The sequence below is a fragment of the Antechinus flavipes genome, chromosome 4, assembly GCF_016432865.1.
Source record: "Antechinus flavipes isolate AdamAnt ecotype Samford, QLD, Australia chromosome 4, AdamAnt_v2, whole genome shotgun sequence".
Lineage (NCBI taxonomy): Eukaryota > Metazoa > Chordata > Mammalia > Dasyuromorphia > Dasyuridae > Antechinus > Antechinus flavipes.
In genome coordinates, this window is record NC_067401.1 from 236,937,871 (window position 1) to 238,091,303 (window position 1,153,433).

General features: G+C 33.4%; 5 protein-coding genes and 1 long non-coding RNA gene across 8 annotated transcripts; 4 read left to right on the top strand and 2 right to left on the bottom strand.

Moving 5' to 3' along the window:
* Positions 1–440: 440 nt before the first annotated feature.
* LMBRD1 (LMBR1 domain containing 1) lies at positions 441–182,407 on the bottom strand. Its single transcript, XM_051997214.1, has 16 exons — positions 182,058–182,407; positions 174,779–174,955; positions 169,225–169,285; positions 144,934–145,031; positions 144,075–144,142; positions 119,445–119,530; positions 110,413–110,486; positions 53,477–53,602; positions 52,863–53,015; positions 38,225–38,289; positions 37,751–37,853; positions 34,597–34,701; positions 33,257–33,406; positions 23,693–23,771; positions 2,221–2,312; positions 441–2,084 (listed from the first exon to the last, which is right to left on the bottom strand). The coding sequence occupies exons 1-16, from the start codon at positions 182,133–182,135 to the stop codon at positions 1,965–1,967; spliced, it is 1,635 nt and encodes a 544-aa protein (XP_051853174.1). The 5' UTR covers positions 182,136–182,407; the 3' UTR covers positions 441–1,964.
* Positions 182,408–198,491: 16,084 nt separating this feature from the next.
* LOC127561897 (uncharacterized) lies at positions 198,492–205,247 on the top strand. Its single transcript, XR_007953568.1, has 2 exons — positions 198,492–198,577; positions 202,787–205,247. It is a non-coding gene; the product is annotated as an uncharacterized LOC127561897 (long non-coding RNA).
* A 144,008-nt stretch (positions 205,248–349,255) lies between these two features.
* On the top strand, positions 349,256–696,363 carry COL19A1 (collagen type XIX alpha 1 chain). Its single transcript, XM_051996709.1, has 40 exons — positions 349,256–349,454; positions 350,029–350,122; positions 363,427–363,550; positions 365,616–365,888; positions 369,472–369,552; positions 379,091–379,216; positions 381,060–381,122; positions 386,964–387,017; positions 417,269–417,313; positions 474,766–474,819; positions 488,389–488,442; positions 488,692–488,790; positions 490,141–490,176; positions 511,821–511,874; positions 554,825–554,878; positions 600,573–600,635; positions 601,712–601,756; positions 611,122–611,157; positions 611,266–611,319; positions 611,968–612,021; positions 615,016–615,105; positions 616,539–616,583; positions 616,689–616,766; positions 621,538–621,582; positions 623,083–623,124; positions 629,638–629,691; positions 629,958–630,011; positions 635,104–635,157; positions 637,344–637,397; positions 640,271–640,315; positions 647,354–647,404; positions 660,201–660,254; positions 663,934–663,978; positions 666,942–666,986; positions 667,092–667,154; positions 675,279–675,449; positions 677,679–677,745; positions 688,029–688,157; positions 695,990–696,067; positions 696,230–696,363. The coding sequence occupies exons 1-40, from the start codon at positions 349,256–349,258 to the stop codon at positions 696,361–696,363; spliced, it is 3,060 nt and encodes a 1,019-aa protein (XP_051852669.1).
* Positions 696,364–707,162: 10,799 nt separating this feature from the next.
* Positions 707,163–833,519, bottom strand: COL9A1 (collagen type IX alpha 1 chain). Its single transcript, XM_051996710.1, has 38 exons — positions 833,506–833,519; positions 833,088–833,161; positions 831,374–831,451; positions 831,108–831,240; positions 821,268–821,664; positions 801,398–801,475; positions 800,562–800,582; positions 798,997–799,071; positions 798,478–798,513; positions 798,293–798,355; positions 786,311–786,364; positions 785,920–785,955; positions 781,883–781,906; positions 781,436–781,489; positions 778,764–778,817; positions 778,161–778,193; positions 776,403–776,459; positions 775,276–775,329; positions 771,332–771,385; positions 764,549–764,602; positions 758,982–759,035; positions 756,966–757,019; positions 756,758–756,811; positions 756,505–756,558; positions 755,834–755,887; positions 753,044–753,088; positions 751,450–751,503; positions 751,294–751,347; positions 739,904–739,957; positions 739,216–739,287; positions 736,484–736,519; positions 735,721–735,765; positions 734,483–734,515; positions 727,010–727,156; positions 726,429–726,483; positions 724,030–724,218; positions 714,787–714,864; positions 707,163–708,119 (listed from the first exon to the last, which is right to left on the bottom strand). Exons 1-38 carry the CDS (start codon positions 833,517–833,519, stop codon positions 707,935–707,937), a joined length of 2,760 nt encoding a protein of 919 aa, XP_051852670.1. The 3' UTR covers positions 707,163–707,934.
* A 163,381-nt stretch (positions 833,520–996,900) lies between these two features.
* Positions 996,901–1,116,990, top strand: FAM135A (family with sequence similarity 135 member A). 3 transcript variants are annotated; one of them, XM_051997218.1, is made up of 22 exons: positions 996,901–997,307; positions 1,019,258–1,019,345; positions 1,019,962–1,020,077; positions 1,045,011–1,045,090; positions 1,050,476–1,050,615; positions 1,050,710–1,050,780; positions 1,052,739–1,052,912; positions 1,056,314–1,056,440; positions 1,057,295–1,057,448; positions 1,060,572–1,060,649; positions 1,063,742–1,063,791; positions 1,068,262–1,068,417; positions 1,080,050–1,080,123; positions 1,083,199–1,083,353; positions 1,083,577–1,085,911; positions 1,088,324–1,088,484; positions 1,093,061–1,093,152; positions 1,093,901–1,093,998; positions 1,096,629–1,096,780; positions 1,098,306–1,098,416; positions 1,112,657–1,112,770; positions 1,115,543–1,116,990. In XM_051997218.1, exons 3-22 carry the CDS (start codon positions 1,020,001–1,020,003, stop codon positions 1,115,746–1,115,748), a joined length of 4,605 nt encoding a protein of 1,534 aa, XP_051853178.1. In that variant the 5' UTR covers positions 996,901–997,307; positions 1,019,258–1,019,345; positions 1,019,962–1,020,000; the 3' UTR covers positions 1,115,749–1,116,990. The 3 variants fall into 3 exon arrangements, with proteins under 3 accessions (XP_051853178.1, XP_051853175.1, XP_051853177.1); XM_051997215.1 differs by lacking the exons at positions 996,901–997,307; positions 1,019,258–1,019,345; positions 1,019,962–1,020,077; positions 1,045,011–1,045,090; positions 1,115,543–1,116,990 and adding an exon at positions 1,099,679–1,099,854 and having other exon boundaries at positions 1,050,492–1,050,615; positions 1,112,657–1,112,764; XM_051997217.1 differs by lacking the exons at positions 996,901–997,307; positions 1,019,258–1,019,345; positions 1,019,962–1,020,077; ... (6 more) ...; positions 1,060,572–1,060,649; positions 1,063,742–1,063,791 and adding an exon at positions 1,066,493–1,067,418.
* A 7,304-nt stretch (positions 1,116,991–1,124,294) lies between these two features.
* Positions 1,124,295–1,152,564, top strand: SDHAF4 (succinate dehydrogenase complex assembly factor 4). Its single transcript, XM_051997219.1, has 3 exons — positions 1,124,295–1,124,502; positions 1,140,477–1,140,620; positions 1,151,411–1,152,564. The coding sequence occupies exons 1-3, from the start codon at positions 1,124,430–1,124,432 to the stop codon at positions 1,151,518–1,151,520; spliced, it is 327 nt and encodes a 108-aa protein (XP_051853179.1). The 5' UTR covers positions 1,124,295–1,124,429; the 3' UTR covers positions 1,151,521–1,152,564.
* The last annotated feature ends 869 nt before the right edge of the window (positions 1,152,565–1,153,433 follow it).

Here is a 1,153,433-nt window from a genome sequence, read left to right on the forward strand (position 1 = left end):
TTTATGATTAAAAAACCAAGAACCACCAAAAAAAATGATGTTAATGATTATGTAACAAGGGAAAAAATTTATTAACTTATCAAGGCTTCTTAATTTTGCAGAATTTAAACTGAGAACCTTTTATTTTCCCCTGATAGCAAGCTATCATCCTAATAACTGGAATACTTATGGAGTGTGTGTGTGTGTGTGTGTGTGTACATGTGTACTCACATGTGTAGATATATACTGTGTTTATAAGGCAATTAGAATGTATCTTATGTGAACAACTTGTGATTATGTTCAGCATTATACATTGCTTTTGATCAGTGTTAACTTTTATATCCCACACAATTTTTTGACTCTACAATCAAGGATGGATGAACTCCTAGGCTATTGAGAAAGTTAAAAATTAAAGTTATTAAGAATAACACAGTAATCATTAAACAAGCAACAGATTCCCCTTTGATCTTTGCAGAGCAAATTTATTAGTATCATTAGGAAATAATGCCAGTACATATTATAATTCTGGTTGGTGTTACTCAATTTTTCTCTGCTTTTGCTTTCTCGTTTGTAATACTTGTAAAAGGTGAAAATTACCTATTCATGCCATGGATATAATAAGTATAATACCAAAAAACCTGTCAATCTGTATTACACTGACACAGAATGCAATGCATTTGGGTTCCTAAAGGCTTTGCCAAGGAAATACAAACTAAAAGAATGAGAGTCTGTCCCAGCTGAGGATCAGCCTACTCAATGGGGGAGACACACAGCTGGAAATGACCTCAAGGTAATGAATTTTTCCAATAATTCACAAAGATAATTTACTAAGGCACAAAGTGTGATACACCCTGATGAAAGAAATTGCCCACACTAATAAAATGATAGATCGTCAAATTATTGTAGTGTTAGTAATCTCATAATAATGAGGTCATAAAGTTACCTAGATTTTATCATTTTTATCAGCATTTATTTAGATTACTCATAATTGAAGATTAAGTGCACTCCTCCACACACACACACACACACACACACACACACACACACACACACACACCCTACCACACTAGATAAGTTTAATAAACTTATTCAGACACTTAGAATGATATATATGTATATATTTCTAATATAGTTAAAGAAGAAAACAAAAGTTTTGTTTCCTAAGTGCTATTTTAAAATCCCTGACCCATGGCTGGAACCACTTTTCAGAAACAAGTATTAATGGCAATGATAAATATGACCCCATTTAATACAGGATCTTGAAATTTAATATGAGTTAAGAAAAAGTACTTTTAATAATCTAGAAGTTTATATGACACCAAACTTTGAAAAATGTAACATGAGTTTTCAGGAACTATATTTTACCAATACATTTACAATAACATGCATGTTACTATTAACAATTTGAAGAGAAAAATAATTAAAATTCTTATGCTTAAATTGCATTTGAGTGGTTTAGTTACTAAAACATGCTTTTTATTTTAACTGTAACTTTACATAGTAAGTGAAAAATAGAAACTGTATATAAGGAGCAATATTTATTTACCACCTCTAAATATATGAATATCAGGTACCAGACAATTAGTAAAAGACATTTTACAATTCTATATGATTGCAGAGAGCCAAAGTCACAAGAAGCTGTGATATTACATCTTAAAATAGCAACAAAGGAAGGACATTAATTTCAGAAGATTTTTAATCAATTTCAATACTATTATACATCAGAGGAAAAAAATTTCCTGAAAACATTCCCTCATTGAATCAATGGATGCATATTTACATATTATTATAATTTTTTCAACATTAATATGCTGTGGTGCAGTTATATTCTTTTATAAAACAACAAAATACATATTTTTTGATAAGTCCATGCTCCCACTTCTGATGGAAATGAGTTGGCTCAATCTATTCAGGCTAATTATTTATATGAATGTTATGTTCAATTAATTTGAAATGGACAATTATTAACCTCTGAAAAAAGGCTGTCAGGAAGAATACATAGATGGTTCATCATCACTTAAATCTGAATCATCTTCATCCACTTCTCCTTCAATGACTGATTTCTTTCCTTTACAACATGACACTATTAATCCAATTAAGAAGACCTGTGAATTAAAAAAAAAAAAAAAAGATGAATACAGTGCATTAAAGTTCAATGACATTATTGACCTACAAAATTAAGAGAACAAAATGAAAAGTTTGTAAACACTCAGAGGCAGAATATTTGATAAATAGACTTACTATAATGAAGGCCCAGTTGCCAAAGTAATAAACAGCACTAAAGAACCAGAACTTGTGAAGGAACAGGTATGTTCTTGTCACAATGCACTGATCTACAAAGTAAAAAAAGAATTATCACAGAGCAGTTGTAAGATTGGCTATGTAGGATGTCAAAAATTTTATTATCTACTGAGTAAACATGAACTTTGAAAAAAATAATACAAATAAGATTATGCATTTTGTTGAAAATAGGTATTAATTAGTTAAATGTATTTGTAATACATTAAATCTTTCTAATGAAATAAAATTACAACTAAAACAAAAAAATGTTCCTGATACAAAGTGATCAAAACTGAATGAGAAAACAATTGTAATCTAGTTTATTGGTATGTTATATTTTCTCATGAACTCAGTTTTCAGGAATACTTAAACCATACAGGGAAAAAGCACAAAACATTAAAAATGAAAAAAATAATTATTTGTTAAGAAATTGTGCATCGTATTCTTATTGATCCTATTTACAATTAATCTGACTGTCTAGTAACTGCTAAAGTCATCATTCTTTGTCTGAATTTAGTTCAGAAGTCAGCTATATGTAATAAGTTAAATTAAAACCCCACTTCTCCTGCCTTAAAGAATTTAACTAACCTTTTGTGAACAGAAAGGGAATTGGGGCCTGATATCTTTACTCCACACCAAGCTATCCTTCAAACATTTCTAGTCTGCTATCCAAAAATCTGGGCCACTATCTTGCTCCTGGACTTAAACAAAGAGTATCTTATTTTCATGAGATGAAAAAAGTAGGAGGGTTAGATTTGTTGCTAATGTCTATTACCAAACTTTCAACCAACAATTGTTGTTCCCTATACCTAAATTCTGTATCAATCATGTTGTCCTTAATCCCATGATGTCATTTACTCAGTTCTGATCTTTTTTTCTATACTATCTAAACCCTATATAAGGGGAACCATCCTCTTGCTTGGGGTGTTTGGTATTAAAGAAAGTCACTGACCCTATTTAATGTCAAATAGCATGCCCCTGCTAATAAATGTTATCTTGTATGGAGATCTCAGGTACTCTTTTGTTACAATTCAATTGTGACAACAGCAAATACTGCATAATTGAAACATATAATGGATATATATTTTTTCTTCAACTAAGATCACTTTGCTTTCATAAAATTACATTCTTGATTTATCTAAATAAAGAGTCATATATTTAGGACTGAAAGAAAACTAAGAAACACTGGTATTCTTCTCATCTTAAAATGAAGAAATGGAGGCAAAGAGAGGTTAAACAACTTGCCCAAAGTCACACAACTAAGGGAGAATTTTAATACAGATCTTTCTGACTTTAAAACAAAACTAAGTATTCATTATATCATCTAGCTGCCCCCATATTTTTAATAATTTATCTACTAATATAAACATGTGTTTAGCAGATAATGTAAATGAATAGGACTAGATGGATATGTCTATAACCTGACAGAGGAGCTAGGCATTTGAAGTCTCAGAAACTAGAAGCAAATCTGACAATATATGTTCTTATCTGCTTTTCAGTATTAACTGTACCTGAAATTAGAAAACATTTTGGATTTGTTATTCAAAACACTGAAATTGATTAAGAAGTCCAAATTTTAGCTGTGAAACTTACTAGCTATCTGACCATGGAAAAGTCACTTCTGGGCCTTCATAACTCCAAATAAAAAATGAGAGGATCAGACTCTTCTGACTCTAAATTCTATGATTTTAAAACAAATGTTTTTAAACTATCAGCATACAAATAAGCTTATAAAAGAGCAATATCATTCCTTCTAAAAGAGAAGAATCCTTCAATTTTGGTTCTTACTATTTATTTTAAAGATACAATACTATTTTTCTCAAAGCATAATATGCAGTGGTACTGTTGGAAATTTATTTTTTTTTAGATTCTAACACTTTAATGTCATAAAATACAGTGCACAATTTACTAAAAGAAAAACTTGATATCTTACTTAAAGCCATCTTCTATTTGATTCTCCTCTTAACCAGTTAGCTCATTTTTCACCCACAAAGTACTACCTGTCCTAAATTTTATATAATGAATTATTTATACATGTGTATGTATGTATAATATATATATATAATTTTTTTTGGTCTAGATCTATGATCTCATTTGTGTAGGTAATTTCTGGTGTCAAAAAAACTCCTTCAATGCTCTTATACATACACACTATACACACACACACTCTTTTGATTATCTCAAATTACTCTGCCATATGATAATGTTATGTGATCACTATAATCCTAGAAGATGGTAAATAATCCCAAGCATAATGGAAAAGGATTAAATGTTACAATAATATTATCAATGATCACTTATACATAAGTAGCATGAAAAATGCTTATATACAATTGGAAGTGTCTTGGTCATATATCAAAAATGTGACACACCAAAGGTAGCCTGATTGCTCCTACATAATTGGATATAACATTTAGGGAAAGATATGGGAAAAAAACTGCAAAGAACTAGAAGATATAGAGGGGATGCAATCTGCATTAGTGAAAACACCATCGGTACCAATGTAAATCAGCAGGACGAAGAAGCAATTTAACAATTAAAATATTCTTGCTTTTACCCCAATGCCTCTAATTTTCTTCTCTATCATAAGTATTATATATCATATATCATACATATCTGTAAACATATCATATCTGTTCACCAATAATAAGCTCCTTGAGAAATGAGGCTGTGCTATTTTGTATCCTCAGCACTGAGCATGTGGTAGATATTTAAGTAATGATGATATTGTTAAGTGAAGTCTCCTTAATGAAAAATAATTTCAGCAGAATTCTTAATGTATCTGTCCCTAAATGAACAATTATTACAAGGAGACATCACTGTTAACAGTATATTTTAAGAATCCACACTTCACACTTGGACTTCAATATTTGTTTTTACATTGTTTCCAACAAAGAGAGTCACTGAGGAAGTTTGTACAGAGCTCAGGTCCTTTTCAGACTTAAAATTTTATTATACTAGAGTGTAGATTCTTAGATATTACATTGCTCTTTACCTAAGAAACTTTATTACCTTTAGCTATAAAAGACTATAAAACTAATCATCCCAGAAAAAGGTTCTTCATATTCATCACTGTACTTTTCAAAGAACAGTGTCATTTCCCTACTGTACAAAATAATTTTTTACCTTTTATTCTTCTGTGTTTAACATTTATAGAGAAAAAAAATTACAAGTTTTAAAACTGGCAATATTCCAACAATTTCACTAAAAATGAATCTGGAAAAAAAAACATCTCTTGCTAAGAAAGAAAAAGTCTAACTAAAGGGATACTTATTTAAAAAAAGGATTAAGGCATGGTAGTAGAAAGATCAGAGACTCTGGTGTCACATGAACTGAGTTCAAATTCCATCTCTTAAATTTACTATCTAACTCTGAAACAAGTCATTTGACTCCATAAGCCTTAGTTTCCCTATATGTAAAAAAAAAAAAAAGCAAAAGGGGGGAACGGAAGGAGAAGAGAAGAGACAAATTTGGACTGAATGACCTCTGACGTCTCTATATCTCCTTCTATCACTAGATAAATGGGATAGAGAGGAATTCAAGATAAATATTAGGAAGAAAACATAATTCTGAGAAATCCTTAATATGAACTTTGAGCTACTGTTAAAGTAATGGCAATAATCATAAAGGATTTAATATTAGTATCCACCCACAATTATATCTCTACACTTCTAAATTTATTCTAATTCTTGCAAGTTTTCCGCATCTTCCAGTTTCTTATAAAAGTTGCAAATTTATTTTTTTGGTAATGATGAATAGTTGTAACATGCAGTAGCAAAATGATTGGCTAAATATTAATAGATTTAGAGGATATCCTCTCAATTTCAATGTCATTTAAAAATAGGGCAGGCCAATTACTCATTTTTTAAAAAACATAACTGATAACAATAGTTGTGAAAATAAGAGTATCATCTTCTAAATTTATATTTTTTCCCACGGAGAAATCAAAAAGCCAGCATCATTATCTGTAGCCTTCCAGCTGCTCACTTGAATTACAAACAGTAAATGAGAGATCTACAGATGGCTCTTTACAGTTACCTGACTAAACAAATTATGGTAAGTATTTTGAACCTGATTCACTTTCAAGATACACTTAAATTAAACTGAAAAAATTTAGTTACTGAAATGCAGAAAACAATAAAAAACAGGTTTATGATCTATATAGATAAAATGAATATCCATATTCCAAAATTATTAAGCCACCATGTTTAAGTTTATAATTTCTGGACTAATTTTACTGTGCACTTCAGATCAAACCATAGTTACTTAAAATGGCATAGGAATGTTCTCATTAAACATAGGGATGAAGTCAACAACAAGAATATGTAAATATATGAATGACTATTCTGATGGAGAGATCGGTTAAAGAAGTACAGTAAAAGGTCAGGAGGAAAAAAAAAAAAAGAATCATTCTAAAAGATGTACTTCCAGAAGTAGTAGACTTCTTTCTATAGAAACAAGAAATGTTTCTCTTTCTCTCAAAGGATTTCTTCTTTCATCTTCTTTAAGTCTATATATGCACACTATATAGTAAATTAAAGCTTATAAGAATCATTGGAGTCTTTATTCTTCACACAAAAGTTTAGAGACATTGACCTGACAAGTCAATACATGATATATAAAGGACAATAAGTAAACCTTATATAACACTGTTCTGATCAATTGGCAATTATAAGCCAATCTATCATAACTGTCTCACAAAAACTGTCAAAACTGCTATGATTCTGCTGATTACTCAAGATGAAAACCAAAGTCACCAATGGAGCTATTTTTTAAAAGTCCTTCTTACATTAATATTTCACTTAACTTTGATCAAACTATATACTGTATATACACAAATATTCATATGGTTTAAGTCATCCCCTATAACTTTTTTTTAACCCAAAGTTATGCTTTCAAGAAACCAAGTATTGCAAATCAAGATGTGCCAGGATTCTTTAGTTCTATTAGAGCTGACAAGCTACAAAGAAATGGATAATAATCACTAAGCATCTATAAAAATAGTTTTGTTTTAAGGTCTTTATGGAGTTTTGTGTAGTTTGTAAAAAAAAAAGAGAGAGAGAGAGAGAGAGAGAGAGAGAGAGAGAGAGAGAGAGAGAGAGAGAGAGAGAGAGAGAGAACTTTGAAAGCAAGTAAAATTTTGTAGTAATTCTGAGCAAAATTAAAAGGTGAGCTACATAAAGAATGATGTACTGGCTCCATAATAAAACATATTAGTTTTCGTTTTCAATTTTGAGATTAAAGCAAAGAAGATATGGCAAGCATGGGTCTTAATTGTACCTACTAGCACTCTATTCCAAATAAAGGCTTCTGAATTTCCTATTTCCTGGTAAATATCTTACCTTTACCAGCCAATTTCAAGAGATATTCTAAAACCTTCAAAATGTTCTCAATAACATAAAATAAATAGTAGTAATTCACAGGCCAATAGTAGTAAACCAGACCTAAACTGCATTAGAAAACAGAAGTTCCAATGAATTAGTAAATATTATTTAAGCACCTATTGTGAATCCAGCACTAGAGATTCAAAAACAAAAATGAAAAAGCTTCTTTTGAAGGTATTTATATTCTATTGGACTTTAATTTTTTCATCAATGAAATGACGGAACTATATTAGATGACTTCAGAGTTCATTTCTGACCCTAAGATTCTCTAAATTCAAATCTCTAAGTTTATCATTTTGAAGTGAATTCTGTACTTGAAGGCTGAAGTTCGTGTTTAGAGCTGTAAAAATATGGTTTCATAATTGATTAAGAGACCTATGGAACATTAGATAAATTTATAATAACTAAATATATAGCCCTTTAAGTTTTGCAAAGTACTTTACATATATTACCTCATTTAATTTATATTTAAGAATATGATTTCAACAAACCTCTGGCACATAAACACTAGAGTGATGACTCAGATGTTGTAGCCTTTCACTTCAGGAGACTCTTAAGCTCTGAATTTTGACATTATCAAATTTATAATGGTGTGGTAAGACCAGCGATTTGGATGTAGGTAAAAAACATTCAAGAGAAGGCTTTTTAGTTCTACTCCAGCTAGTGTAAGTGAAACTACATTGTAATCCATGTCACGGTAATGCTAGCAACTATGGCCATGAAGAGAAGTGAAAGGATATACCAGGTGGCCTTGGGGAAATTGTTCCTGAGAAGAAGGAAATGAAATTAGAAAATTTGACCTGACAGATTTTTTTTTTACTGAATTGTCTGGGTACAACTCTGGATCTGCTTAACAAAAGTAGATAATCCTGGGATATGAATTAGCTTACAAAATATCTGCAACCACTGAGAAGAGGCTGACTAGCAGCAGCAAGTGATAAGACATATCCACTTAGTAGATAACAATATCAGAGTAGTAGATAGAAGGATCAAACTAATGCTACAAAATTTATACCTACCAATGGCAAATTCTTTGGTTAAAGTCCCAAACTTTCAGAAACACTTTTAAGTTTTAATGGCTCACTTCCCTACATGTATGTCATATATTACTTCTACTCTTTCTAGAAGTGTTGTCATGGCGTCAGAAATACTGAACTTAAAGGATAAAACAGTTGTGTCAATGTTTCTATTCACTGGATGGCAATTACACCGAATTGGCTACTGCTATTCCTCCAATCAAGAAGGCAGTATTTGGTAATGTCTGAGTATAAATGCTATATAATCAAACTTAAATTCAAGTTCTGAGATCTGTGTACAGAACTTATCATCAAAAGTCTAATTCAAAGTCACAAATTCCAATTTGTGTATGAAATACTGAGAGTCCATTGTCAAAAATTTTCTACTAGAAAATACAAAAAGCTTCTGATGGTCCTTATTCTTTGGATAGAAATTTACTTCTAGACCTTATTGGCTTGCTTAGATTTGCAAATACAAACGTAACTAAAACCATGAGGCAAATTATCAGTATTGAAGGTCTGCTCACATTCCTTATCTCAATCTTTTTCAAATGGTGTCAGAGGGTTCAGATTAGTGTGTTCCTTTAGGCCCTCTGTTTCTGGTACCTCACTATATATATGAAAGAAATCACTGAGAGGCTAAATGATGAACAATGTCATAATTCTGTATGAATCTGAGATGGCAACACTATGAAATGATAAAGCTTTAGTTCTTAAAAAGTCTTTAGACACAGAAAAATGAAAAGCATATTCAATTTCTTGGGAGTCAGTTATCATTCCCTGCTAAAACATTACATTATTATCTATTTGATACAGCCTCTATGGAACTAGGACTTTAACTGACAAATCCAGGCTATGATCTAGGTTTTCGAACTGTTTCTTTCAAGTTCTTCTATCAATCTTTTTAAACCTAATAAGACTGTGTGGTATACCACTGTTACTCCCTAATAGTTGAGATCACCAACTAACTACCTTTTCCATGAGCCACCAGAAAGTTGAAGATCACTAGAAAATTCCTTGGGGCATGTAGTGTTCTCTTCTCTAAAATATGATTGTTCTCTGGGAGCAGATTTCTTGGGGAGCTTCTGGAGGGAGCCTTAGTTTCAGTTCTGTGTAATAATCACCTAAAATGCAGCCAGGAGTTAAAGTCCAGTCTTTTACTATCTCTTCCAAAATAGCCCAGTTAGTTTTCTTAAAGGCCTATCTCTCTCCTTCGTTCCAAGAGCTCCTGTTGCTAGTCCTTTTCCTCTTCTAGCTTCAGCCTCTAGCTCTCTCTGAATCCTTGGTTCTGCCCAACTGAATCCTGGCTTCTCAATCTCCCGAAGTCTCTAGTGCTTGTCCTTTTATATGCTCTTTTAGAGATGTGAACTGAAAGGTTGATTCCTCCCCCGAGAGTGGGATTGTGGGAGCTGTGACTTGTGAATCTCCAGGATTTACTTGTGAATCTCCTGGACTTGTGAATCTTGTATAATTCCAATGAGTAATAAACACATTAGTGAACAGAGAACTGCTAAGCATGATGCTAAAATTAGACAACCTACTTATTTATTACCTTGTAAGAATCCTAACAGGGGCATGCATTTAAATTGGCAGAAACCTATTATGTTGATATAAATCACCTTTTCCTTATCTTCTTCTGCTAAGGATAGAGATCTAATACTGAAAATCACAGGACATTTAGCAGAGAGTGTTAGGCCATCTTGAATTTGAGGTTATGATGTATCTACCCACAGTTCTTTTGTTCAAAACTCCTACACTCTTTAACCTTTTAATCTTCATAGAATTCTTCAACATCACCACTAAGACAGAGGCAGAGAAACTAATTATTGCATAATGATACTGCTGACTAATTATTTGGTGGTACTTCAGGTCCTCCATGCTAGAAAGAGACATTTCCAAATTTGAGTTAAAAAATGTCAGGAGTTGGGGTATTTTGTACACACTGTTATACAAATACATACCATTCACCAGCCAGTTTTGATAAAAAAACAATGAACAGATTTTGTTAGATAAAAAAGTATGATCAGTTGTACTGTATTTATTGAATTTTTTCATCAGGACCATTTAAGTCAACACACCATAATTAGATACTTACAGTTACAGATCTGTGATTTAACTGAAGGAAGCTCTGAGGGAGAAAATTCTCCCCATCAAAGAAGATTAGCAAATTTTCTGCCAGTTATTTTGCAACTTATTCTACAAATGAAGAACTGTTCAGTGTACTGAGAGGTTAAATAACTTGTCTAGAATCATACAACCTGTTTGAGTCATACATGGATCTTGAAACCAGGTCTTCCTAAGTACAAGGCTAACATACCAGCTTGACCATCATTACATAATTCTCATAAAATATTAAAAACCAGGGTGGAAGTTACCAAATACATGATATTACAGTACAGTAAGTTTTAATATGAAAATCCTAATAATATACTTGTCAGACCCCTGCAAATGATTTATAAATCAATGAGAACAATCATTATACATATTATAAAAGTGAGGACACTGTCAAATGAATTAAGAAAAAAAAGTAAAGAGAAGATAACTTTCTAATTAAAAAAAGAGATGAATAAAATTGAATTATCTAACAAGATACTAAAATTAGACATTTATGAAAAATATCATATTTGAAAATATTTAGCAACATCATCTTTCTCCAAAGTAAAACTTAATGATACTTCCTTTATTTAGGTGTTTACCTAGTATCTTACACATTTCCTTCAGCAGAACACCTCCATATAAACCCTACTAGGTTACACTTAAAATAATCACAGGTAAATTTACATTATGAGATTTTTTTTTTTTGAAAAAAAGAAGTTTGTTCAGCAGAAACAAATAGTTTAGATTCCATTATAAGCAGAGAGGCAAATAATTAAAAGTAAGGATCCAAGGAGAGGGACAGAAAGAGACTTAGATTCTAGAAAAATCCTATCTTACATCTTTGTTGGTACCAGAGGACAGGTGAGGACTGAGTACTTTAACATGGGGGAAAAAAAAATCACTCATTCTAATATTAGCATAACTATGTTTTATTTTTTGTTAAGGTAGTTAGAATTCTTACTAGAAATTGTAAGAAGTGTAGAAACATTTGGGCTATATGTATGGATCAAGGATAGAAAAAAAAGGTGTTTTTTTTTTTTTTTTTTAAAAAGCAAGTACCATAAAACCAGCTTCCTTTAATGAGACCACAAGGGGAACCAACTAAATGGATAATTCATTATCCTACCTACATGTGTTTTGCTTCTTAGGATGGCAGCACAGAATAGAAGGTATTGGATGAGGAGTTAGAAGACAAGTATAGTTCCTAGCTCTGCACTAATGAACTATGTATGACTGTGGGTATGTCATTCAACTTCCCTAGAACTCTACTTTCCTAATCTATAAAATGAGAACATGGGGCATATTGGTGATTTATAAAGTTTCTTTCTATCTCTAAAACTATAAAACTAATCCTTATATTGAAAATGTTCTGCATTTATGGATCAATGATGTTCTGAAACATTGATTTAGGTACTCTGAAAGGGACTGCATTGTTTTGCAAATTTATCGCACTTCTCAATTCCATCCCCAAATGAGAAGACTAGATTAATGGCAATGTACATTTTATATAGTTCTTTATAACTTATGAAGCTCTTGATGATGATCTTGTGAGATAGGTCATAAAAATATCATTATAGTTTCTACCCTATCAATAAATAAATTGAGGCTCAATTAAATTTAGCAAGTATTTACTAAACACTACTGGCAAGGCACCATGCTAGTTGCTTGGGAGGTGGGGTAGGGAGAGAAGTGGAGGAGAAAGCAAAGTGAAAAATCCATACCTGAAAGGAATTTAACCATGTGATAAGTACCCACAGAAAGATGATCTGTGCAAATCAACATTTAGTAATAGATCTGAAACACAAATCTGGGAATCTTCTGATTCCCTAATTCAGGATTCTTTCTGGTTCCCATGCTACCATATACTATCTAAAGCTGTTGAGCTTCAAACCAAATTTGGATGCATTGTAAAGAGTATATTAAGGGGGAAAAATTTAGAATCTAAGTTCTTGTGGCAAACTCTTCCTAACAATTCAGCAATTTTACAATTATTCATCTCTAAAAGACGGGAAACAAATATATTAGGAGAAGAATCTTAAATTGTTCAAAAGAAAGGAGGAACACATTAAAGAAAACTTAGATAACAAAGGTTTATTTTTAAAATTTACCTAATGAAAAATGACAATATTTCATTTAATAAGCTGCTGATATGTATTCTTAAATAGAATACATAAAATAAGCAACAAAATGACAGAAAAACGATTTGGGAGTTTACCTGCTAAGATATAAATAGGAAGTAAATGAGTACAACTAAAACTTTACACAAATTAAGACATCCAAATAACTGGATACTAATTTTTCAAGGGCAAAGCAAGTCAGTATCATAAAAAACGCCATTATTATCTATTCAATGCCATATGAACTAAATTACCAAAGCAAAGAGAATAATATTAAATTCTGGAGGAACAAAAGGTCAAGAAAATCAAGAGAAATAATAAAAAGTGGGGGGAAAAGGGGACATAACAAATCAAAATCTTAAACTACCACATGAAGCAGTAATCATCCAAGTATTTTGTTAATATGAGCTGATCCAACCGTTCTGGTGAGCAATTTGAAACTATACCGAAAGAGTGTTTTAATCCTTTGATGCAAAAATACTACTACTAGATTGTATCCCAAACAGAAGAGAAAAAGAGAAAGAAGAGAAGAGCTATTTGTACAAAAATATTTAGAGTAGACTTTTTTGTTTTAGCAAAGAATTGGAGAGATGCCATGAAATGGGACGATATATGGTTGTATTCTTAGGAATACAAAGATCCATGGTAATTCCAAAGGATTCACAGTGAAAATTTCTGGACAGGATTCTGGGAAGGTGGTAAAATAGGTTAGAAAATTCCAAGCCCTTCAAGATTTCCTCCACAAAAATGACAAAATAGCACCTTAAGAATAAATGTAGAGCAGCAAAAATACAAAAGAGTTGGGACAGAACAGTGGTTTTTCTAGGACAATTGGAAAAGATCCAAAGTAGGAACCCAGGATGGAGGTTTGGCCCAAATGAAGTTTAAATATGTCCAAATTAGCTCTGTTGAAATAGCAAGCTGCAAGTTCTGAGGTCATCTGTATTGGGAGCTAGTCCCTGCCTCAGCCATAGGAATTTTTACCTCCCAGACACTATGGAGAATCAGGTATCTGAGTGGGAAAAGATTAAGGGAACTTCTGATAAGCAGAAGCCCAGCTGTATTGAGAGGACAACCTGGCAATAAAGAACTATTACACTTCGTGTAAGTGCATAAACAATGGGGTAGGGATTGCCCTGGCTGAACTGAGTTCTCCATTTCTGTTCTAAGACCAAAAGTAAGAAATGGAAGGTGCAGCATTGGAGAGTTCTCAGGGAACAAAACTATTTTCAACATAATGTGCTAGGGGGTCACAGCTGTGGGTTTAGAGAGGGAAGGGAATGAAGAGAGTGGGCATAGGATAAAGTTCACAGTAAGAAGAACAAACTGCCAGACTTTCAGGATTGTATTGCAAAATGACCTGAACTTAACAGAAAATTTGACACACAAAATCCAAGAAATATAAAAGGTAAACAAAAAAAAAAGACTAATTATAAGGGACAAATTGTTTATTTTTTCATATGTGCAAATGGAAACTGTATGCCTAAGATTATCATTAGTAATTTGATAGTTTGAAAAAAAGACTGGGCTAGTAGAGCTGAGTATAATGTGATTCTAAAACTCAAAACCATTTAAGAAAAGGCATAAAAAAATAATCATTTCATATAAATGAGGTGTGAGAGTAAAAAGTTCTACAAAGGAATTAGATGGGAGAGGAGGGTTTGTATATGGGAATCATACTCCATAGAAATGGGTTAAAGAGAAAACTATATACATATCTATATCTGTTTATACACTTAGCTATAACCTTCTTCAGCAGAGGGAATAAACTAAAAAATACATAGCAGAGAACAAAAAAAAAAAAAAAAAAAAAAAAAAACCTAAAAAGAAGCAATGAAAAGATAGACAGCTTTGAACACAATGTGTATTATTTATTATACAAGTTTTCTTGAAATGGAAATTTTCTTATTCTGTATTTAAGCTTAAAATTTAAAGAAGGGGGAAAAAGAAACGTTTCACTTTTTTGTTTGTTTTATTTGTATTTTCTTTAACAACTTGACCAATAAAGAAATATGTTTTGCATGACTGCACATGCATAACCTATAACTAACTGTTCATCACCTCAGGGAGAGATGGGAAGGAAGAGAATGTGAAACTCAAATTTTAAAAAAAATGTTAAAATTTTTAAAAAATATAATTGGGAAAAAATAAAATAGTATTTTAAAAATGATTAGACACTTGGAAAGAAAGAGAGATTAATTAATGGAACAGATTAGTTACACAAAATATAGAAACATATGAGCATCTAAATTTGATTAAGTCCAAAGACTCTAGATGGCAGGTAGTCCAACACATGTTAAATATGTTAATATATTTAAATATTTTGTCTTTGATTTATATTTTTACTTTGGGAATGCTTTCTATATGATTGATATTATGATGATGATGATGATGATTATGGTGAGTTAAGGAAGAAGAGAGAATGGATCTATTTATATGGTCCAAGCTGGAAGAATAGTAGCTACTACTTAAAGAGGACTGACTCCACTGTAGGTCAGCATAGAAATTTGATCTTTTCTTTCTGAATTGGGCTAGTTTAACTTCAGTAGGCAGCTCTGTAACTTACTCCCAATTCTCTGTTCTTCAGAGTTCACCATAAATGTACTGGAGACAGAATCACTTTAGCCCTACTCCAACTCACAATTCTCAAAATTCAACCAATCTACGCTTTAGTTTGTCCAATAGTAGGGACTGCAGATATGTACCAGCATATCTATTAATGGCTGCTTCTAGTATTTTAGATTTTTAAATTTCCTGAAACTCCAGATAACTTTAAAAGTCTAACTGTCCTGTGTGTTACATTTCTATAAATGTATCATACCTCTCTACATTTATTAAATTAAGCCAATTTTGCAGCTTCCTTTCAATATTAAATATAGATGGAGAGGATGAATAATTTGTGAAAGCCCACAATAGTTAAGGAGCAAAGTCTTTGAAAGATGAGCAGTTTAAATCCCAACTCTGCCAATTACTAGCTTTGTAATCCTCACATAAGCCAATTAAACTCCCTGTATCCTGGTTTCTCATTTGCAAAATGGGGATAAATAGCACCTACTTCACTGGATTACTATGAAGCTTAAACTAATGTACATAAAATATTTTGGAAACGTTAAAGAGAAATAAAAACATCAACTAAGCTAATAATATTTAAATTACATATGCAGTAATAAACTTATAGCAAAAATTACAGAAGAAATAGGCCAACCAATGAAAGTATTAATTTTATTTTTTTAAGTGACAGTCTCTCTATACAGATATCTATTTATATCTCTACATCTATCTCTCTATATCTACATTTTACACAGGCATAGGGATTGTGGAAAATTGTATAGTTTTTACAAAGAGAAAGAGAAATAGAGAATCTGTCAGCATATACATATTTATATGTATACATATACACACATAAATATCATATATATAAAATAAAAGAAAGTTTCCCTTTGAGATACACACACACACACACACACACACACACAGCCAAGGAGGTTAAAAGTAAATATGGGTATGGGTACAGATACAGAAGCATAGACACACACAGAGATATTTATAATCATACACATATGTACATATATACATTCTTATACAAATATGTAAGACTGTATTATACTTATTTCCACTTGTCCGTTTTTCACTTAGCATCAGTTCATGTAAGTCTCTCCAGGCTTTTCTAAAATCATTCTGTTGATCATTTCTTATAGAACAGTAACATTCCATCACATTCATATACCATAACTTATTCAGCTATTCTTTAACTGATGGGCATCCACTCAGTTTCCAGTTATTTGACAAGTTTCAAAGCAGACAAGTGTCAAAGTTGCACTGAATTTGTATATGTAGATTTGTACCTTAAAGAGATTATTTTAGCAGCTATGGGAATAGACAATAGAGGAGAAATTCTAGAGACAGGAAGACAAATTTAGAAATTGTTTCAGAAGTTTAGGCAGACTGAATTGGGTTGTACTATTTCACTAATGAATGAATAGATATAATGACTGGATAGAAGGTTGGTGAAAGTAAGAGGTAAGAAGTAGAAGTGACCAAACTTGTCAATTGATTAGAGAGAGGGATAGTGTAAGAATCAAGGAAGATTTATTTAGAGTTTTAAGTATAATAATCTCATTAATTTAGATAGCGATACTCTCAAGAAATAAAGATTTTTATTTCAGAAGAGAAGATAAATCTTTTTGGACATGAATTTTTAACATCCAGGTGAATATGTATAACCTACAATTTGTGATACAAAGTTGTTGTTAGAAAAATTACAGTTGAACATAAAAAATGTTAACAATATTTAATGTTAAACATATTAACAAAAAATTATATCTATGAAACATAAGGGAAAGAGTATAGATAGAAAAAGGTCCAGAACAAAACCTTGGGGCACAGTCAGCCCTGCCTCCACCCTCAATATGTATTAAAAATTGAAGGGGGGGAGAATATATGGGTTTATATGTATAATATAAATGTGTGTAAAGAAAATTAGAAATAGGAACAGTATTAAATCCAAGAATATCAGTAACCCTAATCTTTAGAGTCATAGTTGAAGATCTTGTCCCTGGCAGTATGAAACCAGAATCATAACCAGGTCAGGGTGATTGGGACTCTGCCCAGGAAACCAGCTTCAAGTGAGGATGCTTCCTTCACTTAAGAGTTTTGCATACTACTGTTTCTACATTTTGTAGTCCATTGATCTATATATTCCTTTTCTTTAACCTAGTTCCATTAGTAAGACCTCATAGACATGACTGGTCTCCTAAGACCAATTTTCACACCTAACTTGTTCTTTTTGTAGGGAGACTTCCAATTCCTGAGATAGTCAATGACTAGAGTCCTTAACTTCCTGGAACTATGGACAAATTGCTTACCCTGATATTGACTAAACAGTGAAATCAGAGGCCTAGGCAAAAATAATCCTTTGATTTTGATTAAAGAATATCTCTAAAGCTCACTTCACATTAAAGAAAACAATAGTTTTAACTATTTTTAGAAATTTTGTTGCCATAACAACCTATTTCCACTGAGATTATTCATTAGCAAAAGAAAATTCAATTTAAGTATTTATGAATTTCGTTTTCTGGAGAATGACCATTTCCTATAATTATAAAATTAATATAAGAAAGGTATGTGTCATATATGTACACACACACACACACACACACATATATATATATATATAAATATTTCACACATATTAAACCATTAAAAACTGAATAGGTTTAATTTATATTATCTAATTTCATGCTTCTAGTTACCATCAATAATCTGTCTTTTCATACCTCTACTTCGTCTTCAACAGAATCTGAGAAAAAATTCATGCCCTTCAATTCTTAGCATTTACTGCCAACAGTTTAAATGTGTTTGGACACACTTTGGCAAATCGCTATGTTTACAGGTGGCCTTTGGGCTGAAAAGCATTAATCTAATATTAATAGACAAAGCATGGCAAAATAATGTACTAGATTGAAATTTTCTGAGCTAATGAATAGCCTCAATAGAAAGATAATGTTATACCAATAAAAAATATTTTCAACAGAAAACGTGAAACCAAAAAATTTACGAAGAAAAAAGTAAGCATTTCAAAGGATTTCATTTTAACAACTAATTCATTACTTTTTCAAGGATATTTCATTGTGTTTTCAATGTCCATAAATAATTGAAAATTAAATTCAAGTTTGCTAACCTCATTAATTTGCAAATTCTAAAATTTATAATCCTATGATCATTCAACCAATTATCATGTGATATTATCTCAAAAACATTCTGCTTTCCTGGAGAGAAATAGTCATATCCTTGATCTTGTCATCACCCACAAATATTCCACTTTGATAGTAATGAACTCTAAAATTCCTTTGCTTAATCACAATCTGTCGTCATTCCATGTCTCCTCTATATTACAACTTCAAATCCTATTATTCTTTTTTTTTTCTTTGGTCATGTCCTTCATATAAACCAATCATTTCAAAATTGTTTTTTCTGGATCTATTTTCCAAGTCAGCTGTCCTTCCAATGAGTATTTCACATTTTCTTCCATTTTTTCATTCTTAAGTTTGTTTGACTGATTCTTGCTGTCTGATAGAATCATTAGCTTTTATTTCCCCCGTAAGTAGTTTTTAATGTGTGATTTTCTTCAGTTAGCTTTTGTATCTTTTTTCCCATTTGCTTAATTTTACTTTTGAAGGTGGTGTATTCTTCAGTGTACTTTTTTTTTCTTTTGGCCAACTGTATTTTTTAAGAGTTGTTTTCTTCAGTCCATTTTTTTCCTTCCTTTTCCAAGCTGTTGACTCTCGTGCATAACTTTCATTTCCTTTCTTATTTTTTTCATCTACCACTCTTTTTTGCCTTTTAAAGTCTCTTATGAGCGCTTCCAAGAAGCCTTTTTGGGCTTGAGACCAATTCATATCACTCTTTGAGATTTCTTATGTAGATATTTTGTCCTTGTCTGAATTGGTGTTTTGTTCTGCCATGTCACTATAGTAGCTTCCTATGGTCAAGGTTCTTTTCTGTTTCTTGCTCATTTTCTTTTGCTATTTCCTTTTTTTTTTTTTTTTTTTTTAACTTTTATGGTTGAGCTCTGCTCTTGGTGTATATGGGGTGCTGTACCAAGTTTCCTGTGCAGCTCTGAGCCTTGGCTTTGAGCAGAGGGGTATTGTGTGTTTGTAAGAGGTAGCTTTGTCTGCTTTGTTCAGGAAATAGTCTGGTTTCCCAGAGTTTACCTTCTGAGATACAAGTGGAAACTAACTCACTGATCTGCTCCTCTACTCAGCCAGGACTGAGGACTTGTTGTAATTAATATCTAGCATTCTCAGCCCGACTGTCTGAGCTAGGCTAAAGACCCCTTTCAAAGCAGTGAAACTGTCTTTTCTTAAAGTTTTTTCAGCCTCAGCTGGAGAGTGGTTTAATTCCATCAGATTCTATTCAAAGGCTTGGTTTCCTATGGTTTTTGAAGGAAACTGGGAGACCTCAAGCAGCTTCCTGACTTTACTCTGTCATCTTGGCTCCACCCTCAAAAGTCCCCAAATCCTATTCTTCCTTGTCACCTTATCCTCCAATTCCAATTCCTTTTCTGTTCTTTTCCAAGTTATTACTCCTATGTACCTTTTTCTCCCCTCTTCATCTTGATGTCTTTGTGCACCAAATCACTAAATCAAGCTGACTGGACTCATTACAAATTTGTTAAATAATCTCAATTACGATGTCATTGAAGCAACACAGTCTTTTTTATGGCACAGTGAACAGAGCACTGCACTTGTAAGATTCATTTTCCTGAGTTTAAATCTGGCCTCAGAAATTTACTAGTTACTAGTAATTAACTAGTTTACTAGTTACTAGATCCTGGGCAAGTCATTCAATCTAATTTGCCTCTGTTCCTCATCTGTAAAATGAGCTAGAGAAGGAAGTGGAAAACCCACTCCAGTGTCTTTGCCAAAAAAAAAAAAAAAATCAAAATGGGCTCACAGTCAAACATAACTGAAATGACACAACAACCCACAAAATTACTCACTATTCCACTCACCAGAGAACCTTTTTCCAACCTTTCATTCTTTCTCAAACTTCTCAAGATTTACCTTTTCTCACCCTCTTGACTAAGGACTTTGAATCATTTTTTCCCTAAAAAATACTGAGGTTGTTATTCAATGTTCTTTCTTGCTAAGGTCATTTTACAGATAAGGAATTGAGATTAACAGGGTTAAATAAATGTCTGAGGCTAGATTTGAACTTAGAAAAGCAAGGCGTCTTGATTTCAGGCTGAACAGCCTCTTCAAGGTGCTACCTGGAAGCCCCTTCTTAATTCCCTAAAGACTGGTTTCTGACCTCACAATTCATCCAGAAATACTCTCTGTTGGAGTTCAAATGTTGGAGTTCTTATTCTTCTCAAAACATAGCCGGTTTAGCTTAGAGCCCTCCAAATATCTCCAAATCCAAAGGTTCTGTCCTTTAGCCTCTGCCTCTGCTTTCTTCAGCTTCCAACCAGCACAGAGATGGAATGAATCTCTTGTCTCCTTCACTTGGGGCTCGGCTAGCTTTCTGGTGAGTCTTTCAGACCAGCTTGGTCTCAGTGGGGGAAGTGCAGGAGCCCAGCCACCAACTACAGTAGTGTGAGATGAAGATGAATCTGGTTGTCCACTGAACTCTCCACTCGTAGCTTTATCCTCTGAAAACTCTTCTTCTGCCACCAGCCAGCCAAATGGAAAATATTCTGAAATAGCTCTGTCTTCACTGGCCTTATATCTGAGACTTCTGAGAGAATGGGATTATGGGTTTTCTCCCATGGTGTTCTCTGGCCCTAAGAGCTTTAAGGGAGGTGTGAATTCACAAAGGTATAAAATTTACTTTGTGAATCAGGCAAACTTGTGAACTCTGATGAGTAAAGGTGTAAACACAAGCACTGTACTAATTAGTTCTACTTAGTACCTTGTTTCAGGTTCTGGCCCAAAACATCTTCTTGTAAGATCAGATCAACTCTAATTAGTTAGCAGTTTGTAAAGATTCCAACAACTCTCCAAAGATATTAATGGTATTTCAATTGCTAAATCTAATGGCCTTTCTCAATCTGCATTAAGCTTAACTTTTATGCAGCCTTTGACATTGTTGCTATCCTTCCCTTTGATATTCTATTCTCTTTATATTTTCAAAACACTACTCTCTTCTGGTTCTTCTCCAAACTGTCTATTCCTTCTCAATTCTTTACTAGACCTACATCCAGGTCATACCATCTTACCTGGGGTTTTCCACAGGACTCTGTCATGCCCTCTTCTCTTTTCCATCTTTGTTATTTCACTTGGTGAAATCAGCTACCATTGATTCAACTGTTATTTCTATAGTATTGAGGATTTTTAGCAAATTTACTCATTTGGCTCTAACCTCTAGGTTGATCCCAGGCTCATATGTACAACTGTTTATCAGACATTTCAAACTGGATGTCTTTCAAATATTTTAAATTGAACATGTCCAAAACTGAATTCACTTCTCCTAAGAATCCCTCTCTTCCTAACTTCCTTATTACTCCCAAGGTACCACCAGTTTCCTAGGCACCAAGGCTTGCAATCTAGACCTAATTTTTGACACCCCACTAGTCTCATCTCTACAATATCCAATCAGTTCCCAAGCCCTATTTATTTTACCTTCATAACATTCCTTACATAGAGTCTCCCACCCTCCCTTTCTTTTCTCTAACATGGCTAGCACCCTGGTACAGGATGGCATCACATCACAGTGCCTCACACAGTGGAGGTACCTTAAAATCAACTGATACCAGGAATACTGTAATAGATCAAATTGGTCACCCTGCCTTAAGACTTTAAATACTATAGGACATCTTATACTTAGATGTTAAATTTATCTTCTTAAAAGTACAAGTGTGAAAATACTACCTCTCACCCCTCATGTCCCATAAATTCTAGTGGCTCCTTACCACCTCTAGGATCGAATATAAAATCCTCTATTCACACTCAGAGCCCTAAAATCTCTTACCCTTCTGGTTTTCTTTCACCACGAACACAAACTCTGTAATCCAGTGAGACGCTGTAATTCAGTGAGTGTAATCCTCTTGCTTTTCTTCTCACAATATACTCCATCATCTAACTCTGTGGATTTCATTGGCTGTTTTGCATGCTCTCCATTTTCATCTCTTCCTCCAGATGCTTTAAACCCAAGTTAAATCCCACTTTCTACAAGAAGTCTTTCCAAATTCCTCATGATTATCGTGCTTTCACCCCTGCTGATTACTTCCAATTTGTTTTATATATTTCTTTTTTACAGGTTGTTTTCAGGTTGCCCCCCCATGATACCATGAGATAACTTCTTAACAGTAAGTAGGGACTGTATTTTTACTTTCCTTGATTCCCAGAACTTAACATAGTGCCTGACACATAGCAGATAAGTAATAGAAATCTTGCTGATTTGACTTGGAATCAGGAAGACTTGGGTTCAAATTCTGCCTTAGATACTTGCTTAGCTGTAACTAGGACAAGTCATATTTCTAAAAGTCTAAGTTTCCTCATTTGTGAAATAGAGATAATAATGGCATCTGTCTAGCAACTTCACAGGATTATTATGAGGAACCAATAAGATAATATATAATAAGCATTTTATATACCATAAAAAGATATATATATATATATATATATATATGAATGAAGTATTATCATTAGGATAATCATCAATCTACTTACCAATATTTAAACCTGGTCCCAGAATTTAACATGATACTCCAATGCTCAACACAAAATAGCAGTACTATAACCCCGTAAATTTTTAATGTGACCCCTCTATTAATGAAGTTTAGCTTAGACTGCATTAGCATTTGTGGCTGACAAATCATACTGATGACTTAGTGAGTTAGCAGTCTATTAAAAATCTTAGATCTTTTCTTGACATAATATCCTGTATAGTTATAGTTCACACACACCCATTTATTTTACATCTATCCATATCAAATTTTATTAAGTTAGAGTTGGCTCAATGTCTTAACCTGTCAAGACAACCATAACTGTCATGAGACTTAGCCAATCTCACATAGACAGTAGAGGTTAGAAGTAGGATTGGACAATAAGGTTTTCTATACTCTAATCATTTATACTAAATATCTACTATACAAGGTTGCTTCTAAATGAGAAAAAATAAAAATGAACAGACCAAATTAATACAGTACAAATAACATCCCACAAATTGTGTATTTGTTAACCTCAAAAACAAAAGATTGTAGAATGGATTTTAATTCAATACTGAGCCTTAAAAAAAAAAAAAAAAACCTCTTTGCTATATATTTAGGCATAAATTTCTGATGTAAATAATAAAATATTTGACAAAAGTCTCTCACCTTCTGGAGCATCTGCATCACATTTCTTTGGCACAGATAGTGTATGGTTCCCTTTGTGGTCAATATATGTTGCATTGCTCTAGAAAAAAGAAAAAAGTAATCATGATACAACTTTTTTTAATGGAATACTACCTTTTTAATGATTTAAAGATGTTTTAGTAGAAATGATTTAATCCAAATGTCACAAATTTTATAGATTTCTTTAATAAAGAAAAGAGAAAAAACACCAAAACTTCTTTAAAAAAAAAAAAAAAGAAAGAAACATTGATGGAACAGGACCTTGAGGAATTCTGACAGAGTATACCTGAAAAGGCAAGACAACTAGCTCAGTGAATTGAGGAAGACAAGTTCAAATCTAGTTTTAAACATTTACTAGGTATGTGACTGACCTTGACCATGTCAATTAACTTGTTTGCCTTTATCCACTAGAGAAGAAAATGGAAACCTTGTGAAAAGTATTGGTATCCTAGAGCCCAGAGTGTCACAAAGAGTGAACAACAGCTGAAGTAGATATACTATGAAATCCTATAAGTCATTTTAACATAATAATATAGTACAATGATATCATGTATAACAATACACTGCTTACAATTAGTGTAATATAAATTATGCTTGCATAGTAACCTACTTTAACTTTACAAAGTTGGTCGGGTATCAACAGGCAAAGACAAAAATAACCCAAGGTAGCAATGAACCAATTCAATGGCATAAAGGTCATGAGCAAATGATAGAGAAGACCAATTTTTTTTATTTTAATTTTTCCTTTTCTAAAATCTCTTGCTGTCAGTTATCTTTATCCTGGCTTGTCCTCTCTCTTAACTTTGTTAAATCAACTAATATATACACTATGATTTATAAACATTAAAACCCTACATCATTATCAGGTATTGCAAGTCTATTGCAGTAACTTATAATACCTGATCTCTCCTACAAGGTACCATTCTCCAAAAAGAAACATTCTTTTCTGATAAAATCTTAACTAGACTTTAAATATTTGAATCTTTAAGTATTAGTTAAAGTGATTCTGATCAAAATAATTTTGATTTACACTAAAGTATGAATATCTGATATATAAATGAAATGAGGGATCGGAGGGGGAAAGTGAGTGGTTTACAAAAGCTAAGGAAATTTCCTTTCTTATGTCTCATTATGTGAAAGGAGAAGCTACTTCCAATTGGTCCCTGGGAAGGAAAAAGTAAAAGAAGTCCAGTGAGAGATAGTTCATTTTAAATTACAATTTTAGTTCATTTATAATTACTATTTAGAGATACTCCAAATGGGTAATGGCTGAACAAATTACACAGAATATAATAAAATAAAATTGTATCATAAGAAATGACAAAAATGATTGTATTAAAGCAAGAATGGAAGACTTGTATAAATTGAAGGAGAGTGAAACAAGGAAAACCAGAACAATTTATAATAACGTATAAAAAAACAAGTTTGAAAGGATACTAGGAACTTCAATCAATATAATGACCAAGCAAAATTCTAAGGAGAAAGGATGAAGCAAACTATCTACCTCCCCACAAAAAAAAAGAGATGGACTCAAAATATAGAACAGGTTATACAATTCTGAATGCAGCTAATGTAGGAATTCATTTTATTAGTACATTAAAGATTTGTTATTTTATTAATGAGGGTATTCATACATTGATGAAGCTTACAACTTTTGTAGCTAAGTCTGAGAAAGTCTCAAAAAGATTAAGTTATTCATGATCAGATCAGTATTTTTAAGAGTAATAACATAAGGCTTATAAAAATAATGAGAAAAATGCACATCTTGAGCTATCACTGGATTGTGTTACCTCCTAAATCTATTCATTATCATCTTAACTACTAGTTATTCCATTTCTTTCCAGTCTCCCATGCCAAGAGTCCTATGTTTAACTCCTTTCACAATTCTTTATGTTACATAATTCCTTGGTTCAACTATACACTCTATCCTTTATTGCCTAATTCTTTTCTTTCTTAGCATATAACATTATTTATTCCTTTATAAACCAAACCTTGGGTTATCCTCACTGTTGGCCTACTTTGTTCCCTTCTCATCTATGTTGCTAAATGGTGCTGAAGGAAATCACAAAACCAAGTTGACTAAGTCAAGAATAACTATGTTATTTCTTTCTTTCTTTTTTGGTATTGTTTTATTAAAGCTTTTTAATTTTCAAAAGATATACACAGATAATTTTTCAACATTAACCCTTGCAAAATGTTGTATTATAATTTTTCCCCTTGTTTCCGCCACCCTCTCTCCTAAATAGCAAGTAATCCAATATATGTTAAACATGGTAAAATATATATGTTAAAGCCAATATATACATATATATTTACACAATTATCTTGCTGCACAAAAAAAAAATCAAATTAAAAAAGGGAAAAAATGAAAAAGAAAAGAAAATGCAAGCAAACAACAACAAAAAGAGTAAAAATGTTATGTTGTGTTCCACACTCAGTTCCCACACCTCTCTCTGGGTAGATGGCTCTCTTCATCACATCACTGGAATTTGTCTGAATCATTGTTAAAAAGAGCCATGTCCATCAAAAGTGATCATTGTATAATCTTGTTGCCATGTACAATGATCTCCTGGTTCTGCTCATTTCACTTAGCATCAATTCATGTAAGCCCCTCCAGACCTCTCTGAAATCATCCTGCTGATCGTTTCTTATGGAACAATAATATTCTATAACAATCCAATACCATAATTTATTCAGCCATTCTCTAACTGATGGGGATCCACTCAGTTTCCACTAAGAATAACTATGTTATAATCTTAGTTGGGTCTTTATTGCTGCATGGCTGTCTTTCTATTGTTCTCCATGGAACTTTCCCTCTCTCCTCAAGCCTCTGGCAGCTAAACCTATCCCTAACAGCTAAGAATCTTGCCTCCTAACATAGGAAGAAAAAGTCCAATCACAAGAGCCTTCTCCACTAGTTTATATTTTAAAACCTTAGAAATTATTCTCTATTTCACCTCCTTAGATCCAGTCTCTGACCAAGAGGCAGACATTGATTCTATCAACCCTATCTTTTCTGTTAGCTTATTCCCCCAAATAATATGTTCTCTTTCTTTTCAATATCTCTTAATTATTCCACTTTCCCTACAATTTAAAAACAGTCCTAAGTCACCCTCAACTTTAAAAACTTTTTATTTGACCTTCCCATTCCCCAAAGCTATTCTTCCCTGTGACAACCAAACTCCCAGAAGAATGTCTACTTTTTTTCTCAAACACCTGAAATACTGTTTCTAACCTTACCACTTAGCTTAAAATTTCTCTTAAATCTGATGGGTCATTCTCAGTCTTCAATTTGACTTCCTTGAAGCACCTTACATTGATGACTATTACACCTTCTCTTGTCCCTTGGATCTCTCCTTAAATTTTTATGACATTGTTTTCTCTTGACTCTCCTTCAGCTTTATTGTGCATTCTCAGTCTCTTTTACTGGATTCATCATCATTTCCTGTCAAGAATCTGTCTTTGGTCCCCCTTTACTCTCTCATCTATTTCTCAGTAATCTTTCATAATTTTAGTTTCTATAAATATCAATTTATAAAGTTCCAAATCATGTGGCAGATACTGGGGATACCAAAACAAAATCAAATTGCTCCTACTCACAAGGAACTTATACAACCAATCCTAATTTTTGGTACTATATCACTAACTGTATGCTAGACATTTATTTTTATTGATTTAAACAAATAGAAAAAGAAAAAATATTGTCATGTGTACAGCAGAACATAAGAGAGGATTCAAAATATCAAACAATGAATTCTAATTTCAAGAAAAAAAATAAATGCTACACATTGTATTCAGGACTGTCCATCTTTTCTTTGCTTGTTTGCAGATTTTTACTTTATTCTAAAACTACACAGCAGAAAATGAAAAATCTCCTACCTTTAAGTTTACTTGCTACCTTGTCTTGCTATTACTTAATCTATCTCTGCTCCCCTCTCCCTGGGCCAGGATATTCTTCTCTCCCCCCACCCTTTCTCTTTATCCCATTCCTGTTAATCTACACAGCTTATTCCATTCCCATTAATCTTTAGGCCCTTTTGTACTCACCCACTTTATTTTATATATGTAATGTTCCTGTATTGTATATATATGTAATGTTAACCCACTCTTGATATCACTAGGATTCCATAACTACCAAACTTCCTGCTCCACCATCTAATTCATGTGAATTCTTGCTCTCATACTTCACTTATATAATCTAAATCTTTTTACTTTTTCCAAATCTGTTGTTTTTCTTATGTCTCACATTCTCTTATATTTTTTCATTCTTTTTATATATTTTTTTGTTTTGTTATTTCTTCATCTTTCTTGATCTCTCATAACTTCCCTGGCTTCTCCTTGCCCAATTCTAGTCTTCAGAATTTTTTATGTGAGTTTTTATTTTATACCCTGCAACTTTTCTAAAATTGTTAAATTGTTCAAGTAGTTTTTTAGTTGATTTTCAAGGACTCACTAAATATATCATCATGTCATCTGGAAAGAGTTCTCACTCTTTTTTATTTCCTCATTGCCTAATCTAATTTCTTCAATTTCTTTTTCTTCTTTTATTGCTAAAGCTAACATTTCTAGTACAATATTGAATAATAGTGGTAATAATGAGCATCCTTGTTTTACTGCTGATCTAATGGAGAATCCTTCTAGCTTCTCCCCAATATATATAATGCTTGCTGATAGATTTAAGAAAAACTCCATTTATTCTTATATAAAGAAAGCTCAGAATTTTCTGACCTACTGGCAATCTTGTTGTAGTCCTTGAAAGTTTTTTCTCCCTCAGTTTCCATATCCATTCAGTTGCTAAGTCTTGTCAATTCCACTAGTTCAGCATCTCTTTTATCCATCTCATTTCTATACTTCTATAACTAATTGCCCTAAATTGGGTCCTTACCATACCCTGATGAGATTCATTGCAAAAGGAATCTGGAATTGAACTATGGGCTTCAAGTCTCTACTAATACAGAAGTTTTATTAATTTCCTATTACATACAAAGCATACACCAGGAACTGAGTAAAACAAATTGAAAAATGGTTCCTATTCTTCATGAGTTTACCTTTTATTTGTGGGGTTGGGCTGGCAGATACAAAGTATATATAAATAAGTTTAAACCTAATCATTTAAGTAAAGCTAGACATCTAACAATTAGATGATTTAGGAAAGGCTTACTTCTGAAGGTGGGCCATGAGCTAAATCTTGAAGGAAGTTACAGAATCTGAAAAGTGAAGCTGAAGATGAAGTATACTCTTGGCCTGGGTGAAATCCTAAGCAAAGGTACAGAGTTCGAGTACAAAGGACTGCCTTCAGAAAACAATAATGGGTCAGTGTGGAAGGTAGAGTATAAAAACATGTAGAGCAGAGAAATGTGAAATAAGAAGCCAGGTTTTGGAGGGTTTTAATGCCAAACTGAAGAGGTTCTATTTTATCTCTGATAATTCCTTGAGGCATAAGAGTGACAGTCAAACTTCTGTTTTTGCAATGTTTTTTTTGGCAGCCACATGTAGATGGATTGGAGAGGGCATCATTTAAAATGAATGTTACAAGATGCCCAAATATAACTTATTTGTGCTGCAGACTTTGGAGGACAATTATTTGAGAGAATAACCAAATTACTCACAAACTCTAGACTTCAGTCATAAATTAAACAGAGGCCAAAGAATGCCACAGGATAGAAATGAATCATTGTTTAGAACACACATTTAGTACACATACATATAACTGCTAAAAAAGGACATCATTTTTTTTCTTTTTTTTTAATAACTTTTTATTGATAGAACCCATGCCAGGGTAATTTTTTTTACAGCATTATCCCTTGCATTCACTTCTGTTCCGATTTCTCCCCTCCCTCCCTCCATCCCCTCCCCTAGATGGCAAGCAGTCCTTTACATGTTGAATAGGTTACAGTATATCCTAGTTACAATATATGTGTGCAGAACTGAACAGTTTTCTTGTTGCACAGGGAGAATTGAATTCAGGAGGTAGAAATAACCCGGGAAGAAAAACAAAAATACAAGCAGTTTATATTCATTTCCCAGTGTTCTTTCTTTGGGTGTAGCTGCTTCTGTCCATCTTTGATCTGAATTAACTCTCTGTATCGAAGAGATCCACTTCCATCAGAATATATCCTCAAACAGTATCGCTGTTGAGGTATATAATGATCTCCTGGTCATTTCACTTAGCATCAGTTCATGTAAGTCTCGCCAGTCCTCTCTGTATTCATCCTGCTGGTCATTCCTTACAGAACAATAATATTCCATAACATTCATATACCACAATTTACTCAACCATTCTCCAATTGATGGGCATCCTTTCATTTTCCAGATTCTAGCCACTACAAACAGGGCTGCCACAAACATTTTGGCACACACAGGTCCCTTTCCTTTCTTTAGGATCTCTTTGGGGTATAAGCCCAGTAGAAACACTGCTGGATCAAAGAGTATGCACAGTTTGATAACTTTTTGAGCATAGTTTCTAATTGCTCTCCAGAATGGCTGGATGTGTTCACAATTCCACCAACAATGTATCAGTGTCCCTGTTTTCCCACATCCCCTCCAACATTCCACATTATCTTTCCCTGTCATTCTAGCCAGTCTGACAGGTGTGTAGTGGTATCTCAGAGTTGTCTTAATTTGCATTTCTCTGATTAATAATGATTTGGAGCACATTTTCATATGTCTATAAATAGTTTCAATTTCTTCGTCTGAGAATTGTCTGTTCATATCCTTTGACCATTTATCAATTGGAGAATGGTTTGATTTCTTATAAATTAGAGTTAATTCTCTATATATTTTGGAAATGAGGCCTTATCAGAACCTTTGATTGTAAAAATGTTTTCCCAGTTTATTGTTTCCCTTCTAATCTTGTCTGCATTTGTTTTGTTTGTACAAAAACTTTTCAATTTGATATAATCAAAATTTTCTATTTTGTGGTCAATAGTGATCTCTAGTTCTTCTTTGGTCATAAATTCCTCCCTCTTCCACAGGTCTGCGAGGTAAACTATCCTATGCTCTTCCAATTTATTTATAATCTCATTTTTTATGCCTAGGTCATGAACCCATTTTGACCTTATCTTGGTTTATGGTGTTAAGTGTGGGTCAATGCCTAGTTTCTGCCATACTAATTTCCAATTTTCCCAGCATCATTTCTTCATTCAACAAATATTTACTAAGTAAAGGTATAAAGAGAGGTGGATAAAAGAATAAAACAATCTTATGCTTGTCTTCTAGTAGCTTAAAATCCAATGGGAAAACAAGACAGTACAATTATGAAATACCTATATAATATAATGCGTGTTAACAAATGAAAATTTACCACAAAGAACACGTATAGTGTTTTTATCTTCAACCTTCAGCACAGAGACTCACATGTAAGCATATACTGATGTTTGACACATTCAGTTAAAAGACCAACAGCAAGATTACATGATAATCAATTATGATGGATGTGGCTCTTTTCAACAATGATTGATTAAGGGCAGTTTCCAATGATCTTGTGATAGAGAGCGCCATCTACACCCATAATAAGGTCTGTGGGGACTTGTGCGGATCACAATATAGCATTTTCACTCCTTTATTTTGTTATCTGCCTGCATTTTGTTTTCTTTCCTTTGGAGCACGGTAATTATATAAACGTGGATATTGGATTTAACGCATATATATTTAATATGTTTAACATATATTGGATTGCTTGCCATCTAGGAGAGGATGTGGGGGGAAGGGGAGGAAAAATTTGGAACAAAATTTTTCGAAGGTCAATGTTGAAAAATTACCCATGCATAAGCTTTAAAAATAAAAAAAAAAAAAACTTTAATTAAAAAAAAGGCAACAAAAACTCTATATAATGAAAATTTTCAAAATGAAGGTCTTTATTTCACTTGTCTTAATGGGGGGAAATGATAGTGTTCCTGAAAGTATCTGAAGTTACTTCTCCCCTCCCCAAATATATCCAAATGTAAAAAGGCAAAAAAACAAAAAAATAAAAAATAAAACAACTCCAAGTATATACCATATATTTAAGATTCACATTAACAATGGGGTAGCTTAAAGGAAAGACTGAGCAGATTTAAGCTAAAAATAATAATCATGTTATACAAATGAGGGGCAGAGAAAGAACAGAAACAGGTATTAGAAGGAGAAGAAAGGCTCATACTTCTGCAAACCTATTCTCATCAGAAATAGATTCAATAGGTAACTCTCTCTCTCTCTTTCTATACACACACACACACACACACACACACACCATAAATGGTACAGCATCCTCCAAAACCTATAAAGAAGTAAGTAGAGAGAGATGGGCAGACAAGGAAGCAAAGGATGTGGAAAGAAGGTAAGGGAAGGATAGGATAGGGGGAAGTTAAGTAATAGCAAGGCAAGTTATGGAGTAGAATGAAAGCAAAAATCAGCAGGGATAGGAAAGCTTGTCAAGGGGGCAGGATATGTGTATATGTATATATATGTACATATCTATATATATATATAGATAAATAAATCATTTCTTAACTATAGCTTGCTTGAGGGGGAGAGAGGATCAAAGTGGGGAAAAAAGTATAAAGTAAAAAAAGGTGCACAGATGAGAACAAAAGAATTTACAAGGAAGTAAAGAAAAGGTGGACATTCATGAATATAATTTCTTTTACTAATATATATACTTTCTTGAACTGTTAATTTGTTGTTATATATTTTTAATCCTTCCTGATGTTCTTCTGGGTATATGATAATATTTTTTTGTTTTATTTTGCATTTCTTTTCTATTTTTCTTATTTAATTTTTAAAATAAAAATAAAATTTAAAAAGAAATTGTATTATCTAAAAAATAAAATAGCATGGCACAACAATAAAAAATGAAGTTATTTCAGAAAAATTATTTTGTAAGTACTACACAAGATTAACTGTAGGAGTGAAAAAATTAGAAAAAAGGAGACATAGGATGTTGACTTGTATTCTCTTTTCCCATCAGTCAGAACAGAACTAGAAGAGGGCTTTCTTCTATGCTATTAGAAAATAAATGTAACTGAAGTAGCAGAATAAAGGAGCTCCCTCTGAGAACTAATATAATATTCTCCTCAAGTATTTCCTTTTGGAACTTATTAAATATATAGTCATTCATTAAGAGGTAATATTAGGAATTTTAATAAAGCTCTGAAATAAAATGCAATAACCTAGTGGCATGATATTTATTTAAGGCTTTATAATCAAGTTTAGTACATAATTCTGAAGAGAATTTTACACTATAATATATGAATAATCTTATACTATGTTATATGAAAAATATAAACATAGCGTTTATACGATCTATGGCATATACTATCTATCTATAATATATATTATCTATATGCTGTACTATCTATACTATTTATAGTATATCTATACTAGAAGAATGTGGAAATGATTAGATAAAAATGAAAATTAAATAGGAAAGGAGATGTCATGAAAATGTTCTAAAATATATATAAAATGTTATCATGTGGACTAGATGGCCTCTATGATCTGTTTCAGATCTAAGATTTTATATTCCAGAAAAATATAGATGAAGTTATATTAATATATAGTGCTCACCTCTATTAAGTATTTTTGGCTTCCATACATAACGTATTGGGGGGCAAGACTGTAAATCATATAGCTAGTGTGAAGGACAATCAGTAGAAGTATCATGCAGAGAAATAAGAGTGCTTGGGGTCTGGTTCTACCTCTTCTGATCTTGTATAGCTATGGGAAAAAAGTACAGCATTAAAACATTAGCAATATTGTTTCAAGCAGAACATTAAGCTCATATTCTCTATTAAAGGAAATTCTTTCGTAATCAATCCAAAATAAAGTCTAAAAGGTCTTAATCATTGCTAGTGGTTATAAAAAGCTCTTTCCTCACAGAGCTTTTAGGTTCAATCTAGCTTATTGGTTCACAGAAAATAGTTAATGCAAAAGCTTCTAAATCCAAAATGGCCTATATATGTGATCAATTTTTAAAACCAGCCATCTAGATACTAAAATATTAACAAAGTCAATATTTTTATATTAACTGTAGAGCAGAGGTTAAATAAATTAATGAGCTCTTTTTTTCTTCTTTTAAAAAAATGTAGATACCTATCTTCAATATAACAGGTTTTAAGTTATAATTTTAAGTATCTGATTACATGTTACATATTATTATATATATTATAAATTTGTAATATGAAATAAAGTGAAATCAATTGAATGACAATACCATATTCATGAAATACATTTAAGAAAACTATAGGTAAACTATTATAACAATTGGGTTGTGACAACCTCTGAAATAAGATATTTTTACACTTTTTCCAAATATGGGTAAACCAACATTAGGAACAAGAGAAATATAAAGGAATCAATTCATTTGTTTCAAATCAGTGGAACTGTTAAAATATGTTCCATTAAATCTGATATCAAATACATCATGACATTACTGTTTGATTTTTTTTTTAGTTTTCCACACCTATTTTTATGTCTTTACATATAAAAAGGCATCAAGGAGATGAATTTTTATTAAATTAACTCCTAAGATTCAAACAATATCTTCATGGGTGTACTTTAAATATTACATTTAATTTGTGTGGATATTTAACATAATAAAGTTGAATAATTTCTCTAGCATAAAATTTGTGTACTGTATAGCTTAATTTCAAAGCTTTAGATTAAATGCCACCCTTTAAATTTCAGTGTTTATTGAATGTGATCACACAAATGTTGCAGAGAATTATAAATTCTATAAATTTAAATATCTAATGAAAAACTGATGATTAATCATTTTTGATAACTTTGGTGAAACTTCTCCCTTTATCTTCACAAAACAAATAATATGCTTTGGTACTAGATGTTGCATATATGGGTGGAGGTTAAACAAAAATTATTTTTGAGTGGTATATATTTTTATTACTCACTCTGATCCAAAAGAACCATATGCCAATATTCCGAATTCCCGCCATTGAAGTGAAAATGAAGTACATAATTATGGTTGTTATAAGAAGATAATCAAGTGGGAAAACCTGAAACAGAAAAATTCAATTTTAATACAGAAATAAACTGTCAAGAATGCTACGACATAAAAATCTGCACAGAAATAAACTCTGAGAGTAGTATAATAAATTTGCCCAAGATACTTATTCTGAAAAATGTGCAAGATATTCAAACTATCAAATTCCAACTAATTCTACAGTTACTGTGATCAAATCAAAAGGGAAAATAGGTTGTCTAATTAATAATAACTGATTTTAAGCAATGCTTTAAAATAAATTTAATATTTTTAAGTGTTTTAGTAAATGGCAGAAAAGGTCTCATTCAAAATAAATATCAAAGAAAATAAATAATTCTCTTAAGACTTTAATGAACTATGGTTATGTTTATGAAATGTTTATGAAACATTCCAGGGAAATAAATAGAGATATATAGATATAATGTAAAAATAACAGACTCTTAAGAAATTAGTCAAAATAGAACCCACATCCATATTAAAAAAAAAAATCATAATAGGATAGAAAGTAAATAAACTCCTTATTAAATTACAAATAGTTATTTCTTGATTAAAATTTCTTATAATATGAACAATACCAATTGATGTATGTGTTTTAGAATGTTATGCAATGTCACAATTTCCAAAATCTTTTTGTCAACACTGTCATCTAGGTAAGTGGTTTTTAAATCTGCTAATGGTTAATTAAATATACTATTATCCATAGAAAATATCTTCAAAAAAATGGTATGCTTTCATTCAGAAAAATGACAGCCACATTAACAAGTTATTAATTTGTAAGGAAAAAGAGATGTGATTATGACTTATTAAGAAATAGTAATGTCTTGATATGTTGACACTTAAGCAAATTATGCTTATGAAATTTGCATTTTACAAACAAGATTTCATTTGATGAGTAACTGAATTTTCAAATGTTTAGATCAGTGATGCAATTAGATCTAAGCTTTTAGAATGCATTTATGTATTCATACTTCATACTAATTTCAATTAGTAACCATGAAATTATTGCTTATTTCTATTTGAAAGAATTAAAAAGTTTAAAAATGGAGAAATTTTACTAATGTGTAATTACAGTAATATCTTAGCTATATAGTTTATTAATCCACTATTACTGATACATTCATAACACAGCTAACAACCAGAAGTCACAAAAAGAAAAAAGTACTTCTAAGCAGTAGAAATAGAAGCAATAGAATCCACATACATCATATTATAAAAACTCAGGCATTTTAATATTGTGAATGCCTAAGTTCTTCATTCATTTAAGTCATAAGTACTTTCCTTTGGGCAAATTTTTTAGCTTGCTTTAACAGTTTGACTGAATCAAACTTTCTCATCTATTCTCAAGAATCTTATGGCATAGACTTTTTTTTTTTAATCTTCTCAGTAAAGGATACCATTGGATTTTGTTTGTTTATTGGCTGAAAAAAAACTAAAGGCATTTGTCAAGAGCTTCCCTTTTTCTACTCATCTTAGAACAATAAGATAGCTTCCCTAGCTATTCCTTCTTTTTTCCTTATTCAGACAGAAAAGTGGATCTTCTCCTTTGCCAAGGTCAACTTCATATAATTGTGTATGTATAAAAAACATCCTAACTTGATGCTACCATTCTGACTATTGTACTGTACCTCTCCTTTCCCTTCCCATTTAAACTCAAGAAAATAGTTTATACAAGAGGCAGCTAGGTGGCTCAGTGGATAGAAGTAACACTTCTGTTGTGTGGCCCTGGGCAAGTCACTTAACTCCAAATGTCTCAGCAAAAAACAAAAACAAACAAAATATTAGTTTTTACAAACTCTTTCCTATAAGCCTCATATAATCTTCAGACCTCAAAATTCAACTTAATTACCAACTCTGTCTTTTTCTCAAATCTCAATCTCCTAAACTTAGATAACATCTGATGCTTATCACTTCCTCTTAAATAATCTCCTTTCTGTATTTTTGTTATATTGTTCCTTTCTAGTTATCTTCCTCTTGCTTGTCTAATCCTTCTTAATCTCTTTTGATGATTCTTTATATCACTAAACTACCTAAGGCTCTTCCTAAAGGGCCCTCTTTTGTATTTTCTCTATACTAACTATGATTTATAATCACATTAGCTCTGATGGGTTCGATAATCATCTCTGTGGAAATGATTCTCAGATCTAGACTTATACAAACTGATGCAGAATTAAGTGAATAGAACCTGGAGGACAATTTATATGATGATAACAATATAATCAAGATAAATAATTGAAAGAATTTGGAACTTTGATTGATGTAATGATCAATCACAATTCCAGAGGCCTAATGATAAAATATGGTTACCCACATCACTCAAAAGTGCAGAATGAGATTTTTTTTTAATATAACCAATATAGAAATTTGTTTTGCCTGACTACACATTTACAGGAAGAGTTTTGTTTTTCTTTCATTCTTAATTATGAGAGAGGAAGAGAGAAAAAAGGTTGATTTTTATTGATTAAAAATAAAATAATTAAAAAAATTTTTTTGTTAAAAAGGACTAATAATTGACTATGAAGAAGACCAAAAATTTATTTTTAAAAATTATATAAAAACTAAAAAAGTATAGCAGCCATGAGTCAATTAATATAAAGCTAAACAATTATACAAATCAAAATAAGCCTAGAGAATCATCATAATTCAGTACATAATGCTCCAAGTCATCAAGAAAAATTTAAATTATGATCACTATACTTTAAAACTAAGATGCAAGTAAGATTTCCATTTAAAAAATTATAAATCCATAACAATTAAAGGGAGGATATTTCAGTTATTTGAAAAATTTTCTGTGAAACGATTCTTTTTCCAGTGATGTAAGTTAATGAAGGGTTAGTAAAGTTTTAAAATTTTCTATCCCCAGTTAATAAAGTTACTTTAAAAGTATTATTCTAGAGTACTTATCACTTTTCCTGATTACCAAGATAATATCTATATGAAGCAGTTAAGAGATAAATATATTCTGTTCTAGAAACAAAATTTTAGGTGATGTTGAGTTTCAAAGCACCTAACAAAAATGTATGATTATTATTACTACTAAATTATTATTATTATTCACTACTCACTGTCTGTAGTATAGGCAAAAGCATATTCAGTGGATTTGTCAGGTTGGTTCCAAATATTATGAATCCAGAATCAATGCCAGCTGAATGAAGAGCTTTGTCCAGACTAAAGTTAAAAATAAATAAATTAATTAAGTTTGAATTTTTACATAGAACGTTGTGTATTTGATGAAATAAAGAAATGACCATAATCTAAACACAGAACAAAAACTGGTGGTAGAAATAAATGTACAGAAAACTGAACTTCATTTAAATGTTTTACAAGAGCAATATTCAGTTGATTCAATGTGATAGGATAAATACTGTTCTTTACAAGAACACAGCCATTCTTTATGAAAGTTAACACTGTAGAGCATTGCAAGTAAAGTAAATAACTCAAGATAAACAGACTACACTAATGGATTTTAGCAAGGAAAAAGTATAACATTATATGACTTGTGCAAATGATTTAGTAAAACTACACTGAAATGTACTTACTTTGACAGAAAGAGAGAAACTGTGAACAGTAGTGCCACAAGGATGAAAAATATTCCCCATATGATCTAAAAACAAAAACATATTACTAAAATGTAGCTCAAGATGTTCTAAAAGTTTATATTAAAAGCATAAACACATTACACTCAATCTTATTGATCATGAGATATTAGTGTGCCAATGTTTTAATAAAAATCAATCCAACGTGCATTTTTATTTAGAATATAATTCCAGTTGTCACATTAAGTTTTTAATAACTTGAAAGACTATTTGATTGAGAACACTTGTATAGGGCAAAAAGTATTCACATAACATCTACAGCAAACTTTATCAATCACTAAACAAGAGATTCCTTGTTAAATGAGATAGTACTTTTACCTTGTTAAATGAGATAATACATAAGAAACGATTGTTTACTTCCAATAAAATTGTGGAAACCAATATTTTAAACTTTATTTACTAAGTATCCAAAGTGCTAAAAGAAAAATGCATATAAACCCCAGCTTCGTCACAGATAGCAATGACCCCAAATTGAACCTGCCTCATTTTATTCATATATAAACTAAAGAGAAACACATTATGTTCTCATTGCTTATATAAAAATGATTACATATGTGCATATGTATAGTGCTTAAAGGCTTATGAAATACTTTATGTAATCCTAGGCATCTATACAACAACTCAGGCAGGTAGCAAGGATTATTGTCCCCACTTAAAGGAGGAGGAACTGACCTGAAGATAGTTAAGTAATTTGTCCTAAGTTTCAGAGACAGCAAGTAGAAAAACAGGTTTGAAACCTGAGGCTCCAGGATATATATTCAGTGTTATTTTCACTAGAAGAATGCTATTTCCCAAATATAAATGTTAACATTTAAGGTATTCTGAATCCTAATATATAAGGGTTACGGATGAACATAAAATTAGAGCTTAAAATATAATATGCTATTATCATACATATGCTATAAGAATTTCCAAAAGCCCATATAGTGCTGAATTTGGAATCAGGAAGAACAGAATTGGAAATGTGTCACAGACACTTACTTGCAATGTGATGTCTTGTCACAACCTTTCTAAGATTTCAGTTTCCTTATCTGTATAATTCATGGCCTCTAATATATCTTCTGGTTCTACATCTATGATAGCCATCTAGGTGGCACAATAGTTAGCTCATGCTGGAATCAGACAGACCTAAGTTCAAATCTAGCATCAGAAACTTACCAGCAGTTTGACCATGACTAAATCACTTAATCTCTCCATCTATCTCAGTTTCCTCATCTATAAAATGGGCACTTATCACACATTACTGTTGTGAGGATTCAATGAGATTAGTAAAGCACTTTGTAAACCTTAAAGCACTATATAAATATTAGCTATTATCTATGAGTCCTTTAGTTTATTAACCTCACAATATGGCACAGCAGAACTATATGCAGAAATAACCAACATAAGACAATAACTAGTTATAACCAAACTTAGAGAAATATTATTGTTATTCATTTATAACAACATTTTTATCTATTAATACAAAAATACAAAGGAATTAACTCAAAAGTAAAAAAAAAAAAAAAAAAAAAAAGACAGTTAACTTTCACCAAATTTTGAAAGTAAAACTTTCCAAAGACTCCATTCTCCATTCACTTGGAATGGGAGGTAAAGTTATTTAAAATAACAGAATTTTGGAGTTAGAAAGGACGGGAAATATGTTCCAGCTCAGTCCCCCTCATTACAAAAAAAGAGAACATAACTATCCCAACAAGTCATGCTATTAAGATTAGGTCAAAGATGAATGCTAGTATTTAAACCTAGGTTGTCTCACTTCTTGAACATTTAAGAAGACAAATACAAAATTCAGAGTACATTATGTTGTGTTTCATCCATTCATTCAACTTAAAACTAAGGTCATATTCATTGCTACTTGATTTTTCTAAGAATAAGTATAACCCAAATAAACTTTGCCACATTAACATTGATTGAGATTTAAGTTATTAATTAAAACATTGTAACAGGCCATCATAAAGTTGTATTTATAACACTAAACTATAGAACTAGCTTGTCCACTATAATGTTTCATAATGGTGTTGGAAAAAAACCCTAAATTAATATTTTGAAATTCATATCTTAAACAGTAAGAATCATGTAAAAAATGCAATCTGGGGGCAGCTAGGTGGCAAAGTAGATAGAGCACCACTCCTGAAGTCAGGAGGACCTAAGTACAAATCTGGCCTCAGACACTTAACATTTGCCTAGACCCTGGACAAGTCACTTAACCCCAATTGTCTCAGTGAGATTAGAGACTTCCCTCCTCTCAGAATCTTCAATTAAGTAGAGAATCCAAGGCAATATTTTTTTTTATTTTTACCCAGCTATTTTTCTCTAGATTGCTCCATCATGTAACTACATTGGGTACTTTTCCCACCCCAGCCCTGACTTTTTGATTCTTCTGCTCTGTTGTCTTCCTTGGTTAGATTATAAGCTCCTTGAAGTCAGTAATTATCTTTGGCCTTTCCTTGATTTGTCAGGGAGTAGCAGAAAGCCTGCCACATAGTACATATATTAACTAACTGATAGACTAGTTTTATAAGCCTTTAAATGAAAATACATCCATGTGAATTGAATGATTGGAGTATCCATATTTGAACTTTAGAGAGTATTTTTTAATTATGTCTACAAACACAAAATCTGCATTCTTAAATGCTAGGAGATAAAACATAAAGTCTCTGACTAAATTTTTTTTTTCCCTAAAGTGTAACACAAACAAGTAGCGTAAGAATGCTAGTTATAATAAAACTTCTGAATTAAGATGACAATAAAAAAGTTCTTATGAGGGATAATTTTAATATGGACCATTTTATTACAAGTAACATTTATATTTTTAAAGAGTTTATCCAGGGATTTATTATTTCTTCATCTTTTGGTTGGTTGGTTGCACATCTTACCCTGAATTGCTCTACTTCAATAGGGGAGGCTCTGCTTTATCTTACCAAGGAAAGGAGAACCCCTTTCTAACTTAACTTTATGTCTTGTTTTTCACTACTTAAATGTAAGCTCTTTGAATATCTGTAGTCTCAGTACAAAGAAAAGTACCTAAAAAAAAAACTGCAAATCTTAATAAATGCCTGACATTCTCTTTCTCTCTCTCCTACATCTATCAAATATTTGTAGAAGTTTTTTCTACTTTACAGATAGTCCTTTCTTTTTGTACTTATATAGAATTTAGCACAAAGCTCTAGTTTCCAAAATTGGCCATGCCTTCCTATGAACTTGGGATGTGATTTCTACCACATAATAACCCTACATTTAGATTAAAATTGCAAAATCTCTTCATTTCCATCCTACCTTTACCAGGCCCTGGAATAGTACTTCACATATAAGGTAGTCACTTTTTAAATATGTGCTTGAACAAAGAAAATCAGACACTGTACATTTCATAAATAAATACTTTTAGAATTTAACACACTTTTTTCCCCCTAAAATTAAGCTATACTAATATTAAGGAGTCTTTCTTGGTTTAATTCTGACAACTGAAAATTAGTGGCTACTGGAATACTGATTATTTATGAGACTTAAAATGCCAAGCAATTTTAAACAGTTAAGAGGTGTATTCTTTTAGAAAGGTTAAGTGGCAATAAAACAAAATTAAAATTAAACAAGATAAAAATAAAATAAACAAGTGGTTATCTGGATAAACATGTGCTCCAATCTAAAAAGTTGAACTGCAAATGTTAAGACTCCCTTAATGACCCTTTGGCAAAAGATTTCTTTACTAATACTTTCCCCAAATGTATATTAAATGATGGTTAATCTAACATTCTACTTCATGATCAATGACTAGAATCAGAGATTTGAAACTTTGAAATTTGAAAACTTTAATAAAATATTTAGAAATGAGAATTTCTGTGATTCAAAAAATATTTTATATGAAACAAATTAGTCACAGATAGACACAGGAATTCAGTGACCTTTAGAGCAATGTTTATAGAACCATACAGAAGACTACTGTTTAATATGATACTTATTATTACTTTTTTCCCTGTATCTGCGCCATTTAAAAAATTTCATTTAAAAAAGCTATGATAAATTGTGCTTTGGAAAAATAATTTCAATTTATCTCCCAAAGCAAAAAGTATAGTTCAACAGTAGCAAGCATTCCAAAAAGTGCCCAAGTATTTTTTTTTTTTAAATTTTATTTATATACATATCACTTAATTCCTCAGGGCAGTCCCCCTCCCCACTTCCTCCCCCAAAAAAGGATCTTGTCAAAGGTCAGATAGATTGCCAGAGAACCCTGAGAGAAAACAGATGACAGCAGGGACTAAAAAGGATAGATAAGGAACTCATAGCTGAGTCCTGGAATCTTATAGTCCTGGCAGGTGATACACAGTGGATGGCAGACATGCTGAGATAGTCAGTCACATGGAACAACATGCTCCCACCCAGAGACAGACTGTCACAGATATACGGAAGGACCCTTACAGTAGCTCTCGGAGGTACAACCTTAGAGCCAGTCACACACACCAAGGTAAATGTTCAGAACTAGCACAGAGACAAAAAAAAATCTTCATGGTGGGCACTGAGACAAAAAACTGGTTGTCACTATATACTTCTTTGGGGCTCCCTTCAAAAGAAAAAGCTATAAAACAAATACAATATACCAATGGGGAAAAATGGTTTGTTTAATATTAAAAAGAGTAACCATATCTCATAATTAAAGCCTTCAGGTTTTGTCTTAAAAATACCTAATAAGCAGAGAATCTAAATATCATATCTGAAAAAATTTAGTATTTACAAAATAAAGAGAAATTACAAAAATGCATTTATTATGGTAATAAACATTTTATGATTCTTGTGTTATTCTCTCTAGTAGTTTGAATGTTTTTAAGAAATCTAAATTATAGAATTAATCAAAGTCTGCATCAAAAATGTTTGGGACATGTTAAAAAAAATATATGCCGACAACTGAAACTGAAAGAGTGTTTTCACTAAGAAAAAAAAGTAAAACAGAATGGAAGAAATTCCAGTTCTGTGTAATCTAATTATCAACATATTTGGATCAGGAACCTATTATCTGGAAACATCTCAAAACAGGGCTTAACTTGGCTATTTGAAAGAAACTTAATATCATTATCTCTGAGTATGAAAAATGTTTATTTTGTTGATTTGGATTTTGTTTTTGTTGAGAATTTATTACTAGACATATTAAAATTAAACACTTGGATCTGGTCTCAATTTTGGAACACTATTGAAAATGCTCTTTCACAAGGTAAACAATGACATTCTAAATTTACATAATCCATTTGAAACAAGTGGCCTATGTATGAATGCCAACTTTGCCTGCCACTTACTCCTGAAAGATATTGAGTAAGTCATTTATATCACTACTTTGATTCACTTTCCCCATCAATAAAATTAAAAGGTTAACCAAGACTTCCAGGACTAAATATCATAATGATTTGATTGTCTTTATTTTAGTCACCAGGCTTTTTCACTTTTCAACACATCACTAACATTTCCCATTAGACATCATATTCAATTAAGTTCTTTCAACTCTTGTTTAAAATTTCATTACTTCTATTAAAAGTTGTTTGTCTATTGAATCTCAACAAAGAAGATGATGACTACTATAATCTTTTAGAAAAAATTTATATCCACTATAATTCTATCAATTCTTATTCAAATTATTTGTCAAATATATTCCTTCATTTGTAATTCCATTGCCACATATCTCACTTTTTGACTACTGACAAAAGTCACGTATCTTCCTTTACTATTGGAATAATAAATTCAAAGTATAACAAAGTTCTTCTTTAAGGTATCCAATACTAGAATAATCCATAATCAGGATTTTTTTTTTTTTTGTACTCTTACATTACAATTTACAAGCTAAGGAAACTTAAATTATGCTTTTTAAATGTTTAATTTTTTTAAGCTCATGATGTTAAATTTGAGAGGCAGTTTGGAATGATTCAAGCAAGATTTGGAATCATTTAAATATTACTTTGGGCTAATTTTCTCATCTGGAAAATAGGGCTAAAAGGATATATCATACAGATATCCTTACTTTGAGTCTTAAATGAAATAATATATTTAAAAAGGTATGCAAACTTCAAAGGGCCACATAAATATGTGCTGTTCTTAATTCTGCTACTGCTAATATCCAAAACAGCAAAACAAGTAGAATTGTCATCTGTGATATGAAATAATAGTTGTCAGTCTGAGGAATTATTCTTATACATCTGGTGCTAATTTCTGATGATTATGAATGAATGAATCTAAGTGAGGCAATGGATTTTTCTACTCAAATGGAAGTTACTTGTTTATTCTGTTACCCATTCTGCATATTCCTTATTAGGGATAAGCTAGATGTCACCTGGTACAATCCTTATGTATAATAATACTTCAAATTCCAAAAATCTAATAAATTTAAATTTAATACATGGAAATTTTAGAAGAACTGTAACAAGTCAATCTCAAACTATACAATAAACTAAGAGATTTAATTTCATGTTACTACCTGCTAGATAAACGTATTTAAATAAGCAATTATAAAATCTTTTGTTACTAAGGCTTTTTTGTTGTTGTTAAATCAGTTTAAATGCTGTCACATAATATAACTTAAATAGAATAGTTCTCAAGAGCAAAAAAATTTATACATAATTAGTTTGGCAAATATTTCCTCTGATAATTATTCTGGTGTTTAAAAACTTTTATGAAGTATATTGACACATCCAGTCAATCATTACATTCATTAAATATATGTGTGTGTGTGTGTGTGTACATACACACACACACACACACACACACACACACACAAGAATTTTGGAAGAAATCTCAATTTTAAATACAATTTTCCTTTTTTCCAAGACTTATACTATATGGCACTTATAGGATCAGATGTCAAAAAGTTGTGAATTAGTGAAAGTACATTTCAGGTTTGGGGATGCGAGAACTGGATGATTAGTTGGGTGAGTACTCTATGAATGTATGTTGAGTATTCTATGAATGCATGTTATTCAATCATTTTTCAATTGTATCCAGCTTTTTGTGAGTCCACATGGAGTTTTATTTTGTTTTGTTTGGCAAAGATAGCTCATCATTTTACAGATGAGGAACTGAAGCAAACAACATTAAATAAATGACTTATCTGAGATCACACACCTAAGCAAGCATCTGAGGTCAAATATGAACTTATGAAGATGAGTCGTCTTGACTTTAGGCTGGGTACTATAACCACTGCACCACCTGCCCTTATGAATGCACAGCTTCTGTTAAATAATTGAATGGAACAAAAGCCAATAATTTTCAGCAGGTCAAAGTCAATGAAGAAGCAGCAGCTAGTAAATCATGCAAATAAAAAGACAAAGACTAAAGAGATCATCTGATGCTTAACACCTTTGGAAAAGTAGGTAGACCCCACAAATGGGACAGCTGTCCCAAGATTCCAGATGAAGGCTGAGTCTACTGTGATAAGTTTTTTCCCCCCCTTTTCTCCTTTGTTATGTACCAAACCACCATGGTTTTGATTCAAGTGTGTGTTGGCATTTCTTCACTGTAACATTTTTTGTCCCCTCTCTTTTGCTCATCAAAGAAGACTATCCTTCCTGCAAATGAATTTGGATCCCAGTTACTTGAGGGGAGAATTATGAGATTCTGATTGTTGCCCCCAACCCACCCCAGCTCAAACTTCCACCGAATCTTGAGTCTCAGAGCAATCATTAATAATGGATCCCAGTAGAACAGTGATATTGTATAACCACATCATCATGTTACCATGAGACAGTTACCATAAAACATAACACAAAAATCAGCCAATAACAAAGTGGCACCAACAGGATGCAGAACAAGACAGTGGACTATAAACTTCAATAAATCTTTCCCCAGGCATGGTACTTGGGCAGTTCTCTTTCTTTGCTGTCCTTGAGTAAACCTATGCTAGTTATAACATCACCACACATTAATATCTCAAATGGGTTTTTTTGTATATATTCTGAGTAACTAAAGGGAACTGAAGAACATCAGGAACAAAAGATGAATAAAACTGATTATGTACAACATAGGTGATGTTTTTCTGTCTTAAAGGATACCAAAGAGCCTTTGTCCCATCCTAAGCAAATATAAATTTTCCCCAAGTGCTTTTATATTTAATCTCACAATTTAAATCCTGTGAGAGAAAGGTAGATCTCAGTCTAATGAAAGGTTAGTTATACACATTCATTTCTAGAAAACCATGAACTGAAACGGAAGTAAAAGCTCAATTCTGTTCACAGCACTTTTTTTTTTTTTTTTAAGGAAAGTTGGGGATTCTGCTAATCTTCTACAAAGCAGATTTTAAGAGTTTTTTTTTTTTTTTAAATACACCAGCTGTCTAAGTTCAAATGTCATAAATTAAGAACCAATCCTTGCTTTCCCCATGGTGAAGAATTAAAGAAATTCAGTGCACTCAGGAAAAAACAAATGATCCCAGTAGTTGGATGTGTAGCAATAGTCACAATGCTGATCTTTACCCCTTTGAACCATGGCTTGCTTTGAATATTTTCAAATTCCTCACCAGAAAAGCATTTGCCAGCAAAAAGAAATAAAATTTATTTTTCTCCTATATGATAATATTTAAATGAAACTCTGAATGTCCTAGTGTCTAAATTACAACTATAAGCTGGAAAAAAAAATAATTATATCATTTTGGTTTTCTCGTCACTCTTGAAGACAAAGGCTTCCTCTTACTTTTACTGAATTCAGAGTGATGTGATATTTACTAGTTTTGTGACCTTGACACTAATAGTCACAAATGATTAAATTCCATCAGAATGATTAGATTTCCTGACTCTTTGCTTTCAGATCAGTTCCTAAATAGATGTTCTGCTTTATCTAATACTCTGTACTCTTTCTTCTGCCTTCTTTCTGATACTCTCTCCTTAAGCTAACACTTTTAGGTAAGCATATGATGATGCAAAGTTGTGGCAAACTACAATAAGATCCTTTAACCAAAAAGTTACCTTAATTACAAATTTTTCCTCTACTCATATATCAAAGTATTTTTTCCTAACACACACAAACATCTGACCATTCTCCCTCACATGGTTCCCTCACATGGTACACTGGCTCTGTCCAGATTGGGGAATATCTATGTAATGCTAAAATAACTGTTTTTGGCAATGAATAACAGTAGTTGCTACAAAATTTTTTAAAATATATTTTTATTTTCTAAGTAACTGTAAACCAACTTTTTACACTGGCTTTAAAATTTTGAGTTTCAGATTCTACCCTTACCTCCTCATGCCCTCCCCCTATCCCCCGAAGTGAGAAAGCCCAAAGAAAGCTGTGCAAAACATCTCCATAAATCTAAAAAATACAGATCTCCCTCCTCTCCACACCAAAAAAAAAAAAAAAACTCAAGAAAAAAAGTAAAAAAAAAATAATTTCAGTCTGGATTCAGATACAATCAGTTCTTTCTCAAGTATGTAATGCATTTTTCACCACAAGTCCTTCAGAGAAGTCTTGGATCATTATATTATGAAAATAGCAAAGTCATTCATAGTTGATCATCCCACAACTTTGCTATTATTATGTACTGTGTACATTTCACTTTGCTTGAGTTTATGAAAGATTTTCCAGGTTTTTCATCTTTCTCATCATTTGTTCTATAACAATAACATTTCTTCACAATTCCCTACAGTTTATTTATTATCCCATAATTTATTCAGCCATTCTTCAATTGAGGGTTATTTCCTCAATTTCCTATTCTTTGTCCCTAGAAAAGAGCAGCTATAAATATTTTTTATAAATATAAGGTTCTTTTTTTAAAAAAAATCTTTTTTGGAGTTCACACCTAATAATGGTATTGTTAGGCCAAAGGATATATATTTTATTATATTTGACCAGTTCCCTATATAGGGAAAAATATATTCCTTATATAGTTGAAAAATGAGGCCTTCATCAGAGAAATGTTTCATAATTATTTTCATAATTACTATTTCTACCTATATTTCCCCCTTTATTGTACTCTCATCTTTCATCTTGTCCTTCCTTCAAGTTGCTTTTGACCATCCCTTTCCCCCATGTGCCCTCTCTTCCATCACCCTCCAAAGTTTTTGTATCCCCTTCCCTTTCTACTTTGCTGCAGGGTAGGACAGATTTTTGTATTCTATCTTCTATGCTGGTTATGTGTGCTTTTTTCTTTGAGTCAATATGTGTGCTATTTTCTCTGAGTCAATTCTGATGAAAGTAAGAGTGAAAATTTTTTTTTCATTCTCCTCTCCCTCTCTTTCCCTGTTTTATGGCAGAAAAAATTTACACCCTTTCCCTTTCTCCCAATATCTTCCTCCTTCACCCTTTAGTTTTTAGATATTATCCCTTCATATTCAACTCACACCTTGTCCTGTCTTTTAAACTCCTAATACTCATAAATTGGCAGAAGTTCTTGTGAATTAAAATTATCATTTTTTCCAAATAGGAATGTAAATACATAAAACTTGTTAAATCATTTATGATTTCCCTTTCCTGTTCTCCTTATGCTTTTCCTGAGTTCTGCATTTGAGAAACAAATTTTCTTTTTCTTTTCTTTTCTTTTTTTTGAAGCAAAGCAAAGTTTATTATACTCTCGGGAATCGGGTACCCATCGAGCAGGGAGGAGGCACCGTAGGGGGCAGGGTCAACACTTTTAATCCCTAGCAAATACTCCCTCCCACCACTGACCCTCATCCTTATTGGCTGAGGATCTTACATTCTAAACGAGGGAACTACCCAAGAAATTGAACTTGACCAATAAATACATAGTTGCCCATATTTGACTGAAATAGGGAGGATAACAAGGGGACTTAAGTATGCCCTTAGGAGGACAGCAGGGAAAGAGCTTAAGTAAGCCCTTGACTTAATGCTTAAAGTCTCCTTCAGGCCTATTCAAACTTTGAAATAGATGAAGCCTTACTCATCTCCTTCAGTCCCCCCTCTTATTTGTACACTGAGATCTCTTTAAATTCTTGTAGCATAACTTCACATTCCCTATCGAATTCCTCATCCCCTTCTGGTCAGTCTCCTTGGGCCACTGGCTCCTACCCTTGTCCTTTTAACACCATCAATCTAACAGACCCTTCAGCTTTCCCTTCCAACCTAATCATTCTAGATAATGAGATTTGGACTATTCTGGTTATCAATCCGATCAAATAAAGTATGCAGATAGGGAGTAATATAACACTACTGAGAGCTATGAGGCCAAACCAAAGGAGCTGCTTGCACCAGATTTCCCCAAACCAGGACCACCAAGAAGTATTGAACGGTGAGGTCCAGGTCTGTACAGAAACATGAACAAGTTTCCTAATGTTCTTAGTGATTTTTTTTACTAGATTTCCATTGTCATCAATCTTTATACAACATGTTGATAGATTTAGTTTCGCACAAACTCCCCCTTCCTCAGCCAACAAATAATCCAGCACAAGTCTATGTTGTATAACAGCCTCTCTGGTTTGAGTAAGTTGGTTAGCCAAAAGATCTAGTGCCTCAGCCGTCTAATTGGTGATAATCTCTACAACTGCATGAAGCCTAATTAACCTGTTCAACATATATATATATATATGTTGAACAGGTTAATTATATATATATATTATAATATAATATTTTATATATATATATTTATTTATTTATTTATTTTAGGGTTCTATATCCCCAACTTCCATCTTGAGCACAAGTGGCTGGCTCATACTCTTAACTATTCTTTCTGGAGGCCAGGCATCACCCCAACCATTTGCATCTCCAGTCTGAGTAATGGAGGTATCTAAACCCCATTTTTCTCTTCCCAAATCATCGTACAACTGAATCCCTAAATAATGGTTTGCCTATTCAGGAAGAAAGAATTGGCCTTATTAGTCCAATATAGCAAATCCCTGTCTAATTAAAAGGTAGGTGAGTATAAGCAGTTAAACCACAGATCCAATAATGACCCATTAGAACAGGTTGTTCCCTCGAAAATATGTCTGAACTATTCCTTGTAAAAGGGTAATATTGCTGGTCTCTTGTTCCTAGGGGACCTTCTCCTACAAAGGTGACATACTGACATTTCCATAAACCCTGCTCCTTCCTCCTACAATTGGCAACTGGCCATTGACCTATTAGATTAGAGGTATTCCAAAATGTGGGAAACAGAGTCCCATGTTTCCAATAGTGACATTGTACCAACCCCATTGATGTCTAGACAGGTAAAAACTTTTAGTTTTCCAAATCCCTGCAGCCTCCATCATATCTCCTAGAGACAGAGCAGACAAAAGAAGGCCTTTGGTCAATATGCAGCAATTCCTAAGGAACTGTGCCAGAGCTTAGAGCTCCAAATGACGACGGCAAGTGGTCTACTTGACACTGCAGTGTCTACTACAAGATAAGGAAAGAAAAAGTCTTTTACCTTGTCCAGAGTTAAGTCCACTCACATACACTATTTCCCAGCTTCAAACTTTGCCCTGTCTGATTTAAGCAGTATTTAACAAATCCTATCTTCTGTCAATGTTTCTCTTCTAAATTCCAGAAATCAGTCCCATTATGAATTTGGAATCAGTTACTAAGGATCCAGGCTGGGCTTAAGGAGATAAGTACCTATGGCCATTAGCTCAATTGTTGGGATCCACCACAGATCTGCCAGTACCCTAAGGGTTCACCTACACCACAAGTAGTGTGATCCCGGACAAGCCCCCAAAACTATGTGGTTCAGATACCATTTCATAAAAAAGCTGGAGCGAGAAACAAATTTTCTAATCCATGGTGGTCTTTTTAGCACAAATGCTTGAAAATCTTCTATTTCAATGAATGTCTACCTTTTCCCCTAAAGGATTATACTCAGTTTAGCTTGACTATATTCCTAACTCTATTGCTCTCTGAAATATTATACTCCAAGTCCTCCAATCCATTAATATAGAAGTTGCTAAATCTTGTATTGTCCAGACTGTGACTCCACTGTACTTTAATTATTTCTTTCTGAATGCTTGCAAAATTTTTTCCTTGACCTGGAAGTTCCAGAATTTGATTATATATTCTTGGGAGTTTTCATCTTGGGAATCTCTTTTAGGAGGTGATTGGCAGATTTTTTTCAATTTTTATTTTACCCTCTGATTCTAGATTTCAACTCAATTTTCCTTGATAATTTCTTGAAAGATGGTGCCTAGGCTCTTTTTCTGATCATGGCTTCAGGTAGAAAAATAATTTTAAAATTATTTCTTCTGGATTTTTTTCCAAGTTGGCTATTTTTCCAATGAGTTATTTCACATTATTTTCTATTTTTTCATTCTTTTAGATTTGTTTTATTACATCTTGATTCCTCATCAAGTCATTAACTTCCATTTGCTCAATTCTAATTTTTTAAGGAATTATTTTTCTAAGTGAACTTCTGTACCTCCTTTTCCATTTGGCCAATTTTGCTTTTTAAGGCATTCTTCTCTCTTCATTAGTTTTTTGTATATTTCCCTTTGTATCACTCCTATTTCTCTTCCCATTTTTTCCTCTTACTTGATTTTCAAAATCCCTTTTGAGTTCTTCCATAACCTAGACCAATTCTTATTTTTTTCATTTTTGTTTGTTGTTTGTTTAACTAAGGCAAATGGGGTTAAGTGACTTGCTTAGGGTCACACAGTTAGGAAGTGTTACATGTCTGAGGCCATATTTGAACTCGGGTCCTTCTGACTTCAGGACTAGTGCTCTATCCACTGCGCCACCTAGCTGCTCCAATTCTTATTGTTCTTGCAGGTTTTGAATGTAAGAGTTTTGACCTTATCATCATCTTCTGAGTATGCATTTTGATTTTATTTGTTACCAAAGTAACTTTCTATAGTCAGAAACTTTTTCAGTTTTCTCTATTGCTTGGCTTTTAACTCCTTGTTAAAATAGGCTCTCTGTTTCCAAGGTAGAGAGTACAATGTCCCAAAGTTCAGGGACATGTAGCTGTTTTCAGAGATCCTTCTAGGGATCTGTACTGTAAACCAGCACTGCTATATAGATCTAAGTATGGGTAAAGCACTGCCATAGTGTCAGCAAAGGGGGACCCTGCAATCTTCCTCAGACCAACTGTCCCTAACCCCGCTCCTCTACACCCACTTTTCCCCCTCACACTTGTGAGTTGAGATCTCTGGGAGCTGCTGATGCTGCTGCCATGGGTGCTGCTCATACCACTGTTATTGATTTAGTGGTTCCCAAAGCCAGATCCTGGGCTGATGGTTCCCATATACTCTAATATGCCAAAACCTTTCATGCTGAGTTGTCCTCGGCCTCTGTTGACTGAAGAGTCTGGAAATCATTGCCACTTCCTGTTTTCCTGGGGCCCCAACTAAGATTGTACTCCAATGTAACAGACTCCTCTTACAGACCTTCCAAGCTAACTTCGGCTGAAAAATTGTCCCACTCCATCTTTTTGTGGGTTCTGATAATGTAAAATTTCTTTAGAGCCATTATTTAAAGGAATATGGAGGAGAACGTTGGGAAGTTTTACTGTACTCCATCATCTTAGTTCTACCCAGCTAGCTACAAAATTTTACAGAAACATAACAATTTAAAAGTTCTACACAGGGATATTCCTTTTCTCTTATAGGATTAATTTTTGAGTTTCCAAATAAAACTTAGGCATTGTAGAAGACATAATAAAGTGACTAAATTATTCTATTTAAATCCCATTTACCTTTAAAGGTCGTAAGGCACCACAAAATTTTGTCCAGCAGCTCTTTTCAATGAAGTCTAGGTGCCTCTCTCTCCTTTTAAGTGTCCGCAACCTTTCTTCAAAATGTTTTAAGGCCCGTCTATCCTTTGCTGGTAGAGGTCGACCATCTTTGCTCTTTAAATAAAATAATAATAATAAATGAAATGCAGAATTCAATCATTCATCTATATGTTAACAATTGTAGCATTTCTGAAAGCTGAGGTGTATGAGTCACAAATAAACTATGTATGTGTGTTTGAGTCATTTTCAAAATAAAACAACACAGGAACATCTTTATCATGTAAAAAAATCAGGAAATGGAATTATAAGCAGTTGTAGAAGTTATCATCTTATCACCATTTTCATGTTCAAGGACCATAAGGAGGCCCAGAATGGCACATTAGATTTAGCCAAGTTCATATAACTAATTAAAAGTAGACTCTGGATTAGAATTTGGGTCTCCTGACTCCCAGTTTGGTAATTTTCTATTATACAACTAACTACTAAAAGAGACAATTCTGTCAAGATCTGAATCACAATCAAATAAGTAGTATTAGAAGAAAGATGATTCAAATTTTAATAAAACATTGCCTAACCTTTGATTTAATCCTTTGAATATGCTGTTCCACTTCTTCAATATCTTCAGTGTTCTCTAAGCGTTCATATGCAGCACTTCTAGTACCTTTTATTAGATTTAGGGGTAAGGCTGACATACCATATGCCTAAAATAAAAATGTAAAAGGGAATTGAAAGCATGTTTAAGATGATGATTTCAAACTAAATTCCATATTATTTCACAAGTCTAAAAGTGTATTTTGTACTTTTGATTTTTATTAATACAGAAAACAAATTTTCTTAAGAGAATTGAAAAGTTGCAAATTTAGAATAAATTTCTGAGCCTGTAAGTGAAAAGTAATTGAAGCTAACTAGGAGTAAGATCAGTATGAACTAGTAAAAATTACAAATTATTTAATATGTCATAAACAATTTTATTATTTTAAAGCTAAAACAAGCACGCAGAAAATGTTTTCATGATTTACTTATGATAAAATTAGCATCTTAGGCAGTGCTTTAATAGTTTAAAACTTTCCCCAAAAGCCCAATACAGATTATAAATATCCTCAAAGAAGAGTAAACTAAGAATAAAGGCCTAAGTAATTTGCCAATTGTAATACAACAAGTATCTTAGATGGTACTGAAACTCATTACCTAATTCCACATCCTACAATCTTATATTGCCTTGAGACACGTAGCAAGAAGGAGTTTAAGGGACTACCGTTATTAAGACCACACACATGACTAAGACCTTTATAGAATACACATTCTTTGAGTCAATTAAGTCACCAAGCATTTATTAAGCATTACTATGTGCCAACCTCAGTGCTAAACTTGGAATATAATAAAGGAAAAACAGACAGCTCCTGCCCTCAAAAAACTTACATTTTAATAAAGTAGAAAATATGTAAACAACTAGACAAATATTTACAAAGATTTCCAGATATGGGCAACAGCAAATATAAATCAGGAAAACAGGAGATGGAATGTCATATATGAGGAACTGCTAGTAGGCCAGTGCTGCGAGATAAATACAGTGTTTTGGGGAGAGTAAAGTGGAAGAAAGCTGAAAAAAGAAGGTAAGAGCTAGTTTATGAAGATAATGAAGTGCCAAAAAAAAAGTTTTTATTTGATCCTAGAGGTAACAGGGCACTGCTGGAATCACTCAACCAAGAGAATGTTATCCCATGACCACGTTCATGCTTTAGGAAAACTACCCTGACACATGTATGGGTGGAAGAAGAATCTAAGTGCAGAACGCCTTCAGGCAGTGAAGGAGAAATGAGGTTTTCAATAGGATTGTGGTTGTGAGTACAGAGAAGGGAATATATATATATATATATATATATATATATATATATATATATATATATATATATATATGATGTTCTGAATATAGAAACTATAAGATTTATTGACAAAGGACTGGATACATACAGTGAGTGGAGGAATTGGACAATATCACAGATTTTGAACCTAGATGAGTGGAAAAACAGTGGTATTTCTGACAAGAGAAGAGAGATATGTTGGAAGAGGGTAAAAAATAATGAATAATGTGTTTGGGGGCATGTTGAGTTCAAAACACTTATCAGACCTTTAGTTCGAGATACCTAAAAGGCAGCTGTTGATGTGGAACTACAACTCAGCAAAAAGGCTAAGATATGTATGTATGTATGTTGATGTGTAAAGGGGATATATTGTTTGTATGTCTGCACACAATACAGATTTTTATATACATATATATATATGTGTGTGTGTGTGTGTGTGTGTGTGTGTGTGTGTGTGTGTGTGTGTGTGTATGCATCTCCCTTCCTCCTTCCCTCTCTCTTGTCTTGTTCCTTCCCTCCCTTCTTCTTCCTTTTCTCTATTTTTCTCCCTCTCTCTTCCAATCCTTTAATAACCTTATAGAGATATATAAATATAAAAACATCTCTCTCTCTCTCTCTCTCATATATATATATATTATACACACACACACACACACACACACACACACACATATACATACCTATGGATGCACACACATGTATAAATCAAGTACATAGAGATGATAAGTAAACCTACAGAAGTTGATGAGATCATCAAAGGAGACAGTACCGAGAGAAGACGGTCCAGAATGAAGTCTTGGTAGATTAAATGAGTAAGGCCAGTGATAACAATCTAGATTCTACTATGCAGATCATTAGTTTTCCTAAACCATTTTGGTCACACAGACTAGAGGTTTAACTAATCATAAATGTGGATAAGTATATCTATTACTTACTCTTCAACAAAAACTACTGGGAAAACTATAAGCAGTTTGACATAAACCAATGTTTTACAGTACACCTCAAGTTTCAAATTGGCATATGACATACATAAAGGATACACAAATTTGAGGAAAAAGGGAGAAATTGTCTTTCAGATAAATGGAGTAGTTGAACATAATCAAACATGGTCCAGAGAGGATCACTGAAAATAATTTTGATTATATAAGATTTAAAAGTTTTTGTACAAACAAAACTAATTGAAAGAGAAAATAGATTTTGTTCATTAAAGTGTGTGTGTGTGTGTGTGTGTGTGTGTGTGTGTGTGTGTGTAGGAATAAAATACTTGTCCAATGATTATTTTGCTGTAGAGGGTATTTTGTTTGATCATTTAAAAAAATTATTGCGACTTAATTCTTTTAAAAGATCATAACTTTATAAAACTAACAAACACAATGGTTTCCTTCCTATTTAATACTTAATGTTTTAGAAAATGTTATTAAGAATTGGTTGGCTTCTGTTTGTAGTGGCTAGAAACTGGAAAATGAATGCATACTAATCAATTGGAGAACAGTTGAGTAAATTGTGGTATATGAATGTTATGGAATATTATTGTTCTGTAAGAAATGACCAGCAGGATGAATACAGAAAGGATTGATGAGACTTACATGAACAGATGCTAAGTAAAATGAGCAGAACCAGATCATTATATACTTCAACAACAATACTGTATGAGGATGTATTCTGATGGAAGTGGATTTCTTCGACAAAGACATCTAACTCAGTTTCAATTGATCAAGGATGGACAGAAGCAGCTATACCCAAAGAAAGAACACTGGGAAATGAATGTAAACTGCTTGCATTTTGGTTTTTCTTCCTCGGTTATTTATACTTCTGAATCAAATTCTTCCTGTGCAACAAGAGAACTGTTTGGTTCTGCACACATATATTGTATCTAGGATATACTGTAACCTATTTAACATGTATAGGACTGCTTGCCATCTGGGGGAAGGGGTGGAGGCAGGAAGGGGAAAAATTGCAACAGAATTGAGTGCAAGGGATAATGTTGTAAAAAATTACCCTGGCATGGGTTCTGGCAATAAAAAGTTATTAAAAAAAAAAAAAAGAATTGGTTGGCTTAAATATAAAAATTATGACTCATTTACAGCAATCAATTTTTATTATAATTTCCATCAGTTTATGAGCAAAGCTTCAAAATATAGCAAACTACAATTCATATAAGAAATTAAGCAAGAGTTAAAAGAGAGAGAGAGAGAGAGAGAGAGAGAGAGAGAGAGAGAAATGAGAGCACCTAAGTAAAGTTTTAGAAAAGAAATGAGAGCTATGGAAGAAAATTAGAAAGGTAATCAGCAAATTGGCAAAAGGGGTTCAAAACCTTATAGAAAGAACAAGTTCCCTGAAAATTAGAACCAATTATAAATAGAAGCGAATGATTCCGTGAGATTCTAAGAAATATGAAAACAAAATCAAAAGAGAAAAAAAGAAAATATAAGGTAATGTATAGCAAAAACAACTAACCTGGAAAACCCAAAGAGAAGAAGTTATTGTAGAATCACTTAACTATCTGATTTTAGAAAGAGATTAGACATTATATTTTTTTTAATTTTTTATTTAATAATTACATTAAATTGACACTCGTTTCTGTTCCGATTTTTTTTTCCCCTCCCTCCCTCCACCCCCTCCCCTAGATGGCAAGCAGTCCTTTATATGTTGGATATGTTGCAGTATATCCTAGATACAATATATGTTTGCAGAACCGAACAGTTCTCTTGTTGCGTAGGGAGAATTGGATTCAGAAGGTATAAATAATCCGCGAAGAAAAACAAAAATGCAGATAGTTTACAGTCGTTTCCCAGTGTTCTTTCTTTGGGTGTAGCTGCTTTTGTCCGTCATTTATCAATTGAAACTCAGGTCTCTTTGTCAAAGAAATCCACTTCCATCAAAATATGTCCTCATACAATATCGTTGTCGAAGTGTATAATGATCTCCTGGTTCTGCTCATTTCACTTAGCATCAGAGCTCATGTAAGTTAGACATTATATTTTAAGAAATTCAAATGTTACAGCAAAAACTCAGAGCTTCCAGAGCAAATCAAAAAATACTACAAGTAGTCAGAAAGAAAGAATTCTGGTAGCAAGGTACCAGGCAGTATTACAAGTAATTTATCAGGCCCTATGAAATATATTCCACAAAGCAAGGATTGTGGGCTTATAGCCAAAGAAAACATATTTAGAAAAACTGAGTATAATCCTATGAGGAAAAAAAAAAGGACTTTAAATGAAACATTGGGCTAATAAACATTCTTGATGAAAAGATCCATATAGTAATTCTGAAGAACACAGAAGTCAAGAGAAACAGAAACAAACAATAATAAGGGACTAAACGACAATAAACAGCTTATATTCTAACAATGGAGGTAAGTATATCTATCTATCTATCTATCTATCTATCTATCTATGTGTATACCCCTTTTAACCCCCTAATCATTTTCCTATTATCATTAGGAGTCAGAGAGATTGTCTAATTAGAAAGAGCCATGGAAGTGATTCTACTGTGTCTTGATATTATTAAGAATGAAAAGAGAGGGGAAAAGGCATACACTGAGAATGGGAGAAAGAGAGAGGCAAGGATGGTATTAAAGAAATAAAAAAATAACAAGAGAAATTATCATCCCTAAATAGAGTGTACAAATAATAGATTATAAAATCAAGGAGGAAAGAATGAGGGGAATGGCTGACACATATTTCACTTTCAAATGAATTAGCCAAAAGACAGAGAATACAGATGCATACAATTATATATAGAAAAGGGAGTGAAAAGGAAGAAAAGAGATAGGAGAATAACAGGAAAGGTAGATTAAATTGGGAGGTGAGAAATGGCTAATCAGGTTATGGCATATATTTGTGATATAAATATGATGGAATATTATTGTACAATAAGAAATAATGAAAAGGATGCTCTCAGAGAAACCTGAGAAGATTTATACAAGTTAATACTAAGTGAAGTGAACAGAGCTAGGAGACAGTATATACAAAGACAATAATAATATAAAGAAAAACAACTTAAAGATTTAGAAATTCTAATCAACATAATGACTGACCACAATTCTAGAGGACTCATGATAAAACATGCTGTCCATCTTCCTGATGGAGAAGTAAAGGAGTCAGCATACAGACTGATTGAGTAAGGAAGGGAGTAGGGGAGAAAGGACAAATTTTTGCTGACTGAAAAAAAAATCATTAAAAAAAAAAAAAAAAGGAAAGGTGAAGCCAAGATGATGGAGATAATACACGTTTCTCTCTGACCTTCTCTACAATCCTCATACTAATTAGCAATCCAGCCTCTGAATTAGCTCTTGACAGGTAAAACCCACAAATATTGGGAGTGCAACAAATTATCAGCAGAAGATAATTTTGAAGATCGCCAGAAAAAGTCTGTTTCAATTGGAAACGGGAGGGAGGTGGCCAAGCACAAGCAGCTGAACACAAACACCAGGGCAGACAGCCCAAAGTCCTGGGGCAGTGTAGTCTCCCCATGGCAGAGAATCTACAGGGAGGAAAAAGACCAGAAAAAGTCTGTTTCAATCAGAAACAGGAGGAAGGCAGTGAAGCACAAGATGCTGAGCACAAATGCACAGAATCCCCCGGCAGTGCTGTTTCCTGGTGGTGCAGACATATTTAATAAAATGGAAAAAGAAAGCAACTCCCAGAAAAACAGAATTTGTGAAATAAAAAAAGAAAATACCTCCTTAAAAAACATAATTTATGAAATGAACAAAAATTCCATAGAACATAACAACTCATTCAAAAATTCAATTGGACAAATACAAAAAGAAATAAAAAAAGTAAATGAAGAAAATAATTCACTAAAATTCAGAACTGAACAAAAGAAAATGAATGACTCAATGAGACAACAAGAATCAGTCAAGCAAAACCCAAAAAATGAAAAAAAAGAAAAAAATCATAAAATACTTTAATTGGGAAAACAACCAACCTAGAAAATAGATCTAGGAGAGACAATCTAAGGATTATTGGACTCCCTGAAATATATGAAAAAAAAAAAAAAAAAAAAAAAGAACCTAGATACCATCTTTCAGGAAACCATTAAAAAGAACTGCCTGGATATCATAGAATCAAAAGGTAAAATGACCATTGAAAGAATTCACCAAACACTTCCAGATAGAGACCCCAAAATTAAAACCCCAAGGAATATTGTAGTTAAATTTCAGATCAGACCAAGAAAAAAAAATTATTACAAGCAGCCAGAAAGAAACAATTTAAATACTGAGGAGCCACAATAAGGATTATGCAGGACCTAGCAGTTTCCATGTTAAAGGATCAAAGGGCCAGGAATCTGATAGTCCCAAAGGGAAAGGAACTTGGAAGGAAGCCAAGAATAAATTACCCTGCTAAACTGAGCACTTTCTTTCAGGGGAAAAGATGGATATTCAATGAAATTGGTGAATTCCACTTATTTTTGATGAAAAGACCAGAGTTAAACAAAAAATTTGACCTCCAAATATAGAATTCAACAGAAATATAAAAAAGATAAAAAGAAAAAAAAACTTTTGAGAACTATATCTGTTATGGATATACATAGAGAGTACATGAATAACCTGTTTTTACTGTTATAACATAAAAAAGAAACTAGAGGCAGAAAGGGAAATGGAACAGAAAAAAAAGTAGAGGTAAAATGAAGGAAATTTTGTCTAAGGAAGAGGCAAAGAAAACATAATTGAGGGAGAAGGAAGGGTGATGAATATTGTGTGAATCTTACTCTCGTCAGATTTGGCCCAAAGAAAGAATTTTAGATATATTTGGTTTCACTGAGAAACATCTTTCATTTTATAGGAAAGTGGGAAAGGAAAGGGGAAAAGGGAAGGGATGGGCTAAATAGAAGGGAAAACAGAAATAGTAGAGGAAAGGAATAAGAAAGGGGTATGGTCTCTAAAGGGGGAGAACTGCTTGAGGCAAGTAGTGCTCATAAGTAAAATAGTGGGAAGGAGGGAAAGGGGGGAAAGGAAAGAGAAAAGTATAATTTGGGGTTAAATAAGATGGCAGGAAATACAGAATTAGTAGTTTTAACTGTAAATGTGAATGGGATGAACTCTCCCATAAAATACAAACGGATAACAGATTGGATTAAAAGCCAGAATCCTACAATATGTCATTTACAAGAAACACATTTAAAGCAGAGGGATACATACAGAGTAAAGGTAAAAGACTGGAGCCGAATCTATTATGCTTCAGGTGAAGTTAAAAAAAAAAAAAAAAGCAGGGGTAGCCATCATCTCAGATCAAACAAAAGCAAAAATTGATCTGATTAAAAGAGATAAGGAAGGAAACTATATCTTACTTAAGGGTACCACATATAATAAAGCAATATCAATATTAAACATATATGCACCAAGTGCTGTAGCATCTAAATTCCTAAAGAAATTGAGAGAGTTGCAAAAAGAAACAGAGAGCAAAACTGTAATAGTGGGAGAGCTTAACCTTGCTCTCTCAGAACTCTATAAATCAAACCACAAAATAAATAAGAAAAGTTAAAGAGGTAAATAGAAAACTAGAAAAACTAGATATGATAGATCTTTGGAGAAAATTGAATGGAGACATAAAGGAGTACATGTTCTTCTTGGCAGTTCATGGAACCTATACAACAATTGACCATATATTAGGACATAAAAGACCTCAAAATCAAATGCAGAAAGGCAGAAATAGCAAATGCATTTTTTTCAGATCATGATGTAATAAAAATTATATTAAATAAAAAGCCAGGGGGAAATAGACCAAAAAGAAACTGGAAATGAAAGAATCTCATTCTATTTTTTTTTTTTTAACTTTTTATTGACAGAACCCATGCCAGGGTAATTTTTTTTACAGGATTATTCCTTGCATTCACTTCTGTTCCAATTTTTCCTCTCCTTCCCTTTACCCCCTCCCCCAGATGGAAAGCAATCCTTTATATGTTAAATAGGTTACAGTATATCCTAGATACAATATATGTGTGCAGAACTGAACAGTTCTCTTGTTGCACAGGGAGAATTGGATTCAGAAGGTATAAATAACCCGAGAAGAAAAGCAGAAATGTAAGCAGTTTATATTCATTTCCCAGTGTTCTTTCCTTGAGTGTAGCTGCTTCTGTCCATCCTTGACCAATTGAAACTGAATTAGCTCTCTTTATCGAAGAGATCCACTTCCATTAGAATACATCCTCAAACAGAATCATTGTTGAGGTATATAATGATCTCCTGGTTCTGCTCATTTCACTTATCATCAGTTCATGTAAGTCTCGCCAGTCCTCTCTGTAAAGAATCTCATTCTAAACAATGAATGGGTGAAACAGAAAATCATAGACGCAATTAAGAATTTCATCTAAGGGAATAACAATAATGAGGCAACATACCAAAATTTGTGGAATGCAGCAAAAGCAGTAAGAAGGGGAAATTTTATATCTCTAGATGCTTATTGGCATAAAATTGAGAAAGAGAAGATCAATAAACTGAGTTTGCAACTAAAAATGCTAGATAAAGAACAAATTAACCCCAGCCCCATTTAAATACCAAATTTGAAATTCTAAAAAGAGATCAGTAAAATTGAAGCTAAAAAAAAAAAAAATTATTGAATTAATACATAAAACTAAAAGTTGGTTTCATGAAAAAACCAACAAAATAGATAAACCTTTAGTTAATTTAATTAGAAAAGGGAAAGAGGAAAATCAAGTTGTTAGTTTCAAAAATGAAAAGGGAAAACTATCCACCAATGAAGAGGAAACTAAAGCAATTATTAGGAGTTACTTTGTCCAACTTTATGCCAATAAATTTGACAATCTAAATGAAATGGAGGAAAACCTACAATAATATAGATTGCCCAGATTAATAGACAAGGAAATAAATTATTTAAATAGTCCCATGTTAGAAAAAGCAATAGAACAAGCTATTAATCAATTCCCTAAGAAAAAATCCCCAGGGCCAGATAGATTTACATGTGAATTCTACCAAACATTTAAAGAACAATTAACTCCAATGCTATATAAACTATGTGAAAAAATAGGGAATGAAGGACTCTTACCAAATTCCTGTTATGACACAGACATGGTACTGATACAAAAATCATAGACTAATCTCCATAATGAATACTATTGCAAAAATCTTAAATAAAAGATTAGCAAAAAGATTACAGAAAATCATCCCCAGGATAATACACCAGGACCAAGTAGGATTTATACCAGGAATGCAAGGATGGTTCAATATTAGGAAAACTATTAACATAATTGACTATATCAATAACCAAATGAACAAAAACCATACGATTAGATGAATAGATGCAGAAAAAGCATTCAATAAAATCCAACACCCATTTCTAATAAAAACACTAGAGACTATAGGAATAAATGGACTTTTCCTTAAAACAATCTATTTAAAACCATCAGTAAGGGTGGAGCCAAGATGGCAGAGAAGGCATGCATGACTTTCTAAGCTGCTCTCATACCCTTACGATCAATTATTAAATTCAGCCTCAAAAATAGCACTTGACTAGTAAAATTCACGAAGATTAGAAATACAACAATTTACCAGCCAAAGATAATCTGGAAGATCGCCAGAAAAGGTTTGTCCTGAAGAGTGGGAACAGACCAGCGCAAACAGGGATAAAGAATTAGAGGATAGCATATTGAGCAGAACAGGCCGGGGTGGCCTCTGTGGTTAGAAAATTTAGAAACGACTCTGCCATAGGCTGACTGCTCTGCTCTGCTTGCAAAGCAGTAGACCAGCAGAGAAATAAAACCAAATGGTAGAGGGTACTCTAAAAAATGCTAACAACACCCAAAGAAAGAACACTGGGAAATGAATATAAACTCCTTGCATTTTTGTTTTTCTTCCCAGGTTATTTATACCTTCTGAATCCAATTCTCCCTGTGCAACAAGAAAACTGTTTGGTTCTGCACACATATATGGATGGTATCTAGAATATACTGTAACCTATTTAACATGTAAAGGACTGCTTGCCATCTGGGGGAGGGGGTGGAGGGAGGAGGGGAAAAAATCAGAACAGAAGTGAGTGCAAGGGATAATGCTGTAAAAAATTACCCTGGCATGGGTTCTGTCAATAAAGTTATTTAAAAAAAAAAAAAAAAAAAAACAAAAAAAAAACTGCTAACAAGATCTGGCTTTACCCACCCAAAACCAGAAGTGACTCAGCACAGCACAGCTGTGCAGCTGCATTTTGCAGCACAGGCTGCCAGCAGTCAAAAATCTGCATGGCGGGGGTGGAGGGCCTGGGGCAATAGAACTTCAGCAGTGCAACTGTGCTTCCAGGGGCAGAGACACTTCTGGTCTATGCGGCTATTCACTGAACAACTGCTAATAAGCCCCATACTGGGCTTTGGCTTGAGGCAGTGACACTTTTACTGCTCAGTCTCTAAGCCCAGGGCAGCCACTAATCGCACAAAGGGCACTCCTGCAGCTCGGCCCTGTGCTACCTAGGTCTGAGTCACTTCTGGTGGGGAACTTTTTCCCAGAGCACTCCCGCACCTCACTACTCTTTGCAGCCCATTGGCAGGACAGCTACTGTCCATATATCTATCTGTGTTCTCCAGAGGAAGCTGATAACCTCTTTGCCCTGAAGGCAGACCCTACAGGCTTTAAAAAAAAAAAAAAAAAAGGAGTAAAAAAAAATCAAAGGGATTGATAGCTTCTATACAGAAAGAGAGTAGGTTTTCAACCCCAAGGAGACTAATACCAGTTTCCAGACAAAACCACAAAGGGGGATATAATCTGGTTCCCATCACACAAATCTCTTCTAGAAGAGACTATTAAAAATCTTAAAAGAGAGCTAGAAGAAAAATGGGGAAAGGAAAGAGAAGCTACGCAAGAGAGTAACAACTTCCTGAAATATGAATTGGACAAGTTAAAGAACTTCCAGGAAGTGCAGGGAAATGGAACTTGTGAATTGAAAAAGGTAAAGAAATTCCAGGAAAGTAGCATTTGTGAATTGGAAAAGATAAAGAACTCCCAAGAAAGTAGGATTTATGAATTGGAAAAAGAAAATAACTCACTAAAAAAAAAAAAAAAAATTAGTGAAATGGAAAAAAATTCCATAGAGCAAAACAACTCATATAATAACTCGATTGGACATATACTAAAGAAGTAAAAAAGCTAATTAAGAAAATAACTCATTAAAAATCGGAACTGAACAAATAGAAATAAACGATTCATTGAGACATCAAGAATCACTCAAGCAAAACCAAAAAAAAAAAAAAAAAAAAAGAAAGAAAAATTAGGGAAAAAATGGTAAATATCTACTTGGAAAAACAACAAATCTGGAAAATAGTCTAGGAGAGATAATCTGAGGATTATTGGATTTCCTGAAAATTATGATGAAAAAAAGGGTCTAGATACTATTTTACAGGAAATGATCAAAGAGAACTGCCCAGATGTAATAGAAGGTAAAATAGGCATTGAAAGAATTTATCAAACACCTTCTGAAAAAGACCCTAAAATAAAAACTACAAAGAATATTGTGGCCAAATTTCAGAACTATCAGACAAAGGAAAAAATATTACACGCAGACAGGAAAAAACAATTCAAATACCGAGGTGCCACAATAAGGAACATTCAAGATCTGGCTGCCTCCATGTTAAAGGATCGAAGGTCCTGGAATCTGATATTCCAAAAGGCAAAAGAACTTGGAATGCAGCCAGCAATAAACTACCCAGCTAAGCTGAGCATTTTCTTCCATGGAAGAATATGGACATTTAATGAAACAGAGGAATTCAATTTATTTCTAAGGAAAAAACAAGATTTAAACAAAAAATTTGATCTCCAATTATAGGACTCGAGAAGCAGAAAAAAGGTAAAAGAAACTCTTGAGAACTGTATTTCTGTTGTGGATATACATAAAAACCACATGTATAATTTGATTTTACTGATATAACATAAAAAAAGGGAAGTAGAAATGGAAAGAGGATAGTATCAGAAAAAGGGAAAAGGGGGGATAAAAAGAGGGAAACTGCGTCCCATGATGAGGCAAAGGAAACCTATCATCTCTGAGGGAACTGGGGCGGGGAGGGGAGGGGGAGAGGAACATTATGTGAATCTTACTCTCATCAGAGTTGGCTCAAAGAGAAAATAATCGACATTTGTTTTACAGAGAATCTTCTCTCACCTTATTAAAAAGTGGGAGAGGAAAAAAGAAAAGGAAAAGAGCAATAAGGGAAGGGAAAGGAGAAGAGATTCAAAAGGAGGAGGGAAGGATCCTAAAGAGGGAGAGCTGTGTGATGCAAGTGGGGCCCATAAATCTAATACTGGGAAAGGGAGTAAGGAGAGGCAAGTAAAAGAAAAGCATAACCTGGGGATAATAAGATGGCAGGAAATATAGAATTAGTAATTTTAACCATAAATGTGAATGGGATGAACTCTTTCATAAATATGTATGCACCAAGTGGTATAGCATCTAACTTCCTAAAGGAGAATTTAAGAGAGGTGCAAAAAGAAATAGACAGCAAAACTATAATAGTGGGAGATCTCAACCTTGCACTCTCAGATAAATCAAACCACAAAACTAATAAGAAAGAAATTGAAGAGGTAAATAGAATATTAGAAAAATTAGGTATGATAGATATTTGGATAAAACTGAATGATAACAGAAAGGAGTATTCTTTCTTCTCAGCCATTCACGGAACCTATAAAAAATTGACCATATATGAGGACAAAAAGACCTCAAAATCAAATGCAGAAAGGCAGAAATAGTAAAATGCTTTCTTTTCAGATCACAATGCAATAAAAACTACATTCAACAAAATATTAGCAGTAAATAGATCAAAAAGTAATTGGAAACTAAATAATCTCACCTTAAAGAATGATTGAGTGAAACAGTAAACTATAGACACAATTAATAATTTCACTCAAGATAATGATAATGATGAGACATCATACCAAAATTTGTGGGATGCAGCCAAAGCGGTAATAAGGGGAAATTTTATATCTTTAGAGGCTTACTTGACTAAAATAGAGAAAGAAAAGATCAATGAATTAGGCTTGCAACTTAAAAATCCAGAAAAGGTCCAAATTAAAACCCCCCAAATCAAATACTAAACTTGAAATTCTAAAATTAAAAGAAATTAATAATATTGAAAGCATAAAAAAAACTACTGATTTAATAAATAAAACTAAGAGTTGGTTTTATGAAAAAACTAACAAAATAGATAAGCCTTTGATAAATCTGATTAGAAAAAACGAAGAGGAAGGAAAGGGAGAACTCTCCACCAATGACAAGGAAATTAAGAGCAATAATGAGTTACTTTGTCCAACTTTATGCCAATAAATTTGATAACCTAAGTGAAATGGATGATTACCTCCAAAAATATAGGCTTCCCAGATTAACAGAGGAGGAAGTACACTGCTTAAATAGTCCCATTTCAGAAAAAGAAATAGAACAACCTATTAATCAACTCCCTAAGAAAAAACCCCCAGGACCAGATGCATTTACATGTGAATTCTACCAAACATTTAAAGAACAATCGGTCCCAATGCTATATAAATTATTTGACAAAATAGGGAATGAAGGAGTCCTACCAAATTCCTTTTATGACACAAACATGGTACTGATACCTAAACCAGGTAGGTTGAAAACAGAGAAAGAAAATTATAGACCAATCTCCCTAATGAATATTGATGCTAAAATCTTAAACAAGATATTAGCAAAAAGACTACAGAAAATCATCCCCAGGACAACATAGCATGATCAAGTAGGATTTATACCAGGAATGCAAGGCTAGTTCAATATTAGGAAAACTATTAGTATAACTGACCATATTAAAAACCAAATTAACAAAAACCATATGATCATCTCAATAGATGCAGAAAAAGCATTTGCTAACACCCAACATCCATTCCTATTAAAAACACTTGAGAGTATAGGAATAAATGAACTTTTCCTTAAAATAATCAGTAGCATCTATTTAAAACCATCAGTAAGCAACCATTCCCAACAAGATCAGGAGTAAAACAAAGTTGTCCACTAAAACCATTACTATTTAATATTGTATTAGAAATGCTAGGTTTGGCAGTAAGAGTTGAGAAAGAAATTAAAGGAATTAGAATAGAAAATGAGGAAACCAAATTATCACTCTTTGCTGATGATATGATGGTATACTTAGAGAACCCCAGAGATTCTACTAAAAAACTATTAGACACAACCCACACCTTTAGCAAAGTTGCAGGATACAAAATAAATGCACGTAAGTCATCAGCATTCTTATATATCACTAACAAAATCCAACAGTTAAGAGAGTTACAAAGAGAAATTTCATTTAAAGTAACTACCGATAGTATAAAATATTTAGGAATCTATCTGCCAAGGAAAAATCAGAAACTATATGAGCAAAACTACAAAAACTCTCTCCACACAAATAGTCCGATCTAATCAATTGGAAAAATATTAAATGCTCTTGGATAGGGCAAGCAAATATAATAAAGATAACAATACTACCCAAACTAATCTATTTATAATCAGACTCCCAAAAAACTATTTTAATGACCTAGAAAAAATAACAAAGTTCATATGGAAAAACAAAAGGTCAAGAATTTCAAGAAAATTAATGAAAAAAAAAATCAAATGAAGGTGGCCTAGTTGTACCAGATCTAAAATTAAACTATAAATCAGCAGTTACCCAAATCATTTGGTATTGGCTAAGAAATAGACTAGTGAATCAGTAGGTTAAGTTCAAAGGACAAAACAACCAATAACCTTAATAATCTAGTGTTTGACAAACCCAAAGACCCCAGGTTTTGGGATAAGAACTCACTGTTTGACAAAAATTTCTGGGAATATTGGAAATTAGTACAGCAGAAACTAGGCATTGATCCATACTTAACACCATACACCAAGATAAGGTCAAAATGGGTTCATGACCTAGGCATAAAGAATGAGATTATAAATAAATTGGAAGAGCATAGGATAGTTTACCTCTCAGACCTGTGGAAGAGGAAACAATTTATGACCAAAAGAGAACTAGAGATCATTATTGATCACAAAATAGAAAAATTTGATTATGTTAAATTGAAAAATTTTTGTACAAACAAAACTAATACAGACAAGATTAGAAGGGAAGCAATAAGCTGAAAAATATTTTTACAGTCAAAGGTTCTGATAAAGGCTTCATTTCCAAAATATATAGAGAATTGACTCCAATCTGTAAGAAATCAAGCCATTTTCCAATTGATAAACGGTCAAAAGATATGAACAGACAATTCTCAGACAAGAAATTGAAATTATTTCTATGCAAATTACAACACCTCTGAGATACCACTATACACCTGTCAGATTGGCTAGAATGACAGGGAAAGATGATACAGAATGTTGGAAGAGATGTGGGAAAGCTGGGACACTGATTCATCGTTGGTGGAATTGTGAATACATCCAGCCACTCTAAAGAGCAATTTGGAACTATGCTCAAAAAGTTATCAAACTGTGCATACCCTTTGATCCAGCAGTGTTACTACTGGGCTTATATCCCAAAGAGATCATAAAGAAGGGAAAGGGATCTGTATATGCACGCATGTTTATGGCAGCCCTCTTTGTAGTGGCCAGAAACTGGAAACTCAGTGGATGCCCATCAACTGGAGAATGGCTGAATAAATTATGGTATATAAATGCTATGGAATACTATTGTTCTGTAAGAAATGACCAGCAGGATGATTTCAGAGAGGCTTGAAGAGACTTACATGAACTGATACTAAGTGAAATGAGCAGAACCAGGAGATCATTACATATGGCAACAGCAAGACCATACAACAATCAATTCTGATAGACATGGCTCTCTTCAACAATGAAATAATTCAAACCAGTTCCACTTGCTCAGTGATGAAGAGAGCCGTCTATACTCAGAAAGAGGACTGTGGGAACAGAATGTAGAATACAACATAGCATTCTCACTCTTTCTGTTGTTATTTGTATTCTTTCTCAGTTTTTCTTTTTCTTCCTTCTTGACCTGATTTTTCTTGTGCAACAAGATATCTGTATAAAATATGTATATGTACATTGGATTTAACATATCTTTTGACATATTTAACATGTACTGGACTACCTGCCACCTAGGGGAGGGGGTAGGGGAAAGGAAAGGAAAACTTGGAACAAAAGGTTTTGCAAGGCCCAATGTTAGAAAAATTACCCATGCATATGCTTTGTAAATAAAAAAAAATTAATGAAAAAAAGAAAAAGACACAGAGAGACATGAGACAGATTTCCATGTAGATTGAACACTTAGTACCAGTTTGTGAGAGTTTTAATGCAAAATAGCACTTGTATTACATCCTGAAAAATATTATAGCTTCTTAAGAAGAGGAGTGACATGGTCAGATTTGAATTTCAAGAATATTAAAATTTGGAGAACAGGTTGGAAAAGAAACAGACAGGATGCAAGGAGACCAATTAAAAGGCTATTAAAAGAAACTAAATAAGATCCTGAACTAGGGTGGTTGCAATGTGAGTTTAAAGAGGAGAGAAGCAAGAGATATTTCAAAGGCAAAATTGACAGGGCATGACAAATGATTAGATATGGATACAAGAGAATGAAAAATCAAAGATAACTCTATGGCAGAGGTAGGGAACTTTTTTTTGTCAAGGGCCATCTGGATACTTGTATCATTTGCAGGCTATACACAATTATCAACTTGGAAAATTCAAACAGCTGGAAGTTGCTATACCTTGCTCTTAGCTCATCATTGCTTTCAGTTGCCTTAGAGAATGATTTCACAGGCCTTATATGATCGATCAGCCAGCTAGATGTTCCCCTTTAAATTACTTAAACTTTAAATTACTATTACACAGTGGCTTGTTGAACTTTCATCACAAAGTCTAAATTTTGCTGAAAATATATTTACTAAAAGAAGGGAGAGGGAAAGCCAGCAACCATTTAGAATCAACATTTATCCATCACATTCACAAAAATAATAAGGGAAAGAAAAGGTTTATAACTTAATCTGCTTAAGTCACTGAAATATCTGATCACTCAAAGTCAAAATGTCAAGTCAAATCAAAATCTTCTCTATTTCTTATTATTTGTCCCTTTGCAGATGTGAAAAGGAATTTCCTACAACTTTTTTTTTTAATGAAAATCTTCCGTATGTTTGAAAACAGTAATTAAATCACCATTTCTTTAAGACTAAAACCAAACTTTCATCTTTTCTCATTTTCCAATTCCTTTTATCACTTTGGTCACATTTCTCTGAATCATCCAACTGTTACAGTTTTTATGGAAATGCTATAGATATGACATTTTAAAAAAAAGTGTTACCACCAACTTGGGGTTCTTGGATATCAAGAATTTTTTCATCTGATCTATAGATAAACCTTCCTCTGTGTGCTGTCTTCCCCATTTTATGTGCTCTTGTCAGGGATTGTCTTGTTTTGTCTATTTGCATTTTCAACACTTAAAACAGTATTTTATACATAGATACTAAATGAATATTTTTATATTAACTATTCCATGTCCTTTTAAAATCATTACTGACCCAAATACATATTCTAATAGGAGCAAAAAATTCATTTCATAGCATATGTCAAATATTTAAATACCAACCTAATATTGTTGTCTCGTGTTTTCAACTAATTTTACTGTCTATAATATTCCATTCTCTCAAGCCTTTTACTAAATCTAGTCTTTCCCATTTAAAAAAAAAAAGTTTTGTGCTTTGATGTTTAAACTTTGTCTTTGTCACTATTTAATTCAATTTTATTTAAAAAGGATCATTTTCCATATATATTTAATAGAATTATGCAGAATATAGCATATGTGTATGTAAACCCTCCAATGGGCTTTAGTTTTATAGAGTTAGAAGCCATAGGACAGTAACTAATCATTAATAGTACCTTTTTTAAAGTACTTGCAAATCATTAATTGGTTTGTTGAACTTTCATTTCAATAACTATTGATGATATAAAATATTTGCTACAATATTTAATAAAATGAGCCAATTTCTTAAGTAGAAAATGTAGCAGAAAGTAACATCAAATGAAAAGCTCATAAAAAATTCTTAATGCTATTTTTTAAAAAGATAAATAAGAGTTCTTAATCTATGAATGCCATTATAAAAACCGTTAGTGTTTTTTAGAAGGGCTGGGTTTTATTTTCACACATATTAAAAAATGTTTTAAAAGAGTAAATGGAATTTTGGTTAAAAAAAAATCACTATAATAACAGCATAAAAAACAATAATACCTAGTCATAAAAACTGTTCTAAGAAAGTGACTGATAAAAGATAATTCTCATTTAGATAACTAAAGTAACATTTTCATTTCTGTACACAAGTTGAATTTCAGCAAATAATAAGAAATCCAAACAAAAATATCTGTCTACAGTATACTTGATTTTTACATATCCCAGAAATCCCAGGGCTATTTTAGCTCTTGGATTCAACTTTTACAATGTTTTTTAAATTTAATTTTGAAGAAAAAAGTTAAGGTTTTTTTTTTCTTTTTAAATAGAAATACTATCTTTTACAGAAAGATAAAACACATTCATTGCTTACCAGTGCCCTCTAGTGAATTCCTCCCAAAGTAAACTAAGATCAAATTGTTGAAAACAATTTTTACTGTTTCTCAGTCTGCACAACAATTTTCCTGATTGTCAAATGTAAAAGAAATGTAACGTGAGAAAGGATTAAGAACACATTTTTAAAGATTTGAATTTTGATACATATGTAGGGAAGGTGAAGATCAGAAAAGTGGTAATTTAATAATATTAAAAACAGAAAACATTAAATACTACAGCATGTTATTGTTATCACATCCTTAATGGCCAGCAATGTTCCAGAAATGTCCCATAAAGATATTTGTGAAGGGAAAATTTAATAGCAAAGAGAAAGAGCTGGAGTAAATTTGGTTATCAGAAAGCAAGCAAGTGGTTCTCTGATTCCACTTTATTTTAAGAAGGCTGGGTTAAAGGTGAACATACAAAAATGTTTCATATCATCTATAGGAATTATGAGATATACAAAAGTGAGAGGAAGTTATTTTTGTATCTGTATCATTCGATCTGAACCCAAAATCTGACAAAAAGTGGGGGATTAGTAATTGTTTGCTGATTAACAGATTTATAATTATATAGTTTTAAAATTAATCCCTTCATATCCATTTGGTCCTCCCCAAAACCATCTAAGTTAGTCAACATGTGTTGACTATTTTAGAGATAAGAAAATAGAGGGCTGGGAGAAACTAGTTCATGGCCACACAACTGATTGGGATAAGCTATGTTCTTAGGATTCCAAATCTTACCTTCTTTTCATTGCTTTCACTAGAAGATAAAAAACACACCTTCAGTTGCAAATATAAATGGAGAAGCAACTTGGGGTGGGGGGAAGTAGTTGAGAGGTCCACTTATCAACACCAGTTAGATATGCATAATATCAAAAATGAAATCTCTTATGAAATAAAGATGAACATTTTATAGCTTCTCTTTATTTACTCATATCTCAATCAGATATTAAAAATAACTTCTTAGCAGAACTCATTTCGTTTTTAGCAGAATGATATTTTCCCTAATTTTTCCTTTTTCAAAGCTAATATTGATATAATTATTTTAGAACTGCAAAGCACTGCACACCACGGATTATGATTGACTTCTCCTATCAACCCTATGGGTTAAGATATTTTTATTTTACAAATAAGAAAACTAAGGCAGACAAAGGTTGAGTGATTTCCCTAGGGTCACATAGCTATCACATATCTAAAAGTTTTTCCCATTCCAAGTCTAGAACTCTTACCCTCTTTGCTAAATACCTCAGATGTAAAATCACATTTATAGTTAAGAGATTGGTGATTAATTCCACATGATATTATATATTTAATTCTCATAAGTTAAATAGATGAGAGTAACACTACAAATGCAATTTGTTTACTATCTTTGTGATTTTTACCAATAATAGTGTTAATAAACCTATACTTCAATTTCTTCCCCAACAGCTATGCTACTCTATTTTCTTTCTAAAGATTATGTCAAGTAAGTAATACTTTTGTGATAGGTTAAAAATCCAAACAATTAAGATTTTCTTGTGACTATATATAGTATTTTAAAACTGCTTTTGAAATTACCAAACCTAATACCTATTATGATACTATCTTTTCTTCCTCTTCTACCTTCAAAGTATCTCAGAAAATCCAGTAAAATATCCCTAATATTAGAAATGAAAAGCAATAGTCCATTGTCTATATACTGTTTAGTCATCATCTCAAATATGAAAGCTTATTCTTATTATGTTCATTTTTGAAAGAAATACATAATACTGCAGTAGAGAGATGGCTGACCTCAAGTAAGGAAGACACTAGACACTGAGTTCAATTTCTGCCTCTGATACAAAACTGTGGACAAATCTATTAAAATTCTCAGAGCCCCCAGGAAACTTTTAAGAAAATGTCAGTCAGTCATTCAGTCAACAAGTAGTTAAGCCTTTACTTTGTGTCAGGCACAGTGATAAACACTGGGAATATAAAGTTGATTGGTTGGTTGCTGTCATTCATTCTCAAAGAACCAAAATGACTTCACTGTTATAGTTACGACTATGCTGATCACATCAATGTGTGCTAAAAGTGCTTTTCCACAGGTCAGATACAAATAGTCTCTACCAACATTTGGGGTGGTTCCCCTATTTTGCTAATCTTGTGTTTTGTTTTGTTTTTTTCTGAGCTAATTCAATTTTGCTTTACTCATTTTACTTACTTCTCTGATAAGGGCATGCCTTGTTGGGAGGTCCCTCTGTCAGTATATGCTATGTCATGCCACTGATTCTAAAGTTCTTAAGCGACACTTTGAGAGTGTCCTTGTATCACTTTTATCTGACCATCTTGTGGGTGCTTGCCCTGTGTGAGTTCTCCATAAAATAATCTTTTTGCAAGCATACATTTGAAATTAGAATAATGTGGCCAGCCCAACAGAGTTGTATCTGCCATAGAGTTTGAATGCTTGGCAGTATACACTGAGATAGGAGTTCAATGTCTGGCATTTAATCCTGCCAGATGATCTTCAGAATCTTCCTAAGCTAATTCAAATGAAGTAATTCAGTTTCCTGTAATGGCTCTGGTATACTATCCAGGTTTCACAGACACATAATAATGAGGTCAGTTCCACAGCTGTGTACACCTTCAGTTTCATAGTTAGCCTAATACCTTTCTTCTACCACACTTTCCTTCAGAGCCTTCCAAACACTATCTCTGGCAATGTGTGTTTATCAATCTCACTATCAATGAGTATATCCCTGGAAAGTACACTACCAAGGTAAGTGAACTTATTTATAGCATTCAAAACCAGAATAGGAAGACAGGCAAAAACATATTATCATTGTTCAAGAAACTCAACTGATGTGATAATGTGTAAATAACTAGACAAAAATGAAATATATACAGAGTAGATGGAAGGTAAAATTAAATCACTGTCTTTGTATCACTATGACTTCAACTTCCTAGGCTGGATCTTTTTATATATAAAAGCACTCTTAAGAGCTATACAAATAAATATATATCTTTTTATATATAAAAGCACTCTTAAGAACTATACAAATAAATATATATCTTTTTATATATAAAAGCACTCTTAAGAACTATACAAATACATATATATATGTACATATATATACATATATATGTACATATATATATATATATATATAGAGAGAGAGAGAGAGAGAGAGATACAGAGACAGAGATAGAGAGAGACAGAGACAGACAGAGACAGTTTTGGGGAGTGAGAAGTCAAGAAAAATATTGATAGTGTGATCTTGGATAACTGGAAATATGGTAGTATACCTGATAATAATAGGAAAGGTAGGGAGAGGGAAGAAAAGATAATTATTTCTGCTTTGAATATGCTGGAGATGCCAACAGGGTGTGTAATTATTTAAGATGTTCAAAAGTACATTAGTGAGAGGAAACTAGAATATCAGAAAAACTATGGCTGGATATATAAATTTGGCAATCATCTGTATAGAAATGATCTCTATAGATATTAAAGAAGCTGGTGAGATCACCAAATAAGGCAATTTAGAAGAAAATAATGAGTTCTCATGTCAGAATTCCAAAGGAAGCTGGATAAAGATCCAGCACAGGGAATTGAAAGGGAACAGTTATAGTGACACAAAGACAGTTAGAAGAACAATGTCCTAAAAATTTAGATATAAAGGTATCTAAGAAAAAACGGTCATTGATATGTCCAAAGTTGCAGACAGTTCAAAAAGGAACTCTTTTTAACTCAATAAAAATTGAGAAAAGGCAATTTCAGCACTGGAAAAAAGAAGTTTCATTGCCAAGTATTCCCTATACCAATGAACCAGAGATCCAGAACAAAAGTTAAACAACAGATTTCTAAATATTTTTGTTGCTCAGTCTAAAAGAGAACTTTTCCAAAGCTCTGCTTAATTTTTAAAAACATTCAATACCTGTCACACTAAACAATAAGCTTAATGGACAACAATGTATATTTTATATATAAATTTTCAATATTTTCCCCATTTGGTAGCACTAAAAAATAAAAAATACTAGAATAACAACTTCTGATTAAGAACCACATGTTAATTAAAATTCTAAACATAAGTTAGAATAAACATGTAAAATGATATATTGTTTTATTTTTCTGAAAGTGAATGTCCAATTTGTTTAGCTATTTTCATAATTCACAAGAATGGTCAAAATTTTAATTGAATTTAAATAATTAACTAATTCTTAAGACATGAAAAGCTTTGAGAGAAGTAATGTATAAGTAAGGATCCAAACTTGGTTGACACATATAAAATGTCCTTTGCCTGAGTCCTAATGTCTTAATTAAATTAATCAAATTATCGATATGTTATTATTTTTCTTTATTAAAGCTTTTTATTTTTGAAAACGTCTGTGTGGACAATTGTTCAACATTAGCCCTTGCAAAACCTTGTCTTTTCAGCAGGCAGAGAGTCCCTCACAGTTCCTGCTTTTAGGTCCTCTGCCAACAAGTACACCAAGTTGCCTCTTTTTATAATTGAAACTTTGGCTAGAGATTGGGGCAGTTTGAGTTGAAATCAGACAGATTTTCGCACATAGAATGGAAATTTTCAATTTGAATGAGTGTCCCCGGACTAATCTCCAACTCAATAGAGGTTGAAATCTAGATCTCCAGCTCGGGTTAAACAGGAGTGGTCCTGGACTCAACTAATCCCATCCAGATAACAGAATGAAACCACTTTATCTTTATTCCCTGGAAATATTACTATGTGGCAAGAAATAAAAAACAAATACAGAGAAGCAAGGAAAACTTACATGAATTAATGCAAAGTGAAACAGAATCAAGAAAACTATATATGATATACATATATATACACACAGAAATATATAAGCATATATGTATATAATAACTATAATAATATAAATGAAAAGAACAAAAACTGTTAAATAACAGAAAAAGAAAGGTATAAAATTGAAAGACCAAGTTGAACCCCAGAAAAAAGATTTACAGTTATCTCCTCCACTTTCTTTGAAAGGGGGTAAAAGTTCCAGAGATGGGTAATTAAATACCATATTATATTTTTTAGGAGTGATAGGTTTTGCTGATTCTTTGCTTCTCTTTTTGCTTTAAAAAAATATCCATCATATGGGACTGTTATAAGGGATGTTATGAGGAGAAAAGAGTAGGATTGAGGGAAATTTAAATGATTAAAAATAAAAGATATCAATAAAATTTTTTTAAAATTCATTCAAAAAGATACTATTTTTTAGAAGGCAGTATTTTATGTGGTAGTTCTTTTTCACACTAATCAAGTTTACTTTACAACAAAGAAAAATCTAGCATACTTTTCTGCTATGATAAATCGAATCACTCTCAAACCTTTTAAATGTTTTGTTCCCTCAAGACAATAAAGAGAGTAATTGCTTGGAAGTTATACAAAAAAGACACAAAAAGATCAAGTAAGTTATTAAATGTTTTAGAAAAATACAAAACCAATTATGTTCATCTTTCAAGGATAAGTTAAATGAGATACACAAAAATCACTCAAAAATTAATCTGCTTATCATATTGAAAGTAATATATTATTCTGTCATGCATTCTAAAGGCAACTTATACTTGTGATGATAACTAGTGTATTAATACCTAAGACTAGATAAAATCATTTCAGAACAAAACACATTAATAAAAATATAGATATAAACTATATCATCTGTGAAACTATTTCATAACACTGTGGCCTCAATTTTTCATATCATCATTCACTCCATGTTTACAGATAAATCAAAAAGGTCAATCTCCCTGAGAATCATGTATGTTTAATATAAAATTAAGGTTTAGGATTTGTTTTTATTTGTGTTATCTTATATATGTAAGATGACAAGTTTGTACCTAATTAAGACTAAAACTTATGTTAAGCTTATAAGCTTAAATACATCATTCAAATATGTATACAAAAATTCCCTGTTTACTTTACCTTAAGAAAAAAAGTTTGAGTGACTTCACTTTACATAGTCTAATAAAAATTAGTTAACTTTCCTAAGTAAAAGATTTTCCAATCTTTTCTCACTAAGAGTTGTAATAGCATTCTCATAGGACATTAGACCCTGAAAACCAAAATTGAAAATAGCTACAGGATCATCTAAGGAGAAAAAAATTCCACTTTGTGATAAAAGAAGTCAGTAAGAAAGTGAAAAGGAGATAAAGATAAAACTAAAAATATTACAGTTCATTCACTAATTCACTGAACAAAACACAAAATTAGTGAAAAATATTGCTCTGCATTTCAGGCATGTTAATTTAATTGGGAATATCAGATATACATATATTCAACTGTTTATTCTTATAAAATTTTGCTGAGGTAGCTACATGGTACCATGGATAGAGCACTACGCCTACAATCAGAAAGATCTACTTCAAATTCAACATCAAATAAATATTGTGCAATACTGGATAAGTTACTTAAGTTCTGTCTACCCTGGCACATTCCCCACAAAGAAATTTCCCTAATGACAAAATTAAGCAGCATATCAGTCATATCTGACTATATATGCTACTTCCACAGCTATTTTCTAACGCTTCTAGAAAACATGAAAAAATGGCTTATCAAGAGTACTTAGAAGACTTGTTAATACTAGAAAAACTGAGGCAAGTAGAGATTGGTTTTAATTTTTAATGTGGAGAGTTTAAGCTAGCTGACCAGATAAGAATATGCTTCCAAAGCATTTGGTGTAGAGGAACTGAGGTATGCATAGAGTTTATATAGGGTTTTTAGCTAAGCAGAGTTCACAAGCAAAATGCAAAAGTGAGAATTCAATTTATGGGAGGGAATAGACCAGAAAAGATCTGTTTCAATCAGAAACAGGAGAGAGGCACAAAGCACAAACATCTGACCACAAACATCAGAAAAAACAGAGCAGAGCCCTGGGGTAGAGCAGTCTCAGTGTGGCAGTGTGACCTCCATGGGGCAGTTTGCAGGAGGAAGTGGACAGAGAAGGTCTGTTTCAATCAGAAGCAGGAGAGAGACAACAAGACTCAGGAAGCTGACCCGAATGCTGACAGAAAGCTCAGAATACCCGAGCAATGCAGTCTCAGGTTGGCAGTGCACACTCTGACCACGAATGCCAGTGCAGACAGAACAGAGTCCCAGGGCATCAAAGATTACACTTCACAGACCCAGCATCAGGAGTGAATCAGCACTGACCCAGTGTAGCTGTGGTGGCTTGGAAAACTTCTCCTACCCTGAAGGCAAACCTTAACTTAATTTTTTTAAAAAATGAGTAAAAAAGTAAAGAGGACTCTAACAATTGACAGCTTTTACAGCAAAAGAGAAGAACAGATTTCAAACCCTGAAGAGACTAAAGTAAGACTGTCTCCAGATTAAGCTCCAAAAGGTACCATAACTTGGTGCCTATCACACAAGGCTCTCCTAGAAGAAATTAAAAAGGATTTTAAAAGCGAGCTAGAAGAAAAATGGGGAAAGAAAATGAAAGCCTTGCAAGAGAGTTTGGAAAAGGTAACAGAAAATAGACATAGTGAAATAGAAAATGCATATAACTCATTAAAAGATAGATTTGATAAACTGGAAAAAGAAAGCAACTCCCAGAAAAATAGAATTTGTGAAACAGAAAAAGAAAATAACTTCTTAAAAAACAATATTTGTGAAATGGAAAAAAAATTCCATAGACCAAAACAACTCATTCAAAAATTCAATTGAACAAATACAAAAAGAAGTAAAAAGAGTAAATGAAGAAAATAACATGCTAAAATTCAGAATTGAACAAATAGAAATGAATGATTCAATAAGAGAACAAGAATCAGTCAAGCAAAACCAAAAAAATAAAAAAAATAGGAAAAAATGTAAAATACCTAATGAGGAAAACAACCAACCTGGAAAATAGATCTAGGAAAAACAATCGAAGGATTACTGAACTCCCTGAAATGCATGATCAAAAAAAGAGCCTAGACACCATCTTTCAGGAAATCAGCAAAGAGAATTGCCCAGATATCATATAAACAGAAGGTAAAATGACCATTGAAAGAATTCACCAAAAACCTCCTGAGACCCCAAAATTAAAACCCCAAGGAATATTGTGGCTAAATTTGAGAACTATTGGACCAAGGAAAAAATATTACAAACAGCCAAAAAGAAACAATTCAAATACTGAGGAGCAACAATAAGGATTATTATTCAGAACCTAGCAGCTTCCACCTTAAAGGATTGAAGAGGCTGGAATCTGATATTCTGAAAGGCAAAGAATTATGGAATGCAGCCAAGTAATTTATTCTTTATATTCTTTATACTTTATAAAGTATTCTTTATATACTAAACTGAGCGTTTTCTTTTTCTTTCTTTTATTTTTTTTTTATGTTGAAAAAAATTTTTTTACAACATTATCACTTGCACTCACTTCTGTTCCAACTTTTTCCCTCCCTCCCTCTACCCCCTCCCCGAGATGGCAAGCAGTCCTATACATCTTAAATATGTCACAGTATATCCTAGATACAATATGGGTGTGCAGAACCAAACAGTTCTCTTGTTGCACAGGAAGAATTGGATTTAGAAGGTAAAGATAAGCCAGGAAAAATCACAAAAATGCCAACAGTTTACATTCATTTCCCAGTGTTCTTTCTTTGGGTGTAGTTGCTTTTGTCCATCATTGATCAATTGAAACTGAGTTAGATCTTCTCTCTGTCGAAGAAATCCACTTCCATCAGAATACATCCTCATACAGTATCGTTGTTGAAGTATGTAATGATCTCCTGGTTCTGTTCATTTCACTTAGCATCAGTTCATGTAAGTGTCTCTCCAAGCCTCTCTGTATTCATCCTGCCGGTCATTTCTTACAGAACAATAACATTCCATAATATTCCTATACCACAATTTACCAACCATTCTCCAATTGATAGGCATCCATTCATTTTCCAGTTTCTAACCACTACAAACAGGGCCATCACAAACATTTTGGCACATTTTCTTTCAAGGAAGAAGATGAACATTCAAACGAAGCTTGTGAATAAGACCAGAGCTAAACAAAAAATTTGATCTCCAAATATAGAACTCAAGAAAAGTACAAAAAGGTAAAAAGAAAAAAAATCTTGAGAACTGTATTTCTGTTATGGGTATACATTGAGACTACATGTATAATCTGATTTTACTGTTATAATATAAAAAAGAAACTAGAGATGGAAAGGGGAGTGTAATAAAAAAAAAAGGTGGGGGAGTGGAGGTAAAATGAGAGAAATTATATCTCAGGAAGAGGCAAAGAAAACATACATTGAGAAACTTCTCTCACCTTATAGAAGATTGGGAAGGGAAAAGGGAAAATGAAAAGGGTAAATAGAAGAGAAAACAGAAATAGTAAGGGAAAGGTACAAGAAAAGGGGAGGGTCTGTAAAGGGGAGGACTGCTTGAGGCAAGTAGTGCTCATAAATAAAATACTGAGGAGGAGGGAAAAAGGAAAAGGAAAGAGAAAAATATAATTTGGGGTTAATAAGATGGTAGGAAATATAGAATTAGTAGTTTTAACTATATTGTGAATGAGGTGACCTCTCCCATAAAATGTAAGCAGATAGTAGACTGGATTAAAAGCCAGAATTCTACAATATGTTATTTAGAAGAAACACAAATACAGAGTAAAGGTAAAAGGCTGGAGCAGAATTTATTATGCTTCAGGTAAAGTAAGAAAAAGCAGGGCTAGCTATCTTCATCTCAGATCAAGCAAAAGCAAAAATTGATCTGATTAAAAGAGATAAGGAAAGAAGTTATATCTTGCTTAAGGGTACCACCGATAATGAAGCAATATTAATATTTAACATATATGCACCAAGTGCTGAAACAGACAGCAAAACTGTAATAGTGGGACATCTTAACCTTGCTCTCTCAGAACTATATAAATCAAACCACAAAATAAGTAAGAAAAAAGTTAAAGAGGTAAATAAAATACTAGAAAAACTAGATATGATAGATCTTTGGAGAAAATTGAATGGAGAAATTGAGTGGAAAGAAGTACACTGTCTTCCTGGAAGTTCATGGAACCTATACAAAAATTGACCATATATTAGAACATAAAGACCTCAAAATCAAATGCAGAAAGGCAGAAATAGTAAATGCATTTTTTTTCAGATCATGACATAATAAAAGTTACATTCAATAAAAAGCCGGGGGAAATAGACCAAAAAGAAACTGGAAACTAAAGAATGAATTGGGTGAAACAGAAAATCATAGACACAATCAATAATTTCATCCAAGGGAATGACAATAATGAGACAACATACCAAAATTTGTGGGATGCAGCCAAAGCAGTAATAAGGGGAAATTTTACATCTCTAGATGCTTACTTGCATAAAATTGAGAAAGAGAAGATCAATTAATTGGGCTTGCAACTAAAAATGCTAGAAAAAGAACAAATTAATCCCCCCATTCAAATACCAAACTTGAAATTCTACAAATAAAAAGAGAGATCAGTAAAATTGAAATAAAAAAATTATTGAATTAATAAAATTACAAATTGATTTCATGAAAACCAACAAAAGAGATAAACCTGTAGCTAATTTAATTAGAAAAATGAAAGAGGAAAATCAAGTTGTTAGTCTCAAAAAACAAAAAGGGAAAACTATCCACCAATGAAGAGCAAACTAAAACAATTACTTTGTCCAACTTTATGCCAATAAATTTGACAACCTAAGTGAAATGGAAGAAAACCTATAATAATATAGGTTGCTCAGATTAACAGAAGAGGAAACAAATTATTTAAATAGTCCCATGTTAGAAAAAGCAATAGAACAAGCTATTAATCAACTCCTTAAGAAAAAATCCCCAGGACCAGATGGATTTACATGTGAATTCTACCAAACATTTAAAGGATTTAATTAACTCCAATGCTATATAAACTATGTGAAAAAATAGGGAATGAAGGACTCCTACCAAATTCCTGTTATGACACAGACATGGTACTGATACAAAAATTATAGACTAATCTCCCTAATGAATACTGATGCAAAAATCTTAAATAAAATATTAGCAAAGAGATTACAGAAAATCATCCCCAAGATAATACACCAGGACCAAGTAGGATTTATACCAGGAATTCAGGGATGGTTCAATATTAGGAAAATTATTAACATAATTGACTATATCAAAAACCAAATGAACAAAAACCATATGATTAGATGAATAGATGCAGAAAAAGCATTCGATAAAATCCAACTTCCATTCCTAATAAAAACACTAGAGACTATAGGAATAAATGGACTTTTCCTTAAAATAGTCAAGAGCATCTATTTAAAACCATCAGCAGGCATCATGTGCAATGGGAATAAACTAGAACCATTCCCAATAAAATCAGGATTGAAACAAGGTTGTCCACTATCACCATATCAATATTGTATTTGAAATGCTAACTTTGGCAATAAGAGAAGAAAAAGAGATTAAAGGAATTAGAGTAGGTAATAAGGAAACCAAATTATCACTCTTTGCAGATGATATGATGGCATACTTAAGAGAACTCTAGAGAATCAACTAAAAAACTAATAGAAATAATCCACAAATTTAAAAAAAGTTGCAGTATACAAAATAAATGCACATAAATCAGCATTCTTCCACATCACTAACAAAATCCAACAAGAGATACAAAGAGCAATCCCATTTTAAAATAACTGCTGATAATATAAAATATTTGGGGAATTTAACTGCCAAGGGAAAGTCAGGAACTATATAAGCAAAACTACAAAACACTTTCCACACAAATAAAGTCAGATCTAAGCAATTGGGAAAATACCAAGTGTTTGTTAATGGGTTGAGCAAATATAATAAAGATGACAATACTCTCTAATGTATTTATTTAGCGCAGTACCAATCAAACTCCCAAAAATTTATTTTACTGAACTAGAAAAAATAACAACAAAATTCATCTGGAAGAACAACAGGGCAAGAATTTCAAAAGAATTAATGAAGAGAAAAGCAAATGAAGATGGCCTACCTGTACCAGATTTAAAACTGTATTATAAAGCAGCAATCATCAAAACCATTTGTTACTATCTAAGAAACAGACTAATTGATCAGTGGAATAGGTTAGGTTCATAGAACAAAATAGCAAATAACTATAACAATCTAATATTTGACAAACCCAAAGGCCCTAGCTTTTGGGATAAGAATTCATTATTTGACAAACACTGCTGGGAAAATTGGAAATTAGTGTGGCAGAAAGTAGGCATAGACAAACACCTAATACCGTAGACCAAGATAAGGTTGAAATGGGTTCATAATCTAGACATAAAGAATGATACTATAAACAAATTAGAAGAACATAGGATGGTTTATCTCTCAGATTTGAGAAGAAGGAATTTGTGACCAAAGAAGAACTTGAGATCATTATTGATCATAAAATGGATAATTTTGATTATATTAAATTTAAAAGTTTTTATAGAAACAAAACTAATGCAGACAAGATTAGAAGGGAAGCAATAAACTGGAAAAACTTTTTTCTATCCAAAGGATCTCAAAAAGGCCTCATTTCTAAAATATAGAGATTTGACTCAAATTTTAATAGTTCAACCCATTCTCCAACTGATAAAAGGCCAAAGAATATGAGCAGACGATTTTCAGATGAAGAAAGTAAAACTATATGTAGTCACATGAAAAGGTGTTCTAAATCACTATTGATCAGAGAAATAAAAATTAAAACAACTCTGAGATACCACTGTACACCTGTCAGATTGGCTAAGATGACAGGAAAAGATAATGACAAATGTTGGAGGAGATGTGGGAAATCGGGACATCAATACATTGTCGGTGGCACTGTGAATGGATGCAACCATTCTGGAGAGCAATTTGGAACTATGCTCAAAAAGTTATCAAAATGTGCATACCCTTTGATCCAGCAGTGTTTCTCCTGGGATTATATCCCAAAGAGATCTTAAAGAAGGCAAAGGAACCCATATGTGCAAAAATGTTTGTGGCATCCCTCTTTGTAGTGGCAAGAAACTGGAAACTGAGTGAATGCCCATCAACTGGAGAATGGCTGAATAAATTATGGTATATAAATGCTATGGAATACTATTGTTCTGTAAGAAATGACCAACAAGATGATTTCAGAGAAGCTTGGAGAGACCTACATGAACTGATACTAAGTGAAATGAACAGAATCAGGAGATCATTACACAAGGCAACAGCAAGACTATAAGATGATCAATTCTGATAGACATGGCTCTCTTCAATAATGAGATAATTCAAACCAGTTCCATTTGCTCAGTGATGAAGAGAGCCATCTACACCCAGAAAGAGAATCATGGGAACAGAGGGTGGAACACAGCATAGGACTCTTACTCTCTGTGTTATTATTTGCTTGCATTTTGTTTCTTTTTTCTCAGTTTTTCTTCCTTCTTGATTGGATTTTTCTTGTGCAACCAGATGGCTATATGAATGTGTGTGTGTGTGTGTGTGTGTGTGTATATATATACACACACACACACACACACACACATATTGGATCTGGCATGTACTTCAGAATATTTGTCATGTATTGGACAGCCTGCCGGGTGTGGGAGGGGATGGGGGAAAAGGCGAAATTTGTGGCAGAGGATTATGCAAGGGTCAATGTTGGAAAAATTTCCCATGCATATGCTTTGTGAATAAAAAGAAAAAATCCTAACCCTACACTCCCTCCAGGGAAGAACACTTGTGGTTTGAGACCCAATGAAATTTGGCAAATAGATATGACTCATTATAAATCTTTTGGTCGCCTGTCTTTTATCTACGTTGTGGTAGATACCTTTTCAGGATTCACTTTTGCAATACCAGCAGCAAAAGAGACAGCCCAAGCTGTCACTGAGTTCCTTATTCAAGCATTTGCAATTATGGGTGTGCCACAAGCAGTAAAAACAGATAATGGACTTGCATATACTTCTAAACATTTTGCACACTTTTGTGCACAGTATAAGATTTTACACACCACTGACATACCTTTTAATCCTCAAGGACAGGCAAGGACAGGCAATAGTAGAAAGGAGAAACAGAGACATTAAGATGCTCCTCCAAAAACAAAAGAAAGGGGGAGCCACAGGTAACCCTAGAAAACTTCTAAATTTAGCCCTTTATACTATTAACTTCTTGATTTTTGACAAAGATGCACTGGCTCCGGCAGACAGGTTTTACAACCCACCGGAAGGGCAGTGTTCAGTGCGAGTGGCTCCACTATCTTTAGATAATCGCTAGATGATGTGGAGAGACCCAGAAAGTGGTGAATGGAAGGGACCAGATAGGTTAACTGCTTGGGGAAGATGGTTTGCTTGTATCTCTACAGATGGAGAAGGAATCAGATGAGTGCCAATGAGCTGTATTTGCCTTGTCCATCAGAAAGAGATGGAGCAGACCCTTGAAATGAAGAAAAAGACCCAAGAAACATCTGGTGATTCTATCTCTGGAATCACCATTGAAAGATCCGGGCAGTTAACTCTATGTATATGGCAATTTACTCATGAACATCAAAAATTGTTAATAAGACTGTTGCAGGACTTCAAAATCTGCAGGAATCATTGGATTCCCAGATACATGAAATAATGGACAGTAGATTGGTTTTGGACTAGTGTCAGTCACAGATACAGAGAAGACTAAAGACTCCAGATTCCAGACTCTGGACTCCATCTTTCACCAGGCTCATAGTGGCTGTCCTGTCTTCATCACCTTTGATGGAAAAGGAATGAAATGACAGCAAAAAGTTCATTAATCAAATGAACACTTTAAATTCTGATATTTCTTTTACTAAATACTTTTAAATTAAGGCATCATAGGCAAAGAAATTAATGTTTTGAGAGCTAAATCAAAAAAATCACTGCTTCCTCTTTTGAAGATTAATTCTTTTAGGTGGAAAAGGAGGGGCTATTATATAATCAGAAAGACTGACGTTCTAATAGAAATTCAATTTCTAGCCTTACCCTCTCCAGGTCCTCAGAAACAGATAAGGAAATCTTGAAATTAGAGTCAAAGTGTGCAGGGTAGTTCCAACATAAAAATAAGTAACAAAGAAGCCCTTTAAAAAAAATCTTTAAATTATTTATTCATTGTGTTATTTATTTTCTTTTTAAATGAGTGCCAAACAGCCTTATTACCTGCTTCAATTGATTTTCATATAGCACAGTCTTGAGGTCCTTCAGTATCTGAGCTGCATACGCTTCAATTTAATAATGTACTTTCTAAAATGTAATACCTAAACATAATACCTTTCTTAAAGCAGTCTAAGATCAAACTACCTCTTTTAGCTGATTTATCACATTGTCAACATAGTTTATTATGTAGTCCAAACATAAAAATAGGTAGGTTAGTTGGTGGTAATTTATTCTATTAAAGGATTTTTGTATACCAAAACAAGCACTTTTGCTGAATTTAAAATCTGATTCTGGTTAGAAGGAAAGATGTTATATATTTTTATTTAGATTTTTTTTCAGGAATACATAAATTGTAAAAGAAATAAAAATCTAATTATGTCTACTTAAATTTTAAGAAAACAATTTTAAAATAATGACAAATTTACTTTAATACTTGATATCTTAAGAACAAAGGTTAAAAAAATAAATGAAGACAAACAATGAGAAACCAATTTTCTGGAAGCAATAATTAAAAAAAAAAAACCACTGAGCAAATTAACAATTAAGCAATTGACAGCTGTTTTCATAAAAGCATGATAAATACAAACCGACTAAACCCAAGGACATAACTATTTAGAGAACTTATTAATAACTGGGAATATTAACAAGTAGGTTTTTAAAAAATCAGATAAATATACCAAAAAAAAAAAAAGTCCAAAGGCTATCCAAGTGATCCTACAGCTGAATAAACATCACCTCTCCAACATCTATCATGTTAGCCAAGAAAAATTTCCAAGATACTAAGATTGAAGAATGATACATAGTCTTTGTATTTTATGTAGATCACTTCAATACGACCAGAAACCTCTTAGCTTGCAAAATAAATAAATAGTTAATATAAAGTAATTTAAAATATTCAAAGTACTTTATGTGTGTTTGTGTGTGTGTGTGTGTGTGTGTGTGTGTGTGTGTGTGTGTGTATGTCTATAAGAAAATGAACAACAAAATCAAAAGGAAAGTAAGCAACAGGGGTATAATTAATTTGCCTATAACCCTGAAGATTCTCAATTACCTAATAATCCAGAACCTAAGTATAATCTACAAGCCATTACAGAATGGGGTAGGAAAGGAAGAATATGTACCCCTCTGGAAAGAAGTAAAAGGAATTGTGGCCATTGAGATGAAGAAGCATGTCAGGAAATATTAATACTGTAGCTGAGACTTGAAATCCAAAAGCAGCTTAATGTTGCTCTGATTACGGCAAAAAGAAAAAAGGATGGCAGATAAGAGGAGGAAAAAATGTTCAAATTGCAAGAAAAGAGTCCAAAGTTGTTATAGTTCACTTTTAGGAAAAAATAGCATAAAACTGGGAGCTGTTACATAATCTCTTAGAAACAAAGAAAAATTAGCAAGTTACCAATACAAGAAAACCTTTAATTTTCTACCCATACTGACTTTGAGGTAGTAAAATAGTTGAGTTGAGAGAAACTGAAGTATGACATGGCAGTTCCACTAAAAGTTCTTAAAGCTCTCTATAAATATCTGAATAACATTGAACTATAACTTGGGTTTTCAAGGATCTATAAAAACAAATTGTATATACAAAAAGTTAATGAATTTTTCACCTCTTTGTTCTTATCCAAAGTATTAAATGAAGACAAGAGGAAATCAACTTGAAGAATAGAAGATACTTAATTTTAAGTCAAGACAAACTTTTTTTTTTTTTTTTTCAATTTTGTAACAACAAATGTACATTAAATAACTCTAACTTGAGTAGGGGTGGTGAGGAAGATGAAAGAAGAAAAAAGAATAAAGTAAATAAGGTGCAAAGAGAACCAAAGAATAATTTACAAGTAAAGAAAAGATGTTTATTCATGAATATAATTTCTTCTACTAATATATATTACTTTCCTGATCTGGTAATTTGTTGTTATATATTTTGAATCCTCCCTGATGTTCTGCTGGGCACATGACAATGTTCTCTTTTGTTTTGTTTTATTTTGTTTTGTATTCCTTTTATGTTTTACTGTTTTTTCAAATAAAATAAATTTCTGGGGGAAAAAATTGGCCACAGAACTCAATAAAACAATTTGTACAAATCAGAAAAAAGAAAATACTATTTTTTCCCTCTATATGACATGAATTCAATCAACCAGTGATATGCAAAGCAAAGTTGAACCTGTACAAGAGATCCATCCTAATAACAAGGATAGCTAATTTAAAAAGATTTTGTGAAGAATATCAAAGAAAGTAATGGAAAAAAAATGCAAAAGACTGTGGCATAACAGTACTAAACCTAAAACTAAAATAAAGCAGCTATCATCAAAACCAAGTGGTACTGGATAAGAAATAGAGTAGGGGACAAATGGAATAAGTTACATATACAATGTTCAATGACTATTGCAAACCCCTGTGTGATAAACACAAAGAGTTCAATTTCTGGGATAAGAACTCACTATTTGAAAAAAGTTGTTGGGAAAACTGGAAAATAGTATGTCAAAAAATATCCATAGATCAACTTACTTCTCGTACCACATACCAAGATAAGGTCAAAATGGTTATTATATGATTTAGACATAAAGGATAATATTATAAATAAATTAGGAGAGCAAGTGATATTCTATCTGTCAGATCTTTGAAGATTTTTTTCATATTATATATGAAAAAGCAAGAACTAGAGAACATTATGAAATACAAAATGGATATTACTGATTACATTAAATTAAATTTTTTGCATAAACAAAAGCAATGCAGCCAATCTTAGAAGGGAAACAGAAAACTGGAAAATAATTTAATAAAGGTGTCCTTTCTAAAATATATTGAAAACTGAGTCAAATTTATAAGATTACAAGTCATTACCCAGTTGATAAATGTTCAAAGGATATGAACAGACAATCTTCAAATGAAGAAATTAAAGTTATCTGTAGTCATATGAAAAAATGCTCTAAATCACTATTGATTAAAAAATGAAAATTAAAACAATGCTGAAGTACCATCTAGTATCTATCAGATTGACTAAAATGACAGGAAGATAATGATAAATGTTGAAGTGAACGTGGGAAAATCAGAACACTAATGCATTGTGGGTGGAGTTGCGAAATGATCCACCCATTTTGGAGAGCAATCTGGAACCATGACCAAAGGGCTATTAAACTATGCATATCCTTTTGTTCCAACAGTGCCACAGTTAGATACTGGATACTGGATCTCTATCCCAAAAAAATCATAAAAAAAGAGAAAATAATCATATGTGGAAAAATAATCATATGTGTTTGAAGTAATTGTTTTTGTGGTACTAAAGAATTGGATAATGATGTTTATCAAATGGAGAATAGCTGAATAAGCTATGGTATATGAAAGTAATGGAATATCATTCTTCTATAAGAAATGATGAACAGGCTGATTTTAGACAAGTCTGGAATGATTCACATGAAGTGATGCTGAGTGAAGTAAGCAAAACTAAGAAAACACTGTACACAAACAACAACAATTTTGTGTGAAGATCAACTATGACAGACTTGGCTTTCAGTAATTCCATAATCCAAGGCAATTCCAATAAATTTTGAATGGAAAATGTCATCCACATTCAAAGAAAGAACTATGGATAATGAATGCAGATTGAAGCTTTCTCTTTCTCTCTCTCTCTCTCTCTCTCTCTCTCTCTCTCTCTCTGTGTGTGTGTGTGTGTGTATGGTTTTTCTCTCTTGTTCTGATTTTTTTCTCCCAACATGACTCACATGGAAATATGCCTTAAATGTAGCATTAGAAATTAAGAAACAATTTTTATAATGAAAAAAGCTACTCTCGACATGAAAGTTGCCATTTTTCTTATAGAAGGGTATTTTAGGAAAGGGTATAAAGTGATTGTACAAGGAATTCATTTTCTAATTACAACCACATCTTCTAATTAAAATCATAGGCTTAATCATTACTCTACTGCCCCACCATATTCTAAGTTCAAGAAACATGAACTCTGGGATTCTACCAATTCATCAATCAAAAGGAATTTATTGTCACTATTGTCACTAGGGATTAAAAAAAAAGGTTAAAAAGTCCTTTTCAATTTTATCAATTGAACTCAAATTCTAATGGGAAAGACAACATATACATAAAAAGGAAATCATAAGATATACAGAGCAAATGAAAAAGATAATTGCAAAGAAGGCAGTAGGGTAGAAAGGAGAACTGGAAAAAGTCTTCGTTAAAGATTTGATTATAGCTGAGTCATAAAAGCAACAAAGAAAGCTAAGAGATAGAAGTTAAAATGAAGAGCATTCCAGGTCTGAGAGATGCTAATGTAAAGACATAGAATTGACATATGATAAAGTAAAGTAAAGTAGGCCAAAATAAAGTTTGTCTGTATGTTGTCATATGAAAAAGTGCTCTAAATCACTATTGATTAAAAAATGATGTTGTCAAGTTCATGGGACAAAGTAAACCATAAATGACTGGAAAGATTAAAAAAAAAAAAAAAGGCAAGGTGGCAAAGAACTTTAAATGACAAAGAAACTTTTATTGCATCTTGGAGACAATAGAAGTCAATGGAATTTACTGAGTGGCATGGTCACTTGTAAGAAAATCACTTTGGCTGCTGAGTAGAAGATGGATTGTAGCAAGGAGAAATTTGAAAAAAGAATACCAACTAAATGACTATTGTAACAGAACAGAATAGAGAGGACGACAGCCCAAACGTGAGTTGTGGCTGTGCGAAAAATGACAATATTTAACAATGGACTTACTGACGGGGTGAGAGATGATACCAAGATTGCAAACCTGAGTGATAAGAGCTAATAATAATAATAACTAGCATTTATATAGAGCTTTAAGGTTTACAAAGAACTTTATATTTAACTCACTTTATGAGAATCATTTTATTCTCATAAAAATCCTGAGAAGTAGGTGCTATTATTATCTGCACTTTACAGATGAGGAAACTGAAGCAGATTATAGACTAAAATGACCTGCCCAGTTCTTAGTAAATATTCAAGTCAGGAGTGAAACAAAGTTATTTCTACCAGATTCAAATTCTATGCTCTAGCCACAGAAAGCATTATCTTCTACAGTAATGGATAAGTTAAGGTGAGGAATGTAGTAGGGAAGAAAATAAATTCTATTTTAAAAATGTTAATTTGTAATGTCTGTAGAAAATTCATTTTAAGACATCTAAAAGGTAATTTGTAATATGGGACTGTAGCTTAGGGGACAGACTAGGGCTGAATATAGGGATCTGATTATTGCTTCTACAGAGATCATTACTGAATTTAGGAGAGCTAATGAGATTACCAAGTAATTTAGCACATAGCAGAGTTTATTGTACTCTCATGAAACAGACTTTGGCAGACTGGTGAAGTGTATAGGCTCCTTAAAAAAAAGTTTTTTAAATGCATAAAACACATAGGATTACAAAACCAATTACAAGGAAATAGTTATCAAAATACTTATTTTTTTTAAAGTTTGGGGGCTTCAGATGAAGAACCCATGGTATAAGAAGGAAAATCAACAGATTCATAAGCATTTATTAAGCGCTCACCATGTATTACACCCAGTAATAAACAATGGAGATAAAAAAAGGCAAAAACTATTTTTACTCTCAAGAAGTTTACAATCTAATGGGAACAAAGAGAAGAAGGCCCAAAATACAGTCTTGAGGAACACCTATGCTTAAGAATTGGTGGGGAGACTTGAAGCTTTAAAACATTTTTAGCAACCCCAAGGTAAACTGTATGCCTGCCAGTCTAAACTGTTAAGCTAGAGAGACAAGATTAGGCTGAATGTAGGGTTGTCCAGTTTTAGGCTACAGAAAGTCTTGAAAGTTTGCCCTAAGTCATAGATGACACAGTGAAGAAAGTACTCAGAAATAAAAAGACATGTATGGGTACCGAAGTAAAATTTTTGATTCTTTGAAAGATTTAAGATCAGTGTGGGTACATTCTCAGCCAAAACATACTAGAATTAATTCACACCTTCACATCTTATTTTATTCTTATATAAGTTTTTCAAAAGAAAAAAAATTTAACTTTTGACACCTCATTTCTTATTCTTCCAGTATTAGTTCTATTTTTAACAAGGCTATTTTATAGCCATCAGGGTGGGAGTTGTAGGGAAGGAAATGGGCACTGTTAAATGTCTGGAACAATATAAAGTCAAATTAACAAATTTATAAATTCTAAAGCCAGATATGTGTAAAGTAAGAAAGGCAATAAAAGGAAGAAACCTACCTTAAGCCAAAAAAAAAAAAAAAAATCAGATAAGAAAATAAATCTATCATATGTAAACACTGGGGGTGGGGGAAGCAGAATATCATGAAGATCTATTTGCAATCACATTTAATCAATTCATTTGCAGGAATTAGCCTAAATTTTTTTTTTAGTTTGTTTTGGAAAATCACAATTAGAACTTACTTTAGAACAAATTCTACTAAAGTATGGAATGTCTATGGAATATTTAGAACCATCAGCCAACAAAAATTCTCACATGTGCATTACAAAGTTCTCACAACAAAGGTGAAGTGAAGAAATTCTTTTGGAGAGGCATGAAACACAGAAATGTGGAACAAGTTAAAATAGATATCCTTTAGTGACCTTATTCTCTTAGCAGAGAATAGAACATCTTTCTTAGAAATAGGAATGAAGGGAGTAGGGCTTATCATACTATAAATCTTTTGAGCTTAGCAAATGTACTTATGTAAATTTTGTGTTACCACTAGAGCACACACAGCCTCTTGTTCTGCATATGGTAGACCAAGAACATCTGTTTAATTGTGAAAATCTTACCATTTGATAATCATGACCCCTTTTCATTCTCATTTTAAAGAAAATGTCCTTACTTTTGGCATATATCCATTAAGATACTACATGTATGTGTATATATATGTGTTGGTGTGTGTATAGATATATAAATGTATATATGTATAGGTATGTGTGTATGTATATGTATGTGGTATTATAGAATCAGAAAAATTTCTAGGAATCATTTTATACAAAAGTCTTAGTAGGGAGGAGGGACAACTAGGTGATACAGTGGATAGAGCACCAGCCCTGAAGTCAGGAGGACTTGAATTCAAAACTGACGTCAGACACTTAACACTTCCTAGCTGTGTGACCCTGTGCAAGTCACTTAACCCCAATTGCCTTAGCACAAAATAAATAAATAAATAAATAAATTAAATAAATAAATAAATAAATCTTATGGGGGGAGGAGTTATGATAACTGAAGATTTCCTTAAAATTCTGAGATTCAAAAGACAGGAAGTAAATATCAAAGGAGAAAACTATTTGTGATGAAGTCCCTGTCCCAAATGAAACAAGGTGAATCATTTGTTCATTGGTTTCTTATTCCTAATAGAAACCCTAAATAAAACACAAGGAAAATTCAATGAGACATCCAGTCAAATGTGATAGGACAAAATAAAACCTAAACCTAAAATAGTTTCAATAACCTCAGAAAAGAAAAGCCAATAACTTTAGAAAAACCACACTATATGTCTCCAAAAACTTTCAGTAAGATTAAAACAATTTGGTTTTAGGATATTCCTTCAACTTGGTAATACTGTTATATAAATTTTTAAGTACATATATTTATTATTAATTCTCAAGAATAAAATATTGAACTAATATTGGAATTAAATGCTTCTATCCATTAACTTGTACATAAAAAAGGAAAATATTGATTATAACATATTACAAGATATATGTTAGAGGATCATGACTGGAGTTGAACAACAAACTGTAAATCTCTAAACTCCATTTTATGTCTTTAGCACTAAGCACTTTTTTGGGGAAGAACTAAATAAGATATTTATTATCACCAAGGAACTTGACATTCCATTAGCAGTAAAGTATGTTTCACAATTGACCTTAATGACATTTTTCCATTTGGGGGCAGCAAAGTCAAAGGCCTTCAATTCCCTGCTGTCTCTACCATGTATCAACAACTAACATAACTTTGGATCATTAATTTCAGGAGACTACACAACATCCAGAAAATACAGAACTCAATTCATCTATGAAATTTATCTGCTTGAATTTTCACAGAAAACACAATAGATACCAGATGTATACAAAATAAACCAAAACTAGTAATTTCCCAATACCACTATATCAAAATACTCCTATGAATCTGTGAACTCACTGATTTGTATATTCCCTTCAAAGATGCAAGTAACAACCTTCTATATCCTGCATGACACTCCATTCCATTTACTTGTATGCAAGGATGCCCAGTCAATCTGAATCCCTTGGTTTCTCCATTGCAAAGATGCCAGTTGAAAAAATACTAGTGGAATATTTGGGATGTCTAGTTGCTATTCCTCACTCTCAATATGTGATTAATTCATTTTATTTATCATATTTTCCTTGATGATGGCCTATGTTATAGTGGTTTTTCACATTTTTTTATATGAATATGCTGGCACACTCACACTTTATTGATCTGGCTGAGCAATATATTTTATACCAATATGCTACTTATGTTGTTATATAGCTAATCATAGAATACCATAAACTTACAAAAACTAGTCCAAAGTATATCTGATCATGATATATCAAAATCTAGTTGTATACACTGTCAAAAGAATATATGCCATCAATTTTTTTTTTAATATGGAGTCTTTTAAAGACAAAACTTTTTAAGTTGCTTAATTTAATTATGATAATATAGAGATAAAAGTAATTGCTTTCCCAGGTAAGTCTAATTTCCTACATAGAAAGTGAATTAGTTTTTTTTTTGTTTGTTTTCTCTCTCCTCCCATCCCCTCCCATAGACAGCAAGTAATCCAACATAAGTTAAACATGTGCAATTCTTCTAAACATAATTCCATATGTATCATGCTATCCAAGAGAAATCAGCTCAAAAGCTGAAAGAAAAAAAAAACAACAGGCAAACAACAAGAACATTAAAAAGATGCAAATACTATGCTTTGATCAACATTCAGTCCACATAGTTCTCTTTCTGGATGAGGATGGCTCCATCATAAGTCTATACATTTATTCTTATACATTTCACTCCATTCTCTAAATATTTTAGAAATACTGATGTAAAAATTTTCTTCCAGGTTTCTATTTTCCTTCTAATATCTTGGACATTGGTTTTATTTGTACAAAAGCTTTTAAATTTAATATAATGAAAATTATCCATTTTGGATTTTATAACATTCTCTATTTCTTCTTTGGCCACAAATTCCTTCCTTCTCCATACATCTGAAAGTCAGATCCCTTGTTTTCCTATCAATGCCCAGTTTATGGCACATTATTTTTCTAGTTTTTGAGCAAATTTTATCAAATAGTGAGTTCTTATCCCAGAAGGTGGAGTCTTTGGATTTACCAAACACTAAATCATTCCAGTCACTGATTACTGTGTCTTGTGAACCTAATCTAGTCCACTGAGCCACTATTCTGATTCTTAGCTAGTAACAAATGATTTTAATGACTGCCACTTTATGATATAGTTTTGGGTATGGTACAGCTAGGCCATCCACCTTCATTTGCATTTTTTCATTAATTTCCTTGAAATTCTTGACCTTTACATATTTATATTCCAGATGAATTTTATTATTTTTCCAGTTCTATAATTTCTTGACAGTTTTACTGGTAGGGCACTGAATAACTACATTAATTTAGGTAGAATTGTCATTTTTATTATATTATGTTATATGTTATATTATCTCTGCCAATCCATGAGCTCTTGATATTCTTCCAATTGTTTAGATCTAATTTTATTTGAGTGAAAAGTGTTTTGTAATCATGTTCACATAGTTCCTGGCTTTGCCTTAGCAAGTATATTCTCAAATATTTTATTTTAAATGAATTATTTTAGTTTCTAGTTATTTTAGTATTCTAGTTATTTTAAATGAGATTTTTTCTACCTCTTCTGAAGAACTTTATTGGTACCATATGGAAATGCCTATAATTTGTGTGGGTTTATTTTATATCCTGCAACTTCACTAATGTTGTTAATTGTTTCTAATAGTTTTTTAGTTGATTATCGAGAATTCTCTAAATATACCATATCATCTACAAGAGTGATAATTTCTTTCCTCATTACCTACTCTAATTCCTTCAATTTTTCTTTCTTCTCATTGCTAAAACTAACACTTCTAATACAATACTGAATAGCAGTTGTGATAATAGGCAACCTTGTTTCATCCCAGATCTTACTGGAAATGCTTCTAGTCTACTCCATTATACATAATTGTTGGAATCCCTTACTAACTGCTAACTAATTAGAGTTGATCTAATCTTACAAGAAGATGTTTTGGGCAGAACCTGAAACAAGGTACTAAGTAGAACTAAGTTCAATGAGTTCACACCTCCCTTGAAGCTCGTTGGGCCAGAGAGCACTATGGGAGAAAACCCATAATCCCTCTCTCTCGTATCCCACAATTCCTCCCTCTTGGATAAAAGAAACAGACAGAAGCTCTCGGTCAGATTTCAGTAGAGTTACGCCAGAAGCCCTCTCTCCGAGGCAAGGCAGAATATTTTCCACTTGGCTGGCTGGTGGCAGAAGTGTTCTTCGGAGAGTGAAGATGCTACAAGTCGAGATTTCAGCGGAATGACATGAAGAGTTGGAGCTGGCTGGAGGCTGAAGAAAACTGAGGCAGAGGCTGAAGGACCAGACCTTTGGATTTGGTGACATTCGGAGAGAGCTCTTGGAACCAAGCAGAGAGATAGGCCTCTAAGCTAACCGGGCTATATTGGGACAATAAAAGATCTGAACTTTTATCACCTGGCTGAGTTTTGAGAAGAAAAAACTCACCACATTTTGGCGCCCGAACAGGGACCGATTCAGATCCATCTGAACTAGATCACAACATTTTGGCGCCCTGAACGTGGGACAAACAGACCCCTCAGTGGATTTCAGTGGAAAAGCTACGATCCTGATTCAAGTGGAAAAGCCTCTGATCCTGATCCAGTGGAAAAGACTCTTCAACCCAGAAATTAGAGTGAGTACAACAAAGAAATTTTGTTAAAAGAGTTAAAGTAGAATTTCAGCTAAGATGGGACAGATATTTAGAAAACAGCCTGTTTCTGTTCAAGGAAAATGTTTAGAGAGCATTGTCAAAATTATGAAAAGCCAAGGTTTAATTATAAGTTTACAGCAAATCACTGAATTTTTACAAACTATAAAGGACATATGTCCTTGTTTCTCTCTTGATAAGGAATTAGATCTAAATGAATGGAAATTGGTTGGAGAGGATCTTTGTCAATTCTATGATAAAAATGGGCCTAACTCAATAATTAATACATATAATGTAATACAATTGGCTATAAGAAGTTATTTAAGTGATAGAATGATGAAAAGGAAAGTACAGGAGGAAGAAATGCCAACTTTACTAGGTGAAAAGGAGGACAAATCAGATGAGAATGGAGTTAATTACAATTCTGAGTATGATACTTCACAGCAGGAGGAATTAGGTGATTCCACATCTCATGACCCTCCCCCTGCAATTAACCCTTCATGGGTGGAACAAGGGGGAGGGAGAGAGACAGAAACACAGTCAGCTTCTCCTGTAAAGCAGAATTTGATTAAAGCAAAAAATGAAGGAGAAGATATATCTGATTTTATAAATGCATATCCTGTGATTGAAGAGCTCAACTCCTCAGGTCAAAAAGAGAGAAGATACACTCCTTTTAATTTGGAAAAAATTAAAGATTTGAAAAAGGGTTGCACTCTTTATGGGGCTACATCATCTTATGTGAAGATGTTACTAGATAATTTGTCTTATGAAATCCTAACCCCGAATGACTGGAAATCCATAACAAAAACTTGTCTAGAACCGGGACAAAATTTATTGTGGCTTTCAGAGTTTCATGAATTATGTAGGATTCAAGCCCAACGCAATAGGCAAACAGGAGCTATTGTACAAGTTGCTTTTGACCAACTAACTGGAGAAGGTCAGTATGCAGAGAGTTCAGAACAGATTTATTATCCCATAACAGTGTATGAGCAAATTTCTAAGGCTGCAATAAAAGCTTGGAATTCTCTCCCTGGACAGAAAGATGGAAATAATGTTTTCACAAAAATAGAGCAAGGTCCCAATGAACCTTTTGCAGATTTTGTGGGACATTTACAAACAGCTGTAATAAGAACCATTGGAGACAATGCAGCAACAGAAATAATGACTAGACATTTGGCTAAGGAAAATGCCAATGATATTTGCAAGAGAATTATATGGGGGCTAGACAAAAATGCTCCTTTAGAAGAAATCATTAGACGCTGTGCCACAGTGGGCACAAATGCTTATTATGCCCAGACTATGATGAACATGGAAAGACAAGGTCCTTCTTGGCAGAGGAATTCTAGAGAAACTCATCGATGTTTTCATTGCGGAAAAATTGGACATTTGAGAGCTCATTGTAGATATGGAGATAGAGTGAGAAGACAGGGTGAGAGAAAACCCAAAACCCCATGTCCAAAATGTAACCGAGGCTTTCATTGGGCCTCTAAATGTATATTGACCCAGAGGAATGAGAGGCAGGGCCCAGCTCTAAAGTATCAATCAAAGGACAGGTGGGGCATGATAGCAGCTGAGGTTACACCCAGAGAGACTTTAGAAATTCAGAACTCTGATGTCATCAACCAACAGAAAAGCAATCAGGATTACAGTTGGGAAGAATACAGGCCTTTTAAGACAACAAGACAATATCCAATGCAAAAAGCTCCAATGTAATTACCAGATGATGAGGAGAAATCCCAAAAGTGGTAAATAGAAGAGAATTAGATAGGTTAACTGCTTGGGGAAGAGGATCTGCTTATATTTCCACAGGTGGAAAAGGCTAACAATGAGACTGTCAAAAGAACTTTAAAATCTTCAGCTTTCAGTTCCTGAAAAACCAGCAAGAATCACTGGATTCCTTGAGATGAAAGATTGTTGATGAGACTTTTGCAGTAGTTAAATTTTCATGTTGATTCATGTTATTTGTTACATTACCACTAGCCTGTGTTATATTGCTGTGTGCTTTTGTAAATTATGTATAATGCCTCCCATATTGATGGATTTATGTATACCATGTATATCTGTTACAAAGTTCTGGCCCATATTGATGGATTTATGTGTACCCCCTCAGAAACCCCCTATGTTTTAAAACAAAAGAAAGGGGGAGATGTTGGAATCCCTTACTAACTGCTAACTAATTAGAGTTGATCTAATCTTACAAGAAGATGTTTTGGGCAGAACCTGAAACAAGGTACTAAGTAGAACTAAGTTCAATGAGTTCACACCTCCCTTGAAGCTCGTTGGGCCAGAGAGCACTATGGGAGAAAACCCATAATCCCTCTCTCTCGTATCCCACAATTCCTCCCTCTTGGATAAAAGAAACAGACAGAAGCTCTCGGTCAGATTTCAGTAGAGTTACGCCAGAAGCCCTCTCTCCGAGGCAAGGCAGAATATTTTCCACTTGGCTGGCTGGTGGCAGAAGTGTTCTTCGGAGAGTGAAGATGCTACAAGTCGAGATTTCAGCGGAATGACATGAAGAGTTGGAGCTGGCTGGAGGCTGAAGAAAACTGAGGCAGAGGCTGAAGGACCAGACCTTTGGATTTGGTGACATTCGGAGAGAGCTCTTGGAACCAAGCAGAGAGATAGGCCTCTAAGCTAACCGGGCTATATTGGGACAATAAAAGATCTGAACTTTTATCACCTGGCTGAGTTTTGAGAAGAAAAAACTCACCACACATAATGTTTGCAGATGGTTTTAAATAGATGTTACTTATCATTTTAAGAGAAACTCTATTTATTACTATACTTCCTAGTATTTTTAATAGGAATGAGTGTTCTATTTTGTCAAATGCCTTTTCTTCACCAATTAAAATAATCATATATTTTCTATTACTTTGTTTATTGTTATGGTCAATTATCTTAATAGTTTTCCTGATACTGAACCAGTCCTGCATTCCTGGTATAAATCCTCTTTGGTTAGCATATTATCCTGAAAATAAATTGCTGCAAGCTCTTTGCTAATATTTTATTTAGGATTTTTCCATCAATATTCATTAGGAAAATTAGTCTGTAATTTTCTTTCTGTTTTAGCCCTTTCTGGTTTAGGTATCAGCACCATATCTATGTCATAAAAGGAATTTGGTACAACTCCTTTTTCCCTTATTTTTCTACATAGTTTATATAGTATTGGAATTAATTATTCTTTAAATGTTTGGTAGAATTCACTTGTAAATGCATGTAGCCTGGAGATTTTTTTGGGGGGGAATTCATTTATGGCTTATTTAATTTATTTTTCTAAAGTGGGACTATTTAAGTAATCTATTTCCTCATCTGTTAATTTGGGCAACTTATATTTTTATAAATATTATTCCATTTCATTTAGATTATCAGATTTATTGGCATAAAAGTGAGAAAAATATCTCATAATTATTGCTTTAATTTCCTCTTCACCCTTTTCATTTTTGACACTGGTATTTTTTTTTTCCTTTCTTCTAATCAAATCAACCAAAGATTTATCTACTCGGTTGTTTTTCTTTCAGTTTTATTAATTTCTCCTTTGATTTTTAGAATTTCTATTTTGGTATTTAATTGGGGTTTTTTCATTTGTTCTTTTTCTAGCTTTTTTATTACATGCCCAATTTATTGATCTTCTCTATTTTATTCATGTAAGCACCTACTACTTTGGTTGTTTCCCATAAGTATTGGCATATTTTCTCATTATTGTCTCTCTCTTGGATGAAATTATCAATTGCTTCTATAATTTGTTGTTTGACTCACTTATTCTTTTTTTTTTTTTTGCCTTTTTATTTTTTAAAAAAGAATGAGATTAAAAAAAAACAAAAAGAAAAGAAACACAAAGCAAAATATAGCAAAACAAAAGAGAACACTGTAATGTGCCTAGCAGAATATCAGGGAGGATTCAAAATATTTAACAACAAATTTTCAGATCAAGAAAGTATATATAAAGAAGAAATTATATTCATGAATGGCAATTTTTTCTTTACTTCCTTGTAAAGTATTCTTTGGTTCTCTGCTGTTTATTTACTTTATTTTTTCCTTCCTTTAATTTCCCCACCCCCCACTCCCAAGCAAGCTACATTTAAGAAAAGATATATTTATGTGTATGTGTATGTATATATATATATATATATGTGTGTATATATGTATATATAAATAATAGAACAGAATGTGAAACATTTATAAGAAAAATGATAGATTTGAAGAAGAGATCAAGAAAATTTGAGAATAATTGGACTGCCAGAAAGTTGTGACCAAAAGGAAAACCTTGACATGATAATGCAAGAAATAATCCAAACAAATTGTCCTAGAGGAAAGTACAAATAGAAAAAATCCACCAATGACCACTTCAAAGAGATCCTGTGTAGAAAATATACAGTAATTCTGAAACCCCCAGAGAGAAAATTTTGCAAGAAACAAGAAAATGACTCATTCGTTCTTTAGGATTAGATGATTTAGTTTCCAATTAATTTTTTGTCTATTTTCATGACTCTTTATTACATGCAATTTTTATTGCATCATGATCTCAAAAGAATGCATTTGCTATGTCTGCCTTCTGCATTTGACTATGAGATTTTTATGCTCCATGGTCTATTTTTATGTAGGTGTCATGTATTCTGAGAAAAAGGTATATTCTTTTCTATTCTCATTCAATTTTCTCCAAAGGTCTATCACATTTAACTTTTCTAAAATTCTATTCACTTCCTTAACTTCCTTCTTGTTTTATTTTATGGTTTTGATATAGTTAATTTTGATATAGGAAAGTTGAAATCTCCCATTAATATAGTTTTCTATTTCTTCCTGCAACTCATTTTAACTTCTCTAAAAATCTGAATTTTGACTAATACTTGGTGTATACATGTTTTAATGTTAATACGTCTTCATTATCTACGGTATCATTTAGCAAGATGTAGTTTCCTTCCTTACCTCTTTTAATTACATCTATTTTTGCTTTTGCTTGATTTAAGATCAGAATGGCTATCCTGCTTTTTTTTTTTTTTTTTAAACTTCAGCTGAAGCATAATGGATTCTGCTCCAGCCTTTTAGTTTTACTCTGTGTATATATCTTTGTTTCAGATGTGTTTCTCGTAAACAGCATATTGTAGGATTCTGGCTTTTCATCCAGTCTGCTATCCACTTCCAATATATGGGAAAGTTCATTCCTTTCACATTCAGAGTTAAGATTACTAATTCTGTACTTCCTGACATCCTATTTTTCTCAAGTTAAACTTTTCTCTTTCCTTTCCCCCTTTCCCTTCTCACTACTGTATTGCTTATGACTCATTTCCCTCAATTTTCCCTCCCTTTTTTCAATTCCCTCATTTCTTATCCCTTTCCCTTTTTACTTCTGCCCTCCCTTCTATTAATCTCTCCCTTTCTTTTCTCCTTTCCCCTCCTACTACCTTCTAAGAGGTGAAACAAATTTTTATACCGAACTAAGTATGTAAGTTATTTCTACCTGAACCAAATCTGATGATGAGATTAAGGTTAAAACAAAACTCACCCCCCCTTCCCCTTTTTCTCTAAACTATAAGAGATCTCCCCTTTCCTCTTCTCCCAGTGCATTCCCTTTTCCATCCCTAATTTGTTTTATATCACATTAAAGTCAACTTATAACTATACTCTTTTAAGTACTGCCCTAATAAAGATACAGTTCTCTCAAGTTAAATTTTTCATCTTCCTATATAGAGATATAAACATTTTAACCTTAAAAAAACATTTTTTCCCTTTCATTTTCCATTTTATGCTTCTCTTCAGTCTTGTATTTGAAGATCAAATTTTCTGTTCAGCTATGGTCTTTTCATCAAAAATGACTGAAAATCCCTTATTTTATTTAATGTCCATCTTTTCCCCTGAAAGATAATGCTTAACTTTGCTAGGTGGTTGATTCTTGATTTTAGTCCAAGCTTCTTTGCCTTTCAGATACCATATTCTAGGTCTTCTGATCCTTCAGTGTGGGAGCTTTTAAGTCTTGGGTAATCCTGATTGTGGGTCCTTGATATTTGAATTGTTTCTTTCTGGCTACTTGCAGTATTTTCTCCTTAATGTGATAATTCTGGAATATAGCTACAATATTCCTTGGAATTTTCATTTTGGAGTCTCTTCAGGGGGTGGTTGGTAGATTCTTTCAATGATTATTTAATCCTCTGGTTCTAGGAACATCAAAGAATTTTTCCTTGATGATTTCTTGAAAGACGCTGTCCAACTCTTTTTTTTCATCATGGCTTTCAGTTCTTAGATTCTCTCAGATTTATTGGAGGTATTTTACATTTTTATTATTTTACTTTTATTTTTTCATTTCTTCATTTTGATTGAATGATTTTTGATATCTCATTGAACTATTCACTTTCATTTGTCTAATTTTTACTGAATTATTTTCTCCAGTTAATTTTTTACCCCCTTTTGCATTTGGCGAATTGTACTTTGAAAGGAATTATGTTGTTCAGTTTTGGTTCCCCCCCACCCATTTCACCAATTCTATTTTTGAAGGCGTTGTTTGTTTGTTTGTTTTTCAATAAATATATTTCCATTTCATCAAATTTATTTTTTAAGGAGTTGTTTTCTTCAGTAAATTTCTGTGCCCCCTTTTCCAAAATATTGGTGTTCTCCCCCAAACTTAAATAATTCTTCTACAATGCTTTCATTTGGTTTCTCATTTTTCTTCTATCTTTCTTTTAAATCCTTTCTGAACTTTTCTAAGAAAGCCTTTTGAATTGGAGACCAGTTCATATACTCCTTTGAGCTTCATCTGCAGTATTTTGCCTTTGTATTCTGGTTTTTCCCTATCTTTACAGGGAAAGTTTTCTAGTGAGAGCTCTTTTTTTTGCTTTTTTGTTCATTTTTAAAGGTTGAAATCTGCTCTTAGGGTACAGAGGAGATTGTCCCAAGCTTCCTCTGCAGGATAACAAGGGCTTCTCACTAACTGTGCTGAGGCCAGTGCTGCAGGCTTCCCCACTACACTGTGTAGCCTGATCAAATCCCACCTGGTTCTGGGGTTCAGGGACTCACATTTTATCTTCTGTGGTTGCACTAGCAGTCTCACAGCTGGTCTGTTGATCTGGTCTTCCAAACCATGACAGGGTAGCCAACACTGCTGTATTTTGTCTAAGAGCCTCCTGCTAGATTCTCTCCATTGGGCCTCTAGCCCTGCTGGAGCTTTCCTGTCATGCCTGTGGTGGGCCCTGTTTCCCCTGCTCAAGACTTTTTCCAAAGTCCTTCCAAGATATTTTAAGTTGTGAAATTATTACAATCTCAGTATTTCTGGAATCTGTCACTTCAAAATCCATTCAGAAGCTTAATTTAATGTTGATTCTGAGGGAAGCAAGCTATGGAGAGCTCAGGCAATGTCTTGTCTATTCTCTGCCATCTTGGCTCTGTCACATCTACTACTTTACTATTTTAACAAACTTGCAAAGAGAACTTTCTAGATAACTGAATTCCCCTACCCTCGATGGCACTCCCTGGAAGTATGTAAATTTATTATATCTCACCTTCACTAAGAGTACACAGAACTTATTTTTTTTTTTTTTGCATACATCAAAAACATCATGAACAACAATTATACAATTAAAGTTAATAGGGTGGTATCAAGAAAGGCTTAATAAATTCTAAGAAGTTGAAAAGAGGAAGGAATGTAACCCAGTTATAAGGGCAGCCTATGCAAAAGCACCAATATATTATAAGTAGGCCAATGTGCCTGAACTGTAAAGTACAAAAAGGAAAGTAATATTTAGTAAAACTAGAGAAGTAGGTTGACACAAAGTTAAAAAGACTAAAAAGACTTTAAATGAAGGAAGGAGGAGAAGGAGGAGAAGAAGTTTGTATTTTATCTCAGAGAAATGACAGACATAATTTAGGAGAGTCACTGACAAGATGTTTGGAAAATGGATTGGAATGAGGTAAGATTTGAGACATCAATCATTTTATATATGATAATGCAAACTTTTCTAAGAAAAACTGTCTGATAGAGAAAGAAAGATGAACTATGAAATCTTTTAAAATCTTCTGTTAAGCTAAAGACAGAAAGAAGAAAATAGATTATACTTTTAAGTCTATATAGAAACCAAACTGGCCTGTGTGCTTCTAACACCTAAAATGTAAATCTGAGACAGCTAATGTGATATAAGAACACTATAGAGTTTAGTGAAAAAGTCCAGATTCCAATTAAAGTTCTGTAACTATATCTTTTAACTACTTACTGACTTAATTTCTAATCTTTAAAATGAAAATAGTTGTGCTTCCATTCAAGACAATGAAATCAGATAATATATATATCAGCATTTTACAAACTACATACTTCCTTTACCTTGATCAAAAAGTTATTTTTTTTCCCTTGTGATCCAAACACACTAATTGTGGGGTGAACTCTAGGTGAACAAATGCAGATCAGCAAATGCTGTGCAATTTAGAATCTTAAGAAATTAACTGGGGTTTCAAAGAGATTAGGTTACTTGCCCAGGTTATACTGTCAATAAGGTCTTCCTTACTCCAAGGCTAAATCTTTTTATATTGCTCTATTCTCAAATAAGTTATACTGAGTATAATTTAATCTTTTGATGAATTAAGGACACCATTGAAAACATTAATTGTTGAATTGTTCTTTAATTTCAAGGACAACTACAACACATAAAGCTAATTTTTTCACCATTAAATTAACATTCCCAAATTACTATGTTCTTATAATTTGTCTTCTCTGCTGTCACACTTATTTCTAAACTGTTACCTTATTTTATGCAGTAAAACAAAGAACTTGAGAATAGATCTATACCACTTCACTGAAATAGAATGCAATGATTAATGGTGGCTATCTTGCTCACTATTTAATGTGCTTCCATATTTGCTTCTGAATTGCAGTTATGTACACAATTAATATGACTATTGACGATATGTAATCTGGTTCTCTGGATAAGTGTTCTAGTTTTACTATATAAAGGCTAAAATGAGGGTTATAGACTAAGTGCTAAAGGAATTAGTCACATGGGCACAAACTAAAATTTAAATTATATATTTCTGAATAACTATGAAGATCCTAAAATACCAGATTTTTTTAACCTTGTTATTAAATCATACAAAACATATCCCTCCAGATTATTAACAAGTGTCAAATAAATGATTATTGATTTAAATATATTACATTCTTGAAATCATACAGGAATATAAAAACATATGATGATTATTATCTTTCAGTTGTCCATGTCTTAACTTTCAAGGAAACAGTCTCAAAACAGAACAACAGCCAACTGAATAAGAGGGTTGAGTTAAGAATATTTTGGGAGTGGCAAATCAGATTTAATTTAAACTATCTTTGACTTAACATGCCTTTTTTAAGAACATGATCTGATAAATCTGAGGGCAATCTGGAGTTTTCCATATACATATGTAATTTTTACTTTCACAAAAAAATCAAATAACAAAGTCAACAAATATTTATTAAGCACCTAACAACAAAAACAAATAAGATACACACAGGTTAAATGAAGATAACAATAGAGGTAAATACTAGGATTAAGAGAGACTGGGGAAAGGCTTCTTGTAAAGGATTTTAACTGATCCTTAAAGTATGAAATGGAAACTGGAAAGCAGAAAGAGGAAGAGAATTTCAAGTATGGGGCACAGCCAGTGAAAATGAAGCTAGGAGATGGGAAATCATGTGAGAGGAACACAAAGTAAGGAAGGACATTATTGAGAATTAGAAATTGAATCACAAAGTTGCAACATACCCACCCAAAAGTTATAGTGTCAAATTGAAAACCCAGGACTTCTGACTTTCATTACCATGTTTTTAATCTGATTTGCTGCTTCCCATCTATAAATCAAATTATTCTGTGAAAAAAAAATTTATATATGTGTATATATATATATATGTGTGTGTGTGTGTGTGTGTGTATACATATATAACATACAATAATATATCACACATATTATTGTATATTATATATTATATGATATATAACACAATAATTTTATATAATAATAATATAATATAGCTATAGATATAACTCAAATGGCAAATTCTACAGTTCTTAATAAAACTGACATAACTATTCACCTGAAAAAACAAGAGAAAGAAAGATAGTTTTATTTAAAGTCTTTAATAACATATCAGGATATCTGAATGATTAAAAGTAGAACAACTTTTTAGCTATTTTACAAAAAAAAAAAATTTCCACTGAAAGCAATATTGGAAGAATAATCTATATTTTCTTTTTTAAGTAGTAGTCTCCTTTTTAAACCAGTCAAGGATAAAAGGTAAATGCTATAATTTTTTTTAAGTTCCAGGGGGAAAAAAAGTTTGTTTGTTTTTTTTTAACACAATGAGCTCTCGCTTATAAAATAGAGAAAAATCTAATCTTGAAATTTTCTCCTGTAACACAGTCTATATATAAACTATCTGAATTCAAATTCACTTATTAGAAAAAGCCTCGAGAAACAAAGGATATGAACATACAAGAGTTATATTGGCAAAAGATATTCAAGAGGTTAGAAACAAAGATGATATTACAGGATATAAGACTAAGTGTGATAAGTGATTGTGCCAAGTGAAATGATCCTCATGTGTCAAGATAAAAAGGATGATTTTTACTTTAGGTTGTTGCTTCCTTTATGAATTGATATTTCTAGAAATTAGGCACAACAGAAGGCAGTAACAAAACTAGACCAAAATAAAACAATTACACAAAGAGTAAAAGAACACAGGTTGACAGCAACAAATGCATAATCATAAATGGGCTGGAAAAGATCTCAAATTTTGTATCCCAACACTAGAACATGAGTGTAAACTATTTGCATTTTTGTTTTTCTTCCCGGCTTATTTTTACCTTTTGAATCCAATTCTTCCTGTGCAACAAGAGAATTGTTTGGTTCTGCACACATATATTGTATCTAGGATATACTATAATATATTTAACATATATAAGACAGCCTGCCATCTAGGGGTGGGGGTGAAAGGAGGGAACGTAAAAGTCAGAACAGAAGTGAGTGCAAGGGATAATGTTGTAAAAAATTATCCATGCATATGTACTGTCAATAAAAATGTGTTGTTTTTCTTCTTTAAAATATAATGGTTCTCTCTGAGGGAGAAGGTTTCTTGGGGAGGTTTTCTGGAGGCAGCTTTAGTTTCAGTTAAAAGTAATAATCACCCAAATGCAGCCAGGTGGGTTTTTTCAGATCTTTTATTGCTTCCTCCAAAATAGCCCGGTTAGTTTTCTTGGAGACCTATCTCTCTGCTTGGTTCCAAGAGCTCTTGCAGTTGTCCTTTGCCTTTGCTTTCTTCAGTCTCTAGCCAGCACCAAGGTGAAAATTGGAAATGAAATCTCCCTTGCCTCCGAGAGAGGGCTTGTGGGCTTCCTCCCAGAGTGCTCCTCTCCAATTCCTGGCAATGTTCCGAAGTAACTCACTTGACTGGCTCCCTGAAACTCTATTTATGCTCCTTCTTCAAGAGTGGGATTATGGGTTTCCTCCCAGAGTGATCTCTGGCCCTAAGAGCTTCAAGGAAGGTGTGAATTCACAAAGTTACAAAGTTAACTTGTGAACTCCAATGAGTAAAGCTGTGAACACAAGCATTGTTTCTCAGTTCCACTTAGTACCTTGTTTCTTCTGGCCTATAACATCTCCTTGTAGGATCAGAGCAATCATACTGAACCATGCTAAATTAGATAATTATTGTCTCTATCAACTCTAATGACTTAACAGTTTGTAAAGATTCCAACATAAAAAGTTATAATAAAAAAAGAATTTGTATCCCAGAAGTTCTACCTCTCATAGGAAACAGAATAAAGAAGGAAAACAGAACTATGTAATCTTACAAAAAGTGATATGGTGGATATATATGGAAATGTCCTGGATAGCAAAAATATTATAAAAAAATCACTGCTCATGTTTTCCATTTTTCTTCAGTTAGTTCCATTTTTATTTGTAAATGCCTTAAGATGACTTAACTGATCTCTTCCAGCGCTAAATCTATAATTCCATGATCGTTCATAAAATAATAGACATAAAATATGAAAAAATAGCAAAAATTATAATGATCAAAACTCATTCCTCAAGTGTAGTTTAAATTTTTTTCCCTTAATAGCAAGATTATTTAGTATTCCTCAATGCCTAATATTCTCAGGGTGACATGAAAATACAAATTTCATGAAGTGAATTTTAATAAAATAGTAGAATAAGCTTTGGGAGAGATACAAAAAAAAAAAAAAAAATCATTGGCACTTACTGTGTATGTGATAGCTGCCAGCATTCCAATCAGGGTCAGAGAACTGATGGAGAATGACAAAGCAGCTAAACCATCTGTAATTGTAAAAATAAAAAAAATACTGGTGAAAAAAATCACATAAAGTACAAATATTTATGATTATTCAATAATGTTTTTACATCATTTATAAAGAATCAAATAAATGTAATCTGCTTAGCACTCTTAGTAACTTACAAAGATGATACAAAGATAAATATTTGATCAGAAAACTTTATACATACAAATTCTTTTGTAAAAATCATTTTTAATCTATCATTAGATTGTAAAATTCCTGACAGAAAGGAATTTGTTTTTATCTTTATATCAAACCTCCCCCAACACCACCTTGAGCTAGTTCCAAAATACCATCCATATGGCTGTTGATAAATAAAATACTGAATTTCTTGCCTGAGGTTTATAGAATTGAAAAGGGAGGTGAGAAGATAAGACATTCAAAGAAAGTGTCCCCCTACTTTCCACATCCTATACCAGAGTTCCTTTAAATAATAAAACTGTAAACAAAGGTGCTAAATGAAAAGGTAAAACATAATCTTGGTATCATTCATCCCACTTCCTTCATAAACATTTCTGTAATTAAGAGTACGGTTATTTTGGAAATTATTTCAAGCATGTATCAAATGTAAAATATAATTTTCTGGAAAGCAAAGTAGATAAAAGTCCAAGGTAATAATCAAAATCCTGACTGCCTCAGTTTAGATAAGTCACTTAAATTCCCTGGGAATTAGTTTCCCGTCTATAAAATGAAGGAGTTGGACTAGATGACCTCTAAGGTCCCTTTCAAGCTCTAAATTTATGACTATGATAATATGAAAGGGCTGGGGATTCATTCTGTTTCTGGAAATGTTTTATGTGTACTATCATTATAATAGGACAAAATTGTTTTTGGAGAAATACAGCTTATTACTAAAAAAACAATAATCAGTAACGAAAGATTACCTGATAGTTTTATTTCAGAAATAAAATCGAGAACATATTCTTTCCAAGAACCCAGATATATTTTTTAAACCCTGCATAATTTTACAAATATAACTGATAAAAAAATTACACTGCTTGCAAATAATTAGTTTGGAGGATTTTAAGAATTTTGTTTTAAAGAAGAGGCATTATGGCACAGTGCAGAGAGAAGCAACATTATTATTTCTCAGGTATGTTAAAAAAATTTATCTTTACTTTTGATGACTTCATTTCCATCTATAATTTTATGATTCCACTGGCAATTTCACAAAAGACATTTATTAATTGCTATTAATTTTAAGTAAAAGGATTAATGTTATAGAGGATCATGCTATAGAGTGGTAGATTCAATCCCTGTCAGAACTACTTCTACTTTAGCAGGGACTTGTCTTATTTCAACATTATATGACTCCCAGAATTTAATAGAGTTCTGCATACATCAGACACTTAAATGCCTGATGAACAAATCAATCAGTTCTCTTACTTAGTAATTTAATGAAGTGCATTTTAATGCAAGACTAAGGATTAAAATACTAAACTAAAACTAAACTAAAAACTGTACATGGGACAGCTAGGTGACAGTAGATAAAGTATTAGGCCTAGAGTCAGGAAGAATAATATTCCTGCATTCAAATCTGGCTTCAAACACTTTCTAGTTGTGTGACCCCTAAGCAAGTCATTTAACCCTATGGTCTTAGTTCTTCAACTGCAAAACAATCTGGAGAAGGAAAGGCCAAACTATTCCACTACCCAAAATAAAAAAGAGCAAACAACAAACCCAAATGGGTTACCAAGATTCAGACACAACTGAAATGAATAAAAAGTGAATATGAGTTTCTGTAGGGACCACATATTGAACAGGAAAACCCTTAATTTTATTACTGAATTTTTATTTATTTTGCTAAATATTTCCCTAAATATTACATTTTAATCTAGTTTGAGCCATACCAAGGAGTGTTATTTTTGTTCACCTGTGTGACACCTCTGCTCTCAGGTATGGATTGGACTTGAAGAATTGAGAGCTGATGATATTCTTTCCAATTATGAAATTCTGATTCTTTGAAGTTTCTCTGGAAAACTATTACATTAATGACCTGGTACAGTTATTAGCAATATTATAAAACAATGATTCCCTTATAACCAGATAGCGCTGGAGAATGGCTCTTATTGATATAAATTTGAATCAACTAGCCATGTATATATTAAGATTAAGATCTTTATTACAGCACTTGATATAAAGATTTTCATTCTACTTTCCTAGTTCTCTTCTAATTTTAACTAGACGAGTTTTGTGTGCTCAAAAATTTTTACTTTATATAATCAAAATTGTGTATTTGTGACACTATCCAGTGAAACTTTTTGTTAATTCATAAACTTTTCTCCTAACCATAGAATTGACAAGGAGTTTGTTCCATATTCCTCTTATTTGCTTATGGTATCATACTAAATCATGTTCCCATATGGAGTTTGCTTAGTTTGCAGTATGACATGCTGGTCTAACTTAGTCACTGTCAGAATGCAGTCGTTTTCAAAACAGGTTTTCTCAAATACAGAGTTCTTGTATAGCTAATCTTTGAATTTATCAAACATTATGCTATTATGTTTATTTGCTTTTGTAAATTTATCTAATCTCTACCACTGATAAACTTTTCTATTTTTTACCCAATGCCAAAGTGTTATGATGATTATAACTTTGTAGTATAGTTTGAGACTTGGTTCTGCCAAGCTACTTTCCTTTCCGTATTTTTCCCATATTTTTTCATTAATTCCACTATAATTTTTGAAATTCCTCCAGATGAATTATTATTTTTTCTAGTTCTGTAAAGTAATGCTTTGGTAGGTTCATTATTATGAACAAGCAAATTATTTTGTAGCAATGTAATTTTTATTATATTGGCTCAGCCTACATTTGAAAAATTAAACATCAATTATCTAAATACTGTTCTGTAGCTTTCTGTTTTGATTCTCCATAGGCTAAGTATCAAAAACATATTGTTCTTCTAATTAATGTCTTTTATTGTTTTGGAGAAGTGAATTGTAAATTCACATGATCCTGGGGTACTATGAGAATTTAATTATGATGAAAATGAAGATTGGTTCTGTATCATTTTCTTACTGATAATATTTATAATTAATTGATTTTTCCCCCTATAATGGCTTAAAAACGGATTCTTTGTTTCATAACTTAGTTCAGAATTTGGCTGGCCTGGAAAGTGTTCTAAATCCACTTCTGCTAATGAGTGATCTATTCTTAAATCAAGGAATTTTGCTAACTTTGGGGATGTCTGTGAAAGCAAAGGTATCAGGCCTGGTATCTCTGCCAAGTTATCCTTCAAGCATATCTTGTTTGTCGTCTAAAATTTGGGTTTATCTTATATCTGAACTAAAATAATGAGCACTTTTTAGTTTCAAAAAAGAAAAAGGGGAGGGAATGTTGTTAGCCCCCATTACCAAACTTCTAGTCAATCATGTTGTCCTGGGCACCTCAGCTCTGCAACCAGTCATGTTGCCCTTTATCCCATGATGTCATATACTTAACTCTATTCTTTGTTTTGTACTTCCAAAATCCCAAATTGGGAACTGTCCTCTTGCTTATAGTCTTTGGTATTAATGGAAGCAAACCACTAACCTATTTATTGGCAGATAATATATCCTTGCTAATAAATTTTTTTTTTTTTTTTTGGCTTGGAGATCTACCTGTTTACCCTTTTGTTAAATTCCAATTATTACAATGGCTTGTTCAATTTTTTTTTAAAATACGGTTATCGAAATACTTTATTTCCTGTTCAGTTAATCTAGACAATTTACATATTTGTAAATATTCACACATTTCATTTTAATTGTCAATTTCACTGGCATGTATTTGTTCAAAATAGATACTAATAATTTTTCTAATTTCTTAACTGGTTGTGAATTCAACTTCATTTTTTGATAATGGTAATTTAGGTTTTTTTTTTCTTTTTCTTAATCAAATTATTTAATGGCTTATCCTAAAAAAAAAAATTCTGAGTTTTATTTATAAATCCAATGGTTTTGCTTTCAATTTGGTTAATCTCTCCCTTGGTTTCAAGAATTTTAATTGCTTTGCTATCTAGTTTAGTTGCACAACCAATTTGCTGATGGATGCTTTCTCTTATTGATGAAAAGTGTTTAGAAGTATAATTCCTCCCCCCCCCCCCCCATAACTGCTTTGGCTATTATGTCGATATGCTTATCTTGTCATTATCTTTAATGAAACTGACTTTCTCTGAATTGTTCTTTTGACTCATCCATTCATAGGTCTATCTAAATATCTATATACAATGCATGTATATATACAAATGCTGTATTATATACGTATACTGATTTAATCACACAAAAGTCATCATCTCAACCTTCCATCTAACCTTCTCTTTTTCTGTCTCAAGAACACAAGAAAATTGAAAACCATTAAATACATAGTCATTTAAAACACCTTTTCATATGGGCAATGTAAAAAGAAAAGTTTCATTCTCCATTTAAGTTCTTTATGTCTCTATCAGAAGGGACACTGAATGTTACATCATTACTCTTTTGGAATCATTTTTTGTCATTACATTTATAAGAATTATGCAGAGAAAGTAGAAACTGAAGGGTATCTATCAGTTGGAGAATGGCTGAATAAGTTATGGTAATATGAATGTTATGGATTATTATTGTTCTATAAGAAACAATCAGCAGGCTGATTTCAGAGAGGCTTGAAGAGACTTAAATTAACTGACGCTGTGAAGTGAGCAGAACCAGGAGATCATTGTACACTGCAACAGCAAAATTATGTGATGATCAAATATGATGAATGTGGCTCTTTTTAACAAAATGAGATGATTCAGGCCAGTTCCAACAGTCGTGTGATGAAGAGAACTATCTGTACCCAGAAAAGGGACTGTGGGAACTGAGTATGGATCACAACATAGTATTTTCAGTCTTATTGTTGTTGTTTGCTTACATTTTGTTTTCTTTCTCATTTTTTTACCTTTTTGATCTGATTTTTCTTGTACAGCATGATTATTGTGTTGATATGTATAAAAGAACTGCATATGTTTAACATGTATTAGATTATTGACATTTAGGAGAGGGGGTAAGGGAAAGGAAGGGAAAAAATTGGGAACATAAGGTTTTGCAAGAGTGAATGTTGAAAATTATCCATGCATGTCTTGAAAACAAAAAGGTTTAATAAAATAAAGAATTAAGCATAGTAGTATTCCGTTACATTTATTATGCCAAAATCTGTTAATTGATCCCCCAATTTTAGGCCCCCCATTAAAATTCTTCTGACATCTCAAAAAGTTATATTTATTTATATTCTTGAGTGTGTTTAGAACTAATTCCTCCTTTATCTTCTCTCCATATAATTCCCATTGCTTTTTTCCCCTTTCCTTCCTATTTCTCTACTAAATAAAATGCATTTCTGCAGCCAACTCTGTGTATGTACGTTTTTCCTTCTTTTGGGTGGATTAGATGAGTAAATTTCAACATTCCTACCTCAGTTCCCTTAGTCCACTTTGACTCGGGCATCATCCAATAAGTGATTAAGGCTAGGCTAGAACAGAAATGAACTAGAGAATAGTGTAATTTAAAAAGCCAAGATACTGACAACTGATCAATTACTTCCTAACAAAGAGAGGGAAAAGAGTTGGAAGCAGTGTAAGATTTTATATATATATATATATATATATATATTTTGGCTCAAAGATCACTGCAGACAGCGGCTATAGTCATGAAACTAAAAGACCCTTGTTCCTTGAAAGGAAAATTTTGGCAAATCTGGATAAATCTGGATAGTGTACTACAAAGCAGGGAATCACCTTGCTGACAAAGGTCTGTACAGTCAAAGTTATCCTTTTTCTAGTAATAATGTATGGTTACAAGAGATGGACTGTAAGGAAAGCTGAGTGCCAAAAAATTTACCCTTTTTAACTGTGATAGTGGAGAAGATTTTTGAGAGTTCCTTCGAAAGTAAGGAAATGAAATCAGCCAATATTTAAAGAAACTAATTCAGACTATTCACAGCAAGATCAAATACTTTAAATACTTTAGCCACAAAATGAAAAGATAGGACTCATTAGAAAAGACTCTGATGGTAAGAAAGACTGAAGCAAAAGGAAAAGAGGACCGCAGAAAATGAGATGGGTAGAAAGTATCACAGAAACAAGGAACTTGGATAGATTTTGAGAGGTAGTGGAGGAGAACAACCTGATGTGCTATGAGGTCCACAATCATGGAGAGTTAAACATAAATGAACAATTGAAAACAACATAGCTTTGGTCTCTTCATCAGGAATGCTTAAAAGTTCTTGTTTTTTTAAAAGTCATAGAATTATATGCAATTTTGCTTTAAAAGTTATTCTTGACTATAAAAGCCTATTGTCTTTTATCTTCTGGAATATCACATTTCAAATTCTCTACTCCTAACTATGGCTCACTCCTTGGTACTTGAATTCTTCTGGTATTGTGCACTTTTTAGAAGTTTGCATAAGTTTTGTAAAGGGAAGCTTGCTTTGTTGCTTCCTACCATTAGGCGACCTTTGCCCCATCTCAACTTACCTAAAAAAACACAAATTAATATAGTGCTTACTAAGCGCCAGACACTGCATTATATGCTCTTCATAAATATTAACTCATTTGATCCTCATAATATCCCGGGAGAATAGGTGCTATTATCCCATTTTACAGTTGATAAAACCGAGGCAAACAGAGATTAAGTGACTTGCCCAGCTGTACAGCCAGTTAGCATCTGAGACTACATTTGAATTCAGGACCTAGTGATTGCAGGCACAGAACTTTATCCATTACATTACCAGTTGTCATACATTCCCATTTGAATGAAAATGAATTTTTAAAATGCATTTAATATTTCTTCTTTTAAGCATTTGTTGGTGAGGCTTTTATGGACATTTTCCAATTTTTCCAACAATTTTTGTGAAATAGTGAGTTCTCATACTTGAAGTTGGGGTCTTTGAATCTATCAAACATTAGTCTAGCTAGATCCAGTACGATAGACAACTCACCATGTTATTAATAGAACATCATGGAACATTCAAAAATATATAACAACAAATTATAGATCAAGAAAAGTATATGTTCTCTTTTGTTTCATATTTCTTTCCTGTTTTTCTTAATGTTTTTTAAATAAAATAAATTTTTAGAAAAAATTTTAAAAAGCAAATTCAAAATTCAAAAATCTTGCTCTTCAAAATGGTTAGATCATTTCACAATTCCAACTACCAATGGATTAGTGTCCCAGTTTTCTCACATCCTCTCCAACATTCATTATTATCTTTTCCTGTCATCATAGCCAATTTGAGAGGTATATGGTAGTACTTCAGAGTTGTCTTAATTTGCATTTCTCTGATCAACATTGATTTAAAGCATTTTTTAATATGAAACGGTTTAATTTCTTCATCTGAAAATTGTTCATATCCTTTGACCATTTATCAATTGGGGAATAGCTTGTATTCTTATAAATTTGAGTCAATTCTCTATATATTTTAGAAATGAGGCCTTTATCAGAATGTAAAATTTTTTCCCCAGTTTTCTGCTTTCCTTCTAAAGTTTCTGCATTGGTTTTGTTGGTACAAAAACTTTTTAACTTAATATAATCAAAATTATCCATCTGGCATTTCATAATATATCCTAGCTCTTCTTTGGCCACAAATTTCTTCCTTCTCCACAGATCTGAGAGGTAGACTATTCTTTGTTCTTCTAACTTGCTTGTAGTGTTACTCTTTATGTCTAAATTATGAACCCATTTTGTCCTTATCTTGAAATAAGCTGTTAGATGTTGGACAATGCCTAATTTCTGCATACTATTTTCCAATTTTTCCATCAATTTTTGTTAAATAGTGAGTTCTTATACCTGAAGGTTAGGGTTTTTGTGCTTATCAAACATTAGATTATTATTTTCCCTTGAGATTCTAAAACAGGTTCTTAGCAACAGAGTAGGAAGAGAGAAGCAAAGGTAGCTTATAACAAAGGATAACTAAAATACAATAGAAGGAATGTAAAGATAGCTAATTTTACATTAAAAGCTAGGAGTTAGGCCAATTCAGACAAGATTGTAATAAACTATAACTGCTAAATTTCCAGTACCCTAACCAGTATTCAAATGTCTTAAAAAAATAAAACAAATCCAAAGAAATTAATAATTTACTTTACCAAAAGAATCAGGTATCTATATCCAGTACGGTCTTTATTACTTTGTCTAGTAGACACTATCTCTGTTTTTATTGCTAATAGCAAGATATTAAAAGACAGCAATTTACAAGATGAGAGAATTGGAAAGTCATACACTTAAGCCTCCAAACCAATCACAGAATGAGAGAAGTTCTAATTAATAGAGAAAGAATCTATCTATTAAAAAGAGATTGTCATATATACAATTATTAAGTTTGTAATGTTTATAAGATCATTAAATAGGATGATTCCTATGCTGAAAGATACGTATTTCTGTGCCATAGTTTTAACATTAATATACTACAGAGTTATTTTCAATATTTAAACTTCTCTCTTCTATGATAAAGACCATACCCATTCCTAATTTAGATCCTTCAACAAATATTTATCAATTACTATGTGCCTGGTACAATGTTAGACATTGGAAAAAGATAAAAAGTTTGGGCAACACAGTTCCTACTCTCATAGAATTCAGATTAATATTAAAAAATAATAAGTAGGTCCAGAAATTTAGAGTTACAAGGATCATAGAATCAAAGAAATCTTATTAGAAGTGAATAAGATGTTACCTAGTTCAAGTCTCCCATTTTTTAGATAAGGAAAGAGAAGCACCAAGATGTTAAGTGACTTGCATACAGTAACACATATAACAAATAAAAGTGGGATTTTTAATTAAAGAGTCTTTATGCCATCAATAAATATCAAGAGTACTGAAATAAATGTGTCACAAATCACAAAATAGGATACTTTTTATTTTTAATAATTTATATATAATATATATAGTACACATAATTATGACTGTTATAGATCTATTACTCTTGTTAGTTATTCTTTAAAAAAAATACTTACGACTACTTCCAAGTTCTTCAAACAGAAATTTTACTTTCTCCCACTCCGTAGAATTTTTGTTAGGAACATTCAAAGGAACAAAAGCACTATAAACAAATAAATAAAAAAGCACACGTTAATGTATTTTAATATATAAGATTTAATTACAATAGTTATTAAAATAAATATTACTAATGATTATTTCCATGAGAAAGCATCCCACCAAAAAGAAAAGAAAATCAATTCAAAAGTAAAGAAACAAAGAGGAAAAAATTTCCTCTAACAAACTTCATTATGATAAAAAATTAACATACTGTCAAAACTTTTCTTCTACTTCAATCTATTTTACATTTCTGTGAATTTGCACTCCTTTAACATTTCATACTCTTATACAATCTATTTCTCATTAAAATACTTTTTAAATACCAGAATTATATGAATTGCCAAAATATGAAGGAATAAGTAGTGTAAATGGATTTCACCCATTTATAGAATAGCCCAAAATACTTTTTAAATACCAGAATTATATGAATTGCCAAAATATGAAGGAATAAGTAGTGTAAATGGATTTCACCCATTTATAGAATAGCCCTTCAATTCTTTCTTGGCTACACTGAAAGTGCATAGAAAGAAAAAGTCATAATGTTCTAGTTAAGACTGGAAAGAAGGAGAAGGTGACAGTTGAGCTTCATTACTACTAAGCAGTTCCAACAAATCTCACCTGCAGTAATTCATTCTCCACCACAATTGTTTTAAGACTTTTCCCCAACTCTCCCACTAATGCCCCCTCATAGTCATCAGTACGCACACAAGAAATTTTTTCTTTGCCACCCTGAAAGTATTTTATAATGCCTCTCATATGTTATGCTATGCTTGTGAATGAGACAGGGAGATAAGGACTAAATGATAATACATTTGGATGTTTTTTACAACTACTAGGATAATCGGATCCAGAAAATAGTCATCAGTAAGTACAAATTTTTTAAAACACACACACACACACACACACACACACACACACACTATACATCAAATTTAATTTTAAAAATTATTTTTATTTTTGTTCAAGGCAGGTCTCTTGTATAGTATCTACTATAACACACACACACACACACACACACACACACACTCTATACATCAAATTTAATTTTAAAAATTATTTTTATTTTTGTTCAAGGCAGGTCTCTTGTATAGTATCTACTATAATGTCCTTGATCCTGAGCTACTCAACATTTTTAATCAATTACTTCAAAGTGTGCATACTCTTTTATAAAATTTATCGATAGCATAAAACTTGATGGAATAGTTAAAACTATGGATGATTGAATTCAAATCTAAAAAGATCTCAGTAGGCTAGAATGATATGCCACATAAATGAAATTTAATAACATTAAATGTGAAGAATGGTGATTTCTGATTTAGAAGGTGATGTGTAAAATAAGGACTTTTCTCTGATCTAAGACTACAATGTGTTTCAGGATAATCCTGTAGTGAAAAGTGTGAGGACTTCATGATGGCCAAATCAAAATATGTGCATTATCATCTCCTAATGAAAATTTCCCACCCATAATGAAGGTTAGCAAATTAAATTTTTTTCCAAAATTAGGATCCCTAAGCTCTCAAGGTTATTTGTTTTGTTTTTATATTTTTGTTTGTTTGTTTGTTTTGCTGAGGCAATTGGGTTTAAGTGACACATCTAAGAGTCCTAAGTGTCTGAGGTCAAATTTGAACTCAAATCTTGACTTCAGGCTGATATTCTATCCATTGAATCATCTGGCTGCCCCAATATATGTTTACTTTTCTACCTTTTATTTTATAACACAATTATTTCTGGTTATCCTGTTTCTTCCTCCCCAATGTAAGCCTTCCCTCATGACTCTCCTCTACCCAATTCCCCAACCTCACACACAAGAAGTGAGGCAAAACAAATAGAGCATCTATGTCAACATATGCAACATCACACACACATTGGTCCCATGCCAAATTCCTATTTTTCCAGCAAAAGAAGGAAAATGAATTTTCTCATCTCTTCTCTGGAACTAAGATTAGTCAGTATTCATTCAATTTTATGAGCTTTCACTGCCATCACAATAGATATTGGGCATATTTATTATTTCACTCTCAACAAGTCAGTTAAGCGAGAAGCATAATAAGATCTTCTATTATTCTCTGCATCTTTAAGTTAGATGTGAAATGGTAAAGCTGTGATTCATTGTTAAATTTCATCAATGAAAACCTTCTTTTTCTTCCCTAATAATATCCTCAAAGATACCTACCCTTAATGTACAAAAGGATGTCTTAATTACTGATGCTCCCTATTCTTTTTTAGGTTATTAAGGTCTGACACTTTTCCCATACTTCTAATAAGTTCACATTCTTCAAGTATTTTGTATGTCAATATATCAAAAGTCTGACAATCACTAGTATAAACCGTTTTTGTACACACTAAATCAAATGAGGCTCTTTTTTTCTTCATTCTCTTCAATGTCTTTCTAATTCCTCCACTATAATGTCAGGGATCAAATGTGGAATCCCATAGCTGTTGATGGAAAAAACAATTATTAATGTGTTTTTTTCCTTCTGTCTGTAGTCCTCTTTATTGGGGGGATAACCCTGTTAGAGCAATAATGCTTACTCTGGAGTCCAAGTACCACCAGGAAGTCTAAATATAAATTTCAGATGTCTTTACAATTGAATGAGTGGGAAAAAACACATTTTATTTTATTATAATTGGTTCACATTATGACTGTATTCATTTTACTTTATGCATTGTAAAACATTATTCTGAGAAGTGGTCCATAGACTTAACATTGAAAAAAGGGTCTAAGACACAAAAAATGATTAAGAATCCCTGGCTTAGACATCTTGCCAAACTTTCTTTAAACTGGGTTTATTCTCTCTCTCCATTATAAGATAATACTGATCACAATCATCTATCACCCTACTTCAGGAGATTTTATATAACCAATATACTAACCCAATATAACCTTTGGCATATATCTCTCTCCTTTTGGCAAAGAAAGATATTTACTTAAAAGAGTATTGGTCTCCTTGTGGAAATAAATTACTCAGTGTAAACTACATTTCTAATTTATTCTTCCAGAAGCATATTTTCTGATATTTCTCTTCATGCTCATCTTTATCCAATCTTGCAGTAAAATCACCAAGTATTAATGTACATAAGTGATTTGATTGGGGGCAAGAATGTTATCAAGTTCTTTAGACTTCTCTACATGAGTCAATGTACTATTGGCGTATAATTTGCAGGTACCCTAATGGTGGCCTTATTACAAGTATTTGTCAATAGTAGTATAATATTTGACCAAAGAAGTCATGACTAACACCTTTCTTTGGCTCTCCAGGTACCATGTGAAGCTACACGTCTCATTAGCTACAATTTACTTCTACAAATTTCAATTATAGCAAAAATGCCAATACTTATATAGTTCAGCTTCCCCCATGATGTTATTTTATTTTGAATTTTTATTATCTTCAATTTGAATGCAGTAATTGATTCACACACATATGTTTATTTATATACATATAAATCTATTTTTAAGGTATATAATAATCTCTTATATGGAAAAATTATTCTGCCTTTCATATTTCAGTTAAATCTCAGTGAAGTTTCTAGCACTAATCACCAAAAAACCCCTAACTTACATTTGAACTAATAACTAAATCGAGAGTTCACATTTAAAGTACTTTAAAGTTTCCAAAATAATTTACTTCTTTTACAACCTTGTGGTTGGATAATAGCACAATGTATTTCATAAAGCTTAAATCCCTATAAATAAATGAACTGTCATATTTATTTTATAGGTGACAATAACATAGTTATTATATTATGAGCCAGAACTTGAAACAAGGTAACTCAATGGAATTGATAGAAGCAATGCTTGTGTGCTTGGGTTTGCACCTTTAAGAATTCACACATTAGAGCTCATACATTAGCTCACACATTGGAGTTCACTAGTTCGGGAGATTCACAAGTCAGAAACCCACAATCCCAACCTCTCAGAGGTTGACAAAGAGTCAACCTTTGTGTTCACACCTTTAAGAGATCATATATAAGAAACTCTTAGAGCTTCAATGAGTCAGTCAGTTCGGAAGATTGCCAGGAGTCGGGAAAGCTCACCGGGCTCAAGGAAAGAGACATGACTTAGAAGGAGAAAATAAATGATTGGATTTTATCAGCTGGTTGTATTTGAGGTGATTATTGATTTGAACTAAAACTAAGGCTGCCTCCAGAAAACCTCCCCGAGAAACCTGCTCAGAAAGAAAAAGAACACCACAGTATTAGAATAAGATTCAAAATTAGATCTCAAGTTTAGTGCTCTACTCAAAATTCTCCCTAACAACCAATTTCTCTTATTGTCTATTTGATTTAGATGGGGAAAGGGGAAATAGGCAGGAAGAAAAGGTCCTGAAAAGGATTCTGGGAAGTTGGCAGAATAGGTCAGAAGATTCCAAGTTCTCCAGATTTCCCCTATAATCAAAACAAAATAGTGCCTCAGAATAAACATAGAGAGTAAAAATATAATAGTTGGAGCAGAACAGCGGTCTTCTTGGTACTACAAGATAAGATCTTTAGTAAAATATGGGTATAGAAATTTGGCCCAAGTAAAGCAAAAACATTTCAGGAAGTTAGCTGAGTTGGGAGGTAGTCTAAAGCCCAGGCCCAGGCCCTTTCACCTCTAGGACAATGTGGGGAGTCTGATATCTGAGGGGATGGAAAAAGGTGGGGAGAGTAAAAGAATCTTTGCTGATGATGAATGAGGCCCAGCCGTGCTGCCTAGATGAGGTCCTGGCAAGAAGAAACCAGCCTATGTAAGGATGGATGAGAATACAAGCAGTAGGACAGGGACTCTGCTGGCTACAGAAAAGAGTTCTTGGTTTCAGTTCCAGGCCAGAAGGAAGAACTGAAACAGAAACAGGCCAGAGGTATTATCCTCCACATCCCAAGACTAGAGATACTTAAGACTAGAGCAGGGTTTTAAGAGGAAAAAATGATCAGGCAAAGGAGGAAGAAACCAATCACACAGGAAGTCACTACAGGAATAGAGAAGGCCATAGTTCATCTTCAGAAGAGGATAAGGAAGCAAAGACAGTTTTTCCTACTCCAAAGAGTAAACTCAAATTGTCACATGAACAAAAAGAATTCACAGAAAAATTTTTAAAATACTTTAAAATCATCAATGAGAGACAAAGGAAAAAGATTTTTAAAAAAAGAATTCAGGGAAAACAACATTATGAAAGAAAAGTCAACCACCTGGAAAAGGAGATCCTTGAAAATTAGAATGGGAGGAAAACTAGATAGTGTAGTGGATAGAACATCAGCCCTGATGTCAAGAGGATGTGAGTTTAAATCTGGTCTCAGACACTTAACACTTTCTAACTGTGTGACCCTGGGCAAGTCACTTAACCCCAAAAAAGGGAAGGAAGGGAAGGAAAAAGAAGGGAAGGGAAGGGGAAGAAAAGGGAAAAGGAGAGGAGAGGAAAGGAAAGGGAAAAGGAAAGGAAAGGGGAAAAGAAAGCAAAGGGGAAAAGGAAAGGAAAAAGGAAAAAGGAAAGGAAAAAGGAAAGAAAAAAGGAAAGGAAAGGAAAAAGGAAAGGAAAGGAAAAAGGAAAGGAAAGAGGAAAGGAAAAAGGAAAGGAAAGAGGAAAGGAAAGGAAAGGAAAGGAAATTAGAATTGGGAAAGGAGAAGCCAGAAATGTAACAAGACACCAAGACATAATAAAACAAAATAGAAAAAACAAACAAAAAATAAATAGAAGAGAAAATGAAACACCTCATAAGAAAAACAAATGATTTGGAGAACAGATCAAGAAAAGAAAACTTAAGGGTAATAGTACTGCCTGAAAGCTATGATCAAAAAAAGAATATCAATATACTAATATAAGAAATAATTAAAGAAAATTGTCTTGAAGTGTTAAAACAAAAGAGCAAAGCAGAAATAGAAAAATCCCCGATGACCATCTAAAAGAAATCCTACAAAGAAAATTTATATGAATATCATAGCCAAATTCTGAAATTCCCAGTTCAAGAAAAAAATATTATGAGCAACAAGAAAAAAGTTCAAATACAGCACTGCCACAATTAGAATGACACAAGAACAAGGAGTGGCTAAATTAAAAGTCCTCAGATTTTAGAACACTTTGTCAAAAAGGAAAAGAATTGGGGTTGCAGCTGAAAATATCACACTCAGCAAAATTAAGCACAATCTTGAACAACAACAAAATGGACATTCAATGGACTGCCAGAGTTTCAGGATTTTGTTGCAAAAGGACTTGAACTTAAAAATTTGGAAAGAATTAAGTATGATGTGATTCTAAGAATCAAAACCATGTAGGAAAAGATAAAAAGAATAATTATCTCATACAAATGGGATGTAAGACCAAGAAGTGATACAGAGCAATTTGATGGGAGAGAAGGCCTCGTAGTTCTGGAACTGTATTGTCATTAGTATGGGGTAAAGAAAGAACAATATACATACATATATACGTGTGTGTGTGTGTGTGTGTGTGTATGTGGGTGTTTATGTACTTAACTGTAGCCTTCCTGGAGTGGTAGAGTGCGGAAAAAATAAACTAAAAAGTACACAGCAGGGAAAAAAGAAAACCCAGAAGGAAGTAATAAAAAGACAGCTCTGAACACAATGCATATTATTAATTATACAAGCTTTCTTGAAATGGAGATTTGCTGCTTTATATTTTGAATCCTCATGTTCTGAAATGCAGATGGCAGCATTTGTTTTTCTTATTCTCATTATAAAGTTAAATTTTTTAAAAAGGGGGGAAAAGAAACATTTTTATTTCACTTTTTTTGTCTATGTTTTCTTTAACAACATGAACAATATAGAAATATGCTTTGCATAACTGCACATGTAATGTCTATAATCTAAGACAGGAAGGCTATAGGGAGAAGGGACAGAATAATAAGAGAGGGATTTTTAGAGGAAATTCTATTCATATTAGATCTGGATTAAAGAGAGAGAACATTGAGAAGAAAATAAAAGTTTCCAAATTTGTAAAAAACAAGAAAGTAAGGGAATAGAATAGGGGGGGGGGGGTATAGAAGGATATGTAGATTAACTGGAATGGGATAAAGAGGAAATTCTATTTAAAAAAAAAAAGTCTTCTAAATTCAGATAGAAACAACAACAACAACAACAACAACAACAAAAAAGCTGGGGTAATAATCATGATCTCAAACAAAATTAAACCTAAAACAGATTTTAGTCAAGAGAGAAAAATAGGGAAACTACACTATATGTCAGCCATATTAATCAATACTCTTTTAGATTATTTAGACAAGTTAAGGTTAGAATATTGCTGTGGTACAGGAAATGATAAAAATATGGAAATACTTGTACTTAGGCAAGAGAAAGAAGTTGTTCACCACCTTCAGTGAAAGAGGACAAACACTCTTAATATGGTCTTGCATATATGGATATGAATGTATATGTGGTATGTATACACACACACGTATATAACATCTGTCTGTGTGTGTGTGTGTGTGTGTGTGTGTATGTGTATGTGTGGTGTGTTTGTGTATGCATGTATCCCCTTACTTAACTGCAGCTTTCTTGGGGGATAGATGAGAAGAGAGTAAAAAGTAAAAAGGGCACAGCAGCGGACAAAAGAAAACATACAAGAAAACCAAGAAAACATGGCCAGCTCTGAATACAAGATATAGTATTTATTATATAGATCTTCTTGAAATAGAAATTTGTTTTATATTTTGAATCCTCTCATGTTCCTACTGTGCATGTGACAACATTTTGAAAAATTATCCTACTTTGCATGTTAGTTTAAAATAAATTTTAAAATAAAGGGTTTTATCACTAAAAAGAAAAAAAGAAAAGAAAAAGTTGTCTTAGGAATCTATTTTCTTTCTTTTCCTGCTCTTTAAAAAATTTTATTGATACAATTTATGGTCAATTTCTTCTAGTACCCCCTCCTCTCCCTTCACTAGATCCATTCTATATATGATAATTTTATAAAGAAAAAAAGGAGGAAAAACCCTTTAAACAATACTAATAACAGATCTGGGGGGTTATTTTCTTTTTCGATCTTTAAGTTTTGTTTTATTGGATTACTTAATCCATTCACATGTAAAGTTATAAAATAAGTTTATATTTTCATCCTTGTTTCTATTATGCCTTTCTTTTTCTGAACTGGGATTTTTTAAAAATTCATGCTCTTTAAAGATTTTTAAGTTATTTTTGTTTAATCTATTTTAAAGAAACTATTTTTACAGGTTCTCTTCCCTTTATCCTTAAATTCCCCTCTTCATTCCCAAACAACATGAACTGGCAACCTTCAGGAAATATCAAAGCTATCAATAGATTTAAGAAAAAAAAAAATGCTATAAATCAGTACCAAACAGAGCAAGTTAAAACAGCTCCAAGGGGCAGCGAGGTGGTGCAGTGGATAAAGCACCGGCCCTGAAGTCAGGAAGCCCTGAGTTCAAATTTGATCTCAGACACTTAACACTTCCTAGCTATGTGACCCTGAGCAAATCACTTAAACCCAAATAAATGCCTCAGCGGGGGGAAAGGGGAAAAAAAAAAAAAAAAAAAACCCAGCTTCAAAGTAGCACCTCACATCTACCATTTGGAAAAGGAAAATGACAAATGCTGGAAGGAATGTATAACTATAGGGGTACTAAAGCACTGTTGATGAAGTTCTGAACTGGTCCAGCCATTCCAGGGAATAATTTAAAACAATGTTCAAAGGGCATATTCTATGACCCAGAAATACCACCACTAGGTTTGCTCAACATTGAACAAAGACATTGAAGAAAAAGGAAAAGGACCTACATGTGCAAAAGTATTTACTGCAGCTCTTTCTGCAGTTCTAAAGAACTGGAAATCTAGATTTTTGTATAACAGCTGAAGAAGTCCTGGCACATGACTGTGGTGGAAAACCACTGTGCTCTAAGAAACAATGAGCAGAATAATCCTTCTATTTTCACAGTTAAAAATAATTATCTAGAAGAGGAATCTTATTATTACTTTTATTAATTTATTATTAATCTTTTTATTACCATAGACAAATATTACATATTAATATATATTTGTGAAGACAAAAAGATGTTCATATTAGAGCTACAAATAAATGAGTAATAAACGTAAAACACATGCAATTTAAGTTTAATATCACTGCATTACATGAACATGGTAATAAAGACTAATTGCACTGAGCCACTTCACTCAAAGGAGGGACAAATTATATACCTGAAAAGTCCATCTGAATGGACCAAATGAATTTTATGTATTCCTATATTTGTGCTTATCACACCTACTAATGACTAAATTAATATTGAAACTATTAATACAAAATATTAATAGTAATGTATGATTAGGTCTGTTCATCCCAGACATGTACATTTGCAAAAGGCTCCAGTTCCCATTGTCTATCTCAACATAAACTTTCTCATAGTAAAACTTCTTAGAAATCACTCTGAATTAAGCTGCAAATTACCTGTAGATTTGGTTACCTGGCATTAATGCTCTGCAATTCTACACTAGGGAAAGATAAGTAAGAGAAAAAAATTTAATCTAATAATTACTATATTGTTATATATATAATAGATAATAATATATTAAAATAAATATTTTATTATTAATAATTTTATTAGTATATGTAACATCACATATTTTATATATAACATTTTATTATATAAATTATCCTTTATAAAACATTATAACATATATAATAGAATACATTATACAAATTAATAATTTAATTAATGATAATTAAATTATTAAATTATTGATGTAATTTAGTATCCCTAATGAACACTGACACAAAACATTATACACTGAGATCAAAATGTATTTATACCAGAAAAACAAGGTTGTTTCAATAAAAGAAAACAAAAAGAATTAAAAACCGCATGATATCAACAGATATAAAAGCCTTTGAAAAAATTAAAAGCAAACAATAGAGAGGATTATAGAAAATAAAAATGATTATATAAAAATTAAATGTTTTTGTATACACAAATGGAGGGAAATAATTAGTTGGGAAAAAAACTTAGCAGAAAGTTTCATTGCCAAAGCTTCCAAAATCTGAAAGAAAAAAATTCAAATTTTGATAACAAAAGCTATTCTCTAATTGACAATAATCAAAGGATATAAGAAGTTTTAAAAGAAAAAAAATCCAAGTTTTTTAAAGTCTTGTTTTTGAAATGCTTCAAATCACTAGACAAAAGAAAATTAAAGCAATTCTATGGTTCCACTAATATCCATCAGATAGTCAAAAAAGGAAAATTATAAATGTTGGAGGAATTGTGGAAAAACAGATATATTAATGCAATATGAATTTGTTCAACCATTCTGGAAAGCAATTTGGGGATATAATTTTTTAAATTGTATTTTTATTTTTTCTCTTTAAAAAAAAATAGCTTTCAAAATACATGCAAAAATAGTTCTCAACAAGGGCAGTTAGATGGTGCAGTGAATAGAACACCAGCCCTGAAGTCAGAAGGATCCAAGTTCAAATCTGATCTCAGACACTTAATACTTCCTAACTATGTGATCCTGGACAAGTCACTTAACCCCAATTGCCTCAGCAAAAAAATCTCAAGAAAACAAAAAAAATTAGTTGTGTTCCAAAATTTTTTTTCTCCCTCTCTACCCTTCACCCCATCCTCTAGATAGCAAGTAATCCAATATATGTTAAACAAGTACAATTCTTCTTTAGAAAGTATTTTTTTAAATAAAGTGCACATCTTCTAATTTAGTAATATCATTACTTGGACTTTTTCCTAGGAAAAAAGGATCTATATATACAAAATTACTCAAACGGCACTTTTTGTAGTGAAAAGGAACTGGGGACTGATTAAAGAGGTCCCTATCAATTGAAGAATGATTAAAACAACTGTAATTTATATAAATGTAAAGTAAAAATTATGAAAATTAGTATTTCAGAGAAAACTGGAAGGCCTTGTTTTAATTGATGCAGTAATGTGAGAAATTTTTTTAAAATAACAAGATTGTAAAAAAAAAAGTCTGAAAGACTTAAGAACTCTGATCACTGCAATTATCAACCACAGCCCGGGAAACTGCTGATAAAGAGTGCTACCTGCCTTTTGACAGAAAGGTAGATTCAAGATGAGGAATAAGACAGCTATTTTTAAACACAAGTATAGGTAAATGCTTAACTATGTAAATCTGCCAAAAGATTTTGCTTTTTCTTTTCTTTTTTTTCAAAGAAGGGAGTTACAAGGTAGAAAAAAATAAACTTGTTAATTGACAAAAAAAAAAAAAAAATTGTTAAAGAAAGTATCAAAATAATTCTAGAATGTAAAAAAATTGAAGTTTATCTACTAAACTACAGAGGAATTATATGAATTCAATAAATACTAAAATAGATTTAAATAATAGGAGATATTACAAGCTCATAAGTAAGCCATGTCATTTTAATGTCAATATTCTCTAAATTATTTCACTAATTCACTGACATATCAAAGGATTACTTTAAAGAGCTAGAAAAATAATAAATTCTTCTAGAACCACAACAGGTCAAGAATCTTAAGAGAAATACTGAAAAAGAGTAAGAAGGAAGGGAACACTGCCTTACCCATCTTCAATCATTTTTAAAAGCATTAATTGTTAAAATGATTCGGATTAAGTTAAAAAAAAAATGAGCTTGGTCAATGGAATAGATAAACTACAAAATACACAGAAGCAAACATACATAGTAACAGAGTACAAAATACATTCTGGACCTTCCATTACCATCTTGAAGCTTCACCATGCCCCTTATCTTCATACTAAAGCCTCATTCAAATTCTGGGATCCATATGTTGGGAGTACTCTTCCCTGCTGTGGCTGTCCCTCTGATTGGATGGCTCCTTCTAAAACCCATAATTAAGAAGGGTCTAATCATGTTTCAGTCCCAAGGCAGGAGTAGAATATCTTTCTACTCTACTTATATTTCCAGAACAGTGCTTGGCAAAAAGCACTTAAAATCATTTGACAGACTGATACAGTGATAAACCCAAAGACCCAAAGACACTTGGAATAAAGATTCACTCTTCAATAATTGTTAAGAAAATGCAAAGCAATCTGGCAGAACCTAGATAGATAAGTATTTCATATTATATAACAAGAAAAAGCTTCAAACAAATATGTAACAGTGATATTAAAAGGTAGCATCATAAACCAAAGAAGCAAGTAAGAAAACATCTATGGAGAATCAGTATCAAGATCCAGGCTAGTAGTGAGGTAAATGTGATACATAAGCATGTATAATACACACATATATATTTGAATACAAATAAAAACATAATACTATACCTTTGAAAAATATGTGTAGTTTTCAATATCAATGTCATCTGTCCACTAAATTCGAATATTATTAGTTAATCAACTGAGTGTAAGAATCTGCCTTTGGGTCTTGAAATCCCAGACCAAACTGGCAGAATGTCAATACTCAAACCAAACATTGGAAAGAGGCAGTATCAGAGAAAAGTGAGCTGAATTTGAGTCAGAGGACATGAGTTCAAACTCAGGCTTACTATTTACTACTTATGTGACTTTGATAAGATACTCTGATAAGATTTTGATAAAATATTTAACTTCTTTTAGCCTCATCTGTAAAACAGAAAAATGTTTCCTGTTCCTTCCACAACTAAATCTATGATCCCAAGAGTCCATATTTCATCTACATAGGTAGACAAGATTGCTCAGTGTTCATGACTTGTGCTCCTCCTTCAACTCATTTAATATTGTCCTTGGCCCTTCATCATATAAACTGTTCTCACTCTCCAAAATCAAATGATATAATTCACTCCTACATATCCATATTAAATAAGAGGAACATTTTGTGTCAGTGAGAGGAGAAGGAAGGTAGGATTTGGATCTATTTTACTGGTTTATGTAATTACAAGAGGAGAAAATTCTCTTTACCAATTCAAGTCTGCATGTTTTCTGCAAATTAAATTCTCAATTGCCTAAAGCACTAAAAAATTAAGTGACTTGACCCCCAGGGACATAGTCAATACATGTGAAAAGGAATTTTCCTAGCTCCAAGTTAGACTCTCTATTCACAATGTCATACTGTCCCTCAAATAAAACATAACATATTTCATTTCTGAAAAATATCTGTGTAGTTTTCATTATAATATATGAATCCCAGTTTCCCAATAGAATACAAATTGAATATAAAAACTAAAAAAAAAAAAAAAAAAAAAAAAAAGAGCTTATTTATCTCTTTACTTTCATAACTAGGGTATTTAGGGACCATCCTAGAACATAACACCTAGAATCTATTAGTTTTTTAACAAAACTTGCAATTATTTTAAACTACATTGCAAATGGAAATAGTTAAGATTTCCCCCATAATTCAGTACCAAAGACTTATGGTTTTTATGTCTCTGTGTTTTTCTACTCTGATAAGCACCTGGCAAAAACAGATCAATCTGTGGGAAAACTGGGACACCTATACATTGTGGGTGGAACTGTGAATGGATCCAACTATTCTGAAGAGCATTTTGGAACTATGCTGAAAAAGTTATCAAACTGTGCATACTCTTTGATCCAGCAGTGTTTCTACTGGCCTTATATCCCAAAGAGATCTTAAAGGAGAGTAGTGCTCTACAGGTCATCGCAAATGACACATTTTGATCAGTTATTAATAAAAGTATTGAAAAGCACAAAGTCAACAACCTGTATTACTTCCTAATGATTAAATTGATTAAAATACTTATTTAGTAATGCCATCAAGCCTCTGGCTAGGTCTTAGCACCATAATTTTGACCACCCTATGTAAAGCACTGGGTTCAGAGATTGTATTCCCATTCAGTGGAGGCCCCCTCCTCAAATGTAATTTGAGGTTTCTGTTATCTTCAACTGTCCACTCCAATAAAGGTGGTACCACAGGAATTTTTATTCTGGTATGGCGTGTCCAGCCTTATTTCTGGATCCTGGATCCACAGTCTGAGGTCAGTATCACCTGATAGGATCCGTCCCACCATGGAGTCAATGGCGCTACTGCAGGCCCCACTTTTCCCCACTTTGGAGTCCCTGACAGATTTGAGGTACCACTCTTAGGATGGGCAGCAGGAGTGTTCTGAGCACTGCTACTCCCTATATAAGCAGAGGCTGAGTTAAATGCACAAATGACCACAGACCTAATTCACAGTGAACTGGCCATCTCAAACTGGATTCTCTGGCTGAGATGCTCCCCAACTGCAGAGGACCTGACATGTTAAGCAACAGGGATCCTTTGTGTATTGCTGATTAACTCTGGGGTTATCAGGGAGAGACTTGTCCTTGCCGTAAGTCCTTATAGTTTTCTAGTTTTATTTTGGTTTATTTGCTTTACATAGGGTGGTCAAAATTATGGTGCTAAGACCTATCTAGAGGAAGGTAATTCAATGATTTGAATATTCAGAAGAGAGTGTGGAATGTTGTGCCACAGTTCTCTTTTATTACTTTCTCCTCTCAATAAAACAGTAGCTGCTACTAGGATCCAGATTTCTGAGCAGATTATGCACAGTTAGACCAAAGCAAGCAACCCTGAATTTTTAGAGGCCTAATACCAAGCTGCAAGGTCCTTTGAGAATGCTGAAATACTAATTAAGGAACTGGGGTGACAGGAATCGAGAAACAAATCAGAGAGACTGCCAGTCGCAAGACAGGTTATCTGATTTCTGGCTGTTTCTAAAAAATAATCCCCAAAATTGAGTCTGCCAGGGCAATTCCAACAGAATAAGGGACTTCAAAGTTAAAACATAACCAGCAAATCATAGTCCAGGAAATTTTAAGCTAGGAGTAAAAACAAAAAGGACTGTTTAAAAGATTTCTAGAAAAATATGTGAATTCTCAATGACATATATACACATGGCTCAAACACAGGAGAAACTGACTCAGTTTCCCTAATTATCCTGACTCAGTCTCCCTAAATTGTCCTGCCTCATTTTCTAATTGTTCTGTTCAATCTTGCAAAACCATCCCTCCCTCTTAATCGTCAGAATATTTGATAAGGATAATAGATCTTATATTTTAGAATACCAGAATGCCTCTCCCTAATCCAAGCTATCAGAATATTAGATATCTTCTTATCAAGATGTCATCCCCATCTCCTATGGCTCCCTTCACCCTGTCAGAACCAGATTGTTAGTCCCATGTTCCTGCTCTCAGCACCCTGATTCTGCCCCTGTCTCAGTCTACACTGTGTCTGAGCCACATTTAAATATGTCATTGAGAACGCATATTGTTTGCTGGATTTTAGGAGACAATAGTCTCCCTGGGACCAATCTATGGATCCATTTGGTCCCACTAAATCTCTTCCTTTCAAATAAAATATTTAATATTCACTAATCTCTATCTTGCCTCAGTTTCTCCGGCATTACATTTTGGAGATTTCCCACCAAGATATTAGAAAATGAGAGGAGGATTAGAGAATAGAGACATTCGGGTCTCTGCCTTGGTCCTTGAGGCAGCTGGAGATCTTAGTTCTTGGTCTGGAGAGGATGGTCCTCTGGATTTTTTCCACAGTCTCTGGGGAAAAGAGCAATTTTCAGCCACAATCCTGCCTAATGCCTGAAGATGGACACCTTCATTTCAACCACAGGAGAGTAAGTCTGGATGTCTGTTTTAGGACATAATCTGATTTGTTTACCTGTTCTGTCTGTGCTAGCATCTCAGAATTACAGGACACCAACGGGTGTTAAATTCTGAGTAGTGCCCACTGGATGCAGTATGGCATTCTGGGTGTCATTTAAGACATCTGTCTGATCTGATTCTGAGCACCTTTTTGGGCACTCTGATTATGTGAGTTAAATGTTGTAACTGCGCAGTCTCAACAGTTTGGATGTTCTGTATTCTGTGTGACTTGTCTGTTCCGTTGGTTAAGAGCTCTGCTAAAATTTTAAGAACAATGATTAAGAAATTTGGGAATTGGTTATTTCAATGCTGCAACTGTACTTAGTATAAAATTTGCTTGTGATTTTAAACTTTTAACTTGTTGCACTAATTTGTAAGCATTTTTTAAACTGGCTGACAGTTTTTTCTTTGAAACAGATTTCCAAAGCCTATTAGAGTAAAGGGCAATAAAACCTTATCTGATTGAAAACCAGTCAGGAGAAAACATTTGATTAGGAATTTTAGGATGATTCTGAAATTGTGGGAAATAATTTTACTATTGCCTGTGAGTGCTAGATTTGTTTATTCTGAGTATAATATCATGGAATTTGTTTGAATATTGAAACCTTTATTACTAAAGAGGAAAAAGAAAAGTTTAGTTGTTTTTTTTCTTGAGAAGCAGTCTGCTAATAGATTAAAGGGGAACAGCAATAAAATTCAAGCTTACTCTGGGCTGGACAATAAATCTCTAGAAATAAGAAAGATGTTAATTGCTGTCAGAAGAACACTCAGGCAAAAGAAAAACCCAAAATTCTTTTTTAAAAAAAGCTGATTTAGTTTAGTTTGGGATTTGTTACCTATATTATAACATTGTAATTTATGCTTTAAATCCAGCTCTGCTGGACATGTGGGTTTTATGGAATCATTTAACTATCCAATGTATAGTAATCTTAATAGTTTTGAAGGCAATTTAGGAGAGACTAGAAGGAAAATTTGCATGTGGAAAAGAAATTGGGTGAGGCAGAGGGAACTGGGCTCATTGTGTTTCCATTCAGTGGAGGCCCCCTCCTTCAGGCTTTATCTGAAACTTTGGTTAATGGGATTTGTTATTGGAAGTAAAATTTCTTGGGCTTATAGTTAATGCTATTTGGGAGTTTTAAAGTTCTACCTTCTAACAGTTAGTGGGACAATTAACTGGAGTAAAAATGAATTAAAGGTATTTCATCCTGTTTTGCTAAAAGTTGAGTTTTAACTGCTTATATTATGGTATAGTTATGGTATAGTTGTGTCCCTGCATTTTTTTCCTCCTATGACTGATTTCTATGAGCCATGATCAATAGAAACTGTTAATTCAATTTAATTATATCATACCTTGCTATTTCCAATCTGGTTATATGTCATACCTTGATGTTTCCAATCTAGTTATATGTAATCATTATATTCTAAATACTTGGCAAATGAATATTTATCCTGGTCATCTATCTGTTACTGAATATTTGTGTCTATGGATATTCAGGTTTTTAAAGGTTTCTAAAGAATGAGAGGACAATTAGTACAGTGAGACCTAATTGCTATTTATTTATGGGAACTATATCTGACAGTCTTCTGCCTGTGAGACAAGCATCTCTTCACATAAGAAGCTGCTGGATGATCTAATTGGGCCTCTCCACATCTTCACAGTCATTGTGGACTAGTCTTTCTATCTCAGGCTATTCTAACCTTTGTTAGGTTTGTGGGGTTTTTTTGTCCTAGATTTTGGTCAAATTACTGGTATTGACTTGCTTCTGGGCCTAGATCAGCTTTGATTGCCAGCATGTCACACCACACATATCCCCTGCATAGCCTGAGTCTCCTGCTTGTGCCCCGCCTGAAGCAGTTTTGAATGAGGCTTCGTCCCTCACCCCTGATGGACTGATATGGGGAATTTAGGAACCCTGATTGGGTCATCTGTTACTGTGTGTTTCAGATTTGTTAAAACTGTGTAACTATTGCGGTATGTTTGAGGGATTTTTAAGAAACTTACTGTACTACTCTATTATGTTTAGGAATTTTGATTCACTCTTGGAATTTATATGTGGTATGGTTATTTAATAATTCCTTTCCATGAGAAAAAAAAAAAAAAGCGGGGGCGGAAGAGATAGAAAAATTGGGGAAACTAACAGTCCTTTTTGTTTTTACTCCTTGCTTAAAATTTCCTGGACTAAGATTTGCTGGTTATGTTTTAACTTTGAAATGCCTTATTCTGTTGGAATTGCCCTGACAGACTCAGTTTTGGGGATTATTTTTTAGAAACAGCCAGAAATCAGACACCTGTCTTGGGACTAGCAGTCTCTCTGATTTGTTTCTCGATTCCTGTTACCCCAGTTCCTTAATTAGTATTTCAGCATTCTCAAAGGACCTTGCAGCTTGGTATTAGGCCTCTAAAAATTCAGGGTTGCTTGCTTTGGTCTAACTGTGCATAATCTGCTCAGAAATTTGGATCTTAGTAGCAGCTACTATTCTATTGAGAGGAGAAAGGCCCCACTTTTTCCCCTTTTTGGAGACCCTGATAGACTTGGGGTACCCCACTTAAGATGGGCAGCAGGAGTGTGATGAGCACTGCTACTCCCTATAGCAGTGAAGTGTCCATCTCAAACTGGATTCTCTGGCTGAGATGCTCCCCAACTGCAGAGGATCTGACATGCTAGCAACAGGGAGTCTTTGTGTATTGCTGATTAACTCTGGCGTTATCAGGGAGAGACCTGTCCTTGCCATAAGTCCTTACATTTTTCTAGTTTTATTTTGGTTTATTTGCTTTACATAGGGGGTCAAAATTATGGTGCTAAGACCTATCTAGAGGAAGGTAATTCAATGATTTGAATATTCAGAAGAGAGTATGGAATGTTGTGCCACAGTTCTCTTTTATTATCCTGACTCAGTTTCCCTAATTATCCTAACTCAGTCTCCCTAAATTGTCCTGCCTCAGTTCCTAATTGTTCTGCTCAATCTTGCAAAACCATCCCTCCCTCTTAATCATCAGAATATTTGATAAAGATAAAAGACCTTATATTTTAGAAAACCAGAATGCCTCTCTCCATCCCAAGCTATCAGAATATTAGATACCTTCTTATCAAGATGTCTCTTGCCATCTCCCCCCTATTACGTCATCCCCATCTCCTGCGGCTTCCCATACCCTGTCAGAACCGGACTGTTAGTGCCGTGTTCCCACTCTCCGCACCCTGACTCTGCCCCTGCCTTGGTCTAACCCCTGTGTTTGAGCCACGTGTATATATGTCATTGAGAATTCACATTGTTTGATGGATTCTTGGAGACGATAGTCTCATTCAACCCTGGGACCAAAACATGGATCCATTGGGTCCCAGTAAACCTCTCCCTTTCAAATAAAATATTAAATACTCTCTAATCTCTATCTTGTCTCAGTTTCTCTGGCATTACAAAGAACACAAGTTAAAATGTCCTGTCTTGGCAAAGGAAGAAAGACACAATAATAGGAAGAAGAAGAGTGTCTAAAAGTGAAAATGAAAAAAATAATATAAATTCCTCTTTCTGGCCTAGTATGCAAGCAACGTGACAGAAGGAACAACCTGAATAATAATGAATGTCTAAGGACAGTCTTCTTAAAGAATCAGGTTTTGATAAACACTGAAAGTTGGAAAAAATTTAAGACTTAAGGAACAGTTTAGGAAACACATCTTTGCAATCATGTGCTTATATTCCATACTTTCCTTTCTTTCTTCAATTCTCAAACTACAAATGAAAGTAGCAATGAAAATATCATACATGACCCCAAATTTCTCATCCTACTTAAGACTTCATAACCCCTAAGTTTTTTTCAGATATCTTGTAAAAGTTTCATAGCAAACACACCAATTATTCTCTATTGCTGGTGAGTCATATATAAATGAAAACTCAGTTGTTTCTTAGCCATATTCTGTAAATGTCTCACTTTCTTTTCTTTCAGCTAATCTGTTGATTTGGGGTAGTGAAAAATTAAGACAAAGGCTACAGTTCTCAAACAGAAATAAACCTTTTTGTGATAACCTTGAAATCATCATTTACAGAATTAGAAGGCTTATCTAAATTGAGACACAAGAATATGATTTAATGCATAACACAAGGTATAACCAAAGTAACTAGAATTAGAAAGAGTTGACCTAAAAAGACTTCACACACACAAAAAATTCAATCTTTCCAGTCCCTCAACTCTATTATGCCTTTCTTGACTAATTAGAAACATAGTAATAATGTTAAAATCAAAAGCTAGAACAATTTGTAGGCAATAAAAGTTTACAATAAAGGTTCAGACAGATTATAACATATTTTTTTTTGGAAATGACACAGTCCTAATAGGAAAAATTTAATATAATCTATTTCCTTTAGGTAAGTCTTCAACATAATTCAGTGCTGGACTTGAAGTCAAAAAAGAGACCCAAATGTCAACACTTACAGGCCATATGGCCATAGGGAAGTCACTTCATTTCTCTAATTCTCTGTTTCCTTCCCTGACAAAAATACCACAAATGGTACCTCACATAAGATTGTTGTCAGTTTTAAATGAAATAATGTACATGATACATGTACTTTCATATTTATTATCATTTAAACCAAATTTACAAAGATAACTTTTACAATAATTCTTTCAAAATATAGGTACTTATATTTTCCCACGTTTTCCAAAATGCTTAAATCTGAAGTTTTTCTTTTATTCAAAATATAGACTATACAACCCAACTTATTCCTCATTTTAACATGGATTTTAATAATATATAAAATACTTAAATATCTATAATCTCACTTGACCCACCAGATAATGCAGTAGAACAAAGCAAATGTTTTTATCTCCTTTTTATAGAATGGGACTTAGCATTTGATCCTTAAAATAATTGTGCAAGGTAGGTACTATTAGACTTTTTTACAACTAAGGAAACTGGAGCAAACAGTGATTAAATGACTTGCCCAAGGACTATACAACCCAACTTATTCCTCATTTTAACATGGATTTTAATAATATATAAAATACTTAAATATCTATAATCTCACTTGACCCACCAGATAATGCAGTAGAACAAAGCAAATGTTTTTATCTCCTTTTTATAGAATGGGACTTAGCATTTGATCCTTAAAATAATTGTGCAAGGTAGGTACTATTAGACTTTTTTACAACTAAGGAAACTGGAGCAAACAGTGATTAAATGACTTGCCCAAGGTCACACAGATAGTAAGTGAAAAGGGTTGAAAAAGGTTCAAGAAATATAGGAAAAAATAGAAATCTAGATCTTCTGATTCCAAGTGCAGCATTCTTTCCGCATTATCTTGGAAAAAGCTAAATTTCAGTAGATGGAAGAGGGAGATGAGGAATGAAAAATATAGTGAGCTTCAAACCTATCAACCTATAAGGTCTTAAAGGTATCCCCTCACATTATCATTTTAGAGACTGAACTTGGCTAGAATCAAACTCACTATCATTACCATAAAGTCAGGTGCTGTTTTTACTAGCAGTTATAAATCATTTATTTACAGGCAAATTATAAGAAAGCTATGAATATGTCACCTTCAATATGAGCCATACTGCTTCCAGGAAATAAGATGAATAATTTAAATTTAAACATGATTGAAGAATTTTGTGTGTAATAAATAATTTAAACAGTATTACTTTAGATATAACCAAACCTCAGTTAGCAAGGAAAAAAAACAAACAAAAAACCCCTACTTTTTACATTTGTAAAATGGCAGAACTACTTATAAAATTTACTAATAAGATGAAAAACGTATTTATTTTCTAGTAGCATACTGCTAGAAAATTTAAAAAAAAATCCGATTTAAACAAAAAGAGCATTTAACGTATTTTGAATCAAAAGCAAATCAACAAGAATTTACAAGCACTGTGCTAAGTATGATGAATTTTTTAAAATGTAAAAACGTGGTCCCTGACTTCAAAGAGCTCATATTCTAATGGAGGGGCAACATGCAACAACCACACCAAAAGGGCTAGTGCCTATAGCACTAAGAGGTGAAGTCACATAGTCATTGTGTCACCAGTGGGACTGGAAATCAGCACTTCCTACATCCAAGACCAGCTCTCCAGCCACAATACCAGATTTCCTCTTAAGTATTACTGTAACGATAACATTTCATTTTAAGAAAGTGTTGCTTGTCCTTCACTTTAGAGGACCAATGGTGTCACAGAGTGACGTACTAACTTAGACAAGCTGGATTTAAGTAAAGCAGAATTGTACAAGCTTATTTCCAAAGTCAAGTTCAATGGCAAGACAAAAGTTAGGATGGCTGGCAATGACTCCAAAACACAGTGGATGACCTTGGTCTAGCTCTTCAATGTCTAGCTCTAAGCATCCCACAGTGCCCACTTCAGTCACTATCATGACCACTGAAACAAATTGTTCCCACACTCCCATTCCACTAGGGGAAATCTTATGTTTGGGATAGACATCTCTCTAATTCACCAATGAGTTTGAAGCCCATCTGTCAAGACAGTTTATCAAAGTATGACCACTGCACATGCTACAAATTCTTGGAACCACACATGAGAGGTGGGTGAAAGGTAAATACCAAAGGTATCGACCTTGAAAATCAGCCCTGAAAAGAAAGTTTGGCAAACCCTTACACCGAATCTCTTAGTCCTCCTGAATATCCACAAATCCAATTGCAATGTGAATTTCATGGCTAGAAGTGTGTCTTCAGGATGAGCACCCCCTAGAGAAGAACACTGTTTATGTTTATGTCTTTCTCTATATATTTGTTCTCATTTCTTCTCTTACTATTGGTCAGTTTTAGTCATGTCCAACACTTCATGACACCAAATGGAGTTTTCTTAGCAAAGAAAATGGAATGATTTGCCCTTTCCTTCTCCAGCTCATTTGGCAGAGGAAGAAAACAAGGCAAACAGCCCAGGGTCACATAGCTATTAAGTATCTGGGTTGGATTTGAACTCAGGAAGATGAGTCTTCCTGACTCTAGGCCTGACTCACCATCCACACTGTACCATACCTACCTGCCTTCCAGGTTTCAAACCAATAATTTTTTTCTTCACTTATACTCAAATCTCAGCTACACTGAAGTGTTCCTTAGCTATTCTATCTCACAATGATCTCTTACAGTTTTCTAAATTCCTATTGTACTTATTGTCCTAAACTATTATCCTCAGAAGTGCATTCTGATTCTTTAGCTAAAAACTATAAACACATGCTTTTGATCTCTTTTTGCTTATTTTCACAGAGTTGTCACTTTCTCCTATCAGTAGGCTTGCTTCTAATTGTGCTCTTCCCCATACATATACATATTTTCTGATGATTTATTGCCTAGAAAAAAAAAAGATATTAAAACTTGTTGGAATTGCATCTAAAGGAAAAACAGATTCTAAGGAAGGGTCTCTACTTCAATGCATTAATTATTTAGTTCATCAGGTTTCACATATCTGAGATTGTTGAATAAGTGTAATGCATTACTGTGTATGTGAACATATACATGAGATGATTTCTGCTTGGTTTGACTCTACAAGTCCCATCCAATCACAAACTGAATCACTCTTGATTAGAGAAATGCAAATTAAGACAACTCTGAGGTACTATCTCACACCTCTCAGATTGGCTAAAATGACAGGAAAAGATAATGGTGGAGATAGTGTGGGAAAACTGGGACACTAATACATTGTTGGTGAAATTATGAAATGATCTAACCAACATGGAGAGCAATATGGAACTATGCTCAAAGGGTTATAAAACTGTGCATATCCTTTTATCCAGCAGTGCCATTACTGGGTCTATATCCCAAGGAAATTATAAAGGAGGGGAAAGGACCTACATGTGCAAAAATGTTTATAGCAGCTCTTTTTGTGGTAGCAAAGAACTGGAAAAGGAGTGGATGACCATCAATTAGAGAATGGTTGAATAAGTTGTGATACATGAAGGTAATGGAATCTTATTGTTCTGATGAACAAGCTTATTATAGAAAGGCCTGGAAAGATTTACATGAATTGATTCTGGGTGAAACAAGCATAACCAGGAATACATTGTATACAATAACAGCAAGATTGTGCAATGATCAACTATGAAATGCTTGGTTCTTCTCAGTGGTTCAGTGTCTAAAGCACTTTGGATCTTTAGATAGAATATGCCATCTACATCCAGAAAAAAAACTAAAGAGACTGAATGTAAATCAACTATTCACTTCTTTTTTCTGTTCTTTATCTCTGCCATAGTTTTTCCCTTTTGCTCTGATTTTTCTCTCCCAACATGATTCATAAAGCAATGTATATTAAAAATAAACTTAAAGTTAAACTGGAAAGGATCAGAGATATCACACTCTCACATTAAGAATAAGAAAACCAAAGTCCAAGAAGGTAACTTGTACAAAATCAAATAGTTCAATGCTTTTCCCACTATATTACCCTTTCTCCCTACTTTATTTCCTTTTGCAATTTTACTGTAATTTGCTAAGCAAGAGGTATTTTACAGCAAAACCAACCATAATAAAAGTACAGAAAATTAATAACAATTCAAGATAAATAACAAGACAAAAAAATTTCCCAATAGAATACTTTCTCATTTTTAAAATTAAAGTAAGAAAATTGTGCTCCAATGAAAAGGGAATAAAAGTGGTATGGACATTTTTTGAATGGCATGAACAATGCACTTTACAAACTCTAAAGTGTTTTACTTACAGTAACTCTTTGAAGACAATCATTTTTTTGAATCTTGGCATTTCACTGGTACAGAAAGGTCCCAAAATGTCCCAAATAATGCAGAGTCTTAAGAAAATTGTTTTTGCCTTAAGAAGGCAAATGACTCATCTAGGTTCTCTAAGTCAGTGAATCAGAGGTAAAACTTGAACTTAGGTCTTCCTGACTTTGAGGTAAGTTATTTCAGGTAAATTTTAGAAACTGATTCACAGCTAAGGAAATACACTCAAAGTTGTTCAGTGATTTATCCAAGACTGCATACCTATCAAGTGTCAGAATTAACATATAATCTCTCAAAGAAGCCCAAAAATGATGAAACATGTTAGTATCATTTATACAAGTGACAATACTTACCCAACCAAAAGAAGAAGTGAGCAAATGACAGCAAATCCCAAAGTGTATTTGAAGGCTGTTTTAATTTGCTAGATAAAAAAGAAACAATTTAAGATTTGGGAGACACTTTAACTCTACAAAGTAATTGTCAAAACACATTTAATTCCAAAATGGCACATTGTTCATTTTCAAGACTTAAAGATTCAATTTTTTTTTAAACTGGGAATATATTACCTTAAATACATTTTTTTGCAAATTATGCCCTTCTAGTCTTAAATTTTTTGTTGGACAGTTAGGTGTTTATGTGAACTGTAATGCCTAAATTCCCATCTTTCAGTGCTCTATGGGATATTTCAGTAAAATTCTTAAAGACAGATCTTTCTCTTTAGAGCAAGAAAAATTCACTAATTTTCTTCCTTTCCTTTCCCTACTTTTTGAATTAAAAACAACAATCAAATTTTATGTGATGCAAAATGGAACATTAAGCATTTTGAATGAAACCAAGTGATCATTATATTCAAAGTTTTATCTAACATAATAATAACCTTAATGACAATTAGAATATCTAAACCTTGCAATTATAAAACAAGTTAGCAATATCTACCATGCAAGCCTTAGTAAAAATTGAGAGTAAGAGAATAATAAAATGCTCCTCGAAAATTTTAAGTTTTTATTTGATTAAGCTCAGGAATTTTAACAATGGAAAAACAGCATAAATAGTATTAAGTCTACTTTTTCATTTTTCCTCTGACACTTAAGCTCTTTATATTTTTTTCATTTAGTGGAAAGGAGAATGAATATAAGGAAGAATATCATCCACATTCTTATTCTTAGGTAATTTTTCCTAAACTTAAAAATCTGAATAAAATGGAATACTTACAGTACATCTACTACTATCATCTTCCTCCTTCTCTTCATAATAAAAGTAGACAAATGGTATCCACAAAAATACACAAAATAATATTACGGAATATAAAGCTGTGAACAAAGCAAAAAGGTTCAATGACCTTAGGGGAAAATGAACTGATAATTTAACTGCACATTATGATAGATTATATAAAATAGATTCCCTAAATTACAACAAATTTCTATGGCATCTTCACTGCTGCATTCATATGGGAGTTTCTCATTAACCTTCCTCTTCCAACATCAGCATCATCAGAATCAACAAGAATATATTAAGCATTTAATCTGTGCCAGATACTGTGCTAAGTGGTAGGAATAAAAAGAAAAATAAAAACAATGCCTCTCACATTCTAATAGGGAAGACAATATGCAAACAACTAAGTACAAACAAGTTACATACCATAAATTGTAGATAATAGAGAAAAGACACTAGGAGATCAAAGAGCAGGAAAGGCAAAAGAAAGAATGTACTGACTCTTGAATAAAACCAAGGGAGCTGAAATCCAAGAATGAGGGGGAGGGGGTAGAGTTTACAGTCAGTGCAAAGACTCAAGTCAATGCAAAGACTCAACAAGAAGTATTGTATACAAGGAACAGTATAAAAGCCCAGAGTCACAGAATCACAGAGGGGAATAAAATTGAATAAAAAGTAGAAAGTGTGAAGTAAAGATGATGATTAGATAGTAGGAAAGAGTAAAGATTTTATATCTCATCCTGGAGGTAACAAGGAAAGGGAGAAATCAAGGAGAAAAGGAAAGATATATAATTAAGCCTGTGCTTCAGGGAGATCACTCTGGAAGCTGAGTGAATGGAACAGAGCAGGAAAAGACTTGAGTCAAGGAAACAAATCAGAACTTGATGTACCTTAAACTGTAATGCTGGAGAAACTGAGGCAAGATAAAGATTACAGAGTTTTTAATAATTTATTTGAAAGAGAGAGATTTACTGGGACCAAATGGAAACATGGTTTGGTCTCAGGGCTGAATGAGACTATCGTCTCCAAGAATCCAGCCAACAATGTGAGTTCTCAATGACATATGTATACATGGGGTTCAGACACAGGGGTAAACTGAGGCAGGGGCAGAGTCAGAGCACTGGAAGGGGGAACATGGGACTAACAATCCGGTTCTGACAGGGTGGGGGGAGGCACAGGTGACATCTGATAAATTGGGGTTATAGAATGAGGAGAGGTACCCCACATTCTGATGATGTCTAAGATAGAAGGTCTTTCTCCTTATCTGAATCATCACTATTAGCAGTGTTGCAGAACAATTAGGACAATAAAAGAGAACTGAAGCACAGCAAAACCTCCAGGTCTGATGAGAAAAGGACCTGCATCAAAGACAGGTGCTATGTGAGTGGATGTACAGAAGTGATGTTGTGTAAGTAGAAGCAATAAGATTTAATAAAAGACTATCTGAGGGAACAAAAATGAGTTCCAAATGATATGTAGGCTTTAATTTTGATTCACTGAAAGGAGGGGTAGTATCTCTGACAAAATGAGAAAAGTCTTAAAGATGAAAGAGTTACAGAAGGAAGATAAGAAATTTAGCTTCTGGATATATTCACTTTAGGACATTCCAAAGAGTAGTTAAAGTGTTATGCCACAGTTCTCTTTAACTGTCCTGACTCAGTTTCCCTGCACTAGTTTCCCTTGTCTCAGTTTCCTTAACTGTTCCATCTCAAATCCCCTTAGCTGTAAATCCCCCTTTGACCCATTAAGATTGAGGACTATTTGCTCTAAGGTTATAAATTGTTAGAAATTATTAGCAAGATAAACAAGAGAGTAGACCTCCTGACTCTTTCTGTCCTCAAGAATTTACAATATCCCTTTAAAATATTCCAAGATACCTCACTGATATCTTTACTTCTTTGTATTCAAACATCCTGTCTCTGGGTTTTCTAGGATTTATGGCCTCCCTATCCTGATAAGAGGTTTTCCCTCACTTCTTACCCCTTCCTTTGTTTAGAGAAAAGGTATTTAAGAAGTTGGGGATCCTCCATTCATTGCTGGAGGCTGACAGCTGGAGGCTAGAGGCTGGATTCTTTGGGATAACAGTCTCCTCCAGCCCTAGGACCAACATGGATTCCTTGGTCCCAGTATATCTTTAAATCTGTCTGACTGGATAATTTGAGACGAGAATCCTGTCCAGTCAATTTTACTCTCCCATTAATAAAATATTAAAAACTCTCTAATCTCTCTCCTGCCTCAGTTTCTCCAGCATTACATTTTGGAGGTTCCCCCGAGATAATAGAAACTGAGAACTGGATTAGAGATTAGAAACCTCTCTGTCTCCACCTAGGCTGGAGGAGGCTCAGGATTTTGGTCTATTCCTTGGAAAAAAATCAGCACTCTGGATGGAAAAGGAAGCAATTTTTCAGCCTCAGTCTGGCCTACAATGGACAACGAAATCGGTTCAGCATTTGGGAGAGTAAGTCTGTCTAGGTACCTTTTGGGGTACCATCTGGTTCTGGTTCTGGTTCTGGTCTGGTCTGTTGCTAGCAACCTGTGGTCTCAGAATAATACCAAGGGGTTTAAAAGTTCTGAGACAGGTATTTTCTGGGATGCTGGAAAATATCCTCTGGGTATGTGTTATATGTTTGTTTAATGTTGGAACTGTGTAGGTTTGTGTGATGTGTGTTCTATGTTCTGTGTGATTTGTCTGTCTGTTTTGTTAGTTGGAAAAGTTTTTAAGAACAACGTCACAACTGTGCTTAGTAAAATGGAGCTCCACATTTGTCTGTGTGTGTCTGTGTTAAAAGTTAGCAAGCTTGTAAGAGATAAGAATTCAGCCTCTGTGTTGCAGGCTTAGAAAATATCAAGAAGTTTGAAAAATCTTTCTCTCTCCTTCTCTCTGTCTCTGGCTGACTGTAGCAGCTTGTGAGAAAAAGGAAGAAAAGGGAGAGAAAGGAAGAAATAAAAAAAGGGAATGAATAAAAAATAGATTGAAAGGGATTTGAAAGTTTGGTAAAGTTAAATATATATAGGAGAGCAGTATGCTAACATTTAAAGAAAAGAAGTTTGAATGAAATATCTAGGCATTCTCTGTGAAGGCAGAGAAAAGCACTAAATGGGCTTGGTCATTCACAGAAGCCCCTTTGGATTCTGGAAGGAAAAAAAAGGGAATTCAAAGTGAAACAAACTTCTCTCCCGGGGTGGAGTCCTGGAAAAAACCCTAGTCTGTTTGCCGATTTAAGAGCTTTGTTAAGTTTTAAGAACAATGATTAAGGAAAATTTGCTTGTGATTTTAAACTTTTTTAAGGAAAAACTACTAGAGTAAAGAGCAATAAAATTCAAGCTTAGCCTGGCCTGGGCAATAAAAAGCTCTGGAGATAAGATGCTAATAGCTGTTAGAAGAAATGTGTTTTGGGAGGGGGGGGGAGGTAAGGAGAAGGGGGGAAGGAAGAGGGGGGACTTTTAAAAACAGCTGTATTTGTATTTAGTTTGATTCAGTTTGTTACCTTCTGAAATATATTGAGTTATTTGTTAATATAAGTTATACTTTAAATCCAGCTCTGCTGGGCATGTGTGGGTTTTGTGGAGGTTTGGGCTATTCACTATAGTGTGAATTTTACAGATTTTTGAAGGGAAAAGGAAAGAGGAATGCAGGTGATTTAGGAAGGACTGATTTGTAGGGGAAATTAGAGGTTTGCATGGTTTTAGGAAGGAGAAAGACTTTTAGGAGTAGGTGAAGAGGTGGGGGAGGGAGCCACCCACCTCCACTGCCTTCTGCTACTTTACCAAAGGAGCATCTGGTAGGAAAGTTCTTTTAAGGAGATTGTTCAAGTATGTAGTCAGGGAGAAAGACAAAGTTGGAAATGGGTGGATTTGGGAAGAAACCTGACCGTTGAGAAACTGATGGGTTAAATCTTGAAAAGGATCCCCTTGTAGGAAATTGAATGGGGAATCTGAGGAAAGGTTTTTTTTTTCTCCTAAGGGGCAGGAGTGGGGGAAGGGTGGCCACATGGAATCTTCTCCTCCCCTATCCTCTCTATGTTTCTGACATTTTTTTCTTATCTGATTACGGCCAATTCAGCAAACTGTGATTTTTAAGGGCATGCTTACTTTTAGATTAATTAATTGAGTATTTGTTCTTGATATATAAAAGTTTTCTTGGTTGAGGAATATGGTCATAAATGTGATTCATACTTTGGTACAAGTATTTCTAAAAGTTTAATTGCTATGTTGAAAACCTTCTTGAATTCTTTATGTGGAATTGGGTCTTTTGTATAAGTTTAAATTGATTGTATTGGGTCATCCTGGGGTTATTTAAAGGGCCTCTGAAAATAATAGTTTTTTTCTTTGTCCTTTTGAAAATGTTTCTGTTATGGACAATATGCAATTAGGGATGTTTTTCTATGTATTGGGTATTTTAAAAGCAAAATGATTTGTATGTATAATGTTCATTTATGTAACATCTACCTAGATATGATAATTTGTTCTAAGTTGTGAACTTATTGAAACAAAATTTCTTTCTGTTATTACTGTAAAGTTATGATAAATCTTTGTTTAGGAGTTATCAGAAATTTGATTAATGGAATTTGTTATTGGGGGAAATTTTCTTGGGCTTAGAGTTAATTAGTTAATGCTATTTGGGAGTTTTAAAGCTCCACCCTCTGACAGTTACTGGGACAATTGAAAAGCAGTTAAAACTCAACTGCTTATGTTATGTTATAGTTATGTTCTTGCATTTTTTCCTTCTGTAACTGATCTCTCTGATCAGAGCAATGGTCAATATAACTGTTAATGCAATTCAATTATGTCATACCTTGCTATTTTCAGTCTGGTTATATGTAATCATAGTATCCTAAATGCCTGGTCATCTGTCTGTTACTGGATATTTGTGTTTTGTTTCTTTAAAGTTTCTACATAAGAGGACAATTAACAGAGGTCTGTGAGACCTCACTGATGTTACAACTTGGGAGTGCACAGGTTTGCTTGGTCTGTAAAGCAAACTCATCTCTTCACATAGGAAACTGTTGGCCAATTTATTCTGGCCTCCTTGTGTTTTGCAACAGTTTGGTGAACTGAGTTTTTTTTATCTGTGACTGATCTAATCTTTATGTGTTAGATTTGTGGTTTTGTTCTAGATTTTGGTCAAATTACAGATATTGGCTTGCTTCTGGAACCTAGATCAGCTTTGATCGTCAGCATGATACACTCACTCTGCATGGAATAAGAGACTCCTATCACTTCACAGCCTGAAGCAGCAGTTTTTTTTTAAATGAGACCATGGACTGGACCCTGCATCTAGTGTACTGATATAAGGGACTGATATAAGGGACTTTGGGAATGTTTGATGACTGACTGTTAAACCTTGCCTAGATCATCTATTACTGTGTGTTTAAGATTTGGGATGGGATTTGTTAAAACTATGTAATTATTGCTGTTATGTTTAAGGGCTTTTAAGGAAATGCTATTGTACTAGTCTGTTATGTATAGGGATTTTGATTCTTTCTTGGGATTTATATGGGGAATGGTCATTTGATAATTCCTTTCCGTGAGAAAAAAAAAAGGGGAGGTAGAGATAGAACATTGGGGAAATTGGTATATTTTTCTTCAAAATACCAGAAAGAATGGGAACCCCTAACTCCTATTCACTTCGCCTTAGGCATTTCTGCCCCACCCTCTTTCTCAAACTAGTTCAGATTGAATTTGGATGCTTTAGTTTTAGAATCCCTTATTTTGTTAAAATTGCCCTGGCAGACTCAGTTTTTGGGATTATTATTTTTTTAGAAAAGTTTTAGAAATCAGACACCTGTCCTGACACTGGCAGTCTCTCTGATCTGTTTTTCCATTCCTGTAACCCCAGTTCATTAATTAATACCTCAGCATTTCAAAGGACCTTGTTTGATATCAGGCACCTAAAAAGTTTGGGATTTGCCTGCCGTGATAGTCTAACTGTGCGTAATCTGCTCTGCAATCTGATCCTTTCTGCAGCCCTGTCTGTCTGGGTGGGGACTGGTGGAGCTACTACAGCCTCACTCTTCTCCCCTGGAGAGATCTGCCCTTCTGAATGGGCTTGAGCCTTTGGCCCTGCTTCTCTGTAAGCAGAGACTGAGTTAAGTGCACAAATGACCACAGACCTAACTGTCCATCTCAAACTGGATTCTCTGGCTGAGATGGTGCTCCAGAACTGTAGAGGACCTGACATGCTTGCAACAAGGGAGCCTTTGTACAGCTGTTAACTTTGGAGTTATCAGGGAGAGACTTGCTCTTGCCATATGAGTCCTTACATTTTTCTAGTTTTATTTTTGCTCATTTGCTTTACACAGGGTGGGTCAAAGACCTCCTGGGTATCTACAGGAAGGTGCTAAGATTCAAAGGTTTGAATATTTAGGAGAGAGTGTGGAATATTATGCCACAGTTCTCTTTAACTGTCCTGACTCAGTTTCCCTGCACTAGTTTCCCTTGTCTCAGTTTCCTTAACTGTTCCATCTCAATCCCCTTAGCTGTAAATCCCCCTTTGACCCATTAAGACTGAGGACTATTTGCTCTAAGGTTATAAATTGTTAGCAAGATAAACAAGAGAGTAGACCTCTTGACTCTTTTCTGTCCTCAAGAATTTACAATATCATGACCAAGTAGGATTTATACCAGGAATGCAGGGCTGGTTCAATATTAGGAAAACTATTAACATAATTGACTATATCAATAACCAAACAAACAAAAACCATATGATCATCTCAATAGATGCAGAAAAAGCATTTGATAAAATCCAACATCCATTCCTAATAAAAACACTTGAGAGCATAGGAATAAATGGACTTTTCCTGAAAATAGTCAGGAGCATATATTTAAAACCATCAATAAGCATCATATGCAATGGGGAAAAACTGGAACCTTTCCCAGTAAGATCTGGAGTGAAGCAAGGTTGCCCACTATCACCATTATTATTTAATATCGTATTAGAAACACTAGCCTCGGCAATAAGAGTCGAGAAAGATATTAAAGGAATTAGAGTAGGCAACGAGGAAACTAAACTATCACTCTTTGCAGATGATATGATGATATACCTAGAGAACCCCAGAGATTCTACTAAAAAGCTATTGGAAATAATTCATAAATTTAGCAAAGTAGCTGGATACAAAATAAATCCCCATAAATCCTCAGCATTTTTATACATCACCAACAAAACCCAACAGCAAGAGATACAAAGAGAAATTCCATTCAGAATAACTGTTGATACCATAAAATATTTGGGAATCTATCTACCAAAGGAAAGTCAGGAATTATATGAGCAAAATTATAAAAAAGTCTCCACACAAATAAAGTCAGACTTAAATAATTGGAAAAATATTAAGTGCTCTTGGATCGGCCGAGCGAACATAATAAAGATGACAATACTCCCTAAACTAATCTATTTATTTAGTGCTATACCAATCAGACTTCCAAGAAAATATTTTATTGATCTAGAAAAAATAACAACAAAATTCATATGGAACAATAAAAAGTCGAGAATCTCAAGGGAATTAATGAAAAAAAAAAATCAAATGAAGGTGGCCTAGCTGTACCTGATCTAAAATTATATTATAAAGCAGCAGTCACCAAAACCATTTGGTATTGGCTAAGAAATAGATTAGTGGATCAGTGGAAAAGGCTAGGTTCACAAGACAGAATAGTCAACTATAGCAATCTAGTGTTTGACAAACCCAAAGCCCCTAACTTCTGGGAAAAGAATTCATTATTTGATAAAAACTGCTGGGATAATTGGAAATTAGTATGGCAGAAATTAGGCATGGACCCACACTTAACACCATATACCAAGATAAGATCAAAATGGGTCTATGACCTGGGCATAAAGAACGAGATTATAAATAAATTAGAGGAACATAGAATAGTTTATCTCTCAGACTTGTGGAGGAGAAAGAAATTTGTGACAAAAGATGAACTAGAGACCATTACTGATCACAAAATAGAAAATTTTGATTACATCAAATTAAAAAGCCTTTGTACAAATAAAACTAATGCAAACAAGATTAGAAGGGAAGCAACAAACTGGGAAAACATTTTCACAGTTAAAGGTTCTGATAAAGGCCTCATTTCCAAAATATATAGAGAACTGACTCAAATTTATAAGAAACAAGCCATTCTCCAATTGATAAATGGTCAAAGGATATGAACAGACAATTTTCAGAGGATGAAATTGAAACTATTACCACTCATATGAAAGAGTGTTCCAAATCATTATTGATCAGAGAAATGCAAATTAAGACAACTCTGAGATACCACTACACACCTGTCAGATTGGCTAAGATGACAGGAAAAAATAATGATGAATGTTGGAGGGGATGCGGGAAAACTGGGACACTAATGCATTGTTGGTGGAGTTGTGAACGAATCCAACCATTCTGGAGAGCAATCTGGAATTATGCCCAAAAAATTATCAAATTGTGCATACCCTTTGATCCAGCAGTGTTTCTATTGGGCTTATATCCCAAAGAAATACTAAAGAAGGGAAAGGGACCTGTATGTGCCAAAATGTTTGTAGCAGCCCTGTTTGTAGTGGCTAGAAACTGGAAAATGAATGGATGCCCATCAATTGGAGAATGGCTGGGTAAATTGTGGTATATGAATGTTATGGAATATTATTGTTCTGTAAGAAATGACCAGCAGGATGAATACAGAGAGGACTGGCGAGACTTACATGAACTGATGCTAAGTGAAATGAGCAGAACCAGGAGATCATTATACACTTCGACAACGATATTGTATGAGGACATATTTTGATGGAAGTGGATTTCTTTGACAAAGAGACCTGAGTTTCAATTGATAAATGACGGACAAAAGCAGCTACACCCAAAGAAAGAACACTGGGAAACGAATGTGAACTATCTGCATTTTTGTTTTTCTTCCTGGGTTATTTATACCTTCTGAATCCAATTCTCCCTATGCAACAAGAGAACTGTTCGGTTCTGCAAACATATATTGTATCTAGGATATACTGCAACATATCCAACATATAAAGGACTGCTTGCCATCTAGGGGAGGGGGTGGAGGGAGGGAGGGAAAAAAAATCGGAACAGAAACGAGTGTCAATATATAGTAATTATTAAATAAAAATTAAAAAAAAAAAAAAGAACAATCCAAAAAAAAAAAAAGAATTTACAATATCCCTCTAAAATATTCCAAGATACCTCACTGATATCTTTACTTCTTTGTATTCAGACATCCTGTCTCGGGGTTTTCTAGGATTTATGGTCTCCCTATCCTGATAGAGGTTTTCCCTCACTTCTTACCCCTTCCTTTGTTTAGAGAAAAGGTATTTAAGAAGTTGGGGTTCCTCCATTCATTGCTGGAGACTGACGGCTGGAGGCTGGATTCTTTGGGATGACAGTCTCCTCCAGCCCTGGGACCAACATGGATTCCTTGGTCCCAGTATATGTTTATATCTGTCTGACTGGATAATTTGAGACGAGAGTCCTGTCCAGTCAATTTTACTCTCCCATTAATAAAATATTAAAAACTCTCTAATCTCTCTCCTGCCTCAGTTTCTCCGGCATTACAAAAGAAGTCCAAAAGACAATTGGTGATGTCAGACTGGAAGTCAGAAGACAGGTTAGGACTGGATAAATATCAATGTGATCATTTAATATGGTAAGTACTTTTGTCCCCCAAAACTAGTTTGTAAGCTCAAAGGTTATCCTTGTGATTGTTCTTCAAAGTGTGTATATCTCTTCGGCTAATATTGCATCTTTCTTTCCTTTTTTTTTTTTCTTCTCTAAGACAGGCTAACTTAACCTCTTACGCTGTGGATTCCATTGGTATTCTGGGGAAGCCCATTCATGGATACAGAGAAGAGAATCAAAGACAGAAAAATATATATATATATATAACATTTGTAGTTGTTGAACAACTAGATGAAGACCCAACAAAGGAAACTTTGGGAATTCATATATCTACAGGTCATCTAATTCAGTAACTCCCCAAAAAAGAGAAAAATAAAGATATTTACAAACATGCCTGATCTTTAAAACTACATTTTGTCAGCAGATGCCGCCATCTATCTTTTATGACAACATTTTCCCATGTAGAAAAGTTTGTAATTTTAAGCTTCAATTTTATAACTCCAAAGTTTCAAATATGTAGTTTATTAACAAAAGAGCCGGATTTCACATACAAAGAGTCATTAAGGAGTGTGGAATGTTAAGATTTAAGTGGGTCTTTTTTCTTCTTCTGGAGATAATAGAATAAAATTAAATCATGACATTTTAGATGAGTTTGAAATGCTGAGTAGACTATTAATATGCAATTCATTAAAATTTCTATTAGAGAGTAGGCTTTTCCATAATTCTCATTTAATTTTTTTTTTAATTTTACTCATTCTTAATATGGTCTCATATCACTTCAAGAGTTCAACAGTTACAAATGCATACAAGTTTACAAATTTAAGAATGAATCAAAAATGGTGATTTCATTTTTGATTTGATTTCACCAAAATGAAAAGGGTAAATTTACCACCAATGAAAAAGAAATTAAAGCAATAACTAGGAGCTATTTTGTTCAACTATATGACAGCAATTCTGACAATCCAACTGAAATGGATGAATATTTACAGAAATATAAATTGTCTAGGTTAACAGAAGAGGAAATAAATTATTTAAATAGTCCCATTTTAGAAAAAAGAAATTGAATAAGTCCTCCCTAAGAAAAACTCTTCTACCAAACATTTTAAGAACAATTAATTCCAATACTATGTAAACTATTTTTAAAAAATAAGTAAAGGAGTATTGCCAAATTCCTTCTATGACACAAATATGGAACTAATAACTAAACCAGAAAGAGCTAAAACAAAGAAAATTACAGACCAACCTCCCAAATGAATATTGATGCCAAAATTCCTTTTATTACACAGATATGGTGCTAATACTTAAACCAGAGAGGATCAAAAAAAAAGAAAATTATAGACCAATTTCCCTAATGAATATTGATACAAGAATCTTTTTAAAAATATTAGTGAAAAGATTATAAAAAAATCTTTAAAAAATCAGCTAAAAGATTAAAATAAGTTATCACCAGGATAATACATCATAAACAAGTAGGATTTACACCAGGAATTCAGAGCTGGTTTGATATTAGGAATACTATTAGCATAATTGACTATATCAATAACCAAACTAACAGAAATCATATGATTACTTCAATAGATGCAGAAAAAGCATTTGACAAAATCCAACACACATTGCTATTAACAAACATGAAAGAACATAGGAATGTTTTCCTTAAAATGATCACTACCACCTACTTAAAACCATCAGCAAGCATTTCCAGTAATATCAGGAATGAAACAAGTTTGGCCACTATCACCATTACTATTCAATATTGCATTAGAAATGTTAGCTTTAGCAATAAGAAAAAACGAATTAAGGAAATTAAAGTAATGAGGAAATAAAATTATCCTTCTTTGCAGATGATAAGGTAGTATACTAGAGAGAGAAGCAACTAAAAAAATACTTATAACAATTAACAACTTCAATAAAGCAGCAGGAAACAAAATAAATCTATATAAATCATCAGCATTTCTATGTTACCAACAAAGTCCAGTAGAAAGAAATACAAAAAGAAATTCCATTTAAAGTAATTATCGATAATATAAAATATTTAGGAATCTGTCCGGCAAGCCAAAGTCAGGAACTATATGAACACACTTACAGAACATTTTCCACACAAATAAAGTCTATATAAAGTCAGAGCTAAATAACTGACAGAGTATCAAATGCTCATGGGTAGGTCAATCTAAAACAATAAAAATGACAATGCTACCTAAATTAATCTACTTGTTCAGTGCCATATCAATCAAATTGCCAAGATATTACTTCACAGTCAGAAAAATTATAAAGCAATGGACATCAAAATCATTTGGTAGTGGCTAAGAAACAGAGTAGTTGATTGGTAAAATAGGTTAGGTTCACAGATACAATAGTCACTGCTATAGTAGTGTTTGATAAAGCCAAAGACCCCAGCTTCTGGGTTAAGAATACACATTTGACAAAAAATGCTGGAAAATTGGAAAATATTGTGACAAAAACCAGGCACTGAACAATATCTAATACCCTATACAAAGATAAGGTCAAAGTGGGTTCATGATTTAAACATAAAGAGTGATACTATCCAATCATTCTGGAGAACAATTTGGAACTATGCCCAAAGGGATATAATACTTACCCTTTGATCCAGCAGTGTTTCTACTGGGCCTATATCCCAAAGAGATTATAAAAAATGGGAAAGGACCCACTTGTAGTAAGGAATTGGAAACTGAGTTATGGTATATGAATTTTAAGGAATATTATTGTTCTATAAGAAACCATCAGCAGAATGATTTCAGAATAGCCTGAAGAAAATTACAAGAACTGATGCTAAGTGAAGAGAATAAAACCAAGAAAACATTGTAAACAGCAACAAGAAGATTATACAATGAACAATTCTGATGGAAGTGGTTCTTTTCACCAGTGAGGTGATTCAGGACAGTTTCAATGGACTTGTGATGGAAATTGCCATCCTCATCCAGAGAAAGAACTATGTAGACTGAATATGGATCAATAATATTTTCAGAAGATGGCGGAGAAGGCAAACAAAACTAATGCAGACAAAATTAGAAGAGAAGCAATAAACTGGGAAAACATTTTTACAGTCAAAGGTTCTGATAAAGGCCTCATTTCCAAAATAGAGAATTGACTCTAATTTATAAGAAATCAAGCCATTCTGCAATTGATAAATGGTGAAAGGATATGAACAGACAATTCTTAGATGAAGAAATTGAAACTATTTCTAGCCATATGAAAAGACACTCCAAGTCATTATTAATCAGAAAAATGCAAATTAAGTCAACTCTGACATACCACTACACACCTGTCAGATTGGTTAGAATGGCAGGGAAAGATAATGCGGAATGTTAGAGGGGATGTGGGAAAACTGGGACACTGATACATTGTTGGTGGAATTGTGAAGACATCCAGCCATTCTGGAGAACGATTGGGAACTATGCTCAAAAAGCTGTCAAAGTGTGCATACCCTTTGAATGTATGTTACTACTGGGCTTATATCCCAAAGAGATTTTAAAGAAGGGAAAGGGACCTGTATGTGCAAGAATGTTTGTGGCAGCCCTCTTTGTAATGACCAAAAAATGGAAAATGAATGGATGCCCATCAATTGGCGAATGGATGAATAAATTGTGGTATATGAATGTTATAGAATATTATTGTTCTGTAAGAAATGACCAGCAGGATGATTTCAGAAAGGCCTGGAGAGACTTACATGAACTGATGCTGAGTGAAATGAGCAGGACCAGAAGATCATTATATTCTTCAACAACAATACTATATGATGATTAATTCTGATAGAAGTGGCCCTCTTCAACAATGAGACAAACCAAATCAGTTCTGATAAGAGCAGTAATGAACTGAACCAGCTTCACCCAGGGAAAGAATTCTGGGAGATGACTATGAACCACTACATAGAATTCCCAATCCCTCTATTTTTGTCCATCTGCATTTTTTATTTCCTTCACAGGATAATTGTACACTATTTTAAAGTCCGACTCTTTTTAGCAAAATAACTGTTTGGACATGTATATATATATATATTGTATTCAACTTATACTTTAACATATTTAACATGTATTGGTCAACCTGACATGGGGGAAGGGGTCGGGGGAAGGAGGAAAAAAGTTGGAACAAAAGGATTTGCAACTTTCAATGCTAAAAAATTACCTATGCATATATATTGTAAATAAAAAAGTATAATAATAAAAAATTAATAATAATGTTTTCATCTTTTTTAGTGTTTCCTTGCTTTTTGTTTTCTTTCTGATCTGATTTTTCTTGTGCAGCATGATAATTATGGATACATGTATGGAAGAATTACACATGTTTAACATATATCAGATTACTTGCTGTTTAGTGGAGGGAGAAAAAACTTGGGGCAAAAGGTTTTGTAAGGTGAATTTTGAAAACTCTTTGCATATATTTTGAAAGTAAAAAGCCATTATTTAAAAAAATAAAAGGTGAAAAAAAAGAAACAAAATATAATGAATACCTTAGCATTAAACTAGGAAGCTCTGGGTTCAAATCTGTCTCTAACCTGGCTATATGACTGTGGACAAGTCACTTACTCCCTATATCACCTTGGACAAGTCACTTAATCTCTGTGAACCTCAGGAAATTCTTTAAAAAGCCTTCCAATATTCCTTAAGTGAAATAAATCCATACAAAGAAGTAACAGATCTTAAACACACTAAGGACTGCTTTCACTAAATATTGCTGTTGACATAGCTCTACAGACAAAGTATTTATCAAAGAAATATTTATTTTGGTATAGATCACATTAATATTACCAAAAAAAAGTGTTTAGGAAAGAATTCATAAGACTAATGTTAACATGATTGTTTGGAATAGTCTTAGAAAGCAAGATAAAAAATTCTTTAATATCTAATTATAGTGGAATATATATAGTATGAAAGGATAACTTGATGGCAATTGCTCTAAAATGCTTGTCAAATGAAGGACAAAGGCAATTACTAAGATTAAATTGCATTTGTTATCTATTTTCAACTGTATAAAACTAAAAAAAATTTTTGCATGAATAAAATCAATACAAAAAAAAAAGCAAAAGAAAATTAGAAAAAAATTTATATGAAATATCTTCAATATGGATCTGATATACAAAATATATAAACAGCTAACAAGTAAATAAGGTTAAAGCCATTCCCCAATAACTAAGCAGTAAAAGAATAATTTTTTTTTTAATTACCAACTATATGAAAGAGCTACACAACACCAATAATAAGGAAAATAAAAATCAAAACAACTCTTAAGGTTTCACTTCATGCCCAAGAAATTGGCAAAGATAAGAAAAGAAGGTCAATGATGAACAGTGTGACAAGACAGCAAAATAATGCAGACATGAACTAGTATAAACATTTTGAAAAGCAATAGGGAATTATGTTTTTAAAAAATTAACTAAAAAGTGTTTAATCCACTTCATGACTCAGAAATTCTACTGCTAGGCATAAACCCCCAGGAAAGCAATAACAAAAAGACAAGTCCATATATATGAAAATATTTATAGCAACACTAACAAAGAAATGAAAATAAAGTAATGCTCATTAAGTAGGAAATTGTGTCATTATATGATGGTAATATGATGAATGCAGAGAAGTATGAGAAAATATGAACTGATAAAACTAAACAGAAACCAGAAAGCATTATAGATAGTAACTACAACAATGTAAATGATTTAAAAAAACTGATAATCTCTAAAGGTCTCTTTCGGCTCTCAACATATCCCACCATAAACAACTAAATTGAATGCTGGGTAATTATGATCAGGAATGGCCCCAAAGAATAAATTTGAGAAAGCTTCTCTCTTCTTTGTAGAGGTAGGAAACTATGGGTACGAACACTATGTTAAACTTGGTAGATATATTGGTTAATTTGTTGAACTCTCTTTTTTTTTTCTTATTTTATTCTTTATTATGTCATGTTTCTCTGAGAGAGAAATGTAGATGACAGGGAAAAAAAAAATTATAAAATACATTTCTTAATCTTTGGGAAATGGCCACCTTGGGCAAAGAGACAAAAGACAGTCACAGAATTTTGGTTTTTAGTATCATGATTAGCTATGGCCAGATCTATGTCTTAAGAATATTAACATAGTAATTGCTAATAATAGAGAGCATTACATAGTGCTTTAAGGTTTCCAAAGCACCTGACACAATTTATTTCATTTGATAAATGTGAATGTGAATGTCAACAGAATGTGTGAAAGAATGTGAAAGTGGTACTATAATTATCCATATTTTACAGATGAGGAAACTGAGAACATGAGAATTTAAATAATTTGCCCAAAGTAACCCAGCAATCTATGTTTTGGGGACAAGATTTGAAGTCAGGTCAGGGAGACCAATCTAACAATCCAAATCTAACCCTCTAACAATCTGCACTATACCTCAGTGTTAGAGAGGAAATTAATTTAAAGAGTAATTCAGAAACTACTTAAATAATGACAAGATTATCTGAATTATTATCAGTATGAGTAGAGAGAAATTCTAAGAGTTCCTGTGAAAGTACAAACCATATAATTTAATAACTAGATTTGGAAATGAGGAAGAAAGATGACTCAAGAGAGGACTTAAGTTGTTTTGATCATACTGAATTTGAGATATCCAAGTAGAGATGTCCAGTAAGAAGATGGTAATGCATTGTTGGTGGAACTGTGAACGGATCCAACCATTTTGGAGAGTAATTTGGAACTATGCTTAAAAAGTTATCAAACTTTTACATACCCTTTGATTACTACTACTGGGATTATATCCCAAAGAGATCTTAAAGGAGGGAAAGAGACCCACATGTGCCAAAATGTTGTGGCAGCCAGATTGGCAAGAACCTGGAAACTGAATGGATGACCAATCAATTGGAGAATGGCTGAATAAATTATAGTATACGAATGTTACGGAATATTATTGTTCTGTAAGAAACGACCAACAGGATGATTTCAGAGAGGCCTGGAGAAATTTACATGAACTAATGCTAAGTGAAATGAGCAGAAACAGGAGATCATTGTACATAGCAACAGCAAGAATATCCGATGATCAATTCTGATAAATGTGGCTCTCTTCAACAATGAAATGATTCAAACCAGTTCCAATTGGTCAGTAATGAAGAGTCACCTACACTCTGAGAGAGGACTATGAGAACTGAATATGGTTCACATCATAGCATTTTCACTCTTGTTATTGTTTGCTTGCATTTTATTTTGCTTCTCTCTCTCTCTCTTGTTTTTTTTTTAACTGATTTAATTTTTCTTGTGCTGCACGATAATAGTATAAATATGTATGCATATATAGGATTAAAATATATTTCTACCATGTTTAACATGTATCAGACTATTTGTCATCTAGGGGAGAGTGTGGGGGAAGGGGAAGAAAACTGAAACTATGTGTCAAACATCATGCTAAGTGCTTTCTACAAATATTACCTCATTTGATCCTCAAAGCAATCCTGAGAGAAAGGTGCCGTTACTATCCATATTTACAGTTGAAGCAACTTAGGCACAGGCAGATTAAGTGACTTGCCCCAGGGTCACGTAACAGGCAAGTATCTGAGGCTATATCTGTACTCAGATTTTATTGATTCCAGGCCTGGTGCTTTAGCTACTGCATCACCGGTTGCTTCCATTAAATTGTCTTGATAAGGAAAGTGGGGTTTGGAAAAATTGTGACACTCAAAAACTATGCATTGTCTACCATCAGGTTTTCACTGGGACACCTATATCTTTAAGAGCTATAATATACTAGTAGAGGAACCAAGATTAGAACACTGATCACTAGACTCAATTCAGTACCTTTCCAATACATCTCAATTTTATTCCATATCAATATTATCTCTCTTTAGTTTCACTAGTAAAGTACTTTACATTTTATGCTATAACACATCACTATCCAGAAATGATTATCAAACAATCTCAACTATCTGAACTATAAGCAAAAATCAAAAGCAAAGACATGTGACCAAAACATTAAATCACTGTTCTTAAATCAAAGAAGTTCTTCTGAATCCTTGTGTTTTTTTTTCCTCTGAACAATCTCATCACATTTAATTAGCTATTTTCCTAGTTATCAGTAATGAACACGTTTATTACACTTCACATAAACAATAATGAACTATGTGTATTGATTTAAACAAGATGCTTCCCAAGAGCAAAATAGTACTGTGGATGATGTTCTAAATACTCTAGACACTCTATTTCAGAACCATGACAACTCAAATGAACCCCATGTGAAGCTGCAACTCTTTCAGCTTTAATTTAATACACATAAAAATACAGGTACTTTCAAATATCTTTTATACTCAGGATATTGCACAGGGAACTCCTAATTAAAAAATTAACAAAGCTGGGAAAGAAAATGACAAAATTCCTGATCAAAATTTATAAATTACCAAGAAAATTATTGTTCTAAACATGTACATAAAACTCTACTACCACCTGGAGGCAACACTGCATCAAAACAGTAAAAGAGTTAACCGGAGTCCATAAAAGAATTCCTTTTTTATTCTCAAAATGAATTGCTCATGGCACCATGCCTGCATTCCCAATTTGTAGCACGAATATATTTCTAAAACCCTTATTTTCAGTGCTTTTCAAATTTACTAATATATAAGAAGAACAGCCATAACAACGTATCTGTAGGAAACATTCTACAAAATACAGAATTTTCGATACTTCCAGCAGAAGTAGTTCATTTTCCATGTTCTCTGATTCAGGATAATCTGATTACCTTGACAATCAAAAATTTTCTAAGTTATACTATTTCACATGACTACATGAAGGAAGCCAAGTGTTTTGACTGAAAAGGAAAGGCACAAGTATATTGGGAGACCAGAAAAAGCCTATAGCAGTAAGTGGACTTTATGCTGAATCTTGAAAGAAGCCAAAGAAACTAAAATGTAGAGTTTAAGGGCACAGCACTTCAGACAGGAGAGACAGCTAGTAAAAGCTACAATGAGAGGAAAACATTGTAAACAAATAAAACCTAAATCTGTTTTGATGATTCCAATTGTGCTTCAGGATTTTACAATGTCTCTTAGTAAATATTATGCTGTAACTTTCATAATTAAAAATTATGGGGGGAATGTTAGTTGATAAAATATTAGGAAAATTTTTTTCATCCTACTTTTGATTTCTAATAAAGAAAATACTCAAGTTCATCATGTTACATAAACATACTCTCAGTAATTAACCAGACATTCCTACTTGGACAGTCTGCTACCTGAACGTCTTAATACCTAAAAACAAATTATTTAAAAACAAATTCCTGATCTTAAGTAAAATGACATCCACTCCTGATACCAAAGATTGACTACATTCACAATTTCAGTCATTTGTGAGTCTTTATTCTTCCTCACTTCTGATATCCAGCCAAATCAAGTAGTTTCAGACTCAAATAACCAGGAGAAGAAGGGGACATTAAAGGATCCCTAGGGGCTGCATATTAGAAAAGCTCAAATTAACATTATATTTTACTTTATTTGCATTTGTTTTGTTAGATATTTCTCAAGTATATTTAAAACTGATTCAGAAGTACTGTGGGCCACATATTCAATGTTTACTTGTAACCCGAATCAAATCCCCAATTCTTATCAATTTTCAAGTACATTCACACTAAATCTACTTATATCCTATAGCAGGCCATCTTTTTTCTTTAAAACAAGTGATTGAAAGGAACTTAAAATATTGTACAACTCTGAGATTATTATTTTTTGACTGTGGAAAAAGTCCTTGATTTTTTGGAATTAAAAAGGCTACCTAGAGGTTCTCTTCCATGTTAGTCACATAAAACTTTGCTAAAGATATAGAGAATAGGCTTCATGATGCTCACATTAAATCAGTCAAGGCAAAAACAAAAAGAAAAACAAACAAACAAACAAACAAAAAAAAGGGAAATGTATGTTTGCCATGATCATAGATGAAAAGTTCAAATGAAAGACTACTTGCCTAGACAAGGTGAAGTCATCTAGATGTTCCTATTTGTGTAAGACATTATGCTAATTGCATCAAATCCCCAATAGTAATACTGGTTCCTAAATGAGTTTCATGAGCACTTAAAAATTTGGCTTTACTATCCACAATGGAAAAAAGTCAATAAAGAATGCTTTTTGTCCAAATTTGATATGCAGCTGAATGAACCTCTGACATATACAGGATGTTACAAAAATATTGGTACAATTTTAAACTACTTAAAACAAAAGCTATTAAAGTTTAAAATATACTAACACTTCTAGGAGAGCCTGTATACATTTTAGACAAATGTTACAAACCAACAGTGAAGTGAGACCAGAATGGAGCAGAAGAAAAAACTGAACTGATTTGAGAAACTGCATTCATTTTAGTGACCCTAAGCTTCTATGTAAAACAAAGACCCATCATTTCATAATAATATTTTCTCAGTAATAATTCAAGGCTCTAAGTCATAGAATATCACATAAGTCATAGAATATCATAGTCCATATAAGGTTCAGAGTTCTATAGGATGAGAAAAAGCACGGGCAGATTCATATCTGCATTTTAAGAAAGAGTACTTATTTGCAAGGGTGAATGTTGAAAACTATTCATGCATATGTTTTGAAAATAAAAAAAAAAACTATAATTAAAAAATAAATAATAAATTTTAAAAATTTTAAAAAGAAAAGGTATCTAAGGTATCTACCCTAAAAATATCAGTTTAAATAAAAGAAAAGCAATTTTGTATAATAGAAAGAGCATTGGACTTGGGGTCAGAAGACCTGACTATTCTTGTGGTGATTATTTTGCTGAAACCAAGGCCCATTCAGAGGACCTTCAGAGAGCTAGTCAGAACATTACAAAAAACAATGTGAATAAAATTTGAAAAGAAGTAGGAAAGGGAAAAAAAATATCTGTTATCAGTTTCTCTTTTAAGAGTATCTAGTTGTATGTATTTAGTACTTACTATAGTTCCACAAGATTCACACCTTTAAGAGAACATATATAAGCTAGGAGCCTCAACCCAGAATTCAGTCAGGGAGAACTAAGGAGGATCAGAAATGGTAGCAGTCCTCCTGCCTCCCACATAGAAGCCAAGACACATTCAGGAGGACCTCAAGAAGCTGGCAGAATCAGAGAAGACAAAGGAAAGGACTTCCGTGGAAGCTTAAGCTCTTGGAACCAAGAACAGAGATAGGCCTCTAACAAAGCTAACCAGGCTCCAGGAAAGGTGACACAACTTGGAAAGAGTCAATAAAGGATTTGGTCTTTAACACCGGGCTGCATTTGAGGTGATTACTGAACTGAAACTAAGGCTGCCTCCAAAAGCACCCAAAGAAAGCTGAAGAATATTATAGGAAAAAAAATTAAACCAAGCTTGACTCAAAGAAAAGAGGAGAAAATGCACCTGCCTCCCTTCTTTGCAGAGATGGTAAACTATGGATGTGTAACATTTCATATACTCTCAGATTTGTTTGAGAGTTGGTTGGTATTACTAGTCTCTCTCTCTCCCCTCCCCCATTTTTATTCACTCTCTGGGAAAAAGTAGAGATTTAGTAACATTAGTAATATAAAAACAAAAGATGTCAATAAAAACTAATTTTTAAAGTATTTTCTAACAAATTAAAAGTATTCATCAAGAACAATTCATATGTTTAAAATAAATAAGAAAACATATATTCTAGCGAAAAAAATGGGGAAATGGGAAAAGCATTAAACTAGCAAAAAGTAATATTTAATATATCAGCAGCCTGAATTAAAATTCAAGGGGTAATTACCAACGTGATCAGATCTTCAAATAGCTTCCAGGTACTTATAAATATGGTAAGATCTTCAAATAGCTGTCAAAATAATATTCCTAAAATTCAGGTATGATAATATCACTTTATACCCAATCAATTCCATTGGCTCCTTAATGCCTCTAGGAACAAATGAGGGTTTCTCAGTTTAGCTTCTGAAGACCTTCACAAGAGTCAACCTACCTTTTCAGCCTTACTCTACATTGCTCCGCTTTTCCATACATACAACCAAACTATCCTTCAGCTATTCTTCACACAGAGTTCCTTCTCACAGCCTGATTTTCAGTAAGTGTCAACCATGCCTGGCATTTACTTCCATCTCATCTCCATTTCTGAGAATTTTCGTTTTCCCTCAAAACTGCTCAAATGACACTTTATACATAGTTTATACTGATTCCCACAATTATAGTACATTCTTTCACTCCCCCAAAATTTATTTTGTATGTACTATATGTGTGCATGCATGCATGTATACATTCATTTTATATTCTATATAATTTCTGTGGTGTTATTGTGTGGCTCAGAAATGGTAAGGAGTTACCATTAAAAAAAAAAAAAAAGCTGGAGAGATCTCTAGGAGCAAAACAAAAGTTTATTGTACGTTCTCATGAGAATCGGGCATCCCATCTGTGGAGTAGGCAATGGAAGGGAGAAGGCACCTTTTTGCACAGGTTTGACACTTAAATAGTCCCTAACGCAAATACCCCTCCCACCACTGATCCTCATCCTCATTAGCTGAGGGTCTTACATTCTAAACGTGGGAACTACCCAAGAAATTGAATTTGACCAATAAGTTACAGAGTTGCCCATATTTGATTGAAATAGGGAAAAAAATGATGTCATGGGAGTATAGCAGGAAAGGGACTTAAGTATGTCCTTGAATCAATGTTCAAAAACCTTCAGGTCTACTTAAACTCTGGAGTAGATGAAGCCTTACTTGATTTTCACAAGTGTCTTGAAAGATCTCACCTCATTATTTCGATTACACCTACCCTCTCCATAACTCCATCCAACGTTTTCTTGGCAAAAATACTGGACTAGTTTGCTATTTCTTCTCCAGTTCATCTTACAGATAAGGAACTGAGGCAAACAGGATTAAGTGATTTGCCCAGGATGACAAACATCTGAAGCTACATTTCAACTCAAATACTCTTTACTCCAATATCTTTCCATTCTGCCACCTACCTTGCCCTAAATTCTCTGAAGGGAAAAATTATTTTACATTTTTGTCTTTGCATATCCAGCACACAACAGGATTTAGCACATATTAGGTACTTTAAATGCTTGCGGATTTCTTGATTATGCAAGGAAACAAAGGATTTTTTCATTGTCAATTAAAGATATTTTAAATGTGAATTTCAAACTTAAAACAAATATTCATCGTATACAACGCTCTATCAAAAACAAATTACAAATACTCTGATGGATTAGCTGTTTCTTATTTTTGTCTCAAAACTGAAATATTTTACTATCAAAAGTCAACACACACAATTTTTCCTTAAGGTCTGATTTTATGTTTACTCTTAAGAAAACCATGAAAAATTTGAAAGCTATTAGAAAACATAAATAAATACCCATGATTAAAAGCAACAAAAGTCACATTAGCCTCCTCCCATGTATTAAACTGACTGATATAAAAGGCCATTTCTTACCTCCAGAAAGCAAAAGTAGGAAACTTGCTTTCAGCTTTCATACAAATAAATTTACCCCCCAAAAAAATTTTACCTAAGGAACAAAATTTAAAAGTGACCTTACAGATAATGATTCACTTCACAATCACAAAATTTTAAGGTACTGTCACTCTCAATTACACAAACCACTCCTGAAACTTTGAAAATCTACTTTCATTTACCCCTTTTGCTAAATATTATACATCTGCAATTGGATAGATTACCTTGTCTTCTAGACTTCTAAGCTAAATCAAAGATATTATCTGTCTCCTTTATTTTTTCTAAAATCTTCCCATATCCAACTTTGCCATTTTTCTTTTTTTTTTTTTTTTTTGCTGAGGCAATTGGGCTTAAGTGACTTGCCCAGGGTCACACAGACTATTTTTCTTTTAAGAATAGATTTGATTATTCAAACTTTTGATCACCAAATTTTGCTACTTCGTTTTTATGATCTTTCCACATCTGAAAATTCTCTTGTGCCTTATTTGCAACCAAATACTTTTCCTATTACTTGGTATAGGAGATTATGAAAAAAATACCCAATACAAAGCCTCAAAAAATAGCAAGAGGCAGAATAAAGTAAGATTTTCCCACTTCATTTTTTGCTACAGCATTTTTATATGAGTTGAATTTATAAGAAGATAACATAGATGGTATTGCTTATTTGGGTTCTTTTTCCCCCTTTTGATCAGATTTTTCTTGCATAGCCTGCTATGCAAATACAAATGTGGAAATATGTTTTGAAGAATTGCACATGTTTAAATTAAACTTCTTTCAGTCTGGAGAAAGGAGAAGAGGAAGGAAGGAGGGAAATTTGGAATACAATGTTTTATAAGAGTGAATGTTGAAAATTATCTTTGCATGTATTTTGGAAAGTAAAAAGCTTTTATTAAAAAAATAATAAGCAATAGGAAAAAAGACAACATAGGTTATAGAAAAGCTGCTACTAGAGAGAAACTTATGTGGCCAACTTTTCATAGACTTAGAAAACCAAGAGTAACTCAGAAATTGAAGTTTAGGTATCTTATAAAAGAAAGAAAAGAAATCTGAATGGAGAATGACAAAGAATTATTAAAAATGAATTTTTTAAAGGAAGCTAAAAGCTTAATGATAGAGTATAACTATATTATTTTTTTTTCTGTAGCATAAGATATAGAAACAGTAACTTCATACATAATGCTGCCTTAGATTTTTACAAAATACAGTTATTAGCGGATTCAAAAGTCAAAAACCTTTACTTTCTTAGACACAATACCACAACAGTAAAAATAGTAAATAAAACACCAAACAGTACTTACTATAATATCCATATAATACAGTGTCCTCAATTTGTTTACTAACATTATTGTTAGCCCAATCCTAATGAGGAAAGAAAATAGCAGAAATGTTTTGTTAGGCAATATTCATTTGTATAACAAAACTTAAGATTATGTTTTGTGGATAGCTGAATAACTTTCCATAAACATTTACAAACTGAAACTGTTTTTAGTGTAATGTTATATACATTAAGGGGAGAGTGGGGAAATGAACCTAGAAGAAAAAAAACTGTTATTCTGAATGCCTTTCAAATTTTTCATTATCCATATTCTTCTTTTATACTTTCAACTTTTAAAAATGTGATTAATTCAAATGTATATTTTTTTCAGCTTGGGTACTGAAGAATAATACCAATACTGAAAAGAAACATAGGCATAATCTAATTCAGCCTTTTCATTGTACAAGTCAGAAAACAAGATCCAGAAAGGCTAAATCACTACTAGTTAAGTGTCATTCTAATTTATCCAAAAATTTGTATGTTCCTGTAAAGAAACATTATAATCAAAAGGATGTGGGGAAAGGCACTAAATATATATATATACATATTTAAATCAAGGGTCCTCCTGGTCTCTTCCTCTTATTAAAGTTTGGGAATAAAAGAATTTTCCCCAATGAGGAAAAGTACAACCCTCAGTTTTTTTGTAAAATTAGGTTTTGGATTAGGTTGCAGCTTGGTAGTGAATTCTCATGTTTCTATGCCCACTTTCTAAGCTGTATAGTTTTTTTTTTTCTTTTTTAAGATCATAATGTGAAAATTTTTATTGCGGCTTGGTTGCTAAATTCATTTGGCTTTTTAATTTGGGGGCAAGCTCCTAGGATCTAAAGAAAATTTGTTGAGCTTCCCTGCAATTTACCCAAATCTCATCACATAAACTGTTGCTATTTTAAAAGCATAACTATGTACAACATACACAACATCTTTCAAGCATGATTAGATTTGGAATTTATACACAGTTTTTCCTCCAAGGTGTTTGATGTATTTACTGTCAAAAAAGCTTAGCTCATGAAATAGTCTTTTTTTCTTACATATGAAAGAATGTTAAGCCTTTGATATGATTTATAAACCACTAGTTTCCAAAGTAAAATCCAATGAAATCTGGAGTCAAGCAGAGATCTTCAGTGCCCAAAGAATTATGTGAGAGACTCAAGAATTGGCAGAAAATAGAAAGAACAGAAAGCAAAAAGTAGGAGAGAGAATTCTGGAGGGAAAAGGACAAAAGAAATAGGTAAAGATGGGAAGGGATCAGGTGGTGATAACAGAGTAGCAAATTCTAAAGTTCTTAACACTAAAGAAAGACAAGCAATGGATTATGAAGAAAAAGATCAGAAGAAAGTTAGCTGTGTTGGGGTTTTTTAGACAATGAATTTTTTAGCTACCAAAATATTAAGCTGGTTTTGACTTCTCAAAGTTTTACTTAAGATGTTTTATTCTCAGCTGATATGTCATCTAAAATAAGAGATTTGTTCATTTTACAGAAATCATGAAAAAGGCTTTTAAATTTAACTGCCTAATTTTTCATGGGAGGTAGTATAACAGTGTAGATAGAATTCACCTTGGAGCCAAAGAGACCGAAGTTTAAGTCTAGCCTAAAATGCATATTGACTTTGTGACTGCAGGAAAGTCAACTAACCTACTTTTTCAGTGTTCTGGATAGCTATCTGAGACAAAAGGCTATACAGAATCTGCATTGGCAGAGGGAATATTTGTTTTTCCAGTAGCTTCTTATATTAATGAAATCCTAAGTCCAGTCTCTATCCCTTATTAATATTTAAAACTGAATAGTATTTATCCATGTTGCTCTAGACATATATTGCTGCCTAAATTTTATAATTTAGTTGCAGAAAGAATCTATTATTTTAGTTGACAGCTTATAACAGAAAACAATAAATCCTTTAAAATGTCATACCATAAATGCAGGAAAGAATTTATATAAACTTCTGGAGATATATTGTACCAGCCACCAAAAAATACACACATTCTCTTTCTCAATACCTCCATCCTTTAAGTGAAGATAGAAGCAGCAAAGGAATATAAACCAAAGGCTACCAGAACATGAAGAGTAGTGATGACAATCTAAGCTAGACTATCAGCAGAATATCTTGGTATATCACCCTCTGGCCCTTACATGAAAGGGTTGCCAGGAATTGTAGCATCACTCACAAAATTAAGTTTCATAAAGCAAGCCTATGTTCCTTTTCAGAATATTTTAAAACAAACACTATAAAATCATGAGAGAAAGCGTTCAAGGTCTACTTATAGATCCAACTTATGTGACAAGACTAGGCTACATTAAAACTTATTACTACCTGCTCTGTTTTTTTTTTTTTTTTTGTCGCTCATTTCACAGTTCTTGCTCACATTCTTAGCAAAGCTAATTTTTTCTTTGCTAAAATTTCTTGTTTATTTAAGTATATAGCTGAGAAGAATTTAATAACAATACCTCTAAGAGAAAGATATGGAAAAAATTCTTCCTAAAGCAAGGCAATGGAACTATGAATTTAAACTCTAGCTCCACTACTTTATGTTTATATGACTCTGGGCATGTCATTTAATCTCTATTTAAGGGAGAAAACAAAATGATTTCTAAGGGCTGTTTCAACCCTATATTTTTGAAGCATGAAACATGGTCCTATGACTTCAGTGATTTTCATATTTCCTGCAATGTAGTTCATAATTTATCAACCTGTGTGATTCTTGTCCTCCCCTAGGCTTGCCACAGGAGGAACACTCAATATAGTGAAGATCTTATTATTCCTTTTCTCCTGACATCATGGAGCATTCAGGTAATCTACTATCATCTCTCAGCTTATAACCATCACATCATCTTATTTTCAGATCACACATTTCCTTGATGACATATTTTACTTATGTTCTTCTGCAAAGTTCTTTTTAAGTTATATACTGATAAGCCTGCTGTCATCCATCACTCAGCAACCCATGATGGTATCTCAATGTAAGAAAATAGGTACTAAGCAAGTATGCTTACTTGCTTTAACTAAACAAATTGGCTAAGTTAACTTGATGAAAATATTCTTTTTAGAAAATTCTGAGTGAAAAAAATTGGTCAAATCATAAATCCTGAAAAAGACTTAAGCCAAGCTTTAACAACTGTGGATATAGGAACTATTTTAAGACTTTAGAAGCCAAATAACACTATCTGAATTGCAAAGAAAGAAAAACAAGGATAGAATGGCAAACATTTTACTACTAGTTAGTCTGGAAAAGCTAAACTGGGCTTGTGAGGATCTATAGCATCCTTTGGAAAGGTTCAGAAGAAACTTAGACTATTTAGTAATAGTACTGGCTATCAATAGTCTCCATCACTCACAGTGTTGTCTAGAAAAGAATAAGCCTACATTGAAAGGCTGATACATACAAAGAGCAGGTGGAAAATCTTAAGAAACCCTAAGCATATACTCATACCAAATGACACTCTGGACTTCCTTTCAAGATATAATGGTCATAAATTATGAAACACTCAAGAAAGAAATATAAAGTATACTTGGATTATTTCTAGTGGAGTGTGCCAAAAATATTAAACATCATGAACACAGCAACTTGGCAGTCAGACACCTTTGGAATCAAGTTAGAATTGATGAAGAATGATTCTACTCCTAAACCATTACATATTAATGCTATATTTGTAGCTATATACTAAAAAAAAAAAATTAAGCTTCTATAAAAGCTCAATATTCTGATCACTTATCTAAACACTGCAAAATCTTTTACATACAATCCAGGATGAATGAGAAAAAAAATAGGAACTGAATAATATACTGTATATTCTAGAAGTACACTATCCTACTTAAAAATAGGAAGAAAATTTTTAACACTCTGAAGCTGCCAAATCTTTCTATCCTAGAAATGTACAAAGTTTACAAGGAATTAAACATTCTCATGGGTTTTTAAGCTTATTTATAACTTGGTCCTAAAATGATAGAACTATTTCTCAGAAAGGACTATTTCATATAACAATAAGTCATTTTTAAAAAATAAAGTGCTTGTCACCGAAGTCCTTGGCACTGTCAAAAGATTTAACAACACATACTGATACTAGAGAAGTGGAAATGATGTTAAAAAAGAAGCATTACTACATGCTTTAACATTGCACTAAGGACCATGAGATGTTTCCATCTGACTTGCAGATAAGACCCTTCCTCAATTCTCATTGTCTCCCCACTCCTTGATTGCAAGGACAATCTTACTTTTTAATTTCTATCTCCAGTACTTAATGCAGTGTTTTGCATACAGTAAGCACTTAATAAATGCTTTGGTTTTATTTATTCATTCATTCCAAGTATCCCAGGACTAAAACATTTAAAGAATGTACAGGAAATATATATTTTCTATTCTTGTTAAGTAATTGGGATCAGAACACAGCTAATGAAACCACTAAAAATACTGTATCACAAGTAACCTAAAACAGAAGTCAAAGTTCCAGTCAAAAAGATCAAAAAGTATATTTGAACTAATTAAACATAACAATAGATAATCATAACTTTTAGAAAACACAAAGTGCCAGGCACTATGCTAAAGTGCTTTACATTTTCTCATTTGATCCTCATGACAATCCTGAGAGGTAGCTATTGCTATTATTATCTGAATTGTTGCTTTTCATTAACTCAAATTTAGAATTCAATCTTTTTGACTGGAACTTTCACTTTTGTTTTAGTTAATTTACAGAGAAGAAACAGAGACAAATAGGGGTTAAGATACTTGCTCAGGGTTATACAGCTAATATATGTCTAAAGCTAAATTTGAATTTTGGTATTAGTGATTCCAAGCCCAGTACTCTTATCCGCTATGCCATCCAGGTGCCTGAAATGACATCTCACTAATAATCACTAATCATAACAATATATTTCTTAAATCAGAAATCAGTTTTTTTGAATTCTAGGAAAACAAAATAATAGCCATCAATCTCAAAACCATCCTAAGATCTTGAAAAATCCTGATTTCTATATTTCTGAAATACTTATAATAGAATTATAGAATCTCGGAAATCACCTAGTTTAGTTTCCTCATTTTATATATGTTAATGTACAAAGATGAAGCAACTTTCCCATGTGTCACAACTATGTATTAGCTGAGCCATGACTAGTATTTTGATTTCTTAATTACCAGTTAAGAGCTTTTTCCTAATACCATGATGCTTCAAAAAGGTTTCCAACATAGACCTTGAAACACTTTATTCCCTAACAAACAGATCAACCAGTCAAAAGTACTTCCAAATCGACATTCACTATAAAAGAATTAACTCCTTCAATTTTTAAGTTTCATAACTTTTAATTTAACAATAGTCTAATAGACTATACATGAGAAAATATATCATTTGGAATTAGAAAAAAATGATAAAAGTTCCTGGAAATTAATTAAATGAAATGTGATGTCTGGATTTTAGCTGCCTACAACATTCCAAAACAGAAACCAAAACTACAAATTTAAATTAGTTACTAAAAAAATTTTAGCCCACTTAAATTTTTCTAAGCATTTTGTTGGGGGGAAGGGAGTGAAACTGGCATATGGTATATTACCTTAAATGTACCATTTTGATTTTTCATATAAGAAACCAAAAAAATATCCACAGGTAGAAGTGCTGATGTGATGAGTGCAATTGCCAGGGAAAAAATTGCTGTTATAGTGGAGACAACTTCACTTTCTCGTTGACTTTGATATTTCCGAACATACACCCAACAGAATGCCAAAATTGCCTAAAATTTTAAAAGAAAAAAGAAGTGTTACTATAATGAACAGGCTCCCAAAGTTATATAGATACACATTATTTCCAAAGTTTGTGTAAAGCACCACTCCATGTACCCATAAAGTAACAGGAATTTGTCCATGAGTTTTAAGTCAAATGCATTTTGAGATAGGTGGAAAAATTTCTCAACATATTTGAAAAACGTAGCACAAGCCTAATCACAATGCTTAAAAAGGAGTTTAAAGAACACTAAAACCTAATATAAGAACACAATTCAATACCTAACAGATTCACACAATATTGTTGTCATAGCTAGTTGAAAAATGTTCTTCCCTTAAGATACTTGCTAGTGGAACATCAGATACTGATATCAGAAACCAAATACTACTTGACTCAACTGCTGACAGAGACAAGTTAAAAGAACAGCTGGGAATTACAGATAGCTACATGAAATTAACATATTAAACATTGAATCTTAATTAAACTTGGACATAGGTTTAGGTAATCTGTCAGAAGAAAGCATACTAGAAACATGAGTATGATATATGGACTTCAGGTCTCTAAAAATTCTATAAAGTAGTATTACAAAAAACAAAAAACAAAAAAACATAGTTCTATTGCAAGCTTCCTTGTTAAATTGCTTAAAATCATTAACTTTACCTTACCAGGCAGGTGCAGCATAGTTTTCTTCCTCAAGGCTACCTCCACCTCTCTCCAAGTTAGAATCAACACCTAAGATCTTTATTTGATCCATGGGATTTTTATGTCAGTCAGTCATGTCCCATTAATGAGAATGTATTAGAGTAAAATTGTAGTGGTTAACAAAGTCACCTTCCAGAAACAAACCTGTCTTTATTCCATGGCTTCAGCTACCTTTATTCTAGCAATCTCAACAACCCCTAACATACACACATACACACACACACACACACACACACACACACACACACACACACACACACACACACATAAAGAACTATAACAAAAAAATAAAAATAAAATAAAATTCTTCCTTCTTCAATACACTGTCTTGTTTTAGTTTTTTAAGATTAAGACCAAAGTCCCATTTTCATAAAATTGTACCAATTCTTCTATCACAATCTTTTCCACTTCTCTCTTTCCTTGGTACTCATCACTTACCACAACACTAGTTTGAACGTTCATAATCTCAAGCTTTGACTATCACTTCAGTCCCCTAATATTCTTCCCCCCACACCCTAAGGCAATAGGGGTTAAGTGACTTGCCCAAGGTCACACAGTTAGGAAGTGTTAAGTGTCTAAGATCAGATTTGAACTGAGGTCCAATCCTGACTTCAGGGTTGTTGTTCTATCCACTGCACCATCTAGCTGCCCCTCCCAATACTCTTCTGAAAACACAATCCTGATCACATCGTTACTCTAATCATATACCAAATGGCTCTTTATCAACTGTAAGAAAAACTCCAAATTCCACTGCTTCATATATTGCTAGAAAGGGCAATTTAGAATCAAACTCCAGAGTACAAAATCTTCTACTAGTCATGTGCATAAAAATTCCAAGCTAATCTACACTGAGTTAATTCATATTGTTCTTCCTCTTTGTGCTCCCCTGCTTCTCCATCTTCCCAAATTCTACTAAAGGCCTAGAGTATCATTATTTTTCCATAGCACCTTTTTTTTTTTTTTTTTAAACACTTTAGCCCATAGTACCCGTATCTGTGAACTCAAAAGTATTTATTGCTCATGTGTTATTCTTTGGTAATTAATCATATACTGTCTTGTGATCTCTTTTATGGTTGTCTCCCACTATTATTTAACTTTTAATGTTAATATGTATTAAGACCTACTAGATAAACTAAGGTCAATCACATTTTATAATTCTCTGTAATCTTATTCTACTAAATAAAGAGTTCAGCACTTGTCCAGAAGTATAAACATTTGATAATTATACTATTCATTTTAAACACAAGTCATTTCCTAGTCTTGAGAGGATTATTTTTAATTTAGAAATTAGCTTATTTAACCTATTTCCAAAAATCCAGCATTAGGATGAAAGCTAGTAATAAAAAGTAGCATTTGGTTTAGTTTAAGTTAGAAAACAATGGAAGAATGGGGGCTGGGGAGGGTGGGCAGAGGGGGAAACAAAGAGATGGGGAAGAAGACAAGGGAGTGATCCATAGATAGGGGGAGACTAAGTAATAGCAAGGTTAAGGGTCAGAATTAAAGCAGAGAGAACTAGCAGGAATAGGAAAGGTGTGTGTGTGTGTACACATAAATATATCCTTGTTCAACAATAGCCTGCTTGGGGACGTGAGAGAATGAAAGGGGGAAAAAAAGAATAAAATAAAAAATGCACAGCAGAAAACAAAAGAACTTACAAGTAAATAAAGAAAAGATGGATACTCATGAATATAATTTCTTCTACTATTATATAGCCTTTCTTGAACTGGTAATCTATTGTTATATATTTTGAATCCTCCCTGATGCAGAAGCTGGGCCCATGACAATGTTCTGTTTTTGTTTTGTTTTTTAATAAAATAAAAATTTTTTAAAAAAGAAAAAGAAAACATGGAGCCCAAGTCCCACCATTGTCACTTACTCTTTGTATAATCTTGGACAAGTAACAAATCTGAGCCTGAGTTTCATGTAGAAAAGTGAAACAATATCCAAATCCTACCTAAACTCATAAGGTTGTTGCAAGCATCAATTATGTAGGACAAGAAATAATTTTATCACGGCTTCATTCTTTGGCAGCTATGGTTATATAGGTGTGCTTCAGAAAATAAACTGATTTCAGAGCCTTTATTGTGGTAGAGAAGAAAGAATTGAGTGATACTGCTTCATTAAAAATCTCTTTAAAAGTGAGTGATAGATTTCATGCTATGTAGTTCGCTTAATTTTTAATTGTGGGTTTTGGAATGGATATTCCAAGAAAATGTGCAAAAAGTTGTAGTTTTTAAAGAGCATATTTACATGACTGTTAAGAGATATCATGGTGAGGCAGCTAGGTGGCACAGTAGATAGAGCACCAGCCCTGAAGTCAGGAGGACTTGAATTTAAATCTACCCTCAGACACTTAACACTTCCTAGCTGTGTGACCCTAGGGAAGTCACTTAATCCCAATTGCTTTAGCCAGAGAGAGAGAAAGATCATGGTAGCTGTTGGTCCACAGAAGTTTTTAATATGTCTATTCCTCTCCCCCATCTATAAATGTCTATGACTTCCTCCCATCCTCAAAAAATTCATTTGATCCTTCTTCTATTTCTCATATATTCTCTTATTATACATCTCCTCTGCCCTTTGTTAACTAAACCACCTGAAAAAGCTGTCTATAATTGGTCTCTCCACATTCTCTTATCTCTTAATGCATTACAATCCAATTCCCAACTTTATCATTCCACGAAAACTGCTCCAAAGTTACTAATGATTTTTTTTAATTGCCAAATCCAATTGCCTTTTCTTAATCTTCATTTTTCTCAACTTCTTTGCAGCATCAAACTTTGCAGATCACTTATGGTACACTGTAGGTGCTTAATAAACATTTATTAACTTGTGAAGAAAATTTTTATTCATAAAAAAATGAAATGGGATCAAACCGAATCCAAGTTGAAGATAAGTGAAGTCAAAAACAAAATTTAAAAATCCCAAGAACTAAAAAATTTTACTTTAAAACGTTAAATTCATCTGCAGAAAACAGAGACCTTCATTAGGACATGGCACCTGAAGGAAATGTTACTGATTCCTCTACAATGTACCATAGGCATCCTGAAATTGGAAAAATAGCAGACAGTTTAACCAAGTTTTTCTTGGGTTAAAAAATACAAAGAGTACTAAAAATAAGGGGGTGGGGAGGAGGTAATTTCTACTGATGAAATTCAAAGAATTATAAAAAGGCCTAAATGGACATATAATATTACATAACATGATCTTCAATCATGCCCAGGCCACAAATTAGCAAAAAAGTTAAGAAATTTATCAAAGAAAAGGAGGTAAACATGATTCAGTGGACTAGGAACTCACATAATTTAAACCCCACTAGGCGAAAAAAATGAATTGCCTGTCAAAGATACACTTAATATCCAATGTGATAAAAATGTGATTTCATGATGAATACAAAAGGTATAAAATCTTGTCAAGTCAATGCTATATAAAAGTATAAAATAAATCCTGCAACAAATGCAAGATATATTGTTTATCAGAATTTTTTAAAAGTTTCAATAGAATGAAGATAAAGTATCTTTATTGCCTCCTGAGAAGTGGTATATTTAAGATGCAAAAAGAGAAAATATTTTCAGACCCAGCTAATGTTTATATAGTTCTTATTATGTGTATTAGTACTGTGCTAACTACACTTGATCCTTACAACAATCCAATGAGGTAGGTACTATTATTATTCCCATTTTACAGATGAGTAACAAGGTAAACACAGGTTAAGCAGTTTGCCTAGGATCACAAAGTTATAGAGTGACTAAAGTCAAATCTGAATTCTGGCCATCCTGATTTCAGGCCACCTCATTGCCTAAAAAAGTTTAGTTTTGTTCTGCTTTAACCCCAAAGAGCAAAACTAAAAGCAGTAAGTGTAAAAGTTGCAGAGGAACAGATTTATTCGACTTTATATTATATAAAGAAATTTCTAGAACATTTAGAGCTATCCCAAAGCATAATGGACTTTCTCAGGAGACAATGGGCTCACCCCCTTTCCTCCCTCTCCCCAACACTGAATATCTTTAAGAAAAGGCAGAATGACCACTTGTTGGTACCACATTTATAATCATTTAGTGACAAATAACATTATTTTAAATTGATTAAAATCTCTAATATCAAGGCCTTGATATCTGCTTCTCCCAACTTCAATCTATTATGACTTCATTACTGCCAAAAGAATTAGTCTAAAAAACACCACTTTCTTCACATCATTATCCTTCTTCAGTTTAAAATGCCTTTGTACTTACAGATCACATCAAGTAAGTTTGTACTTAAAGATCGGGACTTTCAAAGGTTAGTTATGCATTACTTAATCAACATCTTATCTTTCTAACCTTGTTTACAACAACTCACCAATAGCCTACTCAAATCTCAAAGCTTTACTCACTATTCCAGAACACATCCCATCATTTCACCATAGTTGTGTTCCTGTGTCCTACCTCTATACGAATCCAAATCCAATTATGCCAATACTGATTCTTTTCTAGGACTTATTCTCTGATTTGCTCTGTATTAAATCTTGTCTTCTCTACTATGTCTACTCCTAGAGGGACCATATTATGTATTTCTTTTCCCCAAAGGCCTAGAACTTAATATTTGATACTGATATATAACTACTACCCTAATATCACCACATCATCTGACTTTGCCAGTGATGGCCTTTTTTCTTTTCATACTTCAACCTGTCAAATTATTTTCTTTGAAAGTTCTGAACTGACTTTATCTACTAGCTGAATTAAACCACATAAATTCTAGACCCCATCATGGGAGGTGCACAGAATAATCACCTAGCAAAAAACCCTTCTTTCCCTGTAACAATAGACATCCTGACAAAAGTGGACAAAGTAAAATAAGATACTAAAGCAACAGCAAAGAGAAAGGGAATGAGGAGAAAGTAGAAAAGAAAGTATCTAAAGATCTCCAAGGTTTTCTTTTTTCATAGGAAAATGAGTTACAGTATCACAGTGTTGGAATTCTTAATCTGGAGTCCATGAATGCATTTTACTATTTTGATAAGTGCACTATAGTTGGTTTGTTTCCTTTTTAATTCTTTGTTTTATTTTATGAATTTAAAAAATTTAGATTCCAAGAAAGGATCCATAGGTTTCTCCAGACTTCCTAAGTGATCAATGACACACAAAAAGGTTAAGAATCTATGATCCATAGAATAACCAAATGGAAAGAAAACTCCTTAGGACTAGAGGATGTTTCTTTCTTATGGTTTTATCAATGGTTGACATTGATTCAAGGTCTGGCATATAGGAAGCACTTAGCTTTTTTATTTAAAAGCTGACAGACTTAAAAGTTACAAAAATAAATTAGTCTAACACTTTCATTTTAGAGATTGAGTCAAAATGAGTTAAGTGAATTCCACAAGGTTACAGGCTACGCATGTAATTTTACACATGCGAAAACCCAAGCCCAGAGAAATAATCAATTAATCAACTATGCCAAACTAAAGTTCACCTCTAGTCTCTGGACCTATCAAGTGCTTTACTTTACTGAGTAAGGATGAGTATGGATGAATCAGATTAAAATGTAATTGAAAATTACTTGAGGAAAAAAATTTTTTTAACATAATATAACGTTAAGAGGTTTTCTAAATCAATTCCTACAGTCTCAGGTATCCATTTCTAACTATAAGATTCTTTCTCGGAAGCTCTCAAGAGTTTGTGAATCTTTCAAAAATCTTGATAGCTGTACTTCAGTTTGTTTCTTTGTAATCCTGTGTATTGTATGCACTTAAAAACATTACTTTGAGAAGATAGTCCGCAGGTTTCAGTAGACTATCTCCTGGGACAGGGCGGGAGAGCGGGTGCCTGACACAGGAAGTCCGAATCAGCAGCCTACGTCACGAGACGAGAAACGTATAATGGGAAGAAGCCTTCTTGTACTCCTATCGTGGGCAGGGGGTGGGTACCTGGGACGGCTAAGGGTATGGGAATGGGGGGCAGAAAGCCTTCGGAAGGTTCCCAGGCTCCTGTGTCCGGGCACAAAACACATTCTCTTGCCCCGCGTAGGAAATGCCAGCCTTGTTCCCCGCGCTGGCTTCTCCATAGAGGGGAGGCCATCCTACGATCCCCTTTTAGTCCCTCCAGTAACAGCCCCGATTCCAGCTCCCATTCCCGCCCCAGGCTCCGCCCTGGCCCCGACCGGGAGGAGAAGAGGGAGGAGCAGGAAAGAAGTCCGCAAAAATACCCACAGTCCTCCCCCATTCTCACACCGTGGGAAGGGAAGAGGCGAGGTCGGGCCGAAGTCTAAGCGTGTGGAGGCCCGCACTCCCGGGTCCCGGGCGGGGTAGGGGAACCTTTATTTTCGGCCGAGAGGGGCCGGCTCTGGAGCCAACTCCTCCTCTCTCCACAGCCGCAATAGCAGCGACAACGACGACAGGTGGCGGCGCCTCCTCCTCCTCCTCCTCTTCCTCCTACCAGTAAGAGCATCCCGAAGATCCACCAGCCGATCACCAGCTCCGTGGAGGCTGACCCGCTCCCCGCCGCCGCCGCCATCTTCGCTTCCGGCCCGGGAATCCCGGGAGTACGAGGGCGCCGGGAGAAGAGACAAGCCAGTGGCCTGGGACGTGCCGCTGGCGCAGCCTAAAGGTTAAAGGGGCAGAGGGGGCGGGGCCTCCGGTTGCGAAGGAGCGCAGCCCAAGAGCGTCCCCTGCTGACCGAGCCTAGAGAGGCTAGTAAGATGAGGTAGAGCCGGGGAAGGAGCGGGACAAAGCGAGATGTTCTTCTCTGTAGCTTCTGACGCTGGTGACGTCATAACCCCACCTCCTACCCCTCCTGCTCCGCGTTCGCCCCCAGTCGGTTTCTATTGATACTACTAGTGAGGGGTGGGGGGGTTTTCTTCTAGATTGTATGAGGAAACTGTTAACCCAAACCAACTGATTTTAATGGGAAAAAAAGGTCAGTTTCCTTTGATTCTAAGGAAAGCCAAAACAGTAGTCCCCCAAGAATTGAACAAGAAGGGACCTGGAATTCCCAGAAAATTTTTGTTACAAAACTTCAGACGTTCCAAGAATGAAGAAAAAGTGTGTATATCCCAAGTATCTAGTTACATCAATCATTTTACAATTATGAATGTTTTCCTTTCATTTGCCCTATGACATAGATAATGAAAATAATATCCTTCCCATTTTACAAGCAAGTGATCATACAAACTATTCCCAATTCTTTCCACTAGTCCATTGATGTTCAGAACTGCAAATGGCTCTAGAAGTGATCTAGCACAACCTCATTTTACAGATGAGAAAACTAGAGCTTTACTGAAGAGGTTTAAGTGACTCAAAACTATATGCCTTTTCATTTAGGACTGAGTTGCTAAACAAAATGTGTTCATTCTACTTGAGAATTAAATACTTTCCACTACTACACTAAAGAGATCATTAAGAAGAAAAATATATGATATATAATGTAAATATTTATATATTTATGTATTTATATATGGCATAGATATGTAAATACAATATAAATACATTTTAAAATTTATGGTAGCACTATTTGGAAATGAATTCCAATTCTAATAGCCTAGAAACAAACTAGGTACCTGGCTAAACAAATTGTGTTATATGAATATGATGGTCGATTTGTAATATTAATGATACACTAATCAAACTATCAAGGGGTCCTTTAAAGAATTTGATAAAATAATGAAATTCATTTGGAGAAACAAATGATCCAAAATATCAAGAGAAATAAAAAGTAGCTCTTCCAGTCTTCAAACTATATTATAAAGTACAATAGCCATCAATTATTAATGGATACAAAACAGAAGTAAATCAATGTAACAAACTAGATGAGAGAAAATTAGAAACACTGGAATTCAATAATTCAGTTTTCAATATACCCCAAAACATAAATTTCTTAGGAAATGACTTTCCATTTGATAAAAACTGTTGGGGAAACTGAAAAGCAATCTGGTAGTATTGCTAGGAGTTCTGATTTTGAAATAATATATTATGCCACATTTCAAAACAAATTTAAAATGGATTTTCCTTTCACAGCTATGAAAACGAGATATATTTCTACCCAAAGAAAAGAGAGAAGCAAAAGATTAAATAATTTTGATAACATGAAATAGAATTTTTCCACAAATGAAATTAATACATCTACAATAAGAAGTAAATTATCAAATAGGAAGAATTTTGTATCAGATTTATCAGATGAGGGTTAGGTGTCCAAAATATATAGATAATTAAAAGAAACACAAAGTTAAATGTTATTCTTCAATAGATAGTCAAAGGATATAAAGGAACAATTCTTAAAAGAAGACTTAATATTTATATTTAAAAATTATCTAGATCACTAGTTATAAGAGAAATGCATATTAAAGCAACCTTAAGTTTTCATTTCACACTCACCATGTTGGCAAATATGACTAATAGGTAAATAATCAATGTGAGGTTGATTAAAAGAAAATGGGAATACTAGTGCATCAATACAACCATTCTGGGAAGCAATTTGGAATTATGCAAATAAAGTGACTAAAATATTCATAACCACTTGACCCAAAGATTCCCTTAGTAGGACTATAATCCCTGAAAAGTCACCAATAAAAAGAAAACTCCCATATCCACCAGCACTTTTTAAAGTAGCAAATAACAGGAAACCTGTTAATGCTCATCAATTGGGGAATGGTTAAAATATGTTAGATGAATAAAATGAAATGTTTTTTAGGAATTGACTAATATGATAATAGAAGCATAAAATAACGACTTTCATGAACTGATGCAGAGTGAACTAAGCAGAGTAAAGAAAACAATATACAAAATGAAACACTGTAAATAAAAATTTCCGACACTAAACATTCACAAGCCATGCTGCGTAATTTAAAATAATATAATAAATATAATTATATTATATAATATATAAATATAAAATAAAATAGTTCCAAAGAAGAGAATAAACTTGAGTTTAGCTTTGAAGGAAGCTAGATATTTTATGAAGAAATAGAAGAAAGGAAAGAATGTATTCCAAATATGGGTAAAGTTACTCAATATTTGGGATTCAGTAAAAAGTTAAGTTGGACCAGAAGATAGGTTATGTAAAAAGTAACTTGTAATAAGTCTGGAAATGTAATCTGAAGCTAGATTGAGAAAGATATTAAGAGTCAAAAAGAAGATTTTTCGTGTCTCCTTTATTGTGTGTGAGCAGCATTCTTGAACTGGTTACTTGTTTGCCAACTGGCAGAGGATGAATTATTGAGTCAAAAGATTCTAGAAGATTATTTTGAACTTTTTTTTTAAATTGAGTGGCACTTTAGAACTCTCAGCCTGAAAAAGGAGTAGACAAATCTTCAAAAGATCAGAGAGAGGTAGACATGAACTAGAGAGCAGAGATTTCTAAAGAAATCTGTTTTGCTCCAATGGCAGCAAAGAGGAGAAAGAGTCCCTAAAATTTTTAATAGGACTGCATTGCTTACTTATGTTTTGTCAGCTTTCCTAATCTTCTGTTGTCTTCTACACTTAGAGATAGCTCTCTGGTTTTGTTGTTGTTGTTGTTTTGACTACTTTCTAGTCTTCTAGACATCTCCAAAGAAGAAAATGAATTTAAGTGAGGAAGAATTATACAAAGTCACTAACTTCATTTAGTGACTTTGTATAATTCTTCCTCACTTAAATTCAGATCTAGCTTTTTCATTGGAATGCTAATAATAGCTTGTTTAAGTTTAATGTTTATAAAGCACTGTATTTTCAGTTTGATGTAGCCATACTTCCAAATCTTTCACACTATTAGTTTGCCTTTCTATTAGTCTTCTTGGGATTCTGACTGTTGCCCTCCCCCAACTTGCTCATCCTCAAAAAACCCTAAACCTCACAGAAATCCTTAATCACTTGCTAGCAGGTATAGGTCTAGATAGTCTATAACCCTATCATCCATCAGATTTAGTAATCCTAGATATAGCTTAAAAATCAGTCAATAAAAAAGTAGCGCTACCAGGATATAGAACAGGATACTGAACCACAGAGTAAAGTAAATCTTTTCTCCAACATAACATTAGCATACCATCTTTCTTTGCTGTCCTTTAGATGAATTTATGATAAAGTCAGGCTAATTATAACATTATTATCATACCATGTAATAGCATTACAATACCATTATAATATCAATTAATACCTCCTCCCCAATACATTTCAGTATGTATTCTAGATAACTACATGCATAGTTCCATCAAGGCTCTAGGACCTGCCAATGTTAGCAAATTAATCAGATTCCATAAATATCTTTATCTCGATTTGCTAGGATGATAACTCCTGTTGACTTCCTAAAAGGAGCACAGTCCCCTGAATGTGTGATTCTCACATCCCATCAGTCTTAACCCCTTGAAGTTCAACTTTTCATTCATAGCACAGTAACAACCCATTCTAGCTTTTCAGTTTATCTTTGTTCTCCTCACAACATCCTTATCTTCTCTAAGTCAGTAAAATCCTTTTCCATGACCAGGAGAGTTTTGTCAACTCACTTTTGGTTTTACATTTGATGGAACATGATGATCTTTTTAAAGCATAAGGTTTTAGAATTAAGAACAGGAAGCAGAGAATAAATATCACATATAAAAAATCTTTATGTAACAGAATGATATTCTTCTGTCCAATTCCCCAAACTGTTACTTGTCTTTGAATTTTGCTGATATTGGTATTGATCTAACACATCTGATTCAAACACTAGGTTCTCCCACTCCCTCCATTCAGTGTTGTGTCATGAATTCTTAGCAATCTGGGGAAACCTATGGGCCTTTTTTTCTTTCTTTCTTTCTCTCTCTCTTTTTTTTTCCTGAGGCAATTGGGACTAAGTGACTTGCTAGGAAGTGGTAAGTGCCTGAGGTCATATTTGAACTCAGGTCTTTCTGACTTCAGGGCTGGTACTCTATCTACTATACCAACTAGCTGACCCCTGGGACTTTTCTAAAAATAATGTTTTTAAATGCATAAGATAAAGTGCTATTGTTAATGCTGTTGTTTTTCTGACATGCCCAACTCTTTGTGACCCCATTTGGAGATTTCTTGGCAAAGATACTAGAGTGGCTTACCATTTCCTTCTCCAACTCATTTTAGAAATGAGGAAACTGAGGTAAATCAGGTAAAATGACTTGCCCAGAATCACATAGCTAGTAAGTGTCTGAGGCTGGATTTCAACTCAGGAAAATGAAATTTTCTGACTCCAGGCCTGATACTCTATCAATTATACTACTTAGCTGTTGTTATATGGAATATGACTTTGCAAAAACCAGTGAGAATAATGGATAAAGGCTCTAACTGGGAGTCATGGAGACCTAAGTTTAATTCTGCCTCTAATTTATTCTAGCAGTATGACCAGGGGCAAGTAACTCTAAACAACTCTCTAGTAATAAATAGTATTTATGCTGCTTTAGTATTTGCAAAAGAGCCTCTCTAAGACGCTAAATTATAGGCAAACTGACAATCTGTATTGGCAGAGATTGTTTCCACACTGAGAATTCCCTATATGGATGAAATCACAAAATAAAAAATACTATGTTTTACTCGACTCAGAATTTTACTGATTTTCTCAAATAATGAACTGGATGACTCCTTGAGCTGTCCTTTTTTTTTTTTTTTTTTCCTTCTCAAAACTATTTCTTTGGCTTATCATCATGTATAAGATGAGTCTCTGTAGTATTCATATTCAAAATTTAAACTTATCCAAATTGAAATGGAGTCTTCTTATTATATTTACTATCATAAACTGGACCAAAAGTAACAATAATATAAACCTATTGAATTCTCTTTTTATGTAAGATGAAAGGCAGTGTGCTATAGAGGAAAAGCACTGGGTCTAGAGTCAAGATGAAATAGGCTCAAATTCTATTTTGAACACACTGTATTTAACCTTAGGTCAGTCATTTAATCTCTCTGAGCTTCAACTATTAAATAGAAATAATAATGCCTACAGTAGCAATCTTACAAGGTTGTTGTAAGGCTCAGATAAAAGTGGAATACTTCACAAACTTTCAAGTGTTATCTAAATAGCAGTTTTTATTAATTCTTAGTTATTTTAATATTCCATAGCATAGGAATATATTTATAGACAAGTAATATAGCCTCTCCCCTTCCCCTTTTTTAACCTATCTCCAACTGCTGGAAAACTGCCACTACACTACCCTGGCCACCCTAGAACCTGTAGGCCCTCTTACTGGAATAAGATAGGAGTCCCTGATTTGTTTCCTTCCAATGAGATAAGAGGACAGCAACATCTCACCATCTGTCTTATTTTGCCTTCCAGTTCTTCCTACCTCCCATAACTACTAATATAACTTAAGTCTTTTAGGGCCATGATAGCCACTCTATTTATGCAGCAACATTTTCTCTTATGTATTGTCCCCCAGATAAAATAAACTCCTTGAGAAAGACTGAATTTTTTCTTTTACCTACAGTATCACAATAAGGCTGTAATAAAAAAAACATTTTTATTCTTTGGCTTTTAGTTTCCTCGTCTGAAAAAGACGGAGGTTGGCAAAAATCTAACCAGATGGTAAAATGAGGGAGCATGCAAGAAATGGGATTCTCAGTCCTCCTGCATAAATACATTAAGATGTCCTATTAATAAACAAGTAAATTTTATTTTTTATAAAAAGGGGGGAGGAGGAAATTCTAATAAAAGAAGTAGGGAGAAAGATGCTAATGAGGAAAAGCTTCATATACAAAATGGTACCTTTGCTGTGCTTTAAGGGAGCTAAGTATTGTAAGAGTTGGATAAATATATGGAGGCATAACCTCAAGTATTGTGCCCAGGTTGCAGGCTACAATAGAGAAATTATGAAAAGAAGTAATATCAAGTAACTCTGAAAAGTTAGAGAGGACTCATATTGTGGTGAATTTAAATTACAAGATAAGGGTTTGTTTGTTTTTTTAATCCTAGAAACAATAGAGAACCATTGAAGATTTTTGAGAAGGATTGTAACATAATCAGGTTTGTGTTTTAGGAACATTCCTTTGGTAGATTATTGAAAAGGAAAAATTGGAAGCAGGGAAACCATTGAATAGAGGAAGGAGCAAGGAGATTCAGGATCAGATGATCTAGGTTCAGATGTGATTTCTGTATCCAATATTTGTATGAACTTGAACAGGTCAACATCTTCTTGGGTCTCAGTTTCCTCATCTATAAGATGAAATCATTGCATTAGTTGACTTCTGAGTTCCCTAGTAGACTGCTAGGTGGTACAGTAGATAAGAACATTGGACTAGGAATCAGAAAGATTGAGTAAAAATTTGGTCTCAGATAATTTTAAGGAAACTTAGCAAGAAAACTCAAGGAAGCTCATGTATTTAGACTAAACTACAATTTTAGACCAAGTTTCAATATGATTAGTCTATTAGAGAATCTCTGCAATTCAGAAACTGCTTGTCTGTTTCCTGCTTCACTATTGATCCTCACTACCCTTCAGCTGGAGAAATATTCTGGAACACCCTTTAAAGCTTTTCCACTTATCCATCATCTTTTAAAGGATATTTAGAAAGTGTTAGTGTGTAATGTGAATAGCATTGCTCTTGAAACAAGACAAGGGTCAAGTTCAATAAATGATTTTTGGCCTATACAAACTTGCCAGGTCAGTTGAACACATTATCCCAGGAGGTACTGTGCTGTCTAGTCACTGTGCTGTTTTTCCTTCATTCTCTAAGAGGACCATGACATCAGGGAGGTAATGCCATGATGACATGCACGGGAATTGGATTTAAGTAAGGGAGAACTGGGCAAAGTCACCAGCCTCACTTTCCCCTACAGAGCCATCAGGATCCAGTGGCCAGATGTACATCAGGAGGAGTGGAGATGGCCCTGGATTTGGTGAGACCTTATAGAAAGTTTTGCCTTTTTCCAACTCTGGGTGGCAGTGATGAGGCAATAGCAATCACTGGCCAATGAAATTAGTTACCTCTAACTAAGCCTTTTTGCAACCAGCTCTAATTTCCTTATCTCCAACAAAGTAACCTTTTCAACCTTCTTGCTGTGTCTTTCCTTCTCCTGCTGTCTTCTTTTGCTCTTTAACTGTTGTAGTTTTAAATAAGTGACTAAAATGAGAGCCATCTAACTCTATGACTCATTTTTTATCTAAGAAATCTTAACTCCTCAATTTTCTCTTTTTGAATGAACCGTCCTTTTTCAATCAAACCACTATCTTAAAATACTTATGTGATTTGCCATTCATTTATTTTTATCGTTGTTAATCATAAAAGATGTATTTGCAAATTAGCTGAGGTATCTATCATGTCCACAATACTTACATGAATTGATGCTAAGTGAAATGATTAGAACCAAAAGAACATTGTACACACCAAGAAGATTATGTGATGATCAACTATGATGGATGTGGCTCTTTTCAACAATGAGATGATTCAGGACAGTTTTAACAGACTTGTGATGGAGAGATCCTCTGCAGCCAGAGAGAGGATTGTTGGGGACTGAGTGTAGATCACAACATAGAATTTTCATCTTTTTTGTCGTTTGCTTGCCTTTTTCTCATTTTTTCTTTTGATCTGATTTTTCTTGTGCAGCATGATATTTGTGGAAATACGTTTAGAAGAATTGCACATGTTTAACTTATATTGGATTACTTGCTGAATAGGGACAGGAGGGAGAAAATTCTGGAACATAAGATTTTGAAGAGGTGACTATTAAGAACTATCTTTGCATGTATTTTGAAAAATAAAAAGCTATTATAAAAGAATTAAATCTCCAATGAGGCAGTCCATTTCTTTAGTGCTCTTTTCCAGACTCACATTTCTCATATTTGTTAATAAAATAAAGTATCTTTCTTTATTTCATTATAACATTAATTGAGTCTACACAAGTGAGGAATTATTCAAAATGCTTAACAAAGGGATCCAAATCCTCAAATTCATACTCCAGATCATTTTCTCTCCAAAAATTTCCAAAGCATAGGATATGAAATGTAAGGTTAAAGAAGACTGGAAATGCAGAAGGGATTAAGTTGTAAAGGGTTTTGAAACCCAGATGATTTAATCTCTGATCCTGGGGTAATAGGGAGCCACTGGTTTATTGAAAAGGAGAGTATGTTTCTCTCTTCCCCTCTTTCTTTCCCCCTCCTTCTTCCTCCTCTTCTCCTTCCTCACCCTCTTTCTCTCCCCCTCTCCCTTCCTCTCTATCTCTCCCTCTTCCTCTTCCTCCCTCCCTTCTCCCTCTCCCTTTATCTACCTCTTTCCCTCCCCCCCTCCCCCGCCCGGGTCTCCTCCTACTGTTATCAAGAAAGAAAAAAAACATTGGCAATCAATTGGATGCAAGATCAGTTTAAAAGAAAATGAGAAGTCATGATTAACACCTAGATTTCAAGTCAGGATAGTATTCTTGACAATAATAGGAAAGATTAGAAAAGGTGAGGATTTGGGGAAGAAAATAATGAGTTCATTTTGAGACAAGTTGACTTTAACATTTATGAGACATTGGGTTTGAGATGTCCAATAGATAATAGGAGATATAAGATTGGAAGTTGGGAGAGACTATATAATAGATTTAAAAATCATCTGCAGAGATGATAATTGAATTTTTTTTGGAGCTGATGAGATCATCAAGGAAGAAAAAGAGAAAGAGGACCCAAGAGCATAGCCTTGAGGATCCCTGTGGTTATCTTACATGACATGGATGAAAATACAGCCAAAGAGACAGAGGAGTATTAGGAACAAGAGGAGAACTATGGGAGCACTCTAGAGAACCTCTAGAGAAATGGGTATCATGGAACAGATGATCAATAGTATCAAAGTTGGCATAGAGAACTAGAAGTTTAAGAATTATTTTTTTTAAGTTATTAGATTGGGCAATTAAGAGATCATCAGTAAATTTAGAGAAAACAGTTTTGGTCAGTGTCCCATCAATATCTCAAATTTAGCAAGCACAAAACATAATATATTTTCTAAATTTCCAAGTTGTAAAGGGAATGATCATATGTTCAGTCATCCAACTTCATAAGCTAGATTCTGAAATTTAATCATTTGCTACATCCTGTATCACTCTATTCATATATCTCTTGCATCCATCCCATTTTATTTACTCATAAAGGTACTATTTCTTTAGTTCCTTTTCAGATGGATTATTATGACAGCAATTAATATTGTAATTTATCTCCTTGCTTATGTACTGTACTTCTCTCCAGAGATTCACACCACTCACCAGTCAAAATAATTGGGCTAATGCATGTCATTGCCCTGCTCAAAACCTTTAGGGACTTTATTGCCTGTAGGATAAAATGTCAAGCTCTCAGACTGCCTTTGCTATCCCTCCATTCTTTGTTTAGTCTGGAATATAAAATGTACATGAAATAGAATAATGTGAAATAATAAGAAGGGGAAGGTATACTGGAACCACATTAGGGAATGCTGGAAAAATTAGATTTGAGAGACATATAAAGAAAGTTGGAAGGACTTTTTAGAGAATTTACTTTTGATTAATATACATATACATAAATACATACATATATACATATGACACATAAAATTGATATGCTCCATGATAAAAAATAAACCCAGAAAAGCAGAAATTGTAAATATTACTTAAAAGAATATAAAGTAATGAAAATACTGTAATATTTTTAATGGATCTCCAAAGTGTAGGTATTCCTTCCATATTCATGCCTTTTAGATCATAGAATTTCCTACCTTAAATCTTCCATAGGAGTTCTGTAGTAGGTGAGGCCTGGTTCAGATTAGATTGTTATGTTATTTGATATTAGAATGAAATGAGACACACATAGTTCATCTCCCAGTTAGCAAAAGGAGTTCTACTTAACTATCTCAAGGAAATACATTTATCAGAGATGTCGCATGAATTCAATAGCGTGCATCTTTTCTGCCTTGGTGATGTTGCTCATATTTTTCTGGTTTATTTGTCAGAGGACTAAAGAGAGAAGCCTAAAGACTTTATGAACTGGATTTTGTGTTTAAGAAACCAGAAAACTCCATCAATGGCAGGAGTCTTTAATCCCTAAAACCAATTAAGATGCCAGGAAAGTTTCAATACATGTTAAAGAAAGAAATTAGTCCAATCCACATGGTTGAGGAACTTCAATACAAAGCTTCTTAAAATGGGAGTCACTAACCCATTTGGGATCACATAACAACATAGAGGTCGTGAAATTATGATTTGTTATCAGAAAATGTTTAATTTGTGTACTATTTTATATATCTACATACCTGAGATCATAAAAATTTCTTGGGCAAAGAGGGATGGCAAGTGGAAAACATTTAACAAGCCCTGGGATAGTAGACAGTTCTTCTATAATAGGTTTCAATCAACCTTCAAGTATTTTGAAATAATGTGGATATTAATGTAGCATGCAACTGCCACCACTTTATTCATTCCCACAAAATAACTGGCTCAGCTTCTCTTTTGATTATGCAACTTTTTGAAATAATTTATGCTAACTTTAATAATCATTTCATTGATTATTATTTCCCAGAACTCCGAGAAACAAATAAAAATGTAAGATGAGTTCAGTTCTGTGTGACTATTCCTTCAGTGATGATTAGTGGATAAAGGAAAAGGGAGTAAGAGAAAATCAGAAAATTGCCAGGTGTCACCTGTAACTTCTACAGCAAAGGTGGTTGAAGTTAATCAGTTTCTTTAGCTTAAAATTTTTGAACCACAGTAAATAAACTATTGGGCATCCACACTAAGTTTCATACCAATATGGTAGGTTAGTCCTTGGGAGCAAGGGCCATTAGGCTGTTAAGAAAGGAATGAACCAACCAAGGTCAGAAAAATGGAGCAAGCTAAAGTTCTTTTGCCCAAAAGAAAAGAAGAATGAGACATTACTTAAAACAACTTGAAAAACAAAGAACTGATATCAGAAATAAGCACAAAAAAGAAAGTTCATCAAAATTTAAAGAGATGTTACCAAAACTTGGGGCCAAAAAGTTAATCCATAAGCTAAACAAAGAGCTCATTTTTAGAAATCCAATACAGTCTCACTGTTAGCTAATTTCTCTAAAAGAAAAAGATAGGGAAGTTAAAATATCAAAATGAAAAGGGCAAAATTGTCATGAATAGTGAAGAAAAAAGTTAATTTCAAAGTATTGCACGTAAAACTGTAGTAATAAAACTGAGGTTATGAAGAAGATGGGCGAATATTTACAAAAATAGAATATACATTGATAAAACAAAAATAATTAAATAACTTAGTATTTCAGAAAAGAAAAATATTTCTACATGTAAACCAAAAAAAAAAAAAAAAAAGAACAAAGTTATAAGAAACAAAATGTTTTTTATCATAATGATGAAAAAAATTAGTCATTTTCAAATTTATTTACAATCATATAAAAGATATATAAAATCAAATTTAAACAAATTTTTAAAGAAAGGGAAAACCAAGTAACTTGAAACATATCCTCAGTGGAAAAATTCTTAATGTTTGTTGTTAGGCTGAATTAATATAATGAATAAGCCAATACTTCTCAAATTTCCCCATTGATTTAACACTCTGAAAAGGAAAATACTATTATATACTTTGGAGAATTAGACAAATACAATATCAAGATTTATATGGAGAAATAAAAAGTAAAGAATATCAAGGGAAATCATGACAATGAGAAAGAAGGAAGAATTTGCCTGCTCAATCTCATAATATATTAATTGCCAAAATTATTTAGTATTGGATAAAATAATAGAAAATAGGCCAGTGGAATGGCTTAGATAATAACAATGTATATCACAATCTACTATTTAGTAAACAGTCATAAAATATTGGGAATAATATTCATTATTTCATAAAGTTTATTAGAAAAATTTATAATTTGATAAAAAATGGGAAAAAATGAATATGCTATACACCATAAAATCACAATAAATTTCAAATGGATAAATTATCCCTAATCCCTACACTTTCTTAAATTTCTTCAAAACAAATATTATGTGACAAAGATAAAGCAATTTGAGCTATTTTCATGGTCCATGACACCCAGAATCCAAAAAAGCACATCATCCAGCTGAGTCCAGGCCTTACCATGGAAAAGTCAATTTGGGCAGATACCTCAGTTAGTGAACCATGAATTGTCTAGTGTGGGAGAGGCTGAAATGTTTTGAGATCCAATCTCCAAGGAAACCACAATAAGAGGAGAGAAGAGTGAGTGAAAAGGAAAATAGGGGAGAAAAAAAAGTTTCCAAGACTTTGGGAAGAAGGAACCTCAAAGACCCTAAACAAAAACAGATGAATCAATAGGAAAAACAGTAAGAATAGAAGGAAATATGCCCTCCAAAGCTAGCAAATAATTTTAGGCATCTATGAATTAAATCTATAAAATACCAATAGGAGCATTACCTCTATCAAACAGATCTGTTAAAGACTTTAGCTTAAAAAGGCCAAGGTTTTCCACTACTTCCAGGGCCATCTCCAGTCATCCAGAGCTATATGTGGTCATAAAATATTACAGATGACTCTGCAGGAGAAAGTGAGACTGATGACTTTGCATACTACACCCCACCATCACCTAAATCCAATTCACTTTCATGTCATGACATTACCTCTGTGATATCACAGTCCTCTACAAGAATGAAGTACAAACAACAACTACTATTACAAAATAAAGGAAAATGATCCAACACTTGATTAAACAGAGGATCATGTGAAATTTGAGATCATGTAACCACAACACACTATTCCTAAGTAGTTTAAAAAAGAAATGAGAATTATGAGAGCAGAATGTATGTCCTGCACCACAAAAATATTAGGTATTAAATCTGCAATGGTAAGCCTTACCAAAGAAATAAAGAGAAAATGAGAGACTGGCCACATGCAGATATAGAAGTAAAAGACAACGTAGAAGAAGAGAGGCAAAATCCAATAAAACTAAAAGATGCTCACTATGCAAGCAAAGAAAAATTAACTCAAAAATAGCACACACAGAGATCATCTAAGATCATAGGTTTCCAAGAAAAACACAATAGGACAAAAAACCTCAATAATATAATGAGGAAAAATTCTGGACAGAGAACTTCATAGGACTTCTGAAGATAGAAAATGAAATTTCAATTGAAAGGATTTACATAGCACCTCCAGGAAAAAAAAACAAAAAAAACAAGGCTGCACACTCTAAGACACCTAGTGGTTGAATTTGACAATTCAATTCAGACACGATTCATGACTTAAAATAAATTGCTAGATATACAATATGAAAGATAGTGTATTAAATTAAAGACTTTTTGCACATTGTAAAATAATTCAGTATGAATAAAAAGGAAAAATAGAGAAAAATATTTTCCTCAAATCCAATATTCCAATTAACTAGAAAATGTAAAGTATGCAAGGAACTATAACAATAAGCAACATGGAATAACAGTTTGAATCTGTTCTGAATGCTAATATCGAAGGGTCAGCTTCTTTCTCACAGGGCACCACTTTCCCATGTAGAATCACAACAAAGGCTGACAAAGAACCCCAGTAATGGGGAAACCTTTTTTTTTTTTTTTTTTTCCTGCAAAGGGCCATTTTGGCTATTTATAACAGTGGGTCACATAAGATTATCAATTTATAGAACTCAAGCAGGCTAGATGTTCCTTACCCTATAGTATGGGGTGGAAGAGTATCACCCATTATACAGACAAGGACACAAACTAGCATCATCATAGAGTCACAAAACTTTGAGATTGTCATATCACACTCCCCTTCTAGAACTTGCTAAATTTCCCCATTTCTATGCTAGTATGACTGTAGCAAACCAGGATATACTTTGTGCATTGGAGACTAAAGGGATGCCCAAGATTAGCTTTGGCATCAGAGATAATGGCCATATCAAAAGCAAAGTGTCCTACAGGATCCATGTCTCCTTTGTCAACAGAATTTTTCTCAGGTTCCAGAATAAGATGTATATCTAGAATCATATTCCAGTAGATAAGTAGTAAAAGGTTCTGAATAGGACATTCCATAAAAAACTAAATTAAAAAACTGTTCCAGAATAATAATCATATATATATATATATATATATTTATATATATATATATATATATAAAACTGAGATTTTTCCCTTATGCTTTTCATATGGGTGAACATAATAGATAAAAAAAAAAACCAACAACAAAAATCAATGGTAGTGCAGTTGACATAAAGTAAAGAGCCTAATGCTTCTGGTGTAATTATGAATTTGTTCAACCTTTGAGAATAACAACATGGAATAATAAAATGAGTTACAAAAATGTAAATAACATATGACCAGAATTAGAACTATATCTCAAAAAATTAATATACTATAAAATCTAGGAAATTCAAGAAATAGAGGAAAACATAAAGTAATGGTTGGGGAAAATACAATTAAAATAAAAATATACACTATTACTTTGTAATCATAACAATAATAATAGAAACAAGTTTGTTATATATACAGTAAAGAAGTTAAAGTAATTTAAAAATCAAGAACAACATGGCTACTACTATTTTGAAGTCAGAAAGCATTTTTTTTCAAGGTTGAATTAACTGGTGACTAACAGAAGTTCACAGATGTGTATAATTATTTAAAGCCTTTGTTTTTTGTTTTATCTTCATGCTTTTTTTTTTCTTGCTGAGGCAATTGCTAAGGGTCACACAGCTAGGGAATGTTAAGTGTCTGAGGCTCAATTTGAACTCAGGTTCTCCTGACTCCAGGGCTGGCACTTTATGTTTACTTTTCTTTATTGTTTTTTATGCTCTTGTTTATTTTTAACATTTTATTAAAAAAAAAAACTGGCATGGAAACACCAATTTTACTAACTAAACTAAAGTACCACTACAGTCTTTCAGTATCTAACTCTTATCTACATTCTGTTTTAGTTCATATATTTTCATTCACTTCCCCTGAGACTGATTGGATCCCCAGCTTCCAGAAGGAAAGTTTCAGATAATATACAATGAAATATTTTGTGCCTTGGATCCAGAGGTGTTCTTAGCCAGAATGTGTTCCCAAACAAGAGATACAACAGCCTTTCCAAGTTTTTATTTTTAAAGCTTTTTATTTTCAAAGCATATGCTTGGATAATTCTCAATATTCACCTTTGTAAAATCTTGTGTTCCCAATTTTTTCACTCCTTTCCTCTCATCCCCTCCCTTAGATGGTAAGTAATTCAATATATATTAAACATGTACAATTTTTATAAATATTTCCACAAATATCATGCTGCATGAGAAAAATGAGCTCAAAAAGAAAAAAAAAATGAGAAAGAAAACAAAATGTAAGCCAACAACAACAAAAAAGTGAAAATACTGTGTTGTGGTCCACACTCAGTTCCCACAGACCTCTCTGGGTATAGAGGGCTCTCTTTGTCACATGATCATTGGAATTGACCTGGATCATCTCATTGTTGAAAAGAGGCACGTTCATTAGAATTGATCATCATACATTGTAGTGGGCCAGGAGATAAAAATCCATTGGCTTGAATCATTTGGCTCACCAAAATTCCCTTTTCTTATTTAAATAGCAGAGACTGCTTGTCAATATAATAAATTAATAATTTAGCCACTGAAGCAAAATGCAAACACTACTTTTTGGATTAAAGGCAAACCTTTGAACTTTAGGATAGGAAAAATAGCTCATAATAGAGACAAAACGCATTTGGGAGAAAGATACTTAAGACAATATTATGATAAACTTTACCCTGATGTATATCTCAACTATGTGCATCTCTGTCTAAGTAATGAAGATCCAGGGCTTAATCATTTATATCTCAGTAGATCTTGTTTGTTAAAGAAAATTATAGGAACTTCAAAGAATGTACTTTGTACCAAGTCTATGAGCATTTGAAGTATATATATATATATATATATATATATATATATATATATATATGTATGTTTGTCTTCTGATCAATAAACTTTGAAGATAATTTGAACTTCTCCACCTGACCCCAGAATGTTTTCATACCCTTATTCACTACAGGAGCTGAACTCCAATAATATAATGTTGTTGTTGCCTTGTACAATGATCTTCTGGTTCTGTTCGCTTCACTTAGCATCATTCATGTAAGTCTCTCCAAGCTTCTCTGAAATCAACCTATTGATCGTTCTTATAGAATAATAATATTCCATAACATTCATATACCACAATTTATTCAGCCATTCTCCAATTGATGGATTCAATTTCCAGTTTCTAGCCACTACAAACAGGACTGTCACAAACATTTTTTGCACATGTGGGTCCCTTTCCGTCCTTTAAGATTTCTTTGGAGGTAAGCCCAGTAGAAACACTGCTGGATCAAAGGGTATGCACAGTTTGATAGCCCTTTGAGCATAGTTCCAAACTGCTCTCCAAAATGGTTGAATCATTTCATAACTCCACCAACAATGTATTAGTGACTCAGTTTTCCCACTCCCCTGCAACATTCATCATTATCTTTTCCTATTATCTTAGCCAATCTGAGAGGTGTGTAGTCAGCCTTTCCAAGTTTATCTGATCCATATCACATAATGCCATCTGAACAGAATGCTAGGTACCTAAGTCAGTTAATGAGTTGGATAGATAGATGAATAAACATAAAATATTCCTCTTGTCTTTTCTTTGTTAACAAATGCGAGAAATCAATGAAGTATATTTATCTTAAGGGTGAATCTCTAGCTATTTTAAAATATTATGCACATATCCAATTGAAGAAGTAGGTAAGTTAACAAGATCTCTTACTTGAATTCACATACCAAACTTTTTATATATTTAATGAGATTCAGGACATTTTTTTTAATGGAAATAAAGATGACCAAGATTACATGCATAGCTTTATAGTTTACAAAGCATTTTATATATGTCATTTTACAATATTAATGATAATAATACATATATATATATGTTTGTTGTATTACTAAGCTTTCCTCACATCTCAGTCAATAAGGTGGTTTAGTGTTGGACCTGTAATCAAGAAGACCTACATTCAAATCAGCTTCTAATGCTTACTAGCTGTGTGACTCTTAGCTAGTCACTTAACCTGTTTATTTAACCTATTATTAACCTGTTTATGCTGCAAAACTGAAATAATAATAATAGCATGCACCTCAAGTCTTTGTAAGGAAAAAAAGAAATAATATTTATATAGCACTTAGCATAGTACCTGGCACATGGTGAGCTCTAGAAAAATACTTATTCCTTTCCCCCTCCCCTTATTTATGTTGGTGGTATAAGTAATACTATTCTAATTTTACAAATGTGAAAATTTAGGGTCAAGGAGGTTAACTTGTCCAAATTCACACATCCAGTATTGGCAAGTGGAACATATGGGAACATATGGACTTTCTCAATGCAATTCCAGTGTTCTTTCCTTTACATCCCAGCTATCTCAACAAATATTCTTGGTTTTGCCAATATCTTCAATAATAGCCTTTTTTTTATATGGTGCTGTTTACATAGTATATAGTGAGGGCAGTCCAAAAAAGAATTTGATTCTATGGACCCTGAGCCACAGATGTAGTATTTCATCTTTATATGAACATGCAGATTTTTTCATTAAAAGGCAAAATCTTCATTTCCAAAAATTGAGTGAATTAGGACTTAAAAAATGATTGCTTAAAATTGGGCAATGAAAAACGGTCAATGCAAAAAATTTTTGTAGGCCTGCAGCTTTTTCATTTAGTTGTAAAATGAATCTTTCACTCATTTCAAATGCTTGCTATTTTGTGTTGATAAAGTCAATAGAGTATTGATAGACCAATTGAGCTTGGCAATATTGCTTTTCTTATCTACTTGAATTGTAGTACCAATTAAAGATGACCTTGTTCAAGTTGACATATTTTCAGTAAAGAAGCTAATTTTTTTCCTATGCTTTTTTTCATTTTTTATGTGTTATGCTGGGCCTTTTTGTCTTTCAGTGACTTCTACCATTATTCTTTTCTTTCTAAATTCATTTTCAAGAATAAGAATATTATCCTTCCTTTTTCAGAATAATTTTTAAGGCCTATCCACCTACTTGCTTACTCCTACCCATGCTGGACGTAGGCCCAGCCAACAACCTTGTTGTCCATCACCCATTAAAGCCTCCTACTGCCTAGCATAAGCCCATCTGCTCTGTCCTACCTATCCTGATAATATTGAAGCTTCTGCACCCTTATATTCTAAGTCATGTGCTATGTTTTAGGAAACCCTTACCTAATCTGCCTAACTTTATCCAGCAATGAGAAAAAAAATGCTAGGAGTCTCCAAATTCCAAATTCGATATATCCTGGGGATAAGAACTGAAGGTCTAACTTAAGTTCATTCCTCTTATATTTAGTTCTTGAACTAAATATAAATAGCATGAGACAATTTTAAGCCTGAATAGGTTTTTCAAGGGTCAATCTCATGAAATACTAAGAGACTCATTACCAGTAAGCTTTTTTTTTTTTTTAACAAATTTTATAACCATAGCAATTCATACAATGAACTGAATAGAAAATAATTTTCTGACTGTGCTGCTCTCTTGCACTTCTGAAATCATTATGGCAGAGTGGCAGAAAATGAGGCAAATGATTCCAAAATTAACAGAATTGAAATTGTAATTGTAATTTTTTTTTACAAATGTGGAAATTTAGGATTAAGGAGGTTAATTTGTCCAAATTCACACAGCCAGTAGTGGCAACTGGAACATATGGAAACATAAATTGTCCATAAACATTAATGTAGCTGTTGTTATTTTAATAGAGGGATCCTTGTGCAATGGCCTATAGGTGGATAGGACACTACTGTTGTCAATCAACATATGTCAATCAATATTTTTAATATAAATGAAACTTGAAGAAAGAAGAAAGCTGAAGCTAAATGGAAGGATGGCTCACAGGTCCTCTTGGGAGAGGCCAATAAAAGAGTATTTGAGATTTTGTTATACATTCAAAAGCATGAGAAAAATAATTTCAGAAGATATTTGTTTACCTTTGTGGTGATGTTCAGAATAAATGTTTACTAATGACAACTTCAAAAATATTTACAGCTTATATAATAACATTTGTTATAAAAGAAGAGGTTGAAAAATTATATGAAGAATCAAAATGATGACCCAAATTAAATCAATGAATACTTTAATGATTAGTTAAATGAGAAGATGGGAATGTTAAATCCATTGTGTTTTTTGTGGAATCAAATCCCATTATGCTGATTAACTTTTTCTGTTGAGATTACCTAGGGTTTTTTTTTTTTAATTGACTTAAAAGAACTGAAAGCATTATGTAAAGAAGAGCAACCAAAATTAAAAATACAACTTCCAAGGCAAGACAAGCATTCAATGATTTGGTTGATCAAATTGTATTTCTTTACTTCAGTCACTTTATGTACTCTTAGTTATTTTATTTTACTTAATTGTTCAATTACTTTTTTATTAAATTTTTTTATTTTAAAACATGCATAATTTTCAACATTTACCTTTGCAAAATCTTATGTTCCAATTTTTTTCTTCCCTTCTCCCATCCCCTCCTCTTGACAGCAAATAATTCTTTGACCGTTCATCAATTGGAGAATGACTTGAATTCTTATAAATTTGAGTCAATTCTCTATATGTTTTAGAAATGAGGTCTTTACAGAACCTTGAACATTTATTCCCCAGTTTATTTCTTCCCTTCTAATCTTGCCTTCATTGGTTTTGTTTGTACAAAAACTTCTTAACTTCATATAATTGAAATGATCCATTTTGCATTTCATAATATTCTCTCGTTCTTATTTGGCCACAAATTCCTTCCTTCTCCACAGATTTGAGAGGTAGATTATCCTTTGTTCTTTTAATTTGCTCATTTAGGGACAACTAGATACAGTGGACAGAGCACCAGCCCTGAAGTTAGGAGGACTTTGAGTTCAGACACTTAACCTCAGAGACTTAACATTTCCTAGCTGTGTGACCCTGGAAAAGTCACTTAACCTCAATTGCCTCAGTGAGAAAAAAAAAAAACATGCTTATAGTATTACTCTTTATGTTTAAATCGTGTCATTCAATCATTCAATTACTTAATAACAGAAGGGAATTCCTACTCTGATTTCCACACCATATTAAATCACCATTTAATGAGATATATGATAACCTGTTGATTGCAATATACAATTCCAAACAATCTTATCACACTCAGAATGGCAGAAACAATAACAGTGATTGGAGTCTGAAGGTGAAGTTCACAAGAAGGTGAATAGAAAACAAATGCAGCATCTATATGCAACAATATAGTGGAGAGGCCACTGTATAGACAAAACCCTAGACTCAATTATGGTTTTTGTTTTTTTTCATCTTCTAGGTCCAGAGTAAGGAGCAATGGAAGGTTAATGGATCAAGCACATCAAGTCATGGATCAAGCACATCAAGTCATCATCACTATTCTGATTACTATTTCCTAGAAACCCAAAAGATATAATCCATGACTCTGGATGCAAGAGTCTTGATAATGGGTACCCAAACCACCAGAACTTCTTTTAGTTTAGTCATCACTGAGAAGTCACTGTAGAGTCCTGTCTTCTCTTCACCACCAGTAACAACTGCTATGTGAACTCTTTTGGTATCTGGCAAACCTGCAATCAATTTCCTTTTGGCTAGAGAAAGCTGGAGATTTGTGTTACTGTTTAATGAACTAGGATTTAGTGCCTACTCTGTGTCAGGTACAGTGCTAAATACTGCTGATAGTTCAGTCATTTGGACCATGTTTAACTCTTTATGACCCCATTTGGGGTTTTCTTGGCAAGATAATGAAGTAGTTTGCCATTATTTTCTCCAGTTCATTTTACAGATGAGGAAACTAAGGCAAGTAGAGTTAAGTGACTTGACCAGAATCATACAACCAGTGTCTGAGGCAGGTTTTTACTCAGGTTTTCCTGACTTCATGGTGCTCTATCCATTGCAACACCTAGCTGCAAGCTAAGTATTAAAGATATAAATGAAGAGTTACAAGAATACTTCTCAAATCTCAGGTAGTACCCTTGTGTAGAGAGCCAGAGATAGTGGGGAAACTCTGGGTGAGGTATAAGACCCTTCAGCCCAGAGGGAACCTGCTGATGGTGCCTGGTTCCACTATCATCTCCCCTTGGGAACATCCCACCTTCCTGAGAAATCAAGAGGAGTGACAACCTGTGTTCTACTTGAAGCAGAGATACTTGCCACAAAGAGGCATCTACATAATAATAGCAAGTGCTTATATGGCTCTGCATGCTCAGCATCCTATAGTTGCCTAGTATAGTTAGCACATGCACAGTGCACTATAGTGATGTAATTGTACCAAAATAGAGAGAACTGGAAATAAAGAGACTCCATGTTTGACCATTCACATGAGTCTTGCCCCTTCACTTCTTTCCCAAGATCAAGGACTTGGGCTGGTACCTAGATCCTCCAGAGAGTTAGTCTGGACACTACACTCTTGTAGACTTAACTGGTTTAGCTTCTCTTGGGATTAAACAGGAGCTTCACTATACCACTGAATCCTCCTGTGATGATCAGTAATTGTGCCTTGGGCTTAGTATGGTCTGATTTTATATAACAAATAAGAGGTTCCAAAATTTGTTTGCACCAATATACTAATACACTAACATCATATTTCAATGTAGCTATTAAATATTTAGCAAACAACTTATGATAAAATGTAATCATCATTCTGATCAGTACAAAGAATACTGGGTTAGTAAAATAGATAACTTTATCTCAAACATTTGTTTATCAGACATATGTAAGAAAACGACATACCTAAATGCCTGAAGTAAATGCTTATTAAAATTCAAGGTGGAATCACTCATATTAAGAGTATTCCTATATCATATGATGACAAATGTATTAGACTATTTGTATCAGATTGTATATATTGTGAATAAAGATTGTGTATATTTTTTCAAAGGAGAATCTCTTTTGTAGAGATGAGCAGTCCATTGGGTATGAAATATTGCATATGATGTCAGATATTTTTGGATGTATTACTTGGTTTTGATGATTTCCTTTTTCTTTTCCTCCTTTATTCTTTTAATTTTTTTTAATATAAGGGATGGCTCTCTAGAAAAGAAGAGGAAGAGATACTGGGGGTAATAAAGTAATGTAAAAAAAATTCTATTTAAAATATGACTGGCAATGCAAAGCATTTTATGAACTAAGTGGTTAAAGTAATTTTAAGCAAATTATTTCATCTTTCTAGTTTTCAAAGAAAAAATTTGTACTATATGATCTGCTTAATCCCAGCTCCAAATTTATGACGACATGTCTCCTTTCATAATAAAGGCCTCAATGCAGTTATATAACATTTCCAACAAATATTTTATAGAATTAGCTTCTAGTTTGAAACTTCTAATGTCTAAACCAAATTTCTTCTGCTTTAGAAAATTTATTACTGTATCTTCTTTAATGAAAACAGGAAAATGCAATTACTATTACAACAGAGGACTGGACAATAGGAGTCCCATTCCTAGAGTACATTCTTCCTGTGTCAAACAACAGGAAAAATCTGTAGAACCTATTTACAGAAAGATGTGTTGCTGTGTAAAATCAAAGGACTATACTCCCCAATTCAGAACATGTAAGGTAGGCATTCTGTTTCTGGTCAATTTACATTATGATGAAGGGGAACCTTTTTGGTTGACTGCTAAACTGGAACTGAGAGACAGCAAAAGACACCCACAGGGGCAACTCTGTCCACTTAACTTCATAGCTAGATGAAGGTGAAGAAGTTTTTGTCTCTTTACTGAGGTTGATTTATGGTCCATGAATAAAGGTCTCTTTCTCTTGTGTGCTCATTCTTTCTTGCTTTTAAGTGGAATATCTGATAAGTCTATGTCCTTGTGAGTTCCAATAGTTGGGGAGAGTGAGCTACTAGAGTAGGATCTGGAGTTTTCAGATTACCAGTACAATCCATATGAGCTATGGAGATGCAACGCAGCAGCAGATGGGACCCTCTATTAGCCAAGATTTTACTTTCTGAAGCAGTTCCATTCATTGGCCTTCCCATATTTCAAAGTGAACAAGGTTGGTTGGTTGGTTGTGTCCTTTGTTTTCAGAGGAGCAAAATGGCATCACCAAATTAGACTCAAATTACAGTGTGCCTGTCTATGACTGATCAGCCCAATATGAGCTGGGAATGCTCTATAACAGATGCCACAAATAGTTCTTGTGAAATTGGTAGGGAAAATTAGTAACAATTACTTTAACTGTGAGTGCAGTTTCTCAAAAGACTCAGGTGGTGAAGAGGGAAGAGTGACCCGTACTTAAAGGAAATGTTTTTATGCTCCTATTCTTGCTATCCTTTTGTAAAAACTAATTGATGTTAATGGATTAAATAATATAGTGAGAAATTAACTGTAATTGTTAGTTACTATGGGGCAGACTAATTAAAATGGGGGAGTCTATCTCATAGGATTAGATAAGAGTTCCAATGACGTTCAAGTCCACCCTCCTCAGATCCCCAAGGGACAATGTAGCCAACTTTGCTCTGGGGAACCAGCTCATAAGTTTGGTGAGTTGGGATAAAGAATTCCAGAACATATACAGATGATGTGTGGAGACTCATCCAGGATAAAAAAAAAAAAATCTTCACATTGTCATGGATGCATAAGAGAGATTCTCCATGCAAAAATTTTGTTATGTGTAGTTTCGAGGATCCACTAGAGAAAGCTAACATTTAAAAAAATCTGGTTAGTCATCAGGTTACTAGTCATTAGTATCTTCATATTTTAAAAATCTTTAAATTCTTAACCTCTAATTCTCAAAGCTCAATATTAGACTCAATTTTTAGGCAATTTTAATATATAACATATTTCCTCTGGATATCTTGTATTTTAAAAAGCAACATAATTAAACACACATCAAGTTCTTCAGTATAAAATCATTCATGTTTTTTATTTTAATTGTATTTCTTTTGTATATCAAGCAATCACAACTGTCATAATCATATAAGAGGATTATAGTATGTTTTTACAATGCTAAAATACTATCATTCTCCTGAATGTGAACTTTGATAATCCATTTTTATACTTATATGTCTTACATGATATCACTAGATCTAAATGACGTCATAAATATTTCAATAGTTAATCAATAAGTTAATTAAATAATTGCTTAATATAACAATAAATAGCTTTTTAAAATAATTCTATTATATTTATTTTATTATGCAGTGAATTTTAAAAACTGACATTGTTTTCTAGTCTTAAGTAAAATCCAGATGGTACTTCAAAATCAGCAAAAATTTTGAATGAGATTTGAAAAACTGTTAATAATTTGATAGGATCTTGAAATTTTCATCCCTACACTCTAAATGGAGATATGTGTATGCTCTCTCTACTCTGGTTGATTGTAATTTATTCAAGCCTTCTTATCTTCAATTGTTCTTATTCATATTTTTATGTAAATTCTCCATAGATGAATCACCCATGGGACAGAATTTTTCCTTTCCTCATTTAAATAGAGTTTAAAAAGAGAAAATTATGGAGAAATAATTGAGAATAAAGGCATTTCTTATTCTTGCTAATTTTATATGATTTTTTAATATAAACAGACTCATGACATTAACTTTTTTCATAGGTATCCTGCTAGTCTTAATGTTCCCTTAAAAAGGTAATTGATCAATTTTAATCAATGTGTACCTATGAAAATGTTGTTAAATTTCTTTGCAGAGCAAAGAAATAAAATTTAACTGCTTTTAAAAATGTTACAAAGATTTTCTTTAGTTAATAAATCCATGGCAGAGAGTATTTGTACAATACTTATTATGTGTCAGGTATTGTGCTAAGTGCTTTACAATCACTATCTCAATTGATCCTCATAAAACCCTGTGAGGTGGATGCTATCTCCATTTTTCAAATGAGAAAACTGAGACAAGGAAAATTTCCTTAAGATCACACATATAGTATGGCTCTGAAACCACATTTGAACTCAGATCATTCTGACTCCAAACCCAGTTCTCTGTGTACTGTGCTCCAGAGCTGTCCTGGAGAACCACTAAAATTCCCATTGTAATATATACAATGAGTGATCACCCAGTTTCTGCTCAAAAATCTCCGAAGAGGGAAAATTCTCAACATCTAGAAAAAAACATTCCTCTTTCAGACAAATCTATTTGGAAGCTGAAATTTCCCTCTTTGAAATATCTACTCCACACCCCCTGAAGTCAAACAAATCAAACTTAATCACTCGTTCACATGCCAGCCATACATTTTTAAAATTAACTTTTATTTTATTTTATTTATTTTCAATCCTCTCTTCCTCCCACATCTTCCTCTTCTCCTACCTCTTCCTGTAGTGAGAAGCAATATAAACAAAATTGCTTTTATAAGAATATGTAGTCAAGTAAAATAAATTTTTTCATTGGCCATTTCTAATATATACAAAAACACGCTTGTATATACACATGTGTATACATTTATACATGTATATAAATACGTGTATACACACATATGTATGTGCATATGTCAGCACTCTGGTTCTATCACCTGTCAGGAAGTGGGCAACATATTTCATAATGAGTCATAATGAGTCCTTAAGAATTAAGATTAGTTTTTAAATTAGAGTTGGCAAGTTTTCTTGTTTTAGAAATATATTTTGTTTTTATCAGTCAAGATTGGCCTTTTCACTCATCTCTCCCCACTAAGAACCAAGATAAGCAAAATTCATTACACATATCTATAGACAAGCAAAAGAAATGTACACATTAGCCATGTTAATTTTTTTCTTATTCTGCATTCTTAGCCCTTCCCCTCTCTTTCAAAAGGTGGGTAATATGTTTTATCATTAGTCTTCTGAAATCTTGCTTGGTCATTATGTTGATTAAAAGTTCAACACAATAGTATTCCATCCCATTATAATATGATTTGTTCATCCATTCTCCAATTTATGTGCATATCCTTAAATTCCCATTCATTGCCACCTCAAAAAAAAAATCTTTAAAACTTCTTGTATAAGCTTAAAATTTGTTTTAAGGGAGCTAGGTGACGTAGCAGATAGAGTGCCAGGCCTGGAGATAGGAAGATTCATCTTCCTGAGTTCAAAACTGGCTTCAGACATTTACAATCCTTATGATCTCAGGCAAATCACTTCATTTTATTTGCCTCCATTTCCTCATTTGTAAAATGAATTGGAGAAGGAAATAGCAAATTATTCCAGTATCTTTGCTAACTGAAATGACTGAAGAACAACAAAAACTTTTAAGCTATTTCTACCTTAATTCACTCTCCACAATTCTTCCTCTCTCCTCCTTTCCTTGTCCTCTAATTTCACTAGTGAATAAAACATATTTCTGAATCCAGTTGTGAGTTTACACATGTGTGTGTTCTCCCTTTTAATCAGTTCAGATGAGAATGAGTTTCAAGTGTTGGCCTGCCCCTCTCATTCCTCCTTGTTTGTATAGATGTCTACTTGTATATCCTGATTATATGAGATAATTTTCCCCAATCTTCATTATTCTCATTATATGAGAATAATGAAGATTGGGGAAAATCTTCCTTTTCACCCAACCATCTCCCATTCCCATCCCTTTTCCCTTCTCCTTCCATTTTTTTTCGTAAGATCAAAATATAACAGAATCACTTCCAGATGTTGTCTAATTGTTTAATCCCTTTATAAATCCCAGTGAAAACAGAGATGTGGGGACATATGTATCATCTATCAATATTTGCTGATTATATAAGAATATAAGAAATCATGTCTTTTAAAAAATATTCTCTTCTCCAGGTTGAACATTACCAAATACTCACATTCTTATGTGATTCATCACTTCCTTGGAGATTTTCTCATCACTTCAGTGCCCTACTTAATTCTGGTACCTATGGTACTCCAGATGAAGTCTGATGAGGACAAAATTCATAAGAATTATCACATGATTATTCCTGGAAACTGCATCAAAGGAAAAATATTAATATTATATTTTGCATTTGGTATACAAAATTATTTTTCACTTAACATTGAACTAATATCCAATTCATTTCTAATTTAGAGTAAAAAATGTTTAAAATGGAATATATTCTCTGTGATCTCAAATGTTTTATTCCAAAATGACCACACATAACATTTATAGGAATTTTGAAGAAGAAATATGAATCATAATACAGTTTTATGTTAACGTTTCATATTTGTCACTATTTTGTTTCCTCTTAGACCAATAATTGAGAAGATTTTCCTCTCTGGAATGAATATAGAAAAAACTTTATTGAATATTTTAAAAGGGTACTTTCTTTTGAGGAATACAAGTCATTTCCCTTGGGTAGATCAGGGGCCAATTACTTCAGGAAATAGAGATAGAAGAGAGAGCTTTTAGATGGATACACTTCAGATAAGAATGTCAATGGCTTATAGTTGTTTTAAATTTGTTTACCATCTTTATTTATTGGAACTGGTATCAATCATCTCCTTATTGGAAAGAGTCACGTTCATCAGTATTGATTGTCGCATAATATTGATGTTGCCATGTACAATGATCTCCTGGTTCTGCTCATTTCACTTAGCATCAGTTCATATTAGTCTGGCATCTCTAAAATCATCCTCCTGAGCATTTCTTATGGAACAATAATATGTCATAACATTCATATACCATAATTTATTCAGCCATTCTCCAATTGATAGGCACACTCAGTTTCCAGTTTCTTGACACTACAAAAAGGGCTGCCACAAACATTTTTGCACATATGGGTCCCTTTCCCTCTTTTAAGATCTCTTTGGGATAAAGTCCCAATAGAAACACTGCTGGGTCAAAGAGTATGCACAATTTGATAACTTTTTGAATGTTCTGTCCTTCACCTCTATTTCTTAGATTCCTTAGCTTTATTCAAAACTCAGCTTAAATCTCACATTTTAGAAGATCTTTCAGATCTATCTTTCCTTCTCTCAAAGCTCTCCTCTCTCAGATTGTCTCCTATCTCTTATTATTTGTATATATTTATATATTTACATGTTATCTTGTCTATTAGATTAGAGTCTAAACTCCATAAGGAGAGGTGCTGTTATTGTCCTTTTTTATATACTTAAGCACTTAGTATAGTGTTTGATATGTGGTATTTGTTTATTGATTATGAAAGTTTTTCTCTTTTGAATCAAACTTTTGCATTTAGATTGATTGTTTTTCTGAAGCTTATTGTGGAAAGGGGGTTAAAGTGTCCACTAAACCTATTTTCCTCAAAACTACATTCCAGTTTTCATAGGAGTTTTAACTAAATAGTGAACCCTTTCCCTATGGGTTTATGTTCTTGGATTTATTGAACAATGGGCTACTATGTTTATTTGTTTTTGAATCTTGCTCATTGTAAAGGGCAGAATTGATGAGACAATGATTCTCTGGTTTATATGTACTTAGTACTTACTATAGTTCTACAAGTTGACACCATAATGATGTAATAATAATAGAGTATATAACAGCCAACAAAGACTAAGAGAGAGACATTCCATCTCCCACCATAGTGATGGCTGGCCTGTCCTCCTTCACAGTCTGTCTCCTTCACCTGAGGCCCTGATAGCTTTCTGGAGGCTCTTCAGATGGGCCTTGGTCTCAGTGGAGAAATGAAGGAAGACAGGCCAGCCACGAGGATGATGGGAGTGTAATGCCAGAGAAACTGAGGCAAGATAGAGATTAGAGAGTTTTTTAATATTTTATTTGAAAGGGAGAGATTTACTGAGATCAAATGGATCCATGGTTTGGTCCCAGGGCTGAATGAGACTATCGTCTCCAAGAATCCAGCATCCAGCCAGCATCCAGCAGCCAATTCGAGTTCTCAAAGACATATTTATACACAATAGCTAAACAAAGGCAGGGGGATGGAGTCCAAACTCTGGTGAGCAGGAATCTCCAGGCAGAAACCATCAATTCGGTTCTGACAGGTTTGGGGGTAGGACCATAAATTCTAACAAACTGGGAGTTAAGAAAGTGTCTGGCAAGAGACAGAATGTCTGGATTCACCCTTTCTGAGTTTACATATTAACAATTTATAACCTTAGAGCAAATAGCCCTGAGTTATATCAGTCTTCATCAACCAGAGCTGAGTTTGCAAATAAGGAGATTGAGCCATAACAATTAGGGAAATTGAGGTAGGACCAATTAGGAAAATTGAGGCAGAACAATTTAGGGAAACAGAGCAGGACCAATTAAGGAAATTGAGGAAGAATAGGAGATGGAATGTCTCTCTCCCAGTCCTTGTTGGCTCTTTTATACTCTATTATAAATATGTCATCATAGGTGTCAATCTTGTAGAATAGGTGTCAACTTGTAGAACTATATTAAGTACTAACTATAGGTAAACTAGAGAATCATTATCTTAATTACACTGTGGTACTTTGTTTCAAATATACTTCTCCAGAGTTCTGCCCTTTACAACTCATATGTTGTTTTAATTTGATCTTTTACATTTCTTGTGTAATAGCAAATGGTCTTTTGTTATTATTGCTTTATAATATTTTTTGAGATCTTTTGGATAATTAAGTATTTTAGTAAATTGCCAAGTGCACTGTGCTAAGTACTAGGGATTTGATAACAACAAGCAAGTAAAATAGCCCTTGCCCTCTGGGAATTTATATTATAATAGGATAAGACAATACATAATGAGGAAAGGGGGCAAACTGAATAGAATGTACCATAAAGTCGTGGAGGTCTGGGCTCTGCTTAAGTAAAATAAAAACTGACCTTTCAAAGCTGGGAGATCAAAGGCAGAGTTCAGGTTACTGGTAGAAAGACTGTGACCTGAAAAGAGGCAGCATAGCCTGATATTGCTAAACCTTCTTCATGACTATTTTCTTTTTATTATACCTCTTCAGATTCTAGAATTTTTAATTCTTCAAATGAATTTTATTATGATTTTATCTATAAAATAACTTTAAAATAGTTTGGTTGATGCAGCGCTAAATCTATTTAGAATCACTTTTTATTATATTGACATGGTCCAATCAATGATGAATTTCTTTCCAATTAGTTGTCTTCCTTTGTATCTTTAAAATGTTTTATAGTTGTATTTATGTAGGTTCTAAGTATATCTTGATAAATTGATAGCTCATGAATTTTATAATCATTTTGAATGAAATTTTTCTTTCTATCATTTCCTTCTAGTTTTTGTTAGTGATATATAGAAATGCTAATGGCTTATTGATTTATTTTGTATCTTAGTGTCTTAGTGAAGCTATTCATCATCTTACTCTTCATAGAGTCCCTCAAGTTTTCCCTTTAAGCCAGCTCATCTGAGAATTAAACAGTTTTGCCTACTTTTTGCTGATGTTTGTTTAATTGATTTTTCTTAATTTAATAATGAATATTAAATAATAAAATAATTAAGTAATTTAATTTCTTTATTGTTATAGCTCATTTTTCCAATACTACCATGTCAAATGATAATGGAGAAAATGTTTTGCCTTGAATTTCTAGGGAATGCTTTCACTATTTCTCCATTGTAAGTAACACTATCTCTTGGTTTTAAATGTATGCTTTTGATCATACATAATAAGGATCCTTCTATGTCTATGTTTTTAAGCCTTTTTTTAAAAAAATAAGTGCTACACCTGTCAGATTGGCTAGAGTGACAGGGAAAGATAATGCGGAATGTTGGAGGGGATGTGGGAAAACAGGGATACTGATGCCTTGTTGGTGGAATTGTGAACACATCCAGCCATTCTGTAGAGCAATTTGGAACTATGTTCAAAAACTTATCAAACTGTGCATACCCTTTGATTCAGCAGTGTTTCTACTGGGTTTATAACCCAAAGAGATACTAAAGAAGGGAAAGGGACCTGTATGTGCCAAAATGTTTGTGGCAGCCCTGTTTGTAGTGGCTAGAAACTGGAAAATGAATGGATGCCCATCAATTGGAGAATGGTTGAGTAAATTGTGGTATATGAACGTTATGGAATATTATTGTTCTATAAGGAATGATCAGCAGCATGAATACAGAGAGGCTTGGAGAGACTTACATGAACTGATGCTAAGTGAAATGAGCAGAACCAGGAGAACATTATATATCTCAACTATGATACTGTTTCAGTATATATTCTGATGGAAGTAGATCTCTTTGATAAAGAGAGCTAATTCTGTTTCAATTGATCAAGGATGGACTGAAGCAGCTGGGATTCAAGCTGCTTGAAAATTAATCATGGTGATAAAGTTTGATTTATAATAGGAAAGTAAGAATATTTCAATACTGGCAAACAATTAACATAATTCATCATATGAGTAGGAAATAGAGCAAAAACCACATGAATATACCAATAGAAGTTGATAAGAACGTTTAATAAACTACAGCACAAGTAAATTGTTAAGCTCTGAATATACAAAAACAGCAACAACAAAAAGATGGTTCTTATTTTCAAAAATGTTATATTTTAATATAGGGGTCCTCAAACTTTTTAAATAGAGGGCCAGTTTACTGTCCCTCAGACTGTTGGAGGGCCGGACTATAGTAAAAACAAAAACTCTGTTTTGTGCACCTTTAAATAAAGAAACTTCATAGCCCTAGGTGAGGGGGATAAACATCCTCAGCTACCGCATCTGGCCTGCAGGCCATAGTTTGAGGACCCCTGCAGGGAGTGACACAGAAAAAAGAATACTGGGAAATGAATATAAACTGCTTGCATTTTTGTTTTTCTTCCCAGGTTATTTATACCTTCTGAATCCAATTCTCCCTGTGCAACAAGAGAACGTTGGCTCTGCACACATATATTGTTTCTAGGATATACTGTAACCTATTCAACATGTAAAGGACTGCCTGCCACCTGGGGGAGGGGGTAGAGGGAAGGAGGGGAAAAATCGGAACAGAAGTGAGTGCAAGGGATAATGCTGTAAAAAATTACCCTGGCATGGATTCTGTCAATCAAAAGTCATTAAAAATAAATAAATATATAAATAAGTGCTATAGTTTATTAAACATTCTTATCAACTTCTATTGGTATAATCATGTGGTTTTTGCTCTATTTCCTATTCATATGATGAATTATGTTAATTGTTTGCCAGTATTGAAATATTCTTACTTTCCTATTATAAATCAAACTTTATCACCATGATTAATTTTTTGGATATGTTTCTGCAGTCATTTTTTGGCCAAAATTTTACTTAAAAGTTTTTTTTCAATAATCTTTAGTGACATTGGATAATTTTTTTTTCATTGCTTTCTCCTTCTTCCAACAGTTTTCCTAAATGGGGAAAATTAATCTATTCCACTATGACTCACTAGCCATCCCTATATTTTTCCAGAACAAAGTTCTCTTTCATGGTAATCATTGTCTTCTGTGTCACTCCCTGCAGGGGTCCTCAAACTATGGCCTGCAGGCCAAATGCGGTAGCTGAGGATGTTTATCCCCCTCCCCTAGGGCTATGAAGTTTCTTTATTTAAAGGCGCACAAAACAGAGTTTTTGTTTTTACTATAGTCCGGCCCTCCAACAGTCTGAGGGACAGTAAATGGCCCTCTATTTAAAAAGTTTGAGGACCCCTATATTAAAATATAACATTTTTGAAAATAAGAACCATCTTTTTGTTGTTGTTGTTTTTGTATATTTAGAGCTTAGCAATTTACTTGGCATAAATAAAGTATTTATTAAATGCTTTTTTTTTTTTACTCATTCTACAACCCTCACTATCTGGAAAGATGCCACATGTTGATTTTTTCCCTGACCTGTTCCCTGTCATTATTCTCCCCAACTCCATTGCAGGAAGTATGGTGATAATATTAAACCTTAGGTATTGGTCTTCTCATCCTTAAGTATACCCATCCTTCCATCCACACCCTCCACTTCCTAGAGTTTTCTTTAGCAGCGATTATAGCCAAACTTTATTCTCATCATGTCCTCAGTTCTATTGTTTTCCTCATCCTGATGAGTGGAAAAGGGAAAAAGTACTATATTTTGAAGTTCTCAGATCATCTGGCAATGAACTAGACAGCTAAAAAGTTCCCCATGGTATAAATAAGTCATTTGTATAAGAGGAAGGATCTTTAAGCAAGAATTACATCCTTCTTAATTTCTTCTAGAAACTAGGAGACTAGATAGTTATCATGGAATTATTGAGCTGTCTGGTTCTATCAATCTCAATACAGTATGCAGTTGGGAGTGGGATTTAAAATCTGTGCCTTTTGAAATCTAAATCTTGACTGCTACTTTTCATTTCCAGTTTTGCTATAAAATTTCTAATACATATTCTTGAGGTCATGTGAAATAAACTACTTTTGATGCATAATGTCAGTTGTATGATATTTTGGTTGCACAAGTATAAATATACACATAATATTCTTTACTTTGGAATACAGAAACATTAATGAGATATTAAAGAATAAAGTTACTGGAACAATCTGATTTTGAAAATCACTATTAGGGTTTCATAGAATTAGATTTTATGATTTTATCTAGTCCTATAAAATAACTTTATAATAATGTGGGGAATAACTTATACAAAATCAAGGAGATAGAACATGGAGTGTTATGTTTGAGGAATTGTAGCTGACATCACTGAGATCACAAAGTATGGGGATAGGGAAGAAACAATGTATAAAGGGACTGAAGAATAGAAGAAGGACCCAGGAATAAAGAACTTGCCCCAAACAGGAGTTCATATTTGATCTTGAAGATAAATAGGGAACGACTGAAGCTCATTTGCTGGGGAAGTGTGGAGGAGAAGAGGAAGCAGCATGACATTGGCTGACCTGCATTTTGGAATGGAAAACTCAGTGGAGGATAGACTGAAATGAAAAGAGACTTGAAACAAAGAAACCAGTTAGAAGGAGGTAATGAGGATCTAAAGGAGGATTGGGGCTACATGATTATAGAAAAGATGCAAAGTATGCAAAGTAGAAACATGGAGGTAGAAATGATAAAATCTTAAAAGAAAGGTCAAGTATGGTAAATGAAAGTAAGGAATAAAGCATGAAATCATGGTTTAGGATCCGGTACTTTAAAACAAATGAAATGGGAATTGAGTTTGCCAATACAAATGGTTAATCTTGATCTGTGTGGCCAACAGTATACTTTGTAGGATTGTCCTAAAAAAGCATCGTGAAAATTGGGCTAAAGCGATTTGGAAGTCATATGTGAGAAACCCATGAGTTAGGAAAGAGATAGAATGAGCCTTAGATTGTCACACACTTATTTATTGATCTCTCTTAGGCCACCAGACAGGCAATATGAAATTAATACAAAAATTTCTAAATTAAAAAAACACCCACTAAGAAGTCAAATTCCCTTCACCTGCCAAGATAAATAATTTTTAAAAAATTACTTTTAAAAAATCTACCTGTCTCTCATTATGAAATCCATTTCCCATTCTGTAAATTGAGGGGGTTAGAAGGCCTTTCAAGACTATCCACAACTCTATACTTGTAAGTCAAACAATTTAAAATGATAACCAAGTAGAAAACCCCATTGGAAAAAAAAATCTTCACTAGTTTGTACAAATTTGCTGAAAGAGATTTGTTCTAATGCTGAGGATCTTCTCCAATAGTTATAGAGGTCCCTGGGAGGAAGTTAAAACTTTAGTGGCATAGATTGACATTTGCTTAATTTCTTGGAGCAATTATTGGCTTTTCAGCAAAAATGACAGAAACTTCCATTTCTATTCCTTCCTCTACAATCCCCTCACTGACAATATTCTTGGCACCATCTTCTGTTATACTGCTTTTTGTAGAAGTCAGCTCTTCATTTGCAGAAGAGGAAATCCCTTGCAAACTAATACTTCTTTAACTGCAGTGAGGGATGAGGAAAGGAATGGATGTCTGGTACAAATGAGTGAAATCTAAATCCAATACTAAATCCAACTGGGTGAGGAGGAAATGAGGGGTTTCCTAAATATGATACATAATTGTATACATAAAATAGTCAAAAAATGAAAAGCAATGGTTTTTATGTATCCCAGAGAACGACTCTGACTTTATACATGGCCCCTACATCTCTACTCTAGCTCATTTGTTTATCTTAACTTCTTTTGCCTCTTTCTACAGTAATTACCAAACCAAAATGTGTAAAATATCAAGATCAAAAGCTAGTCCCAAAAATGATGGTAACCAAGTCTAGAATAATAAAACAACAAAAAGCCTTTTATTTACTGTTTTCCCATCTGAAGGTTCTTGAAGCCTTAAGGGTAGTGATAAAGGAAGAAACTGAATATTGTTAGGAGAAAATTCAGTGACATGTTCTATTTGATAGAATAGAATGTTAACCCAAAACAGTATTTTGACATATCATATTTTTTACTTGTTCAAGATTCTAAAAATATGACCTCAAATTGTCTCAGGTTAGAGAGTTACATAATGGCATGGGAGGGAGTATGTCAGTTTGGATATTTCTTTCTTTAAGCTATAGATGCTTGGATTTAGAATAATTTTAAATTAGAAATAATTTTAAATAATTTTAGAATAATTTAAAAATAAATTTAAATTTAAAAGGCAAATGTGCCTAACATGCTAAGTACAGTATTAGTATTTTTTTTGGAGCCCCCTTCTAACTCTTTGATGACTCTTTGATTCTAGAAAAGAGATGCTTAAGCATCTAGAAATCTTTTTCTTTAATTCTTTATCCAAATTGGTAGAACAGTTTAGTGTAAATAAATTTCCCTCACCCATTACCTGTCACAGTACCTCATTCCATGTTTAGCACCTCCTAATGAGAATCTTTGAATTTAGGTATAAGTATTTCCATGTTCTTTTCAATTGCCCTTTCTAATCCCATTATTCCCCTCTCCCTATCCAAAAGATGAGTACAAAACTAGGAAAATTCTTCTAAAATTTGGATAAGCTCATTAGAAATACTAGAGAGAAACAATATCTGTCTCATTTCTGCTAACACGGCAAAATATCTATTTCTTCTGTTTATTATCATCTAATTAGCATTAATTCTAATTAGTTAATTCATCTGACCCCAAATCTACCTTCACAAGTTTAAGAGTTCAGGATGAAATTGGATGAATAGTCATAAAATCCTTGAATTTGTCCTGAATTCCCTAAAACTTTCATAATAATTCCACCAGAAGACAGGTATATTTACAATAAGCAGAATGGTTTTTCTTGTGAACACACAGCGTGAGAGCAAAAATTGCTTCTGGCAACATCAAGGATGTGATCCTTCTTGGGAAATACAAAGTGATGAGGAGAGGTTCTCAACACAAACACACTTGCTTTAGGATTCTTTCTGATCAGTTGTTTTACAACTACTCTAATCCCAAGAGGAAGACTTTTGGATTACTGATCAAAGTCTCTTTCTGTGTTTGAACATTTGGTTTTCTGTTAATGTAAGTTTAAACTTCTCATCTCCTGTCTATTGCATTAGTTCTCTGGGGGTTAGAATTTACTCTGTAACTTCTGATTTTTAAAAAGTATATTTTCTTTTGCTCACAAAATTATTAATTTTGTTTAACATATTGTTTCACAGAAATCATCTTATATGTAAATTGTTTTGCCATTATAATTAATGTACAAGTTTGACTAGTTTTTTAAAATTTTTCACCTACAAATATAAAAAAATTAAAATAGCTTTTGGGCAAGTATAAATATACATATACATTTATATATTCATATGCATTATACATTATATACACACATTTTTTTCTTTGTAGCTTTTCTTAAACTTATCTTTAAAAAAACTATTTGTGTTAATATCAGTTTCCCCTTCTTTTTCTCTCTCTCTCTTTTTGTCTTTCTCTGTCAGCCTCTCTCTCTCCCTATCTCCTTGAAAGTCAACAGAATTATCACTGTATTTGATTGGCCCAAGGACTAAGGCTTAAACTTGCAATTACCTTTCTAGAAGGCTCTGGTTATATTGACAAAACTTTCTGGTCAATTAAAATTATAATAAGGCTCCCTCAAGTAGACTCAGGGTTCTTCAGTTTAGCAGACATCCCAAGACTGGATAAGACAATTTATCATAATCTATTGACTTACATTTCAATAAGGAAGCAAAAGGGAGACCTTGTCTATCCAAGTTAAATGCTGACACCTGTATCCTAATGTAATCTCCTTTCTATATTATAGTTAAGTAAATTTTTTATTAATAATTACATGATATAAATGGGTCTTATTTCATTCTAGGGGCTTCCAGGTGGCTCCATGCATTGAATGCTGAGCCCAGCACTTCTAGTTGTGTGATACTGGGCAAGTCACTTAATCCTATTTGCCTCACCTGTAAAATGAACTAAAAAAGGAGGAAACTACTCCAGTATCTTTGTCCAAAAAGCCCCAAATGGAGTCACAAAGAGTAATAAAACACAATCATCAATGACATTTCATTCCAATACTAAATAGGAAGAAGCCTGAGCCATTCCTACTCATTAAATCATAAATAATCATAAATATAAAAAAGTAAAATAATGACAATGTATGGAAAAGAAAAGCTATACATAAATTTATTTTTGATAGCTTAATCTTTAAATGATTTATATCCTTTGATGATAAAATCTGCCATGCTAGTTAGAGAACCAACACCAATGAGATCTCAGATCTATCCTGTCCTCTTTATCATAAATTCTTTTAATTCTATATTGTGTTTATTTGGTTCACAGATAGAATTTAGAGATGGAAGAGACCTATATAATACTCAAGGAACCTATATAATACTCAAGGTTCACAGATAGAATTTAGAGATGGAAGAGACCTATATAATACTAGGATGATCAGCCCAAGTCACATAGAATAAGTGGCTGGGGTATAATTTGAAATCAGGTCTTATGACTCCAAGTTAGAAACTCTTTCCATTCTGCCATTTCACCTCTCTTATTGTGCATTAATAATTTAAATATATGGAGAGACAGCATAGAAGCAAAAAAGATGCTACATTTGGAGTTAGAAGACTGAGGTTGGAACCTCAGCTCTGATACTAGATGTGTATGATTTTTGGTATGATTTGGGTATCATCTGTAAATTGAGGGATGGACTAGACTAAGTCTAAAATCCCTTCCAACTCTAAATCAATGACATTGTGATTTATGGATTTTTTTCTAGAGTTACATGTCTGATACATGAGATAGAGGCAGCTAGGTGGCACAGTGGATAGGGCAAGGGCAAGATGGCAGAGAGAAACCAGGAAAGTGACTGAATGCTCCCCAGTTTCCCTCAGAAATAACACTAGTTTAAACAATTACTATTCTACTTACTTAATCCTCTCTAAAAGGAATCTGGAATCACAGAACACACAGAGACAGAGAAAACCAATTTTTTAGCTTAAGATAATTTATAAGGACTTCAGGAAAGGTCTGCCTCACTTCAGTAAAAGGGGAACATGGTCCAACCCACATATGGTGTGTGTAATCTAGCAGGAGGCTCTTAACTGTCACACAGATCAGCATCAGAGGTCTTTCCATCCTAACTCAGCAGGCCAGTGGTTCAGCAGATCAACTGCAAGACCCCCATATCCAGTGTATAAGGCAAATTGTGAAACCCCAAACTTTGGCACAACAGGCTTGACTAGGTTGGGCCAACTTAATACAATGGAAAAGCGGCCTGCACTTCTGGATCCTGCCTAAAAAGTTAGAGCAAGGGCCTTGTCCCATAGCAAAAGAACCTTGGGACTATGTCTTTAGGAATAGAACTCAACTTTTAAAAATGAGCAAAAAAAAATTTTTTTTAAGTCGATCATAGAAAGCTACTATGACAGCAAAAAAGATCATAACATAAACTAAGAAAATGTCTATATGTGAAGCCTCAAAAGGGAATTTGGATATTGCACTACTTGCCATCTTGGGGGGGGGGGGAGTGAGGGAAGGGAGAGGAAGAATTGGAACATAGGGTTTTGCAAGGGCTAATGTGAAGAATTGTCCATGCATATGTTTTGAAAAATAAAAAGCTTCAATTCAAAAAAAGGGGGGAAATATGGATTGATCTCAAGTTAAAAAGGTACTCTTGGAAGAGCTCAAAAAAGAGTTTTAAATTTGAAAAAGAGAAAAATTTTTTTAAATTGGGAAAAGAAATGAGAGTTATGCAGGAGAATTATGAAAAAAAGTCAACAGATTGGAAAAGGAAAAACAAAAAATGACTGAAGAAAACAACTTGGCAAAATGGGGAGAAATATACTGAAGAAAACAACTTCTTAAAAAATGGATTGGGTGAAATGGGATAAAAAATCCCCTAGGGATAACAACTCCTTTAAAAGCAGAATTGACCAAAAGGAAAAGGAGGTTTTTTAAAAGTTAACAAAAAATTCATAAAAAATTAAAATTGTATAAGTGAAAGCAATAGCTCAATGAGAATTCAAGAATCCCAGTCAAAAAATAAACAAATGAGTAAATAGAAGAAAATGTTAACTATCTCATTAGAAAAACAACTGAACTGGGAAATAAATCCAGGAAAGATAATTTAAGGAGTAATGGACTCCCTGAAATCCATGATCAAAAAAAGGGTCTAGACAGCATTTTTAAAGAAACATAAGATATGCAAAGTTAGAGGGTCTACCCCAAGTGTTCATTTGGAGTATTTTATGTCTAACCTGTGGCAGACTATATCAAGCTTGTTTTGGTCTGATCAGTCATAATCAGACACATTGTAACTCAACTCTGATGTAGTAATGTCATTTTGGTCCTTTTCAAGAATGAAGAACAACAATCAATCACAAAATAAGCAGAAAAGAAGTTAAAGAGGTGAAGAGAATTTTAGAAAAGTTAGATATGAAAGACCTCTAGGAAAACAATTGAATGGAAAAGTAGTATTTCTTAGTAGTACATCACACCTACACAAAATTGACCATATAATAATGCATAAAAACCTCACAATCAAATGCAGAAAGGCAGAAATATTAAATGCATTCTTTTTAGATCGTGATATAATAATAATTATATGTAACAAAGGGCCATTGAACAATTAATTGGAAAGCAAATACTTTAATTCTAAAGAATGAGCTGGTCAAACAATAAATCATAGAAACAATCAATAATTTCACCCAAGAGAATGACAATAATAAGACCAAAACTTATGGGATACAGCTAAAACAATTCTTAGAGGAATTTTATATCTCTAAATGTTTACATGAACAAAATAGAAAAAAAAAGATCAATTAATTGGGCATGCAACTAAAAAAGATAGAAAAGGAACATTTTAAATTCCAAATTAAATATCAAATTTGAAATTCTGATAATCAAAGGAGAAATTAATAAAATTGAAAATAAGAAAACTATTGAACCAATAAATAAAAAAGTACTATGAATATAAAATCCAACAAAATGGATAAAACTTGGATTAATTTTATTAGAAAATGGAAATAAGAAAACAAAATTAGCAGTCTCAAAAATGAAAAGGGTGAACTTTCGACCAAAGAAAAAGAAATTAAAGCAATAATTAGGAACTATTTTGCCCAACTGTATGTCAACAAATATGACAATCTAATTTTAATGGATGAATATTTATGAAAATATAAATTGCCCAGATTAACAGGAGTGCAAATAAAATGAGTAGGCTGATTTCCATAACAGCAAGATTATATGATGATCAACTATAATAGATTTGGCTCTTTGCAGCAATACAGTGATCCAAGAGAATTTCAATAAACTTAGGATAGAAAATGCCATCTGCATCTAGAGAAAAAACTATGGAGACTGAATGTAAATCAAAACATACTATTTTCACTTTTTTTTCTCATTTTTTTCCCTTTTGTTCTGATTTTTTTCACAATGTGACATATGAAAATGTGTTAAAAATTATTACATGTATAACATATCAGATTGCTTACTGCCTTGGGGATAGAAGGAAGAGAGGGAATAACAATTTGGAACTTAAAATCTTACAAAAATGAATGTTGAAAATTATCTGTATGTGTAATTAGAAAAAACAAAATATTAAGTGGAAAAAATAAAGTCAGTTACATTGTTATACTTAGTCATATTTTACAAAGGGGAAATTTGAGGTTCAATAAAGTTAAATGACTTGTCCAAGAATACCTGCTAAGAAATAATGAAGAATTCAGTTCTTTTGATTCCAAATTATTGTTTTCCCTGCACCATATTGTTTCTGTAAATATGTTATGACTTTGCAACATTTATTGTCAATGTCAATATTCTAAAATTTTGAAATATATTTCAGATTATATGCTGATTATTCTGTTATTTTAATTACTTAATGAATATTGAAAAACCTTACATAGGAACACATCACACTGCTTACATATACAGGACCAATGAGTTACTTGGTACAAATAGATGCATTTAAATAAAAATAATTTTGGTCAACTAAATCAATATACATCCTCTTTCTTGTATAATTTTAGTTCCATTCTTTTTAAAGCTTGATTGTGTACACATGTGTACACAGACACACACACACACACACACATGTTGGAAATTCATAGTCTGAAACACAATTAAATGAAATTAAACTTCAATTAAAAGAGGAAAATAGAGATATGTACATAAAGCTTTAAGCAAGGGAAGGAATGGAGTAAGAAAGTCACCAAGAAGGATAGACTTTTACAGTTGAGAAATACTCTGTTAAAAGTTTACAAGATATTTAAAACTTTCTCTTTTTTTTTTTTTTGAAACACACTGACAGTTTTTTTAATAGCTTTTTATTTACAAGATATATGCATGAGTAATTTTTCAGCATTGACAATTGCAAAACCTTTTGTTCCAACTTTTCCCCTCTTTCCTCCACTCCTTCCCCAAGTTGGCAGGTTGACCAATACAAGTTAAATATGTTAAAGTATAAGTTAAATACAATATATGTATACATGTCCAAACAGTTATTTGCTGTACAAAAAGAATCGGACTTTGAAATAGTGTACAATTAGCCTGTGAAGGAAATCAAAAATGCAAGCAGACAAAAATAGAGGGATTGGGAATTCTATGTAGTGGTGCATAGTCATCTCCCAGAGTTCTTTTGCTGGGTTCAATTCATTACGGCTCTATTGGAACTGATTTGGCTCATCTCATTGTTGAAGAGGGCCATGTCCATCAGAATTGATCATCATATAGTATGTTGTTGAAGTATATAATGATCTTCTGGTCCTACTTATTTCACTTAACATCAGTTCATGTAAGTCTCTCCAGGCCTTTCTGACATCATCCTGCTGGTTATTTCTTACAGAACAATAATATTCCATAATATTCATATACCACAATTGAATAAATTGTGCCATTCTTCAATTGATGGGCATCCACTCTGTTTCCATTTTCTGGTCACTACAAAAAGGGCTGCCACAAACATTCTTGGACATACAGGTCCCTTTCCCTTCTTTAAAATCTCTATATACTGAGCTATATAAGCCCAGTAGTAACATACATTCAAAGGGTATGCACAGTTTGACAGCTTTTTGAGCATAGTTTCCAATCGCTCTCTAGAATGGCTGGATGTCTTCACAATTCCACCAACAATGTATTAGTGTCCCAGTTTTCCCACATCCCCTCCAACATTCCACATTATCTTTCCCTGTCATTCTAACCAATCTGACAGGTGTGTAGTGGTATCTCAGAGTTGTCTTAATTTGCATTTCTCTGATTAATAATGATTTAGAGCATCTTTTCATATGGCTAGAAATAGTTTCAATTTCTTTGAGAATTGTCTGTTCATATTCTTTCACCATTTATTAATTGAATAATGGTTTGATTTAATTAGAGTCAATTCTCTATTTATTTTGGAAATGAGGCCTTTATCAGAACCTTTGATTGTAAAAATGTTTTTCTAGTTTATTGCTTCTCTTCTAATCTTGTCTGTATTAATTTTGTTTGTACAAAAACTTTTCAATTTGATATAATCAAATTTTTCTATTTTGTGATCAATAATGATCTCTAGTTCTCCTTTGGTCATAAATTCTTTCCTCTTCCACAGGTTTGAGAGGTAAACTATTCTATGTTCTTCTAATTTATTTATAATCTCCTTCTTTATGCCTAGGTCATGAACCCATTTTGACCTTATCTTGGTGTATGGTGTTAAGTGTGGGTCAATGCCTAGTTTCTGCCATACTGATTTCCAATTTTCCTAGCAATTTTTGTCACACAGGAAGTTCTTATCCCAAAAGCAGGAGTCTTTGGGTTTGTCAAATACTAGATTATTAAAGTTATTGACTGTTTTGTCCTTTGAACCTAACCTATTCCACTGATCAACTAGTCTATTTTTTAGCCAATACCAAATGGTTTTGGTAACAGCTGGTTTATAACATAATTTTAGATCTGGTACCTGGGCCATCTTCATCTGATTATTTTTCATTAATTCCCTTGAAATTATTGACCTTTTGTTTTTCCATATGAACTTTGTTGTTATTTTTTCTAGGTCATTAAAATAGTTTTTGGGGAGTATAGCACTAAATAAATAGATTAGTTTAGGTATATTGCCTTTATGATATTTGCTTGCCCTTTCCAAGAGTATTTAATATTTTTCCAATTGATTAGATCTGACTTTATTTGTGTGGAAAGTGTTTCATAGTTTTGCTCATATAATTTCTGATTTTCCCTTGGCAGATAGATTCCTAAATATTTTATACTATCAGTAGTTACTTTAAATGGAATTTCTCTTTGTAATTCTAACTGTTGGGTTTTGTTAGTGATATATAATAAGAATGCTGATGATTTATGAGGGTTTATTTTGTATCCTGCAACTTTGCTAATGGTGTGGATTATTTCTAATACATTTTAGTAGAAACTTTGGGGTTCTCTTAAGTATACAATAATATCATCAGTAAAGAGTGATAATTTTGTCATTATCTACTCTAATTCCTTTAATCTCTTTCTCAACTCTTATTGCCAAAGCTATCATTTCTAATACAATATTGAATAGTAATGGTGATAATGGACATCCTTGTTTCACTCCTGTTCTTATTGGGAATGGTTCCAGTTTATCCCCATTAAAACTTTCTTTTACATTAAAAATTAATATGTACTTTTTGGGGGATAATGCAGTTGGATTAAATGAAATCACTCATCAAATAACAAGTTAGATGTTGTAAAAAATGTACTCTGAAATTCACTTTATCTTCAAACTAAACATATTGTAAATTAGTGCAGTTGATTTGTCTCTGAAAATAGAAGTTTGTAATGAAAAGTAGTAACATAGACTTAGCTATGTATAAATTTTCTAAATTATGATCTTTAATAACTTTGGCTGTGTATCTACAGATAGTTCATTTCATAAGAAACTTTAATGATGTAAGATAACAGCAGTTTTTACAAAGCTTATTCATTCTTTTAAGGGAATAGAAAAACACTGGATGCAATTTAGAGTTCTACTAAGTAAAAATTTCAAAATACTAAGCCATTTATCATTTAGCAAACCTTTCTACCTATAGTCTTGGGAATCTAAACTCTCCATTATAATTCCCATGCTTCAAACTAGATGCTAGATGTTCTAGTATTATTTGTACTGCTGCCAATTCCCCAAATAGATGTTGTTGTATGTATATATGTGAGTATATTAAAGTATAAATAGTGTATAAGTATTATGGCTATATCTACAAATAGTATGTACATACACAAACACACACTTGTAATAATGGCTTCAACAAGGAATTAAGAGTTTCAAATCTACTACATTTTTATACCCATTCTGTGTGTGAGTGTATGCATTTGCAAAACTCCATTCACAATTATCAACCATATAAATATGTTAAATTAGGGAAAGTAGAGGGAAGTGTGGGGAGTGAGAATCAATCAATCAACAAGCATTTATTAAGCATTCACTGTTCCAGAAATTATGAATACAAAAACAAAAATGGAACATTCTTTGCCACCAAGTACCAAATTACTAAGTATAAAATAAACAGGAGGGGAAGGAAAAAGAAACTTTAGTTGAGGCTGAAGGAGGAATGAGGACTAATAGAGTAGGAGAAGGAGGGGGAGATTTAGAATAGATAATGATTTACTCCTCTACATTTCTTCTCTCCCCTCCACCCTTTGCTTTAGTTTTCTGCCTCATGAGTCCATGAGTGTGTAATGGGTTTAACTAGAACCACAGAAATCTGGGGCAACCTATGTTGCATAGATATGTTTAAATAGCTATGATCAAGAATATTCCAGTCTGCAAGTAAGCAAATATAGTATTCTGGTGTTCCAGACTTCTTCTGCTGACCTGTTAAGTTGTCTTGGGCTGGAAAAACCTTTCACCCAGATCTTTTGTTGCTTCTGATCCAATATTTGATTTGTGGCATTGTTTTAAAGTTGTTTAGAATATTGGGAAGTTGTTGGGTTGTTTTGCTACCTCTAATCCACCATCTTGAAGTGTTTTTATCTTGAACACCTAAAAGAATACCATATTTGCCCAGAGCACAGCACCAGCGCCAGCATGGGCTTTGGAAGTAGATGTGACAGTGGCAGCAAAGCAGCTTTGAGAAGTCTCAATCCAGAAATGGAAAGGGAGTCAGACAACTAGTCAGAAAGAGACTACAGGAAACCTTTTGTCGGCACTTGTTATGGGCCAGAACTTGAAACAAGATGCTAAATCAGGGGAATTAATAGAGACAATAGTTATCTAATTTAGCATGGTGCTTAACAGTTCTCTAGTTCAGTACATGTACATAGTACTTACTATAGTTCTACAAGATTCGCACCTTTGATAAGAGACCATATAAGTTTGGACAAACTCAGCCAGAATGAGAACTAGAGCAGACAGAGAAGTGGTGGCAAGCTCTCCTCTTTCACTTCTCCACTGAAACCAAGATCCGGAAGGCCTCCAGAAAAACTAGTCAAACCCCAAACAAAGTCAAAGACTTTGAAGGAGAAAATAAAGGATTTGGACTTTAACCCCTGGCTATTCATGTGGTGATTACTGAACTGAAATGTAGGCTGCCTCCAGAGATCCCAAGAAAACCTCAACAGAGAACATTATATTTTAGAGAGAATATTACAGGCACTGGATGAAAATTGGTGCTAATTAGTAATCATAATGCCCATAAGCAATTCTAGTTCACAATCTTAAGACTGAGAGTAGCACTTGTGGTCTGTCACAGGGGAGCTGAGATCCCTGGTCATAATTCAAAGTAGAGAGTAGAACACTAGTGCTTGTGGAGACAGGAAAACAAGGTACCTGGTCACAGTTCTTGAATAAGAGGAGTACTATTATTTGTGGCTGCAGGAGAGCAAGTCTTTTTTAGGTAAAGACCAGAGACCAGAACAGGAGAGCAGTGACTATACCTCTCCCTGATCACACTATGTTAGAAACACTGAAAACTTGTAGACATTCTCCCTTACCTCCAGAACTAGCTCTGGAAATAATAGCACAAAAAAGCTCAAAGTTTGAGACAGGACCTCCTCTAGTCCCAGGTGAGCAAAAATCAACTTTAACATAAAATTCAATAGGCTGGAAAAATAAGCAAAAAACAAAAAAAAAATGACTATAAAAATCTACCATGGTAGTAGGTAGGACCAAGACACAAACTTAGAAGAAGACAATCATGTGAAACACCTGTAACCAAAGTCTGAAAGAAAAAATGCTAATTAGATACAAACACAATGAGAATTCCTGAGTTAAAGAAAAAAAAGTAAGAGGGGTATAATATAAAAAAATATGAGAGTGATGCAAGAAAATTATGAAAAAAATTAACAGGTTGGTAAAATAGGCATAAAAATGCTTAAGAAAATAACACACATATATACACTCAGTTCCGCATAAAAATCTCTTACCTGGTAGGAAAATAAGAAGAAAAGGGGATAAGATAAAGAGATGAAGTTAATAAAAGGGAGGCAGTAGTCATGATGAAAAATGCTATCCACCTCCAAAAAAAGAACTGATGAACTCTGGGTGTAAATTGAAATATTGCTTTTAACTTTTTTCTTGCTTTTGGTGACATGACTATCATGTAAATATATTTTTACATGATTTCACATGTGTAATTAAGATATATATATATATATATATAATATATATATATATATATATGTAGCTTGTCTTTTCAGTGGGTAGGGGAAGGGTTGGTAGAAAGGAGTGAATTTGGGACTCAAAATTTTTAAAAAGGACATTTAAATAAATGACACATTAAAATTACATCTCTCTTTTAAAAAAAGATTTAAAAAATCTAAATCTGATCATTCTAAATGAAGGGTAACAGCTTAGTTTCATCTAGCTTTGTTCTTTTTCATCAAACATTTACTATGCAAAAGAGCATAACAAATAGCAAGCCAATATATTTATCAAAGTAAATAAAAACTTAGTCATCAGTAATGTTACACAGATTAATTCAGTTGATGGACACACAACAGCTAAGGAATATTTGAATTGAAATCAATTTGAAAACTCAGTTCAACCAAGGAGAAAATGTTGCCAGCTGGAAAGTCTATTGAGTGAAGGAATACATTGGGATGTTGACTTTCCCAATATATCTGTAACTTTAAAGAGATCTTCCATCTGCCATCCAAAGTTTATGTTAAGACAGTCTTTTCCATCTTTCTTCTCCTCTTGATTTTTTTTTTTTGTTCTGTAGTCTTATTCTCTTGTCATGGTAAGGATAAACTTTCCCATTCCTGACTATGAAGGTTTTACGAAAAATATCGAAAGCTTTTATGATTGGAATATTCAGGAGAGAATGTTAAATATTTATTTTTGATGTTTTTAAGAGTCATAAAAATATCAGTGTTGAATTTATATCATTTGTTATATTTTTCAAAGTATTTGCATAAGTATCACTACTGAATATAAATTCCAAAGAGATCATAAAAAGGAAAAGAACCACATGAAAAATGTTTGTAGCACTCTTTTTGTAGTGGCAAGGAACTGGAAATAAAGTGGATGCCCATCAGTTTTGTGAAATTACTGACTAAGTTATGATATATGAATGTAATGGAATATTATTATTCAATAAAAAATGACGAGCAGACTGATTTCAGAAAACCCTAGAAAGACTTACATGAACTGATACTGAATGATGTGAATGGAACAAGGAGAACATTTGTAGACAATAACATCAAGATTATGTGATAATTAACTTTGATAGACTTAGCTCTTCTCAGCAATGTGGTGATCCAAGACAATTCTAATAGACTGGGGATGGGAAATGCCATCTTCATCTAATGGGAAAACTATGGAGATTGAATCTGAATCAAAGTATAATATTTTCACTTTTTAATTTGTTTATTTGCTTTTTTTCTCATATTTTTTCTCTTTTGGTCTGATTTTTCTTCCATGACATGACAAATTTGGAAACATCTTGAAAGGAATCTTTAAAGATATATAACCTATATCAGATTTCTTGTTGTCTTGAGGAAAAGGGACATAAGGAAAGAAGAAAAAAAAATTGAAACACAAAATCTTACAAAAAAAGAATGCTGAAAATTATCTTTACATATACTTGGAAAAATAAAATACTATTGAGAAAAAAACAAAAACACATGTATAGTACCTTTTTAAATTATTAGAATAGCTTTATGAAGTAGATGGACTAGGGATTAATATCCAAATTTCACAAATGGGATTATTCAGACTCTAAGAATTTAAGGAAACTGCTATAGAACAAATTTTTAAGGAATTCATGGGGTTACAAAAAAACCTAATGAAAATAGCTTTAATAAACCCCACACCAAATTAGTCTCATGATTTGATTATTTGAGGGGAATCTGAACCTGTGATTTTATTGACATAGGCAACTATCAGATATGGAAATTCTACAAATATAGACATGTAACTATTTCTCAATTTATAATACTAAAGAGATGCTTGTGTAAGAGGTTAGATGACTTTCCTGGGATCACACAGTGTGAGTCAGAGTCAGGCTTTAATTACAGGTCATATGACTCCAAGGCTTTCTATTTCTTTTACAACACTATCTTTCTCATAACTTAATATACCCTATATATGGATACAAGTTCTACTCTGCATATTGATCTAGAGTCTACTCTATTCAATTGCTGTTAGCTAAATAAATAAATATGAAACATTGTTTCTAAATCAAGTTAGTTATGAAAGGGTTGAAAAGTAAACAGTCAAATATTTGAAGAGTTAATACAATTAACAAATTATGTTTCAAACAATAGTATTAGAAATTTCAGAGAATCTCAGAATTAAAAAGGAACTTAGAGTCATCTATTCTAATTCCCATTTGCATAGAAATACTCCTTATAGCATCCCCAGTGATAATCAGTCACTTAGGCTCAACCTGAAGCCTCCAATGATGGAGAAAACACTGGCTCAAAGCAGCTCATTTTATATTTGGACAGATTAATGGAAAGGGAATTTTATCTTATAAAAAGCATAATACAGCAAAAAAAAAAAAATTCCTGAGTTTAGAATAAGAAAATCCATCTGTAACTTAGATTTAAAAGTTCGATTTTGGTCAGTCACTTACTTCCTATGTGAACTTGGACAAGTCATATTTATCTTTTCTTGGGCTGGATTTCATTGCCTAAAAAATAAGATACTTGAATTATGTCACTTCTAAGGGTCATTTCAGCTCTAAACTTATGATCCTTATGTCTTAAAATTTGAACCTTTGTTATATGATGAGATATAATGAAATACCATAAATGCTTCATTCATTCATTCACTCACTTCTATAAAAACTCCCAATTCTGCATTTTGAAACTAAGAAGAAAAATACAATATTTTTTCCATATGACAGTCCTTAATATACTTTAAAATAACTATCATGTTCCTGTAAGTAAGGGATTCATCACTATTTTTATGTTTCATAGATTTCATTGCAGTCTGGTAAATTCTATGTACCCTTTATCAAAAAATATTTTTAAATGCACACAGTGAAATACTTACCAAAAATGAAATGACTTATCAAATCTTATTACATTGAAATGAAGTTATTAAACTTTTTTAGATGTTCATATATTGGGGAGATTGAATAATAACAGGGCAAATTAATAGGCAGAAGTAAAATAGAAGAGTTAAGCAATGATAAGAAATTAAAGACACAAAATAATAATGATTAGGAATAGAATTCATTAGGCAAAAAAAGTAGGAATAATCATTGATCTTAGACAAAAATCAAAGTTAAGAAAGATTCAATCAAGAGAGAAATCCACATTATATGTCAACCATATTAATATTGTTTTAGATACATATTTATATGCATGTGTGAATATGTGTATGTACATTTACATATGTGTGTATATTCACATACATTTGTATGTACATGTGTATTGTGTATATATATACATATACATATGTGATTAACTGTAGCTATTTTAGAGAGATGGAAGGGAGGAAAGGGGGGAAAGAATGAAGTAAAAAATACACATGAGGGAGAACAAAAGAAAACCTACAAGAAAGCAAAAAAAAAAAAATGTACAGTTTTAAATACAAGTCTTCTATTGTTACATATTCTTTCTTGAAATGGAAATTCGTTGTTACATAATTTGAATCTTTCCTTATGTCCTGCTATGCACATGGAATTTTTTCCTTTTTTCTGTCCTTTTTTCCTTTTCTATTTTTTTCTTTTTGCTGTTTTGTATTTGTTTTTAAATTTTAAAAAAAGTTCACGGACTCCTGGGTTAAGAAGTCTTTTTTCAAATTTTCTTTCTTCTTAAGGAAACACATGTATAACTGCTAAATGAATAGTATGGATTATAAATATTTTTAGGAATTTAAAGGAAGAAGAGATTAAGTAGCATAATTTGGAAAGGTTAATGCAAAGAGAGATTTGAGGCAGCTTTTGAAAGCTCATAATGAAATCAGGAAAAGCTGAGTTCAAATCTTACCTCTGACATATACTATTTATATAGTTCTGAACATTTAATTTTTCAATGTTCTAGGACCAGATTGTCAAACTCAAATAGAAATTGAGGGTCACTAAACTTTACATAAGGATCTTTGCCAAATATCAACTTGGAAAACCACAAATTAACATTGTCTATGTTCTATTGAATTTTCATTTATTTTGTAATATACTTAAAAATTTCATTTTAATTCAGTTCAGCAGTACTTGGTGGAGCACATGTTTGACATCTTTGTTCTAGGCAATTTTCTAAGCCTGTAAGTCTCAGAGAAAGTGCTGACCAGCATTAGTAAACTTGTCAGGGAGTTCCTTATACCAGTGAAATCATTGGTTTGGTCTTTATCTCTAACCCTTGAAAGATAAATATGATTTGTCTTAATAAAAGGACAAATAGATAATGGAAGGAGCTGGGGAAGACAAATTTTGTATTTAGAGAAACCACAAAGTATTCATATTAGCTCTGGAAAAAGAAATTTTGTATGTATATGCTTTTTAAAGATATAATACTGTGCTAATCATGTAGTATAGGCCCCCCCAAAAAAGACTAATTTTTACTGAATAGTCATTTTCTGAATTATAGTAGTCAACCTTTTTGTTCTAAAAGGAGCCAATGTGACTGGTTCCCAATTTTGCTCAGTAAGATATTTGCTGATAACTAATAATTAGCATGACCTTATTTTCAAGCAGGCTATTTCCCACATTCTGAATTTGTCCCACTTGAATTAATTTTCCAGCTGACATTCTGAAGCATTGTACCAGCTTTTCCTTAGCATTTGATTAATATATCGCCATACAACCAGGGACAATGTTCATGCTAAAATAAAAATTTGTGATCAGTAGTGATATAGCTTTTTGAAGTACAATAGGAAGAATGTTGATTTGAAGCCAAGAGACCTGGGTTTGAATTCTGTCTCTTTCCCTTATTGACTATGTAAATCCCTTTACCTCTCTGAGCTTCAATTTCCTCATCTGTAAAATGAGTGTGGTGAAATAGATAACTGCTAAGATCTCTTTTATCTCTAAAATCCATAGGGTGATCAATGCAAGGTTCAACATCAAGGTCAGGGACTGGAGATGATGACCATTAAAGTTTATCATTAAGAAAGAATCTTTCTATATCGGACTGTGAAGTAGCAATTCATTAAAGGCAAAATGTTCATATTTGTGGCATACTGGATGGTGTACAATATTCCTTAATTATCTTTTGCAGCTAGCTAGCTTTGGGGAGAGGTAGGGTATATTCATTTGTTTATATGTATCACCTGTAAATTCCACCATTTATTTCACTCAATTTCAGCATTAATCCAGCTATTCAGTAAACAGATGGCCATTAATGGGGCAAATCAAGGAGAAATACCTGGGTAACAAATTTCACACTGGTTTGATCCCACAAATTTATTTTTTCTACACTTCATGTACTTGGTCATCATATCTTGGGCTGACCATTGACCCTCATGTTATATTGAGATTGATATTGTAGCATTATAACATCTTTTTAAAAGAACATCCAAAAGAGATGATATTTTGAATAACCATCAAGTGTTTTATTTTGGGGGATTGGTAATTATGATATCAAAAATATCTTAACACTAAGTGATATTTTCATGGGCTCATACATGCATCAGTGGATTCTAACATGACTGTTTTTTGATCTTGTCTCTTCTCCAAGCTCTGTGTTTTTCCTGAATGCCCTTTGGCTGGTTTCAGTAATTCAGCATATGTGTTCCCTCGGCTTTGTTCCATTCTTGCATCATAACTGAGCCTGACTTTTTTTGGCACCACAATGACTTGCTTAGCTCCTACATTGCTGCATCTGCAGCTGTTACTCATGAATCCTACCAACACAGAGCTCTGGCTTCAGGTTACTATTATTATTTTTAGTGCTCCTCATAACAATAACCATAATACCATTAACATACTTTCATTATTTGCTAATCACCTGAAGCATGCAGAGTAATACAATACACATAAATGGATTGTGATGTATGCTCTCTCTTTAAGGAGACTCCAGTTAAAAGAGAGAGGAAAAGCAAATAAAAAATTTAATCATCTTAATCATTTAACATTTACTGAGTACTTGTCATTTGTCAGATATTGTGTTTGGCCCCAGAAATTCAAAGAATATTACATATATATATATATATATATATATATATATATATATATATATATATATATATATATATACCCCCTAAAACTTACAATTTACTTTTAAAGCCTAGGAAGACATAGATTTAAATAAACATAAATAACAACAGAGGGTAACATATGCTGAGAAAGTGGTTCAACTGAGGTGGATTTTGAAGGAAGCATATAATTTAGATAATGAAAAAGGAATAAGATGAATAAAGAAAAAGAAGTAGGAATTCAACTGTTGTGTTTAGGCAATAGTTAGAAGACCACTTTAGCCAAAGTAAGATATAAGGCTAGCTGGGTAGGTTAGGATCCAAAGATGGATAAAATGGTATAGTGCAAAAAATCAATGGATTTAGCATCAGCAGATCTAGATTTAATAATTGGTCTTGCTACTCATTATCTATATAATTTAGATAAATTATTTAATCTTTTTGGATTTCAATTTTCTCATCTGGAAAATGGAGGGATTTTTCTATACCATCTTCCAGGTATTTCTTACTCTGAAGCCAAAGAACAGTTTGTTTGAAAAAGATTGGAAGTTTTTTTTTAATAGACTGACAGCTAGGTGGTATAGTGGATAGTGTTGGATCTAAGATCAGAAAGATGCATCTTCCTGAGTTCAACTATTTGTGTGGCTGTGGGCAATTCACTTAGCCCTGTTTTGCCTCAGTTTCCTTACCTCTAAAGTGAACTGGAGAAAGAAGTAGCAATCATTCCAGTATCTTTGCCAAGAAAACCCCAAATGGGGCTCACAAAGAGTTGAACATAATAGAAAAATGAACAACAACAAACTTACTATGAATCAATTCTGTGATATATCAATCAAAGCTGCAAATATGATTTTAAGCCATAGTCAGAGGAACAAGGAAGTGACAATCCTGATATTGTCAGCATTGATCAACCCATAACTGGAGAATCATTTTCAATTTTGAGTCTCACATTTCAAGAAATGACATTGATAAATGGGAGAATCACTAAAGGAAGGCAACCAAAATACTCAAGAATCATGAGATGTACCTTGATTATCTTGATGCTCCCTGAAATCATGCCTTGTGATGATTGGTTGAAGGAGGTGAAAATATTTAGTCATTTAGAAAAGACTTAGGTGGGGTATATGATAACTCTCTTCAAATATTTGAAGGGCCACTATCTAAAAGATTTCTCCTTGGTCCTAAAAGGCAGCAGGAAAAACTATAGATTTCTCTTCCATGGAGGTGTTTAGAGAAAGGCTAGATGGCCAATTTTCTGGTATGTTGGATAAAACATTCTTATTTTCTAGTATGTAAGAGTAGAGTAACTCTGAGGACCCTTTCAGCTCTGATATTCTATGAAGTGGTAAATCACAGGAGACAATCTATTCATCCTATTCCCTTTAATGTAGGCTTTTTGAAAGCAGAGAATGCTTTTTGTCTTTTCCCCCTTCTTTCTCTGATTAGATACTTAATAAATATTTGTTGACTGAACTGAATTACCCACTCTTTCTTAATATCCTTTGTATACTTGGTACTAGAATCTTTCCCTCTTTCTCTTTTTCCAAAATAAGTGGTTTTACCTTGAGGGAATGACTCAAATTTGAGGATTTTTAAAAATGCAAAATAGAATGGCCAAAGAATACAAATCGGAAATTTTCAAATGGAGATATCTAAGCAATCAACAACTATATTTAAGATAGTTTTAATCCACTAGTATTTAAAGAAATCAAAGTTAAAGTAATTGTAAAATTCCAAACCCATCAGACTATCAAAGATGATAAAAAGAGAAAATGGCAGTTGTTGGAAGAGTTATATGAAACTTATGCGGGTTGTAGTCCCTTTAAGAATTGATTTGTTCCTTTCTTTCTGATTCCCAGTCCCTCCTAGCTGATACATTACCAATCCAAGAAGCTAGGACCTTTTGGTTCACAAATCCTGGTCAAAGGCACCTTTTTGAATCCCAATAGAAGATCTGGACCTGTCTCAGCCCCGACCCGGATCTGAGCCAAGTTGGGCTGTCCCAGCCCCCTTCTAATGACCTGCTCAGGTTTTTCAACCCCACCAAGCAAGCTCAAGCACCCACTGAAATCCAGGGAGGAGCCAACTTGGGACTCCATCCACAGGCCCCTTTAGCTGAATCTCTCCTTTTTTTTTTTTTAAATAATTATAACTTTTTATTGACAGAACCCATGCCAGGGTAATTTTTTACAACATTATCCCTTGCACTCACTTCTGTTCCTACTTTTCCCCTCCCTCCCTCCACCCCCTACCCTAAATGGCAAGCAGTCCTTCATATGTTAGATATGTTACAGTATATCCTAGATACAATATATGTGTGCAGAACTGAACAGTTTTCTTGTTGCACAGGAAGAATTGGATTCAGAAGGTAAAAATAACCCGAGAAGAAAAACAAAAATGCAAACAGTTTACATTCATTTCCCAGTGTTCTTTCTTTGGGTGTAGCTGCATGTGTCCATCATTGATCAATTGCAACTAAGTTAGGTCTTCTCTTTGTTGAAGAAATCCACTTCCATCAGAATACATCCTCATACAGTATCGTTGTTGAAGTATATAGTGATCTCCTGGTTCTGCTCATTTCACTTAGCATCAGTGCATGTAAATCTCTCCAAGCCTCTCTGTATTCATCCTGCTGGTCATTTCTTACAGAACAATAATATTCCATAACATTCATATACCACAATTTACCCAGCCATTCTCCAATTGATGGGCATCCTTTCATTTTCCAGCTTCTAGCCACTACAAACAGGGCTGCTACAAACATTTTGGCACATACAGGTCCCTTTCCCTTCTTTAGTATCTTGGGTATAAGCCCAGAAGTAACACTGCTGGATCAAAGGGTATGTACAGTTTGATAATTTTGGGGGCATAATTCTAGATTGCTCTTCAGAATGGCTGGATTCATTCACAACTCCACTAACAATGTATCAGTGTCCCAATTTTTCTGCATCCCCTCCAACATTCATCATATTTTTTTCTGTCATCTTAGCCAATCTGACAGGTGTGTAGTGGTATCTAAGAGTTGTCTTAATTTGCATTTCTCTGATCAATAATGATTTGGAACACTTTTTTATAAGAGTGGAAATAGTTTCAATTTCATCATCTGAAAATTGTCTGTTCATATCCTTTGACCATTTATCAATTGGAGAATGGATTGATTTCTTATAAATTAGAGTCAATTCTCTATATATATTGGAAATGAGGCCTTTATCAGAACCTTTAACTGTGAAGGTGTTTTCCCAGTTTGTTGCTTCCGTCTAATCTTGTTTGCATTAGTTTTGTTTGTACAAAGGCTTTTTAATTTGATGTAATCAAAGTTTTCTATTTTGTGATCAGTAATGGTCTCTAGTTCATCTTTGATCACAAATTTCTTTCTCCTCCACAAGTCTGAGAGATAAGTTTATTTATAATCTCGTTCTTTATGCCTAAATCATGGACCCATTTTGATCTTATTTTGGTATATGGTATTAAATATGGGTCCATGCCTAATTTCTGCCATATGAATATCTCCTTATAAAAGAGTTAAACTGGAATCTTCTCTTTGCAGAGGTTCCAAACATGCCAGCCTTACACCTGGCATGCCGGGGATCTCTGTCTGCTGGAATCTTGTCTCTGGTGCTCTTCTCTCTTTCTCTACCTTCACCTATTTCCTTAACTATACTTTAACTTTACTTCCAAACCCCATAATAAACCTCTTTTATCAATCTAGCTTTTCAGGCCTGTAAATTCCTTTGCAGGGGACTCGTGCTGTTACTAGACCTCATTTAACTCCGTATCCTTGTGCTGAATCCAATGGGGTTGCAGGGGAGCAACTGCTCCCTGTACCCCAAACCTGCCACTAGACCTCAATTAAACCCTAATTGCATTTAGGTATCCCATATCTAGATCTTATCAAAACTAGTGGATTGTTGGTAGAATTGTGAGTTGATTCATCCATTCTGGAAAGCAATTTGCAGCTGTGACCTAAAAGTCATTAAACCATTGATTATATTATTAGGCTTATACAAGCTAAAAAGAGCAAAGAAAGAAGTAAAGGATTCAAATTTTCAAAAATATTTATAGCAGTTCTTTTTGTAGTCACAATAAACTGGACACTAAGATGATATCCTTCTATTAGAGAATGGCTAAATAAATTATTGTTGTTGTTAAGTGATTTTTCAGTTATCTCCAACTATTCATGATCCCATTTGGGTCACCTATTTGAGGTTTTCTTGACAAAAATATTCAGTTGGTTTTCAATTTCTTTCTCCAGCTTACTTTTTACAGATGAAACTGAAGCAACAGGTTGAAATAACTTGGCCAGGATCACATACCTAGTAAGTGAAATCACATTTGAACTCATAAAGATGAGTCGTTCTGACTCCAGGCTGACACTTTATGTACTGTTATCATCTTGCTGCCTACAAAACAAATTATGGTATGTGAATGTGATGAAATCAGGGCTTTCAGTGAAAACTGAGAAAGTTTCTTTGAACTGGTATGTAAGAAATGATCAGAAGCAAGAGAAGATTATGTAATAACAATAGACTTGAAAATTTAGATCAGTGCAGTGACAAAACTATGATACAGAAAACCCAAGATGATACATGCTGTTTATTACCTGACAAAGTGATGATATACTCAAAAATGTAAAACGAGTAACATTTTTGGGCAAGGTCAATTCTGGAATTTGTTTTGCTTATTGTATATATTTGTTGTGAGGATTATAATTTTCTTTTCTTTCTAGTGCTTGGCATAATGCAAACTATATTAATAATAGTTGCTTTGACTTATTGATTTTGTTCAATGCATGGGAAAAGGTAATAGAGAAAGAAAAGTGTTGCTTATTAATTGAAAAAAAAGATAAAATTAAATTTGAAACAACCAAAAAAGAGAGCACAAGCTCCCTTGATCATTAACTGCTGATAATATTCTCTCCAGAATAGTTCTCTCCACAAGTCTGAAATATAATTTGCTATAGGAAGGCATTGAAGGGAGAGCATGGTCAGAGTCTAACTAAATATGAAGTCTCCCCAGAGATGGAGGACATTTCTCTCAGGTATCAAAGAGGGAAAGAACATCAAGATTCATATTCACCATACTTGAAATAGGAATTGATGATGAGGACTGTCTTGAAGTTAGAGACCAATATGGATTGTGCTCTTTAAATACACTTTTATGTGGCCTGGTTTCGGTTGGGATGGTGACAAAGGAAAATAGCTTCAATGAGAAGAAGTCCCTAGTTCGTTTCTCCACGAGGTAAGTTTAGAGATTTCACCCCATGGTGACAAAGATGAATTGAGGTATACACCAAGGACACCTTTCCCCAACTGATTCACGGAAGACAAAAAGCAGTGTGGCTTGTGAGCAATAAGAAAATACCTGAAGAGAGACAAGAGGTAGCAACACCTGGCAACATTTACTGGAAAGAACAAAGAACTGCAGGGAAAGGCCATGATAGATCACAGCCATTGCTAATAATGACTTCTCCCAGATCCTATGTCTAGGAGAACAATGACTGGTGACATCTGCTGGAAAAAAGAGAGAACTACCGAGGGAAGGACATGATATTCAAGTCTCTTAAGTAATGGGATAACGTAGGTAGTAATGAGCTTAGTGGAGGTTTTTTATTGGCTTCCCAATGGTTTTATATCAGGTTACACAGACAACAACCAAACAGTTTCTACATTTGTGAAGCTTTCTTTCTACCAATAAAGAATATATACAGATATTATTCAAATCCCCTAATATTATCAGCAGTCAATAGTCAGCAGTGACAATAGTCACAATAGTCATGTGAATGATTATGCTGCTCTTTTTTGGAATATTTTAAATTTAATTTTTTCAATTAATAAGCATTAATTTTTCTCTCTCTATTATCTCTTCCCACCCATTGAACAAAATCAAGAAGTATCTAACAAGGCTGGGAGTGAAAATGGCAAAAGAGAAATAAGACAAAGGGTGTTAGGAAAAAATCTAAGGGGAAATGATGTTATAGAAGGCTTTATGGAGCCTTAAAGAAAGAAGATAAGGATTCTGGAAGGAAAATTTCAGTAGGAAGTATTTTGGAGGCATAGCGGGATAAGCTTATAATTTTATATTTATATTTATAAATGCAAGGAGAAGAGAGTAGGAATATTACTTTTCATAATGACAAAAGGGCCCTGAGGCAGCATAAAAATACCTGGGAGGAGGGGAAGTGAGGTTCAAATGAGACTGCACTATCAGGACATAGCAGGCATCACTAAAACCAGAAAATACCATCGAAGTCCAAGTTTGAATCTCTCCTCTGGCACCTCTGGGATTGGGGGAGCCATTTAACCTTCTTGGGTCTCAGTTTCCTCTATTGTAAAATAAAATTTAAAAAACACTAGATGACCTTTAAGGTCCCTTTTACTTCAAGATTTATGATTCCATGTCAAAAAAAAATTAAGAACAAGTGATAAAACTACATATTTATGATTTTTTCTAGGTCAATTTAATTCAGTAAACACTTATTAAGTGTCTACTGTAGATCAATACATCTCTATTCCTTCAAAAACCATCCTGACAGACTTCTTGTAAATATACCCAGAGCTAATTTTACATGATAAATGTAACACAAAGTAGGGTAGAACTCAACTTGTCTTGCTCACTGAAAAGTGAATAACATAGATATTCCCTTGTTCCTTGATTGAAAAAATAAATTTGTATTAAGTTTTTTCCTTAAGCATAGTGTCTGATGCATAGTAGCTGTGGGACCTTAAGCTCTCTATGTTCTTTGCTAGTCTTTGAAACTAAGTTGCAGAGAAAGTTTTAATTACATTTGTGGAGACAATTTCTTCACTCGGGAGTTCCATATATCAACTAAATCTCAGATGTTTTCTCTTTCACAATCACAGTAGAGTGGAAAGAAAATGGCTTTTGGAGTCAGAACATTGAGGTTAAAATATCACTTCTGTTCCTTACCACTTGTCTGACCAGCAAATCACTTAACCTCTTTGAGCCTCAGTTTCCTCATCTGTAAAATGGAAGGTTTAGATTATATGAGGTCCTTCATATGAGCATCTCTAAGGTTCTTTCTAGTCAGTGGATATGTTAGAGCCACTTTGTAAGGATTCTGAAGAAGTAAATTGCTAAATTTTTAGTGTGAGCATTTATAATCTTGATATATCAGAGACACTACAATCAGGGCTTGAATTGTTGGCTTGTTGATTATCTAAGAAAATGATGGGAAAATGTTAATTAAATTTATTATTATGAATATTAAATATGAGTCTACATTTTTTTTAGAAATACAGTTCTTAAACATTTATTAGCACATGTATTTCCTGTTAAAAGTCTATTTTCCATTAATCTTTTTAGCCATAGTTCCAGGGGGGGAGCCAAGATGGCAGAGTAAAGTCAGGAGCCTGCTGGAGCTCTCCCATTGTCCCTCAAAACTCATTAAACCAAGCCTCTGAACAGAGTCTGATAGAATGAAACCACTCTTCAACTCAAGGTAGACTGAAAAAACTTCAAGAAAGGTCAATCTTACTGGGGTGAAAAGGGTATTCAACTCAGCTCAGATGGACTCTGGGAAAACTGGTGAGAGTGCTTTAATCACAGTAAATCAGTGACTAAGACCCTCAATTCTGGCTCACTAATGGAGCAGATTAGAGGGGCAGCTTCCAGTCCCACCTCAGACAGCAAATTCTGGAAAACCAGGCTGTTTCCTGAAGAAGGTAGGAAAAACTACCCCCTGTAAACACAAGGGACCCCTGTGCTCAAAGCCAACCGAGGCTCGGAGCTGCACAGGAAGCTTGAGACAGCACCCCCTTTACTCCAGAAGCAGAGCTCCACCTTAAAAGTTAAAAAAAGAGAAATACCAAAAGAAAGAAAATGAGCAAAATCCAGAAAAGAACCTTAACCACAGAAAGCTATTATGGTGACAGGGCAGACCAAAACACAAACTCAGGCAAGGATAGAATGTCCACAGAAGAAATCTCAAAGAGGGAGATAAATTGGTCTTAAGCCCAAAAAAGCTTCTTGAAATGCTCGTAAAAAAGCATTTCAAAAAGCAAATAAGAGAGGTAGAAGAAAATGACAAAAGAAATGAGAGTATGCATGAGAGAATCAACAGTTTGGAAAAGGAAGGAAAAAAATTGTTTGAAGAAAACAACTCCTTAAAAAGTAGAATAAAATAAATGGAAAAAGAGATGCAAAAGTTAACTGAGGAAAATCAAACACTAAAAACTAGAACAGGTCAAATGGAAGCTGATGACTCTGTGAGACAGCAAGAATCATTCAAACAAACTCAAAAGAATGAAAAATGGAAGAAAATGTGAAATAGCAAATTGGAAAAAAGCCAACCTAGAAAATAGATCCAGAAGAGACAATTTAGCCAACTTGAAGTCCATGATCAAAAAAAAACTGGATAATATTTTACAAGAGGTCATTAAGAAAAACTGTCCCAATATTCTAGAAACAGAGGGAAATACTCATTGAAAGAATCCGTTGATCATCTTCAGAAAGAGAACCCACAAGGAAAACCCCAAGGAACATTATTGTGAAACTCCAAAACTATAATCTCAAGATAAAAATAGTGCAAGTTTCCAGACAAAAATGATTCAAATATCAAGGAGCAACAGTCAGGATTGCCCAGGATCTGGCAGCTTCTACAATAAAGGATTGGCGTCCTGGAATCAGGAAGGCAAAGGACCTGGTGTTACAACCAAGAATTAACTACCCAGCAAGACTCAGCACCATCTTTCAGGGGAGGTGATAGAGCTGCAATGAAGAAAGAGACTTTCAATTATTTCTATTAAAAAAAAAAAACAGAACTAAGCAGAAATTTTAATCTACAGACATAGGACTCAAGAGACCCATAAAAAGATAAGCAGGAAGGAAATATATATTTAAAGGTTAAACTGTTTACATCTCTAGATGGGAAAACAATTATCTGTAACTCTTAAGAATTGTATCTGTCATTGTGGCAGACAGAGAGGGGCATCAGATGGACTGAAAGTATGGTTGTGAATGGACTCTGATGTGATGACATCGATGAAAAAACTGTTAAGGAGTGGGAAAGGTCTATACTGGAAAATGGAAAGGAAAAGCATAATGGGACAATTAGTTCACACCAAAAGGCTTAAAAATCCTATTACAATCAAGGGGAAACGGGGAGGGGGGGAATGAGCATTGTTTAAAACCTGGTCTCATCTGTTTTGGCTCTAAGAAGGAATAACTTAAGCTTTTAGTTGGGCATAGAAATTTATTTCATCCTATATAGAAGTAGAAGAAGAAAGAGGAAAAGAAAAGGGAGGAACAGGATAGAAGGGCAGAAACACAAGGGGAAAAAGATAAGAGAAGGGGGGAAGGGTTGAAAGAAGATAAAGTAGTGGGTAGGGTGGGTAAAAAAGATACATAACTTAGGACAGGGTAGAAAGAGGTAACAAAAGAATATACAGGGGAGAAAAAGAATGGAGGGGAATACAGAGCTGGTAATCATAACTGTTATTGGAAATGGGATGAACTATCCCATAAAATAAAAGCAAATAGCAGAGTGGATTGAAAAACAGAATCCTACAATATGTTATTTACAAGAAACACATTTGACACAACAAGCCACATACAGGGTAAAGGTAAAATAACTGGAACAGAATTTATTATGTTTTAGCTGAAAAAAAAAAGCAGGAATAGCAGATAAAACAAAAGTAAATAAGGAGGGAAAATACATTTTGATTTAATACTAAATGTGTATGCACCAAGTGGTAGAGTAGGCAAAGTCTTAGAGATTTTAAACCAGTTACAGGAAGAAATAGACAGCAAAACTATTCTAGTGGGATGCCTTAACCTTCCCCTCAGAATCAGATGAATCTAAGCACAAAATAAACAAGAAAGAAATAGGATCCTAGAAAACCTAAATATGATAGACCTCTGGAGAAAATTGAATAGGGACAGAAAGGAATACACCTTTTTGTTGGAAGTACATGGCATCTATACAAAAATTGACCACATATTATGGCACAAAAACCTCACAATCAAATGCAAAAAGACAGAAAATGTAAATGCTTCCTTTTCAGACCATAATGAAAATTATATTCAAGAAAGATAGACTAAAAACCAATTGGAAATTAAAGAATCTAATTCTAAAGAATGAGTGGGTCAAACAACAAATCACAGAAACAATTCATAATTTCATCCAAGTAAATGACAATAACCAGATTACATAGCAAAACCTATGAGTACAGCCAAAGAGTTCTTAGGGGAAATTTTATATCTCCAAATAGCTACATAAATAAAATAGAGAAAGAGGAGATTAATGAATTAGGCATGAAACTAAAAAAATCTAGAAAAAGAACAAATAAAAAAAACTAAATATCAAATTAGAAATTTTGAATCTCAAAGGAGAGAGAAATAAAATAGCAACTAAGAAAACTATTGAACTAATAAATAAAATTAAGAGTTGGTTTTATGAAAAACCTAACAAAATAGATAAACCTTTGGTTAATTTGATCAAAAAAAGGAAAGGAAAAAAAGCAAATTACCAGCATCAAAAATGAAAGAGTGAACTTACAACCAATGAAAAAGAAATTAAAAAAATAATGAGGATCTATTTTGCCCAACTGTATGGAAGCAAATCTGACATTTTAACTGAAATGGATGAATATTTACAAAAATATAAATTCCACAGGTTAACAGGTTAAGAGTCCATTTTAGAAAAAAAAAATTGAACAAGTCATTAATGAACTCCCTAAGAAAAAATCTCCAGGGCCAAATGGGTTTACAAGTGAATTCTACCAAACATTTTAAAAACAAATAATTCCAATACTACATAAACTATTTGCAAAAATAGGTAAATAAGGAGTATTGTCAAATTCCTTCTATGGCACAAATATATCACAGAGACCTGAACTAGGAAGGGACAAAACAGAGAAAGAAAACTCCAGACCAATCTTACTAATGAATATTGATGCAAAAATTTTAAATAAAATATTAGCAAAGAGATTACAGCAATTTATTAGCAGGATAATACATTATGATCAAGTAAGATTTACACCAGGAATACAGGGCTGGTTCAATATCAGGTACCATAATCAACACAGACAACAGAAATAATATGATAATCTCAATATATGCAGAAAAAGCTTTTGACAAAATATAGCATGAATTCCTATTAAAAAAACATAAGAGAGCATAGGGATAAAGGGAGCTTTCCTTAAAATAACAAGCAGTATCTATTTACAACCTACACTAAGCATTATTTGTAATAGAAAGAAGCTGGGTATATTCCCAGTAAGATCAGAGGTGAAGAAAAGATACTCATTATCACCACTATTATTCAACATTGTAATAAGAAATGTTGGCTTTAGCAATAAGAAAAGAAAAAGAAATTAAAGGAATTTGAATAGCCAATGAGGAAATAAAACTATCACTCTGTAGATGATATGATGACCTACTTAGAGAATCCTAGAAAATCATCCAAAAAGCTACTGGAAACAATTTGTGCTTTATCAAAGTTGCAGGGTATAAAATAAACTCACACAAATCATCAGAATTTTTATATATTACTGACAAAACCCATCAGCAAGAGATAGAAAGAGAAATTCCACTTAAAATTACTTTAGATAAAATTAAATACCTTGGGGGGAGGGGGTCTACCTGCCAAGATGAACAAACTATATGAACACAATTACAAAATACTTCTCACATAAATAAAATCAGATCTGAACAATTGAAAAAATAAATTGCTTAAAGGTAGGATGAGCTAAAATAATAAAAAAGACAAGTCTGCCTAAATTGGTCTACTTGTTTAGTGCCATACCAAGCAAACTATCAAAACATTATCTTATAGAACTAGAAAAAACAATAACAAAATTTATCTGGAAGAACAAAAGATCAAGGATATCAAAGAAATTAATGAAAAAATACAAAGTATGATGACTTAGCTGTACAAAACCTAAAATTATATTATAAAGTAGCAGTGATCAAAACCATTTGGTACTGCCTAAGAAATAGAGTGAGAGGTCAGTGGTATAGATTAGATACACATAATACAATAATTAAGGCCCATAATAATCTAGTATTTGAGAAATTCCCAAACTCCAGTTTCTGGAATGAGCTCACTATTGAAAAAAATTGCTGGGAAAACTGGATAATAATATGTCATAAAATCAGCATAGACCTATATTTCACATCCCATATCAAAATAAGGTCAAAATGGATGCATAATTTGAGCATAAAGGAAGGTAGCAGAAAACAGATTAAGAGAACAAGATATAATTTATCTATCAGATCTTTGAAAAAGGGAGGTATTTATGACCAAAGAAGAACTAGAAAACATTCTAAAAGATAAAATGGACAACTTTGATTAAATTTAAAACTTTTTACACAAAGTCAATAGAACAAGATTAAAAGGGAAGTACAAAGCTAGGAAAAATCTTTATAGCCACTATTTCTGATAAAGGTCTCATTTCTACATATATAAAGAACTGTGTCAAAGTTCTAAGAATACAGGTAATTCCCCAATTGATAAATGGTCAGAGAATATGAACAGACAATTTTCAGATGATAAAATTAAAGCCATTTATAGTTTAAAATGCTCTAAATTTCTATTGATTATAGAAATGCAAATTTAAAAAATGCAACTCTGAGGCATCACCTCATACTTCTCAGACTGGCTAAAATGACAGGAAAATATAATGATTAACGTTGGAGAGAATGTGTGAAAAATGTTACACTATTGTAGTGTTGATGGAGTAGTGAAATGATCCAACCATTTTGGAGAGCAATTTGGAACTATCCCCAAAAGGCTATAAAACTGTGTGTACCCTTTGACCCAGCAGTGCCATTACTGGGTCTATATTCCAAGGAAATAAAAAAGGAGGGAAACGGACCCATATGTGCAAAAATGTTTGTAACTACTCTTTTTGTGGTAGCAAAGAATTGGAAAAGCTGTGGATGCCCATCAATTGGGGAATGGCTGAACAAGTTGTGGTACATGGAGGTAATGTAATATTATTGTTCTATAAAAAATGATAAACACATTCCTTATTGGAGAGCCTGGAAAGACTTACATGAACTGATGGTGAGTGAATCAAGTAACTCCCAACAAACTTTGAACAAAAAAATGCCATCTGCATCCAGAAAAAAATCTTAGGAGACTGAATGTAAATCAAGACATGCTATGTTCTCTTTTTTTCGGGTTTTTTTTTTAATTCTCTTCTATGGTTTTTCCTTTTTACTCTGATTTTTCTCTCCCAACAGTATTCATAAAGCAATGTGCATTAAAAATAAATAAACTTACTATAATAAAAAAGAAAGGAAAAAAAATCCTTCAGGCTATGTACTCAAAAGCAAAGGGAAGACTTGACAAAGTTGCAAGGTTTCCTCTCTCTTTTGTTGTTCAGTCATAGCAGATTCTTTATTACCTTATTTGGGGTTTTCTTAGCAAAGATACTGGAGTGGTGTGCCTTTTATTTCTCCAACTCATTTTGCAGTTGAAGAACGAGGCAAACAGGGTTAAGTAACCAACATTACAAAGGAGCAAATGTCAGAAGGCAGTTTTGAACTCAGAAAGATGAGTCTTTCTGCCTTCAAGCTCAGCACTTTATCCACTGTGTCACTTAGCTGCCTTGTCCTCTCTACAAAAATTAAAACAGGTGTTCATGGATATCTCTGCTCTTGAGTCTCTGCAAAATGGCAAAATTTTGGCAAAGGGCTTCTGGGTTATTTGGATTTGATTAGGTCCAATTTTAAACTTCTAGACTAAGTGTGTCAGGTTTCACCTACTATGAAGCCCTTATTTTTGGTTTTTTTGTTTGTTTTGTTTTGTTTTTAATCCTGGGCAAACAATTTAGAACCATTTTAAAATCTTAGAGATTTGTCAGTCTTAAGTAGTTATTCAATGAATTTGATCAATGTAATCAGATGGATAAGTAGGGCCAAAATATCTTCTTTTAAAAATCATATTAAATTTTATTGACTTGCCTATCCAGAACATTAATATCAACATTCCATTTTGTCTATCTGATTATAAATGAGTAGAGAAAATTGTTTTTTAACTTTGTGGTGGTGGTGATAATGAAACAAGATGATAATGCTGATGCTAAGATTTTTTTAAATGGATCTTGCACAGTACTTTTTGCTTCTCATCAGATGCTCTGAAGTACTTATGACTTAGCCTCTACCATTCTATTACTGCAAATTTCACTGCAAAACTATATCCTTATGATGGAAGGGTAGGGCTGGAATTTACACACAATTTTTAGAACATGAATTATATTCTCTGTTTACTAGTATCTCATGGGAAGTTTGATAGGATTATTTCCAAATGTGAATATTGGAAGATTCCTATTCCTAATCCAGAGCACATATAAATATTTGATGACAGTTTCCCATGGCTTTTTTATGGTAATAAATGGTATTTTAATTAGCTGCTGAGCTGAAACTGTATGCATATAAAAAATTTGAGGAGTCAAATTCCAGTTCTCTTCCTTGGGACCTTCTTTTTTAAAAAATTTTATTTAAAATTTTGAATTCCAAATTCTATTCCTCCTTCCTTTTATCTCTCCTACCTCAGATGTTAATCAGATATGTTATACATGTGAAATTATGTAAAACATTTTCATATTAGTCATTTTGTCTAAAAAGACCCAATAGATAATATTCATTCAATATCAGTTCTTTATCTGAAAGAAAATAGTAGTATACTTCATTGTTGCATGCTTTCTAGAGCCCCCAAGTTGGGATGCTAAAATTTACTATGCTTTCTAGAGCCTCCACACTGGGGTGCCAAAATATACCATCTGGACTAGTTCTCTGAAGGACCTCCGTACCAGCCCAAGTCCTAGGTCTTAGTGGAGAAATGATGAGGTAAGACTAATATGGATGGTCAAAACATGGAGTCTATTTATTCCAAATTCTCTTAGCCTTATAAATCCTAATACCCTTATATAACCAAAGCAACACTGCACATGTGCTAACTATGTACTCTGCATGCAGGACCACATAAACAACTTGCTATTGTATGTATATGTCTCTTTGCCACTTGGTAACACTATGCAACCAACCATAGTTGCATATTACATGCAACTATGTAATTACAACACAGGTTGTCACAGACCCCTGACTTCTCAGGAAGACTAAGAGCCTTTAGGGAAGATGGGAAGCCAAACCAGACATTGTCAGCAGTTTCTTTCTGGGCTAAAAGGTTTTATGCCTCATCCAGAGTTCCCCCACTATCTGTGGCCCTCCACACTTCATCATTAGTCTTTTGGGATTATCTTGGGTGATCATATCACTGAGAATAGCTAAGTCATTCACAGGTCTTCATCAAACAATATTGCTGTTACAATGTATATTGTTTGTGTATTTGTATTCACTTCACTGTGCATCAGTTTATTATCTTTCCTGATTTTTATTATTTCTTACAGCACAATAATATTCTAAAGTAATCATATACCACAACTTATTCAGCCATTCCCCAATTGATGAGTATCCCTTTGATTTCCAATTTTTAGCCATCACAGAAAGAGCTGCTATAAATATTTTTTGCTTATTTATGCAAATATGCCTTTTTTTGGATGTCTTTGGGATATAGACCTAGCAGTGTTATTACTGGATCAAAGAATACAGACAATTTTATAGCCCTTTGCACATAGTTCCAAATTATTCTCCAAAGCAGTTAGATCAATTCACAGCTCTACCTTGGTTCTTTCAAGGAAGTATTTAGACATATTGTGAACTGCTTGTTGGGGAAATCTTGAATGCAGGATTTTTTGTCTCTGTTGTATTTATTTTTTTCTGATTTTAGGTGAATGGGAAGAAATGAAACGTTGAGAACTTCCAAAGTTCAGAAGAATGATGAGAAGCTTGGCAATTGTAGTCTGTAGCAAAGTCAGATGGTAGTTACAGCAGCTGTGCCTGGGAAGAGCCAGTCCTGAGAAATGACTCATTTGACCTAACCAGAAATGAATAGGACCAGCAGCTGTGACACTGTGTGTCCTGCTGTGTCACACCCAGAAGAGAACTTGGTAATAATCATCATTTAGAGTCTATTCTCATCAGGAACCAAGGTAGTAGATGAAAATGGGCTCCCTCCAGTGGTATCATAGTAAATGATTAACAATTAGCTCATGCAAATGATATACTTTTAAATTTAATTTGCATTATTAATATTTTCTCCATCCCATTATTAAGCTTAGAGCCTCTAGATAATCAACAAAATAATAAATCAAGTCCTGCTTTTTGGTGTTTTCTAATTTTCAAGGTATAAATGTTCACATGGAAAATTTAGCAATTACTTCACTATACCACAGGCAGCAAAGTGGCACAGTGGATAAAGTGCATGTCCTGAAGTCAAGAAGTATCATCTTCCTGAATTCAAATCCAGCCTCAGACACTTACTAGTTGTGTCACCCTGGGCAAGTAATTTATCCCTGTTTGCCTCCATTTCTTATCTGTAAAATGAACTGGAGAAGGAAATGGTAAAAAGCCTTCCAATATTTTTGCTAAGAAAACCCCAAATGGGGTCATGAAGAGTTGGACATGATGTAACAACATCCCTCTACCCTTTGGCCCCAACATATCTCTGGCTCTATCCCATCCCCATCCCCAGTTTCAGAGATTTTTCTAAGGACTGAGCCCTCTTTGGCTGGTTCCCCTACTACATAAGAAACATTCATTGCTAATATTTCAAATAGCCTCATTCTAAGATACTTTATAACCCCTCACAAATCTTATCTTTTAAATATTTTGGTAAAATATGAAAGAAAAGCAGAAAGAGACAAAAGGGGAAAATAGACTTGGAATTCTCAGACTTTCTAAAAGTATAAATCATGAGTAGATTTTTTTCTAATCTCAGCTAGTGATCTGTGTATATACTAAAGGATGAGGATTTATAGCCCTTGTAATTTTATCTTAGTGTAGTATATCTTAGTGTAACTGCAGTTTCTATTCTTAGCTATATAAATGCTTTATCCTTTTTTCACTATTACCAGATTATTTGCCACAGGATCCCTGAGCACAGTAAATTCCACTGGAGCCTGAGAGTTAAAAGTAATAAGGACAAAAAGTATTTTGATGTTGATATTATAGTTGAAAGACTTATTAGTTTTGTTGTATGATCATTTAAAATATCTTTTTATTATATTTTAAAAGGAGACCTGTGATTTCACTGACATAAGGAATTTCTGGTGACAAAACTCCCTTTACCAATAGAAATCATCAACTATTCTGCTATTTTAAGTTTAGAAATGTGGGGTACTAAGGGATTAAGAGACTTGTTCAGAATCACACAGTTAGTGTGTGTTAGAAGTGGAACTAGGTTCCAGTTTTTCCTGAATCCTAACTATCTACTGAAGGACACAACCATTCTCTCTTTTTAAAATGTGGATTTAAAATTTTTTTCTTAGTTTATCACAATCTCCCTATTGATCATACATTCAGAACTGAAAAAGAACTTTAGAGGCCATTTAATCTCCCCCTCATTTTATAGATGAGAAAAACAGTCCCAGAAAAGTTAAATGATACATCCACAATGACAATAAGTGGGAAGAATAGGATTAAAACTCAGATCCTTTGACTCCTGATCCAGACTTCTGTTTATTATATGATATAGTAAGAAACTTTGGTTTGTTCAAATCAGTAGGCCTAAGAAAAACATTCTTGTATACTGAAAGGAAAAAAAGAAAACAAGTATTTATTAAATGCTATGTGCCAGATATTGTGCAAAACACTATAAAAATACTTCATTTAATCCTCATAACAACTCTGAGAGGAAGGTGTTATTGAGGAAACTGAGGAACTGAGAGGCTAAATAACTTGCCCAAGATCAGAGAGCTTTTAATTATGTGGAGCAAGATTTAAACTCGTCTTCCTGAATGCAGGCCAAGTGCTCTATTCATTCCATATTTACTTGTCTATTGAAAGACTTGGCAGTTATGATTGTTGAGCAATTATTGGCAATATCACTGTAATTGAAGTTATCAGAGAATTTTTAAGGGTAAATTAATACAGATGCTGACATTCAAATAAATGACCTTGAGTCCTCCCAAGTAGCAAATTATTATCTCAAGATATATGCCATAATATTGGATAAACATATATCTTCTTTTTTTATTAAAGCTTTTTTATTTTCAAAACATATATATGGATAATTTTCAATATTCACCCTCACACATCCTTGTGTTCCAAATTTTCTTTTTTTTTTTTACTAGCTTTTTATTTTATTTTTCAGCATTGACAGTTGCAAATCCTTTTGTTCCAACTTTTTCCCACCTTCCCCTGACCTCTTCTCCCAGATGAAAGGTAGACCAATACATGTTAAATATGTTAAAGTATAAGTTAAATACAATATATATATATATATGACCAATGATACACACACACACACACACACATACATATATATATATACATGTCCAAACAGTTATTTTGCTGCATAAAAAGAGTCAGACTTTGAAATAGTATACAATTAGCCTGTGAAGGAAATCGAAAATGCAGGCGGACAAAAATAGATTGTTCCTAGTCATTTCCCAGAGTTCTTTCCCTGCGTGTAGCTGATTCAGTTCATTACGGCTCTATTGGAGCTGATTTGGTTCATCTCATTGCTGGAGATAGCCACATCCATCAGAATTGATCATCATATAATATTGTTGTTGAAGTATATAATGACCTCCTAGTCCTCCTCATTTCACTTAGCATCAGTTCATGTAAGTCTCTCCAGGCCTTTCTGAAATCATCCTGTTGGTCATTTCTTACAGAACAATATTATTCCATAACATTCATATACCACAGTTTATTTAGCCATTCTCCAATTGATGGGCATCCACTCAGTTTCCAATTTCTGGCCACTACAAAGAGTGCTGCTGCGAACATTCTTGCCCATACAGGTCCCTTTCCCTTTTTTTTTAAATCTCTTTGGGATATAAGCCTAGTAGTAACACTGCTGGGTCAAAGGGTATGCACAGCTTGATAGCTTTTTGAGCATAGTTCCAAATGGCTCTCCAGAATGGCTGTATATATTCACAATTCCACCAACAATGTATCAGTGTCCCAGTTTTCCCACATCCCCTCCAACATTCCACATTATATATAATATCTTCTTAAGGGAAGGTAATAAAACCGATCTATCTCCATTAGTAGGGTGTGTATTTGACTTTTTATTCTAGTAGTGGCAATGAATTTGTCCTAAATCATCTACATTTTATATCTAGTCTCTTTTGTTACTAATGACATAAATATTTGGATGGAATAAGTATACTGTCTCGAGTCTGTTAAAAGAACAAATTCCACTGTCCCACAGAGGGAACAAAGGCAAGACTATTGCCTGATTTTAACTAGCTAAACTCAACAGATACAATAATGTAAATTAAATTAATCTATTCTCTTCCTCCTTACTTCTACATTTTATATTTCCTAGTCCTTTAAATCTTAGTTCTTTCCTAACCTTCCTGATTGCTAATTTCTCATCCTTCCCACTCTTCCCTCCAATCTCCCTTCCTGCCAATTGTATATATTTTGTGTATATTCTTATATAGGGATGTAGGAGAGGGGGGCAGCTAGGTGACCCAGTGGATCGAATGTCAGAACTGGAGTAAGGAAAATTCATCTTCTTGAGTTCAGATCTGGCCTCAGAAACTTATTATTAGCTGCATGATCTGTGGTAAGTCAATTAACCCTGTTTGCTTCATTTTGCTCATCTTTAAATTGAGCTGGAGAAGGAAATGGCAAATCAGTCCAGCATATATGCCAAGAAACATATACAAAAAATTATTGAATAATGTGTGTGTGTGTGTGTGTGTGTGTGTGTGTGTGTTGATGGAGAAAGTCATCAGGAAGATCTTGGTAAATTGAAATGGTAAATTAATCCATTTGATGAAGTTACAGTTGACCAAGACTTTGGGTGACCCATTTGCATATAAAATGTCCTGAAAGCTCAGTTCAGAAAAAAATAGTAAACTTGCTCCTAGATACGGATTGCCTCCTGTGACATTTTTCTGCCCACTCATTTATAAAGGCAAATGAGAAAGATCAACAGTTTATAAAGTGTGGAAACAGACCTCCTAGAATCAGTGAGTTCTTAGAAATACTTCTAGCTTAAAAAGATGCCACACTGTAGGACTCTAGATACCCAAAGCTCACCCCCCCAAATCAAAAAGCAGATTACTCAGGCATGGCTGCTTTCATTGAGGATCAAGGTACACATTCTGGAAATCTCTAAAACTATAGCTCACAAGACCCTCTCAACATGTCAGTCAGACACAAACTTAACTCAAACCAAAGGCATTTACTAGAATAACATAGTTAGATTTACTATGAAACATTACACCTATAAACTAAGGTTACACTTTCCCACAAATATACATACCATCAATGAGAAAAATGAGAAAGCAATGAGTTCATTTGGCCCATTTTCTTCAAGAAAAACTGTTTTATTATCAATATTCTTAGTTGCCACTTCCTTACATTTCACTTATAATTTTACTTTTTACCATAATGGCTTACTGTAATTGCTAAGGTTATTGATGTTCTCTTCATTTCTAAATTTAAAGGCATTTCTCAGATGTTTTTTGACCTCTCTTCAGTGTTTGACATTACATTGTTAATCATTCCTCCTTCACAACTTTTCCCAAGAAAACTTTCTCATAGTTCTCCTATTTATTTCACCATTTTTTCTGGGTTTTCACCTATAGTCTAAAGGTAAATGTATCTTAAGGTGCTGTTTTGGGCCCTCTCCTCTATTAAATGCATTCTCTTTTCTTGGTATTTCTCTATACAGATGACTTTCAAATCTATGTATACATGCAGACCTCATCTCCTGAGCTCTAGCACAACTCTGTTAAGTCTTTCCAACTCTATTCTCATAGATAATTCAAACACAACATATCCAAAATAGCATTTCTCATCAGAGAAAACAAAAGGCTCCCACTCTCAGTAACATATCCTTCAGGTTACAAAAATTATACCCTTTGCTTTGTAACTCCTCAACTCAATAAGTTGCAGTGATTCTCTTGGCTCTAGGATAAAATATACATTTGAAATTGAAGCAACACCACAACTTATTTTTTAAAAATAGGAAGAAAGACAGACTTCAGTGAAAACCTAAATTCTTGGTTATTTGATTAACAAAGGACATTTTTGATCCAGAATAATCAAGATAAGAGAAAATCAGAATAGGGAATGCTTATTTAAGAATTTTATTTGTGCTTTTTTGAATTACTATTAAAGTTGCATATACATTTCTAGGTATTGTTTAGTTGTTCAGTTATGTCCAACTTTTTGTGGACCATATCATAGACCATAGCATGCTAACCCTTTCTATCCTATGTTATTTTCTAAAGTCTGTCCAAACTCATGTTCGTTGCTTCCATTGGCAGTATTTATATATCCCATTCTCTGCTATATCCTTCAATCTTTCTTAACTTCAGAGTCTTTTCTAATGTCACTTTTTTCATTTTGTGGCCAAAATATTTAAGTTCCAGCTTCTAATAAATTAATTTCTTCAAGTATTATTTGTAGATATATATACAGATATTATTTTTTAATTATTTGAATTTTCATATTGTTGTATACTCCCATAACAGAGATATGCTAATCTGCATCTCAACATTGATGCTCAATAACATTAACATTAACATTAGTCACATTAGTCAAATCAGTTAACTTCCCTGAGTCTTATCACTGAAGGATATGACCACTGAGATCCCTTCTACCTCTCAGTCTATGATCTCATTGTTTGAGGGATTCATGATCTCAAGAGAAAAAAAAAAGCCACACTCTTTTCTATTTTGGGGATTTCTAGAATATTCAATACAAAAAAGATATAAGAAGTCATGTGCTTTCATATTATTATTTCTTGGTTCCTTGTGATATTTCAATGTAAAATTGAACATTTAATGATAAACCTGCCCAGAACTGATTTTGAGTTTCCCAATACTTTCAGTGGTCCATCATAGTTTCATCTCAAGAGGACAAAAACATCTGGAGCCTTTCACAAATTCTCCACTTAAGAGTAATTACATCAGTGGTAGGTTGCTCATGCTTGCTAGCTAGAGATCATTGTCTTGTCAGTATGAATGTTTATACCTCAGAAAGTGATGGAGAATATGTTAATAATGCAGATTAAACTTAAATTTTTGTTTTAAGTACATCCCACCACCTCCACTCCAAAAATCAATTAAACATTTACCAGGACACGTCTGAAGTAGACTTCTCCAAAGCCCCAGCACCTTTGATTGCACCAATCATGAATAGGCAGGATAAAAATAAACTTAAAGGTTAATAGAATTCTTTTGGTATTGGGACTATGTCCATGGATTCACCATGTATTATAACTGCTTCTGTTTACTGGATCCCCCCCCATCTTCTTTCTTTCCCTCCCCTTCCTCTGAGGGAAAGGTCCTCATTTAATCAGAATATATCAAGGAAAGAAATGTGAAAAATCTATTTCACTATTTTCAAACTATCACAGAAAAATAGTTGTCCATGGACATTCCTTAAAACTCTCTGAATATCTATAGAATATTTGAGAATCTACCTGCCAAGGCAAAATCAGAAACTATACAAACACAAATATGAAATGCTTTCTACACAAATACATTTGGTACTGGCTAATAGAGTAGTCAATCAGTGGAATAGATTAGGTTCACAAGACACAATAGTCAATAATTGTAATAATCTAGTGTTTGATAAACCCCAAGATCTCAGCTTCTAAGATAAGAATTCACTCTGACAAAATTTCTGGGAAAATTAGAAATTAGTATGGCAAAAACTAGGCATTGACCCACACTTAACACCCTATACCAAGATGTGGTCAGAATGGATTCATGATTTAGACATAAAAAGGAATATTAGAAACAAATGAGAAGAACAAAGGATAGTCTACCTCTCAGTTTTGTGCAGAAGGAAGGGATTTGTGGCTAAAGAAGAGCTAGAATACTTTATGGAATGCAAAATGGATAATTTTGATATTATATTAAGATAAAAAGTTTTTTATACAAACAAAACCAATGCAAACAAGATTGGAAGGGAAGCAATAACCTGGGGAAATTTTTTACATTCAAAGGTTCTGATAAAGGCCTAATTCTAAAATATATAGAAAATTGACTCAAATTTATAAGCATACAAGCCATTTTCCAATTAACTAATGGTTAAAGTATATGAACAGACAATTTTCAGATGAAATTTAAACCATTTCTAGTCATATGAAAAAATTTTCTAAATTACTATTGATCAGAGAAATACAAATTAAGACAACTCTGAGATATGACTATATACTTCTCAGATTGGCTAAGATGACAAGAACAGATAAGGACAAATGCTGGAGGAAACATGGGAAAACTGGGACACTAATATATTGTTGGTGGAGTTGTAAACTGATTTAACCATTCTGGATAACAATTTGAAACTATGCTCAAAGGGTTGTCAAACTCTGCATGCCCTTTGATCCAACAGTGTCTCTATTGGGTCTGTATCTCAAAAAAGATCATAAAGGAGGGAAAGGGATCCACATGTACAAAAATGTTTGTTGCAGCCTTATTTGTGATTTCAAGAAACTGAAAACTGAATGGATGCCCATCAGTTGGAGAATGGCTGAATAAGTTATGGTATATGAATGTTATGGAATATTATTGTTCTGTAAAAAATGACCAGCAGGATGAATACAGAGAGGCGTGGACATTCTTACAGAAACTGATGCTAAGTGAAATGAGTAGAACCAGGAGATCATGGTACACAGGCAACAGCAAGATTATATGATGATCAATTCTGATGGATGTGGCTCTTTTCAACAGTGAGGTGATTTAGGCCAGTTCCAATAGTTTTGTGATAGAGAAAGCCATTGCACCCAGAGAGAGGATTGTGGGAACTTAGTGTGAATCACAACACAGTATTTTCACTCTTTGTGTTTGCTTGCATTTTGTTTTCTTTCTCAGTTTTTTCCTTTTTGATCTGGTTTTTCTTGTGCAGCATAATTGTGGAAATATGAATAGAAGAATTGTACATGTTTAACATAGATTGGATTACTTGCTATCTAGGAGGAGGGAAAAATTTGAAATACAAGGTTTTGCAAGGATGAATACTGAAAATTATCTATGCATATGTTTTGAAAATAAAAAGCTTTAATAAAAAAAAAAACTATCTGAATATCCCTTGGCCACATTTTTCAGGATCTCACATGTGTTAGTCAGGAAGCTCTTCCAAATATGAAACCTAAATTTCCTCTGCTACCATTTAAGCTAATTCATTCCTTTCCCATTAGATAGATTTTTGAAGGGTTAGCAGCTGTGCACCAAGGTGAAGAGGGCTCACAGCTGCCCAAAGTTGTGAATTCTATCCCTTTACACTCTCCTCCCCCTTCTTCTACCCATTAAGAGAGGCAAATGTGCTTAAATAGTAGAGTAGGTGTGGATAGAAACCAATCCCTGGATGATGGGGATCAATCCTAGGACAGATTTTTGGTGTGTAAGGCATTAGAATTAAATCTTAAGTTTGTGTGACTCTGTTGAAATAGAATAATTAAATAAATAATTTGAAAGAGGAGAAATGTTGATTATTGTAAATAGTGTGTATTGTAAATAGACTTTTCAGAGTCTGAGGATAGATAGTGAGAAAGTATACACTGGTGCTCTGTAGAAGCTGACCTTGGTTTTTTGCACTTTGAGGTTATATGTGTGTTTTGTGTTAGTGCTACTTGGAGAGGAAGGAAATAAGCCTAAAAAATGTATAATGTATAATATATTATTAATAATGTATTATTTACAAGGCACTATGCCAGGTACTTTACAAACATTTCATTTGGCCCTCACTAAGTTGCCATTATTATGCCAATTTTGTAATTGAGGAAACTGAGGCAAGCAGGTTAAGTGACTTGATCACATAGCTAATAAGTATCTGAAGCTGGATTTGAACACTAGCCGTTCTGGAGAGCATTCTCTCCACTAATGACTTGCTTCCCCTAATGCTTCCAGGAGATATTGATGATAGCATTTGCAAGTAGAATTGGTGGTAGGGGAAACTGATGATAATTCCTAACAGAAATAACTATCTTTATTGATGCAGTTCTTGATCTCCAATATGTTATGCTCTAGAGGACAAAGAGTCCAAAATGAGGTCAGGGTCAACTCAGAACCTAAGCAAAAGTTTAAAAAAATGGACTATATATGACATCTAGAATCCAATGGGTACAGAAAGAAGCTGCTGCAATTAACTTAGAGCAATGGGACCCTTTTAAATAGGGGATCTGAATCCAATGTAGAGTCCAATAGATGAATAATATATCATTTTAAAAACCACTAAGTAGTAGTTAGTAGAATGCAAGGCTTGGACTCAAAAAGACTCCTTTTCCTGAATTCAAATCTATACTCAGACACTTAGCTGTGTGATCCTGGGCAAGTCACAACACTTTTTGCCTCAATTTTTTCATCTGTAAAATGAGCTAGAATAAAAAATGGCAAACCACTGTGGTATCTTTGCCAAGATAACCCCAAATAGAGTCATGAAGAGTTGAATGTGATTGAGCAATAACAAAACTATCATCTGAACTATTCTGCCCCAAGATAAACCTACCTTTTTTTTTTTAAGGAAATGTGCCTCATGTAATAATTTAAATTAAAATTTGTATAATACACAATATCTTTGTCTTTTCAAAATACTTTTTATTTGTTTTCTTAACTTATCTTCAAGACAAATCTGTGAGAGTTCATAGGATAAACCCCTATCTGTTAGTTGAGTAAACTGAGAGAAATGATTTACCTAAAAAAATGAAACTCCTTTTTGTGACCATGCTGAGACTAAAACTTTAATCTACTAAACCTCTTCCCATACTTTTTCTATTAGTCCCCAAATTTGTTTAGCTCTTCCTTATAAACAATATCTTACAGAAATATTTTTACTTTATGCCACAATTTATTAAAATCTTTTCAGCAGATAGGCTAAATTAGATTAAGAATAAGAGAGTCTCAAGCTTATTGGTTACTTAGGGAGTGTTTACCCCAAACAATCCTGGCAGAATGAAACTATTTTCAGTCATCCTGACTTTTGTCTTGTCACTGGATTTTGTAAAGTACCACTTCAACTTTAAAGTCATTCACATTGTCCTGGTGTAAGTAGGCAGCATCATATTGTCAGTGCCAAATAAAAAGTGCCATAAAAGACATCATGAAGATGATGTATAATTGGAAAAGGAAGTGGACTAGTCATAAAACAAATGAAAACATTAACAGATGACTGAGAGATACACTGTTATCCAAGAAATACTAAATTATCCAGAGGAAAATCCAGAGGATTAATTTCCCATCAAGGAAATTTCTGGGTGAGAAGGCATTCTTGAGTTGCAACCTATACCAGCAGAGGGAGTTACCACACTGATAAGGTGATGAAACCATTGACATATCAAAGTTTTTTTTTTTTTTTTTTTTTTTTTTTAATTCACTTCTTTTCACAGCCTGTAATTAAGGCAGATGAAAAGAAATGGGAGAAAATATTTTGGATCACAATAATCAATGCAACTGTAAATGTTTGTCTTATCATGTGAGTACATTGTATAGATACGATTAGAGGGATATTTTTCACATTCAGTCTTTGTGGTTCCATTTTCTCTTTTCATCATTCTCTAATTTTATTTTTGAGCCTTTTTCTTTATTCCTTTCAGTCCTCCCCTCCTCTATTTTAAAATTAGTTTTGTCTCAATTTCATCACTTCTATTTCTTCCCTCTTTAGTCTCACTTGATTCCCTCACTTTTTCTCCATTTCTATCTATGAGCAGCAGATGTGTGTAGGCACAATCATGTTACAGCAAGAATCTGGGCTCTAAAATAACTGCTCATCATGCCAGGGTGTGCTTGCTCCAGGAGAGCAGGTGAGTGACTATTTGTAAAGCTTATGATGAGTCAGCCACATTTATATGTTTAGGCTTTTTGTTTTTTGTTTAAAGGTAAATTTTACTGTATGAACAGGGATTCAGCTTTCAGGAAACTTAAGCAGCAGGACCAAAACTTTAGAAAAATTATGTGCCAAAGTTCTGACCCTTTCCCTTTTGGTGTGGACAGCATGAATCTGCATATGTTCATATTTTTGTGATGTGGGATATTGAACATTTGTTGAGCCTTGGAAGGAAGGTCATGAAAGCAGTGAAGGTGGAGGGGGAAGTAGATTCTTCCAAGCAGTGGAAGATGAAGGGGGTTTTAAAAATTGATGATTTGGCTCTATGTGTGTATGTTTAAATGTGTACCATATATGAGTCATATGATTCATAAGAATAGTGGTATATGCCTTATGAACCAGTAGTCATTGGTATAGTGGGAAAAACTGCTGGACTTGGAATTAAAGAATATGGGTTCAAATCCCATCCTCTATTGCTTACTCTTTGTGTAACTTGAAGAAGTCATTTAATCTCTCTGAACTTCATTTTTCTCATCTGTAAAAATGAAGGGGAAGGACTGGATAACTTCCAGGATTTCTTTTAGCTCTAAATCAATGATCCTATGAATGCATGATCCTGGGGGAAATGCTGGCAATAGCCTCACATAATAAAGGGAAATGAGTGATAGAAATCAACCTACATAGTATTTCTGGTATGTATTCTCTAAGTTGGGAACTGCCCTTTTATAGATTAATGATTTAGACTTGAAATGTTACAAACTCAAAAAGGTTTTTAAAAAGTAATGGAAATAGTTAGAAAATTATAAAAATAGGTATTTTCAGGAATGACTAAAAAAATCAGAATTATTTTATCTAGAGATAAGGTTAAATGATGTCATTTATCAAGTGAACATTTACTGAGCATCTAAAATACAAAAGATTCTATATTAGGTAATTTGAAACTTTATTGGAGTTGTTATCTCATCTACAATGCAACCATCCACACATTATTATCTTATGTACCTATGTGTTTATATCCTCCCATAAATCCTCAACAACTTCACCTAATATGATGGAGGCCTTCCTGTAAAAAAAAAAGTTCAAATCTAGATTCAGATACTTAATACCTTAGTCAAGTCACTTAACCTCTCTTTATCTCAATTTTGCCAACTATAAAATGGGGCTCATTACCATAACTGCTTTGCAGAATTGTGTGAAAATCAAATGAAACAATATTCGTGAAACATTTAGCACAGTGCCTGGCACATTGGAGGTGCTGTATAAATGCTTATTCCCATGATAAAACATAAAAAGTAAAATTTAAAAATGAGAAATATGAAATAAATTACAGTATAAATATTTTTTTCCATTTTAGTCATTAATATTAGAAAATACTTTTTGGTCTCAGTAAACTATTTTAAGAATAATATTTTTAGTGAAGGCAATATGTTTGCATGTTTATTTTAAGAAATCTTGTTTTAATACTCTGTGATACAATGATTTGACATTCTGCTTCTGAGTTCAGTTTATTCTGACACTTTACAGTTTTAATGACTGTAATAGCTGAAAAACATCCAAATAAATTATAATCTTGCTAAATTATATTAGTTTTTTTAAAATTCCATCAATGCATTTTTTGCATTTTTGTTGTTATTTGGCCAGTAAATTTCCATTTTCTCAATGTCAATCAATTGTTCTTGCAAATGAATCCATAGGTGTTGCATTATTACATTTTTAATAATTTTTAAAGCCCACTGAAACTTCATCCAAAAAATTTTCTAACATGTTAGAAAATTCTACTTTAAAATTTCCAAGCCTATAGATATTTGTTATAGGTAGGACACACATTATTTATGAGAAAAAGCATAGTTTTTAAATGCCTACTAAATTTGATGACTTCAAAAGATCAAATAACATCTCCAAGTATAATATATACATTAAAATGGTATTCATTGCTATTTATAGTGGATGTAAATCCAAATTTTAAATAATCTTAATAATTTTTTGCTAACTCTGTCAGACCAATTAGCTCATATTTTTTTCAGTTGGTGATATGACTAATGAAAAACTTGATTTTTTTCTAGCAAGGGCCTATGAACTTTTTAAAAAAATTGATCCCTTTATTTCAATAAAGTTGGTTACCTTTGACTTTTATGTATTTTATTTTACATCTTTAAAATTAACTCTGAGAGAGGACCATCAGCTTTACCACACTGGAAAAGAATGTGGGCTTATAGAAAAAAAAAACTTAGAAAAACTGAGTATAATGCTATAGAAGGAAAAATTAAATTTTAACAAAATAGAGTTCATTATCATTCCTGATAAAAAGATCAGATCTGCATAGAAATTTTGAACTTTAAACACAAGCATTAAAAGAAACAAAAAAATTATAATTAACTAAACATTAATAAACTGCTTACATTCTAATATAGGGAGATGGAACATATGTCCTTTCTGAATTCTATCCTCATCAGGGGTCAATAGAAAGAATTTAGTTACACAAGGTCTAGAATTGGTTCTTTTTTGTCTTAATTGTCTGAAAACAAAATGGAATGGGAGGAGAAGATGAATACACTGGGCAAGGAGAGGGGGATGAAGAAAAGAAAGGTCAGAGAAAACTATCTCATAACCAAGGTGCATAAGTAGACATCTATACAAACAAGAAGAAAGGGTTGAAAAGAACAGTTGACATTTGAACCCTGCTTTTATTTGAACTGGGTAAAGGAAAGACATTCAGTTGGGTACAGAAATCTATTTCATTCAAATAAATCAGTATTTTTTTAAAAAATGAAATATATTTCATTCAACAGGGAAATAGAAAGGAAAAGGGGGAATTAGAAGTAGGGTAAATAATAATGGAATTAGTCCTATGCAAAACAAACTCTAAGGATGAACAAAAATGGAAATGATAAAGATTAGAAATCAGAGAGGGTGCTCATAAATTCAGGAATGGATGAATAATTTATGGTACATCAATGTGTCAGAATACTATTGTGTTGTCAGAAATGATGAAGGGAATGGTGCTGAAGAAACCTGAGGAGACTTGCATGAACTAATGCAAAGTGAAGTGAACAGAACCAGGAGAAAATTTTATATGGTGACAGCAATGTAGGAAAGACAAACCACTTTGAAAGAATTTGGATCTGTTTCAACATAATGACCAATTTAATTCCAAAAGACTAATGATGAAGCATGCTACCAAATTCTGGATAGATAAAAGATTTATTACAGAATGAGACAATTTTTTGGAGGGGGGCATGGCCAATGTGGAAATTTGTATTAATTGGTGATATGTGTTTATAATAGCTTTGTTTTTCTTCAGTTTTTAAGTGTGAAGGGGTATCAAGGTAAGGATGACAAGACAAATTTTTGATGCTTGAAAAATATTTTAAAAAAGAAAGTGAATGAACAAGTGATAATTCCACTGTTATCACTTCTTTGTTGTGGAACTTTGAGGCAGTATGGTATACGAGATGACATTTGGAACCTGAAGTTAAGACATGCGTGTGAATCCGAATTCATACTTACAAACTATATGAAAATCATTTAACTGCTTTAGGCTCCATTTCTTCATCTGTAAAAGGAGACATTGGATGCATTGACATTTGGTCTTTTCTGTCTTGAAATCTATAAGCCCAAGAAACACACTGTCATCAGGATATCTTGTATACATGGTAGCGGACCATATAATATACTGAGGGAGAAATATCCATTGTCAATCCATATGTTAAGTATTAGTAAAATTTAATTTCTTTCTTTTAGATTTAAAAAAAAATGTACAAATAGAAGTTTTACTATTCACTTCCTGTATTTTAATGGATTGTCTTATGAATCTGTAGGGTGGTAGATTTCTTGACAACAAGAGGATGTGTGGATATCAATGGAGCATGCAGGCTGATCAATTGAGACAGCATATAAAAAGTGTTTTGTAAATTTTGAAGTATTATGTAAATGAGTATTATTATTATTACAAAATTCCCTTTCCAAACATATTTCTACTTGAATGCATTTTTTCTATTCATGTATATAATTATTTGCTGGTAATATGTCACAGCTTATGCATGCCTCTGTGATCCTCCATTGTCAGTTTACCTAATGACTTTCAGCTTAAAGTTTTTAGAAACTAGTGTTTCATGATTCTCAGTCATATGGCATCACTGAACAATAATATTGCTAAAAAAAGTCTTTTGAAGAGGAGCTTAATCATTAAAGGGGGGGTCATTATAAACACTGCATGATTTTCCAAAGGCACTCCAATATACTCTTTTGTTTCTTCTCAGTTTTGGGCACAAGTCATTGTTCACCCACAGTGTCTAAGTAAGATATTTATGGTGATGGACAAAATCTATGGCTTGTCATCCAATTGCATATCATGGTCTAGACTAGGACTTCTTAAACTTTTTCCTCTCATGACCTTTTTTCACCTGAGCAATTTTTACACAACTCCATATTTGTATATACCTCCATGTAGGTATATAAAATTGACATATAAATCAAACATTTAATCATAATCAATCATAATTTCATGTCCCCCCTCACAACTTCATATAGGGTAATGAACCAGTATTTAAGAAGCTTTGGTCTCATGCTCTACACAATAGTATTCTTTATTTACTTGTGTTTTTTTCCTATAAAATGCATACTCTTATGAATAATTATGAATTTCATTGAGAGGTTGAGGCAGCAAAATGGTGAAGTGGATAGAGCACTGGTCCTGAAGTCAGGAGAACCTGAGTTCAAATTCAGTTTCAGATACTTCCTACTTATTAATTGTGTGACTATAGGCGAGTCATTTAATCTCAACTGCCTTGAAAAACAAACAGAACAAAAACAGAGGCTTCTGCAATGTTCTGCACTAGATACTATGGAATATATAATAGTCTAATGTTTAAGACTTGATATCTTACTTTAAGATATTTATAATATACTAAGTACAATTAACAGTCTTTAATCTTTAAAAAGTAATTCAGAAAATACTAATGATGACTTAACTATTTTTTATCTCTAATGTGGGGGGCAAGCAAGGAGAAAATAAATTCTAAGAGTTTTAGTAAATTGGACAGCAATATTTGCCTAAAGACATTTAGAAGCAGCATGCAATAGTGAATGGAGAACTAGACTTGGAGTATGGAAAATCTTGATCCTGCTTCACAAATAAGCTTTGTGGCTCTGAGCAAATTACTTAATTTCTCTAAGCTTCATTTTCCTCCTGTGTGAAAATGAAGGGTTATATTCAATGACAACACCTTCTAGCTACAAATCTATAATACTCTGACCTATTTGTCAGTAAGCTAACAAAAAAAGGAAAAAGAAAATAAATTAGAGATAATTTTGCAATATTAAGATTCCCTTACATGTCAAGAAAGATGAAGATAATGTTATTATTTTATGTGTCACACTAGTTCACTTGGCACCCTTTTTTCCCTTTTCTGTTACTCTGCCACTTACGGCATTATACAAGTCTGAGTACCACTTCATATTTTTATCTATTTCATGGAGTGACATACATGGCTAAAGAATTTATCACCTAAATCAGGAGTTCTTAACTTAGGGATGGGAACTAGATACACACATATACATATATATGTATGCATACATACATACATATATATTTTGCATGTAAATATAGACAGATAACTGTTTCAATTTAAGTGATTTTCTTTGTAATGCTATTAATTTTATTTTAAAAATACAGTTCTGAGAAGGGATCCATAGGCTTCACCAGATTGCTAAAAGGATCCCAAGCACCCAAAAAGTTAAGCAATATTGACCTTAGCATTTAGCCTATCAGTAGTGAACTTCTCTGTATTCATTTTTGGTAAGGACCATGCTTAGGTGAAGGGGCAGGTAATTTTTCTGAGAGCCTCCACAGCTGTGACTCATAAACATGAAGGAGTTGCAAAGCAGCCTTCACAGATGTTCCTTGTGGATTGGGAATGAAATAAATTGGAGGCAAGAGGGAAGAGGAGAGAGGTCAGACAACACAACTGCCTCTCAGTCTCCTTGTATCATCATCATCCTCTCACAGGAAGAGATCCATTCTACAGATCTGAGTTAGACCTCCAGCAGACACTGGCAGATGACTCCCATATCACAACATATGGCTCCTGAACATGGGTCAAAAGAAACATAAGAAATAAAGAAGCAGGAGTGTCCAAGAGCTGTTTGTGAGTAGGATCCTCCCAGAATTCCTTTGATAACCCGTGGAGAAGGAATAGAAGAAGAGATTGGGTAATTAAATGTGCCAACATATCAAAGGCCGGAGCCAGGAAACTGATGAGAGACTTATGAAAAATGCATGTTCTGACTATAGTCCTCTTTTCCATTTGAAAGTTTGCTTTCATGACATCTCACAAGCTTCCACACCTGCTATATTACTGTGCATTCTCTGGCGTGTGGACTCAGATACCTTAACATGTGGACTTAGATAACAGCCAATGCATAAATTTACTGATCATACTCCCATAAAAAAACAAACAAACAAACAAAAATGGGGAATTGTTCAGGACCATGCCTAGGTGAAGGGGCAGGTAATTTTTCCAAGAGCCTCCACAACTGTGAATCATAAACTTGAAGGAGTTGCAAAGGCAGTCTTATTCATGTTAAATATGTTACAGTATATCCTAGATACAATATATGTGTGCAGAACCTAACAGTTCTCTTTTTGCTCAGGAAAAATTGGATTTAGAAGGTAAAAATAACCTAAGAAGAATGCAAACAGTTCACACTCATTCCCCAGTGTTCCTTCTCTGAGTGTACCTGATTCTATCCCTCATTGATCAATTGGAACTGAATTAGATCTTCTCTTTGTAGAGGAAATCCTCTTCCATCAGACTACATCCTCATATAGTATTGTTGTTGAAGTATATAATGATCCCCTGGTCCTGCTCATTTCACTTAGCATCAGTTCATGTAAGTCTCTCCAAGCCTCTCTGTATTCATCCTGCTGGTCATTTCTTACAGAACAATAATATTCCATAACATTCATATATCATAATTTACCCAACCATTCTCCAATTGATGGGCATCCATTCATTTTCCAGTTTCAGGCCACCACAAAAAGGGCTGCCACAAACATTTTGGCACATACAGGGCCTCTTTGGGATCTCTTTGGGATATAAGCCCAGTAGTAACATGCTGTATCAAAGGGTATGCACAGATTGATAACTTTTTGGGCATAATTCCAGATTGCTCTCCAGAATGGTTGGATTCATTCACAACTCCACCAACAATGCATCAGTGTCATAGTTTTCCTGCATCCCCTCCAACATTCATCATTATTTTTTCCTGTCATCTTAGCCAATTTGACAGGTGTGTAGTAGTCTCTCAGAGTTATCTTAATTTGCATTTCTCTGATCAACAGTGATTTGGAACACTTTCATGTGAGTGGAAATAGTTTCAATTTCATCATCTGAAAATTGTCTGTTCATATCCTTTGACCATTTATCAATTGGAGAATGGCTTGATTTCTTATAAATTAGAGTCAATTCTCTATATATTTTGGAAATGAGGTCTTTATCAGAACCTTTACCTGTGAAAATGTTTTCCCAGTTTGTTGCTTCCCTTCTAATTGTGTGTGTGTTAGTTTTGTTTATACAAAGGCTTTTTAATTTGATATAATCAAAATTTTCTATTTTGTGATCAATAATGATTTTTAGTTTGTCTTTGGTCACAAATTCCCTTCTCCTCCACAAGTCTGAGAGGTGAACTATCCTATGTTGCTCTAATTTATTTATGATCTCATTCTTTATGCCTAAATCATGGACCCATTTTGATCTTATCTTGGTGTATAGTGTTAAGTGTGGGTCCATGCCTAATTTCTGCCATACTAATTTCCAGTTTTCCCAGTAGTTTTTGTTGAATAATGAATTCTTATCCCAAAAGTTGGGATCTTTGGGTTTGGCAAACACTAGATTGCTGTAGTTATTGACTATTTTGTCCTGCAGGCTCACTTTTAAATAAAACATTGTATATATAGTATCAAACTCTTATTGGTTAGTTTTGATAAACTGTCTTTTCCTCACTTTCTTCTCTTTTTCTTTTTATTGACATGAGATTGCTTATCAGAGGGACAAATTTATATTCAAATATTAAGTTGACATAAAACCACAAAAATCAATACAAATTTTAAAATTATTATAGAATATGATTGAAAAAATACAAATAGCATTGCCTCATAGAACAATGAAAAGGAAGAAAGAAGAAAATAAGCATGTAGAAAGTTGTCGTGTAATCCAGGTCATTCTGAGAGGATTTATAGATGAAACTGGAAGGACAACAAGATTTCTCATAAAGGTATTATAGAGAAAAGAAATGGTATAGGTCAGACAGCATTTCTATAGCAGTTTATTTTCATTTCTAGTGATAGTTGATAAACCACTACATTTGGACTCATTCCCCTCATTCCCCAATGTGTTATATGAGGAAGTAGAAATGACTCTCAAGGAAATGAGGTCAAAAAGAGTGGCTGATCAATGAGAAATGACGAAAGTGACAATTTTAAAGACATTTAGGAATTGTTTTTTTGGATATCTCAGAAGAAAGGATTGTAAATTAGAAAGATCACCAGAGAATATTGCTATAATATAATGAAAAAAGTTTTAGATTTGAGGTCAGAAGAATCCTGTGATCAAATATTGGCTTAGTAACTTAATCTTTGTGATGAGGGAAAAGTCATTTAAATTATATCTGCTTCTTTATAATCCATGTATCCCAGAACCAAAGACCATAAATTGGGTTTCATCATGAGGATTCCTTTCAGAAATATATCTTTGGCTCTTTTTTGCATTTCCCATAGTTTACAGTGAGAATATTAGAATCTGGCTTGAGTTTAGAACTTTACCCACCTACTACAGGAACATCAACTCCTATGATAGAGTAATTTCCAAACTTTATATAGTCATATCTCCCCTTTTAACATTAGAGAGAGAGCTTACATTCCACCTAAATTTTTGGAAGGCAATTTATGCAAAACTTTTTTTGTTCATATTTTGCTTAAATAAGATTAAGAATTTATTACAATTTTATAACATTACAAAATAAATCTTGCATAACACAACATAGCAAATATAGTGTATAGATATTGATGTATTGACAAGATCCTTTACAATAACTTGTATAACAAAATAGTAAAAGTTAGCATTTATATAGAATGTTAAGATTTGCAAAACATTTTACGTGTGTTATCTCATTTAATCCCGACAATTCTATAAGATAGGTACCTTATTGTGATAGCTAGGTGGTGCAATAGAGTTCAAACACTTACTAACTGTATCACTCAGGGCAAGTCACTTGCAGTTTGTCTCAATTTCCTCATCTATAAAATGACCTGGAAGAGGAAAAGGCAAATATTCCATTTTCTTTGCCAAGAAAACCCCAAATGGGGTAATGAAGATTTAGACACTGCTGAACAACAACAATAATAAGGTTCCTTATCGTCCGCATTTTATAGACAGAAAAACTTGAGTCTGACAGGGTGTGTGACTTGCCCAGAGTCACACAATTAATAGTCTTTGCTTTTTCCGAACTTATTAAGATCGATTAGAGATCTGATAGCCTTTTCTGTCTTCATTCTTCATAATCTCTTTGCTACAATGACTAACACTACTGACCATAATTTTCTCTCTCCATCCTTCCTGGGTTTTTCTATGACTACTCCTCTCCTCTTCTGGTTCTTTTTCTATCCACTTGACCATTCCTTGTGCTCCTTGGCTGATTCATGATCCATATTATGACTCCTAATTTTGTGTGTGCATGCATGTGGATGAGTGGGTAGGGTGTGTCTCTGTGTGTATGTGGGAAACAGGGTAGTGCAGTGGATTTAATACTCATTTTCCCAAGTTCAAATTTGGCTCCAGACATTTATTAGCAGTGTGACTCGCCATTTAACCCTATTGGTCTCAGTTTCCTCATCTATAAAATGAACTGGAGAAGGAAATAGCAAATCACTCCTGTATCTTTGCCAAGGAAAACCCAAATAGATTTCTGAAGAAGTGGAAATGTTTGAAAAAACACTGAACAAACTATTTGTGTATCCTAAAACTCTGCGTGGACCCTCTATTCTATACTCTTTTATTTGGTAACTTTACAGCTTATAAGAGTTTAATTATTGTATGGATGTATTGGATGGAGACATATCAAACACACTATTTCAAAAACAGAACTATACTTTCTTGCCAAATCCATCCTTCTATAGAATTTCCTTATTCCTTTTGCATTTCCCCCATTTGTGAGCCTGGTGTTATCCTTGAATAGCTACTCTCCTTTATCCTAAATAATAGACCAGTTGCCACATCTTGCCATTTCTTTCTTTCTTATTTTTAGAATAAATTTATTTGTTTGGTTTTAACATTGATCTTTTTAAAATTTCAAGTTCTGAATTTTCTCTTCCTCTTGTCCTTACTTCACCCATTATCTTGCCATTCTACCTTTACAATCTCACTCCCTCTCCACAATTTTTCTTTACTCCTTCAACTAGCTTTAGTTGGGCCCTTATCATCTTTCACCTGAACTGCTACAATGACTTCCTAATTGGCCTTGTTTTAAGTCTCCCTAAATTGACTCAAATTTGTATTCATTTGTATATAGCTATATTAAATAGTTTTTTTTTTACTACATTCACTGGCAGTCAGAGGAATTTACTGCTGATTCCTGCATTTGTTGATTCTCATTTGAACTTTATTTTTAGTGAATAAAGGAGATATATTTATTTAAGAGTTTTATCGAGTCCATCTCCACACAGAGGTGTGAATTTCCTTCAGCTCAGATCAATCCATGCCAATCTCCTACTCAATAAAATTTACTGATTCCCTAGTGCTTCTAAAACAAAGTATAAATTCTTCTATTTGGTATTTAAAACTTTTCACAATCTGGTACAGACCTAAATTTCCAACCTCATTACATGCTCCTTTCCTTCCCACACTATGGTTCAGCCAAACTCTAGCCTCCTCTCTGTTCTTCATACCTAAACACTTCATCTCCCATTTCCATGCCTTTGTACTTGTTGTCCCTCATGTCTAGAGCACACTTCTTCCTTACTCTTGTCTCATAGACTTAGGCACATCTTCAAGACATTTCAAGTATTATCTTCTACATGAAGCCTTTGCTGACCTTGCCATATGCTAGCATTACTCTCTTTCAACCTCCTTGTATTTCATTATTTGAATTTATTTTGAATTTATTTTGTATTTACTTTATAAATCCTTACAAATTCATGTTATATTTTCTGATATAATCTATGCTCCTTTAGCATAAGAATCATTGAATATTTTTGTCTTTATATCATCAACAAGCATGAGACTTGGCAGTTGTTAAGTAAATATTTTTGAGTGAACAATTGATTGTTCAGATGGTATCAGACTAAATATATAATTTTTATTCATCATAAATGAGTTTTCTGCATATTCATATTTATAAATATTTAAGTATTTAAAATGAGAATTACTTCTGTAGACCAATTAAGGGGCTTTTATTTAATTTGTGGTTATAAGTTTATTTAAATGAGATAAACATATAAAATACTATTTTATAAATGTAGTATTCATGCAGCTATTTTATCTTGCTAGATCAGAATATGAATTTTGCACAAATGTGTTAAGTTTTCAGTTTCTTAAATATACAAGTGTCAGGAGAAAATCCTAGTTATGAAATTATTTTGTTTCATCTTTGTTGTTATTATTAAGAAAAATGACAATTACTTTTTAAAATTCAAATTCTCATCAAGATACAGAAAAGCCAGAATGTTTTGCAATATTGTATAGATACTCAATGCCCTATCTTCACATTGTTGCATAATTTTGCACAGATCTTTCCTTTTAATGGATTTTTAAAAGAAATTTGATTATTCTTATAACAAATGGAAAAACTGTATGTAGCTCAGCATTCATATTTCTCAATATAAGTGATTGTATGTGAAGCAGAGAGTGTGCCCAAATTGAATAAGAGGCCACTAGACTTGCATTTCATCTTGATATCAATTCAGCTCTTTAACCAAAGACTCCAATACAATTCCTACATTAGATACTTTTCATTTTTAAAATCTGTCAGTTATATTACAAATTCCTCATGATATGGCATTGCCAACAACAGGCTTACAAAGTAACAAATCTTCCCTTAAGTAACTTTTAACAACATATCCTACATATGTAATTATGCATTTTTATATTTAATTACATCTATTGCCTCATCTGCTTATGCCACAAAATGGAAAATTTAGATTTTCAATTAATTGATTAGAAAGGTTTTTCTTCATTAAGGTAGGCAATATTTACTGTCATATTGTTTTCCAGTGCAACCATTTGTCTACCATTTATCAAGATTTGTTCTTAACATGTGCATAGCTTTGGGTAGCACCAATGTACCTATTATCAAATGAGGCTTTTTTTTTACACTTAGCAGTTCTTTACTCAATCTTAGAAGAAAGAAATGAAAGAAATCTTCTCATATTGCTGAGTGTTTTTAAAAGCAATGTTTTTTAATATTAAAAGCATCTAATTTTCTCTGGAAAAATCCCCATATCTTGCTAATGTATTCTGCACATATGCTTTCAAGATATTTCTACTCACTATATTAGGTTTCACACTATATGGAGCTAAAATATCAGCACAAGGCAAACATAATGGTCTTTCCTTCAAAAATGGAACTTGTGAGTCTCAATGATAAATATTATAGATCTTATTTCCTGGAGTTGGGCTTTTTACTTTGTATTACTTTATTTCTACTATTTCTACTATTTTTACTATCTTTTTGTCACTTTGCTTTATTTGCTTTAGTTGCTTCAGGAGATTTCCTATTCCAGCCAGTTGTGTGTGTGTGTGTGTGTGTGTGTGTGTGTGTGTGTGTGTGTGTGTGTGTGTTTATGTATACATGAAGGGACATTTTTTCTTTAAAAATTAGAGACAATAAAAAAGTTAATATTAAATGTAAATATGATTGGCGATAAGTTTGAACCACTTGATTAAACTGTTCTTCAGTTGCTTCATTTTTTTAAAAGTTGTTTCTGTTTTTATTTGGGGGGGAGAGATAGTTTATATTTATTATCCTTACCAAAATGAATTATATGGAGAAATATAGAAGATATTGTGCTATTTTAACTTCCATACAAAAACTGTTCAACTTCACTTTTCAATATTTTGTATTCAAATGAAGGAAGTAATGCAACATCACAAGTCACATTTGTCAGAAGCTTATATTGACTGAGAATAATAATGGCAGTTCATGCCCACATGAAGATTCCACAAATACCTAAATTTGTATTAAATTGCATATAGTTGTTTAAATAATTATTGTATTACATTAATTGACAATGGGATGGAATTTACTGATAATTTCTACATTTGTTAACTCTCATTTGAACTTTTTTTTTTGAATAAAAGGTATATATTTATTTAGGAGTTTTCCTTAAATATATTCAATAATTTTGACCATTGCTTTGTGTCCTGCACCATTCTAAGACTCAGGAGTGGGGTTGTTTTTGCTTCACAAGTTGTTAAACTCTGGGTAGATAGATGATAAATTAATGGAAATGTAAATTAGCTTAATGTATAGAGACATAAATAATGGATAAAAAGATAAGTCAACCATTTAATAAATACTTGCTATTTTTTAGGCATTGAGGTAAGTGTTCAGAATACAAATACAAGTGAAAAAAAGACATTTTCTACCCTCAAGAAGTTTACAACTTAGTAAAGAAAAACAACCTATAAAAAGAAAATGATGTGGTAGGGAGAAGATACTTACACAAAGGAAAAGATGAAGAGATGGTCTGGGGCAAGAAATGAACTAGTACAAGTTCTGGAGTGGGTACTTCCTCAAATGGAGCTTTGGAGAAAAACTCACTGATTAGCAACTAGCTAATATAAAATCAAATATAGAACATCCCCAAAAATGTAATAATAATAGCTAAAATTTATATAGCACTAAAAGTTTGCAAAGTTTTATGTTTGTGTATGTACGTATTATATATAATAAATATGTGTGTTTTGTGATTAAAGGTGTATTGATATCCTCATTCATAGATGAGGTAACTAATGCTGAGAGAAGTTAAAAGACAAATGTTCCTATGTGTCTGAAGTGGGATGGGAATTAGGTGGCATGGATGAATAGAGTGCTGGATTTGGAATTAGGGAGAGGTGAATTCAAATCCTGTCTTAATTACTGCTTATGTGACCCTGGTCAAATCACTTAACTTTTCTTGGGAGCAATTTTTCCTTTTGTAAAATGGAGTAAGAATAGCATCTACTTCACAGGATTACTGGGATGACCATATAATGCACTTTTCAAAATTAAAAATGCTATCAAAATCTTGTTATTGTTATTAATCCTGATTCCACATCCAGCACACAATCACTGACACCTATTTGCAAAACACAATGGACTTGCATCAGAGCCTATTAAGATAATTCTCTTTACTTTCCTGATATCTCCTTTCCTTCAGGAACTCAAAGTACACTCACCTCTAGGTTTGTAGTAAGATCCTACTCACAATCTTTCTCTCTCTAATTTTCCCCACAAAGAGAAAAAGTAAGGTCAATACTCAACCCTTTTCTTTCAAACCTGCACAATTCACCTTAAATACCAAAGAAGGGCAAGGTCCAGGTTTGTCTCTCCACTTTGTTCCTTGATTCTCTTCAGCTTCAGCACCTGTTTGGTCTGGGGAACATCTGTTCTAAGAACTCCTTAATATAGGAATTCTTGAGTTGTCTGCTATTGCTAGTACACTACTGCCCATTATGGGTTTTTTGTTTATTTGGTTTGAGTTTTTTGGCAGTCGGGGTTAAGTGATTTGGTTAGAGTCACACAACTAGTGAGTATCTAAGGCTATATTTGAACTCAGGCTTTCCTGACTCCAAGGCAGGTCCTCTATCTTACTGTCCATTTTGAGATGAAGAGTCTCCCTGGCTAAATAAAGTGTATATGAATGAGTCCATGTATCTATGTATTTGCAAATTTCCTACCCCAAAGTATAAGTTAAAACAAGAATCCAAACTATTCTTCATACAATATATAATGCAATATCACAGTAGTTGATCTTACTTGAACCAATTTGAGCCTTTTCAATGCTGAAAGAAATTGTGTATCTTTTTGCTTTTTTTATAACTCCAATATTTAGTCCAATGCCTGGCACATAGAAGGTGCTCCATAAATGTTTATTGTCTTTGAGAGTTTGTAACAAAGTCAAGGGAGAAGATTCTGTATTTGGGATTTAATGAGACATTCACTCCTTACCTCATGCTGACTTGTTGTATCCAGTTTGAAACATATATGATGCCCACAGGAAAATGTGTGATCATTAAGAACTATGATAATAAATATCAGCTTTTTGTCAGTGTATAAACCTGTTACAGGCAGGGTGATGGAAAGTGGAGATGAGAAATGGGTATGGAGAACTTCTTGACTACGAGAATTTTGAGATATTGGAATAGGCTAATAAAAGAAATTTTTTACTTCTGTTTCTTTTTCTTTTCCTGAAAATACAGGATTTGCTTAGGTGCTGAAGATAATTGAAAGTAATATCAAGTATCAGATGATGTAATTTCTTCTGAACAATATCATAAAAATTGTGGCAGCTTTATTTCTACTGTCACAAAAGTTTGGATTAAAAATAGACAAAGAAATTTACTTTATATCTTAAGTTTTTTACTAGTCAAAAAAGACACATTTAACCAGATTCTTTAAAATTCCCCTTTTGAGCCTTAAAAACACCACCATTTTTGTTCCTTTTATTTTTCTGGAATTAAAAAAATAAATAATAAACCATTTCATTCCACATAAATTTGTTTTTGTTATAGCAAAAAGAACACCCCAAATTTGAAAGTGAAATTTTATTAAAAGAAGATAAGGTGCTTATTTACAGCAAGGTAGCAATTAGGAATTTATACATCATCTAAAAAAAAACAATGTATCTGCAGAGTCTAGACTTTAAATCATGTGGCATAAGATACATACATGTGTTTGCACATACATTCCTATTTTAATTATTCTTTTTAGGCCAGACAACCAAATGGAACTCATGTTCAAAAATCATTTGACCTTGAGGAGCATTTAAAGGGTTTGCAACCGGAATCCAGAAGCAAAGAAGTAAAATTTCTAACATTTTACAATTGTTGTCTTTACTTCAGAGAGAGAGAGAAATGAGTTAACCTAATATTTACAGGCTTAGGTCACGGCTCAATTGCTGTCAGAGAAGGGAGTAAGACCATTCTTGGATAGATAGGGATTTCTAACAAGGGCATAAGCAGGGAGAGAACATAATTCTACTCCAGGGTAGTTTTGGACCAAGATGGAGTCAGAGTGGCAGGCACCTGGATCATTGTTTTTCTTTTCTATCCTTCCTTGTGTCACAATGACATGTAAAACTCAATTTCCAGTATTAATGGCAAGGAAGGGGGGTGGCAGCCCCAACAATCTTCCTCATTTGAATTTAAGCTTTTTGAGAGCAAAATCTATGTTGGCTATTATTTGCATCCATAACATGAATTACATGACCTGGAACATAGTGAACACATAATAGGGAAGGAAGTACTTCCTATATACCAGATATTATGCCAAGGGCTTAAAAAATATTATTCCATTTGATTCTCACAGCAACCTTTGAAGGTAGTGGTTATTTCCATTTTACAATTGAGAAAACTGAGACAAACAGATTGAGTGATTTGCATAGGTTCACACTGCTAGGAAGTCGAGTCTTCTTGACTTCAGGCTCAGCACACTATCTACTGCATCACCTAGCTGCTACATAAATATTTGTTGACTGGTAATATAAGAAAGGTAAATTGTAAACTAATTGTGTGTGTGTGTGTGTGTGTGTGTGTGTGTGTGTGTGTGTGTGAAGGGAAGAGAGAATGTTTTTGTTTATTTTGTATCATAGTAAGAAATTTAGACTTTATCCTAAAGATACTTTGGAATCAATGCCATGATTTTATAAATATTTGTCTTTAATTCAACAAATATTGATTTAATTTGTTAATTTTAATTTATCCATCCCATTTATTAATATCTATTTAATGTTATTCATTTATTAATATAAATTTAATTTATATAATTAATTCAACAGATAGATTTTAAAAATAACTGTTTTAGGTACTGTAAGAAATAAATAATCTCCAATCTCAAGTAATTTAATATAATAGATAAAATGGTGGTAGTCAGAATGGACTAGGGAAAGAAGCTTTTTTATAAAGCAATATTTCAAATCACAATGTCCTAGACTTGGTGAATAATTAAATATGGAGTCTTAAAGGAAATGAAGAAGTCAAATGCTACAAATGTCAAGCCTGGAATGTTATGCCTCAGTTTCCCTGAATTGTTCTGACTCAGTTTCCCTGGTGGCAACCCTCCCCCCTCTTTCTTGATCCATTGGGACTGAGAGAATAGGGGCCTCTGACCACTCTCACATTCCAAAGAGTCATAAAACTCCAGATGGCTTATCTCAAATGCGTGGTTATCTCCTGACTCAGAGTCCTGTCTCCTGTTCAGCCATCTTCTTGATTCCCAACCTGTCAGAATTAAAAAGTTATAGTCCTTTCCTGTAATTTCCACTCACCCAGTGCTCTCATCTTGCCTTTGTTATCCTGCTAGCTGGAGCCCTATAAAAGTCTCTGGAATTACTTGCTGGTTGCTGGATGCTTTGAGACAAGAGTTCCATCCAAGCTGGCTGGCTATGGCTACCCCAAATATTAAAAACCTTAATCTCTGTTTCCTTCAGTTTCTCTGGCATTACAGGAAAAAGAACAATATTATATAATTTTTTTTTTCCTTTCTAATGTGTATATGGAGAATAGAGAGAGAAGTAAATGTACTTTAGCTGTGGAAAAGTGTGGTAAAATGTTACCTCCTTATTTTACCATCCATTTCTAATTTACAAGAAAATATTTGCTATAGAACTTTGTATCTGTATTGGTAGCACTCCTGAAAGAGCTACTAATGAGAAAGAAAATTTTATATAGACTAACCCCAGGGAATCACTCAAGCCCCATTCCCCCAAAACCTGTGGGTTTTGTTGTTGTTTTTTGTTTGTTTTTTACTGAGGCAATTGGGGTTAAGTGACTTGCCCAGGGTCACATAGCCAGGAAATGTTAAGTGACCAAGACCAGATTTGAACTCATGTCTTCCTGATTTCAGGACTGGTACTCTATTCACTACACAAACTAACTGCCCCCCATACCAATTAGCTGCCCTTAAACCTTGTGTTTTAAAAACCAGCCACAGTTCAGAAAGAACACTGAGCCTGAAAGACTTGAGTCCAAATCTTACCACAGACATTTATGAGCTAAATGACCCTGGATAAATTACTTAATTTCTGCTTCAGTTTGCTCAACTGTTAATTAGGGTTAATAATAGTATCTATCTCATAAAGCTGTTTTGATGACTAAAGGAGATAATACATAAAAAGAAGGTAGTTAATAAATGCTTTTTTCCCTTTCTACCCTTTTAAAAAGTAACAAGTGATTACTCATAGAAGGTTAACTAAGAAAAATTACCTTCTGAAAAGTTCTTTCATCAGTTTAGTATCTACACACATCATCATTTCCAAAATTTGAATATTTCTCATGGTTTAGACAAGCCTCATTTCATTCACTTTTGATACTAATTCAATCGATATAAATGAGAAAAACAAAAGTTTATTATTTAATATATTCATTTATTTGGAGTTAGAAAGGGCTTTAGAGGACATCTAGTCCAACCACTTCAAGGTCACCCAAGGTGGTGTTAGAGCTGAGATTGGAGCCCTAAGTCCTCTGACATCTAAATCCAACATTGTTTCCACAGTACCTTGTTTTTTCTCTGATCCACTTCAGGCTTTTTCCACTGGATCAATTGTGTAATGGGCTGAGGCTTGAGTTGATGCACTGAGGTCCCAAGCACATGAGGCTAAATAGTAATTGGACCATACTCTATTTATATATATGCTTGGAGAAAGAATGGCCCCCGCCCACTTTTTGTGCAAGTCCTGATGTGTTGTATAGGAAATGACGTTTTTGGTGGGTGGAGGCAGGGGAGTGGAAAGGAAAGCGGAAGGAGAGACGGCTGACTGGCGTCTTGACACAGCTGCTCGCATTGCTATCACAATGGCCTTTCATCTTCAATCCCCCTTTGCTAGCTGGCTTCCTGTCACAGCTGCCCATATTGCTATCGCAATCCTTCTTGCCCATATTCCCTTAACTGAATTCCTTACTGCGGCTGCTTTTAAAAAACATCACACAATTGGACTTTTGTGTGAATGTTTTCTTCTGCTATTTCTAAAGAAAATCTGAGTCTTGATATCATTATGACTCCTTGTATACTCCTTGTATCATAGATACAGAAGGAAGGAAGGAGATGATCATTATACACTGATATTACCCTGGACTGAGGATGAGAAGCAAATCTTAGTTAGCTCTTAAGAAATTATGTCTAAACACCTAAGTGGAACAATGCTGGCTAGGAATAGCTAGGGAGGCCAGATAAAATGATTCAAAGGATTCTGTCTTTCTATAAACCCTCCCTTTAATAATAATAGTAATAATAATAACTAACATTATATGGTTCTCACAATGTGCTAGGCATTATGCTAAATATTTGACACTCAGTTGATGCTCACAACAATCATGGGAGGTATTTACCTATCATCATCCTCATTTTACTGATGGGGAAACTGAGGCAAAGGGGAGACAAGTGACTTGTCTAGTGTTACACAGCTAGTAAGTTTCTGAGGTTAGATTTCTGAGGTTAGACTTCAGGCCAAGCACTCTAATCATACCTAGTTGTCGCCAGTTCTATGAGTACTCTTCATTTGTTTGTTCACTTCACAAAGGCCTACATTTCTAAATGAGTCTCCAAATGCTGGAGGACCAAATGTTGTAATGTTGTAAATGACCAAGGTATTATCCACAGCCAGCTGCAACATATAAATTCTCCTTTTTAATATCAAGGCAATTTGGGCATGTGTTCTCTGTGGTATTATATAGCATTTGATCTCTCCTGTTTGTGCTTTCCAAATATTTATTATGGTCCATAATCTTTCTTTATGTGGATGCTCTAAACCTAACAATGAAAATTTGTTATCTTCGGAAAAAGAGCGTAGGCATTAATTTCAAAAGTTCATTATTTTCACCCAGAAAATGGTTACCTGATAAGAAACTGAGCCTTGAAATTCCTTACTAACAGTATCTGTGAATACTAAGTTGTACATCAAAGTGCCAACATAAAACCATGAAACCATTGGCCAACAACATCAAGGAATATAAAATTACTTTAAATAGGCAATAAACAGATGTTATAACAGGAGGCTTGATTCTCTCTGGTGCCCAAGTCACTCCCTAGTAGAAAGTAAGATGTTTATAAAGGTTACATTAACTCTTTCAAGTCACTAGGAAACTATCCAATACTGCAGAGGGCACAACACAAAGGTTTGCTACAGGGGAATGACAAGGACTGGGAAAAATTGATAATTTACAATGTAATTCATATCTCCTTTCTACCAAATTAAAAAAATGCTGATCATTATGAAGTGAATTGCAGCAGTAGTGTTTAAAATGTGACCTTCAAGTCTGAAAATTTTGCATAATTTCCCAAAATTATTTCCCCAAAGTTATTCTGCTTATTTGCCTAGTTCCCTCCTTTGCATATTTCTTTCTGATCACACCTTGGGAAAAATTGAAGAAAAATTCTTTCAAGTGGTTCTTTCACCCCATTTTTCCTTTCGCCTCCCAATGTATGCAATAACAATTGCTACTAATAGTAGGGGCTTTTCAGTGTGGAAAACTCTTTGTCTTTTTGGGGACTAATAAATAGTTAAAGTCAAGTTGCAACTGGCTGCTTGCTAACATTTGGGGAGGAAAAAAAGACTAGCCAGCATTTGCTGTGCTAGTGGGACAGTGGCCAGCTGTCTCTCTCCTAACTAAAACTGGAGGCCTGTCAATACCTTTAAGGTACATTTTCTGTTCTGCAGAAGTTCATTGAGTCTATAAATTTGAGGTTTAGTTACTGCCTCTTTCTTTCCTAATTTTTTTTTCCATTGATGCTTAACTACAAAACCAAGTACTTGAAAATTATCACTTCAGTTCACCAAACATTTATTTATTAAATGTCTACTATGTTCAAAGCACTGTGTTAAGCACTGGAGAACAAAGAAAAGAAGGAAATATTCCTTGACTTCTAGGGGTTTACTGATAAAGTGATTAAGGTAGTTGGATTATAATAATTTTGCCCTTAGGATTACATTTCTTTTTCTGTCTTCCTACTTACACATTTGCAGGGGAAAGAAAAAAAATTTTTTGGAGTTGAGAAACTAGAAGACTCAGGATCCGCAGAACTCTTGGTAGTTTGTTGGGAGGACAACATCTAGAACAGAGGCTGATTAGATATTATTTTCTCATCCTAGCACAGAGTGAGGAATCCGGCAGAGAGACTTGGGTCTTGACAACCAGGAAATAATTGTTGAAAATGTAGTCTTGACCCTGAAGGTACTGTGTACCTAGGAGCTGATGCTGCTCAGTGTCTTGACTGACAAGACTTGGCACATGGAGCTCCCAGATGAAAGACTAAGACTTTGAAAGGAGAACACAGAATATAATTTGAAGAACAAAATGACAAATGTTTTTTTCTTAGGACTTGTCAGGAAACTAGTATGAGGGGCTGCTACTTTTTTGAAAAGAGCTATACTTTAAAATTAAGAACAGAGCAAGAATATCCTGCTCTTGAGAAAGAAGTAGCACAATAACCAAGGAATTTGAGCTGACTCCACAAACTAGAAGTAGAAAGAAATTCCATATTCTCTTGAAGTCATGTCAGTAGAGATAAATACTGGAGACAAGGACATTGGACACACACAAAACAGACCAGAAGAAAATAAGCATGGTAAGAACTGTGTAATGACAACATTAGAAGATACCAATATTTCTAAAGCTTCAAAGGTATGAGTTGTACCTTGAGTCATGGACATTGACCAAGGATGTTTGGGATAAATGTTTAATAATTAGTTGTCTGAAAAAAAGACACAAAATACTTTTAAGTCTAATCTGTTTTATTAATATTTTCCATCATTTTCTTATGTCTAGAAAATCAACAAAACAATTTAAGCCTTGATTTATAGTGTTTCTGTTTTTCAAAGTATAAATGCTAATATTAAAAATTTAACAATTGGCTTAATTAGTTTGAGCTGGCACAAACATACCCCCTGGATCTCTCCATATGTGATTCCTATGTATAGGCTTCATATATTCCCTATATATGCATCTCTTCATGTATATTCCCTAAACATGTCTACTTTTCTCACTTTGGGAATTTGTATACATTGGATAGTGTATGCCAAATTTATGGGTGAAATTTTTTATTGATACTTTTCTTATCAACTGCTTTTACTTTCATCTAATATTCTCTGGCTGACAAATAAAAGTAGACATATCAGTGGGGGCTCTTGAATTATGGTTCTGAGAATTTGCACATTCACAGACTATCTTGAATCAAAGATAGTCTTGTCTAAGGGGCCCACTCTGTGAGGAAGAGGGTGGCCATTAGGTGCTAACCACAAAGATTTTATATATATATATATTACACACACACAAATGTATATATGTATACATGCATATACATGTACATATATGCACTATACACATATACAATGTTCTGTTGTATACACACATGTATGTGCATGTGTATAAAAATGACATATAAAGTCATTTAGTGGATGTGTGGAAAACATTAACTAGCGCAATCAACTAATCAAACAACAGTATCTATTAAGTGCCAGACACTGTGTTAGATGCTGAGTAGCAGTGGTAGGAGCAGGGGAAAAAAGCAAGACAGTCCCTGTCCTCAATCAGCTTATATTCTATTGGGATCTGGAAATGTCTGGTATAAAGCATTTTGAAGATGAGTTTTGAAGGGAGTTAGGGATTTCAAAATTCGAAGGTAATAAGGGAGAGAATGGAGATATATAGAAAATAACCTATACAATAGCACACAGACAGGCAATAGAACCTCATTCATAGATAACAAAAAAATTGGAACATAAGAGTGTATGAGTGAAATTTAGAAAGAAAAATTGAAGGCACACTGAAGGACTTTAGGAGTTAATATTTTGGCCTAGAGGCAAAAGAGAGCCATTGATGCTCCTAGTGCTGTCCTGTGCTTTATAAATGTCAATTTACTAGTAATGTACTGGGTGGATGGGAGATGGTAGAGATAAAGAGGCCGATTAGATCATTTCAATAGTTCAAATGAGGAGTGATAAAGGTTTGAAGTATTTAACAAGTTAATTTATTAACTTCATAACAAGTTAATTATTATGCTTGTTATGCTAGTTATGCTATGTACATTATGCTAAATACAAAAAGAGCTTTAAAAACTATCTTCCCCTTTTCATTTGATTGATTACATCCCTATGATTGCCATAATTTGTTAACCCCCCACTGGAATAATCAAAAGTAAGTATATCTGTATATAATTATATATTACATCTACATTTATATCTACAATTTATACACACATATATGATTTTATTATATATAAAATTTACATAAATATAGGTATATGTATGTGCATATTCCTCCCCATAACTGAGAAAGGAAAATGGAATAACAATGTGACTTAGCATATAGAAGATCTCTTTAGGTAACTGAATTTCCATCCTACAAGATACCAACTTTTGGATAGATTGGGTGAATAATGGAGAGATGTACAGAAATCTATATTATGTTCTAGGCTTCCAGATATACCCTGTGGTTAACAGGACAGCTCATCCAATTGCCACATTTTTGATAAAACAAAAAAAAAAAAAATGTCTCATCGCTATCTCAGTTATAAGTAGAAGACAACCACTAGCTAATAGCTACTGTTGCTGCTACCAATGCTAGCTCACATTCGTAAAGATTTTCAAGGTTTCCAAAGTGCTTTGTATTCATTATCTTGGATGCTTAGAACTATACTGGGAAGTATGTCTATTATTATATGCCTTTTACCAACAGAGAAACTGAGATATAGAAAAATTAAGTGCTGTGCTCCAAGTAACACAACTAGTATGTGACTGGGTGGAATTCAGACTTGTCTCCATTTTTCCAAGTCCAGTTTTCTGTGCATATTAAGCGTAGTATTAATACACAAACCATGTAGGGGAAAGGGAAACAGTTCAACACACAGCCCCTTTGCTGCCTTTCCATGGGTCAGCATTGCAAAAGAGACACACAGAGATACCCACAACTGAGAAAGCTCCCAATGACTGCAAATAACACAGCCATAGCCTTTCGCAAGCCTCAGAGGCTTGTTTAGTCTCTCTCTCTCTCTCTCTCTCTCTCTCTCTCTCTCTCTCTCTCTCTCTCTCTCTCTCTCTCTCTCTCTCTCTCTCTCTCTCTCTCTCATCTGTCACAAAGCTCCCTGGTAGCTACCAGTCTATCAGAATCAGAATCTCTGGTCTGCTCTTCATCCTGCCTAAAACTCCCTAGCGTATGGTGTCCATGTATATATATAATGACTCAATGTAGCTCAGTTTTGAATGGCTTGACACTCTGCCTACCATATTACTAACCCAATTCACTGCTCTTAGCTTTCATGGTGTTAACAGATAAAAATAATTACTGATAAAAATTATCTCATTTAGTTGGTGGGTATGTCTCTAAGTGCAGATGGGCTGACTTTGCTCTGTCAGGTGTAATCAAACAAAAGATTCCTTTAATTCCCATTTGCAAAGGAAATAAGGTGGAACTACATGGCCTGGATATAGAGAGGATCTGGGAATAACTTCTTACATGACCTTTAGTTCTAATCATATCATTGAATGGGATAAACTGAATGAAGACTTCTCATGGGAATGGGGCCTTGAACTATGCCTTAATTGTGACTTGAGACTTTGTAATAACAAGTTGAGATATAGCTAAAAAGCTGCAGGTGTTCTATTGTTTTAAATGAACATTTCCCCTCATGTTCCCCACACACACCTCTTAATTAGCATTTAAGTACTTCTTTTAAAGGCGAAAATGGCTTTGGGAATTCAGGTAACAGAATTATCTCATCCAAGCATATCTGCTTGTTTAGCAGTTCTCTAGGGAAATTTAAATTAAGAGTTTGTTATTTAGTAGTATTCTTTTATTTCTGGGATACAATTCTGTATTTAGAATGTAAACCTGGACTTCTTCAAACAATGGGAGAAAAGGTGGGGGTGAAGGATTCTGCTTTTACTATCTACTTAATCTTGTGTTTCACAATTTGTGCTTTGCACTCTCCTACTGACACCTTGTCTGTTGGGAGTTGCCCTTTATGGTAATAATTTTTTTTTTTTTTTTTGGTTTTTACCTTGAGGGTCTCTGATTTTTTTTTTTTCCGCACAAAGTACTATTTTACTAAAAAGACTGTTAAGTTACATATGATGAAGAGATATAGGATTATGTTATATTCAATGCTCTCAAGTATACTTTATGGTTAAGGTCAGAATTGTTGACTCTTTAAAATATATATTTTTTATCATTTATGAGACTTTTTCCAGAAACTCTCTCAAAGTTCTTTTTGTTGACATATAGAAAGGTAAATGATGATTTAACATGTAGTTTTTACCTTTGGGTTATTTATTGGGTTGATTTTTGTTCTGATAAATGTACATTAAAAATAACAGAACAGAGGCAGCTAGATAATGCAGTGGATAGAGTACCAGCCCTGAGCAGGAGGACCTGAGTTCAAATTCGACCTTAGACACTTAACACTTAACAGCTGTGTAACCCTGGGCAAGCTACTTAACCCCAATTGCCTCAGGGGGGAAAAAAAAAAAACAGAGCAAAAGACTATAAAAAGGAGATGTTCCTATTTCATAATGTCAGCCATCAAGATTACATTGAGTCTTTTTGAGATGCAGGTGACACTGTATGTGCTTCTTCTGACAAGGATGACTATACAAACTTTAAATGCAGGTTGTACACAATTTGTATGTATTTGTCACTCAAGAACCAAGCTAGGCAAGTCCAGTGAGACTCATCTTATCCTTGAAAAATTTGTCATCAAGAAATCTTTTTGTGGGGTTGAGAGTAGAAACTCCATCTCAACCCAGAATAGGGTGGGAATTTGTGAGAGTCCATAATCTGCAGCATTTGGGTGAGGTGGTAATCCTTGCCAATGAATAGAAGATGTGTGGTATGGTAGAAAGAATAGTGTCTCTGGAACCGGATAATCTAGACTTAAAATCTGGCTTTGTTATTTAATTATCTGTCTGACAATAGGCAAGTCGCTAAAGTTCCCTGGCCTCAGTTATAAGATAAGCAAGTTAAATTAGAATACCTTCAAATTGTTTTATAGCTTTAAATCTGCTATCCTTCATTACTAGTTTTCCTTTAGATGTCTGTTATCTCCATTTCTCTCATTTAATTTTTTTCTTGCTTTAGGGTCAAAACTCTTCACAACCTAGACCCCCTTCCTACCTTTCCAGTCTTCTTAAACTTTAATCCCCAACACATACTCTTTGATCCAATGACATTGGTCTCCTGGGTGTACTTTGAACAAGACTCTACATCTCTTGGCTCCAAGCATTTCTCTTGCTATACACTATTCTCACACTCGGACTAATGACCTCCATGGTTTTTTAATAAGTTCTAAACAAAATTTTGCTTTGTACAGGAATTCTTCTTTTTAAAAAATTAGTTTTAGGGACATTTATTTCATTCTCCCATTACCAATTTCTTTTTTATTGTTTTATTTTTTCTGGTTTTACATGTACATTAATTTTTAATACATATTTCTTTCTGAATCATGTTGGAAGAGAAAAATCAGAACAAAAGAGAAAAACCACAAGAGAAAAAAAAAGAAGGAAAAAAGTGAACATGGCATGTGTTGATTTATATTCATTCTCTATAGTTTTCTCTCTGAATGTAGATGGCACTTTCTATCCAAAGTTTATTGAGATTACCTTGGATCACTGATCCTCTGAAAAGAACCAAGTCTTTCATAGTTGATCATCACACTCAATCTTGTTGTCATTGTGTTGTTTCACTTGGTATCTGTTCATGTAAATCTTTCCAGGCCTTTCTAAAATCAGCTTGTTCATAATTTTTTATAGGACAATTATATAGAATTATTTTTGTATTCTATAATTTATTGAGCCATTTCCCAATTGATGATCTTTACTGTCACAAACATTTTTGCACATGTGGCTCCTTTTCTCTCCTTTATGATTTCCTTGGTTTACAGAGCCAGTAGTAGCTTCTCTGGATCAAAAGGTATGCACAGTTTTGTAGCTCTTTGGGCATATAGAAAGCCTTCTCTAAGCTTGCTTTAAAAAATACATGGATGGAAAATTTTTTTTTATTTTCAATTAAATATTTTTTTTCAAAGGCAAAAAAATTAAACTATTGATGCATGAATTTCCTGTACAAATAGTAAAAGTTTATGTAAACTGTACCATTTTTATAATAATTTTTATTTTGCTATAATCAAGTATATAGAAACATAAAATGAAAAATGTTAGAACAAAAGTTGTATGACAAGGTTTAGGGAGAATATTCAGTCTTTAAAGGAAGTAAATTAGATCCTGAATGACAAAATAATTGTTGCCTCTATGTTTTCTTCAATATATCCTTGTGATAGGCAACAAAATCAGAGAAGTTAGAATAGGTGAATTTAAATGTATTGGCACAGTAGTAGTCTAAATGGATTTTCAGCACAGAAAATGGATTTTAAAGGGTTTTGTAGACTCCTTATCTGGATCAACTGCTGTGGTTCAAAGAATACTGTGCTATGAACTACAGGTGCTGAACCACTTATAGTTTTTCTGATCTTTTGAAGCCTCCAAAATTTATGACCTGGTCAATTTCACTTCTAATATTCTGTCACTTAAGATCAGAGAAAAACAAATATGAAAGAGACAGAAAGAATGGTTCCATGTTTTCATGGCTACATGGAGGTTAGGGTGGGGAATCAGGACATTACTATCACTTCTGTCCCCAAATTGAGCTTTATGACATTTCTTCCTCATTGCTTAAACAGCACCAGGGAAGGAAATTTTATCTGTTCTTGCCTTAAGCATGCAAATTCAGATCCAGCTGAGCCCTCATTGCCTAGTCAACCGTTAGATTAAAATAAAAGGAGTCCAAATACTTTTCACAATTTATCAAGTGTTCCTCCTCTTTGGATATGCTAAATTGCTTATCAGTTTATGTTGTCCTCTATGGTCATTCCCATCTTTTTTGCTTTCAACTACCCTATTCTATGGAATCAGATTCTCAAAGTTAAAAGAGATCTTGGGTAGAAAATTTTCATGCTATTAAAAAGAAAAAAAAGATCCCATTATACCTATACTTTGGAGTGTATTTAGCATAAAAAAGACATTTTAATTTGTCCAAAGACCTTTTTCACACTGATCAATGTGATATAGGACTTCTTTATTTTTAATATCACTAAGTTAATTGTTTTCTTAATGTTGAACCATTTTTCCTAACTCTGATATAAGTTCAATTTGGTCACAATGAATGAATGGCTGGATTGCTATCATCTGATAGGATATTATTTAGGATTTCTGAATTGATACTAATGATATTGTTATAGCTCTCTTTCTTTGATATATCCTTTCCTGATTTAAGTATTAGTTTTATATTTGTCCCTAAAAGAATTTTAAGAGTATGTTCTCAATTTCTGGGAATAAATATAATATTGACATTAATTGTTCTTCAACAGTTTGATAGAATTCTCTTGTAAATCCATTAGCACTAGGTGCTTTTTCAACTAATTTCATCATGAACAAGAATCATAGTTTTAAATACCATTATCATTCTGCTTGCCATCCTTTGTATCAGCTCTAGCTTGCTAATCTTCTTCCTAAAATATGGTATTCATAAAAGCACTCCAAATTTGGTCTGACAAAGGTAGCAAATAATGTAAATATGTAATTCCTATGTGTAGAAACTATGCTTCTATTAATGTAGCCTAATATCAATTTATTCATTTTGTGTGACATGTCATTCTTGTCTCACATTGAATTTATAGTTTTCTAATACTCCCAGATTTTTTTCACATGAAGAGTTTTTCAGTCATGTCTCCATCTTGAATTTGTATTTAGATCAAATGTAATAGTTTTCATTTTCCTCTTTAAACTTCATATTCTTATATAATATTATCATTGTGGCCTAAGTAACAATGACAAAAAGAAAGATGTACTCACTCTCATTAAATGAAGAATATAGAGGAGGGGGAGGAAAGGTGCTATCTTCTTCATTGACCATTAAACTCTTTTCTCTTCCAAACATCTTCATTCCTCTTGTGAGTATCACGTGAGCCAAGTTCCCAATTTCTGAGTCTTCAATTTTCCCCTCTACCTTACCTCTATATCAATAAATCGACAAGTCTTGTTGATTCTACTTTCACAACATACCTGTCATCTGTCCTTATCGGCCTCTCTTGAAATTCCTAACTTACCTTAAAACTCAGTATATGAATTGCATTTTATGAAAAGCTTTCTCAATCACCCTAGTTATAGCAGTCTCTCTCTATCTCGAACAAGTATATACAATTAGTTGTGAATTACTTGAGATAAGCAGTCATTTTGATATAATTTCATTTTGTAATGGCAATGATTATATCGTGTGTGATTCTAGAATGACTCAGAAAATTGTATCTTCATAAGATGAAATCAAATAGTCAGTATTCAAACCTTTAGTAAGTTCTCTGCTTGTTGAATGCTAGATTTCATATTATCTTTATATGTTCCATTGATCTCTTTTTAGGTATTTTTAATCCAGTAGCTTTTAAGAATGGATGTTATTTCCAGGGAAACCTGGAAAAATAATAGCTCATAAAGAGCATACTTTCATGATTGTTAGAGGCATGACAGTTGCTGCTGGTATAGGGAAATTTCAGTGACATTACAGGCCATGAAACAAGATCAACTGCACATTAACTCAAAGGCATGAGCAGTCAAAATTGAAAAACAATACCAAGAAGTAAAAAAAGCTATTATTGTGGAATTGCCTAACTAATTCTCAGGAAAAGAGCAAAGACTTTCAGAAGAATTTGGAAGGACCTTGAATAGTTACTGATTCCTCCCACTGTAGCATAGATTTCCTAAAGCTGGAAGAACATTGAGATCAATTGAAAAAACAATTTCATAACCATTGCTAAGAAGAAAAAATATTGATTTCCATGACAATATAAAGGCTGGAGTACTAGAGATTGGGAAAAAGTATCTTTCACTGATAAAACTCAGTTTTTAATTCAAAGTCATGCAAAATCATTTTTAGATAAATTTTAAGTGAGGCTGTATGATTCGGAAATCTCCATCTATCTATAATAGATCCCCAAATTGTTATGGGATGTTTTTACTACCAGTGGACTTGTAAGTCTTATCCTGACTACAGGAATGACAAACTCTGATAAATATATTTATGTGATGAAACACAGAATTGTTTCTGAGTTATAGAAAATCCCAAATTGGAAATGGGATACCAAAACACATCCTTGTACCATATCACATGTCATAAAAGTTTAAGAAATTTATCCTAGATATAGAAATAAACATGCTTCATTGACTTGAAATAAACCTGGTTTATAATATATTGAAAACTTCTAAGCTATACTTAAAAAACAAACTATTTGTCAAAGATATACTTAATATCCAGTGTGATATGTTATATTGGTTTTTGATAAAGAATTAAATGTGTCAAAATCTCGTGCATTTAATATGATAGCATGTAAAACAAGTGAGAGCACAAAAAAGATAACATATTTCATGAAAAAAGCTTTTTTTAAGATATAAAAAGTTGTTAAACATTTTATGTCAATACAGTCAATTTGCACTGTAACTATTTTTTTGTTTAACTACTGGATCCCTTGAGTAGAAAGTCAGCTTCTTGAGGGCATGAACTGTTTTTCAGTTTGTCTGTTTTCCCCAGTACCTAACACAAAGTAGGTGTTTCATAAATGTTTTTTGATTAGAGGTAATTCATTTCAGAATCCTGGAAACAACATAAGCAAATTATTTTGTGAGAACAGAAAAACATAGAGTGAATGGCATTCATATGAAATAAGATTGGAAAGGTATGATGAAGTCATACAATAGAGTGTATTGGGTAGCACAAGAAATGTTATCTATTTAATACTGCAAATAATGTTATGTATCACTGAATATTTTTGGTCAGAAGACATAGGCAGACATGCTCAGAGGAAAAAAAAAAACATTTGCAGCAAGTGAGGAGAGACATCCTGGAGAAACGCTAGTTAAGAGGTTATTTTCATTATTATTAATATTCCAAATGAGAGGTAATGAAAACCTGGTGGTTCCAGGAGTAGAAAGAAAGGAAAGTATGAAACAGTGTATACAGAATAATTGAGAATTGGGAAATAATTAAATGTATAAAGAAAAGGGGAAAACTAAAAATATGTTTAAATATTCCAATTTGATTTCAAACCTAAATTTCTTCATCTATAAAATGAAAGGGTTCTTTTTATTCTTATCAAGCTCTATAGTTTAATAATTCTATATACTAAGATTTTTAACATAAGATTTTAACATATTTATACTCAGTGGCACTTTTTAAGCACGTATTTATAAAAGTACTGTTCTAAGCACTTTGATTACCAAGACAAAAATACAAGCAATGCCTGGTTTCATGAAGCTTATCCTCTATTAGTAAGCGGCAAGGTGGGAAAAAAAATCAGATGGGTCATGAAAAATTAGATATGAATGAAAAATGACAAAAAAAAGGTGGCTTATGGCGTCTGAAAGACTTGAATTTAAATCCAGTCAGACATTTATTTGCCCTTGGGCATGTGACTTACATCTGTTTGCCTCAGTTTCCTTAACTTTAAAATGAAGATAATAGGCATCAACCTCATACACTTGTTGTAAGGAACAAAAGAGTTCATATTTTTAAATACTTAGTATACTTAGCATAAATACCTGACCAATAGTAGATGCTTCTTAGTAAATGCTTGTTCCCTTCTCTCTCTCTTTTTACTTTCTATTGGGAAAAAAACATGTACCCAGAAAAACAAATACAAAAATGTATGCAAAGTTAAAACAAAGTCATTTCAGGGAGAAGAGAGCATAACCCAGTAGATGATATCAGGAAATGTCATATATTGGAGGTTAAAATTAATCTGGATGCTGGAGAGAATTGATTATTAATCAATAAACATTTGTTAAGTATCTGCTTATGTTCCAGATACTGTGCTGGAGATGTAAATATGAAAAATGACAGTTCCTATTTTCAAAGAGTTTATGTTATAGTCGGTGAAGATAACAGACCAAAAAAAAAAAAAAAAAAAAGCTGAAAAGTTTGAGGGTCAGGGAGTACCTAATATGAGAACTTGATGAAAAAGTCAATCAGAGAAGTCCCAAATTAGTGTGGACAGATGAAAAATGGAGTGTTTGAACTGAATTCTCACCTCCAATGGAGGCTTGAAATTCATGAACTCACCAATCAGAGAAGCAGAAGTTAGTAATGAGGGAAGTACCAAGAGATAACTAGGGAGTCTAAGAAACAGCAATCAGTAAGGAGATGATTCTGGCCATGGGAGATAGTCTATGCAAAAGAACAGAAGCAGGAGATGAATGTATTTAATAGGAAGAGCAAATAGACCAATTTGGTAGAAAGTATTAAGCCTGTGAAATCAGCCTGGAGGTATAGGTTAGAGTCTAAATGTGAAAATAATGATCCAAGGAGTCTATGCTAAAGGCAAAAGTTACTGAAATTTTTTTGAGCAGGACAGTATGATGGTCATTTCTGTGCTTTAGGAATATCAGTCAATTTGTCACCTGTATGAAAGATGGATTAGAAAAAAAAAGAAGACCAATTAGGAATCTATGGTACAATAATTTAGATGAAAAGTCCTGAGAATCTCAAATAGGGTAATGACTATGGAAGAAAGGAAACAAGCATTTATTAAATGCCTATGATGTTTGTCTCCTTTCTTCTCTTTTCCTCTTTCATTGAGAGAAAAGAACATGTACCCATATAAATAAATACAAAATACATACAAAGTTAAAATAAACTCAATTGCATAGAGGAGGGAGGACATTAAACTCTAGATTCTATTTGGAAAGATCATATATTGGAGGTTACAATTAATCTGAGCCCCATGAAAAGAATCAATTTACAAATATTATTTCATTTAATCTCCACAAAAACCATGACAAATAGATACCATTATTTTCTCCATTTTAAAATCCCGGAAGCAGGCAGAAGTTAAATGACTTGGATAGGGCCACAGAGCTAGAAAATGGGGGTCAGAGCTGAATGAGGATCCAATCTTCCTCTTTCTAATCCTTGCACTACCCACTGCCCCACCCAGCTGCCGCTAGTCTTTAGGTGTGAAGGACAGTTTACTTTAATATTTAGCTGGGAGATTCTTAAAGGACATAAATGAAATGTGAAATTTAAAAATGTACTTCTCAGCTTTCTTCAAAAAGAATAGAATGTTAGTATTGATACCACTTCCTTATTCATGCCTAACCCTAATATCTGACTTTGGTTGAGTGACACTAATTCTTTGAAGACATTCTTATAAATGGTTGAAAATTATGCCAATGATAGCCTCCTCTCTGATTTCCAAGCCAGGTACATTTCACAAGCTATATTATTTTTTAGGAATGGAAGAAAACAAAAATGACAAGGAGAGCTGCATATCTTCCAATGAGAATCCCTACTACAGAAGCAATAGTGGAAATAACACCTTGAGTCAAGTAAACTATTGAATATAATTGAGACTATAAATGTTGTAGGTCACTTCTTTTAACCCTTAAATTTAACAGAGTTACACTTAGTGAATATAACTAGAAGGGGATGTTGATGATGACAAGTCGGTATTCTGTAATTACAGTTAACAATAAAGTCTGTTCTATTACTATTTGATGCATTGAAGTAATTTGCTGGGTTTTGTGTAGAAGTCATGTGTTCCAGTGCCCTGAAATTTCACTGAAGAATGAATACCCTTATGTTTTGGTAACTGAGAAGTTAGCTTGGGGCACTGCTGAATTTCTTTCTCCTTGGCAAATGGAAACTATGGAATAATAATAAAAAAAAAAAGTAAAAAGAAAATACAAAAGGATCTGATAAATGCAATATTAAAAAATTAGAAAACGAAGAAGCATAACAAAAAGGATTAGAAAAGAATGAGGCTCCTTAAGGGGGAAAAAACTCCCAAACATACAAACCTATTGTTAATGTACTGAATAATGTTCATTTTAAATGGGTTATACTGTACATCTGGTGTATTCAAAGAATAGAACCAACTTTGAAAAAAACATCAAATATAGTTCACTCCTCTGGTGGCACAAAAACAGTTAACCTTGTCCTACACAGAACATAAATGTTGAAAGGTTTTCATTTCTAAAATAGCTTTTTTAGTACAGAAGGGATTCCCACATGCACACAGCTAAACTGGGCATTAGAAAGGCAGCAAGCTGTTTGCCAAGATTCAGAGTTCTGTCAGAAGCCCCTATTATTTTCAGATGTTAGGTCAGGGACTGTAGTTTCAGGGGACAGTTAAAGGAAAGACTGATCCTTTTAAATTTTACTTAGGATACATAAAAAAGTGCTGCTGGTTAGGAAGAAGAGACTTTCTATTTTAGGTCACTTTCAAATTCAATGACAAGAATTTTTGAAAAGACCAAAACTTGGCACAGAAAGAGAGAGAGAGAGAGAGAGTATGTGTATGTGTGTGTATGTGTGTGTGTGTGTATGTGTCTGTCTGTCTGTCTATCTGTGTCTGTCTGTGTGTATGGAAAAGCTTGATCAGGCATCATTTTGAAACAAGCATTATTAAGAAAGTGAATGAAATGGGAATACTTTCTTAATAAAAATGGAAACTACATCATGTAACTGAGGTTTAGGGCAGATGCCAGATAAGGGATAGTAGAATTTTGAAAGCAAAGAATATAGTTCTCCATTTTGATTGTGGATCGAAAGGAATATTTTAAATTGGTAACATTATTAATACAAACATGCTTGGATGTTTCAAATGATTGTTAAAATATTTTGGAAAACTGTGGAATTTTAAAAATGTTTATTTTTATTAAAACAAATTAGAAGTAAAAGTTTAATTTCTTGAGTTTTTTTAATTTTATTTTTAAGTGGTACCAATTAAATATGTATCCATTGTAGGGAGCTTTATTCCAAAGAAATTACAGCTAGCATGCCCACTTCAAAATAATAGCTTTTGGCGAATATAGAAATACAACTTAACAGGAAACAAATGCTCAAGTACAGATTCTAAGGTAGGTTTTTTTGTTGGTGTTATTGTTGTCAATGTAATAAACACCAAAGTCAATGAATTTATGAATCACATCTTTCAAAATGGTCATTTGAGCAGGGTGACTCACTTGGTACTTTGGCTGGTTGAATCTTCTTTGCAGCAATCAAAAATTAATGGTGAAAATCATGTAAGAAGAGAATATTTTATGAGATATAAAAGCATGCTATATAAGGAGATTTGTATCACTGTAGATAAGTATCTAGATAATAAATGAATCTGAAATTATTTTTGATACTTATATGAAACTGAAGGGTATATTTTAAAAATCTATCAGTCCATTCTTTTACCAGCACTTCTAATATTTATTGGTTTTATCAGTGAATGGCATGTCAAGAGACATCAAATATGTATGCTGCCAAGTTATATTTTAAATTTTTTGATAAAAATATCTTACTTTGGCGACACATTTCATTTAGACCCAGTCCTTGATAATAGAAGTAGCTTATTTTTTTCGTTTTTGGTTACAATTTTGATCTTCTAAGATTTTTGATCATTTATAATCAATAAAGTGAGATCTCTAATTTGTATAAAATCACATTTCTAATCAATGACAACTATGACAAAAAAAATTAAACAAGATATTCATTCTCCAATGTCCAGATTGCCTTTCTATCTCTTACAAACTTTTCTTTCTCTAGTGTTTTTGTTTAAATACAAAGAGATCTGTAGAAACTGAACATATTTAGATGTTGAGTAGCTCCAAAGTTCAAAACTAAGAATAAGTGGCAACATGAACACCTGGGCAAAAGTATTTCACTTTAAAAATAGTTCATATGGCCTTGAAATAGTGAAACTTTACCCAATGTGCTCTATACATTAGCATCATTTTTTAAAGCATTATTTAAGCTTTTTTTTTCCTTTTTCAAACATAACAGAAAACCAGAAATGTGGGGACGATGTTCTTATTGATCATTTGTAAAGAGCCCATGCTCCACCTGTGGGTTCTTGCTAAATACAATACTTTCTATTTACTGATTCAAAACCAAAATTCTGATACTTTTTCAAACCTGAAAATCAAATTGTCCATTTTATAATCCATGAAACAGCTTTGCAAAACATGCCACATCACATCCTTTTTCTGGAATAAATTTTCAGACCTAGAAGATCTTATTGTGACTAGAAAAGACCTGTCCAAATCTTTTTGGTGTCCCCTCTTGCAGTGTTTTCAGTTCTTGCTGAGTGGGAGGGTCACACTGTGTTAGACTAATAAGGACAGAGATGCATCCCCTTTCCCACTCATAGGGAGACTCACTCAAGCAACTCCTCAGCAGTTACAGCAGCCTTGTACGGACCTCTACTGTGCTTCTGAGGGACTTAAACAAAAACTGAAGGTAAGCTGTTCAAATTTGTAACTGGCTCTGCTTTCCCTGGCACACACACACACATTCTGTGCATGTAATCTGTCCATGTCAATGGTCATTCATATTTATCTGTTTCTCAGTGTTTTAACTGTGCTCAGTAAGTCATTGACATACTACATCATGGACAAGTACATAGAACATACTCAAATGAGACTACATAGACACAGATATGCCTTTCATTATGGATTCCACACAAATTTAAGCATACAATGCGGCCATGTCTGTTTGGTGTGCTACATACGGGGCAGTATATCTGTAATGCAGGTTTGTCCATTTTATAGCTTGGCTATAGATGTGTCTGAATATAGGCATGTATGCAGTTAAGTATGTGCTGCTGTATATAGGTACTAATAATGCATTAAATGTCATAAAGAATGTCCTAGTGATTTCTATGCGTAGTGACAATGTCCTTGCCAGAAGAGTATAAATCCAGAATAGGTAATACTGTTAGATTGAATTGTAGTTATTCTGGTGGCCTAGCTCCGGTAATTTAATTTAAGATGTGTTAATATGTTAGAAATTGAGAAAATAGGCATAAATTGATGAAATGAAAGGTTCCTGATCTTCAGTTCCTGCTTAGGTTGGCACTACCTACCGGGACATTCTGGGATCTGCTCCTATGTCATGGCCTAGGTGACACTACGGGAAGTAGGAGAGAGGAGGAGGGGAGCAGATCTAGCTGCAGCGGCCCGGGCACTGTTTCTTTCTGCAGGAGTGCCCCCGATCCCCCGCTTCTTAATTACCATGCAGCACGCGGCTGCTACTCTCCAGGCTAGCGGCTGTCTCCCGAATCCTCCAGTAGCATCCGTGGCCGCCGCTCCAAAGTCCAGGTCACCGGCTCTAGAACGTTGTTGGCCGCGGTCGCCGCTGCACTAAAGCCTTCCACGGTCTTAGTCTGGGCCGGCGCCGCTGCACAAACACCCGACGCTGTTCGTGTGGTCTCCGGAGCCGCGGGAGGGTTGTCGCCGCCCTCTGCGCGCAGTCTCCAGGCTCGGGCGCAGCCCAGCTAGGGCGCTGCAGGGTCCCACAGAAGTTTCTTGGCCTGGAGCCAAGCGCACTAACCCCAAGTGGGGCGGCGAGGAAGCCGGTTAGCAGCCAGGAGAGCGCGCCAGTGACTGAACCAGAGACCTAGTGAGACCCGGGAGGGCGGAAGCAGGGGAGGAGGTGCATGGTGAAGAGCTGGGAATAAGCCAGGTTAGGTCCGAAAAGAAGAAACAGATGATAGAAACGAGTAACTAGAGTGAGCGGGAAGCTAGCTAACACTGCCCAGAGAAGCTGGAACTAGTTTAGGAAACAAACTGGGGGAGAGAGGAAGTGGGAGGAATAGGATACCAGAAACCTGCATACTGTGGGCGCCTAATACATGTTAGTCGTATTGAATAATATTGGAGAGACTGAGTGGTATCAGATTGTGAAACAACAATTTGAAAGTAAACTCCAGAAATATCAGAAAGCAAGAGTTTGAGGTTTGGGATTGGGCAAACATAACTGAAATTGTTCCAATCCCTTTTCTTCCCAACTCTCACCATACCTCTTTGCCCATAATAATGCTGACACTACCTACCTCAGAGAGTTATTATGGGGAAAAGTGCTTTGAAAATCTGAAAGCCCTGTGTAAATATGAATGGTAATTTATTATCCTCAGCTTTGGAAGGGGAAGAGGAATTGGGAAGGAAAAGGAGATGAAAATAAGAAGGGTTACCAGAAGCATTTTGTACCAGCCCAGAAGTGGTGGTATGGGTAAGAGGCACACGGTTAATGTCACAAAAAGAAACAGGGAGCCAGAGCTGTGTAGAAATTTGGAGAGGCCGTGAGTTCAAATGCTAGCAACTCAGAATTTTTGGCCTTCAGTTTCCCATTTTGTAACATGAGAGGACTGGACTAAATGACCCCTGATACCATTCTGCGTTCTAAAGCTATGATCTTATGACTGACTACTGCTGTAATTTTTAATTAAAATAAGATTTGTTCTCTTTCTTAGTGAGTTCAGTTCAAGTGCCAGCTTCTAAAGTTAGGATTTTTAACTTGGTGTCCCTGGAAACTTGGCAGGGAAGGAGGGGGAGTCTATGAATTTGGATGGGGAAGATTGCATTTTTATTACAATACAATTGATTTCCTTTGTAATCCTATATTTTATGCATTTAAACATATTATCATCAGAAGAAGTTTCATAAATTTAACCAGATTGTCAAATGGGTCAATGACATTAAAAAAACAACAATCCCAAATTTTAAGAACTCGATACCTAATGGAAACCTATATTGATCTCTCCCCACCTCAACTTTTTTAGCAATCTTTCCAGCCCATTTCATTTTATTTAATTTGATATAAACATATTGTCTACCCCAGTGAAATGAAAGCTCCTTGAGAGCACTGGCTATTTAGTTTAGTTTTTTTTTCTTATTATTATTTGTATCATCACTACCATAGTACTTGGTGCATAGTAGCCACTTAATAAGTGTTTATTGGACTGAAGTGAATTGTTGGTTCTTTACACAATAGCATTTTGTTAAATGGAGCCTGTGGAGGCAAGGCAATTATTGTAAAAAGAGTAAATAATACATGTCAAATTTGACTGTACTATTGTAATCTTGGGAAAGACAATTCCTTGAGTTTCAATTTCTCATCTGTAAAAAAACAACAATAGAAGGTCAAACTTGATGGATTCTGCAGTTACCTTCTTGTTCTGGGGCAGTGGTCCTATGTGTTTAGGGGTCCACTTTTAGAGTAGTTTATCTAGAGATAGGATTTTCTCAGTTTGTAGACTATAGGGAATTTACCTGTGAAGATGTTTCTATTGGGACTGTAAATATGATGTGAATGTGGTCCTTAAAAGTATCCCAATAGAAACATCTCTGACAAGGGGAAAGTTTATTAATGTAAATAGCCTTCCAAGTAGGAGAAGAGAAAGGTGATCTGGAAGTAGGAAATTAATTCCCTAGGAGAGAAGGAAGATGAACACTAAAATGAGGATTTCCCTACACAAAGTAGGTCTAGTCCTACTGCTAAAAACTTTGAGGAATTTAAATATGTGATTTCCATTCTCCCCCCCCCCCCACCCCAAAGAGGCAGAGAGATCACAGAGATTAGTTTATCTTGAATCTCAACATGAAAATGCCATTCAGAGAGCAAAAAGAAAGATGAGGAGAGATTAAAATTTTTTATCCTTATTGTGACTTTCTGTATCTGAATCACTGTCTCCTACAGGTATCATGATAAGTTAACCATCTAACACAAGTAGATACTTATTCTTAAAATTTCCTAGGAAGAGAATTTAACATGTACCATATTATTTTTTCTTTATTAAAGCTTTTTATTTTTCAAAACATATACTTGGAGAATTCTTCAACATTAGCCCTTGCAAAACCTTGTGTTCCAATTCCACCCCCCCCCTTCTCCCATCCTCTTCCCTAGATGGCAAGTAGTCCAATATATGTTAAATATGGATTACCATCTCATTTCATTTTAAAATCAGTTTTTTGATGATCAAAATTTTCCTCCTTCATACATAAATTTCTTTTACTATGATTTAAAAAAATCACCTTCTTGCTATTCCTCAAGTATAACAATCCATTTTCCATCTCTATGCCTTTTCCGGAGACACAGTTCTTTACTTTTTCTTTTTAGAATCTACTTCCTTAAGAATCAATGCACTTCCTTCTACTCAAAACCTTTCCTTATTCCTCCAATATTATTAAATAAAACAAATGATGAAAATGAATGAATGGAGTAGAAATACTTCAATAGGGGAAGTGACACTTGACAAAATATTACAGTCAGGGAATAGCATGGTTTGTCCAAATAGAGCAGGGAGGGCATTCCAGGCAAAGGGAATGGCATGTGTCAAGGCTTAGAGTCAGGGGTGAGCAAGTCATGTGCCTGGCTGAAACAGAAAATCCAAGTTGGAGTGTAACAGGAGATGAGAGTAGTTAGATAGTGAGATAGGTGGGGGAGGGGAGAGAGACAGAGGAAGAGACAAAGGTAGAGAATCTTCAGACAAAATCAATTTAGGTATAATATGGGAAATATAATTGTAGATTTTGGAGCAGAGTAATAGGATTATAGGATTCTTCTTACTATTCATATGATGGATTGTAGTGATAGACAAATAAGTGGTAGACATTGTTTAATTTATTAAAGCACAGATGGGACAAGGTATTGGTACTTATGAAGTAAGGTCTGAAAAACAGTGACAAGAGGGGTGTTTCTATGAACTAAAGGCCTTGAATCTTCATTATAAAACATACTTTTATTTATTACAAAGTTATATTTGTGTAGGACTTTACAAAGTGCTGTTATTATTAACTCATTGAAATAAAATAAAAGTACAAATCTATTTCCAGAAAGCTCTTAAAGAATTAAGATGGAAATTTTAGTCACTGGCAGTAGGGTCAGAGGTAGGGAATGGTTCATAAAATCATAGATCCTGAACTGGAAAGGACTTTAGAGATCATGGAGTCCAAGCCCCATGTTTAAGAAAGGGGAAAAAAGGAGGGCCTTAGAGGTAAAGTGACTTTGCTCAGTCACACAACAAGTAAGATGATAATGGTGATGATAATATGAAGAATTTATGTTGTATCTATTGTGTGTCAGGAACTATGCTAAGTAAGCCCTCTAAAATTATAATCTCATTTGATTTTCAGACAACAACTTTTCGAGTAGGTAGGTACTGCTATTAATCCCATTTTACAGTTGAGGAAACTGAGGCAAGCAATGAAGTGATTTGAACTTAGCCAAGATCACATAACTTAGAAGTATAATAGGATGGAAAGAGTGTTAGTCTTGACACTAACTTTTGTCAAATGACAAAAGTTCAAATTCTGCTGAATAGGCAAATGCCTGGGGCTCTGATCTGTCATCTGCAAAATGAAGGAGTTTACTACATGATCTTTAAGTCTTTGATTCTGCTTCAAAATTTCCCAGGATGTTCTAGTCAATGTAGTCCTTTGAAATGCCACTATCTAAAAAGAAAACATCACTTGTCTGACTCTTGTTTGAGAAAGCATGGTGTAATGGATAGAGACCTAGACCTGGAAATAGGAAGACTATTTGGATCCTGTCTCCTGTATTTCCTAGCCATGTGATCATGAGCAAGTTACTTAATTTCTTTTTAGTTGCTGTATCTGTAAAATGAAAGAGTTATTTTTGCTCTCTTGGGTCTCTTTTACTATGAAATCTATGATCTTATAAGAGCCTGAATCAGATTTAAACTCAGGTTTTCCTAATGTCCAGTTAAGTGCTCTATTTATTATATCATCCTGACAGTCAAAAATGATGAAGCTGATTGGTCAGTCAAGCCTTCTGGTGACTGCTTTTTTTGTGGAGTGAATCATTTCATTCATATTCCCTAAAGTTAAATTACAGAACTCATGCAGTGCCTTGAAGTAGACAAATGAATACACAAAGTTATAATTATTGGGGATTTTTCTTTTCTTTCATTTTGATTTTTTTAGGAAAGAAAAAACTTACTTTATTTGTCAATTCTTTCTACTGTCCCTCTCAATTTATTCCCATCTCACCCCTATATCAAATCACAGCATTTCCAGAGAACTCATTCCATATTAGTGAGCTAACTCATTTAAAGGGATTATTTTATGTGCCTAACTCTTTACCATATTTTTTGACCTAACAATAAACAGGGTCCTAAAGAAATGAAAACCCAAAATAAGTGGTAAAAGATCGACACCTTGAAGATGTCTTCCTTTGTCTTTTTATTCATGTATTTCTAATTGCTAGAAAGTAGGCATTATGTCTTATATCCCTGAGCCCCCAACTAGGAAGAAAAGAGAAGTAAAATCGATAGGTATAGGTGTTGCCATTTTCACAATTCTGTCAAAGATTGGTCTAGTAGTTGATAAAAGAGGGGGGAAAAAGGTAACTATACTTCTACTAGTTGTTGATTATATCAGTATTTGGGTACCAAAGGAAATGATGGTTTTTTTCTAATGATTTTTTAAAACCCCCAGGTCTTCCATAATACTCTTCTTTTATATTTGGCAATTGAGACTTTTCTTCTAGCTTTCTCAATTCAATTTAATTGTCTAATTCAGGCATTGGCAATCTGCCCTCAGGCCTGTCACCTGTCTAATTTTGTATAGCTCTAGACCTAAGATTTTTTTTTTTTTACATTTGTAAATAAAGTTTTATTGTATTTTAAAATGTAAAAAAAACATTTTTTACTCATTGGCCATGCCAAAAAAACAGATGGTAGATGTTATTCACCAGCCCCTCATCAAAGCTGCTCTGCAATTCAGAATCTCAGAGAATTGACTATACCTTTAAGGTAGTGCTCAAGGTCATGACTAATTCAAGGTCATCCAACCAGTTAGAGTGAGAAGCTGCATTGGGACCAAAGAATTCCTAGTTCTGAGGCTGTTCTCTAATACTTTGAGTCTCATTGTTCATAGATCTGATACTAATCTGTAAACTTTCTCAGAATGTTTAATGTATACTAAAACACAGTATTAAAAAAAGATACACATTTTTTCTTTTTATTGTAGTTTTATTTGTGAAGAGAGAAATACAGGGAGTTTGATAAAAATAGCATTAATCTGAAAACTTTCTCTTTTGCAGGTTTGTGGCTATTCATTCACCTGAAGTCCAAGGGACATGAAGGACATGAGCTGTTGGATATCTGGGCTTTGGATGGCTCTGCTTCTACTTCCTACCACCACTCCCATGACAGTCACTGCAAAGTCAGGTAATCAGGCCACTTTTTTTTTGGCAAGTAACCAAATTGGTCATATCCTTGTCCTGTGAATTGCTCAGTCACAAAAAATAGATATGATAAAGGTTGAAGAGTACATCCTGCCCAATCACCTCTGGAGGTGGAATTGTGAACAGTATAGTTAGTAATTTCTTTGCCCTGCTAACCTTTAAGTAATAGAACTTCCATCATGTATCTTTGAAGGATTTTGGGAGATTTTCCATATTAGATGGAATTTAATTTTCATTTAATTTAATTTTCATTCTCTTGTTCTTACATTATGTAATTAACAGGATAAAATAATTTTCCCTTTTTTTAGAGAGATTTTTGAAGTTTTTAAAATATAAGTGAGTTTTTGCATAATTTTTTTACTCCATAGAAATTTTAACTCAGTACAACTAAAGAAACACTCATTAAGTATATATGAGAGGTGCCACAGTGAATAATGAGCTGGCCTTTGAAGATCTGAGTTCTTATCTTGCTTTTGACACATTTTAGCTTTGTAGAAAAGGTGTTGATTTGGGCAAAAATCACAGGTTCATTCACTCAACAAACATTTGTTAAGGGCCAGGAATTGAACTAGGCATTTAAAGAGAGTCCAAAATATAATCCCATTCAAATGGCAATCTACATATAAAATATTTTCTAGGGAAATTGGAGGCAATCTCAGAATTAAGGTATTAACATTGAGGGGGACTTGGAAAAACTTCCCATAAAAGGTTAGAAAGGAAAGTAGTACCATGTGCCAAGAAAAGTGCTAATTTTTTAATTTAATCTATAAATACTGTCAACCAGACTGAACTGGTCTCTAACCTATGAATGTTTTGAATCAAATTAGAGCAGGTCAGGGACAGAGATTAAGAATAAAATGGAAGTTTAATTTTAAAGTGTGGGAAATAGCTTGTGACCAAGGAGGGGATCTAGATACATGTGTTGGGGCCTCAACCCTAATGAAGGGACCCAAGTCATTATAGAGAGATATCAATATTTATATCAATGACTAAGCAGTGAGCTATACCCCTAACTATAAGGGGCAACAGCAACATTGAAACAAGGTTTATTCATAACAGGTCATGATCAGAACATGGGTACTTCTCTGGAGCTTATTTGAGTTCAGAAATCACCTGGTGGTGGTCAAAGCAATACAATAATTATGTGATTTTGCCAAGGGGTGAAATCATCTAGAGAGTAAAGATTGTTGTTATGTCAAACTAATGACACAACTTGCTTACTGGGTCTTAGTTGTGGAAAATAGGGTATCTTCTAATATCTTGACATTTCCCATTTTGAGCCAAAGAGAGGGAGTCTGAAAGAACAGCTCCTTTATGTCCCATAAAGGAAAGGCAGGTATAAGCCAAGGTGTCACAGGAGGTCAATTGGGCCATAATGAGATGTTGCTGAGGGGGTTAGTTCTTTGAGGGGATCTCTGAAGGAAATAGTTATAGGTAATGGTACTATACATTGTTTACTTGCAAGCAGAAAAGAGAGGGGAGCAAAGATACAGGGGAAGAAAATACCAACATTCATTTGAATCAGGGCATTGATGGTTGGGCACATAACAAAACGGAAGAGGGGGAAAAAACCATTAGGACAGTATGCCCAGTCTTTGTCCAGAATTTTGGAACAATTGTCTTATCTATATCTCAGTTGCTTCTGGGTCCATACTAGATCTACCTTAAGATCTGTGAAGGGTTCTGCCATCCATCCATTCAAGAGAAAGGGCTTTTTTCTGATGATCCAAGAATCCACATTTATGAATTTGGCAGTTGTGAGAATAACTATGAGAGCTGGTAGAGACCCTTAGAGAATTCCTTGCATCAATCTTTGAATGTGAGTTTTTGGTCAACAGAACATAGGTTCTTAGATAAGAGTCTCAGAACAACAATAAAGAATTGATCCAGTTTCCCAGTCATAGAGGGATAGTTTCAAACAATGCAATAAAGTTTTGTTTTTCAAAATTTCCATAATTGTATACTTGCATTAAGACAGGTACAAATTAAACTACTTAGAGGTCTCACAATGGAGAAGTTCTGGGAAGGGAAATTTATATGTCACCAAGTTAATCAAGAAGAAATGAAGGTAACTAAAATAAAGTCTTCTTGTATTCTATTAAACCATTCTCAATTTCCATTTAACCAGCATATTTTGAGTCCCAGATCTTTTATGTAGTCATATAGTCCCTAAATATCTTTCCTTGGGCAATATGCTTATTTTCAGGACACTCTGGTTGCAAATTAAGACATTCCTAGATAATTGTGCTGATAATATCATTTAAATTTGGTTCACTAATTTTGAAACTTTAGAGCTTTTCAGGTCATATATCATTTGCTATTTTATCTTTACCTAAATTATGTCTATGATATAAGATGCTTTAACAAAATTTATGAAGGTCCAATTGCAAAATAAACTCTCCTACCTTTTAAAATTATCAGATAATAAGGGGGAAAATAATTTCACTTTATCATTATCCATACAATATATGTGTAAAATCCAATGCTCAGAACTGTTATCAAAACATGTTCAAACCCTGAATTTCCACAATAGATAAATTCCAGAAACCAAATATATACATCTGTATATAGTTCATAGAGAAAACAGTCTAATCCTATTGCTTTTATCAAAATTTACTATTCCATTTGATTAGAAAATTTTCATGTTACATCTAAAAATTATTATTTAATCATTTTCCATTTAGAAGAAAATTGCCCCTATACTATAATTCTATCACAATTATAGGTCAAAATTGCATCCTATTATGATAACTCAGAGATATTCTAGTATCAATCTATTATTTAATAGATTTAGTATAGTATTTATAAAACTTCTTGATTACAGAAATTTAATATAAAAGGTAAAAGAAGGACATAATTATAACAATGTCATCTATGATAGCAGAAGAAAAAATTTCCCTTAAGCTTTGTTTGATTCCAGGCATCCCTCATATCTGACAATCATGTAGTTACAGGGTGTTAAAAGCAAGGCTCAGAATTAACCAGGTGGAAATTTTCCTTTTTGAGAAAGAGAATAATACAACGGGGAAATGAAATCAGGAAGATCCTATCTAGGTCATGCCAAGGACATCCCCAACACTTTTCCCAGGCACAGACATCTAGTTACCAAAGTGCAGCATAAGACATTTTCCACTACTGGCTTCATAATAATTCAGACAACTATCTCTGTAATCAAAGCTCAGATAATAGTAAATTACAGTTCTGGGAAATTTATCTTAAATAATAAAATTTCATTAACCACAACTTAGGACTTGATAATCTTTCCTGATGTGTCTCTAACAATTAACATGTCATTTATCCTTTACTTATAAATTAAAACTACCTATATTTTGGGGTTTCAGACTTATAGCAAATGCCTAATAGTTAACTCATCATTAATATATTGAAGCTACATTTAAAAACACCATATTCACTTTCATAATACTCAAAAATTTTCAAATGAAAATTTGCTATTATAGTAAACATTTTGTGCTTTATAACAAAATATACCTCATTAAATAGCATTTTTCTAATATTTATTTTTCTAATATCCTTTTAAAAGTCTAATTAAAAAAAATTGTTTTGTCTAACAGCATTTCTGTTATAATGGTGGCTCAAATGTCACCATATAAGAGAATTTAGAAATCCAAAGATAACACAAACAGTATCATATATTTAAAACATGAAGCAAACTTTCAGGTAACATCAACTGTATTTCCAAATTATCCCACATAAAAGTCATTGATCTTATTACCTTTGGTATTTTAAGCCCAATTTAGAGTTATCAGGCATGGAACAATTCCATTCAACTAAAGAAATAATAATATAATAGATTGCTTATATGCTCATATACTATACCAGTCCCAGTGGTAAGCACTTTAAAATCTTTACATTAGAGTTATCCTTATAACAACCTTGAAGGGGGTACCATTATTTTTTTTTTCTCTATGCAGGTCAAGAAACTGAGGACAAAAAGAGATAAAAAATCTTGGCTAGGATTACACAGATAATAAATTTCTGCAACTGGGATATAATTCAGGTTTCCCTACATTTTTTCAGCATTTTCTTTTAAATACTTTTATTTGGGAATCTATTCTGGAGTGAGAGGAATTAACATCAAGAGGATTTCTGACCTGAAGTAGTAATAGGGTTCTCTTTGGTTTAAACAATGTTCTCTTTTCATAATCAGAAATCTCAAGGAAGAGTTAACAAGAGGTTGTTTAAGTTTAAGAAATAGTTTACCTATTTTTTTCCTTCACACTTGGATTACTTTCAAACTACCTACCTTCTTTCATTGTCCTGGAACAATGAAGCTATTAACCTGGCTATTTATTTTAAAAACTTTTATTAAATTTAATTCTTATTTTTCTTTAAAGCAAATTCTACAGAGTGGTAATCCAAAACTTCCTAAGATATTTCAGAAGACAGCTAGCTCTTGGCATTACCATAGGGTCCCAGGAGTTCTACTCTGCAATCATAAAATATAAGTCTTCAAACTCCTTAATCTTTCAAGATGTTTTTAGCAGTTCCATAAACTTTGATCATTTAACTTTATTTCTTCAATTCTAACAAATCTAAAGCCTAAATGACAGAGAAAATGTCTTGCAAATTTTTTTCTTTTTTTCTTTTCTAATAACCTAATCTCCCATGGAACGTCTAAAGTGGGAGTTAATCCTATTTACTGAGACAATTGCTTCAACAATGAAAGTTCATTCATCTTTCCCAGTATCTCAACTCTCTGGCTAAATTCCTATAAGTTTTTCTGGGTAGCTTCATTTTAAATCTTTCAAAGGAACATAATTTACAAACAACACAAACATTACAGAGAAATTTTACATTTTACAAACACAGAATCATGGACAAAACAATAAGACAGATACAAACAGAAACAATTTAAACAAAGTGCACATTTACAATGCATATAAAGACACATGGTTACCAAATAATGAAGTTTGAACTTTACAGTAGTTTACAATTTAAAAAGCAGAGGCACAAAGAAAAACAAGAGACATGCAGTTAGATGGGTAAATATTATTGGATAAGTTCCACAAGAGAAGCAGTGTGAAGGAAATGGCAGAGTAGTTAGATGCTACTAGCAGAATGACATGAGAAAACAGAATGACTCTATAAATGTTGCTGGAAAAAAAGAAGGAAACAATGGGAGGTTGATTTCATTTCTAGTACAACCTTGTCAGAAGAATTAACAGAGAATTCAGGGTTTAATTATCCATCCTGGGTAAGGAGATCTGTGCAGGAGTTAATAGACTCCTATGAAGTGGGACATAAAAAATAATAGCCAAATTTGAGGGATTAGAAAAAGATGTGGAAACCAAATTATTTTAAAAAAGGAAAAATTGTGAGAAATAGATGGACATTTGGTTTGCACAGTTCTGAAAATTAAATTGGAGAAATGAAAGTTAAATTAGAAAACTGAAACCCATAAGGACATCAAGGAATATTCAAGGATAGAGTTTATCTTCCCTTAAAAGAATATAAGTTCCTTAAAGGCAGAGACTAACTATGTAATGAGGAATGGACATTCATGTCTTCTATAACATCCAATTAATGGGTTAATTGGGGGAAGGACTTGTGCTTCAGGATAGGAAATAAAATGCTGCCTTTGGAGTTTCAAAGGTGTATCTATTCACCTAGGCACCTATTCTTTCAAGAATGTAAAGAGAGACAGAGAGATGGAGAGAGAGACAGGAAGAGGGAGAGACAGATACGATTACAATTTTATAGACTTGCAATTAAAAAAAAAAAAAAAAAAAAAAAACAAAAAAAAACAAGCCCAGCAGAGGAATGCAGAAAGATGAATTAGCAAAGGTTTGCAATTTAAGAAAAGAATGATTTGAGAGGAACCAAGTTAGTGGAAGAACCTTGGAGTTTTCTTCATAAAAAAATGGCAAGCTTGATTAAGGTGGCTGCTCAAAGGATTGGAACAAGGATGAGGACAGAACACTCACCAGACTGAGGGGTAATGACAGATGGGTCAGACTTTGGAGAAATAAATCTCCAGTGGTACCCAGTCCATTCCTACTCGTACCAGAGAGTAAAAATGTTCCAATTCTGTGTCCAATCCTATTATTGACATAAAATAATGTCAATCGGACTGAACTGGCCTCTAACCTGTTGATAGCTGGAGCCAAACAAAGCGTTAGGGACAGAAAATCAGGAATAAAATGGAAGTTTAATTCTAAAGTGAGAGAAATGGTTTGCTAGGGGGGAAATCTAGACACATGTGTTGGGGTCCCATCCCTTGTAGGGAGATCTGAGGCAATGGGCTATATTCCTAACAATAAGGGGTAATTGCAGTAATGAAATAAATATTCATAGCATGACTTCATAAATAGAAAATGGATAGTTGTCTGGTGCTTGTCTGAGCTCAGAGAACACCTGGTGATGGTCAAAGCAATATAATAATTATGCAATTTTGCTAGAGAGTGAGATCATCCAGAGTGAGTGCAAAGGATTGTTGTTATGTCAAGCTTAGGGCACAACTTGCTTGTTAAGCCTTAGTTCTGGAAAGCAGGGTGTCTCTTAATATCTTGGAGTACAATAAATCCCCAGTAATTAGGACTAATTGAGTTATTTGATCTTAATTAGTGTGAAAAATAAAACTTCTTAGAATGTTTGAAAAGAAATGCCAATTTAAATACTTTTAAGTATTTATGGTAACTCAAACTAGGCTTAGAAAGACTTAGCAGCTATCATGTTGGAGGCTCATAGATCTTGAAATACTGTATTTTAAAAAGCAAAAAAGCCAGGGTTATAAATAATGGATATTTAACAAACTGAAAGACTTTCAGCAGAACTTAAAAGAAATATTGATACATAATATCTAGGAGAAAATAAAAACAAGGGACTCAATAAGGTCAAATAGTTTACTTATACAAGAAAATGTTATTGATTTTTATGATTATCATTTTTTATTTGAGCAGTTTGAAAGAAAGGCTTGGCTGAGTATGATGGGGTGATTCTAAAAATATATACAGCAGTATAAGGAGAGATAAAAAGAAACAATCATCTCATACAAATCAGACAAAAAAGGAAAATAGATAAAGCTAATGGAAGGGAGGACCGGTAATGCTGAAACCTTACTCTCATTGAGAATGGGTTAAAGAGGGAACAACATATACATGTAGAATGGAATAAAAGACTCATAAATTAAAAAAGAAATAAGAGGGCAATGGAACAGCTAAATGGCTCAGTGGATAAAGCCCTGGCATTGAAGTCTGGCCTCAGACACTTAACACTTTTCAGCTGTGTGACTCTTGGCAAGTCACTTAACTCCAATTATCATGCCAAAAAAGAAAGAAAGAAAGAAGGAAAAACAATAAGAGGGTAAGGGGGATTAAGAAATGGGGGAATGGGGATAAGGGAGGAATTCTTAGAGGAATGGATAAGTTGAGAAATAGAAGGGCAAGGAAGCACAAGTAAAACAGAGGATTGAGAAAAGATAGGAATAAGGTGAGAAAGACAGACAAAAAAATAGGAATGAGGAAAGTATACAACAAGTAATTATAACTTAGAATGGGATGAATTTAACTTTAAGGTGAAAACTAATTCAACAATATGATGCTTTCAGGAAACGCTATAAAAACAAGACATATACACAAACATAAAATAAAGATCAGAAGTAGAATTTATTATATAAAAAGCTGGAGTAGTAATCATGATTTCAGACAAAACTAATGCTAAAATAGTTTTAATCAAAACAGAAAAATATAGGGAAACTAAATTAAATGTCAGCCATATTATTCAATATTGTTTTAAACCAAAGCTTCTTAAACTAGAGGGTTGTGACATGATGTGAAATCTAATAATATAAGGTGAAAGCATTGTTGAACTGTAACGTGTTTAATTTTGATTATTTTAATTAAAATTTTCTTGTATAAATAAAGCCTATGTAACCAAGAATAGGAAGAATGAAGAGAAATGAGTGGGGAAGGGAATTTTCCTGAACATTTTATCTCTCAGAATGTGATAAGATGAAATATTACTATAGTCTAGGAAATTATGAATGGGTTGGTTTAGCAAAATGTTGAAAGACTCAGACTTATGAAAGAAATTGCTATTCACTTTCAGAGAATTAGATGACAAATAGAAATAAAGCATAATATGGTCTTACATATAAGGTATGTGTGTATGTATATACATGTGTATGTTTATAGATATCAACATATATTTATGTGTATATATATGTATTTGTGTGAAAAGATATGTATACAAATAGATATAAATATATGTGTATTTAGCTATCTATATTTCTGCCTAATTGTAGCCTTTTTTGAGGGGGATGAAGGAGAGAGGAGGAAAATTAAAGTAAAAAGTGCACAACAGAGAAAAAAAAAGAAAATCTACAGGGAAGCAAAGAAAAGCTGGGCAGCTTTGAAAACAATATGTAGTATTTGTCATATAGATTTTCTTGAATTTTATATTAAATCTGCTTTATATTGAATCCTCTCTTATCTTCTGCTATATATGGTATTTTTTCTTTTCTTATTTTGTACTTAAGTTTAAAATAAATTTAAAACAAAACAATGCGTTGGATTGTATATACTATTAGATTAAATGTCCTATCAGATTTGGTTGATGTTAGTTTTACTAAATTGTTTCTAATCCTTCTCCCTCCAAATCCTGTTATTTTATTTTATTTTTTGTTACAAAGGATAGTTCATTGGGTGGAGAGGGGTATATTAAAAAATGAAATTGATATTTTTTAAAAGATACCTATATCTATCAAAATAAATATAGATACTTATGTCTATATAAATACAGGAATATTAATGAAGGATTTGCACTAGATGACTTGTAAAGTTCCTTTCAGCTCTGTAACCCTTAAAACACTTTACTGCTCTTTCTTGAAAAGGCTTTTTTCCCCAGTGGAAAAAATTCAAGCCTGAATTTCAAAGAGAAACATTTATACTGTGTGATACAATAAGGAGAATTAATAAAAGAAGCTATAAGGGAAATTGCTTTTATAGTTGATTATAATTATGGAGTGAGAGAAGAGGCACTTGGAAAGGTTCATATCCTGAACATGCCTAGGAAATAATTCAAGTACAGTTCACTTTGTGTTAATTGGCAAAATGTCAGCATAGTGTTCCTGTTGTGATTGTCAGAGAGCCTGACAGACTGCTCAGGACCAGATTTGGACCCATTTTCTATGTGTTATTATCGTCTTAATTCACCAGGTTCTGTTTTTAGTTTTGTCTTGTGCAGACCTGGTGGTGCACTCACTAACCATTTACCGGAGGGAAGTAACTACTTCTAAAAATAAAATACAACAAATCTAAGGGATAGGATCAGGTTTCAGCTCTGGAGCTTGTGAAGTTGTCAACAGTGTTCTGTTAAACGTAAATATATGTAGGATAGGTTGTATCTTTTAATTGCTTTTCTTTATTTGCATGTTTGATTTAATGGTTTATTTTCAGAGGACTTTCTTAGTATGAGAGTGGCTTCAGATTAATAGGAAGAAATTGATTTGTCAAATTTTAAAATCTTCAGTATGTTATGAATTCTCTTCACCTAAATTTTTTGATTGTCCTAATGTTATTAATACTGAAAGAATCCATGGTGTTGCTTTGCATAGATTAGATAAAGAATACTTGTAAATGGGAAGACCACCGATGGACTTTCATTTACTCTATGCTCCCTCAAATGAAAAGTAAAGACATATTTTCAATTTTAACTTATCTTACCAAAGGAAAATGAGAACAAAGCATTTATTAAAGGAATTACTATGTGTCAGGCACTGACTATCCTAAAGCATTTTGCAAATTATTTCTCATTTCATCCTCACAATGACCTGGGAGATAAGTGTTATTTTTTATTGTTGTTCAGGCATTTCAGTTATGTGCAACTTTTTGTGACTTCATTTGGGGTTTTATTGACAAAGATACTGTAGTGATTTGTCATTTCCTTCTCTAACTCATTTTATAGATTAGAAAATTGAGGCAAACAGGGTGAAGTGACTTGCCCAGGATCACACAATTAGTAAGTGTTATGAGACTAGGTTTGCAGAAAGATGAGTTCTTCCTGATTTCAGGACTGATGCTGACACCACTTAGCTGTCCTAAGTATTATTATTATTGCCATTTTATAGTTGAGGAAAGTGAGCCAGATAGAAGTTGCCTGGAGTTTCAAAACTAGTTTAAATGTCTGAGGCTGAATCTGAACTCACATCTTCCTGACTCTACACACAGTTTTTATACCCTGCACTCTTAATCTGTCAAGAGATTAGGGGAGAGAGAACTGAATGGAAAAACTAAGTCCAGAGATAATCTCCAAATCCAATTTAGTAAATAGATTTCCCCAAATTTCAATATCAAATACCTTAACAAGGAGCCACAGTTTGAGTTTTATTTGCTTTCCCAGATTGTTCTGATATAGGAATGCTAATATATAGTAAAAAAAAAAAAAAAAAAAGCGGAAAAAAAGCAGAAATAATGTAAACTCAATCCTTTCTCTTTCAAATTGATCCCCCTCTCCACTGCCAAAGTGATATTCCCAAAGCACTATTTTCTTCACACACTCTCCCTTTGTGAAAAAAGCTCCAGTTACTTCCTATTGTCTATCAGATAAGATAGAAATGCCTTCTCATTCCAGCCTATCTTTCCAGATTTCAAATTACAAATTAATTACGTCCCTCATGTCCTCCATAGTCCAGTTAAACTGGATTATCTTCTACCAATTATCCCACCTTCTAGACTCTTCTGTCTTTGCCTATGCTATTTCTTACATGGAATACCTTCTCTCTTTATTTCCAACTCTTAAGATCCCATGCTCTCTTCAACAAGTGATACCTCCTATAAAAAGCCTTTCCTAATCCCCTAGCTTCTTCTATTTCTTCTCTCTCAAAATTACCTTGTATTTTTCTGTGTGGGTTTTCTATTTACTTGTATGTATATAAGTTATTTTATACTTATAAGCCCCTTCTGGGCAAAGAGGGACTGTTGTTTCACATTTGTCTATGTATCTTTAGTTCATAGCATAGCTCTCAACACATAATAGACATTTGAAAATACTTGTTGATTAATTGATAAGTGGTTAAGTCACTATAAACTTGAGATGAAGCATAAGGTAACAGAAAGAATGCTGAATTTCCAGTCAGTGGTCCTTGGTTCAAATTTACACTCTACTTTTCAGTTCAGTTCAGTTGTGACTAACTTTTTGTGACTTCTTTTAGGGTCTTCTTGGCAAAGATACTGGAGTGTTAGCTGTTTCCTTCTTTAGCTCATTTTATAGATGAGAAAACTAGGGCAAACAGGGCTAGTTGACTTGCCCAAAGTCACACAATTAATAATTGTGATAAATTGAAATCAGGAAGATGAATCTTCCTTACTCTAGATATATAGAGCTCTGCCCACTTCACCACCCAATTGCTCAGCTCCTTACCTATGTGACTTTGGCCAACTCATTAATCCCGCTGGATCTCCATTGTCCTACTTCAACTAGATGACCTTTAAAATCCTTTACAACTCTACAACTGAGACCCTCTAAATATCACTGACGTACCCATTTTTCTTTTATTTAGTTTCTGTTTTTCATAATTAACCTTGTCTGTGTATATTTAATTTGAACTGTTAAAAAAAATTTGCAATACTATAACCCAAAAAGGAATGTACAATTTTTTGTTAATCTCAATGAACTTTTTGTAAATATAAATATATTTCTATTAACTTTTAAGATTAACTTTAGTGAAACATAGTTTCTGTAATCTGATTTGCAATTTGAAAAATACCATTTTCACTTTCTTCTAGCCCACAATCTTATATATGTATTCTTTCACATGAATAACCAATGTATCCTAAGACCTGGGGTTTTTAGCAATCATTGTAAAAACCCAGAGGCTGTTATGCCCCTCTGTTAGGAATTTTGTTTTGACGTTTTTTGTTATTGTTAATATAAAATATCCGAAAGCTCTCATATCGATCCACTTATGAAAAAGAATGGGAAATAATAAGCAATAGTTGTATGCCTGAAGCAAATTGCTGTTCTTTTCTACTCTAATCTTCAGGTTAAATGTTATAGTAGGAGCACTGCTATTAAGTAAGCAGGTGGAAAATGGAAATTTTCCATTAGGGCAAAGTACAAAAGAAGTGATTGCTGATGGAGATGTAAGTGTTATGTATCTACTTTATATATTTAAATCTATTGTCATAGTACAATTGATAAAAATAGTTAAATGATATAGACAGACAAAGATGTAGATATAGTTATGTAGTGCTTGAATTGTTAGGAAGCATTGAAAAAGTTGCTTATATCTTCACCTTCCCCCAAAAAGAAATTTCCGGAAAAGTCAGAATGAGAAGGAAAGAGATAAAAACTGGGATAACCTTAATTTAATGAAATATTTTCCATTAGGATATATTCGGCCTGAATGGATTTGCAAAAACTGTATCACTCTCTGAACTTGGAAATGTATATGCTCCTCATTTTGACAATGAAAATTCTTATTTTTCTTCAGAGTTCAAATCAAGTTAAGGAGTTTTTATTAATAACCTACTATGTGCAAGGGTTTGGGCTAAACCTGGGATATAAAAAACAAAACAATAACAACAATAGTCTTTCATCTTAAAAAGCTCATAATCTGTGTTTGAACAAGTTATAAAGAAGGAATGTACCAACTTGGAGGATGAGGAAAGGTTTGGCTTACACTTAAAGACAGTGATTGAGCACTTTAATCTTTGCTCTGAAAAGATCTGAATTCAACTCAGGTCTCTGACACTAGCTGTTTGATCATAAGCAAGTCACTTAACCTTTATTTATCTCTCAATTTGCGATTCAAATGAGATATTCATAAAATGTACTCAGCCAAGTACTTGTCACATAGTAATAGGCACTGTATAGCTGCTTGTTCTCTTCCTTTCCTTTTTTCTTCCTTTCTTCTTCTTCTTATTATTATTAGTGGAACTTTCCTTAAATGGACCAATTGTTAGTGGACTCTACACCTTATATTTGCTTCTCTATGTACATGATGTCTCTCTATGATATGATATACTAAAATGTAAATGACTTGAAGGCAGAAACTATTCTCTCTTTCTTGCCTTTTAATCTCTAGTGCCTAGTGCCTTGCCCAAAGTAGGAACATTGTGAATGTTTATGAATTAATAAGATCAGAATTGCTTATGAAGAAACTTTTCCAGAAGATATGGAAATAATAAAAGTAAAAATCCTAAAATAGGACATATTGTTTTTTGGCTATTGTGAATTTTCAAAAAGTATGATTAGCTTGTAAGGGTTGTAAGAATTAAAAGACTCTGAAAGTAATAAGAGCATTATTACAAGGACATATTAGAAAAAAAACCTGTTTCAATGAGAACTTCTTAGAAACACTGGAGAATGTTTAAGCTTAAATAATATTAAACAATTTTTTAAGCCATGGCTGGTGATATTTATTTCTATTTTTGAAAAAGAAGAAAGCATCAGATAAACTTTCTTCTTTCAAGCAGAAATAATTTCATCCTGCCTTTGAAAAGTAAGAAACTCAGATTGTTTTCAGAATCATTGTGATGTTGTGGAAAGTACCTCAGACTGAGAGCTAGATTTGCAATGTTATTATAATACTATATAATAGAATAATATATGAATTCTTCTTTACTAAATAATCTTTTTGTTAAAGAGCTCTCTGATTTGGAACCATGCCTAATCTTCTGCCTCATTTTTGTCATTTTAAAAATGAATGTCTTAATCTAAAAAAGGAAGAAAACAAGTATTTATTAAGTGCCTAATATGTTCCAGATGCTTTACAAATATTATTTCACTTGATCCTCATAACCGCTGTAATAGGTGGGATTTATTTCCCTCCTTATTTTAGTCTATTATTATCTTAATTTATTTAGTTTATTCCCAACTGATATTTGAGGAAATTGAAGCAGATAAAGAGAAGTGACTTGCCCAAATTCACAAAAGTTTATAAATTTCTGAGGCTAGATTTGAATTCAGATGTTCCTTACCTGGGTCAGTTCTCTATCCACTGTGCTGTATTGCTGTTAATGATTTTTAGGGTCATTGTCACCTCTAACATCTACTAATGAAATGAATTTTATGTAAAAATGATAAAAATATATGCATGTCATTTATGTGGCCATGAAGTTGGGTCCTAGGGAAATTAAGTGTTCTCTCTGTGATCATAGATGTAGGCAGCATCAGAAAATAAATTGAAACCTAGACTTTTTGTTTTTATTTTTTATTTAATTCAATTTTATTTTCATTTTCAAATAAAATATATTCCTCTTACTTCCCCTTCTCTCCCTTGAGAAAGCAAGAAAAAAACCCTATTATCAATATGTATAGTCAAACAAGAAAAAATCTTAAGTTAACTATATCCAAAAAGAAAAAAAAAAGAAGGAAAATGAAAATTTGTTCAATTCAAATCCATCACATCTCTACGTGGAGTTAGAGAGCATGTTTTATCATTAAATCCTTTAGAAATGTGATTGGTTCTCATATGAGTAAGAATTCCTAATTCTGTCAGAGTTGATTGTCTTACATTAATGCTATCATAGTATAAATTGTTCTCTGGTTTCTGCTTATTTCACTTTCTGGCAGTTCATAAAGTCTTCCCAGGTTTTTCTGAAAACATTCCCTCCTGTTCTGATTCCTAAAGAAACAAAGTTTTGTTTTTGCTTTGTTTTGTTTTGTTTTTAACATTCTGCCTTGTATCTCTTGGATATATATACCTGCTTTCTCTTTTGGAATCTTTTCATCTTTTCATTCAACAGAAAAGTGAATTTGGGAAGCAATTAGTTTCCCTTTAGGGATCAGTTCATGAATATTTGCATTTTCAAAGAAATGAATGAAATAAGATTTCAAGCACAAATTGAAATTGAATTGCAAGGGAGATATTTTTGAAAATGTTGCCTTTCCTGAAACCCTTTCAATCCTATCATTTAGGTGACTGCCTCCATTGCTTAAATGAGAAGCTGTGCTTTATTGACATGTTCTCACAGGAAGAGCTTAAAAAACCTCTGCCCCAGCCCACTTCAACTCTCATATGTTCTTTACTATGCTTTCAAAATATGTGTATATACAAACTCACAAAATATTTTTTATTTTTATTTTTTATTAAAGCTTTTTTTATTTACAAAACATATGCATGAGTAACATTCATTGACCCTTGCAAAACCTTCTGTTCCAAATTTTCCCCTCCTTCCCTCTACCCCTTCCCCTGCATGACAGGTAGTCCAATACATGTTAAATATGTTACAATATATGTTAAATCCAATATGTGTACACATATTTATATAGTTATCTTACTGCACAAGAAAAATCAGATCAAGAAGGAAAAAAACTGAGAAAGAAAATAAAATACAAGCAAACAACAACAGAAAATGTGAAAATGCTATGTTGTGGTCCACAGATCTCTCTCTGGGTATAGATAGCTCTCCTCATCACTAAACAATTGGAACTAGTTTGAATCATAAACTTTCAAAACTTCTTCCAGTGCTGCCATTCATTTGTCTTCATTTTATAGTCTTAGGGAGTTTACCAAGATCTTAAAATATTAAAGTATCATGCACAATAAAATAATTATGATATGTTATTATTATCAGTCAAAATAATTAGCTGTTTAATCTAAAGTATGTTTTTTTTTAATCTCTGTCTTTGTATCCCTAATCCCAAGAATGCTTCTAGGCAGCTAATAACATAATAGACACTTTAAAAATGCTTGGTGATGATTGATTGTAACTGGGATTATTGAATTTTTTTTCTGAGTGGGTAAAACTTAAAAAATTTATTAAAACTGAAGTTTTCCTAAAGAGAACATTAGTTGCAGACTTCCGGTTAAGATGGCGGAGAGGAGGCTCACAGTTGCATAAGCTCCGCGCTTTCTCTCACTATCCACTTCATTACAAGCCTCTGAATCAATGCTTGACTGAAAAAAACCCACAAATAGTTACCAAGAGAAGCCATCCTTGAGATCCGCCAAGAAAGGTCTGTCTTTACTGGAGGGCTGGGGCGGTTTTAGATCGGGCGCAGGCTGAGGGCAGCGGCAGTGAGAGCACGGGAGCAGAGCTGAGAGGGGTGGGGAGTGATCGTAGCCGTCTCTGCGGGGAGAGCTTCGCTACAGGTTTGGAACCTGCAGCAAGTCAACAGCCCAGCAGAGAAGCTAAAAACACCGGGGCTGAAGAACACAACCCCAAACAGCTGGAGTCTCTCAGGACCTGGCCACCCCCCCCTTCCCCCCCACAGTGACTCAGCACGCTTTGGGATCTCAGAGCGCAGGCGCAGCACAGTCCTGCTAGTGCCTCACTGCTGCCCCCTGCAGTCTGTAGAGGAAGCTCGATAACACACCCAGCCCCCCCCCCCCAAAGAAAGACTCCAGTTTTTTCTGTTTTTCTTTGGTAGTTTGTCTCTGATTAATAGACAGAATGAGCAAGAAGCTGAAGAGGACTTTAACCCTTGACAGCTTCTACACAGATAGAGAGCAGACTCTAAATCCTGAGGAGACTAAAAACAGGCAGTCCCCAGGTGATTCCCCAAAGGAGGAGATTGTCTGTTCCTCAGCACAGATGAACCTCATAGAAGTGATTAAAAAGGCTCTCACAAGGGAGCTAGAAGAAAAATGGGAAAAGGAGAGGGAGGCTAGGCAAAAGAGCCTGGAGAAGTCAGTTAAAGAGAGAGTGGATAAAGAAGTAAAATCCTTGAAAAATAGGATTAGTGAACTGGAAACAGAAAACAGCTCTCTAAAAAACAAAATTGGCGAAATGGAAAAAAATTCCACAGAACAAAAGAACTCAATTGGACAATTAGAGAAAGATTTTAAAAAAGTGAGTGAAGAGAATACTTCACTGAAAATCAGAATTGAACAAGTGGAATTGAATGACTCGAGGAGACAAGAAGAATCAGTCAAGCAAATCCAAAAAAATCAAACAATGGAGAAAAATGTGAAATACCTTCTGGGGAAGACAACAGACCTGGAAAACAGATCCAGGAGAGACAATCTGAGAATCATTGGACTCCCAGAAAAACATGATGAAAAAAAGAGCCTGGACACTGTCTTCCAGGAAATTATCAAAGAGAACTGCCCAGAAGTCATAGGAACAGAGGAAAAAATAAACATTGAAAGGATTCATCGATCACCCACTGAAAGGGATCCTAAAATCAAAACACCAAGGAATATAGTGGCCAAATGCCAGAACCCTCAGATGAAAGAAAAAATATTGCAAGCGGCTAGAAAAACCCAATTCAAGTATCAAGGAGCCACAATAAGGATCACCCAGGATCTGGCAGCATCCACATTAAAAGATCGAAGGGCCTGGAATATGATATTCCGAAAGGCTAAGGAACTTGGTATGCAACCAAAAATAACTTACCCAGCGAGAATGAGCATCTTTTTCCAGGGAAGAAGATGGACATTCAACGAAGTAAGCGAATTTCATCTATTTCTGATGAAAAAACCAGAACTTAACAAAAAGTTTGATCTACAAATATAGAACTCAAGAGAAATCTAAAAAGGTAAAGATTAATCTTGGGAACTATATTTTGACTACATAGATGTATAAAGAATACATGTATACCTTGTTCTAGAAATTGATGTGGAAAGGACATTGTACCAGAAAAAGGGTAAAGTGGGGGTAGTACATCTCATGAAGAGGCATAGGAAACCTATTATATCTGAGAGAAAGAATGGAGGGGGATGAATATAGTGGGTATCTTACTGCCTTCAGAATTGGCTTTAAGTGAAAAATCTTAAGACATATTCAATCTATGGCGAAACTTCTCCCATCTCATTGAAAAGTGAGAAGGGAAAAGTGGAAAGGGAAGGAATAAGCTAAGCGGAAGGGAATACGGGAACTGGGAGGGAAAGGGTAAGATAGGGGGAGGAACTCTAAGGCGGGGGGAGGGACACTAAAAAGGGAGGGCTGTGAGAAGCAAGGGGTGCTCACAAGCTTAATACTTGGAAGGGGGGAAAGGGGAAAGAAGGGAGGAAAGCATAAACCGGGGTTAACAAGATGGCAAGTAATACAGAATTGGTCATTCTAACCATAAATGTGAACGGGTAAACTCCCCCATAAAGAGGAAGCGGTTAGCAGAATGGATTAAAAGCCAGAATCCTACAATATGTTGTTTACAGGAAACACACCTGAAGCGGGGAGATACATGCAGGTTAAAGGTAAAAGGTTGGAGCAAAATCTACTATGCTTCAGGTGAAGTCAAAAAAGCAGGGGTAGCCATCCTGATCTCAGATCAAGCTAAAGCAAAAATTGACCTAATTAAAAGAGATAAGGAAGGACACTATATCTTGCTAAAGGGTAGCATGGATAATGAAGCACTATCTATATTAAACATATATGCACCAAGTGGGGTAGCATCTAAATTCTTAAAAGAGAAACTAAGAGAGCTGCAAGAAGAAATAGACAGTAAAACTATAATAGTGGGAGATCTTAACCTTGCACTCTCAGAATTAGATAAATCAAACCAGAAAATAAATAAGAAAGAAGTCAAAGAGGTAAACAGAATACTAGAAAAGCTAGATATGATAGATCTCTGGAGAAAATGTAATGGAGACAGAAAGGAATACACTTTCTTTTCAGCAGTTCATGGAACCTATACAAAAATTGACCATATATTAGGACATAAAAACCTCAAACTCAAATGTAGTAAGGCAGAAATAGTAAATGCATCCTTTTCAGACCACGATGCAATGAAAATTACATTCAACAAAAAAGCAGGGGGAAGTAGACCAAAAAATAATTGGAAACTAAATAATCTCATACTAAAGAATGATTGGGTGAGACAGCAAATCATAGACATAATTAATAACTTCACCCAAGAAAACGATAATAATGAGACATCATACCAAAATGTATGGGATGCAGCCAAAGCGGTAATAAGGGGAAATTTCATATCTCTAGAGGCCTATTTGTATAAAATAGAGAAAGAGAAGGTCAATGAATTGGGTTTGCAATTAAAAATGCTAGAAAAGGAACAAATTAAAAACCCCCAGTCAAACACTAAACTTGAAATTCTAAAAGTAAAAGGTGAGATCAATAAAATTGAAAGTAAAAAAACTATTGAATTGATTAATAAAACTAAGAGTTGGTTCTATGAAAAAACCAACAAAATAGACAAACCCTTAGTAAATCTGATTAAAAAAAGGAAAGAGGAAAATCAAATTGTTAGTCTTAAAAATGAAAAGGGAGAACTCACCACTAACGAAGAGGAAATTAGAGCAATAATTAGGAGTTACTTTGCCCAACTTTATGCCAATAAATTCGACAACTTAAATGAAATAGAAAAATACCTCCAAAAATACAGCTTGCCCAAACTAACAGAGGAAGAAGTAAATATCCTAAACAGTCCCATCTCAGAAAAAGAAATAGAACAAACTATCAATCAACTCCCTAAGAAAAAATCCCCAGGACCAGATGGATTTACATGTGAATTCTACCAAACATTTAAAGAACAATTAACTCCAATGTTATATAAACTATTTGAAAAAATAGGGATTGAAGGAGTCCTACCAAACTCCTTTTATGACACAGATATGGTACTGATACCTAAACCAGGTAGGCTGAAAACAGAGAAAGAAAATTATAGACCAATCTCCCTAATGAATATTGATGCTAAAATCTTAAATAAAATATTAGCAAAAAGATTACAGAAAATTGTCACCAGGATAATACACTATGACCAAGTAGGATTTATACCAGGAATGCAGGGCTGGTTCAATATTAGGAAAACTATTAGCATAATTGACTATATCAATAACCAAACAAACAAAAACCACATGATCATCTCAATAGATGCAGAAAAAGCATTTGATAAAATCCAACATCCATTCCTAATAAAAACACTTGAGAGCATAGGAATAAATGGACTTTTCCTTAAAATAGTCAGGAGCATATATTTAAAACCATCAGTAAGCATCATATGCAATGGGGAAAAACTGGAACCTTTCCCAGTAAGATCTGGAGTGAAGCAAGGTTGCCCACTATCACCATTATTATTTAATATCGTATTAGAAACACTAGCCTCGGCAATAAGAGTCGAGAAAGATATTAAAGGAATTAGAGTAGGCAATGAGGAAACCAAACTATCACTCTTTGCAGATGATATGATGGTATACCTAGAGAACCCCAGAGATTCTACCAAAAAGCTATTGGAAATAATTCATAATTTTAGCAAAGTAGCTGGCTACAAAATAAATCCCCATAAATCCTCAGCATTTTTATACATCACCAACAAAACCCAACAGCAAGAGATACAAAGAGAAATTCCATTCAGAATAACTGTTGATACCATAAAATATTTGGGAATCTATCTACCAAAGGAAAGTCAGGAATTATATGAGCAAAATTATAAAAAAGTCTCCACACAAATAAAGTCAGACTTAGATAATTGGAAAAATATTAAGTGCTCTTGGATTGGCCGAGCGAACATAATAAAGATGACAATACTCCCTAAACTAATCTATTTATTTAGTGCTATACCAATCAGACTTCCAAGAAAATATTTTATTGATCTAGAAAAAATAACAACAAAATTCATATGGAACAATAAAAAGTCGAGAATCTCAAGGGAACTAATGAAAAAAAAATCAAATGAAGGTGGCCTAGCTGTACCTGATCTAAAATTATATTATAAAGCAGCAGTCACCAAAACCATTTGGTATTGGCTAAGAAATAGATTAGTGGATCAGTGGAAAAGGCTAGGCTCACAAGACAAAATAGTCAATTATAGCAATCTAGTGTTTGACAAACCCAAAGCCCCTAACTTCTGGGAAAAGAATTCATTATTTGATAAAAACTGCTGGGATAATTGGAAATTAGTATGGCAGAAATTAGGCATGGACCCACACTTAACACCATATCCCAAGATAAGATCAAAATGGGTCTATGACCTAGGCATAAAGAACGAGATTATAAATAAATTAGAGGAACATAGAATAGTTTATCTCTCAGACTTGTGGAGGAGAAAGAAATTTGTGACCAAAGATGAACTAGAGACCATTACTGATCACAGAATAGAAAATTTCGATTACATCAAATTAAAAAGCCTTTGTACAAATAAAACTAATGCAAACAAGATTAGAAGGGAAGCAACAAACTGGGAAAACATTTTCACAGTTAAAGGTTCTGATAAAGGCCTCATTTCCAAAATATATAGAGAACTGACTCAAATTTATAAGAAATCAAGCCATTCTCCAATTGATAAATGGTCAAAGGATATGAACAGACAATTTTCAGAGGATGAGATTGAAACTATTACCACTCATATGAAAGAGTGTTCCAAATCATTATTGATCAGAGAAATGCAAATTAAGACAACTCTGAGATACCACTACACACCTGTCAGATTGGCTAAGATGACAGGAAAAAATAATGATGAATGTTGGAGGGGATGCGGGAAAACTGGGACACTAATGCATTGTTGGTGGAGTTGTGAATGAATCCAACCATTCTGGAGAGCAATCTGGAATTATGCCCAAAAAATTATCAAAATGTGCATATCCTTTGATCCAGCAGTGTTTCTATTGGGCTTATATCCCAAAGAAATACTAAAGAAGGGAAAGGGACCTGTATGTGCCAAAATGTTTGTAGCAGCCCTGTTTGTAGTGGCTAGAAACTGGAAAATGAATGGATGCCCATCAATTGGAGAATGGCTGGGTAAATTGTGGTATATGAATGTTATGGAATATTATTGTTCTGTAAGAAATGACCAGCAGGATGAATACAGAGAGGCTTGGAGAGACCTACATGAACTGATGCTAAGTGAAATGAGCAGAACCAGGAGATCATTATACACTTCGACAACGATATTGTATGAGGACATATTTTGATGGAAGTGGATTTCTTTGACAAAGAGACCTGAGTTTCAATTGATAAATGACGGACAAAAGCAGCTACACCCAAAGAAAGAACACTGGGAAACGAATGTGAACTATCTGCATTTTTGTTTTTCTTCCCGATTATTTATACCTTCTGAATCCAATTCTCCCTACGCAACAAGAGAACTGTTCGGTTCTGCAAACATATATTGTATCTAGGATATACTGCAACATATCCAACATATAAAGGACTGCTTGCCATCTAGGGGAGGGGGTGGAGGGAGGGAGGGGAAAAAAAAATCGGAACAGAAATGAGTGTCAATATAATGTAATTATTAAATAAAAAATTAAAAAAAAAATAAAATTAAAAAAAAAAGCAATATAAAAAAAAAAAAAAGAGAACATTAGTTGATGGATATTACCAAATAAATACTGAACATCATTCATGTTAGAGTGACATATTTTTAGAGCTTTCAGATCATATTGTACTTAAACTTTTCAAAGAATTTAGATAAAAAATATATTTGGTTTCTGGTTTGGCATTAGACCAGACCTTCTCCTTGTTACTGAAGAGTCAGAGTGGAAAGTCCCTAGTTTTGCTTCTATCTTCAAACTGATTTTGACAGGCTTGTGTAGGGACTTCCCCCACATATGCTATGAAGAATTAAAAACTGAGCTAGCTAAATGCTGACAGAGTTGTTACTCTTATTGAGTAGAGCTTTTTTTTTTTTTAAGATTATGGTTTATATTAATTACCAATTTTCAAATATATATAATAAATGTTAGTTGCTCCAAATCTACTTACATAGGAAGAATATATTCCCTTTATGTAAAGATATATATGAAAATTTCATATCTTGATGGAATGTTTTAGTTAATTTTAACATTTATTTAATGATTACTTAATTGAATAGTGTTTACAAAATAATTAATATTGCTTTTTAAATCTCACTTCCATGTCTAGGGGGAAGAAACAAATATTTTAGAATTTTCTAGGTAAACTAAAATTGCTAAATATAACTTTTACTTTGGGCCCTGTTTAAGTTTTTATTATTTATTTCAGAATCCAATACTTCCCTCTGCCCCCAACAAAACAACCCTAACCCAACCATTTGCTTGTAAAGAATTAGTTCAATTTGAACATTTGTTATAAGCCTGCTATGTACCTACTATGTGTTGTACAGGGTTCTAAATAAAAATCTATTGGACTTCACCAGCAGCTAGGTAATGCAGTGAATAGAACACAGGACCGGGATTCAGGAAGACCTGAATTCAAATTTGGTTTTTGATATTTACTAGCTGTGTGACCCTGGGCAAGTAATTTAACCCTGTTTGTCTCAATTCCTCATTACAACATGACCTTTAGCCATAATATGATATATCTCTACACTAGCAGAAACAAATCGAGCATCTTTTGATCTGACCAAAGGGGAATCCGAACTAGTATCAGGCTTCAACGTAGAGTATGCCGCCGGCCCTTTTGCTATAAAGATGAGCTTCAGGAAGAAATGTAAATCACTCTAACATCTTTGCCAAGAAAACTCAATGGGATCATGAAGATTTTGAAACAACTGAAAAAGCAACAAAAATTTGATATTTCTAATATATTAGGCAATGTGACACATACTTAAACCTCTAGTGTATGATAAGTACATAAAAGATGTGTATAGTTCTATCTAAAGTTTGAGGGGAAAGGAGTTATTCCTGGCTGAGGGGAATCCTTTAGGAAGAATAATTGTCTCCTCAGTTGTAAATGGAGAACAATTTTGTCTTCCTGACAAGATAAAAACTTTGAAACACCATAAAAATATGTATTGTTAATAATTCTTCTAATGGGGTAATATGACAAACACCCATACTCGATAAGCAATGAGTTGCTCCATAGAAAAACTAACATAAACATATATATATATATATATATAATTTAGTATAATATAAATAATATAATCTATTATGATTATATATCATATATATATAATTTGATGATAGCAGTTGTATAGTAAAAAAACACTAGATCTGGAATTAGTATATCTGGATTTAAAGTTTTGATATGCCACGTTGTCCCTCTCTAATCTTCAGTAAATTACTGTATCCAGGATTATATTAGTAAATGTTTAACAACCAGCTCTCTGAGGGGAAAGAAGTATGCATAACACACTTTTAATTTAATCTGCTTTATAATTTTTTTTGCAATCATTTGTTAAGTTTAGACAATTAATGAAACAAAAAATCAAACTCTGGTTTGTATCATTTGATTATTTCTGATGCATAAATGTAGCAAGTTGGAGTGGGCTTGAATACGCCCCTGACTGTATATCTTGAGTCTCAATTTTGTCATTTGTAAGATAAGATAACTGAACCAGATCAAAGGTTCTAAAGTTTTGGTGTCATAAAACTCTCTAGAAGTCTGATGAAACCTGCTCTTATTTTGTCAGAATAACTTATTTATTTTGCTGAGGCAATTGAGGTTAAGTGACTTGCCCAGGATCACACAGCTAGGAAGTGTTAAGTATCTGAAGTCAAATTTGAACTCAGGTCCTCCTGATTTCAGGGCTGGTGCTCTTTCCACTGTGCCACCTAGCTGCCTACAGAACAGTTTTTAAATTCATAGAACACAAAGGAAACCAATTATTTTGAAATGTCAAAATTTTTAAAACAAAAGAATTCATAGATCTTAGGAGAAGAATCCTTGGACAATAGGATCTTGATATTCCCTTCTGGTCTGATGTCCTACAAGTCTACATTGATTGTAGCAATTACACCTTTAAATAGAATATAAACTCCATGAGATTGAAGTCTGCCTACCTTATGTAACTTGAGTGTCTCAAATTTCAATACATTTTAAATGCTCCATTCATATTTGTTGGTTGATATGTGTGTGTGTGTGTGTGTATGTGTGTGTGTGTATGTGTGTCTGTGTGCACGTGTGTGAGAGAGAGAGAGAGAAAGAGAGAGAGAGAGAGAGAGAGAAGAGAGCAAGAGAGTGAGAGAGAGAGAGAGAGAGAGAGAGAGAGTTCATGTGCATATAAATGTGTATATGTTCTAAATTTACTGTATAGCATTGGTATCTTTGTATTCTCTTTCAGCAAAAGGCTTTGATCTTTTGGTTTTCATTTCCTTAATTAATAGTTAATTGTTTTCCTTTTTATTCTAAAACTTAATATAATTTGGCTCTCTAATTTGTGATAGTTTGAAAGATGCTATATTTAAACTATTCTCTTTTTACATAAATAGTAAAAAGCTATAATCAAGATTATTTTTCCTAGTGAATATAAGATTAGACGCCTTATTTTGATAGCAAATTGCAAGGTACAACTTTATTAAAATATCATGTTAAAACAATTTGAGTAGGGAAATTTAATCAAGTTTAAAGGATATATATTTTTATTTAATTCCCCTTGGGTATAAGGGAAAGGTGGCAATTAAATAACTTATGTACACGTTTTTACTATGATTGTAGATTAAAATTAGAAGAATGACTGGAAAACTTCATTGTAAAATGATTAAATTTTTATTTGCAGTGCTATAATGAAAATCGTAAGTGTTCTCATTGTATTCTCTTACAGGAAATTTGTGTCCTGACCTGACAGCAAATGGACAACAGTTTACATCTGTTTCAGGTGAGCACTATAGTTCCACACAAAATCATAAAAAGAATAGACGTTGACACATAAGTATCTTCTCCAGTTTTTTTCCTAAGTACATAATGTATTAATTTAGGTGAGCTTTTGCCATTAGTCAGGTGCACTTTGGTTTCTATTCTTTGTAAACCTCTCAGTACTTGGCAAAGTACTCTGCACATAGTGAACATTTAGGACATGTTTGTTGACTTGTATGAAATAGTATTTGCTAAGGCAGAGATAGTCATATTTAGAACAATGATGAAAATCATTGAATTTTAAGAAAATATTTTCACTTCTATAGAAAATAGAGAAACAGTAAAAAAAAAATCTAGAAAAGGATAATAGACAAGGTTGAAACTTTGATATTCAGAAATGGTTTTTTTGAATGAATAAATGAAAAAAATTATTAAAATTCTGTATTAAACTACAAAGATTGCTCCCTTGGGTGATAGCCTCAGTGACTTCAAATGAATATTTTTTTATTTTTTAACTTAGAAAAATAAAACCAGTTTTTTCATTATTTCTTTATTACATTGTATTATTGCAACCTAATTAAACTTGTTATTAATTCTTGTTCCCTCCCTGATGTACACATCCAGTGTAACCCTGGGAAAGTCAGGTAACAACAACAATAATAACAATAATAGCAATATTTAACATTTACACTCTGCTTACTATAAAGCAATCATGAGGCTAAGCATTGGAGATACAAAGAAAGGCAAAAGATAGAGCCCATTCTCAAGAAGCTCACAATCTAATGGGGAGACAACATTCAATCAAGTACATATAAACAAGCTATATACAAGATAAATTGGAAATAATCATCAGAGAAAAAGCATAAGCATTGAAACAGCTTAGAAGAGGCTTCCTATTAAAGATGGAATTTACCAGGGAATCCAGAAAGTGCATATGAAAAAAGTGAGAATTACAGACACGGGGAACAACCAGTGGCATGTGGAGTATAGGGAATAAAGAGACAGCCAGTTTGGTTAGCTTATAAAATGAAAGAAAAAAACTATAAAAAATAAAAAAAGAAAGAGAGGTTAGAGTCCAGGTTGTGAAGGACTTTAAAAGCCAAAGAGGCATTTATATTTTATTCTAAAGGGAATAAGGAACCACTGGAGTTGATTGAGTAGTATAGTGATGTGATTGGATCTACGTTTATAGAGAATCATTTTGGCAAAATCATTTTGCAACATCATAAGAAGTAATTTCATCCTTTTGCCCCCTATACTGAGAAAATTTAATCTGGAAATTCTGCTGACCAAAATTGGTAGCATTTGAAAAATCTCATCAATCAGTCTATATACAGGAAGAACAACAATTCTTCCAAAAGTCAATGTCTCCCCAATTTTTCTTAAGTTTAACTATGGGCTGAACTAAATCTTTATACATTTTTTTTACAGGTTTTGATTTGGGAGATAGTTTTTCTCTGAGGCAAATGTCTTGTGGAGATGAAAAAACTTGTTTTAAATTGGGAAGTGCTCTTCTTATTAAAGATACTCAGTAAGTAAAACTATTATTATAATAGTTCCACATAAACTTCTTTCCCAAATGATTAAACCTAACTATTAACTTAGAAGATAAGTTCAGATATTATACGATTTTTAAAAGTTCTTTAAACCAATACTCCATCATGATGTCTTAAAAATTTTAATGGCAAAACATTATATCTCACAGATTTTGTGAAGGTGAAAAGGTTCTGAGTATAGGCTCAAGGTATGAGCTTTATGTCTGTTGTCTGAGTCCCAATCTAATGCATTTGAGAGCAACTCATCTACAGAAGATTCAGCTCCAGCTAGGAGGAGTGACATGGCAAAACAGATTGATCTCCAGACCTGGAATTAGGAAGAAGCATCTTCCTGAATTCAAATCTAGCCTTAGACACTAGCTGTGTGATCCGGGGCAAGTCATCTAAGTTTGCCTCAGTTTTCTTATCTGCAAAATGAAATGGAGAAGGAAATGACAAACCAAGAAAACCCTAAATAGAGTCATGAAAAGTTGAATATAAACATCTGAACATTGACAACAAAAGTGGCAACACAACGAAATTTCAGTTGTCTCTGAGGTTCTGAAGTAAGAGATTGTGTGTGCTAAACTGAGATGTTATAGATCAGTTATCCTACTCTATACTTTTTGTATAAAATTAGTCTTCCTTTAGAATTGGAAATACATTAATATTACACATATATTTATATATATATGAATGTGTCTCTCTTTTGTGTATGTCTCTCTCTGTCTCTCTGTCTCTGTCTTTCCCTCTTTCTGTCTCTCCCTTTTCCTCTCTCTTCTCCACCCCCTACTCCCTGACTATGCCTGGCACAAAGATTGGTTAAGTAGACCTTTATTTCAGAAACTCTATGAAATTGTCCCATTTATATGGGACTTGCAGAGACACCACTATTATGTGAAAGCATAGGAGGTAGGGATTGGACTTAAAATTTTTTAAAATAGGGAATAAGGAAACTCCCTGTGAAGAGAATGCAACATCTCCACAACTTTAGAGAGTATGAGACTTGTAGAATGCTGAGAAGTTTAAGCAACTTGCCCAGGATCACACTAAATCTTCTATATACTATGCCATGATACCTTTTATATAGGAGGAATTATAAAAAAGGAAATGAAAATCAGTTTGGAAAAATATTTCAGCTGTTTTGGTAGTACCAGTTTTTTTTTTTTTAATTTCTGCTAGGCTGTAATACTTTTCTTTTTTCAAAGAGATTTTAAATATCTAGAAACAATGCTGTATTCAGAGTCCAAAGTTAATGTATGCTGTATTTTCATACATTTGCTATATTTGCATCATTTTATTTAAACCATCACATTGCCTCTTCCCATGGAGCCATGGTATGTTCGAGGGTAAATGATTTTGCTTTTATGTATTGGAGCATACACTATTTTTCTTTTTCCATAGTTTATAAAAGAGTTCAGTCTCTATTCCTTTACTGATTTGAATCATAAAGAATGGAAATTATTAGGCAATAAAAAACTCATATTCTTAGTGTTCATGGTATATACTGAAAAGAATAAATAAGAAAACTCTTCTGATTGCTTCTAGTTCTCTCCCCCTTCTTGATATTTCCTCTCTTTTAACTTAAAGATATATTTTCCATAGTTTTTTTTTTTTGAGAATTTTTCAATCTAATGACTACAAAGGAACCTAAGAATTGAATACTTCAGAATTTTATTTCTTTTATTGTCAGTTTGTTTTGTGATTGATTTACTCTTGTTCTCACTAAAATTTTTTTGCAAGAATATCTTTAATTTTTAAAATGGTGAATTGAACCTTTTTGGTTGTGTTCATTGTTGTATTTTTCTAATAATTCTTTCAATTCCTCCTGCCAAAAGATTTAATGTCTGAAATATTGAAAAAAAAGATAATTTACTCTACAAGATAATAATAGGTGGCATTCAGCATTTTGAGATAGCTATGGTGTAATGGATAGAGAGCCAATTTTAGAATAGGAAGACCTAGTGGCCAAGTCTTACCTTTGACATAAATTGGTTATGTATCTGGGCAAATCAATTGATTTCTCAGGACACTAGGTCAAAGCTTCTTAAACTGTGGGTTACCCCATATAAGTATGTGGAGTTTGTGAAACTAGGATTTATTATCAATTCAAGTTTGGTTTTTATATCTATTTCATATACCTATATACCCAGGGTTATATAAAAATTTCTTGGGCAAAAATGGGTCACAAGTGGAAAAAATTTAAGAAACCTTGTTCTGGGCAACTTTCCTAAAATGTACAGAAGGTGCTAGCCGGCATTGATGGAAGGACTCTCCTGATCTGGAAGTTATAAATGGCAATGAAATCACCAGTCTAGTTCTCTGTTCCTCAAAAGAATATTAATAATAAGAGCTGGCATTTATTCAGTACCTTAATGTTTGCAAAGCACTTTAATTAATAATTAGTTATACAAGAGTGAATAGATCGCTGACATAATGCTTTACAGCTTTTAGAACTAAGAATTTGGATCTTGGCAGGTGGCATATAAACACAAAATACTATTAGTTGACAGTGGGATCACAACATAAGAGTAAAGCAGAGTAAAAATAACATTGAAGCTTTCTTTGATCTCATAAAACAATGAGGAGAGTCTATGTGTGTTATTTCATTGTCATGCTGAGTAACCTAATATGTGAGTTTGTTGACAAGCCTGCTGAGAATTTCAACATTGGGCTTTCTCAGTGTGAACAGTCACTGGACTCTCCTACTCTCAAATGCTCCACATAACCAGCATAGGAAGGTATTTAACAATTCATGTCAAAATGTGTCCTTCGCCTGCCCAGTTTCACCTATATTTTTTCCCTTGGAAGATATATCCCTCCCAACATTGCTTTTCAAATGACCAATTTAATAATATTTTAAGTTGACTTTATTTTTTTTATGAGATTGGAATAAAAAAATAAAATTTTCATTAAATATTAAGAAACAAATGAAGGAGAAAAGAGAAAGTCATTGTGATGTGTTTGAGGTTCAGCACCAAATGTTAAGATTGAGGAGAACAATTGGCACTAAATGTTGGGGATTTGACACCAAATGCTGGGGTTTAGTCATGTGAAGTCATGTGAAGAATTCACAATGGGCATTCTTTTTGGCAAAAGGCTGGTTTATTTTTGAGGAAAAGACAAAATGAAGAGACACAATAGACACCAGGAATGGTGGAGAGAATTGGAAGAGTATATAATTAGACACTGAGGGAGAAGAGAAAGGCATCTTGAGGAAAAACATGGAGGGGCTAAGCCAAAAGCAAAGATAATATGGACTATAGACAGATTTATAGAGGTTTAACATAACTTGGTTTTCTGATTAGGTACAGTAAAGTTACCCATGACTTCCCTAAAGGCTGGTCCTGTAAGATTGAGCTGATCTCCATCAGCACCCTTCCCTGATTGCCTCAGGGAGTAATCTTTCAGGCTTTCTCTGCCAATCATACTTAATGACCCAAGATCTCATCAATTAGATATAAGGGATTTTCCAAACAATGGCCAGACAGGATCAGCTGAGGCAGATGCAGCTTCAGCCAAACTTGTATTTTAGCAGAATTTTGTTTAGATGACTTCAGGGTGTGTACTTGACTGGGGAGTCTGTCAGAAGTCATGGAGAATCTACAATTAAAACACTCTCTTTAACAATCTCCTATTATCAAACTATTTTATTTGTAAACAGATTTTATTTGTAGTTTAATGATTATTAGTACTTTAGATTATTAGTATAATAATTCATTAATAATAATGGTTATTATTAATATATTATTGGTGACAATAATATGTTATTGATAGTTTGAAGAAAGGTAGTCAGTTCTCCAAAACCCCAGGCCCTTCATTTTCATATCCCCATTGCATGTTGTAGATTTAAATCCCATGATGAAATGAACAAGAAAGGATTAAAGTGGGGAACTTAAAAACATTTTTTGAATCATCATTTTTGTGAAAATATTTCATATCACTTAGTCACTGCAGAAAGAATATATCTTCATGCAGTCCCAATGACTGTTTGCCCTTGAATCTCAATAAACACAACTATATGGCACAATTTTATATTTATTTTACAAGCCTTTCACTTTAAATCTCTACTTGATCCTTTGGCATATGTAAATAACCTTTCTGGCTGTGAGTAACAGAACTCTGGTACCTCTACTACAGGAAACTGGAGGGTGTCTGATTAAGCTGACTAGCAAGTGTCAAGTACTTTGGCACCTCTCCACTTACATTTCACTCCTTCAGCCAAAGTGTAGGTAATAGTAAACTGCGCTGCTAGGGTACTTCTCTTGCATGATGCCATTTTGATTTTTCAATGAGACCAGAGTAAAGTTACAGCTATTTATATGTTTGTAAAGAAGCTACTATGCAGAGTCAGCATGGGAAAATGCAGGGGCTAATTTATATTGAAATGGAAATGTTTCCTGTGACTGTGCCAGATGAACGAGTGAAAAAGCATTTATTAAGTCATTACTAAGTGCCAAGCTCTATGATAAATGATGGAAATATGAATATATAAGATCCAGTCTTTATCCTCAAGGAACTTATGTTCTAATAGAGAAGCAACATACCTAGGGAAGTAATGGCTAGGGAGGAGTGTTTTGGTTCTCTAAGTTCCAGGGATGGTTGGGTAGGTGGGTAGTTGATTGATTATTGTCCTTCATACTTGAAGAGGAACAAAATGACATCACTATAGTAGATTTAATTTATGACTTGTCCAACTGTGGCTGATAAGACCAATAAAAGCTCAGCATGCTCTTCCACAGATTGGATACAAATAGTCCCCATGAACCTTTGGGGACAGTTTCTCTAACTTTGCATATCTCATGTTTCTTCTGAATTAATCCACTTCTGATTTGCTCATAGTGCACAGCACCAGGGCACGCCATGTTGGGTGGTCCTGTGCCAGGGTCTCCTGTGTAATACGATCACTTCTAAAGTTCTTAAGAGAGACCTAGAGAGTGTCTTTGTATAACTTTTTTTCTGACCACCTTGTGAGTGCTTTCCCTGTTTGAGTTCTCCATAAAATAATCTTTTTGGCAAGCATACATTTGGCATTTGAACAACATGGCCAGCCCAACAGAGTTGCGCTCTCTGCAGTAGACTTGGAATACTTGACAATTTAGTTTGAAAAACGACCTTGGCATCTGGTATCTTATCTTACCAGATGATCTTCAGAACCTTCCTAAGACAATTCAAATGGAAGCAATTCAGTTCCCTGTCATGGCACTAGTATATTGTCCAGATTTCACAGGCATACAACAATTAGCTCAGCACGACAGCTTTGTAGAAGTCATAGGGCAGTTGATTGATATGTTCATAGCAGATACAATACTGGTGTTAATGTGGTTTATTGTTCCTACAGCAAGATGTAGAAGGCAGAGAGCATTCTATGTGGTATGGCAACAAGATAACCAGAGTGAAACATAGTTGGAGATAGATATCGTATGATAAATACATACTTGCATACTCTAAGATAAATGAATTTGTTGGTCATTGTTGTGAGTTATGACCTCCAGTGAAGTTTCCTCAGTACTACACTCTTACCTAGACATATAGGTTTACCTTTACAACTCAAGATGAAGTACATACAAAAGGAGAATTATACTTTTATTGGATGCTTCTAAATTTGATGAAAGGAAATGCATAATAAGGAAGTATAGAAAATAGTGTCCTGATAGTTCCTAGATAACTATGAATAATCAGGATAATGAAGGATTGATATTGCCTTAGCTAAAAAGATTGTGAGCTCTCTTATCAGCAAATGTAAGATGAAGGGGGGGGGGGGAGATATAAAGGGTGGGGAGTTGAAGCCTTTACTGAAGGATAAAAGCTTTTTTCTTTGTTAAGTTTCCTACACTCCCTGGCTATATCTATTTGTGATGGGGGCTAAGCCCTTTCTCATGAGAAAGAATCAAGACCTTTTCCAATCTCTGACTCAGACTCAGAATTTTTGATTCTGGTGTCTTTCTATCCCACACAATGTGACTAGAGAAGTCAGATATTCATCACATGCTTTTAGAACTTGTCACTAATAAAGGGAACTCAAAGGTCATTTATATAAGAAGAAGTAAACATAAAAAGGGAAAACATATTTTGGTATAGTGGCAAGTCAGATTTAGTCAGAAGGCTTCAGGTTCAAATTCCAGCTCTGATATCTACTAGCTGTGTAACCACGCAAATGACTATTTTCTCTCTGGACATCAGCTTTCTCATCTGTAAAATAAATAGATTAGATTCTATGACCTCTTCCAACCATTCCAGTTCTCAAATTATTATCCCATGATCTAAATGTAGGATGGATTGGGAAAAAATATATTGAGATTCTCAGAAGCCCCCAAGTTACCAATAGAGAAATGAGAGAACCCTAGAAGTAGCTCAGGCCCTTGGGTTATAAGCAAGACCCAGCTGGATGACTGTTCATGGGACACATAACACTATTATCTAAGCATTCCCCTAGATAACAAACAATGGACCGAGATGCCATGTTACGCAGTTTATAAAGTTCTTGTTTTAAAGAGAAAAATCTTAGCTTGTTACTTTTGCAAATAACCTTAATTATGGAGGAAGGCAGAGATCATACCTTAATTATGTCTATGTAAGTTCTTTCTTGGTGATTATCTGGGCAAATTGGTGATGGTTGGGACAAAAATACTAATTAAAGTTTCCATCACTGGGGGATAATCACATCATTATCCTGACTTATTTGGTAAACATGGTATTTACCAATGTTTCAGTGGTTGCATTTAATGAAACTTGTTACAAATAAAAATCTGTTGGTAATTAGGTATTTTAGAAAGGGTAAGACACTTATGATAAGTAGTTTATATACACAATTTAAATATAAATCAAGTTATAATTCTAATGGTAGAACACATATGCCAAGACTGGTTGGTAAGCCAGTCATAACTTTAAAAAGGAAATAGTTTCCACGTTGTCTTAAAAGTGACTTCTATGAGTTGGTGACTTTAGAAACTGAAGCATTTTCTAAGGACCTGAGTATAACAATGAATGATGATATTGTTTGCTAATAAAATTAGATTTTTATATGGTTCCAGCCTTGAAATTTGGGGTTCTACTCAACAAAATGTTTTTTTTTTAAATAAAAAGCTTTATTCCCTATTTAAAAACTACAAAATAATTAACTCTCCAAAAAAGAAATCCTTTCTGTAGATTTTGCCTGGAACAGGGACCACTGATATGATTTTACATTTATGAGACTGAAATAGGAAACAGTTTTTTTGGCTTTCTCTCTGCTCCTGCTTCTATATAATAATAATTGACATTGATATAGAACTTTAAATCTTACAAAATGCTTCACAATGTTGTTCAGATGAGCTTTACTCTAAGCCTATGAAATAAGTATTATAGGCTTATTATCTTCATCAGGTGAGGAAACAGGCTCAGAGATGTTAGGCAACATGCTTATGGTCACATAGCTGGTAAGTAGCAGATGGTATTTAAACCCAGGTTTTCCTGACTCTAATATCAGAAAAGTCCATCATTCTATCCATTATGTCATGATATCTTCTATTTTTCCCATCTCCCATTTTTTTATTTTTCATGCTTTTACTATTAGAATAAAATAATAGAAAAAGAATTTTAAAACTAGAAGGAAATTTAGAAATCTTTTGATTTCATCCTCATGTTTCATAGAAGATAGGCTCCCACAACTAGTTAGGGGCAGAGCTACTAGTGTAATCTAGGTCTCTTGGCTTGAAATTTCATATTCTTTCTAATCTACAATAGCATCTTCCCACACTTCACATGAGCAATTAACTCTCAACAAACAAAACAGCAGACCCTAAACAAATGGGTAATTGATGAAGTAAGTGTTGTGTTTAAGTACAGGATTTTAAAATACCCCTAACGGACCCTGTTAAAACACTGAATATATTTCTTGTTGAATTGAGCTCTTGGGTCCTCTTCAATGCTAAACCTGAAAGGGGCTTACAGGATAATAGAATTGCCTGTATTAGGATATAAAGAAGAGCCTATGTTTGCTTTAGGCACTTACTTATTTGTGGTTTAGGAACTGTTTTCTAACAATCAATTTTTAAAGTAAAGAATTTACAGATTTTGAATACAAACGATAGTTTGGTACAGGAGATTTTCTAGTCTATAAAATAGAGACAATAGAGTTTAATTGAACAGCCCAGGATTGGGCCAGGGATTAGAACTATCATTAATTAGCTATGTGTTTTGTGGCAATAAATGTGATTATTCTAGATTTTAAGTTTTAAATGTCTATTGATCTCTCTATAATAACCCTTTTCAGTTTTAGAATTCTATGATTCTGTAACAAAATAGGTATTACTATTATAATTGATAACCTTTTGCATTTTTTGGAAGTAGTGCTCATTTAATTATCTAAGAAAGAAATTTCAAAAGAACATGTGTTAATTGATGGCTTTTTCATGAGAATGATTGAAACAGATTAAAAAGATAGCTTGAAAATTATCAGCCACTGATTTGGAGTTTCTTATCCTTGTTTTGTTTAATGTATCCCCCTGCCAATGTAATGAAGCTTATGGACCCATGCTCATAGATAAAATACATAAACTTTAAATACATAAAACAAAATACCTGAGATTTCAAAGGAAACTAATTATATTGAAATGTAGTTATCAAAATATAAACAAAAAGTACTAACATAATCATTTGACAAGGGAGAGAAAAGAAATAAATGTGTCAGAAATGCAATAGTTATTTTTTTAAGTGGAGTTATGAGACTAAGTAAAAAATTAGTTTGTACAGTTCCAAAATAAGATGTGTAACATACCATACTAGAATCAGAGAACATTAGAACTGGAAAACCAATCTAAAGATTATTTTATCGAATTGCCTTCTTTTACATAACAGGAAATTCAGATTCAGAAATTTTAGTTAATTTTCCTAAAGTCATCCAGTTAGTTAGTGGCAGAGTAAGGACTAGGAGCCAGGCATTTTGATTTTCTTTTTAGTTATCTTCAGTACACCTATGAATTGTGATTATTAAGCAACAAATTTAATTTGGAGATTATCTTGTACATTAATAAGCTTTAAAGCAGGTTAAGTCCCAATTTAAAAAAAAAAAAAACCATCATCTATCTTGTTGTTTATAGCCTCTAGTATTTCCAGAAGAAGAGGTCAGGCCAGAAGATATTGACTTTCATTAGGTAGTCCAGTGTTAGGAACTCGTCCTTAACTTTAAATCTTATTCCCTTTAATTGTTTGTTTCATTATTTTAAATGGAGAATAGCTATGGAGGTTTTTAAAACTATTTTAACAGCAACATAGGGAGGTGATAGTACCACTGTACTCTGTCCTGGGAAAACTGCCTCTAAGAGTATGGTATTTAATCATTGGCAGCATGTATTAGAAAGAACATTGATAAACTGATGAATGTCTACAGTACAGTGATAAGGATGATTAGGCATCTCCATATTATGCTATATGAGATACAGCTGAAAAAAAACTGGGAATTCTAGCCTCAAGAAGTAAAGACTTCTTTAGAGAGTATATAGTAGCTCTCAAAATATTCGAATGCCAATTTTCTGGAAGAAGATTTGGATTTGTTTTTCTTAGATCCAAAAGGTAGGAAAAGGAGGAGCAGGTGGAAGTTACAAAGAAGTAGATTTGGACTTCATACAAGGAAAATCTTCCTACCACCGCAAACTCTTCCAGAGGACCTGAGGTTACTTGGAATGGTTATAATATCTTCTTCATTAGAGATATTCAAGGAAATACCAAGAAAGATTCTCAGTCAAGCAAAGATTGGAGTAGATGGCCATTGATGTCCCTTCTAATTTTGCTATTCTGTATGATTTAGGATTAAAAAGGATATTAGAGGTTATCAAATTCTACCCTTTTATTTTCCACATGGGAAAACTGACCTGCCTACAGTCTTTATAGGTAGTAAAAAAAATAAGAGTGGATATTCAAACCTGAGTTTTGTGATTCTAAATCCAGCATGTTCATTGATATATATCTGAGTATGGAAACCCTCCTGCTACTCTTAGAAAATTTCCATATCTTTCTTCATAAGACCTATTTTCTTTATTCACTTTTCATTTTTACTGCTCTCCCTTAGATTCTCTCCAAGAACTCAAAAATCTGACATTTAAACTTAAAACATAAGGATGTACAATACTTAAGTTAGGGACTACTCATAGTTTTATAATTCCTATATGCTGTGCTCTATAACTATTTATATGTCCTTTTTTTTTTTTTCATTTTAGGTATGCTGTCATTTTGTAGAAAGGAAGTTCCCCATATATGGCCATGTGACTTAGTTAGTAAGCTCTCCAGCTGCTTCATGAAGCAGGCTGACTGTTACATATAAATCTTACTGTCATCACATTACTGTTCATAATTATTAGTTTGGCAAGGAGAGTCAGTGAAGTCTTGGATACCTTTAAGTCTTATTCTCTTTCATAAAAAAGTAAAATTTAAAGTGAAAATAATTAGATTTTTGTTAAACAATGACATTTATAAAAAAAATTGCAGATGTAAATTTGAAATTCATTTGTAAAATTATTGGTATACAAGATATGTGTGCTGTTTAGGGTGGCATTATATATAGAATACTTAGTTCCTCCTATGAAATTTCAGCTATCACAACAAATAAATAAAAATCTAACAAAACATATCTTCTGAAAATATCAAGGGAACTTAATTTATAAATAAAAAAAAAATTAATGGCAATTATGCCCTAGGAAAGGGTTATAAAATGAAACATCAGTTGAGGGTCATAAAATATTTTATTGAAAAATCTTAGTGCTGTCAATATATATGTACATATGTGTATATATAATATACATACATATTATGTATGTATGCATATATATTTCATATAGAACATTCTCTCATATTAGAAAGTCAAAACAATCATGGTAATTGATTATATATATATGAAAGAACATTCCTAAAGACTTAATAAAAAAATCCCCAAAACATTTTCCCCATGAATATTTGTTCAACTAGGATGGCAACCATGATAGCAGCTTTTTTGGTGTTTTGTTTTGTTCTTTGAACAGACAATAGAACTTTTGACATTTCATTTCCATCAGTAAATACTAGTAGAAGAAATCTTTTCAAATGAAACTATTTTTGCATTTCTTGTAAATGGAATGACTATAAACTAATCAATTTATATAAGAATCTATAGACTTTAGAACAAGAAAGAATGCCACTTTCTCTTCATACTATTACAGAGCTCATACTTTTTAAATAAAATATTGATTTACCAGAATTTTGTTCAAATAAGGTAAACAGAATGTGAGTGGGATAAATTATTCCTGAAGCCATAACTATTTACAACGAATTTTTATCATCCATCTTTAGAGGGATTTAGCAATTTAAGGGCTTTAGAAATTAAGAGGAAAAGTTGCATTGGAGTAACTAATGACACTCTTCCTCTCTGATACTGTCTCTTCATTTCTTTTAACTTCATACTCTTAGTGTAGTTTCTCATTTATTCTTTTGAACCACTAAGTATAGATAAAGAAGCAAGGAAATAAAATCATTTGTTAAGAGAATCATTTAAGATATTAAACAGGCAAAACCATATATTTGATGGAGGGTAAAATCCAACTTACTTTTTTATTTTTATTTTCACTAACAACTAGTATTCCGTTACTTTTGTGTAGAAATGTGAAACATTTCAGATTTGGGGGATGCACACAGAACTAAGAATTTTAGCTGTGAAAAAGCAGGATCAATTTATGTCATAAAATCAGATATAATCTTGTTAGAAAAAAACAGTTCTAATTGTTTGGAGATGTTGTTCCCATAGATTAACCAGTCATTCATTCAGTCAGTCAGTCAGTCATCAAATTTTTAATATAATATCTAGTGAGGGTGAGGCCCTATATTAAGCATTTTAAGGATGGAGAAGATATAAAGTTATCTCAGAAATAGTCTATCATACAGGGGCTCTAATATAGTAGGGGAGATAATATGAACAAAATTGTAGAAAATGATATGAGATATATGTATCATATGGGTGGTATGGATAACATATGTTCCAAGTGTTCAGAGGAGGAAAACTTCTGACTAATAAGTTCAAGAGATTCTTCATGAAGCTAATAAAAAAAAACAAAAACAAACAAAAAAAAAAAACTTCTTACATAAGGGTATGGTGGACAAGTCAGAGAACTCGCAAAAGGGCAAAGCACCTTGTGATAAATGAGCAAATATTCTGAACTGAGTTCCTTCCTTACATAGAGGTTTTGGAGTCATGGCTTCAATTTCCAGAGAGACAAACCTGATGAGATCTTATGGGATGATGAGGTAATCTCAATAATGAGCTTCCTAGGACATTGTGGAAAAGTCAGAAAACTTTCAAAGTAGCACAGCTATGTGAGAAATGAGTATACACATACTTAACGTTTTATGTGCCATTTTATTATAATAGCTGGTATTTATACAGTATTTTAAGGTTAGCATTATATATGTTACCTTATATCATGAGATTCTCTGTATCTGTGTATACATGCACACAAATACACATTTATCTATATTATAGTTTGGTATTTTTCATCCACTTTCTTCTATCAATGTGCATAGGTAAATGAACCTTTTGTACTACTGTGAATTCCCCCGAGGCTATGTAGTCTGAGGCTTAACTCAATTAGTAAAATGACATTGGTAAACTAGCATTTTGTTTTTGTTGTTTGTCCTTGTTCTGGAAGAGGAGGTGTTGCTATGAAAGGCAAGTGAATTGGATCTAAGTGAGGGAGGGCTAGGCAAGGTTACCTGTCTCACTTTCCCCTCCAAAACCATCTGAGTCCAATGGCAAAATATAGATCAAGGCGACTGGGGATGGCTCTGGATGAAATGAGAGACCTTGGCCTTTTTAAGCTAAGATCTTCAGCAGATCTCAGTTTGACTGAGCCTGCCATTCAGTGATTAAGGTTAGGTAGCAATTGAGATAAAGAATTTTCTCTTTCGTCTAATCCTCCCTTCCCCCCCCAAAAAAAAATCTAAGCAAATAAATAAGTGAATGAATGTATCTGAGAAATGAAGACCCTCAGGGTTTCTGGCCAATCAGTCTATTATTGATAGAGAATTCTTCTATTTGAGCTTCTATTTGAAATTCTCTGTGATACAGAAAAACATTTTAGTTTAGCACAAGTGTTTTTTATGTCTCACTTGATGTTAACATTCAGTGTACCATTTAATTAAGTCATATCTGGGTTATAGTTGTCACAAAAATCACATTTAATTTGAATATATTGATGGAAATATCTTGTTTGAGGTTACAGGTGCAGGGAAAATACCTTGTTTAAGATTGCATTTTAACCTATTGAATCAAATGCTATTTTTAAAAAAATCAATAAACAATACACTGAGATTTTATATTCTTTACTCTCAGTAAGTTGTATGACTGAAGATAAGGTCTGTTCTAGACAATTATCTGTGAAAGGCTATTTGTTCCTTTCTCACATTTTAACAATACATATTAGAAATGATATTATTAATTAAAAGTCCCCTGGAGCATGAGGCTACTTTTTCTTGCTTTTATTTCACCATTACCTATCACAGTACCTTGTGGAATAGACCCTTAATAAATGCTTGTTCAGTTGAATTAATGTGCATATAGCACCTTTTCAGAGAAATTTTTGGTTAGGTAGAATTAGGAATAATATAATAAAAGCTTGGGAAAAAAGTAGGAGACGGCTAGATTGTGAAGGTCTTCAAATTCCAAACAAAGAAGTTTTTAATTATTCTATAACTGAAAAGAAGCAGCTAAATCCTTCTGAGCAGGGAGATAACATGGTCAGGTCTGTGATTTAATGTCATTTTGACAGTTTTATAAATAATGTTTTGGAGAGGGATGAATTGAGAGCCTATTGCAATAGGCTGAACTAGCCATATAAAAATAAAGCTGAGAGAGATTTAGACATGGAATGGTAAGAAAGAGTAAAGAGTCAAGGATGACTTGAAGATTGTGCACCTGTGAGATAAGAAGGATGGCAATTTTTTTTTACAGATAAAAGGAAGTTAGTACTAGGAGTGAAAAAAATGGAGGAAGAAGAGGCAGGAAAGAAATGCAAATTCCCTATGCAACATTGTCTTCTCCTCTCCTTTGCACCCCTATTCCTCCCTCCCCAATGGTCATCCTATCTTTGCTTAATCATCTTCAGTATTGGAGAAACTTAATTTTTGTTACAACTTGTTTTATGACATCACTGAATACCATTCTACTGTAAATAGTAGAGATGGTAAATGCTTGCTGAATGAATAAACAGTATGATTAAGTTGAAACAATAGACATTATTTTTGAAACTTTTATGATTTAAAAAAGAAGAGCAATGGGGATAGTAATTTCAAGTAATATAGTGTATTAGAAAGAAGGTCAGTGTATGTGTATGTGTGTGTGTATGTGTATGTTTGTATGTTTGTATGTTTGTAAAGATTTTTGGTATGTGTTGATTTTGGAGTGTCTCAGAATGACTTGAGACCTTCAATAAAACACATGAATTTTGATTATACTTTCCTGAAATAATCTGAATTGATCATAGTCATTCAAGGAAGTATTTTATGTTGTGCCTAAGTAAAAAAAAATTTAAGTCACAGAGAATATTATACCAAGATTATACCAATATTGTACCAAAATATTGTAAATTATTTGGGGATAGGGAGGACTTCACAAGAGAAGTTGGCCAAAAATGATGCTGAAAACAATAGATTTTTATTTGTGATATTTGAATTTACAAGGAAAGTTTGCTTAATCAAAATATGTATATGAAATGGGATAAAGAAGGAAGAGAGGGAATGGAAGATATTGAGATCACTGTCTCTAGAGGAAGAAAGTTCCAAGATTATTGAATAGAATAAACCAGTGACAACCAAGTCTACATGACATGTTCTTTAGACCCATTGTACAGAAGAGGAAGAATGATAACCCAGTAAAGAGTGACCCTTAAGAACTCAGCATTTGCTAGATTCTCATCACTCTATTTTGTTGTGGTTATTTGCTGGTTCCATTCTACATGGAAAGGTAAAGAAGGTTGCGGAAGAAATAGAAATATTTTATAAGAAGTGGAAAGGTCTTTAGCAGATGCATTTAATTGATTAATTATCTCATATGTCACAAACTGAGAACTGCCAATCAGGTAGGAAGCTGAAAGTTTCCAGTAAGGAAGATTCCAAATATGGGACAGTCTGGGGCTAGGTAGTAAGAACCAGAGAAGAGAAGTTGCATCCAGAACAAAAATGTCCTCTGACCAAAAAGTTCTCTTCAAATGAGAGGATTTCAAACTACTACAAGAATTCATATAGATACTTTTAGATTGATGGAATCCATGTAACAATTATATCTTTTGGAAAGACAAATATATATACCTGTGAGAAAATGGTTTAGATATTAATTCTACAATATCTTTTGAAGTTTATTATAATACTTTAGCTATAATTCTATGAGGAATCTATGAGGTGATTGATAGTTCATTACTTTTAAAGAGATCCCATTGCTTCTTAAAATATAACAATCATACCTACTATAGATTTTTGTGGGAAAAGCTATTGAAGCTAATGATACTTTAGAAAAAAGTATCCATGTGTCAATTGATAAAAATATTTCATATACCATAACTTATTCAGTCATTCCCCAATTTATGGACATCTACTCAATTTCTAATTCTTTACAAAAAGAGCTGCTGCATTTTTAAATATGTAGATCCTTTTTCCTTTTTTTATGATTTCCTTGGGAAACAAATCCAGTAGTGGGACTACTTGATCACATGTTATGTACAGTATGAGTAGCTTTTTAAGGAGTATACTACTCCTCTCCTGGTACGAGGAAGGGACTAGAAAAAGGACCCTAAAATTATTTGCTTACTTAATCTTGACCTTAATTCTATGGCAGGTGGGGATCCTACTTTGCTGTTGAAATGAAAAAAAAATGTACAAAAACTTCTAAAAGGATGATTGCACTCATCCTCAGTACATAGAAAGTGTGTGTACTTATAGACAACACAAAATCTGGTAGACCTGAAAGATGACCAATTCTTGTTGTGAGAGAAATCAGCAGGTATTGTGTTCACCCAAGTGAAACAAGACTGGCAAATGAAGGTCAGGTTACTGAAGTCAGATTTGAATACACATTTTTCTGGAGTGCCTGCAGTAAAGGGAAGCATTGTCAAGATGATATAGGTTTTTAAAATCAAAACTAATCTAGTCAACAATCCTGTATGCCTACCAAAAGGAATGAATGACAGGATCAATGTTATTTCCACTTGTAGGAAAATGTCATGTTATCATCAGTGTCTATGCTCCCACCATGATGAATCCTGATGAGGTCAAAGAAAAGTTTGCCAATTTTATGAAGACCTGGAGATCCTTTTCACCAATGTGCCAAAAAGAGGACAAGCTTATAATTCTAGGTGTCTTTAATACTAGAGTAGGCTTAGACTAATAGATTTGGCAGAGAGTCCTTGGGAGGAATAGAGTTGGAAATAGCAATAGTAGTGGTCATTTACTACTGAAGACCTGTGCATCTCATGATTTTCTAATCATCAAAACTTTCTTCTATTTACATAAACACAAAACAACTTTGTGGATGCACCTTTGCAGCAAACACTGGCAATTAATAGACTGTGATTATAAGGAAAAAAAAAAACAGAGAGAATGTGAGATTGATGAATGCAATATGTGGGACAGAATGCTGGACTAACCATATACTTATCCTCTCTCCAAACTAAATATTCACATTCAACAAAAGAAGCAGTTCCAAGGCAAAATGACTACCTATAAAATTAGAGTGCTTCTCTAAAGAGGAACAGTTTGTTGGTAACTGGGAGGGAAAGTTGAGCTAACACATATTTGACAACAGTGGAGAGGAAAAGGAGTGGTTAGCATTTAGAGATTTGGGATATAGCACTACTTTTGCTTAGTTTTATGTTGATGATAAACTGAATTTCTTCTGCCTTCTTACTCTGCCAAGAATACTGAGCCCTTCTTAGAGATGGATGAATTGTCCTGCTGGTAAACCTTGTGAAATTCTCATGTTTCATTTAGCAGCTTCTGAATTTCCCCATTATTTCATCAAACCAGTTTTGACCCAGATTAGCAAATACAGGATTTCCCTCCTTTATGAAACCCTAAAGACTATTTTTGAGCCAAAGACCTATGAAGTCCTCAGCTGCTCAGTGTTGATGGAGTCACAATGAGTCACAATAAGGACATGATCCGAGAGAAATGGGTTGAATACTTCCATGTTGTTCCCAACAGATCATCATCAATCAGTGCTAAAATCACTGACCATTTACCTCAGGTTGAAATCAGTCCTTCCCTAGCTGAAGTTCCAAAAGAAGAAGAGGTTTTGAATGCCATTAGACTCCTTTTGTGTGGCAAAGCATCTGGTTTTAATTCTATACCAGCTGGTAGTTAAAAGATACAGTATCCATTGCTGATACAAAAGCCATCTTAAATTTTCTGGGTTATATGGCAAGAGTAGGTTATCTTCCAGAAGTTCAAGGATACCTCCATTGTCCATCTCTATAAAATTAAAGGAAATAGATTGTCCTATTACAATCCCAGGAAGTAAGATTCTTGCTGGTAAGATTCTTGCCAGCGTCCTCCTCTATAGAATGATCCTTCACTTGTTAGATGGACATCTACCTGAAAGCCAATGTGACTTCAATAAGGGCTGAAGAATGGTCATTGTGGTGTTTGCTGTCTGATAACTCCAGGAGAAATACCAGGAGTAGAACAGATGTCTGTACACAATGTTTGTAGATCTGATCAAGAACTTTGATACTGTCAGTCATAAGGGTTTATGGAAAATTATGTCAAAATTTAGTTGCCCAGAAAAGATCATCAATATGGTACCTCAATTTTACAATGTCAGAACACAGGTTTTGGATAATGGATAATACTCTTATATTTTCCCCATCACCAGTGAAATAAAACAAAGTTGTATGTTTACTCCCATGCTTTTTAGTATGATGTTTTCAGCTATGTTACCAATGAGGATGAAGTTCAGCTACTGCAGTGATGGTAATTTCTTCCACTTGAAAAAACTTCAAGCCAAAACTAAAGTAGAAGTAGTGTTTGTGCATGGTTTTTTGTTTGCAAATGGTTGTGTAGCCTCTGAAGCTGAGAAACAACAAATTATGGATTGATTCTTTTCTGCTAATGCTAATTTTGACCTAACAATTAATACCAAGAAAACAGTAAGTTCTTTATCATCCAGCATACTATCTATACGTGGAGTCATTGATTATAACAAATGAACAAGTTTTGAATACTGTGAATAAGTTCATTTACCTTGGCAGCATGTCTTCCAGAGAAGTACACACTGAAAATAAAGTTGACACATACATTGCCAAAGCTAGCTCAGTGTTTGGGAGGTTCCAAAGGAAAGGATGGAATAGGAGAGATATTAGATTGACTGCCAAACTGAAGGTCTACAAAGCTGTTGGTGCTGAACTCATTGTTGTCTGCCTGTGAAACCTGGACAGCATATCAGCACTGTGCCAGGAAACTGAATCACTTCCATTTGAATTGTTTTAGGAAGATTTCTGAAGTTCACTTGGCAGGATAAGATATGGGAGCCTGAGGTCCTTTTCTCGAAGTAAACTGCCAAGCATTCAAACTCTACTACAGAGAGCACAATGCCTTTGGACTGACCATGTTGTTCAAATGCCAAACGTATGCTTGCCAAAAAGACTATTTTATGGAGAACTCATACAGGGAAAGTGCTCACAAGATTGGTCAGAAGTGATACAACTACTTTCTTAAGGTCTCTCTTAAGAACTTTAGAATCAATTGTAACATGAAGATTCTGGCAGTGGACTGCCCAGCATGGCGTGCCCTCATCAGGGAAGGTGCTGTGCTCTATGAGCAAAGCAGAATTGAAGTAACCTAAGAGAAATACAAGATGTGCAAACTTAGAGAAGCCACCACAAATGTTCATTGTATCAGATCCGTGGCAGAGCATTCTGAGCTTTTATAGTTGTGATCAGCCACAGTTGGATACACTGTAACTTGATGATAACATAGTGATGTTTTTTGGTCCTCCTTGACAATGAATAGTAGCAATCAACAGATATTGGAGAAGTCACTGCATTCCTAAAATATTTGTTTTTTGGCTGATCTCCAGAGAAAATAAAAAGAAGGCAGAAAGGACAATAATAATAATTTTAAAATTAGAACTATAGGAAGGAATAGTAAGATTTAGAAGCTTTCATCATATCATTTAGAAAAACCTATTGAGCAATATGGATTGGAAATTTTTAGTACTATGGATACTGTGGATACTTCCAATCTGAAATCCCTAATTTGGAATATCTAGAAACAAGTTTTATTCTGAAGTCATCTGGAGCCTTGATCTTTAGGATCAGGATAGGTACAAAAAAAATCAACTGTGAAGCAGAAAAGAAAGAGCCAAATATCAGAAAAGTTTTAGAACTAAAATAGTTCTTTATGAGTCTTTTGAACCATAGGAAAATAACAGTACTGAGCTAATCTTCTCATGCTATCTTGGCCTTGCCCTTTTATATTATGATCTACTAATAGGGGGAATAAAGTTAGTCTATGGACAGGATTTTGTTCAAATCTAACTTGGTTTTTTAAATGCCTGTTTCAAATGATTCTCAAAAGATAACAGATATTGCTACTGTATCTTTAAGAGTCAAAAGGAATGTCACAGAAAAAAGAGTTCGTGCTAGTGGATTGAAGTCAATTGAAAATGTCTTCTTCAAAATACTTTTCTCAGGGAGAAAATGTGCATGTTTTGTTATCTATGAGAATTCATTATTTTTTTATTGTTTGGCTCTTAAAGATACAGTACACTATCTGTAGCCTTTAAGAGAGTATCATTTTAAAACATGAGCCCTCATTTTAAAGCAAAAAGATTTTTATAAATACTCTATGGCTATTGTTAACATGTATATGCTGAATAGTTTGTATTGGGAAGAGAGATTATTAAGGCTGGTTGTTCAAGCTTTGTTTTCCCATTAACAACCAGTCTCACTTTGAATCCCCTCTGCAAACACAAAAGGGGTAAGATTTCAGTCTTGCTCGATATGGTGCTAAATACATCATCACCAACCCTAGGGAAGGCTTTTCAGACTAACCCTCTGAGCTCTGATAACCAAATTGTTTATACCATGACAGGTGATGGCATATGTCAGCTGGAAAAGAAATGTCTTGCTATAAACTCCAAGCATCTCTCACTTCACTCTCAGGAAATGTAACTTATATCATGTTTCTCTTCCTGGAAGATATTCAGCAGGTCAGAGGCTTCATTGATACTTGTAAATACGGAAGTTCATCATAAACCCAGCCTCAGTCTTGGTCAGAATGGAAGAATTAATTTGGAAGCTGGTTCTTGAGATTTAAAAATAGAATTTTTCCATCAAACTTTTTTCTTCTTAAAGCAAAAGGTAAATAAAGGATTATCTTACTAAATATGATCTAGAAACTTCTCACTTCAACTTGACTAAAATAGCACTGAAATGGAAAAGGATTTTGCTGTGTTTTGACATAATAAAAGAATTACCTTTCAAGTAATTATAATTTTAGCAATGGAACCTTAAAAAGAAAGCCTATTTCTTCACAAACACTATGTTTTAGATAAGAGAAGTTCATAAGCTTAGCTTGAGGTATCACTTATATTTTGTCGTCTTAGATATTCTTCTTTCAAGAGATGATACATAAGAGCTTAAAAAATCAAGGGTTTGTAAATACTTGTTTTCTCTAATGGCTTAAAAATACTCATTAAGCAATACCATTTGCAAGATCAGGAGTCATTCTTGATATGGGACATCTCAAGAAACCAATTTTATACTAGCTCAATTTTCCTTGATAATTCTTTAGTTTTTTTTTTCTTTAGGGGAGTTGAGACTCAGAAGTTTTCCTTTGATTTAATGTTTATTCTGAAGCTTTCATAGAGCATTAACTGCTTTGCTCTTCATTCATTCCATTCATTTCTCTAGATGAAAAAGAGACAGAGACAAAGAAACAGAGGGAGACAGAGAGACAGACAGAAAGACAAAAAGAGAAAGAGATGCAGAGACAGAGATAGATGGAGACAGAGAAAGAGAAGAGACAGAGAGAAACAGACATAGAAAGAGATGGAGAGAGAGAGAGAGAGAGAGAGAGAGAGAGAGAGAGAGAAGAAACACATACACAGAAACAGAGACGCAAAAAGAGAGAGACACACAGAGAGAAATTCTTTCAATTTTTCTTGCTACATTCTAAGGCACCTTCAAAATCTGAGATGAACCATCCCATATTGTTCTAGAATCTCTGAAATCCCTTCTCATTTTGTATTTTTGTGATTCTTTGTAATAGTTGTTTTAACGTGGAGAAAAGAAGTAGGATTTTTCTCCCCTATAGTAAAAGAAAATGTTTAAAAGCTCCATCATAACCTTAGGATCTTTAGCAAAAAGATATTAATGAATATGTGAGGACAATCTTCTCCCCACCCTATTAAATCATGAATCTTTTGGCTTTATATCATCATATACTTCATTAAAATGCTTGTTATTTCTTAGAGTTTCTTCTTTTTCCCTTGCTTTTCCACCTTAGTGATGCTCACCATCTGGAAGGGAGTGTGGAACACAAAGGTCATTCCTTAAAACAGACTTTATTGGCTTCTCATTAATTGGGCAGTAGGGAATGCCCGTTATTTGTGCAGTTGGCACTCACCTGGTCCTAAGAGACCAAACACTTCACCTTCATTACATTAAGCCTTTTGTGCTTGGGCTACCAGACTCTGACTTTATTCTGCAGGGAAGCTTGTGAGCATAGACTTACATTGATCTTTATGCCACAAAAATAATTAACTCAGAAAAGGTTTTAAAGATGCTTTGTATCTATGATAAATTGAAATTTTTAATATGGTAGCAAAATATTTTTTTAATTTAAGCAAGTGGGTATCTATTTAGTCAGGCTGTGTTTATTTTGATTTCCTAAGGGCACTGAAAAAAAAATAGCAGATAGTTTTAGTTGGCCTCAGTCGTGAAATTTGATTTGATTACTATCTGTGATATATACTAGCTGTGTGAACCTGGCTAAATCACAACTTTTCAGTAATCAGGATAAATTTCTAAACTAGAAGATGTAAAATATTTCACTGATCTGAATCAGTTTCCTTATCTGATTCTATGTGTATGAAATCATAGGAATAGACCAAAAATTAAAAGATATTGAGGACTTGTGACTGTTGCCATATTGTACAGCATAGTTCTTGAGAAACAGTTGTATTGAACACAAGAATAATCCCACCTCTGGTATTTACTTGCTAGGAGATCATTGACTTCTGAAAGCCTCTGTTTTTTCACATATTAATGCACCATGACTCCCAGTAGCATCCCAGAAAGAAAATTGTTATTGAAAATAGTTGGGCCTTTGTTTGAAGTAGAAACTTCTTAAAAGTCCACTCTTCTTTCTATTTTGGTCCTAGTCTTTGTCCACTTCCATCATTGAAATCAGAAATCCATCAACTGTCAAAGAATTTTTATAATTAAAAGATAAATATAAAAAATATAAATCTTTTTTATTTACATTAAAATGATTTACATCCCTCAAGTTGCTGTGTTCTGTATTGTGTTCTCATAATTTTCACAGTATTTCCTGAACTAATTCTCAATTTTTATAAATTGTAATTATTTTCAATTTCTATTAAATCCCTAAAGAGCAGAAGCTGGTAAGTGATGAGTAGTTTCTTTGGAGGTACAAAACTTTTCTATACAAATATAAAATAAAATGATTTCCATTTTAAGGTACAAAGTCAGCATGGAATAGATTAAAGCTGGCTTTGAAGTCAGGAGGACTTCACACATGTTGGCTTTGTGACTGGGCAAGTCACTTAACTTGTTAGCACTCCAAGCAACATTCCCAATTATAAAATATGTATTTCTACTTGCATTTGTGAAAGAAGTTTCCTCACTAAGACTTCCATAGACTAATGAAATCAGCAATCCAGTCCTTATTCCTGCCTATATTATCAGTTTTATAGATCATTCATTCAGTATATCTATTTCTACAGTATGGTATGCAAAGCACTTTTTGTCCTGATTATATCAGTAAACATTAAAGGAAGGAATTGTAATAATCAGCTTTTTGGTAAGACATTGGCAATTGTCTGGGCTGAGGAAAGATCATAATAATCACCATACTAAGTGCTCAAAATAGACTTTGTCATAATTTTTGGAAACGGGATTTAGAAATGGATGGAGCCTTAGGGATTATCTACCCCATCTTCCTTCATTTCATAGATGAGAATACTGACAGCCAGAGAGATTATGTCTTGCCCAAAGTCACACAAGTAACCTCATGCTCCCTCTACTTTGCATCATATTATTTTTGTATGTGTTTTTCTATAGAAAAGCTATAGAAAAAAAATTAACAAATTAAATCTAATGCTCTCTATATACTTTTATACAGAAAATGTTTCCTCTATTAAATCTTACCCATCTTAGCCTATGTCATAGAATAATCAAAAAATTTTTGTAGTACCCTTCTACTTGATTCTTTAGCATTTTACTTATGGTTTGTTTCCTAACAGTGCTCACATGCTGCTTCTGAGGGCCCAGGATCCTTACATTGCAAGGTCTTAATTTAGGCTTCTTCTAGCCACTCAGCCTAGGTTTTCACCCTCTTCCCTTTCTCAAAACTTAAAGGTTTATCTGTTCTTAGTCCCTTAAGGCCTGAATTTCTGCTTTTCAAGATAATTACTAGTTATGTGATAAACTTATTCCTAATGTTTTACTCCTTGTGGGAAGTATTTGCAATTTAATAAGGGCCTTTTATAAACATAATGCTTTTGAAAAAATAGATGTGTCTCTAATGCTGAGATTTTCGGAATCTGTGGTCAGCAAGTGAGAGACCTTAGGAGTTGAGGGGTAAGGGAGAATTGTAGTAAACTTCAGAGAATGGCCTCATTACTAAAGAAATGTTTAAATTTTGATTAAGGCCTATTTCTTCTCTTCTAGTTTCTTCATGAAATTTAAGTGATTCAGACCTGTTAGTCTTTTTTTTCTCCCTTTGATTCTGATGAGTTTATATAAATTCTGATTTGATTTTTTAAAATATCTGTCACAGATGAAGCAGCGTGACTAGACTTATCTTATGTTTGTAATGTGCTTTTTCCTTAAATTCTACAACTGGTATTGGATTTGGAAAACAAAAGCAAAAACAAACCCAGTAATAGTCTTTTCCTTCTTAAGATTAGCTTCACTGACTACATATTTTCTCTTTTCTATGTTATAACCTGCCTATCTTTTTCCAATGATTTCCCTCCCAATACAATGTAAAGCTTTATATTCCATATATTTTTGAGATTACAGGTGGTTTTGTGCTATCTATTAAAAATACATTTCTTTTAGATCAGTGTTATATCTAGGGAATTTGGGGCAAAAGTCGGTCCATGATGATGGTATGATTTCAGTAGAGTTTATTGTTTGAACTATCCAGGATATTTTGAGGTTTGCATTTGCAATAAATTAATTTGTCATCTTTCAGTCTTTAAAAAAATAGGAGCTTCTAATATATAATTCTAGCCACTAGGTCATGTATTGCTGTTTTTGGTAGATGCTAGATCTGTGCAGCCTAGTGATGTACTGCATAATTTCTACCATTTTCTTGCATAATCTACATTAATCACTAACTGGGTACTGCTAAAGTCTAACTCTCCTATAATTTCTGGTAGCAGTGACTTCATCCTGAATTGCCACTATAACCTTCCATTTTCACAAACAAATCTGGATGACTCATATATTTTCAATGCTTCTTTGTTGACATATTGTTGGCTCATTTCATGTGGATATTTCCCATGGAGGGACCTTTAATGAGGGACCTTTGATTCCATAGAGCAATCAATAATTATTTATTAAACACTTGGATATTTACTGTTTCAGAAACTCCTTTCAGAGATAAGCCGCTTTCAATGGCAATAGACAAATCCAGTAACATGTCCCTATTTTTAATCTTTGTTTCTTCTCAGAAAAGTGATATCTACTTCATTCAAAAGTATTTCTCCAAATTTCATTTTGTTTTATCATGTGATATGATAAGAATAACTATCAAGAAATTACTATACCAGAAATTATAGGAGAGTTAGACTTTAGCAGTACCCAGTTAGCGGTTAATGTAGATTATGCAAGAAAATGGTAGAAATTATGCAGTACATCACTAGGCTACACAGATCTAGCATCTACCAAAAACAGCAATTCATGACCTAGTGGCTAGAATTATATATTAGAAGCTCCTATTTTTTTATAGACTGAAAGATGACAAATTAATTTATTGCAAATGCAAACCTCAAAATATCCTGGATAGTTCAAACAATAAACTAAGAATAACTATCAATCTTCCACCTGTTTGGTGAGGAAGTGTTCATCTTTGTATAAGCTGTTTTAAGGTATCATCTTCTTAGAGTATCATCTTCATCATCATCTTATTATTCTTCATATAAAATGATCCTGGAACAAGACAGTCAACAAATATCTATTAAGCACCAATTAAGTGGCAGGTATTGTATAAATCACTAGAGATATAAATATAATGAATGAAACATTTCTTGCATGCAAGTCAAATCAACCAGCATTTGTTAAGTGCCTACTGTGTGCCAGGCACTAAGCTAAGTGTTGGGAATACAAAGAAGGCAAAAATCAGTTCCTGTTCTCAAGGAGTTCAGAGTTTAATGGCAGAAATAATATTCAAGAAACTATGTACAAATAATATAGAGAATAAATTAAAATAATTGTAGGGAATAAGGAGGACTAGGAAAGGATCCTTGCAAAAAGTGGAACTTAAGCTGAAACTTGAAGGAACACAGGGAAACTCAGAGAGAGATGATGAAGAATGAAAGTGCCAAGAGTAAAGACTGGCCATTGAGTTGGGTGATGGCATCTTGCATGTGAAGAACATCAAGAACACCAGTGTCAATGGATACCATAGTACTTGGAAAAGAGTAAGACATAAATAGATTAGAAAGGCAAGGAAGCACCAGGTTGTGAAGGACTTTAAAAACCACAGAGGCATTTGAGTCCTAGACACATTTTGGAACCACTGAAGTTTATTGAATAAGGAGAAGAGGAGGAGAATGAGATCAGAATTCTGTTTTGGAATATCTAAGCAGAGATTTGACTAGAATGGACTGATATTTGAGGCAGGAAAAACAATCCGTAGACTATTGCAACAGTCTAGGAGAGAGGTGGCAAAGTCCTGCAGACAAGGAGAGTAGCAGTGTCAAAGAAGAGAAATAATCAAATACAAAAAAATGTTGTGAAGGTGGAAATGACAAGATTTGTCAGCAATATTCCCATTGTTTATGCAGGATATATAGGGGATAATAGTTGGAAAGCACTTAACTGTCCTTGATGAGTTCAAGTCAGTCAGGTCCCTATGAAAGTGTGGAAGAGTGAATCAAGGATAACAACTCTTATTCTTGTATATTTAATGTAATATGGAATATTGCACAGTTAGATGAAATGACTGGATTTTGTATTTTAATAATAATATTAGCCAGTGTATAGCACTTTAAGGTTAAGCTAGGGATAAGTATGAGTGCTGAGTCTGGAATAAGAAAGACTCATCTTCTTGATTTCAAATCCAGCCTTAGTTATTTATTAGCTGATGTAACTACAGAAAAGTCACTTAACCTTGTTTGGCTTTATTTTCTTTATCTCTAAAATGACCTGGAGAAAGAAATGGCAAATCACTCCAATACCTTTGCCAAGAACACTCTAAATGGGGAATTACAAAGAGTTGGGCATTACTGAAAAAGACTGGACAACAGCAAATTTAAACTTGAGAAGTATTTTACATAAGTTATGTCATTTGGTCCTCACAATAAACATGTGAGATGTGTATTATTATTATCCCCATTTTACAGCTGAGAAAACTGAAGCTGAGTGAGATTCAGTGACTTGCCCAGGAACATACAACTATTAAGATCCTGAGAACACATTTGAACTTGTCTTCCTGATTCAAAGTCTCATGTTCTATTTATTGTATCATCTAGGTTGTATTAAGATGTAAGTTGATCTTCTAGAGATTCAGTGAAAACATTCTCATTCCAGCAGTAGACAGGACAAGAAGGATGGCATGTACCTCATTCTGTTGCCACATGTGTTAGAACTCCTTTGCTAAAGATTGCTATCTTTTCAAATGTTTTTGTTCCATATAGTTTGAAGTTTGTATTTAATATCAACATCTATTAAAACATTCTTTAAAAGATCTTATAAATCATTATTTTCACTTATGAATCAGATGAGACTCCCCCATCCTGTTTTCATGATTGCACCAGAAAATCTGGCTATGTTTTATATGAATGATTCAGCAAGTGATAGCAGAAATATTTATTTTCAATTGGAAGTATCACTGAATAAGCAATGGCTAGAATATCTTAGAGGAAACCACACCCCTTTCAAAGATATTCAAGCTGGAATAGTTCAGACATAGTGTTGTCATCATATATCTCTGGTATTTGACCAAAGTGTGAGTCAGTTGGCTGCCTTTATATTGGAAACTGTTGTATGACACAGAGAAATAATATTAAAACATTTATTGTGAATATATTTAACATTTACATGTTAGTATTTGCAAGTTTGTGAATTGTTATGCCCCAACGATTAAAAGCATATTTTATTTATTTTATTATTTTACATATAATTTTTTGAAATCATTATAAACTTAAGAGAAACATATTTTGATACACAAAAAGCAAAGAATCCCACAGGATTATATATGAAAACATGAGTTTCTATGTGTACATTTTACTTTTAACTATAAGTTAAATTTAACAAGGTAGTAATAAAATTGTCATTTATCACTTGTACATTTTTGTTTGTTTTTCTTTTTATTTTAAATAATGCTTTATTGATAGTCCTTTCTTTTGGGGTATTTTTCTCACTTCTCACTAATTCATATCTCTTTTCATTCTCCTGTCCAAAGCTCTCCCTTGCCACAATTAGTCTAAAAAAATGCATCAACACATTGGCCAAATCTCAAAATATATATCTTATTCTGTACTTATAGTATGTCACCTCTTTGGTGAGAGATTATCAGTTTTTTGAAGTCATAATTTGTAACTGGGTTTTTTGTACTTCCAAAGTTATTTTTCTTTTATATTATTGTCATCATTACATAAATTGTTCTTATGGTTCTGCTCATTCTTTCTGCTTCTGTTCTAAAATCTTCCTAAGTTTCTCTGAAGCCTTAATTTTCATCATTACTCTCAACTTTACCATATTCTATTTTATTAACTTGTTAATCCATTCCCCCTACAGATGGACACTTATTTGATTTCCAGTTTCTTTTCTAAAACAAATATGTAGCTATAAACATCTTTGTGCAAATGGATCCTTTCCATAATACCAAGGTTTCATGGATAAAACTTTCAAGAATCTTGATTTTTGAAGATAGATTACATAATCACAAGAAGGAATTTAGTAGTAGGTTTTTTGTTCATTGATTACCCTAGGCTAACTATTAGACATGGAGAAAAAAGCAGAAACCATTCCAGTATCTTTGCCAAGAAAACTACAAATGGAGTTACAAAAAGTCAAGCATGGTTGAAAAGATAACTGAATGACAAAAGCATTAGTTAGCACAATTAAATTTTTTAGTCTTGTATTTTTTCTTTTGCATAATATTACTTTAAATTATTTGTCTTCAGCAATGGAAATATATATTCTTGAAGTACGAAAGCCTTTTAGTTTCTGTTGGTTGTTAGATTTTTAATTATTGAGCAATTCAAATTTCTTGAAGTTTTGTGTCATATCATTTTTAGGAGCTATCCTTTCCTAGATTAAATATATTATTATATAATCATAATAATAAACATTTTTCTTATCAGCAGTATGCATTTCCTGTAGAAATGATGTATTAGAAGTATTCATATGAGAGCAGCTAGGTGTTAACAGTGGATAGAGCATCAGCCCTGAAGTCAAGAGGAGCTGAATTCAAATGTGACCTCAGACACTTAACACTTCCTGGTTGTGTGACACTGGGCAAAACCCCAAATTGCCTCAGCAAAAAAAAAAAAAAAAAAAAAAAAAGCATTCATATGTGCCTATAGGAGAGTCAGTAATGCAAATTATTATCAATCATTTGACCATCTTAGTTGGTCTCTGATAGAAATTTCTCAGAAAAATAAATTGCTACTTATTATTGCTACATATTCACCTTGATTAGAAGTAGATAAGTTATGGGTTTGTGTGCTTTCCAGGTTGCAAAGAACTATGGACAAATAATTGTCTTACCTGTTACTCTCAGATTTTCTCTATTTCATTTACTTTTACCCATGAAATATATAATTTTGAAGAAAAAATTAGTTTCCCTAACAGTGTGGAATAGAGGAATGGGAAATAGTCATGAGAAAACTTGGGTTTGGAATCAGGAAGACTTGAGTTTAAATCTAAAATTTATTGAGCAAATAATTTAACTTCTCTCTGCCTCAGTTTCTTCCACTACAAAATGGAGATAATAATAGCACTTACCTCACAGGGCAATTGCAAAAATCAAATGACCTAATTTTTATAAGGCACTTAGTGCAATGTCTGACATTTATTAGAAACTATATAAAAGCTTATCTTTCTCCTTTCCCCTTCCTCAAGCTAGGAAGATCCAAGTTTAAGTCCCCTATCTGGTTCATGAAGGCAATGTGATTCTTAGTAGTTTTCACAATTTTCTTAACTGGAAAAACAAGGGAGATTTCCACTGCTTTTCTTGATGCAATTGGATTCATGGTATATTTAAAGTGCTTTTTCTAGTATAATGCTGAGAGAAGGAAGCATATAGAGTGTTTGTTTTGCCCACTGTGGTAGCAGCAAAGTTTATTTTATATAGACTGAGCTAGTCCTTTAAGATACAGATTGGTTTCTTTGCTGCCTGAAAAATAAAATTCCCAAGGACCTTAGAGAATTTAGCATGAGAGGACTTAGTGGAATTCTCATTGCCTTGCAGGGATATCTTTCTGAAATAGCATTTGCTGATTGTTCTAGAATATGAGAGGTAGGTATGGAGGTTAATCAATAGTCAGTAAACATTAATTAAGTGCCTACTGTATGACAGTGAGCTTGGAGCAATGAACTTGGAAAACCCAAGTTTAAATATAGCCTTAGATACTTATCTAGCTATGTGACTCTGTTTGCCTTAATTTATTGGAGAAGAAAACAACAAATCATTCTAGTATCTTTGCCAAGAAAATCGCAGGAACAGATTAGTCTATAGGGTCACAAAGATTTGTACGTGAATGAATGACTGAACAACAACAATAACAATAAAACTATATTCCAGACTTCCTGAAAAATGCTGGGGATACTGCAAGAGGCAAAAGACAGTCCCTTCCCCTCAAGCAATTCATAATTTTATGAGAATACTAAAGTGGTAGACTAGCAAACTTTTGTTTAAGTATCTTTTTTAAGTTCTGGAATTGTATTGATTTTAATTATTCTCATTAAAGTTATTTTTGTTGTTTTCCATGGTCTGCTACTGCCTCATTACATTCTAATCTTGAACTTGAATCATAGGAATAGCCTGAGCTGGGCCTGGCACAGAATATAATATTCATGAATTCATTCATCAAACATTTATTAAGCAGAAGCCTTTATGTTTCTCTATGCAAGGTGCTGGAGGAAAGATAAAATTTAGATAACACATGACTTCTGCCTTCATAAAACTTACTGCTTATTATACAGACATAGATACCTATATTATCTCATGTTAGCATTTGCTATCATGTAGAAAGAATGTTTATTTACTTTTCTATAGTTGTAAAAATAAGTAAAAAAATTGAAGCTACCTCCAGTTTTATTTTGGGATATTTTAAACTAGAGTGATATTTTAAACTAAATTGATTGTGATATTTTAAACTAGAGGTTTAAATCACTTTAAATAAAAAAAATTTAACATGATAAATAGACAGTTTTGAGGAACAGACAATATAATCCTTGGTACTTCTATAATTACTAGTCCCTTTTAAAATTTAGGCTAACTTCATTAATTGCTAGAACTTCCCTAGTAGATGTTACTACATACTTTTCCCCTCCTCTATTTCTGTTTCAGCAGTAAAGTATCTGCAGATTCAAAAGCAAAAACAATGTGAATAAAGATATTCTGCAGCATCCATTTTGCCATTACATAAGAGTTCTTTGCCATTAATTGCCATTAAAATAATAGCTAACATTTATATGGCTCTTGATGGTTTATAAAACACTTTACATAAACTATCTCACTTAATGCTGAGTTATAGAAGTAATAAAATAGTCATGGCCAAGAAGTTCTTTCTCCTCCAATATAATGACTGTATGTCATTTTATTAGCTTTTTAAAAAGGTGTTCTTATGTTGTTTTTAATTGATTGAGAGTAATAGCTTGGATTTTGTTTTTTCCTTGATAGGAAGATATTTCCCAAAGGACTTCCAGAAGAATACTCCATAGCAGCCATATTCCGGGTGCGGCGAAGCACCAAAAGGGAACGATGGTTTCTGTGGCAATTGTTAGATCATCGTAATGTACCACAGGTAAAAAGACATAAGAGTTTGAACTACTGTTTTCTCTTGGAGGAAAAGTTAAGGAAATATTAGATTATGCTGTAACACACATATAGAGAGATTATGCTGTAACACATATATATAATTCTATTCCCCCAAATCTTGCCATAATCTTAAGAAAAATAAAACTGAATGAAATGGCTAGCACAAATGTTGAGAGTTAGGATTCTCCTTAAGTTCTTTTGTTATTATTATGAATTTGACAAAAATCAACAAACACGAATATTCCCTTAATTCAAGACAGAAAAAGGGAATTGTGTTTAATACTATGAAACTCTACTACCTATCTGATGGAATTGATAGGACTTAGTTTCTGGCTGAATGTAACTGAGTTAAGAGGAAGAAAAAAAATCAGGGATAAATTTAAGGTTGTGAAAATGGAAGAGTCAGAAATAGTTAAATCAGAAAGAAATGTGTTTAGGGAAAAAGATGTTTTGTTTTGGCACATTGTGTTTGAGTTGCCACTGGTAAATCCAGGTAGAGATATTTATAGGCAATTGAGTATTTGTGTTTGAACCTTAAAAGAAAAGTCAAAAATAAAAATAACATTTGGAAATCATCCATGTAGATAAAATAAAGTCACAATTGTGAATGTGGTCATTAAGGCTATTGAGTACTATTTAGAAAGAGAAGGAACGAGGAACAAGGGACAGATTCTTGGGGAAATGTCCAAAAATAAGGATTGGGAAAGAGCATGTGAAGCCAGTGAAGGAGACAGAAAAAGAAATTTGAGAGAGTATATTTGTCTCTGAAAACAAGTGAAGAGAAATTGTTTGAAGGGATTATCAATATCTCAAAAGGCTACCAATAGGCCAAGGAAGATGAGGACATGTATTTGGTGATGGGGAGCCGGTTACTTTAGAAAGAATAGCTTTAACATCAGTGGTAGTGACAGGAGTTCCACTGTAAGGGGTTGAAAAGGGAGTATAGTGTTGAGTAAGGAGGGGTGAGAAAGTAGAGACATCAGATGAAGGCAATTTTTTCAAGAACTTTTGCTATAAGTGAAAAGAGAAATATAGGATGGGAGCTAGATGGACTCTCAAGGTTGAGAGAGGGCTTGCTTATTTTCCGTTAAGGAGACCTGAGTTAACTTCTAGGTAGAAAAAAAAAATGAGTTGTCAGGAGATGATTGAATATAGGACAAGTGGCTCTGTCAGGTGTTAGCAAAATCTCCCAGGGCAAGTTGCTTAGCATTTCTTAGGTTCAGTTTCTTCACCTATAAAATGAGGATGTCAGACCAGATCACCTTGAACGTCATTTCATCTTCTGAATCTATGATCCAATGGTCCTATTTTCCTTGTGAAAGTACAAGAATGCTGACAAGGTTTTAAGAATAAGATGAGGAGGCTTTCATCAGAAGACCTCAATTTTTCCTGTCAAGGAGGAAGGATGAAGGAGATTATGTATCTAGTTGTCAGTGTTACTGCTGAGGCCAAGCTTAGTGGTAAGTTCAAAGGTAAAAGAGGTTTGAAACAGTAGTTGTAGAAAATGATATAAGGAAATCTTTGAAAATATTTGAACTGAATCTAGAGTTACCTAGACCTTATTGGTTAATAGGATTTTATTAAACTTGACCATCTTATCTCCTTATCTTTTTGATATTCAGTCAACAAGCATTTATTAAATACCTATTATATGCAAGAGACTGTTGTGATTTTTCATTGGCTTAGTAAGAAAATGATTCATAAATCTGGCCTTTTATTGAATGCTTAAATTACTGCTTGTAGACATCTTGATATGATAGTCTTAAAGTTTTAAAAAATTCTTTTTATAATGCATTTAATCATTAATAAAAATTTAAATATGTAGTGGATAAAATGATTCCATAAGAAACAGTGAATTTTTGCAGTTAGTTTTTTAAAGTACATATCATCCACTCCAAGGCTTACTAAATTTAACAAGATACTCACATTTATTTTACCTTCATTTTTTTTTTTTTGTTTTCTTTGATACTATTTTCCATTTGTTTTTTTTTTAAAGCATCTTCAAAATATTTTTAAGGAATAAGGTATATAAATATTTTATAATTTTGCAGGTCTCTATAATAATTGATGGCACTAAAAGGGCAGTGGAAGTGATGGCCTTTCATCAGGGAGAAATGTTACACTATGTTTTCAAAAGTCGAGAAATTTACCCTCTATTTGACCGTCAATGGCATAAGCTTGGTCTCAGCATTCAGTCCAGGATCCTTTCCCTTTATGTGGATTGTAATTTGATTGAGAGAAGACAAACAGAAGAAAAGGACTCTGTTGACTTTCATGGAAGAACTGTCATTACTGCCCGTGCTTCAGATGGCAAACCCGTAGACGTAAGTAGCAATGCTGTGGCCAAGACAGTGAATGCATGATGCTTCCATGTAAAGCAAAGTATCCTCTTTGAATATTTGTTTTTTCATATTTCTTTCCAAAAGCAATTGTGCCAATATTAATTTTTAAAAGACCACCTTATGTAAACTCATTAATAATCAAATTATCTGCACTTACATACAGATGTGTATGTATACACATAGAAATATATATATATGGATATAGTTATCCCCTCCACATACCGGGAGTTAGAGGTATGTGTTCCTGTGATCTGAAAAATCTGTGTACAATTTTTTGGCTCTCCTTTTGTACCAGAGAACAAGTTTGAATTTTTTTTCTTTTTATTTTGTATGGTATTTGTACTATCTTATGATAGAATTTAAGTTAAGTATTTGGTCATAGGATCCATGTCATCTGCTGGTTTTGTAAAACTCCCCCAAAATTCCTATTTAGTTTCTTATACCAACCCATCATATATAGGAACTATATGCACAGTTTCCTTTAATTATTCTGCCTTAGTTTCCCTGAATTGTTCTTCCTCAGTTTCCCTGAATTGTTCTGCCTCAGTTTCCTTGAATTGTTATACTTCAGTTCCTTGAATTGTTCTTCCTCAGTCCCCCTGGTTGCAACCCCCTTCCTGACCATTAGAACTGATATAAATTAGGGCTGGGAGGCCTGACAACTAGCATTCCATAGAGCCATAAGCTGCAGATGTTTAATCTCAAATGGGGGGGAGCAGGGGGAGAGATATCTCCTTTCTCAGACTGAGTGGCTCCTAGTCCTTCCAACTTATCAGAATTTATGATCCTTACCCCTAACCTGTCAAAACTGAATTTATGGTCCATTCCCAAAAGTTCCCGCTCACCAGTGCCCTCTGCTTTTTGCCTTTGTTTCCCTTATCACTGAAGTCCCTCCCTCTCTGCCTTTATTTTTTCCTTCCTTCTTTCTTTCTTTCTTCCTTTCTTCCTTCCTTTCTTTTTTTTCTTTCTTTCTTTCTTTCCTCTTCCTTTCCCTCCCCTCCCCTCCCCTAATCTTCTCTTCTCTTTTCTTTTCCCTCCTCTCTTCTCTATCTCCTCTCCTCTCTTTCCCTCTCCTTTCCTCTCCTCTCTTCTCTTCCTTCTCTTCTCCCTCCTTCCTCACTTCTCTATTTTTCTCTCTCTGTCTCTGTCTGTCTCTCTCTCTCTCTCTCTCTTTTACTAGACCCATGATTTTATCAATGTTAGAACTTTCTCCCAACATTGCTGATTAAAATCAGCAATTCATCTATAGATCTATATGTCTTAGAACATAGCTAGAAACCCTAAGGGGCTGAGGGCCTTGTTCAGATTTTCAACATAGGCAGATTTTTGTAACTCTAAGACCAGGACTTCTATTCATTATGCTATACTGTACTTCATAATATTCATATAAATAGGTATAATATTTTGACACATACTATAAGCCAGACAAATTATCTCTAGACAATAGATATAAAAGAACTTGGGTCCAGTCTAAAAAAGAGTAATTTTGTAGAAAATTAAATGTCGATGAAATGTGAAAGTATGATACATAATATAATTATGTAAAAACTTGGGTTTTTGACATGCAAAGGGCTGTGGAAAGATGAGCTTTAAATGATTCCAGATTACCTTTCGTATTTAAGAACAATAGACTCTGTACATTCAGCTTTATAATAGCAGTTGCTTTCCATTATGCACTGTATTAATAAGCAGCTATTGATTTAATAGCATTCTTTTGGTCTCCTTCTGGCAACATTACCATAAGTTGTATAATTTGGAGAGGTAATGTGTGTGGTACGGTATATAGTGTGCTTCTGGAACTACAGGCAGAGAAACTAAGTTTGAATCCTGCCACTGAGTACCTGTGTGACTTGAAATAAATGATCTCTAAGGCCTTTTCCAGTTCTAAATCAATGACTTTGGGAAGAGTCATCTAGGCTTATAAAAATCTTACCAATCTGAAGATATTTTTTCACTTATCTCAAAGACGGAGATGATTGGTCTCTTGATCAATATGGAAATAAAGGAATATAAAACCAAGTTGAATATTGCAGAATTTTTTAAAAGTAAACATCTATAAGCTAGAGATTGCAAATGTTCATTGACAGCATTGTAAAAAATGCTTCCCTCCACCCCACCAAAAAAGGAATCAAATCACAATTTGGATCCTTTCAAAGTCCCCTGTGAGAGTATTTTATTGAGGAAACTCACAGGTTTTTGGTAGTTAGATGGTGTCATGGATAGAACACTGGACTTAGAGTCAAGAAGCCCTGAGTTCAAATCCAACCTTACTAGCTGTGTGACCTGGGCAAGTCAGTTAAATCTATGTTCTTCAGTTTCTTCATATGTAAGATGAGCTAAAAAACCACTCCAGTATCTTTGCCAAAAAAAATCCCAAAAAAGGTCACAAAAAGTCAGACATGACAGAAATTATTCAACAGCAACAAGAATTTACAGCTCTTAAAACAATTATGTTTGATTTTTAAAATGTATAGTTCTAACCATTAAAATACATTCTGCAACCAATGGCACTTTGGGGGTAGAGAGTTTTAAAATAAAATTAGAAAAAGAATAGGGATTGGAGCTGTGATTTCATTAGCAAATACTCAAATGAAACAACTCTCTCAGATTAACATCATCTGCAACTAATATAATAGTCTTAGAGAGTTATTTACAGTACAGAGATTAAGTGACTGGTCCAGGGTCACACTGTCAGTAGTTGTGAATTCAGGTCTTACTAGATTCAAGGCCAACTTTCTATCCACTATGACATGCTCTCAAAATGAAACCATTCATGATATATCTCAAAATAAATAAAATTTAAAATAAAATAAGTCTTAAAAATCATTGCCCAGAAAAATGTTTTCCCTTTCAAGGACAAAAGGTGAATAAAAACAAAGATTAGATAACATAAATAATTATAAAAGATGCACAATGAACTATGATAATTATAAGATAATTTAGTAGCTAGAGATAGGGATTTTGTAAATATTACTACAAGTTTGTGTACCCTTTTGGGGGATGCAGATTGTGGATTAAAACAACCTTGTAAAATGATTTTAAATGAAAGAACTTTGTACTACAAAAATTCTAAGATTTATAAATCTAAAACAGTTCATATCAATATATAAACTTTCGGATGGCTTATTTCATTTTATTACTAACTTTGCAGATTTCAGTAAGAACATTGGTAAAGGACATTTTATGGCATTTTCCAAAATAGGCTTTGAATTTTTGATATTCTCTCACTTCCATTTTTGATAGACCAGTACTCATTTCTCTGTCATTTTATCTACTAGATATTATTTTTCTTTTGTGATATGAAAGTTTAATAGAGTTGTCAAATCATAACATTGTTATAGAATTTATTCTATGAGGACAAATATACCTAAAGACTTGGAAAATGGCTAAATCCTAGAACTAATCCAAAAGAGCAGCCAAAAAGGCAGGTTTAATTTCAAGCTTTCTCTTTGAATATGTTCACATGTTCTATTAGTGTTTAACCTCTCATACATATAGTATCTATAAATAAAAACAACAGCAAGAAATCAATAATGATTCTTGATCATTTTATATTTTTCAATAGATTGAACTTCATCGGCTTCAAGTTTATTGTAGCCCAAACTTTGTAGCCCAAGAGATGTGCTGTGAAATATCAGATGCTAAGGTAGGTTATTTTTGTACGAAAAATAAGTGACAACTGAGTTGTATAATCCATCTTTTACCTTTTCCATCTATATTTTTTCAGTCATTTCAGTCATGTCTGACTCTTCATGACCCCATTTGTGGTCTTTTTGGCACAGATATATATATTTCATGATGTCTTCTGCATTGCACATTTCTAAAAAACAACTACCTACCTGAGTACCCCAATTTCAGTTCAAAATCAACATAACTCAAATTGAAATTTATCAATATAAATGGTGCTAGAATTCTTCTTTGCTTTTGATACTTTTTTTTGAAACTGAAATTTGAATCTTCTAGAATTTTATCAAAAGCTAGTTATATTACTCATTCCCTTTGTAACATTGAACAAGTCATCTTATCTTTCTAGGTTTCAGTTTATTCTTCAATTAAATCATGCTATTAGACTTTAAATCAAGCAAAGTGTGTGAGAGATACTGAGCTAGCTTCTGGGTATTCATGGCAAAAAATGAAAGTTATTATCTTTGAGGAATGTATATCCTCCTGAGAACTACAGGAACCCAGATAAATAGAATACAAGATAGGAAATATAAGGGTGGTGCCGTAAAAAGGCAAAAGGGGAAGAAAGAGCTTGATATAGGGGTATTAGAGGAGGGAGCTAAGACAATGAACTGGGGAAAGGGGATCATGGAAAAAGCTTTCCTCAGTAGGTTATTACCAACCTGAATGGTGAAAGAAGGCATGTCATCTGAAAACATTCCAGGCATGAAAAAATATAATAATAGATGGATTTATAAATCTGTGTCTAAAAAGGCTCAAATCCCACATCTAGCATGAGCTCCCTGACTCTAAGCAAGCCCTTTAACTTTTCTGAACCTTAATTTCCTTATCTATAAAGTGGAAATGATATCTGTAGAAAAGTGATTGAAGATCAAAGGGGATAGTATGGTAACTTATTAACAAAACTGAAATGCCTGACTTTTTCTAAGTGGTGTTTCCATCACACTAAACTTCTCTGTCTCAAGTGATAATCATGGGTACAGTGGCTGTATACTCAGTATTTTTTATTTGGTTTTTGCCTCAGACTCACTGTCCCAATCCAAAATCCTTTCCAATTTCTTCATTCTTTGTTAGTGGCATTATTTGTTTCAGTTGATTGAACACAAAAAGGTATTGCCAGGATTTTTTCTTAAAGAGAGTTCTTGTCACCAAAGCCTTTGCCACTGTCAAATGGTGCAATATCAAACATTATTATTATTTATTCAGTGGCATAAAGAAGTAGCATTGCCATCTGCTTTGCTGCTGTACCCTAAACACCATGGAGCCTTTCATTTTGACACCACTGATATTTTCTGTATATCATTGTCCCTATTAAAGCTCCTTCAAAGAAGAAACTGTCTTAATTTTTGTATTTGTATCACTGGAGTTTAACCAAGGCTTTGCACATAGTATGAGCTTAATAAATGTTTTAGTTTGAGGGGAGAGAGGAGGATAGAGAACATCAGTTTGAAAAGTTAGAGGAAAAAGAATCAAGATGGCAAAATGAGAGGTCACAATTTTGCCTTAACTCTATTCCAACGAAACAAATAAAATTTATATAATGAACAAGAAAATGTGCCAAATTCTATATTGATGAGAAAGTCAGAAAAAACCCACAATAAATAATTTTTCTAGCGTATAGGGGGCTATCTAGGGGTACAGCTGAAGCTGTAGTGAATACAGCAGGCAGAAATTTAGATCGTGCCATCAGACCAGTGCCTAGGGGCTGTAATGGGAGAACACTTTGACAGAGAAAGATCCCCAGGGATTCCTCTACTAGTACTGCGAGCAGGAATGGGTACCACCTGGCAGCTCTGTTGTCTATTATGCAGTTCTGGGAAAAGTTCACAGTTTAGGGCAGAGAAGAATAGTTGTTTCAGGGGAGCAGAATCCTAATCTATATAAGGAGCTAGGAGCAAGTTCCAGAACATAGTTGTGTATCTCTGAGCCCAAGATCAAAAGAGAAACTCAGTTCTAACCTGTAGACCATACATATGACATAAGCTAGGATAGGAGACCAAAACTAAGGAGGCGCCAACAATTCAGTCACTTGTGAAACTACAGAACATCCCAGCAATCTAAGTGTAACTGAATTCAGTAGAAGTCTGTAGAAACTCAGTCCCAACAGATCCACATAAGTTAAAGAATTTGCAGACCAGGAAGGCAGAGAATAGATTTCTTCCTGGATTGAACTACTGTAGAAGTACCAAAAGCTTGCAAGTCTTCAGAATATGTTACAAAAGCAGTAGAATGATATAAAAACCAACATAGCATCATCTCCACTCCCTACCTCAATCCCAAAGCAGAGCCCTGGACCAAGTATGGAAAAATGAACAAGCAAAAACCCTCAAGACAAAAATAAAGAAGAAAGTTGGAATTGAGGCCCCCTTTCTTTTCAGTGACTGAATCAAACATCTGAAAATCACCTATGCCATGGAGCCTTTGAAACCTGAGGTATATAATAGATGACCAATCACAAGGGATCATTTAAAATTCTATTATTTCAATTTTTTCTTAAAGACCTCATCCTATGCTGTAAAGAATTGCTGAATGAGTAAAATAAAACCATGACACTCTAAAAAGATCTGAGGGTTTTAATAGCTCACAAGTACAATATGAGTAAAAATTGTGCCCCAAAAGCTAATGATCTTTTAGGCTGCACAAAGAGACACAGCAAGAAGAGGGAAATGATAGTCCTGGCATAGATACATCCCAAGCTATAGTGTTCAGTTCTGTGAAAATATTAAAAATAATATTAATATGGTAAAGAAAATATGTAAGAATATAAGTTCCCTGAATGTAGAAATTATTTCATTCTCTCCTCTTGTATCCCAGAACTTAGACAGTGCAATTCAATGTACTTAACACATAACAGGTGTTTGATAAATGCTTACTGATTTATTGATTGATCCAGAGTTGGGCAAGCTTATTGGTTGAAGAAGTTCTTAAGTTCACACTACATGAGAACCATAGGAAGGAAATTGGGATGTTCAGGTTTTAGAAAACAGATAATTGTCTTCAAGTATTAAAGGGCTTTACCATAGAAAAGACTTGTTTTTGCTTAGAGTAATTGGTGGAGGTTATGGGGAAAGAATTAGGTTTGATATAATGAAAAATAATGATCAGAATTTTCCAAAAGTGGAATAGGCTTCCTGAGGAGTTAATGGATTTCTTCTTGCTGGCGACTTTAAGAAAATTCTGGAAAAAGATAAGGATGTTCTAAGGTTTTTTGAACCTGTGTAACTGGAAGGAGAACAGCTAATTGACACAGTGAATAGAGTTACAGGTCTGAATTCAGGACGACTCCTTGTCCTGAGTTCAAATATGACCTCAGACATATACTAGCTATGTGACCCTGGACAAATCAGTAACCCCTGTATGCTTCAGTTTCCTCCTCTGTGAAATGAGCTAGAGAAGAAAATGGCAAACCGCTTCAGTATCTTTGCCAAGAAAACCCTAAGTACTGTCAATGAAGACTGAATCATGATTGAAACAATTGAACAACAAAAATTAAAATGACAGTGCCCCAAACAGAAGAAAGTTTAGTAGAGGAATTAATTTAGGGGGAAACTTGTGACTATACTTTTAGACATGCTGAATTTTAGGTACAGGGCAGAACATATTTGGAGTTGTTCAGTAGGCAGTTGTAGATCTGGGCTTGGAATTGTGGTATTGGATATGTAGATTTGGGCATCATCTGTGGAAATGATTATTGGATTCATAAAAGTTAATGGAGTTATCAGTTCCCATTCTCTCAGTTACCCATAATTATCTTGAGTCAGTTCTCTACCTTATTTATCACATCCAGTCACTAGGTTCTATTGATCTCTTCTTTTGCAAAATTTCTTGAATTCTCTTCCATCATTATTCCTCTTTACCCTCCCTTATCACAGAATAATCACTATCTTTATATTAATGCAGTTTATTCTGTTCTTATTTTAAAGTGCAGATTGAGTTTTTTAACTTCATTGAAGCTTTGCATACCTTCTCAATCTATAGGGATCTTTCTTCCCTGGGTTCATCTAATACCTGTTATTTTCATCTGCTGTTTTGAAATGTCTTTTTTTTTTTTTACTTAATTGTAAACTTCTGAGTTTTTGAGTTATGCTTTACCCTTATCCTTCCCCACATCAGTGCCTGGCATTCAATTGCATTCTATAAATGTTCTTGATTGTTTGCCTAAATTTTGATCAACTGAAAAATGTGTTCAATAAATATATTTGAAAAGGATTAATATAAAACAGAATAGAAGAAACAAATGAAAAGTGAAGGATAAAAAAATGCATTTCTCCCCTCCAAAAAAATCCATATAAAAGTTTCAGCAGTAACATTAATTCAAAATAAACTTTTGCTCCTGTATTCAGCTTGGTCAATTGAACAAAACATATCACCTATTCAATGTATTTTTCTATTCCTAGTAAGTTATTTTTTTCATATATATATTCATATATGCATATAGATATGTATATATTTAGAAACACACAATACATGTGTCTACATCTATAGCTACATTTATATTTAAATAGATATGCTATGTAGCATGCTCTGGGAGAGGGCATCCTAAATTCGATTTGTAAATCCCAGTCCAAGTGAGATGAAAGGCAGCCAAATATCCTTCTATAAATAGAGAGGAAGATAACTTTGTGTGCCAACTTATAGGTTTGAAACACCTAGACTTCTTGGAACCATATTTTTAGTATAGAAAGTGTTAATTCTTCAGAAGATTTTTTAAAAGTCAGTACTATATGGGTTTTGGTGGCAGAGTTCTTAAAAACTGATCTGTTCTGGTTGAAAAATAGTTTTTAAAAAGGCTTTTAAATAAGTTTAAGTATGAAGTTCTTGACCAGCTCTAACAGAAAGAGGGAGAGTAATAGAGCTATGTTTAAAAGAGATGTAATTGAGGTTAATGTTTTAGTGGATTGGGATAGAATTGAAAATGCCCACATCAATCTAATGTGTGCTGAGACCTGGGAGAAAAATTCATATTTTACTAGACATTGTTTAGATTCCTGATAGGTTTTTGAAATAATTTATGGAAGCAGTTAGCAATATAGGTATTATATATGTCCTAAAAGCATAGAGATATTCCCCTGCCCACAATCTTCTTTTGGGGTGTACAGGGATTACTTAAGGAATATTTTTATAAATTGTTCACAAATAACCATACATTGAATAGAAGATTCATATCCTCCTCTAGTACCCAGTATAGTGCATTAGAAAGAAAGTACTTAATAAAAATTTGGTGAAAAAATGAATGTTTTATTTGTAAATAAAATAATTTAATGAATGATTTTTGAATAAATCATCAGCTCGCACTATTATTGACTGCTTCTGTTAAACTTCTAAAAGCAATTATATTCTACTAAAATGCTTTTAACTCTGAAAATTAAAAGTATCATTGAAAGTCTAGCTTTAGATGCCCATTTAAAAATTTATAAATTGTAATTTTAAATTACAACAGTGTTTCAGTACTATGATTTTATATTAATTTCAGTTTAACCTGCACACATTTTGCTATTTAAATTAGATTTCCAAGCTCAGAGGCATAGGAGGTATGTTGTTGATGCACATTTGCTGATTCAATGAGAATTATGGGAAATTAAAATCAGATTTTTTGGGGGGGAAAGAATAAAGAAAATGAAAATTTTAAAAATTTAGATAATTTAGCATTTAAAAAGAATCTACATAAGGGAAATGAAGAGCAAATATAAAGAGCAAAAAAGAAATTAGTCTTTTGAAAATAAGAGAAAAGCAATACTAAGTTTAACAGCTAATTAACTAACCTCATCAAATTATACTAAGAATTTTTACTAATATGAAGTTCAGCCTTGCATCTTGATTCTAACTTATGCCTTTCGACAATCATATTTTGTTCAGAGCCTTTTATTGGCGACTTTTCCTTGTAGTAGTAACAACAAAGGCAAATATTGAGAAAGGAGTAAATTAATAATTATTGTGGGTGAAAACCACAATAGTCCTACTCTTCTGGGTTCTGAATACATTAAAAATACAGCATTGGTTTGGGTACTTACAAGTGTCTAGACTATAAATTCCATGAGATAATTTACTTATCAAGCCTGGCCCTAATTATGTTCTTTGTATGCACTAGACACTTATTGATATTTGGTGAACTGAATTATGATATGTATTACAATTTCTTATATAACCATCAACTGTTTTAAAATATTTCTTCTTTACCCTCCTCCCAAATAAATGAATTCCATTACATTTGTTTTTGCCAAAGCTGTCAGTTGGTTCCAGCTGTTACCAATTAAAGAGTATACCCAGGAGCCTAAAACAGAGAAAAAACAAGTTTGCTCAAGATTAAAGCCACCCAAAAGAGGCCTGTTTCATCTTACTAAAGTGAATAAAGACACTTTGATAAATCTTTGACTTGGCTTGACTTTCTGATTCTTTGCACAGCCTCCTTCACCCCATTCCTTGAGGAAGTCCATCTCTTTTCCTTTTTCTCTCCTCCCCATGCTTCTTCTCTTCTTGGACTTTCAATTCAAAGTCATCTCTTACTTTCCAGTTTGGATTCCTTTAGGATCATGCATATTAATTTTTAAATCTTTTTTGAAACTAATTTTTTATTCATTTTACTATTGAGGAAACTGAGTCTCAAAGAAGTTCAGTTATAGATCACATAGGTAGTAAATAATAGAGCCTAGATTCAAATTCAGATTCTTTGGCTCTCAGTTCAAAGTTTTTTTCTCCTGTTACCATATTCCTTTTCTGTGCTTCATTTGAGGTTTCTTTTTGTGATAATTCCAAACTACTCTGTGCTTTCCCTTCTCACCTCCAAACTAAAACAACTCATACCTAATTAATCCCATTATATCCTATCTCTAGGTAGCATCGTCCAGGCAAACACATTATCTATTTGTTATCACCATATTAAGCTCAGACCTCAGTGCCTCAATATAGTGGTGTGGAAAGAGTGCTAGATCAGGAGTTAGGAAGATGTTAGTTCAAATTTGGCCTCAGATACTTGCCAGCTGTGTGATTCTGGCAAGTCACTTAATAGCTGTCTGGCTCAGTTTCTTCAATTGTAAAATGAGGATAATAATAGCATCTCCCTTCCAGAGTTGTTGTAAGAATAAAATAGATGATATTTGTAAAAGCATTTATTGTTGTGTCTGAAACAGTAGGTGCTTAATAAATAATTGTTTCCTTTACTTTCTTATAGATTCTGTTGTCATTTGCTTCTTTGCTTTACCCTTTAAATTCTTGTAGGTGCTAGCTTCTGAACATATCTAGCCCAGATGATAGCCAAAACTAAATGGAGAAAATACACATTTCCTTGTTCCTGGTCATAATGAAAAGTACTGAAGTTGGTATATGTAATTGTGGTCCCAGAATAATGCTTTTAGTGTGTAAACATTCAATGAATCACTCACCTCTTTTTATTGTACTTTCTTTTCTTCTTCTTCTTCTTCTTTTTTTTTTTTTTGCTTAAATGTTTTAGACATATTTAGAGTGAAGAAAGATGACTAAAGATTTTTTTTTAGATTTTATTTCAACCCTACAATTTAGCTACATGCCTAGTAGGCTTGTCAGTCATCCAGAGCAAAAGGAGAAACTAAAAGTGGGTCATAAATCACTGAATGAGAAACAGTGACCTAAAGAATATAATTGTATTATAGATTACACTGTGCCTAGTTTGTGAAATAGAGAAAAGCTCATTATTTTGTTAATTATATTACACAGTTCAAATGTACTTTAATTTTTAAACTTAGCACCTTCTAATTTTTTTTTCAATCTAGCAATCATTGGTGAAACCATATGTTGCAGTATACCTTTAGTCAGAATAACCTGAATTCAAATTCTAAGTGTCTTAGATACTTCAAGTTGTATGACTGTGGATAATCCTCTGTGCTTGAATTTTCTCATTTGTAAATAAGGGGATTGAACTTAATTTCCTCTTGCACTCTTTCCACTCTAAAAATGAGTCTTTGAAAATTTATTAAGTACCTGATGCGATGAGAGAGGTGCAGTGGATATTGGGGGAAATGCAGAATCATGACACAGTAGCCTTTATCTTAGGGAGAATCCATTGGAGACAGAGCAGTTGTTAGAAAGATAAGAAGTAAATTAGGGGTATCTGAAGTTTAAGAAGAGATTATCCAATAGGAGAAAGTAGTGTCAAATGTTGCAGAAAACTCAGCAAGGATAAAAATTGAAGGTTGGTGAATGCATTCATAGTTGATCACACAAGGTTGCTGATACAGTGTACAATGTTTTCCTGGTTCTTCTCATTTCACTTTTCTTATGTTCATATAAATCTTTCTAGGTTTTTCTGAAATCTGCCTGTTCATGATTTCTTATTGAACAATAGTATTCCATTACATTCATAGACCATATCTTGTTCAGCCATTCCCTAATTGTTGGGGAGCCTCTCAATTTCCAATATTTTGCCAATACAAAAAGGGCTATTATAAATATTTTTGCACATGCAGATAGTAAGGATATTTCTAAGTATGTTATGTTTACAAAATAGTTTATTATCATTTGATAGAAAGATAGTTGCCAAATAGAGACACAAATTTCATGACATCATAACTAATGGAAATAATGCTAGGTATTGTTTTCCATCAGCAGTTTTTCAATTTAAGTATTTTAGTGATTTCCATTATGAAAACAGAAAGGTCACTAATTATATTCTTGGGCAAATTCAATTAAAATCTTGGGCAGAGATTCCCTATAAGTTCAGGTTTGTTTAGAAATCGTTCTGAAGAAGTTTTTGGAAAAGAGGAGAGAGAGAGAGAGAGAGAGAGAGAGAGAGAGAGAGAGAGAGAGAGAGAGAGAGTGTGTTTTATCTGAATTGCTCTATAGAGATTCCCTAAATTATCACCAAGTCACTGGGTAATTAAAAAAAAAGAAAAAAATTTCCCACTGTTTTTAGCATCTGTTGAAGTCACTGAACAATATTAAAAACACATTTTGACAAAGTAAATTTGATCTTAGTTCAGTTTAAAAAAAACAAAACAACTATGGCTATTTTCTTTTGCCCATGCCTTTAGGTCTCTTTTGCTCAAGGAACCAGCATCAGAAAGCTCAGATGGTGCTTTTTGTGTGCTGATTTCCTTTACAAAATGATGTATTTAGATACTAGTTTTATCTAGCTTTGGAATTTAATATTGTTATTTCAGTATAACAATATAATGATAAATATTTTGTAGAATTGTCGCAGTCAGATATGTGTATACAGTATTTGAAGAATTCTTTACTAAAGCCATTATTTTAGTGGCTTTTCAGAGTAGTATAATTTTATCACAGGGGATCTATTTCTCTTGTACAATGCTCCAGTAATAATCTTTGTGCAAGAGCAAATGTTATGTTTCTCTATCATCGGTGGCAACTTTCTATTAGTAAAGGATCAGTGGAACTGCCTTTCAACAATTCGGGCAGCCATATATATATAATGAAAACTGATGAGGGAAAGAGGGAGGCAAGGGAACATTGTTGCCTAGAATGCTAGAAATTGATTCTATTCATGATGCCCTCAATTTGTATTTTAGTGCCCACAGCAGGACAGCTTTGGAACTGCGGCTTCATTGATGGCAACTGCTCATGCCAGTAAAATTTCTGCACATCTGCTAGCAAAGCCGGAACTTGCTGACCGATGCCAGTGCATTCCTAACAAGGTAGGAAAGCTTCAGCCCAGAGCATGTGGAAAAGACATAGGATAGGATGAATCAGTCCCCTCAAATGTGGCTGCAGGTACCCAGAACAAGCCTGAACACATTGAAGATTGGAACATATCTCCCAAGCTACTCAGTTTGCTTGTTGGACTTTCCCTGGACTATTTCTGAGACCATTGCTCAAAGTTAGAGGTGTCCTGTGTATCTGGGAAGCCATTGCATTTGGTTTAAAGTGAGGAGGAGTAGAATTTTAAAATTGGAAAGATATCCTTCATTTTATAGATGAGGAATCAAAGGAACAGGGGAGATAAACATTTCCTAAAGTCACATACCTACTTACTCTTCATCATTGGCTCTGATGGGGAGTAGGTCTCCTAGCTACCAGCTCTACTATATTATTCTTTCTCTTAATGGACAGAGGGACCCCGTTGCCTTTTCTCCATTCCAAACTTAATCTAATTCCCTCCTTTTTCTTCTTGTTTCATTTTTATCCTCTTTCAAGGTTATTAGCCTTTCTAACATCCTCTCTTTGGTCCAGGTCCAAAGAGAGAATGTTTAACACATTTTATTTTCCTTCTCCTTCTGTTTTCTTTTCATGGGTTGACTGTGAGGGTAATTTCTTGACTATCACTTAAATCCTAAGAGAAATCCTGTTTGTGTGCTTCCTGGACTTATTCAGTTGCTCTTAAAACATTAATCTCATACTACTTTTTTTTTCCTCTGAGGCAATTGGGGTTAAGTGACTTGTCCAGGGCCACACACCCAGCCAGGAAGTATTAAGTGTCTGAGGCCAAATTTGAACTCAGGTTCTCCTGACTTCAGGGCTGGTGCTCTATCCACTGCTCTACCAAGGTGTCCCAATCTCATACTCTTTTCCTAACTTTTTTTTATCTCTGTTGGATTTTAAGTCCACTACACAGATGGCTTTAACTTTGTTAAAGATGCCTTCTCTTTGTGTTCTTTATGTTTGGATGGATGGACTTGTAGTTGTAATTTATGAAGCATTATATTGTGGATCCTGTCTTTTAACCTTTTTTGTGTGTCATAGACACTTTAAGCAATCTGGTGAAGCCTTTGGACCTATTCTTATATAATGTTTTTAAAAATGCAAAATTATATATTTGATTATAAAAATAATTATATTGAAATATAATTATTGAATTATTAAAATACAAGTTCATGGACCTCAAATTAAGAATCTCTGCTATGGATCTTTAACTTGCTAAGTCAGGGACAAGATAGGATACATTTTTATTCAATAGGTATTAGTGATTGGGAATTATGTTTTTTGCTGGAAAAATATAATGGAAGAAATTTTCTCCGTCAATGTGCTTTTTTCATAATTGCCTATATCTCCAAGTTAAAGAATATACTGCGGCAAAGATTTTCATTATTGTATGCAGTCTCAACCAGCAAATATAGGTAACCCTTGGTTGTCTATTCTAAGTGGGAAAGACAGTACAGATCAATGAAATACTCATAAAAACCAAGAACTTTAGTGCTGGCATTAGTTTCATCTTCCTCCCCTTCACAGTTTACAAGACCAATTTGAAATTCACCTCCTCTCTTTCCCCTGGATTTCTTTTGGTAAAAAGAAGCTGAGAAATGGCTAAGATCCTGAAAGGAGGAGCAGGGGAATAGATCCTCCATATATTAGGTAACCAGCCCTTGAGCTATTAAGAGTTGACTGTAGGAAAATAGACAAATGCCTTAGACAGAATTTAATGATAACCAGAAGCTATGCTGCTTTACTGCACCATTGTCAGCCGAATATTTATGAGCAAGAGAATTTCATATCAATATGTTAACTTTTGGGGAAGTAACTTGGAAATTTATTTTTATGCAGGGAGAATCAGGATTGCCTGGAGCTGCTGGTTTGCCTGGTCCTAAGGGGGACAAAGGGGAGCAGGTAAGATAACCAATCTAATGTCTGTTAGAGGAAATGTTTAGTATGAATAAAAAATTGTACATATGTTTCTGTGCAACTCTGTTCTGGCCTTTCTTAGCTTGGTACATATCGAAGATGTGGGGCAAAACATGCATTTAATGAACAACATAAAAATACTAACAGCTGAAATCTGCAAGAACCCAGGAGGCTTGAAGCAATAGATTTTAATTGTCATGTTGAACTCATAGAGAAGCTGGCAAACATCAGGGCTTTCAGCTTTAAAGAACTCTAGGCAAAATTGTAAATTAGGCAAAATTTATTTTTGTTGTTCCTCTCCTGTTTCTTTTTCTTTTCTTCTGTCTTCTCCTCCTCCCTTTCTCTTCTTCCTTTTCTTCCTTCTCTTCCTCTTCCCCTCTTCTTCCTACTATTGTTCTTCTTCCTACTTCTCCTCTTCTTTCTCCTCTTGTTGTTCCTCTTTGTTTATTTGTCACTGCTGATCTCTGTATCTGTTTGCCTAATCTTGTTACACTCTTCCTCAATGCCCCACTGCATTAAGTCTGGTTCTGTTTTACCAGGGCTCAGTCCCATAATGAATTCTGCCATGGTAGACCAGGAATTCTTCTGAAGCACAACACTCTGAAAAAGACTATGAACTTCTTTTCAGAATAATATTTTGAAATACATAAGTTAAAATACATAGGATTACAAAGGAAGCCAGTTATATTAAAATACATTTATAGTTTTAATATTTTTTAAAAATTAATTCATAGATCCCTGAAATATGTTCATGGTTAGAAAAACCTGCTCTAGACCTTCTCTCTGTTCCCCTATTCATCATTCCAGTAAAAACCTACTCATCTGAAATTTAATTTTTTCAATGCTCTGCTCTCTGAGGACTAATAAAGATAAACTAATTTGAGCTATGGCAGTGACTAAGCAACATGTAGTATATTATACTTCTCAAGTAATAGAGTTGCATTTTAGCATGATCTTTCAGTGCCCTAATCTTAAGGAATGAATAACATTAGAAATTCAAGCAATATAACAAGTCATTGAATGAGTGAGACATTCACTAGCATCCCTCAAATCACATCATGAGGGTACCTGTGCGGCAAAATATAATACTAATGTTGATATAATTTAAGTGGCAATAATTACAAACTTTACATTTGAATAGTGCCTTGTGGTTCAAAAAGCAATTTCATATGTTTTATCTCATTATAGTGGCTTCTTAAAACAATTCAGTGAAGTAGTCCATTTTACAAATGAGAAAACAGAGGCCAAGAGATATTAAATAACTTCCTAAAGTCATAAAAAACAATGAAATTGGAATTTGAACTAAAACTTTAGCTCTTCCCAAAACCTCAAACTTTTTTAAATTGAAAAATAATTAATATCTGGGATTATGATTTTTAAGAAGACTTAAATTTGCTTCTAAGAATTGATTAAGAAAAGTATATATTCATATACATACACCCTTTTGCAACACCTTTTTCAAAGATTTTCCCAAGTTTACCTTTTGTCCAAATATCTGTTCTGTGCCAGACATTATGCAAGGCATTAGAGAGACAAATATAATAAGCAAAACAGTCCTTAACCTTAAGAATTTTGAAAAAATTCCTCTCCTTAGTAATCCATATCATTTTATGTGATTCCCCACAATGTCATGAAATGTGTCAGAAAATGGAACACATTGAGAAACACCAATTAAGGAGAACACTGGTACATATAATACTCAACAATAGACATTTTAAAAATAATTTACCTTTGGGTTCATCTTGCATGATTGATCTTCATTTGCTTTCACAACTGATATTTTACAAATGATATTTCACTTGTATTAATGTTCATATTTTCATTTTGCTAAGTATACAACAACAGAAGTATCCTTAAAGTGGGGAAAGTATGAAAACAGAATAGGATAAAAAATTGGCTTTAGGTTATCCATCAACTGAAATATTGATAAGCTTTTTAGTAATATGCATATTAACATTTTTCTGATTTGGGGTTTTGTTTTCATATCACTTTAATTTCCTCATGTTCTCTCCTCATGTCCTACCCAAGCAAACATCTCATAATAAATATTTTTTTTAAAAGAGAGGAGAAAAAACCTTTCCAAAAAATTAATCAAAATTGATGTCTGACACTAGATGTGATATTCTACACACATATCTCTGCAAGAAAAAGAAGGAAGTGAATTTTTTCATCTGTTTTCCAGCACCAAGCATGTTCATTATAGTAGTTGCTCAGCAGAAAATCAGATTTTAAAAATATATAATCATGAAATGGAAAAAAGGGGAGGCACATTAACATTTTATGAAGCTAATTAGACATTGTGGCAAGTGAAAATGACTTCAGAATGAATGCTTGTGGTATGAGCTAACATTTTTGACCTCAAGGCAATGTAAAGCTGAGATCCTCAGGCTTTTATTATAAAGTTTTTCTGTTGTTAGTTATTTTTGTTTTCTTTTTTTCTGTTTTCTTCTAACTTGAATATATGCTAGAAGGAACAATAGCATCTTTTATATATCATATTAACATAGATTTTAGTGTTATAACAGGTACAGCAATAATAATATTCAGTATGAAGATTGAAAAAATTAATTTGCTTCCAGGCACTCTAAACAGTTAATTGAATGTGATCACATAAAGAATATTGATACTGAGGGAATCACTTTGTTTTTAGATTTCTCTTGTAGATTATCAGTATAGGAAAGGATATATTTTTGCTTGCCTATATAACTGTTACTTAAGTTTTTTAAGATTGGTGATAATAAATCAATTAATTCACAAGTATTTATTAAGTAGTATCATAGTGCCAGGCATATGAGTGACATCAGATAAAGGAGATAAAGTCAGGATTTAAGACCAAGTCAAGAAAACCCAGGTCTATATGTTACCCTTAACAAGTCATTCAACTTCAGTGCTCCATGTTAACACTTAAGATGATAAATCACTGAGCAGATATTTTTCCTAAGTCAAGCTCTTATACTCATTCCATATCTCCCCCAATCATCTTCTATCTAAGTGCAATGTTTGACACATAATCCAAACTTAAATGTTTGTTCACTAACTATTAGATCTTTAATGGTTGAAAGATTTCCCTCACTAAGAATTCCTAATAGCAATAAAATCCCAGACTTGATTCCAAAAATAATACTCCAAGAAATATTTTTACAATGATTTCCATTTTACAAATGGTTTGGTGCTAGTAAAGGCAGTCAAAATTAAAGTAGCCTGACTTAGGATCCATGTATAGTAGTGGAATAAGCAGTAGACTTGGAGTCCAAAGAACAGTGGCATTTGACTTAACACTTAATATTCTGTCTTGCATGTAAAATAGGAATAATGTTTTTACTACTTATCTCATAGTGTACTATACATCTATAAGAATAAACAAAATTAACTCATCAATATAACTAATATTTGCATAAGTTTATAAAGTATATGCTTCACAACTATACTATGAAGTAAGTAGTAAAACTATTAAAATTGTCTCTCTTAATGGAATATGAGCTCCTATAGAGCAGGGACTATTTCCTAATCTTTATATCTCCAGGACTTAACATAGAGATTAGTGAATAGAAGAAACTTAATAAATCTTTTTGATTGCTTGTTATTAAAAGTAAAGAATCTATCACTGATTTGATATTTTGTTCAATGAAAATTTTGAGTCTTACTAAGTAGTGCAGCTAATATATTATAATTTATAGGCCTTTTCATGGAAAAGATCATTGTTGCAGCTGAATATTTCATATATGAACCATGTCTTGGAGATAGTCTTTTCTAGAGAATGAATATCAGCATACAAAATATTTCCTTTCCTTAGTGAGGAGGCAGTGTGACATAGAGGATAGAGTACTGGATTTGGAATCAGTAAGATGAGTCAGTTCTCACTTACTAGCTATATGTGATAATGAAGAAGTCAGTTAACCTTTCCAATGAACCAGTTAACCTTTCAACTGTAAATAAGTATAATACCTATAATGCTTATTTTATTGGGTTGTTGTGAGGCTCACCTTAGAGATGTGTGTAATGTTTACAAACTTTAAAATGACAATAAGCACACATTATTATTGTTGTTGTTGTTATTAAATGAACTTAAAGAACACTTATAATAGTTATGGTTAATTGGTGATCACCCAGGATAAGTGTGCAGCATTTTTTCACTTATGCTTCTATAAGATTTGGATTACTACTGTTAGGTGGCAAGTAATGTTTTGGGGACCTGTTAATTTTGAGTAATGTGGATTTTGATAATAAAGGTTCAGGTCTCTTTCACAATGATATAAATTTCCCTTTCTTTTTTCCCCCACTTGCCTACATAATGCCTGAAGACCTTCTGTCCTGACAATTCTTGTGTAAGTTGCCATCTACATAAACAGCTGATTGTTTCTATTTAAGCATTATTTTGATTTAATTTTATAACCATTTATAATTATAAAAAAACATAAAACAGAATAGTAAAGGAAAACGTTTTTTGTCCTCTCTTAGCTTATTTTTTGAGAAACTGAGACATTTTAGCTCATTCTAAGCATTATTTAACCTAGGAAGTCTGCCAAGAGATACAAGGTAAACATTTTTCAATCCTAGTTCCAGAAGCAAATGAATTTTATGATCAAATCCTGTCTGTGACAATATTTTATGCTGCTAACATGCTATGGTGTTATTTTAAAAAACAACCATCACATTATTTTTCTCATTTAAAATTTTTTATTCTATTAGATCTTCATCATTTTAAATTTCGTATTGTGAATGTGATTTTACAATGTACCTGTTATGTCAAGGATGTGGGAAACGCATCCATTGGTACACATCAAAACCCATCCCTGACCTCTCATCTGATCTGATTCTGATATCTCATGAATACCACTGCAATACTGTCTATCATGCCTCACTTTTCCCAATTCATTTTCTAATCATGTGGATTTGATGATGTCTTCTATACCACTTATCATTGATTGATATTTTAAGTGTATCTTTCTATTACTATTGTCCTTTATGAATGAATAAGTCAAAAATGTTTAAACTAAAATCACTGTCTTTGAGGCAGATTTGTTGTTTGTTTTTTCTTAGTCTTCCCATCCATTCTATATTACTCCATTAATGTGATCTGCATAATTATTCATTAATCATAATAACCTCTCATGGAAAACGTTTGAATACTTGAATTTGAACATAGAATTATAATTGATATTCTACTTCAGTGGTCCCTTGCCATGACCATTCTAGGAATGCCTCTTCTGTCAGACCAGAACTTACCATATATGATTTGAAATAATTATATTTTTCTTCCATCTGACTTGGTTATTATAATTATTCTTAATCTATTCATTTCATTTGCTTAGCAATTGTAGTTTGCAATCAAATTACTTAGCAACGAAATTACTTTCTCAGTTATATAAGACCTGTAATGTTATCCTCTCCCATTTCATAGTTAGAAAGTTCTTTGGTTTTCGTAAAAGAATAGTTCATTTTCGTGATTTTAGAACTTGAAGTTTTGATAGATTAGGTTCCATTGTTGTGGTAATTTTCTAGAAATGTCTTTTTTTAGACATTTCCCATTCATTTCTCTAATTTATAGTTACATAGTTCTTCTAAGACCCCTTTTATGATTGAAGCTGGAATTGGGAAGATGATGGTTTAATTGTTATATTCCCCATCTCTTCTAAAAAGCTAGAAGACAACAAAACATCACAATAAAATTATTGACATTGGGAATCTCTTATATATTTAAAGACTGAACAAGAGTCGCTTTGAATCAAGTTCAGATAAGTTTAAACTAAGAAATAATTGATCTGTGAAGTACCATATTATCTTTGGCAAAAATATTTACAAAGCTTTAAAATTTCTCAATTTTAGGGCACAATTGGTAGCAAAGGAGAATATGGAGCCCCTGGAATTCCTGGAGAAAAGGTAAGTTATTTTGGTATGTAAATAGAAGCAAAATCATAATTAAGCATGATACAGTGATAAAAAAAAAAAACAAAAAATAACAATAATCAAGTAGCATTCAGGAGAACTGGGTTCAAGTCCTAGTCTTGTTGACTAGGGCAAAATGTTGACATTAAGCAAATCACTTAATGTCTTGGATATTGTTTTGCCTTCTATAAAATGACAGAGTTGGAATAGATGGTCCTTAAGTATTTTAAAAATCCAGAATATAAATTGAAAGTCTTGTGGCAATTTTGTATAGAGTATATAAAATCTATAGAAAGGCTTCAAGCCTTAGCACATAGTTAATGCTACTTGATAAATGTTCTATCTGTCATTTATCTGTCACCAATCTATCTATTGTTATGAAGTTCCTAGAAAGTCTTGCTATTGCTATTCCATATTCTTATGTTTGGATTAAAAGCAAATTGATCTGTTCAGAATTTTGTCTTATTGTGACGTGTATATGAAACTAACTTTTAAACTCTAATGGGCTAATGAGTTTTAAAAATTAGAAAATTATTATTCAACTTTGAGTAGAACAATATAAATTTATATAGAATATTAGATATGGTGTTATATTGTAAACCAAAGTGAATTTCTCTGGCCTTCTATGATGAGTTCAATTTGAAAAGAAATGAAGCATTCTAACAACAAAACATAAGAAATAGAAAAAATGGTGAAAAATTGTTCTCACTTGAGGAAGTTATGGATATTTGGCTGAAAATGAAAGTTAAAATTTCTGAAATTGAGATAATGACTTTGTGCTAAGATGTGGAAAGGAAGGAAACAAGAATTTATTAAATGCCTACTGTTTTCCAGGCATTGTTTTAAGCATTTTGAAAATATCGATCTTCTCAATAGGTAGGGGTATTGCAATCTCCCTTTTTCAATCAAGAAAACTGAGACAAAGATAAAATGATTTGTTGAGGATCACATAGCTAGCAAATGTCTGAGATCTCATTGAAAATAGGTTTTCTTGACCATAGGCCTACTGCTTGATCCAATGAGCCTCTAGTTGCCTCTAAATATGGGCGTACAAAATTTTTTTTTAAATTAAATAATCCCTGACTCTCAAGGAGTTAACATTCAATTGGAGAAAATGTACACATATACATGGCAGACATGTACATATATAAATACCTACAGAATAAACATGAGTTTAGTTTAATACAAGGTTGTTAGACAGGAAAGAATTCTGTATTTAGGAGTAGGAAAAGGCTTCCTGTTAAAGGTGATTTTAAAGATATATATCTTAAGAAAAGTGAGGGAGAGATTTTATGAAACTTAATTGAGGAGATAGTGCATCCCAGGCATGTAAAACAGCCACAGGAAAAGCAGAGAACATAGATGGAATGTGTTTTCAAGGAACAGAAAAAAAGAAGTGTGTCTAGACCATAATGTGGAGAAAGAGGAATAATCTTTAATGAGGTTGGAAATATAGGTTGGGGCCAAGTTGTTGAAGACTTTCAGAGATTTGAAAAAAAGAGGATTTATAACTGATCTTGGAGACAATAAGAACAGAATAAAGTTTATTGGTTAGGAGAATAACAAGATCAAATCCACACTTTAAAATAACAAGACAATTAAGGGGGAAATATATTGAAGAGGGGACAGTTTTGAGGCAGAGAGACTAATTAGGAAGCCATGTAATAGTTCAACAGAACTATTACAGAAAATCTAGACAAAAGTGGTGACTATAAGAACAGAGGAATATCATATTGAAGAGATTTTTGCATGAATAGAACTGTAAGATATGGCATATTTGATATAAACCATATGGTTTATGAAAAAGTAAGGAGTTAAGAACAATAAAAAATTAAGAACTGAGAAGACTAAGCAAATGTGATACCCTCAACAAAAATAAGAAAGTTCTCCAGACCAGAATGTTCTGGGGAAAAGAAAATGAATAATGTTTTGACATGTTTGTTTTGAGGAGGTTATAAGACCTCCTTTTTGAAACCCACAGGAAAGAGACCTGAATGTGTAAATCTGTGAATCATTTACCTGGAGATGATAATTAAAGCCAAGGTAGCTGTTTAGGTTAGGGAGAATAGAGAGAGAAAATTCAGAACAGAGCTCTGGGGCATCCATATATAGAAGATATGATGCATATGATAAGATCAGAAATGAAGCAAGAGATCAGAAAGAAGAGTCAGACAGGTAGGAAAAGAACTAGGGAGAATTGGTTATGAAAACTCAGAAAAGGCAGATTTATGAGAGGAGAGGATGCAGAAACAATGTCTAGGAAGTACTTCATATAAGTTAAAGTTCTCTATAAATATTTGTGATGATGTGAAAAAAATTTGCTAATATAATAATATAAATTTGGAAATATAATATTATAGGATCTTAATCTGAATAAATAACATTTCTTTATACAGGAATTTCTTTTTAATACTGACATGAGTACACAGAATCCCAACTGAAAACCAAAGTGATTTAAGTTAATTAATTCAGAATGAATTACCATATTCTGATAATGCATATAAATTTTTGTCCATTCCCATGTTAAAATAGGATTGTGGATTCATTTACATGTTTGTATTGAGGATTTACCTAAATTTTTCTATACTGATGATTCTCTAGAAATTAATACCTAGTAACTTCTCTTTTATTGTTCGAAGCTTACCTAGGATAGAATTCTAGACAGGACAGGATAGCCCATAATTATGACAGAGCTTTCTACATGTAACTGTAGTTTCTCATCTAAATGGAAAATTTCTTGAATGGACAAGAAACAACATATAGGTCTTTTAAAAGGAAAAGGCTCTATGGAATTAGGCTTTCTCTCAGTCAATTCTCTCTGTAGTTTTTTCTGCATGGGAAACTGCTATGTCTAAATAGTGGTCGACAAAGCTTCCCCAGCTACATTGTTTCTGCATCTTCTCCTCTCATGCCTCTGTCTTCACTGAGTTTTCCTTTCTGCCCAGGAGAGAGAGATTTCCCATGCTCTGTATGTGCTATAAGAAATGACAAAATGCTTAATTTCAAAGGAAACTAGGAAGATTTCTACAAAATGATGTATAGTGAAGTAAGCAGAACTAGAAGAGCAATGCATACAATAATAAGAACATTGTAGAGAAAAATAACTTTGAAAAACTTTAGAAATAAGAGCAGCTCAGTGCTAAGCTATGACTACCAAAGAATAAATATGAAACATTCTACCTACTTCCTGGGAGGTAATAAATTTAAAATTTAGGAAAGCACACTCATACACACATGAAATTTTAGAACACAGTTAATATAGGAATTTTGTTATTGTTGTGCTGGAGTATATGTATTAAGGATTTTATGTATTATTATGCATTAAGGGATTTTTAAAAAGTTTATTGCTTACAAGAGAACTGTTTGGTTCTGCAAACATATATTGTATCTAGGATATACTGCAACATATTTAGCATATATAGGACTGCTTGCCATCTAGGGGAGGGAGTAGAGGGAGGGAGGGGAAAAATCGGAACAGAAGCGAGTGCAAGGGATAATGTTGTAAAAAATTACCCTGGTATGGATTCTGTCAATATAAAGTTATTATATAATAAAATAAAATAAAAAAGTTTATTGCTTTCTAAAATATTAATTTGCTCAATGGGGAATAGCAGAAAGGACAGATTAATAAACATACTTGTTGCCTGAAAATTATTTTAAAAACAGTAAAGACCACATTATATAGGACAGAACCTGGTATAGTATGAAATGATCCTTCCCTTATTATTCCTTATCAAATCTCAATGTTCACTGGTTTTGGTGTCTAGGGTCTCAAAGTGGTTTTGAAAAGAGTAGAAGAGCAAAAGGGAAAAGGGAAAGAGAATAGATAAGGGAGGAAAGACTAATAATAGTCTATTGCTGCAGTAATGTATCAAATAGAATGCAGGTTCCTTGAAGGAAGGGAATAATTCAATTTTGTCATTTATTCCTAGGAGTACAGTATTTTCACTAGGGACTTAATAAATGCTTCTTGGTTGATTATTTAGTTTATTAATGATGATCTCTAGTTCTAACATTCAATGATTTTTTAATGTTCTTCATTATCTATATTGGAATTAAGTAATTGAAAAGGATCAGTCAGTCAATAAGTATTAATTATATGTCAGCTTTGGAAAAAAAAAGATAAAAGGTATATTATGCTCTCAAGGAGCTCACAATCTAATGACGAACTAATATTTGGTTTGTCCTATCTTGTATAATGTAGTTGTCTTACTTCAGTCTCTAAGTCCATCCTTCAAAATGAGAAACAATAATTAATAGAAGAGGATATTAATGCTAGCATACCTGAACTCAGGTCAGAAAAAATAAATCTGTAGGCAAGTGTTTCTCAAAGAGTATGCCAGGACACATAAGTATGTCCTGAATCTTGAATGCTCCATAGTGTATGAAATTTATACTTGTAAACTCATGTGATAGTCTCCTGAGTCTCTCAGACTGCACAGTGAGTGAAAAATTTTGAAAACCACAGTTATATATAAAGCCCCAAGGACTGAAACAACCTTTTTCTGACTCAGAGGCTATCTATAGGCAACAGATTAAATCAGAGAGAAATAAAACTTCTGGATTGGTGATTGTAGGAATGGCCATTATCCTGCTGTTTCAGATTCCCTTGAAAGGAAGGGAATCAAAACTATGTCACACATAAAGATGTTTAGCCTGGAGAAGAACAGAATAGTGAGAGGGCTGAAAATCGAACCAAATAAGGATCAGTAGAAAAAATGGAAAACATTGAGCCTGTGGAAGAGGTTATTATTAGATGTCTTTGCATATTTGACAGCCTGTGAACTAATGCTATTTTCTAGATTCCTAGGATTTTTCTTCAAATGAAAGAGAATTGATCAAGTTCTTTTCTCCTTTTCCTTTCTATATTTAGTGATAACACGCATCTTTAAATGAAAGATTTTGTGGGTTATCAGCATCTATGCTAAGAAAGGAAAAATGTGCTGACACATAAGACAGTCATATATTCAAATGATAACATGAAGGATGTTCTTTGCAACTGAGTGAGACCCCAGGAGAATTAGGGATAGGAGATGCTTCAGGTTTTGGAGTTTGTTTCTGGATATGGGTCTCCACCATTTGTCATTTCCATTGTGACATGTGTATTGGGTGTGTGGTAAGGCTGTTTTTGCAGAGGAGTGCAGCAACAATGTATGTCTCCCCAATTTTTCCTTTTTATCCAGAAAGGACCTATTTTTCATTCGTGTGTGTGTGTGTGTGTGTGTGTGTGTGTGTGTGTGTGATGTTTCACCTATCTTCTTGATTTTGAGAGGTTCCTGAAGGCAGAAATTTAAGGGAAAGTCAGAGCATTATCTACTATCTATGGTCCTATATCTATAGGATGCTTTGGGAACATTGAACACTGTAACTTGTTTAATAGTGAAAAGTTGAAGAAAAAGAAAAGAGTAGAAAGTATTATTATCTATGGCTGATTTTGCATATCTCTTTCCATAGAGATAGAGACCTTCTGTCACAACATCTTTAGCTTGACTTTGAATTACTAACCTAGAAATCTTCAGTGCCCTAGCACTTACACTTTCACTTTTGTAGTCATCAGCTCAGGAGAGCTTTTATAGCAAAGCAAAAAATAAAATTGCCATTAAATTTGTACCTGGACTGAATTTCTAACTTAATTCTTGAACTAATTTCCAAACTCTAAAGCATTCTTGTTATTGATGCAATAATTAGATTAATGTTCATCAAGTCCTTTTGTTTAATACTTCATATATTTAGATATCTTGAATTTATGAAATGAATTATTAGGCAATAATGGGGAGGCAAAAAGAGATGTTAAGGTTCTAGAGCTAGAAATTACAAAAATATTTAGGTCTTGATATAACAAAAACTCTCCCCCATCCCTCCAAAAAACATTTGAGCTGTCCAAAATTGAAACTGACTACTTTGGCTGACAATGAATTCTCTATCACTGTGGTTCTTCATGTAAAGACTTTCTCTTTATCAGGAATGGTGTACAGGAGATTTATATTCATATACAGTCACTACTGTTTTTCTTCCTCCTACCCCTACTACATAATTTTTATTAGTGCTTGAAGCATAGGAAAGTACTTTGCAAATACTATCTCATTTGATCCTCACAACATTCTTATGAAGTAGGTGCTATCATCCCCAATTTATAGATGAGGAACCTGAGATTGAAAGAAAGTTTAAAAATTTGCTCAAGAGCTCATAACTAGTATGGTTTTAATGCAATATTCAAACTCAGGTCTATTTCACTCTTTCTAGTGCTCTGTCTACTACACCACGCTGACTACATACACTCTAAACTCTATTCCTATTTTTGCATTCCCTGGGGGAAGCAGAAGGAAGACATATATAAACTGGAGGGAATCCAGAGAAAGATGGTGAGGATGAGGAAAGACCTCAAATTATCCTGTCATATGAATATTAGTCAAGTCAAGACAACAAACATGTATTAAGTATTTAATATGTGCCAGACTCTGTGACTGTGAATACAAATAGAACTTAAAAGAAAGACAGTCCCGCTCTGCATGTTCTAGTGGGAGAAGACAATACATAAAAAAGAAGCTAAAAAATAAGGGGAGGGAGGAGTCTAAAAAGGAATAAAGAAGCAAACATAGCTGGATTAAGCTTTTCCTTAAAATGGAAGTTATGGGAGGAATTGGCCAATCAGAAGAAGGGAATGCAAGGATGCACCTCAATGGTGGAAGACTTCTGGACCATAGTGGTGAAAACATTTGTTAGGGTGAGGTGCTTACTTGCTGAGAGTTTCAGTTTGTAGACCCTTTAATCTTATGTGTCTTGAAGAGGCTTAAACCCATTTGAGAAGTTCAAGGAACTGGGGGTGCTTAGTTTGAAGAAGAGAAAACTTAATGGGGATATGAAGAATGAATTCATTTCTTTGAAGGAGTGTTTTATAGAGATGTTATTAGGTTTCTTCTTAGTCTCAGAGGGCAAAAATGAAGTGACAAGAAAAGCAGATTTGGACTGGTTGCAAGGAAAAACTTGCTAACTTTTAGAGACATCCAAAATTGTCAGGTATTGGATTCTCTTTCACTAGAGGTCTTCATAGATTACATGATTATTAAATGATAAGAGTGGGAAGCCTCCCAGTTCCAAACTACTACATAATGGTTTGTGTGATACTGAGCAGGGACTGAACAAAGAGAGGGATGAGAGTTCTAGAGTGTCATGGGGTAAAGATCTGGGTATAAACTCTGAGATGAGTGGGATCTGAGGAGGTTGCATAAGGAATAGAGAGATGAGATAAGAAGAGGAAAATTTTTGAAGCAAAGTAGTAATTGTATATGGGACAGGTAGCCATCAGTCTCCTTCCTTTCTTTTCCCATTTTTTTCTTTATTTTCATAGGATCATATTTATAGAGCTGAAAGGAAATTTAAAGCAATCTTCTCATTTTACAGATAAAGACAATGAAAGCAAAGTAGATTAAATGATTTACCCAAATCACCTCATCTCTTCCTGCTGAGCACGAGGGGATTTTCCTGCAAATGCCAGCCCTTTAAGCATATTTCTGGATCCTATGTCAGTTACCTAGATATTCCCTTTATTTCTTTTCAAGGAACCCAGAGGTTGGTCTGGTTGACTGCTTTTTTCATCACCACCAAGCCACTACTACCAAACAAAATTCCTTTCTTGCCCTGACTTGCAAAAAGAGACCCCTATTCTGTTGCCTCTTTCAAGATTTTTCAGGTTGTTTGTTGTTGATGTTGCTGTTGGCTTTGGTTTTGTTTGGTTTTATTTGTACCATTAGCAACAAAGAGGAAACAGCCAGGGAAATGAAAATGAAAGCAAGAGGAAAGTTAAGAGTTTTAAAAAGTGTCACAATAAACTTTTTTTTTCAAATGTTGATTAGAATGTAAATACATTTAGATTCTGATTTTTTATTCTAGTCTTCAATCTTGTTCCTTTCCTGCAAATTCTCTTAATTTTCTAGGATTTAATCTTGTTCTACAGCAGGAATTCCGGAACCCAAATGCTTGTATTTGTAAGTATTTATAAAACCCTGCTAAAAAATCTCATGATATCTTAGAAATATGAGTGAAGGAGTCAGAAAGAATTATCAGATATTTGACAGTAACTGGCCTTGTGATAGATTTATCATTGCTGAGAAAATAATATGCATTGGTCAACATCTATTGGTTCAAATATCATCCCAAAGTAGATATTCCAGGTCTATAAATTCAGCCCCAATTTCTCTCCTCAGGTCCAGTCTCATAGAACCCTATATACAACACAAAATAGGTTATTACAAAGTCATTATCTTGAGGGATTTTAATAAATTCGTAGGAAAAAAAGAAGAATAAGTTGTTTTGTAGCTTTTGAAGACACTAGAAAAGCTAGTTCAGAAAATACTGCTCTGGAGTGGATCATACTTACAGATTTAAATTTTCTGGGCTAATTTCAAAAATTTATATGGATCAAATGGGGCATCCCTAATGGTGCATTTTCTTTTGAGAGTGTTCCATACAGAAATGTTACTTGTCTCTTTACCACTTCTTTCTAATTATTATATGAAAGTAGAGGTAACTCAATTTTTTTTGTAACTCACTTTTGAAAGATGTCTAACACTACTAAAATATAAGTGACATATATGTGCATACAAAAAAACAATTATAATGTTAGCAAACAAGAGTACTCTCACCTGTTATGGCCAATGCAAATCAGATATATCTCTGACTTAATAATTCTTATGGACTTTCTTGAGATATATAGAGGTGAAGATGACTTATATGGGTCCTATGGTATTAGAGAGGGAGGTTTTAAATCCAGATCTCTTCAAACTTAGGGTGAGCACTTAATCTACTACTCAAAGACCTTGTATGAGTAACTTAGATCTTGGATAATCATTTTGCTACTCCCCCCACAATACTTCCTTGAAATAAAATGAAATTATTACAATATTATTGTTAAAAACTGAGGCACAGAACATGTAACATGCCTTTGATCACAAATAGTAACTTAAAATTTAATTGTCTAGTGTTCCCTCTTTACTAAGATTTAACATAGTGAAACACTCAGGAATAATAGAAATGTCATCTGTTTATTCACCCCTATTTAGCTCTGGAGCCTAAACTAGAAATAACAAAAGAATAAAGACATTCAGAATGAAAATAAAAGTACAATTAACATCAATAATGTTTTATCTTACATTAAATCAATGATCTGAGTTAGTTGTAAAATATTTTAACCAAATGAAGACTTATCCAGCTTTTATTGTTTTAAAGGTATTGATACATTTGGGGAATGTCTCTGACTGAACTGTGGTGTTTCTGCAACATAGAGAAGCAATGTGGTATAGGATTAGAATATTAGACTTGGTTCCTGGAATACCTGGGTTTAAATTCTGCCTCTAATACTAGACATTTGGTTATAGGTAAATCAGAGGCTATTTTCTCATCTGTACTTGAAGGTGATGATAATATTTCTCTTACAAAGTTGTTGTAAGGTTATAATAAAATAACATTTGTTAAGTGCCACATAAATGTCACTTGTCATTTTTATTACACTCAAAATATTGCACATTTATTTTCCCTAAGAAATGTTCTCTGGTTAGGAAAATCATGGATGACTTAAAATGCAGTTCTATCAATGCTTTAATAGAATGTAGCACTGACAAGTCTCTTTGGATTAATACTACTTGTGTAAGCCTTTAAGATTATGTATTCTTCATCTTTTTAAATCCCGAGGTTGGTATCAAGTTATATAGAAAGTAACCATCAGAGATTAACTTTAATTCTAATCTTAAATACTATAATCCTTTTCTTCTCCTCAGAGAATTAGAGGACTCTAATGGTTATATTAGAAGAGAAAAAATGGTAAATTGTCCAAAAGTACATGTATAATACTTATAAAACAAAAATCCTGTGTTTTCAAAATAGAATTCTTTGAAGAAGATTTATAAATTATGAAATAATAATATTGTCCTATATCAATGGAATTTAATGTAAGACCAGTACAAAAGTATGAAAGAGCAATTAGAAATTATATAGTAGCTATAGCCTGTATTTCTAATTAGTGTGATATTGTGATAATTTAAGGAATTAGCAAGTAAATCCTATTGTACTTAAAACATACTTGTATTTTGAATTTCTGCCAAGCAGTAGTTACTTACTACATTATCTAATGTTATTGTGCCAAGGAAAGTACTAGTTTAGAAATGGAGTTTTTTTTCCTGAGCCTCAGAGGAAAAAATGGTAGAATAATGAAATGTACTATTTTAATGAAATGAATTTACAGAAAGTGTGTCATAGACTTTGAGGAGGAAATAAGATTTCCAACTAGAAAGTAAGGCTCCTTTGTAATTATTTTAACCAATACAAATTAAGACAATTAAAATATCTATAGTTTCAGATTCACAGAAAAAAAAATCTTCTTTAAAGAGAGTTCAGCAAGGAGATTGCTTGCTAGGTCTATGTAAATTTTTGCCATGGTTTCATATAATTAAAAACTATTCAAACTAGCAGCTTCTATTAGTTAATTTGTAACTTCTGATTAAGCTAAGCTGGACAGAGGCTATTGTCAGTCAAATAAGAAAATTGTATGGCTCATTTTCCAGGAGAAAAATGATAAAATGGCCAAGTTATAGAAATGTGTACGTACACACACACACACACACACACACACACACACACACACACACAAAACATGCAAACTATAAAAGGAAAGTGAGACAAGTATCAGGATACTATAAATATTCTCTGGATTTTTCAAGTTAAAATATTCATACAAACTATTCAAAGATACTTGCTACAATTTTCTACAAAGTCAGTGCTATTTTATGAGAAGTTTTAAACATGAAATTGTCTTTATTCCCCCTAAGAAGTAATTGTCTGGTGTAGCAGTTGATAACTTAGTAATGAATACAAAGGGTAAATATGAAAAAAAATTTAATGAATACTTGATAAATTTGTGCTAAAACAAATGTCCTATATACTATTACAATCAGAATCTGTTTTGTTAGTCTTGAAAAATAGACTAGGCTTGGTCTACAATATAATTTTTCTTGATATTAATAATAGCTAAGAAGAATACTTAATATGTTCCAGGTACTGTGCTAAATAATTTATAATTATTACCTCATTTGATCTTCATCATCCCAGTACCTGGGATGAAGGTACTATTATTTTCATTTCACATATAAGGAAACTGAGGCAGAAAGAGATTAAATGACTTCCTGCAGGTCAGACAGACTGCTCACAAATAAGTAACCGAGTTCTTCATGACTCTAGACTTGGTACTCAACTATACACATAGCCACTAATCTCATTCTTAAATTGTTAGATGTTCCTATTTCAATTTATGTAATGTTTTATATTTATTGAGCTATTAAATTATAAATCATGATTACTCTCAATCAGATATAAAATGTGCCCCATATTATCTCAACATTTTAAATATAAAATGAAAAAATTACTTTAAAAATGTAATATTTACTGCGTTATAATTCTGAATTAAAAAAAAAAACTCTATCTGTGATTTCAGTGGTAGAGGGAACACCTAATGAGGAATCTTCTTTTACTAGTGAAAATGACTCCTAGTCTGTAATTTATGATCTTAGAGAATAACCCAGGGGAATTAAGCATTTATAGTCAATATGTTACTTGGACCTAGAAATAGGATTTGAATCCAGATTGTCTTTATTTTGAGGTCAATTCTCTAATCCTTACACCATACTACCTTTCTTCTTTGATAGGGGAATATATTTTTAAAATCACCATCATTCTAAAGCATCAGGTATGAAAGTTTGTAAATTAGGCTTAATATTCTGTTAAAATGGATATTTTCAATATTTTCAAAATTTGTCAGAATGGTGCTATATAGCAAATCACTCAAGAACATGACTTGATACAAAACAAAGAACAAGAAGAATATTATACTTTATTTAAAATTCTGAATTATTGAGAAATTATTGCTTTGAAAGCTTACTTTGGGAAACTGATGTGATTTGCTTCAGACTATTAAACTAGGAATTAAAAGGAGACATTGAATAATTTTTCTCAGACTAATTGAAAGTTAAGAAACTGATGAATGCAAGCCTAGCAGATTGAATATAAATTACCATGGGTTATATCAATTCATTTATTATAATTGAAAGTTCAATATCTCTAAGACATAAGGCCTGGGTTCAAATCCTTCCTTTAGCCTTATTATCTGTATGATCTTGGACAACTTCCTTGGGTCTGTTTCCTCATCTGTAAAATGAGAGTTTTGGATGAAATAGCCTCAGAGAGTCCCTCCACATTTACTTCTATAAACAGGCATTCAGATTCCCATTGAAAAAGTAATTAGAATGAGATCTAACTATATTTATTTTGCATATGTTCGTAATTACTCATGTGTATGTTTTGTTTAAAAGATAATAAAATAATAAAAGGTAAACACTGTGAGGACAGATATTTTATTGTTGGTTTTTTTTTTTTATTTCTGTATCACCAGTCCCCAGTATAATGCCTTGCTTGTAGGAGATAGTTAACAAATGCTTATTGAATCAATGGCAATTGATATATTTCATGTCAGCTAAAAACCTATGAGAGCATTTTAAGTTTGGGCATTTCAGTAATCCAAAATGTAAATTAGCATAACCCAGGTCAAAATAACTGGGGCTTTGGAAAAGTTAGTTCCATCCTTTAAAGACAATTCATCTTAGTATGTTAACAGTAAATACTTCATTAATATTTGATTCAGAATTACATATACTTTGTTAATTCATAAAATACCCTACACTGTATTATTTAGAAAATAAAGTCAGAAATTAGCTTGTCTATACCTTTTTCTCAAAATGGAATTGAGCCTAAACCTAAAAATCTGAGCTTCAAAGTCCTCCATCCAAAACTCATTTATCATTTATATTTTTAGGAATGTTTTCCTTGTATATGAGTCATTTGGTATGGCAAACTGGCACAACCACTTTACAAATAAAGACACTGAGCTTCTACAGGGCAAGGACCAGGTGCAGGAGGGCACTTAAGGAATAACATTTGGTGAGAGGTGCCAAATTACAAGTCTTAAAATAAAGAGACCAACTGTCTTCAATATCTAGGTGCATTATACAATGGACCTTGTCTTTCATATGGTCAAAACTAGCAAACTTTTGGTCATTCATAAAGTCTGGTGACCAACTCCAGAAGACTTATTGTCTTCTTATAATATACTTTGTTGATTCATAAAATACCCTACACTGTATTATTTAGAAAATAAAATCAGAAATTAGCTTGTCTATACCTTTTTCTCAAAATGGAATTGAGCCTAAACCTAAAAATCTGAGCTTATAATAGTTTTCTATAATAGTTTTTATATTTCTTTGAGCGGTAACCTTAGAGTTCCTATTTTTCCAAAGAAGAAATTTTATTAAGGACTCCAAGCTTTAGGAAATAAAGGCAGATGCTATTAAACTTTATGAAGACAGCATGATGGACTGGTAGCTGCAGTAAATTATAATACACTACTTGATAGCTTTGGTTCAGGTGTAACATAATGCCCTAGAAGACTCAGAAGCATATAAGTAGCCAATGAAGGATCTGGGGAATTCTTTTAAAATTTATTTGCCCTTCCAGCTATATTATCAATAAGAACTGTCCCACTGAATTTTTTCAATGAAATAAAGAATATAACATTTTTTGGGAATGGATGAGATACAGAAGTGAGTAAAAATAACTAGTTTAACGTTTTATTAGTTTTGCATTCCATATTTCCAACTCTAGCAGTCATCTTTGAATACTGCTCCAATCATAGGATATTATCTCTCCAAGAATCTGTTGAGCTTTTAAAATCAAGATTGAACTTCAACTTTTCAGAAATTTTCTCTCAGATAGAGTACACATTTTTGTCTCTGCCTCTGTTCTTCATAAAGTCAACAATGGAAAATAAATGTACTATCTCCCTGAAAGAGACTTGAAATGTCCTGCACCCAAAGCCATAAAAAGGGGAAAAATGACCAGGTAGAAAACTATTTTATCTGTCTTGTGTTTGTCACATGTCTGCATGTTTACCCCATGAATTATCAGCTAGTAATGTCTGGTTTAATGTGGATCTTGCCTTGTCTAATTGTCTCATCTGTATTTTTGTACTGATGCTTCATAAAGCTGAAATAAACAGAAACTTGATAAGGGCAGAAGGTAATAAGAGGACCGGAAAAAGGAAAATTCCTGCTAACTCTGCAACTTATTCCATCTCTCTAATGACTTCTTATTTCCTTCTAATTTCTCTCACTTGCACCCAAGGAGAGTTGTTGGCAGACCATACAACAGATGGATAAGAAATGGCCCACATGTGTTGGGTCTAACACATAGATATTGAATTTTTGCTAGTCACATTTTGAGAACTTGGTTTGCTTGTGCTCCTGGTTTGAGTTCTTTATTCACTTCATTAGCATCCAGTCTATAAATATTAGATATTATTATAAAAGAAAAAAATCACATCTTCTTTGCTCTTCCATTGAATTAATGGATAATTATTTGATTGAGGATGGAAATCAAAAGATACTTAAAACCCAATTCAAGTAAATGACATGTTATGTTTAGGATGGACTATTTCTACAATGCTTTGTTAAACTACCCTTAGTAATTAAAAAATAGGGAGAAAACTTGTGAAATCGGAGATTTAATTCAATGCTTGATGAAGAGGATCCATCTTTATATTAGTAAATAAAAAAGAACAGGCCTGTTCTGTAACCCTACTGAAAATAAGCTCACTTTTGTTGTAGAATTATATGTTTCTATGATATCTTGATGAGTGTCTGTGCTTAATTAAGATATGTACTTTTAAGGAAGTGGGAGCTGAATTAGATTAGTCAAGTCAACAAGCATTTTTTAATCACTTCTGCTAAACACTCAGCCCAATACAGGTGAATATAAAGAAACTTTGCTTTCTAGGGACTTATATTAAGAGATTTGCCCAAGGTCACACAGCTAGTAAATGTTGAGTGTCTAAGGTTGGATTTAAACTCAGGTCTTCTGGCTGGTGCTCTATCCACTGCACCATTTAGTTGCCCCAAGGAACATACATTCTAATGAGGGAGACTACATGCAATCAATTGTATAGTTGCAAACTATAAACATAGTAAATTGACATATTTTCAGAAGGACTGAACCAATAGTCACTTGTTGGATTAGTGAAATGTGTTGGAGCCTCACAGGAACTATAGGGACTTTGTGGAGCCGGGCTTCCAGTCTGAGGGAAACTTGGCTGATTAGGAATGCCATGCCCAGCTGTGCTCCTGAGATAGGATCCTGAGCAAGAAAAAATCCAGCAGTCAGTGAGTATAAAAGCAATGGGGCAGGGACACTGCTGCTGGCTCTGGCACTTGCAGGAAAGTGGAGTTCTTGGTTTGGGGTTCCTGGTCAGAGTGGAGAGCTAAAGGGAAGTTTGAGCCACTATCTCTTCATCCCATAATTAGATTACTTACACTAATATTTCTTATTAAAGTAAAAATAGCTTCACCCCAAAAAGTAAAGTGAAATTACTCCCTGTCCAGAGAGAATTTATAGAAGAACTCAAAAAAGAATTTGAGAATAAAATGAGATACTGAGGAAAATCCAAAAAAAAATTAAAATTAAAATCACCCAAGAAACACAAGAAGATTATGGGAAAAAAGTTAACCAACTAGAAAAGGAGGTACAGAGTCTCAAAGATGAAAATAATTCTTTGAAAATTAGAATTGAGCAAGGGGAAGCCAGTAAAGTTATGAGAGACCAAGAATTAACAAAACAGATTATAAAGACTAAGAAAATAGAATAGAACGTGAAACATCTTATTGTGATACCAGAGAAACTGAGGCAAGTCGAGATTGGTTTTTAATCTTTAACGTGTAGAGTTTAAATTATCTGACCAGATGGAACTCTTGTCGAAAGCATTTGGTACAGATGAACAAAGACAGAGAGGGTATATAGGATTTTAGTTAACTAAGTTTGCAAACAGAATACATAATCTGAATATACAATTTTATAAGGGAAATAAAGACAAATAAGAGAGGGAAGGATACTGGGAGAATCAACAAGCCATAATTCCAGAAAAGTATCATAACAATTCTGACAGGATAGGGCTCAAGACAAGAAGGTCAAGGACAGGAAACAGTGAGGTGTGGGGCAATACTCAAAAGGTGGGGGATGGGGAGCGAGGAATTATCCTAGCAAGGATCCAGATAATGTACCTGAAGTTTATGACACAATGGTATGTAAAGGGGGTTAGAGCTTCAAGGTTTTTCCTGGACTCTTTTTTTTTTTTTAAACTCAGTTTTCCCGTCCTAATGGCAAGGAAATGGTGGGGGTATTAGAGCTTATTATCCAGGATTCAACATTATAAGAAAAATAACAAATCTGGAGAACAGATCAAGAAGAGAAAATATAAGAATAATTGGACTGCCAGAAAGTTGTAGCCAAAAAGAGAACCTTGACACAATAATGCAGGAAACAAGCCAAGAAAATTATCTTGGAGTGATATGGGTGGGATGAGGGGAAAGTAGAAATAGAAAAAGTCCACCACCTCAAAGAGATCCTTTGTGCAAAACATATAGAAATATTATTGCCAAACTTTGAAACCCCCAAATCAAAAAGAAAATTTTGCAAGAAAGAAGAAAAAAACAATTCAAATATACCAGAGCTATAATTAGAATTGTACAAGACTTATTAGCTGACACCATAAAAGATGGCAGGTCCTGGAATCATATCAACCAACAATCCAAAGAACTAGGCCTATGGCCAAAAATATCATATCTATCAAAATTATTTATAATTTTTAATAAGAAAAAATGGACAGTCAATGAACTTGCAGATTTTCAGGACTTTCTATCAACTAAACCTGAATTTAACAGAAAATTTAACATATAAAAAGCCTATATCAAAAATCAGTGTTAAGTAATTTAACAAGGGCAAACTGTTTAAACATGGATAAATTGTTTATTTTTTACATGGAAACTGTATATCATATGTTTAAGATTTACATCAACAATAGAATAGCTTAAAAGGTTAGCAGAGTTAAGGTAAAAATAGCAATCATGTTATATAAATGAGGTACAGAGGAAGAATAGACACAGAGGCATTAGAGTGGGGAGGAGGGCTTGTAGTTCAAAAAAATCTGTTCACATTGGGAATGGATAAACAAGCAACATTATATATATATATATTATTAAGGGTATAGCACCCTCCAAAATCTATTAGAAAATAATGGGGAAGGGAAAGGTGGGTAGGGAAGCAAAGAGTGAGGTAAGATCAAGTAATAGCAAGGCAACTTATGGAGTAGAACTTAAGTAAATAATCAGTAGAGATAGGAAAGACATGTGTATGTGTGTATTGTGTGTGTTTTTGTGTATGTTTATATGTGTGTGCATGTATGTATGTAATCTACATATGTATACATATCTTTTCTTAACTGTAGCTTGCTTAGGGTGGTAGTAGGGGGCACAAAAGGGAGGAAAATAATAAAATGAATAAGCTGTGCAGCAGAGAAATAAAGAACAATTTACATGGAAGTAAAGAAAAAAGGGACATACATGAATATAATTTCTACTATTACTATATATATATATATATATATATATGCTTTCTTGATCTGATAATGTGTTGTTATATATTTTGAATCCTCCCTGATGTTCTGCTAGGTACATGACAATGTTCTCTGTTGTTTTGCTTTATTTTGTTTTGTATTTCTTTTCTTTTTTTCAAATAAAATAAATTAAAAGAAAAAGAAAAAAGGGATAGTTGTTAAATCTTAAATTTAGTTTTAGAAAACATACTTTACAAGTACAAGATAGGGGATCCATGATTAGATGGCAATTCATCTGAAAAAGATCTGTCTACAACATTAATATATGAGTCAATTGATATGGCAAACAAATGAATAATAATGTTGAGAGAAATAATTTGCAGGAATAAAATGAAAGTCCTTTTACACTCTGCAATGATGGTATGTTGGATTCCAAGAAAGCATGTTAATAAGATGACGATTATTTACAGAATAGCAGCCAGGTTGAGGAAGTATCCTGACCATACCATATAAAGATCAATTGAAGAAATTTGGGATGGTAAGCTTAGAGAAGACTCTGTAGAGCTATGGTAACTATCTTCTGGTATTTTAAAGTTTATCTTGAGAAGGAGGAACTAGTCTTGTTTTTTTTAATATTACCAGAAGGTTGAAAAAGGAGGAATAAAAGAAGCTGCAGAGAGAAAAATAGGCTTGATATCAGGAAAAACTTACTGTCAATTAGAACTATCCTGAAGTGGTATGGGTTGTTTCAGGAGGCAGTAGATTTTCTCATGGAGGTTTCCAATCTCAAAATGGATGATTACTTGTTGGGAATGTTGTATTAGTGATTCTTTTTTAAAGTATGGATTGAATTAGGTAGCTGTTAGAGATCCCTTCCAAATTTAAATTTTTATGATTCTGTAAATGGTTTTCAGTCTAGTATTTACCACTGTAAACTTTGGGTTTTTTTGAATGAAGCATATAATAGAAGGAAATGTGCATGTTATTTAAAGTTATTATTTATTTTTTTATGAAGAGGTTATACTATGCCTTATTTTCAAGCGAGCATATATTTTCATGTCTCTCAAGTATTATTGAAAACCCCAATAGCTTTTCTTTATGTGGATTATATCTATCAGTTTATCACATGATAAATGAAACTGAATAGTTTTTTTAAAATTATTAATTCATTAAACTAACATTAAAAACAGTGTACGTTAACATAGATACATAATTTATGAAAAGCAACTTTATTTTTTTATAAAAAATAATGAGAATAGTGGCATTGTTTTACACATAGTTTTTGCAAATCTCCTTAAAATCTGACCTAATAGAAAACACATGGATTCTCACATCTGGTTTTACTTTCAATCTGTTGAGATATGTTTCTTTTTTCCCCTCAATAGTATTATATTTTTGCCAAATACATGTAAAGGTAATTTTCAGCATTCATTTTTGTAAGATTTTGTGTTCCATATTCATATTATGTAATTATATATAATATATAAACATTTTATAAATAAATATATTTAGGTATATAAATATATACCTAACCTATAAAAAAAAAAAGATTTTGTGTCCCAAATTTTTCTCCCTCTTCTCTCCTCTCTTTCTCCTCAGAAGCTTCTCCCTCCTCAAGAGAGCAAGCAGATATGGGTTTTTTGTTGCTATCGCAATATATGAAGAAAATCTGACCTCATAAAGACATACAGTAGGAAAAGGGAAGAGTATTTTAGTAGTCTTTCATAATTGTGAATATTCTTCTTTGTTACTATACTACGCTACAATTCAACAAGTGGTTAAAGGTTAGATACAATATAGAATTTGAAATCATATCAATGAACTTTTTGTATTCTTGTTACATTAAAATATATTGTTCCTTAAATGAATTTAGCTTATGGATGATTTTGTATAGCATGCATTAATCATTCAGAAAATAGTAGCTCAGCAAGTTATGCATCATCTCCAAATGTTGACAAATTTCATTATACAATATAAAGCATTATACTCACCAATATCCCCTCTAACTTCATCAGAGAAGTCTTTAAATATTGAAACATTATTAAGCTTCCATATAAAAAGTTTTTAAATTTTCTAAAACTCTATTAGCAAATATTGTCAACTGATTTCTTTTATCTGACAGGCTCACTTTGTTTTTTGAGAAAATGTCTGCCAAATATCAAAGTCCAGATAACTATAGTTTGTCTGTCATATTTGGCTATTTCAAGTGAAAATGGTATTTTTATGGGGGAAAAAGGGGACTCTAATCACACTAGTGCTTCTTCTCAAGACAAACATCATCACTTTGGCATGTAATAAAAGGGCTTTATGCATACTTTCCATTTCTTCACACAGAACACTGACAAGATGCATACTCAAAGGTCAAAATTTATTAAGTTAATAATTATATTGCTTCATCAAAGACATTCTTAAGCAAAACACTGTGTGGCAATGAAGAAAATAATAATTACCAATTCAGTTTGATTCCTCTGCTTTAATTTTCACTAAGGTGCCAGTAGTTTTACTTGCCATTGTTTTTATATCATGAGTGTATATATCAGAACTGTTCATGAAAGATAAACCAGTAGTTTAATAGAATTTATTCAATACATGAACAAAGGCCAAGCAACAGGATATTAAACTTAAAGAACTGAAATGGAATAATGGACATGCCTGAGAATGAACAACTAAAAACTCGATATATTGTAAGGTCTCTATGATGTGGATCCTTTGAGGGTGGGAATAGAGGAAAGACTAAGTATTGGAAAGGTTAAACAACAAAATACAGACAATAAAAGAATAAAAACTGGGTAGTCTTGAGGTGGCTCAGGCCACTGAGAATGAGATCTAAAAGAGGATGAGAATGATCTATCAAAGGAGGTCCTGAAAGTGTGCTAAAAAGGGGTTGAGCATAAAGTGGAGTGGATGGATAAGTGAGAGAGAGAAATGAATGATAGCTAGACCACAATGAAAGGCTAGGATTGACCATGGTGTGACAGTGATCTGGGTGGGCATGGGGATGGTTAAGAGACACCCATGGTGCATGTGAGAATGAACACAATGCATGTTTTGATTCTAAATAACCCCTATTATCTTGCGTTTAATTTGTATATATTTTACTTTAGAATGTAAGCTCCCTGAGAGCAGAGACATTTCATTTTTTGACACTGTATCCTGAGCAGCTAGTGCAACAACTCTTGTATAGGACATAAATTCTTTTTGATGACTCCCAATTCATTTTACAGGTAAGGAAACTGAGGCAATTTTTTTTTTTTTTTTTTTTTTTTTTTTTTTTTTTGCTGAGGCAATTGGGGTTAAGTGACTTGCCCAGGACCACACAGCTAGGAAGTGGTAAATGTCTGAGACCAGATTTGAACTCAGTTCCTCCTAACTTAAAGGATGGTGCACTGCCCCACCTAGCTGTCCCTTGAGCAAACAAATTGAAGCAATTTATTCAAAATAATAAGTATCTGAAGCCAGGTTTTAACTGGTCTTAAGACTGCATGTCAAATCCCCATCCACTGTGTCACTTAGCCACTTCCAACCTTGACTAGCCTCAGGGTTCATTTTTAAATGATCAATATCTTTTTTTTTCCCCATAATCTTTGTTTCCAAATATATCACTTTCCTCTCCAAACTCAAAGAACCATTACTTCAGAGGAAGTAAGACAGAAAGGAAAAGGGAAAAATACAGTTTGGCAAAGCTAATTCACATGTCAACTGAGTGTATCAGTAAAATTTGTTCCATAGCTATAGTTCCTTGCCTTTGCAAGAAAGGGAGGGAAGTGCATTTTCTCATCTTTTCTTTTAGGCTAATCTTGGTGGCTGTATTGACCATCACAGCACTCAGTCTTTATTATTGATCTTTCCATTTTCCTTGTTGTTGTATATATTGTTTTCCTAATACTGCAGCTTGCATCAATTTACATGTCTTTTCAGACTACAGTACAGTAGTATTTCAGGGTTCATTTTTCTAATTGGAAGGCAAGTTGATAAGGGACAATAAATGTGTCATTAATATCTGACCTCAGGCATTTAGTAGCTATGCGATCAAGGGCAAGTCACCATCTACTTGCATCAGTTTCCTCAGTATTATTATCATAATACTACCTACTTTTCAGGGTTGTTATGAGGATCAAATGAAATAATGATTATAAAAAGTTTAGCATAGTACCTGGCATAGTAAATGCTATATAAATATTACTACTACAACTATTACCATTACTACTATGTACTATTACTGCTGCTGTTGCTGCTGCTACTTCTACTACTGCTACTACTCCTACTACTGCTACATCTACTACTACTACTACTACTAGTACTACTACTATTAGAGAATTTTTTTGTGGCATTATTTCTACCAAAATAATGTATACCCTGTTGGAGCAGAACTTTCAATTATGTCTTTATGTCAGTGACTAGAGCATAATAGATGCTTAATAAATGCTTCATGATTGCTTTATTGATGGAAGTGAGTATGAATATTATCCATATTTGGGCTATGACTATTACTTAAGAATCAGAATCCACTGGTCTGGAGTCACCCACAGTGAATAAGCTCTCATGGGGAATTTTTGATGTATTTTGGTGGGGTTAGAGAGTGTAGACTCCTCACACCAGTTTTTAACTCGTTGAGCTGTTACTTTCTTTTTGAGGGAGTTAGGTGAATGTTGGTAGATCAGAACACCCTTGGAAAAGAATAGAGAATTACTTGTTCCATCCAGATTATGACTAATTAAAGAAATTTGCTTAAAGGCAGCCCCATGTTTGGCAGAAGATAGATTAATGGGGAAAAGCCCTGACATTTTTAGTCAATAATAAGAGTTTGGACTACGTACCTTAGTCCTTCGCCCTTATCAATCTCACTTACAAAACAATAATAACATAGGTTACATTTTGATATTATATTTATCGTTTTCTTTTGAATTGGTTTTGTGTAGGTATTGCTATATTTATGTCTACTTTGTATTTTAAAAAGTGGTAATACCCATCTGTAGAAAAAAACAACAAAAACACCACAATTTAACAATGTTCTTAAAATTCCTATTAAATTCTATTTATAGGAATGTTTTTAAAGTTATATTCTGGTGAAAAATTGAGCTTGTACCTAAAAAGTATAAATTCCTTAGATAAAGGCAAGCTTGTATAAGGGAGCAGAAGCAGATGAACCAATGGTATGATAACAATAAATTATGTATTTTGTTTCATAGTACAGTTAGCTACTCATGATGAGAAGAGAGAAAAAGCAGCTTTATGAAAATCATTGCAATGGCTGAAAACTGGAGAGTCTGAGAAGTTAGGGGAGATTAGAAATGTCTGCATTATGCTTGCAACTAAACGTCTTTTCTTTTAGTAAGTGAATGACAAGACTAGTGAATATGAATGAAGACACAGGCATTCTTTTTCTTCTCTTGCAATTTCTCATTTTCTAGATGAATCAGAGAATGATCAGCATTTATTTGTTTGGGAGGAGATATACAAATCAATCACTGCAAACTTCTTAGTTATAAACTAGCATATCTCTTTCATTTGAGAGAAGTCAAGGATTTTTGACATCAGACTGACTTGAAATTTCAAAGCTCCCTGAGAATGCTTTTAAGTTGTTGTACAAAGTTAAAGAATAGTTGAAAAACTTGGCTTAGATAAAGCAGTATTTGATAATAGTTAAGGATCCATAACTAATCTTGTTTACTCTTTGTGGTTGCCACTTTATTTAGGTTTTTTTTTTAACAAAATAAATAGACACACACACACATATACAAACTCTCAAGTTTTTCTTTAGAAAATTGAATTCTTTATTTTGTTTTTATGTATTAAAAAGTTTTTTTGTAAAAAAAAAATTAAATAGAACATTTGATATTTTTTTTCAAACTGAAATTTCCAATTATTTCTCTTAATCAACAATGTCATAGGAAGCCTATTCCTTTGACCACTAAGGTATTTGAACACAGCAGTCCTCACTTGATAGTTTATCCTAATAATAGATAAAATAACTAGGAGGAAATAAATGTTGAATGTTGATGTTGAATATCTTAACTTTTGCTGCAATTGTTATAAGCATGGTAAATAGGGAAATGCAGTGGAATCATAGATAGCCAATATGCAGATGTGGTGTTTAGCTAGGATATCTAGGAATTAAGAATGTTTATTAATGCTGATAAAGTTATGACTGGTCCCAACGTGTTGCTTTTGAGTAGAATTGTTTTATAAGGATAAGGATAATTTAAAAAAAACTTTTGGTTAATAGGAATGGGTACAGCTTTAGGTTTGTATATGTGCTTTCTTGTTTCTCAGAAATCTTGTATATATTGGGTGTGCTTGAAAAGATGAATCTGTGATGAGATAGTAGTCTAGCCTACATGTCTGTGAAAGTAATTTTTCTGAGAACCTGCCCTTATTTTTTTTGAGAGCTCCAGACTTTGCACCTATAAATTGACTACTGTCTATAGAGAATTTTCATATACTGTGTGAAGTAAAATTTGTCTCATGAGTAGTTGTTACTACTGGGGTCCTTACTATCTCTGTGGAACACAGATATGTGTATTAGAAAATCTCTAGTTGGAAATTTTCAAAGATTGATATTGCATAAAGGAAAGCAAAACTTTGAATTTGTAATAATCACAAAAATAGCATTAGAAAGACAAAGGCCAGGAAACCCATTCTAGAAAATGATCTTCTACTTGCTGCATGACTTTACTTTGTTTTTTTTTTTTTTTTGCTTCAGGTTCCTTACAAATAGAATACAAGAATAAGCTAAGCGATCTACAGACTGCTTTCAAAAACCCACATTCTATGATTATAGAGAATAAAATGTTTCCAGTAAACAAATTTATGGCAGTATTTCAGAGACTCTGTGTGTGATAGAATGTAATAGACTTTATGCAAGTCCCCCCAGTATGCATGATACTATTCTAAGTAAGTGCCAGACAACACAAAATGAAATGTCATATCTACCAGAATATGTAGAAAGAATCCTGTGTGGACCCAAGCTAAAAGTAAGACAGTGGGCATTGGTATTGAGAATACATGGTGTCCATGTAATGAGCAAATATGAAAAAATGATATGGGTATAATGCTATTTGTTTTAATTTTTTTCTGAAAGTATTTTTGGCCCCAGATCAGTTTACATCATTAGGTTACATACATCTTGTCATTGTGTGCAACTTGTAATATGATATAAAACATTAAATTGACCAACCGATTAAAGTAATGCTTTCCTTTTTGGACAAGTGGACATACTTCTGCAATGAGTAAGAGAAGCTCCATTTCCATGGGAATGTTTCCTGGCACCAGATACTTGGTGTGTTCTTATAACCAGTAAGCCAGAAAATACTAATTTCTGATAGACTAAAAAAGACCTGAAAACCAGCATTGAATTCTGTTCTGTCAGATCTATTATAGCAAGTGCCTTGTAATGATACTGTGAATGGATAAATAGTTTAAATTTTATTCTTCCTTTAAAACTTAATTATAATAAGATAACACACTTATCAGTGAGCAGCTAGTTCTATTCATTATTTTAATTTATCTTGTAGTCTAGTGATTGAAGAAAACAAGGGATTTTTGTTTTTTTTTACATTTTTTTGTCTCTATGCTCAGTGTCCAACACTGTGCCTGGAACATAGTAGGTACTTTATAAGTACATTGATTTATTGATAATCCTATATTGGTATTTGTGTATTTAAAGTATTGAAATATGTTATTTATCTGTGTATATTTTACCTAGCCCCTAGTAGAATTGTAAGGTTCTTGAAGGCAAGAACTCTTGTTTTCTTTTTGTATTTTTGCACTCCCAGCACCTATTATGGTGCTGAATACATAGCACATGGAGCATGTTTAATGGATAGCTGTTGAATTGAATTGCAGTAAAAATCAAGAAGTCAAGGTAAATTATTGTTACCATAAGTTCAGTTGTTTCAGTCATGTCCAACACTTCATGATCTTTTCAGCATTTTCTCGGCAAAGATACAGGAATGGTTTGCCATTTTCTTCTCTAGCTCATTTTACATTTGATGAAACTGAGGCAAACAGCATTAAATGACTTAACTAGGGTCATATAACTGTTAAGATCTTAGGTTAGATTCCTGACTCTAGGCCTGACATTCTATTCACTGTGCCACTTAAATGCCCTTACTAGAAATCTATAGTTTCCTAAAATTTAACTGAAAATGTTCTATTATTTTCAAATAGCACAGAATAATGGATAGAGAGCTGGCTTTGATGTCAAAAAGTTCGGCTTTATTTAGGTTTTACTTCTGGCACATATGGTAACTTAAAACAAATGAATCCCCACTGTTCTGGGTATCTAAGATGGCAGAGGAGGTGCTGCTCAGCATTGGTAAAGGTTGTCCCTTCTCTGGGAGTTCTCTATATCAATAAAACCATAGGTCCAGTTGCTTTTCCAAGGTTATAAACTATGTCTTCTCAGATATTAGTGAATTCCAATAAGAGACTGATAGCTGTCTACTAAAAATTGTTTTTGCACAAGGCAGTATTAAAAGAATTTTTAGTTTTTGTTCTATTTAAATTTTCCCCAAATTGTCTACTTTTGATTATGTGCATTTAATATGACATTGTCTGAAATTGTTTGCCTTTAGGCAATCACAGAACCATCAGTAGGCATGAAACCCTTGTAGCCTTTAAAGCACAATGTCTCAGAGGATTGAGTATTAGCTAAAGAAAAAAGAGAATATCAACAATAGAATCCTCCTCAGAAACTCTAAACCTCACTTTTAATACCTCGATGCCTTTGTTCACTAAAAATCTTACTCTTCTTTTTTGCCTTTTTTCAGGGATTTAAAAATTGATCTTTTGGTTTTATAACACATTCATTTATGAAGGTATCTCTTCTCATGCCCTTATTCACAGAACCCGCCTTGTAACAAAAACTTAAAAAGAAGGAGGGAAAAGCATTTCAGCAAAACTATCTAGTACATTGACAGTATCTGACAATCTATCCATAGTTCTTCATCTCTGCAATGAAGGGAGGGAGATTTTTTTTTTCTCAATCCATATTTGGAGCCAGGTTTGATCATTAAAATTACACAAAATTTAACTTTGTTTTATTGTTCTTTCATTAAATTATTATGGTCCTATATATTATTCTCTTGATTCTGCTTATTTCCTTATACTTCAGTTCATAGAATTCTTATATTTCTCATATCTTATTTTTTATGTCTTAGGGCATGGTAATAGTACACACTACATTAACATAGCATTGTCTGTTTAATCATTTTCCATCTACTCAGTTCTTTTCCATAATAAAAAAAAAGTTTCAATGATCATTTTGATTTACAGGGGAATTTTTCTTTGTCTTTGATCTTCTTGGGGGTATCAAAGGATATGCATGTTCGGCTATCTTTATAGTATAATTTTAAATTATCTTCCAGAGTGGTTGGACTATTTTATAACTCCAACAACAGTGCATTTAGTGTGGTGCTCTTTCTGCTTTGAAATTTTCCATCTTTTGATTCAAGCTATTTCCAATGATCTTGTGATAAAGAAAGCCATCTGTACCCAGAAAGAGGACTGTGGGAACTGATTGTGGATCACAACATAGTATTTTCACCGTTTTAATTTAATTAAATTAAAAAAATTAATTTAATTTAATTCACCATAATAATTTTCACCAATTTAATTAATTGTTTGCTTGCATTTTGTTTTCTTTTCAATTTTTTTCCCTTTTTGATCTGATTTTTCTTGTGCAGCATGATAAGAAGAATTGCACATGTTTAACATATATTGGATTGCTTGATATCCAGGGGAAAGGGTAGGGGAAAAGAAGAGAAAAATTTGGAATACAAGATTTTGAGTGAGTGTTGAAAATTATCCATGTTTTAAAAGTAAAAAGCTTTAATTAAAAAAAGAAAATTTCCATTGTTTTACCAGAAGGGAATAGGCAGAGTCAAGATGGCAAAGAAAAGCAGCAACTTACCTGAGCTCTCCTCTATACATCTTTGAATAACGCCATAAAGCAATTCCTGGAGTGGCAAAACTTACAAATGGGCAAAGTGAAATAATTTTCCAGCCAAAGACACACTCGGATAAGAGTAGAGCACAGTCCATCATAGGCTATTCCAGCACAGACAAGGCTCCAGCAAATCAGGAGCAGTGTTCAGAGTGCACAGTGGGTAAGGGGACTAAACTACTAGTCAGAATGAGACAAAGGTTTCTTTACAGGTGATTTGCCCATACTCATATCTGGGTTGTAGTCTTGGTGGCAGAGCAGTCCCAGGGAAAGGAGGAGCATTAGTATACTAGATCTTATAACCACAATAGAGCAGGACCTTCTGCACAGTTCTAGGGTAGAAAAGAGTGCATGTGGTCACTCACAGGTCAGAGCACAGTCTAGAAGAATAGAAAAAGAATTTCTCCTTAGATCATACCACCTTGGAAGAACTGAAAATTTACAGGTCCCTAGAAGTATCTCTGAAAATAGCTAAACTCAAACACTGAAGCTTGGGATAGTGCTCCCTTGACCTTGCAAGCAAAACCCAACTTTAACCAAGAGTTGAAAGTTTAAAAAAAAAAAAGATTGGAAAAATGAGGAAACAGCAGAAAGAAATTCTGACCATAGAAAATTCCTATGGTATGAGGAAAATCAAAATACAGTCATCAGAAGATAATATCAAGCCTTCCAGAAAAATATGAATTGATCTCAGACCATGAAAGAGCTCAAAAAGGATTTTGAAATCAAGTAAGAGAGGTAAAGAAAAAATTCAGAAGAGAAATGAGAAAATGAAAGAAAATCATTCAAAAAATCAACAGCTTGGCAAAGGAGACTTAAAAGAATACTAAAGAAAATAGCATCTCAAAAATACAGACTAGACCAAATGTTTTTAAAAAAAAAAACAATGAGGAGAAAAATGCTTTGAAAAATCAGGATTGATCAAATAGAAAGAGAAATACGAAAATTGACTGAAGAAACAAAAAACTGCTTTAAAAGTAAAATTGGTCAAATGGGAAAGGAGGAACTAAAGATTACTGAAGAAAATAATTCCTTAAAAATTAGAATTGAGCAAATGGAATCTAGATATTTTATGAGAAATCAAGAAACAATAAAACAAAATCAAGAAGATAGAAAACAATATGTAATACCTTATTGAAAAAATACTGACATAGAAAATAAAACCATGAAAGATAATTTAAAAATTATTTAACTCCCAAGGCAATCCCAATAGACTTCGGATAGAAAATGCAAACTGCTTCCAGGAAAAGAACTAGGGAAACTGAATGTAAATCAGCACATGCTGTGTTCACTTTTTTCTGCTTTTTTTTCTCTCCATGATTCATAAAATAATGGGTATTAAAAAATAAATTTTAAAAAATTTAAAAATAAAATTATTGGACTACTTGAAAGTTATCATCAAAATCAGAACCTAGACATTATTTTTCAAGAAATTATCAAGAAAAACTGTCCTGATGTTCTTGTAGTAGAGGATAAAAAAGAAAATGAAAAAAAAAATCCCAATAACTTTATAAGATTTCAAAATGAAAACTTCCAGGAATATTACAGCCAAATTCCAGAGTTCCCAAGTGAAGGAGAAAATATTTCAAGCAGCCAAAAAGAAACAATTCAAGTGTCATGTCAATTAACAAGATTTATCAGCTTCTACATTAAAGAATTGGAGGGTTTGGAAGATGATATTCTGGATAGTAGTAGAGCTAGAATTACAACCAAGAGTCACTTATCTAGCAAAACTGAGTGTAGTACTTCAAGGAAAAAAAAAAACAGATATTCAATGAAAATAGAGAACTTTCAAGCATTCTTATTGGAAAGGCCAGAATTGAATACAAATTTTGATTTTTCAAATACAAGACAAGAGAAGCATAAAAAAATAAAAAGGAAAGAGAAAAATACTTGCCTTTTCAATAAGGGAGGTAGGAGGAGAAAGGATGGAAATAATTTGGAACTCAATTTTTTTAAATGAATGTTAAAAATTATATTTACATGTAATTGGAGAAAAAATAAAATTCTAAACAAAAATAATGAAGTAAAGAAAATTTCTATTTTGTCATCTTTATCCATTTGCTGGGTATGATATGAAATTTCATGGTTGTTTTCATCTGTGGTTCTTTTATTAGTGATTTGGAGCAATATTTCATATTAATGTTAATAGTTTGCAATGACTTTTCTTGAACAATTGCAATTGTTTTTTCATATCCTTTGTCCAATTATGCATTGAGAAATTGTTCTAGGTGAGATATATATATATATATATATATATATATATATATATATATATAAACACATATTTATTTGATGTCCTTTATATCTCTTCAAATTCCCTCCCCCTATTTCTAAACTTCTTTCTAGTTTTTCCATAAGTTCCGGTCAAAGAGGGAGTTCTTCTCAAGTAATATATGCAATATATGTTTTCTAGTTTATCAATCACTGGGTTACTAATTTTAGTGATTTATGATAATTGCTTAAAGAGTTTATTCCACTGATTTAATTTTTAAAATTTTCTAACTACTAATTGATTTTTATAATTGCTGCTTTTAATATAATATGAAGGCTGGAAGTTAGCTATCCTCCAATAATTCTTACTTTTTTTACATCATATCTCTTGGATATCTATATCTTTTGTTCTTCCAAGTGAATTTTCTTATCATTTGTATGCTTTTATAAAATATCATGTTGGTAGTTTGATGTAGTATCAATTTGCTAATTATTTCAGGCAGCATATTCATTTTTAATATATTGATATAAAATAATCAGGAGCAACAAATCCAATGTTGGTCTTATATGACATATAAAATTTACATGTGTGGATGTTTTTTTCAGGGTGAAGATGGTTTACTTGGTGCCCCTGGACCACCTGGTCAAAAGGTAAAAATAAATTTTGAATATTCTATTTATTTTTTTAGTTAAAAATTTTGGTTTATTAAACTTGATATTTTAATGCCATCTTATTATCTTTTAGATTAGTCACATTTGTTCAACAAATGCTTCTTCCTTCCCCTCCCAGGAGACAATGTCTCATAATGAAGAATTTTATTTATTTTTATTTTTCATTATAGCTTTTTATTTACAAGTTATGTGCATGGGTAATTTTTCAACATTGACCCTTGCAAAACCTTCTGTTCCAATTTTTCCCCTCCTTCCCCCCACCCCTTCCCTTAGATGGCAGGTAGACCAATACATGTTAAATATATTAAAGTATATGTTAAACATAATATATGTATACATATCCATTCGGTTATTTTGCTGCACCAGAAAAATTGAACTTAGAACTAAGGTAAAAATAACCCGAGAAGGAAAACAAAAATGCAAGCGGACAAAAACAGAAGGAGTGAAAATGCTATGTTGTAGTTCACACTTATTTCCCATAGTTCTTTTGCTGGATGTAGCTGGTTCTCTTCATTATTGAATGACTGGAACTGATTTGGTTCATCTCATTGTTGAAGAGAGCCGTGTCCATCAGAATTGATCATCATATAGTATTGTTGTACTCCTGGTTCTGCTCATTTCACTCAGCATCACTTCATGTATTCTATTTATTTTTAAATATCCTTATTTTTCAAATACAAGATAAGAGAAGCATAAAAAATAAAAAGGAAAGACTATTTTGAACTATTGAATTATTATAGAACAAGATTATTTAACATAATGGAATCTCTTCAGAAAGCCCTGAAGAAACCCACAACTTTCCTGTTATAGACTTATGTTAAAAGGATTCACTCTCAAAAAGATGTACTCTAAACTCTTTTCCTAGCAGTAATTTTTAATAGTATTTTTATTTTTGTAGAACGCTGTAACAGCATATAATCATTATCCCACGTGGATAATTTTTATCAGCTTTAACTGCTCTATATCTTTAATGAACCTAGGAGTCCAACAGCCAGAGACTTTAATTCAAGATGGAATCTAACATTTTCCTGATCATTTTCTTACATTTGATTGTCTGAAATCAGCTTCCATTTTGAAAATTTTTATCAGAACAAACTCAGTACAATGTTGCCAAATGAATAAACTACTTTGAAAATCTCAAAAAAAGATTTAGAAAATGACTTCTTCGTGAACATTCTCCTGAAAATAAGAGATTTGCAATCTTGAATGAAAGAGTGAAAAGACCATTTACTAGCCATTTATTATGGGCAAAGCATTATGTTAAGTCCTGAGAAAACAAATTAAAAAGTAATACAGTCCTGTTCTCAAGGAGCTCACATTCTAAGGAAATTAGACAAATGGTTTGCCATATTCAGCTTCAAGGCAGATGGAAAGGTTTTGTGGTCCTTAGAGTACAGGATAAAGCACACAGTAACAACTCTCATTTAATGTCATTTCTACTGATAAAAGGACCTATCAGTTTGTGATATGGAATCATCTGACAATGCCAAGAACTTCAATGGTAAGACCTTTCCTGGATCTTTAATATCTATTATTGTAGCACCTGAAGAAACAGTTGCCAGTTGAGGGTTGAGGAGAGTTACTGAAATGACTAGATAACTGAAGTTTTAAACCAGATTTAGCTATTTCCTAAGGGATGACATAGATTTTGGGAGGAAGGAGCATGATTGTATCTGGTTTGAATTACCAGAAGCTCTTCAAAGGCTTTTGCCTGGTAGCCAATAAAAAAGATAGATGAATTATTTCTTGGTATATCAGCTGTCATACCATTGCACAAATCACACTATAGCAAGGGAAAATATTATTGATGGAGTGTGAAGTGTCTACAAGAGCTAAGGGAACAGTTTCAGGGATTCAGATAAGTTTCACAGATCTGTTTGGTAATATGCTAGAAGTGCTATAAGGTGTCATTTTAAAAAGGTCTTTACCTACTTTCTGTTGGAACTTTTTTCAATCAACACATCAATCATTAGACATTACTAAGTATGAAGAAACCAGAGATGGCAAGAGCAAAATTGGAGGACTCTAAATTTCTTCAAAGTACTTCTTGATGAAATCATGCATTGATACAGCATGTGCGCTGAGAGTCAAATTCCAAGTCAGGGGATATGTAGATTTATCTGCTGGGAAATAACTTTGGGCTTTGCAGCAGCTGTTTCTGGTGGCTACATCACATTGACTGGAGTGGCTGATGTGCTAGAGGCATTAAGTAGTTTGGACGTCAGCTTACATTAAGTGATGAAATTAAAGTCTATATTCCAGGAATAAAAAGTAGACTTCTGTTTTCTGAAGCAAAATGCTCTACCTTCACCACTTTCTCCCCATGTGTCTTTTTAAGAGTAGATCTAAGAGATTGTTTTCTAATATATTTATATCAATTTTATAATTTTCTTGACACTAAATAAAAAACACAGGTAACATATTCTCAAAGATGTAGAACAAAAAAGTTGAAAGGGAAAGTTTTTCTTTCTCTTCCTCCATTTGCTGATTCATTCAGCAAATATTTATTAACTATCTTCCCTGTATTTTAACACTGTATTTCTTCCTATAAACTATTTCTATTTTTGATACACATTTAAATATGTTTAGGATGTTTAGGATCCTAAAAATATATTAGGAATAATATAGTTATTATGCTTAGGGGTTCCAGCAAAGAAAAAGTTTTCATCTTTTTAATTCAATTAAATAAGAGATGTGAGATCTAGACAAGTCTCAATCTCTGTTTGCTTATGGGCATAACAATAGTATCCACTTCTTAGCATGATTGTAAGTATCAGATGAGATAATAATTTTAAAGTACTTCACACAGTGACTAATACATAGTATTATAGAAATATAAGTTATTATTATTCAAGTAAAAATATTTATGAAATGCTAGTCATATCCTGGACATTGGGTTAGCTAAAAGAGATACAATACAGTTCTTGTTGGGTTACTAATATTGAGGGCTGCTACATCATCTCATCAAGGTGCATATTCTTCATCAAAGAGTCAAACTGCCTGTCCTTCTCTAGGGATCACCTCTGTTAACATTTTACAGATTTTATTACATTAAAGTATCTTTGACTGAGGATGAGGAAAGTCAAGCTTTAAGGGGAAATTTTTCATTTTAGACTGGAGACTATGAAATCTAGTGGAATATCAAGGTGGCAATAGCTAGCAAACATGGAATTGGTATGGAACGTAAGAGATTTCCCTTTTGCCACAGCTTTGCATTTTTCTCTTACCAGCTGCTCTCATGAGAAAACCCAATTGTGCTATGATTGAATGAAACCATCACCTTTGAATTGGTTTTATCTGTAAATTAATAAAACGAATTCTTTTTTTTTAAAGCTATATCACTTAAATTTATACATGCCATATATACACATGCACATCTCTATATCTATCTGTGTTTAAAGGAGGGAGGAAAAGAGAGAGAGATGGAGAAAGAGAGAGAAAAAGACAGAAAGAGAGAGAGAGAGAGAGAGAGAGAGAGAGAGAGAGAGAAAGTGTATATATTCCATCCTCCCATGAAGGCATTTATCCTTCTGTGCTTTATAATGATGTGCAGGCAACCTTGAGTTTTGAAGACTATTACCAAGAAAGCATAAATTCTACCATGTCCTGCAAAACTGGAAAAATTTGTAATTAGGCCCAAGGATATATTTATTGTAAGTCTCATCTGAGGATGAGACTGGCCAAGTTAGAAGAAACTCATTATCCAGAGTTGGTCATCAAATGATTAAGTTTTTGGCCCCAGTAATTCATGAGAGTTATCTATTAATGCTTGGAAGGGTTCCTGTCTATGTCAGGAAAAGGAGCTTTCACATCCATGAAACTGTTGATATCTGTTAAACTGGATAGAATTGAATTTTTTGAAGTGCTAAGGCTGCATTGTTATATGTATTACATTTCTTTACAACAGGGAGACCATGGCTTTGAGGGAAGAAAAGGAGAAATTGGTGAGAAGGTAAGGATTTTTAAAAATGTGGGAAAATATGTTTAGAAGAAGAGAGAAGGTGGGGAGGAAGGAAGAAGAATTTAAAACACAAGGTTTTGAAAGGGTGAATGCTGAAAACTATCTTTGCATGTAATTTGAAAAATAAAAGGCTATTATAAAAAAGAAAAAAGGTCAAAATAAATTTCCTCACTTTCATAAAAATATTTGTATACTTATACAATATAGTACATATTATATATATAAATATAGTATGCAACATAATATACTTATACAAGATAGATTATTTTTAATCCTCAAAATAAACAATTTCATTTGTATTGTGCTTTCCACTTTTGTTATTCAGTTGTTCAGTCATGTCCAACTCTTTGTGACTCTGTGGTCAGTAGTATACCAATACTGTCCATGGTATTTTCTTGGCAAAGATACTGGAGTAGTTTGCCATTTCCTTCTTTGATGATTGGTCAGTAATAATAAAAGTATGATTCCAATTAAGTTAGGCAATTTCAAGTCTTAAAAGATCATAGCAGATCTTTTGAGTCTTCCTAGAATGGTATTCTGTACTTATAAAAATATGCTAAATATTATGATGATTCCTTTTTCAAACTATCTTCCACTCAACTCACCTCATCTGCACGTGTATGTACATGATTATTTACATGTTGTCTTCTCATTTAGATTGTAAACTCCTTGATGTTAGGAGCCATGTTTGTGCCTTTTTTGGTATCCTCAGGACCATTAGCACAGTTCTTCATATACTTTTGTTGTTTAATTGTTCAACTCTTTGTAACTCTGTGGACCATAATATGACAATACCATCCATGGTATTTTTTTGGCAAAAATATTAGTTTGCTGTTTCCTTCTTTAACAGATTGATTCAAAGAGAAATTAAATGACTTGCCCAAGATCACACAGCTAATAGGTATCTGAGGACAGATTTAAACTGAGGTCTTTCTGATTCCATTATTAGAGTTCTATCCATTGATCCACCTAGCTGCCACCATCAGGCACACAGGCAGGGCTTAATAAATGCTTGTTATTGACAATTATTATGATGATTAACAACACACAGGCTTGATAGGGTTGCTTACCTATTCAATGAACTCTAGTAATTCAAGGATCAAGGAAAAAAACTCCTTATTTGGCATTTAAGACCCTTCATAACATGATTCCTCCTCTGTAAGTATTCTAAAATTCAACTGAAATTGCTTTCTTGATGATCCTTATATATAACATTCTACTTTACTCCATGGCTTTTCGTACTTTGTACCTTAAACTCAGAGTATACTCTTTCCTCACCTGGCTCTCGTAAAATTCTTGGGTTTCTCTAAAGCTCAATTCAAATGGCAGCTCAGACATGAGTCCTTACCAGATGTTAGGATTTTTCTGCTCAGAGTATCTTGTAATTATTTTATATATGTATATACACATATATACATACTTTTTTTTTCTTTCTGATAGAACGTAAACCCTTTGAGAGTAGTAACTATTTATTTTTTTTAATTTGTATCCCCAACATCTAGTAGAATGAATGAAACACAGTAGGTGCTTAAAAATGCTAATTGATTGATTTAGTATTATGGCAACATATTTCCTAGTAATGATTATTTCTTATAGCAACACCCATATTGTCATTAGAAGCAGTTAATTACAGTGGTCATTTTAAATTTGCTGATAATTTATTGTGAAAAGTATATACTATCAGAGACTTGACTATTGCAATAGTAATTGTTTCTCTTTAAGTTCATCTCTTTAAAATTGAAAAATATCTATGTACATCAAATTATAAGTGTCTCTTTAGTTTTTGTGGTTAGATATTGTTTTTCATTGTTCCATAAGACTGTCGAAGGAGACAATATAGAAACGTGATTAAATTTTGCTTCCTTTGCCTTCCACCTTTTAGTCTGTCTTCCTACACCAATGACCAGTATATATCTTGAAGAAAGAACAGGAATTGGAATATGTAATCCAAGAATAGACTCATCTGCTTTAAATAAGCAGTAAAACACATTTATATATTGGTTTAAAGTTTACCAGTTTCCTGACTATAATATCATGTAATAGCCATTGTAAATATTAACCTCATTTTACACTGGTGAAAACTGAGGCTTGACCATAATAAGTAAGTATTAGAGACAGGATTATAACTCAGAACTTTGAAGCCTGAAATTCAGTGTACTTTCACTTTGTTGTGCTGACTGTGTATACTTAAGTTTCTCCATATCCATTAGCAATTTGCTTCCCCAGTGGCTCTTATATGTAACGCCTCAACATGTATTATAATTACAAGGTAAGCAACTTATGTTTTGTAAGCTCCATGGTAATTACTTTTAGATTTATTAAGTGCAGCAAACATCTGTAAGAAATTGTGATAGCTGCATAATTTATGAGCACTCCATTAAATGATGCCTGTTTTAAATGAGCTACTTTTTAGAAAATGGGTCACTTTGCTGAGGGAGCCTTATAATATTTCTGCACTAGAACTCCCCTGATTCTAAGCACAAATTTAAGTTAAAAAGATTTGCTTTCTTATGTTTCTGATTTATCAACGTGTTTTGCCTGCATTAAAAAGCATCAGAATAAATAAAAAGAATCGACAGAGTCTCAGTAATTTAAAGAGGCACCAAATCATTAAGCCCATGTCTAGGTAGCTGTTTTTGTGTTTTATGTGCACATTTGATTTCAGGAGGTAATAACCTACTCCTGGGCAAAGAAAACAAGGGATCTTTAGTTTGCAGCCATCCCTCCAGGTTCTTCATATTTATTATTATATAGAATAAGTGGCAGAGTATATGGTTTGTCTCATATCCCTATACTTAGCTTTAGTGGGAGGTGAAAACTATTTATAAAAGTGATCAGAAGGAAATGAGGCATCAAAGATTAAAAATGATCTTGTCATAATTCAAAACAATAATAGTTTATAGCCAGATGCATTATTCCTGTTGTAATTCTTATACTGCAAAAAGGTGCTGCCTTGGGAAACTAAATGTTATCTTCTAATTATGTGAAATATCTCTTTTTTTGTTTTGATCAGATATTATGTATTAATTAGAAAATTTTGATGTTTCTAATCAATTCATTAAGATAAAATCAAATCAAGTCAATAAGCATTTATTAAACACTCACAATATTCTAAACCCTGTACAAAAGCCAAGACAAAGATGATAAACTAGCTATAGGGAAATTGATACTTTTTCCCCTTTCCTTTGAAATTTAAAGAATGACAGGTATGCTAATTACATATTATTGGGTAACTATAAGAAAGAAAAAAATCAAAGTTCATAAAATATGTCTTTTTCCCATCATAGACTGCACAAGTTTGATTTTTAAATCTTTATACAAAAAGTCCATTAACCTTGTTTATAATTTTAAATTGATCTAACTCTCCTTTGTCCTTCATTTCATTGCTCCTCTTTGAGTAATTTTTAGTAGTATTTAAAACCAACTGTTATTCTAAATGTTCCAATATATGAATTGTAAAATAAAATTGTTCCAGGAAATTTTATGCATGAAGCTATCACATCCTTTAATTCAAAACCACAATCAACTCAACTATCGAAAACACCAGCTTTTCAAAAACATTAAAATATATTACTATTAAAATCACTTTTCTTTAGTGATCTTGAATAGAAGCCAAACTGAGGGATCTCTTGCTTTCATAGAATCCAAATGAGTGGGGGAAGCAACATTACAGCCCTGATTTTCTACCCAATTGGTTTCCTATAGAAACATCATTGTCAATCATTGTCCAAGAATGAGCCCAATGAACTTGCCATTTGATAATGATGATCTCATTGAAAATTACAGATATGAAACAGCATTTAGTAACACTTGTAGATACTCAACAAATAAAAGTAGCACAATTCTGTCAAATCAGTACTTAGGTGAAGGAAAGTTGGAAAGAAAACATACCTACTGATATTTAATTTGCAGTTCCTTGGCTTATTCTTGGATACTAGCTCTCCCTCTTGAGCACACATCCAGATTAAAAATTACTCAGTTTCATTATGTATCAGATCCCTTCTTTATAGGTTATGGCAAAACCTTGTCCCAGCCACAAGAAGCAGAGTATATGCTTATATACGGATTGATTGGGAGGGTAGATTTTAAAAAAAATCATCAGGGAACTGGACACTTTCATCATCTTATAACACCACTTTGTGTTATTCTGAATTTTATTTTTGTCGGTGTGGTACAATATCTAATTTTTTAAGCTAACTTTAGATTTTGTCCACATTATAGGAACTATGTTGTTGTTTCTCCTAGTTCTTATGAAAAAAACATTAGTTCTGTGGGGTTGTATTGTGTTAAGAAGAAGGTGTTAATATGAAAAGAAAAAGCAAATATACCATTTTAAGACCTATCTTTAGAAATAATTGCTTCAAATCCTGCTAAAATTCCATTTTTAGTCGGGTTTCAGAGGATCATAGATTTTGAGAGTTGGAAGGAATCTAAAGACTATCAAATCTAGTCTTTTCATTTTATAAGTAATGAAAATGAGGGATAGAGATATTTTTTAATGACTTGCTCAGGGTCACACAGTTTAAGTGTCTAAGTTTAAATGCCCAAATCTTTCTGATTCTATATTTAGTGTCCTATTCCACACTGTGCTTCTTTTTCTTTCTTATATGTGCTATTATAAAATCTGAAGTTGAACAAATTAGGTAGCTATTCTATTAAACTGATGAGCTTTACAAATTAATTTTGTTTGTCCAGAAGACAGAAATAACCAGCTGCTACTGCCATTCTTGCCATCCTTTCCTTACATCCTATTACAAATACAGTGACTTTTTATTTTAAGAATGACATTTTAAATCATAGGACATGTAGTAACAACTCCATGTTGTGAAGTCTGATGACTCACCTTGTATGTCAGTTTGCCATTCCATGAAAAGATCAGGTCTCAGAATTAAATAAAGGCCTTTTTAATGATTGAAAAGGGGGAAGAGAAGCAAATTGGACTTTAATCCTGTTCTGTTTGCTTCTAAGGAGATGATAATTCCATTCAGTAATTGATATTATCTTATCTTTATTTATGTTTTTTTTTTCCTTCTCCAAATTCAATTCAAATATTTCCATGTCTTTGATTCAGTCCCTAAAACAATCTGGTAAAAGATGAGTGTGAACTATAGTATACCTTTTTTGATCCTGTTGAAATGAATCAACTAGAAATATTAAAGTTGGAAATGACTTTATACCTCTAATAATCTGCATTTTATTTTTTATTCATTTTAAAATAATTTTACTTTGATAATATAGTAACTCTTAGAAGAACCAAACTTCAGATAAACAAATGATTATTCATGAAAGTGAAAGTGAATACTTTAATTTGCTTTTAAAATTACATATATATATATATATATATATATATTTCCTTCTGACCCTGGAGCCAAGAATATCTGAGTTTAGACTCCACCTTTGACTCCTAGTGATGAGTAGTCCTGGCCAAGTCTGTGATTTAGGAAACTCTGTAATTCTAACATACAAAGTAAGTCAACATCATTGGTAGAGGAAATTCCTCACTTGGTTCTCCTTTTATTCCCTATAACACGTAGCTAGGTAGTATAGTGGATAGAATGATCCTCCCAAAGTCAGGAAGATCTGAGTTCAAATGTGGTCTTGGACATTTATTAATTGGGAGATATTGGGCAAATCACTTCATATTTATTTGCCTCAATTTCGTCATCTGTAAAATGGGAATAATAATGGCACCTACTTCTCAGGATTGTTATAAAGATGAAATGATACAATATTTGTAAAACACCGAGCGTAGTGCCTGGCACACAGTAAATACTTCATGAATAATAGCTATTATTTATGATTATGATTATGAGGAATGCATAGTTCTAGTAAAAAAAAAAGAATAACAACAAATATGTATGTAAATCTTAGAAAGTTTTAGTTACAGAAATTTCCTGTCAGCATTTTTTTTCTGAACTATTTTTCAAATGTGCATTTTTGAAAAGATTTTGTTTTTTATCATTGGTATCATTTTTCTATTGTTATAGTTACTGTGCTCATTGTCATGAATCTGCTTCTTAACCTATATTTTGATATTTCTTTTGTGTTTATCATATAGTTGACATTTCTTGTAGTAAAATAATGCTCCATTTTGTTTAGGTACCATAGTCTGCAAGTTAACCCTCAATTACTGAGGAAACAATTTGCTTCTAATAGTTTTGCTATTGTGACTGCTATTAGTATGAATATTATTTTCAGATGCATCTTTTTTTCAAAAATATCCTTAGAATGAATTCTTAAAAGTGGAATCAGAGTCAATGATTTTGGATAGACTTGCAGCTTATATTATATTTCATTCCAAAAACATGCACAAATTCAGAGCTCTACCAGCAGTATGCCCGTTCTCATACCCAGCAATGCTGAATTTCTTAGTCTTAGAGTTGGAAAAGAACTACAAAACTATTAATCCAACCTAAACTCAAATAAGAATCTCTTCTACAAGATACTAAAAGAATCCTCTTTAGCTTAAAGATGTCTAGGAAGGAAGAAATCCCTACTTCCCATGACTGCCCATTTCTCCTACTTCTGCTCTGGGGGGGCAAGCAGAAGTCTAGTCCATCTTTCATATGTTAGCCTGTTAAGTATTGGAAATAGATACTAAATTCCTTTTTGGTATGGTTGATAATATGGGGTTTGTGAAGCTGCTGATCTTTCTAGTTACTTTTTAAATTTATGGAATAAAATAAACATTTCCATAACATTATATAATAAAAAGATAATTGCACATGAAAGTAAAATCTACTATGTACAACTTATATTTTCAAATATACCATGAAATTATCATGTAAATTTCTTTCTTTTTTCTTTTTCTTTCCCTATTTCCCTCAGTTATGACCATTAGACATATACATATATGTAATGAACATATTTATGTATGTGTGTGTGTATGTATATATATATATATATATATATATACATATATATATATATATATATATATATATACCTACATATGCATATATACACATGCACACATATATATATGTGAAAATATTCTATAATATTCTATATATACTACTATTTATAAGTTCTTTCATAGATGCAGATAGCATCTTCAGATATTCTTACAGTTAATTTGGGCATTTATAATAGTCAAGATAACATTTACTCAGAGTCATTCTTAAAAATAATATTGCTGTTACAACATATAATGTTCTCTTTGGCTTATTTTACTCTCTGTTGTTTCATGCAGAACTTTTCATGTGCTTCTAAGATCATTGAGCTCATCATTTCTTTTTTCTTTTTTTGCTGAGGCAATTGGGGTTAAGTGACTTGCCCAGGGTCACACGGCTAGGAGGTGTTAAATGTCCCAGGCTAAATTTGAACTCAAGTCCTCCTGACTTCAGGGCTGATGCTCTAACCCCTAGGAAACCTAACTGCCCCAATCATTTTTTGACACTTTTTTATTTAATATTTTCTCCAATTACTTCAAAACATTTTTTTTTCATTTTTAAAAGACTTTGAAGTTCTAGTTCTCACTCTTATCCCCACCCACAATTAAGAAATCACATGTGGGACTTCCGATTAAGATGGTGGAGAGGAGGCACACAGCTGCATAAGCTCCACGCTTTCTCTCACTATCCATTTCATTACAAGCCTCTGAATTAATGCTTGACTGAAAAAAAAACCACAAATAGTTACCAAGAGAAGCCATCCTTGAGATTCGCCAAGAAAGGTCTGTCTTTACTGGAAGGCTGGGACGGTTTTAGATTGGGCGCGGGCTGAGGGCAGCAGCAGTGAGAGCACGGGAGCAGACTGGAGAGGGGGTGGGGAGTGATTGCAGCCGTCTCTGCGGGGAGAGCTTTGCTACAGGATTAGATACTTTGCTCCGGCAGCAAGTCAGCAGCCCAGCAGAGAAGCTAAAAACACCGGGGGTGAAGAATACAACCCCAAACAGCTGGAGTCTCTCGGGACCTGGCCGCCTTCCCCTTCCCCCCCCCCCCCCCCACAGTGACTCAGCACCAGGCGCAGCACAGTCCTGCTAGTGCCTCACTGCTGCCCCCCACAGTCTGTAGAGGAAGCTCGGTAACACACCCAACCCCTCCCCCAAAGAAAGACTCCAGTTTTTCCTGTTTTTCTTTGGTAGTTTGTCTTTGATTATTAGACAGAATGAGCAAGAAACTGAAGAGGACTTTAACCCTTGACAGCTTCTACACAGATAGAGAGCAGACTCTAAATCCTGAGGAGACTAAAAACAGACAGTCCCCAGGTGAATCCCCAAAGGAGGAGATCATCTGTTCCTCAGCACAGATGAACCTCATAGAAGTAATTTAAAAGGCTCTCACAAGGGAGCTAGAAGAAAAATGGGAAAAGCAGAGTGAGGCTTGGCAAAAGGAGAGGGAAGCTTGGGAAAAGGAGAGGGAGGCTTGGCAAAAGAGCCTGGAGAAAGTTAAAGAGAGAGTGGATAAAGAAGTAAAATCCTTGAAAAATAGGATTGGTGAACTGGAAAACAAAATTGGCGAAATGGAAAAAAATTCCACAGAACAAAAGAACTCAATGGGACAATTAGAAAAAGATTTTTAAAAAGTGAGTGAAGAAAATACTTCACTGAAAATCAGAATTTAACAAGTGGAATTGAATGACTCGAGGAGACAAGAAGAATCAGTCAAGCAAATCCAAAAAAATCAAACAATGGAAAAGAATGTGAAATACCTTCTGGGGAAGACAACAGACCTGGAAAACAGATCCAGGAGAGACAATCTGAGAATCATTGGACTTCCAGAAAAACATGATGAAAAAAAGAGCCTGGACACTATTTTCCAGGAAATTATCAAAGAGAACTGCCCAGAAGTCATAGGAACAGAGGAAAAAATAAACATTGAAAGGATTCATCGATCACCCACTGAAAGGGATCCTAAAATCAAAACACCAAGGAATATAGTGGCCAAATGCCAGAACCTTCAGACGAAGGAAAAAATATTGCAAGCGGCTAGAAAAACCCAATTCAAGTATCAAGGAGCCACAATAAGGATCACCCAGGATCTGGCAGCATCCACATTAAAAGATCGAAGGGCCTGGAATATGATATTCCGAAAGGCTAAGGAACTTGGTATGCAACCAAAAATAACCTACCCAGCGAGAATGAGCATCTTTTTCCAGGGAAGAAGATGGACATTCAACGAAATAAGCGAATTTCAAGTATTTCTGATGAAAAAGCCAGAACTTAACAAAAAGTTTGATCTACAAGTATAGAACTCAAGAGAAATCTAAAAAGGTAAAGATTAATCTTGGGAACTATATTTCGACTATATAGATGTATAAAGAATACATGTATACCTTGTTCTAGAAATTGATGTGGAAAGGACATTGTACCAGAAAAAGGGTAAAGTGGGGGTAGTACATCTCATGAAGAGGCATAGGAAACCTATTATATCTGAGAGAAAGAATGGAGGGGGATGAATATAGTGGGTATCTTACTGCCTTCAGAATTGGCTTTAAGTGAAAAATCTTAAGACATATTCAATCTATGGTGAAACTTCTCCCACCTCATTGAAAAGTGAGAAGGGAAAAGTGAAAAGGGAAGGAATAAGCTAAGCGGAAGGGAATACGGGAACTGGGAGGGAAAGGGGTAAGATAGGGGGAGGAACTCTAAAGCGGGGGGAGGGATACTAAAAAGGGAGAGCTGTGAGAAGCAAGTGGTGCTCACAAGCTTAATACTGGGAAGGGGGGAAAGGGAAAAGAAGGGAGAAAAGCATAAATCGGGGTTAACAAGATGGCAAGTAATACAGAATTGGTCATTCTAACCATAAATGTGAACGGGGTAAACTCCCCCATAAAGAGGAAGCGGTTAGCAGAATGGATTAAAAGCCAGAATCCTACAATATGTTGTTTACAGGAAACACACCTGAAGCGGGGAGATACATGCAGGTTAAAGGTAAAAGGATGGAGCAACATCTACTATGTTTCAGGTGAAGTCAAAAAAGCAGGAGTAGCCATCCTGATCTCAGATCAAGCTAAAGCAAAAATTGATCTAATTAAAAGAGATAAGGAAGGGCACTATATCTTGCTAAAGGGTAGCATGGATAATGAAGCACTATCTATATTAAACATATATGCACCAAGTGGTGGTAGCATCTAAATTCTTAAAAGAGAAATTAAGAGAGCTGCAAGAAGAAATAGACAGTAAACTATAATAGTGGGAGATCTTAACCTTGCACTCTCAGAATTAGATAAATCAAACCACAAAATAAATAAGAAAGAAATCAAAGAGGTAAATAGAATATTAGAAAAGTTAGATATGATAGATCTCTGGAGAAAATGTAATGGAGACAGAAAGGAATACACTTTCTTTTCAGCAGTTCATGGAACCTATACAAAAATTGACCATATATTAGGACATAAAAACCTCAAACTCAAATGCAGTAAGGCAGAAATAGTGAATGCATCTTTTTCAGACCACGATGCAATGAAAATTACATTCAACAAAAAACCAGGGGGAAGTAGACCAAAAAATAATTGGAAACTAAATAATCTCATACTAAAGAATGATTGGGTGAAACAGCAAATCACAGACATAATTAATAACTTCACCCAAGAAAACGATAATAATGAGACATCATACCAAAATGTATGGGATGCAGCCAAAGCAGTAATAAGGGGAAATTTCATATCTCTAGAGGCCTATTTGTATAAAATAGAGAAAGAGAAGGTCAATGAATTGGGTTTGCAACTAAAAATGCTAGAAAAGGAACAAATTAAAAACCCCCAGTCAAACACTAAACTTGAAATTCTAAAAATAAAAGGAGAGATCAATAAAATTGAAAGTAAAAAAACTATTGAATTAATTAATAAAACTAAGAGTTGGTTCTATGAAAAAACCAACAAAATAGACAAACCCTTAGTAAATCTGATTAAAAAAAGGAAAGAGGAAAATCAAATTGTTAGTCTTAAAAATGAAAAGGGAGAAATCACCACTAACGAAGAGGAAATTAGAGCAATAATTAGGAGTTACTTTGCCCAACTTTATGCCAATAAATTTGACAACTTAAAAGAAGAAATAGAAAAATACCTCCAAAAATATAGCTTGCCCAAACTAACAGAGGAAGAAGTAAATATCCTAAACAGTCCCATCTCAGAAAAAGAAATAGAACAAACTATCAATCAACTCCCTAAGAAAAAATCCCCAGGACCAGATGGATTTACATGTGAATTCTACCAAACATTTAAAGAACAATTAACTCCAATGCTAAATAAACTATTTGAAAAAATAGGGATTGAAGGAGTCCTACCAAACTCCTTTTATGACACAGACATGGTACTGATACCTAAACCAGGTAGGCTGAAAACAGAGAAAGAAAATTATAGACCAATCTCCCTAATGAATATTGATGCTAAAATCTTAAATAAAATATTAGCAAAAAGATTACAGAAAATCGTCACCAGGATAATACACTATGACCAAGTAGGATTTATACCAGGAATGCAGGGCTGGTTCAATATTAGGAAAACTATTAGCATAATTGACTATATCAATAACCAAACAAACAAAAACCATATGATCATCTCAATAGATGCAGAAAAAGCATTTGATAAAATCCAACATCCATTCCTAATAAAAACACTTGAGAGCATAGGAATAAATGGACTTTTCCTTTAAATAGTCAGGAGCATATATTTAAAACCATCAGTAAGCATCATATGCAATGGGGAAAAACTGGAACCTTTCCCAGTAAGATCTGGAGTGAAGCAAGGTTGCCCACTATCACCATTATTATTTAATATTGTATTAGAAACACTAGCCTCAGCAATGAGTCGAGAAAGATATTAAAGGAATTAGAGTAGGCAATGAGGAAACCAAACTATCACTCTTTGCAGATGATATGATGGTATACCTAGAGAACCCCAGAGATTCTACTAAAAAGCTATTGGAAATAATTCATAATTTTAGCAAAGTAGCTGGCTACAAAATAAATCCCCATAAATCCTCAGCATTTTTATACATCAGCAACAAAACCCAACAGCAAGAGATACAAAGAGAAATTCCATTCAGAATAACGGTTGATACCATAAAATATTTGGGAATCTATCTACCAAAGGAAAGTCAGAAATTATATGAGCAAAATTATAAAAAAGTCTCCACACAAATAAAATCAGACTTAAATAATTGGAAAAATATTAAATGCTCTTGGATCGGCCGAGCGAACATAATAAAGATGACAATACTCCCTAAACTAATCTATTTATTTAGTGCTATACCAATCAGACTTCCAAGAAAATATTTTATTGATCTAGAAAAAATAACAACAAAATTCATATGGAACAATAAAAAGTCGAGAATCTCAAGGGAATTAATGAAAAAAAAATCAAATGAAGGTGGCCTAGCTGTACCTGATCTAAAATTATATTATAAAGCAGCAGTCACCAAAACCATTTGGTATTGGCTAAGAAATAGATTAGTGGATCAGTGGAAAAGGCTAGGTTCACAAGACAGAATAGTCAACTATAGCAATCTAGTGTTTGACAAACCCAAAGCCCCTAACTTCTGGGAAAAGAATTCATTATTTGATAAAAACTGCTGGGATAATTGGAAATTAGTATGGCAGAAATTAGGCATGGACCCACACTTAACACCATATACCAAGATAAGATCAAAATGGGTCCATGACCTAGGCATAAAGAACGAGATTATAAATAAATTAGAGGAACATAGAATAGTTTATCTCTCAGACTTGTGGAGGAGAAAGAAATTTGTGACCAAAGATGAACTAGAGACCATTACTGATCACAAAATAGAAAATTTTGATTACATCAAATTAAAAAGCCTTTGTACAAATAAAACTAATGCAAACAAGATTAGAAGGGAAGCAACAAACTGGGAAAACATCTTCACAGTTAAAGGTTTTGATAAAGGCCTCATTTCCAAAATATATAGAGAACTGACTCAAATTTATAAGAAATCAAGCCATTCTCCAATTGATAAATGGTCAAAGGATATGAACAGACAATTTTCAGAGGATGAAATTGAAACTATTACCACTCATATGAAAGAGTGTTCCAAATCATTATTGATCAGAGAAATGCAAATTAAGACAACTCTGAGATACCACTACACACCTGTCAGATTGGCTAAGATGACAGGAAAAAATAATGATGAATGTTGGAGGGGATGCGGGGAAACTGGGACACTAATGCATTGTTGGTGGAGTTGTGAACGAATCCAACCATTCTGAAGAGCAATCTGGAATTATGCCCAAAAAATTATCAAATTGTGCATACCCTTTGATCCAGCAGTGTTTCTATTGGGCTTATATCCCAAAGAAATACTAAAGAAGGGAAAGGGACCTGTATGTGCCAAAATGTTTGTAGCAGCCCTATTTGTAGTGGCTAGAAACTGGAAAATGAATGGATGTCCATCAATTGGAGAATGGCTGGGTAAATTGTGGTATATGAATGTTATGGAATATTATTGTTCTGTAAGAAATGACCAGCAGGATGAATACAGAGAGGACTGGCGAGACTTACATGAACTGATACTAAGTGAAATGAGCAGAACCAGGAGATCATTATACACTTCAACAACGATATTGTATGAGGACATATTTTGAAGGAAGTGGATTTCTTTGACAAAGAGACCTAACTGAGTTTCAATTGATAAATGACGGACAAAAGCACCTACACCCAAAGAAAGAACACTGGGAAACGAATGTGAACTATCTGCATTTTTATTTTTCTTCCTGGGTTATTTATACCTTCTGAATCCAATTCTCCCTATGCAACAAGAGAACTGTTCGGTTCTGCACACATATATTGTATCTAGGATATACTGCAACATATCCAACATATAAAGGACTGCTTGCCATTTAGGGGAGGGGGTGGAGGGAGGGAGGGAAAAAAAATCGGAACAGAAACGAGTGTCAATATAAAGTAATTATTAAATAAAAATTTTAAAAAAATAATAAAAAAGAAAAAAAGAAATCACATGTGAAGTTATATAAAACATTCTCATAAAAGTTAAGTTTTGAAATAGATAAGCATAGATCTCTCACCCCAATGAAAATGAAAACCTTCAAGGAAAATTAAGTTAAAATAAAGAGAGAGACAGAGAAATAGAGAATGCTTTGATCTATATTTAGACTTGATCAGTTCCTTCTCTGGGTATGGATAGGATTTTTCATCATAAGTCCTTCACAGTAGGTGTGGATGATTACACTACTGAGAATAAAAAAAAGTAATTTACAGCTTGTCATCTCAGAACATTGCTATTACTTTGTATACAGTATATTTCACTTAGTTCATGGAGGAGTTTCCAGATTTTTTTCCCTGAGAGCATCTTACTCATCATTTCCCAGGGAACAATAATATTTCATCAGAGAAACTTGCTTCAATTATTTTTTTAAAATTACTATTGCTAATTGTATTTCCCCCCATTTATTCTCACTTTCCTTTCATCCCATCCCTCCTCAAGTGTTTTGTTACTGACCATTTTCTCCCCAAATATACCCTCTTTTATTACCCACTCCTTCCCATATCCCATTCTCTCCAATTTTTCTGCAGAGTAAGATAGATTTCTATACCCCTTTTGAATATGTATGTCATTTCCTATTTGAGCCAATTCTGACAAGAGAAGGTTCATCATTTATCCTCTCCTTCCCTTCTTCCCCTCCACTTGTAAAAGCTTTTCCTTACCTCTTTTTTATGACAGATAATTTGCACCATTCCACTTCTCCCAATTCCTTTCTCCCAGTACATTCCTTTCTCTCCCCTTATTTTCATCATTTATGTATTTATTTATTTTTGCTGAGGCAATTGGGGGTAAGTAACTTGCCCAGGGTCACACAGCTAGAAAGTCTTAAGTGTCTGAAGCCAGATTTGAACACATAATTTCGTCATTAAAAAAAGATATTATTCCTTCATATTCAACTCATACCTGCACACTCTGTCTATATATACTCCTCCTAACCATCATAATAATGAAAATGTTCTGAATTACAAGTATCATCCTCCCATGTAGGAATGTAAATAGACTAACCTTATAAATCCCTTATGATATCACTTTCCTGATTATCTCCTTTTGCTTCTTCATTGTCTTTTATTTGAAAATCAAATTTTCCATTCAGTTCTGGTCTTTTCATCATGAATGCTTGAAAATCCTCTGTTTCATTAAATGACCACCTTTCCTCTGAAGGATTATACTGTTTTGCTAAGTAGGTGATTATTACTTGCAATCATAACTTCATTGCTCCCTGGAACATCATGTTTGAAGCCCTCCTGTCCTTTAATGTCTTAGTTGCTAGATCTTGTGTTATCCTGACTCTGGCTCCACTAGACTTGAATTGTTTCTTTCTAAATGCTTGCAATATTTTCTTCTTGACCTGGGAGTTCCAGAATTTTGCTTTAATATTCTTTAAAAATTAATAATATTTTTTTTTGTTTTTATTTTGAAATCTCATTTAGGAGGTGACCAATGGATTCTTTCAGTTTCTATTTTATCCTCGGGTTCTAGAATATTAGGACAGTTTTCATTGATAATTTCTTGAAAGAGGATATCCAGGCACTTTTTTTTTAATTGTGACTTTCAGCTAGACAATAATTTTACAATTATCTCTCTTGGATCTATTTTCCAGGTCAGTTGTTTTTACAGTGAAATCTTTCACATTTTTTAAAATATTTTTTCACTTTTTTGGTTTTACTTTATTGTATCTTGTATTCTCATAAAGTCAATTGCTCCCATTTACTAAATTCTACTTTTAAGGAATTATTTTCCTCAGTGAGTTTTTATACCTCCTTTCCCAGCTGGCCAATTTTGCTTTTATAATGCATTTTTGTCATTAGCTTTTTGTATTTTCTTTTGTACCTCTCCCAATTCCTTCTCTAATTTTTCCTCTATCTCTCTTACTTGATTTTCAAAGTCCCTTTTGAGCTCTTCTATGATGTGAATGCAATTGTTATTTTTCTTGAAGGTTTTGGATTTGGGAGCTTCAACTTTGTTATCACCTCCTGAGTATGTGTTTTGATCCTCCTTGTCACCATAATAACTTGGAATTGTCAGAATTTTTTTTTGTTTTGTTTTCTGCTCATTTTCCTAACCTATTATTCTACTTTTAACTCTTTCTTAAAATAGGGCTTTTTTCCAGGGTGAAGAATGTGCTGTCCCAAGTTTCAGGGGTTTTGTGTTTTCAGAAATCCTTCTAGGAATCTGACTACAAGCACTCTTTTCTATCCTAGAGCTCATCATTTCTTATAGCACAGTAGTATTCCCAGTCACAATCTTATACCACAGCTTGTTCAGCCTGGGCTGAACATTTGATGGGCATCCCTGCAATTTCCAGTTTTTTGCCACCTCAGAGCTGCTACAAGCATTTTAAAATATATAGATTCTTTTCCTTTCCCCTAATAATCTTTGGAGTTAGAGCTGGTACAAAGAGTGCCGATTAACTCTTGGGGCATGGTTCCAGATTGTTCTCCAAAATGGTTGGATCACTTTACAATTCCACCAGTAATGAATTAGTGTTCCTTTTTTTGGTAATCTCTCCAACATTTGTTGTCTTACCCTTCAATCATTTTAGCCAAATAGGAATAAAATGATATCTCAAGGTTATTTTCAATTAAATTTATCTAATCAATAATGATTTAGAGCATTTTATATGATTGTAAATTGTTTTTATTTTTTTCTTCGGAAAACTTTCTGTTCATACTCTTTGACCATTTATAAATTCGAAAAGACTCATTTTCTTATAGATTTGATAAGATTCAATTTTAGATGTGAGACTTTTTCTAATAAACTGTCTTTAAATTTCTTCTCCAATTTTCTGCTTTCTTTATGATCCTGACTGCATTTGCTTTATTTGTACAGTCTTTTTAATTTAATGAGATCAAAATTATCTATTTTATACTTAACTTTTGATTTCTATATTTTGCTTATTTATAAATTGTTCATCTTTCCATAAGTCTTATAAATATTATATTTCATGTTCCTAATTTTCTTGTAAAAATCTCTCTTTATATCTGAATCTTGTAACCATTTTGACCATATCTTCATAAATGGTGTTAAGATACTGATTTTTGCTCAGTTTCTGCCATACTGCTTTCCAGTTTTCCCAACAATTTTTAATGTACAGCTTTTTTAATGTAAGGTTTTCTAAAAACTGTTTTGATAATTGTATTTCAACACAACTCTTTTCTTTGTATTTCTATTTATTTTGCTTTTTACATTTAAACACATTCTGATATAAAAATTTGAGATGATTGTCAACATAAAAAAATTAAAGTATTTCCACTCTAATTCTTTTTCTTAGGCTAAAACTCCCAGTTCTTTCTTCTGATCTTCATATAGCTTAAACTCAAGGCCCTTCACTATCTTTTTTGCCCTGCTTTGTACATTCTTCTGGTTATCATTATCCTTCTAAAATTTTGAGATCCAGAAGTGAATATCATCCTCCAAATGTGACTTGATCAAGCATAGTTCAGTGGACTTATTACTTTCTCATTCATGGGTATGATACATCTCTTAATACAGTTTAAGATCATACTATTTTTCTTAATTTCTGTATAAACTGTTTACTCATATTGAGTAAATTGAATCCACTAAAACTTCTAATTCTTTTTCATTTGACATATTCTTCAGTTATGCCCTCTTCATCTTGTGCTTGTGTACTTGATTCTTTGAGAAAAAAATGGTCAATATGTGCATGACTTTACATTTATAACTATTTAATTTCAGCATATTTCAGCAATTTTATTTTACCAAAGCTTCTAAATGATCCTCATCTTTTTGAATACTGATTGTCATCCATTGTGTTAAGATATCCTTAACAGTTTTATATTATTTGCAAATTTCATAAGTACATTTTCTGCTTCCTTTTCCAAATTGTTGATAAATATATTAAATGTTGTAAAGCAAACATAGATTTTTTTTAGAAGAAAGGTTACCAGGTTTTCAATGAACTAATAATAAATCTGGCCTTTCATTTATTTCAGAATTTGCCTAATTGTATTGTTTGGCCCACATCTTTCCACATTGTTCACAAAATCAGCATGATATACTTTGTAAAAATTCTAAATCTGGGTATGCTACAATCTAAGTATCTACACTATTTCCTTGATCATATGACATTGTAACTGTCAGAAAAATAAATTAAGTTAGTTTTGCATGACTTGTTCTTGCTGAAGTAATGCAAAATCTTTATGATACTGATTGCTTTTCTAAATGTTTACTAATCATCCCTTTAATAGTACATTTGATATTGCTAGGAACTGAAAACAAGCTCATGTAGTTGCAGATTCCTGTCTCCATTTTTGAAAAGTAGTACAACATTAAATTCTGTCACACATCTTTTATTTTTCAGGATCTTTCAGATTCTGCCCAGTGACTCAATAATCATACCTGACAGTTATTTCAGTGACTAAAATATATTTTAGTTTAGCCTAGTTAATTGAACTCATAAAATGTTACTTGTTTCCTACTTATGTTGAATATATAGTCCCTATAATCAATTTTTGTTTTGTTTTTTCTATTCCAAAGATGAATTACCTTAACAGAGAAAATAGAAGCAAAATTAAAATGAATAGTTCTGCCTTCCCTCTCATCAGTTATCATTATCCTTTCCTTCTTGATCAGAAGTATATTCCGGGGCAGCTAGGTGGCGCAGTGGATAGAATACCAGCCCTGAATGCAGGAGGACCTGAGTTCAAATTAGATCTCAGACACTTAATACTTCCTACCTATGTGACCCTGGCGAAGTCACTTACTCCCAATTGCCTCGGGGGGGGGGGGGGGAAGCAGTATATCCATCTTTGATCCTCATCATTTCTCCATATATAAATTTTTAAAATCTTATTTAAAAATTATCTTTAGATTTACCTGACTGCATCATTCTGAGGAAATGTGTTAGAAATGAAATGAGGCTAGTGAAGAAAACTAAAAATGATTGAAAGTTGTAATTTTTATTTTTCTAAATTGAGGATTTTAAAGTATCTGTGCCAATTTAATGGGTAAAGAACATTATATTTTATTTATGCTTTCTCATTAATGTGGTTATTAGAAAACTCCAAATTTCTATACTTTGATAATTTGTTTCTTCATCCAAAAACTAATAATCCAGTGAAGCTTGCCTTTACAAATTTGTAGCATGTTCTTATATATTTTGGATGCTGGGTTTTTATCAAAAATTGATAGAAAGATATTTTCCCAATTTTAAAGGTGGGGCTAGACTTAGTAAATCAATCAAATGATCCCATCTCATTTAATACCTTAATGAGTTAACATATTTCAATAAATCAGAAACTTTAGACTAAGTCAAAATGCCCTTGATCATGTTGCAAAGGATGTGTACTTGGATTGACTGATGAAACTTGTTCATGCTTTGGGATGGGGTGGGAATCATCTAATTACTATTAGACTAATTTGGGCCTGAGAGTGATTCATATTTGAATAAACATCTAGTAGTGGAAGGGAGAGAAAGCTCCTCCTGAGAAGAAATGACTTATTGTTGAGAGTAGGAGAGAAAAGGCACTTATCTTTGACCTCAGCTTCTATCTGTGACTTGATCAGAGGAGGAAACTGTAAGTTTTGAAAGGTCTAGAAGATTCCTGACTTTACCTCTTCTCACTGATTCCCTAATATTATGCCTTTGGACAATAGCAACTGATAGAAGTGTTGCATCTATATTCAAGAACAAACTAGATGTAATGCAAGAAAGTATTATGCTGTATAAGAAACCCAGAAAAGAAGCTAAATCATGTTTAAGAGATTTTCAATATTCTATGAAGAGGAAAAAAAGAACTTACAATAACTGGAAACTATGATTTTCCCCATTGTTACATGTGTTCTCTTAGCTTGAGCTCTGTTTCCCTGAACTTATCTACTAGTAGAAGATTGAATCATAGAGTTTGGGATGGGTATTCTCTTTACCCGAAATTTTTGCTGTATTATATTAGTAAATAATCTATTCCAAAAGCTAATTAAGTATAGACGATTAATTCATAATCAACCATGGTGCAAATATATTGGTAAGGGTTCATGAGTAATACCAGTAGAAAGATATATCCTCTATAACCCATCAAAGTTACTTCTTATTCTCTAAGGGGATATATAGATTCCAACCTCTTAGAACCTGTCTCATTAATGAGCATGTATTGCACAGTCTTCCTTTCTTCCTTCCTTCCTTCCTTCCTTCCTTCTTCCTTCCTTCCTTCCTTCCTTCCTTCCTTTCTTTCTTTTCTTTCTTTCTTCATTCGTTTGTTTATTTATTTTTTATTTGTTGCTGAGGCAGTTAGGATTAAGGGACTTGCCCAGGATCACTCAGCTCAGACATGTTAAATGTCTAAGACTACATTTGAACTCAAGTCCTCCTGACTTCAGGGCTAGTGCTCTATCCACTGCACCACCTAGCTGCCCCAACAGTCTTTATTTAAAAAAAAAAAATTGCATGTATTGTCTTTTGATGTGCAAAAGTTCTTTAATTTGCACAAATAATATATTTTTAGAACCAATAGCTTTTCTTGTATTATTAATAAAACTTTTCCTTTTCTCTATAATTCTACCACATATAATTTCAGTTTTTTATGTTTTTAAAAATATTTAAAGTTTTGATCTTCTAGAAATTTATCATAGAACAAGGCATGAAAGGTAGATCTTTTCTCATCTTCTATCATACTATGATACAGTTCCCAACAACTTTTAATAAATAATGATTCTTTTCCCTAATATTTTGTGGTCTTGATTTTATCTTTTTTTTATATGCCTTTGCTTCTAATTCTGGATTATCTATAACATTTATTGACCAAGTTTTTCATGTTTTTTAAACCCATAATTAGTTTTTATTTATATATGATTTATTATATATAATATATGAAATATTATATATTATTTATATATAATTTGAGATCTGGTAGTATACTCCTCCCCTGGCATGTCTTCCCCATATGCCTATTTTTCCCCTCTAAATTTTTCCTTATAATATTGCTTTAACTTGAATTATTATTCCTTCATATTATGTTTAATAATTTTTCTAATTTGATGAGGCAGCCTATTGATATGATTAGAATTTCATTAAATATGTAATTTATATTAAATATAGTATTCCTGCCTTTACTATATTGTCCATTTTTTACTCACACATGTCATCATTTTTCTAGTTTTTGATATTTGCTTTAGGTCTATTTAATTTTATATTTGTTTTATAACAAGTCTTGTTTTATTACACTAAGTTAGTGGCCATATATATTTGCTATATTGGCTTTATTGGAAATTGTATTTCTCTTACTGCCTTAGGAGATCATAGATTTTTCTTCACTAAAAATCAGCAAAGGCCAAAATTATCCAGTTGTTTATAGATGGGATACTTGTTTGTGTGTGGATAGATTATATGGCTTCTAAATCAGACATTCTGTGATATTGGTTCTTACTCTTGTTGTTCATGAGACATAAAGTCCTCAATTTAAAAAGCAAACAAAGTATAGAGGAAAAATAATTTGTTTATTTAGGTCATACAATTTGTAAATAACAGTCAATATTTGAATTCAGTTTTTTACCAGATTATTTTTTTCTTTCTAGGTCACATGACCTAATATCAGTTGATGTCAAGTTTAGAATTTATTTTGCTTAAAACATAATAAGTGTATTACCTAATGCTTAAAATATTATGCATTGCTAGGCATATTTTTAAATAATAAATTTATGCAAAAATTATTTTTCTAGATATATTAATATTTCAATATCCATATCATATCCTCCTAAAAGCACTTTAAAAATTACAGTATAGTATACCTTTCCATATGCTGTAATTACAATTTCATTAATTTTTTAGTCAGTTAAATACCTTATCTTCATCATTAATTTTTAAATGAGAATATCATTACAAAACCCCTGGATTAGCATAGGATAAGTTAATTATCAGACCTCACCTCAAACAAGTAATAACTAGTCATGGAAGAGACTTTAAAGACATACCTAACTATCTCAATTTGCAAATGGAGAAATCAGACCCAAAGAGTCTAAATAATTAGCCCAGGTTTACTCCACATCAATCCAATGGAGAACATAGGTTTTTTGACTCTTCACCAATACTCCATTGTTTCAAATACCATAAGTGCTTCTCACATAAGTAAAGGAAACTTTTGGGCTGCCCTCTTATTAACATTATAATTAACATTAAAATAAATTCATTTAGTTTTTCATAGAACAAGCTAAATCAAACTCAAATATTCATAAACTGCAAAGCTTCCCCTCTCCTCTCTCCTCTCACAATGATGGAAAGAGCCTCTTCCCTTCAGTGTTTGCATCTGGAGAGTTACTGAGGATGAGGGACTGTGGTTAAAAAAAAAAAAAAAGTCCCCCTAGACAAAGCCTTAGCTGAGCTACTTCAGAGCTTTATCAATCATTCATTTCCATATCTATTCAAATGAATATTGAATAACAGCAGTACTGAATTCATTCCTCAATACTCTACTGCTGCTTATTTCCAGCATTAAAAATTTATCAACATCTGTGACATGTGGCATGTAGTTTTGATGGCTAAATACTATGCTAATGAGAGTAATGTATCACTCACTAGATAGTGTTAGGTTGATTTATTTTTGTTTGAATTTCATACTTAACTCATAACAACTGAGGTTTAAAAGTTAAGACTTTAATTTCAGTAGTAATACAAGGAAAATATGATTTATTTTGGTAATATGTCACCAAATTATTGGCACCTTACATTATATGTCAGGAAATTATGATCATTCAGCCAATCGTGAATGATTAACTATTACTTGAGACAGCAATTATGGTTTCTGATAAAGTGTGACTTTTTGCATTTTAAAATATATTGAGTTTAAAAGCAGTTAATTTCATATTCAATTTCTATCATGCCAATAATATGTAGAACTTGGGCTTTGAGGCACAGGAACTCTGGATGTTTAAATTAAGTTCTGTGACAATTCTGCTCAATAGCAATTCATATCACATGTATATCATATGCTAGGTGCTGGAGATACAAAGATAGAAATAGTACCAATATTGCTTGCCAGAAAAAGCTTGTACACAGTTAATTCTGATAAAATGGAGGTGAGGGACTTTAGTCTAACCAAAGGGTTATATGAGAAATTAAATGAGAGAAAGCCACTTTTATTTGGTGGGGGTTGAATTAGAATGATTTAAGTCCTTAAATGATTGTAGTATATGTGTTTTATATCTATATATCTATATTTATCTACATTTTTATGATTTCTTTTGGTCTTCACAACAACCTTATGAGATAAATACTAGTAGTATCCTCATTTTACAGATAAAAGAAAAAAGAAACTTAGGCTGAGGAAGTTCGAGTAACTTATATAACAAAAACTCGAGAGTCATGCAATTCAGCTAGGAAGAGTGATGTAAAATTCCAACTCAAGTGAAGAAATATGTACAGGAACTCTAGCATATGATTCTTTCTGAACCAATGAATCACATGATGATCATACTATCATCAATCAATCAAAAAGCTTTCATTAACTGCCTACTATGTTGTGCTCTGAGAACACAAAAAAAAAGAACAAAAATAAATGAATAAATAAATAAATAAATGAACTGCTTCTAATTTGAAAGAGCTTACAATTCTTTGGGTGGAGGAGAGAGGGGGGAAGGAAATATATACACATATAAGTATATACAAAGCAAAGCAGATACTAGACAAACTTGAATTAGAAATCACTAACAACTGATCTTTCCAGAATAAGTTGGTGCCTGAGCCAAGTGTTAAAGGAAGCCAGGGGATCCCAAGATGCAGAAGGGAGAAGGAAAAACATTTTAGGTTAAAAATATAATCAAGACATAAAGATGGGATCACAGGACTAGAACTCAACCTAATTTCAAACGCCTTTTTAGTCTAATTCCCATCACACTTAAAAAAAAAAAAAAGATTAAAAACAAAGATCCAGGAATATTCTTCTTCCCTCCATCCTTTCTTGTCACCCTTTCCCTTCTCTCATCCCTCTCCCTCATCCTTTCTCAGCCCTCTCATTTCCCCCTCTCTCCCTGTCCCTTCCTTTCTTTTCATATGTCAAACAGCATCTTTAACTGCCAATCTTTTATAATCTGAAACTTATTAGGATAACAGCAATATTCACGTAGACTGTGCAACTCTGTAGGCAAGAGTCATTCTGTCATATTGGATATAGATCTTTCTCTTACCATTCAACAGGTATTCTTCTGCTCAGTTTTCAAATGCTCACCTAAATAGTAACAGGGCCTACTATTCCAGTTCCAGACTGAATTACATAGTCTGCTATAGAATTATATGTATATAAAAGTTATCCTAAAATCTATCAAGAACTGATTGGCCATAAAATATTAATTTCTTTATGTAATTTAATTACTTAGTTTTGCTTCTGATTAGCAGAAGATTGACAAGGGTGAGAAAAAACTATCATCTTAGGTATAGGAACTGGACCAATGATTTCACCGATGTAGACAATTCCCTGGTTAAAATTTTCTTCTACTAATACAGGTCTGGTGCCTTCTTTGTATCTCTTAGCAAGTTAGCCCAACTTCTTAAATGATGGCTCATGATCCCATATGAGATCACATAAATAAAAGTGGAGTTAGCAAAATTATGATTTTATTATCAGCAAATGTTTGATTTGTATACCTATATAATTGGGATCACATAAAAATTTCTCGGGTGAAAAGAGGATGATGGTAGAAAAAGTTTAAGAAGCCCTGATCTAGAGCACTGAGTGATTAAGTTAATCATGTGAGTTGACATAGCCACAGTAGGTCAGAATCAGGATTTGATCCCAGGTGAATTTAGCTGATTAAAACTTCATTTTGCTTCAGAAATTAAAATACTGGGTGGTTTTTAAAATCACATCTATATTATTTGTAAATAATCTCAGGATAGACGGCTCTATGTGACTAGGGTCAGTTTTTCAGTTAGGGAAACATGTTCCTACAGAAATTTCTAAAGGACAAGTTTCTGAATATAATTTTTAATTAGGATGTGGACAGCACAATGCACAATCAAAATATTAAACCAAGAACGGGTCCTTACATATTATAGTCTATTATCAGATTTTTCAGATATATTCAAATTTTTGTGACCTTATTTGGAGTTTTCTTGGCAAAGGTACTGGAATAGTTGTCATTTCCTTCCTCAGCTCATTTTACACATGTGGATATTGAGGCAAACAGGGTAATGTGATTTGCCTAAGCTGACATAGCCAGTAAGTGTCTGAAACTGGATTTGAACTTAGATATTCTTGACTCTAGGGCCTGAGCTCTATCCACTATGCTACCCTAGCTACCCAGCTACCCATTATTATCTAGCTCTCTGAGGTTTTGAGGCCTTTGATATAGTTTTTGTGGACATAGTTTCAGGCAAAGAAAGTTCCAAAATTAGAATAATTGTTTGATAAAAGCCAAATTTGAAATGTGTATTTTTAGGATTTCAATGGAAAATCTGTCATGGTGGCCACCTGCCACATTCTGAATGAATGCAAACATATTAAATGCCTTCATTATAAACAAACAATTCCCTTACCCTCACACTGAAACAACTGTGGATATTTTACCTCACCTCCTGTGGTTTTTCTCTCATCACCTTCCAGTAATTTAATTAATGTCAGCATGTCCTATGTTTATTTTATTTGCCCCAGTAAGAAGCAACCCTGCTGCAACTCTTCAAAAGTACTTATGTTTGACAGCTGATTTGAAAAATAGAGCTCAAGTTGATTCATTTAAAAAACATTTATTAAATAACAACTATGTGTTAGGTAGTAGGAATCCAAAAACAGTAGAGGGTATGATCTATTGTGAAGAGGATTGAGTACATAAATAAATAAATATGGTATGAGAGAATAAGTTGAATATAAAGGGAAGATTCAAACAAAATTCTCTAAGAAATCATAATAAACAGAGAGCTCTTCTTCCAAAGTAAAAGAGAGTCAAGTAGAAGGTAATATCTTTGGGTCTTGAGGGAGTGAAGAACTTTCTTTGCTTCCAATCTGTTACCATTCCAATCTTCCCTACTGCTGCCTCAACAATTTTCCTAAGATACTCACTGTGTTCATTGTCCTCTTCTTCTCAAAAGTATTGAGACAAACAAAGGTGAGTTGGTTGATTCCATTATAGGGATTGAGTAAGGACAGGTATGGAGATAAGAGGTGACCAAGAATTGAGAATTGTTCTCAGTTCAGATTGGCCAAAAAACAGGCTGTGTGAAGGATGGTATGAAATAGAACTGATTATTTGATTCCAAACTGTGGTCTTGAAGACCAGGGAAGGTTTATATTTTGATTTAGTTGGAAGTATGAAAATATTGAAGATTGTTTTATAGAGGAATTGTTGTGAAATGTTAAGGTTTCACAAGAAATGGTATGAAAAATGGATTAGAGACATTATTCCATAAAGATATTATTTTAATAGTCTAAACAAGTACAGATGAAAACTTGAACCAAGGTGATTACAATTGGAGTAGAAAGGAGGTAAGAGATATATTGTAAAAGAGGAAGTAACAAGATCTAATGATTAATGTGATACATGGGATAAATAACAGGACAAAAATAAAGACACCTCTGAAGTTTTGAGTCTACGATCCAGGAATGGTGGTGGTACCATTAGCAGAAACAGAGAAGTTTTAGGAAAGTACAGGTTTAAGTTCAGTGTTATTGAATTTCGAATCCAGAATACCTGTATTCAAATCTCACCTTTGTCTTTTAGTTCCATTGTAACCAATAGCAAGTTGATTTATTTTTTGAGTCTGAGTTTGAAGCTTTTTAAGCTGTATCTGTAAATGGACTTTTTAGGAAAGAGTAGGATGGAGAGAAAGCATAAAGCCATGGAAGTGGATCTCACACAAAGAATAGTTTTCAAATACAAGACAAGGGTGAAAGACAGAAATTTGAAAAACATATAAGTAGAAGGAATATAAAAAAAGAAAATAATCAGAAAAGGAATGCCTGGAGAGGCAAAAGGAAAGCATGCCTACAATATTGCAAGTCAAAATATCATAAATGTTAGGGACAGAAGAAAACAATAGTTATATTCTTTGTGTAGACTAAAGGGATGAAACCAGTATAAAAGTAAGAATGGAAGATACGTGAGACACATAAAGTAAAATTAGAACAAATTTCCAAATTTTACATATCATGTTAGTAGTTTAGTTCGACAAATAGAGAGATAATAGATCCCTCTTTCTATTTTATATGATAAGGTTGTAGAAAATGGAAAGAAGAGAAATGCAAATCCACATATCATTCAAAGACCTAATTTTGGCTGTAGTAAATTTAGTCTTTTTGCAAAACTACTAAAAAGTAACAATAGCTAGTGTGAGATAAACTTACTCATTGTTAGCACACTTTTAGTGTAGCAGATAAAAACGAGTAAAATAGCTAGGAAAGTGAAAAGGAAAATAATAGATGATGACAAGTAATTGACACAGATAGTTGACATAAATTTTTCAGAACCCAGATTATCAAGTGACTAGTAAGACAAGTTTTTGCTACCAATGCCCAAATCTTATTTTGCATGTAGGATTAAGAAATTCTTTAGGGGGATGACATTAATCACTCAGAAACTTAAACCTACTGGGAGAGTTATGTTTTTATTTAATGCAGCCCCAGAATACTTAATCCCAGAATAAAATCAATCAGATTGGGCTGTCCGAATTCTAATAAAAATTGGTAATATGACCCATAGCATCTTGAAGCTACCAATGTTCATTACTACCATTAGATATATCATCATTATAACACTGCTAAATCTCAGAAAGCCTGAAAGCTATTGTACCTATTTGGAAGGCAGATTTAGTTCTTAGAAGGATGACATCCACCAAGAAAGAAAAAAATATTTTTTGTCCTTCTTGAATCTCCTACCTAGTTTCTACAAAATCTCTTGGAGAATTAGAATGCAGAATTTCAAAGCTAGAATGAACCTCAGAGGCCATCTAGTTATGAGAATCCGTTTTATAAAATCCTTAATAAATGGTTAATAACTATTGCTTGGAAAATTCTAGTGAGATTGACCCATTAATACACAGATCATCATATAGCAATTATAAACAGTACTTAAAATGATCTTAAAAGGAATTTCTCAGATAAAGAAATTTTATCATTTTTGTAAAAATTATAACATAACTTTCATAATTCATAATGTTTGGCCGTGTCCTTGAACATCAGCATCATTCCTAAATCGCATATATTCAACAAGAAATGATTGATTATATACTAGCGCTATACTTGCTACTTTATTAGAAATTCAAAGTTTACAAATCATGCTAGGATATAATGGATCCTAATGAGTTTGCAAACTCCCCAGGAAGACAGAAAAGACACATAAAAAGTTAAATAATTAATGATAATGCAATGGTAAAATAATAACTAACATTATGGCACTTTATATATATAATCTCATGTGTCTCATATTTTACATCATATCTATGTCCTGTAACATAGGTTCTATTATTAATTCCATTTTGCAAATGTGGAGATGTAGGCAGAAAGAGGTGACTTTTTTAGAGTTATAGCAAGAAAGAATTTCAATCAGAATTAAGTGTCAATTAAATGGTACTGCTATTGGCAAGAATCTTGAATTTGTAATTCGAAAGCCTGGGTTCAAGTTTGACTTCCTGTGGTTTCTCAGTAATTTGAAATAGTTCATTAAGCTAAACATTAATAAGAATAGCCAATTCTTATAAAGCACTTTATGTTTATAAATTACTTTCCATTTATATGATCTCATTTTATTTTTGCAACCTCTTAAGGTAGATAGGAGAGGGAAAAGGCCTGGGCTTTATTTGTGTAGGAATTTTCCAAGTGAGAAAACCCCCTCTACTAGTAAAGATCAGATCTTTCCTGCAACTTACTGTATCAGAGTTTCCTAGAACACTAATAGGTTAAGTAACCTGTACAAAGTTATATACTCAGGAAGTGTTAGAACAGAAAGTTCAAACCAGTTTTTCCTATCTTTGAGGTCAACTCTCTAATATTTTTTCCCTATATTCATACAGTTAAGGGAACTCAGAATTAGAGAAGGCAAGTGATTTGTCCAGTATCCCATAGTTAATAGAGGATTTTAAGGATTTTGATCTCGCATCTTTCTGACTCCACACAGTGTTTCATTTCAATTATATTATATTGCTTTGTTTTAAAAAGTATTTGTGGAAGGATTTTTTTTAAAGAACTTCCTCTTTTCCCAAGCTTTATCTAGGTTCTTATATTTAATTTTAGAGTTTTCATCCTTTTCTGATAATCTTTTAGTTCCAATATTTTCATTTTTTCTTCTTAGTTATTCCTTTTCATTTAATTGTATCTACTTTCTGCATCTTCTATAGCAGTTTATTACTCCACTTTCTTTAGTGCTTGTTTTCCTTAGCCCTCTTGTTAATTCTTGATTCCTCCTTCAGCTAATTTTGTTTTCATCACACTCTAGGCTGCTGCCTCTGCAGATTCCTGGCTTGATTTTGTCAATTTCAGATTACCTCAAAAAGAGAGTACAGCAGCTTATTTCTTTGCAAGAAAATCTAATCAACAGTTATAATATTTCTAGCATGACAAAAATCAGGAATGATAAATTATTATGGAATTTAGGGGCAGATCTAGTAAAGATTGGGAAGAAATGTGACTAAATAGATTTTTATGGTAGTAAGTATAGTTTCTTACAAAAAAAATTCTTGCAGTAGTCACTACTTAATCTGTAGGTAATCAATATCTAACAATTCCCATTTACTTCATTGTCTCTCCACCTGCAGTTAACCTTATTTATCAAAGTTTTTGTATATGGGAATTTCTAAGAGTATAGGAAGATAGTACCAATAGTATTAGAAATCTTTGACTCATCTGTGAGCCTTAGATGACTGGTGAAAGATTCTGATTTAAGAGACCAAATTAAATGAAGCCTTTTCTCCCATTCATGCAGAAAGTAATATTCTTTCTGGAAAAGACCAAATGAATGTGTTCTGTTGGGCTGCAATAGCTGAGTTCCATTTTAGAGAAAACCTGAGATGTTTGTTATTTCAGCTGTTGTCACAAGTGTATATTATAGAATGATTGGTTGTCTAAGAGGATTCCATGGAGCTGTGCTTATGTCTCCCTTTCTAGCTTTAGTCATTAAAGGAATCATTCTTAATTTTCCTATTTGCTTCCTAATTCTCACAATATTTATCTTCTGAGACAAGCATCTTAAAAATAATGTTTTACAGCTATAATCTATGCTTCCAATATTAAAATAGGATAAAATAGGATTCAAACCAAGGGCAAAATTAAGTTGGTCATTTCTCTTTTTGTTATCTTATTTTCCAATTCTTTTTCTGAAGAATGAGCCATATTTTGCATAGTAGTATAGTTTTTAAAATAGTTAATTAATATATTTAGATTAGGGGCTCTTAACTTGGAATGTATAAACTTTTTAAAATCTTGATAAATGTGTTTAAATATAATTGATTTCCTTTATAAGTCTGTGTATTTTGTCATATGCATTTAAAATCATTCTAGGAATAAAGATCCTTAGACTTAACTAGACTGCCAAAAGATGTCAAGTCACGAAAAAAGTTAAGAATCTATGGGCTTTAAATAGAATTACCTATAAACAATATTATGCCTACAAGAATTTAAACCTATGTTTTCTTTTAATTTCATTTCTTTCTCAACTACATATGAAAACAATTTTAACATTTTCTTTAAATTTTGAATTCTAAATTCTCTCCCTCTCTCTCCTTTATCTTTCCCTTCCTTGAGAAGACAAGAAATTTGTATATGTATAGATTATACATGTATAGTCATAACAAACATATTTCCAGATAGGTCTATATTTTCTTAAAATTATTTTAAGTATTTACACTTGACCTGCACAGTAGAGTTTTATTGCAGAGAACACTATTTTAGTGACCAACTTCTTACTGATACTGATCTCTTCCTCTCATTTAATGTTTACTAGGATTCATAGGTGACATTAGTGGAGCTCTTGAAGAAGCTGACTATGTAAGCACCAAGCACGATGCTAGGACCTGCAATTGGTGCTTAGCAAGTGCTTGTTGATTGATTTGCAGAATTTAGTTCTGGAAAGTCTTCAAATCTAACCACCCACCCAACATAGGAATCTCTTCTATAAAATCTTGGCAGGTGGTCATTTAGCCTCTTTAGTCATGTTCAACTCTGTAAAAAATGTTTTTCTTCATTTTGGATTAAAGCCTATTTTGTGTAACTTTTATTCATTCTCCCTAGTCCTGTCTTTGAAAAACAATACTGAATAAATCTATTCCTGATTCTATATGCTATCCATTTAAATACTTACAAGCAACTATTATGTCTTCCTTAATTCTCTCTTTTCTACATTAAGCATCCCCAGTTTAGTTATTAGTCCTTCACTGGAATCACTTTTATTGGAATTGTGATTCATTGGGAATCCCAAAATGGTTTTAAGAATTGAACCCAGTACTTCAGATAAGAGTGGCTAGTGAAAAGTAAAACTAATTACCATCTGTGATCTGGGCATTAGATTTCTGTTTTTTAAGACTATGATTCAATTTTCATCATGAGAAAGTTGATCATAAAGTCATGACTTTTATTTTATTCATAGCAACTCATTAATCAATTAAGAAGCATTTAAAAACCTACTAACCACTAGGCATTGTCCTAGTTGTCCTAAGATAGAGAAATTTCTTGTTTTGGAAACTGTCATTTCGTATTCTTTGACTATTAGAGAAGGACTGTTAGTCATAAAAATTTGAATGAGTTCCTTATATATCTAGGAAATGAGACCTTTATCAGAGAAACATGAAGCAGGTTTTTCCCAGTTATTTATTTCTGTTCTAATTTTTCTATCTTAGATGTGTTTGTGTAAAATCTTTTTCATTTTATATCAAAATTGACCATTCTATCTTGTATGATTGAGAATATAAAGACTATGTTAGAATAGTTGTAGTCTGCTTTGGTGTAAGGAATGTAATGTTAATGAAATCATAGATTCTTTGAATTGCTGATGATTGAATTAGGTTTTTGTTTTTCTTCTTTTTTGGTGAGGGAGATTAAAAACGGCAACAGTAACAACAACAATATAGCCATATATACTTGATTTGTACCTTGCTACAACTTTCAATGAACTTAAAGATAATCCTTTTAGTTTTATTTAGCTGCAAAAGGCATTTGTTTCACCTTTGAAGTAGTTTGTAGCATTAAATATAAAGGAAAGTCAGTATGATAGTAACATCCCAAGGCTATTACAATTTGAACCCCACAGAAAAAAGATCAGAAGAATTAGGTATTAGCAGTAGCAGCAACAACAATGAAGCCTGGCATTTTGCAGGGAGACAGATTAAATCTATTATGATTCTGCCTAGAGTGGTTAATTGATTCAATAGTTAGAGCATCAGTTTTGGAGTCAAGAAGATATAAATTCAATTTTGCCTTCAGATTGTGGCAGCTAGGTAGTACAGTAGATAAATGAAACACGAATGAGGTAACAAAGGGTTGAAAAACTCAAAAATGACTGAATAACAATTCACTAGCTAGTCAACATGGCAATGGTTACAGTACTGGGCTTGAAGTTAAAAAAAAAAAAAAAAACTCGCCTTGCTGGGTTCAAATCTAGCTTCACACATTTACTAACTATGATTTAGGGCAAATCACTTAATCCCATTTGCCTCAGTTTTCTTATATGTAAAATGAGCTTGAGAAGGAAATGGCAAATCACTTCAGTGTCTTTGCCAAGAAAACCCCAAACAGGTTTCACAAAGTTTGAAAAACAGCTGAACAAAACTTAATAGCAATATGACCCTAAGCAATTCATTCAACTTCTCCCAGCCTCATTTTCTTCATCTGTAAAAAAGATGTCATAGATTTCTTGTAAGAGATCAAGTGAAATATTTGTAAAGCACTTTGCAAATCATAACGTAGTATAAAACACTAGCTTTCAGTGTTATGAATAAATCAATTAGTTTTGCTGTTAAGGAGAACTGTGTGGCTTCCAAACTAAAGAGAGTATTGAATCGATTTTTTAAAAATTACTTGATATACATGTGGATTTCAAATTTATGGTTCCACTATAAATCACATTAAATAGCTCCCTCATCTGGTGGAAACTAGGGGAAAACTTTATGGGAAGAACATAGAGCAGTTAATACCTATGTGATACCAATCCTAACATACAATTTCAGAATTGGAAAATGGAATTTTCCAATGCATTTGGAGAATAACCTAACAAAAAACCTTTGCAATATTAAGGACACACAGAGTCCATTGCCCCAAGGCAGGTAAAGAAAATGAATGCCTTCTTGCCAAAAAAAATACGAAGAGGTTTGATAAACATTCTCAGAGTATATGAAAAACAAATAGGGGGAGGGGAATCCTACAGAAACACTTTTGGAACAAGCTGACAGCACTTCAGCACACAATAGTAAAAACTGAGTATAATAGATACATACCACTGATTTGTTAAATGTTATTTAAACTCACATGGTACTAGTGAAACAACTGAGATTCAAAAATGAAATCAAAAGGTTCTGCCTGGGCAAACTCATCATGCCTTTTGTGTAGGAAGAACCATTTAACTGATGGTTGAGTCATACATTTGTTTGTTGAAGTGAGAGGGGCAGAGTTGTGATGGAAATTCAGGCCAGGTCATTGAAAGTCAGAAATTACAGAAGAGTTAACCTTAAGGAATAGGACTTAAAGGTGAATATGAAATATGCAAGAAAATAGTAGAACCTATGTACCAAATCACTGTTAATTACGGAAATTTAGCACCTGCCATATATCTAACTGGGCAAAGAATAGTGATGCTTCATAGGTTTGCTATATTTCATTGACTGTCAGATGACAAATCCCCACAATACATATATAAATCTCAAAATATCTTGGAAAACATAATGAATAAATTCTACTGGACTAGAATATTCTCAGTATGAAATCTTAACCATCATTTTAAAATATATTCTCCCCTATTGCTTTCCTGATGAGACCTTTTAAACAAAGAATATGAAAGAATGAACAAAAAGCATTTCAGGGGAAAATTAACCAACATACCAATCCAGGGTGATAGCATATATAATACTATATCTCTGCTGTTGCCCATCTTCACAAAGGGAAAAAAGTGCATTTTCTCACATGTCTAAGGTCAAGCTTTTTGTTATCATGCTATTCATAATATTATAATAGTCCGTTCTTTTTGTTCTTATTTTTTCCTTTATAGCGTTAGCAAACTTTTATTAAGTAATGATCATGTACAAGGCACTGTGCTAGGCACTGAAGATACAAAATAATAATAACAGCCCTCCCTTCTAGGACATTACAGTTTATTAAACCATCTGTTAAATAATCCATTCTGGAATTTTGCTGAGAATCAATGTAGGTGTCTGTACTATTTTAAAACTTTTCTTCCTTTTCCCTTTGAAAACTGGAACATTTTTTCATTTCTAGTATAATTAGCACTTATCACATTCTTAAGATTTCTGTAAAAATATAGAAAAAACCCTGAGAATTTATGTATATATTTTAGGTTGTAATTTGTTTGGGTTTCAAAATTTTAATTATGTCAAAGGTACTAGATACTTTCTTTCATAGAAAAGAGAAAATAGGCATATTGATCAACAATCAAGCCTCACATTTCTAATTTGTATGTTAGAAAGCCACAAGATTTGTTAGAAAGGAAAAACAAAATAACTTGATGCCTTATAAACATGGACAGATCAAAAAGCCATTGTATTTTAATACTATGAGAAAATGTTTCACTTTATTAAAAAAAAAAAATCTCATGATAGGAAAGGGCTTTAGAGAATTTAAAGGGAAACATACAGGCTCTTTTAAGAAAATAGTTGGTAATAATTTACCTTGAGTGACTAATCCTGAATTAGGGACAACTGGGGATAGTGACATTTATGCATATGACATTTAAAAGGTTGTACAGTACCTCCAGAAAAAAGACAGAAAGAAAAAAGAGGAAATAGTTGACTCAGAGCCTTAGAGTTCTGGCAGATGAGAAACACAGTAATTTAAAAGTGTTCAGTGTCAAAGTGAATAGCAGAAAAGGGATAAGAAACAAAATCTTTGGTATAACTAGTAACTAAGTATATGGTAGGAAAGATGGGGCAGAGAGCAAGAGTTTTCTCTCCCATTCTTTAACTTCTTGAAGGTTATTTAGAAAGTTAATATCTTATCTCAATGAATTGTGTAAATTTCTCTTATTTTTAAATTTTTTCTGAAATATGGTCTACTGGGAGTATTTCACAGTTTATGTGGTTAAATAGCATATTAATAATTCTATTGAGTTCATAACCATTATGGTCTAGTGTGTAAATATATACCAAGGGACATTTTAAAATGCTCATTGTCATAAAATGCATATTTAGGGCTTTTCCATATACATAAATTGGACATAATAGATTATAAAAGCTCCAGTGGAGCCATTTGGGTCTTTTGAAAAACACATTTTAGGGCCTCATTAAAGTGAACACTATTTATATGTTAAATTCTTTCTACCTAGTTTTTGCTTTAGGAATCTAAGCTGGATATGTATTTTTTAAACTAGGTTAAGACAATATGTCAGTGGTTGAGAATTCACTTCCTTTTAAATTAATTCCAGATACATTATTTTATTTTTATGATATCAAAATATTTCTACAAATTCTCAAACAACAGAGAAGGTGAAAGATTAATTACAGGCCAAATGCAAATTTTAATCACTTTCTACAAAATCTTTCCTACTTGGACTAGATCAACATGCTAATTTTTACAATTAAAAGCAATATTTTTTTAAAAATAAAAACATTAATGGAAATTTATTAATTTTGTTAATGCTGATAATTACTAACTTTGACAGTGACTTTTTCCTGAAGTATCACATATGGATGTCTATGTTTGTACATGCCAGAAACACAGCAATATTAGTGTGATGGTATAAAGTTTATTCATTATTACTCATCAATGGTTGCTTTTCATTATAAGTTACAGTGAGGATCAAATGAAATAAAGTATGTAAAATATTTTGCAAACCTTAAAATACTACATAAATATGAGATTTTTATTTTTATTTCCCACAACTTACTTTAATTGTTCCCTCTAATATACAGGCATACTTCTTTTTGTTGTGCTTTGCTTTATTACAATTCACAGATATTGTGTTTTATTTTTTTTAACAAATTGAAAGTTTGTGGCAATTCTGTGTCAAACAAGTTTATCAGAGCCATTTTTCTCACAGCAGGTATTCATATCATGTTTCAGTGTAACATTTTGATAATTCTCACAATGTTTAAAATTTTTTCATTTTATTTATTTTACTACAATGATATTTGATGTTACTATTAAATTGTTTTGAGACACTAGAAACCATGCCTGTAAAGATTACAAACTTAATGGAAAAATGTTATATGTGTTCTGATTGCTCCATCAACTGGTGGTCTCCCATTTCTTTTTCATTTCTTGGGCCTCCCTATTCCTTGAAATATAACAATATTGAAATTAGGCTAACTAATAGCCCACAATGGCCTCTAAGTTCAAGTGAAAGGAAGGATCAATTGATGTGACAGACTTTATTGTTATCTTATTTAAGAAATTGTCATAGCCACCCCAGCCTTCAGCAACCACCATCATTATCAGTCAACAGTCATCAATATTGAGACCAGACCCTCCAACAGCAAAAAATGATTATGACTCACTAAAGGCTCAGACAATGGTTAGCATGTTGTAGCAATGAAATATTTTTAATCAAGTTATATACATTTTTCTTTAAACATAATGCTTTTGCATGCTTAATAGAAGAATATGATATAAATGTAACTTTTATTTGCATTGGGAAATCAAAATTCTTGTGACTCACTTTATTGCAGTGATCGGAAACTGAACCTTCAATATCTCAGGTGTACCTATATATAGGCTTCTTTTTTTTTTACATTAATTAGCAATTAATGACAGTTTTATTAAATTTTAAAAAGTAAATTAAGGCAAGTGCTCTGACTCCTGTTGTGTATATTCCTTAGAAAATAACTTGTCTTGTAGACATATAGTACTTCCATCTAGACCAACACATTAACACTTTTTGATGGTACTTCACACCTTTTCCCATATAAAGATGGCAGGTACTTTAACAAGATGTGAAGAGAAATATGTTACATACTTTCTTCTAATCTGCAAAATCAATCAGTGCCAGTCTCCAGATTTACTTCTCTAAATATGATGAACACAAGCCTTGATAGGATCACAGGATCCAGAATATTAATCTGGAAAGGATATTTGAATGAAGACTATTAGAATGTAGAATATAGAATGTCAGGTTGTCTCAGATTGTTCTCAGAGAGCAAATAAAAGAATGAACACAGTTGACTTCATTATATGCACAAAGGCAAGAAATAACACAATCTTATCGCACATTTGGTAATCTTACCTGACAGTATTCATGATGAGTATAAAGATCACCATGAATATAATTACGCTTTATACGCTGACATCTGTTTTGGAGTATGAAGAATACATCCCATGAAGAGTATGGGAAGATACCCCAGCATAAGTTAATACATATTTCAGTGTATTGAATAATAATAATGATAATAATAACTAGGTTTTATGCAACATTTTAAAGTTTGCAAATGTTTCACATATTTTATCTCAATGTAATCATAGACATGGATGGCTGCCAAAAATAAATTGGAAAATATGCCTTGGGATGAAGATAGGAAAGAGGGGAAAAGCTTGTAGGGTCTTCAAAAGTTCCATGCTCACACTATTTTCTTCAAAGGGTGCTTTAGGAAGTACTGGACATGTATTCTGAGCTGACTCAGGACAGTCTCTTTGTAATTTAAGTTCAATAATAGAACAAAACAAAACGACTATAAGTCATTCAACAGTGAACAAGAGAAAATTTACTTAGCCAAAGCAGGCACTGAGAATTCCTTGAGTTGATTTAGCTGAACTAAAATCCCATGCATGCCTTACTCATCATGAGTCAAGCTTTTGAAACTCTCCTCCCTCCTGAAGCCCCTCAAGTCTTCATAATTGCTTTGTAGTTAGATGATGGGGAAGCGATACTACCAGTATGAATTCTTACTCCCTTAATCCAATTAAGTCTTATAGCATCTCAGTAGCTCTTAAGGAAAACCTACCTTAACCTTGTCTGAATGTGGGAAAGGAGTTAAGATATTGGACTTACCACAACATTGTTATTCAGTTATTTCAGTTGTTATCTAAGTTTTTTTTTACTCCTTTTAAATATCGGATAATGGAGTGGCTTGCCATTTCCTTCTTCAGCCCATTTTATAGATGATGAAACTGATAGACAGTAAAGTGACATGCCCAAAGTCATTCAGCTAGTAAATGTCATTACTACAACATAGAAATCCCCAAACAATATGATACACAAAATTGACTCTAAATAATCAAGAAATAATGATAACATAATTACTTGTCAGTGTCCTATTAACTCATTAGATAGAGGAAAGATCAAAATTATGATCATATTAGGAAAAAGGGCTCAAAATGAGAAAGTAAAACACATAATAAAGGTAGCTACCAAGAGATATATATCACTTCAATATTAACTATGAGAATGGAAATGAATAAATTTATAAACCAATGTTTTTTACTCAATTGGTGTTTCTTAGAGAAGTTAAAACCAATTTTTGTCATATTGCAAAGCAATTGTCATATTGATGATGTTAACAGATTACACGTGATCTACAACATATGTGTTTTCCTTACCAAGAAAAGAGACATCATGATCAAGAACAATGGTTTACTTTATGTGTTCATTTATGAAACCTCACATTGATGGCGATGCCTCCTCCAAAATATGCAACTAATATCCCTTTAAATGATAAGGAGATTGTAGAGACTCCATTGTGAATCATCTAAGACACGTTGTCACAATCACATTTATAGATGAAACAATAAAGAAGACAATGTGAAATCAAATACAACAAACAAGCTGATGTTTCTATGTTAATCTATTCTCATAAGTCTTGGTAGTTATATTCCTTTTTGATAGCACTTGGATTTACTTAGGTCTGACTTTTTAGGGTCAGAGACAAAACAGTGTCCCTTATACCATTCAACATCTTCCAAATAGAAAACTGGAGGTGTCCCTTTTCAAGGGAAAATTCCGTTTTATATCAAGGGAATCTGCCTAAATCCACCAAAAAGTAGTTTTCCTCTCTTTAGTCAATATGACTAATGTACCATTTTTGTTTTGACTGGATTCAAATAAAGTAGAGTGGATTTTATCCTTTCTTCAACGTTTCTAAACAGAAGATATCTTAGTTATAATTTTGATATTGTCTAGGATGCTAGCAAACTCCTGACAACATATTTTGTGTAAACTACCTTTCTATACTTCCCTCAGTATAATTATTATACATCTTAAAAACAAGGACATTATTATTAGTGAAATCTGCAAGTTCATATGATAGGGACTCATGATTTTATTAGAGTGAGAACTCTCTCCACCAATGCAGTTTGCAATATGTCCATAATTTATATATATATATATATATATATATATATATATATATATATATAGTATCTTGCTAAGAAGCACACAGCTATTTTGTGCTAACACGGGATTTGAATACAGGTCCTTCTGACACTGTCTCTGTCCACTATGCTATTTTGCCTCTCTCCATACGAAGATCATGTTTTTCAGAAATAATGGTGTTTTTTTTTAATCCATTAACTTATAAAAATGAGGGGGGAAACTCCATATCTAACCCAGAGATCTGCTATAGAAATTGTACAGAATTGAATAATTTGCAGGACGTTCTCATTTTTACTTTAACTATTGCTCCATATCCACTGTTCCAGAGCATTACTTTCATACTATTTTCAAAAGTAATTCATGAAATCAGAAAATGGCTGGATATGGTTAAAAAGAGGTAGAAATAATCATGAATAAAAATGAAAAAATAAAAAGCTATCTTTGGTCAGAATACCAACTTCATCATTGTATTTAATGATTATGGAAAACTGCAAGAAATTTAAGATTTTTTAATCCATTGATTTAGTTGACATCTCTTTATGAAAAATAGGATTAGATTAGAAATATATCACTCCCCAATTGCTTTTTATAATGACTCTATGTGTATTGTGTAACTAAGAATGAAGTACTAGATAGCTACATAAGTTAATGTAAATGCTGCTATAAAAACTAATTCTAGCTTACAGTGTGCTGGATAAAATGGAATCTTCAGAGATAATTAAAAATGGAAATATAATTCTAAATAAGGGTTAATTAGTACAAAAACAGGCTGGCAGTTTTTTTGTTTTGTTTTGTTTTTTTTTGGGGGGGGGTCTGGCACTACCACAATACGTCTCAGAAATGTTCTCATGAATATCTCTATTATTTTTATCTGTATTTTTGGCACTCAGTTAATTGTTGTCTTCATTTCATGGATTTTTATAGCAACAATAACTGCCAAAAATATTTTCACTTCAATAACGAACATATTATCTATTTACCTACTTATCTATCTATTGCCCACAGGTATTGCTCCTTATCCCTATGTAGCTATAGATACACACACATGTGTCTGCATGCATTTTATATATTATGTTTACCAAATTCAAGAGACAAAATTTCTGGGTAATCATTTCATTAATAATGCTAGCATATTACCCAATAAAATGAGTCAATGACACTCTTAAATGCCAAAGACAAATTATGACAGTGAGTTCACAATATATATGTCCTTGGAAGAGTGGATATTCTTGAGAGTGGCAATCAACTCTGGCTGGTTAACAATTAATGAGAAAGAATGAATATTACAATAAGAGGTAAGCCTATTTAATGAGAGGATGGGGTATTTAACTTCCAAATTACCCACCCCCCACCCAGTCTCAGGGAATTCTAGACAATATCCCTCACTCAAGTTTAAGCAGAACACAATAGTCTCAGGATTTCACATTAAATTAAATTCCTGATAGGGTTGTGTGAGATAGCAACATGTAGATTGAGTAGAATCTTAATACTATGTACTATTATCAGTCAAATTTTTCAGAAGATTAGCCTTCCAATGAAGACTTTAGGGAAAAAAAAGGAGAACTCTGGCCTTTCCCCTAAATCATTGGTTATTAAGAATCATTTCATATGTATATATATAAATGTGTCTATGTGTATATATATTTTGTATGTGTGTGTGTGTGTGTGTGTGTGTGTGTGTGTGTGTGTGTAGGGGGGTGTATATCTATTTACCTATCTGTTCATAAAGATAAGGGACTGGATCTGTGATTTTATTAGAAATGGTAACTCTTCAGTGAGGAAATTTCCTCTAACTGATAAAGGTTGGTAACTCTTCTTCAACTTACAGTGTTAGTTGCTTAGATCATTGGCATTAAACTCAAAAAGAACCTGGGGCCACTAAATTATATTTAAGCATTCACCTACATTAACTTAGAAGATCATACAAGCTTATGTAAATTTTTTCCCTGAGGCAATTGGGGTTAAGTGACTTGTCCAGGATCACACGGAAAGGAAGTATTAAGTCAGATTTTAACTCAGGTTCTACTGACTTCAGGGCTGGGACTCTATCCACTATATCAATTAGCTGCCCCTTATGTACAGTTCAGTAATCGCCACAAGAACAGCCAGGTGTTAAAGTCCAAATCCTTTATTATCTGCTTCCTGGGGCTGGGTAACTTTATGGAGCACTCTATCTCTTTGCCTACATTGAGCTCTCAGATGTCCTATTTTCCTATATTGAAAGCATTGACGTGTCTCTCTAGAAGTCCCTTGCCAAAAGGGACTCTGTCTTCCCATATTTTGCATCATAGTCTGGGTATAGTAAGCATTTGTGCCCACTATGGCAAAGCGTCTTATGATTTCCTCTAAAGGAGCATCTTTGTGTAGTCCCCTTATAATTCTTCTACAAACCTCCTTAGCATTTTCCTTAGCCAGTTGTCTTATTATAATTCTTGTAGCTGTATTTTCTCCAATGATTCTTGTGACAGCTCTTTGCAAATGTCCCTCAAAATCAGCAAAAAGTTCAATGGGACCTTGCTCTATTTTTGTAAAGGCTTCCCCTCCATCTTTTTCTGGGAAGGAGCCCCAAGCTTTTATAGCAGCAGCAACAATTTGCTTATCTGCTGCTATAGAATAATTCATTTGTGCTAAAGCATCTGCATACTAACCTTTACCTTCTAGTTGGTCAAAGGTGATTTGTATATTAACTCCAGTTTGCCTATTTTGTTGGGCTTGTATTCTGCATAGTTCACTATACTATGAAAGCCACCACAACAAGTTTTGTCCAGGTTCTAAAATTTTGCTATGGATTTCCAATCACTAGAAGTTAAAATTTCATAAGCCAAATTCTCTAATATCATAACATGAGATGATGTAGCCCCATAAAGAATGCAACCCTTTTTCAAATCCTTGATTTTTTTTTCTAGATTTAAAGGAGTATATCTTCTCCTTTGTTGATCTGAAGAATCAAACTCTTCAATAACAGGGTATGCATTTATCAAATCAGATATATCCTGCCCTTTTTTTTTTTTTTTTTTGCTTTAACTAATGCCTTTTGTAATCTTGTCATAGGCTGCTTCATAAGTGGTGCTGATTGTGTTACTGCCTCTCCCCCTCCTCCTTCTCCATTCACCCATGAATGGTTATTTGAGGGGGGTAGTCAGGGGTTGAGGAATGTCCTAATGGCTCCTGCTATGAAGCACCACACTCCTTAATTTCATCAGAATTGTATTTACCTCCATTCTTATCTAATTCTTCATGTTTTTCACCTAGTTTGCCTGGATCCTCTCTCTCCTGCTCTTTCTTCTTTTTTCTTATTCTAATACTTATATAATTTCTTAAAGCCAGTTGTATTGTTATATGTATAGAGTGTTTCTTTAGAAATCGAGTCAGGTCTATTATCATTGTAATATTCACATAGTTGTTCTCCTACTAATTTCTACTTGTCTGGATCTAATTCTTTTTCCTTAGACAACCAAGGAGATGTGCACTTCACTGTTTCTAAAAATTCAGTGATCTGCTCCCAAGTTACAATCAAACCTTGGTTTTTTATAAGTTTAACCAACCTTTCAAGACATTTTCCTTGAATTGGAAAAAAAAAAGGCTATTTTCTAAACATCTGTCCCATTTCAGCTGAAGCACTAGTTTAGCCCTTTACAAAGTTTCCTTCTTGTACTCACCCTAATTTCTGGGTCACAGATGAAGGTTCTTGGACCCTGTCTGGATGCCAAAATGTGATGTTCTCTGGTTCAGTTTTCTTGGGATCTCTGGAAGCAGCCTTCATTTCAGTTCAGTAATCACCACAAGAAAGTCCAGATTGTTTTTTTATCTCCTTCCTGGTGCTGGACAGCTTTCTGGAGAGCCTTTCAGACTGGACTTGGTCTCAGGGGGGGAAGTGAAGAAGGCCAGGCCAGCCACCAGGAGTCTGACAGAAGGTGAAATGAATTTCTGTCTCCTTGGTGCTGAGAGCTTTTAGTGCTCTTGTCCTCTGTGGCTCTCAGTCTTTGCTTATATGCCCCATACTTGAGTATAAACTAATCATTATATCACTAGGAAACCATTATTTGTTGTAAGATTAAATCAATTACACTGAACCATGCTAAACTAAATAATCATTGTCTCATCAATTCCACTTAGTACCTTGTAAGCATCCTTGTTTCAAGTTCAAAATTCTGGCCCATAACACATATTTCTCTTTTTTTAATCTACTTTTTTAAATTATTATTTTTATTTTTATTATAGCTTTTTATTTACAAGATATATGTATAGGTAATTTTTCAGCATTGACAGTTGCGAATCCTTTTGTTCCAACTTTTTCCTTTCTTCCCTCCACCCCTTCTCCCAGATGGCAGGTTGACCAATACATGTTAAATATGTTAAATTATAAGTTAAATGCAATATGTGTATACATGGCCAAACAGTTATTTTGTACAAAAAGAGTCAAACTTTGAAATAGTGTACAATTAGCCTGTGAAGGAAATCAAAAATGCAGGCAGACAAAAATAGATGGATTGGGAATTCTATATAGTGGTTCATAGTCATCTCCCAGAGTTCTTTTGTTGGGTGTAGCTGGTTCAGTTCATTACTGCTCTATTGGAACTGATTTGGTTCATCTTATTGTTGAAGAGGGGCACATCCATCAGAACTGATCATCACATAGTATTGTTGTTGAAGTATGTAATGATCTTCTGGTCCTGCTCATTTCACTCAGCATCATGATGTTCATGTAAATTTCTCCAGGCCTTTCTGAAATAATCCTGCTGGTCATTTCTTACAGAACAATAATATTCCATAATATTCATATACCACAATTTATTGAGCCATTCTCCAATTGATGGGCATCCACTCAGTTTCCAGTTTCTGGCCATTACAAAGAGGACTGCCACAAACATTTTTGCACATACAGGTCCCTTTCCCTTCTTTAAATTCTCTTTGGGATATAAGCCCAGTAGTAACACTGCTGGGTCAAAGGGTATGCACAGTTTGCTAACTTTTTGAGAATAGTTCCAAATTGCTCTCCAGAATGGCTGGATGTATTCACAATTCCACCAACAATGTATTAGTGTCCAGCATTCTGCATTATCTTTCCCTGTCATTCTAACCAATCTGACAGGTGTGTAGTGGTATCTTAATTTGCATTTCTCTGATTAATAATGACTTGGAGCATCTTTTCATATGGCTAGAAATAGTTTCACTTTCTTCATCTGAGAATTGTCTGTTCATATCCTTTGACCATTTATCAATTGGAGAATGGCTTGATTTCTTATAAATTAGAGTCACTTCTCTGTATATTTTGGAAATGAGGCCTTTATCAGAACCTTTGATGGAAAAAATGTTTTCCTGGTTTAATGCTTCCCTTCTAACCTTTCTGCATTAGTTTTATTTGTACAAAAACGTCTCAATTTGATATAATCAAATCTCTATATTCAATATGGTCAATAATGATCTCTAGTTCTTCTTTGGTCATAAATTCCTCCCTCTTCCACAGGTCTGAGAGGTAAACTATCCTATGCTCTTCCAATTTATTTATGATCTCATTCTTTATGCCTAGGTCATGAACCCATTTTGACCTTATCTTGGTGTACGATGTTAGGTGTACGATGCCTAGTTTCTGCCATACTAATTTCCAATTTTCCCAGCAATTTTTGTCAAACAGTGAGTTCTTATCCCAAAAGCTGGGGTTTTGGGTTTGTCAAACACTAGATTATTAAAGTTATTGATTGCCATAACACATATTTCTTATTAATACATCAACAAATTAAAATCAGATAAGAAGTACATTGGATCTGATTTGGATCATACTTAGGAGTGTTGTCCTTTTATCCTAGACCTCAGGCCACATGTTTGATACCCCTAACTTAGATCATTAAGAAGTTAAAAAACTTGTGCAGGCTTATACAACCAGTATGTGTCAGAATCAGGACTTGAATTCATGTCCATTCCGAAGTCAACTTTCTGGCCACTATACCATGCTGCCCCTATAGCCATATTTTCATAAAATATACTTTGCTTATATTTTTAAATAAAAAAAAATCACATTAGTCCTACTTTCATCTGCTTACAGGAAAGAGTAATGAAGAAGCCTGAGACTTAATTGTTAATTCATATTTATAATGTCTACACTTTGTAACTTGGAATCTTAGTGTAACTTAAATCAGCTACTGCTGATTTAATGAGCTATGCTGAAATCAAAGTCAGATAGACATTCTCTTATATTAAGAACATAATATTACTTGCCAATTCATATTTTGATACCCAAAGAATACATATAGCATTCCCAACTTCCATAATTTTATTTATGCCATTTCATTTACTTATGATCTCTTACTTCTCCATTTGAGTCCCTACCATTCTTTAAGACTCTATAGTTTTGCTTTCATACAAGCTATCCTTGATTTTAGGAATGTATTTTCTCCTCATATTCACCTTTCAAAATCCCATCTTCACCTTTAAAAAATCCTTATTATATGCCCTTTAAATACTTGTTGCCTTGCCTTATTTTCTTTAATAACTTAAGCCTAAGTGCCACCTACTTGGTGAAGCCTTTATAATCCCCTTAGTTACTAATGCTCTTTCTATTTTCAAATATTCCTGGAGTTCTCTGCAACCTAATTTGCCTTTCATTCCCTTCTTGAATTATTTTTATATATTTTAAGTGTATTCATATAAGTTAAATCTTTAGTGTACTGCACCCACCCTCCAGCCCAAGCTCCTTAGTGGCTGTGGTTATGTAGTATTTTTCTTCATATTTCCAAAACTTAACATAAGCTTTAAGTATTATAAACATTTGATAAGTATTTGTTTAATTGATTGTTTATTTCAACCTAAAGTCATCTCTCTATCTTTTCTTACCTTAGAGTATTCATCATTTTGAACATTCATTTAGGAATTATCACATTGCTCCCTTGTATTGTAGAGCAGCATGGCAGAGTGGCCAAAGAGTTGACTTTGGAATGGACATGATTTCTATTGATATAGAAATAGATATACACTCCACAACCCCCACACACATACACATATATTATACACAGATGAAATTATTTTTAATAACCCATGATTTAGGGGACAGTTCTCCCCTCTTTTTCTAAAGTCTTCATTTACAGGCTCAGCTTCTGAAAAACTGGACTGATAACAGAAGATAGTATTAAGATTATCCTCCATCTAGGATATTAAGAAATGAGACCTGTGTTCATATTCTGCCCTTGCCACATGCTGTGTGAACATATACAAACATCTCAGCATAAACAGCATCTGTCTTAAGTTATAATAGATAAGTTGATTGTATTCATCAACAGGTGCAGTATCTAACCCAGGTTTCCCAAACCATTGGAATTATATAACCCAATATTGTTACTTTTAAATAATGTTTGTGTCCTATATCCTCGTTTAGTCATTTCAGGTGTTCTGGCTTTTTGTAACTTTATTTGGAATTTTCTTGGCAGTAAAATTAGAATAGTTTGAGATATTTTTATCCCCCTCATTTCATAGAGTAAATGATTTGCCCCAAGTCACACATAGTAAGAGTCTGAGCCTGTATTCAAAATGATGAAGATGAGTCTTCTTGGCTTTAGACCCAGCACTCTAAAGTCACCTAGCTGCCTCCTATCTCCTTAAGAACATAGTAATTAAGTTCAAGTTAGTTCAGATCTAACCTCAGACACTTCCTAGCTGTTTGACTCTGTTGAAGAGTTTTGTTCACTTAAATCACGGGTGAGGAACATCTGGCCTGTGGAGATGTGTGAAATCATTTGGCCTTGCCCTGCTAGGACAACTGCAGGTGATGATGAGCTGAAAGCTAAGTACAACAACTTCCTACTGCTTGAGTTTTTAAATTGTTAATTTGTATGGCCTGAAAATGATGTTATAAATATCCAAATGGCCGTTGGCAGAAAAATGGTTCCCTACTCCTGGCCTAAATCCATCAAAGAAGGAAATGCAAAGGAAAAGCAAATGCAAATCCAATATCTTTGTCCAAAAAAACTGTATATAGCAAACAGTAATAATAAAAATAGCTTATATTTAATTTTATGGGCAGCTATATTTCTGTGTGCCTGGCTTAGAGTTAGAAAACCCAAGTTCAAATACAGCCTAAGACATTTACTTGCTCTGTAAACCTGGACAAGCCATTTAACCCAGTTTTCTTTAATTTCCTCAAGGAAATGGCTAACTATTCTGGTATCTTTGTGAAGAAAACCCCAAATGGTGTGAGGGAAAAAAATCAGACAGGATTGAAAAAACTGAACAAAGCTTTTAAAAGCTAGGAATTGTTCCTTCTCTGCCCATACCTAATTAGAATGCTGCCCTATGGCCTTATGGCATAGTTTATAGAACACAGGACTAGGAAAGGGTAAAAACTGAATTCTAATTCCACCTTATTCCCTTATTAGCTGTGTGATCCTTGGAGAGTCACATCATCATCATCATCATTATATCTACCATTGGTATAATACTTTAAAGTTTTCAAAACAGTTTAGAAATCTTATCTCATTTTCCACTCACAGCAACCCTGGCAGGTACTATACATATTTTCTAGCTGAAAAAAAAAAAAAAAAAAAAAAAAAAAACTAAGGTAGATAAAATTTATGTGCCTTTCCTAGGGTCACACAACTAGTAAATATCTGAGGCTGAATCTGAACTCAGGCCTTCCTAAACTCCTAGTCCAGTTCTTTATTCATTGAACACCTCACATTTGACTAATCTTAATTTCAGTTTCTTTATTTGTAAAATAGAGATAATGATAACATCTACCTCCCAGAGTTGTTATGAGGAGAAAATGAGATAATATATGTAAAGTATTTTGTAAATTTTAAAGCACAATTTAATTGCTAGTTATCATTTTTACCACTACTGCTGATACCCAATTAATTTTGTTGATGATTAAAGAAAGATTAAAGATGATGTTTGGTGTATCATTTTAAATTTTTGGAGAATTTAATGTGAATAGCTTGACTTGGTTTATGGAGGCTGGAAACCTAAGAAAGCGTCTCCATTTTCAGGGTGACATATTTTGCAAAGGGAAAATTCTGATTGTTCTGACCACAGTCTTGAGAAGGTTCTTTCAATTGGGTTGTCATTGGAGAAGTTAAGCCAGTGATAGGGTGAAGGATCTTGGAAAAGTTGACAGATTTTCTTTGTCCAATCAAATGGTAGGGGAAAATCCCCTGCCCATCTAGACAGATCAAGTAAGGGATATGTTGGAGAGGGCCACTCAGAGATAGTGAGTCATTAAACCCCTATCATATTCACCCTGGAGAGGCTTTAGAGAACATGTTTTCAGAACTGTCATTCCCATAGTATTCTCAGGTAGCAACTGGGCTATATTGAGTCATATCTCTGAAAGATGTAAGTTTCCAGTTGTCTCATTCACAAAATGAAGCAAAAAAAAAAGTGAAAAAGACATGAGATATTATTGTTGATTCTAGTTTGCAAATAGATCTACATGGTACATTAATGATAAAACTATTTTGAGATTCCATTGTAAAATTTGAAACCAGTTCTAAATCTTTGACTTGAAAAACTGAAAATAAACAAAACAGAACCCCCTTTTTGAAGTGTAGCTTACTTCAATATTTGTGATCTTAATTTTAAATATTTCATAGATTATGGCAAATCCAAGTGTCATTGAAAAGCTGTACATCAAGAAACACATATAGTATTTTTCATGACTCAAATTAGATTTAACTTCAGAGTAAAAGGCTCAAGTTGGAGTGGAATAAAACAAGAAGATAGAGAAAGAGAAGGAAAGTCTCCTTCACAAATTCCATACCTCACATTGCTCTTCCAAATCATCTCTTGATACCTAAATAGTAATGAGGACTTATAAGTAGGAATTGTAGAGGAAGAAACAAGCAAGACCAGTTGCTAGAGGGAGAGAGAATCCATATTCAATAAGAAAGCAAAAATGCAAGGAAATCCAAGGAGCTGGTCATTTATTTATCTGATGTAACCTTATTCTCCAAAGTCATGTTCTTTTTATTATGATTTTTTATCCTATTTATGGGTCCTAGTTACTATTTAGTTATCTAGAGATGATTTGGGCTAATATAAAACCAAGTCTTGCTTTATCTATACTGTGCCAAAGAATTAAATGACTAATCAAATTGTAGATTACATCCTGATACTATGAATTCTGGAACTGAATTTTGTAGCCATACTGATCTTGATTTATATGAATTAGTACTTGAAAAAAGTGGACTAGCAATTCTGACTTAGATACCTTTAGACTCCATGGGAACTTTTTAAGATAATATTTATTGTAATAGAATTCTCTATTAGGAGAGACATTGGAGAAGAGGTTTCAGAATCAGGAACGACTGACTATCACACATAGGTTGTGTGACCCTGGGCAAGCCACTTAACATAGTGCCCAAAGAAGCTATTTAATAATAATAGCTAATATTTATATGTGTTCCCTAAGTGCCAGCATATGCCTAAGCATTTTATCATTATTTTCTCATTTGATCCTCAAAATAACCCTGGCAGGTAAGTGCTATTATTATCATCCCATTTCATAATGAGGAAACTAAGCAACAAAAGGGCCAAACAGGCAGGACAGATTTGAATTCATATTTTTTATTTAAGGCACAGGGCTCTATCTCCTGTGCCACCTAGTTGCCGCTAACTAGTTTATTTTTAGGAACTCTATAGCTTGATAAAACCCGTCCTCCAAAAAAGAAAATTTGTTTTTTTGATTTATATTACTATGTATACTCACTCTCCAGTTGCAAATTATAATCCCTCCCTATCTTACTAGAAAGTCTTCATTACTGAAATAATTCATCACCTGTTGACCAAGTAGCATCTCTGCATTTATTTAAGCTGGTCCTCAGACGGCAGACACGCAGTTAATTGCCAAAGCTATTTTGGAGGACTTTCTAGCTTGTTAGGCCCTATCATAATTTGCATTTTGCAGACACAAACTCAAATACCTAGAGTCCTTCCCCCACTCATAGACATACTACAATGAGGTATCAATATAGGAAATTAGTGGAAATGTTCATCTATTACATTAACTTAATCACATTTGCAATCTGGAGCTGCTAATATACTTATTTGATTCCTTAGTGACTTATTTAAGAAAGTTGATAGGAACTGATCTTGCAAAAATTATTTTATTACATTTTCTCTCATACTGCCCATGGAGACATAATTGAGTTAGGTTCATGTCACAAGTGAAATTAGGTGAATAATCTTGGTTCCATTCCATTTAGTTAAAAGGATTATGAACATTTTAAGACATAAATAGACTTTTTTAGATGAATAATAAAGCCCTTGTGAGATCCCAGCCATTCAAAGCTCCGCCACTTCTTGTCTCTGAATGGGGATTTGCAACAGACTTTTGTTACAGGCTCATTTTATGATTTTACAAAATAAATCAAGTCCAATTTTCTTAGCAAAGATACTATTTTAGAGAGGTATTGTGATAAAGTGGAAAGGATACTGGTCTTTTAGAAAGAAGACTTAGGTTCAAATCCTGATGTTTACTAGGTTTTACTAAGAGAAAAATCACCTTTTCTGAGCCTCAATTTCCTGATATGTAAAATGGGAACAACATTATTTGCACCAATGTGCAACTTGTGAGAAAAGGGCTCCATTAACCTTAAAGCACTACATCAATAATAGTTACAATTATTTCCATTGCATTTCTAACTATTCACAATATTTTAATCTATTCTTTCATTTTTAAATATTCTCAAATTATTAAGCTAATATTATGTATCTAATTAGAACATAGGAGGAATAAATTCTAGGTTTTGACTCTGGCTCTTCATTTCTTTTCCACTAACATACATTGTTGTTGTTAATACTTTTATCTGGCCCAAATTTTTTTTACAGACACATTTAAAATATTTTAATTTTAATAAACATACAAAAAGAGTATTTTTCAATACAAAGTAGAGCATAAAAGGCATAAAGAAAATATAATATTTTCTTTTTTAAAGGTATATTATAAATTCAATTCATTACTTGCAAAACTGTCTTGTCTATGAATTTTTCTGAATTACCTTATGTATTTGTCTTTGTACTTTTTAAAATGTTTCAATGTTATGACAAGTAGACAGATTTCTGGAAAATTTGGAAATTTTTACATAAGTTGATTCAAAGTAAAATGAGCAGAACCAAGAGAACATTGTACATAGTTATAGTAATACTAAGTAACAATCAGCTATGATTGATGCTCTTCTCAACAATTTAATGATCAAAGATAATTCTAAAAGATTTATGATAGAAATGTTATCCACATCTAGAGAGGATCCTGATGAAGTCTGAATGCAGATCAAAGCATATTATTTTTACCCTTTGGTAGATTTTCCTTTTTTCTGTTTTTTTTCACAATATGATCAATATGTAAATATATTTTACTTGATTACACATATATAAACTATATCCAGTTGCTTATTATCTTAGGAATGAGGGAAAGGAGGAAAGGGGAGGAAGAGAGGGAGAAAATATGGAACTCAACATATTATTTAAAAAATGAATGTTGGAAAAATGTTTATTTTAATCATCAAATCACATCAAATGTTTCAGTGTTCACTCAGGTCCAGTGTAATATTTTGGGCATAGCTGACCATCAATAAATATTTGTTGGATTTAAATTTTAATTCAGCTCATCAGCTTTTGAAAAGTCTTCCTTTTCCTCTGTCTATTCAGTTGTTTGTTGGAACTATTCTTGTTATTTATTCTTAATTGAAATCCTCATTATTACTACTATCAATCAAACAGCACCTATTTGGTATTAGATACTTAATAGTGTCAAATTTGGATGAAATTCTAATTTATCAGTCAAAAAGAAATTCTATGTATAAAAATTTTTGTCCTGTAAATTATAAACAACATACAATAAAAGGCAACCCTAGATGCCAATCCTTATGTTTGGATTTGATTATGAATTAGGGTGTTTTTCATCTTCAACTTAACATAGGTGATCAACAGCACTTGTTATGCTTTTTCTTAACTTATTGTTCCTTTATCAGAGAAATATGTAACAGCAAGAGAATATAGGTTAGTAAGGGGTAAGGAATGACAGATGTACAGCATATTATACCTGTCCATGTCAGGAAAAAGCAAAAGAAGAATCCATTGGCTGGATTCTCTATGACAGATTCATGGAAAGATATGGAAAAAAAAACCACATCCAGGGTAAGCAAGCGTAGATGAGTTGGGATCTATATGTAAAAGGAACATCCAAATTAATGAGCTCATAGATTCATTTGAGTGTTGAACATTGATTATTTATATTGAAGAAAACTAAACATAATACAATATGGCTTCAAAATAAAATGGGAAAAATCACAATATTTTGACTGTATTAAGTTTCTACTCCCTAATACTTGACAGAAAATTACATTTGAAACAATTTTGATCCCAAACTCTAATAGATTTTATTTTATCAGGTCAGATTTTAAGTTTTAAAGTATTTTCATCTAACCTATCTATGGAACATAAATTTGAAGTGAACTCAGCTGTTCATGACTGATAAATTGTTTTAGACAAAAATCTCTTTCTGCTTTTACTTTCTGCTATAAACATTGCACTGGGGAGTTGTACTTGGTGATCACCAGTATCTAGATCTCAAATACTTCTCTGCTTCTATACTGGCTGTAACAACTCTCTTACTCCTCCTTTTTATTCTCTGTATTTTCACCTAAAATTATACTGCCTTAGAGAATGGGGCTTGCACTTTTTTTTTGGTAAGGCAGTTGGATTAAGTGATTTACCTATGATCACACAGCTAGTAAATGTTAAGGATTTGAATTCAGTTCCACCTGACTCCAGGGCCAGTGCTCTATCCATTGTGCAATCTAGCTGCCCCACTACTTTTGTAGTGCTCATGGTAGAGTGGTTAATACTGTGCTGTTTCATATTAGACACTTAAATGTTTTTGATAATAAAGAAGACGAATGATTATAGCCTTGTGTCCTTCTACTTAATTATTAACCTGCTAATCTCTGAAACTTTTTTCTGATTCTCTGTTCCAAGAATAATCCAGTATTATTCTTTAAGGAATGTTCTTCAGGGTATTTCCAAACATAGCTGTATGTAATGAATCAAATACATAGATTCTAATCTTTTTTTGGTAAATATTTTCAAATATATTATTCTTAATTTATACATTTCCTTTCCCCCCTCCAGGGTGAACAGGGACAAAAGGGAGATCCAGGACAAGATGGCATTCATGGAAAAGATGTAAGTCTAACTCCAGATATTTTTACAAATATGATCTGTTTACATTGATATTTGATATGTTTCTAATATCTTTGAGCTTTGGTAACCTAAAGGTCATAAGATTATAGATTAAATATTAGAAAGACTCTACAGTTTTTCTCATTTAGTCTCTTCGCTGTTTTATAGATGAAACCTCCCAAAATTAGTTTGCCCATGGTCACACAAGTAAGGAGGCAGACACAAGTTATCCACATCCTAGTTTAGTGCTCTTAACACTATGAATCAATTATCCAACAATAAATCTAAAGCATGAGTGCAATTATCCATATAATTCAACAAAAGCCCTATTTTGGGAAGAGGTATTTGAATTAGTTACATAATTGTTTCACATTTATTGGTATGATTTGACTTTGGATGTTAGGTCTTAAAGTAAACATTACACAAGTGAAATGGTCATATCATATTCCTTTTTGAACTAATGACTTTGAAAATCCAGAGTTAAAATAAAATCAATAATGTGGGGTTTTTTTTTAACAATTAGAAAGTACACAATAAAACAAAGCTTTGATTTACTGACCAGGTATTATTATTATGCAATACAAAAATAAGTTTTCTTTATAGCCTTTGGTTTTACTTAACATTCTTTAACTAATAAATAAATGCCAACCATCCTGATGTATGTCTTGGCACTGGACCAATATGACTCCAGAGGAGAAAATAAGACTGGTGAGTTTTCATAGGCATTCTTCACTTAAATCAATTCACTTTAATGTCATGCCATCACCTCCATGATATTGTAGTCCTCTTCAAGGACAAACAATAATGAGTAAATGATTATTTTGAGAATGTGACTTTCAAGAGTAGAAAAGTTTCTAATAATTGTGAGAAGTTCAGTGAAGTAAAATGCAAAAAAAAAAAAAAAAAAAAAAGTTTGCTACTTTGGAGCAAGGGTTCCCAAATTCAAGATCTTGCTTTGTTCTTTATTACTTGTATGACCTTAGGCAAGAAACTTTAGCCAAAGAAACCCTTGCTATGGACCAGGTGCTACGATCATTGTTACGAATAAGTAGAGAAAAGTACAATAGTTCTTCGTTTATATTAGTTATCTCTAAGGAAAGAGACAACATTTGTATTTCATATAGATATATATATACATATAATACCCCCAGGATGAATTGATCTGAGATCCAGCTGTGAACTTTTAGAGCAAGAGGAGTGTAAAATTAGTGTTTTGAGATTTTGGAGATGAGTTTCTGACATCCCATGAATCCTCCTTGCTGACTGCTTTGTTAAATTGGTTGCTGGTGAGTTTTACATGTGTTTTTTTATTCTCTATACATCCTTGAAATTTTTTAAACAATTATTTATTTTGTTCTGAATTTAAGAAATAAAGCAAGCATTTTTGCAACATAGCAGAATAGAAAAAAAGACAATTGAACATGAAATTTCAAATTATTATGTACAACTCGTTATTCCTTTTAAATATATAATAAAGTTGTCATGTAAGTTTTTTTCCTTCCTTTTTTTCTTCCCTCTTTTCTACTACCCCAGGGATAGTTCCTTATTGAGCATTATTTCTACCTGAGGGTATTGGAATATGATTTTAACAATAGGACACTTTGTTAAACCATCTGGTTCTGAGTGATCCATTGTATATCAGATGCTGAAGAATGACTTTGATGATTCAGATATAGACAGACAGACAGATAGATAGATAGATAGATATTGTATATCTGAAAGTCATTTGCATTGAAGTGATCATTGAACATATGAAAGAGAAGAGGGCACTGGACAGGGTTTTAGGTTAGTTATATCCACAGTTAGTGGGCATTAATGCTGAAAAGGGGACTGAGAAACAACAGATATTTCCCTGAGTCTTAATTTTTGATTCATAAAGAGATCTTTAAGGTCTCTTCTATCTTTGAATCTACTATCCTGTGATTGTAAGGTACTCTTCTGTAATGTGACTAAACTGAAACAAATGTCTATTCTGAAGAAAAAATAAGAAAAAGATATCTTACAAGTTCACAAAGGCAAAATGGTGCAAAGGAAATGACATAAGATTTGGCATCAGAGGACCTGGGTGCAGAACTCAACTCTCTTAATGATAGCTTCTTTAATCTTTGGGAATTCACTTAAGCTCAGTTTCCCCATTTTCTAACACAACCACATAGAGTATAGTCATACAAGCATTTCAACATGATCAAGAAAAGCTTTGTTCTTGTTAGTCCTTTCTCTATTTCTCTGTCTCCTGTACTGATGCCCTCTGGTGAAACCTTTGGTCACTATATCTTTATTTTAATGCTTAATATCCAGAGACATCTATAAAATGAAGGTGGGCTAGATGACCCTAAGATTCCTTCTAGTTCTAAGGCTAAGAGCTTGTACAATTTAGAGGAATAAATTTTTTTAAGAGTATGATTAAAGAAAAAATAAAAGTCAGGAGGTAAGGAACTACAACACTTGCATAAATTTAGCAATTAGGGTAACATTCCATTGCAATTTTGGAGAGAGAGTATTATATCATAAAACATTAGAAATTTCAAGATATTCTTTAGAACAGAATTTTTAAATTTTGCACACATATATGTTTGTGCATGTGCACTTGTGAGTGATGGCCCTTTTGGCAGGCTTGTGAAATTTATGGATTTTATTGGAATAAAGTTCTTAAATGCATAAGATAAAATATGTGGGATTACAAATTATGTTGAAATACAGTTGTCAAAATATACATTTTTGAGATATAAGTTCACAAACCAGAGCGTAATAACTACTGATTTAAAACATATCAATCAAAAAGTATTTGGGGTGGAAGAGAAAGATGCTGCTATGTTCTTTTAGATAATGTCAGATGACAAAGTAACTACAAGGTGTTTATCTACTATAAAATTAGATATTTCCTCTATATTTGGTAGAGAACCAGCATGGAAAGCAAAAGCTATCTGTTTGTGGGCAAGTAAAGGCCTGTGTGTCTTCCAGAAGTGTCAGTGAAACCTATGCCTTAATAAATTTGGGTGCTGAGAATAATATGTGAAATGATGAGTCAATGCAAAGCTTTATTGCAAGCAGTGAAGAGCAGGGGGTAAGGAGAGAGGAAAAAGGGATCTCAAATACAACATGGGCATATATACTCATAGAGCATAACCCATGAGGGCAGTATCACTTTGGGGAACACAGAGAGATGGATCCAGCAGGAAGTTGGTCTTCCAAAGTACTCTTCTGAGGGTGAAGTTCTTATTCTCTGATTTTATGCCCCCCCCTTAAAGTTGACTGTGTTTCATATAAGGAGTCAAGGCAAAATAATATTTTGGGAGTTTATTATCAGAGAGAAAAAACAAAAAAAGAACTGATGGTAGACAAAATATCATTTGAGGTACACACCTGTACTAACCTTTGAAAAATATTACTATTAGTATTTTTCCATGAAAATGTTCTATAAGCTTATAGTATCATTTAAGGAGAAACCACAATGGTGGTATCAAGACCACCAGGCTTAATCTTATAACGAAGAAGTTTAAATGATTTTTTAATTCCACCCATACATGGCTATTTACCTTATCAAATAATATTTTGATCAAAGGTTCATCCAACCTCTACTTAATGGGGAACCTTCTATTTTTTGAAGCAGTCTTCTTTGGAGTGCAAATTATTTTGAAGTTTTTCCCAACATTAAACCTTAATTTGTCTCCATGAAGCTTCTAACCATTGCTCCCAGTCCCACTCTCTGTGACCAAATAGAACATATCTTCCACACCACATCCCTTTTAAACTTTGAAGACAACTGTCCTCCAAGTATTTTCTCCTATTAAGCTTACATCCACAGTTGTTTCCAAAAAACTCTTAGGACACAGATGCAAGGCCTTTTGACATTTTGGTTGTGCTCTTCTGGAATCTCTCCATTTTGTCAATATCCTTAAAACTTGATACCCGGAATTAAATATACTCCAGTTGTGATCTTATGAGGGCTATCCATTTTCTTCCTGAAACTTATACCTGTCCAATGTATCCCAAGTTCACACAAACTTTTTTGATAAACACATCATACTGTTGACTCACATTGAGCTTGAATCCACTGAAATGCCAAGTTCTTTCTCACAGAAATGATTATTTATAAACCCTACCTTTCCTACACTGTATTTTTGAGGTTGTTTCCAAGTATAGGATTTCACGTTTACCCATATTGGATATTATGCTAATATGCTCAGTCCAGTGATCTTGGCTATAAAGATCTTTTAAATACTAATTCTGCCATGTAATTTATCAGTTATCTCTTCCAACTTGATGTCATCTGTAAACATAATGAATATTCTAAAAAGTTGTTAAACAGCACTGAGGCAAGCACAAGTGCCTGGGATACCATACTAGAGATCTATCACCAGATTGACATTGAATTATTTTAAAATGTATTTTATTATTAAGGCATTGAATTTTTAATCACTATTCTTTTAATTCCTGCCATTAAACGAGTTCAAAATCCATTTCATTGTAATACTATCTATCCTATATCTCTACATGTCTTCCAGAAAACTGTTTTTATCAAATGTTCTGCTAAAATCTAGATAGGATCTATGCCCTTTTCTTGTTCTACTAGTTTAACAGTACTGTTAAGGGAAGATATAAGCTTAGTGTAGTATGACCTGTTTGTTTGGGTTTTGGGGGGATTTTTTTGCTGAGACAATTAGGGTTAAATGACTTGCCCAGGGTCACACAGCTAGGAAGTGTTAAGTGTCTGAGGCTAGATTTGAACTCAGGTTTTCCTGACTTCAGGTCTGGTACTCTATTAACTGTACCACTTAGCTGCTTCTTATGACCTGTTTTTAAAGAGGTTATGTGGGTTCTGTAACCACTGTTTCCTTTGATAGCTGTTTATTATCTTTTTTAGTAGAATTTCATATGATTTTCCAAGAATCAAGATTAAATCAACTGGATTATTATTTGCAGACTTTTTTAAATGAGAAAAATATTTTCCCTTCTCTACATCTACAGTTTATTTTCCATTCTTCATGATCTTAAAAATATCACTGTAAGTCACCATTCACATCTGCCAGTTCTTTCAGTCCCCAAGAATTTAGTTCATCTGGGTTACCTGGCAAATGTATCAAGTGCAGAAAGCTACTCAGTTGGTATCTCAATAATTAACTTGAGTATTAACTTTCTTTTAGCTATTTTAGCTATATATAACTGTTCTTTTAGCTATTGTGAAATGTCATTCACCTTGACTGTAAAAGAAGAATTTGAGAATGAGTTCTATCTTATCTGTTGTCAGTTTTCATCATCCCATCCATTCCAAATGGCAATCAATTCCATCACATCTTTGAACTTCCTCTTGGCTTCAATAGCTTAGAAAACCCTTTTTGTTGGGTTCATATTACAAATTTAATATTTCTTACTTGTGTGATTTTAAATTTGTCATAATCTCTCTGAGCATCAGTTTCTTCTTCTATAAAAATAATGAAATTTGACTAAGTCATCTATAAGGTTCCCTCCAGTTCTAAATCTATTATCTACTTTATCATCCTTAGCTTTCCTTACCAGCATCAGTTCATTCTAAATTTTGGCAAACCAGATATTTTTTAACAGTAATATGTCTTACTTATATTCATTATTACCTACTTTTTATTCCACATTTGTATGAATCTTTTTTTAAATCTAAGTTAGTTGGTGATTTCCCTGTGCATTCATTCCCTGTGCAAAAGAAAATTCGTATTTCCCCCTCATTATTTAAATTCTTTCTCTTTCTGCCTTTTGCTATGAGAGTTTCCCATCACTCTTGGCCTAACTTGCCTTATATAATTTTAGATGATATTAGAAGAAGCTATCCTTCTTCTGAACATTTTGGAATTTGCTTTCTAAAAATCAGAGGTGCTTGTCAGATTATGCCCTTATTTCCTTTTTCTCCATTACAAACTCTAGAAGGGAATGGTCACTTCTTCCTATTATATTCCTATTATGGTACTCCAGCAACCATTTCTTTCTTGTTGGTGTAGATCCTTGTTGTTCCTTCATTCTTTGAATGATGAAATTATCAGTAAGGTAAGTCAAGAAGATTTTAACTGCCCTACTTTTGCAGAGAGAGTTCCAGCAAATGTGTGGATAATTGGAGTCCCTAGTGCCTTCTAGATCATGATTATGTGCCAGTTTTGAAATCTCTTTTCCAAACCCCTCATCTCTTTCAGTTTCTGTTTAATCTATAGTATATTTTGATGACAAAATCAATTGTTTCTTCCTCCATTTTCTCTCATTCAAAAACTCTTTGTTGTGCTTTCCCTATCTCTGCCTTTTATGTTTCCTTACCAACAATATACTCCCATCTTCCTTTCAAATAAGGTCTCACATACTTACTAGATATGTGAGTTTGGGCAAGTCATTTTATCTTGTTTGACCCACTTTATTCATCTGTAGAATGAGCTAGAGAAGGAAATGTCAAACCATTCCAGTATCTTTGCCAAGAAAATCCTAAATGTGGTTATGAAGAGTCAGACTTTACTGAAAAATGACTGAACAACATTTAGTCATGAATTTTACTTCTGGCCCCTTTTTGATTTTTTTTTCTCCTTTCAATATTTCTGGATAGCTCAAATTCTATTTTTGTTACTTAATTTTATCTATCTTCTATGATATTTAGGCAATTTTTCCTCTCTCCAAAGCTGTTTTGCTTTTAATTCCTTTTGAATATTTTTCCAAGATATAAAGAAAATGCATTTCTATCAGTCTTTGTTATTATATTGGTTCTGGTAGGGAATCTATTATATCTAGATTTAGAGCCATTGTCCACAAATCCAAAACTTCTGCTTAGATATCACCTTTTTATCCGCTGCTCACTTCCCATTTTGTTTTTCTCTCCTCTGATTCCCTTGTCCTGAGTGGATAGCAGTGAGGAAAACAATCTTTGCTATTGTAGCCTTCAGTTTCCTGACCAAGATTTAATAATTTTTGTCAATACTTTTTAGATTCTTTCCGGCAGTGTTATTTGTACCACTTCTGGTGATGTAAATCATCCAGAAGTGGGTAGCACTTATTATTTTGATAAGTGCTAGGAAGTTCAGATATGTCTTGCATTCATGCTGTCAAAGGACAGCTAGAAGTTCTTTATTGTTATTATCAGGCTGACAAATAGCTGCCTTAGTACTGGTGAGCAGGGAATCATTAACTACCACTATTCTTAACTTCTTTCTCTAACCCTTGCTGCATGTTCTCTCACCTATTAGCTTTTATGGCTTTATTGTAGAATTACTTGGAGTAAAGCAGCTGCTTTCTCTTCGCGGAACAGCTTAGTTCCTATATCAGTTATGACTATTTTTGCACATCTTTTATCTTTTATACTAGACTATAGATTCATTAAGGACAGAGAAGGTTATTTATATTTGAATCTACCTCAGCGTCATCATAGAATCTTTCAAAAAGTCAGTAATCAGTACATCTTTTTTCTACTTAAATAAACCAAATTTCTATAATTTAGGAAACAATAAGTGATAACAATTCCTAAAGGCAGACTCTCATTGTTCAGCCTTTTTGGCTGAATAAGGTATATTAGGTATAGTTTTGACTTTTTTGTTTTTTTCAAAATGCATTTTAATAGGCATTTAAATATGTCATTAAGTCAATTTTATTGTAGAGTAACATGAAATAAATTATTTCCATCAAAGAAATGTTGAGAAATCAAAAAAACTGAGATCACTCTAGATACAATAATGAATTCCATTTCATTATTAATGGACATCATTGCTTTTCAGAAAATTCAAGTAAGCTACTATGGATTAAGTTAACTATACAAATCATCACATTTAGTTTCATTTTTCATACCATTATTAGTCCCTTTAAAATTCATTCCTTTGCCCAACTGATGTTTCTGAAATAATCATGTTAATCTGTTGATACCATTTTAATCTATACTACTGAATACAGAAAAATTAAAAATACATGAAATCAAAGCTTTCCCCTACTGGCAGCTGCTATTATATTGCTGTGGAATATGAGTCAAGAAAATTAACCATTTTGAACAAACAGCTTAAATTATTTTCCTATATTCTGATCTTTTATAAAATATACCACTTTCCCAATCCCAAAAGATTAATATCATATTCTAATTACCATTTAGATTCCAAATAGAATATAACCATTCCTTTCTCTATGAGATCACAGTGCTCCTTGACATAAAAAGTTAATTGTTGTGTTGTTTTTTAAGAATCCTCACATATGTAAATTGTATGAAAAAATGTGATTGTAGATATCTACTTTTATCAGGACTAAATCTTCTATTTGCTTCTAAGTCTGTTCTATTTTCCTCTTTATACTTTATGATCAACCTTGTGCTTCTTTCCCACCCTTTTGGCCCTTTCCATATCAACACTCATTAACTACTGATAATAATATTTATTTGGCATCATAAGAAAGATACAAATAGAAGAACATTACCAATCTATTGGGGGGGGCACTAGGCGGAATAGTAGGTACAGTGCTGGACTTGGATTCTGGAAGACTCATCTTTCTGAGTTAAAAATCTGACTTCATATATTTAATATCCATGTAATCCTGGACAAGTTACTTATCCCTCTTTGCCTCAGTTTGATTGTCTTTAAAATGAGCTGGAAAATGATGCAAACCAATCAAGTATCCCTGCCAAGAAAACCTCAAATGGGGTCACAAAGAGTTAGACACACAAAGGATATAAACAGACAATTTTCAGAGGATGAAATTGAAACTATTACCACTCATATGAAAGAGTGTTCCAAATCATTATTGATCAGAGAAATGCAAATTAAGACAACTCTGAGATACCAGTACACACCTGTCAGATTGCCTAAGATGACAGGAAAAAATAATGATGAATGTTGGAGGGGATGCGGGAAAACAGGGACACTGATGCATTGTTGGTGGAGTTGTGAACGAATCCAACCATTCTGGAGAGCAATCTGGAATTATGCCCAAAAAGTTATCAAATTGTACATACCCTTTGACCCAGCAGTGTTTCTATTGGGCTTATATCCCAAAGAAATACTAAAGAAGGGAAAGGGACCTGTATGTGCCAAAATGTTTGTGGCAGCCCTGTTTGTAGTGGCTAGAAACTGGAAAATGAATGGATGCCCATCAATTGGAGAATGGCTGGGTAAATTGTGGTATATGAATGTGATGGAATATTATTGTTCTGTAAGAAATGGCCAGCAGGATGAATACAGAGAGGACTGGCGAGACTTACATGATCTGATGCTAAGTGAAATGAGCAGAACTAAGAGATCATTATACACTTCAACAATGATATTGTATGAGGACATATTTTGATGGAAGTGGATTTCTTTGACAAAGAGACCTGAGTTTCAATTGATAAATGACAGACAGAAGCAGCTACACCCTAAGAAAGAACACTGGGAAACGAATGTGAACTATCTGCATTTTTGTTTTTTTTCCCGGGTTATTTATACCTTCTGAATCCAATTCTCCCTGTGCAACAAGAGAACTGTTCGGTTCTGCAAACATATATTGTATCTAGGATATACTGCAACATATCCAACATATATAGGACTGCTTGCCATCTAGGGGAGGGGGTGGAGGGAGGGAGGGGAAAAATCAGAACAGAAATGAATGCAAGGGATAATGTTGTTAAAAAAATTACCCTGGCATGGATTCTGTCAATATAAAGTAATTATTAAATAAAAATTAAAAAAAAAAAACAAAGAGTTAGACACAAATGAAAAATGACTGAACTATAACTGATCTGTTTCTCAGACCCAATTATGGTGCCCAAATCAATCAATAAACTGATAATTATTAAGCATCTATTATGTATCAACACCGTTTTTCTCTATCATAGAAAAAAATTGGTCTAATAGACCAAAAAAAGGATGCACTGACAAATATAATTTTCTCTTTAATTTTATTACATGGGAACTAAAAACAAGTTATAATAAAAATACCCATTAAAATGAACACAGACTATGAAACAGAAATTTTACTAACACTCTCATTTAGTTGGATCAGGAAGTAACTCCTGAATATGTTATAGAGGAAAGATGTTATATTAAATGTTTACCTGGAACAATAACATCCACAATAACAACATGTGACCCTTAAATTCATCAAGAATTGTTGCAAACCGGGTAGGTTATTTGAGTAACTCTTAAGTTATTTAGATCTAGCTACTGATGAATCTCCTTTAGCGGTCAAATTATTTGAAATTGCACTGCATTCTATTGGGCAGGAATTAAGGATCATATTTTACCAGTTATCACTTCATTTGAATACATGCATCTACTTCAGTAGCTTTGTTGTTTGCACTAATTGGTACCTAATTGAATTTGCTTCTTGTGTTTAGGAGCTAATAGTAACAGAACATTTTTGGATCTCTCCAGTATAATTTAAACTACTTAAATAGCCATTCCTTACTTTTCATATTTGAATTCCCAGTGCCTCACATTATATCTGTCTGTGAAGGAAACACTTCATAAATGCTTTAGGGATGTTAGTCAGAAGCTATGATTGACTGACTAATGCAGGTATTTCAGTGAGAGATCAACCATTTTGGTCAAAGAGCCTGAATTATTTTTTCCATCTTGTGATCTTTAACAAAATGTAGTACAAAATAGCTACTTTCCCAAATTCAAAACATTAATATAGTCTAACCACTATTTGAATTCTGAGAAGAACACCAGCAATACACTCAAATGCTTGTTGAGTTATCCATTGAATCCCATTTTACTTGGGAATTATAGGGCTAAGCATGGACAAAATTCAGTTCTCTTAATTCAAAGCATTTCTGCCCTTTTCTTGATAATGACAAATGAGAGACAGAGAAGTAGAGATTTTTCTGAGGGAGTGTTATTGATGAAACAAATAAACCCTTGTATCTGTAAAAAATAGAGATTTCTAAGGAGTGCTAGCTATGTCATTGAAGGAATCTGCACATCCTTGCATCTGTAAGAACATGGCCAGGAGCAATGAAAGGACTCTGTGCCCATGAAATAGTTGCCAGCTGCCCATTGCCAAAACACATGTTTCATAAAGGGAAATAGGAAAACCCCTGTTTTCAATAATGTGATTCTGAAAAAGAATAATCATCTACAAAAGCCACTGAGATTTGGATTTCTTCTGAATAGCATTAAGCTTGGTACCAATAGCAAAAGTGGCTATTGAAAGTAAATTACAACAACTGCGATTTCACATTTATTATCATGCTTTGAGGTTTGCAAAACTATTTCATAACTACTATATGAAGTAGGTGGTCTAGAAGAAAATGCTATGGTAAACCCACTTTTTAAAAATTCTCACAAAATGTGTACTGGCATTAGTTGAGAGGACTTTTTGGGAATGGTCTCTAATCCAGAATATTCCCTCTGAGTAATGTTTGGGAATGGAGAAAGTTTTTCTCTAAATGCTAAAAAGCAGAAACACATGAAGAAAATAAACTAAACTAAAAAATTTCTAAATTGATTATGACTATTGTTCACATGACTCATGGTATAGCTGAAAGAACTATCCTAGGATCAAATGTCCTAGGTTCACATTCCTATTTCTATCATTAACTTCTTGAGCAATCTTGGTTAATACATATAATTTCTCTGGACTTCTCAATTTCCTGACCTGTAAAATATATGGATTAAACTATATGGCCTTTAAGCTAGCTCTAAATTTTATCATCCAGATGATACATGTCAATCATCATGAATTTTGCCTAAATTATATAAGCATTTGGGCAAATAGACAGAATCTCAAAGTATGATTTCAGCTATTTTCTAATATATGTCTATGTATTTAGAGAATGCTTTGTATCTTTATAAATATGAAAAGATTTTCTGTGTATCATTTGAATCTTTCTGAGAATGTGGGTAGGATGGAGTACTATTTCTAGAATCCCAAACCTACATTATTTTTAATCCACATTACAACAATATAGGACTTTTCCCCTGGATTTTAATAAGCTCAGAGACAGGAATGAATGAGAAATCAAAATGTTCTATTGGTATGGAAAAAAGGAAATATAATGATGGGCTATGAGGATGAAGGGCAACTGATTTTCTCAGCATTTCATTCTGTAACTCAGTCACTTTTGCTGTCTCCCTTAATTGGGATATCTGCACATTTTTCTCTTATTCTTTGGCCCCAATAGTCTTCAATGAAGAAAATGCATACTTTTTTAAGTCACAATAACTAATTGCAGGAATGTCATGGTTTTCTTTCTCAGATGTTCAGAATATTTTGTGACCATCTTTGAGCACAAGAATTGTATTAAAAAGAATTTTCTAGGACTCTGGAGGTGAGGGAGAACACTGAACTTTGACAATAAAACATAAATTCTTCAAACACTGTGGTTTTCCTTATGGATTTTTTTTTCACTCATCTTTCCTTAAGAATGTCAAAATGTATAAGGAAGAACTGTAGCTAATGAATCTTGTCTAGGAAAGTAGTCATAAAACACAAATTATCCATAGCCAATTTGAGCCTTAGTTTTATCTATGCTTTTTGAATCCTTAGAGTATTGTTAAGTCTGCACCTACCTCAAGCAGGGTCATTTCAATTCTCTAATTTTCTTTTTTTCCCCTCCCAATTCATCACTGGTTTCTATGTTGAGTGACTCCAGGTGCTGGCATTTGGCATTATTCATTCACCTGGAATTTGCAGGGCAGTAATAGCTAAAGCCCTCTGGCTAGCACAGTATGGTGCATAGATCTATATGCTACATTGTGTGATTTTCCAAGTATTTCTTTTATTCCATTATTGTCCCTTTCCAGCCTATAGTGTAATATTAAGGATGAAGAAAAATTCTTTTTCCTATTTATCACAGACTCAGTGTGTGTCTATCCACCTCTGTTTGTTTACCCCATGAATGCATTCAGCCATGGTACTGATCTCCTTCAGTGAAATCTATTGTTATATCTCTGAAAGCTGTCATTTCTGAGCCAGATCAACTGAATACCTATTAAAATGCCCCAAAGCCTGGAAAAATGCATGAAAATATTCATCTGATAGATTTTCAGTGTTTTATGTTGCTACATTTGATATCTTTGCAAATCCAAGTAAGGAAGGCAAAGGTAGATAGGGCTTAAAGACATGGCAGCTTAAAAAAAAAAAAATCTAAATCAGGAAAGTGATTTTTTTTGCTTCCATTTTGAGGATTGTGAGAGAGTGAATCTTTCTCCCCCCTCTTCCCTACCCCCTCCGTACTCTGGTTTCTAGATAGAACTGCAAAAAAAGCTTTTGATTTAACTCTTGAATTTTTGGCAAGCTTAATAAAGGCCAAATCAAAGCTAAATCAGGGGTATTTACAGCATCCACAAATTTAATCTAAAGTGGATACTTAAAAGCTCATATAGTTCTAAATGATGTGCTTCCAGATGGTGAATTAATGTAATTTTAGCAGGAAGTGAAGTTGCACAAATATGCAGTATTTGGATCACTCACTGATTTAATGTTTCTGTCCCCACCATAGCCCAGATGTTTCCGATCATTTTAGTACCAGTTGTCTCTACCTCTCCCCTTGCTGTGAACTGAGAAATCAAGTTTGGGAATTTAGTCAATTTTGATTTATTTCGTTACTAATTGTGTTAATAATGATAGTTTGCTATATGTTATTTACGAAGATCCTCTCCTTTTGTACAGGGTTTGAAAGGTGACTTGGGGCCTCCAGGTCCACGCGGTCAGAAAGGAGAAAAGGTATTGTATTTCCCCAAAGAAATGTTGAAAATAAATAAATGAAAATCTTTGCCCTAATCCCTTTCCCCTCTTCTCTTCAGCAATTAATTTTCATTAGGAGTGTATTAACTATCGAATGAATCCTAAAATTTACCAATAGCTTTTAAAAATGCACAAACAAGAAATATTTCTGGATCATTTTCATATTTCTCTGAAAACAATTAACATGCTAGTTCTCACTCACTATCAACTCATGTTGGTTTACAACAGGGTCATCCCCTCAGCTTGCTTGACAGCAGTAGCTGTTATATCATCACACTAGGTGAAACCTCCCAAGGCAACTGTGGGAACAGTGCCAGTAGCAATGAGGTGTGTGTCTGAAGGTGAAGCAGGTGGTTGTCAGGGGGAGATAACTAACTTTGCTCCGCAGATTGCTCGCTCCATTTATCCCCACTCTTCCTCATTAACTATCCTGTAATGGCATATTGGCAATGACTTTGAAAGAAGAATAAAGAAAAATTTTAAAGCAAGCATTAAACTGAGCAAGGTCATTGGTCTCAACTTTTTAGACAGTAGCCATTTAACAGTTTTCTGATGATAAAAGAATATTTCTGTATCCTATCTTCTATTCTCACCGTTGTTTCTTTCTAGAGTCCATGAGTTCTTCCTTGTTAAAAGATGAATAACTTTAAAATTGTGTTCCCAAAAGCTGATTTTAGAGTATTTGATGTCTTTTAACTACATCTGGGAAGTTGCTGTTTTACAAGGTCCAAAAGTGAATACTACATGCAGCCAAGTTCTGTTATTCCGAATTTGGGGATATCATATACCAACTTACCATTTCTCTTTTTGAATTACTTTGCCCAAATTATGGCCAAGGCTGAACAATGATATCTGTTTCTCCAATGTCTACTATTTCAATGCTCTAATAATTATAATGAGAGCACTGAAGATTAAAATAAGTTTGCTAATGTATTCTTGAGGTTAATAAAATTCATCCTTTGCTATTTCAATTTAAGCGACCCATCTTTCAGATACTAAGGATATTCAAATATTTAAATGATTGTCAAATGAGAAGTCCCTCCAGTGAGTTAGATTGCAACCCATCTAGTTTTCAGAAACTTCACACAAATTCCACATATTTCTTTAGTTCACTAGATATACCTGGTTATCTGAATTTACTCAAAAGTCAATGAAACAAGTTCAGTATTTGTAATTTCTATAGATTTATAAAGCTGCCTGCCCTGATATTCTTTAGAAGAAGCAGCAGGCCACATATTTGCAGCTGGGAGGCATGAAGTGGGTGGAGCCACTTATTATTTCTGCTGATCCTAATACTAACTTTGCATCAGGAAAATTATCTGCTGCTGTGACATTTCCCAGCTGCCCTGTTGGCAAGCCACCAGACTTGAAAAGATATTCATTCTAATTTTGGATTAGCAGACAAAAGATTAGAAAATTAGATTATTTTGGTTGCTTTGAAACCTGTCTTTCTGCTGTAAAAAGCATGTGGGTGTGAAAGGTGATTTTTATATAGTGGGAGGGAATAGGAACATAATACAATTTTCATACTATACAGTACTTTGTTGAGATGAGATTCTGTTTTTCATAACTGCAAAATTGATATTATATATGGTTATTGGTTCCAACTATTTAGGAGAATAAAAAATGTAAATAAAAAAGTTGGCAATTGATTTCCCCCTCTTTTCTTTGTTTTAGGGAGAAATAGGACCTCCAGGACCACCAACCTTAATCGTAAGTAATTGTAAAAATCAAAATACAAATTTTAAAAATAAATATTTTTCACCAAACTTTATCCATACTACAATACTAATATACTTGGAACTAAAAATCATAATTTTAGAGGAAATAACTTTATCAATAAAGTCAACAAATGCCCAAAGGAGACAGAACTTTCCCATAGTCACAAAGTTTGTTGGATGGTACCAGCACAGGTGTTAAAACTCACAGATTGTAATTCTCAATTCACTGCTTTACCTCTTACATGCTATACTATAGAGATTATTTTTATAAGATTTTATGATTTTACTATAATTTAAAAACACATTTAATGCAGCATATACAAATGGAAGCATCATAGTTTACCTTTACTGGCACAAAAATAAGTTTTACAGAAATAAAGATTTCCAAAAGTGAACGAAAACCTTTTAAACTATCTGATTGTTGCTTAGAATTCTAAGATATTTTGTGGTATTTTTTTTTTTTTGGCAAAAAGTGATTTTTAAAATTCTTTTTATTATTTTTTAACTTAAAGTTTTTTTATTTTCAAATCATATGCATAGATGGTTTTTCAACATCCACCCCTGCTAAATAAACCCTGTGTTCCAATTTTTTTCTCCCTCCCTTCCCCCCACTCTCTCCCCTAGATGGCAAGGAATCCAATATATGTTAAACACATGCAATTCTTCTATACATGTTTTTAACATTTGCAAATCAATATACAAAGCTGTAGCATTTTGCAAAGTAATTTATGAGAAAACAGATAATGAATCTATAATGGAATTATTTTAGAATTAAGTAGTCCATTATTTATTTGTTAACTGTGGAATCATAACTATAAAATATTTTTGGGAGTACTTTTTATATTATAGACTTTCTGGATCTTTAAAAGTTAACATTTAGTTTAAAATTATTGGTCTATGAATTACTTATTCTGCCTGATTATATTCTGCCTAGTTATAAAAGCAAATGACAATTGTTTGAATCAAAAAAATTTTTTAAGATCAATTGTAGCTATAATTTTCTGATGCTGACATTACTTATTTATTCATTCAGTTTATAAAAATGGTGCCCTCTAGGTGAAAATATTCAATTTAAAACAGTCAATTAATATACATAGAAAGAGCAGCAGCATTTAATAGCACATATTAAATATTTTAAATTATCAGTTTTAAAGTGCCAGCCCATCAGGGAAGATCAAGTTAAAAGACTGTCTTGTACTATTGTGAACTGGGACTCTGTCCCATCAGGAAAGGGCAGGAATTCCAAGGACTAATAAATGATCCTGTGACTTTGACAGAATTCATATTTCTGTTCTAAAGACCCATTGTGGGCTACATTCATTAATATATGAATTAATATAGTCTTTACAACCTCTCTGACATGAATGGCATGTATTTTTATTCATAGAGAGACTGTGTTGAAAATATGTAATGTACCTAGGGATACTAAACAAATGAAGCTTTGGGACTTTAAGCTTTGGTTTTAGAGCAGGCAATACAAACAATCCATTTAAGAAATCACTTTGGATGTTTGAAGTTATTTGAAGTTTTTGAAACTTCAAATTATTTGAAGTTAACTTTTGAAAATGTTTTAGTATTCAAATTTAAAATTATTATAGGGCCACTTTCTTGTTCAGTGCTATTTTCAAATTATTAAAATAGAATTTTCCCACTATAGATATGATAAATTCTAAGACAAAGTTAAGCTAGAACCTGGCTAGAAATCAAAAGAATGGTCTGTTATTATAATTCTAACACAAACAGAACAAGAAATATACATGCTGAAAAGTTCCATACATGTCTATATATACATGTCTGAAAAGCTGTTAAGCTTTCAACTGTAGTCCTTGGGACTGGAGTTTCAGTTATGGTCATGCTTATCTGTTAAGATTTTTACCCTGTTCCTCAAATCCTTTAAGCTCTCCATGGCATTTGTGCACTACATTGTCATAGTAAAAGGGTTTTGTTGTTCACATAAAGAAGAAATAAACATTCTCATTTAACAAGCACCTTATCCCATAGCCTAGAAATGTTACTGAAGCACCTACATTAAGGAAAGGATTTTTTGCAAATGCATATCATTCTGATGTCTACAACAGCTGGGATAAGCTTGTAAAACAAGAATTAGATGATTTGATCTGAATACCTTATTTTAAGACCTTCCTCAAGGATTTGATGAGTGCTACTGAAACTCAGGTAACAAAGTACATGTATGAAGTCATTTTATTAAAAAAAATGAAAAAAAAACTCTAATTAATCCCTATAAGTGTCTCTTATGGGCACTTTCTGTGGCATAGTGATACAGGTCAAAATAGGCATCAAAAAATCACATTTATCTTAAAACTTTCCAACCTTTTCCCTACAGAACTTTCTCCAACTATCCCATAGCATTCATGAATCTTTATATAACAGGTAGATTTTAAGAGAGAATCTGGGAGATTGATCTACTGTATGAATGCCATGATAGTTTAGATAGAAGCAATGCTCTAATAAAAGCTAATGTTTTGTGCTTCTTTCATATTACTCTAATTGTAGCATTTATATTATTTTTCTCCTGACATTTAAAAAGCCATCAGCAGACATAATAAATTTCAATTCCATGACTTGCTTTCTATCGATTTTATTTTGTTTCTTCAATAAATTTCTATTGATGTATTTTTTTTTGACATCACCAACTTTCCCCCCATTATTCCCTAGAACTATTCAAAAGCAATCAATCAACTAGCATCTCTTAACTACTACGCACCAGGTGCTTTTGTCTAATCCCCTTGCAGACTCATTTCATATAATATATATGGGAAAAAAAAGAATGTGAAAGAAAATTAGCAAAGCTGATCAATATTTTGATAAAGTCTAAAAATATGTACAATGTCTACACAGTGGTTTTAAAATCTTAATTCTCCATAAATATAGTATGCTTTTACTTAATAACTTAAAATTGTTCTATGTCTGTGTCAATAGGTTTCCTGTTCAATAAAGTTCTAGCATTTTATCATTTTTTTTTTTTTGGTCAGGATACTGAACTGAGGCTCCTGGAGAAAGACAGGGATTGTTGCTGAAATGACATAGTTGGCTAACTTTCCCTCTGTCTCTCTCCCTTGTTCCCTCTTTGGCATCTATAGCTTAAGCCAGTGCATGTCCTGTCAGAGTAGTGACAGATGAAGGAAGGTAATGTAGCCATCTCTTTTATAAAGTATATAAAAAGTATTCCGCTTGACACCTGATCTCTTGCTTTTAGTTCTCAGGAAAATGACTGTCCATCTATGTTCCTTTGGCTCTGTCCTTTTGGGGAATAATAAAGTACTCATCCAGATGGCACCAAATGTTTATATAGAAGCCAAGGGTTAAGTCAGTCATTTGCAAAAGTACCTTAGACTTGCTTACTAAACAGATATTTGAAATGCCAGTTCTTGAAGCCATAGATAAATCCAGCTCAAGTTAGAATTAGGCATGAGATGGAGTGTAGCTTCCCCCCAGAGGAAATTACATTACATGCTACAAGTCTAAACAGGCTTATAAGGCAATTCTCAGCTGGTCATTCATAAAACAAATGACTATCTTAACATGCCAATGCTTGAAAGCACAAAAGAGTTGCTAATTATTTAGATAGGTAAAACATTGACATGCTTTCTTTGTAAGGGGTTTGAGGCCTAATCTATAAATTTAAGAAAAACAACAAGTGATGATTTAAGGACAAAACAACTAATTTACTGAATTTTAAACCAATAGCTCTTTATTGCTATGTAATTTTTTTTGTATCCCTTTGCCCAAGCATCTGTGTCACAAAGGATATTACAAATCTTTATAAATTTAGTCAGTTATAAGCATTTTATGAGCTTAATGTGGAATTTCAATTCCCACCCAGAAGTCTAAAAGAATTTCTTCATTGAATCATAGATTAATATCAACTTCCACTCTTTTACTCTTTAACATTACTTAAAACATGCTGACCACAATGTTTTAGAAAACTATTTTATTAAAAGAAAGTTAAACCATAGAACATTATATATTTTCATAGCATTGTTGAATTGAGGAATTGGGAGATCCCAGTGACCATCTAATCAAACCCATATCCAAAAGAAATCTTTACTATCACATAATTGACAAATGCTCATCCTACTCATTCAATGCTTCAAGATGTCCAAGGAAGGGGAACCTACCACTTCTTGAGACAGCCCATTCCCACTATTGGACAACTGCTAGTAAGTTATTTTAGACATTAAATCCAAATCTTTTATGTTCTAAATCTAGTTTACCTTTCCAATTTTATTTCCTATTTCTTCCCTTCCCAAACCTGTTATCCAGCCAACCAGACTATTTTCCATCCTCCAGTGATATAAAGTCCTATAATTTTCTACTTCTGTGAATTTGCTTAGGATATTTCCGGGAATTGATCTCAATGCAAAGATTTCTTATGAGTATTTCCCACTATAATTTATGGGTCCCAATGTGAAGGACTTTCTTATAGTATGGGTCCCAGGAAATTCACTGTCTGCTTCCACTAGCTTCCACTGTTCTTGGCAATGTCTTTAGCCAGGTTTTCTAAACTATTTAGGGTATTTAGAATTCTCTTTGTATGCTAGTCAAAGATTTTCTCCTAGTTTGGTCAATGATTGCAGTTCTTTCCTGTAAAATTTATACCTCTGGAAATCAAGTGCCAGTCCAAAAAATTTTCTCTTATTAAGATTTGTTCCATATGCTCAGAGTTCACTGACTGCATATACAAATGCTCATCTCAGAAAAGGGATTTAATATCATTTTTAAAGAGTATCTCTTTTCTATGCCTTTTAGACTTCCTCTTATATAAGAACTAGCTTATCCCTGCCTTGCCATTATCTCTATTTGCTCAGGATGGGCTACAGTTTACTCCATTTTTATTGTTCTTCCAAACTTGACAGAGGATCATGTTCTTCCCCCAAAGTACAGTATCTCTAGAGACTTCCAGGGCACCTTGGTTCATAGAATCACAAAAGGAACCTTGGACATCATATAATTTCAATTTCCTTATTTCATAAACCCAAAGAGATAGCTTTTCCAACATCCTATAGATAATAATTGTCAGTGTTGGGATTCAAACCTAGTTCTTCTAGTTCCAAATCCAGTACTGTTTCCATTTCCTTCTGAATGCCTTCACATGAGATATGCAGCATGTTATACAAATGAAACGTACATAAGGAACAAGACCATCAAGGTCATATAGTCTACCAGCATTTTCATCACTGTAGCAAAATCTACTCGATAGATTTTTTAAAATTCTATTGATTTTTTTTCAGAAATTCAGTAAAAATGCCTTGCTATGCATAAAGTTTAAATAATAATTGTTCAAAGACCAGCTGAACTGCTGACTAATGCTTCTGGGCTCAAAAAGGCATTTGTTGCATTTTCAAAGAATATAACCCCTTCCCTCCTTAAAAAAAAAAAAAAAAAAAAAAAAAAGAAGTATAATCCATAGGCAGGTAAGGTGTCTACCGGATAGAGTGCTATTCCTGGAATCAGGAAAATCTAAGTCCAAATCCTGTCTCAGACATTTGCTTGCTAAATTTCCCTGGGCAAGAATCCTGTCTCAGACATTTGCTAGCTGACTTTCCTTGGCCAAGACATAATAACCTCCCTCACCCATAGTTCTCTCTTCTATAAAAGGGCAATAAAAATAGTTCCTACCTGACAGTGCTGTTGAGAGGATTAAATGAGATAACATGTAAAGCATTCTTTAAATTGTAAAATGTTATATAAATGCTAGATATTATTTTCCCACCAGGAATACATGTTTTTGTGTATTCAAGCCTAAATGTTTGCATGTTTAACATACATATACAAGCACAGACTTCTAAGAGGCATGATCACTTTTAAAAAATTAAATTTAATCAATTTGAGGCTCTCTGTCTCTTTGGACACATATAAATGCCATTCTTGTCATTCACTTAATTTGGATAACTTCTATTAGTTCATAAATAAATGAATTTATTTATTCATCGCTAACATTCTGAACCTTGTGATCCATCTCACCCTTTGGAATTAACAGAATTAATCATTATATCAACTCTTATAATAAACAAATAGAATAAATGCATTCTTTCCTTTAAAACAAATTTGTACTTAACTGGCTTTTTGCTTGTGAAGTAGGAAGACCTATATAAATAACTAATTGAGAAAAACAGATGCAGGGATTGTATTTTAGGGTTATTTTTATCAGCTCTGTACAGTAATACAGGAGAGCTGATGCTTAAGACCTCTAGGAAGATTTATGTTTCAGCCTCAGAGAAGATTTATGTTTTGGAAAAACCCACACTCTGCTCAATTGACATGGAAATGATTTATATATCTTTCATTAGAAGAATGATTGGAGAATAGCTCCCCCTGCCCTTCTATTACTCGTTAGCTTTTAGTGTGCTCCTATATGAAAGGAAATTAAAACTTTTTTCCAGAAGCCTAAGTTTTGCAGTTTTTTAGTCAGTGAAAGAAATGTTTTTTAAAAATTAAAAGCACAGTACATCTACCATTTGGAGCTTTTATGAAATAGCTGTTTTACTTTCTTATTGAAATGATTTGTTCTTTGTTGAAAATAAATTAGAATATCCCTCAAGTGCCATTAGAAAAAATATGAAAATTGACAGGTCTTTACAAAAATGAGCTATGTAGAGGAATATGTATTTGAATGCATTAGTAAAATTTGCATAAAAATGAGTTGAACTCCATTTCACTGTATTTTGAGTTAATTTTTTAAAAAAACTTTAAGTCTATGACCTTATCATGATATTTTTAGAGTAGCGCTCAGAAAAAATAGTACTCAGGAAGGAATATGAAATGTGTTTAATTAACTTTTAAATATAGAAGCAAATCCTATAAAATATTTGAAATATATTTTATGTTGCAAAGAAATCCATAATAAATTATTACTATAGCTTAGGAGAAGAGAAGTATATTGATGACAAATAACACTGAAATTACTAAATAAGGTTAGAATTTTTATTCATGTAAATTCAAATGAAACTTTTAAAAGATAATTGCTGAGAAATATTTAAAGAAATATTCTGTTCTTTTTGTTAGCAATTTATTAATTGGAAAAATAAAGATAAATGACATTCTAAGTAAGTAAATACATATTACATTAATGTAAAGGAAATAGTCACCCCTTATCCTTATTTTACAAAAAATAGTAAATATTTCTAGGTTAAACTATTTATCTATACTATAAAATAAAATCACAGAATTGGAATGAATTGGATAAATAATGTGGTGCCAGTCACTGCTAATCAGCAAATATATAGTGTATTGTGGACAAATGGTTATCTTTTCTTATATTAAAAATAGTTAAACAATGAGAATGTGCCCCCTTTTAAATTGTAGTATTTTGCACCAACTTTGTTATCATAATCTTTATATTTAACCAAAAAATTTCCCTACTTTCAGATTTTTTTCTACTGACATAAATAACAACTCATCAGCATCCCCTCTGTGGAAATCTTTGATGTATTTTAACACAATAATCAATTCCTTTTTAAAGAAAGCTTGCTTTGCAGAAAAAACATTGGACTAAATGACCTTGGAGTTAGACTAACCTTTGCTACTAATCAACAATCTGGTGTTAGACATGCTATTAAAGCTCTCTGTTCCTTTTTTTTCTTCATTTGTAAAGTATAAGGGCTCTACAAGATCCTTTAAATATCAAATGCTTTGATTTCCCCTTCTTTTTGGTTAAACATTTTCAATTTCTTTAACCTTGATAGGATCTATCACTTTAATCACATTTTTTTCTCTTCTTTGGACACATCCCAAGAAAACCATTTAACATCTGGCCATCTCAGTTTGCTCATCTATGAAATGGAGACAATAATAGCACCTGCATAACAGTTTTATTGTGAGGATTAAACTTGGTCAAATTAAACTTGGTCAAATTGGAGCTATAATGATGGTAATTAGAAAGAAGCTGTTAAAGAGTTGAAGCTTTTAGATAATCTATAAATATTAATTTTTATAAACAAGTAATATAAACCTTTTTTTTGTCTAGTGATCAATGAAATTTTTTATACCACCAAATAAATTGAAATATGTGAATATTTTGACTTTGTCACAATAAATAAAAGTGGAATATTAAAATTAAATGAAAGGATAGATAATTGGCTCTTCTCAGAAAAACAAATAAAAGAGTTGGCAGCATTGGTTTCATTGTGTGACCAAAAGTATTAAGAATCATCATTTCATAAAACACTCGGTCATTTTGCCTTTCACTACTCATCATCAGCTTCAGCTTAAGCAAACAGATGCTCATAAAGATAATTGTAATTTATCCATCTATATTGATTGTGGAAGGTGTAGAGGAAGAAGTAGAGAAATGATAAGAATTTTCCAAGATTCCAAGGTTCTCTAACCTATGTTAACATATACCTTGAAAATTCACTATTTTGGTGTCAATATAGGCATAGGAGATAATGACAAAAATTATTTTTGAAAGTATGATTTGGAGTCAAAAAATAAAAGATACCTGAGACTTGCCAAAGACTAAGAAGTCTCATGACTGTAAATCATAAATGCATACTTCAAAGATACTGAAAGTACATGATGTGAGCCCTAAAGATATGCACAAAAGAATGAAATCAATAATATCTTAACCAACAAGAAAAAAATACGCACAACCTAGTTTCTTGTATGTCATCTATGTATAATCAGACCATGAACTGTTCAAAGCAAGCACAAAAATTATCACCCAAATAGAAGAAAGCATAAAGAATATGCTGTAATGGAAGATTCTCCAATCCAGCTTATTTAAATGTTGGCTGTAGACTCTGAAATATGGAAAAGTAACGATATTGATTCTCATTATTATTGATAGAGAAATTTAACCAGTACAAAATAGTTACAAAAGAGGGCCAAAGGGCCTATCTCAATAAGGTTGATTTCTCATCTAAATAGAGAAAAATGAAGGCTGGGGCAACTTCATTTTTAAATACAAATTCATTTACTAAGTGTTAAAAACCAATATGGTCATGATTGATAGCAACATTGCCTTATAAAATAGTGGAGGAGAAAAGAAGTCTGCAGAAAAATAGCATGGAATTTCACTAAACCAGATTATCCCAAGAGTATTTATAGATGAAATTGGAAGGATAACAAAAGAACACAAAATAGAATGTTTACTATTACTTTTGTAATGACCTCTTCTCAGCATCATGCACAATGCAGTCTGCTATACTTATATTCTAATATTTTATTATTCAATGTGCTATCAAAGGAATAGAAACAGCAGTTGTGAAAATGAATTTGAAAAGTACAATCAAACAAGTTCAATCAGTGAATCAATCAATGAATGACAAAGTTTTCACATCATAGATCCAAAAGAATCTGTTTCAATCATACATTTTATTACTACAATCATATGTGTATAACCATAATACTTTGCAAATTATAGCAAGTTACAATATATGTATAACACTGCGGATAGGTGGAGAGAAGTCTGGATTTTGAGGCAGAGAACCTAGAATTGAATCCAATCTCTGCTTATTATTTGCCTAGCTATGGGCAAGTCTTTCTCAGCTTTCTCATGTGTAAAATCAAAGAGTTAGACTAACTATTCTAGGAAATTCTTGCTGGGGGTGCCTCAGTGTTTCAGATGGTGAAGGAATGATTTTCATAGTATTTCAAAGATCACTAGAAAGTGTTGCATATTACTTCAATACAATCTAATCCATTTACTTAAATACAAAAAGAATAGGGAACAGATTATATTATCCTCCCAGAATGAAGTAGAGCATAAATGAGCAACTATTGAAATATATTCTTATCCTTGTATTTTTATAAAAATCTTTGTAAAAATATTATATATATATATATATATATATATATATATATATATATATATATATATATATCAGTAGTGGTCCCTATTGCCATCATGAATTGTATCTTGCAGAGTAAAAATTGAAAAGGGATTTCCTAAAGGCAGGTAGTGGAAACAGTGATCCTCCAGTATGGAACCTGAGTTTGACTCTAGTCCCAAACACTTATTAACTGTGTGACTCTGCGCAATAAATGTCACCTCTGTCTGCCCTAGTTTCCTCAGCTGTAAATGAAAATAATTACAACATCTACTTCCAAGAGATATTGGGAAGATTAAATGGGAAAATCTTTGTAAATTTTGCAAACCTCAAAGAGCTTATCATAATGATGATGATGATTATTGTGGTTGATAGCAAGATCTTCTAAATGTTCCTGTTTGTAGATGACATTATGCAAATTGAATTAAGCCCCATATTATTATAGGACCTCTCCTATTAGATATACAATTACTTATGTCATCTTATTTTAGTAATCCATATATGAAAACATAAGTAGATGAATAATTATATTGCCTATATGATGAAATGAATTTGAATGGAAAACCCATGGAGCTAGTTCATTAGTAGACATGTTAAGATATTACACGCAGGCAATATTGAATTGCCAAAATGCCTAGGGGAGGGATGCCAGCATGAGGACAGATCCTTTGTATAGAATTTAGGGGAAATAGTCAAGAATCAAATTTGACAAGATGTTGTATGTGGATGGAAATGTAGATAAATTGTCATCTCTATCTGTGAAAGGAACACAAACTGATGAGGTCCTGGATACACTGATCCATCATTATAATCAATCAGTGAATGGCAAAATTTTCACATCATAGATCAAAAAGAATATGTTTCAATCATACATTTTATTAGTACAATCGCATGTGCATAGCAGCAATACTTTGGAGATTGTAGTAAGTTACAATATATGTATAACAGTGAAGAGAGGCAGAAAGAATGCTGAATTTTGAGACAGAGAACCTAAAATTAAATCCAATCTCGGCTTTTTATTTGCCTGGCTATGGGCAGGTCTTTCTCATCTTTCTCACCTATAAAATCAGAGAGTTAGACTAACTATTCTAAAAAAATACTTTTCAACTCCAAATCTGTGGTCATATTCTAATACTTTGTACCATCTTTGGCTTATTACAATAAAAAAAAAATCACTTTAGGATTCTGGATTTGAATTAATAGAGATCTTAATCATGGATTAATCTACCTTGAGTCTTATGATTGCCAATTTTACAATCTTATTTATGGAATTTATAGAATGAAGCAAGTATTTCCATAACATAATATATTATGATCCTATGGTCCAGAGAATAGATGAGAAATCCTTTAAGAAGAGAAGGGAAATTCTTAATCTATAATTGTCAATTTCAAGACTTTTTTTTTGGAAAATGAAAGAGTGCTAGATAATACACACACACACACACACACACACACACACACACACACACACACAAATTCTTGTTGACCAGACTTATATTGTGAATCCCTACGGGGAAAATTCCTCTATCAATGGAGATCAACACCTGCTTTTAAGCTATAGTTTTCAAGAATTGTTTTAAATTGCCTTGCTAACAGTCACATAGATAGAATGTATAAAGCAAGAATTTGATCTCAGGTCTTCTGGATTAATTGTCCTACAGTAATACTGTAGGAATTGTGGCATTGGCGCCTTTATTTGAGTATATCCATATAGAGTTTTGATAATACCTGCCTCTGAAGAATGTTTTCAGCCTGTTCTGGGAATGTGTTTGTGGTCATTGAACTGTGGCAAAGACAATTCAATCATCTGGGCTGTTTTCATAATCATAACGAATCATCACAACTGAATCAATCATATACTTATTTATTCACATCAATCATTAAGACAGATGACAGAAATGGATTGGACAGGCAGATGTTGGTCTCCATATTTTTATCAGCAAAGCTCAGAGATGAATAAAAACACACAGCCGCGGTCTCTGGTTAGAACCACACAACTGTATCTGCCTGGAGTTCATAAAATGGGAAACTGAAGAAGTGAAATCACTTAATTGCAATACCATAAACCCTTAAATTTCACTTCCTTTAGTATTTTTCTTGCTTTTATTTAAAGACATTTTTTATAGTATCTTTCATCGCAATGGACCAGTTGCTTTTCACAAAATAATTACCTTTCTATGAATCAATCTAAGATAAATTACACATATATGAGTAACATTTCACCCATCAAAAAGCAAGATTCCTCCAAAGAGGAATTTAGCAACACTTAGCAATACACAGAATAAAAAATGAGAATTTCATAAACTATTTAACATATGAGAGTACAGTGTGACGTAGAGAATAGCCTGAAGGTAAAAAACCAAAAAAACAAAAAATCCTGGATTCATGTCTTTTCTTTATACATTCTGTTTATGTTAGCAATGAAACTTTGGGTGACTAAGACAATTCTTAAAACTATAGTTTAAAAGCAGGTGCTGATCTCCATTGATAAAGTTTCTCTGTAGGGGTTCTCAACACAGATTCCAACAACATAAAAAGAATTGTGTGTGTGTGTGTTTGTATTCGTTATCTAGATCTCTATTTCATTTTCAAAGAGTCTTGAAGTTGATAATGATAAAATAAGAATTTCTCTTTTCTTTCAGTATTTCTCTTCTATTCTCTGGACCACAGGATCATAATATACTATGTTATGGATATTCTCATTTCATTCCATAAATTAAAAATAAAATGAATTTTAAAAAAAAGAGAGCTGGAATAATCCTTAGAGGCAACTGAGTCCAATACCTTCATTTCATAGATAAAGGAAGTGAATATCAGAGAGGTTAAGTGCTTATCCAGAACCACAGAGGTTATCTCATGCAAAGCTCTTATTTTGCATATAAGTAAACTGAGTACCTATCATGCACATTTAACCCTATTTACCTTAATTTACATGAGAAGGAAATAACAAACCACTTCAGTAGCTTTGCAAAAAAAAAAAACAAAAAAACAAAAAAAACAAAAAACAAAAACAAACAAACAAAAAAAAAAAAAAAAACATGCTTGCTATGGCCTGTGGGGTCACACAGAACTGGACATGACTGAACAACTATCACTCCAAAAATCAGTGCTCTTTCCATGCTCTTTCTACTATCTCTCCTGTACCATCATTGAACAAGTTATTTAATCACTGTCTAATTCAGTTTCCTATGCTATAAAACAGGAATAATATAGCAACCCCCTCCGGGGATTGTTATGAGGGTCAAAAAAGATATTTGTAAAGCATTTAGCACAGTACTTGGTACATAGTTTGTTCTTATTAAGTACTTTTATCTTTCTTTCCTTCATATTTAAAAATCATGTATATATTTGGGACTGGATATTCTCATAAAAATGTACAGGAGTTCTGCTACACATAACTTGCCACATTAGTCTCCAGTGCTTTTTTTTTTTTTTTACTTAAATGGACAGGAGCTTCATATGGGCAAATAAACTTCTTTTTTGTAATTTCATTTATTTTACTTGAAACAAAGAATATATCTTAAGTGTTCTAAGAACTAATGCTTGCTAAATCTTATATTTCAGACACTATGAGGCCCATTATAAAGCAATGATCATAATGCTTAAAATACACTTAACTTCCAAAACATTTTTGTTGAAAGTTTGTTTTAGATATCAGATGTGCTGTAACATTCCTGACAAGAGAGTACAGGTCGTGTCTTAAAGGAAAACTTCCTTTTTCCATTTCCGTTGACTAAGAAGTTAAGAATATGCTTCTCCTTCTTTTCCAAAGCTAAATATGTTCATGGGTAATTAATCCTCACTACTAACACACCTAAACATCTGCCATTATTTGTTACACACTTTGAAACTCTGTCCTGTCCCAGTCAACTCACAGTAATGTCTTAGTTGAGTGTTTATATGTCCTTGTTCCATGCTGGGATTTACCTTTTCTTGAGTAGTGATTAGCTTTTCCTGAGAAAGATCTTGGTATACTGTCCTTCAATATCTAAACTGGTTAAGTTAGCTTGAATTTTTTGTTACAGAGATCTAATATTATCATATATTTTCCTCTTCTTTCACAAGGCTATAAGATTCTTATGAATTCCATTTTCTGTCGATTTTTACAATGTTTAACATAAGAGATACTTAATGTTTATTGAATCAATTATTAGAGAAGTTGACAAAAAATGGATAAGCATTACCCTTTATCAACCCCAGATATCTAATGAATGTCTATGAGTCATTTTAATGAATACTTTGAGAGATACAAAGATTAGTAAGACTTCAACTGAATTCCTTCCTTCATGCATCAGTTAAGAATCAAGATTATTATCTTACTAAAAATTAATGAATAATAATAAATAAATAGATAGAGGTAAGATTGATAAATCATTTTCATAGTCCTTTAAGTACTTTTTTCCCCTAAACATTATGTTGGCAATTCAAGCATTATCTCCATTTTATGAGGAGACTACTAGGAAAGAAAGAAAGTAACCTTCCCAAGATGATAGGGCTATTGGGCTTTGGAAATGTCCAACCAAGATCTCCTATCTTCAGCTCTTTTGATTACAAAAAACTGCCCCTTAGAAACACATGAAAAACTAAGTGAGAATCAAACATAACAATTCAAGTCACCAGAGGAAAACGTTACAAAACAAAGAAATAATCTATTGCTATATGATTTCATTTTTGATCTACTTTAGAACAAAGAAAAATTATTTCATTCAAGTAAATTGAAAAAGCTTAGGCTTTTCTAATTGGTAAAATTTGAGCCTGAATTTTAAAATTAAAAAAAAAATACTACATATAGTCTAGGAAAATTTCTACTGTTCTCCTGATGTTTATCTCCTATTTGCTCCTTCTATGCACTTTAAGCTGAAAACAAAAGTGTTATGGTCTTATCTCATGAAGAGACTCCTCTGATCTTTCCAAATAGAGAACACTTATTTATGGAATTACATGAAAAGGGACTCCATTCTTGGAACACTGGAATACTTTGAACCAAACAAAGGTGCAAAGGTGATAAAATCCCTCTCCTGATATTCTCCTGGAGGACAGAGTATGCTGACATTTAAATAAATCAAGCATATGTACAAAATAAATCCAATTTGGGGCATTAATATCTAGATGTATTAGAAAAGGCTAAAAGATTTGGTGACCTGAACTGAGTAAGTGATTCCAAAAGGCAAAGAAGTAATAAAGAAGGCAAAGAAGTGAAAGATGAAATATTTTCTATGAGAAACAGAAAGTAAGCCAGTTTATATGCATTGTAGGAAGTATAAGAAGAGCAATCAGTTGAGAAAAGAACCGAGAGCCATATTGTGAAGGGATTTAAATATCAAGTGGAAGATTTTCTCCTACCTGCAGTTAAGTCACTAAAGCTTCTTGAGCTTTACTTGGTCAAAAGAGAACTTTAGAAATACATCACTTTAGCAGCAGGCTAGGATTTTGATTAGAAAGGAAAGAGACTGAAAGCAGGGAGACCAGTTAGAAAGCTACTATTAGCTAAGGGCTTGGAGTCAGGAAGATTTGAGTTCAAATCCTATCTCAGATAGTTACTTACTGTGTGACATTAGAAAAGTCATTTAAACTCTATTTTCCTCAATTCCTCATCTGTAAAATGGGTACACACTGGAGAAAGAAATGACAAAACACTACAATACCTTAGTCAAGAAAACCCCATGATGGCCATTATCACATGGTGACATTCATGGCAACACCATTATCAGATAGAATCATACACAAATTAACAACAAAAATAACTAAGGAAAGAAGAAATAAGAATTTGGACTAGCATGATTTTGGTGTGAGTAGAGAGGATATGAGAGATTTCAAGGAGGAATAACTGACAAGTTTTATCAATTAATTTAATGTATGAGTTGGGGAGAGAAAATGAAATGGTGAGGTTAACTCCTAGGTTTCAAACCTAGGTGGCATGCAGATTGGTATTTCCCTCAATAGAAATAGAGAAGTTTGGAGGAGGAAGAATATTTTGGGATAAAGATAATGAATTCCATTCCAAAAATTTATTCACATTAGAATGTGAACTCCTTAAGTATAGAAATGGTTTTTGCTTTTTTCTACGCTTAGCACATATTCAGGCACAGAGTTAATACTTCATAAATGTTTATGAACTGACTGACCTTCTTTCTGGAATAAAAGAAGAAATTTAAGACAATAAATTCAAATTGAAAGCACTGAAGTTTAATTGTAACTGTAGTTTTTGAACTTCAATTGCTAAATGGTGTCATTTGCTTTCTGTACTCAAAAAGGGAACAGTAGTTTGAATAATCCAAAATATACTTACTTTCCTTGTTTTGGAAATTCAGAATGATTTTTCTGCCACAATTTGATCATCCCAATAAAAGCTCATCTAGATATTGAAATGATTTAATATTTCTCTAAACACATACCAATTGACAGTAAAAAGATGAAATCTGAAAATTTTTTCCTTAGACAATTCATACAGAACTAGGTCCTCATAGAATAATCAAGACTTTAACTATCTATCCCATAAATTTGACTTACTTCTCCCAGAAGGATCCTGGTCTAGGAAGCTGGAAAGAAAGCAGGACATTTATATGTGTTTTCAGAAGTGTAGGAGTTTTTGAAAGGAAGTAGTGCTTGATTGTTTATTTTTTAATGTAACAGATTTGATTTTTAAATATTTACTTCTAGCCCAGAGGATTGACTGAATATAGCTTATCATTAATTTCACCATAGGGTGAGTCTGTGTATTTTACATAAATGAGAAGTATCAGTACTTGGATGTTTCTCATCAGTTTGACTCTTCATGAAGTGATAATAGCTTTCTTCAGAATATGAAGAAAGACTTTAACTTAGAATCAAGATTATGTCAGTTTTGAGGGAAATAATGCAGCACTTTGTATCATTCTATATTTTCATACTTGATGATCATAGATTCTGATGATTGATGATTGATATTCTGATGATAGATTCATGATTACATATTAGGAACTTGTTATCCCTCACAAACTGCAAATAGACCTACTTAATTAACTTTCTTCAGGAATTTACTGGACAGTGTGGTCCAGGTGCATTAGAGTTTTTTGTTGTTAGTTTCTTGTTGATATAAACCAAATCCACCTCCTGGCTTTTGTTTTGTTTTTATCATACTATGGTCTATTTTGCTGACTAAACATAGCTAAATTCTCCAAATATCCCTGTGAATTTAATTTTTAAAAATATTTATTAACTACCTACTACAAGCAAAGTACTGATAAGCATTGTTAATACAAAGAAATAATTAGAATATTCCCTGCCTTCTAGGAATTTACATTTGCTAGAAGAGAATACAAATTATAACAATAAAGAGGAGGAAGAAGGAAAATGAGAAGATGAGAGAAGGGAAAAGGAGTAAGTGAGAGAGAAAGATGGGGGAGAAAAACAGAGGGAGCAGTGTGTGTGAGAGAGAGAGAGAGAGAAAGAGAGAGAGAGAGAGAGAGAGAGAGAGAGAGAGAGAGAGAGAAGAGAGAGAGAGAGGAGAGAGAGAGAGAGAGAGGAGAGAGAGAGAGAGAGAGAGAGAGAGAGAGAGAGAGAGAGAGAGAGAGAGAGAGAGAGAGAGAAATAGACAGAGACAGAGAGACAGAAAGAGACAGAGAGAGGAGATAGAAAGAATATAATTGGGTGCATCATAGAAGGTATTATGTAGAAACTTGTACTTAAACTGTGGTTTAAAAGTAAAGCTAGGAATTGTATGAAGAAGAGGTCATTAGGAGTCACACTGCAGATGTAAAACAGACTGACTACATGAACAAAAACGTGTAGCTGAGAGATGAATTATCACGTACTAGCAACCTATAATAGCCCAGTTTAACTAAGATGGATAATATATGGAAAGTAGAAATATGAAATATTTGGGAAGGTAGTTGGAGTCAGAGTGTGAAGATAAAATTCTGAGGAGATGATGTTTTTATTTGGTCCTAGGAATCCACTGGAAATTTCTAAGAAGGGTTGATCTGGATTTTTAGAATATTAATCAAAAGATATATAAAGGATGAATTGAAAAGAGAAAAGACTAAAAGAAAAAAAAAACTAAATTTCTAAAAAATGAAGAAATAGGAAAAAAAATAGTAGAGGTAGCAAGAACAATTAAGTCACAGTAGAAATTGTCAAAGCAAAAAATGATAAAAGTCTGAACTAGAATAAAGACAATGGAAAAAGAAAGGAGACCAATGTATGAAACATTTTAGAAGTAATTTTGAAAGTATTTGAACTGACTGGATATGAGGGAGAGAAAATAGTAATAGGTTGTAGACCTTGATTGCTGGAAGGATGGTAATGCCTTTTATTGGAGAAGTTTTGATGGAGTGATTTGGGAAGAAAATATTCCATTTTGTGTTTGAAAAACCAAAGAGGCAATCAGTGGAGATGTTTTGCCAGATAAAATGGAACAAGAACTCAGGGAGAAAAATGAAAGCTGGTTATTGTAGATATGAGAATCATCTGCTAGACATAATAATTGAACCCATTCTATGAAATCATTCAAATTGTAAATTCTATTTTATATATTTTTAATTATTATTCTAACCATTTATAAACTATATATTTATATGAAGTATATATAAAATATAAAAAAGAAGAAAAAGAATATATCATCATAAATTACTAGTCGCTCTCCAAATGCTTTTTTTAGAAAGGTAGGTTGGGAATTTCTCCTTTGTATAGATAATACCTTTTCACAGTATTATTGTGGCTTATAGACTAATAATTAAAACTTTTTCAATCAGTGAATTTTAAATGAATTGACCCCTTGTTTTAGTTTTCCTTTTTTTCCTCAAAGGGATTCCCTCTTTGGTATCATTTAGAATAGATTAATACAATACATATAATTTGCTTCTGTATTGGAAATTAAAATAATTTATAAGGAAAACACAAACTACTGCTGAAGAACTGACATAAACAACCCTTTATGATTTGCTTTAGTCATTGAAATTAATTAATGTAACTAAGCAAGTTTAGTTGTGGTATTGTATTCATTGTTATTAAGTATTAGAAAGGCCCTAATTCTGATAGCTAATGACTATGTGACTGTGGATAAGAAAATTTGTTCCCTCCCTCCCATCTCCTTTATTTATATTGTCTTTAGTTACTTAGGTGATTGTGTCTCTTTGCTCTTTAAGAGTTAAACCTCTGTGCTTTGCAATTGAGTGTGTCTATGTTTGGGTATGTGTGTAAAAGGGATGGGTGGGGGGAAGTGTCCCCTCTACCCAGCTCTGGTTCTTGTCTGAATCCAATGTCCTTCCCTGTGCCTACCTTCCTCTTATCTGCACACACTTCTTTTTAAAAATTTATTTTAATGGTACATTATTTTTTCAATTACAACTTAAGATGGTTTGCAATATTCATGTTTGGGAAAGAAAAATCAGAACAAAAAGGAAAAACCACAACAAAGAAAAAACAAAACAAAACAAAAAGTGAAAATAGGATGCTTCAATCTGTATTCAGTCTCCACACTTCTTTCTCTGGATGCAGCTGGCATTTTCCATTCTAGTCTATTGGAATTGTTTTCGATATTGTATTGCTGAGAAGAGCTAAATCTATCATTGTTGATCATCACACAATCTTGCTGTTACTGCTATGGTCACTTTTCTGATATAAATCTTTTTCAATTTTTTAATTTTACATTTTATTTTTATTCTGTTTCAAATTTGCTCACTCCCTCCTTCCTACTCATTGAAAAGACAAGAAATAATATAATCATTACATATATGATGTCATCTTGTAAAAATCCCTGAGAGATAATAATACCAATGTCTTGAGCCCAAGGCCCAAATGTAGTATGAGTTGAATTATGAAAGATTGCTTCACTTGTGTATTTACTACTGGCTGGAGATTAGCAGCTGGTGTTCTTTAAGAGCAACAACACATGGCTCCTATTTGGGGTATTACTAATGACTCAGGCTATAATTTCTCTCTCAGTTTCTTTTCTGAAAGGAAAAAAAAAAGGATTATTCTGCCTACTCACAGAATTGTGAAGATTTGTTAGGTAATGTCATTGCTAAGCTTTGCATTTATCAACAGTAGAGAACTAATCTTGTAATAGCTATAAAAATTACAAAAATAATTATAACCTTTGTTGGAATAATTCCATTGTTGAAAATGTGTTTTATAAGTGTTACCTGAACTGAACAACAACAAAGCTGTATCTTCAAATATTTTGATAACAACATTATGTATTTGCAAAGACTGGAAAATAACCTAAATGTTCAAGAAAAAAGAAAATATTTGAATAAATTGTGGAACAAAAAATTACAATGCAATTAAGATTAACAATGAGAAGGAACATATATAGATATATAGGGTATAGGTATAGATAAATAATATGAAATCTGGAAATAATTTTATGAAAAAAAAATGCTGTATATAATCAAAAGATTCAGAATTATAGAATTCATTAAAACCATGACCATGTAAGGGGAAAAATGAATAGGAAAGAAGAGGACAAGATAAGTCCTGATGAGGACTTAGAGGAAGACTAAAAACTCTTCCTTTAAATTAATTAATGTAACTAAGCACGTTTAGTTGTTTTTATTGTATTCGTTGTTATTAAACGTTAGACCCTAACTTTGATAGACAATGACTATGTGACTGAGGATAAGTCACTTAATTCCTTCTTCTATCCAACATGCCAAATTCAAATAGAAATGATCTCTGCAGACTTCCTATTGGCTTAGAAAACCACAAATTAACATTATCTGTGGGACATATGGGGGTTTTCAAAGAGGAAGAGTACCTCTAGTGTGAAAATTCATCAAGTCTTTTCAGGAATGCTCATCCAACTTTGCTGTATATCTAGTTCTCAATGTTCACTTGTGCATCCAAGACACTGTTTCAAACATGATGGTGGGTGAGGGTGATGTCTACTCCAAGCCCACAAAGACTTCTTTCTGTGAACTGGTGGATGAGAATAATTTGTTCCAATGACTTTGAAAAAAACTGAAGCAGGTGGAAAGCTAAGAGTTTAGGTCAACACTGAAGACCCCAAGATCATCCACTGTACTCATTGCTATTTTCTTGACTTTACTCTTGCCACTGGATTTGAATGACTGGAAAAGAGAATAAATCTGATGACTGTGCAACTCTGTGTATACTCATGAGTCAAGATATCACCACATAATGTCATTGATCCTCTTTGAAAACAAAAAACAAACAACTGTATTTTAATTTTTTTGTTAAATGTTTAATAATTACAGTTTAATATGGCTCTGGTTTGCTGGAGCTATTGGGCTGCCACCTTTAAGATCAAAGCAAATCTTTAAGACTGTAAGTTACAAAGACATGATTACTAACCTACACTAATAGGAGTTTCTTCACTAGTAGTTCTCATACCAATGAGATTACAGGTTTGTTCTTCATCCTTAAAAATTATCATGTCCTTTTAAATATTAAATAAATTGACAAAATAGGACAAATATATTTATGAAGCCAAAATAAACATTTTCTTTTACAACATATTCAACCCAAGTTCCATTTCACCCACTTCAGAATGGCAAATATAGGATGGATTATGCATCTTGTTGTAAGTGTCCATTGCCATTTATGTCATTTCTGTGTAATGTAGCCCTGATTAGAAGCAAGTCTTCATTGGGAGTGAACATTTGGTCCTGACATCTGGCTCTGGGACTTACTTATTTTGCTCTAGACTTTGTTACAAGTGTAAAATATTCTAGGCAAGGCAATACATCATTATTAATGTATTACAGAGTCTAACCTCTAAGGAACTTGTCCCTTTAAAAACGTTAAATTGTCAAATAAATACTCATTTCAACAACATTTCTAGAAGATGGGCAAACTTAAAAGAAAAAAAAAACCTAACTTTTATTTCTTTTTTCCATTGCAGGGTTCCTTAGGGCTAGAAGGTCCCCAAGGTCCACCTGGGAAAGAGGGTCAAAGGGTAAGTAAACTTTGAACAACTGGCAGGCATTAACTAAGTCCAGTCATTTCATGTCCCTGAACACCAGTAAAAATAAAACTCAAAGATGGCAGCTGGATATGAGGCGAATGTTAAGTAATAGTACTTAGAAATTTGAGGTTTGCTTTCATTAAACTGAGGTTTCACAATTTTAAAAAATCCTTTGTGTTTTAGAGACTGGCAGCACAGATGCAGGGGACATTGGATAAAGGGAATTGGGGGTATAATTTAATCTGGAATACTGAAGTAGCTAATATTGTGCAATAGCTTTTTGAATTAGATCAGTGAGGTTCATTGTGAACTACATTCCCTTCCAGCATGTCTGTGTAATTTGTACATTGATTTTTCAAGTTTTCTTTCAATCTTTGTTCTTCTCCTTGCATTTATTGCATCTGAGTCATGATTACTTACTATCAGAATAATTTTTTCTTCATGTAACTCTTATTTGCAACCAGATAAATTTATCCTTGCAAGTTGGATTTTTTTTTAATTTAAAATACCTTTCTAGAATCACATAATTGGAATTAGAAGGAATCTTAGAGATAAAATTTAATCTTTTTCCAACCTATACAGGAATCTGTGTTCTGAAAGAATGTAAGAACCATTCTACCAAGTGGAATGGAGACTTTTGTCTAGGTATTATTTTGTATTTCATAAGTATTAATGCAGTGCTCAAACTATATTTCCATTAATCCTGGCTTTTACTATATGATCATATTATTCTTTACCTGATTATCTATATCTTCCATGGGATGCTATATGGTAAATCTTATACTTATTTTAAGAAAATATTTTAGTTACCAAAAAATTTTGATTATATATAATTAATTATATATAATTATGTTCTATATTTCCAATTCCTATTTTACAAAAAAAAAAAAAACTTGTAAAGTAAATAAGCTTGTATTACTTAGAAAATTTCAATCTTTAAATTTCTCATAGCTAAGCAAGTAAAATATTTGATGGGGATATATCTTAAGTCAATTAGTGAAATTTCATCCAATGAACGTTTGTGCATTATTGAATACCTACTTTGTATTTTGTTCTATACTGGGTGATGTGAGGGAAGAAAGAACACAACATTTTACTATATTCTCAAAAATATTAGACTAAAAGGAAGTGACATATTAACTGATATAACTATAATACAGACAATATGAATTAAGTGCCAAATGAGTGGCACAAATATTGTTCAGGTGTAGAGAAGTGAATCTCTTAAACTGGCATCTGATCTGAGTCTTGAAGGACAAATCTGATATTGAGAAATGGAGATGGCAGAGATAATGAAGAAATTGAGATTTTTGTATTCCAGGATGAGAGAAGGAAAAAGTCACAGATGTGTGAAAGTTTAATATATTTTCAGAGAATATGAAGAATATAGATTATCTGGGCCACTGAAAATAACTGGCAAATAAGTTAGGGAAGATTAGAGCCAAATTGTTGAAGGTTTTGAACATTGGATAAGTAGTAATTTGAGCTTAATTTAGGAAAGAAGAGGGAACCATTAAAGTATCCTGAACAAGGAAAGGACACTACAAAACTGATGCTTTAAGAAAATTAATAGGATATCAGTATGCTAGATGAATAGAAAAGAGGAAACTTTGAAGTCATGGAAAACAATCAAGGTCTAATGTAATAATTTAAGTATGAGATAATAAGGGGCTTAAACTAGATTAGTGGGAATGGAGAGGAAGAGACAGAAAAAAGGATATTATGGAGAAAAAATCTATAGCAACCGATTGGATATGGCAGATTAGATGAAGTTATATGGAGGTTTTGCCATATCTTCAACAAAGGTTTCCTAAGGCAATGTGCTAATAAGTTAATGTGAAGCATAAAGCCACATGCTGAATCTTTAGAACATCATCTTTTATATACTTCCTGTGACCTCTGGATGATTTCAAAGAATCTTTTCTTCATTGAGATTTTTGCTACTTTTTTATGTTTGCTAAATACTATATAATAGATAGATAGATAGATATATTATATATAAATATAATAGTACAAATATGTTTACATGTAAATATATATTTATAAATATATATGTATATAAATAAATGTAATAGTATAAATATTATATGACATATATATAATAAATAATAAATACTATATAAAATCATAAGGTAACTTTGATAAGCTTATATGACTGACTTTTTGAACTTCAATGACCCAAAGAAATGACAATATCTTTAAGAGGAATAATGTAAGCAGAGGAGGATTTGATTTTAGATATGTTGAATATGAAGTGCTGGGAGGATATCCAGGTGGAAATGTCTAAAATAATTTAAAATAATATTAAAACTAAAGAGAAATATTGGGGCTGAATATAAAGATAGCTTATTCATCTACAAAAAAATTCCTACTTGAAATCATCTCAAAAGGAGAAGGTACAGAGATAGAAAGGGGTGGAAGAAGAGTGTAAGAACCATTCTACCAAGTAGAATGGAGACTTTTGTCTAGGTGTTATTTTGTATTTCATAGGTAATAATGCAGTACCCAAACTATATATCTATTAACATGTTGTGTTGTTTAATTGTTCAGTTGTGTCCAACTTGTCAAGACTCCATGAAACATAGTGCACCAATACTGTCCTTGAGGTTTTCTTGGCAAAGAAAGATATTGGTGTGCTTGCCAGTTCCTTCTCCCTTTTAGAACCACATGTACAAGGAATGAGATGAAACAAGGTAGAGAAAAAGTCATATGTAGCCTAAAGAGAATGAAGAAATGAGAGCACAGTAGTATCGAATGCTGTGATTAGGCTAAGGCTATCTATTTTGTGGAATTGTTCAAAAATTTCACTTCTCTGGCATTCGAATATATTAAATGAAGGACTTAGACTAAAAAAATTCTAAGGATCATTTTAATTTTAAATTCTAAAATTTCATGAAGATGAAGATTGAAAAGAGATTCTGATTATTTTATTAATAGGATCTTGGCAAACTCCAAAACAACTGTTTCAGTCATACTGATATGCAATTTTTTTCAAGACTTCAAAGAATGAGGTGACAATTAGGAAAGGAAGATATCTAGTGTGGGCTACTAACTTTTTCAACAAGTTTGGCCATGAAAAGAAGGAGAAAGATAGAAAAAAGTAAAGGAGACAAATGAGGTAGGGTTAAATTTATAAATACTTGTTTAAGGGATCTGAATTTTTTAAAGCTTTTTAAAAAATCTCCAGGAAATATTCTGTTTCCTGCTAGCACCTTATAACATAAAAAGTGGCCAGTCCTACAGAGGATCATGAGTTAAAACCTAAATGGGAACTTAGATTTTATTTAACTACTGTTCTTATTTTACAGATGATGCTAATAGCCTAAGTTAAAGCATGTAATATGTGAGAGGCAATGTACTATAGTACACAGAATGGATTCAACCCCTGACGCCAATACATGTTCTCTATCAGACCTGGGACAGATTACTTCATCTCTCAGTGCCCTAGGCAACTCACTAAATTTGTAAATTGCAGAAAAGGTACCAGAATAGGTAGAAAGAGTTTATTTATTGAAAGTTTCCTGGACCAATGAAATAACACTCCCAGTACCAATTTAGTGCCTTTCATGTGATGGACACTAAATAAATTTTTGTTAAGGAACTTGAATTTGAATCTGGGTTCTTTGATCCCAAATGCAGTACTCATTCAACTACTTCATGATAACTTCAGTGTTCTTTGTGATTAATTGGTAGAGTTTCTGTCAAATTAGTATTTCTATTTGGTTATTTATAGCCTATATCTGAATGTTGCCATGTTTAGGGCTGTAGTGCCATAATAAGAAAGGAAAGCTAAACTGATGTTCTCTGTCCTATTTAGAATGCAGTAAAGTTCACTAGATGAAGAATTCCAGATTATGGTGTAGTATGAATTTTAGTAGAAAAAAAAATCTTATCTTTCTATGAGAATAATGAAAATAGACAATTAAGTGGATGTTTGTCTCCAAGACATTAATTTTCTTATATCATATAATTATCTTATATTCTTATTTTTTTCAAAAATAATTATAATTCTATGTAACATACTAGTACTGTGAAGTAAAAATAGACAGGAATCTCTTCTGTTGAACTGGGAACAAATGAATGACTATAATAATGCCAATTTTTATTTCTAGTATACTGCATTTATATTTCATCATATTTTTCAGACATTTCCCTTTTCACCTTTCTATCTTCTTACAAACAGTTTTATGTTTTTGTTTGTGTTTTGGAGACAAATATACATTAATGGAATATGGACATAAGGCAACATGTTCCTATAAATTCATTTCCCATTATTCTATCTCAGGTGCTCTGTATTCCAGCAAAATTAGCTTATTTGTTATTCTTTATATGTGACATTCCTTCATCCACTTTTAGGCCTGTCCACAAGCTATGCCCCATGCCTAGAATGTTTTTCCTCCTTACTTCCAACTCCTAAAATCCCTATCTCCTGTCAAGGCTCAACTTAATTATTATTTATTGCAAAAATTATTTCCTTATTCCCTTAGTTATTAATGTTTCTTTCCAGAATTAATCATTTAATTACCAAGAATTTTAAAGAGCCTACTATATGCTAGGTAATGTGCCAGACATTGTGGAATATGAATACAAAAATGAGACCCCCAACTGACTCATAAACATTTTAATTTGGGTAGCTCAGCTTCAATGTGAGTCTGAAATCTAAATATACACATTTTATATTTACTAATCGGTATTCAAGCTGCTTCCCCCAGCCTTACCTCTCAAATGTAGGTCATTTGATGATAGGGACTATTGTTGAAATGTTGTCTTTGTATTCCCAGCATTTAGAACTGTGCCTGGTTCACCTAATACATATTAATTGGCACTATATGCATCTTTTCATTGCCATGCAATTTTGAGGGGAGGAGGAGATAGGGCATTAAATACTTCATAAACATATAATATTAATGGAAAAATATTAATATTTTTAAATGGAATTCTATGGCAGGGAGTATTTTTAATCACTTAAAACAGTTTTAAGCAGTTTTAGCAATTATGCTATCAAATCTTATCAATTTCTCTTATTCAGTTCTGACCTAGTTTTCTTACCAGCTTAAGTAGATGACTGAGATACATGTATAGTGCTTATACAAATGCACATACACCACACACACACACACACACACACACATACACACACACACACACACATACGCTTGAGGACATGGGAAATAGCTTCTGAACTGATCCTTGAAAGAGGCTGAAGTGAAGAGGTTACATACTACATTAATAGGAGCCAGTCTGAGCAATGGCAAAGGCAAAAGGAGATTAAAGATGGATAGTAGAGCTATGTACTCAAAATCTCAAAAGATATGTCAGAGAAGATTCTGAAGAGGCTTTATATTACAGATCTCCTAAATGTGCTTGATGTTGAAACTCAGTAGATGGTTGAAAGGTTATCTCTGGTCCCATCTGTGATGGAATCTGTATGAATTTTGTCACATGGAAGACACCATTTTTAAGTGTCATTTTGTTCTATTGAGTCAATGGTTTTTGAATTCAATAAATGATACTTGTAAGCAGCATCTTATATTCTCTTCACCTCTGTAATATGTGTGACTGAAAATAATGATTATATAAGATCATCCATGAAAACTTGACAGTTTCCTTCTCATGCCATATCACTGATAATCTTAGATATATATGCCTAACAAATGCTTGTAATGATCTGAGGCAAATTGTATGGTGTTTGTTGGTGTTCTCACTCACCTTTTTGGATAAAAGTACTGTGTTTTTTAATGTTTAAAAAAGGTATCCTCATTCATTTTTTCATTCAACAAACATTTATGTATGTGTTCGTAGAGCATTGTGCAAACCCGCAAGGGAGATATAAATTTTAGAGCCCATCCTAGAGATGTTTTAAGTATCATTTCCTCAGTGACTTTAAATCATATCAACCTTCATCACAGATTTGCTTTTTTTGACACTTGGGTGGAGTCAATCACTTTTCTTGACTTTACCTTCCCAGGACCATTTCTTCTTCTTCAAAATCTAGACATGGCAGTTCCTTTGTTGTTGCTGATAATAAAATATCATGACAATTGGCAATTCTATTCCATTTTATATCTATCTGTTGCCTTACAGTTTCATTTACAAAAGATTTTAAAATTATATGGTTTTTATCAGCAGCTCAACCATTTGTGTATGTATGTGTGTGTGTGTGAACATGATGGACCCTTTGGCATTTTGATGAAACCTGTGGATGCTTTCTCAAAATAATGTTTTTAGGTACACAAAATAAAATACATGGGATTACAAATAAAACCAATTGTATTGGAATAGACACATACATACATACACACATAACATGAAGTTCATAGACACTAGAACTCTTGGTTTTTATGAATTCTACAACAAATTTTATCTAGGCTTATTTTTCCCTGAACTGTTTTTTACTTTTTGTGAAGTGACACCACTTATAGTCTTCCATCTTAAGACTTTTTTTCTAAAGAAGTATGGCCCTTTTATGCTGTTAATCTCTATTTGGTAGAGAGATCTAGTGTTTCACAAGTAAGGCAGTTTGCACTTTCCTTTTTTAATTTTGTTATTCATATTTACTTTTAATCAGTTGATGATCTGACCAAATACAGCTGATTCAAAAAAAAGCTGATATGTAAGACCAAATATGTTTAGATATACTTCAATTTTAATTATTTATTCATTCTAATATTTATTTGTTGGAAATGTTTGTCATTTACCATGTCAAGCACGTTTCAACTTTATTCTTGAAGAATATGTTCAAGATCAGTGTAACCAAGGCTTCCAAGTTATCTCTGTGTCTTTGGTCTCATTCATTTCTTCCATTTTTCCAAATTTTTCAACATAGTTTTCCCCATCCTTAGTGCACAATTACACTTTGAAGTTATCTTGAGGACTTTGTCAAGTCCCTTATAGAATTTATTTATTTATTTATCCTTTACACCAAATAATAGTATGTAATTTATAATTATTTTCCAAGATGTATGTTTGCTCATGATTTTTTTTCAAATATTGCCAAGTGAGATGACTAAGCATCTCATAAAATTTGACCTTGTTGCCTCTGAGTCAACTTATCATTTATCTTTGACTTTGTTATTTTTTCTAACTTCATTTGCATGATTTTGATCCTTTAGTATTATGTTAAAAATTTTACAATAGGAATAAATGCAGTTTAGTCTTTTAAATTATATGATTATGTTCTCCCTAGCACATTCAGCCCTTTTTTCTAACATTTCAGCTCCATCATTATATAATTAGGGCAGTGACACAAAAGATTGAGGGCTCTTTGTATTTTCATTTGTTTCATGATTCCAGACCACAACCAAAAACATAGCAAAATCATCTTTGAGTCATTAGAAACATACTCATAGTCTTTCCAACCTACCAGAGCTTGACTTGCTGGCATAATTTTTGAACATCTAAGGTTAACTTCAACCACACAATATTGATGTGTTGGTATAGGACTTTTGTGTAAAATGTTCTTATTTAGGAAACAAATATAATAGGAAAAATCAATTTGCTTCCCATTATACCCCTGTTCAACATCAGTTCATCATTTGAGCTAACAGCAGAGAAGAAACCAAAGGAAACTTAATCTAAGAATTTGACTAAATTAACTTCTAATAACTAAAGGACAAATCTCAATCTTTCCAAAGTGGGCATTATTTAAATTTAAAATTATGCTTTCCATTATTCTTCATTAGTAGTTGTACTAACACTACCGAAGACATTTTCTTAGTTTTATGAAGAACCTTAATTTTATTAAGACAGCCAATCCATGTTTTCCTCCTCTCACTTTGGCTCTTCAGTTGATAGGGATGTGCCACTCGAGCAATTATGTTGTGATCTAGCAATTTTATGAGATCCTAATCATAATTTGTTTTGGACTGGCAACTTAAATTTTATAAAGTTTGTAAACATTCTACTTAATTTTTTCCTCCCTTTTATGGAACAAATATCTGAAAAGATTTCATTATTTATCTAGACACTATTTTGTTGTGTTTTTCTCGACGAAATTGGAATTTGGGGATGTCATTTGGAAAAGGGCTCCTTTTATAATTTTGTTTTGTACACTTTGTCTTCTAGGTGAAATAAAATCAAAATAAAAGAGTAAATAAAGTCATGTCCTAATCAGTCAGCCAACAAACATTTATTTATTGCCCAGTAAGTGCCAGGCACTGTGCAAAATACTGAAGATGCAAAGATAGACAAAAGAAAATCTCTGCTCTCAAAGAATTCAGATTCTAATGGGGCAACATCAAAGAAACAACTATGTACAAACAAAATAGATACAGGATAAATTGGAGATAATCAACAGATGAAGATTCTAGCATTAGGGGAGATCAAACAAAGCTTCCTGCAGAAGATAGGATTTTAGCTGGGACTTGAAGGAATCCAGGAAAGCCAGAAGTAGAAGAAAGAGAACATCCCAAGCATAATGGACAGGCAGTGAAAACTTACTTGAAGTTGGAAATGTCTTATTCTATTAATTCATAAACTATATAAATCCATGAAAATATTCAGCATCTCTAAAATATGCTAAGATCTTTGTTTCTTACCAAAGTAAAATTAACACCTAAATTTCTTATGAGTTTTGATCATAAAGAAGTCAAGAGAAACAGAAAAACAGAACAGAACTTTAACAGTATTTTATGTATTTATGTACATGTATTTATATAGACTGGAGAATAAAATCTAGTTGACATGGCATAAAATTTTGCACCTAAGTTTGTTTGAAGTCTAATGCCATTTTGATCCCACAACCAACCTCAAACAGGTTGAATACCAAACTGTGCTTAGAACAGCTTTGGTTATTTAGTAGCTACCTACTTCAAAGGGTTAATAGAAATAAAGTATTATGAAATCTTTAAAATGCTATGGAAATGTGAATTATTAAAGTTGTCACATTTTGTTAAGGCTTGAATAAGTTGAAGGACTTTAGTCAAAACAGCACACAACCAAAAGAAAAGAAATTCATTTCAACTCAGAAAATACTTATTAAAACTCTATAATGTGTCAGGTGCTAGGTTAAGGGGTTGAGGAAATAAAGACTAAAATTAAAACAATCCCTGCGTTCAAAGACTCTATATTCTACTGTAAATCATTTTGTCCTACTTCTACCACAATTGTTGAAGGCTTATAACTCTTCTTCAAAATGTGATGGAACTGAAAAGAAAATCTTGCCATATCTACAATTCCCACGAATTATAGCCAAATCCATTGCCAGCCTTTTTTCCTGCTTCAGCCCTGATTTTTGTCAGCAGGCCTCACATACCAAAACCAAATTCAAACTTTATTTAGTCAGTCTTATAAGACTTATGCTATCAGGAAAGAATGAGAGGTTTGAACTAGATGATCTTTGAGGTCCTTACAGTTAATCTATGATTCCAATTTTCTAGGAGACAGTTGATTCCAATCTTAAGTTTTCCCATTTCATACTTGAACCCAAAAATTTATCTAAAGACAATTATGTTGCGGATTTTTGCTGCTTAATGAAATGGACACCATCCGTATTCAACTGAACAACTGTGGTCCTTGGGTTTTGAAAGAATCCTAAAGGTTATTCTATTATTGGTCTATTATTCTATTTGTCTACTGTTATTTTATTGGTTTACTAATCTATTATTGGTATAATTTATTTTTGATTTCAAATCATAGAATCTAAAAGATATTGGGTTGAAGTGAATAAAGAAGAAACGATAAAAGGAAGGAAGCATTTATTAAGTTCCTATTGTATGCAGATACTATGCTGAGTATTTTATAAATATTATCTCATTTGATACAAAAAATCTGGGAGATAGGTACCATTCTATAGATGAGGAAATTGAGGCAGACAGAAGTTAAGTCACTGAGGTAGATAGTAAAAGTGCTTTGCCAAGGGTCACATAGCTAATGTTTTGGGGTCAGATTTGAATTCAGATTTTCCTGACTGCAGGTCAAGCACTCCATCCACTGCACTAGAAAGCTTCAGAATAGGGATGTCCTTGGTTTCAGTTCCATCTTTTATGCACCTTTCCATTGGGCAAATAACTCATTCTTTTGGTATCTCAGGAGACTCTTTAAGTCGCCAGATTACAAAATAACTGCTAACATTCTTTGATAGAGAGAATCTCTTCACTAGGAGTTCTTTATGTGAGTAAAATCTCAGGTCCAGCCTTTGTTTTAAAAAAGTGATAGAATTAGAAAGTCAGAAATCTTAAAAATCATGAAGTCTAAACATTTCATTATACAGATAAGGAAACTGAGGTCAAAAAAAGTTAAATTTGTGTCACTTCACATAGCTAAGTGACTGAAATAAAACCAGAACCTAGGGTTCCTATCTCTCAGTTCAGAACTCTTCCCAGTTCCATATATTTAGAAATATCTATAGACAATTTTAAAGTATCTTATCAATATTAATATCTGTTTATTTTCAGAGAAGGAGACTGTTAACAGCTCCAGCAAAGTTCAATTTATTTTTTTTTTACTAAATTACATTCATTTATTTCTAAGAGTCAAGTTCAATCATATATATGACTATATAAAACTTGTCTTTTTGTTCCCTTCCCACATTGCAAAAGACCTCTGTGCTCTTTCTGTGTCCTTTCTATTCTGTACATGCAGCTGGGCACAAGCATTATCCAGTTAGTAGGGTAATAGTGGAGGAATTATCTCTGCTTTCTTTTCAGCAGTTACTGATGTCATCCATGATCTTAGGAGAAACACTTAGCTTCCCTGGGATTCAAGTCTCATAATCTATAAAATTAAAATATCTTCTCTCTACTTAACTCATAGGCATGCTAAGAGATCAAGTCTAAAGTATACTGAGAGTGCCCTGGTGACAGGTGCTTTAGTAAGAGATGGTCTTATAAATACAATGTACTTAACAGCAGGAGAACTTTAATAGGGTAAAATGGCTGCAAGCATTTTCTACTATACACATTCTAATCTACACTAATACCTCCCCTAACAGTATCATCCTCCAAGATGCTATATTACATACAAGCGCAGTTATTAAAATTCATCACTTAGGGGAAAAGTAAGCCATCCATTAGGGATTCTATCTTGTAAATTAATCTTATTTCCCTGATGTGTTGTGGTTGCCAACTCTAAATTTTAGTCCCCAGAGATTAATGACTTGTGTTCATTGCATCATTTTTGTAGAAGAAAAAAAATCAGATATCATGGACTAAAAATGTTTATGCACTGATTATTTTTTACATTGCTTTTTTGAATATCACCAAGTTAGCCATTCAATCAGATATACCAGACCTCAGTTTCATGATAAAACAAAGAGTCTAATATCTTCTCAAAAGATAGCATGCAATTTTCTAACCAAATTCATTATAGGGAATTTTAGATTCCAAATTAAATATAAATGCCATATCTTGGTAAGTTTCCTGGGAAGTGATAAGAAGGGTAGAAGGATCAGAGAGGTTTCAAAGACAAAGATGAAGCTATAATTTGATGTCACAGTTCCAAAGCAGTCAGGGATTCCTACTTTAAAGTATGTAAGCAGGAACAAAATATTCTAATCCTTTTGAGATAGGGAACTTAGTGTAACAGTAATGGGAACATTTTTTGAGCTTTATAATTAGTACTTAGAGTCCATCTTGTGGTATTTGCCATAAAAATCTATATCCATTTTCTGAATTTTTCAGCACAGTTAGAAGAAATTTAGATCAGCATTGATTTAAATTTTTTACTTTACCATTTTTTACTTTACCAATTTTTTAATTTACCAGCTAAATGGCACCGTGGATAAAGTGTTAAGCTACAGTCAGAAAGAGTCATCTTCCTGAATCCAAATTTGGTTTCAGACACTTACTAGCTATATAACCCTGAGGAAGTCACTTAACCCTATTTACCTTAATTTCTTCATTGTAACATGAGCTAGAGAAGGAAATGCCAAACCATTCAAGTACATTTGCCAAGAAAATCCTAAATGGACTCATAGAGAGTCAGCCATGCCTGAAAACAACTGAATTCTGTATAATAAATTTAAGAAAATGATTGTGTTTACCAAATGTGATACAGCATAATATATTTATTCTCATTAGGCATATTTGTTAAATGTTTGTTGATAAAAAGCGCTGCAAAATCACTATAGTTTAAATGAATCATATGCTTAATGTGGCTTGTGTCCAGTATTTTAGCATTTAGCATGTTCTGTGAGTCAGTGAACAAAAACTGACAGGGGATTATGTAGATACATATTTAATATTCCAACACCTGGTGAAATCTAATGAAGTATGGTTAAAAAAAGGATTAAATCGAGAAATTTAAATGAGAAATATTAGGCAAGAAGTTTCTATAACTCAATGAAAAGAACACTGACTGTGCACTCAGATGACCTGAGTTCAAATTTTGCCTCTGATGCTTACTGTCTATATGACCTTGGGAACTTAATTTACCTGGGCAACACTCTCTCATCAGTGAAATAAAAATATTGGATTAAATGGTATCTGAGGTCCTAAAAGGACTTAATTCTAGAAGAATGATCCTACGATCCAGTTTAGCAACTGACTACTCTTTAGTTTCTCTGTGAAATTAATTTCCTCATCTGTAAAATGAGGGGATTGTATTAGATGTTCTCTAAAGTTTCTCCCAGCTCCAAATATATGATCTTAATATTGTTTGATGCATTAGTACTAGACAACGTACTGAATAGAATACTAGATTGGAGTTTGGAAAAAAATGGGTTCCCCTACCACCTTGGAGAGTTACTAGCTATACTTTGAGCAAACCACTTAACATTTTTGAACTGTTTTTTCATCTTTATAATTGTTATGAGGCTTAGATGTATAGAATAATGATGAATAATAATATCAATAATAACAAGTTAGCAATTATATAGGACATTTTATACATGTATCTTCTCATTTTCCCTTATTTCAATCCTAAAAGCTGGCCTGGAATTGACTAGTTGGAAGACTCCTTCCTTTCTTCCTATAGTTGAGGAAACTGAGATTGAAAGAGGTTGTGATTCGTCCAGTATTACACAGCTACTAAAAATCTGAGGCAGGATTTTTAGTAAAAGTCTTTCTGGCTCCAGTTTTAAAGACCACCCAGCTGCTTCTATGTGGAAAATACTTTGTAAACTACAAAGTACCATATAAATGTGTGCTTTTCTTATGATATGCAGTGACATGAATTCTTCTTCAGAGTACTTTATTTATTGTCCACTGATAGCAGAGATATAATGGCAGTCGTACACAAGATTCATTTATCATGTACAAAATGGCCTTGGTTTTTACTTTTGTCTGTTATTGGATTCTGTGAGCAGGCTCTATCGTATAACTGATAAGTAATTTTGAAGAATAACGATAGTAAAAGATATAATTAAGGTTTTATATATACATATATGTATATATATAATATGTACATGTTATATACATATGAAATAACCATATAGCACGATGAAAGATGACAGGTAAACAGGCAGAGTGCTCCACTGATATTCTAACAATGTCAGGAAAAAATAAGGAAGGCCACCAGCATTTGGGTGAACCCCCTCTGTGATGAATTTATGGGATACCATGAATAGGATGGGTTATGATTAGCAATATCAAAGAGAACTCCCAGGTTAATGAGATAAAAAAAAAATCTTTGAATAATTGAGTATGTTGGGTGGCAGAGGTTAAGTAGTGATCTTATAAGACTGTTTTTTTTTTCCTTTATGGGATCTGCCTCCTTAAATAGCAAGCATAAAAGTAGGGATAATTTCACAGTGTTGACCTAGGTACAACAGGTAGCTGATAGAAACTTTAAACATTTGTACATTCATTTTTGCTATATGTCTCTCCCCATGAATTTTCCAATGGCATTTTTAACAGAGCAGTTCTCCTAACAGTGACCATTTGTATCGATATAGAAAACCATTCAGCCAAAATAGAATTCTAAATTCAAGGGAAAATTAATTTTATTAGTATAACATAAATGATGTCTAAGTAAACTATTACCAAAATCAAGTTGTTTTCATTTTCATTGTTTTCACATTTTATACTCCTGTTAGCATATTTTAAGATGCCATTTGTTTTTCTCAAATGGCATACAGTTCTTGAAAGATTCTAATTAAATACACTTATAAAACTAATAGGTGCCAAGGGACTGGTTTACTATGTAGTAAATAGTTCTATATCACTTTAAAAAGATCTTCTCTAGACTATATATATTTCTAAAGTGAAATATACTATATGTCTGACTGACTATATAGGATTTTAAAATGAACCATTCTTTTCTTCTGGTAACTAATGGTCTAACAGTGGTATATTCCTTTCTGCATTCACAAATGTTGCTATAGAGACAAAACCTTTTCAAAGTAAAATGGGAATAGCACAAGCATTACTAATTTTGAAGAAGTTATGCTACTAATTTTATAATGAAAAATAGTTCACTGTTCCATTTCTTTTTTATTTTTCAGAATTGTGTGACGAGTGTGTCTAATACATTTTTATGAGAGCTTCTGGTATACAAAATCAAACCAAGTAATGAAAAAAGAGTGAATTCCCCAAAGCATTTAGTGGGATGGAGTTTTCATTTTTAATCTTTTATTTTAAAGACTCATAACATTCCTAATTATCTTCTTCATACTCCACCTCCATATTCTCCTCTTTTATCTTGCTACTCAATTTCAAATCTAATTACCTGTAATAGGTTTTCTTGCTTAAAAACAAGCAATATATTTGCTTTCTTTTCCTGCCACACCATTTCCAATAATTAGGCACATTTTCCAGCACAAATACAATTGCAAAAATTAACAAGCCAATGAACCTTTCTCAGATCTTTTAATCAGTTCTTTTGCACTCTGAGATTTACTAAGTATGTCACAGTGTCTCATAGACTTTTCTAAACAAGGTCTCTTAGGAGCATGTTGATATCAAGATGACTTGAAAATTATTTTACTCAGTCAGCCACAAACACCAATTTAGTTTTATAAAAGAAATAGTGGTATTTTCAATCCTTTAGAAAATGGAGTTTAGAAAGTAGAGATGTTCATTGCAATGAACCCATACACCATTTCTACAGCCAAAGAGTATATGAAATTATCTATATATTATTGCTGTCAGGAACCCCTAGAATCTGTGTGATGCAGAACAATAGAATGATAGGGGGGAAGGGAGAAAGAACATCATAGTTGGGGAACAGAATGCTCAAGGTACTCGATAGGGTTCTTTTAATTATTCAGATTTGTGATTATTAAAAGTTATCATAATAATAATATTATAGCTAGATAGTGTAGTGTGCCCTCTACAGATAGATAGATAGATAGATAGATAGATAGATAGATAGATAGATAGATAGATGACCAATTAAAATCAGTGTACTTCTCGTAAGAAATCTCAGGCTCCTAACCTGAATCTAATACTTATCTGATCTTGGGTCAAGCATTTGATATACATAGCTTATTGCTTTATGAGGGAGTTGAGCAAGATGGTTTCAAAAGTTCATGACTAAATCCTTTGATCCTAAATTTTCAAAGAACTATAATACAAGCTATACTTGCAATTATAGTTTGCAACTAAAACTTTGCTAAATGTAATTCTGGAGTTCTTTTTGTTTTTTTTTTTTTTTGCTACTGAGAGCATTATAAAAATTAAAAATTGTACTGGCAATATTGGACCATCATTGAAAGGAAAGTTTTAGGTTGATAAAGTCACAAATGAATGAGCCTAGACTCCAATTATCTAAATATTTGCCTAAATGAGTATTCAGAACCTCCATTGGTATTCCAAAAATCCAGAAATCCTTTGAGATATTTGACTACAATTGTGTATATCTATATATGTATAGATAGATATAGATATTTATGTGTGTGGATATGGATATGGAAATATCTACACATCACACATATGTTTGGGAGATTCAATAGGTGAAAAATAATGGTTTTATATATATGTACATATATATTATATATACTGATTGGAATTCTTGAAATGTTTTATAGATTGAAAATGTTTCAGACGGTATTTTTTCTCTGAAATATATAAAACTATTTTACTTTTAATCCCTTTCTTCATTTCTTAAACTTTTAATCTTTTTAAAATACAGATCCCACATGAGACCAATGTAATCTTTTGTTTCAACTTGCCCAGTTTCTAATCTAACTACATTTAAAACATTTGCCATTAGAAAACTAACAAATATTTTGTGTAATTTTTAGTCTCTTTTGATCCCTGATCTTGTGTTTTGAAATTTATCTCACTAAACTAGAATATTAAAGATTATTTGCAATATTTAACACTTGCCATATGCTAATAATTTAATTAGCTTTTGGTGCTTAAACTACTTTTTAAGAAAAGGAAAAGTGAAGTAATGAGATGTCATTGGTTACCTTTTACTAAATACTAAAAAAAGTTTTAAAAAAATTTTTCTTCACTCCTTCAGCTTATTTCTCCCCTTTTTCTGTAGAAGATTGTAAATGTGATTCCCTGTCTTGGGCCTAAAATTAGATGATTCCAAAGAACTTTTTTCTTGGTTACTTAGTGACTAAATTGCATGTGTTGCTCTTTTGCATCACAAGGTTAGGTAAAGGAGCACAAGAATCTGCTATAGCAGTTATGCTTCTTGGGGCTTTGAAGCATGACAATTTGTTCCTTTTGTTTTGTGGAGAGTAGGACACTCTCCTTGAGTCTCCATCACCCAATCTTCACTCTAACTTAGTATTTTTGATTTTACCTAGAATTATGAGAAAGAACCAGAGCCAATTTATAACAACTTACATTTTGCAACATGAACTACTAAGTCAAAGAAATACTTCCTTACACTTTAAAGCTGGTGTAGGCTTTTGTAAATGAATCATGCAGTAAAAGGAAAGAACATGAGATACCCTATATTTTAAATGGGTACCCTTAGGTCAAGATACTGAGAGATAAGACTCTAGTCCCACATCAACAATTGCCTAATGGATATGTTAAATTAGATGTCTCAAAATCAAAACATCAAAAACGGAACTCATTATCTTTCTCCCCTAAATCCCCTAAATCTTGTGAATTTTTCTATAACCACCAAGAACACTACCATCTTTCCAATTAATCAGTCTCACTACGTTTTTACCACCTCATCCCCCACTCAGATGCCAAATCTTTCTGTTTTCTATCTTTATGACATCTCTCAGATACCTTGCCTTCTCTCCCCTCACAGGATGAACAACTATAATTCAGGCTTTCATATCACCTTTTACCTAGACTCTTATAATAGTTTCCTAATTGATCTCCCTGCCTTTGATCTGTCCCCACTCCAATTCATCTTCCACATAATTGGCAAACTGATTTTTCTAAAGCACATGTTTTACCATGTACTTCCTCACACTTACTATTCAGTAAATTTCTGTGATTTCTCATTATCTCCAGAATTACAAATAAACTACTCTTTTTGACATTCAAAGCTCATGAATGCTAAATTCACAACTTGTTTTTTTTCCTATCTTTCCTCTGTTTCTTCTTCATTATAACATTATCTTCTTCAAATAACTCTATAATCTAACCATCTTAGTCCACATGCTGTTCCTTTCATGCATTGCTCTATCTCTCTGAACTAGCTGCTTCCCAGGGGTGACATCTTGGGAAACTCCCAAGGATGATGTTCCACCCAAGAATGGAATGTCCTCCATCTTCACCTCCATCTGTTAGAATCCTTTCATTTCTTCAAAAGCTCAGTTTAAATTCTAGCTACTACAAAAGACCTTTGTTGGTTTTCTTCCACTCCTATCAGTATTCTTCATCTCTAAGGTATGTATCTCTAATGCTTATTACAATACTTAGCAATAGTAAGCCCTAAATAAACTCTTACTGATTGATTGATTAGATGGACCTCATGGACCATAGATTAAAAATGCAGAGAATGAGAAAACACAGATGAGTTGTGAATTGTACTATTAGAGAAAATAGCTTTTGTAGCAAAGTAGAATAATCTTTATCTCAGCAGATATACCCAGAAATAGTTATACTAGGACCACTCATTTGCTAATTTCTGCTCTCAAAACCATCCTCTATTTGAAAGCTATTTAGCAGGTTCAAATGGGATGAAGCAATCCATATGCCTAAAAGGGCTGAGGAGAATTCTTTCTCCATATTCCCATTACATTAGTTTACTGTCATAGGGGCCTTTTATTTCAGTGTGCTGGAATATTCAGCCAATTATTTAAATGTGGAATAAAAACAACCAAAAATTAATTTTAGTATAAATTGCATCTTTCTGGCTGGTGGCATTTTCCTTGACATAATTTATTTTCTAGTCCACTGAGCAAATGTCATATTTAACCAATTGTAAAACAAGTTTTACACAGCAGTGGTAATTATTCTATAGTAGGTTTGGCTCATGGGCACAGTACTAATAGCAGTGTTGAGAATTATCTGTTCCAGTTTCCAAATGTCACTTAACGTTGGTAACTCTTTATTCTCTGTGGTAGTCTGGCCTAGTCACTAAATACCAATTTAAAAGTTTGTTTCCCAGTCCCAGCCCTAACACTTGGATTATAACTCATTTGTTTTATCTATTATTACCTCAACAGTATTTGGAAAAGAATCTCCCAAATAAATGAGTAGACAAATAAATGAACACACAGTAGGAGCTTAAGAAAAGTTTGTTAGTTGCCATCTATGCATTCAAAGAAAATTTTTTTAAATAGAACAAGATACCATGAAAGACCACTTGATTTAATATTTCATATTGGTCACTTTTGGTGACATTGCCCCATTTGAAGATCCCCATTTTCCACCTAGAAGTGGGGTTAGTCTGCCTACTAGATCAGACAGGGGATCTGAAAGTGAATAAGAAATGATACCTATCTTCAAAGAATTTATAAGGTAATCATAGAAATCAGACAGCGACACAAATAACTATAAAACAAATTAGAATGTGATGAGATCTTCAGAGGTTTGAAGGACTGAGAATTCTGAAGGCAGTCATTTGACTTGAAGAGCTAAATCAGGCCCTGTTTTGTGGATAAAGTGGTACTTGTACTTAGCCTTGCAGCAAGTAAGAGATGGATTTAATCAGGTAGGGATAAGACCCCAAAAATACATTTAGGACATAAAAGAATAAGCAATAATGAGCAAAAGCATGAGAATGGGACTGTTGTTTCTCTATTGCTTACCAGAGTGACTTACACAATTAAAAATAAATCTAGATTATGAATTAATTAAGATAAAGAATTCCTGGTGTGGAAACTCCCTCCACTGATAGAGAACTGCAACCATGTAGTGTAAATAATCTTAGATTGCCACTCGTAACATTTAGAGATTAAATGACTCTGGACCACAACCCTTCCTGATTAGGACTGGCTCGTATCACATACTATAGTCCTATCTTTCTTCCATGCACATAATTAGTGTTAAAGAATTGAACTGAGAAGGCATGTAACTATACTAAGAAAAAAAAACCTGAATTTAATGTCAAAGACCCCAGGTCAGAATTCAAGCTCTGGACCAGTCAGTTCAGTTCACTCTGGGCCTCAGGCCTCATCTATAAAAAGCTACGATATTGGACTGGATAACCTCCAGATTCCTTCCAGCTCTAATGCTATGAATGCTATGATAGTAGGAATAAGCAATAGGGAATTAATTGGCCAAAACAGAAAATTAATTACCTTCTCTTTTTCAGACTCAGATTCACATGCTGTTCACTGTAATCATTGGTCTATGTAGTTTCCTTTTTAGACTTGGATGCCCAACCATAGATTTAATTCCTGTGTGGACTACATTCTCTGTTAAAGCCACAAGCTCAAGTTCAACTGATCAATCGTTGAATCAATAAATACTTATTAAGTGCCTACTGTGTACCAGGCACTTGGGAATATAAACGAAGGTAAAAATCCCTGAACTCATATTATACAATCTAATGAGGGAAACAACATGTAAACAACTGTATACAAGCAAATTATATACCAGGTAAAAATACAAATGACCAGGCTTTTCATAAATACTTGGTATAGGAGAGAATAGTTGTCTTACTGCAATCTATAACCATTGTAGGAAGAGAGCCCCTTCAGAAAATATGCTTTATTGATGATGGTTCAGATATCTTCATAAAGAGAAAACAGCATTTTGGTTTTGACATTTTATGTCAGATACAGTAATATAAAGCACCATATTTAACTATAGATGAAGTTTATAATCCACATACATGTGTAAATCATATTCCTAACCTGTATGGACAACATATATACATATATTTATATGTTATATACATTTTATGTATATATATATACATATATATACATATAATCATATACTTAATATACCTAAATATACAAGATCAAATGGTTTTAATGGCTAGAAAGCTGATCTCAAAGATAGATGACGATAAAGATATAGATCGATTTATAGCTATGTGATAGATGATAGAATAATTATTAAACATGTACTATGTGCTGCCTGGGAATATAATTATTGGTAAACAAGACAGTCCTGGTCTTCAAAGAACTTACATTTTAACAGGGAAAGATGACACATAAAGAGGAGCATAAAAGGGAAGCTAGCAAGGCATAGTGTGGCAATCATTTGTAATTGGTATGAAGACCTGGGTAAGGGTAGGATCAGATGAAAGCTCAATAATCAGAGATAGACCAAGAGGCATTGTCCAAGGTTGTGATAAGAGAGAGATGAGAATCATGGCCAGAGTAAAATAGGCTTTTTTGGGAGAGGAATTGATTTGAGGGTCCATCTCTCACACATAATGGCTGAGTGATGCTGCACAAATTATATAACATATCAATACTCCTGGGCTACTGTCTAATCCTGGAAGTTGCAGAGACAGTGCTAATATGCACTGATAAAAAAAAAAAAAGTTTCTCACTTGGAGCTCTCTATAGGGATGAAATCATAATGCTGTTTCTTTAAGCATTATAGTTAATTAGCAAAAAGATAATGAATGTTGTGATTATATTAAATCCTTACACATGAACCAATTCTCATCTATAACCTTGTACAGTGTAGACAAGATAATAACTTTTGGTTTAAAGGTTTAGGTCTTTGTAGAGAAGAATGTATGAAAAATGAAAAGGCCTTTTTCATAAATCATAAAATCACTTATCTTATAGCTGGAAGAACTGTAACAGATCATATTCTCCAGCCCATATCTATAGGTAGATCAAGTATTATCCATATTTTACAGATGAGGGAACTTTGGCCTAATGTTATAAAGCAACAGAATAGTACAATTTTTCTGCTTTATACTGCAGTGATTCTTCCATCATATTTTGATAAGCAGTCTCTGAATCCCATTGTTTACACGTGCTCCTTGCTACCTACTCTACCCCTCACTGTCTATTGTGGATTTTTATATTGACAATCTAAATTGAGAAGTTGCCCATCTACCTGAACACTATATTTTTAATATATTTTTTTTACCTCTGTGGATTGTTCATCCTTTTTGAATTATTAGATGTCATTGAAGAAGTTCTATAATATTTTAAGACTTGATGTAATGAATAAAATGCATCCTCAAAAAGATACATTCCAAGACCTCATCATCTATAGGGAATTCCTCTTCCTTTTGGACTTCTATTGTTGATGGGGATACTGTGCATACTGGCAGCTTGGAAATGGCAAAACAGTCTCCTGAGAGGATAGCTGGTTAGGAAACATGGTCTTGTCTGGGTAGACAGTGGATTATGTAAGTTTTCACTCATTCATTCTCATTCTAGTCACTAATCAAGAAAGTTCAGTCACAAACAGGTGAAAAAGAGATGTGTCTCAAGAGAGCATGTCTACCATTGAAAATCATTTCCTATATCATATAATTTTTTGGTAAGCAAAATGCATTTTTAAATTAACTTCGTTATTAACACGTTGTTAAATCTAGACAATCATAAAAACAATAAATCAAACCCTGATTTAGAGACTAACAATTTCTAAGGTATAAATACTTGACTTTTTTTTACATTTTTATTTAAACTTTTGACTTCCAAATTCTATCTTTCATCTCCTCCCTCCTAAGATGTTAAACAATCAGATATGGGTCAAACAAGCAATTATATAAAATGCTTTCATATTAATATTTTTGTAAATGACAACTGGAATAAAAGGGGAAAAAATGAAAGTGAAATGCACCAGTCTGTCTTCAAACAATTCAAACAAAACTCTGGAGGGGAATGATATGCTTCATTATTAGAACAATGGTATTAACTTGGATCATTGAATTGCTGGAAATAGCTAAATCATTCACAGTTCTTCATTGAATGATATTACTATTATTGTGTACAACTTTAATCTGGGTCCTGTTTACTTCACTCAGAATCAGTTCATGTAAATCTTCCAAGGTTTTTCTGAAATCATCCTACTTATCATCTCTTATTGCACAGTAATATTCCATTACAATCATATACCACAGCTTGTTTAGTCATTCCTCAATTAATGAGCATTCCTTAATTTCCAATTCTTACACACAAAAAAAGCAGCTATAAATATTTTTGTGCAAATAGGTAATTTTCCCATTTTTGATGTCTTTGGGACATAGACCTCGAAGTAGTATTACTGGATCAAAGGGTAGCATGTAAGTTCTTATGCTTTCACTAAAGATAAGGTCAAAATAGTAACAAATATCCTCATAAAGATTTTATAGAGATCTGAAAGTAAGTATATGTTAGTAATTATTGATAACCTTTGGTTACCTGTTTTGGCTGTTATCATGTCTGTGATTCTTTCAAGATTCTTTTGGTATTTTCCCCTTTTTCAGATATCTTGAAAGTTGATTCCTCAGTGGTTCAAAATTGTAATGCCTCTGGAATGGATTCTATTCTTTGTACTTAGTCAAACTAAATTATTCCCATCTTGTATGCATGAGTGTCATTTTCACTTCTTATAGCATATTGGGGACATAAGTACTGTATTTAGATTCTAAATGTGGTAATTCCACTATCATCAATGATGATATTTTACTGAAGAAATGCTAACAGATATATTCCATTTTTCATTTGCCTATTCTTCTCCCTCTGCTTTCATCTATAAATACTCTTGTGATGATTTTTCTTAGTTGAGCAGCTTACCAAGCTTTTTAAAGGCTCATTTTCCACTCCACTGCTTTTGGCTGTTTTGTTAGATGACATTGCTCAATAATCTTTTTCCTTCTTCTCTGTAACATACTTTTATTTTTCAAATTAATTTATATTCTAAACTGGTGCTGCCTGTGGCCACCATGCTCATTCAGGAAAACAGAACAAGTGTTTTCCAGTTGAAGTGTTGTTGGGGTTTTTTTTAATCTTTTAACTTTTTTTCTTTATACCAAATACATTTCTGTAAAAAATAGTGATAGTCCATATAGATGTCTCTTTCCTTATCTATTGACTATTTGGCATCATCATTTCCTCACATAAATAGTTGAGGTTAGAGTTTTTTAAATTAAATTTCATTTTCATTCTTTCTGCTTTCTTTTATTTTGATATTGATTTCAACCTTCATTCTAATTAATCAGTAGACTACATATATCTAATTTACATTTTTTCCATTGATAAGTCATTTCTCCAGAGTATAACTACTACATCCCTTTAGACTGCTAGAGATGGCTCCAAGTAGGTGGAAGATGTTTAGCACTTTAACTCACAAGTCCCTATAGGTAAGTTCTATCCATTATTATCAACAAGTTATTCATATTCACTTTTTAGAAAGAGGACTATACTTAGAGTAAGAACAATTGGTATAAAATATCCCTTCAGAATTCTGTCATACAGTCTCCTACTAGTACATATAGAATCCAAGGAATACTTGGCTCTAGTTTAGAGAGCATATGTGACATGGGAATACCTCGCAGTTCCTGAATTTAAGTTGGAAACTTTGCTGTATCTTCTGCTCTGAAGTCCTATTACTAGGTATTGCTAGTCACTTAGTGGAAAAGGAATAGCATTTATATAATTCCTGTTATGTGTCAGGCATTGCACTAAGGTCATAGGTAGTAAAGTATCCATTTCTCTTGATTTATGCTGCTCCATCAGTGCTCTTCATTAGAAATTGATTTCTAATTGTTGGGAAAAAAACTATTCTGTGATTTAAATTGTTTTATGGGAATTCATGAGAATTTACTTTTGAAATTTCTCCCATCCTCTAAATGTTTCTAAATACTTGAGGATTTATCATGCAGAATTTGAAAATGACAGATTAAAATTTCCCATTGTATCAGGAAACTTTGATGTTGATCAGACTCATAGTCCCCTTACCATTTACAATATGTTTCTTCTAAGCAATTATCTCCAATCACCAAATTAGAGATTTTGCCCTTACTTCATAAGGGAAAGTTTATAATTTAGATTTCTCAGCCTTAATTTTTTTATTTGAATTCTCAACCAAGTTCTAATGTGATGGATTCATTTCTTTTGTTAGTTTCACACCACAATTATTTGGAAGTCAGTCTTGTAGCACATCCATTAAGTAAAAATAGGAAGGAAAATTTGACCCCTTTAGCTTTGACTAAGAATCATAAAAGAGAAGGTTTCCTGGTGAAGAATATGAGTTCTTGATTTTGGGTTGATCATGTTAACCATAAGTATATGAACTGTCCTTTCTTTTTTGGAATCATGGCCATGCATCAATGCATATAAGCACATCCTATTTTTATTCTTTTTTTTTTCATCACAGAGTCTTTCATTTGAACTGGGCCAGTCGGCTGACATACTGCTCATTAATCATACATATTAACTTGAGTAGTTAAGGCTTTAAAATCCAACTTACCCCTTTCTCCACAGGGACTAGTTCCTGTTTTCAAAATGTGATGACATACGCTTCAGACACTGCTAATTAGGCCTTTCCCTTGAAAATTTATCCTGACATGTTTCAAGAACATTTTTTTCTCTTGAGTACAAGTTCATTAAATTATTAATTTTCTTTTATATGCCTTGTAGGATTCCCTGCATAATATGGTTTGCTTATATCTTAAACATTTATTAATCATGTACTTCATGATGAATATTAAAGTTAATCAGCACAATTATTTGAATGACTCTTCAATTTTAAATAAGCAACAAGTGGCTATTAGAGCACAGTAGGTATTATGTTTACAGATATCAAACAATAAATATAATTTAATAAATATAATATACATGTGAATAGAGAAACTGCTTAGAGAGTAAAGACTTCATTATCTTCAATAATGGAGAAACCAGTAGCATAGACAGTCCATAAGGGATATTCCTAAATCATTTCTACTGAATTTTGAAGTGTACTATTTATCATGATTTTTGCAACTGTTTTACCTTTCAAATTATGCTAAATTTGGATTAACATTCTCTAAATGGACTCCAATTGGAATCAAGTTGACAAGCTAGGGATTTTAAAACTCATACAAAAAATTAGAAAAAGCATAATGGACACAAAGATAGCAAGTAGTGGATTTCAGATCAGATATCACTCAGTAAAGCTTAGAAAAGGAAGAATGGCAATTCCTTGCTCAGGGATACTAAAACAGTAACGTGTCGACTTAATAGCAGCAATAAAGAGTCCTATTGCCTTATCAAAATGGATGACACCTATCCAGGTATGGTCATTTATGTGGACACAAATAATACCACCAGAAGGAACATAAAAATATTGCCAAAGATTATTGCCTTGGGTAGGAACCTGAAGACCATAGGAGCAAAGATTATGATTTCCTTTCTTTGCCCTTTCAAGACAAGGGGCACAGAGGAGAAAAATTAGTTTGGAAAATGACAGCTGGCTAAACAATATGGTGTTTGAAAATGGGATTTTGATTTCTGGATCATGGGCTGAAAACATGATGACAAATTTCTGTCTAAAGATAGAGTACACCCAATGAAAGCTGATATCTTTACCAGGTATCTAACAAATCCAATAAAAAAGGATATAAAATTAAGATATCATATAGAATAGCTAAAAAGAAGGAAAGAGAATAGCAGTTGAGACACCCATATGTTCACAATATTTGAAGTATTCTCATGTTAAAGAATCATTAAACCTTTTCCATTTGGCTGAATTAGAAGCAGTGAATGTGCATAGAGAGCAATTTCCTACCAATTAGATGTAACCAAAAGTAGAATGAGATGCCTTGAGGAATTGTAGGTTGCCCTTTTTTGGAAGTCTTTAAGCAATGACTGGATGATGACCAGTTGGATACATTATGGTGATGATTCCTTTTGTGTATGGGCTTGATTAGAGGGCCACTTAGATTTCTTCCATCTTTCAAACTGTGATTCTGATTTAGTGCCCAATTGTAGAAGTTTTGGCAGAAATAAAGAGACCATGCTTTGATAAAAATTTCTGCTTTGGGTGAATGTCATTAAAAAAAGGTCCCCCCCCCCACCTCAAAAAAAAAAAAAAAACCCATGAGAAAGAAGTTGAAGAATAACTTATAGAAAAGGAAGTTTCAAAATTGATATAAGGGATTTTCTGAGTAGTTTTGGATAATAGTGCAATTTATTGGAAGGAATCAACTCTTTCTGAAATGTCATTTACTGGACTTGGATTCAGAAGAATTTGATTCGAATCTTTTTTTTTTTTGATCTTGGAAAAGTCATTTGATCTTACTGAGTTTCAGTTTCCTCATCTGTGATGTGGGAATATAAATATTTATACAACCTGCCTGAGAGAAAAATTGTGATAAAAGTATTTTGAAAACTGCCAACCACTATGTAACTCTTACAATTAAATTAAGGAAGGTATTATCATTTCCTTTTTATTCTTTTTTAACAAATCCTGATTTCTCAATTTTTTAAAGTACTAATTTCCCTAATGAAATTACAAGAATATATTTAATATTAAACTTATATAACACTACTGCTTATTTTTGAGTTTTAAAGGAAATCCATTGGACTGATTCTAGAATTTAGTTAGTTCCTGCATTTTGTCAGTTCCAAAACTGAAATGTCTTTAATATCTCTTTTTTTGTCTCCTCTATTTCCATGATCCTTACACAGTCTTTGATTACCAACCACCTGTACTACTGCAGCAATCTCTTAGCAAATCTTTCCACTCTTATTTTCTCTCCCTCATAAGCCATCCTTTAAGCCATTGCCAGAATAATTTACAGAACGATCTAATTTTTATTTTTGTGCCCCGAGCACCAAGTAGAATGTCTGAAACAAAATAAGTAGTTAATAAATGTTGGTGGAATAGACTTTCAAACATATATTTGTTCATCTGGCTCTTACCAGGATGAGAAATTAATCTGCTATGTAGGATACTTGTCCCTATGTCCAAGACATTAATGCTATTTTCATATTTTAAAATATATCTTCTATAAAATAAAATAAGGTTAATGATATTATTAGAAGTAGTTAGGTGGCACAGTGGATACAGCGTCAGGTCAGGAAGACTATGTAATCCTAGGTAAGACACTTAATCCTGTTTTCCTGAATTTCTTCATGTGTAAAATGAGCTGGAGAAGTAAAGAGTAAACTACTCTAGTATCTTTGCCAAAGAAAATACCAAATGGGATTTTATATTGGACTGATTGTGGCATCATGAAAAATCAGACACAATAGAACAACAATAATGTAATTACTAATGTTTTCCTTAGAGAAACAAACACTCAACTCCCATTTTATACCATTGCTTTCCAAAGATGTGTTTAACAGTTCATATCAGTTATAAATCTTATTTCTTCTTTTCATGTTGATAGACAGAGAGGTGGCAGTTATGGAGGAGGGAGAGAGAGACAGACAGACAGACAGAGACAGACAGAGACAGACAGAGAGAGAGAGACAGAGAGACAAGGAGAGAAAGAGAGAGAGACAAAGAGAGAGACAGAGACAGAGACAGAGAGAGAGAGAGAGAGAGAGAGAGAGAGAGAGAGAGAGAGAGAGGGAGGGAGGGAGGGAGGGAAGGAAGGAAGGAAGGAAGGAAGGAAGGAAGGAAGGAAGGAAGGAAGGAAGGAAGGAAGGAAGGAAGGAAGGAAGGAAGGAAGAGCAAAAGGAAAGGGAGAGGGAGACAGACAAAGAGACAGAGAGAAAAAGACGGAGACAGAGAGAAACTGATTCAACTTCCAAGATATTTTGTAATGTTTCCCTGTATAATTAACTCATTCACAGATGTTGGTGCCAATCAAAGCTATCTTTTCTTCCTTGACACTTTCTTGATACCTTGTTTAGCTTGAGCTGATGTACAAATGTCCACACACACACACACACACACACACACACACACACACACACACACCAGAATCACTTAGAAGCAGGAAAGTATTTGAAACGAGTCAGCTGTGTTCGTGAAACCCAACCATTAAGATTACTCAAGCAGATGTATCATTTTACCAGTTTGGGTCTTGAATACCAAACTTCAGTTAAGTCAGATTGTTACTCCAACTTTACCTTCATCATTAGTGTATTTTTTTAAATTGCCAGTTCAGCAAGTCATTGTTATTGGCAATCTTCACTTTTCCAAGTTCTTGAATACTGAATGCTTATGGATCAAGTTTCCAATTTAAGACATTAGAACTAATGTGCTACAAGTCATCCTGTGAACATTAGTTTATTTATTGAAATGTTTTTGGTAATTTATTTAAATAACTTTTTGTTCTTTTTGAACTGATTGTCATCCTTTTGTGATTTTTAAATTGTGTCCACATAGGCAAAATGAATTAGAGAGTTAAGTGAATTAGATAATTTGAGGAAAACTACATTGTTGGAGAAAAACATGTTGATTTGTTTTTATTCTTAGATGGGAACTATACAAATTGATAATCTATATAATTCACACTCTTTTCAATGGTTCATCTTCATTTCCCTCATGTAAGCACAGACAAAAGCCAATAGTTGTATTAGAAAATCTTTGAGGTCTTCTCTATCCACAAGGGAGTGAAGCATTACATTCTCCCACCTCCATTTATTTGTTAAACGCCCAAAAGTTTGTCAGGTTTTAGTACTGGAACATCAGTGACATATAAATTGTTTCTTTATTACTACTTTCACCCTCCCAATTAATGGAAAAGAATAGTGATACAAATAATACAAACTATGAGGTAACATAATTTATTTTAATTCCTTTTTTGTTCTGTGCCACATAATTTCTTTTTATTGTAGCAAGTTTGCCTATGAAAAAAATGTTTTGCTTAGGCTAGTAGTAAAATATGTTGGGTCTGCCTAGTTATAAATAAGTAATAACAGTAGTAGGAGCTTTGTGAAGGGTTCGGGAAAGGAGCCAATACTTTAATGACTAAAAAGCACTTTTCATATATTGGCTTATTTGATATTCATAACAATAATATTAGCTAGCAATTAACATATTGCTTTAAGGATTCCTGAATGCTTTATATATATTATCTTATTTAATTTTTACAATAATATTATGAGGTAGATGGTATTATTCTCATTTTACAAATAAAGAAACTGATACTCAGAAAGATGAAGTGATTGCCCAAGATAACAGAAGTAATGACTAAACGAAATATGAACTCAAATCTTTTGAAATTTATTTTTATTTTCAGTGAACATGCCCTCGTTTTTATCCCTCCTGTCTACCATTCTCTCCACCCAAATTGAAAGAGAAAACTTTCTGACTTTGGTCAGTAATCTATGCAAGAATCAATACTTAGTAATCAATTATAATTTTAGGAAGTAGAAAATCATGTAACTTCATGGTACTTGCCTGGGATTGTAAATATATATATATGGGTATATACATATATGTGTATGTATATGTATAAGATACATATATGTACTACATACATGTGTGTGTGTATATATATATATGTATCCAATATTGTAATCCCCAAGAAAGTGTTATAGATTAACATACTTACCAAAATGATAACAAAAGCTTTGATTTCATCCATTCTGAGATATAGGCATTCCTGATTTATGACCACCCCATTTATAATGCATCTTTTATCTATAAATAGCTCCTGTCCAGAAATGACTCCTTCAACAAAATGAGGCATTTCCTCTCTCTTCCAGCATTTTAAATGTCATTTCTCTCCCTCTTCAAACTCCTTTCTCTATTTCTGCTTCAGACCACACCACTGGTTTAGATATTCCACCTTAACTAACTTTAGTCCCCACTTCTCATCTCATTCCTATGCTAGTCAAGGATGTTTACAATGGCAAGAAAATTGCAATAGCAAATGAGAAAGAGAGCAATAGGGGAAGGATTCAATTTTACTCATCAAACTGTTTGCAAAGCACTATATATGCTCAGTACTGGATCAGTTAGAGAATTTAGCTGCACATGGTCCCTACACTCGTACATCAGCCAGTCTAATAGGAGAAAATGGTGCTTACATAGTCCCTATAATGTAGCAGAAAGAGAATTGGTTTTGAAATGATGGAAGTTCAATTTGAATCTTGTCTCTGCTACTTACTGTCCTGACTTTGGTCCCCAGCTTCTTTATTTGTAAAATGTATAAGTTAGATTAGAATTTCTAAAATTCTTTTCAACCTTTTATCTGAAATGAAGATTAGGGCATTTGAGATAAACACAAATTATTCCTCAATCTCCAAGATGGGAAATGATCAGGGAGATTTAATGAAGGAGATGGCATTTGAATCAAGCTTTCGTGAATGATCAGAAAATCAGCAGATGAGGAAGAGGAGAGCTAGGTTCTAAGATTTGGCCTTGGAGGTTTGTTGACTTTAGATTGTTGTACCTCAAAAACAATATTCTATTTTCCAACTTTGGGGATTTTATCTGGTTGTCCCCCATATCTAGAACTCTCCCTCATAATCTTGGCCTCTTTCAACTCTCAGTGAAAGTACCACATTCTGCAAGAATTCTTTCCTAGTGTCCTTTATTTTTAGTCTCCTTTAGTTTTTCCCTCTATGGTTATCTCTAATGTATCTTTTATATATCTCTTGGTACAAAGTTGTTTTCATGTTGTCGCCTTATTAGACTGAGAACTTCCTAAGAGATGGGGCTTTAATTTTTCTTTTTGTTTGTTTTTTTTTTCTTTCTTTGTATCCCCAGTGTTTAACAAAGCATCTGGAATTTATTAGATGCTTAATTAATGCTTACTGTACTGACTTTATCACTTCACTATCTCTCTTATCTATACCTACTTCCATGCTCATGAAAGAGTACATGTATAGAACGCAACTAGAGGACGTACAAGGCATGTTTGGGGGACAGAAAGAAGTCCATCTTTGAACATGAATGTGTGGCAGAAGTGGGGTAGCAAAGTAGGACAGTGAATAAAACACTAGTCCTAGAAGCAGGAGGACCTGAATTCAAATATGCCCTCAGACCTGTCTGTATGACTCTGGACAAGTTACTTAACCCAGATTGCCTGAAAAAGAAAGAATTAATTAATTAATTAAAAACTAATGAATGAAAGCAAAATAAAAATAAAGAAAATAGTATGAAGCAAAAATAGAAAAGTAAATTTGGGGGGAGATGTTGATTTCCAGATAAAGGAATTTGGACTTCACTCTGTAGGAAGTCATTGATGGTTTTGAAGGGAGCAATATCTTTAAAGGTATGAGTATATGTGTACAAACAATCAGAGGGGAGAAGAGAGAAAAGAGGCAGAAAGACATGTTGAGAGGCTATTATTGAAGTCAAGGTGAATGATAATGAGGGCCTCTATTAATAGTAGTGGCAACAAGAATAGAGATCTGAGGATGATTAGGAAGGGACATTGCTGAAACAGGATCAGTGAACCATGGAGACCAAATTTCACTACACTACTGTGGTTTTCCCAGCTCCAGTAATCTATAAACAGATGTCCTTATAAAACTAGAATGGGTTGGGATAGGCTGCCTCAGAAAGACATGAATTCCCTCTTACTAAAGGTCCTTTCACCAAAATTAAAGGACCACTTGCCAAGTGTAATGTAAAGGACATGCTTATTTATGTACAATTTGGACTAGGTAACTTCAGAGATACTTTCTAAGTTTGAAATTGTGTATTTTTTTTCCTCTTGCCTTATTCTCATTTTTTAATTGGCTGTTGTTCTTCCTTTATACTCTGGATCCTATATGGAAAGGAGTCTGGTTGGTCCTGTTATATATAGATGACTCTTACTATGGTCTATTATGGTTCCAAAGATCCAAAATTCACTTCTATCTTCTATTTATGCCCTTTCTTTTTCATATATGAATCGATTTTTTAAGAGAGGGAAAGGAGGAGATGTAGCCAAGATGGTAGAGTAAAGGCAGGAGATTTGCCTGAGCTTTCTCCAATTCCCTTCCAAACAACTTTAAAAGAATGCCTCAAAACAAATTCTGGATCTTCAGACCCAGTGAAAGGATTGTTGAAGCTAATTTTTTAACCCAAGACAATTTAGAAAGTCAGCAGGAAAGGTCTGTCTCATTATGGTGAGAGTGTAACAGAGAAGAAGAGTGCAGGAGACCCTTTGTTGGTACTGACTGCAGAATTCTATTGCATTGCCAATATATAGTTCTGGGTCACAGTCCCAGGGCAAGAAGGACTACTAACAAAGATGACAGGAGAGCAGGACCATAGCCACAGTTCCAGGACAGAAAAAAATGTTTGTGGTTACTCACAGACAAGAACAGGGACCATACTTCTCCTTAGATCATACCATCTTAGAAGATCTGAAAGCTTACAGATTTCCAGAAAAGCTCTGAAAACAGCAATACAAGAAACCTGAAGCTTCCATTAGTGCCCCTTCTACTGCAGAAACAGAACCCAACCTTAACATAAAGTTGATGATCAAGAAATACACTAAAAAAATGAGCAAACAACAAAAATAGAATGTGACCACACAAAGCCACTAGGGTGACAAGAAAAATAAAATGCAAATTTAGAAGAAAACAATAAAGTTAAACTTCTATATCTAAAGCCTCAAAAAAAAAAATGTGAATTTGCATAAAGCTTAAAAAGAATTCCTAAAAGCATTCAAAAAGAATTTTTTAAATCAAGTAAAGACAGGGAGAGGAAAAATTGAGAAAAGAAATGACAGTGGTGCAAGAAAATAATGAAAAAAGAGTCAAAAACTTGGTAAAGTATATACAAAAAATACTAAAAAAAAAAAAAAAAACTTAGAATCGTAAAAGAAATGGTTAAAAAAAAAGATAAAATCCACTGAAGAAAAAAACTCCTTAAAAATCAGAATAGTTAAATTGGTAAAAGAGGCACAAAAAATTCACCAAATAATTCTTTTAAAAAGTAGAATTGGTCAAATGTAAAAAGCGGTACACAAGCTCAAAGAAGAAAATTATTCTTTAATTCTGAGGTAGATCCAGGCTCAAGCACAGGAACATTCTCATCTCTGACACGTGTGGGAAGTCTGGGGATTGAGTCCAGGAAAACTGAGGAAAGGCCCAGGTGTGCTGCAGAGGAGTGAAAGGGGGCCGGGGGAGGAGAGGGAATTAAAACAAGAAAGAACCAGCACAATTGGTCAGCCCCAGAAGAAGTGGGGCAGGGATGCTACAGCAGCCTCTTAGAGGAGGGTGGAGTTTTTTGTTTGGGTTCCAGGTTAGAGGGGATAGCTGAAGAGAAGCTAGAGACAGAATACCTCCCAAACCCAGGATTAAATGTATTTATGCTAGTTCTTATTTTTTAAAAATGACCAGAGGAAAAAAGACTTCAACCACAGAAACTTATTATGGGAATAAGGAAGACTGCTGTTCATCTTCAGAGGAGGATAGTGAAGTAAAAAAGCTTCTTTTATCCCAAAGAGTAATGTTAAATGTCTAATTTTCTAGAAAGAGTTGATAGAAGAACTCAAAAAAGATTTCAAATATCAAATGAGAGAGGCTGAGGAAAAAGCTTTAAAAATAACCCCAAGAAAAACAAGACTATGAAAAAATAGTTAACCAACTAGAAAAGTAGATACAGAGTCTTAAAGAAGAAAACAATTCTTTGAAAATTAAAATTGGGCAAGTGGAAGCCAGTGAAGCTATAATAGCTTCACTAGCTATAACAGATCAAGAAATAACAAAACAAAATATAAATAATTAAAAATATAACAGAACATGAAACATCTTATTTTTTAAAAAATCTGAAGAACAGATCAAGAAGAAGAAACTTAAGAAAAATTAGACTACCTAAAAGCTATGGGGAAAAAGGACCTTGATGCAATAATGCAACAAATTGTCAAAAAAAACTGTCCTGGAATGATAGAACAGAAAAGGAAAGTCAAAATAGAAAAAAAAAAATCTACTAATCATCACCTTTTTAATTAAAACTATTTGTTTTCAAAACATATACATAGATAATTTTCAATGTCTAACCTTGAAAAAGCTTGTGTTCCAAATTTTTCCTCCCTACTTCTCTCCCCCTCCTCTAGAAGATAAATAATGCAATATATGTGAAACATGCAATTTTTCTATACATATTTCCACAGTTATCATGCTGCACAGAAAAATGAGACCAAAAGGGAAAAAAATTAAAAAGAAAACATAATGCAAGCAAACAACAACAAAAAATGGAAAATGCTATGTTGTGATCTACACTCAATCCCCACAGTCCTCTCTGTGGATGCAAATGACATCACAAGGCCATTGGAACTGGCCCGAATCACCTTGCTGTTGAAAAGAGTCACATCTATCAAAATTGATATAATCTTGCTATTGCTGTGTACAATGTTCTCCTGGGTCTATTATTCACTTCACTTAGCATCAGTTCATGTCTCTACAGGCCTCTTTGAAATCATCCTGCTGATGGTTTCTTATAGAACAATAATATTCCATAACATTCATATACTATAACTTATTCAGGCATTCTCTAACTGATGGGCATCCACTCAGTTTCTTACTCCTACAAAAAGGGCTGATATGAACATTTTTGCACATATAGATCCTTTCCCCTTTTTTATGCTTATCATCACCTTAAAGAAATCCTAGAAGGAAAACCCATAGGAATATAATTGCTAAATTTTGAAACCTTTAGGAAAGAAAGAAAATTCTACAAGAAAAAAATGAACAACAATTCAAATATGCTGCAACTAAAATTAGAATTGTACAGGATTTATCAACAGCTACAATAAAAGACCAGAGTCTTAGAATAATATATATATTAACAATCAACATAACAATTCCCATGGCCAAAAATTTCTATCCAACAAAACTAAGCATAATATTGAACCAAAAAGGGCATTCAATGAACTTGGAGTTTTCAGGACTTTTTCTCAACTAAACATGAACTCAAAAGAAAATTTAACATGTAAAAGCTAACATCAATGATTAATTTCAAGGGACTCAACAAGGACAAATTGTTTATGTTTTTTACATGGAAATATAAACCATATGTTTGAGATTGACAACAGTAATTGGGTTACTCAAAAGAAATATTGGGGCAGAGCTGAGCATAAATTGACTTTAAAAAGCAAAACTGTCTCAAGCAAAAGTAAAAATAGTAATTATGCCATATGAGTGAAGTGCAAAGGAAGAATTGATACAGAGGCATTAGAGGGGTAAGGAAGGTTTCTAGTTCTGAAAATTTACTCTCATCAGGAAGGATTATATAGGGAATGATAGATAGATAGATAGATAGATAGATAGATAGATAGATAGATAGGTTTTATAACCCGTTCCATATACTATGAATGGTATAGCAATCTCCAAAATATATAAAGAAATAAAGGGGAGAGGGAATAAGATAAGATATAAGAAGAGTGTATAGGTTAATGGCAATGGGACAAGGTGTGTAGATTAATAGGAAAGGGACAAAGAGGGAGGGGAAAAGTTATAGGATAAAGTGGGATACAGAATGGTGTTTAAATTAATGAGAGTGGAATAAGATTGGTAGTTTAACAGAAATGGGGTAAAGAGGGAGGGAAAAAAGGTGAGGAAAGAAGATAAGGGAGAGATCCATGAATGGGGAAAGTTTAAGTAATAGCAAGGCAAGTTAAGATGTAGAATTAAAATAGAAAAGTTAGCAAGGAGAGAAAATAAGAGATATACACAAACATTATAATAAGGATCAGAATCATTGACTTAGTAATCAATGATCTCATAAAAAGTCAAACTGAAAGATTCACTCAAGAGAGAAATTTATATTATATATCAGCTATATTAATATTATTTTAGATACATGTCTACATATGTAAAAATATATATGTGTATATATGCAAGTAGGTATATATATGTGTATATATAAATATATGTATATGTGGATGTGGGAGAGAGCAAGTGAATAGAGATAGATATAGATGTATGTATATATGTATATGTATGTGTATATGTATATTATATATGTGTGTGTGTGTGTGTGTGTGTGTGTGTGTGTGTGTATATATATAATGTATTTGCTTAACGATAGCCTGCTTTGGGGAAGTGGGGGGATGAAAGGGGAAAATAGAATAAAATTGGAAGTACACAGTCAAGAAGAAAATAATAATTTACAAGTAAGCAAAGATGGACAGTCATGAATATATAATCTCTTCTATTATTGTATATGTTTTCTTGAAACAGCAATTGATTGTTATATATTTTGAATCCTCCTGATGTTAAAGTAGAAGTTCAAAAAAATCCACCAGTCACTTCTTAAAAGAGATTCCAAAATGAAAATTCTCAGGAATATTATAGACAAAATCCAGAGTTCCCACATCAAGTGGAAAATATTACAAACAGCTAAAAAGAAACAATTTAAATATCATGGATCCACAGTCAGGATAATGAGATTTTAGCAGCTTCCATATAAAAGGAATTGAGAGCTTAGACTATAATATGGAGAATTGGGATTACAATAAAGAATCATCCAACAAAAGTAGTAAATCTTCAGGGGAATAAATGGATATTCAATAAAACAGAGGACTTTCAAGCATTCTTGATGAAAAGACCAGAGCTGAATGGAAAATTTGATTTTCAAATAAAAGACTCAAGAAAAACATAAAAATGCAAATAGGAAAGAGAAATTACAAGGAATTCAATAAGGCTAAATTGTTTATATTCATACATAGGAAGATGATTCATGTAATTCCTAGGAACTTTCTCATTATTTTAGCAATCGGAATGAGTATACATAAATGAAAGTCATGAAAGTGAATTGAATGTGATATGATGATTATCTAAAAAAATAAAATAAAATGAAGAGGTGAGAAAGAGGGATATACTGGAAGAAGAGAGAAAGAAGATGTAGAATGGGGCAAATTATCTCACATAAAAGAGGCATAAAAGAGTTTTTATAGTAAAGAAAATAAGGGAAATACTTACTCTCATCAGAATTGGCTCAAAGAAAGAATAACATACACACTCAGTTGATAAAGAAATCTACCTTACTCTATAGGGAAGAAGGAGAGGAAGGGGATAAGAGAGATTACTGCCAGAAGGGAAGAAAGAGTCGGGGAGAAAGTTGTCAGAAGCAAAACAATTTTGAAAAGGGACAGGGTGAAAGGAGAGTGAGAGAAAAGAATAAACAAAAGGAAATAAGATAGAGGAAAAATATAGTAATCATAACTATAAAAAATTTATAGCAAATATCTGATAAAGGTTTTATTTCTCAAATATGTAGAGATCTGAGTCGAATACAATAAAAATATAAGGCATTCCCTAATTCATTTATGGTCAAATGATATGAACAGACAGTTATATAAAAATGCTCTAAATTACTATTGAATAGAGAAATGCAATTAAAAAAAAACTCTGAAATACTACCTCATGCCTAGCAGATTTGTCTAAAATGACAGAAAAGGAAAATGACAAATGTTGAAGGGATATGGGAAAGTTGGGACACTAAAGAAATGGTGTGGTTTAGAATGGATCCAATTGTTCTAAAAAGCAATTTGGAACTATAACCCAAAGTGATATAAAACTGGATGTGTGCTTTAATCCACCAATACATCTACTGAGTCTATACCCCAAAAAGATTATTAAAAAAGAACAAGGATCTATATGTTCAAAATATTTTTAGCAACTCTTTTTGTTGTGGCAAATAATTGGAAATTGGAGGGATGCCTATCAGTTAGTAAAGGGATAAACAAGTTGTGACATGATTGTGATGGAATAATATTGTGCTTTAAGAAATGATGAGCAGAATAATTTCAGAAAAACCTGGAAAAACTTACATAAATTGATTCTAAATGAAGTGAGCAGAACCAGAAAAACAGCAATATTATATGATGATAAACTATGAATGATTTAGCTATTATCAGCAATGAGACAAGAAAATTTCAAATGTCTTATGATGAAAAACGCTACCCTTATCCAGAAAAAAAAAAAAAACCTGATGGAATTGGATTACAAATTAAAGCATATTTTTACTTTATTTATTTTTGTTTGTTTTCTTTTAAAAACATGACTAACACATCTACTCTGTATCAAATTTCTCGCCTTCTGAATGAGGGGGCAAAGGACTGAGGGAATGAGAGAGAAAATTTGGAACAGATATGGAAAATGTTTTTTATGTGTAATTGGAAAAAATGTTAAAAATAGAGAGAGGAAAAGCAGAGATAAAAGACAATCTTTTTAGTCACTGTCTACTTTCCATTTGTAGTAAAACAAACAAACAAACAAACAAAATTTAGTAAATTCTCCAATCTGCATTCTTACTTCAGAAATGGGAGGTTGTAGCTGTGAGCCTTCATTCTGCTCTATCATGAGGCAAGAAAAGAAAAACAACTGACCAGAACCTTCTCTCAATTAATAAAAATCTCTGACTTCCAGGTGCTTACATACTATTGGGACTTGGGTATACAAAATATATACAAAGTAGATACAAATAATTTTTTTGTTATGGAAGGAACTAGTAATTTGGGGCAGGCAAGGATGATTGGGATAGTTTTCCCTATAGGAAGTGGCATTTGTGCTGAGATTTTAAAAAAGCGATGGATTTTAAAAGGCAGAGTGGAGGAAGAACCACATTCTGAACATGGGAAATAGCTTGTGCAAAGGCACAGAGACAGGAAATGCAATATCAAGCAGCAGAAGCAGACTGGCAGGAGTATAGAGTGAGCAGAAAAAGAACAATAACAAGCCAGAAAGTGATGGTTTTTATAGAATTGGTCATGCTATTGGAGTTATATAAGATATACACAAGTAAATAAATTCAAAATGTAATGCAAAGATAGAGATAGAGATAGAAACAGAAAGTCTGGAGAGGAGTGAAGAGAGAAACAAACAAGAGAGAAAGACAGAAATAGATACAGAGACAAAGAGAAAAGAGAGGGAAAAGACAAAGAAAGATAGAAGAGAGAGTGAAAGAGAGCGAGAGGAGAAAGGAAGGTAGAGGAGGGGACAAAAAAAAGGAGAGAAGAGAAACAGACAGACAGACAGAGACAGAGAGATTAAAGAGAGAGAAGAAGAGCATAAATAACTAGTAATTAATGGTTAATGGCTGGACTAATTAGGAAAAGTCTTATATGGAGAACTCCTGAACTTTGCTTTGAAAGAAAATGCCAGGAGAAAAGTAAAAAATTTTAGTCCCTTTAAGAAAAACCAGGATGTGTAGAAATATATTGCCTCAGCTATTCGCAGTTCTTCCCTTAGTCCCAACCTAACTCCAACATCTGCTTCCACCCTACTTTCTTCTCCCTCTACCAATGGAATCTCTGCCTGAAACCATGAGACATATTCCCAAAGGTTGAAGCTAGGAAAGGATACACACAATTATTGCCTAGGGGTGAACCATCCAGAAATCCTTCAACCCCCCAGGAAAATTGTAGTAGAAAATGTGTTACAGGCAATGTTGGAAATATGAACACATTTCCCTAAAGGAAAACTATTTAAAGTGGTACTTCACAGTGTAAACCATTAATGCAGTCCTATCCTTCAGATGCAGTATACATTTGGGGCTGTTCTGGATCATAATAGCTTTTGTTTCTTTGAGAAAAGGCATCCGAGTCTCAAACGGCCAACATCCAAATTACCTTTGGGAATTTTGTTCATAATTTCACACAAAAATATCAACTAAACTTTTTTCATATTACATAAACCACATCAAATAAAACAAAATTTTTTAAAATAGGTACTATTTCAATAATTTGAATCCACATTAATGGCAATTTTTAAATGCCCAGGAATGATCATTTACTTTTGAAAATAAGTACATGCAGTCATAACCAACAATCCTTGCACCTGGGTTAGGGAGTAGGAGAGCCCTCCTCCTCAGAGGAAAAGGTGTGAGCCCAGAAGTCAGAGGAAAGGACATTGTCCCCAGAGTGCCATGAGGTTTGTTTGCTACTCATTCTACATGGTAAGGGCAGAGGATATGAATAGAAGGGAAATGTGAGTAGAGGGCTCCTGGCTTGGGAAATTTCTAAAAACACTGAGAGTAAGACGAGTCAAGGGAGTACATATAAACACACACACATCATTACACACTATTTGTAAAAGGAATTTAAGTAATTGTTCAATTCCAGACAGTGACATGCGTCATTTGATGTAGATACTGGTAGTGCAAGTGCTGACTTGTGAATGTTTTATTTTTCTATGTCTTCTGAAACATGGTCACAATCATGCTGACATTTGACTAATTTTAAAAATGATCACTGCAGGAAAATTAGATGAATGATCTGCCTGGTTTTACCCCTTCCAAATCAGTATATTTCCTTCTAAATCAGTACAGGTATCTGTTTTGTAGGAAAGATAAATAAAAGTTGAACTTTTGGTTGAATTTACCATATCCAAACAGTGCCTTCCTTCCTGCAGGATGAGTAAATCACACTCTCAGCTGTCATTGATTTCATCTCTTTGTGTGCTTGTGAATTAATAAATTATAGTACTTTCTCGTGCTAAATAAAGTTTTATCATTGATTAGGCCCCACAGGGGACTAATTGCTTTTGGATTACAAAAAAAAAAAAAAAAAAACCAATATATTGAGTTTTGGAAAATGCAGTCTCAGACACCATAAAGTATTTTATTTGTGGATCTATGTTTAAGGATTCCTAATATGGAAATGTGTGCTTATCCTAATTCTGGTTTACATCTTCTGCCCACCAGAATAGTTCCTAGGTCTCAATTTATATGAGAAAGAATAAAACAAAAATATAGCTAATCTTCTCCCTTTACATACTGAAACAACATAAAATCAATACTGTACTCATGAACCAGGAATAACAATAATAATACCTAGGATTTCTATAGTGCTTTAAGGTTTATATTTATTATCTCATTGTAAGTTCACAACAATCCTGGAATGTAGGTGTTATTTTAGAGAAGAGGAAAATTAGCAGAAGTTAAATGACTTTCTCGAGATAATATACATAATTAGTATTTGAGGTCTAAGTTGAACTCAGGTCTTTTTGCTGCTAGGTCGAGACCTCGATTCATTATCCTCCATCCCCCAGCTGTCTCTAGATGACAAGAAAATCTATCTCCTATCAAACTCTTATCTTTACTAAGCAACATAGATGCCTTTTCTTAGTGGTGACAAACTAAAGCAAGATCTCCTGACCTTTGTAGAAGTAGGAGACGGTGTATGTACTGTCAAATTCAATTCATGTCTTGATTAGTTTGGAATAATCATTTATATAACATCCATGTCAAACACTATTCTAAGCCCTCTACAAATATTATTTGATCCTCGCAAAGACCTGAACATACAAACTAATATTATCACTTTATTTATCATCATATATTTATAATATATAATTATATATATATATAATACTTATATTATCATGTACTATTATCACTTTACAGTTGAGGAAACTGAGGCAGACAAAGGTTAAATGATTTGCTTGAGATCACACAGTATCTGAGGCTGTATTTGAATTGTGCTTTTCCAGCACTCTATCTACAATGAATAAATATCCAAAAAGATAGACCTTCTCTCTGATGTGACTGTAATAAGATGAAATTTAATAGAGAAAAAATTTTTATATTTTTATATTACATTTGGGTCCCAGAAATCTATTTCACCAATGCAAGATGAAGGAGACATGGTTTGAAAGCAGATTGCCTGGAGGAGATCTTGTAGTTTTAGTAGACATGATCAAAACAAGTCAACCATGTTTTGTGGGAGGTTTTGTGGGGGGTTTTGCAGCCAAAAAGAGAACATGATCTTGTGCTACATTAAGAAGCAAAGATTCTGAGAATAAAATTTTAGCCCTCTAGTACTTTATTTTGGTCAGACTACATCTGCAATGTTATATTCAATTCCAGTCATTACATTTCAGAATTGACTTTGGTAAAATGGAAAGCATCCAACAGAGGACAGGTAGAGTGGTGAAGGGTTTCAGGTCTTTGGTAAATGAAGATTGATTGACGAACCTGGGGATGTGTAGCCTGGAAAAGAAATATTATAAGGAGACATGATCTTTGTCTTTGTCTTCACTTACAAAGGCTATCTTCTGGAAGAGGGATTAATACAGAACTAGTAACAATGGACAGGAATTTAAAAGAGGTGATTTTAGGCAGGATGTAAGGAATATCAAATGATTATAGTGAACCAAAAGTAGACTGACTGCCTTCATAGGTAATAGTTCTCCATCATTGGAGATCTTAAAGAACGAATGAGTTATCTATTGTAGTAGGGCTTTTTTGGGAGGCATAAAATAATCCATAACTTACAAGATTCTCTTAAATTTTGAAATTTCATGATTTCCTGGTTCTGTAAACCAAATTAGTTAAGAATAAATTTTAAAAGGAGGGAAAAGAAAAATGTACTTGATAACTTTGCTGTATATTTGTAGGGAGTAAGTTGTACATGGTAGATTGGCAGTTTCGTGTCCAATCATCATTTTTATTGTACCATATTATTGGAATGCTTGTTTTGTTCCTTAAATTTAAAATTAAATAAATAAAAAAGACATTTTTATGTAAGGAGTAGACATTTAAGCTCACAAATAGAACAGCTGAAAATTGTCTGAGATTTAAAAAGATTTAATTAATATACAATATGCCACTATCATAGGATGATAAATACAGTCACTGTTGAGTTCCAAAAGATGACTCTTATCAAATGCAATGGAATTCATTATTAGGTCATCTTACATACCTTTAAGGAGCAGCAGGGAGGGTAGAAGCTACTAGTAAAAATTAATGTGATGCAAATACATTGCTTAGCATCATTATGAAGAACTAGCCTGTAGCATTTGGATTAATTGATGGTGTAATCAGTGATATCGAGTTGTGTGGATTTAGAAAGATCTTGATCTTGGTTAGCTTGTGTTGTCACCAAATCTGTTTGAAAAGTTTTCTTATCTTAAAAAACCAGAACCATAACATTTGTGATTTCCATTTCTCTCTTTTTTTTGTTTAAAGGGAAGGCGTGGCAAAACAGGCCCCCCTGGAAAACCAGGACCACCAGGACCTCCTGTAAGTAAATAATAAAGAGAACTTTTTTTTTCTTAGTATTGGCTATGGCTTTTTTTAAAATCTATGTTTATGGCATTTCAATATTACTTTTTATCTACCCTTAACTTCGATACTTCAAACATATACACTTCCTCTTCAGATGTATTGGACTCAGACCCAAAGTGTAGAACCTGTACCTCCTAGATTCCAAAAGCACCTTGGATGTCAAAAATATGTTGGCTCCCAGAGGTTACTATTTCAGGATTCCAAAGAGATAGGTCCTAGCTCTATCCCTGTTAGATTCCATTTTTCCCACTGCCTTAAATTACTCTCCTGTGATAAAGACATAGTCTATTCTACGTGACTCTTGTCCGTGTTCTCTCATAAATTTGACACAGGAAGACCACCCATTATACTAGACTCCTTCCTTACCCATTTCTGACATTCAGAGAATACTAGAACTTTATGGTTGTGCATCTGTCCAATCTAGCCAGTCTATCCATTGTTCCCACCATTCATTTCCCTAATGATATCTTTTCCTCAGGGTTCTTTAAGACATTCTGGTAAAATAAAAGTTTTCTGAAAGGAAGGATCATTATCTTTCTTTTTGTTTGCATCCCCGGTGTTTAGTAGGCAATTTGTGAATACTGGTTGAATAGAATAGATCACAGAGAGACTATTGAGTGCTTAGAACTTCAGAACTAGAAAGGATCACATAGATTATGTCACTGAAGAGGAAGGGAAGGGAATTAGCATTTATATAGCATCTACTATGTGCTGGATACTGTACTAAGCACTTTACAAATGTTTTCTCATTTCAAATTTGTGGATTAGGAAACTGAGGCACATTTGTGGATTAGAAAACCGAGATATAGTTGGCCAGTGTCACATACAGCTAGTTAGTGACAGAAACGGCATTGGAGACCACATCTGACTTCCAGCCCAGACACTCATTCTAATATAGTGAATAGGTCACTAAGCTTACTACCCAAAGGGCCACTTAGATTTTGTGCAAATACACTAAGTGAACAGGATGAATCACAGTTGATCCATTTATTTCTGCCACTCTGGCTATCCAAGCGGATTGCCACTTTATTGATTTGACTGTGGCAATTAGTCCGAAAAGAATGGATTGAGCATCCTGGGATGCAGTCTTTCAGAAACCCTGCATTGTTGGCTTTTATTGCATTTTTTTGGCAAGATGAAGGACATGAATTGGAATTTCCAATTATTGTCTTGTGGTTTAAAAGAGAGAAGCTGGTGCATGCTAACAGGGCAGATTAGACCCTCACATAGTTTACCAAATGTATGAGGCTGTGTTTAAGAGAGGATAATGATTGTCTCAGAGGAGGAATTTGAATGATGAAGGCCTTTGTGATTGAGCTTGCCAACTGTTTGAGTAGCATAAAGGATTAAACCTTGTCCTGGAATAAGTACCCGACTATAGATCAAATGAGTTTACTGAAGAATTAAAAAGATTAAGAAATGCATAACTATATAAAAAGGATTTATAGCTTTGAATGCTAGAGGTTTTAACTTAGAGATAAACATGTATGTATGATTGGGCAGGGAGAGGACAGAGAATGAAAGATGGGCATTGTTTTACTTAATGTATGTGATTCAGAATGTAAACCCAGATACGGGTCTGATGCACTATGTTCATTAAACTTTGAAATGCACAGTATTTAGAAGAAATATTGGCTATCTGTCTTAGGTTTTTTTAAAAAAATGTAATGATACCCAATTTGCTGGATTACAGTAAATAGGAAAAATCTATACCAGAAGGAAAAGATTCTTTGAGTCAGAGGTTAAATTTTCATAAAAAGCTAAAGGAAAAACATAGTCATACTGGCTGTCAGCTAGTTTAGTGTTTGGTTTTTTTAATCACTTGGATAAATATGTGTCTGTTTAAACTACTTCTATAAACTAACATTTTATATGTCATTTGATTTTACTAGGCCTAAATTGATTATATGTCAACAAGAATCCTGTAAAAAATATAATCCACCATGTCTTATTGTTTTTGTCTTTACATTCTTAGAGAGTGTGGGTAAGAATGGTTTTGAGAAATAATGTGAAGTAATTAGCTCCCTAATATAACTTAGGTTTTCATAGGGTTTTAAGGTAAACAAAATGCTTTTCTCCCAGCAGCCTGTTATAGTAGGTTGTATAACTATATTATGCCTATTTCATAGATTCATAGATTTCATATGATTTGCCCAAGATTAATGGTTAATAAGCAGTGAAGTTGGTATTTGAATTTCAAGTCTTTCAAGTCTAAGTCTTTGTACCACACCACATTGCTTCTCACTAATATAACATGACGAAAACAAATAAAAAACGTTTGTTGTAGTAATGTCATTTTTAGTATCTCAAATAGGCCATCCCTTAAGCAAGAAGGACTATTTCATTTTTGTTCTTGTATATCCTGTGCCTATAAGTCCTGACACTTAATAGGTCATTATACATATTTGTTAAGTTCACACAGCTAACAAGTAAGTGAAACTGGATTTAAATTCCCATCTGTCCAACTCAGAATCCATTGTTTGCTCCACTGTGCCACATGCTGCAATAAGAAGAAACCACCAACTCTCTAGACAGCCATTCTGCTTTTGTACAATTATTAAAACAATAAGTCAAAATTTTTTCTTTACAATTTTCCCATGTGCTCCCAACTCTGTTCTCTGGATAAGAAGTGTTCAGTGTTCATCAGATAAATAAATATTGTACCATCATGGTATTTTCTTTTCTCTGGGCTAAGTATCCCCAATTCCTTCAGACCCTCCTCATTGACTCAAAGCCCCTACAGTGTCCCAGTTGCTAATCATTGGCATCTAATTAGTCCAGCAAATTGAGCTCTTCACTAGAAGACTTGAATTAAAATCTAGCCTCAGATATTTTCTGATTGTGTAAACTTGGGTAAATCCCTTAAACTCTTTCTGCTTCAGTTTCTCTTCTGAAAAATGAGGGATAGTACCTTCCTTTCATGATTGTGGTAAAGAGAAAAATGAGATAATATCTGTAAAATATTTCACAAACCTTAAAATCCTATATAAATACTAGCTAATATTTTTATTTTATACACTATTTATATATCATTATACATTATGTCATATTCATTATTATATTTTATATAATATATGCATATAGTATATATACTTATATTTTATGCTTATCCTAATAATAATAATTACTATTATTATGTGTCTAGCTTATCAATATCCTTCTTAAATTATAGTTCTCAGAAGTAAGCACTTCATCCTCCAAGAAGGCAGTGTTATCACTATTATATACAGAATTGGTTTTTAGTGTAGGGTTGTTCTAAATTTTATTATTTGAATTAATTTGAGTTATCAATAGGGTTTTCTTGGTACCGTGTTTTCATGTCATTTCTATAAGATCTATCTCCTCTAGCTCTATCCTTCTCCTATTCAACTGTTAATTTATTAGTATGAAATTCCCAAAGAAGAAACTACTTCTACCAAGGCAGATTGTTCTGCAGCATATGATTTCAACGAGTTGTTTGCAGCATGAGAGGTTAAGTAATTTGCCTAGAGTCACAAAGCCAGAATATGTCAAGTCCTTTGTATAGCAGAGCAGTGGAACCAGGTGTTTCTGATTCCAAGCTTTCTGTTCCCTGCTTCATGTTGCTTTTCACATTCAAAATGTTGTTAACCTTCAAATTCTTTATTTATTTTTACTTCTCAGCCACTTTTTACTCACCTGTGCTAAGCTCCAATTTATAGAACAATGGTATTTTCAAGAAAGGGGTAACTACCAGCAAAATCTCTATCACAGAATTTCTGCATTCATTTCCCAACGGAAAGACCACTAGTAATGAGAAAAAGTATGTGCTACCTCTCTTTGTGGGCTTGCAATATAAAAATAATAAGCCATATATAATGAGTAAGTCTTATTTTTGCCAAATTCCAAAAATAAAAATGTTGTTCCATGTGTAAAGAAAAAATAATAAACAAATAATTATGAATCTTCCAGAGAATGTGAGTAAAGTTATAGGGAAAGAATTAGTGATTGCATTGATATAGAAATCCACATAAGGAAATTCCCATGGACACATTCCAGGTTGCATCTTCCCTGAACCTTATAGTCATAGAAAGCACTAAATTATTAAGTGACCTGCCCAGAGTCATACAGCTAGCATGTGTCACAAACAGAATTTGTACCTGTATCTATGTGGCATTAAGCTGCCATTAAATGTTAGTTCTCTAAGTTCTTTGCTCTGCTATCTCTTTGGAGAGAAGTATATGAAGATTAAATTTCTAGAAATTGAAATTTAAATATATTACCCTAGACATTTAAAAAGTACTTGAATGATCTTCCAAGCTTTGAAAAAACTTTAGAAAGGGGACCTTTTTTCCACTGTGGGGCATTCTAGCCTGCTGAAAATTACAAAAAAGGATTCATAGTATGTGAATTTTTTCTCTCTCTGACCTCAAGCTAACTCCTTTCTTTTTAAATCTTACAGGTAGTATCTGGGGAAAGTATTATTTTTGTTTAGGAATGCCATATAAAGACAAAAAGTTAATTTAAAAGGAAAAGTCTTTTGTAGCATACACAGCCCTAGAGAATAAAGTAATTCTATCTAATCCTTTCAAGTGTGATTTTTTTTTTTGCTAAAACCAAATTCTGCATTGTTTCCTTTCATACTTAAGAAATACTAGTATCATAACAATATTTCTCAAGCTGGAATACTTTGCAAGGGTCATTTCCTACAAATCCTCTTTTAGCTGGTTTTGATTTCTTCTGAAATAAGCTCCATAAAGAAGCTGCTCTCTTGGAACAAAAGACGTATTGGATGCATCATGACTTGTATGGATTTATTAATTGAATTGTTTTTTATGTTAGCTAGAGATCTGACTTGAGAGCTAGGAATACCTGGGTGGAAGTTCTTCCCTGGACACATACTGGAGCAAGTCACTCAAACTCTCAATCCTTGAGTCAACTCTAAAGTCACAGGTGTTTTTAACTTTGATCCATGAACTTTAGATAGATAGAAAAAAATTCTGTCAGGAGAGGGAGTTTCCATATCTGGGAATTGGCTGTCCCAAAATTAGTTCCCAACATTAGTTTTCCAAGATGACTCATCACTGTTCCATAGGCTGCCATTTCAAAAGCAATTTTTTATTCATCCAAGGAAAACCAGTTGAAATTTCTACCCCTGTTAAATCCATGGTCAATAAATATTAATTGTAAATAATATTTATAAAATGAGAGTATTTTACTTTCCATGTAGCTAAGAATTACCAGAAAAGTTTTCTTTTCATCTTGATGGTTGAATTCATACTGTGATTCAGTATGAATCTTAGTAGAGTTTGCCTCTACTGGCATATGCTGCAGATACCTAAGGTCACCTTTAAAGCATGAATCAGAATAGGACCTTGTAAGAAATGTTTTTGTCACAAATATTTATAAAATGTACTCATAATCCTTTTCTATAATATTAATCAAGGCCTGATAGACAAGTAAAGATCAAAGGTCCTTCCTGACTCCCAGAAATTTCTCCCATCTGATTAAACATGAAGTTTCTTTAAAGGACAACAAAAGAACTTTTCATAAAATAGTTACAGGTGTATTCAAATGCAAATTAATTGAACAGCATTTAATGAGAACATACTATGTGCTAGATAGTATGCCAGGAAGACACAAAGGCAAAAAGAAAATAGTCCCTATCCTTGAGAAATTTATATTCTACTGAAAAAAAGATAATGGATACATACCTAGATATAGAAAAAGAGAATACAAGCTAATTTGAAGGATGAAGGCACTAGCAGCTAGGTAGATCAGGAATGGTTTCTTGTAGAAAGTGGTATTTGAGCTGTCTTGATATAAACCAAGGATTATAAAAAGTAAGAGGTTCCTTCTCCTCCATCCTGCCCCTCACAAAAAAAAGTAACATTAGGTTTAATTTCTACTAAAGTGTAAATGACTAATGCTAAATTGCTCTTTCAGACCTAGTGTTTATAGACTGTAAGCATATAGCACTGAACAACTGAGAGAGAAGGGAAAGGAAATTATGGGAACTAGGAAGGGTTCCAAAAAAAAAGGAGCTTGGAAGTGCCAAAGAGAAATTTTGTCTACTACATCAGTTTGCCTTCTACCAGCCTTTGTTACTAAGTGTAGAATCCTGAGCCTAATTGAATCTTTCTTTGATGATTCAGGATGTTGCAGTGCCTCTAGGTCATTGTTCTGAACATCAGTTCTAATTGTGCAGCACTGCAGCTGTAAGAGATTGAGCTGAGTCAGCCCTGACCTCCTAGAAATTGATTTTAGTGTAATCCCTGATATTAGCTTATTTTCTTGGGATTTGCCTTCTCCTTTACTTCCCTCCTCCTTTATCTAATGAAAGTTTTTTTTTTTTTCCTCCAAATGTCTTTCAAGGAAGTCACTCATAGAATAATACAAACATAAAAGCCCTTTCTACACATGCAAACAGATAAGCAAAATCTTAAGCAATAAATAAATGATTATAAGGTTTAAATTTAATTACTCAGTGGTAATTTCTTTTCCTCCTGTTTATAGCTTACTCCCACTTATATGTTGCTTGGTTACTCACCTAAATATTTTTTTTTCCCTGCCAGGTTTGATTAATTTTAGTTTTATGGTATTTTCATTCTCAGATAGATACTACTACATTTCCAGCCTCCTACCCACATCATTGGAAACAGTTCATGAAATTGGGTGTGTTGAAGCTGGAGAAGAGAAAATTTTCAGGAGATACAAAAGCTATCTTTGGATATTTAAGAGCCTATCATTGGGAGGAGGGCTTGGATTTGTTCTAAATGCCATTGAAAAAAAAAAAAAGTTAAGACTGGAAGGGTAGTGGTTGTAAGGAAGTAGTTTCGAGAATTCCCTGACCATCACAGCTGTTCATCATGAAATGGGTGATAAGACAAAGTGGCAGAGTGGGCAGGATGAGTGTCAGGGATGCTGTAGAGGAGATTTTTCCATTGGATGGGAGATAGGACTCATTGCTTCCAGCCTTTTCCAGCACTCTGATTCAGTGTTCTAAATAAAACACTTTTCTCCCTATTTTATTTAAAAGCTTTACAATATGTTTCAATTGTCCAAATAGCCAAATGATTTAGAAAGGAAAATAAAGAGCCAGACAGAAAGATAGACAGCCAGACAAAGAGACAGAGAGATTTAGGTACAAGGACACAGAAAGACAGAAATAGACAGGAGGGAGAGGAGGAAAGAAGGGGGAAGAAGGAAAGAGAAAGTTTTTTTTTTTTTTTAAGCGAATGAGACTAAGATTTGGAAAACCTTAATTTATTTCAAAACATTCTCATTTTCAGTTGCTTTATAAAAACTGAGCAAAATAACTAGAAATATGGAGGGGGGAAAGCATACAGGAGAAGTCATCTAATGAGCCATTACAAATATCCAGATGAGCTCACCCATTTGACATTCTCCTTTCCCTTTCATTCATCACTACTGTTAAAAGGCATTTATTAAAAAGACACATTAATTTTAAAATGTATTATTATTTCTTCATGATGCTGGGCTTTTGATATTCTTTCCTTTCTTCCTGGCATTGTTTTTGTGCATTGTTCAATTAGTGTAATATGAGAGCCAAGCAGTGTTCTCAGATTTGTCACAATTTAGTGCATAGTGATTTATGCTGAAAACGGAAGCCAAGAAATTAGAAATGTAAGACAGCAGCACCCTCTAGTGTTTCTTCAGAAGGCTTTCTCTCTACTTAAACAAAAATGACACCATCTCAGAGAAGGGACTACAAAAGCTATTCATTACAAACCATCCCTGATGAGAAGTTCTCTCTGTAATATCTCTAGCAAGGAATTATCCAGCTTCAGCTTGAAGAATTTAGTGATGGATAGCTCACTGCCTGTTCTTCACCTTTGGGACTGTTCTAATTGTTAGGGAATTTTTTGAAGATAAATTTTAGTTTTTGCAATTTCTCTTCTTCATTTTATGCTTTGTTTTCTACTTAGCAAATATCCTATGTAAATTTCCATTTGTGTATAAGTTGGAGCTACTTCAAACATCCTTCTTTGAAATGAAATTCTTACTTCGTGGAACTATTAAATGACGATCTATTGAAAAAATGATTGATAAGATCGTATATATGAATTGAAGGTATTTTATTTCACAAATAGGATGTCTCTAAAAAGTATTGGTAATTACATACAACATAGTGAACTTTCCCTACAAGATTACAAATATTCCTTCTTTGATCGAGTTTTCACATTTTGGTTTTAAATTCCACATAGAAGAATCTCTTTCAAATTCAAAATATTAGTAGTTAAATTTTTGTGAGCTTGAAATTTAATTAAATTGTATCTATCTACTGACTACATGAATTTGAACAAGTCATTTAACCCCTCTGGGCCTCAGTTTCCACATCCATGAAATGAAGGCATTTGACTAGATGATCTCTGAGGTCCTCTCCAACACTAATGTTCTATGAATTGTCCCCAAAGTGAAAACAGCAGATTCATTGGTTCTTAAGACATTTAAAGCACATTCAATTTCAACCTTGATTGAATCCACTGATCAACATCTATTTCATTTCAAATGTAGGATTCAGTCACATGAAACATAGACTATCTTTTACTCTCTGATGTAGATCCGTGCTTGCAGCCTGACTAGCTAATAGCTAGAAATGATTGATAGATATAATACCACACATAAATAGCTCTTGTAGGAGGCTCTTTGTATATAGAATTGAAGATAATAATGGTAATGTGTATGTATATATTCCTTTACAGTATTACCTTTACATAAATAATAGATAGATAAAAAATATTCCATTACAAAAAAAAATTACCTTATAAGCAAAACAACTATGGGAGGCATAGAGCAAATGTTTGATTTCTATCTTATAGAAAAGTAAACTAAGGTAAAATTACTTACACAGGTTCTCACAGCTAATAAGTATAAAATCTGGGATACAACCAGTCTTCAAATTCTACTCAAATACAGTACTTTAAGTTTCCTTTTCTCCATCCTATTTGCTGTTGTTATAAATGTTTTTTCTATACTCAATACAATCTAAACAGAATTAATGAAGGATCTCGGCACATAGCAGAGTCTAACTAATATTTGTTATTGAGTATTAGATAAATGGACATTCACAAAACATTTGAGCACAAGTTTTGATTTGCCACTAGTCCAAATAACCTATATGTAGAAAGATAGTTGTATTTTAATGTGGTTTAAAGGTCATTGTGATGGTAATATAATATAATGTGGTTTCTAGAGGGTCTGAACAGATCAGAAATTTGTGGTTGTAAGGGACTGCATCTTTTCTATCAACAACAAACTTGAATGGTGTCATCTCTCTCTTTATTAAATGATCACAAACAATATGTGGTAATTTTTATTTGATTTAATTTCAGAGAAAAATAAATAGTTATTTGAGTCAAAATAAATAATAATTATATATTATCACATAAACAAGAGGACTATTTCACATTAAAAAGCACATTAAAATCTATAAAATGAAAATCTCACCAGTTAATCATTCTGACTGCCACTTGTCCCTACAGGGGTCATAGGGTCCAGAAAGAACAGCTGTTGGCAGCATTGCTAAAATTCCCATGTCACCTTAAGGAATACACAGATACTGAAAAATGCCATAGGAGGCAGCTGAGGATATTAATCTCACTTAATTTATTAAGAACTTATGCTTTGCTTTAGTTTCTGATGTTTATTTGCTATCTCATTACCCATTTCTTAACATTCTTAACTGGGTATTTGAGGAGCTTAGGGTATATATACAAGTAAGAATGAATTTCACCTTCCTCATTTTCAAATATTTTTGCTTTTTCCTTTCACTTTGGATCTGCATCTTACTATCCTTGAGCTTCTTCAGTGATCAATGAGACACAGGATCTCATCACTAATTTGATGTGATTCTCATCTCATTGATTTTGGGATCATAGACAAAAAGCTAAAAGGAAGATCATAGATCTAAAGAAAAAAAGTAATTTCTCTGAGCCAATCTAATCCAAAACCCTCATTTGATAAATGAGGAATCTCAAAACCAGGGAATTAAATTGCTTAACTAAATTCACATAGGTACTAAGTGTCAGAAACAGGATTTGAACCCAAGTCCTTTGACTCTGGAGCCAGAATTCTTGCCACTCTTCCATGACTTGTTGAATCACTAGTCCACTCCCTTCGTTTTATAGGTGAGGAACTGAGGTCTAAAGAAGTAAATTAACTTGTCTATAGACACACAGGTTATAAATGATAGATGCAGGATTCCAGCTGTGCAAACCATAGTTTACATGGCAGAGCTGTGAACCAAGGATTTCTGACACTAAATCCAGAACGCTTAGATCACTAGAAGTGATCTCAAATATGATCTAGTCCAACCTTTTTATTTGATATATAAGGAGAGATTAAGTTATTTTCCTCAAGTTACACAGAGAATAAGCAATGGAACCAAGGCAGGGTCCTTAACCATCAACTGTGTTGACTGGCAATGTGGTGGGTAATCAGTGAATTTAATTTTCATTGAACCTTGAGAAGGTATTCAAAAAAGATTTGCTAAAAGATTTATATATAGTGATTTCCAAGCATTTTAACTAAAATAACATTTCTGTGAATTAAACAGGACTTGGATTATTATCCCTATCTTGCTTAGAGAAAAGTTAAAGGACTTGGCTAGAGTAATAAAGTTAGTAAATGACAAAATTCTAGTCTAGTACTTACTACAATAAGGTGGAAGGAAGGCTTTGAAAACAGAGAATAAATAGCAAGAACAACTATGTGATTACGGAAGCAACTTTTCTCTTTTAATCATCCATCAGAAAGTGAGAGCAATAGTGACTGAAAAATAAGGATCATCCTGTTTGACTAACACCAGGGTAAATATAGTTGTTCTTCTTGGTCCTGAAGCTCAGTGACCAATTTTTCTTCATTAGACCTTTGCTTAAATATCTTTTTTTCCAGGACAAATCTGTTTTGTTGTTTCGTTTCATTTCATTTTTTTTTAACTAATGAGAATTTATTTTCTCTTCTCTTTATGTCCACCCAATTTAGAAGAAAAAATAAAAACAGAAACCTTGGAACAAATATATTTTGTCAATCTAAACAATTTCCCACATCCATGTTCATTCTTCATTTGTCACTTTGTCAGGAGATGGGTAGCATAAATCATTACCAATCTTTTAATACAGATTAAAAATAAATAAAAATGTTTTAAACCTCCATGAACATACTATTTAGACTTAGAGTTCTTTTTTTATTAAAGCTTTTTTATTTTCAAAACATATGCATGGATAATTTTTCAACATTAACCCTTGCAAAACCTTGTGTTCCAATTTTCCTTCCCTGTCCCCTACTCCCTCCCCTAGATGACAAGTAATCCAATATATGTTAAACATGGTGGAAATATATGCTAAATCCAATATATACATTCGTATTTATACAATTATCTTGCTGAACAAGAAAAATCAAGTCAAACAGGAAAAAATTAGAAAGAAATTAAAATGAAAGCAAACAACAAAAAAAAAAAATGAAAATGCTGTGTTGTGAACCACACTCAGTTCCTACAGTCTCTCTCAGTATAGATGGTTCTCTTCATCGCAAGATCATTGAAACTGGTTTGAATCACCTCATTATTGAAGAGATTTATGTCCATCAGAATTGATCATCATATAATGTGCGTGTACAATGATCTCTTGGTTCTGCTCATTTTATTGAGCATCAGTTCATATAAATCTTTCCAGGCCTCTCTGAAATCATCCTGCTAGTCTTTTCTTATAGAACAATAATATTCTATAACATTAATATGTCATAACTTATTCAGCTATTCTCCAACTGATGGGCATCCACTCAATTTCCAGTTTCTTGCCACTATAAAAAAAAAAAAAAAAAAAAAAGGCCTGAAGTTCTTATTTGGGATCCATGAATGACAGATACATAGATACAGAGGTATATAGATGGACATATTCCAATGATTGTTTTCTTTTGTAATCTATTCTACTTTATTAATTTAAAAACATTATTCTGTGGTCTCTAGACTTTACCAGACAGCCAAAGGAATCCAAGAAATAAAAGGGGTTCAGAATTCCTGATTTAGAACCTTAGGTAATGTTGCTTTTGTCCAACTGCTATTAATTAAATTCATTTTTAGCAAAGCCTAAAAGTTGGAGGAAACCCCTGAAAGCTAGAATCAAAAGTGAAGGATGCAAACACAGAGATTGTCCCATCCTACCACCACCACCATCATCACCATTTCTCCAACCCCTACCCTAATACCTAGCAACAGGTGAGCTTGTCCCCTGCTATTCAAATCCTAGATTTGCTTTTAGACTCTTGCTATTCAGGCTTTATGTCTGTGCCACCAGACTAGTTATCTTAAGTAGCCAGCAGTTTGCTTTGGAAATCTCATTTCCGCCGCCTCAGGAAATGTTGTCATTTTACCAACATTCAGAAAGAGAATGAATGTTATCAGTTAATTACAGTAAACAGAAAATCAAAGGATGGATAAGTGGGAACTGCCTTCCTGGGTCCAGTCCTGCAGAGAACTTTCTTGGGTGACATATTGGAAGATGTCTGAAATTAAAGGTGGGAGGCTGGGAACAGTGAGCCCTTACTGTTTCTTTTGGCCATTGCTGGTCTTTTTGTACACCACTGGATGCAAATAATTTGTTTCACACATCCCCATTCTTGCTCCTTTTCATGCCCCTGTTGCTTTTATCACACCTTCTGTTAGGTCAATAAAGTTACCTCTGTGGTGTGGCAAAACACTCTAGAGACCCCTTGCTGTTTTTTATATGGCAGGAAGCTGACAAATAATATTTTTCTGTTTGTAGGACATACTGGGGCATGGATGAATCTGAAACATTTTATGGCTGGATAGGCAAACAGACAGTATTTTTTTAAAGGTGATTTTTATCAACCCCTCCTACTGGGAAAACCATTCAAAAATGTTTTACAACTACCATATCAATTATGTCCAAAGGTCTAACACAAATGAAATAGATTTGTTTCATAGTGTCCCAGAGATAATGGAAGCTTTTTGCAAATGGCTACATCTCTCTGTTTAAGGGGGAAAAAAAGTGTTAAAGCAAATGAGCTTCATATCATAATTTAGAAAATCTGTTTTTAAAAAATGGATTAATTATCCACACTGAATGCATTTACTTTCACACTCCCCTCCTCCCACTCCTGTTCAAAAATGACATGTGAAACTAGGGACTGTGCAATGCTGAAAAACAATAAGGTCTCATATTCAGTATTTTGCTTATTCATACAACCATAAACCGTCCATGCTTGAGTTCCCTCAATTACACAGCTCAATATGCAGGCCAAAAACAGACAGGCCCAGCTCAAGTGAGCACTTCACTGGTATGCATAGAGGAGCAAGTTTGAAAAATGTCCAGAGTGGCAGATGTATAAAAGCCTGGTTCAAGAGACAGGAGCTGCCTTTGCTGCCATTCTTCACCTGCTCATTTCACTGCTTCTGAACTTCTGAACTGGGATGCTAGCAATTTTTTAGACCTAGAGGCTCTGAGGCTACAGATCTTTCTAAAGTACTATACAGGTATGTGTCAGGAGGAAAGAGAGAGTGACAGGGAGCAAAATGAAGCAAGTGACATTGAGGAATCAGAACATCCAGAATTTGGAAAGGATCCAAATAAGACCAGCAGCCAATAATAGAATTGTCATTTAATTTTTTTTAAAGAAAAAATCCCCATAAAATATCTTGAAGCATGCTTGAAAATTACTTATGAATGTACGCTTTTAATGTGTATAATCCCCAGCAATGATGTTTTTACCTCCATTGCTCAAAAATCCAAAGGCAGCACAAGATCAGGTCTTTTGTTCAAGATGTTTAAATTTTGCAAATTGGCTAAAAGATTGATTGACATTGTTGGGAATGATGCTCCTAGCTCACATTCAAATATACCTCTATATGATGATGCTTTTTGTTTTTCTATCTTTTAAAATACTAATTTTCTTGATTATTTCCTCCCCTATTTTCCTCTTTAATTTTCTTCTCTCATACTCTATTTCAGCCTTTTCCATATTTCTAGTGGAATTTAAACTCCTTGAGGCCAGAGACTCTTTTTTGCTTTGTTTTGTTTTGGTATCCTCAGAACATTTTTTTTTGGGGGGGTTATTGTTCAATCATGTTCAAGTCTTACTGATTCCATTTGGATTTTCTTGGCAAAGCTATTGGAATGACTTGTTGTTTCCTTTTCCAGCTCATTTAGCACTTGAGGAAACTGAGGCAAACAGGGTTAAGTGACTAGCCCAGGGTCACATAGCTAGTAAGAGTCTGAAGCTGTATTTGAATTTAGATCTTCCTCCTTCCAAGCTCAATGTTCTATTCACTCTGAAATCTAGATGTCCCATCTTAAGTTCTTAATAAAGAACTTGCTGAATTGAACTGAATTTTCCATACGGTGACTTTTTTTCTTATCCTTCCTCACCTCAACTTCAGTAATTTCCTTAGTTTTTTTTTTCCTCTTCTTAACAAGTCCCTAACCTAGAGTACTTTGTCCCAATTCAACATCCAACTCTTTTCAAGAAGCAATTTGTGCTTTGTCATGCTAGTCCCCGATAGTCCAACAAAACTAAACTTAGAATTATATCATCTGCCCTCTTTGTGGTAATCACCCTGCTTGACCTCTCTGCTCACTTCAACATTGCTAATGACCTCCTTATCCTTCTCTATCATAGATGTCAGGAGTCTAATCCTCTGTCCCAGTTCTCTTCTTATAGCTACTATTATTCTTTCAGTTCTCTGGTGTCTTTTCATCCCTCCCACTAATCGTGGGATCACTCAGGATTTGGTCCTAGGCCCACTGTTTTAAAGCCAAGGGTTGAAATGTAACAGACACCCATTCCAATTCTGTGATTAGTCTGTGTAAAAAGATCACTCTCATTTCTCTCCTGACAAATCTCACTTTATCTAACCCCTTGCTTAGGATCATAGGATGAAAGATCTAGTTCTTTCTCACTGAAATCCCCACTTAGATGTGAACATAGTTATATAACATGTACAGTCATTTAGCATCAAGCAGTGGTCAGCATTAGCCTTGGGACCCTCTAAATATTGATTATTCAGTGTAATCTAAAATATGAGAGAATGACCAGATAGGGACAAAGTGAACTTTTCGTTTAATAATTTTGCTTTAATTTATTGATAACCTAAATTAAATAGAAGCTGTAACATTTTTTATCTTGTATTTTTCTAAAGAATAATATAATTCTTTGTACATAGTAGGCACTTAAAGAAAGCAAGTTGTAATATGCTTTCATTTCTGTTGAGTTATTGAATTAAACTTTGATCAAAATTGTTTTGCTAATTATTTTCATATTATTTTATTATTTTACTTTAATGATGCTAATTATTTTAATTATCATGTCTCTGTTTCATATTCTACTTCCTTAGCCTAAAAAAGGAGCTCTTAATGTTATTTGTGTCCTGGTTCCCTTTGGCAATCTGGTAATATCTATGGATCTCTTTGAAAAATGCATAAAATAAAATACAAGCCAATTACATCTAAATATAGTTATTAAATATATGTATTTTTAAAAGCAAATTTACAGATCCCACATTAAAAATTTCTAGGCTAGAGGTACCTTCCTGACACAGTTTACTGTACTCAGTAAGAAAATGATGAATTTTTGTTGCTTTGATTTACTTTTGTTCTCAGATTATAGTTTTTTCTATGTAGCAGAAAGGAAAGAAGCAAGCATTTATTAAGTGTCTACAGTGTCCCAGGCATTTATAAAAGGCCTTTATAAATATTATATTTACTTATATAAGATATTCATATTTTTTGTACATATTTGTATATTTATGTATATTGTGTATTTACACATATTATATCTACATATATTTATTATATTTATTTAATTCATAAATATTATCTTATATTATCTTGTTTATAGTTAAGAAAACTGAATCCCATGAAGGAAAATGGCTTTCCCAGAGTCACACAGCCAGGAAAATTTGAGATTGGACTTGAACTCAGGTCTTCTTGAATCCAGACTCACCCTCTAGTATTATTAATAATAATAATAAATAGGGATAATCAGGAGTTTTTTATGGCATCCTAGCAAAGATGTCTGAATTACCTCTGCTGCAACTAAAAAAGGCAGTCTCTTTCCTTAAACCCTCACTTGTGGCAGAAGAAAAAAGAAAATAGGAAGAATAGTAAAGTATTAACAATAAAATCATGCAAAGCCCTTCACAAATTTTATCTCATTTGACCCTTTCAACAATCTGTTAGGGAAACTGAGATTAATTGCCTGGGTCACATAGCTAGTAAGCATCTGAGGATACAGCACAACTCAGGTCTTTCTAATTCTAGGTTACCACACAGTACCACCAACCTGCCCAAATAGAAAAGTTTTCTCACCTGTGCTTCCAGCTTTCATTTTGATATCCTGCTCCTTCCTCCCCCATTCCTCCATCTAATTTCTTCTCCTTTTTCCTCCAGATAATTAAATTCCTTCGTTCTCTCCCTTCTAAGTCATTCTCTTAAAGAAGTCAATCACTCACTTAATCAGAGCATAAATTAGGTTGTGATGAGCTTTAAGATGTGCTTCTCACATTTATTTGCATTTTAGTAGTAGATATATGCTTTTCCAAAAGATGATTGACTCTCTAATTGTGGAATCTCAGATTCCACAAATAAGGAGATAAAAAATTTCTTACATTGGCACTATGCTAAATGCTGAGTATAGTGCCAAACACCTTACATGTCACCATACTCATCTCAATTAAATTAGACAGATGTTTATCAAACATCTAATATAGGAAGTTAAGAGATTGTAGTTAACCTTGGAGAGAGCACGTGTAGTGCAGTGATGGGATCTGGAGTCAGATTACAAGGGGGTTAATACATGATAAATGGAGACACTCAGCATAAATCATGGCATAACAAAATATCAAATTTGGAAGGGTCTCAGTGGCAAAATTCAAAGAATAATCCCTTCACCAATGTAGGTGACAAATGGTCACCAAGCTTCTGGCTCACATATTGTTGTGGTTCACTAGTGTCTGACTCTTCATGACCTCATCTGGGTTTTCTAAAAAGGGATACTGGGCTAGTTTGCCATTTCCTTTTCCAGCTCATTTTGAAAATGAGAAAATAAAGAGAAACATTTAAATGACTTATCTAGGGTTATACAGCTAGTGACAGTGGATTTGAACTCAGGGAAATGAGTCTCTTAACTCCAGACTCTGCACTCTACTTATTATACCAGCTAACTGCCCTGACTAATACATAGCAAGTATTTAATTAATAAATGCTTGTTAGCTTTATTTGATGATTCCTGAAGCAATTTGTCCCACTTAAATGCAGCTCTAAATATTAAATGTTTTTCTTTATATCGAGCCTAAATTTGCCTGTTTTGCAATTGATTATTGCTTCTGGTTCTGTCCTCTGGGGCCAAATAGAACACATTTAGTCCCACTTTTATATGTCAGCCTTTCAGGTATTTGAAAACATTTATTATCTTCCCTACAGATATTTTCTCCTACAGGTTAAACATCCCCACTTTCTTCAATTCTTTATCTGGTATTAAATCAAGACCTTTAAAAAGTTCTAGTTACCATCCTCTGGATTCTCTCCACTTTACCTATGTCCTAAAATATGACAAAACTGGACACAATTGTCTTGACATGATCTAATCAGGAAATACAGAGGAATCATCTCCTCAGTCTTGGAAACTATTATTTATCTCTATAGATCAGCATCCCATTAGCATTTTGTCTCATCTCACTAGGGCAGAGGGGATATTAATGAAAGAAGTGTGATAGGCCATAAAGGTAGTTTGTGATCAGATCATGGAGTATTTCCTTTTTTTTTTCTTTTAGTTATTTGTTTGTTTATTTATTTATATTTAATACACATTATTTTATGAATTCTGTTGGGAGAGAAAAATCAGAACAAAAGGGAAAAACCATAGGAAAGTTAAAAAAAAAAAACAGAAAAAAAGTTTAAAAAGCATGTGTTGATTATATTCAATCTCCTTATTTCTTTTTCTGGACATAGATTGTATTTTCTGTCCAAATTCTATGGAATTGCTTTGGATCACTGAACCACTGAGAAGAACCAAGTCTTTCATAGTTTGTTGTTGTTGTTATTGTGTAAAATGTATTCCTGTTTCTCTTTATTTCGCTCAGCATCAGTTCATGTAAATCTTTCCAGGCCTTTCTAAAATCAGCTTGTTTCTTATTTCTTATAGAATAATAATATTCCATTATCTTCATATACCACAATGTGTTCAGGATTCCTCAATTGATGGACATTTACTCATTTTCCAATTCTTTGTTATCACAAAAAGAGATGCTACAAACATTTTTGCACATGTGGGTCCTATCCCTTCCTTTATGAGTTCCTTGGTATTCAGATCCAGTAACGGTATTGCAGGGTCATGGAGTACTCTCAATGTCAAACTGAACATGTTAGGCTTTATTCAGAAAACAATGGGAAACCACTGAAGGTTTTTTTGTGCTTTTGTTGACAATTGAGTCATATGATGTCGGTGTAGAATGGATGGGAGGAAAAAGAATCTAGAGGCAGGAGGACAGGGTAGGAAGCTATTGTAGTAGTTCACAAAAGAGTGAATGAAAGCCTGACCTAGGTTAGCAACAGAGATAATAGAAAAGAATTAAATGTTTTTGAGAGATCAGTAAATTAATTTTTTTTTACAATGTGACAGACACTGCTGGGAATATAAATAGGAAAGATCATCTCTGTTCTCAAAGAATTTATATTCTATTTTTTGTTGTTGTTCAGTCATTTTTTCAGTTCTGCCAGATGCTTTGTGACCCCAACTGAAATTTTCTTTGCAAAAATAGTGGAATGGTTTGTCATTTTCTTCTCAAACTCCACAGATAAAGAAACTGAGGAAAATAGGGTTAAGTGACTTGCCTATGGTCACACAGCTAGTAAGTGTTTGAAGTTAGAATCGAACTTAAATCTTCCTGTTTCTTTACAGTATACCACCTAGCACACCCTCTATTCTAATAGTGGAAGACAAAACAAAAATGGAATTGTTATCCAGAGAAGAGTATTAGGTAAGGGAAATTTCAGGAATGATTAGTGGAGTTACAGAATAGTTGATAGTTGGTAGTTACCAAGACTTTTTCAGAATTAAGGGATTTCATTGGGATTTCCAGAATAAGAGGTGGGATGGGAATGGTATAATATTACAACTTGATATGATGTCTGGGTTTTAACCAAATATAAGCTCTTACCTCTCAGAATACCCTAGAGAAGGTGTTGCAAAATTGAGTGACTCAAGTCCTTCAGGGTATGGTTTCTAAGTCTATAGGTGCAGACTTAGGATATTAAAGCAATAAAAGAGCCAGTGATCCCTTGATGTTTTTTTTTTCCCTCCATATTAGTACATGTGTTCAGTAATGAACTTCCTATGCAGGAAGGCAAATGAATAAGAGCTCAGTACTCATAACTCAAAACTCAGAAGAGCAGTTCTAGATTCTAAGGTGTCTTTACTGTTACTAGGTTGACCATTTATTTGATCTTGGATAATCATTCACATTTTTCTGACTCTCTTCACATCTGAATCTCTGACTAATGATACTAACTTTGCCTATATCACCAGACTGAGTGGAAAAAGTAATGGGTCAACATTGTTAAGAGTTGATGCCATATAAATAGCAGTCCTGTGCCCAGTGGATTGGTAGACTCATATACCTCCTTTTGTAGCTCTGTGGGTCACTTGGAGCAGATCATAGCAATAAATGTCACAAAGATCATGAGCATATCAACAATAAAGCCAATAGGACTAAGCCTTATCCCTTCACCATTAGGTAAATGTGATTTTTCTTAGGGATATATCTGACTGCATCATTACCCATTAAATAAATTCCAGTGACTTTAGCATAAAACATAAATTCATCTGTTTAACATTTAAAATTTTTGATAACCAGCTTCAATCTACTATTCTAGCTTCATCAAATATTTTTATTTCCTTTCCTACAATCCAACTAAATTAATTTCTTGCTTTTCCTCACAAAGGGTATTCTCTTATATTTACCCTTGCCCTAGCTATTCTTGATGCCCACATTCCTTTTTCTTCTTCCCTTTTACCTCTTAGAAATTGTTACTTCAAAATTCAGCTCAAGCAGGACTTTATAGAAGAAAGCTTTACAGATCTACCTAGCTGATAATGCTTTCTCTCACCAAACTACTTTGTATTTATTTTATTTACATTCTGTTTCTCCTCAGGGTGCTAGAGCTAGTCATGTGTGAACATTTAAAATAATAATCACAATAACGATAGCTAACATTTTGTTGTTCAGTCATTTCAATTGTTTTTCACTCTCTGTGACCCCATTTGAAGTTTTCTTGGCAAAAATACTGGAGTAGTTTACCATTTCCTCTCTCTCATTCATTCTGCAGCTAAGGAACTGAGGCAAACAGGTTTAAATGATTTGCATAAATAAATCACATAGCTAGTAAGTTTCTAAAGTCAGATTTGAACTCAAGATGATGAATCTTTCTTATTTCTTGTCCAATGTTCTATCTACTGTGCAACCTAGCTGATCCAGCTAACATTTAGATAGCATGATGATCTCAGTAAGTAAGTACCAGTGAAGAAACTGAGACAGAAGTCAAATGACTTGCCCAGATCACACAGCTACTAAGTGTCTAAGGCTGAATTTGGACTCAGGTCTTCCTCCCTTCAGCCCCAGTCTCTATTCATTGTGCCACATAGCTGCCTCACCTTGGAAACATAGAAACTGCTACAAATCAAAGCTAGTTTTGTTTTGTTTTGTTTTTGCTGATCTTCTAGAAGTAAGAAAGTGATGGAGAAAATGTTAATAATGCACATTAAACTAAAAAGTTTGTCTGGTATTTATTTTTCCCCTGATGTGGAATATTTACCAGCACACCCCCGATCTACTTCTATAAGTTTATGTTGTCCCTTAGGATAAAACTGTTTGAGAGCAAGGAAATTTCCATTTCTGTCTTTTTATCTTCAGTATCTAGCACAGTATCTGGTAAATAGTAGGTGCTTGGCAAGTTGGTCCCACCTATTGCTGGTTCTCAACTCCACGTATCTGGGTACCTGAATTCTTTGGGATTGGGCTTGCTATTTGATTATCTGATCTTCCAGATATTAATGCTTAATCCTTTCTTTCCTTGATGTCCACACAAGAATGGGTACACACACACACACACACACACACACACACACACATCCCTCTACAACCTCTATCACAGTCAGGAATTTTAGTCATGGACAAAGATTAAGTTGCCTTTTCATCTCTACATCTCAGTGAGAAAGATCCCATAGTAGGACTCATTAGTCTGCTTGTGCTTTCATGGATAAGTAGTTCAGAAGAGAGTCATATTCTATTAATGGAGTTTTTGATAAGTTAATGGTCTGTGACCAAGCCTGACTCACTTGCCCAAGAAAATGTTTTTTGAAACTTCATCTCTTATTTGAAAATTAGTTTGAATAGAATGGGGGAAACTAGTTGACCATAATCCACTGGACTGAAAGTCAGCAGATCTGTTTTGTATCTTTTCCACAAACTATCTAGTCTTCATCTCTCAAATAAGAAATTGAACTAGACAGTCTCTAAGATCCTTTCCAGGGCCAATGTGCTATGATTTAATTCTTTTTTTATGAATCAAATGGGAAAATATATGTAAAAGCACTCCTTAAACTCTAAAGCATAATGCAAACAAATATGAAGTATCATTATTCTATAAAGCCTGGAAAAGCTATTTCCTAGCACCTGGTTCTCCTGAAGCTGTCACATAAATTTGCTAACTATAAGTTTAGCCAATTTCCTCTCTCTGGAAACTTTTCCACCTGTTCTCATGACAAAATGCTTATTTATTTAGAAACATATTTTGGACAATTGAAATGATAATTTCCTCCATGAGAGTCAAATATTTCAAAGATTGCTATGCAAGTAAATAGGGGCTTTCCAGATTCAGAAGGGAATGTTGCATTTAATATGCAAAAGTTACTGTGAATCTCTGAATGGGGCTGTGGTAACAAGGAAAGGTGAAAGATCCATTTGATTTGATAATATTTAGGAAACAGAGTGAAGGAAGGCATCATGGAATAGTTAAGAAGAAACAGCCATAGAATAGGGATTTTAATTTTTATATAGTAAGTGCTTAATAAATGTTTATTCCTCTTTCTTCCCTTTTCCTCTACCCTTTGTTATATTAATAACATTGATGCAAAAGTTGACTGACAAAAGTAGTAGAGAAAATTGGACACAGACTAAGTCTTTTCACACAGAATGAAGAAGAGCTAGAAAATATTTGTAAGTAGCACCTATCACTGACCAAAAAAGAAAACACTGACAATCTCATCATTTTTATAAGCTATCAAGAGTGAATGGGGCAAGGGAACAAGCATTTATTAATTAATTTCCTAGGTGTCAGGCACTGTGCTAAGTATTTTGCAAATTGTGGGGAAATTGTGGACAAATAGAGATAATTAGGTCAAGGTGGGAAGTGGACAGAGTTTGGAGTTAGGGTTCAAATCCCAGTCTGCTACTACTCTTAGAATGATCTTAGATAAGTAATGTAGACTCCCTGAGCTTTATTTCCTTCATCTGCAAAATGAAGGGGATGTACATGGCTACAAGGTCCCTTCAAACTCTAAATCCATGATCCTATTTTGAAAAAAAAATGCCCTCAAAGTTACTAGCCAAGGATGATATGCTCTCTGAAGTTTAGCCTTCTTCTCCATTCTGACTAGAAATCACCTGAATCACTTCTCAATCAGGGCTGTAAATGCTTCTCCCATTAGAGAAAATGACCTCTCTAGGTCCCTGAAATACCCATTCATAGCTTGCAGTTGCCACCAGTCTTGTAACTTCTCCTTCCTGAAAAGTGATTGATGGCATATGAGTCTGACAGCTCTGGCTGGAATTAGAAGCAAGTGACATATTGGATCTCCTCCAGACGGGCTTTGTACCATGGTACAAAATAGAAACAGTGCTGCTTAGTCTGAGAGATGATCCCTTGGGGACGTGGATAAAGGCCATGTGTCAGTGGCAGGTCTTTTGGGTTTATACTGTATATCTGACACATAAACAGAGAGCTACCCCTCAGCTGGGTATTCTTTATCTAGCTGTAGTGACTCATCTTGCAAAAGCCAGGGATGCTTCTTTCTGACAATTCCAAAGGAATCAAGTGAATAATTACCACTCCCACTAAAGAGATCTTGGAGGGACTGCCTGAGGATTTTATACTGAAGTTGCCTTTCAATCTCTGCAAGATTCCTTCAGTCAAGACTGGAGTCCTTTGGGAAGACTTGTGTAAAGTTATTACCTACAGTGCTACCAGTAATGGACGGCTGCTAGCTGTAAATCTCTTTTGCATTAAGCTTGGAATGTGCAGAGTATCCAGTCTGTCTCAGGGTTTGAGTGAGAAAGAGAATGTAATCCTAAACTTTAGTCATCAGATTAAGTTACAAAGCCTAAACCTCAGAATAGGGCCATTTGAGAGCATTAATTTGCATTTGGGATAGTTTGTCATTCTGTGAGAAGTGTCTGAAAGTATCTATTGCAAGCATTATTTCTTGTAAAAAATAAAATAAAATACAGCTTTTAGCATCTGGCAATTTATATGTTCAATTCTTTCAACAAAATACATTTTTATTTGTTTTTATAATATTTTCAAGGGTTGCAATGAGATTGTCATGCTTTCCCCCTTCCTTCCTCCCAGTGATCAGCTTCAAAGTTTCTGAGGAGGATTATGGTTGCAGTCAGCATCCTATAGAACACAGTTTTTCTGTGTTTTTTTTATCTGTAACAAGCCTATGTAGACCATACCCATGACCTTGACATTTTGAGCCTTATGCCTCAATATTACTCATTGCCCAATTTTTTGCTTACAGCAATTTTTTCCTAGAGTTTTGTCTTGTCAGATAGTTATAAAATGAAAAAAAAAAAAAAAAGGAAAGAATTCAAGTGAATAAAGTTCCTGGTCCAGTTCTTCTTAAAAGAAGAACCAGGGAGAAGAACATTCACACAAAAGGATGCTAATTCTTGACTCAGACCAAAGTATGGGTTGCGCTAACCAATGATAATCACTTTCTTTTTTTTTAATTTTTATTTAATAATTACTTTATATTGACAGAATCCATGCCAGGGTAATTTTTTACAACACAATGATAATCACTTTCATACACATCTTTATTATCTATTAGTTTTCTGACTTGTGCTTCATGGCTGTTGCATATTAAAGAGAAGACTGGGATGAGAATTATGTCTTATGGATAGGTATGGCTATATTATGATCTTCTGGAAAAGAAGGCAACCCACATCAATCACAACCCCATCAAAGTATCCAATAGACAATCTTGTTCTAGTTTCCAATGCCCTAGCACAATGTCTTGTGATTGGGGTGGTAGATTCCATGAATTCTCTTTGAGAACATTAGAGCTTTCAAACATCATGCTTATAATCAAGAACTTTGGAAGTTATCCCCAAAGAGTAGGATTATCTCAATTGTTGTCTCATATCACTGACCCAGCATTCTTTATACAAAGCCACCCAGCAGAAAAATAGCGTGAAAGATGTACAATGCCATAAGAATACTTTGCTGACATTAGTTCTGTTTTTATTTCAGTGAGGTAATAGCATCATTTGTCTTTCCAATCATAGCTGGAGTTCCATTACTCGTGAGAGCTATTATTTTCTCAGGAGTTATAACAAACTGCTCCTATGCATCCATCACTACATCTTTATGTCCTCTACTTTTGATTGCACAATATCAAAGGATAACATTGCAGAGATCTTCTGTCACATAAGTTCATAACTAACATCTTTTACAAATATTAACATAGAGAAGTGGAACAGATACCAGAGATATCACTTCTAACAAGCTAGTTAGTATCATTACTACCAAATTATTCCTTAAATGTTTGTAGTCTCCTAAAACTTAAGATTTTTTTTGCTAGTTTGTGCATAATGTTGCGATTTAATTATCTTTACTTCTCTTCCCATTTCCTTATATTCTAAAGAACATCTAAATTTGATATAATTACCTCTATAATTCCATCTTCTTACCATTTCCTTTGGGGAATGAATGAATTGTGTAGGATTTTTTTTTCCCTCTAATAGCTGAATACATTGAGGCTTGAATTTTTTATGTCAGAAGCCCTATACATTCATTTCCCTTGTAATGAATAGCCTAAAGATTCAAATTCTTTATATTTCTGTAAAATAATTTCTATCAGCTGAGCAGATGTCTCTACCACACTGCCAGCATGACACTCCAATCTTATTCTGTCATAGGATTTTTCCAGTCTTAATTAACCAATCTTACCTTTTTACAATTGCTTCAGACATATAGTAGCTATATTAAATGAGATATTTGCAAAGTGCTTAACCCAGAGCCTGGCATCTAGTAGGTCCTTAATAAATATGTGTTCCTTTCTCTTCCCTCTTCTTTTTTTGATATTCCCAATCTCTTCTCAATATCTTCCCTTCTTCCTCACACACAACATCTTGCTCCAAGAAAGGAAGGGGATGAGTATATTGCCCACATTCCATCATATTAATCCATCTACAGGATTTTTCTTTAGTGTGACTTTTATGGTGTTCATATATTGCTGCATTCTGATTATAAGTTTTTCCACATTCAATAAATATATTTCTAGTTTCCTTCTTCTCCCATGGTATTATACACCTGCTCACTCATTTTTTTTTCCTTTTCCATGAAATATTTTTTCTTCTCCCTTTTCATGTCCTAATATATGTTTGAATCTTCTGCTTATTTTCTTTCTTACTTTGCTTTATTCATTTTTTTCTTCTATCTTTAATTTTGAACCTTTCTGGCTCTTTATTTCATTTGCAATTTTTGCTGTTCTCTTTTTTCTTTGTTATTTTCCTTTCCTCTTAGTTTAATTTCCTTTTCTTTGAATTCTCCCCTTTATTTTTACTCCTCTCTTATTCAGAACTTCTTCGATCTTCCATTCATCTTAATGCACTTTGTGATCTTTAAGATGACACAGTAGGTAGTATGAAGGCCAGATTTGGAATCCAAAAGATTTGTATTCCATTTCTATATTTATTAGTTGTATGGTTATCAGCAAGTCACTTTACTTCATTGAGTCTCAGTCTTCATTTTCTAGTCTACCATTTTACTCATTCATAAACCATCATCCTAGAAAACCTTATTCACTGACTTCTATCATCTCAAACTGTCAATCCTCATCCTTCAGTAACTTGTACTATTTAATCTCTCTGCTTCTACTCTCTGGATGCTGAACATTGATGGAAAAAATAATGAAACTAAGCTGATTTCACCCACCAAAAATATATAGTATATAATCTTAGGTAAGCTGTCAGAGCTCCTCAGTAATCTTTCTCTTATATATATTTTTTCCTTATCTCAAGTCACTTAACCTCCTAGTGCCCCCAGGCATTTCTCTAAGACTATAAACTGCAGAGAAAATACTTATCTTTACGTGGAACTTTTCATACTTATGAAATTATCTGTCTGGTGAAAAAAAATTCATTCTATATGACAATTTTTTCAGATTTTTTCTTCTTTTCTCAAGTTTCCTACCTAATCTACACCTTCAGTAAATGACCTAACCTTCAATGTAAATTTCAATGTAAATTTCTCAAAATTTGACTTTTTATCCCTCAAAATTTCTCAACCATCATCACTCAATCTTTTCTTCCCCTCTTGTCATAGAATTTCATATTCTATTAAATAACAGTTGATTCCACGTCTACAAACACAGCATAGGGAACATTATTAGCAGAAACATCTTCACTGAAGTCTTGAATCATTGCCACCCCCAGTAGTGTTGTCACTTGGTATCTGCCCAACAGGCTAAAGAAGATGTTCTAGGCAGTACAGCTCCCAACAAACATTGCTAATCTGGACACTGTCCTGTCCTATTTGAATAAAGATATACTCATTCATAGGGTCGACTGGGATAAGAAGACATGGAAAGAAAAGCAACATAAGTTTCTCACCTACTAATCATTAGGAAGTCTCAGGGAAAGAAGTCAGTGAGTGGTATTGTTCAATATGTATAAAAATATCATTATCATTTTCAAAAATCTTTAGTGGCTTCCTATTTTCTGAAAAATAAATTTCAAATTCTTTTCCTGTCAATCAAAGTTTGCCAGCTAGGTACTTGAGTGAATAGATTGCTGGAATTGGAACCAAGAGGAGCTAAGCTTGAATTTTACTCTAGATACTTGCTAGTTGTGTCATTATAGGCATGTCACTTAATCTCTTCTGTGTTTTACTTTCCTAAATTTTTACAATTATATATACATATACATATGTATGTATATGTATATATAATACATATATATGAGTCAATTGGACTTGGTAACTGCACTAGAGAATGATTATGAGGAAGTGGGAGTAGATAAGGGAAGGAATATTCATTTCTATTTTACCTTTTTCTTCACACTACCACTGTCTTTTTTGTTGTTGTTCTGTGAAAATGTTTTCTGTTAAATATCTATAAAAGTATGATACTTGCAAAAAAGTAAAATGTCCTAGCAGGAATACAAAGAATGGACTGGAGGAGGGCATGAGTGAAAGTTGAATGAGGTGTTAGCAGGATTTGCATTAATCCAAGTGGATAGTAATGTGAGTAAGGAGAAAAGAGAGAAGGACACAGATATGAAAGATTATACAATATCATAATTTGTTAAATGAATGGATATGAGAATTAGACAAAGAGAAAAATTAGTAATAATCCTGAAGTTTCAAATATACTAGTTTGAGTAAATGTTAGTTTGTGGAAATTTGTGGAAATAAAAGAATTAGAAGGAGGAAAGAGTTTAGAAGAACATATAATAAGTTTAATTTGGGACATTGAGAGTTAGAAATGCTAGTGGACATCTAGGAAAAGATTTCTGCAGGCAATAGAAAATGAGAGTCTAGAGCTCAGAGAAGAGGATGAAATTTTGGTCATCTAAAATAGATGTAGAAATCTGTAGAAGTATATTTAGGGAAAAATGCAAAGAACAGATTCTTCTAGAACACTTGCTTTAAGGGGTCAGGAAAAGATGAAAATCCAATAAAAGACCTTGAATCGGAATATTTTCAGGAATAAGAGGAAGTCAGAACTGCTTAGGTTCTTTGAATTCAAGAGAGGAGAGAATATCCAATAGAGGAGGGATATCACGAGCATCAAATAATACCGAAATATCAGAGAGAAAAAAAAAAAGAATGTCAAAAAAAGGCAAAAGGATTTGAGGATTAGGAGGTCATTTGAAGATTGTAGCAAGTTTAGTCTCAATAAAGTAGGAATATGATAGCAAAAAGTTGAGAGAAAAGTATTATGGAAGTGATGACATCTTGTTGAGATTAATTGTTCAGGAAATTTAAGCAATGAGGAGGATGGAGAACAATAGTTAAATGGACTAAAAAAGATCATGAAAAAGCTTTATTAGAATTGAAGATACTTAAGGCAGATGAGGCAACAATGCAGAGAGAGAGAGAGTAATTAAAGATATGTAGGGTAAAGAAATGATTGTAAAGCAAGGTCCTGAAGGAGATGAGAGGAAATGGCAACAAGCACAAAGGTCAAGGGATTAGCTTCATTGAGGAGTAAAGATATTTTATGGAATTTGCCATGTTTACAGTATGAATTATCATCATTTAATCAGGAAATAATTCAATTGGAAGAATAAAACTTAAGGCAATATAAATGTTGGCAAGCTTCTGGGTGCATTTTCTGGGCTATGGTTTTCCAGCATGAGCATTAGAAATCTATGCATTACAAAAATGCAAAATTCAAATATAATAATGGCTAAATTATAGGGCAAGCTATTTGCAAAGATATTTGTCTTTATTACCTGAAAGGAAGTGTAAGACATTATGCTGTGAATTCAGTACAATCCATCTGGATCAATGTTTGATAAGGAGTCAATGTGTTACTTTGATTCTAAATTATTCTAAATAGACCATCTAGTCCCATATTCACTAAATAATTGCAAAACTACCCACTTCTCTTTAGCGTTAGAGCTTTTCAAGTCATTGAACTATGTTAAAATAACCTTGTGATAAAATAAACATGACCTCAGCCCTCCTGATGGTTTATGAGGATAAATTGTCCAATATAAATGTAGGTTTTGAGACCAGGGTCTTGAAAAAAAAAGGAAAACACTTGAAACATTTTTATGAGCAAAAATTTAAAAAAGTCAATAAAAATAGAGCAAAAGAATGTTTGAACAGCAATTGAAGTCTCACCTGAGGTTGCATTTCATAAATTTGTCTTGAATGAAATTATGTCTTCTAACTTTTTTTAGAGATGCCCAAACATTATTGTAGCAAGTCCTAGAAAAGTCAGATGGTAAAGGTTACCCAAAGAGGAGGATTATTATTTGGGAATTGTTCTAGCATTCCGGGGGTAGCTGTGGAATGCTCTGAGGAAAAGGTGATCCAATTAGTTTGGGACTTAGGAATGAATAGGATTAATTAGGATAGCAATGAAAGTTGGAGGAAGAGATAATCAGGGCTTGTAACTTACATCTAATGTAATAAAATTTTTCTGACTAGGATTTAAATTTTGTTATGATGGGATTGGTGCAATTCACATAGCATGCTCTATCAGAATAACTAAAATAATAAACTTGTAGAATTAAGGAACCTTGAAGTTTCAATAAAATAGTCAACAAACATTTATTAAAAATCTGTTGTATTCCAGATACTGTACAATTTTACAAAAGTAAAATCATTCCTACTCTCAAAAGAGTTTACATTCTATTAGGGAAAGTAATAGGGATAAGCAGTTGGAAATTTTGGAATGCAGCATTTGGGGATGTGTTTGTTCTCTGGTCGCATTACAGATGCTGTAGGAAGCATAGTAGTGTCCAAAGCAAGACCTGTATAACATCTCATTCCTCTCATGTTCTTCTTCTGCCAGTTAATGCAATTAGTCATTCAAGTACTTTCATTATTTCCTTTTCCATTGGCTCCTTATGAAATCCATTAGTCTTTTGTTTTTAAATCATCATCTTTATTTATTTCTCAGTAGCGTTTGACAACATCTTTCTGAATGTGTTTTATTTTCACATAACAAACATTTACAGATTAAACTCACCTTGTAGGATTTTAGAAAAGCTAGGTGGTGTAGCAGATGGAGTGCCAGTCCCAGAATCAAGAAGATGTGAGTTCAAATCCTGCTTTTAATAATACTTATTAAATGTATACATTTTTAACTGTATGACCCTGGGCATTTAACCCTGTCTGTCTCAATTTCTTTATCTGTAAAATGAGGTGGAGAAGAATATAGGAAACTACTAAAGAATCAAACCAAGAAAACCCCAAATGAGATCATAAGAGTCATATATGACTAAAGCAACTGAACAACACACTTTGTGAGAGATCTCTTGTAAAAAAATTAAAACAGTACTTCACTGTTTGAAGTTTTACTTCAAAACTAATAATGCAGATATCATCTGAAAATGTATATAAAACCATATCACAGAAATAGTTAGAGGGCACAGTGGATACTGGCCTTGGAGTCAGGAGGACCTGACTTCAAATGCAGCCTTATACAGTTGACATTTTTTAGTTCTATGACTTTGGGCAAATCAGTCTCAATGAAAGAAAAATAGAAAGACAGAAAGAAAGAAAGAAAGAAAGAAAGAAAGAAAGAAAGAAAGAAAGAAAGAAAGAAAGAAAGAAAGAAAGAAAAGAAAGAAAGAAAGAAAGAAAGAAAGAAAGAAGGAAAGAAAGAAAAAGAAAGAAAGGGAGGGAGGGAAAAAAAGAAAAGAAGGGAGGGAGAAAAGGAGGGAGGGAGGGAGAACAGGAGGGAGGGAGGCAGGGAGGGAGGAAGGAAGGAAGGAAGGAAGGAAGGAAGGAAGGAAGGAAGGAAGGAAGGAAGGAAGGAAGGAAGGAAGGAAGGGGGGAGGAAAATAAATCTCTTCCAAGTCTGTATATAATACACGTTTGTGTATATGTATGCATATATGTAACTATGTAGTAGTAAAATGTTTTAAAGTATGTTGAGAATCAATGTAGAACGTCTGGACTTGGAGGATAAGAACCTAGGCTTGAATTTCTGATTCTGCAATTTCCTGACCCTGTGACTTTAGTCACTGGACTTCAGGATTCATCTGTCAAATGAGTGAATTGGACTCTGGATTTTAAGGTTTAAATGTCTATGATTCTCTCCTTCATTAACTATTTTAAGTTCAATCAGACCTCAATCTAGAAATATCTCCAAGGACCCAGAAGTGAAGAAATCTATCTCATAAAAGTCTCCTGCTTATGCTGACCCATGTAGGAAATTTGTGCATTTCACTCATAATTTCTGTGGATTTGTTCAGATGATTTTGTCATGTATATACTTAACACCACAAGCAGAACTGACTATTAAGCCACTAGGATATTTTGATACTAAGATAAACTACTAAGATATTTTGCTCCCAGAAATCCACCAATAATTCTATACTGAGGATACAGAAATGATTGTATTTATTAGACTTTATAGGAATTATAGAGATGATTCTGCCTATAATTTTATCACAAATATGCCCATTTTTTCTAGTAAAAATTACTGACAATTCTAAAAGTCAATAACAAATGTTAAAGTGATACCACTTGGGAAGAACAGAAAGGGAGGGAAAAAAGCATTTATTAAGCTTGTGATCAGTCCTGTGCCAGGTTCTGGCACAAAGACAAAAATAAAGCAGTACCTGACCTTAAGGAACTTGGTTACTCTGTAGTGAGGCAGTGCCAATTCTAAGTTGCTAAAACATCAGTATTTTATTGCCCATATACTGGGAGTTCCAAAAGGCTTACTGTATGCAGTTTTAAGCTATTAGCTTAAAGCTATTATACTTTATTTCATTGAAGAGGATATAAAGCCCAAGAAATAAAATTCTCCATTTAAAAACCAGGCCATGCCTTCCAAAACAGTATATTTATACCCAATAGGATGTAAGCTCTTTGAGGACAAGAATTGTGTCACTGCTTCCTTTATATTCCCAGTACTTCGCATAGTTCCTGGCACTTAATAAGTTGTGCTTAATAACTGGTTGTTGATTAAATGAGAAGGTGAATGAAGAAGAAAAATAATCTCTCTTAGCTATGGCTACAAATTCTAATTCTTTAAAAATTGATAAGCCATCTTATCTACCAGAATAACCAGTATGCTTCTTTCTATAATCATGCTAGATAAAAGAGGATTTATTATAGAACAGTATTTATTTTAAATGTTGTACTGAAATATGAACATTTCAAGGATTCCTCACCATAGAACTACACAAATATTTCTTTTGATTAGTGTTTATGTGTTTGTGGAAGATTCATTTCTAATATAAGGTCCTCCTGGAAAACAAGTAAGACAAGATGCTTTTGGAGGATATTATAGCAAGGTATTTATTTTATTCTGTGTGTGTGTGTGTGTGTGTGTGTGTGTGTGTGTAACCAAAAGTTAAGAGAAAGATATTTTCAGACTCACTACATATACATACATATATAGTATGTATATACATACTTTTAGTATAGTCTTGGTATAGCCTAACTGGTGAGTCCTTAGCACCCAAATATAAGGAAACAAAGTATTTTCAATTAAAAAACAAAAAAAATTATTCAAAATTACTATTAATTACAGTTTTTAAGTGGGTGATTTCAGACAAATTTATTCTTAATTTTTCTGCAATTAGAAACATATCTATATGTCTATATATATATAGCATATTATTGCAACATGTGTTATTATGTTAATATATAAAGTCAATGCATTATATAATACTTTACATACATACACACACACACACACATACACATATATATATATGAGTATAGGTTTTGAAATCAGAGATTATATAAGTTGAAAAATTGGTTGCTCAGTAGACAGAGCACTTGGACTTAAAGAAAGGAGGACCTAAGTTCAAATGTTGCCTTAGACACGTTTTTTAAAAGAACATAATTTATTTTTATTTTAAAGTATTAAATGTTTTTCTAAAGTTAAACAATTTCAAAGCAAATATTTAAAACAAAAATATTAGACGAGTTTTTTTTCAAGTTCAATAAACATTATCTCCTTCATTATTTCATAATATGAACTAATCTAAGCCAAACACAAAGTAGTAGGAATGGATCTAATCTATCCTAAATGACCCATGATTTTAAAATAGTTCTTCACAGTTTAATTTCACCATTCCAAGTTTTGTTATAAGCAAATGATTAATAAATAGTAACAATAACCATTACCACCCTATCCCCCATTCCCAATAACACTAAAGGTAACTTTCCTTCAAAATGTTTAATAGTGGTAAGCTGGTGATTTACTTCAAAAGGGTGATTCTGTCATCATCCTATCCTTTTCATTTTAGAAGGGACCTAACACAATAAATCTATTAATGGTATCCCTTGAAAAGAAGTTGCTTAATAGGTCAGAGCACATAGCTAAAGTTGGGGATTTTAAAAGGGGATTCCCTTTTGTAAAAAGTTATTGTGTGATCCTAGGCAAGTCACTTAAATGATATCTGCCTCAGTTTCCTCAACTGTAAAATGATGGTAATAATAATAATATCTACTTCCCAGGGTTATTGATTTCAGAAAAAAAATGTTAGTTATTCTGATTGATAAAGAATTGACATATATATAATACATGGATTATCAGTTTTCCAGGAATTGTTATTTGAAGCCATGACTAAGGGTGTCCTGAGACGAAAAAGTGTAAATGATAGTTAGCTTTTTGGTTTCATACAAAGTTCTGCTAGATAGATCAGTGATTATATTATTGGCACTAGAGTAACCTGAGTTCAAATATCACCTCAGATACTTAGCAGCTGTGTAAACTTGGACAAGTCACTTAACTTTCATCTGTCTTACTTTTCTTATCTGTAAGTGAGAATAATAGCATCTATTTTAAAAGGTTATTCTGAAGATCAAATAAGATAATTTTTAAGTGTATAATACAGTGCCTAGCAAGAATTAAGTGCTTAATACATGTCTTTTTCATTTTTTAATTTTAGAATTTTCAGAGTATGTTTCATTCACAGTAAAAATATGAAAATTGATACAATTCAGCTCCTACAGTAATAGGTCCATTTCTAATGAAAACATTGATGGGCAACAGTGTGTTCTAGTAATATTTTAGAGTTGCCAAGCTCAAATTCTAGGACTCCAACTTGACTAGAAGCTCTGATGTCACACACTCTTCTAAAATGTCCCTTTAATATCTAATCAGCTTCATTCTGAATTCATTTCCAAATATAAATCTCTCTCCTCTTCATATGTACTTAAGAAAAAACTGAGTCATCAAAGACAAATTCATTATACCAACTCATTAGGGAGTTCATTAGAGAGGAAGACTCTGGAAAGCTTTTGGAAAGGATGATAAATATTTAAGTAGTAAAGTCACCATTTTATGATTTTACTAAAGGTGATGGCAATATCCCACTCTTTAAGAGTTCTTGGTTTATATTATCATAATGGTACCAATATTCATATTCTTACTATGAATGAAAGAAGAAGAATGTTACACACATATATACACACATAAACGTGTGGGTATGTGGGGTGTGTGTGTGTGTGTGTGTGTGTGTGTGTGTGTGTGTGTAAGATACTTCGGAGTTGCAAAGAAAGGAACAGAGAGAGTGGGCTTTATCATGTGCTCCATTGTCACAACAATTTTCAGTTCATGGGTTATTTGGTCATCATCCATTATAGTATTTCATGCAAAAGACCACAATGAAAATCATTTTAGTTTACACATCAACAATGATAATTGAGAATAAAGGAGCAAAGAAATTTATGAAGAACTTGTCTAAATCCGTCTATACCCATAGATCCTGTCCAACTCTGGTTCATAAACTGCCAAAAGTTTGCTATTGAAATCTCTCCAATGTTTTAGAGACCTTCTTTCCTTTTTCCTGACATCATAAGGATATCAAATAGAGCATTCTAACCTTTACCTATTATCCTTAACTTGTGAGCACAATTCCTTGTTGACATCCTTAATCCTATTCTTTTTCAGAGCCCTCCATTGGCTATACTCACAACACATATATTTCCTTCTATCTGGTGCTTATCCTTAATCCTTTGGACATAGTAGTATTTCAAGTCTCACCTCCACTATAGCAAGACCAATAAATTAGGTGTGCAACTCACAGTGAATGGAATTAGTCAATCAACAAGTATTATTAAGTGTTTAATATTTTCAATCAACAAAAACATTTATTAAGTATTTACTATGTGCTTGGAACTATGTTAAGTACTAAGGATGCAAAGACTGTCAAAAATCATCTCTGCCTTCAGGAAGTTTACATTCTAATGGGGAAGACAGTATGTAAATAACTAGGTACATACAATATATATTCAGAATATATGGAAGATAATCTCAAGGAGAAGGTACTTATAGCAGAAGAGACTGGGAAATACCCCTTGTACAAGTTGAGCTTTGAGCTCATTCTTAAAGGAAGCCATAGAAACTAAGAGGCTGTTTGGTGAGTTCATGGTAGAGCATCCCAAGCATAGGAGATTCCTAGGCATATGTTCATAGCATAATGACACAGACATGAGAGAAACATTATAAGCAAGGAAAACCAAACCACTGTAGCTGGGTTATAGAATATATGGGAGGAAATAACATGTAAAGAGGCTGGAAAGATAAGGAGGGACTAGGCTATAAAGAGTTTAAAATGCTAAAGAAAAGTGTTTATTTTTAATCTGGAAGTTGTAAAAGGAAGTCACTGATGCTCATTACATGAAGTAGGTGTGAGAGAGATGTCATGGTCAGGTCTGCAATTTATAAAGATCACCTTGGTAGTTAAATGGAGACTAAATTAGAGTGGGGAGAGATGAGGCAAAGAAGCTTGTTAGGTGTTTATTAGTGCCCCTATTTCATGACAATCCTGGTTTCTGACTCTTTATCATCCTTAACCTTAGAAAGTAGAAAATCACACATGTGCAAATGAAAGTGGAGGGTTGTTTTCAGTCAGTAGATTTTCCCATCTGTTTTTTGATTGTTGTGCTTTGCAGATATGGTATTAGTAGGGAAAAAAAAAAAGAAAAGGGGAGAGTGATGGATGGCGATGGCAAGGAAAGGAAAGGGTTGATTAGGGGAGAAAGGTGGGGGAAAGGGGGACAAAGAAACCAAAAGACATATGTAAAGAAAAATGCAGAGAATTTGAAATGGAGATTGGTATGGAAACATTGGAATCAGGAACACATGCAGAGAGCTATAAATTGACCCTTGAAGGATACAAATTGTCACTAATTTGTGTCATAATAGCAATATGAGCAGTTGGATAGTCATCCTGCTTTTCAGCAGACTCTGATAGCAGAACTTCTGTCAGAGCAGCTGGTGGTGGGCTTATAAGGATCCCTGAGGATCAGTAACCAGGGCTAAGGTGTAATTTGCCTATTAGCAGCTTTACAGAAAGTTCAGGTCAAAACTTGAGGTTTTCTTCATGCAGAATAATGCAGGTCAGACTGATTTTTTTTAAATGATAATAGTTTTTTAGTGATACATCAAAGGTTACAGCAGCAGCCAGTAGAATGGACACCATTCCACTCTGCCAGCAAACTCCACAGATGCCAGTCCTCAGAGTAACATTTCCAGGAGCAAAGAGGTGAATGTGGCCTCCATTTGTTAGAAATTGCCTCAATTCCTTTGTCTTCTTGGAAAAATTCTCAATTTCCCTCTTTTATATTTTAACCTTGCACAAAGAGAACATAGTTTTCTGCCCCATGTTTGCCCCTTGGTATCAAGATGAGAGACCTTGAGGGAGAAGGAAAAGATCCTTCTGTTCTGTGTTCACAACTCTCATTGAACCTAGGGATGAGACTGCCTGCCAATTCATAGGAAAACATTGGCTGACTGTACCCAGAGTGCAATAAACCTATGTGGGGCTGAAAAATAGGAGCAATGAAAAGTTCTTTAGACCTGAGCTAAAAAGAGGAGATACACTGACAGAAGGCAACAGAAGATATAGAAAGAAATTAAAAGAGGAGAAAGCAAGAGGTTTTTTTTTTTTTTTAAGAAGAAAATTTTCACAGACAAGGAAGTCTAAAAGGATGAGTTGGGTGAGGTGTGTGAAGCGAGGTGTGTGTATGTGTGTGTGTGTGTGTGTGTGTGTGTGTGTGTGTGTGCAAGACAGATGGGGGGAGAGAGAGAGAGAGAGAGAGAGAGGAGAGAGAGAGAGAGAGAGAAGAAAAAGGATGGAGGAGAAGAGGAGAGGAGAAGAAAGGAGAGGAGAGGAGAGGAGAGGAGAGGAGAGGAGAGGAGAGGAGAGGAGAGGAGAGGAGAGGAGAGGAGAGGAGAGGAGAGGAGAAGAGAGGAGAGGAGAAGAAGGGAAGGAGGAAGGAGGGAAAGAGGAAGAAGGGAAGGAAAAAAGGGAGAGAAGAGAGAGGGAAGGAGGGAGAGAGAGAAAGGGGAGAGAGGGAGGGAGGGAGAGGAAGGAGGAAGGCAGAGGAAGAGAGGGAGGAAGGAAGGGAGAGAGGGAGAGAGAGAGAGAGAGAAAGAGAAACAGAGACAGTGAGAGAGAGAGAAGAAACAGAGAGACAGAGACCCAGAGACAGAGAGAAACAGAAAGACAGACAGAGACAAAGAGACACAGAAAGAAACAGAGAGACAGAGATTAAGAGATAGACACAGAGACAGAAGTCTTTATGTATATGGAAGGATATTTGCATGTGTTGGATTTTTTGTTTTGTTTTTTTTTGTTTTGTTTTGTTTTAAAGAATGGAGAGGGGGAAAATTGAGAGAGCGGGGCAAGAAAAACACAGAAGATAAAGATTTTCTACTCGAAAACTAAAAAGCCCTCCAGAACAGCTAGGACTGCTTTACAAGACTGTTTCTAAAAAAGCAAAACTAGTAAGCTTATTCCTTCCCTTAAGGAAAATCTACTTGCAACCCAGCGGCCATTCTCCTTGGCCTTAACTCTGGGAATTTTCATAAAAATTTGATAAGCTCTGTCAACCTCTAAAAATGTCAGATCCAGAGCCCCTCATGACATTCTAGCTGAGAAAAAAGGACTGTTATCAGGGGAGGCCAAATACTCACAAATTTTACATTTGATCTTATTTTCTAAAGATCCACATTGAAAATGCAAAGTCATGTTATCTTTTATCATCATATTCAATACAATTTGCAGAGATTCAGTCTCAGCTGTTGGAGCTTGAGATTGTGTGCCTCCCAGCAACCAGTTTCTAGTGTTCAGTTCTCCAGATTGTTCATCTAAAAAAACCAATTTGCCAACAAAATATCCATTTCTCCCTTCAAGTTTCAAACCATGACTTCATTTTAGTATCTACAAACTGTCAGAGTACAGAGGGTCTTTATCCAAACTGGAATGTTTCCGGAGCTCTTTCTGGCTGATACACGAGATGTCATGGCAACATATTGGGCAGGGACTTCTTCAGAGTCATCAAGATCATCCCTTCTTTTAGGCCCAGATAATTTAGAATTTAAGTATAAAAGGAAGACTTCTATCTTTCCATTTTAATGACCTGTGGTGTATTTCCCCACAGAAATAAAAATTAAAATCGTAAACAGTTGAGAAAGTGGTATGTCATTCTTTAAGAAAACTACCTATCCAAATGCTTCCCAGAGTCCCAAACTAGGGAATGAATTAAGGTAAAATTCAGAGCCTTAAAGCTACAACTGCCAGAAGCAGTGGCCTTAGCTACTTTTATTTGTTCTATGATGTCAAGTAACTTAGTGTAATCCCCAAAGGAAGCTTTCCCATGTCAAATGACAAATGTTATGCATATGTAATATGCATAATAATAACTTTCATGTTGCTCATTTGGATCTGGGACTTCAGTGACAAGGAAAATTCTTACTATGGATCATCAATTGTAAGGATCATCAATTCTCTGATTATAGATTATAAATCTATATTCTTAGAAACTCTGTGACCTACACTCAGTGTTTTCTGTGTCAGTTAAAAGTTAAGAAACTCACCCATGGTCACTGGAAAGACTTGAATCCAGCACTCTAATCAGTATGTATACACATATATACAAATGTGTGTGTGTGTGTATTTGTATATATAATCTATGGACTCATAGTATTTCACATAGCTATTTCATGACTTCAAACTAATGAAAGTAGATAGGTGCTTCATGACACAATGATATTTTTAGATATTTGAAAAGTTACATTTTAAGAAAACTAAGCAAATAAAATATTTGAAATACATTTATTGTTTTAATAATTGTATTATTAAACTGCTTCTTTTGTTTACAGCAACATTTGTAACAATGAAAACCTATTGGGAAAACTAAAAATAAAGTTCTTGTTCTTGATAGTTGGAATTAGTTTTAGAGTTTGTATATTTCTGTAGCCCCTAAAAAATACATCATTTGATCTCCATAATTATATTAAATAAAATTTGGAATCATATTTGTATGCAAATATTTTACTAAATATAAATATTAAAATTCTTGATATTTTAAAAATAAGATGACTGCATAAAAATTAAGGAACTTTTTTTAAATTATTATTTCCATTTAGGGAAACCTGGGAGAGAATGGAGCAAGTGTTTTTAAAGGAGAAAAGGTAAATGGAACTTGAAAATTCTTTTTGATCATTGAGGTTTTTTTATCAAATTATACTTTTATGTCTTAGGGAATGACTTCATTTTTAACAGTTGAGTCTAAGTAGTTGGGGTGGTTATCCAGTTTGCTGTATGAAACACCTGCCTACTACTTATGTGGCAATTTGGGGATTAGCCAGGAGGGTACTTTCCAAGAAAGATTGTTGAATAACATTTGGCAATGGTGCAAAGAACGAACAAATCAAGGGGAAATAATTGTAACATGGTCAATGATTTCAAAGTACAAGTTCTGATTTATAATTGGATGTACTGTCAGTTTGTATATGTGAGAAGATTCCAAATATTTTGTGTCCCCTTTTCATGATCCTTTTTGCCTGATAAATTTTTATGTGACACTGAGTATATAAGTATATAAAATAGATATACAAATCAAACACTTACTAATAATAAATCATAACTTCACAATCCCCATATTCAGTTGTGGGTCCCCATATGGGATCACAAACCACATTTTAAGAAACTGAATCTTGGATAATCCTTCTCTGTTTTAAAAAAAAAAAAAAGAATCATTTAAGCATTCAAATATAAGCCATTGTGCTTTATTTTAATATTTTATAATAAAGGAGTGGCTTATACATAGTAATGTATGGCTTCTCTCAGAAGCGAATTATCTCAAACTAAACTTCTGGTGAATTTCTATTGCATTCTATATCATTTATGAATGATTATGTGAACCCTAAAGTTGACAGATTCACTTTTATGGTCACCAAGGCTTGTCCCATTTCTACCCTCTTCTTTCTTCACTAGTGCACTTCAGAAATTGTAATAACCTTCAATTCAACAGTTACTATAATTGTATTTCCTAACCTAGATACAGCAGCACACATTAAATCTCTAACTAGAGATGAGATGATTAAAAAATCTTATACAGTATATAGTAATAAAGTCCCTTCTATAGTGCTTTCATTCACCTTCTAAGAAATCTCATGATTAAGGCAAAGAATTTTGACATGAATCTTGAAAATATAACTTGCATGTCTTATATGCCAGCCCATTAAAAAAAATTGTGCATCTCCAATGCAGAAAATACTGCCAAAGTGCCAATTCAGTGGAAATGGAGAGCAGCAGGGAGTCTAATTTTATGTCCTTTATGCTTTGTGTAGATTGACCATTGAAAATGAAGTTTCCTGCAGGGAAAATCTTTTGACATTCTTGAAAAGATATCAAAGTATCTGACTTGTCTATATAATGAAGTGTTTTACAGAACCATAAACCATTCGAGAAAATGAGTCAGTGTTTATCAATTAATTGTAAAGTTAGAGGCTGATATATTTTTTTCAAAAAGCCATTCCCAAACTACTCCTTGAGACAACTGAGATTTTTTTTTAAAAATGCTGTGAACCTTTAAAAGAGATCTGAATGATGATTTTTTTTGGAAGAAAAGAAAGCTAGCTTGTGTTTTTGCCAGAACATATTCTATTCATTAAGAAATTCAAGTTACTTTAGGAACACTTAAAACTCATAGAGATGAAGAACTGATTCTGTGGAACAGGTGTATCAAGCCCTGAAGAACTTAAGTGTTGCTCATATCTCCTGTCTCAGAATCTTAAAGGAAGTGAAATTAGAGAGAACCAGCTCCATTATGGAAATAAGAAGATGAAAAAATAGCCTACAGGAAACAGCAGAGATCTTGTGACAATATATAACACCCATAAACCAAGAGGGATTGGAATGTGTAACTGAAGAGTAGAAAAAATATACAATAAGTAAGACATTGGCTAAATTGACCAAGAAACATGAATGTTAGACACAAATAATAAAAATCAGCATGTAAATAAAATCAACATATAAACATAACTCTTCAATAATGGTTTTGAAAAAAATGCTTATGTTTCCTTTGATTGTATATTCTCCAGTGTTTGTTCTTTTAACAGTACAATCTCAAACTTACCTGTGCCTTCTTATCCTGTACAATCTATGTCTATATAAATCTTCTATAGAGTCTATCCAATACATAAAAGACCTTTTTATAAAGTTTGCAAAGTATTCTCTATATAGCAATGCAAAACTTGAACTGGGTTGTCTAATTTTTATGTCTCAGACAACTCATGAACATCTCACTTCCTTTTCAGTTGTACAATTCAAGTAATCATTGGTAAAAACACTACATTACATCTACAATGTTTCTATCTCCATTGCCCTTTGGATTGCCCATAATTTTAATTTTTTGTTAATTGTAATTTCCTGATTTGCAGCCAAATCTCATTATGAAAACAGTGGTTTAAAAAGTGACTTGGAAATTGTGAAAATACTCTAAAATTATTCAGTGCAACATAGTTTCCTCTCTTCAGCCTGTTTGATTCTGAGCCAGATCATTTGTCCACTTGAAGTGCCTGTCTAAATTAAATGCTTTAATTTAACTGACTGCCCAATCAACTATATATTATCTTTGATAGGCATTCCTCATCCATTTATTTTTTCTCATAGATATCTTTTGAGAGATTAGGGATCTCACTGAGGACTCTACCATTTTGAGGCTTGATATAGTAAGATAGAGATGATTGGTCAATCACTTCAGTTGTGTCCAATTCTTTGTGACCCCCATTTGGAGTTTTCTTGTCAAAATTACTTGACTGGTTTACCATTTCCTTCTTCAGCTCATTATAAATATGAGGAAACTGAGGAAAGCAGGGATGAGTACTTGCCCAGGGTCAGATGACTTGTGTCTGAGACCAGATTTAAATTCAGGAAGTCGAGTCTTCCTGACTCCAGATCCAATTCTCTGTCTACTGCACTACTTAGTTACCTCTTTATTAAGCACAATGCCATCACAAATAGAAGCATATAGAGGATCAATTAGGAATTGTCTTCCATTTGGACTCTCCATTGTATTTGAAATAATGTCCTAGGAAAAATATTTGCAAAAGTATTTGTGAACTTTTAAGCAGTTATAAATGTGAGTTATTACTATTATGACTCCATGGACTAAGTGCCACAAGGCATGTTATTCTGTGAGAGATGATAAGCTCTCAAGAATGAAATCCTAACATTCAAAATGAATTCCCCTGAAGTAGAAGAGTGATATTTGTCTCAAGAGACAAATGTGACTCCCTAGGGGGAGCTCACTTAGAAGTAGACATACATAGATGATGGAAGCAATGGCAGATGATGGAGGATAAATATAAATAATAATAGCTAATACACACACAGACACACACACAAAAATATATACATATAAATTTTCTGAATTAAAAATAATTAGATTTGGAGCCATAGCACCTGGCTTTGAACCTTAAGTTCTCTACAAACCCATGGCTTCTATTTATCATTAGCATGATATTAACCAAGTAGCCTCACCTCTCAAGGCCTCAGTTTCCCCATTTATCAATTAAGAAGGCTGTACTAAATTATTTTTAAAATAATTAAAATTATTAAAATTTAAAATCCCTTCCAGTTCTAAAATTTTAAGCTTTGGTATATATGAAGAAGTTAAATGACTTTATAAAGTTATACTATTGAGTAGTAGGAAATAGTTAGATGGCCCAATGGATAAAGTGCTGAGCCTGGAGCCAGGAAGGTCTGAGTTCAAATCTGACAGCAGATACTTAGAAAAATGTGATCTTGGGCAAGTCATTCAACCTCTATTTGTTTTAAATGGCAAGTCACTCCAGCATCATTTGCCAAGAAACCCCCATGGACAATATTAGCATTCTATCATCTGTAGGTTTACAAAGAGTCAGACATTTCTGAATGACTAAATAACAACTAATGAATAGAAGTCTGATCTTTTGACTCACAGACCATTGGTATCTCCATTGAGGCAATAGTGAATATTTATATGCAGGAAAACATATGTTAGCAGCTGGTGGCAAGCTGAACTTGCAATCATCTCCTAAGCCAGAAAGTCCATTATGCATATTTGTATAATTCTCTACCCCCTCCCTTTGTGTGAACAAAGCTCCCCAAATAGCTCACTGACCTTTGGAGGCCCAGCTTTCCAGTTCCAAGTAATTCATTTCACTCTTTTTTTGTGAGGCTATGTCTTTCTCTTAAAATCTAATGTATATAAAATATGGCAGTTTCTAGCAAGTAAGGGAAGTGGAAATGCCCATTCTTCAGATCCTTTAACGGTCTGCTCTTTTTACCAATTAGTGATCTTTTTCTAGGATAGAGTCTTTAATTTTAGACTTTTTTCTAGGCTTGTATAGTCTAATTCTGGAGTCCCAATTTAACCCAAAGGTTCTAAGTGAGTTCAAGATTTAGTGTAAACCAATGATTTTACCTTTAAAAATTAATATTCTTATCTTCTCTCTTTTTAAGAGGTAAAGTAAAAACTTAGAACAAAAGTAAATATTTTTCAATCCCAGAGGGAACAATGAGTGTTTCCTGAATAAAAGACATACTATAGAGTCTATTCTTCCCAGGATAAGAAAAAAAGATAAAGAAGAAAGGTAATCAGCTTCTATTCCATTCCGAGCTGGATCAGTAATACAGGATTCATGCTGAATATAATTTACACATGAAATATCTTCAGCATTCTGACTGAGAATTCATAGCTACTATTTGTAACCTCCACTATCTACTTTCCATATCCCTACCCTTATGTCTCTCACTGGCATGTTGCTCCCTCCTCTTCCTCACGGCTTACCTGGCTTCCTATCTCCTACCAAATAGATTTTTCTAAGATAGAAGGAAAAGAATTGAGTCAATGGCACTCTGACGAGTACCTCTAGGTCAATACCTGAAGTCTCATGGGAACTTAGGAGCTACTGAGAAAGATTCTCCATCAAGAAGCAGTCCCTATTTTCTTGCTCCATTTACAAGCCTTTTAGGAAGAATTCCAGAAAAAAAACATAAATCACTTTGAAGTTTGGCAAAGAATATGAAGCCATTAAGTGATCAAACTTCTAACCACATTGAAACAATTATAGGTAGCATTTTGTTTCATATAAGACTTCAAATCAGATTTTCTATGGTAGATAAATACTGTATGTTGAACAATTTCAACACTACTAATCTACATTCTAATAAAAGACAAAACAGGAACTATAGAGGTTCACAGGGCTCAAAAATAACCTAATTCAACTCCTTCATTTTACTGATGAGAGAAATGATCTTCTTTTTTTCTAGGCCTTAGAAGGTGAAAATATAAGAAAGGCATATGCACACAAAACAGCATAATGTCTATTATTTTGCAAAGGGGTCTTGAAATTTAAGGAATTGGTCCTATAGAGCTTCAAAAGGCCTAGATTCATAGACCAATAATACAGTTATCCATGGATGTTGATGAATGCCAGCAGGAAGAGTGATAGGGCGTATCTGAAATCTAATTTATGATCTATTTCCTTTTATAAGTAGAATCTCTAAGATTGTACTTTCTTAGCCATGATCTTATAAAGCTTTGTTCCTTATTATAAGTCACTCTTTAGACGATTCTTTGATGAGAGCATCTTGGGCTTCTCTGAAGTTACTGCCATCATATCAGCAAGAATGCCGTCTTTGTCTATACCCAGCAGTAATGTCAATGCTAAGAATAACTTAACCTCATTTTCATTCATATGACCACATGCTTCCAGAAAGAAAAAAAAAATATGATGAAATGTCTGAAACTGGACTCTGGATAATTGTGTTGCAGTTAATCAACATGACATATTTTGGATCACTAAACTAATGTGCCTTATCAGTTACTATAAGATAAAATATTCCCCATTACTTTTTCCTCTTCACCCCTAAATAGATTTTTCCATTTAAATGTTTTTATTGCATATTTTAGCCTGATTTTAGGTAACAGGAAGGAAATTGATGGATTTTTAAAAGACCTACAGGCAGTAAGAACCACTGACAAACACTTTATTGCCCAAAGCATTCAGTTTGATATAGAGCTTCTTATTCTCCCCTTCCTGGGTGGTAACAGCTAAATTTTGTTGTTAAAGGGAAAAGAGAAATACAAAGGTGGCAGGAAGAAAGAGGAGCCGTGGAAAGAAGCTCAAAAATGGCTGCATCTTATTACTACCTTTTAAACATACGCTTTTGAACAGATTGCACATAAGTCCTTCATTTCAAGTTCAATTCTCATTTTTATTCTTTATATATTAAATGTTTGTTTTGATTTTTATGAAGTCCATAATTAAAAAGAAAAAATTTCAAATAAAAATTATTCATTTTAGAGACATAAGAAGTTATTTCAATTCTTGATTTGCTTTCATTTGATTTTTAATGTCATCTTTCTTCCTATGTCTTTAAAAGGGTGAAACTGGACAGCCTGGATTTCCAGGATCAGTTGGTCTTAAAGGACAAAAGGGAGAAATGGTACGTATTTAAGACATGAAGGCATAGAGGAATCATTTTAGTAAAATATTATTTTACTTAGTAAAAATATTATTTATCCAAGATAACCAGAAAATAAGCGCATAAATCACTCAATTGGTAAATATTTATTAGGCAATGATTATCAGGAAGGTATTATGCCAGTTGTTGAAAATAAAAATACTGTAGTGAGACATAACTAGTCCTTTGGGGTTTTAGATTTTACTTTGGAGCTTAGATTTTCATACAACATGTTTTCAGATAAGTAAATACTAATATAAACATGCAAAAATGAATAGGGGAGGGTCATTTAAAATGAAATAAGTAGCACTAGACTTAAGCCTTGAAAGGATTTAGTAGTTCCAAAGAACAAAGACAAAGAGAAATATTATTCCAGGAATAAGGCACAATCTTGTGAAGACAAGCAATGGTATGTTATATACAAGGAACTACAACAAGTAAGCCAATTTGGCTGAAGCATAAAGCATGTAAAAAAGAGAGTGATATATAATCAGCCTGGAAAGATTCTGGAGTCAGACTATGAAGGGCTTTAATGCAAATTAAGGTGGTTTTATTTCATATATTATAAAAGCACTGGAGAGCCACTAAAGCTTCAAATTTTCAAGAAGAAAAATCTAGATTGTGGTTCCAACTTCTAAAAAATTGCAAAACTCTCTTGTCTATTTAATCAACTATTTGTTGGCCTACCATAGTGAGTATTCATTCTGAATCTAAAGTCAAATCAAAAAGCATTTATTAAACTTCTGCAATATTCTAGGCCCTGTACTAAGAGCTAAAGGGAAGATAAAAGGAAAAAAGTCTTATATGAATCTACCCAAACATTTTCCTAGCCAACCTCATTCAGAATTTAATTCTCTCTAATGGAAAACAAATAAACAAACAACACTAGATCATAATTCATATTCAGATGCAGCTGTACAAAGAGACTGCATAACTCATAGTTTTACGAAGTGTTTTGGTGTTTGTTTTTTTAATTTTATCTTAGATAAGAAAAAATGGGTCTCAAAAAATCTTTAAAGATTTTACAAAATTAAATTTTTATTTCTTTTTCTTCATAGGGCAAGCAAGGAAACATCGGCCTACAAGGAATAAAAGGTGACAAGGTATATATGTGTGTTAATGAAGAATAATACTGAAAGTATTTGCATGATATTCACCAGATTTTTCTAGTATTTTAGCTTAGTAAGTTAGGCACCTCTGGAATCTGCATTAACTCTTTTAAGCCATTTAAATAGAACTTCAAAGTACTCCTTATAACTATTCATAGGATATTAAAGCTGGAAAGGAGCTTAATGGCAAAGCTCAACAAATCCCAAGGGACTAGGTATCAAGGTGCCATGCCACTTGGTGATTTCTCATAATGCCTGATATTTATAATGCACCCTTTGTAGAAACTACTGAGAAACTATAAAAATGCTCTTTTAATACCATTAATGTGTTTTTACTGTAATGGTCGTTTTAAAATATCTGTGGTACTCACTTGAAGATTCCTCAGACTTCCATTATACCTGACCCACTGGTGGGCTTGACATCCCTTCCCAGTGAAAATTTCACGGAAGAAGAGGAACAATTGCACTGAGTTTCTTCTTGGACCTTTCCAGGGATCCTTTAAAACTTTCTGTAGAATTCTAATTTAGTCCCAAGGCGAGGCTATACCTGAAGTTAAGAAACTGTATCACTAATGTTATACTACAATAAAAATGCCCTTAAAAATCCTTGAAAGGAAAAATAAAACATTTGTTTGATTTCTAAAGTTGACATCTTCTCCTAGATCCAAACTAAATTTATCAAGCACTATTTTAAAGATCATTTAATACAATCCCTTTATTTTATAGAACTGGAAACTAGGATCCACTTAATTTGTCTAAACTCACCAGCTAGTTAGTAAAAGAAACAGGACTAAAACACAGGTCCTGTCATTCCCAGACCAATAGGAATCTAGAACCTAGGCCATGACCCTCTCTGCATAATATGGCTTGACTTAAGATTTCATTGCTTCATTTTATACTAATTGATTGGTCTAATTTAATGTGCTGTCATTAGTCTTTATTCCAGATGACTGAATCCTTTTATATAGATAGCAAAATCTTTCTATTATTTCAGCTGTTTCAGAATAATAATATCTCATCTCAGTAATGGCCTAAGCACAGAAGTAGGCAAAAGAAAAGCAATATGTCTGTGTTACATAATGTTAAAAAAAAAAGTTAATCAGTTCCTCCAGTTTATTTGAGGAAATTGAGAACATTCAGCCTGAAGCTAATAAGATTTGGTGGTCAACATGATCATTTTCTCCAAATATTTAAAGAATTGTCATGAAGAAAATAGAATTAATTTGTTCTGCGAGACTCTAGAAGGAAGAAATAGAATCAAAAGGAAGAAAAAGGATGTAGATTTCAATTTAATGTAAAGACTTTCTATCAACTGGAGATATCTGGTGGCTCAGTGGATAGAGAAGTAGACCTGGAGTCAAGAAGAACTGAATTCAAATGTAGCCTCAGACACTTTAAAGTTACTTGTCTCTGAGGTGTCATTTAATCTCTGATTGCCTAAGGAAATCACAAATACTCCAGCATCTTTGCCAAGAAAACCCCAAGGACTGTAGGTCTATGGGGTCACAAAGAGTCTTGGATATAACTGACTGAACAACAACAAAATAAATTGGGGTTATCAGATAATGGAATGAATTGCTCATGTAAAATAGTGAGTTCTACGTTCCTAGAAATGTTCAGTCAACAACTCATTAACATGCATTTATGTGTCTGCCACATAGACAGCTGGGTGGTTCAGTGAATAGAGCACTGATATGAGTTCAAATCCAGCCTTACATACATAGCAGGCAAGTTACTTAATCTCTCTAACTCTAATTTTCTCAACTATAAAATGGGGACATTAATAATAATAGTACTTCGGGGATCAAATGAAGCAATATTTGTAAAGCACTTACTACAGTACTCAGCACATAAGTAGGTACCCTAATAAATGCTTGTTTCTTTTTCCTTTCCCTTATTTTTGATAGGTACTGTGCTGAGCACTAGAGATACAAAGAAAGCCAAAATACCTGAGCACTAGGGATGCAAAGAAAGGCAAAAAATAATAACACAACAAACATATAAAAAACAGTCCCTGCAATGAAAAAGTTAAGTATAGTACGGGAAACAACATTCAAACAACCATGTACAAAGTTACAGATAGGATAACTTGGAGGGAGCCTCAGAGAGAAAGCACAAAGGTTAAGCAAGATATGTTAAATTTAAAATGTCTATGAAACATCCAGTTATGGATGTTCAGTCAATAGTTGATGAGAAATGGAAGTCAGGAGAGGCATTAAGTCTAGACAAATAGATCTAAGCATCATCTGAATAGAGATGAAAATTAAATTCATGAGAGTCAAAGAGATCACCAAGTGAAATAATATAGAGGAAGAAGAGAAGGCTCAGAATGGAGCCTTTGGAAACACCCAGAGTTAGTGAATATGAATGGAATGAAGAGTCAGCAAAGGAAATTGAGAAGAAGCAGTCAATCTAGTAGGAGGTAAGCTAGATAGTGTCACAAAAATCTCTTTAAAAGGAAATGAAAAACGGCAGTCAACTTTTTCATAGACTGCAGAGAGTTCAAGAAAGAAAAAGGTCAGTAGATTTGACAATTAAAAAATCATTGGTAACCTTGAAAATAGCTGTTTCAATTGAATGATGAGGTTGGAATCTAGAATACATAGAATTAAGGTGAAAGTGAAAGATAGAAGTGGAGGCACTTATTTTAGACTGCCTTCTAAAGGAGTGTAGCCCCACAAAAATAGAGAAAAATGGGATGATGGCTAGCCAGAATGAATAGATCAAGTAAGGGGTTTGGGGGAAAGGGGGAGAAATGGACAGATTTGGAGAGAGGAGAAAGTAGCCAATAGAAATGGAAAGATTAAAAATTAATAAGAGTTTGGAGATGATAAAGAGAGCAATCTTCTAGGGAAGATGGGATAGAAAGAAATAATTTTCACATATAGAGATTTTTGTCTTGACAAGATGAAGGGCATTTAATCATGTGAAACACAGGTGAAGAAGGTAATAATTGAAGGTATTTGAGTGATGGGAGATGAGAAGGAGAAAAGAGAAAGCCCAGAAGAATGTTCTCAATTTTTTTCAGTGAAATATGAGTGAAGGTTCTCACCTGAGAAAGTTGGGGAGGAGGACCTTTGAAAAGCTTGAGGTGTCATGGAAAGTTTTAAGCATTGAAAAGAACTGATGGTTTGAGGAATTGAAAATCACAGTGAAGATGAAGAATAGGGTTAGAAGTTACAAAGCAGAAGAAGAAGTATAATGACAAAAGATTAAAAGATAAAGGAATTTCAGAGTTCATAAATAATAAAGTGAAATGCTTATGAGTAATTGCAAGCTCAAAGGAATGCTCAGCTTACACATCTCCATCTCCTAACTTCTTTCAAATTCTAGCTAAAATCCCACCTTCCACAGGAATACTTTCTGATTTCTGAGTCTTCCTTCTTTTGACTATTTCAAATTTATTGTTTATTACTTGATTGTACATATTTATGTGCATGTTCTCTCCCATTAGATTGTGAATTTCTTGAGAACTACAGAGTTTTTTTTTTATTTTTCTTTGTATCCCCAGTGCTTAGCAAAATGCTTGTCACAAACTATGCACTTAATGAGTGATAACTAATGGCCATCTCTTTGTATCCAGGAGTGGAGGAAGAAGTAGATTATGAGGAATGATCAATTTGAGTAATTGGGTGAATAGGGTATTTGAGGGGATACCATTATGTTTGTGGAAATCCCCTAGTATGGGAGTAGAACTTGAGAAGAAGATAAGTACCACAAGCCAGGCACTGCATAATTGAGGAAGGAAGGAGTATTCTATAGGTCACTAGAGAAATTAGTGGAATCTCAAGTGGGTATTATATAGGAAGTGAAAGAACTACAAGGAATGAGAGGTTATTATTGAGTGCTGGTGGTATGGGGGTTGGTGATGGTGAGGCAAGGAGGATTTCAAGTCTCTCCTTACTAGCACTGAATCACGGGCTGTGAGTAAGAGCAAAACCAATGCTGGTAAGCAAGTCTGGGCAATGAGTGGATAGCCATATGTGAAAGACCCCTAAACTGGATAAAGAATTTGATTCCATTTCGGGATTTTTTCATTAAATCAGTCAAGCTTCAACATATCGTGTGTACCACACAACCAACTTATTAACTAGCTACATTTTTCTTTTCATTTAATTTTTAAACTACAACTATGGCTGAAGAAAAACAGGAGGATACTGAGAATGTCATCTTAACTGACAGCTATTACTGGGTCATATATGAAGATGGGACAACATGAACAAAGTATATAATGTTGATGGATGAATAGTGGAATGAACTGTTGCACAAATAGCAACTTAATGTTGCCATAGATACAGAAGAGTCAGTTTGATTTATGAAATGAATTAGTACATCTCACATTCCTAGACAATTCTCTCCAGGTCCACTGAGATCTCAAGCCTAATTCTAACTTAAAATCCACTGTTCTACTATAACCCATTCACCCATTAAAAGACCCTATCTTCTTCCCCCAAAAGAGGAGTCTTAAAGAAGAGAAAATGACTCCTGTGCTCCTAACATACACAAGTTCAGGGTTACTGAAAACTTTGTGAAGTCTCCTAGTTGTAAGACTAACTCATCTCTGTCATCATGAATCATGTCTCTCAGTCTCAATCTTTGGCCCATAGTCTGGCACCTGAGCTTTCACCCAGTTTCCTGATTTGTTGGAGTTAATCACATTTAGTCCCATCCAGACCCACTATGTTGTTCTGTAGACATTTTAATATCACCTTGCTCACCCTCCTTCCTTCTTTCTTTATCCTGGAAATAGTAGTAAACTCAACAAAACATTCTTTGAAAGGATATGTCTTTCAATTTCTTGATAACTTCATTCACTATCCCTGTGAATTCCCAGACCTTACTATGGTTACCAGTGTCTGAGATGTTCTTTTCATTTATAAGAATACAAGCACTTGAAGGGAGGGATTTTTTTTTGTTTTGTTGATTTGTTTACCCATAGTTCTTAGAACAATCTTGTATCAATAATATGTGCTTAATAAATGCTTTTTAAAAAAGTCATTCATTTATTTAAATACTTTGGTGTTTAACAAATAAATATCAAGCATAGAACATTTAGAAAATCATGATTCTTTACAGTTAAGCATATCTTTACCTATTTTAAAGGATTCAAACTAAGAAGAATTCTATTAACTTCTCTGTCACCTCAAATTAGCTACAAATGCATGAGATAAAATAGAAAAACAAAGTAAGGACTAAAAAGGAAAGATAGCCTCATAGGGAAAATCACCTCAAATAAATGCAAGATGAATGATAGATGAACATTCAAACAGGCCAAAATTCAAACCAAGATTTTTAATAAGACTTTAGAAAAGGGAATGAATAATTAGTAACTTAGAATTTTTACATGCTATAAGGGATAAGGTGGTATTGATGTATACCATCTTACAAGAGGGATAATGAGAAAATTAAATGGAAAACTCACAGAATAAAAATGGAAGTATATGACCTTGAGGAAAAGGGAAGACAATAGGCAGGAAATAATTATCCCTTGAATGTGGGTGTCACAGATGAAGAACAAGCTAAGAAAGAGGTGAGGAATTGGAAAGACAGGAGAACTTCTAAATCATAATCCTGCCTGAACATGATTAAAAAATAAAGAATAGTGGAAAGATTATATTATTATAGGGATAATTCCTGGGTTTAGAGTTTTGTATGAATGGAGGAAAGCATTTGTATGGAGATCTGTGCAGAGTCCAAGATGGGGTTGATTCTAAGAAGTTAATTATAAAAACAATATAGCAGGATGTGGTGGATGGAAAGCAAAACAATTCTATTCATGAATATGACTGTAATAGACTGCAAACTAGGAAAGATATTTGCATGAAATGTTTACGATTAAAAATCTTATATCAAGGCAGCTAATTTGGTACAATGGATAGAGTACTGGGTTTGGAGGAATATGGGTATCATTCAGGAAGACCTGAATTCAAATTTATCCTCAGACACTTGACACTAGTTGTGTGACCTTGGGCAAGTCACTTAACTCTAGTTGCCTTACAAAAAAATCTAATATCCAAAATCTTTAGGAAAAGGAAACAAACTTAAAAATAATGATCCACTGAATAAGTGGCCAAAAGACATGAACAGGTATTTTTTGAAAGAAGCACTGATTATTTTTAAAAATTGAAAAACTACTCAAAATCAGGGGAATTAAATTAAAACAACTCAGTGGCATTATTTTATATGTATCAAATTGACAATGATGCTAAAAGATTAAAAAATATCCTTGTGGCTTTGTGGATCTGTGAGGAAAACAAGCACATGAATGTTAATGGCACTAGAACTGATAACTGTTCTCAAAAACTCCTTAGAATACTGTGATAAAAATCACAAAGTTGTCCATTCCATTTGATTCCATCAATCTTACTATAAGATTCATGCTATAAAGGAATCAACAGCAAGAAGACCTGTCTTTAGAATAATGCTCACAGTTAGATATACTAGATTTCTAGGGTCTTGGACCCCATTGTCATTATTCCTCATTTCTAGACATTTCTTTTATGGTCTCAATAACCATGAAGTTCAAGAACTACAAACTGCCAGATTAATGTTATTATTGTTTCTAAAGGGATATGTCCCCATTTACTATTCCTGTACCTTTTGGACTAGAGTTATCCTCCCTGGTTACCACTCCCCTTTGTGTGTAGCTCTCTTGTTATAATATGACCTATTTGATGGGAGGGACTTGGTTTGCAAAAATATTTTGTTTTGCCCAAATATTAACCCAGTACTTAGCCCATGGTAAGTGCTCAATAAATTATTTTTTGTTCCTTCACATCCATAAAATCTATAAGCAAATGAGTAGGACTGAAAACATGACCAAAAAAATGACTGAATAAAATGTGATACATGAATGTAATGGAATAATGAATTATTTCAAATGATGCATAAGAAGAATTCAAAGAGATAGGTAGAAATATACATAGATGCAAAGGAATGAAGGTAGACTTAAAAGAATAATAGGCAAACCAAGTACAATCATTTAAAAATTTTAAAATGTTACAAAGCAACAGATCTCAGATTATAGTATTCTTTATTAAAGTTAAAACCCATTTCCCTCCTTTCTTTTAGCAAATGTAAATAATCAAAGTATAGAGAAAATTAGTAAGTTATTTATTTACTTTTTCAAAAGTATTTTCATTTACTGCATTTTGGTTTTTTATCAGCTTGATAAAGTTTATCCATTATAATACATTAAAAAGTAATTCAGGATAATACTCTGCTACTTCATAGCTCCACAACTTTCCCACACATTCTATCTTTCTATTTTTATTTGCGATGTTTGATCCCCTGCATTAATCTCACAGCATTTTAATTTGTCAACTATTCATAACTTCTTAAATAGTATTAATGACTAATTATTTTTCCATTTTATGCATACAAAAAAGCTTTTTCAAAATTAATTCCAGTGGACTATTTTTTTAACCTAGCATAGCCACTCTGCATGACATTCCAGTTCATTTTTTTTCTGGTTTAGAATTTGTTTTGTTTTGTTTTGTTTCCTTGAGATTAAGGCTCTCTGTCTTGTCTAGACTAGAAGCACAGCATCTACTTATTTGCTAACATGGAAGTTTTGACTTCATTTCAGACCTTCATCAGTTCTCCTTTCCTTAGGGTATCATTCCTTTTACTGGGGGTTTGCATATTTATAGAAGACTTACTCCTAACATATTAGCTCAGCCTATCACAACTCAGAATACATAAGCTCTAACTATGGGCCAGGTATATAGCCTCCTCTACAGGACTCCAGTAGAGCTCTCCATGGTGCTAATTCATTGTTCATGAATGTAAAGAGTTTTAATTTGTTCTAAAGGACTTAAAACACCCATATTTAAAGAGTTAATGCCTGAGGGAGGGAGGGAGAGAGGGAAGGGGGTGTCATGGTTGTGCGTGTGTGTGTGTGTGTGTGTGTGTGTGTGTGTGTATCCACTCTTAATTGTATCCTTAAGGGAGGAAGGGGAAAGAAAGGGGGAACAAAAAGAATTAAGTAAAAACTGCACAGCAGAATACAAAAAAAAAAAAAAAAACCTATAAGGAAGCAAAGATGGACAGCTCTGAACAAAATATGTATTATTTATTATAAGGGCTTTCTTGAAATGGAAGTTTATTATTTCATATTTTGAATCCTCTTATGTTTGCTATGCATATGGCAATTTTTTCTGTTTTGTATTTGTATAAATAAATATAAAAAATTAATGCCATAAAGACACTATGTAACCTCTTTATAATTGATAAAACTGTCTATGTATATTTATAGGAAGAAGCTTTTACAAAGAGAAAAAAAGGAGATTCATTAAGGAGATATCATTCTTCCTTTCATATGTTTTCAGTCTCTTCAGTTTCCTTTTAGATTTCAGTTGTCATTCTTTAGGGTAGGACAAGGAAAGTAGACTTGATGACAAAATATAAAGATTATAGGAAAGGGAAGAGAACAAAATAATAACAGGGAAGATGATATTGGAGGAACATTTGTTTTTTTGTTTTTTTTTGGTACAGTGGAGTGGCTAAAGATGAAGTAATATTTGTGTACTAAAAAAATCTTCATGGGGAAGTCCTTGGAAACTTTCTTTGATTCCTGTGAACTCTGAATTTTCTTAATTTAATCTCTGAAAGTTATTGAAACTTCTTAAATGATGTCATTAGGATTTTTTATTGTTTATTAAGAGTGCACATTTTCTTTTGCAATTAGTGATTAGGCATATAAAATCAATCCAACACTGGGCAGCTGACATGGCATTAAAAGCCATGGACTTGGAATCCAAAGGCTGAGATTTATGTTCCACTTTATCCAGCTACTGGCTGTGTGACAATGAACAGGTTCCTTCATCTCTCTAGTCCTTAATTCTTATCTATAAAATGAGGGATCTGGAAGATATGATCTTTAAGATCTCTTTCAGTTCTAAATCCTATGATTATATAGTACATTTGCATGAAAATAAAATATGTAGAACATGAAAAATTAAATGTTCTTCCTAGTTTTTTTAGTTATTTGAATTTTCATGAGGATAGTTGGCACTGAATTATAATAACACTGACCAAGTGGTGTCAAATGTAAAAAAGATTATATATTAGAAGTATACATTTATAGGAAAAATAATCATTATGAGAGAAGTGGGACAAGTGGCATTTGAATGAGAAGACAAATTTTTGTAGTCATTAATGAGAAAGAAAATTCAAAAATAATTATTTGTTTAATCTATCCAAGGATTTTAGATTATAATTAGTCTGTGAAACATTATTAACTTTACCATATCATCCAAAATTTTATATCTACTGTATATCAATGTTACTATTTAGATATCTTGAACAATTACATTTATTGCTTTTGAAACTTAAGCTTATCATTATTTTATTTATAGGGAGAAATTGGGATAAAAGGATCAACAGGAATGAAGGTAATATCACTACTATCTTCATTTCTCATTTATAAACTTACAGTGATTCCTCGAGCTATTTTGAATATTGAGTAATCTTTTTTTGGTCTTTCTCAATAATATATTTAGGGTGAACCTGGAGATGCTGGTCCACCCGGACTCATAGGGAATTCAGGAATTAAGGTATATAAAGTTATAGTTGAAATAAAATGAAAAAAAAACTACGTTCTCGTGTTCTATTTAAAGCAAAAGATGTAGGTTTGTCATGCATTTTTGATATATACATGACTCAATGGCTTTACAATGCTCTGCATAGTGTGTATATTTACTAAATTCATTTGTTATACTTACCATATTTGTGCTATATGGTCTACAACATAGTTTTGATGGTTAAGGGGGAAGTTCCAAAATTATATTTGACACTGAATACTTAATTCTTGCCAATACTTGGCACCTATACCAATTACCTAGCTTCCAAATTCTTGAATTCCAAGTATTTTTGCAGGAATGCCCCAGCTGCTAGCAGCTATTGAGTGAGTGTAGCAAAGAATATATATCCTATTAGTGGATAAGCATGTAACCCAGGCATCACCTGCTGTTAATAATAGATTTCTTTAAATGGAAACATCTGTAAAGAATCCCTCTAAGTCTAATGTATACAAAATTACTATCAAAGGCTAGTAATATCTGGAACAATCACACATTCCTATAGACAAAACATTCTGGGTAGTCATAAAAGATGTCACTGAAGTCATTATGTGTATTTTGAAAATTTTATTTAGATATAGTATCTTTTTTTAGAGCTAAAATATATGTCAACTTCTTATACAGGGTCAGCAAGGACCAGCAGGCCCTATGGGACCCAGAGGACCACCAGGAAATATTGTAAGCATAGAAGAGATCTATGTTTCTGGTTTAGCAAAATGAGATATAATGCACTTAAAGCTTTGAGAACAAGCTTGCTTTATAATCCCATTAAAAACAAAAAAAAATTAGTTTCTGAGAATTTTAAGATCTCTTCATATGACCACTTTATTTTATGTTGCTGAAGCATATGATTTTCAGAGCAAGATTTGTCATCACCTCTACTAAAAGCTTTTGCACCTGCTCACTTGGAGTCAGTAACCAATTGCAATACAAGATTCTTTTAAATATAATTAGCCTACTTAAAAATTCTTTAAAACTATTATTAATTAAATTTTGGTTTTAGACTTCTAGGATAAGAAAGAGAAAATGTGAAGCAATCATGTAAGATTAAGTATGTTGAAAGAAAAGTGGTCTTGGTGCAATTACTGCTAACTATATCTGAGTCTTAAAGTAATTACATGGGAAAAAAAGACATCAAAATACTTCTTGCATCGATATTCTCATTCAGAACAATAGCAATATCATTAAAGCCAGAATAACAGAATTTAGACTTGAAAAGGCTCAGTCCAACTCACACTAGAAAGGAATCACAGGTTTAACATACCTGACAAAAAGCATTTCAGTCTGTCTTGAAGATCTCCAAAGAACAGAAATCTACCATTTGAGTTCCAGAATCAAGTACATGAATGGGGCATTTAGATTATTTTGCATATTTTGAATATGCAAGTGTTTTTGGTGTTTTGGATGAATTTAAATTCTATAGATATGAAATTCTTAAAATGAGAAGTCACATCCTAGAGCTTTCTATGTGTGTTATGGAATTATTTGTTTGCTCTGTTCTATAAACATATCTATTATTTAGTGGATCTCTTACTCATTTCTTTCAAATAACTCGACACTTGTATCCAAGGAGAATTTGCCAAATACCATCATGGAAGAAGGGTAAGGAAATAAATTAGGAACATCAAGGGAGGATATTAAAGAAAATGAAATTAGGAAAAAGTGAAGAAAATATCTTTTAGAGAGAACAAAGGCAATTCCTGTATTAAAAGCACTTCATCTACTTCATTATCCCCCAAACTGTTCTTCCTGGCAGTACTGCTGAAATAACTGCTTTAAATGAGCTTTGTTTAGGTAATGGTTGGATTTCCCTAAGTGGAGCAGAGACTCAAGAGCAAATTGTCCATAATTTATCATGATGACCTAGGTAAATGTTACCTCATATGGGGAGAAAAGTATTTCGTTAACTTTGTCACCTGATAACACAAAAACACTAACTTGATAATAATATAAGCAAAATAGTAAAATGAAAGAGATAGGAGGGGAAAGCAGAAGTGACCAGAAGAGAGATAGAAAAAAGAAGGGAAAAGATGGAAGGAAGGAAGGGAAATAAATAAAAAAAGAGAATTGAGAAATAAAGAAAAAGAGAGTAAAGAAAGATAATGACAAGAATATATAAACTAAGCAGGAGAAGAAATAGAAAGGTAGGAAAAAAGATGAAAACAAGGGAGAATAAGAAAAAGGGAAGGAGGGAGGGAGAAGGAAAAAAAGGAAGGAAGGAAGGAAAAAAATTTTAAAGGAAGAAGGCTAGTTGATTCCTAGATACAGTAGCTAGAACCACATATTTGCTGAGACAAAAGAATAAGAAATAGCTAGTATTTCAATTATTCAATCAATTTTTATTATGTATTTCTTATGTGTCAAGTATTGTGCACTAGTGATAAAAAAAAGAGGCAAAAGATAATCCCTGCCCTCAGAGAGCTTACAATCTAACAAAGAAAAATAATCCACACATAAATATATTCAAAACTAACTATAAACAAGATAGACAGGAAGTAATTACTGAAGGGTAGGCATTAGAATTAAGAGGGGTTGGGGGAATTTTTCAAAAAGTTAAAAACAAAAAAGAAAGAAGATATAGAATATAAAATGTCAGTAGGTAGAAAAGATTCTTGTCCTTTTTCCTTCCTAAGGATTGTTATATGTTATATTCAATTCCTCTGGAACCACAATTTCTCTTTGTGTCTCTGTCCATGATGTGGCTATGTTCCAAAGCATTTGTTCTCATTTTATCTTTAGCAGAGATATTCCCAGGGGGAGACTGAGTTCAGTTTCCCTTTAACAGGTTACTTACTTATTGACTGTTTGCATTAGACCTCACCTGAACCAATGGCCTCAAGTATTCCTGCTGAGATTCTCTTATCTGGCCCAGCACTCCCCAAATGGCCTAATTTCTCTATATTTCTTTTACTTTCTTTACTTTCTATAACATTCTTATAATTAAATATTTCAAGTATAATTAATAATGCAACAAAATCATTTTTCAATCATTTATTTCCTTTACTTTGGAATTGCCAAGGGGTTACCAGGAGAACATGGTATTCCAGGAAAACAAGGCAATAAAGGAGAAAAGGTAAGGTTTTGAGTTGATTGTTTTAACATATCATGTATTTTGATATATTTGAAAGGTGCAGAAAGTCTTATTTTAGGAAACAGCAAGGTTTGATAGGACTAGCTTTCTTTAATATGTATAACATAAAAAATCTGTAGACAAAGTCAACTGAGGATCTGTGAAATCTGATCATCCATTTTTGGCTCTGTTATTAAAGCAGTACATTAATAAGAAGTAATTTAATCTGGAGCTGGGAGGGGAGGTCCCTTTTTACTGATTTTTATATGGGAATATTAATTCTGTATAAAGATATTAATCTTGATTTCTTACTCAGGGAATCCTTTTAAATTATTTCACCTAATATTTTATAGAAATGCACCCAATTAAATACATATTTGAAAGTGGTGTTTACATAACAGTGTCATTATACCCATGGAGAAATACTAGTAATAAAAAAAATTATATAGCGTTTTAAGGTTTCCAAAGCAAACTGAGAGATGAAGACAGGCAGCAGAAAGACAGAGACAGACACTGGTCTGGTGTTAATGTAATTTATTAGTATCTTTCCTTTAAAAATTACTTAAATAATTAAGTTATCATTGCTTTTCTATCATTTGTAGGGAGATCCTGGTGGAATTATAGGACCTCCTGGACATCCGGGTACAAAAGGTGAGGCAGGTCCTCCAGGGATAAGCCTGCCTGGTGAACCAGTAAGTATGATTCTTAACAGTCATATTTCCCTTCATGATAATCACTATATAATCATATATGTATCTAGTTTCAAGTAATTAATATGGGCAAATCAATGTGTATAACTTTATTTCATCCTTTAGATAATAGTTAAGCCTTTTAAGGTGCTACTTTTATGCCTGGTCTTTCCATAACTCATGTAGAATCTTGAAACTTCCACCAAGAAGTCCAGCAGAGAATAGGTATGGGAAGTCATTTCAGAAAAAAAAAAAATCAAACGTTCAGAGAAATAGAGCATAATATTAGTTTAGTTCGCAAACCATTTCCAATTGTTCAGTAATGAAGAGAACCAGCTACACCCAGCAAAAGAACTATGGCAAATGAGTATGAACCACAACATAGCATTTCCACTCCCTTGTCTGCTTGCATTTTTGTTTTCCTTCTCAGGTTATTTCTACCTTGTTTCTAAATCCAATTTTTCTTGTGCAGCAAGATAACTTTATAAATATGTATACATACATTGTATTTAACATATACTTTAACATATTTAACATGTATCGGTCTATCTGCCATCTAGGGGAGAGGGTGGGGGGAATGAGGTGAAAAGTTGGAACAGCAAGTTTTGCAAGGTTCAATGCTGAAAAATTACCCATGCATATGTCTTGTAAATAAAAAGCTATAATAAAAAAAATAGGTTTAGTTCAGCCTTATAGATTTGTATATTAATGTAAATGTTTATATGTGTGTATGATTACCAAATATCTATATATTATATTATTTATGAGTATATGTGTATATATAAATATATTATGCTTAATTGTAGTCTTCTTGGGGGAAGTAAGGGGAAAAATGAGGAGAAAAAGAATAAAGTAAAAAATGCAAAGCAAAGAATTAAAAAACTATAAGGAAGCAAAGATGGACATCTCTGAACATAAGGTGCAAGATTTATTATACAGACATTCTTGAAACAAAAATTGTTTCATATTTTGAATCCTCTCTTATGTTTTGCTATATACATGGCAATTTTTTTTTCTTTTTCTATTTTGTATTTAACATTTAAATTTTTTTAAAAGGAAAAAGGACCAGTGTAGGCTAAGATCTAGTTATAGAAAATTCTGTATAGTTATTAACTTTAAACAATTATACATAATATCATTATCTCATAATCCTTTTTGTAATTTATCTTTAGTATTAATAACATAAATTATTAATAAAAATATACTTAGATATGTTCTCATTTTTTAAAAAGATACCTTTCATCTTTTTAAAGTCATTCCAATCTTTAGACTGACTGACTTAATCTTAATTGTCTATTTCTTATCTTCCTTAAAGACAAAAGCACACCTACTAGGGATAATGAAAAAGAGTGGTTTATTTTAGACATTGACTATTCAAAACCTTTGAATTTTCAAGAGGACAAAAATACTGTTCACCTACTTGTTTATTCTTTTAGGGCTTGGATGGAATTCCTGGGACACCTGGTCCACGAGGGCCAAAGGTATGAAAATCATAAGGCTTCTACATTAAAAGAAATTGACAAAATATGGCAGCAGAAGTATGTTCTCCTTGAGATGTGCATAAGTGGAAATCTCTCCTTACATAGGGTGAAAGAGGACTGCCAGGTGTTCATGGACTCCCTGGTGACATGGGACCTCCAGGAATGGGAATTCCTGGCCAACCAGTAAGTAAAATGAGCCCGATACTTTTGTGAACATTTATAACAATAATATATTCTTGATATTATTCTTGTTTTTTCAACTATCTACATGACATTTCAAGATAACCTCGTCATTTTCTCTGATCCCTGAATGAAGTCTGTCTATATCACCTGTGGATATCACTAAAGTCTAACTGTTTATTAATTCTTGAATCCATTCAAATTATTATTTGAATATTATTTGAATGGTTGAAAAGCTAATAGTATCTGAGAGATTATACCATTTCTACTGAAAAATTTCTTAAATCAGGGACCTTCCTGATTAGTGTCATAATATAGTTTCATAAAAAGGATGTGCTCCAAGAAAAAAATAAAAGATGATTTCAAACTTATGGAGAAAAAGGAAGGCAACATTCACAGAAATTTGAAGCAATGTGGGAGAAAAGTTGGAGAAAGAAATAAAATTGAATGCATCTGTGAAATTAGCCTAAACACATTTAAAACAATGCAAAAGTTATAGGGAAAAATTAATTTAGTAAGGGTAGCAAACTCCTGAACTTGGAAAGGAAAAGAGCTGTGGAACTCTGCACACAGTTGGATTTGATTCAATCAACCAATTTTTATTAAGTACTTACAGGCACCATCCTAGGCTCAAAGAATTCAAAGCCAAAACTTAAATAATTCCTGCCTTCAAGAAATTTACATTCCAATAGGAGAGATAACATGTACATGTGGAAGTCTATATAAAGTAAATACAAAGTAATTAGGAAGGCAGGGCTAGTACTGAAGGAAATTGGGGAAAGCTTCTCCTACAAGGGAGGGGAATTTTAGCTCAGCTTTAGAAAGAAATGGATTCCAGTAGATGGAGGTGAGGAGGGAATGTATCCTAAGCACGGGACATGGCAAAGTTATGGAGATAGAGACTGAATGTCATGTGTGAGGAATAAGGAGAAAGCCAGTTTGCCTGGATTGTAGAGTGTGTGAAGGGGAATGATGGAAAATAATCCAAAAAATGTAGGCTAAAGCCAGATAAGGAAGGTACAGGGAACATATATTTGATTTAAGAGGGAATTATGCGTCAGTAGAGTTTATTGCACACAGGAGTGACAAGATAAGCTGACATATTTGTTCAGAGAAACTGGTCTTTTAAGACTAAGGGCTAAAGGTTTTGATAATGACTCTATGTTTACTCTCTATGGGATTTGAGACAGTTACTTTATCCTCTTTCTTTCATATAAAATAAGGGACAAAGAAACTTGATATCTAATTGTATCCTACTCTTTGTGATCCTTTTAAAGATTTTCTTAGCAAAGATACAGAAGTGGTTTGTCACTTCTCCAGCTCTTTTTAGAGATAAGGAAACTGAGGCAAACAGGATTAAGTGACTTGTTCAGGATCACACAGTTGTAAGTGTCTAAGACTAGATTTGAACTCAGGAACATGTCGAATTCCTGACTCCAGGTCTACAAATTATGGCAACATGGCAGCCAAAAACATCAAAAAAAAAAAAAAAAAAAACCTTCCCTTTTAAGATTTATAATGGCAACTATTGAAAGATTACAAAGTACTTTGACAACACACTGAAGCAGAGAAGACTCTATTTTCCCAGATGTCATCTTTTCAAAGTTGAAAAGAAGGAAATCCTAGCTAATTCTCCTATTCTGGAATTCTGTCAACTGTTATAAACCCTTAGCAACCTGACCAGCACATATCACTTTCCAGAACACCCCCTTTCTACTACACCACCGAAAAAACCATATAGAGACTGGCAATATCCCTAACCGAAGTATCTCTACTCTTTTGGAACACAAGAAAGCACATTTTCCTTGTTCCAACTCTGACTAGGCTGACTCAAAGGAAAACAGAAAATCATGTAACAAATTAATAGCTCTATGAGCTGATCAGAGAAATCTGTGATGCTGATCCTTAAAAGACACAAGTTATATACTTCTACTAGGAGCAGCAGTTGATGAGAACATAGTTATAGCAGTGTGAGTTGCTCTTCTGCTGTGTTCAATCACCCTTCTCTTTTCTGGTCTTTCTCTCAGTTTCTCTCCAATAAAAAAACTCTACTGCCTGCGATTATATGGTAAATGTAGTACATTTTTGATAAGTACATATGGATTTATTTGCTTTTTGACTGCCAACTGCATCCTGGATATTTATAGCTTTTCCCTATTGTCAGTCATAATAAATTCACACCAATGAAAAAATTAAAATAAATTACAAAGTTCATATTTTAATTGGAAGCAAAATACATGAGTAAAATTATGAAGCACTACAAGAAATAGCTTCCATATAAGGGTTTTAGCAATTAGGAAAGAGTAGAAAGAACATTTTAAAATTACTCTTAGAATTGGAAAATAAAAGAAGAATTAGCTTTTGGGAAATAGGCCTTTATCAAATTTATCCAGAAATGTAAAGGTAGGGGGTATGGTGGGAAGGGATGAAAATGAAGTTATGTCAGATAATTAATTTTTCTGAGAAAGAATATGGGATAGCTGGAAATAGAAGACTGAACATAGGGAAAAATAGTTTGAGGAATTCCAGTTTGAGAATTTTTAGTCCAAGATAAAATACAAAGGAAAAAGAGGAGAAAGTAATAAAAAAAAAAAAAATCAAATTGATAGAAAAGAGGCAGCTGGAATGAATGGTAGAGAGTTGATCTTAAAGTGAGGAAATACTGGGTTTGAGTCCTTAATTTTATACAGGATATTTATGTGAGTCTTAATTTGTCAATGCCACAGGCAATTTTTTTAAGACTATAAATTATAGAGGAATTGTCAGTCTACATAAGAGATACATGCTATTATTCTTGCCAAACACAAATTTTTTGAGGGTGTGGACTGTTTTTGCTTCTGTATCCTCAATGCAAAATGAAAGGCAGGAGATACATGGGAAAAGGTAAGAAGAGAAGGTAAGGGAAGGCAAGGCAAGGCAAAGCAAGAAAAGACAAGACAAGTGTCTTGGAGAGAGGAAAGGGAGAGAAAGGGAAAGGAAGAGAAAGGAAGCAAAAAGAAAGGAAGGGAAAAGAAAGGGAGGGAGGTGAGAAGAAAGGAAAGGAAGGGAAGAGAAATGAAAGAAAGGGAAGGAAAAGAAAGGGAAAGGAAGAAAAAGAAGGGAAGGGAAGAGAATAGCTGGGAAAGGATAAGGAAGGAAAGGAAAGGCAAGACAAGTGTCTTGGAGAGGGGGAAGGGAAGGGAAGTGTAAAGTAGAGAATAGAAGAGAAAGGAAGGGAAGGGAGGAAAAGAGAAAGGAAGAAAAGAGAAGGGAGTAAGGGGGAAAGGAAAATAAGGGAAGGAAAAGAAAGGAAGGGAAGAGGAAGAGAAAGGAAGCGATGGGAAGGAAAGAGAAGGGAAAGGAAGAAAAAGAAGAGAAGGGAAAGGAAGGGAAGGAAAAGAAAGGGAAGAGAAGAAAAAGAAGGGAAGGAAAGGAAGGGAAGGAAAGAGAAGAGAAGGGAAGGAAAGAGAAGGGAAGGGATAAAAAAGAAAGGGAAGGAATGAAAAGAGAAATTAAGGGGAAAAGAGAGGGTTGAGAAGGGAAGAGATAAGGATGAGCAAGATAGGGAAGGAAAGGAATTGTAAGGGAAATAAAGCTAAGGTTTGGGAACAGAAGAGATGATAAAGAAAAGGAAAAGAAGGGATGAAGAGGGAAGAAAAGAACAGAAAGCTGCTATCCAGGTGTTTCATTTACATAGTCTGAGAATTATCTGTAGAATTAAGGAAGAATCTTAATAATTAAAATCTTTAAACAACTCTAAGCCTTTCTTTAATTACATTAAATGCTAAACTTTTGAAATTAGAAAAAAATGACTGGTTTGAATTTTACTCTTATTCTGATGCTTATACACCAGTTTTTAAGGTACCAGTAAGCAATTAATTAAAAGCAGCAAGAATAGCAAGCTCTGGGCCCATATCTGGAGCTGGAAGGGACCTCAAAGTCCAGTCTGCTCCCTTCATTTTATCTTTGTAGAGAATGAGACCCAGGAAGGTTAAATAACTTGTCCACAGTCATACAAGTACTAAGTTGTCAGAAGTAGGATTTGAATGCTGTTATTTTGACCCAAAAGCCAATAATCTTTCTTCTCTACCATGTTGCATGTAACTTAATAAAGTTTTGCAGCAGAAATTAAAGATGGGTATATTATTTGCTGGGAAGCTAAGTGGCAGAATAGATAGAGCTCTGGGCATAAAGTCAGGAAAACCTAAGTACAAATATGGTCTCAGACATTTACTAGTTGTATGATCCTGGGCAAGTCACTTAACCATGTTTACCTCAGCTTCCTTATCTGTAAAATGAATTGAAGAAGGAAATGTCCAGTGTCTTTGCCAAGAAAACTCCAATAGGATCATGAAGAATCAGGCACAATTGAAATAACTGAACAACAACTATATTTATATTGAAAATGGGAAATATTATTAATTGTAAATTTTTTAAATACCTGAATGTTAAAAACATTAATATCTCAATTGTAATATGTGTGTAATTTAGGAGTTGGATTATTTTAACCAAATGAAGATTTGTTGAATCTTCTAGAGAGTTGTTGAATTCAACTAAATAATTTGCAATCCTTACACTTAATAAATGCTAATCCTAACCTACCTATATACCTAAAGAGAGAATTCTAATTAATCATGTTTTCATTTTGTAGGGATCCAGAGGGCCCTCTGGAGAGCCAGGTATTCAGGTAGAATACTTACTAAGTCATTTGGTTAAGTAAATATAGCATGCTTAATAGACAGTAATTGTCAGAAGACTTCCATCATAAGTAATTATGATTTTTCTGTATTCTCAGGGTCCTAGAGGCCTTCCTGGGTTACCAGGAGCTCCAGGGAGTGATGTAAGTAATAGGTTTACATTCTAATATTTTGCATTGAGCCAATCTTTACATTTAAAAGATAATATTCTCTCTTTCTCTCTCTCTCTCTCTCTCTCTCTCTCTCTCTCTCTCTCTCTCTCTCTCTCTCTCTCTCTCTCTCTCTCTCTCTCTCACTCTTTTTCTCTCTCTTCTCTCTGTTTAGGGAGCTCCAGGGAGAGATGGGAAGCCAGGGATGCCAGGTCCCCCAGGTGACCCGGTATGTATGCAAGCTGAATCTAGTTTATGTATTTGAAATACCTAGATTTTCACACAAAAACCAAGTAGTTCTATCAGAGCAAATAGATTTTTATTATCACAGCTAATTAGAATGTTTCCTCACTGCCTGGTGATTTTGTTTGCTCCCATTATTTTAGAGAGAAAAATCAGATTGAGTCAGCATTGTTTTGTGATAAACATTCATTTTCTAGAGTTTGTGATTCAGGTAGAGAAGTTTGGCCCCAGCTGAGTTTGGGCATTTAATATCTCAATCCAATAGCAATTATAATCAAAATATATGTAAAAGTTTGACCCTTCCTAGTGTTAGATACTTAATAAATCTCATTATTTTCTGGCAAATAGCCTGGATTATTGTTAGCTATTATTAGCATTCATGAATGCTAATACTTTAAGAGATGGAAATAATGATTGTGATAATTAGAAACAATAAGTTTCTCAAAATTAGTTTAGATCAATAAAAGTTTTCTGATGTTTTGTTATGAATATATTCTTATTTTCATGTGACAATAAAATCCTCTTAAATAGCATCAGCATCAGCATTTCTATATATGAGGTCATATGAAACATGGCAATCAATCAATAATTTTAAATCAATCAATAATTTTAAATAATGAAGCTTCCATCTGACCTCACAGTATTTAACCATACAAATCTCTCACCTTTTCATACCTTGAACTCCTTCTGACTAAATGAGTTGAATGTGGATATATATTTAGTCTTTATTTTTAAATTTTTTAAGGAGTGAATCATTTTGTAAACTAGTAAATATCTATTTTAGCCTATAGAATAACCACAATAAAGGGCATTTTAAGGTGTAAACAAAATAAAATGAGCATTTTGCTAAGGTGCTAAAGGTCCCTCTTTAGCCTCATCTTGACTTCACTGGAAAATAAAAGTACAGAGAATTAATGTAAAAATTATTTCATTTTCTAAAGTCTGTGCAACTACTTTTCAATGGAGTAATTTTTTTCTCTTTCTAAATAAATTTTCTTTGTAATCCAGCCTATAATCAGTGGCAGTGTTTGCGGGCATTATCCCAGATAGAATATTCTCAGAAAAGGATAATACTTTCTTAATAGAATTCTTGGATCTCTCTTGTTTGAAACTCATAAATTGAAGGAGATGTGACCTTAAAATGGCATTTATTCTGATGACAAGGATAGAGCAGATTGTTAAAATTTGGAGTGGATTTTAGTGTTTGTTTATTTTTAAGTGTATTTATTTGTCCTTCTGTTCTTATTACAGATTGCACTTCCTCTTTTGGGAGATATTGGTGCTATGTTGAAGGTAATCTGTTATGTAATATTATATTTTTTGTTCATTTCTAAGGAAATAATCAGGACATTCTTACAAGATGGGGCTTGTTTAGTTTCATCAAGAAAATTAAATTTAAAAGGTAGGATGTGTATTATACGTGTGTGTGTGTGTGTGTGTGTGTGTGTATAATACACATCCTACCTTTTAAAAGGTAGGATATATATGTATATAATACACATTCTATCTTTTAAATTTAGATTTATATATATATATATGTATTCTTTAAAATGTATTTTACACCTTATAATCCCTCTACCTTGACTTCTCTTGGGAAAGTTACCATACACCTAGTACTAAAGTAAGCTATGGAAAAGAGTAACATTAGTAACCTGAACAGATTGTTTTCTTGGTCTAAAGGAATTTTTTTTTTCCTAATGGAATCTCTTTGCAATATTTTCTTAATAAGAAGTTACCTGCATTGCTCCCTTAATGGGAGCCATTATCCCATTTGCTATACCTGTTCTGAGTAAGTATAATCTAATAAGGAATAAACCCAAATACAGATAACTAGAATAAATATGTGAATTACAGATTTAGAAAACACAGTGGTGTGCAAGGTCAGAGAAGGAAGGTTAACCACCGCTTCTTTTCACAAAACTTAAGGGACCAACATATTATATCAAGGGATTATGCAAAAAAGGAGAGAGAACATGACCAAGCATGACAACTAGCTTGTTATTAAGTTAAATGGGAATAATTTTCCCCACCTGCAAATTCAAAATCATACACAAAGTTTTAATTTTTATTCTGACATTTTCCCTGTACTTCTTAAGATTTTAAGTGTGTTGGAGCAACTGGATATAAAAATAATCTATGTCTATATATGTTGTGAGCAGAAATTAAGGAGTCTAGTGCCACAAGTGCAATGCAGTTTCATTTTTTTTTTCTAGTCCCTGACCTTGTGGGGGTTATGTTCCACAGTTTTGTTTATAGAAATAGCAGCTTTCTTTCTATGAGACCTAAATCACAGCATCAGGTTAATGATCCAGTAATGAGAGGACTGTTTTCTTTCTAGGATTGTACATGCATTTTTATTGGAGGAATAAACATCAGAGGGCAGTTAGGTAGCCCCATGAGGGGGGTGCCAGTCCTGGAGTCAGGAAGATTGATCCTGAATTCAAATCCAGCCTCAGACACTTACTAGCTGTGTTACTTTGGGCAAGTAACTTAATCCTCAGTTCCTCACCTATAGAATGAGCTAGAGAAGGAAATTATAAACTCTCTTTGCTGTCTAAATGGGAATCATGAAGACAACAATAAACTTCAGTAGCTTTTAAACCTCATTAATTAAGAGCTGTTATTAGAATATCAAAAGAGTTTTAAAATTATCACTGAATACGTTTATTTTTGTTTACACCTTAAAATGCCCTTTAGTGTGGTTTTTCTATAAGCTAAAATAGATATTTACTAGTTTACAAAGTGATTCACTCATTAGAAAATTTAAAAATAAAGACTAAATATATACCCACATTTAACTCATTAAGTCAGAAAGGGTTCAAGATATGAAAGGATGAAAGATTTGTATGGTTAAAAACTGTGGGGATGGAAACTTCATCCTTCAAAATTAGTGATTGATTGCCCTGTTCCATATGATCTTACATATAGAAATGCTAATGCTGATGCTATTTAAGAAGATTTTATTGTACATGAAAATAAGAATATGTTCATAACAAAACATCAGAAAACTTTTATTGATCTAAACTAATTTTGAGAAACATTGTTTCTAATCATCACAATCATCGCATTCATGAATGCTAACTAGTAATAACTACCAATAATCCAGGCTACTTACCTGTTAAGTTTTCCTTTAAAAAATAATGAGATTTATTAAGTATCCAGCACTAGGAAGGGTCAAACTTACACGTATATTTTGACTATAATTGCTATTGGATTGAGACATTAAATGCCAAACTCGGCTGGGGCCAAACTTCTCTAGCTGAATCACAAACTCTAGAAAATCAATGTTTATCATAAAACAAAGCTGTTTTAACCCTTTGTTTCATTTAGCTTACTGTCTTCATTAGCATGGCCAGCTTTCAGCAGGACAGACTGATTTTAGCACACTAATGTAGGTACACAGGTAAAGCCTTTCAAAGGGTCATGGATCTGTTGGCCATTCCTTTGACCTGGATCACAAAATCGTTATGTTTATTGTTCCATCCAACCTCACAATTTTTAAGAATTTTTAAAAATACAATTTTTAAGATTTGCTATTTTTGACTTCAATAGAACTCTGGATTTAAATGACAATAGCAAAGATAATAGCCCAATTGGCATGAATATTACTGCCAGCACCCTGCATAGAATCAGTGCTTCAAAACAGTGAGATAAAGAATGTCACAATCCATCCATAATTTTCATATTTCTCCACAGAACCAACAAAGATCTCCCCAAGCTGGGAAAGAGCTCCTTCCAGGTCTTGTTTACTCTTTGTTGATATTAAGCCATACTACATCTCTCTGTTATACCTTATTCTGGCTACATGACTGGCCCACCTACTTTTCTAATCTATATGATATCTTTTAGACTGTATGGTCTGTGAAGATCATTACTAATAACAGTCTGAAAGGTAGTGAATAGGGTCCTGTATTTGGAGTTGTGAAGCCCTGGGTTCAAATCCTGCCTCAGTTATTTATTAACATTGTGACTCTGGACACCAGTCTCAATTTCCTCATATATGAAATTGGGATAATAATATCTGTGGTTCTTACCTCCAAAGATAGGATGAAGATATATTTAAATCAGATCAAGACTTAAAATGTTATATACTGAAGAACTAAGAACTGAACTACTTTCTGATCCTCACTATCCTCTCACACTTCCCTATTCTTTCTCATTAATAGTTCTTTTTCCTAGAATTCCTTCCTCCCATTTTGTTTGATGAATTCTTACTCAATTCTTTGAGATCTAACTCAAATGTCATTTCTTCCATGAAACCTTTTAATATCTTCATTAAAAGTGACAACCTTATCACCCTACCTCACTTGTCTTTAGAGCTCTCTGAACACTTTATTTTGGAACTCTCCCGTTCACATGTTTCTGATATATTTTCCTCCCACCAGACTCTTAGAGTATGTAATTATTCAGGGAGGACTAGCACTTCTGGTAGGAGAGAAACTTTTGGTGTCTTCCTATCATCAACTGTCATCTGTGATTCCAAGAAGCTGTAGCATGTGCAGTGGATGTATTCTGGTAAAAGTGGAATTGGCAGGAGGGCTAAAGCAGATTGCGTCTTTAAATCAATTGATAAGTTGGGGATACCTGTCCAAAGCACACTCTTAGTGGTCAGAATAATTCATTCCAGTAGGCATGAAGGCAACTGATTTTAGTATACTAATGTAGGTGTACAGGTTAAGCCTTTCAAAGGGTCAAGGATCACAAAATCGCTATGTTTATTGTTCCATCCAACCTCACAATTTTTAAGAATTTTTAAAAATACAATTTTTAAGATTTGCTATTTTGGGCTTCAATAGAACTCTGGGTTTAAATGACAATAACAAATAGAGTTTGGTCAGACACAGAAGATGCCAAAATTTATCCACCATACCCAGGACCACCACTGGACATCTTAACTTTTAAGCCCCTGAAATTAATGACTTTGGAAAAGAGAATGAGGCTGAGTACTTTGCACAACTCAGTCTCACTTTAAATTCAATTCACATATAAATCAAGACATCATCCATCATCCACTATTTTAGCCTAACATCATGATGCCTTTGGTCGTCTTTGAAAATGAAAGATGAACAACAATTGGACTCTTAGCTCATGGAGGAGAAAACTATATGTAATTTAAGCCTTACATTTCCTCCAGGTCCTAATACAATATAAATAGTCTGTACACATTGTCCTGGTTAGATTCTGTTAGGAATAGGAACTTCCTGCAATTTGATTTCCAGGAGGAATTCCCAAGTGAAATAACTCCCTTACCAATGCAGATAGGCTTGCATCTTTTTTATAATATATAATTTTAGAGAGTTGCCTAGAATACTGAAAGGAAGAGTAGTTTGCCAAGAGTCACATAGCCATTATGTGTCAGAGGTTGGTTCAGGTATTCTTGACCATAAAACTATTCTAGTATTTCTAACCTTATAAATATTTAACAAACAACTCTTCAAATAGCTATATCTACAGATATATAGATATATCTATTTGGGGAGTTGGTATATGTATTATATAAATATATATGTATATACAAAAGATACTCAAGTTTAATCTCTATTAATAAGATTTTGTCCATTGTTTTCTTAAGTCTAAACAATAACAAAACAATAAATCAAGCCCTGATTTGTAATGCTTGGCAATTTCTAAAATATAAATTCTCACACTGAACATTTAATAGTTGGCTCTCACAAGATACTCTCAGCTGGCTTCAGCACATCCTGATGTTGTTTCTCGATGTATGGATTATATTTTCTCAGGGGCAAAACAGGAAACTATTTTGCTTCCACCACTTCATATACACATACCCCAACTCATTCCTATTAATCATTCTCCTATTTTTTATTTTATCAGATCCAATGTTGTTATTTAGCCAACAAGCCAAATATGGTAATAATCAATTCTATAATTAAAAACCATATAGATCTCAAATCATCCTTTGTGCAATAAATGAAATATGAACACTGAATGTTGGAATTTCAAGTTGAACAATATGTAGAGAAGCAATAGAAATAACCTTCCTCTTGTAGATACAGTCCCATGAACTTTAGTTACAAAGAAATAAGGGATTTGCATATTTGTGACTACATTGTACCTCCATATACTACATCCCCCTATCTCACCCCCAGATCATCCTGAAGGAACTATGAATTCTGTAGTAGCAGAGACAAGGATTTAATTACCTTTGAGTTTCATATAGAACCCAAAACAGTGCATTACATGCACTATACGTTTAAATAATTGTATATTTTAAAGACTTGTGATGTCATCCATGTGTATATTCTTTGCCAATATACATCTTATACCCATTTTTTTTAACTTGACTAGCTTTGTTCTTAAAGGACAGATATAGACTCCTTTGATATGTACTCATTAATATATGATATTGCATGATGGTTTTCTAGTAGTTCTAGGATACTGTTGTTTCATATTAAGCTATCAGTCAACTAAAGCCCCGAAGGGTTTTCCAGAGGGAAAAAAAAGGAAGAAGGGGATAAAAGGAGAGAGAGAGAGACAGAGAAACAAAGAGACAGAGAAGATACATATTCATACACACACATAAGTATTATTAGAAATCTAAGCCACAGAAAAAGAGTGCTAAATGAAGTAAATACAAAGACAAAAGTAAACTAGCCCTTCCCCTCAAGGAGATCATTTTCTAATAATATATCTATTTAGGTATATACAAATCAAAAATAGAGTAACCATGAAGGGGAAGGCATTAGAATCTTGGAAGATTAAGAAATGCTTTTCTCAGTGGGTAGCACTTGAACTGGGTTTTTAAGGAGAGCAGGGATCCCAGTATGTGGAAGTAAGGCAGTAAAGCACGTCCAGGCATGAGTAGGAGCTAGTACAAAGACATGGGGCATTGGAGTATTGTATACAAGGAACAAAAAGTACAAGGAACAGAGATACAGTTGTTGTAGAGTACATGAGAGGAAATATAAGAGGATGGAAAGTCAGGAAGTTTCAAATTATGAAGAGCTTTAGCTATATGATAAATTTTATGTTTGTTCTATATTTTAAGTCCAAGCATTAAAATATAAAGGAGAAATGTGGAAACTACAACTGGTGGCAAATTATTACCTAGAAAAGGAATCAATAAAGCAAAAGAAAAGGAATTTCCTTTAAAATGTTTTTAACAGTTTTTGGATTTGATGTAAACTAACATTTATTTCTCTAATGAATTTCTCCCCTATTAAGTAAATTTATTTCAAATCACATTCTTTTTCCCCAATATACCTTTGAGTAAAGGAGAAAATCTTTTATCGTAGATTTTTTTTTCATATATTCCAGTGTTTGTGACAGCAGTAACTTTTAATCTGCATCCTTATATTGAAATTGAAGCCAGATTTTTAGGGATTTGACCAAAATGTGCTTCCTATACATGACTAAAGTCAGTAGATTTTTATCCATTCCTAACAGAATGTTTGTGGCAGCTGTCATCCTAGTATCCCAGGGTTAAAAATTGCCAAAGGAGAGGAAGGAGGAGCTGGGGAGCCTGGAAGAAATTATTATGCAGCAGGGAAGGTAAATTCGCACATTCTATTCTTCTTACCATAGTCTAATTAGTATTAATTTTTATAATATTATGTTATCTCATTTTACTTATCTATAAGCTCATAAAGGGGGACACTGTCTCATTTATCTTTCTATATCCACCAACATCTAAAATAGTATATTGTCAATAGTATTCAATTAATAAATATTTGTTGAATTAAATCATACCTAATAGGCATTTAATAAATAAATCCTGAATGTGTACTTTTTGTGGAGTATAGATATGATGGTTTCCTTGATGTGCATTCTTAATTTTTCCTTTAGGGTGATACTGGGCCAAGAGGCCCTCCAGGAATCCCTGGCAGAGAAGGACCAAAGGTAAAACAATTTTTTTTATTTTTAGCTTTCCTATTCCTCTGGCTCAAATCCTTAATTCAGAGTAGAAATATAAAGATGTGCAGAAACCACATCAGTTCTTCTGTGGGAACAATGATTTAAAATGAAGCTAAATTGACATGGTTACGTAGGTTGAATGTTTTGACTGATGTCTGGCTCTTCTCTGAAGTTTGGTCAGCATTTTCAAAGCTGCATTGTTCTAGTGTTTTTCTGGAAAACAATAGAATGATTATATGATGTCTTTATAGGGAAGCAAAGGTGAGCGTGGATATTCTGGATTACCTGGTGAGAAGGGTGATGAGGTAAACATGATTTTTCTTTTAATTATATTTTCTGTTATTCCTAGTGATGAAACACTTAGTAATATATAAGACACTACCAAGTACAGAATTCCTCTCCAATAGGTTGGTTTGCAATCCATGTCAAATTGGAATTAATTGGTCAGTTGAAAGACTCCTTTCTTTCCTCTTTTCTTTCCTTCCTTCCTCCCTTCCTTTCCTTCCTTTGTTTTTTCCTTCCTTCCTTTCCTCCTTTCCTTTTCTTTCTTCCTTTATTCTTTCTCTCCTTCCTTTCTTCTTTGCTTTCTTCTTTCTTTCTTTCCTTCCTTCCTTCTTTCTTTCCTTATTTTCTTCCTTCCTTCCTTCCTTGCTTCCTTCTTTCCCTCTATCCACATAGGGCATCATACCCTTACCTATAGATGCTCTTAAAAGCAGGTGTTTTTTTTTTTTTTTCTCTTTTGTACTTCTGAATCCTCCTAAGATATGTGGGAGTTTACTCTCTAGATTTCTTTCTTAGCACAGGCCTTAAACCAAAATCAATGTGATTCTAATCCACCAACAGGTCCCAGGTCAAGCCCCATTTGGTCATTGTTTGGCCCCTGACTCAGATTGAATGTAAATAGCAGTCATTTCTGCTTTGGCCAGAAATCTTTAAGGTCTCCCCCTCCCAGATTCATTCATTCATTCATTCATTCATTTAGACTTTTTTTGGACTAGGTGAAAGAGAAGATTCTTTGTCTCAATTGCTACCTAGTCTTAATCACCAAATGGATGCAGTCTCAATCAAACTGAGACCTGTTGAAGACTTTAGCTTAAAAGGGCCCAAGTCTCCCTCTGCATCTGGGGCCATCTCTATCTATATCTGGTCCCTGGTCCCAGATGACTCTGGAGGGAAAGTGAGGCAAGTGACCTTGTACAGACCTCCCTCACTTAAATCCAATTCACTTGAATGTCATGGCAATACCTTTGAGAACGAAGGACAAACAACAAACAGTCTTAAACTGCTAACAAAGTAAGAAAATAAATTTTTATAAATGTCTTTGTGAGTTTCAAAACCGTTTTTACTAGCTGATTTTTCACATAACAAAATATATTGATGTTTACTGCTAGCTTTTCCATTTCAAACATGAAGAAAATTGAAGCACTGAGTAAAATGACCAACTGAAGGTCAAATATGGTTTTGAAATAATGTCTCTGAATTTCTGCTCTGGGCCACAGTGATATTCAGAATACAATTCTGTCCATGTATCACATTAACTCTTGGAAAAAATAACAATTATGATGATAAATTGTTGTTTATTTAGGCAGTTTTGAAACTAATAATTCTTAATGAAAATAAGTAAACCATCTGGCATATGCTAACCTTGATGCTAGTACAGGAAGCCAGCATACCATGAAACAGATTGGTTTTTACAGGTGAATCTACCTATCATTTTTGCCAACATAGTCATCTATACTTTATTCATATTATCGGGTATTATCTGCATTAATTTTTTTCATTTGTATTGATGCTATTTTGGAAAGAACTTTTTTCCAAATTGATGTTTAGGGACAATGATTTTTGGTTTTTATTTTCACCCATAAATAAAGCACTAAACGGATTTTATTTTCAACATAACAAGAGTAAACAAGTTTATGCTTCCTTAAATTCCTTAGAAGACTGCACCAAAGTACAATAACAGTAACAGATTTTAAATGGTCCAACAGCTTTTAACTGCCTAGATTCAAGAGGTAGATTTTGGAAGCAATTGAAAAGGTAATAAGAGAAAGGCCAGGAAATAATTGGAATTTGGTTTTTTAAAGAGGCTTCAAGGTAAATTCATTAAAAGTTAATTTTTATTGATTCTGTAGGGTACTTTGCTCTTTTCTTTGTGGACTAAAAAGCTATTGCATACTGCTCCACTAGAAATAGCTACTGGTTCTAATGTATTGCATAAGGAGTCCATAACATAGAACACAATAGAATTCTCATACAAGATTTTACTCAAAGCTATTAATAAATTTAGGGATTCTAGTGGAATTTAGTGGTTTCAAGTTACCAGCTTCACAAGTGATGACATGATAAATCAAACAGAACCAACCTATTAATTTAGCTTTTCCCTGATTATTCTCAGCCATGAGCAGAAATTATAATTTCTAAAACTAATTTTTTTCAGAAAAAATAATATAGCTCTACACTCTATCATTATAACAATATGGCACAATGGCTTAAGAGCTAGCCTTTGAGACAGGCATTCTGTGGGTTCAAGCCCTATCTTTGATACTTACAATTTACTAATTTAGCCATGTGGCCATGGCTAAGCAAAACATTTAACCTCCCTATGCCTTGCCTTAGGCAAATATTTAGATATCTGAATTGCTAATATATACTGGTGTGGGAGTTTTTCCAATGGTAGTTCTCACTTGTGTTGAAATCAGTAATCCAAAAATATCTTTCTCAACCCACCTACCCCCAATCTATTAGTCAAATAAAAGACAACATATGTGAATATCATTTTCCTCCTTGCTGAAAAAATCTGTCCAGTTGCAAAATACTTTTATATTTTCAAGTCTTCCATTTCTCATTGCTTCTTCCTCTAACTGAAGGTACTTTTAGAGAGAAGTTACATGTACATTGCTTATGGCAAAGTGACTTCATTTGTCCAATGCTCATGATTTACATTTCTGCAAAATTTATTGCAAATACCAGGGGAACAACTTGTTAGAAGCTGGTAGAGGACAGACACACCTCTTTCAACACAATGGACTCTCACTTAGTGCTCAAGGCTTACTAAGCATGTTTTCAGGATAATATGGATAATTAAGATATGGGGAGCTACTGTCAGCCATGAATTATTACAATGGGAAATAAATATTCACTAGACAATTACTGAGGCAAGACTTATGAGCTCAAAATATCCAAGCAATGAAGGGCCATAGCTCTGATGATCCCTGGATGGACATATAGTAAATTTTAATTTCTACTCATGGTTGGTACCCTGTGCTAAATGGAGTGCCCTACTACCTATGATGTATTTGTCTTCCTCAATGACCAGCTTGTCTCTTAAAATTATCTTATTGCCCTTTATGAATCCACAGTAATTTCTATCTATGCTACAACATTTCAGCTTGTTCAGAGAAAGACTGCTGAGAATGTATTTTTTTATTTATGGGCTGCAGTTTATTTTAAAGTTTAATGTGGTCATCAAAGGTTAATGAGCCCCAAGCTTATAAATTAGAAAATCTTGAGACTCATTCAGCAGCTATAGACTGATACAATGGTCAGGAAAGAATTATATATGAAATAGAATACACACACAACTTTATAAGAATAGGAGGATTTTTAAAGGAGCCTTCTATGATATTCATATTGTCTAATCTATAAATAGTATCTTTCTAAAGGAAAATGTTTCTTTTTATTAGAGAGATTGATAATGGGTTAAAAAGATGCCAAAAATCATATTCTTGGTTAGGTGAGACACATTGTTATACTGTAACATATATAGGGTGTCCCCAAAAATTTAGTTTTTAAATTAGCATTTTAAGCTATTAAAGCTTTCAATTGCCCTAAGAAATTTGGAATGTCTTATATACCATGAAAAGCACCAGTTGAGCTTTGAATCAATCCTATAGCCATACAATTCTGTGATCTTGGATAAATAATTGAAGTTTCTTTCCCTGGATCTCAGTTTCTCTTTTTCCCCTCTCTTTTCTCTCTCTCTCCATCTCTTTCTCTGAATCTCTCTCTAATTCATTCTTTCTCTTTCTCTCCTCCTACTTCTTCTTCCTTCCTTCTTGTCTTGCTTCTTCCCTCAGTATTATTATATCATATTATTTGAAATTTGGAGGGATCTTACAAATCATCTCATCCAAGCCTTTTATTCTATAGATGCTAGAACCGAGGCCTAGAGATAGGACTTTGTAGTGATATCAAGTATTATGAAAAACAATAGAAAAAATGAGTTGCTAATTATTATATTCATCTATTTTTATCTTCATATATTAATAGATAGTTGGCAAAAATATTCACATATGTGCTCATGTAAACTTTACAAAAACCCTAAGAAGTTAAAGCAGACATTATTATTCCCCTATTTGATAATTGAAGAAAATGAGGTTCAGATAATTTAAATAAAATGTCATTGTTCTCATTTTTCAGTCATGTTCAATTCTTAGTGATCCCTTTGGGGGTTTTCTTGGTAAGACATAAATGATTTGCCATTTTATTCTTTAGCTCCTTTTACAGATGAGGAAATTGAAGCAAACAAAATTAAATGATTTGCCGAGATTCACATCGCTAGTAATATCTGAAGCTAGATTTGAACTAACTCTAGACCAAGCACTCTCTCCACTGTACCACTTAATTGTCCCTAAATAAAAATATTGTCCATTACCTTAACCCTTGTAAAAAAAAATTCAAAATAAAAACATTATGTTACTACTTCTTAAGCAGTATCATGAAACCTATGAGATCTTAGTCAAGTCACTTTACTTCTTGGTTTTCTCATCTATAAAATGAAGGAATTAGACTAAATGATCCCTTTGGACCTTTCCATCTATAAGTTTACAAATCAAATTCAGATTTGCTTATAGACTGAAATTCCTATTAAAAAACAAAATTAATCTAATGTTTTTAAATGTTGAAAAGCTGTTTCTGTCAAGAAATCGTCTTTAAAAACCCTCTACTAGCTGATTAATAACATTACTTCAAACAATTTCTGTTCTAGGCTATGATTTGACATTCATGAATTAAATGTGAAAATCAGAGCCATAACTAAAGTACAAGAAAGAGTTTTATAAAACATTTATTCAATCAGAAAACACTTTTAACTAACAATTCAATGTATTCTTATAATGCTTGTGATGAAGCAATTCCTAAATGAACTCAAAAGAACAGGAAACTAGTAATTTTTAAAGTCCGTTACAAGTGCAGAATTCTGTTTTCCTGTGACCCACTGGTCCTAAAAAATCCTGAAGTGCTTTGGGAATGATCAAAAAAAATCGGATTATGGTGTATATAACTTTAATGTTAAGTATATTTCCTTGCATGCATAATAATTTTTTTAGTTGAGTAAGTTATGGCTGATATGAAGTACAGGTGTACAATTATTTTATTCTAAAATTATATCCATTTCAGGGTCTTCAGGGAATGCCAGGCACTCCAGGAGCCCCAGGGCCTGTTGGACCTGCTGTAAGTGTTTAGGGTAACTGTTTTGTTTCACAAGCTACTTCCTAAGATATATAGATATGAATATAGTATAGGGCTACAGAAAATGTAGATCCATACCAGTTTTCAGTCAGTATTATTTGCCATCCTTCTGAGCATTAGGAAATTTCCATTAGTTCATAGAATAAGAATTTTATCCATAATTCAACAATAAATTCATTTTAACAAGCTCTTGTTAAAAACCTGATATTTGTAGAGCACTTTTCATGTCTTAATCAGGAAGAGAATTCCTCAATGGTCAACAGCCAATCTGGGGGGTGAAAGATGTCTCTAATGGAAGTCTTCTCTGCCCCCAAAGATAAGATGTATGTGGAGAGTCTTTTCCTCTTCCCACACCTGTCCTTCTTGTGCTTCATTCTACATGAAATTTTCCCCATTGATTATTTGATCTTCATTGTACTTCTAATCTTTGCTACCAATGTAACTCTCAATTGCAATGGTCTTCTATAGTGTAAATTAGTCTTGATTCCAGACATCACTTTTTGGGAAATGGACTGTACTTTGTTGATCTTTTGTGACCCTCCCAGTGCCCAGCAAATGGGCAAATATTGGTTAAGAAATGAGTGATTGGCTGATCGATTTCTATTTATTCAGTTTCAGTGTTCAGTTTCTCATGGGTCTTTAATAGTCACTGCTGCAAAGTGACTCAACTGATTTTACATGCTTAAAAACAACAGGTATTAAAAAAAAAATACTTAACTAACTCCATGCTAACCCCAAGATTGGTGGTCCACAAAAACTTCCTGAATTGAATTCCCATAACCCATAATTTTATTTGTCCTGCAAGTTAAATAGTGTTTCTCATGCAATATGTATGGTGATGGATATCACTTTTCTTTTACCATAATGCAGAGTCTTTAATTCAGGCATTATCCCTGTTTCTCAACAGCAAAGTTACTGCATTTTGAAGATAAACTAGTAATTGGATTAGATGAGCTAGGAAGAGTTTTTTTTTTTTTTTATTCTTATAACACTGAATGAGAAACTTTGTTCTGTGTCAGCACAATCCTACTATATCCTAGAAATTTTGTTCTATCTCTATACAATCCAATTGGTCTATAGGAATTATTTTTCTTGCGTGTAAATATGATCATATCACTCCTTATAGCTCAAATATTCCTCTTTCCCATTTTACCTGTTCCATCCCTATTCTTATTTTATTTCATACTCATTTAATTCATACTTGAGTCCAACTCAAGTGCTGCCTCCTTCATCAAGTTTTTTTTTTATCTTTCTACTTCACCTCCTAGGTTGCTAATACTTTTTTCAATCAGATCTCAGATTTTTTTGTAATTTCCTTAGCATGTACTATTAGATTATTACTATCTTTATAAGTGTCTTATCCACCTACTAAATTGTAGGTTCCAGAAGATGAGAAATAATATTTTTATCTAAATTTTGTGCCTGTCCCACTGACTAGAACAGTGTTCTTCATATATGAAGTAATAAAGAAATGTTTGTTGTTACTAGGGGAGGATTTAATTAGGATTATGCTATAAATGGCATGGATTTATATGCTATTAGGTTCCCTGATGTTCTTAGGGTGTGGCCAACAGCTGACATTTCTAAGTCACTTATGTTTTACACATAATCATCATAGACCCAGCTTTCACAAACATAAACCTAATTGAAAATTATGTCTTAATATTAAAAGTGAAGGTGGAGGCTATTAAAGTAAATATGAAAATGTGGTTCTTAATACTCCCAAGAAGGACTAAAGTTAGTTTTTATTTTCTGTTGACATGATGCAGATCATATAAACCAGTACAGAAATCATTCTTTCTCCAGTTTCTTGAAGTATTTAAAAAGTTGACAGCTTTCAAAAATTATAGCCCATTTAGTAAGACATAATGGGTAATGTTATGTAAATTACCATTTAAACAGCAAGTCTAAATTCTTAGCTATATCAAAAGGTTCCAATTAAGGTCACTACATGTAGTTGGCCAAGGTGAAGAAAGCAGCCACAAAATACAAATTTTACCTTTTGGAAGGCTTATCAGTCGAATGCAGCTGTTCTATCGGCCAGAAGAAATGTAAACTTTTAGGACTGATTTAATTAGGACCAAATGACCTTCAAAATGGGTAAGTTTTAGTAATCAAATCTAGTGTCATTTTATTGTTTTCCTCATAAACCAACTTGGTTGTTACAGGGCTCATTGGGAAGAACCGGACATCCTGGTCCTCCTGGAGCAAAAGGTGAAAAGGTAAACCCCATCAAAAACACAAACACACACACACACACACACACACACACACACACACACACATATGTCTCTGTATATATACATGTCTCAGAATATATATACATATACATATATATATGCACTTTTTGTGTGTGTAACTACGTATTTGTCGTGTATGAATGTGTGTATATTTGTGTATATATCTTTTGGTATATGTGTGTGTGTATGAAATTGTTATAAACTCAGGTGCTAGCAGGACAAGACAGGCAGAGAAAGTCAAAGTGGAATCTCAAGAGAAAACCAGAGGGCTGAGTGAAGTTTGGAATGAGGGTATCTGAACATGGCAGCAACAAAAGCAAGTCCACAAGGAGGGGAGCTTAAAGATATCCTTCCCCCCTCCATACTGAGTGGTCCAGACACAGAAGATCCTTTTACAAGGAAGAGAACAGACAGGATCTAAGCACATTAGGCAAGAAGGTCATGAGGTCTGTCTGTCAAAGCAGAAACAGGAGCATTAATCAGAGGGGGTCCAAACAATTGACAAGGGCATAGGGCAGAAGATAGAAGGGACCACTGAGTAATCTTAGCTTCTAAATCTAGGAGAATTGAAAGGAACTGAGAGGAGATAGTAGCATGACATCACACTGTCCCAGTGAAAGTTCATTGTTTTTTAAATTACCAAATAACATCATTGAAAAGAAATGGGGCATAATGGTTGTGAGTAACAGAAAAATGCTAACATAAATTTTAAAGACACAATGTGCTTATTCTATAGAGTTTTTGAAGATTTGCACTGACAATGTCACAAGGCACCCCCCCTTTTTTTTTTTCCATTCCCCATCCTCTATGGAATCCATTCAGTCATTCCATTGGCTTTGAAGTTAATGGGAATTCCACACTCAGATAAGCTTTGAGGCACAAACCAAGATGAAAAATGAGTTTCAATTGTAGATATTGTGCAAGAAAGTGTCTTTTAGTGGTCATATATTTTTCCTTGTTAATTGACTCATGGAAACTTTGGCATAATTCCCTGAAGGACATTTTGCCACTAGTCACTCACATTTAACAGGTTTTAGAGACACCCACGAGGATGGACTACATGGATGTAATGTGTTTAAGCAAATGCAAAGATTTGGTTTCTGAAGGAATGAGAAGCTTCAAAAGTTGCAAAGTTGTTTTTTTTTTATTTTAAAAATCTGTATTATGCTTTATGTGAATATTAAAGATGGTATAATACTTGTATGAAAAGTTGGCCACCACATATATTTGACCCATATTTAGGAAATGAACTAACATCATGGACCATCAAAACACTTGAGTTGTATAAATAGGAGGTATATAGCTTTCCATTTTTATTTTTTGGGACAGCATAAAGAACAATGGTTTTTGAGTCAAGAGTTTTAGATTCTGCCTCTAACACTACCATTATAACTTTGGGAAATTAATCAACAAACATTAAGTGCCTACTATATGCCAGGCACTGTGTTAGATGTTAGGGATTCAAAAACAATACATGGGATAGTCCTTAATCTTAAAGATTTTACCTTCTCTTGCCCTCCCTGAACTTCAGTTTCCTCAATTGTAAAATGAAAGAGTTAGAGTAGCTGGCCTGGGTGTAGTATTATGTGCAAAGCCATCCACAAATTCTGCTGTTGTTTCCTATAGATACAAAATTATTGTTCAGAGAAAAACTAGGAATATTAGAATACCTTGAGATTAATGTTTCTAAAATCACTTGGATTTTAGAATTAGGAAAAAAAACATCTTGGAGAAAAGAAAACTTCTGAATTGTGTTAAAAATTATGAAATACATTACCTCATATTAAATTCTAAATTACTTCTCTCATAAATTTTTCATCCTGATTCTTTAGAAGAGAATTATGTTCCAGATAATTTTTAGTGTAAATTCCCCCAAAGGTAATATTCTATATTTATTACTTATAGTTAATAGTAAACACCACATTTTTTTCTTTTTTTTAAATTGTGCCTGTGATCTCATTAGAGAAATTCCTAGTGAAAAATTCTCCTTTAACAATCTAATCATTACCTGGTCTGTAATATATAGTTATAGAAAGTTATCTGACACTCTGAGAGTTAAGTAATACGCCCACAGTGCTACACTCAGTATGTATCAGAGACAAAATCTGAACTCAGGAACCAGCTCTCTGTCTACTCTCTATCTACTATACTATATCTCTACTAAAAGCTGTTTATTATGATTTTTTCCACAATTTTACATGAATATTGCCCTGAATACACAGAACCTTACATAGAAACAGTGGGATCAAGGTAGAAACAAGCTTACAGAAGGCAGAAAAATCTCTCTACAGAAGCCTCACCATATACATTAAATGTGAAAGGTTGTTTTTGTCAGTTGTTATTTAGAGCAGGAATAAGACTATCTTGGGTGGCTAACTCACTATTTCTGTCACGTGAACATAATTCTTACCAAGAAGAATGATAGAAGAATATGAGAAGAGATACTGTATATCTCTTTTTTTTTCCATGTATAAAGAACAGAATCTGCCTCCAATACTACCACTGTGTCTTTGGACAATTAATAAGTGCCCACTATGTGCCAGGCACTGTGCTAGGTGCTAGGGCTACAAATAGAGTATATCAACAATCCTTAATTTATATTCTCTGAGTCTCCCTGGGCCTCAGTTTTCACATATGCAAAATAAAGGGTTAGACTATTCTGAGTTGGAGGGAGTAAATCAGAGTGAATGATCAGGCAGGTAAAAGCAAAATGATATATCAATATATTTTTTCAGAGCATGGTTCTCTTGATGTTCAGATTTATGCTTTATAGACACGAAGTGACATACAGAAAGGAATAGCTAAGCCAAATATTTTCTGACTGTGATATATATATAATTCTTATACATTTTCAGGGCAATGAGGGATCACCTGGAAAACCTGGACCACCTGGACCTCCTGTAAGTTTTTTAATTGTTGAAAACTTTGAAATTTACATTTTTAACAATGATAGTTTATTTATCTAATCTATGTTTAGATGTAACACAAAGTTAACAAAATTATCAGATATAATTAGGTATATATAGGTATATATCTACATAGATATAGATTTAGATATAGATATACTATTAATAAATAAACCATATATCCATTTAGCCTTGGAGAGATTTAGCTCTCCTCTGTGTGTTCTACATGCAAAATACATTTATCTTTGCACTTTATAAATATTTTATTGCTCAATCTGCATCAGTATAATTATGTGACTATTCATTCCCCATACTTGCATGTACTCATCAGTACTTCCTTAGAGTCTAAGCTCCTAGGGGTCAAGGATAATCAACAAATTAAAATCAAATCAACAAGCATTTTCTAAATAGCTGTTTCATTTAAAGTATTATGCTGGACAAGATAGGTAACATATGGTCCCTGCCCCCAAAAAGTTTGGGGATAAGATGCATAGTACATGAAATTCTCCTATGTAATGTTATATAATAATTTTTATGATTTTGATGAAATACATATGACTCTCCAGATAAGGAGGAGAGATGAATAATTTTCTGTATTCTCTTTAATCAACATCAATTAAAATAACTAGATTTGACTAATCATCTCTAAATCAGCTCCCTTGTAGTTCTTTAGATCTGTTCATTGAATTCTTTCCTCATCTAAACAGCCTCCATTGAATTCTTTCCTCACCTGAAAGAGAGTTCTATAGTCCCACAGGGCCAAAGATTCATCCCTCTTCCCAGAGCCAAAAGTAAGGAACTTTTTCATGTGAGGCAAAAAAAAGTTGAAATAAGAACAGCTACATAAAGGACTATCCAAATGTAAATGAGAAAGTAGAAAACTTAACCATTGCTCTTGCAAGGGTTGGGATGAAGGAAATAAACTCTAGCAAGAATTGAGCCATAAGAATCTTGATTGGAAAAGAATGTCTGAGCTAATTGTCATCAGGATGGTAATTATCTTTTTGTACAACTCCTCATGGGGAAAAGGTGTCATCCATACTAGCACTCTGAAAAAAAAATACTGCTTTACTCAAATTGGTACTGGTACTGGATTTAAGAATTTTAAGAGCTCTTGGTCCCAATAAGTAGAAAAAATAAATGTTGGGTTTTTTTTTTTTAAGATATCTAAGAAACACACTACTTAAGTGCTCTACTTTTAACTCATTTCATTTCCTCCCAATTGGCTTTAAAGTGTTTACTTGACAAAAAGCAAATCATTGAAACAGGAAATATTTGAGATAAAAATTTTGTTGTAGAGTTTTGTAGAAGCTGGACCACAAAGGATCAGGAAAAGAGTCATCAGAAATAGACCACAAAACACTTTAACCCATGCCCTACAAGTCTAAGAAATCCTTCCCTTTCTCCTAGAAACAGCCAACACTTATTTAACTTTATCATTATCCTCTGTTTCATATCACTAAAAATACATAATTACATTAGGGCTAGGAGAGAGACTAGTGATTAAAACTAACATTTTCCTAAGTAAGCACTTGAATCATATCCCATACAAGTAAAGGGGACAGAGGAGTCTATGTTGGAACAGTAAAGGACAGAAAAGGATAGCCTAAGTATTATGGCTATATTTTTGTGCAAAAGCAGCTCAATGTTTCTTGGGGTAAAAAAAACCATGCAATCCTAGAAATTAGAATAGAAGATTTTTTGTTCAAATGGGAAGCAGTATCCTCAGAACATTCAGAAGATATTCCTAAGGTTGACATAAGTCATCAGCACGTATTTATTAAGCACCTACTATGTATTAGACACTGTGATAAGTAAGTACTGGTGATACAAATAAAAAAAAATTTAAAGATTGCTATTAAGGAGCTCTCAAAGTCTAATGGAGAGACAACAGGCAAACTATCTCCAAAAAAGATATGCACAAGAGAAAATAGATATAATCACAGAGCAATTAAAGGATATTTGGAAAGACTTCTTGTAGAAGGTTGAATTTTAGCTGAAATTTAAAGAAAGTCAGAGAAGTCAGGAGACAGAGATGAGGAAAAAAGAAATTCCAAACATGGGGAACTAGTGAATATGTGAAAGTCGAGAGATATAAATGTTTTATACAATGAATAGAAAGAGGGTCAATGTCATTGGATGACATAGCATATGTGAAGAGGAAAGACATTGTGAAGGGATGACTCATCAGAGCTTCGATTTAAGAAGATCAATTTGACATCTGAGCTAATTGTCATTAGAATAGTGATTGCCTTTTGGCATAACTCCTCATGGGGAAGAAGTCCATCCATTTTAGCACTCTGAAAAAAAATACTCCTTTGCCCAAATTGGTACTGGTACTGGATTTAAGGATTTTTATGAGCTCTTGTTGGATGGAATGGGGGGAAAAGAGACTTGCTGGTCAATAAACCAGTAGGTTATTGCAATTGTCCAAGTGTGAGAGGAAGTCCTGCACCAAGGTGCTCACAGTGTCAGAGAAAAGAAAGAACATACAAGAGAGATGTTACAAAGGTAAAATTTGCAGAACTTGGCAAGTGATTTGATAAAGAGAATGAGAAATTAAATATGAAATTTAGTTTGAGAAACTTTGTGACTAGATGGATGATCTGTAGCAATAAGAAAGTTCAAGAGAGAGAAGGGTTTAGAAGGAAATAAAATGAATTCAGTTTGGGGGTTTCTTTTTAAAGTTTTAAGTTTAACTAAAATCCAATTCAAGATATTGAAGATTCAAGACTGGAGGTTAGAACTGAGCAAATGGATCTCAAAATCAACAAATAAAGATGATAATTAAATCTATTGGAATGGATGAGATCACCCAGTGATATAGTATTGAAGGAGAATTGAAAAAAAAAAAAACAGGAGGGAGAATTTGGGAATACCTACAGTTTAGAGGCATGACCTAAATGAAGTTTTAGCAAAAGAGAGTTAGAAGTAACAGGTAGAAAAAGATCCAGAAAAGAGCACCATCACAAAACCAATTAGACTATCAAGGAGAAGAAGGTGACTGACACTATAAGAAATTGCAGAGAGATCAAGAAAGAATTGAAGGGATATAGAAAATACCCTCCGATTTGACAATTAAGATATCATTGGTAAACAGAGGGAACAATATCTGATGAATAATGAGATCAAAATCCAGACTGAAGTTTTAAAAAGAGATTGAGAAGAAAAGAAGTAGAGATGTTAGCCTTTTCAAGATGTTTAGCCACCAGCTTCTTTTGGGGAAAGAGGTAAGGCATAGTTTTTTATGGTCTTTCAGTGTGCTTTTCAATCCCTGCTACTTTGTTTCCTTTGGAAAGAAAAAAGGCTGTTGCCCAATTTCCATCTGCAAGATCTTGACTTCTATCTCCCATTTCATGGAGTGCTTTCCATATTTCCTGAGTGATGAAGAAAAGGAAAGGCAGCAGGAAGTAGGACTTCCATCTCCTTCTACGTATATACCATTTCTCAGTTTTTTTTCCATAAAATATGAGACAAGATTCTCAGCTTAGAGCATGGAGGAATGGGGAGACATGGGAGGCTTGAGGAGAGGAGGTATGAAAAGGTTTGGTAGAGCCACTAAGTATGGTGGAGGGCGAACCAATAAGATAGATATTAAAGATTTTCCCTGCAGCAATAAAGATCTAGTTGAGGTTATGTATCAGATTTGCAGTCGACTCAAAAAGTTGTGGATTTTTTCCTCTGTCATTAGCATACATGTAGGAATGAAGGTAGCACATAATGTATGAACCAAGGAGAGATCCAAAGCCAAAGATTGGCAGAGAAAAAATCCTCAATATAAAGGAGCCTCATATTTTACAGGAAAAAAAAATATTCATTATGAACTTCTTCTCCATTCCTCCTCACTTGAAATCATTCAAGTGTCTTCTGCCACTATTTTCCTCTTCATTTCTATTTCACACAAACACATAGCCTTTCTCCTTGCCAAGGCAAATCCTTCTTTATAAAAAGAAGCAATTCCATTCCATCCTCCCTCTTACAGATTGCTCCATTTGTCATTTCTAAACTCTTACTTTAATGTTTCCCTGTCTGCTAATTGCTTCCCTAATACCTATAAATAGGTTTATGTCTCCCCCATCTTTTAAAAGCATCTCTCAGCCCTTCCACTCCTATCATCTTAATGATCATCTTAAATGTCTTGGCTCTTATATATAAACTCTGAAAAGACTGTCCTACAATAGGTCCCTCCACTTACTTTCCTCCCTCTCTCTTATAACTACCTACAATCCAGCTTCCAGCTTCATCATTCCATTGTTATTGTTCTCTCTAAACTTACCAATAATCTTCCTATTTCCAAATCCAATTTTTTAATCAATCCTCATTCCTCTTAGTCTTTTCTAAGTTTTTGTCAATGTAATCTTTTAGTCTTGACAATGTTGACTACCCTCTTCTTTTTAGTATTTTCTTCTCGCTACATATCAAGACACTATTCTCTCTAGATTTCAAGACACCTTCTCTCCCATTCTCTATCTTTTTGACTATTCCTTAGTCTCCATTAATGGATATTAAACCATCATTTTTTATGGAACAATAATATTCCATTGCTTTCATGTACCACAATTTATTGAGCCATTACCCAATGAATGGGCATCCACTCATTTTCCAATTCTTTACTACCACAAAAAGAGCTGCTTCAAACATTTTGCACATGTGGTCCTTCTCCTTCCTTTATGATTTCCTTGGGACACAGACCCAGTAATGGCACTGCTGGGTCAAGTAGTATGCACAGTTTTATAGCCCTTTGGGCATAGTTCCAGATTGCTTTCCAGAATGGTTGGATCAGTTCACAATTCCATCAACAATGTATTAGTGTCCCAGTTTTCCCACATCACCTCCAATATTTATCATTATCTTTTCCTGTCATTTTAGCCAATCTGAAAGGTATGAGATAGTACCTTAGAGTTGTTTTAATTTGCACTTCTCTAATCAATATGATTTAGAGAATTTTTTCATATAACTATAAATGGCTTTAATTTCATTATCAAAAATTGTCTGTTTATATCCTTTAACTGAGGATAAGGGATAAATGGGTATATCTACAGGCAGTAGGAAAGCAGCTAGTAGACAAAGATATATTAGTGAGAAACTAGGGGTATTAGAGGAAGCGATCTTCTGGAGAGGATAGAATGGAATGGGATTACTTCATGTGGAAAGAACTTGCAAGAAGGACAACCAAAGGTGAATAAAGAGATAAAAGTGGGAGGTATCTGAGTGATGTGATATGAGATGAATAGGAGAGAGAAGATGGAGCTCTGAGCATATGGGCTCAATGTTTTTTCAGTGAAAAATGAGGTAAGATTCTCAGACGAAAAAGTAAGGAGATTGGAAACCATAAGAGATTTGAGAAGGAATAAAAAGGTTTGGAAAAGCCATTGTATCAAGTGAGATATGAACCAATTAGGGAGGTATAAAAGAATTGCTTTGCAGCATAAATGCCCAGTTGTAGTTAGGTAACATAAATTTGTAGTAGATCCAGTCAGCATGATTTTGTGATTTTCTGTGGCTTTGTAATTTGGCTCTAGCTTCTCTAGCTCTAAACATGAAATACAGGACTTAGATTTAAGATGGTGAAGGGAGGGATTAACCCAAGACTGAAACTTGGCATGGTGAGATCTTTAATAGGATGAGTAGGCAAGAGATTCAAGAGAACAACATAGCATTGAGGTAGTTCCTCAAGGACTCAGTATTGGGACAAGAATAAATTGTTGTCTGTGCAGATAGCCTATGAAAGAATTTAGTGTTGAAAAGAAGGAAGGTTAAACAGAGGAAAAGAATTGGATTTGGGGTTGTAAGGAAGAGGGAGTATTCATAAATCCTTCATTATCTTCAAGCATTCCTGTGAAATTCAGAATGCCATCTGTTGCTTCTACATTTTTAAAATGGAACATATGCAAGTATAAAAGTGAAGGCACAGTTAGGAATATTTGTCCACCTGAAGAGAAAGAATTTGGTCTACCTGACATTTACTATGGCACGGCTAGCATCTTAGTTATAGAGGATCATCTTCATTTTATGAAAATAAGACCCTATGGGGTAAAAAGTCTTACCCAAAATCACCCAAGTAGTTAGCAGAAGAGCCAAACTAAAACTAAAAATATTCTGAGATTCCTAGGGCAACCATTATCTTTTATAATGTAGTAGTTATGTGACCCTGGGCAAGCCACTTATTCCTATGTGTCTCAGTTTCTTTATTTGTAAAAGGAGCTGGAGAAGGAAATGGCAAATCACTCTACTGTCTTTGCTAAGAAAACCCTAAACAGGTCATAAAGAGTCAGATACTACCTAAACAAATGAACAACAGGAAAAGGTTGGGATTTCCCTAAATGGAAACTTCCTGTCTTAAAGATTCTAGAATTTTTTTTAATTTTATTGATTCTGGATTTTACAAGTTACAAGTAAACTTTATGCCTTTCAAAGGTATTCCCAATTTTCCTGGGAATGCTTTTTTTGTAGATAAATTCACACTGTGACATTACAGCATCTATTCTTTAATCATCTGTGCCTTATGAAGAAACTGTGGGGAAAACTACTTTTCAGTAACCTGATTTTCTTGCATTTCCATTTGTATTAGTTTTCTTGTATGTTAGCCTGTGGCATATACTAGAGAGGTCAGCAGGCTCTAAACAGCATAAACTAGTAATTCAACAACTGAATTTTAATGAATAGGTACCATTTTCCTTCGTATCCATACATTTCTCATTTACTACACTTTAGCATTTGTTTCAATCCACCCTAAAAGTACTTTTATGCTGCAGGTATGACTCATATGCTATTTTACTTATTTTTCCTCAGGGATTTTCATTTCAATTTTTTCCTAGGGAAGCTAAAAACAGAAACTGAATTGTTGTCATATTAAATTCTATCATTTATAGAATAAACATCTTCTTAGTTGAATATTTTGCCATTCTTAGAGTTAGCAGAATTTATTTCTAAAATCCAGTATAAATCACAAATTCTATTGGATACTTGACTTTAAGGGGTAGAAATGATAATTACTGCATAAGTTGAGTGATTTCTTTTTTCATCTTTCAGGGTGTGCCGCTCAGTGAAGGGAATGGAATGAGCAGTTTATATAAATTCCAGGTAGTTATTTTTAATCACTTAAAATTATTTTCCAGTGTTATATAAATATTAATTAACACTTTTCTCCCTATCAATTTAGGGAGGTGGAAGTGTTGCTACTTATCCTGGGCCCCCTGGTCCTTCAGTGAGTACTTATTTCTTTTTAAGTAAACTCATAATAGCCAAACAATGATCTCAAAATGAGTCTCAAAGTCGGTGACAGCCTTCCCTTTGAATTTCAGAGAAAATTTTCACACAATAATAAAAATAATGAAACAATTTCGTAGTTGGATTGTATGTGCATTAAAAACAAATAATTAAAATTTTGTCTAGATATCATCTAAAACTAAAAAGATGGGATCATAGATTAAGAATAGAAAGGGATATCACAGGTCATCAAACCTAACTTCCTTATTTTGAAGAGGAGAGGACAGAGATCTAGAAAGGTTGTAACTTGTCCACAGTGATACAGATTATAATCAGTAGAGCCTGGAATAAACATTCGTCCTGCCCAGGCCCTCTAGAAAACCCTATTTTTTATGTGATACTCTTCAGGTATTGATTTTTAAGGTGGAAGAATTGCTCTGGGCACATTCAGAGTTTGAATGAATAATAATAGAAAATCCACCAAAAGATGAGTCAATGCAAACTGAGAGAGTGGGTGTTATGATTCTATTTTTATTAGTCTCTTAAAAATGTGTATATGTATATGTGAGCATATGTCTATGTATTTGTACATATATAAGTGTAATTATGCATGTGTGTGTTTATTTATTTATATAATTTCAGTGATTTTCTTATAGGGTCCAAAAGGAGATCCTGGCACAATGGTATGTATACTTTTGCCTTTTTGCTCCTTTTAAAAAATAATATTTCTTTCTAAATTGAGATTGGAGAATATGGTGAAATGGGTCTATCTTTCTAAATATCCATCCATTGCCATTTGAAAATAATAAGTCTGTGGCCAACATAAGAAAGGTAATATACTTTTTTTTTTTAAGACTCATCAATCTTCTCCCAAAGCCTGATATTGTTATTGTCAGTGGGACTCATCTCTCAGGCTTAGCTTGCTTCAGAAATCATCCTGTTACTCAGCAAAGAACACACAAACAGACCTTTTGATAAATAAAACATTTTCTCTTGGTGGGACTTTTCCTATTGCTGATTCATTATTTTAGCAGACTGTGGATTTACCCATTGGTATGAAAATTTCTTGGGGAATTTTTGAACAAAGTTCCTACTATAGATTGCCTTTCTTGGGATGAAATTCCTTAATACATGTGCCAGAGAAAAAGAGAAGCTGTTTGTTTGCTTTATAAGCATTATGCACTGATCCCAAAGGGGAAGATTTAGTATGCTGTCATAAACCTACTTATTAGGAGTAATGTATCAAGAGGTTAACTCTCAGCATGTAATGAGAATACCTTATCTATTAGCCAAGAAGATGATAATTGGATGCAACATCCCTCTCAACCATGGAACTCGACTCTAAAAAATCTGTCAAATTTAATTAGATTTCCTTAATTCTTTGGCATTCTTTCTATTCTGTCCTTTTTAAACATATGTTCTAGCCTGTGTGTTCTCCTTTAATGTCCCCTTAACCTTCAGGTATAGATTCAAAACCAATGGATTCATTCCTATTGTCACATGAAAAATTTTAACAGCTATTTCATTCTGCTTCCATCTGATGAGATTAAATTAATGGATTTTTAAGTCAGTAAGAACAAGCTGGAAAAAGCAACCATTGCACATCTGACTAAATTTTAAATAGAGGATTGATGAGTTCAACATTTTCTCTTCTTCTTGGTAATTGGAAATGTATATTCAGAGCCTTAAGGACAAAATAAAATTATCTTTTCCTTTAAACCCCTTCTCAGCCAGCACTATCAAACTAACATATTTTCAATTGGATTGATATGTAATTTAATGGTCATCTTTGCTTCATTACTCAATGACCAAAATTTGTCAGTTCTTCACCTGTAATATTTTTGTTCTGTTTCCTTAACCCAATTACATGTCCTAATTTGAATCATTTTTTCATATTATCATGAAAGCCCTTGCTTATCTAGTCTTACATTTTCAATCCAAATGAACAGTATGATCTTTATGAATCACTCATATATTCCAAGATAGTAGGGACCAGATAAAATACAATAAGCTGTCCTACTGGAAATTTTCCCTACACTAGGAAATACAATTTTATCTTCATGCTAATAATGCTGTTAATAGAAGAAACTGAAAATCCATTGTAGGAAAACAAAAACAAGTTGAAATTTATTTAGGTGAGAACATGAGCAATAACCTAGACAGCTGGATAGATTTGCCTGAAATTTGATAGGTAGATCAGTCAAGCTACCAAAATGTGGGGGGGAAAAAAACCCACAAATATGCAAGCTCCAGAATTAATCTGGAAAAGTCTTCTGTTTTTAAGGATTTTTACAATAAAAATATGAGTTCTTAATATTTTAATATGTATAAATATGAAAGAGGCAAAGAGAAAGGGGGAGAGGAAAGAAGGGAAAGTGACAGACACGGGGGGGGGGGGCAAGGGGATGAGAGGGAGAGAGAGAGGAGGCAGAAAGGAGAGAGAGAGCTAGAGAGAGGAAGGAGGTAGGGAGAGAAAGAGAGGAAAAGAGAGGTGGAAAGGAGGGAGAGAAAGAAACAAAGGGGGAGGAAGAGACAGACAGAGAGAGACAGAGAAAGAAACAGAGACAAAGAGAGAGAAAAAGAGAGAGAGAGAAAGAGGCTGAGACACAGAAAGACATAGAGACAGAGACAGACAAAGAGACGGAGACATCTTACTAGGCTAGGGAAAATATAATGTAAGTAAAACTAGTTTTCAGCATCCTTCTATCACCCCTTCCTTTGTGACCTGCCCACTGCCTTCTCCCCCATTCCTGGATACTTGTTGTAGAGAATCAAGTCTTTAGCCAAAATTTAATAATCATTGTTGGTGGGTTTTAGACACTGTGGGAGGAAGACATAACAATTGCTTTGAGATGAAATTCTGTTTCACTTGGCTCTCCCAAGTATAATACCTGCTCCACATAGTACTTGGCTCCCCCTTTCTCTAGATTCTATGTGAAGTCTCACTCTTCTGTTGTTTTTTGGAGGGTTTCTTTATTTAGTTTTAATACCCATTGCTTTATGAATCATGTTGGGAGGGAAAATCAGAGCAAAAGGGAAAAACCATGGGAGAGATAAAAAAGAAGTGAACAGAATATGTGTTGATTTACATTCAGTCTCCTTAGTTCTTTTTCTGGAAGCAGATGGCATTTTCTGTCCAAAGTCTATTGGGATTGCTTTGAATCACTGAACCACTGAGAAGAATCAAGTCTTTCATAGTTGATCATCATACATTCCTGCTGTTATTGTGTACAATGTATTCCTGGTTCTGCTTTTTAATTTTTTTTCTGTTTTCACTTAGCATCAATTCATGTAAATCTTTCCAGGTCTTTCTATAATCAGCTTGTTCGTTATTATTTATAGAACAATATTCCATCATCTTCATATGTCCCAACTTGTTCATTCATTCCCCAATTGATGGCATCTACTCATTTTCTAATTCTTTGATACCACAAAAAGAGATGCTACAAATATTCTTGCATATGTGGGTCTTTTTCCCTCCTTTATGATTTTCTTGGGATTCATATCCAGTGATGGCACTGCTGGGTCAAAGGGTATATACAGTTTTATAGTCCTTTGGGCATAATTCCAAATTGCTCTCCAGAATGGTTGGATCATTTCACAACTCCACCAAAATGCATCAGTATCCCAGTTTTCTCATAACCCCTGCAACATTTATCGTCTTTTCCTGTCATCTTAGCCAATCTGAGAGGTATAAGATGGTACCTCAGAGTTGTTTTAGTTTGCATTTCTCTGATCAGTAGTGATTTAGAGCATTTTTTCATATGACTATATGACTTATAGTCATATGACTATAGATGGTTTCTTGATCTGAAAAGTGTCTGTACATATTCTTTGACCATTTATCATTTGTATTCTTTTAAATTTGATACAGTTCTTTATATGTTTTAGAAATGAGACCTTTATCAGAAATATCGGCTGTAAAGATTTTTTTCCAGCTTTGTACTTCTCCTTTAATCTTGTTTCTGTTGTTTTTGTTTACATATAAACTTTTTAATTTAATGTTATTAAATTAATGTTTTGCCTTTCATAATATTCTCTAGTTCTTCTTTGGTCATAAATTCCTTCCTTCTTCAAATATCTGATAGGTAAATTATCCCTTGTTCTCCTAATTTGTTTATAGTATCATCCTTTATGCCCAAATCATGTACCCATTTTGACGTTATTTTGGTATGGGTTGTGAAATGTAGGTTTAAGTTGAGTTTCTGACACATTATTTTCCCATTTTCCCAACAAATTTTGTCAAATACTGAGTTCTTATTCCAGAAGCTGGAGTTTGGGAGTTTATCAAATATTAGATTACTATAGGCCTTGATTATTATATTATGTGTATCTAATCTATTCTACTGATTTACCACTCTATTTCTTAGCCAGTAACAAATGGCTTTGATGACTGCTGCTCTATAATATAGTTTAGGTCTGGTGCTATTTAGCCAACATCCTTTGTATTTTTTTAAATTAATTTCCTTGATATTTTTGACCTTTTGTTTTTCCAGATTAATTTTGATATTATTTTTTCTAGTTTTATAAATATAATAAAATAATGTTTGTAAGTTTGATTTGTAGGGCACTGAACAAGTATACCAATTAGGCAGAATTATCATTTTAGTTATATTAGCTTGCCTAGTCATGAACAATTGGTATTTTTCCAATTGTTTAGATCTGATTTTATTTGTGAGAGAAATGTTTTGTAATTGTGTTCATATAGTTCCTGTGTTTGTCTTGGCAGATAGACCCCCACACACAGTATTTAATTTTGTCTACAGTTATTCTCTTTCTATCTACCTATCTATTTATCTATTTACCTATCAGCAAGAAATAGATAAGTTTTTAATTTGTTCTTTTACTAGTTTTTTTAGGTGCATGCCCAATTCATTGATCTCCTCTTTCTCTACTTTATTCATGTAGCTATTTTGAGTCATAAAATTTTCCCCCTAAGAACTGTTTTGACTGTATCCCATAGATTTTGATATATTGTCTCATTATTGTCATTCTCTTGGATGAAATTATGGATTGTTTCTGTGATTTGTTGTTTGACCCATTCATTTTTTAGAATTAGATTATTTAATTTCCAATTTTATTCTTTTATTGAATATAGTTTTTATTGCATTGTGGTCTGAAAAGGAAGCATTTACTCTTTATGCTTTTTTGCATTTGTGAGAGTTTTATGCCTTAATAGATGGTTAATTTTTGTGTAGATGCCATGTACTGCCAAGAAAAAGGTGTATTCCTTCTGTCCCTATTCAATTTTCTCCAGAGATCTAAGATATCTAAGTTTTCTAGGATTCTATTAACTTTACTAGTTTCTTTCTTGTTTGTGTTGTGTTAGATTTGTCTGATTTTGAGAGGGGAAGATCGAGTTTCCCTACTAGTACAGTTTTACTGTTTATTTCTTCCTGTAACTGGATTTAAATCTTTTCTAGGTATGTGCTCTATCACTTGGTGCATACACATTTAGTATTCAGTACTATTTATCAAGATGTACTTTCCTTTCTTATCTCTTTTAATAAAATCTGTTTTAACTTTTGCTTTATCTGAAATCAGAATTGTTACCTCTACTTTTTTTTTTTACTTCAGCTGAACCATAATAAATTCTTTCCAGACTTTTATCCTTGCTCTGTATGTGTCTTTCTGTGCCAAATGTGTTTCTTGGAAACAACATATTGTAGGATTCTGTTTTTTAATCCACTCTGCTACTCACTTCCCTTGTATAGGAGAGTTCATCCCATTCACATTCAGTTATGATTGCCAGCTCTGTATTTCTCTCCATCCTTTTTCTCCCCTGCATATACTTTTTTTCTCTCTTACTTCCCTATCCTTAGAAGTACTTTTTTACCCATCCCACTACCTTATCTCCTATCACCCTTTCCCCTCTTCTCTTACTTTTTATTCTAGTGTTTCTGTCCTCCCTTTTATCCTGCCTCTCCCTTTTCTTTTCTCTTTCTCCTCCTACTTCTTTTTAGGGTTAGATAAATTTCTATGCCCATCTGAATGATTAAGTTATTCCCTCTCAAAGCCAAAATTGATGAAATTAAGCTTCAGGTAATTCTCATCACTCTTCCTTCTTTCCCTGGATTGTAATAAGTCTTTTGCACCCCTTCATGTGATCTGATTATCCCATTATATATCCCTCTTTCTCTTTTTCCAGTGCAGACCTTTTTCCACCCCTTAATGTCTTGTTCTTTGATATCATCACTTCAGGGACCATTCACAACCACACCCTCAGTCCAAGTGATGCCCTCTCTGCTGCAAATTTCCCTTATTTGCCTTTCTATGCTTCTCTTTACTGCTTCTCTTGAATCTTGTGTTCGTAGATTAAATTTTCTGGTTAGGTCTGTTTTTTTTTTTTCTAAAAATGATTGAATTCTCTTACTTCATTGGAGATTCATCCCCTTTCCTGAAAGATGATGTTGTCTTGCTGGGTAAATTCATTCTTTGTTGTGACCCTAGGTCCATTGCCTTCCAGAATATGGTATTCCAGGCCCTCTGAACGTTTATTATAGAAGCTGCCAGATCCTGGGTAATCCTAACTGTTGCTCCTTGATATTTGATTTTTGTCTGGGAGCTTGAAGTATTTATTCCTTGAGATTGTAGTTCTGGAGTTTTACAATAATGTTCCTTGGGATTTTCCTTGTGGGATCACTTTTCAAAGGTGATCAATAGATTCTTCCAATGACTATTCCCTCCCCCCCCCCCCCCCGCCCCTCACCTCTATTTCTTGAAGATTGCTATACAGGCTCTTTTTTGGTCATGAATTTCAGGAAGGACAATTTTTAAATTGTCTCTTATGGATCAATTTCCCAGGTTGGCTGTTTTTCCAATTAGGTATTTCAAATTTTCTTCTATTTTTTCATTCTTTTTGGTTTGTTTGACTGATTCTTGCTGTCTCACAGAATCATTAGCTTCTATTTGCCCCATTCTATTAATGTGGGATTTTCTTTAGTTAGCTTTGGTATCTCTTTTTCTATTTGGTTAATTCTATTTTGAATATGTTTTCTTCATTGGATTGTTTTTTGTTTTTGTGTTTGTTTTTTTTTTTTTTTTTTTTTGCATTTGGCCAATTGTTTTTTTTTTTTCCTGATGCAATTGGGGTTAAGTGAGTTGCCCAGAGTCACACAGTTCGGAAATGTTAAGTGTCTGAGGCCAGATTTGAACTCAAGTCCTCCTGACTTCAGGGCTGGTGCTCTATTCACTGCACTACCTGCTAATTGTATTTTTTAAGGAGTTGTTTTCTTCAGTCAATTTTTTCCTTCCTTTTCCAAGCTGTTGGCTCTTTCATGCATACCTCTCATTTCCTTTCTTATTTTTTCTTCTACCTCTCTTATTTGCCTTTTAAAGTATTTTTATGAGCACTTCCAAGAAGCCTCTTTGGACTTGACACCAATTCATATCACTCTAAAATTTCTTCTGTGCACATTTTATCCTTATCTGAGTTTGTTTTGGTCTTCTCTATCATCATAGTAGTTTTCTATGGTCAAGGTTCTTTTCTGTTTCTTTCCTTTTCTTTTGGTATTTCCTTTTTTTTTTTTTTTTTTTTTTTTTTACTTTTTTGGTTGAGCTATGCTCTGGAGTGAAGAGCGCACTGTCCCAAGTTTCCTGTGTAGCCCTAAGCCTTGGCTTTGAGAACAGGGGCCCCATGTATTTGTAGGGGATAGCTTTGCCTGCACTGTTCAAGAAAAATAGCTTGATTTCCCAGCGTTTGCCTTCTGAGCTGGGACTGGAAGTTACCCCACTGATTTGCTCCTCTACTGAGTCAGGACTATACTGAGTAGGTCTTAGATGCTAATTTGTTGTGATTTAGACCCTCTCACTGACTTTCCCAGAGTCTGTCTGATCTATCCCACTCCATCCTCACCTTAGTGGATGTAAGCTGATAAAGAGCAGGGACTGTTTTGCCAAATAATGTACACAATAGGTGCTTACTAAATATTCATAGTGTCTTAGTGACAGAGATGGTAAAAAGTCAAGCAGACTTCAATTTGGGCTTTAGGGTAGCAATTATCTTAGTGGGCTCCATGGTACAAGTGTCTCACCATCATCTCCATAGTTTGAAGACTTTGATATTAGGATCAAGATCAAAAGGGCTAGTTATTTCCATACCATATGCCTCCCTGGTGGAGAGGTTCATTCAGGAGACCAAAATGTATATGAGTTTGCTTAGTGAGCTTTATATAAAAACAAAACAATTTTGATGTTTCCACCATATGGTCAATGAACTGTCTTCACTTTAATTTTATCTTATGTAATTGTAGCTTACATGGACAGTAACTGGGCAGACAAGTACAAGCTGGCAATCACACAAACCCTCAGCAAGGGCTAATCATTACTTGCCTACTTCCTTACTAATTCTCACCCTGGGTTTATAAGTAAATCAAGGGTACAAGCACAGATTGTGTTTTATGAATTGATAGGAATGTATGGTCTTTTTATTGACTAAATAACTGTGAGCCCCAATCCAGAAACAAAAGAAATAATTTTTCCCATGAGTCATTGTGTTCCCCTCTGTCTCTGTCTGTCTCTCTGTCTCTGTTCTCTCTGCCTCTCTCTTTGTGTGTGTGTGTCTCTATCTCTCTCTGTGTCTCTGTGTGTGTATCTCTCTGTCTCTTTCTCTCTGTCCCTATGTCTATCTCTCTGTCTGTCTGTCTCTCTTTCTCTTTCTCTCTTCTCTTTTCTCTTTTTCCCCCTCTCACCTTCCCACGAACCTTACATTTGTGAGAAAATTCATGTCACCTTTAACCATAGTTACAGCTGCTGACTCATCCAGACCATAGCTTAACTATTCAATTCTCCTAGAATAACAATTAGTCTTCTTGTGGATAGCAAGGTTGCATGGTGAGCATAGAATCAGAACAAAAGGATTTCAAAGTTTCTAAGCCCTGGTAGACCAGTGAAATACCCTTCTTCACTCTAACAATAAAATAGTCTCTCTTATTTGTATCAAAGTATGTGGACAGAGTTGGAACAACCTCATACTGTCTGACTCTCCTTCTAGACACTATAAAGACTAATGCCCTATTTGCCTTTGCTGATCACATAATACCCTTTTCAAGATGATTTATCTTACATTAGTCTTATATTAGTTACATTTAGACTGTTTTCTTCATGGTGAGAGTTTAGGAGACACTCAGCATCAATAAACTGTAATGTCTAAAATGCTTTGAGGTTTTCAGACATAACTGCCAAAAAAAAGCAAATGAATCCATGTGCTCACAATGAATGCAACACTTGCCATGCATTCATGTCCCCTGAATAATTTGTCAATAAAAAGACACTGAGAATATTTGGAAGAAAGAACTTGCAATTAGCACAGCAGCAGCATGTTTTTTATCAATTGCCTCCTCCATTTAGCTGGAGTCTATAAACCATTGTCAGGGAAACTTCTAATGCTAGTGATCTTGCAAAAGCACTTTCTTTCCTAGATATCATCCTTTGAGAGTAAAGACAGGAAGAACTTCAGAGCAAGTTCTGAAGTTATATTTCCTCAAAAATAGAAGTTTCTAGCCTGGGGTTACATATCCCCTCTGACCTTTGCTGTGAAAAGATTTCAGGGGATTCTTGAACTTAGATGGTGAAAATTTAACATTTTTATTTCTACTAACCTCTAACTGAAATTTAGCATTTCCTTCAGTTTTTTTAAATATTATTCCAAGAAAGGATCTATAGCCTTATCACACTATAAAAAGAGCCCATGAAAACCAAAAGGTTAACAGCCGCTGCTCTAAAACAAGGATGTAATTAACTTAGTCTGAGTCCAATTTCCATCAAAAAGCATTCCTAGAAATTAGATTAATTAAATACAGTTTTGTAGACCCTTCTTATTACCCATCGACACAAACAAATTTGTGACACCCCTAATCAAGGAGTTTCCACTGTTTCAGAAACACAGACAGAATACAATCTCCTTTATATCCTTTCTCTAAATGGGGAAGGATAAATTGACATAAGAGGACAATTGTTGGAAGCATTGAAAATATTGAAATAATGTGTATTGGCAAGGTTGAGAAAGAGATCAAAATCTTTGTGCAGTTTTACATTGACAGACTTTGTAAATGACTGCATGGAATTCCTCACTTTCAGCATCTGGAATCTTCTTTCAACTTGCATAGAGTCAGAATTTATGTCTTCCTCTGGTCATCTCACTCCACATGGCTAAAAAGGAATTGAGTCTTATCTTTGTATGGCTTGAAAATCAATGAAATCCTGGGTAGAGCTCCAAATAGTTTTTATGGGGGTGGTGGGAAAGAACCATGGAAATGAAGACTGCTGAAGATAATTGTTCCTAGTTAAAGATTATTGTCTGGAAAGATGACATTGAGGGTCCCCGATATCTATTTTTAAGGGATTCATTCATTTATTCAATAAGCATTTAGTAAACAACTACTTAGTGCTATTCGCTGAGCTATATTCTAGGGTTACAATATCAAAATGGCATAGTTCCTGGATTCAAAAATTGAACATTTTGAGGGGACATCCATAGAAAATGAAGAGTAATGTGATACAGATGAAAGAATTCTGGTTTTGAAATCAGAAAAATTGGATCTATATAATATGTATTTTAATATATTTAACATGTATTGGACTATCTGCCATCTGGGAGAGGGATGGGAGGAAGGAGGGGATAATTTGGAACAGAAAGCTTTGCAAGGGTCAATGTTGAAAAATTACCCACGCATATGTTTTTGTAAATAAAATAAAAGAACTGTTTGAAAAAAAAAGAAAAGAAAAATTGGATCTGACAACTTGGAGTAAATCACCTAATTTTGGGGGTACTTATTTTCCTCTTCTATAAAATTAGGAGGCTGGAATATATGACCTCTAAGTTCCTTCCAGATATGTCTGATCCTAAAGTATCATCTCAATATCCCAGAATGGTTAGCAATATGTTCACAAGTCATTTCTCCAAGTAAATTATTGCAACTCCTTCATATCATCCATTTTGATTATTATTTGTTTTATTTTCAGAGTCAAAGTCAAAATGATTTTATAGGTTAGAATTGATGATAGTTTATTCCACTTTGAAACTGCTGTCTCCTGTATTCTTACTATAGAGAGTATTCTTACTATAGAGAGTATTCTTTTTTGGCTGATTGGTTGCCTATTAATGGACATTTAAAAATGTATATAACCCCAATGCATAAATAACTATTATAAATCTATTTATTAAATGCTGATTAATGAGGATAGCATAAGAAGTCATAGCAGAAATCTGAGTCATGGCAATGTTTTCAAAATAAATTGATGTTATATCTGCCCATGTTTGTGCATAAATCCATTTTAATTACATGCCATTATGGAAACTCTTTCCTATATAATTGTATTTAAATACCCCAGTGTCACAAAATGGGAGCTTAATTTGACAATCATTAACTGCCTTGCTTTAAAAAAAAACCTGACAAATATCATCTGTTCCTACTTATAAAGTTCCTTTTTCAAATTTCTTGTATTCACTATTAACTAACTCTACCTAATATACCAATTCAAGTGAACCACAGACTAGAACATGTAAAACATTCACATAAAATTAAAAGTTATTATGTCTTTCCTGTGACTTAATGACTATCTATATGAAAAATTTCTTTTTTAAGTATCAGAAATATCCATTTTAAAGGAATTAAAGCATCTACAGTACTCATGCCCCTTTACAAAATAAATAAGGAATATAAACTTCATTGAATATGTTCTGTCTTCATCTACTATTGAAATGTGTGGGCAAGTTTTCCAGTAATCAAGCAATCCCAGGTGCTTCTGTAATTGGCAGACTTTGTTAGAACCTGTCCATTCATTCTAATTTTGCTTGAAATTGGTATAGAGTTGACCTTGACTACTAGAGGGATTCATTCTGATTAAATTGTTAATCAGAATTGAAACAATCAGGAAATAAACACACAACACTCCTAGGAATGACTTTTTCTTCAGCAATTTTTAGAAAAACAAATAGCAAAAATGCATGGACAAATAAAAGATGAGATAAATATTGTATTTCTCTAGCAATTTAATCTTTACAAAACAACTGTGTATATTAGATAAGTGAAGTATTGTTATTGCTTTATAAATTTTTTTAAAATGAGAGCTGGAGGGATGGAGTGATTTGTTCATGATCAAAAAGCTAATAAGTGTAGGATTTGGTATTGGAACTAGGATCTCCTAACTTAAAGTACTCTTTTTATTATGCCATGCTACTTTCCCTATCATTGGTAATAACCTTGTTGGCTTTATCTCCAATCAGTATTTGGATTTTCTTTGCAAAGGTTAATTCTGTTACTCTTGCTTCAATACTTCTGGGATCTATAATTTCATCAAGATTGAGTATTTTCTCCATCAACACAATTCACTATCTATAGCTAATTGAGAAAGTTTTTAAGAGATCTTTAAGAGTTGAACTGGCCAAAAGAATACATTTTCCTGTAGCCAACCTTGTGATAAGTGTCTCCATACCTAAATAGAATACCATTCAGGCAAATATTCCATTCCCAAACCTCTACTCAAAGTTTAGTCTTTCTATCTAAATCAAATATACCAGAACTGTTCTACCTTTCAAGACCTCAGAGTCACATCCATGTCACAATGTGTTGAAGTTGGATTTGACTCAAGATGTTGAATGAAACATTTTTAAAACATTTTGATCCAAGTTACTCTTTATTTTCTACTTCTGTTTTTTTTTTTTCCCTAGGGAGAACCTGGACCCATGGGACTCCCAGGACTAGAAGGATTTCCAGGTGTAAAGGTAACACTGTCATAAAGTACTTGAATTAGAAGTACTGCACTGCTATTTGTCAGCCTGACAGGTTGTTTTCATTAAGAGAAATGTTCTACTGTATGTATTTCCAAGGGAAACCCCTTAATTTAAAAGGACAGGAATGACACTGACAAATGGTTGTCTTTATCTGCAGTTGTATATTTTATGTGGAATTAGAAAAGCCTGTCAAGAAATATGCCCTCAAATATTAATATACATACATAAATATAGAGAGAATAACTCTATAAATACAGGATTCTTTTATTTATCTAAAGATCTCTTTCTGTATATGTGTGTATATCTATGTATGTGTGTGATTGTGAGTGTGTATACAGAGAAATCCTTAGAGAAGTATGTAGAAAAGAACTTGTATTTATAGAATTATTCTATATGTATATATTTATATAGGTTTATGAGAGAGAAGGAATGCAGAAGCAGCATGGCATAATTCAAGAATTCTTAACCTACATACATTTTTTAAATGTTTCATAATTATTTCTTTTTTTCTTAGTAACCTTGTCCATTTTATTTCATATACTTAAAAACATTAGTCTGAGAAGGGATCCTTAAAGCTTTACCAGACTCACAAAATAATTCTTGACACAGAAAAGGCTAAGAACTCATCACATACTGGTTATTGAAGCCAGGGAGACCTCTACCATATACCAGCTATGTGACTCTGGAGAAGTAACTTAAGCTCTTGGTGCATTATGACTAAATGTTGCAGAGAACATGCTAACCTACATGGTAGAAGTGATATTTGTAAAGCCTTTCTAAATCTAAAGTCTTTTCTAAAGCCTTTCTAAACCTAAAATTCTATACTGGTACTAAGTATGATGATGATGATGATGACAATGATGACAACTATAATAACAATGTGTGTATGTGTATATGTATGTTGTCAGTCTTCCTATAGAAAGCAAAGTTCTCTCAGAGAAACAAATAGCAAGAGGTATCTAACATAGTGTGCTCTGAGTTTCCAGTCATACATTATCAAATATGAAAAGTGGAAACTTCTACTTCCAAATTAGTGAACAATAACAGAAAAATATGTACTTCCAAATTAATTGACATAAGAAAAAAATAAGTACTTCCAAATTAATGGATAATAATTGAAAAACAGAGTATAGAGGTTTGTGTGCTGGGCCTGGAGTCAGGAAGACTCTTTGTGATTTCAAATGCAACCTCAGACATTTATTAGCTATGTGACCCTGGCCACTCACTTAACTTTGTTTGACTTAGTTTTCTCATCTATAAATCAAGCTAAAGAAAGAAATGGCAACCACTCCATTATCTTTGCCAAGAAAATCCCAAATGGGGTCACAGACATGGATAAAATGTCTGAACAATGACAAAAATAGAAAAATAACTTGTTAAAAACTCTTATTAAAAGGAGGTTATCCTTCTGAAGTACATCTAGAAAATTTATGGATTTCTAACATATATGTTATCTGTGCAAATAAATTGTATATGTATACATGCACAAACCATATTTATGTATATAGGGAATTCCAGTTTAAACATTAATTACAAAATCTGATATTATTACTGTTTCTAAGGAAGAAGGAATAGAATCAGTAGCAATATCCCAAATGTGTATAGCAGAGACTGTTTAAACCAAATTTTCAAAGGCATTCATCAACAAGTATATGTGACTATATTACTATATATTTTCAACATATACATATAAATATATACATGGAAATGGTGAAACAAAGAGATTGGGGAAACATGGCAGCTTTCATGAATTCATGTTTATTTATCTCTCCTAGAGCTGTACAAATGTAGGAGTAACTAAGAGTTATATAGGCCTTCCTGTAGAAATCAGATTTCATCTCCATAAAGAGCATATATATGAGTCCATAAATGTGCATATGTACTTTAAAAGTCTAGAAGAATAAGCTCTCATTAAATTGCAAAAGGGTTTCAATTATTTTTCCATTATCTCTTATTAATTTGGAAGTGTCAGTTACTACTCTTGATAACATAAGGCTAGTTGCTCAATGTATAATCTTTAAGATACATCCAATTTTTATTCCTTCTCAATAAGATTATGCTTTCTTTTGAAAGGTCTACATAATACCCATAAAAAAAACTTCATTTATATAGCAACTTAAAGTTTGCAAGGAATTTTACAATTATTACCATATTTTATCTTCAAAACAACTCAAAGAAGTCAGTATTACTATTATCCTTATTTTACAAATGAGGAAACAGAGCATAAAAAAAAAAAAAAACAGAGCATATAAGTGACTTATCCAGAGTCACATTGCTAACTGATTTATAGCAAAATTTGAACTCAGGTTTTCTGACTCCATGTCTCTATCAACCTTTATCCACCCCCTTTATCAATTATATCACCTAGCTACCTATGATCAACCACTAGCATTTGTAATATACTAGTGATACATACAACATTCTTAGTCACTACTGTATTTCTATCCAGAAAGCGGTAAACAAGCATGAGTTCATGAAAGCAGCCAGTTCTCCATTTTCCACCTATTCCATGTTTTCTTTTCCTTCACTTATTAACTTTAGACAGACAAAAAGATATAATAGAAAGATCATTAGAGTAGGAGTCAAGAGATTTATATTGTAGCCCCAGCTCAACTACTAAGTAACTATGTTCTTTGGACAAGTTATTTAAATTTTGGGTCCCAATTAAAATTAGGGAAGTGTATTCAGTGAGCTCCAAGATTCCTTGAGCTCTAAAAATTCGATCTTCTAACATCCTACTTGTGGTCACCAGCATTTCTTTTTTAAGCTGCTGATGATAGTAAAAGTTACCTAGGATACTGGATTGCCTCATTTTCAAATGAATCTCATGAGAACAATTGAACCACTGTACTGTTGAGAACAATACAAGCTAAGTTTTCTTCCAACTGAAGAAATGCATATAACTAGAACATTTTAATTGTTGATCTTTTTATTTCCATCTTTCATGCAGAAAGAAAAGCTTCTGCACAGCTACTGGTATATGCTCAAAATGTTTAATCTTCTAACTAATGGCAAATTTTTAAGTATATAAAAATGACTATTGTTTTAATGTCATTTAGCATTATCTATATCACTTTTAGTCTCTATGTTTCTAATAGGCTAAACAGGCAAAATATGCCTAAGATCAATCGGGACAATAATAACTTGAATTCTTAGTTTCATTAAAGGCAATGTTTTTGTTTTTGTTTTTGTTTTACTTAAGAAAAAAAAAGGAAAGACTTAGTTTTATTTTCACTATTGTTGTTCTGAGCTGAGACTAAACTTATAATTTCATCAATGTAGACAAATACTCCATTGTTGACCATAGGTAACTCTTTCACAAACTTATAGTCTTCAAAAAAGTTACATGGGGGTACTAAGAGATTAATTGACTTGTCTAGGGTCATAAAGCTCATATGTACCAGAAGAAATACTTAAACACCATAATCTTTCTAACTTTAAGACACAATCCGCTGTCAAGTCCCATCTCTAGTTATACATGTTAATTGATTTTTCATAATGTACCCTCAGCCACCATTTGTTAAGTTTTAACCAAATATAGATTATTTCAGCCAATAGTTTTATATATAACCGTAGTATTTCTTACCCACCTTCATCAATGTTTTGATTTTTGAGGTTCTACAAAGAAGTTGCTGAAATAATTAATCTTTTTTTTATTACCTCTCACCAGGGAGATCGAGGTCCAGTTGGCTCACCAGGGATAGCAGGAATACCAGTAAGTTTATTTCACAGGGAAGGGGGAAGTTAGGGGGGATTGTTGTAAATTATATTTCATTGGTAAATTTGTAAACTCTTGGCAAGATAATTAATGAAGAGTGTTAAGAGCAAAAGAAAAGTTATTATAATATTTTGGTTGCCAGGACATAATGGTACACTTTCCCTCTTCTGGCATAAAATTATTCCCTTCAGTATATTTTCAGGTTCTTCATTCAGTAAAGACTACCCCATTTTTCAAGGAAAACTGGTTTCTAATCATAAATAGTTCACAATCATAGTTATTTCACAGAAAGGATTGTGTCTGTGTTTATTACGCTACAATTCATGCCCACTCTTTTTCTTCCTTTCCATTAGAATCTATGTTATTTCTGACCACCCTAAGATTTTTTGGATCCCACATTATCCCCACTATATGGTAGTCTATTCTTTGTCTTTTTTCTTCTTTTTCCTTTACTTTCTGTTTTGTACATTAATGTGTTCTTTCTCCTTTTTTCCATCTTCATTCTATTAAACTTTCAAAGCTTTAAAAGATTACTGATGATAAGCAACATATAAGTACACAAGAGCAACTTATAAATGCAAATTAGGCTTTTCTCTTCTTTATTTTATCTCTTAGTCCCTAGTTATAATCTTTGGTGCTCTAGAGATCATATCTTGTAGTCCCATTGTTCATGCACTTCAAGTTGCTTTGCAGAAAGCCATAACCTGCCTTAGGTTTCACTTAGCCTAGTTTTATTAGCTGAGCTTTATTACTGTTAATATTTCCTCATAAATTAGTCCTTCAATCCTCTCAATCATTTTTGTTGCTCATTGGTGTCAAATATTTTAATCTATTCAAGGTCTCCTCAAATGAATAGAAAGTACGGCACAAAAGGTTGGAATCATTTAGCAGAGCCCTGGAGATCATTCTAGTCTCCATTCAGGTTGCTCTAATTAAAATTTTGTGGTCACGCTTCATGAATAAAGGACCATTTATCCTTTTGGTAGGTGCCCCTACAGAGTAGGTTCATGATAACTTCACAGAGGAGTCATTGGGAACATAGCACTTCAGGCAGCTGTACAGATGCAAAGAAGAAGATGACAGACAGGCTCCTGGATAGGACTGTAGCCATTCCCATTCTCTATTATTCCATGGAGCTACCCATAAGATATCAAAAGAAACAGAATGCATCCTCCATCTGAATCCATTGTGGAGCCTGATGATTTACAATAATTGTTTAAATTGCTTTGTACTTGGGTAAGACAGGAAGTATGGGATGGTGAAGAATGGTCTGGTCTTAAAATTAAAAGACCTAGTTTCAAATCCTGCCTTGAACACATCCTGGTAATATGATCATAAACAAGTAGCTTAATCTCTCAGTATTCTGGGTAACTACAAATCAACTCTGTAAGTTTGAGAGAAGGTATTACTTTGCATTGTTAAAAAAAAAAAGTCTCCTTGTTGGGAATTCTCTTTGACAATGAAAACATATTCCTAGTACAATTAAAATAAAATAAAAATTGTGGTATTGTGATGAAGGTGATTTTCTTAATAAATTAAACTGATATTCAATTAAATTATATATATAAAGAGAGAGAGGAGGAGGGAAGGAAAGGAAAAGTAATGGAGGATAAAGAAGAGAGGGAAAAGAAAGAGAAGGGGTGAGGGATGGAGAGAGAGAAAGAGACAGAGACAGAGAAGGAGGAAGGGACAGAGGGACAGAAAGATGGAGAAAGAGAGAGAGAGAAAAACAGAGTGGGGGAAGAAAGAGGAAGAGGGAGAGAAGAAGAGGGAGAGAGATTGTGCTAGGGATTGGAGAGTCTCCAAAGAATAAGTCTATACTCCCTTCTCACTTCCTCCTCATTTATTTATTTAATAGAGCTTACTATTTATTAGTATGTATATCAAATAGGAGTTACTCTTCTGAATAGACAACTTTAAGTTATGTGATCTTGATTGAATCAAACTATCATTGTTCAGGACATTTTTGGAGCTCCAAGTTTATGTCAGACAAGAAAAGTAACCTCATTATTTTTTCCAGCTTATTATTCTCCTAGATTGATTCTTAATAAGGTTGGAAATAGTGTACCCCCTTCTTAAAGGGGCATTAAGTGTATTTATAAAATCTAAATAGACTGTAAGGGCAATTCCAAGAGAGGAATTCTAAACAGATTTGGAGCAAGTGGTAAATTCATTGGAATTGCTCTAAGGTGAATACTTTGAGGGTAGCTAGGAGATATATAGTAGATATATGGTACAAATCAGGAAAACTTGTCTTCTTAAGCTCAAATCTGAACACTTGGTTTCAGACATTTACTAGCTCTATGACCCTGGGCAAGTCATTTAACCCTGTTTGCCTCAGTGTTTTCATCTGTAAAATGATCTGGAAAAAGAAATGGCAAATTACTCTTGTATCTTTGCCACGAAAACCCCAAATGGGGTCATAAAGATTTGTACCCAACTGGAAATGACTAAACAAATAACTACTTTGAAGGAGGACAATATCTTTGATAGATAAGTTCTAATATGCTTATGTAAAACTCAAGTCTCATTGCTTTTTACACAGGTTCACCACCTTAGTATCTCCCTTTTGGGATCTATAACCTCAAAGCCCCATAGTTAGCTATTGATAAAGTGCTTTAGGGTCTGCAAATCACTTCTTAAATGTCATCTCATTTTAGTCTCACAATAATCCTGGTAGTTGGGTACTATTATTAGCCCTATCCCACAGGGGAAGAAAAAGAGATTCAGATAGGTTAAATAACTTGCTCAGGGTCACATAACTAGGAAGTGTCTGAGATCTGATTGAATCTGTATCTTCTGCACTCCATTTTTAGCACACAATTGTACTACCTAGCTGCCTGAAATAGTCAGGTGACAATGTAATAGGCAAATGTATGCCTTCAAGATACAATGAGAAGTGGCTTTATCTGTCATATTGTCACAATGAATGTAATGTTTCTTTTTCATTCTTTTCCCAGGGAAAGTCTGGGGCCCCAGGGCCTCCAGGAATGCCAGGAGAACCAGTAAGTGTCCCTTTAGCATTTCCTTTTTCCAATACATTTGAAATCAATAATTATTAACATATATATATGTATGTATGTATGTATCTCTTTGTGTTTCTCTTTTAGGGTGAAAGAGGGCCTGTTGGAGATATTGGATTTCCTGGACCTGAAGGACCCACAGGAAAACCAGTAAGTTTTAAATTTTGGTTTGTTTTTTGTTTTGTTTGTCAATTTCCAGTAGGGCCATAAAAGTGTGGGATTCTTAGCTTATCTTCTAAGGAGAATTAAGATTGAATAAAAAAAAAAAACCACCAAGAAAATCATTACAGATTCAGCAAAAAGAAACTTTCATTTGCTGATTCAACCTTGAATAAATGCATGCAGCATGAGTTACTGACTTTGTTGCCAGAAATGGTATTGGAATGGGTCCAGTTTTATCAAAATGTACTAAAGAATTAATAATTCTTCCCTAATTCTCAGACACTCTTAAGAGTTTTGGTGGGGAATGTTTTGCCACATCATCAAATATCCATAGATAAAAATAGATAAGGACATCCCATTTGGATCTTAGGCAAAAAGCTTAAGTGTCAATTAATTTTCTTCACTGTTCTACTTTTTTTTTTTATCACTGCTAGACAACCTAAGCTTGATGGTGGATAGAGTGTTACATTCTAAGATTGGAAAACTTGCATTTGAATCCTATCTTTTACACACACACACACACACATAAATATATATATATATATATATATATATATATATATATATATATATATATATATATATATATATATATATACACACACAGCTCTATGGACTCCAGCAATCAATTTTCTTCTCTCAACCTCTGTTTTTAGAATCAAATGAAATAACATATGTAAAATGCTTTGCAAATTTTAAAATATTATATAAATAAATACTATTATTTTTGTTGTTGCACTTTCTATGTAAATCACTACTTCAATATGTATTCATTGTATCTTGTAAAAGTACATTATTACTAACATATAGCATCAAGATGACATTATGACAAACATCTCTACTAAGGCAAATATTTTCTTTAAGAAAAAAATTATCTTTCCATTAAAAATGAGAACTGGGAGGAAAGAAAGGTGAAGGAGAAAATAATTTCATTTGATTGCAGACAGACCTGCATAATCAGTCTCTTCCTTTTTCCATATTCATTGACTTTATTCCTCTTCATTTTGTCTGTGATCCAGAGACTCTGACCTATTTGCACAGACCTAAAACACAACCCTCCATCATCCTTTTCTGTGCCTTTTCACTGACTGTTCATCATTGCTAGAATGTGCTGTCCCTTAATCTTTATTTTTGGTTTACCTGACTTCTTTAAGACAACTCAGTTCATAGCATTGATCGGAGTCCCTTGTAAGTCTATTACGCTGTTATTGTACTATAAAATTCTCCTGTTTTTCTCACTTCAGTTTGTATCAATTTATTCAAGTCTTTCCAGGTCTCTTCAAAACTATCACCTTTATTGTCTCTTTTGGTACAGTAGTATTCCAATACCTTCATATCCCATAGTTTGTTACAAACTACCTTCTGCAAGGGACATCTTCCTGTTCTCTCAGCCACTAGTATTTTCCCCTCTCAAATTACTTTCTGTCTACTCTCTATATATCTTATATCTTTTTTTTACATGATGTCTTTCTCCCATTAGAATATTAGCCCCTTGAGGATAGAAACTATTTTTGTCTTTCTTTGTAACTGTAGCACTAGCCCAGTACCTGGCCATAATAAGCACTTAACAAATGCTGATTTATTTACTGACTAGAACTGAAAGAGACCTTTGAAGCCATTGCGATCAACCCCTTCATTTGGTAAATGAAGAAATTGAGACACAGAAAGGGTTATCTTTTACATATCACAATTCATAACACCATACAGTGTCAGAACTGATAAGAACTTTAGCCAGACTCAAGTTAGTTAGCTCAGTTGTAGAGCAACAAACTAATAACCAAAGGCAATAAATAGTCCCTTTGTGAGCCACTTACTTTTGCTGTGTTTCAGAACCACAGAGTATGTCCTATACTCGTGTAAGCCATCTAGAGAATGAATGTCAATAGTTTTCAGAGGAAATTGAGCAAGATAATGTAAGTCAATCTGTGCCAATCTATCTCCACCAATAGAAAAATAACCCAAAACAAAACTGTCCCATAAGTGGTAGGTCAAGAGCAACAGCTCCAGGATTTACTGCTTAATATGATGTTTTGCAAATAATAGGTACTAAATAAATAAGTTTGCAAAAAGTAAGGAAGACAGTATACAAATTTTCTTCAGTGACTTACAAAAGACAAGGAGGGCTAACATGATCTTTGATGGCTTGTAGTATATCTGAAAACATTGAATTAAATTTTTTACACTAGATTTATCTTCTTTTCTCCAAGTGACAGAGTTGGCTCCTTTCACATCCTCTCCTTAATCAGCTTTATCTTCTTTGCCTGTGTTTCTGATGTAATAAATTCTGTGAACCTTACACTTCAAGTAACATGTTCTTATTTAAAGTACTCACCATCATTCCCAGGATGTTTCCGAGAGGTTGGGAGACTTTGGTTGGTTTATCAACCGTGACAGATTTTAGTGTAATTTACAGCAGTGAAAACACATAGTTGTCTGCACTTCCATCCTCATAGAATCCATCCTGGCACAATTCAGGTCTCTTAGGCTTTTCAGAGGAGCATGTCCATGCAATTGCCTGCTGGCTAAGAAATCATTTTCCTTACCTTGATCTCCCTTTTCAAATCAAATCTCAAAAACACATCTGCAGTTAGGACTCTAGGTATTTGACTTGACCCCAAGTGCTTTTGCTTCTCACATCTTCCAGACAATAGTCCTCCAATCTCATAAATCTACTACTAGGGCTCTGCTTTATTATCACCTCAGGAATAGCCCTGCAAAGTTCAGGAGACTTCACAATTTCTAATAAAAAAGCACTTATTTAGTACTCTCAATGACAGTGATTAAGGGTTCTCTCCTTCCTTCACCATGTGCCTACTGAGAGACATGAAGCCATCTTTTGATTGGCAGGTTATTTCATGCTAGGAATTTATTCCAACTGTACAGTGAAACTTGTTTCGCGTTTCAATTGAAGACATTTAATGAGGATTGCTCCGTGCAGGAATATATTAGAGAATAGTGTTGCTTTGACTCATATTACCATGAAAATCTACCATAGCAACTACCTGGGGCATCCATATTTTACAGGAAATCTTATGCACTGGGATCTATAAGTAGCAATAATAAGAATAGCTAATATTTTTATTATACATATAGTCATATATGTATATCATGTAATTATATACACATTTATGTATATATAATTTACAAATCACTTGATATAGTTTGACATTTCATTTTCACAACATACTTATGAGATGTACAACAAATTATTATTTTCCCCATTTCACAGATGAGAAAACTGAGTTTAAATTGTTGAAGGAACTTGTTCAATTACAATTACACAGCTAGTTAGTGAATTTCGAACTTTGGTCTCTTGTCTCCAAGGCCAGAGCCCTCTCCACTATACTATAAAGCCACATCAGTATGATCTAGGATCTATCTGACAGGGTCACAGATCAATTCCCTTAAGTGCAACTCATTTACTGAAATATTTTCCTCCCTCTGCTTTCTTTTCCTTTCCCTCTACACCCAGATGCAAGTAACAATGATTTCTCTCTTTTTACAGGGAATAAATGGAAAAGATGGCTCACCAGGTCTTCAGGTACAACAACTACATTGAAAATCAGATTTATAGTTACCAGCAGAAACCCTGCTACAGTTTAGACCAGTGTGGTAGTCATATGAAGGATCTTGGCAAATAAATGTCTCAATTATGATTTTTTTTTCAGGGCCCAGTGGGCAAGCCTGGAGACAGAGGACCCAAAGGAGAACGTGTATGTATATAATCATTATCATTGTTTGAGTCTATCTAATATTACTGGGCTTATCATTGCTCTGTTCTCACAGAATGGGTTAAGCATACTTTATAACTTGAGGTACATGAAGGAATAGCGAGAGAACAAGATTCCAAAGCTAATGACATACTATGGAACCTGCAGAAGACCCTACCATAATAAGCTACATTACCAGTGTTTCATACCTGACACCAATAAACATTTCAGCAACATTATTTCTGTAATGAGAGGGCATTTGTGACTGACTTAAGTGCATCACAGCTTCTGGACTGTTTAGTCTTCACCTCATCTCCAGTAAAGAAACTCTCACTACAACTACTACCCTTCCATACATAGCTTCCTAGCTTCAAATGATGGCTATTTAAATTTAGCAAGTATTAAATAAGTGTTCATTCTATTCAAGAATAACACCTGGAAAATACTTGGGGAAAAGACATTCATAAATAACTGATAATAGGTAGAAGTGGTAAGAACAGTGGTGAGAGCTAGGCATAGTTCTATGGGTAATTTAAAGCATGAAAGCTCATCTCAGGATGGGGGGCAGAGGGAGAGAAAATAGATAATTTCATGAAGAATATATGCCTAAATATGAACATCACTGAAGAAAATGAAGGATTTCAATAAAAATTAAAAGAAACCTTGTGTGGCTGAGATAATGGTGTAAGCAAAAGCAGAGAAACAAGAGAAGACAAGATGAGAAGAATGGATAGAGTTAGGGAATGGTGACGATTCCAATTTGACTAGACTACAGATTACCTGAAAGAGAATGATACAAAATAAGGCTAGAAAGATGGGTTGGAACCAAATTTGGAGGCCTATAAGCACTTGGATCAGAGTTTATATTTCATTGGCAGGCATAGGAAAGCTACTACAGTTTTTTTGTTGTTTTATTAAAGAAAAGATGTGATAAAAGCAGTGTGTTTGCAAGACCATTTGAGCAGTAATTTAAAGGATGTATTGATTGTGAAAGAAATGAACTGGAGTAACGAAAACCAATTAAATGGATGTATTCTCTAAGTGAGAAAAGAGAAGAGCATTTGCCATGGAAAGAGAAAGAAGGGTATGAATACCAGAAATCCTGTGAGATCAGAAATGATAGAACTGTTCAACTGATTATATGCATGTCAAAAGAGAGAGAAAGATTCAATATTACTCTGAATTTTTTTTTAATTTGAGTCTACATCCATGATTTATTAATGAAAGAAACTGTTTGTAAAACTCCTTCCAATAATAGAGATCTCGACTCATCAACAGCCTAGTCTTAAGACAATTGGGTTTCATCTCCATTGATAGGCTCAGCTAAGCCATTTGAGTAGATCAAGATAAACAATGTAGACAGTGAAAAACTATCAGACAAGGGCTGAATTTGAAGAGTACTGATGTTTAAGGGATGGGAGGAGACTGAGTAAACAACAAAAGAGACCACAAAATAAATGATCAGAGAGATAGGGAAAATGTAGAATAATGGAAAAGAAAAGAGGTATCAAGGGAATCAAGAGAAGATACAAAGAAGGAAAACAGTGATGATTAGCTGTTAAATGTGGTAATATTAAAGATTCAGGCAAAGGGAAAAAGTGCATTAAGTTTGTTAATAAGTGGTCCTAGGTGACCCTGGGGACCATTGTTCCAATAGATGGTAGGTAGTGAAGCCATAGTCCATAGAACTGAGAAATGAGTGACTAATAAGAAAGTGGAAAAAAAACAAGTATAGGTACTTCTTTGCAGAATTTTGACAATAAAAAAGCAAGAGATACATAGAATAATGTTTGAAAAAATTTCAGGGTCAGGGAAAAGAGTTTGTTTTAAGAGAGCTCTGTTTCTATAAAGTCCTATCCTTGTGTCTCACAATGGTAGAAAGATGGCATTGTGCCAGAGAAGTATAAGCTTAGGTGGTTGCAGTGTGACCTGAAGTGACAGACTAAATCTAGTATTACCAACCCAGAAAAATATAGTTCATAACCATTATGTTGCCAACTACATGAGGAATTATTTGGCTGTGGCAGTCAAGGAAACAAAGAAAAATAAAGTTCTCAAACTTATGTGATGTTCTTCCTCTTCCTCAGTGAGAGTGAGAGAAAAATAAAATCACCCATAAATCTTAAAATCGATTCTCTTTATATGAGATATTTGTCCAATGACAAATTGACATAATAATAATATTCAATAACAAATGTTTAAGCATTAATATAGTACCTACTATTTGCCAGGTACTTTGCTAAGTATTTTACAAATATTATCTTATTTGATTCTAACAAAAACCCTAGGAGTTAGGTGTATGACATCCATGTTTTTAACTTTTGGTTTGTTTTTCTTAGAGAATAATTTGACAATTCTTAGGAAGTAGTATTGAACAATGGAAAAAGAGCTGGTGTAGGAGAAAGAAAACTAGGATTTGTTTTCTTCCTTTAACACATATGTGCTGTAAGTTCTCAGATGGCTCTCTAAAACAATTAAGTCACAAAACAGATACTGATAGAAGCAGTTTCCTGTTACCAAAGAAAACACAGGTCTGGTCCAAAAAGAAGTGGGAAAAATTTAGAAAGGTATCACAGAATCACAGAATATGAGTTATAAAATACCTCATTCTACATTATTATATAAAAATTCTTCTTTATAACATAACTGAAAAGAAATCATATAGCTTCTTCTTGAAAACTTCCATTAAGGAACTCACTAATCTCCTACCTTGACACATGGCCAGATGGACTTCCAAATTCCTAGATGGAAAAAAAGAAGAAGAATATTTTTAGTTGCTCCTATGCCTTCCAGAAGAGTAACTTTCTAAATCTCGCTGCCCACAGAGAAATAAAGGAGCCACAACCTCTCTCTCACTCCAGCCTCCAGAAAAAAAGGGAAACAAGATAGAAAGAAATCTCTGCTCACTTGTTTAACATGAGGAGAAAAAAAAAAAAGAACCAAAAGATTGTAGCTCTCATGGCCATCCATAAGTGAAGAGAACTGAAAAAAAGAAAAGCTGAAAATAAGGAAAAAAGCTGAAATGACCTGTATCTTAAAGCCAACTGTTTCTGATCAAGTCAGGTTACATAATAGAATCCAGGTCTTATTTCTCAGCTCTAACCCTGAGGATGAAAGAAAGTCTTATCCTCTATATTCCATGGTCTATCAGCTACGAATATAGTAGAGATGGTATCCCTTTTTTAATGAAGGAATCAGTTTTGAATCGATAAGGTCCTGCCCTATTAATAAATAGAAAGTCACATTCTCAATCTAGCCACTATGATTCATTGAAGACTACTATTTTGAATTAAAGAGATTGTGCCCTATTAATAATAGAAAGATACTTCCAAAATTTGTGATATCCTTGGGGACCACTCCATCCTTGACTCTTCTACTAGGGTAGAAAGATAGTTTCTAGTATAATAGGTCTCAGTATGTCAGTTATTAACTGTGCTGTTGTGCTATAATGCTAAGTATGGCTGAGCAGGCAGTTTCATTAATAGTCCCCCAGGTAGGGTATTAATGATATCTATCATTATACCATCATATTATAACTGAGCAGACACTTCCTAACTTACTAGTATGCTTCTCCATAACAAGCATTTTAGCTCTTGGGATATCCTAATAATTGTCTTTTTTTATTGAAAGAAATACAAGAGAAATGAAGGTTTTTACATTTACCATATTGCTTATAACCAAAAGAATAAAACTCTCAAATATTTATGAATGGCAAGGCAACCTTGGTATAAAACAAGCATTAGAGGAAATTTACAACAAATTCAGATATAGCCAAGTAATAACTTTCTAACTTCTCCTGACTCATATTACCTAATGAATGGCCATCTTGAGAAAATCTCTCATGGGTCCTTCATTTATGCCTTTTGAGAAAGCATTTCACTCAACTATCTAAGGACAGATAGAAATGGCTTCCATCATTTATGCTGGATTTTTTTTAATGCTTCCCTTTCCCAAGTGACTAGGCTTGTATACAACTTAAAGCAGATGTATGTGTTCAGAGTACATCTACCTCCACACACACACATAAAAATGTACAATATATTTGAAATACAGGCACAATAAACCACAAGTCTAAAAAGCAAGAGTTTCAAATGGAAAGCAAATAAGACAAAGCAGGAAAAAAAAACAGGTCAAATGTATGAATTCAGGAGAGACTGAGTGCCCTAAAATTTGATAGATTAGCCTTTTCATACCCTAGTACAAAATTCAAGTGACAAAAACCTCTACATCAATTTATCTTCTTGTTGCATTGACAACCTGGGCCTAAGAGTTATAATGTTGCAACAGCATGAAACATTAAAATTATAGACCAAGGCAAGTAAGTGTGGTTTGATTCATTCCAGCCTTGATAGCTATTAAAATGAGTATAATGCCCTAAGAAATGGTCATTTTTCTCTAATAGGGTGATCAAGGAATACCAGGAGACAGAGGTCCACAGGGTGAAAGAGGAAAACCTGGCCTTCCAGGAATAAAGGGGATGATAGGTCCTATGGGACCCCCAGGAAACAAAGGTTCTCCAGGAACCCCTGGATATCAAGGGCCTCCAGGTACTCCAGGAACCCCTGGAATTCCGGTAAGCTACATCAGAGTTGCTTTTCTTTAAAATCATTCTTGTTACGAATTCAATAATCACAAATAAAACATGGATAACAGGGGAAACACTCTAACAGATACTCTAAACTTTTTACACATTCAATGTATTATTTTTTAAAGACATATATGAACCTAAGTTGTAACAAACTGCTCTCTTTGACTTTTTCTGGACTTCTACTCCCCTATGTAAAACTTTTTAAAATGCTTTATTGATGCTCTTTATTTTTTCTTTTCATATCTATTGCTACCCATCAACTTTCTTCCTTCTTCTCACCTCAAGAGAAATCTTCCTTTTAAAAAAATATGTGGCATAAAGCCAAACCAAATCATGCTGATGACCAAAAATGTCTGAAGACATTTGTCTGGTTCTGTAACTTTATTCCATCAGCTCTCTATCAAGCAAGGGAAGAGATCTACCATTATCAGTCTTGCCTATTGATTTGCTCAAAATCCTGAGGTCTTTCACAGATTTGATATAATGCTTAAAAAGGAAATGGACCAAAATGATATGAAATCACTCTTAGACAGGTCTATATAACATCAAAACTCAATTTTCTTGAAGTCTGTTAAATGATGGACATAAAATAGAATTATAAATGCTTATGAGGGTCTTCCCAGGGAAAACTTTTTGGCCTACCATGCTTTTTACTTAAACCTATGTAAAGAAAACAGTCTATTTATTAATAATCCTTACTGTGATGACTATTATTTATTTAATGGAGGTAAAATATCTTAGAATTTAAAAATATGGTCAAAATGAACACTGACTTCTTCACAGAAATGTCAGAAGCATTAGACAAACTATCACTATTATGAATTGGATCTTACTCAAGTTTCTGGATATTTCCAGATTTGGTCTTTGCCTTGAATGTAATTTTTATATATCTTCCTTCCTTTCTTCTTGCCATCTTGTTACCTTTCTTACCTCTCCAGACTCAGCTTTTGTGCAGGAATCTATTTTAATGATTTGCCAGTCACAACTGATGACCTTAACTGAAGTAATTTAACCAACAGAATTTCCACTTTATTTTGCCCTCTATACAATGAAAATGGAACGAGGAGGGAGTGGGGAAGTGGAGGGGTAGGGGAGTGGGAAGAAGGAATTTACTTGGTGTTCTACCCTTCCTTCCCTGGCCACTGCACACATGACTTATAATCTCCAAAACTGAACAATTAGATATTTATATTTAAAAATAAACAAAGCAATAGTGTTTATTAAAATTTGTAGTTGGTGGTATAAAACATCAGATTTAAATGATTCTAATAAGGATTTGGAATAATTTTGGCAGCTGTACGTGGGCTTATTTATCAAGTAGATGAAAAAATTTTAGCTTATACCATTAAGCTTTACTTAAGAGGTTTTATCTTTTTTGTTTTCTCCTTAGTTCTCAGGTATGAGATACTAATGTTCTTTTTTATTTTTAGTTAAGACCAGAGGATGGTTCAATTCTATTATCTCTCTATGTAAACTACAGGTTTAAACCATTTTAATAAACAAAGTTTCATTTACTAAAGATAGAATAATATGTAGTTTTCAGTCCTAAAAATGAAATCTCATTTTGGTCCCAATAAGTAATACTCACCAATTTATTTATTACAGGTTCTGCCTTTTTGAAAACCTATTAAACCAATTCTTAATTCTTCCATTCCCTAACTTTCTTTAGAAATCAACTTAATTCTGTCAGTCAATCAACAAGGATTTACTAGATAACCTATGTGATAAATATTGTTAAACACTACATTAGGCACTAGGGATTTAATGATAAAATCCACATAGTCAAGAAGCTTATATTCTAGTAGGACTAATATTATTGGGAAATCTGTTGTAATAATAATAGTAAAAATGTCTATCTAATCCCAGGGGTTTTGTAAGAGGAAATGTGAATATTCTTCAATTATGTAGTGCAGAAATATTTATCCATATATAGAAAAAGTGACACCCTTATGGCTTATCTATAAACCCAGCTCAGAATAGGTCTTTTTAAACTAATGAAACACCTCAGTTTCTTTTCAGCATTTCATAAACAAACAAAAAAAAAAAGATATTTGCAACTTTGTTTAATCAACCTTCAAAAATATTATCCTTTGATTAAATTTATCTCTTTGATAGTTTCAGAGATAGAGTTAGAAAACCAACTTTTTTATTCCATCTTCATTTGTAAGATGCTGTGCTGTAACAATTTATTCTTGTTTTTTTTTTTTTCTCCAGGCTGATGCAGTTTCATTTGAAGAAATAAAAAATTACATAAATCAAGAGGTCCTGAGAATTTTTGAAGGTTAGAACATGATTTTCAGTCTCTGTGTTTCTGAAATTATTTCATGGAAAAATCCAATTCTGGACAAGATCTGAGTATAATTTTAGTGGGGAAATAAGTGGGGGGAAAACCTGAATTTGAGTTCTGCCATTTAGTGTCTCTATGACATGATTGATTTTAGAAGGACTGGAATTTAAGAACACCTTGAAGGACCAGACAGATTTGTGTATCACTTAATATACTTGTTCCCTCTAATGTGGTGTTACCTCCTATGTCTAAACTCTGGTATCTCATCTAAAAAATTATCAATGATCTCTAAAGTCTCTACCAAATCTATTCAAAATGAAAATCCTATTATCCTAGACCTAATCTAAGCATTACAGAAATCCCCTCTACAATCTGACAGATAAGTATTCAGCCTCTTTCTGAATACTTCCAGTTGTGGGAAATTCATTTCCTTATAAAGTTGCACAGTTATAATTGTTAAAAAGTTCTTCCTTTCATGAAGCAAAAATCTGCCTCTATAAAATATTTGTACCCAATGATGATGTTTCATCCCTCTGGAGTAAAACAAATTTCAACCTTTCTTCCATGTGACAGTCCCTTCAGATTTGGCTTCGGTTTAACTCTTTTGGTACATTGTGGTGCAACCAATTATTAATTCACCCAGTTATATTATCTCACACTATCATTAGCTCACATTATATTGTTTTCACAATTGTCCATCCACAAGACAATCATGAATATATTTGACATTGTACTTATCTATTGATACGAGATCAGTTTGTTACATCCGAGAACAGAAATGTCAAAAACATGGCAATGCTCCCCACAACACTCAAGTATCATAGAAATCAGACTAAAATACATTTGGGAAATATTTAATAATATTGAATACGTAAAAAATGGCAATAGAACATCAATTTTTGGTTTCCTAAGCCAATTTAAAGGCCAGCAGGTATCCTTATGTGCAATTTAGTGGCCCTTTTTCCATTTAAGATTAACACAATTGTTCTAGAATTTTATCAAAAAGTCACATACATTAATCAATAATCTTTAGATTTAAATATTTGCTTTCTCTGCCTCTCCTTTCTCTCTGTCTCTCCCTTTTTCTCTTTGTCTCTTTTTCTCTCTTTCTCTTTGTCTCTGTCTCTCCTGTCTGTCTCATTAAAACTTTTATCTGTTTCCTTTCTTCTGGCATCTCTCTGATTGTACTTTATTTCACCAACATTACCAATAATGTTTCTGCATTGACATCTAGAATTTCTTATCTGGATGTACTTGAGCTCAATTCAGAAGCCAAATGCTTTCTTTTCTTACCCATCTTGGGCTTTAATAATCATTTAAGCATGTTTGTTCCACCTTTTCCAGTTTAATGATCATTCTCCATAAGAGGAGGTGGACACAAAATAGGAGTTATGTAATTATACTATATTACTTTAATCCATTATATTAAGCTGTGAGGCCAGCCTTTCTTAGTTTTTCCAGACCATTGCATTCTTTATAACTCATTTAGGATTTCACATTTCCAGATGCTAATTATTCTTATATATTCATTCCACATTTTTCTATTCATCCTTGTTATTAGCTTTCTTATATATACTTTTAAAAATATGATTTTGTCAAATAACTTTCTCTGCAAACACAATTATTTATATATGTGATTTCATTTTCAAAACTTTGTTTTTTGAATTGTCTTGTCTTTCTCATGCCATTTTTCCTTTTAGAAGTTCTGACTATGGGATCTTTAATCCTTTATTATACCCAGAATGCTTTTTTTAGGAAATGCAAGATGGTTCCTATTCTTTCTCTTTTGATATCCAACCAACACTTTCTTATTAGTCAGAATTAAATCCAAAGTAATGGCTTACCTCATTGCTTGATTAATTTTCTGAAATGTTCATACTATGGTTCACAATATGCTATCAGGTGACTCGTGAGTCATCAGTGAGATGTTGTTATCTCAAAAGTTAAAATGATGGAAGGGGATAATCAGAGAAGGAATAGGGAATGTTTTTGACATTTAAAATCCTGCATCCAGTTCAATTAACAAACTTTACATAGGTACTATATGCAAGAAACTGTGCTAAATATTGAAAATACAGAGATGAAAAATAATATACTCTGTGCCTTTAAAAAAAATAAGCCTTAGAATTTAATGAGAGACATGACAGATGACCAAATAAGTATGATGTAGATAAGTGGCATGTGAGAGGGACAAAAGAGAGCCAAGAAAAGTGTTATGAGAAATCTGAGGAAAGAAAGATGATATCTCTTGTTTACCTGTGAAAATCCTTCTCTTCCTTCAAGGCTCAGCTCACCTACCACAACCTGCAAAAAGCCTGCTAGCAACTGTGGTCCACCCCACACCCACACCCCCCACAGCCTAAAAAAGTATGTCCTCCTCATCAGATACCCTTAGAGAACTTTAATTAGTGCCCTCCTTTTTTCTCCATTGCATTCTGATTCATGTTATATTCATGTAACTAGATATTCAAGCTGATTTCCCTGTGGGCAGGGTAACATTCTGAAACCTAACTGTGTGGATTCTAAGAATTGTAATCCTATACAAAAAGCATCCACTCTGGGAGGAGTTTGTGAAGAACATACTGGGTTGGAAGTATGTGTAATGCAAATGAGGATATGGAATAGAGGCTCCACAGATACTTCCTCTGCTTGTCTGTCACAGATAATAGAAAAGCTTGAAGCTGCAAGTACAGGTGTATCTGGTTGTTACTGGACTTTTCTCCACAAAAGGACTGATAAAAGAGATATAGTTGGCTGCCGTTTTCCATGCCCACCCCAGTTGGTTAAGTGTATGTTAAAAGCTTATCTGTTAGCTCTAATTGTTTATATACTAAATTATTCAATGCTTTTAAAAAGCTAGTTTACCCTTGATTAAAAAGAAAAAAAATCCTAAACATTTAGCTGCCCCAGTTTCCACTACTATTTCGCTAAGCTAAATGAGAGAGAGACTTCTAGATTTGATTTTATAACTCATGTTATATGATTTTATACATCAGAGAGAGGTGGACCATGGCCCCTTTCCTCCTAGACTGTTAAGATAGGAGTAAGCAAAATTCAGGTGGCAAAGAGCTCCAGGGATCTAGGGATATGCTGAAATCAACTCAGCTTGGGAGAATTCTTTATTACGTTTTCATTGTAAGCATTCGCACCTCAGAAATTGGCAATTTCTACAAATTAGAACTTGATTTATTCTTTTATTAATTGCTTAGACTTTAAAAAGTGGTGGAGAAAATGTGAATAGTACAAATTGTTTTTAAAATGTGTCATGTCATTTTGGAGGGGTGGGGTGGGGAAGAGAAAGCTGATTGTTAAACATTTATCAGCATGGCTCTGCATGCATCTTAGTGAGAAATGCAGCCTCCAAAAAAAAAAAAGGGAATAAAGGTATGAACAAAAGGTAGTTCACAATAGCGTAGCTAGCTAGGGAGAAGAGAAAGATGTGATCTGCAAAGAATATAACTGGTCTACATTCCTAAACTTTAGCTTTTACTTTCCACCTACATCTTTAAAGCTTGCCAGATAGTGCCACCTGCTGGTTACATTTATTTGTACAACTATTGTAACCTACCACCCCCAATAGATTGGAAGTGTCTCAAGGGAAGACATAACAATCTTTTTTCTTTCTTTCTTTTTTCTTCTTCTTTTCTTCTTTTTTTAATCTCTGAATTCCCAAAAACCAAAGACATAGGCCTGGGTTCATAACAGATGCTTAATAAATTTCTCTGAGATTGAATCTAATTGAATTGTCCTTTGAAAAAATATTATTTAACCTGGAAGCTAAAAAGTACTTTGAAGAAATGTATGCAGAGTTTCACAGAGAATGCTGATCTGCTGTTCTCTCTTTCTACAGAAGATGGAACAAGAGAAAATAGGTTCATTATAACAAAAGAAAAGGGTAATTAAACACTAGAATAGGCAACCAGGGAAGATTATGGAATCTCTGTTCTTAGAGGATTTTTGTTTTGTTGTTGCTGCTGTTGTTTGTTTATTTAATTGCACTGAAAAAAATACAGTTTTTAAAAATGAATTAGAGAATGACCTAGAAGGTCCCTGATTGTCCTCTATAATACTGTGATCCAATGAGTTACCTTCTTCCTCATCATTGTCTTGGTGCTCCCATTCTCCAAGGAAGCCAAAACACTGAGTTCATTTTTTAAAGTGATTGTAATGGATTTGCCTTACCAGGCAAAATGTGGGTATTAACTGTCAGTAATCTTCCATTAGAACTATTTAATTTCCTGGTCCATTAGAAAGCATGGCCAAAAACTGTTTAATTGACAAAAGATCTCCCAAAAACAGAGAAAAGGCAATTAAGAGCACAGACGTTCACATTTCATTTAGAGCATACAAAACATATTATTTTTAATTATCTAGCAGTTGGACAGGATTTATAAGAAATCATTAGCCTTGTGCTAAATAATTATTTTGTATTTTAAAGGTGAGTAATTTATAGTTGCATGTAATTATTTAAAAGATTTTTTCCTGTTTTGTTTAAAAATTATAAATTACCAAAACCAATTGCTTTTGAATTTAAGCCCATTCAACCCACATATGGAAGGAAGAAAGTGAATACTTTTGTTTGTAAGTTGAAGGTGTTTGAAACAGATGTGCCTATAATTAAGTTAAATGACACTGCAACGAGTAATTGTTTTTCTGGATAAAATCAGAAATTATTTGCCAATTGGACAATGGAAACTTTTCACTTAAAATGTACTTTAAAATTATTATTGCTTATGTAATGGGTAGTCATAGGCAAAGTATAGCCTACAGACCCTACCACTATCCTCCTAATATCAGAAAAAAGTGAGAAAAGTACCTCATATTTGGAAATTCTCTCCCTGTGGCAAATTGTAGGCAGATTTGACTGTCATAGGATGGGCAGTCATGAAAAATTGCATTGTGATCTGCATTATTGGATGGAACATTCAAATCAATAATTCCTTTATCCCATTTGAGAATTTTGAATATTGAATATTTGCCAATATAGCAAAATTTCAACAGAAGTGAAAATTAATGTCTAGTCTATAATCTAGTAAGAGAAATAAAACTATACTAAAAAATAATTTGTTATATGTGAACAAATAACAAAAATACCATTCATCATACTAGTCTATTTGTTCTTCCTTACACACATTCTTCCACTATTCTATGTCTTCTTTCAAAACTCAGCTTAGCTACTACCTACTTCAGGAAGCCTTTCCCTCTATCTGCTAGCATCTTCCCTTCCAAGGTTATCTTTTATATTTGGCTTGTGTGTGTTTTGACTAAAATTATATGTGTACTTGTTTACTCTATTTAAATATCAACTTTTGTTTTTATGTCTCCAACAGCAATTAGCATAGTAACTGAAATGGAGCAAGTGCTTACTAAATGATTTGTTTGGGGTTTTTTTAATAAATGTTTGCCAAATTAAGTCAACTCAGCAAACATTTATTAAGCACATATTATGTTTCAAATGCTGTACTAAGTGATAAGAATGTAAATACAAATTGAAAGATAATTCCCACCTTCAAGGAGCTTATATTCTAGTAGAGGAAGATCATGAATACAAGGAAACCGAGAAGTAAAGGGAGGGAAAAGATATGAAGATGCATGGTGGGTGAGAAGGGTGGAAGAAAGAAACAAAGTAGAAACTTGCTTTGGTGATTGATGGACACTTAGACATAAAACTCATTATATCCATGAGAAATTTTCCTGGAAAATAGCTACACCAAGCCTGAGGAGTTTTTGTTTTAATTTTTTTATCCTGTTGGAATATGTGTGATATCGGAGTTAGAAATGTCCCTCATTTTATATACCAGATGTGTTCTTGAAAAAATGTTTGTAAATTGTATTTTTTAAATTAAATAATATTTAAATAGACTAAATAGATTAGTTAAATAATATTTAGACTATTTTAAAAGTCTTCTTATCAGTTCTTTTGTAAATCAAACACATATTTTATAAAATGTTCATCCCTTCCCAGTCTATCATTTTTTAAACTTGTAGCTATCTCTATTCAATTTACTTAAAGTGGGTATATCAACGGGCTTAGAAGATAGTCTTATTTAAATGGGTTTAAATACCTCTCATCTACAAAAGAACAACTATAAAATGAAAGGGTCAAGTCAGATAATCTTGAAGATCTCCATAAATATTATATGAACAAATGAAATAATTTGTAAGAGTAATTATAATAATAATTTTATCTAAATTAAACCCAAAAATGTTTTATATTTTTGTAATTCAAATTAATGGAATTGTTATTTTTAAATGGTTTATATTGGCAAATTGTATTGTGGCATATCTACTCTAAGAAGCAATTCTATGAATAATATCTCAAATTGAATTCTAGTTTATATGTCATGTAAGAATTAAGCTCTTCACAAGAGGCCCCACAGTAGCATTTATAAAATTATAAGCAGTAGTACTTGATCTTTTGATTGACTCTCCCCAAATTAGTCTCTTTCTACCTTATTAAGCCATAACTCCTGTAACATAATATAATTCCTAATATGGAAATATAGCAATGCTTAATTCATAGATTTGAACAAGAATATTGCCTTCTAATAATATTTTATTGTTGATACATTCATTTTATAGTCAAAACTATTCATTAAATATTAATTTTTGCATTTTTTGCTGTTTATGCCTTTCTCTCCAGAGGCATCACATCACTTGAATTTTTTGATGTTGTCATAAGATAGAAGCAAGGCCAGATAACTTCTTTTTTAAAAAAATGTCAATAATGCTAAAACTCAGAATAAGTTGAGATTAGTGAGGGAAACTAAGGACAAGAAAAAGAGTTTGTTTAGACATATTGGGAAAAAAAAGGAGGATCAAAGTATGGATTGAATCCTTACTTAGGGTGGATGAATGATGACAATTGAGGAAAGAGAAGAGAGAGCCTTTTTTATTTTGTTTCTAGGTTGTTGTTGTGGGTTTTTTTCCTGCAAAGGAGAGTAATTGTTATCCTAGAAATGACAAGGAGAAAAAATAACTAACAGGGAGTTGACACCCACAATAAATAAGGAGATAGAAAGAGAACACTTAGCTGTCCTTGATAAATTCAAGTCGCCTGTCCTAGATGAACTACATATTTTGGTCATAAAAGAACTGGCAGATGTGATTGCTGAACTACTGTCAGTGATATCTAAAAGATCATGGAAAACAGGATATTGCAAATGTTGTACAGTCAATTTCTCTTATTCATGGCCCTGTTTGGGGTTTCCTTGGCAAAAATACTGAAGTGATTTGCCATTTCCTACGCCAGCTCATTTTACAGATGAGATACTGAGGCAAAGAAAATTAAATGACTTACCCAAGATCACACAGATAGTAAGTGTCTAAGTTCACATTTAAACTCAGGAAGAAAAATTTCCTTTATTTCAAGTCCTATGTGCTATCTACTGTACCACTTAGCTGCCCATAGCAAAATTGGTTAAGGGCATTTGTTAACCATAGGTCACTGATTCCTGGGAAAAACCTGGGAAGAATCATTAAAAAGATGGTCAGTAAATATTTAGAAAGGGAAGTGATAACTATAGTCAGCATGACTTCATCAAGATAAAATCATGCTAGGTGAAATTCATTTCTTTTTTTCTTCAAGATTATAAAATAATAAATGAAGGGAATGCTAATGATTATAGTTTATCTAGATTTAGCTAAGCTTTTGATAAAGTATATTATATTAATCTTGTGAAAAGTATGGAGAAATGTAAACTATGTAGTAATATAATCAAATAGATTCAGAATTGGATGAGTAGCCAGACTCAAAGAATAATCATTAATAACTCAGTATCAACCTGGGAAGGCATCTGAAGTGAAGTACCCCAGTAATCTTTACTTACTTATGTTCTACTTAACATCATTCACATAACTTACTTGTAGAAAGGCATATATGGCATGGTCATTAAATTCACACATAATACCAAGCTGGGACAATGACTAAAACACTGGTTGACCCAAGCGAGATCACAAAGGATCTTGACAAATTAGACAGAGGATCAGCATGGGGCTGAATCTAATAAGATGAAATTCAATAGAGATAAATATAAAATCTTATACTTGCATATAAAAAAGCCAACTCCACAGATATAATAAGATGAGGAGACATGGATAGATTGCAACTGTTCTAAAAAGAATCTAGGGGTTTTAATGAACTACAAGCTGAATATGAGTCAAAAGTGGCATTTGACAATCAAAAAAAGCTAACAAGATCTTGCCGTGATTAGGAGTAAAATAGTTTTTAGGAATAGAGAAGGATCCATTTCACTGTACTCTGCCTTATCAGACCTCTTCTGTAGTATTATATTAAGTTCTTGACATCTTGGTTTAAGGAGGACTTTGAAAAGCTAGTTTTTATTAAGAGGAGGACAAGCAGCTTGATAAAAAGCCTTGAGTAAAAGACATATAAGAATTTGTTGAAAGAGCTGAGCATATTTAGTCTGGAGAAAAGAAGATTGAGAGAGAGCATAATAGCTCTGTTCAAAATTTGAAGGGATGTCATGTGGAAAAGGGATAAGATTTGTTTTATTTGTCTCTAGAAACCAGAAATAGGAGTAATGGGTAGATGTTAAAAAGAATTTTGGTACACAGAAAAATATAAAAGAGAGCCGCCTATGGTCATTGTCCCTGTCAGGAGTTTGGTTAGTACATTATAAAAGGTGTCCAACAGCATTGCATAGGGGATAATAATAATTGCTAATATTTATATATAACTGTTTAATATTTGCAAAGCACTTTACCTATATTTACTCATTTTTTCTTCCCAATAATTCTTCCCAATCCCCTACCTGTGAGGTAGGTATTATTATTATCCCCATTTTTATACATGAGGAAACTAAAGTCCAGAAAGGTAAAGTGATTTGCATGGTATCAAACAACTACTAAGTGTCTAAAGCAGGATTTATGCTCTTGACATATAGATGTAGTCTTCATTATAAGTTACTAAACATTTAGCTCATTCTTTGAAATTTAGATCTTTGTCATAAATTCCACTCACAAAATCTCCTTTTTTGAAGAAGGGTGATAATCTTAAAGCTAGAAAAGACTCAGAGATCATGTACTTTATCCACCTGGAAATCTGGCCTGGAGTCAAGAAGACCTGGTCCTAATTACCTGTCTTATGACCATAAGCAAATCATAGTGATTACCTAAGACTTTCTTCTAAAGTCATACTGCTTTGATATCTACATAGATAAAAGGACAAATATCAACATTTCAATTACCTATTAACATATAATAAAACATACCAATGAAGAAAGAGGTTTTTGTTGTTGTTGTTGTTGTTATTGTGTTGTTATTTGGTGGGTTTGTATCTTTGAGGGCAGAGAAGAAGAAAACAAATATTCTACAATGAAGATCTGGAACAATTTCAATAATATTGAAACCTTGTCCTTTATAACTTATAAAAGTAACCTTTAGAGAACAAATATGAGTAATTTCTAATATGTGTGTGTGTGTATGTGTGTGTGTGTGTATAAAACATATAAATGCACATACACACATATTGACCTAGCATAGCATTAATATCATGGAGTTGTGGTAAACATAGACCAGATTGTCATTCCTAGAATAATTTCATCTGCATTAATAAAACAAAGAACTCCGGTCCCACATATATTTCTGTGGAATAGTTAAGGGAAGGAAGGCATTTTTAAGACTATTTTTAAAATGTGAAGCTGAAGTGATATACCTAAAGATAGTTCAGCAAGTCAAAGTCAGTCCAAAAATTGTCACCAGAATGTGATACAGACTCAGCTTGGGGAAGAACCATTTATCAAATCTGATAGAAGTAGACAGCTAATCTCTAAATTTGAGGCAAAGAATCCCAATCTATTTTTTCATACAAGACAAGGTCTAGAAGTCTAAAATTTCCAAATAATTGCCTGGAAATGGTTCATTTGAATTATATAGAATCCAAGAGCTGTTCATTTTTTGTTTATCATAAATCCCTTTGGTGGTCTGGTGATATCTATGAACCTCTTCTCAGAATAATATCTTTAAATGTATAAAATAATATGTAAAATTACAAAGGAAACCAATTATGTTGAAATATAGTTTCAAACAATTTTTTTTAAAACCCAACTGGATTATGTTATGAAAAGCAATTATTTGCAAATTGGATGCTGTTAAGGAGGTATGCTGAGGTTCAGATTCAGACTCCATTAAGTTCAGATCCCCCTAATTACAAATTGCAATTGCGGAACAAACAGGAAGTGAGTTTTGGATTGTTAATATTTACACTATCTCCTTGGGATTTTTATGTATTTTTTTCTGGATTTTCATTAACATAGAGAGGATGGCACTATTCCTCTCCCAGATGAAGCTACCTGCTGCGATGCTTTCTGCACAAGGTCATGGAAAACCAGGGGCACCAGGAAAAGATGGATTACCAGGCCTACCAGGAGATCCTGGCCCCCGAGGTAAGTTTTTTTCTATCAGTTTCTACCTCTAAGGTTTCTTATTCAATTAATACTTCTAAAGGCAGAAGAAGCCACACAGTTTCTTAATAATGTATGTTTTAAGACCATAGCAATGTTTTACAGACTAATGATCAACTACTAGTACCAGAGATGTGTGCTACCTAATAAAAATTCTTTTTCTATGTAGTTGGGATTTAAATTGATCAATTTTAAATCCTGCTAATATAAATTCAATTATTAATAGCAATAACCATTATTATATTAACAATATGTAATATATATTTCTTTGAACATTTGATATCTAAGAATTTCAAAACTCATTTTTCATATGAGCAGAAATTATTATCCATATTTACTTAATTCTATTTACTTCATGAACAAACTGAAGTGACTTTTCCACAAATGATGATTTGGTCCGAAATATTTTTTCAGGGATAACTATTGATAAGATTCAATTCATAAACTACTCCATCGCCCTTAAACTCTGGTTATGGTCTCAGAATCTATGTGTAGCTCTAACATGAGAATATTAAGTGCAAATAAGGAACTGTTTCCAAAGAAAAAAATAAGGCCACAATCTTTCATGTGTTTCCTCTCTATCCTTCCTCCCTCTCATCACCATCTTTACACTGTTTGTGTGTGTGTGTGTTTTTTTTTTACCTCCAGGACCTTTGAAATCAAAGAATTCCTTGCATAAAGAAGGGAGATAAGGCTTAACTTAATTTGAATGAAGTGCATACCAAATCTACCCTTCACTCAATAATTTCCTTTTGATGCCATTTCTCTGCATTTCAAAAATTTTCTTGTTTCTGTGCAAAGTATTCCAAACTGTAAAACTCATCTTATTGTTCATCAGAAACTAAAAAGCTGCAACTGTAATCAGTCTTCCCAAATTCTTTCTTGCTATATTTGGTTTTAATTAGTGTGATTTCTAGTGTCATCCTACCTGATTTTTCATTAGTTGGCATTGGAAAAAAAGCATCAAGGAAGCAATTAAAAACTCCCTTCACTCCTCTGTCAATTTCCTACAAGTCATAACTAGTGAGAATGTCACAGAAGACAAAACAGATAAGAAAAATTTCCAACAAAGGGCCGTTCCTACTATTGCTATATCACTAAGTAATCTACATCAATGTAGAAATATTGCTTCATTTGTTACCTTTTTTAGTTTAGTTTGTCCTAAAGTCAGATCAAGTCACAGACTGAACAGAAGAGTGAGTACCCAGCTGAAAATACATGGAAGTGCTGTGAAAACCATGATGTCTAAGGACTATTAACACTGATAGGAGCAAATGCATGGTGGGAGTTTGGTGAAATGATCACCAAAGAAGAGAAGAACATGTAGAAATGAGAGATCCAGGGAAAGAGTTCATGGGATTAGAGGTGGTCTGTAGTGAATTATCACTTATTCTTTCCCTACACATTTAACATATGCTTTACAAACTACAGTTTGATTGTCCAGGCAGGAAGTATTCCAAAGAAAGGATAAGCAGTATAGATGGTTGTAATAGAATAATCCTATTGAATATATTTTGAAAATAAATGGGGACATTTTTATAAAAATAATGCTTTTGCTAAATATCTAGCTTATAGGCTTATATAATTAGAGCTAGAAGAGAACTTAGAGTTGATCTAGCCTATACTCCTCATTTTTCAGGTAAAGAAACAGGTTCAAGAAAATTAAGACTTACCTTGAGTCCCATAGGAAGTACTTAATGGAGTCTGAATCTGAACCTCAGCATACCTCCTTAACAGCATCCAATTTGCAAATAATTGCTTTTCATAACATAATTATAGCTGGGCTCAGAATAAAATTCCTTTACTTTGTAGAGTGTCAAATACTACTGTTATTCATATTAGATGGAAGAGTAGAGACCCAATAGAAAATTTTATTTGAATGTTAAGGCATGCCTTATCTGATTTATAAATGACATGCTTTCTAGCTTTTTAACAAAGCCTCCCTTTGTAAAGATTGGCAAGCTGACATGTTAACTCTTTTTAATTAAAAGTTAATTTGAAGCTACAAAGTATCTTAAGTCAATTTAAGCATAACTCTCAATTTCTTAATTTCTCATATTGAACACAAGCATCATAAAGTAATTTAATTTATAATTTAAAATATATGTCTTCTAACCTCTACTGCTATCTTTTTTTTAAGTGTACTTTTTAATAGGTTATAAGATACATAACAGAAAAAAGATTATGAACTTTCAAAGAATCTGAAAAATCTGAATAGATTTTTGTGATGTGGAATTTCAAATGAAAAGTAGGAATATGATTAGTAGAGAAGATACCTCTGCACATATGTGTGATGCTATTTAACTTGATTTTTAAAAACACAGAGAGATCAGGCACACAACTGAAAGGAAAAAAAAACTGTTTTGTTTTTTTTTTTTTAAGTGCTGGTATTGGATTGTGAAAAGGTATACAGCTCCAGTAATTTGTAGTTGACTGCACATAGGTGACTGCTTTAGTATTCAGAATATTTTAGCATTTAATTTCAAGTCAAAGGACTCCAAGGCTGGCTATGCTATTTATTACATGGGCAACCAGAGCAAGTCATTTTAATCACTGTAGGACTCAGTTTCTTTATCTTTAATTTGAGATAGTTGGACTAAGTAAATTCTAATATCCCATCCTGCTCAGGATCTATGATTTATGATTCCTATGAATTTGAATTGTTGCTCTCCCAAAGTTAACAATATTTTCTAGGATAAAAGAAAATGGGGTTCAACCTATTAATATCATGGTCAACCTCCAGACTACTGGCTCAATCAGACTGATCCAGAAATTTCATCCTTATTATCCAAATTCAGAACTGGATCAGAAATCTCTAGAAAAGAGATTATTTGAACTTTGTATATGTGAGCTTGTTTATGAGGAAGAAAGATGCTTTGGTTTAGCAGTTTGTCTTCACAAACTTCTTTGGAAAGGAAGAAATAGAAAGATGCAAAGTAAATAGCAAAACCATCTCACATCCTTTGCTTGTATGTACTCAGCAAAAAGAAAATCAAGTCTGAGAACATGAGATTAAGATCCAAGTTTAAGAAAGGAGTGTTTAACTCTTAACCATATTTTGTGGAATAATGTTATGTTTCATTTTTCAATTGCTTGAAATGACCAGTTAATCAATCAATGATCATTTAAATGCCTACTATATTCTAAGTCCTACTAAAGGCTGGACCTACAAATATAAAAGTGAAATCCTCCCTGCCCTCAAATAGCTTATATTCCTTTGTATGAGAGAAGAAAAAAAAATATATATACACATATCTATCTATATGTACATATAAATATTATATATATACCTTCACATATGCATAAATACATGCATACATATATTATTAAAATGTTTACAAAATACACCAAAAGTAATTTCTCAAAATAAAGAGAAATATTATATATACATATAATATATGTAGAATATTAACTTTTTGAGAGCAGGAATAATTTTCTTTTACCCTGTAAAATTATCTTGCCTTTATTGTATATAGATGTATATATATATATCTATATATGTATATATGGAAAGAGATTTCATATACACAAACATATTTTTGCATATATGTATAAGTCCAAACATAAAATCTGTGTGTATATATACTAAATGCTCATGGAGAGAAACATTTCATATATATGTGTGTATATGCATGTGCAAGCATACAATACAAATAATACATTCCTTTATATATTGTAATCTCTAATTTCTCTTCTCTAATAGAATGTAAAATCCTTGAGGGCAAGATTCATTTTAATTTACCATGCAAGGTAAAAATTGCAAAATAATTACAGTATAATTTTGAAGGGGAAAGTACTAGAAATTTAGGGAATTAGAAAACAATGAAGTAGAAGTTGATATCTGAGCTGAGAGTTGAAGGAAACTAGGTAAAGGTAAGTAGGGAAGGCATAATAGGTCTTTGGATAAGAATAGACATTATACTTCCCACTTTCAGTGACTTTATTTATGCTTTTCTTTTGATCCTCAAAGCCAGGCTTTTAAAATTCTATTTTAAATTCTTTTTAGACAATTTTAGATTATCATTGCTCCTACAGAGTTTCAGTTAGTCCAAATCTATTAACTAAATTAAGAGGAAAATTCTCCTGGGTGTTTGGAATCAATTCTCTCTTGCCTGAAGTATACACCATTAGGTCTCCATGGTGCTACCATCAGGGGAGTGATGATATTCCTCATTTAGAATAATAGTAGAAATGCCCAAGAAAATCATAAGTCAACATGGGTTCAGCAATTTGAAGAAGAGGAGAAATTTTCCCTAATTGTTCCCCTGGTCAGCCATGTGAATTTAGAAAAGAGAAGTTATTTAAACTTTTCTGATCTCACTTGCCCTCTCAAGCCTCTAGGTATTCTAAAGAAACAATCTGGTGTTGTAACTAAAAGGCCCATCGATTTCAGAAGCCTCTAAAGTACAGATATACAAGTTTATGGGACTCAAAACAAAGAAAATTCACACCCATGAGTTTCCTTCAATTCCTGTACCTGCTAGAGTGAAAAACATCAGGTTCTTCTTTAATTCCTACTCCTTTCAAGTTCTTCCATAAGGATTAGAGAGGGGATGGGGAGAGGGGATAGATGAATGGATAGAAAGAGAAATAGAGAGATAAAGATAGAGACATAGAGACATAGATATATAGAAAGCTTCTGTTATCAGACCTTTCCTGATTCTTCTGTTAGTATTTAATAATTGCTTGTTGAATGATTATTTGTGATCACAGTTATCCACAAACACACTAATCCAAAAGATTCTTCTATTATTCAACAGAATAATTTATCTGACTAGTATAGATATAGACCTTCAAAGTCTGAATCACTGAACATTCATGTCTGAGTGCCTGAAAATTATATCAAAAGGAACACAGATGAGTTTTTATATATTCCTCCAACAGGAGCAATATTAAATGTCTGACAGACAGAGTAATATTTATCTAATATGCCCACAGATACATAAATGAAATCCTTAAATGTAAGTCTCAAGTTCCAATTGAAATGTTAGTTACATTGTTATATAGTTTTATATATATATATATATATATATATATATATATATATATATATATATACACACATATATATATGTATGTTACATAGTAACGTGTTATATAGCACATCATCTTTTTTAAAAATTATTAGTTCTTCTGTATATCACAATCACCACCCCTTTTACTTAAGATATACATACATAGATATAAATACGTACATATATGTATGTATATACACACACATAATACAGGCTCCAAAATCGTGAACAAAATCATTAATTAATGTCAGCTTCATGTTTCAATTTCCAAATGTTATAATTTATTAATTTGAAATAAGATATCTTTACCTTAATAGGGCCATTTCTATTTATCAGTAATCTAGTCCAACTTGCTCACTGAATATATACATACATACACTCATAAACTGTGTCTAGAGAGATAAGGACAGACAGACATATTTGTGTCTTGTGGGTTTTTTAAAGACTATATAATAACATAATTATTAAAGTAGATGGTCAAGCTAAACACAGAATTTTAATTTGAATATGCAAGATGTTGATAAATAAGATTCTTTATTGTAAGCTATATCCCTTCATGCAGCTATAGCTCTAGTCCTTTCACTCATAGCAAGTCTGATATTAGTTGGTCATTATTGGGTTTTTTTTCTTCTCATCATCAATACATTCTCATGTAATTGATCTTCCAAAAATGCAGTGATAGAGGCTGTAGCTAAATGTCAAATACAACTCATATAAAGTTCATTTTTTTCTGTAATAGGGCATTTTTTTTATTAGGCACTTCTAAATGCTTTTTGATGAAGCTGATTAACATATTTTTCCTTTATTGTGTGTATCCTATAAAAATCATTTCTGCAAAAGACACTAAGGAAATGTTTTCATTGCTAATTAATATGAAACTCTGATATAGTACCAATATACATTAGATATAATTTTCTATACAATCCAAAATTGTGCTCTGTCATTATAAAATAAACATTACCAATCCCAGCCATAAATATGTGGAGGCTTCTTGCTGTGTAGGTGTATGGCATATACTTCAACCTATTTATTAAATATGCCATTTTTCTTGATTATTTCATATTTGTGAAACAAAAACAAAACCCATGGTCATGAAAATTCTCATGCTGCTCGAAAATTAAAATAGTATTTTTTTTTTTTTTTTGCCTAGTCAAAGCTCAAATAGCATTAAGTGAATACGAACCATGCCACTGATGTGTTGGAATATCTGCAAATCAGAATCTCTAAGGGCTGATACTTCTATACGTATACAGAAAGCTGAGGAAATTTTTGAAAGAATTTTCATATGCTGTTTGTAGGGAGCCATGAGTCAATAGATTTCATGTACTTGCCATCAGTCTGTTGTAATGGGACATAGTTATTAAAATGCATGACCAATTTGAAGCTAATTTTTTGCATTGATTATTTCCTATTACCATTCCATCTTTTGCTATGTCAATTGCATGTTTCTGCATTGTTGTATTGTTATTGTGATGTCAAATGCTCCTTAGGTAAAAAGAAAGTAGAAAAAATTATCTTTTCTCTTCTAGTTTATTTACTGTTAAGTGAGTTTAGAAACTAGTACAAGTTGGTATTGAATTTGATGTGGAGCTTAGCTTTAATTTAAAGCTCTGTAGTATCTGGATATCTTTTCCCTGGTCTTAAAACACATTCTTTGGAAGTCCCTATATTTATATCTTTTGATATTTGTCCATTTGGGCTCAGTTGCCTTCAACTGAAGAATGTCACCTGATCAATATTTATTCAACTTTTTCAACCAGTGTTTCATCTCCTTATTTTTCTAACCTTCCTTGTAGTTTCCACTTCATGGGAGCAACAAAATCTCAGCCCTCATAAGGCATGAGAACTTGTACAATAAATAAAAATATAAATGGTAAATTGAATCAAGCCCTTATTTTTTATCCAATGATTACAAGTATGTCACACATATACACATATTCTAGCTGTCATGTTGTTAAATATATAATGACTTTATTGAACTTCTGAAACTTGAACTATTCCATGACCAATTTATTTAATTAGTCAATTATTAATTTAATTTATATATAAAAATATAAATTTAATTATTAAAATTAAATAACTAATTATTTAATTAATTAAATGACATTTAAGGCAAGTCATTAAATATGATGGTTTAGTCTTGTAAGTAACAATGACTTCCAATAGGTATTTATGTCCATTTCTGTTTCAAAATTATTTGAGGAAGAAGGTAAGTTTTATTTTAATTGCTTTGAGACTATTTTAATGCTCATTAGATAGAGTTTGACCAAGAAAACTTGAATGGTAAATGATTATCTTAAAAAGTAATAACATCATTATAGTTGTTATGAGAAGAGAATCAGTGATTATGCCAGTGAATTCAACCCCCAATAAGGAAACATCACACACACACACACACACACACACACACACACACACACACACACTTTGCAATTTAGTAATTTTAGAGAATTGCCTAGTTCTGAGAAGCTAACTGATTTCCCCATAGTCAAACATGTAGTCTGTGTCAGAGAATCCATGTTTTCTTCACTAAATTGTTATTTATTTAAAGAGGTGATTCTTATCTATGATTTGATGGTCCATTAAATTTTAACTTGAGAATGATATGTAAATTTAACCATGTGATTGAGACCGTTGAACACAGCTACCATTTAATCTTAATTTAACATTTAAGAATAACATTTAACCTTAAGGTAACATTTAAGAATAAAGAAACTTGAAAATGGTTGTGGCATTTGTTCTACTGTCACAGAGCACTTTTATCATTTTGTGTTTATTTTTTGCATATATGTTATATAGGTTACAGAGGACAGAAAGGAGAAAGAGGTGAACCTGGAATTGGGCTCCCAGGAAATCCTGGTCTTCCTGGGCCTTCAGGTAATGATGGTATTGTTTTCACAACCAATAAGCCTTTATTTGTTGAAAAATATTTCTTCTTATCCTTGACTTTCCTACTTTATTATGTGTCATACTATTAGGAGTAGCAGATGAGGATGTGGCCCCTTGTCTCCAAACTAATGATTTCTTTTATTTTATTAGCAACTTGTATGCCAGGTACACCCGGTGTTCCAGGGCCTCAGGGTCCCCCTGGACCTAGTGGACGGTGTAACCCAGATGATTGCTCCCATCCTGTGTCTCATGCTCAGCCACCAGGACATGAAAGTGGAAAATGAGCAGCTTCCTGAAAATGGCTTGGTGTCTAGTGATGACCTCTACCAACTGAAAAATCTGTGGAACTTGGTTTGTTTTAATCAAATCAATTGTCCTGGAGCAGCACTTTGAGAGCATTTAAGCCAAATCCTTTGACTCCAGCTTCTGATGTAGACACCTCTATACTTTTTCCAAGTCCATTCCCAATGATTTATTTTATATTTACTGTCTTATTGAAATTTTTCAATAAGATAAACAAGCCCAAACATTATCATGAGCTTTCCTTCTTTGAAAGGAAATTGTCTTAACAATTTAGTTAGTTGAAAATTATACATATTTTTACTGTCTCATCCATATGAGTTTCATTGCTCTAAGGCATAGAGGAGACAGAATTACAAGTTGTCTTAAATTTTAAATTGAATGTTCTTGCTGAAGTTTCCTGTCAACTCTTTACTCCAATATACTTCATATTGAATTTTTCCATCTACTTTTGATGGCCTAAGGGTGTGATGCTACTGCCTTCCAATTTAGTCAGACAAATCTTTTGATAATTTCCTATATAACAATGAGAGAAATTGTTTTGCTCTCCCACTTCTCAGGAGATTCTCATGATTTTAAAGAACTCAAAAACTGACCTTTACAAATAAAGTAAACTTTTGTTTTTGTTTTTTCTAATGATTAGCTTAGTTTAAAGCTGAGCAACATTAGCTCCCACAACATGGGGGAAGAAAAAATTCAATACATACAGCCATATGTTCCATCACAATATGTACACTTCTCCAGTTGCAGATATTATGACCAACCAAGTAGACAATCTTCAACTGTGAAACAAATATGGATTCTGTTAAGAAGAAATATTTGATGATGATGATGAAGATGATGGAGTGAACTAAGGATTCTGCAAAGAGCTCATAGGCTTTTGGTACCTGGGCTTAATGACTCAAATATGATGTATCAAGAAAAGATCATCCATCTAAGCAAAAAGCAATTGGGTCCATCGCTGCTTAAAAAAAAAAAAAAGTCCATATATAATAAAACTGACTAATTTGGGGGGATCCTCCTGAAAGGTGAATGGAGAATTGTAGCAAGTATGCAACATCAGAGTGAGAATGTGTATTTACTAAATTACCCTCCCCAAAATAGAGCAAAGGACATAGATCAGATGAGGGACAGCAACCACACATCTCTGCTCTTGCAACCTGTATTCAGAGTCTCAGAAGATGGGATTCTTTTGACACATTTATATAAGATCCTGGAAAAGGAAGCCCAAGGAGTATATGTGGATATGAGAGCAGGGGAAGAGTACCAAAAAAGGAATTAATGACCATGTTGTCTAAAACAAAAGAATATGAAATTATAATCATTACTGGATTCTTAATCAACACAAGTTGTTTCATAATTATTTATTAACTTAGCAGGAAGTTACCATGGGTTATAAAAAATGAGTTTTTCTTAAATGTTTGATAGCTATACTTACAATAGCTAATCAAATGGATTGTAGAAATTCAAAGGCCATGTCACTTGTAGGATGGGGGTGCTTCTCCCCTAACACTGTTGTAGAAAATCCTCACTTTCCAACTTTCTCTTCTTAATAAAGAAGTTCCAGTTTTCCTAGAACAGAATGGAAAATGACTTTTGTCTGTTCATCGAAAATAAGGTTAAGATGGCAAGTCCATTGTAAAAACTCTACAGACAGTACAAGGACTCTGAAATTGAAACAATCTGAATGTAGTCATCATGTCTGTGGAGCATGTCTGGAATTGAAAGTGGGAAAGAATTGAAGAATTTACAAAACTGAAATTAGGATATTTCTTGTACTTAGCTGTGCTCGTGATTTTAAATACTATTCATTTTAATTCAGTGAACTGCTGGTCAGCTACTATATATGGCTAGGAATACATAGAACATCTTTTATTGTTTGTTTTGTTTTGTTTTAATTGATTTGCATTGATTTATTTTGTATCATTCAAGTAATTCCAAATTTTCTCACAATTTTTGTGTTTTTTTTAAATTATGAATTCCTGCTCAACACTAATTTATTTCTTGTGATGATATCTACAATGGTGCTGTGTTTTAAACAAACTTTATGATTGGAGTCTTCATAAGTGTGTTTCTTTAATGGGATGTTATATTCAAAAGAAGTATAAGAGAGTTATGACTTGGTGCTAAGTGTATATTTAGAATTTGGGGCTAATTGAAATATGATTCTCAAAACTTGTACCTTTCTTAATAAGATTTTATAGTGTTAATTTACTTGAATTTGTCAGGAGGTTGAACATTTTTGTAATTTAAAATATTATTTTTACTTACTAATCTCCCATTATTTGTTTGTCTTTTTCCTCCTTCATTAGATGAAAAAATATTTATTGTATTGTTTTTTAATATTTTCACAGATGGAAATATGTTCTGCTTGTGAGTAATGATATTTGGTTCATTGCTTTCTTGAATTTATGCTTTCACATGGTTTATTGACCCAGTTCATTTTATCCTATAATGAAATATGTTCATTTTAGTTCTTATATGGTCTGATGCTATTATAGGTGACTCTACTCCCATGCTTACATATATTTATAGGAGTATAGTTTTTTCCTATTCTTTGTTAATTTTTTTCTTGGTAATTTTGATTAAGGTGTTATTGATTTATTCCTGTTTTGAGGACTTGCATTAATGATTTTTTTCAGATTTTTTGATAAAGAAAAATTATTTTATTTATTATTGTTTCATTAATTGATACATAAGGCAAAGAAGATTTGTCCCCAGGATACAAACTCCCTGTTTTTTAATCAGGAACTGGGCACTACTTTTCACTTTAGAATAAATAAGAATATGGAGTTGAGGTGAGAATTTCCTTCTCTCCTATTTTATTTGCCCTCAAACACTTTTGTTCCTTCTTATGATTTTAGTAAATTTACAACACAGTAAAGATGTTTGAGTCCAAATAAGACAAGATCAAATGAAGTAGTGATTTGGCCATCATACAATTACTTTGAAACAAATAAAAAAAGAAAATTCTCATTACAGAAATTAACTTTTTGTAAAGTATCTAGTTTAACTATGTTATGGATAATTGCCAAGTCCTTCTTCATTTCATAGAATATTTTTTTTCATTCCAAAAATATTTGTTTGCTTTTATAGAGATGTCATTAATGTCTGATCTACTCAGCAGGGAGGAATAATTAGTAAATTCATGAATCTTTATACTTCAGATAAACAGCATAATTGTTTGACTAACAAGGCCTGCCTTGATGACAAGACCATCAATAATTGACACTGTATACTTTTCCCAAATTTGTTTGAATTCCTCAGTCCTACAATTCAATTTAAGAGCTGAATGAGCTCAGCCACAATATTCATTTGGGAAGTTTCTGACCATAGCATAATGAGGAATGACAAATTAAGACAGCTTTTTAAAGTGAGGATGCAAATAGAAGTATAATATAAGAGTTTGTTAAATAGTCTTCTCTACTGAGGTCATATATTCTATAGTTTTAACATAGGTCCACACATAGCCTTAATGGTAAATGTGAAAAGGATGGGAGGACTCCAAAATACCTTAACTTGGTCACAACTAAAAAGAATATCAGTTCTCTGTATTTAATGACTGTGCTTATTTATTCAAGACACTCCCTAAAGATATATTAAATATAAAATTGTCATTTGAAGTTTTTCTTATAAAACAATTGTATATAGATATGCTTTTCAATTTTCAGTTAGGCTCAGATTTATTTTCTCCTTAGGTTTTCTCAACTGTTGAAAGCCTGTGATATACCTCCTTTTGTCCACACGATGGTGTACAGAGCTAAAGTGTTTAGAAGAATTGAATGGGTTTCTAGAAATTCAGAGCTTGACAAGTTCATTGGCAATGCCCTAAATCAAAGCTTTCTTTGCACTTTGTAATTCATTAGGCTTCTCTTTATTAATGGTCCCCTGACCTTTAAAAGAAAAAAAAGGAGAGGCTTATGGGAAGACCTGAGCTAGCAACATTTTTTACTAATTTTGTAAGTTTTTCTTGTCACTGAACACTGGATTGACAATAAACTTTTTGGTTTAGTTTTGCTCCTTCAGGAAAAATATTCCTGAACATCTTGCAGTTTTTTAATTTATTTTATTTGCTTCCAATTCCCATAATCTAAGATTTCTCACACTTTATAATCACTCTGCCTTTGGAGTATCCAAGACATCCTTTGTTGACAAACAACTGACAAGAAGCATATCTTTTATAGGATTCTCTATTTCAGAACAAGTCCAGTGTTCATAAAATCTGGTCATTGCTTAAATCTTTATCATTTTTCAAAATTGTTTAAACTTTTACATTTAGATTTTTGTATTTCTATTTTTCTAGCAATAGCACAACTATTTGCAGTTGTTTACTTTGTTATTTAGCCTCCTGACATTAGTAGTAACAAGCCATTAAGAACTTTGGAGGTCAAACTTCTATACTCCTAGAGTGATGACTCCTGGAGAAGTCCTGTGTTTATCTTACCTGTTCCATAGATTGCTTCTCACATGTGTCTGAGCCCACTTTCAGAGAAGACATATTTTCCATAGTATTATCTTTTCTATGACTTCAGAAAGGAATTTACTTGTTCTTTTCACTTCACCATGATATTTTCCTGATTTCTAAGTAGGAGGAAGAGAAGGTGTTTATAGGAATGTCCAACTTTTTCATCAATATCTGTTAATATTCCCTAGTTTATTGAACCTTGTCCCTTGATATGCTGGCTGTTAAGAGTGACATTGTACAAAGTTTCTTAATTTCTCAGGAGGGTCTTGAGAAACAAGATAGATGGAACATTTCTTTTGAGGATGTGACATAAATGATAATATGTTCCAAAGATTTAATATAAACTGTACTATTCAACATCTCTCCTGCCAAAAATAACTTGCTCAGCTTGGTTAATTGTCAAAATAACTGGTTAGAGCCAGAGAAAAACTTAGTTCAACAAGTTAAACTGTGTTTGCAATGATAGGAAAAAGGGCAAAAAACTGACAGGCTGGGAGTTGGACCGAATTTGTGATGGTGGCTACATAGGCACATACGTGAAATCATTTCACCTCTAAAATCAGGATTAGGGACCAAACTATGGCATAACCTAAGATTTCGGGGACCTAAATAGAAATTTTTTCAGGTTGACTTCTTGTTGTGATCTATTAGTTAGAGTCCCCAACTATCTCAACTAACTTGCCCAACATGAATCATGATCAACTGGTATTTTTTTTGTCATGAATGAATGTAAGCAAGGGTTAGATTTATTAGGAGTGGTGTTTAGGACTTGATTATAATAAGCTCAGAAGTATAAAGAATACCAATTATTTTGTTGTCTTACTGATATTTAAGTGTATTTCAGGATTGAACATATTTTTCAATGACTGTAATTATATTTAAATTCAGATTGAATATTGTAGCATATTTTATCATTGTATTTATTTTTAAATAATGTTTAGGCATTGAACTCTCCTGGTTGTGTTTATTTCTTATCTTTCATGTTCAAAATGAGTATGGTTCAGTTCATGCAAATTATAATGGGATTAGAAATTTTATAAAATTTTCCTCAATGGCTATAAAACTTTTAAGTCCCTTAGGGATTTAAAAGTTTTATAACCGTTGAGGAATACTTTCATACAGAAGTAATTTCTAAAGTCAATGGCCATGCTTTTTCAATAAAGGACACAGTCCTAGATATAAAGATAGGGATTGCATCCATGGTTTCATTTTATAGGGAACTCCCAGATGAAAAAACTGTTTTTCTTTACTAGTGCAAATGAAGTAACATGGATCAGATATTTTAAGAATCTAAAAGCTCTATATAAATGCTAGGTGTTGTTAGTAGCAGTAATTATCACTTATAGTCCTAGAAAGCTGCCTAGAGTACTGAGAGCTTAAGGGACTTATCTAGAAATACACAACTATTATATGTCAGAGATCAAATTTGAATTTGGGTCTGCCTTATTCAAGACCAATTCTATCCATTAGACTTCACTGCCTCTTTGCCTTAATTGGGAACTAACTTTAAGGTTAGTTACTTTAAAACAAATTTAAAAATTAAACTCTAACTTACTTATTGTCACTGAGTAAAATATAAAGCTCTTCTCCATTCCTACTAGAATTTTTTATCAGTGACTCTTTAAATATGTTCCAGGAATTACTGAAGTCCCATAAAGAAATCCATGATATAATCTGTTGGGGAATTAATGTTTGAAATTCAGTGGTGGCTATAGCTTTGTTTTGGTTATAAATGTTTTGGTCCTTTTTGAGCACTGTTGTCTTAGAAACCAGGTATGTAAAAAAAAAGTGTGCCATTTGCTTTGGTCAGCAATTTCAAATTTATTTGAATACATGACATTATTCCTAGATACAATTATCCAATCTTAATTTTGTCTTTATCAAGCATTGGATTTCATTAGGACCTAGACAGAATACAAAGAATACTTACTGAGTAAATCACCAAAAATAGCTGTCATGTTTTCATTGAATCCATTCTGTTTTATAATGCTCATCAAACATGGATGAATAAGAAGTCCTTGCAGTAGTTTGCTAACAAAAAAGCTATTGAGAACACCTAGTATAGAAGGACTTGAGCAAAGAGAAATATTCCAAATTAACTCCTGGCACACTCACAAATATTTCAGATGACTTCCCACTCATTTCAAAGCCTGTTTCAGTATATCTTAATTCTAGGTCATATTTTTCTTATTATTATTTGACACGGGTAAACAACCAAAAACCAAAATGTTGGCATATAAACAAATGAAAAGGCATAATAAGTACTAGGAAGCAGAAAATGATGGAATCTAGTCCTGCCTAAACAACTAACCATCTGTGTGACATTAGGTAAGTCATTTGATCCTCGCCACAGGTTTCTTTTCTAGAAATATTTATTCCCTCTCAGCTCTGAAACTTTTCATGAGGGAGAAGGGGAGAAAAAAGTATTTTCAACCCAGAACAAAAAAAGTTTAAATAACCTCACAGAAGAAATTAAATACGGGATACCACTGTCCTTTATTATCATCTGTCTACTGAGAGACAAGAATTAGGAATAAGAACAAATATAAAAGTCTCATTTTCAGAAAAAGTTAATACAGGAAGCCAGTTTTGTTAACAGCAAAAAAAAAAAAATTAATTAATTTCAGACATTATTCTCTTAGAAACCAGGCATAAAAATTGTGTGCCATTTGCTTTAGTTAGCAATTTCAAATCTATTTGAATATATGACATGATTGCTACATACAATTATCCAGTCTTAATTTTGTCTTTATCAAGCCTTGGATTTCATTAGGACCTAGGCAGAACACAAACTTAAATGTCATCTCCAACTATGGTTCCTCCCAAACAACCCAAAGGTAAAATTTTTGTTGTTCAGTTATTTCAATTATGTGTGACTCTGTGATTTTAATTTGACGTTTTCTTTGCAAAAACAGGAGAATGGTTTGCCATTTCTTTCTTCAGATCATTTTACATATGAGGAAACAGAGGTAAACAGGGTTAAGTGACTTGCCAACGGTCACATAGGTAATGTCCAAGACCAGATTTGAATTCAGGAAGGTGAGATTTCCTAACTTCAGATCTTCATTCATCACCTAGCCTTACCCAAAAAGCAAAATACACAACAGAAAACTATTTAGATATTTTTCCTTCATTGACTTAAAAGCAATAAGGGCTTAATCTAAATTGTTGTTATACAAATACATCAAAGGAGTAGATTTCAATTTAGTCGTGTCTACTAGTCATTTAGAATCTCAGTTTTTGAATCAATGTATTAATGAAATTGATGGACTGTGCTGATCCAGCTATGAAGCTGTTTGACCTTGAGCAAGATACTTAATCCTCTGATATCTCTGACTCTCAGTTTTCTTATCTATAAAAGAAAAAGGTTAGTCCTAAAATGGTATAATTTTTAAAAGAACAGTACCATAGAATTAAAGTCATACCTGGCCTGCCATTGCTTGAAAGACTAGCAAATACTTAAAAAGCCATTTCAAAGTAATAAAAATAGTAAACACAATCTTGCCTTTATAGAGAGCTTTTAAGTTTTTCCACATGAATTCATTTTTATTCTCCTACTCACCCTAGAAGATGGGTAAAGCAAGTGTTACTAGAGATAGAAAAAGACAGACAAAAAAAGTATCTACTAAAAGCAGGATTTAGGGGCAGCTTATTTTAAGTTTGCAGAAACCAGGTTCGATCCTGTGATATTTCTGAATGTGGGAATGTTTGCTCAGTTATTCTTTTCTTCCTCCCCCCCCCCAACACACAAAATTGAACACAAATGCCCATAAATAGACTTTCCATAGAGCCTACTATTCATTCCCTTCCTGCTAAAATTCTGGCAGACAGTGAAATTAATTACTCCAAATCACACATGCTAGTGAGTTACTGTCCAGTTAGACTGAGCAGTGATTTGCATAGTAAGTGATCTTAACTAAATGGTCTAAAATTTTGCAATAAAAATTAATAAGACCTGAGAGGCCCACCCTAGAAGGGATTCACAGATGAACTTCATTAGTTTGCCAGTTTCCACCCAGTTCTGCTTATCTGACTCCCTTTTTCAGTTAGTGTTATTCCAAAAGATAGTTTATCCATCTCATTGTTACTTCTTGGATTAGGGAGAATTAAAGAAAAAAAAAGAGAGAGAGAGAAAGAGATACATGATTTAATCCCATATTCCTCAATTCCTCCAGGTAAAGAAACTGCTGAGCAGTTTGGGGTTTTTTTTTTGCATTTCAATTCAATAGAAAGTCTTATGATATTCTACTAATGATTGTAAACTAATCCACTTTCCTGAGATTTACAATGTATTGTTCCTACTCTTTTGAATGTGTTCCTTTTGCTTATTCTATTTGAAAGCACTCATTTCTGTAACCAATACTTCTCACTTGAGCTGTGAAATTTTTGAACACAGTATTTTAAAATAGGAACCTAGTTTTAAAAGTTTAAAAGTAAAAATCCAAAAGTAGTTGGATTAAATATATACTTTTCAAATACATTTATTTGTTCTTTATTTTGTTATGACTATTATTATAACTGGGGAAATGTTTATTTAGTTATATAATTTTTCTTTTCTTGTATTTGATTATCTTTCTCTAGTTCAAATAAAAGTGTCTTGTTGAAAAAAAAAAAAGAATGGATTTTCTTGGCAGTTATTAAATTGAAGATGAATTGTGTTGTCTAAAGTAGTCCACCATTGTCCTAGAGAACTTTAACCAGAAACCTGTATTTCCTACACATTTATTTAGTACTTGATATATGACAGAAGAGAAGATAAAAGGGAAGATAACAATAGAGTTGATCTGTACAAAATGCACTGATCTCTACAGCCAATAACCATTATAATGCCTATAGATTTTTCCAAGGAATTAGATTTATTAAACAGTTCTGATGAAATCCAAACAGAATCTAAGATGATTAGATGATTGATTCATCTAAGCAAAACCATGTGTATTATTTTAGCCAATGCATAGCCCATAAAATATATAGAGAGACATATATATGTGTGTGTATATATATATACATGTATACACACACACACACACACAGACATATATATGTATCATTACATTATTAGGTCTCTCCATTCATCTAAGAGAATTGAGTTTTACTAACTTGGAGACACTGACTCCTTTGAGTTATTGTTATGTACCCTGGGATCATGTATCTCAACCTTTGCATGGCATAAAATGAAAATGATAAATTCAGATAAGATGTTGGAAGAAAAATCAAAATAATACAATTGCATAAGATGTTTAGAAGATGAAGGAGGGCCCAACCTTCAGCCCAGTTGTCTCACTATGAGATGACTTTTTGTTTAATGAGAAGAGGTAAGCTTGGAAATGGTTTTGTGTGAACTGAGTTTTGAGTATGACCTTAAAGAACATCCATGTGTTGACATAGATGGCTTCCCAACAAATGTCATCTCCTCCAACTCTTTATTTCTTTTACAGAAAGTAGAAATATAGAGAGAAATTTCATTTCTGTCTCTAGAAAGTGAAATCATTACAATTGTCATTGTGAAGAATATGGAAATCCCAGGAACTTCACAATTTTTAGAAAATGTATTCAAGTGCTTCCTTTTTTCAGAGGAATAAATGATCCATATGTGTGTGTGTGTGTGTGTGTGTGTGTGTGTGTGTGTGTGCTATATATACCTATTTACATATCGTCCCTTCCATTACAATGTAAGCTCCTTGAGGATAGGACCTTATATCTTTGAACTCCCCCAATATTTAATATTGTCCACTTTAGCACATAGTATATATTAAGCACTAGTATTTTGATTGTCTGTCACCACCCTTCATGCCTCTCTGATCTGGGGATCTGAGTGAATCACTCTTTTTTGCTAATTGCATTCATATTATCGAGAATTTTTTATATGTACTTGTAATTTCATCAATTTATTTTATTTACTTTTACATAAAAAACTTTTTTCAATTAATACTTATTTTTTTCTTTTTTATACCTCTTCCTCTTCCTTCCCCATTGAGAAAAAGAAATAAAAATAAAGCCCTTGTAATAAATATTTATGAAGGAATCACAAGTGAAGAAATTCATTCTATTAATGCAGGTGAACAACTATTCTCTGAAACATCATTTTAGAGAGTTGTGGAATGCTGAGAAATTTGGTAGCTTGCCAGAAAGCATCTGAGGTGGGATTTGAATCCAGGTTTTCCTGACTCAGAGACCGGCTCTTTACCCACTAATACCCCAAGATATCTTTTCATTAAGAAGATAGATAGATACAGATATAGCTCTGCAAATTTTAAAATGTTACATAACTGCCAATTGTTATTACTGACCATGACACTTAATTCAAAAACATACAAGGAGTTTAGAAACAGTGTTTATTTCTTTTTTGTTACAATGAAAGATGTTACTTAGATCTTTAAAATAAATAACCTGACTGATAAAGCATATGTATTTCTGGATATCATGACTCCATTAACAGTGGCCCATTGCCCTGCTACTTTGTCTTGTCACAGAAGGAACCAAGGTGGAATTAAGCTCCCAAAACAATAAGGATCACCAGAAATCATCACCAAAAATGAACACCCATGTATGACCTATGGAAGCCATTCAACATGACACAGTGCTAGCCACCCAGCAATATTACATAAATGGAGATGTATATCCCAATGTCAAGTCAATGTGTCAAGTGTCTCCATAAGCAGTGTGTCCACCTCTCAATAAGAGTTGGAATTGTGATCTGAGAATAAGGCGTAAGTAGTTGATAATGCTGCAACTGAGGGAAACCAAATAGTCTTTTTTGTTTGTTTATTGGCCCAAGGGCCCAACATACAGCATTATGTTCATATATAGCACGCTATAAATTAGGGCTGCTGGTCACCGGAAAGTGTCTTTATTTAAAGGGATTTGGTTTTGTTAACTTTACCTTTGTTTTTCCTCTTGAGGAAAAAGACAAAAAGTCTTCTTGTATAGCACCATTGTTCTAAATCTGATTGTCAAGTACAACTTTTGTAATAATATTAAAAACAATAATGAAAGTCTTCTGCTTATTCAGCGGCTTTGTGTACTGCTCCTCAGTTTTTTTTTCCTTTTGCCATCAGTTATCTGTGGAAACAGTGATTAGACACTAGGCCTGTCACTGATCTGGACCTTTGCTGAAAGCACGCTGGCCAGCCTGGACCGTACAGGAGGCTGGCTCACAGAAACCAGGGGGACCAGCAGGGCCCGGAGGGCCAGGGACCCCAGGAATTCCTGCAGGACCTGGAGGGCCTCGCTCTCCATCCCGTCCCTCTTTCCCATAGCTTGCTGGACCTGGATCACCTGGGGAGATAAAAGGAGGAAAATAAATAAAATACACTTATGAGTATGTATGTGTATGTGTATATGTGTGTATACAAAGTGTAAATAGGGGAAGTGGAGGGGACAGAATAGACAGGGTCCTTTCAACTTGCCATCATTTCAACTTTTTCTGTACAATATATTTGGGTGTCTAATAAATGACTAAGAAGGTCTTCCTTCCTTTCTTTGATCCATGGTGGTAGAAATAAGAAATCCTAGCTACCTAATCACCAAGATTCCATACCAAAGAAGAACTGGGAAATTTGGCACAGCTCCAGAGCATCCACAATAATGAGAATTTCACACTGATTCCTCTTAAGCATGAAAGTCAGTGATCAGCTTCAACAATCTTCCCTACAGATTTTGCCTTATGACTCCTTGGAAAAGCTCATAAAAAATCAGTTTTGTCATATTGTCTAGTTCTAGCAATAAAGCATTGGTGAACCAGTACCCTTGGCATTTGTTCCCAAGGCTACAATTAATTTGTTGGGTGGTTTTGGTCAGAGAAGCCTTTCTGAGTCATATATTCTCCCAGTGTTCATGCCATTCCCGAGGAGTAAATAAGGCAGAATGCCAGGAGAGGTCATAGCAGCCTTAGAGCTATGATCTTTGAGTACCTTAATAATATCAAAGCCCATAAGAGGGGAAGAGGGTGATATTTTTTCATATTACTGGCCAAAAATGAATTGCTCAAGGTGCTTTATTCCCCCAAAAATATTAGTCACTCCCATGGAGTATCTTCCTGGAGTGTTAATTTATAAACTACATACAAAATTTTAATATATTTCAGGGTAAGTAGGAGAGCCACTTCATTGGCTAATGTCCACTTGCTTTCTTTATGGACATATTTGTAAGACCATTAACTTAATGATTATAATATATCCTAGCTAGACTTTAAAACGAGGCTTTAAAGAAATATCAAAATTCCAACTTTTATAAATACCCATGTCATTCTCTGTACAATCACTGGAGGGCAGCATTGTGCTATATCTATGGATACTGATTCAGGAGGTTAGATTCTCAAGAGTATTTTAGCCTAGTTAAACTTTCAAATGAAAGGGGCTGTGTTTGCTGAAATTTTGTAAATGGCTTTCTATATCAGATCAGGCCTTTGTAAATTCACAGCTTATTATTTTTGGCCCAGAATGTCCCTCCTAGAACAGTGAGGGTTTCATATTTGGGAGTTAGGGTCTTAATGGTCAGCTTGTGCTTAAAGGCACAGCATATTTTTAAGGAAATCGATGTAAGAAGCAGTTTATTTGAAGTTCATAAAATAACTAAAATATCAGCTTAATATCTATAGTATAGATGTAGAAAGCTTCCAAGGGATATTTTAAACTCTAGTACAACTTGGTACTCTTTTTTTTAAAAAATCAACATTTAGAAGGAAAGATTGTTAATCAGAAAATTTTATTAAGTGAATTAGCTTATAAAATGCCATGGACTAATAATCCTTAAGTCTTAGGTGCCTATAAACAACACATGAGAGACTGTGAAAAAAAAAAGAATAAGAAAAGGGGAAAACATGTGGCCAGTGGATTTACTGCATAAGCTCATATTTCATAGTTATCTCAAATTTCTGATTCATCAGGACCCCAGCTTCTCCTCATCTTCAAATGTTCAGTGTATGATTCATGAATAGAATGGAGATCAGAGGGAACTAGCTTATGTAACCTCAGTTAATAAAAGAAACAAACTACACAATAGCAATAAGCAGCCACAATTGAGAATAAGAAAAGAAAAAAAAATGGCATCCTTACAACCCAGCAATTGAGACAGCAGAGCAGTATTACTATTGATTGTGGAATGGTATTGTGAAATTCCATAAAATGTAAACTCCTTGCGGGCAGGACCTTTCATTTTTATCTTTGTATTCCAGTGCCTAGCAAAGAGCCTTGCACATGGTATGAAATCAATAAATAAGATAATGATCAAATGTGATAATAACTGCAAAATGCTTAACATAGTGCCTAGTACATAGTAAGTACAATAAAAATATTACTGTTGTTGTTTTTGTTATTGTTATTATTATTTGTTGAATTGAATTGGATTTGACTTTGGTGTCAGAAGACTTGAATTCAAATTCCTAGTCTGTTATAATCTGTATGACCTCTTAGGACATGGCACTTCATTTTTCCAAGACTCAATTTTACTATCTGCAAAATGAGGGAGTTGGACTAGATAATATATAAGAGAATTTTCTCTCCAATAACAGTGCAGCAAAGATTGCAAATAGCACTGGGGCTTGGAGAAAACAACCAGAAAAATGAGAGACAAACAGATTTCAAAGAAAGGAAAGGAATAAAATCAGAAATTGAGGAAGGGACCTCAGAATTCACCTGGTCTATCTCATTAACAAAGTTATCCCCACCATAAAATGCCCAACAGTAACATACCAATGAAAAGGAAAGTTCCTTGAGAATATGTACTCTTTGGGTCTTTATCTCTAATGCTTAGCATAGAGCCACTTAATATTGCCTGGCCAGTCAATAACCTAGATGAAGATTTGTTGAGGAGAAGCCCTCCACCTCTTAAAGCAATCCTCTCTATTTTGGATAGATCTGGTTGGTAGGAATTTTTCCTTAAGATCAAGACTCAATATGCCTTTTTCTCTTTCTATCAATTGCTCTTGCTTCTGCCTCCTCAAGCCAAAGAAAACAAGTCTAAACTCTTGCATATGACAATTCTTCGATATTTCAAGTTAGCTATCCTATTCCTCTGCACCTTTTCTTTTTTTTTTTAATTAAACAAGATTTATGCACTTGGTGAATTCATATTAATAGACTCAAACTCTTTATCACCCAATTGGAAATTCTCCAGTTTAAACTGACACCTGGAACCAAACACAATGTTTCAGAAGTAGGAAAGGTCCAAAGGGAAGAAGATGAAGATAAGAAATATGAGAAGGAAAGAGGGGCTAGAAAGAGACAGAGAAGAGAGACATAGAGACAGAGAGAAGTACCGAAACAAAGAGATACAGAGACAGACAGAGAGACAGAGACAGACAGAGAGGTGAGAAAGATGAGACAGAGACAGAGGTGAGACAGATGAGAGAGACATAGAGACTGAAAGATGAGAGACAGAGAGATAAGACAAAGAAAGACAAAGAAACAGAGACAAAAACGGAGAGAAATAGCAGGAGTATAAAGAGAAGCTGAGTGACAAAAAAGTAGGTACAAGGAAATAAGTGGGAGAGGATGAGACATAGAGGGAATGGAGGAGGAAAGGAAGGAGACAGAAGGGGAAGGGGACAGATGCAAAGCATGCAAACTGGGAAGCTACCCCATATGTTTCCACCAGTAGAATTAAAATGCTGAAAATAAAACCACAGAAAATACACTTTTAGATTTTTTTTTCTTTAAAATAAAAATGAGAAGAAAATTGGAACACAATTCTTGTAGTCCTAAATTCCTATGATCCCTTGAAATATATCAAGAAATCTTTTTCACAGACACTGCAAAAGCAACTTTTTTAATAAAGCCTTTTTGAAATTGTCTCCAAATTCTGGAAGGGGACACTTTATCTTTTATGGGACAATATCTGATGTTAGATTAATGAAGCCCCAATGTGAAGAAGTGGCTCAGGAGGAACTCAGGCGATCTTCAGTTATTCCAATCTGATGCCTAATCATTTTTTTCCCATAGGACCCATAGAATAACATCAAATAGTTCCCTCAATCATCGTTAGTCCTACTTTATGCTGGGTTGTTCCCAATATGCCTTTCTAGGAACAGAAAAGTCAAAGGAGGCATCCAATTTGGAGTTTAAAATGATGAGTTTACTGGTTAAATGACTATGGGTTATATAGTTGCCTTTCTTTGAGTCTTGGATCCTAATCTATAAATTAAGGAAGATAATACTTGTAGCACAAACTTTATAGGAATATTATGAGAAGTCATTCAGGATCATTTGTGTAAAAACTTTTGAAAACTCTTTTATATACCCCTTTTTGATATCCAGGCAAATGGAAAGGAAATGTCTCTTTTCAACCAGAGACAGCATGATTATAGCCGATAAAAAGTTGACCTCAAAGTCAGGAAAACTCTGTTTCAAGTTAAATTTCTGGGCTATACTGGCTGTGTGACTCTGGACAAATCATTTAACTTTTCCATATTTTTAATCAACTCTCTAAAATAATGACCCCTAAGAATCCTATTCTCACCTCTCAAATAAGTGAAATAGGTGCCAATAGTAGAGGATGACATTATCTACACAAGCAATTAGGTCATTTATTCTAAAACCAATTGTATATAAAATTGGGAGAAAAAACAGTTTATAAGAGCTGCAATGCAGGCAGCTAGGTATAAGTGTCTCCCAGACCCATTAAGTCATGAGCTTGAGAGAAAAGATGTAAGTTTTGTTTTGGGAGGGGTTAATTTTTTCTTGTTTGATTTGGGTTTTTCATTTTGTTTTGTTTTGGTTTTTTGGCCTTTTTTCATATCCTTAGCATTTAGCAGTGTCTGGCACATGTAAACCCCTAGGAAATGCTTGTTGACTTAGGAAGAGATGGCATCAGTGTTTCATTAAAAACTAAAATCATCTATTGTGGAACAGTAAATTCCTTTTCTCCTTCCTTCCATGCATTATACACTGGATCAGATCATGTTAAATAATGAAATGTCTAGTGTAGTCTTCCTCTTATCATCAACTTGAATGCAGCAGAATTCTTCCTTTCATCAATCACCAGGGTCTTTGGCAGTCCTTAGTCAGCCTCTTGAAGGGCCCATGAATCAACAGCTTTCTAACAGTAATGCTTTTTCTGTTTCTAAATTTATTCACTTTTTCAAAATGCCATTTTAAATAGACAATATATCACCAAGGGCAAAGGAATTATTAAATAAGGAAACTAAGACATAATTTTAACATTGATGAAAACCAGCAGTGATGAAACTACATAAACCCTTGGCAATTTTAAAAAGAAAAAAGTTTTCAAGATCCAATTTCCTAAAATTCCTAATTTTTCTTTTATTTTCTACACTAACCACCCTGTGGGGGAAATGGGTGCTTTGGGATTCTATCTATACTAAAATTGACACAAGAGGATCTAAGGTAAAAGGCCCCTAAGTTGACTGGGTACAGATAAATTGAGACATGATTCCACAGGGACCTTTTGATTTTATACTGAATTGTCTTCTAGGCCTTGCTCCGATGCTCCCATGCAAGTTGAGGTTATGAATCAATTCTAAATGGACTGATAGTTCTACTCTAATTCCTACTGATATTTCCTATAGGCAGCAGCAACAGCAGGAGGCTGACACTATCTTGGAAACATAAGCACCTAAGCTTCCCACCCACTCTGGGGGACCCAAACCCCCAGAGTCTTCTGTCACTAAGATGCAAAGAGTTCAGAACAAATCTCATAAATGTTTATTAAATCTACTATTTTTCAAAAGTGAGAGAGTCATAACATCATTGATTTAGAATAGGTTTATTTAGTTCAATGATCCAGCTACCAAGCCAGGAGTTTTTAAATATTTACTTTGAAGCAAGATACAACTTCTATTTTTAGACATAAGCTATTCATTCTACAAAATGGAGTGAAAACCAAATTAATATGATAATTGGTGATAACTCCCACAGGGTTATGCTGAAGATTACTTCTTTAGTGTTGTTATATGGAGATGTATAGCAGGGGAAGGAGTTGTGCAGAGTTACACTGGGGAAATTGTTCACACATTTTGGAGTACAAAGAACTTAAACTTAGAGACCTCTATCTGTTTATCTGTAGACTGGACAATTATAGCAACTATCTCAAAGATTTGTTGTGAGACTTAGTTGAGATAATTCATGTTGCTGTTCATCCTTTGATTTCAAACAGGATCAGTGATATCATGTTTGGGTAAAATAGTGGATGATGGGTGATGTTGTGCCTTGTGAGAGAATTGGATTTAAGTGAGACAGTTACACAAAATCGTCAATCTCACTCTCCATGGCAGGACAAAAGTCAAGCCAACTGGGATACAATGGATGATCCTGGCATCTTCCATGTCTGACAAAGCTCTAAGCATCCATGGAACTTGCTTTGGCTGCCTTGCTGGCCTTTGGAACAAATCGTTCTCATCTGCCCATTCCACAAGGGAAGTCATCACATACCTGGGATAAATATCCCTATACCTCCCTGACTAGTTTGAGGCTCATCCATTACCCGGTTCACCATGGTTTAGTCCATCTGCTGAGATGGTTTTACTATGATGTAGCTAGTACACATGCTACAGCTTCTTCATTATATAAATGTGGGTTGTTATTTTTTTCATCTACAATGACTATCAATTACAGGCCTCTATTTATTTAAATAGATTATAGAGGAAACCTTTTAGTTAATAGTTTGTTTTACTTTATGGAATTGAGTAATAAAATGTCATATCTTTTTAAATGACCTATAATTCAGACTTCATACTAATTGATTGCCCTTTCTCCAATTCATCTGAATTACTGGACTATTAGTCTACATTCTTCCTTATCCCTTTTTCTTTTTTTTTTCTTTTGTTCTTTTTTCCTTGGTATTGCATTGGCATTAGATGCCTTTAATATCTCTCAAGTGTTTCAAATTGTTTAAAATAAGAGATACAAAATTTCACATATTATACTAAAAAAAACAGATATTTATGTTCTGGGTACAAATCATTTATATAATGAAAAGAATTTTTTACCTGGAAGACCAATTGATCCTGGTAAGCCTTTGGGTCCTCTTCCAGGAGGTCCTCTCTCACCTCTTTCACCTAAGTCACCTGCATCAAATTACACAAATGTTATTTTTTCACACTTATTTTTAGGGAAAAAAGAAAAAAAGAAAAACTTACCTGTTTATAGCATTGAAAGCCAAAGAGTTAGGTAACACAAATGTGATATTTCAAAGCATAGTAAGAACTTGGAATGAGACCTCATGTATTACAGAGGTATCAGATTTTCAACCGACACTGAATACAACCCAAACAGATAAAAATATAGTTGGGAAATGTTTAACAAAATAAATAAAAATACATATAGATACTGCTAATTTGTTGTTTTCTAAGTCAATATGGAGCCCCCAAAGATCCATTTCTCTGAGTTTGACATCCCTGGTTGTAATAGATGGAGAGCAGACTTTGACACCAGGAAGCCCTGGATTCAAGTGCTATTTCCTCTGACAATGATCACCGTGTAACTCTGGATAAGTCACAATCTCTCAGCATTAGTGTCCACTCTCCAGACAGAGAGGATACTGACTTGTGTTGTTGAAGACAATTTCTTTATCTGGGAATTCCCTAGAAATATAGCTAATTGTTGCAGTGGATAGAGTGATGCTCCTGAAATCAGGAAGTCCTGAGTTCTAATCCAGCTTTAGATTCTTTCTAGCTGTGTGACCCTTGGCAAGTGAATTTGTGTCTGCCTCAGTGTCCTTAATTATAAAACAGGGATAACTAATAGCACCCAATTCAAAGAATTGTGAGAATCAAATAATCTTGTAGGTGCTTAAGAAATATTTTCCTTCCTTTCTATACCAATAAAATCACATGACCCTTCCTTTTCCCTCTACAAATACTAATCATAAATGGTGAGATATCCCTGATTTGCCATCAATAGGAAACATATTTTGAGTTATTTTTCTAATAGTGATAGATTCTCACTAAGCCATCCACATTTGCCAATGACATACAGCAAGACAGTTGTCCAGAACATGACACAATCTTCTGTCTGTAAAACAAAGCCAACATCCTGGAAGCCAGTATCTTTTTGTCATTAGCAGGGTCTTCCCCATATAAGAAGACAGTCTATGTTATTGCTAATCTCAAGTAATATATTATTTTCCATCTCCTTACATTACACACCAATATTCTACAACAAGGAGAACAATTCCCCCCCCCCATACAACTGTTTCATGTCAGATTCATCACCATCTCATTTGTCAATCAAAAATAACGAACACCATATCAAAAATTCAAAAAGTAAAGCATGACTGTCACCAATCACTGCATAGGCAAATATTCCTGTGCAGTTTTCTATAATGTTAAGGTAAACGTTTAGTAATAATAATAGTTTTTATATATAACACTTATCATATGCCAGGTACTATGTGAAGTGCTTTACAAATATTATCTCACTTGATCCTCCCAATAACCATGGAAGAGGGTAGGTGCTATTATTAATAACCCTATTTTACAGTTGAGGAAACTGAAGCAAACAGATTCGGTGACTTGCCCAGGGTCACACAGCAAATAAGTAATTTAGGCAGGATGGGAACAGATTTCTATCCAGGCTACTACTCAGTTATATGTGTGTGTATTTACATATATATATATATATATATATATATATATATATATATATATATATACATATATATATATACATATATATATATATACACACACACACACACATATATGTATGAGTATATATGTACGTATATTTTATAAGTAGATATGTATGTATAATTGTATATGTATAAGATTATATATATGTATGTATAAGTGTATATGTATAAGCATATATGTGTATATATATAATACACACATATACATTTATCAGTACCTACATAAACATGTATGCACATGCATATGTATATATGTACATACACACATAAATACATATCCATTGAATCCTTATATTCTGCAATATTAAGATGTAGGCTTACATACCCATGGTGCTTCTGTCTTAATTGCACTTACTTGATATAAGAATTTTTCAGAATGAAATAACTAGCTTTTCAAAATCATTTTAATTAAGAATCCAAATATATAATTTAAGTGGAAGAGAAGGAAACCTCTTCTTTCAGATAAGCTCCAATCTTTTAGACCTGGTTATTTTCCATAAAGTGTCTGGATGATGATGTTACATTAAGATATTACAATTATCCTTTTAAAAACTAACAGCTAAGAAGCTATTTCAAAATTAGCAATTTAAATAACTCATCAGCGTCATTCTTAAGGCTTGCCTCCAAAGGTACCAGCATCCACAGGAGACAGGAGATGGGAATTATAAATTAAAATGGAGTTTTCAATTGAATTCTAAAGTCTAAATTTATTTCCATACTCAATCTTGAAGACTGAGTTGATTTTCTACAATGGATTGCAAGGAAGCAACCTGCTATCTTTGCTACCTTAATATTGCCCTTGTATCTATGCTACTGATCTCAAAATTACCTGATAATGAGGTCGTATTACATGGACTCTCAGACTGAGCTACATTATTCTAAATTCACTATAAAACAAGGGGAAATGAGGCTCCTATGTGACATAAACCCTAAGCAAGCTTCCTTTCTAGGATTATGTAAACCTGACTCAGAACAAGAGTATATACTTTGGGCAGAATACTAGGGCTTTGAGAGAGACACAAAAGTGAGTTAAGATAGGATCCCTGCCTTTCTTGAGTTCACAGTGCAATAAAAGGATAAAACACAAATACAGATAAAAAATATATATGATAGGTGCATTAAGGAGAGGTATAGACCAGGGAAGGCATCATGGAGGAGGGAATATCTGAAAATAGATGTTAAAAGACAGATGAATAGGAATTCATCCAAAGAAGAGAAAGAGAATGAGAGACAGAGAAACAAGGCAAGCAGAGGGACATAGAAACAGGGAAAGACGCACTGAAAAACACAGAAAGAAGGAAAGTTAGAAAAAGATATAGTGAGAGAGACAGAAAAACAGTGAGAGAAAGAGAGGCAGAGACAGAGATAGACAAAGAGGACATTTCAGATATGGGTTGAGGTCCTCATGTTGAAAGGACAAAGATAAGTTCGAGTATAAGAAAGACAATAATAAAGGTCAAACTAGACCAGTTGGTTGATAATAAATTCTGAAGCATTAGTGAGCTGTGACACTGTACTCCATGAGACCAAAGGGTAAAGATTGTTACAGATTGTTAAGGAGGACCTTAAAGATAAGCCAAAGGACTTAAATTTTACTTTAAAAATAATAGGCAGTTGCTTGGGATTTTTGATAAGAGGTATGACATAACTATCTCTACAGAGAAAATACTTTTGATTGTGTGTGTTTTGGGCAACTACTTATGTCCAACTCTTTGTGACCCCATTTTGGGGGTTTTCTTGGTAATGATACTGAAGTGGTTTGTCTTTTCCTTCTCCAGTTCTTTTTATGGATAAGGAAACTGAAGCAAACAGGCTTAAGAGACATAGTTAATATGTCTCTGAAGATAGATTTGAACTCAAGTCCTGATTACAATATCAGCAGTCTATACACTCTGCCATCTAGCTGCCCTCAGAAAAGAGGTAGGAAATCCAATTAGGAAGATATTGTAATGGTTTAATCAAGTGATAATGAAGCTTTCTACTAGGGTGGCAGCAGTAGAAATAGAGAAAAGATGGATGCAAGAATAGACAGAATAACAGAAAATAGTTACTGGTTGGATGCATAAGAGATAAAGTAGCAACTAGGACAGAAGCAAAGATTTGAATTTCTAGAGTCTGTTCTTTGACGTTTCTTGAGATGGGTCCAAGATGAGATTTGCTCTGAGTCAGACATGTATGGACATACTCATTTCCAAGAAAAAAAAAACAGCTTTCTGGGAACATTTATTTAACATTTTAAAACTTTAAAAAGTTTTCACCAATCTAGAATTGTTATTTCTTTCCCATCTTTGCAAGTTACAATTGACACTCTCGTTCTCTAAGAAGAGATTAACATCGAAGGTAGTGCTCTTCACAATTATGATATAACATTTTTCCAAATATGAATCTGCTTATTGACACTTCTTTTTGACTCACACCAAAATGTCTAAAAATAAAGATGTCTAAAAGATCTTAAAGTCAATATAGATAATGAAAATTTTGAAATAATACTATTATTTATGTAATAGCATATTGTTACATACAAATAAATACAAATAAGGGAAACAATAAACTGGGAAAACATTTTTACAATCAAAGGTTCTGATAAAGGCCTCATTTCCAAAATACATAGAGAATTGACTCTAATCTATAAGAAATCAAACCATTCTCCAATTGATAAATGGTCAAAGGCTATGAACAGACAATTCTCAGACGAAGAAATTGAAACTATTTATAGACATATGAAAATATGCTCCAAATCATTATTAATCAGAGAAATGCAAATTAAGACAACTCTGAGATACCACTACACACCTGTCAGATTGGCTAGAATGACAGGGAAAGATAATGGGGAATGTTGGAGGGGATGTGGGAAAACAGGGACACTGATACATTGTTGGTGGAATCGTGAACACATCCAGCCATTCTGGAGAGCAATTTGGAACTATGCTCAAAAAGTTATCAAACTGTGCATACCCTTTGATTCAGCAGTGTTTCTACTGGGCTTATACCCCAAAGAGATACTAAAGAAGGGAAAGGGACCTGTATGTGCCAAAATGTTTGTGGCAGCCCTGTTTGTAGAGGCTAGAAGCTGGAAAATGAATGGATGCCCATCAATTGGAGAATGGCTGGGTAAATTGTGGGATATGAATGTTATGCAATATTATTATTCTGTAAGGAATGATCAGCAGGATGAATACAGAGAGGACTGGCGAGACTTACATGAACTGATGCTAAGTGAAATGAGCAGAACCAGGAGATCATTATATACCTCAACAACGATACTGTTTGAGGATGTATTCTGATGGAAGTGGATCTCTTCGATAAAGAGAGCCTTAATTGATCAAAGATGGGCAGAAGCAGCTACACCCAGAGAAAGAACACTGGGAAATGAATATAAACTGCTTGCATTTTTGTTTTTCTTCCTGGGTTATTTATACCTTCTGAATTCAATTCTCCCTATGCAACAAGAAAACTGTTCAGTTCTGCACACATATATTGTATCTAGTATATACTGTAACCCATTCAACATGTAAAGGACTGCTTGCCATCTGGGGGAAGGGGTGGAAGGAGGAGGGGAAAAATTGGAACAGAAGTGAATGCAAGGGATAATGCTGTAAAAAAATTACCCTGGCATGCATTTTATCAATAAAAAGTTATTAAAAAATAAATAAATAAATAAATAAATAGATAAATAAATAAATGAATGAATAAATGAATGAATGCTAATATATATAATGTTTTGAAAAACTAATTGAGTGTTAATTTCAGAATCAAATATGTTAAAAAGGGGGAAGACAAATTTAGAATCAACAGAAGTGATACAAAAAAAATGTTTTAATCTTGATGGACCAGATTGCACCCGTGCATTGGGTGGGACGAAATGATTCATCTATTAAAGGGAACCAGCAAAAGTTCATTTAATATAAATTCAATGGGGAGAGATATATAGTAGGCACTAAATAAATGCTTATTAAATAAATGTTTGAGAAACAGTGACATTACCAAAGTGATTTCTCAAGGTCAATTATTAAAAGTTCTTCCCCTCAAAGATACGATTAAGATTTAAAGTATATAGATAGAATAAAGAGCAAGTAAAAACAGCATGTATCTTGTTCTAAGATGCCTTTATATTACTGTGTTAAATATGTAAATGAAAAACAAGATAATTTACAAGTATTCTTAATCTAAAGGACATTGATGCTAATTTCTACTGAGTTTTAAAGCAAAAACTATAAACATCTCCCAGAAAGAAAGAAAAAAAAAGTCAAGAGAGGAGGTATTTCAGGGCTTTTCTTTCCTGGATTTCATTTATTTTCCTTTTTTCTTTTGAGAAGATCTTAGGACATGGCCTGAACTGATTACAGTACATTGTACAAAGTCTTTTAGTCCTTGGGGGAAAAAAAGGATTTCTACAAGGAGTCTTTTGAAAAAGGGTTCTAAATAAAGTGACAATGTGAGAATAAACCGCAAGTTAAATATTCATGAAGTCTCTTCCCTCCAAGTCATCATTCTTTCTGAATTTGGCTGTGAAAATCCAGAAAATGACAGTAATGCTAAAATCTATATCCTCTCTCATTTGGAGTGCCTTGGGCTAAAAAAAAAAATCTAAACTGTTAGTATATGAACAGATCTTAGGATACATTTGGAACATAAAATTTAAGGATTTTTAGAACAGAAGGATTCATGCTAAAAAAAATATTGTTATATTTACAGACTGTTAAGTACAGACTAAAGACAATTCATAAGTGGGATAGGGTTATCTCTAAGAGGAAGCATAACCCCCATCCCCTAACCCTATCACTCATTTTCAAATGCAAACAGAACAGATTCTGGAAAAGAAACATCATTATCACTTCTTTTATATATATATATATATTTTTTTTTAAATTTTATTTATTTATTTTTTTTGCTGAGGCAATTGGGGTTAAGTGACTTTCCCAGGGTCACACAGCTAGGAAGTAGTAAGTGTCTGAGACCACATTTGAACTCAGGTCCTCCTGACTTCAGGACTATTGCTCTATCCACTGCACAACCGAGCTGTCCCATCATTATCAATTCTTAAGGAAGAAAATGTAAACACTTTTTTGAAGAGCTTTATTGAATCAAAGCCTTTATCTGATACACCAAGTATCTTTGCTGCTTAGAATTCATATCACAAATCAGGAGATCATTTGGAAGGAAAACAACTATTTCATCAAACTATGCTTGACATTTGAATTGGGTGTTGTTGGCATTTGGTAGTTCATGTAGATGGAAGCCTTTTTCTCTATTAAATGGAGTTTCTGGCCTATTCCTGACACACCTGATGAGGCCACATGTCAGGACTGCAGAGAAAGAAGCTACTTTGGAAGCTGGCTCCTCAGAGCCGCTGCATCCTGACCAATTCGATCACCTCAGCTGTGGAACAAATCTTTCTCAGGGGCACAGAAAGGCATTTTCATCCTTTAAATGAATGAGGATGGGACTTAAGGGGAGACAATCAATGACTGACCCAGATAAAGCTCTGCATCCAAATACTTCCATTTTCTTTTGTCCAAATAGAATAGATCCTTTCCAACCAGTGGCTTTCTATAGAAAGTGGAAATCTGAAATGTCTTCCTTCCCTTTCAGTGATAAGTTGAGTAATTGTTAATGCTCTAAAGGACACCAAGAGGCTCTTAACAATGTGGTCTGGTCTAGCAAATCAAACTGAGGAAATAATCGATCACAGAGAAATGGAGAACACTGGAAATAGTTTGCCAAGTAAAGAAGGCCCAGCCGCTCAGACCAGCATCCAAGTAAGAGTATCCAAACTAACAGCTGAAAACAGACTAAAGAAAAATAGCTTTTTCTGCCCCTTGGAAAAAGACATGAATTCTAATCTTCAGGACGAATTCTAATCTCAGTTTCCTCAATGCACTTTATTGTGATCAACCTCTGAAAACTCAGAAATATTAGGCATTTTGCCAGATTTGCAAAGGAACCCCAATTAGACTCCCTTGTTTTGATGAGCAGTTTTGCACCTGCAAAAAATCACATATGTAATTAACTAAATTGCTCCAAATGAGAGCCTGGTTAGCTGACTGCACCAGTAATTCACTCCTACATCCGAAGAAGCAGCTTGCTTGCTCTTTGACAATTTACACCATAATATTTACTGCTAATTGGAGCAACACATTAAAGAAATTATTTCTCTACTTTGTGATGATACATCTTTCAGGTGTTTCTGAGAATACAACTCTCACTCAGAGTCATCCCTTGGGATGGCACAGCAGCTCTAGGTTTTAATTTTCTCTGCAAACCCATCAGCACATTTACACACCAATCCAATATACGTTTCTGTGCCAAAAAGCAAATGGTCTATAGGTTTGACCTTATAAATACCTAACACATTTTACAATTCTATTTTCTATAAAATAATGGATCACAGGATCATAGATTTAAAGCTAAAAGCGACCTTAGTGTCAAGTTTAACTCTGTCATTTTATAGATGAAGAAACCAAGGTACATAGAGTTTAAGATTAACCCAACTGATAAAGTATTTGAGGCAGAATCTGAACTCAGGTCTTCCTTATTCTCAGTATAATGTCTCATTCACTATATCATGCTGTCACTCAAGATGAGTAGTTTAAATTAAATTGCCTTAAAAAGAGAAGAAAAAGAGGAGCCTCCATTAGGTAAAGGAAACTTCACCACAATTCACCCATGAAGTAGCTGGGACCAAATAATTCCTCATCTACCAAAGAGAACCAATAAAAAGTTCATTTGATATAAATTCATTGAGGGGGAGGGACTTACATTGTAGTCATCCAAATTCATTGAATGAATGATTGAAGAACACGAGGATCACTGTTTAGGCCAGAGATGATTCTGAGACAGGAACACTATCCATTAGAGCCTGCTTTATCTCATGCATATGTGGGACTTGGGGACAGGTATGTGTGTGTATGTCTATGTATGTGTGAATATGGGTGTATGAGCGTGCATACAACCTTTCCAACTTCAGCAGCATAGTACAGTGGAAAGAATCCTGACTCTTCAATCAGAGGTCCTAGGTTCAAATCCATCATTGATCTTCCTAATGCACGTCTTAATATCTCTTCCTTACTTTAAAAAACCATCATTGTCTCCCTGTTTTTGCCTACAGTATAAAATAGTAACTTCTTAACTTGTATTTTAATTTCTTAGCTTGAATTGAAAGCCTTCCACAATCTGGTTGGTCCAATCTACCTTTCTTGCTTCATTTCACACTAGTCCTTTTCACATTCTCTGCATTAAATTGGAACTGAATTTCTAATAGTTTAAAAATCCATTGTCCTCTTGCCCAGATCATCCCCCATAGTCTAGAAATGTTTCTACCACATCTCTACCTGTTGCAATTCTTTTGTTCTTTTAACCCCGTTGAAGCCTTCCCTCATCTTTCTAGATAAAAGTTAACTCTCCCTTCCAAATTTTTGAAGGGATATTTTTTATCATACATATTCATGTAAGGAAATAATATCCTTATTCCTCCTATAAATCCCCATAAGTAAAGAGATAATCTGGGTTTATCATGTAGCAAATGCTTCATAAATGTTTCTTGATTTCAATTGCATAATATCTAAAATATTACTGTTTCTAATAACGAAAAATCACTTACCCTTAGGACCTCTCAAACCAAGTTCACCAGGAGGACCTTTAAGACCTGGGAGGCCACGGGGTCCCATCTGGCCTGGAAAACCATTCTCTCCAGGAGGACCAGGTGGACCTGGTGGTCCAGGTCTTCCTGGTAGCCCAGAAGCACCTGAGTCAGGTCTCTTCAAGCTAGCAGCCATCAAAGCTAAATTCTCTGTAATAAAGAAAAAAAAATTTTCAATACAGAAGTAACGCAAATTAAAGCAAGTATGAATTCCTAAGTCTGTTTACATATCAATCAGCATTTATTAAGCACCTACTGTGGGCTAGGCACTGTGCTAAGTGCTGGAGATATAAGCAAAACAATAAAGCAATCCCTATCAATTAAAAAATCTTCATAACCAACAGTGAGATTAATCAAATTAATCATAACTTCTCCATTATTTTTCTGTTCAGAAACCTCATTTTCTGGGGTGGACGGGAGAGAGAGCACACAGAATAAATATCAGGCTTTTTTGACCATAAAAAAGGGTTCTGTAAGTTTCAAAATACAACCTGAATCTTCCAAAAGGCTAGAAATGACTTAAATAAGTGACCAAGTATAAGTAGGTACCCCGTTATCCTAGATAGGTTAGAAAAGAAGGATGAACTATTTAATATCATTGAGGTATAGAGACCCAGATGAGGACCAAGTTTCTGCCTACAAATTAATATTCAAATTTCACCTCAGATTTATCTCCATTTTCCAGCCATGCTTGTTTATTTTGACAACTAAAAGCATTCTGGGAGTCAAGAAGTCTCAAGAAATAACCCATAATTTTAAGTTTTCTTGAAAATATTTCCTCCAAAGTCTTTTCATACTTGTAACAGACAGAGGGAAATTAAAAATAACCTGCTTCATTGAAGCTGTCAAATTCAGTCTTAAAAATTAATACCCTTTTGTACTTTTTTTTCAGAACCCATTAAATAGACTATGAATCTTCAACAAGATCATGGAGAACAATGCCAAACAAGGAAATTATCCCATTAACAAAATTAAAGCCTCGGGAAGAAAATTGCTGTTTATGACAAATGGAAGTCTGTTTTTTAGAGAATAGAAAAGAATATGAATTTTAGAAATGAATATTTTTATAATTGTTGATATGGCTTAAAGAAAATAACTTTTGAAAAAGCTAAGAAATTATTAATATCTTGATTGATCCTATCTTATACATATTTTGAGAAGGGGAAACAATCACTTTCATGTTCAAGTTACATGATTTTTTAAAAATTGAATAAAAAAATACCACTTCTCGACCAAATTATAGCAAAGATACCTAAATTGATGTTTTCCAAAAGAAATATGCACAAGCTGCATATTTTATTGCTTCTTTAGTTCTAGGTATTTTACATTCTTAATCTCTGTATTTCCTTTGTCTAGCACAGAGGCTTGTACACATGTCTAATTATTGTTAGTTGAATGGATTTGAATTCCAGGAATTTCCATAACTGCATGGAATATAGGAAAACAGATAAGGCATTTTAAAAATCAAGTATTCCAAATAAGGGTTTTTCTCTCATGGAAGAGTTTCTTTCTGACCAGGTTATAAGGAAAAATACCTCAATATCTCAGCAATAGACCATTTCTTATACTATCATTTCCTTTATGATTTCAAAACCAACTTAAAGTTCATGATAAAAGGCACACTATGACATTGGCTGGCTTTTTAAGACTTAGTCGATGGCACTTTCAGAAATTAATCATTGTCATCATTTTCAGAAATTAACACTTAGTGATTACCTAAGAAGGTATGAACATTATTTAGCCCTGAATGAAAAATAAGATCTGTTGGCATTTTAATATCCCCATTAGCAGATTGGTATTCCATTTCTATTTGCAAATGATCCACTGGTTTGGGGAAAAGCCATTTACAGCCTTTTTTCGGGTATGTCACACTGATAAGTTGCTGGAGGTCCAAGGATGTGCCACATTTTTCCTTTCTTTCCTTTTTTTGATACTAGACACACATTTGGCTTTTACTTATTGGATTACATCAAACGAAAATGTAAAGAAGTAAAAATAAATAAATAAACAAAAACAATGTAGAGGAGACAAAGATACCTCTATCACAATACTCTAAAAGTTTAGCTAGATGACAAAAGAAAGCAGAAAAACACTGCCCTCTTACAAATTATCCTCTTAGCAAAGAGGCAGGGGAAAAAAATAAAACTTTTTTTTTAAAAATAGCAAAATTGCTTTCCCAGTATGTCCCCAGGGCACTAGCAGCTTTTTAAATGCAAGATATCCAGAAAGCTAAATTATTTTTCTTTGAGTTTATAAGATATTATTGATGGTGACACATTCAATAAAATAGGTCTGACAGAGTTATCCAAATTCCACCTTCCTTAAAGCACAAAATAGTCAAACTGTTGTAATGTATTTACCTTGCATAACTCTTAGGCAAACCTGCTTAATATGCTGATCCGTTGGTGCTCTACCCTGGGATAGGAAAGAGAAAAGGCAGTTTATGTGCAGAGCTATAAAGAAGGCACTGTTAAATTGTGAGCTGACAAACAGTGTCAGAGGGATAAGAACTCGGGCATTCAGGATGACTGTCTATGGTGTGGGCTGCCACAAATAGCCCTTCTGGTAATAATAAACTTTTTTTTCATAAAATGCACATATTCCTACATATCTCAGGGGGTTAAAGTCATTCGGTTCTGAACTTCCCAATCATGGAATACTTTTCATCAAGGGACATATTACCCCATAAGAATATCAAGCACTTATCCACTAGTTTATGTAATTTATCCTTTTCCTGAAGACTAGGAAGAACTAGGAATGAAGGGAAAGAAAATAGGCATAAAGAAATAGAGCTGCAGGGGCCTGCTACCTTTGGGAAATCTACCTAATAGACTTGTATTATATGAATTTTCAAAGGTTGTTCCAGCATCCTTCCATACAAATTGATATTTTTTTCTAGGGAGATTAGAAAATAAAATCATGTGAAAAGACCAACACTTACGGCTGGGCCCTGGATACCAGGAAGACCTGTTGCACCTCGTTCACCTTGCATGCCTCGTGGTCCCGGAGGGCCTCTAGATCCTTCCACTCCCGGCAATCCACGTGACCCTTCAGGCCCTCTTGAACCAGGCTCTCCAGGATTACCCACCTAAGAGGAAATGAGGCAATATAAAACCCAATGATAAATCCATTTTTAAATGCTGATTAATTTTATTTTCATTCATTTGTCAAGCATTTATCTTTTCTTGCCTCTTCCACCATTCAAAAAAAAAAAGAAAGAAAAATAAAACCCTTATAATAATCATGCATATTTAAGCAAAACAAATCCCAAAGTCAATTATGTCCAAAAATCTGTTATCTCAGGAAAAGATAATGATAAATGTTGGAGGGGATATGGGAAAACTGGAACACTAATACATTGTTTATAGAATTGTGGAATGGTCCAATCACTCTGTAGAGCAATTTGGAACTATGCCCAAAGGGCTATAAAATTGTGCATACATTTTGATCCAATAGTGTTACTACTTGGTCTGTATCCCAAAGACATTGTTAAAAAGGAAAAGGGAAAATGTTTGTATCAATTCTTTTTGTAGTAGCAAGGAATTGAGTTGAAGATTGGCTGAACAAGTTATGGTATATGAAGGTAAAGAAATATTGTTCTAATATAAAATAATGAGCAGACTGATTTTGGAAAGGTCTGGAAAGACCTTCATAAATCGATACTGAGTGAAGTCAGCAGATCCAAGAGAACATTGTTGACAATAACAAGAAGATTGTGTGATGATCAACCATGATGGACTTGGCTCTTCTCACCAGTGTGGTGATTCAAGAAAATTCCAATAGACTTGGGATGGAAAATGCCAATAATATCCAGAGAGAGAATTATGGGAACTGAATATGGGTTGAAGCATAGTAGTTTCACCTTTTTGTTTGTTTGGTTTTTTCTTTTGTTCTGATTTTTCTTGTACAACATGACAAATATAGAAATACATTTAAATGGATTACATATATTTAACCTTTATTACATTGCTTGCTGTCTTGGGGAGGGTCTGGAGGAGAAAAATTTAGACCACAAAGTTATACAAAAATGAATGTTGAAAGCTATCTTCATCTCATTCTAAAGATTAGTCCATCACTTCTCTGTCAGATGTGAGTAGCAACTGAAACTGGATGTGTCTTTGTTAATCAAGGTTAAATGTTTCAAATTAAATAGTGTTTTTGAAGATACTGACTTTCTTTTATTAATGCAAGAAATTTAGCACCGAAGTCCTACTCCAATTGCTCATCATGGCAGAGAAATGACTGTGAGCTCTCAAAGTCTATTTCAGCAGAGTGCAAGGCCTGACTGATCCTATTAAGATGGTAAGACTTTAGCAATTGCACTATATGTGGGCTTTACATCAGAGGATCAAGAATCTGTAAGGAATCTGTAAGGAATCTTAGCAGCTAAGGGGTCTCATTTCGCAGATGGAAAAACTAAGGCATAGAGAAGTGAAGTGACTTATTCAAGGTTATACAGGCTCATAAGTGATGGGCAGGATTTGAATTCAAGTCCTCTGACTTCTCTAAAATCAAAGTGGATCATGACCACATTGTCCATAGGGTGATGAATTTTTTGATAACCTTCAAAGGCTACCTAATAATAGTTAATATTGATATCTCCCTTTAAGATTTGCAAATATATCCAAGATGTTATTTTATCTTCACAACAAGCTTCTGTACTATGAGATAGATATTATTAGTATCACAGATAGGAAAACTGAGGCTGGAGAAGGCTTGGTGATTTGCCCAGGAACAAACAGCTAATAAATAGAGTTTCCTAACTCCAAATCCTGCCCTCTAACATGTATCAAAAATGAGAATCCACATTAAGGATGCTAAATTTGCTCATTCCTTCCCCCCCGCTTTTTGGGAGGGAAGGTGTATTTCCCCTTGCCCCTGAACACCTGTCTAAACAAAAGCTGGTGATCAATCAGACAGTCCAGTCAGCCAATAAACATTTATTAAGCACCTACTATGTGCCAAAAAGTGTGCTAAGTCTCATTATTGCTCTATAAGAAATGATGAGCAGGCTGATTTTAGAAAAGCCTAGAAAGACTCACATGAACTGATGCTGAGTAAAGCAACTAGAACCAAGAGAACATAGTTATAATAGCAACAAGATTATGTAATGACTGGCTGTGACGCACATGGCTCTTCTCAGCAATATGGCGATTGAAGGCAACTTCAATAGACTTAGGATGGAAAATGTCAATCGCATCCAGAGAGAGAATTATAGAGACTGAATGTGATAGAGGCATATTTTTATCTTTTTGTTTGTTTGCTTGATACAAAAAAAGAGGCAAAACACAGTCTCTGCCCTCAATGAATTCACAGTCTAATGAATCATGGGAACTGAAGTAGTAAGATTTATAACTGAAAGGGATCTTATGGATCACCTAGTCCAATATCCCCTTGTTTTAGAAATGAAAAACCAAGGCTCAAAGACTGAATTGTTCAAGATCATCTAGGAAGGTAATTTGACCTCCAGTTCTCTTACTCCAGGATTCACCATTCTTTCTACTGTGCCACAAATCACCTAGAATCCCTTAGATGACACACCAAATAGAACACAATCCTGGAACTAAGAAAAACTAAATGTAAGTCTGGACATAGCCACTTACTAGCTATATGACACTAAGAAAGTCACTGAACTTGGGTCTTCCTCAGGAAAGAAAAAGAAGTAAAAAGAGAAAAAGAGAGAGACAGACGAGAGACACACAAAGAGACACAGAGAGATACAGAGACACAGAGACAGAGACAGAGACAGAGACACAGAGACAGAGAGAGACAGAAGAAGAAAAAGAAACAGAGAGAGAGAGAGAAAGAGAGAGAGAGAGAGAATAATGGCACCTACTTCCCAGAGTTGTTGTGCAGATCAAATATAATAAGACTTGTAAAGTGCTTATTAGAGTAGTTAGCCCATAGTCAAAATTTTATTAATACTTCTTACTCTCTTATCATCAAGCAAAGCATATGATATCAGTCTATAATTTATCAATATCTTAGATTTCTAGCTGGAAATAAATGATAGGATGCTATTTCTTCTCTGTATATCTCAAACTATTAAAAATGCTATGGAATGTTAACTACTAAAATATATAAAAAGTAAATGAAATATCATGAGATCCATATCTGCTTTTTGGATTCCCATTTCTTTATCACATATTATCAATATTATTATAGATATTATAGCACTGCATAGATTATGATAGCACCAAATCCATGGAAATGTTTTAAGTAATTGCCTGGCAGTAAGTTCAACACTGAAAAAGTACTATTAACTTTTTAGGTGACAAAAAAGCCATTTTAAGAACAGCTGCTAGATTGCCACAATAGAATGACAATATAGTGAAATTCAGGAAAAAAAATTTTCAGAGAAAGAAATGACCATTCAGTTCTTATAATATCTTATGGAGAATATTAGGGAGCAAAGAATTCAGGGTAGGGAGTATGACAATAAAATTAATTGTTGCATTTTGTTCAGTCATGTCTAACTCTTCATGAACCCATGTGGGATTTTCAGGGCCAAGACACTAGATTAGTTTGCCATTTCCTTCTTTAGCTCATTTTGCAGATGAAAAAAATGAGGCAAACAGAGTTAAGTGACATGCACAGGATCACACAGTGTTTGAGACCAGATTTAAATTTAGAAAGATATCTTCCTGACTCTAGGCTCAGTACTCTATACATTTTGCTATCTAGATGTCAATTGTCACAAAGAAGAGATTAAAATAAGAGAACAGAATGAGGGGCAGCTGAGAGGTACAGTGGACAGAGCACCAGCCTGAAGTCAGGAGGCCTTGAGTTCAAATTTGATCTCAGATACTTAATATTTCCTTGCTGTGTAACTCTGAGCAAGTCACTTAACCCCAATTGCCTCGGGGGAGGGGGGAGGGAAAGAGAGAGAGAGAGAAAGAGAGAGAGAGAGAGAACATAATGATATGACTTAAGAACTGAAGGAATTAAAAACATTCATCAGAAGACTGGAACTGAAAAGATCACTTATTATAGATCATTTATTCTACTTCCCCACTTTAAAGATGAGGAAAGAATCATGAAGGATTTTCCTAAAGTCATATTGACAGTAAATGGAAGAACTATGATTTGAATCCAGATCCTATAACTACAAATTCAGCTATATCAGAACCACATAATTTTTTTTTTGGGGGGGAAGGCAATCAGGGTTAAGTGCCCAGGGTCACACAGCTAGTAAGTGTTAAGTTTCTGAAGCTGGATTTGAATTCAGGTCCTCCTGATTCCAGGGCTGGTACTCAGACCATTGTACCATCTAGCTGCCCCCAAATTATATATTTTCTTAAATATAAATCACATATGTAAAAGAAGGTGGAAATTTATTTTTAAATGTACTCTTAAAAGCATTTACCATAATGCACATCCAAAGATCATTTCTAATAAAAATAAACTAAATTCACATTTTGTCAAACTATCTGGTGGTATTTGTGGCAGAAGCAGCTACAATGTACTACTGTTTGCAGAATATGAATGAGATGATAAAAGAACAGAAGGCTGCAAGAGAATATTAATGTTCAAGAAAGCGTGTTTATAAAAGCAGCATATTCCTGGCTCTGTATCATGAATTTAACATTATCCTTTAAGAAAGAGCTAATTTCAGGAAAAAGGAAAAAGAAAAGGGAAAAGGAAAGGAAAAGGGGGAGGGAGGGGAAGGAAAAGGGGAAGGGAAGGGAAGGAAAAGGGGAAGGGAAGGGAAGGAAAAGGGGAAGGGAAGGGAAGGAAAAGGGGAAGGGAAAGGAAGGAAAAGGGGAAGGGAAGGGAAGGAAAAGGGGAAAGAAAGGGAAAGGAAGGGAAGAAGAGAAGAAATTCTAGACTAAAGAGCAAAAAATAAGAAATAAACTAATATAATTTACTACCTTATGTGCAAACACAGTTTAGCAAATGTTTTATTTTTGCCATTCCTTTTTTACAAAAGATTGGCCTCCATCTAAGCCTCTGCCAAAAAGTATCCTCCTAGGGAAATTGTGGCACCAAGGGCTATATGCTAGACAATAGGAAATGAGAGTTAGTAGTGCTAAAGAAATTCTACAAAATGCTAATAAATTCCCAGAAGTCCCTGTAATGATCCAGAATAGTTGAAGGTCAACAGCTGGAAAGAAACCAGAAGCAATCTACAGCAATACACTGTGGAGTTCTTGAGTCATTCCTTGGCAACAGAGGACACACATTTGTAGTCACACTGAAAGTGTATTGGTGGAATCAGGATATAAGACAGATACTTTTTGCCCAAAAAAGATTCAGAGTGGGGACAGTACACCTGGAAAGGGCAGTCCTAGGTGAAAAGTCACAATCATGAGTCAAAGGATAGAGTGACAGTTCTAAAGCTTTATATTAGAATGTCCAAAGGATACAGAAAGGGAATAAAAGGGGCAATTCTGTCACAATTCTGTCTAGGACTCTCCTGAATTAAAGGGAAAGGGGAAGGGCAGGATATATTCTGTTAATAACTTCTGGCTCAATTCAGGGAAAGGAGCAAATCCAAGGTCATTGTTTTTCATTAACAGTTTTTTTTAATAACTAGGAATTTGATCCAAATTCAAATAAAATTAACAGTCATTTTCTCTCTTCTTACTTTTAATCAATGGACAGCTTTTTTTGACTGAATCAGTCATTTAAGTCCTTAGAGCCAATATGACTCTGAGTATTCCTTCTCTCTCTCCCTCTTGTCTTTCCTTCTCCCTCTCCTTCTCTCTCTCTCTGTTTCTCTCTCTGTCTCTTTGTCTGTCTCTCTCTTTCTCTCTCCCTCTCTTTCTTCCATATATATATATATATATATATATGGAAGAAGAATTTTTCACTCCAAAATTCTTTGAAAATTTTCTTTGCATATTTTCCTGACCTATGCTATCTACTTGACATTTACTGATATAGTTAGGTGACAGGACAGAGTACTGGATCTGGTGTCAGGAAAACCTATGTGTATATCTTTCCTCAAACACTAGCTGTGTGATCTGGGTAAGTAACTTAATCAGGGCCTGCCTCAGTTCGCTCATTGGTAAAAATAGAATAGTAATGTCATCTATCTGAGGAGGTATTGTTATGAAAAGAAAATGCAATAATATTTGTAAAGAGCTTTACAAAACCTTATGTGCTATAAAAATACTAGCTATTACTATAACTTCAAGAGTTTCTGTACATAATGCCCTTTGAACATTAGGAGCCTTAATAGTATAGGAGTATGTCTGTCTCTCCCTCTTCTTTATCCCTCTCCCTCTCTTTTTCCCTCCCTCCCATCTTTCTCCCTCCCTCCCATCTTTTCTCTCTCTCTCTCTCTCTCTCTCTCTCTCTCTCTCTCTCTCTCTCTCTCTCTCTCTCTCTCTCTTTCTCTCTCCCTCTCTCTCTCTCTTTCTCTCTCCCTCTCTCTCTCTCTCTCTCTCTCTCTCTCTCTCTCTGTCATCTCTGTCTCTCTCCCTCTCTCTCTCTCTTTCTCCCTCTTGTCTTTCCTTCTCCCTCTCCTTCTCTCTCTCTGTTTCTCTCTCTGTCTCTTTGTCTGTCTCTCTCTTTCTCTCTCCCTCTCTTTCTTCCTCTCCCTCTCTCTGTCTCTCTCTTTCTCTGTCTCTGTCTCTGTCTCTCTCTCTCGCTTTGTCGCTCTCTCTCGCTCTTTCTCCCTCTCCCTCTCCTTCTCTCTCTCTCTCTCTCTCTCACACACACACACACACACACACACACACACACACACACACAGTATCACAACTGGCAAAAAGAAATGAAGCAATGTTTGGTCAACTACCTTCTAAATGTCTAATAAGCAGGCGGGGCCACAAATAGAAATTTCCCTTCAGTTTTCAATGATCAAAAGCATTTTAAAAGAGAACTACGACTACCTTAATGGAGGATTTCATAAAAGCTCTGAACCTCATATTGAATAATGTGAGACTTCTGATACAACAAGGAAAAAAAAAGATCAAAGTCTTCCATCTCAAATACACTTTAAGTGCTTACTTTAACACATCATTTCTCCAACACGACTTGCATATCCCAAAACATAGATTACAAAAATCAAAGGAACATTTTTCAATCTTATAATTACTTAGGAAATTACAATAAAATACTGATGCTTTTCCCTAATGAATACAATTTCATTTTTTAAAATGACCAATTTGGGCAGAAAATTGGGAAAAATGTTGCAACTTAATGGTGACTGAGTCATTCCTAAAGAAATACAGAGACTGGCCTTTAGCAGAGTTACTTCCAAAGTTAAATGTGTTTCCATAATGGCAAGAGGTTTCTATTGATTCAATCTATTATTTAAATAAATTAGTAAATTTGGTTCTTCATTTACTTGGAGGCAAGTCCTTGAAGGATTGATGGTTAGAGATGGATTTCATAAAGTAGAATGCGGCAAAGATTATACAGTTTTATTGATTTTTGTTATGATATTACTCTTCATCATACTTACAGATCCCTTTGGGCCCGGCAATCCTATATCTCCCTAAATCAATAAAATAAAATTATATTAGTACAATGTATTCACAGTTGAGATAATTTGCTTAAAACTTTCTAAACTGGATTCTATTATTGAAATGTTAGAGAAAATATGATCAAATTAATAAAAATGTATCATAAAATGTGAAAATATCATAAAAAGTTCCAATGCCTTAAAAATCGCAAAACCTAAATTCCTTTTTATATTCTTGGAAGTACTTTTTTTTAAAAAATCTACTTCACTACATATGGTTTTCTTTCATAATTAAAAAAGTGAATAGAAAAATATCCCACCAGTGATATGTCAGCTAATAGAAAAGACATGTTCGTTCAAAATTGTCAGTCATCAGTTAATTAGCACTAGAAAGCAAATGGAATTCATTCTCTTTGCCTAGAAATAAATATGTGTGACTCAGAGAAAAATTAATACAAGCTTTTTTTCCAAATTTACTTGATAATGAGGACCATTTTGCTAAATGAAGTATCACATTTAGACTAAAGTTAATCTCTAAAATCAAATAGAAAATCAGATCCCAGTTCTTGTAGCCTTTTACACTCTAAAAATGGTTTTAACGAATAATATGATGAGAAATGTTCTATCCTACTTTAAAGGGGAAAAAAAGAGTTGGGTTTTTTAAAATTTAAGTTGTTTCAATGACAGAGATGACTAAATAAATTTCCCAATTATTTCCTAGAACCATCCATTGCACCAGTGTTTTATTGTTTCAAAAATTTTAAACTATAGTGGAGGATTCAAAAGATAGCTGTCTGTCAAGAATTGGGATAGCATCCTCTCTCTCCAACACATTTTCTCAATGGTAGAAACTATTAATTATGTGTGTGTGTGGGAATACCATAGGAGAATTACTTATCAACCTGGATGCAAATCTTCTTTCACTGTAAAGATGTGTCATCTAGAGATAAGTACTTTTTTGCCCCCAAAAAGATGGAATGGAAAGAATAAGTTCATAAGAGTTTAGAAACCAAATTTTCTCCTTATTCCACTTAGTAATTTTTTATTTATATATTTTACCTATAACAGAAGTAAGCTTATAGGCCAAACTGTCCAGATTTTTCAGAAATCAATGAAATAGATTTCAATTAGAAAACATGCAATTTTTTTTAAATCCAAGAAAAACAAGTCAAAAATCTTTATAAAATTTAGAGCGAGATCACTTTAAAACAGAAATGAAATAAATAAGAGCGCCTTACTAGTTCTCCTTTTCCTCCTGCTTCACCTTCTTCACCAGCACGACCCTAAAATGAAGGCAAAAATTTCAAATTATTACTGTCCTAACTTAGTTTTAATCATCCAGCCAATCAAGTGAGTATTTACTGATTGCCTATTGTGGTCCTATCTTTCTGCTGAACATTGCAGAAATCAAAAAAAAAAAAAAAAAAAAAAAGTATTTGTGTGGTATCTGCTTTCAAGAGGCTTATGGTCTAGTAGGAAGTGGTACTAGTCCAAATAAGGCAATAGCTTCAGAGAGAATCCAAAAAAAATTTGGCCTGAATTTCATTTGGACTTCTGGGTTAATCATTAAAATCCTTAGCTTATTCATTGGGAAGCCTTTGAAGAAATGTTCTTTCCAAAGCATGAGGAACAGAGGAGGAAAAAAATTTGCTTTACCTATCAGACAGCTTTAGTATGATTCTTTTACTGAAATTGCAGAATGTTAAAACTACTAAAGGCTAGTCAATTTGGAGAATACATGCTGAGAGGTTCTTTTTTTCAGAGAAAAAAAAAAAAAAAACAAACACATGCAGGCCCAGAGGGAGAGCAATAATTAACAGAAGATGGTGTGTGGCTAGGAAGAAAAATCAAACAATTTTTTCATGGGGAAAAAGGTTACTAGTCCCCCTTTTTTAAAGCCACATCCACACAAATTCAGAGTAGCAATTGCAATTTACCACAATATTAAATACCACATAAAGTATTTGATGAAACATTACAATGATCAAATTAAAGACTTACTTGTTCTCCTTTTGGACCAGGCTCACCAACTGAACCCTATAATGAAGACATTGCAATATTATCTCAAAACTAGGTACTTTAAAAGTAATATCAAGCAAGTAGTCCAATATATGTTAAACATTAGATTACTTGCCATCTAGGGGAGGACATGGGGGAAGGGAGGGAAAATTGGAACACAAGGTTTTGTAAGGGCTAATTTTGAAAAATTGTCTACACATATGTTTTGAAAAATAAAAAACTTTTTAAAAAATGGTATCATTTTTTAAAAGGATTAAAGTACAATATAAATTTAAATTAACTATCTCCCTATACCCATAATAATAGGAAAAAGTAAGGGAATAATATCTCCCTATCATATCTTGATGACAATCAATTCACTGAAATATTTATTAACATTAAGCATATACTAAACCCCAGCTTCTTAAACTATGATCCATGACCCTCTATGGGGTTTCATAACTGAATATAAGGGGGTCTTGAAATTGATTTATAATCACTAAATGTTTTGATTACCTATATACCTGGAGTCACGTAAAAATTTCTCAGGTGAAAAGGGATTGCAAGTGAGAAAAGTTTTTAAAAGTCTTGCATGCAAGACAGCAAATGCTGAGCATTTAAAAAAACAAAATGAAAACATTCTTTGCCCTCAAGAAGTTTACATTCTACTACTACTGTAAATCAGGTAGATAGAATTTGTATATAGGGATGTGTTGGAGTCAATTTGAACCAGTTTGAGAACCCATTGTCATATTTTCAGTGTGAAAATTCACACCTTGGAAATCAGCAAAAAGTTATAAAACAGGTCTTGATTTATGCTTTTGTTGAATATTTTAACACAAGACAAGGATTCTAAAAGCCAGAGATAAGAAAGGAGTTCATTCTAAGCTTTAAGGAATAGCTTGTAAAAATGAAAAGAAGTAGGAAAAAAGTGTCGAGGTTCAAAAATACAGTTTATGGACAGAACAGAAAATTAGGGATATAGTTGTATATTTTGAATTAAAGGCCAAAAAGATACTTGGGATTCAGATTGTAAAGAGTCTTAGAAAGTATATAGTTTATTCCATTACTAATGGAGAGCTACTGAAAGTTTTTGAGCAGGAGAATATCTTAGGATGTCTTAAGAATATTGTTCTGGCAGCTATAGAGAAAATAGACCAGATATGATAGCCTGGGAGCCCATAGATGAGTAAGAAAACTAGCAGAAGTGGGTAAGATCTGGAATCTATTATTAGAGAAGAAAGTTATCAAAAACAAAGCATTCTGAGGCAGCAACACAAAACAGTGGCAAGAGCATTAGAGATTGGAGATAAATGGCAAGAGTCAAAAGATGTGGGTGTGAATATCTGCTCTGCTGTTTAATATTTATGAAAACTTGACTTCTCTGAACTTCAGTATTTCCATCTAATAGATGAGGAAATTAGACTAGATGTTATCACTAAGGTTCTTTCTTGCTCTAAATTCTAAATCCAAATAATATTTGAAGAATAGACAGACCAAGGCAGCTAAAAGGTGCATTGGATTGAGAATTGGACCTGAAGTAGGGAAGATTCCTTTTCCTGAGCTCAAATATTTCCTTATTGTGTGATCCTGGGCAAACTGTTTGTCTCAGTTTCCTTATATGTAAAATGAATTGGAGAAGGAAATGGCATACCACTCCAGTGTCTTCCCCCTCAAAAAAGAGAGGAGGTCATGAAGAATTGGACAAGCCTGAAAATAGACTTAGAAATCAGTGGGATAAAAGAATACTAAATTCTTCTGCTTCTTGGAATCCCTACTTCTTTTCAAAGTGCAGCTCAACTGCTACCATCTATACAAGACTTTTTCCTTATCTCCATCACCTCCAGTTGTTAATCCTCCCTTTCAAAAGATGAACTTTGCATGTTTGTATATATACACACACATATGTGAATACATACATGTATTTATATAAAACATCTGCATATATAAATATGTGATATGTCTATGTATATATATAATATATATATATTCTTATTTATAAACTTATCTGTATACATTTTCTCTCCAATTGAACATAAATTTCTAGAGGGCAAGAACTGTTATCATTTCTTTCTTTGTACTCCCCACACCCAGCACAATGTTGACCACAGAATAAATGTGTGTTTGACTGAATTGAATAGAAAATGAGAGGGACACTGTGGCATAATGGACAGGACATATCAGGAGACCAGGATTTCAATGCCAGCTTTGATAATAATTAGTTATTTGAGCTGAGGAAAATCATTTGACCCCTCTGGGTCTTGGTTTCTTAATTTGTAAATGAGCAAGATGGGCCTAGTGTTCCATGGTCTCAAAAGTCCCTTCTATTTCTAATGATCTGTGAATTGATGATCATAAAGTGAATATCCTTTTTCAACCCATAGTTCTTTTCTCTTTGGACAATAAACAATTACCATCTGGAGAGAGTTTTTTGTTTTTTTCCATAATCTCCCAAATTTAAAGGTCATTATAATCCAAGTCTCTCATTTTATAGATAAGGAAACAATCCTAGAGAAATGAACTTCCCTCCTCAAAGGATACTGAAGTCTTTCCACTGCACCACATTACATCACACTAAAGAGACTCATCTGCTTTGTATGACTGAACTATATTCTAGGGAAATTTTCCATTTGGTTGAAACAAGCCTCCTATTTAGTCAGCGGATTCTCTGTAAAACTATTTGTTAGCTTAGAAAATGCAGTAAATACCCATCGACAAAATATCTGAATCCTTACCCTGTCGCCTTTCAATCCAGGGAGTCCAGGGGGGCCAGGCAGACCTGGAAGGCCTGGGCTGCCAAGGGGACCCTGTAAATCACCAAGCACAAAAAACAAAAAGTTAATGTAATAGCTAACACTCTGCTCATACAGTCCCACCAGCCCATAGGAGTCCTAGCTGGCTTTGCCATTTCCTGAAGTAAATATAAGTCAGGTATCTAACTTTGTTCCTCTAAACAGCCCATTCTTCATAGATTTTTTTTTCCACTTGAGATCACCAGCTCTCATGGTTTACATTCCTCAATAACAGTGGGCTCTTTCAGTCTGGGCTTCTGCAGGGCTTGCTGTGTAAATAAGCAATGTAGATGTTTTAAAAGGCAGCATTCATGCAACAGACTCTTGAGTTCCAGGAACAACCACAACCCAAATGTGGTACCTGATGTTTCTCATCAATTCAGAAAAAAATGTCACAGACTTCAGCTATTAACATGCTCTTCCCTCAAAGGTATGGAATTTTTAGTTATACTATTTCAAATATTGCTACTTTTCATTTCCAGGTAACATCAAATAAAACATGTTTTATCAATGACTTCTCCCATATTGTTTCCCTCTCCATTCTGGACTTGGCTCACCTATCTCTCCTTTCTTATAATAGCATGAATTATAGAAAATATAGCTGAGAAATTTTTTAAAAGGCATCACTTACCAGTTTACCTGGTGAGCCCGGAGGACCACTGGGTCCTAATTCTCCTCTGCTACCCTGTAAAGAGGTAAATGTAATTAATTTTCATAAAACAGCCCTCTTTTCCAAGTTCAAGTGTTTCATGAAGATTTAAGTAAAACAATATCCAACTAAAAACTGAAGTCATCACAGTAGCATCTCCATTTTTAGATCATTAATTTGAAGGAAGAGATCATGTCCATTCAACCCAATCAAATTCAATTTAACAAACACCACCTATGTACCAGGCACCTTGTTAGCTGCAAGGAATACAATCATACAAACAAAACAGTTGTTCCACTGTGGGATCTTAAATTCTATCCCAGGGAGGAAAAAAAAAATGTTTAGTCTTTTTTTTAAGCCAGATTTGCCAGCTTGGGGCTTTCCCTCCGTTTAGGCCAATTTTAACTTCTCTAAGATTTAGTAGAGAAAAAACAGAGCTGCCTGAAATGCATAGAGATTTAAATTATTTACCCAGAAACATTGTATTAAGAATCAAAATCAGGAATCAGTGAACAGTCTGAACTATTTGTTGATTATAATGATATTCTAGAAGAAATATCTTACAATAACCCTATGTGAAAGACAGCTAAGTAGCACAGGAGATAGAGCACTCAGTCTGGAGTCAAGAAGATAAGTTCAAATGTGACCTCAGACACTTAATGGGAGTATGATTCTGGGCAAATTATTTAGGCCTGTTTGTCTCAATTCCCTCATCTGTAAAATGACCTGAAGAAGAAAATGACCTGAAAAAGAAAATGATTGAATAACAACAAAAGTTCTAAGTGTATGTATGAATAAGTACATATGTATATAAGTGAGTGTGTACATATATGTATATATGTAGATGTAAATGTAATCATATATCTTAAGCATCTGAACAGAAACTAGGGATTTAGAAAACATTTTTTTAAATAAATATTAGCAAACCGGAAATTCAAAATAATGTTAAAAAAAAAAAAATCCTGTTCTCAAAAGCTTTTTTACTCAACCAGTAGAGGTGTATAGAATGAAATACAGTTCTTTGTTCTGCTTATTATTATGGTTCCCCTTAAAAAATAATGTAAGTAGACTTCAGAAACTATGAGAAAGAAACTATTATGTTTTCATTCTGCAAAACAACATTCTCTTTAAGACGATGAAAAATGAATAAAAGATTCAACTTTCCATTGGTAGATAAATTTGTTCATCAATGAAATCAGAGGTCCTTTAAAAAAAAAATCCTTAGACACAGTTAACTATGTTAAATACTGAAGTTATTCAAGAAATAATTGCATTCCAAATCAAAGATACTTTTTCTTTACCTTATTTTTCTTGCAGTGTTGGGAATGTTGTCTTTGGGGTTTTTTACAGCATGATTTACATGGAAATGTGTTTTGCATTTCTATACATGTCAAATTGTTTGCCTTATCATTGAGGGGGAGGGAAGTCCGAGAGAATTTGGAACTCAGAAATTGACAAAAGAATTTTAAAATTGTTTTTATATGTAATGGGAGAAAATATTAAATTTTTAAAAGAAATAATTATATTTCTTATAAATCTAACATGTTAGGAGTGGTTATTCCTTTTTTAGTTTCTTATAACATTTAAAACTGTATCCAATAATACCATTCTATTCTTTATTACAAAGCTGGTATCTGTCTTTATCTTAAAGTCGAATCAATTATATTTCAGAAAAAAGACCCCCCCCAAAAAAATCCTCAAAACCTTTAAGCAATTTTAGAATATGTCTGAAATCAGTAAGAACTCATTACTGAACTGAAATAAGCCCCAGATACAGCCTATTTCAGCATCAGATATATTGACATCTCAGAGACAAAAGAGTTTCATGAGCTTTGTTGTCAACTGTAACCCAACACTCTAATTTTCATTAAAATAACACTTACAGTTAAGGAAACAAAGCAGCTGAATATCTGGAGGGAGCTTCCTACTCAAATCCGACCTACATTCCCATCTATATTCCCAACTACCTATTCTGCCAGATCTAGCAAAAGTTTGCAGGTGGAGCCTATCATTTGTTCAGGCCATTTCTACTGGGAAGATCACTCTGAAAGGACCTGAACTGGAAACGTGTGACTGTAGATAAAGAACAGGCCAATAAAAATGAGATATTTCCCACCTTCAGATTATAAATTTCAAGATTATGTCCCACTCCAATGACTAGGTCACATACTTCAAAGTTTAAGACTTCTTTTCTCCAGAACACTGCTATGGTGACTAGTTCAAATTATTTTTTGGCAGAATTGTGGCTTCAAATAACATCATGCTAAGGTAATCTTAACTAAAAAAAAAAAAAAAATTGCAGAGGAAAGGTGTAAATTATAATTTACAATACCAGAAAGTAAAAGTTCATTGCCTAAAGCATACCCTGAAACATTCACTTTTGAAGGATTAAACCCCCTCTCTTATAAATAAAAAGTGAAAGATTATCATTTTTTCTTCTACTTATAAACAAATTTTGTTTGGTGGTTTGGTGTGTTTTTTTTTTTACAAGCATGCAACTAGGTAAAGGATTTGTGGGCTTCTACTTCTTTAAGGAGTTATATTGCCATGAAAATCCAATATTTTTCTGATCTTGAAATTTTATTCCCTCTTTTTTCCATGAATGTCAGTCAATCAGTATGCTAGGCACTAGATACATTAAAAAAAGCCAAAATAGTATCTGTCTTCAAGGCGCTTAGATTTAAATGGAGGAAACAACCTGTAAATAAATGGGGACAAACAAAATACACATAGAATAGATAGAAGGCAAGTAGGGGACCAAAAAAGAGCTGCTGTTTAACGCAGACTTTGAGCTGAGTAGTGAAGTAATAAAAGGGATTCCAAAGGTAGAAGTGTAGCGAGGGAACATTCCAAGAATGGGGAAACAACATAAAAAAAGGCAAAGAAATGGGAGGTGGAGTGACATGTTTGAGAAACAGCAAGAAGCCCATTGTTGCTAGATCTTAACTTTTGGGGAGGAGAATAAAGAGTAAGAAGACTGGAAAAGTAGGATGGAGATAGGTTTTAAAGGTTTTTAAAATCCAGAGAATTTCATTTTTGAACTGGAGGTAATATAGAGCCACTAGCACTTATTGACTATAGGCTGAATTGCTCATATGTAGATTTTAGATTTAGGATTTCCTAGATTTAGAAAAACATCTCCACCTGAGGAAGGGATAGACTAAATCAGGGAGAAACTTAAGTAAGGGGAGCCAATCAGGAAACCATTGCAATAGTCCAGATGAGAGCTGATGAAGACCTGAACAAGAGTGATAGTTTTGTCTTTCCAGAGAAGAGGACCAAGAAATGTTATGAAAACAGAAATGGTGAGATGTGGCAACATATTGGAGAAGGGTAGCAAGAAAGGGAGAGGAGAGAGGGGGGATGGAGGGAGGAAGAGAGAGACAGAAAAACAGAGAGGGATGCAGAGAAAGAGAGAGCGAGAGAAAGAGACAGAGAGACAGAGAGACAGAGAGAGACAGAGATAGAGAGAGACAGAGAGAGAATGAAAATGAGATTGGGAGCCTGAGTGACTAGGAGAATGGTGATGTTCTCAATAGCAATAGAAGATTTTGGAAGAGAAGAGGGTCTTAAGGATTTGGGAAGACAATGAGCTCCTTTTGGGCTTCTTGAATTTGAGATGTTTATGGGATATAGAGTTTAAAATGTCCAGTAGGCATTTGATAATGTAGGATTGAAACTCAGAAAAGACATAACATATATAACCATATATGTAGCTGAGAGCCATACATCTGGAACAACAGTTGGATAACTCATAAGCTGATGAGATCATCAGGTAAGAAAATATAGGGAAAAAAAGAGAAGACAGCCCAGGAGAGAAAATTAATGAGCTCAGTTAACAAGCCTTATAAACATCAGTAGACCATGCCCCTCTCAGTATCCCAGAAATAGTCAAATGTAACTATTATAAGTCTGAAACTTGAACATATACAAAAGCATGCATGCAAATTAATTAAAGGAACTATGATAATTAATCCTGAAGAAGAGAAGATTGATAGAAAATATGATAGTTATGGATCAAATATTTGTTGTGTGACATGATTTGAGATTAGTTTTTTTTGTTTGTTGGGTTTTTTTTTTTTTTCTGCTTTGTCCTATAGGTCTTATAGGGCCTTAGGCCTATAGGGCAATAGGGGGAAATTGTGAAGACACAAAATTTAAGTTTCACATGAAAAACTTCTTAGTGATTAAATAATAAAAGATTATTTAATTAAATTAAATTAATTTAAATAATTTAATTAAGTTAAAGATTAAAACTGTCCAAAATGAATGGCCTGCGCCTCAGGAAGCAATGGTTCTCCTTGGATGTCAAGCAAAAGTTGGATGGCCATGTGCTGGATACAATGTAAAAGAAATTCTTTTAAGATATAAACTAGACCAGATGGTCACTGAGATCCCGCTCATTTTTGAATTCAGTGACCCTATGGTAAGATCCATGAATTTAGGGGTATTTGTTCCTCTGCTTATGCAAAATTGAGATTCTTAACCTATTTTGGGCAACCTGGTGAAACTTATAGACTCCTCAGAATAATAGTTTTAAATGCATAAAATAAAATCCATAGTGTTACAAAAGAAACCAGTGACATTGAAATGCAGTTATTAAAAAAAAATTTAAACAGGTTCACGGAATCCAGGTCAAGAATCCCTTACACAGAAGATGTTTTTAGAGACCATAGGACTTCTCCCTTTCTTTTCACTTTCCTCCTATAAGTCTTTGGCTAGTGAGTTCTTAGGTAAGTCTATAACAACATACTCACCAAATAAAGAAATAAAATATTTACTTTTCAAACAATGACCCAAGAGAAATAAAGAGATTGTTTTATACTAGAGGAATGGGCAATTCTGGGGCCAAGTCTTGTGGTTTCTGCTTTAGTCTGAAAATAATCAGGTTTTCTTTCTAAGGTCTGCTATTTCACTATGAACTAATGAAAGGATATTAGCAAGAGTGACAGGGACACAAAACAGTAATCAGTGCAAGCACAGATTAAGCTAAACAAATTTCATGAGAAGAGTAATTAACTATGACACTGATGACAGGAAATGCAATGACAGAGCTGTTAATTAAAAGATAGAAACTGCTACACATCAGTGAGCTGGGGCGATAACAATATTCTCAGATACCCTGAGTTGGGGGTCGGGAGTTAATATTTTTCTTCCAAAATACATTCACTTCTATTTCTCCCAAACAGATCAACCATCACAGAAAAGGCACTGGAATTTCAATTTAGTAGAGAGACCTCAAGGCACTGGAGTTTCAATTTAGGATTCAGAGCTAGAAAGGACCTCCAATCTCTTTTGACAAGAAAAATGAAGCCCGGAAAACTTAAGTGACTTAGTAGAGAGAAAACTTTCAGTGAAGACAAAACTCAAATGTAGATTCTCTAATTCCCCAAAATTTCAGGCTTTTTTTCCATTCTGTTAGTAGCCCAGAAACAATTTTCAATAGAAAGAATAGAGACTAAGGCAGAGTCTTAACACAATGAGAATGTCATGATGCAAGAATCAAATTAGCTCAAGTCTTTTCCCATATTTAGGGAACATTTTCATAGTCTTCATCCTTTTCCCCAGATTAGAGTTTAGAATTCTTCAAGATATATGCTGCTATGGCTACACCCAAAAGAAAGGACACTGGGAAATGAATGTAAACTGTTTGCATTTCTGTTTTTCTTCCTGGGTTATTTCTATCTTCTGAATCCAATTCTCCCTGTGCAACAAGAGAACTGTTCGGTTCTGCACATATATTGTATATAGGATATACTGTGACATATTTAACATATATAGGACTGTTTGTCATCTGGGGGAGGGGGTGAAGGGAGGGAGGAGAAAAATCGGAACAGAAGTGAGTGCAAAGGATAATGGTGTAAAAAAATTTTTTTTCAAAATAATATAGATAGATGTATGCTGCTATGAGAAAGGCACATTGCCTTTTAGAAGCTTCTATTTGCATTGTTCTCCATGTGTAAGAGTAGTAAATTCCTTGAAAATAAAAACTACATTTTTCCCTTTGTTCTTTTTTTTCTTTTTATTCGAGTGCCTAGCAAGATACTAGTAATGTAGTAGATGCTTAGTAAATGTATTGCCAGCACTTAGCATGGTGCCTGGCATATAGGGTTTAATAAATGCTTCTTGTATTCTTCCTTTGTTTTCAAAGGGGAACAATGATATCACAGGTGATATTTTGACTTGCATGGGAAGTGGATTTAAATGAAGCAGAGTTGTGCAAAGTTGTCAACTTCACTCTGTTCCAGCCACTGAAGTCCAATAACAAGACAAAAGTCAAGAGAAAAATAAATGCTTATTGACTTAAGGGAAAGAAAAGCAACTATAAAAGACTTCTCTTTCCATTTTGTTGTACACATTCTAATATGTTTACTAATACATTTAAGGACCAATCAAGGCATTATTACAATTTTCAGGAGAAGAGTTACCTATATCTATGTAACTTTGTTAGCTATACGACACTATTTCAGCTTTATTTCCATGACTGGTAATGTTGTATTATCACTATTAGATAGTAAATGGTCCCTGGGAAATGAACAGTCTTGCTCAATTTAAGCCTGCTAAATGTGGCTTGGCGAGCACAGATATGAGCCCTGCTGTAAGTCTTCAGTCTATCTAAGGGAACCACTAAAGCATTCAATCAAAATCTCCTTCAAGATTATCCATCACTGAACAGACTGAGCAGGTATTTTTTTTAATAAATCAGGACCAGTTGTTCGTTCAAAAAATCCATGTAGATAGAGGTCATGGAACATGACAGTCATTTTTAAATAACAACCACTTATCTTAGGATAGTGTTTGTGAATCTTCATTTAATGATGTGTCTGTTTATAAATGGATCTATTATTCTTGCACAGAATCATGGGAAAGGCACATTTGCTGACTTACATTACTGTTGCTGAGGTTGTTTTGTAAAATCTTCCTAACTTTATTGAAGAGTCCTTCACTCTTAGGATTACAGAGAATAGGTGCAAATATTTTACAATATTGAAGGGACCTTAGAAGCCATTATGTCCAGACCATTCCCTTTTCAGAAAAGGAAACTGAGGCTCAGAGAGGTTAAATAATTTTTCCTAGATTACATGGCTAAATATAATCTGATTCTAATTTATTCCAATTTTCTATACACTATACCAGAGGTGTCAAATCCGAGTATGGGCAGAACCAAATTTAAATGTAATTGGAACATGCTTTCTACAAAATAAATAAAAATATAATTTTTCATTGTTGTTCAGTCAGATCTGACTCATTCTACCATTTGGAGATTACTGGAATGGTTTGCCATTTGCCTTCCTAGTTCATTTTATATATGAGTAAACTCAAGGTTAAGTGAATTGCCCAGTGTCACACAACGAGTATTGGGACCAGATTTAACCTCAAGAAGATGAGTCTTCTTTACTTCAGGCTTTGCACAGAACATAGATAATGTTAAGAGGTGTTTTAAGTCAATATGTGGGCTATGATATTCTTAATTAATGGTTATTAGCTTTAATGTTTTAGTGGCCCCTCCTATTTGAGTCTGATCCCACTGCAATACACTGTGCTGCTGGAATAATTGACTGTTGTTCACTTGATTTAAAACAAAAAACAACTTAGTTGTTAAAAGATATAAAAATATCTATAAATGCAACCAAAGCTTCAAAATCTTGCTGATCAAAGAAGTAGAAAAATAGGAAATCACTTTACATAATCTGTATCATATACTATATACTAAATGCTTCTCTCTCTGGCAAAAGGAATACCAATTAACCCAGAAAGTCAGCTATAGATCAATGCTTTTACAAACCCATTTTATGGGATTAAAAGTACAGTTTGACTAATTATTTTACATTACCATGGTGAAGGCTTATTTAGTCATGATTTAATTACAACTTTTGTGTGCATCATAAGGACATAAAAGACCAATTCACTTTTATAGTCATATTATAGACTGTTCTCTACTAAAGTCCCTCTCAAGTAGTTTTTTTTTTTATGACATAGAGGTGACCTTGAGTTTCCAAAAGATGAGTCGGTGAAGCTTAAACTATAACAGATCCTATGGCAACCTGGAAAAATGTCATGGAAAATCCAGATGATGGATTGTTTATTGCCTGAGAAAGGGCACAGACTCTAGTGTAAAGGGCCTTTTCCTATCTCTGAATCCCCTTGTCATCTTAAACCAATCATATCATTTTGTGGGTCTCATTTTCCTCATCTATAAAGGGGAAATGGTTACTTAAATGGCCTTTGAGGTTCTTTTCAAATCTAGTTTTATGATATCAGCTTATCTCGGTTCTTAGAGACTCATTATCAGATTGACTTCAAGGCCAAATTTAAAATTTTCAGCCATACCAACTCTTACAAACCATCTAGTAAGGTCTAGAATATGGATTCTTAACCTTCTTTGTGTCATTGCCCCCTCTGATTATTTGATGAAGGCTATGGACCCCTTTTCAGGATAATGATTTTTAAGCACATAAAATAAAATACATAGAATAACAAAAGAAAATAATTCCAATTATAATAATATGTAGTTATCAAAATATTTTTAAAAACAAGTTTATGGACTCTAAGTTAAGAACCTCTGACCTAAGGAGAAGGTTTGTAATTATATCAATGAATGTAAAAATCCTTGGATATATTGAAGTATTTTTAAATAGTACTTCTATTTAGTGTTAGATAAACATATTTTGACCCATGCTACATGACTTATTTGGAAATTTCTTTATATAGAAAGTGTAGTTCTACTGTGAAGCAGACATTTTCAACTGCTTAGCTGGATTCCTTATGTCATTTTTAACATTATTACATGTATCCTCTGCCATGGATAAAGGCTTCATTATAGAGACTGTAAGATGAATAAAGCCTAGTCTCTGCCTTTAGAGAGTTTACAATAGAGTTGGAGGGGAGGAAAGGTGACACATACATAGACTACTGCAATTTTAAAAAATAGTAAATTATAAGTACCCACTGAAATGGTCAGGAAAGTATTATGAGTTTTCTTTGTACCATTCATGCTCAGCACACTTGGCACATAAAAACTAAATAAATATTTTTGACTGACTGAAAAAAAGAAAGCATTATGGTAGTTCATAATAGGGGGGAAAATACTTCTTGAAGAAAAGGAAGCCATGTTAGAAGCATCAAGGGAGACTTCATAGAAGAGGTGGCATTTAAGTTAAGCCTTATGGGTAAAATTTTGATAAATAGAAATAATATTAAGGACATACTAAGTGGTAAAAATCAGCTTGACAAACAGTCAAGAAGGCATGGGACGTATTTAAGAAATTGGAAATCATACAATTTGGCTTGACATAGAATATATGTAAGGAAGTAGCAGATGAGATGGCTGAAAGGTAGTTTGATATCAGTTCATGGAGAACCTTTGCTGCCAGGCCATGGAGTTTGGGTCTTATTTTTCAATTCCATTGGTGGTTTTTGATTAGAGAAATAAAATGAAAAAGAGTAATGTTTTATGACAATTCATCTGGGAACAATAAATTTCATGGACTGAAACAGGAAGAAACTGGAAGTGGGGAACTATTTGAGAGGCCAATATTATAGACCAATGTTTTGATCTGAGATAAATCACCTTACTTCCATGGATCTTAGTTCCATTGTCTATAAAATGAGAGAGATTAAATTAGATTATTGCTGAGGTCCTGTTTAGGGTTCTATAATCCTATAGTCTATGATCCTATTATGAAGAAGAGAAAAAGTAGCAATAAAAATTTTAAATACGCAGAAGACAAAAAAGACATTCAGGAGAAGACACAAAGAAATATGAAAACTTTGTTATGGTCTAATTAAATTTAAAACACATTTTTTAAAGCTTACCATGTAAAAGAAGTTTGTTTGTTTTATTCACAATCCCCTTTTTTGTTCATTGGATATTAAAATATTTTTGTTGATGTTAAATTCATAATAAAAAAAGAAAAAATTTAATTTAATAAAGACCTAAACTAGTGTAGTAATGATGGCGATTTACATTTAAAAGTTGGGAATGGGCAAATAAATTATGGAATGTGAATGTAAGGGAATACTATCACCTTTAAAAGAGAAGGGTTCAATGAAAATGGAAAGATGGATGAGTTGATGTAAAGCAAGTGGAATAAGTTGGGAATAAGTTAAACAATAACAATATAATAAACAGATTTTTTGAAATATCTGATAACTGGTCAGTGCAATGACCAATTATGATTTCAGAAAACTAATGACAAAGAATGATACCACCAACAAGACACACATTTTTGGATATGATCAATGAGATATTTTTTTTGCTTGACTATGATGTTTGTTACAGGAATTTTCTTATTCTTTTTTTTCTGGGAAGTGTGGAAAATGGAATAAAATAAATACTGATTAAGTGAAGAAAATTAAGTTTTATTATGAGAAAAAAGGAAGTATAGATTCAAGAAACAAAAATAGAACTGATATAGTGAAATGATGATTAGATTTTTAAGTGAGAAGAGATCAAAGGAAAGGGGAATTTAAGGATGATTACAAAATTTCAAGCCTGTATAACTAGAAAAATAGTAGGGCTATTAACAGAAAAAAAAATCTAATCAGAAGATGCCATTTCTAACTAGATGAAAGGTCTAATCTTACACACGTTCAGATTCTTACCCAAAGAAATGAAGATAGTAGAACGGAATATAATAGATGCCTAGAATCCTTAGGATACCAGAAAATCTTCTGTATTAGTAATATGATCCTTGCTTTTAGCTAAAACCTGATCAAAGCACAGAGAAATCTGTATACATAGGACAGATCCAAGAAACTTCCTCTACCAAGGAAGATCAGTACCTATTTATAGTTTTATACTCACCTGGGGCATCAAGAATTTTTATGATTTGCCCAGAGTCTGCTTCTACACATGCATGTTTTAATTTTTATAAAAGGAACTAAATTTTTAAAATTGAATTGAATTATATGAAGAGAAGATGTATGTCACTATATCTCTTGCAAAATGCATAATTCCACAAAGCAATAGTAAAGTGCTAAGGATTATTTTAAATTCTATAAAATGCATTCATAGACATTGATCATCATAACATCCCTATGAATGAGGAGGGGAAAATGGCAGGATTGCTTATTTTGATGAACAAACTGAGGTTCAGAGAACTTTTAAGTAATTTGCTAATAGTAAGACACCCAGTAGGTACCAAAGCAAAATTAAAATCCCAGTGTATTTGATTGATTCTTCTGAGTTCCACTATAACATGTTATCTCTTAAAATTGTTTCTTCCATAACCAAAGGAAGTATTACATAGTCTTCTAAGAACTTTTCTCATTTCTTGAGCAAAAAATCTATTTCTCATTTCATCTGTTTACATAATCAGGCAAATCCTAGAAGAGATAAATCTGCAGGTGCAGAAAAGACTAGTACTTACTGGTAGTCCCCGGGGTCCTCTTGGTCCAACTTCCCCTTGAGGTCCCTGTTGACCCTGTTTTCAAGAAGATGGGTAAATAACAAATTAGTAACAAATGGCCTTTTGCCTCTTGATGATAAAATTAATGAATTATGGAAAGTAGAAACAATATCTTACTGGTTTGCCTGAATTTCCCATAACACCAGGTACCCCAGGAGCACCTGTATTACCCTATGAAGTAAAGATATGCAAAATTCAATCAGAACTAAATATCCATTCAATAAATTCACCAGCAAAACAAGAAAGGAAGGGAAAATTTTATTTGTTGGAATTAAATGGCATTAATTTGTTGATTGCTTCTCTTAAAATTAGAAAGGTTGTAAAGAATGTAGAAGCCACAAGGCATTAAGTCATCCTACCCTTAAGAGTTAAGATTCTGTAGCTAAGCTCCAAGCATGATATTTTGCTTGCTAGAAGTATTTAAAACTGCAAAAATGAAGGTTATAAACCAGATGGGAAATTTCATTGAATGTCCCTCTGCAATGGTTTTCATATCAGTCTTTTTTTTTTCATCTTCTCTACTAACACTGCCTAAATAATGCCCTTAAAAACCTAAGACCTGTAATGCTATGACAGCCTCTAAAAGTTCTTCCTTACTTCCAGTCTCCCCACCTTAATCCAGAAAATACACCATTATAGGATTAATATTAAGATTTCTTACTAAGACACTATGCTATCATTATTCCCCTACTCAAATTCTTCAATGGCTCTTCATTTCCAAGAGAAAAAAAGCAAAAAATAATTTAGTCTATAGCCCTCCAGAGTTTGCCTCAACCTAAGAATAATAATAACTAACATTTACATAGTCCTTCAAAGTTTGCAAAGCACTTTACATATAAATTATCTCTTAGAATTAGGATTCTATGAGCATTAACTAATTTTACATAGAACTTTACATGTATATGTCATATATTTATATATACATGTGTTATTTATACATACACACAGATAAACTATAAACATACAGTCAGAAGAACTTCATAACAGCCTTGAAAGGTAGGTACTATTATTACTCCCATTTTACAGATAAGGAAATTGAGGTTCAAAGAGTTGTCCAAAAAAGTATTAATATTATTTAATTTATTAATATTAAGATAGTAACAACTAGGCACTAAGGTATCTCTCCTGGTGGTACATGCATTTTTATTCAAAATCTAATTCCAATTAATTCCTATATTGTGTTATATTTAATTTTCTTATACTTTTTCATTAATTCTCTGAAAAGTGGCTTTGGATAATATATTATCAGTGTTTAGTAAAGCAGATAAGCATATAACCTTATATCTCTATAAATAGCTACTAGTCACTTTAATGATGTTCATTAATATGGAGAGTACTGTAACTTAATAATCCTATTCTTTCAATGTAAATTGTACTGAACATCCATCTCTCTCCGTGTAAAAGGATGACAGTTTCATTAGATTAATACAAAAATCACAAGCAGCAAGCTTCTCTTCAAAATATTTCTGTTCACACATCTGAAAAAGAGATTTCATTATCTTCTTTATTCCTTTAACACCCTGGCTCTCATTTCTCTCCAATGTCAAATGCATTCAAGAAAGAACTTTTACATTTTGCTAATGTACTTAACACCTTTGCCTTTTTCTTTCTCTCAAATGTCTAATGTGTGATAAGAGTCAGGTTTTAGAATCTAATAATTAGAGGATAAAATACCCCTTTAATCAATTAAGAAATATTCAAGCACAGTTACCTTTTCACCAGCAACACCTTTTGCACCAGGACTTCCAGGTAAACCCTAAAAGAATTACATAAAATGTGATCAAATGTTTCAACTGGAAATCTACATGGATTTCCCTAATGCTAAACTGACATATCTGGAGAACACTGTAAGGAATTAAAAACAATTCACACTTTTTAATATTTGACCATTTGAGCCAGATTTGTGCAACTCATTTTAGCATGGGACAATATGGCTATTCACATTTCAAAGTGAATTATTTGGATCTTATAATACCACCTTGTATTTCTCTTAGTCTTTCCTAATTAAAGCATAGATTTGCTATTACATTGAAGCAACTAAAAGCAGAATAATTTGTATTTTAATTTTAATATGTTAAATTTTAATGAATAAAATTTTAATAATTTATTTTTCCTAGTTACATATAAAAATAATTTTTAACTTTCATTTTTGTTACAATTTTGAATTCCAAATTCTCTCCCACTCTTCATCCTCCCCCCCATATACTCATTAAGAAGGCAAGAAATTTGATAAGGTTAAACATGTGAAGTTATGCAAAATATTTTCATATCAGTCACATTGTGAAAGAAAACAGATAAGAAAAAGAAAGGTTTTTTTAAAAATTAGTTTGCTTCCATCTGCATTCAGTTTCCGTCAGTCCTTTCTCTGGAGTTGAATATCATTTTGGATCACATTTGCCTTCAGAATTTTCTTGGATCTTTGTATTTTTGAGACTAGCTAAGTCATTCACAGTTGATAATTATATAATACTGCTGTACTGTGTCTAATGTTTCCTGGTTCTAAAGCAGAGTAATTTCTCAAATAGAAATTACAAAAATAGAATCTAAGGCCATCCAGACCAATAACAGTTCTTGTGGACAGGACAGAAGATACAGTTATTGGGCAGATGTAAAAATATCTGTAACAGATATAAGAATATCTCTAATAGCTGTAATAGCAAACAGAAAATGAGGGAAGAGGCAATTAGGGAAGAAGGTAGTTAGAACTCTACAGAGGAAGAAGGCAAAGTGAAAGGGAAGATATTTGGAGTAAGTCAAAGTAAGGAGCTATCAGGAACATTAAGATTCTGTAGTCATTAGTGGTGAAGAACTTGGACATGAAAATTTCAAAAAGGATTTTAAAAGTTAGTCAAAGATCAAAAAATATAAGGGACTATAGGCTCAAAATGATAAAATGTTTTCTAGAGCTGACATTAATCAGGATCAACATTTACAATTAGATGCCCAGGAATGGACAATACAATTATCTTTTAATATAAAACTCTCAAGTTATTTATGCTAATGTAGAACAAAAATGATATGAATAATTATGGTCCCCCCAAAATGCCAAGTTTAGAGATTCTAATTGTAGACATGTCCCCTTGTCCTGCTGTATATCCTTTCCTTTCTTGTATGTCCCTTCTCTGGAATATTTCTTAGATAGAAATCTCTATTCTTGGAACCCTTCAATCTAGAAATATTCGGTTTGGGTTTTTTATAATTGATTGACATTCCTCCAACTGCTACCTCAAAGGTGGGAAGTTAATCAGATTCACCTAAGCAAGCCTTTCCTCCCTGGTAAAACATTTGAGTGGCTCTGATTTCTAAACTGTCCTGAAGCAAAAAGTAAAGTTAACACCAAGATTTCTCTTCCAAGAACATTATGGATTCTTTCCTACCATGATCTAATGACCATCATGCATTTAGGACTCCTTGGCAACATTCCTAACTACCACCCTTCTATGCCCTTCCCTATACTACTTGGAAGGTATCAATCCTGACTTCACTGTGTGCAGTCAATAGACTGCCCTGATTTTGAGATATGTCAAAATAGGCTTTTCTAGTATCATTTGCAGTTTATCTCTGCCATCTCCATCCTTGCATTTTGATTCAGGGTTTCCAATTAGTTAAAACACATGTTGACTTCCCATAAATGCACCAAATGTTCTTTTAACACTGTCTAGCTCATATAATCCTCCTGTGAATCCTTTAGAGTCACATCAGCAGGCCCAAACTATATTTCAAAGTAATATATGATCCAAAACTCATCACTCTCATATTGCCCCTGGTTTCTATTCCATTTTCCTTGAGGCTTAATCTCACTTCAAAAATCTGACCAGAGAATGAGAGAAGAAAAAAGTCTTAGGGGAAATCCACCCAGCATCAAGGTCAGTGGAAGGAAAACATAGTAAATTTATGAAAAGTAAACATTTTTTCAAGTAAACATTTTAAAAATCAAAGCATCCCAAAGAAAATCCCCAATACAAGTTTATAAAATTACATATTTTTGGAAAAAAAATAATAAATAATTTTATTTGGAATTTGATAATTAAAATCAATCACTAAAACTTAATAAATGACAGAGCAAGATAACATTTTTGTTTTTATGGTTAACTTTTGATTTCACATTTCCTTCATTTCACATAACCTTCATTCCCCAGTATGCCTCTTCAACCTAATATAGTCATTCCTTCTAACAAGGAATAGGAAAAAAAAGAAAAAGAAAAAAAAAAAGGAGGGAAATTTGGCAAAATTAACCTACAGAAGTCCAGTATTGTTGCAGTGTTCCACATCCATAGTCAGTTCTCTATCTTTGTAAAGAAATCAGGGAAGCATATTCTCATATTTCTCCCTTTATAGCCAAGTTTGGTCATTTTAATTTCACAACATTCAGCTTCCATCTTTTTGTTGCTATCCTTTTCATTTACATTGTTGTAATAATTATGTATATTAATAATTTTTATTCAAATCTTCCTTACATATAATTATTGATTCAACTAGATTTTAAGAACTAGATACTTACAGGAAGCCCCTGCCTTCCTACATCACCAGGAGGACCAGGTTTCCCAGGTTCACCCTGAAAAATAATGTTTATATTATCAGATAGAAATATTTCTTGAGTCATAATTGTATTACTTGAAAGGTAATAATAGAACATATATACTATATATAAGAAGTAGTATTGCAAAGGGGGTAAGTAGTAGATCTATAAGAGCAAGATAGATTTAAGTCTTCTCTAAAGCACTCATTAGCTGTATGATTCTGAGTAAATCTTCCAATTCCTTAGGATACTAATCAACTCTCAGTTACTATAAGTTGCAGAAAAGGCATTTTAACAATGAAAGGAGTTCCCTTTAGTATCAGGGTTTCAGAAATCACAGGTCTAATCCTTTTCCTTATCCTTATCCATATATCATATATGTAAGAGTAAAAAACATGCTACAAATTCTTAGATTAGCTATGTAAAATAATACATACTTGTAAAATGGCATATTACTCAAGAATATGGCAGTAGTCATTTATTCACTCAACAATCATACCCCCTCTCTTATACTTTTAGTAATATATCCTTTTGACAGTGCTATTGAAACCAAGCAAACTGGCTACAATAATCAACATTGTGTCTTTATCATTGTGGCTCTTTTTTTTTTTAAAGACTACCTAAATTTCACATTGATTAAGTTAGGTATGTACCTTTGATCCAGGCATTCCAGGGATTCCATCTCGACCATCTACTCCTGGCAAACCCTGGAGACATAAAAATTGTATATGGAAATTAGGAACACAAGCTCTGTCGTTTTTAGCTATTTGTTAAATTCCAAAACAGTTGGGTAATTATTTTAAAAGAAATGGGCTTTCAAATAATAATAAAAATAGAATTATTATTTTAATAACTAACATGGCTATATCAATTTAAATATGGAAAGTGCTGCATATGAGTACATACATTCTCTCCTTTGGGACCTGGAAGGCCATTTATCCCTCTAGGACCCTGAACACCCTGAAAAGAGAAAAAAGATAAGGGAGAAAAAATACATTTAAGTAATATACACAAGAAACATCCTATTATATTGTCAAAATAATTATTGTGGTTCTGTATATAATAGGAATAAAGGTTTTTGTGAATGCAGGGTCTAAGAGCATTTAGAACTCACTCTGTCACCCTTAGGGCCTGTTTCTCCTAGTGGTCCTCTCTGCCCTTGATCACCCTGAAAGAAATACATTTCTTATTAATAATGCAGAAGTTGCAGTTAAAAAAAAATCAGTATGCATATTACATGTTGTAGTTGCTATTTTGTCCCAAATGTTTTTCACATTGTCCTAGAATGAATATAAAATGAAATTGACTTGGAAATTAAAACTTCTTCATTGACTGAATTGAAAGATCATGATTTTGGCAGATTCCTTCTACATTTTCAAACTAGGATCTATAACAACACACACACACACACACACACACACACACACACACACACACACACACATATATATATGTCTTTTGTCCAAACTACAGATGACATTAAAATAAATCACCAAATCTGCACACCATCAACATTTATTGAGTGATGTCAACCAAATGTTCAGAAATTCAATATTTTGTGGAAAAGGTTAGGAATTTTGATCTACAACAAACATCAAAAATATTGATGTTGAGCTCTTTGGACTTTGAACTGTAACATATGCACAATCACAATAACATGTTATCATGAAGAGATGAAAATAATTTTCAACATTAATTCTCAGATTATACACACACACACACACACACACACAAAGTCTAATACATTGGAGAGAGAGATGGGCTTAAAAATAGGAAGGTCTAGATTCAAGTGGCTGCTACTGATACAAAAACCGTATGTTCCCTGCAACTTCTTTAATCTCTCAGTATTCTAAACATCTCTCTAAGACTAAGTTGCAGAGAAGTTGCCAACCTGCATATGTAAAGAGAATTTCCTCTCCTAGATTTCCCTGTACCATAGAATCACAGGTTCAATCTATTCCTCTCTCTTTATATTTACTTTCAAGTGTCTTATAATAGGGGGATAGTTTTCTATTGATTCACCCCTACTCTTTTGCCTGATTTTCCTCATGACCAACAGCTTGTATCTGTATTAAGTTAGAGGAACCATCAGTATATAGATAGCATAATAATCCTAAGTGAAGGTAGTGGTATATAATAATAATCATAACAACAAAAACAATAACATATATAAGAATTAGAAGCACAGGCTCTTTAGCTATTTGTTAAATTTTCAAAGCTACTGAATATTTTTTAAAATATGGACTTGAAAATTATAAATATAAAATTATTATTATTATCATTACTATCACTAACATGGCTATAATACTTTAGGATATGCAAAATAAGGAATACTACAGTCTGACTGAACTGGCTCTCTGTTCCTCACATATGACCCTGAATCTCCCATTTCTGTGCTTTTAAATGTTTCCTATACCTGGAATGTTTGTCCTTTTCATTTCTGTCTCAGAATCCTGAGTTTCCTCTCATATTTTTTTTCTAGTCAAGAATGTGCATTCTATCCCTCAAATAACCTTATGTCTATTTTAATATACTTATATTTGAACCTGCTATTTCCCCTTGCTAAATTGTCAGCTCTTCAAAGGAAGTTGTTTTATGTAATGTCTGGGCTAGCTTTCTGGAGAATCTTGGGACCAGTTTTGGTCTTAGTGGAGAAGTGATGAAGACAGGAGAGCCACTAGGAGGATGGTCAAAAGTGGAATGTCTCTTTTCTAGTCCTCTCAGCCCTTAAATACCTTGATAGTAGCTTATATAATTATAGCACACTAAGTATATGTGAACTAGCGAACCATTACATCACCATGCTAAGTACTAAGTATTTGTATACTAAAGAACCATCATCTCAACAATTCCCCTGAGTTAACACCTTGTTGTAAGTATCCTTCTTTCAAGTATACTTCTCCAGAGTTCTGGCCCTCTACAATTTTATTTCTCTGTGTCAATATCTCTTAGCACAAATGCCTAGCATATAGTAGGCACTTAATAAATGTATTTGGTTAATCGATACCCAAAACATTTTGAAACATGAAAAACAATTACAACATCTATCATTCCATCTCTTCTGTTCTGATCAATAAAACAACAACATATTCCCCAAATATGAAGAGTTAGGAAGAGAAAAACAACTTACAGGTGCACCAGGAAGTCCCTGGGGGCCAGGTTCACCATCAAGGCCACGAGCTCCCTGTAAAATAGAAAACAGGTGATAATGAGGTTCTCCCAGAAATAAAGCCAAACATTGCATTGAAAGATCAGTTATAATGTACAAATGTGGTAGAACACTATTGTGTTGTAAGAAATGAGAAAGGGAATCATTTCAGAGAAATCCAGGAAGACTTGTATGAACTAATGCAGAGTGAAGTGAACAGAACCAGAGGAACAAAATATAGGATAATAGTACTATAGTTAGAGACTTGGATCCGTATATCACATTGGGAACAGCTAGATGGCACAGTGAAGGGAGCACCAGCACTAAAATCAGGAGGATCTGTGTTCAAATCACTTAATATGTCCTAGCTGTGTGACCCTGGGCAAGTCACTTAACCCCAACTGCCTTAGCAAAAAAAAAAAGAAGAAGAAAGAAAGAAAGAAAGAAAGAAAGAAAGAAAGAAAGAAAGAAAGAAAGAAAGAAAGAAAGAAAGAAAGAAAGAAAGAAAGAAAGAAAGAAAGAAAGAAAGAAAGAAAGAAAGAAAGAAAGAAAGAAAGAAAGAAAGAAAGAAAGAAAGAAAGAAAGAAAGAAAGAAAGAAAAAAGAAAGAAAGAAAGAAAAAAGGAAAGAAAGAAAGAAGAAAGAAAGAAAGGAAAGAAAGAAAGGAAAGAAAGAAAGAAGAAAGAAAGAAAGGAAAGAAAGAAAGGAAAGAAAGAAAGAAGAAAGAAAGAAAGGAAAGAAAGAAAAAAGGAAGGAAGGAAGAAGGAAGGAAGGAAGGAAGGAAGGAAGAAGGAAGGAAGAAGGAAGGAAGAAGGAAGGAAGAAGGAAGGAAGAAGGAAGGAAGAAGGAAGGAAGAAGGAAGGAAGAAGGAAGGAAGAAGGAAGGAAGAAGGAAGGAAGAAGGAAGGAAGAAGGAAGGAAGAAGGAAGGAAGAAGGAAGGAAGAAGGAAGGAAGGAAGGAAGAAAGAAAGAAAAAATCCTGATCCACACATTGACCAACTATAGTTCCAAAAGATTAATGATGAAAAATGCTACATATCCTAAGATACAGAGCAAATGGACTGAAGTGCAGTTTGCTACATGTTATTCTGTGTCTGTAATGTGGTTGTGAAGGAGGGTTTGTAACATAGCTAATATAACCATCCATATTTGAAATGGATTTTATATCTCTTGCTTTCTCAATGTATAAAGAAGAAGGTGAGAGAATCAACAATTAAAACTAAAATAAAATTGAAAAAAAAATCTTATTAAAGAAATGAAAAAACATTTTTAAAAAAAGAAATTAAATGTCATTTTAGCTGTTCTCCTTTCTTTTATAAGACTGATTTACCCACTTGGAAAGTCAGCAACTCCTTAAACCTAAGAGGTGCCTCTTATTGATTTTCATGTACCTTTTATTTAACATGAGGGTTCTTAAGCTTTTTTATGCCAGGGACTCTTAACAGTGTTGTAAAGTCTATGGACCCCTTCTCATTTTTAGAAATGCATAAGAAAAAATGCATAGGATTACAAAGAAAATCAATCATATCAAGATAATATAATATAATAGTTTTTTTAAAGAATATATATCCCATAATGCTGTAAAAAATTACCCTGGCATGCGTTCTATCAATAAAAAATTATTTAAAAAAAAAGAATATATATCCCAGGTTAAGAATATCTGCCTAACAGCATGCACTAAGGAAAATTCAGTTAAGCACTTAGCACATTGATGCATCAGCCCAAATTTATAGCTCACATCATTGAAAGCACTTCAATGGTTATACTGTTTTGCTTTGACACATCTATATAGCCTTTAAGAATGTTTTTGTAAGTTAATATTGCTATCCCTATCCCATCAAAGCATCAAGATTTCAATAACACTAATAACTAATTGTTATAACTAAATTCTGGATACTATGCTAAGCATTCTCCAATCATTGTTTCATCTGATCTTCACAGCAACCCTCCGAGGTAGGTGAAATTATTACACCCATTTTACAGATGAGGAAATTGAGGCAAAATAGAAATTAAATGACTTGTCCAATACGTTTCTGAGGCTTTTATTAGATTCAGGTCTTCCTGATTCCAGGCCCAGTGCCCTATCCACTACGCCATCTGAGCTTAGAGGATATATAAATCAATGAAATTCTTTAAAGTTCTGAGATATAAATAACAACTGCTCTGCAGTCACATTCCCAGAGTTTCTAGAGCATCTGGGTAAATCTGATAGTGAGTCAAGCTCTGATAGGCACTGCAATCACAGCTGTTCCAGCTTCTGTTGCTACAGTTGCTTGAAGGCATTTCTGAGACTCCAAAATCTCAAATCACATCAGAAGTCAGAATCTCAGGCATGTGGCCCATTTCAGGCATGCCCTACAAAATCCTTTTATTTGACATTTCTCAAGCTCAAGATATTGCCAAAGGTATCAGCTGTCCCTCCTTCTCTTCCCCCTCCTTCTTTCTCTTTCTCTCTCTCTCTCTCTGTGTCTCTGTCTCTGTGTATGTCTCTGTCTCTCTCTATCTCTGTTTCTGTCTTTCTCTGTCTCTGCTGCTGTGTCTCTCTGTCTCTATCTTTCTGATTCTCTGTCTTTCTTTATCTCTGTTGCTTTGTCTCTCTCTCTGTCTCTCTCTGACTCTCTGTCTCTTTGTGTGTCTCTCTGTCTCTCTGTCTGTCTCTCTCTCTCTCTCTTTCACATACATACACACACATACATGCATTGGATAAATCATTTTATCCTTTCAACTTCAGTTTCCTTATCTGTTAACTACAGGGTGGGTTGTTGTAAAGATCAAATGGAATCATACATATAAGATACTTGTAGCTTGAACATGTATTATATGTCTGGATAATTAATAATCAGATTCCTCCTAATACAGATTTGAAATAACTTATTTCAATCATAACTTTGTAAGATAATTTCTGTTGTTTATCATCACTGGCAGGATAAAAATAATAATCCAAGATAAGTAATGTAATCTATTATTAAACATAAAACTATTAATAGTATATTATTAAATATACAAATATTTTAAATACCTTATTGAATAATTAAATTATACAATTCTTTATGTTACTTGAAGACATGTGGCATGGTACATTGGAAAGAGCATTGTCTAAAGTTAAAAGGCTTGGCTTCACCTCCTGCTTTTGAAACTTAGACTATATATGTGTCCCTTGACAAGTCATTTAAACTCCTATCAGTTTCCTTCTTTGTGAAACCAAGAGGACTGGTCTGAATATATAGTCTACCATATATAGAACAATGATTCTCTGATCCCCAAATGTTGTTACAACTCTCTCCACATTTTTCTTATCAATAAAATAGAGACTTAAAAATATAATAAAAAAGGAATGATGATCATATTACTAGCAAAAGGCAAAAGAGACAGCAAAAGTATCCTTATTTTATGATATCATAAGGTTCTTAAGGTCAGATGAGTAGAACAATGGGAAAGAGTGCCAGCCCTAGAGTCAGGAGGACCTGAGTTCAAATTCAGCCTCGGATATACAATCCTGAACAAGTTACTTAACTCTGTTTGCTTCAGTTTCTTCATCTGTAAAATGAGCTAGAGAAGGTAATGGCAAATCCCTCCAAATGAAGTCACAAAGAGTCAGACACTGATTGACTAAACAACAAAAAGGTACTAAAGGCACTGTATATACATTATTTTACTTTTTCCTAATGACAAAGTATAAGGCTATTCTAAATAGCTACTAACAGAAAACTTTAAAATTTGGATCATAAAAGTAAATGGTTTGATGCTGAATTAGAAGGATGGATAATCAACCTCACAACAAAGTTGAAGTTATTATTCCCATTTTACAGATGGAGAAACTGAAGTAGGGACGAGCTAAGTGACTTGCCCAAAATCATATAGCTAGTGAGTAAAGCAGACTTTGAATTCAAACTTTCATGATTCAAAATCCAACACTGGAGCTATTATACCACCTAGATTAATACTTTTACATAATACAAATAAAGAAAAACTAATGTAATAGACAAAACTGGTCAAGGTTGATGAAAAAATATAAAAAGAGACAAAAGAATAGACAGATATTGAAGTAAGACAACAAAACAGAAGAGGCAACAGTGAGCATTTAGAATTCACAACACTTTCACTAAGATTCAAAACCAGTTACAGACCATTTGAATTTGAGGCAGCTAAAGAATCATAAAATACACTGATCCTTAAGAATTAGGAAAAAGCAAGAGGTTACTCAGCATTCTCTTAGGTGAAGAATGACCCAGGAATAACAAAATATACCTTGTTATTCATCATTAGTTTTATGTAATGATTATAGAATGTAAGTTCCTCAATGACAAGGAGTACTCAGGTCTGTCTTTGTAACCTCAACACTTAGCACAGCATCTGACCCATAGTAGATGCTTAATAAATGCTTGGTAAGTTTAATTGAATTAAACATTACAGAAGAACTCTGACCACAGAAAGATACTTTTTATATCAGAATTCAGAAAAAGAACATGTTTGAAGAACAATTTGATAAAAACTAAAGCAAAAAACTTATTTTTGTTCAAAAAATATCAAGTGGAAGAAATTCTCAAAAATCATGTCAGGAAAAACTGCTTTGCTGCTAACTAGCCTTGAAGTTTAAGGCAAGGTATTCTGGTCTTCAGTCTTTCCTCTCCAATAAAATAAAAGGGTAGAATTTAATGATTTCCAAGATCCCTACATCTCTGAGAATCCATATTCCTAATACTAATTAATTTTCTCAGTGAAAGATCATTTATTTTAAGAGATGATTAGGATCCAAAAAGGAGAGGCCTTTATAGAAGCAATTTAAAACTCCAAATAGGATTAGGAAACTATGTAAAAATGGAAGGATACATAGGAAGGTTAAGTTCACATCCTTCATAAATGAGAAAACTTGATGTGTTTTGAATAATAGGGGACAGAGTAGGAAAAGAAAGGAAAAGAAAGGATTAAAGAAGAACTGGTTTCAGAACATAGGATACTTCATGAATGTGTAATTCATATACATGAGTTGGACACCCCACCTTATTTTACCATTATTAAATAATATTTGTTTAAATAGCTATTTAAATAAAATCATTTCATTTTTAAAATCAGTAATTAAAATTAAGTATTCATGATCTTTATAAGTTTCCGAAACTAAAAACAGAATAGTGTGAATAGGCTACTAAAGTGTTTTGAATGATTCTATCAATACAATGATCTTAAGCAACTGAAGTGTCTAATAATAAAGAAAAAGTTGAATAAATCATGGCACATCCAAGCAATAGACTGTCATAATGCAATTAATACCAACAAATATAATAAAGATAAAGGGAATTGGACAGACCTTGGTGAATTAATAAAGGAATTATAAAGAGAAAAACAGAATGCATGCTAAATATGAGGAACAATGATTATGAATGAAGAATCCTAACTTAGAATGACTTAAAGTTATCAGATATTTTATACATTTAAATTAGTTAATGCAAAAGTATAAATTTGTTACAAAAAGGTAATCAATTTTATGGTTCTTCATCATTACATTTCTAATAAATCATTTAATGTTTTAAAAATAAAATAATTTTGATCTTACTTTGTCTCCTTTGGCCCCAACTATACCGGTTATTCCTCTTAAGCCTTGAGGACCCTAAAAATTAAGAAAAGAAAGAAAAAGAATAAAAAAATAAATTTTAACTGAAATACATTTTTTAAAAAAATGTTATTGCTTCATTTTTTCTTTGGAGTAGGCTTTGTGCTGGCGAGCAGTTTAAAAACTATATCCCTCTATAAGAGAAAAACTTTTAAATTTAGATGGCAAAAATGAATGGCTTGTACTGAACTAGAAGACAGTCAGAACTGAAACATTAGAAAAACAGAATATTTTTATAACCAAAATGAATATTTGTAAATGATGATATCCCTAGTTAAAAAAAATTAAATCACAAAGGCTTTCTTAGCCTTGAAAAGTAAAAATGATTTCAAATATTACAAAAACTTCCATACAAAGCTAGAACTGGCACAATTACTAACAATCAAAGCTGAGACTGATTTTTTTTCATAAACATATCAAAACTTATATGCTCAGGCCCAAATTGATAAAAGGCTTATCTTCTAATACAAAGTTCTCAGACTTCTAAGAGTTCTTTGACATCTAAGTTGTTTGGAATGTAAATAAGTTTTCTCATTGGGGGAAAAAAAAAACTGTTATACCTGACCAATACATCTGGCTTCAGTAACCATACTAATGTGCTGGAAGACCAATACTACAAGTTCTATAATGAAATATATATTATCCATAATAGAAAATATTATAGATAATTGCCATTTCACATACAGTTTCTTTGAGGAATATAGATTTCAAGTTTCAACACAGAATGCTTGAGACAAATATCTCATGACTCCCTTATTAACATATTGATATGTGGCTGGGTAGATATATGTGTGTGCATATGTGTTATGAGATATATTCAAGAAATAGGGAAGAAGTGGAAGTTTGGGTTGTTCCTAAAAAAGTGTCAAGTGTTCCAACAGAGAATGGATTACATCCTATATACCCCCAGGCACCATGTTTACATCTGCATAGGAAAAAATAGTTCTCCATTCAAGCAATCTTGAGGTATTCTGAATTAGGAAACCAAAGGCAGCCAATGAAACACATTTCCCAAAAGTCAAATTAGAGGAAGCTGGTAATAGTTAAAAGAACATTAGATTTGTGCCAGGGGACCTGGGTTTGAATCCTGGATGCTTCTCATCTATATAACTCTAGGGAAGTCACTTTCTTTTTCTAAGTATCATTTTTCTTATCTGTGTAACATTTAACAAATATTGTTTCATTAAATCAATCCAATTTGCCTCAGTTGTCTGTAATCACTCTCTAAGATTATATATTGCAGAGTAAATGACAACTGCATGGATTAAAGAAGTTTGTTCACTGGGGAGTTCCCTAAACCAACAAAATGACTGATCCAGTTTAAAAACATCACTAGAGTTAAAGCAACATGTTTCCTTTAAAAAATGGTTAGTTGGTGGTAATTATCCTTCATTCTCAAAGAGGACCAAATGGCATTATTATGACATCTTCAACAAATATATTCTGTTAAACACCAATATACAAGGTTCCTCTGGAGGTCTGGGCATTTTTAAACTTTAATAATTTTTAATAAAATTTATCAGCTTAACATTTCACTGAGATTTTTGGTATATTCTTAATCTAAAAAGAAAGGCAGAGTAGAAGCAACTTTTTACTCTTTCATTCACTATTCAATTTCCTCTAGCTTGCTCTCTAGCATGTTCTTTGGCAGATCCAATTAGAAGAGCTCCCTGAATTAGTTCATATGAGTAGAGTGAAGAAGTTGAACAAGTGACCCATCTTTTTCCAACTTCATATGTTTGGGCTTCCGACCTTTATAAATAAAAACAATGTTTGTTTCCTGTCTCTCCTATAATGTTTAATGTACTGCCATGTTCAGTGAATATTTGGAAATTATTGCTCCTATAATTATCATTGTTTATTCCAACAAGAAAAGCAGAGTGTGTTAACTCCATCTTCATCTAGTACTCCCCCCAAATGGAACAGTCTGGCATAACATAATGCTTTGAAAAGAGGAACACTGTTATTTCAAATTAATTAACTATGCATATTAAAGCAGTAAACTACTAAAACACAAGGGAATGTCTTTTTATTAAAAGACATGATTGCCAGCAATTAAGAATGTTCTAATTAGAATGATAATATGCTAGGTTTAAAAAAAAAAACTAATCAGTCTGATCCTACCTACTCCATATTCAAGAGGCATGTAATTGCCAATGAACAAGTGGCTAGTCTTTTGAACATGGAATATATACAGAACACTTTCCTTTGCTCTATGGGTAATCTTTTGGATATTTAAACCTTAAATCTGGTGTTTTTTTTAAAGATTTTGGGGGGATAAATAGCATTTTATTTTTTAAATTACATATAAAGATAGTTTTCAACATTCATTTTTTGTAAGATTTTGAGTTTCACATTTTTCCCTCCCCTTCATCCCCTCCCCAAGAAAGCAAGCAATCTGATATACATTATATATGTTCCATCACACAAATATATTTTCACAATAGTCATGTTATGAAAGAAGAAACAGAACAAAAAGGAAAAGCCACCAAAATAAAGAAAATAATATGCTTCGATCTGCATTCTGACTCTATAGTTCTTTCTCTAAATATGCATAGCATTTTCATTCTTTTTTAATTTAAAACTTTAATTAGAAAAAGGGAAAAAACCATTGTCATGAGCACAGCAGAACATGAGGGGATTCAACATATATAATGATAAATTTCCATTTCAAGAACTTCAGAATTGTCCATCTTTTCTTTGCTTTCTAATAAGTTTTCTTTTGTTCTCTGCTATGCACTTTTTAACTGTACTCCTTTTTCCCACTTTGTCCACCCCCAACAGGCTAAAGTTAAGTACAGGTATGTTTATGTTTTAATATACATATATAAACACATATATAGATATTCATACATATACATATATACACACATACAGATATATGGGTTGTTTCTTGTTTCCTCTAACTCTTCTATTTTACTTTTATTTGCTAGTTTGCCTTGCTATTATTTGACTTCCCTCCCACTCCCACCCCAAGAATTCTTCCCCTATCTACTCCTTGCACCTTTCCTTTCCTTATTTATCCCTTTCCCATTAATCAACACACCTAATACCACTCATAAAGACTCTTCTATGCCTACCTTTTCCTATTCTCTCCCCCCTCTTATTTCTTTATAGATTTTGGAAGTTGTTATACACTTCTACGTGTGTGTGTGTGTGTGTGTGTGTGTGTGTGTGTGTGTGTGTGTAATATTGTTCCCCCTTTAACCCATTCCTGATGAGTGGGATTTCAGCTCTACCAGTCCTGCTCTCCCATCTAATTCCTCACTCTCATACCTCATTCATATTGCATAATTACTGTTTTTACCTTTTCTTAACATAGTTTTGCTTTTCAGTATCACATCATACTCAGATGTATCCCAATCTTTCTTTTGGACTACCTAATTGAATGACAATCTTATATGGTTTACATTTCCATATATAAAACATAAAAAGTTAGACCTTACTGAATCTGTGAAATTAATCTTTGATGTCAGTACTTATATGTCAAATTTTTATTGACTTCAGGTTTGTTTGCAACAAAATTCCAAAAATCTGACAGTTCAGTTAACGTTCCTTTTTTTATTCAGTGTTATACTTAATCTTTCTGGATATAATATTTTTGACCACAAGCCTAATTCTTTTGATTGTCAACATAAGATATTCCAAGCCCTGTGGCTTTTATTGTAGTCACTGATAGGTCTTGTATGATTCTAATTGTGGCTTCAGCATTTTGAACTAAGTTGTTGTTGTTGTTGCCTGTAAAATTTTCTTTCATCAGGGAAGAGGAATTGGGGTTCAAATTTTAGCAATGATGTTTCTATATATTTTCTTTATAGAAACTCTTTGAGGTGGTGATCAGTAGATTTTTTTCCTATTTCTACTTTCCTTTCCTATTCCTGCAAGCAATTTTCTTTAATTATTTCTTGTATTATTGTGGCAAGATTCTTTTTTTGATCATCAGTTTTGGTAGTCCAATTATCTTTATTTTTTCTTTCCTGGATCTGTTCTCCAGATCTATTATTTTTCTTATGAAATGTCTCACATTCTCTTCTATTTTTTCATTCTTTGTTCTTTATTATTTCTAATTTGGTGTGTAAGTGGAGATTTTTAATTTGTTATTTTTCTAGCTTTTTAAATTGCATCCCCAATTCAGTGATCTGCTCTTTCTCTATTTTATCCATGTAAGCATTTAGAAATATAAAATTTCCCTGAATATAGCTTTGGCCCCTTACTATATATAGTTTTTTAATTGTATCATGAGATTAAAAGATGCATCAATCAATTTTTGTGCTTTCTTTTCCAAATTAACTTTTTTCCATAATTCCCTTACATAAATATCATTTTTTCTACTTTCCAAGTAGACGTTTTAGGCTTGGAATCAATTCACATTTTCCCTTTGAGGTTTTAAATATAGTCATTTTGACATTGTTATCCTTTTCTGAGTTTGTGTTTTGATCTTCCCTGTTGTCATAGTAACTGTGTAGGATCAGGGCTGTTTGTTTGTTTTTTTGCTTATTTTTTCAAATTGACCTCTGTTGCTGGGGTATGGAGTAGGGGGGGAGTGGGGGGAGGGGCGGCACTGTCCCAAACTTTTTACATGGGAACAAGGTAGCTTGTCACTGACTTGCTATGTCAGGCTTCTGAGACTGACAGCTTACCCACTGTGCTGGGGTGGCCCAGCCTAGTTGTACCTATTGTTTCTGGGTGTCCAGGACTGGCAGTTTGCTCTGCCTGCTGAGCCATAACTGCAAAGCTTCTATTGCTGAACTTTGCTGTGGCTAAGAGCCTCCCGCAGCCTTAGCTGGACACTGCTTGCACTGAGCTGTACTCTCCTTTTATTTAAATAAGACAGACCTTTCCTGAAGTCCTTTCTAAGCCTGGAAAATTGTTTCACTTTGTCTTTTTGTGGATTCTGTCACACTAGAATTCTTTTAGAGACTTGGCTTAACATTGTTTCTAAGGGAAACAGGGTAATTCAGGCAATTTCTTGCCTTCTCTCCACCATTTTGTCTCTTTCTTTTTCTTTTCTTTTTTGTTTCTTTCTCTTTTTTAGATTTTATGTGATCATAATTAATAGTGCTCCAAAGGGAGACATAACTTTGACAGTAAAAGTCACATTACAAACATTTTGGAGGAATGAGAAAGAAATTACCTTTCAAATCTATGGATGGGGAAATAGTTCATAACTAAACAAATAAGAGAATTACACAAGATGAAATTGGCTATTTTGATCATAATAAAAATTAAAAGTGAAATAGAAACCTGAGGGGAACATCTTTGGAATTAATTTCTCTAATTCCTAAGGTATATAAGGAACTGATTCAGATTTAAAATACTAAAAGCCATTCCCCAAAAGATAAAATAGTCAAAGGTTATTAATAAGCAGTTCAAAGGAAGTTCAAATTTCTTTCACAGTAAGAAATCCAAACTATCAACAATCATATGGAATAGAAAAATGCAAAATAAAACAACTTTCTATCCATACTCATCAGACTGGCAAGGAGAGCAGAAAAGGGAAATGACAAATGTTGAAGGGAATGTGGGACAACAAACAGATGGAACTGTGAATTAGTCAAGCCCTTCTGGAATGCAACTTGAAACTATGCCCAGAAAGTTATTAAATTGTGCATAATTTTACACTTAACCATATCACTGAATAGTGGTAGATACTATTTTACCCCCCAAAAAATCAAAGAGAAGAAAAATCTGCATGTACAAAACATTGTAGCAATCCTTTTCATGTTAGTCAAAAACTAGAACATAAAAGGCCATTTTTCCAATGGGAAATGGCTAAACAAATTATGATATATAGATATAGTAGACTATTATAATGAGATAAAAAATATTGGAATGGACAACTTCAAATTAAACTGAAACTCTCATGAAGAGCTACAAAGCAAAATAAGCAAAAAAAAAGAACAATTTATGTGAAGAAAAGCAACTTTGCAAGACTGCAGAACTCTGATCAACACAATGATAGACAATAAATCCAAAATAATGAAGCTGAAAAATGCCACTCACTTCCTGACAGAAAAGTGATGAACTTAAAACATAGACATATATATTTTTGGACATGGCTAATGAGAAAACCTGTTTTGCTAGACTATATGTATAATACTGAGAAATTTATTTTGAAGGTTTTTTTTTAATTTGCTTATTGGGGATAATGAGAGAGATAGATTAAATTTATAATACTAGTTATTTGAAAAATAAAAAACAAAATTTTAAAATAAATTATAATACATAATCCCAAAAAAAGTATTTGGCTATATATTAGAGTTCTATCTCTCCAAAAGAAGGAAATTGCCAAAATCTTAATCTGTAATATTATAATACAAATTAATATTATAAAAGACTTATGCATATTAAATCACTTCAATGACTTGTTTTTTGTTCTTTATCACCCAGAACATTCTATCTTCCACCTTCATACCTTTGCTGTAGCCTTTCTACATACCTAGAATGTATCCCCTCTCACCTCACCTCTTAAAATACTTAGTTTCCTTGAAAGTTCAGTTCAAGTTTCTCCTTCTACATAAAGCCTTTCCTGATTCCCCTAGAGTCCTTCCCTAAAATTATCTTGCATATACTTTGTATGCACTATTTATATGTACATGTCTTACCTAATACAATATAAGTTCCTCAAGAAGTGCAATTTTGTCTTTGTATTTCCACTGCCTAGCATATTTTCTGGTACATTAAAAGAGGCTAGTTGATTGATTAATTGTTTAAAGAATTCCTTACCGGTGGTCCTTGAGCTCCCACTTCTCCAAGTTCTCCCTGATCACCTTCTTCTCCCTAAAAAATTAAAAATTTAAAAAACAGTAAAAACTGAAAAATGTCAAGCAAAACAAACATATTAATATCCCCATTCTAGCCTAATTTGACATTTTAAAGTTTGCTAGTCTGTAGTTTAAAATATTCTGACGATAAAATATTAACATAAGAATATTCTACCAAAGAGCCCAAGGCTTGCCAATGAAAATGTTATTTTTTATTCTCCATGGAGCTACAGGGAATCATATTCAACCAAATAATTTCATGTGATTAATCTTTTCCAAATGAATTCTCTATAGAATATAAACTCAGACAGCTTGAACTTTTGCATTCTCCTTAGCAATAATCCACAAAGTGACACAATTTGACAAGAGCTTCTTTCCTTTTAATAGCTTTTCCTAAAAGATGCTTTAGGAAATTCAACTTCATTTCTATTTTCATTGTCCCTTTGTTCCATGTTAAGAATAATCCACCTTCATTTCTCTCAAAGTCTAGCAGTGATAGTTAGAAATTTCTGCAAATGAAGTGACAGTCAATTCCAACTATCAGCGTTAATGGAGAGGAACAAGTGATTCAGATAACCTAAAGCAGTGTAAAATGCAAAAATCAGTTATATTTGGTGTAAGAGTGTATTATAAGATTTTTTGCAGATGATTTACCTCCCTAATTATGTTAAGACTGCATTCCCTAAATACCAATAACTGATAGTAGAAGGAGGCAATTCAGATAGTTGCAGAGGATATCAGTCTGGTACATAGGAATTGTTAGAAATAATTCCCTAAATTGATAGTACACACATGAATGAGCAACAGTTGTTTGCATACCTCTAATTAATTACCTTTCTAGAGACTTAATGTGGGGGATGGAGAGAAGAATCAAAATAAGGTAATTTGCAGTTTGTTTTTAGTATATTTTTATTCCTCAGTTTATTTTTCATGATTTTAGATATCAATTCAGATGTTTAACCCCTAGGACAGTACTGTATTTATTTGCATAAATACAAAAATCTGGATGTTATCTAATCTAAATCTAATTAAAAGAAGAAAAGGGTGGTAAAGTGGAGGTAGGGTCAGAAAATTTGAATTCAAATATAAGCTATATTTCTTACTCCCTCCACTGTGAACCGGGGAAAATCCCAAAGTCTCTGTGTCATCAATAAAACTAGGAGATTGAAGATCACAAAATAAACACTCTATATATGTTATTTCATTTGATCCTCAAAGCACTAATTAAATGCTATATCATTATTGTAATCATTATTATTATTAAATATGGGAACACAGATCATAAAGTAAGTGAATGCACCAGAATGTCCCTATACCAACAAAATCACAGTACTACCCCCCCCCAAAAAAAAAAATAATCCTATTTTAATGGCAAATTAAAATAGCTCCTTATTGGCAATTTTCAGGTCACCTTTGCCAGTAGGTCTGAGGTATGATCCTCAATGGGGCAGTTCAAACACTGAAGGTACATCAACCCAATAAAATTCAGATAAAACTGTTCCTTACAAATAAACCGGCTTTAAGCATCTTCACTTGGCAAATGCTTAGATTTATGCATTTGATAAAAGGTCAATTTGCATATCTAATGTCTCCCACAAGGCCTACACAGCAATATTCTGCATTCCTTCTGAGCTCTGTCAACAATACAAACATTAACTTCAAATAAGAGCTTTGGAAGCTCTTTCTCATCAATTACTTAATCCTTAGGGTCCTTAAGCACTTGTTGAGTGTAAGTGCATGTAAAGATAGAGTAAATCCGTTGCTATTCAATAAATGACTGCTTATATGTACTGAAATTGTGTAAGACATCTTTGTATACTGTTTCAAGTGAGAAATTCAATTAATCACTAGAAATACAATAGTACTTCTACTTAAAATGACAAATTTTGTGAAGTCAACAAAAATTTCAAAGGGAAAAGGAATTATCTCTACGGCATATTTAAATAAATGTATGTTTCATTGAGATTAGGAACTGTTTTGTATTTATCTTTGTTTCCCTAGAACTCACAATGGTTTTTTTATTCTTGACAATTTCTTCAGAAATTCCCACTGAATCTGCACAAGGTCATCCCAATTAAATAGATATTTTTAAACTTCCTAAGGAAGTTTTATGGAAGAAGTAATTGCACATAAGTAACATAAAACTAAAACTTTTCTGTGGTAACATCATCTCTCCAAATATAATAAAAGTCAACAGGAAAAAAAATGTATAATTCCTCAGGGTTACACAATATCTGAAACAAGATTAACATGTAGAGAAGAAACATGATATAAGGAAAGTGAATCTTCTTTGTGGTTCCAGTCAACTTTATTTTAGGGATTATGAGCTAACTAGGAAAGAACAAAAATCAAAAATGATAATAAAGTTCTTATGAGATTTCAATAGATATTCAAACTTCCTGATTGTGCAACCAAAAGCTCTTCTTTCTAGGCATCCATTTCCCAATCTGACACTAGTTATATACAGCTGTTGTATTACAGATGAGTAAAATGGTTCAGCTATATAGGGACTACAAAAACATGAGGCTTTAGCAATGTTCATCAAAATTCTAATTTGAACTCTGCCATAGTATGATATAATACCAAGCATTTATATAGTTCATCAAGGTTTTCAGAATGTGTATTTCATTTAAGATGGGTAACTAGAGTGATGGAGCTAGAGTCAGGAAGACCTGAGTTAGAATTTTGCTTGCTATCATTGAACCACTCAGAGCTTCAGTCTCCTCATCTGTAATATGTGGCAATGAATGTAGTAACTTCATAGTTATTATAAAGGTTGATTTTAATAATGAATATAAAGGACTTTGCAAACCTTAAATCATTATAACAATGTAAGCTGATATCATCATCATCTTCATTAGCATTATTAATATTCCACAATAAGAAAAATTCCTCCTTTTTTTCCTCTTATGTGAAATAAACCTAGTTTGACCTGAATTAAGTTTGAATGCCCTAGATTTAGAGTAAGTCATGTGGATGTGAGGCAGCTGAGTTTTTATGGCACTTATCAATAGGTCACTAAATCTCAGTTCTTTCAGTAATAATGGCAATTCTCAATTCATTTTACCCCATTTCTCCATACCTCGTAGTGATAGAGTTGGGCTAAGGAAAAGCCTTTGTAAACCATAACGTATTACCCAAATAAGTTATTATTATATCATCTCCACAGAAGCCAAGGAAATAGAAAGCCAAGCACTATTCAACTAGCATTGGTATTGAAAATGTTTGCAGATTGAAAAATGCAGTTAGAGGTTATGGTTGTTTTTTTTTTTAATTCACTCTCATTTTCACCTTGACTCTTCTGATGGAAAACATCAGATGCAATTTATAGTAATGGATTTCATGAGGTGGCCATCTTGCTATTAAGTTAATAAAGTTGCATCATTTATGCCACCACCAAACTGTCTGGAAATCTCCCCCTAACTCTAAGCTTTAGAGACAGAAAATAAAAAGCTTTAGAGACAAAAACAATTCTGACCCAGAGCTGAGGAACCCTAATGATCAAAACCTATTGTGAAACTCTATTGGTTGATGCCATCAATGGTTTGCATACCTGAAATAAAATGAGTGTTTAAAGGAATAAAGCATTTAACTAAATAATGATGAAATAGTAGATGTGTCCAGGAAGGAAACCCAACAAGAATGTGATTCACTTGGGAAGGAAAAAAGAAGACAGTAATGAAAAGAAAGAAAATACCTAAATGAATGCATTAAAAACTGCACTTGTTTCTTGTAAATGATTTACTTTAAATAAATCAAGGCAGGTCAAGACTGTCAGTATATGCCCTTAAGAACTTTGCATTTAGGGAGGAAAGTTGAAACATTTTATGCTTTAGTAATAGTAATACTGGTATTAATCACTACTTTTCAGTGCCAATTTTCCAACTAAATATTTATTTTTCTTACCTTATGACCTTGTCTTCCTGGTTCCCCAATTTCTCCCTTTGCTCCTTTGTGACCCTACCAAACATGAAAAAAATTTATCATTTCAGTTCTTATCTTTCTCTAGAGGTTGCCCTTAAAAAAAAAAAAAAAGATTTGGCTTCCCCAAATCCATAGCAATATGCTACTGGAAAAAGAATTGTTAAACTCAAGAAAAGAAAGTTATTGCTTAAAATACCCTTTTAATCTTCATATATTATGGGTAGAAAGATCTCACATTATCCAATGTTTCAGTCAACTATGGCTGCTCCCTATTCTCTAAGACTATTTTTCTCACTTTAAAATGAACTAGACATAAAGACTGCTACCTCAGTCAACACAAAAGCCAGGAGATGGCAGTCTTGACTCAGCTACCCACCCCAAATCTCCAAATTAATGTGAAAGTTTATGAAACCCGGCTCCCTCCCACACACAAAGCCCTTTCTTAAGAGATAGTCACAGGCAAGGTTACTGAACAGCTATTTGATCCTATCAACTATCTCTGTACCTGACGTGATCTGTCTAATGATTCCCATAAGGGAAATTGGAATTGGGTGGCAAAAAGAGCTTTGAAAAGTAGCTTCAGTTGATTAGTAGTTTCTTTTGGTATATGCTCTTTGGATGGAAACCCAGGCAGTTTATCTTGCTCTTGGCTTCCAAAAGCCCATCTCATTCCATGGCCAAAAGTCTTCATCCTGTCTAATCGAATAATTCCCAGTTCTCGAGAACTCTTCAGCAGTGTTTTTTTAGGTTAAGGCCATCAGAATCCAAGGGGATCTTTACTGGTAAATCAATTATTTTTTCCCATAACTCTTCAGATTGGAACAAAGGCCTTCTCTGTGTCTCTCTTAGGGGTAGATCTAAATTAAGCTAAGCTCAGAGATAGGGAGAGGAGAGAGCAATTTATACCATCACAGAGTCATTTGAGATTTGTCTAACAAACTCCCTTTTAGGAGATTGTATACTCATCCAAAAGAAAAAGAGACATAGTAAGAGAGAAGATTTTGAGAATACTGTTGCTCTCTACATGAAAGAACAGAACCCAAAATATTTCCCTTCCTCTCTCACCCCAATAGATCAATTCTAATAAATATAATAATAAATTCCCTTACCCTCATGCCTGGTAGACCTGGATATCCCGAACGACCAGGTGGACAGGAATTGGGACACTAGAAAAATAATCACATAGAGTTAGCAGAGGAAAAGTAATATTTTAAAACCAAATAGGCTAATAAATAAAAATATTAAGAAGTTTCAATTGGCACACCAAGCAAATTAAATTAAATATGTATTCAAAATATCTTCTTTCAAAATTTCATTTCATTAATTCAGTAGCCTATTTCACTAATATTAATCATTAGTACATTAAATGAGAGGCAAAAAAATGGTATAGTAACTAAAGACTTAGACCTAGAGGCCTAGGTCTCATATCTCAGCATCCTGGGTTAATGGCCTCCAAACTTAAAACCCAACAGAAAAAAAAATGAACACATACTCACAATACATTTATATTTATTTATAAATTATATAGATGTCCTCATTATCTGACTCAAAATGAAAATAAGAATGAGAAAGAGATCTTAGTTTGAGTTGATTACCCTCAGCATATTCCCAAAAAGGCATATAGTCCAGCAGGGAGCTGTTCTAGGGGACAGAGGGTATTTTAGAATTGAAATAGGTAGGTAGGAAAATCCTACTTTCCCAATGGAATTGTAGCAATAGGTGTCTAGATAGTGATTAGATTATATTAATATCTATTTTTATATCTATTATATTTATATCTATATAGAATGTAGATTATAATTGCTTTGAGGCATCTATAGTTTAGTTGAGTTTAGTTTAGTACAGTAAAGGAGAGATTAGGAGCTCACAAAGTAAAGTCAGAAGGCAAAGTAGGGGAATTTGGGTCACCAAACATAAGGATACATGTAATTATGTTAAAGACAATCATCATGAATGGCTATCACAGGGATGTTGAGATGCAATCCATCTTTCCTACTCTCTGACTGGTTGATCACATTCAGCCCAAAGATTATGCCATGATGCCCTAAACGGCTGATGCCCCAATTCTGGAGACCACTTTACTGAGAGACCCTCTAAGATTATAATTTGCAGGATAGATGTGCCTTATTGGAAGCAATTTGCTCATAAGGAGTTCTCTAAATTAATGACTTCAAAAGCCCAGAAGCAAAAATGAACCTAAAGCAAAATATAATAGATGGGAAAATGGACTTGGAGCCAAAAACCTGGGTTCAAGCTCTGCCACTAAAATATATAAGCTATATATTGTATTGTACTTTAACATACTTAACATGTATTGGTCAACCTACCATCAAGGGGAGCGGATGGGGGGAAGGAAGGGAAAAATTGGAACGAAAGGTTTGGCAATTGTCAATGCTGTAAAATTACCTACGCATATAACTTGTAAATAAAAAGCTATAATAATAAATATATATAAGCTATATGAATTTATGATCAAGTTACTTAATTGCTATCCAAGCAATTTAATACTATGTTACAAAAGATTGGCTGAGTCATATCAATAAAGGCAGTTTCCACACCACCAATTCCCTAGATTAATGAAAACATAGGTCCAGACACAAAAATACCTAAATATAAAATAGTTCACCTCTGAAATAAGGGAAATGAAATAAATAATAAACATTGGTCAGTTCCAAAGGGCCATAGAACAAGAATGGAATAATTTCATGCATGGAAAAAGAACCAATTAAATCCTGTATTATCCACTAGGAAAATGCTTGGATACAAATTATTTGTTCATCCAGATATCAGATGAAAGTCTGCTTCCTAAAAAAGGAACATATTGTTTTTGACTGACACAATTTTATTCATAAAAACTAACATCTTACCAGTGGATCTCCATCATGAAGTCCAATTGTTCCCTAAGCAAATAAAAAGAAAACAAGTTACAGAATATTCAGGATCATAACTTTTCAAGTAAAATAAATATAATTAGTTCAAATATCTGTGGCGAAATGGTGGCAGAGAGGCATCTGCCAAGAAAATAAATGAAGATATTGTACAATTAACAATTCATCGCAATATGAAATATTTAGGAATATCCTAGAAAATCCAAAATCTCCTAATAATTGTATTAATCTTTTAAGGGGGCGCTATAATTGTTTTTTCATATTTTGAGGGATTTCTCCCCACAAGTTTATAGGAAGGACGCTTCCCTAAAGACAAATAAATCCCATCCAATCCTATCTTGATCTTATTTTTAAAATTTCTTATTCCGCAAAACATTATTTTTCCACATATTTTCTGTATTTAAAGAATTCATGCCTTTAATAAGAGATGAAAATAGGCACATTGGGAAATGATGATAGTTATAGATAAGGGATAATAATGATACTTTATGTTTACACTCATTCCTTTATTTGCTCTATAACTATATTTGTCAAGTTTGACTCTATGGACCACAGAAAGATCACAAGGTTAAGAGCACTTACACTTGGTCCTGGGGGACCTGGAGGGCCAGGTGGTCCTCTTCTTCCAGGATCACCCTAAATATTGGGGATATAGAAGCAAATGTTTAAACAAATGACAACTTGTGGCACAAAATAGAGAAGAAATGATGTGGTACATAAAGACCCACAAAACTCATCAAATGCTTAAAGCAAGCAAGGAAATCAATGAGTCCTTTCTAATCTAATAATTTCCATGGAACAAGAGCAAGATAATGAATGAGTTCCATCTCTCAAGCTAATAAAATGAATCTAGATCTGAACACAGAAATATAGAAAAACCAATTCTTTTGGATAGGGCATTTCTATGTCCAAATCAAGGGTAAATTAGGAAGGAAATTCTGCTTGATTTTTATAGCTATTGATAAAACCAGTAAACATTAATGGTATTGTGAATACTATATTATAGTAATAATATTACCTTCATCGTGAAAAAAAATTAGCCTCAAATGAGAAATAGGTAAGTCTTTGCAGGCAGCCTGTCTCATGCCAGTGTTTTTCATATCTCATTCATCACTTGAGTTATTATATTCACTCAGAAAATTCTAATTGGCATTATGTTTTAACTGGTTTTGAAATCAGAATTTACGCATGGCATGTGATTTCCTTCTTCCTGTTCTGTCACAACAAGTTACTAACAAAAACTTGAATCATTTCCATTTTATGATTATTTCAAATGTTTCCCACTCTACCTAACCCACTCAAAGGTATAGTTACTCCTTAAATCTTATTATCACCTAAAACTGTTAAAATGTTGATCTCTCAAAGTCATTTCTCTGATCATAATTTGTTGACTTTCTATCTCTTTCTTCCTGATTTTTCCTAAACTTCTTTATTCTCATTGCAAACTCATTGAAATTATATCTGTTCTAGGTTGTTCTTTTTCCTTATTCTCTCTGGTCTAATGTGACTTTCTGCCTTTCAGTCTTGACCCTAGAGTTATTCAATTCTAATACTATGTACTATGCTAGTGCTGTGAAGATGTAATACAGTCTCTGCCCTTATAGAGTTTGCAAATTCTAAATATTCATATGATGTTACTATAACAATTATGAAATGCTTAGTATAAGAGTTGACATTTTATATATTTTACTTTGGCATATGTAAAGTGTTCTTTATCCATAGTTTTGTACTTTATAGCAAAGAGGATTCACATATAAAGTGTGCTGAGTAAATACACTGTGATTTCATTGGATTCTGAAATCCAGAATGAATTTCAATTGAAAATATATCCATTTTAATCTGATACCCCAAAATTTAACCCCAATGGATGTAAATATGATTTTGGATGGCTCTATATGATAGAGAAGAAGCTCTTGATATAATGAGCTTTGGTTTTTCACAGAGAAATCCTAGATTTGGTCCAGCCGGGAGTATACTAATAAGTGTTTTCATCATCAACTAGGGGAGAAGGAGAATGTATATAACTCACACTTAAATTAATCTGCTTTATTAACACTTTCTTAAACCTAGATAAAGGGATAAATCAAGCTCTAATGTAATTTTGTGTGTTTCTAAGATATAAATGCTCATACTGAAAACTTAACAATTAGCTCTCATAAGCCACATTAGGAATTAGCCTAATTCCAATTCTCTTATTTATTAATTGTGAGATCTTAAGCAAGTTAATTCAACTCTCTGAACATCAGTTTCCTTATCTGTAAAATAGGATAAAAAATAATGTGCTTCCTTCTTTGTGAGGTTGTTATGGAAGTCAAATGTGATGATGAATCTAAAGTATTTTGAAAACTTTAAATTCACATAAATTATCTGCTGCTACTATTATCATTGTATTCATGATACTAATATAAGTGGTCATAATTTTAGACCACTAATTCTTAATTTCATACAAATGATCTAAAAAAAAAAACTTTGCCTAAGGATTAAGTGACTTGTTGTTCAATTATGTCCTACTCTTTCTTACCCCATTCAGATTGTTTTTTGGTGGGGAGAGGTTGTTTTTATTTTTAGCAAAGATACTAGAATGATTTGCCATTTTCTTCTCCAGTTCATTTTTTAGATGAGGAACCTGAAGCAATAAGGATTATGAGACTTGCCAAGGATCACATAGCTAATAAATGCTTAAGGCTATATTTGAACTCAGATGTTCCTGACTCCAGGTGCAGCTAGCTCTCTATCCATGGTGTTCTAGAGACTTCAGTCTGCCATTAACTAGTTGTATAACCTCTTGCAACTTACATATGGCAGCAGCTGCTATACTAATATTAAACCAATAGTTCTCAATTCTTTTGGTTTCAGGACCTTTACATTCTTAAAAATTATTGAAGATTCCCTCCAAAGGGCTTCTGTTAATGAAGGTTCTATCTATTGATTTGCATTACATTAGAAATTAAAATATCTTAGTTATTATTATGAAAAAAGCTTTGACCTTATAAACTCCTTGTCCCTGAACTGCTTTATTGCTTTAAAGATTTGCTGAAACGATGAAAATAAGGGTATGCTAGACATACTATGAAAAAAAAAAAAGCAGAAGACAAAAGCAAAGTGATATTACTGTTCTAAGAACCCATCAATATTATTACTTAAAGGCAATAGTTCGACACAAACAAGTTTGCATATTTACAACAATTTCTTTCTTTTTGATATCTTCCAACAAATCAACAAATATTTATTGAGAAATAATCCATTTTACTCACAGATGGTCCCACACGTCCAAGTTCTCCAGGAAGTCCAGATGCACCAGGAGGTCCCTAAAGTTAACAAATTAAAAGGAAATTAGGGATTTTTTTTGAAAAAAAAATACTTGATCAAATCATGTTTAAAATCTGATTTAGAGGTATGTGACCACTGGTCTCTCAACGAGATAGTAACACATTTCATAAATGACCAATTACATTGTGTGGACCAGATATTTCATAAACTAATCCAAAAATAATTTTCTACCCTGAAACACATAGCATAAGAGGATTGCCACAAAACAATGGGGAAATATTTATAGTCACCAAAAGACAGGTGAGCAACAAAAGTACCACATGGCAGAATATTATTTATGGAACAAACCTAATAGAACAAAAGATGGACCATTCTTTTTTTCTAACTTCATCTTTTAAAATAAGCTAATTGTTTTATAAAATGATACTTACCGGTGGTCCAGGAATACCACGACCCTGAAAAAATAAAATTTTTATTTTATATATATAAAATATCATTTACCCATGTACATGTAAATAGACACAGTAGAGATATTTCTTGAAAATAAATTATGTGGAATACTACTGTACTAGAAAAATGATAAACTGGTTAATTTTAGAAAAAACATAAAAAGACTTGCATGAAATAATGAAAAGTGAAATGAGGAGAACCAAGAGAATGTGATACAAAGTAACAGCAATATCTTTCTAAGAACAACTTTGAATGACAAAGTCATTTTAAATATTATAAATACTCAAATCAACTACAAAAGACCTATGAAGGAAAATGCTCTCCTATTCACACCCCAAGAATTCATAAATAGAAGTATGTATTAAATGGTTTTACATATATATGTGTGTATATATATATATATATAATATATGCATGTTTGTGTCAAATGGTAGTCTCTACACCAAGGTGGGGAGGAGGGAGGAAAATAATTAAAACTTCATAGCAGAAAAGCAAGAGACGTTTGAAAATGATGTTAGTATTTATTGCACAGTGTTTTTTGTTTTTTTTAAAGCAAACAGTGTAAAATGAAATTTGTGGTCTTATTCAGACTCCTCTTTTTATGTTATTCAGTATTAATGGAAATAATCTTTTTATTCTGTCTTTTTATTTAATGAATACAAAATAAATTTTTAAAATTTAAAGAAAATAAATTATAAACCATACCACCAAAGATAGATATTATATTGCTCTTTTTAAAAAATGTTTCATATGAAATAAATTATTTGTCCAAAAAAAAAAAAAAGACAAACAAGTCTTCATTTCTAAAAGTTTTAGTTATTGGAGAGATAAACTAGCCAGTAATTTTTTCTCCCCAATATTTCAAAGACCTGTGATTTCAATAGTATGGTTATTACTTCTAATTATCCAGATCACCACGATTTCTCCTTTTGGAGATGATGTTTATGCATTGTGGAGATAAAGAGAGTTATCATCCTACAGTCACTCAACAAGTATTAATGAAGCACTTAGTGGCAAGAACTGTAGTTGCTAAGTGCAGCAGAATGGACTTTGGATGATACAAATAGTCTGTCATCTGTTGCCAGGACAATACCAAAAGTCTTTTTGGTACAAGAGAATCTGCCAGGGCTTGAGTTCAGTTGTCAAAGCCTTCAAAAACCCAAGGTCAGCTGTACACTACAATGGGGCAATGGAGGAGGACTTGAGAAGAAGAATCAGCAAGATGTTCCTTTTAAAATATTTTCTTTCTGTTTCTTTTAATGAAAGTAAATGAAGTCATACAATTTTGCTTATAGAATGCTGGCTGCTATATTCATGGAGTGTCACATTTGATGATTTAAAATGCTATTTTTTCATGTTTTCAAATGCAATTTACCTTCAAATAATTATGACTACAGTATGGATAGAAACTGGATCTACTTTCACTGAGATAGTCACAGAAGTGTCAAACTATAAGACAGTAAGTAGCCTGCCAAACTCCCTAGTGCTGGCAGAATCAAATTAAAATATAATTGAGAAATGTTTAACAAAATAAGTGAAAAATATAACATAGAGAGTGTTAATTTTTAGTTTTCCGAAGTGTCTCTTTCTACTTGAATTTGATAACACTTGATAGGAAACTCCCAAGTGATAAAATTCCTTCTATTACTGCAAGTCAGCATCTTCAATTTGTAGTCTCATAAAGTAGATTAGAATACTAAGAAATTGAGTGACTTGCTAGGATCACACAGTCAATATGTGTCAGAGGTGAAATTTGAACCTAGGCCTTTTTGGCTTTGAAGTCAGCTTTTTATCCACTATGCTCAATTTCCACTTTTACAAACTTACAAATGTGATATATTGGTTCCAAAGAGATGGGTTTAATAAAAAAAAAAAAAAGGTTTTTGTGCATTCATGAAGCACAAAATAGTCAAGTCTATGGCAAAGAAGAGAGATCAAACCTTTTAAACAATTAGAAATTTATGTCATAGGATTTTTTTAGCTCGAGTACTTATGAGAATTAAAAGTGTCTCTCCCCCCAAACTTTGCCATAATAAATTTGATCTTGAATGAAGTCATGCTATCTGTTCTGTATTATTTATATACTTTTGCACATGCTTTTGTCTTCTACTTAGAATACCATCCTCTTTTCATTGCCCCCATCTAATCTTTTTCTCCTGAGAGTAGTCCTGGTTTTTTATTCTTCTGTTCCTGATTCTTATTCTTCCAGGTAGATGCCTCAGAATCAGTCATCTTTCCTGCTACCTTTGCAAAATCCATTGCACAGTCCATTATAATAGCCATATTAGGAGTCAGCGGACCTGAACTCCCTTCTTCACTGTACCTCTTCTTAGATATGTAAAGTTAAGCAAGATACTACTTCACTGAGCCTCAGTTTCCTTATCTACAAAGTAAGGCAGGGGAACAAAAAAACCATCCTCTGCCTGCCTTCTAAGATTATTTTAAAGATCTAAATAAATGAAATAATGTGTATAAAAGTCTTTTGAAAATAATAAAAATGTAGGTGAAATAGAGGTGATTTTTGTTATATGGATTTTTTTTTAATCTTCATAACTGAAACATTCAGTAAAATCCCTAGGAATTCTCTTGGTGAAGGTTGTCTACACAAGCAATCAGTTTTGGGTGTTTTTTTTAATGGGGAGGGACTTTTAGAAGGGTATAAAGATTGGGATTTGGAAGGGTGAGAGGAGAGGATGGGGGGAGTCTTTTGATGGGAATGTGGATTGAATTTCAGCATTAGAGAAGGGAATGAAGGGACTGTTGGAGGGGAACGTGAAGTAGGGGATGGAAGGTGGGAGGAGAAGACAAGGTAAAAAAAAGATAGGGTAAAAAGAAAAGCTGAGAAAAAAATGAGTAAAGCAAACAATTAGTTTGATAGTTTTAACTGAATTGGCTAGTTATTCACTTTTTCATTCAGTCCTTTATTGAGTGAATCTTTATTTGGTTACCATTATGCACTGGGTTAGACAATGAATCAATAACAGTTGAGACACAGCCAGAGGTAACTTAGGAGTTTTTTAAAATATTATTCATTTTGTAAAGAGTACTTATCGAAGAGTTACACTTATTTGCAACATAATTCTTATACAGAACAATCAGATTTATACAATAAAATATGGAAGTGGTGTTTTTCTAAACAGAAAACAAAAACATATTGTTTGGCTATAGATTACTAGTCAGTATTTTTCAAACGAGCAAAAAGATTTGGATTTTACAAATTTAACAATTCAAGAGATATGGTTGAAGAAAAAGTAGTGCAAGTTATTCATTTCAGAAAATAACTGATAGCATATGAAAGTCTAATAGGAAAGTGAACAGATACTATGATATAGCAGAACAAGCTCGAATAAAAGGAAGAAGGATATAGATTTATAAAGAGCCAATGGATGAAAAGTAGTTCTCCAGCTCGTTCCTTCTGAGAGGCACAGTTACAGTGATCTATGTTGAATGTCTAACCCCATTAGTAAATCTCAGCCTAATGGTAGGTACAATGGAGAAATGACAAGTATGAGAACAGGATAAGAACTCCCAGGAAAACGGTTTTTCATTAGAGTTAAAACTAAGATGCAGGGAGGATACCACAATTTATTCATGACTATTGGACCTCTGCTCTTGGTTTATCTTAGGGTATGGTTTTTCTCTCAGGACGTTATGCAAGAATGATTTTCTTCTATAACAAAAGATTGGGTTTCCTAGAAAAGGAACACTTAAGCAGACTGAATAGTAACCAATCAACCCCTGAATACTGTATTATTCATCTATGTACTTTATACTGCACATTTAAATTTGTCCAGAATTATTCCACTTACAGAAAAAAGTAAAATTCCATTATAATAAATTTCAGAGTGGTGTTCCACTTAATCCCATGCAGTTAATTGCTATAGAATATTCATTTTATCAGTCAAAACTTTTAACTATATTTCTATGTAAAATGTTTCACCAGGAATATCATTGAGGCAGAATTAAACATTTTCACACTTTTATTTCATTCATACAGTATCTAAAAATTTTTACTTACTGGAAATCCACGTGATCCTGGGACTCCAGGCTCTCCCTAAAAACATAAAATAATTTCTTTTTATTTAAATATTCAGAAAAATATGTGGATATTTGCATGTGTGTGTTTGTGTGTGTGTGTGTGTGTGTATGAGAGAGAGAGAGAGAGAGAGAGAGAGAGAGAGAGAGAGAGAGAGAAATAGGTGTGTTAAGGGTTAAGGAGTGGGGTTTGCCTATATAAGATATCATGACATTTTTATAAATGAAAAATTATTTATGTACTTTTTAAAGTACATAAATTTCCATTTCTTCATCAATAGGATTATTTCTATTATTGAAAACTAAACTGACATGCTTAAATAAATTTTCCCTAAAATGAGTTTTAAACATTCACAAAAAGGTTTTCAACTTACTTTTTGTCCTCTTGGACCAACTGCACCAGGTGATCCATCAGGTCCTGTCAAGCCCTTTCAAAATGATATGTGTAATGTCAATGTTATCTCATATAATTCTATGGTAAATTGCTATGCAACTAATTTAACTTAAACTTATTAAATATTATTATGATGTTTCCAAACTAATTATGCAAATAGCTTCACAGAAATACAACTATATTTTTATTCAAAGAATAGTAAACTCTAATGACTCTTTCCTGTTTATGAACTATGAAATTAAATCAATCTAGTAATAACTTTTGATTTGACAAGGACATTGTGACCAATTCAATCTTTTGTTTTTTATATTAAAAAAAAATCTGTCTGTTCTAGTGAATGAAATCATTTATCACAATGCTCAACATATCTGTTATATTTCACTGATTTCTTCTATCTCCATATTGTAAATATTATTAGGGATAATTCATTATGACATAAAAGCCTTCAAAATTAAATATGGTCATTTGCAGAATATGCATTTTTATTTTGGTTCCACCATTCAACTATTAAGTGTACTTTATTTTTTTCTATATGTAAAATAGAAATGATATTTGAACACTCACCATCTCCCTACTCACAATAATGTTTTGAGTATAATCAAACGTTTATAAAATATTTTAAGCTCCTCAGAAGAGATCCTATAAATTGTCTAGAAACCTGGTGCACTTGCCTTCTTTCATTCATGCTAGATAAAATATAATTGCATTCTAGATAGGACATTCATGGATCAAGGGATATATAATAGTCTCAAAGGTAATGATTGAGTAAATTTATTTACCCTTTTGGTTGTAATACATCATTTTCATCCCTGAGTCTACATTCTTTTCATTGACTAAAGAAACATAAGAGTATAATGGTAGAAGGTGATTGAATGTCAAGTCAGGTTCTAATTCTGTCACTAACTCTGTGAACTAAGACAGTTAGTCTTAGTTCTCACCGGAGCTCAATTTTATCATCTGTAAAAAGAGGAGTTGTATGAGATGACCTCTAAGGTATTTCCTTATACCTTAGGAATCCTGTGAAAGATTCCTTCTAAATCTTGTGAAAATACATTAATCAATATTTACATGCCAAATAAACCCTACTTGAATTCAAAAGGTAAATCTATTATTATGAAATTCTATGTATATACCATAATTTTTTGATACCTCATTGTTACTCCAAATTCCCTGTATTGAGGAAAATTGCTATTTAATGGAAAACACATTAGATCCAAAATCAAAAGAGAACTGGGCCCATTAATAGTCATGTGATCACAGTCAAATTACTTAATCTCTCTGAATCTCAATATCCTGATCTGTAAAATGGAGGTGACAATAAAACTGAAGCAACTTGATCAGAGGGCTATTATGAAAATTAAATAAGATAATAGCAAAATAGCTCTTCTATAAAGCTTTAAAGTTTGTTAAATGCTTTACAAATTTTATCTAATTTTATGCTCCCCAACCCTGGGAGATAAGTGCTATTATAATCTCCATTTTACAGATGAGAAAACTGAGGCAGACAAAGGTGTTTTTTTTTTTTTCTGTTTGTTTGTGTGTTCGTGTGTTTTTTTAAATGACTTGCCTAAGATTACACAGTTGATAAGTGATTGAAGTCAGATTTCAACTAAGGTCTTTTTGATACCAGGTTCAGCATTCTATACATGTATTTAGATACATAAAGCACTTTGTAAATCATTATGTATTTATACAAATGAAAATTATTATTTATTTTATTTTGGTTAGTGCTGGATTATTAAAGTATAGCTGAATTTAGAAAAATATTGTCAAACATGTGTGTAAGTTTCTATATTTGGCAAGACATTTTAATTTATTTTACTGTTTTCCATTTTCAAACTTTTCTTTATTCTTATTCATTTCTAGTTGTGGGTTGGCAACTAAATTAAAGTCAACAATTGTAATTTTTTTTGATTTAGTAAAAAAAGTAGATATAATATATTCTGAAGACCACTTATTAACTAGTTCTTAATAGAAATCATTAAGCAATATTATCTTGGGAATAGTGGTGGCAATGTAAGAAAATCTTTAAAAAGTTTAAAACCAATACCTAAATAGAAGATCATTAAGGACAAAAAAAAAAAAAAAAAAACTACATTAAATCTGTCATGTTCTCCACCTAAAGGCATGGAGAAGGGTATGTTTTATATTAAGCTGACCATTCATCTTGGAATATCTTGGAATTTATTTCATTGCTTGTTCCTTTATACTTCTTTGTAACAATTAATTTTCTGTAATAATCATGTAGATAAAGAAAATGAAAAGGGAAAGATTTGAGTTCATAAAGTTAATTACTGGAAATTTACTAAAGGGGAGAAAACTCAGACAAGCAGAACAACAAGAATTTTTGACAAGTTTTCTTTGATTTTATAAGCTTCATAATCTAATTACAAGATTATAATTTGGCAACAAGACAAATGGCCACTTGCTGAGTTCCTATTATAAAATCAAAACTTCTCTCTTAATTTTAACCAAATAAATCACATCTTTGTTGAGAATGTATGTACAAAATAAGATACATTTTTAAATCCTGGGTCCAAATATGACTGCTAAAAGCATATCATTCATTATAACTTATCTACAAGCATAATTCTGTGCATAAATATTATAAGACCAATGGGGTGAATTCCCAAAGATTCAGCTCTTTCATCTGTTAGTGGAGGCTTGCTGGAATGCTTATAAAAGAAATATTGAAACCGCAACAATGGTTGTATGTGCTACATCAGACTACTGACTGGATCCCAAGTTGATATCCTTTCTTTAAAAGGATTGGAAAAGCAGCCTCACAAAGATAAGGGGCAGAACTTTTCTGACAACTACATCATTCTCACAAAAGGCTAAGTTCCCATGTGGTTAACCAGACATCTAACTATTATACTTCTTAAATAGCATGAAAATATATTACAGGAATTGACATTTCTGGAACTAACTTTACTCAGGATCAAAAAGGAATTTTTAAAAATAGGCCCAGAAAAACTATGTAGTCAGTTTGCAATTCAAGACCAAAACGTGGCAGAATACAATCTAATACGGATCCCCATAAGTTTCTCCCCATTCCAGGTTGATCCTTGTAAGAAAATATCTTTATACCCTGGAATCATCTTTTGTTCAGATATCTTAAGATGCAGACATAAAGAATAAACAAATTCCTGAAGGAATGACTGAAACTGAAAGATTTATGCTAGAACAAAGATTATTTCTATATATCCCTATGGGATATTTAGATATATATAGATATAGATATAGATACACACTATGATCCCATGGGAAAGTAAAAGATGATACTAATATCTCCATATTTTTAAGTCTTGAAATATAATTTACATATATATGTAAAATAGAAATCTCTCTCTCTCACACACACACACACACACACACATACACACAGACACACACACATATTGTAAGTCAAGTTATATTAAGCATTTATTAAGCACTTACTATGCTCCACACAGCAAAGTACTAAGAATAAAAAGAAATGCAAAAACAGTCTTGCTCTCAAGAAATTCTAATGATGGAAACAACATATAAACAATTATGTACAAACAAGATATATCCTGAATAAACTGGAGATAATCTCAGAGGAAATACATTAAGATTAAAGAGGAAGGGAAAAGGCTTCCTGTAGAAGATGGGCTTTAGAGAAAACTTGTAGAAAATCAAGGAGGCCAGTAGGTAGACATAAGTAGGAAGAGAGTTCCAAGAATGGGAAAAAGGCAGTGAAAATGTCCTAGGGTCAAGAGATGGAGTGTTATTTTGAGGAACAGCAAAGAAGTCAATGACACTGGCTCTAAGAGTACATGAAAGTGAAGACTTGTAACAAGAGTAGAAAGACAGGAATGGATCAGGTTATAAAAGACTTTAAAAGTGAAATGGGATTTTATATTTTATCTTGGATACAACAAAAAGTCTTGATAAATGCTTTTTCATCACTGGTTTGATTTCTTCCTACTTTGTATTTTCACTCCTGTCCTTTCATATTTTCATTGCTGTTTCTTTTGGAAAGGGTAATTATGTGTTGCTTTTTTTTTCTTATTTTGAAGAAAAACTAAGAAAAATTTTCTTCTCCATCATTCTCAAAACTCCCATAATTTTTCTGACGACTAAAAGGTTAAGAGATCCTTTCCCTCTTGTGTTTTCTGCCTAATTAGAAGCATCCCAGTGAGAATGACTGCTCTTGTTCTCAATATTCTCTCTGAATGAGTCTTCTCCTCTCATGAAACTTAATTGTACTTCTTTCTCTTTGATGTATTCTCTAGTTGACCATAATATGTATGTGATTTGCTATTAGAAATCATTAAAGTCAAGTTCCTAATGAAAAGTAGTTATCTGGTTAAGCAAATTCCTCTTTTGTTTTTTAGTGCATATTTATCTCTCAGCTGAACTGTCCCAATAGTGTCCTGAATGAGATCCATAATCATTTGAAAAAATTCAGTTAAAATAGCCATAAAAGAAAATATCCAGTGTCCAAACTGTGACATACTGTCAAAAGTGTAGCCAGTAGAGCTTATCCATTAGCATTTAAATCTTCAAGAGACACTAAGGAAAGACATTGAATTGAACATCATAGAAAAAAAATTGGGCTGGAGGGACTCTAGAAAATAAAGCTATTCTTTTAATGACCTCAAGCTTCTCTCTAAAATAAAGTCTAGCTTTTAACATGAATTTTCTTCCAGAGATGTCATATGCCTGGTTGTCATAGAATATTACTAAAGTAATCCAAAAATTAAAGTTGTGCACCAACCACTGAACAATGGAGGGCGGAGGGGATCCTGATAGTTCTGCATCCACTTAAATTCACTTCCATTTAAATTCTTCAAGAGGTCAAAAAATTTAGCAATGGAGGACTTTAGAGATTGATGATTATAATCTAGTTCAGAAGAGGTTGAGAAGTTTATGCTATAGAAAGAGAGGTACTAAGGCATTATATCATTTGACCCCATCAAATCTCATGGGAGTGTGGGAATCAGAGGACCTGGGTTCAAATGCCGGAATTGTTACTTATTACCCATGTTAGTTTAGTTAGTTTACATCTCTGAGCTTCAGTTATGATATCTAAAAATGGGTGTTGTGAATTTGGACCAGATGGTCTCTACATTTATTCCAGTTCAACACTGTTTCTTTGACTGTCTTGTTCACAGCTGATTTTCAACCCTTACCATAAAATTTTCCAAATAACCTGCACAATAAATTATAATCTTGAGTAGTTACTATCTACCAGTCATACTATTTGTACATATGTACAAGGACTCAGAGTAAGTCTTTCCTGTCACAGAGTCTGTAGCTTACATGTACAACCAGCAAGGGCTTTGTAAACAAGTCTCTTGTACTTCTAAAAGTCTAGAATCTAAGCACTTTGAATCTAACCTTAATTCCAATTATACCTGCTTGAGAGGGATGTTATAAAGGAAACCAAAATAATTATGTGCCCAAAAAGTCATATTACATATATATACACAGATGTACATGTATGTATATATGTACATAGACACACAAGTGTAGACATATCCTTTTTGGGAGATATACACAATTATTTCTATGTAATAATTTATATAATCCTATACATTAAGCTATAATAATACATAATAATATACTAAATATTATGTGTCATTTATTATAGCACCTCCCTCCCAGAGTTACTGTATAAGTTAATATTTGCATAATGCTTTTCAAACCTTAAAGTATTTGTAAATATTAGCTATTACAGATTATATCTGGATATAATAGCAAGGATTTATGCACATTAATGCACATATGTATATATAGTTATGCTTCATGCAAAAATATAATTGATAATAATTTCCCTTCTAGGTAAAATGTTACCATCAAACTTTTGGGGTATTGATTTCATTTCTTTTGGTCTTAAAGAAAAAGACATAATAAGTGAAATCATTTTTTAAAAAAATATGAAAAAGATTTTTCTTTTTCTCAAAACAAATTTACAACAAACTTCCATCAATGTTCTTTTAAAGGGATATCATGTTTCCTTCACAGGCTAATTGTACAATATTTCAGAGTCCAATTCTTTTTGTACAGCAAAATAATGGTTTGGACATGTATACATATGTTGTATTTAATTTATACTTTAATATATTTAACATGTATTGGTCATCCTGCCATCTAGGGGAGGGAGTGGGGGAAAGGAGGGGAAAAATTGGAACAAAAGCTTGGCAATTGTCAATGCTGTAAAATTACCCATGCATATAACTTGTAAATAAAAAGCTATTAAAATTAAAATAAATAAAAATAAAAATAAATAAGGGATATCATGAGGACATATTGCTAGAGCAAAGAAAGAATTGCTTATATTCAAAACTGTTATAAAAATGAAGGTCATAGGCAGAAGATAGGATAAATACAAGGTTCTCAGCAATTTGCACACTGCCATGCTGCTTGATGGATAATCCAGAAGATATACCAACTCCAGAGGAAGACTGCACTGTTATACAAAATATTATCTATGATTAATTCTTAGTCCCCCAAAATTCCACAAAGCATAAATAGCATGATCAATTTTAAATTATTTTGCTTTCAAATGCCTATTAACTTCCTTCATAATATTGTCAATGATCTCCATGTTCAATTAAACAGTCTTCAGGTTCCATAAGGGGTGGAATAAAAAGTGAAAAACCTGTCTTTGCCACTACTAATTAGCTGGGTGATCCTGAAGAATTTTCTTATTTGTGCTGAGTCTCTCAGTTTTCTCAACTATAAAACAAGGATAATAAAGTCCAACCAATTAACTTCACATAGTTTTCATGAAGTTAAGGTAAGCAAGTAAGTAAGTAAGTAAGGTAACCCAATTAGAAGTATTTGGAAGAAAAATGCTATACAACTGCAAAACTACAAAATCCCATTTTTACTATTCAGCCAGGTTTTTCCCGCCATCTTAAAAGTTCTTCATGTAGTTTGAATCTCTTAAAGCTTTCTAAAGAGGACCGACCACTAATAAATAAGAAAATCCCTAGGTACTATACCCTTCTTAGGTTTTTACTGTTCCCTTTCCCTAACATATAAACTCAGATTAGATGCAGACTCAAGAGTGGGGATGACTAAGAAACAGATCTGAATTTTATTGTTTCTCTTTCTATCCTCTCATCCTATTCTAGAAGACCCAAGTGGGAATGTGCACATGTAAGCTACAGACTCTTTGACAGGAAAGACTTACTCTGAATCCTTGTACATATGTACAAATAGATGACTGGTAGATAGTAACTACTCAAGGTCATAATTTATGTGCAGGTTATTTGGAAAGTTTATAGTAAGGGTTGAAAATCAATTGGGAATAAGACAGTTCATAGTCTTGAATTGGAAGAAATGTAGAGACTATCTTGTCCACATTTCTAACACATTCTGCCTCCACCCCTAGAAGAGAATGTATGGCTCTTTATAGAAGGGATGTCTAATCTAATCTTCAGATCCCAGAGATTGTTAAGTGATTTGCCCACACTCATAACTGGTAGTTACTATCAGGGCCAAAATTTAAACCTCTTTGTTGATTACAGAGTCAGTGGTTGTTTTACCATCAGAGAGGCACTGGACTCAAGTAGAAAGGTAGGACCTAAGAGATTAGGCTGAAATGAAAGAAGAGGAGGTTTTCCACATTCTAAATTGGTATTGGTGCTGCAGAGAATGAGATGGTATCTGACCCTATGTCACCTACACCTGCCTTCACCACCTTTGCAAACTACAAATATTCAAAAGTATGAATCACAAAATTGAAAAATAAAGAGGTTTCCAATACCAAATTAGGCTTATTAGGATACAGTGACCTTTTGAAGTCATTGTATTAACTTTTTCAAGCCACCAGGAGACTATTTGGATGCACTAAACTGAATGGTTCTATGAAAAATGTAATACCTTTTAAGTATCTAATTTACTCTTTAACTAAAGAAGAATGACCAAGAATCACATAAATGTAATATTGTAATAATACTAATACATTCTTTCTCTCTCTTTTTCAATAAGAGATTGTAGGAAGATTGTTGTTTCAGAGTCATAAAATTATACTTGACCTTGGTTAAGTAATTTACAGTCTCCAAACCTCAACTTCTTCATTTGTAAAATTGGAAAAATAATATTATCACTAGTCAATTTATAAGATTGTTGTGAAGAAAGAATTTTGTAAATTGTAAAGTGCTATATAAATGTGAGTTGGTATTATAATTATTGCTGGCTACCAAAAAAAAAAAATTACATTCATTCAAGTTCAGTTTTGTTTTTAAAATCCAGTTAATTCTACATCAAGTTTTCATAGCTCCAGGCAAGTAAATTACTAACGACATTATATGTATCTATAACTCTAAGGAATTAGTGTTCTATAAGAAACAAATAGCAGGCTGATTTCAGAAAGGCCTGGAGAGATTTACATGAACTGATGCTAAGTGAAGTGAGTAAAACCAGGAGAACATTGTATACAGCAAAAATAATATTATATGATGATCAACTGTGACGGATTTGGCTCTTTTCAATAATGAGGTGATTCAGGCCAATTCCAATGGACTTGTTATAGATCCAGAAAGAGGACTATACGGACTGAATGTGGATCACAATATAGTACTTTTACCTTTTTAATATTGTTGTTTGCTTATTAGTTTTTTCTTTCTCATTTTTTCTCCCTTTTGATCTGATTTTTCTTGTGCCGCATGATAAATGTGGAAATATGTTTAGAAGAATTGTACATGTTTAACCTATATTGGATTACTTGCTTTCTAGGGAATGAGGGAGGTGGAAAAGGAGGGAGAAAATTTTGGAATACAAGGTTTTGCAAGGGTGAATGTTGAAAACTATCTTTGCATGTATTTTGAAAAATAAAAGGCTATTATTTTAAAAAGAAATAGAAATTATCTTTGCATCAGAAATGAATACATTCTACAAAGAAATTATTTGTTACACTATGCAATAGGGTTACTAATTTTAGTAGTCTCATACTGACTATCCTTTCATTTTATTATGAGACCACAGTTCAGTATATAGGATATCATTATGTGTCAAAGCAGGAACTGAAATCAAATTAATTATATAGTCTGAGTTTATATTACCCAAAGACTAATATAACATTCCTTTTCCCATTCCTAGAGTTCTCACAATGCTACCACTTTGCATTCATAAAAAGCCCAATAAAACATTTTAACATGTAATGGGAGCCAGGCTAGCAAAGCATTAAATGGCTTACAGAGATTATCATTGTAACTGACTGATAGGGAAGACCTTGTTTAATTAAATGTTTTAACTCTCAGGGAAAAGTAGCTGCAGCTTTTCTTAAAATATAGGGTCTTAGGGGAAGCTCGTTGGTGTAATGGATAGAGCACCAGCCCTGAAGTAAGGAGGATTTGAGTTCAAATCTGATCTCAGACACTTAATACTTCCTGGCTATATGACTCTAAAAAGTCACTAAACCCCAATTTCCCCAGTTAAAAATACATATATAAGGTCTTATCTAAAAAAAAAAAAATCGAAATCAAAACATTGTTTCTCTCTTCAGAGGTTCTTAAATATTGAAAATTACCTTTAAAATTCGAGCTCTCTCTAGTTTTTAAAGACAAGTGGAGAAATGTTAACAGCAGTACTTCCTAAAATGAATATTAGTAGGTAGGGGAAACAAGAAGATAGTTAGCTTCCCTAGCAGTAATCTGGCGAGAAAAAATAAACCATTCAATCAATAAGTGTCTACTTAGTAATTATATGTTCATGTACTATCTTAAGCACTATATATTTCTAGGGCTCAAGTATCCTCAAACACCTAAAATTTAGATAGGTTAGTTAGTGTTTTATACTGGGAGCCAGGAAGAAATTAGTTCAAATATTGAGACACTTACTTAACTAAGTTATTCAGGGTAACTTTGTTTCTTGGTTTGCCTCAGTTACTTCATCTGAAAAATGAGGATAGTAACAGCACCTACCTGACAAAGCTTTAAAATATTTTGAAATATTTGTAAAGAATCTTTAAAGTGCTACATAAATGCTACTTATTATTAATGTTAACTAAAAGTAAAGGAAACTTCAGAAGTTTACTTTAGATTGGGTCCCCTAGAACCTGAGAATCAGCCTTTGAAGGTAGAGATAGAATTAGTACCTAGTTTTATATGGAACTTCGTTTTACATAGGTCATGTCAAGTTTCATCAATGATTATATTTTGGAGAATGATATGAAAAGAAATGTCTTCTTGGCTATCATTTGGGGTTTCCTTTTTATTGCATGGTACTGGATCTTCCCAAGGTAGAAAGAGAGAAGGAAAGCAAACTAGCCCATTGGACAAATTACTTAAATTTCACAGTTATAAGAATGTCTCCTTAAGAAAAGTACCTTTGACACAGTAGATTAGCACCTTCTCTTGAATTTAGAATCTGAGAGAGTTGCCTAGGACTCTGAGGTTAAATGATTTGCTTAGAGTCATCTAAATGTGTCAGAAGAAAGATTTGAAGCCAGGTGTTCCTAAATATGAAATTAGTTCTCTATCTATTATGACACATTGCCTCTTAAATATAAAAATTATGATACCACCATTCTTCTTCTGGAAGATTTATGATTGTCACCAATCTCTAAGGCTTCTCCCACCTAGAGTCTGAAATGATAACTTGGCTTGTCTTTCTCCCTCTATTATCTTCATCTACCCATAACCGAAAGCCCTGGTTCCCATTGGAAAGCAAGGAAATTAAAGAGACTTATTAGAGTTTAATACTGTCTTATCCTCCTTCAGAATGGTGTAATGATAAGAGCACTAGACTTGAAGTCAAAAGATTTATTCTGAATTTGAATTTAATTTAATAAACCTAGTGTCAAATTTTCTTGGTATAGTTTGGGTATTCTCTTATTCCTCTTAGCCTCAGTTTTCTCCACCATAAAAATTAGAAAAGGAGCATAATACTACTTATATCATTGATCTCACTGGATGCCTATAAGAAAAATGTTTTTTAAACCATAAAGGGTTTGTGTAAAATGTAAATATAAGATGTCTTGCTCAATTCTTAGGCACATCATTTTATCTAAAGGTTTTTTAATCTCCCCAGCACTTGTTTTATGCTACAGTAATAGGAACTTTAAAAAAAATAAGAAAGAAAGAAGGAAAGGAAGGAAGAAAGGAGGAAAAGAAGGAGGAAAGAAAAAAGGAAGAAAGGAAAAAGAAAAAAGAAAAAGGAAGGAAAGAAAGAATGAATGAATGAATGACGGCATGAACAAAAGAAGGAAGAAAGGAAGTAAGAGAGAAGGTAAAAGGAAGAAAGGGAGGGAGGGAGGGAGAGAGGAAGAGAGAGAAAGAAAGAGAGAGAAAAAAAGAAAAGAAAAAAGAAAAGAAGGAGTGATGGGAGAAAGGAAGGGAAGAAGGGAAGGAAGGAGAGAGGCAGGGAGAAAGAGGAGGGGAGGAAGGAAAAAAGAAAAGAAAAGAAAATTAAAGAAAAGAAAAAAATAAGACTACCAGATTTTTTCTTTAACAACACTAAATGAAGAGGGACAAATCCCAAGAATGTTCAAGATGCAAATTTAAACATTTCCTCTCTCAGGTAGCAACAGCAACAACAACAAAAAGCCTCACAGCCCAAACAATGTCTACTTCCCTGCCTCATACCAGTCAGTCCAAGAATCATTGGACAATTGATTGGGCACTGAGTGGAGTTATAGAGAAAGCAAAGTTATTTCAGTTAGATAAGACAAGGCACTTCTGTATTCCTCTTTTTTGCAGAAAGGGGATAAAGGCCAAACTGTCTGAGATTCTTCACAATCCCGGCTCTGTTTCTGAGGAGCGGAAATACCAGCACAAGCTAAGTCCACTTTCCAGGGATGATCCAGTTTTCCTCACACTCTAAGCGCAGAGCTGTCAAAAAGCCTCCTGCAGTATAGCCAGCCAAAGCCAAGCACAAGTTGGTATTCAAGGCCTCTCCAGCAATTAGCTCTCAATCAACCTCCAACCCAACTCCAGCCCACCCTTCTACAAGTTCTGCCCCAGGTCATTAATTATGTACTCACATCTGCACCTGGTGTACCGGGTAAACCCGGAGCTCCTGGTTTTCCTGGGTCTCCACTGGGTCCCTGAGAAGGTGAGGGAAGAAAATAACAAAGAGAAAGAGATTCTTAAGTTGAGGCACTTTTCAAATGCTTCAAGGCATTTTTAGAAGGAAGGGAAGAAGCCGTGTTTGAGGCCATTCACTTACCGGGGGACCTGGGGAACCCTTTGGACCTCGATCTCCCTAAAGCAGGAGAAAAAAAGAGAGAGGCTTTAAGTGAGTGACCTGAGCTACTGAATTTATCCAAAGTGCACATAAATTCAAGGAAATGCACTATACAGAGACATGGAGTAAGAAGATTTGTGGATGTAATACAGGAAATGGGGAAATGTGACATTTTCTCCCACAGAATGCTCTTGGGGGCAAAATTTATAAAACATGTAGATAGATATGAGAGGATGTTCGTCTTGTAGTCAGTTTGTTACTGATAGATCATGAATAGGGCTGGGGTGATAACAGTGTACATGTTGGGGGAAGTATTAGTTAATTTTGGTTTGGTTTGGTAAGTTTAGGGGTAACAACCCATGGACCATCCTCTGCAGCTTCCAGTGGATAGCCTTCCAGTTATAGGATTTGGGGGGAGGTGATCAGGGAAGGGAAGGATCAAGTAAGGGAGGATCGATTATCTCCAGCCACAAAATGGAGTACCCCAGAGAAAACACTTACGTCAATACCATCGATGCCCGGAACTCCTGGGGGACCGGGAGGACCAGGAGGCCCTTGGGGACCCGGGGGACCTCTCTAATGGAGGATACACAAAGAACAATTTAGAGAATTGAGTACTTTGGTTCATATCTGCATCTCCACCTTCCCACCTGCCTCCCAACCAAGTCAGCCCAACTTGAAGCCCAGAGGAACCTCTGAGTCTTAAGGCAAATCCTGGGCTCCAAGACAGCTGAGCAGGCCAGCTCCTTCTAGGTTACCCGATTGGTTATTCATCACGTTTTAAAAACAACATTCTGGGCGGGGCCTCTGCCTAGTTGGGTGTTCTAAGTTTTAGCAAACGATCTGGACCCAGGATAAATGAGTCTAGAATTACCACCTAAGAGTTGTGTATTGAATGAGAAAGTGCAATGATTTTAAATCATCTTCAAATAAAATAAGAAAGGGCTCATTTGATATATGACTTGAATTTTAAAAAATGATTTTCTGTTTTAGTTAAAATTCTCTAACTAGATTCTAAAATATCTCCAAAATAAGGATAAAAGTTCAGATCAACATATAACCTTTGTCTTGCAAACTGAATTTATTTTAATTTCTTTTTTTTGATATATCCTGTAGCATGGGGAGGAAACTGTTTTAATGGAAAGAAAGTTGGGGAAATAAGCTAGAAAATACAGTCTCCGGGGAACTTGGAGAAATTCTGCCTTGCAAAAGTTTTGGCTTGAAAATTACATTCCTCTTCACAATGGAGTGGTACCTTTTATCTTAGCAAAAAATAAGATTAGATTATAAAGTACTGGAGAAACTATATGCATATGTAGCTATAAAGTAGAAATATTAAGAGTAAGGGGAAGGGGGATTTTTTGCTATGATTTAACAAAAAGCTCCTAAGACTACACTTGGTCAAGGCAAACTCTGTTTTCATGATTTCAGAGCTCCATCTGCCAGGCAGGTTACAATGGAAGCTTTGTAAGTGAAACCTCAAACCTCCACTACCCTCACCCACCCCAACCCCTATATCCACTAGCAAAGGAGAGAGCAGACAGGCTAGAATTAGAGTCTGCGGGAAGGTGCCTTTAAGACTTGGTGCCTAGTGTCAATTATGGATCTTTCAAAACTCCCTCTCTTCTTACCTTGGACTAGAGGGAAGAGGCTCTAACCTCAGTTCCTTTTTTAGAACCAAATTTTCTCCATTTACACTGTCTCATAACTATGATGAGCCTTAATATAATTTAAATTTTAAAAAAAAAAAAGCATGCAGCCATCCAATATCACCAATTTCTTTCCTGAGCAACTAGGGTTTTCCTTTAAAGGCTGTCTGACTGACTCCTCCTGCTCTAGCACAAACTGCAAATACTACAGGGCTGATAACTGCAGCAACAGCTAAGTTTGATGGAAGGAGATAAGAGGGTCCCTAGCCTTGCACTGGCTATAATGAACATCTTCTGATACTCTTCTCCAGTTTGCCTTTAGCAGGGCACATCAGGTTTTCCAGAATAATTTCCCTTTATTTTTTTAGTTTTGAAAGAAAAAAAAAAAATACCCACAAGCCCAGTGACCAAACTTACCTCCCCATTGCTCAGACTTGGCTGCAGAAAAAAGATATGAGAAAGTAAGAAACTGATTACACAAGTCACACAAGAACTTACTTGAGCCACGCACAAGCAAAGAAAGTGCAGAAAGACCCAAAGACGGAATGGCCCTCGGTCCTGGGAAGCAATAGCCATGTTCACCACCTCTCTGGCTAATCCACGCGCTACACTGCACTGCCTGTTGCCCCTGGTGGATTTTTAGACTCACAGGACACATAAAATGATCTCCATCAGCACCCTAGCTCTCCACCCCCCACCCACAGGTCTGCAAAGCAAAAGCCCTGGGACACCAACAGCAAAGGTAAACCAGCAGCTGGAGGCTTCTATTTCTTCTGTTTATGAATGGTCCTGGAGGAGGGTCACCAGGATTGGAGGAAACCTGGAGGCTGGGGCGAGGCAGGATAGAATGACAACAGTCCCCTTTAACCCTTTCTGCAGAAGCAGCCTCCGTCTGGAGCAACTACAAAATGGTCCTTGGCTTCTATAGCCTCACCACGGCTGTCCTGGGCATTCAGTTTCACCTTCAGCTTTACTGAGAATGACAAGTGAAAACTACCAGGAATAAGCTTTAAGGAGGAAAAAATGGCACACCTAGGGAATATCCTGTGCAATTGGACAGATTGCTGAGCATTCAGAAGAGAACACCAAATTATCAGCCAGGGGATATGGCAAAGTGCCTCCTGAAAGACTGGTTTAAGCTTTCTTTAGGACCTTGAGTGCATCAGGCGAATAAAGATATATAACTCCTTAAGAGAGGGCAGCAATTAGAAATGTAAAGGAAGGGGTGGAAGAGGAAAGTGCCCTAGCTTTACCCGGACTGGAAGTTCATGGCAAGTTTCTCTTCTGGGTCTCAGAGGGTCACAATGAATCAGCAACCACTGGAGTTCAAACTAGAGAAAGACAAAACAAGGTTCAGTTCCTTTTAAACAGAAATATGTAGGCATGAACATCACTAAAAGCCTACCGTGATCATTGTTTGGCTTAAAGCTAAGTTCCCAAGAGGTCAGCTCCTAGGTGACATCATCCTTGAACTCCTAGTTCCTCCCCACTAAATTTTATCAGTCTTCACTTTGAATGTGTATAGGGTTGAATGTGCATATGTGGATTCCTCTTTGGAAAGTAAGCTCCTTGAGGACAGCAACTGTCTTATTTTTGTTTTTACATTCAACAGTAGTTGCTTATAAAATGCTAGTTGGTTAACTGATGTACCTCCAGGACCTATAGCAGCATTTGATAAAAACTTGTTAAGTGATTATAATGCTTACTGTCATACAGAGGCAATCCTGAGTTCTCAAAGACTACACTTGCACAAAACATCTTTGGCAGGTCCTACCTATGCGAAAAGACTACAGACCTAGCAATAGACTGTGAAGACCAGTTCAAGTACAATTAATCCTTCCATATCATGACTTTCCCATCACTCCTTAAACCCCTCAACATGGGAGGGATAAGTCCCAATTGTTCAATGATGAAGAGAGCCATCTACACAGAGAGAGAGGACCATGGGAACTTAGTGTGGAACACAACATAGCATTCTCACTCTTTCTGTTGTTGTTTGCATGAATTTTGTTTTCTTTCTCAGTTATTTTTCTTCCTTCTTGATCCAATTTTTCTTGTGCAGCAAGATAACTGTATAAATATGTATACATATATTGGATTTAACATATATTTTAACATATTTAACATGTATTGGACTGCCTGGCATCTAGGGGAGGGGGTGGGGGAAGAAGGGGATAATTTGGAATAGAAAGCTTTGCAAAGATCAATGTTGAAAAATTACCCATGCATATGTTTTGTAAATAAACAGCTTTAATTAAAAAACATGGAAGGGATAACTCTAAATTTATTGGGAATCAGCAACTGAAGGTCAGTCACCATGTGATGAACTGGGTAACCACAGTAATTATTATTAAATATTGTTATTTATTATTGAAGGAACATGATCTTCATTGGAAGAGGAAGTACATAATCCCCCATCACCTTTTCATAAATCTCAGGTCAGCATAAGAAAATAAAGAGTAATTTTCAGGGAAGTTTTGCTGGAATCACAGATGACAATATAGACAAAGTTTAGAAATGCATGAAATATATTTATAGTATTGCATAATATTAATGTTTTGTCATATATCATAATAATTTAGACTGCTGTGATGCAAAAAGAGGGCTCAAATTTTTTACATAGGTTTTCCAGATCATGGAAATACCACACTTTTTAAACCCCTCAACATGGAAGGGATAACTGTAAATTCATTGAGAATCAACAACTGAAGGTCAGTCACCATGTGATGAACTGATTTACTACAGTAATTATTACTGAGGGGGCATGATCCCATTGGGAGAAGAAGTATACAGAGAAGAAATTCTATAATGAAATTAATGAAATGTGAAGTAAAGACATAGTAAGTATCATTAAATAAGGATCAAATAATATAATGGAGAGTTCATTATGTGAAGTAGCACAAAAGCTATTTGGGTGATTATAAGCTAACATGACCTGGGCAAATTGGATAGTATAGAGCAATAGTGTCCAATTCAAATAGAAATGGAGGTCATATACAAGGATCCCTGCGGGCCTCATGTTGTCCTAAAAGAATATATATTAATATTATATATGTTTTATTACAATCTGGTTGTGATCTCATAGAGACAAGTTTGACATCTCTGGTATAAATCATGTACTTTTCCTTGAATGAAAGAATTTACCCTTTTCATACATGTAAATAAAACATCTCTGTCCAGGAACCCCAAATTCTGGGTACCCTAATGACTAGTTGATTTGCCAAAGGGGCACAGTTATAGCCCAGTCCTGCTCCCTTCAAATAGAACAGGAAAGAACACCTGTACCTAGTGGATGCTCTTATCATGAAGATAGAAAATGGTCACAAACAGCAATGACAGAAAGGTAGCAACTTGGTATGTTGTAAAAGCAGAACTAGGACCCTAGTTTAAGAACCTTTGACTCATATATTTAGTGAATTGCCTAGAGGCATGTGGCATTTAAAAAGGTGAATAGAGCATAAGGAATCTAGGTACCAAGAAGTTGGAGAAGCATTATTCATACTGGAATGATGAACCCTTAGAATCTAAGAGAGTAAAAAGAAGGGAACAGCAAGGGCCAGTGAGATGTGAGGTGTGGAGTTAGGAAAAGAATAAAAAGAAGATTTAAACAAAGCTTACTCTCATCCAGCTGGCAAAAGCTTTTTTTTTCCCAAAAAATTGGGAACTAGTAATACAAAAGATAGATGCAATTAGATGGCTCAATAGATGGAGTTCCAGACCTAGAGTCAGGAAAACTTGAGTTCAAATCTAATCTCAGATACTTACTAGTAGTGTGACCCTAGGGAAGTCAGTTAACTTCTGTTTACTTCAGTCCACTGGAAAAGGAAATAGTAAATCATTCCAGTATTTTTGCCAAGAAAACCCCATGGATGGAGGATCATGAAGAGTCAGACACTGCTGAACAGCCACACCACATCCTCTCCCTCTAACACAGCCATATCAAGTTGTTAATTTGCTCTTACCCCTGAAATTATTTTTTATCACTTTGTATAGATTTTGCATTTATTTATTGTTTCTATATCTATTGCCCCATTTCCTCCCATCCCCAAGAGGAAGTTTCTCGAAGGCAGGGGCTGCTATGTTTTAGTTTTTGTCAGCGCATATTTCCATCACCTAACACATTGTTTTGCACATGTTTGTTGAATTGAATTGTGGAGGAAAGAAGTTGAAAGTAGGGAATGAGCATAATAATGGGAAGAATGTTGAGATATGATTTAGAAAAGCACTAAAGCAGTAAAGAAGGGGAGAGGGGAAAGATTTGAGAGTCACCAGAAAAAAAACTATAAAAAGGTATTATCATCCTCAACTGTATTTTTTGTGAGGAGATTTCTTCATAGGCACTTCAAACCAGATAAATTGGTGTTACTGAGTAAATAAATTCTATTGGTACTTGAAAGCCTTCTGGCAAACCACCAGATCATAAATCCAGACACATTAGGCCTTTTTCTTCCATTCAAGGACAATATTTCCTCCTCTAAAAATCGATATTATTAGACCTTCTAGATCTAGAGAGGGGTTAAATTACTGTCTTATTACATCTGGGAAGATAGTCTCGATTATATGACTGGATGTCAAGTTATATGGGCAGACAAAAATCAAGGAACAGAATGTCCAAGGTCCTTCACTCTTGCTCATTTGCAGAGAGAGTTTTCTACTGAGCAAGACCTCAATCTTCCTGTGACTCTGTAGATGTCTTAAGAAGTCTGAGGCTCAGAGAGGGTTACTAATTAACCCTGGCTACACAGTTAATAAGTGTCAGAAAAGGGATCTGAACTTCTGTTTGCATCATTCCAAATCAAGCAGTCTATCCATTAAACCACACTGCCTCCATAATTAAAGTCAAGAGATTAAAATGAGTCCTATGAAAAGATAGTATGGCTTACTGTATGTATTGGTGATCTGGAATCCAGAAAGGCATTTCAGTGAGTTCTAGTCTTACCTTGTACATATATTAGCTGTATGAGCTGCACAAGTTTCTTAATTTCATAACCCTGAAAGCAATTTATTAAATGAGTCAGGGATTCTTAACCTAGAGTCCTTAGTCCCCTAAGGTGTCTATTGACAGATATCAGGGTAGGCAGGAATGTCTATGAACATGAAGGAGGGAAAAATTACATCTTTTTTCTTTCCCTCCAACTTCAAACTGAAATTTAGCATTTCCTCCTTATGAATTCAGACTACAAATATTATTCTCAGAAGGGGATTCATATCACAAGTCTGCCAAAGGGTACATGATACCAAAAAAGGTTAAGAAGCTCTGTTATAAGTTGAAAAGAAGGTGTCACCTGCATTGGTAAAGAGAGTCCAAATAATTCCCTAAACCAATGAAATCACAGGTTGAGTCTCTATCCTTTATTCCCTGAGTAAAGAAGTCATAGGACAATAAAAGAGGCTATTTATACTTCATTAAAGTAATTTGCATACAGATAACTCACATCTTCAGATAAATATAATATTTCTCTTTTTAAAAACCTATTTGCATTATAATCACCTTAGAAGCTTTAATTATATGATTAATCAAGAAACCTCCATCCTTTCTGTTTGGGCTTTTCTTAAGAACAATTTCTTGCAAATGGCAAAACTATTACTGAACATGGTTTTTCTCCAAGTTTGTAATGCTCTCTGGGCAAAGGACAACATCTATTTTAATATTCAAAATACTACTGTGTGGTAGAGTTTAATAGAGAATCATACACAAATCTACCTATGAATATAGGTCAGGTCTTTCAAATAGACTTTGAACTGAGGATTTATGCACTTATCTGTATATTAATATAAATACCAACTAAGAATATTAAGAATTTTATATATACCTACCTTTCAGAGGTATGTAGTATGGATCTCATTTTCCATGTTATTAAAAAAGACTGACAGGAAAGAATCTTTTTCATTAAATACTTCCAAAACAAGCTAGTTATAACATCTTTATATTGAGAGGTAGCATTGTATAGTAGACAGTGAGTTGGCCTTTGAGTCAAGATATACTGACCTGAATTAATTCCTATGTCTGATACATATTGGCTATGTGACTCTGGATATCTCTCTATCATTATATATACCTCCTCTAGTTTGACATGAACCTCATAAGCAATAATTTCCAGGCCAGAGATATAAGTTCAGTTCATGACCATGGAACTGAACAAAGCTATCAGAATCATATCCCTATCATGAGAAAATATGGCAGAAGCTCATTGAACTAAGAATAAGGAGACTGAGTTTTAGTCATTCATTTGTTCACTCATTCATGCAAAAGCTATTATTCATTGAATGCCTACATTCAGGAACAGAACTGTGCTAGGTACTGAGGGAATACAAGAACCGTTTGCTACAGTATCTGCGCCCTAGGAACTTACAATCTAAGAAAGATAAGACATTTATATAACTATGCCATCAAACTACTTGATTAGTCAGTTATAAGAAGTACATGTAAAAAGTGCCTTGTTTAAGATCATCCAATATAACTGCAAACTATCTTTACAACCTTAATTCATGCTATTTTCCCTTTCAGAGGCTAAAGGTCTAGGCTTGGAGTCAAGAAAGTCTGAGTTGAAACCCAGTTTCACATACTCACCAGTTGTGTGACCCTGGACAAATCATTACAATAACAAACAAAAAATCTTTTTCCCTCAGTTTCCTTTTTTGTAAAATGAAGAAAAATATGGCTTCTATCCCCCAGGATTGTTGTCAATCAATGTCATCTATTAAGTGCCTACTAGGTGCCAGACATTCTACTTGATTCCTTCCTTCCTTTACACAGTATGCTCCAGACATCCCCATAGTCTAAAGGCCTCCACATATTCATTCATGGAAATCTGAATAAGACCAGAAGGAATTCTTTTCTCATCTCCTTTTTTCAAAGTCTCTTTTCACCAGAGGTCAACTCAGGATCACCTTTTTTGTGGTCTTTGTGCTTTTACCTCCTCAAAGTCTCTTAGAACACTGTGTGTGTGTGTGTGTGTGTGTGTGTGTGTGTGTGTGTGCATGTGTGTGTCTCCTTTGCTCTCCTAACACGCTATCCTGACTTCTAAGTACATGGCAGATCCCTCTAGTAAAGTAGAATTCTTAACCTTTTTTTTAATATCTTGGACCCTTTTGGCAGTCTGGTAAGATCTCTTCTCAGAATAATGAAGGACAGACTTGAATTCAGATCCTTCTGACCTCAGTACAATATCTACTGCTTCACCTAGATTCCATAACTCTGCCTAAAACTCTATTAGTATCCAACTATGTTAAGCAAACAAAGACAAATAATAAAAGAGAGGGGAAAGTAAGTTTGTATGTCTCTGTAAAATTCCCTTTAAATCCATTTATGTTCCATGAAAATAGAAAAATAATAAACATCAACTTTTTAATTTTTCACCAGTTTGGGTAAGTCATGGGTCAATTTAAAAAAAAACTATTTTCTGTCAAAGTTGCATCAAAAACAAGTTAAACTAATGTTTAGTTTTGTATTCAGACTAATGTATAACATCGCTTAAGAAAGTTCTTTCCATGTAATCTACTTTATGAGGATAATACCTCACTAATTTTATTGCCCTCTAGTGGACAATAGAAGAGAATATTGTCCTATAATACACAATTCAGACCTCAGAAGAATTCTCTCAGCGTGCCTTTGGGGAAGAAAAAAATCCAATCACATTATCTAGAAATGTCACAAGCAATCTCCTCCATGTGGATCATATAAAAGTCTATGGACACTACGGCCATGTTTTTGGTATCAATTTCAAAATCCCAAGTAGAAGACTTTTCTTGTTCAAGTCGATTCAGTCATGTCCAACTCTTCATGACCCCATTTGGAGTTTTCCTGGCAAAAACAAATTTGGAGTTTTTCTTGTCTTATTTTACAGATGAAGAAACTGAGATCAATAGGAAGAAGTGACTTGTCAAAGATCACACAGTTAGTGTCTAAGGCCATATTTGAACTCAGGCCTTTCAAATTCCAGGTACAGCATTCCATCCAGTAGATGAACAGCAAGTCTATCCAGACCACATGGCTGTCCTTAGAAATAATCATTTAGGAGCATGCTATTTTACTTGGCCAAACTAATATTAATCAATAATATATAATAATAAATATATTATATTAGAAATATATATTATAAAATATATATCATAAATAACTAAAACAATAAATAATGACCACACCAGTGTTTCTCATATGGCATTATAGGAATTAGAGTAGGATCCATTATCTCACTGGTACAGAGAATTCTTAAATGGAAAAACTTCCTGTACCGGTGTAGATTTGATCCTTCTCTGTAACTTACAGCTTCAGAGAACTGCCTAGAGTGCCAAGAAACTCACCTAGAGGGGCACAGACAGTAAGTACCAAAAGGAAAATTTTAGCTGAAGTCTTCTGGGATCTGATATTGTCTTTTATCTACCACATAATGCTACCTCTTAAACAATACCAAATGATCTCATACAGTGCTAAATAAAAATAGCTAACATTTATATATGGGACAGAAAGACGCAAATTAGTGAGGTGTCGTACTCATAGAGCAGGTTACAAGGAAAGAACTTTCTAAAGTGATGCTCTAGGAACATCATATGTTCTCAAGGAACCATGAATGATGAAACAGTGAACATAAAACTAAACAATGATGTAATTTGTTTTTGATTCAACTTTGAAAACAAGATACTAGCTGTGTGACTGGGCAAGTCACTTAACCTTATTTGCTTTAATTTTTTTATCTTAAAATTAACTGGAAAAGGAAATAGTAAACTACTCTAATATCTTTACCAAGAAAACTCCAAAAGGGGTCACAGAGAGTCAGATGTGACTGAAAATGCTTTAACAACTACTACAACAACCATTTATAAAGCCCCTCAACTATGTTCTGGGCATTGGGTTAAGCACTGTGCAAAAATTATTTCATTTCACCCTCACAACAGCCTTACAATGTAGGTGCTATTATTAGCACCCTATTTACAGAAACTGAGGCAAGTAGAGATTAATTGATTTATCCAGAGTCATAAGGCAAGGAAATGCCTCAGATCAAATTTATACTCAGATCTTCCCAAGTCCAGGATTAGAACTCCATTCATTGTACTACCTATGAGAGACTATTCTAATCATAATCTTGAAACTGATTTTCCCATATTCATATGCTCATTCTCCATATGCTTGAGAAATTAATTTAATTGTTTGCTATCATATCAATATCACATATAGCTGAGGATAGAAAATTGTCATTCTTGGAATCAGGAAGACTGGATCCTGTTTCTCTGACATACAAGCAAATAATAACTCTCAGTACCAAGACCATAATTATAATAGAGAGGTAGCTGATCTGTCCCACTGAAGAGATTTTCCACACTGGGGAATCATCTATATTAATGAAATCACAGTTCCAGACCAAGAAAAAACCAAAATAAAGTTTTAAAAGGTAGCTATTTTCTCCTTTCAACAATGTATCCACCCCTTGTTATATGGTAAAAAATAAATTCTAAAACAAGCATGTACTCTTACAGATAAGTCTAGCAAATGTAACTGAAGAGCCCTGTTTTTGGAATACATCTTAAATATATTATATTTATCTCAGGATGGTTGGTGACACAGTGATCAGAATGACTGGTCTCGAGTCAGGAAGACTCATCTTTGTGGGGCTTTAGATATTTACTAGCTGTGTGATTCTCAGTGGTCATTTAAGTTGTTTGCCTCAGTTTCCACTTTGGTAAAATGAGAGTCCCAGAGAAGGAAATAAACAAAGCACCCCAGTATCTCTGCCAAGAAAACTCCAGATAGGATCACAGAGTTGTACATGACTGATATGAGTGAACAATAGCAACATTATTTGTCTACCCAGTCAGGTTTGCTTAGATCATACTTAGGGGAATAAAAGAATAGTCTGTGAGTCATATGTTCTTAAGGAACTTTTGTCCTCATCAAACATGCACCAAATCCACAGTATAGATCCTTGAAAAAGCAGAGAGGAGAACTTTGTTTTCTAATAGAATTGTACCCAATAACTTACCTCAACAATCACAGTGACAATTCACAATAAAGAATCTGTCGTTAAAATAACATGTTTTTATGAGGTGCTGCCAAGAATTCAAGTTGTTTTTTTCCAGCAGGATAAATGGTGCCATCATAAAATATGTACACAAAGGAGAATAGGAAATATGGGATTTATTTCTTTAAAAATCAAAGTAAGCAATGTATTACAGCAACACATTGAAAGAAAATATGAAGTGTTCTGAGGCCCCTAAATAACTATGAATGATGAAGCAGCATTGGGGCTCTATACCATATGAACAAAATATATATGAGCAAATATATTGAAAGGTTTATGAAAAACCTCTTGAAATTGGTTTCCTTTTCCAATTTAAGAAAAGAAGAAAAGGAAAAAAGGACAAAAGATAGGCAAGGGAAAATCATGGACTAGAATAATATAAATGAGTCTTTTAGCATTAGGAATCCATCAAGTGTTGTTTTCTATTGCATTTTTTATGATGCTGTTATCAGGGCTCATTTTTGACAGCTGAAGACACCGTTAGAACAGAAGCTTTGCTTTTGATTTATGTTACTGAAGAAAAAGCACAGTTGCACCTCTTTCAGAATATATTGAATTACTGTCATGTGTCAGAGAAGCAAATTCCATGCAACAAATTTTAAAAATGATGTTCTCTGTTATTCTTATCCTAATGTTTTTCTTCATTTTAATTTAAATTTTCTAACCTAGAAATATTGAATATTCATTGTCTCCAAGTATGAGAATGAGTGGATTGGGAATTATGACTCATATCTTATAGGGATCTCAGAATATTTGGAAATCAGTAATCATTAACCTTCTCTCCATTAATAAGAATGGTACAAAAGACGTCATTTCATCTTGAAATAAATTCAAGCTAACAAGCAGTCATTTTAAAAAATAGTTAATCACTTTCAACTTCAGCTGGATTGAAGCAATATCCTCAAATTCTAATTTCCAAAGTATATAATTATATTAATCTTTGCAATGTAATTTATAAACACAAAGCATCTTCACATACATGGTTTCATTTGATTCTCACAACAATCCTGTAAGACAGGTAGGTATGTCAGCTAAATATGTATTTTATTGATATGGAAAATAAAAATCACTGAATACAAAACCTGTCCAAGATCATAGGTTCACAGAGTTAGAGCTAGAACAGATCTTAGAAGGACAACTAATCCAACCTCTCAGTTTCACAAATGAAAAAACTGAAGCCCAGAAAGATTCATAAGATTAAAGGCTTAGAGCAGAGCTACATAAGATTTTAGAGATAGAATTCCTTTTTTCAAAAAAGAGAAGAAAAAAGAAGAAGAGGAGGAGGAGGAAGAAGAGGAGGAGGAGGAGGAAAAGGAGGAGGAGGAGGAGGAGAGGAGGAGGAGGAAGGAAGGAAGGAAGGAAGGAAGGAGGAAGGAAGGAAGGAAGGAAGGAAGAAGGAAGGAAGGAACAAAGGAACGAAAGAATGAACAAAGGAAGGAACAAAGGAAGGAAAAGGAAAAGAAGGGAAGGGAAAGGGAGAGAAGGGAAGGGAAAGGGAGAGAAGGGAAAGGAAGGAAGGAAAAGGAAGGAAGGAAAAGGAAGGAAAGGGAAAGAAAGGGAAAGGAAGGGAAGAGAAAGGAAGGGAAGAGAAGGGAAAGGCTAAAGCCACTATATAATACTGCTCCATCAAAAAGGATAAAAGCTTAGTGAGTAATTTTAAAGAACTTAGTTTGTAAGAACCCTGGAGCAAAATAAATTTAGTATTTAGTTATGTCAACATATTCTCATTGAATGGTAGAATCAAAATGTCAGAAATTATTGTTCTCCTGGTTTTATTTTATTACTATCCACTATGCTAGTTAGATATTGGTCAGTATGTAGTTGCCAAAAGCAATAACTATGCAAAAATATTTTTATATTTGTATTGCATTAGTTCACTTAATTTTAAATTGTCATATGTCTACATATTTCTATATTCCCAGCAGCAAAACCCACATCAAAATTTACAAAACAAACCTATTACCTTCCTTTTGAAAACAGATTTACTTTTAGGAAATTGGTAGGAAAGCATCATTAAAACATAATTAGTATGATTAATATTTTAATGTATGCTAAAATGAAATTTTGTATATGTATAATTTTACATACATGTCTACCTGTCTGTGCATGGAAAGGAAGATGTTTTCTTACAGATATTTGAAAAATATTCATTTTCCATTATGTGATTTAGAAAAGGTTCTATTTTTCCCCAATTCATTTCAAAATTACAAATCCATCTACCTATAAAACCAATTTAGCATTATGTATTATATATAAGCCCCCCCAAAAAAGTTTTGAATTAATAAGGGAAAAATTTCAGAGGAAGTAGCACCCACTCTTCCTTAGAGGAAGACAAAGCCAGGGAGAAAATTGTTTGAATTTTAAAGCAGTATATCCTTCATTCCTCTCCAGAAATTATTTCTGACTTTTGGTCTTTCTTTACCCCACTAGGTCACGAGGTCACATAACAATAATAATAAAGGAATTTACTGTGCTAAAAATGTATGCTAAACAACTTTATCCAGACCCTTAAATCCTTTTTGTCATCTTTTATGCATTCCCTAACTCACTTTCCACAGTGACTCTTCTAGACATTTTCTTCTTCCTTCAAGTCCCTAAATTGAACCCCATCATCCCCAGATGACCTTAGAATCTACTGCACTAAAACAGTTATGTGCTATGAGCTTCCAGTTTTACTTTCATTCCAACCTCAAAAAAATACCTGTTTCTGAACCAGCCTTCTTAGATTCTTATTGTTTTAGATAAGAAAATACTCTTATTCATCTCTAAAATTAACCCTCTAACCTGATCATATGATCCTATTCCTTCTGAACACCCAAGCTCCAACACTAACAATCTCATTTTATTTCTCCTTTCCCTATCCTTAGCAACTATACATTGGTTCTTTCCTATACTTATTCAGATGTAATATAGCCCTTCCCTCTCTAAAAATTTTTTTCACTTGATCTTACCTCTACCACCTGCCTTTCTGTGGCTTTTGTTGTCAGAATAATCTAGTTAAAATCCATTTAATCAACATTTAAGTACAAGTACATAAAGTACACAAAGTATAAATAAATACATAGTACAAGGCATAGAATACACAAAAATGAAAAAATATATAGTTCCTCTCCTTATGAGTTTTATAATTTAGTAGGATGAGGAAAACTAACACACATAACCAGGATACAAGGAAGACAGTGAAAAAGGAAAAGGAGATAAATACTATAAGAAATCTGAGGATCATAAGATCATAGATTTAGATCTGGAAAGACTCAGAAACCAACTAATCTAGTGGAAGGTTGGACCATGATCTGGCAATTCAGAAAAAAAATTCACAGAGGAGGTAGCACCCTTTCTTCCTTGAAGGAAGACAAGATCAAGGGAAAAGCTGCTTGAATTTTAAAGCATTGTATCATTCATTCCTCTCCAAGAACTACTTTTTTTCAGGACTTTCTTTACCAGGCCACAGAAACTTTCTCACTCTGAGTTCACTCTACTTCTAGATTTCTTAGTCTAGACCTTTAATCCACACCTGTGGCTCCTTCTTGTGATTGCCTAGCTCTTTCCCAAACTTCCAGTTAAAAAGAAAAATGGCTAGGGAAACAATGTCTTCATTTCTTTCTACTCTTGATTCTCTCAACTTTCTCTTCCTTTCTCTCCCTGACCCAGCCTTTCTACCTCCTCTCCAGAGTTCCTATCTCACTTTTTAATTTCCTTTTATATATTGTCTTTCCTCCATTATTATGTAAGTTCCTTGAGGGCAGGAAATGTCTTTCTGCTTGTATTTATATTCAAAGTCTTTAGTCCAATAATCCTCACTGAATCTATCAATAAGAGATATTACAGGTTCCTCAGGGAAGGATTCATAGAAAGAATGTTCCAGACATGGAGATTATTTTGTTAAATAGATAAGTAATGTAATAACTACTAGTCTAATTTGGATGGAACACCGAATGTATAAAGAGAAAATGGATGAACTAAGGCAGGAAAGGTAGATTAAATTGTGAAGAAGCTTAAATGTCAGGCTAAGAAATTTGCATCTGATCCTAAAAGCAAAAAGAAAGCACTGACAGTTTTTGAAAAGGAAAATAACATGATCAAAGCTATGTATTAGAAAGGTTATTTATTACTTGTGTGAAGAATGGACTAAAGATGCTTCGACTAATTGTAACTTAAAAGGATTCATGGTGCATACTTCATTCCTCTCAAAAGAGAAATAATAAACAATAGATGCAAAAAATAAGATATACTTTGTCAGATGCTGTCAATATGTTGCTTTATTTTCTTCAGCTCTATGTTTTATAAGAAAGAGGTTTTCAAGGGGTAGGGGTATGAAGAGAGATAATTGAAAGTTACATGAATGAATAAGCAGAACTAGGAGAGCTGTTATCAGCAACATTGTGCAATAATCAACTGTGAACTACTTAGTTCTTCTCAGCAACACAATGAGCCAAGACAATTCTACAGGATTCAAAATAGAAAATGCTATCCACATCAAGAAAAAGAAATGATGGAATCTGAATGCAAACTGAAGCATAGTATTTTCACTTTATTTTTTTCCATTTTTTTTAAGTCTGCTTCTCCTTTTTGTAATTATTATGGAAATGTTTTATATAATTGCACCTATATCAAATTGCTTATCATCTTTGAAAGGGGTAATGAGAGAAAGAGAAAATTTGGAACTCAAAATTGTTTTTAACAAAAAGAAAATAAAAAAAACCATTAAAATTTAATGAAAATGAATGTTTAAATTTACATGTAATTGGAAGAAATAAAAGGTATCCATGTAAAAAAAAAGTTTTAAAAGGAGTTTTTGTTGTTGTTTAGAGGAAAGCTAGTGTTACACAGTGGATATAACACTGGTCTTAGTATCAGAAAGTATTAGAAAGGCCCTGGTTCAAATCTTGTTTCTGAGATACAGATATAAATAAATGTGTATATATACAACACACACACACACACACACACACACACACACACACACACACACATACACACGATTATGAGACCCTGAGTAAGTCACTTAATTTAACTTCTTTGTGCTCTTATTTTGCAGAGAAGGTATCAATCTGGATTGAGAAAAGGAATTTCTTCACCAGTAGTTCCCTATGCCAATAAAATCACAGATTGAGGTCTCCAAAAAATAAATTTTTAACATTTAAGAGAATATATTGGAAAAAAGACTATAAGCAGGGAGAACAATTAGAAAGCTGCTTCAATAATTCAGGGAAGAAGTATCAAAAGGCTAAAGTCTGATGATGTCAATGTAATTGGACAGGACAAAATGGATCTGAGAGATGTTGATAAGGAATAATGAGAATTTTGCCTGCTGTCTCCATTTCTGTCCTCTCCTTAATCCCCAGCAATAGCGTGCTATTTGTTCACTGAACAAACATGAAATAAAAATTCATTAAGGGTATGTGCTCTTTGGCTTTTATTTTATTTAATTTTATTTCTCTGGGACCTAACAGTGTGGAGAAGAAAGCAAATCCTTTACAAACTTTTCTTGAATGGGATTGAACTTTTATTAAGCCCTGTGTGCAGAGCTAACATTCTACTGAAACTACTTTCTTGAAAATCACCAATGACCTCTTTGTTATTAAATCCAATAATTTTTTCTCTTTACTCATTCTTCTGGATATCTCTCATGCATTTGAAACTGTCAAATAACGGATCATTGAAACTCTCTATTCCCTTCATTATATTTTTCTGGTTCTCTTCAGTGTTATTTCTCTGATATTTTTGCTGGCATCTTTTTCTCCTCTTACTCACTTAATTATGAGAATTTCCAAAGGCTTAACATGTGGTCTTTTGTTCTTTTTTTCTAACACTTCCTTCCTTGGACAACACATCCATTTTCAACTACTACCTCTCTGCCAATGCCTCTCAAATATATAATTCCAATCTATTTTTTCTCCTAAAATTTCCTCTTATTTTTCTAACAACATCTTAGATGATTCTATTTGGTTATTTCAATGCTACTTCAAGCTCAATATCTCTAAAACCAACTCTAAGCTGATTTTCATTTCCCCATGAAACCAACTTCCCTATTTTGTCAGTGGAAAATCATTGTCTCAGATACAGAAATGTAAAAACTTGAAGTCATTGATAACATCCCTCTAAATTATTTTTCTTATCCAATCAATTTCTACATCATTGATTTTTTCACCAAAAAATTTCTCATATCCAATCCTTCGTTATTTCCATTATTGTCATCAAAGCTCAGGCTTCATGTCATTTCAAGATGCAACCATTGTATTGCCCTCCCACTGATCTTTTCCACTCCACAGTCTCACTATCCTTTCTATATTGTGCACTTCTTATTTTATTTACAATTTAGATACAGATTCTGGCTCTACACTTACAAGTTGTGCAATACTAAACAAATCACGAAGCTCTCTCAGTCTCTGTTTCCTTATTTCTAAAGAAAGACAATTTCACTAACTGTGACACAAATATGATGCAAAAGTCAAATTATTTGAGAAGCAGCATAGAACTAGATTTAGAGTCAGGAGGACCTGGATTAAATTCTCACATAAGACACTTATAGTTATGAGTTCCAGCTAATAATATCTCTATGCTTCAGTTTTATCATCTACAAATGGGAGGAGAGCTGGATTCTGACTTCTAAGGTCCTCCTTCATTTAAATCCAATTCACTTGCATGTCATGGCATCACTTCCCTTGTGTCATTGTCCTCTTCAAGAACAAAGGACAAAAAACAACCTCTGTAAGTAGTAGTAGAGAGGGAGAGGGAGAGAAAGAGGGAAACGGAGGGAGAGGGAAAGAGAGAAAAAGAAAGAGAGAGAAACAGTCAAAGACAGAGACAGAGACAGAGAGACAGAGAAAGAGAGAGGAAGGGAAGGAGGGAAAGATGCCCAATATTATTCTATTTCCAGCTTGAAGTCTAAACTTGGTTTTTAAGGCTTTCTATAATATGGCTTTATTCCGCCTAATGTAATTTCCTTTTATTTTTTTAACACATACTCTCTGTTTTTCAAGCCAATCCTCTGACACACCATTCTTATTCCTACTTCTTTTCCACACTCATGTTTTTCCCCTTACTTGGAGTCCTTCACTTCTTTCCCTACTACCAACCCCTTCAATCTCCAGTTCTAATTCTCCTTTTTCCATGAAGTCATCTCCAATTTCTCCTGCTGCTTTTACTGAACACCAAATTATCTAAAGTCCAGTAACATTTTAGAATTTTCTATATAGTGTAGGACAGTAAGGTAGCATGGCAGATAGAATGCCAGCCCTGGAATCAGAAAGACCTGAATTCAAATATAACTTCAGATACTTATTAGCAGTGTGATCCTGGCAAGTCACTTAATCCTGTGTGCCTCAATTCCTTATCTGTAAAAACAAACTGGGGGCAGCTAGGTGGCACAGTGGATAGGGCACTAAGCCTAAAATCAGGAGGTCCTGAGTTCAAATTTGACCTCAGACACTTAATACTTCCAAGCCGTGTGACCCTGGGCAAGTCACTTAACCCCAATTAACTTGGGGAGGGGGTAGGGAGGGGGAGGGAGAACTGGACATGGGGATGGCAAGCCACTGCTTATCTCTGTCAGTAAAATGCCAAATGAGATCATGAACAGTTAGAAATGACCAAAACAACTTCACAAGAATAAAACCATAGAGGATAATCCAACCCTACTGCCTATCTCTGCTCACTGAAATCCAATCCATTCTTCAAGGTTTAATTCAGACGTTTTGTTTCCTTCTCATTTCCCCGTCAATGGAGTCACTATTTCTTATTTCATCATGTGACACTTTGCTTCTACTTCTGTTATATAATTAACAACTTCTTATCTATGTAATATTAGTACACATTTTACCATCCCTAAGAGAGTATAAGATCTGTGAGGACAGAAGTTCTTATTTATTTCTTTCTCACAACATCAAGCAAAGTTCATCGCATGTAATATGCATTACATATAATATATATTATGTAATAGGTAAATATATATATTATATATAATGTCCTTTCAATAATGTCAACATCACTTCAAACTCAATATTTTTAAAACCTAGCATATCATTTCCCAATAAAAACCAGTTCTCCCTTCCAATTTTCCCATTTCTTCAGTAGCACCACCATTATTTCATACACCAAAACATGAAAACTTGTCATCATTTATGACTTTTCCATCTAACTAATTTCCCAAAGTCAGTCAACTTCCATGCCTTATTGACATTTCCTCCAAAAAGTCTCATATATTATGCTTCTTTTCCATCTCCACTGTCACCATAATAACTCAGGTATCCCATTATCCCATGGACTAAACATCAACAGCTACCCTCTAGTTGGCCTACCTCACTCCTTATTGATGAAGTTACATTAATAACTTGATTTTTGAATAAATTATGTCTTGTTTTGTTTCCTGATTGCTTTATATGCATTGCTCTTATCTCTCCATCTACTTTGGAAATTCTTTGATTGATTCATTCATTCAATAAGCATTTATTAAGCACATACTCTATACTAGACACGCTAAGTGCCAGAGAGTAGGGATTATATCTTTCAAATTCTTATGTATTCTTACAGTGCCTAATACTTACTGAGTATATAGTAACTTATCAACAAATATTTCTTAACTGACTGACTGAAATCCATCAGGCTCAAAAGATCACATACTGTGCAATGGCACAGATTGAACTTTATGACTGTGAGAGCATGCATTTGACTCTGTTGTACAATAGCCAGTCTGGAAAACCTGTGGCGGGGATTCTTGCCAGCAGGAACAGCAAGGTGCCACAGGGCTGACTGCCATCAGATTTCTAACCTCTCTATTTGAGGTGTAATAATTCATTAGTTGAAGAAACGCTTTCTCAAGTGTCTACAAGCCAGAGCAGAAATGTGGCAGCTACAAATTGCTTCCTGTCCATCACAGAACATAGATATTTCACACTATCCTTCACACTCATCATAATTCTTTTTAGGAAAAAAAGCTATTTGAACAGTTCCATTACTGTAGCTCCAGCTAACTTATTTTCTTTTTTGAGGTTCAGAAAAGGCATTTAAGAATCTCTATATCACACCAATTGATTCCAGGAGTATGAGTTTTGTATTTTGGCATTCCACTTAAAATACAAATGCAGATGGGCATAAATGATCAATTTATTAATTCGCAAATCCTAGCTTTAAAAAAAAACTCCTGTTTTTAAAAAGAATTCTTAAATATCTTCTAAAAAGATTGATGCTGGTTAAGTCTAAGTTCATTAGGGATTAAAATGGTGACATTGCATGGTCATCTGGGTAGAACCTATTTAGTAATTATTATTTTGTATATTTTATGAATATAGATCTTTTGTGTCAAATATTGTTTTTAAAAATACTTTTGTTACCTTTGAATCCTAATAGTCTAGATTTATGGTTGGAAAGGATATTCTGGTCTTATGGATAAGCAAATTGTTGATTTGCCCAATTCATGCAAGATCTAATTTTTCAAAATCTTAAGTATTGTATCTTTTCTGCCTGGTCTGAAATTATAGGATTCTAAAACATTGTCTCTAATTATTGTTTTCCTGAGTCTTTCCCATATGGCGAAGTGATTCTTTTTAAAAGACCTAGTATTTGCCCTATTCAAGATCTACTTGATTTAACTAAATAGTGAATTGAGCCAGAGACACAATATCATGTCCTGCAAGTTGAGGAATTCATCCACCAGCTATGCCACATCCAGAAGTGAACTTGGTTGGAAGAATATTTTATTGAAACTTGATCTCCCACGGAATCAAAGTGGGGGAATGACCAGTGTGTCTCTAACTTCTAATTCTTTCTATTCGATTCAAACTTTGATTCTTTCTATTTTTGTTTAGTAAAAAGTTGTTTAGTAAATCAATGATTCTTAAAGTGTGGTGTAGAAAATGTTGCAGATCTCTAAAATCTTTTCAGAGGTTCTACAAATTCAAATTTTGTTTTTATTTCTAATTGTAAATATCTATAAATATAACCCACATAAACTAATATTCTTTGGATATATCTCAATGATTTTAATGGCATAAAAATACTGAGAACAAAAGTTTGAGAACCACTAAAGTAAATATCCATTTGTAAAAGTGTCTCTAAAAAAGTATACATTTAGTATCTCCCCAACCATATTGTAGATCCTTCTTGACCAAGTTCTATTTCTTCACTTTCTTTTGGATTTGAATTCAAGTCTTCTTGGTTCCAAGACTGGCACTCTATTCACTGCACCACCTGGCTACCTTGTATTATATGTGTACAAATTATAAAATGTTTCTGGAATTTTGATAAGTTGACATTCTGTGAGGGCAGCAGAAATTGGAGAAGACTTAATAGAAAAAGAATTAAAGTTGGAGGTCAATGGTCCACATCATCTTGTTATGTCTAAGGTAAGCTTTCAATAAACTTATAAAAATTAGATGATGTTAGAGCTATAAGAAACTTTAGCATTCAACCAATCCAATCTTTTGAGAGGACCTAAGCCCCATAACTCTGCAACCTAGAACTTTGCATCATCATTTTCTCTCTAATATTTTTTACCTGCCATCTGCCCCATATTTCTACCTCTTCTTAAGACAAACACAATCAAATCATCACTATCATAGACTTTTGAAAGGATGTTCTAATGGTCTGATCCATTGTTTAACTCACCATCTTTGGAACTTTCAAGACAAAAACCCTCTCCCATGGCCACTGTTTCCTGTTATGTGTTGCTACTCCATTAGATTATAAACTTCTGAAGCAAAAAGCTTTTTATATTCATATTCATATTATCAAAGATTAGACCCATGCTTGGATAAAGTTTCATTTATTTTATTCATCGATTTTGCAGACGAGTAAAAGACATCTGAGAGATTTGCTCAGGATATATGAGAGATGTAATCCCAACTTTTCTGACTTTTAGTTCAAAACTTTTTTCACCATGCTTTCCTGGTCAATGAATGCATGCACTTATGCATACATGAAAGAAAGAATAAATGAATAAGTAAGAAAATATTGCTGTGCTTATGAAAATTGAAAGAAAATTGTTAATTAACTAAATTAATAACTAATGCAACACATACAAAACTACATATTTGCCTAGAATATTTGGAGAATATTTTTGTTAAACTAATTTTTTTAAGATTCTCAAATATATAATTTTTGTACTCACCGGAACAGAAACCTGAGGATTGTCTATGAGTTTTCCTAGAACAGCAAAACCATCCACATCAATCTTGCCCCTTGGCTTTATGGGTAAGGATTCAATCCTTTTGCAGTCAATAAAGAGGGTGACACTTGTCCTTTCCACACCAATCATAACTTTATGCCATTGGGAATCAAACAAAATAGGAGTATTTGAAAAAGCTGCAGTTTGAAGACTACCATCCACTCCTTTATAGGAAAATGCAAGGGATTGAGTTTGGCCATTAATCTTCATGCCAACTTGCTCTTTCCCCATGGAATTCTGTATCTGCCAGATGCTCCAGTTCTTTTTCAGAGTGTTTCCAGTCATCCGAAAAGTTGTTAAAAAGGAATATTCTTCAGGTAGTCCATTAGGATACAAATGTCTGGGTAGAACCAAAAAAAAGTAAATATAAATCTTATTTTGAGTTCCATAATTCCTTTTTAGGGTTTTAGCAATTCCCCAGATTCCAAGCTTACAGAAAGACTGTGGTTTGAGAATCTTAACTTTCACTATTTTGCCTTTCATAACCTTCAATAAAGGCCTTCCCAGAGACCCAAACATGCTTCTATTTTAATTCTCAGTTTTAGAGAACATGTAAAAGCCATCACTGTATTAGCCAAAGACAGTGAGGTGTTCTCAGCTCTCACAAATCCCAACAATGTCATCATTTATTCTAGCCAAAGAGCTACTATTATTCAATCTCTGAACCAGGACCAGACTTTGGGCCCAACTAATGAGAGATAATTCAGAATTCAAATCATCTTCACTAGTTTAAGAAGTTGGCGCATTAGAAAAAATTACCAAAATTTTAATAGATGGATACATATTAAAGAATTTTAAAGTACTAGTAATTTCAAAGTAATTATGCATTATTTTCAGATTTACTTGGACATATATAAATATACACATATACATGTGAGTCAGTACATATACACATATATTTATATATGTATATATACCATTATCCCTTAAAATATGCTGAAATACATTATTAAAGATCTATTTTATGAATTTCTGAATTTCTAAACATTTTCTGCATTATCTACTGGCCTTCACATGTCATCTGGTGCTTCTGCAAAATTTCTCCCCAGAAATTCCTATTTAATTTCTTATGACCACCCACAATTTATGAAAACAATCATGGGGAGAGTTGCAATGTGCATACAATCTTCATATCACCATGTCCTCAGCTTTGTTATATATTCACTTGTGGAGCAGAACAATTTATGAAACATTGATCCCTTGCAAATTCCTCCCTTCACTTTGGACTTTGTTCTGCAAAAGAATATTTACTCTGCTTCCAACTCTCTTGGAATTGTGCTTTGTTCTTCTCAGAATAGATAAATTTCCAGTGTATGAGCCAGCAAAGGGATTCAAGTAGTAAACTGTCTATTCTTATAAGTAATGAATGTGAGAGGCAAGTGTGAATCAGCATTCATCCTATATTTGCCCTCAATTGCCTCTCATTTTCTCCCTCTTTATATGTCCTCATTATTACCCATATACTTACTCTCTTCAGCTTCCCTTGAATTGGCAAAGAATCCCCAAACCACTTTAATCTTAGAGGAAAACACATAGTGACCTGTATCTATACCAACTTCCTGGTAATTCTCTTACTAAAATAAAGTCACTAAAATAGAACTTTTTAAACAATGAAATTCCAAATTTCTTACTAATCTGTCAACAATGACAGGCAGAAAATGAAATGGGCTTCTAGGGGTAGTCAATTGCCTCTCGTTAAAAGTCTTTAAACAAAGCTTGAATGACAGATATGTGGTGGAAGAGGGCAATTCGTGTTCTGATTTGACTTGGGCTGAAAATGGTCTCTAAAATCTCCTTCAATTTAGATACTCTGTGATTCCATGAAATGGTATTACTATCACTCTTCCTCTAAGAAACTGTCTTTGCTTCTCTAAGAATTAAAGAAAGATGAAGAAACAAGAAATCTTCAATGAAACTAGATTGCAATTAATTCTGTTATTGTCCACTATATAACTGAGGGATAAGCTATTGCCCTTTAGCAAATCTCAAAGATCAGTGATCGTCGCTGAGTTTTGAATTTGGTCCAGAATTCAGAAACTCAAATAATCTCCCCTTGCCTTTCTCATTACCCTCCCCTATCTCTAATGATCAATTTTTGAAGTGAAAGCATCAGGGATAAAGAGGAGGGAACTATGTCAGAAAATATACATTTGATTTGTTATAGTAATATTTCAATTATTCAAATATAGTAAGAATACATTATAATGAATTAGGACTTATCAACTCAGGATATCAACTCATCTATTGTGGAAACAGAAAACATTTATTCTAAAAATCTTCATGAATTTTTGTCAACTTCCTAGTTTCATAGGATGTCACTTAAGTTATCAAAATGATTCAGCCTTCTTCTGACATTTTTGAATCACAGGATGTAAGAAGAGACCTTAAAGAACATAGTCAAACCATGTTTTACAAATGAGGAAACTGTAGCTAAGAGGGGTAAAAAGTTAGTTTAGAATTCGAATCTCCTCATTCCACCACACTATGATGACTTCTTACTTATATGTAGTCATGTAGCTTACATGTAGCCACCCCTGGAGAACAGAACATTGAGGAAAGCATTTCCCTTTCCTATCAGTTCACTAAAAGATCATGTTAAAAAACATAATTCTAAAGGAACATACAAGGAAGTGTAGGATAGAGGCTAACATAGAAAGGACACCTCTAGAATTAAAAAAGGCTTCAGAGACCATTTAGTCTAATTTCTTATTTTAGAGAAAAGGAAACTGATGCTCTGGGGAATTTCAATGATCTGTTCAAAGCCATAAAAATAGTAAGTCAGAAGCAAAATTTGAACCCAGACCAAGAGAATTAAAAACAAAGGATAGAGACTTTTTAGCTAATTTGCCAGAGTGATTTAGTTTTTTCATACCTTTGTTTTCATAATAGTTCAGCTAAGTAGGACAACAACCTCCACTAAGTCCTGATGTTTTGTAGAATTGATTTAGTAAATAATAGAATACTTGACCTTCTTCTGTTGGTCTATTGTGGCTCTACCCTGGTTTCTCTTGAAGCAATTATTTTCTATAATACTATTGGATTCATGTTCTTAATGTTGCATTCATATTTTTATCCATTTATGCTTAGGAACTAATTACTGATGTCTACTACTATTATTCTTATTGTTGCATACTTTTCGATTCCACTTAAGCACTCATTGAGTTCTTATTCTCTGTTTTACATCATTTATCCTGTACATTTTGATTTTAAATATTTGTTTATTTAAAATTAAATACAAAATAATAAAAGAAAATAGAAAAAGGGAAAAAATGTTATGTACCCAGCAGAACGTCAGGAAAAATTCAAAATATGTAATAATACATTTCCATTTCAAGAAAGCATATAAAATAATAAAATAAATTATGTACATAGCTGTCCATCTTTTCTCTGCTTCCTTTTAGGTTATTCTTTTGTTCTCTGCTATGTACATTTTTCTTTATTCTTTTTTTCCTTTCATCCTTCTTCTTCCCCCAAGCAGGCTACAGTTAAGCATAGATATAGATATAGATACATATATTTACACTCATATATATATATACATATATATATATATATACACACACATATCTATACCTGCATGGATACATATATACATGCATACATGCACATATATATACATGTGCATTTATACTACATAAATATGCATCTAAAACAATATTAATTTGGCTTAAATATAACATAGACTTCTCTCTTGATTGAATCTTTAAGTTTGACTTTGTATAATATCAATGATTGTTAGCCCTACTTTTTTTCTAATAAATTCTACTCCTGATCTTTATTATAATATTTCTGTATATCTCTTATTTCCCATCCCTGCTAACTTTTCTATTTTAGTTTTACTCCTAAACTTGCCTTGCTATTACTTAAACATCCTCCTATCCATGGATCCCTCTCTTATCTTTTTCCCTCACCCTTTCCCTCCCTCTTTATCTATTCCTGTTAATTCACAAACCTTGTCCCACTATTGCACTAGGTTGCAATATCTCTTCTATATCCCACCTTATCTTATTCCCTACCCCCAATTTTTTTATAGATTTTGGAGGATGCTATACCATATACTATATACATATACTTCCTGAGATATATATATATATAAAAAATTATAGCTCCCTATTTAACTCATTCCCATAAGTAGGTTTTTAGAACTTCATTCATATAGAGTAATTACTATTTTTACTTTTTCCTTAACAATTTTGCTTTTTAGAATTAGATTATACTCAGCACTGCCTCATTCTTTTTTTTTGAACTACCCAATTACTCATGTCAATCTTAGATGTATAGTTTATATTTCCACATATAAATTATAAGCAGTTTATCCTTGTTATGTCCCTTGAAATTAAAAGCATTTTAATTAATTGATTCACCTTAATTAATTAATTAATTGGAAAGGGATAGGGGAGAGGACAGGGAGAAAAAATTGGAACACAAAGTTTTGTGAAGATAACAGTTAAAAACTATCTTTGCATGTATTTGGTAAAAATAAAATACCATTAAAAATTAAAATATTTGCCAAACACTTGGTAACAATAATTAGCCTTTGTGGAGCACTTAAAAGTTTTTTAATGCTTTATAAATGTTGCTTCATTGTATCCCCACAACAATCTTGGAAGGTAGGTGCTATTATTATAATACCCATTTTACAGATAAGGAAACTGAGATAGAGATTAAGTGATTTGCCAAGGGTCACACAGCTAGTAAGCGTCTAAGGCAGAACAGTTAGGTGGTAAAGTGGATAGAGTAGGATTAGTAATTCCGATCCTAAATCTTATAAATCTTTGTACATGTCACTAAAATAATCTATTTCCCTACCATTCAAATGTGAATAATATTAGTGGAAATGTTGCTATGGTAATTAGCTGAGAACGTTAAGCTGATAAATCTGTCTTCTTTCTGTGTTCTTTTAAGCAATATTACATTTGTGGTCAATGTTCAAGAAAGACTCTAAGATGTATATAAGATGTAAGATGGCAGACTTCAGTAAAAGGAGTTCTCAGGCTAGGAATGGCTCTGGAAATAAAGCCAGAAAATATTTAGGATGGGCTGCATGGAAGGGTACTTAGTTACTTCACACACACACACACACACACACACACACACACACACACACACACTCCTCCAGAAGGTCCTTTTAAGTGATTATTTAAGTGATAAAGTGATCTATCACTTGATAGAGACTTTAGAGGAGAGAGGAAAGAAAAGAGAGAGATACACGCATTCTGATACAATGGCAAGAGTATCCCTCCCAGAACCTCCATATGAGGAGGGCACTCAATCCAGTTGTCTCTTCATTTCCCACCAAGTTGCTATCTGGATTCCTGCATCATGCCCCCTCTGCTAGATCTTCCTTTCCGCTTCTTTTAGGTTTTCTTTTTCACAGGTTGTCTTCTACTATTAGAATGGAAGCACCTTGATGATAGAGAATATCTTTCTTTTTGCTCATGCTTTATTTCCCAGCACTTAGCATAGTGTCTGACACATCATTGTTTTTGTTCAGTCCTATCTGACTCTTTGTGACCCCAGGGTTTTTCTTGGCAAGGATCGTGGAGTGGTTTCCCATTTCCTTCTCCAGCTCATTTTGTAAATAAGAAAACTAAGGCAAACATGGTTAAGTGTTCTGGCTCCATGCCCAGCATTCTATCTACTGTACTACCTAGCTGCCTAGCTCATATTAAGCACTTAATAAATGATCATTGATTGATTAATTGACTGATTGACTCAGAAGATGGACATGAATTCTGAATATTCTGCTTGATATTCCTGTCATCTTGGGAGACAAATCTCTTTCTCTCATATCAATGGGCATTTGCTTTAAGAATGTGCTAGAGCTAGAGCTAACTTGAATCTGAGAGCCAATAAGTGGCAAATGCTATAACTCACCTCTTTGATTTATTGTTTTGTTGATTTTTGTACTTAAGAAATTATAAAGAAAATGTTAATAATGCAGATCAAATTTGAAAATATGTCATTGGTACACCTTGGTTTATTTGTTTTCTGGAAAGTAGGTAAATAAAAATTTACCACAAGCCTACTTCTGGCTTTATTACATGATTCTTGAGATTCTTTCCTGATCTATATCTTAGGAGGCTATAAAGTCATTGTGTTAGAAAATGGAAAATGAAGAATTATGAAAAGATTTTCAAAATCTCTCCAAATTGGCCACATTGGTCGGTTGGAAAATATTTTTCAGGAACTCAGAAAAAAAACATAAAAAACAAAGCATATGTGGGCATTAGTTAGTATGACCTATTGCTATTACCTCCCCTTTGTAAAAGTGTTCTCTTCTTTTCCACATCTAAAATTTAAATATGAGGGCTCTGCCACTATAGGACCATAAGCAATGACCTCGATCACTTTTCCTAATTTTCCAACTTCACTGTTATTAGGATGAAAGATCAAGTTAACTTATTTGGCTCACTGAATGTGTGGCAAAGGCTCTGATTTCAGCTAAGGAATAGTTTCAACCTGGACTCACTGAACAATTTCTGGCTATTGAATCATTGGGTAAGAGAAAAAAATCACTATGACCAAGCATCTTTTCCAATAATTTAACATAGCAAATGACAAAAATAAAGAAAATAAAGGGGAAAAATCTAAAAACAAATTTCATTTAAGAAAATATGATTAAATTTAAGACTCACTGTGTATATTTCATTATTTTATCTTTCTTTTTTTTTGGGGGGGGGGGGCGGGTCTTGACCTATGATTCCATTGCTATAGGACACTCCTAAGTACTCAACCATTCATGTTTCATATTGCTGTCATGTTGCTCACTTAGTCCAGAAGAGGCTTCAATTCAGGGAGCATTTATTATTAAGTACCTACATTATGCTAACCAATGTGCTTGAAAGCAAATAGTGAATTTTTACATAATAAAAATATGATCTAGGTAATAAAAAAGTTATTATAGATTTAGAGCTGGAAGGACCCTCAGGAATTTGAACCCCAGTTCTCAAGCTCACTATGCTTTTCACTGTACCATATTTAGACATAGGACCGCATATTTGGAACTGAAAGGATATTTCAAGATCATCTAGTCCAATCCTTTCATGTTATAAGGAAAAGAAGATTTAAGTAACTTTCCTATTGGCAAAATGATAGTAGGCATCACAGGAAAAATCTGAACTTGGCCCTCTTACTCTAGAATCAACATTTTTCCCCATCATTTTTAATATAAAAAGTGAGTTGGAGGGATTCTGCAATATTTATGTTGCTGATTGTATTAAATCATATAGATCATATAAATAGATAAGCATCACCAAATAATGCCTGAATAAATTTAATAGCATTCACTCTCACTGGCTTATGGGAACTTCTTATATTGCATTATTGTAAAAATACTGTCCAGATAAATAAGTAAATTTGGCAGTATTCAGAGTTTAAAAGCATTTTGTTCCATAATGATTTTTTTTTATTATATTACTACCTGCACCAAATTGCTTAGAGTGAGAACCACTGGAATTTAAGCAAAAAAAAAGTCTTTAATCCTTTACACAACTGTTGAGGATCTTAGCTATCAAAAAAAGGTGATTTCATATGAAAAAAAATTAATTCAATTGTCATGGGAAGTGAGACAAGTGAAATGCTTTCCTAGAAATAAATTAAAGATAGAAAATTATAAATAAGCCACTTAGAAATGGGCTTTCTTAGCACACAGTTTAAAGTTGGGAAGAGAAGAAGAGAAAAGTATTACAGTTACAACATATACTTGGCCCACAGTTTCTGTCCTGTACCCCCACAAGGGGTTTCTATTATCTGTATATAAGTTAAGCAAACTTAAAGTTAAAACATTTCTTTTTGCATGCTGGTTCTGCCATCTCCTTATCTATATGGATTTAAGAAAGCTACTTAACTTTCCTGGCCTTGTGTCTCCTCATCAGTAAAATGGAAATAATAGTATTCACACTACTAAGAAAATTCAAACTACTATGCCATAGGGTTGTTGTGAAGAAAGCATTTTGCAGATCATAAAGTACTATAAATACGTTAGCTCCTACATATATAAGGTTCCCTGAGTTTATTATCCAGCAGCACAGAAGCTGTCTTTGGAAGAAACCTCTTATTTTCTGTATGACCAGAGTTGTCACTTCTCAGAGTTATAGAAGTTAACTTTACCTTGGAAGCAAATTGAATAGGATACATGAGTGAGTTACCCTATCCCAGAATCCTTTACCCCATGAATCTAGAATAGGATTAAAGAGTGTTATAAGTAGAAATGTATTTTTAGAAATTGTTTTTCTTTTGTTCCTTCTGTATATTCAATGAAAATATTATGGAACATTTGTTTCTTATTACCTTTAGTGGGTTCTGTCAACAATTCTCTCCTATTCTCTTCAAATCTTGCTCCCACACCAAATCCTTTTTTGCCCCTGAATTTTTTTAACAGACTGGCAATAGGAGGGTATTTAGGTGGTTGGATTTGGGGAAAGAAAATCTGACAAAACATAGTAGCCCATAAAAACTGTTTAATGATGAATCTGAGCATTTACATTAACATATAACTGACAAAGACTGGTGAGTAGACTTATGGGCAAGGCTATCTAGGCCAGCTTTAAACTCACAGTCATTGTATACATTGATTCTTTGATCACAAAGCTGGAAAACCAATCATCATTAACAATTAGTGATAAATTAAGCAAATCATTTCATTGGGAATAAATAAAAGATAGACAAAGTCCTCAATTTTTTACCCTAAAGTAAATATTCCATATTTAAGAATAAAGATGGAGCAAAAAGAAAAATTCTACTGATGTATCTATCATGTCTTATAAATTCCATTTTCCACACATAAAATTTTCTTCTGCAAATTAGTGAATTGAAAAACATAAAAATAGAAAAAAAACAAGTACCAGAAATTTTAAATTTTCCAAAATCATTACACTGATCTTTAATTGACTAAAAAGTTTTTATCTTATCTTACAAAGTACTTTCTCCATTAAACTACCACATGAATCTAAGTTATAGATTATAGTAAAAAGATGAAAAAACCCTATACCTCAATTTAAGACTGAAATAATAGCACATCAAATGTTAGGTACTCACTAACAATTGGAAACTCATTTTATAATAATGGTGCAATCAACAACTTATAGATACATAAGAGGACATCTGTTAGAAATAATTTTAAAATTAAAAGGCCTGCTTTCAAGTAAGAAGGTCCTTATTCTAATGAAGAATTATTTTTCATTACTGTTGCTATTGTTACTACTGTTATCCTAGTTGCTTTTGTTTGCTCATAGTTACAGGACAAGTTGTAAAGGACAAAGAAAGTGCTGTGTTTCAGCACTAGACTATTTGAACAGCACCTCTGTAACCCCTTCTAGTCGCTCAGTGGCGCCTAGTTGAATGAATGCTTAATCTCCACATTCTGCACAGTGGGTTCTTTCAGTCAAAACCAGACAAATTATAGAATAATAAAGCCCAAGGGAATAAGCAAACTTCCTGTACTGCTTCTATAATAGTCTCACCGATTTTTCCCCTGGAAAGAAAAATAATGATATACATTCTGAAAATAGAGAAGAGCATACACAGATTCAACTCCAAAAGAACATTAATATAGCCATAGATTTATGGACGGATAATATGATTCTATATTTATTGCCTAAAGAAGAAAATAAATTAAAAGCAGATAGATGTCTTGCTGCCTTTGATTATAGTGGTAGCATATAGAAATAAAGAATATTATAGTGAAAGGTTACTTTTGAAATTATCTAACCCAGCTGAGAGTATGTGGTTTGGTATTGATGAGAAGCAAAACACCAAAAACAAAACAGATATAAATGTTACCTGGTTGGGATCCTGAAGTCTACATTATTTCCTAATTTATAAGCCACTTGTAATGATGTTGAGCCTGTAACTCTCTGAATAGCTCCTCTAGATGCTGCTTTATCTACTTGGAACTGAGAAATTAAGTCAAATCCTATAGGAAAGAAAGATAAGATAAGATTATTCGTCAGATTCATTTTATTTTGTTCAATCACTTTCATGAATCAGAAATGCAGAAGTCTAGAAAGCCAGTATCAATATTTCCAGTAAAATTGATATCCACTTGCCTGGTAAGTCATCCTGGCCAATCCGGACTTGTGGACAAAGGTCATTTTCAGGATTAGGAGTCAAGGAGATGGGGAACCCTATTGGAAAGAAAAATTATTGTTGTAATTCATCATCTAAAGATGAATCTGCATCATAATTAAGAACTAATAAATTCTTTACTGAAAGTTGGTTTATAACTATTGAATTTTCTAGTGGAGATTTGGACAAGAGGTTGATTTGATTGACCTCTTCTAACCAGTCCATTATTATAATTTGCTTTCAACATAATATGGAATGATTCAAATTTACAAATTCTCCATTTACTCTTATCCTGGAGGAGATTAGGGAATGAAAGGGAGTGGGCTTCTTAAATAACTTTGCTAAGTACAGAGCTTGGCATATAGAAATGCCTTAATAAATGCCTTTTCATTCATTCATTCATTTTGAAGCACAGCTATACTAATATGTACTGAATGGTGCAGTGTCAGGAGCCTGGTTGGAAACCTTCTAGTGGTTTCCTTCTAGTGGTTAAAAAGTTCATTCACTAAGTCAACAAAATTTTTAAAATTGTAAGAAAACCACCAAATGGCTCAAGGCCAATTCAAGCAACTCCTGGATGGTGAAATCTTTTGCAGCCTCACCTTCTTTTAGAATCTCCTTTTCCCAAAATGACATTAAGGAAGAGATCAAGTATACTCCAGCACCTTTATTGATTTAGAGGATTCATATATTTTAATGGATTAATTCTGGGGGACTTAAACACCTAGATCTGCTAGTCAAATATTCTCTCTCTTCAATTTGGTAATAGATGGTAATGAGATATAGAATAAAGAGGAGAGAAAGAAATTAAACTTTACTTGAAAATGACAAAGAGGAAAGTAAAATATTTTCCCAAATTGGGTGTTAATGTATAGTAAGTCTCCAACTTAGAAGCTACTAAAGGTCAGATGTAGGAGAATGATACCCATTTTTTCTTGATGAGTGAAAGGTTCTTGGACTTTTCTGAACTAGGCATTCAACTGTGGAATAGCTTCTGTAGGGGGAGCCCTGAACTCCCAGAAGACCATATTCTATCAATCCCTTTTCTGTTTTCCTCAGGTAGCCACGTGTCACCTACTGAAGAATCACAGCTACTTCAAAGTAGGTCTAAGTGAGTTATTCTCTTCACTTACTTCACTCTCTGTCTGAGCCCATCTAACTAGTGACTTTAACTTTTGGCAAAATGTGATTATAGCCAGGGTTTGAGATTTAAATTCAGTATTATTAGAAGAGAATCAACCACCTGTCACCAACTCACCCTAAAAACAGGATCATAAGGGAAGTTGTGAAGGAAACTGCTATTTCTCTCAATATTCAAATAAGAGAGGCAATTTTATAAAGTTCTTGCAACCTGGACTCAGCATCAGAAAAATCAGTCTTTGACTTCTGTCTCAAACAGTCACTAGCTGTATTCCTCATGTAATTTATCTTCCCTCAATCTCAGTTTCCTCATTTATAAAATGAGGATTAGAAAAACTAAAATACTTCCCTCACAGGAGCAACTGAGATAGTGAATGGAAAGTAAAGATAGCTTTACAAAACTTAAAAGCATTGTATAAAGTCAGCTATTACTTCCATCAGCCCATCCTTCTTCATTTACTCCCAACTAGATGAAAGATACAAATAATGTCTTGAAAATATTTTCTGCACCCAACCTAATCCCCTATTTCCTGCCAAAAGAATGAAAATACTTACTTCGATAACGCTGGACAGTTGCAGATGCCCAAGGTCCCAGAAAACAGCATATGAAGAAGATAAGTGGAATTTTCCTATAAAAGAATAGAGGGGGAGTTTGGGGCACAAGACTGAAGCAGAATTCTCTTATAGGCTGGGACTTGAAGACATATTTGGTGAAATGGGGACTGCTGCCTGGCAGAGGGAATAAGTCCAATTCTATCATGGTTTATTCATTGTTTTTTTTCAAAATTCAAAAGGATCTTTATATTTATGACTTTGCTGACTTTATCCCATTATATTAACACATACACACACAGAGAGACACACAGACACACACACACACATACACACACACACGAGCATATTATTTCATTTCTGAAATGCACCAATATTTTTCCCTAAAGTTGGATTCCCCTCTAAAGAGATTCATTCTTACCAGCCACTATCCATGTTTCTAGTTGTTTTTCTTCTGCCCACTGGCCCCCTCAGAAGGGGGCTACAGAGGGATCTGGGTGATCCTGGTACTCCTTGAATGTCACTCCAGGACTGAAAAGTCCAGGATGCTGCCTCAAATCTCCTTGCCCTTACAAGGGCTGAAAGAAAAGAAAGGGAACTAGGGGCAACTGGTGGTACTATAATCCTGAGGAAGGAAAAAGGGGTGGAGAATGGGTTTGCTCTGTGGGCCCTGGTCGAGTTAGGGGTGGGTCTTGAAAGGTAATGAGGTTATAAAGAGGGAGGAGCAAGCAAAGGAAAAGTTTCTGCAAAATGATTCAAGATGCAAGAAAAGCTGGTTCTGAGAAAGTCACCCAAAATTCACCAGGAGAGTTGCTGCAGATAATAACCACAGTGTTTGGAAGACTGAGTAAAAAAATGGTGGTAGCTTAGAATTTTGAAAAAATTGTTCAAGTAAATCACCCATCTCTTATTTCCCCTTTGATTCTGAGGTTGCCAGAAGTGTATAGATCATGCCCAAGTCCAGACTATCCCCAGATCTAATTAATATATTTGCCTCAGGAAATCAATTTGACTATAAGCTGAAGTGAACTTGGGAAGCAAGCTTTAACAGCAAAATAGAAACACGCAAATAAAGTTAAGTCAAACAAAAGTAGAATTATGCAAAATGCTATATGAGCAGATAGCTCTCACTGTCTTACCCATCCCCATAAGGTAGTTTGACTTGGTCTTAATCCTACGATTTTTGGTTTAGTCTAGGAAGGTTACAGGACTTTTAGTCCTGAGTCAATTCATCCCAGGGGAACTTCTAGAGGCCAGATGACATTAGAATATCTTCTTGTTCAGGAGTCCAATAAAATAAGTAGTGCATAAAATGCAGAGTTGGAGTTTATAAGACCTGGTTTCAGATCTTGTCTCTAAACCTGTTAATATTTCTATTTAAGATATAAAAGTCTTTCATTTATAATATGGGGAAAATAAGGAATGGAGCATCAACCTCTTAAAGTTGTTAGAATCTAAGGAGAAATGTATATGATCTGATTTGAAAACCTTAAAGTATCATTTAAATGCTAATTATTATTACTGATAGATGGAGGGGTTCTGTTTTAGCCTGCACAAAATTTGAAGGAGGTTCTCTCATCCTTTTCCTTGTAATTATAAAATAAACTAATTTATTGGATAATCAATGTTATAACAAGGAGGAAAAGAAACCCATCGACAGATATTGTCTCCTTTGCTCTTACTCTAGCTTGCATTCCACTGTATTATCAGTGTTTTATCAGCGCTTCCTCTTCAATGAACATTTAGCAAACTAAGGAGTTGATCAGATATCAGACAAACTTAGAAGGTTGAGCTAAAATGGTCATAAACTATTTGTATACTTTATATAATATGATATAAACTATACTATTTATCTTAGAGATTCCTTAGGACATTTGGCAAATGTGATTTATTGAATTGGGAAAATGAGTGACCAAAATCCCATACTGTCTGTGATCTCTAAATTGGCAGCCCATAAAAGATCATTCTAATTGGAATGAGGAGCTAGTTAAGCCTGGGATCTAGTTCAATAATTATCCCTATTTATTGAACACTCTATCACTTGTATGACTACTTTGTCCCGGCAGTTATCCATTTATCACCTACAATATTAAACTATTCTCCTAAACACAAACCCCTTTCTTATATGACCTCTCCAGTGTTCTCTACAAATTCATCCTTACCTTACCTCATTTTTCTGGCTGATCGATACTAACATCTCTTCATCTTCCTCATGCTCATCTTCATTCCAGAGTCCCTCTATTCTTGCCTCTTTCTTCTATTCATCACTGCTATTCTGCTTTCATTTGCCTCCCTACAAAATTGATCCAATGATCAGTAACTTTAATGATTCATTATCCTTCATCCATTTAATTCCATTCATTCTTGAACATCTGCTATCTCTGCTTTGGTTAACCCCACTATCCATCATCTCTGTTCATCCTCTTGAGCTGCTGATCACAGCTGGAGAAAGGCACAAAACTGTGCTGATGAATCTCTTATAAATTCATGCCATCTAATCTCAACCGAGTCCCCCCTACTAAACAGCAATTCTTTTATTCTTCTTAGCAATTTACTATAACGTTGTCCATAATAGTTTTTCAAACATTTTCTTCAAGCCTCCAGCTCTCCAGTGTCTCTCCTCATTCTGAGCAGACATTTCACTTCCTACTTTATTTTACACATAGTATGTGTGGGAAAGTGATAAATGGATTTGGAGTCAGGGGATCTGGATTGAAATCCTGGCTCAACTATCTAAGCTGTGTCATCCTAGTCAAGTCATTTAACTCTTCTGAGCCTGTTTGTTCTTTAAAATGAAGAAGTTGGAAAAGTCCCTTCCAACTTTACTTATATTAATCTATAATCTACATTTTCTCCCAACCCCAGTCGGTATATCTTAAATATTTCAATGATCTTTGATCTCATTGAGGAGAATATGCTCCCCAGTGAGGCACACCAAAGTCCATTTGGGGCTTCTTATCCTGTGTAATTTTTGTGCACGTCCTCCACAAGTCCTCCCAAGAAGATTTATGCAACATGGTAGGGGCCTTCTTCTAAATTTCTCAGCTTTATGTAAGTACCAATAGAACTCACTGTCTATCCATTTAGTATCCTACCCCTCTTTATATGACTGCCCTACTTCCTCTTCCATTCATATATTGCTTCAGTGTTTTTCGTCATGCTACTTTTACTGAACACTTTCTAACTGTAAATATACTGCAGTTTACTCTTATACAGCATTTGGGTTCGTTGGGGTCTTTTGGATCATCTGCATTTTTGATCACTCTGAAATTGTACTATTCTTTGATTCAATTATATAGTATCATAGAAAAAATATTGGTTGAACAAGTGGGATTTTTATTTCAGGCATAATTGTGAAGTTATTTAAATTATTGATAATTTCCCAAAAGCATACTAGTTCACTATCTTTTCCCTATGTAGTTCTGGAGTTAGTTTGGTCTCATTGCTATGAACAAAATACTCCATCTCTCAACCACTTTCATTTTCTCTGGTTGTCCTCCTTTCCTGGAACTACCTTGCAGCTTTCCTGGCATCCTTCAAATCCCAACTAAAATCTCACTTTCTGGAAAATCTTTTCTAATTTCTCTTAAGTGTAGTCTTACCTTTGGTTTTTTTTTCCCTTTTTATCCTGTATACAATTTGTTTGTATATTTGTTTGTTGTCTAACCCATTAGACTGTAAGCTCCTTAAAAATAAGGACTGTCTTTTGTCTCTCTTTGCAACCCCAGCACTTGGCACAGTGTCTAGCAAATAAGCACTTTATAAATGCTTATCAGCTAACTGACTGTTATTCATGACTTAATCCATCCAACTTCCTGCCATTGTCTCAACAATAAACATTCTTCAACCACTTGACTTTTCCAGTGTAGATAACTGGATTTTAAATGTGTATTATTTAGGAGGCTTTATGATGTCCCAGGACTCAATACAATCAGCACAAAGCCATCTGCAGATTGAAGTATCTAAAAGTCTCTGTGTTAGACACCCATCATAATTGTTACAAATATTTCTGGCAAGGAAATATTTCCTTGTTTTATCCATTGCTTGATATTTATTTTCAGAGAATCATCAAAGTCATCCTTGTCATTATATCTTTCAATTAATCTTAGATGACTTTAATATATCAATGGGAAACAACTTTGTTAAAAAAAAAATCTTTGTCAGCATTTTAATTAAATCAAAAGAATTAATTAAAAAGAATTTATTAAGTACATGCTATTGTTCTTGAAGCAGATGATACAAAGAACATATGTCAGCCAACAAGGAACTTACCTTCTTCTGGAGTAGACAGTATACATCTATTAAAAGTATATACAGAATTCCCACCAAATGAATACAAGACAATTTGGCAATGGAATCATCAGCAACTAGTGATATCAAAAAAAGCCCCATGTAAGAGGAGTGATCTGAGCTGAGTTTTAAAGGAATCTGAAAATTTGAAGAGACAAAGGAGTACATATGGATGTCAAGCTGTGTAAAGGCATGGAGATGGAAGGCAGAATGCCAAACAATGTGCCAAACAACAAAAAGGACTGTTTGGTGGACCATTGAGAATATAAAAGACAGAATCAAAGTTTTTTAATAGGCAACAACAAGAAACACAATAGGATCTTTGATCCTTTTACCTTGAGGTCAATTGTGTGACTGCAAAGATGCCAGCTGCAGTAGATTATCATTTATGAAAATCTTTCTGTCGTTGCTATTCACTCATGTCTGATTTTTGGTAACCCTATTTGGAGTTTTCTTGGCACAGATACCAGAGTGGCTTGCCATTTTCTCCTTTGGCTCATTTTACACATGAGGAATACTCTTAATAGATATGTATATTATTCCCACAAAGATTTAGTAGAGATAGAAAAGTAGGCATTTTTATGGCCACTTTTTTGTTGGTTGAAATATCTGGGACTTTTTCCAAACATTTGGTATCCTCCCCCTCTTGAGAAGTGATCTCACAACCCTCAAAGCTGTGTTGCCTCCAGCATAGACATCCTCTGTATAAATTTGGCTTAGTCCAGATGTTCTTATTTTTATTTGCCTTAATCCCAATTATACTTCTAATATAACACATAGGTAACTATGCTATTAAAATGCATATGTCTTGCCTCCACTGTCTTTAAAAGAACATAATTTGGAAAATTTGAAAGATATTTTTGATTTTTCTTCTGTTTATTATCCTCTTTCCATTGTCATTATTATATGCACTTGGGGTCATTTCACTTCATTAGATGAGAGCACCAAGTTTTCTATAAATTAATTTTTCCTTCCACTACTTTTTTGCTATTTGATACTATTCAAAATTGCTCACTGCCTTCCTCTGTAAGATTTTACAAATTTATTTTCTAAGCAGATGTTACCCTCAGCTGCAATATCTCTCATGCTTGTCAAGGGATCAACTGTTTTCTGTTCTAAGAAACCAGTAATATATTTTGATCCCTTCGTTGTGACAATTAATTTACCCAGTTAAACTTTTTAAAGGAAAAGGTTGAGTCCGGTTTTTCTATTGGCCTTTTTCTTTCAGGATCATTAACTTGCTTAAATAGGTCATGTTCAACTATTTTGTTGCATACTGTTATCTTCTCATTTTTATTTTTTCTTCTAATTTGATATTGATATTGATTTTTTGCTTTAACAAGCCTCATAAAATTAAGAGGCTGAATCAAATGGTTTCTGAGTTTCAATCCAGCTTTAAACCTATAATCTTAAGATCCTTTAAGCCAATGGTCTAACTATATATTGAGAAATGATTTGAAAATAACTCCTACATTAGTATGCAGTTACTTTCTTTCAGTTAAAATATGGTCAATTTAATTTTCCTGAACTTACTTAATGCTTGCCATCCCCAGAGCATCCCAAATCTCTTCTTGAGTGCTCATGATCTATATGGATGAGGCTGCTATATAGTTTGTGAACATTTGATGTCTTTTCTTTCTTGATAATAAACCATATTTCTCAATTTTAAAAAAATACTGTTCCATGTCCATCTTTGCATTGAAGTCAACAAGGATTAAAATATGTTCTCATTTAAATTGTAGAATCTCAGTGAATTCTTGAAATTTCTCTACTTCCTCATCATCTACAACTGAAACAGTTTTTAAAACTGCACTTATCTTTATTACAGCCTTTTAGCAAGTGTTCACCATGAGGATCCAAATTTTCCCATGAAATTATGTTTTTTGCAGTCTTTGAATTCACAATAAAATCAATATTAATAATTCTTATTTTTTGCCTTTCAAAATAGAATCTGTACATGATCTTTTTTACAGTTTGCCCAAGTTCCCTATAAATATGAGTTGTTTTTATTGAATATAAAAACAATAATAAAACCTCTCTATGCCTCGCCATCAATTTTTTCTTACTTCCCCCCATATCTTATTTATGATCCTCTTCCATTCTAAGACTAATCTCTTTATCTTTCTCCTTGATTACTTTCCCCCCTCCCCAGTCTTATTAGGATCCTTATTCCTATAGCCATTACATTACACCCCCACAATGATAAGCTTTACCTTGGTCTGTAAACATATTGGATTCTTCAGTAGCCTTAAAAAAAACCTCTTTAATGAACTGTTTCCAACTCAATTGAGAGAATTATATCTATTAACATTGCTATCAAACTTCTGCAAAATAAGCCAATCTGTAATAAACATTTATTAAACATCTGATATGTACCAGGCACTATACTGAACATGGGAATACAAAAGAGATAAAAGACAGTCCATGGCATTAAGGGGCTTACAATCAAACAAATATATACAAATAAACTATATCAGAATAAATAGAAAATAAATAAGAAAGGAAAGCAATTAAATTAAGAGGGATTGGGAAGGACTTCCTATAGAATATGGGATTTTAGTTGGAATTTAAAGCAAAATCAGAGAAATCCATAGACAAAAATGAGAAGAGAAAGCAATTCAGGTATGGAGAACAGTCAAATGCCCTCAGCCGAGGGATGCAAGTGTCTTGTTAATGGAACAAATGTATTTGACACTTATTGTCCCTACTTCTTCATTCTTCAAACCCAAGTAATATGACTCCAAGCCTTCTACTCTGCACAGTGCTCTTTCCAGAGTAATCAATGGACTCATTATTGCCAAATCTTAAGTGTTTTCTTCAAATTTCCCTAATCTTCTTTATCCTCTCTGCAACATTATATACTGTTTATCATTCTCCCATTTGATTCCCATGGTCTTTCAAGACTCTGTGATTCCCTGCCTACCTTTTAGATACTTTTTCTCTCAGTTGATATCGGGACCTGAAATCAAGAAGACTGAAGTTTACATCCTGCCTCAGACACTTACTGTGTATTCCTGAGCAAGACATTCAACCACTGTCTATCTCAGTTTTCTCATCTGTAAAATGAAAATAATAGCACCCATCTTCTATCATTGTTGGGAGGATCAAAGAAGATAAAATTTGTAAACTGCTTTGTAAATCCTAAGGTTCTATATAAATACTAGCTATTGTCATCATTATTTTTATTATTATTATGTCCTTTCTTTCTGATGCTTAAATATAAGAACTGAAAGAAGTTCTGTCTTTGGAACTTCTCTCGTAATACATTCTCTACCTTTGGCAATCTTACTCACTCCTATAGCTTTAAAGATCACTTCTATGCAAATGAGTTTGAAATCTAGTTTTGTCAAACCTGGCCTCTTCATATGGTTTTTGCAACTTGAATACTTTAATATCATTCACTCCAAAAATGGGTAGGAAGTCATATAATGATGTAATTGGAGCCTTTTTATTTAAGCTAGTATCTAAAATTGGGTATCTCTTCTGTAAACATACTGTAGTCTTTACTAACCTAAAAAATACTCTTAAGTGAATCCTGTTTCCATCTCAATTGAGAGAACTATATCTATTACCATTGCTACCACAATTCTATAAAGTCAGTCAATAAACATTTATTAAACATCTGCTATGCCCCAGACATTATACTGAGCATGGGAATACAAAAGAGTTTTTGAAAAACTGGTTTCAAGGGGCTTACTTTAAAGAACAGAAAGGAAAAAAGATATGTTCATTATAAGTTTACTTTCACCTTATATTGGAAACTGTATTTAAGACTGGTAAGTAGTCTTGCAAAAGGCAAAATTTTTAAAATTTACAATTGGGGAAAATAAAGACACTGTAGATTTCTATTTTAAAAAATTTAAAATTTGCTCACATTCTCCCTATAATTCCATCCACATTTCCCTATATCATAAAGCAGGATGCACAAATCACTACTAATATGATAGTGTAGTTTCACTATCTAAAGCAGAGTTTCTGAACTTTAAAAAAAAAACTGTAGTTCAATTTAATTAGTTTTCAATGCAATCTTATGCATTTTATTTTATACATTTGCAACATTATTGTGAGAAAGAGTCCCCAGTTCTTCACCAGATTGCCAAAGGGACCTGTGACACATTCACAAAAACAAACAAACAAATCTAAGGACTTGTTCTCTAGAATGTAACATAAAAGCTAAACTTCTCCTTTCAGACTTGCTGCTTGAGACTCTTATGTCCAAAGACAGACAAACATATGTTTTAATAAGCACTTCAAATTATCTCAATTTAGACTATAGATGTACTATTAGGCAAGCTTGTTAATTTAATAGAATCATCAAAGATACAGACGGATCATTTTACTTAAAAAACCACAAATCCAGAATTTTAATTTTTTAATTTAAATCAGCATATATGAATATCTGCTATAATCCTAGATTATCACTGCTCCATTGTAGTATTATAGACCAGTATTTTAGCCAAATACCACTGTATCTTTGAGAATCCTTGCTAAAATGTTCATTCTCAGTGCAAATTGTAGAAGTCAGAGATTCCAGGTAACCACTGAGTTCCAGTGATTTGAACTCTTGTGAGCATTAATCAGCTTGCTTACTATTCCATTTATAGCATTGCTCTTAGAGAATTAACTGGCTCCATGAAATCTTATTTCAACTAACATTTATTAAGCAACTGTTATGTGCAAAACATTCGGCAAGGTGGTAGGGAAATAGGGACTACTTCCTTAAGTACTCTGAAAAAAGAAAATTATGTCAAGTGTTTTTAGTTTTACAATATGGCAATAGAAAATATTTCTTTCTAAAATGAAATTGTTGTCAGCCCATCATTGACTAAAGGTGTTAAGAAAATACAGCTGTTGCCCCTGCATTCTCATCCCCCTTCCAATCCTTACTTCCCTTATCACTACAAAGGATGAGAAAGGAAATGCAATCACTCAAAAAGGAAGCTATCCTTGTCCTTCATGTAGTTGACTGTCAAACTCAACACAGAAATGTTCTGTGACTGGGTGAACCAGGTATATATACACATCATGGTGTGAGAGCCCATGTCCCCCTGTTCATTTGTTTGTGAATCACTATGGTTTCTGCAGACCTGCTAGACTCTGGAATCCCAGATTGCTGAATCTTGATCCAGAATTTTCCTAGAGGGTATATATAGATCCTTGATGAAGACTGTCTATGTCTTCTTATGGGTGGAGGCTAGAGAGCTGACCTCAGTCAGAGTAGGACAAGGAAAGTTATTAATGAGACTAACCATGGACTAACAGCAACAAGCAAGGCAGGGGCTCCTTCTCTTAGAAGGCTTGGGGTTCCTCCTATAATGCATTATCAACATAACACTCAAGAAAGACGAAAACACCATCTTAATATAAAACACTTTTAAATAAATATTCAGTTGTTTTTTTTTTAAATACATATTAAAGAGCCAAAGCAAGAGTTCTCAAGATTTTTATGTCACAGAACCCTATGGCAATGCGGTAAAGCCTATGAATTTTTAAAGATAAAACTTAGAATTTTTTAAAATTTATTTTTGGAAAGAAATACTAGTTTTCAGCTAAAATTTAATGAAAATAAAGTTTTAATTTTTTTTCTCTTTCAAATTCACAAACTCGTTGAAATCCATCCACAGCTCCTTAAGGACACCCCTCCCCCATTAAGATCTCCTTTTTAAGGAAGTAACTCCCAGAAATATCTTTTTAGTGCTAGTCAATCTTAGCACAAGCATTTACATTTTTATCTGAAAGAAAAAAATATTCAAAATTTCTAGTAGGCCACGGCAATTCTGTTAAAATGCTATAAATAAATCACAGCCAGAGCCAGAATTTTAAGAAGGAACTTTCTGGCTAAAATGAGGATTAACAGAATTGTCAAAATTGGGCCTCCCACTAGGTTTCATCAGACTTGGTTTTATTCTTTATTTAATCTATTTATTTTCATTCTGTGCTTAAGAAGGTAACATATTTGTACTGGACCAATAGATTTAAGGTGATAAGCATTATTAACTAAAGTACATTAAAAATAAGTATATTGATATGTAAAAAAAGGCACATTTCTGTGATCAATCAATCAATAAACATTTAAGTACCTACTATATTCTAGGCACTGTGTTAATATGAAAATATATATATTTCTGAATAATGAAAACCTAACACAAATCCACATCATGTTTCCCAAGTGACTTGTTCCAAAAAAGGGTTTATAATAATACCTCATATTTATATTGTTTGTCCCTTGTTGTTTACAACTTCATCAGAATGCATGTCCCTTAAAGGTAAAGATTTATTTTTTTACTTTCTTTGTATGTAGTCTTAATACAGTATCTCTCACATCGAAGTGCTTAATAAATGCTTGTTAACTATTGACTGACCTGTAAACCAAGCTCACTTAGCTCCAGGAAAGGGATATCCCCTAACTTAGAAAACATCCTGCACTATATCCTGCAGGGGCCTCCCCTTGAGTCCTCTGCCAGTAGTCAGCTCCTTCTGCTGCTCTTGGCCAGGACACAGTAGTCCAATTCAATTCAATTCAACAAGCATTTGTTAACAGCATAAAATGTGCCAGGCCCTGTAGTAGGCTGGAACAGAGACAAAAACAAAAACACAGTCCTTGTCCCCAAGGAGCTTATTTTCTAAGGAAATTTTAACTACATTGTAATTCTTACTTTCATAATATGTTTCAGATAGAGTTCAGCAGGAATCAGAGTAGAAGAAAGTGTTTTGTTCTATTTGTAGGTTTGTTGGTTTTTTTCCTTTAAGAATATGTGCTGAGGAAGGAAGGGTGGTAAGAAGAAAAAAGTATCCTGTAATATTAGAATTATGAAGAATAGGTAGATCTTAGGTGTTGGTTAATTGTAGAAGTGTTTCTGCTCCAGAATACAAAGATTATTAGGATTTCTTAAAGGAGTCAGACAAAGGGATCAAAATTCATATGTTATTAATCAAATTAGCCTAGATGAGATGATGAGTAGAGTATACGATGAAAATGTAGACAGATGACAGCTTAGACTTAAAGAAATATGAATGGCACACCTATAGTTTTGCTACTAAAGAGCGATCTTCTCTTGTGCTTCCATTAAGGTGAAAAAGCTTTTCTGGGTGAACATATGGGATCTGGGGCCATAGGGACAGTCATAATGAATACTAAAATAAGGGGATCAATGATGAAGCCTAGATTCTCTCCCATAGGAAAATTGTTCCATGGGCACCAAGACTTAAGGACACTAGTATGTTCAAACTTTCTAGTCTCCAAGAACATTTATGGTTATTAGAAATGTTTATTTTATACTACTATAAAATATTTTAGCACATCTTTCTGCAACTAGTCTTCTCTGTTCCTCTCAGTCCTGAATCTTGCTTAAGAAAAGACAGCATTTTCTCCACATAACCCAAGTTTATTTTTTCTGGTCCACAGTTTCATACTACTTAAATATCTAATCTATATTACAAGTAAGTGTCATAAGAGTTTAATAAGTGTTCTTGAATGAATGGGGGAAAGCATTTAGTAAATGCTTAATGTGTGCTAAGTACCATCTTGGATTTTGGTATTTTAAATTTTTAAATGGCATACTCCCTGGCCTCCAAAAGCTTGCATTCTATTAGAATATACCAAATAGGAAAATGGGAAAAAGGGAAGGCAATTTTGGTCTGGAAAATCCCAAAGATAGTGAGCAGAACTATGGGGGCAGTTCTTTGCAGCAACAAGAGTAACATTGATTTGATTCCAAGCACAAAATATAGAAAAGGTATAGAATTAGGGAGAAGGCCTTATTGGCAGGGCAAGTGGCAAGATGTTTGGGGCAAAGAATGATGGATTATGAAGTATGGGTAAATGGAACACAAAACTAGAGTGGATCATTTAAGTTTATACTCAGCACTTAGCACAATGCCTGATGAATAATAAGTATTTAATAAATGTTTTTAAATGAATTAATGCTCACCAATTCACCAATCAGGACAGCTTAGATAAGTAATTCAGCCCCAGTGCAAGAGTTCCAAAACTGAGTGGGTTAAGTTCCACAGGGAGTAAGGCATGATCTCTTGAAGTTTGATCTGGGAGATGCTAATGGAAGGAGGGCAATGGCAGAAAAGATGGAAAGATGTCTGTGATAAATTTGATATAAATGACTGGATGGCAGAATTTCTCTTAGCACATGGAGTCCCACAAGCATTTTGTTTTAGAGGATTGTAAATCAGTTGCTTGAAACTCAGAACCTATTTTCCTATAGATTGCACTCTAGTCATTGAGATTCTAAAACCAGTTCACAGACCGGTTTGATCCAGGTATAATTCAGTGGATTATAACTGGAGGCTCCATCAGTAGAGACTTGGGAAGACTCTTCTGGCATCAGCTCCAGCAGCTAGAGCAGGCTTCTAGGGAGTGAGTCTTTGAGCTGGGCATAAGAAGTGGGTCCAAGTGTCAGGCGGTCCGTAGAAGCAGCCAATCCAGCAACCAATGGGAGCAACTGGTGACATCTTAGAGGAAAATAGAAAGAAGAAGAATCACTGAGAAAAAGCAGTCCTAGAGATGACAAAGGGGGAAGCTAAGGGAGTGTCTGCAACCCCTCTAGCTGGTATAGTCGTGCTTAATTAAGGGACATTTGGAAGTCAAGTGTTCCTAAATCAGGAACTCCTTGTAACGCCAGCTACCTATTAAAAGCCCACAATGTGATTCTTCCAATCATTAGCTTCCACAAGGCCTTTTGAGAGCTGCTGAGCTGCCAAGAAGGATGATGAACCTATTGATCCACCAGAACATCTATTAGATAAATTAACTTGGCACAACAAGCACCAGAACCTGATTCTTTGTGTATGATTGTCTACAAAATGCTTTTTCTATCATTCAGGGGTCCTCAAACTTTTTAAATAGTTCACTGTCCCTCAGACTGTTGGAGGACCTGACTATAGTAAAAACAAAAACTTTGTTTTGTGGGCCTTTAAATAAAGAAATTTCATAGCCCTGGGTGAGGGGGGATAAACATCCTCAGCTGCCGCTTCTGGCCCACGGGCCATAGTTTGAGGACCCCTGCATGCCTTTTGTGGGGGAGTGGGAAAGGAGTAAGTCTGGACCTGTGGAGGGAATTCTCAGCAAGGAAACTCCTACATATTAAGGAGGACATCTGCTCTGCTCTTAGGAATATTAAATTATGGTTCCCCAGAAAGGTAAATGAAAAGCCCAGAGTCACACCAAGCTAACTTAGAAAAACATTTGGTTACTGAGATCCCTTTTTTCCTTTCCTAAAACTTAGAGCACTGTGTACTAGCATGCAATTTTGCTGCATTCTGTGAAATTTTGCAATATGAAATTCTAGCCCAAAAGCTATATCACTAGTACAGGAGAAAGAACACTCCCATAATTGGAACCTCTTCTTCTTGGGATCTGCCAGAGACTGGACTTTATTGATTCCATCTTTTAAGAACCCAGAGCAACTTCCAACCGCATTAGGTACTAGTGAAACATTTTAGTGGAGGTACCACAAGAGGTTTTAAAAAAAAAAAAAAAGAGAGAGAGAGAGAGAGAGCGAGCAAACCATTTTTCTCCACTTCAATGGCCAGTAGGTGGCAGTGTGACCTTGAAGTTAGAGGGCCAAACTGAAAAAAAGAAATTCCCAATTTGGTTCTTCATCCTTGGGCTGAGAGAAACAATTACATTTTATTTTTGAGCCAATTATTTCATTTCTTCCTCATTTTCTCCAGATTTAAAATGAAGCTTTTAAAAAGAGAATTACTTCCCTGGCCACTATTTTTATCCCTGTTGGAGTTAATGAGCAAAACAAAAAAAAACAAAAACAAAGATACTAAAGTCTATTGAATTGTCTCCAGGGCAAACAAATTAAGATGAATAACTCTTGATTCTCCAATTGAAATTCTTCTCTTCAAAAACAAAGGGGGAAAAATGAAAGCATAAGCCTAGAAATATTTGCAAGAATAAATCAGGTTAATTGCTACTATGGTCCCTTCCTAAATGGGCCACACACTTTCCTTTCTCATTCACCTGGATTAGGAGAAAATGGAATATATATCCCCAAATAGCAGCAATTCTCACCAAAACAAATACTGACACCTTAGTCTTTAGCTAGATGTTTCTCTATCTGACTATTTTCCTAATTCAAGGCTCCCTCCTCCTATGTTAATCTTAATCTGAATATACATTCCTACATATAATCAATCCCCAAATAGTTGCAATCCTCACCCAAACACATTACTAAAACATTTTAGTGTTTAGCTAGATGTTGCTCTATTTTCCTTATTCAAGACTCCCTTCTCCTATATTAAGCTTAATTTGATTTCATCTTATGTAATTTGTCTAGGACCTGAGAGTGGTGAAAGAGACAAGAATGGAAGGAGGGATGATCAGGGTAGAAGAATGGAATGTGATTTTTCCCTCCAGGCTTCTAAAAGAGAATTCAAGTTACTTGGACCATCAAGGTGAAAAGTCCTCTGCCATACCAAATTTCCTATTTTCATTATACTTTTTTGAAAAATTCCTTTAAGAATTAACTCTTTGTCTCTTCTTTCATGGAAAAGAAGTCTTTAACATATATAGGATTTAAATATGTGGGAATCAATTTAGCCATTTTAGAAATATTCAGGAAAGTGAAAGGAAGCCTGAGTATAAGAAGATAATCCAAAGAGAAATGCCACCAGATCACACATTTTGTAAATATGGATAAGGGAGGAAATAAAAGTTAAAATCGATTTGAATTGATTTACAAAGTCTGGTGCAGGAGAAAAAATACTGCAGCCAGAATTAGAAGACCTGAGGTAAAATTATTTCTACCACTTGGAAAGGTCCCTTAACTCCCTGGACCTCAATTTCTTCATCTGGTTCAGGTGATATTTGACATCCATTCTAACTCTAAATTTGTGGCCAAATATGAATTTCAGGCCTTTAAATAAATACCATAGACAGTTATTAATAGCTAGCATTTATATAGAATTCTTAGGTTTTCAAGATGTGTATTTGCTTCTCTAATCCTCATGGGACAGGTGTATTATTGTTCTCATTTTCAGATGAAGAAACTAAGTCAGAAGATTAAGTGATTTACCCATTGTCACATAGTAACTGAAGCAATATTTAAACTCACTTCTTTCTGATTCCTGCTTTATTACATTATAGAAATTCAAATACATGTATTTATTGCCTAATCTGTTGTATGTATATGGGTGTATATGTGTGTATGTGGATATCTTACCTCTAAGGATATCTATTTTTAAAAGATAACATGGCATAGTGGATAGAAATGACTTTCAAACTACAAGGATGTGGATTCAAATTTTGATTCTGTCACATAGTGATTGTGTGATCTTAAGCAAGCCATTTAATTTCTCTATTACTAATATTCTCTAAATGCTCTGGACCCTAGCTTCTTAGGTCTGTGACTGTGGGTCACAACCCTATATGGTCTGAAAAGGGGTTGCAGGTGGAAAAAGTATAAGAAGCCCTGCTCTGGACAACTCCCTTTGACTATAAAATTAGCAGAAGAAGTGTTGATCTATTGCCTTATGCAGAGAATTCCCTATATCAAGGAAATTGTGGTTTCATTTCCTATCATTTATCTCTGCTACTAGTTTAGGAACTCAGAGGAATCAGATATAGTATTGCTTTTCACCTCTGCCCTGTTCATAATGGCCATTTAATACATTTTTTGTTTATTTGAATTAAATGTAAATAAATAAAGAGGGGTTATGAAGAGATCATCTCAGGCAATAAGGTCATAAAAATGTTAAGCACAGTAGAAAAGCAAAGCGATAAAACTGTCTGCAAAGGACTGTGATTTTTACAAAGAATTAGCTTTTTAAATAATTGGATTTCCCTTCAAATCCAACGAATCTCATTCAGAATGTTACTATTTCTCCAGCTCAAGGAAGATCTAACAAGATGAAACTTCTCTTTTAAGTGTTCAGAGTATTCCTGAAACATTTTGCCATTTCTCTGATTCTTTTGCTCTTTCCTGGGCTGGCAGTAGGCTGGTTGTGGGCTGGGTGGTAGGTTCTATTTTGATGGAAAGTCCAGTCTGCTGCCAAACCTGAAGCTCAGGAAGAAACTCACAACTGCTTCCTTATGAGGTAACACACAGCAACTCAGCAAAGAAACAACAAAAGCAAATGTTCCAGTAGAACAGGGATTAGGGAAAGGAGTAGGTAGGAAATATGTCAACAACTAGGGCAATAACAGTAAGAGGAAAACATAAATAATGCCAGGAATGCCCCACCTTTGTTTAATCTAACAGAACATTCAGAGGAAGCCTAGATAGCAACTCAATATTAATTTCCTTTTTCATAAAAAAAAATTATTTAAGATTCTATTTACAATTATATGGGTTCTCGCAAAAGCCTTAGTGCAGTTTAAGCTTTCTACTGTACCAGGACTTTTGGGACATCTCATCTACTTTATCGAAAAAGAGGCATTTAGGTTTGAGGGAAAAAATTCACACTAACATATCTATACAGTGATTTTAAGGTTTGGAAAGCTTTCCTCACATCAATCTTGTAAAGCAGTACGTAATTGAAGTATTATTATTTGCTTTTTATCAATGAGGAAACTCTGCCCATGGTCACAGAGCTACTAAAGATCTGATGATTTGAATGGAATTCTCTAATAATAGGCAAGAAAAACATTTATTAAGCAACTCTGTGCCAAGCACTGTACTTTACAAGTATAATCTCAATTGATCCTCACAGCAAACTTGAGAGGGAAATACCATTATTATTCTCATTTTACTGCTGAGAAAATTGAGGCAAACAGAAGTTAAGTGACTTGCCAAGGTCACACAGAAAGATAGGCTCAGGTCTTTATGACTAAGCCCAACATCCTATCCATTGTGCCATGAATAAAGAAAAAGTTTGTCTTTGGCATCTGATTTCCCTACTCAATGTTTTTAGGCTCTGGCACACATTTGACCTTCATAATTCTCCCTGATCCTATTTTGCTCTTCATTGCAAATATGCAAACATGGCAAAAATTGCCAGGCCAATATTATTTCAAATAATATCTATGGCAGAAGCGATAACTTAATCCCTCCCCAACCCCTAATTCTCAACTCCCATGCAGGTTAGGCTGGGTTTTTTTCCTTAAAAGGGATTAAAATATTCCTTGAGATTAGATTGGCTCAGGTGACCAAAGGCCCCTAATTATTGGTGTCACTTCTTCATCACCTAAGATGATGTTCCTTTTACAAAAGGAAATGAAAAAATCTAGGAAATTGGGGTGGGGGATTTTGTATGTTTTATGGGAGCTCAGCTGAATGAATTCAAGGGATTCTCAACCTATCATTGTTGAGTATCCTTCTGCTCTGGCTAAATATCTCTCCTTTTGTTAACTGTTGAAGTACTTAAGAATGCTTCATTTTATCCCAATATCCCAAATTACTAAGACTGGTCTGAGTTGGGCCCGGACCAAAACAATTGGCAAAGTTTTGCAAGATTAAAATATATTAAGCTCATTGACATGAGGGATGGGCAATTGGAGGAAGGTGAGCCTATTCATTGACCTTCACGCTTAAGGTGTTGCTTTTAGAGATGGCTCTAGAAATTGTGAGCTGCCCTCCACTACTGGAAGATTAAAAAGTAAGCTTCCTGTGGCCATTTAGCAAGAATGGGATAGTTAGAGAGCACAGTGGATAGAGAATCAGCCCTGAAGTCAGGAGGAGCTGAGTTCAAATTTGATCTTAGACACTTAACACTTCCTAGCTGTGTGATCCTGGGCAAGTCACTGAACTCCAATTGCCTCAATCAAAAAAAAAAAAAAAAAGAATATGTAATTATGCTGTGTCCTTGAGTGCTATAATAAATATAATTGTGATAAACTGTGTTTCAATTTTGCTGAGCATTCAAGTTTAAGTTAAGTCTCCTCCAAGAGAATTAATATTTTAAGAGATTGAGAAAAATATTTTCTCTCATTAGAAAAGGGCAAATTCTGAAAAACAAGTTGTGACAGCCCAAATACCTTAGTATTACCAGTGGTCATAATCATCCAATTGTCTTGTGAAAGCTGCCTGAAAAAAAAAAATCCCTTTCAGCCTTAAGGGATTCATATTTGTGTCAACTATTTGCTCTTGAATGGCTTTTGGGAAATATCAATGCAGCTAAGCGCCTTGTTTATATATGTATGTATCTCCAATTCCAGAAATGTTTCTGTGCTACTGGGAAGAATTTCCTACGGCATATGCCTTTGAGGAGTTGTACTCCATATCAAATATGACACATCAGAGTCTTTCAACAAAATTCATGGGACAAAGTTATAGTTGGTCTTTCAAATTCCAAATTAAAAAGCAAACAAAATTCAAGCAAAACTTAAACAAGAGCAGTTGTTATATGAGTCAAAAATTCCAGGGATCTGCCTTGATTTATATTTTGTTACTTATTGAAGTTTTTCATGTCTTCCTTCAAGGGTTGGCTATGTCCACATAAAATTCTAAAATTGAGGACTGCAGGATTAGCTACATTGATATTTCCCAAAAGACATTTAATTAGCCGATGACAGGGAGAACTATGACATCAGTTTAAAATTTTTCCATTATCATCCCAAACTGTGAAATGTGGATTGTGAATTATATTTCTCTCTATGGAACTTGCAGTGAGGGGCTCCTGAAGAGCACAGAACAAGCCCCAGGAGTAATTCCTCCCCAATCCAAGCAGAAATGATTATCAGAGGCAACTGTGAATGTAAGAGATAGCGTGCTGGGCCTGGAGTGGAGAATCCTGCCTCAGATACTGACAGCTGTGTAACTTTGAGCCAGCCACTTAACCTCTGTTTGCCTCTATTTCCTCAACTGTAAAAATGGGGATATTGTGAAGATTAAAAGAGAGAATATTTATAAAAAGTACTCAATATAGTGCCTAGCACATAATACCATAGAAATGTTTATTCCCTTCCCCTCTGCTACTTACATATCTGAAACACAGCACATGCACTGGCCTAGAATAATTTGACTTAGTTGTTTTTTATATTGCTTTGTGTCTTTTCTCGGACATAGGAGGGCAATATCAGGCCCCAAAAGGAACAACATCACCCACAGCACTCTTGCTAAACACAGGCCACTGTAGCACATGTCCTGGACAACTTTCTTCATAAAGGGACAGAATCAAGCTTGACAGAATGGGACAGAATCAGGCCCTAGTAGTGTCCATGCATAGTATTCAGGTCAACAGCAACCCTCTGTCCCAACACAGGGCAGAAGAACTCAGGCCCTAATAGTCAGACAAATAGGATTTATTAAGTACCCTCTATATCCAAGAGGGGCAGCTAGCTCGGTGGCGCATAGTATATGGGACCTGGAGTCAGGAAAATACTCTCTTTGTGACCCTAGACTTCAGTTTGCCTCAGTTTCCTCATCTGTAAAATGAGCTGGAGAAGGAAAACGGCAAACCACAAAATATCTTTGCTAAGAAAAACATAAATGATGTCACAAAGAGTCAGAAACAACTGAAATAATTAAACAATAAATATTGCAGGAACCATGCTAAGTATAAGAAATATAAATGGAGATTAAAAAAAACAAATAGTCTCTGCTATATATACACAAGATACATAAAGGATAAATTGGGTATACTCTCAGAAAGAAGCCACAAAGATTAAGAAGGTCTGGGTCAATCAATAATAATAAAATAATATCATTAATAAAATTTCAATGAATAAATTATATTTAAATTAATTAAATTTAATTAATAAATTATAAGTTATAAATAATATTTATTATTATTAAACTGTTAGAATCCTTACAAACTGCTAACTCAGTGGAATTGATACTTATGTACTTAAGTTTACACTTTTGAGAATTCACACATTAGCTCACACATTAGAATTCACAAGTCCTGGAGATTCACACGTCAGGAACTCACAATCCCACTCTTGGAGGAAGAGTCAATCTTTGAGTTCACACCTCTAAAAGAGCACATAAAAGGACAAGCACTAAAGACTTTTGGCAGATTGAGAACAAAGGATTTGGAAGAGGAGAGGCTGAAGCTGGCAGAGGCAAAAAGACTAGCAAGGAGAGCTCTCGGAACCAAAGAAAGCTAACCAGTCTATTTTGAAAGAGACAATAAAGGATATGAACGTTTAACAGCTGGCTGCCTTTGAGGCAATTATTGATTTGAACTGAAACTAAGGCTGACTCCAGAAGCTCCCCAAGAAATATGCTCACAGAGAACAATTATATTTTAGAGAAGAATACTAGATTAAACTTCTACTTTTGGCCAGCTACAGTACTGGGTATACAAAGAAAGATAAAGAAGATCACTGATCTTCTGGAGATTATAGTATAATGGATTTAGAAAATATACAAGTAACTATGTACAAGCAAACTACATAGCAGATTAATTGGAAATAATCGACAGAGGGAAGAGATAGAATTAAGAGAAGTTGGGAAAGGCTTCCTGTGGAAGATGGAATTTTAGATGAAACTTAAAGAAAACCAAAGCAAGCCTTGAAACAGAGATAAAAGAGACCATTTTCAGACTTGGAGGGTAGACAGCCAATGAAAATGACTGGAGTTGAGAGTGGTGCTGTCTTGTGCATGAAACCAAAGTCACTAAACAAAAGAGTATCTGGGGACAGAGGAAGTGGTGGGGTATAAGGTAAAAGTAGACTGGGGGTGAGAGGGGCAGGTTATGAAGAACTTTAATCATATACAAGCCATTCAAGAGCTTTTTATTATTATTTTAAAATCGGCGGTAAGAGGGAATAATAGGGACAGGGGTGATTTGGTCAGGAAGATCACTTTGACAATCTGTCCTACTCAGCAATACCTCAGCAATACTCCAGGATGATAGCAGGAGAAAGGGAAGGTAAAACCAACAGGCCTGGGATAAGTTTCCTTCCAAGGAAGCCAGAGAAGCTAGAAAGTAGACATGAGAAGGGAGAGCATTCTTCACATGGGCAGAGCCAGTGAAAATGCTTGGAACTGAAAGATGGCGTATTCTATGTGAGGAAAAGGAAGGAAACCAGTGTCTCTGGATTATAAAGTGCATGAAGGGAAGTAGGATACAAGAAGTTTAAAAGAAAAGAAATGGTCAAATTATGATGGACTTCGAAGGCCAAGCTAAAGATTTTATATTTGTTCCCAGAAGCACTAGGATGCTAGTTAATTGAATAGGAGGTTGACAAGGTCACATCTGTAGTGGCAGCTGTCCTGCTACAGAGGAGGTAGAGAGGAAGGGAGGTAGAAAATGATGCTGCCAGATCAGCAGTAAGCTGATACATTGTTTTATCTGTTTTACTTTTTCTTTTTCTCCTTTAGTGCTTTTTTATATCAGGCTTCCTGAGTACTGGAGGTCAGGGTTGACCAAGAACACTGCTAAAGTCATTTTAAGTAAGTCCTTGAGAAAATCGTAAAGACCGTATCACTAAGGGGTGGAGTGTTGTAAGAGCAGTAATTTGGTGTTTTGTTTTGTTGGATTTTTTTGTAAAATTCAGATTTTATTAGTGATTTGGAGAAATAAGATCTTTAAGGTCAAAGATTATGTCTCATTTAGGAAAAATGCAAAGAAATCATGAAAATTGAACAGTTTACTTATTTTACATGAACTAGTAAATAATGTAGTACTTTCTAAATATACTATACTTAATAAATACTTGTTTGTAAAATTGAAACTAATTTGTGAAGGTAAATTTTATTCTTTGGAAAATTCATAATTTTTAATTTGTGGGATAAAACTATCATTTCCATAACAGTATGTACAATTGTACATAAAGCTACAAATCCACTATTCATAACTTGCTATTCCTTTCAAATATACAACAAAATCATTGTGTAAATTTTTTTCTGTTTCTCCCCTCCACTCCAGAAATGGCTACCATTAGATACAAATAAGTATGTGTGTGTATGTGTGTGTGTACATATATATGTGTATATTATATATGTATGTATTTTTATATATGTGCATACATATATATGTAAAATGATTCTATGCATACATCTTTTTATCAATTCTTTCTCTAGATAGCATCTTTCTTTATATGTCTTTTATAATTAATTTGGGTATTTATAACAAACAAAATAACTATTCACTCAAAACTGTTGTTAAACAATATTGTTGATATTGTATACAATGTTCTCTTATTGTGCACAAAGGATATAGATATATTAATAATTCTTTGGGCGTAATTCCAGATTGCTCTTCAAAATGTTGGGATCATTCACAATTCCACAAACAATGAAGTAGGGTCCCAATTTTTCCACATCTTCACCATTTGTCACTTTACCCTTCTATCAGTTTAGCCAATCTGGTAGGTATAAAATGGTAATTCAAAGTTGTTTTATCTGTATTTCTCTAATCAATAATGATTTAGAGCATTTTTATATGATCATACATTGTTTTGATTCCTTCATTTGGAAAACTGCTCATATCCTTTGATCACTTATCAATTGGGTAATGAGTTATATTCTTATAGATTTGACAAAGTTCTAATTATATTTATGAATTTCCCTCCATTTTATTTTACTCCCTATTTTCCTTCTCAGCTTCTCTTTTTAGCCTATCCCTATTGCCTTATCTTTTCCTCTCATTCTTTATTTTTCCCACTCCTCTAAAATTCCCTCTTTTATGTTATCCCCTATCCTCCTAATCTTATGCTATACACCCTTTTAAAAGTCCCTACTCTAATGTACCCATAGTTTTTTTCACTTCTCTAGTTCAGAAGACTTCTAAAACTCTTCTGGTGTACATTTTGTTTCCTCTTCAATCAATTTCACTTCTTCCTGTTTCCTTTGTATTGATTGTTCCTTTTCTACCTTATTTTAATGAAACAATTATTATATTTTTTCCTTTTTCTACCCAGTTTTATTTTTTAGAATCATCCCATCATATACAATTCAGCTACAAACTTTCTTTCAAACTACCTTAGTAATGACTACAGATTTAAGAGTACTGATTTTCATATAACACAAGTAAACAGCTTGACCTTTACTCAGGATTTTATAATTAGTCTATAATGATTTCTTTTATATTTCTCCTGGATCCTTTATACTGAATTTTCCATTAAATGTGATTTTCCCCCAAATACCTGAAAGTCTTTCAGTTCATCAAATATCCTTTTTTTCACTCAGGATTATATTCAGCTCAGCTGGATAAATTATTCTTGGATGCAACACCATCTCCTTTGCTCTTCAAAATATAATGTTCCAAGACTAAAGGGAGGCATTCTAAGAAGATGGCAGAGTTAAGTCAGAAGTTTCCAAGTTCTCCAGATTTCCTCCCCAAACAGATAGAAAAATACCAGGAAATGAATGTAGAATAGCAACAATAAAGGGGTAAAACAACTGTCTTCCTACTACATCTTGAGAGAACCCCAGAAAAGACTCCAGGAACTAAGGTTTGGTACAAAAAGGGTAAAAACCTCTAGGCTAACTCCACAGAATCAGCAAATAGTATTCCCTGAGAAAATCACAATAGATCTCAAGAAATTTCACTTTAATTTCCACATCATTCACAGACTTAAGAAATTTTTATTTCACAAAGTTTCATTTAAAGAACAGCAGACACTGAATGGAGTTTAAAGGATCCCCTGCTATTTTGGAAAGTCAGTTGTGGTCAGATGTGACCAGATGTGATCCAGATTGTGATTGTGGGTGAAGAGGAGTAAGAATGAGTCAAGTGAAAGCAAGAGCAATAGTTTCCCATTCTTGTAATATAGGTTAATTTATCCTTAAAACAATATTGAGACATTTCCCAAATTATAGTTAGCGGGAGGGAATAAGGAGTCAGATTATTAATGTTACTTCTTCTTCACTGCCTGAGTACAAAGCAGGCATAACAAGCTAGGGATAGAGGTTAGGATACAGTTCTCAGATATTTGGCTGATATTTGGCTGTTCCCTCAAAAAAAGACACAGTATGGTATTGTGAATAAAGAATTGTCGTTGGAGCCACAAGGACCAATGTTCAAATCTTGCCGTTGTCATTGATTCTGTCACTATGGGCAAACCATTTAACCTTTCAGTGCCCCGACAACTTTTTTTTAAATTTTTTAATTTTTATTTTTTTCTAGACAACTTTCTAAAATTCTAATTTGAAGAGAAGGTGATGAGCTGTATTAAGGGAAGTAATTTTATCACCTGAGAGTTCTTTAAACCAAGGAAATCACAGATACAGCTCTTCTCTGTGTCTTCATAAGAGGTAAAGTGGTACAATGAAAATACTGGTTGGTTGGTTGGCTACTGATCTTCATGCTTGAAAAGGACCAAAATGACATTCACTATGTTAGAATTGAGTTATAATGTGTCTGATTGTGGCTGATCAGACTAATACAAGCTCTTAATGCTCTGCCACAGGTCAGACACAAATAATCCATATGAACATTTGGGGTAACTTCTCTAATTTTGCATTATCTCATGTTTTCTTTGGGCTAATTCAATTCTATTTTGCTCATAGATCACAGCTCCTTCTCTGATGAAAACGCCATGCTGGGCAATCCTGTGCCAGTATCTCCCATATCATACAATCGATTCTCAGTTCTTAAAAGAGACCTTGAAATTTTCCTTGTGTTGCTTTTACTGACCATCTTTTGAGTGCTTGCCCTGGGAGACTCCAAAGGAAAGTGAGGGAGAGGAGAGGTATTAGACTGACTATCAAACTGAAGGTACTCAGAGCTTCAGCATATTTGCTGATCTCATTGTTGTAAGTCTGTGAAACCTGGGCAGTATATCAGCACCATGCCATATCTTAGAAAGATTCTGAAGATCACCTGGCAGGATAAGATACCAGATACTGAGGTCCTTTTTCTAACTAAAGTGCCAGGCATTCCAACTCTACTACAGAGAGCCATTGGGTTGGTCACGTTGTTTGAATTCCAAATGTATACTTGCCAGCAAATTAATTAATTAATTGATGGGTAAATGAATGAATGAATAAATAAATGAATTTATATACATATATTATATACGTGTGAATATATATGTGTGTGTGTGTATATACAGAGAGAGAGAGAAAGGAAGAAGAAGAAGGAGGAGGAGGAGGAGGAGGAGGAAAAAGAGGAGGAGGAGGAAGAGAAGGAGGAGGAAGAAGAAAGAAGGGAGGGAAGAGGAAAGGGAGATGGAGAGGGAAAAGGAAAAAAATTATTTATGGAAATATGGGACTTAGAATCAGGAAACCTCCGCCACTTAACAGCTATTTGACCATGGGTAATCTCATCTCACTGAGTCTCAGGTTCCTTGTCAGGGGTCGAGACCTAGTCACTGGGAACCTTAACAGAGACTGCCTCTTCCAGCTTCCCCGAGCTGGACAGGGCTTCGGACATCTCCGGCCCTCCTCGTGGAGACGGGAGGAGGAAAATACCAGACAGAGGAGCCGAGGTGGATAGACACAGCGATGTTTATTGGTGTTACAAGTCAGCAGTGTCTCCCGCAAGCCATCCCGAGTCCATTCCTTTTATAGTCCTTTTCCCTCCACCTGTAATTCATCTAGAGGGGCAGGGACTCCTCCCCAATCCCTCCCCAAAGGAGGAGCCCATCCTTTCTGTGCCTCCCCTGTCACGGGCCAGGTTCCACCACTTCAGCGTGGTAATCAAGGAATCCTGGGTTAGGGTGAGTCCTGGCACAAAGGAGTCCTCAACTCACTTCAGGAGGTTCAGGTCCAGGGCCCCCGACAGTTCCTCATCTACAAAATTAATGTGATAACAACATTTGTGTTCCCTATAATCATAGAAGTGCAAGGAAAGCAGTTTGTAAATCTTGAGATGCTCTGGAAATGGTCATTGTCACTGTTTTTTATGAGACCTGTTAATCCCATTAAGCAAATTATGTTTGTAATCCTAATCAGTTGATAGTTTATGGTAATTTAAGAATACTCTTCTCTGGAAAATTTATGCATGATTAGTGGATTTTTGGAGAGCAGATCCTTAAAACCTAAAGGAAAAGGCATAACTCAGTTACCATAATAAGTTTTTGGGCAGGAAGATCTTTCCTTGCATGTTGTAAATTATAATAATAGCAGGTTTTTATATAGTGCTTTAAATGCAAAGCACTTAGATTCCTCTTATCAACTTTGTGCAATAGGTACTGTTATCTCCTTTTTACAGATGAGGAAACAGAGGCTGAGAGTTTGAGGAACTTGCCCACTGTCACTTAGCTAAGGAAACATCTGAGACAAAATTTGAACTCATATCTTCCTGAATAGTGCCATCAACACTACATATATATATATATATATATATATATATATATATATATATACACAAATCAATAACTTCCTTGGATCCTCACATTAGTCATGTGAAAAAAGGTTAGATCAGGTAAACATGCATCCACAAAAATCCAAGGAGATTTAAAACAATTTGTGGGTCACCATCCAATCAGAATCATAATTCACAAAGCCATATTGCTCTGTTTCTTAGAAGACCAGATGAAAGACATTTAATCAAATAACATAATCAAATAAATCACAAAAATTACCTAATACATTAGTTACACTGTTCTACAGGTTAACATATCCCTAGTGGAAGAAAAGATACATGCAAGGAACATGCATGGCCAGAAATCATGTAAGCAGTGGCACAGTCCTGGGGGAGCATGTATAGCCAGGAAACACTCAAAAAAGGCATATATTTATGGAACACATCAATTCAAAGAAGAAACATGGACAAGAGCAAGCAAAAAGAGCACATGAAGCCATATGATATCATTGCACTAATCTCTGGGCTCCTCCCTATACAGTCTCCCTTCTACTACCTTCTGGTCTTAGCTGAGCTGTTAAAACAGCTGTGAAGACCTAATCTCTGGAAAACTTGTAGCTTCAAATTATTTATATAATTTCAAATTATACGCTCTTTTGAAATGCAGATCCTGGCCAGCGTACTAGATACATTAACTACAAAAGTAGTTAGCATAAGCATTTTTAGTCTGCCTTTTAAACTACCTGTCCTCCTTATAGCAGGACATCCCAAACTAATTCTTATCCAAATTATGGTCAGAGAATTCCTTTAAATTCTTATCATACCTCTGGACCAAAATTATTCTTAAGAATTTCACTTAACAAAGTTACAAAGACTCTGAATGAGGCTATGATAAGGAGGCTCTTTTCAACATCCCATCATTCACCTCATTGTTTTTATCAAAAACCAATAGGGCAACTTTGAGTGGAAATGTCTAAAAAAGTCTCTACCCTATCATCACCCTGAACAGAATCGATGTCTTTCATCATAATTACCATTGAATTATCATATAAAGAACTTTAAACAAAGAAGTAGCAAAATTTATAAATTCTACTTAAAGGAAAAATCAATAAAATTCAGATTTCTTAACTTCTTGTCTAGCATGCTTTCACTACACATGCAACAAGCAATGTTTTTTAAAATGTCAAACATTTGACCTCATTCTCTAGAAGAGGGTACTGATTCTAATGTACAATCTTGCAACTTATTCTTTTCATTTTTTTTACAAGTATGATCTCTTCCTTCCCCCTATCCCATGTCCCCATTCCTATAATGAACAATTAAAAATAAGACAAAATAAAATTTTCATATCAAACATATACAGTCCAGCAAAACAAATCTCCACACTGGTCATTTCCCAAGTCTTATTCTGGATTTTAAGTTCATCAACTCTTTGGCAAAAGGTAGGTGCTATAGCTTTATCTTTTGTCTTCATAATGTGAATTCTAACAGAGCCCACCCTGTACCCATTATGAACCATGCAAAGGAGGCCATATTCCTAAGACTGTTTTATCTTGTCAGTTTGACCAAGGTTTGCCCATTCTACCAAATTAATAAGGACCAGGCAGATAAGGGCCATTAAATCACCTTGATCTGACTGTTTTGCCCTTTGATGAAATAAAGAACTCCTTGTGACTACAATGATGCCTTTGCGAGTTTTTTACATTTCAAACTGCTCTGTCAGAACCTGTTGCTTCATCATTCCGATTTGTGTTTTATTGTTGCATTTATCAGAGGTAGATGATCTTTCAAAGTTGTTTGTTTTTTTCTCAAAAAATTTTAGAACTGAAAATCTTAGATTAATGTTGAAAACTAGATTTATATGTAATTGAAAAAAATACTATTAAATGGGGGGGGGAACAAAATTGGTTTTTCCTCTATAATGCCATAATTGTATACATTATTCCTATAGTTTAACCCATTTCACTCTTCATCATAGAGACCTTCCCACTTTTCTCTAAAATTGTCCATAATATTTACATTATACTTATATCAAATCAAGTCAGCTAATGTTTATTAAGCACTTACCATATGTAAGCCACTTTTCTAAGTTCTGGGAATACAAGTAGAAAGAAAAAGTCTTATATTGTAATGGAGGGGGGGAAAGCACATAAAAGGAAACTTTAAAAGGGGATGGGAGAGGGAAAGAAAGAGAGAGAGAGAGAGAGAGAGAGAGAGAGAGAGAGAGAGAGAGAGAGAGAGAGAGAGAGAGAAGACAGAAAGGCATTCTAGAGGAAAGTCCATGCATCTTGGAGAGGAATGAAGATATGGCTGGCCTGAGTGAATTCCTTAAATGGAAGTACCCAGCTTTTACCTTTTTTGTTTCCTTACATGAAATTAAAGGCTCAGTCATCTTTTTTAGTCATTAAAAAATAAATCAACAAACCACTTATTGTCCAATCTAATCCAACAAGCATTTCTTAAGCACCTACTGTGACAAGGCATTTATTATAGAAAATAAAACAATAACTCTAGAAGTTAGAGCATTCACTTGTAAAGTGAGTCAGTGTGAATCCAGGGCAGGAAGCCCAGATCCCCAAAAAACTTCTATCCAGTTCAAAGTATTAGATACTAATAAGGAGTAAAAAAAAAACACCAATCATTCCTATTTGGTCAGTATCAGTATTAGTAATGGACAATCCAAAAAGGGAACATGATGTTTAGTAGCTTTCTTATCTTAGACAAAAAACTAGTAACTAAATTAAAATTGACGAAAGCTTCAAAGAGCCCAGTGAAGACAAGGTTCTTGAATAGTTCTTGGAGGAGAGCAAATTCTAGTCAAGGACAGTCTAGACCAAGCAAGCATGAACTTAAGAAGCTCAAATTACCACAAGGACGATTTGGCACTCCAGAAAATTTCAATTTAGAACAAGAGCCACTAGAAAGTAAGTATAAGAAAAATCTGTACATGGGTACACATACATGTAATTGCATATAAAGGATAATAAAAATTTACATTTTTTGAGAGGTAATGTGGTATAGTGAATAGATAGCCAGTTTTGTCATATGAATCCTCCAAAGATGTCTTGGGGTTTGCTGGCTAGATTTCTTTCTTAAAGACCAGGCTTTAAACCAAAACAATCTGATTATAACTAGCCACTAACAGGTCCTAGGCCAAGCCCATTTAGTATTGAGTCCTCACATTAAATGTAAATAGCCATCATTTCTGTTTTGGCCAAAATCCTTAGGGTCTTCTCCTGCCAGATTCATTCATTCATTCATTCATTCATTCATTCATTTATTTATTTGCATTTTTCTGGACTGAGCTAAAGGGAAGATTCTTTGCCTCATTTGCTACCCAGCCTTAATCACTGAATGGATGCAGCCTTAGTCAAATTGAGACATGTTTAAGACCTTAGCTTAAAAAAAACCCAAGGTCTCCAAACTATCTGGCTATCTCCAGCAGTACTGACCGATATCTAGTCACTGAACCCAGATGGCTCTGGAAGAGAAAGTGAGGCAGCTGATCTTGCACTGCCCTTTCTCACTTAAATCCAATTCACTTGTATATCACACCTTCATCTCCCTGATGTCCTGGTCCTCTTCAACAACAAAGGACAAACAACAACAATACTAACATATCAAGTGAAAGACTTGATATTTCTGACTCCCTGAAAGAAGGCATGAAGCCAAAAATGGGAGATGTGCTATGTGTAGGAAAAAGATGTGAAATAGAAATTGCTGAACAATGAAATGAACTTTGAAATGTAGCTAAAAGGGAGAAACAGAGAAAAATACACAAGTTTAGGTATTGAGACTCACACAAATTCAGCCCATCTGTGGTGTGGGTCTTAACCCATTCAGTCAAGAACAACAAAATAATAAAGAAACAATAAAAGAATAAATTACCTAATATTATCAGCCTCACCAAGCATAACCTTACTACACAGTGAGAAACTGTTACTATAAGAGGTTGGGTTTTTGTTTTGGAATTGTTGTTTTTTAAGTGTAGATATTCTCCCACATCTCATTATCTGTCTAGACACTAGCCAATGACAAAAATATGTGCAAAATACATAAATTACAAAATCTCCAGGTTAATCAGTGGAAATTGGTCTCATGTTACAATATTAGAAGATGTCATTTGCTAACAGATTTGTCCCCCATAATGGAGACACCCATCAACATAATCCTTATAAACACAAAAGACAAGAAATAGTGAAATTTCTGTATTGTATCTAAGAGCTAAATGATATACTCTGAGTACATTATTAGGAGTGAAGAGGAAAAGCCACTGAGTTGGCTGACCTTCACTCAGATTTATAAATAACCATAGAAAGAGAAGTTTTCAAGAAAATAAGAGACCAAAAATGCCTCAAGGTTTTACTATGAAGTCTATGAAACCCACTGAGTTCATTCCAATTATTCTAAGTCCAGAGTGAAGCCAGCTGTGAATTCAGCTGTAATTTACTTAGTTAAAATTCATGTTCTTTGTTTAAAAAGTGACTGTTTCTGTCAAAACTCAAATGCTGTCATTTGCACAAATAAGAAATAATTGGAACTGCATTGTTACCAGATAACATCTTTTCCCTTCAAGTAGCATATATTTTCCATAGCTCAGTGAATTACTCTCAATCTTTCCTAATCTTACCAATTTTTCATAGCCCCACTCTAATGCTTTCTGGTTCTCAATTCTTCTTCTGAAAACTATTTGTTCACATTTTTTAAATGTTTATGCAATGGGGGATGAATCTTGGTTTTATATATTTGTGGTAAGGTTGATCAATTGAATGCTTCAGGTAACCGAGATAATGAATTGATAAGATTTTGCTTTTATAGACTTTGGTTGAATTCATTTATAAAGGATATTAAACCTTGTAAGTCCTGAGTGAGGTGTTTCACAATGCAAATGGTTCTAAAATGAGAATGTTCATTCACAGCTCCTAAAGGAACTCCTTTAAAGGACATGAAGAAACTCTTCAATCAGACCTAAAGGAGTAATATGGCAGCTAGCCATTGACTGGCTAAAGGGTAGGCCATAGTCCTGGTGGGATTTTTTAAAGAGCCAAAGAACTTTGTAGAGCTAAAGAATCAGTCACAATTAAAGAAGTTCTGTCAGAAGAGAAATTTAGCCTGAGCAGTCTGGATCAGATTTAAAGAGCCCAACTGAGTTACTTGCCCAGGAGAGAATCTGCACCCAAGGGAAGCGATGGGAAAACACATCAGACACTGGGACTGTCTAGCATTGGAGTCATGACTGCATTATCAACTTAGGTTCCCTAAGCATATGCTCTTCTACTAGTACATGATATATATGTGCCTATTCTCCCCATTGTTGCTACATGTATTTGTAGGACAATGTGTCCCATAGTTGTGAGGGGAATTTTTTATTGCCAGTGTTCAGGTTATGCAATTTCAAAAAATACTTTTGCTTTGAGCAAATTATGTCAACTGGCTGATTGGAGGTAAATAAACCCATCAGTAGAAACTTTGGAGCTATAGTTTTAGAAGTAGACCTAAAAAGTATTTTAAACATAAGGTAGTTATTCTGGCTACCCACATATGCAAATTGAAGGGTATTCCACAGAAATTTCTATATATCTGGGTAGTTCTGACAGATCCTGATTATTCTAACTTTTATGAGACATCTTTGGATGCAAACATTTTTTCCCACAATTGAAAGTTGCCCTTCTTATAGCAGTCTTATTGATTTTGGTTATGAAAAGCATTTAAGTTTTATATAATTGAAATGATTTATTTTTCTTTGAGGAGTGCTTCTTTTCCTCATTTGGTTTAATACTCTCCCATTGCCATAACTAAGAAAAGTACCTGATCTGGTTCTCTTCTAATTTTTTATAGTGGTACCTAGAATATTCAAGCTGGTAATATATCTTGAACTTTTTGTGATATATAATATGAGATCTTGGTTTAAATCTCAAATGCCTTCTGACTTTGAATCCTAGTTTTGACATTAATCAGCTTTATGACTTTTAGGTCACTTTATTTCATAGAACCTTAATAGAAAAATTATAATATGATATACTCATGATTTCTTCTAGTTCCAAACCCTGTGATCCTATAAATCTGTTATTCCTGATAATTCTTGTCTATGTTGCTCTACCATACTGAATATATCTTTGCCCCTGATCATAGTCAGCTTAGCATTTAATCAACTGTATTTGTATTTTTATCTGATTATTTCTTTTAACAAAATTGCAAGTTTCTCCTGGGTAAGTCTAAGTATCTATTTTTTGTAGTGACCAGCTTGCACAAAGCCTAGTGGCAAATTACAGCTCAGTTAATTGCAGTGAAGTTTATTTAACCAAGCCAAAGCTAAGTATAGCCTGATCTTTAGTTGCATCACCTATTTTTACCAAAGTGCAGTGACCTTAATATATTGTTTTCATCATGTATTCTGGGAAATTGCATTTAATTTTCTTCCATGAGAGAGAAGAGGTGGGGAGAGAGGGACAAAGAGAGAATGAATTAGAAGGGACCAAAGTGATCGTTTAATCTTTCATTTTACAATTGAGAAAATGGAGAGGCAGAAAGCTGAAGTGACTAGTCTAGTTAATAAATGATGGAGCTGGCATCTGAACCAAGGTCCTCTGACTATAAATCCAAGAGTTTTTCCATTGCATCAATCTCTTTTTGCTCCATTCACTTTATAATTACCCTCTACATTTTTACAGCCACTCCATTCAGTGTTATTGTATCTTTGTTTATCTTTTTGACTATATACAATATACAAGGATTTTTGAAGATCTTCTACAGTATAGATCTTTAAACTTTTCTCTCTTCTGTGAATATTATCAATTTCAAGAATTCTCAAATCTTTTGTTTGATGTTTGCAAGCATGGACATGAGTTATAAATTAGATAGTCTATATTTTTAACATACGGGTTTGAAATAATTTCATTTTATTTATTAGGAGCTTGGGAATTACTTTCTTTTTTCTTCTTTTGGGGAACAATGGAATTTCCACCCCTCCTCTGTTCAATATCCTTATCTTTCCCTTCCTTATTACTAATTAACTTCTAGCTCTTTCATATTTACCATATCACTAGAAATGATATAAGTTGTAGACTTCTTATGCCTATTCCACTTCTATATGGACACCATTACAGGAAGGAAGTCTTTGCACTCTGGTTTGTTAAGCAATAGGAAATGTTTAGTTTCCACCATTAAAGAAAAGGGAGATGGTTTGATTAGTAAGAGAGGTATAACAGACACAGGATTGTGGTGTTCTCTTCTTTTTTATAATATATGATGGTTCTCTGGGAGCAGGTTTCTTGGGAAGGTTTTCTGGAGGCAGCCTTAGTTTCAGTTCCGAGTAATAATCATCCCAAATGCAGCCAGGTGTTAAAGTAGTTCTTTATTGTTTCTCCCAAAATAGGCCAGTTAGCTTTCTTTGGTTCTGAGAGCTCTTGTAGCTAGCTTCAGCTCCTCTCTGAATCTTGGTTCTGCCTGACTGCAGATTAGCTTCTCAATCTCCCGAACTGAACTCTCACTCTCAATCTTCCGAAGTGACTTCTGGCTCTAGCTCCACTCCGACTCGTGGCTTCTTCTGAACTGAACTGACTTACTAAAGCTCTAAGAGCTTCTTATATATGATCTCTTAAAGGTGTGATCACACAGGTTGACTCCTCCTCTGAGAGAGTGGGATTGTGGGTTTCTGACTTGTGAATCTCATACTGAATACTGACTTGTGAATCTCCCAAAAGTATGAACTCCAATAAGTACTTAAATACATTAGTGAGCTAGAGAAATTGCTAAGTACCATGCTAAATTAGGCAACTGACTTATCACTTTGTAAGGATTCTAACACAGGATAAATGTAGTAAGGGAATAAGGCAAAGATTTGGACTGTTCATCTGCTGATCCTCAAACGGTCCATCTTCGGGGGCAGGGGGGAATGAAACTTCCATAGATTATGCTGGAAGTAAAGATATGAGTACCTGGGGTCAAAATATAAAAAACAAATCTAATAAAACATTGCCCAATCATTTCCTCGCCGTATACCATTCCACTCTCTATCCCCATCTAGAAATGAAGCATCCACATTTCTGTTACTTTGGCCTCTGATTGATAAGTATTCACTTTATCTTCCCTGATCTCAGGCTCACCACTTCCTAAGCATCTCAGTACCAGACCACTCCCATTCCCATCCCCATTTACCAACTCAGGATCTAAGAACAATAACTAAAAGAGTATTACCATTACTGGTAGAAAATAAATTGCTTTATAGCTTCAATCACCATTCATTCCAAATTTCTTGTCCAGACACTCCTCTCTGACTATCACTCCCCTAGATAAGTTATCTTCTATTAGAACATTAGCTCCCTGAAGACAAGAATTGCATTACCTATATTTGTATCTCCAATGTTAGCACAGTGCCTGACATGCATGTAGCTATTATAGATGCTCTTGAGGATCATTATCTCACCTCACACTCATACTGCTAAGTTCAGTGCATCTTCTCCCCATCCCTTTTGATTTTAGGAGTAATAGTACTTTCAAATAAATACGCCATTTATTGACCCAATTATTAATATTCCAATATTATTTCATCAACTAGCTTTGATGAAGAGATATTTAGTAAGAATACAGAGCAAGCCACAAAATATAAATACCACTATTAACCCCAATCAGATGCCCATTTTCTCCCTATTGTACCAAAGTTTCTGGAAAAAAGTAGTTTCAAGTTTAAAAAGATGGTTATATAGCATTCAGCCCTTCAAGTTCTTGTTCAAATGTAGCATAGATGATGGGTAAATTACTCTCTCTTGGATGCTATCAGTCCACTGCCGTTCTGGTAAAGTACATCAATCCTCATTGAAGGACTGGTGTTTCACCTAGCTTGGCTCCTGGCAAACTCTGATATGGCATTTAGTTCTTAAAATTTTGGATGACTGAACACTTTTAAAGTCATAGTCTAGTCTGTTCCATTTCTAATACTCCTTCACCTAAGAGCAGGAGAAAGAAATTCAAAGACACAAAAAACATTAAAGTCATGTTCAGAATCCTATGTCATTCTAGGTGGGGACATAAGCTGGCAGCTGGCAGCAAGATGCTCCCTTCACAGAGCATTCTCTTGTCATTCAAACATAGCCAAGAAAAAGAAATCAGTAACCTACAAAGGAATCTTTTGTATACACTCCTAGTCTAGCCAATTAAAAAGGCATAGTTAGTGGACTAAAAACAATCTTAGAATGTCTGAGCATGATCCAGAGTGGAGAGAAGAATGTTTCATTACATGTGTCCAAAAACACGCTCACTGACAATTCACATGCATGTTCCAAGAAAAGGCTCTCATTGAACAGTCCCTTGTTACACAGAGTAAATACTTAATAAATGCTTATTAATTCATATATAGGCTACTTGTTTTGTTAATAAGAAAATAGCAATATAGTGAAAAGAGCATGGACTTGATTCTAAATTCTGTCATTAAACTATCTAGACCTTCTTTATTTTTCTGGAAAAAAAAAAAGATAGGATTGTCTTGCTGATGCTCCTTTTTTACTGCAATATTTGGTGATTCTTATTTACCTTAGAATACCAGATCCCTTGGAATCATCATTTGTTCAATGGATTATCAGGTAAACCATATGTCTATTCACAATGGTAGAAAGAGAAATGTAGACATACAGATTTAAATTATCCAATACAGTAAATATAGAATGAACATGATACTGTGCCATTATTGGGGTAATGACTGACTGCCCCATATTTGTAACTACTTCGAATATTGGAAACCTAGCTGTTTCTTAATTAAGTGAAGCTAGAAATCTAAATTTAAAATAGTATCAGAGCCATTCACCAAATAATCTCCTTTCTTCCAGAAAAATTTAAAAACTGAATTAGTGTTTCTTGAGGGAGTTGCCTGACCTAGTTATCTTCATATCAGTGGTGCACGACAATGTTAAACTGGCTAACTATGCAATAAAGTGGGTTCACAGGGAAAATTATTTTTATATGCTAATAGGAGTCTGTGCCAAGAATGCAGAAGAAACATATTGCTGCAGAAAACCAATTAGCATGAAGCCATTGGACTTAAAAAACAACAATCTACTCAAGGAGATATTAGCAATGAACCTCACACCATTTGGGAGACCATGTGCTTCAGAAAGATCACTGATTTCTATCTTTAAGGTTCAAATGCTTGCCATATAAAATGTTCTAATGGACGAAGTATAGAATAATATATATATATGTATGTATATATACACACACATATATATAATTTTAATAGTTTGTTATTTTTCCAATTACATGTAAAATTAGCTTTCAACATCCATTTTTATAAAATTTTAAGTTCCAGTTTTTTTTCTCCCTCCAGCCTCCCCAAGACAGCAAAAAAGAATAGATTCTACTGGTACAATCACGTTTACCATGTTTCCATATTAGTCATGTTGGGAAAGAAAAATCAGAATAAAAAGAGAAAACCATGAGGTAATCCACACTTTCTACCTTCTCTAGTCCTACTCTTAAACTATTACTAAGACCACTACTGAAAAAACTCATAGAATTTATACTTGCAAAATATACCACACATCCTTGATATTTAATTACAAGCAGGTTTTCACTGCTGTATACCACTTTTTTTTTTAATCTCTGATTGACTCCCATGAATAGATTATCCTCTTTAGGTAGATGACTCCTAAATCTACATATCCAGGTGACTTTGCCTCCCACTTTGCTAAGATTAAGGCAAATGTCAAGTTCCTCTGTTTCATCTTGTTCCCATTCTGTAACTTTATCTTCAAAAATTTCTTTTCTGCTACAATATCAGAAAACAAAAGTGGATTATATCTTTGCAAGGTCAAGCTCTCTATTGTTTCCTTGAACTCCTTCTGTGTCCTTTAAAAATGTTTTCTATAATCCATTCATTTCCTTCCCTTCTACATGTGTCTCTCAATCATCTTCAGTATCTCATTATCCCCTTCTTCACTTATTCTAACCTGCTAAAATCACTCCTATCTTAACAAAAGTTTCTCTTGACCTTACCATCCCTTCAAACTATGTTCTATAGGAAAGGCTGGAACAAAATTTACTCTGCATCATGATGTGGGAGTTGCAATCATGCTATTAAATAAATAAAAAATCAAATAGATAATTAAATAAATAAATAAATAAAAATTCACATCAAGTAAAACTGAGGATATGTGTGTGTGTGTGTGTGTGTGTGTGTGTGTGTATTTGAAAGGAACTGTAAATAGCCAGTGTCAATACTGTATGTATATATATATATATATATGTATGTATGTATTTAGATGCTATGCCATTTGGTATATATACACATATATATACCAAATGGCATAGCATCTAAATTAATAAAGAAAAAGTTATCTGAATTTCAAAAAGACACAAATAGTAGCACAATAACTATAGGAGATTTTAATGTTTTTATCTTAAAGCCAGACAAGTCTAATAGAAAGATAAACAAAAAGGAAATAATAAAACTGAACAAAATGTTGAATAATGAAGAGCTAGAGAAATATATTGGGTCTTCTAAATAGGAACATTTAGGAGTACACATATTTCTCAGCATATGCCTTCTAAATCTACAGATTCAGAACTCATCTGTCTCCTAGGCCTCAATTTCACATTACCAATTACCTTTTGTGTATCTTCATCTTGACGTATCAAATTTAACATATCCAAAATGTAACTTTTATCTCCCTAGCCCTCAAAACACATCCCTGATTCTTACCTTCCTATAATTATCTAAGGAACCACTATCCTCTAAGTCACTCAGGCTTACAATCTTGGGGTAATTCTCAACTCCAAATTTCCCCCTAAATTTACATACCCAATCTGTTGCCAAATTCTGTCAATTCTACTTTTGTATTTTGTATACATCTCCTTCTCTTCTTTGACACTACTACCATCTTTGTATAGGCCTTTATCACCTTATTCCTACATTATTGCATAACTTTATGATTAGTCCTCTGCCTCAAGACTCTCCCCCCCATTCCAGCTTACTCTCTGCCTGACCATATCACCCCCTAGTCAGTAGTCTTCAGTAGCTACTTATTACCTCCAGGATCAAATATAAAATCTATTTCCTTACAAAGCTCTTCATGACCTGGCCCATTTCTGTCTTTCCACTCTTCTACAATTTATTCCCCTTCATCCAGTGACAATGACTTCCCTGCTTTTCCTCAAAAGTCCCATTTCATCTCTTAACTCTAAGAATCTTCCCTGGCTATGCCATATTCTTGGCATTTTCTCCCTACTAATCTCTACCTTCTTGTTTCCTTAGTTTTCTATAAGTCATCTCCAAAATCTACCTTCTACAGGAAGCTTTTCCCATTCCTCTTTAATCTTAATAACTTCCCTCTGAGATTATCTCCAATCTATCTTTTATATATCTTGTTTGTACATACTTACTTGTATGTTGTCTCCCCCATTTGATTATGATCGCTTTGATCACAGAGATTTTTTTGCCTTTCTTTTTATCCCCAGTACTTAGCAGTGTATCTGAAACACTGAAACAATTACCTAATAAATGTTTATTGACTTGATTTACAATAAAAATATATATCAGTTACCCAGGTTCACATTCTCAGAGCCATTCCCAGCTCTTCATTCTTCCTCATCACCAATATCTTGTCAGTCGAGAATTAACACTTATGTCTGCTCTTGACATCAATCCTATAATCTCCCCAGATTAAGATTTCCTTACCTGAACTATTGCAGTAACTACTAATTATTCTCCTTGCATCTAATCTCTTCCCCTTCAATCCATTTTCCACAAAGCTGCCATAACAATACTCCTAAAGCAATGGTCTGAGCATGTCACTCCCTTGCATAAGAAACTGAATTGTCTCCCTGTATTATCTAGAATAAAATACAAAATCTTCTGCTTAATATTCAAAATCCTTAATAGTCTGGTTCCAATTTAAATCCAAATTAAAGTCTTGAAACACTGATTTAACATTATTTCTCTTCACTTACTCTATATTTTTAACAAATTAGACTATTCTGAATATGGTATCCTGCTAATATACCTTTGAATGGATTATTCCCAATGCCAGGAATGCTTTCCTTCCTTACTCCTTACCCCCACCTTCTGCTATCATTTGCTTCCTTCAAGACTAATCTTTAGTGATAGCATCTATATAAGACCTTTCCTGATTTTCCATCACCACCATCAACAACACCCCTCCCCACTTTTAGGGGTTTCCCTTATTCCTCAAAAATACTTTCTAATTTTTTGCATATAATTTTATCTAGTTATCTTTGTGTAGGTTATTCCCTCCCAGAACAATATAAACTTCTGAACTCATAGACTACTTAGTATTTGTCTTTGTACGCTTAGCACTTAGCATGATATCCAGCTATAGCAGATGCCTAATAAAAGCTTGATGAATTGATTTGAACTTGCCCAAGTCAACAAATCTTTCATTTAAAAGTACTCTTATCCATGTAAGGGTCATCTTCAATTAAAGCCAGTTACAACAAGTAGCAAATGACAATGTCTGTGAGGGTTGGGGGAGTATGTATATGTGCAATACAGGTGAGTAGAGAATAAATGGAGAGAGAGGCAGATCTTATGATGCCATGAGTTTGGAGATTTTTTCCAGTTATATTTTCCTAGATCCTCAGAAAAATTGATGTTCTGAAAGCGAGTTTATATTTTACACTCAATAATTCAAAGAATAAGACATATTGAAACAATTAAAACAAAGAATCAGAAGTCTATATGGGATTTCAAATCACTTCTGGCAGATGCTATGCCTGGGACATAGATTGTTGTTTAGATACTTCTAACACAAAAGGAGTTGAATCATGGCTCAGAAAATACAGCAGTTTGTTTATAGCACCAAGAGTTTATGATAGCAATTCAGAATAGGACTTTGCCAGCAGAAATTACATAAAGGTTAGCCTTAAGGAGTCCTGACTTAACTGATTGATACAGATTATATCACAAAATAGTGGAAACTGTGTACTTTTCATAGTTGATTGCAAAAAATTAAACTCTACTGAACATGATCAGATAAAATTGCAGAATGTAGATAGAATTGCATACCAGACTATCACTATCATTTATTAAAAAAAAAAAAAAAGATAGATTCTCATAGTACATATAAAATCCCAGAATATCCTTCAGAATTAAGCCAATAAACCACTCTGAATCTGGAGCATCATTATAGAAACAGCTATTGGCCTCAACCACCTAGACATAATATTGATCCTTCTATAGAGAGAGATTCTTTTGAGTTTAGTCATCAATATAAATACACACAGACTCACGCGTATTTATACACACACACACCTCTCTCTCTCTCTCTCTCTCTCTCTCTCTCTCTCTCTCTCTCTCTGTGTATATATATATATATATATATTTACATATAGATGTAAGATGTTACATCTATATGCATGTGTATATATGGAAACAAAAGTATCTGCTTAATTTTAAATTGCTCCAAACCAAACACAGAAGATATTTTATAGCATCCTGTTGTATATTTAAGTTTTTATTGTCTTGAGTCAAACATAAACATGTTTTATATTAGTAAGTTTGGATTACTCTGTCCTTAATTGCTTCTTCTCACAGTGAGTAATATGTCTAGTATAAATATGATTTGTTTCCTTTTCTCTTTTGATTTACATAATGTTCTTATAAAGAAAAATTGGCTAATAAAGATGCCATTGGAGAACTGTTTGAAAAAGGTGAATATAATAAGTTGCTTCATAATTTAAATTTGAAATTCTAAATGGATTTGATTTAAGCATGGATTTAACATTAAATGATCATATTTTTTTTTAACCAACACAATTTCATGGCAATTTTGACTAAGGAAATTCAAATCTCATTCTCACATTTGTTATTTTTGAACATTCTCAGTTTCTACATACATTTATCATCATCATCACAATAACTTACACACTGTGTAATGAGGCTTTAGCCCATGCCCAGCTAATATGGAATCAACCACATGGAAGATATTTGGACCCAAATGCATGAGTATTCTGCGTTGTCCTATTACACAATTGAGACACCACATGGACAGCACAGTTGGAGCTCTCTGCAACTTTAATCTACAGAAGGATAGCTTCTGTCTTTCTCTTTCCTGTGATGGAAAAGAGTGAACTTATTTGTTCCAGGCAAGTAACACTATGTGGTAAGGAGTGTAGGACAGGGCATATGGCTCCAAGAAATAAGTTTGAGATTTTGATCCATTTCATCTGTCCTTTTCAGTTCTAACCCTATCCCAAAGTCAATTGGTATACAACTCTTTCCTTTTTGGTAGAGATGAATATTTTGTCCTAAATGATGGGCAAGGCAAAGGTGGTGAGAGACAAAAGCTTCAGTTCTTGGGCAAGTTCCTATGAGGGCTCTTCAAGCTAGAGTCCTTCAAGATTTAAGGCCAGTCTCTTGCAAGTCCCCCTTTAATCTCCAACTGGCTTCCAATTTCAAGAGAGGAGATGGAAGAGACAAACCTCACTTTGTGTGGCTGAAGGAAAAGATTCTGGGAAGATATGAGCTGAAGGTCATCCTCTGTCATGTTGCTAATCTTCAATCCCCTAGAGAATCTCTCAGGTGAGATCCAGGATCTTTTTCTTTGTTGAGCTATATCACTTTGTTCCCAATGGCAGTGTTCTTTTATTTTCTGATATTCTTCTATGTATATTTACTTTGATTTCTATTTTACTATAATTTAGATAAAAGGGTTTCTTTACTATTTTCTTTGTGTATTCATTGTCAAACTGATATTAAGTGAGAAAGAAGTAAAACCTTGATTATAGAGCTCAGAATTCCTTTCCCCCCCCAAAAAAAAAAAAAGATTTGGCAAAGAGATCAAAAGTTAGCTCAAACCCAACTATATATTTTATTTGATCAATATTTAAGTGAGTACATAAATATACTTCTATCTCCATATCCTATCTCTCTGAGAAGAGCAGAGTGGTGGCTGCTGGCCCCAATTTCCTCCTTCCTCTCATGACAGAAATGAAAATTTCCCTTGAAGAAAGGTGGGAGGAGAAGAGACTAGAGGTATCTATTCTGTCTCTGTTCAAGTCAACTAAAGACAAAAGCTTTGCTACATATGGAGCCTCAATATACATGTGAGGTCTACATGTGCAGGATCCTGGACCCAGGAACTCAAGCTATGGGAACTTTGGAACCTAGAATTCCAGGACAGACTTTGTACCCAGATTAGTTAGGAAATCTTGAGAAGCAAGAGTACCAGGTTACTAGCCTGAGTAGAGGGATTCAACTTGGTGAAGAAAATGTTAATAGGAACTAGGTTCAGCCTTGAGCCTAATCACAATTCCCTACCCAGAGACCAAGATGGTATGTGGAGAAATAGAGGCAAGAGGAAGGAAATATGCACTAGAGGTATGCAGAGAAAAAAGTATTTACATTTGTTCTTGCTATGCATTTGAAGTGAATATCTTTTGTAAAAGCTAATTTATTATAAATGATAAATTGGGGGAATATAATCAATGGAAGCCCTTGCCAATAGCAGAAAAGGGAGACCATCTCCCTATCCTCTAAGGGAATGAGAATAGATCATATTAAACCTGATCTTCAGATGGCTGAGCCAGAGCCCACTGGTGTTAAAAGGCTTTAAAGATTGAAAAAGCATTTTACACGATTATTTCATTTGACCCTCTCAATAATCCTATATAGGAGTTATTATTATCCTCATTTTATAGAAGAGGAAAATGAGAACTTCTTGATTACAAGAACTTTGTTCAATTTGTTATAAGTGCCACCTCTCTCAAAGACTGCATATATACTAAAGACTTTTACCATTCTTATGTCTCTGGTGACAGTGACATTGAGTTTTCAATGCCAAAGTAACATAAGTTCTGGAAATCATTTCAAACTAAAAAGGCTAATGAACATGTCACAAATATACACTGTGACTATGCCTCCAAAATCAAACTAGCTATATTTAAGGAGATTTGTTGCCATATTAGCCTAGATTGAAAAATCCTCTCCAGTCATTACAACTCAATGGCCATTTAAAAAGTCATAAAGAGATTTCAACCTACACTAGAGTATATACTCACACCAATTAAATCACAAATGCTTGAAATTTTGAAATAGATACACATCAAGAAAAGGAGCTGACATCCATCACTGGGGATGAAAATTATTTTTGGCAATGTGCAATAGCTAATAATAAAGTCACTACGTAAATCTCTCTGCAAAATTATATAGAAAACTGGATTTTGAGCAATGTCACATAAATATGGAAAATGTGCTTACCTCCATTCATATTGGTTTAAAATTATTTAAAAGCTGAAACCCCTAGAGAAGAAAAAAAAGAATGCATTAAATATGATGTTAAAAATATGGATTCATATGCTACAATGAGAGTTATGCATAAAACTGCCAAGGCTCAAAATACTAATAAAAATTGTTTAGGCACTGCTAAAGTTTTCTGGAAGGTTCAAATAGGTTTTCTCTTCTAGGAGGTCATTTTGAATAGAATTATCATCAAGCTTTCTTTTAAAAATTATTAATATTTTCTTTTTACATTGTTTAGATTTCTCCCAGTGTCTCTTACTCTCCCTCTCCAAAGAGCCATCCCATGTAATAAAGAATTTTTAAAGAAAAAAAAGGGGGGAAGGATTATAGGAAGATGGTAGACTAGATCAGAAAATTCCAAGTGCTCCATATTTCTCCAACCAAAAAAAAAAAAATGTACCTCAGGGAAAATACAAACTGGTGAAAAACAAATAAGACTTAGAACAGAACAGGTTCTTCCTGGGACAATTTCAGAGTTCCAAAGAAAGATCTAGGATTAACTAGCATGAAGTATACATACTTCCAGGTTAACTCTGCTGAAATAGCAAACCAGGAACCCTGGAATTTTCTGGGTTCAGGGGTAACCTTGTCCTGAACTCCTTTCATCTTCTGGACAGTGAGAGGAGTGATGGGGTCTGAGTCTGGGAAGATTCAGGGACTATCTGATATTAAAGAATGCCAGGTGCAGCTATGCTGCTGAAATGTGGCCTTGGGTGAAAAGAAACCAGCACACCCAGTGAATGCAGAAGCAATGAGGTAGAATAGCTGTGGCTGTGGGAACTTACAGGAGAGTGGAGTTCTTGGTTTGGGGTTCCAGTTCAGAGGGAAGAACTAAAGGAAGACCTGAAACCAGAAGCTCTAGGACTAGAGCTGATTTCACTATTAAGTTCTTATTTAAAAAAAAAAAAATGAGCAGGCAATGAAGAAATAACCCAAACATAGAAAATTATTGTGGGAATAAGAAAGCTCAGGATTCACAATCAGAAAATATTGGAATTTTTTAAAGCCTTCCCTACCCTAAAAAGTAATGTTAAATGGTTACCCACCCAAAAAGAATTGATAGAACTCAAAAAGTACTTTAAAATAAAATGAAAAAGACTGAAGGGGAAAAAATAAGAACAATCCAAGAAAAGTAAGATTATGACACAAAAATCAATCAACTAGAAAAATAGACCCAGAGTCTTAAAGAAGAAAATGACTTTTTAAAAATTAGAATTGAAAAAGAGGAAGTGAGTAAAGTTATGAGAGACTAATAAATAATCAAACAAAACATAAAGAATGAAAAAAACTGGAGAATGTGAAACATAAGAAAAACAATAGTTCTGGAGAACAGATCAAGAAGAGAAAATATAAGAAAAATTGGACTACCTGAAACCTATGATTAAAAAAAAAGAGTCTTGACACAATAATGCAATAAATAAAGAAAATTGTCTTAAAGTGATAGAAAAAGAGGGGAAAGTAGAAATAGAAAAAAATCCACTGATCACCATCTCAAAGAGATCCAACAAGGAAAACATATAGAAATATCATTGCTAAATTCCAAAAATCCCAGATCAAAGAGAAAATTTTACAAGCAACAACAATAAAACTATTCAAATATGCTGGAACCACAATAAAAATTGCACAAATTTATCAGCAGCTACAAAAAAGACAGTAGGTCCGGGAATACATGTTGACAATCAAAAAAACTAGGGTTGTGGCTGAAAATGTTATACCAACAAAATTAAGTATTATATTGAATGAAAAAAATAGACATTTAATAAAATATCTGATTTTCAGGATTTTGTCTCAAACAAACCTGAACTCAATAAAAAATTTAACAAATAAGAGTCAGTATCAAATACTAATTTCAAGGGACTCAAAAGGACAAATTGTTTATGTTTTATGTGTGGACATGAAGAACATATGTCTAAGATTGACACTTGTAATTGTGTAGTCCAAAAGAAAGAATGGAATATATATAATATGGTATGTGTTTGTGTGTGTGTGTGTGTGTGTGTATACACTACAAAGGATATAGCACCCTCCAAAATATATAAAGAAACAAGGGAAGAGGGGATAAGATAAGGTGGGGTAGAGAAGGGTTTTAGATTAATGGGAGTGGGGGCAGCTAGATGGTTCAGTGGCTAGAGTACCAACCCTGAAATCAGGAAGACCTGAGTTCAAATCTGCCCTCAGATACTTAATGTTGCTTAGCTGTGTGATCCTAGGCAAGTCACTTAACCCCAATTGCCTGGGGGAGGGGAGAATATATATATTAATGGGAGTAGGATAAGGTAATATATAGATTGATAGTAATTGGGATAAAGAAGGAGAGAGAGTAAAGGGAGAAAAAACCTTTTTTAAAAAGGAATAATAAAAGCAATCAGTAAAATTGATATAACAAGTCTGAAAATATTTATGTGTTTCTGCTATTGTGGACCTCCAATGTCAATAAAGAAGTGTGAGGAAATGTCTTCTCATATTTCTTTTTTGAAGTCATGCTTGTTCTTTGTGGTATTCACTGTCGATTTTTTATATTGTATTCACTGTGTACATTGTTTTCTTGGTTCTGCTTATTCTTCACATTATTTCATTTAAGCCTATCTCTGCTTCTCTCTATTCATCATATTTGTCATTTCTCAAAAGTGCATGATAACATTCAATTACATTAATTTGACATAATTTGTTTAGTTATTCCCCACTTGAAGGGTATCTACTTCACCATCATGATCATAAGGAGAGAAGTCATAATACATTTCAAAGCTTCCATAAATTCTCTTTTATAGGAAAATTTTTATAGACATCTGTCCAGAAATTGGAGGGAGAACCCTACTTTCCTTTTTTTAACTGAGACAGCTAAATGGCATAGTGGATAGATTGCTGGGCTTCATGTCAGGAAGCCTTAGAAATTTACTAACTGTGAGATCCTGAACAAGTCAATTAACCACTGCGAGAATAATAACAGCACCCAACTCTCACAATTCTTGTAAGGATCAAATAAGATAATAATTGTAAAGTATTTACTAAATGCCTGACGTATATTAAGTGTGAGGGCTAAATATATGACTCTTTGTGACCCCTTTTCAGGTTTTCTTAGCAAAGATACTGAAGTGGTTTGCCATTTTCTTCGCAGCTCATTTTACAGATGAGGAAACTGAGGCAAACAGCATCACATAGATGGTGAGTGTCAAAAACCAGATTTGAACCCTGTAAGTTAAGTCTTTCAAATTCTAGGTCCAGCACTCTATTGTACCACCTAACTGCACTTATATAAATGTTAGTTGTTATTATTAGCATTCTTTGGCATAAATGTATACCAGTGTCCTTGGTCAGTTTTTACCAACTAATTTTTTAACATATTAAGTTGAGCCTTTCAATGTTGTATAAGAACAATTGCTGTTTTTGCATCTTTTGTTCTTGAAGAGGGCTTACTGTGTGCCTTGACTTGCAAATGAATTTGATTTGTGAGGCAGGACTGTGCAAAGTCATTAGATTTGGATCCAATGGCAAATCATAAATCAAGAAGACTGAACATGGTCCTGGATACAGTGGAAGACCTTGGCCTTTTTAAATTAAGTTCTTCCCCAGGTTTCAGATTGTCTGAGGCCACACCCATTCAGTGATTAGGTAGGTAAAGAATGAGGCAAACCCTGTTCCCATGCAGGTTAACTTAGTTTTTCCTAGAGAATTAATTGTTAAGACAAAACTTGAGACTTTATATAGGAAACTAAAGGCTCAGACTATTGACATCACTTCCTGGTCATTTGAGTTAAAACAGATTTCCTATTGGTTGATTTCTGGATAAGGAAGCAGAAAAGGGGGAAATGTTGGTCCTAATTCAATAAATAATTATTAAAATATGAAAGAAATAATCATTTCTCTCAATCCACTATACTAAGATACTTCTGAGGGGGGAAATAGGGAAAATAAATAAATAAAATGGAATAAAAATAATCAAAACAATAAATCTAATATTATAGAATCAGCTAAATGTCTTAGTGAGAACTGAATTTTAAAAAATAAAAATAAAAATTACCTTGTTGAAAAATTTTAATTGGAACCATGGTCAGAAGCCATAGAATTCAATCCACACCCAAATAAAATTTCCTTACATATTATACACAGGTGTTCATATAGCCTCTGTTCTGCTTGGAGCCCTCCAGAATGGTGAATTGTTAATTGATTCAATTATTCTACAAAGTAATGTCCATACATACTCTTCTAGCAATATGACTACTATATCTGTATCCCAAAAGAGATAAAAAGGATAAGGATCTACAGACTTTTTTAGACAATTAGGGAATGGCTGAAAAAAATTGTAGTATGTGATTATGATGGAATACTATCATAATACTATAAGAAATGATGAGCAGGATGATCTGAAAAGACTTCCACAAACTAAAGCAAAGTAAAATTTACTGGGTACAGAGTAGCAGTAATATTGTAAAGATGATAAGCTGTGAATGATTTAGCTATTTCAGCAATACAATGATCCAAGACAACTCTAAAGGACTTATGATGAAAAAATGTTATTTATTCCTCAGAGAAAGAACTGGTAGTGTCTAAATACAAATTTAAAGAATATTTTTCCCTCTTTATTTTTCTTGAGGTCTTTTTTTGAGGGGTCTATGTTTTCTTTCACAACATTGACTATCATGGAATTATTTTGCATGACTACACATATATAACATATCAAATTGTCTACCTTCTCAATGGGGGAGAGGGGAGAATTTGGAACTCAAAGTTTTAAAAACTAATGTTACAAATTGTTTTTACGTGTTATTGGGGGAGAATAAAATACTAAATAAATTTAATTTTTAAAAGAATTAATTTTTAAAAAAAAGTTCCCCTTATACCAAACCTGTTTGCTTCTTTGCAACTTCTCTCCATTGCTCCTAACTCAGAGTGCTGGTAACAAGGTAGATCAAGAATAATTATTCTTCTACAGGCTTTTAGAGCCTGGAGAACAGTTATCACATTACCTCCAAGTTTTCTTCCTTCTACATACTCTCATTTCCTTCAATCAATTTTCAACTAATTCAACTAAAGGCAACTAGGTGGCACAGTGGTAGATTTGGGGTTAAGAGGACTTGAGTTCCACTACAACTTCAAATACTTACTAGCTATGTGAGACTTAACATTCTGTGCCTCAGTTTCTTCATCCATAAAATGACTATGATAATTGCTTCTATCTCACAGGATAGTTGTGAGGATAAAAATGAGATAATCTTTGTAAGGTGGTTTGGAAACCTCATCAATGTCTTTTATAAAATGTGGCACCTACATTTCAAAAAAAGATATCTTTCCCTTTTTATGTTACCTGTTCACAATAACTATACATTTGGGGGTGCTTTATGAGCTATTTGCCATCATTTTTCCAGCCCCAAAACTTCCTTCAGAAATCCAGCCAAGACAATCTGAGACACTACAATGAGGAAGCTCCCAATATAGCCATATCAAAACTGGAGCCTCCTCAGGCAATTCCAGTCATGAAGAATTATTAAAAATACGGAAAGGACTTTTCTACTCTATGTGGATGCAGTTCAAACCTCTCCTACAGGTGGAATTTGGAGATACAATTCTCCGATTCATTTGTGTTTTTTAGAACACAGAAACCCAGCACCTGTTTGTTCAGACTTTTTGGCAAACCATGAACCATGAATGTATTGGAATAAACAGATTGCTCCTGGATACATTCTACATGCTAATGCACCTGCTTTTAAACCAGTCCTTTGAGATTTAAAAAAAAAAAATATGGGAAGAAAGTCACGTTAAACTACTTCTGGTTATCATAATGAAAAAATTTTGTGTGCAGTCAAGCACCTTGTGGAGTAAAATTCCACTTTATTGACATATACTAAGAAAAACAGACTATAGTAGAAGCAAAAAAGCTTACGGCAGATAAAAGCCTGAAGTCTATTAGTTTCATTCTGCAAAATTGCAGCTAGGACAAAGGATTTTACATTGCTATATAATACAGGCAGAGGTATCTTTGAAGCAATTTTGGAACAAACTCTTTTTTCCATTGAAGATTTAATAAAAGAATTAAATGCAAACCAAGACCAAGGAGAATGATGGCAAAGGACACATTGGACTTGTCCTTCAGTATAACTATGAAAAAATTGCTGATAGATTATTTGAAATGGCCAGCAGATAAAGCACTCTTTCCTTGAATAGGAAGTGTCTCTACAAATTGGTCACAAAGTTCCAGTGTTGCTAAAAGCATATTCCCTTAAAATGGACTTCCTCAGGTTAACAAATTGGAAGGGAACAGGTTACTGCAAAAGATTTGTTTGTCGAAACTGAAGTTGCAAGAAGAGAAAGGGGGAAAAGATGAAAAGCAGAATATGGAGACAGCTGTGACTTTTGAGAAAGATAGATCAAGAACCACAAAGAGAAATCAGATGAATAAAGGGAAGAATATGAGTACTGATTCCTCTTTTCCATGAGATAGGCATGTCCTTAAGTTCTGAAAAAACACAGCTCAAGGGGAGCATGTAAAAGAAAAAATGGTTAAAGACCAAAGCCATAGAAGTAACAGATGGCTTCAAGGAGCCAAATAAGAATGCTGAAACAGAGACTCAAAAGAATGAAAAACAAGGATTGACAGGTCTTGAAATGATGCCAGTCATCAGCAAAAAGAAAAAGATACTTGCAAGAAGACCAATGATCTGCAAATGAAAAAATTTGTACACCACACTTCAGAAGGCTTATACAAAAACTCCTGTTGTGAAAGGATTGCCAGCACTTCTGTTCCACAAAGCCAGAAAATAATGACATAGATATCCCTAAAATGGTCACAAAGCAAAGGAAGTAAGTTGTTAATGAAAACAAACACATTGCTCCTGAAATAGCCTCAAAGATTTCTTCAAAAATGGTTAATCTGAAAAGAGTTGCAATTAAGTAGAACTAGTGAACTAGAGATAAGGTGTCAGGATACAGATAAAATGATAATGATTAAAAAAAAAAAAAGAAGAAACATAAGTGAGTTGGTACAAACAGTGTTCTTCCTCCCCAGCAAGATAAGGCCAAGTTATCCAAGAGAGAAAGGGCAAAAAGTACAGAAAATCCAACAGACTGTGATTTTCTTCCCCTCCAAAAATGTTAAATAGGAGTGTCAGGACATCAATGGATTCCTTAAAGAAGAAAAATGAATTTTTTGGTCTCTAGAACAAAGGATACTTTTCAGACCTCCAGGTAGAAGAATGAAAAGAAACTCAAGAAACATGTTTAGTGCTTTCTAAGTGTTAGATCTGGTTTTCTGAGTGATCTTTGAGGAATTCAACTTCCAAAAAAAGAGTAGGTAGAAGAAATATTTTCCAGCACAAGGCAAATTAACATTCCAGAATGTCATTAGCAAGGAATCACATTAAAAATATTATTTTTTCAGCAATAAAAACTGAGTTGTGGCACAAGAACTAGTTCAGAAGCATGATTTCTTTTTATTTGGTATAGGGACCTGGGAAGAAAATTCATAGTGTTAAAAATTGAAAGACTTTTAATGAAAATGATGGTAGAACAGAAACAGACCTTGAAAACACGATTCTTTTGACCAAGACCTTTCTGTATTTGTGCTTACAAATTGGGATTAACTAATGAAATGTGTTAGCTGTTCTGGGTTGCTTGCAACTGTGAGTCACTTTTTTCCCCTTTTTATGTAAATAGTATTCTGTTTTTTCCAATTGCCTGTGGAGCTAGTTTTCCACATTCATTTTTTCTAGGATTTTGAATGCTAGATTTTTCTCCCTTCCTCCTCCCCAGGATAGTAAGCAGTCTGATATATGCTGAACACAAGCAGTTATGTTGAGGATGTTTCCACATTGGTCATGTTGTGAAAGAGGAAACAGAACCAAAGGAAAAAACCACATACACAAAAAGTGAAGAGGCTTTGGTCTGTGCTTAGACTCTTATCGGTTCTTTCTGATTAAAACTGTATGGGCTAGCCTTGGGGAGGGAAACTACATTTTCTTTCAATTATTCCTTTCTCAAAAAGAGGAAAAAATCATATTCAGGTTTATACTTATATATTCCAAGATAGATGATTATATTATTATCTTATTATCTTAGATTATTACTAAATAGGTGAAAACTTAAAGGACCCTTGGGACAATGATCCAACAAAACAAATAAACACTGGCTAAAAAAGACACATAAAAATAAATGAAAGACACACATGCAAATGCATTCAATGCAAAAGATTAAAAATTGGGGCAGTGAGGTAAGTGGCATTATTTATAAGTAGGAAATTCAATGCAAGCTAAGACACAAACATATAATTAGACTGTTGGATATTCTGCAATTTACTTATGCCCTGTAACTTCAGCTCTCACAATTTTTGAGTAGCAAGACAAGTTCAGGCACAAAAAAAGAATGAGTTAAGTATATTTATACATATATAAACACATATATCACTTAATTCCCATATTCCTAGAGTGTAAATGAAAATTCACATTCAGAATAATAATATCAGGATTTTTTTTTAAAGGCACACTGTCACCATAGGCCTCTGAGAATTGAAAAGAAAAGAAATAACTAATCAAGCTAGCTGTCAAGTTATAAAGGTTTTTTTTCATAATTTTGATTTTGCAGAAATTTAATTTTTCCCATGGATGAAAACTGAGATATTAATGATAGATCAGGGAAAAAATAAATGAATGAATAAGGCATTTATTTACATTTGCTAAGTACAAAGGACCATTGGAGAATGCATATTAAAAAAATAAGACAATCCCCTGTCTTTAAGGAGCTCACATCTTAATGAGGAAGATAATATATATGTTTCAACTTCAAGTCAGATGGAAAGCTTTCTTAGTTTTTAAGGTATGGCAACAAAGTAATTATTGATGCCTCTTTTTCAAATCATATCAGTTTCTGATTTTAAATAGTTAGGTCCAGATTAGTGTGACCATTGAATTTCTATAAAGTAGTCACATATATTTGAATTTGTACTATTTGAAAATCTAATTATATAAAATATTTTATTGATTCTAGCACAATGAAGATATGTAGTGTGAATATGAATTATGCAGTCACTTTATGGCATTTATTAGTCCAACTAACAAAAACCCAGCTTTATTTGACAGTGCCAAAAACTTTCTTTTCTAAGTCTTCAATAAGTATGGTTTTAAGAGGGAAGAAAATAAACATTTATTAAACACCTGTCATATTCCAGGAACTATGCTAAAGAGTGCACAAATATGATCTCATTTAATCCTCACAACTCTAAGACAAAAGTCTTATGATTATCCTCATTTTAAAATTGAAAAAAATGAGGCAGACATATTGTTTTGTCCAGGATCACACAACTACTAAAGATCTGATATTAGGCTTTAACTCAGCTCCTTTTAACTCCAGTAATCTCGATTGTACTACCTAGCAGCCTTCTACATCAGTAGAAGTTGGGGCTTGTGTCCCAAGATGATGGCTGAGGTTACTGGGCTCAAAGTACTGCTGCGTCCAAGATTCTAAGATACAAGGTCCAGGACTTTCTCCATCAGAAAGCTCTAAGGAGAGCTGGTGGTCAAGATAGTGGTAGAAATGGACTTACCAGCACATGCTACTTGCAATTATCTCTGCCCCAGATTGCCCAGGGCTTCAATAAGGCTAGTTTGTTTGTCCTGTGTGTGTAGCAGTTGGTTGGGATAGCTGGTCACTTCTCCCTAGGATCTGCCCCTTTGGATGAAGGTCAGCTTTGAATTTCAAGCTGAATTAAATGATTTGGAAATAAGTTGGTATGTAGGAATTTTATACTAAAGAGTGCACAAAAGCGATTATGTGTTTTTCTCTCCCTTTTCCCATCAATGTTGCTGGCTGACTGACTTTTCAATCAGTATCAGACCAGCAAGTAATGGTTTTAAGTAATTGTTGCACCATGCCTGACCTCCCTGATGCTGACTGACAGCTCAGTCAGTAATAGAAGGACAAATTCTAGAGGATTCTGGAAACATAAGATTATCTGAATTATTCTCCCTTATAAAGGGAGAATAACACAACCACAACTCATATTTATATAGCACTTTAAACATTTACATTTTCTTTCTCCATGATGATTTTGTGAAATAGATGGTTGTTCCCCAATCACACACACACACACGCGCGCGCGCGCACACACACACACACACACACACACACACACATTTTAGAAAAAGGATTATGATAGATTTAAGTGCTGCCTTACTTCAAGTCTAACATTCTTTACCATATAGACAAAAAGATTCAGTGCTATTCTGAAAATGATAGGATACTGAACACTGCTGAAGCCTCAGGTTTCTTCTTAGTGTTTCTTTCCCCATGATACTTAACATAGTAAAAAAGGGATGGAGGATACTGGCAGCCAGGGGCCAAATACACCTAAAGACAGCAATTCCACCAAGTCTAAAACATTGTCCCCAGATGTCACAGAATGAGCATGACTTTGTTTAGAATCCTAGTCAACACAAAAGTAATTCAAAACTGTTTGTAAAATATTCCCAAGAGACTTTGTAGCTACCCATAAACCGACCTGTGGCATTTTTTTCAAAGTAGCAAAGGAAGATATTTTGTTTACTATGTTACTTTCCAGATGTATGCCTATGTGAAAATTTCTTTCTCCTGCTACTCCTTCCATTGAATGAGAATCCATGTTAATCCCATCTTTCTTTAGACTTTATCATCATTTAATCACCCTTCACCTCTACCTTAAGAGAACAATGTTTTTTGTTAATATCCAGTTCATCCCTGAATTCTTTTACACTTGAACCTCTTATGCTTGTTTCATCACTAAGCATTAACTAAACCATGACTTTTTCCTTTACATATTGTATTCCTTGCAACTCTCTTCAATACAGTTGATCACTTTTCTCTTATCCTGTGATATCTGACAACTCCCAAGGTCATAATGTCAGCACCAAGATCAATAGTTGGGTTTTTTCTTTTCAATAATAGCTTTTTATTTTTCAAAATATATGCAAAGATAGTTTTCAACAGTCACCCTTACAAAACCTTGTGTTCCTAATTTTTTCCCTCCCTTCTCCCCACCTCCTCCCTTATACAGCAAATAATCCAATGTAGGTTAAACATGTGCAGTTCTTTTATACATATTTCCATATTTATCATGTTACACAAGAAAAATCAGATCAAAAAGGAAAGAAAAAATGAGAAAAGGAAAAAAGCAAGCAAACAACAAAAAAGGTGAAAACACTATGTTGTGATCCACAATCAGTCCCCAGTTGGATGCAGATGGCTTTCTTTCACACAAGTCTATTAGAATTGGCAAGGTCAATAGTTATGACAAAAAATGACAGTGACTGATTGGGTTAATTCAAGATTAAGAGAGAGAATAGTGTTCATATGCCCTAGAGTTGAGCATCATTGAGCTGTGGATACTATAGTGTCCATATCATAGCCTTCTGAAAATACTGAAAAAAGTTGAAAGGCCAAAATAAGGCCTTTAGATTTAATAATTTTGGACTTCTTTGTTCCTTTTGGCATCATCTCCAGCACTTCTGACATCTACTTTATAGGGATATAGAGGTCAAAAGGAACTTTAGAAATAATCTAATCCAATACCCTTTGGCCCTCTCCTACTTTCTTCCATGATTTCAAGTATTTAACTCTTCACCCCAATCCCTACTTTTATCTTTGGTGATTTCAGTATTTATGCTGAATTTTTTTATTCCTCTTCATCAAACAATCCATTTTGTGACCTTCATTTTTACACTATTTCAGTGACCCAGAAGAATGATAAGATTATATCTCACCATTCCTTCCTTTCCCTCCACCCCAAACTCAGAACTCAGAATATATCCTGAACTCAGAAATCCTGCTTTTTTACTAATTTTACTAGTTTCACTAATGCATTACTAGGGGTCACACTCCCTAATTGAGTGGAACTTAGGTCTTCCTGTCTCCAAGCCCAGCACTCTTATCTACTGAAGCCAGCTAACTGCCTCCAAAACACTAAATAAGTGCTACCTATTATTGCCATAATTAATTCCAAAACATTCCCATTTCTTCCTAGCTATCTCTCTTAAATCCTAAAGAATCCTGTTCAATTAACTGGGTGAAATTATTCCAATCTAATCACATCCAAGGTAGAAGGGGCAAGCAAGGAAACTTCATTCTCCTGTTCTCTAGAAGGCATTCCCTTCAGGGATATCATGCATTGTGGTGATAGAAGGGCGAAAGTATTCACACCAGGCAGAATAATAAAATCATCTATCCCGACTGCTTTATGCTTTTTTTCTCCTAAAAATACCCCAAGAATCATTATACTTAATTACTTTTAATTCCTTCTTGAAATAGTATTTAATAAGAACACCTAAACAAAAATAAATATAGTAGAGGGAAGATAAGAAATCTTTTCATTTAATGGTTCTGAATTTAACATCAAGTCTGGCTTGTATGGTTTTTTTGTCTTTGTAAGTCTAAACTGTTGCCATAGAAACTGGTGTCTAAAAAAAAAATTTAAGCAAAACATGGAATTATTGCTCATGATATTCTCATAAATGTGAATAGCATAATAGTCACTCAGAATATAAATGTTTGGGGAACAGACAATATTTTACATGACTAGTATAAAGAAATGGAAAGATATAAACAAACAGATAGATAGATTGGACATTTATTAAGTGTTTACAATGCATCAGCACTTAACAGAGTCCCTGTCACATAGTAGGTGCTTAACAAATGCTTTTTGACTGACTGCCACCATTGTGTTAAATTGTTAAGTGATGGTGATACATATAAAAGCAAGAGGTTACATTCCTACAGGTGGAAAGAAGGTTTCTGCTGGGCTGAAGAAACTGAAGAAAGAAACTGAAACTGGTTTCCATCTATATAAGGCAGATAGCTCACCAATAGGAAAGGAAGATTGGGGAGTCAGAGGTCAAGTCTTGGAGAATCTAACTTAAATCAGTTTAAATATCTCTCATTTTTAAGAAGTAATGTTTTTTAAATGCCATTAGATGTACACTTTGAATTCACAAGATGATGCTTCAAAGATCTGGAGCACACTGTGTTGGGAAAATGGCTTATTTTAATGAGATAGATCTTGCTAACAAAGAAAATTTAATATTTCTATTCTGTCTTTCCTCTGGCTGAATGAAAATTGAATATGCATTTGTTCATATTTTTTCCATAAAAATATCTGAACCATTTAATGTGAAAAAATAAATGGAGTTAAATAAAAGTAGTTAATACTTTATAAATTTTTCCCAGGCAAAAAGTCGAAAATCTATATGTAGTTGGTTCACAGATTCCAAATAGCATATGTCCCCTGGAATTTAAGAACAAGGTCAGGACTTCACCCTCTAAAACTGAAATTAATGTGAATAAACATAAAATGAGTGAGATTAGCCATCTGCAAAAGTAATCTACCCTGAAAGATTTTTAGATGTGTTGCTAATGAAGAGTTATGGCAGCTAACTGATTCTTAAGGACCCCAGGGAACCGACCTATCTAAAATATCTCATTAGGAAGTCTCCAGTTTAAAATGTCACCAATGTAAAATAAGCTATAATCTTGAAAATTGAAACATGAGCCAATGAAAAAGAATATTTTAAAAGAAGATATGGAGAATAAAGAATTTTTCAGTTGCCATTCAGAGAAAAAATGCCCTAATCCTAGATGAACATTATCTTTAAACAGAAATATTTTTCTGGTAGAAAAGGAAAATTCACCCTCACTACAATGACCAGCCAAGTTGAATTTTCTCTTATTACCCATTCCCTGTGGTCTTATTCCCTGATCACCAAACAAATTTCTAAACCATAATTTGGTCTCCTTCTTAATTGGGGGGACATTAGTTTTAAAAAAACAAAACCTTGCACACTGAAAAAAAGGTGGGGGGGGAAAGAAAGAAAATTCAATATAATCTGGAAGCTACGATGAAAAAATAAAAATAAGACATTGTGGAAGTTCTAAACTTAAGATACTTAAATGCTTACATACTTGCAACTTTGATGCACTACATTTTGAACTTAAGATGGACAATGACAATCTACTAATTTGTCTTGCTATCTCTCGTTATTCTACCTCACACATCTCTGTCAGTTTAATCTTCCTAAAAATGCAGCATTCATCTCATTCCACTTTTTTTGATCATTTAGGCTATCTGACAATGATCTCCCACTGCTTATTGAATTTGGGGACCAGATCTGTGATTTCATCATATTTAGAGTTCCCAATGAGTAATTTTTCCTTTGAATGAAGATAGGCAATTTCTTTACAACTTTTAGTCTAAAAGAATTGCCTGGACCACTGGTAGATTAAATGCCTTGTCCAAGGTCCAATACACATGTAGTGATGGGATTTGGACCCAGATCTTGTTGACTGAGTGCAATTCCCTAGCCACTATGCCATGCTGCTTTTCATATTATACCCTGATTGTAGAATAAAATTTAAAATTTTAACCTATCATTCAAGGTCATCTACAAACTAACCTTAATTTGCCTTTTCAACCTCTACTTCTAGTATTTACCTTCTCAAACCCCCTCATTTAAATTAAATTACTTTCCCCTACATATACCTAATGTTTTCCTTCCTTTGAACTTGTTCCTATGATTCTACCACCTCCTTCTTGCTTGTTCAAATTATACCTAAATCTCAAAACCAACTCAGATTTCACCTCCTATTTGAAGCCTTCCTTGCCTACTCCAACAAACAGTGACTTTCCCTGCAAATTTTTTCAGCACTTATTTGTACTGCTCATTAGTTACTTACTATATATAGGAACAATTTTTGAATTCAAAGACTTTTGAATATTTAGTCTATCCTGCTTCCCCAGCTATGCTACACCCCTAACCCATTTCATCCCCTCCCCAATTATTTTTGGCTGCTGCATATCCTCAAAGGCCCTTAATATTATTATTATAAGATTAATAGGTGTTAAAGACAATTAACAGATACCTAATTGAAGTTTTCTTCCTGATATAAGCAGAAGAAATGAAAAAAGCCTGATTGAAAAGGGTAAGAGCTTTTCAAATCATGGGGAGAAGTGAAAAAGAAGAGAAAGTGAGTCTGCCTTAGAAATATCCATACTGGAATTAGAGGTAGGGGAAAGATTGGAACTTTGTGGAATATTCTGCAAGAGATGGTTCCTATGAATCTCTATATACGCTTTATGGGGAGCAACCTCAACTAGTGAAAACTCACTTGAAAAGACCTCTAAAATCTAACCACTATGAATAGGGAAACTGTCTTTTATTGCCTTTTATAGTTAAATTTATGTGTACATATATAAGGTATACCTAAAGATATATACATACATGCAAGTGTATATATTCATATTTATGTATGCTTGTGTATGTATCCAAGTTCATCTCTGTCAATTTTCCTTCCCAGTAAGGTTAGAGACCATGTCTTATACTTTCTTTTTCATAACCCTCCTTCCAAAATGTAATAAAGGCATACTAAATAAATATTTTTGGTTTTGTTTTATTTTACTGTTTATTGACATGATCTTCTAAAAAGAAAAATTTATGAAACTCCTTTGAAGTTTCTTAAGATGACAGAATCATCACTACTATTAAAAAAATTTTTTTCTTTTAAAAAAATTTTATTTTATTTATTTTTGATACATTTTGAGTTGCAAGCTATTTTTTCCCTCCTTCACTACACATTAGAGAAGGCCAACAATTGACACAGACATATATGTGAAACCAATACAAAATGTATTTCCTAAACTATTTTTCTCTCTAGCGGTGAATAGGATCTTTATAGTTCATAGTTTTGTTTTTGTTTTTTTGCTGAAACAATTGGGGTTAAGTGACTTGCCCAGGATCACACAAGCTTCCTAGCTTAACACTTCTTAGTGCTAAGTGTCTCTGAGTCCAGATTTGAACTCAGGTCCTCCTGACTTCAGGGCTGGTGCTCTATCCACTGCACCATCTAGCTGTCCCCATAGTTGATTAGAATTTTCATATAACTCAGAATAGCTTAGTCATTCACAGTTACTCTTCTAACAAATATTGCTATTGCTTTTTATAATATTCTCTTGTTCTGTTCATTTCTCTTTTCATTATTTCATGCAAGTCTTTCCATGAGTTTCTAAAATCAACCTGTTCATCATTTCTTACAGCATAGTTGTATTCCATCATCACAGGTATATACCATGACTTATTTAGCCATTCCTCAATTAATGAACATCTCTTAAGTTTCCAGTTCTTTCCCACCACAAAAAGAGCTGCTATAAATATTTTAGAATATATAAGTTCTTTTCTTTTTTTCCCTGATCACCTTGGGGTATTACTAGGTCAAAGCAATATTATTTCTATGTATGTGTATACATATGTATCCATGATATGTGTACATGAATGTGTATGTTCACAGTTTTACCAATAGTATATTAGTGTCCAAATTTTCCCACATACTCTCCAACATTTGTCATTTCTCCCTTCTATCATTTTAACCAATGTAATGAGTGTGAGATGGCACCTCAAAATTTTAACTTGCATTTCTCTAATCAACAATGATTTGGAATACTTTTTCTTATGACTATATACATATAATTGATTTCTTCTTCTTTCCTATTTTTATTTTTTGGGAATGATTTATGTTATTATAAATATAACTTCATTCTCCATATATTTAAGAAATGAAATTTTGTCAGAGAAACTGTCCATAAAATTTTCTCCAATTTTCTGTTTCTTTCTAATCTTGACAACATTGGTATTATTTGCACAAAACTTCTTAAATTCAACAAAATCAAAATATCTTTTATATCTCACAATATTCTTTATCTCTTTTTATTCATAAATTCTTCTCTTATTCATAAATCTGAGTGGCAATATGCTCCATGTTCTTCTAATGAGCTTATGATATCTCCCTCTAATTGGAGGTCATTTATTCATTTTGACCTTAGCTTGACAGATGGTGTAAGATATTGGTCTAGACCTAGTTATTACCAGACTGCTTTCTAGTTTTCCCAATAATTTTTATCAAATAGTTAATTCTTATTCCCAAAGTTTAAATCTTTACATTTATCAAATATTTGCATTTATTACTGTGTATTGTATATACACTCTATTCCACTGATCCACCATTCTATTTCTTAGCCAGTACCAGATAGTTTTGATAATTACCACCTTATAATGTAATATAAGATCTGGCCTCCTTCCTTTATATTTTTTATTTCTTTCTTTAATATTCTTGACCTTTTGTTCTTCCGAATTAATTTTGTTATTATTTTTAACATAATAATTTAATTTTGATAATTTAACTGGGATGATACTGAACCAATAGATTAATTTAAATAGAATGCCATTGGTTCAGCCCATCATGCACAGTTAATATTGCCTCAATTATATAAATCTGATTTTATTTGATTAGAAAGTGTTTTGTAATTATATTCATATGGTTCCTGAGTTTGTCTCAGAAAGCATACTTGCAGGTATTTTAAATAGTCAATAATTATTTTAAATAAAATGTCTCTTACTATTTCTTCTTGCAAGGCTTTGTTGGTGATATATAGAAATACTGATGATTCGTTTGGGTTTGTTTTGTATCCTGTTACTTTATGAAAATTATTTTTCAACTAGCTTTTTAGTTGAATCTCTAGGATTCTCAAAGTGTACTATCATTTCATAAGCAAAGAGTGATAGTTTTGTTTTTTCATTATCCATTATATTTCCTTCAATTTCTTTTTCTTCTCTTATTACTATAGCTAAAATTTCTAGCATATAACTGAATAAAATAATGGTGATAATGGACATCCTTGCTTCACACTTGATATAATTGGCTCTAACAAGTCAGACTTGTCTGACTATACATAGATAATAGATTCAGTAATAACCATCACATCAGGAATGAGTTTGCTCCTGTCTGCTAAAAGTGATTACTTTCATTTTTGTTTTGTTATATGATGTTCATAATGTCCCTCTCTTGTTCTTTTCTTGAAGAAAGTATTTATCAAAAAATTTCTGTGTAATTAACAAGTACTTGGCCTTCCTCAGCTACTTAATGAAGCTGATATAGTACTGGATACAATTCTAAACATATGTTTCTTTTCTTCTCTCATTTCTTTCTTTAAAAATATTTTATTGATATCTTCTTTTTTAATCACCTAAGTTTTCTCCCATATTCCTTCCTCTTTTTTTCAATCCCTTGAAACAAAATAATCGCCTCTCATTTCATACCCATAAGCCATGCTTTTTAATATATTTTAATTGTGTCATCTAATTTTCTTTATATTGAAGTTCTCAATTAGTGACGTATATACTGATACAATTTGGAAAGATCTATCATGTTCTTCATAGAATTTCTCTACCTCTTCACTCACTGCAACAGAAGTTGGTGTTTAAGCTAAAATTACTTACATGGTACTCCTTTTTGTATACATATGATCACTACATTGGAAGATGTCTAAATGTCCTATGAAATTATGTCTTAGGCAGATTTCTTTGGATGTTTGACAAAACTTTCTCCTTTATTTGTTTCTTAAAGGAGAACATGTAAACCATCCTCTCATTTTACTACAACATCCTTTTGTCTTCTAGCTTTTTTGTAGTAATAATGTCAAGACTGATGTGATTCATTTTCTTCAATAATATGTCCATTTGTTATTTATTAGATAAGTATTTATGGTACCAATAGTTAATGTTTTAATTTAGTTAGTATTTACAGCTAGATTAATAATTATGATTATATGTATCTTCTACCCTCTTTCTGTCATCATCATTGCTTAAGTGCTAAGAGGCCTCCATAAAACTGAGAGTCAATTTGGTATTTCTCTTGGCATAAATAAAAAATTTATTATTAAATGTCCAAGTTGGTTCTCAGAAAGCAGATACAGACTTTTGCCAGTTTTACTTTAATTTAAATAGGCTCTTCTAAATTTCCATATATAATTTAACTAGCTATTTATATCCTAAAAATCATGTCAAATGGTGAGACACCTGGATTTTCAAAAGTATTTGACAAGATTTCTAGCACATTGAAAATGTTTCTCTGCAAATATGGAAATTCATGAAGTCAAGCTACGTTATACCAATATGAAACCAAGTATCCTGAATAAGAATGTTGATGATCATGGTAGAAAATAGTTTTGTTTTATAAATGGATCTTGGATTGCTCTTGTTATCTCTTCTCTGGCAACTGAGTGACAGACAGGATATTTATATTGGCAAGAAAAGGCCTGCTTGTCAAACAGTGCTTTCCCTGATAAATTTAGAGCAGGTCAGGAAAAGAAGCAATGAGGTTTTTTTCCATGGGAAAGAAGGCTTGTATGAACTAAGATAGAGTGAGGAAAGTAGGACTAGAAGAAAATTAGATACAATTAAGGCAGTAACATAAGTGAAAACAATGTTAAAAAGCAATTAAATTGTAATCAAACGCAATGAGCAATCTTAGTAATGACATCCAAAGTTGAAACAAATTTTTCAGTATAAGAAGCATCATGAAGCAACAGATAGAATATTGAACTTAGAGTCAGAAAAACTAGGTTCAAATCCTACCTTTGACTATGATATTGTTAGTATTATAATCATTGTTTGATGTAGTATTTTAAATGATTGAAATCAAATATGGAGTCACTTGGACTAAGTAAACCTGATGCCATCTGGCATCAATTATCTGTCTTCAATTAAGTCCTCTTTTAGATTATATAATCTTGCCCCCTGATCCTCAACTTGGAACATGTTCCTTCCCTGACACATCTCTCTCACTTTCATGGGAGTGAGATTCTTGAATGTGGGGGCAAACATCCATCTGTTTATGTGTTATAGGGTGTATGTTTGCTTTGTTTGCAATTGTGGTTGTATCATCTCCTAAATACCAATTTTATAAAAATCCTGAATCTAGGCATTCATTCTAGTCCATGAAGCCAAATAAAGTAAAACTATACACCCATATAATATACACACGTGTATATATATAAATGCCCACAGTGAACTAGAAGGTTAGGAGGCAATGATGGCCTTGTACTCTTAGCTTAGCATTCATGTTTGCCCAAATTCTTTGCAGGACACGATCCTAAGGATCTTGAAAGCATGAATGAAACTGCAGTGTTTCATACCCACATAGCCCTTGATAGTTTATTGGGAGGGGAAGAAGGGGAAAAGCATTTAATAATTAACTATTATGTACTAGGCACTATGCTTAGGTCTTTACAAATATGATCTAATTTGATCCTCACAACAGCACCAAATGGAAAGTACTAATATCCCCATTCCACAGCTGAGGAAAATGAGGCAGACAGAGCAAGGTTACATGACTTGCTAAGGGTCACAAAGATAGTATCTGAAGCCAGAATTGAATTCAGATCTTCTTGACCCTATCACCTTATCCACTGTTAGATAACCTACCTGTTAGGAAAGCTACTCCCAGAATCATTTGAGGGGTTACAAGTTGACAGTTAGGAATTGCACAGAATTAAAAGACTTTTTAACCTAAAGTCATATAGATCCTTAAAATAAAAGCTTCTATTCCTCTAGCTGGAAGAAATTCTTTGTGTTTAAGACTTTATTCTTTTTTTACTGTTTTTGTCCAACAACCTTGGCCTGACTATCATTGCTCATAATCTCTAGTTATGATTAAAGAGCCATCAGCCAGCCTATCCTTGTCAAAAGAGGCTTTCCAGTTATCACTTCCTTTTAGATGAGAGCTAAAATAGTCTTTAAGAGACAAAGCCCAGAAATAGTTAACAAGGAGAATCTCAATAACGACTTGCCCAATGAATCTGGTTAGCAGTCATCAAATGAAGAAACATTCAAGAAAGATTGGGTGTTCAGAGGCAATTATGAAACCAGCACAGTTTCAAAGCCTATCAAAGTGCAGTAAGATGCTCTGTAATTTTGGCACTGAGGGTGGGTTGTCCTGGCTACATGTCTTCCCTATTTAAATACCTTCAAACTATGTGCTTTAACTAGCAAAGAGTGCTCCAGGCATGGGGACAACCAATGAAAATGCTTAGAGTTGGGAGATGGAATATGGTAATTGAAGAATAGCAAGGAGGCGAGTGTCACTGGATCACAGAACATATGGGAGGGAGTAAGGTGTAAGAAGACTGGAAATGTAGGGCAAGATAAGAAAAACAAAAAACTATACAAAGAGGAATTAGTGACAAAGAATGAATCTGACTTCAAACATTTACTAAATGCCTGGGCAAATCACAACCTCTGTTTGCTTAAGTTGACTCAACTGAAAAATGAAGATCATATTAGCACCTTCCTCCCAAGTCTGTTTATAAGGATCAAGTGAAATAATATTTATAAAATGTGTAGCATAGCACCTGACACTTAATGGTGCTTCATTAATACTTATTCTTTCTCCCTTATGCATCTCCTTCTTTTCTTTCCCTTTTCCCCTTCCTCTTCCCTTCCCATAGTATGATATGGGCAATATGCAGTCTTCATTTTCTAGTTTTTCCCTGTGTTTATTGATGGAATGGTCTCTTGATTGGGCATAGCTCTCATTAGAGAGATCCAAATATGATATTTAATGCAATCAACCGTGCCATTTACAAGTAAGGACATATGGGGATCCTCTTCATCTCACATGATCTCTCTTCTTTTTGTATTTTACACAGTGCTTCTTTCACGACTGTGGCAAACATTTTTGGCAAGCATAAGTTTCCTTTTTAATGCCTTGATACAATACTCAAAGGATCATAAAACAAAGTTTTTATTATATTTTCAAGGAATTTTGTATGATCTTAATATATACATGGGAGATGCTTCTTTGAAGGAGCATCTGTTCACAAGCCAAATACTTTTTTTGATCAAAACAAAACACTCTTAGAGTTCTTTATCCTCTACATCTTGAAATTGTTGTGAGTGTGAAGGTATAGCCTTGTATGGAAGATCATTTGTAAAAGCCTACTTGTACTTTTTCTCTTTTTCCATAAAGGAGATGTATGCTCCATGCATATCAAGATGATCCTTCTAAAAAAATGTTTAAAGACCAAAAACAGATGGATATATTTGGATAACAAGTAAGCTGAACTAAAAAATCCTAAAGTGAGGAGACAAATCTAACTTTATAGGCATCATTGAGATTTGGCAGAATGGTACCCATGAATGGAACATGGCTTTGGAAAAGTCTGCCCTATTTTAAAAAGAAGCAGAATGTGTAAATGAAGGGCAACACTGTATACATATGCATTGTATTTCATAGAATTATGTGTTATTATTAACTTATTTATTATTTAGGGAAGATATTCGCCATTTTCCCTAATTCACCTTAATTTTGAAGTCAGCAAATATCAATGAACTAAATTTGAAGGATGTCAAGTTCTTAATAGAATTTCTTTACAAATCTGAACATAGGATTTTAGGTATCTTTAAAATTTAGGAGTATATAAAGGACTTTGTTTTAAAAGACAGATTTGTCTTTCATCTCAAGATAGACATGAGGCTAATTTTCAGGATCTTTAAATGTGGGAGGTAGGAATATCAGGAAGGCCCATTCTTGTCTGAGATAGCTATCCTGGACCAGACAGGTAAAGGGTATATGTTAGATGTTGGGAGTTTTTTTGTTGTTGTTGCTTTTTTAATTAAAAGCATAAGAGTAGTAAGAGGAAGAAATGTGAGAAGGTAGCAAAAATATTAAGGAAAAGGAAGAGGGCAGATAACAGGAAAGTTCCAGGTGTCTAGCCTAGGAATCTAAACTGGGCAAGTCCTAGGAGAAGGCTTTTTGACAAATGCCAAAAAGATTTAGGGGGAAGATAATTGGGATTAAAAGACTTGCCCAGAGTCACATAGCTAGTAAGTGTAGCTACTAAATATAAGAAGGGACAAAATGAGAAAAATAAAGAACTATAGAAAGAGGAACAGTAAGAAAGAACTATAAATCCAGGTGAGAGATACACAAGGAAAAAATAACAAACATTTATTAAGCACCTACAAAGCGTGTTATGAGTTCAAATGCTGGAGTTCTTGTTCTTCTCAAAGCACAGCTGATTTAGAGGCTTAGAGCCCTTCGGATGTCTCCAAATCCAAAGGTTCTGTCCTTCAGCCTCTGTCTCTGCTTTCTTCTGCCTCCAACCAAGACAGAGATGGAAGGTCTCTCTTATCTCCTTCTGGGGAGCCCAGCCACCAACTTGCCGTGGAGAGAGGGCTTCTGGCGTAGCTCCACTGAAATCCGTCAAAGTGTTCTCTGCACCAGAGTCGCTCCCCTTGAGTCCAGCGCGATCAGCCAGCCAAGAGGAAAAGATGTATTCTGCCATAGAGCCCTCATCGCTGGCCTTTTATCTGACTCTCTTGAGAGAATGGGATTATGGGTTTTCTCCCATAGTGCTCTCTGGCCCAACGAGCTTCAAGGGAGGTGTGAACTCATTGAACTCCAATGAGTAAAGGTGTGAACACAAGCCTTGTATTAATTAGTTCTACTTAGTACCTTGTTTCAGGTTCTGGCCAAAATATCTTCTTGTAAGATTAGATCAACTCTAATTAGTTAGCAGTTAGTAAGGATTCCAACATCTCCCCCTTTCTTTTGTTTTAAAACATAGGGGGTTTCTGAGGGGGTACACATAAATCCATCAATATGGGCCAGAACTTTGTAACAGATATACATGGTATACATAAATCCATCAATATGGGAGGCATTATACATAATTTACAAAAGCACATAGCAATATAACACAGGCTAGTAGTAATGTAACAAATAACATGAATCATCCTGAAAATTTACACATGTCCATAAGTCCTAGAAACAGTCTAATAGGATTCCATTGTCCATTAGTTCATGTGCCAGGAATCTAATAATTCTTGTAAGCTCTGAAGTACTGCAAAAGGTCTCATCAACAATTTTTCATCTTAAGGAATCCAATGATTCTCACTGGTTTTTCAAGAACTAAAACAGTTTCATCTTGTGTTAGGAAATCCAATGATTCCTGAAGATTTTAAAAGTCTTTTTAACAGTCTTTTTGTCAGCTATGCTCTTTCAATGGTGAGCACAATCAGCAACAGAACCACCCGATATTTCTTGGGTCTTCTCCTTTGTTTCAAGGGTCTGCTCCATCTCTCTGCGATGGACAAGGCGAATGCGGCTCATCGGCACCCATCTGATTCCTTCTTCACCTGTAGAGATGCAAGCAAATCCTCTCCCCCAAGCAGTTAGCCTATCTGGTCCCTTCCATTCACCACTTTCTGGGTCTCTCCACATCACCTGGCGATTATCTAAAGATAGTGGAGCTGCTCGCACTGGACACTGCTCTTCTGGTGGGTTATAAAACCTGTCTGCTGGAGCCAGTGCATCTTTATCAAAGATTAAAAAATTAATGGTATAGAAAACTAAATTTAGAAGTTCTCTAGGGTTACCCGTGGCTCCCCCTTTCTTTTGTTTTTGGAGGAGTGTCTTAATGTCTCTGTTTCTTCTTTCTACTATTGCTTGCAATTCTTTGTACCACACCTACTGAATAGGCTGAATCAGATATTATATTTATGTTGCCTGGGTAATAAGTGAGAGCTAGCATGATCGCATATAATTCGTTCTGCTGAGTGGACTGAAAAGGAGTTCTGACTACTCTTTTTACGGTTAAATCATGAGAGTATACAGCACAAATATTTTGTTTGGCTGCATCTGTAAAAATAGTTGGTCCTTCAAGAGGAACCTTAGAAACCTTCTCCTCAAAAATCCATTGCCAATTATGCAGTAGTCTGGTTATCTTTAATGGAGATCCATGTGCAAAATTTGGAGCCATGGCTAATAAAATTTGCCACTCTGGGATGGTTTCACAGCATACATTAATTTGTGCATTTGTATAGAAGGTGTATATCTTGTCAGGTCTTATCAGTACCCAGATAATTGTACTGCTCGCTTAATGGCCTTTAATAGAATCCTAGCCACAAGCACTGGGTAAGGCGTAAGGCTTTGTTCTGGTTGTGCTGGGAGGTTCACCCACTCTATCACACTGTCTCCTTGATGAAGGACTGCTGTGGGTGCTTCTTTCGTAGCAAACACTGATATTTCCAAGGGTTTTTGAGTTACTCTTTCAACTACATTGGATAAAGCCAGTTCAACTTTTCTCAAGGCCTCTTGAGCTTCTTTTGTAAGCTGGCGTGGTGAATTTAAAGCAGTGTCTCCCCTTAAAATGTCATATAGGGGTTGCAATTGATTGGTAGTTAAACCTAATACTGGACGCATCCATTGGATATCTCCTATTAATTTTTGGAAATCATTTAAGGTGTTCAACCTCTCTGTTCTTAAAGACAGTTTTTGTAGTGTAAGTGCCTTAGGATATATTTCATATCCTAAATATTGAAAAGGAGCATGCCTTTGAATTTTTTCTGTAGCGATATGAAGTTCGTAGTATCTTAGTGTTTCTATGGTTTTTTGTAGACATGCTTCTAGCATTTGTTCCTCAGGTGCACATCCCAATATATCATCCATATAATGTAATAGCATAACTTTTGGAAATGCTTTTCTTATTGGAGCAAGAGCAGCAGCAACATACATTTGACACATAGTGGGGCTGTTCTTCATTCCCTGTGGCAAAACCGTCCATTCATATCTTTTATTAGGCTCAGCTAAGTTAATGCTGGGCACTGAAAAGGCAAATCTCTTCATATCCTCCTCATCCAGAGGAATGGAATAGAAACAATCCTTGATGTCTATAACCCAAAGAGGCCATTCTCTAGGAAGCTGAGTAGGAGATGGAAGTCCAGGCTGAAGAGTTCCCATAGTTTCCATCTGTTCGTTCACTTTTCTTAAATCAGTGAGCATCCTCCATTTTCCCGATTTCTTTTTTACAACGAACACTGGTGAAATCCAAGGACTTAGAGAAGGTTGTAAATGCCCTTGTTCAAGCTGCTCCTGTACTATATCTAATAAGGCCTGAATTTTATCGCTACTTAAGGGCCACTGTTCTATCCACACTGGTGTATCAGTTTTCCATTGGATAGGAACAGGTGAAAGTGTTGGCAGGCCTTCAACAGCAGCCCTGCTTAAAAAACCGAAGTACTCATTTTTAACCCCAATTGTTGTAAAACGTCTCTTCCCCACAGATTGATGGGGATTTTTTCAACTATAAAAGGAGCAAAAACTCCTGTTTTGCCTTCAAAAGTCCATCTCATAGGGGCAGCACTAACTTCAGCTGCTATTGATCCTCCTACTCCAGACATATAGGTATCTGCTTTAATCTTTGGCCAGTGACTGGGCCAACTGGCACCTCTAATAACTGTACGATCTGCACCTGTGTCTACCAATCCTTCCAATGGTAGGCCATTTATATAGATAGTGAGCATAGGTCGGTCAGCCGTTACTGCTGCTGTCCAGTATATTCCTGGATTTTGTGGTCTGGAGTCAGAACCTGGGTGACTATCACGAGGCTGCTTATTAGGATTCTGTATGAGTAAACCTGATGCTACTACGTACTAGGCACTGTGCTAATCACTTTACAAATATTATCGCATTTGATCCTCACAACAATCTTGGAAGAAAAGTGATATTATGATCCTCATTTTACAATTAAGGAAACAAACAGAGATTAGAAACAGAGATTAGATGATTTTCTCAGGTTTATAAAGTATATGAGAAAAAAATTGAACTCCTATCTTCAACTATACCATCTAGCTTGCCAGAGATAGAAACCTCCCTTCCTTGTTTCCTCCTGAGAGAATTGGAAGACACATTTCAAGAAGATAACTAATATCCACCTGAGATAAAATGAAGCATTATTTATAACCATCCTTCTTTTTTCATCATTCTTATAAAGGACACAATAGGAACATGCAAACCAATGAAGTGATAAAATTTCAAGTCTAATCCCTACTTCTACTGAGATTTTTGGAAGCAGGTTTAGACTCAAGAACTCAATTTTTGTTTAAAACTAATTATCTCTATCAAAGATGCTATTTCTCTATTGAACAAAATTATTTTAATCTCAGTTATCATATGAAGGCTTAAGACCAAATTCTTGAATATGAAATGGTTTTGATATGTTTTTTATGCAGGATTCAACTGCCTTTTTAAACATGCTGTCTACTCTTTAAAAAAAAATTGGCATGCTGAAAATTCAAAATGACTTTTGGTCTCAAGGTCATCGGTTTGGAAGGAATCCTCTTTGTAAAATAAGCTGGCAGAACAAAGAAAGGAATATTAACACATTAGGCAAAGAATTCATAGCTGAGAGAGTCTTTGTAATCTCAATTTGAATGCCAAGTTAACTATAGTCTATCTCCACATTCCTAAAACAGTGAGCCAATTCAATTTAGCAGACGTTATTAGGTATCTACTACGGGTAAGTTTCTATGCCAGATGCTGGAGATACATAGATAAAAAATGGCCATATCCAGGCCCTCGAGGAACTTTTAGCCAACTCTACTAAAAAATAAACTACAAGTAAATAAGTCTCTTTGATTGATTTCTAGCCCAAAATAGTTTAAATATCATTCAAGCATTGGGATTTAAATTATGACAGATGGAAATGGCGAAGTCCTTAAATGAATACCTATGAATTCATCTAAGACTCAGAAACTGCTTATCTAAATATCATTGCCAATTTTGATGTGATTACATACTGAGTTCTGCTACTCCTGCTGAGCTGCCATTTGAGATGAGATTTTGCAATTCATGAAATATAGAAGTAGAATTTTATCATGGAAAAATAAGTAAGTATTCAATCATCATACTGTTATTCTAATAAGTTATAGAGATCATTGTTGTTTTGTGATATAGATTATATATGTCATTATTTTAAGGTTTTGGTTTTCTATTATCAATGTCATTCCTTTGTCCAAATTATGATCAAAAGTCAATTTAAAAAGAGCTTTACTTTTACATTAGCAATTTTAAAAAACAATTTGGCATCTGATACAGAAAGCCAGAATACTGACTGGCATGGTCCTGTTGTTTATTATTATAAAGAAGTAATTCTCTTTCATGAAGAGCTAAATTGCTTTACTTTTCTCAAAAGCTGGTCAAACCACAAGTGAGGCAAATGGCAAGACAGTAGTTTATTCATTTGAGCTTGTTCTTCAAGAAATTAGTCTTGAGTACAAAGCTCGGGAAGCAAGATGATTTAGTAAAAAGTGCTTCTGACAAAGCATCAGAACCAGTTCTGTTATTAGTTGTGTGAGCCTGAAAAAGTTACTTAATTCTCTAAAGATCAGATCAGTTTTATTTTTTGTAAAAAAAAAAAAAAAAAAAAGGAAAAAAAGAAAAAAGAAAAGAAAAGAAAGAAAAAAATGCTAATATATGATTTCTGGTTCTTCAGAGTTCTTTAAGTATAACAGCACATCATCTGCAAAAGTGATAATTTTGGTTCTTCTTTACCTATATTTATTTATTCAATTTCTTCTTTTGTCTTATTGCTAAGACCAGTATTTCTAGTACAATGTCAAATAAAAGTGACAATGGCTATCTTTATTTCACCTCTGATATCACTAGAAAGAACGTAGATGATCTCTATTACATATTGAGCTGCTAATTAATGTATGGAATTATTCATTATGATTAAAGAAATGGAACCTTGTGGTTTCCTCTGAATGGAGAGGAACACAGACGTGATCACTTCTTTAGGTACTTGCCGGGAAAGACCACAAAGGCAGCAAATAAGGAATGATGCTTCAAATATACTTTAATAAATCACAGAGAATACAGAGGCAAATGGTACAGGCGTACAGAAACAGACAGTTTGGGGACAGGAATGGTGTGGGAGAAGAAAGTAGACAGCTTGGGGAAGAAAATAGGAAGGAAAGAGTCACTTATGTAATCATGGATTAGAGTTAAGAGCGTTTGACTCCCTGAACCCAAAGCAAATGGAAGAGTACTAGAGAAAGGATAAGAGTTTAAGGTCTTGTTTTAAAAGAATTTTGGTGAAGGACAGACTAATTCAGACACATCACCTTACAGTGGCTTCATTATAATATCCACATGATCTCAATATTTTTGAGTTAATTCTTCGGTATATTTGCATTGTTTCAAAGTTATCAGCAATACATTAGAGTTAATTCATTAGCACAAATTTGCTGGTGTTCTGTCTTACTCAGCATGTCTGAAGTTTATCTGAAGCTTACAAACCATGGGCAATTAGCAATTAGCTAAAGGGCCCTTACATTAAGGTCTAGCTGGCTTCCCCTGATTTAGCACAAAGTCTCAGAAAGTGGCTTTAGTTAATTTATGAGATAGTTTTCAGTGGCTCCTCTGGTCCCCGAATTTATGAGACAGTTTGCAAATAACCACAATGCTTCCTTAATTTATGGGACAGACTGGAAACTTACTATATCATCAAGAAGGAGCCTAGAGTGGTGAAAGGGACCAAAATAAGACAAATTTTAACACACATAGAATGGTATTACTTGATATACACTATTATTTGAAGAAGGATCCATTAATTACTATTATTTTCTAGATTTTTTCAAAGAAATATAAATTATGCTTTATCAAAAACTTTTTGTGTATTATTAATATAATGATATTAATTTAATTATTTTGATATTAATTTGTTAACTAATTTAATAATTTTCCTAATATTAAAACAGCCTTACATACCTGATATAGATCCAACCTGGTCATAATCTATAATCTTTGTGACATGTTGCTTTAGTGTTTTACTAACAATATCTGAAATTTTGTTAAATGTTCATTGGAGACATTGAGTTATAGTTTCTTATTTCAATTTTAAATGTCTCTGGTTTAGGTTTAGACCATTTCAGTATCATAGAAGGAATTAGTAGTATCTCTTATTTTACCATTCTTGCAAGAGTTTGTGCAATACTGGAATTGATTATTTGTAATGACCGCATATTTAAAATCAGCCAGAGTCAGGAATTCAGGTTAAAGGAAAAATCTTCAATCTTTATTGAAGTGAAGAGGTGAAAAAAGATTGCAATAGCAACATGGGCAGCTGCGACAGGAAGCCAGCTAGCAGAGAGAAACCTGAGCTGAACAGCCGTCGCAATGGCAATGTGAGCAATCTCTCCTTCCCCTTCCTTTTCCACTCCCTTGCCTCCACCTACCCAAATCATCATTTCCTATACAACACATCAGGACTTGCACAAAGAGTGGGCGGGGGCCATTCTTTCTCCGAGCTTATATATTAATAGAGTATGGTCCAATTACTATTTAGCCTCACGTGCTTGGGACCTCAGTGCATCAATGGGAGCCTCAGCCCATTACAATTATTCATTGAATGTTTGATAAAATTCACTTGTAAATTTGTCTAATCCTAGAGTTCTATTCTTTAGAAGTTCATTTAAGGATTGTTCAATTTCTTCCTCTAAAATTAAGTTGTTTGGATCTCTATTCCTTGTTTTATTTATATTTCTTTCAATATTCATTTAATAAATATTCACTATTATTCATCATAAATATAGTAAATATGCAAATATTTATTATTATATATGATACAACTATATAGTATAGTAAATAAAGTGCTAGCCTAGAATCAGAAAGTCCTAGATAAAATCCAGTCTCAGATACTTGATGTGAGGAAAATGATTTATTATATCCCACTTGGAAAACATTTTTATACTGCTTAAATCTAACCTTATAAAATTAAAGGTTATCCATACCCAGAATATAACCTGCCCTTTCTAGGAAGGCCAGAGATGGCTACAAGGTATTTTTGGCTTCTCACATACCCTGGATCAACCCAAAACACCCAAGTCACACACAAGACTTGTAATAGGTCCACCTAAGTTTATGTTTTGGGTTCCCTTACATTTTGGCTTCTGGATGGTTCAAGGGTACTCTGTCTTAAGGTCAAATTTTGGTAATTCTCACAATATTTCAAACTTTTTCATTATTAATTATGTGTTAAATTAATCTGTGATCAATGATCTTTGGTGTCACTATTGTAATTATTTGAGAGTGCCATAAATCAACCTCATATAAATGTTGTAGGTGGTCTGATTGCTCCACCCATGATTGTTACCTTATCTCTCTCTCCCTTTCCTTAGCCTCTCAATATCCTAAGACATGACAATATTGAAATTAGGTCAATTAATAATCTTATGAACAATGATAGTTGTTCGATGAAAAGCATAGTAAATCAATGTGGCCAAATTAATTGTTGTATTATTTTAAGAAATTGCCACAACCACCTTATTCTTCAAGCAATCAACACCCTAATCAGTCAACAGCCATCAACATTAACCAAATGAAAAAAAAATGCAAAAAAAAAAAAAAATAGTTTGCTCAAGGATCAGGTGATTGTTAGCTTTTTTTATGATAAAGTGTTTTTTTTTTTTATTAAGGTATGTACATTGGAGTTTTTTAGGCAATATTATTGGAAATTTAACAGACTACAATATAATGTAAAAAGCTTTTGTACACTGAGAAACCAAAAAAATCATATGAATCATATTATTGTGATATATGCTTTATTGAGATGGTCTGGAATGAAATCAACAATATCTCTGAAGTATGTTTGTATATTTCTTTCTGAAACTATTTCAGATTTTGGGATTTGTTATCACAAACAATATCACAAACTGTGTGACCCTGGGCAGTCATGTAACTTCTGTTTACCTCAATTTCCTCAACTGGAAATTATGGAAAATAGGAATAATAATATCCTCTGCCACACAAGGTTGTGATGATTAAATGAGATCATATTTGTAAAATGCTTAGCATAGTACCAGGTACATAATAGAAACTACATAAATGCTATTTGCTATTATTATTTTAATTATTATTTTAGGTGGCAAGTAGATTAAGAGCTGGACCTGGATGGAGTCAGGAAAACTGAGTCAAATCATGCAAACATTTTAGTTGTGTGACCCTAAGGAGGGCATTTAGCCACTATCTACTTCAATTTCCTCAATAATAAAATGAGGAAAATAATAGAACCTACCTTCCAGGGTTGTCACAATGATAAAACAACATATTTGTAAAGCATTTTGCAAACCCTAAAGTGGTATAATTTAGTTTTCTATTTTTTTCTTTTTTTAATTTAATCAGCTAAACTTTTTATCAGTTTTTTTTTTTAACCAGCTCCTTGCTTTACTGATTTAGTGAGGGTTTTTTTAATTTCATTTTCAATTTTGTCTCAGCTGCTAAACCTTATGAGATACTTATTATGGTTCCTAGATATTTAAAATCTTTCTTTCTAGCTATTTTTTCTTTTGTCTGGAAGCTTTGGATTTTGTCACTGACATTCTTGGGAATTTTCCTTTTATATTATTTAAATGGGTCAATTTTCTGAGTATTTTGGATAGCAGATTTTTATTAGTGATAATTGGTCTAAATTCCACCCTCCCGTTTTGTCATTTTTGTTCTAATTTTGACACCATTATGTTTTAGATCTTACAATCCTCTTTCTGTATTGGTTCATTAAGAATTCTCTGCTTGGATGAATACAGAGAGGCTTGGAGAAACCTACATGGACTGATGCTAAGTGAGATGAGCAGAACCAGGAGATCATTAAGCACTTCAACAACGATATTGTATGAGGATGTATTCTGATAGAAGTGGATTTCTATGACAAAGAGACCTAACTGAGTTTCAATGGATAAATGATGGACAGAGACAGCTACACCCAGAGAAGGAACACTGGGAAACGAATGTGAACTATTTGCATTTTTTATTTTCTTCCCGAGTTATTTTTACCTTCTGAATCCAATTCTCCCTGTGCAACAGGAGAACTGTTTGGTTCTGCAAATATGTATTGTATCTAGGATATACTGCAACATATTTAACATATATAGGACTGCTTGCCATCTTGGGGGGGTGGAGGGAGGGAGGGGAAAAAAACGAAACATAAGCGAGTGCAAGGGATAATGTTGTAAAAAATTACCCTGGCATGGATTCTGTCAATACAAAGTTATTATTAAATAAAATAAAATTTAAATTAAAAAAAAAAAGAATTCTCTGCTTGAGTTTTCAGATGAAGAAATTAAAGCCATCTATAGACATATGAAAAAATGCTCTAAATCACAACTGATTAGAGAAATGCAAATTAAAACAAATCTTAGTACCACTTTACATCTATCAGATTGATTAATACAATAGAAAAGGAAAATAATAAATGTTGGAGAGGATGTGGAAAAATTGGAGCAGTAATGCATTGTTGGTGGGATTGTGAACTAATACAACCATTCTGGAGAGCAATCTGGAACTATACCAAAAGACTATAAAACTGTGCATATCCTTTAACACAGAAATACCTCTTCTAAATCTGACTCCCAAAAAAGATTATAAAAATGGAAAAGGACCTACATGTACAAAAATGTTTATAGCAGCTTACTTGGTGGTAGCAAACAATCGGAAATTGAGGAGATGTCTATTAGCTGGAGACTGGCTGAACAAATTGTGACATGTGAATATAATGGATTACTATCGTGCTGTGAGAAATTCTGAGCATGTTTTCAGAAAAACCTGAAAAGACTTAACATGAACCGATGCTGAGTGAGGTGAACTTTTACAGTAACAGCAACATTGTGCAGATGATCAACTTTGATAGACATCTATGACAATTCCAATTATCCATATCCAGAGAAAGAACTATAGAGTCTGAATGCATATTGAGCATACTATTTTCACTTTTTTGTTGTTTTTCCTTTGTTGTTGCTTTTCCCTTTTGTTCTTATTCTTCATTCACAATATGACTAATGTGGAAATATATCTAATATAATTGTAAACATATAATCTATATCAGATAGATTGGGGGTGAGAGGAGAGAGGGAGACAAATGAAAATCAAAATCATGTAAAAGTAAATGTCAAAAATGAATAAGTAAGTTTTTTAAAATTCTCCTCCAAAATAGTACTTTCATAGTATGAATGTCATTTTCTTCTAATTGTTAATGGTGTTTATCATTATCATATTATGTAAGATGGCCATAATTTGTGTCAAACTGTCTGTTTTCACAAAAATTCTTGTCAAAAAGGAAATATTTTCTAAGTTATTTGTTTTCAGGTTTATCAAACACTCAATCATCATTTCTGATGGTTATTGCCTCTTATTTATCTAATCTATTCCACTGTTCTGCTTTTCTTTTTTTTTTTAATCAGCACTCAATAATTTTGATGATTGTTGCTTTATAATATTATATGAGGATTCAAATGTTAGGCTAGTTTTTTCTCATCATTTCCCTTGAGATAATAGAATATTTTTCCTTCAAATGAAACTTGTTTTGCTTTCTCTGATTCTAAAAATCTTCATCTCAGCAATTTGAATAGCATAGGAAAAATATTTCAATTACTTTAAATAATATTATCATCTTTATCACATACAAAAGCAAACAAGAACAAAAAAGGTGAACATACTATGTTGTACTCCATATGAATACTCTAAAACATTTAAGATGTCATTTATTTCTAAAGAGTATTTTGTGGTTATGTTAAGATAAATTCTTACATGAATGTTTGTATGTAAATTCTTATATTCTATATACTTTGAAATTATTTTGAATGTAATTTCCCCTATTATTATCTTCTTAGGTTTTGTTAGCACTATTTAAAAATACTGATGTTGGGGGACTTTATTTTGTTTTCTGAAAATTTACCATTCATTATCAATCTGCTCAATTAATTTTTTGACTAATTTTTCTGGGGTTTTCTAAGTACACGATTACATCATCCATAAATAACAATAAATGTATCATCTTTTGCCAATATTTAATATTGTTTATTTTGTTATGCTGTTTATTGATAACTGCTAGCATTTTTAGGGATGTCAAATAATAGTAAGCAGAAAAGACATTCTTGTTTAACCATTATTGTACTATCAAACATTTTGGTGTTTCTCCCTTACAGAAAATACTAGCTTATGCTCTTAAACACTTTTTTAAAATCTATTCATATACCAATGTCCTATGTAGTTCTACAAATAAATACAGAACATATTTCATTGAAGTTTTTTCTGTACCTAAGGAATTATATAATGATTATTCATATAATGCATGCATATGTAACAAATAATTGTATGGTTTATTGTTAGCTTTGTTTTTATGATTATGCTAATTGACTGCCTGATGAACCATCCTTACATTTCCAGTATGAAGCCAAATTAACTACAGTGAATTTTTCTGAGTATATTTCTGTCATATTCTTGTAGTATCACAACAAATATGAATAATCCACAAAACAAATTTCTGTACTAATCAAATATGTATGTGTGTTTGTGCATGCACATGTATGTGTGTCCTTCCAAATTACAAATCCAGAAATTCTCTGGCTAGTAGTGGAAAATATACTTCATCTTTGTTTTTTTGGAATCATGATTTATCACTACAGAGAACAAAGTTCTGAGGACTTTTAAAGTTGTTTCTTTTAAAAATGTTGTCATCATATAAATTGTTCTGTTGCATCCACTCACATTACCCTGCATCATTTTGAAAAGACCTTCCAAGTTTCCTTTGAAACTGTTTATTTAGCCATCTACTACAATACAAAAATATTTCACTTAATTTTTGTTTTTCTTCTATTATGAAAATCGCTACTATAATATTTATACATTATATATACATGAGTACTTTTATCTTTGATGTCTTTGGCGATATAGGCTTAGTAAGGATATCACTGAATCAAAGCATTGTTTCTTCTTTATCTTTTATTAGATTTCTCTAAATCTGAAAAAAGTATAATGAGATTTCTCACTATTATAATTTTACTATCTATTTATCCCTCTAACTCTACTTAAATATTTCTATGCTATCCTGTTTGGTTCATTCATATTGATTTGTCATCTATAGTAACTTTAAGCATATTGTAACTTCTTTGTGTATAACTTTTTATCATGTTTAAATTTACTGTAGCTTTATGTGAATTTATGATTACCACCTCTGATTTTTTGTTGAGCTATTAATTTTAAATTTGACTACCATGTTTATTCATCATTTAAACAAAAAAGTTTCTTTCTATTATTGTTCAGTGGATTCTCCTGATCTGTACTTTCCCATTTATTTATAATATTTCTAATCAGCAGATTTTAGGAAACCTAGAAAGATTTGTACGAACTTATAAAAGTGAAATGAGCAAAATCAGGAGAATATTTACAGTATTAGAACCATTGTATGATGATCAACTATGATTGATCCAGCTCTTTGCAACAACATAATGATCTAAGACAAGTACAAAGAACTTAAAAAGAAAAATGCTATTCCTAACCAGATAAAGAACTTAAGAATTTGGAATACAAATCAAAGTATATTTTTCTCACTTTAATCTTTCTCAGATTTTTTTTCCTTTTGATATGTTTCTTCTTTCATAACTGTGACTAATATGGAAATATATTTTAAATTATAGCACATGTATAAACTATATCAAACTGCCTACCATCTTCAGAAGAGAGAAGGGGAGGGGAAAGGAAGGAGAGAAGGAAAAAAATTTGGATCTCAAAATCTTGTAAAAATGAATGCTAAAATTTTTCTTGACATATAACTGAGGGAAAATACTATTTTAAAATATTTCTGATCAGTTTTTCTGCATAATTTCTTGGCTCTTATGTTCTTCAGATCTTGAATATAGGTCTGGAGGCTTTTGGGGTTTTGTTCATTATTTGTCCTTCTATTTCTTCATTTTTGTGAATTTTCTAGCCAATTCTGTCATTTTCTTTTTTTCTTTCTTTCTAAGAGATTTTTCACATGGTGACTATCTCTGATTTTTGTCCTATCAGTCCTCTTCTTTTGATCCATAAAAGCCCTAAATTGTACTTATTTCCTTGATCGCTCTTCTGAACCACAAATTATTGCAATTTCTGAATTATCATTTTTAGAAAGGCTTCTTGAATTTTTTTGTGGCATTTTCACTTTACCTAGGAGATTCTGATACAATTTCCTTAGTTCCAAAGCATTTGTCCTGTGATACAGATCATTTCTTTGTATGTCTGCTCATTTACCCTTCTTATTCAGCTTTTGTATAATAATCAGTGTTACTTTTTCCTTTGATATTCCTATTGAAAATTGTTTAACACTTTGGCCCCTTCCTTGTATCTTATTCTCTATTCTTTCATTTCTCAATTTGAACAAGGTCTGATTGTCTCAAAGGGTATAGGCAGTCATCTGAGATACTGCTACTGAGAGACTCATCTAACCACTGATATAGGAATCATTCTCTACTTTTATTAAATTGGATTCCACAATTCCTTTGGAATTGGTTTTGCAAGAGTTAAGCTCAGGACCCTAAGCAGAGGGATGCTTCAAGAAGTCTTTGCAATTATATCTCTTCAAATCTCCTCTCTCACCCCTTCTACTACATACTTATTCAGGTACTTTAAAAAAAATAGCTTTTTACTTTCAAAATATATACAAAGATAGTTTTCAACATTCACCCTTGCAAAACCTTGTGTTCCAAATTTTTCTCCCTCCCTTCTCCCCCATCCTCTTCCCTAGACAGCAAGTAAGCTAATATATGTTAAACACGTGCAATTCTATACATATTTTCACATTTATCTTGCTGCACAAGAAAAATCAGGTTAAAAAAAAAGATAAAGAAAACAAAAAATAAGCAAACAAGAACAAAAAAGGTGAACATACTATGTTGTACTTCACATTCAGACTTCTTTCTGGATGGAGATGGCCCTATCACAAGTCTTTTGGAATTGACCTGAATCACCTCATTATTAAAAACAGCCAAGTCCATCAGAGTTAATCATCGCATAATCTAGCTGTAGGTGTATACAATGTTCTACTCACTTCACTTAGCATCAGTTCATGTCTCTTCAAATCTTTCTGAAATCATCCTATTCAGTTACTCTTAATCAAAGATTTTCTGATATCTTCCTGGCTCTTTCTTGCATCCTAGATACCAAACAGAGCCATCTTTCCTTCTTCACTAACCTCATTAACCCTGATAATATAGTTCCCTCAGAATACTGTGACAAGGTTCCCAAAGCTGTGAAACATACTATCCATCTGTTGACAGAGAGGTAATAGACTCAGGGTACAAATCAAGACATATATATTTTTGGACATGGTCAATGAAAGAATTTGTTTTACTTCACTATGCAAAATATTGGCTATATTATTTGATATAAATTTTTTTCCCTTTTCTTATCACTAGGTGTATAGGAAATAAAAAGGATCTTTGTTATTGAAAAATTAATGAAGTGAATAAATAGATAAAGTAAAATAAACATAAGTGAAAAAATACATTGTGGCCAATATTTCTTGGAATTGGTGAATTTTCTCCATTTGTAGACTGCTAATTTATATTATTTATTATGGCAAGAGAAAACTAAAAAAAAGTAGCAAAACGTTTACTCTACCAGGCTCCTAGGATGCCCTTATTCTGAAAAATATTTTTCTTTATTCTTCCCCATGCCCAACTTCTCATTAAAATCCCTGAGTATCAGTGCATATGTTGATCTGCTTTGGAGGATCATTTCAAATTTTTCATAGAATTTTTTAACTATTTCACCATCTACAACAGATGTGGGCACACAAGCTCTAATTATTTCCATGGAAATATACAAGGCAAGATGATCAAGGATTCCAAAAAATGATATTTATTGATGACTTTGGGTATATGATAAAAACCAATTATCAATTTCTTTATTCACCACTCAAGGAAAAATCTGAATCGTTCTATATAGCCACAATTTCTTTGTATCTTCTGCTTTCATTTATAATGAAAAATGTCAATATAACTGAGGCTCAATTCCTGTGGAAATGCATCGACTTTTTGGTGGTAGGTAAAAAGCTTTCATTAGGCACACCAAGAATCATATTAACATTTGAAGGCAACTTAAAATATGTGATTAGGTATCTTCATCCTCACTCCCTTTTTCTGTCTTTGTCACTGGGAAGGAGAAGAAGACACCCAAGACTAAGAGCCATCTTTTATTTTTATCCGTTGCAATTTGTAAATCAGAAAGTGGACATTAATTAAGCACCTACTGACACATAGTAGTCACATAGTACTGGACAAAGTTAGACATACAAATATGAAAGTGAAAGATAGTCCCCAGCCCCAAGGAGCTTTCCAGCTTATAGAAAGAAAACAATACACAAAAGAAAGTTGAAAACAGGAGAGGTAGAGAAAGTATCTGGCCAGAGACATAATAGAAAAGTCCAAAGGAGTATATTTGTGTAGGAAATGAATAGATACCTGGCCTGAACTGCCTCTTTAATCAGATTCTTTAGGAGGAATTCATTACTCTAGCCTCCAATAAGAGAAGCAGAGGGTCCTCATGAGATGAAAAAAAAAGAGTTTATCACCTAATGAGCAATTTCCTTATGACCAGAAAAAGTCCTTATGAATCCATCATGCCAGAAAAATCTAGTTTCATTTTTTGATAGATTAGAGAAATTTCATAGAAATCGAGACAAGTAGGAAGCACAATGAATGGAGCTTTAGATCTGGAGTTAGGAAGACCTGATTTCAAATCTTGTCTCAGACAAGAAGATCAAGTATGGTAACATTAGAATCAAATGAGATAAAAATTGGGAAGTGCCCAGAATAGTATCTGGCACATAGGAGGCATTATATTAATATTAACTATTGTTATTAAAATTCTCTGGCAGATCTCTTTTGTTCATCATTTTCCTGTGAAATAGATTCTACTATTATTCTCATTTTGCAGATGAGGAAACAGGTTAAGGGATGTTGAGTGTTTTGCTCAGGGCCAAACAGTTATAGATGGGCAAGAATTTGAATTCAGATTTTCCTGATTCAAAATTTCTTACTCTATCCACTTTTGTCATCTCATTGCTTCAAATCACACCACACAGTGGTTATAGATTCTAGTTTAATTGCATTTGTGATGAGAAATAATTTGTGAAAACTACAAGTTGGTGTGTAACAAATAAGGCCAAGTATGAGTATGGTTAGTGAGACTTATTTCCAAATATGAATCATTTGTGGACATTTTATGGAAGGATGTAAATATAAATCAAATAGGATGAGAAGGTAGAGAGGGATGGATTATCTGCAGTGGAGAAGGAAGAAGCCTAGAAGATGAGATAATCGATCAAAAGAAGAAAAAATTTCTAGCAGATGTATGTAAATTGTCATCTGACCTCACCTGGTTTATGTCATTCAAAAATCATGTCATCCTTAATTTTATCCAATTCAATGATAAAAATGGTATACAAAAAATTAAATGTATTCTTTTCTTCCTTTTTTAATGTTACTATCAATTCATTAATCATTTCCTTTGGTATCTTTTAATTCTACCAATTCTGAATCCACTAAAAAATTCTATCATATAGTTTGCATCCCAAGACAAGGACAGTATTAGAGACTTTGTTAAATGATTTGTGAAAATCCATGTAATAATTACTAGTAGCCAGGTAGCACAATAAATAGAACTCCAGACCTGAGTTCAAATCTGAACTCACATATATACTAGCTATGTAATCCTGGACAAATCGCTTAATCCTGTTTGCAACAGTATTCTCATTTGTAAAGTGACCTGGAAAAGGAAATGGCAAATCCCTCTGAAAGGGGTGAGTCTGACACAGCTGAAAAACAACTGTAATATAAAGTGCTTTGAGGTTTGCAAATATTATTACATTTGATCCTCAACAACAATGTTCCCATTTTTATACTTCCTGAGGAATATGAGTTTGACATGGGATTTATGGTAGAACATGAGCAAGAGATGAACAAAATAAGTAGGCATGAATGGGTTTTTATCTGCATCCACGGAGGGTGCACCCATATCAGTGAAAACACAAATTCACAAAAGAACTGAAGTTTAAGTGTTTACAAAGTACTTTTTGTGCTAGTCCCCTACCCCATAAAGTAAATAATGCAAATTTCTGAGGTAGGATTGATTTTAACCTACCCTTCAATATTAGTTCCTGCAATATTTTGATTAATGTTATTGACTAGTATTTCTTACTGAAAAGGATGCCTCTGATAATGCCTAAATTATTATCCCTATTTTACAAATGAGAAAACTGATGTAAACAAAGATTAAGTGATTTACCTGGGGTCACAAAGTTACCAAGTGTCTAAGACAAGATTTGAATTCAGTTCTTCCTGACTCCAGATCCAGAGTTCTAGCCATTGTACCATCAGATTGCCTTAATATTCATGCCATTTCTCTAATCCAGCAGTTTAGTAATTATAGCCTCCTTAACAAAAAAAAAAAAAAAAAGAAAGAAAGAAAATTATACTTTTCTGGCATGAAATGAACTCACAATGGCTTTAGAAAATCATAAGATTAGACATTCATTCTATATACATATATGTATTAGGATATTTTGTGTATATGTATGTGTGTGAACATATAGATATATGCAATAGAAATAGAATAAAAACAAATAAATATATTTTCCTTCCCCCTTAGAATGTACACTCTTTCCCCAGCATCTAAAACATAGAAGGAAGTGATGGATAATTAATTAATTGACTCGGCTGTACTTCCTTTTCCCTCTAAATTTTTATTTTTCCAGACAAAACAGTTCTCATTTTTTTATGTTTTTGTAAGGAAACTGTTCCATTCCCTGGAATATTCTAAATTACCCTTTGTTGACATTTTCCCAATTCTATTACACTTTTCCTAAATCACTTTCCAATAGAAGTATTTTTCCATTTGGGCTTTGTGCTAAGTGTCATCCTCAATAGTGAGATACACTTATAGTAAACATGTCACTTGCTCTTAATAATCAAAGATAATTTTTATACTTCCTGAGGAATATGAGTTTGACATGGGATTTATGGTAGAACATGAGCAAGAGATGAACAAAATCAGTAGGCATGAATGGGTTTTTATCTGCATCCACAGAGGGTGCACCCATATCAGTGAAAACACAAATTCACAAAAGAACTGAAGTTTAAGTGTTTACAAAGTACTTTTTGTGCTAGTCCCCTACCCCATAAAGTAAATAGTGCAAATTTATGAGGTAGGATTGATTTTAACCTACCCTTCAATTTTAGTTCCTGCAGTATTTTGATTAATGTTATTGACTAGTATTTCTTACTGAAAAGGATGCCTCTGATAATGCCTAAATGTTATTAAAGAAGCCCATTGGTGACTATGGTTTCTGTTTTGCTTGTATCCCCACAAAGTGCCTGGTGCAGAATTCAGCACACAATTAACATTCCCCAAATATTGTCGCTTATTACTAGTGTGCTTTTAGTATAATTATGCTATGCCTGATGTATCCTGAACAATACCAGAATGTGAACATGATGTCTTCAAGCAAAAAATGCTAAGTGAAACAATCTTAGTCAATTATGATGTGGTTGGATGATTGTGATTTGGTTTCAAAACTAGATGATGAAAAAATTTCAAGTTACATGTTGTGTAAACTGCTTCAACATAATCAACAATGTGATGGTTACAATTCTCATTTGTGACTATAATAACATTGAAACAAAGGAATTAATTATTGATAAGATCTTTTTTTCCTGATCATTTTTAAATATGAAGTAGATTCAGTTTTCATGATCTTTCTTGGATGGCTTAAATTGAAAAATTGTCTAAATAATTTCTCAAGGTCCTTTTATCCATTCAATGAGTCTGGTTTTTTTTCCCACATACTTTGTCCTAAATAAACTAATTTTTTAAATAACTTTTTTATTGACAGAACCCATGTCAGGGTAATTTTTTACAACATTATCCCTTGCATTCACTTCTGTTCCGATTTTTCCCCTCCCTCCCTCCACCCCCTCCCCCAGATGGCAAGCAGTTCTTTACATGTTAAATAGGTTACAGTATATCCTAGATACAATATATGTGTGCAGAGCCGAACAGTTCTCTTGTTGCACAGGGAGAATTGGATTCAGAAGGTATAAATAAATGGGAAGAAACCACAAAAATGCAAGCAGTTTATATTCATTTCCCAGTGTTCTTTCTTTGGGTGTAGCTGCTTCTGTCCATCCTTGATCAATTGAAACTGAATTAGCTCTTTTTATCGAAGAGATCCACTTCCATCAGAATACATCCTCAAACAGTATCATTGTTGAGGTATATAATGATCTCCTGGTTCTTGTCATTTCACTTAGCATCAGTTCATGTAAGTCTCACCAATCCTCTCTGTATTCATCCTGCTGGTCATTTCTTACAGAACAATAATATTCCATAACGTTCATATACTGCAATTTACTCAACCATTCTCCAATTGATGGACATCCATTCATTTTCCAGCTTCTAGCCACTACAAACAAGGCTGCCACAAACATTTTGGCACATACAGGTCCCTTTCCCTTCTTTAGTATCTCTTTGGGGTATAAGCCCAGTAGTAGCACTCCTGGATCAAAGGGTATGCACAGTTTGATAACTTTTTGAGCATAGTTCCAAATTGCTCTCTAGAATGGCTGGATGTGAATGGCTGGATGTGTTCACAATTCCACCAACAATGTATCAGTGTCCCTGTTTTCCCACATCCCCTCCAACATTCCGCATTATCTTTCCCTGTCATTCTAGCCAATCTGACAGGTGTGTAGTGGTATCTCAGAGTTGTCTTAATTTGCATTTCTCTGATTAATAATGATTTGAAGCATATTTTCATATGTCTATGAATAGTTTTAATTTCTTCATCTGAGAATTGTCTGTTCATATCCTTTGACCATTTATCAATTGGAGAATGGCTTGATTTCTTATAAATTAGAGTCAATTCTCTATATATTTTGGAAATGAGGCCTTTATCAGAACTTTTGACTGTAAAAATGTTTTCCCAGTTTATTGTTTCCCTTCTAATCTTGTCTGCATTTGTTTTGTTTGTACAAAAACTTTTCAATTTGATATAATCAAAATTTTCTATTTTGTGGTCAATAGTTCTTCTTTGGTCATAAATTCCGCCCTCTTCCACAGGTTTGAGAGGTAAACTATCCTATGCTCTTCCAATTTATTTATAATCTCATTCTTTATGCCTAGGTCATGAACCCATTTTGACCTTATCTTGGTGTATGGTGTTAAATGTGAGTCAATCCCTAGTTTCTGCCATACTACTTTCCAATTTTCCCAGCAATTTTTGTCAAATAATGAGTTCTTATCCCAAAAACTGGGGCCTTTGGGTTTGTCAAACACTAGATTATTAAAGTTATTGGCTGTTTTGTCCTTTGAACCTAACCTATTCCATTGATCAACTAGTCTATTTCTTAGCCGATACCAGATGGTTTTAATAACTGCTGCTTTATAATATAATTTTAGATCTGGTACAGCTAGGCCACCTTCATTTGATTTTTTTTTCATTAATTCCCTTGAAATTCTTGACCTTTTGTTTTTCCATATGAACTTTGTTGTTATTTTTTCTAAGTTATCAAAATAGTTTTTTGGGAGTCTGATTGGTATAGCGCTAAATAAATAGATTAGTTTAGGTAGTATTGTCATCTTTATTATATTTGCTCGCCCAATCCAAAAGCATTTAATATTTTTCCAGTTGGTTAGATCAGACTTAATTTGTGTGGAAAGTATTTTGTAGTTTTGCTTTCTGATTTTCCCTTGGCAGATATATTCCTAAATATTTTATACAATCAGTAGTTACTTTAAATGGAATTTCTTTTTGTAACTCTAAATGTTGGGTTTTGTTAGTGATATATAAGAATGCTGATGACTTATGTGGGTTTATTTTGTATCCTTAATTTTTTAACATAGTGTGCTTAATTATCTATTGGCATACATTATTAACCAAACTCTATCCTTGAGTAAACACAATTTACACTGAAGTCCATAAGCACTGAAAACATTAGTATAAGAATTAAAAAATACAAACTCAGGTCACTGTTCATGAACACTAATGGGTACAGCTTTATGAGATATGACACATTTTATTATTAATATTCTGGTATACTCATTAGAAATGCTTTTGGGGAGATTAAACACATTAATCTAATTATGAGAGCTTTATAGCACCCTCAGCAGAAGGTGCTTTACACTTCAATTATTCTTAAAAGCCATATTTTTAGATTTGTTTTAAAGTACTACTAATTTTTAAATGAATCTCACCTAAAATAATCGACAACATTCATTTATTTATCAAAATAAACATTTTAATAATCTCATTTTTCTCATGTGTTCATACAGATTAAAATTAGCTAAATAATATGATATGATATATATATATAAACAGATACACACACACACACATATATGTAAATGTGTGTGTGTGAACTATCTATTTCTGTTTAGTGGAGCAAAATAAAAAAAAAAATTTTCATTTAATCAAAAAATGTTATTTATTAATGAATTTATTTCTCCTCAATCACAAAACTTCCTTCCTTTCTTCATTTAGAAAAGGAATCTGAAAAGAGGAGGAGGGAAAAAGAATACCCAAGTGAGGAAAGGGAGAATGTTAATAGTAAAGTCAAATCCAAGGAAGACAGCTTGGAGGAAATAAAAACTTGGATGGGCTTCTGAGCCTTCTTCATGTGGAGGAATTGGGAGAAGTTTTTTTTTCTCTATTCTCTAATCCTCCAATCAGAGAGACAGAGGCAACTGAGAATACTAATGAAATATGAGTACCAAAGCTGCTGAAATCTCTATGATGATGAGTTTCCTATTAATGAGCTTTTAGGGTGGGAGTGAGGGAGTCAAGGAGAAGAGGAATGATGATGGTGGTTCTGAATCCAAGGAGTATAGCTGGTGGGAATATTTGACTTAGTCTTTATAGTATAGGTTTTCAACAGGTGAAAATGTAGAGAGGAGAATATAAGGAGGCCCACTGACCAGAGAAATGGTTTGAAGTTTATTTCTAATAAAATAAGGTATAAAGTCATCAGTCAAGAGGCACAGGGATTCAGTCCAAATTTAGTGGAAGGGAGAAGGAAGGACAGTGAAGAGATAAAAATGATCCAAGAGCAGAAGTCATGGTGTTGAAATGGCCAAGGAGAACATGGACCTCTCAGGAAAAAAAACCTGGAAAGTTTTCTATGAACAAAATGAAATATATTGTATACAAAGTAACAGCAATATTCTGGGATGACCAGCTGTAAATGACTTTGTTATTGTCAGTAGTACAATCATCCATACCTACTCTGAAGGACTTAATGATGAAAAATCCTGCCCATATCCAGAGAAAGAACCAGTTTAATCTGAATACAGATTGAAACATTTTCTATTTGTCTCTCTATCTCTCTTTTTTTAACTTAATTTTTCTTGAGGGTTTTTATTTTCATTAGGGTGGGAGATGTATGTTTTCTTTCACTACTTTAGTTTTATGGAAATGTTTTGCATATCTTCACATGTGGTTTCTTAATTGGGTAGGGATAAAGGAGAGAAACTAGAACTCAAAAATCTTAAAAACAAATGTAAAAAAAATTGTTTTGAAGGTAACTGGGGGAAATATTAAATAAATAAATTTAAAGGCGAAAAAATGTTATATAAATCTCTTTTGTTGTTATCATTGTTGTTATTATCAACAGCATATCCTAAACCTGGAGGGGCAGCATGAGATAGAAGGTAAAAGGCTGGTTTTAAATCAGGAAACCTTTGGTTCAAAATAAGGCCTCAAGTAGCTATGTAACTTTGGACAAGTCACTCCAACTCTCACTGCCCAGGGTAAATTTCTCATAAACACAGGATAAAACCAGATTATAAAAAGTTCTGAATAATATTATGAGAAATTTAGAATTTGTTTCCAGGCAACGTGAATCCTCAGATCTATATCCAATCTCTCCATTTCTATGTTGGAATTAAGTTGATGATGTAAATATTTGAGTTAGGATTTGAAGGAGGTTTTCAACAGGTTATGCTGAAATAATTTATGTTAAAAACTTTGCAAACTTTTAATCAGTATATCAATGTCAGTTATTATCTTCAATATCTCCCTCTCCATCAAGTCTTTTCCATTTGTCTATATGCTTGGAGAGATAGCCTGGCTAATATAGAAGACTTGACTTGGAAACACGAAGTTATTGTCGATCATTTTAATCACATTCAATTCTTCACAATCCCCTTTGGGATTTCCCTGGCAAAGATACTGGAGTGGTTAGCTATCTCCTCTTCCAGTTGATTTTTTGCTGAAAAGGAAATTGAAGCAAACAGTATTAAGGGTCTTCCCCATGGTCACACAGGTAATATATCCTGAAGTTGGATTTGAACTCAGAGAGATGAGTCTTCTTGATTCTCAGCCTACCATTCTATCCACTATGCCATTTAGCTGCCCTGAAAGGAAGAAAACCTAAATGCATCTTCTACATCTGACATTAATAAGCTTTTACATCATGAAATAGTACCTCATCCTCTGTGAGCCTCAAATTTCTCATCTGAAAAAATGGGGATAACAGCAGCCACAGTGACTAATTTACAGGATTGTGATATGAATATCCAGAAATAACATAATTGTAAAGAACTATATAAATATCTATTATTATTATTATTATTATTATTATTATGTGCAGAGAACTCAGTCATGGAAGACTGGAGAACCTACAGACTACTGGTTTTAGTGGTATAAAGTTTTCCTTCAGTTAGTTTCATTGTTGTTTAGCCACACAAGTTTCTGAAAAATAAATTAAAGAACTTGTATAACATTATTTGTGTTTCTCTTTGTACCTACATCTGGTCAACATCTGGCTCCTATGCTATTCTGGAGCCAAGATATGGAATAGCAAGAAATATCTGAGTGATGATCTGTAGATCTGGCTTATGAGTCACATAATGGAGGTCAATTCCCTGTCATTTAGAAAGTTGGTCAGTAAGAATCTTCCAAGCCAAGGATCATGAACAGAACCTTAAAGAATGCCAATATTTAGGGCTTGAAAAGGGGAAGTGAGGTTTTTGAAGAAAACAAAGAATAATCTGAAAAATGAGAGAAAAAATCCAAATAATATATCACAGTGGAAACCAATCGACAAAAGAGTATCTCAATAAAGAATGGGAGGGTGATGGAAAGTGTCAAATGCTACAGAAAAATCAAGGAGTATGAGAACTAAGAAAAGACCCTTGATTTTGCTGACCAGAAAGTGTAATGTTCTGGTTAGCTTTCTGGAGGGCCTTCGGAACAGGTCTTGGTTTCAGTGGAGGAATGCAGGAGGCAGGAGAGCCACCAGAGGCTGATCAAGTCTTCTCTCTCAATGTGCAGGAGGCAGGAAAGCCAGCAGGAGGCCGATCAAAGATGGAATCTCTGTGGCTGATTCTGTCCTCAGTTTAAATATCCTTATTATGGGTACATCATCATAGGTGTCAATCTTGTAGAATAGGTGCCAACTTGTAGAACTATACTAAGTACTAAGTACATATAAACTAGAGAATCATCATCTTAATTCTACTGAGTTAACATCTTGTTTTAGGATTACATCCATCATATTGAACTAGAGAACTATTAATCACCATGTTAAACTAAATAACCATTGTCTTATCAATTCCATTGAGTTAACACCTTGTTGCAGGATTAAATCAATCATACTGAGCCTTAAGTATTATTCTCCTGAGTTCCTGCCCTTTACAAGAAGGTTCCCTTCCAAAGTACATTTTCAGTAAAGTAGAAGGGATGGGAGCTATATTGCAAAGGTTTGAAATATGAGTGAAATGAGTTGAGGACACATTTTTCATCAACATCTCCCTGTTCAAAAACCATCCAATAGCTTCCCATTGCATATAGGATATAGTACAAACTCTGTAATGCAAAACTATACACAGTCTAGCTCCAGCCAATCCTTTCAATGTTACATTTACCAGTACAAAAACAATGACATAAAAACACTGCCTTTTTGTCTTATATCATATCACTCTTCTAGAATACCTTATCTATTCCTCTCATCCTATTGATATTGTACACATATTTCAAAACCCCATGCAAACCCCATTTACTCCATGACGTCTTCTCTGACCAGTCCAACTTGTTGTGATTGCTCCTCCGAATAAATGAAATAAAGACATATAAAGATTATTTTTTGTAGGCAATTGGGATTAAGTGACTTGCCTAGAGTATCACATCTACTAAATGTATCACATTTGAACGCAGGTCCTCCTGACTCCAGAGCTGGTGCTCTAGTAGTAGATAGTACTGTGCCAACTGGTTGTCCCATCCCACTTTCCCCTTCATTTTCTAGATTATTCGTGAATGAAATTTGATAGTAACATGGGGGAAAGGTAGGGTGGAAGCAAAATCTTGAAAAGGTCTTTTGGTTAGGATTTTGAACACCTGAGCATGCCTTTAGGCCAAGGAGAAGTAGTCAAGGAAGAGCAACAAAGTGAAAATTCAAAGCAGAGAATGAATAACTGATAGTTCCAGTCCTTGGAGGAAAGGAAAGTGCTCAGTGTGCTTAAAGACAATTAATAAGAGGATCTGTCTTGGAATAAAACAAGAGTACTTCTTTTTCAGATAGAAATAAAACAAAAAAAATTAGATGTCCAACAATAAAAGCTAACAACAAGCAAAAAAGAAAAGAAATAGTTAAATGAACTCCTGCTCTCCTTCTGATGGAGATGCAAACTAAAATAAATTATTTCCACATGATTGATCTTTGTGTTAACCTTTCCTTACATATTTGAATTTATTGAGCATTATCTCCAAACACTACACTTAATGCTTCTTAATTCAAACTAAGCCTGATGTCATTTCAATCTTACATGCTTTTAAAGCATTTCTAGACAGAGTTACTCACACTCCCTGCACAGTGACAATACCATAAATTCACTTTGGAAATTGCTGAGGTATTTGAGAGCTTACCATTCTAATCTCATCGGAAGTCAAACATCATTATGTACTCTTTTTAGATGAGTTATGAACAATTCAATGCTATTTTGTTTCAATGGTCCACCAAACAGGAAGAATGAGCCTACAGCATTTGAAAAATGCTTATAAAAAAAAAAAAAAAGAACATGAATACTAGCTTACATTTTTACATTGCTGGTTTTTAAAGTTTGAAAGCTTATGCTCAGAACAAACAAATCAAATACTAATTATTGTCATCCCTACCAAATTTTGATAATTCTTCCTTCACAGAGTCTTTTTTTTTTCATTCTGGAAGCCATGAACCTATTATCAACCATTAAGCAATAATAACCTATTAATTTGTCTCTCTGTCTCCAATCTCTTTTGTCTTCCATTTATCCTGGATAGCCCCGCTAGATAAATCTTCCTTAAAATGTGGTTTCCATCATTTCACTTCTCTCCTCAAAAACTTTCAATGGTTCTTCATTGCTTATGGGATTTAGGGACCAGTTCTGTGATCTCATCATTCTAGGAAGCCCCAGGTAATTAATACTTTCTAACATGTAGAGAAGCATTACTCCTCTCCTTGAACTCTGTGGCCCAACCATACGGATCTACTTATTGACTCATGTGATAAATTTTCCTACCTCCAAACTCTAATAGCATTGATTAACGTCACTACTTACTGGTTACTTAATATATACAGGAACTATTTTAGAATAAAAAATTCTAGGTTTAGTGTTTTGCATATCCATCCATCCTGCTCTTCAGCTATGAGTCAACCCCTTTATTGTACCTCCATACACACATTTTGTTTGATTGACTCCTGACCAATTTATCCAGAAAGCATTACAAGAAAGATTAATAAGTGCTAAAAAATAATTAGCACCTAATTAGGTTTTCTTCCTGAAATATCAAAAGAGATATAAATAGGAAAAGGAAAAGCTTTGAAGAGAAAGTGGGTCTGTTTTGGAAACATTTACATAGGAGAGAGATTCATTGTTTTGTCTATTCTTCATGGACCTCAAAAATCTAACACCTCTGTATCCAGAAGGTATCCTTTATTGCCTTATGCCTTTAATTATATGAAGTGATCTTCCCAATTAATTGATGCATACATACTAAATATTTTTAGTTCCCTACAATAGTAGGACTAGATACTCTTGTCTAATGCTCCTAAACCTTCAGTGATCCTCTGACATCAAAAGAAATGAAATATGCTTAAGAACAGGGAATAGTTATGCAAACTGTGGAATGTGGGTACAATCAAATATTATAGGACTCTAAGAAAAGTTCAATATGAAGGATACAAAAAATATGAAGCCATGTATGAAGTGATATGAGGTGAAGAAAACAAGATCAGAACAATTATATAAACATACTACTACTACAATAATAATAGTTATAACAGTTATAATAAAAATGATAGTAACTAAAATTGTTGGGATAAGATAAATTAAACTAGATTTAAGTTAGGGGCAGCTAGGTGCCACAATAGATAGAACACACAACCTTGAGTCAGGAAGATTCCTCTTCAATCTGGCCTTAGACCTTTATTAGTTGTGTGACTGGGTAAGTCACATAACCTTGTTTGCTTCAATTTCCTTATTTCTAAAATGAGATGGAGAAGGAAACAGTATCTTTGTTAAGAAAACCCCAAATAGGGTCAGTGAGATGTGACTAAAACAACTAAACAACAAAAGATTTAGTTAAAGATAATTGATCAATGATATGGCAAGTTTACATTATACAAAGTAAATCAGTATATTTGAAGAGACTAGAAAGGTAGATTCTTGGAATTCAAACCTGAAATGATGGGGCTCCATTCAGTCAGGTAAAGTCAGGATTAAAGTCAATTGATTTTGTCAGGGTTGGCACAACCATGTCCAAAAGGGAATTGGAGTCTTTGTGATTGCCTATACTCATTCATCTCCCATAACAATAATCTTACATGAGAAGAATTGACTATTACGAACTAATACACAAATGGAAAATAATGGAAGATGATAAAACAAGCAATATCATGAATCACTTTGGAACTCTGTAGATGGACGTGTGGGTACGAAAGGAAGAAGAGTTGGCTAGGGCTATTAATTATTAGAGAAGGAATGATAATGATGATGATGATGATGATGGAAAGTATCCAGAATAAAAAGTCCTATATGGTCATAACATGTTATTAAGATGCTTTAGATCCCTATAGATTTAAATAATCTATAAATTGGACATTTTATGTGGACAATAAAGCTAATTAATAAATCAAAGACAATCTTGTCTCCATCCATGTACTTCAGTGGGATGTAGTAGAGGTAGGCCACAACTAGAACTGGATTAAAGACTAAAAATTACAACATAACCCAGAAAAATGTATATACTAAAAAGAATTTAATAGGAAATAAGCAAATATCTTTTACGATTTTGTAAAGGTTATTAGACCCATTTTAAAACAAATAAATAATGGATCTAACCATTTTACATACTTATAGCTTGCTGTTTGTTTTTATTAATTACTAAATTAAGAATAATTTTAAAAGAAAAAAAGATGAAATAAATGATTTCTCATGCTTTTTAAAAATGTATATTTTGTTATCTCCTCAGAAGTACTAAGTAATGCTGATAATTCATTTTATCATATGTTTAGTTCTGGCTTCTGCCTCCTTCAGCCTCCTGAAATAACATTCACCCAGAGGCAAGATATATTTCCTACTGTTTCACCAAAGAGTTTTAAATACAATTCTTCTCTATATAATTAAACATCCTGTGTTTAAAAAATTTCTGATATGCAAGCATAAGGTTTTTGAAAAATCTATTCTCTCAATTTTTAATCTCATACTGTTTTCCAAAATATTTTTGTTATCTTCTTTTGTGTTCAAGTCCCCGTTAAAACTACCAAGTACCAAGGAGCATGTTGACTTGTTTTAGAGAATCTTCTTAAGCTCTTCATATCCTCTAAAAAGAAACTGTAAATATCTTCATGGTGATCTTTTAACTTATATTCATCATTAGCACTGCAAGACAGAATGATGAAGTAACACATTAAATTACATTTTTATTGCCTTTGGACACATGAGGAAACTAACCTGGCAACAATGGATAGAGTATTATATTTAGAGATAGTGATGTGAACCTGAATTTAAAACCTGAGACACTAAGCATCTAGATGACCTTGGAAAAGGTCACATAGCCTCAGTTTCCTTTTCTATGAATATGGATAATATCTATCTTGTAGGGCTGTTGTGAAGATCAAATTAGATAAGATATGTAAAACACTTTGCAGAGCCTTTTTAAAGTGCTATATAAATGCTAGATACTATTATTTTAAGTTCTTTTATGTGCCTCTTCAAGAAGTCATAGCCCTATTTGGATGCAACTTTTTTTAATCTTCTAGTTTATACACACACACACACACACACACACACACACACACACACACGTGTGCCAGGCATTTGCCAAGTGCTAATGTGTGGAATGGGTGCTAGACCCCCTTTCCCAAATTAAGTAATCAGAGACATCTTCAGGTTCAAAGAGAAAGCATTTATTTAATTTCTGCAGGGAGAAGCCCAGACACACCTGGGAGCCATCCCAACTCCTGCCATGTGTTCCTGTAACCTGGCCAGCTTCTGACTTGTCCAAGATTTAAAAAGCAAAAGACCCAAGCCTTTTCATTGGATAGACTAAAAGAACATAACCATCCTTGACCAATAGTAGCCATGTTGTCTGTTTCTTTGGGTCATGTCACTTCCTGTGACGTCACTAACTTCCTGCATCCCAGGATTCAAAGTCTGACCCTCCAGAGATCATATGACCCTCAGGGTCCATCCCAGACCCAGAGTCCAAAGCCTAATCTCCCAGCTCTGGGAACAGGGATCATGTGACTCAATACTTAGAAATACTTCATCCAGTCAGCCCCATTCTACGAATACAAAAAGAGTCAAAATGCAGTCTCTTGTCTTCAAGATATTTACAATCTAACAGGGAAGCAACATTCAAACAAAAATAATATTACTTAGACTGGATTTCTCTAGCAGAATCAACAAATCTTTGAATTGTCAGGAATTTCAAAGTCCATCTAGTCCAAATATAATTATACACAAATCCTTTCTATGACATTGCCTACACATGGTCATTCAGCCATCCCTTGAAAACCTCTAGATTTACTTCTTTTAACACAATCTTCAAATTATTAATAACTTGCCAATTAGTTCCCACCCCATCCTTTTCCATTACATTTGTTTTTCCATATACCTTTCCATATATATATACTGATGTATTCATTCATTGGACAAAAGTTTTTGTGTCTACTTTGAAATGTGGTTGATTTGAGAATCATTAGCACAGATATGGTTATTAGATTGCATTAACATCTTAGAAATAAAGTAGATAAGATATGTTCCCTGCCTTCATGAAATTTACAATAAAGAAAGGGTATAAAATATGATCATAAATTACTATAATACATAATATTGAACTATAAATGCAGAATAGAATTGTTATGATTCTTACAAGGTGCTAAATCACTGGAATTGATAGGCACTCCAGGAGATTCACAAGTCAGGATTCAGTCCAAGAGATTCACAAGTCAGAAGGACAAGCCCCCTAAAGGAAGAGTTCACTAGAGGAGGAGCCCACTAGAGGAGGCAAGACGGATTCATTTCAACTTCCACCTTTGTGCTGACTGGAGGCTTTGGATTCAGAGGGAGCTAGAGGCTGAAGCTTAAAGAGAAAAAGGACTAGTGACAAGAGCTCTAGGAACCAAGGAGAGAAGTAGGCCTCTAAGAAAAATAACCGGGCTATTTTGAAGGAGGCAATAAAGGATTGAACTTTTAACTCCTGGCTGCATTTGAGGTGATTATTAAACTGAACTGAAACAAAGGTCTGCTCCCAGAAGCTCCCCAAGAAACCTGCTCCCAAAGAACATTATATTTTAGAGAAGAGAACATTACATAGAATTGCAGAACTTAATGCTATATAAAGTCTCATAGCCAAGAAGTCCATAGGCATGCTGATCATCTGGTTTAAATGTATTCACATTGCATTGCTTCATGTTTTTTTCCTTATTTTTCCTATTACTATCATTTATCACTCTTTGCATCTTTGCATGCTAATATGTGGTTGGACCACATTTGTCAGCTATTCACCAATTGTGTAACTTTATCTTGTTACATCTACAATTTTTGCATTTAAAAAGTACGTGTTAATTAGTGTCTTTGAGGACATAGAATCAGAATCTTCATATGTCAGTTCCAAAATTAATAGAATCTCCTTTCTAAATTAATCTTTACTCATTAGAGTTTTGTAAATTTAAAACCAAGCACTGCCCTGAAAGTCTGAAAGCTAAATATAAGAAAAATCATACCCAAAGCATTACTAAATATATTAGAAAAATATTTGATGTATCTTTTCTGAATTTACTTGAAAGCAACTGCTTGCATTTATGTTTTTCTTCCTGGGTTATTTATACCTTCTGAATTCAATTCTCCCTGTGCAACAAGAAAACTGTTTGGTTCTGCACACATATATTGTATCTAGGATATACTGCAATCCATTCAACATGTAAAGGACTCTTGCCATCTGGGGGAAGGGGTGGAGGGAGGGAGGGGAAAAATCGGAACAGAAGTGAATGCAAGGGATAATGCTGTAAAAAATTACCCTGGCATGCGTTCTATCAATAAAAAAATTATTAAAAAATTTTAAAAAAAAGAATTTACTTGAAAGTCAGCTGAAATTAGTTCACAACATAAAGAAACGGCATCAATTCTGGTTTAAATAAATAATTACCTATTTTTAAATTCAATTCAAAAATTGAATGTCTTATTGACAAATTTTACTTTCTCTTTAGAAGTCAATTTAGCAGACTGAGTATTTTTAAAAAGTAATGATTTTGCTTCCAATTAAAGAAATTGATGAAATTAGTTGGGGGTAGTTATAGAGGAATAAATTGAACTACATAGGCTCTGAGATTCCTAATACTTCTAAGATTTCATGATTTTACTACCCAAATCAAATTATATGAATTCCCTACCTTAAATCACTTCCTATTCCAGTCCATCTTCTACTCAACTATCAAATCAATCTTTCTAAAGTGCAGATACAATCCTTTACCTTTAATTAATGCTTCTTTAATAAACTCCATAGACTCCTCATTATCTGCAAGGTCAAATATAAAGTCTCATATTTTTTGAAGCCTTTCATTATCTCTATCTATATAGAGATATCCCTCTATATCTTTTTAGCTCCTATATATTGTTGCCTTATACAGGCCCTGTGATCCAGTAACAGTAACCTCTTTGTTGTAACAAAGAAAGGTTATGAATGGGACTGATAAGATGAAGTATTTCTCAATATTGAATCACATGATCCCTATTTCTAGAACTGGGACCTTGAAGGAGGTCATTTATTCTCTGGAGGAATGAAATTTGACCCTGAGATACAGGAAGTTGCAGGAAGTGCCGTGACTTGTGGGAGGCAGCTAGCATTGGTTATGAGAAGTCTTTTGCTTTTAAACCCTGGAGAAGCTAGAAGCAGGTCAGGTTCCAGGAGCACATGAGGGGAGCATGGGATAGCTCCCAGGTGTGTGTCTGGGCCTCTCCCTGCAGGGATTAAATAAATGTTTTCTCTTTGTACCCGATAATGTCTCTGATTAGTTAATTGGATTGGAAAGGGGGTCTTACACCCAACAGGTCCCACACAGTTATAATAAATAAACACAAATAACTATAACATGCAGTATTGTATTATAAATGCAGAAAAGTCTGGCACATAACTGGCAATTAATAAATATTTGTCTTTTTAAAAAAAACAATCAGTCAATAAACACTTATTAAGTACTCCTTCTGTCAGGCACTGTGCTAAGCACTGGAGATACAAAAAAGAGAATAAAGAGTCCCTGCACTAAAAGAGAATACAGGCTTATTGAGGAGACAATATGTAAAGGGCTGAAACTCTTGAGTTGGTGCACTGAGGCCAGAAAACCGAGCACTTAAGGCTAATTACCAATTGGACAATACTCTATAAGCATATGCTTGGAAAATGGCCCTTCCCACTATTCTGTGCTGGCTCGATAATTGGTATATACAGAGAATTATAGGAGGAATTAGGGGGTGGAGTAAAACTAGCTAGGGTCACTTTTGGGTTAGAGCTGAAGAGGAGAGATTGTGGAGATCCTCCGTCCATCCAATTCAATCCTACCTTTAAAGATCAAGAATAAAGACTAAGGACTTTTGCTTATCCTGACTCTGGCTGATTCCAAGGTATCAAGGTTGCTAATTTGGTCTTCACATTTGGTGCCCAATGTGTGGACCAAGAACCCTAATTTCACTGAAGAAGTCCCTGGTGACTAGGAAATAGGATGAGTATTTTAATAGACAAACAGGGAACTTACTTTGTTAAGGGCTATACTATTAACCTTTTCTAGCTGAAATGAGGCAGATATTGGGAAAAGATTTGCCCCCAACCCTACCCCCCCCAGGGGGCCCCATAGAAAGCATACTTAACTTGATCAAGGGACAAGGCTTAATTGTAACTTGGTTGCAGATTGCTAGACTCTTGGGTACATTAGAATGCACGTCCCCTTGGTTCTTAAAGGAAGAAGAGATAGGACTAGATAATTGGAAACTAGTAGGAGAGCAACTATGTGAATGATAAAGGTCCTAATTCAATTTCCAAGGAAACATTCTATATATACAACATAATACAATTGGCCTTAAAGAATTCTGCAAGTTATAGAAAAAAGAAAAGTTTTAAGAACAGCCAGATGAGGAAGTGTGAGGAAAAAAGAGGAGGACAAAGGACAGATTATCACCAGAGGGCATGAGGAGTTAAGTGAAGATGAAAAGTGTGGCGAAGGGCATGGTGTTTCTCACTCTCACAAGGCAGCTTCAACCCTGCCTAGGGAGCAGATTATTGACACGCCCCCAATCAATTTCAACTTCCCAGATGGGGGGAGGAGGAGGAGTAGGAGGGGCAGTGATACCACCAGCACCTCCCCCCCAGCAATCACCCCCTCTTATGACTAGATCACAAAAGGCAGTACTTAAAGCCAAAGAGGAAGGGCAGGATTTAGCTGATTTGAAAATAGGAATGCATTCTGTGAGTCAACAGTTTAACCCTTCAGGTCAAGAAAGTAGAAGATATATTTCTTTTGATATAGAAATCCTAAAAAACCTGAAAAAGGCTTCTGTAAGTACACTCAGGAGGTGAAATGGTTAAAATGTTATTACATAATTTGGCTTATGAAGTCTTAACCCCTAGGGACTGGAAATCTATAGCAAGGATATACTTAGAACCTGGACAAAACTTGTGGCATTCTGAATATAGTGAGCTCTGTAGGATACAACCACAACAAAACAGGCAAACTGGAGTTAATCCTCCAGTCACCTGTGACCAACTAACAGGTGTAGATTCTTATGAAGAAATTTCAGTACAGATTAATTACCCCATTGCAGCATATGAGCAAATTGCTGCTAATGCTATCAAAGCTTGGGTTTTTCTTCCCAGTAAAAACAACAAGGGTGAGGCCTTCACAAAAATAGCACAAGGGCCAGATGAACCCTTTGCTGATTTTGTGGGATATTTGCAGACAGCTGTTGTACGTACTAATGGTGAAAATGCAGAAACAGACATTTTGATAAGGCAACTTGCTAAAGAAAATGCTAATGAGATTTGTAGAAGAATTATACTAGAACTGCACAAAGATGCTCCTTTAGAGATCATAAGACACTGTGCCACAGTGGGCACAAATACCTTTTATAGCCAAGCTATGATGCAGACTTCACAAGATCCGAACATAGGAAGACAGGGTTCCTTTTGTTAAGGGACTTGCAGAGAGACTTGTCAATGCTTTCAATGTGGTAAAGTAGGGCATCTGAAAGCTCAATGTTGGCATAGAGACAGAATGAGAAAACAGGGTGGGAGAACAAGACCCAATACCCCATGTCAGAAATGCAACAGAGGTTTCCATTGGTCATCAGGATGTAGACTGATTCAGGGAAACAGGATGAGGGGCCCAGCCCCAGGGCCCAAGACAAAAAATACTTGGGGCATGATGGCAGCCAATGGTGCAATCAGAGAGTGCCTAAAAGTCCAGTACCCAGACATGACCAATCAGCCAGGAAGCAGTTTGTTGGGAGAAGGGGATTACACAATTAACCAGCCAGAAAGCAACCTGATGGGAGAAAGGGATTACAATTGGGGAGAATAGAGTTGTATGCAGCTGGGACAACTGAGACACCCCCTGGAGAAGTGAAATATGTTCCTTTCCAGCCTATGGATCCCTTGTCTCCAGGCACAGTAGAATTGACCATTTCACCTCCTGAGTGTACTTACAGAACAGTGTCCATCCATACACTGATGTGGGGAAACTGGGGAATGTGTAGCTAATATCCCAGTCACTAATACAGGTAGACAATGTGTGACTTATCAACCAGGAAAAATAGTAGCATCAGATTTACTGATACAGACTCCTCATAAGCAATCTGGTGATAGTTGCCCAGATTCTGACTCCAACCAACAAAATCCAGGAATATACTAGACAGCAGCTGTGACAGCTGACTGACCAATGCTCACTATCTATATAAATGGCATACCATTGAAAGGGTTGGTTGACATGGGTGCAGATCATACAGTCATGAGAGGTGCAACTGCTCCAGTCACAATCCAAAGATTAAGGCAGACAACTATATGTCTGGTGTAGGAGGATCAATAGCAGCTGAAATTAGTGCTACCCCTTTGAGATGGATATTTGAAGATGAAACAGGAGTTTTTACTCCTTTTATAGTTGAAAAACTCCCCATCAATCTATGGGGAAGAGACATTTTACAATAATTAGGATTAAAAATTAGTACTTCGTTTTTTTAGGCAGGGCTGCTGTTGAAGGCCTGCCAACACTTTCACCTGTTCCTATCCAATGGAAAACTGATATATCAATGTGGGTAGAACAGTGGCCCTTAGGTAGCGATAAAATTCAGGCCTTATTAGATATAGTACAGGAGCAGCTTGACCAAGCACACTTACAACCTTTTCTAAGTCATTGGAATTCTCCAGTATTTGTTGTAAGAAAGAAATCTGGAAAATGGAGGATGTTGACTGATTTAAGAAAGGTAAATGAACAGATGGAAACTATGGGAACTCTTCAGCCTGGACTTCCATCTCCTACTCAGTTGTCTAGAGAATGGCCTCTTTGGGTTACAGACATTAAGGATTGCTTCTATTCTATCCCTCTAGATAAGGAAAATGTGAAAAGATTTGCCTTTTCAGTGCTCAGCGTTAACTTAGCTGAGCCTTATAAAAGATATGAATGGACAGTTTTGCCACAGGGACTGAAAAACAGCCCTACTATGTGTCAAATGTATGTTGCTGCTGCTCTTACTCCAGTAAGAAAAGCATTTTCAAAAGTTATGTTACTACATTATGTGGATAACATATTAGGATGTGCACTTAGAAGCATGTCTACAAAAGACCATAGAAACACGAAGGAACTACAAATTGCACATAGCTCCAGAAAAAATTCAAAGACATGCTCTTTTCAATATTTAGGATATGAAGTATACCCCAAGGTGCTTACAATATGAAAATTTTCTTTAAGAACAGAGAAGCTAAGCACCTTAAATGACTTTCAGAAATTGATAGGAGATACCCAATGGATGAGTCCAGTATTAGGCTTAACTATCTATCTATTATAACCATTATATGACATTTTAAGGGGAGACAGTGCTTTAAACTCACCACACCAGCTTACAAAAGAAGTTCAAGAGGCTTTGAGAGAAGTTGAACTGGCTTTATCCAATGTGGTTGAAAGAGTCACTCAAAAACCTTTGGAAATAGCAGTTTTTGCTACACAAGAGGCACCCACAGCTGTCCTTCATCAAGGAGACGGTGTGATAGAATGGATGAAACTCCCAGCACAACCAGAACAAAGCCTTATTCCTTACCCAATGCTTGTGGCTAGAATTTTATTAAAGGCCATTAAAGTGAGCAGTACAATTATCTGGGATAAGACCTGACAAGATATACACCTTTTATACTAATGCACAAATTAATGTATGCTGTGAAACCATCCCAGAATGGCAAATTTTATTAACCATGGCTCCAAATTTTACACATAGGTCTCCATTAAAGATAACCAGACTATTACATAATTGGCAGTGGATTCTTGAAAAAAAGGTTTCTAAAGTTCCTCTTAAAGGACCAATTATCTTTACAGATGCATCCAAACATAATATTTGCACTGTATACTTTCGTGACTTAACTATAGAGTAGTCAGAACTCCTTTTCAGTCCACTCAGTAGAATGAATTGTATGCAATCATTCTAGTTCTTACTTATTATCCAGGAGATATAAATATAATATCTGATTCGGCCTATTCAGTAGGTGTGGTACAAAGAATTGCCACAGCTCAAATAAATTTGTAGCCTCTAATATATATCAGCTCTTCGGAACTTCAAGAGCAAGTAAGAAAGCATCCAGGTAAGATTTATATCTTGCATGTCCACTCTCAGTGAACTTCCAGGTCCTATTTTTGATGGTAATTCAAAGGCAGATAGTCTTCTAACCATATTGGCCAATACTCCTTTATTTCAGGAAGCTCAAGAATCTCCTTTTAAATATCATCAGGCTGCTCGAGCTTTACATTTATAATTTGGAATAACAAGAGAGGAAGCGAGGAGCATAGTAAAAGCCTATACAGCTTGCATTCCTTTCCATGCCCCTACACTGCCTCCAGGGAAGAATCCTCGTGGTTTGAGACACAATGAAATTTGGCAAATGGATGTGACCCATTATAAATTTTTTGGTCATCTGTCTTTTATCCATGTTGTAGTAGACACTTTTTCAGGATTCACTTTTGCAATACCAGCAGCAAAAGAGATAGCCCAAGTGGTCACTGAATTCCTTATACAAGCATTTTCAATTATGGGTGTGCCACAAGCAATAAAAGCAGACAATGGACCTGCAAATACTTCTAAACATTTTGCACACTTTTGTGCACAGCATAAGATTTTATACACTACTGGCATGCCTTTTAATCCTCAAGAACAGGCAATAGTAGAGAGGAGAAACAGAGACATTAAGACGCTCCTCCAAAAACAAAAGAAAGGGGGAGCCACAGGTAACCCCAGAGAACTTCTAAATCTAGCCTTTTATACTATTAATCTCTTGATTTTTGACAAAGATGCAATGGCTCTGGCAGACAGGTTTTATAACCCACTGGAAGGGCAGTGTCCAGTGTAAGCAGTTCCACTATGAGAACCAGAAAGGGTGAATGGAAGGGACCAGATAGGCTAACTTCTTGGGGGAAAGAGTTTCCTTATATCTCTACAGATGGAGAAGGAATCAGATGGGTGGCAACGAGCTATATTCACCTTGTCCATCACAGAGAGATGGACAGACCCTTGAAATGAAGAAGAAGACCCAAGAAACATCAGGTGGTTCTGTTGCTAATTGTGCTCACCACTGAAAGAGCGTGGCAGTTATGGCGTTTGATTCATAGACATCAAAATTGTTGGACTTCAAAACCTTCAGGAATCATTGGATTCTCTGCAACATGGTAAGACTGTTGTGGACGTGAAAACCCTCAGGAATCATTGGATTCTCTGAGACATGATAAGATTGTTGTAGGACTTGAAAACCCTCAGGAATCACTGGATTTTCTGAGAAATGACAAAACTGTTGCAGGACTTCAAAATCTGCAGGAATCATTGGATTCCCTAATACATGAAAAGACTGTTGCAGGACTTCAAAAACTTGGAGGGAATCATTGGATTCCCTGACATGTGAAGCAATGAACAATAGATTGGTTTTGGACTATCTCTTGGCTGCTGAAGAAGATGTATGTGTGACTATTGTTTACATACCCTCCTTCTAGGACTTCTGAGAATCTTTTACAACACCATGTTGATTTATATTGTTTGTTATACCACTACTTGCATGTACAATTCATGTTTGTTACACTACAATGAGCCTGCACTAGCTGTGGAGAGAGTCATCACTAATAGCCTCTGCATTATTGCTATATGCTTGTGTAATACCTCCCATGCTAATGGGTTTGTACATTCCTGTTTCTAATAAGACCCTTCAACCCAGAAACCCACTAGCAAAACCCACTTCCCTTTGGTGCTTTTCATCTCCCTTCCTGAGGTGTCAGGGAGGGCGTGATCATCTCCTTTTTGGTGTTTTCACCTCCTTTCCTGAAAAGTCAGGGAGGGCATGATTATCTCCTTTTTAGTTCACCTCCCTTCCTGAGAAGTCGGGGGCGGGGGGTGATCACCTCTTTTTTGGTGTTTTCACCTCTCTTCCTGAGAAGTCAGGGAGGGTGTAATCACCTCCTTTTTGGGGTTCTCACCTCCCTGAGAAGTCAGAGATGGCGTGATCATCTGTGTTCTAAAACAAAAGAAAGTGGGAGATGTAAAGGGCTGAAACTCTTAAGTTGAGGCACTGAGGCTGGACAACTGAGCACTTAAGGCTAATTACCTATTGGCCAATACTCTAAGGCCCAGGGGTCCTCAAACTTTTTAAATAGGGGGCCAGTTCACTGTCCCTCAGACTGTTGGAGGGCCAGACTATAGTAAAAACAAAAACTTTGTTTTGCGGGCCTTTAAATAAAGAAACTTCATAGCCCTGGATAAGGGGGATAATCATCCTCAGCTGCTGCATCTGGCCCGCAGGCCATAGTTTGAGGACCCCTGAATTTATCCAGGGTGCTAACTCGGTCTTCACACAATATATAAACAAACATATATAAAGCAAACTGGGAAAATAATTAATAGAGAAAAGACAGAATTAGGAGGGGCTGAGAAAGGCTACCTGTTTAAAAAAAGGAGAAAGGGGGAGTTAATTGGAATTTAAACCATGAATGTCTACAATAGGTGGTGTTGAGAAAGAACTTTCCAAGCAGGTACTATACTAAGGGCTACAAAAAGGGCTACAAAAAAAAAAAAAAAAAACTAAAGGGAGTCCCTGCCCCAAGACGCTCACAAACTAATGGGGGGAGACAATAAGTCAACAACAAAACTGTGTTTGAAGTAAACAAGAAATAATTCAGGGGATAAAGGCACGAGAATTTAGAGGGGCTGGGAAAGTCTCCCTTTACAATGTGGGATGTTAGTTGGGGCTTAGAGGAAACCAAGGAAGGCAATAGGTGGTAATGAAGAGGGAGAGCATTCTGGGCTTGGGGGACAGCCAGAGAAAATGCCCAAAGCCAAGTGTTGTAGTGTCTGGTTCACAAAATAGCCAAGAGAGCAGTATCCATTGGATCAAAGAGTACATGTAAGCAAAGCATTAAAAGACTGGGAAGGTAACAAGAAAATAGAATAAAAAGGCTTTCATACCAGACTGAGGATTTTTTATTTGATCCTAGAGGTGATAGGGAGCCCCTGGAGTTTATTGAGTAGATAAATGATATAAAAGGAGGAAGAGGAGGGCATTAGGGAGAAACATAATGAATTCTACTTTGGACGTGTTTAGCTTAGGATATCTTCTACTGGACATACAGTTGGAAATATCTAAAAAGCAGTTAGAGGTATGAAATTAGAGGTCATCTAAGAGATTGGGGTCAGATTGTAATGCCGGAGAAACTGAGCAAGACAGAGATTAGAGACTATTTAATAATTTATTAAATGGAGAGGTTTACTAGGATCAATGAATCCATGTTTGGTCCCAGAGCTGAATGATATTATCGTCTCCAAGAATCCAGCAAACAATCAGAGTTCTCAATGACATATATACACATGGCTCAGACACAGGGGGGTAGACTGAGGCAGAGGCAGAGTCAAGATACTGAGAGCAGAAACAGGATTCTGACAGGGTGGGGTGAGCCTCTGGAGAGGGGATGACATAATCAGGGGAAGGCACCCCAGACATGGGGAGAGGCATTGATAAGACAATATCTGATATTCTAATAGCTTGGGATGGAGAGAGGCATTCTGATGGTTCTATCAAGTATTCTGTTAAAGAGGGAGGGGAAGTTTTGCAGAACTGAAAAGCAGGGAAACTGAGTCAGGACTAGATCAAAATAATTAGGGAAACTGAGTCAGGACAATAAAAGAGAACTGTGGCATAACAAGATAAGTAGATTTGAGAATTATCAGTATAGAGAAATAACTCATAGTAAGGAATTTTAATAGGATTTTAATGTGTCTGAAGAAGATCTAATTCGATTATAATGTTATAGGTTAGATGCATTCAACTGATATTTAGTTTGGTGCTTATATTTCCAAAACAGATAAAGAACATATACTAGTGATGTGTTATAGAACAATTAACAAAATTACAAATTATCCAAGTTCAAGAAAATCAGCATCTTACTGTAGCTTGAATGAGATTTGGGATTCCAAGATATAGTATAAAGAGATGACAGAATACAGCACAAAGTAAGAAAAAATCAAGCACTTACATAGCACCATGCATTTATATAGCATCTATTTAGCCAATTGCCTCATTTATTCCTTATAATAACAGTGGAAGGTAGTTATTATTATTATCCCCATTTCCCAATTGAGGAAACTAAGACAGATAATAATCAAATTGTCCAAAGACACACGACAAATAAGTGAATGTCTGAAGCTGAATCAGAATTTAGGTCTCCCTAACTTCAGGGGGCACAAAACAGCAATCAGCAGAAAAAGCAGTACAAACTTTAAGGAAGGGAAATAAAATACAAGGGGCAGTCAGTGAGAATGAAAATGGGTTAGATCCTTAATAAAAAGGGATACCAAAATCAATAAAACCCCTTTTTCCCTAATTTTCCTAATATTCTTATCTGGGCCAAATGATAGCTAGGCAACACAGTGAGTAGAGCACAGGACTTGGAATCAGGAAGATGGAATAATTAAACCATGACAATAACTGGTCACACAACACCAGAAATTGAAAAGGAAATAGGGATCCTAGACTGATGTATACAGGTCAAAGTTTGGGGAGTGGTGCAATTTATTCTGGTTTGGGAAGGTGAAAGTAAGGGTAGAGGGAGAAGGAAAATGACTCTGAGATTGATAGCAAGTGGATATTCAAATTCCATGCCCATGGGAAAGAGGCTTTTGGCCATTGCCAGAAGCTTTATTTTGGCTGGGTAATTTAGAGGATTTGGGCTTTCTAGGCTTTTTCATTCAGCTAGGGGAGGCTGCCTGAAATCCTTATAATCATTATTTTTGTTATTTAAGAGTCTTTAAGTTTATGGGAAGATGGTTTGGTACAATGAAAAGAGCCCTTGCTTGAAAGTCAGAGAACTGAATACAAATCTAACTCTGATATCTCTTACTTATGTGATGTTAGAAGATATCTTCCTTGACTATTTCATTACCTATGAAGTGAAAAGATTGGATTAAATGGCCTTTCCAATTTTAGACCAATGATCACTTTAAATTTAGCTCAATGCATTTATCTCCTAAAAAAAAAAAAAAAAAGACATTAAGTTTCTTGAAGGTAAGTTCCAATGGAATGCAGAGACCTGGGCTTGAATTCTGGTTGCCTAATTTTGGGCAAACCATTCAACCTTACTGTGACTCAGTTTACCCATCTCTAAAAAAAAGATGGGGGGGACTTGATGGCCTCTAAGGTCCATACTAGCTCTCAATGTAGAATATCATGATTTAATCAGTTTTCTTTATATTTCATACTGTGAATTTTGTACATTAAGGGAGGCAAGTTCAGTTAATATGTAAATACATCTGACAAAGGCATAATGGAGGGATTAGACAAATATTTAGTGTTTTGAAGTGGTATCAACATAATCATAAGTTTGCTAATTAGTCTTATTTCCCATATATATCTGTAAATATTTGCTCTTTAACTTAAGTTAAACAAAGAACATTCAATCTGACCACTAGATGGCAAGAAGTGAATTGGCCCATGACTAGAAAAGTAAGAAAGAAAAAACAAAACAAAACCTCTGAACAATAAGCTATGCCTTTAGCTTCCAGGATAGTAAAGCAAACAATAGAAGGAAGTATCAGGCAGGTATGGAAGGGTAAAAAGAGACTAGCTACTGAAGATCGTTATACAATTATTTTTCTCCATTCCATGTTTAAATACACTTGTAGATATTAAATGTAATGCTTACATTTGCAATTGTTTCTCTGACTTCTAATTGAACTTCCTCAAAGTCTATAGATAGCATCCTAAAAAAAACTAAATTAGATAAACTGGAGGGGAAGGAAGTACATTTTAAAAACAAAATCTTTCTTTTTATTTTAAAGTATTTTCACTGCACAAATTACTATATCACTCTGGTAACTGTATATAGATAGATTACTGTCTATACATGTGGAGTTTTATCTCCCCATAGTAATCTATTTTAATGCTTATTGGCCAATAAAATGTATGTTCATGTTTTCTATAATTCCCAGTATTCTTTATATCTCTATTTCAATTGTAGTATCCAAGAATCATCTTAAACATACACACAAACACCCCAAAATACTAACAGGTTCAAGGTGCTTTGTTAGATCAGTATCCATTTGATTTATAATAAGTAAGCCTTTCCCAAGGGCTCACTTTTTTTTTTAATTAGCACAAGAGGACCTAGGTCAAAGCAAAGGATGTTTAATCAAACATAATAGCACAATTAATGATGAAAATAATACTCAATCTTCTGTGCAAATGCTCTCACACAGGTTACCACACAAACAAAGGTACCACACAAACTGCATATACATGAAATATATATGTCTATGGAACAAACAAAGAGAACAAATATGATCAGTACGTATCAGAAGCTGGAATAACCAACCCCTGCCTCCAACTCTGTAGAGCATTCAGCATCTTCTGGTAATGTCACTATGCAAGCTGCTTTATTTTATGTACTGAATTAGGATGCTCTGTGACTTTGTTCTCTTAGCTACACTGCTCTGGGTTGGGTATGTCAGCTAAGCTGCTCTCTGTTATGGTCTACTGGACTTCATTTGTCCAGGACTATAGCTATCACAACTACCCAGGAAGCCCATATTTCTCAGGCATATTGTCCTTCAATTAGGGTCCCTGTCATCTATCATCCACTAGGCTAGGTTTCTTCTGGATCACCTTAAGGAATCCACTTAGCAAAAGTGCTCAAGTAGATAGAGTAAAGGAAATTCTTTTCAAACCTTACCTCCTTCCCCAAAAAATTCCCCTGGTTATCATGTAAGTCCACTGAGATTTCACTCCCAAAGTAATGTGGTGAAAGAGGTCTGCTCACCGACATTCTGGTTTGTGCTCTGCAAACTCCTGACCAAGTTTGAGTCTGCTGGCCTGCATGGTTGACTTTCTGTAACCTACTCCTGGACTCAATTATAGTTTATCCCATTGAGAGGTTCTTCATGTTCAGAATTACTGCATTGCTGCTTTTCCCTTACTTTTGGTCTCCTGCCCTGGTTTATTCCACTATGGGCTAATGAGTATAACTGAATTAAAAGTTAGAACTGAGCCCCCATTCTGTTCTTAGGCTCAGAGCCACAAAACTATATTTCTTGAACATGTTCATAGCTCCTTACACATGAGAAGATTCTGCTTTTCACAGGATAATAACTATTTCTTGATGACTATTGCTCCTCTCCATCCTGGAACTAAGACTCATATCTGGGTACTGAGCTACAAAGCTGACAGATGGCACCCATTCCCATGTCAATACAGGGTTCCCTGGGATCTTTTTCTGCCCAGGTGTTTAGTTCCTTTAATTATCCCTGGACTTTGGGCTACTCCCCATTATTCTGCTATTGTCTGTTACCAGATCTCTCTTCCTAAATTGCTCTGGGTGGAAAAATGACTCACTGTTACTTTTCTTAGCTTTCCCAATTCAGAATTCATTTTGGTAAGTTTCCCATATCATTGTAGAGACTATTGACAAAAGAGCTGAAGACTGCTACCAATCACTTCTCCATTTTAATTCTACCCCCTCAGAATTGAACAACTTTACCCTATTTTTCACCAGCAACCAAAATTGCCATATTACTACTATTGTAGTATATGACATTGTAATTTTGTAATACATGTTCACTATTGTTATTTAATTCAACTTCACAAACATTAGTAAATGCCTACTGTGTTCTAAGTGCTACAAAAACCATGAACAATGCTAGATGCTACAAAAACCAAATTGAAACTCTTGGGCTCCAGTTCAATTTAGTTTGATTTATCAAGTATTTATTAAGCATTGAGAGAAATAATTCATTTGGATGCTTACTCTACTTCAATCAGTATTAATCAATTTGATAGAATCATGTCAAAGTTCTATAGATAAGGCCCCAGAGCTGCCAATTCTAAGTTCACTTGCTTAAATATAAGAAATTAGCTATGGACCCTCTGTCCTTGTTTTGCCTTGTCTTAGTGACCAAACCTAGCATGGCAGAGATCATAACCTCCAAAATATTTTTGTACTTCTAGACTATCTTGTTTAATAGGAGCAGGTGACCATCTTATGACCATTTAGGTCACTGACTATGATAGCTTCACCCAATGTGACTCTGCTGGTATTCATATTTTAATCTATGTATTACATGTTAATCAATGAAATCACTGTTCTATATTTAGCATAACTGTAGCGCTATAAAAGTATAGCCCTAAAGGGAGGTGACATTTCAGATTATGAGGAAGATCTGAGGTCCATTTCATTGGAGGGAACCATGGACCCTTTAATAAAGTGCCATTGGCTCAAACCTGTGTCAAAATCTCTCTTAGTGTAAGTGGGATAATTTTAATACCCACAGTATCTACTATGTGCCCAAGCTTTGTATTAAACAATGGGGATACAAAGATGAAAATGAAACATTTCTTGTCCTCAAGGAGCTTCCTTTATTTTGAAGGAAATAACTCATTCATAGTAAACTAAATACAAAAACTCCACAAAGTAAATATATGGAAAAATGATGCTAGCAAATAAAATCAGAACAAGTTTCCTGTGGGAAAAAGCACTTAAAATCTTTGAAGAAAGTAGGGATTCTAAGAATCATCAAAGAAAATAAAATACATTTTAGGCATGGGAGAAGCCTAGGCAAGATCATGATGATGGGAGATAGAATGTTAGGTATGAAGTATGTTGCATGCTGGCAAGTAAGCTCTTTTAACTGGAATAAAGGAACCATATGGAATAATATTGGGAAATGGGTAGTAGCCATATTGTGAAAGTCTTTAATGTCTTGCCTTAGATTTTTATATAATCCTAGAAGCCACATAAGACTTTTGAATAAGATAGTAACATAAAACTGTTTGCATTTTTGTTTTTTTCCCCGGGTTATTTTTACCTTCTGAATCCAACTCTTCCTGTACAAGAGAACTGTTTGGTTCTGCACATATATATTGTATCTAGGAAATACTGTGACATATTTAACACGTATAGGACTGCTTGCCATCTGGGGGAGGAGGTGGAGGTAAAGAGGGGAAAAGTCGGAACAGAAGTGAGTGCAAAGGATAATGTAAAAAATTACCCAGGCATGGGTTCTGTCAATAAAAAGTTATGATTATTAAAAAAAAAAAAAAAGATAGTGACATAGTCAGATCTCTGCTCTGGTAAAATATCTTTGGTAATTTTATAAAGTACAGATGCCTAACTTGAAGTTCATGGATAAATTTCAGGGTGTCCATGAATTTAGATGACAAAAATTTATGTTTGTTTTAACTAACTTATAACTGAATTAGCATTTCCCTCAATTATGAATTTAAAAAAAAAACACATTGTAAGAAGGAGTCCATAGATTTCACCAGACTGCCAAAGTAGTCTATGATACAGAACAAACAAACAAACAAACAAACAAAAAAAACACCTAGTTTAGGGATGAATTGGAAAGGAAAAAACTTAAAGTTGGAACACCAATTAAAAGGCATTCCCCAATATATAAGAACTTTTTCTCCAAAAAAAATTGCAAAGTATTCACAACTACATGAAGAATATTCCAAATCACTAATAATAACAAAGAAATAAAATAAGTCAAAAATCACTAAAATTTCACCTTACAACCTAAAAATTGGCAAAGATGACCAAAAATGTGAATTATCACTATTAGGGGGGTTGTAGCATGATGGGCACACTGATACATTGTTAGCAGAGCTGTATACACACATATAGACACACAAATTTATGCTTAACTGTACCTATGTATGTATATATATATGCTTATATACACATACACATACATTCATCTAAAACAATATTAATATGGCTGACATGTAATATATTTTCCTCTCTTTTGACTCTTTTTTAACTTTGATTTTGTCTGAGAACAATAATTACTACCTCTACTTTTGAAAAATAAATTCTAGACCTGATCATTACTATTGTGTTTGTGTATAACTGTTGTTTCCTATCCCTGCTAATTCTTCCACTTTAATATCTGCTAGTTTGTCTTATTATTACTTAACCTCCCCTATTCCTATTCTATTAGCACCCCCACACCAAGGATCCCGTCTTTATCCTCTCCTCCCAATTATTCCCTGACTCTTTATCCTATTCCTGTTAATCTACATACCTTATCCCACTCCCTTTTACCTTCACACCCTTTTGTATCCCTCTCCTTTTTTCTTTTTGCCTTTAAAAATTATTACATAGGATGACTTTCTGGAAAGAAGTGAATGTTAGAGAAAACGATGACAATGAAATAAATGAAACTCTTTTTTAAACTTTTAAAAAAAACTTTTGTTAAAAGAATCAACAGAATTGCCCATAAGAAGAGAAATCAAAACTGGAAAGATTGAAATCAAATTTTTAAATCCTTTCTTTTACTAAATAAAGAAAATTCCAATAGTCTATTCTAATAGACCAGGGGAAAGGTGATTAGGATAGAGGCTCTGTGAGAAGAGAGAAGGGAATAGATTTTGTGTAACTGAAAATGAAAATATTTGGTAACTGGGAGAGTAGAGAAGAAAACAAATACGTAGGGAAGAGAAAAGAATTTGTCAAGTATGACTCCAATCTAAGTGACTTAAAAAGGTATTGTGCCTTCAAAAGAAATGAGGGAGCCTGGAAGAGAAATTAGGAAAAATATAGCAAATTTAAAACATTCACAGTGGAATTCATATATCTATGAGTTATCCAAACTTGTAATCATTAGCAACATTTACACCTATGTTTATAAAGAACATACTTTTTGTTAGGACAGGCCAAAATCTGTTTCTTATGTGAGCTAGTTAGTTAACTTTGGAATTAAAAAGAATTCTGTTGTAAGCTACTTGTGTTTTCTTTTTTCAGAGTCTTACTATAAGGTGTTTATGTAAGGGATATAACTTTGCCCACATCATATCAGAATCTCAATATAAATGACTTGATATTCCTTCTGAATAACTATATATATATATATATATGAATTAACTCTGGCAAAAACAAAAATTTTCAAATGTTGCTTAAACTTTTTGTTCCATCCTTTGTACAGATTGGATCTTTCATTCTACTCAATAACAAATATGCCCAGTGCTTTATCTTCCTAGAGGGTTTAGACTGATAAGCCCATCAGCACACATTTTTTTATTGTTGTATTTGTAGCTTGTGGGAACTAGCTTTGTCCTTGTCATTTTTTCCTGAGTGAGACCCTAATGAAAATAGGAAATAATTTTATTAATTTTTGCAATGGTTGTTTATTATTTTTGTTTTATTCATTTGTTTCAGTTGAGTCTGAATCTTTATGACACCTTTTGGGATTTTCTTGGCAAAAATACTGGAGTGATTTGTTATTTCCTTCTCCAGGTCATTTTACAGAAGAGGAAACTGAGGCAAATAGGATTAAGTGACTTGCCCAGCTAGTAAGTGTCTAAGGTCACATTTGAACTCAGATCTATCTTCCTGACTATAGGCTTGGCACTCTGCCCACTGTACCATCTACTTGTCCCATCATTTTAAGATAATTAAGAGAGAAATATAGTGATGAAAATACATACTATAATATCCTCTTTGATATAAGTATTCATTTTCTCTTTTAAAATCCAAAAATTTTTGAGGGATTATGGATCTCATTCAGAAGACTCTGTAATATTCAGGAATCTAATGCAGTCAGCACAATGTCATCTACAAATAGATACATCTAGAGAAGTTGACTGTCTAAAGAGAATCCTTCCATTTGGATCTGCTCCTTGAGGTAGCAAACACCTTAAATAAGCTTGAATATCCTTGTTTTATTTTCTGCTTAATATGATCATAAGGTCATCAAAAAAAATCATCTACTATATTATATCCTTCAAGGAATCATATATGATAAAGTAAGTACATGAAGAATGCCTGTCATCCAGTTGAAATAGCTCAAGGAACTGATCTATCAGTATATACATTGGGATAAACCTTTGTAATTGTAAAACCTAAATTGCTTTCTACTAGAAACAAACAAACAAAAAATTCTATTATCATTCTCCATAATATATGTATGTATGTATGTATGTATGTGTATATTCTAGATTGGTATTTTTTAATATCAAATATGTTTACATATATGTATATTATATATATATATATATATATTCTAGGTTTTTTATAATAATAGCTTATTATTTTTCAAAATACATGCAAAGGTAATTTTCAACATTTTTTGTTTCAATATATATAATCACAAAACAATAAATTTGTGTCATTGATTGTCAACAGAATCATAAGTAGATTGACGAGCTTTACTGACACAGTAAAGATAGTAAGGTTAGAATTCCTAACTAATTAATTAATAGGAATTATTGACTATTTTGTGACATGGATCCCTTTGGCAACTTGTTAACTTATGGACCTATTCTCAGAATAATGTTTTGACATTCATAAAATAAAATAAATAGGATTTCAGAAGAAATCAATTATATTGAAATATATTTAATTTTTTAAAAGACTTCAAGTTAAGAATCCCTTGCAAAACCTTGTGATCCAAATTTTTCTCCCTCACTCCCCTAGATTGCAAGTAATCCAATATAGTTTAAACATGTATAATTCTTCTAAAAATATTTTCACATTTATCATGCTCCTAGGTTGTTTATTGTTTATATCTTATATGTTTATTAATGAAGGGATAGTATTTTTCCTATTAAGAATATCTACACAGATAAAGAAAAAAAATAAGTGGATAAAGAATGCCTATTATCTTGACAATGATATACAGTTTAATGACCAACTGAGAGAGCTGATTCATTGGCACAAATAGTTTATAATTTAAAAAACAACAACACTGGATAGACGATGAGTTGGATTCATAATTGAATAGGAGTGGGAAAATGAATTGGATCGTCTTTGGGGAATTGTGAAATGCTTTCAGTAATTTGAAATCATTAAACAAAGGTCCATCTTTTTAACACTAACATTCTTCCAGTAAAATGGCTTATTAAATACTACTTTTTTTAAATGTCTGCCGCCCAAAAGGCATTGAAGACTACAGATTCATGGTGAGTGTGAGTAGGTTACCACATTACCAAAAGAAGAATTTTTTTAAAAAGCAAAAAGAAAACTAGAAAAAGAAAGCTAGTTATATAGTGGCAGCAAATGACAACGAAAAGCTTCAAGAATATTGACTGCCGTAGTTCTTGTAGCCCCACTTTATTTTTGCCTCGGCAGCCCCAAGGAATCTGAAAAACATAACTGGAGAATCATCATTCCTAACTCTGAATCAGGAAGAATTATTTAACCAGAGAAGTTTATACTTCTCTACCCAGGGAGGAGCAGAACTGGAGAGATTCCTGACAATCCTAGACTAAGGATCTCCACCCTTTCTGAAAGAGCTCCAGAGGACTATAATGGAAAAGTTCTTTGTAACAACTAGTTGAACCTGAGACTGGAGGTGGCAAAAACTAGAGCTGCTCATGGAAGAATTCAGGGATTAGGAGATTAGTGAATTGACCTATTCTGTATAGATGTCACACCTTTTGAGGAATCAATCTAGTGGCTGATCAACCTGTCTGACTTACCCAGAAGCAGCCCCACCTAGTGAAGAGGCAGCCCTGCAGTGGAGCAGCTTTCTTCCTTTGTGGAGGAACCAGTTCAGCAACCTGTCTGACCCAACATCTCAGTAGAGATGCTGTTTCCTGTGAGGGGATAGTCTGGCAACAGAGTAATCTGTTTGGTCCTGCCTATCAGTGAATCAACCCATTTGGCAGATAAACTATTCCCTAAGAGGATAAACCAGCTGAGATGTTATAATTTATATGGAGCTAGCCCAGCCTGGCACCATATTGATTTCACTGGCAGTGATATTAAGTGGTATAGTAATTAAAAAGCACTTTGCACAGTGTCTGATATGTGTTTGTGATGATGATAATGGTCTAGATGCAGTAAATTTCATGAGAATTCTCCAGAGAAAGCAATTTAGAACTATGCCAAAGGGCTATCAAACTGCATATCCTTTGAACCAGCCACGACTTAACTGGGCCTGTATGTATCCCAAAGAGATCATAAAAAAGGGAAAGGGACCTGTGTGTGCAAAAATGTTTGTGGAAGCCCTTTTCGTAGTAGCAAAGAACTGGAAATTGAATGGATGCCCACCAATTGGATGGCTGAATAAGTTATGGTATATGAATGTTATGGAATATTATTGTTCTATAAGAAAGGATCAGCATGATGATTTCAGAAAGGCCTGGGGAGATTTATATGAACTGATGCTGAGTGAAGGGGGCAACTAGGTGATGCAGTGAATAGAGCACCAGCCCTGGAGTCAGGAAGACCTGAGTTCAAATGTGATTCAGACACTTAATATGGCTTTGCTGTGTGACTTTGGGCAATCACTTAACCCGAATTGCCTTAGGAAAAAAAGATGTTAAGTGAAGTAAATAGAACCAAGAGAACATCATACACAGCAAACAAGATTATGTGATGTTAAACTCTGATGGACTTGGCTCTTTCCAACAATGAGGTGATTCAGGCCAATTCCAATAGAGAGAGCCATCTGCATCCAGAAAGAGGACTATGGTAATTAAATATGGAATACAACATAGTGTTTTCACTTTTTTATTGTTGTTTTTTCTTTTTCATTTTTTCCTTTTTTTGATCTGATTTTTTTGTGCAGCATGATAAATGTGGAAATATGTTTAGAAGAAATGTATTATATTTAACCTATATTGGATTACTTGCTGTCTAGGGGAAGGAGGTTGGGGGGGAAGAGAGGAAGAAAAATTTGGAATACAAGGTTTTGCAGGGGTGAATGTTGAAAACTCTCTTTGTATGTATTTAAAAGCTATTATCAAAATTTAAAAGAGAGAGAATTCTCCAGAGAAAGAAAGGAGACCCAGAGCCTGCTATTTCAGAGTTGCAAGGTTCCTTCTCTTCCCTACATATCTCATTATTTATTCTCCCTATTCCAGACTCTATCTTTGTGAGAGTGCAATCCCAGTTTGGAGGTGGGGGAAACATATAGTATGCTTTAGAATTTCTATTCTAGCTATTCCATTTGCATTAATGTCTTTTGTAAGAACTAAATTAATCTACTGACTAATGGTTAAGGGGAAACACACAGGAGGGGGCCTGTGTGCTATGACATTGGGAATAATCACCCAAAGGGTTATAGAAATAACCCGAGGTAACAATTGTCTCTATGGAGAGACAATTTGCTATTACCATTAAAAGTTAAAAAAGTGAGTTTGATTAATTAATATTTCTGAATTAATTTGTTAGTATCACCCTATTAAGCTATCCTTCTTGTGAAAATGATTGTATAAATAGCTGTGTTTAGGAGACTACATAAATTGGAAAAGTTCCTAGTTAAATCATCAGATTTTTATACTAAGCCTTTTATTTCTATAAGCACTATATTTTTAACCTCTGTTCCTTATATAAATCCTCATCTGGGTCTTAATGATTCTTAACACCCTTAAAAATCGTAGCCACCATTTTCTGAATATCCACCAGCTAGTCCACATCTCTTTCAAATGTTGCATCCCAACACATTGGATGGTGTTCCAATGTGATTTTGTTAGAGCATTGTACAATAGAACTATAATTTCATTCAAACACTATAGCTTTATAGTGAGGAACTGCAAACCTTAAAATCACCACAGAAATATGACCTGTTAATCATAGTTCCAAATATCTAGAACTAAAAAGAACTAACATAAAGGTTTCTACTCAAATCATGATGCAGATAAGAAAACTTAAAAACTGAAAACAGAGATTTTAAGTGACTTACCCAAACAAGTGATCTCAGATCACTCAGATAGTGAGAAGAAAAGGCAAAATTTAGAGCACAGGTCCTCTAACATCATATACAGAATTGTGTAGTAAATATTATATGAATTTGGGGGCAGCAAGATAATATTACTAATTCACTTTGAGCATGTATTCCAATAGAATGCTTAGGATTTTTTAATGAACTAATTAATTTCTAGTTAACTAATTTCTTTGCCTCTGCTATTTCAACCACCATATCTGTGCATTTGATTTTTGAGGAAACATCAATTTTTTGTGTATTTGCTTAAGGGTTCTGTTGTAAGATCTTTGGGGGTTTTAATTCTGTCATGTAATAGAATGACTATACCATGTATCTCTGTATAATATATAAATATACCAAAAGTTTTTAAAATAACAAAACCAAAGACAATACTCTATAGGAAGCTATTATAGACTTTGCCATAAACTGACTACAATCCATTAATTATGAATGAGAGTCCAGTCACTCAGCCCATGCTGAATTCATATAACTGTACTATCTTTCAGCCAATCTCTCTTTAACTTGTCTACAATGATATCATGAGAAACTTTTTAAAATTACTTCCTGAAATCTAGATATACTATGCCCATGAAGCCTACTAATCTAAAATTGTTAAGCGCATCCCTCATAAAGGGGACAGGAAGGCTTTCATAAGCAATATTCTACAGTGGAACACATCTTTCTTATCCTATAATTGGCTGAAGATCCAGAATCTTTTTGAAGCTCCTTTTCCTGAAATGGAAGTGTAGGAATATATGCCAATAAAGAGCTTAGTAATGACCAATAGGAAATTGAGGACATAAGGAAAGTCATTTCTTCCTGATCCATGAATTTATATTATTCAGTAGTTATCTAACTGATTATCATAAATGTTTGGCCATAATATACAACACAGGACATTTACAAGACTATAATCAGATTAAGTTATACTTCAGGGCAGTAAGCAACAGGAAATCAGTATTGCTATCACTAAAACTATGTAGACTATGTATAGAACTATGATAAGACAGAGTCAATCTGGTATCAGAAAGCAAACCAATAAATTTAACTGTCGCAAAACTCAAACTAAAAATTCTGTCAGACGAAGTTACCACTCTCCCCCCAAAGAGAATATGAAGAAAAAAATAAGCTTGAAAGGTGTGAAAAGACAAGGGAGTCAGTCATATAAGAAGTTGTGTGAAGGGGGAAAAAAGGATTTAAAAAACAAGGATTAATTCTTAAATGCAATGACAAACAATCTAGTTGAGGCAACAACCACCCCTGAGGCAAAGGAACATTTCTAGTTCTGGTTATCTGCCAGAACCTTAATTAAGCAATTTTTACCCAGAACAATTCACATAAAAAGCCCCTAGTTTGACATGGACCCTCATATTTACTAAATTATAATGTAAAAATACAGCTATTCCTTCCACATTATGACTTTTCCCATCTTGGTTTCAATATATCATGTTTTGGCATAAAAAAGTAAATAGGAATGGGGGGGGAGGGGGGTTTCATGAAGTCACAGACAACACACAAAAGCCCACAGATGACAGAAAAAATTTAGAAACCCAGAAATGCATAAAATATGTGTAGAGTACTATATAATACTAACCCAAATTTCACAATAAAATACTATAAACATAAAAGAAAAAGAAAAATTCATCCTTCTTCTCTGGTAAATAGATTTTCCAGATCACAGGAGCTAAGCCCATCAATGTGGAAAGGATAACTGTAATGCAAAAATTTTAATTAGCACAATTCAGGTGAGGTGGCAGAAGAATTTGTAACTGTAGTGGCTTAAGGAATAGACTGAATTGGGAAGGACTTCAGTGGTTGTCTAGATGAAAGGTTTGTAAACTGTGGGTCACAACCCCCTATGAGTTCTTGTATCTGAACGTGGAAGTTGCGAAAAATTTGACAACAGTAAACAATTTCCTATCCCAACAACCAAATATTAATTCAAACTCAAATGCAAAATGAATCCAAGATGTTTCTGGAAGTTCTTGCCCTTGTTGCATTGCGTGACTTCACTATACCCTTAGTTCTAAACACACAACATGTGCATTTTGCATTGCACCTACAGAAATGATGCCAGAAATACCTCGGCTCAGATTCGAGATGGGGTTATGTAAAAATTTTACTGATAAATAGGGCTCCAAGTGGAAAGAGTTTAAGAAGCCTGGTCCAGTTGGACCCATAACATTTGGGGACTAAAACTCTTTCTATACTACCAAACAGATCTTGGCAAAACTCCTTCCCAGATATTGTGCTTACTTTCCCTTTACTAGGGGAGAAGGCAAGCTCTAAGAAAGGAATAATGAAGAGAAGACTGGGAATAGGGCAGAGGCATCAGTTTTCCTCCCAGCCCCTAACCATCTGAATCTTCATTTCCTCACCTTTCTGAAGAAACCTGGTGAAGGAGTTCTTGAAGGAGAAAGCGCCTGAACACCAATATCTCCTCCTGAAAATACAACTCCTCTTACATCCCTTTATTCTGTGAAAGGAATATATGTATTTTAAATGTGTGTGCTCTCTAAATGTTACTCTCCTGGGGCAAAACCTCCACTGGCCCTGTTACTGACCTTGTGACTGATCTGCTCCACACTCACCTCCAACAGACAAAGCTACTACTGAAGTTCCATTCCTCTATCTATCCTCTGGAAGCAATGGGGGCCAAATGAAAAGAGGAAGACAAAGTAGGAGTGGGGAGCCTCTAACAAAAGCAAAAATAAAGCTTGTTTTCATATTTAACTCTTTCTTGCCTTAAATACACAAAGGTACCAACATTTAGGTGCTAGCAGGGCTGTTTAGGGAAAAAAATAATCTGAATTATCATCAACAGACATAAACGCAGGAAATCAACCTAATAATAAATCAAGCCTGATTTGTGTGATTACTGATTTCTGAGGTGTAAGTGCTCACAATGAAAATTTAGCAATCTACTTGCAAGCAAACCTAAGGCCCTTAGGTATCATCCCATCCCTCCATTTACCATGAGTCCTTCACACTGCCAAAATCCCCCATCCTCAGATCTCAAACACGGGCAACACTATTGGTAACATGTATACAAAGTTGTTGTTGTTGTTTTTTTAAACAGAGGAACTAATTCAAAAATGGAAACAAAAGATAACTTTGTTCCCAAATTTTGCTCCCATTTGACACAGAACTAAAATCTTTGCTCCCCCATATGGTAACTAACCTGTAATCTCTGACTGATATTAATTGATCCCTGAAAGTGTGCTATTTAGTCACAGCTAACTCTTCATGACCTCATTTGGGATTTTCTTATCATTTCCTTCCCCAGCTCATTTTACATATAAGGAACTTAGGCCTTACACTGTATTCAGTACACCACTGCCTCTTGAAAATATTACCAGTGAGAAATTTCCTTTTCTGAATGTCACATCATCTGATATCTCATCATTCCCCAAAGGAACATTATGCATTAAATTGTATTAAAAGCTATTAAGTTAATTAAAACAAAGTAAAGTGATAAAACCAAATGTATGGCTGGCTACCTGTGGTATGGACAAAATAGACAATGATGTGGTTAATAGAATGCACTAAATTTAAAAGCAGAGGGCCTAGGATTGAGACCCACCTCTATTATTTATTTTGTGATCTTGAGCAAATTACTTAATCTCAGTTTCTTTCTTACATGTAAAAAGGGGGCAAGCACATTTACACTACCTCTTCCCACTGTTCCATATTGTCTCATAGGATGTTGTTGTGACAATCAAATGCTATAACATACAAAGGGAAGCAAGCATTCATTAACCATTTACTATATGTCAGGTACTGTATTAAGGACTTTGCAAATATTGCCTCATTTGATCATATGAAACAATTCATAACCACAAAAATGCTATACAAATTTGTTATGTTAGTAGACTTACTATTTGGAACTGTGGGGTTTGCACAGCCATTATAATAATTGAGTTTAATACAGACTATTGACATGAATTCATAGATGAGAGATAAGTGATGTGATTCTGAGGCAGATTAAATTATGAGAGCACTTGGATGCCTACTTCCAAGGATTTCTGAGTCATTTCCAGAAATGCATATTCATATTTATGATGCATATTCCCAGACAAATGAGGAAACTCCCCTTACCAAAGCAAATAAGCATCTGCTATGCAATCCAGTTTCTAGGGAGTCCCTAAAGAGTTACCCAGGACACTTAGAGGTTAAATAACTTGGGCAGAATTGTATAATAAGTACTTATCAGAAGCTGGATTTCCTTACTCTTAAACTAGAGTAGGTACCATAACATATCTTTTTTTAAATTTTTTTATTTTTATAATAACTTTGTATTGACAGAGCCCATGCCAGGGTAATTTTTTACAACATTATCCCTTGCACTCACTTCTGTTCCGATTTTTCTCCTCCCTCCCTCCACCCCCTCCCCTAGATGGCAAGCAACCATAACTCATATCTTAAGCCAATTCTTTCTCCAACATATCACACTTTCTGTGGTTGTGCTTAATAAACCAGATTACTAAATGGATGCTGAAATCAAAGACTAAATTGAATTTAAAAATTAAACATGGAAATTTTTAGAATTACTAGGAGGAAGAATTCAAAAGAAAATACTTGGGGCAACTAGGTGACACAGTAGATAGAGCACCAACCCTGAAGTCAGGATGACCTAAGTTCAAATCTGGTCTCAGACATTTCACACTTCCTAGCTGTGGGACCCTAGGCAAGTTACTTAAACCCAATTGCCTCAGGAAAAAAAAAAAAAAAACCATGAAATTCTTAATTTTCTCCTATTTTGAAAGAAATTGAACAATAGAGAAACAATGAAGAATACCAACCTTACTGGATCTCATCTTCTTATCATGTAGTAGATTTGACTAGCTGATGGTGATGATAATAATAATAGCTAGGATTTATACAGTACTTTAAAGTTCAAGTTATATATATTATTTCATTTCATACCCACAAGAACTTTATGAGGTAGATGTTATTATGCACATCTTACAGATAAGGAATTGAGCTAAGAGAAATTAAATGGTTTTCTCAGAGTTAGATTGTTAAAGAATATTTGTGGCCTTCTCATTTAAAATCCAACGCTCTATCTAACCACTGTACTGCCTAGTTGTTCTTTAATGTTTTTGCTTCTGACTTTCTCCAGTTCTATGAACTACACTGTTTTTCACATGTAAGGACAAAACAAGAGAATGGCTCTTAATAGGGCCTACATTTTGAATTTCCTGATGGCTTCCTGAGACTGACTATTGGCTCAGCATTGCTTGCTCTCAATGTATATCTTTTGTCAATATTGCCACCTTCACCATCCTGGCCATCACAACTGCTCTGAGCAAAGAAATCTCCAAATTGCATTTCATTCATTCAACAGACATTTACTAAATCTTTGCTATGTGCAAGTCAAAGTGTTTGACCTGAGAGAACCACAAAAATTTAGTTAAGATAAGGTCCCTTTCTTCATAGAGCACACCAACTTCATAACTGATACATACAATACAGAGAACAATTATTAAACACATTCTATGTTCCAGATACTATGCTAACACATGGAAGATACAAATAAGAAAAAGAAAGATAGTCCCTGCTCTCAAGGAGCTAATATTCTAATGGGGGAAGACAATTTTTGCACCAGAATGCAGTGCTTCACACATAATCAGTACTTCATTAATGTTTTTCCATTCATTTGTTCATTCATTCCTTCATAACCCAAAAGGTTCAAATATATGTATATTTTGAAAGGTCGTTATGTTTGGAAGGCAAAATAGTACAGTTATCTGTAATTCCTAACTGGTACTTGTTTGGTATGGCAGAGAGAGGCCTGATCCTTTGGGTGCTTGTGTGGAACTGTGGGGTTTGCACAGCCATTATAGTGATCGAGCTGATTTAGAGAGTATTGACATGAATTCACAGATGAAAGAGATAAGTAATACGATTCTGAGTTATATTAAATTGTGAGAGCACTTTGACGCCTGCTTCCAGGGTCATTTCCTGAGATGCATATTCCCAGAGACTTTGGTTGCCCCAAAAGATAAGCAAGCCTTCATTTATGGGAGTAAGGAAAGAGTGGGTATTGGAGCTAAGTGAAGACAAGTATGTTCCACAGGTGTATCAAGCCCCCAAACTGTATTTGGTTCTATATCCCAGGGATCTGTCATTCAATAAAATAAACATTTGGAAAGTAATAAAGGAGGTAACTAATAGATATTCTCTCTGAATGGCACTGTTCTAAAATCCAAGTAGTTTCCAGAAAATAAAAGAATAGCAAGAAGAATGTAAGTTCCAAAAGTGTCTATGTGTATGTGAGAGAGAGACAGAGAGACAGAGACAGAGATCATTATAAATCAGAACAATTCCATGAGAAAAGTAGTTTCATAAAAAAGCCATCAGAGTATCTTAAGGAGAATGGGAAAAGATTAAAAAGTCTGGTATGAAACATGTTGAATAACTTTTTTTGTGGAACACACAGGTGGAGATATAAGGTTTAGACCTCATAAAAGAAATAAAAGAGTAAAGATGTACATCTGAATCATTTAAATCAAAGTGGCAACTGAAACTAGGTGAATGAATGAAATTCCCAAAATAAAGAGAATAAAGAGAATATGAAACAGCATAAGATCTTACAAAAATCATAGATCTAAAGCAGAAAGGGGACTTCCAGATCCTCCAGTTCAACCACCTCATTTTATAGATAAGAAAACTGAGGCCCAGATAATTCTAATGTCATACAAGGTGGATCAGAAGGATCCTAGAATAGAAAGAACCTTGCAAGGCACTCAAGTTAAAGGATATGTCCTGCAGGTTATGAGCCAGAAGTTAAAATTCAATATTGTATATTACCATAGATTTTAATCTCAAATAATATAACCTAAGAAACTACTACCAAAACCTGTCCAAAATACTGTTTTCTATATAATTATGGATGGTTTCTACAGGGGAACATTTAAAGTTTATTTTAAAATATTAAGTTCTGTTTAAATGTGTTTTTCAAAATTGTTCTGCTAGAAACAGATTTTTGCAGCCACAAATTCTTTCAGTAAAGATTGGTTATCAAAAAGAGTTTCTAATTTAATCTTTTGATTTAGAATCTGCTGCTATGGCAACAATTGAATGCAAATATCATTCCAATTTAAAATATTGATTAGGAGGCATAAGGATAAATTTAAAGTAATTTAGGATAGAGACTGAGAACTATAGTGTGATGTCAGTTTATTTGATACTCCTCAAAATGAGTGAGAGGAGTTAAACCTTCTACCTTCAACTATCCAGGATACAGTCCAGAAACCTTTAGGTCACTGTATAATTGAACCCAAGGAAGGGTCACCAGGAAGAAGTGGTTAAAATAGCCAGGTGTTAGAGGTAGAGGAGTAAGTGCAAGAGAGATTCTTTAAAAGGTGAGTAGTGAAGAGAAGAGGAGGTAACTCCTCCCCATCCAGACTGACTAAATCAACCAATGTTCAAGTCAATAATTATTTGTATAATTATTAGTTGTAACATCTTCCCTCACATTGAGCAACCTCAGAATTGCTACAATTAAAGTCTGTTTCTTCACTCAAACATAAGATCATAAAATCACAGACTTAGAGCCTGAAAGTCATCTAGTCCAACCTGTCATTTTATAGACGCCAATTTTAAAATGGACACCAGGAAAGTTTATGTGATTTGCTCAAGGTCATACGGGTACTAAATGGCAAAAACCAGATTAGAAACGAGATCTTCTTGATTCCAAATCTAATGCCACTGTACCATGTTACCAAATAGCAAAACAAAGGATACCTTCCTTCCTTCCTTCCTTCTTTTCTCTTCTCCTTTCTTCTTCCTTCATTCTCTTTCCTTTTCTTCTTTCTTTCTTTTTCCCTTCTTTCCTTTCTTAACAGTAGAAAAGTTTTTTGTTGGTTTTTTGAGTACAGTCTCTACCAGGAATTCCGTCTTATAAAATTAATATATAGTGGTCATTATGCTAACCTCAATCACAAAAGATAATTAGCCAAAAACTAGAATGGAGGAGAAAGAAAGTTGTAGAAAAAGAAAGAAGTGTTACAAAAATTCAGAATATTTTTCCAGTTCCAAAAAAGAGCAGCAATTACCTTGTATAACATCACATTCTTACATTTTGAAAAAGCAGTTGAGGGGAAAGTATAATAAAGATTTCTTTTCTTAATCAACCAATCATTTAAAAAAATCCAAGCAATAAAATTCTCTAATACAACTTGCTAAAAAGAAAAAGAAACACTCAACAGACAGTTAACAATCTGTTGAATGATTTATTTAGCAAATTTGGTGATTAAATGAACATACTTTTATATATTTATTTTAAGTAAAATGGACAACCAACAAACCATAAGCTAGAAATAGTTTTTGCTCACTAGAAACTAAGATATTTTGCTTCACTTAGCATTACAACTCAGGAAAGTCTGAAATCTAATCTTGTCTAAAAACCCTTACAGGCTGTATGACTCTAGGCATATTACTTAAATCTGTTCTTCTAAGCCTCATTTTACTAATCTAATAGCATCTACCTCACAGGGTTATGGTGAAGCTCAAATAAGATAATATGTATAGAATACTCTGCAGATATAAGCTGCTATATAAATGTTAGCTGTTGCTATTGTTGGTGTTGTAAGATCAAATGAAATAACCCACATAAAGTGCTTTGCAAACCTTAAAGTGTTACATTAATTTAAGCTAATGTTATTTTTTATAAAGTATACTCAAAGAATCACACAGAAAAAAAATCTTTTAAAGATCATTTTATTCTGCTTCTTTCATTGTATAGAAATCCTCTCTCAGATCCACCATTGTCTGTATAAATAGTTTCAATGATGAGGATTTTATATTACCTCATGAGACAAATCATTCAATTTTCTAAGGGCAGGGGAAAAAAGAAGACAATATGAAAGAAACATTTTGAGAACATCACAAATAAGGATAATAAGTAATATGATCCATTCATAAAAGGACTCATATGAAGGAAACAGAGGAGTAAATCAGCCTATAGAGAGAAATGAACCAAGGCATCTCCAAATTGGCTAGATTGTACCCAATACAGACAATCTTGTTTCAAGAATAGGATTATTACTGCTTTGCTGTTGTCAAGAAGGAATGTCTTTAACAATATGAGTTACTTACTTAGCACCTTATATTTAAAAGAGTTTATACTGGTTCCTTGAAGGGTCAGACATGATTGAAAAGGACTGAACAACAACAATAAAAACACTTGTCAAATGCAAAACCTTATACCCACCCAACAAATAAACACATAGTATTTTTCCCAATGAAAGAAACCCAAATTAAATCCTGTCCCAAATTTATAAAATTTATATAACATTGCCATAACATTAGAACTAACATGATGAGAAAATTCACAATATTGTGAGAAATGTTTAATATTGTTATTTCAAGAAAGAGAAATAAAACAGCTTAAATTCAAGCTAACTTAAGAATATGGCAGGCAGAGACATGTTCAATCACCCCATGATGGAAATATTTCTGTAAATGGGGATGCACTGGGGATCAACTACTCCTCAATCAGTTTAAATGATGACTTACCACAAGGACTTTGAGATTAAAACAAAGTCTCTCACAAGATACAATGAAAAATAGTTTCTAATACTTTCCAAAATGCATATATAAAATGAAATTGGCAATGGATGTAGTGCAGGTTCTAAATTAGAGATCTGAATTTGAACTTTTGTTCAGTTGTTTATTGCCGATATGATCTTGGGATCATTGTCCTCATCCAGAAATTATGGAGATTGGATTAGATGATCTCTAAAATTCCTTCTCACTGAAAATGTATGATCATAAATCATGCATCTTATAGTGTGACTTTCTTTTAATTTTTAATTTATGGAATAAAACAAGCATTTCCATGACATATTATAAGAAAAAAGATGATTACAGATGAAACTTCAAATTTATTATGTATAATTTGCTATTGGTTTTAAATATATAATAAAATTACCATGTAAATTTTCTTTTTCCCCTTTTCCCTGGGATTTAGAGATGGCTACTATTAGACATAAATATGTATATGTTTGTGTATATATGTGTGTATACATATATATACATGTATGTGCATGTATGTGTAGGAAATAATTCCATACATATTTCTTTCTCTGAGTACAGATAGTGTCTTCTATTATATGTCCTTTGTATTTAATTTGGATACTTATAACAGTCAAAATGATTTATTTGCTCAAAGTTGTTCTTAAAACAATATTGCTGTTACTGTACACAACATTCTCTTGATTCTATTCATTTTGTTCTTCATTATTTCATGGAAGTCTATCCATGTTTTTTAAGATCATTAAACTCATTGTTTCTCATAGCAGAGAAGTATTCCTTCACAATCATATATAACTTCTTCTGTCATTCCCCAGCTAACAGGTATCCACACAATTTCTAGTTCTTTGCCACTACAAAGAGAGCTGCTACAAATATTTTAGAACATATAGATTATTTTCCTTTTCCCCAAATCTTTGAAAATAGGCCCAATATAGGTATTGTTGTATCTCTTTGGACATAATTCCAGATTGCACTCCAAAATGATTGGATCAGTTTACAACTCTACCAACAATGAATTAGTATCTCAATTTTTCCATATCTCCTCCAACATTTGTTGCTTTCCCCTTCAATCATTTTAGCCAATTTGATAGGTGTAAAATTATATCTCAATGTTGTTTTAATTATTGTGACTTTCTAAATTTTTCTCACATATAACATTCTATGGTCTACCAACATGGCTTTGCACTGACTTTCCTCAAGGCCTGGAATATACTCCTTCCTCAGCTCTGCCCTGTTTCTTTCAAAATTTTACTTCAACAACATATCTTAAAAAAAAACTTTTCCTGATTCTTCTCAACTTTAATACCTCCTCCCACAAAATTGCCATATCCTTATTTTGCATAAATTCACTTTTTAAATAAACTTATATATAAAATGTAAGCTCCTTGAAGGCAAGAAATATTTTCTTTTAAATTTGTATTCCCAGTGCCCAGCACATTACAAATGTTTCTATATGAAATCTTTGCTGATACCTATAACTATTGGGTTAATGTTCACATCCATGATCTTTTATTTATTTTGTATACACACATATACATATTCTTTCCTAAGATTCCTTGAGGAAGGTGTACAAGCAACTGAAGACAACTTAAGGAGGTAACAGAAACTAAAACAAGAGTTGTAGAAGAACATAGTGGAAAAGTAGTTATGTTGACAGAGTGGAATAGAATTCTCTAATAATAGACTATATTAAAATATATATTTATATTTTTATATAAATTACCATGACATCTATGATTACATTAAATGAACTGGGGGTGAGAGGGAGATAACCAAATTCTTTCTGTCCCTCACACTATGATTATTTCCAAATACTTCAAACAGGGTTGTAACAACCAAAGTTACAAGGATAAATTTGCTAAACATACAGAATAAAATTACAAACTGATTGCTTTAAAGCTATTTTAGTTAACAAAGATGCAAATAATTGTTCATGACAATTGGAATTAATTCAGTGAGATAACTACTTTGCATACAGAAATAAATTTTATCAGCTTATAAAAGCAACTGACACACAAGTTAGGTAGAGAAGTTGCAAGCATGAATAGAGTTAAAGTTCATGAAAGTTTGAAAGTCATGTATGTACATATAGAAAATTGGCAACAAAAATAAAGGATATAATTTGTAAGAAAAAATATCTCTAGGAAAATAGTAAACAGAATTGTAAAAGATGCCTTTCTCAAGGTTTCCTTTGGGTTGTTCTTGTTGAAGATGGTGATGGTAGTGCGATGCTTTGAAACTCTTGGTAAGTCAAAGAAAAGAATGAGTTGTTAACTATCACGGCCCATGAAAATATTGAGAACTCCTAGAAGAGAGAAAAATACAGAGTGATCCCATCCATAAGCCTGCCTTCAAGGAGATAGAGACAGAAAAGAAGACAGACAGAGACACAGAGAGACAGAAAGAGACAACCAGAGATATAAAGACAGGAGAAAAAGAGAATGAAAAATGGAAAGAGAGAGAGGGACAGAGACACAGTCACAGACAGAGACAGAGAGATAGAGACAGAGAGAAAGACAGAAGGGGGAGAGAAAGATAGAGAAGGACAGACACAGACACAGAGAGACAGAAAGAGACAACCAGAGATATAAAAACAGACACAGAGACAGTGAGAATGAGAAATGGAAAGATAAAGACAGAGGGACAGAGACACAGACAGAGACAAAGAGACACAGACAGAGAGACTGACAGAAGGAAAAACAGAGAGACAGACAGAAACAGAGAGAGAAAGAGAGACAGAGACACGATGAAAAATAAACAGAGACAAAGACAGAGATGGAGAGAGACACAGAGGGACAGAAACAGAAAGACAGAGAGACACAGAGACAGAAAAAGAGACACACAGAGAGACAGAGACAGAGAGATGGAAAGAGATACTGAGGGGCAGAGATAAAGAGAGACAGAGAAACAGAGACAGAGACAGAGAAATCTTTCAGCCCTTTTCCTCCATACCCTTCTTTAAGACAAGTGACTGCAGTATAACAAGGCAAGGAGTAGGAAAAAATACTCCCTACTCTTCAGTTAAGTTCTTTGCACACAATAAAATGCTCTATAAACATTAAGCTATTATTATTATTATCAACAATATGCATATTATATATATTTTTTCCAACTGCAAAATTCAAAGTTATTAACACTCCCTACTTTCCCACAATTGTTAAAACAGAAACGATTATTGTTTTATCATATCTCTGTCCAACTTGACCTTGCCAATATTGGCCTAGCAAGTTAGCTGATTGTACCAAGGATGATTATAAAACAATTAGGTATCTTTTTCAAGGACCAGAAGATTTTATGGAAAAGAGAAATTACATATTGTAAACTACTTACTCAAATCTGCACAACTGAAATTTCAATTCACTTATATAGTCTTGATAAAGACCTTTTTAGAAATATACCAGCACATTTATCTATATTGTTTAGTGAGCTGTGGTAGGGGGTTTTTTATTTTGTTTTGTTTTTGAAAGTGGCATGGTAACCTGTAGACATCACAGAGGCATTTCACAACACTAGTTCCTTCCTTTATCTTTGCACACATAGTGCTGGTCCAAGACAGAATGATGCAATAGATAAGTATTTTTTCAAAGCTTTCCACCTGTCCTAACTTATTCTTTCCCTTCTCCTTCCTCTGGTATCCTTCACCTCCTTTCAAAACTCCACTAGTCTACTCTTTTTTTCCCTTCTGTGACTCTTGATAAAATGCCAGTTAACAGTCCTTTTTAACTTGGCGTGACTGAATTTAAATCGAAGTGTTTTTCCCGCAGAGGCACTTGCATTTTAAAGCTATTTAATTGTGGAATAAAAGACTTTATTCTGGATAAAAGATTTGCAAGCATGAATTAGAATTTGCTGGGGAAGTAGGACATTGGCTGATGCTTACTCTACAAAGAGGAGAGAGAGGGGACAGAACTCCCCCCATATAATAACATCAAACTATTTGGCACTCAAATGCTTCTGACAAGTTGCTTCTTGTCTAGATGAGCTGGACTAAGAACAATAGGCATGTCTATTCAGGCTAAATTTGCCTGGGTAAAATGGACACTTCATTGTTAGTGGAACCAAATTATAGTATATCAAAATTCTAATTAAGTACTTCTTTATAAAATTTTCTATTTGTGCTTTGTTCTAGTAGAGAGTAAATAAAAGCATATCCCTGAAAAAGAAAATTTCCATAATCACAATTGGTTTAATTGTTTATGAGAATTTAATGAAAAAGGGATAAGGGGAAAGGTAATACAGATATATGAGAGGCATTTTGTTCCCTTTAATAAGACAGTACTTATCTGATAGAGCCTTTTAAGCTGACACAGATGTGGGGAAAGGGAGCTGATATCATCAAATCAATCAGTCAGTCAACAAGCTAAAAGTCTATTATAGGCCAGGCACTTATTGGGGATATATACATATATATGTATGTATATATACATACATTATATACATATAATACAAAGATAAGAATAAAACAGTTCTTATAGTCAGGTATCATATTTTGGGGGGAAGATAATATGTACATTCATAAACATATACAAAATAAATACAAGGTGATAGGAGAGAATAAGGTACTACAACCTACAAACATCAGGAAATGATTCATGTACAAACTAACACTTGAACTGAGCTTTGAAGGAAATTACAGAGGAGGAAGATGAGGAAGTGTGTCTTCCAGACACTGGTATAGTCACCACAAAGGAAATGGGAGATGGAGTGTCCTCTTTGAGGAACAAAAGCAGGCCAGTTTGACTGGACCACAGAGTGTGTGATGAAGAGTAATATAAGCCTGGAAAGCTAAGTTGGAGCCAGGTTAGGGAGAGGTAAAGAAAGTATTAAAATGCCAAATAGGGAAATTTATATTTGATCATAGAGGTAATAGAGAATCACTGGAGTTTATCAGATAGGGAAGGAAATAACATAATTAGACCTGTGCTATAGATATAGATATAGAGAGGTAGAGAGATTTGATAACTGTAAGGAGGATGGCTTGGAAATAGGAGAGTTGATGCAAGAAGAATAATTTTGAAGCCATTACAATAGGCTAAAAATGAAGTGATAAGGATCTATACTGTTAGTGAAGGATACTTATGCTAGAAATATTGTAGATCTAACAAGACTTGGCATCTGATATCTAGGGTGAATGAAAATGAAGAGGTGATCCTGATTCTACAGTTAAGAATTTGAGGGAATTTCAAGAAAGGGTCATTGAAGGGAAAATACAATTTTGTTTTGGACATGACAAGTCTCAGTTACAAAGATAGAACCACACAGACTTGGAAAATGAAATATAGGTAGTAAGAGAAATACAATGGCTACAATAACAATAGATTTGTGACAAATGAGTCAACATAAGCACTAAGCTGACATTTTTCACAATGCCTGGCTTAAGGGACACTATGGACTTGGGCTGTTACTGGAATGAAATTTGGGAATCATCCAGAGTTTCTGGTACCCTAAAGGAATGATCAAACTCATACAGTTGTGACTACGAAAATTATTGAAGTTTTTACTATAAGCCCTATTACAACCATGTAATTACTACATATGTCCTCTGATTTCATGCAGAAACAGGAATTCTTTAATAAAACACTGAATTTTGGAGTTAGCTCTCTCCTGCTCCTCTGTTGTTGATAAAAGGAACAAAGGCATTACCTCTAAAGTCGACCTTCTAGCTCTAAAATTTATGATTTTGTCAATGTTCTCTTTAAGAAGAGAAGCCAGACTCCAGCTTAAAAGGAATTTACAAGAGTTGAATCTAGAGACTGAATAGGATGCCCAGCAATATGACATGTAACTAAGACTTCTGCTTTTATTTTATGCATTTGCTAATCTAATTAGACTCTGTGTTGAAATTATAATTTGGAATGAATATGGATAAATGAAGCAACATGAAGGGAAAGCAGAGGCAAGGTTGTGGCTAAGTCAGTAGACACTAAGCCACAGAATGAATGAATCATTACTCCCAGATAAAAATCAGGGACATACATAACAATGAAATAGTAGCCATGTAGACTGGAGTGGGTATTTTTGACAGCTATACACTGATGGCAGGATTCTTGATAGATTGTTGCTTTTGTTTAACTTTTAACCTATGTTAAAGCTGTAGATAGGCACAATTTACACCTAAAATCAATATACACCTAAAGTTTGAACCATCCTAAAAATGGTATAAATTTAGATATTCTTATATTAGACATATATAAAATAAGAGCCATATGTTTTAAAAAGTTCAAGCATTTTAAATATGCAAGCCTGAGAATGTTCCTCCCTCTTAGAGAGAATGAATTTCCTTTTACTGAAATTGATCAAATCAGTTTTAGTAGCCTGAAGGAACAAAAAGAAATTCTGAAAAAGATGCTTTATTTAGTAAACTAGATCCTTGAGCTGACAGCATTATTTATTTTCTTGGGAGAGAAAAAAATGCTTGAAAGTTAAATCGTAATGGTCATAGAGAATTGTATGTTGAAAAAATGAATAACCTACATGAAGTTAACTGTGAAATTTTCTAGTTAATATTCTGCCTATGCTAACTGCATGCTTGACAGATTATAGTAAATATGCTCCAAGTGAGTTAACATTATTTGCTTCAAAATGGAGGCAATAAATAATCTCTGAAGTATTTGGTAAAGATTTTATAGAAATTATTATCACATTTGGTTATTATTATTGTAAAAATAGAAAATAACCTAAATAATAGCAACTAATTCTATATAAGAAAAAGGGGTGAAAATGAAGATATGTTGGATTTTTTAAACCTTTGAACTATTTTGAAATTTGGTTATTACTAATATAAAAAGTGGGAAATAAGAACCTAAATAATAGCATGCTATATAAGAAATGGGGTGAAAAGTGAAGGAATGTTGGATTTTTTAAATCTTTGGACTATTTTGAAAATCAGAATTATAATTGCATAAAATTATTTTGAAAATGGCATGATAAAGTATGCAACATGCAGATATTAAATTTAAATTGGATAAGAATCCAATTTAGAAGTCAAGATATGATACTTTGATAGAAGAGGCACATTGGTCTGAATAGGAATGTAGGAAAAAAATTTTTTGATATCAAGAAAAGTGTTCTGAGTTTTATTTCCATTTTAAAAGTTCTGATCTACAATTAAAATGATATAAGTATAAATACTTCAAAAAAGTCAATTAATAAGAATCCAAAGACATTCTTCAAATATCCTTTAAATAATGAAACTTTTTTCTCAATTGAACTTTTATTCTTATATACCTCGCACCCAGAATAGTGTCATATATAGTAAATGTTTAATACATATTTATGACATTGAATTTTATAAGAAAAAAAAAGATAATATCAGAGATTTAAGTAAAAGCAGAACCCCAAACTCAAGTATATCCTGAGTTAACCATAGATTTAACCCAGTCTCCTACCGCTTCAACTAAAAGACTAAAAATTATGAGATTGTTAACAACAATGGTTTTGAAGCACAATAAGGTCCAAGATTACATTATATTCTCTACATTGCAATAATTATTCATTATGAGAAAAAGATGAGCATTCTTCAAAGATTATCTACAACAAGTTAGGGATTAATTCTGCATAAATTCAGATTAGCTTGCTATATTCTTAAGTGCTTTTTTTGGCTTTAGTGATGATAATGTAAAAAACTATAGTCTTTTGCTTTTGATGACTACTCCCAATTATTTTTATTAGAATATGTCTTTTTCATTGTTAATAAGAGCAACATAGTAAAATAAATAAGTAAGTAGTATAGTCTAAATAGAGATCTTTCAAAATAAATGTTTTATTTTCAACTGACTCTCTTTACCTTTTTTTTCCATTAAATGCAATCCAGAAAAGGAATGCATTATGTACTAATCTTAAAATGTCTAGCAGTTCGACAGGTTTTTCCGTAAGACAAAATAACTCCTGACTCATTCACATATTCTCCTGGCGTAAGGCCCTTAACTCCACTTTCTATATATCTCTCACACAAAGTTTTCTTTCTTTCTTAAATTCTGTTTCTCACTTCATCATCTCCCTCAGGCTGCTGTGGAACAGTTTCTGAAAATCCGGCTTAAAACTTCAATTAATCCATTATAATATTTCCAGTGCTGGTCATTCAACTTCCCAAGTACATGAGTCATGCTCTTTTCCCCAATCTGTTCAGACTTCAACCCAGTTGAGTTCCAAAGGCCTCCTTTATCTTTCTGGGTGGATGCAGTCATTAAGGATAAATATGCCCAAGACTGGTAGAGAAGAGGGTTGGGTTTATTTATTAAAGGTGAGTCTCCACCCATTTAACTATTCTAGGCACTAGCCAAAATGCTTTTCTATTCCTACTTCAGAAAACTAGCAATCTATACTAAAAGCTACTGTTTGTATTCACCAGTAATTTTTCTGCCACATATCAATATCACAGCAAATGCATTAGGACTTACAAAACTAAGAAATACAACATTAATGGAAGCTTTTACAAAAGAAATTTTAAAATATTTGTTGATTCAAAAAATAATAATTCTTTATAAAGAACTAATACTATGTTCCAAGTATTATGCAAATGGGGGGAGCCGGGGGAGGAAGGCAAAGGTGAAAGCATTATTTTTAAATCTATATTGTCAGTGACTAAAAGAAAACTAATATTACCTAGTAGGTAACCTGCATATGAAGTGTATTCATAAACATAAGATAATGACATTTTACTATATTTAATGAATAGTACTTAATTCGATTGATTTAAGAATTTTATATTTAAAAAGAGACAGAGAAAGAGTAGAGTCAAAAAGGAAAAACAGAGATAGAGACAGAGAAAAAGAAGGAGAGATCAAAAGATTCACAGAGAAAGAATTCCAGAAACAGACAGAGACAGAGTCAGAGACAGAGAGAGAAGACTAGATCCTTAACGTACCTTGAGAAGAGTTGAAAAAGAAAGATTATGCTGATAAAAGGAACAAAGGCATTACCTCTAAAGTCAACCTTCTAGCTCTAAAATTTATTACTTTGTCAATGTCTCACAGCTTGTCTACTTGAGGAGAGGGACAGTCTTGTACCTCTTTTTGTATCCTCAGAGCTTAGTACAGTGTCTGGCTCATAATAAGTTTTTGGTAAATGTTTTATTGCTTGATTATTGCTGAGTGTGTCTAAAGATTATTATAGAACTAACTGACTCCTATGATTTTTGTTTATTCTTTTACTGTATTTTGTAAAAATCAATGAATGCTAACTGGCAAGATATTCCCACATACCCTCTCTGGCTTTATCAATCAAAAAGACTTTAAATAAGTCTAGCCTTGCAATGAGGAAATTAGGGCATGTAAGTATACAACTATTATCTTTATTCACCTCCATCTTCCACACAGCTTATAGTTGTAAGTCATTTTAATCATGCCTGATTCTTCATGTCCCCTTTTGGGGGTTTTCTTGGCAAAGATACTGGATTGGTTTGTCATTTTCTCCTTCCTACATCTTTAGATGAAACCAAGACAGATAGGGTTAATGGCTTATCACTTATAAGTGATTTGTAAATGGGCAGGGTCACACATTGGAACTCATGATGATGAGTCTTCCTAATTCTGGGCCCAGTATTTTATCTACTGCCCCAGCTACCAAAATGATATTCCTAAAGCACAGAAGTAACCATAACTCTTTCCTGCTCAATATTCCAATGGTCATTTAAATCCTTTTATAACCTTTTCATAATCTCCTTCCTCATTCCTATCTCATAAGTGGCCTTACTCTTTACCAAAACTAACCCCTCTACCTGCTCAAGCCATTTCATTCCTTCCTGTCTACTCTAAGCAATTACCCCTTCTTTTATTCCCACTCTGTCACTCTAAATTCAACCTATCCCTGTCTATTGGCTCATTCCCTACTGTCTAAAAACAGAATGTCTCCCCATCCAGAAAAAACCCTCATTTGATCCTTCCATCACCCTGGGAATGCTCTATTTTTCTGCTCTTTGTGGCTAAAATCCTTGGAAAATTCATCTGCAATAGATGTCTCTATTTTCTTTTCTCTCACTCTTTTACCCATTTCCAATTTCATGATTCCAGTGAAACTGTTCTTTCCAAAGTTAACCAATTATCTCATAATTCCCAAATTCAGTGGCCTTTTCTTAATCTTCATATTCCTCAACCCTTCTGCAGCCTTTGACATAATCACTCTCGCCACCTTGATATTCTCTTCTTTGTAGATTTCTGGAACATCATTCTCTCTCATAGTTCTCTTTCCATCTATCTAATTGATCCATCCATCCTTTGCTGGATCCTCAGCCAGATCATAACCTTGAACTGTAGCTGTTCACAGGGTCTTTTCTTGGGATCTCTTCTCTTCTGCATCTATACCAGTTTACTTTACTGTTCTTATCAGCTCATTATATTTTCTTCCTAAATCCTCCCCTCTCCTGTTTCCCACCATATTACTTTCCCTGTTACCAAAGAGAGCAATATTATCTTCCCAGTCCTCAGGTACACAATCTAAAAGCCATTCTGGATTCCTCCCTATCTCTCACCATCCTCTCTTCTGCCCCAATACACAATATATTGTCAAGGTCTGTAGTTTTGACCCTTATAATGTTTTTTAATATGTCCCCTTTCTTCCAATACTGTCACCACCCTAGTAAAAGCCCTTATAACCTCATGCATGAGTTATTATAATAGCCTACTACTAGGTCTATCTGACTCACCTCTCCACATTCCAATCCATCTTCCATTCAGCCACCAAAGTGATTTTCCTAAAATTCAATTTCAACCATGTCAGCCCCCTACATAGTAAACTCCAGGAAGTATCTCTTTTAGGTTCAAGTACAAAATTATGAGCTCCTTGAAGGAAGGAGGTCCTAGAAATCCTTATTTTATAAGGATCCCTGGGGTCCCACTCAGTTGGAGCTGATCTCTTAACCCTTGAGGCTATAGTCAAAAAGATGCCAAGAATACTGGAATTTTCAAGTTTGGAGTGTCTAAATATGAAAAAGAAGGTTTCCAGAAAAAGGACAGATGAGGAGATAGGGCAACTAGATAGGAAGAGGTCTGTGATTAGAGCACAGGAAGTTCACTGGAAAAAGAAAAATTATAAATATGCAAATTTACTATAAAAGATATATGAAGTAAGATGCTCTCTGCATTCAGAGAAAGAACTGATAAATAGAAGTATATATAGAATAATTTTACACACACAACACATGTGCATGTACATACAAACACATATACACATATATATGCCTATATCTATACATATGTATAGATATAAATATATATCCCTTTTTATGTCTAATGGTAGCCATCTCTAAGACAGGGAGAGGGAAGAAAAAAAAGAAATTTATATAACTTTTTCATATGTTTAAAGGAATAGCAAGTTGTAAATAATAGATTTGCAGTTTCATGTACAATCTTTTTAAAATTATACTATGTTATAGAAAGGCTTGTTTTATTCCATAAATTAAAAATAAAACAGTTTTTTTAAAAAACCAGAATTTTTTTTTAACTTGGAAATTTTTTTACTAGATCATAAGAAGTTTTTTAACCTGAAATAAACTGGCATGTTTTTCTTGCCTATTTCTATATCCTCTAAGCTACTTTGTTATTGCGTAGTCAGCTATTGAGTAAACTCTATCTTTACTCAATAAGAATCAAATACCCACTATATGCCAAGCACAGTGCTAAATGCTGAGGCTACAAAGACAAAATAAACAGTTCCTGCCCTCTATTGGGACGATAACATGAACACATAAAAATATGTAAGAAATGCATCTAATATAAATAAGAATCATGTGCCTAAAACTTTCTGGCAACATCTATGATTATATCCCTTTTCCGTCCTTCCCAAACTTTTTTTGGCGATATCAGTCCTAACTATGGGAAAGGAGGGTAGGATGGATACACTGGGCTGCTCTTGAACTTGTTCATTTTTACTTTTGTCTCTCTCTCAGTGATCCTTTGGGATGCTTCAAGTAAGAAGCCTTCTCTTGAATACACAATACATAGGTTTATTGCTTTTAGAATTGACTGGCTTGCCTAATCTTCTGAGAAGCCCTTTTAGTCCTAGGAATAGACTCCAACAGAATTCCACTTTTAAAATGCTCCCTGCAAAGGGGATATTTATGTTATAGTATGGATTAAATAAATCAGATAAATACCCAACTGGAGTATTACCCAGGGATATTGGGAAAGAAAAGAGCAAATGGAGACATTGGTCAGCCAGAGAATAATATGAGAGCATAGCAAATGCCTCTGCAGTGGAGAAGTGATAGAAAATGAGGCAAGAAGCCAAAAAAAGGGTTCAACTCTCCAGTCAAAGAATACAAATAGGCAGTTTTCAGATTTAAAAAAAAGCTATTTATAATCATATGAAAAATGCTATAAACTATTATCAATCAGAGAGGTGCTAATTAAAACAACTCTGATGTACTACCTCATATCTATCAAATTGACTAATATGACAGAAAAGAAAAATGATAAATGTGGGAGAAGATGTAGGAAAATTGGAATCCTAATGCATTGTTAGTGGAGTTGAGAACTTAGACAACTAATTCAGTACTATGCTGAATTAATTAAGTCAATAACCATTTATTAAGCACCTAATATGTGTTATACAAAGTGCTAAGCCCTGGGTATACAGAAAAGCAATCTCTGCTATAATAGAGCTCTAATGGGGGAAACCAATATTCAAACAACTATGTACTATACAAAACATATACTAAATAAATAAGGAATAATCTGAAATAGTAAGGGAATAACATCAAAGAAGATCAGGAAAGGCTTCTTGCAAAAGATAGAATTTTGGCTGTGATGTGAAGGTAACCAATGAAATCCAGAAGTAGAGCTGGGGATAAAGAGAATACCAAGCATAGGGGTCAGCTAATGAAAAAACCCAGAGTTGGGACATGAAAAGTTACTAAGTTTCCATATTAAAACAATAATATTTGAACACTGGGATGTTAGTTGTTGATAGATGTGCAAATCAATGAGATTTTTAGTAGGACAAGTTTTATTTTATAATAGTAAAACCTTAATAAATTATTGAGACTAGAACAAGTGACTAACATATGGATAAATCTGTAGTTCTTTGCCCCAAATTCTTAACTGGGGCAAAAAAAGTTATATCCTATTCTGTGGTGTAATGTTCTTCTCTAAAATATAATCTTCTCAGTGAGCAGGTTTCTTAAGGGGCTTCTGGAGGCAGCCTTAGTTTCAGTTCTGCGTAATAATCACCCCAAATGCAGCCAGGAATTAAAGTCCAAATCCTTTATTGTCTCTTCCAAAATCTTATCTCCTTCACTTGGGGCTCGGCTAGTTTTCTGGAGGCTTTCCAGATCTTGGTTTCAGTGTTCTCCGTAGACAGCCTGCCACCATTTCTCTGTCTTCCTGCGTTCTGCCCGACTTGTGGATCTCCTCGACTGAATCCTGGCTCTGAATCTCCTGAAGTGCATCCTGGTTGAGGCTCCTAGCTTAAATATGCTCTTGTAAAGATGTGAACTCTAATATTAAAGTACTAAGTACATCTAGAGAACTGTTAAGCACCCTGCTAAACAACCATTGTCTCTATCAATTCCACTGACTTAGCACCTTGTAAGAATTCTAACACTGTGGGATTTCCTTGAACTGGCAACAGAAATAACAGGATAAAATGGAACAAAGGGGATAAACACTGAATCTTTTCATTTACCCCAGTGTCAATTCATGACAATATAGTACTGCCTGCTTGACAGACAATAGATCGATCTGAAGCCGTTACATCCAAGGAAACAACCTTTTTTTTGAATAGAGGAATAGAAGAAACAAAGTAAATAGGTATGGGAATAGGATTACATATGGCAACATGAAGGGCATTTGAGTGAATGGAATTAATCACTGAGTCTCTTTACTTATGTTTTAGTTGAAGAATTCTTCAACCATGCCCTAGATCTTTAAAACCTATCTTCAAAGGAGGCTATTAAAAGCCATAATGGGGAATTTTCATCAGAAGTTATGATTACAGAAATGTAACAAGAAGAGATAGGACCCATCATTTCAAGAATGATTAATCAAATTATGGTACATGAAAGTAATGGAATAATAAGTGGCACTCTACTTAAATAGCCCCAGATCATCAACCCCTTCTCTGGCATATACACACTCATAGTCTCTTTCCTAATAGACAGTAACATTGCCTCTGAGACCTAGAAGAATTCCAAGTCTGCAAATGTTTATGCTGCTCCTCCTTTTCTATCCCGATTGCCTATAAAGTACAAAAGCAGTATTTGTCAACCTATCACTAGATGTGATCAAACTTAAGCCATAAAATGAAATGTAGATCAAAATAGTAAAATATAAAAGCATCATACTATAGTCAACTAGGCCCATATCCCATGAAATACTTTGTTCTCAGGTCTTTTTTTAGTATTCTTAGAGATTCAGAGATTTAGCCTACCATGATTGCAGTTTATTGTACATACAATAAAATGAAAAATTAACTAGATCAAGAAACAGTCACCTATATAGAAACAGTTACCAACAGTTTTTATCCTTCTAGTTCACTCCTTCCCAGATTCTTGCATGCAGATGGAGTGAAAGGGAATGGGTGGAAGAAATAATTAGCTTTTTGTCTCAACTTCTTCAACTTAAAAAGGAATAGCTATCTCAAGTACACCAGTCAACTGGGATATATAATGGTTGTCAGTCTCAGCAACTCTTGCCTCTTTTGTCTTCAAAACTCCCTCATTAGCTTGTTTTAGGCCTAGAAACAGTCTTGACTAGATTGACTTCCCTCTACTCCATTTACTCCTCATCAAGCCTCTTGGAGTGTTCTAAGAATAATTGTACTATAGTGAGAAATTTCTGATGCAATCAGTTTATCCTTTAATTAGCATCATTATAACTGATATCTTATTAAGTATCTAATATTTACTGAGCATGCAGAACACTGTGCTAGATTCTAGGAATATAGAGAGATATAAAGCACAGTGGTTGCCCTTGAGGGGCTACAATATAGTTGGGGGAGATAAGACCTTTCCATAAAAGATGTGACAATAAAAAACAGTATGCCAAATGAGTAGTACTAGATAATAAACATTACAGGAGAAGCTTTAGTGTCTGGGGATTTTAAAGTTGAAATATACTTTAATATATGTCACTTAGTCCAACTTCTTCATTCTGTAGGTAATAAAATAGAGACAGAGAGATTGTTACCTGTTCCACAAGGAGTAAATTGCACAAACAGGCAATTAATTCAATTCAAACCAAGGCCATCTGACTTCAGAGTTAATGATCTTTCTACTATGACACACTCCCTCTCAGTCATCTGAGGGGAAAAATGGTTATCAAAATTTAGGAGTAGTTAAAGAAGGCTTTGTGAAGGAAGAAGGATTTGGCATCAGGAAGAAAGAGTGGGATTTATTTTGAAGAGATATGGAGTGAATTTCAGGCTCAGGAAGCAGCATGAATAAAGGCTTGGAGGTAGGAAAGTACATGGTACTTTAAGAGATTAATAGATCCTTTTAGATACTCTTGGTTGTTTCTTTAAGGGAGAAAAGCAAATTTTAGAAAATCTTCCACATTGAAGAATGACATTCAGTTTCTATTATTTTACTTCAGATTTACATACTATTTATAAAGCATTCATACAGTTAGCTTTCCAAATTCCTTTCTGAGTGTCCTATTTTTGGGGGAAAAAGCAAGGCAATAGAGGTTTAGTGATTGGCCCAAGGTCACATAAATGCCTGAGGATAGATTTGAACTCAAGTCCTCCTGATTCCAGGGCTGGTACTCTATGTACTGTGCCACCTATCTAAGTATCCTTTTTCTAAAAGAAAAGCCAAAAGTAAATGTGCTTGCACCATGATTCAGAGAAACTATTATAGATCCAATTCTGTTCTTATAGCTCTTGTTACCATTTGCTTTGAACCTGGTAGAATATTATTTGCAGCTGGTCACACTGTTCATATACACACCCCTACACACAGCACACTGATTATACAGGAGAAGAAAACCTAGACAAATTCCATGAAGTCCCAGCTTCCCTACTAGCCTCAACTCTTACACCAAATGTACACCCAAAACAAATTACTATAGGCTGCCAATTTCCATGGGGCAGCTGGGTGAAACAGTGGATAGAGTGCCAAGTCAGGATTCAGGAACATTCATCTTCTGAATTCAAATCTGTGTGACCCTGCTCAAGAAGACAAGGTCCTTCTTGGCAGAGAAATTCTAGAGAAACTCGTCGATGTTTTCAGCGTGGAATAGTTGGACATCTAAGAGCCCAATGTAAAAATGGAAATAGAGTGAGAAGAGAGGGTGAAAGAAAACCCAAAACCCCATGTCCAAAATGTAATCGAGGCTTTCACTGGGCCTCTAAATGTATATTGACCCAGAGGAATGAGAGGCAGGACCCAGCTCCAAAGTATCAATCAAAGGACAGGTGGGGCATGATGGCAGCTAAGGTTACACCCAGAGAGACTTTAGAAATTCAGGACTCTGATGTCATCAACCAACAGAAAAGCAATCAGGATTACAGTTGGGGAGAATATAGATTTTTTAACCCAACTGGGCAGTATCCAGTGCAAACAACTCCAATATAATTACCAGATGATGAGGAGAAATCCCAAAAGTGGTAAATAGAAGGGAATTAGATAGGTTAACCATATTAATTAATTAATTAATTCCATTTGTCTCCGTTTCCTCCTCTGTCAAATGAACTGAAGGAGATGGAAAACCACTTTGATATCATTGCCAAGAAAACGAAGAATTGGATAGGACTGAAACAACTAAATAAAAAGTCAGCTTCTATACTAGTTCATGCTGATTTCCTACTCCTGTGGTAAAATGTTGTTCTTAAACACACAGCCATTGCCTTTTCTCTTGTACTCCAGCCCTCACTGTCATCTAGACTAATTTCCAAGGGGGTAATCCCCCTTATCTCTAGCCATACTCAGCAGTATTATACCTTCTCTCTGATATAGGAGATAGAACTGGCCTGGCTTCAGGAAGGCTTAAGTTCAAGTCTGGCTTCAGACATTCAGACTGGCTGTCAGACCTCAGACATCACTTGTGTGATCCTGGGCAAATCACTAAAACCTCTGCTTGCCTCAATTTTCTCCTCTGTGAAATAGGGATAATAATAGCACTTACCAATGTGAAGATCTAATGAAATAACTATAAAATGCTTAGTACAGTACCTGACACATAATCTTATAAAAATGTTAGCTGTTATTAGATATTATTATTATTCATATAACTATATCCATATTTATCCATCCATCCAACTATCATCTACCTATCCATCATTCTATCCATCTATCCATCTATCCATCCATCTAACCACTGATCTATCTATCCATCTATCCATCCAACTATCCATCTATCTAACTATCATTCTATCATCTATCCATTCATTTACCTATCCATCATTCCATTCATCTATCCCTCTACCTACCTATTCACCTATCCATCTATTTACCTATCTATCTGTCTGTCTATCCATTCCTTAGTTCTCATGGAATTGATCTTGATTCTTTAAATGGCTGGAGTAAGAATTTTTCCCATTAAGAGCAAAGTGTGTCCTCTTTCCCCTCTCATTCCTAAAGTATATATATAATATTCTAATATCTAAAAACAATAACTATGACCTTAATAATCCCCCAACCTAATTTATTATGAATAAGTTTAATAAAACTTCATCTTTCTATAACCCTGAACTTTATAACACAAATGATGAAAACAGATCATTTTAAAACCAACAAAAATGTTTTATCAACTTTTTAAAAAGGTATTAAAAATCTGTTCAAACTCAAAAGGTTTATGTAAATAGAGTATATCTATAACAAATCACTAGCCTATCACACAAATGACTTTAAAATGAACTGTGTGTTACAGGTATTTTAATTATATCAATCAAATAATTGAAAAAAAGTATCTTTAAATAGACATTAAAATACCAAATTTAATGCAGACAGCAAAGCTGCCAACAAAACTTTCTAATATTCCATACTCACAAGGAAAATGGCAACATGTAGTTTCCAAAGAAATCCTAGGCTGAATAAATTTCATGGCTTCCTTTGACAACAATAAAGCATGCTACTCTATGTTAGAAAAAAAATGATTTAATTGTTTTGTTTTTGTCCTCCCTAGTGAATCTTATTAATGGTCCTAGGACTAATGTAGCTGGAAGAAAGGTTTGGGGATCATTTTTTCACTGTAAGACTTTTTTTCTCCCTTAAATTCAGTAGTTTGCATGTTTAGCATTCATTGGATTGCTTGATGGCTGGAGGAAGGGGTGGGGAGACGGGGAGAGGAATTAGAGCACAGGGTTTTGCAGGAGTTAATGCTGAAAAATTGTCCATGCATGTCTTTTGAAAATTAAAAAGCTTTAAATAAAAATAAATTCAGTGGTTTATCTTCCAAAGTACAGCTGTCATGAGGTTTGGAGTAGTTTTGTAGTTTCTCTGTTTCTCTGTGTGTATACACAAATATATACATACACATATGTATATGTATTACATATATATGTTGAGAAAGACACTATGAATAGACAATATATATTGTCTCTGTCTCTTTATCTGTGTATGTGTATTCGACTCTCTTTCTTTAGCTCTTTTCCTCTCTGGAGAAATGTATAGGAAAAATCAGAATTAGGAAATAGATATAAATATATTGACAAATACATATATATTATGTGTACTCATATTTGTATCTATATACCACGTGGAATATGGTTCTATAGGATAATGGGGGGAAATATTCAAAACTACTAACAATGGGTGGTTTTATTATAAATCAAATTTTTTAAAATTCACAATTTATAAACACCATAAAGCATTTTTAACAACTCTTGCCAATAACAACTACAGCAATAGTCAGTAGATGTGTTACATATTGTCTGAAGTGGTATATATAGTCAGAGATTTCACAATGTCCTCCTGCAGCAGGTTTTCATTATGACCCTTTTCTTATATATGAAGAAACTAGAAAAAGAAGTTAAGCAATTTTTGCAAAGTCACAGATATTAAGAGAGAGAAGCCAAGAAGAGCTGTTAAAGTTTCAGTTTTGCACTCAGTTCATAACATTATTCATAATGCCAGGGGAGTAATGAAGTCCAGTTAGTATCATGAATAAAAATTAATCAACAAATTTGTGGTCGTCTTTTTTCTTTGCTTGGAAGAAAATAACCAAAGTGACTTTCATGGAATTTTTTTAAACAATTTATCAAAAAATATATATTATAGTAACTTATGTAATCAAGCCACTGTTTCACTCTACTTCTCAATTTTTTCCCAAACAAAAGGCTACATTGAAATTTTATTAACAAATGCTCACAGTGAGAATGCTGGGGTAGAATTTTCTTAAAGATAAGATATATTATTCAAATTGTGTTAGGAGAAATCCTCCTTTTCTACCTAAATTAGCTGAAACAGATCAATCACTTGCTGTTGTCTTTAACTTGATAAGTCACAAGATAATGGCACAGATTTAGAACTGGAAGGAATATTAGGAGACTTCAAATCCAAACCCTGTTTTACAAATGAGGAAATTCACAGAGAGATAAATGACGTGTGATACAGTTAGTAAGTTATCTAAGGTGGGAATTCAATACAAGTCTTTCTGATTCCAAATCAATATGCTATCCACTATAACAAAACTTTTTAACTGTGGGTCATTGTGTAACTAAATGTGGGGGTTGCAAAAATTATGATTTATCAATAAATATTTGATTTATATCTATTTTATATACCTATGTATATCCAGAGTTGTGTAAAAAATTTTGGGCAAAAAGGGGTCACAAGTATACAATTTTTTAAAAGTCTTGTTCTATAATATCTTGCTTAGCAATGGGGACCATGAAATGGTATGACAGAGACTACAGGAAAACATTAAAATATTGGAGTCTAGAAGTCTTAAAATATTAAGAATAGTGAAGCCACCTTCTAAGTCAGGGATTCTTTTTTTGTAGGAAGTTTATTTATTTTTAATACACATTGCTTTATGAATCATGTTGAGAGAGAAAAATCAGAGCAAAAGTGAAAAGCTATGGAGAAATTAAAAAAAAAACAGAAAAAAGATGTGATATTGATTTATTGATTTATATTCACTCTCCTTAGATCTTTTTTCTGGATGCAGATGGAATTTTCTGTTCAAAGTCTATTGGGATTGCTTTGGATCACTGAATGGCTGAGAAGAACAAGGTCTTTCATAATTGATCATTGCATATTCTTGCTGTTATTGTATACAATGCATTCCTAGTTCTGCTTGTTTCACTCAACATCAGTTCATGCAAATCTTTCCAGGCCTTTCTATAATCAGCTTATTCATTTTTTAATATAACCCAGGCATTCTAAACTTGAACTCCTTTTAAAAATCACATATATTTCAATATAATTGATTTCTTCTGAAATCCTATGTATTTTATTTTATGAATGTCAAAACATTATTCTGAGAATAGGTCCATAGATTAACAGGTTGCCAAAGGGATCCATATCACAAAATAGTTAAGAATTCCTGTTCTAACCTTACTATTTTTACTGTGTCAGTTAAGCTCAAGTCAATCCTCTTATGATTCTGTTGACAATCAATGGCACAAATTTATTGTTTTGTGATTATATGTATTGAAACAAAAAATGTATTAAGCTCACAAGAGTGTTTTCCTTTTTCTTCCTATTATGCTGTTTATTTAGACACTTTTAGAATAAGACAGTTATTATAGCTTCATTTAAAGGAGCAAGTATATAATTAAATGAACATTCATAGGCAAACTCAAACTAACCACAGATAAGAACACATGGAAGCTATTAAAGCATGGAACAAGTGAGCCATACAATCACAATCTGAGTTCTATAGTAGTCAGAACCATGATGGAGGTTTCTTGTCATAATGTTCTTGAGGGGCTTCAATACAATAGGCTAAAAACTTCTAGCCCAAGAAGCATATGTGTAAGCAAGTTGATTGCAACCTGACATGATTTTGGCTTGTCTTCATTAAGTATAACCCAATGTCGACCCAAACCAAAGCTAGACCCAAGCAGGATCTATTTAATCCTACTCTCCAAAGTATCTCTTGGGTCCATGGATGTAAGGAAAGTTGTAGTTGGATTTTTTCATTCGATAAACTAATATTTCTTGCTCAAAACAACATAAACGAGCTGTCAATCTGCTTCAGTGGAAGGAGTTCTGATACTGGGAATAATGAAGTTTCAGGTCTAGGGAGGGAAAGAAAGAACAAAAGAAAGAAGTTAGGGAAGAAGCGGGGAAGGGGAGCAGTCTCCCTTCAACTTATCTCTCTTCAGCTCAAACGATCTAACAACTGTCCACAACTGATACAACTATTTCAACATGAGCATTGTCTCATACATAGGTAACTCCTATAAAACAAAATCGTGTCAGTAAAACTCCAATAAGAATAATAATAACAATAATTAGAGTTAGAGCTAACATTTAAATATTATTTACTATGTTCTAGGCACTGTGCTAAGCACTTTAAAATCATTATTTTACAGCAGCCCTGGTGGGTAAGTACTATTACTACCCTCATTTTACATATGAGGAACTGAAGCAAACAGAGATTAAGGGTCTTGTCCTGGGTCACAGAATTAGGGTCTAAAACCATATTTAAACTCAGATTTTCCTAACTTCCCATCCTGGCCTCTATTCACTGGGCTATCCAGCAGCCCCTACAAATAAAATTGTTCTTTCTGTTCCTCAGTAGAATGTGTGATATACTCTTTCAGAATCTCCTTACACATAGATTATAGATTTAAAGCTTTAAATTTTGGGCTTTCAGAAGTCAAGTAAACCAATTTCTTCATTCTTTAAATAAGTTTTTCTCATCCATATGGCTAGAGAAGATAAATTATTTACCCAAGGACATACAGGAAGTGATACTGGCTCTGGAGTCAGAATATTATTATATCTGAATCTTCATGACATTTGTGATTTTCTTGGCAAACATACTAGAGTGGTTTGTCATTTATTCAATTGGTTTTACTGATGGAGAAACTGAGGCAAATAGAGTTAAGTGACTTGCCCAGAGTCACACAACTAATGAGTGTTTGAGAATGGATTTGAACTCAGCTTCTACTAGCTCCAGACCTAGTATTCTTATCCTCTATGCCACTTAGGAGCTCATGTGGGGTCAGAGTTTTAATTATTCAGTCATTCAATCATGTGCAACCCTACTTTGTCCACAGGCTTTTCTTGACAAAGATATTGGAGTGATTTTGTCATTTCTTTTTCCAGGAGTCAAAATACTTAGGCTCAAAACCTGATTTCAGATCTCTCTGTATGAGCAATGACTGCATCTCACTGCACCTAAGTTTCCTCAATTTTAAAATGAGACAATTGGACAAAATGAACTCTAATGTCCCTTCAATTCTAAAATCCTATTACCTATGACAATGTGGTTTGGAACAGTTAGGATTTGAACTAGATTTAGAAGAATGAACATCATTTTATTTATATTTTTAAATTTTTATTTAGCATTCTATTTTCCCTCAATTACATGCAAAAAAAAATTTAACATTTGTTTTTAAAATTGAGTTCCAAATTCTCTCCCTCTATCCCCTCCCCTCTCATTGAGAAGGCAAGCAATTCAATATAGGTTATGTAGTCATGCAAAACATATTTCTATATTTGCCATGTTGCCAAAAAAAAAAAAACATAGACCAAAATAAAAACCCAAGAAAAAATTTTAAAAGTATGCTTCAATCTTGTTGGAATACATGGGAGTCACCTGACAATGGCTGCTGGAGATCCAACCCAGACCTGCAGAATGGATCTCCTCTTGTGAGAGGATGATACAAAGAGACTGAGAGGCAGTTAATGTTCTTTGACCTCTCTGACTGAGAGGCCGTTGTGTTGTCTGACCTCTCCCCTCTTCCCTTTGCCTCCAATTTATCTCATTCCCAATCTGCAACACATGTGTCAGCAAATGCTGCCTTGCACTTCCTTCAAATGTTATGATTCACAGCTGTGGAGGCTCTAGGAGAATTGACCTGTCCTTTAACAAATCTGTATTAGTTCTTTCTCTGGGGATGGATAGCATTTTTTCATCAGAAATCCTTCAGAGATGCCTTATATCATTGTACTGCTGAAAACAATCATTCATTAAGTCATCCACAGTTGCTCATCTTACAATATTGCTATTACTTATACAATGTTCTACTAGTTCTACTCATTACACTTTACATCAGATCATGTAAATCTTTCCAGGTTCTTTCTGGAAATGTCTAGCTCATCATTTCTTATAGCAAAATAGTATTCCATCACAATCATACCATAAATGACTGAGCCATTCCTTGATTGAGGGGCATCCCCTCAATGCCCAATTCTTTGCTACCAAAAAGAGTTGCTATAAAATATTGGCATAGTTCCAAATTGTTCTAATGGCTGAATCATTTCACAACTCCACAAAAAGTGCATTAGTGTCTCAATTTTTCCATATCCCCCCAACATTTATCATTTTCCTTTTCTGTCCTATTAGTCAATCTAATAAGTGTGAGGTAATACCTCAAAATTATCTTAATTTGCATTTCTCCAAACAATAGAGCATTTTTTCCTAGATTATAGATATATAGCTTCTATTACTTCATTTGAAAATTATTGATATTTTTGATCATTTGTTAATTTTATTTTGATAAATTTGGTTCATTTCTCTACATATTTAATGAGACCTTTATCAGCAAAACTTGTTTCAAATTTTTTTCAGTTATGATTGCCAACTGTATCTCCCTACATTTTATTTCCCTGTTTATTCTCTGTCCTTTCACTTTCCTCGTTAAGTGCTTTACTTCTGACTACGGCTTCCTCCAATACTCTCCCTTCTATGAGCACCTCCCCTCCCCACTTCTCTTATTCTCTTCTTTTTCTATTTTCATGTAGAATAAGATAGATTTCTATATCCAATCGAGGTGTGTATGTTTTTCTCTAAGCCAATTCTGAAGAAAATAAGATTCAAGCATTCCCTGTCACCTCTGCCATCTTCTACATTGCAAAAACTTTCTCACTTCCTCCATATCAGCTCTCCTTTTCTCTTTCTCCCAGTGCATTCCTGTCTCTCATCCTTTAATCTTATTCTTTTAGGTATTATCTCATCATATTCAACTTTCCTGTGTCCTCTGTCCACATACACTCTTTTAACTGCTCTAATGATAGAAAAAAAAAAAAAACTAATTACAAGTATTTCCTTATGAGTTCCTTATGAGTTTCTTTTCCTGTTTATCTTTTTATGCTTCATCTTGTATTTGGAAGAAAAATTTTCTAATTACCTCTGGTCTTTTCATCAGGAATGGTCAAATGTCTTCTATTTCCTTAAGTATCCATTCCCCTCCTTTTCTAAACCCAACCCAGAGGATTATACTAAAATTTGCTGAAGAGGTGATTCTTTATTGTAATCCTAGCTCATTTACTCTTCAGAATATCATATTCTAAGCCCTATGATTTTTTAATGTAAGAGCTGCTAAATCATATACTATTCTCTGTGGTTCTACAATAGTTGAATCTTTCTAGCTGCCTACAATATTTTCTCCTTGACCTAAGAGCTCTGGATTTTGGTTGTAATATTCCTGAGATTTTCATTTTAGGATATCTCTGTTAGGAGGTGATTGGTGTATTCTTTAGATTTCTATTCTGCCCTCTGATTGCAAAATATCAGGGCAGTTTTCTTTGATAATTTCCTGAGAGATGACAAGATTCTTTTTTTGATCATGGCTTTCAGAAACCCCAAACTTTAAAATTATCTCTCCCAAGTCTATTTTCTGTCAATTTGTTTTCTAATGAGATATTTTCCATTTTCTTAATTTTTTTCACTTTTTTTTTGTTTGTTTTTGTTTTTGTTTTTCATATCTAATGGAATCATTAGCTTCTACTTGCTCAATTCTAATTTTTAAGGAATTATTTTTCTTCAGTGAGGATTTGTATCTCTTTTCATTTGGTCAATTCTATTTTTTAAGGAGTTATTTTCTTCAGTGAATTTTGTGCCCCTTTTTCCATTTAACCAATTGTACTTTTCATGTCATTCTTCTCATTGGATTTTTATACTTTTTTTTTTTTTAACCATTTTGCCTAGTCTATTTTTTAAGGTGTTTTTCTTTTCAGTATTTTTTTTGTGCCTCCTTTACCAAGCTATTGGTTTTTTCATGATTCTCTTGCATCACTCTCATTTCTCTTCTCAATTTTTCCTCTGCCTCTCATTTGATTTTTAAAAAATGTTTGAGTTCTATAGGCTGAGCTCAATTAATATTTTCCTTTGAGGCTTTGGATGTAGTAGTTTTGATTTTGCTATCTTCTTCTGATATTGTGTTTTAGATCTTATCAGCATAGTAACATAGTGAGAATTTTTTTCTGTTGTTTGCTCATTTTTCCAGTCTATTTCTTAAATTTTAATCTTTTGCTAAAGTGTGGGTCTGCCTTCAGGGTGGAGGGTACACTGTCCCAAGCTTCAGGGATTTTCTGGAACTGTTTTCAGAGATACCTCTAAGGACCTGTAAGTTTTCAGTTTTTCCAAGGTGGTATGATCTAAGGAGATGTGTGCTTACTCCTCTCCTGGCCTGTGTTCTGGTCTGTGAGCGAGCACAAGAATTCTTCTTTTACCTTGGAATTGTTAGCAGACTTAAAAGAAAATGTAAACCACACGAATAAGATTTTGGCATTTTTCCCATTGATTGAGGGGCATCCCCTCAATGTCCAATTCTTTGCTACCAAAAGCTTTCTGGAGGACCTCAGGATCAGCCCAAGTCTTTGGTCTTAGTGGAGAAGTGCTTAGCAACAAAGTGCTGCCCCCAGTACCAGCAAGGAGAACCTATAATAACCTTCTGTTCAACCCCCTCTCTGTCACTGCAGCTGAGAACTCCTGAAGAAGTCACTGCCACTTCTAATTCAGTCACTTCCCAGCCTTACTCTTGGTTTGCTGGATCTCAGCCTATACTGGACTGCTCTCTACTCTCATTCCAATGCAACAGATCTTTCCTGCTGACAGTGTAAATTGTCTTAGGCTAAAAAACTGTTTCACCCTGTCTTTTTGGTTTTAAGGAATTATTTCAAGTCTTTGGAGGAATTGTGGGGAGAATTCAAGCTAGTCCCTGCATTTTCTCTGTCACCTTGACTCTGCTTCCAGTACATTCATTTTAAAAGGTGTTAAGTTACTTCAGATTTTAACTAAGAACTAAAGAATTAAATAAAAACAATAAAAATTAGTGATGTATTATAAAATAGAAGCTTAGTCATTAAGCTTTTTAGAGAATGGAAAATTAAGTCATAGTGAGAAGTGAAAAATTAAATTACAAAATTGTTATGAATAAATTGTTATACCAATCAATCAACAAACATTTATTAAGCGTCAATTATATGTGAGCTCTATGCTAGATGCTATGGGATACAAATTCCAAAACTGAAATAATCCTTGCATGTGAAGAGTTTAAATTCTTTGTGGTAAATAAAATGTATACATATAATTACGTACAGAATAAATATTGGGTATTGAACCTATGATTTCATTGGTATGGAATTCTTTAATGAGGAAATTCCTTGCATACCAATGCAGGTTGGAACCTTCTCTATTACTGTCTTTGAGAGCTGATTAAAGCAAAGTAGGTGCAGGAACCTGATAGGGGGCTATGACTCTAAAGGTTGTGTGATCAACCAATCAGAAAGTGAGAAGATGGATTATATTCTGTGGTGGTCAATGATGGGGCTATCATATCAACCCTTCAGCCCCACACTCCTCTATTCCACCACTTTTCACCACTATAAGCTCCCAATTTTATAACCTCACAGCCAAACATTGGCCGATCAATTCAAGTTATAATCATGACTTGACTGGACATAGGAGCAGTTACAAAGGTCACAAAGGAGCAGTTACACAGAACGTTTACTCCATTCCACCTCTTCTTTTCTCTTTTTCCCAGTATAAAGAAGTTAGAAAGATAGTTTGGGGTCAGCTTGTGAAGGGATTTAAAAGTCAAGTTAATCATTTATCCTATAGGCAACAAAGAGCCAATAAAATTTGAGTAGTTGAGTGACATGGTCAGCTTTGTACTTAAGGAAAATGATTTTGGCATCTACGTGGAGGACAGACTAGTGTGTGAGAAACTTGAGATAAGACTAAGCAGCTCTTGCAATGGGATAGGTGAGAGCTTAAAATGAAAGTAATTCTACAGGGAAATTTGGTTTTAAAAGCTTCTGCTCATTGGCTCTGTCTTCCTAAATGTTGAAGTAATTTATAAAATATCACTTGAGAATATTAAAATATATTTACAGGCATCTATGGATAAGTGAAGGGATGAGGTGGGAGACACAGGTTGGATATTTTGGATTTTTTTCAATCCTTTAGAAGTACTAAATAATTCTTAAGGTTTTCTTTGCAAAGAATATCAAGATAATCAAAGACATGAGCTAATGAAAAAATGTCACAAAACCATTCCAATACATTTTGCATTTTCTTTTAAATTTCTAGAAATTAAAAAATATGAAAACCACATGAATATTTTAAGTCATAAATATCTCAAAAGAAAAGCAATACTTATTTGCTTAATTAATACCTAGTAATTTATATCCATGAAACAAATTTCCACAGGGCAATTTTCAGATTTACAATATTCAATTTTAAAGCTCCCCAGATTTGAACTGTCCATTTCATTTCATGATCTGATCTGTAATTGTATTATTATGCAACTCTGAAGTAGGGAGGGTAAGGAGGTAGAGGGTGAGATAATCTCTAGCAAAGTAACACTGGAATCAATGGCACAAAATAGATTTTAAAATATTCTTGGGCCAAAATTAACATTGTTATCTAAATAGAGTGGGAAAGATGCCAAAATCTTATTCGTGTGGTTTACATTTATTATTTATTCTAGGTTAAAAGGTTAAATGTATAGCTAATAGATAGCTAAATGAATTACTAAAGAAACTGTTTAGTTTTCAATGTTATTAATCTAAGGATTGTATAGTGATAAATCAGAGTATCTTTCCTTCGTATTAAGTATTTAAGCTATATCCATTAAATATGTATTCCAGTGCTGTAGGGAACTCTGGAGAAGTATACTTGAAACAAGGATATTTACAAAAAAGGTGTTAATTCTGTGGAATTGATGATATACGGGTTTTCTCCAGTTCCCATATATACTTAGTACTTAACATGGTGATGCAACGGTTCCCTAGTTACATACACAGTGTGCTGTAATTATGTAATCATACCAAAGTATTTAAGGCCTGAGAAGGATTGGAAATGAGACATTCCATTTTTGACCAGCCTTGTGGTGGTTGTCCTGCCTTCATCACTTCTCCACTAAGACCAAGGACTCGGGCTGATCCTGAGGTTCTCCAGAAAGCTAACCTGAACATTACACAATGCTGTCTGTAATAAAACTACGATAGATGAATATTGTGTTTTGGAATCTAGAACTCAAAGCCCTTCATGTGTGATTTATAACTAAATGAATAAAAATTCAATTGTCAAATTCTTACTGTTGTCCCATGCTCTATAATAAAGGAGACAGAAATGGAAAACTGAAACAGGTCCTGCTGACAAGGAGTTCACATTCTAGTTGGAGAGACAACACATCTAGGCAGATTTAATTACAAGAGCAATAGAAAGGCCCAGTGGTCTTTAGGGAACAATGGCAAGTCAAATGACTAGGCTCAGGAGCCTCGAGGTGAAGTTACAGGTTAGGATGACACTCTGGAAAGGCAGCTATCAAGGCCACAAGTCTAATCACACAGTACCTCTTTTTCGAAAAATTAATATTCCCTCACTGTATGAGTTTTACTAACCTCCTGCTAAGTGAAGATGGACTCCAAATACAGCAATAACTCCACAGATGCTGTTAAGGAATATGTTCAAGGTCACATTTGAAGTTTTAATTTCCCTCCTCTTCCAATCAAATGCAATTAACTTTGAAACTCTTGCATATTATAAAGTCTGTCCCAAAGTATAAAACATTCTATGAATTAAGTACTATTGGATATTGGTAAGACTTGTCCTGATGCAAAATGAGCAGAGTTGGGAGATCATTGTATATACAGCAACAGCAAGACTTAGCAACACAACGATATGAGACAATTTTGACTTACAATGAAAAATACTATTCATCTATTCAGAACTGATGGAAGCTGAATGCAGGTAGAAGCATGCTTTTTAAACTTTTTCTTGCTTTGTTGGGTTTTTAGTCTGTTTTCACTTTCCCAATAGGGCTAATATGGAAACTTTGTATGACTGTACATCTATAATCTATAGCAAAATATTTGCCTTAAAGTAGAGAAAGAGAGATGAAAGGGAATTTGTAACTCAAAAATTATAAAAAATGTTAAAAATAGTTTTCATATAATTGAGACAAAAATGATATTAAAATGTTCTTTAGAAAAAGCATTGAATATATTTAGGTTTAGTGAAGGGGAGGAGAAATCTAGTTTCTTTTTCTCGAGTACTGGTTAAGGTTGAAATTGAATTCTTGCTTCTGAAAGTTTATGTTTTTTATTTTATTATGTCTCAGCATTTTTTTGCCTTTTTTTGCATTTACATAAAAATCTTTTTTAAGTCATAAGGGAATTCACCTACTATTTGAAGATTAAAGAGAATTATGCAACCATAGGGGAAATGTCATTATAAAGAAAAATTTTAAATAGTTAACTAAAATAAACAGCATTTACTACAAATCTACTATACTAAAAATCAGAATTAAATCCCACTTTCTCCATGAAGCGTTCCTTGATTTCAGTAAGAGAAACTATCAATTTGTGATATCATGAGGCAAAGTCTTATATCCTAATGAAATTTGTTCATTCAAAAATGTCTTCTACAAAGAAATCTCTCCTCCGTACTTACTGGTAATTTTGTGACACATTCAGCTTTATATTAATTTTATCCATATATTATTATGTGCCCTATGACTTATGAAATTGAGCCTTAAAATTATAGATTTAAAGCAGAACAGCTACATTGCATTTGGAGGCAGGAAGAAATGGGTTCAAGTTTCTTTACATCTCCCATGGCCAAGACATTTATCAATTGTGTGACCTCAGGCAAGTCATTTTTAACCTTGATTTTTTAAGTTCCTTATTATAAATGAGAATGATGCTCTATAATATCCTAGGACTTTTGTGTGGCTTGAATACAGAATCATAAAGAATTGAAATAAACATCAGAGGCCCTTTCACTTTATAAATGAGGAAACAAGCCCACATTTGAAAATATCTGTTAAGATAGAGGACTGGAATTCTGAAAAGGTGTACTTGAAATAAAGACAGCAGGGTGCTTATAGTTAAGCACCTATTCTGTGTGAGATAATGGTTCTCTAAACATATACTTAATGTGATATGGTGACATAATGGTTACACATGCTCAATTGTTGTAGTGATATAATCATACTGAAATATTTAAGGGCTGGAAGAACTGGGAATCGAGCCTCTCAACCATGGACGCAGAAGTCTCAGCAACAGACACAGAAATGATTCTGGACTCCATCTTTGACCAGTCTCATGGTGGCCCTCCTGCCTTCATCACTTCTCCACTTAAAGACCAAGGCCCATCCAGAGATCCCTCAGACATTACATGTTAATTCTTAAATTCTCAAACCAAATAAGATTAACAAGTTTTTACTTTTTATTGCAATACTCCAAAAAAATCTGTTGATTTCATTAGTATGAATATTCCTCATTAGCATAGATAGCATGTGCTCTATATGTGCACATCTTTGAGTTGCTATGGCCAAAAATCCAATATTTGACCAAGCTTTATGATGTACCTCTCAGAATTTTACCAAGTTGATCTTTGAATGACAAGACATATCTATCTCACAAGTCTTTCTGACCGGAAAAGATCTGCTGTAGATTGTTCTCCATTGGGATAACCTGTGAAATTCCAGCCTCACCTCTACAAAATGATTAACCAGATTTGAATCTTAGTAGAGAAACTATGTGGAAATGGGGTGGATTAGAGTCCAATTTAAGAGGTCAAGGCCGACTTAATTTAGTGGAATGATAGAATTTTTAAGTGTATATAGAAAACATGTTAATATGCAACAAATCACTTTAGTGATTTGTAATTGTAATTTAAAATTGTAATATTGTAATTGTAAAATTATATGCAATGTTAATATGCAACAAATGGATTATATAATGTCATAAAGAAACAGATTGTTGAAAAATATATTCAATTAGAAATTTCAGATTGAACAAGCTTTATGGAATTTAAGATTCAAGTTTACATGAGCCAAAAAAGATAATTTCTTATGAACTCAATTTTTATGTTTAGGGTACAGAAAGAAAAATTCATGAATGTTTATATAATAGGTTTTTTTAAAATGTCATTTTTGGAATAACTTAAAAAGTTTTAGAGTAGTAAATAGCATTCAAATTTCTATCTGTTGGACTTCAAGGTGATATTTATATGTCCATTCTAGCTAAATTCTTCTCTTTCCACTCATCTTCACAAATAAAGCTTTCGTGTTGGTGTCTGCAAAATAAATAAGAATCTTCTTCAATCATATTAGTTTTCCTCCATTAATCTCCCTCTAGTTTTCTTTTTTTCATTTTCCCATTATGCTATAAATCTCTTCATTAAATCACAAGTTCCTTAATCCAAAGGAATATATAAACCTAAACCATATGCAAGTTTTGTTTGTTTGTTTTTTTACTGAGGCAATTGGGGTTAAGTAATTTGCTTAGGATCACACAGCTAAGAAGTGTTAAGTGTCTGAACCAAATATGAACTCAAGTACTCTTTACTTCAGGGCTGGTGCTCTATCTATCCACTGCAGCATCTAGCTGCTCCCATATGCAATTTTTAGTGCAGCAGATAGAACACAAAGAATGTTATGGTGTTTCTATAAAACCATGATTTCCCCAGTGCAGCAATTTATCTCTTTAGAATTGAGACATCAAATTATTCCTCCTGATTGAGAATTATTTTCTTTTCCTATCCTTCCAACCCTCAACCACAGTTGAAACAATCTGAAAGTCAGTTACGTTCACTTACAAGTAAATGAAGACAAGCTACCAAATAAGAATGAAAAGTGTTGGTCTGTTTTTATATACACAAAAGAAGTTTGTCCAGGACATAGTGAGTTAAATGTCTACTTTGGTCACTTTTATTTTACCATCAAAGATGAAACATAATGAAACGGGCATGAGGAAGGTACAAGTATGGTCTTTTGATATGGTTGCCCTGAAATTAGAGCAGTTAATTGATTTTGTACCTGAGTGAGAAGAAAGTAGTATTTTCCATTCAGATTTACTTAGGCAGTGTTGATAATCCTATCTTTGCCAACCAGGCAAGAACTCCCATTAAAATAAACTAAAAACAGAAAAAGCAAAGTAGTAATTCATTTATTTGAGAAGGAAAAGATATCACAAAAATATTCATGAACCAACAACAAATTGTTTAAGGCTAATAGCATATATGAATAGAATGAAGATTGCCTTCCCCCCTCCCCATTCAGAATTTTGTTTTATGCACCAATATCTTAGAAGTGGGGTATGAGGGGAGGAATATTCATGTTCAGTCATTTCAGGTTGACATACCTAAAACCATGAAGTAGGATGTCATAATTTTATAGGCACGTATATAAGACATATTATAAAGTATTGATTTTGTTGTAATTTAAAGACGTGGCACTACTTTAAGCAGCACTTGTACAATTATTTCAGTTGCCCCTCAAAAGTTATACTTGAACTATTTCATATCTAAACTGAAGGAAGTCTAAAAAGAGAGAACATGGAACAGAATAATCTCATTGTATCACAATTTCTTTCAAAACTAGTTAGGCAAAGCTTTTCCGGGAATGTAGGAGTTAATAAATTACGTAAATGACAGTACTTTTCTTTAAGCTAATATTAAAACAAATCTACATTCCCAGAGCACACTAAGTGCTAGAAGGCTGCTAGCACTGAATTATGTGGAGAGGAGTGGGGAGGAGGGGGAGAGGGAGGTGAGAGTGAGAGTAAGAAGCTAATAAAGAAAAAGAGATGATTCAAGATTTAAACATGCCACACTACCTACTGGAATACAATTTTGTGTACACTGAATGTATAAAAATTAGGATTTATATTAAAGTAATAGAGGATCCTAAAGTAATGATTAAAGAAGAAATCTGAGGAGTGATATGGCAGATCAATTTCCCTTTTTTGTTAAGAAAGACTTCTCAGAAAAAAATGAGATCAATTGTGTGAAAGACTCTTGAGAAGAAGTACATCTTAGAAAAGGGCTCAGATGATGGAAAATTTTTTTAAGCAAGTAAAATGCACAGAGACATTAAAAACTAGGATTCTCTGGGTTTTTTTGTTTTTTTTTTTTAAGTTAAAGGCATTAGAAACTCAATTGAAGAAGTGATCATTCAAAGGAGAGGGAAGAGGGAACATGCAAGAATGTAGTACATGCCAGAGAAGCATACATTTAAAATCTGATTAAGACTTTCAGGAGGTCACCCAATCCAATGCCCATTTTTGACAAACAAGGAAACTGAAGAAAAGATTCAGGTTATACAAACAGGTGGCACTGTCAGAATCTGAATCCAAATCAGGTGGCATCAAAGCCAATGCTTTTGCCTCTCTATCACACACTTAATGGGAAGTCTTAATCATGCCAGGCAGTGCCCGAATACTCAGACTATGGTGGAAGGGATTTAATTTAGGGATCTGTACCACCATTTTCTTCACTCTTAAGAGCTGTGATGTAACAGTACAAAAGGCTTAAAGAATGCTCTGTGCTGGACATTATGAATAGGTATCAAGTTCAGAAGAGGAAAAAAAAAAAAAAAAAGACAACAATATTAGGTGAAACAACAGAATGAAAACAAACCTAATACTTAAAGAGGCAGACTTCATGGGTATGTTGTTCCCGTTCTTCCCCTTCCTTCCCCCTAGATTTTTCTGCTCGTTTCACTACCTACGATGGTACGAAATCTTTTGGTTCCTATCAGAAACATGGAAAGGTGGCACCTGACTCCGGAAAGGAGTCAATAATCAAAAAGGGGCGGGTGAGCAAAAAGGGGAGGAATGGATCAGGGGCCTTTACTTGGAGGCTGGCTGGGGGAGGAAAGCTTTAACTGATGCTTCGACCCTGAGGGGGTCGCAACCCCAAATCAAATAAACTACATCGCGCCATCTCCTACATTTACAACTATACCAGGCACAACGGCAAACCCCCAAGGAGCCCCTTCCCCAGAGTAGAAAAAGGGAGCAGCATAAATTCACTATCTTTAAAATCACCTTTTCCCAATTTTCCCCCCTCTCCCATTTCCAAAACCAACAACCAAATGCTACCATTCAACCCACGTCAAGAGGCTTCCGTTCGCGCTCTTTATTGACGCCAACTCCCATATCTCGCGAGAACTCAGTTCGCTTGCCGCGGGGGCTGTCCCGGGCGAAATCTCACGCAATCTCAGCTGAAGCAGGAGGCTGGAGAAGGGGGCGGGCGCTGGGCCGGAGTGGGGTGGGGCCGAAGCTCCGTGTGGGGAGGGGGGTACGGTGGCAGCGGGACCTGTTGATCGCAGGTAGCGCCAAGCTGGCCCGTGGGCTCCCTTGGGCGCTGAGGTAGCCGCGCATGCTCGCTAGTCGTACTACTGGCTAGACGCGGGGCGGCGGTGACCTACCGGCTCCTACTGGGGATCCGCTGCGGCTGAGCGAGCGGCGGCGGAGGCGATGTGAGGGACCCCGGGGGCGGGATGGTGTTGACTCGGGGGAGGGCTGTATTCTTCGACAGGACGACGAGCTCCTCCACAGGACTTGGGGTGGGAACCGCCGACCCAGGCGAGAGGTAATTGCTCCGTAACTGTCGCAGCTAGCTTCCCGCGTCTGTTCCCTTTCTCCTCACCTCCCTCCAGGTCTGGAAGGAAGCCCCTCCGCCCCCTCCATTAACACCATCCTCCCCGCCTTTCTTTTCTCCCTTCTTCCTGGGACTGGGCTGGAGCCGCCGCCCCGCGGGCCGAGCCTGGTGCCCGAGAGACCTGGGTGAAGGTCGGTGCGGACAGTCCGGGCATCCGAGCTCTGGGGGGCCGAGTCCGGCATGGGCGCCCACTGCCCACTGATCCCGGGCGCTACTCACCTAGTCCTCCCGGGGCCGCTGTACCCTTGCTCCGCACCCTTCCTCCCCCGGCTCCATCCCCGGTTCTCGGTCCTGTTTCTCCCTTTTCCTCCTTTCCTTCCTCTTCGTTTCTCCTCCGTCCAGTCAGCCTTTCTGTCCCATGTCTTAATGTCTAGTTCTTTTTTTTTTTTTTGGGGGGGGGGACGGGAACGGAAGGGGTGTCTTCAATTCGGTCAGTATATACCCCCTTCCCTTTGGGTTTCCTCTACTTTTTAACGCAGTTCTCTCATTTTCACTCACTTCTCTATCCAAAAAGATTCTTTACTCCTTTCTTCTCCCTCCCCCTACCCCCCCCCCCCGCCCTCAAACTCTAGGCATTTGGCTGATATTCTCTGTCTTTAGTCAGTTTTTTTTGTCACTTTTTTTACTTGAGCATCACTTTATACTGCAAGATTTTTTTTTTTTTTTTGCCTTCTAATCTCCAAGAATCTGTATTCCTTGTGACAGTCCTTCACGTACGCCTTGGTAGTACCTGACTTGCCTGTGTTGGAGCTAACTATCTTTCCTGGTCCTTTTCCCATCCCTTCCCAATTCCAAACTCATACTGTCTCTTAGCCTTTTTCTCTAGATTCTTCCTTACCTTCTTTTTCTTACTTTTGTTTGCCAGTTCTTTTAAAATGGAGTTATTTTTTTCCTTCTCTTTGTTTTCTGTCACTCCATCATGCCCTTCACAGGTATTTTTTTCCTTCCTCTCTGCATCCCCAGCTCTAAATACAGTGGCTGAAAAAGCGCTTACTTAATGCTTCTTGGTTTGACTTTTTTTATTATTCCCCATTGCTTTTCTGCTTTACTCCCTTTTCCTCGTTCTGTTGCAGATTCTTGATATCTCCAATTATTTTTCACTCCTTGTTGGAAGGGTCTTTTAACAATGGCAGGAGAAGTAATGAATCTACTATTTTGAATATATGACTAATATTTAAGGAGCATACTTATTTGGCATGCCAATAATAGAGGCTTATTACGTGGGTTCCTGAAATTGTAAACCAACAAATTATAGTTGGGTAAAGTTGCTCATTCCCCACCTCCAAAAAATACATTCTAAAACTATTATGAAGTAATTTATTGTTCTTGATGAAGGAGAAGTGTTCAGTATTTTTAGCTGCTGTTCAATGATCCATAATTCAGTTTGTAAAATCCGCTGTTGACTTTAATTTGACATATTGTACATTTTGAATATTTGTTTTTTCAATTAATCTTAAAACTACTCTCGTTTTCCTGGGGATCAGAAAAATCTATGTAGTTCCTATTAAATGTAAATGCTTTTGCTTGTTGAAGAACACTGAAGTTTGGATAGCCAGAAAATACATGTAAATATTTCTGATTTCATTAAATTAGAAGTAGTACAACCTTTGAGCTTTTGTTGTTTTATACATGTAGAATTTTGTTGTATGGATTAGATGTCAAACTTTTATAAAAAGACATCATTCATTAAAAACAAAAAGTAGAGTTTATATAGCTTGTCTAAAATTAAATTCAAGTTTGTCTTTAAATTATCTAGAGCCAGTTGCTGCTTTTAGTCAAGTATTTGTTATTAGGGATCGCTACACATTTTATGTAGTATTTTCAAAATTTTCTAACTCACAGGCATTTGCCTGTCTACCGTAGAAAATAAATTATTTTGTTCCTATTTTATAGAGAGAAAAACAGACACAAAGATTGGCTTCTTATAGACAGAGACACAATGAATCAGAAGCATAGCTGGAAATAAGTTGAGAACACATGACTTCCAACCCAATGCCATTAAATTAAACCAAATAGAAGAACCAGCTGCTATTATGTGTAGTAGAAAATCACAGATTTTTTATGTTTTACTTGATATTGGGGTTTTTGAGTACATATGCTTAAACTGCTGCTTCTAAAGGAAGCCAGTTTCTCTCTTTAAAAGGCATAGCCATCTTTACTTTTAATTATACATAAAGTAATATGCTTTTATTTCTTTTGTTGACATTTTAGTTAGCAACCTGACTAATCTGTGTAGAAGATTACAGTGAAATGACATGGTAGAACTGGCACAAAACTAGTCAAAGGATTTGAATTATAATTATGACATAGTACATAACTTTGTAGAAGCCACTTAACTTCTCTGCCTCTCTGACTACCTGAAAATGCAAACAATAGTGGTTGCCATTCAATAATCTCATATTTTGTGAAGGATAACTAGTTAAATGTATTTAATGTATTTATAGCCCAAAAGTTTATGAGAACTTAATAATAATAGTTTAGAATTCTTAGGCTGGCAGTTAGTTTACCCAAGTGGTATGTAGGTCAAGATTTCCTTTAGATAATCATTTTTGGTTCAGACATTAGAAACGTTTGACAGATTTTATGGCACTTGTATATTTTCAGAGTGTCCTTTCTAATGAGGAGATTATATTAATACGGTATGTGGCATTATATAGCAAGCATTATGGCATTCTGAATTTAGATAGATACTTTATCCTCCAGGAATTTACATATAGTAGACATATTCTTATACTTTATACATTTTAATTTTTGTCTTTTTGCTGAATTTAGATTGTTTGAGGGGCAAGGAAATAAGATATGAGAAATGTGAGGTTAAGTGAAAATGGAAAGTAAATCCTTGCCCTGGTTCTACTAATTAGGGCAGTCTATGTGAAAATTAAGTTTTGAAATGAGTTTTTTAGTTTGTTTTTTTTTTTTTAAGGGGTTAGAAACATAGATAGAATTGAAATAACAGATGTTTTATTTTGTTTTGATTGTGACAATTCAGAACAAGTGTGGGAAAAAAAAAAGGGAAAAAAGCAAGAGTAAATGAGAAGAATTTTTACAATTCCATTGATTTGATACATTATAAAATATAAATTGTTCGACATACTGGGGATTCTTTTGGATTTCGAGAAGGTGGGGCTGTTCCACTGAATTTGTCATTTATAAAAAAATAGCACTGGAAATGCAGGTTCTAAACTTTGAGCATATACTATGCTTACTGATAACAACCTATATTAAAGCCCATTTTTTTGCCCTTCATCATAGATATGTTTTCCTAGAAATATTAACATTCTGAAATTGGATTTCTACTTTAGATGTTGTTTTCCTGTTATTGTTTTTCATTTATTAGTTGATGTCATAATTAAGAAGGGATACATTTTGAATAACTTGTAAGAAGTCCTCTTTCAAAGACTCAGATCACCCATTAATGAGATACTTCCTATATTCTGGATTCTCTTATGAATTACATGTCAATATGGATGTTTAATCCTGATATTCCTCTATCTGCATTCCAAGATATAGCTTACTTAGTCAGTTGTATAGCTAATTTATTTCTTTCATTGAAATTTCCTTTAAGTTTTTAAGTGGGTTTTTTTGTATGTCCTTTTTGTGATTTTTTTATGTGATGGTATCTGAGACACTTGCCCTTCACAAGTTGCCAGTAAGTCATAGACTTCAATTAGAAGTACTGCTGACTGTAAACATCCTCGGAGTAATCTATGGCCTGAAGTCAAAACTTTAAATATAAGCTTGCCAGTTCCATATTGGCAAAGGCAACTTTAAATCTGGCAAGACTAAACTTTGCTCTGCCATCAATGTTGTCTCAAGAGCAGAGAATGAGAGGTTTCAAAACCACCCTGATCTTTAACCACTGTTGACTCCAAAAGAGTCAAGAATGAGTATTTGATGTACTCAGGGGAAAAAGAAACGACATACCTCTTCTCTTTTTCTTTTTGTCAGTGGTACCTTTGCCATAAGTTAATAGTAGAATTTTCAGTCTCTTGGACCAGTAATACATTTGATACAAAAGCATGATAAAGTTGGCAGGGAAGCCTTAGTTATCTACTGAGGAAAGAGGGAAGGATAGAGATAGTGAAAACATTTAATTATCGGACCAGGCCAGGTTGTGAAGCTAGTAGAGATTTGATGTCTTTAATTGGGATGTGAACTTTTTTTTTTTCTCACCAGCTTTTAAAAATGTGGTATTTCTATGTACTGAGAAGTTGATATCTCCATTATATTTGTGCTTTTTTCTTTCTGCATTTAGGATGCTCTTTTAACTGAGACTATTGGGATATTACAGTATATTAAATGTAATTCTTTAGGAATTAAAGTGAAAGAAACTAGAAAAATCATAATCACTCAAATAGGAAAATATTTTTCTGCAATTGAAATTTTCAAAATATGGATTGTGCTGCTCCAGATGTGAGGCATTATAACCTGCTCTTTCTCCCTCCTTCCCTCAATTCTAGCTGGGTGACTCTGGGCAAGGCACTTAACTTCTCAGTGTCCTCATCAATCCCTTTAAGATCATGCATAGTAGAATGTTTTCTCATATGCCTCGATAGAGGGAATTTCCACATCCATAGTTCCCTACCCTCATGAAATCACAGTTTAAAATATTGTTAGGTCATTGTTTCTGGACTGGCTTGATGTAATTGTAACTACTTGGAAGAAACATTTTTTACTCGTGCTGTAAGATCTCAGTGCAGTATTTTAGAATTTAGTGTTTCTTTAAAACCTACTTTCTTTAAGATGTTTGAAGTAGATAATCTTGACTTGATCAGTACAAAAGGGCAGACAGTTAGTTCCTCAATACTTACAAATTAATACTACTTAGATACAAAAACATATTGGATTCCAAAATAAGATACCTCATCTTATGCATCACATATTTTTGAAATTTTTTATTTAAATTAATTTTTGTAAACTGGATCCTTTATTTCCCCCACCAACTTAACTTTTTATTTCAGGACTGGTTTTTCTTAATTGTCAAGTTAAAAAAAAAATAAGAAATTGAGTTTCTCTAGCTGTTACCTAAGAGGTCACATTCAGGAAGTTAATAATCTATAAATGTACCCAGGAACTGCTATCTGAAATGATTCCTAAGATTTACTTAAGTACAACAGATTATCTGTAATTTTATTGGTATGGCTACTCCCTCCACCATAAAAATCACAACTAGTCCTTGCTTTAGTAGACAGTCTTCATCATTTATCATGAACAAAAACATTTATCACCTGATAGCTTACCTTTAGAAGGAGGATGATCTTGTCTGAATCCTGTTTAGATTGTCCTCAGATACAGATACCCATTGTCTTATGAAACTTAAAACTTAAGTCATTCTGAACTTGCAGAACTTCTCACTTCTTGTATTGTGCTGGCATAATCTTTTAAGAAATCAGAATTATTTCCATGTCAAAATGAGCCATTAGAGCAATACTTTAGAAAGCAGTAAGATGTAATACTTATCTGGGAAGTACAATTTTGTTTTGATTTGTGGATTTCCTTTATCCATGTTACAAGTAGATAACCAAAAGTTACATCATTTTCATCTTAGCAGAACAAACTGACATACCCCACCTAAAATGTCCTTAGCTGATTTCAGCAAAACATGCTATTAAGTAAAATAAAATTATAGGCAACAATTATTTTGAGAGAAATGATACATTAATATTCAAATGTTATTTCTGATTTTAGGAACACTAATAGCAGTTGCCTTTTGAAGTACAATATAACCATTTAAATCCAAACTTAAGAAAAATGAGCTTAATTAGACATTGATTTTAAAAACTTGTTGTCCCTTTTGCTAGGATTTACTAGGAGATTTTAATAAGGAATAAAGTTAATTACGTTAAGAATATCAATGATTTAAGAAGTGCAGTGACCATTTAAATGTTTGATTAAATGGTAATTGGGGTAATTTTTGCTTCTATTCTTACTGGAAGCTAGGGGTTTGGATTGTGTTCCTTCTTCTCCTCGCACACCTCTTAGAAAATCTCGCCTCTTATATATCTTTGAATATATTTTATCATCTTATTCTTCAGTAGATCTCCATTAGTCACAAGGAAATCTTTGTATTAAAAGAATTATTATTGCAACTCTCTAAAATATAATTTGTCAATCGTTATTGCTCTTAACAGTCTGCATACCTATTTTTCTTCTTTAAAAGAGAATTATTTTTATAATTGACTTTATTTTCTTCAGAGGTATTTCTACAGTTATAAAATCCCTGGAGAGCAGGGCTCTCTTTAACACTTTCTAAAGTGTTTCTTTAATATATGGAATTCCAAAGGACTAAGAAGATAATAAAAATGAGTTTCTAGGATAGAGATTCAGGCTAGGAAGTAGATCTCAAACCAAGAGAATTGACATTTCTGCAGTTTTCTCCTCACCTCCTCTCTCTAAAATTTGAGTTTCTTATGGTCTGTATTTTTATTCACCCCTCTCCTACCATCCCTGCTTACATAACTGATAGGCTGTTGTGATTCTGACCATGTCTTTCTTGCCTCCTCCTGAGTTAGTAGTGACAGGGCCTGAGCATCCTTTCTCCTCATGTTCTTTCTCTGGGTTGTGATTTAGTGGTATATATTGATGGAACTCCTTTGCTCATTTTGTAACAAGCCCATTATATACTGGTTCCCATTTCACCTTCTTAGAAATGATGTATTCTTTCTATGATTTCTATTTTTGACTACTATTAGTTATAGAAGATATCGCTTGGTATTACTATAAGTCAGTTACAGCAAAAATTGGGAACATAGTGTTTATATACTTAACATTCACATAGAGTTTTAAGGTTTGCAAAGTCCTTTTCATGTATCTCATTCAAGCCTCATAAAAACCCTTTAAGATAGACACTATGGGTATGATTTGTCCCCATGATTTAAGAGAGGTTGTGACTTGCCTATCATTATATAGGTGGAAAGTATTTTCCAGTCAGATGAAACTTGAATCCAGATGTTTCTGATTTCATTTCCAAAATTCTGTTTACTTTATCAGGCTACTGTTCAGCATAGAAGCAAAATAGGATGGTAACGCCAGCCAATTTGTTAACTATTATTTAGGTTCCTGGTGTTGAAAGTAACAAATAGATTCATCTTTGATTTTCAAAAGCATTTATTAGATCTCTTCCCCACCCCACCAAAATATGTATAAGTTTACAGTAGAGCAATAACTACATAATTTTATTGAGTACCTATTATGTACCAGGCACTACAAATAATGGAAATATTAAGAAGAGAAAAAGGGCAGTGCCTCAAGAAACTTATAGTCCCAAGGGGAATTAAGAATGTAAAAGAAAGTTCACAATTCAAGGTAGGGAGAGGAAGAAACAATACCTAATACAATGACATGATGGACATCTCAGTCAGAGAAGTCCCAAAATAATGTAATAAGGTGAGAAATATGATAAGTTATAATTGTAGTAGATTATAATTCTGCTCCCATCCCGTTTTGTTTAAACATATAGCACTAGGACTCCTCAAGGAAAAGGAATGTGATGAATTTTCCCATCTTTTCTTTTTTTTTTCCATTTTGTTTTCTAAGAATTACCATAACTGATATGAGTCAATGTGAATAAATGTGATTGACTAAATTGGAGCTGTTGGGCTTAGATTGATAACAGTTATAATTGAATAGCCTATGTGGGGGCAGCTTCTGCTTTGACTCTGTTAAACATATCCTGATAATCCCAGTATTGAAGTGGGTTCAATCAATCAATGAACATTTAAAAAAAATTTTAATAATAGCTTTTTATTTTCAAAATACGTGCAACAGTCGTTTTCAACATTCACTTTGCAAAACCTTGTGTTCCAGATTTTTCTCCTTTCCTTCCCTCTACTCTCTCCCCTAGACAGCAAATTATCTATCCAGTATATGTTAAACTTGTGCGATTCTTCTATGCACATTTTCCACATTTATCATGCTGTACAAGAAAAATCAGATCAAAGTAGAAAAATGAGAAAGAAAAAAAAAAAGCAAACAACAACAAATGAAAATACCATGTTCTGATCCACATTCAGTCTTCATAATCCTCTCTGGATACAGATTGCATTTTCCATCCCAAGTCTATTGGAATTGCCTTGAATCACCACATTGTTGAAAAGAATCAAGTTCTGTAAAGGGCTGAAACTCTTGAGTTGATGCACTGAGGTCGGACAACCAAGCACATAAGGCAAACTACAGATTGGATAATACTCTCTTAGCAGATGCTTGGAAAATGGCCCTTCCCACTATTCTGTGCTGGTTCAATCTTTTGGTGTATACAGAAAATTGTGGAAAGGATTAGGGGGTGGAGTAAGACAAGCCAGAGTCACTTGGGCAGTGGAGGTGGAAAAGGAAAGTCGCAGAGATTCTGTGTCCATTCCCTTCACTTCTACTCCTAAAGACCAAGGACTTTTGCTTATCCTGACTCTAGCTGATTCTAAGATATCCAGGGTGCTAACTTGTTATTCACAAAGTTCACCATAATTGATCATCACATAATCTTTTTAATATGTACAATGTTCTCTTGGTTCTACTCATTTCACTCAGTGTCAGTCCATGTAAGTCTCTCCAGGCCTTTCTGAAATCATCCTGCTGGTCACTTCTTATACAATAATTATACCCCATAACATTCATATATACTATAACTTATTCAGCTATACCCCAGTTGATGGGCATCCACTCAGTTTCCAGTTCCTTGCCACTACCAAAAGGGCTGCCACAAACATTTTTGCATAGATGGTTCCTTTCCCCTCTCATGATCTCTTTGGGATATATACCCGATAGTGATATTGTTGGAATAGAGAGTATGCATAGTTGTTCTTTTGGCATATGAACATTTATTAAGTGTCTGCAATATGCTTGACACTGTGATAAATGCTGGGGATCAAAAAAATAAAAAACCTATTTTACCCTCACAAGACTTAAAAATCTAATTGAAGAGACAACAAGCAAACATATATTTGTTGTATATGCAAGATTATAAACAGGATATATAGGAACAACTTATATGCAGGATAAATAGGAAATAATTAACAGAAGGGAAAAACTAAAATTAAGAGAGGTTGGGAAAGGCTTCTTGCAGAAGATGGAAGGAAGCCAGGGAAATCAGTAAGTAGAAATGATGGGAGAGCACTCCAGACATGGGAGGCAGCACAGAAAAAGTGCTTGGAGCTGAGATAAGAGATGTTTATTCCTAGATTTTCAAAGATAGCATCCCTAGATTTAAGAGTTCATGACAGGAAACCAGTGTAAGAACACTGGGAAAGGTAGGATGGGGCTAGCTTATGAAAGGCTTTGAATGCCAAAAAGATTTTGCATTTGATTTTAGAAGTAATAAGAAACCACTAGAGTTTATTGAATTGGGTGGGGGGAGGTGTAACATATTTGAACCTGCAGTTTAGAAAAATTACTTTGGTGTCTGAATGAAGGATGAATTAGAATAAGTAGAGACTTGAGGCAGGTATATCCACTAGCAAGCTACTAAAATAGTCTAGGCATGAGGTACACCACGATGATATTGCTATTAGAAGAGAGAAGGTTATTCAGGAGATTGCAAAGGTGGAATTCATGGGCTTTAGTAACAGATTGGCTATGGGGAGTGAAAGACTGGGAAAGGATGCACCTTGGTTGCAAGCCTGAGATACAGGGAGGAGATGGTGTTGCTCTCCACAGTAATAGAGAAGATATAGGGGTGAAATGGGAAAGTTAGGGGGAAAATAATGCTTGATTTTAGATATTTTGAGTTTCTGATGTCTATTAGGGAGTTGGAGATATGAAATTGGAGGTCAATAAAGCAGTTAGAATAGGTAGATTTGAGAATCAGCATAGGAATAATTATTAAATCTATTGGGAGCTGATGATAATACAAAGTGAAGTAGTGTAGAAAAGGAGAGAATTCAGGATGGAACCCTGTGGGACATCAATGATTAGAACATTTAATACAATTAGTAACAGTGGTATATCCTGTTTTAGGCAATAACTTCCACAATCCTAAATGCTGAAGATATGCTTTTGTAAGATCTATAGAATGACTGAGTTTTGTTACATTAACCAGTAACTCCCAGGATACTATAGGGAAAAGGTAGAATTAGAATTTATTTAGGATGAATGTTGTGTGATGTCTTGCCACTTGGAGTAGTATGTTTTAATTAGTGATCTAAAGTTGATACCTTATGATTGTTTCCCTACCACTAAAGTAATTCAGAATTTCTAAGATATACTCACTGGGCCAGAATTAATGCCATAAAGTTCATGTGGGTCTCAACTCTATCATTATTACAGCTGGAATACATGATACCCAAGTGTCTGGTTATTTGATCAAAGAAATAGGTACAGAACTAAACAAGATGTGAAAAGTGGTCAATCTTAGAGTGGATGGAAATAATAGGGTTCTCATATACCTGTTTTCTGGTGGACTCCGGCTAAGGAGAAGTTTGTACTTGGGTGGCAGAGATACAGAATTAGTAGTCCTCGATATATACCAGATGCATCTCACATTTTTGATTGTAACTAGCACCAGATTGTTATGTACACACATTGGTAAAAACAAAACAAAACTTAGTAGTCACAACCACCCAAGCAAATTCATCCCAGACAGGTGTGGACAAGCCCTTCAAAAACAGTTCATTCATAGCAGGAATATTCATTGTCAATTTTTGATTGAAGGACCACACATCATCTTAATTTTAATTCACTCATTTTAATTTTCCAAGAAACTGGATATGTCATTGCTGCTGTTGGTTTCTGAATCCTAATCTAATCCTAATTATAACAACGAATATCAGCTTTTCGTTTTCTATTCCTTTGCTTTTTTTTATTTTTGGCTTGTGTTGACTTTATTTGAAATTTTGTGATTGAGTATATTTTGGCTTCACATTCTTCACTAAATAGCACTTGATGTAATTTGTACCATATTTTTCCCAAATCATATTTCTTATGATGGGGTAATATATATTCCATTATATCCTCATAACATTTTTCAACCATTTTCTTAATTGTTGAGTACATTTTTTATTTCTAGCCTTTTATCACAAATAATACTTCTATGAACATTTTTGTATGAATGCATTGTTTTTTGTTGCTCTCACTAACTTCCTTGGGGGTATGCTCCTAAGAGTGTGAGTATTTTCACAATTTGTACTCTCTTGTTTTCTCTATTCTTACTGTCAATAAGTACAAGAGTTTGCAATCTTAAAACTATCCTTGACTTCTTATTTTATATATACTTACATTTTGTCTCTCCCATTTAGAATGTAAACTTCTTGAGAGCAGGGACTGTTTCACTTTTGTTTTTGCACTTACCACAATGTCTGGTTCATAATAGGTACTTAATAAATAATTGTTGATTGATTCTTCTTTACCCCACATACCCATTTAGTTGCCAGATCTTACTAATTCTGCCTCCACATATCCAGTTTTTTTCATTCATGTAGCCACTATATTACTCCAATCCCTTATTACCATTACAATAATCCTCAATTGATTTACCTACTTACAGTTCTCTTCCCAATTCATCATCTGACCATCTTACTCTCTTGTTTACATGATAAACTCTAGTGACTCCTTGTACCCCCAATATAAAATATTAATTCCTCTGTTAGGTATTTAAAGCCCTTTACACCCTTCTTTGGGCTACCTTTCCAACTTCATCTATAACTTTTCTTAATCTTCAATATGATTATAGTCAAAAATGGCCTAGTTATTTCTCATAGTGTTCTAGTTTCTTTGTCGTGGGCTATCCCTCATACCTAGAATGCATTCTTTCCTCACTTTTGCCTCTTAGAATCCTTGTTTCCCTCAGAGCTCTAATCATCTCCTATGTATAAAACCTTGCTTGATTTCCAATTTTAGTGCCTCCTCCCACAAAATTACTTTGTATCCCATATCTTGCCTGTGTTGGTTTTGTATGAATTTAAATGTGTACATATCTTTTCTCTATAGAATATAAGCTCGTTGGGAGAAAGGGCTATTTAATTTATTTCCTTTGTATCCCCAGTGCCTAGTATAGTGTCTGGCACATAATAAATGCTTGTTAATTTTTAATTGTCCCTACTTAACTCATCAATTCCTTTTCTCTTCCATTTTATTTTCTTCAAGCACTCACATGTATACCTACATCATCTTTTTTTTTATTTTTTAAATTTCACTCTCCCTTATATCAGTGTATATATATTTGCATTTTTACACAAGTAGAGTAAGTAGAGAAAGGAAAATGATTAACCAAAGTTTACATAGCTAGAGTAAGACATAATAAAAAGCTAAGAGAAGAAGACTGAGAAATGTTTGAAGAATTTTGTGTGTGCGTAATATATAATTATATATATGTATATGTACATACATGTATATCCTATATATACATCTATGTGTATTTATAAAGGATTTTAATTCCAAAATTTTTGCATATATGTTATACCATTTTATCTGTAAAGCATTTCTTTGTTTTTATCAAGAATTACTTTAATGAACATGTGAAGTCATTAATATATTTACTCAGCCAAATCAAATCTCAGATTATCTATGCTTTCTCACTCATCTTGTGTGATTCTTATCCTCGTTTTTCCTTTATCCTCCAGAGTCTGCTGGAAGCCATTTACTTAGACTATAACTGTTATCACATGATCCACCAATATCTTTTTCTAATTTTCATTTCCTTATGATTTCTTTTGTGTAATTAATAATTGGAAATCCATTACATTCTGCTTACAGCCACTGTACTTCTGTGTGGTATCTATCACAGTGATTCCTTAGAGATTATGGTATTTTCACATAAGTAACAATATTGTAAGTTCTACACACACACACACTCACACACACACACACACACACACACACACACACACACACTTTTTATACTTTTTAATGGGTCTTTGTTCTAGTAAATAGCTTAACATAATTAAAAGTGTAGTGACACTTTGCCAGGCTCTCCAACATGCTCCATTTCTCCTACACAATTCTAGATCCAACCCACTGTTATCTACAGCCTACAAGAACAGTAAGTTCTTGGTACAGGAATTGTTACAGGGGTTCTGAAGTTGAAAAAAATCTATGGACTGTATCTAAATGCATATCACAGTCTGGATATGAGACATTATTTAGCTGTTTAGGCATATCTCTTTTATAATTAGTGAGGAGTCCCTGTGATATTTAAGGGTTAGTTACAGTCAATATTATTATTCACTAATTGGAATATGGTAAACTTCACCATTTTTAGGAGATATGCCTAAACAGCTATCCTTCATGAAAATATTAGTTGTTGAGCGTACATCTTCCTATTTTGTATTTGATGTTTATAATCAAAGTTGTTTAATTAAAAGTTAATCCATGGTTATATTTCTTTATAATAGAAGTTTGTAATTTTTGAAAAAAAACTTTTTTTTCCAATTACATTTGAAGACAATTTTTAACATTCATTCAAAAAAATTTTTCTAGTTCCAAATTTTCTCCATCCTTCCCCTTGCCCTTTCTTAAAAAGGCAAGCTATTTGATATAGTTTATGTATGTACAATTATATAAAACATTTCCATATCAATCATATTATGAGAGAAGAAACATTCCAAAAGGAAAACAGACACATACACACACTCATACAGGAAAGTAAAAATGGTATGGTTCATCTACATTTAGACTACTACATCTGTTCTTACTCTGGAGGTGGATAGCTTTTTTCAATGTGAATCTTTTGAAATTGCCTTGGGATCATTGTATTTCTGAGAAGAGCTAAGTTATTCATAGTTAATCATTACACAGTGTTACTGTACAATGTTTTCCTGATTCTGCTCACTCTATTTGGCGTCAGTTCACGTAAGTGTTTCCAGGTTTTTCTGAAATCTGCCTACTCATCATTTCTTATAGCACAAGATAGTATTCCATTACAACTTGTTCAATCATTCTCCAATTGATGGGTATCACTTCAATTTCTATTTCTTTGCCCTCACAAAAAGTGTTGCTATATATATTTTTTCCTTTTTTTAATGATCTCTTTGGGATACAGATCTTATAGTAGAATTATTGCTAAATTCAAAAGGTATACACAGTTTGTCCTTTGAACATAGTTTATATACATTGCTCAAGGAATCTCATTTGAATGTATACATGGAAATTTTCTTTTTGAAGGAGATTCTTTAAAGCTACATATCTTCTGAGTTAAATGCTTTTTTATACAATTTTTTAGTAAAATCGTTTTAGTACAACTGTAGATGATTCTCATGCTATGTGCAAATTTGAAAGTAAGTACATGAGTAGATAGCATGGAAATTTTCTTTTTGAAGGAGATTCTTTAAAGCTACATATCTTCTGAGTTAAATGCTTTTTTATACAATTTTTTAGTAAAATCGTTTTAGTACAACTGTAGATGATTCTCATGCTATGTGCAAATTTGAAAGTAAGTACATGAGTAGATAGCTATTGATGGTTTTTTAGCTGTCATCTTAGATACTGCTTTTGTCAATTTTTAAAAAAATTTTAGTCTTAACTAAGATATTTTAGAAAATGATTCTTTAATATTTTGAACATTATGGTCCCCCCTCCCCATAATTTCTCAGTATGTATTTGGTACTATTTAACTACTTTTTCTTCATCTTATGGTAAGATCATAGATTTAAAGCTGGAAGGGACTTTAAAGCTCCATTGAGTCCAAGACTCTCAATTTATACTTCTGGAAATTTAGATCCAAAGAGGTTAAAAAAGTTGCCCAATGTAATACATAACTGAGTTAAGGTTCAAATGTACTTTTTTTCCTATTGGTAATGAAAACAAATCATTAAACATAGATTGGTCTCTTCTATTTTCTGTTTATTTTTTGGACTGAGAATTTCATTTAATTCTTGGGATATGTATTGGTTCTCTCATTGAGTTTTCTGTAAACTTTTTGTTTTAGCTGTATTATAAGACATGACTGTCTTCCTTCCAAAGATTTTACAAACAAGATTATATTCTAAACCCCTGTTATTTTGACTTCTATTTCTCACGACATCATAAATAATTAAAGTACTTGCTAGGTGAAACAGTTTCTGGGCCCTTTTGGCCTCCTTGTTGTGAACAGTCTGTTTTATAACAAACTATAAGAAATGGTCGTAATCAAATTCAGCATACCTTTTCCCTTTTTTTTCCAGCAGCATTGTCTTATTTGAATAGATCAGGTTAAAAATATTGTTAATATTTTCAGTGCCTTCCCATCCTTATTCTTTTAATTTGGTATTGACTTTTTTTAGATGGGCAGAATTTAAGAAAACAACTGATTCAGATGTGATTTTTATACCAATAATCATTTCTATCAAGATACAGCTAGTATCGCTAGCTTTTATTTTTCATACTTTATCTCATAGAATCAATGAATCTTATTTTCATGATACATCAATATGAGGTTTCTGAGTAGCTTATGTTTTTAACCTTTATTTTTCCAAACTTTGGCCATATTTCCTAATATATTTTTCATTATCTTCCCTTATGCTTAACTTTTGTGTTAAAGTCATTAAATATCATAGTACATGTTATCTCTGATGTTCTAATCATGTTATTGGTGGAATTTCTCAACTTTTTTATTTTCTGTAACATGTTGATGCTGTAACCATCTTTGTAATAGCTTTTTGCTTATATTTTATGCATTTCATGGTGAGAGAAACAAGTGAAAATGTTTCTTTGGGTATACCCAATGCCAATAGCATTGTTTTGCTTCTCTAAAAGAGAATTTGTGAGATACACTTTCATTTAGCTGAAACTTGCATTTATCTTCTGGTTTCTTTTCTTCATGAGATGATCAATAATATGTTTGTCTTATTCCAAGTGGTGTCTCAAATTTTTAATCATTGGTCAAAGATGTAATTTACAGTACCTATAATTAAGGTAATGGTTATAAACAGTCTAAAAAAAATTAAGTCTTATTTTCTACCCTGCTTTTTTGCTATTATGTTACCTTCACTATTAAGTTATAAAAGGACTGAATTCAGAGTGGCATTCTGAATTTTTCATTGTTTGATGGTTTGCTAAAAATATAGACTTTAAAATCTATTGGCCTGTGAACTAATGATGAACCTTTCTCTGTTGGGCCTCTGCAACAGACTCAATCTGTCACTAGGAATGTACATGAGACTTTTCTAGTTTGCATAAAATCTTGTAAACTTCCCACTGTTCTGGTAGAGATTTTGAGAATTCAGCATCGGTTTTCCAATATGATGAAAGTCAGAATAGGACTTACTGGAGGATGAGAATTAAATTGGAATTGTTATTTTTTATTAAAAGAAACCTGAATGTCAGTTTTTCTTCCCTCCTTTCACTCTCTTTTTGGTCATAATTTTGCTTCCCTTGCTATAGTATAATTTACTTTAGAAAGGAAGAATTGGAAACCTTGGTGATTGACTAGGAAAAAACAGAATATTGGAAATCAATTTGTTCTTTCTTAGCATTGGATGTATAAAGGTAAAGTTGCAAATGCCAGACTTATTCCCCTCCTCTTAAGCATTGTGGTTAAGAGGCTCAGAGAATAGTTAAATGACTTCGGTTTGCAAAATCTGTGGTTAGCAAAACTGCATCCATTTGATTAAAATTAACTCTGAGACTTGTGACGGAGTCAGATGGACAATGCCATATAGTGTCAGTGTTCATGCTGTCAGGAAAGTCAGGGTTTCATTTTGATATGTAAAGTGTTCATTGACATGTCTTACCATAATCCAATTTAAAAATTGTTTATTTTTAAACTAAAAGTAATATGAGAAGCTTAAAATCATTTGGGAGTGAGGGTAGAGGGAAGGCATGAATTGAAGTTATTATTTTGATATAGTATAAGAAATACCAAAAAAAAATTACTAGTAGGCTTCAGGAACATTCCTTCTAGTTGTAAAAATGTATTAAAATTGTATTGCTTTAAGCAAAGTAGTACATGGTATGTTCTATTTTTGGTGGGGCCTGAGGCAATTGGGATTAAGTGACTTGGCCTAGGTCACACAGCTAGTAAGTGTTAAGTGTCTGAGGCTACATTTGAACTCAGATCCTCCTGACTTCAGAGGTATCTACTGTACCATCTAGCTATCCCACAAGTATATAATTTGTGAAATTTCAAATTTACTTCCTTTTCCCAAAAAATTATCAGTAGGTTCTGCTTCTGAAAGTCTTCATTTTACAAAAAGATCCACCATAATATTCCTTGAAATTTATTAGGAATCATAAATATTTAAAATAATGACTTTCAGTTTACATATAATGCTTTAGGAATGCTACACTACTTAAAGTAAGATGTACCTTTACTGATAATACTAATGCCACTTTACATTTTAATGCTTTTAACTTTTAGAAAAGGTTTATGTTATTTCATTTTTCTTATTCCACCAGTTCTGTTGAGGTAGAAGGCAAGGTACCCTTTTTGTAGATGAGAATATAAATATATATATAAAACTCTTCTTCTGGAAGAAATACAGGTTTGTTTGTTTTTTGTTTTTTTTTTTTTTACCATCTAGAGCCTTCCAGTCAAGGAGAGAGAGAGACAACACTAACATATATAACGTAATAAAACAGTATTGCATGCCACTTATATCAATAGAGTTATAACACAAAATGCTAAGAGGCTATTGAAATCTATGTTATCCTATAGAACAGTAAGAAGAGAAAAGGGTAGGAGAAGAGAGGGTAAATTAGGAGAGTATCCCACTTTTGATTGGAGAATTTAAAATTAAAACAATTCTGAAGTACTACTTTATATCTATTTGATTGGCTAATAGACCAGAAAAGGAAAATGACACATGTTGGAGGAATGTCAGAGAAAATGAAGCATTAATACATTGATGGAATTGCAAACTTATTCAACTATTCTGTAGAGGTCTTTGGGACTGTGCCCAACAAGTTATAAAACCTGCATACCCTTTGACCTAGCAATACCACTACTGAGAATGTATCTCAAAAGAGATTTTTAAAAACAGGAATAGGCCCTCTATATATGAAACTATAACAGCTCTTTTCTCAGGGCAAAGAATTGGAAATTGCCCATTAAATGGGGATTGGCTGAACAAATTGTGGTATATGATTATAATGGAATACTGTTGTGCTATAAGAAATGAGTAGTTTGCTCTCAGAAAAGCCTGGAAAGAGTTCCATGAGGTCATGGAAAGTGAAATGTACTAAGGACAAAGTAATAGCAATATTATAAATTGGTCAATTGTGAATGGCTTGCCTATTTCCTGCAATACAATGTTCCTAAGACAACTCTGAAGAACTTATGATAAAAAAATACTATTTGCACTTAGAGAAAGAACTGATTGAATCTCAATACAAATTGAAGCATACTTTTTCTTGAGGTATTTTTTTAAGGTTCTGTGTTTTCTTTTACAGTTTTAGTTTTATGGGAAATGTTTTTCATGACATCACTTGCGCCTTTCCAAGGGGAAGAATGGTGGGAAGGGAGAGAATCTGGAACTCAAAATTTTAAAAACAAATGTCAAAAATTGTTTTACTTGTAATCAGGGAAAAATAAAATACTAAATAATGGGGAGCAAGAAAAATAATATTCATTCTAAAAAAATACTATCTGAGCTTTGAAAAGTGAAGTTATTAACTAATTTAGAACAATTCAGAGAAGTGTTCCTCAGGGAAAATGCATTTGAATGATTTGAGAGAGGCTATTCAGACATAAGACATATTTGAGCAAAAGACATGTAATGTGAAAGTGTAATATGTTTTTGGTGAGCTTAAAATTGTCCAGAGTTGGAAGTTGAAGAAATATGAGATAACAACTGAAAATAGAGTGCCAGAAAATAAGAGTGCTTCAAGCAAACAGAGCAAGGATTTTGAACTTTTCTAAGGAGATGATAGTAAATCAATAATAATTTTTGAAAAATATATAAAATCAAATCTGTGTTTAGATTATTCTGCCAACAATATGTTCATACTGGCTTGGAGGCTACAGGACTGATAGGAATCCTTGGCAATTCTTGTGGTCTGTGCTAATAAAAGTTTGTAATAGAGGGATTACAATGATCTCTAAAGAGACCTTGTGGAGATGAGATCAATGGGATCTAGTAACTGTATGAGCTTTATGATAGAGGGAAGATTCGAAGTTACAAGATTGAAAGACCAGATAAAAGATGATGACCACATACAAAAATTTCAAAGGCAAAAGAAGGAACAGATTTGGAAAGAAAAATAATAGCTACAGTTTTAGACATTGAGTTGAAAATACAAATTTGGAGATCAAAAAAAGTAGGAACTGAAATAAAGATTTGACAGGCATCTTTATAGAGTTGGTAGGTGAACCCACCAGATGAATAACATTTTCAAGAAAAAATAGACTAGAAATTTGATGACAGACCTTAATAAACATAATAGCCTTGTTTAAAAAATCTGGAAAAAAAATGCTAGAGAACTAGCATTTATTGAAAAATAACTAAAAAAGTGTGGTATCTCTTCAACCAAGAGTTACAAGTTTTGGAGTTTGTATTCAGAAGATAGAACTCCAAAAGTTCTAGCCAAGAAATAGAGTTTAAGAGAATGTGAACTCATTAATACGTGACTGAAATGGACTGGACAATGAATTTGTTGGAATTGAGGAAAATCAGGATTTTTGTGGTCAGGCTATCAGATTGTCAGTATTATTTGTAAATCTCCAAGGATGCTGGCAAAGAATAAAAAATAGAGCAAGTCCATTGGCCATATAGTAAAATCCTTTTGAAAGTGCAGAAATACATTATGAAAGAAAGTACTCCCATATTTGACTTTTAAAGCCCTTGACAATCTAGCTCCTTTCTTGCTAGGCATTTAAAAATTATTCTTCTCCCTGCACTCTATGCAACAGTCCAAGTGGCCTACTTGGCTGTTCCCCAAATGTGTCATTTTATTTTCCTTCTCCACACCTATGTGAAGGAAATGTGTTCCTTTTGACGAGAATGCTCTCTCTCCTCACCATCTTGGAATTCCCTAGTTCTTTACAAGGCTCACCTAAAAATGACACCTTCTTCAAGGAATTTCATCCCCTTCTACATCTTCAATTGTTTTGTATTTATTTCTGTGGGAACATTTGGTTTCCTCCCTTCTCCCTCCCTTCTCTATCCCTCCCTCCCCATTCTGTAGAATGTAAGCTCCTTTAGAGTGGCGACTGACTGTAACTTCACCACTGAAGCAATGTACCTGGCACACTGGGGAGGGGAGGGGAAGAAGCACTTATATAGCACCTACTATGTGCCTGCTTTCTGATCCTCATAGTGGTAGAGTAGCTGGAAAGTACTGTTATTATTTTCATTTAACAATTGAAGAAACTGAGCCAGAAATTAAAATGTGACTTTGCTTAAAGTCTTCACACCATAGTAAGTGTCTGAGACTAAATTTAAATTTAAATCTTCCTGACCTCTAGGTCCAGCTTTACATCCACTTTACCATCTTATGAAATGCTAGTTGGAAACTTTAAGCATATATAGAATTTGTTGATGGTAGAATGAGAATTCCAAAGGGCACAAGGAAATGAACCATGTAATGGGTAAATAGGATTTCAGTGGAACTGGGGAGAAAGTAGAGTACTTAGAATAAAAATGATGCTTTTTGGAAAAATTAGTATAAGCATGTCATTTGCTCCAAGTAGATTACCAGATTTGGAAAACTAGTACAACTGAAGGTAGATTAGTGTCTTGTGTTACTTCCAAATAGGAATTTGAAAGTGTTCATGTTACAGAATTAACATGTTCTTTTTCTCTATACATTTTCTTCCCAAAGAGTCCTTTGATTCTTCATTGAAGCAATTAGGCTTCTGAGTATGGAAAATGAGAAAGATTTCTTGCTCACAGTTTCCTTTTCTCAGACATCCTTTGACTCCCTATAGCTCAAATAACATGGTATAGTGGAAAGAACACTGGATTACTGGTGTAGGGAGAGATTTGAGTTCAAATTTCAGGTATTTGTTTATTTTATGAATCTGGGCAAATTATTTAACTTAGGAGCCTCATATCCATATTTATAAAATGAGGGTAATAATAACTTAACTTGCATACCTTATAAAGCTTCAGTGAGAATCATGTGATATAATGTATGTCAGTTTGAAAACTTTAAAACTCTACATAGATATGTTACTTTATTATTGATAAAGCTGGGCTTTTAAGATAGAGGACCTGATGAAGACAAGATTTTTCTGAGATGAAAGTTTAATCAGACCTTTCTATTCTAACATTTCTAATTTCTGAAGTTGTTTAAGGAGTAAAGATAATTTCTGTCTAGAAATAAATTTGAAATTTGATTCTGACCATTAGGTATTAGATATTCTCAGGCAACTTGTTTTTAGCAAAATATTCTAAAATGCCTAACAATGATATAAAAATGGAAATTAGAAATGCAAATATGCATCTCATGTTAACCTGTTCTTTGAGTGGTTTCATGTAAAAAGATGGGAAATGAAATGAAAGAATTCATTTTTTCATTTTAAAGATGAGTCAACCTTCTCTTGTTTTGGGAGGGGAATAGGGATAGGGAGGGGTAGGGATTTCCAAATTGAGTCAGAGAAAACCCTTGCCTACTAATATTCCTTGAACTATAAGGAAGTGGGCCTTTAGTAAAGATACTTTAATATTTCAAGGTGTCTAAATGAAGATGTTTCTCAAAATGAATCCTTTCCCTCATCTTCACTCCCCGCCCCCAAGGGCAGCTTGTCAGCCTTCTCTTCATTTTAGTAAGTGGCGATTGAGAGGTGGTATAGTTAAAAATTTTAATCTTGATGATAAATCCGAATTCAGCTGAGATGATCCTTGAAGCCAACAGATCTTGTGCCCTGCTTTACAGAGTTATGGTAGCTGATAATGCAAATAGTAAAACTATGTGGAGGAAATGTCTTTTCTATCCAAATTTTGCCTCAAGTTTTATAGACAATATATACAAATACAAATAATATAACAAAGCAGTTTTTTTCATGTCATCACTATTTGTAATCTCTCTTCTTTTTATAGGAAAAGAATATTCTATTAACAAGAGTAAATAACTGGAAGGAAAAGATTTACTATTTCATATATTAGGATGAAATTTTGATCAGAAGAGGTAAGAATGAAATATTTCTCTTGAACATAGTTTATATTAAAAATGACTTTCGGGATTTTATTTTCTCCTGCTCTTAATTTTTAAAATTAATTTTGCTTTTAAAATTATCAGTTAAAAATTTTCTGCCCTTTAGAAGTAAATTGTTTATAAATTTGTGGAGATGAAAAGACTGTCTCTTCTGGTAATCCTGGGATCTGTTTGTATATACTACAGAGTTGAAAAAGGGGTAATGGATAGTTTGTTTTAATAAAATGTAAATTAAAATTCTTAAGGATGCTAATATTAGAAGACAGACTCTTGTTTTGAACTTTTATTAATGATTTGCTATGTCTGTTATTTGAGATTAAGAAAAATATTTTTGTATTTTTACAGTTTTTAAGAGCGCTCAAAGAAATGATTTTTCTGGTGGCATTTGGTTAAATTGAGCTCAAGGCTCAGTGCTTTTTTTTATAACTATATATTATATATTATATATATATTTATAACTATAAAATATGTATGTATTTTATAACTATTGATCATATTTCTTTTATGTAACAAATATTTGAAAACAAGATGTTTTAAAGCTTATTTTCTATCCCATTTCTCATTACTTTTTTTTTTCTTTATTAACTAGTGCTATTTCTAGCTTTATCTTCTATGTATAAAATTAAAAATGACTGAAGTCCAAGCAATGGTAGAATTCTCTGTGGAGCTACACAAGTTCTACAATGTTGATTTGTTTCAGAGAGGGTATGTATTAATTTAATGCTTAAAATTATTTAAATTTCATAACTTTTATTTCTAGAATAGTTTACTTTTTGATGTGCACATTAATAAATATTTGTAGTGAATTTTGATTTTTTAAGTATAAAATGTTCATATAATATATTTGAGCAACTTAAAATGTTTCTAAGTATTTCAGATACTGAGTGGAACATAAGAACTATGAAAAAAGAACCATCTCTGCCTTCCACAAATTTACTGTTTAATTGGGGAAATAAGACATAGACATGAAATAAGTAACATAAAATTTCAAGGCTGAGTTAAAAAGATTGTAGATTGGATGAGCCACAAAATTTATTTTAGAGAAGGTGTGATTTGGATATTCAGAGGGGAGAATGAAAGGCCTTCAAATGAAAGAGGCAAAAATGATCAAAGTTTAAGATTGTATTTGATAATTAGTATGATTAGTTTTGATGGATAATGAGACAGTACTTTGCTAAAATATAGAGTTCTTATTGAGGATTTCAGGAAATAAAATTTTTCAGGTTGAATTATGGCCAATCTATAGAGAACCTTAAATATTTGGTTAAGGCATTTGCACTTAATATTATTGCAAAGCTATTGCAGATTCATGAATAAAGGAATAATATCCTAACACAGGATAGGATTCAGAGTCTTTTTGAAATGTCTATCAGTTTCTCCTAATTCTTCCCTTCCTCCCATGACAACCCTTCAAATATATGAAAATAGTTATTCACAATAGCACCAAATTTGATTTTTTTTTTTGATAGTTGAAAGGGATCTTAGTGAGGTTTTACTCTAGCATATGCCTAAAAAGGTAATATATTCCTTCCAAATTTTTTCATTCTAGTTCCTTCAGCTAATCTTTTTTTTTGCATGATCTTGAGATTTTTTTGTCATTATGATTGCTCTTTTGAGTTTTATCAGTATCGTCTTAAAATATGTTGCCCAGAACTGAACATATACTCCCAGTGCATTCTGGCCTACTTCCCATCGACTTGGACCCTGGGCCTCTCTTCATATAGAAAGCAGATCTTTAGCTTTTTTGGCTTTACCATGGTTTCTTGATAAAGAATTGTTTGAAATCTAGACATATTGATTTTGCAAGCTACTATAACTCCCATATCTTTTTAGATGAACTGCTTTCTACCTTACCTTTCTTGTATTACATTTAGGAAATTGAGCTTGTGAACTCAAGTATAAAACTATATTTATCCCTGTTAAGTTTCATTGTATTGAATTTAGCTTAGTATTTTGACCTTTCACAATTTTTTTTTTAAAGATAATGGTATTAGAGCAAGGATGCTCTACTTTTAGTTCTTTTTCATGTCTCCCTTTTTAGTAGTCTTAAATATAATGTAAACAATTGTTACATTCATTTTTTTCTTTTTGCTACAGTCTGGTTTCTCATTTCCTCGTTTACTGAAAATTTGAGAGACTTAAATTCTCAGTTCCATAAAGATAGACTTTCATATTCATCTTTGTATATTTTGTAACATTAAGTAGTTCTTTTATCAATAAATCAACAAGCATTTACTAAGCACCTACTTTGTGCCAAACACGGGATATAAAGAAAAAGATGAAACAGCTTTTGCTTTTTAGGGGATAATAAATACTTATTGAAGGGAATTAATGTCTGTAGTTATTATTCATTATATCTTACCATGCTGTCTTTTTTCTTCATTTTTTCCTGAAATTTGGTAGCTAATTGGGGAAGGCTATCATTGCTTAGAGATATGTATGTACTGTTGCATATTAAATAAACATTAGTGGTTTCCTATTACTTCTAATATCAAATACAAACTCTTATTTATCATTTAAAGCTTTTCTCAACTATACTTAAAATATATCTTTCTTCACTTAATGTACTTGTTGTTCTAGTCAAACTAGACTTCTTACAAATGTTCCTCGTTTACAATATTCATCTCCTATCTCTGAGCCTTTGCCCTGGCTGTACCCCTTATATCCTTACTTCTGTTTTGTTGAATACTTTGATTCAAAGCTCAGGTCAAGCATCATCATCAACATAAATTTGTATTTATTTTTATATGTGCATGTTATTTTAACTAATAAAACAAGTTCCTTAGAAGGCAAAGTCAGTTTTATTTTTGTTTTTGTATCCTCATGATCCAACATAAATGCTTGGCATTGATCTTTGTATTTTGTAACTATCTAGACATCTGTCTTTAGTAGTGGTACAATTTCAATGTTTTGTTTAAGTTTCTTAAATTGTTATTAAATAACCATTGCTTTAAATTGACATTTGAATTGTCACTAATCACATATTCATATGATGAAGTAGAGTTAATTGTTATGAGTTTTTCCAATTATTTCCTAATATTTTAAAAAATATCACAATACAAAGAAAAAAATTTCTAAATCTCAAGAAACTAAGTATTCTAGTCCAATTTTCTCTTTAAAAATTTTTTTTAAATAGCATCACAAAATAGAATGTGAAATACTATTGCTTAATCCACTACTATGCATATAGTAAGCACTTAAATATTTGGTAAGTTCAAGCTATATTTGTTAAAAGTCAAATAAAAATCGAGTTCAAGATATTTTTTCATCTGTGTGGTTCATTGCAATCCCCTGTGTTTTCTCATTTTGGGTTTAATTAAGATTATACTAGTAATAGTTAAGTTCCACTTGAAAAAGGCACAACAATTAGAAGGTACCAAAGCTTGAGACAGATATAGATAGTTATATACCTTGTGGACAGTAAAAAAGAATGTATTAACGTTTAAAAGTGAGACTTGCTTGTATTGATATATTTCATATTAAAATCCATTCTGTTTCAGTAATAGATATGTAATTTTTAAAATGATTGTCTTAGAAAAAGATTGACCTATAAATAGAAAGGAATGTAATAGAGCATCTGGTTTAAATGAGGGTAATCCAAAACTACATGAAGACAGATGAACAAGATTGTTTTAAGGAAATGCTTCTGTAACCAAATGTTAGCTTTCATCATCTGTCTAATTATTTACTCAAGTCTGACATTAAGGTTAAACAATAATTTATTTTAAGAAAAGAAAAAACCTTAATCCGCTTTTCTTTGTGAATATTACATATTTCTAGTTTCCATATATTATGTTTGATAAGTAATTATTTTTATGTTTGTTTCCCTTTTTTATATAAGAAGCCAAATAGATGTTAAGAAATCAGCAATGTTAAGCTAATGCAAAAAAGATTTTTAAGCTATGAAAATGTAAAATAATGATTTGAAAACATTATAGAGTCATTCTGGGGCATATTTGTAATAGGCGAAAAATCACTTCATAATTGGAGCATATCCAAATATAACATTTCCTCACAGATATTATTCAGAATATCTCCATGTCAAGAAGACTATAGTTACTTTAGTTCTATATATGAAGATATGATGATATTAAGCAGCTGTTCTCTGTTTTAAGACTTGAAATGAGAATTAAATTAGACCTTTAGCAATTTTATGTAGACTTGAAACTGAGAAAACCTTTTTAAGTTTTTATATTACCTTACTAAGGAAAGAAGGTATACAGAAGAACACTAGACTAGTAATGATAATAACATTTGCATAGCACTTTAAGGTTTGCAGAATACTTTATAGATTTCTCATTTTATCCTTATAATAAGTGGGAGTAGTTGCTATTTTCCCCATTTCACAGATGAACAGAGTGAAAATGAGGTTAAATGACTTGTTCAAGGTCCATCAAGCTAATAAGTATCTGAGACTGAATCTAACTCAGATCTTTATGACTTCAAGTCCAATTCTTTATCATTTTACCACCTAGCTCCTTTATAGTTAGGATGTTCATGTCAGGAATCTGTGAGAGTGTACCTTTTTATATTTCTATAATTAATTATATTTCTAATAATGTTTTTGTTCAGTCGTTTTTAGTCAAATTTGACTCTTTTTAATCCTATTTGGGGTTTTCTAGCTAAAGATAATAGTTGCCATTTCCTTCTTCAGTTCATTTTACAGATGAGGAAACTGAGGCAAACCGGATTAAATGATTTGCTCAGAGTCACTCAGCTAGTGTCTGAGGCTAGATTTGAACTCAGAAAGATGATTCTACCTGACTCCAAGCCTGGCTCACTTTCTATCCTCTGTACCACCTAGCTAACTTAAGTAATAACTAGTACATAAAATTCAGTTTGAGCTTTAACCTTTTAAAGGAATGTGGCAAAATCAGAGGGGAAGAAGGCCTGTTGAACCCCCCCAGAAATATGAGGCAGATTCTGAAACAGAAATCAGTGTTCTGAGGATTGATCATGAACCTTAGGTGCCATTAGGGAAGAGGCTATCCAGTGAAATACTCTAGAGAAAAAAGATAAGAAACTCCAAGTAAGATTTAAGGGACACCTACAGTGTCCTGACTTGTTGTTTGTCCTTCATTCTGTAGGGTCACCTGCCTGACTTTCCCCTCCAGAACAAACTGAGTCTAATGGCAAGATGTAGATCAAGGTGGCTGGAGATGGCCCTGGATGAAAAGGGAGACTTGACTTTTTTAAGCTAAGGGTTTCAACAGGTCTCAATTTGAGTCTGCACCCATTCAATAATTAAAGCTAGGTAGCTATTGAGTCAAAGAGTATTCTCTTTCACCTACTCAAAAAAATTCTAAATAAGTAAACCTGGGAGGGGAAGACCCTCAGGGTTTCTGACCAAAGTTGAAGTGATTGCTATGTACAATCACTTGAGTGAGTCAGTTAAGACTCAAAAGATTAAATGGAACTTGCACCCATTGCTGATGATTAAGAATCAGACTGATTTTGGTTTCTGGCTTAAGAAAGAAATCTAGCCAGTTAAAACTGATGGTTAACTGAACAAAGATCCAGCAAAGGAAACTAAAAAGGAACCAGTGGAGATAAGTGCGAACAAAGATAAAATATTATACACACTTAAAGAACTATAATAAATGTTAGTTATTATTGTTGTTTTTATTGTAGTAAAACCCCATGACCAGAAGCAATCAATATAAATGATCTCATTAGAAAGCTCCTAGAAATATTTCTGGGTATTATGAAATACTGAACAAGAAACTGAAGACATTAGGGCGATATAAGTAGTATTTTCATCATTGCTGCTAATTGAACTTGAAAAAAGAGGCAGATTTGATAAGTGAACTAAGATGTCTGAGAACAGAATCTGAATTTCTGCAGCTCAACTTAAGATATATATGCATGGTCTGTTAGTAGGAAATAGAATGTATGTCATTTTGTTGTTTAATTATATCCAGCTCTTCCTGACCCCATTTGGGTTTTCTTGGCAGATATACTATAGTTGTTTGCCATTTCCTTTTCTGGCTCATTTTACCAATGAGAAACCTGGGATTTGTATAGAGTCACAAGTATGGGAAGATGGATTTGAACTCAAAGCCTGGAGCTCTATCCATGATGACACCTAGTTTCCCTAATGTATGTCATAAAGATGAATAAAAATATTTACTTAATGAACAAATCAAGAAGGCTTTACTGAAGTTGAAAATGAGACCAAACTAGCAATGGATGACAACAAAAAGACATTTGTATTTGTATTACTTAGCAAAGATCAGAAAAGGGTTGAGAATCAGGTTGAAGGAAGCATGCAAAGAAGAAAGAGGCAGAACTATTCAATTCCATTTTACGTGTTTGTTTTTTATACCTGGAAGAATGATCTTCAGACTGAAAAGGATTAAGCAAAAATGGTTATTAAGGAATTGAATCCAAGATAAAACTATTCAGGAAACATTTATTAAGCATCTACTGGATATAGATCACTGTTCTTGGCATTTGAGAGAGTTCAAAGCTTAAATAAGACACGATTTTTGTGTGGGATGAAGTGCTAGACCCCCTTACCCAAATTGACTTTTCTGATGCAACTTCAGATACAAACAGGAAGCCTTTATTTGGTCCTTGCAAGGAGAGGTCCAAACATACCGGCTGAGCAGACTCAGAGCCTTGCAACTCCCATCTCCCAGCATGGTGTGTAGCAGTGAGGTGGAAATGATGAATTGGTTAAATAGCAAAAGACTTGATTTCATTGGATGGACTGAAAAGGATAGTAACATCATGACCAATGGTCAGCAGTGCTTTCTACTTTCTGTGAGTCACATAACTTCCTGAAACTTAGGCCTAGGGTCTGACCTTTTATGCCCTACAGCCCTCTGAGAACGGGATCTCGAGACTTCCTAAAGCTTAGGCTTTGGTTCTGACTCACTCCATCTCATAGACTTTTTGAAAAATCTTCACCTGGTGCCATAGATCTTGACCTTCAAAAGTGCTTATAATCTAATGAAATGTGAAACACAAATGCAATTAACTCTGATAGATAACAATATACCATAACTGCTTCACTTATGGCCTTGAGGCTCTTTTGCCTCATCATGGCATGGGCATGACCCAGAATTTTTAAAGGCTGTGCTGTCAAGATTCAAGTTTTGGTAGAACTACTTTACCTGGAGAGGTTTCGTGTATATGCTCTGGGACAGATTGTATAGTTCTTGTTTGAAAAACAACCTAAGTTCCAAGAGCTGCATCAGCAGATTCATTAAGACAAAAGAAGGTAATTTAAGATATAAACTGTGATCAAGAACTGACAGAATTATCCCTGGGAATAGGGTTACTGCGTACACCATGATAGTTTCTTTTAAAAACTCCCAGAGCAACAGGAAAATAATACAAAATCATTTCAATAAAGTGGATATAAAAGCAATATATATAAAAACCCATCAGATTGATAAAGATGACAAAAAAGAGAAATAGCAGTTTTTAGAAGAACTACAGGAAAACAGATGCTTTTAATTAACTTTTCTTTTCCTTTGTTCTTTACTTCCCTTCCTATTTTGAATTCTGTTCTCTAATTAGTAAATTATACTTGTTTCTTCATTCCCTTTGTCTTTCAGTTTAGTGGATAAACCTTTAACTTCCCCTTCTGTTTCATTTCTCTTGTGTCTTTGTAGATCTTACTCTCCCCTCCAGATTTTCTGTTGTCTTTCGACTTTAAGCTGTCTTTCAATCTTTAGAATATTTCTTCATTAAAGAAGTATTGTCAAATAGATAATTTATATCTTCTATTGTGTATATTAACATGGTAGAAATCACTCTGACCCAGACCTTAAAGAGATCCTACCTCTAGCCCTTACCATGCTATCATCTCTTAATTCTATGTTCTTACTGCCATTCTGATGAAGTTAATGGTATTGAAAAGGTTTGAGAATTGGGGTGGGGAATCCCCTCTGGTTGGGGCAGATACAATTCAAAAGAATTTGCAAACCTGAAATCTGTATGGCAAAAGGGATTTTTATTGATACTGAGAAGCCAGCCTGTTAGGATAACAGACTTCTTAGTCAAAAGATCCTGTTAGGGAGATAACAAAGGTTAACACTGAGAAGAGAATATCTTCCCAATGGGCAAAAGTCCTGGCAGGCAGCTTTGCCAAGAAGAGAGAATCCTGTTTAGGACTTCTGCATAGATTTGTGGGTTTTTATTAGCCATTGAGGTTTGGGCTTTCATTCAAAATTGAATGAGGTTCCCTCAATTGTTGACAATGCCCCGGCTTAGATCTGTAATAGAAAAGAGAATACTTATCTTAGGAGTTTGAGCTACTGGGAGTGGTATGGGACTAATTTTCAACTCAATAGAGGGTGCAACCATATCCCTGGCCAGATCTTCAACTGAATAAGACCACTTAATTGAAAGTTTGCAGGCTTTTCCCAGGGTTTGGGAGCTCTCCAGAAAGGGATCCGATACTTCCAAAAGATCTCAGTTTACTTCAATTCTAGGTGTTGGTTGCCCTTAGAATGCCCTTTTAGGATGGAATTCTTTTTCGGGGAGAGACTGCTCTTTTTTTTTTCTTTTTTTTTTTTTTTTTTAAAGCTGATGCAGTTTCTCTTTGGATGAAGCTCCCCATCTCTACCTACAAAGGCCCACTTCCTCTTCCATGTCATTGTTCTTGGTAAGACCCTTTTCCTTTCCTATTTTATGCTACTGTCCTTCACCTTCCTTTTCTCCTTTCTCCCAGTTCTGTGCATTTATACTATTCTTCTATAATTCCCACTCTTTGAGAGACTAAAGGTATTCTTATCCTTTTCTTATTCATTTATACTTTTGTAAATGTACATCAATTGTATCAATCTTTAATTTCTCTTTCTCTTATACTCTCCCACAAATATATTGTCTCATTTATAGAGATGAAGGATTTAATCCATGTATGGGACAGTAAGAACCACAAAAGCAATCAGAGACCTTTAACAGTAAGAAAGCAAAAAAAAAAAAAAAGGTTTATTATAGTCTCAGAAGAAATGGCATCTCCCATATGACATGATGTTTGTCAGTAAAGAAGTGCAAAGTAAAACTGCAAAATCCAAGATTAAATACCTTGAGTGCAGAAGCCCCCACCCCAATCTGACCTTTTCTCCCATTATTTGGAGGAGTCCTGACTTACATTACAATCAGATTCCAATTGGGGAGATCTAACCCAGAAATAAAAGAATACAAATCAATAATAATAAGCTTTTAACTTAAATTTGCCTAGAGATCTGTAATATAAGCAGATATCTTCAGATAAGAGAATTTAAAACCTTAATCATCTTTTTTAAAAAGTACTTAAAATGCTAATTAAGAGGTGGTTAAAAACACCTGCAACTTTTGGCTATAACTCTGGTTGTTATTATAAAGTTTCAAGTCACAGTTAAAGTATAGTTGAAGGCTGTATTCCCATGATAGTTTCTTTACTCAGTTAATCCCACACAGTCTATAAAAAGTACACTATTACTCTTACTATTTTGCTTCTCCTGATTAAGTTGCTCTTTAAATATTCAGCTCCTTAGATCTTTTTTTCCCCTAAATGGTCCTTTGACCATTTTCTTTTGACCCATTAGTCTTTTTCTTAAAATTGTAGACTTAGAAGCATGAGGAAAAAAAATTTTTTTCCTCAACAAATTGTTCATTATTTACCTGTTTATTTTGGAGTGTTTGCAAGTCAAGTAATGTATTCACTTCTGTTCCAAGTTTTTTAGGAATGCCTTAAATGCTTCCCATGTTGAAAGTCACTGATAAATATTAGGAGCATCTTTGTAGTATATATTATTTTGGATTGCAACTAAATATGGTGTTTTATTCTCTTTACTTTCTTATGACTGCAAAATAATTGTGTTGTTTAAATTGCCTTTCCTTCATATTCTGAAGGTTTTTTCCATGCTGCATATAAATTTAACAACAAATAGTTTGAAGCATGGGTTTTTTTCTTGGGAATGATGCATGGATTTGATCAATGCTTTGTTCTTTACTTAAAAGTTCTGGATAGTTTCCTTGTTACTTACCATTTGGTATCTAGGTTTCTTGATTTGTCATATACTTCTGAGAGATTTAAGTTATCTCTGTGTATTCTGTCTTTAAAATCAATTGCTTTGACTCATGAGAAATAATATTTTCTCTAGGTTATAAGACTAGCAAAATGAAGAGCTAGTAATTCTAAAAAAATGAGAAAAAATAAGAATTATGAACTTTAGGGAGAGCAATTAGCCAAATCTTCAGGACAAGAAAGCAAGAAGCCAAATGAATTAACAGTGAAGAGCACTTATCCATAATATGCTCACTTAGTATTTCTGCTCACAAGTTTCTGTGCTTTGGCACAAAGTAGCTTACTAGTTTGTGCTTTAGGACCCACCCAAGGATTTACTTTTTACTCCAAAGTATCCATCAAAGCACTTGCCTATCTCCTTCCCCCAAAGAACAGTTACAAAATGTAACAGACATCTATACTGCTTACTCATGTGAAGAGGGAGAATCAAACTTCCTTTTACCTGAAGTAGCACCTAGATTAGGGAACCCCAAGGTGACTTTGCTTGGAATCCCCACCGCACCCTCCTCAAATCCCAGAAAAAGCAACAAATGCTGATTAAACCAAATCAGAGAACTAAAGAATTGAAGGAAATTGGGGGAAATGCCTGTGTGTTATACTGTACTGGGCCTAAAATAAAAAAGTCTGAAATGCAACTAAGGCCATTCCAATCCCAAAGCTTACCTGGGCCAGAGACTGAGGTCAGTGAAAAAATAAATTTTGGGGGGTGGAAGGAAGCTAAGACAACAGTGCTGTTCAGCCCTTAGGGAATACCTTATTCAGAGACGAGTGATAGGGAAATATAAGGGGGGACAAAAAGGCTAATTCTGCCACATATTTCAAGAAGAAGAAGATTTAATTAAAAATCTAGCACAAAGGGAGGTGAATCAATAGAGATGTTGGTAGAGAAGATGAGTATAAATGCATCCAAAAGATTACAAATCTCTCCAACTAACTCTTGCAAGATGAAAGAACTTGCTGATGAAACACAGAACCCTGTAAATTTTCAGGATTCCATGGAATTGTGGCAGAAGATTCCACAATCATCAAGAGAGAAATCATAATATTGAGAGAAGTTAAATGCCAGAATTGATGGCCTGAAAAGCTAATAATTAGCAGAATAAAAAAATTTAAATCTTTAGTGTTAAGCCTCTCCAAAGATATGTGAGAGGGAAACAAATGGAGAATACAAGCATACTAAAGTGGAAGGCCGTCTTGAAGAGGAGAGAAGAAAACAATGGGATTAAAAGAACAAATTATTTCTTCATAATTAAAAACCTTTGATTTCAGAATCCGGGTTTCTAAAAAGAGAAAAGTTGGGAAAGAGAACATTCAAAACTTAGTAGACAGCCACTGCAGAGGCTCAGAGAGAAGAAACAGAATGTCATGTGAGAATTAGCAAGTAATAGAACAGTACAATTGAATTATTGTGAAGAGGAGTAAATGTGTTCAAGATTTGAAATATAGGGAAGGGACTAGATTATGAAGAGCTTTAATTACTAGATGGAGGAATTTCTATTTGTAGTTAGAAGTATTAGGGAGCTATTGTAATTTATTCGATAGAGAGATGATAAAGTCATATCTATGCTTTGGAGAAATCATTTAGTAGAGGATGGATTGGAATAAGAAGAGGCTTAAGCCAGAAAGCCTAATTTAAAACTCTGTTAAAAAGTAGTCTGAGATAGAGGTGATGAAGGATTGAATCAATGTAGTAACTATTCAAATGGAGAATGGATGTGGGTGTGTGTTTTTGTGTACACACAAAATGTTATAGAAAAAGAAATTACAAGGTTTGACAAATAATTGGATATGTGGAGATAATGAAAGTAAAGCATCAAGAATAAAGCAAAGATTATGAATCTTGATGACTGGAAACAAAAGTGTATCTTTGAGAGCAATAGGGAAGATGGGAACATCTCAGAAAGAAAAATGTATTCTGTTTTCAACAATTGAGTTCTATTGGACATCCATTTAGAGATGTCAAAAAAGGCAGTTGGTGATATGTGAGATTAGCTCAGGAAATAGATTAGGCCTGGATAAAGTGTCATCAGTATAAAGATGATAATTGAATGGACACTTGAGAGCTAATGAGATCACAAGTAAGATAGTGTAAAAGAAAAGTAAAAGAGTTTTGGGGACATCCTTGGGTTAGTGGACATGAAATAGATGAAAAGGCACATAAGAAACGAAAGAACGTTTAGACAGGAAAACTTAAAAAAAGAAAAAAAAAAAGAAATGTCACAAAATTGAGGAAGAAAGAAAAAGGCCAAAGTGTCAAGATGATAAAAAGAGATGAATGAATGAATGAATGAAAATGCATTTTGCAAAAGCAAAAATGCTTACTACAAACAAACTTCTGAGATAAATGCTGAGGATATAAATAGAAATAAAGACAGTCCCTGCTTTCAAAGAACTCATGTTCTAACAGGCCTTACAAAACCTAGGTTCAGGTGTTAAGTCAGAACGAAGAGGTCCTAAGGAATGAAGTGGCAAAATAGAATAATAATGCATATATTTTGTTTTTTAAATGATATTTTATTTTTTCCTCAATTATATATTAAAACACAATTTTTAACACTTTTTTTTTTTTAAGTTTTGAGTTCCAAATTCTATTCTTTCTTCCCTTCTTTTTTCCTTCCCGTCCCTGTAAGAGTAAGGAATCTAATATGTATTATATGTGTAATCATGTCAGACGTTTCCATGTTAGTCATTTTTTTACAAGAAGACTGGAACACAAAAAAATAAGAATGAAAGCAGGAAAGTGAAAAAAATAGTATGCTTCAGTCTATATTCAGACGTCAGATCTTTCTCTGGAGGTACATAGTATATTTCTATCTTGAATTTTTTTGGGATTATCTTGAATCATTGTATTACTGAAAACAGTCATTCACAGTTCATCCTACAATATTGCTGTTACTCCTTCTATTCTCCTAGTATAATGTTCTACTTCTGTTCATTTCACTTTCCATCAGTTCATGTAAGTTTTTCCAAGTTTTTCTGAAATTATCTTTATTGTCATTCCTTATAGCACAATAACATTCAATCACAATCATATACCATTTGTGTGTGTGTGTGTGTGTGTGTGTGTACATATTTATATGTCTTTGAATTATAAACCTAACAGTGATATGCTTTGGACATAGTTCCAAATTGCTCTCCAATTTGTTGGATCAGTTCACAACTCCACTATCAGTGAAGTAATAAATATTCTTAATTTCTGCTGATAAGTAATGCTTGTTTCTACTGTGGAGCTATTTGTGGCAAGAATTTTATTTGCCTGGTCTCTTAGCTGCTGTGACTGCTAAGAAGCTATAGGCTGTAGCATCTGCAGAATTACTTGCCAAGTTGTACCTCCCCCAAGATTGTTTGTCTTTGGCGCCTGGGCTGGAAACAGAAATGGGGTTATAGAATATTGCTTCTCCCATTGCTTTGGGGATTATCAGCTTGTTGGTAAGAACTGGTTAGCAGTTAGTGATAACAAGGAAAATAAACTCCATTACTTCCCTCATTGGCTTAAAAGCCCAGGCTAGAAGCATAGCTAATCATTCAGGGGTCACTATTTTTTTTTAAATTATTATAACTTTTTATTGACAGAACATATGCATGGGTAATTTTTTACAACATTATCCCTTGCACTCTCTTCTGTTCCGACTTTTCCATTCCCTTCCTCCACCCCCTCCCCTAGATGGCAGGCAGTCTCATACATGTTAAATATGTTGTAATATATCCTAGATACAATATATGTGTGCAGAACCGTACAAATCTCTTGTTGCACAAGAAGAATTGGATTCAGAAGGTAAAAATAACCTGGGAAGAAAAACAAAAATGCAAACAGTTTGCATTCATTTCCCAGTGTTCCTCTCTGGGTGTAGCTGATTCTGTTCATCATTGATCAATTGGAACTGAATTAGATCTTTTCTTTGTCGAAAATATCCACTTCCATCAGAATACATCCTCATACAGTATTGTTGTTGAAGTGTATAATCTCCTGGTTCTGCTCATTTCACTCAGCATCAGTTCATGTAAGTCTTTCCAAGGCTCTCTGTATTCATCCTGCTGGTCATTTCTTACAGAACAGTAATATTCCATAACATTCATATACCACAATTTACCCAATCATTCTCCAACTGATGGGCATCCATTTATTTTCCAGTTTATAGCCACTACAAAACAGGCTACCACAAACATTTTGACACATACAGGTCCCTTTCCCTTCTTTAGTATCTCTTTGGGGTATAAGTCCAGTAGTAGCACTGCTGGATCAAAGGGTATGCACAGTTTTGGGGCATAATTTCAGATTGCTCTCCAGAATGGTTGGATTCGTTCACAACTCCACCAACAATGCATCATGTCCCAGTTTTCCCACATCCCCTCCAGCATTCATCATTTTTTTCCTGTCATCTTAAGGGCTCACTATTAATCTGAAAGCCTTTAGGTTCAGAATCTTGGACTATCTTTCTTTTGGAGTCTGGTTGTGATAATATAAGTGGTGTGAATTTCCTGACACATAGTACTTCTTTTCTCTCTCTCAAAGTGCCTTACTGCTTTAGCTGAACTGGTTTGTTGTTCTGTTAGGTGGTTGAGAGACTGTTCTCTTTTCCATAGAAATTGCTTTAAGCAGGCTAAAGAATTTGAGGATTGAGAAGTCATTTGATTTGGCAGTTAAGATATCATTGGTAACTTTGGAGAAGGCAGTTTCAATTGATGTGGCTGGAAGCCACAGTGCAGAAAGTCTAGAGGAGATTGAGAGCGTCAGAAGAGGCAATAAGTGCTTACTTTTTCAAGTTTGTTAGTTGAAAAGGGTGGGGAGAGATGTAGCATGATAATTTGGCCATAATAGGATCAAGTGAGGATTCTGTAAGGCTGGAGTGGACTTGGATATGTTTGTAAATAGCAGAGAAGACGACCTGCTAGAGAAGGGGACTTTGCCTTGACAAATTCCATGTTTTCTGACTCAAACAAAGGAGGAAATCATATGTGATACTGTCATTTTGATGTGAGATTAGGAAGAAGGGAAAAGGGAGTTTGTAACAGATGACCTCGAGGTAACATGAGATGAAGTTCTTAGCTGAAAAAGGGTGGGAGTGGGGGAAAAAGAGATTTGGAACACTACCTTTGTTCAATAGGCTATACCTTGTTGCAATTAGGAGCCAGTTACAATTAACTAGCATAAATTGTACTACACAGATTAGTGATTTCCTCCAATTCTATTTAGCAATATGTGAATGAATAGGAGGCAGATGGTGGAAGTAATCCAGAATTGGAGTTGAGCAAAACATTATAATCGGAAAAGAATTTGAGAATGGAGAATAGGATAGAATTGAATTAGATTATCAGGAGATTGATATTGGAAGGGATGAAAGAATAGCCAAGACATGGGTTGTGTTAAGGAAGTCATAATAAGAATGAAGAATAGATTTAGGAGGAATATAACATAGGAAGAAATGGAAATATAATAGATTATGATCAGATAAAGAAATTTTGGAATTCTATAATATGGAAGTGTTATGGATCATGGATTTGTGTTACGGGAAGATCAAAATCCCTATTTGTAGTAACTGAGATAGGATGAAGAGAATAGTTCATGGGAATCAAGTAAATTGAGAAACTAGGAATATTAGTATATTTTATATGTAGTATATTTCATATACTATATAAATATATATTTGAGAGAACATCAGTATATATATCACATTTGTATATATGTTAAAATCCTTTAGAATGAGACAGAAGTTAGCATAGAGAGAAGATTGAATCAGTCTCTGAACTCATTAATAAAAGAGAAAAAAAGGAAATAAGGAAAATATATTTAGTACATGTCTTATCTACTTACCTTCATTCAGAACATGTAAGGAATTTACATATCTGTAAGAGAAATAATATGCTTCCTAGTTGAACAGTGATCAGATGACATGAATATATAATTTTCAAGGGGAAATATGGTTAGCCACATGAAAAAGAATTATTAGTTGTCTTATTAATAGGAAGTTATATGGGGAAATGATTACTGACAACAAAGACAAGTTTGTTTTGGGTAAGATGGGCAAAGCATGACATTTAGACTGGAATAGACATTACAACAGTGACTATAGGGAGTTGATGTCTAAGATAGTAGAGATAGTAAGAGAACTTTTTTTAATTGGCTTTGATTAATCCAGGACACCAGACCTAGATGAATAATAACTTCAGATATTAAAAAAGTGATTGAGCCACTATTAGTGACATTTAAAAGAAAATGGAGAATTGAAAAGGTTCCAGTCTTAGAAAAGAACAAATGTTATCCTCATTTATTTACACACACACACACACACACACACACACACACACACACACACACACAGTAGTAGAGGAGGGAGGAAGGAATTGCCTAAAGTCATCAAGAATTGAGTTTGACTTCAATTCCTGGTAAATTCTAGAATGCATTTTTAAGGAAATGATGAAATAGAGAAGAAATGTGGTGATCACAAAAAGCTAACATTAATTTTGTAGCAACAATTTTTTAATATTAGATCAGTAGAATAGTGTAAATGTAGTTTATCTGCATTTTAGTAGAGCATTTGATTTTTTAAAAAAATTCTATTCTATTCTTATTTGAGGGGAAAAAAAAACAACCAGTAGGGTGTGGGCTTAACCAATAATATAACAACTGGATTCAGAACTACTTAAATAATTACTTTTAGAATCTGGCCATTACTGGCTTGACTTAAGCTTCAACAAAGGTCTTCAGTGTAATAATGTCACTGTAATGTAGTTCTCTCTGGCTGCTTAACATTTTATCAGTGTCTTAGATAAAGGAATATTGTGTTCTAATCCATTTTTATAGTGATACAAAGTTGAGAAGAATAGCATAATGATAACAATTGGAATCCAAAAAGATCTTGACAGAATAGAACATTGAGCTCAATGTGATAAATGAAATTTAAGAATTGTAAGCATAAAGTTGAAAAATTTAATGGAAAAGAAGTGATTAAATTGCTATTTTAATTTACAAGTTTAACAATGGTAACACACACAAAAAAATTCTATGTTGGACTTAACTAAGAGAAGTTTTAGGTTCCCAGGGTCTAGAAAAGTGACTGTTCCACCATTTTCTAATTCCCACATTCTGGGATCCCACATTTGAGAAAGGACATTAATAAAGTATGCGGCATCACAGAAGGGATTATAAGGATATTGATAATCAGAAAAACTTTCTTATGGTTATAACTGTCTAGAATTGGAATAGGTTATTTTGAGAAGTTGCAGTACTTCTCACTAAAGTCTTCAAGTAGAGACTAGATGACCACTTGGAGATGTTAAAGAGGAAATTCTACAAGGGTGAACTCTCAGGTATCTTCTAGCTCCAAGGCTTTCATTCTGAGAAAAATTAAGATCCTTTTAAAGATAACAACTTAAATAAAAAATTTTTGCAAAAACTGTCACAAGGTGAAAGAAAGGAAAAAAGACTTCCAACATTTTGGGTGGACCCCTTATGGTGAGTATCAGAGAGAATATGAACAAAAGTCACACAGGTAAGACAGATATTGATGAGCTTGAGCTACATAATGGTTATTGATTTGGAAAGTCATATGAAATACAGTCTGAATCACAAAACTTATGGTACCCTTTTGTCATATTATTCCATATTAACTTAAATACTAGGAAGAAGGGGGGAAAGCATCTATCTATAAATATGTTGTTTTAATAATGAAATTTTGATAGCAATTATTATGTCTAGTGATTCAGCTTTAGATGTCTGAAATAATTTTTGAAGTGTGTTATAATAGTGAAGTCAGAAAGACTTGTTTTCAAATCTCTCTGATTCTTGGGTTGCATTGGGAAAGCTACTTAATCTCTCTCAGCCTTAGTTTCTTCATTTCTAAAATGGGGATAGTAATACCTACCTTACAGGTTTATTGTGAGACTCAAATGGGATAATGTGTTGTACATTACTTGGCAAATTTTTGAATGATTTATATATGTCAGTCATTCAGAGAATGGATAAATAGATTATATAATGGATCATTAGGACACCATCAAAATTATAAATTTGAAAAATACATTGGTAAAATGGAGTATGTGTTGTAATCCTAAACAAAATTATCAAAACCAGATTTGAACTTTGATTCCAGTACCCCAACTTACCTTTGATCTCATAATATGAAATCTTTCCTCTAATGATGTACATCACAAGTTGTCTATTTTGTACTACTTTTCATATCCTTCTATAAATTCACCACAGGGATCTACCCTTAGTATCCTGAGCTCTAGTTCCACATCATCTATTAGCTGTTTTGAACTGACTGTTCTGGAGACATAATTAGACTTAGCATGTCAAACTGCAGCTCATTATCTTCTCCCCTCTTCTTCCTCCTCCACACTTCTCCACTGTGATGAAAGTACTACCATCCTTCCAGTTACCCAAGTTAACAACCTCTAAATAATCCTTCACTCCTTATTCTGACACCCTACATATCCGTTCAGTTGTCCCTGAAGAGATTAACTCCCACTGTTCACATCGCCATCAGTTCAATATGCTGATTATTTGCCATTAGCAGTAACCCAGGAACAGCAGTATTTTTCAAACCAAGAGTCTTACTTTCAGCCCATCTCTCACAGATATCACACAAGGAAGCAACCATAATAGAAATTTAACCTGCTAGTTGTTTTTGAAAATACTGCCTCCTTAAACAGAAGACCTGAAAGCTTTTAAGATAAAAGTCCTTGGCCCCATTAAATGGTTCAACACCAGAAACAGATGAGATTGCCATCTACTTTGTCATTGTTCTCTAGTAATCCAATGAAGAATTTCCATTATTGTAGCTGAAACCTCTTAAATGTGTTGTCTGCTTTTATTAGTTTTTTGACACTCTTAAACAAAGGATTGCCTTGATTTTATATTTGTATCTCCAGTGCTTAGCATTGTTTTCTCCACAAAGTACTTAATGAATGCATCTTTATTCATTTATCAATTCATTTATTTATTTCTACATTCAGTGAAGCATCAGTGGAGGATTTTATGAAGGACCATGTACATAGTCGGTGCTTAATAATTGTTTGTTGGATCATATAGATAAATCTCTTTTATAAGAGATAGTATTTCTTGAAGACACTATTTTGCACAAATCAAAGAAATAGAAAATATGGATAGGATAGAATATGTAAGATTCTATGGAATTATATGTAGAAGATATGTAAAATATATTCAGAGTAATCAAATTAGTTTGATTGAATTTGTTATGTAGGAAGTATTGAGAGATTAGGTTGGAATGGTAGGTTAGAATCATATGTAAAAGAATATGAATGGCAGGTAAAGGAGTTAAAAACATTTGGATAAAATTAACCCAGCTATTAAAAATGTATAAAGTTTTTATTAAATTATTTCTTTTTGAATAACAAACACAATGTTTCTAAATGTCATATAAATTGTCAATTCTGATGGGAAGGAGCTATAGTGATTTTGCAAGATAAATGTAGTTGTATCATAGTGTTCTTCAATATCAGTATTGGCTGTAAGATAAAATCAATAAGAATGTGGCTTATTTTTTGCAGCTGCTTCTTGGCTCAGCCGCATTTGTTGAATGAGAAATAAAAATAAGAAAAAGACTAGCTTCTCAACTCTCTGAGATGTAATTTTTTTAAAAGTCTTTATCAACCTCTTCTGACATTTTTTTCCAGTAACATTTCCCTGAAATTGCTTTAAAATAATTTATTCCTAATTTTAAAATGGAAGTCTTAGAAATGAAAATTAAGTAAAAATTATATTTTACAGACAATTTTTGAAGAGGAATCTATTTCTGTTACTATTGATATTACATGGATTTAATGCATGCTCCTTACTTTACTGACAAAATTGAGGTCATTTACTATCATCTCTACTTCTTGTCATCTTAAAACCCTTTGTGATCATTCCTCCCTTTCTTTTCCTTTCAATCTCTAATGAGGTAATTATCAATCCATGGTGTGTCCTTTCATATTTGCCCTTCATCTCATCCTCTTCTAATCTTCAGCGTATTACCCCTCCCCAATCAATTTTCTCTCTCTCCTTCTATCTATTGGCTCTTTCCTTTTTGTCTTCAGATAACCCAGATCTACTCTAACTTTTAAGAAACTTAGCCAGTTTTTCCATGCCCATAAGATGTCATGCTATATATAGTTCTTCCTATTCTCAGGCAAACCCCTAAAAATAAGGTTTCTACATTCCCCACCTCATTTTGGTCCCCTCTCAATCCTTAACTCTTTGGGATTTTTCAGCTTCATTATTCAAATGAAACTGTTCTATCCAAAGTTACCAAGTGATCTCAAATATTGATTTTTTTTTCTTCTCATTCTTCTTGATCTCTGCGATATTTGATACTGATGACTGTCCTCTCTTCCTAGATTCTTTCCTCTCTGAATTTTCCCGACTCTAACTCTTGGTTCTCCTACCTAACTTGTTCTACTTTGCTAAATCATCATCCATCCCACACATTTTTTCACACTTAGATTAAACCAAAGATTCTGTCCTTAGTTCTTACTTTCTACCCTTTCTCCAGAACCTCACCACATTTCAGTGGACTTCTTGGGGTTGCATCCTTAGCTCCACTGCTTTTCTGAACAAATATACCATTTTCTCCTTTTTTCTACAGGATATAGAATTGTTTTGTATTCTTCAAATTTCTTTCCTTTTCTATTTGAAGGTCTTTTTCCCAAAGGCTAACAGAACGTTTTGAAATAAATTTTGAATTGAATTGTTAAATTTAACCATTTTGTGTCTTACCATTTTCTGCCTTACTTTTATGTTGTTTTTCTTTTCCTACAAGTGATCTGTGAAATCTTTGAATTGGGATTTCATTGCTCAAGTTTGGAGCATTTTTCTTTTATTCTTTTATTATTTCCTTCATTACATTGTTAAGATTTTTTTTATTTCTATACATTTTTGAGTTCATTGTTTTGCTTGCTTAGTAAATATGTTTTATTTTAATTTTATTGGTGTTTTTGCTTCTCTTTGAGGCAGTTCTTCACTTCTGTGTATTAACATTCCCAGGCTGTTTGCTTTTTTGTTTCTTTGGTGAGGTTTGATATTGCAAATGGGAGTTTTTCTGTTCTGATCATTATTTTTGCTGTGCAATTCTATTCTACTAATTTTTATTTCTCTTTTAAGCCACTCAGGAATAGTATGTTTTATGTAATTTCATGTTCTCCTCAAATTCCACAGGGCCCAATGTCTCATCAAGTGTTGGACATTTTCCTTTATTTTGAAGTATTTATTCATAGACATACAGTATTCACAGATGTCTGAACTTGTTTACTAGATCTAGAAGCCACACAATTTCTACAATAGGATGAAAGCTCCTTGCAGGAAGGAGATATTTGATTTTCAATCTTGTATCTTTAGCACCCAGTAGTGCTCCTTGAACTAGTCAGTAAGTGGTAGGTATATTATGGGATAGAAAACAGAATTTAGATATGATGGGGGTATGAGATACAGTCAGATTCTCCCCACAATGATGGGATACTACCTATGAAGAGGTAAAATAGACATCAGGATCGGTAAATAGAGATTAAGCAAAGCAATAAATTGTAAAAAGATTATCATGAAGACATCCATCTCAGATTACAAAGTTTTGCTACTATGTGAATTAATAAGGGAAAAACTTAATTCCCTAGTGAAACTCATAGTTAACCAGGAGGAAGAAGTCTCTAAAGGGAAGACACTGTGAGGTGAAAGAGAGTATCTCATCATGGGTTTAGTCCTGAAAAAGAAGTATGACAAGTGAGGTTGGCACAGATATTGTCAAACAGGATGAAGGAAGGCGTGACATATCTTTTTATGATAGCTCTAACCAGTCACTGTGAGTCAAGGAACTGGCTAAACAAAGTTCCTGACCAGGGGACAGCTAGTTGATGTAGTGGATAGAACACCAGCCCTGAAATCAGGAGGATCTGAGTTTAAATCTGGCTTCAGACACTTAACACTTCCTAGTTGTGTGACCCTGGGCAAATCCCTTAATCTCAATTGCCTCAGGCCCTCCCCCTAAAAAAAAAGTTCCTGACCAAGAAGCCAGTTCTTCCTCTGTATTCAGTATGTGTGTTGCCCATGATCATAACCGCTTCTCATGAGAATTGCTGAATAAAGGATTCTTCTCTCTCTAAGAGAACATTGGTTGTAATATTACTCTTAAACCAGCTTGAAGTTGGGGAAGTAGCTCATCCTGTGCTTATTCCCTAACCTGCAGAGTCCACAAGATCTTTTGATAACAGGAGTTAGCAAGGAAATGGGTACTCTTTATTTACATGCTAGTTATTGCTATTTATTTCATGGGCTCAAGCAATTACAATGCAGAGTCATAAATGAATGAGTGGCTTACAAACAGAATAGTCTAAGAAAATTAGCTTTCTTTTCTCAGCTCTTTTATGTATTTGATTATAGGTAATCATGGTCAGATGAGCTCCTTCCTGATAAGGGAAGAGAATAGATTTCAAAGACCACATTACTACCACCAAATGATAGAGCAACGGGGCATGTGACTCAAAAAATATATTGGGATTATAGGTGGTATTGCAGATTGTCTGAAAAGAATTTGTTGGGTTAGACCTCCAAATCAAGGGTTTAAAGATTTTATTATGATTCTAAGATTGGGCCAAATTCATTAGGAGTTTGAGGGGTGTTAACAATTAACAAAGGGAAAGATGAGTTCTCTAGCAGAAATCACAATTGACATGGAGGAAGCTGCCATTAGGCATGGGCAAGTGAGGGATTACGCCATTGACTGATGGGCTAAATCCCTAAAGAAATTTAGGGGAAATACAGTAACCATGGGGTTATGATGATTTTTGTCGATGCAAAGAAATCTACTTAGAATTCTAATAGAGATGTCCTCCTGAATTGGGACTGTAATAAAGGTCCACTTGAACAGATGACCTAATCAAACTCAAAAGTTCCACTTATAATCCTATCAGCACTCCTTCCTGTTAGGCTTTCAGATTGTTTATAGTAATTCAGATTCTCTTCAGATGCTACTCCTTGCAACCAAAGATCAGGAGGTCTTATTCAACCTCCATCAGAAATAAAAAACACAGATTAACTACATTATACTGTACAACAACCTTTTGTTGTTACAGGAAATTCCCACTACCAACGTAGGTTGGCACTATCTGCAATTTATAGTCCTAGAAACTTGCCTAACACCGAGTGTAATTGAAAAAGTTTGTTAGATCCTTTTGGCAATAATAGATCTGTTTCTTCATTGTAAGGTAGTGTTATTTGCCTTGCTAAATGTTATTCTAAAAATAGAGATTTTTAGATGAAATATTTAGAATGAGTGTTCTAATCATATAAATTAATAGTTTAAGGAAGGTTTCTTTTTAGTCATAAAGAAAAAGGAAAATTGCTTTTGGCCTACACTAGGGATTCTTAACTTGAGGACTAATGTTTGCAGGGGTGGGGGAAGAAATGTTCCATTTCAGAGAGAATCTTTAAATTTGGATAGAAAAAAAAAATTAGTTTTACTTTCAATACTTCTAACTGAAATTTATCATTTGCTTTGTTCATTCTGTGAGGGGATCCATAGTTTTTACCAAGCTGCTTTTTTAAAAAAGTAATAAAATCCTGTCATACTTCAATTAAATTTGTGTTTCTTTTTAAATTTCCAAATTTAAAAGTGAAAAATTGTTTTAAAATAGAGATGTGGAAATTCTTTTGCTCCATAAATCTGTTCATTTTATCTAAATGCCTACTTTTTTTTGTAAATTCTTAATATTGAAAACTACAATGTAAAATGGTAAGAAGAAAAATTACAGGTTTTTAATTAATACTAGCTCCCATACTCACTAGCTTTGTGACCTTGGTCCATAACATTCATATACCACAATTTATCCAACCATTCTCCAATTAATGGGCATCCATTCAATTTCCAGTTTCTAGCCACTACAAACATAAATAAGTGAATATTTTACAATGAGAATATGTGAAAGCACAGACAATTCTGGTACTTTACTTTTTGTCTTTGATTTTTTTTTAATAGATTTTCTCTATTAGTAATAAGCAATATGGATGACTAGTTTATTTTGACAGAAAGATAAGGATGAAAGAATTAGCATTTTTCACCAAAACCATTTGGTATTGGCTAAGAAATAGACTAGTTGATTAGTGGAATAGGTCAGGTTCCCAGGACAAAATAGTCAATAACTATAGCAATCTAGTGTTTGACAAACTCAAAGATCCCAACTTTTGGGATAAGAATTCACTATTTGATAAAAACTGTTGGGAAAACTGGAAATTAGCATGGCAGAAACTAGGCATGGACCCAAATTTAACACTGTGCACCAAGATTAAGATCAAAATAGATTCATGATTTAGGCATAAAGAATGAGATTATAAATAAATTATAATGAACATAGGGTAGTTTATCTCTCAAACTTGCGGAGGAGGAAGGAATTTGTGATCAAAGAACTAAAAATCGTTATTGATCACAAAATAGAAAATTTTGATTTTATCAAATTAAAAAGCTTTTGTACAAACAAAACTAATGCAAACAAGATTAGAAGGGAAGCAATAAACCGGGAAAACATTTTTACAGTTAAAGATTCTGATAAAGGCCTCATTTCCAAAATATATAGACTCTATAAGAAATCAAGCCATTCTCCAGTTGATAAATGGTCAAAGGATATGAACAGACACTTTTCAAATGAGGAAATTGAAATTCTTTCTACTCATATGAAAGTGTTCCAAATCACTATTGATCAGAAAAATGCAAATTAAGACAACTCTGAGATACCACTACACACCTGTCAGATTGGCTATGACAGGAAAAGATAATGACAAATGTTGGAGGGGATGCAGGAAAACCAGGACACTGATGTATTGTTGGTGGAGTTTTGAATAGATCCAGCCATTCTGAAGAGCAATCTGGAATTATGCCCCAGAAATTATCAAACTATGCATACCCTTTGATCCAGCGGTGTTACTACTGGGCTTATATCGCAAAGAGATGTTAAAGAAGGGAAAGAGACATGTAGGTGCCAAAATGTTTGTGGCAGCCCTTTTTGTAGTGGCCAGAAACTGGAAATTGAATGGATGCCCATTAATTGGAGAATGGTTGGGTAAATTGTGGTATATGAATGCTATGGAATATTATTATTCTATAAGAAATAACCAGCAGGATGAATACAGAGAGGCTTGGAGAGACTTACATGAACTGATGCTAAGTGAAATGAGCAGAATCAGGAGATCATTATACACTTCAACAACAATACTGTATGAGGATGTATTCTGATGGAAGTGGATATCTTCGACAAAGAAAAGATCTAATTCAGTTCCAGTTGATCAGTGATGGACAGAATCAGCTATACCCAGAGAAGGAACACTGGGAAATGAATGTGGACTACTTGCATTTTTGTTTTCCTTCCCACGTTATTTTTACCTTCTGAATCCAATTTTTCTTGTGTAATGAGAACTGTATGGATCTGCACACATATATTGCATCTAAGATATACTTTTAGCATGTTTAACATGTATGAGACTAGAGGGAGGGAAAGGAAGAGTTGGAACAGAAGTGAATACAAGGGACAGTGTTGTAAAAATTACCCATGCATATGTTCTGTCAGTAAAAAACCATAATAAAAAAAGAATTAGCATTTTTTAATTATCAAAATTATTTTTTCTTTTTCTTCAGTTTTTACCAAATTCGGGCTTCAATGAAAGTTCCTCCAAGAATTCCCCACAGATTAGAAGCTAGCTTGTTACATGCAACAGGTAAGCCAAGAAACATTTTTAAGTTAAAAAAAAAAAGCAAAGTATTAATGATTGCAAGATTGTAATGTAAATATTTTTGGCCTTTAAAACATATTTAGAGGCACTGTAAAACTCCCTACTAATACTAATTTTTGTGAAAATTTAAATTATATGTTACAAAGAGGGACGCAAGGTAGATAAATAACTTTACATAAATCAGTAATATATTATGGGGTTTGTATTAAATTCCATCTTTGGATAGTTTTAAAACTCCTTGAAAAAAATCAGAAGTATTTCAGGGGCTGGTAATAAATATCTACCAGGATCTGGATAGAGTAATATATCTTTGTAGAGTAAACTTCAAAGGAAGAGAAAATCAAGAGTGAATGTGGTAGAATGTGGGCTTGAAAGTGAGGCATAAGAAGCATGATTTTCCTTCCCTTACAGATTTTGGAAAGGACATGGTAGGACAGTGCTTCTGGCAACATAGGTGAACTGGCTAGGCCTTTGTGCTGTGGTGGCATGGCTTGATGTAATAACTGGTTCAGTATGATTTTACATAGAAGTCACAAATTTTGGCACATTCTTTAATTCTTCATGAAGTCACATTTTGATTATATTAAATAACGTAACTTTTGACTATACAGACTTTCAGTGAGATTTAAAGGTGTTCCTAGCCCATCAAAAGTGATTTTTTCTGCATATCTTGAATAAATTTCTTAGTCTTCTTTGAAATATTGTATGGTCCAGGTTTGCTTTGCAGGTTTCTGTCTTTATTTGGGAATTTCTATAATGCCAGAACAATTCTGCTTTTCATTATATTAGTATATTTAATTCCTTTCTTCAATGGAGACAAGACATTGAGAGTTTTAAAAATATCCTTGAATATTGTTTATAGTGGATATTCTATTGTCTCATAAAGATGATCAGATCTACACAGGCTCATTCACACTATTTTTAAGTTTATATACTTCCATTTTAAGAATCGTTGCCATAGCAGCTAATTTGTTGTTGTTTTTGCTTGTTGTTTTGAACTAGTTTTCTCAATGTTCTTCCAACTTAAAGATACTTAAATACATTTTATAGAAATGAATAATTGATCCTCTTACTATCAGATCCCTCCAAAGCCTTTGGTTTTGTTTTTTTTTCCTTTGGATATCTGGGCTGTTTTGTGGTATTTTTCATTTTTGATTGCACTTTTCCTTTGTACTTTAGCGGGTCTGTCCTTTCATTGTAGGCTTGTTATCCTTGAAATGCTTGACTTCTCCTTCCACCTCACCCTATCCCAAAAACCTTTTGTAATAATCACCTACTAAATGAAATGTGATCTTTTTTTCCAAATACATGTAAAGATAGTTTTCAACATTAATTTTTTTAAGACTTTAAATTTTTTCTCCCTCCCTTACCTCGCCCCTCCCCAAGACAGTAAGCAGTTTGATAAAGGTTGAATAAGGGCAATCCTTTTAAACATATTTCCATATTTGTCATGTTGTGCAAGAAAAATAAGTCCAAAAGGGAAAAATAACACAAGAAAGAAAACAAACAAACAAAAAAGATGAAAATACTGTCTGGATGTGAATGATATTTTTCATCCCAAGTCTATTATAATTGCTTTGATCCATGTTGTTGAGAAAAGCTAAATCTACCATAATTGATAGTCATATAATCTTGTTGTTACTGTGTACAATATTCTCCTGATTCTTCTCACTTCATTCAGCATCCGTTTATGTAAGTCTATGAAATGTGATCTTAAGAACTATTACTTTTATATGTTTCTTGTATAATGTCTGTTCTTAAAAACTAAGGAATTAAAAACAAAAGAAAGAAGTGTTGATATAAAATCCAGCACTAAACTTTAATAATTTAAGATGGTGAAACCAGCTCAAACCAGTTTTATATCTTTAGGGTCAGAGTTTCTGAGTCAGTCTACTGTCAGTGGATAGCATAAAGATTGCTATCACAAAATTAAACTAGGTCAAAATTATTTCTTGTCCCAAGTGATTCACCAAGTGATGCCACCATGATTCATCTCTGTTTTATTTGACAGTGACCAGATAGTGTTACATACCAAGCTTAAATGCCTTCCAAAGATGAAGTCATTGTTCCATTTTACTTAATTAATTAGCTTGATTAACCATTTTAGTCACACCCAAATTCTGAGTTTTTAATTCTCTAGCTACAATATTTTAATTTCTGTTGGCTTTAAATAGAAAACTTGAATTAGTTGAAGCTCATTTGACATTTATTTGTATTTGTTCTGTTTGCCCATTTTCCTTTATTTTTTAGAATAGTAGAAAATCCATAGTAGAATAATCTGTGCATATACCTTTTCTTTAGAGATCTCACATCAGAATAGGATTATAGAAAAAAGATGTAAATAGATGGGTTTTTTTTTTACTTGAACTGCATTTAAATAACACTAAAACAAAATAGAAAAGAACAGTATGTTGTATTATTCTTTGTTTTCCATTAAAATACTACTTTCACATCTCATTATGATTTGGAGGTGACAGTTCACATTTGTGAAGGTACCTTTCACAATTGTAACGAGAATTTTTAACCAAAGGATAAAAGTGATCATAAAAGACAAAACAGCTTTTGTTACATAATTTTTTTAAAAAATTTATATAAATCAATAGAGATGGAGTAAAAGAGAAAAAATCAAACTGAAAAATTTGTTATCCGAGTTTTATAGGGTAGAAGAAACAAACCTACTCCATGTTTAGAGTATAAACCTACCAGAGATTATTTTAAGTAATTAATCTAATCCTAAGCATCTACACATAGAGAAAAAAGTTGTTTGATTCTTGGGGGTAAAGTGGAGCTTGTTTTTAATTGTTTTATTTCTTTTCTGGTTATATATGTACATTAATTTTTTTAATACACTTCAAAAGAGAAAAACCAAGAGAGGGAGAAAAAAAAAAACAAGAAAAAAAGTGAACATAGCATGTGTTGATTCAGTCTCCATGTTTGCTTGCTTTTTAAAGCCTGGTTTTAACAAGTCTTTGAAAATTTTTAAGCCATTTTGGAACTACAGTCTATAATATTCTCAAAGAAAAATCCCACAATAAGATTACTATACTTTTTAAGATGAATAAATTTCATGAATAGTAGGTATTTTAATACCATCTGTAAACTTTGATCTTTGGGGCACTTGAAAATTTACTATACCAGTCTTATTTTATCCTAAAGTATCTTCTTTCAACTTTTAAATGTTAATATATGGATTATAATGTTAGCACATTGGTTCTGCAAATATATTTTACATCATTCACAATTGTCCTTATTCCAAAATGTAGAAGAAGTGTTTTGTAGTAAAAGGAATATTGGTTTGGAATTTTAAAGTAGCATGCTACTTATTATACCTCTGTGATTCAGTTCATGTACCATGTTCATAGATTTCACTATTTTTCCCTCTTATACTATTTGGTTTCTTTGTACCTCATTTATAAATCAGTAAAATAATATTTAATTATTCAGCTGATATTGTGAAGAAAATATCCTTAAAGTAACTATATATGAATGTTAATTGTCATGCAAAAATATATTCTTGTATTAAGTCAGCATTAGGCGTATAATGGGAAGAAGGCAAGCTTTTTATTCAGGGTTGTTGAAAAAACAAGATTATGAAAAGAAGTCATCCCATTAGAAAAGGAAATACTGAGTCATAAAGAAGAAAATAATTCTTTGAAAGTTAGAATTGGGCAATGATAATCCAGTGAAGCTATAACAAAACAAAATACAAAGAAGTAAAAATAGAACATAATATGAAACAGCTTTTAAAAAAACAGTCCTGAAGTACTGATCAAGAAGAGAAAATATGAGAATAATTGTAGATTTTCAGGATATGGAACTTGCAGATTTTCAGGACATGGAAGAGCCAACATCAAAGATTAATTTCAAGGGACTCAGCTAGAACAAATTGTTTGTTCGTTACAGGGAAATGTATACCATATGTTTGATTGACATTGGATAACTCAAAGGAAAGTATAGAATAGAGCTGAATATGAACTGACTCTTAAAAACAAAATTATCTAGGAAAAGGTAAAAACAGTAATTTATCCTATCCAAATGAGATGCAGAGGAAGGACCAACACAGAAGCATTAGATTGGGGGGTGGGAGAGGGCAGGTAGTTCGAATACTAAATTCATCTTGGCAATGGGTTAAATAGGGAACACCACCACCAACAACACACACACACACACACACACACACACACACACCACCAGCAGCAGCAGCATTCCTGTATATTAAAAAAAAAATCCAACAGCAAGAGATAGAGAAATTCCATTTAAAATGTAAACAATATCAAATTGCAGCTTACCTTCCCAGACAAACCCAGGAACTATATCAACACAATTACAAAATATTTTTCACAAAAATAAAGTCAAATCTAAACAATTGGAAAAATATTAGTAGTTGCTCATGGGTAGGCCAAGCCAATATAATAAAAATGGCAATTCTATGTAAGTTAATCCATTTATTCAGTGCCATGCCAACCAAATTATCTAAAAAAAAATTTTTATAGAGCTAGGGGAAAAAAAAGGTCAAAAATATCAAAGGCGTGGTGAAAAAAAAATGTGAAGGAAAATCATCTGGCCATAAAACTGCACACCCTTTGATCTAGCAATATTACTGTTAGATTTGTATTTCAAAGATATCAAAAAATAAAGGGAAAAGGACCTATTTGTACAAAAGTATTTTTATCAGTTCTTTATGTAATGGCTAAGAATTGGGAATCAAAGAATGCCCATCTGGTGGGGAATGGCTTAACAAGCTGTGATATATGATTGCAGTGAATGTTATTGTTCTACAAGAAATGACAAGAAGGATGATTTCAGAAAAACTGGGAAAGACTTTACATGAACTGATGCAAAGTTAAGTGAACAGAACCAGGAGAACTTTTTTTTTTTATTATTTACATATTTATACAATATGTAAATAATTAGAATATAGGTTTCTTGATAACAATGACAATTTTTCTTTTTTTGTAACCCTAATATTCAGTGGTGGCTGGTGTATTGACATGCAGATATAGTGTATTAGTATTTATTTTATAGATGAGGAAACCTATGTTGAGAAGTTAACTGATTTGCTGATGATCCTGTTGCTAGTAAGCAATCAATGCTAGTTGGACATCAACTTTAAGCTTCTGTGCATAACTTTACATAAATCAGTAATATATTGATAAAACATTGATGCTTGTTATTGGTGCATTTATGTGTTTCTGTTCTTAATTAGAAAAAAATTTCTTGAACTCTTTTTGATATGCCTTAATATTTTTTAAATGGCAGGGACCCTGGATTGATAAAATAAGGAGTTCAGAATTTATATGTAAAGTGTATTTAATTACTTTTTTTATATTCTGCCATTCACATGTCAGTTTTTTATGTTATTATTTTCAGGTCTGGATCTAGCCTTTCCAGCTTCTGTTCATGACAATGTAATTTGCAGTAAAATATTTCAAATTCTTTACAAAAATGAAGAGATTGTTATAAATGATGTTATGATCTTCAAAGTTAAAATGCTATTAGATGAAAAAAAGGTAAGCATCCATACAAGTAAAAAATATTTTAAAGCATTCAGTATTTTCTATGGCTATTCAAAATGGATTTCATAAGTCATTAATTTCTTTTAAGATTGAAGAATCCCTTGATGAAATGAATTTCCTGTTATCTTTAGATCTGCACTTCACAGACACAGATTATTCGTAAGTATTCAAATAAAACAGTTGACTATTAAAATACCTAGACATGTTATATTAAGTGAGAACTGGGAATTTTTTTTATTACCCTTTTCTTTCTTTATATTTAGGTAACACAGTAGATCGAACACTACATATGGAGTCCAAAATATCTGAATTCAAATCCCACTTCAGATACTTATTAGTTGTATTACCAGGGGTAGATCACTTTAAATCAGTTTCCACAACAATAAAACAGGAATAATAAAAGCATCTTCTTTACAGGGTAGTTGCGAAGATCAAACAGCATGATATTTGTAAAGTGCTTAATATGGTGCCTGGCACATAGTAGACTTTTAATAAACATTTGTTCCCTACATTTCCTTTCTAATGATAATTCCTTTATAAAATAAATTAGGGAATATAATTTTGGATCCCAAGCCTGCCAAATTGAAAACAATATGCTATAATCACACATCTACCCAAATTACATGAAATTTAAATGATAAAATTGTTTAACATGAAAGAGTATAGGAAAATGAACTCTATGTATTTCTATGATGATGCTATGCTGTGCTGTGATGAAATGCTAAAGATGAAAACTCTCCTTTTAATGCCACTTTTAAGTTTACAAAGCATTTTTCTCACAATAACCGTTTTGAGGAAACATAATATAAATAGTATCCCCATTTTCCACACAAGAAGATCTGATTTATTGTGCATTTAATAGTTGTTGACTCACTTTATACACATTGCTTTGATTCTTATATCACCCTTATGGGTATTATTGATGAGTTTATCCCCATTTTATTCATGAGGAAATTTAAGTATTAAGAGTTTGTGACTTTACCGTGTGTCATATATGTAGGAAAAATTAAAAATGAGAAGTTGAATCTAGGATTCTGGACTCAGAATTCATTGTTCTTTCTACCAGAGCACATTGACCCACACCTTATAAGTACAGTAAATTAACTTTATTTTTAGGCTTTACAGCTTATGAATTTATGAGCAGCACTGATTCCTCTCAGAGTTTATAATTCTCATTTTTAAAACTGCATAAGAAATTTAGGAGTGACTATGCTTACTTGCTTATCCAGCTAAATCATCAGGGATGTATTTTAGACCAGTCATTACTAGAAATACTTAAACTTGCTTGACTGCTATATAGAGAGAAGTGTAAATTCAATGAAATAGTTTTATTTTTTATTTGTTGTCTTGCAGGTGCTACTCTAAAACATTTTTTGTAGAATTTCATTGTGGTTTTTCTGCATTTAATCCATCTTAAATATCACTGATTTATTTCAGTCTTGAGAATTTCATTGTAATGGCATTAAGAAGTCAGGTTCCTACATAACAACCACTTCTACCAAATTCTAGAGTTGTTTTGTTCATCATCTGGTCTTTGTAGTTATTGTTATTTAACTGCTAAATTGGACATATTTCTCGAAATTGTTCCAAAACTGTTTTACAGGTAAAAATCTCATTTCAATCAAAATTTTCTATTTTACTAAAATATGTCAAAGTTCTTTACAGAAGAATTCTTTACAGACACAGAATTCTTTACAGAAGAATAATTTGAAATGTTTTTAAGAATTTGCCAATCTTGAATTTGTCCTGTAATACATTATAATACTAATTGTCATTGTATTATCATGCTACTCTCTGTGTAATAGAATTTGATTGTAGTTACATAAATGCCAGAAATACCTTATTATGAGACAGCTACATAAGACACTTATGGTATGGATATTGAGAGCAAAGTGATGAGACAAGTTTTATTTTCTCATTATTGGGTGCTGCTTTTTAAATTATTTTTCAACATTTGTTGAGAGTCTTTAAAAGTAATAATGACCTTTCCCTAAGATTATATTATATTTACTTTTCATTATTTTTTGTTATTTTATACTGACCTAGGAAATATTATCTTCTAAACCATTTTTGTACCTATATACAAACATTTTCGGTTGTTTTTTTTCTTTTAATAGGGCAGATGACTTGAACTCCTTGCAACTAATAAGTAGCCGAACATTGAAGCTGCACTTTAGCCTCCATAGAGGCCTTCATCATCATGTTAATGTTATGTTTGATTATTTCCATCTTTCTGTTGTGTCTGTTACAGTCCATGCATCATTGGTTGCACTACATCAGCCATTAATAAGGTAAATTTACTTGAATCCTTAAGTCACAATGTTTTGGTTTGGGGTGTTTTTTTGGTAGGAAGAAAAATGCTTTGAAGAATAATGTAATAATGTAGAACTGTTTAGAAGTTTTTCAGATTTATTTGTGGTAATATAAATTATGATAAAGTAAGTATATAATAAATTTTAGCAGATATATTATGTAATAGTATTTCTTTATCCAAAACATTTTTTAGTAAAAATTTGTAGGATCTTAGGACAAACCAAAGTTGTTGCGTGAATGTCCCTATTCTTTAGCTTGATCATGCCAAAATATAATTCTCATTTGATTAGAACTATTTAATTGTGTTTTTTTTAAGAGTGTAGAGAAAAGTATTCGAAAACCTCCTTTAATAACCCAGTCGAGTGTTTGACAATCTTTAGTGTCAGGAAATTCATTTTATGTCTGAATCTTAAAGCTGCAGTAAAAGACCATTTTCCCCTTGTTCTGTTTGTATGCATCTATTACATATAAGCCCTTTATATATTTTAGCTATTAAATTTTTATCATTCTTTCCTCCTATCTTTAGACTAAATAATTCCAGCTTTTTTAACTTTTGCCTGGATAATATTTTGATTTTCCAAAATTTTGGTCTTAAAAATTCTTTGCTAAACCCTTTCTATTTCATGTATTTTTCTAGTTATGAAGACTAAAATTAGTCATTGTGTACTATGGTAAACTTTTGAATAATATTCATTATGTCAGAAGGATTATTTCAGCAATTCCTAGTTATCCTGTTCAGATTTGTATATCCATGGTGATGTTTTTTTTGCTCCTAATTATTAAACTTAGGTTCTTCCTATTTTCATTTCTATTGGATTATTTTATTTCTTGAATTATTTAAAAGATGATGTACCATTAGAGGCAGTGTGGTATAGTAGATAGGGCATTGGACTTGGAGTCATAAAAACTTATTAGCTATATGACTCTCAACTAGTCATTCAACCACTGTTTGTTTTAATTCCTCATCTATACAATAAAGGAGTTGGATTAAGTGACTTGTAAGAGCTCTTCCATCTGTAAAACTATGATTTTATGAAAAAATTGCTAATTTTTAAGTAGGGATAAATTACTCTCAAGTTAAAACAATCTATTAAAATTGTTTCATATCTATGAACGGAATTTACCCAGCATAAAAGTTAAAACTATAAAGATCCTGAAAGATTTAACTTCTTGATGTCATCATCCTCTTTTTTTATATTTACTTTTACAAACCTACATTACAACTATTTGATGTTCATAATGGAAGTTTTCATTTTTTTTTTAATTGTATGCTACTTTGAACTTCTTTTTATAGAAGAAACCCTTACCTAGAAACTCCAGTTTTCCAAACTCACTATAAGACTATATGAATAATGCAAGCATAGTATCTCACTTAATTACTACATAGATTATCCCTCATGCTCATTTTGGTGGCTTTCATTAAGTAGTGAAATATAGGGATGCAGTTTCATGATTGCAGAATCCTTCTTACATCTTGTCTACAATTTCCATTATTAACCAGATCACTCTGATTTTAGTTAAACATGTGCTTTCCTCTTGCAGTATAGCAGTTTTTGCCAGACTAGTAAGAAAAAAAAGGATAGCTTATTTAAACATGGACTATTGAAAGAAGATTCTTTGGCTCTGACTCATATGCCAGGAGGATGAACTGTTGGTTTTGCTTATTGGCTAGAGGAAAAGGTGGGGTGCCTTTAATAGCTAATGTTGCTACCCTCAGTAACTTCTATGAAGTTTCCTATCTGTTGCTAGAATTGTCCTTACTATGAATGCAGAATTTTTCTCTCATTTTGCTCTACTTATTTATAAATCAAGTTGGGAGGTTGGCAAGAAGCAGCAGGACAAAATTAATGGCAAAGCTTTTTGCTGATGGTATTGGTCCAAGGTCATGTTAAAGGTAATATTCCTAGTTCTAAATGTTCCAACAAGTTTTTTCCTAAATTTATTTATTATAGATTTTTCTTTCAATCATAGCAAAAAGAGTTTGAGCATTTCGCTTTGTTTTATTTTTGTTGTAATATAGGGAAAATTAAATTAATGCCATTAAACTCAAATAGATATTAATTCACTTAATTATTTAAAGTAAGTAATTTCAGGATTTTCTGATATGCCTGGCTTGCACATGATCTATTTCTTTTTCTTTAGTAAGTTATTTTAATCCAGTTTTTCTAAAAACAGTCATACTAATACTTAATTTTGAAAGATATTTGGCAGACATATTTAACATATATAGGACTGCTTGCCATCTTGGGGGGGGGGGTAGAGGGAGGGAGGGGAAAAAACGAAACATAAGCGAGTGCAAGGGATAATGTTGTAAAAAATTACCCTGGCATGGATTCTGTCAATACAAAGTTATTATTAAATAAAATAAAATTTAAATTTAAAAAAAAAAGAAAGATATTTGGCAGGAAATGGAATTTACAGTTGACTTGAAGATCTCTTATTTTCTAAGATAATAACATTTTTATTTTTGCAAAATTCAAATTTCTTTTTGCATATAAAATGTGCTTGTTGCTTATGACAATTTTGATTTCTTTTCCCCTTACTTTCTTCAAATTGTGTAAGTGCATTAATTTAATAAATATCAGTTATCATTATCTCACACAACAATATGTAATAAAAATAGTAGAATTATTTTTAAATGGTCATTTTCTTTATACAGAGAGATTTTTTATAGAGGATTTGTGCTACCATGTCTTCTTTGACTAAAGAATTGTTCAAATAGTGCCTAAAAGAATTTGTAGACATTTTGTCAAGGCTTAAAATATCCCAGCTGTGGGTGTAAATCATAAAAGTCCCTTCCAGCTCTACATCTCTGATTCTATGATCTTATGAAATTATCTCTATTTCTTGAGAAACTAAGATACCAAGTACATCAAATGTTTTTCCTCCTATAATATTTAAATTATCGATCCTAACTCCATAAATTTTGGGCCACATCAGAATAATTATGTAAATATTTAGGTAATTGTGAACTACTTAATTTGAGTACTACTATTCATCCTCACAGCATTTCTTTTTAAAAAATAACTGAACTGACATGTCAGGTTCAATTTTGTCAGGTTCCCCTTCTATTATTTTTTTTGTCCACTATCTGAATTATGTATACATTCATCACCAGAGGAGAATAACAATACTTTTGAGAATCTTTGTCTTGAGTACAGAAATACTTGTAATCTTTTTCAGCCTCATTCTTCTTTAACCTCTAGGAATAATTATAAAATTATCTTTAAAATGCATTAGTAGAAATAAAAATCTATAGAAATGTTGCCCTTTACATGAATTTTTATTTTCATAAGACTTTATTTAGTATATATTTAGTTGAATTTAGGCTGCTTGTTTAAAAAAAAAATCAATAATTTAAAAATAATTGTTCCTTCAGCTTTCCTCGTCCAGTGAAGAATACGTGGTTAAATAGGAATGCACCAGCACAAAACAAGGATTCTGTGATTCCTTCTCTTGAAAGTGTGGTCTTTGGTAATAACTACTCAAAACAGTTAACTCCAGATGTAAGACTATAGTATATTTATTTTTTTTTCTCTTTTTTATTTCAGGAAAATGGAATATGAACCAGTATTTTTTTTCAGTAAACTGTAGAATTTTGGATAATTAGAGTCACTTTGGGGATTGAATCTTTTAAAGGACTCTTGCAATTAAAAGGGAAAGTTTAGAAACTATCAGATGATTCCATATTCTGATTGTCAAAAGTGAAATAAAACCTTACGACTAGTTTACAATATATACTTAACAAAAGAAAATTTTGACAATCTCCTAGATTTATCCTTTCCACAATTATTTCTCGTTCTGTTAGCAAAACCTTAACAGCCTAATGAAAATGCTTTTAGAGAAAATTACCCCCCCTCAATATTCTACTCTCAGCAGAATTAAAGATAGACCCTCAAACATTATATGTTCATTCAGCAGAAACTCCCTCCAAAAAAAGATGACATTAGTCAATAATATTATTAAGCACTTATATATGGCATACTGTGTATCTTTATAGATAACAAATTTGATAAAAATCTTAGGAAGTAATGAGGTAATGAATCATAGCCAATCAAAATGCAGGCCCAGTTAGTTCAGATGTTCCCTCTGGTTCCCAAAAGTAGTAATAATAATTCTAATAAAATAATTTTTACAGGCAAGATTAAAAAAATTTGTGCTTAAATTAAATAAATGAAGATTGTTTCAGTATTATTCAGTTTAATCAATTGAGCCATATTTAATATGCTTAAATGACTTATTTTTAAAAGAACAGTTGTATTAAGCTTTACCTTAGTTATGGTTTAATTATGGTTTAGATTTAAGAGGTTTTTTTTAGGTTTTTGAGGTAGTAATATTTTGTCTTAATATTTTTGTTTAGGGATGCAGTTTCATGATTGCAGAATCCTTCTTACATCATGCCTACAATTTCCATTATACACTTTGTGCCAGTTTGCTGCTAGCATTCCAGGGATTACACAGCTACTTCCTAATGGTAACACAAGAGCTTCCCTCTTGTCACAGAATAGATTTGGGTATGTTGGAAGTAATACGATCTTTTTCTGTACTTCCAAATCTTTTCTATATTGTTGTATTGTTAATTATGAAGACACATTGCTATACTTTTCACATGCAAACCATTCATAAATGAAAATATTTCTCTCTAAACTATTCAATCTGAATGTGTGGTTCAGAAGTATTTTACAGTCTTTTAAGAAAAAATACTTTTTAGTGCTACTTTTTAAGTGATTATTTTGACACATAAAAACAAAAAGTAGTAATTGTCCTTTGTATTAATGTAAAAATAAAAACAGTACTATTACTTACTATTATTATTAAGTAATATTATGGAAACAAATTAAAGGTCCACCAAAAATATTTAATAGAATGTGTAATTTTGTAAGCATCTGAAACAACTTTAAAAAAACTGATTTCAAATGACTTGCTCTAAATTTGTGGGATTATGAATATTATCTAAATAGTGCTTAAGAGTTGTAGGTTACCAATAAGCAAACATATGATTTCATTAAATATTTGTATGCATAGATATGTGTAAAATGCGTATGCATATACACAGTATACACAAACATATCTATTGGGATTAAAAGTTAACATTTTGGTGTTATGTTGGATTTTTAATTTTGACATAATAAAAATTAGTAAATTAAGTAATTTAAACATTTTTAATTTTGTTAACTTCTTTTGAAGAGAGCTTCCATTTTGATTACTGTTAATTTGGTTACATCATATTTTCTGCCTATTCTTTTAAATACATTAATCTTTTAATATGTAATGCTGTCTGTGAAATGAGCAGATATCATTTCACATATGTGAAAATTCTTCATTTGAAATTACATCTAAAGTTAAGAAGAAAAGAAAAAATGAAAATAAAATTTAATGTCAAAAAAGAAATCTATTTTTTACAATTGCCTGTTTTAGATGGGGTTTTTTGCTGTTGTTTTGAGTTTTTTAGATAGATAAACTATAAATATATTTAATGAATCATTACTGAATCATTGAACTCTTTTATAAATCCAACTTTTTGGTTCACCGTTAGTTTGTTACTTTGGAAATGGCAAATACTGTGTAGCTTGTCTTTGACTTTATAATGTCACAGGCATTTGAATTATATACACCAAAAAAAAAAAAAAAAAAAAAAAATTCACCAGTTCCCTGGAGGAAAAAATCAGGCAAATTGGTTTTTGATTACATTGACTTTCAAAAGTTTAAAATACTTGTGCACACATATATCCCATGTGTATGTGATAATAAATATTTCTTCTTGCTAATATATTATTCCTCAGAATGAAAAAAGAATAATGTAAAAGGATTATTATATTTTAGGCCATTTATTATCTGGACAAACTGCTTCCTTATTTTGCCCTCTATTTAAAACATCTGAATGTGTTCTTTGGACAAATTCTACATGTAGAAAAATAATGGAAAGTGTCTATTTTCTTCAAAGAACTAGATTATAATCACCTGGACTTTTTTATGTTGAATCGATATTGTAATAGAGATTTTAAAACAAAATTATATTTTAACTAATTCAAGTTACTAACATAATTTTAATGCAGTAGATGTTTAAAAAAGAAAATTATTTACATTTTAACTCAGAAAATTACATTTGCCAACAATAGCCAATTTAAAAAAAGTTGAGTCACAGAGTACTCATAACTGTTTTTTTAGGGACAAAAAATGTATTTCAAATAGAAAAAGTATCAGTCCCTTAAATTCTCCCAAAATGAAATGGTTTTTGTTTTTTTATTTGTACTTGCTGTTTCCTCTTAGTAAAAATATACATAGTAGAGTTTTTTTTCTGTTATTTATTTTTATTTTTGGATAAAGTTTAATGGAAATTACCACAGTTAATCTAAAAACATCTCATAATTCAACTCAGGATACAATCTCAAATATTAATCAAGTTTATTTCTAATTATGCATTTTAAATGATTTATCATAAAACCCTCAGTCTTGGTAAAAGATAATTTTTAAAAATCTTTTGAATCCACATAAGTACTGATGTATGATTTATAGCATAAGATTTGCTTTTTATTTTCCAAGATTTTTTAATAGTTTGTGTTCAGTAAATATTTATTGGCAATGTTTTGTTTTTCTTAAATCTTTCTTTGCTATTTCTTGACATAGCCATTTTTCTTGTGAATTTTTAATCTCTTTTGCATGCATCTTTTAAATAGGTTTCTAAAAAAGTTTTATTCACTGTTTAAGATAAAAGTAATTAGCTATACATAGACTTAAATAATTATTTTTTTCCAAAAATAAAATACATGTAACAATATAATTCTAATACTCTATAAAACCAGTTTTTAAATAGATATGTATAGTTGTTTTTTATTTTTAAAATATTGAATTTATTTTTTTCTAAAACTTGGATTTTCTTTTCCTTTTTCCCATGAGTTTTCCAATTTGTAAGTATTTCAAAATCTGAATTTTAAAAAAGGTTTGGAAAATTATCCAGAGCTTTTTGAGGGAGGTTTTTTTAAAAAGTGGAAATATTCCTAATATTTAGAATTATGCTTTGATTTCTTTTTTCTTTTTTGCATTTTTACTTTCACCACAATGATGTATTTTTTTTTGATTGACATCTAATTTAAAAGTGGTGAGTAAGTGGACTAGAGAATAGTACCCACTATCATTAATTGATTTTGAGTAAGGGTGTGATTTCTCTGGGCCTCAGTGTCAAGTGAATGAATAGGATTAGACTGTGAGGCTCCTACCAACTTTTAACTTCTTTTAAGTTCCTTAAGGAAAGCAAATTTTTTTTTGTTTTTTTTGTTTTTTTTGTCTATACTTAGCACTATGCCTACTAATAGGTGTTCATTTATAACACTTGTTCATTTGAAAATGAATATAGTTACATATAAACAAAATTGAGTTTTTTTGATCAAATGTCTCTTAAATTTTAAAGAGATCTAAATTGAAATAAGTACCAAGCTTTAGGTTTCAATGTCATCCTTAATTTACACATTTAATATGCTTATTAATTTAACCATTGGACTCTGCTTTATTTAAGTTCTAATCTAACTACAGCATGAGAGCAGTTATAACATTTATTACTAACTTATAGGCAAATTCTAATAAATTACATTGAAAAAAGGAGTATAGTAACTAGTCATGTGTACAATCCTTATAACTAGCCAAGGCCAGCATGCACGTCCTTTACGAGCGCCTTCTTGGAAGAAAATGTCCACGAAACCAGAAAGACACAAATATAGGTATGTTTTTAATGCAGAATAAGTAATCTCATAGAATTTTTAGTAATAGAAATTCTCGTTTTAAATTATTATGATAATTTTATATACAATGTAATATGTTCCCACCATTCGTAGTTACAGATTTTGGTTATTTGATAAATCAGAAATTTTTTGATCCATATAACTTTCTCAATTTGAATCAGATATCCAAAGGGCAGAATTAGCTAAATTTCTTATTTTAAACTATAAAATGGTAAATATAAAAAGGCTGTCCTTAAGAATCTTCTAGTGTCCTTTTCAGCGTTCTGTAAGTACTTCTTTCTAGATAGTAGTCACAAATTGTGTTGAAGAATGGAGCTACCATGTGATAACTAAAAGGCATTAAAAAACTCATTTTAGATAACATCTATACTGCCAAAACTGAACTAAACTTAATTTTTCTCAGAATAAGTTCACCTTAGCTTTGAGTAAATTCCATTATTTTTAAAAAGTGGGGGGAAAAAATCTAATCTTCATGACAGAAATAAATGAGAACACTTTGAATTAACTTGAGTTTGAGTTATATTTTAATGTAATATTACTCCAATTCAAAAGTAATTATTCTATGTTATATAAGAAATAAAAATTTACTCTTAAAAATTAAAATGACAAAATTCTAATTTTATGTTTCAAAGACATTTACAATTCAGTTCAATAAGCAAATAATGGTAATAGTAGTTTAACATCTGTGTGAAATATTTTAAAGAGTTTTTATATCAAACAAGTAATTTCTGTCATACAAAACTGAAAATGTCCTACAGTTCAATATACTTTTTTTCCCTTTAAAAATATTTGATTCTTATTAATCTGTTCATTAAAAAACAAATAAAAATTAAATAAAAGGACAACCAGACCTTTTCACATGATTCCCCTGCCAAAAGTTAGCTCAGTTATGTTTAAATTGGTCCCATTTCATTGAAGCAGCTAAAAGTTAACAGGATTTCCGAATATAATGTAGGGTAGAAGGAATAAGAACAAAAGGTGAAGTTCTAATAAATATATTTTCTTTAAGCATCATTTTTATGACAATTTCATCTCATAAAATATCTATAAACATTTATCATATTATTATTCTTTATATGTATATAAATACATTTTTAGAAATTTTGACCAGATACTTCCCAATGTCTTTATTATCAAAATAAATATATTCATATTCTGTGTCATTGTATCCAACTAATTTCCTTTATTTTCATGAAATCTTAAATTAAGGCTTTGATCCATTAATTTAGAATTGGTAGTTTTTCAGTTTATATTATGAGCCAACATAGAACATTCCCATATTAATTTGATTTAACTTGAGGCTTAGACTAAAAAAAGATGCTTTTGTTAAATTAAAACCAGTGAAGAACAAAGAGAAAATAATTTAAAACATACCTTAATTAACAATTTTCTTAACTGAAGCAATAAATTTAAAATAGAGGTGTCAAAATATCCAAAATGGACTGGGGCCCACAACAATCCCACGTATAGCCTAAAGCAGAATAAAATATAATTGGGAAATATTTTGGAAAATAAATAAAATATATAGATATTTGTATTTGAATGGATATAATGTTAATATTTGGTTTTCCAAGTCACTATGCATCCTGCTGTATGATTTAGAGGGTCCCCCCTTTTTCTATTTAAGTTTGATACCACTGATTTTAAAATCTTTAATTGAATTTAAATAGAGACTGTTGTCTTAAAATTAAGTGGATTTGTTTTTTAAAGATCTGAATTTAAGAATCAAAACTGCTCTATATTTTCAAAGCATTATTTCTGTTAGTCATTGTCAACATAGAAAATGATCGGTATTACATAGAGACAAATGAAAAATAGTAAGAGTCACCAACTTTATCAACACCTTTTGACTTCATTTGAGGGGATACCATTATTTAAACTTCTAAAACAAAAGTATTAGGTTTCCTTGCTTTAGTATCATTTTACCAGTAAGGCTGTCAAATGGAATAATGTATCAAATTAAGTATAAAATTTGTAAAGCAATTTTTGAATATAAGTATTATACAAATATTCATCATCTATAATTACCAATGAAAGCTTTGTCTCTTGAATGTATTGATTTAGTTGTATTCACAGCAATCATTTCATAACAATTTCTAAATTCATTGTATTAGGAATTATTTTAATGATGGAATAAACATTGTAGACTGTTTTGAGGTAGGAAATTTCCCATTACTGAAAATGAGTAAACAAGCCAATAGTAGTGGTTAAATTAGATAACCACTACCTGTTAAATTTATGTATTAGGTTTGTAATTTGGCTTAATTTTTTTTCATCTTTCACAGAAACTAAATATATTGTTTTAGTTTCACAGGTATGAAGTCAGTAAAAAATATGTATCACCATATAATAAGCAAGTTTAACTTCTTCTGAGAGAAAAAAAATGAAGAAATTTTTATGTTTCATTTTTCTTCATTTAAAAAGTATTTTATGAAGTTCATGTTAAAAGTACTTTAATTCAGTCTGCTTTCATCCAGGGGTTTATAACGTATAACATACAAATTTGGATTATGGTACAGATATGCCTCCAAGAATCCTTGATGTGTAACACACACACACACACACACACACACACACACACACACATATCTGTATGTATGTATGATGTGTGTGTGTGTAATTGATAAAAGATGGAATTAGAAAATATTTAAAAGGATTTATCACGTTCTCCTTAAATAATATAGTATTCCATTTTAAGTATGATTCAATTCATTAAAATTTTTCAAGATATACATTATGATGCATAACAGAATGGTAACTTTGGACTGAAGTTGAACTAATTACTATGTGAGTATTATATTTTTATGGCATTTTTAGCTTTTTAAAAATACTATTATACTTTATCCTAGAGCAGTAATTTCAAAAAATGATTATTTACTGAATTGAAATAGTTAATGTCCCTATGAAAATGGTAAATTATGATCTATATTTACTTAACTATTCAAATCTAGCCTGGAAATTCCTTACCATTACTTATATGAGAAGATAATTTAGCTGTGTTATTTGCAGAATAATGCTAAATTTTAACACTAAAATATTTCATCTTTCTATGCTTTAATTTTTTTTTTCAGAAAAAATAGATGTAGAAGTTCGCCTTACCGAATTATGTGAAGAAGTAAAGGTATATTTTGGACTTAAGAATCATTTAATTATTTTGTCACCTATTCAAACTATATTTGATTCATAATTTAATTGAACATTTCAAAAATATTGTGGTTTTTTCTCTAAAATGAAAAGATGTTTATCTTATTGAAATTAAACCTTAAATTGGTCAGAAAATACTTTTATTTTAGTATTAAATCCAGTTTATAACATCATCTAACATTTGGTTGTAGTTTAGTATGTTACATGTAATTGCATTATTGAAATGTATTTTGAAAGGAAAAGATTTTCATTTTTATTCAGGTAATTTGAGATAATTTTTCTCAAAGAGTAATAGGTTGATTTTTTAAAATTATTTTTCATGGATAAATATTTGATTATCTATAGTTGGTGTTATTAATTGTCATTATTTAGAAAGTTTTCCCTGTTAACAGTTCTGTCCAGTATTTAACCAATTTTGTTTTAGACTTATTTTTTTGTTGCTGTTTTGGTTTGTTTTTACAGTAAGAAACTAAGCATTTCCGATGTTTAAAATCCTTATGCAATTTATTGTTACCTGTACTAATGGGAGAGAGTAGTGGTATAGATAATACAGAAATCATATATATGTTTTAGACTTATTTTTTTGTTGCTGTTTTGGTTTGTTTTTACAGTAAGAAACTAAGCATTTCCGATATATGACTTGACTTTAGTGTTTCTTTGTATTTTCATACGTAAATTAGCTACCTTAATAATAATGCTTAAAAGTAATATAAAGAGATTTGACTTGGAAGATGCTATAATCAGTTTTTCTTTCCTTCTTTTCAAATACCTTTTCTTTATATTCCATATTTGATATTTCAAATGGTATTCATATCCTAAAGTTGGCTACCATTTTTGTATGTATGTTTTTTAATTGTAGTTTGGGTTTGTCTCTTCTTACTTTAGAGTTATTAACTTATTTTGGAGGGAAAGTGATGGAATGAGGGGGGGAACATTAAAAAATCTGCTGGACTTAAGACTGAATTTTTTTAAAGTGATCCTTACATAAAAATATCTTTACTGGCTATATACCTAGTTTTGTCACTGGAAGTTTGATAGTTTGAAATTGTATTGCATTGATAACACTATTTGAAATTCTAAAGTCAATTTAGTCCATAGGTCAAACTTGTTTGGTTTTGGTATAAGAATCAGTTATTGTATTTAAATTATTTTTATTATTTTAATTATTTATATTTTCTATTTATGTTATAAATAATAATTTAGTTAAATTATTGTTTTATTACTTTTATTATAAGAATCGATTATTATATTAAAATTTTTTCTTCATCCTTGATAAGAGAAATGCTATAAAGTAGCATATATATGTATGTATCATTTTATTCTTATTATTATACAATGGTGGGTTATTGGGGTTGTTTTTACTTGGAATTTGGAATATTTGAATTCTACTTAGATTTATCCTGGTGTAATAAATAGAAGGCTGTCCTTAAAGCTGTGAAGACTTGAATCCAAGTCTGATATACTGGCTGTGTTGTTCTGAGGGAGTCATTTAATCTCTAGGCAGCTCTCTAAGACCTTAAATTTCATAAGCTAATACAAATTATGTTTACAAACAAAATAAATCTTTTTTTCCTGCCAAGACCATATAAGCTTTCTATATAAGTATAATAGAATATCACTATCACATGACTTCATATATACCGTAATCTGAATTATATGTACTCAAAAGAATAACTTCCTACAGTACAAGGCTACCTCTGACATGGATGGGCTTTCAACTTCAGTTCTGTATGTTTAAACCATATTACAAAGGGATTCTCAGAAATTGGATGTTACACAATATTACATGAAGAATAAAAATCAGGAAAACTGGTTGTTTAATCTCAGGTCAGCAAGATCTTTTTTACCTTGAACTAGTTACTTAAAATCATTAGAATGTGAGCTCCTTGAGGATAAGGACTATATTTTTACCTTTCTTTGTATCCCTAGACCTTAGCAGAATACCTGACATTTAATAAATGCTTATTGATTGATTTTCAGGTTCTTTATTTATGAAGCACATACTAATTCTGAGGGTTCTTATCACAGCTTCTAATTACACTGATGCGTTAGGGTCCCCAAATTTAGGAAGAATAGCTAGCTACATCTCTCCTCCTCTAAGGCTTTTTAATCAAAGCCTCTTTCTGCTTTGTTTACAATCCTCAAAATTATCAGTTAATCATCCAAACTTAGTAACTTTTAGAAAGGAATATTTTACTGTGGTGGTACAGTTGCTGCATTTTCTATAAAACATATCCCTAAAAGTCGAACAAACTTTCCCACCAAAACAGAATTTAGGGAAAAGTGAGTTCAGGTTTAGAGAATGTGGTAGAGGAATAATTTAGAACTCCTGAAAGTCTTTTTGCTTGGAATCTTCAAGATGTTTCCTTATATGTTGTTTTCTGTTGGGCTCTTTGTAGAGCTTTGAATCGTTATCAATTCCTTGGCTTCCAATGCAGGCACTGTCATACAGTTCTGGAGACACTATTAGGATGGAGAAAGATCAGAAGTTTTCAAAATTTACAAAGTATTCCTTTAACCAAAGAATTTTAATGGTTTCTTAACCTGTTCCAATATGATGGTTAACTGAACAAAGATCCAGCAAAGGAAACTAAAAACTCCTTTAGATTCTAGACATGTTTCATGTCAAAAAGTCACTATCGTTAATTAAGGACTTTTTTCATTCATTTGATTAATCTGAAAGCTATGATTAATTGATTTTCACTTGATTAAAGTATCAAGATACCATGTTTTATCATTTATTTGAAATGGGGATGGTATGATTTAGTTGATTCATTCAACCTCCCTCTTCTTAAAAATAAGTTTAAGATTTTTGATTTCAGTCAACAAAAAGGCATTAAGAATTAAGTTCAGACTCTTTGCAAAAAATTAGGTGGAACTGAGAAAACATTTAAACATTATTTTAGGAAAAACTTTAGTGAATTAAATTCAATTTTTTTCTTATTGTCAAGACATTTTTTGTAAAGACATTTTAAAAAATATTTTCTTCATTAAATGATAAACTTGTACCATTATATCATGTATTAATTTTTTTTTAAATAAAGGGGAGTTAGATGATGCCGTGGATAGAGCACCTTCCCTGGAGTCAGGAGTATATGAATTCAAATGTGACTTCAGGCATTTAATACTTAAAAGTTATATGACCCCGGTCTGACTGCCTGTTCTCTCCTTCCCCCTCAAAAAAAAAAGTCCTTTTCCAAACTAAAAATAATGACAGGCTAAATTTAGCTGCAGCTTATGGTATTTCTTTGCCCCAGTAATTGTTTTTTTAAGGAAGATTTACTGAGGATTATTGAATTTCTGCATGTCTGTGCCTGATCTCCTGCAATCCTCCTCCTTGATATTCAGGAGAATGAAGCTATTGATAGCTTCTCTCTTAAGGTAATGTTAAGAAGTAGGAAGAAAAAGCTTTTACCTGCACAGAGCACTTGTGCTCTAATTGTGTTAAAGTATTTTTTTTATCCTCATGAATAAAATTACTTCCATGAAAAATTTGAATATTTGGAACTAAATTTATTTTATTCTTCTAAGAGACTCTCATTTTATTTAGCAGTTCACCAGCTAAGTGATTGCCTCTTTTAGTGGACTCTACCTTTCACAGTAGGTTAGTAATAGTTTAACTTTTGTGATGTTTTCATAGATATTTAAATAAGTAGAATAATTTTATTGTTACCCACTAGGCAAGAATGTTTAGAAGAAGAGTACAAAAATTGCAGAATTTCAAAAGAGTTGGAGCATATTTTGGAAGTAATCTAATGTAACTTGTGTCTGAACAAAAAAAAAAAAAAACCCTCCATGACAATTGTAAAAAATAGTTATCATAATCTTTACTTGATCTCCAATAAGGAGACTTTTTACCTCTTTATGCAGACCATTCCAGAATGCTATAGGCAAACCAAAATTTTGGAATTAAAGAATAGAGTTATAAGAGTCTTTAAGTCCAAAAAGAACAATTTAGAAATTGCTCCAGTGTCTTATATGGAATCATAAATATGTAAAATAAGTATCTGATATAGCTATAGATATGAGTTTTAAAGTCTGTAATTATAAGATCAATATCTCAAATTTTATTTAATCACATTTGTATATTATGTGTAAAGTTACCATATTTTGTTGTCTGTGTCCTTAAAGTTCCATATTTTATAAATCCAGTTTAGAAGATTTTCAGGTTATTTTTGACATCATAATTGTTATAACTTGAAATGATATGACTAATAAAGTTTTACTAGAGATAATATGTAAAACTACTAGAATTACTATTTTAGTAATGAAATAAGTAGGTAGTAAAAAGTAAAAGTCATTGTGGTATTATGTGACACTAAGAAATACATCTCTTTTTCCCAGCCTTTTTCTTATTTTGAGTATTTAGCATTTTTTATAAAGAATTGTGATAATATATTTAATAGGTCTTAGAAAAGTGTTGTGTTTTTTTCCCCTCTAATTTCAGAAAATGGAAAATCCTGATGAACTGGCAGAACTCATAAATATGAATCTTGCACAGCTATGCTCACTTCTAATGGCACTATGGGGACAATTTTTAGAAGTTATAACATTACAGGATGAAATAACAGCTTTATTAGCACAAGAACATCATACATTAAGGGTGAGTGCTAAATGTAGAACATCATGATGAAAGTTGCCATATATCTGATAAATTTTCCCTAAAATACATAACCTGAAATTTATAAAAACAAAAGCTACATGCACACTCAGTCATCAAAGCCCAAAGCTGAAAGGGCCCTCAGAAATTATTAGTGCAACAACCATCTGGCCTCTCTCCTTTTATGAGTGAGAAAACTCATTCCAGAGAATGAAGCTAATCTCTCTCTCTTCCCTCCCAAAATAGATTACTGGATGTTTATTACACTGTTCTAAAAAATAAACTGAAAGAATCAGAACACTCACAAATTTCAATGATGTAAATAAAAAGATGACCTAAAGTTAGCCAAATATGATCAAAAATCAATAATAATCACAGAAAACACGATATGGAAACATTGTTCCTTCTTCCTGAAGTGAAATAGAGTACTAGGACAAAATTTTGTTTGTTTGTTTATATATGTGTGTATATATTGGCGGGGGGGGAGGTGGAGAGGGGACAAACCCACTTAATATTAGGCATTGTTTTTACTTTTTCTTTATGTTACAAAAAAAAAAAAAAAAGGTCACCTTTGGGTGGCAAGGAGGAGGAAGGCTGACATATTTCTAGAAACAAAGGCATTAATAAAATGTATGTATATAACATGTATAATAAATAAATAAATAAAATATATATAATAAAAATATATGTGTATATATAATTGCAACATATATATTATTTAGCTATGGATTTAGAACATATCATTGGATTTAAAGCCAAAATGTACTTTAGAGGTTATCTAAAGCCACCCTCTTCATCTTAAAGATTAGGAAAGTGAATTTCTCATGGTTTATTCATGAGTAAGTGAAAGAACTAGACATTCAAAAACCATCTCATTTGACTCCACACTCATTGCTCTTTCTATAATATTACACTACCTCATTATATTTGACTTTGAGAAAAATGATAATATTCTTTTATAGATCTGAAGTCTACAGATAATAATCTATCCCTATCTCATTTCCTATGATTTGTATCTGTCTTTCCATAAAATTATCCATAAAGTATATAGTTAATATACTGGTCCTTTCTGCAGTTCTTTTATTACTAGCATTTAGTGTCCATTATCTTTCATTCTATATACCTTTATATGCCTCATTTTCTAGTTATAAGATCCTCAATAATTTTTTATTTATTTTTTCCCTCAGAATCTTTCATATTACCTCATATTCACTTTACCTTCCATTCACTCTTTCCATTGCCTTTTAAATTTTGATTCCTCCAGGAGTGTAATGGTCCCTCATTTGGAGCTGTGTGTAATTGTATTACCCAGATTATTGATTTTAAAGAATAGACATTCACAAAAGACAATTCACAAAATAACTTGAGAAAAGGTAAGGCTTTCCCTAGCTTCCCAAATGAAAATCAACCTTATCTCCTATTCAGCTCTTAATTTAAATGATTGTCCAGCTGTAGTAACTGTCCAAGATACAGATCTTGATGAAGACATCTTAATTAAAGCAATATGAATTCCTTTAATTTCTTCAAGGTTCTACCCAGGCCTCTTTATATCTTACCTTATCCTTGTCCCACTCCCCAGTTCCTAGTGCTCTCCCTGACATAATTGCCTTTTATTTATTTTATATTTAGTCAGTGTACAGTTATACATATATATATACTGTTTCTTTGATAGAATGTAACTTTCTTGGTAACAGGTATTACTGTTTCATTATTGTTTTTCTCTATCCAATATCCAGCACAATAACTGGCACATAGTTGGCACCAGTTATTGTTTGATTCAATTCGTGTTCATTTATTTGAATTTTGCTTTGTGGATTGTTAACCTAAATTATTTTAATCTTATAAAGATTATATATCTTATATATAGAGCTTATAAAGAAGACCCTGTACTATTCTTTGTCTCAATAATCATAATGTCAGTTGGAAATAAGAACATTTTGGGAAACACCATTTAGAGCAAGATACTCTTCATGGCCCTAGTAAATATTTTTGAGGGCATTTATTTTACTCTGTGTTGATAGAAGATCTTCAAATAAAATTCTCCTTGTCATCACATCGATTTTCTATTACAATATATGTCTATGCATTTTGTGTGACATTAACATGTGGAAGATACTGAGAATCTCTAATCTGCCTCTTCCATCAAATGTTTTTGTAATAAACCAACAAAAATGGTAAAATGTTGCATTATCAACTTTTTGATGGAAATATAGAGGGAAAACTGAAAATTTACCTCTCCCCTTTATCTCTCTTCCTCAGCTATATCTTTAGTGCACATATAGAACATTGTCACCTAAGATTTTGTAGCTATGTGAAAGGAAGCTAATGGATTTATAGTGTATTTTCAGTCTTCTGTTTTTGCTATTCAATTCATGATCTTAACCATTTTGAAAGGGAATCTTACTCTTTGCAATATCCTGAGATCAATTCTCTGAGAGTCTTTAAAACATCACCTCTTGTTAAAAAATATTTTTTTTTTTAAGGATTTGATCAGGTCTGCTTTCCCAAATTTTTCCTTAAGAGCAGTGGTGGCAGCCTTACGTGATTTTGCGATGAGAATAAATGACTTCTTTTCTTGTTTTCAGGACCTTTCATTTCTTTCATTGTTTTCTGATACAAAACTACTCATAATATTCCGTTTTCCATCAGTGCTAACAAGTGAACTAGATCAGAATTTTGTTAACCTTAAAGAGAAAACCGGTAATCAATATATGACTCAAAAAGGCAAAAATAGCATAACTTAATGAATAATCATAATAACAAATTGACTCTGCATTATAACAAGAATCAAAATCATGATTTTTCCAATTCTTTATACTTTGCACTCATCAAAAGCTTTTAAGTACTTCTACACTACTCACATTATATAGTGTTTTTGGACTTCTGTATTATACATGACTGCTTCTTTAATTCTTAATAAAAATATCTAAGGCTTTCCCATATCTTTGACCCAATGCTTAATTGAACAAGCAAAGATTTTTTATCAATGTTGACTGAACTGGTTTTTTTAAATTATGTTTAAACTGTATCATGGCACAAAAAATTAGCTTGACCTTGAGAAAAATAGCCAATAAAAAGTGAGTCGTAAATGAATTTCATGGCTTTTCAGAGGACTTACTTGTGAACACTTTATTTTTCTGAAGAGCACTTTGGGTATAAGAAGCAGCTGTTACTCTTAGTCAAATAATTAAAATTTTGGCAATGATTAAACTTTTGGAATAATCTTAATGTAGTAGCACTATTCTCTCAGGAAATAAATATGCCTCCACTTGGAGGAGAAAATGTTTGCAAGGTAGCCTTATGATTTCTCTGTCTGGATGTAGGTTTCTTCACAGTGTAGTTACTATTTAAAGATGGTAAAGTTATTGTGCATATTTGATATGGAAATTACTTTTTTAGACTTAAAAAACCTCAGTAATTGGAAATAACTGGGGAAAATATGTCTTAAGGGAAAAAGTGAATTGTTCAATTGTTTCAGTTAGATCCTACTCTTCATGACCTCACTTGGGGTTTTCTTGGCAAATATATTGGAATGGTTTGCCATTTTCTCCTCCAGCTTATTTTTTAGACTAAGGCAGACAAGTTTAAGTGACTTTCACAGAATCACATAGTCTGAGGCTGGATTTGAACTCAGATGTTCCTGACTTTCAAGCTGGTGTTCTTATCCATTGTGCTACTTAGCTGCTCCTCTTAGAACTTTAAAAAAAAAAAAAAAGTGATCTGTTAAAAAGCTGTATTCACTGACATTCTTTCAGTGAGAACGCTCATAATAAAAATGATAATTAATATTCATAGTGATGACTGAGGCATTGAAACAACCTAAAATACCTTTTATATTTTAAAATGATAAAAGTTATGTTCATCATACTTTATGTAATACTAGTATTAAATTTATTTCATCAGATGAGGAAAGCTAGATAAGGTGGACAATGAAAGAATCACCACTTGTTTTGAATTTTTTTCCCCTTTAAGTTCATTGAATAGGCTCTTGTAATATAAGGTAAAATAAGGGTGCCTGGCACATGATAATCACTTAATAATTGCTTTTTTTAAAGATATAGACTAAAACAATTGATGGCACAACTAATGAGTGTGTTATAAAGCTTTTATTCTAGAAATGTTTCCAATGACTCCTTAGGACCAAATTCTTTAGAACTAAGAAGCCTTTTCTTTCATAAGTATTGTTCACAGTAGAGTGGTATTTTAGGGACCTTGCAATAATCTAAGATTATTCTTTTAATCCAGGCTTTTATGTAAAAAGTTAGTTGAAATGAAGAGATATATAGCCTATAATTAAGTATAAGTGAAATTTAAGTATGTCTATTAAGGAAAATTAGGAAGAGAATATTTTTGTGTATAGTGACCTCTGCTGGTAGTGATTTTCTTGAGGTTTTTAAATTATGACATACTAACAGAAGCAAAGGGTAAATGTGACAGTATAAAAATCATCAGAATCTAATCTGCCTTAAGTGGCATAAATACTTTTGAAAAGATGTGCATTTATTCAGTCTGTATTCTACTAAATAGCATCAATAAGACTTGGTTGGGTTTTGATCATTATGTATTACTTTTTTCAGATGCTAGATTTTCTTCAAGTTTTAATAAAACCCTTTGAATAATCTGTAAAATGTTTTCAAAAACAACTGTGAATTTTTAGGGCTAATTTGTTGTCTTATTATACAAATAAAAATAAAATACTAGTAGAAAAACAAAGAACTGAACATTAAGGCTTACACACACATTTAAAGGACTTTTAAGGACTTTCCCCACAAAAAAAGATTGCAAATTCACTTTAATTTCATGTTCTAAGATTTTTAGGCTCAGAGAAATTAAATGACTTGGTGAGGATTTGAACCCAGGTCTTACTGATCAAGTCTATTTCACTTTGTCCACTGTGTACTAGCGCCAACCCCACAGAATCAAATGAGATAATATTTGTAAAATTTTTAGTTTAATGCCTAGCTGATAATAGCCTCTATGTATAATACTTCTTTTGTTCTCTCTCTCCATGTCACATTGTCTCTTCTTTTAATTACTGTTATTTAAACATGAATTGTTTACTTTATGAACAGTGTTTCATATTGAGCATTATTTATTGTAATTCTGACTTTTTAAAATAGTTTTTTTGGGACAAGATTTGGAGGGAGGGAAGGGCACTTGTTAACACTTAATAGTGTTTTGGCTTTACTTATCATTGCCCTCCTTCTATCTGCCAAATCTTCTTAGTAAAATTAAATCTCCCTTTTTTTGTTTCTTTATTAAAGAATTGAAGTAGAAGATTAGCTAATATCTCATCACCTTTCTTGTTGATTTTTATAACATTCTGTATTCTTATTCTTTAAGGCAATGAAGAAGGTAAATGCTTTTTTTTTTTTTAATTTTGAACTTTTTTCTATCCCATTATAGTGATATTTGCCTAATACAAAACCATATGAAACCATATAGTAAGAATGTCAGTTCTTGATTCAAAATAAGATATTTCTCTAATTTCATTGTGATTCCAGGTTTTTGTTTTTAAATGACCTTTGAAATTAAACCATACCCAAAGGTAATCTTAATAAATATGTTTGTTCCTACACCATATGCCCTACTTGGATTAATCTCCTCTTGAATTTTGTTATTTAAGTATGTCAAGGGGTCTAATTTTTTTTTAATATCCATTGATGCACCTTAATAAACCACTCACACTTTTTTTGTACAGTTCTTGCCCCATGTTTATCTATAAATCCTCTTAATAATATCAACATAACACACCAAATATTTGCTGGTTTTGTTTTGTATTGTTTTGTTTTATGAATTATAATTGAATAGTCAGGCTATCCATTTTTTATCTCATTCTTGATAGGTGACTTCTTTTTCTAGTCCTACATTTCCTTAACGTTATTTCTTAAGTTATTCACCTTCGTTGAAGTAAATACAAACTTTAGGCTTCTTGTGCTCACTATATATCTCTCCACTGGTCTTTGTGTCATATGTATCTTCATTTCTTTTAAGATTGTGGTATTTCAGAATTTAGCATCAATATGCTTCATCAAGAGAACATTCATTGAAAAGAATTGTGTGGGGGAGCAATACATGTTATAAGCACTGTATATATCAGATGCAATTTGACCAATTGTCTTGCTACTACTAAATTCTGGGTGCTTACCTTCCTTGATAATTGGGACTATTTTATTTTATTTTTATTTTTGAATCATCACCTTATACTCATCTGTTGATTGATGATCAGTATTATAATTCTTAATTCCATATCATCTGTTCTTAAATCCTAAATATTATTACATTTTCTTCAACATTGTACATTTCCTCAGAGATATTTTCTTAACTTAGTTATTGGCTTACATAAATTGTTTTGCATTTAACATTTTAGCCATGTGGTGTCATTGCTTTCCATATTTTACTTTCTAAAATATTTAAATTACATACTTCAAATGGATTTTATAAACATTTGCCTAACAGTATTTTTTATGTTAGATCATTTTTTCTACCCTTTGTTCTAGAGAGGTAATGAGATTGATTTAATAATGGGTCTGATAAAGCCCCAAATAATAGAATACATGTTGCTTTTTCTAAGATGTTTTATTCTTAAGGTTATCTCCACCAATATTATAATGATCACAATTGGTAAGCTCCTAATGTATTGTGCTAGATACTTGAAATAAAAAATAAAAACGAAACATCACTGCTCTCAAAAAACTTATAATCTCCTTCAAGTCAAAATATATGACAAAGTAGTAAAAGGGGAAAAAACAATTATTTTGGAGTCAGGGGCTTTGGATTTTAATCCAAAAGACAGGGTGAGAGAAAACCCAAAACCCCATGTCCAAAATGTCACCAAGGCTTTCACTGGGCCTCTGAATGTAGATTGACCCAGGGAATGAGAGGCAGGGCCAGCCTCCAAAGTATCAATCAAAAGATAGATGGGGCATGATAGTAGCTGAGGTTACATCCAGAGAGACTTTAGAAATTCAGGACTCTGATGTCATCAACCAACAGAAAAGCAATCAGGATTACAGTTGGGGAGAATACAGGCCTTTTAAGACAACAAGGCAATATCCAGTGCAAACAGCTCCAATGTAATTATCAGATGATGAGGAGAAATTCCAAAAGTGGTAAATAGAAAGGAATTAGATAGGTTAACTGCTTAGGGAAGAGAGTCTGCTTATATTTCCACAGGTGGAGAAGAAATCAGATGGCTGACAATTAGACTGTTCTGATAATACATGTTTCATCTTGGACAAGTCACTTAATCTTTCTTTCTTTTTTTGCTGAGGCAATTGGGGTTAAGTGACTTGCCCAAGGTTACACAACTAGGAAGTGCTAAATATCTAAGGTCACATTTGAACTCAGGTCCTCCTGATTTCCAAACTGGTGTTCTATCCACTGCACCACCTAGCTGCCCCGATTTAGTCTTTCTAAGACTTTTTCCTTACCTATAAAATGAGAATTTTTTTTTAATAGCTTTGTATTTACAAGATATATGCGTGGGTAATTTTTTCAGCATTGACAATTGCAAAACTTTTTGTTCCAATTTTTCCCCTCCTTCCCCCCATCCCTTCCCCCAGATGGCAGGTAGACCAATAGATGTTAAGTATGTTAAAATATATGTTAAATACAATATATGTATACATATCCATACACTTATTTTGTTGCGCAAGAAGAATTGGACTTTGAAATAACGTACAGTTAACTTGTGAAGGAAATCAAAAATGCAAGTGGACAAAAACAGAGGGATTAGAAATACTATGTAGTATTTCACACAAAATGAGGATTTTTACATTAAATAAGTCAGTGAGGTTTCTTCCAACTCTAAATTTGTGAGCCTATGTTTTTGGAGGTCTTTTTGATTATTCTTTTAGTGTTCCTTTTGTAAAATAAAGTAATTCCTAAAAATAGTTTAAATTCCTGTGATTTAAATGTCATGATTAATACCATAAACATTTGCCTGTAAGAATTATTTACTTCCTAGTCCAAGTAGTGTTGCACATAGACAATTCTTTTCATTCTAAACACTTAATTTTGAACTAAGTTGTTAATACATTAGCTAGCCTTGCTAAGGAAACATTCTGTTGCAGTTTCTGTTTTTATATATGTTGTCCTCAGTAAAGAAATGGCAGAGTACAGGAGTCTCAGGTTTTTCAAAATTTATTCACATAGATTACACATAAAATGTAAAAATAACATTTTTTTCCTTGTTTCCTTCACTTATGTGTATTTTGTTTTGTTTGTATTTGTACTTACATAAGCTAAACTCCGATTGATTTTTCACTCTTTAATTAGTCTCTCTTGTTATTTTTTTTAACATGAAGTACAAATAAGCTGAATTTTTCTTTTGTGATAAAATTTCTGTAATGAAAGTATTTTTTCATTATCTAACTGGATTCTTCTCACTTTGCATATTGAGTTATAAGACTTTGATAAATTTCCAGTATAATTTTAAAAAATAATAATATTATCAATTGTGTTTGAATATATAAAAGAACTACTATTCTATACAAATTAATATTGCAGATGCTTGAACTGTAATCCTTTAAGCATCAAGATTTGAAGTGTTTCTTGTTTTTTTTTACCTGAAGATTTTCTAAATTCTTTGTTATTTGAAATTTTACAATGTGAGAATTTCATTTTATTCCTTGTATTCTTTTTAAAAGATTTTTTTTAACCGAGAAAATTTATTTTTCTTCCTTTTATGTCTTCCCCCATTCATAGGGAACACATACAATTTCTCACATTGATTGTGTCCAAAAATTGTCTCTTAATGATTCCTGAGACCATCACTTTTCTTTTAGGAATTAAGAAGCCACGGCATATTTATCATCATTTTCTCTGTAATTATGAGTGATCACTATATCTGCCTTCTTTCTCTTCATGATTCTTCCCTCAAAGATAGCAGCTACAATTTGTATAGCAACTGAATGTTGTAAAACCTATTTCATCCTTCCAAAAATTAAAAGTAATTTAGGAGAGAAGGAATCAGTTAATCAGCAAGTATTTATTAAACACATACTATGTGCTAGCCATTATGCTATATATTTAGAGCTACAGTGATAAAAATGAAACAGCCCCTTACCAGTCCAAGGAGCTTATATTCTGGAAGGGACGATAATGCATGTATCTGTAAAAGGTTTAGGAATAAAGTTCTGGACTCCTTTCGTATAGAGAATCTACTCTGTATTAATTCTCCAGTATAGAGAAACTCCATCTACCAATGGAGATCAGCACTTTCTCTGCAACTAAGTCTTAGAAGGTTGCAATGAGAGTTTAAGTAATTTGTGAAGGGTCACATTACCTGTGTCCAGAAGCAGGGCTTAAATCCAAGTCTTCTGTCTTCTAAGTCAGTTTTCTCTCTACTACAGTGTACTATATTTTCAATTCATTCAAAATAAAAACACTCAAAATAAAAATTTGGGAGCAGAAGGCATAGGCAATTGGGGGTTTAGGAAAGGCTTCATTTAGAGAGTGGAACTTGAGTTTTGGGGGGAAAAAAACAACTAGTAATTCCAAGAGGAAGAATGAGAATGGAGTGATTGTTATGAGAATAGAACCTGCATCCTTGGAATCTGGGTTCCTTAGGATAAAGAAGGAGGAGGAATTAGGATCAAGGATTGGGGGGGGGGGGGGAGGGAGGAAGAGAAGGGACTAGCAAGTCCTACAACAACTATGGTCTGACTAAGCAGCCTGCAAGAGCTAAGACTTGAGCTTAAAAAAAAAAAAAATCACAGAGTACCAAGATCTGTCCCTTCTAATCGAACAGCTTCAACCAAGATTATACCCCCTAGCTCATTTGAAAAGCATCCAAATAGCTTGGGGGTAAAGGAGAAAGAAGGAACACAAGCTTTATTCCTTTTGATTCAGTTCCTCACTTCTGAGTAAGAGCCTCAACTAAATCAAGCATATTATCAGATTTAGCTAGAATGTGGTTTCAATAGCAAGGAAAAGATCTGTCACATTTAGCATTCTGTCTTTATTTACCTATTAATAAGAACAAACTGTTTTAATTGTGTAGATAAAAGATTTAAAATAGATAAATAGGTAACATATTTATCAAATGTAAAGATGACCAAAGATGGCCAGAATAGCTAATTCACTGGACAAGTCAGTAGTCAAGAAAATTTTGAAAAACTAAAATATTTGGGCCAAATCTAAGACCAGTAAGCCAAAGCTAATTATAAAGCTTTATTCTTAGGTTCAAAAAAATAAATTTCAAAATATATAATATGGAGGAGGCAGGGTGAGACAGAAGCAGTTCATCTGAAAATCGGATTGAGATTAGTCAGTTGCAAACTGTATGAGTCAGTTGTGAAATACTTATTGTTCATTCATTTCAATCATGTCTGATTCTTTGTTTTTCTTGACAAACATATTGGGACTAGTTTGCCATTTCCTTCTCTAGCTCATTTTACAGATGAGGAAACTGAAGCAAACAGGGTTAAGTGACTTGCCCAGAGACACATAGCTACTAAGTGGCTGAGCGTAGTTTGAACTTAGGAAAGTTGAGTTTTCCTGATTTCAGGCCTGCCATTCTTTCCTCTGTGTTACCTAACTGCTCTGATCACCAAGAAAACTAATGTAATCTTAGGGTACATGAAGAGAAATCTTATTATAATAGGGAAGTGATACCTTACTATATGAACTCATATAAGTGGTCAGTCCACACCTGAAGTACTATGTTCTTTATTGAATATTTTATTTTAGAAAGGGCATTGGTACAGTGTCAGAATAATCAACATTGGTTTAACAACAAATAATGAACAATGTCAGAGGAAGGCTGGCATTCAGGATGATGAAAATTTTCATATGAGGATAATTTGAAGGAATTTTAGGTGTTTTTTTAAAGAGCAATTTTAGGGAAGGGACACGTCAGTTGACATCAGAAATTTGAAGAACTATCACACCTGTTTATTTGCTAAAGTTTTAGAAAACAAACTCTCAGGGAGATGAAAATTCAAACTTGTTATGTAAGAAAGAACTTTCTGATATGTAGAGATAATGAAAATTACAAAAAACTCCTTCAGAAAGTAGTTTCACTTAAGGAAAGACTATATCTCAAAATATTATATTGTTAGTAAACTATAAGTCTTAACTAAATGATACCTAACCTGCTCCAAATCTGAAATTTGGCAAAATGTGATTGCTACAGGTGTCACTATAGAATAAATATCAAAGTATAAAGGACTTTCATATTCTTCCCTGGTTTTGTTTTTTTATAAGGAAGGGAGTTTAAACAATTATAGCATTGGGTAGCTAAAGAAAATTAACAAAGAAAGGGAAGGTCATAGATGCTCTTGATACACTTAACATACAGTTTTGTTGAGGGCCTTATTTTCATTCACAGAGCAATAAAAGCTGTATGTATGGCTTCAGTACTTTGTGGCTGTGAGCAGATGCCACTTAGAACTATAACTATAACTCTAAGCATAGCCTTTCAGAACCCTTCAAATATATGTTTTCATATTATTATATTTCATGTTGATTGATGGATGTTTGTTGATACTGCTTATTATTTGAAATTACTATAAGCGTCATTTTGATGTATTTTGATTGTAGGCTAATTGTATTCTTAAGAGTTTACAACTAATTCTTTTATCTAAAACTGTTCTGTCTTTGATTAAAAGTAACCGTTGGGGTTTTTCAGGTACGCAGGTTTTCTGAAGCATTCTTCTGTTTTGAACATCCAAGGCATGCAGCCCTTGCCTATCAGGAACTCCAGTAAGTAGCACAAAGCAGAAAATACTACAAGAATGATATTTATTTTGCATGAAAATTCTGTATTGCTTAGTATTTTTTCCACTGAATTATAGATTGAGGAGTCTTTGAGAAATCAAATCCAAAAAAAAATTTGCCTCACCTGTCAAGTCAGTCAAACGTATAGAAATCTGTTATGAAGCATCATTCTTTAATTGAGAATTTATCCCTGACCAATCAAACTTCTTGGCACTATAACTACTTGATTTTTTTATGGATGTTGTGATCCTGCTATTTTTTATAACAGCTCTCATTTATGTATTTGTCTCTTGCAATTAAGCCATCACTAGCCTCCAGTATCAAACTTGCATGTACCTTTAGTATTCAAAGGAAATACTGATTGTGTGTTGATATGATTATGTATTATATCTGCTAAAGCATTTTTAAAAACACTTAATATTGTGCAAGCATCATGCTAAGTGCTAGGGATACAAATATAAACAAGACAGTTCCTACCATAAAGGAGCTTACATTCGTGTGTGTGTGTGTGTGTGTGTGTGTGTGTGTGTGTGTATGTATGTATTGGAAAGCTTTCTTTCTTTATTTATTTTTTTTTTAATTTTTATAGCTTTTTATTTACAAGTTATCTGCATGGGTAATTTTACAGCATTGACAATTGCCAAACCTTTTGTTCCAATTTTTCCCCTCCTTCCCTCCACTCTCTCCCCTAAATGGCAGGATAACCAATACATGTTAAATATATTAGAGGATAAATTAAATACAAAATAAGTATACGTGTCCAAACCATTATTTTGCTGTACAAAAAGAATCGGACTCCGAAATATTGTACAGTTAGCCTGTGAAGGAAATCAAAAATGCCGGTGGGCAAAAATATAGGGATTGGGAATTCGATGTAATGGTTCCTAGTCATCTCCCAGAGTTCTTTCGCTGGGTGTAGCTGGTTCAGTTCATTACTGCTCCATTAGAACTGATTTGGTTCATTTCATTGCTAAAGATGGCCACGTCCATCAGAATTGATCATCATATATTATTGTTATTGAAGTATATAATGATCTCTTGGTCCTGCTCATTTCACTTAGCATCAGTTTGTGTAAGTCTCTCCAGGGCTTTCTGAAGTCATCCTGTTGGTCGTTTCTTATTGAACAATAATATTCCATAACATTCGTATGCCACAATTTATTCAGCCATTTTCCAACTGATGGGCATCCACTCAGTTTCCAATTTCTAGCCACTACAAAGAGGGCTGCCACAAACATTCTTGCAACTACAGGCTCCTTTCCCTTCTTTATGATCTCTTTGGGATATAAGTCCAGTAGTAACACTGCTGGGTCAAAGGATATGCACAGTTTGATAACTTTTTGAGCATAGTTCCAAATTGCTCTCCAGAATGGCTGGATGTATTCACAATTCCACCAACAATGATTAGTGTCGCTGTTTTCCTGCATTCCTTCTAACATTCAGCATTATCTTTCCCTGTCATTCTAGCCAGTCTGACAGGTGTGTACTGGTATCTCAGAGTTGAAGGAGCTTACATTCTAATGGAAAAACATAAAGAAGAATTAAAAGGGTTACATGTTAGCATTAGTCACAAATTTCCAAAAAGTGATTGTGTAGGCCTACTTCCAGAAAAGAGAAAGTGAAAGCTCATTTATCATAGCCCAGAATCCCAAAGGCAAACTCCAAAGTCATATTAGAAGGAGGTGAGGAATATGGCTGAAGATTGGGCAACTAAAGTCAAATAAGAAGTTATTACATTGAGTAGGAAACCTTCAGAATATCCAATAGGCCTTTGGTGATATTGTAGATCAGAGGAATAAAACTTTCCAACCTACCCTACAAAACTCCCACTTCACCAGAGCTAGATAAAAAGGTAACTGGGAAAAGTAACAAATAAATAAAAATATAGTACAACATAGAAAATGTTAATCTGTGTTTTTCTAAGTCAATATGTGGCCCACAGGAATCACATCTCATGATACCATTGCTGTAGATCATATCATTTTCTTGTCAGTAACCCTCAAAAGGCCATAAAGTCCACTTTAGTCTAGCTTTTTATGATCTCTACAATGCAGACCAAACCTACCCCTCCAATTTCTCTTCCCTTCATTAATTTATGTTAATGTTATATTTTAGGCAAACATACTTTGTGCTTTCCTACTTTTTCTCACACTCTTCCTTTTCAGTACTATTTTTATCTTTAGAGTCAAAGCAATTAGCACATTGTTTTAACTTATTAATACTAGTAACAAACAATGTACGTGGTCCCTTTTGTTTTGTACTTCTATTTTATGCTTCACAATAAGTTAGATAGGTCTAATCTAATCCCTTAAGCCTACTTACATTTAGGAAATTTATATACTAAGATTAATAATACCAACATATATTTATGCATAAAAGTAATACAGAACAATAAACATAATAATAACTAGGACTTATATAGTACTTTTAAGTTTATAAAATATTTTACAAATAAAGCATCTTATCTTTATGTTTTATTTATATTTCATTTTATCTTCATAACCTGAGAGATAAATATTATAGTTAGTATCCTTCCCCTGCATTTTACAAATCAGGAGACAGGCAGAAACCACTGAAGTGACTTGCCTTAAAATAGGACCATACTGCAAGTTAATATGAGGCCATATTTGAAATCAAGTCTTTCCTGACTTTAGATCCAACACTTTATCCACCATACCACACCACTGTCTAGTAAAGCAGAATGTAATAAAAAAAATTTTAATGTTTTATACCAGTTTATTATATCTACCTTCTTCATCGAAAGATTGAAGTATTTATTTTCCACATAAAGGAATTATCACTGTATCAGCTCTGTTTCCTCTTTATTGATTTTATAGACATAAGATAAATAATCTTTTACTTTACCTAAGAGATAAAGAGGATCCTTACTCTAGCCCTCACCTATACTCCCCACTTTCCAAGGAGGTGTGCCATTAAGCTTTATGAAAATAACTCAACTATTTACATGGATTTTTGTTTTGGGGACCATGTAAAAATTAAAGGCAAAAATTGAATTTGTTGGGTTTATATTACAGTACTGACTAACTTCATATTTTTCAGTGCTCAGAGTCATCTACAGATGTGCACAGCTATCAAAAATACTTCCTTCTGCAGCTCTCTTCCACCCCTTCCTATTGAATGTAGTGAACTTGATGGAGATCTCAATTCATTACCTATAATCTTTGAAGATAGGTATTTAGATTCTGTTACTGAAGGTAAGTATAATCAAACTAAAATATGTGTGCAAGCTAGGAATGTTTTTAAAAATGTTTTCATTCATAATGCACATAAAATTGTTCATTTTGAAGCATTTTTCCCTCTGGTTATATATATTTTGAGGATATTTGAAATTTATGTGCAGAAAAAAAAAAAACATCTTAATCAATTGAGTTCTCTTATCTTGTTTTAAACCTGAATCTTTTTTTCTTTGGATAAAAGACTTAGATGCACCCTGGATGGGAATTCAGAATCTTCAGAGATCAGAGTCTAATAGAATGGATAAATATGAGACTGAAGAAAGCCCTATAACTGGACTTTCTAGCCCAGAGTTGAAAATCAGACCTGCTGATGCCTCCAATATATTGTATACAGAAGGTGAAAAGCAGCTCACAAAGTCTCTAAAAGGAAAAAATGAAGATTCAAATAAATCCAAGGTTAAGGTTACTAAACTGATGAGAACTATGAAAACTGAAAACACCAAAAGAGTAATAAAACAAAACTCTAAGGACTCTGTGGTTTTGGTAGGCTACAAATGTTTGAAAAATACAGCATCAGAGAACCTCTTTAAATGCTCTGAAGGCAAGCCTTCACATAGCCAAAAGGAAGGTCTGGATCCCACAGTCAGGGGATTTAATTATGAGACAAAGACCTGCACCAGACAGACAAATCAAAAAGAAGTTGGCTTTTTGCCAGCTGACACAGACAGAACTGAACTAAAGCCTACAAAAATTGAAAATATACAGCCAAACCAGTTTTCCTCTTTGAACTTTGGCAGCCTAAATCTTTGTGCAAATTTGTCCATTTCAGGTAAACTTGGTATCTCCCAGGACGATAATGACATTACACAAGTGGATCACAATCTGGCATCTGGAGGGCCATCGGACGTTTGCCATGATCATCAAACAACTGAATCAACAGGAGTTAGGACAATTGAAGTAAAACCAAGTAGTAAAGATCCTTTCAGGGGAGAAAAAGTAACTGTCACAGTAGGGCACTGGACAGAATCTCAGCAAGATGAAATATTTTTAAATAATTCTCAGTTACACAACTTTCAGTCTATAGAAACTAGTGATAAATTTAAATCTATAGAAGAAGGATTAGTTTCTGAAAAGGAAAGTGTACGAGAAACAAAGTGCCGATGTATTGGAGATTCTTTAAGTAAATTAAAAAGTAATCCATCTGGCCTTTCTGCAAGAGAATATCATGTTGTAGTAAGTACAGATACAATTAAGTTACCAGATGTTAATGTCACATATGCCTCCTCTAGATTTTCAGATTCAGGTGTTGAGAGTGAACCAAGTTCTTTTGCAACACATCCAAACCCTGATGTAATATTTGAAACCATACAAGAAAAAGGTGCTAATAATGAAAAAATGTATCCTCAGCTTTTACTAAAACCAGATTCTAATATAAAAATTTCATTAGAAAGCCATTGTACAGAGAGTACAAGTGCTTTAAGTGAAATACAGTCATCCTTAACATCCATAAATTCTCTACCTTCAGATGATGATGAATTCTCACCTGATGAAAATTCTAAGAAATCTGTTGTACCTGAGTGCCATCTAAGTGATAGTAAAACTGTGTTAAATTTAGGAATGATTGATTTGCCAAAATATGATGATGACAGAAAGTCAAGTATTATTTTGCAGCAGCAGAGTGTTGTATTTTCAGGACTTCCATACACTGAACCTACAGCTATAAATTCCTTATATTCAAATATAAGAGATTCATTTCAGGTGGTTGCTTCAGTTGAAGATACCTCTAGTAGTCACAGTTCACAGAAAAACTTTAACAATGTGGGTAAGAACTCTCAAAGTCCTAATGAACCTTTTATCTCTACAGAGAAAGTGACTACACTAAATTCAGAACTTATTTATATGGGAGCCACTTGTGGTGTTACAGGTTCTGTTTCTAATAATGCAGAGTTTAGTGAAGGTAGACCTCATGAAGAAAAATTAGACTTCAAACAAATGGTTGCAGAATTACCAGTAGTTAAAAAGGAAACTCACACAGGTACAAATGACTTTTCATCAGCCAACAGTACTGATATGGTAAAAGAAGGGCTTGTGGAGAATTATTTTGGTTCTCAAAGTAGTACGGATATTTCTGTTACATGTGCTATTGACCACAGCAATCCAGATAGCCCTCAGAAGGAAATTTCTGAAAAAGGCATGATTAATCCTCAACAAGAGGAAGAGGAGGAGGAAGAGCAGGATCAAGAAATGATTCAAAATGGGTATTATGAGGAAACAGATGCAGTTTTGGATAGAGCGATAAGTGCTCACTTGGAGAACAATCATGGGCTAGCAGAAGAGAAATTTCTCCAAGCTGAAAGAATAAACAGTGAATATCTGAGGGATGTTATAAATATGCCTACTGTGTGTACTCCTGGTTGTTTGTCTTTCCCATCTGCACCAAGAGAGTCTCCTTGTAGTGTTAAGTGTTCTTCTAAAAACAAATTTGATGCAATCACGAAACAACCAAGCAGCACTTCATACAGCTCTACTTCATCAATTTCCTGGTATGAAAATTCACCCAAACCTCAAATCCAAGCGTAAGTAATAGACCAATAATATATTTATTTAAATTAAATACCTTTATGGAGCTACTTAAATATGAACTATTGAAGGAAAGAAATTAGAAATCATAGTCATTATGCATTTAATAGTGCTTATTGAATTAAATTAGTTGATGAGTATTTGAACTATTGACAATTCTCATGCATTAATCAGTTACCTCTTCTTAGACTTATAAAGAATTCACTTTCCAATCTTAGAATATTAACATGTTTCTCATAACAATAGATGTACTTCCAGAAATGGCCAGCAGATTTAAATATGATTTTTAAAATTTTGTCTTTAGAGAAGAAAAATAAGTTGACAATAAAACATAAAAGTATAATGGTTTAAATCCTGGAAAGTAGAAAATGTTACTAAATGCTGGGGAAATACCACAAATTGTACTGAAGGAATGAAGACATCTCTTGTACTCTTAATTTGTGTAATATAAAAATAATTTTAAAGCATTTCCTCATATAGCCTTCTGAAAGATCGAGGTGAGTATAATATGTCTCTTAAGAGACACATCTGTTGTTCTCACATTCATTAATTATTATTCTCTAGATATAATCAAACCATTACTAAGAATAAATGTTCCACTGGTCATTTTATGGTTACATTCTTGTTGAAAACTATTTTCACTGTACAAAACTAGCAGCCTTTTCTACCTACTCTGGAGAGAAATTAAATATTCTGAACAGAACTAAGGATTAAAGAAATTGTCCGCCATTGTAGTAATAAGGAAATGACCAGGAAGTTCCAAGGTTACAGAGTATATAGAACGATATAAGTTTGTCATTGTGTGAGTACTAGTCCTCTAACTTATAAAATTGATTTAGAAAAACTTGGAAGGAGGATTAAGGAGACAAATAGAACATCTATGACAACATATAATGATAAAATTTGCAAATTCAAGGCCAGGACAACCAGGCCAGCAATTAAAGTAAAACATTTACTTTAACTATGTTCCTAGATAAGCTGATTTTTTTTTTTTGCATTACTAACATTTAGCTATTATTCTATCAACAAAAACATCTTTAATAACAAGTAGCAGCATTTACATAGATAGAAAGGTTTGCACATCTATAAATCATCTCATTTTTTCTTCTCAGCATCCCTGGGAAGTAGATGCTTATTAACTCCATTTTACAGATGAGGAAAGTGAAGCAGACATGAATTAAATAACTTGCTTAAAGTCACACATCCTAGTATCTGAAATAAAATTTTAACTTAGATCTTTCACATTCCAAGTCCTGTGTTACCTATCTTCCTCTAAAATAAAGACAGTGGTGCAGTGGATAGAGCACCAGCCCTGAAGTCAGGAGGACCTGAGTTCAAATCTGGTCTCAAACACTTAACACTTCTTAGCTGTGTGACTCGGACAAGTCACTTAACCCCCAACTGCCTCAGCAAAATAAAATAAAATAAAGACAGTGTTGTCCCATTTTGGTATTTTGATTATCAGGAATGAATTAAAATCAAATATTCCTTAAATTAACTACCAAAATTACTGTTATCAAGAGTTTTGAGCTATCTCTCTATCTGTGTTATATTGCACATAATAGAGTTTAAATGATTGTTGAATCGACAAATGACCAGAAGTCATTCTGCATCTCTGTCATGACCAAGAAGCAAAAAACATTTCATTCTATGAGCATTTTGTGACAGTAAATGCAAGTTCATAAAATATTGTTATGCTTCTAAAATATTTAAATTATTAAGGAAACAGTGGTATACTAGAGAGCTACATAGTCATGCTTTCCCCCACTTTCTGAGTTCAAAAAACCATTCCTGTGGCATTGAAGATAGCCATAGCCTTCCATAAGATCCATCACTCTTTCTAGGTCATTCAGCAATCAAAATTCGAATCTTCCTTTTATATACTCAGGACTGGTAGGCAGATAATAACTAATACTTCTCTAATTGTAATGCAAAATTGTTTGTGGTTTTTAATTTGTTGATCAAGGATAAGCATTAAATATATGATAAGGTTTAATGTTTACAATCCTTGAGAGATTGTTTTATCATACCTTTAACTGACTTCTCACCACCAAATGCTCATACTATAACAATCCCCTTATCTTACAAAGTTTGTTCTCACCATTCATTGTTGTAAGGAAGATACAGTAGCCTAACCTATTACATACTTTAACTATGAGATTTGAAGAGCAGATATATATATACAACTGCAGTATGAAAGCTTATTTGAAGCATACAGCCTCCTAGCCTTATCCTTAAGTAATTTTCCATTTGCATTCCAAAAAGAAAAGGAAAATATTTGGAACTTAATAATAATATATGTCATTATTTTATTAAATTCTAGATTTACTTTGTTATTCTGTAAACCCAGTGTATGCTAAAAATATAATACATTATTATTAGATATTAGTTCATATATTTTGCTTCAGTTTTCTTCAGGCAAAGGAAGAACTAAGACAGCTTAAACTACCTGGATTTATGTACAGTGATGTTCTTCAACTGGCTTCCTCAATACCTTATTTCAGTGTGGAAGAGGATGATGGTTCAGAAGATGGAATACATCTCATTGTCTGTGTCCATGGTTTAGATGGTATGTGCAATCATGACATTTGATAAAAAATATTTAGTCCCATTAATAATGATGTTGATGATGATGGTGATGATAATCTTCTTGTATTGTTTGCTCTCTGGATTTGAACAAAAAGATTTTTAAATTGCTTCAGCAAATATTGACATCTTTTATATAGACTTTTTCAACCTGATAAAAGCATACCACATTATATAAATTACTATTATATAAGTAGTAATATCACTGTGATTGTATATTATTGGAAAGGGATTTGTGGAGGGGAGGAAAAAGTATTAGCTGTTAAAGAGCATAGTAGACATAAATACTGAACCTGGGATTAGGAAGAAAACTCAAATTCAAGCCTGCTTCAGCACCTACTAAGTATGTGACTTTGGGCTGGTCATATAAGTTTCAGACCTTAGAGTGAGGATAATAATAGCAGGCTTAGAGTGGGGATAATAATAGCACCTGCCTCACAGGGTTGTTGTTAAGTCAAAGGTGATAATATGTGAAATGCTTTATAAACCTTTAAAGTGCTATCAAAAAAGCATTAAGTTAATTTTAAAAATAGCTTATATTTTATCAATCCAGTTTTAGTCATTATGGATTAGCATCTTGCTCAGGCATATTTCTTTGCTTTTTAACAAAGGATAACTAATTTGTCTATTTTTGATAACTCAGTCAACATTATTAACATTCTATCTTTAACTGGCCCATATTAGAAAAATAATTTCTGCATCCATTATTGAATTTTTCATTTATGTCTTAACCATCTGTCAACTTTCATCTCCTATCGTCAATAAGCTGCTTCTAACAGACCCAACCATTTTCAAATGTGTCTTTTCTAATTTGTTATGATATAGGAAACTAGATAACCAGACTTAATTAAATATTGATTAACTTAATGATCAGTATTGATCCTAGAAGATAAAACAAAACTTGGTGTTGTGTTTTGTTTTGGGGGGGGAGGGGGGCTGGTTGGGACTTTTTTTGCTGAGGCATTTGGGTTTAAGTGACTTGCCCAGCATCACACAGCTAGGAAGTGTTAAGTGTCTGAGAGCAGATTTGAACTCAGGTCCTCCTGATTTCAGAACTGGTGCTCTATCCATTGTGCCACATAGCTGCCCCTAAAACAAAACTTGTTAGAGAGGAGGAGAACTGTGGGTGCAGATATCACCTATACTATCAAACATGATTATTTTATCCACTGACTTTGTTAAATTGTTTTTATTAAGTACTTTGCAAACTATTAAAAAGTTATAGAAATGGGAGTTATTTGAAGCAGGCAAAGACTCATCAAGACAAGCAATTTGCTTTTTACCAGAAAACCCTGAAAACACACCAGAGACCCTCAATTGCCACAGGGCAAAGAAATGTATTGCTCAGTCACTCAGGTTCAAAGATCTATTTATATCAATAAGTTTAGCCCTGTATATTTTTTTAATGCTATTTTTATTACAAGATCAAGATTCAATGATGAGGAAGACGGACATATATCTAGAAATGTCTGTGATATAAAATAAGACAATAAAACAAAAGTTATCAATAAAAATTACTTTGCAAGAAAAGAATTTTAAGTTAAAAGCTAGCAAGGCTCTTAAAAAAAAGCATAAGGACTGGTGCTTTGTGATGAATTTAAGAGATCTTTCTAAATAATACTTTTCTTATAGTATCTTTTTAGTAATTATTGAAATGGTTTGATCTTTCAGCTTCTGTACAGTCAAGATTGCTAAAAATCTGATCTCAAGATAAGTGGACTGTTACTGTACTATAAAGTACTTAAAATTTCTTTTTTTTTTTGTTTTTTTTTGCATTTAATTAAGTAAATCCAAAGCTCTGTTCTTTGAAGGTGCACCCCAGTTCCCATGATAAATATGTGCTTTTTCCTTCAGCTAATAATTTGCGATCAAATATTTGAATTAATAAGCTAAGGGAACATTATCCAAAAGAAATGTTTGGAAGGCATCAGTAAGATTTATAAAATAGATCAATTAGGGAATTATTCATACTATAAAATAATTTTTTCATTTTATAAAAGGATGCACTATAAGTTTCCTTTATTATTTTTTTCAAGGTGTTTTTTTTTTGTATTTCTTAAAATGGTATAAACTTTAATTTATACCATATGGCTGATCTCTTGGATTAGGAGTAAGAAACTTGACCTTCTACCTATAAATCCCTTCCCCCCCCCCAAAAAAAAAAAAAAAAGAGAAAAAAGAAACAACCTCGATCCTGTTTGGTATTAAAGCCTTTAAACTACTAAAACTGAACTTTGTTTACTAGATATTGTTATATGTCTTAATATCAAGCTTATAACAATTCATTCCAAGCGTCTTGATTTTTCTCTTGCCACTGAAATTCTATGACTGGAAAAGAGAGAGGCTGACAACTTTGTGCAACTCTGCCTCAATTAAATCCAATTTGCATTCAAGTTAAGACATCACCTCATATTGTCATTAGTCTTTTTGAAAATGAAGGACAAACTGCAGCAACAATAGCAAGAACCAGCTTTCTGAAGACTCTTTTGAAATGGAGAAAATAGCACATATTCATAATTTTTATAAATTCAAGTTATGGAAGCTGTTTCAACTCTTATTTAAATAGATTCTGTCTAATTATACAATTACAAAGACAGTTCATAGATTTGGTTCATTAGTATAGGTATCTTAAACCAACATTCCAGATAGGTGATAAGCTGACATCAGAATGTGTCAAGGAGGTGACAGAGATAGGTGTCAGAGGGGTGTGAGATAAAAAGGTTAGAAATTTGGGAAGTTGCATGATATTTCTAATGGCTCCAGAACCAAAATATTTAATTAAAATAATTAGTTACTTCAACAATGATACTGTATGAGGATGTATTCTGATGGAAGTGGATTTCTTTGACAAAGAGACCTAACTCCATTTCAATTGATAAATGATGGACAGAAGCAGCTACACCCAAAGAAAGAACACTGAGAAATGAATGTAAACTATTTGCATTTTTGTTTTTCTTCCCAGATTATTTTTACCTTCTGAATCCAATTCTCCCTGTGCAACAAGAGAACTGTTCGGTTCTGCAAACATATATTGTATCTAGGATATACTGCAACATATTTAACATATATAGGACTGCTTGCCATCTAGGGGAAGGGGTGGAGGGAGGGAGGGGAAAAATCGGGACAGAAGTGAGTGCAAGGGATAATATTGTAAAAAAATTACCCTGGCATGGGTTCTGTCAATAAAAAGTTATTATAAAATTAAAATAAAATAAAATAATTAGTTTTGACCCTACATGGAACAGCTCTCCTGCTTTATGGAACATAGTTTAACAGATGAGCTTTTCTATCAATATATCCTAAAATCTGAAAGTATGTTGGGGTTTTTTTTAATTTAATCATAACTTTTTATTTTTCAAACTATGTGTAAATATAGTTTTCACCATTCACCCCTGCAAAATCCTGTGTTCCAGTTTTTCTTCCTTCTCCCCTCCCCTAGATAGCAAGCAAACCAATATAGGTTAAACATGTACAATTCTTCCAAACATATTTCCACATTTATCATGGTGCACAAGAAAAATCAGATCAAAAGGGGGGAAAAGAGGAAAAAAAACAAGCAAACAACAACAAAAAAAGGTGAAAATATTATGTTGTGATTCACATTCAGTCTCCATTGTTCTCTCTCTCTGGGTGTGGATGGCTCTTTCCATCACAAGTCTATTGGAATTGCTTTGTATCACCTCATTGTTGAAAAGAGGCATGTCCTTCAGAGTTGATCACTGTATAATCTTGTTGCTGGGTACAATGTTCTCTTGGTTCTACTTACTTCACTTAGTTCATGCCTCTTCAAATCTTTCTGAAATAAGCCTGCTAAAAATGAAAGTATGTTCTTTTAAAAATTTCTTTTGGAAAGAATAATCATAGCTTCCACTTACATAATACTTCAAAGTTTATAACATGCCTTATGTATACTTCTTACTTGATCCTTATAACAACTTAGTGATCGAGGTATAGATATTATTCCCATTTTATAGATGGAGAAACTCAGGCTGTGAGGATGGGACCTTGCTTACTAAGTACAAATCCTTTTGTACTCAGAACTTCTGACTCAAAACCTAAAACTCTTTGTAATATTCCAGTATTCCAGGCTACTTCTGTCATTACTTCACCTCACTTCCAAAAGGAGGGTGTCCATAGCTAAGACTAGCTCCAGTATGTATTATGAAGTTGTTAATGATGATCTAGAATAGTTAAAGTTCATATCCAGCTGACTTGCTATATATAACCAACAATAGCTACAAAATACAATTTTGATGTATTATATGCTACCCTAATAGACAAGTAAGAATAGCTAAGGAAATACACCATTAATTTGAGAATGATGCCATTATAGTATAACTCAGAGCTCCTCATTTGCTTACTGTTGATGGGCATCATCATCTGAATCTGGGATGTCAATTTTGAAGTTTTAAAAGTTGAGGATATTTCAGATAACAGTCTGCTCACTGCTCAACACAGGCCATAAAATTACTTTCATAAAGCAAAAAAATGCAGGAATACTGTGCTTTACATTTCCATTGCTTCTTTAAACTTGAATTTTTTTTTTTTTTTATTTCTAGGTAACAGTGCAGACCTTAGGTTAGTTAAAACATATATTGAACTTGGACTTCCTGGAGGACGAATAGATTTTCTTATGTCTGAGAGGAATCAGGTATGATGTGACCTTTTTATAGGAAATCATATTAAAAGTGTTTCTTTTATAACTTCATTTGTATCTGTTTGAAAAATCTTTTCTTAAATTTCATGAATAAAGAATAAGTATAAAGTAATTTTTTTTGTTTTTGACTTTTATATATCTGTATTTTTATACTTATATTTCTAAGCATTCTGCTTATTTTTATAGAGTTTATATACAGGTGGGACTTATTAATTAAATTTGTAATTCTGACTACTTATGCTAACTTTTTTGCTTTTACTTTTAAGTAGAATGCTCCTCCCCCCAAAAAAAAAGTTGGTGTGTGTGTGTGTGTGTGTGTTTTGGAAATGGAATGAGGGTTGTTAAATGATGTTAAAAGAGAATGCTAAAGAACATAGCATTTGAGTCAGAGGACTAGGCTTCAAATCCTGGTTTTGCTGCTTATTACTTTTGTGATGCTTAACCTCTTTGGTCTTCAGTTTTCTCAGTTATAAAATGAAATGGTTGGACAAGAAAATCTCTTAAATCCCTTCCCTCAGTCTTCTGATCTCATGGTATGGTATCACCAAAAACCAATCTTACTAATTGGACCATAATGTAAATTCATTAGTGCTTTCTTCAAACAAAAACATTGAAGCAAAGAAAGATCAGATTTTAATATGTACATTAAGGTTAATATTAATATTTAGCTAGAAGTGGTAATACAGTTAAAATTATTTAAAGTTGTACATATAACTGATTTATACATTTTGCTTTTCTTTAGAATGACACCTTTGCTGATTTTGATAGCATGACTGATCGCCTTCTTGATGAAATAATACAGTATATTCAAATTTATAGTTTAACAATTTCAAAAATCAGGTAATTGTGCTTATTATTTAATATTTTTACAAATTATATAAAAACATCAGTTTCATAATAATTTTGTCCTTAACTATAATATAGAAAAACTGTGCTTAGAAATGAAACTAAACTATTTGAGAATAGATAAAAATGCCATAAAAATAGTTCAGTAACAAGTGCATACAAACAAGAAGACAGGAAAAAGAAAATTAGAGCATCCAGTTTTCATGGCTGATAGTTGCTCTACTGGGCTTAAATTTTTCAGGGTCATCAATTCTCCTTCAAAATAATTATTTGTTTTTATACAGGTCTTTTGTTCTAACACAGCAAGGACTAAACAAAAAGATAAATGTCCCTTCCTCAAAAGATATGAAGAAAGGAGAAGCTAACTGTTTGTAACCAGCTAGTTTCAATTCAGTTCAATTTACTAAGTACACTTACTATGTGTACGATATTGTGGTAGAGATTCAAAGATGAAAATTCCCTTAGGAACTTAGATCATATTTTGAGTGTTTACTGTTAGAGATGCAAAAGGAAAACACACACACACGCACGCACAATCAGCAACATTATGTGCATTTACTATTACAACAGGCAATGTGCCATAAAGAAAGGTTGGTTTTTTGTTTTGTTTTTAAATTGTCCCTGCCCTAAAGATCTCACAAAGGGGGAGATAACTATCCCAGAAGGGAAGACACTCGCAGCTGGGGGGAATTGGAAAAAAACACTTCCATATAGTGATACAAATAAGTAGAGAGCACATGCAGTTATTTATGGCAAGCACACTAACAATTGGACTGATTGGGGAAAAGTTTTATACAGGAGGTGGAACTTTAGACTTAAAGAGATTTAAATACCAAAGTAATTTTTGATTTACACTGGAGACATTAAGGAACTGCTGAAACTTCTTGATCATAGAAATGGCATGATAAGGTCTGTATATTAAAATCATCAGTTTAGTAGCTATGTAAAAGATAGATTTGAGAGAAGGACTAGAAATTTAAGACAAGAGTTAATGAAAGGCTGAGCTAGTGTGGCCCAGGTGAATGGAGACATGAGTACAAAAGATGAATGGAGAGAAGGGAGCAAAAGATGCTGTCAGTGTCAGAAAAACAAAAATGAGTGCAAATCCTTTTCTAAAGAAAATATAAATGGTATTTTAGTATTATTAGTATCCATCCCATATCTGGGTTCAATTATGTCAATCCTTAGATTATGTCAGGATTTCACCAGACAGTCAATTTCAATAGATGACACAGATAAATCTGGTTTTCAGGGTCATAGCTATATCTCTTTTCCTAAAACATTGCCTTTTTTTTTTTTTTTTAAGAGAGAATTAGTAGCTCTGCTGCTTTGATACTACTCCAGAAGTATATAGCTATTTGTGACATAATATATTCATACCTTCCATCTCTTACAGAATTCACTACCGTCATACCTACATTCATGCTTATAAACTTCACTATGAATTCCAAAGTCCAAGTCATGTAAAATAACTCTTTCCTTCAAAAAATTAGGGAACACCTAGCTAAATAAGTGATAACTGGATTAGAGCTTCTTAAATTCTTAATCTGATAACTAAAGTTGAAAGGAAAGCAAAATTTTGATGGCAGTGATTTTTAGTTAAAGGAGCTTTAGCTTGAAACATTCTCACTGTAATATCTTTCAAATGCTGAATAATGCCTTTACTGAAGTAAAGGAGAATACTTCAGCACATGACAATTCCTTGCATAAATAGTTTATTCATCCCTACTTTTGTCCATGAAAATTTTTTTAATTCTCTGAGAAAAGGGAGTTTCTTAGATTACTTTTAAATTATGTAATTTAAATTATATAATAAAATACTTTTATACTTTATAATATAATACTTTTAATTAAATGATTTTGTGTTCACATTAATATGACCAACTTAATAAACTTATTATTATATTAACGAGTTCTCATAGATTCTCTGTCTCAATGGAGATCTACAAATCATATTTTTCCTTCAAAGGAAAGTAAATGCCCAAAGAATTCTCCCACATTTTATCAAATTTTGTTAAATAGGTACAATTTAAACATTAATCATTGAACTATTATTTAAATAATAATGAAACATGTTTTGACTTCGTTATTGTAGAAACTAAATTATATTTTACCAGTGCTTTATAAACATTATTTGTAGTTTAACAGTGTTTACATTACAAATTATTGATATAAAGTTAAAAGAAAGGTAAACATTTCTACATTAAACATTCATACACATATAACTTTTTACTGTGCTGGCTATTATATACGCAATTGTGGCTTAATAATTTCTGAGTAAGCTTAGCTTTATTGTATTTTGGTTTTTCCTACTCACTAGCAAAATTATGAACTACTCAACTTAGTGTTACCTTTAAAATATTTTCTTGGCAATTTCAATCCTAATTTAAAATGCCATCTATTTACAGAGCCTCTTTAGAACACAGAGAGCAAAATTACTTAAATTTTGGATTGTTAAAGAAGTGATCACTACCACTTTGAAGTGGTAGTAGGAATTAGCAAATACTTTTTGACATCAGGCAAGTCAGTTAACCCTTCAAGCTCTCAATTTTAATATCTGTGAAATAACAAAATTCAACTAAAATTGAACAGATTTGAAGACAATGTAATTTTTTTTCTTTAAGCTTTATTGGACATTCCTTGGGCAACTTAATTATCCGTTCAGTGCTTACGCGGCCTAGATTTAAATATTACCTCAACAAACTTCATACCTTTCTATCTCTATCTGGACCACACCTTGGTACCCTTTACAACAGTAGTGCTCTTGTGAATACAGGTAAAAATTTTGTCATTTTGAATTGTTTTGAATCTTTTAACTAAAGTGATAGTTGAGTAAGAATTGGCTATTTTTAGTATTCATATGTTGATAAATGAGAATTCATTGTCCCCATATGCTAAAATCAGAAAAACCAGCTCATTTCCTATTTTGCTCCTTCATTTTCCCCAAAATTACATGTAATAAACCAATAAAATTATTTGAGAAAACAGATATTTTTACATTTACTCGGTATTTGTCAAAATTCACATTTGATCCTTTATGTTACATTGCACTAACTCTTCTAAATATTTTTATTAAAAGTTTGTCATAGAAAAAATAAATGTATTCAGCTAAAATCACAGAATTACATTGCACTAACTCTTCTAAATATTTTTATTAAAAGTTTGTCATAGAAAAAATAAATGTATTCAGCTAAAATCACAGAATTATTATTCTTTTTCATAGTATAAAAGTCTTAATCTCACAATAAAATATTTTTAATTGAGATGGAGGTAAGAGTTTCCATATGACAATTGAACATCTTGGATTCTTTTAAGTTGTTTCTGGGTGAAATTAGGATTAGAGAACTTGATTTTTACCAGATACTTCTTTAGAGAGAAGGGATTTTCTGTCATTTTCTATTTCTCAGTTTAAATCTTTGTTTATGGACAAATTTTTTGACTATCTTGTTTCTTTGATATGCAAACCATGCGGTTTTCTTTCCCTCACTTACAATTTTGGTGGCAAAGTATTTACAGTTAACTCTTAAATATTTCCAGTGAAACAGAATAAGATGGAAAAAATAAAATCCATACATAATCTAAACTACAATGCAGAGAAATAGGATGCAGTAGTTTGAGTTTCTTCAATAAATCTTTTCCCAACAATTTTTATGAGTATAAAGTTAAATGTTTGAGTTTTATCTTTTTTCTTACAGTGATGAGCAGAGAATCTACAAACTGACAAATGTAATAAAAACAAAGCAGTAGATGGCAATGAATTTTCAATGATCTGAGAATCATGCATGAATGATGATTTATTTTAAAGGAACTATACAAATATGGAGAACTGATTGTATAAGAAAATTAGCATAAGTGTAGAGTGTAAATTATCTAAATAAATTATCAGAAATCTGAAAATTGATTATTTGGTCACCTTAAATGAATGCTTTGACTAATCATCATCTATAGACTGAAATCTTATATCCATACTTATATTTTCCAGTGTATTTAAGATGTTTTATTTCATTCTTTCCATGGCTAATCAAATAGTTTCTGACCAACTTTGCAGTATTTTTTCCTTTGTATTATCTTGCTAATATAACTATTGTAATGAGCTGGTTTTCTGTTAATCTTCTTAATCCAATTTTTATCCTTCTATTTAATGGACTTGTAAAGATAAGAATGTTAAAGTGTTTTATAGGCTAATGGAATAACTAGCAATTTCCTGGATTTTTTAAAACTAAAGCATGTGCTTATCAGTAATTTTGGATATAATTATCATATTTTAGATTTATACTAATATATTATTCATAACTCTCCAGGTCTCTGGTTTATGCAAAAATGGAAAAAGTCAGGTTCTTTATTACAACTCACATGTCGAGACCATTCAGACCCCAGACAAACTTTCTTATACAAACTCAGTAAGAAAACAGGTAAGTATAAAATAATAACTTCAAAATTGTACACTCATAACATTATATTTGTTACAAACAAATACTTACTAGATGAATTGCTTTTATAAACAAGTTATAGTTACAAAATAGACTGGTTACCTTAAAAAAAATCATGAAAGACTAATGTAATTTCTTTAGTAATCAATACTAATACTTTATATTTGAATAATGCTTTAAAATTCACAAAGTGCTATGTATGCATAATCTTATGTGCTCCTCAAATCATTTGTAATATGAATGGGTTATATTAGATAATTTCTAAAGTTCCCATAAGGTAATCAGGATCATTGGTGGTATCTTCATAAGAATTTAATCTTTAGCGAGGTTAAGTGACTTACCTCTGGTCTCTTGAATCCTGATCCAGTGGCTTTTTACTATATTTCATTAACTATAGATATTTCTCTTTTTGTTTAAGTTTTTATCATATAAATCTTGCCTTTATGGGGAAACACCATTAATTAAAAGTTGCCACTTGCTCATTATTAATCTTGAATTTGGGGCTACTTTATGTCATCATTATTATGGAATCAATTCAGACAGCAGCATGACTCCAGAGGACTGATTAATTTTTTAAAATAAATTCATAGTTTCAAGTGTCACATCTAAACCAGGAACCATAATCATTTTTTAAATTGTGTTTCTGAAATTGTCCATACTCTTTTCACTCTCTACCTTCCTCCATCCACTTACTTCTTTACTTATTCTGAAGTGCTAGATGGGGTTCAGTTCAATAAATAGTCATACCATGATTAATCTGAAAGTCTAGCTAATTTAGCCGCCTCTAGTATCGCCTTCTAAGAAAAGTTTCAGGGAAGAAAAAATAGGTATAATAATCTGCAGCATATGATTTTAATTTTGATATCAGAATTTACTTAGGAAATCATCTGTTTGAGTAGGGCCTTTTTTTTTTTTCGCTAGCACTCAATTAAAGGTTTGTTTAATGCCATATATAATTATAGTAATGAAACTGATTTTTAAACACACTGAAATGTATGACCACAAATGAGGCTCCTACAAGTTACTCCTCTGGAAAGCCATATAATTGTTTAAATATTATAACCGTGCCTCATTGTATTCTTGAAATTCTTTTTTGGAGTTGCCTTCGGAGACAGTTTGTGAGCCACAGATATAAGATACCATTTTATACTCTCAGAACACTCTCCTTTGGTCTGATACCTTTTTCTGTCTCCCTCCCTCTTCCCTTTTATTCCTGCTTTGCCCCCTCCCTCCCTCTGCTTAAGCAACAGCCCAAGAACCCCCAGGGAGGGGCTGTGCTGGTGCTGGCTGGGACCCAAGAGACCCTCAGGGAGAGAGGCTCTGCAGGGCAGGGAAAGAGACTGGGGGCCAAGGAGAGCCTTACGTGGCATACGTCAGGAAGCAGATTGATATAAGTGCATTTGTGTGCTACGTGCCTGCAGTAAGTACTGTAAGTTGATAAGATGGATGTGATTTACGGCTGAGCACTGGAAATTGAATCACCATCAGTCAAAGACTGCCTGTACAAAAACATTGTTTTTATTAAGATTGACTCTTGATGTTGACAGGAACTGGTGAATATATTTGTGATACATATTTTTCACTTAATGAACCTATTTGAAACCAAATCTGCAAAGCAGTACAACTTTTAACCATAGAACCCAAATTGAGAGACAGTAGTTGTCAGTTATATCAGCTATTTTAATAAACTATTTTTAATGCCATGTAGCTAAATACTCACAAATGTTTGGAAATAAAGTAATGATTGTAAGATGTTTTTAATTGCAATTAGTAATGGGAAATTTACATACTACATTTCTTTCAGTTTGAGATTTGAAAACAAGTCCCGAGTGCCTTGTTCTTTTCTGGATCATGGTACTTCCTTTGTTTCATGCCAAGATGAAAGTGGATTCTATTTTGAATATCTTTTAAGGCTTAAGCAGCTAACTTCACCAGTATTTGTTAACAACTCTTATTGCGGCTGCTGTTAAAAACAGTAATAATGATAGCATATTTATATCACTTATAAGTTTGCAAAGTACTTCATAAATATTATCTGTTTTTATCCTTATAATAACCGTGGGAGGTAACTACTATTTTATCTTCATTTTATAGATGGAAAGAGAGTAAGTTACTTGACCAGAATCACGTAGCTTGTAAATCTATCTAAAATTGGATTTGAACTTATGTCTTCCTGACTCCAAGTCCAGCACATTAATTACTATACTATCTAGTTATCTAAATTATTCTTAGCCATATAGTGGTTTAGCATTTCCATACACTGTTTACAAATAGGTCTAAAGGGTGTGTGTATGTATTATATAATTTGTATGTGGGGGGTATGCATGTATAGTGTGATTTATGTGTGTATATATATATTTTTTTATTTATTTAAAATTTAATAATAGTAATAATTTAATAAATAATAATAATAATTTTAAACTATAAATAAATAAATTTTATTGGTATCTTTTGTTTTTAATCTTAAATTTTCCTCCATATCTGTCCCCTTTGCCCTTCTTATACAGCCATCTTTTACAACAGTTATTTTTAGAGAGGAAAAAATTATCAAAACTAGGTAGTATTTAGGAAAATATATATTTTCAGTGAACCTCCTCACCCCCCTGATTTGCAAAGCAGTGAGGAAATATGTCTTCTCTTAAATCTTGTAATTTTGGACATAAATTTAGTTTTGTATCTTTCTTAATCTTTCCCTTTGTATTGTTGTAGTCATTGTGTTTATTATTTTCTTGGATCTACAAACTTCACTTTATATCAGTTTTCTTAAGTCTTTTCATACTTCTCTCTATTATTCATTATTTTTTACAACATGATAATATTCTATTATATTCATAACAAGCATTTGTTTAGTCATTTCTCAAATCATTGGGTATCTGCTTTGTTTCTAGTTCTTTGCTATCATAAAAACCATACTACTACATCTATAAATAATATAAAAATTTTATTTTTTATCTATCAATCCCTTCTATGAGGGATATGGTTGGTAGTAAAGTCTTTGGACTAAAGAGTATAGATATCTGTTTATTTGCATAATTCCAAATTGCTTTTCAGAATGATTGTAAATCTTTCCCTTTGTATTGTTGTAGTCGTTGTGTTTATTATTTTCTTGGATCTACAAACTTCACTTTATATCAGTTTTCTTAAGTCTTTTCATACTTCTCTCTATTATTCATTATTTTTTACAACATGATAATATTCTATTATATTCATAACAAGCATTTGTTTAGTCATTTCTCAAATCATTGGGTATCTGCTTTGTTTCTAGTTCTTTGCTATCATAAAAACCATACTACTACATCTATAAATAATATAAAAATTTTATTTTTTATCTATCAATCCCTTCTATGAGGGATATGGTTGGTAGTAAAGTCTTTGGACTAAAGAGTATGGATATCTGTTTATTTGCATAATTCCAAATTGCTTTTCAGAATGATTGTAACTAATTCACATCTCTACAAACAGTTCTTTCATAACTTCTCCAACACTATTATTGTTATATGTATATAAAAATTTATTAAGTCCTTACTGTGTTCTAGGTTCTATACTAAGTACTTAATAACAAAACATAAAATCAGTTCATAACTGAAGAATATAACACAAACATAAATCAAACATTACTACAGTGTTTTAGATCACCAGAAAAGAAAAAATATTTCAAAATAAGTATGTGTATAATCTTTTTTTTTTTGCCTTTTATCCCTCTACTCAGCCATTTTTAAAACCCATAAATATCTATTGTGATTCCCTATTAATTACATTACTATATAAATCCTTATTAAGTTTGCCCATTAATTTACTAAGAATCATGACGTCTGGAATTTCATGGATTTGAGGCTTTAGAGCCAGTCTCCTATTTCTGGTATACACCAGAAATGCTCTGTAATACAGGCAAAGCTTTCCCTGTCATTTTTCCTCTTGAATAAAGATTTCTTTTGAACTTCTGAGATGAATTAGAAAGTTAACAAATTGTTCACATCACAAAGATTATAGAATAATCATATCCTAAGGAATACCCTTTTTTGTTGTCACATTACCTATATTTATCATTTACTCTCATGTCTATTTTGGCCAAAATGTCTCAATAAATTTAGTAATACTTTTGAATGAATTTGTATTTTAATTAATTTAGAATAATATTTACATTTTTGATCCATACCTGTAAGCTCCTTCTGCAAATGAACAGCTGTTTGCAACAGATGATTTTAAAGAGTTAGTCAGTACTGTTTACAGTCTTATACTCTTGGGCTGATTTTTTCGTACGAGGGCTTCCCCAACAAGATAGTGAGAAGTTGCTGTTAGATTTAATTCCCTTTTACCACCTTAAAACAAGAAATGCACTAGATAATATAACTAAAATAACTGAAACAAGGGGAGAGGAACAGTTCACCACAAGATAATTCTTATCAAAGAAAACTGCAGAAAGCCACATTACAAACTTACCACAGTGCCCAATTCTTTCCATGCACAATCCAAAGACTTAACTTCCTGTCTCAAATTTTGTTTGGCTATAGCAGTATTAAACATTAGTTCTTAGGCTCTCCACTTAACAAAATCCCAGCTAGATGGGTCTCACTTCCTTAATAGATTGAAGTTCATGTATTCAACCAAGAGATTTAGTAACTGGAAAAGAATTGCTTGGAAGAACAAGATTTAGAACAGTCTATATATTAGAGAGGGAATTAGTATCTTCAAGAAGGTCAAGTGAAGAATACTATGTCTAGTTAAAAATACCTTTGAGTCTTTTATATAGCCAGATGTCCCAAACAGATAACAGATGAGGTCACAGAATTTGTAAAAATGTAAATGGTAAAAAGAAACCAGGGATGGGGTTCATTAGTGTGGGAGAAAAACAGTAGGCCCTTATAGCATCATTTAGTATAGGAGGAAGATCGTTCCTATTAACATCAGTTATAAGGAATACTTCACCTAAAAACCAGCAGAAGGAATAAAGAAAAATAAATGATTAGAAAAGGAGCCAATACAATGAATAAGTACTATGGATAGAAGAAAAATCCCGTAGGAAAGAGAAGGTAATACAATAAATGCTACACGGTGCCCCGCAAATTAAAGTGGAGTAAGAACCTCCAGAATGATTCAGAAGAACAATTATGTAATTAAAAGAAGAAATAAGGTTAAAAATCAGGGCAGAAATTAAAGTTCTCAAGGAAGAAACTAAATAAAACTAAATAAATGAACCAATTGACTTTATAGATTCTCAAAAGAGAATGGCAAAATTGAAATCCAAAAGTGCAGATATTTTGACAAAATTAAAACTAGAAGATTACATGAAATCTCTATAAGCCAAGCAGATTGGTTTTAAAGATAGGATGCAAAGAGATAAGGATTAAAATTTTTCTAGAAGTACCACACTTCAAAAAATCATACAGGAAGCAGCCAGGTGGCACAGTCGATAGAGCACCAACCGTGAAGGTTAGGAGGATCTGAGTTCAAATCTGGTCTCAGACACTTAATACTACCTAGCTATGTGACCCTGGGCAAATGACTTGATCTCAATTGCCTCAGCCAAAAAAAAAAAAAAAAAATCATACAAGAAAATTTCCCAGAAATAGTATTTCTTTCTATTTTGCTTTTGACTCTTGGCTTGACTTGACTCTAGATTTCTTTCTTCTACCATGTAGGGAGCAGCCTTCTCACCTTGGCTCCATTCTTTCCTGTGCCCCCATCTTAAAAGTTCCATTCCTGATACTCCATCTGAGTGTCTTTTCTCCTACCCCTTTTCTCACTTTTCAGCTTTCTTTTACATATTGTGTTTCCCCATTAAAATGTAAATTCCTTGAGGGCAAGACTATCCTTCTTCTTAAATTGTATTTCTAGGGTTAAGATAATACTTGGCAAATGGTAAACACTTAACATGGTTTGTTGCCTTGACTGGCAGGAAAAAAAATAATGGAGAAACATCACAAACTATCAACAGAAAGCTAAGTTGAATTCACTGAGTACTGTGGTCAACTTTGGCCATACCATCAGTCATAATATCAACAAAAAGAAAATCCTTCACATACTGACCAAAATAAGGCCAGATCATACATAATATTTCTTAAGAAGATATCAAATGGGAAATTAGAATATCATTCTACAAAAGCAAAGATTACTTTGTACCCCAAAAAAATAACATTCCACAAAATAAGCTTTGATTGTCATTGAATAAGAGTTGGACTTTGAAGCAAAATTCAAACTATTGCTTCAAAAGAAACCAGAACAATCATAAATATGGGGAATGATATATACATACATATATATATATATATACACCATAATATATATTGACTATGTAAATGAAGATCATTCTTGAAGACAATAGAAAACAATTAACAAGTACTTTTTAATTATCAAGTATGTGTCAGGCACTGTGCATTAGCACAGTCCAGAAAGGTTTCATGTAGAAAGTGATACTTTAGTCTTGAAGGAAAACAGCAAAATCAAACCAATGAAGAATGATATTGGTTTCAGGTGACCTATATACTTTCTTTTTATAAAATTGCTTGATTATGGTTACTTGAAACAAAATAAGGGCTCAAGATGCTGATTGAAAGAAATGTAGAAGTACATAAGAGAAATAACTCCTCAAACAGAAGTAAAATATCTTTAAAACTCCTCTAGCATTTTTTGTCTCTTAACTGCATTTTCAGTTTTCTTGAAATGTATTGCTTATGAACTATCTTCTCTATTGTAACTATATTTTCATTTGCTGCATACATGTGTCTTATCTTCTTTGCTTATCTATCTATTGTAAACTTTATAATATTAGGAATTTAATTATTTTTGTTTTCCCCTCAGCATGGTCCATAATGCTTTTGTTATCGTTGCTTAATTGTTTTAGCTGCGTCCACCTCTTCATGAACCTATTTGGGATTTTCTTTTCAAAGAAAGATACTGGAGGACTTCTAACTCATTTTACAGATGAGGAACTGAGGTAACCAGGGTTAAGTAATTTGCCCAGGGTCACACAGCTAGTGTCTAAGGCTGGATTTCAACTCATGAAGATGAGTTTTCTGATTCCAAGCCCAATACTCTCTGTCTACTGTGTCACCTAACCACTCTCTCATCTAGTAGTTAATCAGTATTTGTTTAATATTAGACTATAAGTTCTTTGATGGCAAGATTTATCTTATTTTTTGTATCTTTCATAGCATCTCATTCCTTCACATTATAGGTTTTTACTATACATATGTTTAATGAATAATAAAATAGTAATTATAAAATTAGATGGACAAATAAACCAGCTAAGATCACATGGGAAATTGAGGGTCCTATAAGATGACTATCTGAAATAGTCCACTGTCATATTAAAATTTATCCTAAATCTCATTTTCTTTGGCCTTTAATTTGAAAAGTCAGAGTAAATATGAAAACACATCAGTTACTGCCAGCATATTGGAGAAGTTTAGGCCACAAATCTATACTATGACAAGGATTATTTCTGCCATGCTTAAAGCAGGTAAATTTCCAGTGAACAGAAATAAAAGAAAAAGATTCTAATGAAAGCTAGTTGTTTTAAGGGGAAATAACTATAATTTCAGTTTAAAGTTGAATAGTGAAAACAAAATGAACTACCTAAAAATCAAGTCATTGTTCAGAATTTCACAAACAGAAAGTCAGTATTTTAAGAATCCCTAAAACAAACAACTGAGAATCTGTTTTCCAGCTACAGAAATCTGACAAATAAAATATAGTGATTAAGGAATTCTACTGTGCTAACTGTAGCACAAGATAAATTTTTTTTTAAGCAAATGTATCCATAAGCACATATCATGAAGCTATTCAGTAAAAGGTGTTGCTTTTGATTTGTAAACAACATTTTATGTTATTATATAATTTGGTTTTGATAAAAAAATAGATTTGATTAAAAAAAATAGCTATTTTTGTTGGGAATAAATCTGATATTTTGTAATAAGTTTAAAAAAGGTTAAGGACTGTTCTGTTTTCTTTGGAATGTTGATCCCATAAGCATCCTAATCATCTTCATTATGAATACTCTAGTTAATGCTTGTTTTAGAAAATTTTAAAACTGAGAAAGAAAGAAATCTTGAACCCAAGGACCTACAACAAATGTTCAGGAATAAATGTTAATAACTATAGCAAAGACTTGTTACTGTTGTGTTTAGTTCATTAGTGTACAACTCTTCATAACCTCATAGATCCATGCCAGTGGTATTCATGAGATTTTGGAGGGCAAATACTGAAGTAGTTTGTCATCTCCCTCTCCAGTAGATTAAGGCAAATTGAAGTTAAGTGACTTGTCCAAGTTCTATAGTTAGTAATTGAGTACCTGACAATTGAACTCAAGTCTTCCTGACTGCAGGCTTAGCACTCTATCCACAGAGCCTCATACCTACAAAAATTAGTATTCAAGAATTCAGAGAAAACCTTTTAAAAACTGAGGATGACCATTACCCCAGTATATAAATGCTCAAAGGATATAAATAGTTCTGAAAAGAAGAATTGCAAATTAACTGTCATATGAAAGAATGATCTGTCACGAATAATAAGAGAAATTCAAATCGAAGCAAGTTAAGATTTTAGTTCATACTGAACAAATTGGCAAAAGCAAGAAAAGATTGTGAAATGGTCTGTGTTGAAGAAGTTGTGGAAAGATAAGCACACTGATCGATTTTTAGTGAGGGTATGAATTAGTACAATTTTTCTCTGGGAAGTAGTTTGGAATTATACAAATAAAATGGCAAAACTATTTGTATGTTTTAACCCGTAGATATTCCACTGTTAAGCATATTCTCCACTAATACAAAGAAGACCCCATATTTATCAAAATATAGCAGTGGTTTTTGTGATGGCAAATTGAGGAAACTGCTAAATAAACTATATTATATAAATGTGATGGATTGTTGCTATGCTCTAAGAAATGAAAAATGTGATGACTGTAGAGCATCATGAAAAGGTATATGTTAATTAATGCAAACTGAAGTAAGCAGAGCCAAGAAAACAATATACACAACAACCATAAGAATTCGGAGAGGGGAGGAGAGAGTAATAACCACAAAACAATTGAAGATGAATGTTGCAAAATCACAAAGATACACATTCCAAATAAGAGACATGATACCTCCCTCCACTCTTCTGCAAAACTGAGGTAGAGGTGGGGGGAAAGGAAGGAAATGCATACATTATCAGATTTATTTGTTTACAATATAATTGATTGGTTTTGCTGAATTTTTATTTCTCTTTAAAAAATTCTTTGTTATAAGGGATGGATATATGGAAGGAGAAAAGGAAGGAAAACCTAGGGTAATTTAGACAATGTAAAGTGAAATATCTGTTTCTGAAGTAAGGAAGATCTGCATTTGAAATCCATTCTCAGACATACTAGCTTTGTAACCCTGGGCAAGTCATTTAAATTGCCTCATTCTTCTCTGTCAAATGAGGATAGTATTAATACTTACATCTGAAGATAAAATAGGATATAATCTTAATAAAGTACTTTGCAAACATATAGCTATCATTATTTTTAAAAAATGCATCAACAAAATTATTTTTAAAAGAGCAAAAGTTTTTTCTTAAAGCACTACATTGAAATATTGAAAACTATATGCTTTTAAAAGATATGTATATAAGTGTTATATAGATAGAGTCAATGAAATAATAGATTATCCATACATATTTAAATGCATGTGTATATACATATGTGTATAAAGCGTTTAAATGGTTCCATAATCTCACCAACATTAATACTACTTAACTTCCTGTGTTACTCTATATTACTGCCCCATAAATTCTTCATAAAAGATCTATATGAGACAATCATAACATTCTGCATATACCAGTTCATAATTTAAGATGCTTGCTCTTGAGACATGACTCACCTACGTCCTTTTTTAATCATAACATTTTCTCAGTATTTATTACTTCTTGCAAAACAAGGTATTAATGAGCTGCTGCCTACATATGCTACCATGTATTTTTCTACTGTCTTTAGAGATATCTGCAATTCTGTTCTTTTGCTTACAACCAAACTGTTCTGTGGTTTGTATCCACATAGTATCATGAGAAGAATTGTGATTTTTAAAAATGTAACTTCTGTCAATGTACAATTTAAGATTTTTGAAAGTGTTATACAATTCTCAAATACAGTTCAGTCATATTTTATTTCCATTTGTTTCTGAGCCCAATTCACTATCTATTTACAAGTGCTTTTTAATAATATAAATAGTTGGATTACTCATCCATTACCTGTCTAGGCATTATTTATTTGGATGATGGTTGTTCTCCATGTAGGTGATAATTTTAGCTGCTCTCTTTGAGGAAAGTCTTTACTAGACTTTTTGGTGGTTATTAAAATCATTATGTTATCTGAAAACAAGTCTTCTGTAGAATTTTACCTTTCAGAGGAAATATATCTTCTTTTGAGACTGCATAAGGCATCCTCTGTGACTGTGACAAGTATCTTCATGGTTGTAACTCAAAGACTCTTGTATAATCTTATTATTTGTTAGAGAAGACATACTGTTGAAGGAGAGCCTTTAAAGCTACATTTTGCTTTTTATAATCAAATGGGATTTTTTCCCATCATTAGTAAATATAAACACAAGAGAATCCTATGTTCTTCCCTTCTTTCAGTTTGTCTCATGACTGAAGATGTGGTCTTCTACTGAAGAAAATTATTTGTGAAAGTCTTCGTGTTCCTACTAATGAAGAATTCTATAAAAGTTGATTCCAGTATCAGGGGAAGCAACTCCTCATTTGAGGACTTTAGGCAGATACCAGATGAGCACTTAATACTTATGTTGTAAAGGAAATTCCTATTTAGGTATGAGTTGAACCAGAAGTCCTCTGAGGTTTTTCCATAGCATCTCATAGTACTGTAAAAGTACTTGGAAGCCATATAGTTCAAGCTGTACTAAGCAGGAATCAGTTGTAAAAAACTGTAAAAAGTTTGTAAACTTTTTTTTATAAGTTTGAAAGTATGTATGAAAAAGTATGTAAAGTATGAAAAGCAGCAAGGAAAAGGGTGTTGTCTGTAATAATTGGACCAAAGGAATCAAAACATCAGTAGTTATAGTCTTAGGAAGGAGTGAAAATAGTAGATGAGAACTCCTATCTTCCATGATCCTGAGCATACATGGCATTGATCTGGAGCAGCTGAATCAATTTCCATGGCTTGCCCACTATTACAAACTCTAGAGACCTAAGTGTGGAGGACCAGGAATTTGGATCACTGAACATCTTGTAATAAGGATAGGCAGTTCATAAGACTTAAAGTTTCTAGCCTCACTTCATAACGGCAGGGAAAGGAACTTAACCAGCTAATCAACTAACAAATATTCATTAAATATTTGCTTTTGTACTGTACTAGACATCAGGAATACACAGACAAAAATGAGATAGACACTGTCCTCATGGAATTTTTATTTCAATGGAGATGATATGTGTGTGTGTTTATGTATATATATACACATGTGTATACATATACACACACACACATATATATGACATACAAAAGATAAAATCAGGGTAATTGGTGGAGAGAGATTCTAGCAGTTGAGGAGATCAGGAAAAATGGTATGCAGAAGATTGTACTCAAGTTTAATTTTGAAGAAAATAAGTCTCTGAGGCAGAAGTGAGGAATTGCATTGGATAGCCAGTTCAAAGGCATGATCCAGGAGATGGAATATTATATGTGAGAAATAACAAGGCAGCCAAAAAGCCTAGACTTCAGAGTGTAAGAAGAGTTGTAATGTATAATAAGGATACAAAGATAGATTAGAAAAAAGAATGGCAAATAAAAGGGTTAGGGGGTGTGTGTGTGTGTGTGTGTGTGTGTGTGTGTGTGTGTATTAAAAATAGTAAGGATCTACTGCAGTTTTATTGAGTTAAGGGAGTAACACGATCAGTTGTAAACTTAGACAGTTCATCTTATGTTAGATGGGTGATGGATGGATTAGACCAGGGAAAGATTTGAGCCAGGAAAAAAATAACATACGTATATAAGTACATAGAAAATAAATTCAAGGTAGTTGGTAGAGAGCCTCTTTAAGAAGCTATTACAATCATCTAGAAAAGAGGTAATGAGAGCTCAGATGAGTAGAAGAGGGATTGAATACAGGATGTAGAGACAGACATGGAAAGATTTAGCAATTGATTACTTATGTGGGTTAAAATTGAAAATAACATCAAAGCGTCAAATAGTTGATTGGAAGTATGGGAATGTCTTAAAAATAGGAAAATGGAGAAGGGGATAGATTTTGAGGAAAAAGATAATAAAATCTATTGGAAATGTGTTGAATTGAAATCTCTGTAATAATACATGCAGTTTGAAATGTCTAAAAAATGCTGTTGATAGTGTGGTCTTTAGTGATCTCTAATTTAGGTTCTAGCTTTGGTTTCCAGAGGCTTAGGATCTCTGGTGGTTCTTATTAAGTGACTAAATGCCTTGTAATCTGATTTTTGATACTTCTACTAAAACTACTGTCCAAAGCTTTTCCAGCAATCTTTCAGTTTCATTCTTAAGAAATCTCTAAAAGATTATGGAAAGGGCATCATACCTTGATTGAATAATAAAAATATTAGTCATTGAGTCCACATACCCTAATCCACTTATCAATCAAGCTTTCATTAAAAATCTAATATTTGTGCTGAGCACTATAAAACTTACATAGCTTCTGTCTTTAAAGAGCTTACATTTTCTGGGAAGATATAGAACACCAGAGAGAGGTGACCAAAAAATGGTTTTTAATGTAAGCAATTATGGAGGATAGAGGAGGACTAGAGTAAGAGAGGCATAAAAGAGATGTCCATGCTCACTAAGGTTTGGTCTCTGGTGAATAATTGGATGGAATTACATAGTGGCAAAAGTTTTGACTTCAGAGTTATCAATTCAGATTTTTACTGTCACTTAATAACTGTTTGATTTTGGGCAAGACTTCAATTCCTTATTTGTATAACTCGGGGTTTGGACTCAGACCTGTGAGAGTCCTTTCCAAATCTATACCTATGATTCCATGATCTGAAACTAGCTAGATATGAACATAATAATATGGTGAACATTTAAGAATTACTTTGTAATACAAAAATCTTAAAATTTTGATCAATTTTCTTTGTTCTTCAACTATTTTTTAATCTACAATTAACAATTTAGCATCCTTTACAGAATAGTTTTCTCTTTAAACAAATCTGGAGACTTCTCAGAAAAATATCAGCTTTACCAAGTCCTGGATTAAATATCTGACTCAATATATAAACTGGGAAAACTGGAAAAAAGTGTGACTTGTTTCCAACTTAATGTTAAGAAAATTAAATATACAGCAGTTACCATGTTGTTAAAATATTTGCTTCCCTTTTAGAGCATTAGCACAAAATAAGATAAATTGTGTGGAACAGTCAAAGCAATTCTCCAATAAATTTAACAATCATGCTTATAATCTTTACATTCATTCATTCATTCCTCTTCTTCAGCATCCTACTAACTTCATTTACCCTTTTCTTTAGCACAATGTAAATATTTTATTTCATATTTATTAATAAATATTAATAAATTAAATATTTAAGGCATAGTTCAAATATGTGCCTCAAACATTTTTCTAATATTGCTCTGCCCTGGATTCTAAATAACAGTACATAGAAAATGTATTTATAAACATGATTTAATTTAACTGATTTCACTGCCTATTGGTTTTGAATTATCTATCCATTGAATGGGTAGTTAGGTGTCAGAGTGAATAGAGTGCCAATCCTGGAGTTAGGAAAACTTGTCTTCTTAGCTTCAGATCTGGCCTCAGACACTTATTAGCTGTGTGACCCTAGACAAGTCACTTAACCCTATTTGCCTCAGTTTCTTCATCTGTAAAGTAAGCTAGAGAAGGAAATTGCAAACCTTTGCAGTCAGTATCTTTGCTATGAAAATCCCAAATGGGGTCATGAAGAATCAGACACAACCAAAACTGAACATTAACTACATTAATTCATTGAAGACTCAGTATCCATATCCTAATGTCTAAACACTATGTTTGATGAAATGAGGGGATGCTAATTGAAAATGAAATAGTATTTGACGTTATTATAATAACAAATTTTTACTCAATTTTTATAATTTATCAGATTCAAACTTTAATTTAAAAAAAATAAAAGTGAGCAACATTTTTATTAGAAAAGCCTACAGGATTCATGCATTAGTTTCTGAAACTTTATTTTGAGAAAACATGTGCACTTTAAATTATTGACAGATTTCTCCTTATCCTTCATTGTCACAGGTCTTCATTACTTCAAAAATGTAGTATTGGTAGGATCTCTGCAGGACCGTTATGTTCCATATCATTCTGCCCGTATTGAGATGTGCAAAACAGCTTTAAAGGATAAACAGTCAGGTAATTGGAAAAATTGCCTTAATAGCACAAATAAGAAAATGTTTCAAGTTTATAACTTCAATAATATCTTTTTTTCCCTTAATTTCTTTTTCCTAATCTTTTTTCATGCTGTTTTCCCCCAGTGAATCCTTACCTTTATTTCCCATCCTTTCTGTACTACAGTCAGTGAAGGAATAGTACATTCCATCCCTTAATTTACCATCCTTTACTTGTTTTAGAAAAAATGTTTTCTAATAAGATAAGAATTATTTCCATTAAGTGAGCTCCTTGACTTTAGGCATATCACTCTGAGCCATAGTTTCATCATCCATAAAATGAAAATATTGCTTATATTTCCTGTCTCCAAAATAATAAGTGTGCATAGAGGATGAGCCAGGAGTGCCTGGGTGTACCTACAAACCTGATCCACACTGTATGCATGCATACTGGATTCATATGAGAAAAATGCTTTATAAACCATGCAGTATTCTATAAGTGAAAACTGTATTATTTATTAAATTACCACTTTTCTTTCCCTCCTTTTTATCCTCTTAGGTTCTTTGAGCATTCATTTCTCTGTGGGGATTGTAGCCTATAGTAATAGATTTTCTTTCCTGTTCTGACATTATTTTAGTAATGATGGACAAAAATTATCTTTCTTTGTTCTTAGGAGCAGTAGACTTGCTGACTTTGATGGTTCTTTCTAGCTTTAGATCACATACTTCTAAAATAGTCACTAGATTCCCAGCTAAAAAAGATCTCAAAAAAAATTCTAATTGTCTCTTAATTCTACAGATTAGTAACTTGAGGTTAAGAGAAATTTAATAATTTAAATAAACTTAGATAACTAATTAGTAACAGATTCTTTATCCAAATTGTCAGTGAGCAACCATTCCCAATAAGATCAGGAGTGAAACAAGATTGCCCACTATCACCGTTACTATTCAGTATTGTTAGAAATGCTAGCTTTGGCAATAAGAGTTGAGAAGGAGATTAAAGGAATAAGAATAGGCAATGAGGAAACCAAATTATCACTCTCTGCTAATGATATGATGGCATACTTAGAGAACCCCAGAGATTCTACTAAAAAGTTATTAGAAACAATCCACACCTTTAGCAAAGTTGCAGGATACAAAATAAACCCACATAAGTCATCAGCATTCTTATATATCACTAATAAAACCCAACAGTTAGAGTTACAAAGAGAAATTCCATTTAAAATAACTACTGATTGTATAAAATATTTAGGAATCTATCTGCCAAGGGAAAATCAGAAACTTTATGAGCAAAACCAAATTGTCAGTGAAATGCCATCTTTCCAAGATTATTGGGGGACAGGGGAATAGGGACAATCAAAACTGTTCATATAATTTACATTTGGCATTTTTTCCTATACAATATTTTACATAAGGCTACATGACATATAAGGAAACTAGCTGTACTAAATATGGGACTTGTGGCAAGAAGAGGGTAAAAGGGATCTGGTAACTCTATAGATTTTATTGCTTTGATGGATCTAATGTGATATATTCAAACAATACAACCTCTTATCCATATTTACTCCCAATATTCCTTCCAGCTTCTTTCCTTTACATTGCTCTTAAAATTACATTTTTGCTACCACTTCTGTACTTTTGACACTGCCTTTTTATTAAATCATGAGGGCCATAAATAAATGGTTTTTATGCCCTGTTTACCTGTTAAGTTTAACTTTATGTGTCAAAGTAAAAACTGGTTAACAAAACTCATGGCCTTTATTAAAAGTACAGTAATGAACCAGTATTGAAGAAGCAAATGTCTTTCCTCCAAGGAAGTTCACATTTATAAATAGTAGCTATATTTACAGCTTAATAGCATCTCATTAACTAAAATTGCACAACTCCAAAAAAAAAAAAAAAAAGGCAACTTTGAAATAAAAGGAGAGAAAAGCATAAAAAGCCTTCTTCACAACAAAGACCTCTGTTAAGTCCCGTGTATTTGGAAAGAGACAAACACATTTCCTGTTCTGGCTATTGCTTCATAAAAATAAGCTGAAAATGAAAGCTGTAAAAATATTTTTAAGAACCCCCCCTACTCATTCACAATGTGATTTGTTTTCTCTGAATGGCCCAAGTGCAAAAGGAAAAACAAGCAAAAAATTCTATAATTATCATGTTAAATTTAACATACAATTTTAAAATTATATTTTATAGATAATAGAAGTTTCATCACAGTCCGGTTTTTTTGTTTTTGTTTTTGTTTATATATAGGAATTTCACAACTATTGGTGTTTTCTCATAATAAAAATAAATTTTAAAAAATTTAATGGACTTAAGTGACCATACAAACAATATCATCAAATTATATAAGAAAAATCATGTTATTAGGGAGGGAAAGAGGGGAAAAGTTGGAACAGAAGTTTTTGCAAGGGTCAATGTTGAAAAATTACCGATTCATACATTTTGTCAATAAAAAGCTATAATTTTTTTTAAAATCATGTTATTAACTGAAAAAAAAATAGCACTTGATTTAGTCTTTATTTTCATTAAACCAAAAAATTTGCTAAGATTTGATAAGTGACAGTTTTGCATTACAAATATTATAATAGAACTGAGAAAATGCCATGAATATATTTTCCTAATAAAATTCTAACAAAAATCCTAGAATCTTAATATTAAAATGAAATGTAATTGGGCATTGTAAATGTTAACTTGGTCATTATTATGTGTGCAGAATAAAAATATATTTAGATTAATCAGGCTTATCGAATTTTACATAACTTGAAAGTACTTTCATTTTTCTTTTCACTTGTAGGACCAATTTATGCTGAAATGATCCAGAACCTCCTTCTCCCAGTTCTGCAAAGCAAGGATTGTAATTTGATTCGATACAATGTCATCAATGCATTGCCCAATACAGCTGATTCACTTATTGGGAGAGCTGCACATATTGCTGTTCTTGATTCAGAAATATTTTTAGAAAAATTTTTTCTAGTGGCTGCTCTAAAATATTTCCAGTAGCATAAAAGCATTGTTAGAGACTTGGCAATTACCTCATTCATCAGTGAATCAAATAATGTGTGGTATTAAACTGTAGCTGCCACTCAGTTTCAAGAAATATTTATACTTTTTATATGGAAGATAATTTATATCATCCATGTGTAGAGCTTTTTAAATATCAATTTTACTTTTTAGGTAATGTGGCTGTGCAATATTTTTTTAATTTTATTCTTTTTACTTTTCTATTATGTTTTCTTATATTTTTGGTACTTGATTATTCAGAGTGAAGATTTAAGCACAATATGTATATTTGGTTGTTTATTATTGCCTTTCCATCTGCAAGAGTTCTTACATACGCCTAGGTATTATTAGAATCGCTTTGGATTTTAAATTCTAACGTTGAGGTGTTATGCAGTCAATTATGTTGAATCTTATAATTTTAGAATGTTTTAACTGGAAATACAATTATGGCTGCTAAAATATATATTTTGAAAACTCTTTATAGATCTGAAATTGCTCATTATTATGAGTATCCTACATAGTTTCAACTCAGACATCCATAGAATCTTAAAGGTTTTTTTTTTTTTTACAAAAATCATTGTTGTCATTATTCTTAAATATTTGCCACATCTGTGCAATTGTATTTTCTACATTTGATCCCAAAAACATATTGTTTCACATATTTACTTTTATTACTGGAACTTTTTGTGTTCAGAAGCTAGCAGTATATAAAGTTTTTGAATGTTTGAATGATTGCAGCCTTGATTTTGGAATTTTGCTAAATTTGATAATGTTGCTTGTATTCCCTGAATACGTTTCTTTAAATTAACTTTTTTCATGAACTTCCTTATATGTACATAAAATTCCTAAATGTTAAATTTTCTGCAATACTTTTATGAAGTTAAATAATTTTTAAATATTGTTCAAAGATTTTATTGAAATACAAAATATTGTAAATAAAATAACTCATCTTGAAACAGAACAAAGTTATTAACTTTACATGTTTGGTGATACAGATGCAAGTGTTTTTGATAATATGAAAATGTTTAAAGGTCTTTTGACTTTTTAATGGTGCTGAGAAGCATAATAAGTTCAGTATTTTTCATTTCCCTTTTTTCATGTTTCTACAATAATGCACTAAAGTGGATAGGAAGTTCACTAATTGTGACACAATTTTTAAAGGATTTGTTGTACAATTAATGCATGTTTATTTTTAGCATTATGTTATGCATCTGGCATTAATAAAATTAATGTATGACTCTATTAGGAGCAGTTAAAATAACTGAAATCTCTTGCTAATTTTCATAATGTAAGGAGCAAATATGTATGTATGCCATTTAAAGGCCCAAGGTCAAGTAATTCTCTAGCTTAGCATGATTTTATAACATATAACCTATGTAAGTTTTTTCCCTTGATTTTCCAAGTTATTAGGACATGGAATCACTGAAAGGTACCTTAATGATCCTGCTAAATAGCAACCTACTTTTTAAGATATATGTGAGAAATTCATCAATTAATTAAATAGTTAAGTACATGTTATGTTCATAATATTTTCACAATGAAGATTAGTTTTTCATTTTCATACTGCCTCAAATCCTGAGTTTGGAGTAATGGTTTGCTAAATTTAAATATGGTCCTAGTTATGATTGACCCGTTAACTCTTGAAAAAACTTAAATTTTTCTCATTTTGTCCAAAGATAGTCAAAGTAGAATTTCAATTTTTTTCTATTTTTAACATTTTTCTTTCATTTATGGACCTATCTATAAAATAATCTTTGTTTTAAAAGTGACATTTAAACAATTTTTAACTTTGTTTTAAAATGTATTTGGAAGCTAAGCTCTCTAAAAGCCCCGGCAGCACTTAAGCTACTTCTTCGAATTTGCAATTCAAGTTAATATATACTTCAGAGCCCATTCAAAGGCTTAGGATCAAACTAGACTAAAGGCCTTCAAAGCCTTAAGCAGGTGTTAAATCACCTAGCCTTTGAACACATGCAGAGACTCCCCACCTTGTAGGGAGAAAAAAGGCACGGGAGTCCCTGGGGAGTCAATAAACAGTCTCTGCTTCTAAATTGGAGGATATTTATCCCTCTAACTCTTAGTTAACAGCTAAGTGCCTTGACTTTTGGCTTCAATTTATTGCCCTGGTAAAAAGAGATATCTAGTCTCTGTCTTTGAATTTATGGAAGTTGGAATGAATCTTGGCTCTTCCTCCAAGAGAGAGCTTGTGGATTTCTGACTTGGGAATCTCCTGGAGTCTCTAGTGGGCTTCTCCTTATATATGTTCTCTTAAAGGTATGAATTCTAATGTATGAACTCTCTTAAAGGTGTGAACTCTAATGTGTGACTAAGTACATAAGCATTGTCTCTGTCAATTCCAGTGACTTTGCACCTTGTTTCAAGTTCTGGCCCATAACATCTCCCGCTTTCTTTTGATTTAGAACATAGGTGGTCATGACCTCCTTGACTTCTCAAGGAGGTGAAAACCCAAAAAAAAGGTGATCACACCTTCCCTGACTTCTCAAAAAAGGAATGAAAACACCATAAAAAGGAGTTGATCGTGCCCTCCCTGACATCTCAGGAAGGGAGATGAAAACACCAAAGAAAATGGGAATTCAAATCAGATTAGCAGGTTTCTGAAGGGGCTCACTTGAAACAGGTATACATAAATCCATCAATATGGGAGGTATTACATATAATTACATAAATTACATAAGCACATAGCAATATAACACAGGCTAAAAGAGATGTAACAAATAACATGAATCAACATGAGGAATACATGTCTATAAGTTCTAGAAATAATCCAAAAGGAATCTATTGTCCCTTAGTTTATGTGCCAGGAATCCAATAATTCCTGCAAGTTTTGAAGTCCTGCAATAGTCTCATCTTGTGTTAGGGAATCCAGTGATTCCTGCTGGTTTTCAAGTCAAGCTCTCTTAAAGGTGTGAATTCTAATGTGTGAACTAAGTACATAAGCATTGTCTTTATCAATTACAGTAACTTAGCACCTTGTTTCAAGTTCTGGCCCATAACAGATAATAATAGTACTTACTGTTTGCTAATATCAAATGAAAGACCATATAAAGGTCTTTTAAACTTTAACATACTACAGAAATACCAGTCATTTTGTAGCAAATAACTATTTATAAACCCAATCTTAAATCTTTATCAAGTATAATAATAAGATCTCAAAAAGAATAAAAAATAAATAAATAAGAACAAATATTAAGTGCCTATTAGATGCTAGTCCCTTGAGATACAAATACAAAGAATAAATCAATTCCTACTCTCAAGGAGATAAAATTCTAACAAGATAGACAATTAAGTACATATAATAGCAAAAAATAGGAAAACATTTTTAGTTTCATGTTTATTTCGAAATAAGAGTAGTATAAGGAAAGGAAAAACAAACCAACTAGCCTACATATACCTAAAAATAAATCAATATGACAAAATTTAAAATATTTTAAGAAGTGCAAACTACTCTTTTTTTATAATAGTTTTTTTATTTTCAAAATGCATGTAAATGCATTTGAATAGTTTTCAACATTTGCCCTTGCAAAACCTTGTGTTCCAAATTTTTTTCCTCCCTCCTCATTTTCCCCCTCCCTTAGACAGCAGATAGTATAATATAGGTTAAACATGTGCAGTTCTTCTAAACATATTTCCATTTCTATATGCTGCCCAAGAAAAATCTTATCAGAAAGGAAAAAATTTTGAGGAGAAAAAAAAAGCAAGCAAATAACAAAAAAGTTGAAAATACTATGTTGTGATCCACATTCAATCCCCATAGACCTCTTTCTGGATGTTGATGGCTCTTTCCATCACAAATGTTTTCAACCTATTTATTGAAAAGAGCCATATCCATCAGAGTTGATCATCACATAATATTCTTGTTACTGGGTACAATGTTCTTTTCGTTCTACTCACTTCACTTAGCATCAGTTATGTAAGTCTTTTTTGAAGACCTTTCTGAAATCACCCTGCTGATTGTTTCTTATAAAAGAATACAATTCCTTTACATTCATATACTATAATTTATTCAGCCATTCTGCAGCTGATGGCATTCACTCACAATTTACTCTCTCTTTAAATCATACACACCTTGGAAGATACAAAGAGCTTTATCATCTTGGTGAATTTGCTTGTTCACATTCTCACACAGTAATCCAATTATAGTTGAATGACCTGGGACATTAATTAAAATCAATAATGCTTTAAACCCAATATTGTTGACCTTACAGTATTTTTCAGTAGCTAGGCTAAAAAAACTAGAAAACCAGCCTTCAAAATAGTTTTACTTATCCAATCTTTCTTATTTAACCACAGTAGAAATGGAAGCAATTAATGACAGCAGCATCTCAGAACTAGAGGATTTTAAGACCAGTAAGCAAGCTTTGTTTATTTTAAAATCTTCTGAATTACCTCCCAATAAAAGTGTTAGGCAGTCCTTAAACACTTTAAATCTAGGTGATTTTTTTTTCTTTCTTAGAAATCTTAAATTCTAGAAGGCATCTTTTTTTTCTGAGTAAGTCTGCTTCAATTACTTAAAAATTAGTTGATCACTATATCCACCCTTCTCCATTATTTTCTTTCTCTAGATGACCAGTAGATAGAGCACTAGCCCTGAAATGAGGAGAACCTGAGTTCATATCTGGTCTGAAGATATCCAAGATTTATCTAGCTGTGGCCTTAGATAAATCACTTAACCCCAGTTGCCTCACACACATTTCAAAAAAATTAGGACATGTAGCTGCCATATTTTCATCTCCACTGACCACTGCTCTTGACAATTTTAACTATGTAATTAAACTTTTTTTTTAAACATAAAACCAACCAATGCTTGCAATAGAAGTTTATTTGCTTTCTATTTTATTTCCATTCCACCACTCTCAATAAACATGAAGCTTTTGTCTGAAAAGATGCCCTGGAATTGTGTTTTATTTCAATCAGTCAATCAATCAATATAACAAATAAACATGTTAAGGGCCTACTATGTGCCAAGCATTATGGTAAAACATTGGAGATTCAAAAAGAGGCAAAAGACAATCCTTTCTCTTAAGGCGCCTACAGTTTATTGGGGGAGACAAATGTATAAAAAGAAATTATACAGAATAAATATAGGAAGGTAGAGGTGATTTTTCTATTGACTACTGACCTGGGAGGAATTCCCCTTTTTTTTTTCTTTGTAAATAAGAGGAATACTCTCAAAAGCTGATTAACATGGCAATATCACACTGACCCATATATACACACTAGTTGGATAAAAACCAGGCTTTGTGACCTCAGTTATACTTCTACTTATAGTAGACTAATTTGTAATATAAATGAAAAAGGAATAAGTGTAGTCAAAGCTATTAATACATATTTTTATCTTTTTATTCTTCAAGTTGAAATTGAGATATTTTTATCATTTAACAAGGATGTATTGAGCCCTGCTATGTGTCAATGCAAGGCACAGGAATACAATGACAAAAATGAATGGGTTCCTTACTCCAAAAAGCTTATATTCTATCAGAGAAGACAGCATGTACATTTATAAACATATGCAAAATACAAAGTAAATACAAGGTAATTCTGGCAAAGAGGAATTAGAAATTAGAGGCAATTGGAAAGACCTAATTGAAGTGAAGCTTAAAGAAGCTACAAGTTGAAAGTACATAAAAAGTGCATTTTTGAGAGTGCATTTTAATTTCATAGCAAACCTTGTTTAAAGGCATGAAAATGGAAGATTGAAGGTTGTATATAAAAATCAACAGACCAATTTGGATGGGAGAGAATGTGAAGGTGAATAATATATGATAAACCTGAAAAGGTAGGCTGAAATCAAGTTGTGAAGAGAAATGAAATGGAGGAAACAGGCTAAGTAAGAGGCTCTCACAATAGTCCAGGCAAGAAGTAATGAAGATGTGAACTATTTTGATAGCCATGTGAGTAGAAAAAAGGAAACAAATGTAAGACTTTGTGAACGTAGAAAGAATTTACAAGATTTGGCTGAATGTATAACTTGCATGAGAGAAAATGAAATGAGGATGACTGCAACCAAGGCTGCAAACTTGAGTGACTAAAAGAGTAGGGATGTCCATAAGAAAAGTGAGTTGAAAGGGGAGGGAATAAAGCTTATAAAATAAGTTCAATTTGGGGCATGTTACATTTTGGTTGCCAGTGAAACATCTAGTTGTTTAAATCCCCCATTATTCACCCCAGCTGATTGTTGAACATAATGTGAGGAATCTGACAAGTAGTGTTTATTTTTTTCAAGTAATCCACTTTGAGGCCTTCTTAATAGTTTGTAACATCATTTGAGTCTAACCATTTGAAGAGAAATTGTACCAGCACTAAATATATGTCCATAAATTCTTTAAACTCAACTGAATCAAAACATACACTATCAAAAACAGTAGCACATGGCAATCTGGAGGTTGTACAAAATTTTGATTGCTTTAGCAGAGATTTGAGATGAAATTAGGAGCCATTCGAAAGAGTTCAAGAAATTCTGGTAAAATCCTGCAAAATCGTCATAAGTTTTCTTAAACAACTTCCATTGAAAAGTTCTGGCACATGCCATATATATATTTCTTTAAAATTATTCCAATATCAAGATCAAATTCAGATAGCCCGGTAATTTCTAGTCAATCAATTTATTTAAATGTTGCAAAATTAACAATTGTCCTCTGGACAGATAACTTATAAATACCTTGAATTCCTGAGGTGCTTTTTCTGCTCATCATACCTTCACTCATACAGTTCAAGGCATAGGTCAAACTAGAATCCCACAAAGCCTGGCCTATGTTTTATCTACCTAAAAAGGTCAATCAGGGAAGACTCTTCTGATGTTAAAACTTTCAGTGCAAACAATATAATTCACTGCATTTATTAAGCATCTATTATGTATTTAGAAAAGAAAAAGAAATGGTTTCTTCCTCCAGGAGTTTACATTCTACTGGGAGAAAACAAATGCATATAAACAAATAGAAAGTAATGTGGAGAAGGCACTAACTAATGAATTAGGGAAGGCTTCTTGTGGAAAAAATGGCACTTGATCTGAGCTCTACAAGGAGTTGAATTCTAAAAGGCAGAGATGAAGAGTGAAAGCATTCCAGTCAGTGACCAGATGGGAGATGAAATGGTAACAAGAACACTTGGAGTAAAACAGACCACGTAATAGAGAATAATGTGTAATCAGACTGGAAGGATAGGTTGGAACCAGTTTTTAGAAGAGCCTTAAATGCCAAATAAAGGGGTTTGAATTTTATCCTATACTAAAGCTCCATGAACTTGTTTTTTCATTCTATTGATAAGTATACTTGAGTATAATTTGTTTTCTCTGTAATCCATATGATGATCAATTCTGATAGACGTGGCTCTCTTCCACAGTTAAGTTCATTTAAACCAGTTTCAATTGTCCAGTAATGGAGAGAGCCATCTACACCCAGAAAGAGAACTATGGGAACTGAGTGTGGACCACAACATAGCATTTTTATTCTTTCTGTTAACTGTTTGCTTGCATTTTTGTTTTCCTTCTCAGGTTTTTTCTTTCTAGATCCGATTATTCTTGTGCAGCAAGAGAATTATAAATATGTATACATATATTGGATTTAACATATAATTTAACATATTTAACATATATTGGACTACCTGCCATCTAGGTAAGGAAGTGGGGGTAAGGAGGGGAAAATTTGGAACAGAAGGTTTTACAAGGGTCAATGTTGAAAAAATTACCTATGCATGTTTTGTAAATAAAAAGATATATTAAAAAAATAATAAAAGCTTCCATTTTTGTCTTTTTCTCTTCAGTGCCTCAAATAGTAATTATATATAGCAAGTACTTAATGTTTATATTTGTATATTTCTTATATTTACTTATCAGTGAGAACATGTACCCTCCCGGCTTAGATTCTTATTTTTATACCCAATATTTAGCATAGTGCCTGACACATATAAGACACTTAAAATTAAATACTTGTTGATTATACAAGCTCAAAATTAATTTTAATTTTTATCCTTGTATCTTTTAAGCCTAGCACAATATTTTGTGTATTACAGTCATTTTAAAAAATATGGATTTAACTCATAAAAAAATCAATAATGGAGATGTCCGATAGTCATCCTGTAGCAAATTTGAGGGAAAGGTCAAGGGTTAAATCAAATATGCAAGCATGGATGGTTTACAACTTGCAAAACTTCAGGGGAAGTGGATGGGAGAAGGGATCAGTTGAAAAATCTGAGTACTTATATTGAATTGGAAGCTGTGGAAGAGATTCACAAATGGCCTTGTGTCAGGCTCCACATCGGTCCCACTGCCTCCATCCAAAAGCTGTAATTTTCCTATGACCAAAGTCGCATTCACGGTTTAGTTTGAGGTCCATTTTTTGAAAGATACTGGGAGTGAGCACGCCACAAAAACGCTTTCCTGCAGTTTGAAGGAGCTTCCCAGACACACACCTGGTTTTCCAGTATCCCCGCCAGGGAGGTAGGCGGGAAGTCGGAAGCTCTAGGAGTGAAGAGAGGTCAATAGAACAGAGGCGTGGCTACGCGTCCTAGGGGCGTGATCATAGGAGGCGGGGGAGATACCTTTTCCGGCTCCACCCACGCGCTGCGTGCGATCGCCTCTTGGCGGAGGGGGAGCGGCCTATCGGCCGCAAGGCCAAAGAAAGTGACTGCTGGAGGTTGGGAGATAGCCATCGCGCGACTTTGCCATGGCTGCTGTGCTGGCACGGCTGTTCTTTCTGGGTCCTTATTCTAGCGTTTCGTGGACCCCGGTGATAACAAGTAAGGAACATTCTGGACGCTTCCCCCATCCTATCTCCCCTCCCCCCGGACTGGGAGAGGTTTGCGGCCAGGCCAGGGGTAGGAGCGGGGTGGTAACCGCTGGACTCTGTTGATCCGGCAAGTGAGGGGCGTCTTGGGAACTGAGCCTATCGATGCGCGTTTGCGCATGCGTATGTGAAACCTACTCATTCCCCTTTTTCCGTCCTCCAGCTTCCGTAGCGTTTGGTTCTCCGAGCTGTTTTGCTCACTTTCTGGGGCTCCGAATTCTAACTGACTCTCACTTCTTTTCTCGGTTCTTTTTCCTTCAGTATCTGGCTGAACCTAGACCTAAAGATAGTGCCTCCGTTATTCCGCGTTGAGGGAGGGAGTTAACAGCACGCGGGCCTGCGCCCTTTTGCCCCCTCACTACCCTTGTACCCCGTAGACGCCGTAAAACTTCCCCTTGAGAAGAGCTTCCGATCGGAGTAAAAAGCAGTTGTTTGTTTTTTCTTATTGTTCAGTGGTTCAGCAGTGCTTGGTACATAGTAGGTGCTTAATAAATGTATATTGACTGCGTAGGAACGTGCTACTTCTGAGGCAACTCATTTGTATAGCTCTAGGACATTTTTCTGTTGTCAAGCCTAAATTAGACACTTTTTAAAAATTACTTTCTATTCTGTTTTCTAGGGACTACCCTCATTCCACGTGATAAATCTTCAACTACTTAGAAGACTTATTTTCTCTTGTCTTTTTTGTCTCCAGGTTAAACATACTTAGTTCCTTCATTATCCTCATATGTCAATGACCTTAAGGCCGTTTACCATCATTTTCCTTGTCCTTCAGACACTGTCCACTTTATTAGTGTCCTGCCTAAAATATAGTGCCCAGAAATGAATACGGTACTCCAGGTGTAGTATGAGGAATAAAGTGTAGTGAGATGATCACCATTCCATTTCAAGATACTTTGCTTAAGTTTGTTTTGTTTTGTTTTGTTTTGTTTTTGGCTGTCCCATGACTTATTTAGTCACTACGCAGGGATCTCACAGGGGCATAGGAAAATTAAAAATCACATTCAATCCTGCTCTCAGAAAACCTGAGGACGTGTTACACATGCTTAAGTTAGAATAATAACTATACAGGAGAGATCAAAGATGAATGAGAGAAAAGGGAAGGGATCACTTTTATTAATTATTAAATTAATTTCGAGGGACAGAAATGTGGAGGGTATCTGTTCATAAGACCCAAGAAAAGTTAGCTGTCTAGTTTAAAAGAGAATTATGTTTAAAAAAAAAAGTTAGAAAGAAAAGCAGATTGGAACCTTTTCCTGAATGACTTTGAATGCCAAGAGGATACAATAATATTGCATCTTGTAGATAGTGGGGAAGCAATCAAGATCTTGGAACGATGTAATAACATGATCAAACCTGCATATTAGAAAGATTTACATTAGAAGTAGTATAAGATTGTATTGGAGAGTAAAGAGATGATGCAGAAAGACCAATTAGGGAAGCTAATGTGTCCTTAAAAGAAATAATGAAGCCCTCAAGGTGTCAGTAGAAATAGGAAGGTGTAGTAAACTTTATATTGTTCGATGTTATAGTTATTATTTGATATTATAGTTATAATAGTACTCCACTGTGGAGTCAGCTCATAATGCTCACAAAAGTATATAAGCAAAAACAGACATTTTGCGCTTTTCTATTGTTAACTCTCTGTTAGGCACTTAAGAGACTTTTGACTGGATGAAACTAGCCACAAGAGGAAGAAATTTGCCCTGCTCATCCAAGCCTAGTCCTCCAAAACTTCTCTACCACATTTGGGTCTTATCAGGAATGCTCCCTCCCATCCAGAATCAATTATCTGTTCATACAAAGCTCATTCTGAGGGTATATCATTTTGCCACCTCACTGTTTCCTCCCCACACATTCCCTCACTCTTACTCTGGAGTTTCTTACATCTATTGGGACAAATGTCTGTTTATATTTCAAGAGAGAGAGTAGGCACCAGTTGCCCCCTCCAAATGTGTGTGTGCTTGCTTGCTTGAATCAATACATCATAAAGCTTGATTGTATCAGCTTTCTTTCTTGATTTGGTTAAGAAATTCCTCATTCCAGATTTTTACTTTAACCTGAGCCATGAGTCCAAATCAAATAAAAGCAGTTAAAAAAATTTTATTAATATTTTTAACATTTTTTTAAAATTTTTTTCCCTGAGGCATTTGGGTTAAGTGACTTGCCCAGGGTCACACAGCTAGGACGCGTTAAGTATCTGAGACTAGATTTGAACTTAGGTCCTCCTGTCCTTCAGGGCTGGTGCTCTATACTCTGCCCCTTTTTTTGATATTTCAAGTTTTAATTTCTCTCCCGTCAGCCACTGCCCTACCCATTGAGAAGGCAAACAATATGATATATGAAGTCATGCAAAATATTTCCACATTAACCATATTGCCAAGGAGAAAAAAGGCAAGAAAAATAAAGTGAAAAAAAAAATAGTACTTCATTCAGCACTTAGTTTATCAGTTATCTCTTTCTGGGATTGAATAGCACTTTTCATCAAAGTAGCTGTCTTTCACAATTGATCTTAGTTAGAAGATGGTGTTATAGTGTAAAATGTTTTCCTGGTTCTCTTCCCCTGGCTGTACATCAGTTTATGTTTGTCTTCCCAGGTTTTTTGGAATCTTATTTCCTACAGCTTAATAGCATTCCATCACTATTATATACCACAACTTGTTTAGCCATTCCTCAACTCATAGAATCCCCTCAATTTCCAGTGTTAAGCAAAGACAGTGGAACAAATATGGAAAACCAAGTGGATTTGCCAAGTGATTAAATATTGAAGTATCCTAGGCAGGTAGAATGTAATGTATTTGAAGTTGGTAATCACTTTTTTGTCTTTGTATTCCAACTACTTGGGACTATTCTATTCTTTTTACTTAGTAGTTAAGGTTTATTGAATTGAATTGGCCAATATGACTCAGGACTTGATCCTGAGTAGATACATACATAGTAAGAGAATTTGCAGAATTGACAAAGATTAATTTCATTTTTTATGTACTGCACTTGAAGTGCCAACATTAGATGCATATTAGGGTTGTAAAAGTTATAGATATTTGGGAGTCATTCACATAGAACAATTGAAAATGAGAACAGGATAGTGGGAGAGATGGCGTTGGTAAGGGAGTGAAAGTACAAAAGAGAGAATTAGGCTGGGAGGTGTCTATTGGTGGAAGAGGCCACAAAATAAGAGCAAGAGAAAGATGAACCAGTCTAAAAGACTGAGCACAAGTGATCCTGAAAGTTTTACCAGAGTCCAGAGAGACTGGTGACATGAAAAGGTTTTGAGGAGAAATACTGAAGAAAAGCCTAAGAGAATGAGTTGAGAAAAGGCTATTGTGATTTAAAATGGGTCTTATTCACTTAACATTTTGTTTGTCTGACATTTTGTTCAGTATTCATTAGCTTTGGAGAAATACTCAGGAAATTTAGTTTTAGAAAGTCTGTTGTACTTTTGTATTTGAGCATCTTTTCAAACTCATGCTCAAGGACTTTTTTTGATTATCATATAAGTGATGAGACATGGTGAAGCTATATAGCATGTAAATGAATATACATACCAGACACCTCAGATACCTTTTAAAAAGTTTTATCAAACCTAGATAGAATTACTAGTAATTCTCACTGTTCTCACAATGATAAATATAGCTATTTAGATAGATACTTATTTCATTTTTCATTTCAAAGTGAATTAAAGCACAAAAAAAAACAAATTTAGTTAGTATGAAATGCAGAAAAACAATTAGCCAGGACATTAAAATGTGAAATCTATTTATATTTAGAATATAATTTTCAAGCACTCAAATTTTTTTTATGTGTTTCTTATACTAAACTAATATAACTTAGCAGATATAAGATATTTGAGTGTTTCATAAAGTTATGGTAAGTTGCATTTTAGACAGATTTTTGTGGTAAATGATCTTTTCTTGCTAAATTGAGATTTAACTTTATAAAAAGTCAACTTATTTTTAGGGTCAAATATTGATGAAAAGCATAAGACTTGGACTGAAAACTGCATGAATGTGAATAGTTCGTAGTCACACTTAAAAGTTTTATCAAAGAAAATATTGATTAATAATAATGCTTATCTATGATATAATACCTTATGATTTTCACAGCAGTTTTCTAATTTAGTGGAAAGATGTTGGATATAGAATCAAAGAATCTTAATTCAAATTGTGATTCTGCCACATTTTTATATGACTGTGGTTTAATTACTTAACCTCTGCAGACCTCAATTTCCTCACCTGTAAAATGAAGGTTTTAGATCAAATGAACTCCAGAATCTCTTCTAGATCTAAATAGTATATAAATGAGAATGCTGAAGCTCAGAGTTAAAGTGACAGCAACCAGTTCTTTCTCTACACATGAGGATGGACCAGAGAGAGAGGAATTGCTTGTTTGTTTATTTATTGAGAAGTAGTTTATTAAAAGTCAAGCACCATTCTAAGAGGAGGAAACAAGTAGCATAAATAAACAAAGTGACTAGAAAGCTGGAAGGAGGAATAGAGGAAAAGTATCCAGAAGAGTTGAGGGATAAAATGAAAATTTCTGAAAGACAAGGATTTCTGAGAAAATCTAGGTTTGAATGAGGTGAAACATAACTAAGAAGCTTTCTAAATTGGCATTTTCAGAGAGAAAGTCACCAACGGGGTGAGGAGAGTTCTGGAGAAAGTGCAGTTGTGAAATAGATTCGAAAGACTATATTTTCCTACTTTGTGAGTTTATGAATAAAATATTCCATTGCTTGAAGAGATTATGCTGCTTATGATTATTTTTAACTTAGCTTTGTAGTTCCTGTGTTACTACTAGCTGTGTGCATATACATATATCGTCACATATATTATTTTTTTATATCACAAAATTTCTATCAGTTGATAAATGTCTTAATGTGATGCATTTGATATGAACATGTAGACTAAAGAAATATTATTCTGTACTTTATCTTTTATAATTTTGTCAATTTAACTATGTAAGGTGTATGAGTTCTTGTAGATTTGGGAAAGTATGTAATCTTTGGCAGAGTATATAACCTCCATGTAGTAGTCATTGTTTTATATAATCAGCAAAACTATGAACATAATTTCTGGAGCAAAAGGGGAGGATTTGAGGAAGGAGAAAGTTTATCTGTCAACTACAGTGCTGGCTGCTGGCATGCTTCCTAGTCCTTTAGACATCAGAACCTCTTTAATCCAAAACTAAGAGGCTTGAGGGGACTATTTGGGGAAGGAGCCATTTATTTTCCACTACCTCTTTTTTTTTTCTCCTATTCTTATTTTCCTCTCTTCATTTCTCATTTCCCTTCTTTGGAGTGCCTGCAGTCTAGAACCTGCCTTTTCTAGTGCAAAGTGGTCAAACGGTACCTCTAAAATTTGGGAACTAGATGAAAATGTTTTAACAAAATAAACAAAAATACAATATGACATAATTTGTGATTTTCCTAGTCAATATGAGATAGAATTGTATTTGATACTTTGATATTAATCTTTTCTATTTTGTGGAACCCTTTGGCAGTCTGGTGAATGAAATCTATTCACCCTTCTCAGAATATTTTTAACACATTTAACATTTCACACATACACACACACGCAAAGGAAATCAAACATAGGAATACAATTATTTTTAAAAATCATATTTTTAAAATTCATTGAAATTTGATAGTCAATTATTGTCCTATAAGAAACACTCAGCAGGATGATTTCAGAAATCATTACATTTCTAATGTAATTAGACTTACATTTACTAATGCTAAGTGAAATGAGCAGAACCAAGAGATCATTATACATGGCAACAACAAGATTATATGATGATCAATTCTGATGGACATGGCTCTCTTCAGCTTTGAATTGATTCAAACCAGTTCTACTGGTGCAGTGATGAAGAGAGCCATCTACACCCACAGAGAGGACTGTGGAAACTGTAGAACACAACATGGAATTCTTTGTTGTTATTTGCTTCCTTTTTGTTTTCTTTCTCAGTTTTTCTTTTTCTTCCTTCTTGAGCTGATTTTTCTTGTGCAACAAGATAACTGTGTGGTGATCTTCTTCCCAAATGCAGCCAGGTGATAAAAGTTCAGATCTTTTATTATCTCCAATATAGCCCGGTTAACTTAGAGGCCTATCTCTCTGCTTGGTTCCAAGAGCTCTCTCCGAATGTTGCCAAATCCAAAGGTTTTGTCCTTCAGCCTCTGCCTCTGCTTTCTTCAGCCTCCAGCCAGCTCCACTCTTCATGTCATTCCGGTGAAATCTCGACTTGTAGCTTCTTCACTCTGAAGAACTTCTTTGACTGGCCCATTGAAGCTCTATTTATGCTCCTTCAAGAGAGGGATTGTGGGTTTTCTCCCATAGTGCTCTCTGGCCCAAAGAGCTTCAAGGGAGGTGTGAACTCATTGAACTCCAATGAGTAAAGGTGTGAACACAAGCCTTGTATTAATTAGTTCTACTTAGTACCTTGTTTCAGGTTCTGCCCAAAACATCTTCTTGTAAGATTAGATCAACTCTAATTAGTTAGCAGTTAGTAAGGATTCCAACATCTCCCCCTTTCTTTTGTTAGATGAAAACACCAAAGGAAATAGGAAATCTAATCAGATTAGTGGGTTTCTGAAGGGGTACACATAAATCCATCAATATGGGAGGCATTATACATAATTTACATAAGCACATAGCAATATAACACAGGCTAGTAGTAATGTAACAACATGAATCAACCTGAAGATTTACACATGTCCATAAGTCCTAGAAATAGTCCATAAGCAATCCATTGTCCATTAGTTCATGTGCCAGGAATCCAATAGTTCCTATAAGCTCTGAAATACTGCAAAAAGTCTCATCAACAATTTTTCATCTTAAGGAATCCAATGATTCTTGCTAGTTTTTCAAGAACTGAAACAGTCTCATCTTGTCTTAGGAAATCCAATGATTCCTGGGATTTTAAAAAGTTCTTTTTAACAGTCTCATTGTCAGCTATCTGATTCTTTCTCCATCTGTGGAAATATAAGCAGATCCTCTTCCCCAAGCAGTTAACCTAATTCCCTTCTATTTACCAAATTTGGGATTTCTCCTCATCATCTGGTAATTGCATTGGAGCTGTTTGCACTGGATATTGCCTTGTTGTCTTAAAAGGCCTGTATTCTTCCCAACTGTAATCCTGATTGCTTTTCTGTTGGTTGATGACATCAGAGTCCTGAATTTCTAAAGGCTCTCTGGGTGTAATCTCAGCTGCTATCATGCCCCACTTGTCCTTTGATTGATACTTTGGAGCTGGGCCTTCCCTCTCCTTCCTCTGGGTCAATATACATTTAGAGGCCCAGTGAAAGCCTCGGTTACATTTTGGACATGGGGTTTTGGGTTTTCTCTCACCCTGTCTTCTCATTGTATCTCTGTATCTACATTGGGCTCTTAGATGTCCAATTTTTCCACATTGAAAACATCGACGAATTTCTCTAGAAGTCCCTTGCCAAGAGGGACCCCGTCTTCCCTTATTCATCATAGTTTGGGTATAATAAGAATTTGTGCCCACTGTGGCACAGCGTCTTATGATCTCCTCCAAAGGAGCATCTTTGTCTAGCCCCCATATAATTCTTTTGCAAACCTCATTGGCATTTTCCTTAGCCAAATGTCTAGTCATTATTTCTGTTGCTGGATTATCTCCAATGGTTCTTATTACAGCTGTTTGTAAACGCCCCACAAAATCTGCAAAAGGTTCATTGGGACCTTGCTCTATTTTTGTGAAAGCATTATTTCCATCTTTCTGTCCAGGGAGAGAATTCCAAGCTTTTATTGCAGCCTTAGAAATTTGCTCATACACTGTTATGGGATAATAAATCTGTTCTGAACTCTCTGCATACTGACCTTCTCCAGCTAGTTGGTCAAAAGCAACTTGTACAATAGCTCCTGTTTGCCTATTGCGTTGGGCTTGAATCCTACATAATTCATGAAACTCTGAAAGCCACAATAAATTTTGTCCCGGTTCAAGACATGTTTTAGCGATGGATTTCCAGTCATTTGGGGTTAAGATTTCATAAGACAAATTATCCAGTAACATCTTCACATAAGATGATGTAGCCCCATAAAGAGTGCAACCCTTTTTCAAATCTTTAATTTTTCCCAAATTAAAAGGAGTGTATTTTCTCTCTTTTTGACCTGAGGAGTTGAGCTCTTCAATCACAGGATATGCATTTATAAAATCAGATATATCTTCTCCTTCATTTTTTGCTTTAATTAATGCTTTTTCTAATCTTGTCAAATTCTGCTTTACAGGAGAAGCTGACTGTGTTTCTGTCTCTCTCCCTCCCCCTTGTTCCACCCATGAAGGGTTAATTGCGGGGGGAGGGTCATGAGATGTGGAATCACCTAATTCCTCCTGCTGTGAAGTATCATGCTCAGAATTGTAATTAACTCCATTCTCATCTGATCCGTCCTCCTTTTCACCTAGTAAAGTTGGCACTTTTTCCTCCTGTACTTTCCTTTTCATCATTCTATCACTTAAATAACTTCTTATAGCCAATTGTATTACATTATATGTATTAATTATTGAGTTAGGCCCATTTTTATCATAGAATTGACAAAGATCCTCTCCAACCAATTTCCATTCATTTAGATCTAATTCCTTATCAAGAGAGAAACAAGGACATATGTCCTTTACAGTTTGTAAAAATTCAGTGATTTGCTGTAAACTTATAATTAAACCTTGGCTTTCCATAATTTTGACAATGCTCTCTAAACATTTTCCTTGAACAGAAACAGGGTGTTTTCTAAATATCTGTCCCATCTTAGCTGAAATTCTACTTTAACTCTTCTAACAAAATTTCTTTGTTGCACTCACCCTAATTTCTGGGTTGAAGTCTTTTCCACTGGATCAGGATCAGAGGCTTTTCCACTTGAATCAGGATCGTAGCTTTTCCATTGAAATCCACTGGGGGGGGGGGGGGTCTGTTAGCCCCACGTTGGGCGCCAAAATGTGGTGATCTTCTTCCCAAATGCAACCAGGTGATAAAAGTTGAGATCTTTTATTATCTCCAATATAGCCCGGTTAGCTTAGAGGCCTATCTCTCTGCTTGGTTCCAAGAGCTCCCTCCGAATGTCGCCAAATCCAAAGGTTTTGTCCTTCAGCCTCTGCCTCTGCTTTCTTCAGCCTCCAGCCAGCTCCACTCTTCATGTCATTCCGGTGAAATCTCAACTTGTAGCTTCTTCACTCTGAAGAACTTCTTTGACTGGCCCATTGAAGCTCTATTTATGCTCCTTCAAGAGAGGGATTGTGGGTTTTCTCCCATAGTGCTCTCTGGCCCAAAGAGCTTCAAGGGAGGTGTGAACTCATTGAACTCCAATGAGTAAAGGTGTGAACACAATCCTTGTATTAAATAGTTCTACTTAGTACCTTGTTTCAGGTTCTGCCCAAAACATCTTCTTGTAAGATTAGATCAACTCTAATTAGTTAGCAGTTAGTAAGGATTCCAACATAACTGTATAAATATGTAAACATATATTTGATCTAACATGTATTTCAATAATATTTAACACATATTGGACTATCTGCCAGCTAAGGGAGGGGTGGGGAGAAGGAGGGGAAATTTTGGAACAAAAGGTTATGCAAGGGTCAATGTTAGGAAAATTACTCATGCATATGCTTTGTAAATAAAAAGCTTTAATTTAAAAAAAAAAGAAAGAAAATTTGATATTCTAATAGAATATTCAAGAATCATAAAAAGGTAAACATGAAAGAAATCGTAAGGGATTTAATAAGGTTAAATTCTATTCTTATATGGGATGATGATACAAACTTTTTTTTTTCTCCTGAAGCAATTGGGATTAAGTGATTTGCTGAGGATCACAGGGTTTTGGAGGTGTTAAGTGTCAGGTCAGATTTGAACTCAGGTCCTCCTGACTTCAGGGCTAGTGCTCTAACCACTATGCCACCTAACTGCCCTCCTCCCCCTTCCCCCCCAATACATGTAACTCTTAAGAAGGTTATCATTATTTTCTATAGTATTTTATTTTTCCAAATATATGTGAAGATAGTTTTTAACTTTCACCTTTGCAAAACCTTGTGTTACACATTTTTCTCCCTCCCTCTTCTACTTTCCCCTCTCCAAGATAGCAAGCAGTTCAATATAGGTTAAATATGTAATTCTTCTAAACATATTTCCATATTCGTCGTGCTGTGCAAGAAAAATTAAATTAAAAGTGGCAAGAAAAAAAAAGGAACAACAAAAGGTGAGAAAGTACTGTGCTTTGATCCACATTCAGCCTCCCTAATTCTCCAGAGAGGGCACTTAAATCTATTGAAATTGCCTTGTTGAATTACCTCATTTTTGAAAAAAACCAAATCCATCACATTACTTTATTGTTATTATGTTTAATGTTCTCCTGGTTCTGCTCACTTTACTCAACGTTAGTTCAACAGATCAGCCTGTTCATTTCTTAGAAAACAATAATATTCCATGACTTTCATATACCATAACTTATCTAGCCATTCTCCAAATGATGGGCATCCCACACTTTCCAGTTCTTTGCTGCAATAAAAAGGGCAGTTAGATGGCACAATGAATAGAGAACCAGCCCAGAAGTTAGGAGAAGCTGAATTCAAATGACTCATACTTCATATGCTGTGTGATCCTGGGCAAGTCACAACCCTAATTGCCTCACCAAAAAATGTATGTGTAATTTTAAAAGGGAAAAAAGGACTCCTACAAACATTTTTGCACATTTGTGGGTCCTTTTATGATCTTTTGGGGATACAGACTCAGTAGAGGCACTGCTGGATCAAAGGGTATGCATGGTTTTATAATTCTTTGGGCATAGTTCCAAATTGCTCTCCAGAATGGTTAAGTCAGAAGAATGTTAGAATTATTAGGACAGTGAGTTGGAGAAGGATATGGCAAGCCATTCCAATACCTTTGCCAAGAAAATCCCAAATGGAGTTGTGAAGAGTTGGACATGACTGAAGAGATGAATTCTACATAGAAGAAACAGGTATGAGTCAATTATGTTAGAATATTCTCAGGGAAAAAAAATGAATAGATGAGGAGAGGAGATGGACTGGAAGAGGAAATGGGTAGTGATTAAAAGGAGAATGGATTTAGGGAGGCAGTGTTCAGAAGCAAAACATTTCTTTTGAGGAGAGTCAGGATAAAAAGAGGGAAGAATAGATATTAAAATAGGATAAGAGGAAAATAACACTCATAACTGTGAATGGAATGAACTTATCCACAAAACATAAGTGGATGGCATAATGGATTAGAAAACAGAATCAAACAATATGTTGTTTAAAAGAAAATCCTTGAAACAGACACAGAGTTAGAATAAAGGGGATGGAGTGGAATATTATTATCCTTCTGCTGAAGTATATCTTAGATAATGCAAAAGCAAAAATAAACTTAGTTGAAAAAGACAATAAAGGAAACAACATTTTGCTAAATGGCATCATAAACAATGAAGTAATATTAGATGCACACCAAGCATCTAGATAATTTTTTAAAAGTTAGTTACAGGAGGAAATAGACAATAAAATTGGGAGACCTCAACTTTCCCTTTTCAGAACTAGATAAATATAACCATAAATGAGAAAGATGTTAAAAAGATGAATAGGACTTTGAAAGAAAATGATAGCTAGAGAAAATTGAATGAGACTGGAAAGGAGTATGCACTTTTCTCACTTACAATGTGGCACTTTAACGGAAACTGACCATATATTAGAGCATAAAAGTCACAAACAAATGCAATATTAAATATATTTTTTCAGATCATAATACAATAAAAAATAACACATAGGTGCAAATGTGAATTCTATTTGTGCAAGATAATCATTAATTTTAGTGGATGATTCTTATTATTTCAATTTCTGATATCTTACAAGGGCCCATATACCATTCTTTATTATAGATTTTAATGTATGTTACTTTCCACCAGTAAAGAGTTTATAAAAGATTTGGTGTACGTTGCCAAAGGGAGTTTGGTAATGCTTATAAAAAGTCTATATAAATGTCTGATCTATTCTGTGCCAAGTCTTGTCATTTTTACTTCAACAACATTTCTCACTTTCCTTCTCTCTCTATTCACATGAATACAATTTTAGTTCAGATCCTCACCATCTTTTTCTGGACTATTGCACTTCTTTTTTTTTTTTTTTTTTTTTTTTATTTTTTTTTAATTTTTTATTTAATAATTACTTTATATTGACACTCGTTTCTGTTCCGATTTTTTTTTCCCCTCCCTCCCTCCACCCCCTCCCCTAGATGGCAAGCAGTCCTTTATATGTTGGATATGTTGCAGTATATCCTAGATACAATATATGTTTGCAGAACCGAACAGTTCTCTTGTTGCTTAGGGAGAATTGGATTCAGAAGGTATAAATAACCCGGGAAGAAAAACAAAAATGCAGATAGTTTACATTCGTTTCCCAGTGTTCTTTCTTTGGGTGTAGCTGCTTTTTTCTGTCATTTATCAATTGAAACTCAGGTCTCTTTGTCAAAGAAATCCACTTCCATCAAAATATGTCCTCATACAATATCGTTGTCAAAGTGTATAATGATCTCCTGGTTCTGCTCATTTCACTTAGCATCAGTTCATGTAAGTCTCGCCAGTCCTCTCTGTATTCATCCTGCTGGTCATTTCTTACAGAACAATAATATTCCATAACATTCATATACCACAATTTACCCAGCCATTCTCCAATTGATGGGCATCCATTCATTTTCCAGTTTCTAGCCACTACAAACAGTGCTGCTACAAACATTTTGGCACATACAGGTCCCTTTCCCTTCTTTAGTATTTCTTTGGGATATAAGCCCAATAGAAACACTGCTGGATCAAAGGGTATGCACAATTTGATAATTTTTTGGGCATAATTCCAGATTGCTCTCCAGAATGGTTGGATTCGTTCACAACTCCACCAACAATGCATTAGTGTCCCAGTTTTCCCGCATCCCCTCCAACATTCATCATTATTTTTTCCTGTCATCTTAGCCAATCTGACAGGTGTGTAGTGGTATCTCAGAGTTGTCTTAATTTGCATTTCTCTGATCAATAATGATTTGGAACACTCTTTCATCTGAGTGGTAATAGTTTCAAGACTATTGCACTTCTTAATTGGTCTGCTTTCCTCTCTCCCTACTCCAATCCATCATCTATACAACTGATTTTCTTATCTTGAAAATCTGACCATATCAGTTAATCAATGTGTCCCTTTAGTATAAAAAATATAAATTCCTCCTTTTTGCTTTTAAAACCTTTTTGATTTGGCTCTACTCTACCTTTCCAACCTTGTTAATATAAGTACTTCCCTTCTGGCACTGTGGTTGAGCTGTATTGGCTTTCTTAATGTACCTTACATATTCCATCTCCTGTTTCCTTCCTTTTGACTCTTGATAATCACCCTAGTTTTACTCAAAAGTCAGTTTAGACACCACCTTCTTTAGATACCACTACTTTTCTGAACCTCCTGATTGTTAATATGGACACCTCCAATTATTTTGTATTTATTTATTTTTTTAATGTAGTAAGGTCCTAGAGATGACTACTAGTGGTATCATCAGCACTTCTGTTGTAAATATCAGAAATATTTAAAGTATTGAATAATAATTTTTGATCTCATTATTTGGAAACAATTCATTTGACATTTGCATTGAAGGTCCAAAAGCAATGTAGGTAAAACTGACACCAAACTACACTAGTAGTCATTGTGTTCTTCACTGACACTTCTAATAGTACAAACAAAATAAAGATGCCAGTTTATTTAAGATAGTCAACCTTTGATGACTCAATAAGAAATTATTTTGATTAAATGTCCACCTTTGAGCACCTAACCTTTTCATATTCTTTATGATGTAATAAAAAGAACATATGAAATATTGTAATTGTCTCATTGAAAAGCATTTGTGCAGTTGTTTGAATTTCTAGCCAAACTCCCTGTTTTTTTCATTAAATAATATTTTTACTTGAAAGAACAATTTACAAAATAAGGCTAGTTGGAAACTATATATATTCGGTAGTTGTTGATTTGTTTGGTTAGTGAACAAATTGAACCTATCACTTGAAGTAAAATTAAAATTGTGTTGAAAATCAAAATTATGTAAAATTTGTATTTGTTACTGTGATTTTGACTAAAAGATTTTTCTGATGAAATAGTGATATCAATGAATGTCATGTTCTGATATTGTATAATGAAACTTTTTAACTTTGGGGAAGGTTGCATAATTTAGTAAACCAATATTTTCAAATGAACAATTTATGATGTTATAAAATAATACCAGGGGTAAGAGTCATTCAAAATGCAAGAGAGACTCTTAAATTTTAATAACAGCACACAGTACTGATTGATGGTAGCTAATCTTAAAAACTGATTATTTATCAAGTTTTATTTTAGTATTAGAATATCCATGTATTTGTAAAGACTATCAAAATACTCTTCTCTTTTCCAACTACATATCTGTGGAAGGCTAAAATTTCCTCACGTATTTCAATCAAAACAACATTTCAAAACAGATTGAGTTGCAGAAACCATTTTGAAAATTCAGTTGTGAGTATAAATGGGTGCTGCAACTAAAAGATTCCAAATAGCTAGTCTAGAATTTAGTTTTTCTATTAATTTCTTCAGCTTTACAAGGTCATTGAATTTACCTGGAAAGTTTATATTCTTTCTCCCCACTCCACATACTCTCCTCAATTATGACAAAGCAAAGAAACCAGCCAACATATTGAGAAAGAAACAGACATTTGTTAAATATCTTTTTATGTGCTGGGCACTGTACTAAATGTTTATTTGATTCTAAAAATAACCTTGAGAGGTTATTATCCTCATTTTACAGGCAAGGAAACCAAATAGACAGGTCATACAGCTAGTAGGTGCCCAAGCAGGATTCATACTCGTATCTCTTTCACTCTAAGCACCCAACTACCTCTAACTCCATGAAACATTTTATACTAGTAATCCGATACCTCTGAACCAGGGGTGGGGAACTTTTTTTCTGTCAAGATCCATTGGCATATTTATAACACCATTCAAGGGCCATACAAAATTATTACTTTTCAAAACTCAGGCAATGGAAGATAGTTGTACCTGACTTTGAGCTTAAAATGCCTGAAGTTCCTTTAGCAAATGATTTCACAAGGCTTACATAGTCCATGGGCTGGGCATTTCTCACCTCTTCTCTAAACCAAAAGGTCAGTCTACTTTACAAATGTTTGCAGTACTGAGATTTGAACATTTACTCAGAGTTCAGATTCCTTTGGTAGTCTTTTACATTTTTTTAGGAATATATATATATATATATATATTTCTTCTGGTTCTGTTTTCTTCATTCTGCATAATTTCATGTAGTAAAAAGAGGCTATAGAATGCAGTGGAAAGAATACCTACTTCTTAGTTTAGAAGCCAAAGCTATAAAATCTCCCTGGGCCTCAATTTTCTCATCAATTAAATGAGAGGTAGACTAGATAGATGGGCTTTGAGGCTCCCACTAGTTCTAGATCTATGATCTTCGATTAGCCATCATTTCTAAGTTTTTAAGATCTGCAGAGTGCTTGATTTAAGAAATTGTATTTGATCCTCACCACAACTCTGTGAGACAGATACTTTTATATCCTCTTTTACAATGGGGAATCTGAAGTAAAAATTGAACTGAGGTGTTCCTGATTGTATCTCCCCATTTCCACCAGCTATATAGAAAGAAGTTTTCCCATTTTCCTTTGAATTCTGCATATTGGTCTTTTTTTCTCCATTGGAGGTATAATAATCTCTTCAATATATCACAGTGTTTCAGCTAATTCTCAATTGATAGGTACCTACTTTGTTTCTAATTTTTTATCTTTTTGAAACTTTTTGCTGATTTGTTTGTAGGAGTTTAGGGCATTTTAAAATTTGTTTCTTATTTTACGTATTCTTTGATTTTATTTGGAAAAAATAAAATGTCTTATTTCTCATCTTTACATTTATCCACTTTAATAGGATTCCTGAGTAATTCTTTGGGAAGAGCAAATTCTAGTCAAGGACAATCTAGACCAAGCAAGCAAGAACTTAAGAAGCCCAAATTACCACAAGGACGATTTGATTCTCCAGAAGATTCCAATTTAGAACAAGAACCACTAGAAAGTAAGTATAAGAAAAATCTGTACATGTACACACATACATATATACTTACACACATAAGTATAATAAAAATTTATATTTTTTGAGAAGCATAGTGAATAGATAGCCAGTTATGTCACATGAACGATCTTCAGATGAGATAGCTTGGGGGTTTTACTGGCTAGATTTCTTTTTTAAAGACCAGGTCTTGAACCAAAACCAATCTGATTTTAATTGGCCACCAAAAGGTCCTTTTAGTCATTGTTTGGGTCCCATTTGACTTAGATTAAATGTAAATAGCAATTATTTCTGCTTTGCCCAGAAACCTTGAAGGTCTTCCCCTCCCAGATTCCTTCATTCGTTTAGTTAGTTAGTTGGGGGTTTCTTGTTTGTTTCGGTTTTTTGGGCTAGGTAAAAGAAGAGATTCTTTGCTTTAGTTGCAACTAAGCCTTAATTACAGAATAGGTATAGCCTCAGTTAAATTGAGATCTGTTGAAGACCTTAGCTTAAAAAGGCCAAGGTGGGCCATTTCCAGTTGTCCTGAGCTATATCTGGCCCCTGGATCCAGATGTCTCCAGAGGAGAAAGTGAGACTTGCACTGTTGTCTCTTACTTCACTTGCATGTAGAGCATCACCTCCCTGATGTCATGGTCCTCTTTGAGAACGAAGGATAAATGACAATTTCTGTGTGCTCTGGTTGTTACTTAACCTCTTAGTGCCAAGGAGAATACCAAATATAAGTAAGTTGGAGAGAAGATAGTGATCTGCTAATTGGTGCAAGTAACTGATCAGCTAGTTGGGGTTAAATGACTTTCCCAGGATCATACAACTGGTAAGTATCTGTGGCTGGATTTGAACTCAAGTCCTACTGACTCCAGGGCCAGTGCTCTATCCAATGTACCACCTAACTACCTTCATATCAACAGAAAAAAAACTTTGACTAATTGAAGGAATTATTTCAAAAATGAGGATAAATTGAAGGCAATTGTTAAATCAATATATTGATTGTCAGACTTTAATAAAATAATGGAGGATTTTGCAAGTACAAAATCGTAATGAATCCTTTTTATCCTAGACCACCAACAGAGTCTTTTCAATTTGTAGAAAATTACTTTTTCTTTGATATTAACATACAGCAATCTAATAAGCAACTCCAAAATTATTAATGAACTAGTTACCTGGTATTGAAAAGACTGTAAGAAAAGTGAGATTTCTAATTTCTTTGGCAGTTTGTGTAGAAGTAGTCTACCTTTTCATGAAGATGTTTATAATGGAGATACTAACTAAATATTTCTGAGTATGAATCACTTCATTGTAATAGTAGTATAAGTAGATCTGGAGGCGAGTTGAAAATTGTGATAAAATACATCATCAAAATGCAGTTTTGTATTGCTTTGTGGCAGAGTTCTCAAAGCAGCAAAAAAAAATTTCCAGACTCCACTATTGGCTTTTCTATCTCTTCCACACAAAGACAACATGCTGAGAACACAAATAATTCTTGACTTTTAAATCAAAATTCCTGGATCTCAATTCTGATACTCAGTTTTTTTGCATATTGATCCCATTCCAGATTTTTTTAATCTGGTCCCTCTGGTGCTCTTTCAGTTTTGTAATTTTCTATTGGTTAGTCTTTAATTTGTTTACTTTAGTAATATAGCACCCACAAACTTTTCAATCTGCTAACTAGATCTTTCACCATGTTATAAACTTTGAAAAATACTCTAAATAAGACTGTCACTTATGACTTTTATCACACTTGTGTGGAACAACTGAAGTTCTTTGCAAGTGACAACAGAAATGTTTTATGATTCCAGAATGCCAGTGACTTGGAATGCCAAATACCTATTCATTTCATACTATAAAGGCATGCTAATTCTGAAATGATAGTCCCAGCAATCACTGGAAAGGATGAGATTTGGCCCCAAAACATAGGTATTTGTCAGGGAAAGGTAGCCACACTTTACTGGAAATGTATTGTTATTAGCTGCTTCCCCTTTGGAGATAGTTTATCTGGAACTATATATGCCAGCTTCAATTAGAAAATCCTCTGACACTTGGTGATCTGAGTTTGCTGAGAAAATTTATTGCAAAAACAGTAAGAAAAATTTTATTAAAAAATGTGTTTTGGAAAATTTTCTCCTACACTGGTATTTCATAGGTGATATGTTCGTTAGTATTCTCATAGGTGAATTTGTGTCTTTCTCTGGGTTTGTAAAGGGCTGAAACTTTGTGAGTTCATGTACTAAGGTCCGGACAACCAAGCACTTAAGGCTAATTACCAATTGGACAATACTCTATTAGAATATACTTGGAAAATGGCTCTTCCCACTATCCTGTGCTGGCTCAATGATTGGTGTATACAGAGAATTGTAGGAGGGACTAGGGGATAGAGTAAGACTAGCCAGGGTCACTCTGGGCGGGGGATGAAGAAGGAAGGTCAGAGAGATTCTGCTTCCATCCAATTCAATCCTACCTCTAAAGACCAAGAGTAAAGACTAAGGACTTTTGCTTATCCTGACTCCAGCTGATTCTAAGGTATCCAGGTTGCTAATGTGGGTATTACGTGGGTTGACCCTTTTAGAACTGACATTAGATAGAGCACCCATGCTTGTGTTGCCAAAGAGAATTTTTGTTTGCCTGCATATAGCATAAAGGACCTAGGAAACTGCCCTAAACTGCTCATATTTTTAAGGATAACAGCTGGTGATTGCTATCTTAGTTTTTATTTAAAGTATTTTCCAGAGATATTCACATCCTAATTATCAGAGGCTTTATAAAATTCAAAGAGTTATCTCAACTAGAGGGCATTTTTCTCCAAAACATGATGATAGGGAATAGTAAAATTCATGAGTCAGTTAATGAGCTCATTTATCACATATTACCAAATAATTATTTTCAAAAATGTTAACACTGTTGTTCTAAGAAAAGGTGCACATGATACTTATGGAAATATGTATAAAAGAATTGCACATTTAACATATTGGATTATTTACTGTCTGGGAAAGGGGATGGGAAGAAGGGAGAGGAAAAAAATTTGGAACACAAGGTTTTGCAAGGATGAATGTTGAAAATTATATATGCATATGTTTTTAAAATAAAAGGCTTTAATCAAAAACAAACAATAGACATTATATAATAAAAAATATGTATAAAAAAGAAAAGATACAAAAAAATAGACTTAGTCTCATTTGTTGAAGAGTTTGTAATCTATATTGAGGAAGAGGAAGGAAATACAGATACATATGTAGTACTAAATTCAATAACTTCTCCCAGAGATCAATTACTGTATCTTTAAGAGGCAGTAGACATTTATACTTTAACCACTGTTATATGAAGAGTCTCTAAGGAGAACTGTTAGCATAGTTCCTGTCACATAGTAAACACTATATAAATGCTAGGTATTAACTGTTATTAGGGAACTGATGTATAACTCTTACAAAGAAACATGAAGAGAATTCTTGAGAAGAAAACTTAATTACTATCCTGGGAGAAGTAAATGAAGGGACTGTTTTTTCCCCAACTGAGAAATCAGCAAGTGTAATAATAATGATTTTGTGATCTTCCTCAGTACTGATATATTTTAAATAATTATTTAGATTTGGTTTGTTATTGTGATATTAATAAATTATATCACCAGTAACCTTGGTATTTAAACCTAAGAGATTTTAGGGTGTTTGATAAATAATATAGGGATGGGGCATGGAGCTAGAGCTAATTGAGAAAAATATTTCAATTTTAGTAATTTGTTTACATTAGAAGCCAAAATGAGACATTAAATAGAAAAAGGATAAAAAATAAAAAGATATTACAGGTGGAACAGTTTCAAAACTATGAGGTTCTAAGTATGAGTATGCCAGTAGATAGCGAAAAACATAAGAATGAGGCAATTAAATTCAGAGAAATTACAAGCATTTCAAAAGCAAAGCAGAACATATTTTCCAGTTTTAAAATTGTATGATTCTATGAGTAGGAAATGGAAAACCTAGAAGCAATTTTAAAAACAAGTATTTGGAAGATAACTGTTGCTTTGTTTATAAATATATAAATCTTGACTTCCTTTAGGTTCTTTGAGCTAGCATAATATACCAAAAAAAAAAAAGATGGTAAAACATTTTCAGAAGTTTGTGGGAAATGCCCAACAAATTATGTAACTCTTAGATAACCTAATCTGTTCACAAAATAATAAGATGCTGGGTGCCCCACATTTCTTTCCATAAATGTGTAATCTTTAATTAATATGTCTAATATGCCTTCATTTGTTGCTCACTACCAGAAAATGGTGAGGTAATGTGGTGTTGCAGAGATGAATAAATCACGTCTCTAGTATCTAGGAGTTTTTAATCTAATAGAGGAGGTGAGAAATAGTCAACTTTAAGAAGAGTTTACATTGATACATTGATTTCAGGTCTTCAAAGTATTATATGTAGCTTTGATTCTTAGGGCAACCCTATGAGTCAGGTAGTACATTTACTATTCCCATTTTATAAATGAAGAAACTGAGACTTAGATATAAAATGACTTGTCCAAGTCATAAGGCTAGTAAGTGGTTAAGCTGAGTTTTGAAATCAAATCTTTTGATTTGCTCTTTCTACTATAGGGCAGAATAACTTTTTTCCATAGGGCAAAATAATTTTTTTTCCCATGCAAAGCAATATGTGAAAAATTCCTTTAGAAAAGTACAAACAAATTTCCCAGTGGATAGAAAGAAAGGGATCAGAGCAGTGGTTCTCAAAGTATGGTCTAGAGAATTCTGGGGATCTCTGAAACCCTTTTAAAGGGTTTACAAATTCAAAAATAGTGTTTATTTTCCAATATGGTAAATGTCCATAAATATAATCCAGATAAACAAAAACTCTTTGAAGAGATCCTCAATAATTTTTAATAGGATAAAGATACTGAAAACAAAAGTTTGAAAACTACTGGATTAGAGTATTAGAAAGGATATTTTTTAAATAGCTGACCATGTTTACAGACAAAAGTAAAGCTAGATAATTATAATTCACTAGATGAAATTAGAAGTGTGAAGGAACCAGAGGAAAATTACACCTTAGAGTAAAACATGTGAATAGAAGTAGGGAAAAATAGATTGCAGATGTTAATAAGATTTGGAAAAACTAGTGTAAATTGATGAACATGGATTTTGGAAGAGGAAAGTAATAGTGGTGGAATAGTAATCTGGAAATAGCAGTAGGGAACAAGAAGTTTGTCAAACATCTTACTTGCCCTGTCAGTGTAGGGGGGAATGGAAGGAGATTTCATGGAAAATGGTCATAACTGAGGAAAGTCAGCTTTCAGTTAAGGCAGGGAGATTTAGGAGTGCTTCTGTAAACAATGAAGGTTATAGGAAGCAGTTTGCTAACTGCAAAACAAAAGAGAATAGTGGCTGGAGAGTTGATCTCAAAGTCATTGAAATGTGGCTGGCTGAATGAGCAAATCACTTAATCTGCCTGAGAAATAAGCAGTTCTCTATAACCAATCTGTATCGGTCTTTTACTCATTCAGTTCTTTTTATCATTTAAATCATAGGTAGAGTCCCTTTTCTTATATAGCACCAATACATGCATAAGTAAATGTGTAAATTTTCAAATTGACATCATCTGGTTACTTTTGTCTGAAGGTTTCATATTTTATGTGCATCTTAGTGAACTGAGCTTTCTGGACTTCAGCTTACTATAAAGGAAAGTTTTTGTCCATGGTACACAAAGAGATCTGACCAGAGTTCTAAGTGAAGTAGTTATTGAAGCTACGTCTGACTTGGGAATCATAAGCACGTTACTTGATTTAACATAACCTGCTATAGAATCCTGAGCTAGTTTAAACTAGATTTTTTTTTAAAAGTGAATTTCAAAAAAGGAAAATATTAATAGAAGAAAAATTACCTAGAAGTGGCAATTGGAATAGAGTATACTGACTTTTATAGAAAATAGTGTGCTTCAGTGACTTTTGTATATGAAAAATTGAATAATGGGAGAACTTTTAGATCAATAACTGGGAAAATAGGAATACTAGAACTTCTTTTTCATTATGGGACAAATTTAATTTTCTTTATCTTAGGAGATAAAAATTGGTAATTAACTATAAACAAAACTATATTGTTTCTTGAAAGGACCTAGGTCTAAATTCAGAAAAATAAGAGACGAAATAACATATTTCAGAACTTTGTTAGCTAAATTAGAAGTGATGGATATTCCATTGTCTGCTGATTAATAAGTTCAACTGAATAGAGGAACAGTTTGGAAGCAGAACATCAGATGTCACTCAGCTGATCAGTTAGTTTGAGACATTTGTGCTTAGTGAGTCAAGCACAGAGTAGATTAACTCAGTTTATCAGTGGAATCATTCAACACATAAGCTGTCTTTGTGAAAGCACTTTTGTGGCCCAGTATTTTTTTTCCTCCCTAACTCAGCAGTAGTTTATTTTTCCAATTACATGTAAGGATAGTTTTCAGCATTCATTTTTGTAATATTTTGATTTCCATTGTGCCCAAAGGGCTATCAAACTCTGCATACTCTTTGAGCTATCAAACTATGCCCTTTGATACAGCAGTATTTCTACTGGGCATGTATCCCAAAAAGATTATTAAAAAAGGGAAAAGGACCCACATGTGCAAAAAATGTTTGTAGTAACCTTTTTGTAGTGGCAAAGAACTGAGTGGATGCCCAATATTTGGGGAATGGCTGAATAAGTTATATAGCATGTGAATGTAATATAGAACATTATTGTTCTGTAAGAAACAATCAGCAGGATGATTTCAGAAAGGTCTGGAGAGACTTACATGAACTGATGTCAAGTGAAGTGAGTAGAGAGCCAAGAGAACATTGTACATAGCAGCAATATTATATGATGATCAACTGTGATGGACTTGCCTCTTTTCAACAATGAGGTATGATTAGGCCAATTCGAAAAGGCTTATGATCGGGAGAGCCATCTGCATCCAGAGAAAGGACTATAGGGACTGAATGTGGATCACAACACAGCATTTTCGCCTTTTGTTGTTGTTTATTTTTTCCTTTTTTTTTTTTCCCCCCATTTTGATCTTATTTTTCTTGTGCACTATGTAAATGTGGGCATGTTTAGAACAATTACACATTTAACCTATATTGGATTACTTGCTGTCTAGGAAAGGGGAAAGGTAGGAAGGGAGGGAAAAAATTGGAATACAAGCTTTTGCAAGGATGAATGTGTTTTTTTTTAATTATTATTATAGCTTTTTATTTACAAGATCTATGCATGGGTAATTTTTCAGCCTTAACAATTGCAAAACTTTTTGTTCCAATTTTTCCCTTCCTTCCCCTTACCCTCTCCCCCAGATGGAAGGTTGACCAATACATGTTAAATATGTTAAAGTATATGTTAAATACAATATACATATACATGTCCATACAGTTATTTTGCTGTACAAAAAGAATCAGACTTTGAAATAATGTACAATTAATCTGTGAAGGAAATCATAAATGCAGGCAGACAAAAATAGAGGGATTGGGAATTCTATGTAGTGGTTCATACTCATTTCCCAGAGTTCTTTCACTGGGTGTAGCTAGTTCTCTTCATTATTGAATAAATGTAACTGATTTGGTTCATCTCATTGTTGAAGAGAGCCACATCCATCAGAATTGATCATCATATAGTATTGTTGTTGAAGTATATAATGATCTCCTGGTCCTGCTCACTTTACTAAGCATCATTCATGTAAGTCTCTCCAGGCCTTTCTGAAATCATCCTGTTGGTCATTTCTTGCAGAACAACAATATTCCATAACATTCATATACCACAATTTATTCAGCCGTTCTCTAATTGATGGGCATCCATTCAGTTTCCAGTTTCTGGCCACTGCAAAGAGGGCTTACACAAATATTCTGCAAGGATGAATGTTGAAAATCATCTTTGCATGTATTTTGAAAAATAAAAAGCTATTTTTTAAAAAGATATTGAATTCCAAATTTTTTTACCCTCCCTTACCTCCCTTCTCTACAAGACAGCAAGCAATCTGAAATAGATTATATTTTTACAATTATTTTAAACATATCTCCACATTTGTCATGTTGTGAAAGACAAATTAGAAAACAAAGGAAAAATCACGACAGAGAAAAAGCAAACAAAAAAAAAATTTAAAACAGTATACTTCAGGCCTCATTCAGTCTCCATAGTTCTCTTTCTGGACATGATTAACATTTTCCATCCTAACTCTGTTGGAAGTGTCTTGAATCACTGCATTACTAAGAAGAGCCAAGACTCATAGCTGATCATCACATAATCTTGCTGTACAATGTTCTCCTGGTTCTGCTCATTTTCATTAGTTCATATAAGTCTTTCGAGGCTTTTCTGAAATCTACCTGCTAATGACTTCTTTTTCTTTTTTTCTTTTTTTAAATGATTTCTTATAAAACAATAATATTCCATTATATTCATATACCATAACTTATTCAACCATTCCCCAATTGATGGGCATCCACTAAATTTTCAATTCGAGAGACAGAAAGTGGATGTTGAAGGTTTTAGTTTAGTGATTGACAAAAGTTCCAGTCTCAGTTTCTTGTCCATGAGAATAGGGGCTGGACAGTGTTATTACTGGGCTTATATCCCAAATAGATCTTAAAGAAGGGAAAGGGATCTATATGTGCCAAAATATTTGTGGTAGCCCTTTTTGTAGAAAAAGGCTGGAAACTAGAAATTGAATGCATGCCCACTAATTGTAGAATGGCTGAATAAATTGTGGTATATGAATGTTCTGGAATATTATTGTCTTGTAAGAAATGATCAATAGGATGATTTCAGAAAGGCCTGGAGAGACTTATATGAACTGATGCTGAGTGAAATGAGCAGGACCAGGATATCATTATATATTTCAACAGTACTATATGTTGATCAATTCTGATGGACATGGCTCTCTTCAACAATGAGAGGAACTATATCGATTCCATTTATTCAATAATGAAGAGAACCAGCTACACCCGGTGAAAGAACTATGGGAAATGAATATGAATATAGCATGTCCACTCCCTCTGTTTTTGTCCACTTGCCATTTTTATTTCCTTCTCAGGTTATTTTTATCTTCTTTCTAAGTCCGATTTTTCTTGTGCAACAAAATAACTGTATGGATATGTATACATATATTGTATTTAACATATTTAACATGTATTGGTCTACCTGCCATTTAGGGGAGAGGGTGGAGGGAAGGAAGGGAAAAGTTAGAACAGAAGGTTTTACAAGAGTCAATACTGAAAAATTACCCATGCATATATCTTGTAAATAAAAAGCCATAATAAAAAAAAAAGAGAGAAAGAGAATAGGGGCTGGAAAGACAGGTCTTTTTTTGTATTTGCCTCTTTCTGTATCCCCAATGCATGTCCACTTGGAGGATATGTCAGTATGGACAGCAGTGGGGAAGAATGGCATAAAACAAGAAACTATATAACTATATAAACATATAAGAGGATTTTTAAGCCTGTCCTTAGGTTATTTTTCCTTAAATGATAAGCAGCATCTTTTTAAAACCATCAGCAAGCATTATTTGTAATTGGAGAGAAGCTAGAGGCATTTTCAGTAATTTCGGAGTGAAACAAGGATGCCCATTATTATTACTATTATCCAGTATTGTACTAGAAATATTGGTTTTAGCAATAAGAGAAGAATGAAATTAAAGGAATTAGACAATGAGGAGATAAAACTATCACTCTTTGCAGATGATATGATGGTATACTTAGTGTCCTAGAGAATCAGACAAAAACCCACTTGAAACAACAGCTTTAGCAAAGTTATAGAATATAAAATAAACCTATACAAATCATCAGCATTTCTGCATATTATTTACAAAGTTCAGCAACAAGAGTTAGAAAGGAAAATTCCATTTAAAATAACTGTAGACAAAATAAAACATTTGGGTGTCTACCTGTTAAAACAAACCCAGGAACTATATGAACACAATTACAAAAAACTTTTCACACAAGATCTAAACCATTGGAAAAACATCAATTGCTCATGAGTAGGCCAAGCTAATATAATAACAAATGATAATTCTACCTAAATTGTTCTGTTCAGTGCCACACCACTCAAACTGCCAAAAAATAATTTTATATTGGAGGAACTATTGGAAAACAAGCATACTAGTGTACTGATAGTGGAACTATGAATTGATCCAGATGTTCTGGGAAACAATTTGAAACATACCCAAAATGTTATGAAATAATGCAAAACTTTTAGTCCAATTATACCACTATTTAGGCCTATAACCCAAAGAGATCAAAGAAAGGCAACTGGAAATTAAGAAAATAACCACCTCCTGGGGCAGAGCTGAACATATTTGGTATGTGAAGGTAGTAAAATATTATTGTGCCATGTGAAATGTTGGAATAGACATTTTCATAGGAAAGTGAGAAGATCTCTTTTAACTAAGGGAGATTAGAATAAGCAGAAATAGTAGAACATTTATATGACAAGAACCTTATTGTGGAGGGGAAGGGAGAGGAACTCTCATCAGTGCAATAATAAACTACAGGTTTAGGAGACTGAGGCACTATAGAGATGTTGGACTTAAAAAGTAAAATGAAACTTATTTTTAGATGTGACCAAGATGGAAATTAGTTTTGCTTAACTTTGCTTATTTTTTATGAGGGTCTTGATCTTCATCTTTTTATTGTTCAATTGGAAGCAGTAGAAGGAAGAGATAAATGTTTATAATAATGATTTGCAATGGTATTTTTGAAAACTGTAGTTCTCAATAATTAATATTCTTTAGAATTTATATATATATAGCAGTTATAATATTTCTAATAGCTCATTTTGAGCTTTGTTTATATTTTCTTTCTTTTTATAGAATTTCCAGGTGATATCAATCCTCTTACAAAGGAAAAAGGTGGCCCCAAAGGTCCTGAACCTACTCGATATGGAGATTGGGAACGAAAAGGACGTTGTGTGGATTTTTAATGGTCTCTGACTCTTGACAAACTGGTCTCTTCTTCTAAATGTTGTATATTTAATTTAAGTTTTGCGTATTTAATTTCTTTGTGTTCCTTTTTTTAAAAAAAATTTTTTTTAATCATCTGATTTGGAGAATGTTAGTCCAAAAAAGATTACGCTTGGGAAATATTTCTGCATTAGCATATTTATTATACAGATTTGTTAATGAAGAGATGATGTTCAGGACTGCCTGTTAATTTATCAGTTAACATTGCATATAAGTTCCATAATTTAATTTTTATGGGGTGAAAGTGATTCATTGTTTGAAAAGGTTTTACTGAGAAATAAAATGTTGTAAATTCCAAGATGTATATTGCATTATCTGCAAAGAAAAGTTTTGCCAAGCAGATTATTGCATAAAAGCCTAACATTTCAGTTAAACAAGTCCTTATAGAATGCTTTCTCAATGCCTAACATCATGCTAGATTGGGGAAGGAGAAATACAGAAGAAAAAAGAGGCACAGACCCCAGCCTTCAGGAGTTTATGGTGTATTGGGGAAAATAATTTTCCAAGTTGTGGATTGTATCACATTGGTAAGAGACAAGTCTGTGGAGTTGAAAAAATTTGGAACAGTGACCAAAATTATTGGATATTTTAAAATATTCGTGCATAAATAAATCCATTTATTTAATTGGAAATAAAGTTCAAATTAAAATGTAAACTAGCATCAAATTCTCAGTAGTTGATAAGATTGCAGAAAGGGAGGATGCCAGTAGAGCTGGAGGCAGTGTTTCCCAGCATAGGTGGCTTACAGAGAATAAGTGGTTACAAGAGGAAATTACCTGGTCCTTTGACTAAAGGGAGGGATTGAACACTTTTATCTCCCAGTGCTGCTTGAATACTCCCCACCAAATTTTCTTACTGAAGGAGGACTGAAGGAGATTAAATAATTGGCATTGGGAGCCATAAGCATTCAACCCTTTGTGCTGATGGAGGAAACTAATCTTTTGACGATTCAGTTCCTTGATCATTTGATATTTTGTTACTTTTAATTTATGTGTAAGTTTTATTTTTATTATAAAATTGTGATGAATACTTAATTTTACTTGAATAAAAGCAAGGTAAAAAAATATTTTGTATAGATTGTTTTGTGGAAAAGGGAAACATATATATACACATGTATATAAATATGAAGCAACACTCCACTTCTAAAAATAGATCTATTATTTTATTATTATTAATAATTATTGAATATTAATGTTATATTTTTATCTATATCTATTCATATATTTATAAATATGCGTGTGTGTGTGTGTGTATGAAACTTGGAAACTATTGCCCTGGAGAGCAACTGATACAACATAGAAAGAATATCAGTAGAGGGGAAACAATAAATTACAGGAAAAAATATGCAGATGATAAAGCAGCAAAATTATATCCTTATATCAATAAACAAATAATTTGACTTCATCACAAGCATTGTGGGATGGAATTTAAGAATATCTGTTGGTAAGGAATGACCAGCGGGATGAATACAGAGAGGACTTACATGAACTGATGCTAAGTGAAATGAGCAGAACCAGGAGATCATTATATACCTCAACAATGATACTGTTTGAGGATGTATTGTGATGGAAGTGGATCTCTTCGATAAAGAGAGCTAATTCAGTTTCAATTGATCAAAGATGGACAGAAGCAGCTACACCCAAAGAAAGAACACTGGGAAATGAATATAAATTGCTTACATTTTTGTTTTTCTTCCCGGGTTATTTATACCTTCTGAATTCAATTCTCCCTGTGCAACAAGAAAACTGTTCAGTTCTACACACATATATTGTATCTAGGATATACTGTAACCTATTTAACATGTAAAGGACTGCTTGCCATCTGGGGAGGGGGTGGAGGGAGGGAGGGGAAAAATCAGAACAGAAGTGAAAGC

Excerpts from the sequence above, each read along its gene's own strand:
- COL9A1 (XM_051996710.1), bottom strand. Across the intron at positions 764,603-771,331 it reads TGGGAGCTCAAGGACCACCG|GGTCCTCAAGGCTTAAGAGG; the intron begins GTAAGGAATTCT and ends CTTAATTTTTAG. Across the intron at positions 736,520-739,215 it reads CTGGATTGAAAGGCGACAGG|GGTTCAGTTGGTGAGCCTGG; the intron begins GTAAGGATTCAG and ends TCTTCATTATAG.
- SDHAF4 (XM_051997219.1), top strand. The coding sequence starts at position 1,124,430 with ATGGCTGCTGTGCTGGCACGGCTGTTCTTTCTGGGTCCTTATTCTAGC. Across the intron at positions 1,124,503-1,140,476 it reads GTGGACCCCGGTGATAACAA|GATTCCTGAGTAATTCTTTG; the intron begins GTAAGGAACATT and ends CCACTTTAATAG. Across the intron at positions 1,140,621-1,151,410 it reads AGAACAAGAACCACTAGAAA|AATTTCCAGGTGATATCAAT; the intron begins GTAAGTATAAGA and ends TTCTTTTTATAG.
- COL19A1 (XM_051996709.1), top strand. The coding sequence starts at position 349,256 with ATGATCCGAGAGAAATGGGTTGAATACTTCCATGTTGTTCCCAACAGA. Across the intron at positions 474,820-488,388 it reads ATGGCATTCATGGAAAAGAT|GGTTTGAAAGGTGACTTGGG; the intron begins GTAAGTCTAACT and ends CCTTTTGTACAG. Across the intron at positions 640,316-647,353 it reads CTGGACCACCTGGACCTCCT|GGTGTGCCGCTCAGTGAAGG; the intron begins GTAAGTTTTTTA and ends TTCATCTTTCAG.
- LMBRD1 (XM_051997214.1), bottom strand. The coding sequence starts at position 182,135 with ATGGCGGCGGCGGCGGGGAGCGGGTCAGCCTCCACGGAGCTGGTGATC. Across the intron at positions 38,290-52,862 it reads GTGCCTTACGACCTTTAAAG|ATCATATGGGGAATATTTTT; the intron begins GTAAATGGGATT and ends TTTTGTTTTTAG. Across the intron at positions 2,313-23,692 it reads TGATGCAGATGCTCCAGAAG|ATCAGTGCATTGTGACAAGA; the intron begins GTGAGAGACTTT and ends TTTACTTTGTAG.
- FAM135A (XM_051997218.1), top strand. The coding sequence starts at position 1,020,001 with ATGACTGAAGTCCAAGCAATGGTAGAATTCTCTGTGGAGCTACACAAG. Across the intron at positions 1,020,078-1,045,010 it reads GTTGATTTGTTTCAGAGAGG|TTTTTACCAAATTCGGGCTT; the intron begins GTATGTATTAAT and ends CTTTTTCTTCAG. Across the intron at positions 1,112,771-1,115,542 it reads TTTAAAGGATAAACAGTCAG|GACCAATTTATGCTGAAATG; the intron begins GTAATTGGAAAA and ends TTTCACTTGTAG.